The sequence below is a fragment of the Balaenoptera physalus genome, assembly GCF_965194825.1.
Source record: "Balaenoptera physalus genome assembly, chromosome: 5".
Lineage (NCBI taxonomy): Eukaryota > Metazoa > Chordata > Mammalia > Artiodactyla > Balaenopteridae > Balaenoptera > Balaenoptera physalus.
The window spans coordinates 82,993,299-84,013,841 of record NC_138884.1 but is presented as its reverse complement, the minus strand read 5'-3'; the positions used below and the strand labels follow the sequence as shown (position 1 = coordinate 84,013,841).

The 1,020,543-nt window shown below is 38.4% G+C and overlaps 3 protein-coding genes across 24 annotated transcripts; 2 read left to right on the top strand and 1 right to left on the bottom strand.

The window, feature by feature from the left end:
- Window positions 1–151,731: 151,731 nt before the first annotated feature.
- Window positions 151,732–162,876, top strand: SHISA3 (shisa family member 3). Of its 2 annotated transcripts, XM_082464309.1 has the most exons (3): window positions 151,732–157,767; window positions 157,988–158,860; window positions 161,410–162,876. In XM_082464309.1, the coding sequence occupies exons 2-3, from the start codon at window positions 158,584–158,586 to the stop codon at window positions 161,847–161,849; spliced, it is 717 nt and encodes a 238-aa protein (XP_082320435.1). In that variant the 5' UTR covers window positions 151,732–157,767; window positions 157,988–158,583; the 3' UTR covers window positions 161,850–162,876. The 2 variants fall into 2 exon arrangements, with proteins under 2 accessions (XP_082320435.1, XP_082320434.1); XM_082464308.1 differs by lacking the exon at window positions 151,732–157,767 and having other exon boundaries at window positions 157,855–158,860.
- Window positions 162,877–167,443: 4,567 nt separating this feature from the next.
- Window positions 167,444–405,171, bottom strand: ATP8A1 (ATPase phospholipid transporting 8A1). 7 transcript variants are annotated; one of them, XM_082464159.1, is made up of 37 exons: window positions 404,815–405,171; window positions 369,615–369,729; window positions 368,230–368,329; window positions 367,134–367,232; window positions 361,137–361,182; window positions 344,798–344,838; window positions 338,635–338,708; window positions 332,676–332,745; window positions 330,975–331,102; window positions 327,024–327,135; window positions 325,511–325,676; window positions 324,126–324,253; window positions 321,846–321,923; window positions 320,810–320,898; window positions 316,015–316,059; window positions 308,152–308,224; window positions 305,874–305,979; window positions 304,195–304,277; window positions 299,840–299,889; window positions 295,793–295,862; window positions 290,162–290,246; window positions 285,283–285,422; window positions 270,521–270,659; window positions 267,131–267,195; window positions 247,496–247,668; window positions 221,579–221,762; window positions 221,375–221,485; window positions 214,855–214,929; window positions 214,628–214,750; window positions 210,892–210,970; window positions 205,705–205,766; window positions 203,459–203,515; window positions 202,414–202,521; window positions 181,743–181,831; window positions 180,587–180,679; window positions 172,827–172,918; window positions 167,444–171,617 (listed from the first exon to the last, which is right to left on the bottom strand). In XM_082464159.1, exons 1-37 carry the CDS (start codon window positions 404,861–404,863, stop codon window positions 171,520–171,522), a joined length of 3,495 nt encoding a protein of 1,164 aa, XP_082320285.1. In that variant the 5' UTR covers window positions 404,864–405,171; the 3' UTR covers window positions 167,444–171,519. The 7 variants fall into 7 exon arrangements, with proteins under 7 accessions (XP_082320285.1, XP_082320284.1, XP_082320286.1 ...); XM_082464158.1 differs by lacking the exon at window positions 338,635–338,708 and adding an exon at window positions 335,324–335,397; XM_082464160.1 differs by lacking the exons at window positions 338,635–338,708; window positions 404,815–405,171 and adding exons at window positions 335,324–335,397; window positions 403,867–404,591.
- Window positions 374,087–738,466, top strand: GRXCR1 (glutaredoxin and cysteine rich domain containing 1). Of its 15 annotated transcripts, XM_082464258.1 has the most exons (10): window positions 405,482–405,811; window positions 406,647–406,717; window positions 440,062–440,204; window positions 481,878–482,116; window positions 505,518–505,673; window positions 564,639–564,724; window positions 564,923–565,096; window positions 678,255–678,497; window positions 726,486–726,551; window positions 738,168–738,466. In XM_082464258.1, the coding sequence occupies exons 5-10, from the start codon at window positions 505,586–505,588 to the stop codon at window positions 738,345–738,347; spliced, it is 837 nt and encodes a 278-aa protein (XP_082320384.1). In that variant the 5' UTR covers window positions 405,482–405,811; window positions 406,647–406,717; window positions 440,062–440,204; window positions 481,878–482,116; window positions 505,518–505,585; the 3' UTR covers window positions 738,348–738,466. The 15 variants fall into 15 exon arrangements, with proteins under 15 accessions (XP_082320397.1, XP_082320384.1, XP_082320386.1 ...); XM_082464260.1 differs by lacking the exons at window positions 481,878–482,116; window positions 505,518–505,673 and adding an exon at window positions 432,158–432,260; XM_082464261.1 differs by lacking the exon at window positions 505,518–505,673 and having other exon boundaries at window positions 405,483–405,811.
- The last annotated feature ends 282,077 nt before the right edge of the window (window positions 738,467–1,020,543 follow it).

Sequence of the window (1,020,543 nt, the reverse complement as noted above, 5' to 3'; positions counted from 1 at the left end):
CCATGCCCCAGGTGTCTCATTTTTCTAGTAGAAGGGTAGCATGAGTGTTGTTCTGAGTAAAAGTCTGGGTGGTACAATGCAGAATTTCAAAGTTGTGGGCTGTGCTAACCATCTATTATCTGTGTGTCTGAGAAGTAGAGAGCATAGCATAGAAGTTAGGGGTATGATGAGCTCTGGAGCCAGTGCCTTGGGTTTTACGTTGGCTCTTCCACTTACCAGCTGTGAGTTGTTGCACCAGTTACTTAACCCTCAGTGCCTTGGTTTGTCCATCTATAAAATGGGGATAATAATAGTGCCCGCTTGGCAGCATTGTTCTGAGGATGAAAGGAATTAATACGTGGCACATAAACAGAGCCTGGTACACAGAAAACACTCGGTAAAGATTAGCTCTTATCATTGTCTGTATCATCACTGGATATGGTCAAGTGAAGTCTTTTGGGTGTAGCTTAATCCCAAAGGAACAACTGCCCCGGGGAGGGAGCCGTGAAGCTTACGCTCCTCTGCTGGCCTCTCCCCAAGCCCCGTGAAGAGCACAGACCTTGGAACCAGCAGCCCCGAACCCAAATTTAGGCTCCACCACTTACTGGCTCTGAGACATGGGCAAGTTGTGTGACTGCAGGCAGATTTGGCATGCCTGTGAGTCCCATCGTCCTGGGTGGTGAAACCAGGATGGTCGCCCTACACTCACTGCTCTGCTGGGTGGGCAGGTCAGGGAGATGGTGTTTGCCAGCTGCCCCAGGCCTGAGGTCAGCAGTGGTGAGTGGCCAGCGGCTCAGATGCACTCCGTTCTCTCCTCTTCTCCCCACTGGCAATGTTTCAGTAAACGGAAGGCACCTACAATGCACTGTGACTTGTTTTTAACAGTCTCCCGTTTTGTCTCTGTCTTGCTCTCAAGATTTTGCTATTCCGGATTTCAGAAAATAGTTCAGTTGCCAAAATTGGTTGAATGAGCTACTTTTAAAATTAGTCAAGTGATACGAGGTATTGCTTTGCAGAGTGGTTCTAGCAATTTCCCTTCACAGAACCATCCTATAAGAGAGTGTTTTGACAAAAGGGGAGGATTTACAAAATTCACTTTATGAGCCCACCCGTTACCATTCACACCCGGGAAACTTCGTGTCGTGGAAATCTCTTCCCTCCCCTAACCAGAGCATCGCGAGAAATCAGGACATTGGTCATCACCAAGTAATCTTAGTGGAGGTATCCAAAGATAGACACTTTTAAATTTATTATCATTATTCGCTTCAACGGTGAGGTCCTTCTTGGGCTACTCGTTTGGTCCTATCTGGATGGCCTCAGGTTTTAACCTCAGCTATTTAATTTCAAGTCAGTTCAGTAGCTCATGTTTATGGATAAATGAGCAAAACAGTAAAGATCAAAAGCAAAAAATAAAATTACTATGGAATTCAATATTTCAGAAGCCGGAGCCGGGTAAATGTTAGTGAAGTGCGGTGTTCAGAACGAAAGGCCCGCGCTTATGATAATATGCCTAACAAGGAAATGAGATTGACACAGCAATTCTCTGTTTTTGTTGTCCCCTGAGGTTAGAGATTATGCAGTGCATGTTTCTGTTTTTAGCTTCTTTGGTAATTCCTATGGTGAGAGACTACTCTCTGCATATTTGTCAAGGTTGCACTCCTGCAAGGTGATGGGTCTTTGAGGTAGTGCAGGAAACAGTGTTCTTATCTGAGCCTTGAATTCTATCCCTCCCCACCCTGGTTACCCCGTGATCCAGGGCCCCCTTCCCATGGCTGATTTCTTTATTTATGCTCAGTTGCCAGGGGATTCCACAGAGGAAACATAAGTCTATCTTAACCACATTGTTGCTGTGAGAAATGTTGAAATGGGTGTCCGGAAGACAAAATGTTTATGTTCTTTATTTGATATCTCATTGTAATCCTGAGGCCTTTTAATACCAATTGAAGGTAGCCTAAGAACAGGAAACTATGGAACATCAGCATGGATTTGAATGAAAAATAAACTAGTTAGGTTTCTTTCATGACAAAGAAACGTGGGTTTGGATCCAGTGCCTCTTTGATAATAGTTACTGTAGCTGAGTCCTTGGGTTGAAGTGTCATCAATAAATTCAACTCAGGCCAGCTGAAGGAGCGAAGGGCTGTATCAACTGACATAGCTGGTAAGGTTACGGGGGTAACAGATTCAATGCAGCAGTCAAGGCTGTAGTCAGTGGCACCAAAGTGTCGGTGCTGGCAGAACTCCTCCCTCCTCATCCCTGCTTGTCTTGGCTTCTTTGTGAGTCGCCCTTACTCTCTGCTATTGAAGATCTATCCTGTCCACATGTCAGAGCACACAGCCACCCTCAGCCTCAGCTTAGTACCCAGGCAAAGGGAGCTCCTTTCATCCAGTGCTTGTATGTAAATCCCAGGCAAGGAAGCAGATTCCCTCTACTTTGGGACATAGGCCCACCCCTAGACCAGCCAATCTCTGTGGATGGATATTATGATTGGCTGACCTGGGTCTGATGCTTATTACTGTAGCCAGGGCAGAGAGTGAGTTCCCAGGAGAAGAGGGATGCAGAAGTTGTCGTTGGAGTCCAGGACAGTCCATCCCTTGGCTGTCTGACATGCATATCTTACAATCACGAGAATGTATTCATTTATCATAACTGTACCCATGTTCAACCAAAGCACACTCACATACTCTCCTGAGAGAAACAACCTATTGTCACATCCAGTTATTATATCTACCTCCAAGGGTAACATTTCTGGGCAATGCCTTTTCCTCTAGGTCAAGTTCAAGCGTGGCTCTTTATGGTCTGGCAGCCTGTGACTAACCGTCTCCAGATAGCCAGCAGATAACAATGGAGGTAAAAGAAGATAAATGCAGTTAAAACTCCTGGTTAGAAAAAAGGGGAAAATGGAAAGCAAAATGCAGCAATCACTGGTCCTTAGCCTTTTCCATATCCTGCTAGATTGACAAGGACAGCAAGAAGTCCTTTCCCTAGCAGCGAAGCCTCTCCAAAGATCCAGTCACTTGAATTGAAGTGGTTTTACTGGCAAACTTATAGTCAGACAATAGGATGGGTATGGTACGTTAGCTTAGGGAGATGCCGAAAACGTACTCTGATCCCCGACGTCCATGCCATGCTCAAACCGGTCTGTTTATGGGTTGGGTGATGGGCTGGTCGTATATTCCAAAACCCGAACCGAGCTTCCTGGCCTGTGATTCAGGATTTAGATGACACAACATTAGCTTTTCAGGGACTTTCTTTTTCATGTGAGCCATTTGCATTGGAACCTTTCTACAATAGAAAACATACTTCTCTGCCTCTTAAAAAAATACGAGCAATCTGTATTCATTGTGAAAAAGGAAAAAATACAGATGAACAGCAAAAATATCACCTGTAATACCACTATCCAGAGAGCGACTGTAAACACTTGACTTACATTCTTCCGGATGGTCTTTGTTAGTATGTGCTTTGTTCTTGTGTGTATGCTTAGCAAAAATGGAATCATGTCAGACAACTTGTCTAAAGCCTGCTTTTCTCTTCCTGCTTTGCTAAAAGGAAGGATGACTCAGGAGAGAGGGAAGAGAATTGGTTTTTTTAAGTGCCTGGGTATATGCACATTATCTCATTTAATCAGGACTGTGAACCCAGGACCATAAGAATGAATAGTGGTCCCAGCCCAGGACTCAACCACTGTGCCCTGCCTGGACCTCTCTCTGTCCCTTTCCTCATCACTCCTGAGAGTTAGTTCCCCTTGGAAGAATCTCTCTTCCTCCAGCCTTCCCTTCTCTTTCTTCTCTCTGTGACAGAGACCCTTGATGCTTTCTGTTTGCAGCTTTGTGGGAAGCTCTTTAGGAACATTTTAATGATTTATGGAGCCAGTGGGATACAATATGTGGAACCATGACTGTCCTGGAATTTCTAGGACCAAAGGTAACGCTCAAACGTCAGAGTAAGTGCTTAGGTCCTGGTAGATAGGGCGTACTTCAGTCTGGGGCAGTAATCCCTGGTTCTTTCATCAAGACTGAATTTTAGGATTTGGGTCAGGTGCAGTCTTTTTGTTTTTTCCTTTCTTCTCCCCTCAGGTTCCCCTTGGCCACTGTACCCACAAACACTTGCCTGGACCAAAACTGAGTTATGAGTATGGGCCAGAGGCTGTAGACTCGGACACATGTAGAACCTGACTTCCTGTGGAGAGGCAACTCTATACTCCTTCCCGTACTACCCCGTGCTTCTCTGTGGTATGTTTAAAATGACAGAATGGCTGTTTTCTGCATCTTTGCGAAATGACCTCTCAACCCAGTTTCGAACATCTCAGTGGGAATGTTGAAGTTGAATTGATGGACAGGTCGGAACTCTGGAAGTTTGTCTTCATCTTTTTTGGGAACTTCAGGTCAAATATACCCAGTGCCTGTACTGCTGCCGCCAGAGGGATGTTTTTTAAAGGGAAGTCGGGTCATGTCACCGCTCTGCTCAGATCCAGAGCAGTTTCCCCTCTCACTCAGGCCAAAGCCCACACCATGCCTGCCAAGGCCCTTATTATCTACCCCTCTTGTTCCCCCTCTCTGTCCCCACCCTCCTGTGCTCACCCCACTCCATCCACACCCACCTTGCTGTTTCCGGGGCACTTGAGGAGCTGCCCCAATTCAGCGCTGGCTGTTCCCTCTGCCAGAATTCTCTTCCCCTCACGTCCACACGGCTTGCTTCTTCAGCTTTTTAAAGTCTTTGGTCAGATTCTCCATGTGAGTAAGCGGGCCCTGAGTGAGAGCAAAACCTCACTTCTCACTGAGACCATCCCCACCCTGCCCGCGCACTCACTGACCTTCTGCCTGCTTCCTCTCCAGACTTTATAACTACTTTTTTCTGCTTGCTACCTTCGTTTGAGGTGTACCTCCCCTCACTAGAAAGGAAACTCTATGGAGACAGAGAGTGTTGTTCACTGCGGTGTCTCCAGCACCTAGAACACTGCCTAGCTCGATAAATATTTGTTTGAATGAATGAATTGAAGGCAGTTTCCTCAGAGGCTAAATGATCATCCCCTAGAAACCCTTCCCCCACTTTAAAAAATAAATACAGATGTCCACTCATTAATGGAATAGATAATTTTTTGTAAGTTGGCTATAAAATCAAATCTGTTTGCCTCTTGATTTTCGTTATGAAATTAAAGATGCATTTCTATGAAAAAAAAAATCTCCCTGGAGATTAAACAAGGATTAGGAAAGCTTCCAAACCTATGACATTCTGGGCATCATTGTCATGCTGCGTTTACTTGCTGCCTTGGCATTCACCAATCCGTTCCTTCCACTTGCAGCCCATAGTGGCAATTCTAATTAATGCTGCCTCTCTCTCTCCAAGGAGTTTTTTTTTTTTTTTTTTTTTTTTTAAATGCTCGGCTCTCCTCACTCCATGTCACACAGTGTTCTGAGCTTTCCTTTCGTTTCCTTCTCCTGAAGCCTAATGTATAACGGTATTGTGCAAGGTTACCGAGCATACCATCTTACAGTCACAAATGGCCAATGGCATCAGTTTGGAGTCCCTGTTCTTACCCTCACTTGCACTGCAGAGTCTCTTGCACTGAAACCGCCTCACCTAACCGATATTTCTTGGAGGGCTCAAAGGTGAGCCCCACAGCTTGAATGTCAGCTATTAGACACCACTTGGTGTCCACCATATTCTTTCTCTCTGGCTTCGGCTCTTCTTAGTTGATGTGCAACGCCAAGGACATCCCTCGACGGACTCTCAGCATTATCGTCAGTGCAGGTGGTGCCCACTGGGGGCTGCTGCCTCCTGATGCTCCCGAGGCTGCCAGCGCTCTAGCGTTCTCACCGCTGAGAAGTGGAGGAGCGAGCCGGTGCCGAGGGTATTGCTGCATTTGGTCCTCTGGGCATTGAAAAGCACTGCTTGGGTTTTTCTTTTTGGTTGCTGTTTGTTTCTTGTCTGCTTGAAGCTTTGGAGTGATGGTTGACTTGACTTCTACCATTCCTACCAATGTTTCAAAAATCTTAAGGTCAACTTTTTTTTTAATTTATTTTTGGCTGTGTTGGGTCTTCGTTTCTGTGCGAGGACTTTCTCTAGTTGCGGCGAGCGGGGGCCACTCTTCATCGCGGTGCGCGGGCCTCTCACTGTCGCGGCCTCTCTTGTTGCGGAGCACAGGCTCCAGACGCGCAGGCTCAGTAGTTGTGGCTCACGGGCCCAGTCGCTCCGCGGCATGTGGGATCTTCCCAGACCAGGGCTCGAACCCGCGTCCCCTGCATTAGCAGGCGGATTCTCAACCACTGCGCCACCAGGGAAGCCCCTTAAGGTCAACTTTTAATCAGAACTCAAGCCCAAGATTCCACGAGCTCCTTGATGCTGTAGGTGCTTGCAAGGATTTGAATGATCCCATTGGGGAGGTTTTGGGAATGAGAGCCTTGAGAAAATGATGCCCATCGTGCTCTAAGGATTGCTGCTCTTTTCTTGTGTAGGAGAACATGTTACCCCAATGAAGCTGACTGTTGCAAATATCCATGGTAGTGTCAGCACATAGTTCACATTGTGTTCCGTTCATTCCTTTATTCACCAGATCCACTGAGCACTTACTCCATGCTAGACGTTGGGGAGACAACAGTGAGTGATACAAACATGGCTCCTGCCCACCTGGAGCTCACCTGTGGTCCAGTAAGGGAGGCAGATAGATAGTACACAGGTAAATACACATTGATTACAGATGAGTTAGGACCATTAAAGGAAAAGCCAAGGTTAACTGAGATTGTATGGGGAGGGGTTAGTGGGACAGCCTCCTGGGTTGTGGGAAAGGGGTTCTGGGACAGCCCCCCGAGGACTGACAGAGAGGGAATCCGAGACCTGAAACATGGGTCAGAGTTACATAGGAGTAAAGAGGAGAATAATTTTCCAGGCTGAGAAAAAAAAAAAAAATTCTTAAGATCAAGTTTTCAGGAATCTATAAAATATGTAAAACATTAAATCATCACTAGCAAAGTGGCTGACTGCAGCATATTAACTTCAGTTTAAACATGGGTTGTAGTAATGTCCAAAATAACCCATCTTATTCTCAGTGACTCGGGACACATTTTCTTTGCACCTGCTTCCTGCTCTGGCAAAACCTGTGTTAAGTAAATATTAATGAGAATTCCAGGACTCTTTGGTTGAGCAATTTTTTGGTCTAGTTTTGTTTATTTAAATCATTTCCAGGGAATTCCCTGGCAGTCCAGTGGTTAGGACTCTCACTGCCGAGGGCCCGAGTTCAATCCCTGGTCAGGGAACTAAAATCCCACAAGCTGTGCTGCACGCATTCCCCAACCCCCCAGAGAAATCATTTCTAGAATCTGGTCCTTTGCTTAAGCCATGGAATTTTGTGGTATGTTTCTTCAAGTGGTCATGAGCTTTGTGCTTCGGTTGCCTGGATCAGCCCATGGAAAGTCCCTAAATGTACATATAAGGGAATCTCCGGATCTGACACACAAATGAAGAAAAAAAAGATGTTGCATAAGGAAGGTGCAGCAAGAATTTCAGTATGGAGACCTTGGATATCAGACCGCAGTGATGCGGCTTGATGATAAGCACATTTAATGCTCTGTGCACGGGTATAAACTGTTTCTGGGAACTGACATGGCCCTTTTGGAAGAGGGTGAGGTAGAAGCAAGAAGCCAGGGATCCCCCTTTGTGTGGAGCCTTTGGACCTGGTGGGTCTTTCATGAATCATGGACCACAACCTTGCTGGATGCCAGGAAGAAACATTCAGCAGTAGCCTTTGCTTTTTTAAATTTATTTTGCTTTATTTTATTTTATTTTATTTTTGGCTGCATTGGGTCTTTGCTGCTGCGCGCAGCTTTCTCTAGTTGCGGCGAGCGAGGGCTACTCTTCGTTGTGCTGCGTGGGCTTCTCATTGCGGTGGCTTCTCTTGTTGCAGAGCACGGGCTGTAGGAACGTGGGCTTCAGTAGTTGTGGCTCACGGGCTCTAGAGCGCAGGCTCAGTAGTAGTGGCGCACGGGCTTACTTGGTCTGCGGCATGCGGGATCTTCCCAGACCAGGACTCGAACACGTGTCCCCTGCATTGGGAAGTCCCAGCCTTTGCTTTTTGATAGTTCCTGAGGCTTGTGAGTAAAAAAAAATAATCTGCGTTCATGAGATTCATTTCCACCATTCACAAACCCATCTCTGTTTCTTCTGAATCTAAGCCTAAGACACAAAATTTGGATGTCCAAGCAACTTGTACTCTCGGGTGTTATGTAAGTGATACCTTCAGTGTCGCTTTTTTATGCCAGTTTTGACAAAGTTCCCATATTTGTCTATAGAATAGTATTGACTTACACATCCTAGTTTAAAACTACCTCATGAACTATGCATAGGTGTCTCATTCATTCATTTAATCAGCACATGTTTATTGAGCACCTCCTATGTGTCAGGTGATGTTTTATGAGCTGGTGGTGAACAAAACAAATTTTTTATCCTAATGAGCTCACATTTACTTGAGAGGTGCAGTCATTGAATAAATATATACATAAATAGAGAAATATGTCAATAATATAAGTGCTAAGAAGAAAAAATGATAGGGGATAGAGAGTGACGGGGGCGGAGGTGTACTGCTTGGTACAGGGCAGCCAAGAAGATCTCTCTGAGACGATAACATTTTAGCAGAGGCCTGAAAGAAATAAGGGAAGAAACCATGTGGTTTTGTGGGGGAAGAGCATTTTGCACAGAGGGAACAGCAAATGCAAAGGACCTGAGGAACGAGTATGTTTCACTTGTTCAAGGAATAGTAAGCACAGTAGTGGGAGTGGAATGGGACACCAAGGCGGTGGTGGGTGGGAGGGAAGATGTGTTAGGACATAAAAGTCTTAGAGGTAGTCAGAGGCCAGAACAAGTAGGGTGAGGTATGGGCTTCAGGTTTTAACCTCTGTGTGATGGGCAGCCGTTGGAGGGTCTTGAGCAAGGTCTGACATGATCCCACTTAGGTTCTATTCAAGGGATCCTGGGGGTGGCAGAGACTTTTGTTGTCGGGCCGGGAGTGGTTGTTCCTAGAAGGGCTCCAGGTCTCCCACCTCCCTCTAACCAGGGCAACCTCGCTTTGATCTATTTCACATATTTGGCTTCTGGGTAGATTTTTTTTTTTTAAAAGAAAGGTTCTCATTGTTTCAAAAACTTCCAAAAATTATTGTTTTATATTGCCGGTGATATTTATAAAAATGGGTGGCAAGTGGAAAAATTAAAATAGTAGGAAATGAGTATCTCATAAACTTTACTCTATTGAGAAGACAAAGATGGAACCTACTATGAAGACAGGGGTGGTCAATCTGAACCTCAGCTAGACCATCTACATTTAAAGCAGTTGAATTGTTCCTTTGTGTTAACTACAAAGGAAGAGAGCAGAATTAAAAGTGAGGATTATATAGGGTATTTATAATACTTTTTAGTAGGGTGGGAATAGAAGTCTGTTCAAAACGAGTGGCTTCTTCACATCCATCTTTAAGAACACATGTGTAGTCAAGACAGGGATTCTCTGTGCAGTGCAAAACTGAGGTTTAAAAACATATGCTGTATATTTACAACATTTTAAATAGAACTTGTCATTTTTGCTTCTCTCCCTTTGTATTACACAGATGAATGGAAAAAATCTAATATTTGAATTTTAAAAAATTGATATTTTAAATTGGTATTTCTTTTCATGAATTTTAAAATTCATTATCTCAGAGAGGTGTTATTAAGTTGTTGCCTGACATTTATTGAGTGACAAACAATATGATAGGGTCTGTGTTTTTAATGTGATTTATTTAAAAAGACATAAATTCTCTAAAACTCAAAACCTCAGTAAAAGTGCGTCATTATTTAAAGGAGGCCTGCTCTCTGCTAGCCTCTGTGTTGAACATTTTGCGTGCATTAAATGTTTTAATCCCGATAACCACCCAGAACCGGGCATTATTTTACCCACTCCACAGATAAGGAAACTGAATCGCAGAAAGTAAAGCGATTGACCTCAAGTCATGAAACAAAGGGGTGGTAGAGCTGAGCTTGGGAGGTGGATCTGTCAGCCTCACGGCCGGCCCTTCTGCTGCTGCAGGGAACCATTCTCCCGAGAAGGGAAAGGTGGTTTGTCTGGAATACTCTAGATGGGGTCTAGATCTAGGTGGCAGAGAAATTTCACATCCTCCGTGCCTTTGCGAAAATGTATCTTTACGTGAGCCCATTGTCCAGTGACCACATAAATGCTGTTTCTAATGCTCTGGGTTATGGAACCTTAACATATCAGCATTTTGGGGTTCTTTTGGGGATGGAAAATGAAACTTGAAATAGATTTTTTAAAAGTACATAATAAGGGGCTTCCCTGGTGGCGCAGTGGTTGAGAATCTGCCTGCCGATGCAGGGGACACGGGTTCGAGCCCTGGTCTGGGAAGATCCCACATGCCGCGGAGCAACTAAGCCCGTGCGCCACAACTACTGAGCCTGCGCGTCTGGAGCCTGTGCTCCGCAACAAGAGAGGCCGCGATAGTGAGAGGCCCGTGCACCGTGATGAAGAGTGACCCCCACTTGCCGCAACTAGAGAAAGCCCTCACACAGAAACGAAGACCCAACACAGCCAGAAATAAATTAAAAAATTTTAAAAAAAGTACATAATAGAACCTCAGAACTTTGATATCCATAAAATAATGCTAATGGTTCTTGCCAGCAAAGTGTGTCGCTGGATTTGAATCCCCGATATTGAGATACATTTGTCAAAATCTTTCTCCTCAAGGAATCAAGACATGTTGGAATATCAGTCCTTAGGATGTTCATTGCTCTAATAAAGTTATTCTATGGTCCTGCAAGCATAAATGCCTAGTCTATAGTCTTTGGATTTTAATGTGTAAGAAAAATGGAAATGGATTAAAAGTTAGATATTAACACTAAGGGGGAAGGAACAGACATAATTGTGTGAATGCACTTAGGTCACAATGTGTTCATTAAATGTTGATGGAAGCTGCAGTTCTTCAGATGGAGGAATCAGTCTGAGAAGGGACTAACCTAGCCCCGGGTCAGCTGTCTTCAGTGTCCTCTCTCTGCCTTCTCTGTCTCTGCTGTCTCTCTGTCTCTGCCTCTTTCTCTCTCTCTCTGTGGCTTTTCCTTCATCTTAAAGAAAAAGAGTACTAGGGTAACCAACAAAATTACAAGAAGTAGGATAAAAAGTGGGGACTTAGCCCAGTAATTTGAAAACATATTGTAAGGTTACAAATAATAAAACAGTGCTTGGCCAGGAATTAAGACAGCAGATAACACATCAAACTAGAAGGTCCAGAATCAGATTGACTATGCTTGCTTTAACTTATGGACGATGAACAGAAATTATTTGGAAAGAATGAGTATAACAAGTGAGCATCTATAGAAACAAGACCACTAGCACAGAATATGTAGGCAATTGGACAGAAACCCCTCTTTTCCATTTTATTGATATAAACAGGCCTGTTTTCCAACCACTACATCACATAAACATCAACCCATTTTCACATATCTTCTGAAAGAGAAGACAGAAACAGTAAAACAACAAAGACTTCTGTAAGAATGATTTTGAAACAATGAAATGTGTTTCAATGTCCTTTCCATGTGCCAGTTAATGTAAATGTGTATAAGGAAAATTGTATCATGCGTATGCCTCACTTCTAGTAAGAATATTGGGGCAAAAGCAATTGAATTTCATATCTGTCACATATTAAAACTTATAAAGTGTCAAAAAAAAAAGAATCAAATTTACTTCCAGGTGGGTAAAGGAAATCAGAATCAATCAGGAAGTGACTGGATGGATTTTTCAAAAAATAATTTTTTCTATCATTTTCTAATTCCTTAGGAAAGAAAATGACAAAGTATTTTCTCATTGCTTACATCAAAATAAATTCCATTTGGAGGAGATTTTAATGTAAAAACAAAACTCCATAAAATATTAGAAAGAAAATAAATATCTTAGGATGGTAAAGGGCTTTTAAAGCATAACTCTGAAGTAGAAACAGGAACAGGTTGATCGATTTTATTAAATTTTAATTAAGAACTTGTATATGATTAAAAATATAATACCCAATTGAAAGACATGTAAACTTGGACCAAAATATGCAATTGTATAAAAGTTAGTACCTTTACTTTATAGGGAGGCCTTATAAGTAGAAAAGATCATTACCCCAATATCATAGTTTAACAGAATGATGAACATAATGAACAGAAATTACGCTGATAAAACAACTGTTTAGTAAGTGCTTAAGAAAATACTTTTAATGTCACAAGTAATCAAATAGATGCATGTTGAAATGAAGATTTTTTTTTTTTTTTTGCTTATCAGACTCTCAGAGATTACAAAGCGTAATATTTAGTCTTTTCTGGGGTATAGGAAAATTGACACCATGGATAAGAGCATTATATAATATTTCTGGTGAAAAATTTGGCAGTGTGCATCAAAAACTTTTAAAATGTTTATAGCTTTCAACCCACTAATTTCACTCAAAGTATTTATCCTAAGGAAATAATTAGAAATGTGGACAAAAATTTGTACAAAATATTTATTATGGCATTAAAGATCATAAATATTGAATACTATAAGAAATTGCTCATGACAAAATTATATGTAAAAAAGATGATCTCAATTTGATTAATTTTCTCCACAGGGATACTGGAAGAAAATATATCAAATTGTTAATAGCGATTATCTCTGGCATTTTAGGTGATTTTTGTTTCTATCTTTAAACTTTTGTGAGTTCTCTGAAATGTCTACAATACTCATGTATTTTCTCCACACTTAAAGGAGAAAAGATTAAATGTTAAAAAAAAAAAGTTCCTTCTCTTTGGCTTCAGACAGATTTTGAGCAAATCCTCCTTGGATGGCTACCAGTTAAATTACCAATCTTTCGTGTTGCAGTGTGAATTAATTGATGTATCTTTTCCTTTGTAGCTAAGAGAAGGGTCCTTGACAAAGTAGTCAGAGAGGGGAGGCAGACTTAGGCAGGCTGCTTTATCCCTTAAGTGCTTTTGCTTTTATGGACCCCTTCCTCCATAAAAAAAAATCAAAAATGGTATTTTAGAATTGGGTTGATATGTAGAGGAATATAAGCCAGGGTAGATTATATTCATTTTTTTCTTCTGATTTTAAAAGAAATTAAAGCAATTTTGTGGGCTCCTGAAAGCATCATGTCCCTAAGTACTGTGCGGACTGGGCTTTAATAGAGGAGTCGGCCCTGGGCCCCGGTGTGAGGCTCAGGGGTGCAGGAGCCGGGGGTGGGGAGAGGCGCACGGAGGATTCTAAAAGGCACATTCTACTCCGCTGAGTGGCCTTGAGCATTTCCAATTTATTTTTTGTCTTTGTGAGAAGAATCCAAATTTCAGGCTCCCAGGGAATGCTTTCTAAGCCCTGTAGTGAATTGTGCATGCCATTTTCAAGGCCTTTAATAGGGAGGCGTGCTAGACTTCTATGTGAATTTCCGACTGGGGGTGAGAGTGGTTCACAAAAGGCAGGGCGACTCCCAGACTTCTGACCAGGACACCTGGCTCCGTGGTGGTGCCACTCTTCAATGTAGAGGTCATGAAGGAGGAAGATTTCTATTTGGATATGTTGAATTTTAGGTGACTTGGGACACAAGAAAGAGGTGGAAAGTAAAGTCGTTGGGATGTCCTAGAACTCAGAGGGGAGAGGTGTGCTAGATTCATGGGCTTGAGACACCAAGGGACAGGGGTTGGATGATGACACGAGCATGGGTGAGTGACTGGGAGGGCAGTGAGAAGAGAGGTGACATAAGAACAGAGTTCCCAGAATGCTTCCAGAGGATTCGGTGGAGGGCACCTGGGGGCAGGAAAGAGGAAAAGCTCAGGCTAGTGATGTTGACACTGAGAAAGGATACAGTTCCCAAAGGAGGATGTGATTCACAGGCTTAAGAGCCACAAAGGGGTTTAGCAAGATAAGGATTAAAAAATAAGACGTTTAAAGGTTAGGCAGTTGTTGGCGACCTCGCTCAAAATATTTGGTGCCAGGCCCGATTAAAGTGGGCTTAGGAATATACGGGTGGAGAAATAAAAAGATGACTCTTTCGAGAAGCTGGCTGTGAAAGGGAAGAAAGAATTCAGGTCATAGTAGGGTTATTATTATTCTTAAGCTTTATTTATAAGAAAGGAGATAGTAGAGCATGCTTATATACTGAGGGAGTAGGAGAACGTTATGGGTTGAGTTGTTTTGCCTGAAATTCATATGTTGAAGTCCTAACCTCTAGTACCTTAGAATGTGACTTATTTGGGTATAGGGTCTTTGAAGATGTAATTAGTTCATATGAGGTTATACTGGTGTAGGATGGGCCCCTAATCCAATATGACTGGTGTCCTTATATGAAAGGAAACCTCGGACACAGGTCTGCAAACAGGGAGAACTCCATGTGAACACGAAGGCAGAGATTGGGGTGATGTGTCTACAGGCCTAGGACCACCAGTGATTGTTGGCAGACCACCAGAAGTGAGGGGAGAGGCCTGGAACAGGTCTTTCTCTAGCACTTTCAGTGGGACCATGGCCCTGGCAATAATTTGATTTCCAACTTCTAGCCTCCAAATCTGTGAGACCATACATTTCTGTTGTTTCAACTAATCTGTTCATGGTACTTTGTTTTGGGAGCCCTGGGAAACAGAGAGAGAAAAGAGGAGGAGAGGGGAGGGAGGGGGAGAGGAGACCTAAATAAATCCTAACTCGAATGCTCTGGCTAGGTGGTATTGTCAGAGCAGCATTCTGCTGAGGGACCACCATAGGAAATATGTCAAAGAATACATGGAAATGCCTCCGAACCAACTAAGCGACATGAAGAGGGCTACATCCGGTGTTTTGGTTGTATCTCTTCAGTCAAATGACCTAGAAGTCATTTCTACACACTGCTGCTGGAGACAAAAATCCTTGTGAGTTTTTTTTCTAATTGATCATTTCTCTATTATATAAGTTCAATAAAATCTAACATCACATAGCATAATTCATAGTGCTCTTAGAGATAATAGTTACAGGAACTTGGGAGTATAAATCTTGGTAGTATTGACAAAAAGTGTTTATGTAGATATTTCCAAATACCTCAACTTGAGCAGAAAAGTGGGAGTGAATAAGTAACAAATTGCACTCAAATTTTAACAAATTGATTTCCACTAAAATCAAAATGAAAAAAGATTCATATCTTGGCTGAATATTAATTCTTATGCTCTTTATAGAGGGCCAAATTAATCTTTAGGGTAAGATTCATAATTCAACCAAATGAAAACTACATACATCAAGAAAAAGAGCTAGAAATTTATTCAATGAAATGCAGCTGTTTCTCAACTCTAACTTGATCTTCATTGATTTACTTTTGGGGAACAAATGCATTATCAGACATTTGCTACCTTATTTACTTTGTAAATGACTTTTGGTAATGTTGTTTGTGCTAAAAGGATATGAATACTATGTTGAGCAGGAGAAAGGCTGTTTCATGTCTATGGATTGCCTAGGAAAAGCTGCGTCTGAGAAGAGGGCATGTTCCATGCTGGAGTATGAGGTGAAGAGGGGGAGAAAGGAGCAGTAAACAGACAGGGTACAACTTGCTAAGCTTTGTGGCCTTGCGCAAGTCACTTCACTTCTCTGGGCCTCAGTTTCCTTATCTCTAACACAGAGTTAATCAGACCTACTTCACTATTGTATGGGAAACATCTAGAGTGTCTGAGGCAGAATAAAAGTGCAGTTGATGTTAGTAACATCTCTTCTATACCAGGATCTGTAACGGGAGACAGTGTGGTAGAGTGGGAAACAGGTGAGTTTTGGAATAGGCTGGTCTAGATACAAATTTTAGCTCAGCTTCTTACTAGTGTGTGGTTGACTGTTATCAAGTTACCGAACTTCTCCTAGTCTCTTTTTCTTCATCTTACCACTCTTATTTTGTAAAGTTGTGTATTGATTAAATGAGACAACATAAAAGAAAGCATGTGGCATAGTGAATCTCAGGGTCACTGCTGGCCTGTATGACATCTTTATGTGAACTGCAAAAATCAGCCCCTTCCCCAAGTGACTTGACTTCTGCCTATTAGAAAGTTTTCCTAATATACTGATAATTAGAACAAAACACTTTATTGCTTACAGTAATTTTCTAGAGCCGTAGCAGAATACCACAAGCTGGGTGACTTAAACAAAAGAGGTTTATTTCTCACAGTTCTGGAGCCTGGAAGGTCACGATCAAGGTGCCGACAGGGCTGGTTTCTCCTGAGACCTCTCTCCTTGGCTTGCAGACTGCCGCCTTCTCACTCTGTCCTCACATGGCCTCTCTGTGTGCTCACATCATTGCTGTCTCTTCCTCCTCTTATAAGGACACTGGTCCTATTGGATTAGGGTTCCATCCTTATGACTTTATTTAACTTTAATTACCTTGCTAAAGGCCCTATCTCCAAATACAGTTACATCGGGGGGGGGGTGGTTAGGTCTTCAATATATGCATTTGCAGGGGACCCAGTTCATGCCATAACACTACAGTCTAGCAGAAAATTGTCAGAATAAATATGCAAATCTATGGTATCTACACTTTGAATGTGGTGCCTTTGTGCAGAGTGCAACTTGGGGAGCCTCCCACAAGGCTGGCACGTAGGTGCTGATTTAACGCATATTTCCTCTTCTTCCCTCTGTCTCCTGTCTCGGTCTTCCTTTCTTCCTCCCAGGCATCTGCAGATCTTGCAACCTTACCTGAGAAGTCGTCATCCTGAATGGGGTTGCACGACCCCCTAACGAGGAGTCTCCGTTGGGAGCAAATGTCACTTGAGTTTTCCTGCCTCCACACATACCCAGAGTCAGGGTTGATATTTCTACCCTGTGTTTCTCTTTATCCCGCTGCCTCCTCATCTCCTCAAGCCAATCTGTGAGCATGAAACTTGAGGAAATCAAAAAGGAGCCCCTTAGCAGGAAAAAGCAGGTGAGCTCTAGGGGGCAGTAGCTAAACAAGGAAGCAATTGGTGAAGAGGAACTGATGCTGGACAGGTGCTAAAGAGTCTGCCCTTTCAGCTTAGTTCCACCATTCCTACTCACTCCTTGAAGACTTTTGTCCAACGGTCTTTCTAGTCACCCCTATGCTTGTCATCACTGATGACTTCCACTTCTAAGAGTTGATCCATCCAACACCTGAGCCAGTGACTTTCATCTCCATTCCATTGCAGCTACCAGCCCAGAAACCTGGGAGTCATTCTTGATTTTTCTGTCTCCCTTACCTTCCATATCTAATCCATCACTAAGATTTTGGGCTTTATCTCCAAAGTATCTTTCCAGTTAGTCAACATCTCTCCATTTCTACTGCCATCAGCTAAGTGCAGCCACTTAGCTGCACCTGGACCACTGCTCTTAACCTATCTTCCCAATTATATTCTTGCAGCTCTCCAAACCACTTCCCACCCAGCAGCCACGGTGGATGTTATACAATGTGAATTTCATCCTTCCATTTCTCTGATGAAGACTATTGAGAGACTTTCTGTTGCTTTTGGAATAAAAGCTGAATGCCATTCCATGTCCACACAAGCCCGCCCTGCATGGTTTAGCTCCTGCCATATTTATCACCCTCACTTCATGCCCCCTTTCCACTCACTGACTTACTCACATCCCCTTTCACTTTTCTTCAACATGCGTCCTTTCTTTCTGAACCAGGAAGCAGGCTGTCACCTGCAGACACTGAATCTGCCAGTGCCTTGATCTTAGACTTCCCAGCCTCCAGAACTGTGAGAGAGAAATTTCTGTTGTTTATAAGCCGCTGTGTTTACATGTTTCTGTTGTTTATAAACCATGATGGCATTCTGTTATAGCAACCCAAACAGACTAAGACAGAAATTGGTGCTGAGAGAGAGGTGGCTGTTGTAATAGAGACCTAAAAGTGTGGAAGACGCTTTGGAAGTGGATAATGGAAAGAGGCTGGAAGAGTTTGGAGATGCACGCTAGAAATACATCTGATTCTGATGAGGATTCAGAAAGAAAAGAGGAGAGCCGTAGAGAAAGCATCCATCCTCCTAGAGAATACCTAAGTAGTCATGAACGGAATGTTGATAGGAATATGGACAATAAAGGCCTTTTTGATGAGGCCTCAGATGGAAATGAGGAACATGTTATTGGAAACTGGAGGAAAGGCAATCCTTGTTGTAAAGTGGCAAAGAACTGGGCAGAATTGTGTTCCTGTTCTAGTGTTTTGTGGAAGGCTGAACTTGAAAGTGATGAAATTGGATATTTAGCTGAAGCAGTTTCTAAGCAACGTGTTGAAGGTGTGGCTCGACCCCTCCTGACTGCTGATAGTAAATGCCAGAAGAGAGAAATGAGTGGAAGATGGAATTGTTAAGCAAAAATGAACTAGACTTACAGATTTGGAAAATTCTCCATATCTATCCATATCACAAAAAAGTGAAAGCGTGTTCAGGAAAGAACACCGTGTGGCCAAGTGACCACTGGATTAGTAAGTGTTGAACCACAGACCTAATCAGCCTTCTCGTTAGAAGCCAGGTGTTATTCTTCAAGACGAGGGGGAAATGACCCCAAAGGCGACTCAGAGATCATTAGGACTGCTTCCTTGGTTTCAAAAGGGGGAACCATCGCCTTGCTTTCAACAGGCCAGGTGACCTCTTCCCAAAGCTATGGGGGCAGGGCCATCCTGAACCTGGGAGGCCCAACCCCTGCCTGACAAAGTTTCAGGGGCAGGATCACTACTCCAGTGGGTCCAGAAGGTGGGACTCCTGCCCCAGTGGGTTTGAAAGGCGGGACTTCTGTGCCAGTGGGCCTGGAGCACAGAGAAATGAGCTAAAGAGGATTATTCTTGAGCTTTAAGATCTCATGGAGTTTGCCTCGTAGCTTGGACTTATTTGGGACTCATTCACCCTTTCTTCTTTCCTATTTCACCCTTTTGGAATGAAAATGTCTATCCCATGCCTGTCCCACCATTATATGGTGGAAGCACACAACTTGTTTGGTTTCACAGGTTAGCACATGAAGAGTAATTTGCCTCAGGATGAGTCATACCTCAAATCTCACCCATATCTGACTTTGATGATATTTAGATGAGACTTTGAACTTTAGACTTTAGAGGTGATGCTGGAACGAGTTAAGACTTTTGGGGCTGTTGAGATGTAATGAATGTATTTTCATGTGAGAAGAACATGAATTTTGGGGGGCCAGAGGTGAACTGCTATAGCCTGAATATTTGTGTCCCTCCAAATTCATATGTTGAAGCTCTAACCCACCACTGTGATGGTACTAGGAGATGGGGCCTTTGGGAGGTGATTAGGTAATGAGATTAAAACGGACCCTCGAGAGCTCCCTCACCCTGTCTGCCATGTGAGGACACAGGGAGAAGACAGTCATCTGTGAGCCAGGAAGCAGGCTCTCACTAGACACCAAATCTGTCAGCACCTTGTTCTTGGACTTCGGCCTCCAGAACTGTGAGAAATAAATTCCTGTTGTTTATAAGCTACCCAGATATGGTATTCTGTTATAACAGGCGGGACGGACTAAGACACCTTCCTTGGGGTTTTGATACATGCTGTTCCTCCGTCTGGAATGATCTTCCCATTCAATCTTTGTTAGGCTGATTCCTTCCCAACTTCGAAGTCTCTTTGTAAATGTCCACCCTCTGTTGGACAAGAAGGTCTTGCCCACCCTTTGTCAAGCGTGCCTCCACCTCTCTTACTCTCTCTCACAGCGTGCTGTTCTTTGCCTTCACAGCATTGATCACCATGGTAATTTCATATTTATGTCTTTGTTCTTGTTTACGTCTGGCTCTCCCACTAGACTGTCAGCCCTGTGAAGGCAGGAACCGTGTTGGGTCGTCCTTCATAGTGAGCCCAACACTTAGCATAGTGCTTAGCACCTAGGAGACACATGTGTTGAATTTTTGAATGAATCAGCTGTTAGATTTTGGTTAAGTCAGTTATCAGTTCTGAACTTAAGTTCTTCACCTGCATTCCCTAAAGTATCACCCTAAGATTTATAAAATGATGATGAGAAACTTTATGAGTCATTATGTTTTTAAAACGACATGTTTCCATTTTAATTAGTACCTATTAATTCCCTGCTAGGAAAGGCGAGGAAATCAGCACTCCCACTTCTTTCCACTTTCCTCACCCACCTCCTGTTTTTGTTAGTTATATTATTTTATTATATATTGGCAAAGTTTGTAACATTTACACCTGCTTTGTATCTCGAATTCCCTCAGTTACTTCATCTTAGCTTTCTATTTAAATGGATTAATTGCTCACCATCTGTATCAATTTACGTTTTTGGTTTCAAACAACAAAGACCAACTTTTGTTCATTTAAGCTGAAAAGGAATTGATCAGAAGGATGTTGGGTGACTCACAGGTGGGAAGGCTGGGGAATCCTGCTCAGAGTTGGGCAGGAACTAAGGGAGACGAAGCAATGAGCAAACTCAGCTGAGGTCCTGCCATGTGAGCATCAGGTTAGGATGCACCGCAGAACCCCCTCCCTCACTGGACCATCCCTCCCTTCCTTCTTTCTTCCCTCTTCCTTCCTCCTTTTCTCCCTTCATCCCTCACATTTCTCCCTCCTCCTTTGCTATAGCGTGTGTCGAAGCTTTCTTGTCATCTCTTTTCATTTTACTTATGCTTAATCTGAGAAGCTTTTCCAACCGGTATCTGCTCTCATGTCGTGTGGATGAATTCCCCTGGACCCTTTCCTTCTACTGTGTCTGAAATCTCATCATTTCCCATTCTGTGTTGTTTGAAGGCTGGGTGTTTTGTTTTCTTTCCACCTTTTTTTTTTTAAGCCTTGGGAGTGGACAAAAAAAAAAGAGGGCAGACGGAGCTGAAGATGTGGGAAATCTCCACCAGAAAACCCATGCTTTGTTTTGTATTCTAATTTTGTCAAGTGTACTTTATGAGAATTCACCCCAGTTAGTTGGGGTAGATCACATTCTCATGTGCTGGGGTCCCTGAGCTCCAGATTATTCCACCCGCACAGGTCCTAGATCCACTGAGTGGTCCTAAAGCCTTCATTTCTGGCAGAGAAAATGGGCCCTGGGTGTCTCTTCCTATTTCATTCATCCATCTATTTTTCTATTCTCTCCCATTTCTATTGGGAGACATTTCTATTCCCTCCCGACAAGAAGAGGGAAAATATGAAGGTGTACCCTCAATTCACTTCTCTCCTGATTGAGAATAAAGGAGCTGCAGTTTACGATTTTTTTTGATTCCCTGTTACTGCATCTGGTGGGCCAGGGGTGGATGATGGTATGGCTGGAGGGGTTGGGGGCCAAAGGTCATATTTGGGAGCTATGGTAGGTCAGAAACTTCTGCTTCATTCATTAGCTGCCCTCCCCTTGTTTGGTTGATATTGGTGAAATTTCTGCTAATTGTTTGCCTTTAAGGATTGAAGGGGGAAAGTCTGTCTATCTTCATTGGTTCCAGCACCCTGATAATATACCCACTATTTGCTTAATCTGGTTCAAGTTGGATTTCTGTCACTTGTGAGCCAAACTCTACTAACACATGCAGTGCCATAGATGCAGGAGGCAGCCTTCTGGTCAACAATGAGAGACCCAACTTGTATCTTATCAACTCTCTACCCTTCTCTGCTCAGAGGTGGGTCATAGGGAGCCTATGACCAGAAGCATCTCTTTTTCCAGGGGCAACATTGGGTTGTTTGCTTAAATACTCAGTCTGCAATCACATAAAACTATAATGTTAAGCATTAACAGACCCAGTTTAGACTGCATCATTTTAAGAGTAGCTTGACTGTTAATTTTATGTGTCAACTTGCTTAAGCCATGATACCCAAATATTTGGTGAAGTATCAGTCTTGATCTGTCTTTGAAGGTATTTTAGAAATGTGATTAACATTTAAATCAGTAGGCTTTGAGTAAAGCAAATCCTCCTCCTTGATGTGGGTGGGCCTTATCTAATCAGCTAAAGGCCTTAAGGGAAAAAAGACTGAGGTTCCATGGGAAAGAGGGAACTCTGCCTCCAGACAGTCTTCAGACTCAAGCTGCAACGTCAGCCATCCCCTATGTCTCCAGCCTGCTGTCCTGTCCTACAGATTTCACAATTTTGGGTTTGCCAGTCCCCACAATTGCTTAAGCCAATTTCTTAAAATTCCCCATATATATGTGTACACACACACACACACACACACACACACACACACACACACACACACCTAATTCAAGTAGCAATTACTGAGAACACCTCAGTCACCACAGATTTTCAATGTATCTCCTAAGGGGCAACTAATTTTGCCTATTGCTGACTCCTGTAGGATTTGCCAAGATGAGTTTGCTGCAAAGGGAACAGGCAGGCTCTGGAGTCAGACCGCTTCAGGCAGGTTTCAATCCCCAGACCCACCACTTACTTGCTGTGTGACTTGACAGCTCCTTCACTCTCCCTGTGCCTCAATTTTCTCATTTGTAAAATAGGACAGATGTTTGGATGTACCTTGTAAGGTTCTGTGAGGATTAACTGGGATAATAGATGCAAAGCATTTATAACAGGTTCTGATACATAGCAACTTCTTAATAAGTTTTGGCAATTATTACAGGTCCACTGTAGTCCCATATCTGAAGCCTACAGAATGTATACTGTGTGTTCCATAACACCACCAGCAGGGGCTAGGTGGCCCCTCATAATCAAATACACTCATATTTTTGCAGTGAAATCCACTAAGAGGAGTAAATAAAGACCACAACCTATTAGTTCAGGTCAGTTTTTGCCACCAAATGAGTTCAGGAAAAACTTGGTTTCCAGAGCTCTTTAGATTTTGGAATTGTGGCTAAGGAATTGCAGACCCACATCATACGATAATGTTTTCAAGATCCCCCAAAACAAGTTGGCTTGCTGGGTGAGCTTGTTTAATATTTTCCACTTGAACACTGGAGCATGTCTATCATAAAAATAATTTTTGTTTAGGCATAATTGGTAAAGAGCTATTTTTTAAGACTCAGCACTGATATGTGTTGCTTCTGGAGACTGCTCCTGGTTTGCCAGATGAAAGCTGTGCCCTCAGGGTAGAGAGGATACTTGTCTCCATGCTGTGCTGTTTGTCACAGGGTGGAGGGTGTCCTTCCACTTCACACCAAGTCCTCCCTGTTCCTTACACAAGCTGCTAGACTGAGAGACCAGACCTGCCATGTGCTGGGAGGAAGCCAGGCTCTTGGTGGGATGTGGGAGAATTAGAATCATACTCCTTTACCCATTCAACATATATATTTTTGAGCACTTGCTCTGTGCCAAATATTAGAAGCTCTGTCTATATAGCATTTTATTATTTATCAAGGGCTTTCACATTCATTGCCTCTTTTAGTAATCTGATAAGGAAGATATAGTCAATGGGGTTATCCTTGTTTTATTGGTGAAGAAGCAGAGTCTTAGAATGTTTGTGTCACTTTAAGGCACAGATGTAGCTGACCTGAGACATAAAACCCGGTTCTTTACTTTCTTCTTGCACTTTGTGAAAATAGGGGTGAATATATATTTTTGAACCCATAAAGAGTAAAATGCTTGGCAGCTGTTGGTGCCCACAGTCAAAATAGGATTTGAAGAGCTTTGGCAAAACGTCTCATGGAACCTGTTTCAGCTTAAGGTGGATAATCAGATATTTCATGTTATGTGGGGTTACCTTGCTGCATCACCCAGATCCCCTCTTCAGGGCGGAAGGGCTTAGTCCCTTAGCTACTGGGAAGGTTGTTGGCTAGTGTCTCTCTCTGGGAATTGCCATCAGGTGGGGAGAGAGCCCCACTCCCCCTTTGGGAGCAGCCTTCATCCCGTGATGCTGATATAAAAGCCCCGTCCCCTTCCCCTGACTAGGGACAGCTCTCAAGGGCCATTCCTGCTCTAGACTTCCTGTGGGGTTGGCTGAAACCTCGCTGTGAAAGGTCTTATTGTATGAGAAAAGACCCACTTCTGAGATTTCCTGTCTTTGTTCATTAAAAGCGAAAGAAAAAAAAAAAAAATGACCCCTCTTGAAAATTACCAGGTCTTTTGGTTGAACTAGGCACTGCCGTTTGTTGTCTCTTTTTATTTATGAACATTCACTCTAGTTTTAGTTTAACTCAAAATACAAATAGCCAAGCCTGCTTGAACCCATTTCACCACTGAAATGTTTGCAGAACGGAGAATTACAAGAGGAACTTAAAGGACAAGGCATTAGTTGGAACAGGAAACACAGAACACAATAGCAGACTGGAGTACCTTTGGTAATGATGCACGGGGTTGAAATGATGTGAAAGGGAAATCATTTAACCATGGAAATTGAACAAAGGAGAATTCCATGATAATGATTCCAGGCCTCAGTTTTCAGGAAAAGAAGATGGTAGGCATCAGAGTAAGGTCACCCTGGCACATGTGGCATTTTGGATCCATTAGTCCATGTGCGTTTGGCAACCTGGTTTATTCTCTGCCAGAGCATGAGTTAGTTTTTTATCTCAACAGTTCCTCTGCTCCTCTGAGGGTAAAACATAGGCCCATTTTATAATATACTGCAAGATACCTAGGATAAGAGCTATCTTAGGGAAGGAGCATTTTCACCAACAAACTGGCGACTCAGTCTGAACTGGAGTTTCCAGGTTAAAACAGTTGCATTTGCTGGAGAAAAGGAAAAGGAGGCAGGGCTGTTCTTGTGATTGTTTTTTCTAATACTTCCTACCAAGCCACTGCTTTGGGATAATAACAAAATGATTTCACTATGGAAAAATGCAGAGAAAAGAAACTGGGGCTGTTTGATTGGCTAATAATGAACATAAAGGACTTCATGCTTGTTGAATGGCAGATTGAAATCCAGTGTGTATTCATGCAGATCTTATGGGGGTGGTATTGGATTGGACCACAAATTAGTGCTGGCATTAATGAGATGAAAGCTATAAAATACCGAGAGTTCCACTAACCATGATCTCTGATAGGGCCCAAGTGAAAGCACCCAGACCTTTCAGACAAGTCTTGTGTGAAAGCAGAGCAATCAACAACAAAGAGACGTTCAAAATGGGGGAAAACTGGGAATTATATAACGGACTGAAGTGGTGTTAGAAATCTTGGTTAAAAGAACAGAGCACAGCTGAATGACAAACATAGCCTTGCCTAGAATAATGATTTTTAGAAACAGACACTGTTTAGATGCTACTCAAATGATCAGGGAGAAAGATTATGCCCCTCCCTCGTAGAGAAGTTAGTCTAAACAGGAACCTCTCTGTGATAATACCACTATTGCTATTACTACTACCTATACACCTTATATGTGATATGTATTGTGATTTAGTGTTTAGTGCACCCTTGATATTTGTCATCCTGTTTAATCCTCACTATATTTTCACATTGATAGTTGAATCCATGTCTGTGCACCCAGTTAGCGTTTGAATTCCACGACTGCAGGAACTGGGTCTTATTCATTTTATGAACATCCTCCTCTTTCCGTTTAAATTTTCACGTATAGGTAATTTGTTTCAAAGAACGTTGCCAGGTGGAAAATCTCTCTTTCCCAGAATTTTTGGGATTATCTGGCATATAGAACAAATACTGTTATGACAAAATTATGTCGTATGATTAAATTAAGTTGATAAATGAGCAGAAAATACCATGTCACATTAACACGGGTGGATTGAATTTGCACACGGAATTCTTGGGTGACCTCAGTCTGCAAAACTCATCCACAGCAACTGTCACTGTATTCCCTTTCTCAAGTACGCTAACAAGGTCTTGGTGAACATGTGTGCGTCTTTATTCAACCTCCTGGTGTCCTAGAACTCCATCAGTAAGTTTTCAGGAATTCTTCTCAGTCTTGTCTCAGGTGAACCAGATGGGACCTCTCCTGTTGGTGCTACCCCTGCCTATTTGTTGTCCATCATCCAGTGTTTTATATCCTGTCCCTCTAGGGAAGCCCTGGGTCATGAAGTAGCTATTGCCTGTCCAGCATGCTTTTTGTTCGAGGAACACATAGTGGTTGCTGTGTTGCTATGGGAGACAGGATTGGGTGGGAGAATTTATTTCATTTCCCTGATGGTCACCATCGTGGCTGTGTCCTTCCACATCATTTTCCCATATAGCTTGAGAGTTATTTCAGTGCCTGTAAGTCCTTCAAGGGTCTAACACCATCCTTTAACCTGCTTTCTGTAGTCTGTCCTTTCTACTAAAGTTTGATGTATTTGTGCCCAGCACAGGGCCTGACATACAATATATGTTTATTTAGTAAATGTTGACATGAATGGAACTACTACCCTGTGAGAGAGAGGCCCTTCCATATTCATTGTACATATGAGGAACAATTAAACCAAGAGAAGTTATAACAACAATCTTAGATAAAAATTTACAGCTGGGAAAACCCTTAGAAATGAACTAAGCCTCCCAATCTCATCTCCACTCTTTGTATTGATAAGAAAATTAAATTAAAAGGGAGTTGACTTTCCCAGTATCTAGTAGTTAGGGGGTGGTTTAGTAAAGTCTAGAACCCTGAGCCATGATCAGTGTCTGTCTCCCCACATGTCTTTCTCAAGGGTAAAGACGGTACACATAGAGATGCTTCTGTGTGCATCATATCAATCTTATTTCAACATCTTTCTGCCAGGTATGGCATGCAAGTGGATTTTTATTTACGTTCCTTGATGACTGCTTGTCTTTCCATACAGAGAACTTAAGAAATGTCAAGGAAGCAGAGGCTGGAAAGCTTCCTGAACTGACTGGTACAGAATCATAGAATCTAAAGGTCAGAAGAGGCTTTACATGTTCCTCAGGCCAGTCATGCTATGAAGTTTGAATCTCCATCTACGACTTTCTGCCAACTGGTGAGCCAGATTCTATTAGAGCATTCATGGCCTCTCTCTTTGGGCAGAGCTGACTCTTAAAATCTGACTGAAATTCATCTGCCTGGAGCCTTCACTTGAGGTACAAGTCTACCCCCCTGGGGACACTCAGAACAACTGAATTTTTGGCCCCCAGGGCTGCTCTTCTGATCTGGTGTATCCGTGATGTGTCTCCTATATGAGCGACTTTTTTCTACCAATGTTTCCTAGGCTTTTGAATTCCAAGGCAGATGTCGAAAATGATATTTGCATGACACCCTGGGGTGAACCCGAAGCGAATTAGGGATGTCTGTCTGGGGATTAATGAAAAATTCATTACATTTTCTTTATAGCAGTACATAATTATGATAAGAAAATAAAATATAAAATGTTAGGGAGGATGTTAAATATTGAATTTGTACCTAGCTTCCAAATAAAATCTTTTTGAAGGGTTGACAGCAAAACTTAGCTTAATTCCATGAATGTAACCTTCAATATCATGTTTTACGTTTGAAATGGCTACATGTAATTCCTGATCGAGACTTGTTAATGACGGTTTCTTCAAATTTTTGGTAGTCGTGATGGCCAAGAAGCTGTGATTTAAAAGTTAATACCATTTTTACAACCTTCAAAAATGTGTAATAGTTGAAGTTACAGTTAAAGACTCTCATAGCCTTTCCTTTACTTTCATTGACAAATATAATGTTGAAGTTTCTAATGTTGGTGAGAAAGGACTTCTAATCCAATTGAACTTTTTAAGTATTTCAAAATACGCTGAAGCTCTACTTTGCAGAATGCAGGTGCATTGTTAGAGCGCCCACCCAGTGGTACGGATGTCTCCTGCAGGGGTACTTAAGCTACCCAGGGAGGGAAGAAGTTGTTGTACGTGAAGAAAGGCTCTGAACAGCACCAGAACCACATCCACGGGGCACCTGCCAGCCTCCCTCCCCCACCTCCAGCTGGCAGCACCTAGGGTCACACACTGTGCTCTTTGGGCATCTGGAATGTGATCTACTTCAGCAGGAGGTCCTCGGTCCCTCTTTCAGGATGGGCAATAATGTGCTCTGCCTCTGTCTGCCAAGGTAGATGTCTCAGGTGGTACAGCACCTTCTTGTCTATGCTCAGTATATCCAGGCTGAGAGCCAGTGCCAAGAGTCACTTTTTGTGCTTTCCCCTGGGGGACCGTGAAAGGCATCTTCAGGCCCACTGTGCTTGAACAATGCAGAGCCCCTACCAGGGCTGTCTTGGCCACAGCTGGCTGGCATGAGGTTTTTAGCTGTCCCAAGTCCTGCTCAAGGGCTGAGTGATTCATGTCCAGGTACAGCTTTAAACGATTCAGAGCACACTGGGATGCCAAGGCACACGGATTGGGAAGATAGGCTTTCAGCCATTGATTCCATGATGTAGATTCAAATTCTTTCATCATCATGGCCTCTCTCTGATGGTTATGTCAGGCTGATTTCCATCCTTTTCACAGCATGATGCCCAGACCTGAACTCCAGGTGCAGTCTAATCCACAAAGGAGACCCCCAGGGACCTTCACCTCTCTAGACAGAGATACTATTAAGACAACACATCTGGTGTCTTCATCATGCCGTTGACTCCTGTGAAGCTTCTTGTAGCCTTTAAATGAAACCTAAGCTTATTTTAGCCTTTAAGTGGCTTAACTTGTTTCAAACAAAGCCTGCTCCCCTGGCTACAAATGACGGGGCCAGTGATTATTGTGTGAGTCAAAGGCAGAAACCATGGTTGAATACAGGGAGAGCAGCTGTCTCTGAGGTGACAAAATTCTGCCACGTGGATGGTGGCATCTGTCTCCTTACCTTGATAGAGGACAGTGAGTACAAATGCTAGTTAGATGAAGAGAAGGCATGTTACTCCTTGCGAGCTTAAAGGACCTTCTGATATTCCATGCTAAGGAGCTTAAACTTGATTCTGTGGGCAATGGGGACCATTACAAGTGTTTGAGAAGGCAAGCAACGCAATCCAGTTGTGCACTTTTATTTCGCTTTGGGTTAGGATTCTTTCTTGAAAATTCTCTTCTTTCTCAATGAACCATTTATATTTGAAGTATGTATAAATAAAAGTGCACCGGTAATAAATGTACACCTCAATGAATTATTACAAAATGAACACACAAGTCAATACATAGACCATTACCAGGAACCTAGAAGACTTCTTACTTCCCTTTCCCAATCACTTCCTCCTTCTCCCTGTCCAGAGGTAAACCACTCTCCTGACTTCTAATGCATAGAATAGTTTTGCCTCTTCTAGATTTTATAAATGGAATCATACAATATATCATTGGCCCTGACAATATATTAAAACTTTTAGAGCAACTCCAGATATTCCAAATTGGTCGCTCAGTGTTGACGATCCAGTTGAAGGATAGTATTAGTATCCAGAGCACAAAATGAGTTAAACTAACAAAAACCACATAGCTAATGTTAATTTAATTTTTTTATTGGCCAGGCAATTCTATGTGTTTACATTTAGTAATTCATCTAATCCTAATAACAATCTTGTAAGGTGTTATCATTTCCATTTTCAGGTGAGGAAATTAAGTCTCCAGCAGGTTAAGTAACTTACCTAAAGTTAACCAACCAGAAGGGCAAAACCAGGATGGGAACCCAGGCAGCCTGGTTGCAGAGCTTGTATTATAACCATTGCTTTACACTGTTTCTGCTGAGAGATTCATAGGAAAGAAATACCTGTTGGTTATTTTCAGTGGGGATTATTCCCGCCTTGTGTCCTGTTAAGGAAAATTTCCTATGTAAATAGTTCTCTGGGTAAGTCCACACATATTCCTAAAGGAAGCCTTGCATAGTAGTTGGGTGCAGAATCCTAACCCACGGTGGAGAGGTTGAGAGCATGGGTTCTGGAGACGGAGGCCATGGATTTGAAGCCTTGCTCTGCATCTTATTCCTTGCAACTTTAACAAGTTACATAACATCTCTGAGCCCTGGTTTCCTTATCTATAAATTAGGGATAGTCATTTTTACTTTTACACCATTTTGAAAGTGAAAAAATGTAGAGCACAGGGAGATCAGCTCGGTGCTCTGTGACCACCTAGAGGGGTGGGATAGGGAAGGTGGGAGGGAGACGCAAGAGGGAGGAGATATGGGGATATACGTATATGTATAGCTGATTCACTTTGTTATAAAGCAGAAACCAACACACCATTGTAAAGCAATTATACACCAATAAAGATGTTAAAAAACGTATATAAAATACTTAGCGTGGAAAAATAATAAATGCTCAATAACTGTTAGTTATAGTAGTAGTACTACTAGTGGTAGTATTAGCTGTGGCACCATGAAGTATCTTCTCTTTTTAGATACATTTCTTTTTTGAAAAACCGTTCATCTCTAGCCCTCTACAATCAGAAACTTTCTCTCTTTTGGGCAGTCTTGAGAGAAAACAGACTCCTTTTTCTCCAATACTTACTTGTTTTTATTACAGCAAAATATACAAAACATAAAATTTACCATTTTAATCATTTTAAAGTCTACAGTTCACTGGCATTATATACATTCTCATTGTTATGGAACTATCACCACCATCCATCTCCAGAACATTTTTCATCTTCCCAAACAGAAGCTCTGTACCTATTAGACAATAACTCCCCAGTCCTCTTTGCTCCTGGTTCCTGGCGACCACCATTTTGCTTTCTGTTGTTATGAATTTGACTACTGTAGGTATCTTATATAATTGAAATCATACAATATTTGTCCTTTTGTGACTGACTTATTAGCATAATGCTTTCAAAATCTGTTCATGTGGTAGCATGTGTCAGAATTTTCTTCCTTTTTAAGGTTGAATAATATTCCATTGTACGTATATACTACGTTGTGTGTACCCATTCATCCATCAATGGGTTGCTCCCACCTTTTAGCTGTTGTGAATAATGCTCGCTAAGAACATGAGTGTAAAAATATCTGTTCGAGTCCCTGCTTTCAATTATTTTAGTATATACCCAGAAGTGGAATTCTTGAATCATATGTTAATCCTGTGTTTAATTTTTTTGAGGAACCACATACTGTTTTTCACAGTGGCCACACCCTTTTATATTCCCACCAATAATGCACAAGGATTACCAATTTCTCCACACCGTTGTCAACACTTTTTAGTTTCTGGGTTTTTTTTTTTGTGTTGTTGTTGTTGTTGTTTTTGTGATTGTTTTTAAATAACAGTCATCCTAATGGGTGTGAAGTGGTATCTCACTGTGGTTTTGACTTCAGTTTCCCTAATTTTTGGTGACATTGAGCATCATTTCATATGCTTTTTAGCCATTTGTTCTCCAATACCCATTTTTTATTATTTATGAAAAGCACATGCTCCCACTCAACTCTAACATTTCATAAATTCATACTAGGCAAGTCACAATATAATATACCAGTAATTTCCTTTATATTTTCATGATACGTCCATATCTTCCTAATCAGCACATTTCTGGACTTGTTACCTGTGAGTTACTTGTGATAGATGTCCAATCTCAAATACTAGATGTTGATCTTTTCTACCTTCAGTTTCAGAGGGTGCTTTTTCTTCCATCATGTTGCCATAGTCTGATGAGCAAGAAAGCTTGTGGTAGGGATTACAGTGTGAAAGTAGACCCCAAGTGTTGAATGAACTCATGATGCCTTCTCAAAAGAAATTTAATGAGTATACCTCGAGCAGCCCTTGACAATGTTGACCACTTTGTTCTTTTTTTTTTTAATATTTATTTATTTGGCTGCATAGGGTCTCAGTTGCAGCACACAAGATCTTAGTGTGGCACATGGGATCTTAGTTGCGGCGCGTGGACTTCTCTCTAGTTGTGGCGTGAGGGCTCTAGAGCGCGTGGGCTTAGTTGCCCCGTGGCACGTGGGATCTTAGCTCCCTGACCAGAGATCGAATCCCCTGCATTGGAAGGCGGATTCTTAACCACTGGACCACCAGGGAAGTCCTGAACCACTTTGTCCTTTTGGAACCTTTCTTCTCCTTTGGCTGTCCTGACACCATTCTCCCTGGTTCTCATGCTACCTCTCCAACATTCTTCCTGAGTCTCATTCTTTCCTCATCCTTTGTCCATCCATTACAAATGGTGTTTTCCATTTCTGCTTTGGTGCTCTTTTCATCTGCATCATCTTTCTCCCACACCCACCATTTTAACCTCCATTTATATATGGAGAATTCTCAAACCTGTCTCCTGTCTAAAACTCTGAGCTCCAGGTTCACTTATCCCATTGTCCATTTCTACTTGGAGGTTCCCTAAGCACTTCAAACTCAACATGTCTTAAATTGAACCCATGATATTTCCCCCAATAATATTTCTTCTCAAGTCTTCCCTAAATTGATGAAAGACACTGTCATCTAAAGTCACAAAACAGGGGTATCATCCTGCCTTCTCTCTATCCCTCACCTCCCCACATCTGGTAAGTCACTGTTGATCCTGTCTCCTGTATATCCTTCAGTTCTCCCCTCTGGTCTTGCCCTCTGTCTCTGAATTCAGTAAGATAAGACTTGCAGTGTGTTGGCTCCACTCCTGGCACACTGTAGCATGTCATACACGGTAGCTATTCCTGTTGGTAGGAGTTGCTTCAGACCCTTGTTACCATTTACGTGGATTGTGGCAATCATCTCCTGTTCTCTTGCATCCAGTCTGGTTCCCATCAAATCCATTCCTTAAATACTTTCAATCAGTATGGCTTTATCTCACAGCACAATCTTATCATCTCACTCCTCTGCCCAAAACACCTTAGTGGCTCCCTATTGCCCATTGATTACGTTTCTAAGCTCAGCACACAAGGTCCTCCAGGATCTGGCTCCTGGCTCAGTTGAATCCATCTCTGGCTGCTTCCTCACTGAGCCCCATGTTCCAGAGCAAATGCCTTTGGTCCTCTGAACATACCACCCAGGTGTATGAGTCTGTGGCTTTGCACACACCCCTCCCTATATATAAAATGTGTTCTTACCCCTTGTCCTATGACCACAGTTCATCCTTTGAGACTCACCAGGTGACTTCTACCCATTGCCTTCCCTGACCTCAGGTTTTCCAGAATGGTTGATCATCCCCTCATTTGTGCTACTGTAACTTGCACATTATCACAGGCAGTTCAGGTCTCCAATCAATAAAACAGTAACTGCTGACAGCATTTTAGATGGACGTTTTTCCAGCATTGAAAATAACATAAAATTGTAAGGTCCAGTCCTTACTGGCAATTCTGTCACAGTACCATTTTTTTTTCCAGATTGCTTTATAATTATCTTTTTAAATGTCTGCCTCCTGACTAATGTGAAATATGGGGAAAGGCCTGGGTCAGAGTCTTCTTTGCCTTTGCAGTGCCTGGCATGGCACCTGATAGCAGGTATTTATTGAGCACCATCTGTATGCCAAGCACTGCTCTAGGGGCTGCGGAAATCATAAGGAACAAAATTCCTGCCCTCCCTGAGGGGAGCCTGCATGCTGCCCATCATTTTCCAGTCTCTTTCCTACCCAAAAGGTGATGTTATTCCCTGAGTTTTCTGTGATTAGTAATATAAAGGGGGGGAAAATCACTCAAAGAGAAAATATGAACTGTCAGATGAGAATGAAATTATAAGTGGTAAGAGGAGAATTAAATTAAGAGCAGTAAACATCATGGATTTATAAAAACAAGTCATGTCAGACAAACTTAATTGCTTTTCCTGATGGAATTGCCAAATTAGGGGATGGCGGTGTACAATATCCTGAGAGCAGTTTCCTTCAACGACCAGGTAATGAATATTATTTTTGAAGTTAGCAGAGCCCTTTGAAATAGTATCTGTTGAAATTGTACAAAATGAATTCAAACTGACTTTGATGTGAGTCTGGTTCTCTGACTTGATGGCAAATTAAAGAGGAGAAGAGCTAAGGCAACTACAAGCAATATGGCACTAAGCTTAAACATATTGCCTCTCAGGAGCTTGGGGGCCTTTATGCAGATGTGTTTGTCATGATCATTGTCAGGGTCAAAGTATGATTTTATGGCATTTAAAAGACAAGAGGAAGTCACAGTACTTCGGGGAAATCATTGCGTGAAGCACAGAAATGAGGTGGTTCTATGTCATCATTATAATGGTATGTCCCTTGGAGTGATAATACCCAATATTTTGCGTAGTGCTTCAAAACCTTGCTACTCAAAGTGTGGTGTGCAGACAGCAGGAGCCTGGGGTGCATCTGGGAGCTTGTGAGAAATGTAGAATCTCAGTCTCCACCCCAGTGAATCTGAACCTGCATTTTAACAAAATCCCCACGTGATTCGTGTGCACGTTAAGGTTTGAGAAGCACTTCTGGGTTTATTTCATATTATACTACATCTATGACTTGACTTTTAGACCCTTCTCAGAGGTACAAGACATTAGGTTGTCCCCTTAACCAGGATTAAGCCCCAGTCTCAGTAATTCCACTATTTGCCCCTTTTAATTTCCTTAAGATCAAGCATATGAAGCTGACGAAGTTGCACCCTCAGGGGAGTTATTTCAGCTCAGTGGGCCACCCTGTCTTCCTCTGTAAAGAGGGGCTGACAACCGCTCCCTCCTCATATGTGCCACACATGCTCCTCATCTGAGAAATATATTATTATTCCCATTTCATAGATGGGGACATTCATGTTTGGAATGTTAATGTAGTTGGCCTAAATTCATAGTTTTAGTAAGTGGCAGAGCCGGGATTTAAACCTATGTTCTGTGTGACTCCTGAGCGATTTCATATCTAGATGTGACGAGGGTTCTAATACAATATGTGAAAGGAACTTCAGAAGCTGGGACCAAGAAGGGGACTCAGTTAAGAAATTTTTATTGAGCACCTATGACATTTTAGGAACTACAGAGACTATTCATTAGGGAATAAAATAGACCTGAGACCTGCCTTTGTGAGGTTTATAGCAGGGATGGGAAAGTGTGTGTGTGTGTGTGTGTGTGTGTGTGTGTGTGTGTGTGTGTGCGTGTTTTGAAGTGGGAAGAGTATGGGGACATTGCTGTGTGTATGTGTTTGTGTTTTTTGAAGTGGGGAGAGTATGGGGACATTGCTTACAAACTTGTACCTTTTGTTGGGATAATGCGGATATCAAAGATGTTGGAAAATTGCTCTAAATCTAAGGTCAACTGGATAATCGGAAGACATGAGAGTATGGAAACATATATTAAGATATGTAACATACTATTGAGATATTAATGATAAACTTTTAGCCAAACATTTTGCCTTTTTAGAATTTATTCCAACCTTGTAAAGAACCTTATTGGGCCCTTAGAGAATTCTGTTATTCAGTGTATGTCGATGAGAGCTTTGGAAAGGAAAAGTGAAAGAGGAGATTAAAATGCCATCTCTGTTATCACTGACCTTGGCCTAGTGTCTAGGTCCCACTCTCTTTTGGTATTTGACACTGAACTAAGAGAAAGATACTTGTTTTCGGTGTGAATCTGGTCTCCAGAAAAATGCTGGGTGACAAGTATTACAGAGATCCAGAGCCCAAGGGTCCTTAGTGGGGAGATGGTACACTGAGAAATGTGGGATAAAGCATCCCCCAGATGTTTTTCTCCTATGAACTCTCCTTCATTCCTCAAGTTTCACTAAACGTCTCTTCCTCAGTCAGGAAAGGCTTTTCTGTTCCTGCAGTCTAGGTCAGGGGGATGGTGTCCGCCAAATGGTCCTGCACAGCTTTCAGTTTTCCTTCAAAGTCCTCATCAAATTGTAATTTTTAAAAATATTCATCTCTCCCCACTAGCTCTCAGCTCCATGGGCACGGAGCATGTGTCTCTCACAGTAAACACTGTATTCCCAGGGCCTAGCAGAGTACAAGGCATAGAGTAGGTGTTAAATCAATGACTCAGTAGTTGTTCTATTAGAATTTGGAAATATGATATTTTTAAAAGTTCTTTTTACTTTAAAAAATGTGGCTCAATAAATATCTTTTATTTTTTTTTTGTGGTAAAATACACATAACATAAAATATACCATCTTAACCATTTTAAGCCTACAGATCAGTGGCATTAAGTACATTCATGATCTTGTCCTACCACACAACATCCATCCACAGAAGTCCTATCTTGCAAAACTGAATCTCTGTACCTATTAAACAGTAACTCCTCATTTTCTCCTCCTCCCGGCTCCTGGCATCCACCATTGTACTTTTTGCCTCGAGGAATACAAGGTACTCTGGGTACCTCATACAAGTGGACTCTTCCAGTATTTGTCCTTTGAAGACCTTTTTACTTTTATCATCCTGAGTTAGCAAAAGGTACACAAACTACGTGGTCGTGTTTGTGGGAGTGAGTCTTTTTCCATCTAATTTAAAGAGAAATATGCTTATTCTTGGCCTGCTTATATTGCTAGAGTCAGAGAATAATAGAGAGGAAGAGTCTTCTTCAGGCTCCTGGCTTTTAAACCTCAGGCATAAGGTTTGTTGCTGGACTAAAATTCGAGTGGTGCAGGAATAGACCAAGTATTTCCTCCCTGAATGTCAACCTACTGAATGTGAAAATCCAAGGCAGTGTAATTAAAACAGTGTTTCCCCTACACTGCTTATTTTCACATCTTACTCAGACATCCAGCATAGTATTGGAGGGAGAGCACAGAGTCAGCCTAAGAAACACAAATAAGAAATAAAGACAGAATGAATCTGGCAGAGATCCTTGGGCGGTTGTTTAATACCTGAATCTGGGGGACAGTGAAGGTATGGGCTCTAGTCTCTTTGCTCAAACAAGGCTGGGCAAGTTACACGATTCCAGTTTATGCTTTGACTGGAATATACTTACTGAAAAACTCTTGATGGTTTGGAGATGGCAGAAAGGGTTTGCCAAAGGTCAGATCTACACATGCAACATCCCTTGACAGGACAGTGAATTGAGACCCATGTTTAGGTTAGCTGTCCGTATTACTCAAATTGTCCTTTCTGTGGTACTGGGAGGAGGAGGGGGAGAGAGAGTGGTTGGTGGTCTCAGTGCTCCATGGGCTAGGGCAGGAAACAGCAGTCTCCTCTGCGGCTTTGAACATCATGAGATTCTGGGGGACACATCGAACAAAGAGCTGAATAAGACACCAAAGTCCAGTAAGCCAGTTTAGGAGGTCTGAAGGGTTGCAAAATGCGAAGGGGGTCAGAGATCATTGTCGGAACCAAGAACTTGAAAGGTGAGGGTTTATAAGCAACAGTTAAAGCACAAGTGAGCTGAGGTCTGGGGCAACATCGAGGGTGGGGTGATTCCTGGGACCATGGCCCATGATGAGGGTAATCCAGGCCAGCGTAAAGGGCTAGGAAAAGTACAGGCATATAGTGCCCAAATGGCTAAACAGGTTGCGTTTATTTCACTTGTTATTTATTTTATTATTGTCCAAGGTGTCACGTCACCGTGTCCTTTCCCTGAAACCTGCCTCCTCCACATCTGAAACCTTAGCCACAGTCTTGTGGCCAGCCCCACACCCCTGTTATGGATCAACCACCCGGACGCCAAACAGTGTACTAGTTTAATGGGGGAAGGTTGTTCTAGCAAGATAGGTTCTCTACCTGCCACGATTCTGCCTGGAATTATAAATGTGCATCCCACTTTGAGAGCCCTGCAGTTGTCTGAGAAGCTTTGGGTCTTACACAAAACCATCTTCATGTCTTTAACACACACATTTCGCTCTTACTTGTGCAGAAGTGATAATGGGCTTCCATTTATTCTTTCAACTTCCTTTGACTATTGAAAGAAGTAGTTATAGAGTTTGCTGAGAATCTTTGCAGCCCAAGTGCAAGTAAAAATACATATATCATGAATAATATATATATATATATATATATATATATATATATTGCATTTATGTTATCCATGATAAGATGGCTTCAGAAATCAGCAGACAAATGTATCTTAGCTTTTGCAACCTCAGGTCCTACTGCTGGACCAGGTGATGCTTTTCCTCTTGGGTCATATGATATGTGCTTCAGTCTGAATAACATTAAAAATATTTCTCTTAGCAGGATGTGGTGGGTTGTTTTCTTTTTTAATTTCAAATAACACCACTCCTTGAACTGGGAACAAACAATTCACTTGCAGCTCGGCTCTGCATTTATTTGTAATTTTCACATAAATCAACTTATATGAAAATGTATTCATAATTTGAGCTTTCTCTATAGCGATAAAATGTTTCTGCTTCTGTGGTAGAAAATAGCTTATTATGCAAACAACATTGCCACTCTTACATTATGCATGGGATTTACCTGGAGAACATCACAATAGCTTCAAAAAAAAAAAAGAAAAGAAAGGCCAGGGGAGGGTGAAGGGTGCTTCATTTACTGCACCATTTACCTATAATATTAGCTACAAATGAGCTAATATCTGTATTTAGCAACTTATTTAATATTGCTTTGGTTAATTCAGTGAAACAATGGAAGGAAAAGAAAAAAATACAAGGGAGGTCTCCTGACAAATGGTGCCTTTCAGGATGTCAGCCCAATGAAAAATGAGATCTGGTGCTCTCAAACTTAGGCCAGTGGTAGAGAGTAATTAATGGCCAACTCATTTGAACCTGGGTGCTTGATCTAATTTGGGATATTGAGAGTTCACACTGATTTGCCTTTAAAAAGACTGTCACTGTCAAATAAGGTGATTGTATAAGATTGATATGGAGAGCTCTGACTTGGATGTATAGCACATTTTATATTTAGAAAGGCAGCAGCAAACAGTATTCTTCCTAACTGTGTGTGCAGTGGGACCACCATTTCTGGAGGGAAAGCTGTTGTCCTTTTTATGTAGGATCCAAGCAGGGATCACTCCAGGTATAAATGATGTATGGAATTTATTTTTTCAATCACATAACAAACATATTTTGAATGTCTTTTCACTGTGTTCAGGCCTGTGGATAAAGCAATAATACAATATGGCCTCTTCTCTTATGTTACCTCCATTGTAACTGGGGAAGGCAGTGGGTAGGGAAAGAACTAGTAGCACAAATAAATAAAATAATTGCAATAAGAGTGATAAATGCTATGAAGGAAACATACAAAGAGCACGATTTAAGGAGTATGGGGTGTTCCATCACCTTTAAGATATAGAGTATAATCTTTGACAAATGATTAACCTCTTTAAACTTACTCTTTGTAAATTATTAAAGAAGATGTGTACATGAATGATCATTACTTTACATAGTTATATACAACCCTACACAGTTACCCCTCATGGATCTGCCATCTTGAATCACTGTTCGCATGGTCCATTTGCTCCATCTGGATGATCCCATTTCAAAGGACCAAACAGCAAGGAGATCATTCTGTGGTTGTGGCTTCCCAGCAATTCATAGCTCTTCTTTGTAAGGCTTGTGACTGTTCCATTGGGTGTTCTCCAAAGGGTGACTTTCTTTTGTTGGTCCTGCTGTAGGATTTCTGCTCTCTTTTGTTTAGGTCAGGATTTCAGGCTCATCCCTCAAGAGATGATGTGGTACATGGTAGACCAAGGTCCAGGCCTGGAATCAGAATACTGGTGTTCCATTCCCAGCTTCGTACCATAATAGTTACTTGACTTTAGTCAACCTGTATACTTTTCTGAACATCTACTCCTTGCCATGTTTAAAAGTTGTATAACAATAATACCCTCCCTCCAAAAAGCAAACAAACAAACAAAAAATACCCTCTATCATAATATCTAACAATACCTTTCTTAGTTTATAAAGTAAAATTAAGAAGTAAAATGAAAATTCCTATGGTATTTAAATAATTTCAGGCCATAGGAAAAAAAATGGGCAGTTCCTGAGTTCATTTTATAAACTAATGTAATCTGATAATTATACATTGATTTCACTTATAAATATGGATGCAAAAAGTCTAACTAAAACATTGGTTTACCAAATCTAGCCCTGTATAAAATGAATAACACACCATGACTAAGTAGGGTTTATTTCTGTAATGTAAAGATGTTTTAGTATCAGAAAATCTACATGAAAGTTCTTTAAATCAACAAACTAAAAGAGGAAAAAAATCACAGGATTAAATCATTAGATACTATAATATAATTTTATAAAACTAAATAATTATTCTTGACAAAACTATAAGCAAAATAGGAATATAAGGATATTTACTTAAACATGAAAAGACTATCAAATCATTTTAGCAAATATAATAAGCAGTCCAATGTTGCAGTTATTTTGTTTCAAATCAGGAACAAAATAGGGCTCCCCTCTATGAACACAATTATTTACATCGATTTGGAGGTACTAGTTAATGTAATAAAATGAGAAAAGTAAATAATGGATATAAATATTAGGAGAGATAAAATTGTTGTATTTGGGGGTGATATGATTGGTTAACAAACCCAGGAGACTAAAAAAATACTAGATTTGATAAGAGCTTTTGATAAGGTGTTTGGATATTTGATAAATATACAAAATCTGTCATTTTTCTTTTTACCAGTGTCAGTCAGCTGGAAACAGACTTTGAAAAAAATGCCATTTATAAGAGCAACAAAATTTAAAATACATAGGAGTAATTTTATAAGATTTGGACCCCCCCCGGACCCCCCCCCATTAAAAAAACCTAAAACCACTATTTAAATAAATGGAGAGATGTACAATCATCTATATGGAATACTTAACGCTGTACAATTTTCTGTTCTTTCAAATTCAATAAACACATATTTGCAATTTCATTCAGAACTTTAATGGGTTTTTTTGAATAAAATAATTTAACTTCAAGTGGAAGAGTAGGTATCTTAAAGCACAAAATGCAAAAGAATAATAAGACACACTTTCCTCACTAGATACTCAGACTAACTTTAGCGCCGTTGTAATCAAAATGGCTTCTTACTGGTATCAAATCAGATAAATAGATTAGTGAAACAGAGTAGAAATTCCAGAAAAAGATCCAGGTGTTTATGAGAACTTCCCATATGTCAAAAGTGGCATTGCAACCTATGAAAAGGGTGGTTTATTTAATAAATGATGCTGGCAGAATTGGCTAAACGTGTGGCAGAAAGCAGAATTTGTAACCCCGACCTCCTCATACAAAAGGTAAAATCCAGATAGATTAAAGAAAGTAATACGTCAATATCTATTAAAATGAGTAATGTACCTAAGCTCTGACCTTGCAGAGTGAGTGAGATTCTAGCCAATAGAATTAAAGCACCAGTAGGTAAGGACATGTGTACTAATATTTATTACAGCAGTGCTTTTATTGGCAAACAAACAAAAAACTGGAAACAACCTCACTTTCCATCAACAGAACTACTGAATAAGAAAATCCATACATTGGATTTTTACGCAGTCATTTAAAAGAATGAGTTCCGCTTCTAACTGTTGGCTTGGAGGGATGTCTACAATGTAATTAAAGGAGAAAAGCAAACTGCAAAATTATGTGAAGGGTATGATTCAATTTTTGTATCTATATATTATATACATACAAAAAGGTTTAAAAGTGGAAAGCTGGCTGTTAATATTGGTTTTCTCTAGGAAGAGAGTGAGAATGGAGGAGAATGTAAAGAGAGATGCATAATTTTTTCTTTAAACATTTTTAGATTGTATCATTTGTTGCAATGAGCACATGTTCATTTCAAAATTCAAAAAAATGATTTAAAGTATTTAAATGACCAAATGAGATAGTGGATGCGAAGTGCCCTGTCTGACTGGCATTATTTCTTGCCTCTGCCTGATTTTTTCCCCCCAAGAATAGAAAATCAACCTACGGAGAATGGGCCAATTCTTCTCTCATTAGGTAATATTTTTCCAAACACACTCTATGGAGTAAGACTTCCCAAAGAGTCCTAAAATCTCAGATCCTCAAATCCCGATTACTTCCCTTCAGACTCAAATTACTAATGTTAAAAAAAAGTACACTGGACAACAAGAACAATTTATAAAAGGTTTAAAAGCCCTTTGGTTGGAAAATGATGCAGGGTCAGTCTCCAAAGGGATGAGTCCTAGGGCTTGCGAAGTTCTGAAGGGACACTGGTGTCCCAGGCCGTAATGCTGGCCCCCCTCACGCCTGACTTAGAATATGGTGTTCTTTCCACAGCTCCACGCTGCCTCTCAGTCTGCACAAAGGGCACCAAACCCATTCCAAATGGAAATGTTTTTATCTCCCACCAATTTTAGAAGACCTTTGAACCATAAGTATCACACAGCTCTGAGAATGGTCGGCTTTTTTGAACTCTTTGGTTTTTGAGACACTGAGTAAACAGAAATTTTCACAGGCTGGCCCTGACCATTTCCTTCCAGACCTGGCATGACAGCTACAGTCAAATCGATGCCAACTTCTGCCTGTCTTGTTCATTTTACTGCCGACCCAGGGAAAGTTAGAGATGGTTTGCAACCTGCTGAGAACTGGGAGCCTCTTGGTCCAACACCACAATTCCCTAGGTTTCTGACGTGGGCCAAGTTAGCTAGGAGAGGCAAGCTGGTGGAATGGATGAAACACATGCCCGGGAATTAGAGAGCACGGCAGCCCAGGCTTTTGTGTGTGCGTGTGTCTGCAAGGCTTAGAATTGCCTCGATAATGATCACAAGCACTTCCTGATGTTTGCAACCTGTGAACAGATGCCAACAATTGACTGACTGGCTGAGCTGGATGAGTGTCCCAGAGGATGGGCCGCTGGCAGCTGTTCTTGGTGTACCTTCAAGCATAGTTACTTGTGAGAAAAGAAATAAAATTGGATCAAGAGAACAGCTTGGCTTCGTTCCTTTAGTGGTGGGAAAGGGTTGTGACTCAAACTCATCTGCCTGTATCCTGATGTTAAGAGTAGCTCAGATGTAAATTTCAAATTAAATAAGAAAGTCTGAGAGAATGCATTATGAGCTCAGTGCTCAATGAACAAAACAGAAAAACTCCCTTGGCCAAGGGAGTTAATTTTATTCTGGGGATGAGTTTCTATTTTTCCTCTTTAAGCAGGCTTGGAATTCAGTCCTGAGGGTCAAATATTGGCATTTACAAGATGACTTCTCGTATTATACAGCATTGGGAATGAATAACTGTAAGTACAGTCATCCCTCCGTATCCACGGGGGATTGGTTCCAGGAGCCCCCTGCCCTCGCCCCAGCTACACGCAATATTATGAACAAATCGCACAAACATAATGTCAGCCACGAGAAGCCAGACACAAACGAGTACACTCTATGATTCCATTTAAATAAAATTCAAAAACAGGCAAAACTCATCAGTGGTGGTGGAAGTCAGGAATGTGACTGTCCCTGGGGGCAGGAATGACAGGAAGGGGCGTGAGGGGCGTGCTGGCCCCAGTTTCTCGATATGAGTGTGTTCAGTTTCTGAACATTTCATCGACCTGTATACTTCTGATGAGTATATTTTTCTTATATGTATGTCAATAAAGAGTAAAAAGAAAAATCCATTTCATGTGCCTTTCTTACCTGCCCTTCCTTCAGTTGGCCTACTTAGTGTCCTTGGTAGATGGCAACTGTTCTTCTTTCCCCATGACACTCCCATCCTATGGGTAAATCTTTAATAAGGGCTACGATTGACTAGTATTACAGTCGGCCCTCTGTATCCTCTGCATCCGAGGAGTCAACCAATGTTGGAGTAAATACATTTGGGAAAAAAATTCCAGAAAGTTCCAAAAAGCAAAACTTGAATTTGCCCCACACCGGCAACTATTTACATAGTATGTACATACTCAGCTATTTACATAGCATTTACATTGCATTAGGTATTATAAGTAATCTAGAGATGATTTAAAGTATTTGGGGTTCGGGGGGACTTCCCTGGTGGCGCAGTGGTTAAGAATCCACCTGCCAATGCAGGGGACACGGGTTCCATCCCTGGTCCGGAAAGATCCCACATGCCGCGGAGCAGCTAAGCCTGTGCACCACAACTACTGAAGCCCGCTCACCTAGAGCCTGTGCTCCGCAACAAGAGAAGCCACTTCAATGAGAAGACCGCGCACCGCAAGGAAGAGTAGCCTCTGCTCACCGCAACTAGAGAAAGCCTGCGTGCATCAACGAAGACCCAACACAGCCAAAAAATAAAATTAATTAATTAATTTAAAAAAAAAAGTGTTCGGGATGTGCACAGGTTCTATGCAAATTCTACACCATTTTATGCACCGGGACTTGAGCATCCTTGGCTTTTGGTATCTGTAGGAGTCCTGGAACCAATCCCCTGTGGAGAGCAAGGGATGACTTATAAACTATTTTGAGTCGTTGACTACTTAGAATGAGTTCATTTATTACAATCTTTTCCACCTTATATTTTACTGAGGGGGCAGCCTAATAATAGAGAGAACAGGTGCAGACAGCTTGAAATAAATGTTAGGCATGAGGAAAATAAGACCCATTAGCCTCGCACAGTGAAGGGTGCTGGAATCGTAGATAGAAAGGCAGCTTTCATCCTGTTCACAAATTTGCCTAGGGCCTGGTCACCTAACGAAGCTCTTAATCTTTGTTCTGGGTAGTTTGTTCATTTATTCGCTGTAGAGGCACGGCATTGACTGGGAACCCTCTGAAGATCTTTTCTCCTTTTTCTTTCAGATAATTAGTCTATCAGGGGCAATAATCATGAATGGTAAAGCTGCAGAATCTTTCAAGCAGCGTTAGGAGATGAGGATAACCCTCTCATAAAAGTAAGACCTCCAGCATCCCAGGGCCGTGAGTGGACCGCTTCTGCTGTGGGTGGTCCCAGGCAGGAACCACATAGGAGTGAATGAAGGCGGTGATGAAATCTGGTTGGCTGCTGGGTCAGGACATCTTGCCTTCAGCTCATAGCGTCTCTTCAGCGCCTACCCGAGCCCTTTCCTCCTGAGTCCACCCAAGCTGCCATGGCCACACTCACCTCTGGTTTGTTTGCAAATCTTACTTAACCCGTACTTCTGTTGAGATGTCCTGGTACTCACTCTGCACGAATCCATCTCTCACCACTGAATTATGTCCCAGGCATCATTTTGAGCGGCTCCTGTCTTTGAGGGACGGCCATCCGCTTAGCACTTGCCTAACATTATGCTCACTTCTTTTCTCCAAGAGGACTCCGCCCCAGCTTACCTTGGAGTGTTTCTTCACCGGGGCTCGTACTGTCCCTTCCTCATCTATCAATGACCCTTAGCTGGCACTAAACAGACAAAAAGGAGAAGGAGGAGGTGGGGGGAGAAGAAGAAGGAGAAACTGATAAAGGATGCTAGTCTGTCTTGAGGGTGCTTTAGTTCAAATGTTACTTTCTTATTGAAACATTCTCTAACCTCCCTTTCTAAAGTGACTCCATCATTTTCTATCATATTACTCTCTTTTGTTTTCTTTGTTACTACAGAAATTATCTTGTTCATTTGTTTACTTGTTTGCTGTCTAATTCTCTATTTCCCCACGACTGTGATCTCTGTAAAGAGATACTTACCTTTCTTGTTCACTGTGATATTCTCATGAGAACAGGTAGGACTTAACTAATATTTTTGAATGAATAGATGAATCACTAAAAACAGTCTAAAACATGAAGAAAGTTTGAGTTACTCTCACTCTGAGTATAACATATAAAAATTTAAATAGCCTCGATCAGTGAGATAGTCTTAGTGATTTTGTCTTGCAATATCCAACTGGCCAAAGACTGTAGAACACTCACTTGGGTTAGTTACACTATGATGCTGATGTAGAATTTCTTGGGATAAATTGTAGATTATTGGCCTATGGTGGAGAGGTTGCTTCTGACTTTGGAGAAGAGTATGGCTTTTAGTTACCGAGTTGGGAAGGCATGCAAGGTGAATTCTGAGTTAACTTCAGGATTTGACTCCCTAGGGAGACCTAGAAATGGCTAAGATCTTACATTAATATGTAACCAAAATTTAAACTCATATTTCAGCAAGGAGGAATAGTAAATAATGCATTGCTTCATGAAGATTTGCTTAGTTTATTTACTTACATTATTTATAGGTTATGTTGGGAACAGACTTGGCCTGCTCTGCTTTGTTCACAGTAACATTCCATAAATATGACAGCAAGCAATAAAGTAGCATTGATTCAGAAGTGAGCTCATAGCTTCGTATAACATCAAACATAAAAGTTGTGTTACAATGATAAATACTAAATCTTTAAAATATCTTTAAATTATCATTGGCTTTTTACTGCCATTACTTATGCAGTGTGTATTTCAGATTTTCACATTCAGTATTGTATATGAAATGTACCATACAATGAGTTATATCCTGAGCTTTTGGTGCAGCCTGTACAAAATAGGCATTTTGAAGTTGTGGATGGGTGGCAGAAGAACTTGATTCAGGTTCAAAAGACCATCCTAAATTGTCCAGGAAAATCTCAGGAAGAGAACAAATGGCAATAAAATATATTGGCTTTTTTTTCCCCCTATGAGTGTGAAGTTTAGATTCAGGCAAAAAAAAAGCGAGAGTTAATAGAAGTCTTTCATTCTTCTTGTGGTAGGTGATGTCCTTGTTTTCCTATTTGGTGTCTCCTTGAGTTTTCTCAGTATTCTGGAGTCTCCGCATGGGCTCATGTTGGTCTGAGGTAAGCCAAGACGGTGCTTTGCAGACCATGGGAGATGGGTTTGTAGTAGTGCTAAGATCTGGACCTTGCAGTCAGGTAGATCTGGTGCTGGCTCTGCTATTAACAAGCTGTGTGTTCTTGGGCAAATGACCATTTGAGCCTCAATTTTCTTGCCTGTGAAATAGAGATAATACCATATTCCTAATAACGAGATTATCCAATAAGGTAATGTTTGTAGAGCATGGTGCCTGACACATAGTGAGGGTCTGTAAATACTGCACTGCCTTGAAGGTGTGCTCATGGAGAGGAGATGAAGGTATTGTGGCTGTGTAGCCAAACTAGAACTTGCAAATTACCTGGTATTTATGACAGAAATGAATTATACGAAATGGTCATAATTATACTCTGAAACCTCACCTTAACGCTGTTTGGCATAAAGCATGTCTGTCTTGGACCCTTTTTAAGGAAATTTTTAAAAACTGGTATAACAAAAAGGCCTGTCATGCAGTGGATTTATGCATGTCTATTTCCGTGGCAAAGGCCTGAGGGCAGTGTGAATATATTTTAAAAACACAATCTGTGATATAGCTGAATCTGAGTGTTGCATAATTTTGTGATTTTTTTTTTCAAAGCCCTTATGAAGGTGCAGCTGTGTTTTTGATATAGTGAAAGACTGAAATGGGGATGGAGAAGATGGAGTGGAGCAAGCCCAGGGAGGGACAAAAGGTGAGGAGGGCTGACAAATGGCCCCCAAATGGAACCAGTCAGGGCAAGCCTCAATATTTATGGGGCACCCCTTTCTACCCTGCAGTCGGATGGGTCTGTTTTTGACATGCAGATCGGAGAACAGTGGCTCCGGTGGTTAGATCCCATTGTGAGGTGATCTGAATTAGAGCTTCGGTACACTGAGACACAGGGGGTTTGTTACAAAATTATCTTCTATCTCTTATGGAATCCTCAAGATTTACTTAATCCCCTCTCAAAGTTTGAAGAATACATAAGAGTTATGATATCTTGTTGGGAATATCTTTGTAAAAAAAAATTTCACCTTTTAATTTGCAAAGTTTCATCTACTGCAAAGTTCAAGAGTGATGCAGTGAACTGCCACATGTCTTCACCTGGGTCAACCTGTTGTTATTATTGCCCCACATTTGCTCTGTCTATGCATATCTATATGATATATGATATGTAATTTATTTTATATATTTGCTTCTTGCTGAACCCTTCGAGAGTAATTTGCAGAGGTCATGATGGTGGCAGCGAATGTTTCCTAAGAACGTTAAGTGCATCAGTATCATGAACCCATCATCTAGGGGATTTCACATTGAGCCAAGGCTATTATCTATTACACTGTCCATATTCACATTTTTCTACTTGTCCTAAAAGTGTCCTTTCTAGCAACTGTTTTTCCGCTCCAGGGTCACACATTGCATTTAGGCATCATGTTTTTTTAGGCTCTGTTAATGTGCAACTTTCCTTGGACTTTCTTTTTTATTTCCTGACATGGACATTTTTTGAAGTGTACTGGCTCGTCATTTTGTAAAATGTCCCCCAATGTGGGTTTGTCTGATTGTTTCTTTTTTATTTATTTATTTTATTTTATTTTATTTTTTTTGTTGTTTCTTTTTTACAAAAATATTTATTTATTTGGTTGCACTGGGTCTTAGTTGCGGCAGGCGGACTCCTTAGTTGCGGCTCGTGGTCTCCTTCATTGCGGCTCACCGGCTCCTTAGTTGTGGCGTGCGAACTCTTAGTTGTGGCATGCATGTGGGATCTAGTTCCCTGACCAGGGATCGAAGCCGGGCCCCCTGCATAGGGAGCACAGAGCCTTAACCACTGGACCACCAGGGAAGTCCCCGTCTGACGGTTTCTGTATGATCTGTTTCATTTTTGTCAGGAATACCCCTGAAGGGAGGCTGTGTCCTTGTCAGTGCCTCATCACAGGGGATATGCAGTGTCAGTTTGAAAATTTTCATTGGCATTAAAAAATATTTTTAATCGTTTTACTTCTTATTCGTTCAAATGAAGACTCCGGAGTATTTCTTAGTTGGAAAAATCTTGAAAATCTTAATACATGAAACATTAGAGCCATAAGACTTGCCACCGTTTCTTGGAAAAATGGTTGTAGATTCATCCTTCTGGTCTTTATCACTAGAAATAATGCTGATGCGTTTGAATGCTTAAATATCTTAGGGACTTCGCCAAGATGCCTTGTTATCAGGAGAATTTCATTGTGTTGGAAGTCTGAGGGTGCTAATTAATCACCCTCCCCCTCCTACAGGTCCTTAACACAAGGAGCAAAATGCTGATCAGCTCTTTTACTAGTAAAGCTGGAGGATGTGGCATAGCCTCTATACCTCCCTCTGCAAAGCAGAATCTTTGATACTATCCCAGCCCCGACCTATTCATGCTCAGCTCATATTGGAAAGGTTGAAACCTGGCTAGGCTCAATTTGTCCGCCGACTAGTTGGGAGAGGAAGGAGCTATCCATCTTGCTGAGCACGTGCAGGTCTGAGAGGCCGAGTGCAAGTGAGAAGGGTAGGCCAAAGCTAGCCCCACTCCCGGGAATGGCCCCGGCTCCTGGATAGTGTGGCCCATGAGCGTTCTGAGGCGTTAGTAACAGAGGAGAGAATGATGAGATGTGCCTCAGTTCACACTGATGGGGCAGGAGGTCGTGACTGGACTCACTTTGGCAGGTCTGTGCCCTCTGGATGCTGGGCAGCGCTGGGCAGCTGGGAGCCTGCCTCTTCCAACCTTCCTGCTGAAGCCCCGGTCGAGGTGCTGCCGTGCACTTACCTCCTCGACTTGGAGAGACACCCCTCGATCGGGTGTGGGAGGGGATTGATTTGGGACTGAGGCCAGTCTCTGAGAGAAGAGGCTCGGGTCTCCAGGAAGATGGGTACTTTAATAGGAATGTGCAAACCTGAGGGTGCGGTTCCGGGAAGGACTTAACCCGTCATATTATCCTCTGGAGGTGGCACCTGAAACCCCTCAGCTGCCTTTTGTGCAACCCTTCTTGCTTCAAGTCAGAAGAGAGAGTATCAACATTAAAACTCTTTTTCTTAAGAGATGCCAAGGATCACGGCTTATGCGCTTGTATTAAGGAAGAGTAAATGACATACGTGGATTTGTTATTAGGAATTCTCCTCTCTTGATGCCTCTTAATATCATTAGTGAGAGACTTATTCCTTTGTTTAAGATCTAATGGGATTTTACCTGGCCAAGCTTTGTCATGGGCAGAAGCCTAATGGGATTAGGCCTTGGGGAAAGAAAGGTTCCCTGTGGGCCTCTCAGTTTTTGTATCAGGAGAGGTTGGGGGGTGGGAGGAAGAGAGAGAGAGACAGAGGGAGAGGGAGAAAGAGAGAGAGAGGGAGAGGGAGAAAGGGAGAGAGGGAGAGGGAGAAAGGGAGAGAGAGAGAGGGAGGGAGAGGGAGAGAGATGGGGGAGAGAGAGAGGGAGAGGGAGGGAGAAAGGGAGAGAGGAGAGGGAGAGGGAGAAAGGGAGGGGGGGGGAGAGAGAGAGGGAGAGGGAGAAAGGGAGAGAGAGAGAGGGAGGGAGAGGGAGAGAGATAGGGGGAGAGGGAGGGAGAGAGGGAGAGGGGGAGAGGGGGAGAGAGAGAGGGAGAAAGGGAGGGGGGGGAGAGAGAGAGAGGGGGAGATTGGGAAAAGGAGAGGCAGTGGTAGATGTAACAGCCTATTTTTTTATTGGAATATAGTTGATGTACAATATTATGTAAGTTACAGGTGTACGATATAGTGACTCATAATTTTTAAGGGTTAGAGTTGTTATATAATATCACCTCTATTCCCTCTGTTTTGGAACAGCCTTTTTAAGAAGGAGAGATACATTTTAATGTCTTCTTTGTGACATTTCACATATATGATCTTATTTATTCCTAATGACAATCTTATGATGTCAACAGTATGATTGTTTCTTTTCTATAGAGAGATAAACAAATTAACCAAGAGAATAAGTAAATCTCCACAGTCACATAGCTGGGCAGTTGTGGAAACAGTCCTCTGCCTTTAGTCTTGTACCTCCCAAGTCCGTTCTTTCCACCGCTAGAGAGAATTAGAATGGAAGGTTGCTGGGAACTCACTTGTGACATGGAGGAGTTCTCCTTTTCTTCCTATTTGTCTTGGCATTTCTCTGACACAGTAGACTCTGTTCTGAATGAGCTACCGGGTGAGAACGAAGGATTGATGGGGCCACTGAGCCCAAAAGGGGTGGGAGGAAAGGAGTTGGTTCATTTGTGTTTCACACTCTAATATGGTGACCACAAAATCTGTTTTGGTTTAAGAAAAAAATCTTCCTTAGGAAATAAGAGAGAGTGAGTTTGTGTGAAAAATATCTTCCTAACCTAATAATGTCAACAATGATTAGAAAGCAATATGGATAATGCACTGGTGGGTAATCAAGTGTGAATATTGCACAAGTCAGTGTAATGATCATCATTTCTTTTTTTAAAAATAAATTTATTTTTATTTATTTATTTTTGGCTGCGTTGGGTCTTTGTTGCTGTGTGTGGGCTTTCTCTAGTTGCAGCGAGCGGGGGCTACTCTTTGTTGCGGTGCGCAGGCTTTTCATTGCGGTGGCTTCTCTTGTTGTGGAGCACGGGCTCTAGGCGTGTGGGCTTCAGTAGCTGTGGCACGTGGGCTCAGTAGTTGTGGCTCGCGGGCTTAGTTGCTCTGTGGCATGTGGGATCTTCCCGGACCAGGGCTCGAACCCGTGTCCCCTGCGTTGGCAGGCAGATTCTTAACCGCTGTGCCACCAGGGAAGCCCTGATCATCATTTCTTGAATTTCAAGGAGAGAGTACTTTCTTAGAAAACATGGGAATATTGGCTCAAAGGGTTCTCCCTACTGCATGCTGTTTTTGCAGTCAGAGAATACCCTCTGTGTAAAGGAAATTTGGGGTTGGGGAAGGAGAGGTCTATGCTAACCCAAGATCTTTCTTTATTACTGGGTACAAATAAGAAAGAGTGTGAGAGGAATAATTGTTGACAGAAAAGTTCGTTCAGGAAGAAACACGAAGCCACCCCTAGCTCTATCTGGACCATATCATGCTGAAGATGTTTAACCTTCAGACTGACAGGACATGGGGCAAGACAAGCTAGCCCGTGTATGATAACACTCTTGTCCCATGCTCAATCACATTTTGAGGTCTTTGAGGTTTAGAGAAGATTCCACCACCCTGGTAACAAACTAAAACAGCACTATACTTACTAGTAGACTTCACTAATGCCTACTGATATTTCCAGTTTCCTCCCCTCCTTGGGCATAGGGAAGACTATGTTTTCCTGCCCCTCCATAAGTTGGGTGGAACAGTGTGACTAGTTCTAGCCAATAGGCTAGGAATAAAAATGACGTTTGTCCCTTCTGGGAAAAGCATTAAACCCTGGTGTGTTATTTTCCATCTTCCTTCTCCTAGCATGGTGAACCAGGAAGCATCATGTGGAGATGGAGGTGCCCAAGATTGCAGCCTGACATGGTGAGCCACTATGTGGAGGATAAATGTGCTGAAGAGACACCTGGGTCTGCAGCGGATTTAGTGTGAACCAAAAGTAAACTTTTGTTGTGTTAATGCCTGGAGATTTGGGGTGATGCTTGTTACCACAGCCTAACCTAGCCTATCCTGACTAACATACACACACACAGAAGTCAAGAAGAATAAAATACACCATTGGTTCTGTGTCTAATTATATCTTCTAATTCAGACAAATTGCCCAGATGATGGGGTTTCAGGTGTGAATCCTCTCCTCTGCCTTTTGCCATCCACTACTCGACTGGGGTACCTGTAACCTCAGCTCTTAGGGCCACCTCCTGTGCTTACTTCTCAGGTTATCATTGCTTGCACCCAAACTCTTTGTTCTAACTCCCCTCACCCAAGGTCTGGCAGCTTCGCCTTCTCGCCTCTGGTGTGCATTTCAGTCATTCCATTTTGTCCTGAGGATAAGACAGAAGGTACTTAGGATTCTTGTGTGAGGATCATCTTATTTTTAAAAATAAATTTATTTATTTACTTATTATTTATTTTTGGCTGCATTGGGTCTTTGTTGCTGCGCACGGGCTTTCTCTAGTTGTGGAGAGCGGGGGCTACTCTTCGTTGTGGTGCATGGGCTTCTCATTGCGGTGGCTTCTCTTGTTGAGGAGCACAGGCTCTAGGTGCACAGGCTTCAGGAGTTGTGGCATGCGGGCTCAGTAGTTGTGGCTCGTGGGCTCAGTAGTTGTGGCTCACGGGTCTAGAGTGCAGGCTCAGTAGTTGTGGTGCAGGGGCTTAGTTGCTCCACGGCATATGGGATCTTCACGGACCAGGGCTCGAACCCGTGTCCCCTGCATTGGCAGGTGGATTCTTAACCACTGCACCACCAGGCAAGCCCAGGATCATCTTTAGGACAGTCAGAATTTTCCCGTCAGGATGTCGCCTCTTAGCAGGGATTCTAAGAGTTCTGAGGCTGAAAGAATCCAGTATCTGGATTCTTGTCTGCACGTTGTCTGTACTGTGTCTCAGGAAGAGGTGTTTGTGAGTGTGAGGAGAGATGGCAAGAGCAGGGAAACAGACCACCTTTCCTGCCACACTGAGAGACAAGGAAATGAGGCTCATCTCTGGTACGATTCTATGGATGCCCAGAAAATGCTGATAATGATGACACCCGGCTTTTCATATATAAATGAGTTTCATTCATTTTCTCTTTTTGTTTCTGCTCTAACCTGAATGTGGTGTCAAGGGAACTATTAATGACTGCTCTTCAGGGACATGTGACTTGGTATTTATATATTACCTGCCCACTTTATGAAGTGCTAATGAATGTTTGCAAAGCTCTTTGAAATCCTCTGGTGAAAGGTGCAACGTTAAGTGAAAAATATTATTATTATTATTAGAAGGTAATAGACGGCTTTGAATGATTGGTCATAAGAATAATTGACATAGCATTAGAAGAAGAGCCAGAAATCATTCAGACCGTTTCAGCTCCTCCAGCCCCATCAGCCTCCACATTACATATATTACACTGTTTCCCTGACACCCATCCTAATAACCGTATAATTCACACATTAAATCACCACTTCCAGGGAAAGGTTGAGCTCACTCATAGCTCTATTGATAGTGACACTGAGAGGGTATTAAGTGTTGAAAGGTCTAAAATGGAGAAGTGCTTCTTAGATGGAGAGGCCAGATCTAGCCACTGAATGGCTACCACATTTAAGAAGAGATGAGAACGGAATGAGTCAGAAATACCTTGGAAACGGAGAGGAAACTTTAAAATAGGTGGGAGATTGGAAAGCCATGAAAGCAATAAAAATCTAAAGCAAGATTGCCTATTCATAGCAGTATTCTTTATTGTATGCCCTCTCTGGTTTGAAAAATAGTGGCAGCACAAACTGATTTTGGTTTCCTAATTTCTTTAACTTGGAGTTATTTAGAATTCCTGTCTTCTGAATAAAATGCGGTCTTGGTCAGAGTTGGCGAGTTGGGTCCAACTTACTTGCTAGCTCTGGTTGGATGGCAGTAGCTGCCTGAAGTGCAGTGTTGAGAAGAATGATGGGGGTGCATGGCTGGAAAGCGTGCTAGGATCCATTAGCAATGTCTGCCCCTGGAGAGGGAGGAGGAGGGGTGGCACATATGTGGGCCAGGCATGACCAGGTGTGAGCATGACTAAAAAGGACAGCTTGGCTGTAGTTCAAGGTTGCTTTTATTCTGACTTTTAACCAAAGGTGTTACAAAGCAGTCTAAAGGCTTTACTCTTGGTCAGGGTGTAAGTGGGAGGAAATGGCTTTTCTCTGCCACCCGTGTCTTTCTCATAGAGCACTACTTCAGTTTGGTGGCCTTGGCAGCCATGTGGAGGGAGACAACCCCAGGTCACTCAGAATAACCCGTTGTCTTTTATGCCCAGAAACAGCTTATGCTACCTCCTAAGGCTGTAATTCTGCCAGTCAGCAAGCTCGTCTCCCAGGCCTGGTGTCTGGGTTCTGGGGCCTTGGCTGCAGGGTCTGGGCATTTTCCACTTACGTCCACTACCTGTGGGGGGGCAGGCCTGACTGTGGCCCCCCCGCACTGTGCACCACAGAGTGTCTGTGTCACGGAGTGGCTTCCAGAGTAGCCTCTGGGAGATCTGCGAGCCTCCTTTGGATGACAGGCTGCCTCTTGAGGACTTATTATTCATCATGAAGGGGTTTATAGTGCAAACAACTTTGTTTATAGAAGATTAGAATTCTCTGATTTCCATTTGATTTAGAAAAATGGAGGGCTGCAACAATGTTTCATCAGTAGAGAAAGGAGCAGGGGAGCAGGTGGCCTTTGGGGACCATTTGCTCAATAACCTTTATAATAATAGTAACAGTTAACATTTATTGAGCACCTAACTGTGCATGAAGCATCATTTTTCTAAATATTTGTTTTTATTACCTCACTTAATCCTCTCAATGGCTGGACTGCCCATTTTACAGACAGGAGCACTGAGGCTTGGACTTTCTAAAGCTGCATAAGCAGGGAGTTATGGCTGGTTTTGAACTCAGGTCAAGTGAACTGTCACTCACTGCAGTGCACCCCTCCCGTGTGCTGAATCCTGTTGCAGCAGATAAGACTACCTCCTTCGACCCACCACCAGTGGTTATTAAACATTCTCCATAGAGAATTAAAATAAAATATTTTAGTTGTCTGTTCTCTTCCTTTGAAAACTTCAGTCTTATATGTAACCTTTGGATAATGTGACTACTGAAAATGTCACATTTACAGCTCATCCCAAAGGGCTTTGGTTTAAAATAGTGGATAACATTTTCCTCTGTTTTCCATTATTTGGTTTAGAAAAAATCATAACAAGACAAAAAAAAATTGGTAACATCTATCATCAATAAACTTTTACTTGATGCCAGGCATCTCTTTTATTTAAGTTAATACATAGAAGCAATATAGATGTTCTCTTCCTTCTTTAGGTGACATATTGCCATTTAAACCAGCATGTAGTTCCATATCCTTTCTTATTAGCATCTTAGATTCTTGTCAAGCAACTTTGTTGCTTCAGTGAGCAGACTCTGGGTTTTGGGGTTTTATAGCTAGAAAAGCACTGAGTCCCTTTGTAGTTTTACTATGCATTCTCCTCAAGGCAAAACTGTTATGCGTATACTGACATGCACTGACTATGGGACATATCATTAAAAATCACTAGTCACAGAGGAGCCAAATCTCAGAATAGAGTTGCTAATTTATCCAGATTCTAGTGAGGATCATGGAATTGCCTTAAGCGATTTCATAGGTAGGTTATGGATGCCATTTGACTGTGCAAGGTTAAAATGGTTGAAATTTTTTTTCTTTAATTTTATTTATTTTTGGCTGCATTGGGTCTTCGTTGCTGCGCGCAGGCTTTCTCTAGTTGCGGCGAGCAGGGGCTACTCTTCGTTGTGGTGCGCGGGCTTCTCATTGCGGTGGCTTCTCTTGTTGCAGAGCACAGGCTCTAGGCGTGCGGGCTTCAGTGGTTGTGGCACACGGGCTTAGTTGCCCCGCGGCATGTGGCATCTTCCCAGGCCAGGGATCAAACCCGTGTCCCCTGCATTGGCAGGCAGATTCTTAACCACTGTGCCACCAGGGGAGTCCCAAAATGGTTGAAATTTGATAGCATGAAAGGTCATTGGCTTACTGAAAATTGGCCTTTTCTTGCATTCTCTCAGGTTCCCTTGAGCCAATTCCACTAGAAAATCATTAGCATGTTTACATGAATAATTTCAAACCACCAGCAGGTAATGTGGAGATCTCAATCCAGTTTTTTTTTTTAAGTGGAACTTAAAATGTATGTCTAGATACATTCTTCTCTTATCTTCTCCCATCCTGATGCCTGCCCTGTTTGTCTCTACCGGACAGATAGCAGGAAGAGAAACAAAGACAGAGGAAAAGAAAGGGAGCCAGTTCGTTCTTAAAAACCTTGCAGGGCTGCAAAGAAGCTGTAACTCACAATGCACAGAATGTAGTTGGAAAGCCTCTTTGACTTAACTGTCATTACTGAACTCTGTGTGGCATCAAATAATTTAGAGCAGGAAGTGATCTTAGAATTCTAGAAAGATTCAAGTGATTAGACAGTTGGAGAGTGAGGGTTCACGCTGGACCATTCACTTCAGGTGAGGTCCGGGGAGTCACTTAAGAAGTCCCTGCCAAGAGCTTTAACAGTCTCGTTTGGGCTCCTTGAAGACAGGAACCAGGTTCTAATCTTTTCTGCATCTACAGCGAATCGAGTACTACAGTAGTAGGTGCTTCATAAATATCTGTTGGATGATTGAACTGTTGGCTCCTAATGTCACCAAAGGATGGGCGTCACTGTTCCCACACAGCTGTGGTGCCCATGGAATCAGTGATAACATGTCACTCTAAACCTGGCTCATTGGATGCTCTCAACTATGTATTTGGAACCTCCTTTTCCTGTTCAGTAGTGTCTCCCATAGGACTTCTCGGCCTGATTCCATAACTTATGAGCCATGTTTGGTTACTAGAATAGTTCCTATTGTATTATTCAAGACTCAGGGCTCTTCGTTTAAAAAAGTCAGGCTTGCATGTGATTCAGATCTTATGCCCTCCCCTCTCTCCAGCATAGCCTAGAGCTCTGGCTAGTGACTTGGAGTATAGGTAAGGGTGTACGTGTGCACGACTGTGTAAACTTGTGTAAGTTTGTATAAGTGTGTGAGTGTGTAAAGGTGTGAGTGTGTATGGATGTGATAAGCGTGTTGTGTATGTGTGTGTGTATTTATGGAGGGGAGTTGATCTTGGACATCTCTTCATCCAAGAACTCACTTCTCCAAAGTGCTGGGGGCAAGGGAAGGAAAAGGCCAAACACCTTCCTGCCATCCTGGGCAAGTTTCATCCTCTGCTGACCACGGGCTCACTCCCAAGCCGTTCCCTAAGAATTAGCAAATCCTTTCAAGACACAGCTGCATCTTGCAGCAGACCCCTGGCTCGTGGCATTCCATTGCATTTCCCTGATGCATGTACCTCATTGTCCTTCATGCCGTGACCGTCCCCAGTCCCTGCTACCAGAGCTAGCTCTTTAGCAGTGCAAGTTCTACCCTCCGTGCCTTCCTCCTCCAGGGTCCCAAGGGGGTGGTCCTGGCTTCCTCTCTCCTGGCAGTCTCATGCCTGCCTCTCCCGCCCTGCCATGTCGCATTTCCATAATTCTCCTTCTCATGGTCACAAGCACTGGGGTCAAATCACAAGTCCCCTAGCTAAGCAGTCATCTAACTAGGAAATGAAAGCTTGGTCTCCGCTTCCTTCAGGAGCCCTTTTCTCGGCCAGTGAGTCTCTTGAGGCCCCTATTAGGATGAATGGGGGGAACAGTGTCAAATACTTCCCTCTCCCTAATGTCACCTCCTCACTCTTAAGATCCCCCCTTTATATGGACTAGGGTGATGTGAAGGGAGGCAGTCGGGGGTGGAGCCAGTCCAAAGCTACTTCCTGGTGATTCTTGTAAGCCCTGAAGAGACTATCCCTAAATAACGGCATATGGACAATGTGGTGTATTGGGCCTTAGCTCCAGTTCTAGGACAGTTAAGAAAAGTTCTAGTGTATTTTTTTAAATTAATTAATTAATTAATTTTTGGCTGTGCTGGGTTTTTGTTGCTGCGCGCGGGCTTTCTCTAGTTGTGGCGAGCGGGGGCTACTCTTCGTGGCAGTGTGAGGGCTTCTCATTGCGGTGGCTTCTCTTGTTGCGGAGCACGGGCTCTAGAGTGCTTGGGCTTCCGTAGTTGTGGCACGTGGGCTCAGTAGTTGTGTCTCGCAGGCTCTAGAGCGCAGGCTCAGTAGTTGTGGTGCACGGGCTTAGTTGCTCCGTGGCATGTGGGATATTCCCGGACCAGGGCTTGAACCCGTGTCCCTTGCATTGGCAGGCAGATTCTTAACCACTGCGCCACCAGGGAAGCCCAAGAAAAGTTCTAGTGTATTTTTGCATAGGATTCAGATGAGCATTCTAACTCTTTATTTACAGCCAAACTACACTTACCTTTAAACTTAACAAAAGCACAAGCTAAGAACTAAAATAAGAGGCAAAAGGTAAATAAAGAATAAAATGAAACAAATTCAAAGTATAAAGCAAAATGTTTAGTACAAATATAACTTCTTTTAATAATAATAATAATAATAATAATAATAATGGCTTACTATGTGTCAAGCACTGTTCTAAATTGACATGTATCATCTCATTTAACCCTTGCAACAATGCTATGAGTTCTTTTATTATTAGCATTTTATAGATAAGAAAATGGAGGCATGGAGAGATGATCTGTACTTGGACACAAGTGAGTGCACCAGCAGCAAGTATATTAAAAAGATATTGAGCTGGGAACTTCCCTGGTAGTGCAGTGGTTAAGACATCGCACTCCCAATGCAGGGGGCCCAGGTTTGATCCCTGGTCACGGAACTAGATCCCACATGCATGCCGCAACTAAGAGTTCGCATGCCACAACTAAGGAGATGGCAAGCCACAGCTAACGAGCCCGTGGGCCACAACTAAGACCTGGTGCAACCAAATAAATAAATTAATTAACTTAAAAAAAGATACTGAGGGCTTCCCTGGTGGCGCAGTGGTTGAGAATCTGCCTGCCAATGCAGGGGACACGGGTTCGAGCCCTGGTCTGGGAAGATCCCACATGCCATGGAGCAACTGGGCCCGTGAGCCACAATTACTGAGCCTGTGCGTCTGGAGCCTGTGCTCCGCAACAAGAGAGGCCACGATAGTGAGAGGCCCGCGCACCGTGATGAAGAGTGGCCCCCGCTTGCCACAACTAGAGAAAGCCCTTGCACAGAAACGAAGACCCAACACAGCCATAAATAAATAAATAAATAAATAAAAGAACGTGAATTTCTTTAAAAAAAAAAAAAAAGATACTGAGCTGATTTTTGTAATTAGCATTCTATGTGTGCCAGTTACAAAAACAGTTTTTAGGCCACTGTTGCAAAATCTAGAAATTTAAGGTGTTTAGCATCATATCCTCCCAAGGGGCAGCACAAGTGTAGTGGGTAAGCACACAGATTCTAGAACCAGATTATATAAGTTCAAATCTTGGCTGTCATTTTTACTAGCTGGGTGGCCATTTACAGCTGGGGTCCCTGTGTCTCAGTTTCCAAATAAATAAGTGGTATTAATAAATAATAAATAAATATTTATTAATAAATAAATAAGTGGTATTTAGCCTAAAAGGTTACTGGCAGAGTTCAGAGAGCTGGTATGTCTAGAGCAGCACTGTCAAATAGAATAGCATGTGAACCATCTATTTAATTTTAAATTCTTTAGTAGCCTCATTAAACAGGGGGGAGAAGGAACAGGTGAAGTTAATTGGAATAATATATTTTACTTAACCCCATATGTCCCAAACGTTATCATTTCAATGTGTAATTAAAATAAAATTATTAATGAGATATTTTACATTTGTTATTTTTTGTTCAGAGTCTTTGGAATCTGGTGTATATTTTACACCTATAGCACGTTCAGGTTGGACCAGCCTCATTCCACGTGCTTAATGCCCATGTGTGACCCGTGGCTCCCGGAAGGGGCAGTGCAGCTGCGGAGCACTTAGAACAGTGCCAGGCACATAGTAAGTGTTATTCAAAGGTTATTGATTATCTTACCTTCCAAATATTTTTCAAGTCAATCACTTCTCTCCTTCTCCACTGACATGCCTTAGACCAACTTATCATCATCTTTGCCAAAAAAGATGGATTAGCTTCCTAACTTGGCCTCCCCGTATTCACTAGCCACAGCCCTCGGCCGTCTATTCTTCATACTGAAGACCAAGAAATCCTTTCAAAATATGTATCTGATCATTTCCTCGCTCCATTACCCCTGAGCCTTCCCTGTACCATATTCCTGCCTCTCTGTGCTTCAGCCACTAACCTTTGTTCCGTTCCTTGGACTGTCCGGTTACTTGCTGAGCCCTTGGACATGAAGCCCTTCCCTCCGGAACCCCCATTCGTACTTCCTCTGGCATCCCTGTTTGTACTTCCTCCCTCCTTTATATCTTCCTCAGGAAGCCTTTTCTGGTGGCTTCCAGTCTCTGTCAGATGAGTTTGTTAAAGTGCTGTCATAGAATCATGTTGTTGTTGTTTTTTTTCCCAAAGCTCTTATCTCTGTAATTTTGCTTTCATAGTGCAATAAATTAATTAACCTGTCTGCTGTCCCAACTAGACTGTAAATTCTTTCAGGGCAGACACTACATTTGTTTTTGTTCACCATTTTGTCCCCTATACCTAGCCCAATGCCTGGCACCTTGCTGACCGTCATGAAATATTTTTTAATAAATAACTGAAGTAAGTAAATATGCAGTTATTGCTCTACGAGACCCTAAAAAATCAGAAGGAAGGGAGTTTAAAACCAGGAAGAAAGTGCCGCAAGGCCAGCTTATAGTTTAATTTAAATTCTTTTTTTTTAATGTCTTTATTGGAGTATAATTGCTTTACAATGGTGTGTTAGTTTCTGCTGTATAACAAAGTGAATCAGCTATACATATCCATATATCCCCATATCTCCTCCCTCTTGCGTCTCCCTCCCACCCTCCCTACCCTACCCCTGTAGGTGGTCACAAAGCACTGAGCTGATCTCCCTGTGCTATGCAGCTGCTTCCCACTAGCTATCTATTTTACATGTGGTAGTGTATATATGTCCATGCCACTCTCTCACTTTGTCCCAGCTTACCCTTCCCCCTCCCCATGTCCTCAAGTCCATTCTCTGGTAGGTCTGTGTCTTTATTCTCGTCCTGCCCCTAGGTTCTTCATGACCTTTTTTTTTTCTTAGATTCCATATATATGAGTTAGCATACGGTATTTGTTTTTCTCTTTCTGACTTACTTCACTCTGTAGGACAGTCTCTAGGTCCATCCACCTCACTACAAATAACTCAGTTTCATTTCTTTTTATGGCTGAGTAATATTCCATTGTATATATGTGCCACATCTTCTTTATCCATTCATCTGTCAATGGACACTTAGGTTGCTTCCATGTCCTGGCTATTGTAAATAGTGTTGCAATAAACATTGTGGTACATGAATCTTTTTGAATTATGGTTTTCTCAGGGTATATGCCCAGGAGTGGTACTGCTGGGTCGTATGGCAATTCTATTTTTAGTTTTTTAAGGAACCTCCATACTGTTCTCCATAGTGGCTGTAACAATTTACATTCCCACCAACAGTGCAAGAGGGTTCCCTTTTCTCCACTAAATTCTTAAAGGATAAGAGCAGAGGAATTCTAGACTAGAATAACTCCCCATGTAATAAGATTCAGAAAACTTCACAAATATGGAAATAACAACGTTTAGACTGACATAAGACAAAGACAAGCATAGATTGTGCCCTTAACCACCCCAAGCATGGAAAACCAGCCTAAAAAAGTGAAAAAAGTAGATGGGGAACAGGAAGGAATATTGTGAGCCACGTTGACTTCTCATGTGCCAAAAAAATTAAGTATGAGTTGAGCATGGAGAAGCATTGGTCGTAAAGGAGGCCTGGGAGCCAGCTTTTATGTGATGGTCCTGTACTATTTTCTTGCAAATAGTTGAAGTATCATGGAAATTCTACTATCTCAGCAAATAGCAATTAAATGAAGTTGGTCGATGAATCAACAACTATTTGTCTTCCATATTCTATGTGCTGAGAATACAGAGGAAAACAAGGCAGCTGTGGTCTCTGTATTATAGATTTAGGGATGCCATCAGTTCTTTCTTCCTTCCCTCTCAGTCCTATGTCAACTGAGCCCAGATCTGAGAACGAGATTAGGATTAAAGTACAGTGTCAGGACATGTAAAATAAGTGACAGTAATGGTGGTTCAGTGAATCTCACGAATAAGGTAGGTAACTCATTCATCCCACTCACCTTCTAGGAGATGGTGGAGAAACTGAGTCGAAGAGTTCTCCAGCACTGCTCCCTCCTGGAGTGTACAGTGCATGACTCCTCCTCTCTAAGAAAACATGAAAAGTAGATGAGCATATCTACTCATTGCTAACACTGAGTTTCTAGCCTTATCAGTTGAGTGGAGAGAGAACACTAGAAAAAGCAGCAGGTTGGAAACGGGAGGAGGAAGAGAGATCAGATGACTTCCATTCTGGATGAGCTAAGTTATTTTCCGGTAATAAATTAGTCACAAAATTCTCAGCGGCTCACCTCAGCAAAGTTTTAGTTCGTGCTCACACCATGTCTGCTGTGCATTTGGCAGCTTGCTAGAGCAACTCCCCTCCAAGCACTGAAAGAAAGCCGCTCTGTGGTCTCCCCATGACTTCCAGATTTCCAGGTGATTTCTAGATTGCAGTGGAAGAGAGAGCAGGCATTCACTGCCTCAGCCCAGAAGTAACATTCACGTGTGTTCACAGCCCATTGGGCAGAGATAGTCACGTGACTTTCCCTAATTGCAAAGAGGGCTATAAGGTGCTGTCTTCTATGTGCCCAGGAAGGAGGACAACTGAACGTTCACATACATTAAGAATGTCCATCACACAGTTGATGCATTTAAGGTACCCCTGAAATGTTCAAGTAGAAATATCCTATAGGCAGTTGAATACATGGGTCTGGAACTGCGAGTCGCAGACTTGACTGTGCATAAGGGTCATCTGAAAAAGACTGTCAGAAATTCAGATTCCTGGGTCCTGCTCTCAGAGGTTCTGCTTTGGTCGGTCTGGAGTTAGACTATGGAATATGAACTTTAAAGGCTCTGCAGAGACCATAATTTGATAAACACTAGTCTAGACCTTGAAAAATTCAGCAGCATAGAGATGGTACTAGCTGCCACTCGGGGAGATGAGATCACCTTGAGAAAGAATCTTCAGAAGAAGGTAGGGTGAGAAGAAGAGAAAAAGATCCAGCCTAAAACCCCAGGAAATTCCAAGGGTAGAGACTGTTTTGAGAAAGTGAGGAGTGAGGCGGGGGGGGGGGGCATCCGTTTATGGAAAACACTGCTGAGAGCTTGTGAGGGATGCGGACTGAAAAGATTCGTTGCGTTTAGTGACAAGGAGGTGATTGATACTCTTAGCAAGACCTGGAGGCTGACACCAAGCCTGCGTTCACTGAAGAGTCAGTGGCAATAGAGGAAGAGTGTGGACCAGTTTTTGAGGAAGTTTGACTGCAAAGAGGAAGAGAGGTTGGTAGCTGAAGGGGGTGGGAGGGCTCAGGAGAATTAAAAAAGTAAAGGTGGGACTGAACATGATTAAATGCTAAGCTGGAAGGAGCCAATAGTGAGGGTGAAGTTGAATAAAGAAGAGACAAGAGGTCATCAGTAGATTTCCTGAGAAAGTGGGAAGGGATGGAACATTGAAGAACAGTTAGGAAGGCTTAGCTTTCGCTCGGCGGAGGGAGCAGTACTTCAGGAAAGACGGGTACAGACTGGCTGTCCACTTTGGGTATTCACTGGGGTCACCTAAGAAGCTCAAAAATATATACTGTTGCCCTGTCCCAACCCTGAGGTTCTGTTTTAATTGGCCTGCTGTGCAGGCCAGGCATCGGGATTTTAAACACATTCTCCCAGATGATTCTAATGCACGACCAAGGCGGCCGAGGTTGTCACTGGATTAGGAACAGGCTTGCTTATAGTTCTTGTAGATTCTTAGGTCACAGCTTAGACAGCACTTTTTAGAGAAGACTTCCAGGACACCCACTAAGTTAGGATCCTGGATGTATGTTCCTATAGCACTGTACTTATATTCAGGTCTTTCACTTTGAAAAATATTTTATGGGAATATAGTTGATTTACAACGTTATGTTAGTTTCAGATGTACAGCAGAGTGATTCAGTTGTACGTATACATATATTCATTCTTTTTCAGATTCTTTTCCCATATAGGTTATTACAGAATACTGAGTAGAGTTCCCTGCGCTATATGTAGGTTCTTGTTGGTTACCTATTTTATATATGGTAGTGTGTGTATGTTAATCCCAAGCAAGACGAATGGAGAAAGAAGATGTGGTACATATATACAATGGAATATTACTCAGCCATAAAAGAGAATGAACTAATGTCATTTGCAGCAACATGGATGGACCTAGAGATTATCATACTAAGTGAAGTAAGTCAGACAGAGAAAGACAAATGTCATATATCACTCATATGTGGAATCTAATTTTTTTTGCAGGGTGGTTGGGATGTGTGATGCTGGGTCATAATTATATAACCCAGGGATTTGCAAATTTTATTTATAAATGCTTAATGTTTTGTGGGCTATACAGTCTCTGTGGTAACTACTCAACTCCACTGCTGTAGCCCCAAAGCAACCATGGACAATACTTAAAAAATGAGCATGGCTGGTGTAGTGCTTTTATTGCTGTGTAATAAATTACCACAAACTTAGTGGCTTAAAGCGACAGGCATTTATTATCTTACAGTTTCCATAGGTCAGGATTCAGCTTAGCTGGGTCCTGTGCTCAGGGTCTCACAAGGTTACAGTCAAGGTGTTGGTAAGGACTGCAGTCTCATCTGAGGCTTGGGATCCTCTTCCAAGTTCAAGTGTTTGTTGGCAGAATTCATTTACTTGCAGCTGTCTAATTCATGGCAGCTTACTAATGATAGACAAGCTATCTATCTCATCTAACTCATCTCAGCAGGAGGCTTAGGAAAGACCTATGCCATCTTTTAAGTGCTCGCCTGATTAGGACAGGCCCACCCAGGGTGGTCTTTCCTTGGTTACCTTGAAATCAACTGATTAAAGGCCTCAGTTACATCTGCAAAATCCCTTTATCTTTGCTATCTAAAGTAACATAATCATAGGAATGATACCTCATCGTATCCACAGGTCCCACCCACACTTGAGGGGAGGAGAGATTTCACAAGGCATGTATATGATAGGGGGTTGGGAATATTGGGGGCCATCCTAGAATTCTGTCTACCACATCTGTGGTCCAATAAAACAGCCAATGGACACTGAAATGTGAATATCAGAAAATAATATTTCTGATATTCCGTCACAAAAATAATATTTTTTGATTATTTTTTTCAACCCTTAAAAACAGTAAAAACCATTTTTGTGGGCTGGAAAAATTAAAAACCAAGAAACAGGCAGCTGGCTGGATTTGGCCTGTGGGCTAGAGTTTGCCATCCTCTGATATTAATCCGTAAAATGAAGTAAGATAGCCCTGGTAGCTTGGTTAAGAAATGGTTTCCAGAACCAGTTGCTGGGTCTAGAGGGTATGGCTTTGCAATGTGTGGGAGCAATGCTGGAGTTTAAGGGTGAACTGCTGGGTTATAAAATGCTAGATCCCTTCTCTCAGAGGTTGTTCTTCCTGTGACTTGGAAAGATCTACGCCTGAACAGACCAAAGACCAGAGCCACTGCCCTAAGTGCACATCCCATATGAGGACATGGGGAAACCTGAGAAGCTGGGCTACCAAACACCCCGAAGCCCCATATCTCCCAGTTGCTTTATGAAGGTGTCTCCTTTGTGCTTATCCATGCAAAGTTCTTTGCATTTTTCTGTTCAAGTGCCCGATCGAATCCTCTATGGGGCTACTACAGCTTCACACAGTCAATCAAAGAGCAGCATGCTTTTTAGTGTTACTGAAAATGTAATTCTGCTGAAATGGAATTTATGGCATAGGAAACAATCATTTGCTTTTCACATCACAAGGCACAATTATAGTTTCAGATAGTTGTGTTGTACATCTAGGCTAATTTTCATATTGTTCAAATCCAAATTTTCATCTGCACAAACCAAAAGATTAAGGATGTGAAAAACATTCTTGCTGCAGAAGCTCAAGAAAACTATAATAGTACTGTGTGAAACATTACATCTTAGAATCATGATGTCCTGGTGTAACCACAAATGTACTTCTCAAATGTTTATATGGTGCTTACTGTGTGCCAGGCACTGTTCTAAGTATGGTACAAATATTACTTTATTTAGCCCTCATACTAACCCTTTGAAGACAGTATTATTATTGTCATTACCCTTGATAAGGAAACAGAGGCACAGAGCACAGTTAAGTAGTAACTTGACCAATATCTCCTGCTTAGTAAGTGGCTGCCCTGGGATTTGAACCCCAGCAATTTCATTCCAGAGTCTGTTCTCTCAACTACTATCCTATGCTACTTCTCCAGCATATAATAATAATTTTAAAATGTTTCTGGAATATGCTGATGTAATTCATGGTGTACAAATAATTAATAAGATATTTTAATGAAAATACTGAAATTAGTGTGAAAGTTCTTGAAGGTGACATCCTGCCAGGTGACTGAAGTGGCCAATTAAATGACCATCTTCCCTCTAGTCTAAGCCTCAGCAGGCTTGTTGATTAGCTTGTCAGCATGTCATCCAATATTTCTAACGCCAGCTTTGAGATTCTTTTCCAATAATGCCAATATCAGAATCTCAGTAAGGATCAGTTGCATGGCACGCATTTGCAACAATTGTATTAATAATTCATCAGATTTTTTCAATTGATGTAGAAGTTTTTATTGTAAAATTATTCAAAATTTGCTACATTTCTATAATACGAGTGAAGATACTGAAATAACCATGTGATTTTATCAAAGACAAATTTGGTTCTATTCAAACATAAGATTTCTGATAGAGATGCCTGTTCTCAGAAGAATACTAATAATGTTTCAACTATCAGAGGCTTAGTTTTTATCAGTTGAAAGAGTTCCATTGTCAAGACATTTTCCAAAGACCCTAAATCAAAACAATGCCATTGCAATTTTCCGTGACACTTTTTTCAAAATGAAGGGGCAGAATATTTCTCCATGTGAATTTTTGCATTTTAATCAGAACTGAAGAGAAAGATAAAAAGTGAATGGTTTAATTCTAAAAATAAAAGAATTTTATAAGAAAATTACCAGTAATGTTAAATATTCATCGTGATGTGGATTTAGTGAGACTGATAAGGGAATAGGAATTAAATTACCTACCTTTAGAGGAGATATGTTGAAAAGCCTTTAACAATTTTGTATTATTTGGAGAAAACAACAAAAACTTGTTAAAAAGAATGATCTGAAGAAAGCATGGAATAGTTTCTAGAATATTTTATTTTCTATTATTATGAAGACTTTTCAAAATGAGATCCTTACCTTAAATTATTGCTTGAATACTTGTTTGCTGAGTAGAAGCAGAAGAAAACAAAATTCCTCAGAAATATTTTCATGGAAAAACATATTAATACTTCAAGATTTCACACTACCTGGTATGACTCCAGTTCATCAGATAATTTTTGCTAACAACTTTTGGGAATTACTAAAGTAATTGATATAAAATCTCTCTTGATAATCCAAGTGAATTACTCAGGCTTTCCAAGAGATGTTTGAAAAGATAAAGAATAAGTTCTAACTTCACAAGTTGAATTCTACAAATGAGCGTAAAAATGGAAAACTCTGTCAATCAGCTTCAACAGGGATTATGAAAATGACAAAAATTGTATTAACCCAACTGTAATTTTTGGCAGAATTTTGTATTCATTCTCATGTACATTTACTCTTGTCAGTAAAAGGGGATAGGTTAAATGTATAACTTACAAAATTAAATTTTTCTAATTTTTGAGACTTTCTAAAAATAAATTCACAAATAAAAAGCATGATTTGTCAGAACATGAATTCAAACTTGGGGCTTGTTGTAAATATGGTCACCATATGAGTGTTCTGGACCAGAAAGAATGAAGCCAAGAAGGAGTCACAGTGAATAGAAATGAAAGAAAAATGAAGTGTGGGTGATTTGAAGATTAATGGGGCCTTTTTTTCTGTCCAGAAGAAAAACATTGCAGACATAAGACGATTCTTGATAAGGTAATAATCACTTACTACAATCAAACTCTAAGTACTTCAGCTAGAAACTACTGAGCACTAGGAAAGAGCTATTAGGCATTGTTAGAGCAATTGATCACTTCCATTGTTGTTTGTACGGCTGGAACTTCACAATCAGAACGTATCGTACTGCATTCTGAGGCCTGCTGAAATTCACAAATTCGGAGGGACAAATTGTCTGGATGCTTACAAAACTGTAAGGCTGTCATTTCTGAATTGAATATCGACAGAGAGTAAAAAATCATCATAATGTACATACATTATCTAGGCACCCCGTGTTGGGATAACGCTTATAAATCTGACATTAGGCATGAAGAAAAGAAGCAAATAGTCTAAAAGATCTGGTAGTTAGTGTTTTGGAACAATCAAAGGTTTCTGGCTGGGGCGGTGGAAAACACTCCTATTTCCTGAATAGAAAGTTATGAAATGGTTCATTCATTTGTTCAACAAATATTTATTGTGTGCGTATGTGCCAGGCACCATTCCAGGCGTGAGAAATACACTAGTGAAAAAGATGAATCATAGGGCTAAGGGTCCAGCAAAGCCACAGAGAGTGAGATAAAAATATTGTTGTGTGAAAGCTGGATTGACTTTGTAAAAAAGCAACACAGACTTTATTTACCCTATGTATTGCCACTATTAAGTACTACTGGATGTCATGTAAATACAGTCAAACTTCTAATTAAAATTTCTTTTGCATGGAAGTTATATTTGACTAATACAGGTTATGCCACAGAATTGCATGTGCTTCTTTTTAAAAATGTAATATTTAACTATTGCACAATCCCAGAATTCTGTTCATCTAGTTTTTCAAGAGAATTGTAGGCTGTTATACATGATCAACCAACTTAAAACTGATCTGCAAAAAAGCAGATTTAGCATATATGACCTAGGAAAATTCCAACTTTGAAGAAAACACAAACTCCATACAGCTCCACTTTATACTTTCCTATAGTTGAAAGTGTTTCCAAGGAATCCACACATTTGAAAAATATTTCTAATGTACTAAATTTAAGATGTTTGCATTATTTCTCACATGTACCAGGAAAATATTCTGATAGTTTTCTATAGACTAGTCCTGAAAAGCAAATAAAAATTTCCAAGTATTTCACACAGTGCTTAGCACATAATAAGAACTTGTTTAACACTTATAGACAAGAGCAAGCAAATTGGGTATGACAAGTTAACATCACAATAATTAAGTAGTAGGGTCAGATCCAGTTTTATGGAATCTGAACCTTATCCAATTAGGGAGTCCCTCTTTAAAAGAAAGAATACAAAATCATACATATAAAATTAGCCATGAGAGTGAATATCTATTTAGAATAAGAAAATAAATTACTACAAATTATAATATTTAAAATGGTCGACAATTCCAATGAATTTCTAAAATATGTTTTTGGCTCCCACCAGAATGTTTCATTTCATCGTATTTATCAATAATCTACGAAATATAAAAAATGAATCTGAAATGAAGGCACACAAAACCGGAACACAAATGCATTTTTTAGAAGGCTGCTATGTTGTTTTGAGCTACATAATTGTGTAACCAAATTATTCCTATTACATGTAGTAATTTAAGAATTTTGTCACTGGGACACTTGTTCTGCCATTTTGCTGTGCTAGAGGCAGATTTGTGTGCCACTTCATATGGAGCTGCCAGACCTCATGGGGACAAGATGTATCAGATGTGGTAAGGTCTGATCTGGTAGACACTGTGGTACGTACAACGTGTGACTTCACGCACAGGTGTACTCACTGCTTATCGTACCACTATAAGCTTGTACCCTACGAACACGGGAATTCTATTAAGTTCTGTTTAATGAGATCCCATCAAAAGGTAGAACTATGTATGTTGTGTTTATAATTGCATATACTGCATTATTGAGCACATGTCTAACAGAATGGGACTCCCATTTTGACTAGGCACTGTTGAGAACTGAATCCCCCGCTTAAATTAGACATGTCTGACAATTAGAAAGCTTTTCCACAGACTAGCTATATTTTAAATCTTGTTTTTCCTGCACTAGCCACAATCTACCAGGTCTGGATGCTCTAGGACAGGTTTCTCTCTCTCTCGCTCTTTTTTTAATATTTATTTATTTATTTGGCTGTGCTGGATCTTAGTTGCCACAGGCAGGCTCCTCAGTTGTGGCTCACAGGCTCCTTAGCTGTGGCATGCGAACTCTTCATTGCGGCATGCACGTGGGACCTAGTTCCCTGACCAGGGATGAACCTGGGCCCCCTGCACTGGGAGCGCGGAGTCTTAACCACTGCGCCACCAGGGAAGTCCCGGACAGGTTTCTCTTAAAATTCTACCCCTGAACCTGGACTTTGCGTCCGACACTAAGTGAGCCAGCACAGTGCAGGTGGAGTTGGAAAAGGGTCAAGTGGCCTTCTAATTTTAGGTGGACCTGTTTATTCATTTGTTTCCAGACTTGGGGCCAGGTACCAATGTTTGGGTTTCACAGCATTCGGCTGGCTGCTTGTGAATGGTATCAACTGCTGTTAAGACTAGCTTCCTTCCCCAGACCTGCTCACTGGCCAAGAGAACTTTACCGATGGGTTGGCACCTAACATTGACAACGATTTGCACAATGGTGCAATAAAAGGCATCCTTCAAGTCCTTTTTCTTTGTAGCTTATCAATAAAGGGGAATCAGAGCTGGTGGCAACTTGGAGATGGAGACAGCCTGTCAACAGGGTTTGTACCCGGGTGCTTGATGCAGACTCATGCAAGAGAGGGAAGCCGTCAGGAGGGCTCTCATGCCGAATCACCTCCCACCCCTGGTACTACCGTTATGCCCTGAACCCTTAGGCCCAGACCTGCCAGTTCTCTCCCTGTCAGGGCTGGATCCTACTACCCATTTTCCAGTGCCTGACTGGGGCCCTGTTCCATCCTGAATGCACAGCCTGGACTTTAGAGAACGATCACCCTCTTGTGCAGCAACTCTTTGAGCTCGCCCTAACCTCCAGATCCTTCCAGAACGGATGGAGCCCCAGGTCTCTGCACCCTTGGGCACTAAGATCAAGTGGCGCCTTTTGCCTCCCTATAGAAAGCAGACCTACGACTGAGCTTGCCTCCAAGCTCGGGCACTGCCCTTCTCTTCCTCACCGGGCACTGTTGAGGTCGCGGGATCCCTGGTGTCAAGATTGAGTGGGTTGTCATGGGCTTCCTGGCGGATTCCCTAACTGCTCTCCTCACACACAGCCCGGGGGGCTGCACACACAGAAAGATGACACAAGACCCCCTCAGACCCAGGCTTTGCCTTCCTGAGGTCTACGTGGACAGGAACAGGCACGTGCGCGGGCACCGGAGGACCGAGGCCGGGGAGGAGGCGCCTGCCCGGGGTGCCGGGGGCTGAGGATGGGCCCAGAGCCATGGGCGATGCCCCCTGGGAGCTGGTGAGCCGTGATGGTGGTGATGGCACTTTCCTGGTCCCCAAGTGGTTCAGGTAGGAGGGACAGGAACAAAAAACTCTGGGGATATCCAGCACTCCTGTTTCCGTGGTTCCTGTGATTACACGTGGTGTGTGCACCTGTCTTATAGTTCAAAACCGGACTTTTTAATATACCTATTAGAGTTACACACTGTTTTAAAAAAAAGTTCCGAGAAGCAGGATCCTTGTTTCTTCTCCTGACAGTAAGCTACAGGCGCCACTCACTTGAGACTTTCCCTGTCACTCTGCCTGGATTCCAGGGAGAAAAGCGTGTCCTCAAACTACATACTAGCTTTCTCTCCTGTGTCTTTCTTCTCTGCCTGGGGTACACTTTGTCCCCTTCTTCATCTAGCTAATTCTTCATCCTTCAAAACACTCCTCATCTATCACCTCTTCAGGAAAGCCTCTTCTGACACCCCTGAAGTCTGAATTTGGTCCCAGCCTGCATGCTCCTGTGACAGCCCTGCCTGCCTCTGCCGTGACGCTCAACCCACTGCCTTTCTAGGCTGACCGCCCACCCACCTGAGTTCCCAATAACTATGACATCTTGAAAAGAGGAATTACATCTTTTATCTTTATATTTCAATGCCTAGTGTCCAGTAAATATGCAGTAGGTGTTTGTTGAATGAATGAACGAGATTTATTGACTTTTGGGGGCATCAAACCATTCCAGACCCTAGTGATCTCAAATCCATCATATTCTGCAGAAACTGATTGAATATTGATCCCTTGCCATTGCTTCATATTTTAAGGAAAGGTCTTTTGAAAATATGATATGTAGCTGTAAAACAACAAAACTGATTCTACAAGCCACACATAAATATCAGTCTCATTATTTTATAATCATCCTTTGTAAGTGACTAAGAAAATTTGAAATGATTGAGTTGCACTCAGATTTGAACACATGCTTCAAGAATCATAACTTTGCTTAGTATAAAACTTAATAGTTTCAATTTAAATTGTTGGGAAGAATCAGGCTGGCAAAGATTTGCAAATAGGATTTAATTTCATTTCTATCATAACTTTACCTGGTTTATTCCTATGTCCTAAGTTTCAAATTCTGTTTCTCAGTGAAATCTACACCCGTGTCCTAGGAGACTCTCTATGCAACTTATTCAGTTCCACAAAGTGTATTGAATACTTGCTACTCACACTGTGCCATGACTGAGATAAGGTCACGGAGTCTGTATATTTGTATACAATATTTTTTGGTTTTGAATCCTTCATTTCTTAATTCCACAAACATTGTCACACTTTCACATGAGTTCATCAGGCACTGCTGTAAATGCCTTGGTGGTAGGGACAGGGGAGATCAATATGTTCCTGATTTCAGAAAAATTACAGTTTAGCTTGGGAGATAAAATACACAGATGTAACATGTTTAACATCAACACTGAAGTTTAATAGCAACAGGAACTGATAACATAACAAACATCCTACGATTAAGTCCCATCCCTCCTGGCTCTCCCTGGCTTTCGGGGTTCACCCTCACAGCAAGCCAGGCTGTGCTAGAGAGACAGGGGTTTCAGACATAACATGGTCTTTGAAAATAGGGGCAAGTTACTGGCTTCAGTTGCTTCACTTGTATCTAGTGTGCATAGAATTATTGGGAAGAGTAAACGTGGAAAAGCAGGTAAAAGTGGTGGTAGAAAACTCTCAATTCCTGTTCTCTTGCTTCTTCTGGTTTCTAGACGAACTAAGTACAGCCTGTGCTAAAGCAAGTTCCCAACAATCCAGGTGCCTGCCACGCCTTCCCCAGGGTTACAGGTGACACCAGCACCAGCCCCGACACAGTCAGCCGAAGACAGCACGGGTTGGGGGTGAGAGAAAGAGTGGCCAGATTCTTCAGTCTATAGAGAGTGGTGTTGGCGACAAGAAGATTTCCTCTCTTCTCTGTGGAAGAAGGAAGGAGGGCCTTCGCCCACCCCTAAGCCTAATTGGAGGGCAGGGGGCTTTGAGAAACTCTTGTTCAGATTGGGGGTGTCTGCACCACAGGAAGGAAGGCATCTCGCTGCCCAGCTGCGCTGTCATTGCCTGCCCTGGAGCTACTACTGGGGCAGAATGGGGCGTCTGAAGGAGTCCTCAGGGGACCCTGAAGGTGAGGGTTGTATTCAAACATGGAAATCAGTGCCACCCTCTTCACGAGGTAGGAAGAGTCGTGAGTAAACCTGGGAGGGAAAGGATGAAGGCAAGCCCACTCGCGTTCCCAGAGGCCTCTAGAGGGTATGGAGGAGATGGAACAGGACCACACTGCTGCCCACGGTCCCCAGGAAGGGGCGGGAAGTAGAGCAGGGGCCCCGGTGGCTTCTGGGGCCAGCCAGGCAGTGTCTTTACTCAGAGAACTGGCTGGAGGCATGGATTCCTGGTTGGGCCAGGTCATGACTGCCTCTTTGAGATAGTCCTGGGGACAGAGGAGCTGGGGCGAAACTGAGCAGCACCCCCAAGAAATCTACTTCCGTCATCTATAAGGAAACTACCATATAAAATCAAACCAAATCAGAATGAGGTCTGAGAGCCGCCCTACAATGGTACCACCCTCCCACCAGAGAAGACAGCTTTGATGGGGAGGAGGCTGGAAATGTCTCAGAATGACACCAGGCCAGCACCCTGATGCTCTCCCCCTGCCAGCGCTGGAAGAAAGGGCAAGAAGTGGGATTTAAAGCACCTTTCAGATAAGCCCGAAACTGAGCTGGGCTTTTATAATCAAAAAGGATTGCAAGTTATAAAAATCTGCCCCGGACATCACTGAGGAACAAGGAAGGTGATTTGACATAGCATAGCTGGAGTAATGATGGGAAGAAATGAAATGGATTCATGTTTATCCCACTACGAAGAGTCCTTAACAAACACGTGGGCCACGCAGGGACACACGTGAGCAGAGATGCTCGTCCCCAGGGAGTTAGACAGGAAGCTTGTCTTCAGGGACAGTGCTGGTGCCCTCCCTACACTCACCCCCTTCCCACGTCTGCTCAGAACATGACTCCCTACAACTCAAGCAGGAGGAACAGGAACCTCCAGCTTAGGAGGATGAGGGCTTAGATCAAATTAGATTGAGTTAAAAAGGGCTGCCTGCATGGTGTCTGGAGCCAGAATCCTGTGTCCTCTTGGTTAATTTTTTCAACCTCAGCTTCTCCACCTATAAAACGACGATGAATAAAAAACCTGCCTTTGAAGGTCGTTTGGGGTTCTTTTTGAAAAGAAAATGAGTTTATGATTATAAGGCACTTAAAACAGTGTCCTGCATGTAGTAAGCATTAAATATATGGTTATATATTTTGGGGATGTTTCTTGCCTGTGCAAATTTATGAAGTAAAAATTATGCCTCCAACTTCCAGTTTCCTGTTTGGCATGGAGGAGCTTAGAAGTTACCACTCCATCCTAACAAGTAAAAAACTAAACATACTGGAAATTAACAATTCTTCTTAGGTCTGTCAGAGAAGTGAGGTCACAGGGCAAGCCACAGTCCCCAAAACTGGAGAGATAGGCAGATGCAGAGAATCACAACTTACCAGAGCAGGAACCCACAAACAGAAACTTCTGCAGGAAATTAAATAACATGAATTTAGTAAGCAGCACAGGTTCATTTTGAACCCAGACTGTCTCTCCGCATAGCATGCTTTTTTTCACGCAATGAACATTTATTATGTGCATAAGTGCCAAGCTCTGATACAAAATAGGTTAAGATGGCTATGCTCTTACCTTACCTGTGTGGTTGGTGACCTTGATGTCTATCTGGGGAGATCCTAGAGAGGCTGTGTTTAGGAAGACAAATTCCCTGGAGAAACAAGAAAAGCAACTGGAGATACTGGCCATGTGCTCCCACTACTCTTACAGGTGAAATCGGCCTGATTCCCAGGGCTGCAAGTACACAAGCTGATGTCCTTGTACGAGAGGCTTCCTCCTTCCACTTGTGTCACCTAACCTAAAAGCCATGGCTATAATGGAGAAAATGAGCATCTGCCCTGTAGGAGCCGAGATAACCTTGAAGAGAATAAATGATCGTGCATATTGATGGACCAATTTGAGTACTTATTGATTCCTGGTAGCTGGTGCCTGGATTCTTAGCTCATATAATAGGTGGGAAGGGTTACTTATAATTAAGGCTACAGAATACTTTTTTCTAAACCCAATAAACCCTTGGGGGATCTTTTTATTTTTGTTTATAAATACTCAATTGATGGAGAATGCAGCGTGGCCTGTGGCTTTGTGGTTATTGGTTTACAGGCCTAATTAACAGAGCCTCAAAACCGATAGGTGGCTACAGAGGCAATCCTGAGCAGAGAGCAAACATGATTCCCTTTTGGGAAATTGATAATGCAAAAAGGAATTCTCCTAATGGGAGTGCCTATTGGAAAGGAACCCTGTTGATTTTTTTCTTCCTGAAGGAGGGGGAGTCTTCCTGGAAGAATTTACCTCACTCTAAACTGGATCAAGTGCAAAAACCAGGATCAAGAGTGAATGTGATATGTCTGGGATTCTGCTTCTCTTTCTACTCAATCACACACAATTGTTAAGTCACTTGCATTTATTTAATGTCTGGCACTCTCAAAATAGCCTTCCAAGATCTTCCTTCTTTTTTTCCATCACCATCATGCCATGAGGCAGACAGAAAAATCATATTCTTGGCTATGTAAGAGAGCAGAATGAGGCTGAAAGTCCATCGGTGGATTCCAAGGAAATGGACACTTAGTACTATTGCAGTTGGAACATCCATTTATCTGTCCGTCCATCCATCCATTCATCCATCTATGCATCCATTATACATTTACCAGACATTGTGTTTATATCTGGAGATACATAGATAAACAAAACACAAATCCCTGGCTTGGGAGCTCACACTCTCGTAGGGAAGAAGGGAAGACAACTGTGCAAGCAAATGTAGACATCCTCCTTATCCAAATTTAATTTTTTAAAAAAGTGTTGGATTGCATATATTCAGATAAGGTATATTTCAATATACTCTATTGTTTTAAATTGGAAAAATGATGTGTCCCCATCCCATTCAAAAACCCCAATTAATTTCTCCAAAAATCTCTTAAAACACTTGCAAACACCTATACAACTATCCACTAAAGATTTCTGATTTAATATAAAACATCTAAACACCAATCTTCTAATTTTTTAGTACTTAATGAACTCCTTATGGTTTTGTGTAGTATACAGTGGTATGGAAGAGCACTGGATATGAATCACGTTTTACTTCTATTGCTAAGGACAAATCCTCAGTGCATCCCATTCAGATTGTGGCCATCAGTCCATTGTATGTGTTCTTTCTCTAGATTTAAAAGAATCTTGCCATGTCCAGTGAAGCATTCCAGAAACAACAACACTTGCAAAATTTTTCTGCATTGGTCGGGATTATGATGGTGGAGTAGAAAGATTCTGAGTTCCCCTCTTCCCATGGACACACCAAAACTACAACTACGTATAGAACAAATATCTGTGAGAACAACCTGAAGACTAGCAGAACAGATGTTCTACAACTAAGGATATAAAGAGAAGGCCACACTGAGATGGGTAGGAGGGGCTGAGACTCAGTCTCATCAGAACCCACATTCCCAGTGCAGTGGCCTGTAAGCAGGAGGGATATCACAACCTTGGAGGTGCCCCCTGAGGCGTGAGTTGTCTGAGCCCCACGTTGGGGTCCCCTTCCTGGGGACCTGCACTGGGAAGATGAACCCCCATTATGTCTGGCTTTATAAAACCAGTAGGGCTTATATCTGGGAGAACCGAGGGCTGTGGGAAACTGAGATTCCGCTCTTGAAGGACTCATGCACAAACTCACTCCAAGTCCCATCACAGAGGCAGCAGCTTGAAAAGTACCTGGGTCGTACAAAAAGGAAATTCATTAGTTAATTTTAGTGCATGTGCTGGAGGGGCAGGGATCTGGTGGAACTTTCTCCAGGGATAGAAGTGCTGGCAGTCACCATTTTCTTTTTACTCTCCTTCCACCTAGTTGGCCTGGTGCTGGTGAATGCCGTTTCTAACACTCTCCATCAACCTAGATAACACTGTGTGCCCCATCCCAGTGTTTCCCTGAGGACTCACCCTGTCCAACCTGCCCACCCTAGCTGGCCCCTACAAACACTCCTGCCGTACTCCACATGGTGGGCTGCCCTGGCTGACAATGGTGCCCCTCCAAAGTGGGCACTCTGGGGGCCTAGCCCCACATGTGAGCACACCCACAACAGTTGCAGCTGGGCCTTGTAATTAGTCATGTTGAGGGCCAGTCCTGCACATCCACACAACTGCAGCAATTGCAGCCCAACCACAACAGGAGGGTACACATAGCCCACACAGAGGATACCCCCAGAGCACCTGGCTCTGGTGACCAGGGGGACTGTACCCTTGAGCCCCACATGATGTCTCTACATAAGACCATTTTTTCAAACCAAAGACGTCACTGATACACCTAATACATAGAAACACAGAGAGGCAAAATGAGGAGACAAAGGAATACTTTCCAAACAAAAGAACCAGACAAAACCTCAGGAAAAAAACTAAGTGAAATAGAGATAAGTAATTTACCAGATAAAGAGTTCAAAGTAATAGTCATAAAGATGCTAACTGAACTTGGGAGAAGAATGGATGAACTCAGTGAGAACTTCAACACAAAGACAGAAAACATACAAAAGAACCAACCAGAAGTGAAGAAACAATAACTGAAATGAAAAATACACTAGAGGGAATCAACAGCCAATTAGAGGATGCAGAAGAATGGATCAGTGATCTGGAAGTCAGGGTAGTAGAAATCACCTAACTGGAATAGCAAAAAGAAAGAAGAATTTTAAAAAATGAGGATAGTTTAAGGGACCTCTGAGACAACATCAAGTGCTCTAACATTCGTGTTATAGGGGTCCCAGAAGGAGAAGAGAAGGAGAAAGGGACGGAAAACCTATTTGAAGAAATAATGGCTGAAAACTTCCCTAACTTTGACCAAGGAAACAGATATTCAAGTCCAGGAAGCACAGAGAGTCCCAAACACAATGAGCCCAAAGAGACCCACATCAACACACATTGTAATTAAAGTGTCAAACGTTAAAGAGAAAACCTTAAAAGAAGTAAGAGAAAAACAACTATTTATGACAAGGGAATCCCCATAAGACTATCAGCTGATTTTTCAGCAGAAACTTTACAGACTGGAAGGGACTGGCATGATATATTCAAACTGCTGAAAGAGAAGAACTTACAGCCAAGAATATTCTACCAGGCAAGGTTAACATTCAGAATTGAAGGAGAGAGAAAGAGTTTAATAGATGAGCAAAAGTTAAAGGAGTTCATCATCACTAAACTGGCCTTACAAGAAATGTTAAAGGGACTTCTTTAAATGGAAAAGAAGAAGCCATCACTAGAAACAAGAAAATTATGAAAGAAAACATTCTCACTTTGTAAAGGCAAATATATAGTAAAGGTAGAGGACCAGCTGAGGTCAGGAAAATCCTGGGCTGAAAATGAGGGGACCCCACTTCAAGACCAGTCTGGCTTTGGGACTATAAGGGCATAGAGGCTGTAGGATCATGATACCCCTAAAGACTCCACCAAAAAACTATTAGAACTAATAAATGAATTCAGTAAAGTTACAGGATACAAAATCAATATACAGAAATCTTTGGCATTTCTGTACGCTAATAACAAACTACCAGAAAGAGAAGTTAAGAAAACAATCTCATTTACAGTTGCATCAACAAGAATAAAATAACTAGGAATAAATTTAACCAAGTAAGTAAAAGACCTATACTCTGAAAACTATAAGATATTGATGAAAGAAATTGAAGACTACACAAATAAATGGAAAGATAAGCTGTGACCATGGATTGGAAGAATTAATATTGTTTAAATGTCCATACTACCCAAAGTAATCTACAGATTCAGTGCAATCCTTATCAAAATAACAATGACACTTTTCACAGAACTGGAACAAATAATCTTAAAATTTGTATGGAACCATAAAAGACCCCATATAGTCAAAGCTTAAGCAAATCTTAAGAAAGAGGAACAAAGCTGGAGGTATCATGCACACTTATTTTAAACTATACTACAAAGCTATTGTAATCAAAACTGTATGGTGCTGGCACAACTACAGACACATAGATCAGAGGAACAGAATAGAGAGCACAGAAATAAACCCATGCTTATATGGTCAATTAATTTATGACAAAGGAGCCAAAAGTATACAGTGGAAAAAAGACAGTCTCTTCAATAAATTGTGTTGGGAAACTGGACAACTACATGCAAAAGAATGAAACTGGACTACTTTCTTACACCATATACAAAAAAAAAACTCAAAATAGATTAAAGACTTAAATGTAAGACCTGAAACTATAAAACTTCTAGAAGAAAACATAGGCAGTATGCTCTTTGACATTGGTCTTAGGAATATTTTGGCAGGATCTGTCTCCTCAGGCCAGGGAAACAAAACCAAAAATAAACAAATGGGACAACATAAAGATAAAAGCTTTGGCACAGTGAAGGAAACCATCAACAAAATGAAAAGGCCACCTACCAAATGGGAGAAGATATTTGCAAATAATATATGCAATAAGGGGTTAATATCCAAAATATATAAAGAACTAACAACAACAACAAAAAAAGAACTCACACAAGTCAATATAAAAAGAATCTGATTAAAAAATGGGCAGAGGACATGAATAGACATTTTTCCAAAGAAGACATACAGATGGCCAACAGACACATGAAAAGATGCTCAACATTACTCATCATCAGGGAAATGCAAATCAAAACCACAATGAGATATCACCTCACACCTGTCCCAATGGCTATTGTCAAAAAGACAACAAATAACAAGTGTTGGTGAGGATGTGGAAAAAAGGGAACACTTGTGCACTGTTGATGAAAATGTAAATTAGTGCAGTTACTATAGAAAATAGTATAGAGGTTCCAAAAAAAAAAAAAAATAGAATTACCATAAGATCCAGCAATTCCACCTCTGGGTATGTGTCTGAAGAAAATGAAAACACTAATTGGAAAAGATATATGCACCGCTATGTTCACCACAACATTACTTACAATAGCCAACACATGGAAGCAATCTACGTTTTCATCTATAGATAAATGGATAAAGAAGATGTTGTGTATGTAGACAATGGAATATTACTCAGCCATAAAAAAAGAAATCTTGCCATTTGCAACAACATAGATGGACCAAGAGGGTATTATGCTAAGTGAAATAAGTCAGAGAAAAACACAAATACCATATGGTTTCTGTCATATGTGGAATCTAAAAACAAAAAAAAAACCCAAGCAAACAAACAAAAAAACTAAAAACAAACAAACAAAATCCGAGCAAACAAAACAGAAACAGACATAAATACATATAAGCAGGTGGTTGCCAGAGGGGAGAAGGGTGGGGGGGATTGGATGAAATAGGTGACGGGATGAAGATGTACAAAATTCCAGCTATAGAATAAATAAGTCACCACGGGGATATAATGTACAGCATAGGGAATATAGTCAGTAATATTGTAATATCTTTGTATGGTATCATTGCATATCAAGTATACTTCAATAAAAAAAATAAAAGGGGAAAAATTTTTTCTGTATTTTTCATGCATAGAAAAAATAGTATGCATAGTAGATGGGGATGTATGCACGGCCAAACCTGGGTCCTTTGTGTGTTTACCTCTCTCAGTGTTCTTTGTCACTTCTAATGTATGGACTTTTCCAGGCATCTTACATTTATCTACTCTCTCTGATGCATCTTTGGTGACATTTTCACTTAAGATTGGGGGATACCTGAGAGCAACAATGCATGGTACAGAACAATGGAAGGTTGAGATAAGGTTGTTTTGGGAGAACAGTTGACATATGACCACAGGGCACTCTGTTCCCTGTTGCCTGCATTTCCATGCAAGCTAAATATGCAGATTTATTGTGATGGGTTTCTGATTTGGATAGAGACCGATGGGTGAACATTTTTGCAAGTCATTACAGTAAATGTTCATATGATGAGTCCTTAGATAACAAGGGATACCTGTAATTTCAAGACGGGTGAGTATAAGGTAGCATGGTCACACAGAGGAGAGTGATGGGCTCTGCCTGGGAGGGTCAGGGAGGGCTGCTCCAAAGGGAAGCAGGGCCAAGGAAGAGCTGCAGGATGGCAGTTCAGCACATAGGCCAGGTGGAGAGGTCCAGTGGAGGGCATTTTAGGCAGAGAGAAAGACATGACCAAAGTCAGAGAGGTTAAAAAAGAAAAAAACCAGACCCCAAACCCATCATATTGTGTTCAGGGAACTGAAAATATTTCCATATTGCTGAAGGGTAAGGAAAAAGGAAAATGAGACTGGAAAAAGTGGCATCAATCTGAATGGAAAGGGCTTTGTTTGGACTTTATTCTGGAAGATACGGACCATAACTGAAGGCCTTTAAGCAAGAGAGTGTTGGCATCATTTTTGAAGTTTAGAAAAATACTCTAGAAACAAAAGAGAAACAGAATCTGAGGACCGAGACCTGTAGCTAGAGATGACAAGGATCTGAGCAAGGGTCATTGCAGAGACGATGATAAAGAGGATGGGGTGGACCGCTGAGGGGGCCGGAGAGGCGGGGTTGATAGGAATTAGTGATCTCTGTGATGGAGAGGACAGCTCTTTTTATCTCAGTGTCATAGATTAAGACATTAAGATCAGGGGGCTGTGTCTTTTACATTAAGTATCCCAAACCTAACACAGTTCCTGGCAGATACCCAATACATGGTAAATGGATAAATTCCATTGTTTAACCAACACGTCCTCAGCGAGGTACTGAGAGGATGAGTCGAATAATGAATCAGTGAGTGAGTTAATAAACGAAAGTCTGCTTTCTTGGTAAGGTCTGATGGTCTCCCATAGCATTCCGGCTTCTCTTTTTAATTTCTACCACCATCCCCGTCACATGGGAGGGCAGAAGTCTCAGTGGAATATTGCAACATCCTCCAAATTGAGCCTACAGACTCTATTCCCTTACACTCCCAAAGCCAGACTGGTCTTGAAGTGGGGTCCCCTGATTTTCAGCCCAGGATTTTCCTGACCTCAGGTGATCCTCCCCCACTCAACTCTTTTCCTCATTTCTCTCTTCCTGATGGAAATAATGATCCTTATTCATCCACCTCAAACAAACGTTGGACAGACTGATTAGTTAATGCGCAGAAATTGCTTTGAGGATGAAAAGTGCTGATTATTATTATTATGTTGTCTAAGAGAAATTCTCTGCCTTTTAAAGGGAGCCGCAGAATGGTCACTGACGTTTCATTTGAACGCTCTGCATCTCACATGTGGAATATTTATTTATCAATAGAGAAAAATATCTCCACCTAGAATAGCTCTCTGAAGCTTGTTCATCTGTTTTTAAAAGACGTGACCAAATTGCCATTGTGGAATGCAGTTGGGGCGACTTGGTTAAGATCAACGTCTAAGCTGTTGTCAGCAAGGGGTTTGCCATCTTATCCAGAGGCACTGATGCTTTGCCTTTTGTCAGCTACCTGTCACCTCAAATGCTACTGACATCAACCTAAATCATATACAGGGTCTCAGAGATGTATATATAATTTTTCTCCCTTCCAGAACACTTTGAACTTACAACCTTTCACCTTGGCCAGGAGTGAATAGTGGTTTCTCAGGGACATCTTTTTTCTTTTCTTTTTAAAAATTTTATTACATTTTATTTTTATTTACTTTATGTTTAAGAGCTATCATGTAATAATTTAGTTAGATGTAGAGGTGACTATTTACAGATATTGAGATGATGAAAACAGAAATTGCAAACTTGAGTTTTAAAATTTTTTACCTCTCAAAGATGATAACATTATTTCTATGAACCACTAAATTAATTAGCACTTTAAGGTTATATACTTCTACTATATTTAACTTCTAATGCAGTTCTCATCTTGGTTGCTTATTCTTTAAATTCTCACCAAACCCAAAACCAATTAGATAAGAATCTCTGGGGTGGGACTCAGGCATCAATATTTTTTGAACCTCCCTAGGTTACTACAGTACACTGGTTGAGGACCAGTGTTCTAATTCAGGAGCATCTTTTTTCATTTGTTTCTATTCTGAGGTGATTTTTATACATATACCTCAGAAAGTCCAGTATTGAATAACAGAAAAAAGAACAACAGAACAACAACAAAAAACAAGTGAATATTTTGAGTTTCCTTTTTTTTTTTTTTTAAAGTTTGGGGCTTGATATAAAGTCAGGGAAAGTTTTAAGAAAACTTTAAATTATATTTAAACAACGGAAAAAAACCTTTAATTTGAGGTGTGTGAATATAGAATTGATAACTGATGCTGGTGGTTTGATATTCTAAGCTTGATTTGCTGCTACTTTTCTTCAGCAACTTGGGCTTTTAGCATGATTTATGCCTAAACTTTAAGAGTAAAATTTATGAACTGCATTAAGTGCTAAGGAAAAAACATAAAAATCAGTAATTTGAGAGTCCGGAGAAGTAGAATACTGTGTACAAATACGCTAAATGGAAATAATAGGCTAATAGAGGCATCAGAGAAAAACAAATGGCTTTCTGACATCAAGGAACCAGAGTTTTGGGAAATTCTTTAATTACCATCTAATTGGCTGGATGAGATAGTGTTGCTAAAGGTACATGAAATCAAAGAGCTCTCATTTAAAAATGAAACACGCTTGGGTAGGGAAACGGTGAAATGTATGGCAGAGTTTCGTGAAGGTGGTCAATTGGACCAGAGTAGAATATCAGAGAATCCCCATCTTAGGACTTTGCCGGGCAGGTGGCAGAAGTGAGACTTCAGGACCAGGTATGTGTGCTGCTGGGCCAGGATCTGTCTTCTGAACCTTGTCCCTGTGGCTGCAGATGCATTATCCAGACGGTGGGGTCTGGCTGAGCAAGCCTCTGGAGCCATCTTCCTAAGATAATGAATGTCATGTGTCAGGCTGGAACAGCTCTTATTGGACCTGGTCATCCTGCACCTTTGTTCTTGCCTTTTCCCAAATGTGAGCCACGCTCCTCGTTTTCCCTCTGTTGCATTTCCCAAGATTCCTCTGCCAGCCATGTGGTCCCCTGGGCCTATCTGTGCAGTTTCCCTCCAGCCTTTTCTCTTTATTGGAGAGCAGTTGCTCTGGACACTCTGACCTCTATTCTCTTTGCTGTCCAAAAGTGCTAACAGAATGAGCAGAGGATGGGGGAGTTAGTGTGTCTGGTGCTGAGCTAGGAGTTTCATGCCCATCCTTCTCACAACCCTATGTGATAGATCCCATTTTCCCTTTTGACTGATGAAACTGAGGCTCGGAGAGAATAACGAGCTTGCCTATGGTCCACAGTAAGTTTTGAAGCTGTAACGTGCTTTTCCTCTCACTGTTTCTTGATCCTTACACCAATTCCTGCGGCACCTAGATTCCCTGGCATCATGAGCATTCATGATCTCAGGAAAGGGTTTTACAGGACTTGGACAGGGTCTCAGAGCATAGAAAAACTTGATGACTCAAGGCAAGGTGAAACCCTTGCGCCAGTCCTCTCAGGCTAGGTAGAGATTCTCTGGGTATATTAGTCAAGGTTGTCCAGGGAAACAGGATAGATAGATAGAGGATAGATAGATGATAGATAGATAGGGATTGGGTGGTGCCCACCCATCCTGGTGAGGCTGATCTTCTTTACTCAGTCTACTGATTCAAATGCTAGTCTCTTTAGGAGACACTTTCAGACACACCCAGAAATAATGCTTCGCTAGCTTTCTGGGCATCCCTTAGCCCAATCAAGTTGACACATAAAATCAACCATCACAGCTGGGGTGGGGAGAACTGGAGAAGACGGGAAAGTGAGGAGTCGCGGTGGGTGCCTGCGAAAGGAAGGACCTTAAGCCTCATCCTCCAGGTGGGCTGGGGGTGAGGATCAGGGGAAGACAAGAGCCCCTCTAGTTTTGGGGGGGGGCGGGGTCCAAGTGCAGAGCGATCTGTGATCCTCTTTCCAGATAGGGGTGAGACCCCCAGGAGCATGGCTGTGGTGTGCCTTGGCATCTGGGCCTGGGGCAGCCTCGCTGGATTCCTCGGCAGCAGAGTGACCTCCCTGGCTCAGGAGAGGCACGGGTCCTGCAGGGGAGGACCGGACCGCAAGGAGTCTCCGAGAACACAGAGGATGTTCAGCAGTGACTGTGTAGTGACGCAGCTGAACACCGGACGGGAAGGGGAAGGCTCAGTGGAGGTGCCAGAGGGGGGGTAGCGATCAAGACCAGCCACCAGCTTGCCGTGCTGTGACACCACACAATCCCCTTTCCGTTCCCATCAGGTGCCAACGTGGAGGAGCTGTAATTTACTCAGATCACGTTTCTGCCCCCTGGTGGAACAGGAGCTCATTACAGAAATTAAGCTAAATTAGAGCAACTAAAAAGTTCGTTTCCTGTTTGTGGTCTGGGATCTGTACCCTCAAGCAGCATCGAACCCAGGGTTTTCTGGCTCCGAGAACGGGTCATTTCAAGCAGGAAGCAGCATTGACAGATCCAGGATTTGACATAATCAGAATCAACTGCTATCTCTGAATTATCTAGATGCCTAATATTATTTTTAAAATATTCCACGGTTCAAACGAAGTCAATCCAAGGCTCATTTTCCCCACATCATTTCCATTCAACTTAATTTTTATTTATTTATTTATTAAGTTTTGGCCGCAGCGTGGGGCATGTGGGATTTTATTTCCCTGACCAGGGATTGAACCCACGTGTCTGGCAATGGAAGCTCAGAGTCTTAACCACTGGACCTCCAGGGAAGTCCACATTTCCATTCAACTTAATGAGATTTTACTCAGTATTTTATAGAGGCAAATCACCAGGAATCTCTCTTAAAATATTTTTGGTGTGTTATACAAAAAAAGGTACTCTCTATGAGTAAAAAATATTTTTTTTTTCCATGAAGACGTGAATAACTTCAAGATAACACATAGTTTCCAATCACACCATACATCAAGGCTTCTCACATAAGAATGATTCATCTATTTGAAGTGAATTTTCACACTTTAGTGTCATTCAATTGTTCTCAAAATTCAGCATAATATTCAAGCACAAGGAAGAGTTCAAAAGGCATTCATAACAGGATTTTATTGGCTTATGCCCCCCTAACCCCCAAGCTGCTGGTGCAACATTTCCAGGATATCCTCAGCCTTCATTTTAAAGTTACCTGACTTGCCCAGGGTCCTGCGGATTGCTGGTGGCATTGATCTTAAATGGCATTGATTGGTCCTCTGCCATGGTTTGTGCAACCTCGGGGTAAGGGGAGTGAGGTGGTCTTGTAGGGGTTACAGAGATTCACCTTTTGGGCAATAATGGTTCTTACCAACACGGAAGTGAGGACCAGCCACACCGTGGGTTTGCAAAGCTTTTTCCTGGTTGAATTCCTCCGCAGGGGCTGAGCTGTCCTCTGTTCTGGGGTCGTCCCAGGAGAGAGAAGCATCTTCACAACGGTTATTAATGCTCATTAAACTTCATACAGCCCAGGTCTTACTATGATCAGCAGTACTGGCTTCAGCTTTGAATTACAAAAAAAAAAAGAAGCCGAAAATGGACCTAAACTTTGCACACATATCCTGAGAAATTGTTGCTCTCCAGAATTTAGCCCGGACAAGAGCGGCTCTAATGTACCCAATTCTCCTGCGTGTAGCGGCAATGGAGACAAAATTCCTCTAGAGGGCACTCACAGCTTCTCCATGAATCGAGAGCTCTCGAAATCGCAGTTTTACAAAACGGGCACAGACTGCAAAACGAGATTCATATAAACAGATGACTGTGGTTGTGCAGATTTTTTTTTTTTTTTTGATTAGCAAATAATACCTCTTTGTCTTTTTCAGATCGGCATCAGTGAAAATCATGCACGTGTGGGAATGTAAAATACGGACAATTTCTTTTGGTTTCCTTTGTGAAAGAATACCGAATCCTCACCTCCAAGGGAGTTTGCTGTAGTTCACTGCTGTGTCATATTTATAATTATCAGGAGAGGGAGGGGAATTGAAAGATTCAACTGCTTAACTCTTCAGCAGCTGAGCTGTCAGCCCTGGGGACACGCGGGGAACTTCAAGTTCTGGCGGAGCTCTGTGGAAATCCTCAGGAATGGCCCTTTGACCTCTCACTTGGCCACCTGAGGAAATCAGCTTTGGTTAGATTAGATGGACCGTAATTGGCTTTTGAGTTGTTGAAGCACATTCTGCGTGCGCATTTCTCCGTGTTTTGAAAGGTGTGTGTTTTCCTTGGATCAGATCAGTGTCGAGGGGAGTCAGTCACTGCTTGGGCGGGTGGATGGACAAGAATGTTGTTTCCCGAGACCTGCTCTGCCTCTCAGCTTCCCCAGGGACAGGGTGCCTGCTCAGCCCCTCCATCCCCTCTGCCCCCTGCCCTTCAGGGTCAGGGTGAGGGATGAGTCACTGTGGGTCTGCAGTATAATTTGCAAGGGAAGTTTTGGTCTGGATGGTTTTTAAGGGTTCTTTTCAACCCTTAAGGTCTATGACTCCATGAATTTGCAGACTCTGAAGTGAACATAAAAATGCGTCAGTGTGACTTCAACATTATAAATGGTATGACTATTTTCCTTGCCTCTAGTCATGCCCCTCCCAAAACCATTCTCCATGTTTTTCATGCTTTAGGTCTCAGCTTGGGTGCTTCTTCCTCTAAGAAGCCTTACTGTTGCAGGAAGGGGGACCCCTTCCAGGGTCCAAGAGTGGGCTCTTATCTAACACTCAGAAACGAATTGTCCAAGGAGACACACGTACTGACAAAGCAAGAGACTTTATTGGGAAGGGGTACCCGGGCAGAGAGCAGTAGGGTAAGGGAACCCAGGAGAACTGCTCTGCCACATGGCTGGCAGTCTCAGGTTTTATGGTAATGGGGTTAGTTTCCGGATTGTCTCTGGCCAGTCATCTTGCTTGGCCCGTATTTGGTCTGACTCAGGGTCCTTCCTGGTGGCACACACATCTCTCAGCCAAGATGGATTCCAGCGTGAAGCATTCTGGGAAGTTGGCAGGACATATTATGGGCTGGCATGTCCCTTATCCTTTTGGTCCCTCCCGAATTCTCCCGGTTAGTTTTCAGTAGCAGCACCGTGTTCCTTATCGGGACCTCCTGTTGTGAGACAACTCACGCAAGTGGTTATCATTGTGTCTGGCCAAGGCGGGCAGTTTCGGTCAACGGTTCCCTAACATTACTGACTCTCAAAGACTGGGTTGGATACCCCTTCTTTTGTTATCTTTGCGTTCTGTTCTATCCCTAACCCTGTGGACATAGGGTTTGCCCTCAGAAGCTGAGGATGCCTCGTAGTGGTCTCTGAATATTCAAACCTATCTAGAGCAAAGTTCAGACAGTCTTCTTAGCTACCTCAGAACCAAAGCTCTCTACCCCTGCACTCAGCCTTGACTCTGAGAACTGGAACCACTCTTTCCTGTCTCCATGAACATGACTTTGTACTACTCCTCTGCCTTTCTTAGCATGACTTTATTTTTCCAGGAGCCTCCTGTCCGGGCAAATATATTGATTGTTCACCACAGGAACTTCCCCAAAAGGTCTTCCAACTCTTCAGTGGAAAACATCAACACACAGGTAGCGCCCTGAGAGTCTTTGAATCTCTTGCCTCAAAATTCTTGCCTTGCTATTTCCACCAATCCTGGACTGTTGTGTCATGATCCTTACCCAATCCTAACAAGCTCCCTGCTTTGGGAGACCCGCCTCAAAGTTCTAATTCTCAATAAATGATACCGTGCCTTCCTCCCTCAGAAATACTGCCAAACGGTTGCAAGATGACATTCTCCCTTCATGTGGAGGTGACAGACTCAGCTTTGTCTTATTGACAGGTTGTGTTAGTAATGTCTGGGGAGCCAGCTTTTGGCAAACCTCTGTAATCGGGAGGGTTGGGCGCTTACCCCTTGAGAAAGGATAACGAGCCCTATTGAGCTTCTGAAAAGCAGTTTGGCTGGATTTGGGTATTTGAGTTCTGAACCTAAAACTCCCAAAGGATGGCTCAGGAAATAATAATCTGGTAAAGCCAAGGGTGCATGGTCTCTGTCACCTTCAGAAGCTTGTTCTCTACTTACTCACTAGCTTACTATACCTGTAATTTTTTAAATGTTCCAGTTAGAGATCTTAGTAGGGGCAAGAATTCATCCACATAGCTTTACTGAAAGTATGGGGTAGGGGAACCTCTTGCAAACCAAGGACAGCCAGCCTTAATGGACCTGGAAACTTACGAAAGAGCCATGCCAGCCATGTGTCACCCACCAGGACCACGTGGTCTTTGCTTTTCTTGCGGCATGTGTTCCATTTCTTCTCCACTTCCTTGTGGTTCTGGGGCAAGTGCCTGAAGTTGTATCTTGCTAGGATGCTGACATTGGGCCTGACTCTACCTGACGTCTGGGGACCAGTATCTACTGTGGTCTGGCTCTCATCTCCATGTCTTTGGTTCATATTCATGAGAACCTCTGATTAGTCAGTGACCAGCCAGTAGAAGCTGGCTGGAAAGGGATTTGGTCCAATCATATCTTTCAGGGGTTTAGGGTCACCTGACCTTTTACCCTCCCAGCAATGGTTGCAGAAGACAGCAGAATGTGAAGGTTTTATGACTTGAATAGTCAAATTTGCTGATGTAACAGGGATTCTACTTGTTAGAATATATGAATGTCTTGTTTCCTCTTCACCCCCTTGAACGGGCCTTCCCAGTATTCAGCCAGAAGCACCCTAGCAGGAATCTAAATATAAAGAAGGAATCGGTGTTCAGCTTTGACTTTAAAACAAGGTCTTGAATTCCATAATCAAACAATAGTCTTGAAAGGCAGGCTTTGTTGAGAGAAAAAGGATTTGTCAATTACAAAAGCTCCTTTTACATATCAAGAGTAGAAAAGGGGATGCATTCGAACTGCTGATCTGAACAGAGAGTTTTATTTTAAACCAAAGACGGAGACAAATCAGGATGTGCCATAAGCAAAGTCCTACCAGCCTTGGGGGCCAGAGGGCAAAAGAGGGATATGTGAGAGGGAAAGGGAAAAGCTTGAAATTCCACGTGAGGGTCCTGGCTCCCCTGCGTGGAGGAGGAGCAAGGGGTAATAAAATACAGTCCAGAGAGGAGTGAGCTCCTAGTGTAGCAGCTCTTGTTCCTTGTTTCTCAGGGATAACATGGGAAATTGCCAGCCCCTTAGAGGAGCTCTGTGTTTAGCATGGAGCTGGAGCCTCATGGAGCCACTCAGGGTGCAGTTAGAAAATGGTTGAGGGAGGTATCAAGGTGAGAAGCCAGGGAATACGTGCAAGCTGTCTCTAGTCCTGGGATGCTGGGAAAGCGTGATGAAGAAGAAAGAGTCTAGGATCAGAATGGGCCTGCAGCAGTTGGAGTCACACCACGTGATACTCAAGAGAACCAGATGGACCTGTTGGCCTCAGTGAGGACCCACAAGGTCCGAGTAGACCAGCCGCACCACAGCAGGGGCCAAGAAGGACTGTGGGACCATCATGGGGATATGTGAGCTTCCCCTGGCCCTCAGGGTGGACCTTTGGAGAAAGGATATAGCCCTGAGGGAAAATTCAGTCTTTGAACCGAGTGAACATTCAGGGGAGGACTGAGTTAGAGGAACAGAGGAGAACGAGTTAGGTTGAGAGGGTCTGTTTTAAATGTGAAGGGATTGAGTTATTTTTAATTTGCAAGTTTCTTTTCTACAATCAATAGGAAAGGGGCTCAAGATCACAATATGAACAGTAAAAGAGACAAAACAGATTATTTCTTTCACTGAGTCATCCTGTAAACTTTGCTTTTATTAGAGTGTTGGGTCTACTAAACCCAAATCCTTCTACCCAGCATTATTTAAATATATATAATGGGATAGGCAAGGAGTGTGTACTCTGACTTATTTTTGCAATCAATCTTTGTTGAACAAGTACCATGTGCTGCCTGTAGGAGCATAGCATGGAATGAGACAGGTGTCAACTGAAAAAAAAAGTACAATGTGAAAGCTGTGAGTTCAGTTTTATTTGGGGCTCACTGACTATAGCCCAGGAGACAGCCTCTCAGATAGCTCTGAGGAATTGCTCCAAAGAGATGGCGGGGGGTGGGGGGTAGGTCTGTATATATGTGATTTTGGTGAAGGGGGTACATGCAACCATCTCAGTAGAAGTGATAGGGATGGAGTAAAGGGACAAAGTAGGTGATTAAATAGTTAACCCCACTAGGGGATTGTAAGTAGAGAAAAAGTATGGGAGACTCCTGTAAATTAATGATTACTCAAGAAAGCAGGCTTGCTTAACAACAAAACCAAGCAACAGAAGCATGAGACATGCCCCCAAAACAATAAAACAATGGTGGAATGAGACCCACATCCTGCTCAGTGAGGTCAGTAAGTTAATAATTCCTAGGACATGCTCTTCTGTGCACACTAAAAACAAAAACATAGAGAAAAGATGACATTATACTGAAACCTGAGATGATTTACCATATTTTAATGTATATTACCACCCTTCTGCTGATTTGAATAGCCATGACAGTCCTAGTTTGACCCTATAGGGACAAGAAAACTCCCCTGCCTGACAACGCGGAGGAGGAACTGATAATGGAAGCTTGATGTCTACTCAAGAACAAGGAAGAAGGTGGTCTTCTCTCCCTCCCCACTTTTCCTTTGATTATAAAACTATAGCCCACTAAGTTCTTGGGGTGGCACTCCCTTGCCCACCTGTTTGTATCTCTCGCAAGCATCCTATACTAGTAAACTCTTTCCTTACCTGTCACTCTGCCTCTCTCTGAATTCTTGCTGCACCGAGACAGAAGAACCTATGCTTTACTAAGTCCTGAGACGCGTTCTGCAATTTCAGAAGGCTACTGCTAGTCACAAGGAACAGATGTCTCTGTTAATGATTTTAACGCTTTCTAGGTATGAGGATATGCAAGAATTTGGGCTCATAAAATTTTCTCCTGAAAACATCTAACTATCTGAAGGCCTGTTCTGCCAGTTTTTCCCCAGAGCACAGAGGACCTCATTCCTGATCTTCCCCTTGAACTCCTTTCAGGGTGCATTTAAGATCGGTGACTGCAGTAGCTAACGACTTCATGCTTGTAGAACCAGATGGAGAGTGACATTCTTTAGTTGGCACAGGGACAGTCCTTTCCCTAAGTAACTGGTTTGGAATAGAGGGCGGGGCAGGTCATTCTTCTATCTGGGTGAAGATTTGTCATTGTTCTTTGCACACTGTGGCCACTTGGAGGTATTTTCTGACCACACTATATTAGAAGGTAGTACAATTTATATACTGGGCAATGTGGGAAGGCAGAGTTAAAACTCCAGTTTAAAATTCATTCCCACACGAATTTGTTGGAATTCATGCTTTCTGAATCATTCCAACATGTATTTGTTGATTGATCATTATTTGCCCAGCAAATATTTGTTCTGCTCCACTTTATAGGTGCTCAGTTGCCAGAGATACAGAGGTAGATGAGGCCCTTTCCACCTTCAGTTTTTGACTGTCTATTTGGGGACATGAATAAATCAATAAACATGGAAATGGGAATGCAGCTACCTCTGCCTGAGTTGTGTGGTGGGGAGAAGACAGGTCTGCCATTTATGTTGTGCAGGATGTGCACTGCACAAGTGTGCCAAGCCAGGGGGACAGAAATCCAGTCCGAGGACCCAGGTACGGGGCTGCATACACCCAGCTAAAGGTTGTATTTTTATGCAAACAAGGTGCTGTGTACACCCAGAGGAAGTAACTCCTTTCTAATTTGCACAATCATGATTTCCACGCAATTCTGAGAGAAGAAAGGACGTTTGAACTGAGTTTAAAAGATTGAATAGAGTCACAGATGTAGAAAACAAACTTATGGTTACCAAGGGGGAATGGGGGGGAGGGATAAAGTGGGAGGTTGGGATTGACATATACACACTACTATATATAAAATAGATAACTAATAAGGACCTACTGTATAGCACAGGGAGCTCTACTCAATATTCTGTAATGACCTATACGGGAAAAGAATCTGAAAAAGAGTAGATATATGTATAACTGTTTCACTTTGCTGTACACCTGAAACTAACACAACATTGTAAATCTACTATATTCCAATAAAGAAAATTTACCTTGAAAAAGAAAGATTGGATAGAAATTGGTCAAACGACAGAAGTGCAGGAGACTTTTCCAGGCAGAGGGAGCAGTGAGTGCAGATGTAGGGGGGATGGAGAGAAGACAGTGGATTGGAGGAACAACAAACAGTTGGGAGAATTCTGGGATGCTAGACCACAGGATGGACAGAGGCCGCTCACGAGGGGGTGGGTGTGCTGAGGAGTTTGGCATTTGTCCTGCAGCTTTGGGGGCCTTTGGAGGATTTTAAATATCACCCCCAAATCAATATATTCAGTGTGGCTTAATGCTTCCTCTCCAGGCAGCCCCTCTCTCCCACCGGCTTCTCTGTTTCTCTGACCCCTCTATTTCTTCCCTGCCTTGGCCACATGCTTTGGGATTTAATTACAGTCTGCCTTGTTCACCATCTATCCACTTCCTGTGAAATCTTCCTCTCCTTTTATCTCTCACCAGATGGAAAGCTTTGTGACTGTGAGGGCTGTGCCCTGTACTCCTAAAGAAACCTCTCTTTTAGCAGCATGTCTCCAAGTACGCTATATGTCCCATCGGTGGTAAGTGCAGCGAGTTTAAGGAGAATGCTAACAAATATTTTTCTTTTAATATATTTACTTTACGGTATAATGTTTTATAAATATCTTTATTTTAATGTCTAATAAGAAAAAAATACCACAGGCACTCCAAATCCGTGATTTCACTGATGTGTCTATTTAGAATGAGGCTGAAACAAAGTTGAAGTTAAAGAATTAGTTGAGGGCTTCCCTGGTGGCGCAGTGGTTGAGAATCTGCCTGCCAATGCAGGGGACACCGGTTCGAGCCCTGGTCTGGGAAGATCCCACATGCCGCGGAGCAACTGGCCCCTGAGCCACAATTACTGAGCCTGCGCGTCTGGAGCCTGTGCTCCGCAACGGGAGGGGCCGCGATAGTGAAAGGCTCGCGCACCGCGATGAAGAGTGACCCCCCGCACCGCGATGAAGAGTGGCCCCCGCTTGCTGCAACTAGAGAAAGCCCTCGCACGAAACGAAGACCCAACACAGCCATAAATAAATAAATAAATAAATAAAGTAGCTATTAAAAAAAAAAAAGAATTAGTTGATTTAAAGAAAACAAAAATACTGATGACTCAAAGTGGTGGGCAAATGACTGATATTTGAGATCCAGCTCAGCGTTGCACCTGCCAAACAGCTGTTGGAAAATTGACATGATTTTAGTTAGTTTAGTACTGCATATTCAGGATATGTGCGCCTAAAACGTAACAGTCAGTATAAGAACTTGGAAAGAAGGAAGGAGAGGGGGAAAGAGAGAAGGAGGAACAGGATGGGAGAGAACGAGGGCTAGCGGTGGGCCTCATGGCCTGGAGGAGCTTTGGGTCCCCACTTCTAGGCTCAGGGTTAGTGAGAGGGGCTCAGAGTCCTGGGGGTTCAGGAGGCCCCAGGTGGCCAGGAAGAGGGGAGTTTCATTCCTCACGGGTGAGAAGGTTACCCAGGGCAGGGGCCAGAACTGTGCTTGTCTTCCCTTCGTGCAGCTCTGCTTTGCTGTCTCTTCCACCCTCAGAGGCGATGCTGTTCCCCCTCCTCCCCAAACCGCCCCCCGACACACACCCCCTCCTTCCCAACGTCTCAGGGTGTAAGGGAGCTGACCCTCCGAGTTTGACCCCACCCGAAACCAAATTGTGATCATTTCAACAGGTTTCCTCTATTTTTAAGTTTTTAATGTCTGATCACCTAATCGAACACGCTCTCTTTGGTGAAAGTAACTTCGGGTAATAGGTCAGAGGTGGGAGAGAGTGTGGGTTTCAGGAGCGGGCCTCACCCTTGACTTTGAAATTATAGTCCATGTAAGATGACGACGGGGTAAATGCGCTTTGGTAGGTCTAGGATGCCCAGCTACGGTGTCACCCCAGCCCTGTGATCCTCTCCCTTGGTTTCCGTGTCCACAAATGCAGGGGGTCCTAAACCCATTTTCACAAACCTCTGTATCAGTCAGGATCAACAGGGGACACATGGCACACACAGAAGGTCTAGTTAAGGAGGGTTTAGTGAAGGGGCTACTTACTGTGGTTCCTTAAGGGAACCCACATGGATGGTGACACTCCCCAGAACTGGCACCGGTGGGACCCATTACTGTCCCCAGGCTTGAAGAAGCTGGGGTGGGATGGTGTTACTGAGCCCATGATACAGGAACTGTGGCCATAATGGAATGCAGCCACTGCCAAAACTCTGGCTGGGCAGGGAGGAAGCAGAGGGCTAGATCATTCTATTGCTTTTTCTTCCCATCCTTTGGGCAAACCCAACTGGAAGCCAGAGACTGGGGAGGCTGGGTGACACTTCCATACAGGTCAACCTCCTGGGGCCCAGAGATGGTGAGGGGAAGAGCGGGGTGGGGAATGGATCTGATGGCAGAGAGAATAGCTGGCATCCCCTTGCCTGACTGGTTCTTAGAGACTCCCAGCCCCACCCACAGCTTGGAAATCATGATGCTCTGCAGAAAGTCAGATTTGCAGGATTAGGGGGGAAAAAGGAAGAAAGGAAATAGAGGACACCTTTATATCTTCTGCCTTACAGAGCTCAGTGATTTTTTTGCACCTTTTGTTTATCTCACAACGACTTTGTAAAGTACATATTACAGAAGTTGATAAGTATTTCTTGCTCAAATCTTATGTACTGGAATCAGGCCTTGATTTGACCTTCTGTCTCTAAACTCTTCTCTTTGCTTTGGGCGAGTGTCTTTCAAGCTGTGGGTCTCAAGGCATTGGTGAGCCTTAAACCCATTCAGTGGGTTATGACCAGCACTGGAAAAATAATGAAATAGGATGGAAGAGAATAGATTAGAAGATTTCAGAGTTTATTACCTGCAGTAGGGGTAGATATTGTTTCTTGAAACTCATTTCAGCTGTGTACACACACACACACACACACACACACACCCCCTTATATGCTTATGTGTACTAGGTTGTGATATTACATATGTTTCTTCCTGAGGTGTCTGTTTGAAGAAGTCTGAAAACACTGCACTGGACCATCCTACCACTCTTCCCACTCTTTGATAAGTTTGTTTTTTATTTTATTCACTTGTTAATTCATTCCCATTTATTAAACACCTTTTATGTGCCAGATTCTGAACTCACTATCACCCTCAGGTGCTTATCTCTTTCGGTGCAAATTCCGTCTCCATTCTCTCCTTACTCTTCCTTCTTCACTACTTTCACTTCCTTGAACAATCCACAGTCTTTCTTCTTAGGGATCTTTGCCAAACTTCACTCATCCTTCTCTCCTCTCTCTTTGAGGGAAAGAGTCCTGCCTCTGTCCTCAAAGACTGGCTTTGGTTCTTGAAGCAATTTTAAAAGAAGGCTACAAATTCTTTGATACTTGCTCCATAGAAGGGATGAGACAATGTCACCTCCCCTTGAGTCTGGGTGCGCTGATGACTGATTCAGCCAATAGAGCAAGGGACTTCTAAAGCTAGGTCATAAAAGGTGATGTAACTTCCACCTTATTTGCTGGAAACACTCACTTTTGGAGCCCTGAGCTGCCATGTGAGAAATCCAAGTATCCAAGACCACCATGCTCGAGAGGTAACATGTGAGTGCTTCAGTGGACAGTTTCAGCTGGACCCAGCCTTCTGGCCATCTTTGCCAAGGTGCCAGGCATGTGACTGGACTGTCTTGTATACCCTCCAGAACAGCCCACCCACCAAATGTATACCAGTGGGTGGCCTCCATTGATGCCATGATTAACAGAATCATGCAACTGAGTGCATTTGTGATCACAAAACCATGAGCTATAATAAAACAGTGGTTGTTTTAATGCACTATGTTTTGGGGTGGTTTGTTATGTAGCAGTAGATAACTGCAACAATTCTCTCTCTCAATGCTTCCACAGCCTTCTGTCTTGTCCCCGCTATAGAGCTTACCATACTGTAGCTTAATTTCCTAGTAGCTACCTGTCTGTCTTTCCTAGTAGAAAATATGGCCAGAAATGTTTTGCTATTATATTTCTTTTTTTTTAAACTATAAATTTTATTTACTTATTTTAACATCTTTATTGGAGTATAATTCCTTTACAATGTGTGTTAGTTTCTGCTTTATAACAAAGTGAATCTGCTGTACATACACATATATCCCCATATGTCCTCCCTCTTGCGTCTCCCTCCCACCCTCCCTATCCCACCCCTCTAGGTGGTCACAAAGCACCAAGCTGATCTCCCGGTGCTATGCGGCTGCTTCCCACTAGCTAGCTATTTCACATTTGGTAGTGTATATATGTCCATGCCACTTTGCTATTATATTTCTAATATCTAGCATCATTCTGCAAAAATATGGACTTAATAATTATTTTTAAAATTTAGGACGAGTTGAATTAAATAGAATGGACCAGCACTGATTATAGGGAGGGTGTCCATATATCCATGTTTGCCTGGAACCTATTGATATCTTGTAAATATTAATAAAGTCGTCTTTCACTCTCAAACTTAAAGTATAAATTATAGGGCGCCCTAATTAGAGGGATCTTTATAGGATCAGGGCAGGATCCCAAGCAGTACCTATTGGATTTATTAGAGTTTGGATCTGGCTCTAATTGGATAAGAATGTTGGATTTTTAGGTGAAAAACTTTGAAGAGTGATTTATTACTCCTGTTGCCGTTATATTTTGATTATGTGCTCTATGATTAGATGTTGAAAATACTAATGCATATTAATATGTGATTGATTTGATTACCCACCCTAATTATACTTTGATCACTTTTGATAAATATATTGATTCATATTTTATTTACTTCACAGAATTCTTTGTATAACCATGCTTTGATACTATCTGATTACATCTTAATATTTGATTGCTTTGAGTAGCTCTTGTTTTAACCATTGGGAAGTTGGATCATATTAGCTATGATATATCTGACTAGTGGTTATGAGCATAGATTTTGCAGTAAAACATGCCTGGGTGTGATATTCCCTGCTACTTACCACTGTGTGACATTTGGTAAGTCACTTAACCTCTCTGGCCTCATCTGTGAAGTAGAGATAATAATAAAATTTACTCATAAGTGGATTAAATAAGATAATATATATTAATAGGGTAAACTGGCTGGGCCCTGACGTTCTAGATAATTCCAGTGTGTAAGTGATATTCCCTACTCCCATCCAAGTAACTATTGGCGTGAGCTGATATGCACTGAAGCTTTTGTTGTTCATTTTGCTCAATGAGGGGGCTCAGAGAGAGAGGAGGGGTAGTTTAGGGTAGGTTGCTGGTGAGGGGAAGAAGGGAGAGGAGAAGAATGGAGAGGTTGGTGGCATGGACAGCATCTTCCCATTCGGGCCACGAGGTACAGGTGTTCTCTGTAAAGCAGGCCTGGCTAAAGGGGCAGGTGGGGTGGAAATTCATGCCCTGACACAGGGCTGTGGCAGTTTTGGAGAGGGGTGTCTTGTCTAATTCACACAGAGGGGCCCTGACAGCTGCTCAGGGGAGCCGTATGAGAGAGGGCCTCGTGCCCACCGGCTTCAGATCCAGTAGAAAGAGAAAGCAAATGGCTGAAGGACATGAGTAAGTGAAAGATCGTGCAACTCTAGGCACAAGGGGGGCTGTTTTAAGGCCCCCATCCTACCCCCCTTCCGCTGTGGCATTCTGCCTTGGCTCCCGGGGTCCCTGATGGAAGAGGGCTGTGCCTGGAGATCAGCATTCTCAGGAAGTTCCGAGACCTGGGGGTGTGTGTGTTGGGGGGCGGGACATGGAGTGAGTGAGTGTGTGGGGTGGAGGCCGTGCGTTCAGCTACTGTAACAGCTGGACATCACAGGCTCCCTCACTCTGCCGACACTTTACACACATGCTCACGTTTAGTGGTCACAGCAAGCCTGTGACAACAACTGGCACTTTTATCATCCGTGTTTTGCAGGTGGGAAACAGAGGCAAAGAGGGATGAAATAACTTCCTCCAGTGCCACAGAGAGTAGCTGGCAGGGCCAGTACAGAACTCCCCCGCTTTTTGAAAGTGTGCTTTAAGCCAGGGGTCCCCAACCCCCGGGCCACAGACTGTTGGTGGGCTGCAGCCTGTTAGGAATGGGGCGGCACAGCAGGAGGCAAGTGTCAGGGCAAGCGAACAAAGCTTCATCTGCTGCTCCCCACCTCTCCCCATCGCTCCCCACCGCTCCCCACTGCTCCCCACCTCTCCCCACCGCTCCCCACCGCTCCCCATCTCTCCCCACCGCTCCCCACCGCTCCCCACCGCTCCCCACCTCTCCCCACCGCTCCCCACCGCTCCCCACCTCTCCCCACCGCTCCCCACCGCTCCCCACCGCTCCCCATCGCTCCCCATCACTTGCATTACCGCCTGACCCATCCTCCCCACCCACCACCCCCATCCCTGGTCCGTGGAAAAATTGTCTTCCACAAAACCGGTCCCTGGTGCCAGACACGTTGGGGACTGCTGCTTTACACCACTTTGCTTTCACCAAAAACCTACATTAGTACATTAGTTAGTTTTCACTAACCGAAAGAAATCTGAAGAGGATTTTCATTTATAAGAAAAAAGGCAAACAGTGAAAATAGCATTCAGCGCTTACTTTGCACTGAGCAGTTACAGAGACAGCATGCACCCCCAGCACCCCAGCACCGCCAGCCCCCTTCTCCGGGCAACTACGCTCAGCATCTCAGCATCTAACCACCACAGCTTTGGACTGTGTCTGTGAGCATCTGTGCTTCATCTTGATTGATTTTGTGCATCCATTAGCAAGACGTGTCCTAAGGTAATTGCTTCTTCACTTTACACCACTTCAGCTTAAGAAAGAATTCATAGGAATGCTCTGCTTTCGGAGAGCAGGGGAAACCTGTGTCTGAATCCAGGCCATCAGATGCCAGAGCCACTGCTCTTAGCCCTTACCCCGGATTGCCTCCTCATCAGGGAAACTGGCTCAGTTCCTGAGCACGGGTGAGGGTCCCACCCCTACCCCTGGGGAGCCCTGGAGTGGGGAGGAGCTAAATTCCTGCATGAGCCGGTGCTCAGGAAAATCGCTGAAATCTGGGCATCTGTGTTAATGTGACCCCATCTCTTCCCTCAGCCTAGGGACCCTCTGTGTGTTGGGATGTACTGTACATTTGCCTGGGACCTGGCGCACACTTACAACTCAAGAGAAGGGTCTCTTTTCAGTGTTACAGGTGATTGGTGAGAACATGGAAACCCTCTTAACTAAACCAGTGCCCTCTGTGGCCTCTCACTGAGCCTGTCCTCTCCTGTGACCTGGTTTGAGCTCCCCAGGGCACCGGAAGGAGACCAGGGCGTGGGTAATTGTCCCCTGGCATCAGGCCATCAGAGAAGGCTGTTGACTGCCTATCAGCTGGGGTCTCTGGCTGCCTTCCAGAAGAGCCCAAGGCCCTGGGAACATGTAAAGCAATGACCAGATACTGCCCATGTGCGTGGAGCCCCAGAGCCACCATCCCGAGCCTTAAAGGACAGTTTTACAGAATCCCATATGAATAACCACAAATTAGCAAGTACCTTCTATTCCTTCCTTCACAGAAAACCATTTAACCCATGTCCCTGACACTGAGATGCTCTCTCTCTTTTCCGTTACTCTATTTTATAACTTTTTGAGTATATACAGTATTATTTTTAATATGTTTGGGATTATCAAAAGTAAAATGACATTTCTCCTTTATATATGATGTTAAAAATTTTTTTGTCATGCATGGATTAAAAAAAAAAACTTGGAGGAAATAATAGTAAAGTGCTAACAAGTCTGTGGGTGATGCGATTATGGGTTATTTTAATTTTCTTTTCTATCCTCAGTAAGCATGTTCTGCTCTCGTAATATGAAAGGAAGAGGAATTGGTTTGTATGTGTGGGTGTTTTTAAAAATTTTTAATTTTTAAATTTTGAGATCAGTTGTCTCCTTCAGTATGGTACTGACAACTTTTATTTCGAGTAGGTATGATGTTTTTGTTTGTACTTCATTTTACTCCTGGGAGAATTCCTCCATGGCAGATTTGTCCAGCTGGGACGGAGGTAGATTAATGACCAAAAGTACAGACCCAGCCAGCTTCTCATCTGAGAGTTGAATGGAAAGAGCTTTGGACTGGGAATCTCAAGGGTGAGTTCAAGTTCTGATGCCACCAAACATGGAGGGCCTCAGCCTCCTTGTGTACAAGTAGTCTACTACCCCTTCCAGGGCTAAGCTTCAGTGACTCTTTGGTGCCTTATGGGAGTCAGTGGGGAAATAGGGCAACCATTAGCCTACAGCTGACTTTGTTAGATTATAGCGATTTAATTACCTGGGAATTTGGTGGTTCAAATTAAGTATGAGAGTAGCTCTTCTTACTGCTGAGTAAAGGAAGTAAACTCCGGTGGTCGCCCTCTGGCAGGGTTTCCTGGAATTGGTATTTGAAGTGATATTTTTAAGGTCGTGAGGGACATGGATGGATATGGACGAGGGAGGACAGCCTAGGACTTGTGGGTAAAAGTGTAGCGGTGGCAGCAAGCCCATCACGTGTGGATGATGGATGGGAGACAGAAAGGCAAAACCCCAGGGAGGAAGCCTGAAATGTCCCTAGCTGGAGGGAAGCCCAAGGGCTTGGGGGTCCATCTTCTCATTCATGGTGCCCTGGTAGCCACCCAACGGCAGTCTCCATATATCCTGTGACAGTTACCTAATAAATTCTGTTTTTCTTTAATTTAGCTGTAAGTTTAAAGTAAATATTGATATTTTCTAAGATATAAAACCAGTCACTCATCACAATGCATTTCAACGAAACTAAACAGTTTGGTGCCCTAGACTTACAGAAGTTTCTCTAATTGGATAGAAAAATGAGGTCTGCACTTTTTCATTTGCCTGATTAATTACTGCTCTGAAACCCTTGAAAACAGACATGGTCTGTAAGTGGTATCTGTTATTTAATCGAGGACAGATGTTTTCAGAAACCTTTTAAATAGGCCTGGAGAGTTACCGACTCCTAAGCGAAGTGAATCATTGAACTGTATGTTTTAAGACTGTAACATGCCAGCAAAAAGCAATTTTTACTAATTGTTCAAGTTATGGTCACTCTGACTGTGGTTTGTCCTAAATCCAACAACATCAAGAAGCAGCACAAAGATAATGATAGAAAATGGCATAAGCATCCACCCAGGGGTCTAGGCTAAAAATCTAGCCATTGCCCACAACTTTCTCCTACCTGCACTTCCCTCCCTGTCCCTGCTGTGTCCAAGCTCTCTTGTCAAGTTCATCCCCTAAGCATCTCTCCAGGGATTTCCTTTAGTCTATTCCTACCACTACTACCTAAGTTAAGGCAACAGTATCAATGGGGTTTGATAGGAAAATAAGCTCACCTCATATGGTCTGAATAAAGACTTTAATGGGGAGACCATCTCTGGGTGTGTGGTCAGGGCTAAGGACACAAACGAGGGAGAGAGGTACCCAGAGAGCAGGAATGTTGGATGCCATTACCACTCTTAGGCCAAGGGGCCACGGGAGGACGCTGTGTCCCCAAAGCCCGGTGAGAGCCCCGAGGGTCGAGGAGTGGGTTAGCTGAGGTGATGCGGCACCAGAGCCGGGGAGGCGGTAAATACTCCCACCCTCTTCTCTTCCTCTTCTCCTGTCTCCTCTTGGCACCTCCTACTGGCCAAACCCAACTGAAACCCTGTGCTGAGGGAGCCCCTGAGATGCAGTTTTCAGGGTCAGCCTCCCTGAGCACAAAGTCAAGGCTAGAAATGCTTTTGCCAGTGATTCTCTCAAAATTTTTTTCTGAGTTTTACAGATAAACACAAACAAACAGAAAACAAAGAAGTGGCAGGGAAGCACATTTTTGTCATAGAGAGATGAGATAAAGGAATGAATTTTCTTGATTGACTAAATAAAAGAAGACTGTTGAAGATATGGTCAAGAAGACCAACTAAGATTTTATTCCATACATATTTCCCCATGCATAGTTTTAGGGATTTAAGCAATTCAAGGTTTGGACCAAAATATATACTTAATAAAACAATTTATAGCAAATATCTTGGTGGCAGTGTATTGAAATGGATATGTTAATTTCCCCAAATCTTTCTAAGTATGTCAGATTAAACAAGGTGTCCTTCATTGAAAGCATTTGTATATTTAGTATAATTTGTATAATTAGTGGTTAACATGTAAGTCCTAAGAAAGTCTTTTTAGAGTATGTCATAACCACTGAGAAAGTGAATGACTAATGTTTGGGTACAATCTTTATGCAAATCTGATGGTTTCTAATTCTTTGCATTTAAGAAAATTATAATAGAGTTTAATTGGGTTTTCAATTGATAGAACTTTTAAATTTAGCTTTGATAATGGCTTACTCTGTGATCTTAGCATTTACTTCAGAAGAAGTTCAAAGAATTGAATGACATGGCTCTAACCAAATTCCTTCCATTCACATTAATGTACATTTAAGGGCACCATTTCTCAGCACATATATCTGTTATAAACAAAGAAGAAATAAAATGAATAAAATTGAGAAAAAACTTTATGAATTTTTTAAAATGTATTTTATTCTAGTCCACCCATGTGTCAAAATTCATTTGGGACATCTTCTCTGTATCTGTCTGTCTGTCTCCATAGTTGCTGTTAATTTGGGCATATCAGGCTGCGTGTGGGACTGTGCCCTTAAGTTTTTTAGGAACCTGATTGTCCAGCCAAAAGGATCTCATCCTAGACCAAGACTACTCAAAGATGAAGCATCAACGTCATCTGGAGCCTGTCCAAAATACAAGTTCTTAAGCTCCTCCCCAGATCTACTGACTCAGAATCTCCAGGGGTGGTGTCCAGGTGTCCATGTTAACAGGCCTTCTAGGTGACTCTGGAGCATGCTGAAGTTTGTGAGCACTATACCATATAAGGATGCCACCTTCTTTCTTTTAGGGTTTGGTCATTACCCTGAGGACGTGGCTTAACTGACAGTGCCCAGGATTGGTCTTTGTTTCCAAGATGTATCTTGATGACCATATCCTTTTTATTTTTTTTGAATTTAATTTTATTAATTTTTTTATACAACAGGTTCTTATTAGTCATCCATTTTATACACATCACTGTATACATGTCAATCCCAATCTCCCAATTCATCCCACCACCACCACCCCCCCCCCCCGCCACTTTCCCCCCTTAGTGTCCATACGTTTGTTCTCTACATCTGTGTTGATGACCATATCCTTGACTTGATCTTTGTTTCCAGGCTGTATGATACTTGAGAATCTTTAACTGGCTGGAAAGTCTGGCAATGAAAAACAGTTTTATTTTCCACCCAGGTAATTCTGAGCTCTCTACAAGCCCTCTAAATTCTGCTTGCAATCTCACCAGTTCTTCTCTGAGCAGTACCGTGTCATATACAGCTGAAAGCAACCAACTACTGATTGTAATCTTCTGCCTGGCAGTCTCCTTGCCCAAGTCTCAAGTTCATTAGATACATTTTCTAAGTTAACTTAGGTGACAGTTTTACCAGATGTTTTGTCATTGCATAATATAGGTGACACTTTCCTAGCCTTTATAACTGTTTCCTTGCTATTTTTTTCAGCCTCTATCTGCTTCTAAGCCCAAAGCTAATACCATGTATTTTAGGATTTTATTGAGGCACCAATGTCTGCAAGGGTTTGATACTACTGCATACCAAACCACTCCAAACTTAGTGCTAAAACAATAATATTTATTATTGCTCACATGTCTGTGGGTTGACTGGGCTTCAGCTGATAGGCTCAGCTCCACGTGTCTCACATCTTCCTTGGACCAGTGAGCCCCTGGTCCCCATTCTTTTCATCAAAATGGTAGATGTGCAAGAAGGCAAGTGGGAATATGTGACACTTCTTAGGTCCTAGGCTCAGAACTAGCACACCATCACTTCTGCCCACCTGCTGCTGACCAAAGCAAGTCACATGGTCAAGCCTGAAGCCAAGGGACACCCATGATGAAACCATGACAACAGTCTGGATACAGGGAGGGGTAAAGAATTAAGGACAATACTTCCATCTGGCATCGCTTCCAGCATAAAAATAGGAATCTCTCCTATGTGCTGGCAAAACTCTTAAAATTTTCCTCCCAGAGCATTTGTCATTGTTTTTTGTTTCTTTCTCTCACCAATTAGACTGAATTTCAGAAGAGCAGGGTCACGTCACCATTGTGCCTCCAGAGCCCAGACAGTGCCGGCACACAGTAGATGCTCAATAAATATTTATGGGCCAAGCAAATGGCTAGATACAGGAATGAGTGCTTTCTTAAAGGGCAGCTTGCCAAGTTAGAGCTATAGAGACTAGGAATTAAGTCCTGATTTGGAACATTGTCTAGACAGTTAATTTGAACCTTAGAGATTTTCATTGGTATGTCTTCTTAGGAGAATAAAAGCTTACCTTTGCATTTGAACTTCATAGGAGCAAAGTGATGCTTAGCATTTGGAAGACACCATAAACTGAAACAGAGTAATAAAAGAAAAAAAAAATGGACCAAAGAGAAATTGTTGAAAGGGACGAGCTGATGAAATACCTGTGTGGGTTTTCATGCTACTTTCTCCCTTTTTCTCAAACTTTTTCTTTCAAAAAGGATGAGTGAGGGAGCTCTAAGTAGCTGTCCCAGGGGTGCCCAGCCTGTCACTGCCTGTGTTTTGTAATCTGAGCCAAGAATACATCGGGGAGGGGGATGGTGGTGTAGTAAAACCTCCCTGTGAAATCTTGTTGGCAAGCTGTGTAACAGCGTCGGTGGGCCACGTGGGACAGTGTGATGTCTGCCAAACCTGTCCACACCACCCTTCCCTCTGTGCTCACAGCTTGGCTGTCACCGCCAATAACAGCGGCAATATTTCTCCCCTTGGTAACCCACTCTTGTCTGTTCTGCTCTTTCAGAATTTTATTGTTACAAACATATTGCAGTACTTGGGGCTGAAAGGAGAGAGAAATATTTAAATTCCACTTGACTCTAAGATCCATGCAAATCAGATGACTCCCTCTAGATAGACAGTCTAAGCCTTCTCTGCTTCTCAATACAAGCCCTTTCCTTTGGTTAAGTTTCACGATTTTGCTCCTGCTGTGCCTGGCCTTTCCTCCGAGGTTCAACAGAACTCACCCCATCCAGCCTTCACGTGGGGAAACATCATACAGAGCACAGGTGAAGGGATGATCCTGGCATGGATTCAGATGCCAGCTCTGCTGTTTACCAGCTGTGTTACTTGAGGGGAGTTTTTTAACCTTTCTGAGCTCCATTTTTTTCACTTGTGAGTGAGAAAAGCAGAGGATTGTTGTGGGCGTTAGATATCACGTAATATTTAGCATAGCATGTGCTCAGTGAGCAACTTTTTTAAAAAGGGACTTGTTCAAGGGCTCTGCCTTCTCCTTCCTCAAACTTCTTAGGCAGAATTTGCCATCTTCGGGGACTTCCCTCGTGGCGCAGTGGTTAAGAATCCACCTGCCAATGCAGGGAACACGGGTTTGAGCCCTGGTCCGGGAAGATCCCACATGCCGCGGAGCAACTAAGCCCGTGTGCCACAACTACTGAGCCCATGAGCCACAACTACTGAAGCCCACGGGCTGCAACTGCTGAAGCCTGAGTGCCTAGAGCCCGTGCTCTGCAACAAGAGAAGCCACTGCAATGAGAAGCCCGCGCACTGCAACGAAGAGTAGCCCCTCTCACCGCAACTAGAGAAAGCCTGTGCGCAGCAGCGAAGAACCAACGCAGCCAAAAATAAATAAATTAGTGAATTAATAAAAAATAAAAGCCCTTGAGTGTGCTGTTGGTGGGGATGTGAAATTGTGCAAGCACTGTGGAGACCAGTACAGTGGTTCCTCCAAAATTAAACGTAGAATTGCCATATGGGGACTTCCCCGGCGGTCCAGTGGTTAAGACTCCGCGATTCCAATGCAGGGGGCACAGGTTCAATCCCTGTTCTGGGAACTAAGATCCCACATGCCCTGCGGTGTGGCCAAAAAAAATAAGTAAGTAAATAAATAAATAAAAATAGCTGCAATATAAAAATCTACATTAAAAAAAAAGAATTGCCATATGATCCAGCAATTCCACTTGGGGATATACACCCAAAAGAATGGAAAGCAGGGGCTCTAACAGATATTTGTACACTCATGTTCATAGCAACATTATTCACAACAGCCAAAAGGCGGAAACAACCCACATATCTATCAGCGACTGAGTGGGTGAACATAATATGTTATGTACATACAATGGAATATTATTCAGCCTAAAAAAAAAATGAAATTCTGACACATGCTACAACATGGATGAACCCTGAGGATATTACGCTAAGTGAAATAAGCCAGTGACAAAGAGACAAACATCGTACGATTCCACTTATAGGAGGTACTTAGAGCAGTCAAACTCGTGGAGACCTAAAGCAGGCTAGAGGTTGCCAGGGGCTGGGAGGAGGGGAAATGGAGGGTTATTATCTAATGCCCAGAATTTCAGCTGCAGAAGATGAAGAGAGTTCTGGAGCTGGGAGTGGTGGCTGTACGACAATGTGAAGGTACTTGATGCCACAGAGCTGTCCGCATAAAAATGGTACAATGCTAAATTATGTGCTGTGTGTATTTTGCCACATTTAACAACAGCCAGAAAGAAAAGGAGAGCGCTGGAAGATGTCCCTTTAGACCTAGGGGTTACGGGTTAGTCTGCCCTCCTCTTTCCCTGTGCTCAGAGGGCAGGGATGAGCCTGGAGTCACACCTGAGAAGATTCAGTTAGCGGCCTCGTGGTTGGTGGGCTTGGTGTCACACTCGGCCTCAGGGCCTAGGCTCACGCGCGAGCAGGAATGGTTCTCTCTTCCGTCCGGATCTCAGTGCACTTGGAACCAGTACAGGACCTGCAGGCGCCAGGTTCCGCAGTGGAGTCAAGAGGGGTGGGAGGGGGATGAGAAGCTGTTAATCCGAGGCAGTGACCTTTCCCTGCGCGAGTGTGGAAACGCTCATTTTCCACCCAAACGTGGAAGCAGAGCTCTCCCCCAGGTCGTCAGGACCCTGCTCTGGAGAAGGCCTGTCGGCGAGAAAACAGCAGATGTGCTGAGGAAGGAGGCCAGGCTCCTGGAGAAGGTTGTACCCTCACTCAGCCTTCCTCAGGGCTGCACGCGGGGGCCCAGAACCTACCGCATCTCTCAGGTGGGCCCTGAAACCGGGGCTTCAAAGGCTGCCGGACTTTGAGTCTCCTCAATTTTCCCTCAAGATAAGATGGGTTTTGTGGGGCTTAGCATGAGCGGGTGCTTGGGGTGAACTGACCCCTTGGAAGAGACCAGCAGGGCTGATTTGCATCACCTGCTTGGTCCATGGTGAAGGTGGGCTTCACCTGGGCTGCATTTCAGGAGGCCTGAGAAAGTTGGCCTACAGCCTCTGCTTCTGTGGGTGCCAAGTTCTAGACTTGCCCTTTAGGACTCTCTAGGACCGAAGAGAGTTCTTGACAATAGATTGACAGACTCTGGGAAGAAAAGATACTCACACTGCTGCAGCAGCTTGCCCCGGATTCATGCATATTTTATTTAACCAGCACTTCCCTAGCACTCCCCCAAGTGCTTTATGAATGTTAACTTTTATAATCCTCCTAACAACCTTATGAGGGATCTGTCCCATTGTACAGATGAGGAAGCTGAGGCACAGAGAGGTTAAGTAACTTGTTGAAGGTGACCCAGCTTGTAAGAAGTGTTGCCAGGTAAACCTGATGTCAAATTTATTCTCCTAGCCACCATGCTCTACTGCCTTTCCCTTTGGACAACCAGCTATAACACGGGGGAAGGAAGACTTGGAAAGTCCGGCAGAAGTCCTTCTGTGGCTCTGTCTTTAAGAGCTGCAACATTTGGTTCCCTCTGACACGTCCACTGGGCTTTGCAAAAGCAGCCACAGCTTCAGCGCTGAAGGCTTACTTTTCTGAGGCTCAACACACTCTAAGTCCTCCTTCTGAGAAAAACGGAGCCAGCACATTCTGCTTTGGTCGGCCTTTGGTGGAGCAAACAGCTCAGCATCTCGGGGCTGGAGGACTGTACTGTGGGGTTGAATGGTGCGGAGGCTAGCACAAGCCTGGCACTCAACCCCCAGGTGGCAAATACCTGATTAATGCTCATTAGAGAGACTGACTGCTAAAGGGAGACCTCAGTTTCTTGCAGGAGCCGAATGATGTGATAAGAAGAACAAAGTTTGGAGATAGAGGCCCAGCTGTGTGACCTTGGGTAAGTCACCCTATCTCGGTAAGCCTAGTTTTCTTGTCACAGAGTGGAGTCAACAGGTGTGTCTGAACAGATTGAACGAGGTAATATATGGCTGATCTGATGGTCCGACAGCCAACTGGGAGAGGTGATGTTCCCAGAGGACGTACCATAAGAAGACTGGGAATCTGGAGGTGCGCTCTGGGACGGGAACATTCCCATAAGAGCAGAAGCTGAGTTCGCTGGCTGGGTGGTGCAGTTGAATGAGAGAGGAGGGACTTGGGAGCCAGCCACTTCTGGGTTCAACTCCTAGCTCTCTGCCAGTTGCTAACTGTGTGACCTTGGAAAAATATCTAAACTTTCTAAATTCAGTTTTCTCACTAATAAAATTGGCATGTTAATACACACCTCTCAGGGCTGTCAACTTTTATGAAATAATGAACGTAGAGGGTGTTAAAAATGCTAATTTTCTCAGACCCTATAGTCTATAGCTTCATGTAAAATAACAGTAATAATATCATCTCTGAATGTTTAGAGCAGAAAAGCACCCATCCCAGTGTTCATTGTACCTATCGTGGCTATTATTTTTAGCCATAAACCTTGTTGAACCACTTATAATTGCAGAAGGAGGGAGGGGGATCACACGCAATGACTGGATCTCATCAGGGGCCACTCTAGCAACCAAACACTGGGGGAATTTTTCCAGTTTCCCTCTTGTCAAAGTCATTCCTATGTGTCGATGGCATATGCTTAACCTTTGTATAAGGACTTGGAGACCCAGGCTTTGGGGAGGACAGAGCCAAGCATGTCTCTCTTTCCTTCTCTCCTATCTTTTCCTCTATAAAATCACTTCTTGACAACATCTTCTAGTTTTGACCCCAAAGTGGGGCACTTCTGTTCCAATAATACAAGAATCTCTAGTGGGTCCATGAATGGGTTTGAAACGAGGTGCATGGACCCCTGAAACTGGTTTACATTTCTCTAGTTAGAGGATCTACAGCGTTCGTGAGGCTCCGTGACACCCCTTCCCTGACAAAGTATAAAAACACTGTTCTGAAGGAAGATGGATGCAGAAATGCTACCCTATTTGGGACCTAAACACAATTTATTTCTGCAAAAGGATGGGAGGCAGATTTCATTGGAACGTTTCCCACTCTCTTTCACACAGAAATTGTAGCAGTAAGAAAGATCTAAATCTTTTGTGCAGTGTCTTTCCCCCCTAATATTTATTTTTGCCCTCAGGGGAGGAAGTCCTGTGTCTCTGGCCCAGAGTACCCCCATCTCAGGAACTGCCCACAGGCCAGGTAAACTTGCCTTTTCTAGGAGATCTTTGTCCTTGTAACCCTTAACTCGGTGATGAATGTTGTCATTAAAAGTCCACAGCCGAGCAGAAGCCCTCCTGGTCTCTGAGTTATTGAGTCCTTCTGCCTCTGTGAGACGGTTACTGGTTAGGTGGCTCTGGGTGACCCTGTGAACTTCCTGTACTACCGCAAACAGCCTTGCCCAACATGCGTGAGCTCCAGATGCCAGAAATCTAGTTGCGTCATTTAAAGAGATTTCTTCTTATTCAGCTTCCAAAGGGTCCTAATTTGTGGCTTTTTAAAGCAGTTGGGCCCCAAACAAGCACTGCAGACTGATTGGCTCTCTTTGGCATTTGTTTCCCATAAATCCAGCCCAGCTTAGGTGAACCTCAACTTGGACTGGAAAGAGAAGTTGTTTAGTTATGCTGGGTTGTAGGCACTACATTGGGCCATATTGTCACTTTTCTTTGGTAATGTAAACAAGCCCACAGACTGCTTAGCTTTTGTCAGTGACTGTAATCGGTCAAGTCTGCTTGCTGAGCTATAACTCAGAAGGAAAAAGTCCGATAACTTAGTCGGAGCTTCACCTTTCATGAGCCATCAGTTCATACATCACCCATGACATAAAAAGGGCCTCATTCCCACAGAGTTAGCCCCAGAAGGTTTTTCCTGGTGTTAAATTCTTAAAAATAGCGTCTGTGCTTAGGACATTATTCTCCAAAATTTTACACGAGCGCTAATGATGCTACTAAATCAGCCTTGCAGGATAATTCCTCAGGCCTCCTTCTGTTTATTTAGGCCAGAGTGAATATTCAGGGAAGTAGTATTTTGCAGGTCAATATTTTATTGTTCGATCCAGCCTACAATATGTACTACACCTTGAACACCAGTCAACAGGGGCTCTGAGGGTATTGGTTTGTCTGCCTGTCTTTTAGAACATTAGTCATTCACCACGTATTTATTGAACATCTACTCTGTGCCAGGCACAGCATCAGACACTGTGCTAAGGCAGAGACAAGGGTGGGCAGGCTCTTGGTCTTGTATTTGTGTGGAGAGGATGGACCAAGTAAACCAAACAATTATGGATAGATAGTAGAACTATGGAGGAACCAACTAGGGTGATGTAATAAGGAATAATGAAGATGGGGAATGTCAAGGAAAGTGTCTCTGTCACAAGACATCTCAGCTGACCCTGAAGGATGAGAAGGGGCCAGTTGAGCCAGAGGGGAGAAGTCAGCCAGCAAGGGACCCTTTCCTCATCTTAGTATTCCTAGATAGTGATCATTCATGGCTTCTTTAAGGGTGCACCTAGGTCACCCCCTGCCTAGTTCACGGCAGCCCAGGGAGGACACCAAGAGCGAACTTTGTTGACCCGCAGGCTCCCAGTGGAGAGATTACTTCCTGGTTGTAAACTAGTCACCAGGGGGAGTTGGTTTTCCTTCCAGAGGTCAGGCTTGCTGTTTAGTACCGAGATTCCCAATTGCGGAGAACTGGGACGTCCTAATGTCACTTGTTAGAGTTCCTGGTTACCTCATGCTCTGAAAGTGCTGTGAGGCTTGTGCTTGTTTTAAATATTTAACCGGATATAAAATTCACTTCACTTTGAGGATTTTTGAGAAACTGATGAAACCCCAATGGTTGCAAAACCATTTCTAAGAACTGAATAATGCAATGATTCATTTGGGACCTTAACAGCCAGAAAGAATAACTAGTTTCCTAAGATACTTATGTATCTCAGGAAGGGGAGGCAATCTAATTATCTGAAATGAGGGAAACTGAAGAAAAAAGAAATTTGAGGCTTACATTTGGATAAACTATTTGGGTAAAACGGTGGGTGATTTGCCTTACCTTTGAGAAGTACAGACAGTTCCTGGGTTTATCAACACTACACGTGGGTAATTCCCAGAGCTGCTTCTCACAGCTGAAGACAGTGGTGACACTGGGGCCCCCATTTCCCCTTCCATGGACCTAGAGATGTGGAGACTTCTTCTCCCACTCCTTCGTGAAGCCAATCACAAGATTTCCTGGGAGAGGCTCAGTGAATTTTTTCACTTACTCACTGTTGTGGGTTGAATTGTGCTCCTTAAAAATGATATTGAATTTCTAAGCCCCATTACCTGTGAACGTGACCTTATCTGGAAATTGGATCTTTGCAAATGATCAAGTTAAGATGACGTCATTAGGTTAGGCCCTAATCCAATGTCTTTATAAAAAGGGGAAATTTGGGCAGAGGGACAGCCATGCATAGAGGGACGACAATGTGAAGTTACAGGGAGTCTACAAGCCAAGCCATCTACAAGCCAAGGAACCCCTGAGGCTACCAGAAGGTAGGAAGGAGGCATGAAACAGATTCTCCCTCACAACCCTCAGAAGAATCAACCCTGCTGACACCTTAACTTTGGACTTGCAGCCTCCAGAACTCTGAAACAATAAATTGCTGTCGTTTAAGCCACCCAGTACTGTGTTACGGCAGTCCTAGGAAAGTAACACACTTACCAAGCATTTTCTCAATAAATAGAATGTAAACACATACTTGGGACAAGAAACTTCTTAGACCTGCCTTTACCTTAGGTTCAGAGGGTCCTAGAACTCAAAAGTCTTCGTCCTCACTGTCACCATAGTCATTATCACTATTTACTCTGTGCCAAGCTCTGTATTGAGTGCTTTACTTCTAGTATTTCATTTATTTCTGAAAAGGTAGATAACAATATATCCATTTTGCAAGCTAGTAAACTGAGATCACCCATCTGATTAGTGATGGGACTTGAGTTTTAACTAATATACTAAGGGGGCCAGGACCTTGGCTTCTGGACCTCTGAAGGATTGAGAGCTATTTGTCATATTCCGTATGGTAAAGGAGTCTTAGGGGGTTGGCCCAAGAATCTATCCACCAAAAATAAGATCAGATGTTTGGGAAAGTATATTCTGAGTTTCATATAACTAATGAATCTTTAAAACATGTTCATTAGTTCATTGTGTTTTTTTTATAGGTTGCCTGAGTCACTAAGTTGAAATGTTGCATTACCTATAACAACTATTCAGAATTTTGAAAAATATGCAAACGTATGCTCTATTTTTTTGCTAAATAATGGCAAAAGATTTAAAATATATTTTTTCTCCCTACTGGATGAAGCAAAGTGATAATGGGATTATTTGATTACAAATTAGCAGGATGGGAACTAAATTGAAGGGTGCAAGGTTTTAATTCATACAGCACTGACATTTACAAATTAAAAATAGGAGTGGCAAGAGAGACTGTTCCCACGAAATCAAATAACCACACTTTTTGGATTGGTGAAGATGGCCCTCTTCACTCCCTTTTCTCTCCATAAACATTTTATACAGAATAAGGAGTATAATCAGCATTAATTAATGTACAGAATAAGTTTTTTCTAAAAACTTAAGAAACCGCATAATTAGAATTACCTAAGAAAAATTTAATCATAAAGTTGGTATATACATTGATTAGTTATAAAAGATACCTGATAGATAGTTAAGAAATGATTTTCTAATTTTCTTGGTCAACACATTTTGGGAGATACTGTATTAATCAGATCTTAATGGTATGCAAGTCTAAGACGTTTAAGTCAAACTAACTTAAAAAAATGTGCATGGGGAGGAAGGAAGTGGGATTAATCAAGTCACCTAAGTGAAAATTCTAGTGTAATCTCTGTTACTTAGTAAAGACAGATGTATGAACCTCCTAAATAACCAGTCTCACCTGCTGCTAATAAAAATGTGGTGTGAATGTAAATCTAAATTTCATAGTTCTCTGTACATTATCTTTGGATTTTAAGAGTTTGAAACCACCCAATGTCAGTGGAAGAATGGCAGCTTAAAGATAGACTGTCAATTTCATGTAATTTTTTTATTACCATAAATATGTTGGTTGCTTTTGAATGCCTAGGGAGGCATTTTTAATTTTGAAAAAATTTAAATTTGATGGTAAGTGTTATTTTATCTTTAAATGTTAGGAAGAATGGAAAATGGGTATCAAGTTAACTGAATAACTCTAGCACTTCCAAATAAAATATCCATTATATCCCCAGATAGTACTTGACCTTCATCATGTGCCTGAAAATGGCCAGCTTTTAGGAGAATGCCTCTTCTCTGTCTTACCTTTACTGTCCCATTAATGTGATATGAGTTTTATATGCATGTTCCTACATGCTGGGGCAAGACCTAACTTCCATGCTATAGATTGAAAGATGGGGAGGCATGAGTTAATAGGTAGATCTTGCTGTGTGAGGGGGGAAGAAATGCCTTTCTCACGTAAAGATATTTTCTTTTTTTAGAATCATGGAACTTAAAAAAGCCACATTCTAAAGACTCCATTTTGCAACTATTTTGCTCAGGGTTGATAAAAACTTTACTAGTTAGTGGGACACAGTGGGATGACATGGAAGAAGTGCAGGAATGGGAGCCAGGAAACACAACAGTCTTGGTTCTAATCTCCATTCTTCCATCACCTTGGAGGCTTTTCTAGAAGGATGGTGATGCCATTCACCAGGGCAGGGCAGAAAGCATAGGAGGAGCAGAAAGCATAGGAGGAGGAGCAAGAGGGAATCATGCAATTCCACATCCACAACAGAGCTGCCCAAAGTTCCATCTCATCTCTACTTGTGCTTCCTTGATCATCACAGCACTGAGGTGGTTCAGCAGTCCTGTTAAGAGTAGCAGTAACAAGACTCTCTCACTCCTATATTATGCTCAGCCAATGGGTAACCAGAGGAAAGCTGCCATTGTTGAAAGTCTGACCAGTCCTTCAAAAATTACACACCCACGGATAATCACTCCAGGGCAAATGCCCATGCCTGGGTGGCTGTTGTGGATTTCAGTATAGGCTATTCAGAGGCCTGCACTCACCTAGGCTTTGGTGGGAACTCTGACATTCTGAGTGAGGCTTTCTGAACAGAAACCACATGGTATCTTCCAATAGTCTGGTCTCGGTAGGGCTGAGACCAGTCTATTGCTTTGCATCTTCCTGGTAATGAGGACAGGGATTCAGAGTTAAAATTCCTTTTCTCCAGGAAGTTCAACCATGCTTAGGAGATCTGTGTAGGCACGTACATATACATTAAAAAAGAATGTCACTCATCCTCCTTCACCATCAAGCATCCAAGTTCCCAGCGAAAAGGGTAAAGTTGTGAGAGGTAATTCCCAAATCCACCATTGGGGCCACCACTGGCCTAAAGTCCAGCAAAACTATCCTCTTACATTTGTTTTCTGCCTCAGAGATTCTTCACATTTGGCAAGTGTGACGCTGATGAGGAGGGAAATTAGGCTCTTTCAGGAGAAATGGCACATTTCACTGCAATGTGGTTACTCCAGTTTTCTCATCTAGCTGTATACCCACATGCTCTGGCCTAAGCAAATCCTACAGCATTTTTTAGAGTTAATAATGACCGTAACATTGTAAAAGCTCAAGCTGGATTGACAGAGCAAAGGAAGAAATGTCAAAGTCTTCAACAGGACACAGGGTAGATGATTACTCTCATGATAATCACGTAACGAGAGGCGTATGCAAAGACCAAGAATGCAACTGCTCATTGAAAAAATTACACAACTCTCTTATTTCTTCTCTCCAGACCATTGAATAAGATGGTGACCACAGCTGTATCTCGTGTGTGTGGGGGGTTTTTTTGTTGTTCATTTTCCTTTTCTTGTTCCATGATCCTGTTCCATTTCTATAGAATTCTCAGGAAACAAAGTAGCAGGAGGAGATTATAGTTGGAATCACGTCCACAGGCAGAAGCTAGGAGTTTGAGCACAGACTACCGCTTGTTAGCTGTGTGACTTTGAGCAAGTTATTTATCCCTGCAAAATGAGGATGATGGTATCAAACACCCCATGTGGTGGTTGTGAGTATCAAATGAGATTGTGTATGAGAAAGTGCCGTGTAAAACAGAAAGCAGTGAGCAAATACTACCTGCTACTCCTGGTCAACTTGCAATGGAATATGATTCTATGCACTTAACTCCCACGGGCTTTCTCAGTCCCTCCTTTAGGATCACTATCTTCTAGTAGCCACTGACAGGTGTGCCCAAGCATAGACATAATCTCATCATCACCTACCGTAGAAATAGTAGGGAAGCACCCAGGCTCTCAAGAACACATTTGTAGTAACTTTTCTGGGCTTCCTATCAAGGTGAGAACTCACGTCAAAGACCTATGCTTGACAAGATTGTTTTTTCTCACTCTTTTCCCGTACCTAAAAAGGACCATATAGTCCTAATTAGGCCTAGAGAGGCCCACAAAAGAAACGTGTTTCCAAGAGCTTTGGATTTATGAACTGAAAACTGTAAGCTACTGTGTATTTTAATATATTCAGAGAGACAATTAAGATAACTTTAGTTATGATTTTGGAAAACAGTCCGGGCAGCATTCAATGGAACATACAGCCTTTCTCTGTCAAAAACCAAACTGAAATGACATATCTGGAATCAACTCACTCTGTTAAAAGCAACCAACCATCTGAAAACACTCAATGAATTGGAATAAAGTTGTACAAAGTTTTGTGATCCTCCAGAGAGGAACAAAAATTTGGAAGTAAGTTTAGCTGCCAAACTTAAGGAACAGACAATTCACAAATAAGAGAGTTCAATGGCCTACGGCATTTGAAAAAAATGTTCAACCTCACTGAAGAAAGAAATGTCAGTTAAAGCAACAAAAATGCCATTGACAGAGATAAACACAATTTCCAGTACCCAGTGTCAGCCAGGTTCTATAAAAAACGGGCACTCTTGTACCCTATGGTTGGGAATGTAAATTAGTACAATCTCTTTGGATTATAATTTGGCAAGATCTAAAGTGAAACTTTAACTTCACAATTCTGCTACAAGAATTTTGTTCTAAGGAATTTATCATAGATTTCTTAAAAATTATGAATAAAGGTGTTCACTGCGATCTTATTCATAATGAGGAAAACTGGAAAAACCTGAATGTTCAATAATAGGAGAACAGTAACATATGCTGGGGTATAGACATCTGCTATGACCTGCATGTTCCTGTCTCTCCATTCCTGTGTTGAAAGCCTAACCCCCAGTAGGATGGTATTGGGAGGTGGGGTCTTTGGGAGGTAATTAGGTCATGAGGGTGGAGCCTCAATGATATTACTGCCCTTACAAGGAGAGGAAGATGGTTAGCTCTTGTCTTTCCACCATGTGAGGATACAGGAGAAGATAGCAATCTGTGAACCAGGAAGGACTTCACCAGAACCCAACCATACCGGTATAGGTATCCTCTGCTTTTCAAAAGTTCACTTTATGCCACTTCACTTTTACAAAAGACCTACATTAGTACCTGTTTTTTGCTAACCAAAAGAAATCCTAACAGGCTTTTCACTTTTATGAAAAATATGAAGAAAGGTGATTGCTTCTTCGCTTTATGCCATTTTGGCTTTTGAAAAGTTTTCATAGGAATGGTCTACTTTCTGACAGAGGGGGAATCTATATCCTGATCTTGGACTTCCAGCCTCCAGAACTGTGAGAAGTAAGTTTGTTGTTTCAGTCATTCAGTCTACGGTATTCTATTATAGCAGCCCAAATGAACTAAAACACCATCCATATATAACGTGTTATGCAGTCTTTAAATTTTATTATTTTGAAATTTGCTTAATGATGTGGGGAATATTGTTCTATAATGTTAACTATAATAAAGGAGGATGCAAAACTGCACACAGTGTGTAATGCCTATCTGGGAAATCTATGTATAGAAAAAAAGTGAAAGACAATATAAGAAAATGTTAACAATAGTTACCCCTGTTAGGTAAGGATATACAAGGCTTCTATTTTCTTTTAAAAATATTTTTTACTTTCCAAAATATAAGTAAGTAATATATATTAATATTTTAACAATAAATAAAAATGTAGTATTAAAAAGAGTAAATATTTGGTATCTTCTCAAAACTTCCAGCTGAGACAGCTTGAGCGGCCAGTGCAGCCTCCACCTGCCCAGCAAGGAGGGTCAGCCTGACCTCTGCTCTTCCTGAGAAGGATTCCAGGAGCAGGAGATGTGTCATCAAAGGGAACACACAGGCCTTTTGGTTCTGTCAACCATCAAAATCCTACTGAGTACGTAGACAAGAATTAAAGAGGAAGAGGGTGAAAAAAATCCCCTTGTAATATTTCTGTTATTTTCCAGGTTTTTTCCTTTCCCTTCAGTATAAATTCTGTGAAGTTTTATTGTTACATTCTGCTCAACAGATCATCTGAAAATGGAAATAAAGGAACTGAGATGTTTAGAATTTTCCTGACAAGGTTAATTAAAGTGGCCTGGGAAAGGTATGACTGAGATTTCATTTAGGTTTGAGATGAGGTTGTGTGTTTCTAGGGTACAGCGGCACACTTGTGAGTCTAGTTGTTTCTAGTTTTGTGGATTAAAAAAGAGGCTTTCTCCTTTAGACCAAGAAGGAAATGACTCAAACTTGTCTAGTACCTCTGAAAAATAGGCTCCAAATCACAATGCGCAATCAAGAAGAAAAAAGCTAGCTGGCTTCTGTGCTGGATGTTTTCCATTTGTCCCTCCAGAGATTCTTCGCATCTCTCAGCACACTGCCTGTCTGAGAGGACTACCATTAAGGACTGCATCTATGGTCCGCACCCTCTGAGTTCCACCTAGGTTTGACCAATGGGAGTCAGAGGCAAGAGAAGGGCAAAGGTCTTAAAGAACTTGCTCCCCTGGGACAGCAGCTGCACCCCCCCCCCCCCGCCCCACCTTCCCCTTCCCTACCCCTGGGACAGCTTATTCCAACAGCTACAGCTCTCTCTGGGTTCCAGTGGCTGATTCCTTGCTCACTCCTTCAAGAAGCAGGTAGTATCAACTTCCTGCTGGTGCTAGCCCCTGGGTGTGTTACCATCTTTGTTGGTTTCCCTTAAACCTGCCCAAGCCTTTTAAACAGTGCCTTCATCAAACTCTTTTAAATCTCCCTTTTTGAATTTGCCATCTCTTTCCTGCCAGGACCCTGAGCTTTAAAACATCTTAGGGGACAGTGCAACTTCATTCTCTGTCATGACTATACATGAGAATATTCTGATGGCACACTGGACAGAGCCCACTTTTCATAATTACTATGATTTGTGGAAGAGTTTGCAAACATCTCACACTGTGACAGTGGTCAGCCTTAAGCCTTCAGGGCCTATAATAATGGACCTTAGCAACTGGGTTTCACAAAATTCTGGTGTGTCAAAAGAGATGTATCCTGGAGTAACGTGTTAGTAATAATGAATAACTGAGTTCTGTGCATTAAAAATTAATGAGTGGATGCGTTATTTTCATCATTGTGCCATTTTATTCATAGACATTCCAGTATGCTTCTTCAAGGCATAGGAAAAGGAGATAGAGAGTTCCAGCAAATGTATCTGAAATGGCCTGTAATCTGCATGTATCCTTAACTGCATGCCAGTCCGTAGGAATGACCCTGGGAATATGTCCCACATGTGATATCACTCAGCTTATGTGTAGTGGTAGGAAAAAAGGGGAGGCGGACTATTCTTGGGTCACATAGCCATTTATTATGGGAATTCCTTTGACTTAGCAGCTCTATTCTTTGTCCTCTGATTTTTCTCATCAGTCTGCAGTCTAAAAATTACTAATATTTTAATGAATATTTCACTAATAAGTATCTTAGGTCTATTATCTTACCTAATCCTCATAACAATTCACATTTTACCAACTAAAAATTCACCAGTAGGCTGAAAGGGAGCCAGGCTTTGGAGCACATTGCATATATTCATCAAAGAGCTCTCTCCTGGGTCTCATGGTACAAATGAGAGCTGGGTAATACTCATAGCACTGTTTTCTGTTGAGACTGTAACTAATAGATCTCCAACAGTGAACAGAAAAAATCAGTTAAAATCTCTTCCTCTGGTCAATTTAATTCAATTCAATTGTTAGATCTTGGGGATACTGAGATGAATGAAACACAGTTCTGTCCTCCAGGAATCTAAAGCCTAGTTGGTAGACAGAAGTATAAATAAATAATGAAAGAATTGTAGTAAAATATGATTAAAATGATAATAGAAGCATGTTTACAATTTATTGGGGAAACAGATGAGGGAGCAATTACATCTTTGAGAGGTGGAGGGGTGTCATGAAAAATTATGTATCAAAGGTGATGGTTAAGCTTGACCTTGAAAGGTGTTTAGGAGTTCAACATTTAAACTGATGGAGAAAGAGGTGTTACAGCAAAGGGCCCAGCAGGGTCTTTCTTCTCATTCCTGCCAAGGCTTAGATTCTCCAGTGGCTTTTTCAACATTGCACTTCCTGTGACCTGTCTAGATTTCTCACTTAGCCCTCTTTGGGTCTAAGGGATTAAGCTACCTTTGGAAGAGAGGCACTGGGAGAGAGGAGAGCTGGCTGGCCAAGAGTAAAATTGTAAAATCCAACCACTGATCTCAGTCTCAGCAGGAGCATGTACCAACTACCTGAGAAAACAGCTAGAGACCCCTGAGTCTGAAATCTGACAAAAACGTCCAGTCTGAGATGCGTACCACGATTCATGGGGCCTGGCTCTGAACTGCTTTTACAGATAGCCTTGGAGACAACGATCTATCAGAGATTCCTCTGGCCACATGGAGTTTGGATTATGAAAGTATTAGGGAAATACTAAGAAAGGAGAATTTATAGTAGGGATTTATCAACTCAATACTATTACTCATAAGTATACTGTATTATATCAGACCGAGAATAGGGAAGAGGATTTAGAAGACTGTCTAAGACGTCACAAAGATTGATAGAGTTTACTTGACTGAGTAAAGCAGACCAGTTAAATCCAATTTAAGATTTTTAAATATGTGAGAGTCCTGAAACTTCTTATCTTTGCCCCCAGACAGATGTGAATTCTTTCTTGCTAAGACCTGAAGACCTTATTCACCACTGTCTTATGTCGTCTTGTCTTAAACCTTAGACCTACTATTGTTTCTTCTTCTCCCAACATGGTCGATAGAGAGACCCTCAAGTCATGAGACTAGGGAAAGGGAAAACAAAATGGGGGTGGAAAAGAATATATTATCCTTATTTAGAACCCAAGATCAAGTGACTGGATCAGCTTGGCTTCAAAAAGTAATGGGATGTAGCAACAAAAAAGATACAACACTTAGGAATAAACTAAAAATAAATGTGCAGATTTTATATGGAAAAAACCTTTAAAGCACTCTTGAAAGACATAAAAGTAGACTTGGACGAATGGGAAGAAATCCCTGTTCTTGTATAGGATGGTTCAGTATCACAAGTAACATAGAGATATAAGCTCTTCTTAAGTTAATGTGATTCCCAACAAAAATACCAATAAGCTTTTTTTCTGGAACTAGGCAAGTTGACACTAAAGTCCATAAAGAAAAACAAAACAAGATATGCAGGAATAATTGCAAAAAACACTGGGGGGGAAGAGCTATCTACCAGATATAATCATATACTACAAAGCCTCTATGATTAAAACAGTGTGATATTGGCACTTGGATAGACAGTCATACCAATGGAGTAGGATAGAAAGTCAAGAAATAGACCCAAATATATGTGGAAATTTAGTACATTATAAAGATGGTACCTTGAACGTTTTAATAAATGTTGGGAGGGCCACTGGATAGCCATATACAAGAATAAACTCCAGATGGATCAAGAATTAATACCACCAGTGTTAGGGGAAAATGTGGGTAACTTTCTCTATAACGTAGGTGTGAGGAGATGCTTTGTAAATACAACTCAAAATCCAGATGTAACAACAAAAAAGACTGATAATTTGAACTCCTTAAAAATAAAATATATTTGCATGGGAAATAAAAAAATCATGACAAAGTCCTAAGACAACTGGGAGAAAACATTTGAAACATATATCACAGTGAAGGAGCCAATCCTCCTAATACATAAAAAGTTACTGGATGTGGGAGGTGAGGCTGCTTCTCAGGCTTTTCCCTGGCTTATCCTTCCGTCTTCACCCTGGGTTTTCTACAGAGGCCACAGTACTTAGCTTGCTACTGGGTTGGTCTGATTTAACATTTCATGTCCACTTTGTTGTTATTTTTTTGCTAACTTGTACTTTCACTCCCTGGGACCTCTTTGATTTATAAGTGTTTTCCCAGATCACATTCTGTGCTGGGCTCTGCACCTGGTGTTTTCCCCGGGCCAGCAGCGATGACTGGTTTGCTAGGCTCTCATTTCGCTGAGGGGTTCCTAGTGAGATCTGCCCCTGTGTGGGTGGGAAGAGGCTCAGGGAAGGGAGTGGATTGAGGGTATTCTTTATCAGAGATGAATACATCCCAAAATACACTTAGTTTACCGTCTTGGGGATTTCCAGGTGTTATAGACACAGAGAGTCCTTTATGGTATCCCAACAGGAATGGATTCGTTTTCAAAGGAGGAGGGTAAAATAAATAAGCTTTAGGTTATGGATATCTAAACCCGGTCTTCATTTTCATCTTTGTTACTTGAGGAATCATAGTTGAATGCGCACAGACTAAATCTCATTGTCATCTAATACATTAAAGTGTCATGAATGGACAAGGAAAAGATAATGATGCTTTGGAATGTGAGAATGTTCTGGAAAATTAAAGGAATGATGCCCAAACTGCCCCACCTCCACCCCCTCGTGATACTGGGGAGCAGCCTTAACCAGAAATTCATGTTCACATCAGGACAGACGAATGCCTTTCCTAGAAGCGTATCCTTGGAGATCATGGGTCTGGATTTTGAGCTAGACTGACCCACAATTGACGTGCTAATACCACTACAGCAGCACTTTGCTTTCTGCTTTTTGAAAGCATGTATTTCACATCATTGACCTCATTTGCTCTCCACACAGCCCTGCGAAACAGGCAGGGGGCAGATATTACTGTCCTCATCTGCAGGTGAGATAACTGGGGCTGAGGAAAGCTAAGAGATGTGGGGAGAGCCAATGGAGGAGGACTCTGGATAAGGAATTAGGGCACCTGGGATAGATTCCCATCTGGCCATTTACCACATGTGGTGTCTTGAGCAAGTCAGTTATGTAAAGGTCTCTGAGCCTCCACTCCAGCTTCAATTAAGAGAGGTTTGCACAAGATGGTCCTTGAGGGCCCTCCCAGGGTGAATGTTCCAGGATTTTATCACTTGCTGGACTTCACCAGGAATTAGTCAGTGGATGAGAAACAGGATACAAGCCCCCTGAGATGCAAAATTCTCCTCCTCCTTCTACCCCACACAGTGTAGAACCTAGGACTCACTTGAGATAGGGGGGAGACTTTTTCCTTCTGCAGACTACAGACGGATTTCCTGCCTAATTACAGGAAGTTTTTAAAGTTTATTTTATTTTCTTGTAATTTTTTCTATTTCTCCTATGTCTTTTTCTGTTAATATTTTCCAGCTTTACTGAAGTTTACTTTGCATACCATAAAATTCACCCATTGCAAGTGTATAATTCATTGCTTTTTAGTAAATCTATAGAGTTCTGCAACCATCACAATCCAGGTTTAGAACTTCTCCTTCACCTTAAAAAAATTCCTTTGTGCCCACTTGCTTCAGTCTCCACTCTCTTCTCCAGCCCCAAGCAACCACTTCTTTCTGTCTCTATAAAGTTGCTTTTTCTGGACATTTCCTATAAATAGAATCATGTAGTATGTAGTATTTTCCATATGGCTTGTTTAACTTATCATAATGTTTTCCAGGTTCATCTACGTTGCATTGTGTATCAGTACTTCATTCCTTTTTATGGCCAAATAATATTCCATTGTATGGGTTTACCACATTTTGTTTATCTGTTCGTCTGTTGATGGATATTTGGGTTGTTTCCACATTTTAGCTATTATGAGCAATGTTGCTATGAGCATTCATGTACAAGTCTCTATGTAGACATATATTTTTTATTTCTTTTGGGTAAATTCCTGGGAGTAGAAATGCAGGGTTGTTTTCTTAAGTTTTTATATAGTATTTGAATCTCTACTTTTAACCTTTATATCTGAATAAAAGATTCATAGAAAATGTGTGGGAGAGTAAATGTGTAACTTGTTTTAATAAGCTTTCTCAATACCTGGTAATTTGTCCTGAAGTAATGTAATTATACAGAATAGTGGTTTTTATGGACTGAATTGTGTCTTCCCAAAATACATGTGTTGAAGTCCTAACCCCCAATACTTCAGAATGTGACTGTATATGGATATAGGGCCTTTAAAGAGGTGATTAATGTTTAATGAGGTCATAAGAGTGTGGCCCTAATCCAATATGATTGGCGTCCTTATAAGAAGATGAAGAGACACCAGGGGTGCCCGCACACAGAGAAAAGACTACATGAGGACACAGCAAGAAGGTGGCCATCTGCAAGGCAAAGAGAGAAGCCTCAGGAGAAACCAAATCTGCCCACACCTTGATCTTGGACTTCCAGCCTCCAGAATTGTGAGAAAAGGAATTTCTGTTGTTTAAGCCACCCAGTCTGTAGTATTTTGTTATGGCAGCAACAAATGAATACATGGGTCTATATTTTAAGAAATTTGCTTTTCAATGACACTGGAAGAGTGTTTCTCTCATATTAATTGCCTTCACACATTGTATTCTCTGTTGCCCTTCATGTACCCTGTCACAGCAGGTCTCTCTTCTGTTCCTCCACGTGGTGGGCTCTTCCCTGCATCACTCCAGTTCACGGTCACATCTCCAGTCACTCCCCATGGCAGCCCAAAAGCCACCTCCTCCATGAACACTTCCTCCCACTAGGAAGCAATTCTCTAAATCCCCCATCTATTTCTCTCTGCATCTCCTATGGCACAGGCTCTATCTACACTGTATGCTGGCTAGTGGGTATGTTTTTATCTCGCATGCTAGACTAAGAGCTCCCTGTGGACAGGGAAAGTGGTGTTTGTATTTATTATCCCTCTAACCTAACCTCTGGCTCAATGTCTGACACAAAGTCAGAACTATTTTAATTAATTAAAACTGACAACTCCAGCTACCAAAATATTTATGAAGTTTCAGAACTTTGTGAAGACTCATAAAACACTGGTTAGTGAAGTATGAGTAGAGAAAGGATGGCTACAAATTTGGGAATAGCTAAGTGCATACGTTGGAAAGTCACTGCTGGTGACCTTCAGCCAACTCACTTCCCTGCTTCAAACCTCAGCTTCTTTATCCCCGAAAGTGTTGATCTAGCAAAGGTCCGCTCAGTGGTGAACATTTTACCTCCTTAAAGCTCTTGGTGAGTTCTGCAGGATTCCTCTTTTTGAAGTGCCTCCTTAGTTATGTGGCTGGCTGAGGAAGTTCAAGGTCTAAATTACACTGCAACTCAATTGAAATGAACTTAACATGAATTTTGAGTTTCTGTTTTCCATGGAGAGCTTTTCCAAATACGTAGAATTTAGAAGTGCTAGTCATTGCCTTCTGGGGGCCTAAATCCCTAAGAGGAGATGAAGGCGTAGGAATCTACATCACCATCCCTTTGACAATGACCAGTTTTAAAGAAATGCACACACACACAACCAGCTTGGAACCATAGAGCATCATGTTCAAATCAGACCCCACCAGGAGAATGGTTTGTGTGGGAATTACACCATAAAATAAAACAAAACACAAAATTCCCCAAATGATAAGAAAAAAGAGCCTGTGTGGTAAACAGCTCCAGAAGGGGCTGTTGTACTTCTGTACAAGTGGCCTCTGACTTTCTTGGCCCAACTTTTCACTTCTCCCTTGGGTTTCTTTAACTTTTTCCTCCACTCTTCCTACCAGTCTCCAAGGATTTGTAGATCTTTATTTCTTTCGGCAGAGGCACAGACATAAATTCTTTTATCCTTCCTTCACTCAGCAAATTATAAAAACAATCAGCTAAGAGAAATCAAGAGAGAGAATGGAGGACAGAGGAAGAAAGTACCACTGGGCTGAGGATGAAGTGTATGGGTCTCTGATCCCAGGGGGATTAAATCCCTACCCCAAGCTGGCAGGCACTGCTGGCAAGGCCATAGACCCATGATCCTTTTCTCCCTACTCCCATCAGCCGCTGTTCTACAATGCCATCTCCCTGCTTAAAATGAATCCACTTAATTAACCTGAACCATCAAGAGCAAAGTAAGACCAGTTATATGACCTTTAGGAAGTTCCCTAGGCCTCAGGGACCTCGCACCAAATTGTTTTTTAGCTTCTATTTATAGCTCTTGTTTCATTGGCTGAGCATTCATAATTGATGCCATTAAAATCCCATCCCTTTCAGTTTTTTCTCAACTCCACACAATAGTTTAGATGTTCTGGTTTGCAAATGGTGGGAAAGAGCAGATTTCCAGCCATGATCCTTATGGCAAGACTTGACTTCCTTTTCCCCTTACCTATCTCTGATGGGAAGGCTCTCTTTGGTAAAGAGTCTGGGACATTGTTAGTAAAGTAATGTCTTGAGGTTAAAATAAATAGATGCTCAATATTTGGAGGAAAAAAACGTTTGTCTTGCTTAGAAGAAAATGTTAGTAGTTCTTCAAGTTCTCCAAGTGTGTCCCCCAAACCAGCGGCTTTAGCATCACCTGGGAGCTTGTTAGAAATGCAAATTCTCGGGCTCCTCCTCAGGCCTTCTAAATCAGAAACTCCGGGGATACAATGGTCTGTATTTTAATAAGCCATCCAGATGCTTCCGGCACTTGCTCTGAGCCACTGGGTTAGACAATATCCATTCTCTTCTTTTTTCCCCCATAATAATAGAACAATCAGGGCAGCAATGTGTTCAGCTAAAAGGTAACATTCCTTATCATCCTTGCCGATAGGGTCGCTCCATGTAATGTAAGCAGAAGTCCTTAGATGAGGCTTCTTGGAAACCTCATGAAAGGGGGCTGCCTCCATGGGCAGAAATAGCCTTGCTGTTTTTGCTCCCTTCCTTCTACTTTCTGCCCGGAACTAGAAGTCCAGCAGCTGTCTTGGACCATGAGGTGACTTTGAAGATGGAAGTGACAAACTAAGGAAAGTGGAGAAGAGCGATTGAAGGAGCGCTGGCCCCTGATAACAAGATGCTACCATATCAACCTGAACTGCCTTCCTTCAACTTCTTTAGAAGAGAGAGAGAGAAATCTCTGTCTTGTTTAAGCCATGTGGTTTTCTGCTGTATGCAGTTGAATCCAATCCTGATACATTTTGTATTACAGTTGACCTTTGAACAATGCAGAGGTTTAGGGGTACTGACACTCAGTAATAAAAAAATCCGCATTTAATTTTACAGTTGGCCCTCCTTCTCTGGGTTCCTCATCCACACATTCAAACAACCTCAGGCCATGTAGTACTGTAATACCTATTTATTGAAAGACATCCTCATGTAAGCGGACTCATGCAATTCAAACCTGTGTTCAAGGATCAGCTGTATTTTGAATTGCTTTGGTAGTACTCCTCTGAAAAATATTAAGAGCTAAAAGCCTTCTCCAACAACACATGGTGAAGATGAGATGTTATTCTCTAGGGTGAGGCATGGACCTGAAGGAAGGGATGAGGAGGAGAAAAGATGGAAAGGACAGTGGGGGAGTAAAGGAAGGTAAGACCAGAGAAACGGTCATTCTCAGATGCCCACCCAACAGGGGCTCTTCATGGACTGGAATTTGACTTCATGACTAAAAGGATTATTTCTCACCATGCTCTGGACTTTATATATGTCAGCTGTTGCCTTAAAACAAATAAACTGCCAGAAACTTCTCCAGCAGAGATGGGTTTATTTGGGATAAGGAGAGAAATGCAATTTGGAGTCCTTTAATGATTTTTTTTTAAATAAATTTATTTATTTATTTATTTTTAATTTTTGGCTGTGTTGGGTCTTCGTTTCTGTGCGAGGGCTTTCTCTAGTTGCGGCGAGCGGGGGCCACTCTTCATCGCGGTGCGCGGGCCTCTCACTATCGCGGCCTCTCTTGTTGCAGAGCACAGGCTCCAGACGCGCAGGCTCAGTAATTGTGGCTCACGGGCCTAGTTGCTCCGCGGCATGTGGGATCTTCCCAGACCAGGGCTCGAACCCGTGTCCCCTGCATTGGCAGGCAGATTCCCAACCACTGCGCCACCAGGGAAGCCCCCTTTTAATGATTTTTAATTTAAAAAGAGGAAGATAAAGGATGAACAGAAAATTGGAGATGAGAAGAGAAGGCGGGAAAGAATAGTTGGAAACAGGAATATAGCTTCTTAGAAGAAATCACAAAGCACAGTCCTTTGAAGGAGACTCAAAGTTACAAATCTTTATTTTATTATTTTATTTTCTTAAAGCTAAGAAAATTAAGCAATTAAAATATTCCTATTAAAAATCCAAAGTAAATCACAATCATGAGCTCTTAATCTGTTTTTTTGTTTTGTCTTGTTTTTCCTCCCTCCAAATGTAGAATTACGTTTCATGTCAACTTCCATTGAAATCCCAGCAACAAAATTGTTTTCCATGGAAGGGAGGCTGGGAGGGGGTCTTTTCATTTAATGTCCCCTCAGACAGAGTCCTGAGAAGATCATGTATGGGGCAATCCGATTAGTCACATGGGCATAAGTGTAGAGAGGAGTTTTCAAATTAAATACAACAGTAGAAGAAAAGAAAAGCTATCAGGAAAAGGGTATCTCTTTACTCTGACCCGGGCAAGATGTCAATCATGTGGTATGTTGACTCTGTAAACAAACAGGAGGGTCTTCATCGGAGATTGTAATGAGGTAAGCTCAGATTGCCAGAGCAGATGGGAGGCCTGAGCAGGGCAGGGGAGGATTTCACCAATGGTCAGGAGGAAAGGAGAATAGGGCTTTCTTCTCCAGTCTAATCCTCTACCAGCTATTCATCAACCAGATGCATATATAGGAAAGAAATTGCCAGTTGTCCCTTCCCACAATCAGTTTCCACTGTGGTTGCAGACATTAGATGGTGGGGCTCAGGAAGGAGCAGTGCGATCAAGGTGAGAACCAGGGCTTCCCCGAGTCCTGCTTTATGTACCTTTTCCACCAGCAACAAACTGGAATCCGGCTTGCCATCAGAGTCCAGTCACCCAGTACATCTGAAGACCACCTTGACAATTTCCAAAGGCCCTTGAATCAAGCCAAATTCTCAAGAAGCTGCCAACTTAGACTTTATTGTCCTCCACTGTTTTAATTAAAGTGTTCTAATTAAATTTCTCACCACCTTAGAGCATGTGGTGTGGGAGTCAGATTTAATTTGATTTATTAAAGTAATGTGCTGCTGAGTGAAATTTATTTCTGTCTCTAGATTTGTCTGTAGATGGTTCACTCTGTAGCCTGACCAGGAGAGGGCTTTTCCCTCCAGTATTTCCTCAGGAGCACAGGCTACGTAGCTCCCTGCTCCAGCTCTCTCAGGGAAACCAGAATGGAAGCCAAAGTAAGAACTGAAGCAGCAGCAATAACAGCAAGGCCAGGGATGCAGGAGGAGAGCCAAAAAAACCCAAGGGACTATGGAGAAGGGAGGACCGAGGGAAACCAGAGAGGAGACACAAGGTTAGACTCAAGGGGAAGAGTTGAGAACTCTTCCACCATCTTCTGGATTTTGTGTTTAGCCTGAGTATCTCCCAGTAAGATTTTCTGTCTGCTAATGGACTAGATCTTCCCAGCCTTACAGCCATTAGCGTGACACCAGGTCACATGCCAACCCCCAGAGCCGGGCGAGTGGTCTGTTGTCAGGCCAGTTCATCGCTTCCTTCTACGGGTTGACCTTCTCCTCTCCTCCTTCATTTGGTCCTTTTAGCTCAGCAACTCCAGTGGGAGAAAACGTTAACTCTTTTAATATCCATTTTACCGTCCCAGGAAAGCATTCTGTTTGGCATTCTTTGGGTAATCCAGCAACAATAGCTACCAGAGTTCACTGACCAGTGAGGACAGCAGCATGGTACAGCATGGTAATTATAGTTAACAAGACTGTTTTACATGCTTCAAAGTTGCTAAGAGAGTAGATCTTAAACGTTCTCACCCCAAAAAAGAAATGGGAATTGTGTGAGGGGATGGAGGTGCTAGCTAACACTGTGGTGGTGATCATTTCACAATATATAATTGTACCAAATCAACATGTTGTACACCTAAAACTTACACAGTTTGTATGTCAGTTATATCTCAATATAGGTGGGGGGGGAAAGAGGTTTGGCAAGTTTCCACCCACCGTCCTGAAACGTCCATCCCCTGCCACAAGTAGAGCATGCCCCAGGCAGCCGTTACTACTTTAGTCCCGTCAAAGAGTGAAGAGCAGACCTCAAGCCAAAGTCCAGCCCACTCCAGCTAAGCCCAGAGGACATCGGCTGAGCTGCAACTCATTGGCAGACCTCTAATTATGAAATAAATGCTTGTAAGCTGCTGAAATTTGAAGATGTTTCTTACATAGATTATTACAGAAGAGAGCTGACTAATGTTCAAAGGGTAGGGCAGAGAATTACAGCTCGAATGACTGGGAGAATGAGGGGCTGATTGTAAATAGAGACTTGCAAAAGAGAAACAGAGCAGATCTGGGTGACAAGAAGAGCAGCATGATTTTTGTTGTGTTTCGTTGTGTTTCGATTTGATTTATAAGTAATTGATAGTGTCCTTACCTGAAGTTCTACTGAACGATCAGGTCTCGGAGAACAGAAGTGGTATTTTGATCGTCACTGTGCTTCAGGGCCTAGCATCGTACTTGGCACATCACAGACACATGACAAATATTGGTTAAACAGATGAATAAGTGAAAAGTGGGATGATAACAGGATATCCAAGAGGAAATTCTCTAAACAGAAACGTGAATCAGAACTCAGCTGAGAGGACTGAATTTAATATAACGAATCAATTAGTGTAGAGGTGATAATTAAGCTGTAGGAGGCTGTGCAATCCCGAGGAAGAAGTGTAGGGACAGACAAGCAAACAGATAATGACAGGCTCCTGGGGGTCTAGTATTAGAGGATGGGGGGACGTAGTGGGGGTCTGTGATGAAGACAGAGAAAGAATGACTAAAGGGGGAGGAGGAGGGTGAGGGCCTTGTGGGGTCACTCACACCAAAGGAGAGAAGGGTTTCAAGGGTCAATAATATCAATCCCAAGAGACAGGTCAAAAAGAATGAGACTGGGGAAGAAACAGAATTTCTCTGACCAATGACTGACCAAGGCAGTCATTGGTCAACTTAGAGAGAGATGCTTTCTATCATGTGTGAAATTTCTATTAACGCCCAACAGAAAAGATATAAAGATAGCTGAAATCATATAGATATTAATCAACTGTAGAGGCTGAGGTCTATTGATTTAAGGCACCAAACATAACTGAGAACAACTTTGGCTTCTAGGGTCATTATCAAGAAAATGTCATATGAAACTAGATGCACAAAAATCATTTTAAAAATAGAAAATCAGACACCGTCACCTCCCTCAAATACACTGTATTTTTTCTTTTTTCATTTTTTTCCCTTGGAAACAAAGAAAGCAGCTACAGAGAATTCCTGCAGAGAAAACATATATTTTCATCTAAGCCAAGTATTTGGAAAGAAGAGGACAGCTAGGCTCTGTTAACAATGTATTAATTCACGACAGCAACAGGCTTCATAAATAATAACTGGATGTCAACAGGCCCCTGCCATGAACTAGAGCTGAGATGAAAAGCTGAGAGTGCAGTGTGAAGCTCGTTAGTGAAAGTGGACTTGGGGTTCCACTTTAAATGGGGATTACTTACTTGGTTAAATGTAGTAATTAACCAAAGAGTGATTATGGGGTCTAAGGGATCCGTTTATTGGGTAGAGAGTAAGAAGCCAATTTCACTGAGCTTTGTGATAGATGCTAAAGAAGCATAAGGATGTCCAATGCTTGCAGGCAAACTGATACCAAACTTTCTTGTGAGCAGTTAACTTCAGATAGACTGCCAGGAGGCTCTGAAAAAATACTCTGTTGAAACAACAGTAAGAAATTCTACAGCCCAATAAATACCGTAGGGAGAAAGGAGTTAGAAATAATGATAGTTTAAAGATCAATTATAATGAAATTATTAGTAAGTTAATAGTAATAGAGAAGGAAAGAAAACAGTAACTCCTTAAAAAGGATTGACCAAAATATCCCAGAAGAGCAATATAACATGCCCATTTGTTTTTTGGTTTCTTATCGTTATAAATGATGGACTATCTCAGCAACAGCAAACCCATTAATCAAGACTGTAAACAATTAAAATCTCTTTCCAGATCCGGGAAAGCATCAGAATGATCAAGACAGTGCCAAAAAAAAGGAACATAAATTTCAGCCAGCTCTTTGGATCTGGGAAGTGTTTAGGCTACCCAGCCAAAAAGTCAGAGAGCAAAAAGTCTAAACTAAGCTGATAACAACTGATCATTAATTAGAACTGAAGCCAACTATCTCAGTCTACAGAAATGTCTTGGCTACTCAGCTAAGAGCCAGAAAGCCAAAGGTCCCACTTGGTTCATGATGATTAATCACAGGCAAATCCACTGTCCAGAAAAGCCCCTATTAATGAAGGGCCGCCTTTGAGAAGAAGCAGCCCCAAGAGAAGTTGGCAGGGACCCCCCCCCCCCAGGGAAAGGGAAGAAAAGATAGGGGATCTCGTCCACTCTGCTTAGGGGCTCAAACTAAGGCTGAAGCCCTGGAATTAATAATCATGTATAACGAATTCCAGCATTAAAAGGCAAACTGAGCATCTGATAACTCATCTTTACTGTAAGGATTTTTAAAAAAAAATGAGATTCTGGTCTTTGAATACCATTGAAATAGGAGGAAGGTACAGGTAGGAGAGCAAGGGAGCAATAATGGTTATTTAAATAAAAAGTGTCCAAAAGGAAATTAAACGCTGATGGCACCAAAAGTCAGATACCAAATGGAAATATGTAAAAATGACAGAATGTGACGGTGGGAAGTGACTTTGTAGGGGTAATTTAGAGGGGATTTAAGAATTGGATGTCATTTATAAGCTCATGTATACTGACGTTTAAATTCATTTTGGCGTCTATAAAAAAGCATTCCTCTATCTAGTCAGAGAAGGCACAAGGACCTTCTTATGCACACATCCATTTTCCTTATAATAATTTCGTATTTCATGGATTCTAGGCTGCACATTATTTTTACATTTAATATCTCTGAAGTCAGTGTGTATCTTACAATCATGACATGTCACGATTTAATTGGAGGTGTCTTTACTTCCTTATTGGTACCAAAGCGGTGGCATTTCTTACAATTGATGCCATTTAGATATGACGTAGTTCAGATGGGTGATGTGGCTACACGTACACCATTTGGTGCTGCAAAAGAGAACCCCAACCCTTGTCCTGTGAGGTCTGAAATACAGAAAGCTGCGGGCATATCTGAGGGCCAGGGATGCAGGCAGAGCTAAGCAGTCCAGAGAAAAGTTTGCCTGAGTCTAATATAGAGAGAACAGAGGTGCTCCAGCTGTGCCCTGAGATCTTTGCAGGCAGTGAGATTTGTGAGCCTGCCAGGTGGTCCTGTACGGAGCACAGGTTCTTCTTGGAGACACGGGGAGGTGACGGGCTACACTTGGACCCTTCCCTCACACTATGTGCTCAGGACTCATTCATGCCTCATTAACAACGCAGGAAATTTGGCACTAGAGTATCCTCCGCATTTCATAGATGAGGAAACTGAGGCTCAAACACGGTGAATAATCTGCCAAAGCTCACACTGCTAATAAGTGCGGAGGTCAGTAACTAAGCATAGGTCCATGTGACCTCAGAGCCCACGCGCTTAACCATTACATCACCCTGACTCTACCAAGACAGCCTTTGGACCATTCATAGTGTTGGTCATTCACAGGACTCGGTAGGAGAGGAGGAGATGGGAGAGAATGGAGAAAATTAATTTTAAGTAAGAGGAGAAAGCAAAGGTAAGGAAAATACTCACCTTCAAGTGTTGATACCATCTATAACTGAGGGGTTTTATTCCGTGAAGGTGGCTTTGTGAATGGCGGCGCTGCTGACTCAGCACGCTGCTTCCATCTCCTTGTAGAAGGGTCCCAGGAACCCGAATGAGGAAGCTAGTTAGTCCCTGGGATTCAAACGATGTGCCATAAAACCTGTACCGCTTTTCTACCACCGAAAGATGCAAGTTTTATGCTTGGAAAAGTGGATTAAAATCCTCAGTGTCTTAATTATCCAAAGAAGGAACCAGAAAAACATTATATTCAATTCTGAACTCGGACCTGGGTGTGTGTGTGTGTGGTGTGTGTGTGTTCGTTCAGAGATATATGCCATTTTAAAAGCTGTAAAACATAATTACTTGGGTAAGCACTGAACATGTGTGATATTTCACAAATATCACTCTGATATATCTAGGTTATGTTTACACATTTTAAGACATATTAGGGTAATTTCCATGGGAAACATGTGTATTTTGCCCCAAATTCTATGTAAATGGTCATTTTGAATACATAAGTACATTTTTGGTTAAAGAGAGCATCAATGTCACTTAATATATTACTGGAGAGATACACAGATGTTTATGTTTGCATTTTATGTAAATTGCCTTTCAGTGGAGAAGAAATGTATACATAAGATTTCAACTTGTTATGTTTTACATATTTAGTGTGTGCAGTTTATGTTTCACAGAAAGCAAATATAAGAAAGCAATAGAAACCAGCATATTGCATCAAGCTTTCTGGTAGTTTTAGTGCCCTGCGTTTGTTAACCTTTACAAGGCCGAGGAATTATGAGACACTATAGGAAGACTGTGTCTTCACTGTACTCCATGGACAGCAGTTTCAGCTGTTAACTGGTCTTTTCACTGTTCCCTGACAGCAGTCATTCCAACCATTATTTCTTTGCTCATGATATCTCTTCAGATCCTATTTCCATCTCACCATGTGCTTCCTGGGGTCTTGTCAAATCTAACCCATATTAGTGTCCTGAAGCTGCTGTGACAAATTACTACAAACATGGTGGCTCAAAACGACAAAAATGTATTCTCTCCAAGTTCTGGAGGCCAGAAATCTGAAATCAGTTTCTTTAGGCTGAATCAAGATGTCAGCACGGCTGTACTCCCTTGGGAGACTCTAGGGGAGAATTCATTCCTTGCTTTTTCAGCTTCTGGGAGCTGCTGGTCGCTTTTTTAAAAAACCTTTTATTGGAGTATAGTTGATTTACAATGTTGTGTTAATTCCTGCTGTACAGCAAAACGAATCAGTTATACATACACACATAGCCACTCTTTTTTAGATTCTTTTCCCATATAGGTCATTACAGAGTACTGAGGAGAGTTCCCTGTGCTACACAGTAGGTCCTTATTAGTTATCTATAGTTGTGTGTATATGTCAATCCCAATCTCCCAATTTATCTCTCCCCTGCTGGTCATTCTCGACTTGTGGCCATGTCAGTCCCACCTCTGCCCCATGGTCATATTGCCTCTCTTCTGTGTGTTTCATCTCCTTCCGCCTCTCTCTTATAAGGACGCTTGTGAATGGATTCGGGCCCAGCCAGATAATCCGGGATAACTTCCCCATGGTAAGATCTGTAATTTAATCACATCTGCAAAGACCCTTTTTCCTCAGGTTGACCTTAAAAATAAAATAGCCAGTTTTATTACCAGTTATTTGACCAGCAAAATGGGTTTATTTGGGACTAGCAGAGAATTGCAGTTCCGGACAAGCACGCTATAGCAAAGACTATAGGCAAGTCTGGAGGAATAAAGGAGAGCAACCATTGGGAGGGGCTGTTATAAACAGAGTCCATTGGAAAAAACTGGGAGTTCAAAGCATAGTGGCTTTCCATTGGCTGAGTTGTGACAGTCTCTCATTGGCTGGGCTGTTGCTGGGTGAGCAATGCATCTTCCTTCCTCCTGTTCCGGTAGTAAAGTAGGAACATTCCTGCTGGGTACTTCTTTTCCTGTTGGGGTCTGTAACTGACATTGAGAGGTAGTCTGTGAGAGCTCCCCCTTCTGGCCTCCCAACTCCATTTTAAATGAGGTTTCCTTTACTCAGTTTCACGCTTATAACGTTGCAGGTTCCAGGGATTAGGACCTGATATCTTTGGGTGGCCATTATCCTGCCTACTGCACTACCCATTCTTCTAACCCATCTCAAATCCCACCTTTTCCATGAAGTAGGAAAGTAGAAAAAGCTCTGAACTGGGAACCAGAAGAGCTAGACTCTAATTTTGACTTAGAACTAACTTGCTGTGTTACCTTGGGCAATTCACTTCTTCGGGCCTCAACATGCTTGATTGTAAAAATAGATGAGTTAGATGCAATTCTGGCAATAGGAATGCCTTGGCATTTTGGGTGGGATAATTCTTTGTTCTGAAGGACTTGAATATCCTGGCCCTAATGCCAACGTGGATCCCAGTCAATGTGAAAATCCCCACCCACATTTCCCAGAGTCCTAGGGTGGGGTGAGGGAACAGTGCTGTCCCAGTTGAGAGCCATTGTAATAGGATGTCCCTTTTAAAAAGAATAATATATTTATTGATCATATTTCTCCCTGATTTAGAAGTCATGTATGCCATGCCAATTTTTAAAAATACTTAAAAAAGAGTTTAAGTATCAACAAGAAATAATTGCTATAAGCATTTTGACGTTGTCCATCCAGTCTATTGTGCCCCTCCTCCCCAGGGACTGCCTCTTACTCCCCCTCACCGAGCTGGTAGCTTCCAGAGTTCTCTGCATGGAGCTGCCAGCAGTTCATCAATCGCAGTCCCAGTTTTCCCACCTTGGCCCTGGTTTCCCTGGTGGTTTCCACGCCCGAGCCTCCGCTCCACGAAGCTGTGACTCCCTGCGTTCACCTGTTGGTCTTTCCAGTCTTGGGGACAGTGTTTTACCCTGGATGCTCCCCTCTCTTATGGGTCCAAGAGGAGTTGTTGATTTTTAGTCTGTTCAGCTTTTTACTTGTTGTTGTGACAGAATGGCAACTTCTAAGCTCCTTACATGTGGAACCAGAAATCTCCAGAGCAACGAAGGAAACATTTCAGGTTCTGCCCTCAAGGAGCTTGAGGGAAGCCTAGATAAGAAGCCAGATGATAATAACCAAACCTAGGCTAGGCTCTCAGGTAGTGATGGCTATTGGGAAGAAAAATAACGTGGCAGGAAGAGGGCCAAGTGGGTTGGGGGTGAGGGATGGAGGAGGGTGGCTATTTGGGTAAGATGGCCAGGGGACAGGTGAGCAGAGCCTGGAATGACGGAGTAAGCCACACAAACAGCAGAGGCAGAGTGTTCCAGGCTTTTGGAACCTCATGAGCTTGACGTGATCAAGAAAGCCAGTGGGACTGGAAAGTGATGGGCTGGGGGCAGAGTGGCCAGAGGTGAGATTGGAGAGGGATTCAGGAGCTAGATCACGCAGGACCTGAACATATTGTTAAAAGAGTGACAGGGAGACAGTGATGGATTTTGAATCAGGAAGAGATATGATTTGGTTTTCATTTTATACCTTCATCATAGTGCCACGTGGAGGATGGCTTGTAGGAGGACGAGGGTGGTAGAAGCTGGGAGACATTAGGAACCACTGCACTGGTCTAGGAGAGAGATGACATGGCTTGACTGGGGCCCACTGGAAGGAGTGAAAAATGGTCAGATTCTGAATATAATTTAAAAGTAGAATTGATGAATTGGCTGCGGCAGTGTGAGAGAAAAAGAGAAATCAAAGATTTCCCCTGTCAGGGGTTAGGTACAAGTGGGGAGGGATGCCAAAACAAAATCAAATATTAAATTTGGTTTGCCTATTAGATATCTAAGTAAAATGTTGAATAAGCATTTGGACAGGGGAGAGTTCCATGCTGGAGATCTAATTTGGGGCACGTAGATGTGATTTAAATCCATAAAACAAGCATCATATCTAGAGCTGCGCTTTCCAATATGCTAGCTACTAGTAGCCCCACGTGGCAATTGAGCACTTAGAATGTAGCTAGGGAACCAAGGAACTGAATTTTATTTAGTATTAATTAATTTAAATTTAAATGTAAAAATAAACACTTGATTCAGTTATTGGAAAACTTTTAAGTATGTTCAGAAAAACTTAGCAATAATTTTTAACTGTAAATTTTATAAAATCGGGCATTTCCTATGAAATGGAGACCAGACATTTTTTATGAAAGTGTAGCATCTGTATTAAGATGTACTATAAATGTAAAATACATACCATATTTCAAAGACTTGGTACAAAAATGTAAAATAACTGAACAGTTGTAATATCGATTACATGCTGAAATGATAATACTTTGATATACTGACATAATAAATGTCATGAAAATTAATTTCACCTGTTTCTTTTTGCTTTTTTAACAATGTGGCTACTAGAAAATTAAAAATTACATATGTGCCTTGCATTTGCTTTCTATTGAATAGGAGAGAGTGTAATAAAAAAGAAATGTCTGGGGATTGAACCCTTGGAAATAGTTTATGACTTAGAGGTTTTGGAGAGAGGGATAATCCTTTGAAAAAGCCTTAAAAAGAAGTAGCCTCAAAGGGAGACCAACCAGGAGAGTGAAGTGTTCTAAAAACCAAGTGAAAAAAAATGTGTTAGGAAAGAGGGAGCAAGCGACTGTTTGAGAGGCTGCTGAGAGGTTGTTAGGTACAATGTAGACTGAGAATTGGCAGTTGGATTTAACAACATGGAGACTGTTAGTGAATTTGATGGTTTCTGTGTGTGTGTTTGTGTGTGTGTGTGTGTGTGTGTGTGTGTGTGTGTGTAGGAGGCACAAAAGGCTGACTGGAGTAGATTATTAAAAAATCAACTATAGACTACTCCTTCAAGAAATTTTGATTTGCAGAGAAGCAAAATAATTGAGCTGTTGGGGAATGGGGGCTCAAGGAAGGATTTTTTAAATTTAATGGGAAATATATTTTTATAACAGCTACTTGTTTTTAATTCTCTTTTGAGCTCTTGACCTAAATAAATCATCTTGTAAATATCTATTAGCTAGCAGGATAATTCTAATTTTATTTAATCAGAGTTGAGGAATGCTAAAAATTTTAAATGGGTACCCGTGTTTTGCTCGGCCCACAGAATCATTGTGAACAAAAAGGTCTAGGGGTTACCAAATCTGTGTTTAGGGTTACTAAAATGACTAACATAATGGACTGTACACAGTTCCCTAAAATATAATACTGTGACGTCATCTGTGTTGCAGTAGAAGTGTGTGGAATTCTCTAACTTTGGAATAGAACACAAATGCCAAACTCGTATTAAATTTTGGTCATCATGTCTTATCTTAATTTCCATAGTACTTAGTGTAGGTTCTGGCGCATAGTAAGTGTTAGTATAACTGAATGAATGAGTAAAGATAATCTCAATATCCTGAAATATTAAAGGGACTAGCAATACCCAAGAATTCACCAACAGATGGCACCATGCTGTTTCCTATATGAGTTTATGTAGAGACAGTGTTAATACGGCATTCAATTCTTAATTTCAAGTGCTGGTTAAGGGGGAAAATGAAGTCCCTGGGGAATGTATTTTGCTCTTTCAAATTTTATAATTGAATTATTAAAACATGTTCATATGTATTTATTTATTACAAATGTCTATGTTCCTACTCTAACTTAGACACTTTCCTTAGGTCAGACCTTGAAAGAAAAGGGAATAAGATTGATTTGTAGATAAGAGAAAGAAAATATCCACAGGTTATCACTGTTAAAACGTTTGTGACTGCTAAGAAGTCAAGCTGCTAATTTATTCCCCCTCAGAGATGAATATCCTTCAATGGCAGTGAAACCCAGGATGTTTTGTAGACTTTTGGAGCACTGACATGATGCTTTAGAGAGCAGATGTTGCATTTTGCAGTCCCAGGGTGTTCAGACTGAAAGTGACAAGGACTAAACACACAGTGTGCTTTAAAAACAAAACAAAATGAAACAACTCCTAACCCCATACGGTCTGCACATCCAAAGTGTAAAATATTCATTTGAGTGCCATATGTAAACAGCGCTCCCACCATGACCCACAATTATTTTGATTTTCTGGAGAACTGCTTGTAATTTTCATAATTCCCTGTGCCTATGACTTCGCCTGCAGACCTGAGAAGTGAATGGATGTGTCCTAAGACAATAGTGTTGTGAAAAGCCAAGCCTGGAAGCTTGGAATCCTGCTCACACACAAGACAGATGGGACAGCAGCACAGCATGGATGATCTCACAGTGTTAAGTCACTCACCTAAAATTTGAGAAGAGTGACTACTTCCACAATTACTTTCTCGTCAAGAAATCTCTGTCTCAGATGTGGATACATCCTTGCAGATAAATGCGACGGGTCAAAGGTAAGAAAGTGGGTACTTTCAAAGTGACTGGGTTCTGCTGTAAGTGGAGCAGGACAGCAGATGCCCGCAATGCCCAGCACCACCAGCCCCCTCTCCCCCGGGAGCCTGCTGGCTGAGGTTTCAGGAAGGGCCGAGCAGGGCTAGTCTGGGCCTCCCTGGAAGATCAGTAAGATCCAACCAGGTTCTGGTATGCCTAAATGGCCAATACTTTGCCAGGAGGTTTATCACTGTGTTTCTCGATAATAGCACCACTATGAACTTAAAAATATATGCACATAAATTACTAAATATTTAAATGACACATCAGTTATTCTCCCTGTGTTTTCTTCCATCTGAGCATGCGCCTCAGTTGCCTTTGTGGGTTTCTTCCGTCCTTAAATGAAGGCTCATCCCAGGGCTTTGTAACTCACTCACTGACTCAATTACCACCCAGAGGATGAGGATTCCAGATCTCTCCCAAGCTCCTGATTCCTCTCTCCACCTGCTGAACCTCTCTTCTTGAATGTTCCATCAGTATCTCAAAGACAACATGTAGGGAAACAAAAAAACCTCATTATTCTCTTCCTAAACCTACTGCCCTTCTGCATTCACCTTTGTGTGTGTACGTCTCAGTTTTTCAGTATAATACTTGATACTTTAAAAAAAGAACATGAGGGCTTCCCTGGTGGCGCAGTGGTTAGGAATCCGCCTGCCAATTCAGGGGACACGGGTTCGAGCCCTGGTCCGGGAAGATCCCACATGCCGCCGAGCGACTAGGCCCGTGCGCCATGGCTGCTGAGCCTGCACTCTAGAGCCCGTGAGCCACAACTGCTGAGCCTGCGTGCCACAGTTACTGAAGCCCGCCTGCCTAGAGCCCGTGCTTCGTAACAAGTGAAGCCACCGCAATGAGAAGCCTGCACACCGCAACGAAGAGTAGCCCCCGCTCGCCACAACTAGAGAAAACCCGCGCACAGCAACAAAGACCCAACGCAGCCAAAAATAAATAAATAAATAAATAAATAAAAATTTTAAAAAAAGAACATGAGTTATGTAAGTTATGAAGCATAATTATAAAATACATATTCATGAAGCTTAACTCAGGAATTAACACATTAACCAATATTGTTGCATCTGTGTAGGACTTCACGGTCCCAACTTCTTGACTCCTTCTTATAGTGTATTCACTTCCTATTGCTGCTGTAACAAATTACCACAAATTGAGTAGCTCAAAACAACTTCAAAAAAAGTCTTGCGGTTGTGAAGATCAGAGGTGTAAAAATGATCAGCAGGGCTGCATTCCTTCTGGGGGCTCTAGGGTAGAAGCTGCTCCCTTGCCTTTTCCAGCTTCCAGAGGCTGCCTGCATTCCTCGGCTCAGTGCCCCTTCTTGCATCTTCAAAGCCAGCAGGGTAACATCTTCAAATCTCTCTCTCTCCCTTCTGTATGGTGTCTGAGATAACACAAAGGATCAGATTCTCAAATCAGACTCATATGAATCCGAAATCTCATCCACTGTTAAGCTTTACTGATAATTTAAAGGATACAGGTAACTTTGAAGCATAGGTGAAGCAGCGGGAGGTCTGAGACCATTAATATCGTTCTTCACATCCTTTCTTACCACATTGGATGCACCCTGGGCCCAGATTAATATAAGAAGTCTCTAAGCAGTGTGTGAGATTCACGTCACTTATACAGGAGGAGGTCATTTTCAAAATAAAATGTCTCCATCTATGCCCCACCAATCCACAGATCTCAAGTTTGTTTACCATGATCAATTCTAGACAACAGATATATCCTGCTAAAAAGCAGGATAAGGACCTTTCCATTCACAAATTCCATTAATTCATTTGCCAAGGTGTCTGTCATGAGTATGTTTACAAGGAGATTTAGACCCTGTTCTTTTTTTCCTGGAGTCATTTCTCCTCGTTCCCCAACTGGAGAGAATGAATTACAGACCTGCTGCATAACCATTTATTGCCTGGTGTCTTTGATTAATACGTACGGTGTGAGGTAAAAAATCCAATGTAATTTTTTTCCTATATGGATAATCAGTTGTCCCAGTAACACTCATTGAATTTCATGAAAAAAATTTTATAGACTATAGTCTATATAATATTCAGTCTTTGAAATATGTAATGTTCGGAGATGAGTTTTGAATTCGTATGTCGTTGAGTTTTGAAATATTTTATATGTATTGAGGAAGATGGTGTAATTTTTTTTTAATATTGTGTTTTCTTTAACTGTTAAAGATAGGGTTTATTTTTTAACTGCCTAGTAAATCAAACTGTGTATTTTTCAAGTTTTCACTTTCTAAATTTTCACATAGATTTATTATATTCTTGACTTCTGAATAATTGAGATAGATGTGTTGAAATCTCCCAATATGTTATATGTCAATATTCTTCTGTGGTCCTATTGATTTTTTTCTAGGTACATGAAGGTTTCATTATTGAGTGCATACAAGTTTAGAATTATTCCATATCCTTGGTGAAGTTATCAAAATATAGTGACCATCCCATTCCCTATTAATGCCTTCATCTCTGAGTTTACTTTGTCTGCTATTAATATAACCTTACCAGCTTTATAAAGTTAATATGTGCCTCACCTTTAAAAAAAATCTTTTTACTTTCAACATTTGTAAGTCCTTATGTTTTAAGTGTGTCTGTAAAGAGACTATAATTAGTTGTCTTTTCTTCCAGACAAAAAAGTCTTCAGTTGTTTTAGTTAATTTACATTTATTGTGATTACCGACATATATGAACTCGTTTTTATCATTCATTTTTTTCTCCTTTTCTTTTAAAAGTTGATTGTGTTTGTGTTTATCATTGTTTCTTTTTTCCTTTCTTCCACCTACTGGATTGAATGTATGGATGCTATTCCTATTCTTCCATCAGTACATTTGAAACATCATTATTCATATTTTAAAAGTATGAATAAGTAAGTTCATGTCTTGGCCCCACCTCCTGAACAAAAAAATTACTTTAGAACATTTTAATTTCAGTCACTCAATTTTTCTTTTTCTGGACATGTTTTTTTCCTCAGTTCTTGAAATATAGTTTGTTGGCTATACAACTTTAGACTGATAGTCATTTCTCTCAGTGTCTTTGAGATTTTATTTTACTGTCTTTTGGCTTCCATTATTGCTATGAGATGTTGGCTATAAGTCTAATTGTCATTTCTTTGTAGGTAATTTGTCTTTTCTCACTGCCTGCTTTTAAGCTCTTCTCTTTTTCTTTGGTGTTCTGCAGCACTATTACTATGTGAGTAGGTGTGAATTTCTTTTTATTATTCTGCTTGGTACAGGTTGTGCTTTCTACATATGTGGACTTCTGTCTTTCATCACCTTTCTGGAAAATTCTCAGCCTTTATATCTTTAAATATTGCCTCTCCTTCATTATTTCTAGGTTTTTTTTTTTTTTTTAATTCCAGAACTCAAAATAGGTGCATGTGAGACCTCTTGTTCTATTTTTAATATCTCTTAATCCTTTGTTCATATTATTTCATATCCCTCTTCTGCTGCATTCTGGAAAATGTTTTAAAATATATCTTCCAGTTTACCAGTTCTCTCTCTCTTTACCTGTGTCTAATCTATTGTTCCACCCATCTATTATGTTTTATATTATAATAATTTTTACTTTGAAAAAGTTATATTTGGTTATTTAAGTTTACCTGTTAATTTTAATATGCTTGTCTCTTCTTGACTGCTTATTTTTAATTCCACCTTTCTTTTTTAAAATCCAACATATACATTTAAAAAATATTCTGGGGGGGCTTCCCTGGTGGTGCAGTGGTTGAGAATCTGCCTGCCAATGCAGGGGACACGGGTTCGAGCCCTGGTCTGGGAAGATCCCACATGCCGTGGAGCAACTAAGCCCGTGTGCCACAACTACTGAGCCTGCGCGTCTGGAGCCTGTGCTCCTCAACAAGAAAGGCCGCGATAGTGAGAGGCCGGCGCACCGCGATGAAGAGTGGCCCCCGCTTGCCGCAACTAGAGAAAGCCCTCTCACAGAAACAAAGACCCAACACAGCCAATAAATTAAAAAAAAAAAAAAAAAAATTCTGTATCAGATAATTCCAAGTTCTGAAATATTAGGGGGTCTAAATCTATATTTTGTTGTATCTGCTGACTCTCACTTATGGCATTTTCCCTCCTAAGTGTGTTTGTTTGTCTTTATGGTGAGGTCATATTTGCTTGAAGATACTTTTTTTTCTGAGAGGATATTCATTTGCCAGGGGATCTAAAATACCTGTGGCGATTTTTAGCCTCCTTCTAGTTTTTCCCAACCTAATGTGAGGGCTTGCAGTTCAGCTCTCTATCCTTGCAAGTAGTCCAAGGCTTGGACTCACCAACACAGGACTTGATGGCAAGTTTTGCATTTGTTACTGCTACAGTTTTCTTTCTTTTTTTCTCTCAAAAATTTTCCCTCATCTTGAGATCCCAGTAAAGCATTGAAAATTATGTTTTATGCATGATCTTCTTGGTTTATGGTGGAGGACCTGGCAGAGCATCTAGCACACCAATTATAGTGGAGGACCTGGCAGAGCATCTAGACATGGACTTGTATTTGCTTTTTAGTGGAAATGCCACTAAACTAGATCTGGCTGTTACCCTAAATATACTTTCAAACATATCTCCCTCAGTTTTTCCAGGTCTCGCCTGAGTAATTTCTCTTGGATTACTCAGAACCTCCCACCCAGTCTCTGTTTCTCCAACTCCATACCTTCTACTGTATCCCCTACAGAATCACTAGATTTAGTGCCTAGAGTGACCTGTTAAAAATGTGAATCTCATAGACACCTTTTCCCTGATAAACATCATTTAATGGCTTCCCAGCATGTTCTGAATAAAATGAAAATTCCTTAGCCTTGTACACCTGTCTCCATCTCTCTCTCCAGCTTCTCAGGTGCCCCTTTACCCCTTGTTCCTCCATGACCAAGCTCATGGCCTTTCCACAGAATGTTCTCTGCCCTCTTTCAGGCAAAAATGACCTCTAGCTAGACATAAGCTATCAGATCCTTTTATTTGGAAGTCTATTTCTTCTTCCTACATAACAACTCTCCTCTAGAGGCCAATCATTTTTCAACCCACAACATTTAGTGAGAGTTGAGTATTACACAAGTGTGAATGAAAGAAGAAATCCCCAAAGTCAACTTTAATATACTATATAACCAATCTATTACTGAAAAAAAATTGTTTTTAATTGCAGAAAGAAATATCCAAGGATGAAAACTTAATTCAGTTCTGATCCTTGAAATCTGAGCTTTTTAATTAAAAAATGAAACTATGGAAAGACACCTCCTCCAACACTGATACGTTTTAGACTGTCAGCCAGGCTAAGGTATGCATAATGTTCAGTGTGAAGGGGCTGTTTGACAAGTCTAATTTCTTAGCTTTCTGCAAATTTGCCCTGTGACTTATGAACTGTGTGGAGGCCTGGGCTCCCCAAGTAGAAGCTAATCAATATATTAACTCTCAAACTATGTTGGGTGAATTGAGTAAAAACAAAATAGATATTCTATTTATTGGAAGAAAGGAATCAACTTGAATTTTGCATCCCATAAATAGAACAGCCAATTGAATAACTAAATTATTCCCTATTCTCATTGTGCAGCAGACTCATAGTGAGTAGACCACCCAGAGGATGAATTTAGACTCTGGAGTAGGTGAGAACATGGCACATTGGGCAACTTACTTAAATTCTGAATCTTCTCATAGGGTTGATGTGACCGTTAAACAAGGTAACACATGGCAAACAGGTACCACAGTACCTAACACAAAATAGGAACTTAAGCATTATTCAGAAAGACCCTCCACACCAAAGAGTGTATTATAAAATTAACTGTCACGTTGTGACCTTTATATTCAAGGGAATTTAAAAAAATCTACAGCAAAAGCTTAATGCAAATAAGTTAATGTTTCATTGACAAAAAGGTGATCACAAAGTTACCCTGAGTGAATCAAAAACCCCAAATTCACTAGTTATCATCAACTTTATATAATATTCTCCTAAACAGAGTGTTTCTTGTGTGAATATTTTTCCTTATTTCTTTTCTTATTCCGTTTCTTATTTTTCCTTCTTATAATGAAGCCTCTGAGGTCTAGCTATGCCATCAAGATGTTAGAATATTTTCATTTAATTAAATTATGTAAGGTGAAAATGAATGATGGTCAGGAGGCTGATGGCCAGTGTAATTCTGGTGAGGAATTATGTTTCACGCATTGGTTTATTTAGTTAGAATTTTCTTCGGGTAATAAAAATAGTGTTATATAAAAATTAGTTGTATCTAACCTCACACACACTGCCATAAATGACTCTGGCAAATCCTACACTCTGAGAGACAGTGACAAGTCTCCCAGAAGGCAATTTTACAGTAAAGTAGGGCTATCCCAGACCTGCTCAGAATGACTTCTTTTGGACAGCTGAATATTCCAGACAGCTGATTTAAAATAACAAAACAGTGAACATTTCAACTATTTGGATGTGAACATTTCAACTATTTGGATTGGAACATTTTCTAATTGTGTCATACACTTATTTTTTTTCTTAAACAGGTTGCATAAGGATTATGGTGCAAACTTTTCTTCATGACACATTGTGACGTGGATGTTAAGGAATCAGATCCAGATCTTGGTATTTGAATGATTCCTTCCATGTTACTCCTGGATTCACTTTTCTTCTTATGAATTGGCCAAAAGCACAAGATATAATAATTCCAGAGACTTCCCTAGTGGCTCAGTGGTTAAGAACTGCCTGCTAAGGCAGGGGACGCAGGTTCAAGCCCGGGTCTGGGAAGATCCCACATGTTGTGGAGCAACTAAGTCCATGCGCCACAACTACTGAGCCTGTGCTCTAGAGCCCACATGCCACAACTACTGAGCCTGTGTGCCACAACTACTGAAGCCCACGTGCCTAGAGCCCGTGCTCCACAACAAGAGAAGCCACTGCGATGAGAAGCCTGTGCACCGCAACAGAGAGTAGCCCCTGCTCCCTGAAACTAGAGAAAAGCCCATGCAGTAACGAAGACCCAACGCAGCCAAAAATAAATAAATAAATACATAAATAAATAAAAATTCCAATGACCAGCCACAGGACATTGTTTTGGCAGGGATACTCTCCAGATCAGCAAAGACGAAGGTCTCAGCAGACTAATCTTGCACCACCTTTGCCTCTTGCATTTTTGCAGAGTCCTCCGTGATCTGGCCTCTGTCATTCAGTGTGCAACCAGGAAAGGAACTCAGGGGACCGATGAGGAGGTGTTGAGAACCATGGCCCTTGTCTTTAGCAGTTTCTGTGGGTCAGTTGACTGTAGTTTGCAAATCCAGAAGGATGTCCCTCAAAATGTCCCTCAAAATGTCCAGGTCAGAAGAATGTCCCTCCAAATGTCCAGGTCACAAACTCATTGTTAGTGCAAGTGTGTGACAGCATTTCTCCTCTACATGCCAAAAGGTAAGGAGGGGGTGGTAAAGTTAGTAAAACTGGCCTTGGTTGCTGCCATTGCTGCATTAACTTGCATCCTAAATGGGAGGAGAGAGGAAATGAAAAAATCTAAATTTAAAAAGGGGATCTAAGGCAGGGGCTGGCAAACTATGGCTTGGAGGCCAAATCCAGCTTGCTACCTGTTGCATATAACCCACAATTAAAGAATGATTTTTATGTTTTTCATGGTTGAAAAAAAATCAAAAGAAGACTATTTTATAACAATTGAAAATTGCATGAAATTCAAATTCCAGTGTCCACAACTAAAGTTTTATTGGAACACAGCCATGTCCACTCATTTATGTTCATCTATGGCTGTTTTTGTGCTACAACATCAGAGTTGAATCATTACGACAGAGACCTTATGGCCCACAAAGCCTAAAATATTTACTATCATGCATTTTTTACAGACAAAGTTTGCTAACCACTGGTCTAGAAGAATAAATTTTCTTTGTCTTCTGCTTAGAAATTTCTTTTATTGGACAGAGAAGTAGGGCTATTTCCATACTCATAAAAGCCCACCCACTCTTATAAATAATGATGAAGAATTATCCCAAAATCTCAGGGTGGAAATAGCAAGAATGTATATGTGTGTTTATGTGTACAGAAACTAGGCTCTAGTTGCTCCACAGCATGTGGAGCACTTAAGTATTTAAAATACCTAAGTGTATTTCAAGCTGACCACCACATGTGATGATAATTATGAACATAAATTGTTCTTGTAAAAGGATAATATTTATTAAGTTATGTCAGTAATTTAAACAACATATCTCAATTTTTGTAGCCTTTCCCCTAGCCAGCCAAGGGCATCCATTTTCCTCAGGGTGTTCATAATTTGTTAAAACAGGAAAAAAAGAGAAAGAAAAGGTCAATGTCCTGGTTTAGACTACCAATATGGCATTTTTCTTTTTAAGTCCATAGAGAGACAATGGTCTTGAGAATCCTGAGGATTTTTAAAATTCCTTAAGCTCTCGGTTTACTCATTAAGAGCTATGTCTGTGTGACTTCAGGCTTATGGTAAGTCACTGGTAGAAATAACTCAGTAAATCATGTAAGGAAAGACCTTGACCCACGGGAAAAAGGGAAAGCATACCCCATCGGGCCCCAGTGGAGTATGGGTAACAGCAGGGTACACATTTAAGAAGCAGCTGGTGAGACAGGTGTGTTCTGGTTGCTCCTTTCCAAACCCAAGTCCCAGAGAAAACAGAGAGATGGGAAGGTGTCAGAAAATTCAGAGTAAAGTCAAGAGCAGAGTAGGGTTCGCCTTTTTTTCTATTTGGGACTCTTGGGAGAGACAGCCATGATGTGTGGTCTTGCTCCGATGTGAGGAAGCCAGTTAAAATGTCAGTGAGGGTGAACAGGCAAAGAGAGAGATTGAGCTAGCATCCTGGAAACTCTCTTGGGTGCCTGTGTATTGTGGAGGGATCTAAAAGGTCCCTCATACTGAATGGAGAAACATGGAAAACGGCTGATGATGCTGGCTGGCGGGCTTTCCGTGTTGAGGGTGATTTACCCCGTAGCCAAGGGCCAGGGATCCACCACGGCCCAAGACAAGCCAGACCTGAGGCAGGGGGTGGCAGGGGCGGGGGCAGGGTGGGGATATTCATAGCCCCAGTGAGAGCCAAGGCAGGGCCAGGAAAGGGAGAATACCTCATGTGCTTGCCAACTACAGACGTCTTCAGTGGACCAGTGCCCTGGCGAAAGGTAACAGCGAAGATCTGGAGAACTGCATGTGCCTTCCAGACTCTCTCTCCTGCCCTGGAGAGCTGAGGCAAGCTACTTCTCTCCTCCACCCCTTACAGTAAGGGAGAGGACCAGGGGCCAAAACAACCCTGAGAAAGAGATGAACTGCAACTGAATAAATAACTCAGAGGAAGCAGTCTTAAACTAGAAGAGCCTGATACCTTTACTTAACTGCTTTAAGCCCATGCATGACTCCTACCCATCCTCCCCCCGCATGCATACCTAGCAAGGTCAGGACTGAAGGAGCAGTTATGGAAAATGGGCAGCCACCTTTACTTAGAACACAGGAATAGTAATGTGCTAAATATTTTGATTCTTCTGTTTTATTCAGCGTTGTGATGCAGTTTTGTTCTAAGTGGTGACTTTCAAATGTTTTGATCGTACCCCTCAGTAAAAAAAAAAATTATATCCCTGTCTAGAATATATATACTTACACAGATACCTGAAATAAAATGGTGGGAAATCAAACTTACCTTTACTATGGTGACATACTTTCTATTTTGTATTCTATTCTATCTTTTAACAAATGCCATTTATGTCCCTGTAAATTGATTTCATGATCCACCCAACATTGTGACCGACAGCTTGGAATGTACAGTCCTAAAGGCCTAATGAGGTAAATAAAATATTTGTCCCTTCACGATATAGTCACAGATGCTGTGCTTTCATATCGTTCTATTTTGATAATTTTACTGCCCCCCTAATTGCAGGCAGTAGTCATTTATTAAAGTTGTCCCCGTAATATGTATTGTAGTAGTCAAGATGCTTTCAATTATATGTGATCAAAACCCAACCCAAACTGGCTTAAGCCAAAAGTGAATGTATTGTCTCATGTAACAGAGAAGATCAGGATATGGCAAGCTTCAAGCACAGCTGGATCCGGGACTCAAATATTTTAGGTCTCTCCCTTTGATTCTTTTCTTGCCTGTGTGAGTTGGCCTTATTCTCAGTTAGGCCTTCTCTACAAGATAAGGATCATGTCTTCGACTGCCCCAAGCAAACATCTCCACTGTTCACAATCTACAAAGAAGGGAAGCCTTCTGCAAATCTCATGGAAAGACTCTGATTGGCCATGCTTGAGTCAAGTGCACACCCCTGAACCAATCACAAAGTCCAGGAAGACAGGAATTCTTATTGCTTCACTAAGGTCTCATGCCCAACCCTTGGCCAGGAGTGGAGTGCCATGATTGACAGTTCTTCCAGGCGCACATGGAATGGGGGAAAATGGGGTACGTTATTAGACTAGGGGGAGGAATTCTGCTCAGGCAAAATGAAAAATCAAGAGGATAGATAGAGTACATATAGGAAGATAGACCCTGTGTGAGGGTGTAAGCCACTCTCTTATCCATAAAATAAGCTAAATTTAGTACCAGACTTTGTAAATTTTTATGTCTTCTTAGGAAGACAAGAGTGCTGTGTGACAGGGTGGGGGCAGTGAAGATTATTTCCTGGATTTCCCCTGTCTTCAAGAGGGCTGAGGTTGCCAAATAGCTAAGTTCTAGATGGAAGACGCAGAATGGCACATAAACTAAAGAATTACTGAATCTTAGTTTTTTAAATACTAAACTGGAATAACCATGCAGACTGCTACAAATGTCATCTCTACTTCAAGCCCAGTTCATGTGGAGAAGCCAAAAAAAGATGCCAAGGATGAGTTTTCTTCTTGTCCTTGATTACAAAAAATATGTTAAAGAAATATAAAGTGGAGTGATTGTACAGAATGAATGGTTGCATAAAATCAGATGGTGGAACAGACAAAGCAGAAGGAATTCCGAAGCACAGTTCTGAGGATAAGATGAAGGGCACATTACGAAGATGACACTGTTGACCCACTTGCTGTAGGAGTGTGTACCACTGAGTTCATCTTCCATGCTGCATATTGATTGTGTCTGTTACATCCAATTTCTCTGGCTGGTGCCCTCAAACAACTCCCAGCAGGTGTTTGCAAGCCAAGGTCAAGTGTGCATTCTGTATTCCTGAGACAGTGGAAACTTAGTTGACCCACAGGGGTGGAAATTAGGACCTTTGCCTCACTGACCCTTATGTTACCCACAGAGCTAACAAAATACAGGCTATTTAAATAAAGGAGAAAACTTAAAAGATACCTTTGACAGCCACTGTATAGCAGCTTTCAAAAGAATTCCATATGATTTACAAACTTTAAGGGCGACAAAATTTTTCAAAACATTCTGTGTGGCTGGTAAGGATGAGAAGGGGAGTAAGAAAATAAGACAAGCACCCTCTGTGTTTTCTTTCTCCTCTGTAAATCTTCCCCCCACCAAAAGAACACATGGCCGCCAAGCAGCAACTTAACCATTTTTTCCAGGATCAGTTCACTTTCCGTGCTGCTCTAAACCCTGCTGAAAGCCAGCTCCTTGGGGAGCCCCAGGAATTGGGGCTAGCCTCTGTTCAGTCTGCAAGCACTCAGAAGGAAATGCCCCTTGCTGAGAAAGGGGTCACGTTGGTGGGGGGAGGAATCCATCTACTGTCAAGGAAGTTTCAATTAAATACGGATGCCAATTAATTTAATTTATATTTCTGCATGAAAAATATCATTCTATTATACATGCACTGAAAGGATGCCAGGAGCCCAGGTTAATAAATTACATCTCTACTGACATAATATGGAATCACAGCCTAATGGGAGACTTATTAAATGCCCACCTGGGCTTGGGGCTACACCTTGTAGAAATCCGGCTGCAATAAGGTCTGTCCAGCAGGGCCTGTCCCTACCCTGTGATCATCTGACACTACCCTTATTCCCTCTGCTCCTAGCTTTAGTGCACGTCTCAGGAGAACGACTCCAAAAATGAATGATCAATATTCAATTGCCAGTGGTTATGAATGGGCACATTGAATGAATAAGGGAATGGATGATGGAGAACTGTAAATAACCCACTCAAATTAATCAGGGCATAGGCTTATACTCGTTAGCAGGAAACGTGCCATGATTATTTCACTATAGATTCAAACCAGCTGGTAGGAGGTAATACCTACTGGTTCTGAAGCCCTTACTCTGAGCCAGACTTGCTCTGTGTTTTATTTTGAATCCTTACAACAATCCTGCAAGGTAGGGGTTACTCCCTCCCACTCCCCTCATTTTAGAGACAGGGAAGCTGAGGTTTCAGTAGTGGAAATGACCTTGCTGAAAGTCACGTGATCAGAAAGAGACACACGCAAGCCCAGACTTGTCTGACTCAAAACTGGAATGTTCTTTCTACTGTGCTGGCTGATTTTCTCTACATCACAGTTCTAGTCTCTTGGACAAGTGTCACCACTGTCTCCACGAGGGACTGGCTGTTGACTGCCCTATTCTAGGCAGTGCTGATACACTGGACCGTTCTTGATGAGCTACTTTTACAGTTAAATCACCAGGAGTTCACTCTACAAATATCCCCTGCCCTGGAAATTCACCCTGATCGCCACTGACCCAGCTCCGAGATATTCAACTTGCTGCAGCTTTATATGGTGGTGAGGCGGGTGTCTCAATTGTCACAAGTCCTCAGCCAGTTGTCTATTGTTTACAGTCAGTTACACTCAACATTTACTGAGCACTCACCATGTACCAGGTGTTCTGCTAGGTCCCAGGATACAATAATGAAAAAGGAGAAGGAGAAACCAATGGAGAAGAAGATAGATGCCCTATCACAGAATTACCATGAGGTATGGTAAGTGCTTAGAATTATTGAAGGAAATCGTTCATGTCATCATTTATGCGATCGTTCACTATTCCCTTTACGACTATTTATCTTCTGAGCCCCTGGGATGTGCCAGGCAACAGGTCCACTCTATCATGGGTGAGCCAGGGCTCCGGTGGAGGCCACCAGCCTGAATCTGCCCACCCCCTCCTTCATCCCATCCCAGACTCCATCTTGCACTGCAGGGGCCTCTCATGTCCATGTTTGGACATCCTAGCCTGCCTTTACAAGTTTTTAACCATCTCCCGCTAGAACCACTTATGACCTGGAACAAGCTTTTGCGAACCCTAGAAGCCAGCTTGGGTCTGTTTGGGTAGGGAGTGTTGGGGTCTTAAGGCCCAGAGAGTGGTAAAGAAAGGGAGGAAACGGGCTTTGGGTGGGCCAGTCCCGTTGGCTGTATTCATTCATTCCCCTGTGGGTAAGGGCAAGGGCAGAGAAGGCCCAGAGGGGTACAGAGGATGGGCTTCAGACCAGCAGCCTCTGCATCACCTGGGAACGTGTTGGAAATGCAGAATCTCAGGCCCCTCCCCAGACCCTGGGAATCAAAATCTGCATCTTAACACCCCAGGTGATTCTTGTGCACTTGTGGTTTGAGAAACACTGCTCTAAGGGCCCTATGTCTAATCCCCTCTTCACAAAGAGTCTGAGGCTAAGGAACAGGGCAGAGGGAGGGGCACAGCTTGGGGCTGGGCTGCCGGGGTCTGAGAGTACACATCTGGGCACCTTGTATTCTCTAGTGGTGAATAAATGCCAAAGCAAATTTGAGAAAAAATACCTTTTCAGTAACTCCGATTGACAGGTTCCTGGATTAAGAGATTTATAGTGAGTGATCCAAGCAAGAGAATTCCATCAAGTCACAGGCAAAGTAATTAAAGGAAGGTTAGTGATAATACATCACTCCAGGAAGAAACTGGAGGGAGGGCTGAGAAACTTTTTGTTTTCTATTTTATTTCTGGATCCAGTGCACATAAGCTGGAGGGGATTTCCATAGACAAAGTTAACTGTCCTTTTTTACTTATTTTTTCCCTTCTGCATCCCATTGGCCTTTTCTCCCCCTTTCCTTAGGACATTTTAGTTCCCCACCCTTTCTGATGCATCCATTTTGTCCTGTTTTTCTTCACTTCTCTGCATTTGCTTTTCTTAAATCTTTCACTCTGCTCCAAAGAACATAAAACAAAGAGAAGTGAATGGGACAAGGTTGAGAAATATGGTCTGGTGCCAGTTTCATCCTGCTACCCATTCCTATCTACTAAAAACTTTTTTTAAAATGTAATTTTTATTCATGTATAAAAATAGAAAGAATTGCATTTCGATTTTGCCAGTACCCTTCACCCAGTTACAATTATCAACATATTGCCAATCGTGCTTCAGCTTCTCTATCCTATCGTCACATCTCCATTTCTCCCCTCCCTTTTATTTCTCCCCTCCTTCCCTCGCTCTTTCTTCCTCCCTCCACTCTCCTTCTCTCTACTCTTTTCTTCTCCATATCCTCCTCCTTCCCCCTCCTTCTTTCTCTCCCCCTTTCCCCTCCCCCCACTCTCTTTCTTTTTCTGGTGTTTATTAAAGCAAATCCCAGACATCATATCATTTAACTCATTTCCTATAGCATTTCCCGGAGGCCGGGAGGGCCACAAGAGAATGTAAGCTGAGGAAATGATCTCTTATGATTGCGTTCTTCTCCAAAATATGGAATTTGTGTTACTGAGATAAGGGAAGATATAGAATTTCTTAAAACCTCGACAAAATACCCCAGATGGTGCAGATTTTATTTTCCATCTCCATGTCCTCTCCCTAGAGTCTTTGAGGGGGGTCTATAAGAACTTTTTAATCTTCCTTTACCATGAAAGTAGTAATACAATAACAGCAACCTTGGATGTTTATAAACCTAAAAAGAAGGGTATGTTCTCTTCCTGTTTGCAAACAGCATTCTGAAAGCATCACTTTTGCAGTATAAATTTGTCAGTGTAGAACTTGAGGAGATCTTCTATGACAAGGAACCAAACACATTCCCCCCCCAACCCCGTGCAAGCCCCCAGAGCTGATTGTTGTGATGGTATAAAGTTGCTTCAGATCAGGACCTAGATAAGAAAGCATGGTGTACAGTTGCTTTAATGTTCACACACATCAGATCTAAGGAGTATCAAGTAATTTGGAGGTTTGGTTATTTTCCATTAGTAAATATCCAACTAAATTTGAGTAAAATGTCTTCTAAATAAGTCAGATAGACAGGAGTTTGAATGAGGGAATTAATTATAGCTGGTGTCCTAAGGAAAAGAATCCCACTGTGGCATAGAGAATGTAATTAATGGGAGGTAAGTGCCAACAAATCATTCCCTAAAATATTAATGCTATCAAAGAACAGCTGGATAATGAGAGAAACTTGACCCTTGGGGGACTAGCAGAGGTTGCTGTAGAACTTTAGGTAGTTGTGATGTCATGGAATTCCTCTAAATTTAACAAAAATAATATTAAGAGGTGTGGTTCTGGGAAAGTTATTAGCAGTAAACATGTCTTTGTAGTTTTATCATCTTATTACGATCACTATATCTCACTGTTTCTGTGGTTCTACATGACTTTCCTCCTTAATTGCTCAGGGCTTGTACAATCCAAACAACACTCCTTTAAAAAAAAAAAAAACACTTAAAAAACCCCCCTTTACTGTGTTTTGTGACCACCTAGAGGGGTGGGATAGGGAGCGTGGGGGGGAGACACAAGAGGGAGGAGATATGGGGATATAGATATATGTATAGCTGATTCACTTTGTTATAAAGCAGAAACTAACACACCATTGTAAAGCAATTATACTCCAATAAAGATGTTAAAAAAAAAACCAACTCTTTAGGGCTGGCAAGGATTTTTTTTTTTTTTTTGTACGTAAAAACAGAGTACCTAAGAAATTTCTGCAAAAACAATTTCCCATATGCTTAAGTTCTTTAAGTCAAGAAAAACTGTCTCATTGTCTGTGGATAAAAGTCTGAACTTAATTTGGTTTTACTTAATAACATATTATTGTCCCAAGAAATATCTAAGAAAGCAATAAAATATTTACACAGTCCTATTTAACATCTGAAATGCTGGGCATTATTTTTACATTCTCATAAATAAATGCTAATCCCAATATTTAAAATCAGAAATCAGAAGTGATTATTTACTTGGATTACCTTGAGCATACATTTTAAAACAGAAACTGTTTCATTCAGAGTTAAAAAAAAAAAAAAAAGCTTCTGTGAACGAACTCGGACCCTCGGGAAGCCGCGGGCTTGGTGAACGCTTTTGACCGCACACTTTTATGGCCGGTGCGCAGCAAACTTCGTCGTGTTTCACTCAACTTGCCAACAGCTAAATCAGTGACACGGGCATTCAGCGTGTTTGACAAATAGGTGGAGATACGCGGGACATATTCACACGTACCAATAAACGATGACAGGAAGTTCAGGATGCCGTAAAAGTAAATTCTTGAGTTGAGCCCAGGTTTCACATAACGCCAGTTTCATAAGGCACTTACGCCGCCAAAGGAGCAGTGCCCCTGAAAATAGCACACGGGGGACACATCATTTAAATAAATGTGTTTCTTTGCCCGAACAGAAGTTCAGATGTGCTCAATTATCATTAATTTTGTTCTTTTATTTCCTTTGCGGGAGCGAATGGAGAAGTCGTGCTCTTTGAGGTTTTGCGAGCTGCCCTCGGCAGGCGGAGGTGACCGGCGATTCTTCGCCCGGTGGCGTTCGGGTTAGGGGGGCGGGGGAGAGTTCGAGTGTGTATACATTTGTGAAGCTGTGCCGTCCCTTCTGGAAAAAGTGGAAACTTAGGTGGAAAACTCAGCGCAAATGTGGGCGGGCCCTAGAAAGCATGCTATCCGCCCAGAACCCTCAGAACAGGTGTCCCAGGAACGAGGCCAGATCTGTGCAACAGACGACAGAAGATTCTACAAACCCCAGTTACCGAGTTCGTTTTTGATTACATCCCTAAAAAGCAGAGCCCTGGTCTCCACCCGCGCGCTTACGCGCGTGGATAGATGCAGAGACCCGGCGGCCCTGGCCCTCTGCGGAGTTTGCTGGGCTGTGCGAGAGCTGGAAGGTGTGCGTGGAGAGGGCCTGATGCCCCAGGTTTAGTGTAGAGTCCTGGGGGAGCGCGCTGGGCGGGGGTGGCCCGGAAAGGCGGAGAGGGGCGCGCGAACCATAGGGCGCACAGGACCGGCGGTCGCGCCGCGCCCGCTGTGATTAGCTCCGGCGGCGCGCCCCGGAGGCGGACTCTCTCTTAACCCTCGCTGTCTCCCCCTCCCTCTTCCTTTTTAAAGGACGCCGTGGAGGCAGAGCTGTCAGCAACCGGGAGGCCGTTTGTACTTGGCCGCGGCCAGGCGGACTCCAGCTCCCGTGACAGACAGGGGCGGGGGCGGGGGGGCCGCCTGTCCCGGGGCTCCGCACGAGGGCATCTCCCATTCTCCTGCCTTCGGGCTCCGCTCTGGACCCGGCAGCGGACGCAAGTCGGGGTGCTGCGCGGCCCGGGAGTTGCCAGACCCGGGCGCGATGGCTCCCGTGAGGAGTGGGGCGGGAGGTGGCCGAGGGCTGGGCGCGCCCCTCGCGCCGGGAGCGTTATGAGCCGGGCAAAGGGCCGCTGCAGCAGCTCCAGCCTCAGCCTCGGCCGGCGCCTTCCGCCGGCCCTTGCTCACCCGCCCCTGCGCACCATGCCGACCCCCGGCCTGTGGAGCCCGCCGCGCAGCCCCTTCCTACTCTCTGGCCCCCGCTAACCCTCGCGGGAGTGGTCTTGGTCGCCGGGGCAGCCGCCCAGGCCGCGCCCCGGGGGGAGGCGGAACCGCGGGGCGCCCGGAGCCCCGGCTCAGCCCTTCGCTCTCCAGCCGCGTGCCCCTCCCGGCCGCCCAGCGCGTCCGCGGCGATGGGGGCGCTGCTGGCGCTCTGCCTCCTCTTGGGCTGGCTGCGCGGGGGTCCGGCGGACGCCCAGCAGTCCGGAGAGTACTGCCACGGCTGGGTGGACGTGCAGGGCAACTACCACGAGGGCTTCCAGTGCCCGGAGGACTTCGACACGCTGGACGCCACCATCTGCTGCGGCTCCTGCGCGCTGCGCTACTGCTGCGCCGCGGCCGACGCCAGGCTGGAGCAGGGCGGCTGCACCAATGACCGCGGCGAGCTGGAGCACCCCGGCATCACGGCGCGTGAGTGCGGGCCCACGGGGGGCAGACCCCGCCCGGCCGCCCGGGCTGCCGCGTGTGCTGGCCGGTGTGCGCGCGGACAGGCGCGCCAGGCTTTCCCGGGTCTGCGCAAAGGGGAGGCTGGAGGTGGGAGGATCAAGGGAGGAGTGGGTGGTCGCGTTTCAGGTCGGGCCCTATTCCTTTGCAGTCCCGATTCCCGCCACAAGCGGTTTCCGCGGGTCTGCCCAAGAGATAATTTTCGAGGGACAGTGAGGACCGCGGGGCTTGCATCCGGTGACCCCGGGGAAGAGAGCGGGAGCCTCGGGCGCTCGCGACATTGCAGAGAAGGGCTGTAGGGGCAGCGCAAGGCTGGACTTGGGTTTTAAAGGACGGTGAGGGTGCCCCAGCGCGCGCCGTGGGCGCTCCGGGAGCTTTGAGAAGTGCCCGTGGCGCAGGGAACGCAACTCTTGGGGCGCGCTTATCTGTAGCCCCACGGGCGTAAGGAACTTCAGACACCTTTTTTTTTTTTTTTTGGTGGCCTTTTGGTAGCGTTTCTAAGACGCTGCCCTATTCTCCCGACTTCCTTTCATTTCTCTGCATCGAATTACCCTCTCCGGCCCACCCCCTATTGTCACGCTTTTCAGAAATGCCCAGGTCCTCTAGCTGGAGATTTAGAAACCGGGGTCGCAGGGGCTTCCCCGCCCCCTATTCTCACATCGGAAAACGCGGGTCAAATTTCCACTCACTTCAGAGCGGAATAAATCACGACCCCAGCAGAGAGATTTTACACCTTAAAAAAAAAAAAAAGAAAGAAAGAAAGAAAAAAGCTTTCCACCTGAATCGGAACTTCAGGGCAACCCTTTAGAGCTCCAGGCGATGGTTTTATGGCCGAGAAACCGGAGGAGCGGGCGGAGCTAAGGGCCGCGACACCCCAGAACTCCGGAGCGGAGGTCTGAGGCCGGCAAAAGACGGTCCCGGGAAAGGCGGGGAGAGGCTGGAGAGATCATTGATGGCGCTGGAGCCCCCGTCCCCCTGAGACTGACAACCCAGAGGAAAGGGGGCCCTGCCTTTCCTTAGAACTCCATTAGACTTCCAAGGAATTTAACTTTGGAGGGCAAAATACCAATCTGCAGGACCGGGGAAGAGGTTTCTGGGGAAAAGATGTTCAGTGGAAAGGAGAGAACTCTAGGCTGGCCTGGCCTGTTAGGAAAATACAAAGTCTTTCCGAGCTCTGCAGCAGATGAGGCAGTCTCCACTCTCACCAAGGCTGGGTGGGATCTGAGGGAGTCTCAGGACCCGTGGCTCTCTCGCTCGCCAGCTTGTATGTAACCTTGGGCAAGTTACTTAACTTCTCTGGGCCTCTTCTCAACTCTACAATGGGCATATGGCTCTCAGAGGAGTTAGGTTGTGAATTAAAGGAGTGTAAGAATGCTTAGCAAGGTGCTGAGTAAGTAGTTCATCACTTAAGACTTGCCTTCCACAAGGCTCTGGTAAATGGGGCAGAATGGGTGAGCTTACACCCAGGAGCCCCACAGATCTTGGGGTGGATAGTTACCTGTCGCTCACGGCCTGGGTGACTTTGGGAAAGTCAACAACTCTCCAATGTGCTTCCACACCTGGAAAATAGAGCGTATCACGCCCACCTCACCGGGTCTCCATGAATCCGACAATAAATACGAAAGAGCCAGGCACACAGTAGGGCCTGTCAATGCAGGCTTGCTTTCATCTACCTCTAAGCCAGGGGTTTGCATCCAAGTGTGGCTCTATCAGGCAGGGGACACACCTGGAGGATTGCCCCGGGGGTGCCTCTGGGGTGGGAAATTTTATGTCTGCCTTGTAGAGAGAGAAGGAAACTGGGGTTAACTCTGAGGGTTGCTCTCCCAGAAAGTCTGGGCCACTAACACCAAGAACTGCATCACGATCTATCTAAGGTTCAGCCTGACCTTCCCAGAATTTGGGTGGGAATCGGGAGGCAGAAACATGGCAGCTGGAGGAGGCATCCCAAATTGTTTCTGGAAAGAAGTATCCAGAGGTGACAATTTGTGATGCAGTAGGAGACACAGTTAATTGGGGCCCACTATGGATTTCTTTATCCTGTTCTTTCTGTAGTCTTGTAAATTCCTGGGGGTTTCATTTAAAAGGCCCGGCTCTCTTTGCTTAGATTGGAGATTCTTGGATAGGAGATGGATTTTCAGCCTTAGAACCCTTAAGCGCCCCACCGTGATAAAACTACTAAAACCCAGATTGAAAACCAGTGTTATAGTAACCCCCCAAACTCATCCTTTCCCTCTCTCCGGTGCGTGAACGTGAGGATAGATTCTGTTCCGATTTCCAGATGTGCAGTATGATGGCTAATTGCTAACAGAGTCTACAGTATCAGTTTGCTTCCTCCCTGCTAGGAGCAAGAATATTCCAGCATCACAGTTTGCACTTCAGAGGTTACCAGTAACAAGCTCTGAGAAGCTGGGCTGACAAGGGTGGTAATGTGGACCTCCCACCTCCCGCCCCTAAGTAGCCCAGAGTTTGGGAGACTCTAGTCCCAGCATCTGTGCCTGTCTGTTTTTGCCTTTTAGAGCCCGTCTACGTTCCCTTCCTGATCGTTGGCTCCATCTTCATTGCCTTCATCATTCTGGGCTCTTTAGTGGCTCTTTATTGCTGCACCTGCTTGAGACCCAAGGAGCCCTCGCAGCAGCCAATCCGCTTCTCGCTCCGCAGCTATCAGACGGAGACCCTGCCCATGATCCTGACCTCCACGAACCTCAGGGCTCCTTCCAGGCAGTCCAGCACGGCCACCAGCTCCAGCTCCACAGGGGGCTCCATCCGAAGGTTCTCCTTTGCCAGGGCAGAGCCAGGCTGCCTGATGCCCTCACCGCCCCCGCCTTACACCACAGGCCACCCAATCCACCTGACCCAGCCGTCCGGTTTCCTGGTGTCACCCCAGTACTTTGCTTACCCACTCCAGCAGGAGCCACCACTGCCTGGGAAGAGCTGTCCAGACTTCAGTTCCAGTTGACAGGCCATGGCTACAGATCCACCGTGTAGTGCAATGGCAGACCCACGGACGCTGCTGCCACGGCCACCAGGATTTCTGAGGAAATTTCCCTTGAACCCAGCAATGTCATGGAGGAAAGTGCAAGGAAAATACAGCACCTTCTAATCTTGAGTTCCTGGCTCCAGTTGCAAAATGGCTGTTAGAGAATTGCTTTCTGGTTTTGAAAACATGGTGACTATTACATTTCAATTTATGTTACTTTTATTCAAAATAGGCAGCAGTCCGACTTTAAAGTTACAAATTGGCTGAAGATGTTTTATTGGGCAACTCAGCTATCCTGCTTAGAAAAGGCCTACGTGTTCTTTTTTCATTATAAGTTGTTTAGTGAGTGATAATACAAATATATGTATAAATAAACAAAGAAATATACCTGATTGTAATTATTGAAGGTTCACTTAAAAATTAATTGCTAAGTAAACTGAGGGGACAGTGAACAACCTATTTATAATTTGGGGAGCAACTTAACCGTGAATAATATTAGCATCATGAGAACAGTTACTTTTTAAATTAACAGCTAAATTTTGTTTAAAATATAAGAGCGTCTTGAGAATACAAGATTTCAATAACCACATGAGAAGTTTAACATTTTAAATATTTACTTAGATGTTCATTGTAACAGAGATCTTATGTAAAAGCATTTCCCCCACCCACCCGAGGGAGTATTTATTGCAGACTTTTTGTTCAGCAACATTTAGTGTTTAAATGAAAGTTGGACAGTTGGTTCTTAAAACATTTATTTGTAAAATGACTTATGTACAAATGTAAAGGTTTGTAATTTAATGTATTTACCACATTGACGGTACTGATTAGTAGTTGCACTGTAATTTTTTATGTTAATAATAAGTGTGGAGTTCAAAGTCCAGCTTTGGCTATAATCATCTAATATTATGTATCTTAAGTGCCACTGAATTCCATGTCTGATGACTAAATATTTGGGCATATATCCTGCTGGATTAGAATAAATAAAATGCTTTATGTTTTCGTGAAATCTCTTTGAAAGATTAGATCAAAGTGCTTCATTTTAGTGTCTTAATGATACTCTTTGCTATTCAATAAAAGGAAATGTCTTTGCTTAACACTTCATAAATTGAAATGAAAAAAATCCTACACTGATTCTGAATTACGTTAGAAAGCTATTTTCTGCAGTGGGGCTCCTGAAAGCAGCCAAGGAAGTGAGTTTTTATGGCGATATCAGCCTGTGGGCTTCAGCCCTCGGATGTGTTATTTGCATAGATTAAAAAATTGGGACATTTCTCATAAGAATCTGATTTTTGGCTTCTCGTGGAAGGAAAAGGATGTGGCACTGAGGGTCCTGTTGTGCCAGGGGGTCAGGAGGTCCTCTTCAGAGAGGAGAGTTGCCTTTCGCCAGCCTCCTGCCCGGTCTCCCCGACCTGGCTCATCTCCTTCAGTTTTGTTGCCTCCTGTCCCCTACGGATGTCCTTTGAAAACCCAGGTTTATATGAATTCATACTATCATCATATGACATCCTCAACAGCTCTTGTCAAATACAGCTATTTAGAGGTGGAATTCTGACCTAAGGAAGGTCATCTGGCCTTGCCCTTTGCTTTCTAGTTGAGGAAACAAGTTGGAAGATACTGTGCCTTTGCCCACTCTGATGGCAGAGGAGCTCTGACTTCTAGTCTCCTGCTTTCAACTAACAGTGGCCTGACTTCCAGGTATCCCAGGTTAGCCCCAATAATTCAGGAATAAAGGGAAGGCAGGAAGGGAGAGAGGGAAGGAGGGAGGGAGGAAGGAGGGAAGGAGGGAAGGGGAGAGGAAGGGAGAGAGGGAGGGAGGGAAGGAAGGCAGGAAAGGAGGGTGGGAGGGAAGGAGGGAGGGAGGGAGGGAGGGAGAAAAGGCTGAATGTAAAAGGATAAACATTTGTGAGAAGTTATGGAACTCACTCCTATGTTACTAGGCTGGCTTTATTTATGTTTGTTACATTCTGCTCCTTTGATATTTTAAAGTTAATCTTTACTGGGCTTTTATGACCCAAACACTATTCTAAATATTTACATGTACTAACTCATTTTATCTGTAAACAATGGACAGGGAGGTATTATAATTCCTATTTTATAGATTTGGAAACCGAGGCATGCAGGAGTGTAGTAACTAGCCCAGGGTCCCACAGCTAGTCAGTCCTGGAGCTGTATGCATAACCATATTCAAACAGCAAGGGAACAGGTTCACTACACTGGCAACTCACACCCCAGAGGCGCCCTGCTGTTAATGTGATGTTTTTTCCAAATGAAGCAAAGTTTGATCTTCTTTTGATTTGCACAGTAGTTTCATATCTGGAAAATTCAGTGTATATTAAGGCAGTGGGGAAAACACTTTTTCAGTACGATGGGATTAGGTTTTTCCACAGAAAGGAATGGAGGGACATTTCAAAGTCATGCCCCTGGACGTCAAGTCTTTGTTGGGTGGACTGTCCCATGCATTGTAGGATCTGTGAAAAACAGAAGTTCAATATTTTGAAAGGTAGTTATGCAAATAATGGGTAACATTTATTAAGCACCATGTGTGTGCTGTATGACATGTATCACTTAATCTTCACAAACCATAAGTCGGGACTATTATCACACCTGTTTTGCAGCTAAAGAAAGCAAAGCAGAAAGGTTGAACACTGTGCCCAAGGTCAACAATAATAGAGCCAGGATTTGAACCCAGGCAGTCTGCTTTGAAACTCTACATTAACTTTATGGCATGTACCTAGAAGGCCTAATTTTCTCAGGAAAAAAATATCCAACCTACTTTTCAGAAAATCTATTTGGGGAGGAGTGATGGACTGTAATACTGTACATACCCTGCAGATAGAGGGGTTTGTAACCATCAATAGGATTGGTGCTACATTATGAGAACATAGACTGATACAGAGCACAAGTAGAAACACTAGAGGACAAACATTTCTCCCTTTATACCTGAGACACCTGAGAGAGCAGAGGGTGATTTAGATGGATTTTGGAGTCAGAGTGTCTGGGTTAGTTTCCTGGGTCTGTTACCCATAAGCTGAGTGACTTTGGGCAACTTACTTTACGTCACTGTGTCTCAGTTTTCTCATTTGTAAAAGGAAGATGTTGATGGTACCCTATTGCTGAGGGTTGTCTTGATGCATCAGAAGTCAGAAGCACTCTCAAATCACTTGTATTCTAGAGGGGAGGGAGCTGTGTAGTAAGTCCTCGATACATAATAGAAAGCAGATGAAATATCCCAGCATATAAATGCAGGACTGAGTTCTGTGGGAGGGCAGATCCAACGCTGATTGGAGTGCAGGGGACAGAGAAAATGGCCCGACGGTTTGATAGAGTTAGTCCCTGGTAATCCACGGCCTCCTTTGATATCTGGCCAACTTCTCCTTATTAACTGCGACAGAACACCCTCCCACCCTGCACTCATGGCCTGTGGATTTATTTTATCATCTGCTTTAGAAAAATGTATTCAATAAATTTGCTTTAAAATGGTTATTCACTCCAAAGCCAACACATTGTATTTTTAATTGTCCAAATGCATAGGTGTTCCCTCTTATTTTCCCACCTGTTTATTTTTCATTGATGTTATTCTTAGCTATTCCTCATGGTGGAGAATTTGCCAGATTGACTTAAATCTATAGGAAATTTTCTCTCTAAAACCAGATAACCAAAAAGTTTCCTGAAAGTATATACAATCACAATTAGGAGTACGATACATTTCACTGGGTCCAGATCAGTTTACCTGTGCAAAACCTAAAAAGCTTATTTAGTATATGTTCAGGAAAAATAAGGATTTACTTACTTAACTATTAAGGGAACAAACTGTCACATATTTTTACATGTATAACACTTTCAAAATTGCAATTAAACAGTTATTAATGAAATTATTCTGACAGAGAATTTTTTATTTGAATTGCTGGTTATATAGTTTGTACTTGAAATAAAGACTGAATGGTAAAAAATATTTCATTTTCCAACAATTTTTATTAGCTTTTCAGTGAAATGATCCAGGTTAGGAAGATCTTTCTTCACTAAAATGAGTGGCTCTGTATTACTGAAATGGAAGGTTTAGGTCTGAGATGCCATAAGCCCATAAAAACAAACTATAAATGGGGATGACGCATTGAATTTATGGGAATGTATTTCAAGTTTGCTGTTTCCTTATGGTGGTATTAGAGGACAGTGCTTATCTTAAGGGGGATGGAGTTGAATGTGAAAATATTTGACGTAATTCACAGGTAACTTTCCTGAACATTGTTTTGCTGTGGTTTTGCATGGGGGGGACCCACACTCAATCGTTGCCCTTGAAAAGGCGGTGGGAAGGAAAGGAAGTCGGGCCCCAGACAGCAAAGCACACACTGCCCCTCGCTCTTATGAAACCAGAGGCTGCTCACATTGCTTCCCCAGCGCTTGCTTGTGAACTAATCCTGTTCTAGCAGTTTTCCAAATTGCATTTTCAGTTCCTTTTACAAAACAATGGTTATTTTTGATTAAGCTCTTGTCCACGTTTCCAATGTTTTCTGTATTTTTGTCTCAGGTGGCAATTTTAGTATCTTCTGGTTACTTCCTTCAAATTTTATTGGCTAAATGTGGCCACTTTCTCATATACTTAAAAAATTTCGGTGGGTTTAGAAAACTTAAGACATTCATGCCATGTGAAAGGAAGGAGCCGTGAATTAGCTGTTGACTTAGAGGCCGATTTAAATCTGTAATGAGGACAATCCTGGGAGGCTTTTCTGACTGAAGAATCAAAATATGGTAATTTTATTTTAAAAATTGTTTTTTTGACACTTAATTATCAAAACTACCAGCTCATACAAAACTAGAGTTAATATACCCCACTTTATGTTGGGCTGAATGGGATTACAATGCAGGGATATTTTGTATATCACGGGGGTTGTAAACAAAATGTTAACATTGTTATTAAACAGATACACCTTCTCAGACTATAGTTAGAGCAGATTTGAGGGTTTTATAAAGCAATATAGTTTCTAAAGCTAGCAATTAAATCCTGAACAATTTTCTTTATGTAATGGTAAAGTTTATTTCATTTTTAACAACAATCAGAGGACAAAATGTTTAAAATTTGCCGTTTAAAACATGCACATTCACAAAAGGCCAATGACACATAACACTGCATAGAACTGAATATTACTCGACTTTAATAACTATTTATAAAACACAGTGCATTGAACATCGAGATAAACACACCTGAGAAAACTACTATAATCACAGATTCAATACTCTCCACTCATGCAGCTTCACAATTTCTACAGCAGTTTCAGCAGGAATGGTTTTTCATGGAGCTGAAAATACTATTTTATCTTTAATGCAAACTGCAATTTTCCATAGTAGCTGCCTTCCAAGGCTGCTTTTTTTAGCCTAATAAACTTGAAAATGTGAAAAATGAAGCTTGAAGTAGTAAAACAAACAACAAACAGTATTTACTGCATTTATGGCTTCTAGTCTAGAACCATGAAACATAAAAATATATATTTTTAAATATTCTGCTCACATCTTTGCAAGAGCAGATTTACCTATGGAAAGCTGCTGTTAATTCAAAGTAAGCAAGTATGAAATCTAGCTTTTTTTTTTCCTACTTAAGGGAGATTTATTTGCTGAGAAGTTTTGTGAGCTTTATTAAGAAAAGTTCTTAGAGGCAAGCTAAACAAAAGTTTCAATTAAATTAGTTCATATTTGTTTGTAAAATAATTTACTTACTAAAAAAAAGTTGTGTGGAGGACCAATTAATTTGTACACTGAATATGAAATTCCAGGTAGGCCATGAGAGACTTTTATAAGGCAGAAATAAACATCAAGATTTACAGCAATAGCCATGCACTAGCCTAGGCCACTTTACATATTAATTCATGCAAACCATAAACCTATCAAAAACACAGCTGCTCTCATATAGAAAATAAATCAAGACGAAAAATGGAAAACATTTATTTCCTTTCCTTCAAAATTTAACTTACATTCCATTTTAATAGCTGTTGAAGGCTAATTAAAATGCAGCAAAGTATAACAGTTTCACAAGTGACTTCAGTTATTTTAACGTGAGAAAAATCAGACTATGGTCTCTTTAAGAGGCATTATAGAAATGTTGATCATTAAAAAGCATTTATTAGGCACCGAACTGCATGGTGTTACATTAAATAATTTACAAAAAAGAATTCCATAGGCCTGGTTCATATGATGTGAATAGGGTGGGAATTTTCTCAATGAATTTTGTACATAATTACAGATTTATTTGGTAATGTAAGTTTTAGAACCAGGAAACATCAAAGGGCAAACTGCACAAAAATAAACACCAATGATTATTTAGCTTTGTAATAACGATGACATTGTTATAAATAAAAAATTGTGAATATGCAATCTAGTACTTTCAGAATGGCATTCGTTTCCTGAAAGAATATTTAAATGACAGATTACAAGTGATGTACCGTGCACACAATGCAGAACAAACTATCATGTGCCTTTCATACTGGATATTGAGAATGCAGAATTGCAAAATTAAAATATAAAATGTTATGACCAGAATAAATGTTGATTTCTTGAATTCATTTTTTTCCCCTGGAAATTAAGAGGAATCGCTGAGTCCATTCAATGACCATACAATTCATGTAAATGGCTAATACTGAATAGAATACACGTTCACCTGACTTCATTAGAAAAAGCTTTCCATTAACTTTGCCACGTTGCTGAAGCAGGCTCACATCAGACAGAGTGGCGTGTGGGAGGGTAGGCAGCACATATGTCATTTAAAATTTACTACATTCCTGAGAAACACCATTTTCCTGCTAATAATTTCTACTATATAGCATCTTTCTGGGTGGGAGACACCAATACATTTTTATTTGAGTATGTAAAACATTTAGAAAGTTCATGCTCAATATCACTGTGTACTAGTTAACATTAAAGAAGCAACCTCCAGCTTTTCAGGGTGAAATGAATGAGGATTTTCTGCAGTAAGTAGTATTTTCCGAATTGTAAACATTGTAAAGCAACGGTGTTAGCATTTGCCGGAGTTCCTACAAGGGACTTTTTAATCGAAGAGTGTCCCTTATTTCAGAAAATACACGTTAAAAGTCACCTCAACTGTTTATTTTAATCTTGGTAAAACTCTGTTCCTTCCCCCCACCACCCAAGGTTAAAGAATCAGAGGGTTTTTCTCTAATTAACACTACAAAGTCACTGCAATTGCAATGTTATCTTTTAAGTTTTACCAAGGTGGTCACTCCTTGCTGCCTACTCCCAACTCCCACCCAAGAAGCTAAGAGACTGACTTAACGTTGATAATTCAAAAATAGATCCATGGGACCAAAAGGCTTAAATTAGTCATGTTTCAGATCATGATCTTCCACATGATTAACCATGAGTCTTCCACTCATGTTGAAGGGCTCCACAGAAACGATTCATGTTTCAGGATAAAAATAAAGCATTTCGTTTAAGCCAGAAAATTCAATTCCATTACACTCATCACATTTTGATATTAAAATTTTGGAGAAGGATGTCACCTATGAGGTGAGGGGAAATGGAAGCAGCCCTTTTCTGGAACTGCTATGAAGTATTCCTCTAGGGGGATGTACTTTATTCTTCTTTTTTTAAAAATCCTTATTCGTTGTACTTGATTTTTGTTTTTCATTTTTTGTGGTTTGACCTCAACTCTCATCATGGAGGCCCAGAAAAGCTGCTCCGAATAGCCATTCAGTAGACAAAGACTGTGAAATCTGAATTTCGAACATGATCTTAGACCCTTACGCCTGTGGTCTTGTTAGATGTTTGAATTTATGATTTTCTTAATCTGATCTCCAAATGGGAAGGGTCTAGGGAGTGAAGTATGTCAACTCCTTGCCCCCTTTAAGTTCAAATTATGTATGTTATAACCTCTCTTATGTGTAGAAAATGTGGGAGGCATACAGGTAACTAAATAGCTAAAAATACAGAGAAGGAAATAATATATAGCTGAATTTTAAATCTAGATTGAGAAAAAGGACAAAAAAGATGTGAATTATTAAACTCAAGGAGTGATTTGAAAATCTCCTCTCTTCTCAATTGTAGTTGACTTATTTTTTTTAAGAGGAAGTTGTACCTATTTTGCTGGTAAGTCCACTTAAAGGCAAACAGGCTTTTGAATACAAGGCAAAAAGTTTGCTTCAGTCTCTGAGGTGTATCTGAAAGCTAGAATTCTTTTTATTTCCACATGAAAGCATTATGTTAAAAATAGTGTAGAAAACTGGTTGTGGTTTTTAAACAGCCCCTTCACCATTTATTGTTGGTGGCAAAATAAGCATTTTCAGATGTCTTGGAAATGCTGAAAATAATTAAACTCAACACACATTTTAAAGCATATTAACAAAAATCTACTCATGATGAACTTTTCTTTGTAAAGTTATAGGCTTGAGTAAAATAGGTGTTTTTAAAATGGGTAAAAGGTACTACTTATTTGTCCCAGTTAGCAGTGTGTGACTAATTTTGGGAGCTGCTTGACTAGTGAACTGTGAAGTCATTCTCAGTCTTAAGTACAGGGCAGTCACCGTAACACTGGGCGTGCCATTGAAGACAGCAGGCATCTCGAATGGGCACTAACAGGGAAAACCAAAACACAGGACAAAAGCTGAGTCTACGGACATTACAAAGGCCCATGCATTTATCCAACATGGTATTCCAAACACCTTGACAGAAGCATTGGAAACCTCACATAAATATGTAAGCATATTTTTCTTAAAAGAGAAAACTCGAAGACAAAATGACATCACTCAATCTACAGCAGAAGCCAGGTTGTTAGAAAAATCTAAATGATGATGAAACCTCATTAGAAAGGATGGAGACATAAATACAGTTTTAAAAATCAGTATCATAAAGACAGTCACATACCATGTGTGCACTGCAACTTGAACAAATAGACAAGACAAACGAGAAAGAAGCATTTGTAAGGCTAAAGGTGCAACATCACAGATTTTAGTAGCAAATGCCTTGAAATACTTGTTTTTGCAAATCACTCTTAGATTTGTAAAGTCAGGCATGCAGATCTTACAGCAGAACTAGAGGTAAACCTTCTCTTAAATTTCTGGGCAAATGACTACTGAATGACAAATACATTTATTAAACTTCTTTGGCAAACATTTATCAAGATGATTTTTGACACAAACACTTATTATTATTAATGTCTTGTTTAGAAATTTTGCTCAGTGAGTCGCTTCCTTAAGAAGGCTGGTTTTTTTCAGCATATTCTGAAATCTAAAATGGATATCAAGGAGTCCCTTTAACTTACTACCATTTTAGAGATTTGTAAAGGTCGGTTGCCTTGTGGTATATCCAACACACTGATAGTTAGTTGCAGCCCCAGAGTAACAGCGTAAGAATACTGACCTATTCTCAGTTTAAGAAAACACTCTGGCAAGATACAAGGTCATTTTCCATTTCTGTTTACAAAGACTTAGTAAATACTTTAGAAAGTCTGAAAGAGATGGTGTTACAGTATAGTTGCACAGTGCTTATGTCTATAATATACATGAACCTGAATGTCAGTCAATGAGATGAGTTCAGATCCATTTCCCCTCCTTGGACCAGACTGGAATTGGTCAGCAGATTCTGGTGAAGACCTGGGAGCTCCCCTTAGAGACGTGGCAGAACTGGCCTCTCACCCCTCCCCGCCCCGTCACCACTCTTCGGGTCTCTGCTTTGTGGTATCATACGCTCTAATCACTTCAGACTGTGAGACGATTCCATTTTCATCTTGGGAGAAAGCATACCCGTCTGTAAGTTAAAGATAAAATAGAAATGGTCATCTTGAAGTCGCTGGAAATCTCTGTTATTCTGAGTGTTGAGTGCTCATTTCCTAACTTGGGGAACTAAGGCATCCCTCCCACCTTTAAAAGCATGAAGACACTAGTTTTTAATGTCTGTAAAAGGTACAGACTCAACTGCAAAATGAAGAGTGAGATGATGGTAGCTTAGATTCTAGGAGCTGTGCTCCCTAGATGAACAGACGCTCTCGGCCCCCCTCAATTCTCCCTTCAGCATCTCAAGTCCAGCCCCTCTAATGTCTGCTTCCTGACTAGCAGAGGGGTGGGGAGTGCAGTCAAGTGGGTGCGTGTATTCCATATAGATCAGGTGGATGAGAGGGAAGGAGAATAAAAGCAAAGAAGAGGAGGAGATAAACACACACAACTTGGAATAGTGGAAACGCGCTCTCCTTCCCTCAGAAGACATTATTCTGGGCTCTCAGCATCTACAAATAAACTCACTCATGCCCCAGCCTGGTCCAAGGGGGCTTGGGGATAAGAAATGACCTCCAAGGGAATCACACCTTTAGAAAAGGCCTCTTGAAGTATAAAGAGCAAAAGCATTAAACATGAGTATATATAAATGAAAATAAATTACATGTGGAAATAACATGAAACAAATGATATATTACTAACACACATACATTTACCACAGGGCTTTATATATTATATTCTTTTTTAGATCCTTGAAATGTTAAGAGGGCGTGATACCTAATAATTTCTTACAACTCTAAATATTCATAAATATTTTTGAAGGGGAAAATACATGTTTCATTGTGCGATGTTTCACATACCTGTCATTGTGTATGAAAGCTGAAAAGGCTCTTGCAAAGTTATTCAAGTAGGAAAGATAACAATACAGAGTGAGCTTTTAAGAGTTAAGATTTATTTCACTGGTTCTTTTTAAGACTTAAGGAAACAAGGGGCATGCGGGAATATTTTTCTTGAAGTGAAAGCAGCAAGATTTTCAAATGCTCTATCTCTTTTGCTGAAAGTGAGATGGCCGTGGTCAAAGGATTCTTTAAACATTTGTTATTTACATAACATGTTGCAAACGTGCAAAACTTGTTTTAGGTGTTAACTGTAAATAGTTAAATATCTCTAAAGTCAAAATACTGCTCTCAGATCCTATGAGGTAATGGCAGAGGATGTATTTAAAAAACAGAACTCAAATACTTACGGAGCAGGTTTTGTTGCAATGATTCTGATGGGTACAAGTTCACGTGGTTCTTCTTAAAGACATTCTTGAGCAGTTGCGCCCTCTCCGTGAGGCTGCAGAACAGGTGCAAATGTGTGAAATGAATTATCAACTTGGCGGAGAACCCAGAGTGCCCACAGGACCACCAGAGAGAGTCAGACTGACACAAAAGATTGCTTGAGAAATCCGGAGTCTAGTGATTATTTCAACCCCATTTTCTCAGACAGCAAAGGAGGTTTCAAGTATTGCATATTTCTGAGGCCATTTTTTTCCCCCCTGACAGCTAAGGAGAGTTTTGTCCCCAGTAGTCCAGTCAAAAGATTTCCCCACCCCCAGTTATATTTAAGTCAAATACAGACACAGAACCTGCACAATATAATTAATAAAAAATACAAATTCTACCAGTAGTGTTAGTGGTTTCTAAAGTCTTGGAATTTAGGCTTACTAAATATAGCAAGCATGGCATTTTAGAATTCAAAAAATTAACCATTAGTATACCTTTTTCCTACTTTGCACATATTCTGGTGTAAAATAATTTTTTTAAGTTATACAGAAAAATCTGAAAAACTATGCAAAGAAGAAATTTCACAGACTTTTTAATTAGAAAAATTCCATTACCACTCTAATATGGTATGAAATATGTTCCTTAATTTCATTTTAAAATAAAAAAACTGTTTTCAGAAAATAATTTACTAGGTAAAGTGACAAGAAAAAACATGTTTTTTCAATAAACGTTTAGAAGAATCTTCTCTGCAGAAACAAACCCATGTAATTATGTAACTTTTAAAAGCAGAATCCAAGAAATAATGCATCTGTTTTTCTCCCCTGCACACAGAAGTGTTTCACACAGTAGGGAGTCAAATACTTGTCAGATAAATGAATTTGAGTAATAATTCCAAAGTGCACTTTTAAACATCACCAATCCTCCCAATCATGCCATTTCTCCATTCGTTGATTTATAAAACTTTGCTTTGATATCAAACACTAACAAGCATGAAGAGCTAATAAATAATCCACATGTGTTGCAGCAAATGTTTATGCAATTTTGTTTTAATCACTGGAATTGACTCAGTGGACAAATTTCCATCTTTTAGTTTCCCCACTTTTAAGCTTTACTTAAACTGCTGTAAGTTATGTTAGTTCTGTATTTTGCCAATTTTTTTAGACCCTGAAAGGGAACAATATTTATCATATGCAAAAAAAAGGATCATCTGCAAAATGAACTCACTGTAATTACAAAAACATTTAGGCTTTTGCTGAAATAAAATATTTAGAAATGTTGACATTTGTAGTAGTCTTACACACATTTTTAAAAGTCTAGGGGTGTTAACTGCTATTTATTAGACATATTTTATTGTCATTGGGAATTAAGGCAAGAAAGCTAATTAATCTTAAAACTCTAGTGGTTTTGCAAAAACTTGTAAAACTTGTTTTTGCTAGTGAAATAAACAGATATGGGGAATGAGAAAGAGCCATTTTTACAGAGTGACTTTTCTTACTCTGCTCTTAAAATGATCTACCGTTACAGACCCGGGGACTCATAGGGACACTAAAATATGTAACCGCTTTGAGGAAGTCGGCAGCTTTAGCAGCAGGTGGTCTGATGTTGTTAGCAGAGCATCCTGGATGGGGTGCTTGGCAAGTCTCTGGTGTTTAAAACTGAAATGACTACAGAAGACTAGAGGACGGCAATGTATCATGATAGAGCTGCTTCTTCCCAAAATACATTTTCCAGGTTTCAGGCTGGCCTTCCTGAATGCATGATACTTGAATACTACAACATGATACTTTAATATTACAATTATGGAAGCGATAAGAAGGCAGATGTGAGAATTGCCCCTTTCATATTATGGCAACCTAAATATATGAGATAATGTAATTTTGTTTTGTAATGGTTCATATAAGGCTATTTTATCACTCAGCTGTTCCATCAAGTTAATGTCTAGTGTTAAAAAAAAAAAAAGCAGTAAGAAAGTCTCTTTCTGGGGAAAGAAGCACACTACTTTGGAAAAGAGCCTGGGCTTTGCAGTCTTACTTTGGTTTAATTCTGAGTCTGTTACTTATTAGCTGGGTCACCTTAGGCAACCTTTCTTGGACATCTCATGGAGAACAGGAGGACAATTCCTAACCTCAGGCTGACGGAGGATTCAGGGAGTTGTATAGCTTCAACCACAGTTACTGGTACTCAGGAACCACTCAACACGTAGAAGCACTAGTTCTTCCCACCCTGACCATCGCCCAGATCCCAAGGAATTTATTATTTAAAAAACCCCAACTAGAACAGAGGTCATCACGAAACAAAAGATACTCTGTGAGGATCATTTCTGATGCCTTGGTTTATATTCAACATTACCTCAACAGGAGAAGTCTATTGCTGAACATGAGTTTTAACTTATAATGCCCCTCACTCCACTTCCTTAGGAAAACTACTAGGTTTTTGTTTCTTGTTTTGCTTTTTGCCTTAGCTACGTCAGACCTCTTGATGGAGCAAAAACTCCCTCCTCAGAATATAAATGCCGTTCATGGGAGGGTGCTTAATAAATAATAACTGATGATGATTTGTATTTCTCTAGTCCTATCCCACTTTTGGAGAACTACTCCTCATTTCAAAGTTATGCAGTTTCTGTGCCATCAATGTTTACGGGTACTGATATCACTATCAAGCCACATTATAAAATATACTGGTAACATGTTAACATTAATAGACATGTTAAAAGTTTAGTTTTTGTTGAACAGTTTAACACAGTGTGAGAAGAAAAGAAGACTCTAGGATGCCTTCTAACTAAAACCACATCTCATTCACAACTCTTGTTCAGTAGTTTTACTCAATTTGTAGGGTCTTTCATGTACATACCAAGCTATGTAAATTTTCGATTTATTTAATGCAATCACACAACTACCACTTATGTTATTTCCAAGCCTGTTAAAATGCTGCAACTTAGATATTTGGTGAGGTGAGGTGGAAATATACCACGTTTTAAAATAAAATTTCATTTAGAAATACTAAAAAAAAAAAAAAAAAAAAAAGGTAAAAACTCATTTACTGTCCTGGAACATGTTGTCTTAAGGTATTTTCAGTTATCTTTGAAGAGTGGTCAATTTGCATTTGTTTTTTTATTGGGTTGCCAAGCTATATTCATTCATTCATGAAATGTTTTACTGCATAGCATACGACAGCTGTCCACTAGGCAGTGGTGGTGGGGAGATGAATGATGAATATAAGAAGCCTAACTAATCTCTGCTCTGGAGGAGGTATTTCATCGTTCTGTCACTTTTCTTTACAAATGTTGGATGGAACCCTTATCACAGGGATGAGAGTAGGCTGGGGGAAAACATTTGCTATGTCCTCCTATCCTAATCACCTCCCCACCCCGCCCCCGCCTCAAAGAAATTTACGTAATCCTGATATAAAACCCAGGTGAAAATTGAAAAATATAGTTTCTTTTCTATTAGTTCTATTAGTTCTGGGGCAATGTTAAAATTGTTTTTCAGGGGCTTCCCTGGTGGCGCAGTGGTTGAGAATCTGCCTGCCAGTGCGGGGGACACGGGTTCGAGCCCTGGTCTGGGAGGATCCCACATGCCGCGGAGCAACTAGGCCCATGAGCCACAACTACTGAGCCTGCGCGTCTGGAGCCTGTGCTCCGCAACAAGAGAGGCTGCGATAGTGAGAGGCCTGCGCACCGTGATGAAGAGTGGCCCCCGCTTGCCGCAACTAGAGAAAGCCCTCGCACAGAAACGAAGACCCAACACAGCCAAAAATAAGTAAATAAAAATTAAAAAAAAAATTGCTTTTCATTAAGATAAACAATACAGAGAAAAGCTGGGAGAGAACACCATCACCACCCCCATGACCAAATGATCTGACATCCATACTTCCCTACTGTCTTTTTTAAAGCTAAGGCTGTGGGCCAAACAGTGGTGATGGACAAATTAATAAGGCCTGACCTGAAGATCCTGGGCTAAAATTCTATTTAGTAACGGCTGATGATGATATGCTGGCTAATGTCTACAGTTAGATACAAAAAATTATGAGACTCATTATTCATACTGCCTTACTATCAGATGCATTGCTTCACACACACGTGAAAGATATCCCGTAATAACTGCCCTGTCTCTAATGAGCCCAGTGTCCACAACCCCTTATTTTAAATCTTTGGGATTTTGAATTCACATTTTGTTTTGTTTTAGAAAAAGTAATATGTTACACACAATGTGTAGATGTAATACTCCCAAGTGGGATCTTAGAGGCCCATATTCCAAAAATTAATATTTCTGCTATAAAATACAGGAATATTACATTGTAGAAAAATAAACACGATCAATGTCCTTATATTTATAGTACAAATTGTTTTGGTTTTTCCAGCAAATTTTGCTATAAGCCTATGGAAAAAATTGAATTTCAAAGATTTTTGGACTTTGGGAATGTAGATGCTTCGGCTCCCTAGTGTTGGAGCATGTCCACATAAAGTAACAGCAAAGAACAGGATTTCACAGCTTAAAGTCATTTTCTTAACACAAAAAAATAAGCCATGGCTACACAGTATTAGGAATAAGGTTTGGCTTTATTCTCCCAATTTTTTAGACTTAAACTGATTTCCACCATAACCCATGGCTCGAAAACAATATACTTAAATGATGAAACATACCTTTTTCCTCAAAATTTCAATGTAAGATTAAAATATATCTAATTTGCTGGATAATATGATAAGTGGCATACTATTTCTATAAAAAGGACTAAATCTTTTAACCAAGGTGTTTCAATTTTTGAAAATGAGTAGAGATGAGAAATAAATTCTTATAAATACTAATCTGTATATAGTGCTTACAAGTAAGTTATAGCTTCTCTGACACTGTTTCATTTTACATCTAGTTTGACTTCATAGTAGTGCCTAGCGAAGATTAAAAAAATTGGGATGATCAACCCACAAGATCCTTCTTAAGAATTGCATCATTCTATGACAAAAAAAGTAAACAGTCATTACGCTGTGTGTTACTAGTTTGGGAAGTGTAACCTATATACTTCTATGTTCTTGTTATCACATTTTAATTTAATTACCCACAGGTCAACCCCACTACTCAACTATCCTTTCACCCACCCTTTCATTCGTTCATTCATTCATTCCTTAGTTAACTCTCTTGGCCATACATTCATCCACTCAACAAATATTGGCTGAGTGCTACTATGTTCCTGGCTCTGTGGCCGGTTCTGGGTTGCAGTTAAGACTAGGACAGAGGCCTCTCCTACAAGGAGCTCCGTCTAGTAGGGGAGACGAACAAGCACAGGGCGAACAAATACACTATATCATAATGCAATAAACGTAAAAACAGAAGAACAAACAAGATACAGAGATAGCAGAATAAGAACTGATTTTATCTGTGAAAAGCTGAGGGAACTGCATTTGGACTGGGTTTTGAAAGCTAGGAATTGGATTACCCTGTCTGTAAGAGGGTACCAGCTCTAGACAAGGAACAGCATGTGCGGAGACCAGGAGGCGTAAAATAATGTGGTGTTTTGGCACTCAGGGAAGCCTGGTATCACTAGAATACACAGAAATCACTATTTCTTCCTCTTTGAAAAATGCAGATGAAATTAGCTAGTTTTTTGAAATTTGACATGAGTCTCATTCTCCAAGGTTTCTGAAAGAGTTCTATCAATAAAATCAATCTGACAATTTCTAAACTGCCTTAGAATGTAGTTTGGTGTGAAGACTTTTCCAACTAGTTGCTACTTTTCCCCTTTCACAGATCTTTTTCTCCCCCTTCCTCTAGCTACCATTTAGCAGGGAGACACCACGCCGCACTGACCATTGCCATCCTTCTCTTCACCGATTGGCAGCAATGGCAACACAGGGTCCCTACTGTACTAGGGGTTTTTGTCTGGGGTATTCAGCTAACATCTAACTTAGTCCTGAGTCCTTAAGAAAAGCTGAACAGCTATTTTAGGCAAATGAGCTGAGCAGCAGCAGGAAATTTATCAGATGCATTTTCTTGGAGAAGCTGGTTGTCATTTATGGCGGAATTCACTTCTTTCCTTGTAGGTTCTCTGACTTATTTAATGTAAGGGACTACACACATCACAGACTCAGGTCTTTAGGACCGAGAGGTCAGAGGTCATCACATGGAACCCTCAGCCTGACTTATGAATTGTTGAAGTCACCGATATACTATAAACGATGGAAAACCAGTATCACATGGAGGGGCTTAATGTAGGTTTTATTAACACACAAATAGAAATTTACTAAGGGTAGTAACAGTGCTATCAGTAGACTTTCCCTAATCATTGTGAATAAATATTTTTGTTCACAATTTTGTGAGCTAGAACTCTTACCATATCCTTTTTACAGCTAGAGTGAAAGAGGGAAAGAACATTTACTGAGGAATTATTTATGAAAGGCAATAGAATAGATGTTGACTTGGAGGTGAAGGGAAGAGATGAGGAGAAGGTGGAGGGAGGAGTTACACCTGTAACCCCAAAGGTAGCAGCCCATCAGGTACACAGGGACACCGACTTGGAGAGGCTACGAACTGTCACGTTAGTGGCAGGCTATTCTTGCTGCCATCCTACGTTCTTGAAAAGCAGCAGCAGGAGGCAGAATGGTGCGTGGTTAGCAACAGGGTTTCTAGAATCAAGTGACATGGGCTCAAGGCCCAGCGTGGTCACTTCTGACCTTGAGAACCTGGTCTTTCTAAGCCCCGGTTTCCTCATCTGGAAAAACTGGGGATGATGGATTTGTACAGGGTCATTGCAGGAGTGCAATGCAATAGCACCTGTGAAGTGAGGAGTGCAGCACCCAGCACGTGGTGCACGCTCCGCAGAGGCTGGTGCTGTTATTTTTAAGAGAGGCACAGACTGGTGTGTGACGTGCCCCTTCGGCCTAATGAGAGCACGAGAGGGCTGGAAGCCAAGGTCTCAGCCTGAGTTCCCAGTCTGACACTCCACTGTGTCAAACTGAGTAACGACAGTGAACCATGATGAAGGTGACACAGACCAGGGCAAAACGTGTCCTATAGTTGAGACAAAACTTTAGCTCACTTTAGTGTGAGGAAAGACAGAAAGAATAAATGCCTGGGATTTTCTTCATAATTGTGGTGTATCACAGAGTGCTTTCATATAAGTTTAAATTCTTTTCTATAACGTTTTGTGAAATTTAGTAAATTCAATTAGCTTTCTAACCTTGCTTTTTTTGGGGGGGGCGGATGGCGGTGAGGAGGAGGACTTGGAAGACATAACTGACTTCATATATAACAGACATATGCCCAGGTCAGTTCCTAACAATGTACTGAACCACAAAGGTAATTGTGGGAGAGCTGACTTTATGTCAAGCTCTGATTTTGACTATATTCTACAGTGTTATTTTTTTTCTTTTTCAGTTTAATAATAAACACTATTTGTACCTACCATTTACTGAGTGCTCATTAAGCACCAGATGGCAAGCCACCTGCTTTATCCACAGTATTTTATCCAATTCTCACAACCGGCCATGAGGGAGGTATTATCACTCCTATTGTATAGATGAGGAAATTGAGGCTCAGCAGCTCTAAGCAACTTGGCTAAGGTCACATGCAGCTTAGCGAAGAAAGATTTGATCTGAATCTGCATCTCTCTGACTGCAAAATTTGTCAGTGACACTGCTAACTCCATGTTAACAGATAAATACAAGTTTAACTGCTTATTTCCAACCACTAGCAAAAGACATATTTAAAGTTCACTTGGAAAAGAACATATTCAGGGCATATTTTACCTTTTTCCAAGCACAACGGCTCCTGGGTCTTGAGATTTTGCCTCCAGCTCCTGAACTTCATCCACTAATGTTTTAAAAGCAGTCCTCTTGATACTGCAAAAAAAAAAAAGGGTAGAAGTATTCGTGTGAAGATTTAAGACTTTATGAAACTAGTTTTTATCATGCTGCTGCTAAGTACAACAGTAACCAGTGTACAAGCAATTTTTCCATAGAATCTAAAAAACTACAGTAGGGACTTCCCTGGTGGCGCAGTGGTTAAGAATCTTCCTGCCAATGCAGGGGACACGGGTTCGAGCCCTGGTCCGGGAAGATCCCACATGCCGCGGAGCAACTAAGCCCGTGTGCCACAACTACTGAGCATGCACACTAGAGCTCGTGAGCCACAACTACTGAGCCCATGTGCCACAACTACTGAAGCCCGTGAATCTAAAGCCTGTGTTCCACAATAAGAGAAGCCACCGCAATGAGAAGCCCGCGCACCGCAACAAAGAGTAGCCCCCGCTCGCTGCAACTAGAGAAAGCCCGCACACAGCAACAAAGACTCAACACAGCCAAAAATAAATAAATAAATTTATTAAAAAAAAAAAAAAAGACTACAGTAATTCTGGGCATTAATATAATTATAGAAACAACAGTCATAAAATAAATGGTTTACGTTTATAATATTAAAACTCTCAGTTATTAAATAAGCATCATATTAACTAACTTCAATGATATCTTTTTTTGTGGGAAGAGAGGACACTTTAAAACTTATAATCCTGGAGAAAGATTAGTAAAGTTGTAGTTTCTTCTATTCTCTGTTTTATACATGTTTAGAATCAGGCAAGCAAAAATTCCCTTTCACAACTATTGTCCACTAAAAATTTACATATATATGTATTTGGAGATAAAAGAATTTTTTCTTCTACCTTGAATGGGTTTTTCAGGCTGATTAATAAAAATGTTAATTGAAGCTACCTGCTTTACTTCTGTTTGTTCTTTTAAACTAATTTAGTTTTCTAGTTCCTTAATCACTCCTTTCTTCTTTATTTATGTAGAATTAATATTACTAATTCCTATTCTGTAAGCTGTACACTAGAGTCGACGTTACAACTAGAGAAATCTGAGGATTAATATGCATCTGTGTTGTTATGACATAACTGAGCATTACACTTACACTTTGTACACCACGTCAAGAAGCAAAGATGCCACAGGGATAAATAACAGGCCTGTCCAAAAGACTCCGGAACTGAACAACATGGCTGCCTGAGTAAAAGCATCAGAAACAGTATTACTTTAAAAACCAAGAAATACATCATTCATGTTTAGTTTTTATATGATTTCAAGTAAAATAATTTTAAGAATCTCATTCTGCAAGAGGGTATACAATAACTCTGAATTCAAACTTGTGAAATATTTGGAATTAAAAGCCAAATTTATTAGAACATGCATTTACTACATTTCTTTTTTTCCCTCAAGTAGCTAATATAACAAAGTTTTATCATGTGCCAAATCTTTTCATATTTTTATGTGAAATTTTTATTACTGTGATCAAAATAATGGAGTAATAAACTTTGACCTTCTTTTATAACTTAGAATATAAAAATTTATCTTTTTGAGCAAACTTTGAACATACACTGGATTAAATTCTCTTATAATACAACATGTAAAATCAATCCTAATTAAAAACTACATTTACCATTTCTGGCACATAAAAATTTACTTTTCTAAAATATTACACGATACTAAAAGATCATCCAGATAAATCACGAATACAGTATAAACAAATTAATTAAGGAATCTATGAAAAATAACAATTTGATATTAGATAGGAATAATATTAATTTTTGTTCAAAGATTTACATAACTTGTTTCAGTGCATCCTATTATTGCTAAAGTCAAGCCAAATGTTTAGTATGTAAAACCCAAATAAAAGTGTATTAAAATAACTTTAAGCATTCCTTTGTATTAAATCCCAAATTGCTATATCAGAGCCTTTGGGGTTGCAAAGAAAATGACTCTATAATAAAAATCAACAAATTCTATTAGTTATTTGCGATTATAATAAAAAAATCCCTTTATAATGTAATTAGATTACTAGAGCTTAAAAGGGATAGTGTCATATAATAAAACCAAAAGGAATATTTTGCTTCACTTCGAGTCTATTTGTTTATCAAGAATAAATTCGCAGTACCTATTTAAATCCATAAACGTATTGTTATAACTCCATTCCGAAGTAGCCAACTAACGCACACACATTTACATCCCACTAAAAATCACGCAAGAAATTTTTTTTTTTAACCAGGTCAGGAATTAAAAATGATTTAGAGTTTAATTCGTATAGGCAGGTTCACAATTACACATAAACAGTCCTAATCAATCAATCCTTATCAAATATAAAGACTACTAATTTTAAGTTGTGTTTCAGATTACCTATTCATTTTGACTCTCATCTGGAGACCAGGAGCTGCTGTTTAAAATTTTTTCTACATTAACACAAGCTTATTGATACGGACTCTTGGTACAAGGATACTCAGGTTTCCCTCTATCTAGGCTGACACAGCTCTAAACACGTTAAAATAAGAACACGCTATTACCCAAAATTTCAGAAAGTAAATGTTGCCATGTGGATTCAATGCAACAGCACCCACATTCTAGATACCACCAAGACGAAAGATATTCACATAAAAGTCATTTTATTTTATAAGCAAAACATGATCTTCGACATGCTTGCTGACATCTTCAATAGTGAAAACCAACAATAACTGTGTAATAGGAAATGTCCATCAAGTCAGTGGGTTTTGTTTAGTTGGAAGGAAGCTTTTGAGTTAGGTAATGCCTGCAAAATGGCACATTTCTTTTTCCTTCTACGGGAAAAAGGTAAGATAAGATTCTAAGTCATGTAGCTGGAAATACCTCTTTTACTTGGCTTCATTTTATAATCTCTTTTAATTTGGGGGCAAGGGAAGAAAGATTTATTCTTGCCTTTGCCACCCTGTATTAAATGTCCACTGGTGGGGATGGAGGCCGCTAATTCTGACCATTGTGATGTTAACTATGATGGGGAGACTGGCGCCCACTATTCAGTCCACCAGCCTTTGGCTTTGCAAATGAACGCCATGAATTGAAGGGAAAGAAGTTTTTCTGCGTCATATCTGAAAGCCTGTCAGATTTTTTTTCTTTTGCAGAGTTAATCCAAACCTAAAAGATTTAAAGCCGACATTCGCATTAAAGACAGAGAGCCTCTTTGTATTTTTTGGATGAAGAGGGGGGGAAAATAAAATCCCACAGAGGTATTTCCTTCCTTTCTGTACAAGAAAGCTCCCCCTCACTCTGTAGAGACCATTTTTGTCTCTAACTTTTCACATCTCTCCACTCGCAGGCAGGTCAGCTGGGAAAAGACGCCCGATCCCGCAGACAATGGGGGGAAACAGGAGCAGCCTGTTCGGGGCCGGGCTCGCGCTCCCTCCGAGAGCGGCTGGCAGGCAAGTCGCTCCTAACATGGGAGACTGGGGGGCCACGCCAAGCAGCCCCGCCGCCCCTCCTCGAGGCCCTTTGAAACCAAATGGAATCTGCCACAAAAGTGCCTCCCGGGGAACTTGAGAAAGGATCAGCCCAGGGAGCTGCAAAGCCAGTACACTCGAGGGCACAGGTCCTGCTCCGGGAACAAACAATTGCTTGTCTGCAGAGCGATGCTGTCTCAGCATCGGGCCACGCGGGCTTAAAAAATGAACCATTGCTGCCTGAAAACGCAAGCTGCGGCAGAGGAATGAGGAACTGTTTTGAAATTTCCCTGTGAACTTGCAGAGAAAGAACGTTTGAGAAAATCCTAGCTCACGTGCAGTTAGCTAAAGCCGAGGGGCTTGAGCAGATAAGAGGGCTTACCTTCTGACCCACAGTGAGGTGACCCCTTGGTACCCACGTTCCCACACAGAGAGGAACACTTACTTTTTCACCTGCGGTGTCCCCCATGTTCAGTCTTGGAGGAGAGAATTTCGATGTGCTACCTGCCTACAAACTTTCAGCAATGCAATTCTTAAGTCTGTCCCTCCTTTTACCCTATAAATGTCCAAGTGGGGGACTAGGACGCTGATTCTTCGCTTAAGTACAGACACTATCTAAATAAGAAGGCTCCTTGGGGAGTCCTAAAACTATATCCACGGACCCCAACTAGAGCAGGGCTGGTGATAAACAGCCCTGGAAGTGGTGGCGGCTCTGCCTGTCCCAGCTCTCAGGGATGGAGGGAGTAACTTCGGGGTCTCTGCTTCCTCAGCTGTAAAGTGGATTGTAAGAATTAAACCAATAATGTTTATAAAGTGGCTGTTTTTATTACTACCACTGATTAGTAACAAACGTTCCTTTCGTCATTTTAATTTTCAAATTCCTTTAAACACTCTAGTCTCGTGTTCTTTTCAGTAATCTCTCCCATGAGCTTCAAGGAAGGAAATTTTTATCACAACATCAAATTAAGTGTACGTTTATAAATGTCATGGTTTTCATCACATTAACATCACAGTATATACTCATCTCAAGACTGAAACTGGCCGAGTAACTGAACCGTAATAAATTGCCATTCATCTCAACTTGCTAATGTAGGAAATGGAGATAAAATTTTTTTCATAAAAATTATTAAAGATTGTATGGGCACAATGTATTAATTTGGAAGGGAAAATTCAGAAAACAGTGCTGTAAAACTTGGTTAGTTTTTTCTGTTGGGGGGGGAGGGCAGCAAGATAAATTGATATAAATAATATAAATACCAGAGGAGTTACGAGTTAATGTTAATAACAACAACAAAAAAAACAAGAAGTGATTATTAAGTGTCTAGATAAAACTTTATAAAAGGACTTTCTAAGCTTAAAAATAGTGGAAAAAAAACTATAAAAAGAAATGCTTTAAAGAAGTGATCCATGAAAATGGAGAAGTTCCACGTGTTCAAAAAGAACTAAAAAATAAATGATACATAAGAACTTGGGAAAATGGCGGCCATAAGTATAAGAAATTCTGCACTAAAACCTGATTATAAAAATAGACCACTTATCTTCATAAGAATAGCTAAGATTCCAATAGACAGGCAAAAGACCTGAGAAGGTATTCACAAAAGAAGCAAGTAATCAATAACATGGAAAAATGCTGAGCCTCTCTGTAGTCACAGAAACATTACCAAATTAGACCAGATTTAAACAATTCATGATCACACTTGGGGGAGTGGGGAGGTATGGTGAAACAGGTATGTGTAGTAATTTACATTCCCATCAGCAATGTATTCGCCTTTGGGAAAGGTAATTGACATGTGCATCAAGAACACAAACATTCATTCCTGTTAATTTGATAATTCAACTTCTGGGACTATGTGTTGAAATTTGGCACAGCTTTTACGTATAGTTTAATATCCTATGAAACTGTTCTGTGGTCACTAGCCCTGAAAGTACTCCCTCCAAAAGCCTGTCATGGCCCAAGGCTTAGTAAAGGTATAAACAAACCACAGCACACCCCTCCTGGAGAGTCACAGGGCAGAGTAGCGTATTTAAGGCTTTGCGAAATCACAGTAAAGAACCTACTGAATAGTTTTTTAAACCAAGGTTTCCAAAATACATTTATCGACCATGGAACACTTTTTCCTATATACTGCTTTCTAACATCCCAAGGAACTATTTTGCAGAATGCAAATATTCATTGTGCGTTTTTTAAAAATAGTAAAACATCAGTGAAAACTAACGGGAAAAACTACGTGGCTGGTTAAGTAAATGTACGTCTATATGAGATAATATTGTCCAAGCTATTAAAGATGCTGTTCAAAGAGTGTAATTATTAGGAAGCTGATTGTTTGGACAAGTCCTGAATAAAGGGAAAGGTAGACTATCCTAGCATTCTCTCAGGAGCCTTCTGTTATCATATACACACACTCCCTGGGAAGGTTGGAGGTTTCTATTATCTACATGGGGATCAGTCACGGTCTCTCCCTGTGGCTTAGATCTCTTGCCTGTGCTTCAAACACAGACCAGCCAGCTCTGAACTTGAATGTCAAAGAGGCACTTCAAACTTAATACATTCCCCAACTGAACACACACTGTCTTCCTCCCAGACCTGCTCTTTCTTTGTGCAATCTCTTCAGGGAATGGCTTCATCGCCACCTGCCTGAGACAGAAGCTGGGCTCTATTCTTGAACTGCCTCTTGATACTATATCTGCTTTATCACCACGTTCTGTTGTGCTTTAGTATCTTCAGACCTATCTACTTCTCGCTCACCCTGCTGCCATTATTCCAGTCCAAAACTTGCCTGTCCTCCTAATAGCCTCATGCGTGGACTTGCTGACTCCCGTTCTGCTCTGCTTCTAGCCAGTTCCCCCACTGCAGCCAGAGCCACAGTGCAAATTAGCTTTGAGCAGGTCTTGGATTAAACCCTTTCAATGGCTTTATACCACCCTCAGGATGGAGTACAAAAATCCTTAATATGATTTCATGACCTTTCCTACCTGACTTCTGATTACGTCCCCTATATCATCTCTCAAGCCAGCCCCCATCTCTAGCTTCACAAAGTGTTTCAGATTTTGGAATCTGCCCAAGCTTACTCTCGTCCTTGGACCCTGTATCTGTGACTCCTGTTTGCTCTTCAGTTTTCACATCAGATGTCACTTCTTTCCTTAGACTTGGGTTAGCTGACCCTACTTTGTGTTTCCACTTTGGTGGTAACTATTACCCATTTTCTAGTTACAGACTATAATCCCTGTAAGAGGAAGAAATATGTCTTGATGAATTCCTACAACCCAAGTGCTTAACCACCAACCAGGTGTTCAATAAATAATTGTTGAATAAATAAGTTCTTACAACCTAGTGTTTAGAGAGATTAAAAGTCAAAAAACACCAGAGCCTTAGGACTATATTCCTGAGATGTTGTTTGGTTTTCTTGTGTTCTGGCATGGAGTTATTCTGGGAGCAGTTATAACTAGATATTTATGTGATTTGGGGAGAGGGGAGAAGGGCTTGATCCAGCTCCCTAACCATGCTTTTCCAATAGAGGTCATTTTATCTGTTACAAAAGCTGAGTGACATGCATTAAAAGCTAAGTGTGTTAAATTACCTTCCCCATCCCCCTTTTGAATCAACAGAAATATTTTGGGGAATCCAGGGAAAGTATGATAACTAAAAGTAACAATTTTTTTGTGGAGGCGAGGAAGGAAGGGATGTAGAATGGGCAGGAAGAGAAGGAAGGTCTCATACCGGCATTAATGAAGACTTTTCTTAACTACACAACGTGACTATTTTGCTACGTTAAATAAAAAGAATATAAAACCCCAGTCTTCCCTGTCTCGGCAAATGTAAACTTTATTCTTCCAGCTGCTCTGGCCAAAAAACTTGCTTTCCTCCTTTTCTCTCAGACCACACTTCCAATCCATTGGTAAATCTGATCTGCTCTATTTAAAAAAAAATCCACATATCAATGTTTATAGCAGTATTATTCACAAAAACCAAAAGGTGGAAACATCAACAGATGAATGGATAAACAAAATGTGGCTTATACATATCATGTGCTATCATTCAGCCTTAAAAAGGAATGAGATTCTGGCTCATGCTACAAATAGATGAACCCTGAAGACATTACGCTAAGTGAAATAAGCCAGATACTAAAGGACAAATATTATATGATTCCACTTACAAGGGGTACCTAGAGTAATCAAGTTCAGAGACAGAAAGTAGAATAGTGGCTGCCAGGGGTTGGGGGGAAGCAGTAATGGGGAGTTATTGTTTGATGGGTCTAGAGTATCAGGTGGGGAAGATGAAAAAGTTCTGGACGTGGATGGTGGAGACAGCTGCCCAACACAGTGAATGCGCTTAACACCACTGAACAGTACACTTAAAAATGGTTAAAATGATAAATAGTAAGTTATATATATTTTATCAAGTAAATTTAAACATTAAAGAGATTCTAAGGGCAAAACCCCCTTCTCCTTAAATCCAGAGTCTACCCACTTCACAGCCCCGCCCCCGTGGCTCATGCTCCGCCCTCTCTCTCATCGGGATTCCCCCCCACGGCCTTATCATGTGTGCCTTTCCTCCTGTTCCCATAGCAATCTATCCTCAACACAGCACCCAGAGCAATCATTTAAAAAGCCAGACTGTGACTGCGCTCAACCCTCCAGGGACTCGGGAGTCTAAGCGCGTCTTTACAATTGTCTCTTGGCCCGGGAGGCTCTGCCCCATCCCTCTAGCTTTTTTACTACTCGCTCCCTCCCGCCCTCGTTCTGCTTCCACACTCTGGCCTCCTCAGTGTCTCAGCACTTGGCCATCTCTCCTGCCTGCAGTTCTCTTCCTGCAGGCCTCCTCAGGGCCTGCTCACCCCACTTCCGGTCTCTGCTCGAAGGTCATCTTTGCAGCGATCTCCCACGGCCACTGCACCTAAAGCAGCACCACACCGCCACTGCAGTACTTTCTAGCCTTTCTCCTGCACTACAGTTCTCCACAGCACTTACCATCCGCACGCTCTAGAATACACTTTTGTTTTTCTCTCTTTCTTCTCAAGAATATACGCTCCCGAGGGCAGGCCTTTTCTCTTTTGTTCACTGCTGTATCTCCAGAACCTAGACTAGTCCTTTGATATATATTTGTCAAAAGAATAAATTATCTAATCAAAGATAAGCACACAAATTAAGGGTAGAAAAAGACTGGACTCATAGGTTTATAGGGATTATTTTTGGGTAGTGAAGCTGTTGTTTTTTTCCCTCTTTTTGCAGAAGTTTATTTAATGACTGTAAGTTAATCATATAATTGAAAGCTTTTTATTATGAATTTTATTTAAAAAGCAAAAACATCAATTTTTACTGATGTGGGAGGTATTCAGAGGAAGAGGCCAAGGCTACAGCTAGCCAGACGAGGGAGGGTGCATTGTCTATGACCCATTTCCTACTCCCGGTTCACCAGCTGAATCAGAAAGTGAAGAATAAGAATTTAGGGAAATACTGTGTGTGGACACGTTTGTCACCATGGACATTGCAGAGTTGGGAGGCATTTGAGGGGACATATACTCAATGGTATCTGTCTAAACGGTACAACTAAACAGTTATAATAAAGCTGCCCTTTTCAGTCACACTCTAACCTTTTTCTGCACTTAGAATTATTTTCCTAGGTTAGATCACAATCACAAGGAGAAGATGTATTTTTTTTTCTTTTCCCCCAAACAGTTCTCTAATGGAAAGAAGTGATGATTTAATAGTGATCCTCTTATTCAGAGACATGGTATGTTTATTTATTCAACTCGTTTAAAAAATATTCTCTCATTTTTGTCAAATTTTCCAGTTTTTTTTCCCATTAACCATACACACATCTGGCTAAAGTCTCTCCTTGTTGTTGTGAATGAGACCTTTCAAATTTTTTGGGTAGGAGGGCTATTTATCTTTGAGATTTAGGGCTTTTCCAAGGGAGTTAGCAAGTTTTGGAGAAAACTCCAAAAGCTTATATTACATATAGCTTGTATATCCTATTATGTGCTTCTTAGGATTTGGTTGGGTGTGGTGTCCAAGAGTTTAATTAAATTCGAGTTTAATTGTTCTTTCTGGCTCTGGCTTCTTTGAAACATCCTGGTAGAGCAACTCTTCAGAGATGATCTGTACTGTGATGTGGTTTTGTGACCCTCAGAACCCACAACTCCCACTTTTCTTTTGTTTCAGAGCCATCTACCAAGTTATGAGATCATTTAACTTCTCTTGCTTCCTCCTGTTTCAGTTAACCCTTTTGGTCTCCTCTGGAAGCATCTTGTTCATGAAATCATTTTCATCAAAAGAAAAAAAAAATCAGTGCTCAACTTCAGGTATGCAGGTATTGTTTCTTTTCATACAAACTTTCTGGATCTTTCCCACCAAGTTGTGGCTCTTCCCTCCCTACTGCTCCTCAATGCTTCGTCTCTGCTGTATCAGCTGAATGTTTCTTTGGAAAAGGTAGACTCTCTTGCTGTACTTCACTTTCAGTCCCATCTCATCCAACCACAGTTACCCATATGGTATCTTCTCCTCCAGCTCCCTTTCTCAGGGGACTGGGGGAGCTGACTCACTGAGCCTGAGATACAATGATACTCTTTAGTACCCTGAAAGCTGAAATCCACAAGGTTAACATCTATATTTTAATGGCAAAATATCAATGTTATATACACAGACTGCTTTTAACTGCATCGAAATTGTGGCTTCTCCTGGCAACACTGCCACTGATGTATGGAAATGACATCAGCTGATCAAAATCAACTCTGCTTTCAGATAATATATTACTGTGTTACTTGAATGTAAACTTGCAAAGGTTTCTTAAAGTGTCTTTGTGACCAAAGCCTGGGAAACACCATGGTGTGACAGAGATTTCCAAGTTGTGGGAGCCTTTCTCAGAAACTTAACCCTTTCTGTCTGAATTCGTTATGGTACCTGAGCATGGAGTTGAACTCAGAGGTACATAAGCAACACTGGGTCAACACTAAGTGGTGAACTTTGCACTCTGCACTTTAACCAGAGACAAATTTCAAGCTCATGCGAACTTTGGCTTGAAGAGGTGAACTTCCACTGAAAGCCTTCAGTGGCTGCACATCTTGGGTAGTGAGGCTCAAAACATCCCTCGGATAAAACCCAAAGACAGAGGAATACCCATGCCAAGTTCTATGGTCTGGAGCTTATCACTGAGAAAGGTCTTTGATGTCTTATTTTAGCTCAACAGAATTCTTGCAAATTTTCAATTATATTATGTGATACATATTCATGCCAAAATATAAAAAATGTTCTTCATCACTCACTAGCTTATTACTAGCATTTATATATCATGTCCTCTGACCTGAATCTGTATTCTAGTATTCTATGGTCTTAGGTACCTTCTGGAATACTATGTATTTCATAAGGAATTGCAATCTGCCACGGCTCAATGTAATGATGTAAATACATTCGGGTAACTTTCTGTGACCTGGTCTTTGCTACCCTTTTCAGTTTCAGCTCCCTCAGGAACCCCAACTTCCCTCTTTGCTTGGGCTGCTCTCTAGCTGGAAGGCCCTTCTTTCTCTTGACTTCCTGCACAGTGTGGGGAACAGCAGTACCAAGAAACCTTTCTAAACTCTCCGAACTGTAGCCTGGGGGTCGAGTGCCCTCTCCTCTGCTAGCCCCTGTGAGTCCTGACCATAATAACTAGCTCTTACATTCTAATGATCTGTTGATCTGTTGGTTTACTCACGACTCAAGCTCCTCAGAAGGACTCTCTTTTTTCAACTTTTGATCCACTGACACCCAGTATAGGTCTTGACACAAGGCACTCCATAAATCTCAGTTGAATTGAGCTAAATTGGACTCTTATATGGGATGAATTATTACTTTCTCCATAAAAATAGATAGAGCAGAACACGCAGAAAGTAACTAAGGAGAAGGGTGTTTCGGATAAACCCCAATATGTTTGCAATTATACCAGAAGCTCTTGATTACTCAGAGACAAAGAAAACCCTTGGCTTGGATTATCCCAAACAAACAAAGTCTTAGAAAATATGCAAATTGTTCCAAACAAAGAACATCTTAGAAAATATGCAAATCAGATGCCAGTTCACAGCGTTTATGTACTTTTTTCCCCCTTGGATATTCCTGGGTGGTGGTGAGGAAATGAAGGAGACGTGATCACCCTGTGGGACTAAGAACCAATATTCAATCTAGTTGAATGATGCAAAGAACAACCTTTGCATCTCCACCCTCTGGAAATAAATGATTAAAAAAGATGTTCAGAGGAAAAGGAGGAAGAGCTAGTTGGGACCTAGATCAATCAGAAGCTAACTTTTTTTCTTAAAGTAAAATTTGACTGTGTATCAATATATACTGAGAATTGAACATGCAAAATAGTCCTTCTAAAAAGGAATCAAGAGCACTAGAAAATGTATGGCTCTGAAACTTTATTTTCTAGGGATATAGTTCCCAGAACAGTAAAAGTAATTAAGAACAGAATTTGTTTTGCTTTGCTTTATTTTAATCTTTATTGTGCTATTTAAAAAACTTAAAAGTACCAGAAAAATGAGGACAAAATTAGTAACAAAATATTCTTTTTATTATGAGAATTATAATTTTAAAATGTTCTGATGTTACTAGAGAAGTTGTATAAGATAGGGCACCTTATCTCAATGCTCAATATGTTTACTTGTTATATCATTCTTACAAGTTTTTATAATTCTGTGATGGCTCTGTATTTTATCTTCTTAAAAACCATCTCATAAAGCATCAATTCTTTGATTACTAGTAATTCAATCTGTGAAACATAATGACCTATATTTCAGATTGTAGGAAGTTTTTTCCTTTAAAAAATTTACTTTCCTGCTTTATTGAGATATAATTGACGTATAACATAAGTTTAAGGTGTGCAATGTGTTGATTTGATATATTTATATATTGCAAAATGATTATCACCGTAATATTAACTAACACCTCCATTCCATCATCTAATTACCATCTGTTTTAGGAAATTATATTTTAAAAACTCAAAACTTCAAAAACCATTTACCTATGGAAAGACATATAAAAGCTAATATATGGCTGAGTAATATTCCATTGTATATATGTGCCACATATAGCTGATTCACTTCATTGTACGGCAGAAACTAACACAACATTGTAAAGGAATTATACTCCAATAAAGATGTTAAAAAAAAAAACCTAACATATGGCTTATGTAGAAAATTTATTGACTTTCATCGCAGAGACTTCTAGTTGCCTCCCAATATAGCTCCTCTCCCCTTCTTAGATGCAACCACTTGAATCTTGGCTGAACACCTTCTCCTCTAGCTCAGACTATGTTCCTCTGGCTCTCTTATTGCAGCTAGGTATGGTCATGTGACTAGCTTTTGGCTAATGAGAGCTAAGAGGAAATGTGGTGGGCAATGTCTAGGAAAGAACTTCAAAGAGAAAGGGTTAATCCTTCTTTCTGTTCTTGTTGGCTGGAATGTTGATAAAATGGCTAGAGCTTAAGCAGCCATTCTGGACTATGAAGAAGGACATGAAAGTTGACAGTGCAGCAAGACAGAAGAAAGCTGGTCCTGGATGACTGTGCAGCTGCCATACCAGTCCGGAACTACCTGACACCATTGGACTTTTTTTTCATATGAGAGAGAAATGTTTCTACCTTGTTTAATCCACAGTTACTTCTTTTTTTAACATAAAAAAATATGCCATAAAATAACTTGCTTTGCACGATACATGCTAGGGAGCCTTAGTGATAACTTGGAACCAAGCGGCTTTTGACCTCACTGACGATCTCTTTTCCTTACCATATCATGGAATGCAAGAATTGTGTCCAATTATGAGCTTTATTGAAGTAGATGGCACAGTGACATTCATGGTTTCTTTTATGAGCATTTTTGATTGCTCCCTGGCATGCAACTCAAAAACAAGCTGTACTGGTCTTATGAGCCAGAGTGCTGAGCTTAGAGGGGTGATATGCTTTCTGCATATCTCACTGGCTCCATCTCATAGGGCTCTTTCCCACTCTCTCTGCTCCAGCTACACTGACATTTTAGTCTTTGAGTCTACCAGGCTCATTCCTGCCTCAGAGCTTGGGCACGGGCTGTTCCTTCAGCCCTAAAATGTTCTTCTTCACATGAAGGTATCTCCACATCATTTGAGTTTCCGCTTAATCATCTGTTCTCCAAAAACACCTTCCTGGAGCAGCCATTATAGTCCTGTCCCTTACAATATCATCCTGTTTTCTTCCTATCACTTTGCGAAATTATCTTTAGTCATTCAACATTTAGTCATTTGTTAACCAACTTAGTGACTGTTTCTCCCTCTCCCTCCTTGCTCCTCTCAACCTGAACGCTAATGGGTATCTTGTCTAATTAACCCATTACCTTGACACGGTGCCTAGAACCGATTAAGCACTCAATAAATAATTACGGAATGAATGAACGCGAGAATGCACTGACTCCAGAGAACAGCCAAGGTTCTGCCGTACTAAGAGCAGCTTTGCTCTGCTTTCCATGCCCTGCTCACGGTCATGGCACTTGGGGTGCACCACGTCATCCCTCACATTTATGACGTCAACAGCCCATCAATAAAAAAATGAGATCCTTAAGGGAAATGACCAGTTCTGTTCACCTCTGCATCCTCCACTGCCTAACAAAGAGCCTGTAACACACATACACTAGAGACTCATATTATTTGCTCTGTATTGTAGGAAAGGGTGCTGTGTCTACAAAAAGCGATGCCAGCTCTCATAGTGACTCTAAAGAGAGCTCTAACTTTAAAATGTGTGCCAGTGTCCTGATTTGCCATTACATTTGTCACATCCACGTCTCTCTTTGCTTCTCAGCGTTTCTACAAGGCTTCTCTTTACAAAATGGGCTTGGAAGTGGCTATGCAGCCAGCTTCTTTAAGACCCGTGATGGTCTGCCTGTCTCATTCACTGTCAGGGCCTGGACCAAAGGCATGTTTTACTGGATGGGATCCCAACTGTTGGCTCATTGAAGAGCATCTGACAGAGTTTAGGGTTCTTGTTCCCTCCAGGCTACTTGGCTAAAGCCAGTAATCTTGCATGAAACTCCTTCATATCATAACACTGCTCCACCCTACCCGCAAGGCTTGGTCTTGTGACCAATAATTTATTACATGCTATCTAGGTAATTAAAAGCTGAGAGATGAATAAGGACTATTTTAAACCAGGAAATTCCTCATATGCAAAGTAATTCATTATGCTGGTAAAATGGGCAACAGCACAACTTAGGAAAATCATATCACTAATGTGGTTTATTAATACCTTTCCTACAGGGGTGACACTAAAGGGTTCAACAAAGATTTTTATTGTTTTTCAGAGAGCCTTTACTAACCTCAATCAAGAGATCTGAAATTCTGTAAAACACATGCTCGTTCCTTAACTTCAATTTCCTTCAGTAGTTTTATAGATCCCTCAGGCCAGGGAGAGCAGAACCAGATGCGCTTGGGAAGACTTTACAGTGTGTGTCTGCAACGCCGCGATACATTGAAAAGTTCTGCCGATACTAAGCTTCTGGTATTAATCGTGATATGAAATGATCCTTGATGTAGCTTGTTTTTCACTTTGTAATCTGGTATACTAATCATAGTGCCTAAAATATTTTCTTCTGGAAATTCAAAAAATACCCAGTAACATCATCTAGACAAGTCGAAAAAGCAGGCCAGCACATGTTTATATAACATAGCACTTCTCCCCAGGGCCTACCTTGCCCCATAAATTGTGGTACTGGTGTGAAAAAATACAAGTCAGGTCTGAAAAAAAAAAAAAGGCCTTCTCTTAAATCACAACCATATTTGTGAGAGGAAAGGAAGACAGAGACAAATTTAAAGTTGCAGTCAAGCTTGTCACGCTCTTTTCTTTTTATTTGCCTTTCCTAAATAATTTCTTATTGTCGCATTTCCCACCTTTGTAGAATCCACTCTCCCCCTACCCTGATGTCATAATTCTTTTTTAATTGTTAAATAGTTCAGTCATTTGTGGTACTGGGATACTTGTTAATCATTATCATTTGAATCATTATTAGGGGCAGAGATGTAGAATTACTGCAGTGGAAACAAAACTATAGGAAGGAATGTTTCCCAAATGGCAACACCCTGCCCACCAACTGAGAACAGCCCTCCCTGGCTGTGTCTGGAGAGACTGCAGTCTGCCCTAAACGCTCAGATATCTGGGGGATGGATTTCTGGTAACTTCAGGCATGCAGAATGTGCTGAAGGAAGGGGAAAAGAAACGATGCCTGATTAGTGATACAGGCAGCTGAGCACAGCTGAAGATGGAAATATTACATGCAGATAACGGATGGCTTAGTTTACCAACCAGATGGAAGTAAGTACTTAGATTGGGGCACTGACACTAAAAGGAATTTATACCTTCAAAGTTGATAAGGCTGAGAGAAAAATGCAGAGGAATGAAAAGGTGAGAGAAGAAATGTAAAAACGACAGAGAACAGTGTGTATGGTGGTTAAGGGAAAAGACTGGCTGGGTTCCAACAGCAGCTCAGATACTTACAAGCTGTGTGACCTTGGGAAAATTATTTAACCACTCTGTGTCAGTGAAATGCGTAATAGGAACTACTTCACAGTGTTGTGTTAAATGCTCAGTGTTAAATGACTGAAGACATGAAAAGTACTTATGACAGTGACTGACCCTCAGTAAATGAGACCCTGCTATCATCTGAGTGGCAACTGTACATTCTCTGATGATGTGGGATGATGTGGTTTTCAATTTCATAGTCATCATTGCCAGACTTAATATGAGATGTTAATTGTTTGATCCAATTTTCCTTCCCGGATAAGTTTTTCTTTCCTATCTCTGTCAGTTTTGAAAACATAATACCAGAAGAGGAGGGGCCCAATTCCAAACAGAGCTCCTAAAAGCGAGGAGCTCTCGGGAGTGGGTCTGAAATTGGGATAGATATTTGCTGATCTTGCATAGGTCCAACGACTCAAGGCAGGATCTTCAATGACCCCATGACAGCTGGGGTCATTGTACTGAAGCAGGTACTCCCGTTTAAGCCGGGATCTTACGACCAGCCACTCGGCTTGTGCCTTCCGGGTTTCCAGATATATATATATATATATACATTTAAAAAAAAAATGAGCTGGGTATTACATATGCTGATATTGCTATTAAGAGAGGCCAGGATACAACAAAGTGAGGCAGAATTTCTATAAGTGTGTTGAGGGAGTTAGGTGGGTGTTGAGAAGACAGAATTAAAAATCTTGGCACTATTAAAAAGAGACGGGAATGCTTTTATATCTGGCTAACTGAGGGAAATTGATCACGGCCCTGGGTATCCTGGGAAATAGCAGATAAATCAGGGAAATAAATGGAATGCAAGGAAAATGGCTGCAAGGAGAAAAGAAAGCATTCCCATCTGAGAGAAAGGAACAGGAATGGGCCCTGAAGAGAAGGTATTTAGTTACTCAAGATGTGAGAGCAACCAATGGGATTTGAGAAGAAAACCTGGGATGAATTCTCTGGGTCACCTGCTATTGCTCTGCTTATCACAAAGGTTTGTGATATGGGTTTAAATGAAACAAAGAATGCCTGGTGCACAATAAATATTCCCTTCCCTCCCCCTCGTGGTGAGCAAGGATTTTCTTTCAACATATTGAGAGAAATGGCTCTCTCTTCAGATGGGGGCTACAAAGACAAATCAAGGACATAAATTGGAAATGACTGTAAAATCCTGATCTATGTATGAATATGTGTCCGAGCTGAATATAGAAGCATGAGATCCGTACCTGTAAGTTGCCTAACTTGTGTATAATTTGCACCCTGAGTTCCAGTTAACATTAACTGGAGCAGAATAGTCTGTGCCCTTCAACATTTAAGATACTCCTCTGGAGAGAACACAGTGAAGAGAAGTCCACAGAAAATCTGAATCCTAGGAGTTGGAAGCAACTTCACAGGTGCAGATGAGCAAGGCTCTGCTGAGTAGCACTACTGCCCGATACTGGGGCTGGTTACATGAGACCAGCATTCTGTTCTGCTGCTGGAAAGTGCCACGTTGTGGAAATCTCTGGATGTTAGCAAGATGTTCTTATCTGAGCTGAACTCTGCCTCTATGTCACCTCTACTCTATCATTTCTCATGTGTTTGTGCAAACAAGCCGCAGACGTAGAGAATGGACTTGAGGACACGGGGAGGGGGAAGGGTAAGCTGGGATGAAGTGAGAGAGTGGCATGTACATATATACACTACCAAATGTAAAACCGATAGCTAATGGGAAGCAGCCACATAGCACAGGGAGATCAGCTCGGTGCTTTGTGACCACCTAGAGGGGTGGGATAGGGAGGGTGGGAGGGAGGGAGACGCAAGAGGGAGGGGATATGGGGATATATGGATATGTATACCTGATTCACTTTGTTATACAGCATAAACTAACACACCATTGTAAAGCAATTATACTCCAATAAAGATGTTAAAAAAAAAAAAACAACAACAAGCAAGGAAAACAAACTTACTTCATGATCCTTTACTTAACATTTATGGGGCACTAGGAGCCTGACGCCATTATGTCAGAGCAACCAGTAAAGACACGAAGGGGCAGTGGACACGTGAGGAGGAGGGTGAGCATTCTGGCACAGCGGCTAGGGTGCAGAGGAGGAAGGAGGGAGGGAGACCAGGACCACCGACATGTCCACAGGGGGAAGGGACGTGGGGGAACCAGTGCTGTCAGGAAAAAGAAAACAGAGATTCCCTCGTCCACACAAATCCTTGAAATACCTGCAACGAGGGGCAGTCCCTTCAGACTTCTCATTTCCAGATGATACACCGCAGAGTCCTTTGAATAACTATGATCAGAGGAGCACCGGGCAGTGTATAAGGTAGCTGACCCTGGGACCACACAGCTAAGTCAAAGCGTACCTCCATCACTTAGTACCAGTGGGGTACCAGATGAGGTACTTAACTTCTCTATGCCTCTGTTTTCTCACCTGTAAAACAGGTATGGTAACAAGTTTGCTGGGAGGATCCAGTGCGCTGAGGACAAGCACGTCCTGAAGGTCACGGCCAACACAATGGCATCCACCTTGACTTCTTTTCCTCTCACTCCTCACGTCCAATCCGTCAGCAAATCCTATTAATGCTGCCTTCAGTCTAGATTCAGACTCTGACCACTTTCACCACTGCCGCCCTCCTGGCCCAAGCCACCCTTACCTCTGGCCTGGGTTACTGCAATAATCTCCTAAGTGGTTCATAACACAGCAGTCATAGTGCTGCTGTGAAAACATAAGTCAGGTCATGACACCCCTCTCTCAAGCCCCTCCAACGGCTCTTTATTTGACCAGGAGTAAAAGCCACAAGGCGCTATGGGAAACAATGGAAATCATGGTTCTCGGTTTCTCTTGCCTGCTGTGTTCTCTACAGCACTTACATCGGTCTATATATTTCACTTAATTATTTTATTTGCCTGTCTCCTTCCAGTAGAAAGTTGAGAAGGTCATGGATTTTTGTGTATTTATTCGCTAATGAATCCACAGTGCCTGACCCACAGAAGAATCTCAACAAATAATTGTTAAATCGATTGAATGAATGCACATCAAGTACTTAAAATGTTCAATATACCTTAGGTATTTTTGGTGTTATTTTTCCCAGATCTTGGTTGTCTTTTTGAAGAACTTCTCTATTGTGTCAATGCCTTTTAAAACCACACAGTACCTCATCCTCCAAAATATCACCTGAACCAGGATGGGGGGAATGGGGCTGCTATTTTCGGTCTTGCCTACCCATCTCTATTAATGCTGTACTAAGCTGGGCGCCCTTATTACGCCTTTAGAGAACCCAAACATACAGACATATTTAATTATTTAGTTTTGGAAGGAACTGCTGCCAAACCAATACAGGAAAAAACTGGAGTCCTAGGGGTATGGTCCTTGGATTAGACACTCATGACCCTGGTGGTGGTGACAGAAAGTTGCCTTCATCACACCAGGAATGCTTTGGAATAGCGTTATGTTCTGGGGGATGCCTTGTGCTGTGTTTCATTACACGGATTACGTAAAACATGTCAGGTCTGGGAATGCTTATATTTGTACTTATCCTGGTGTTATTTACAACACTATATTACTACATGTAATATATAATAATATATATGTAAAATATATTATAATAGTATATTGCTATGAAAGTTAACAGATGAACAGGTAAGTTTTATTCAGGATGGTTGGCCAATTATATACATACATATATACACACACACATACAGATATAACTACTGGCACATAAATTAATGTTTCACATATATGTATTTGGCTATATTCTTGACTGAAAAATAGAATTTTAAGATTAAAAAATGTAAATCTAAGGGTAGTTACTTCTTTCTGAAATTAACTGGATTGTAATAGAACTAGTGACTATGCACAATAAAAATGTTCAAAAATTGAGTACTGCTACAACATTTTTGGGTCCTAAAACCCTAGTGCTTAGGAAACAGTAAACGTAGACTATCTCTCCTTGGGAATGTGAGTGGCGTTCTTGTTATCTTCCTTTTTTGCAGTTGTTGTGAGGCTCATTTACACACACATGCACACCAAGATGCTTTGCAAACAGTTAAGTACTACATAAATGTAAAGTATTATTCTTTTCTTTAAATACATTAAACAGATTTACATTTTGGACAAGCTAGCCAAGCCTACAGCTGAATTAATCCATTCTTCCTATTTTTGATGGAGCACCAGCTATTTAAACATTATATTCAAAGTATCAGTAGCAATAAAACAACAAGAAAAAGAAGCCCTGTTAGCACTTTGCACTGTACATGAAGTGAACAGAAATGTGATGGGGTACTGACATCCATTTCACTTTGAATTAAACACAGCATCACCGCAAATCTCAAGAGATGATATTAAGTTTTGTGTTTGGGTAATACCAGGAATTCTACAGGCAAGGGTAGAATTATATTTGGTTGGCTAAAAGCCAGTCAAACTTCACACTTGTCCTAGAAGTAGGTGGTCAAAAACTCTGTTCTTGTCTTCAAAGCGATTGGCTACAGCTGCTCAAACTATCTCGATTTCAAAATCTTTCGTGTCACTCATTTTGAAAATAAAATATTCGGACATGAGGTAAAATGAGGTCTAATGAAAAAGATATTAAGTTAGAATTGACCTTGGGGGAAAAGCAGGTCGAATTGGACAGCGCACGTCAAATAAAAACAAAGAATAGAATTGGAGTTTCCAAGTGGCATCAGCAGACATACACAGTCTTTGATTTTATTTCTTCACTAAAAAAGAACTCAAACCAAGGGAAGGTGAAGATGCATTCACAGCTTTCCTCTGTTCTCCTCAAGATACACGCTGTAAATTTTCTCAAGTTCACAGTACATGTTTCAGAAGAAGCCTTCCCTTTGGGTGGAAGGAAGTACATGCTCCTTGATATGTCTGGTTTTGCTGTAATAGTATGTAATGCCTCTCTCTAATAAATTTAACCACAAAAATTTTTTTTTAATGTGCCTGCATTCTGCTAATTTATAAAAAGCAGGATGCTGTCAGATAAAATTTCATGAACATGATCTATAAACCAGACTGTCAAAAGTGAAAGGTACTCAGGCAGTACTTAGGGAAACAAATAATGGAAACCCCTGGAAAGGTTTCCTGTGACTGCAGGAAAACAATGTACTGTAACGGAGCTCACATTACCTTGATTTGCAAGTTACTGTGAGGTCACAGGAAATCCTGAAATGTTTTCCACATTTTCTTTTATACATTTTATGTCAAATTTCCTGCAATTGAAATCATACACCCTCCTACTGCTGGAATCTCTTCTGAACGAAAGGAGATCTTGTGACACTCCCCCACGAACACCTAATAACTCAATTCCTACCAGTGTAACAAGAAAGTGACAGACAGAATTGAAAGCGGACCATGATAAGGCTGAAATGTCAGATATCCTAACTCTTTCAAAATGAAAACCAAACTGATGTCATTAAGACAACTCTAAAAGTGCATTTAATCTAGTGACAGTAGCCTTTTCTTTAGAATAAGAGATAACAAAAAAAAAAAAGACAGACTGTCCCAAGACATAAGCTCACCATTTCCCCAAAATCTCTTGTTCAAAAAGTATGTGTGGATTGATGGTCTAATTTTAAAATGGCATCCTCTATATGGATATTCTTAACATGATTCAAGCTCCTGACAACCCCATTTTATTAACCCAGCTATGCTTACGAAAGGGTAAGTCAGATTTAAGTAAAACGTCCAAGTTTAAAATATTCTCTCCATTTTTATACTCACGGCTGTGGAGTTTAAAAATAGCTTTTAAAATTGACGAATACGATTTTAATATAAACCCAAGCCAAGTAATTATGGCTCATTAATGAATACCAATTTTTAGGGTTTGTTAGATCATGAGTTATTAGGATACATTACCTCTCCCGACATATCAGGGGCCATGGGGACAGCAGGCCACAGAGCTGAGTAGATTCCAAAAAACACCACCCAGAGTGCGATGCTGCCCCAGATCGCTATGTGGCTGAACTGTGAAGGAAGGGAATCTGAGTCAAAGGACTTTCAGGTAGATGGAGGACTCCCACACTGACAAAGCTTTCACACACGTCCTTATTAATTTTTTTTTACTACATCCATAAAATATTATCTATGGCAATTACTAACTAAATAATTGCATGTTTTAATTGGATCTTTCATTAAACACTCATCTCTTCCACACCAGTTAAAATGCTGGTGGTACTGGCATTTAGAACCGTTCCTTCTCTACCCGCTTTGGCGGGTCTCACCTTTCACTCTTCTCTTTTTTATCCGCTACCATCTTTAAGCCTCCCTAGTTTTTGCTCCACATGCTCTCACTGAAAGATGCTAAGACACTTGTGTGAATATTAATCTCTGTGTTGATGACTGTCAAATCCAAATTTCTTGTGCCCATCTTTCCCTTGAGCATCTAACTTTCTTTTTATTTATTGGGTGGGTCTCTCTACCTGGATGTGACTATACTTCAATACTAACATATCTAAAATGGAACTTGTTTTATTCAGACTGGATATCTACAAACGTCTGAGGACAAATCTTTCTCCGATATTTTTGGCCTTCAGAATCATTTTCCAATGAGTTTTCTGCCAGTCTTGTGACACACTCTACTAAGAAAAGATTCCTAGTCAATAAGTTTGAAGGCTTCCTCCCTTCCAGGGATATTTACAATGTACAACAATATATTAAGGGCTCTTGAGAAGTCTTGTGGTAAATAAACTTATTTAAGTTTTACTCAGTGTTTCCACACTAGAGTCTCTAGTTCCCCCCAGTCTATTTCTGACTGCTTCCCCCCCAACCCCCACTATAATTAACAACCTGTGGAACTAGGGTAAAGGGACACATGTAGTTAGAACGAAAAACAACAACAAAAATTAGTGACAACACATAAGTAAATGTGATAGTCCTCGGTTGTGACTAAAGATTCTCTTACCCAGGTCCAATATGATGTCTCCAATCCAGCTTTCAAACACACAGTTATGACCACAAACTAAAACAGAAGGGAAATGTTATTTTATTTCATAAATATGATAGTTCATCAAATTGGACTGGTAGATGATTCACAGCTTGACTTGTACGTCCAACAAGCAAAGAAACAAGTGAGTTAGCTGGGTGGCCATGCTCACGACCGGTTGGAAGTGCCATTTACAGCATCACATTCCCGACTCCCTTCCCTGCCTTCTCCTCTCCCTCACCGGCTGACAGTCCAGCCATGAGCTTCTGAGCATGGGCCTGCCTACTTCTTGCACAATTCATGAATAATGATGGAGAATCATCTATAGTAATCTTGGGTTTCCAAGCCTGCTTTAATTTTATTTTTTATCAACTGTAGTACTTAAAGCCTCCATTTTCTAAATTTTAAAGATAAACTGTAAAAGTAATGTAACTGGATATTTAGAAATCTGAACACTTACTCTGTAACTTTACTTACCTGAAACCCTGCAGAGTAGAATGTAAGAGCCTGTTCCATCTCCATGCTGTACACACCCATTGTCACTGGTGCCCATGCTACTAATTCTAAAGTAGGGGGACCCGGGTTTAAAGAACTGCCCTGTGTTTTCCACAGGATAGCATAATGGCTAAATGGAGTCAGACTATATTGCCCTGGAGTCAGACTATTTGTGCTCAAGACTCCATCATTTATTAACTGTTCTGATAAGGCACAAGGCAAATTACTTGACCTCTCTGTGTCTCAGCTCCTTCATCTGTAAACTGGGACTGATAAAGCTTACCTACTCTATAGGTAAAACACCAAGAACAGTGCTTAGCACTGCAGCATTATCTATTATTATCTATTTATAATCAAAAATATTAAATACTGTTAGTAGTCAAAGGAATTTGGGGCACTTTCAGTAGTTTGCTGGGATGGAAGTGTGACGCTTGCCTAGCACTGGTGATCAGTGGTGAGAGCTGCAAGGGCGCAGTCCTACTTTTGGGCACTGCAAGGGTCTGTACACAGTATTAGATGCTTTCCAGTGGCGTCAGAAAGTCAGGACAAAGTGAAGCATTTGAGCTTTCTCAGCGGGATATCTAACAGCAATTTAGGATAAATATCTGTAGAAATAAAACTCATTAAAATTTAAGTATTTAAGCTATATAAAAAATTCTAAAACAAGAGAGAGATTTTCACACAAAGTTAAAGAAATACTCTCTCTTAAGCCTTGGATACTTTAAAGTCCTTCGTAGACATCTATGCCATCTACTTTATTTCTAAACTTAGTCCATCAAGTATTATTTCTGTTTTGCACTCATGTTGTACGAGAACAAACCACCAGCCCCCGAAATGTGTTTTCCCTTTTTTTTTTTTACTACTTCATTGAGGTCAATGGAAAGGAGAGCCTCGATTTGCCAAAACCTTAATCCCTCTGTTACTTAATGGTCTTAACTTCCTATTATTCAGTTATTTAAACATCGTATTATAGTTTTTCCACCAACTGAGTCAGCCGTACCAATGGCCACTTAGTATTTAGGACAGCACACTGCCCCCTCTTGGGGGCCATGGAGAGGAAGGGACACTGGCTGGAGAATTCAGAGTTCAAGGTTGGAATAAACTTTTATTAGAGACTAACTGTGTGACCTTGAGCATTTGCATCCAAGTGGAGCTTTTGACCTTAGAGGGAAAAATGGTTTTAAAACCTTTTTTTGGCTCTTTAATGGCAGGGTGCGGCTCACACTCAACTGTGCATCTTCCGTAAGTGTTTGACATAGTGACTTAACACAGCGAGGTCCATGCCTTGCGTGGGTTAACCGTCCCAAAAGAGTGGAGATTTCTCTCCCAACTTTATTTTCATTAAGTTCTAGAATAATTATTGGTTAAACACCCAAGTAGAATGGTACTATTTGCCATAAATTTAGGAAAGCAAAAAAATATGAACAAGGGCAGTAAAATAAAACTGAGGAAGAAGGGACAAGGAAGAGAAAAAGGGAAAGTGAGGCAATAAGCGTAAAGAAGGAATATTGAAAATAAGAGCAACCAAAGGCCTATAAAGTCAGTGAACCTAAATGACATTTTTATACCCTAATATAAAATAATCTCTTACCAGTCAAAACATCTCATTTCATTTTTAAGAGGAAGTGTAAACAACCCTTAAATCCAGAAATACACACATTTAAATCTGAAAACGAGCTCATATGAAGATTCAATTTTATATGCAAACGAGGCAAATGTTCCACACTCACAGTGTAAACGAAGTTTCCCAACAGCAGGTAATCAGAGGTCTTCCCACTTCCAAATACAGTACCTGCATGAAAAGAAGAGAGACTTGCTAGAACCGAAAATAACTGAGGTCCTTTCAGAATCCTTTCAAAGACAAGTCAATTTAGGAGTGCTGAACAAAAGAAGGGGAACCAAGAGCCATACAATGGAGCCAGAAACGAGGCTAATTTAACAAAACACTGTATGAAGTCTCATAAAGTTGCTTAATATGGGTCACAAATGAAAATCAAATTTCCAACAGTCAACATGAAGAAGGAAACTGGACTTGTTAACCAATTCTCAGGGTTCGTGAGATTTAAAAAAAAAAAAAAATCGTTCAAGTGGAGCTTAATGTTATGGGCAGTAAGACAGAAGGCATTCTGAACCCTTAATACAGAACTTTTTAACAGTATAGATGAGGGCTTTAGGGAGCCTTCTTACTATCTCTCGAAGTTGTTGGCACTGGACCAAAAAAGCAACTTACGGAGGGCTGGGGAGCACCAATATAATTCCAGGCACATGCCTCTTTGAGGATCTGGCTGAATTCAGGGGTACATCTAAAGGTATTTTGTTTTTCTAGCAATGACTAACAAACATGGCTTTAGATGAAGGGAGTGGTACTGACAAACCAAAATCACTATTACTGATTAAAAAAAATCAAATAAAAAATTAAAAAATAACAATCATTTAATCATTGGTACCATTGAAAAATTTAAAACCTATGGTATGTGTCATACAGTATTTTACTTATGCACATATTTGACAATATTTATTCAAAGTCTAATATGGAAGTACAAAATATGTTAGAGTAAACTGAGAGGAGACACGGAGCATGGTGCTGGTATGAAGAAACAAGGAGAGCCAGGTGAGCTTTGGACATACAGACCAGGCGAGGTTCTGTTACAAGTTGTGTCATCTTGGTTTATTTATAATCAATCTCCATTGAATTCAGTTTCTTCACTTAAAAGATTGAGTGAAACTCCCTACTTTGGAGGAGCTTTGAGATTACAATAAGTTAAATATATAAAGCACCCAGCCATGCTCCACAGTGTGACCCTGCCTCCCCTCTAAGGTTTTCAGATAAAAGTAGCCAGGAAGGGCTGCTTAAGGGGCAGCCCAGAAACCTAGGAGACTACCTTTCTCTATGGAGTATCCCATGATGAAGGACACAGGATCTGACGTGCTAACATGTCTTGTGGGTATGTTGTGGACAGACATAAATGTCTGCAATTAATCTGTGAACTTTCATAGAACCAAATTAACCAACTCAAATCTACAAAATAACTGAAAGCATCTTGTGGTTACTTCTGGACTTCCATGCTTCTGCTATGTGGCACATTGGTTAGGTCCCTTAGTCAATATAAGCAAGTTATCAAAAATAATCGTAGTTGGGTCCAACTAAACCTTCTAGTCATCACTGGTTTGTCATAAGCTGGAGATTCATTTCAAAATCGAATCAAGGAAAAAAGTTAAAAGCCTGTTGTTGCGTTTATCAGGCATTTGGCATTTGGATGATTTAGGTAAATTATTTGTGCTAAAACTTTCTGGTCTCTGGACCCCTTTACACTCTTAAAAATTATTAAGAATCCCTCAAAGCTTTTGTTTATGTGGTCTATATCTACCAATATTTACCAAATTAGAAATTAAGACAGAAATTTGAAAAATTTGTATTGATTTACCTAACAGTAATATACCCTATATATGTAACAGATTTTAAAAACAGATTTTATGAAATATAACTATTCTCCCAAACAAAAAAATTAGTGTGAAAATTGGCACTGTTTTACATTTTTACAATCTCTTTAATGTCTGGGTTAACAGAGCTGGATTCTCATATTGTTTTGGTTGCCATATATGAGGGAAATCCAAATTCACAGAGAGCTGGAGTTATAAAGGAGAGAAGTATTTTAGTAGTCTTTTCTAATAATTGTGGTTATTCCTTGATACTACTTTAAAACTCAAGAAGTTTCTTACAGTGGCGGAGATAGTTTCCTAAAGGTTAGTAGCAGTGTAGAATCTGAAACTGTTTTGGTGGGAAGCATGCTGTCGTGCATATAGAAGTAGAGATATACTGTTGTACACACAAAACTTACATAATGCTATAAACCCATGTTACAATAAAAAAAAAAATACACCTAACCTTAAAAAAAATCCATTGGTCCATTTTGCATTTTGAATGGATCTTTTACTTATGCACGATTCTGTAACCTCATGGAAGTAGCTGGCTCAGCTCACAACTCAAACAAGCCCCAAGACACTCTACCTTGATAAAGCTGCTGCATGTTGGTATGCAGCCGAAGTGCTTTACGCATACTTCCCATTTTGTCACACAGAATATTCATAAGATGTGTATCGAGTTTCAGGATTTAATAAAAGTATTAGGTTTACAGCTTCTTCAAGGGCATTCTTAAGTGAAATAGCTTTTTGGGGTTGTTTTTTTAACGTGGGTGCATGGCAGTAAAGAATGACTACTAATACAATTGTACCCCTGTTTGTGTCAAGGTACCAGCAATTTTACCCACTATTCCTCTTGCATCAGCAATGAAAAAGACAAATAATGTCTTGATAATATAAAAAGTTTGAAACTATTAAATTTTGACCTTATTCATGGACCTGAAAAGGTCTTGAGTATTCTCAGGTGACCATATTTTGAGAAACGCTGAAGCAAGTGAATGAATGAATATTTAGCAGTACATTACATAGTTATTTCTATTTCTTCTGTACCCCATCCTTTCAAACGCTAAAGAAAACAAAAACTCTTATTTAAAAATAAAAACAAGACAAAAAAAGCAGAATGTTAAAACACAATTTATGCTATATGTTATTATCTCTTAAGAAGAGAAAGCACATGTTCTCTGGACTTGGCTGGATTTGGGTTCCTCAGACAGCACCCCTTGCAAACTGGTTCTGCTGAGGCTGGCTGGCTTTGGCAGTTCCCCAGACAAATGCAAAGGGAGACTCGGGATCTGCTCTTCTGGGGCTGGAATTACTTAGGAATTCCTTTCAAACCCTGTCACTGCTGAAGTGTTTTGGATTGGTACGGTGATTTGGAGGCCGCTTGGTTTGAGCTACTTTTGATATTAAGTTTCTTTTTTTCCTGATTTAGAACACTAAAATAGCAGTTTCATAGATGGACATTCCTAGTTTTTCATACCTACATTGATTTTGCGTTATGAAAATAAACTACCTGGAGAACTTGTCTAAAGTTCTGTATCGTACCCTAGATTTCAACACCCTATGGCTCCCCTAAGTGAAGGCAATCCAAATGTCCATCAACTGATGAATGGATAAACAAAATGTGGTCTATACATACAATGAAATATTATTCACCCATAAAAAGGAATGAAGTACTGATTCATGCCGCAACAAGTATGAACTAAGGTCACATATTATGATTCCATTTATATGCAATGTCCAGAATAGGCAAACCCACAGAGACAAAAATCAGTGGTTGCCAGGGGCTGGGGGAGGAGGAGGGGAAATGAGGAGTGACTGCTCATGGGAAGGGGGTGATGAAAATGTTCTGGCATCAGAAAGTGGGGACATTGGCACAATTCTGTGAATATACTAGAAACCACTGAATTGTACAATTTAAAAGGGTGAATTTTATGGTATGTAAATTTTATCTAAAAAAAAAAATGCCACTGTGACTCTCCTGGCCCACTGGGTCAATATTTTATATTTAATTAGATTTTCTTACCACACTTATTTCTATGGCCCAGAAAATGAGAAGTATTCACTGTTGGACTGTCAGAGTAGTTAATAAAGGAATGAGATGAAAATCTGCGACTAGGACATGAAAGTACTGCCTTCTCTGTGACACTCACACCCTCCCACTCATGCTCTCATGAACTTCTCCACAATGGACTGGGTACTGACGGTGAGCCAGGCACTGCTCTAGGCACTACGAAAACAACAGTGAACTAAATGGACAGTTCCCTGCCCTTCTGGAGCTTTGATTCTAACAGAGGAGAATGATAGTTATTAAAAAAAAAAAAAAAAAGCAAATATATCACACCCGATAGGCAAGCACCATGAAGAGGATACAGGAGGATGGGGAGAGGGGGGCAGCCGGGGTGGGGTTGGTGGATCTCTGAGGCAGGGCGATCCGGGAGGGCCTCTCCGAGCACAGACCCGAGGGCGGGAGGGAGAGAGCAGCTGGAACATCTGGTGAAGATGAGGAAGAGCACAACGGCCTGCGGGCTGGAGCGCGGTGAGGGGGAAAGCTGGCTGGGGAAGAAGGAGAGCCGGGTGTGGTTAGCCAAGGCTGGGGCTGTGGATTTCTTTCTAAATGTGATAGAGCCTGTGGGGTTTTGCGGAGGGAGGCACCTGGTCTGATTTATGTTTTACAAGGATCCCTCTGTAGGTGGGATAGAACATCTGGCACTGCATTTCATGGGCCAGCGTTAACTCACAGGCTGAGAGGACGGCCAGTACCTCTAAAGGACACACAGTACCTCTAAAGGACGCAAAGATCCTTGGGTGGAGGTGTCATGTTTGAAGTACTGTAGTTTGAGAGCTGAATGGTCAGCCATCTTCCTCAGGATCTCAGGGCAAGTTCTGCTCCGGACACGGTAGCACCAGCTTAAGCGTCCCAGGGACCTCTTTTCTAAAGTGGCTACTTAATCATTTTTATGTGTAGAGGAAATTCACCATAAGCCTATCTCTCAAAACTGACAGAATAACATCACCCCCTCAAAGCAAGCAGAGAAAAGTGTACACTCCAAGATGAACTTAAAAACATATTAAAAATCTCATTTAAAGCTCTGGCTCAAGTACTTGAAAGTACTAGCATGTCTTATTAGGTTCAGTATAAAGAGTTGATACAAGCCTCACAGGTATAATAAATAGATCACATAAAATATTAGCACTATTGTCTTCAAACTGTACATCAACAGAGGAAAAAAAAGAGCCCTAAAATTTAACTCTCTGCAAGTTTGGAAAACATGAGAAGTAGAGAAGACAGGCTTTGCATATATTAAATCACTTTGCTCCCAAAGGAACAGTAAAAATCTTTAAAGTGTGTACAACGTTTAGATGCATGTATTTTAGGTTAAGGAAAAATACCATAACACGAAACACTGCTATAATTTTTAACGTATATTGACAATGAATTATTTTTCTAAACAAGTAAAAAGTCATCTCTTAGCATGCGTATCCTTTCTACTTACCATACTGAAGGGCTTTTAGTGGAAACCAAAACAGAATAACTGAGTGGAAGAGGCCATTTAAACAATGAACCCAGAAAACCTGAGGGAAAACAAAAATCCATGAGAACCATTTGCGATAAACTAGCTCTGTGAACCCTGACCTTTCTTTTTATCTGTGAGCTAGATTCACAAAACGTGTTTCTCTCGGGCCACCACTGTGAATTAATAGAACTGACAGACACTTTCTGCCTCTTAGACCTTCATGGGTCATTTATTTATTTTTATGTTTCTCAAAATGTTTTTTCAGCTTCACTGAAATTTTTTCTACTTCTTAAAAACCAAGTATTAAAAGTTTAAATTTCTGCCTGAAAAAGAAAATAAAATTTCAAATAACTGCAGACCGTGAAATTCTTTAAGTGGGACTATTTTCATAATTCCAGAAGAATAGACATTTGAAAAGATTGTAATTTAGTGAAATCCCTACTTTCTCTTTTCCATGGGCAATAAAAGTGTAAACTTTTTAATGGTAAGGATATAGTGCATTCTCTCTCTCTCTCTCCCTCCACACACATACACACACACACACAAAATAGCAAGTATAACACTTAAGTTGTATAATTCCTTAAAGCAAAGCATTTTCACTAGGACCGAAGTAATAAAAGACTTTCATAATTTTTAAACACCTGTCAGCATCAAACTTCATACAATTATAACGTCATTTAATTGTTATTGCTTTCTCATCTATTGTATTTTAAGAACAAGAAAGCAAGTATCACTGATCTTTTCTTTGTAACATGGATGTGAAAGATTAAGTTATAGAAAAACTGTTTAGAACTCTTATGGCCCTTTGAATGGTTGCAGTTTTGTCATTCAAAATTGCTTCTTGCAAACAAAACCTATGCTAAATAAAATAGGCATGTATTAACAGTTTTAAGCTGTTCAAACAACAGAAATTAAGTTGCCTGCCTCCCAAAATTTTCCACTGTGATCTCAACCTCCTTTGTTAGTTCACCCAGCCACACCGGGTTGTATGATCCAATTTACGCTCCAATACATTACACATTTGAACTTGTGTTACTCATTAACCTTTGTCTCTTCTCCTCACTATGTCATTACTGCAAGTTTTTATTTGACAGAAAGCACAGGTGGGTGCAAGAAAAATTAGTTCTACTTTTCCATTTTCCTGACTGATACTTATTGTCACATGTTAATCCTTTAACCCCTGTCATGACCTCAGAACCTCCGACCCTTTTTACCATAACAAACGTAATCATCATCATTCAGGGCAACAGTGCTTCTACACTGGGGACCCGCAGCAATTGCTGTGTATACAAATATGCATTTTGTAACCATGTGTCCCTGAATTTTAAAATGTTCATATGGGATTTATTCAAATAATTTTCACTGAAATCATTAGAAAAAACCATAAACCCTATAAAAATTGTTGGCATCTTGTGTATCTATAAATATTTAAATGAATACTGGAGTTGTAGAATCTGTTTGGGTTGATCTGGTGACTTTTCTAAATGCATGGGCTTTGCAGACAGTGAAATACTTTGTATACAACAAAAGAATAGCAAAAAGTACAAGGAAGGATGCTCACACATTAAAACTATATATGACCTGCTACACCTTTTCACTGGCCACAAAGCTGTTTCCAAGTCGCCATATGCAAAGGGCATGAAAGGATGTGACTTTCTAGAAGAGTTTTTTTTTTTTAAATAAATAAATTTATTTATTTATTTATTTTTGGCTGCATCGGGTCTTCATTGCTGCATGCGGGCTTTCTCTAGTTGTGGCGAGCAGGGGCTACTCTGTGGTGCGCGGGCTTCTCATTGTGGTGGCTTTTCTTGTTGCAGAGCACGGGCTCTAGGCACATGGGCTTCAGCAGTTGCAGCGCGTGGACTCAGTAGTTGTGGCTCACAGGCTCTAGAGCGCAGGCTCTGTGGTTGTGGTGCACAGGGCTTAGTTGCTCCGTGGCATGTGGGATCTTCCCAGACCAGGGCTCGAACCCGTGTCCCCTGCATTGGCAGGTGGATTCTTAACCACTGTGCCACCAGGGAAGTCCCTCTAGGGGTGGTTTTGGGTAATCCTGTGAGGATCAGTTTATGTTTATAAGCAACAGTACCATGGCCAAGGTAGTGGCTGGGAAGTTAACTCTTGAGAGAGCACCGTGGAGCCTGAGCTACGGGAGATGGGGAAGTGTGACTGAGGTTGATGTAACTGCCTGGGTCGGTGAGGATTACTGTTAGCATGCCAGTAGGCCTGGAACCTTCCCAGCTCTCAGATTACATTTTCAAGGAAACAAGAGCTCATGGTCCATTGTATCTGCCCTGATATGGCTTTCCGTCACTTGAAAATACTCACCATAGGTAATGAAAAACATTACAGCAAGGCAGTGGAATTTAACACAAACTGGACATCAAAATTAAATTTTAAAGAATCAAAAAATAAAACATTTAAAAATAAGAGCATAGACATTGCATATTATAAATAGCAATGGTTTTAAGAGACCACTAAAAATACTTTTTAGAACCAATGGTGTAAGTCAAAGAACGCTTTAGTTTTTTTTTTTTTTTGAATTTAACCAAATTCAGTTGTTTAAAACCATGCCCTCAAGTTGTATGCATCTGCACACCTGGACACACTGTGCACAGTGCATTCTTCAAGACCTCATCTCAGAAGATGAATAACATCCTGGTGATAAACTTAACATCATCATTTACTGTAGGAGGTTAGAGGCACTGACACACCCGTTTCACTCTATTCCCTTGATATACTGAGAACAAATGTCATTTGAGAATTTTATGAAATAATAAATATTTAAAATATCCTACATTAATTTCCTAAATTCAAAACACTGAATTTAGGTTACATGTAATTATTAGTAACATAGCATGCATAACATAATAAACATGCACTATATTGACTGGGAAAAAATTCTGTGAAGGTGTATTTGATACTTTTATTATCGTTTCAAAACGGCATCCACCTTGACTGTTATAAAATTAAAAAAATTTTTTTCCTCCCTCACACTGGATAGAAACACGAATTACTAACATACTAGTGGAAGCATTTTAGAATAAATAACTGCAGGAAAGTAAACTCTTCAGGAAATTAGATATTTTTGTTGCTGAGATGAAGAAATACCATGGACCACAAAGATGACAGGAGCCCATGGCTTGTTATGTAGGACATAAACCCGGAATATGATTTTAGATAAAGTGTTGGATATTTAATCTTGTATTAAATTTTATGTCTTGGAAATACTGAGTATTATGGCTGAGTTATCTACCAGAGACTATATTTTCAATGCCCAATACAAACAACCTAATATTCCAATAAGGACAAGGTTATTCCACAAAACAGAAAATGAGAAAAGAATGATATATTACCTCTCACCACTTTATATGTGTAAGGACAGTCCTTGTCCTGCAGTACTGACCCCTGTGAGGAGGGACCATTGCCCCAGAACACTGTAAAGACAGAAAGTCAGAGGGCCAAAGGGGCACCTCTTCTGCCTGCTAGACCCAGTTTACTGCTGCCTGGCAAACCCCAGTGAATTGTGGCTATAGTTCAAATTTATAGCAAAACAAAACAAAACAAAACAAAGCAACTTCTCAGTCCATATCAGAACCCTAAGCAAATCTGACCTGCCATGGTCAGGACCCTGGAGTTATTTCCTTGGCTTTAGAAGATCCAATGCCCCAAGCAATCGGAGCAGTAAAGCAAGTCCCACCAGGGCACTGGTTCCTACCTTGGTGTTGAAGTCCAGGGCATTCTGAGATGTTTTGTATAATTCAGGATACTTCAACATATTCTCTTTTCTGCATGATCTCTCAAATATTCCCAGAGTTAAGGGTGGCATTGCTGTAAACATCTAAAGTGCACAAACTCGTCATTATACCAGGCAGCCAAATGGAGGGTGAACGTCTATCTCAAAGTATTCAATAGAACAGGAATAATAAAAAGTCCTAAACTTACCACGTTATAAAGACCTATGCACCATCTCTCAAAGAGGATCTGTCCAGAAAAGCCATTAACGAAAGCAAACCAGATCTAGGAAGAAAACAATCCCAAACCCCCCAAATTAGAACACAAAAACCATAAATTCGTTGCTTAGAATCTGCTGTATACTCAACCACTGCATAAAAGCCTCACTGACATAGTATTTTCACGACTCTCTTGAAAATGGCATTTTTTTTTGGTTTGCTTTTTAATTTGAAGGGATTCTTTCGTAAGGTCTTTGCTATTTAAGTCAGAATTGGTTCCACTTGTTGAATCAAAAAAGAACTATATCAATGGGCAATCACAGACTTTAAAAAAAAATTAGATATAACCTTGTTTCCTAAAAGGCACTTTAGAGAATATATTTTATGCAATTAAAATCTTAGAGCTTTAATTCCCTTTTAAAATATCGACCTTCTGATAGCTATTTAAAGATTATTGTTGTTTTCATTATAATTAAAAATTTGTTTATTTAGAAAATAAAATAGTTTCCTATAATGATACCATCACCATTTGTTTTCTTCCACTTTGGTTGTATTCATGTAGTAGTTCACTTATATACATTCATAGATTTATCTTACTGGAAAGCTATATGTTGTGTCATGTCCTGCTCCTCTCCTTAACATTATATACTACACATTTTTCTTAAGTTGTTACATGTCCTTTAAAATGACGTTAATGGACATATATCCCCTACAGTGTGGCTATAACTATTTTATAGCTTGCTTCTGGATATTTAGCTTGCTTCTGGTTTTTGCTATTATACATAATTCCGAACTGAATATTCTTGTACAGAAATCGTAAACATCTCTTTCTTAGGATGAATTATTTTTTAATAAAAATAGCTTTATTGAGGTATAACTGACATACAAAAATGACACACATTTAATGTATACAATTTGGTGAGTTTGGGCATATGCATGCATGAAACCATCGCCTAATCAAGGTAACAGACATTATCTATCACCTCCAAAATTTCCTCATGTCCTTTTTTCTTTTTCCTTTTAGGATGAATTCTTAGAAGTAGAATTAATGGGTCAAAGAACATAACTTTTTTTTTTTTTTATGGTTCTTGATAATTATAGCCATCAGAATGCAAAATTTGAATTTATATATGAAAAATATATTTTTTAATATAATAAATGTGCTTCTTTATATAAAAATATTTTGTAGCTTAAATTTATGCTTTGATTAAAAACAAATCTTTAATAGAGCAACACGTTCTTATACATTTTGCAGTTCTCTTAAAAACAGAAAGCTTAACTTTGGCTACAAAATTAAGGGGCAGTATAGGGAAACTTTCTCCAGCATGTTTAAGACAAATGGAAAATTAAAGTGAATATCAGTAAATCAATAATCTCCGAATTATTTTTTTAAAAAGCAGACGTAAAATGTAATTAAAAATCACATTCATCTGGAAGAGTAAAATGTCTGGTCCAACAATGAGATTACATAAACACAAACACAAAGCCAAAACATAACAACAACAACCGAAAACCAGTTAGGGGACAGCGGTCTGGACATGCCGGTCAAGTGAATTTTTGAATTGGAGTTGCAGGGACTTTGCTACACTTCACGTTTCATTTAACCTCATTACGGAAGCATGAACTGCTACAAATTCACCATTTATCAGTATGTACCCAGGCTGGCCTCCCTATGAACAGTTTCTGTACCCACATTGATCTTTTTCCTTTTTATAGCGGAAAGGAATGACTGAGTGTATATAAAAACCAGTGTCGGCTTCATGAGATGGAAAAGAGAACAAAGTAGCAATAGCACATGAAAAATAAGTCCAAATTGTGTTAGGCTTGTAACACACGTTAACAACAAAAAGAACAGAAGCATAGAAATCAGAGGCAAATCTGAAATTCTTAACTTGCTTTGCTACATATATTTACAGAAAAAATTTGAACATGTGCCCTCTGCTAGAAGCCAGATCATTCACTGCTATGTGCAAACTTTAAAAGAACTCAGCATCGTCACATGAAGTTAAATTTACTCTTTGGGGTGCTGCTGACTTTAAACTTTTTTTTTTTTTTTTAAAGCATTAAGTAGACACAAATTGACAAGACAGACTTCAACGCTATCTATTGTGTTTTCACACTTGGCCTTTTTGAGATGTGGATTATGTAAATACATATTTGTGATGCTCTGGGTGATGGTAATGTTCTCCCCGAAGGCGACTGTGATCTATTGTGGTATTCAGATTTCTTAGGGTATGATGGTAATATAAAGAATTTTTAAACACAAACTTTCAGTTATGGCCTTAGTAGTCTAAGAAGATGCAGTCTAATCTTCATTGGTCTGAAGAAAGCCAAAGCTGCATGCGTACCAAATTCCTCTAATGGACATGATTTGGCTCAAAGCTTATAGTTATAAATGCATTTGTAATCATCAATACTGCATAATAGGAGAAATTTATGTTAATAAATGTGTGTGTTAATAAACATTTGTAAATGTGAATGGCCTCCTGGCCTCTTTCTACGTAACTTTCCGTGCTGATTAAAACACCACTACGAGCTTGAAATTTAGGAATCTCCCTCAAATCAATGGATATTTACATAACGTTTCCAGTTCAAAATAACTTGCAAATAAACCAGCATGCTCGCGGTCCAAGTTTATTTTAAAATGCACCACTTGAAGGCTTTATGAGAGAAATGCAGACATTTTTAAGTGGAAAGCTATCAACACATTTTTACCGTTTCATTTTTCCTACTGAAAGGTATGTGAGCATGTTTCTAGAAAGACTCTTCCTGCACTTTAGAAAGTTAATATTCTAATTTCTTTTTTTAAAAAAGGAGAAATGACTAGATAGGAGTTGATCCTTCCAATATAGTACACATCTTCATACAAACATTTTGGCATTGAAGTTTACATATTTTAAAGGAAAAGAGGTTTTTTTAACAGTGAAGAAGTCTACCAGAAGGCTGATTTCAAGTTAGTCTGAGATTTGTAGTTAAAAGATATATTAGAAATGCATCCCATACTTAATAAAACAACACCTAAATTACTATAAACACATAAAAGTCCCTCCTTTGACTCAACAAAACCATGGATGCAGAAAGAAAACATCAGCCCCTCTGGGGAGGTATCTAAATTATTTAAAGTCACAGGAAATCCATATCCCAGCACAACTTGCTGGGAAAGTATCACCTCATTGACTTTAATCAAAGCTTCTGGAAATTAGAAACGCTACATTGCTTTGGGATCTTGCTGGAAAACCTGGATGTGACTGATTATTTGGAAGAAAAGGTCTTATTTTGCTAGGAAGGAGTCAGATGTTTCAGAGAAACTGAAAAAAAAAATCTCTTTAGAAAATGTCAGTAATTTCAGTGAACACCTAGGGTTGCTGCTGGGCGGCCACCATAAGCAAGTGCTTTATACTGCCACCTGCCAAATCTGTATTTATTTGTTTGACTGTAATTTATGGCAACGGAGTAGCTAGATAGTGACATTCCTGGCAGTATGGCGATGGCAAAAGCAGTTCTTGCAGATAATCTATAAAACCCATAGCATTCCATACCATTCCTTTATTAGCAAGGAAACTTCAGACCTGCCTGTCCTGGTATTATTTTCTAATTTCCATGTCCTAGTAGAGGCGTGGCAGTTAAAACTTCACAGACATTTCCCCGATGGAGCATTTCTGCATATTAAACAGCAGCTTACAAATAGTCAGTGAGTATTCTGCTCCCACGCCTGAACAGCACAAAAAACTGAAAGGGGAGATTCGAGACTGGCAGTTGTCCTCACTAGAGACATTCAATGATGTGTTTTCTGTCTATTCATTCACAGTATTGACATGAGCCATTAACATCTGCAGAACTTGTTTTAGCTGGCAAAAGTTGGGTATCTGGGAATTGATTTAAGAGGTCAATTCATTTCCAAAATAGTTGAATTATATTCAAAATACATTTCCATAAACTGTTAAAAGAAAAATAACTTAAGAATGAGATTTCCAGTAAAGTTTAGGACTTACTTCCCTTTCAACATGTAAAGAATCTGATCAGTGTTAAATATCTCTCGAAGAGGCTTTAAATTCAAAGCCTAGTAAAATTTAGGGCTAATCAACCACAAATCACATAACTCTGGATTTGAAACAGAGCATGCAGATTTAGTTTTTCATTTGAGCTTAATATCTTTTATTTCTCCCATTAGACATAATTTTGACCACTTCATTGTTGATTGTCAAATAGATTTAAGAAGTGGCAAGTTGAGTACTCATTTCTTTTTACAAAATTAATATTTTGTAAGCAGATTTACTGCTGCCAGTGGCTTTAAACTCCTTGTACCTTCAAGAGTATATGTAAATAAACTGTATAAATTGATATTCTTTTGAATGTCAATGCTTTGGGATGAGAAGAAAATATAACTAGAAAAGTTAGGACTATAGGGGAGACTGGGAATTACAAATAATTATATTAGAAAATAATCACAAATTTATATAAACAAAAAGAATATTTTGTGTGATCTCATAAGCTATTTTGGAAGTGCATTTTGCTTCAAAACACACACTATTCCAGACCAAATTCAGCAGTAATGAACAATAAGTAAATTCATAGATTATCTTATTTATGTTTCCAAGTATTTAAAGTGTTTATTTTATCTAATGGGTTGCAACCTAATTATAGATTTTTAGTGACCAATAAATAAAACTGCCTGCACACTTCAAAACTAAGTTTTATTTTTATTAGTCTGACTCATAATAAGAACTATGCTCAATCAACATTTTGCTAAGGAGATAAACATTCAGACAGAGGCATAAAGAACAGCTGAAGCAAATATACAGCAGTTCCCAACTAATGTATCAATAGGGGAAATGTGGAGTCTACTGATTGTTTTGTTTATGGTGTTACTTCTGGGGTGTGAAGTATGGGATATCATTTCCACATGGCATATGGTTAGGTGGTGTCTCTTCTGATAGATGTGTAGAAACAGTCAACAGAGTAGAGGGCAAGGTGGCATAAACAAACATCTGTAAGGGACCCCAGGGCAGATTTATGAGGGTGTAGGCAGGTCCTCTGACACTGGAAGATGGAGGGTTTTCTTAACAAGCTATGGAGAGCTCATTGTCATGCTCTGTGAAGCTGCAAGAGGAGCAAGAAACTGGTAACACCTAGAGTTTAAGTATTACAAATACAGCTTCTGATGATAAAATGGTCATATGTTAAAAAAAAAAAAAAGATAAATAACTTATTTATCACATCCTGAGTGTTCAGTTTACTTATTCATCTACTGGTGCTGTGCTCTGCAGGGGGGCAGCCACTGGCCATGTGGCTCGCGAACACTGGAAATGTGATTAGTCCAAACTGAGATATACTGCATGTGTAAAATACACACCAGATTGTGAACACTTAGTATGAAGAAAAGAATGTGAAATATTGCATTAGTAATTTTTTATAGCGATTCCATGTTGAAATAATACTATTGAGTATACCGAGTTAAATGAAATATAATTTAAAATTAATTTGGGCTTTAATTTTGACTTGTTGTTAATGTGGTTCCCAGAAAATGTAAAATTACACATGTGGCTTGTTTTAGATTTCTATTGGCAAGCTTCTGAAGGCTAGGAACCTTGCTTGATTTACTTCGTACTTGGTGAACTAAGCCTGGTGCCTGGCATCCAGCAGGTAACTGCAAAAATATTTGCAGAACAAAATGCATCCTTTTAAAAGTGATATTCCTGACCCAGGTTAACTTTTCATGTTAAAAAATGATGTTATATTTGCTACATGAAAAGGAATATAGAAATTCCTTGGACACAGGAACTGAATTATTCTGATAATTCTTAGACAAACTCCTCATTATCTAGACTCTTTTTACCTACCAAACTCAGAAACCAAAACAGACCCGAACAGCAAGAATACTTGTATATAATTATGTAAGTCTGAAACATAATAAGAACTACAAGATGACCAATATTAGCAAAACTACCTGTGTATTTTTCCTGATTAGACCCCTTAGTAGAACTGATAGCCTCAGTTTTATGTCCACTATTCCCTTCCTTTTCTTTTTAAACACAGTTATGCTTGTGTACATCCCTAAACAGTGTACTGACTTCTCTCGTATGTTTTTGAACTTTATAAAAAAAAATGCTACATAGTTTGTAGTCTTTTAAAAGCCGAACACATTACTTCATTAGCAATTGTAAGTCATCATTTCTTACCAAAGCAATATAATGTTTTTAGCCACAATTTCAACATTATTCTCCATGGCTGATGAACTTTTTGTTTTAACATATTTAGAAGTTATAAAAAGTGGGCAAATGAAGGATTAATTAAAAGGATAAGGAAATATCTTCACAAAAAAAAGTTTCAAATATATATGTAAATGACAAGGATTTTTTTTTTTTTTTTTTTTTTTAATTAATTTATTTCATTTATTTTTGGCTGTGTTGGGTCTTCGTTTCTGTGCAAGGGCTTTCTCTAGTTGTGGCAAGCGGGGGCCACTCTTCATCACGGCGCAATGACAAGGATTTTTAAACTGAACTTGGGATTACCTCAATAATATAGAGGACTATATTCTTGTAGAAGCAGTACAAAATGCACTTGGAGACTCTGTTATAGTTCCAGGCACCATGAACCATCAACAAATTCTTCAAATACTTGAACTAAAATAAGAATGGAAAAAAAATTAGTATTTTCCTCTTCATAGTGTCAGTTGACAGAGACAAACAGTGTGTTTTACAGAAATGATGCTTTACCTGAGCTATGGAGTAGTCAGAAGAATTAGCTGCCTGAAGGCCTTCATTGCCACTTATTCCAACTCCAACATGTGCCGTCTGTATCATGCTGACGTCATTTGCTCCATCGCCAATGGCAAGTGTTATGACTTTAACTTGTTTCTTAACCATCTCAACAACTTCAGATTTTTGAAGAGGAGAAACCCTTAAATTAGAACAAATTATTAATCAATTTTGTTTTTTGAAAAAAGGAATTTTAAGATGTCATTGTCTTGAAGCATAAAAGCAGCAGAAGAGACAAATGAATAGGTCTCTAAAGAATCATCACGGAGAAGTCTTAGGTTTACAAATGTTTAGTTCTCTGTTAGCCTGCTTTGCCACTTTAAGGGAAAAATTAAAGGCTTGGAAACACACCTCTAGGTGACAGATAGAAGCTACAATGCCTTGTTAAGTACTAGCTTACCAGAATGTGTGCATAAATTTGTTTTAAAAAATGACATTTGAGGGCCTCCCTGGTGGCGCAGTGGTTGAGAATCTGCCTGCTAATGCAGGGGACACGGATTCGAGCCCTGGTCTGGGAAGATCCCACGTGCCGCAGAGCGGCTGGGCCCGTGAGCCACAATTGCTGAGCCTGCGCGTCTGGAGCCTGTGCTCCGCAACAAGAGAGACCCGTGCATCGCGATGAAGAGTGACCCTCGCTGGCCACAACTAGAGAAGGCCCTCGCACAGAAACGAAGACCTAACACAGCCATAAAATAAAATAAATAAATAAATAAATAAAAATTAAAAAAAAAAATGACATTTGAGTTCAGATATTCCATTACTTCCTAACAAATAATATCAGAACTTCTAATTCTTCATTTTTGAAGAAAAAGAAAGCCAGAAAGGCTGTTGAATGGTAGTCCAAACACTAACTGTTCTCCTATACCTTGAAAATAAAAGTTTTGAGCCTCCATAAGCTGATCTTAGATGATGTACTATACATTTAAAACAACTTAAATTAACAGTAGGGAATTAGCTAACTTCTCAACCTGTTCTCAGCCAACCTGGTGAATCAACCAAAGTAAATACCAAGCGCTTGATTACATAGCTCATGTGCCTCAATTTTCTTCCGAAGCTACTGACAATGGCCAAGTAGAATCAAGTAACCTTTTATACAAAGGTGGGCCAGTAACAGAGAACACCAGCATCCATACCAAAATCATATTTGGTATTAACTTTGGAGCAACTTATCACAAACTGTGAAACGTAATTTGAGAAATAATCACCATGACACTCACACAAGAGTTCAGTGACAGAATATGCATCGGCGTGATTAACTTAATCTAGTATCCGTGCTATCTTGGCGATTAGAGAGAAAGAAAAACTGAACAGTGATCTGGCTCAGTAAACTGTTAAGATAGTAATGAACTGCTGAGAAACAACTAATATGCACAATGTTAGTGGACAAGAGAAATAACCTAGAGCTAAATTCTTTACCAAGGTTAAGTACAGTAAGTATCCGCTGGAACATCTGGTAAGTCATTTATTATTCAACTTAGAAATGAAGATCATGACTCTGAAAGACTCAATACATCTTTGCACATTTCCCTGATTACTTCCTTAGGGAAAATTCCTAGCAGTGGATGTTCTCCACAAATATGTGCCTTCAGGAGGCCCAGCTGCCCTTCTCAAAGCCTTCAGCCAAGAACAGATCTGGTCCGAGTCTGAGAGTCATTGTGTTAGACTGTGAGTTGCTTGCAGACTGAACCAGTCTCCTCATCTTTGTATTCCTAGTGCTGACCCAGAGTAGGTACTCAATAACTGGCTGCTGCATGAAAGAATCATTTTTAATTCCTCCCTTGGAAGAACAGCAGCAGCACAAAATGACACAACTGTGAATACAGCAAAGGAATGGATGAGTATCAGGCCATTAATGGGCTTTTTCACTGTTAGCCTTCATTTTTCTTCAAAGCAATTTTCATTTCATTTTCACATTTTATTTAATTTTTCTTAACTAATAAGAAAGGCTAATATAAATTGGTTAGCCCACTGGCTCTAGGCCAATGTTTTAAACATGGACTACAGCTGACATTTATAAATGTCAAAAAAGAATTCTCACTAAGAAATGATCTAAAAAGCAAAGGGGAAATGGGCATGAAAAGAGAGAAGCATTTGAAAACATGTATCAAATTCCCTTTACAACTTAACAGGCTCACAATGTAAGTACACTGTGAAGTCAAACCATGGGATCATGGGAAACACTGGTATTTATTTTGTTTTTTTTTTCATAAGCTGAATGTGTAATAAAGGATAAAATCTCTGCATTGTGAGCTAATATTAATGATTTAAAGAAGCATCAGAAAAAAGCAGGATTAAACTTGGTTTTCTTTTTTCATGGCTATTACAACCAACTACTGCTTTCTCTGCTTGACACTGCAATTTTCAATGCCCCCAAATTAAAATTGGCTGAGGACTCTTACCAACTCTATGGATGTGGCTAACTCAGGTGTTAAAAGCAGAGGATGAATTCCCTAGGCAAGAACAATGCTTGTTTTTTTTTTTTTTAAAGACAATGATGTAGTGAGAAACTTCCCAAAATTACATTGCAACTGCCACGAGCAAGGATATCTGCTTCCCTTATCAAGATACAAGTAGACAACTGGGTTGGAAGAAGATTCAAGAAACAGTAGAAGCCCTGGTATCTGATGGGTTTGAAATAGTAGTTGGTTGCTAAACAAAGATGTCAGATTTAAGTGAGAATTCATAAAATATACGTACTTAAAACATTTAACTCAAAATATAAATGTATAAGCTGGTGATGTAGGGCAAAGAACCATACATTGCAAAGGGGTTTGTGTTTGAAATTCTGCATATTTTTCTTACAGAAACCTCACTCATGAGGCACAATCCATGGTTTGTTTCATTTAGTGGAAACTACAATATAATGATGCCCTCCACCCAGTTTACTGTTATCTTATCCCTAGATTCAACAGCAATTTTTTTCAGCAACTCAAGAAGTCTTTCTAGAACATTATATCTAGTTTTCCTAGCAACAATTTTGGTTAGATTATTTTTTGGTGGCTTATGAAACATTTAATTCAGTGATGACTACTTTAAGAAGTACAACAGGAATAAACAGATTAAGGAACAAACACCCCCAGATTCCCAGTAAGCACCAAGTCGACTCATGGAAGCAAAAGTGCAGGCATGCACTAAAGAATGTCCTTCCAGCCCTGGGCGTGATGTGCTGTGGGCGTCCATCACCGTATCTTAGGGAGGGAATATGGTTTAACAGGACCCAGGTTAGTCAAGCTGAAATCAGTTAAACAGATCTTCTCCTATTTTTACAGCATCCATTTAAAAAATTGTTTCTTGCTACAAGAGGGTTACAAGATAGCAAAACCAAATTATAAGACATTAAAAATGAGTGTTGCACAAAGCTTTTTGATATACTTGCCTGTACTTAATAATTACAGAGGATGCGGAAATGAGCATGGGCTGCAAGAGCCTTCCTTGATGAGTTAGAATGTCACCAGGAGAGGAGAGCTCATGTCAGATAAAAGAAACAGCATAGGGGCTTCCCTGGTGGAGCAGTGGTTGAGAATCTGCCTGCTAATGCAGGGGACCCGGGTTCGCGCCCTGGTGTGGGAAGATCCCACATGCCGCGGAGCAACTAGGCCCGTGAGCCACAACTACTGAGCCTGCGCGTCTGGAGCCTGTGCTCCGCAACAAGAGAGGCCATGATGGTGAGAGGCCCGCGCACCGCGATGAAGAGTGGCCCCCACTTGCCACAACTACAGAAAGCCCTAGCACAGAAACGAAGACCCAACATAGCAATCAATCAATCAATAAATATTAAAAAAAAAAAGAAATAGCATATATTAAATTTCTTTAACTTCATGTTAAATTCTCCAGAATATACTTCTTTTTACTGTTGTGTTTCCACCTCATAAAATGTCATCTCCTTCGCTCATTATAGTTTACTTTCTTGACTTTTGTAAACTTGCTTCTATATTTGTATAATTTCCAGAATAGTCTAGAATAACCTTACCACACAAGTTAATTCTTTCAAATGTCTATCAAGAACCACACATCCATGGTTGAGAGTATCTAAAGCCTAAATTTTTACAAATATCAATAGTGATCCAATGCATAACTCAGGGACATCATAAAAGCGCTCTGTTTTCTACCCTAGATTTTTTTTTTTTTAACCACCCATGGGTCTGCATCAGGACTTAAATTATTCACGGTTCTCTTCTCTTCCACTGTTGCTCTTTCTTCTTTGGAAGAACTCAGAGCCTCTGCGGAAAAGGACTACACATCCAGCATGTGCTATAAAGTCGTTTTCTTCCCTGTGGCTCCACAAACAGAGGGTGGTCCTTTGCGATACAACCTTAGCAGTACACTGAGTGCAATATGCTTTTCAGATATTATCTTGGCTGCAGTTTCTGCACGTGTTATTCATTATTTTTCTTATTTGCTATGTAGTAACTCTCACTGCCCTGTGAACATTAGGTTGGAGTACTGGAAATTTTTACCATTTAAGCTGGAAAGTATATAGGGTGGCCCATCTTATATGAGCCTCATTTTGCACCCTTTTAATGGGATTAGCTAAATGAATCACCTTTTTGAATGGAATATGGATAAGGATTATATGTGCATGTATATACACAGTCACATAATAAAGAATATTTTAAGGGACTTTTTATAGGTAGCTAAAAGAAGTACAATAATTTACCTTACTGTATTGTGTTTTCAGGTTAATAACCTAGAAAAATCTCACACATACATTAAAAATTAGGCTGATAATATGTTAACTTAAAAACTTATATTGCAAACTTAAAAGTTTCTATAAAGTTGCTTTTGGAAAGTAAATCTAGAAAAAAAATTAAGAACATGGAAGAACACAGTATTTCTTAATTATCCTGAAGTGCTTTGTATAATGACCCTGTATTTATAGAGCCCCTGTATTTACGAAGCTTGAGGGCTGCTCCTGCTAACTATTTAGAGGTCAGGATCATTAGTGGGCATCTGCTTTACTTTCCTTTGCAACAAACTTCCCAAGTTTTCTCTTTGTGAATATCAGTCTATTCCCCATTGAGTCATATTCTGCTGACTAATAAAGAAATTACAAAAAGAGAGAAAAACCTAAGAGAAAAATTGATGAGATCTTACTTAACTCTTCTTTGAACTAAAATTTGTAGGCTCATTTATAAGGTTTTGAATTGAGGAGGAGTTAAATATGGCAAAAAATCTGTGTTACATGCACCAAAATTTACGTAAATATTGTAACACTTCCAGAAACTCACCATCAGTTTACTACTGGAATGAAAACAGCCACTTAAATAGCAAATCCTAAAAATGATTCTTAGCATAGGGTACATAATGAAACATTCACCCACTTCTAGGTAAGAGAGTTGTGTTATTCAAATGACTGATGAGTGAGTGCTTTCCTAGTCTCCAAAAGCAACATCTGTTGACATACTGTCAAGTCAGAGGCATCAAGGGGAATTTACAATACGGGGAAATTGAGTTTACAGAAACAAAATACAGATAGCCTGGCCACAGGGCAAAAAAAGGAAAGTATCTTTAAACAAGATTTCCTTTTGCAATGCATTTTAGATGCAAAACTTCTCTTTTGTGGAATTTTGTTGTTACAGGTAAACTTCCGTTTCAATGGTTCAGATAATATTTTAAATAATGACTGATCACATTGACAGTGTATGTTTGAATATGCATGTATGTGTGTGTGCATAGGCATCCTGAACTATTAACTGGCAAACAGACCTTTAGTGCCTTTAAGGCACTAAAAAGAAAACTCCTTCTAGAAGAAATCTTTATTATAGTATTCACACCATAGGACAGTTTGCCACAGTGGTACTGTTCATTAAAAAAAAAAAAATCAATCTACCCATCTATCCATCCATCTAATTATCTGGGACCTAGCACTGTACTCAACACATAGCAGACTACTCTAAGCAATAGGAACTAAAAAAGAATATAGTAGCAGTGCCTTAAAAATATTAATTTGGACTGCTCAAAAGATATATACATATATACATACCTTAATTAAAAATACTTTATTGCTAAAAAATGCTAACCATCATTTGACAACACAGGGTTGTCACAAACCTTCAATTTGAGAAAGCCTGAAGAATCCAATAATCCTTTACATAGTTCCTCTATACTGTAGATACACAGCAGACTGCCTCCTAACAGTGAACTGTCAAACATGAATAAGAGTTGTAATCTTAGCATCATGGATAATGAGATGAATTTCTCTTTCTTGCAAAATTTCCATTTATTCAATTCCTTTACTATGTGATGAAATTTCTATGGAAGAATATAAGGAGAAGAAAGGAAAAGAGAGTAGATCTCAGAACCCTCCTTCTGCCCCTAAGAGTTATTATTTACGGACTCTTATTGAGCTACTGTCCCAGAAGTTAAATATTAAGAGCCTATATAACAGGGGTTTCTCTATGGACTCTCGCTTTAAGGAGACAGGAGTGGCAGAGAGAGACAGAAGTTCCTCCAACATGGGACAAGGCCCAGCCACCTCTTTTTGTCTAGGGAGCCTCACTTGATTGGACTGGTGGGCTTCCAACTAGGAAGCACATCCACTGAAGAAGGCTGAGTGCTTCTCCCTTTAAGCTCTGCCCTATGGTGACCTGGCTCTCAGAGTGGTAAGACCTATGGCCACCATCTCTTCCCATTCACCATATCTGTTCAGGGACCACATGGGCACTGATTTTCTTCCCCTTTCCCATGACTCTGGGTAGGTAATGAAAGGCTGGAGCTTCTTTAGGCTTAAATAAAATCAACTTGCCCTTCTTTCCTTCCTTCCTCCATCCCCCACTTGCATTATTTTTGAATTCTCTCCTACGTGGATAAGTTTCTCCAAGGAACCTTCTCTCAGAAATACCTAGTAGAAGATGGAAAAAGTGGCAGCACAGATTATTGACAGAAATTGGAATAAAACCCTGAAGATGCCATGAGTTAAAAAAGGAGTTCACTAGATTTCAGGGTCACATTTATCAGTTAACACAAAATCTGTGATAAACCTTTGGGGAAACAGGAAATGATGGATGACTATTAGAAGGTAAATGGCATGGAAAGAGTGGTGTGCCAGAGCCCATAGATGAACAATCAGGTGGGAGAAGCTTTCCAGCTGTACTTTTCGCTCTCCATGGTACCCTGTGCAAGCCCAGGCTGACCAGTGTGAGGGGGTTGAGACCAGGCTGGATGGAGCTAAGGGGCTCCTCTCTCATTGCAACTGTGAACTTTGGCTTAGGCTTGGAACCTGTTGAAACTCAAAGTCCAGAAAATAATGTGCTTGAAAAACAAAACACACCAATTCCAGGATTATCCTCAATGTTCTAAAGCTTAAAACCTCAGGAAAATTCTCACCTCATGCCTTGGAAGAGGAAAGTCAGAGCTTTCTGGTACACCTCAGGGCATGAAGCCAGGCAGGGACAGATGCCAATAATATGGGTGTGCTGAGAACCCTTGAATATTACCTCACTGAGGCAACTCCATCACAATGTGGCTGCCTCTAGCAAGAGCAGTTCTTGGGTAAAGGAACTGGGGGAAAACTAAGCTCAGACCGAACCCTGTCTCCAAATTTGCCTCAAGTTAGGACCCAGCTTTCGCCTTTCCCCCAAAAGGAACATTACTGCCCACTAGAACAAATGGGGAAAAATAGTCTCACAGGGAATATTTATAAGACAGAAGATCATGAGCACAAAAGAAATACAGTAACTTATAAGAAAGAAGAACTTGTAAAACCAGATATAACAAGAATTTAAAAGAAGTATGGGGAAAAAAACCCTGGAAAGATAGGGAAAGATACTGCCAACATGAAACCGGAACAAGCAGTTATAATGAAGAACCAATCAAAAATTAGTTATATAAAAATATAACTGCTAAAATAAAGAAGCCAATAGTAAACTGAGTAGTAAAAATGATAGAACTTGATAGTGCAAACAAAAAATTTTCCCAAAAGAAATCAGGAAATTAAAGGACAGATTATGAGAAAAATGAAATGAAGGAATAAAGGTGACTACACATATATAATGGGAGTCCAAGAAGAGAATAAAAGAGAATAAAATGAAAAAGAATAGTTAATAATTTTCCAGAATTAAAGAAATTTATCCTTAGATTGAAAGGGCTGTATTAATACAGCACCAAAAAGAAATGTAAGAAAGAGGTATCTACCACTAGAAACATTATGGTTAAACTAAGATTAAGAAACATTTCTGAAAGCTTCTAGAGAGAAAAATTAGATCACTTATAAAGAAAGTAACCTGACTGCTCCTGGATGCATGCACAAAATTACTTTAATACTTTCAGTACCTGTCTCTTTATGGGGGAGGGAAGGGAAGACATACTAATACATATAGACAATAAGCACAAATACGGTTACCAAAAATTAGAAATAATCAGACACAGCATAGTTATAGATTGTAAAGCTTTCAAACCAGCTGAAGAAAATCTGATTCAGACAATGGAAGGAGGGGGAGAAAAAAGAAACAAAAAAGCATAATAAATGGAAAACACAAAATAAGATTGAAGACATGAGGCCAAACATGGAAATAATTATAATAAATATAAATGGGTTAAATTCATTGATTAAAAGACACAGATTCTCGCATTACTAAAACAAAAAGATCCAGCAATATGGTGTCTAAAAGAGACACACTTCACAATAACAGCTAATATAACACTTATTTGTTCACTATGTTCTGAGCACTTTACTTGTTTTAATTCGTTCAATTCTCAGAAGAGCCCTATATGAGATAGATTACTAGTATTGCCATTTTACAAATGAGGACACTGAGGCACAGAAAGATTACATAACTTAAGGTAAAACAGCAAGTAAGTGGTGAAGACAGAATTCAACACTAAGCAGTGTGGATTTAGAGACAGGACAGCATTCTTAGAGGCTACGTTATACAGAAGGATTGAACATAGGGGTTTAGTGGGGGAAGAAAAAGACAAGGCCCATACGAAACAAAGGAAAGCCAGGTTAGCAATTTTAATACCAGACAAAATAGAATTTAGGACACAGAAAAGGCCACAGTGGTCAAAGAGAAATCTTTATAGTATTCCTCCCATCAGAAATGTTCAATTAGCTATATAAAAGAAAATTTGATAGCATTTCTAAGAGACGCATAATTTTAATAATGCACTGAGTACATATTTTAATCCATTTATTCCTCACAATTCCAGGAAAACAATTATTTTTGTCTCTATTTCAAAGATGAAGAAACTGAAGCTGGAGAAGTTAAGCAATGTGTTACTCAGCTAATAAGAGGTGGAGCCTGGACTTAGACTCTGGAAAGTCTGGCTCCGGAGCTTGAGTTCTGGATCATATGGCATTACAAAGAGAAGAAAAGGGTGGACTGTTTAATAAGCATTGGGAGAATTTGCTCATTATGTAAAAACGAATAACACTGGATCCCTTCTCATTCACAACACAGATATAAAAAAATAAGCTTAAAGACCTATCCAAAAAACAAAAAGCCATAAAGTTAACAGAAGGAAATGTAGGAGAATATCTTTGTGAGTGAGAAGTTCTTACTATCTCCAAAGCACAAACCATAAAGGGAAAAATTAATGGAATTTGACTATCTCAAGGTCAATGACTTCTGTTCAAGGAAGAATACCACAGGCAGAATTAAGAAGGGAATCAGATGAGAAGATATCTGCCATGTCTATACTCAACAAAGAATTGATATCCAAAACACACAAAGAATTCTAGTACACAGGCAGAAAGAAATACAGGAAACACAACAGAAAGCTCTGTATCCCTATCCTTTTTCAATGTGCTACTTTTCTTCATAGCAAGTGTTACCACTGACTTTATATGTCTGTCTGATATATAATAAATTGTTACTATCCACAGACACACAGCACTTATTGTCTTTTGAATATGCATATGTGTATTTATTTTATTGAATAATAGCTACAATGTGAAGGCAGGGAGTATTTTTTTCTATTGTTCACTGCTCTATTTATAGCACATATAAAGGTGCCTGGCACATAATGGGTTCTTGAAAAACATTGGAAGGAAGGGAGGGAGGGAGGGAGGGAGGAAGGAAGGAAGGAAGGAAGAAGAAAGAAAGAAAGAAAGAAAGAAAGAAAGAAAGAAAGAAAGAAAGAAAGAAAGAAAGAAAGAAAGAAAGAAAGAAAGAAAGAAAGAAAGAAAGAAAGAAAGAAAGAAAGAAAGAAAGAAAGAAAGAAAGAAAGAAAGAAAGAAAGAAAGAAAGAAAGAAAGAAAGAAAGAAAGAAAGAAAGAAAGAAAGAAAGAAAGAAAGAAAGAAAGAAAGAAAGAAAGAAAGAAAGAAAGAAAGAAAGAAAGAAAGAAAGAAAGAAAGAAAGAAAGAAAGAAAGAAAGAAAGAAAGAAAGAAAGAAAGAAAGAAAGAAAGAAAGAAAGAAAGAAAGAAAGAAAGAAAGAAAGAAAGAAAGAAAGAAAGAAAGAAAGAAAGAAAGAAAGAGGAAGACAGAACTTCAAAAGCAGAAATCCAGAGAGGTAAATCGTTAAATAAAGAACTACTCAATCTCCCTAGTACTCACAGAAACAAAAATCAAAACAAGGTGCTACTTTTCAAACATCAAACTGGCAAAATTATAAAATAAGGAATGCCAAGTGCTGGTGTTTAGGGAAACAGCAACCTTCCTACATGGATATGGGAGTACACACTAGTGCAGCTGTTTTGGGGCAATGAGACAATTCTGACTGAACTGAAATATATATATATATATATATATATATATATATATCTCCCACAGCCAAGCATTACCATTCCTAAGTATATATCCTAGAAGAACACTTGTGTGGGTGCATACATTGGATATTCATTTCAGCACTTTCTGTGGTAGTAAAGATTTAGGGGCAACCCATGTGGCTATCACTATAGAAGAGATAAATAAAATGGTGTATATTCATCAGGAAAATAGTAAGCAGTGGTGAGAAGAAATGAACTTGTCCTACATATGGTAACATGAAAAGGTCTCAGAAACATGTAGAAAAATAAAAAAGGCAAAAAATTTATGCTGGAATGTCATTATAAATATGTGTTTATTCCTCAAATCGAATCACATATAACAATATTATATATTTTTCATAGCTACACAGATATACAAATATAGTATTGCAGATGGATGGGAACATATTAAATACTTGAGACGGTTTGTCTAAGAGGAGTGAAAAGTGACTGGTGATGAACGGCAAACACTAAAATAATATATAAAAATCCAAGAAGAATTTCCTTTAGTTCAAGACTCCACGATGCTTCCAGCTTAGGGAAAAGGCGAGCTGGCATATCTTCCACCTTGATTCCTTGGCTGCCCTTGTCTTCTAGCACCTTGCTGGCACCTCCCCCTAGAGGGAAGGCACTGGGGTGACAGAGCAGGATCCATGTTTGTGGTCCTGGGTTCCTCATATATCTCTTGCTATTGACACTTCATTTTAAAACAAATTGACTTCAGGAAATATCCACATTTTAAGGGATTTTCTTGAATCCAAGGGCACAGAAAGATTGAATGGAGATGCCAGACTGTGCAGCTGTCACCACAGAAAGAACGTCAGTCATTTTTGAGGAATCATGGAGGAAGGGAAACATGCCAGGTGAGGAGAGAGGGGCAAATGTCTCAGTTTTCAAGAAAATAAAAGAAAGAGCCTATAAATTACAGACTAGGGAGTCTGGGGTGATCTCCATCAATATTACGGAAAAGATGCGTCAAAATTGACTCCCTTTACTGTTCATTCATGAGCAATCGACACTCCATAATGGGTTAGCTAACTATGGCCCCAGGGTCAAATCCAGGCAGCATCCTATTTTTACATAAAGTCTTATGAGATCATAGCCACACCCATTCACTTACATATTGTCTAAAGCTGCTTTCAAGCTACACTGTCAGAGTTAAGTAGTTGTGACAGAGACTATATGGCCTGCAAAGCCTGAAATACTTACTATCTGGCTCTTTACAGAAAAAGTTTGCCCACCCTTGCTCCATTTTAATGTTCCCTCTTGGAAAATGCTACCTGGAATCATCTCTTCTTTTGTGCCTCAATATAAAGCCCATCAGGAGGAGCTTCAAGTTGGCGGAGGAGTAAGACGCGGAGATCACCTTCCTCCCCGCAAATACATCAGAAATACATCTACATGTGGAACAACTCCTACAGAACACCTACGGGATGCTGACAGAAGATGTCAGACCTCCCAAAAGGCAAGAAACTCCCCACGTACATGGGTAGGGCAAAAGAAAAAAGAAAAACCAGAGACAAAGAATAGGGACGGGACCTGCACCAGTGGGAGGGAGCTGTGAAGGAGGAAAGGTTTCCACACACTAGGAAGCCCCTTCGTGGGCGGAGACGGTGGGTGGCAGAGGGGGGGAGCTTCGGAGCCATGGAGGAGAGCGCAGCAACAGGGGTGCGGAGGGCAAAGTGGAGAGATTCCCGCACAGAGGCTCGGAGCCGACCAGCACTCACCAGCCCAAGAGGCTTGTCTGCTCACCCACCGGGGCGGGCGGGGGCTGGGAGCTGAGGCTCGGGCTTCGCAGGGAAAGGACTCGGGTTGGCGGCGTGAACACAGCCTGAAGGGGTCAGTGCACCACAGCTAGCCGGGAGGGAGTCCGGGAAAAGGTCTGGAGCTGCCAAAGAGGCAAGAGACTTTTTCTTGCCTCTTTGTTTCCTGGTTCGTGAGGAGAGGGGATTAAGAGCGCCACTTAAAGGAGCTCCGGAGACGGGCGCGAGCTGCGGCTATCAGCGCGGACCCCAGAGACGGGCATGAGACGCTAAGGCTGCTGCTGCCGCCACTAAGAAGCCTGTGTGCGAGAACAGGTCAATCTCCACACCGCCCCTCCCGGGAGCCTGTGCAGCCCGCCATTGCCAAGGTCCCGTGATCCAGGGACAACGTCCCTGGGAGAACACACGGTGCGCCTCAGGCTGGTGCAACGTCACGCCAGCCTCTGCTGCTGCAGGCTCGCCCTGCATCCGTACCCCTCCCTACCCCCGGCCTGAGTGAGCCAGAGCCCCCTAATCAGATGCTCCTTTAACCCCCACCTGTCTGGGCGGGGAACAGACGCCCTCAGGCGACCTACAAGCAGAGGGGGGGCCAAATCCAAAGCTGAACCCCAGGAGCTGTGCGAACAAAGAAGAGAAAGGGAAATCTCTCGCAGTAGCCTCAGGAGCAGTGGATTAAATCTCCACAATCAACTTGATGTACCCTGCATCTGTGGAATACCTGAATAGACAATGAATCATGCCAAATTGAGGTGGTGGACTTAGGGAGCAATGATATATATATATGTTTTTCCCTTTTTTGCTTTTTGTGAGTATGTATGTGTATGATTCTTCTGTGTGTGATTTTGTCTGTATAGCTTTGCTTTTTACCATTTGTCCTAGGGTTCTGTCTGTCCGTTTTTTTTTTTTTATTACTTAAAATTTTTTTTTCTTAATACTTATTTTTTATTTTAATAACTTTATTTTATTTTATTTTACTTTATTTTATCTTCTTCTTTCTTTCTTTCTTTTTTTCTCCCTTTTATTCTAAGCCGTGTGGAGGACAGGCTCTTGGTGCTCCAGACATGCATCACAGCTGTGCCACTGAGGTGGGAGAGCCAAGTTCAGGACACTGGTCCACAAGAGACCTCCCAGCTCCACGTAATATCAAACGGTGAAAATCTCCCAGAGGTCTCCATCTCAACGCCAAAACCCAGCTCCACTCAACGACCAGCAAGCTACAGGGCAGGACACCCTATGCCAAACAACTAGCAAGACAGGAACACAACCCCATCCATTAGCACAGAGGCTGCCTAAAATCATAATAAGGCCACAGATACCCCAAAACACACCACCAGACGTGGACCTGCCCACCAGAAAGACAAGATCCAGCCTCATCCACCAGAACACAGGCACTAGTCCCCTCCACCAGGAAGCCTACACAACCCACTGAACCAACCTTAGCCACTGGGGACAGACACCAAAAAGAACGGAAACTACGAACCTGCAGCCTGCGAAAAGGGGACCCCAAACACAGTAAGTTAAGCAAAATGAGAAGACAGAGAAACACACAGCAGATGAAGGAGCAAGGCAAAAACCCACCAGACCTAACAAATGAAGAGGAAATAGGCAGTCTACCTGAAAAAGAATTCAGAATAACGATAGTAAAGATGATCCAAAATCTTGGAAATAGAATGGAGAAAATACAAGAAACGTTTAACAAGGACCTAGAAGAACTAAAGAGCAAACAAACAGAGATGAACAACACAATAAATGAAATTAATAATTCTCTAGAAGGGATCAATTGCAGAATAACTGAGGCAGAAGAATGGATAAGTGACCTGGAAGATAAAATAGTGGAAATAACTACTGCAGAGCAGAATAAAGAAAAAAGAATGAAAAGAACTGAGGACAGTCTCAGAGACTTCTGGGACAACATTAAACGCACCAACATTCGAATTATAGGCGTCCCAGAAGAAGAGAAAAAGAAAGGGACTGAGAAAATATTTGAAGAGATTATAGTTGAAAACTTCCCTAATATAGGAAAGGAAATATTTAATCAAGTCCAGGAAGCACAGAGAGTCTCATACAGGATAAATCCAAGGAGAAACACGCCAATAAACATATTAATCAAATTATCAAAAATTAAATACAAAGAACAAATATTAAAAGCAGCAAGGGAAAAACAACAAGTAACACATAAGGAAATCTCCATAAGGTTAACAGCTGATCTTTCAGCAGAAACTCTGCAAGCCAGAAGGGAGTGGCAGGACATATTTAAAGTGATGAAAGAGAAAAACCTACACCCAAGATTACTCTACCCAGCAAGGATCTCATTCAGATTTGACGGAGAAATTAAAAGCTTTACAGACAAGCAAAAGCTAAGAGAATTCAGCACCACCAAGCCAGCTCTACAACAAGTGCTAAAGGAACTTCTCTAGGCAGGAAACACAAGAGAAGGAAAAGACCTACAATAATAAACCCCAAACAATTAAGAACATGGTAATAGGAACATACATATCGATAATTACCTTAAAAATAAATGGATTAAATGCTCCAACCAAAAGACACAGATTGGCTGAATGGATACAAAAACAAGACCCGTATATATGCTGTCTACAAGAGACCCACTTCAGACTTAGGGACACATACAGACTGAAAGTGAGGGGATGGAAGAAGATATTCCACACAAATGGAAATCAAAAGAAAGCTGGAGTAGCAATTCTCATAACAGACAAAATAGACTTTAAAACAAAGACTATTACAAGAGACAAAGAAGGACACTACATAATGATCAAAGGATCAATCCAAGAAGAAGATATAACAATTGTAAATATTTATGCACCCAACATAGGAGCACCTCAATACATAAGGCAAATGCTAACAGTCATAAAAGGGGAAATCGAGAGTAACACAATCATAGTAGGGGACTTTAACACCCCACTTTCACCAATGGACAGATCACCCAAAATGCAAATAAATAAGGAAACACAAGCTTTAAATGATACATTAAACAAGATGGACTTAATTGATATTTATAGGACATTCCATCCAAAAACAACAGAATACACTTTCTTCTCAAGTGCTCATGGAACATTCTCCAGGATAGATCATATCTTGGGTCACAAATCAAGCCTTGGTATATTTAAGAAAATTTAAATCATACCAAGTATCTTTTCCGACCATAACGCTATGAAACTAGGTATCACTTATAGGAAAAAATCTGTAAGAAATACAAACACATGGAGGCTAGACAACACACTACTTAATAACCAAGAGATCACTGAAGAAATGAAAGACGAAATCAAAAAATACCTAGAAACAAATGACAATGAAAACACAACAACCCAAAACCTATGGTATGCAGCAAAACCAGTTCTAAGAGGGAAGTTCATAGCTATACAAGCCTACCTCAAGAAACAAGAAACATCTCAAACAACCTAACCTGACACCTAAAGCAATTAGAGAAAGAAGAACAAAAAAACCCCAAAGTTAGCAGAAGGAAAGAAATCATAGAGATCAGATCAGAAATAAATGAAAAAGAAATGAAGGAAATGATAGCAAAGGTCAATAAAACTAAAAGCTGGTTCTGAGAAGAGAAAGAAAATTGATAAACCATTAGCCAGACTTACCAAGAAAAAAAGGGAGAAGGCTCAAATCAATAGAATTAGAAATGAAAAAGGAGAAGTAACAACTGACACTGCAGAAATACAAAGGATCATGAGAGATTACTACAAGCAACTATATGCCAATAAAGTGGACAACCTGGAAGAAATGGACACATTCTTAGAAATGCACAACCTTCTGAGACTGAACCAGGAAGAAATAGAAAATATGAACAGACTAATCACAAGCACTGAAATTGAAACTGTGATTAAAAATCTTCCAACAAACAAAAGCCCAGGACCAGATGGCTTCACAGGCGAATTCTATCAAACATTTAGAGAGGAGCTAACACCTATCCTTCTCAAACTCTTCCAAAATATAGCAGAGGGAGGAACACTCCCAAACTCATTCTATGAGGCCACCATCACTCTGATACCAAAACCAGACAAAGATGTCACAAAGAAAGAAAACTACAGGCCAATATCACTGATGAACATAGATGCAAAAATCCTCAACAAAATACTGGCAAACAGAATCCAACAGCACATTAAAAGGATCATACACCATGATCAAGCGGGGTTTATCCCAGGAATGCAAGGATTCTTCAATATGCAAATCAATCAATGTGATAAACCATATTAACAAATTGAATAAGAAAAACCATATGATCATCTCAATAGATGCAGAGAAAGCTTTCGACAAAATTCAACACCCATTTATGATAAAAACCTTGCAGAAAGTAGGCAAAGAGGGAACTTACCTCAACATAATAAAGACCATATATGACAAACCCACAGCCAACATCGTTCTCAATGGTGAAAAACTGAAACCATTTCCTCCAAGATCAGGAACAAGACAAGGTTGTCAACTCCAACCACTATTATTCAACATAGTTTTGGAAGTGTTAGCCACAGCAGTCAGAGAAGAAAAAGAAATAAAAGGAATCCAAATCGGAAAAGAAGAAGTAAAGCTGTCACTGTTTGCAGCTGATATGATACTATACATAGAGAATCCTAAAGATGCTACCAGAAAACTACTAGAGCTAATCAATGAATTTGGTAAAGTAGCAGGATACAAAATTAATGCACAGAAATCTCTTGCATTCCTATACACTAATGACGAAAAATCTGAAAGTGAAATTAAGAAAACACTCCCATTTACCACTGCAACAAAAAGAATAAAATATCTAGGAATAAACCTACCTAAGGAGACAAAAGACTTGTATGCAGAAAACTATAAGACACTGATGAAAGAAATTAAAGATGATACAAATAGATGGAGAGATATACCATGTTCTTGGATTGGAAGAATCAACATTGTGAAAATGACTCTACTACCCAAAGCAATCTACAGATTCAATGCAATCCCTATCAAACTACCACTGGCATTTTTCACAGAAGTAGAAGAAAAAATTTCACAATTTGTATGGAAACACAAAAGACCCCGAATAGCCAAAGCAATCTTGAGAACGAAAAATGGAGCTGGTGGAATCAGGCTCCCTGACTTCAGACTACACTACAAAGCTACAGTAATCAAGACAGTATGGTACTGGCACAAAAACAGAAATATAGATCAATGGAACAGGATAGAAAGCCCAGAGATAAACCCACACACATATGGTCACCTTATCTTTGATAAAGGAGGCAAGCATATACAGTGGAGAAAAGACAGCTTCTTCAATAAGTGGTGCTGGGAAATCTGGACAGGTACATGTAAAAGAATGAAATTAGAACGCTCCCTAACACCATACACAAAGATAAACTCAAAATGGATTAAAGACCTAAGTGTAAGGGCAGACACTATCAAACTCTTAGAGGAAAACATAGGCAGAACACTCTATGACATAAATCACAGCAAGATCCTTTTTGACCCAGCTCCTAGAGAAATGGAAATAAAAACAAAAATAAATAAATGGGACCTAATGAAACTTAAAAGCTTTTGCACAGCAAAGGAAACCATAAACAAGACCAAAAGACAACCCTCAGAATGGGAGAAAATATTTGCAAATGGAGCAACTGACAAAGGATTAATCTCCAAAATTTACAAGCAGCTCATGCAGCTCAATAACAAAAAAACAAACAACCCAATCCAAAAATGGGCAGAAGACCTAAATAGACATTTCTCCAAAGAAGATATACAGATTGCCAACAGACACATGAAAGAATGCTCAACATCATTAATCATTAGAGAAATGCAAATCAAAACTACAATGAGATACCATCTCACACCGGTCAGAATGGCCATCATCAAAAAATCTACAAACAATAAATGCTGGAGAGGGTGTGGAGAAAAGGGAACTCTCTTGCACTGTTGGTGGGAATGTAAATTGATACAGCCATTATGGAGAACAGTGTGGAGGTTCCTTAAAAAACTACAAATAGAACTACCATATGAGCCAGCAATCCCACTACCGGGCATATACCCTGAGAAAACCATAATTCAAAAAGAGTCATGTACCAAAATGTTCACTGCAGCTCTATTTACAATAGCCAGGACATGGAAGCAACCTAAGTGTCCATAATCGGATGAATGGATAAAGAAGATGTGGCACATATATACAATGGAATATTACTCAGTCATAAAAAGGAACGAAACTCAGTTATTTGTAGTGAGGTGGATGGACCTAGAGATTGTCATACAGTGAAGTAAGTCAGAAAGAGAAAACGAAATACCATATGCTAACACATATATATGGAATCTAAAAAAAAAGAAAGAAAACGGTCAGAAGAACCTAGGGGCAAGACGGGAATAAAGATGCAGACCTACTAGAGAATGGACTTGAGGATACGGGGAGGGGGAAGGGTAAGCTGGGACAAAGTGAGAGAGTGGCATGGACATATATACACTATCAAACGTAAAATAGATAGCTAGTGGGAAGCAGCCGCATAGCACAGGGAGATCAGCTTGGTGCTTTGTGACCACCTAGAGGGGTGGGATAGGGAGGGTGGGCGGGAGGGAGATGCAAGAGGGAAGAGATATGGGGACATATGTATATGTATAACTGATTCACTTTGTTATAAAGCAGAAACTGACATACCATTGTAAAGCAATTATACTCTAATAAAGATGTTAAAAAAAGTTACATTAAAAAAAAAAAAAGCCCATCATATTACATGCATTTGTTGTTTCTCTCACTGCTCTCTTGGCAATATGCCTTTTGTTTTCCGAGGATCATCTTTCTGCTAGGATGCTGTCTCTCTTTTCTCTTCACTCCATGTCGCACAGCTTCTAGACAGCCATGACTTACTATTCTACATGATCTCAACTCCTGGAACTCTAGTCTGGATCAAGACACTAAACCTTTAATTTTCCCTAAGTGGGGATCGCTCAGATAGGTTTATTAACAAGAAGGTAATTACTAGAAACCATAAAGGGTTCAAGGAGAACCAGTTACACCAAACTAACTCTGCTTCTCTTTCCCACATGGTGCGATCACTAGTTTGACAGATCAGATAATGCTGTAGATTCTATATACCATGTCCTTAGCAAATTGGAAAATGAAGTCCTTTCATTCTATCACTGTAGAACTGAAGGAGAAGTGTAAATTATCTCTTAGGTGGATCTGTATTTGACTGAAGAACATATTAGAGTAGTACCGATTTAATGATTGATGTGAAGCTTTAGGGAGGCCTTTAGTGTGAGGCTGCAGAGCTCTGTACTTAAAACTGCTGAACAGAAAAGAATCATAAAGAATTGGAATGTAGCTATGGAAGACACGTATGTGTACTCCAAATGAGCAAGATACAAAACAGAAAAAGACTGAAATGAACAAGATATAACTTAAGAAAGATGGTGATGGAAATCAAGTTAGCAGTTATCCTTGGGAAGATAATAAAATACAGGAAGCATGAGGGGGCATCTGGGGTGCTGGTCATGTTTGGGTGATTGATACGGGAGTGTGTTCACTTTGTAAAAATTCACTGAGCTTTACACTTATGCTTGATGTACTTTCCAGTACAGTCTAACTCTGTTTTATCAGAATTATACAATCTGTGGTTCTAATTAGTGTGTGTTTGTGTATGTGTGTTAGTGATGGTGGTTTATGTAAATTTAGTCACATCTAAAACTATATAACGAATTACAGTGGGATTCTATAGCATTTAGATTTCTCATAAGTTTTTAGATATTTTACTGTCCAATATGGACTTCCCTGATGATGTACATCATCATAACTGGCTACCAGGCTATAATATGGCCATGTATTTCCTTTAACATTACTCAGTAGAGGTAGAAAAGCAAATGAGATGAACAGGGCTGAGCAACTTATTATTATATTAACACAAAATATGGGCATTTTATGAAGTTATAAAATTTATTCAGTGTGTCCTCTTTTAGCCATACATGTATGAAAGAAATATTCTCTCAACATTGCCAACATTTATTCATATTCTCTTGGAAGCAAATATATGGTTGACATTCATTAAGCATTTGTAAGTCTTCTCAAAGCCAAACATCTGCTTGGCATCCAACGTATTCACAAACTTCTTTCTTTAAAGGAATGTCTGTTGAGCATTTATTAGCTTCATTTGTGCTTTATGACTACCCTTTAAGTAGAACATTTATTTAGACAAATCCTTAAAGTTTAAGACAATCCCAAAAGATTCAAGAAGCGGATCTGTCTTGACCCTTTACTTAACATTCTCAGGCTATGACAGAAAGTATTCAAGGTGTCCCTTTAGACGCCTTCTTGGAGGGCCCCTCGATCGGACTCAGGTGAAAGGTTTTGCCTGGAATGCCACTCCCGAGTGAGGACACTCACTGAAGTCAAGTGTTTTCTTATGCACTATGGGGAAAAGGGCCTAAAAGGGGGTTAAACTTTGATTAGAGATGTTGCAAGTAGGGAAAAATGCTTACTTCAATTTCACTCCTGCTTTTCAGAAGACATGAGTACATAAATTATGTAGGAGAACGGTGATTACTAGACAGTCTAAAAGCTTGGAGGCTCTAGGCCAATTTTCAACCAACTGTCACAGAACATAAGTTTCAAAATATGTTTAAGCTAAACTGACAACTACAGAAAAAATGTAAGATTCTTTGAAAGGCTGGCTTATGTGAACTGACGAGGATCTCTGAAACCACATGTTATTTAACACACAGAGATGCTCCACTGCAACGTTCCCACTCTCTTCTGGAGGGAATACTAAAAGAGGTAGAACAGATGCTTCCCTGAATTAAGCAGATCCAAGCAGTAGACAGACTCTTCCCAGCACAGAGTGGCCAAAAGAAGTAGGGTTCATCCAAAAACTGAAAGGGCTAGGAGAGGTCCCCTGGCCTATTAGCTCTCAAGCTGCAAGAAGCTAACCCAGGAAGGGTGCCTGTGTGCACAGGTTTCCCACCTTTCTATGCCAGAGAAGCTCCAATCTTAACTGCTGTAGACATCCATTCTCCCTGGAGTATTTGAATCACTGCTATATGCTAAGCTCTTCATTTTACAGGTCACAAAACCAAGGCCAGAGTGATTCCATTAGGTATCCAAAGTGCCAGAGCAGTGAAGCTAGAACAAGCATTTCATAAATCCCCAGCTTAGGTGCCCTTCTATCAATTATACAACCTGTAAGACCCTAGGGCATAAAATATTGGCAGCTGAGATGAGAAAGTATCTGGTACAGTTAGTTTGTAGAATAGCTCTTGATCTTAGCTGTGTACACAAATCTCCATGAGTCCTGGAGCAAGCCTTTTCCCCCTCTGCCTGTCCAAGGAGTTCCAGGGAGTCTGTGAAATCCCTTAAGCGGTACATTCAATTTTACATGTCTGTGTAAAATTCATCCATAGCTTTCATTTGTTCTTCAAAAGTATCTGTGGGGCTTCCCTGGTGGTGCAGTGGTTGGGAGTCTGCCTGCCGGTGCAGGGGACAGGGGTTCGAGCCCTGGTCTGGGAAGATCCCACACGCCGAGGAGTGGCTGGGCCCGTGGGCCACAGCTGCTGAGCCTGCGCGTCTGGAGCCTGTGCCCTGCAATGGGAGAGGCCGCGACAGTGAGAGGCCCGCGCACCGCGATGAGGAGCTGCTCCCGCTCGCCGCGGCTAGAGACAGCCCTCGCACAGAAACGGAGACCCAACACAGCCATAAATAAATAAATAAATAAATAAAATTAAAAAAAAAAAAGTATCTGTGATCACATCAAATGGTAAAAATCAGTGTACCTGAAGAAGGGACTAGGAAAACTTACCAGAAACTCCTATAACATAACATGCATGTTTACTATTAAACTACTCAAGTTATACAGGTAAATTCGCACAGCGGTAAAAACAAAAACTGCACAGTACCTGTGAAAATACAGTACTTGGTAGACTGATAAAAACAGATTTTATTTTACTTCTTGGACTTTACATAACTGAAAAAATTATTTGATGTATAACATGCAACCTTCACTCTGTAAACCAAAACCAGCACTCCAAAGCCCTGAATAATTTGGGGGCCAGGGGATTATTTCTGTCTCTGAGTATTCCCTTTAGAAAATGATGGTGAGTAAGAGATGTCATGACAACTGACAGAGAACAACTGTTTCTTTCAATTCAACTGTAGACTCTTCAGGGAAAACGCTCATCTTTATAACTCTGTCAATTAGGCAAACACTAAAAACTGCCTCCTGCCCTGCATGCTGATAATGTCAGGGAAGAAAAGTGGCTGATGTAATCCTGAAGATGGAGCTAATGTCCAGAGCCTCATTATCCATTAAGGGAGGCTTTCCCCCTACTTCCACTCTAGCAAAGAGAAGACTGCCGAGGAAGAGCAGATGCTGAATTATCTTCACGTGTGGACTGACAAGAAAGAAACTGTAAAGTCGTTTGAGGGAAAAACCTAGAAAGCCAGCATGAACATAAACTAATTTGAGAAACAGTGCCCTACTGTATTTTGAAATAATATTCAGTATTTATCTGGAGGGTTTCTTATAATGGAGTAAAATAGAGAATTTCCTGAGGCTAGGAGATTACAATCATCTGAGAAACCACGAGTAAGAATGCGTGCATTTAACTGTAAAGAAGGATATGCAGGACTGCCCACCTATTCCTCACAGTGAGGAATCATCATGGAAATTATGCTTCAAGGTCAGTAAGCTAAATGACAAGAAGATGGTCTGTGCCAATAGTTTAAATGTCAAGCGGCACTGGGCCAAGAAGGTGCACAGATATAAATCGGGCAATGGCACTGATGTTATTATGGGCTTAGACGAATTCTCAAAGCCAGACCGGAAGCTGAACCACAGTCCTTAGGGGAAAAGAGAGAATATGAAGGTAATTAGAGGAAAAAAGCAGAGGAAAGTTTTTTACTTTTTAAAAAAACCCCTAAAACTCTAAATAAAACTCAGTGTCTGCAGAGGGACCTGCATGGTCCTCAAACATGCATAAAACAGGATGGAGGGAGGAAAGGGCCACCCACATCTTTATAAGCTCAGTGTCAGAGCAGAGCTGCACGTGCGCGGCAGTGTGTGTCCCTCCCAGGGGCCTGGGACCTGGAGGGGCGCTGAGGTCCACGTGACTTGTGAGCATCCAGAACGAGGATCTCAGGAGGGAATTTCGCAAGCACAGAACATATTTTTTTCTCCCTGGACTCTGCTTTCTAGTTTTTCTCTCCCTCTGCTATTGTTTAATTTTGTGGTTCGACTTTTTGAAGAATGGTGGGAGGTACCGTGTTAAGCAATGCTCTAGGAATGAGGCTCAGCTGCGATGAAATCGGCCTCCCACGTCTTTCAAACCAGCTGTGAGCCTGCTTAAAACACAAGGCAGACACAAATACGAAGGAGAGCAGGCAGGACGTCCTGTTCATCCTGGTATGGGCAGCATCTCTCCCCAGCACACAGTCGGCACAGAACGGATGCCGGCTCAAGGGAACCGGTCATTTTATCTAAACAGCTCTGTGGTCCCTTCTGTTTCTGAATAGGAGCCAACAGCCATATCACTTAATGTGCAATCTTTTGTTGATCCTTGTGCCTCCGTTAATGAAAGTGACTAAACAACCAAGTCTGGCACAAAATTATCCTGATGGGAGAGCATCAGAGTTGAACATTACTAAGACCTGGTCAAGAGATTTACAAAGGAACCAAGAAACGTCACTGGAGAAGCAGATATTAAAAAATCATGAGTATCCTCATGCTTTTAATTTTTATTTATTTATTTTTAACATCTTTGTTGGAGTATAATTGCTTTACAATGTTGTGTTACTTTCTGCTGTATAACAAAGTGAATCAGCTATACGCGTACGTATATCCCCATATCCCCTCCCTCTTGTCATGCTTTTTAAATAAGACAGTCAAGAAAATAATTTCCAATTTTTTCTTCATGGTTAAGCAGAGTCTGATTATTACTAATACTAAATATCTGTACACTGTATTGCCTAAAAGCTTTATAGTAATCGTATTTATTAATACATGCCACAGAGAAGAAATATTAAATGAAATAATTAGATTCCTAGGAATAATAAGCAACTCTCTTAATGCTCTGAATATAATATAATTTTATAGGCTGAAATGACACTTATCAAGGATATTTATTAAGTATGGTTTAAACTATATTTCACAAAAAAACCCCACTGAAATTTAGGAAATACCTATAAGGCATGGCTTATAAGTTTGGAGACAATATCATATACAGGATATTTAAGTAAATAAAGCCTGGACCAAAAAAAGTTTTAAAAAGCAGAAGATTCTTTTATTCATAAATATATTTTAAAAGAAAAAATAAAGGCCAATAGTACAGTTTTAAAGATAATGTTAAAAGCACAGATTCTGAGAAATTCTCTGGAAGCCCTGCTAGTATTTCATCTTGCATGAAGAGAAAGCAATTTGAGAAACTGCTACCCAACGCCTAGTCTGACCAGCTGGTAAGATTCAGTAAGTGGGTGGCAAAGAGGAAAATCCTTGCATTTCATGGTGACCAGAGGGGAAGAGACTGGGCATAGTCATAAATATACTCTAAATTTTAGGAAGACATTGTTAAAACAATTTAGTCAAAGACATGAGGAAGATTCTTTGACAAGAAGTTCAGGAAGGATTGGAGCTAAATAGTTCACAAAAATACAATTCTATGGAGTAGGTCTTGATACCTCAAAACAGATTTTAATTTAGGATATAGGCAATATTATAAATTAGAGGGCAGAAGATTACATGGTCAATAAACAGCCTTCAGAAAAATACTCAGCTATTTGGAAAATGATTCAGTTAGTGTCTCCCATCATGCATTCCCCCAAATAAGTCCAAGCAACAGAATCAAAGATTTAAGTGTAGAAAACAGAACCTTTAGAGAAACAACCCTGGATGGAAATGCAGGTAAATAAACACAGAATGGCAAGAAACCTGCCAATTCAAATTATGAACAATAATCATTCATGATTGTCAGGACTCACTTTCAAAACTCTGCTAATAAATGCTATCCCAGTTTGTGAACCCTGAGTGAATGAATTAAGAAATAAATAACCTGACATTTATGGATTCTGGATAAAATAACTTCAAGGAACTTTAAAAATCAAGAACTTAGGATCCAGTTGCTCATTACTGAAATCTGACAATACCGGGCTTCCCTGGTGGCGCAGTGGTTGAGAATCTGCCTGCCAATGCAGGGGACACGGGTTCGAGCCCTGGTCTGGGAAGATCTCACATGCCACGGAGCAACTAGGCCGTGAGCCACAACTACTGAGCCTGCGCGTCTGGAGCCTGTGCTCGGCGACAAGAGAGGCCGCGATAGTGAGAGGCCCGCGCACCGCGATGAGGAGTGGCCCCCGCTTGCCACAACTAGAGAAAGCCCTCGCACAGAAACGAAGACCCAACACAGCCAAAAATAAATAAATAAATAAATGAAAAAAATAATGTTAAAAAAAAAAAAAAATCTGACAATACCATGGAGAACTTACCTGCAGCAAATGACAGCTTTGCACGACAAAGCTAAGTCCAGAAAATACTGCCGTACTCCAAAAGTTAAGGCATACTTGAGGGTTTTCCCATCAATTATAAGAGCAAAGTCATTCTCCTTCCGAAGAGCATCACCAAGGGTAGTGCAGTGACGACTGAGAGTTTCCCTTGTTCCCTGTAAAATTAGACGAAAGATGCCCTCAACATTTACTCCCATTTGTTCTACCAAGGTTGTTCAGCAACTTCTTTTAGTTATTTTTAGTGCTTTTCATGTTTCAGGTTGCTTTCACATACCTCCACTCATCTGATTCTCACGAAAGCCCCTCAGAGGAGACTGGACAAACATTATCAGAAAAAGTGAGTGACTCCTTTAAAGCCATACCCTGGTTCCTAGCAGGGTTGGGACTCGACTACACGTCACCCATTCCCCTGCCATCTTTGCTCATTATTCCAACCACACGGTCACAATCTTCTTAAAATATTTTCAGTACATTATCTTGTTAAAGCATAACAACATTGAACTAGTCAAAATTGCTTAGCTATGAATCAAGGGGAAAAATTGGGGAATATAATTTAAATAATTTATGGGTATTCTTTCAGAAGTTGTCAATGCGACTGAAACTTAATTCTCAAGAGGAGGAAATGTAGTATCTGTAATCTCTTGCCACTTCATGAATTGGCGTCTATAACTTTAATCGTGATTTCATGATGCTGTATTTCAGCTGGGGATGGTGACATGTGGCCTAGTAATCTTGACGGATTGAATAAAAGAACCCCTTCCGTCAATGAAGAGTTCACTTTCAGGCACAATAAAAACCTTTAGTGTCAAGGAAGGCTTTGTTCACCTCAGCTATATAGAGAGGCTGTATTTGTCTCCCTCTGTTAAGAACTATTGCTTTCCCAGCTCTTCAAAGGGAAAAAATTTCAAGATACTTAATTTTTCTCCCTAGATCCTGTAGACTCTTCCTAGAACCTGATAGGGACAGCTTCTTATTTCAACGGAGCCCTAACATTATGAAGAAACAGAACACAGGCTCTGCACAAGGAAATGTAAGGAACAATTACCTTCCTATTAGAGTTTTGTTCTGAGTTTTGTGCTAGTATCTGAGCCCTCAGTTATTTACATAATAAATTTAACAAATCTATGTTTATATAATAAAATACACCTATAGTAAAAAATAATACATAATAATTTTTGTTATATTCAAAGGAGATATAATTATTGTTCCAATTTAAGACTGTCGTACAGTTATTTGAGTTATCTTCACAAAGAGGGAAGCAAAGACAGAGGTAATTAAAATTTTATATTGGGGATTTTTGAAGGTGTTTCTACATTCATGTTTCAAATGTGGTTCACACTATGTTCTGGAATTTCAGGATCTGTTTATCGAAATAACAGAACTGTGTTGTACCGTAAAGTAAGACTGCCCAACCCTCCGAACACTGGAACTTCATTTAAAACTTCCCCTGTTCCTTGTTACACACAGTGACATGAAGGACCACCATATAGCAGCATTCTTTGCAAAATTTTCTGTTCACACTTTACATCGGGGGGAAAGAGCTGTTTTAATTTACAGGCCTCACTCTCCTATTTCCTACTGGAAATTTTTGGCCCAAGAGAATTTTAAGAAAAGGAGGTAAAAAGTGTCAGCAAGATTCTGCAAGCAAAATTTATCAATGACTATCCACAGCAGATTAACCTGGATTGTCTTAAAAGCAAATTCCCATAGACGAAATGAACAAACAAGCAGATTAATGCACGGATAAAAAATGAAAATAAAATAAAAATATTTAGCACGTACCACACACCAGTCATGGTTCTAAGGGCTACACACACAGATACAATACTTCAGTTAACACTTACTACAACCCTGTGCAGGAGGCACAACTATTGTCCCCATTCTGCAGATGATAAGCATGAGACTTAGAGTTTAATTTCCTTGCCCAAAAACACATGGCTACTAAGTAGTGAAACCAAACTCAGAATTAAATTTCTGTACTAGCTAGTCTTTCTCTACATTATCCAGCAAAAACAAAACCAACAGTACCAGGCATAGCAAATCATAAGTGGAATCCCCATACCATTTCCCCTGTTGTTTCCCTAGAGCCCTCATCATGTCTCTCATCTTGTCTTTACCACCAACAGAGCCCTCTCTTTACAAAACAAACTTGAAACACAAATCAGGTCTCTTCTTGCTCTAAAATTTTTCAATGGCTTCCTACTGCTTACATGATAAAGTCTAAAATCCAAGTCCAGCTAACTTTCGTTTGCTTTTCTCTTCACAATCTTGACTCCTTTATTCCCTCTCTCTGGACCACCCTTTCCTCCTGAGATATTCCACTATCTTTGAAACCAAGCTGTCCTCCCAAGCCCTCCCAGACTCACTCCATGCTATCATGTGTAATTCACTCTATGCTAGCAAGACCCTCAGTTCCTTGAGGGGCGAGACAATGTTTAATCTGGTTCCCAGCCACAAACAGTGCCTGTGATTACAGATGCTCGGGAAAGACATATTTATGGAATGAGAGCACTGATAAATTTTGATTTCACCCTACTGGAAGCACTCCATTTCCCCTCTATTATCACTTCTGATTTGAGAGAGAGACAGACAGACAGACAGACAGACAGTCAGTCTTCTCCTTCATGCTCTTTAATTTTCTAGAGAATAATGGGGATTATTACTTCAACAGTCTTTCAAACCAAGGCATTGTCCACTAAAATGCATGTGTGTGGACCTGTGTATTTATTTGCTTGCCTGCCTATCTACCTATCTACTTACCTATCCATCTATCCATCCATCCATCCATCCACCATCCATCCATCCATCCGCTACTCTGTTTTTCAGTTTTGCCCAAGTCACTCCTGATCTGAAAACCCAAATGAAACCTGAGATGTATCTCAGGAGGACTTCAAATTTCGTTATAGATCAGCTGCAAAGCAAGACTCAAAGTCAAGTAAACCCCTAGCTGTGAAAGCCCCCTCATGAACCAGCCTGTTTGACATAGTCCTGTGCACCCCACTCTCCCTTCTTCTGAGGGTGTTCTCTAACACCTTAAAATGTATTGAGAACTTATTTGTGGCGTCAGCACCCCTGGGTTTCCTGGCTGATTATCACAGATCTTCAGCAAATCAAAAGGTGTCAGGAGATGTAACAGAGATCACATTTCAGAAGGTGAATCAAAATCTTCGCACAGTGAATTCTCCAGTCAGCCTACCTAGGCCTCAAGGTTAACAACAGAAAAGCTGCAAACACTTTCTTATTTTAGTTTACAGTTTTATTTTGTAAGCAGCTCTGTTGTTGGCTGTGTGCTGCCAGTTACATGTTATATTTCACCCTTATTTATACTGCCAGGAGTATTTTAAAATTCTTTTATTTATGAAAGTTTATTGCTTCTCCCTAAGCCTGGGAGCCATACTTTATGGCCATATTGCATTGAAGCTTATCTCCTGTAGCTAGAAATAAATTTATTACTACATTAGCTGTTGCTTTGTTTTCTTTTTGGCTACTGAAGGGGGAAATGTTTAAACATTTAAACTTAGTGACATGTGAAAGTGTAAATATATAAATGAGAAGCTAACTCAGAAAAAGGATAAAAGACCACAGAGTACAACAACATAAAAGCTCTGTATCTCCTTATGCTACAAAGTCTTATTTGTGGGCTGAAAGAAAAGGAGCATTTGTTGCTACAATCAGGGAGAGTCAGAAGTAAAGGCAGTTTGGGGAGACAGACAGGCATTCAGGCGTCTCACCAGGCGGGGACCCAGGTACGGGAAGGAGCCGCAGGGAAAGCGGGATTTGCCTGCACCTCTCGCAGCCTGCATCCCATGTGGACACGACAGTTGAGCATTCAGCTCTCCTCTCCCTGCCCAGGGGCTGAACCTAGCCAAGCGCTCATCAGGGGCCCTTATGAGCTCCTCCAAGCTGTCCTGCTTTGCCAAGTCACAATTCAGTCCACAGCCAACACTTCTCTGTTCTTAGTCCTGACACCACAGGGACTAAGAAGAGAATAAAATCACCTCCCCCTGAGGACAGGCTCTACTCCAGCTCTCCTCTCTTACACGGGTGATCATTACTGCTGATCTATACTTTCACCCAGGCCTAGCCGATTCCACTGTTCCCAGAGGTTACTCCAGACCTTTTCTTCCCTTCTTCAGACTCCAAATTTGGCTTCTGTTAGTGCAGCAAACATCTACCTGCTTTACTGAGAACATTCGTACCAAAAATAATCCTCTCAACTTTCCTCCCTTAACCTCAAAACTTCCCTTTCCCTAATCCTCCCTAATTCCTGAGCTGGGGGGAAGACCTGCCTTCTTTTCTCACCTCTGTTCCTCCCTCTTCTCCCCTGCATCTTTATTCTCCCCCACGGTCACTCTTTTTTTCCCTTAAGACTACATATGGAAAGCAATGAACAAATAAATAAGCCAAGAAACATCCCCCTGACTCTAGTTTTCCTGAGTCCTCCAGGTGACATGAATACCTCCACCTTCTGGATTCTCCAAATATGTGTTTATACTTACACAATGTAGAGTGATGTATAATTGCTTATCTGTTTATATCTCTACTTCCCTGAAGGACTGAGGCCCTTGATAAAGAGATGAAATAAAATCAATACAAGCTTGGTAATAAGAGAATAACCAAATTATTAATGATTGGAGAATACCTTGTGGGAAGTTACAATGATTTTGTTGTGTGACCATTTTGAGGATCGTTTTTTGCTGCCTGTAAAACTCCTGTGTAATCTTGGATACTTTTAATTAGAGCAATAAATAAAATGTTAGTGTGCTTATTTTATTGCAGAGGAAATGGAGAACAAAGTGGTGGTTATGATCTAACATCTCCTTCTATCTCATATAACGGAAATTGTCTAATGAATATAATGGAATCAACACCTAGACTAGTTACTTAGTGATCAAGTAGATTATATAATAGTGGATTAATGAGAAGAAAACAATGTGTATTTGGTTTATAAGAAACATGCTTGGAAAAGAAAAAAGAAAGAAAGATGCTTGGCAGGTAATTAGGTCAAGCACAATTCCTCACAAAGATAACTCGGACCAAAGGGCCTTAATAAAGTTCTATTTGAATCTTTAGGGTATTAAAGGGTATCTGGCAAAACAGATAACATGTTCATACAGTACCTGTCGGGGAGGGGGAAATTTCCCACCCTCTGCTTCTTGAGTTTTTTTTGCTGGCCTAATAATTAAATTGGCACAAGACAGATTAACAGGAGGGAAAAAAACCCCAATTTAATCAGTACACATGGAGGTCTCATAGAAATGGGACCTAAGAAGTGACCAAAGCAGGCAGTTTTTATACTTTTTAGACAAAGAAACAACAAATTTGTAAAGAATTGACAAGACAGAGACATTTAAGCTTGGGGTAGTAAATCAGTGAGGAAGTAAGAAGTTTTGTTTAAACAGCCTTCCTGGCCCGGAATTTCCTATCTCTAGTGATAAGGATGTCTATCTACCTCCTGGTGCAGGGCAGGTACTTTTCAAATGGGAGATTTATTTCTTGCTTTCTAAAGATAAAGGAGGGTTGGAATGTTCTTCTTGGATTGGCTGTTTCTTAAGTAACTTTAATTCAAAATATTCAATATGCCAGTCTGGCATATTTTAGGGTGGCCTGCCCTGACCCCCAACATACCCTCCAATAAAATAAAATAACAACAATTTTTAAGAAATCAAAGACTGGCAGCTTTATGATAATCTTTTAAAATTACTTTTACATGACCTTTGCCAAGGAAATCTTTGATAAAAATCACAGAGGGCACCCTAGACAATGAACACAATTTTATAGTGAAATAAATTGAAAGCCCTGACTTGTTTGGTAAGTATCATAGCGTGCAAGATGTCGTTTGCATTTTGGCAAAAACTCTGCTTGGAACTCTAAAGAACCCAGAGGCCAGATGTGCAAAGAACATGTTAGGCCACCTAAGAACTATGATTTTGATGGCCCCAAATGTAATGTTGCAGAAAGCACTTGCATAAAAATGGCCCTTTTCAGCCTCTGGCCTTTGGTTTTTCTTCCTGATTCCTTTCAGGGGTTTACAGGACAGATAGTCTTACTTAGGAACATATCCAGGAAACACCCCAGTAGAGAATGTGGAAATATCCCTAAGGAGTGGTAAATAAAAGCCTCTTGCCTTTGACTAGAAGACTAGTCTATTCCAGTCTAACCAGCAGAAATGATGTGAAGATTACAGATAGTGTAAAATGTAACACCTAAATGTCGTGGTGTGGGTGTCGTATGGGTGTCGTAACACCCATACCCTGCTCCAGGGCCACAGTTACTTATAGTGACAGAAGAAAATGTGTGATCACTCATCTTATCCCAGAAGGAGTCATCAGCAAGGCTAAGCCAAAGAGCAAAAGTTAAAGGAAAAAAGTATACATATACATACTTATTTAGTTCAAACTATATGTTGGTATTTGGGTCAGAACACAAATAAGCCTTCAGCACCTGTATTTATTCCTGGGAATCTGTTAAGTGTGTGCAGGTCAAATGATAAATTTATGTTTATCATAAGTTTATCATGAGTTCACCACCAGTTAAGTGAAATAAGCATAGAATTTTGGCTAATGCTGAATCACTTTTGGAAGACACACAACTTTTACCCTTGTCAGAATGGACTTAAGTTTATGAAGCCTGTGCTTCTCATTTTAGTAGCAGCACCGTGGGTTTCTGTTTTCTCTTACTTTCCACCAAAAGGACAAAATGCAACATAACGTTACAGGAGAACATCTTGTGGAACAAAGATGGCGACTCTGATGAAATAAGACAACTTGCTGGAGGTTGGGTCACTGTAAAATAACTCTTCAGAACTCGTCAGCTGATGTGCACAAGTTACCAATCAGTGTAGAGAAGGCAGCCATCAACATATAACAAATGCGTAACCATAAAAAAGTGGGGCTTTTTTAGTTAGAAAGCCAAGGATGGCCATGAGGGTTCACATGATGCTTCTGGGCACCAATAACATTTGAAGCAAAACGATGAAGCCACATTGTAAAGGACTTAAGTTCCAGAAGCTGAAACATACCCCATGGCTCAGAACTCAAGGCTTTCCTCACCTTTAGGTGGTTGTAGAATATAAGGTGGAAACAAGCTAATCAAGCATTTTCCACCTCTCTTGGAAAGGAAATATTAGGTGTTTTATTTTGAAAAAAAATTCCTTATGAAAAAACTAAATGAGAAATAAGGAATAGCTTCAACCACTAACTTAAGTAAAGACACCAAGAACTCCAAAATACTTTTGGATCAGGTGGCTCCCTAGGTTCAGCGTTCTACAAAGGATTATATTCCACATTATATGAAAAGGTGTCACAGGTAAGTTTATTTCATGGCCTATCGATAAACTTCTTCACCAGGAGTACATATGTATTCCAACCTACCTCGTCCTTATTTATTTTTTACTTGACTAACTCTAGAAGGCAGTAATATGGAATCAGAATGACTTGGTTTGAATCGTTGTTCTCCCACTTAATGGCTGTCTTTCTTCAGGCAGGTTACTTAATTTCTCTCAATCAAATTTTTCTCATTCATAAGATTGGGTTAATATCTCTTTTGTAGGGTTATTGTGGTGACGAGATGGGCTAACTCAGGTGCCCTGACCAGTGCTTGGCTCAGAGGTGATTTCCAGGAAAGACTAATTCTTTTCCTTCCTCTGACATCAGGTCTAAGAGAGATGTCAACACCCGATGAAGAATGAATGCTCTGCAACCTGTCAATCACTTCACAACATCAGTGCAATCCAAGTGGTATATTACTGAGATGATTTTCAGTTTCCTTTTTTTTTTTTTAAACATCTTTATTGAAGTATAATTGCCTTACAATGGTGTGTTAGCTTCTGCTTTATAACAAAGTGAATCAGTTATACACATACAATATGTTCCCATATCTCTTCCCTCTTGCATCTCCCTCCCTCCCACCCTCCCCATCCCACCCCTCTAGGTGGTCACAAAGCACCGAGCTGATCTCCCTGTGCTATGTGGCTGCTTCCCACTAGCTATCTATTTTACATTTGGTAGTGTATATATGTCCATGACACTCTCTCACCCTGTCACATCTCACCCCACCCCCTCCCCATATCCTCAAGTCCATTCTCTAGTAGGTCTGTGTCTTTAGTCCCGTCTTGCCACTAGGTTCTTCATGGCCTTTTTTTTTTTTTTTCCTTAGATTCCGTATATATGTGTTAGCATACTGTATTTGTTTTTCTCTTTCTGACTTACTTCACTCTGTATGACAGACTCTAACTCCATCCACCTCACTACAAATAACTCAATTTCATTTCTTTTTATGGCTGAGTAATATTCCATTGTATATATGTGCCACATCTTCTTTATCCATTCATCTGTCGATGGACATTTAGGTTGCTTCCATGTCCTGGCTATTGTAAATAGAGCTGCAATGAACATTTTGGTACATGACTCTTTTTGAACTATGGTTTTCTCAGGGTATATGCCCAGTAGTGGGATTGCTGGGTCGTATGGTAGTTCTATTTGTAGTTTTTTAAGGAACCTCCATACTGTTCTCCATAGTGGCTGTATCAATTTACATTCCCACCAACAGTGCAAGAGTGTTCCCTTTCCTCCACACCCTCTCCAGCATTTATTGTTTCTAGATTTTTTGATGATGGCCATTCTGATTGGTGTGAGATGATATCTCATTGTAGTTTTGATTTGCATTTCTCTAATGATTAATGATGTTGAGCATTCTTTCATGTGTCTGTTGGCAATCTGTATATCTTCTTTGGAGAAATGTCTATTTAGGTCTTCTGCCCATTTTTGGATTGGGTTGTTCGTTTTTTTGTTATTGAGCTGCATGAGCTGCTTGTAAATCTTGGAGATTAATCCTTTGTCAGTTGCTTCATTTGCAAATATTTTCTCCCATTCTGAGGGTTGTCTTTTGGTCTTGTTTATGGTTTCCTTTGCTGTGTAAAAGCTTTTAAGTTTCATTAGGTCCCATTTGTTTATTTGTGTTCTTATTTCCATTTCTCTGGGAGCTGGGTCAAAAAGAATCTTGCTGTGATGTATGTCATAGAGTGTTCTGCCTATGTTTTCCTCTAAGAGTTTGATAGTGTCTGGCCTTACATTTAGGTCTTTAATCCATTTTGAGTTTATTTTTGTGCATGGTGTCAGGGACAGTTTCCTTTTGAAATCTCCTAATGGCAATTTTATTTCAATCTACTTTTTCACTGCTAACACTCAACTCTACTAGCTACTACTTCTTCTACATAAAAACTATCTGGAAACCTGTCTTCCCTCAATTATAGAAAAGATGGCATTATCTCTTCTCATATGGCATGTAGCTCTTGCTAGATGGTAGGAGGACAAATATTTATAAAGTTAACCTAGACTGTTTTTCTTTATCTCTTAATTTCTGTCTCTAACTTGATACAACTCTTTTTTTAAAAAATAAATTTATTTATTTATTTATTTTCGGCTGCACTGGGTCTTTGTTGCTGCTCTAGTTGCGGCGAGTGGGGGCTACTCTTCGTTGCAGTGCATGGGCTTCTCATTGCGGTGGCTCCTCTTGTTGCGGAGCACGGGCTCTAGGTGCGCAGGCTTCAGTAGTTGTGGCATGTGGGCTCAGTAGTTGTGGCTCGCGGGCTCTAGAGCACAGGCTCAGCAGTTGTGGTGCACGGGCTTAGTTGCTCCACGGCATGTGGGATCTTCCTGAACCAGGGCTCGAACCCGTGTCCCCTGCATTGGCAGGCGGATTCTTAACCACTGCGCCACCAGGGAGGCCCTGATACAACTCTTGAGCAGAAAATAACTTGAAAGTTACAACGTGATTTGGCATTTCTCTCATACTATCTATGTTTTTTGCAGATGACCACATCAATATATGTTAGACTTTAAGCTCCCATAAAGATATATCGATATATATATATATATGCAGAGTTACATAAAATAGCATTATATGCAAATGAGAGCTTCACAAATAGTTGGTTGAAAATAACTAATGATAAACAAAACACAGAGGACTTATTTCGCTGGCATGTTCTTCAGCTCTAACACCATCAACTTAACTTCTTAGGTATTGATGATTTTTAAAAGCAGATAAATAAATACTTACTGGGGGGTGTGTGTGTGAAAAAACCTTAGTTTACCTACTTGGTTTTAAAACCTACTATCAGTTAACTTAAAATGTCAAATAAGAGAATATATATAAAAATCTTAAACTAACACCTATTTTATTAGCTGTTTTGGTGGTTTGTGGCCCCACCTCATCATCATTTAAGACACGAGGTATTTACAAATTTATGGCCAAATAATGTTTCATTCTTTCTCTATTTTTGCACTCTCCAAATGTTCATACCCTAAAATTACAAATCAATGGAACATTCCAACGACATTCTTAATAATACATTCTGACCATATCAAGTATGGACAATGTTAGCACGTTCTTAAAGAGGGAGTTATGATTTCCATGACAGCAACGTCGGTAAACCACTGGGTATTATCTTTTGACACTGTATTATTGATTCAGTGGAACACTGGCCATTCCATATAACCCTATGCAACACATATATCAACTACTTCTTTAGCTACTGCAGGCGGTAGTAAGTGGTAAAGAACATACACCTGAGAGTAAAGAGAAATTACATTTATATACAATTGGTCCATTTAGTATTCATCCCCGTCAGGATCACTATCTCTCTTGGACAGTTTCTGACCAGAAAAAACGGTGTTTCTAAACTCCTAGGCTATATTAGAACATAACCTTTAAAAACATACTTGTATAGAACCAAATCAACATAAAGTCATTTTTCCAAAATGGGTAAAGGCAGACAGAAGGTGAAATCATTAAAAACATATGGCCAAAGAGGTCTTCTAAAACAGCTTAGTGGAAGGCAGCCAAGCAAATGCATTTAATCAATACATATTGCTAAATATAATGAAGAGGGAAACAGAGAAAAAAGTTTTTTTCATGCTTTGCTGATACACAGATATGAGCTTTCCAGGGCAGGCGTAGATATAAAACACTGTAATTGAGGAAATGGTCCAATCTCCTAGTAGGGTCATGCCATCTGAAACAGGTCAAAGAATGGAAGAAGCTAAGAAAAGGAAGTTGCAGCGCTGGGTAAATTGCTCTTGGCCCCTGGGCAGAGCTTTGGGATTTGGGGTTATGATAGATTCCATCAGGCAAATAATTCGTTGTGAGGCATCTATTCTCGCTTAGGGTACCCTAGAGAGAAAGGCAGAAAGTGTCCAATCTGGGCCCAAGTCTATCTTTCAGTGTTGGGATGGGGGCGCAGAGCAAAGACAGACAAACCCCGGGAAAGGAAGGAAGAGTGAGGTAGTGGATATAATTATATAATTTAAATAGTTTTGTGGATGAAGGCTTTTACCAAAGCCCTCATAGTAATTATTTGAAACCACCACTGAAAGTCTCCTAAACACTTATTTTGAGCTTGTCATTAAATATTCTCCAGCGGCGGCGGTGACTCAAGGGCAGGAGGAAGTGTCCTGGAGGAACTGGATGGGCAGATATGGCCTTCAATTCAGCCAGAAGAGGCTGCACAGAATATACAACCGGTTTTTTGAAAATAAGAAAATTACCAAATCAACGGTTTGGAGAAAGTAACAACTGGGGTCTGTGAGAAATTCTTACCCAGAACCACAAAGAAAGCTAACGTTGGGCCCATTTTCCTAATGATTTGAATTAATTAATGTAGGAATACAGAGGAATCATTATCTGCTGTGTTTTCTCACTGCAAATTCCAAATGCACACCATTTCCATTATTTCCTACATCCATTCAAATAAATCTATGTACAACTGTCACAGTAAGACGAAATATAGGGTCGTTCCTGAATTTCATAAATACAAGATGCCCAAACACCACCATCTCCCAGAAGAGCATTCCTCTTTCAGCTGCTCTGCAGTCCTGGTGGTGAGTGGGAGAGGAGGTAGTGAGAAGCTGGCAAATGTGGGGCATGCCTTCCAGAATGCTTTTTTTTGTGAGACTGAGTCCCCTTTACCTCTGGAGAAGGAAGGTTTATTTAAGAACAAAAAGAAAAAAAGTTTTGGACTTAGAGCAATCTAGGTCAAAATTCAGGATCCCACAGTCGTTAGCTTTGTGAACTCAAAGTCTCCGTCTGTATTTGAGACAGACACCATCACCCGTATAGGAGCAGAGGCTAATGCATGCAGATTTACCTGGCACATAGGTTTCCTGTAAACTGTCAATTTTATGGCTATGCTGATTCATCAAAAGATACAAAAAAAGAGACACAAAAAAAGTCACAAGGCATGGTCTGCTCACCTCAAAAATGCCATCAAGCTGTGGGGAGATGGCAAGAGGGCAGACTGGTTAGAAGGCATTTATCCATAATTCTAGGTCTCAGAGAGTCTTAGAAGAGCCCAGATGTTTAGCCAAAAAAAAAGATAAAGAATATTCAGGCTTAGGGGGAGGAAGAATTTCTCAGAACAGCAACACTATGAATCTGTGAACAACTTCACTTAGGGTTCTGAACACAACCCAAGATTACAGAATTTTGTTTGAGCAAAGGGGACACATTTTGTTTTTATGAGACCAAACAATGGGTTTGATGGAACTTTTTCAACTACAGTCTTTGGCTTGTGGCAGACGTCGTCTTAAATCAGAGGAACAGAGAACAGATTATTTGTTCTTATGTTATTTTCTTTTTTGGTAATGTTTATATATATTTTTTACTAACCCGTTTCTCTCAAACGTAACAAAGTTGGCTTTCTTCACTGACAGCTACTTGAAGTAAGCTGTGTGCCAGACAGTATTTGAACAATCATCCTGCAATGGGACATTATAAAAACATATCTTTGCTTTTGATAGGGATACATTAACACCTTAAAAGTTAAACTGAGATCTTAAACATTTTCAGGCCAAAAAAGCTGAAACAGCTTTGCTAATGGCAAAAGAGAATTCACAATACTAAAGTTCCAGAGCTGGCAGTGGAGGAAAACTTAGTGTGGTTTAAAACCTGCCTGAACTATTTTTCAAAGCAATACAAAATGTATTGTATTAGACTCATGGGACATATCAAGACAAAACCTGAAGTAGCCTCAATTCTCTTTTTTCCCCTCCTTTTCCGGAGTCAAGTCAATAACTTGCTTATTCTGGATTTCTTTCAGAAGCCATTCAACAGTGACTGGTTCCCCAAGCAGTAAGGTTTGTCTGCATAATACATATAAGTCGAGCTTAAAAGGGTGCAGATGACAACTTCACCATTTATGTCATGAATGCCTGTAAGTTACATTTGAAGCTTACACGGTGTTAGAAAATCAAATTCAGCTAGGAAAAAAAAATGTGTAATCCCATAAACGGCTTTCTTTTACCATGGTGTTGAAAAATATATATTCTTATCCTTGTTAATGTGAAATGTGGTTGACAATTCATTTTCTGTAAAATATATGAGTGAGGGAAAACACTGGTATCCATAATCAAACCTAGGCTGGCTTAAGTTCATATTTGCAAATTAAGTAGAGAAATTTAAGTAGTGAGGAGGGCAGCTGTTTAAAATCACCTCTTACAGCAGCTGGCAAAACGAAACTCCCCCTACCCCCAGGAATAATGATGCTAAAAGAAATTATAATGATCATGATAATGGGCCATACTTCTTAAGTGCTTACTAAATGCCAGACATTGTACTTAAAAGGTACTATTTTGTTTAATCCTCACAACAACATCCTAGAGATGGATATTATTATTATTCTTATTTTAGAAGAGTCACTGGTAGCTGAGGCCCAGAAAACTCTATTTTCTTAGACCCTGGAATCCAGTGATTTAGATACATCTTCCAGGGCTGCTTAGCACTAGAGGTCAAGTTAACCTTTCAAGACTGGGCATAATAGTATCTGCCTACTAATGTTTTCAGGTGTAAATGTGATTGTCCCTGTAAAATCCTTAGTCCAGTACTTAGTACAAAAAATAAGCACTTATAAACATAAGCTAGTGGTTTTCTTATGACTATAATAGCCACGCGTGGAACCCTGCAGGGGTAAGCAGAGTTCCCTTTTCACACAGTCAAAAAGCTGCATTTTCCTTTGGGATCCATACTCTGCTTCCTTATATTGGGTGCTGACGCCTCATCAGGCTAAATGTAAATGCCAACAGAAGCAGAAACTGAAAAAACTGTGCCCAGATGATCAGAAGGAGAGGTGGGCAGGGCTTCTCAGGAGTTAAACTTGGGAACACTGGAAGCCTTTTGACTCTTGAGTGGAAGAAATTTATTTCTCCAAGTTCCTCACATACATATTTAACCATCATTTCTGTTGATTCAATAAATATATAGTAAGTAATTTTCCTCTCTGCCCCTTTTTGTTTCCTAGGGAAGCCAGACAGTAGAAAAGAGGAGAAAAAACAACAAGAACAGATTTAAGATCCAGCCCTACCTCTCACGACAGATCCCACAACTCTCCATATAAAAAAGGTGCTAAAAGGAGGAGAGGCCAAGGTTACAGGTATATCATGTGAGACTCAAGAAAGATGATTTGGGTACCTACAGAGTTAATGGCTTAAGAAATTATGGTTCCTCCCACCTACCCAGACTTGACAAATAAGGGCAGTGAAATCCTGAGCTATCTCAATGAAACAGTCTTCAATTTCTTTCTACCTTTCAGAAAAAGTTAGGTCATATCCATCAAAAAAAATATTCTGGGTCACCTGAAAGTATTTCCAGAGATTCACAGAGTTGGTATGCCATGGGGGATATGAATACTATAATAATCACACTCCTTAATATAACATCAACTCACTCCTTCCAGAATTGTTTTACTACATTTTGAAAGATGCTGTAATCAGACACTGGGAGTTAAAGATAGGTCACATAGGAGGTTCCCTAGTTCTTAGCTCACATTTTCAGATGTTTCCAGTTTTAACAGACAGGATCTAGGTCATTAAGTGGAAGGGGTTTCTGTGAATTTAATGGGATACTTCCTGGGCATTTCTGTAGAGTTAGGGAAGAAGTACAAAATATCCTTCAAGCCAGTAATTTAAAATTCGTGCTTTTGCAGACCCTTAAGAAAATGTCTCATACCAAGATCATAATCAGAACCCCTAACAAAGTGGTTCAAAGTCACATGATAGAAAATTCTGTTACCTAACAAATATCTAATAGATTTTGATCTACTTTAGATTATTAAAGATGCTCCTCCATGAAATTCTTACTTTCTAAATTAAAACAAATATGATCAAGCTTTTTAAGAAACTCTTTCGCTGACACTGTCAGGTAACTGGGTGAGAACACCTAGCTTTGTTCTCAGGCGTCATACTAGCAGGGCGTGCTGCTTTTGCTGTGAAAGGAACTGGGAATGTGCAGAGGCAGAAAAGCCCATCAGATTTCCATATTAGGTCTGTAGAGCAAGCCTTAGACTTGCTACTTATCTATCAACATAGACTATTTTCTACACAATTTTGTAATATATCCTTTTTATACGTGCCATGCCTTGTGCTAACCATACCAATAGTCTATCAACATAGACTATTTTTCTACACAATTTTGTAACGTATCCTTTTTATACGTGCCATGCCTTGTGCTAACCATACCAATCCAAGGGTAACATTATCCTCACCTGACAGGCAGCATAAGTGGCTCAGAGAAGTTATCTAATTTCACTTTGCCCAGGGTGCCCCACTCAGGTGGGGCAGAACTGTACCTTAACCACTGTGCTACTGCACAAAATGATTTGAGTACATTAAAATCGTCACTTGACAAAACTCTGAACACCCACAATTTATTTCCTATTATATTAATATTATTTCCTAAGATGGCATGTTCCTAAGTTTATCACCTAAATGTTAATTATTCTTTGTGCTGATGGAGTGGTAACCCTATCTCTTATTATTATTAGTACAATTTGAACACATAGGATGCTTTTCTTTTCCATGGCAATGAAAAATAAATAATGATTTACCTAGACTCATTCTAATGATCTGCCTGAAATCTCAGCCATGGGTTGTATGACACAAGATCTGAAGGAGCTATGATGCAAAGTGCTGTTTCCTTTCCTGCTGAGAAGCAAATGAGTTTGCCACAGCAGGTCTGACCCCAGACAGCCAGATTTGTAAAGTCACCACTTAACTCCCTGGGAGAAAAACCTTCTCCAGACAGCAGTGCAAGAACCCAAGGTAGTCTGGAGCTGGATGAGTCAGTGTCAATTCATTCAGCCATAGTGTTTGCCTGTGATCTTCCACACCTAACTGGCACTTGAATTGCTAAGGACATTTCTAAACACTTTGCTCTTTAAGTATCAGATATGATCGATTACTACCAAACTTAAAACTGATACACAACCTTTTTTCGTTTTTAAAGGAAGCCCTTAATTAAACCTTATTCAGTGACTCACTTCTCAAATATTTATGGAGTATGAACTATGTGCTAGGCAACTTGCTGGGGAGTGAGAGAGAATGGCAAACCAAAACAGACAGACGGGTGTCCCTGCTCTCATTGAAACTAAGTATTTCCCTGAGGCTCTACGTTTGCTCCTGCAGCAATAGGTAGTGCAAGTACCTCTGAGGTGTTTATTACTATTAAAAAAAATTTTTTATTTATTTATTTATTTGGCCACGTCAGGTCTTCCTTTGTTGAGGCACGCGGGCTCAGTAGCTGCGGCACTCAGGCTCTCTAGTTGTGGCGCATGGGCTCCAGAGTGTGCAGGGTCAGTAGTTGTGGCGCGTGGGCTTAGTTGCCCCATGGCACGTGGGATCTTAGTTCCCTGACCAGGGATTGAACCCGCATCTCCTGCATTGGAAGGCGGATTCTTAGCCACTGGACCACCAGGGAAGTCCCATTGAGGTGTTTATTACTTTTGAGTTGCCATCTTGGAAACTTCAAAATGGAAATAAATGCCACTGTCTTAACAATACATGATTCAGTACATTGAATATTTCTGGTATTTCAGTTTTCTCTTTTTTTTCTTGAGATTGCTATTTATATCACTTGATACTTAAAACACTTCAAGACTGTGTTTGCCTAAGAGTTGGAGAAAAATGATGAAACAGATGAAAACAAAAGAAGCAATGCTAGCACACTCTACATAAAGTGAAAACCTAAATCCAGACAAAAAGGATGTCAAATCAAGCATGGTCATGCTTTTGCTTTGACCTCACAGGTCCCACTTCTGACTTCCTTCAAGTGTCAGAAAACCTAGGTACTACATGTAACCCATGATGCTGACAAAGGCCTAATGGTCTACAGGGATTATGGGGATGTTTACACTGAGGATCTTGTAATGTTGTGAACAACTGCAACCCAGTTCTGGAACCACCTTCGATGGCTCCTTCTCAGGGACCCCATGGGATAAGTTTCCCTGAATTTCACACCACATTGCTGGCATTGGTGCCCCCATTTCCTCCTCCCTAACTCTTATCCTGGTCCCTTACCTGCACCCCATGCCTCCCACCCTTCCAACTTGCCTATGTAGAACTGCTTCTACACATAACACCTCTTTTAAGAGGCTGATGTAATTGCTTCCCTCGCCTATGAAGGCAAATTCTCAAACCTGGCCCAGCTTTCCACAGCTGACTCGAGACTAGCTCTCCAGTTTTAACCCCCCTCTGTCATTTCTTTATGGCTGCCTTATAAATACTGTGCCACCATTAAAATGAATTAGGTAGCTTCACACAGACCATTATAAAACAATTGTTCAGATACATTAAGTGAGAAAAGCAAAGTGCAGTATCATGCAGTGTGGACAGCATGCTGAAATCTGTGTTTAACAACAAATTTGAAATTTGTGTTTAACAACAAAGGATGCGTCCATAGACATGCACATATATCCCTTAGGTAAGTCAGAACATCTCTGGACAAACACACAAGACTGAAACTGGTGACCGTCCCTAGGGAGGTAAATGAGTAGGCTGGGTGTAAAGGTGGGAGATTCATTTTTTGCCACCTATACTTTCCCTTTTTGTAACTTTTAAATTTTTCATTCTGTGCCTACATTTATTCAAACAAAACATACTTAAAAAATTATAACCTTGTGCTCAAGTTTAATGTTCCTCTTTCATGCCCCAAATATGCCTTGAACTTACTTGCAGTAACTTTCTGCTTTTTCTGCTTTTGTCCCCCTTACTCAGGTACTCACTTCTATGTAACTAAATGCCACTTACTTTGTAAATAGTTCCTTAAACATCGTGATATTTTCACAGCAAGCTATCTACCTTATTTACATATCTGTTACTTGTATGCACTTTACTTCCCTTATTATTTATAAGCTTCTGGAGGGCTGGCTTTTTGTGTGTGTGTGTGTGTGTGTGTGTGTGTGTGTGTGTGTTTAGGATTAAAGCTTCGTTCACAAAAAGCACTTCCCCAATAATTAAAGGCATAAACAACTCTCATAATTGCAAAATCATATATTATTCTTCAGGCTACAAGGCGCTTAAAGATTTCACAAGAAAGGGAAGAGTATCACAAGGACTGTTTTCAGGACAAATAAAGAGATCGTCATTCCAGTTTAAAAATCAGAAGCTAAATACTTCTTACATGTAATTTGTTTTATATCCAACTTCAAAACATCTGCCTCTTCATCATCCCTTCTACAGAGCTGGTCTCGGCTTCTCCAACATCCCTAATTAACAGGTTTGCTCTGCTCTGCTCTTTGCGTCTCAATGACTATTTCAAGCAGTTGTATAATCACCTCTCCTGTTCTGCTTCCACCTTAAATTGCAAATACTCACCTTTCCTTTAAAATATTTACGGGTCATTTGACCTACTTTCTTTTTTTTTTGTTAACTTTTATTTTACACTATATTCTAAAAAATCTTTCCCTCTTTTCCAAATATAACTTCATGTGATCACAGCCATGAAAAAAGACATCCTAGGAATTCATATTTCAGCCCAGAAGTTAGGACATTAAAAAAAAAAAAACTTGAGGGTTTCCCTGGTGGCGCAGTGGTTAAGAATCCGTCTGCCAATGCAGGGGACATGGGTTCCAGCCGTGGTCAGGGAAGATCCCACATGCCACGGAGCAACTAAGCCTGTGCGCCACAACTACTGAGCCTGCGCTCTAGAGCCCGCGAGTCACAACTACTGAGCCTGCGCACCACAACTACTGAAACCCGCGTGCCTAGAGCCCGTGCTCTGCAACAAGAGCAGCCACCGCCGTGAGAAGCTCGTGCACCGCAATGAAGAGTAGCCCCCCGCTCGCCACAACTAGAGAAAGCCCTCGTGCAGCAACGAAGACCCAACACAGCCAAAAAAATAAATGATAAAAAACAAAAAACAACTTGACTACTGGTTATTTGGTGTTGTTCAATAGCTTTCACATTTTTTTAAAAGAAGCAAAATATCAACATTGGAAGCTAAAGCAGACATTAAATGCTTAATATACAAAATACCCAGGCAGATACAAATAAGTTGCAGTCACTCAGCAACCTCCTGACATAATGCTTTTGTAAAGCAGCTTTCTTGTCTAACAACATTAAGCAAATCATTTAGCAATTTCTTTTAGCTGTCATAGACACAAAGCTAGCATCTATTTACATCAATGGTTCAAAACAGTGTACGTTTGTTCTAGCAGAACAATAGTAGTAAGGTATATTTTAACCTCAGGAAAATAAAATATTTCCACAGCTAGCTGAATATAAAATAAAATGCTGCAAGACAATTAAGTTATTAAAGGTTTTTTTTTTAAAAAAAGATAATCTTACTTACATCAAGAGAGCCTTCATTTATAACAATCATTCCCATGTTCTTCCTCAAAAGTTTGCAGGAGTGTCCTATGTCCAAACAGAGTAAATTGATTGATAAAATTAATTTCTCTAGAGAGAAGAGGTGAAGACGTTAAAATGATAATACTACAAAAGTCTAAATTTTATTTTTTATCTATTTTATTTGATAAAATTAAAATTTTATCTATTTTAATAGAAGTGATGGCAGTCAGCTGTTTTCTAGGTTTGCAGGAAGTTTAAAAAAGAAATGCTCTTGCTCGCTGTAAGAGGGATAAGATACAAGGACATTACCTGGAGTGTTAAGGCTGTCTTGATAAACAAATATGGAAAAAGATTATACTAAGGATTCTCAATGTCCTGAAAACTGATAAATGTTATGGAATATCCTTCACGATGACCAACACAAAGAGCAGAAGATGGGCCAGTGGTTGTTTTGGGAGAAGGGTTCAGGAGGGTTGTCTGGCTCTCTCTTGGACCACTGATCCCATCACAGTCTTCCTGCCCTTGGACTGCATCACATCCTCTACTCTCCTGCCCTCTCTTGCTTTGCTATACTTGCCGCAGGGCAAAATTACCTGCTGATTAAACCAACTCGGCCCACTCTGCACCTGTCTGCCTACAGCTGAACGTGGCTGGAGAAAAACAGGCAACCTTGTCGGTGGGCCTCACATTTAACACAAGACCATCTACACTCCCTTTGTGATATCATTCCTTCCCAAGGTTTTAAATACCATCTAAATGTTGACCATTCTAGAACTCATAAATCCCATTCAGACCTCTTTCCTGAATTCTAGACTCTCACATGCCAGTGCCTACTTAATAGCAGACATTTAGGTGTAAAATAGGCATCTCAAACTGAACATATCCAAAAACCAGGCTCTTAACCTCCCCCCAGAAAACCCGTTTCTCCTTTAGTCTTCCTCATTTGATTAATGGCAACTCCATCCTTCAGTTGCTAAGGCTAAAAGACCTTGAAGTTACCCCTGATTCCTTTCTTTCTTCCATACCCTACATCTAATCTATCAATCAATCCTGTTGGCTCTACCTTCAAAATCCATCCAGAACCCAACCATTTCTCACCACCTCTACTGTTATCACCTGGGTCCAAGCCACCACCATATCTCATCTGGATTAATTCGATAGCCTCTGGCCTTCCTGCTTCAACACTTGCTTTCCTTTGAGTCTACTCTGTCTAGCAGCCGGATGGATATATATATATATATATATATATATATATATATAGTTTGTTTTTTTTTTTTAACAGGAAAGTCAGATAAAGCGTTTCCTCTGCTCAGTTTAGTACCATCCAATGGTTTCCCATCTCACTCAGTGTAAAAGCCAAGTCTGGACAACGGTCTGGGAGGCCCATCTAACATGGGCTCTGCTACACTGCTGACCTCTTCTCCTCCTCTCACACTTTGCATTTCTGTTCTTTCTCTAGAACAGAAGACAGCTCTCCCGAATCATCCAAGGGACATCTTTTCCTCTCTTAGGTCGTTCCTGAGATGTCGCCTTCTCAATAGTTCTTCTTGACTTCCTGATTTAAAACTGAATCCCTCTGTGCAATGCCCTATTCTCCCTTCCTTGTTTTATTTTTCTTTAGAGCAATTATTGCCATCGAATATACTATGTGTCTTTCTCAGTTACTTTATTGTCTGTTTCCCTGACTAGGATTTGAGCTCTGAGGGCAGAGACTCTGATACGTTTTGTTCCCTGTTCTTAACTGATGCCTGACACCATAGGCACCATCATCATTTGCTGAATGAATGAATCTTACCTTCCCTTTTCTAGGAACAATTATGGCCTAAGATTCTAAAAGTTAAATGTTGCCAGAAACCACCACCATCCTCTCCTTTCCAGAGGAACTTTCATAATGGCTACATATCTGGAACCATCTTGAGGACTGCTTATTTTGCCCACATATTACTCTTTACCACCATGCATTTTTCCTCTATCTGTAGTCATGTTGCTTTATCATATCGGTGTGTTCCAGGTCTCCTGATTCTAAAGAATTCTCTATTCTCATACATCTTCTTTCCATTTTGTCTCTAACACCAGTGATAATTTTTATAATCAAAATTAACAACTTGTTTGGCCTGTAGGTTTAAACTTCTACTGGCTAGTTTTCTTTTAAAAGTTAATTTTCCTCTATTAACAACATCAATTTACTATAAATTTATAGTATTTATACTATTTAATATAAATACTATATTTATAAATACAGTATTTATCACAGAATACTGTCATTACTCACACTTCTAAAAGGAGTATTAGTTATATGTTTTTAGATACATGATACTTGATGACTTTCTAAAAATGTGGTTTCATCTTGTGAATACCGCTGAAATGCTTTCTTTAGTTTTGGGAGAGTTTTGCACGTAATTCATATCATCAATATCATCCAGAGGTTACTGTCACGGTTCACAGTGTTCGGGCAACAAACTATTACTGAATTTGGGGAAAAAAGCAATATTTTTCTTGCATATTATTGGTACTATAGGCCTGTAACAGCGAATATTAGCTTTCTCCTCTGTTACAGACTGAATTGTGTCCCCACCTCCCCATTCATATGTTGAAGCCCTAACTGTGCACTGTGAATGCATTTGGAGATAGGGTCTTTAAGGAGCTACTTACAGTTAACTAAGGTCATAAGGGTGAGCCCTAATCCAACAGGACTAGTGTCCTTATAAGAAGAGGAAGAAACACCAGACGCTCTGTGAGAATCCACAGAGGAAAGGCCAGGTGAGGACACAGAGAGAAGGCGACCATCTGCAAGCCAGGAGGAGAGGTCTCAGGAGAAACCGACCCGCTGACATCTTGATTTGGACTTCCAGCCTCCAGGACTGTGAGGAGATAACCTTCTGTTGCTTAAGTCATCTAACCTGTGGTATTCTGTTAAAGCAGCCTGAGCTGCCTAATACAGCCTCCTTCTGCAAAATTGGAATTAACTGTAGGATGAAAGAAAACTGGCAAGAACCTTACTTCCTATCTCAGAAATAACCTTTGGTCACAGAAACAAGTGTCGGTATACAAGCCTGCCATAATCCCCGCCTCCAGACTTTGGCAGACAACTGCAGAACGGTTACCTACATGTGTCAATTATGGATGGGAGGTGGGGCTAGGCAGGGATACAAAGGTGAGAGAGGGCGTTACATAGTTGCAAGAGCTGAAGTTTGGCTGTATATACAATCGTTGCACATTTAAAGGGGCACTGCGGCCGTAAGTAAATAGACAAGCCCAATGATATTAACAAATATGGAAATCTCAAAATACCAAATCTTTCAAATCTTGAAATATCTCAAATCTATCTTCTAAAATATATCAAAACATGTTAAAAAGCACCATGACTTAAAGTTTAAACTAGGTGAATTACCAATGTTAATGGCAGTTTCCTGCTTGTCTCCTGTAAGGATCCAGATTTTGATGTCTGCTTTCATTAGAGTTTCTATGGTTTCAGGCACTTGATCTTGTAATTTATCCTCGATGGCTGTGGCTCCAAGTAGCTGAAGATTCTGGAGAAAGAGAGTGGCAACATTTTTAAGATTAAAAAAAAAAAAACAGTTTAGATTCTTTAAGAATGAAAAATTGAAGTGTATATATGTTTTAAAATGAGAGACTAAATGATAATTTATGAATTTGTTGTAAATTCCAAATACCCCATTGAGTTTTCTCTGTCAAGGATCCCTAACTTTCATCCAGTACTTTTGGCAGGAGACTTAGGCTTCCTGAAGCTACCTGTCTTACCTTACTCCTCCCTAAGGTAAGGAATTGATTCTAAAAACACACACACAAATGTAGAAGGGGGGAATCAAAAACAGTTAAAAAGGAGCAGGCAGCTATTAAGAAAAAATAAAAACAAAAACTATGGAAGATCACCACAGTGAAGAAGTAATCTAACTGACCTGTTTGAAAAAGAGTAAGGTTACAGGCTGACACTATTAAATTGTAATTTGATGCAGTGTCAGGAAATGTAGACACAAAATACAATGAGAAAGGATGAAGAAAGGAGCAATAAACAAAGTGATAGCATTAGTCTCTGAAAGAAAGAACAGGCTGAGTGTTTTTCACATGGTTCCATGTTTGCATAGTGGAAGGTCAGAGTCCAGTAAAGATCTCTTGCTCCTTAGATGGTATCCTTCATACAAGACTGAACACAACCAAAACACTCTGTGGAAAGCTGTTCTCATCTCTGACAAAGAAAAAGAATGGTTTCTTCTCTCATCTTCCTAAATGAAGGGAAAAGTGAGAACAATCTCCTGGCTGTTAGGGAAACCTGGCCTGCCAAATGGAAGCAGATAATGGTGTTCTCGGTCCTAAATACACAGGAATGGGCAATGATGGACTAAGATTTAAATCTTTCTTTCCATCATGTGACCAGGCATTGTCACTAGTCGGGTACCCTTCCCAAAGGTGTTCTGCAAGCCACAACCAACTGATTCTCAGTCTTACCCATTTTCCGCATAACCTAACCTCCAGAATGAACTACTTCAGCATTTATCTTTCTTCTCAACTATGTTCTCCCTCCTTGCCTTCATTTTTTTATTTATAATATCAGACAAGGACAGACTAGATATAAGGGAAATTACTGCAAAGGAGAGTGTCTGGGTTGATAATAACAAAGAAAGCATTCCACTTTCTATTTTTTCCTTTAAGTCCTATTTACTTTTCATCACAATTCAAGTCTAAAAATAGCCCCAAGTCTTGGTAGGCATGGAAAATAAAGTTAAATATATATACAAACACATAAGAGTGAGTGTGTGTAGCTGATGAGTATATTGCTTAGGAATGTTTTTGGCTATAAATAATAGAAAAAAATCTGACTGAAAGTGGCTTAAATAAAGACTCCTATTTCTAACATCTTTAGTACTGAAGCGGGTAGCTGTGGGTATAAGATATTTCCACGCATTCTCCAGATTTCTCTCAATGTCTCAAGGTGGCTGTCACAGCTATAATTATAACAGCCACCCTGAAGACAAGAAAAAGGTGGTAAAACCAACTGTATCCACCTCTTATTTGAAAAGCAAAAGGGTTTCTAAAAGTCCTCAGCGAATTTCCAAATACAGCAACTGGCCCGATGGTGTTACGTGGCCATCCTGAACTGTTAGTATTTAGCTTTTCCAGCCTCAGTGGAGGGGCAAGGCAGAAGGGCAGTAGGAATAGGTGTTAAATTAGCCGGCCTGCAGTCTCTGCCACAGGGCTTAAATATAGATGGGCGAGCCTATGCATCAGTGTTAGTATATACACGCCTGCATGTGTTTACGGGCGTAGGTATGTGTACAGACACACACACATCCACCACGGCCCTGCCTGGTGAAACGTGGCTCATCCTGGAAGTCCAAAAGAAGTTTTCCTTTACTTCTTAAAACAAGTTTTCCCCTCTGCTGTGCTCTGATAGAACTTGGCTCATCTTTACATACTTAATTTATCATATTAAGATGACCTGTTTAAACGTATGACTCTGGTAGTTTTGTTCAAAATTAGGGATCATGCCTCCCAGCTCCTTGTTTCTGCACAAATGAGGAGACAGGAGCCCAGGGGGGGGGCAATGATTTGTCACAGTGACATAACTTGATAGATTACGGAAGGGCAGGGCTTGAACCAAGATCCTCTGTATTGCCCATCGCGTTCTCGTCCCTTTGTGTCTACGATGGTGCCCAAGACAGTGGTCAACTCCCAGTCTCTGCCCCGTAAATGCTGGCTGAAGTAAATTAAGTAGGCATCAGTCTGTGAGGGGCTAGTGTTGACTTCTTTAAGTTCTTTTCTACTTAAGTAATATCAGGTAGAGGAACAAATGCAGCTCCTGCTCTGGTTGTAGGCTGATGTCCTTATTTGGCACGGGGGAGTGAAGGGCCCTTAACTTGGGCATATTCCTCATAAGAACGCTGGCCTGAGCACTAAGTGCTGACTCAAAGAAGACCCTGCGAGCCCAGACATACCACATCAGGTTCCGAGGAGATGCTGAAGAAGAGCTCTGGGGAGTCTTTGGTCCCTGGCTACCTATAAGAAGTGCAATTTTAAGTTGAAAAAGGAAAAGTAGGGGCCAGGTTCTGTTCACCTTTATACTGTATCTCCAGAACACTGATAGTCAGCATTTGGTATATTTGCAGAGCGAGTGAATGACAAAACAAACAAAGAAAAAACAAAAACAAAAAAAAACCCCAATCCAAATGTTCTAAAGTATTGTTGCAATCTAGACTATTTTCTCTTCGATATATTCCAAATAACTTATGCTATTAGATTCACTTGATGCATGACTTCCTAGTATATAATATATAAGACAGGAAGGCAAATTTCCTTCTTTAAAAAGATAGCATTATTTTATTATATTTAATGGGAAGCAGATTTGAAATCTATCAAAACCTGATGAATAATCATCATCAGGAAGTTCAAGAATGAAAAGGAAGACCAGTTCAGCATCAACTATGCCAGCATCAACTATGCCAGCATCACAACTGCTGTATTTCAACATTGAGACAATGATTCCATCAGTTCTTTCAGCTACTTTTGGGAAATCAGTAGCTAAATCATTCTGGCCCACATGCCAGGGAAGATCAGGATATAGTTGTGTTCAAATGTTAGATATTCCACAGAAAGCATGATAAGATTTTAAAAGATCATGAAGATAGTTCAGTAATATAAGTTCTCAAAAATTTTAAACCAAAAAAGTATTTTTTTTGTAGTATGTTTCACAAAACCCTGGGGTAACCAGATAATGTGAGAGCCAAGATGTGAATACTCTAATTAGAAATATATAAACAAGTTTATTTGCCCATTTTCTAGTTCTACTTTAAGGGGATATATGAGCTCAGGAAGTACGTGGGTATACACTACTCTGCACAAACCTAATAAAAATAAAATGACTGCATAGGGGAGATGGTACTGAAAGCATATTTGAAAGAAGGAAAGCAGCTGGTTTTGCACAGGTAAAAAGGAAACATTTTCCAAACCAGGCAAAGATAATATAAAGTACCAAAAAGGTAGGGCCAGCAATGAATATGCTGAGAAATGTTACAAGTAGGTTAACTTGGAGAGTGTTGGTGGCTATGATAACAGGAATTTCTAATGAAACATTTCTGAATATTTAGCAAAATTGCAGTGGGTCTACTTTGATGCCTACGAAAGAAAAACTACATTTGAAAGCCTGTTAATTTTCCCTTTATCCTAAGAGATCCTCAGGTAGAGCAATTACTAATTTTAGTGGAAGGCTCTGCAGGCTCCTTTCCTTTGGCCCTGGTGTCATTTATTGTGAGATTAGATCTTGAGTGATAGGCTGTCCAGCCTCTGGAAATGAATATCTTTAGCTACACAATGATCATTAGGAAAAAAGATTTGAACTTTGCGTGCTTTTCCTGATCATAACACAAGAGTGTTTAGGCCATAATCAATTTCATCCCAAACATGTATTACCTTACACAGATGGCCACTAATGGTCACTATGGGAATTACATATTCAGCAAGTGTTGAAACGTGATAAAATTCCCATGGCATTTATGGAATTAAAAAAAAAAAACCTCCAAAGACTAATTTTACTTTCAAAATGTCACTGTGCCAAAAGTTATAAAGGTTTCAGTTGACGCCTCTTTGATATAATATAGATTTAGTTATCACTGAAAAATCATGAAATAATATTTATTTACCTAGAAAAGTCATCAATGATCTTATTTTCTCTTTTAGATGTTCATAATGTAATGCTTTTAAAAAGGGATATAAGTATAAAATTTCTACCCTAGTGAAGATACAAACATCATGTAGAGTATTTAAAAACTATGGTAAAATGTATTATGACAGATTTGGAAATTGTGTTTTTCCCCCAATACATTTATATTACATGTATCAGGAAATAACGGAACCTTAAAATGACCTATTTCCATATAAGCAAATATTGTGCCAGGGCTTAGATTATTTCGTATTTTTAAAAAGTTTATGATATGTTCCTAAATGAGAAAAAGCACAGTTATCAAACTCATATCAACTTGGGCTTCAGACGATAACATGGACTATCGGGCAGAAGTTTCTTTGAAGACAAATAAAAGGAATAATACTGGTAAATAAAGTTTTATCACTGGAGTAAATATGAATAAATAGTAGTAACATTTGGGAACCTTTCTTACAACATAAAATAAGATTGTGACTAGGCAGATGAAGAAACATTTCCTTAGCACAGAAATACCAGATACTGCTACGTGCTTTACACTGATTCATTCAGTTAATAGCTTCGGGGAGGTTGAATAAATTATGTAAGGTCAAACTGGGGTACAGCTGAGCTAGGATGGTAGAAACAAGACACCAAGAATCAATACACACCCCAAGGCAGCGAATGGGAAGTAAAACTGAGATTAAATGAAAGTTAGAATTTTATGTAAATCATCAGGTTTTTAAACATTTGTCTCTGTTGTTCAGTTTTTGGTAATACTCTGTTTCCGTGAATGGGTTTCAGCCTCAGTCCTGAGGCGTTCCTGCCAGGGGTACCTGTTTCCTGTTTCCACCTGCAGGCCCCAGACTCACATTTTGGGACTGGTTCCCTTCCACACACACACGTGTGCCTGCATTCATTCCCTCACACACACCGAGCAGGTAGTTCTGGGCAAGATGGTGCGACACAACCATAGTCCCTTCCTTCCTCGAATCTGTACTTCAGAATCCATTCTTTGGATACTCCCTTCCTTGTTTTCTGACTGTACCCCCTTGACTTGCGTTGGTATCTGTTTCTCCTAGACTCTGCTGCCTGTCTGTCATCAAGCCCCAACTAATTAGCCACAGGAGCAGAAATGGAGAGCAGTGGTCTTCAGATTTACCTGAGGGGCTTATTACACACAGACCAGTGGGCCCTACCCCCAGAATTTCTCACTGAGTAGGTCTGAGATGAGGCCTGGAAAGGTGCATTGGTGACAATGCTGCTGGTTTGAGGACCTAATTGCTTGTCTCCAGCAAGGCTGACAAACTTTTTCTTAAAGAGACAGATGGTAAATATTTTAGGGTTTGAGGGTCGTACATTCTGTGCTGCAACAACTCAGTGCTGTCACTGTAGTGTGAAAATGGCCAAAGACAACTTGTAAACAAATGGCTGGAACTGTGTTCCAATGAAACTTTATTTACAAAAATAGGCAGTGGGTGAATGTGGTTCTTGTGCTGGAGTTTGCAGACCCTTGATGCGTAATACTGGTGAGCAGCGCATCTCTGCACCGGCCTCCATCCTGACTGATTGCTCTTGATACTTTCTGGGTCAGCTCTGACCCTTCTTTCTTAGCCTGGCCTTAGGTCCTCTGGTCCCAGTTCTCTCTCCTCTCCTTGCAATCCCAAACTATAGACAGAGCCTCTCAACTGTAATATACGATTACCATCAGAGAAAAACTGTACTCTCCCTAAATAATCACATTACTATATGCTATATACTATCTTAGAAGTAAACACAAAATTTTCCGTGAGTACAAAAGATAAAAACAGGAAGTAAGTATTTTCTTAGTTTGGGTGGCTCAAAAAAAACATCCAACACGAGTTAACACTTGACCTAAAATCCTAAACGAAGAATTAAGAATTAGCCAAGCACTTGGGAGAGGTGGGGAGGGATGCGGGAAGAAACCCCAAACAGAAGAAATCACATGTTGCAAAGACAGAGGTATGCAAATGCACATTGTGTTTGAGAAGCTGCCGTATAGTCAATATGGAATCGGTAAATGAAGCGAGGTGTGTGGTGATTTAAGTAATGCTAATTTAATAGGGTTGTTCTGAGGATGAAATTGGATCAGTCATCTCAAACTCTGAGTAGTAAGTTAGGAAAACGATAAGCCTGGAAAAACCGGCAGGGAATGGAAATCAAAGGGGCTATTTTTTATGTTTGGGATTCCAAAGGCAAAGGACATCTGGGGAAGAATTGTAGAAGGGGAGGGACAGGATCAGATTTACCCTCAGAGAGTTCACCGGTGGCCAACTGGGGATGGATGGGGAAGAATGGAGGCTGCCAGACCAGTTGGGAGACTGTGGCAGTCATCATGCTCTTTAGCTTTAAGGTATGGTAGCTCTGGAATACAGAGGCCCTGGTGGCCATGGGATTCTCAGAACCATTCTACAACGCTGGCTCTCAAAGCTCACCGGCTTCTCTCTGGTCTGCATTCCACTGGGCATCATTCACTCTTGTGCTTCTCTTCTCGACATCTCTTTGCACACAACAAAGGGGTTTTATTTATTAACAGAAGAGACTCTCATACCTCTGTCCTTTCAGTTGAAGCCGAGCTAGAGTACACTAAGACTAACAGCGTTAAATCATTGGCATGGCTCATTAGCCTGCTTCTGGAGAAATCAGGCAACCAAGGCCAAGAAGGAGGTTTTAACTTGGTGCTTTTTGAACCACAGAAATCATATTTGAATTCTCACAGAGCCAAGGGCTTGCCAAATAAGGTCAGAATTCACACACCCAGCTGAAAAGAATCAGGATTTGAGAGGCGATTGGGTGTAGCCTGCAAAAACAACACATCCATCTTATCTGAGTGAGAAGACAGCAAAACCCAGTGTGGCAAGTTTACCTTGAAGCCTTCATAATAAGGGATCGATCAGCCAGAAAGGAGAAGCGTGAGATTAGAGATCTAAGGGAACATTAAGTACTTTCACTAAGAAGACTCTAAAGATGAGTTGAGGGAAAATCATGAAAAACATATTCCCACCTTCATTTTTAAGGAGGATAGAGTACATTACGTTACACAGAGTGCACACAGCCTGCCTCATTTCCTACGCAGACGGGTCCTGAATACCATGCCTCCCAACCCCAGGGGCTGATCTCATGATGACTCAACTACACACGTGGTTACATTTTACTTTTCAAGTCACCAACATTTTACATACATTCTTGCTTTCTTTTAAACCATGCTGGCAGAATAACATACGGATTAGGAACATGAGATTTGGAATTAAGACAGAACTGGGATTTGAATCCCTGCTCTGCCAACTACTGGATATGCGTTCTTCAGCAAATAACTTAAGAATTTCTACATCAGCAAGATAAAGCTAATAATATGGCTGTACTAGAGTTGTTTTGAGGATGAAAATAGATTGTTTATCTTAACCTTTTTTTTTTTTTTTGAGTACAGGTAGGAAAAGATGTTGAGTACTTACCTAAGACCTAGGTATGTCTATATCTTTTGTATAACCGATTTGCTTTGTTAATGTTAATAAATTATATACATTGCAAAATGCAACAATAAATTGTAAAAAAAAGATGAGTAAAACATAAATAGAAACAGAAGTTATAACATTTTCTTGCTTACCCCAGTGGTTCATTTTGTGTACCCCACGTTAGAGGCCCCTGGAACTAAATAATCAAGTTAAGGAGCAGAGGACTTGAAGCTTAGTAAAGGCTCAAAAATTGGCAGGTCTTCTTAGTAGATAAGCTGACAGACTGCAAATGTTCTTAAGCAAACAGTAAAACAGGAAACTACTGGAATTTGAAACCACAAAATCACCAGTACATCATGTAAATTTTCAGCTAGTATGTTTCAGTTTTTAGTACAAATGAAAGTGATATGGGCAGCTACTAAGAATAGAAACGGGTAGTTTTATCTGAAAAAGTATTCAGTTCGAATACAGAAATTACTGTGAATTTGGCAGTCATAAATGTTCAGGAAAAGTTCTGCTTTTCATTAAGTTTTCTATTTCTCTAGGAATCCTCTACACCACTCCCCACCATATGTTGGGAAGGGTGCTGGACTGCTGTTAGTTACCCCGAGTGTAATGGTCGATCTGTATTATGCCACATCAAGGCAGTCTTTTAAAAAATCCCAGAAATGTCAACCACATTTTGGGGAGGAACCAAGGAAATAATGTATAAAAAAGATCACTAACTACCTCACTGTCCTATCTCAGGTGCCTATCGCAGAGCCCAGGGTGCTAAGCCCTGTCTGCAATGACATTTTCCAGTGTTCAAGTTTACTGCCTATCTCCCTGCACTGAAATGAAGACAGGGATTTTTCCATCCTTCCCCCCTCCTGTGCCCCAGAGCCCACAACAGAGCCTGACAAGTGCTGAGGCATTTGTTGTTGAATCTCTGCGACCAAGTGCGTCCCACATTCATATGTTAAATAACTAGGAAGACAGGTTTTCTTAAAAATGACTGAGTCTAAATTTCTAACGAATGCATTCTTTAAAATCCTTAGCTACCTTTTCTAACACATCCCTAAAGTAATCCTTAGTGACAACGCATTTGAAACCAACATCCTCAACGTGCAGAAAGCATGAACTATGTGGGTAACAGAAGGCAGGCTTTCGTTAAGCAAGCACTTACTAAGTAAATTTAGCCTTTGAATTAATTATTTAATTGACTCATTCATTTATTCATAAAATACTTATTCAGTGATTAATACAGGCCAGACAGGCAGTCTTGGAGACACAGAGATGAATTCGATAAAAATGATCCCTGCTCTCATGAAGCTTCAAGATAGTGGAAGATATATATTAACTGTGAATTATAAAATTTGTGCATATAAGACACAACACAGCTATCTGATTCAAAGGGGCGCTAAATGCTGCCAAAATTGTAGCTTTTTGATTACTCTTAAGCTCAAAAATGATCCTCTCTGACCCATAATTAATCTAAAAAACGTTAACAGATAAAAGTATGGGGTGAGTTTTGATTTTTCAAAAAGCATATTTTGTAATTTATGCCTCATAATAAGAGAAGAAGAACAATTTTATCACCAGGGAAATACTAGACAAGTATTATATCTCACTGTTTTCTGTAATGCTCAAGATAAATAACTTGCTTTCCTAAACATCAGAAGCGATTAGAAGGTAATTTATGCAATTGCATTTCCCTATTGAAGCAAATAAATATAAAAAATTTTCAAAAACTCTATTTACCACGAAGGAATACCTTCATATTTCAACCCATGGTTTAATTATAAAATATTCCCCAATAAGTAAGATCAAAGCCCTCTGTACCACTAATTTTCAAAGGAATCCAGCAGCATACTATGAGTATGAGGCAAATAAATTTGTGTCTTAGAAATAAATATAAAGTAGCAGATCAAAGAGGAAGGTGAGAAATTACAGAGAAACCACTGCTAGTGAAGTATAAGACTTGATAATTATTCTGTTATTTATTTGCAATTTTTTCCCGACCAAATAACAAATAAATTCTTAATTTAAAAAATAATATTTAAAAGCATAGACCAACACTATAAGTAGTTTCATAATCTAAATTACAAGTCCAAATACATTGTCTTTCAAAAGAAATAGGCTAAAAGAAGGTAAAACAGGTCAAGTGTGTTGTCTGAAAGAATGAGACAGCTGTAAATTCTTTCAATTGGTGATGAACAGAGACGAAAAGGTGTTTTCTGTCCACAAAACCCAAGTGATGCTACAATTCTCCTCAAACTGGGTCAAGACACCTCAAGTATCTGATGTGATTCTCACAATCCCTTTGGCATTTTAACTATGTGAGCCTTCTTGTTCCTGAATGTTTTGGGTTTCCTAGTAATAACTGTCACTTTCCTGACCTTTATTTAGTAAAAGAAAAAAAAGATGTTTCAGGAACATCCTGAAACAACTCATAGCATTAGAGAAATGATTTCTTTTTAATCCTGAAAAGTCTACCATCTGAATGCAAGTGTTGGAGCCCAAACTGTACAACTGTGTAGCAGAGATGTTGATGATATTTTATAGACTGATGTAAAAGTCCTAAATCCTCTAAAAATGACTGTCACTAGGGAAAACCCTATCCAGAGAACTTTTTCAAACCTTTCACATCCTCTCTCCTTTACTGTGCCCTGGAGGTGAAGGGGGGCATTCTGGTGCTCAGATGAGCTGGGTAGAAAAGTAACAAAGCATTGCACCAAGGGACACATGGCATTATCTTCTTGGATGTTCTTGGCTTATTTGGATACATTTTTTTTGGAATTATGCTAGGAGTTATAGCCCCCAAGGGAATAAGGCTTTTAACTAAATTTTGAAAACTGAATTACTTGTTTGAACAAACACTGGAGGGATAAGACAGACAGCAGGGCTTAAAAGTACAACCTTAATCATATTATAACATTTCCACTTATTTTGTAACATATTAAAAATACATTCTTGACTTCAGGAAAAGCTCTACAAATCTTCCACATTTTAAATGCCTTTAATGTAATGCTACCGTTAATGTGTCAATGGCATTTTGCATCATTAATTCAAATATGGCCAGAAACATCTTGTGTATGACCACAAGGAGGTTCTGATCTTTTGTTGAAAAGTGAGGGAAAATATCTATAGAAATTTTGAGAAGCACATTTCCTAAAAATTTCACACACAGACGGAATATTATCTGGTTTCCAAACTGTGCTCCGTGGAGCCCCAGCGTCCTGAAAAGCCACTCGTGGACCATGATGAGGGCAAGGTAGGGTCTGAAGGGAGGGCCAGTTAGGGGCTTCTCCCCACCTCTCCACTTGTTAACCAGAGCAGCTCTGCTTTTGTACATTACATATACACTGAAAATATATAAATATATTCAGGCAATATTTAGTTTGGAAAATGGGTTCTGCTCTTAGAAAAAAAGAGAGATTCGAAAACCACTCTCACAGTTTAAAAGTCATTATCTTACAAGTCCAATACTATGGTCTATATAAAAAATAGATCCCGGGCTTCCCTGGTGGCGCAGCGGTTGAGAATCTGCCTGCCAATGCAGGGGACACGGGTTCGAGCCCTGGTCTGGGAGGATCCCACATGCCGCGGGGCGGCTGGGCCCGTGAGCCACAATTACTGAGCTTGCACGTCTGGAGCCTGTGCTCCGCAACGGGAGAGGCCGCGATAGTGAGAGGCCCGCGCACCGCGATGAAGAGTGGCCCCCGCTTGCCGCAACCAGAGAGAGCCCTCACACAGAAATGAAGACCCAACACAGCCATAAATAAATAAATAAATAAATAAAAATTAAAAAATGACTAAAAAAAAAAAAAAAGTAAAAAATTAAAAAAAAAAAAAAAGATCCCAACCATATGAAAAACAGATTACAATAAATGAGTCTCATTTAAAGTAGCCAAGGAAGAAGCCAAAATGGATGCGCCTAGGACTATGGCAGCTAAATTTAAGTTAGAGTGACACACCAGCAGAACCTGTGCTGACACGCTGAAACCCGCCTCACGACGATGTGTGGTAACATTTCCCCACAACTCCCCCTGAATACCAATCCCAGCTGATTTTAACAAAGAATGGAAGCTCAGACCAAGGGAGACCTGCTGTCACCCCACAGTCCCCAAATGATCAGGGGGGAAAATCATTTTTCAGAAAAGCAGCTTTTAGTTGCAGGGACCCCTCTGTGTCATTGTGCCTATTCTTTTTCTTCTGAAAAGACCTCTGCTCTCCTTTAACTGGTAAAATAATCTTTTGAGGCTCATTTCAAAAGTTACCACCTCTCTGAAAGCTTGCTATGGTCCAAGTTTGTGGGTCACTCCTCTGGATTTCCTGGTGGAACTGGTTCAGACCATGACACTCAGAGGGCCACACTGAGTGTTCCTTATTTGGTTGTGCATCCCTGATACCTAGCATCTATTAACCGCTTAATGAAAGTTACTTAAGTTAATTACTGAAAGAAACGATGGTTTCAGGGGATGTAGAAAATCAGTCCTTATATGGAACAAGCTGGCTGACCACAGGAACCAATCTCTTCACCTTTCTGATTTTTCAATAAAAGAGAGCATGGCTTATCATGAAGTAAAGAGGAATTAGCTATACATTCTCTTTTTCATTTATTTTAGGTAAGAGACAGTCATAAGGGAGGCTTCTGTATCTGTAAACTAAAAATATATAAATACATGTAATAGAGTTCCCCAGGCAACTTAAATTTCAATGTGACTCGCGATCGCCATCTGCTGGAAGAAAGGTTGAACATCTGTTTTAGTTAAAAGAGCGAAGTCAAAATTTAATGACAGATATTAAACACACACACACACACACACACACACACACACAACTGTTAAACCTATAAAATCGAATCTATAAACTCTAGGACATTCACAGTAAAAATGTTAGGCACATTAAACATTGAACTCCAGAATCTGCTACAGTGCACTTCAAGTAGAAACAAAATTTAATGGTTAGAATCCACTTAAAATATTTTTATTGTCAGTTATTATATATTAATTCTACCACTGCCACAGGGGAAAAGGCTACATTATATTCAGGCTGTGTAGGAAAGGAGACAGGAGAAAAAGAATCATTTCCAAACAGTTTTTTTTTTTTTTTTAAACTTCTCAAAAGAGTAAGAAAAGCCGAAGATTAAGAATCAATACCATTAGTACTTTAAGACAATATGGGACTTTGGTTGGAGATATTGAAAGAGATTATGGTCATGGTCTCATAAATAAAAAAATATTTTATTTCACTAATATTTCAAAGACATAATCAATCATATATAAGGATATTAGAAAAGAAAGGGAAAGAGAAATTCAATAAATTGATTAATAACAAGTCTCCTGCTGTGTGTGCACATCTAAAATTGGTGGCGGTGGTGGGATTTATTGAGTTGGAGGGTTCCATACATGCTATCAGAAGTCTTCTGAGAAATAAGGAGGATACAAAATAGGTTCAAATATAAGGGAGGGATGAGACACAAACTAGCTTCTAAAGTGATCTCAATCCACTGAGAAGACAGGGGAACAGTATCTAGAGTCACAAGTGGCAACTGCATACCAGAGAAAACCACCTCCAGCTGTAACATGCCACTGCCGGTATTACACAGAGTGGGGGGCATGCAGGGAGAGGAAGGAGGGAAGGGTCCAGGGAGACATCCATGGTGTTGGCTACCATCCAAGACAGGAAGTACATTGAGAGGGACGAAGAAGAAAAAACATGTCGGTCGTCACTCATCTGAAGGCAAGATCAACTTGAAGCAAGCTTGAGTCTATGCCTTATAAACATGAGTATAGTTGAAGGAATTATGTAATTAGCAAGTTATTTAATGGAAAGTTAAAGGTTTGAATGAAGATACTCGAGTGGCTAAGAGTATGAACTCTGGAGCCAGAGTGAGAATTCTGGTTCACCCTCTACGAGCCGAGTAATCTCTGTCAAATTACTTAACCTCTCTGGTACCCTGATTTCTTCATCTGTACAGTTGGGATAATTAACACTACCTACCTCAAAGGGATGTTATGAAGATTAAATAATTTAATACAGGGGTCCTCAACCCCCCGGCCATGGACCGCTATGGATCCGTGGCCTGTTAGGAACCTGGCCCACAGCAAGAGGTGAGCGGCAGGAGAGCCAGTGAAGCTTCATCTGTATTTACAGCCGCTCCCCATCAATCGCATTACTGCCTGAGCTCTGCCTCCTGTCAGCATTATGGTGAGTCGTATAATTATTTCATTATATATTACAATGTAATAATAATAGAAATAAAGTGTACAATAAACGTAATGTGCTTGAATCATGCCGAAACCATCCCCCCTCCCTGGTCTGTGGAAAAATTGTCTTTCATGAAACTGGTCCCTGGTGCCAAAAAGGTTGGGGACCTCTGGGTTAATAGATTTAAGATTCACGTGCTAAAAACAGCACGTGGCACACAGTAAGTACAACATAAAAATGTTTTTTATTTTTAATTTAGGAAGCAAGATTTCTTGCTATTTATGCAGCATCAATCATAGTGTATCCATCATTTTTTTTGGCTGAATAGCCTTGGTTTCTTTGTCGGTAAAATGAGGATATTTATAATTGTGGCAGAAATGATGGATGTATCTAAGTGAACAATGACAGGCCAGGTATAAGCACTGGGTTGTTCACTTATACATTCTATATGATTGGCTATGGAGTCACACAAGCTGTATATTTATTATATTACTTTGTATTACACATTATACACCTTCATTAACTATATACACGCATGTGTGTGCAGCTTGTGTGCGTGTCTGTGTGTGGGCAGGAGGCATGCACACCTTTGGCAAGGGTATTGCTAGATGAGACTAAATTTGATCCAAAATTGTGAAAAGAGCCCAGATCTATATAAAGCAATTCCGGAGACTTTTCAGCAAAAACTTTAAGAGCTGTCAGTACTTAGACCGGAGGAGACCCAACAATTTAGCGGTGTGTCAAGATATTTTGATTTTAATTTTATTGGCCCCTTGAATTAAGACAAGTTTTCTGGAAACCAAACTTTCCTTACGGGCAAAACAGTCTTCCACGTACCTTTTCAATTAACTCGTAGCTCTCTTCCAGTTTCAGCAGCCTGTTCTGCACGGATGTGGATGCCCGCTGATAGACCGCTCGCCACTCCTGAAAGTCGTTCTCTGAAATCTCAGCCACGGCAAAACACAAAGTTCTTAACCCTGAAAAAAGGGAGCATACACCCCCCACCACAACATCAAATAAGATTCTGTTCAGAAGTCTGACACTTCCATTTTTTTTTTTTTTTTCCCCAGAGCACTGTGATATTTATCTGGTGCTCAGGATATTTACAGTTAGGTAGAATGATGCTGCAGCCACTCTGAAAGCAGTTTGGTAATTTCTAGAAATGTTAAACATAAATATATGACCCAGCAATTTCACTCCCAGCCATCTACCTAAGAGAAATGAAATCATATATCCACACAAAGACTTGTAGGTAAATGTTCATTAGCAGCACCATTCACACCAGACCCCAAAAGGAAACAGTCCAAATGTCCATCAACTGGTGAACAGATAAACAAAAACTGGTGTATCCATACAACAGAATACTCTTGAACAATGAAAAAGAATGGAGTAGTGATGCATACTGCAGCATAGATGACCTCCAAAACCATTACGTTAAGTGGAAGAAGCCAGACACAGAAGATGACATATTGTAGAATTTCATTAAAAGAAAAGTCCAGAAAAGGTAAATTTATAGTGACAAATAGTAGGTTAATTTTCCTGGGGGGTTGGAGTGTGGGTAAGGGGTGCCTGCAAACAGCATGAAGTTTCATTTTGGGGTGAAAGAAGTGGTTTAAATTTGGATTGACACTTCCATTTTCATTTAACGAAGTCTCATTTCGAAAACACTGATTCAGTTCAAACAACATGTTGAAATCTGATTCAAGTTCGATGGAACCTTAGTGTCCAATTCCCCAGCTCTTTTAATCCACCTCCATGCCTCGAGTAACTTTTCTAAAATCTGAACGAATCTTATCAGGTTATTCCTTTGCTTGAAGTCTTTTAATCGTTCCCCAGGATGAAGTCCAAACCTCAGAGTCTGGCTCAGTCACCACATATCAATTGCCTTCCACCTCATTCTCTGCCATTCACTTCCCATGGTAGGGTCTTTGCACAAACTGGTCATTCTTTTCTCCATTCCACCCTCTCCCAATCTCCCTCCGCTGCCTGCCTTGCATCTACTTTAAGACTCAGTTCTTAAAACCGTCTCTTTGAAGCATCTTCCTCTCACCCAGACCCCAAAGGCAGAAATCCCCAACACTCCTGTGGTACGAATGACAATGTTTCATATTGCTTTTCTTGTGATCTCCTACATTAGCTTGAAGCTCCTGAAGGGCAGGGTCCCAGAGTTCTTCATACCTGTAACTCCAGTGCTGAACACAGTGGCTTCACAGACGCTTATGAAGTAAGGAAGAGAGGGACCCCAGTGGGGTCTACTGGGAGAGCCACCTTCCTCTAACTGGGATATATGGTTGTATTTATTACTGCTCTTTTACCACTGTGAATCTGTAGTATAAAGAGTCTAAAAAACTGAGGGACAGTGACCAAAAAAAGAATACCCAACAGAAACACTCTGGGAAAACAATCACAGCTGATGTTTGAAGTGACCTACTTCTAGGGCTCAATGCCTGTCAATTTTATAATTCACTTGGAGGCTACCCTCAGCCAGAAAAAAGTTGATGAGCTGGAACAAGGAAGAGGCAGAAGCATTTGCCAGCCATGATAAATGCAGTTAACTAGGTTCCCAAGAAGACAATGTCCTCGCTCAAGGTCATTTAGCTCAGAACAATTAGGTGCTAGCGATCTCAAGTCAAATAAAATATGGCCGGGACCATGTCAGAAAAAGAAGCAAAGAAGAGGGGCTTCCCTGGTGGCGCAGTGGTTAAGAATCTGCCTGCCATCAAAAAGAGTCATGTATCACAATGTTCACTGCAGCTCTATTTACAATAGCCAGGACATGGAAGCAACCTATGTGTCCATCGACAGATGAATGGATAAAGAAGATGTGGCACGTATATACAATGGACTATTACTCAGCCATAAAAAGAAACGAAATTGAGTTATTTGTAGTGAGGTGGATGGACCTAGAGTCAGTCATACAGAGTGAAGTAAGTCAGAAAGAGAAAAACAAATACCGTATGCTAACGCATATATATGGAATCTAAAAAAAAAAAAATGGTTCTGAAGAACCTAGGGGCAGGACAGGAATAAAGACGCAGACAAAGAGAATGGACTTGAGAACACGGGGAGGGGGAAGGGTAAGCTGGGACGAAGTGAGAGAGTGGCATGGACATATATACCAAATGTAAAATAGGTAGCTAGTGGGAAGCAGCTGCATAGCACAGGGAGATCAGCTCGGTGTTTTGTGACCACCTAGAGGGGTGGGATAGGGAGGGTGGGAGGGAGATGCAAGAGGGAGGAGCTATGGGGATATATGTATATGTATAGCTGATTCACTTTGTTATAAAACAGAAACTAACACACCATTGTAAAGCAATTATACTCCAATAAAGATGTTAGAAAAAAAAAAATCCGTCTGCCAATGCAGGGGACACGGGTTCGAGCCCTGGTCTGGGAGGATCCCACATGCCACGGAGCAGCTGGACCCGTGAGTCAAAACTACTGAGCCTGTGCTCTAGAGCCTGTGTGCCACAACTACTGAGCCCACGTGCCACAACTACTGAAGCCCGCACGCCTAGAGCCTGTTCTCCGCAACAAGAGAAGCCACTGCAATGAGAAGCCTGCACACCGCAGTGAAGAGTGGCCCCCGCTCACCGCAACTAGAGAGGGCTGTGCATAGCAGCGAAGACCCAACACAGCCAAAAAAAAAAAAAAAAAGAAGAAGCAAAGAAGATAGGACATAAAGTGGCCAGAGGACTCCATCTTCCAAGAAAGGAGTAGGGTTGTTCCCTGCCAGATCACTTAGAGTAGAACTGAAATCTTTGGGCCATATTAGGACATGTTTTTCTCTTCTGGAAACCTGGCTGGGAACTTACCCTGGGGTAGCCATGGTGCACAAATGCTTCTCACCTAGGGCCAGAGAGAAAGGGGTGGAGGTGGAGGCCAAGCCAATTGGAATGTGTCTAGGAGCTGGAATATCTTTAACATCACAACCAGAGAGGAGAAAGATGCTACCCTAACCCTCCTCAAAAAAGGAACCTGTGCTGTGTGCTGGGTAGGCTGTACCCGCCAAGCCCCTCTGAAGTTGCGCCTCATGGAATCTGAACTCTACAGACGTATGGGTCTTCATGCTCTTCCATTTTTGGAGGAGAAATGGGAGAAGGTTCTTCATGTTCCTGCTTTATCAAAGCCTAGTGCTTTTAAAAACATTCCTATCTTTCTGCAGCTCGGATTAAGAGGAAAAGGATTGGATCAGAGGTCAGGCTTGGTGCCACTGGCAACAGTTCCAGCAGAAGCAGACAAGAGTGAAAACTTGGATGGGAGATTCAGATACGGCGCTGGCCCCTTTTGTTAAGTTTAGAGATAAGATTCTATAAATTCCTGTAGGAACTGACCCTAATGCGTAACAACTCTCACTTCCTTTCAACTCATCTAGATCATCTCCCTAGACTACATTTCAGTAGAACAGAGACAGAACTAAGCATGTTTGCCACGGATTCTCAGGTCTCACACAGAGCCTGGCAGGTGGTAGGGGCTTAATAAAAAGTTCTGAGTTGACACTAAGTTGAATAACTATTTTAATAGTTACAGAGCTTTATTTATTTCTTCTCCTCTTTCTTAAGATTAGAATACCCAGTTCTTCAACTCTTGTTTCTTTCCTTCTGCATTGCTTGAGCTATAAAGCATTTAAACTGTAAACAGAGAGAGGTCTGGCCATCGGCTGGGGGGTATCACATGACCAGTGACCCACACTCTCCAGCTGCCCAGGGTTGCCATGTGGGGAGTGTCTCCTTGCTTCCTTCTCTGCCCAGGTCCAAGGCTGTGGGTGGCGCAGGCCAGACCAGGGAGCAGCCTGGCACCTCCTGAGTGGCGACCCAGTAGCCCGCTTCCATCTTTTCCTCAGAACCTGCCCCTCTTTCTTGGCAGCGAGGCAGGGCCCAACTTCCTCTACAGTAACTTAGTTTCTGCGCACTTTTCACTGATCTCAGAGGTGCCCGTGAGGTGCAGAGTAGTAAGGGACAGAGCTGTTGAGGGAGCAGGGCTGAGAAGTCCCTCACACCCTCCAGCATGGCCTTTGAGCCAGGCCTTAGGGACCATGCCTGTCACTTGTGGGTGCCCTTTGTTACCATTTGTGTGTTTGAAGAAAGTCTGGGGGCTTCCCTGGTGGCGCAGTGGTTGAGAGTCTGCCTGCTAATGCAGGGGACATGGGTTCGAGCCCTGGTCTGGGAAGATCCCACTTGCCGCGGAGCAACTGGGCCCGTGAGCCACAACTACTGAGCCTGCGGGTCTGGAGCCTGTGCTCTGCAACAAGAGAGGCCGCGATAGTGAGAGGCCCGCGCACCGCGATGAAGAGTGGCCCCTGCTTGCCGCAACTGGAGAAAGCCCTCGCACAGAAACGAAGACGCAACACAGCCATAAATAAATAAATAAATAAATAATTAATTAAAAAAAAAAAAAAAAAAAGAAGAAAGTCTGAAATGCTGGAAAAAAAAAAAACCCAACTGTAAGCAGTATCTATCCTAAAAAGCAAACAGATTTATAGGCCCTACATCCCCTAAAACGTGGGAACAAAGTCTCTCAAAATTTTAATAAATACAGGAGAGCGAAATAAAAATAATGGGTGGGAACAGCATAGAGTATAATCTAAATTATCAACGTTCATTTTTATCTTACTTTAGGAATCTCTAAGTAAAATAATAAGAATGATCCTGTAAGATATTAGTAGCATATGATTTCATTTTATTTTAATCATGCTTTATTGCCATACTACACTCACCTTCTGTAGCAAACTGCTCTAAATGTTTTAGGGTAATTTCTTTGTATTTTGAAGTCTCTGCCAGTCGGTCATAAATTACAGTGTCCTAGAAAACAAACAGAAGGTATAACACACTTAAACTAAGAATTCTGAGTTTAATAAAGTTGATGTTGGCAACATTATTAGCAGCAAATGAGTATTAAAAAAATCACTTTTAGCATTAGTGTTGAAGCACAAAATATTTTCCCCTAATAACACTGTTTCCCTTATGACACTAAGAAATAAGGTTCTAATCCCATATTTTCATCTTTCTCCTTTCTGAATAAATCCATAGTTACTGCAATGTTCAAAACCTCATATTCTATCAATACTTCGCCTACCTGTGATGTGCTGCAATATCTCCCCCAACCCCTGAAGATTTTGCAGAACAATGCAGTATTCATAGGTGCTATAAGGAAGAATGGTCCAGGACTCAAAGAGTTTGGGAAATGCTGGGCGAAACAAAGCTAAAGAGCTTGCCCTCCTGCAATACTTCTCAGAGCCTTTAAAACGCTAATGCGCATGGTGGTTCCAAGGGGGCAGTATGGTACATGCCCCAAACTTACTACTGAACCTTTTAGAGGTTAGGGCATCTTCATGGGATTGGTGCTCACAAAAGAACAAACTCTGAGAAACACAGGTCTAAATTCATGGAGTGGGCTGGTGGGTAGAGCAGGGAGGATCTTGGACAAACCTAGCATTGCCTTGCAGATGAATATTTCTGATTGTGTCGCCTTAGCTTTACGACTCAATTTATTTAGTCTGTAAAATTAAATTACCGGATTATCTTTAAAGTCCCTTTCAGCTTTAACTTCAAGCATCAGTACGCTTCTCTAATTTTTGCCCCTTTGTAAATTGCCTATTGTTCCTTTAGTCGTTCTTCAGCTTGGGTTTAATGTTTTAGGAATTTTAGTATTTGGCCTTCATGGTTTTATTAGACCAGGAAAAAATAAATCATTTACCTGCAATTACTTTCTCAGTGGCATTACTCATTTTGGGGTCTCCAGTCTCAGGGCTGAGATTTGGAAGCAGACTAATAGAGTATGATTTAGAACCCTTGAGAGAAACAGAACTTAGTGACCTCAGAACAGATGGAATATTCCAGGCTCCAATTATGAATTTCTCTTCATTTTTCAGTGGTGGAATGGGAAGAGGGGCAAAGCAAAAGGAAATGATAATTTCCCCTCAAGGCTCCTTTCTGCGAACGAAAGGTATAACTTACAAACTATTTTTTTGAGAGGCTAATGAAATTTTCCATGAAATTAAAATAGGCCATTTTAAAATTAAGAAAATCTTAAAAAAAATTAAAGTCATGAAAACAAAAGTGATAAGTAATAAAGCTAGGGAGATTAAATTCTGCAATGTAGTTAAGCATCCTAGTGGAAGAAACTGATGATCAGACTAGGAGAATTTTCTACCCTCTTTATAGTATCAAGGAAAGCAGGGGACAGAATGTGGCCTTCTGCATGAATTGCATAGTATGTTTTAAATGACAATCACAACTGGCCATGCTTATGTGTGAAAAATAAATACATACAGATACCTTTTCACCCAAAGTAACTTTCATTTATTCAGAGGGCCACATCAAGTATTTGATACATTGTTAGGAACCAAAAAAGGTTTCTTCACAAGAACTAAAGCATGTGCATCTCCTGGGATCAGACCTTGAACCTACTGAGTCTACCTTTACATAAAATCCTAAATGGATTTACGTATCTGGTGTCTTAGCCCTTGGCAAGGTAAAAGTGGAAAATCATGGTGGGGTGATGCTGCTGGAGTGGCATGCACTGTCAGATTACAGTCAAGTATGTGAAGAGCCTAGGCTTCATGGCTAAGAATTTATCTTCGGTAAATTTTCATACAAAGCATTGTTTTCCTGTTTATCTTTTAGTCTGAAGTTCCAATGCTGCTCTGCCCCTCACCTACAGTGCCTTGCACATGGCAAGTATTCAAAAAATATGTGTGAAATGAATAAAGCACTGATGTAATTCTCAGTTATCCCCAAATTTCACTTATATGGAATACCACATTATACAGTAAAGCCAAATAAAGAAGAGCTACACAATGAAATTCAAGAATCAATAATAATAAAGTATCAAGTAGGAAAAAAAAAAGGTCTTATATAATTACTTAGCTAAGCACTGTAATTTATACTGATGTCATGCAGATAATCTTGCTATAAATTAGCCAGTTACTAATCATCACGGAATCTGCCCTTGTTGTCCAGTTAAACACCAAGTTGAGGTTGATCTGCTGCATGAAGCTGGGGTTGGAATATTTGCTAAAGACATTATACACATCTATATTTAAATATAGACAAACATTTACTGTGTTCATGTGTGCCATGCAGAATTATCTGCACTTTGCCTCTGCCGTGGTGGTGAACGGCTAGAAATAACTAATTGCAGATGTGGTCTTTTTTGAATATGGCACAGAATTTCATTTAGGGGGCACTTAATTTGAAAAATTTCAGTCACTTTAAGGTCCCTAAAGCATTAAGTGTATTACTCAAGTTTCTAATTTCTCTCTTGAATATAAATATTGGAGTAGGATTATTTTCTTGAATAAATTAAAGTTTTATTTGTGTAAATGTAACTTTCCCTAAGTTGGCTACTACTGCAGACATAACTTGTGTATTGTGTACCTTTCCTTCTTTTTCACTTAAAAATTAACAAAGCAAGACAACCCAATTACTGAAAATCTGGAAAAAAGCAAGAAAAATAAGTCATCCACACACACACACGCACACACCATTTCTTTGTGTGATATTTTAAATGAACTCTTCAATACTATCTTCCAATTCACTAACTCCACCCTCACCCCTCCAACTCTATCTAGAGCTTATTTCATTTGTTGATGTTTTTTCTTAAATTTATTTATGATTTCTAATTTATCTTACATGTAACCTATTCTACTCTCCCCCCAAAATTTCTTTTTGATTAAAAATAACTGTAGTTTCTTTATCATGTTGAGCTCTAAATATCCTCTGACAGAACAGTTTACACAAATGATTTCATCTGGGGTGAGTTCATGCTCCAGTTGTTTACATGTTCGTTCTCTCTTCGACATGAGATTTCCTCATGTGTCTCCAAGTTTTGCTCTTGCTCTTTCCTTCTTCATGTGCATTTCAATCTAGTGGTTTTCTGTACTTTCCAGTAGGGGCTTGCATGGGCTTTCCTCAGCTCTTCTCCGGTTAGGAAGTTTACCACTATCCTAGGTTTTAGAGAGGGGAGGCTGGCTCCTATCTGCATTTTACAGAAAGTACTATTTGTGCCCATTGTCCCACAGAAACCAAACTCCAGACCTTGCTCCCTGACTCCAAACCCAGGGCCTGGGACTCCTACCCGTCTCAGCTCAAGACTTCAGTTCAGTGTACCACCTTGATTTTCTATTCCTATTTTGGTCTACCTCTGTTTTCTCTTTATACTATATCCATCATTGCCATGATTTTGGAATAAAGGAGATACATCAAACTATGAACAGACAATACCATGTTGACTGGAAAATATTCTTGAAGACTTCTTAATTGCCTTTCATTACTATGGTATTCTGTTGCACTTGTCACTGTTGATTATTCACTCTGCCAAGGAATCAATGGATTCCTCAGGCTTTCCTCCAAATTTCAATGTCCTTCCTGGATCCTCTACTTTTCACATTTAGCCCTCCTCTCTTTTCATGCATTATTTTCTCCATATGAGATCTCATCAATCCCCTGCTTTTAGTTTCCAGTTACACTTTTAACTCCTATATCAGCACCCCATATATCTTCCCCTGTGAAATGCAGGTGCCTTTGCCCTTATGGCCCAGATGTAGCTCCCAACCCTTTATCTTAGTAAGTGGTATCACTTAGTCTATTTAGTTAGCTAAACAGAAATCTGATAATAATCCTAGATCATCTTTTCCCTCATCACCCACATGTAATCAATTACTAAGTCCTAAATCTCTGTCCTCTTAATCCTCTCTGCAATTGTCTGTTGTAAGGTTTTGATCCTTATCAACTTTTTCTTGGACTGTAGTCAACAGCTTCAACTGCTAACTCTCTATACACCTCTTTTCTGCTTTAAATCACCTTCTAAATGGCATCAGAATGATCCAGAAAGAAAGAACAAGTTCTCGAGCATGAAAAACCCATGACTTAACCCATGCTCACCTTTCTAACCTCACATTCTGCTATTCCCTGCCAAACTGCATGTAGTTCTCAAATGCAACTTGCTGTTTTACATGTTTATGCCTTTTTAGTATTCAACCACATATCATAGCTAATTTGGGAGTGGCAATAAGCAAGTTAATGTATGCAAACTATCTCCATGATTATTCAAACAAGAAGTCTAATGTTTTTATTTTTTATTCACTGCTTTAATGCCCCAAACAAAGTTTCTAGCTGGATTACTCAAAACTAAGAAAAGAGGATGTGGACTGGGTGTAGTTAAACTGGACACATACAAACCGTTTCAAGTGGGAGGTCTTAAGGGCTCTCTTTATTACTTTATCACTTAATGTTACCACTGGGAGGTGGAAGATCTTTACAATATATTTTAATATTGTATCCTAATCTTCTCTTTATATATATTTCCCTGAGTAGTCTTAAGCTCCTGACAAGTTTTGAGTCTTATCTTCCTAACCCCCAAATCCAGTTGGAAGTCTAGTGGATAAAATGCACACAGCAAACAAATGTTAGATGTTTGAATCAACGACCAAAGGAATTCTAAAACTACATTCATGAGACATCATGAAGTAATTCTACCGAAATTCTTTAAAACCAAGGCATTCAAAAATTACATTTCAATGCTTTAAAACCAAGGCACTGAAAAACATTCTCAACAGGAATTCAAATAATAAACTTGGGTTTCTTGGTAAGTTCAGTTTCCAAGTTCCATGTAATAAAGCAAGATTGGTGATTATAGTTGAAATTGGAAAGTTCCAAGTTGGTAAGTTACCTGACTACTCCAACTATACTAGGTACCTGGAAAGGATAATTCAGAAAGGAAATATTGACTAATTTTAAGAATTAGGAAAAAAAAAGGCCCTGGGCAGTAGATTTCTTATATTTCCATGAGTGTAAACATATTTTAACTAGAAAAATTCAGTTAGAATGACTATTTTGTCAATATAACCTGCCAATATACCACAGCCAACCAATAGTTAGAAATTCTGTTATAATTAAAACAATGCAAATACAATACAAATAGCAATCACCACATGAAGAAATTATAGCAGTAACTGTGATCCATTTTTCCCCCCATTTCTACGGCCTTTAAAAAATTAGATTCAAACTGGTATAGGTCACTACATTTCTAATTCAATTTTAAAATATTTTCTGTATTTAACTGGCTTCTAACGTATTTCTAAACAACAAACCTCAAATATTATGTACCAAACATTGAATTATATAAATAACCTAGGCCAAACTTTTTCAAAGCACCAAATTTACCCAGAAGGAATTCCATATTTCACCAGAAGAGGCTGAACACTATTACTATAAAACACTACCCAAAGTGGACGTCAGCAGCTTCAGGCTAAACATCTGTGTTACATTTCCGTAGCAGAATGCTTAACGTATCCATTATAAACCATCGTAAATCAAAACTGTAAAAGACAAAAATAAAAACTTACGGCTCCTTTGCAGTAAAGTCGTAACTTCCCGGATGGAGTGCGAACAATCACTGACATTCTTTTTCTAGCGCTGAAAGAAAGAGATTTTCCACAATGTGTCATCATAGTGAGAAGATACACCTATTTGTTTGTCACGTCTCACATATTTTAATACTCACAGTGAAAAAATAAATTTGACCAAATTATGAGGCCGATCCTTCCACATACACAAACCATTCCCTGGGTGTATAGTTGAGTCCTTTGAAAGTTACATTATGTTTTTTAAGGCACCAGGGTACCATCTGCTTCCCTAGAGGAATAATTTACAAAATAGCTCCCTAGAAACCTGCAAGAGTTAGTATCCACCAGGATAAAGGAGAGTTCTAGTTCAATGTTTTCAGATTTAAAAAATATTTAAGCCAGTATCTTTTTCAATGAATTATTAAAAAGAGAAATGATAATCAATTTTTTTTTGATATTCAAACATGGTTGATTTATTGTACTTCAAAGAAATTATCTTTTTTTTTTGTCTATATGAACTTTTATAACTTTTTTTTTCACACACACACACTGTATTTTATTTTTACAAGAGATAAATAAACTGACACCAAGCATTGTAAATGGATGACCACAACAAAAGCAACAATGATTGCAATTACCAAACATGAAACACACTCATACTATGTCATAATATTGACATTCAGTCCAGTAATCCTCCACTGTAACAGCTCCTTTACTTTGCAGTGAAAATTGATTTGTATATTTTTTGCCTGAGTCCTTGTGGGATTTTTTTTTTTTATTCAAACAGAAAGTCAATTTTAAGTACACATCCAATCACACATAAAGGCAAATACTAGAACTTTAAAAACCCACTTAAGCCTTCACGACTATCATTTTTCAATGATTACTAGCAAACCACTGGCATCATGTAAAAAACCTAATTTATATTGCAAACTCTAGTTAATGAGCACAAACAATTTAACATTATGTTGGCAGTATAGACAGATAAAAATTGTTAGTCAAACATACAACATCTTTTAATGCATTAGCAAAGAGACTGCAAGTAACAATGAACAGAGTAAACAGGTATGGCATTGCACAGGATAAGCCTCACTTGGAACCAAGTGTGTATAAGCATTCTCTCCAGAAACCAGGGGTAAAAAAAACTTCTCAAGTGTCTGCGTCTATTTGTGTTACCTTACAATGTTCTGTGGCTAAAAAACTGAGATGAGTCCAATATAGCAGTTAGATTTGGTGTCATAGCATACAGCTGGAGTTTCCTTCAGAAGTGTCTAGGAATATTTAGTTCTCTCTTTCTCCATCTCTAATCCCCACTGTATTAATATCTCTGATCTTCATTCCTGGCTTTAGGACTACATTTAATTGGGCCCCTTTTGTAATCACATCCAGGTGTTCTATCTCAGCCCTTCATGATTCATGTCTCTCTTAATGCAGCTTTGATGGCATGGTCCCAAACTCATCAACTTTCTTGCTCTTTTCTTGTTCTGGCAAAACTCCCAAATCTTGGGTGAATAGGAACCCTTTCTGTGGTCCATCAGGGTAAGTGGACACTGCTGGAGAAAAGTCACCCAGCCAGAGATTAGTAAACACATGGTCCCAACGTCACTGGGTGCTTGCTCCATGCTGCCTCGTCATCTACGTTTCTCTAATAAGCTTGCTCTCTGTCTCCCCACAGGACTATGGGCACCTCTCCATTCCTCAAGTCTCCAATGTGCCCTTGTCATTCCAGACCCTCAGAATTTTTGCAGTCACCTTGACGGAAGCCTCCAACAAGAAATCCCTATTCTTTCTGCCATTAAAACCTGCACATTTATCCACTGTGGACCACCCTCTGTCTCGTTTCTTGATACCATGGAAGGAACACTTCCTTTCGTATCAGAGACCTTCCTTTCATATGTGCTGTGAATCTTCTCTCACCCTGCGTTCCTGGTCATCTCACTCCTAAAGTTGTGCTGCTCTCCCCTGAATTTGCGTCTTCTCCTCCTGGAATGGTTCCTTCTCATCAGTACTGAAACAGTTCTAGTCTCTCTCCTGAGAAACTCACCCCAAACCACCCTCCCCGCTGAGCCACATGCATCCCTTTTCAACGCTCTACTCCCCTTCACAGCTCAACATCTCAAAACAATTGCCATCCACAGTTCCCACTCACCTCCCCTGCATTCCCCAGTCACTCCCATCTTGCTTCTCTCTTCACCAGTTGTTGAATCTCTAAATCCAACGACTACTTTCAGCTTTGTCTTACCTAACCTTGCAGCAGTCTCTGACATAGATGACCACTCCCTCCTGGAAATTATCCTCTTCCCCTGGCTTTATGCTCTTACACTCTCTTTCTCTAATCACAGAGCAGTCTCTTTTGCTAATTCCTCTTTGCTAATCAACCCTTAGAGTTACTCGTAATCTTCAGCCTTTTTTGTTTCCCTTACTATATTATTTTATATCCAGGAGATCCAACTCACATTCATGGCTTTAAATACCATTTACAGGCCAATGACTACCAAATTTACATTTCAGCCAGAGGCTTCTATGTGTTGGGCCTCTATAACCAGTTGCCTACCTGACATATCTATGTATATATATCTCACTGGCATCTAAAACTTAACGATTCAAACATCTCATCCTCAGCATCAATCTTGTATCCACCATTTGTGTAAACAGTACCTCCATCTACCCATTCACTCATGCCAGGAACCCTAGCCCCTCCCCCTCTTTTCTCCTGCCGCATCCAATTCATACCAATGGCCCCCTGACATCCTTGCAAAGGGTATCTGCATTCTATCAACTTCACTTTATTTTCTCTACCATCATCCTAGTCTAAACCACTCATGTCTTTCAGAGATTATTTTATTACCCACACATTCACTTCTCTCACTTTTGTCCTTAAGCCTCCCCCATCACAGCATCCTGAAAGAGCTGCTAACTTTGCTTTATTTTTCTTCACACACTTACCACTTACATAGTGTTTCTAAGTGTGTGTTCATAAACAAACATATCTAAATGTTAATTGATACACTATTTACAATATATTACAGACATAATACAAGTAGGCTTAGGAAAAACAGTCCCTTTGATGTGGGAAAAAGAAAAGATGGGGGATACACTTTGAGAATATTCTATGACACTTAATCATCCAACTTCTTCTTATGCATTTTCCTTTGAGCCTTTCAGTGCATACAAGTGAAAAAAACCACAATGTTTAAATAATAAATTAGATCCCATTACTTTTGATATTAACCACTGGCATGTGGTCACTCCTAACCAAGACAGCAACAAATGTTGGCACAGGAAAGAAAATGCCTCTTTTAGTTAGTGTACAGACTTGCCTTATGTAGGAAAAAGTTCAAGAAAAAAAGTGGACACTTCTTTCCTTGAACAGCAGCATTACGTCCTGGTTATGGCCTTGAAGATATCTTTAAGTGTCCTCTGAATGAGGACACAATCTTTAAAGACCCTCTTGTCTGTAGCTGAGGCCATTTTGCCCCAAGAATGTGGGTTAGTTGGGAAACTACATAGTCATGTGGGAATAAAGAGCCAAAAACTCATAGAGATATCACTGATCATAATGGAAGGCCTCTCTTATTTGACCTTAAGAAATAAAGTAAGTAAAATAATCTTTTTGCTTTCTGCCCTTGCCTACTACATGGGAACTGGTTTTATACCTAACAGAGAGATGGGTATGGTTTCTGAAATCCCCAAGACAATTAGATGTTATAATGAACACATAATTAGAATGGTGGGTTCCTGACTCTGATTCATTTTCATGTTACATAAATCTTGGCACCTCTAAGTATAACGATGTTTCCAGATCACTGTCTTGGTCCTATACCCCCTACAGTTGTGATGCAGACAGTTATGTTCAAAAATATTTTTATATTGCCTCTAGGAGTCATGCCTTACAAGACTCTGAAGAGTGCTGTTTATGATTTACTTACAGATATGACAATTAAAAATTGCACTGAAGACTTTAATATTTGGTATAAATAAATTTAGTTAAATAAAAATGGAAGGAAATTTATGTCATACATACAAACCACAGAGCAGATGTTTTACCTGGTGAACTCCAAGACATTGAGCAATTCGTATCTTTCTTCCTGCCCCAGCTATGAAGAAAAGGAAAACTTGATTACATAGAGTTGGCATCTTTGGCTTCTTAGAAATAAACCCTAGTCATGAAATTTTAATGTAAGAAATGTCAACACAACCAAATTGTCCCTTCTGAAATACATCATCTTTAATTGAACTTACTAACTTTTCAAGTTAAGATGGAAGATTGAACATACACATTTAATTTTCATCCTTCCCAAAGCCCCATCAAAACTACAAAAAAAAAAAAAAACACTTAAGAAAGAAACTTGCAATGGCAGGAAAATAAGAGAAGAGAAAATAGCATGAAAAATGTGGAAACCAGAAAACAGATCAGTGAGAAACGCATCCTTAGCAGATACAAGAAGTTTCAAAGCCTGCAGTAGCCATGGGAAAAGCTGAGAACCAACATGATTTGTACCACATAATCCCTAAGAGGCTCAAGGAAGTGGAATAGCAGGTAGCTCTAGAACTGGGAGGGAAGAGAGGGGCCTAAAATGGGAGGACTGGGAAAGAGCTACTAGAAAAGCAGCTCTGGGCACTGGCTCTTCCTGCATACTGGCGGAAGACCGAGGCTTTGCTCTACAGGGGGTAAAACAGAGGGTCTTTCATCTAGAAGTCGACTGGCACACTTGAAGATACAGCACTGTTATCACATTTGTACTAGAGGCTAAGCCCCAATGCCCCCAACCCACTCGGCCCCTTACCTTCTGGCAGCTAGACCTTTCCCAGGTGGAAATCAGAAAATGAATCTCTGGGGAATTCACAAGCCCAAGAGAAGCCCTAAAGGTACAGACAACCGAGACTTCCCAAAGGAATCCCACCAGACCACCCCACAGTGAAGCCCAGTGTTGACAAATACCCTCATGCTCAGAACTGCCAAACCAGCTTTCAAGTTCTTCACTCTTAACCATGACAAAACCAAAGATTAACAGATATTCAAGGACAGCTATTAACATGGATCATAGATACCCAAAACAAACAGATAAGAGCAATTTGGAGGAAAGAGAATTCAAAGAGAAAACATCCGTGTCGGCCTGTGGAGTGTCAGGCTCTGGGTTTCTTGATGGACATGAGGGGCTGGCGGACAGGTCCTGGATGCCTCTTCCCTCCATTTCAACACCAGAATGAACTGGTCTGTCATATGCTTTCTATGGGCATTTTCTGTTGTCTCATTGGAACTGGATTACTGTGGCTTCCTGGTGGCATCAAACTTTTTGCTGTGTTTTATACCTTTGGAAATATTGCTGCACTCTCCAGCATATGCTTTTTAATGGCATTCGTGAAGCAAATGAAGAAAATGTTTGAAACAAAAAGATGGCTTGTACAATTGTTAAGTTTTTGTGATTATTATTTATGTCCTGTGTACTGCTCTTTGGTGGCATAGGAGGAGACTGGCCTTACTATTCTGCATTCTGAAGCTCTTGTCAAAGATCTGGCATAGTCTATTATACATCCCATATGCAGTAATTAAATGCTGTTCTTTTCTCCTAAGTGGAGAATGGGAAACTCTGGAAGAGAATATTGAAAGTTGATATTTAATTTTTGGGGAAGTATCATTTTCCCATTGCAATAATCAAAACAACGATAATGACAGCTTAAGACCATTTTATATTCCAGTAAAAACCATATGCTTATTTAAATTGTTAAATGCTTGTAATTGTTTAAAAAAGAAAACGTCAAAAAACTATCATTATTCCTCCCAGAGAAGAACCGTAAGTACAACACCTGTGAAACAAGAACAGGGTACTATTAAAATAAAGAAATATTGAAAAAACAATAAAAGCTTCTAGAAACTAAAAACATGATAGCAGAAATGAAAAGAAAATCAACAGAAGTCTGAGAAGATAAAATGGAGGACAACTTCCAAAAAGTAGAACAAAAAGGCAAAGACATGAAGAGCAGGACAGAAAAGTTAAAAGATGTGTTCAAGAATTCTAAAAAGAGAGAGCAGAGGAAAAAGAGGGAAGGAAAATGAATAGACTCATTCAAGAAAATTTTCCAGAATGGAAGGATATTGATTTCCAAATGGAAAAGTGTCCACTCAGTGCTCAGTACAATGGGTTAAAATATTCCCACTAAGGACACTGTCATGAAATTTCAGAACTCTTGGGACAAAGAACATCCCACAACCTTCCAGAGAGAGAGGGGTGGGCAAGTCACAAAGACTGGAGTCACAGTGGCTTCTGACTTCTCAATTAAGTGTACTGGAAGCCAGGAGACAAAGGAACAGTCAAAATTCTTCAGGAAACTGATTTCCACCCTGGAGTTCTACATTCAGCCAGACTACCAATTAAGTAGAAATATAGGATAAAAAATGTTTAGACTTGAAAGGACTAAAGAAAACAAAACAAAAAACCAAATAACTTTCCGTGCACCTTTTCTCAAGGAGCCAATAAAGAATGTGTTCCACGATAACAAGAGTAAGCCAAGAACAAAGAAAATATGGGATTCAGGAAACAGAAAATCTAACACAGAGGAGAGGTAAAGAAAGTCCCCAGGGAGACAGGAAAGCGATTCCTCCTGACAACCACGAGTAAGACTGAACTGTCCACCAGGGCAGCTTGGAGCCCTGAGTCAGGAGCTAGGTTTACTGAAGGCTGTCACTACTGTGACTTCTGCTTCTCTAATAACACCTTTTCAATAGGATGAAATTGACAGAAAATGTGTTCTATCAACACTAGCGAGTTTACTAAGAAAGAAGTTTTGACTTACAGGAAATAGAAAGTCCAAAACAGGAGACAATCAAAAGGAATTCCAAGTGCCAGAGAAGCAGGCAAAACTAGCCCAGACCAAGGAGAATGGAGGACTTCTGGAGGGATGTCTCAGGGAAACAACTACCCACTGGCAGATTATCTGGTGTAATTGTACCAATAAAAGTGCACTAAGAAGGTATGGAACAATTAGTAGTAGGTAGAAAATCAAGCAATTGGAAAAAAGACAAGAGATTCATCTTTAGAAAATAAAGAAAAAAATTTATTTTCAGGAGATAATTTTGTATCTGGAAAGACAATATTAAAAAAAAGAAAATACGGACTTCCCTGGTGGTGCAGTGGTTAAGAATCCACCTGCCAATGCAGGGGACACGGGTTTGAGCCCTGGTACAGGAAGATACCACATGTCGCGGAGCAACTAAGCCCGTGCACCACAGCTGCTGAGCCTGCGTTCTAGATCCTGCGAGCCACAACTACTGAGCCCATGTGCCACAACTACTGAAGCCCACCGGCCACAACTACTGAAGCCCAGGTGCCTAGAGCCCATGCTCCACAAGAGAAGCCACCGCAATGAGAAGCCCGTGCACCACAACGAAGAGTAGCCCCCACCCGCCACAACTAGAGAAAGCCTGTGCGCAGCAACGAAGACCCAACGCAGCCAAAAATTAAAAAAAAAAAAAGAGTATGCATTCCTCTGTGTCTGACTTTTTTTTTTTTTCCAGTATAATGTTTCTGAGATTTATTAAGGCTGTTGATGAATCGATATTTTACTCTTTTCTATTGTTTAGATATTCCATTGTATATTACAATTTGTTCATCCATTTGCCTAGTAATGGATATTTGATTTGTTTCTAGTTTTTGGCTACTCTGAATACAGCTGCTATGAACATTCCATGACACATCTCTCTGTGGACATATGCTTTCACTTCTCCTGGTTAAGTATGAGTGCAACTGCTGGGCTGGGTACATGTTTACCTGTGTTGGAAAACTCTAAAAGGATTTCCAAAGGGATTGTACCATCTTACACGTCTACTAGCAAAAACAGGTGATCTACTTGCTCTGCATTTTCGTTCACATTCGGTGCTGCCAATATTTTTAATTTTACCTTTTTTGGTGGGTATGCAGTAGTATCTCATTGAGACTTTAATTTGCATTTCCCTGATGACTGATGATGTGTTTTCATGTGCTCACTGGCCATCTGTATATCTTCTTTTGTGAAATGTTTGTTCAAGTCTTTTGCCCATTTAAAAATCTGGGTCCAAATACTTGTTTAACCAAATATTGTAATATAATTATAATACTATTGGGAAGGGATGGTGAGTCAAGAGAAATAACTCCTCATTTAATATAATTGAATAGAAAGTCAGTAGATATGTCTAAAATTGAAGAATCAAAACATATATCATTCATCAAACATTAAAAAATATATATAAGATGTGTAAATGTCTGAAGAAATAGCTAAAAGAATAGAAAGTTTTTGCTTCTGGAGAGGGGAACTAGAGTTGGGAACCTCTATTCTATTTTGAGCTTTTATGGTACTATTTTACCTTTGAAGCTATGCATATGTATTACTTTGATAAAAAACAGACTTAAAAATAAATAACTTACTGAATCTATAATCACTGAGTCAGGTGTTCTTCCAGTGAAAACAAAATTCAGTTGCTTGGCTGCTCTGACCAAGGCTCCTTCATCTGTTTTAGGAAAACAGGACAAAGCAAACATACAGTGAAAAAAAATTACGCCAAATACGAAAGACATTACTGCAATCCAATTTTCTGCTTAATTTTAAAAAGAATTAAAATTCTTTTTATTCTGGCTCCTTTTACTGAAATCCACTTCTTTTAAAATTATATGACAGTGCCAAAGGAATGAGTAGAATGATCTTAAGAATCTGAGACACATATAGACCCCAGAGTCACATTTCTGAAGATTAAGTCTCACTGTTAGCCAAACATACCTAAGAAGGATAATTAAATATACCCCTTGGTCCAGCATATTCTCTAGAAAACTTTTCTCAAAATGAATGACACATAAAAAAAAGAGGAAATCCTACATTTGCCAACAACATGGGATAGACATGAAGGCATTATGCTAAGTGAAGCAAGCCAGACGGAGAGAGAAAAATACTGTATGATCTCACTTATATGTGAGATCTAAAGGGAAAAAAAAAAGAAAACAAACCCCAAACTCATAGAAAAAGAGATCAGATGTGGTTACCAGAGATGGAGGGTGGGAGAAGGGGGAACTGGAGAAAGGTGATCAAAAGGTACAAATTTCCAGTTATAAGATAAACAAGTACTAGGGATACAGTGATATATGTCAATTATTTCTTAATAAAACTGGAAAAAATGAATGGCACGAAATTGTCTTCTTAAGTTTTATCCTTTTCCTCCTAAAATGTTTAATGTAGAAAAACTAATACTATTAATGTTGAGGGGTCAATTTAAATGGATATAAATGAACTGATGCTTTGTTGTATTATATATTATTTACTTACATCACTCTGCTACAACAGACCTTCTTGTTTCTGAGGGAAGGGTGTGGGATAAAACATTCACATATTCTCTATCTTAATGATATGAGATGTATCTTATGGTTTTTAGGAATTTGGTATATTCTACAAGGTCGCAGGTGCTGGTTTATAATACAGTTTAAAACACTTATTAAAAAAGTTCCCCAAAGTGTGTTCATTCTTTCCTGAAATCTTACAATCATCAAATTGACTATTTACCCAATTTTTCATTGAAAATAAGCCTAAGTATTAAATAATGATAACTGTGCTAATACATATTTTATGGAATCCCTTCAAATGTGTAAAACTTTTCTCATCCAAATAAATACACAATGAACTCCCTGATTATCATCTCCAAGAGAAGAAAGCAAAATTGGTATTCTAAAATGCGCACTATTTAAGCAAACAGATCTTCCTTTTCCTGTCTGCTTATGTGCAAAAACAGTTTATGACTAACAGTTTATTCTTAGTTATTTATAAAGAAGGGAGAATTTACTGTGTATATATAAAGTACCATTTTTTTTACTTGTGTGAATTTTGTTATTCAAATTTCCATGTAATTTATGTCATATAACAAATGTTACACAGTTATATATTTTTAAATATATATATATATTTAATTTTGAAAGCCAAGGTTTATCAAATTAGTAAATAAAATTTGTAATCTGAAAAACAACTTGTTTATTTTACTTCTTCAAATTAAATTTTTCTGAACAATCTCAAATTTCAGAACAATTTTCCACCAAGAAATACATCACAATTGCTTCATTTGTACCTGGAGATGCTGCCTGGTAAATAATCTTATCACCTTCCCACTCTGGTACTGCTGTGTGACAAACTGCCATCATTGTAAGAAATTCACATATTATAGGTGCAGTTGGCTGTAAGAAATAAACACATTAATTTAGCCATTTTCGTTTAAACATTTGACACTAATGATAGTAATACTACTTCATGCATATTTACTAAGAGTGCAGCTGTTAAATATTGAAGGTGTGGAAGTCAAGAAGCCAACAACTATTATGAAGAAAAAATATTTTTAACTAAAATCATTCATTCTTGCACCCTCTCATTCCTTTTCTAAACATTTATATAAGACCACTTTGTCTTGTTAAATAGAAACAGTACAGCGAAAAAGGCAGATATGGTTGAATCTTGTTATTAAGGACAGGAGAGAAATTCTAAAATTGTTCATTTACCTGGTTCTAATTCCTGATCAGATCTAAATTTTAGGCATCTACTCTTACTGTGGTTCCACTACTTTGGGTTGGGGTGACGATGGCAGGGGATTCCTCTGTAAGGTTTGTCCTCTCCTTTTGCAAAAATGGCAACCTTAACCTGATACACGTTTTACTAAATAAAAAAGGATTGATTGAGAAGTCCTTTGTACAATGGACTCTCATGGCCTGAGGAAGACAAGATCCTTTCTGCAAGAAAGCAGTCAGATTTTAAAAATTAAACATCTTCTTGTCTGGTTCCTGATGAAGAAAAATGTCATTCGAATTAATAAAGGAAAAATATTCCTCTATGCTCTTGGACCAAAAAAGTGAAATGACTGGAAAGGTAAATCAGAACATTATTTGAAAAAAAAAAACTGTGTTAAGCCTCGAAGAGCAGACAAAACAGACAAGGTCCCTGATATGTGAAGCTTTGACTAGTGGGGAAAACAGAACATAGATAAATAGTACACTAGTATTATTTATTTATAGTGTGAAAAGGGCTACAAAGGATAGAATGTGCAAATATCATATAATATGATATAGGCCAGTCTGTGGTTGTTCTCATGACAATGTGATCTTTAAGCTGCTGAAGTTTTAGCCTCATGAAGAACTGAGCACAGTTTCCCATCAAGCAGGAATCACACATGACTGAAAAGGTCCTAAAGGAAGAAAGAATGAAGTGTGTTTGAGAAAATAAAAGAAAGCCAGTGTAGCCTGAGGAGAAAGAAAGGAAGGGTAGCTCCAAGCGAGGCTGATGACTTAGGCAGGGGCTGGACCATGTAACTTTGTAAGTTGAGAGGGAAGCCCTCTGGCATGGTTTTAAACAGGATAGTGATGGGACTTGATTTACATTTGCATCATTCCAGCTGCCATGTGCAACAAGAACTGGAGGGGGGTAAAAACGGAAACAAGGAGAATGGTTAGGAGGCTGCTGTAATTCACCTGGAGGATACCAGTAGTCTGGACTGGGGTAGAGAAAGTGAGAATGAAGTGAAGAAGACATTTAGGATATATTACAGAAAGTCATACTGACAAGGGCTTAGTGACTCATTACAGATCTGAAGATGGAGGGGAAGGAGGTATCAAAAGCAACCCTAAGTTCCTAGAATGAGTTAATAAGACAGTTAGTTGATGGTGCAATTTACTGAACCTGAGAACACAAGAGGGAAGAGGTGGGCCTAGGTCTAGATTTTGTTCATCTGGAAGTTCATGCTTTGTTGAAGGCAAAAATAACCACATGAACACACTGCTAGGGCCCTGCCCAGGGGCAGAGGTGGTAAGTGCATCAGTGCTAGGAATGGACTAGGTTTTGGGGTGATGAGCATGAGTTCAAGTTCTGACACATTGAGCTTGAAGTGATTGTGAGAAAAAATTGGAGGTTTAAACTTAGGAGACCATATCATTTGATCGGATGGAATTTTCGTTAAGTATCGGTAACTTCGTAAGTGGAATGTTCACATTGGGTGGCAGATGTCCGAAGTTCTTACTGTATAGATTTAGCACCGGCCTATAATTCTGAGCAGGAAATTCATTTCTATAGATGTTTTGAAATTGTTAACAATGAGTCGTTTCATACAAATAGAGTTCTAGAATTAATATATAATATTTTTAAAAAACAGAATGTTGATTAATGACAATTGGTAAAACTAAATTTCTAACAACCATGAATTCATGTTGGCCAAGTAAAAAGAATTTAGAGATAATAGATTTTGCTAATTATTAGAAATGATCATGAAACTAAAAAAAGGAATATTTAAACATGGAAGATAATTCAGAGAAACACTCATTAGTTTTCATTTATTAATGAAAAGATAATAGTATTATGTTGCTTACATGATTATTTTGGAGGTTTTCCAGCAATGATGAATCACTAAATGTTTTTTCATCTCCAAACTGTGAGCTCTGCCTAAAGCGGAAAAAAAATGGAGCAAACTTGGTTCATTTATACAAGCCCACTGATCTGTTTGTAAGTTATGTTTTTTTTTTTAATTTTTGAATTTTATTTTATTTATTTTTTTATACAGCAGGTTCTTATTAGTCATCCGTTTCATACACATCAGTGTATACATGTCAATCCCAATCGCCTAATTCAGCACACCACCACCCCCCCACCCCCACCGCTGCTTTCCCCGTTTGGTGTCCATGTAAGTTACTTTTAAAATAAATCATTATACCTGCAAACTCTTAATAGATTAAATATAATTTAGTCTGCATTTCTAAATAAGACATCACAGATTTCATGACTGAATCATAAAATATTTTCAACCATTCTAAAATGTGAAAGTCTTTTGCAGTGTAATGAAAGTCTTTTACAGTTCATTTTCCTGGGGTAAAATTATGTTGTAGTCACATGAAATTTTAAAAAAGTAACAAAACTGCTGAAATACCTGGAATTGAATTTGTCTACTTCCAAAATTTTTCCAAGTTTAAAGAATTTTGAGGATTAATGGAGGTATTATAAAAAATAATATTCTTTTACTTTAGCCATGAGAAATTATTTGAAGTGACTAATACTACATGATTATCATATGAAACTAAAATATGAATAAACTGTTTATATATTTCATCAACATCTATCTATCACTAACAAATACCTGATATATTTATGTACATATCACATTTACTCCGTATATAAGGAGAACAGACCATAAAAGTGTATGGGGTTTTGTGTTGTGGTTGTCTTCAGATCAGCAAACATGAACTCCATATGAAACAAATCAAATCAGAACTGCCTCTACAACCTGGCTATTACTAGTCTCATGGCCGTGCGATTTAATATCAAAATGCTGAGATTCAAAGGAATGACAAGAAACATTTACGTGGAACTGTCAAACCCCAAGGGTATACTTTTCAATGTTCAGTGAAAATATATAGATCTAAAGCTTTTGTGCACAGATGGAAATTTCAGAAATCGCTGAGGAAAAAATAACGTGTTCAATACTAAATAATCGTAATCCAGAAAGCTTTTAATCACAGTTTTTACAGGTTACAAAGAGTATTATCAGTGTCAGTGTCCCAAATATCAAGAGTTTCATATTTTAAAGCCAGCTGCTTGAAAGGAAGGAGAAATCATTAAAAAAAAAAAAGAATGTGAAATAATTGAACATAAACCATATTGTCAATATATGTATTTTACCCATAAACCAAAGAAGGAAGTTAGAGTGTTTATAGCAAAATATGTCTTTATTTACATGTAATAGTCTGGTCTATTAATTCTCAAAATTGTAATATAATTCATCTTTATTAGCATGTAGTAGATCAGAATTTTCAAAAACATCAGTGGGAGGCAGAATAAACACATTATATTTTATTATTATTACTACTACTATTATTTCTCCTCCTCCTCCTCTAGTTTTAAAGATGAAAGGAAAAAAATCCAAGAACTTTTAAACAACTTATCAATGGGTGGACAGAAAAAAATTAACATACATTTCTCCTCCAAATAATTATCATTTCTTAAAAATAGTTAATTATTCAAGTCTCTATAAAATTTCCCTATTATTTATAAAATGTATTATTAATAGTTCTTAGTTATACTTCCCCACTTATTGTTAGATAAATTGAAATGTCAAGGAATATTCACAGTAACATCTTTCATGTGGAGGTCTATTTTCCCTCTAAAGAATTCCAGGCTAAAGCCTTTATAAATCTGAAGATATGTCTTATTAATCTCACCAGTAATTCTTTCATTTCATAAATCACAGTTAACACAATTGATAAAGCTTTCAAGTGTATTTATAACAAATAACACTAGATATGCAATTGAAATATTTATTAATACATGGACACATCCTGCCCTCTATTCACCAGTGAAGCCTTCTGACAAGGATGATGCTAAATAACTCTTCTCCCAGGAAGCAGCTTCCTTTCCAGGATCATAAAAACCACCAGCAATTCATCTGCTGATCACACAGCCTGGGTTGGATAACTCAGGCAAGGAGCTCTCACCACCCCTCTCCAAAATCTCACAAAATGTTCACTTTTAGTAAAAGTAAACAGATAAAATTAGGAAGCTCGAGTCATTGCAAAATAAAGACCAACTGCATTAAATGTAAAATAGTTTTAACTGTTAGTTGACAAAGCTATATGAATCTGGAAACTGCTCACACATAAAAGTGTAAGCCAACATCTACATTTTGTTAAAATTTTCCATAGAAGTTTTCAAGTGACACTTTGTCTCATAAGGAGACAAAGAAATTATGGTGTTTTGCAAAAAGTAATAAGGCAGGGGGTGTAACATTAAGGTAAAGAGAAAACCGAGCGGTTAATCCACAATGTCATATAATTTGCAGCTTCTTGTAGGCTGATTTAAAAGCTGTGATACATTGTAAATAATTATTTCCTGATCATCCTAATACGAAGAATCTATTTTTTATAGCAATAAAAATTGAAAGATTCAGAATTTTATGAATAAATATAAATTAGAATAAATATGGCCTAATCAGTATTAGTTAATTTCTTTCTTTTTTTTTTTTTTTTCCCTTGGCCATGCTGAGGGGCATGTGGGATCTTAGTTGCCTGACCAGGGATGGAACCCATGCCCACTGCATTGGAAGTGCGGCGTCTTAACCACTGGACCGCCAGGGAAGTCCAGTATTAGTTAATTTCATACATGACAGTGTGGACTATGAAATCATGTCAACAAGAGAGTCTTCAGAAAAAAAGGAAAAAAGTTCAAGCCACACTTTTTACCTTAAACCAATGGGTGAATGACTTAATAAAAGTACTAAAGTGATAAATATTTTTAACCAAGTTAAAAAATAACTTAGGAGTAGAAAAGGCCTAAGTATTATACATAATTCAGAAAACAAAACAAATAAAAAAATCTGACTGTATAAAGCTAAAACATTTCTGCATAGCAAAAACTATTGCAAGCAAAGTCAAAAGTCAAATGACAAACTGGGAAAAAAAATATTTCCAACACATATAATGAAGGTTATTTCACTTAAAATAAAAAGGACTCATAGAAACCAATAATAAAACAATCAACAATGCAGTAGAACAATGAGCAGAGGATATAAACACACAGTTCACAAAGAAGGAAATACATGTGGCTTTAAATGTGCATTCAATTTTACCTCATAATGAGAGAAATGAAATTTAAATTTATCAATTTGGCAGAAATAAAGTTTGACAGCTCTGCTGCTATGATCATGGGAAAATAGTTAAACCATCTATCATTGGTGAGAATGAAAATTGGTGCAATTTCTAAAAAGGGATATTGGCAATTTCTATCAAAATTTAAAATGCATGTAATCCTTTGATCCAGAAATTCCAGTTCTAAGAATTTACACTACCTGGTGCAAAATGTTGTACGACCAAATTCATTCTTTGCAGCACATTTTTAATAGCAAAAGATTAGAACTAACCCAAAGTTTATTAGGGTTGTTGCTTAAAAAGACTGTGGTACATCCACATAACAGAACGCTATACAAAAAATGGGAGGCTCTGCATGGACTATGGACAAATCTCAAAGATGCACTATCAAATGAAAAGCTGGTACAAAACAGTATGCATAATATGCTTCACTTTCTATAAAAATATGAGAGAAAAAAATACATGTATGTATATGAGTAGAGTAGATGTGGAAGGATATACCTGAAATTGGTTACACTGGTTGCCTTCAGGAGGGGAAATGGAGGGTAGAAGACAGGGAAGGGAGGGAAACCTTTCCCTCTTTACATCCTTTGAACTTGTAACATGTTAATGCATTATGAACTTAAAAAATAAATCAAATTTAAATTAAAAATAAAAAACCACAACAAAATCCATGTCAGAACAAAATCCAATCCTGTCAGCTGAAATATATACACATCCCACATACAAACTAAATGTATACCTTCTATACATATACATGCTACACACATGCACACATGGGAAGACAAAGGCAGTCTGACTGCAAAGCACTGTTTTTTGAAAGGATCTACACCTTCTGCTTTTGAATGGTGCTACTGTTCCAAATCAAAATTCCTTAAAGGGGGATTTTCGGAAATGAATTTGTTATTCAGTGTCAGGTCCAGTCAAGTCCAAGAATATGAACAAGCGACTGAATTCAACTATAATATTTTTGTTCGACACTGGTTTTGACCGAAGTAATGAGATCTGCTTTTCTGTGTGGTTCAAAGTATTTCTGAGGGTAATTATAAAAGAGGAGTTCCAAAAACATTCTGTGAAATGGTTGCTTCATTGGAATAAATAAATTACCTGTCAAAGTGACTACTTTGAAGACCAACACTAATCTGGATGTGTTAGATCTCATTATTATACAGTCACACCTGGAAGAATGTTTTAGTGAGCCTAACGATTGCAGCAGAATAAATAAATACCACTCATTCCATACATAATTACAGACCAAAATGAAATGAGAAAATAAGACCAGAAAATGGTACTATTCATTGATACTGTGATAATACTAAAAACCACAGTGAAATGACTAAGCACAGAACACTTTAAGGTAATCCTCCTGGAGAATCACCCTCGCTAGCACGTACTTAAGGAAAAACAACAACTATCAGAAAGAATAATGAGAAGCCATACCAAATAGTTAAGAGAAAGTGAAATAATATGTTATCTGGGATTTGCCTCAAAGTAATAGTGGGGGGAAATATAGACGAATTGAAATTGAATTTGAGTACGTATTACTGAAGCGAGTGAATGAGTACATCTGTCTCCTTCTGTTTATGCTTGATATTTTCCACCAAAAAATTAGAAAAAGAAAAAAATGTAATGAAATATATAGTTTTGGAAAATAAGCACATCTTAGGGCTACATGGATGTTGATAATAAGCAGATGTTTTTGTGCATTCCTCTAAATATTGATACTATCTGTCTAGAGAATGGTAGTTTTTTAATAGAAAGGAACTAATCTGTAAGGTCACGTGTTAGCTGATGGTACTTGGCAATAATAAGAAACCCATACCAATTCTGGAGTAAGTGGCTACTGGCTGGGAAATGATTTCATCTCTGCAAACTATTTATACTAATAGATTTAAGCGAGGAGAGCTACAGCCATCATCCAATTATTTTTAATGTCAAGAAAGTGTTTTTGAAACAGTAAAGGTTTGCCTTCAAATTTGACTAAATGTAAATATGTTAAATAATCTACATACACTTAAGTGTTAACTGTTATGTGTTTTCTAACTTGGTATTTTTGTGGCAAATATGGTTCAAGTAGGGTAGTAAAATATATAGTATAGGCCGCAGGTTTTATATGTGGAATCAATGAACTTCACATTGAAAGGGGAAGCTGCTGACAGTCAGACAAGAATAAACTTTCAGATTTTGGATTAATATAGTCAGCTACACTCTCCAGTTTACCCCTGAAGACGAGCAGCATGAAGATATGGCCAGGTACCTGGAGCGTAGGATTCAACCAGGATCACACTTTCAATCTTGGTTTCACTGGCAACATGAAACCAAGTGTATCGGATTAGGCAGATGCCAGATTTAGGACTGTGCGAAGTTGTGTCCCCCCATGCTAACTTTTCTCAAGTCAGTCAGTTAAACTTTACTTGCTCTTGCTACCTTAACAAAACAAGAAAGAAAGAAAACATAAAATAACAAATAGTAAGGATATCTTTTGCTCTAAAAGCAGATATTTTTGAAGCCTGTCAGATGTAATATAACCAGCACCTTCTTCATAACCAGGCCGAGAGAGGTTTTAACTCTTTCTCCCATGTTTACTGGTTGTATACTTTGGGGCAAGTTACTTATTAGCTTCTTTGCCTAAATTTCACCAACTTTAGAAAGGTCATGTCAATGATAACTCCTCAAATATGTCTTGAGGATTGAGCGAGAGACACCAGAGCTAACACTTTCTATGAGCTTACTATGTCCAGACACTATTCTAAGCACTTTAAAAACATAATTCACTTAATCTTCACAACCTCCCTATGATGTCTACATTCTACCAGATGAGGAATCACAGGCATAGAGGTTTGGTAATTGGTTCAAGGGCACCAGTAGGATCAGGATGTGAACTTCGGTGGTCAGAATCCGAAGTCTGTACCCTTGACAACTGTATAGGACCAAGGACACAACTAAAGTTCAAGTAGTATCTGTTCCTTCATCTTTGCTGCCTACAGGTAACTACTATAGATCTGGAATCCAAGTATATATTTAAAATAAAGCTTACTTTATTAAAAAGTTGCCAAAAGCCTTCCCTTTTATTTTAAAAAATATCATTAATATCTAAGTTTATATGTAACTGCAAGTGGAATGGTACAAACATTTATGAAAAAGCTGGCATTTTTAAATTTGGAGTTACCTAGTTTAGAATATCAAATTTCCCAAAAGGGTGTTTCACAAAAAGAACTTATTAAACAGATAAAATAACATCTTCTCTTTCCAATAGTGATAAAATCATGAAACAACCTCTATTGAAAGTAGGATATTTTAAATGACCTGAATAAACAACAATTTTTAACATTTCCATCCAATCTTAAGAAAAATATGATGAAGGTAATTTCCTTCTCTTAATAAGTGAGTTACCTTAGAAAAATATATATTAATCCTACACTCATGAACAGTGTTTAAAATTAATAGAATTATGTTAATTCTACAGAAAAGCAACAAGCAACAAGATATAGTCAAAATTTTCACTATGTTCTCAAAAGATTAAATAAAAGGGAATATCTACATCATTAAACTTGAATTACCCACCAACAGTAAGATGCTTTGGCACATTTAAAAAATACTAAAAATTATTTGGTGGTGGGTAGGTGTCAAAATGTATGCTATTCCAAGCAATGAGCTTAAATATAAACCCATCAGTTATCACATGAACCAAACCGCTGCCTCTGTCACTAACCCTAGGTAGTATGAGGTTTACTGCAAATTGTTACTGAATTTCCACTTTACTGAAATAAAATCCAAGTTGAAAAATATGGCTTAATCATAAAATACGTGTGTAATCTGAAAATAGAAATGTAACCGCACATAAAGTCATGTTTTCTAGACCAGCATTAAAGGAACCTGTTTTCTGAAATTTCACTTGCCACCAAATCATGATGAATTATCAAAATAAACTTATACCATTCTAAATAAAAATGTAAATCCATGGGGGGATTTTAAGGTAAGACAAAAAAACCCAATACATACTGAAATTAACCCTACGAAATGCCATATTTAACAATTCTAAAATGAATTCTATTCCGATTAACTCTAGTCCTTGGTAGCATGGTTTTCCAACATTTGTTCCAGACATTTAATTTAAAAAAATGTTTATTTTCTAGCCTCTAAACAGATTTAGTAAATTAACAAAAATAAACGTAAAGGAAATTTCCACTCTGTGGGTGTGTTTCAGTAGCATCTTTTTGTAGCTCTGTAGAGCATGTAAAGAGTGGCAGAAGGTGGCAGTGCTGAGCTAAAAAGAAAAAGAAAATTTCTGGAGCTGTAGCTGAATCTTAGGTAGTCCACAGCCCAGGGACTCTGAGTCGATCATTACATATTTTATTACAGATACATAGCTCTATAAAACTCTAGCAAGCCTAAACTTTGAAAGAAATGTTTATAAAATGACTAAAAGTTTTTTCATAGGAAATCAGGGACATTCAACAGATTTTAAGAAATACTTTACAGCGTTGTCACCCTACCTGGTCAGTAATTTTTTCAAAAGTAGTGAAATGTGTCTAAAAAAACAATAAAATGCAAACCTTTTAAGGGGATCTATGAGACAGAAAGGTCCATGCAGCTTACCATTCATCAGGAGAGCAGGCATAATCCTCAGGTTCAGGGACATGGCTTCAGAAAGCAAGAGGAGGGACAGAAAGAAAGGACAAAATAATCACAGAAAGGCTGGAAACATAAAAGCGTGAATAAGGGAAGTACTGAGAGACAGATCTTGAATAAGTTAAGAAAATAAACTTTTAGTTGATTGTGAAAGAATGGCAGTTAGTACAGTAAGTATGATTTATGGTAACTAAGCAGATTTACAAAGTTATTCTATAACTGGATAGTCAACTTGCTTCTTCACCATGAAATGTCTTGATTTTATGCAGAGAATTCAGTATTCAGTAGGAAATATTGAACTTAATAGTTTAAATATATGCTAAAGCCAATGGAAAATTAATCACATATTGCATAATCAGAATAAATGGTTTAATGAAACAAACATGTTAATACCTAAGAACAAACTATCACACTGATAAAATCTGCCAAGTATTGAAAACATTTCAGAAGTAAATCTGACTACCATGAGGGGATGGTTCTTTAGAGAGTTATATTAAAATAAAAATCAATTGCATTGCTATAACTAAAGGGGACCAAGCAAAAACACTGTGTCAAGGTTCTGCCAAGTTGCACTGCTGTTGTACAGCAGCCCTGGATCTCATACCTGGAGAGGGGCTTGTACTTCTCAACTCAGGCAGCTTTTGAAAAGCCTCAGAGCTCGAGGCTTAGGGTCGCTCTCCTTGGGTGTGGTCCAGCCCTGGCAGATGCTGAGCGCTATTCGGAATGTGATGAGGTGAGCAGCGGCTCTGGTGTGTATGTTCTGTCTGGTTACCTGCCTTTGTGGGTCAGTGCTGTTATATCTGCTTGGTAAGTTCTTTACTTAATCCAACTCATTCTTGATCTCAGCCTTAAGCATCGCAGTCCCTGATCTCCCTGATTAGATCACCCTCCTCCCTCACTCCCAATCACAGGCTTACACAGACCTTTGGTACTGTGTTATGATTTTATATTTGTCTGTATGATTACTTAACTATATCCATTAACCTCCAATTAGACTATAAACTTTAGGAGGGCAGAAGCCATGTGAACTTTTGCTGATCATTAAATCTCCATCAGCTAACAAAGTGCTACATACATCTAAAGCACTTTGTTGAGGCATGTGTATGAACAAATGGTGTTTACCCAACTTTACCCACCAGTCATGGTGAGCAGTAAGATACATTTACTGGTTATAATATAGACCTTGGGACTAACTATTTTGATAATTGTGAGGTTTCTCATGGTGAATCTCTTCTCAGTGTTAAAGAAGTTGCTGATGCTTTCAGTAAACATTGCTAAACAAAATATTGTGAAATGAAACGACTCACATACTGTTTTCATATATAAATAAAGATTGCTTTTAGGAACATATGGTTTTTACTTAAAGGGAAAATGTCAATGAAATGTTTTTAATACTGATTAAAATGACTTGCCCATACAAAAATTATTGTTTAGTTTGCTTCACAGAATCTTTTTTTTCACCTTAGAGATTGTACTCAGTTCATCAGCTCATTCTAATAGTAAGATCTAAATCATCAACAAAGATAGTACTTAGGATTGTAGCCTAGAACAGTCACTGTATTGAGAATTCTAGCCACTAAACATAAAAGCCTCCTTACCTTTTCTGGCATTCAAGTAACTGATAAAACTGAATTATTCCCTATAGGAAGTAATTTGCTGAAATGATGCCTTAATAAATGTTTAACAGCAGAATTTCTAGTTTGTAATAAGCTAAATTTACAAATATGACATCACAATTTATTTACATTTAACTAAAAAAATCTAATGAAACATTCTAATAAGTTTAAGCATGGTGGCATTTCTGACAAAGTTGATCTCTACAAAATAATCGTCATTGCTAGATATGTACAAATCTTATGTTATTGCCCATCATGAATCCAATTTAGGGCCAAGGTTATATGAAATGAGAGAAAACTTACTAAGACTAAATTTTGGAGCATTGTTTTACGTGTTAAATATTTTCTTCCTACAAGCCTATGGGATACACTGAACTAGGCAAAGATTGTACTGTCAAGAGACTTCAAGTCTTGTCCTTCAAACTGATAAAAGCCAACAGAACTCATCTTTGACTCTATCTAGGGTAAAAGGAGGCTTTATTTTCTTAAAAAAATGCTTAAGAAGCATCAGCTCTGAAATCATTACCCCAAAGGCATTTGTTAATACATGAAAGTTTCTGTTATTTTCCTTTGTTTTGCTGTACTCTGAGGAGATAACCATCATACTTTCTTCTGCTGGAGCTGGAAGTGTACGCATGTAATATCTCCCCATGTTAAACAACTGTTAAACACTCCTACAGGGCAGGCTGGACACTATAACCATGTAATGGTTCCTATAACCAAAGAGTGCCCAGAGGAAATGCCAACAGAAAGGTAAGTTTTCAGTAATTACTTTTTCCTGTGGAGTTTGGCGGAATTAAGTAACAGCCACATGTCTCTCCTACTGTAACCACCTGAGTAGTCTGACGTCTCACCGTTTCTCCAAAGCCTTCATATATCAACAACTCTCTACAATGCTGACATTCCAGTTGTCCATCAGGAATGTTTAGGGGAGGGGATGTTGATAAAAACTCAGTCGGGGTTAAGGATCCTAAGAGCACATACACAACTTACTGCAAGTAGTTTAACAACTAGCTTCACTCAACAAGGCTCTTGGTATTCTTGAAAACATGACAGATTATCCAAAGAAGAAACATATTTCTGTTTTCACAGTTAAAAATTGCAAATAAAGGAATTCCTATTTTTAAATTTCTAAACATGTTAGAATTTTATACCTGAAAAACAATCTTGGAGATCATCTGGTCTCACCACCCTCATTTTAAAGTGTTTGGAATATTTGAAAGGAATTGTCTAGGGTCACATGGTGAATTAATGACAAAGCTAGGACTACGACTCGTGTCTTACAACTGCACATCAGTGTTAAGAGATGTGATTTTCCCAGGAGGAAATTTGTTTCGTTGCAAACTTAATCTAAATGATGACAATATTCAACTCTGAATACTACTTTAACATTTGCCAGTCTCAAACCCACTCTATCATAATACATAATACATAATTGTTAATGACCATATCACCAATAGATACAGGAAGAACAATATTCTTTTACGGTAGTTATTCTTTACAACTACTGCTTGAAAGTGTTTAAGGACTTGTTCCAAGAGTAAGAAGAAATCTTATAAAATGCAAAAGAAAAGAGCACCTAGATATCATTCTAGTTTTCTGTTCTGATAAGTATACAATCAATAATTACGAATTTGGAGAATTTGCTTATTCAATTGGACATTGGACAAATTAAAAAAGGATGTCAATTACCAAACAGAACCCTCTAAAAGTAATATTTATGAATGAATGCAGAATTTGTGTAAAAACAAACATCACCATAAATCTGTCAGCAAGTATAATACAACGAACTCTAGAATCACAGTAGGCCTTTCCTTCTCTCATCTGGGATAACTGTGGGTCGAACATATAAGTGCAAAATGTCAAAGATTATGGCTGTACCTCTCCTGCCCCAGCAGCAAAAAGAAGAGGCCTGTAGCAACTGGGGGGAGGAGAGAAGAAGGCCTCTTTTGTCTAAGGGAACTCCGAGATCTTCAGATAAAAAAGGCAAGATGCAAAATGGCATTCAGCCCTGGAAATAGTAAATAGGCTTCTTAAGTTAGCAGCCTGCCCTTACAGTGTAAAAAAGCCATTACGTCAAATGCTTTTTTAGCTTCATTTACCCACATAGTTTGAAGTCAATTTTAGTCATACTCTCTACTAACCCAAAGAACATCTGCCTCCATCTATTTCTCTTTGTAGACCCTGCATATGGGAGTAATCGCATGCTTTTAGAATTTTTTACCAAGTGGTTTATTTATTTAGTTTTAAATAAAGGCGTTTTCATAATTCAATACCCTATTTTTACACTGGCTTACTGCTTAGAGACAGAGCGTGAGTGGGAAAGGGGTGGGTACAAGCCAGAAAACCCAAAAGCAAGTGCCCTTGCTTGCACGGTTAAGATACCAACATTTACCAGTCTGACTTGTAGATAATAAAGATAGTTGGAAAATTTGATAGTAGGCCAAGGTCAGTCAGCCAGGAGGATATTTCATCTTTTGAGCATGGCTTTTTTAGGAAACGTAGAGATTAATTTTCTCACATTACCCTATAAAGTGTTTCAGAAAGAAGGCTTTTGAGCAGCTTCGGCAAGAATACCTGGAAGTAAGGAAAATACGGGTGCTCAACAAGCACACTCTAAAGGCTAGTAAGAGCCTGATAAGAGTATTTGATATTTATTACCTCCCGGATTTAAGAGTTTTGTGTCCCTACCTCCTTCCCGTCATCAGAAATTTAGATTGCTCTGTGACTGCAAAGGGGAGAGATGATAAAAAGAAATCAAAGGGCTAACTATTAGAGAAACAACAATATTTTAACTTGAAAACTACCCAAGGACAGACTGCATGTTTTAACACATGCAGGCTGTACTCTGACTTCACGACAATGGAGAGGGAAGTGTATTTTGTACCTTATTACCAGAGCCAGATAGAGACCTTCGGCAGCTCCAAACACTGAAATATTACTGGGCAGAGCCCCTGCCTCATAGGTAATTCCAAATGAAAAACAATACCAAACTATAAAACACAAAACGTACATGTACGCTAAAATTAAAATAGTTGCCTTCTAGATTAAAAAAACTCCCCTAATAAGAACTCCCCAAATTATACCAAACTGTTAGCATTAATTAAATCTGTATATCATACTCTAATTAAAGGGAAAAAACTCACCCATAAGCAACTCCAGCTATGGTGCACTTCTTAAACTGCATTACATTGCATGTCAAAGTACCAGTCTTGTCAGAAAATATGTATTTTACCTAAAAAAAAGTTTAAAAATTCTCATTAAAATGTCAGAGGTCTTTTTAAGCCAGTTTTTAATGAAGGGAAAAAAACTTACATTATTCTTTCTATCAATTTTGTTACATTGTAGGGGCACAATGAATGCTATTAACTGACTACTTTCTGCACATCATTAAGGAATATTTGTAACTATTTCTTTTTGTATTTTAGCAATGAATCATATATGAAAGCTAGTCTCTCAAGCTAGCAGAAAAACTACAGTCATATAGAAATCTGTCTTAATATGCTTAATATGGTCTGAATTTCCACTAGTAAGTGCCTCTATAGCTACTTAACATGTATAGAGCACTAAAACATCAGCATTTCTCAACATAACAAACAATTATGGGATTGGCGATGGGTTGCAATTAAAATGAACTTCATACAACATCTGAATTGGTAAGAAAAAGGATAATTCTGGCTTAAATGGTATTTGAAGAGTAAGAGTTAGCAAATGGCAATGGTACAAAAAAAGAAGAATCCTTTCTTAACTAATACGTATAAATGAATTACAAATATACACATATATGTGAATACAGTATGAATTATAAATCTCAAATTCCTGCTTGACTTATACAACTTCATTGATAAACTAACTTTTCCTTCCTTTCTGGCCAAAAGCTATAAACAATTTTAATATTGGGAGCTTATAACTCAAAAGCAGCCAATACTTTAGATACTAATCAGATTATATACTGGAGGACATCTTTCTGTGCAATATCTTATCCTGAGAACAGAATATGCATTAAATAATGTTCATTCACTAAAAATGAAAATTGATAGTTAGGTACTAACATGTATTTATGCCAATCATTCAAAAAATGGAAAATTAGGAGCTGTCAATTCATCTGAAGTTGCCACATATGGCAGAAATTACACCAAATCTGACTTCCAATTCAACATATCAATAAGAAATTTAGTTTACCTGGCCAAGTTCCTCATTCAGATTAGATGTTCGAGCCATAGCAGCAGTGTCTGTGGGTTCATAGTGCATGTCAAGATCCTTTAAAAAAAAAAAAAAAAAGAAATCCTTGAATACAACTCATAATAAGAGATTTAGTACAATTTTATTTAACTGGTGAGCTATGTATGTAACACTCTCAGCTCTTGTCATCACTAACCATTTCAGTTGATTTCCTAAAAAATACTCAATACAGAATACCATATTTCACAGTAAGGGCAGAACAGTATGGTAGGTAGAGCATGTCTCTGGAATCAGGCAATCCTGGTTTACTATCATTCCACCATTTCCTAGATATGTGACCTACTACAATATAAGGATTAAATAAGATAATGCATGTGAAGTGCTTCCTACTGTGTCTGGCACAATGCTTTACGTGAGCTAAAATAACAGCAACAAAACATTGCTCGAATAATTTAGACTTTAAACCCCTGGAAAAATCACTTAAGGGATTCCATCTTGTACTTTTTGGTCAAGTTTCTTACACTGTATATACTTGAAAGTAAAGAACATTTTATTGACAAGCCAGGGTTTACTGATTTTCACATGTCAAATGAAAAGGCCAGATCTGATCTCTCCTACATCTGTATTTCAGACTGATCAACATCGGTTCTGGAACAGGTACCTTGTTTTAAGAGGGATAGTAAACAAATGGGCAATGTTTAGACAGTAGTAACTGCAATAGGGATTAAGTTGGAAATCATGTCAAATGAAGAATGGAAGGAGATGGAGGATACTTAGTCAGGGGGCGGGGATGATAGAAGAACAGGCATGATAGCCAAGTTCAAATATTTTGCAAGGCTGTCATTTGGAAACAAGATTAGACATGTTCATAAAAGATCTATTGGGAAGAACTAGAAGAAAAGGAAGGCAGTTACTAATCTCATTTCCACACAAGGAAGAAACTGCCTGGTAAGGGAAGACCTGTCAGGAATGTTAGAAAATCTCTGCATATTAGAAAGGCAGTTGAAAAGCATAAGCCTGCTGGGTTCATACAATACTAAAATTATATAATTATTTGAAGCAAATATTACTTTTGAAAATCCAAATAAAAAATAAAGTGATTGACTAGTTATTTGATTTTCATAATGAGCTACCTTATCATTTCTGTAAGTGGAAAACCTTCAGTAAGTTTTAATTGTACTTATACAAATTTTATTGCACCATTTTTTTAGCAACAAATCTCCTGCATGAAATTAGCTATACCTGCAACTCATTTCAGATTTCTAAATTATACTGATCTTTCACCAATGAATTTAGAGATTAAGGGTTGAAGTGGATCACTTAGTATGGAAAGATGATGAACAGTTGCGAAAGTAGCATATTTTTAAAAAATCCTAATATTGTTCATATTGAAAGACTTTCAAGTGATTTTAAAAAATCAAAAGATAATAAAAAAATCAAAATAAAAGAGAAAATTAAACTTTCTGGCAGATTAGGTTTAAAGACAATTTACATAAATTCATTAATTTTAACTTTGGTAAAAATTACTGAAATTTAATTGAAGAAGAGTAAAATTTTATAAACAAAACATTTAGGAAACAGATGTCCAGTACACTTTTCTAAGATTAAAAAAAATTTAGAATAAAAATTAAAAATAAAAATTCAAGCCCAGCTGAAATTGTTTACAGTGTGGAAAAATAAACTACAAAGATGTATAAAACATGATAGAAAGCCTGGTCGCTACAAGTAGTGAATACGGTATTATTTCTATAGTGCTCAACTGTTTATGAAGTTGTTTGATATGTCGCAAGCGTCCTTTGATCTATATAACCACTGTGAGATGCAGGTAAAGCATGTTTTATTTATTCCCGTGTGATTGGCCAAGAAAATAGGTCTCAAAAAAGTCAAGTGGCTTGGCAAAGTTCACACAGCTAGTAAATTATAGAATTAGAACTAAAATCCATTATTTTAACTCTAAACCCTATGATTCTCGTTTTCCCCAAGACCACTATGTAACCAAAAATAGGCTTCCTCAACTACAGACCTATTCTCCCCAGCATGTCTGGTCTGTAAACTTGTGTGATTCTGAGATGAGAGACTTTGTTACGATTTTCACATGTCAAATGAATTTATTATTATTATATTATATTAGGCTCAAAAATATTTTGAAATGTTGTCTTGTAGTCAATAAAAAGTAAGGTATAATTAAGACTTTTTTCCTGAAAGATCAAAAGACCCTATCAGGAAAAAGGCCAAAATGTATGTTTCATGTAATAAAAAACAATAATGATTCATATTTACCCAATTTATGAAGTATGCCTGGGTAAATTTCACCACTTCTAATGTAACCAACAAGCTGATAGGAATGAGATTATTGAAAAGGATGATGAAGGTCAAGAAATTCAGTCCAAAATTATTAGCACCACCATCTGTTGGGGGAGGTAGGAAGAAAGTCATTTACAGTTTTATATTTTATTTGCATTAACCAGAACTTTAGCGTAACAAGAATTTTCTGTATTATATAGTATATCTAAAAGTGTGGGAGGAACACTGTGCTGATAACATGTTCTTATTCTCAAACACAGTCTTCAAGATAGAATGGCATTATTTGTGTTCAAGATGTTATGAACCCTTTTAAGAACTGCATAATGGTACTAAAAAGAGAAAGTACGACCACATATTTCAAACCCATACCAAACATGAAGTTTAGAGATATTAGGGATAGGACTGAGGTAGAATCTCAACCAGGTAGAATCACTTTCACATAAATTTTTAAAAAGCATTTCCAGTTTGAAGGATGTCTTAAAAGCAAACAAACAACAGCAGCAAAACCAACCCAGGTAGCTAAAACAATGTAGGGCTGAACCCTAGGTAAATTCAGCTCTAGGTAAATTATATTCTTCCTCTTCAATAATGTAAGTAGAACAGTTATCCCAGATAAACTGTAAAGTATATGAAGAAACAAAATGATGGTAATCTTAACAATTCTAATGTTGAAATAGCAAACCAATGACTTAAAAAACAAGAACCTTGGAATAGCTAAAAAGCTAAATCAATATAATAAGAAACAACTGAGAAAATGAGTTGTGATATAAAATTTTACTAGAACTTGTTTTCACACACTTGGAAATTAAATATTTATTGGTTAAGTGCTCATCAAAAGGAAATGTAAACTTACTTCCCAGAAATACTCAGTAAAAAGATAAATGATCCAAAAAGGAAACTACTTAATAGTACTTTCCCTAAGAAAAGTTGACTATTAAAACAGAATTCACTGCAGTCATGAGTTCAAATGAAAGTACATTCAATTTAAACACTTTAAAAACATGTAAAATACTTTTTGGTGCTTTAAATATACTCAGTCCGCTTTCTTTACCAGATAGCTATGTAACCACTTGTGTTAAAATATTTAAAAGAATAAATTAATAAAATTAAAATAATATTAATAAAATAACATTTTATACTATTTTAGAGTACTCACTATATTTTTAAGGATTTTGAAATTTTAGATTGTAACATTTTACTTACTTTTACTGGAAATTGCATTGAAAAATAACGATTAAATGCCCAGTTATCTTGGCAACAAGGTTTTCTTTTTAGAAATAGGAAATGCCAAGATCAGTTGTGAAACAAATACATGTTTTAATGAAAGAAAAAATAAGTACAATAAGCACTTTAATGCTCACAGTTTAGATTGAGATACCAGTCCTTTCCAGAATGCCTTCGATTCCAAATGGCTGAGCCCACAGAACAGACAAGAGACATGGCAATCAAGATACAAAATAAAATCAAAATTTGTACATTTGTAATCCGTTCTACATTTGAGAGTTTAAGTGGTGGACTTGTTGAATTCTGTAAAAAGAAACAAAAGATGAGTAATAAGAAATGTGTACAAATGATCTAGTAATGTGTATCTAGTATTTTGGTGAGGATGACAAAGTCAGTCACAATTCAAAACCTACACATGGTTCAACACATGAGAATTATATGGAAAACAATCAGATGTAATAAGCTGCCAAAGGTTAACCACCTCTTTTCCTTCACTGTGTCACCCAATCCTTTTTCTACGATGTAAAGCAGTAAGAAAGAAGGAAATAACATTCCTTTTGTAGACATGGTTTTTCCATTGTGGCAGGTAAGATGAACAATGCATTACCTGACTACCTAAGCAAACAGGGTAGACTAAGGCATCTAGCATCTCAGCTCCTGAAGAGAGGCAGAGATGGTGACCTATGTACCCACAGCCAGAGACCTGGAAATTCCAGACTATGAAGACAACATTTAAAGGATCTCTGGTTTCCAGATTTTTTGGTGGCATTTAGTAATTGTTTTACTAAACACAGCAGCAATCTAAGTAGTGCTGGCTATCAAGAATAACAGAGGCAAGTTTCCTGAGCTGTACTTAATGATAAAAAATGATCTGTGCTAACCACGGCATCCACATGACAGAAACTTAAATGTCAAAAATCAACATAAAATGATGATTTATATAATTTATAGAATAGTTAGGGGTGGAATCATTAACAGCAGTCCTGCTTGCCTGTTGATAACATCTTTGTGCCTTTACAATGTACAAAGTTATCAGCCCTCAAAGCAGATTTTCATTTAGTACCTTAAAACTGAGTTTTCCACACCTACCTAACCACTGAACACTGATGGTATTATAATGTAGAGAAGGAGCATCCACAGGCATGTGTAAATGTTACAAGTGCTAGGATTAAAGCTGATTAAAATTGGCTTAACATAAAAATGCTTTGAGAAACAGTCTACATAATAGTTGACTATTAACAAACAGTTACAAGTTTTTCTTTCAATTTTATAAAAAATAAAAATAAGTTCTAAAATGTGATCATTGAAATAAAATGAAATTATAAGATAAATAATGCAGAGCCCTCATCATTACACAGACGACTTTTGTCAATCACTGCAATAGTCAGTAAATGCTGCCAATGGACTGGTATGCAAAATCACTGGGTGTTCACGCATTGGTGATCTCTGGTGGAACGTTCTAGTGTTCTTCCATGGAGTGAGCCATTTCATAGCCCCACTCACTGAAGAATGAGATCTGGATATAGAGTGTGGGGCTCAGGTATCTATGACAGATGATCTGCTAGGTTTAGGACTACAGCACCGAGACCTACAAATAGCATATTTTCAAAAGACTTGGGTCCAAAAGGTTTTCATAGATAAAAATCCCACCTGCATCAGCTTGGTGTCATGTCCAGTGTAGACAACTATTCCATGAACCCACTGTGTATTTCTCAATTGAGCACCTCGAAGAAGAATCTGATCTGCTCCCAGGGGAACAGTGCTATGACAGATTATGTTGACATTAGAAACGACATTTTCCAAAATGCTTAAGAATTCTACAGCCACTATATAGTTCCAAGAAAGGTCCTGTTATGAAAATAACCCTTCTTACATTTTACTTTTTTTCTAGAAAAGAAGTAATTTTCCTACCAATAAGAATAATCTTCTTACACAAGGACAGCTGGAGAGAAGCATTTCAGTTGCTTCTTCTTACCACCAAAGCAGCCATTTCCTACAACTTCATTATCCAAGACAGTAAGCAACAGTATGGAATTCAGAGGCTCATTCTCAAACCTGTTGAAGACTTTTCCTGATTTAGCAAGTCCACTTAGGTTTCTGAGATATTTGAAAGTAGTGAGATTAGGGGATCTGTTCCCCCTCCTCCACCTTCCTTTAAATTAAAAATAGCTTTGTGCACAATAAAGGTTCAAAAAAATACACAAGGTAAGATAAATACACAGATCTCATCATATACTTGCACTGCCATCCCTGCCCTCCAGAGATTAAGTCTCTGTATTAAAATCTCTAGGACATTCATTTATTGTATTTGAAGATCAGTCTTGCAAGAACTGTGAATAAAATCGTAAGCACCTAAAAGTCTTAAACACTCCTCTGAAATGACAGCAAATTGAGGCTCTCCATTCTATACGATTTAAACTACATCTTTCATGAGTAAGGGTCAAGCGGGGTCTTTTGTGGGTTTTTTTGCAAGGCTACCCACCTATGGTAGGCTGTGGGTTGATACAACCTCTCATAGAGCTATCAGAAGGCTACAAGCTATCGCAAATATAGTGGGATTCTTAATGGAAACGTACTACATAAAATTTAATGGCTCAAAGATTCCTATCACTACTGCTTCATTTTACTGATTAAAAAAAGCAAAAAAAAAAAAGTCAAATATAAATAAAAATTCCAGAAAAAGGAAGAGGCAATTCCCCCAAGAAAAGTCTCCAGCAACACAGAATTTATTTGTCAGAGGACACAAATAGAGACTGAAGCTTTCATTTCTGGCGGATTTTTATAATCCAGTAGGTGTCTAAGGCTAGTAGTAGCTTGGGCCTGGGACCTTCTTTTAGGAACTACACAAATGTCACTGGCTCAGATGAAATCAATCTAGATAGATGGGTAATGACAGCACCTGAAGCCTTCTACTTAAGTAAGTAAATTCTGAGGAATTAGTGTATTCCAATTTAGTCAAAGAAAACAGCAACGATACCTCTCATTCTTCATGTACAACAACATGCCTTTCAGACCCATCTTAAGATCTGGGGTGCACTTCAGGGGTGGGAGGAGTCCTCAGGCCTAAAGCAGGCTTCCAAGAAGTTCTTGGGAAGCTGCTGGATTATGCTCTGGGGCACATATGTGCCAACTGTTTCTCACATATCCAGTGGGGTATAACATGGCAACTGGCACCTCAGCATTTGTGGTGTGCATTGATCGGAATTAGCTACAAACTCTTCAAAAGAAAAAAATGCTTTTCAATTACAAGGACTCAACAAGAATTAGTTATTAGTTTTTCATCAGAGCTGGAATTCCAAAGTCTCTGGCATTAGACAATGACCCTCATCCTTAATGGCATCAAACTACATTCATTCTAAACTAAGGGGCTCTAAGAGCGCTGGGTATTCACTGTAAAAGTCAAATGTGCTACAGGCACAAAGATATTGAAAATCTGTTTCCACCTTTCAGGTAAATTGAAGCATATTATATAAATGCTATCTGTACCCCAAATCTTGGCACCATCATACAAAGTTTCTCCTTCACTGTGTGGATATGCTTGGCATCGATTTGCTGGGGAACTGATAAGAAATGGAAGCTGGCCAGTTAGGAACGTCAGGCTACAGAAACACATTACTTGTATAAATGTCCAAATCTATCATTAGTCTATGTTCATGGAAAGATCACTCTGTGAAAAATTTAGAACAATATATAATTACTTCAAAAATTACAGGAACACTTTTGGTGGATCTGAATGAGGATGACAGTTCAGGGTACTCAAGTGTCCTTTAGAATTCAAATACTGTAATAATGGAATTACAAAACACTGAAAGCACTGATAATCTCTCAAGCTGGTGGCGTGAGCTAGTGCGCTTAGCTGCATTTAGTTGGCCACTACAAATGCCTAGTAGGAAAGGAGAAGGGAAGCAGAGGAGACCCCACCCTTCCTGCCAAGTTCTGCCCCATTTCTTTGCTCCCCTCTGTAACAGAACTCCTTGAAAAAGTTGTCTATTTTTCAACTCTTCTTGTTATCTCAAACCCACTCTCATGAGGCTCTGCCTGTCCTAATAGAGTTCAAGGATATCCACTTGCTAGATACAACTGTTAATTCTCAGACTCACTGTATTTGACTTCATGGTACTTGACCATAAGCAACATGTGATCCACTTTATAGTCACTCCCTCTGCCTTGGTACGGTTTCTTCACTCTCTCAGTTTCCATGCTACCAACTTGATCTCAGTCTGTTTTGCTGGTAACTCCTCTCTTCCCAACCTTAACGCTGGCGAGTCTTAGGACAGCCCTCTCCACTTTTCTAACTATACCCTTTCACCCTTGGTGATGGCTTTAAATATCTATACCAACTCCTTCCAAATTTATCTCATGAACCCGGACCTCTATCACAAACTCCAGGCTTATATGTTTAACTGCCTCCTGATGTCTCTGTTTGGACATCACAAACTTATTAAGTCGCAAACTGAACTGCTGACATTGCCCCTTGAAACACTCCAGTGGATCCCCATTTCACTCAGAGTAACACCCTTACAGTGGCCTACAAAGCCTTGCATGGTCTGGCCCACTATTCTCTCTTAGCCCTTCTTCTACTACCCTCTACCTTGGTCATTCCACTCCAAACACACTGGCATCTCTGCTGTTCCATAATTACTCCAGGCACTTTCCCACTTTCAGATGATGTAACCATACAGCTAATAATTTGCACTGTCTATTCCTTCTGTCTAGAATCTTCTCCCTCCAGATATTCAAATGGCTGACTTCCTAATCTCCTACTCACCTTTGCTCAAATATTACCTTCTCAATGAAGCCACATTTACCTTCTGCAACCTCACTAACTAAAAGTGATTCCCTCCCAAGAACTCCCAATCTCTTTTATCCTGGGCCATTTTTTCCAAAGCATTTATCACTTTCTAACATGGTATAAAATTTTTTATTTGTCATTTTATTGTTTGTCTGTTTGCCCTTCCCTTACTGCAAGAAAGTTAGTTCTCAAGGTCAGGCAGATTTGTCTGCTTTGTCCATTGCTGTCTCCTTATCATCTGCAACTGGCCTGGCCTGCTGGGTACAGGTTGAATGGATGATGGAAGAGGCAGGAAACAGGAGGGGAGCGGAGGGGAGGGGAGGGAAGGGAGAGAGGTAGGAAGCAGGTATAAAAGATGACTATAGATAACATGGCCTAGAAAAGAGCATATGCAATTACACAGAGAAGACAAGAAATTATCCAGCAAATTAACCCCTGTGGTAGAGTCTGAACTCCTTGAGGCATCTAGAGATTACAAGAAAGCACCCGGGCCATGGAGACCGACAGTTAAGCCTATAAGATAAGTATTCTGGCCAAAGAAGAAACCACTAAACAATGCGCCAGAAGCTTGGCATATCCGTGAAAATATCCAACTCCTAGGCTGGCAGGAACCCTGGGGAAGTCTTCAGCTATACCATGTGTACAGGGTTAAGAGCATTTTCACAAAAGAACTCTGGGTAGAATACAGGAATGCTTAAGAAAAACGGTTTGGGTTATCAAACTTAGAGTACAAGAAAATATGTACCTATGTCAGCAATACCCTGCAACACAGTGACTTCCGTGTTTTTATGAAAACTGATTTTACATACCTGTGTCCGTCAAGCCTTATGTTTCCAACAAAATCGTAGAGATGTCGGTTTGGACTTTCACACTCAATTCTGCCAGAAATTCTCATCAAACTGTCAATGTCTTTTATATCTGATGTTGCTGGTAAGCCCTGTTTAGAAATTTTGAAATAAGCAAAGAAAATATTAAATAAGTTGTATGTGGGAGGGAGCAGGGAATTCTGAATTCATCCACGCCTTAAGATCTAAGAGATCCCATGGTTTTATAAGCAATTATCCCCCCCCTGTTGTCAAATCGAAATTAGGGGATACCTTCCTCTCTACTTGAACATATATGTTTTTAGCAGAACAGGGCAGCTTTTGTGAAAACTCTAAAATATCTTAAAGAGATTATAAACTAGCCTGTAAAGATATTTTGAAATAAGTCCTCAAAGAACTGTTTGCTTCCAAAAATAAAACTAATATTTAGCATTATACAGTCTAAATCTGTCTGCTGAATCTCAAAAAGGGAATGCAAAATAACAGAATCTATACCCAAAGACAGTAGTTATGTTTTTGTTCTTTTAGTTCACTGAGAAGGAAAACTCCAAAACAGTTCCTCCCTCTGGCCACCTACAACTGGCTGGAACTGAGCAGCCCTCACTTCCTGTGGCAGGTTGAGTTCTGGTGCTGTGAGGACAACCTGCTTCTACCACAACCCAACCTTCCCACGTGTCATTTTCACCATTTGTCTAGAACCCAAGAGAATACATTTTTTTAATGTCCCTTTTAAAACTTTAAAAACCTTACAGTGACTTTCTATTAGGAGTGGTATGAGACAAATATAGAAATCTAACCAATTCCCTGAGATTAGTGAGAATTTTAGAACAGCAATGGAAACTGTGTCTTTTCCATATGGCAAAGCCAAATAATATGGACCAGGAGAACAGAAAAATAAATAAGCTAACACACGTGAAAGCACTTAGAGCTACTAATGCTATCATCAGAGTGTTGGCTATAACAGAAAATGTTAAAAATATTACAAAATAGCATCTGTATGATGGATCACATTTAATTAGGCAAGTAAAACTGAATTTTCCATAATATTTAACTATTTCAGTTTATAAAACCACTTCATTGCGGCTCAATGAGAAAATATTTGCAAGTAGACAGAACTGCCTCAACTCAAGACAATAATACTAAGAAATAAAGCTATAGGGGTTCAGAATGAGCCTCCTCAAAATATGTCACTTTTGCATGAGGATTATTTTGAGCTAAAGGCAACGGAGATCCTGAGGGTTCAAGAGAAACTACTGTCCTTCCCTTAACTACCTAGAAGAATTTAAATTGGGGATTTTTCCCAGAGAAAAGTTATTACCAGAGATAAATTTTATTTAAGTGGACCCATCCATCTGGCAGGGCAAACATCTAATTATCAAACATCTGCTCTTCTTATCATCCTATGAATGACCCTCTTGTCCTTGGAACAAGGTGCATCCCTTACCTCAGAATGGCATGTATACCTCATTCTACCTTTCTGTTTCTGAGCCTCTCATGTATGTGGGGTTCCTGTACGTATGAAATTAAATTTGATTTTCTCCTGTTAATATGTCTCATGTCAATTTAATTCTTAGACCAGCCAGAAGAATGTAGAAGGGTAGAGGGAAGTTTTCTTCCTCTCCAGCAAAGCTCTCAATTCCATGTAAGAGAACAGCAATAATTATATACACCTATATTAGATCTTACCTGTCTAATTTTCAAGTTTGTTTCACCATCTAAGTTGGATGTTTCAATGTAGCACATGGCCTGGGGCTCACTGTTTTTCAAAATTGAAAAGCACAAAGATTTAGTGGGGGAAAGAAAGCATACTAATAACTTATTTAAATGTTCAGACTCACTGAAGCCTTTCATTCTAAACAAAGGTTGAGTCGCCTGGTTTCTTGATGTCTTTCATTCTAACCACAAAATGCTGTGAGGCAGACCCCATGCATGAAAACTCAGGGATCAGATGTGCAGCCAGAAGGACCCCAAAGCAACTTCCTGACAATTAGTACTGATCTTTAAGATAATGTAAATAGATTTGTCACATTGTACTTAAATTGTTCATCATATAGACACAACACAGCCTGTATCCGAAATGTAAAGCAGTTTTGTGTCCATATATATCTTTAGCTCAAAAATATCAAGTGAGATTTCATGCTCATAGCCCACATGTAAATTGATTAAGTGGTGGATTAGAAAATTCCAGATTACTGCTTCTATAAACTTGCATTTACATGTTCAGATTGTATTGCATTGCATCTTTAGGAAAGATGAATAGGATCGTATGAACCATAATATTTAAATTTTAAGGCTACTTTAAAAAACCTGTATGAACAGATTTTACAATGAAAGTGGATATACGCTTTCTTCCCCCTATTTTTTCTGTTTTATTTCTGAAAGTTGCTTCAGAGATTTGCATGGCAGCAAAAGCTAAAACTAAAATTAGCCAACTTGGCTATGTGGCTTCTTGACCTGAACCTAGGAGATACATTCTATAGGTCCCCACCAGAGTGTTTTAGTCAAGTTTGGTACACAATGACTGGTATAAGGGGCCCATGCTCTCCAGTTTTATCACAGGTACACACCCGTGACTGTTGTATAACCTGACCCTTCACACGCTGACTTTGCTTGCTCAGCAGTTATAGACAGGTGAGTTTGCAGCCCAACTGTATAATTGACCCTCAGCTATAAGGAAAAGCATTTTGAAGTTAAACTAACCTTATTAGCACTTGCTTATATAAAAAGCCCAATTAATTAACATCCTATAAATAATTATGAATGTAATTTCTCATAAGCATGGGTACTCACAGTTAGAAATTTCTAAGTCACAAACACCTGGAGTTTTCTAATCAACTTCCAATTTGTACATGTGTAAAGCAAACGATTCTGAGTTTCAGAAATGAGCACACAGCTTAGTTTTATGGCTTGAGGACTTGTGAAAAGTACTGAAACACATGGTCATTAATCAAGTATTTTACAGATTCATTTTAAAGTAACTTTGCAAGTTCTTTAATTTTTCTCTATGGGCTTTTTTTTTCTTCCATAAAGCCTGATACTTTTCCCCAACCAAGTTTTGGGAAAACAAGTTTTTCAATATTTATATTTTCACTCTATCAATTAAATAAGTTTTAATTTTTTATTACTGTCCTGATAGTAATTTGGTTTTGGCAATTGCTCCCAATTTGTAATTTACTTATGTATACATTTGAAATAAAAATGGTTTATAAAACCATTATAAAACACATCTGATAATACAGAAGCATGATGACAAACAAATGTTAAATGAACAATGCCAATTCCATATTTTGACAGTGAAATGCATTAAATTTCTACTGCTCAATATAACCAAGGCCATTCTCATATCAAAATAAGACTAACGTTCTAATTCTATCTTTTTTTCCCCCCCAAAATAAGGTCCTAGAAAAGGACCTTAAGTGGCTAGGAAGTTAGAAAGTTAAATAGCTGGCTTCTATTTGAAGTGGTGCAAATAAAATATACATCCAAATTCAGAACTTTCTTAATTTCTTAAGACAACTGTTACTGAAGCAGTTCTTGACAATGCTATGAAAAGGCAGCAAGAAGTCTGAGACAAGGAATCATGCTAGGTAATAATTATTTCAGCAAATTATGATGACATTCAAAACACAAACTAGAGAAGGGCAAAGCAGGCTTTTTGATTAGTAAGTGGAAAAATGAAACAAGATGCGTATCACAATACAGACACTAGTAGACAGCTGAAATATATCCGAGTAACGTGCGTTTTGTCACTAGTTACACGTGGGATAAAAACTGATCCCAAAGCATGCGGGACCAAATGTACAACATCCAGCTTTGTGCAGGGGGTCCTCTGTAAACCCTATACAAGCCCAAATTATAGCATAACTGCTGAAGGGATTCTATTGAACTCATAGAAAATTTCAAATTTAAGACATGTTTAAAATTGTAAAAATTTCTCGATAACTGTCTTTCACGTAAATCTTAACATTGTGCAAAACAATATCCTGGAGAGGTAATAAATTAAGCCTTAGCGTTTAGGCAAGCTGTTAAATATGAATATATCGTAATGATGCACAGGCAATTACAATCTACCTTTACTGGCATGCCTCAAGGACTCCGACTCCTATTGATAACAACAGGAGCTGAATTTGCCCACTTGAGGGAGGAACGTCAATCAACAATGTATTCAAAAAAGGCCTTTGAAACATCTCTGAAACATCCATCACCAAGAAGTATAAAATGCCTGTGTTTTAACGGAAGAGATACAGAGCTCAACCACCTCTGGGTGCAAACTGTTTTCTGGTGTAGGGTTAGGATCCACATACACACATCCTGTACAACTCAGTGGTTCTAACCTTGAGGACAAGCTGATGAGGTCTGCTGGGAGATGTTCCCCATTGGTCACTTTCACTATTTCCCCTACTGCCACCTACAGGTCCCAGTTCAAAATAATTAAAATGGAAAAAAAATGAATAACAGAGAAAAACAAACAAACAAATGGACAAAAAGAGACAGAAAGTTTGAAATTATTATAGAAAATAATACATGTTAATAATAATGTCTAATGCCAATTTTTTCAAAACTCATTTTGATCAGGTCTAAAGGCACAAGAAAACAGAATATTTAAGGATCATTTATTTGCTTTTAAGCCCAATTTTCAATTTTTAATGCAGAAGCCTTTGAGTTCTAAAATTTTACTCACAAGCATATCTTAGCAAATTAAATAAAAACATATTTTTCTATAGAGAGCTACTTTATCTTACAGATTTTCCCTTTCTCCAATTCCTCACTCTCTTGCCATCTCTTACATGTCCACTCCTACCCAAGAAGAAAAGAAATAATGATGGAAACTATTCTTAGGCTTTTGAGAAACGAAGTATACTATATTATTTCTCCCCCTACACCCACTCTAAAAAAAAAATCTTTGTTAAAGTTTCCTGATTCCAAAACATTTTCAAAGTTAATTGCATAAATATCTTAATAAATTTAATGTAAAGCTGCAAAGGCATGGATCTTGGGAAGTTAGAAGTCATAACTGCAGCCTTTTGAATTATTTAATAATAAATAAAGTCTTGGTAATGAATTGTTTTGGGAGGCTAAGCCTTTGAATCCAGGAGAAAATTTTCAGAGAAGGTATGAAACAGACATGCCAGGAACCTGTTTGGAATTGAATTAGTAGCTTGAGTTCTTTTACTGTATTTTATACTTTCTAAACCCATATATGTATTTTTTGTTATACGGTAAAATTTCAGTTTCTTCATTTCAAAATGAAAATCAATGAAACACAGTAACTTTCAACCATGTTCATGCTTTAATTTCAAACTACTTCAAAGAACATGCAATATTAGCAATTAATAATTTTTAAAAAATCAGAAATTAAAATATCATAAACTGTTGTTTATGCTTTTTGCATTTAGCATGGTGCTCACTTGCAGGTGAAAATCACCATGCCCTTATTTTGATAGTGGACAGTGTAGTATATTGAAGATACTAGATTAGAAGTTAGGTATTCCGACCCTGACCTAGTCACTGGCTAAAGTGAAATGACTAAAAATAAGACTTAAAGTCAAAATTCCTCTTTCTGTTAAATGATGGCAGAAGCTTCTACCTACTTCTTAAGGCTCATGTAAGTTCAAAAGAGCCAAGTTATGCAAAAACCTTTTGAGAAAAAAAAAAATTTTAAAAACCAACAAAAAACCCCCTGAAAGGTGGTAGTTTTGCCACTTGGCTAGAAATATTTAACAGCACAAGCTTTAGACTTTACTTTGATTCTATTATAACAAAAAGCAATGAATCAGATAATATTTTTAAATTTTAAATGATTATTTTAATCATCTTTGAAGAAGTTAATCATGGTGGATGCTATATTAATATACAGAAACTATTCTCATCTACCATTATTGATAGTCACCAGTAAATGTTTTTAATGCTGAGAAAATAAATCCTGTAAAAATGTTCTAGAGTTTAAGAAATACAAGCACAGAGCTTATTGGGAGTCTGGATTGGACACAGGCAGATAAAAAATATTTTGAAAACTTTCAACTTAGAATTAAATATAAAGTCAAGGCAGTATAGCCAATTATCTTCATATTTTTGAGCATAAAAAATGAAAATTATAATTAATGTTTCAGCATATGATGGTCTTTATGGTAAGTTATGTCTCTATGAAAAGTTTAATCAGAAAAATATCAATAGTTTCTAAAATTGCTGGAACGCTTTACTATCCTTTTGAACTTTGTTATATGACATTCAGATGGTCCCTCATCCATTAAATTTATCAAACTTTTACTTAGTATCACCAAGTGTACATCATTCTGTTGGTTAGCCATTCTTAAAACATAAATGAAAGACTATCAATTTAAACAGAAAGGAGAATCAGGGAATATCAGAGTTTGATCATTTAATCCATCTTCCTCACTTTAAAAGATGTGAACTCAAAGGCCTGAGAGATTAAGTATTTCGTTCAAAATCACTACGCCAGGATAAGAACCCTGGCGTTTGCCTCTTAAGCAAAGCTTGCTAGGACCTGAAACAATGACACTAAGTTCACTGTTGACTCATTCTCACAGGGACCTTTACCTTCACCCTTCAGTTTTAGAAACTTGCCCTGATAAAGCTAGAAGCAAAGGGAACTAACAGCAGAAAGGTTGGTTTAAAAACCAACCTATTAACTTTAATCTTTCCGGGAAAAAAACCCTATAGGTAAGTGGCACCAAAAGCTCCCAACTGTAAAATATGAAAATATAACTACCTGTAGTTACTTCAACTACCTGTAGACTTACTTCTATAAATATCTGGTGAACTCTTACTTGCTTAATTAAGTTTCACTAACTTGTCATAAATTCAATCAGTTTAAATAATGACCTGATTAAACAGATTTTGAAAAAAGGACACGTTCATATTTATATGTGGATTTTACAAATAAAACTGTCCAAGGAAATGGTGATAAACAAGCTCTAAAATAGTAAAAACATTTTTCTTAATTTATATTAGGACTAGTTTTACAGTTTTTAAACCTAAAACCATTTGAAAGTCACATTCTTTAAAGTGTAACAGTGCCATATGTTCTGAATACTAATTCATGACTATCTTAAATATGAGCAAAACAAAAATTATCTAAATTCAGTAATGGAAAGAACTTAAAAGAAAGAGCAAAGTGCTTTAATTTTTTTGTTGGAAGAGTACAATATTTCAAAAGATATGATGATAAAAAAGAAATCATTTATCCATTTTCTTTTACCAATGCACCATAAAGATTGAGAAACGTAGAGGGATACACGAATGCATCATAAAGGAATTTATCATGAACAACGATTGCAAGATAAAATCAACAGAACCCAATCCATGTATTATATAAAATAAATGATAGGAAATCTTACAAGAGTTAGTAGTCTACACAAACAGATATGGATACATCCACAGGGAGAGTAGACTCTTAACTGTAATTATAATTTCTGAATTATAAAGTATAGTACCTATCACTTATTCTATATGGCAAACATGAAAGAGTCCTTTAAATCCAATCAATTTTTAACATTTAATTCAAAATCATTAGAGAGGTTTAAAATTCTTCGTTTATTCCTTATTTCCTTGGATAAATCACAAGGTCAATGCAGGGTAGAGAAACCATCCTCTACACTGTTTGAGCATCAGTAGGTATCTCTACCTTGATGAGAGAAGTACAGTGTCAGCAGGTATATACTCTTTGCCTTTTATTATAACTATATCTCCAACATTTACCTGAAAGAAAACTGGGAATCGGTTAATTATCTGCATTGAAAATAGTTACAAATATACAACCCATTGTATTTAAGCATAGAATACAGTAAAAATGGTTATTGGTAAACAAGAACCACTTATCTTCACAAAATGGCATAAAATTATTTAGGAGTGAGGCCAAGGATGGAGCAATCCTTTAAGAAACAAACATTGTATCTTTATTGTACCGGCTATATAACTTAGCTTAATAAAAATAAATTTTATCCATTCTGTCCACTTAATTGGCATCTCATCTTCTCATTATTCTCTCCCTATGACATAAAAATAAAAAGGAGGAATTTACCAAATGAAATCTTCACCCTGTTTAAGGAAATCTCAAAACTACTGGAAAGACTATCATATATATATATATATATATATATGATACTACTCCTCAGATGACCTTAGTTATAATTCATAATTTAGAGAGGAAGAAAATGAGTCTTAGATTCTAAGTTATTTCCCAAGATCACAGAGGAAGAGCTTAGACTCAAATCCACATCTGACTGTCTGAAAAGCCTGATTTTGCATAAGCAAATATAATGAAACGATCATTGTAATTAAAAAAAAAAAAAAACCAGCTTAGTCTCTTTCTCATTTTACTACCTGTTAGCATTTTTGTGAGCATGGTCTGAAGACAAATTAAAGATAAACTATGTCCAGAAACTTAGAAGTAATTTAAGGGATAGGTTTGTCACAGAGCTTTTGGCAAACTAGTTAACAAGTTGGCTTGCTGACCAAGTTCAGCAAGTTACACTGATGGCCACACTCCCATTATATTATGAAAGTTGCCCTCACTTTTAGTAGCCAAATGAACCTAAAAGCACGTTTTAATAATTAATCAGGAAAAGAAAAGCCCTTTTTTGGGGGGGGAGCTTAAAGCCTTTTTGTTCTCTCCCCTCCCTAATTTTCCTTGAACCCCAAAATAACACTTTACTTGGGGGGGGAGGGGTGGGAGAGAATGATGTCTTCAGTGGGAATCACAGTATGAGACAGCCCACTGTGGTTTACTTATATACTGGGGGAGGAACAGGTTAGGCAAGGTTGGAGGGGACCTTCTCATCTATGGTATGTATGCTGCTTATCCAGGTAGGGAAACTCTGAATGCCTTGATTTGAAAGAGATTTATTTCAGATGAAATCTGGATTATCTGAAACTGACAAATTGTCAGGGATCTTGGAATCGAACACCCCCTTCCTCAAAAAAGGGCAAACTGGGAAAATAAAAAAACAGCGAGTGTAGGTATAAACTAGCCCTTACAATAATGTGTTGTGGTAGTATTCTGATAGCACCCACTGAAAGCAAGATAAAAAGAACAAAGTTCTCTGCAGCCAGAGCACTTAGAGAGAATGCTACCCAGGTTACCATTTAATTGCTCCTTGATCACCTCCTGTGTATTAAGGTTTGCTCTCCAATCAGACTGTATGCTTTATAAAATCAGGATCATATTTGTCTATATTACAGTGTTAGGGATTTTCATAAGTCTGTTAAGAGTCTAATTGTACAGTTTTCCAACATTTTATTCATTGTAAGACAAAAGAAAGCCTTACGGTTATTAAACTGAAGACTAAAAGAAAATATTAGCCTCTTATACGGTCTAATGGGTTCCCCCAGTGGCTTCGGAAAACCAAGGGCTCACTGAATGCTAAAGTTGTTCTCACAGCACTGTGAGAACTTACCCCCTCCTTCTGATGCCTATGTTTTAGCTCACTTTCTCAAACACCTCTTTCTTTTTGGGTTCTGAGCTCCTAACGTGGCATTCATTCCCGTTTCCAGCCTGGTGTGTGCATGGGAACAGACAAGAGAAAGTCAAGACGGCAAAAATTCTTTGACCACGTGTTCTAGTTGGAGGAACATCATGACAAAGCAGTTTTAGTCCCCAAAATACTGAAGTTAAAAAAATATTTAGGGCTTCAGCTCACTACCTCGAGCCTTCTGAAGTCATTGACATTAGTAATTACAATTGAGGATTATGAAAAAGGGTAAGCTTATTAAGCTGCAACAGACTGACTGAAAATCTGATTTGTCCAATTGCAGGCCCCAGCATATTTATTTATATTTTTACTGAGGAATTTTTGTAGACGTGAATTCTTAATCCAGAGAAATTTATTTCATGGTGGAAACTTCATGCATTAAAGCAGCTATATACAGTGACTTTTACACATGCAGGCAGCCCCACCACTCCATGTTTTTCTACAAAACCAGAAAAATGTGTCAATTCTAAGATTCTTCACCTAAATTCTATCCTAAGCAACTATCTCAAAAACATATGAACAGTCTCAGCTGCATCTCAATCTTAAGAACTGATCTTTGTGGTAATGAAGACAGCTGTTTACTTTCAAGAGTGGGGACGCAATGCCTTGTATAGGGCCTTTTTTTTTCATTTTTATTGGAGTATAGTTGATTTACAATGTTGTGTTAGTTTCAGGTGTACAGCAAAGTGAATCAGTTATACATATACATATATCCACTCTTTCCTAGATTCTTTTCCCATATAGGCCATTACAGAGTACTGAGTAGAGTCTCCTGTGCTATACAGTAGGTCCTTCTTAGTTATCTATTTTATATATAGGGCTTTGTAATTGTAATGCTTTCTCAGAAAACCAGATACTGGCAACTTAATCTCGTGCAACAGATCAGTAACTGGAGGGATGAATGGTTAGTGTCTGGGAGATGAATGAAGTCTGCCCATCTGTGAATGGCTGGATGGACACTGCAAATTTGTAGGTCCTTTGAGAAACATTAAAAAGCAGCCTCAGTAGCCACACACTCAGAAAGACCAAGAAAGAGAGAACCATGAACTAAAGCCCATTTGCACTAAGGTGTATCATATTACATTGGCATGTGAATCAGACTGTTGGTTTTGGTTTATTGATTTTATTTTTAAATGCACAAAATATTACATAAGCTAAAGAAAAGACTTGCCTTACAATCTGGCTAACACAACAAGCCAGCCTGCTCTCACACCTGTCCACTTAGTGTTCAATAAACCATTTCTACATAGCCAGCATCTTAGTGTACACCATCCCGTTCTTTTCACCTCCGATTATTCTATGACACAGGAATCCTCATATGTCCTGCTTGCTATTGTGAGCTCACTGCTTGGCACATACACTCAATAAGTATTTGTTGAATGATGGTATAAAATTTTTCTGTGTTGCTACAGTATTTGAAATGACAGCTTTTACTTGTCACAAAATATACTAGAGCGTAGAATGTCATAATTTATTTATAAATGCTCTTTCTATTGTTGGATATACTCATATTCTAACTTTTCACTGTTACAAATAATGTTAATTGATAATTATTATACACGTACAGGTATCTCCCTACTTTATGATTATTTTCTTGGGATAAATTCCCAGAACCCTTTTTTTTTTTTTTTGTGGTTGTCAATATGAAGACCTAAATTGCTAATCCACAACAGTATGTGAATAAAATACTTCATAAAAATTCTGAAATACAAGTTTTTTTCCTTGACTAGATAGCAAACGAGGCCTCAATACCATTTAAATTTGCAACTTTTATTATTAGGTTGAATATTATACTGAGTCTGGTTGCTTATTATATTTTTTCTTACTTTTTGCCAACTTATATTTCCTATCTAGATAACGATTTCAATCTTTCGTCATACTTGGTGCAAATATTTCTATATTCTCTCTGCTTATTTGTGTGATGTGTACTAGCTTTAAATTTTATATAATCAAATTCCATAGATCCTTGAGATTTTGATCTTGTTCCCCTCCAAATATTTATTAAGGTCTTTATTCTATTTGTATGTTTTTCAAAAACAATGTTTCAACATTTTCTTCTAGCCAGTTGAAATTTATTTTAGCACAGGCTGTGTCTTAGATATAAACTGTATTATTCCTGAAACTGCTAATCTGTGGTCCCAACATGATTTACTAAATAATCCTTTTATCCATGATTTTTGCCTCCTTTATCAAATATTAAATAGGCTTTATTTCAGGGCATCCTATTCTATTTTATGCTTTTCATCGATGTATATTTTTGCAACAGATTCATGCTGTTTTAATAACTTTTGCTTACCATTTTACTTATATTTAATCCTTGCACACTGTTAATTTTCCAAAATACTCTATTTTCTCAACTGTTTATGTTTGAAATTACAATGAATAATTTAGTCAACTCTTGAGGAAAAATAAAGATAATTTCCCTGATTATACTACATCATTACTTCTGAACAAGTGGTGCTATTTTTCTAGGAATATTACATATTTGTCTGTTTTTGTGAAACCTTAACACCTAAAGTTTTTATGTTTTCTTTACAATGGTCGTATATATATTTCAGGTTTACCTGTAAGCATCCCACATGCCACCAGGAATGAGATCTTTTTCACTGTATTTTTCTACATTGCTATTGCTGAAAAGAGTGATGTCAATTTCAGAATATTTATCTTGAATTCATCACTGAACCAACTTTTATTAATTCTAATTAAGTATCTACTTCTAGTTATTAAGTAACATCAGCTCATTTTGGCTGGATGATTTTTGGCAACACCTTAAATTCTACCCCTCTGTATCTCGAAGTGGGAAGCTCAGGGAAAATGTGGCACTCGTCTCCAAGACAACTGAGAATGCTCTCTCTATGGAAAATCATGGGCTGGTAATTTAATTTTGTTCTCTGTGAAAAATTGAAAAAGTAAGTTAAAATAATCCAATCAATCTTGGAATAATGACGGTCTATTAGGAAAATAAAACATTTTAACGGGTTAATTTTAGGGTGAACTAGTAGATGGTTATCTCCTGACTTTACAACTGTTTATTTTCTAAGCAAGCACTCTAGGTAAGAAGAAACTGATATCAGTTTATTAGGATATGCATGTATGTTAATTACCCTGACAAACCTAGTAAATGAAACACATTTATAATAACATTCAATTTATCATACTTGATTATACCCTACTTGTCTTGGCTCTAAAGTGTTTAAATCCACAAGTACTATACAAAAGCATAAAAGAAACTTCATTTTGAAACAGTAAATTGAGCTTTTTTGTTTTTTTTATCTTGCTCTGAAAAAGAGGTGACTATCACAGAAATAAGGAAAGCACAAAGTATTTTCCTCTATGTTACTTTCATGTCAAAGACCAGAGAGAGAGGGTAGTGAGTTTTCAAATATCCAGAAAAGGAGATGTCAGTCTCTCTTCTGGGTACTGATTTAAAATAAACAAAGATGTAATTAATTCAGGATGAATCCTGTTCCCTGTGGGAATACAAGCTGACTATGAACATCACAAGGTAGAATCAGGGCATGGCCTTTAACTGGGAAATACTGGAGTGCAAATAAACTGAGTGTGGGTTACACCTCCGTTGTACTAGCAATCTCAGAAAACAAAGTCCCCTGGCCTAGCCTCCGAAACTCTCTCACCAAGTTACGAAGGTTATTCTCTTGTGGATGACTGGCGATTAAATGGTCTTCCAGAACTAAGGAAGAACTAACAATCATTGCTTACCTTTTGAAATTGAGGTCTGAAAAGCATATGAACCCTTGGATAACACTTGCTAAATTATGACTCAACTCACTAACTGCCATGTTAGAGCTCCTATGAGCAAATTAACTTCTTGATGGAACTGATTTCCAGCTCATTAGAAGATGATATTTAGTTAGTAAGACATTAAAAAAAAAATGAATTAGCAGTGTGTAAATGCGATTAGTCATGATATATGAATGTGAAGTAAAGTATACAAATGTGAACTATCAGAATCTAATTTTTGTTTTACTTGGACAGTAGATGATTAAAGCAAAAAATTACAACACAAAACAGTCCATGGTTAAGTGAAATCTATGAAAACAGTACTCAAAATATACTATGAAAGGAACAAAAAGTTCTAAATACTACTTTAATGTAATAGTCTTTCTAATATATTGCAAATTATTAAATGGAAGTGACTAACTGAAGATTCCATGTATGTTTACAACATTAATTACTAAATAGCTTTCATATCAGTGGAATCTTTGACATTTGCTTATATTATATATAAAAATTACATCTACTAGAGTTACCTCTATGCATTTCTTCTCCTGTAACAAAATAAAAATCAATGCATACCTTTTCCCAGTGCACAATTTCCCAAGCACCACTTCTCAAAACTGGAAAGAGAAAAGGTGACAGTTTTAAGAATATTTTTACTACTTATCAAAAGCCTACCTCTGATGAAATGATCATTTTAAATGAATAGCTTCAAATAAATTAACTGGTGGTAATTTTTATAGGTTTAAAAACCAATTACGACAGCAAAGATATATAAAATTACACATAGAAACAACCAATGAACATTTCAGATCTCAAAATAAAATACTATTTTATCTCACTGGCGTTGCCAAGGGCTTTCATCAGCACACAGAGGAATTACAGGGGTTGGCTGGAGAAGAAAGCCACAAAAATGCTTGACAAAGGGAGTAACAAGCTTAAAAAATTTTCAGAAGCCATAACAGTAGCAATGTTAAAAAGGAAAAAAAAAAAGATTTACAAGCACAGCAGGAATGGATTTCAAACTCGGTAGTAAAAATTTAACACATAAACCAGTAGATTAAAAAAATCTGTACCTTTAGCTTTAAAATAATGCAAAATAGCAAATGTTTCTATATTTGGTTTACTGAGAAGAAATAAAAGAAGAGGCTACAATTAAATTATGATTGAGGGGTTGATATTTCTCAGTGTTTTATTACTGCTTTGCAACAGTAAAGTTACTCAGTATACCTTTCTTTTTATTCCTGCAGTGTGTCTGTGGCATAATACTGAATATGCCAGTAGACACTAGCAGATAAAACAAAACAAAAAAGAATAATGTGAAGTAGATAGCACAGCATGCAGTACTTAAAAGGATTAAGTCAAGGTCAGTCAACAAATTATCCTCACAGTAAATTCCATGAGGGCAAGCTAATATTTACTTTGTTTAACACAATATTCTCTGGAAACAGTACAGTACCTGGCACAAAGTAGCTACTGGGTAAATATTTGCAAGATGAATAATTTACAGGCACAAAAACATTAGATTCAGTTTCTTTTGATGTTAGAAGAGATGAAGGCTGAACCCTCTTAAGTAAATCACGATGATGATAATCCCCAAAATGTGCAATAGCAAATCTAACACTAATTACATACCAACAGGTCTGGAAACCAGTGTTACAATATAAATTATTTTAATCTAAATATAATCTCTTTGTGTTCCAAAATTCCCTGAAGCCAGGGGCTGTGTCTTGTTCATTTCTTTATCTTTAGCACTTCACAGCACTCCTGGCCCACAAGACACTCCAGCGCTAGTTAAACAGATGAATAAATGCAACAAGGAATATCTTGCAGTGAATTTTGGTGAATCAACCTCATTAATTTAAATAATAATTCCAAGATGAAGAGCTAACACTAAAGTATTTCCAGTAACTATATGACTAAGTTAAAATTCCAATTTTGACAGTATTCATACAGCTAGGGGTGAAGGATCTGAGCACCAGGCATCTAAAACTGATCCCTATATTCTAATACACAAAACTCTAATGCCTGTAGAGTTCACCCAAACTGATGCCGGGAGTAAAACTGCTCCTGGATGTTGCTCCCGGAGTACAAGGGGTTCAGAGCGTGACACTTAAGAGTAAAAAAGCCCTTGGGGAAGTGACTTCCCTGGTGGCACAATGGTTAAGAATCTGCCTGCCGATGGTGGGAACATGGGTTTGAGCCCTGGTCCGGGAAGATCCCACATGGCCCAGGGCAACTAAGCCCATGCACCACAACTACTGAGCCCGCGTGCCACAACTACTGAAGCCCGCGTGCCACAACTACTGAAGCCCGCGTGCCACAACTACTGAAGCCCGTGTGCCTAGAGCCCATGCTCCGCAACAAGAGAAGCCACCGCAATGAGAAGCCGGCGCAGCGCAACGAAGAGTAGCCCCCACTCGCCGCAACTAGAGAAAGCCCACATGCAGCAAAGAAGACCCAACTCGGCCAAAAATAAAAAAATTAGAAAAAAAAAAAGAACAAATGAGAGCATTTCGCCCTTTAATCACTTAACCCAGTGATTACAATATTAAGTACTCAGCAAGGAGTGCTGGCAAAGTGCTGTTCAAATCTGCATAACTGACTGATGGGGCTAAAATTTGCATAAATTTAAATTAGAAAAAAATATCCTGTTCAATAGTATCTGGAGCTCTTTATTGCCGTTTATTTCTTCTAATCCCACCTCATACGAGTAAACATTCCCACACTGCAATACTTGGGTTTTTAAAAATCAGTTTCCAATATTTCTAAAATCAAGAGGTTTGACATGAAAATGAAGACTTCAGGCTTATCAGGGGAGCTCAGTCAATTACCGCACTGTGACGTGCGGCTTGGACAGCAGTGGCCACCTCTTTCGATGGGGCTCACCACTCCATCACCACGCTTGTTTGTGGTTTCCTGCTGCTTTATAGGCAGCCTACTTCCCTGTCCTGTATTTAGGACACCTGCCTGGCTCACACTCATGAGGTTTTCCTTCGTTAATTGAAGTATAACTTACAACAAAGTGTATAGACCTTACGTATTCCGATCAATGAGTTTTTTAAAAACTGTAAACACCTGTGAATTCACCACTCAGGACAAGATGCAGAACTCCAAAAAGACTCCTCATACCACTTTACGGTCCATTATCCTATCCCCAGAGACAAATATAAATTATTCACCGTAAGTTAGTTTTGCATGTCATATGCCCTGAATCATATAGTATTTTTGTATTAAGGTTTCAATCAACATATCTGAGATTCTGTTTAAAAAAAATCTTTCTTGCCCCCATTAAGCTGACATGGTACTATGGTGGATCGATTTCTGGATTCTGTATTTATTCCACTGATCAATTTACACATTTTCACACCAATACATACCACCTTGATCATTTTAACTTTATGGTAAGTCTTGAAATTAGGTAGTCTTCCCACATTGTTCTCTTTCAATACTGTTTGGGCTATTTTGAATTCTTTGCATTTCCATATAAATTTTAGAATTGAATTGTCAATTCTAAAAAAAACTCCAAACTCTCCTGGGACTTTGATTTGGGGCTCAAGTGTTTCAATTTATGGGCAAGCTACACCTTTCCATTTATTTATGTCTTCATAAATTTTCTCCAATAGGTTTTAGAGTTTACAGTGTATGGGTCTTTCATTATTTCTTGACATTTGATGACTTTTTTCTTATAAGTTGTATTTTTTACTCCATTTTCCAGTTAGTCACCGGTAGTATATAGAAACGCGTTAAACTTTCGTACACTGACCTTGTCATCATGTAATTTTGTAAAATTCACTTATTAGTTCCAGTAGGGTTTTTTGTTGGGGGGGGGTAGCAATACTTTCTAAGAAAAAAATTTTGGCTTGTTAACAATGCTGTATTATGGTTTTTGGCAGTTTTATTATGCTCATATGCCTCACTGTTCATCTCTCTATTTTTTTAAGCTCTTCTGCAAAAAAAAAAAAAATTCTTTGGAAATCATGAATAATTTTTACTACTAAAAATATCCTGTTGATTTTGTGCTCTAAGCATATGAAATTACACCTTGTTTTATCTCCTCCACCATGACCAACACCGGCATCCCTACTTCAAGCAACCGTCATCTCCCAACTGGAGGTCTGAATTAGCCTCACCACTAGCTTCCTACATTCACTCTTGATCTCTTTCAAATTTAGTTTCTACAGTATAGCTATAATGACAAAGTACAATGATTTTACATACATTACAATTATGGATTATTACGTATCAATTCATATATCCTTATACACATACATACATATACAACATTAAGTGGCTTCTTGCTTAAAACTCTTCGACTGGCTCCCCTTGGCTCATAAGATAAGTCCAAACACCTCGAAGCCCTCTGATGAAGCAGCACCTGCCTAATCTCCATCACCACTTCTGACCACTCCCTCTGCCCCTTCTCCAGGCCCGCCATGCTGAAAGCAACACGCTCTTTCCTGCCTCAAACCCTTTGCACATGTTTCCACGGCTGCAACACACTTTCCCTCCATCCTCACCTAGATCTCAGCTTTAACACCACTTTCTCAGGGGTTATTTTTTTTTGACACCTACACCTTTACCACTACCCTCAAGTCTAAATGAGCTTCCTGCACTTCTCCTTCAGAGCACTTATGACAGTTTTACTATATATTTAGTTGAGAGAGGATTTATGTAAGGCTTTCTCCTTCCCCAGACTCCAAAATCTTTGACCACAGGAATATTCTCTATTCTGTTCTCCGCTGTATTCCCAGTGTTTCCATGCAGCAACACAAAGGTGCTCAGTCGATACTTGCTGGATGGAAAGTGGATCCACTGATGTTCCTATGTGTTTGGGGCCACATGAAGCCATAGTAGTAGTTACATAGATTTACTAAAGATACAACCCTGTTCACTAATAGATCTCATGTTAAAAACAGTATATACACAATGTTTAAAAAATAGCTATACAGGAAAACACTCTGGCGTTTCCTCAAAAAGTTAAGCACAGAGCTATCATGATACAGAAATTCCACACCTAAGTATATATCCAAGAGAACTGAAAACATAATGTTCACACAAAAACTTGTGCACAAATGTTCACTGTATCATTGTTCATAATAGGCAGAAAGTGGAAACAACCCAAATGTCCATCCACCAATGAATGGTTAAACAATAGGGGTAAAGCCATACAATGAAATATTACTCAGTCATAAAAAAGGAATGAAATGCTGATACATGTGACAACATGGATGACTCCTGAAGATAAGCCAGTCACAAAAGGCTACATGTTGTATGATCTCCTTTATATAAAATGCCCAGAACAGACAAATCCATAGAGATAGAATGTAAATTAGTGGTTGTCAGGGGCTCATGAAAGAGGGCAATGGGGATTGACTGCTTATACGTCTGGGGTTTCTCGTGGGGGTGATGAAAGGATTCTAGAACCAGATAGTGGAGTTGGGTGCATAACGCTGTGAATATCCTAAAAAACACTGAACTGTATACTTGAAAATAATGAATTTTATGGTATGTGAATTATAACTCCAAAAAAAAAACCAGCTACATAAAATGATGCCAATGAACTATTTAAACATTTGCTTAAAATAGCCTTCTCAGTTTCATAAGTTCCTAAAATGTTTCCAATGTGAGCAGCTGGAAATGGTTACACAACCATTAGATGCACTAATGTTCTTGTGTGTTTGGGACATGAATGTCCTCTGATGTCAGCTCTGGGCCACCCCTTCCAGCTCTGTAATCTAAACTAGCCCTCTTTGAAATGCTGCCACTTGGAAGAGACTGGTCAGTTCACATCTGAAAATAGCTCTGAACCACTCTCCTGGGTTCCCCTTACAGGATGGAAGCGTCACAGCAGGCTTCCCAAACTCAGCTGACCAGACCACACCAGGGGGTCTGCTCCACCAGGGAGGCTGGAAGCCTGGCCACTTTCACTGAAACCTGGAAAACCATCTGAATCTGCTTCACTTGTCCATCCTCCCCACCTGCTCGTTCCCCTCAACCTCGCTCGGATGGTTTCTCCATGCACATTCGAACCTACCTACGTCCCTCCCCTACCTGACCCTTCTGCACCACCCTCCCTCTGTAAACTAGCCTGTCCTCCTACCATCCCTTAGCGGAGGCCTGCCTCCACCCAGACAGTACATCCTCCTACTCTCTCCTCCCCTACGCTCCAGCCAAAGGTTTCCTCCATTCATCACTGAAGACATACACTGGAAACTATGGCTTACTGCAAAAACTGATATGTCTGAGAAACTTTTAAATACATTTTCAGTTAACAATGTTTTCTATCAAACTGCAGAATCAATGTATTATTGTGCAAGTCGACTGGAGTTAGATAGAGGAAAAGCTGAGATTCTTTCCTCCCCTCATGCCACTTTCTCAAGGTAAGGAATGCTCATGCACCCTCACATACTTTTCTCTAGACGGGCACGCACATATGCATGTTTGTTTTCTTTCTTTTCAAAAATTTATTTCTCTGCAACTTGGTTTTCCACTTAACATGTACTTCCAGGACAAAGCACCGAGACAACCCGTTTTTTGAGAAATAATCCCTTGTATGGATGTGTCCATTACAAATGGGTCAGATAACTGAACAGACTCACAAGACTCCACAGGGTGTATTCAAGAAAAGTTTTAATCAAACTAGAGGATATGGTACAGTGGGAAAATAAAAGCCCAGGCAAGCATCAGAGGCCTGAGAAACTCCTAGGCACAGCCCTCCAGGGTCCCTTCTCGTTCACCTCGGACGGGGATTTTGAACCTCCACGATATGGAGGATAAATCTTAATTTCAGGAAAGCCTGGGAAAATGTTTCCAGGGGATCTTTTATACCCCCCAGTCAATTAGACAAGCCAGATTATGTTACAAATTAAACCAGGTAAGCCATCAATCTACATACATCCTTAAACTAAGCAGAGGAGCTAATTTTGGGTGCTTCAGGGGAGTTTCAAACCCTGCAGAGAGCATTAATTCAACAGCAGTCCATCTTGTCCTTCTCTTGGCCAAGGTTCAGCATCACAGTTCCAGGTGTCTCTGAGATCAGCACAGAGGTAGTCCAGTCCAGCTGTGAAACAACTCTGATTTACACAACAGTATATCATAATGTATTCACCATCCTCCTCTCAATGGAAATTGTGACTTCTACTTTTTTCTACCACCTCAAATAACACTGAAATGTATTTACGTAATTGTACTCTATAGGAGAGGAGTCCCAAAGGAGCACTGCTGGCTCTAGGGTATTTGTGCTTGTACCTTTATCAGATACTACCAGATTACTTCCATACGGCAATCTACACTGTCACTAGCAATATATAAAGTTCCACTGACTATAAACTTAGACAAGCACAAACTGTTATCAGTCGCTTGAATTTTGTCAATCTGATGGGTACTTGGTACTTATTCTGAAAGCTACAGTGGCCTAGATTAATCCAAGTGTAAATTACCTTTATGTCCTATACCGAATTAGAATTCTAACTAAGAGTAACATACTTTTGGATGTAGTACAGAACCTTGCCACTCAACAGGTGGTCCAGAGACCTGCATCAGCATCAGCATCACCTGGAGGCTCCTTAGAACTGAGGATGTTTCTATCCCTTCTACCTTCCACCCCCAATTTCATTTGTGTTTGATCTACAAAACCGTAACACAGAAATAAAAGCTAGAAGTGCATAGCTTCTTCAAACTTGAGGCTAGACCTATCTTAGGATATAGAGAACAATACAGAATTCTGGTGAAGTTAAAAATCAGCTCACGACATATAAAAGGTTTCCGGGGACTTCCCTCGTGGCGCGGTGGTTAAGAATCCGTCTGCCATTGCAGGGGACACGGGTTTGATCCCTGGTCCGGGAAGATCCCACATGCTGCGGAGCAACTAAGCCTGTGAGCCACAATGACTAAGCCTGCGCTCTAGAGCCCAGGAGCCACAACGACTGAAGCCCACGTGCCTAGAGCCCGTGCGCCACAACAAGAGAAGCCACTGCAATGACAAGCCCGTGCACCGCAACAAAGAGTAGCCCCCACTCGTTGCAACAAGAGAAAGCCTGCGCGCAGCAATGAAGACCCAATGCAGCCAAAAATAAAATTTAAAAAAAAAAAAAAGGTTTCTGTACAAATCAAGGCTTGGATAAAAGTCAGTCACAATTCATTGTTTTCTTTACTTCTGAACTGGTTCCTAAACATCCAACCATAGAACAATTAAAATAAACCATATCACATGTATTATGCTGGTGACTGAAATAGAAACCTAGTTATTTTTAATCACTGACCTCCTCTAACCCAGCTCTAACCAGGTTTAGAGGAAACAAGAAATGATGCTGGGTCCTTTGCTGAACTTTTAGCTTTCTTGGGCCCAAGTACAGTTACTTCACAACCCTAGAGAAGGTGAGCCATGGAGGAGATGATCAGTGATGCCTGGTGAAGGGGACTGAGAACAAGCTAGGAAAGAATTATGTCAATGGCCTGTCTTATGATGCTTTAACAGCTCTTTCTTTTAAATGCAAATCTCCTCCACCTCTCAGCAGTTCCCCAAACACACCTGCTATAATTTCCACACTGGCTAATTAGTCTGACAGTATGCATGGCAGAGCTCAGATTATAAACAAATACCTCAAATGTCACCTGTTCTTACTGAGCAGGATGCTACTTAACAGCTTTGTTGTAATGGATTTTCTGTTGAAATAAAAACAGTCTGTTAGAGTCCCTTGGGAATTCCCTAATCAAAGGCTCTGGAGAAACTGTCAGTCTCTCAGGACTCAATCAAATGTCGCACACGTAGAGGTGCTGGCTGAGGGTCTCACACTGGCTTCTCTGAGAGAAGCCATCACCACGGCGGTCTAACCGGTCTACCATTAAGGACGCTACAGAAAGAGTCACTGGACTGTGTGGGGTGTTGTTCCTGGGCAATCAAGCCACTTCTTGAAATAGGTTAACAAAAGGCAAATTATCCGAAAGGATAATGGGCACTACCCTTGTCACAGGAGATAGAGAAACCACAGCAAAGGCAGCATGCTGCAATCCCTAAGTGGCAGGAAGCACTGAAGAGGAGCTTTAGTGCACTGAGAAGGCTAAGAGAACTGCTGAGACTGCGGTTTTGAACTGGGCAGAGAAGGAAAACCAGCATACCCATATTTAAGCATCAATTCATTCACTATGTAGACCCTTACAAAGACAACTTGAAGGCAAAAAACCTCCCAGAGATAAACCCACGCACATATGGTCACCTTATCTTCGATAAAGGAGGCAAGCATATACAGTGGAGAAAAGACAGCCTCTTCAATAAGTGGTGCTGGGAAAATTGGACAGGTACATGTAAAAGTATGAAATTAGAACACTCCCTGACACCATACACAAAAATAAACTCAAAATGGATTAAAGACCTAAGTGTAAGGCCAGACACTATCAAACTCTTAGAGGAAAACATAGGCAGAACACTCTATGACATAAATCACAGCAAGATCCTTTTTGACCCAGCCCCTAGAGAAATGGAAATAAAAACACAAATAAACAAATGGGACCTAATGAAACTTAAAAGCTTTTACACAGCAAAGGAAACCATAAACAAGACCAAAAGACAACCCTCAGAATGGGAGAAAATATTTGCAAATGAAGCAACTGACAAAGGATTAATCTCCAAGATTTACAAGCAGCTCATGCAGCTCAATAACAAAAAAACGAACAACCCAATCCAAAAATGGGCAGAAGACCTAAATAGACATTTCTCCAAAGAAGATATACAGATGGCCAACAGACACATGAAAGAATGCTCAACATCATTAATCATTAGAGAAATGCAAATCAAAACTACAATGAGGTATCATCTCACACCAGTCAGAATGGCCATCATCAAAAAATCTAGAAACAATAAATGCTGGAGAGGGTGTGGAGAAAAGGGAACACTCTTGCACTGTTGGTGGGAATGTAAATTGATACAGCCACTATGGAGAACAGTATGGAGGTTCCTTAAAAAACTACAAATAGAACTACCATATGACCCAGCAATCCCACTACTGGGCATATACCCTGAGAAAACCATAATTCAAAAAGAGTCATGTACCACAATGTTCATTGCAGCTCTATTTACAATAGCCAGGACATGGAAGCAACCTAAGTGTCCATCATTGGATGAATGGATAAAGAAGATGTGGCACATATATACAATGGAATATTACTCAGCCATAAAAAGAAATGAAATGGAGGTATTTGTAATGAGGTGGATGGAGTTAGAGTCTGTCATACAGAGTGAAGTAAGTCAGAAAGAGAAAAACAAATACTGTATGCTAACACATATATATGGAATCTAAGAAAAAAAAAAAAAAAAAGGCCATGAAGAACCTAGTGGCAAGACGGGAATAAAGACACAGACCTACTAGAGAATGGACTTGAGGATACGGGGAGGGGGAGGGGTGAGATGTGACAGGGTGAGAGAGTGGCATGGACATATATACACTACCAAATGTAAAATAGATAGCTAGTGGGAAGCAGCCGTATAGCACAGGGAGATCAGCTCGGTGCTTTGTGACCACCTAGAGGGGTGGGATGGGGAGGGTGGGAGGGAGGGAGATGCAAGAGGGAAGAGATATGGGAACATATGTATATGTATAACTGATGCACTTTGTTATAAAGCAGAAGCTAACACACCATTGTAAAGCAATTATACTCCAATAAAGATGTTTAAAAAAAAAAAAAAAAACACCTCTTGTGGCACAAACTGACACTGCACAAAAGTCTCCTTCGTGAACCTGCCTATAAAGGTCAAATTAAGCAACAATCTGCTTGGGATCCCCTGACACAAAAGAGAAAGGGAACCTCCGGAGTTCCACTCCCGACCGTATTCTCTACAGAGATTTCTCAGTGAATCGACACCCCTTCTTCCAGCTCACTTTAAATCTTTTAACAAGGGTCCTCACCAGCAGCGTCAGCATCACTGAGAATTTCTTTAGAATGAAACTCTGGGGTCCCCTGCGAGGCCTACAGAAGCTCTAGGGGTGAGTCTCAGCAAGCTGTTTGAGAACCAGTGACTTACTTTAAAAAAATATGGGTGAGATGATGTGATCAGAGCACAAGGGGCAGCAATCTCCTTCCCTCAGAATGTTTTTTTTTCCCCCCAATGCTGCTCAGAGTCATGAATCATTTGCTTTTTCCTTTATGTAACTGAGAAATTCCTTGAAAGAAAAATCTCCTTGCATCGCCTCACCAGTCATTCCACCCTTCCCTGCAGCTAGGCTTCAGTTCTCCCAGCCCCACATCCGCTCTCCAGTTTAGAGCTGGAACTCCAGTTAAGAACTGTGACTTTTTTTTTTTTTTTTTAAATTGAAGGAGATGTGATTTACAATCTTGCATTAGTTTCAGGTGTACAGCATAGTGATTCAGATTTTTTGCAGATTTTATTCCATTACAGATTATTACAAGATACTGACTATAATTCCCTGTGCTATACGCTAAATTCTTGTTGCTTATCTATTTTATGACTTCTTACATGCTGGATTTAGTGGGTATCACAGCCGCGGTCCTCTATTACTTCAGCATTTGGTGTTTGATGGGGTTTCCCCTCCTTTGCCGAGTCCAGCCGGATCTGTCCACTGTGTATTTTCCTTTGCCTTCTCATTGCCACCACCCTATTCCCCTTCCCTAATTAATCAAAAGTCAGTCTCCCTTTGTGCCTCACCCCACCCCTTCCCATACAGCTGTCACATTCTTTGTTAAAAAGTATGACTGGGAACCTAGCCACACCCTTCAGTAATTCTCTCCAAGTTCTTCACCTTGGTTTTCAAAGCCTCCAAATTATGACCCTAACTTGCCTTCCCGTCCCTGTCCCCACTGCTCTCTGCCACGTATCCTATGCTGTAGCCAAAACGGACTGCATTCAGCCCTCCGTATCCACGGGTCCTGCATCCACCACTCCTATGCCATTTTGTATAAAGGAATCAGATTTTGGTATCGGCAGGGGTCCTGGAACCAATCCCCCATGGATACCAAGGGACGTCTGTATTTGCTCTTCCCAGAATATACCTCACGCCTTCCCATTTCCTCCTGGATCATCTCTGCACCCACGCCGACAGCTCCGCTTACTCAAGGTCCACTCGTCTTTGTGATCCTTGCTTGTGACATTTCTGAATCCCCACCTCTCTCATTTGGCCTTTATTAGTTTTTCTATCTTGTATCATAGTATCAGTGAGCATCTTTTCTTCCCTACCAGATTCTAATTTCCTATAGGGCAGGCATGAAGCCTGGTTTCTTTCTGCATTTTCTGCATTGGGTCTTACACAAGGTAGATGTTCAGCAAGACTTACTGAAGTGAAACAATAAACGTTCTAACTTGGAGTCACACCTGTTTTTCTCCTTTCACTTTATCTATGGCCCTCAATTTCCTCAGTGGATTTTGTTTCTTGGTGTGCTTTTATTTATGGGACAAATGAAAGATAATCTGCGGTTGTATTTCCCCACAAATAAATACCTCCTCTTCATCCAGAGCTGTTGCTAAAAATATCCAACCAGTTCAGTTCATAAAATTGTACGATTCTAAAATTTTAATTTGAAGATATTGACAATCTTAGAGGTGTCTGAAAACATTCTGTAGCACATATGTGCTCAATTTTTAAGTCCAATTTTTATGCTCATGGAAACAATACTTTCTAAGAACTATTTATAGGTAACTGATGTACACGTGGCAGAGTACAGGTCCAGGCTTATGGATGGATCAGATGTGCAGACACCTCCAGGGAAACAAAAAAGCTGCACACTGGCTTTTTCATTAAGCCAGGAAAGTGGTGCTATTTTAAGTCCCTTAGCATGAAATGAACTCAACCAGATGGATTCAGCCTTGTTAGTAGGTCATTTCAGGCTTAACAACCTAAAACAAATTCAACCCACACCAACTCAACATCTTTTTCATAAAGGACTTTAAAGGTGAAACAGCTTGCAGTCAGAGATAAGCAACTATGTGCCCTGCAGGGAAGTAGCCTTGTTAGGGGTTATCAGAGGCCACCAACTCAACTCCACTTCTGAAGAGGCTGATGTAGCTCTGGGAAAAGACGAATCAGGTGGAGATGAGATCTATTATTTTTAGCTATGTGCCTAGTTAAAAAGAATTTCATGTTATCTTTTTCTAAATTAAATTAAAACAGAGCAAAACTGCTTTATTAAAGACTTATTCTACTGCTTTATTAAAGACTTATTCTAATCTAATACCTACTAACAAAACAAGGTATGAGACAATCTAACAGTACTAATGTGGCCCTCATTCAATGGCAGCAGCCAGTCAGGTGACTGATGGGCTGCCAGATGTCACAGGTGTCTTCCAGACATTCTCAGCTACAGAATATATGTACACCATCCTTCAGGGAATATATCCAAACCTGGGATTTTAAAACAGCAAATTTACTTCATTAAGAGGCATCTTTAATTTTAATTTTTTAGATCCCAAATATCTTTCTTTAGTCTGCACCTGAACCCCATCCTTTCCCAGGCCTCCATATTGTGACTTTATGTGAAACTGTCATTCCACTTGAAATACTAGCCATAGCAGTTTTCCACAAAAAATAAAAGCATAAGTTTACAATTTAAAAAGAGAACTAGCTCAATCACTACAACAAGTTCATATGGGGATTGGCTTCAGTATACATATTATAATGATAATTACAAATGCATAATTAACAAGTTTCTGCAGAGCTAAGTTTGGCCAAGAAAACCCAATTTAGGACACAGAGTGAGAGACTGCCTCCCGTGTGTATGTAGACACGTGGAGGGAGGGTATGTCAAATATTGTGAGCTCAAATATTGAGGAAGAAATCAGAGAAAATAAGGTAAATTTAGATGCCAGGAAAACCTGGGGGTCCTGAATACAGCAGTGCTCTGGGCTTTTGGGCAGTGGAAGTGATAAGTGGACACAGTGCTGTGTTCATAGGATGCAGAGCAGAGTAAAATGATGATATGATGACTTCAACAGAGACAGTAAAGAGGAGGCAAGAACTTCTACCATGTTAGTTTTTTTTTTTTTTTTTTATCTTTATCAGCACCTGCGAAACAGTCTGGGACACAGTGTTTTGGAAATACTGCTTTTCTCTTGCTCACACCCTAGATAATGAACTTTCAAGGAGGCTCCTTTCATTTCTAGTCTCTTCCTGCTTCCTATCTGTGCTGAAGTATCTATACAGAGAGTGGTTCGGTCACTCACATAGAGCACCTGCTAAGGACGGGCCCCTGGGCTAGAGCTGCCCAAAGATTAGGAAGACCTGCCCTCTGCAGAAGCCAGAATTTAACCCCTGATCAAGTTCATTAATTGGTGAAAATGAGGCATCAGACAGGTACCAGTCCACTGAAAATGTTGTAAGTGAAATCATGAATTTGTATTTCTGAAGTCACTAGGGAGTGACAGAGAAAAAAGTCACTCTTTAGTGCCTCAATGCAAAATAAGGAGAGAAAATATTCATTTTTCTAAGAATATAGAAGGATTAATATTTGAATCTGAGGGAAAGACGTCCTCATATATTACATGGTCTTGATAAACATTTAGAAAATGAAATTTAAGTAAAATACTAAAAATATCTGTCATAGATTAATTGCCTGTCAAAAATAACCCCCTTCCCACTCCTACACCACTTCCTGCCTCAACTCAGGAAAGCAAATTGAATTTCCGTCTGGCCTACCGACAGATGGCTTTCATATAAAGTATCAGTAACTTGAGTTATCTGACAGCAAATAGCATCCTACTCAAACATTTGTTATCACCTATCAACTGCAAAATCAAAAAGACGACCAAATACTCAAACTAGGCAAAGAAAAAAAAAAAAGAACGATTTGATTCTCTAAGAAAACAATCAAGTAGCAAACTAAAGACCATAATTTCTTGAACATGGGCTTTCCAACTATTCTGACTTAAAATGATTTTTATATGTAAGCCTTAATATTTTATTTTTGACATGAGTTTTCTATACTATAGAAGACTTTCCTCTCACTTTTTAACCACAGAGCTAATCCTGTTAATCCAGAATGAAGTGGTGAGCCAAGAATGATAACCAAGAAAGAATCTTTTCTCTGAATAGTGGGCAAAAAGGGAGTATTTCTGGAAGTACGCAAGTACCTGGAAAATCAGAGAACCCATCCATACAGGGTGTGGTAGCTTACATCAGCACGGCTCTGACGGCTACTCTTCAACTGTACAATGCTGACTTCTTGTGCCAAGGCTTGAAAATAAGTAATTGCTAGTCCCTGAGGATAGGAGCCCTCTGCCACAAGACACATTACGTATTGGAAAAAACAGTTACATATTTTTGGTTCAAAAGCTGTTACTGAACATTCTGAGCAACATGGCAACAAATGCGAAAACTGCACCAGTTGCCAAAAATACCAGTACCTGAAACATTTTTGCTTTTTTTTTTCCCCCTTTCAATACCTATGGCTGTCCCTTCCCACCTAAACCCCTAGAGTAGCTTAGTCCTCAGGCTTCTAAGAGCCCCCTATTCCGTGTCATTCTGCTCTCCGACTTTAATCTGCATATTTATCTTATCTCTTTTCGGCTTGTAAACCTTCAACAGCTACTCAGCATACGTAAGAAAAGTTGGAACCTCCTGGCTTGGCATTCAAGGCCCTGTAAAATTTGACCCCGGCCTACCTTTCTGATCATGTCTTTGCTTCCCTTTGCCAGGAATCTCCTTTCCCCATCTGGCACTCTAGTGGTTCCACAAAGCAATCCAACAGCCGTCTTCACCTCTGCTCAGGAAAAGCTCTCTTCATCCTTCCTCACTCGGCACACAGGCAACGTCTTGCCCAGGTGCCTCTGCTCATCCAAACTTTTCCCGAAATTCAAGATCTAGCTCAAGTTACCCCACAATTCTCTCTCCTGCTTTTGAATTCGTAGAGCATTTGACACAGGAACCAGCATTTGCCACAAAAATCTAGAGACACTGAGATCACGTAATCCAAATCCTTCATTTTCCACACGAGATCATTTTTCACCTTTATAGAGTTCCCATCTTATACTTTTTCATATGTCCCATAATAAGTATAATCTCAGTAAATATTTAATTTACTAGGTGATACTTTAATAAATGTACCTTCTTCAAATGCATCAAAGATCAGCAGATAATCCCTTTGGTAGAAGGTGGTAAGAAGAGAAGCAGGGCATTTTGACAGAGTCCCATAAAAGTCAGAGCCGTATAAAAATACTGTTTTTAATTACCAGCTAATTTTGGCAGACATGGCTGATCCTCATCACATCAGGGAACTTCAGAGAGAGATGAGATTCTCAGAGTGGGAAAGCTCAGGGATGGGGTAAGATGTCTGTTTCACATGTTCCTGGGTATTTTTTTTTTTTTAAATTGAGAGCACAACAGTCTATTTGCTTGTGTTGAAGGTCATTTGGGTTTCAACTCCATCAAAATGAGACCCACAACAAAAGAGCCACATCAACATGCCATGTGCTTCCCAGAAGCTGGCCTGGTTTTAACTGTTTTATTTATTTCTGGAGTATATATCTTCTGCAAGTACAGGATAATTCAAATTGCTTCCAATATGCCTTTTACTCAAGTAACATCACATCTGATTATTTTCTATAAATCATACCTAGAGTACATCTATAGATCACACACACACACACACACACACACAAAGACCTTTTGTAGCACTTAACACTGTCAAAACAACTGCAGATTTTATGGACAGTACTTGTGAGTACATTGCTATGAGGCATTTAAAATGTATTAAAAATGTTACTTTTCAAAACTATCAATATTACCCCTGTAAATCACTCTAATGTGAATTTAAGTGTCATGCTAATAAATGCTACAAAGGAAGAATCTATCTTGGAACAAAAACTTAAGAGATACAGAGTGTTCTCAGTTGAATTATATTTAATTGAAGTGATTTGTATATATTACTACGAGTGTATTTGACAGATACGAGAAACAAAATGTAAAATTCTTACCTTGGGTCTGTTTCTTGTTCACTGCATTATCAGCTTTATGTCGTTTCTAAAATTTAAAAGCAAAAACAGAAACTGTGAAAAAGTGGATGAGATTAACAAAACAAGATAGCACCTACTACAAAAGAGAGATTTTTAAAACTTATGTTTCTCAAAGATTTTATCCTTTCACACCCATATCAATTTTATAAGTACGCCCAGGGTGTGGTGATGGGAATAATCAGGGTACGCAGGAATTTTAAAATTGAAAGTGCAATCCACAGCATCTTTATATGCTACTCCTGTTCTGGGAGTACAGGGGTGTGGTCCTCGGAAGGATCTTACATTATCATACAGGTACGATTAAAATTTTAATGTACTAGAAAAGATGGAGCTGAAAGGCTGATTTAGACTTTTGTTTAAATAACTTACTTAAAAAAGAAGATTGCCCATGAGAATTACCTATAATAACTACCATTTAATAATGGTACTGAAATATTTTCAGTTTCTTATGAAATTCATTATCTAATTAGCTGAGTACGTCCTCTATAATTTAATGACGTGCCGATGTCTGTCAATGACGGGAACCAAATATGTCTACCGTTTGCACAAAGCTGCTTCTCCCCACTGTTCCCCTACAGCCCCCTCTCGCACTACCGCAAGTCAGTGAGTCTCATTTTCCCTCCTCCCAAAGCAAGAAAAAATTAAACGGTAAACAAATGAGTTAGTCTAAGTCTAGGTGGGTGAGTTTGAAAAGCTACAGAAGCCAAGATTTTATAGCAGTAAGAAAGAGAATGGGAAGGTCAGAGGAAAGGTGAGAATTTGAGTGGCCAGGGGAGGCTATCTTCTCTACGGTTCAACTAGAGGTTTTCCATGGCTTCTGTCTAAACTTACAGCATTCAGCATAACACATCAGCCTCTGCTGACGCAGAAGAAATGTGTTGGGTGTAACTGACTCTGAGATCACAGATTCTATCATATAAAGCCCAGGGTCAGGTTTAGCTGCACATACCTGACCACAAGGTGGGTTGACATGAGTGTAATAAAATGAGTTCCTAAGTTCCCCATTTGAGAAGAAACATGGTTTTTAGAATCACAGGCATAAATGAAAACACTTTTCCAGAGAAAAGCCTGGGCTTGTAGATAAGCACTCCAAGACACAGCAGCGCTGATGAGGAGTGGCATAATAGCTGGCACTGTGAGCTCAGTTCATCCGAACAATCAGCCACTGAACTGCACAAAATGCAAATAAGGCATTCAGAACGCCTCTGTGGAAGGCTTGTTGAAAATGATTCCTGCCACATCCATATGCAGGAACACACCACAATTCCTTCTCAATAAAACACTCACTAATAAAAGTGTAACAATGCAGACTTTTAATAGTCAAATTATTGCTTCCAAAAGTAAGCACATGATTTGCCAGCAAAGGTTCTTAAATAAATTTTTAAAGTTCTGTTAAATTTGCAGCATCAGTGGAGAATATTTTATGATTGATAAAACTCTAAAATACTTACTCTTTTTTTGCTGTTAATAAAGATCTTAAGAAAATTAGGAAGTAACCCAAAATAAATTTTGGTCCAAAATAAATTTGGTCCAAGGCAAATTTAGATATCTGAAGGCAGTGCAAATATTTCCAGAACAACGCACATCTATGACAGACAATGGTTACACTTCCAACTGAAGGAGACAAATAAAAGCTAATTAATGAAACCCTCCACTTAAACTGGAAATTTAATCTTAGTGAAACTTAAGGAGATCCTGAACATTTCTTTCCATCTGCAGAGAATTCTTATATAGGAGCCTCTCCTTCCTCAACCTTCCCACCACAGAATAAATTAGGTTACTTGTCAAGAAACAATTGTTTTGAATATACATAAGGATCCAACCCAGATAGGTACATTCTAATCTTATCATTACATTGTATCCGAAAGAGATCCTATTTCTTCTAAAACTAATAGTTCAGAAGAAATTAATATAGCTATTCTCTGAGTTCAAATACTTCTACTGTCCTGTAATCAGAGTTCATTTAATATCACTGAGAGCTAGTGAATTATTTAATATTATCAATATTTGATTGACAGTGGTCCAATAAACTCTACTGTATAAATAGTGCCATGAACTTTATGGTTCTTAAGCATGTGGTACTGACCACCCCTTCCTACTGGAAACCCTTCCTTCCCTAGACATATCTTAAGACATCATTACCCAGGTGTTCTACCTGCACCATGGCCCCTTCTTTATCTCTCTGAGATGGATTTCCTCAAGGCTTACTCCCTGCCCTCTCCACTTCTCACTCTCCACTCTCTTAGTTCATTCATAACTGCAATTTCAATGATAACTGTTATCTAAATATATACCAGCCAAGACTCTCATCTGAGCTCCAGACTATTATATCCAGTTGCCTCCCTGACAGCTCCCTCTGGCAGTCTCAAAGGCATCTCACACTATGTCCAAAAGACAATCTCTGACTTTAACCCCCAAGACTAGGTACTTGTCTCAGAATGGAACCATATACCATCCACTTGCACAAACCAGCAACTTGAGAGTCGTAAGTACCTTCTTTCCCTTTCACTCCCATCCAATGTATTTCTTCATTCAATAAATGTTAACAAAATACTGTGTCAGGCCCTGTTACTATTGCTGATACAGCAACGAACAAGAGACAAAAACTCTTGCTCTTGTGGAACGTACATTCTAGTTGTTGGAGATAAAACATTAATAAAATGAGTAGGATATACAGCATTTCAGATGGTGATAAGTCTTGTCAATTTTACTCCTAAATATATATTGAATCCATTTTTCCATATTTCTTTATCTTTACAATACCACTTAGTTTAAGGCATCTTTATGTTTTCATACCAACTATTACCAAAATCCTCTCTTCTTTCCTTGCAATCCATTTTCTATATTTTAGTCAAAAAGATCTTTGAATGATGACCACACAGTTAACATTTATTCGGCACTAATTATATACTAAGCACTGCTTTAAGGACTTTAGTGCATCATTTAATTCTCATAATAGCTGGTGTGGTTACCCGAGTAACGTCTGTCCCCTGTACTAGACTGCAAGCTCGATCATAACTACTTTTACTCACTGGCATATTCCCAGGATTTGGTCTCTGAACACTGTAGACTTTAAATAAGTATTTGTTTTATAATGATTAAAGTTTATCAGTGTTTAAGTGAACAAGTGTATAGCAAAGAAGGCATGTTTTTAAAGGTGAATATTATCAATTTAACAACCTTGACTCTTACCATAAGAATTAACATTTGACATTATGCAGCTTTCTTTTAAACTAAGAGTTCTCCAATGATTCTATATTTTCAAGTAAGTGTATATGTAATTTGTTACTTATACACAAAAACAGGAAATCATATTATGTTAAGGTGTCCAAAGCACTGAGAGTTAAAATTCACTGGGGTGGTTGAGTCTTAGGTACTTCTTACTGTTTTATTGTAAAATTTTTTATAAAAAGGTTGTTTAACAGAACATAAAGGAAGGCTTACTAGAATGTAAGCTTTGTTTCATTCACTGATGTAAGAGTGGTAGACATTACTATATTCACCAATATCTAATTCTCCTCTATTGCTATGGACACCGAAATTATAGCTCCCTTTTGTCATGTCACTAGTTCTAATATTGTGCTGTAAGCAGATGTGATATGCACCATTTCTATGTACCTCCATTCTTTCCCTTCCTCTGTTATGGTGACCACTGATATCCCACACAGCAGAGCCCTGATTCAGCTGCATCCCTGAGTGACTACATGACCAATGGTGCCTCCTGCCCTCCCTTCCTCCTGGACGAAAACCTGCAGTGTCTTTGAGTACATGAAAAATCAACTTATGTTTAAGCCCCTGATATTTGGGACTTGATGATTACTGCAGCAAAAGTTTAACACATTCTAAAACATACCCTAATGAATCCTGGGCACCTAAGTACTGCTTCACATATCTTTGTTGAATGAATGAAAAATTATACGTATTAATTATAATTACTGATAAAGATACTCTTTGTCCAACTATCTAAATGCTTATCTGATTGTTTTTCCTTTTCTAGGGAGTAACATTTCAAACTTTCTATCACCTTACATGTTGACATAAACTTCTTATTAAACCATTCTAACAGAACATTTTTAGTCAATTTCTTAACACTGTTTTTTTAATTGGAAAACTACTTCACATGATATCTTATTACCCACAATACTATTATCACATCCTTCAGGAACTGCCTGATTAGCTGCTTTCCAATAGTATCCAGTTATTACATATGCCAATAAGAGTTCTGTTAAAAACAAGCAAACAAACTTCTTGGATACTATTTTATTTACCATGTATTTTCATAGAGAGAGATACTAGAAACCATAGCTAGAGAGTTTATAGTTTTGCTAGGGAAAAGGGAAAAAAAAGGAAAGGCAGTTTAGAGCAGTGATTATAAGGCAGGGTCTCTGGAACCCAACAGCCTTATTAGCTCTGTGACCTTGGGCAAGTTAACTTACCCCTCTGTGCCTCCTCTCCCTCATCTTTAAAATGGGGATAATATCAATAATCTTTAAAGTTGTTATAAGATTTAATAAATGAAAAGGACATAGAGCAAGTACATGGAACCCAGAAGCTCAATAAATGTTATTAATATTATTGTTGGTGACTCACTACAATAATACAGAGGAAGAACACTGGATGGGATGGAATTCTGATTCCATTAATTTCTTGCACAAGTTACACAACCTCTCTAAGCCTCAGCTTTCTTACCTTTAAAATGAGGCTAAAAATCTAACTTGCAAAGTTACTGAATGAATTAAGTTTTTAAAAATTTGCAAAAATGACAGCACAATGCCTAGCAAATAAGAGATGTTCAATGAAAATTAGGTTAAACAAAGAAAGAAAGGGGAATATACATAAGGCAAAGAAAGAGACAAAACTGTAGTAAAGACCAATCCTTAAGGACTGCCAGGTGCAAGTACAATTTAAAGGATGGTAACTCTGTGTGGAGTGATACAGGTGAGAAGACAGTCCCTTAAATTTTCAGCTAGTGGTCCCTGGCAAGTATGTCATTTCCAGCTAGAGGACTATGATGTTTTACACACACACACACACACCCTCTGTTTGTACCCCTAGACACTTGGATGTTTTTGAGGTTGATGATCTAAATGGTCAGTTGACCCATTTCTAATATGCCTAGTGATGTTACAGCTCATGTGTTCTTCATGAGATCCCAATTTGATTCTTTACAAAAATAATATCAATGTTTGTACAACTTTAAATTGGAGCTTTCTAAAGAATGTCTCAGCCTTTCCTTGTCTTACCATCTGACTTGCCTAAGGCTTGGCAGACGATCATTTCAGACAGGCAATGTATTTAAAGGGCACAGAAAAAAAAATATTAGCTTCCTCAACTAAAGTAGTTAAAATAACGGTGAAAAAGGAAAAAGAAAAGTCTAATTTTATTTTGGGCAACTTATTTTATAAAGGGGAAACTGATTTCCCCTTTTCTCTACTACTACAGAATAATAAAAATAGCAAATTTGCTGTTATTTTCTTTTAATAAAAGGAAACAGAACTACTAAAATAAGATGAAAAGGAATCAAAGGTATTTAATAAGGTGAAAACTGTGGCATATAAATGAAAAAATAAAAAAATACAAAAAACTCTACATTTAGAGAATTTGGAGGTTACCATGTTTAACCTGAAATAATGTTCACATTGAAAATTGAGCATACTTGAAAACAGTGTGCAAATATAGTTTTCTCTCCAAGCCAATTACTACATTCAAATTAATTTATTTCATTACAAAGGTACAAACCTAAGAGGTCATGTAATAAGCATTCTGTAATATTAATCCTATAGCAGTCAAGAGGAATTAACTCTAGGGACGGGAGCATATTTTAAATACTTTTAAGTTGAATGGGTATTTTAAACAGTCTGTGTCAAGAATTAAACAACTTAGGAAGAAACTAATTTTTTAAAGTATGTATATAGAAATACCAGTTACATTTATTTATGAAAAAAACAAAATACTTACAATATCTTCTATTATCTCTTTGACAGCTGCCACAGCTAAAATAAATAAGAGAGGAACCAGTGTTGTGTAGCGACCTGTTGGTGATACATCAGGTATTTGCTATCGGAAGAGAAAAAAAGGATGAGAAATTCAGTAAGAACTAGAAGGTTTATAATACATTTAAAAACAACAAAGTCTTGGAGCTTCTTAAAATATGCTTCATTGATTTTACCATCTTGGTAGACTAACACTACATGAGGTAATTTGCTTGTATCTAGTATGTAGCTGGGAGAGAGGGTTAATTAGCTTCATGGCAAGCAGTTGTGTGTAGGACTAACACCTACAAAGGGGGACTGGTTAACTAAATTACAGCATGTCCATATACTAAAATTTCACACAACCATTAAGGATGTTATTTTAGAAACACAGTGAATCACACAGGAAAATATCCACACATTATTATATGGATAAAGCAGATGATAAGACATATATACTCTAACATCCTCTTTTTGTAAAGTAAGTCAATTAACAATGCTTGGGATGAAAAAAAAAAAAAAAAAAAAAGACCAGAAGGATAAACACCCAAATTTTAAGACAGTAATTGCCTCTTGGTGGTGGTGGAATAATAAGTTATAAAATTTTTTCTTTGTTGTGTTTTCTTATGCTTTTTGCATGAACATAGACTACTTTTTAATAAAATGAAACTTTTTTTCCTAATTACAACTAACCCAAATACAAAATGAAAAAATTTTAAAATGGTAACTTACATTCTAAGGTTCAGAATTGACAATGTTACTGTTACTAAAATAACTTACTAGTTTAAGAAAAAGTCCTGTCCCCCTTTACAACCCAAAATGAACAGTCCCCGCCACATTAAATTTACAGAATGTTTAAAATAAGTTGATAAAAATGAATCAAAAAAAAATGAATCAAAAGGCTTGACAAGGTAGCAGCAGTATTCTAACTCAGCTTGCAGCAGGAGCTGGAAATGCCCACCAAACCAGCTTATCTCTCTGTGCTTAGATAAGCTTCAGAAGATTGGTCATGGGCTTAAGAAAAACATTTATTAATATCTGAACACATGATTTTGAGCTAAGGTTTTACAACATGACTTTACCTGAAGCAGTGCAATAAAGAGAAAAAATGAATTAGCGGCTCTTCTGAACTGAGAGTAGAGAAATCTCGGAAGGAATGTGATTACGTTATATTTTGCAGTGCTAGAAAACAAAAATGAAAAGTAGCATAAAAGTTAATTACTCCACAATTAGCACCCATGTTTACAAAATTCCATTATCGCCATATAAAAAATTAAATGATGAACAAATGCCCTCTGTTTTAAATCGGGAGAATACTGCAAATAGTCATTAACCTCAAAAGAAAAGGAGTGAAAGGAACTGTCTAAATAGTAAGAGTTTAATTTTCTGCACAATATCTTTTGTTCTCTTTGGCCAATCATCCTGTTATCATTACTAGCAACAGCTTACAAAGAAGAGCACCTTTCGTTAAGATAGTGTATAATATGTTAATAGAAGATAAAATCTTGCAAAAAAAAAATCAGCAATTTGAGCAAGACCAGAAACATCAAACAGAGGGACTTCCCTGGATAACGTCAGAGAAATGGGGAGTTTTGTGGGGTTCTGTCTGAATTTTCTTCATGGCTCCTCTAGAAACTTGGCTAGGACTCCACACCAAACACATCAGATATGTCCACAATCAGGAAGATATCACCATTTAGGTCTCAGAAATATCCAACCTTCCTCTTGTTAATTAAATAGAAAGGAGATTAAAGGGACACATGCCACACTCCTTCAGCTCAGAAAAGTTACTGTAGAATTTGAAGGTGTAAATATTAATTTTAAACGGTCATTTCACAAATCTAGGAGTTTTGTCACCAGAACACTACTGGGCTGACGTGTGGCGGGAAGGGGGCTGGTGTTCATTTGGTTCCGGAGGCCACTTAGTGAATAGTGCTTATAACAGCAATAGTTTTACATTATTGTTGGAATGAAAATAGAACAGTGAAGTAATTCTCACACCTTCCATTCCTCGACACTATCCGGAATTTTGCAAGTATCGAAAGCCAATATTTAAAGACTATTTAACAAAAAGGAGTTCTAAGTGAAGAATTGCAAAGACTTCTTTGAAAAGGTGAAAACTTGTTAATCAAAAACAACAGTTCATGGGTCTATTAACAGGTTTAAGACAAAGGCACATACCCATGAACAGTTTTCATTATTCAGATACTGTAACTAGAATTGGTAGCATACATATGGCTGCTTAGCCTTTCTTCTCCTTCCTGCTTCTAGATTCTTATTAACATCTCCTTCTTGGCTAGAAGATGGAGAAACAGCTGATTCACACTGCCTCCAGTAAGCTCTTAAATATTAAACTGATTTAACTGAAAGCTCCTTGCAAGCATTTTCATTCTGGTCTGGCAGGGGAGATGTCCTCCCAAAGTTCTGCTGTAATAGCTAGTCCCAAGCATTCTTTGGTAGTTCTTACCTGACATGGTTATTGCAGAATTTTGTCAGCTGGGGCTGGTTGATGAATATAGTCCTTACTTCCTCCTGGTCAGCCAGTGAAGTCTTCTCTGAAACATCATCAGTCTTCTCATAACCTTAAAGAGAGAGAGAGTCTTATTTGATAAGAAATGTTTCATTTTATTATCCAGACCAAAAACACATTTCATAACTATCCTAGAGCCTAAAATCTGTTAAAAGCTATCTGCTTCCCTGTTATTGGTGTTGCTTCTGTTCTAATAAAAGGAAAAATCCCCACATTTAACATTTCTACTAAATTTAAAAGGCAGCACTCAACAGTCATGTAAAAGCTGACCCATTTCAAAAACAGTAACATCAATTTTTAATTTGTACCCATCTTTTCCCCAGAAATGTTCAACTTATTTCCTTCCATTACATAAAAATATGTCCAAAAGTAACACAAAGTTCTAAAATGCTTTACACTTTTAGATAAGACTAACAAGACAGAGGTAATGACAATACATTCTGAAAATTTAAGCATACACATTTAATGCTTTTCTGGTTTTGCTTTTTCTTTGTGAATAAAAACAGAGAAAAAGATAAACATTAAGGTTTAAATAGGCAACCACCACAATGATCTAACTCACTATGATCATCTTAATCTTTCCAGTAATTAGAATTTATGTTTATGAATGATCTTAAGTTTCTTAAGATCAAGTCACCTCACCATCACTGAAACAACGTAAATAGATACGGGCAATTTCAACTGGGTAACACCTTGCTGCGATGTTGACAACACTTTTAAAAATATACACAGCTTCTAGAAGAACAGAAAAAATTTTAAACTGCTTATTTTACTTTCTAGTGAGAATTAAATGAGACTGAATTAAATCAGTCCCTTACCCCTTTTCTCGAGTCACCAACAATACTTTATCTCAAATACCCACTTTTCTTCTCTTTTCTGCCTACTCAGTGTCAACTCCTCCCAAAAGACCTGCCAACAGGGGTCTCTTCTGAAGTATTCTCTGGTGCTAAAGTCAGTGCACCTTCACTATGTTCCCACAGGCCTTTGTACCTCCCCTGTCCCGTGAATCTGTCCCCTACCAGAATGGAACTCCCTGGGGCCATAGCTGACGTGCTACTTATCTTCCAGTACCAGTACTAACAAAGAGCAGGTACTCAATAAATGTTTGCCAAATAAATAAAAACGAAATGACAAAGGACTGGTTATGTGCCCATTTCTTTGACAGCAAGCAAATGATTCTCCACCCACTGATAAAGAAACTGATGACAGCCACGTGCTGGTAACAACTTGTACAATAAAAGCTCGCCTGTGGGGTTCCGTTACCCTATGAAACCAGAAAATCATAGGAGCTTCCTACAAAGGTGGGGAACATGAGCATAGGGACCGGGAAGGTGAGAAACAGTGTAGTTGTGTGCAGGGCAGTGCAAACAGGACAACACTGCTGAAGAATACACAAAAGGCAAGGTAAAGACAGGTGAGATACAGTGCTGAAAAAGCACCCAGGCCAGGTTTAAAAGGACCTCTCACGCTTGTGAAGAAGTCTGGATCACATCCTCTCGTTGGTAGTGAGCCACTGAAAGCTTGCCAAGGAGACAGGCACAGGGTGAGAGCCACATTTTATACTCATCACTTCGGAGGTCACATGGATCCAAATTAGGTACTGTCACACTCATTTTGCAGTTTTAGACATATTAGCAGCTTTGCCCATGGTCACATGGTTAATAGTTATCTGTCACTACACCATGTTTTAGACGCAACAGAAACTTTCCTCCCTAGTGTATACAATCAAAATTCCATATAGGGATTGCTAAAGACTGAATGTTTATGTCTCCTCCAAAATCCATCTGTTGAAATCCTAACCCTGGATGTGATGGTATTAGGAGGAGAAATTTTTTCGAGGTGATTAGGTTATGATGGTGGAATCCTCATAAGAGGGATTAGTGCCCCTTTTAAAAGAGGCCCCAGATAGATCTCTCATTCCCCACACACACATGTGAGGACACAGAAAGAAGATGGTCCTCTATGAACCAGAAGGCAGGCCCTCACCAGACACCTAATCTGCCAGTGTCTTGATCTTGGACTTCCCAGGCTCCAGAATTATGAGAAGTAGATTTGTTATTCATAAACCAGGCAGTCTATAGTATTTTATTAAAGCAGCCTGAACAGACTAAGCCATGGGTTATCAAACAGAGGCACAGCAATATTAAAATTCTTAGAAATCTTTTATTAGATTTTCCTTGATGACATCACAAAGACCATAGTGTACTGTTTACAGTACCTCAACTGGACAAGGTGCCTCAAGAAAACCAGCTCTCCACTCTGCTTTCAACTGATATCCTCAAGTTGTACCTACTTTACGTAACTGGATGTTCTCAGCTGAGGTGTTAGGTGTCACTCCTTACCTGACACATCCATTTATACTGGGGTTTCAAATGCTGCCAGGTAAACTTGGACATCACCTCTCCCCATCACATATGAATCTGTATTCAAGAATTTCTATGGGGCAAAGGACCCTCCTAGGAAAAAGGGATTGGAATCGCCTCTTTCCTTAAATTTTGGTCTCATACTTCTGGGTTAGAGGTGAACACATCCCCTATAACCGATCAATATGCACCAGACAACTCTGTTTTTATGCTTCCTTTTTTTTTCTTTTAAAAATGTTCTCTGCAGGAGATTGGTTCAAGGTGGTGTAGAAGGACGTGCTCTCACTCCCCCTTGTAAGAGCACCAGAATCACAACTAAGTGCTGAACAATCACTGACAGGAAGATGCTGGAACTCACCAAAAAAGATACCCCACATCCAAAGACAAAGGAGAAGCCACAGTGAGATGGTAGGAGGGGCGCAATCACAATAAAATCAAATCCCGTGACTGCTGGGTGGGTGACTCACAAACTGGAGAACACTTATACCACACAAGTCCACCCACTGGAGCGAAGGTTCTGAGCCCCACGTCAGGCTTCCTAACCTGGGGGTCCGGCAATGGGAAGGGGAATTCCTAGAGAATCAGACTTTGAAGGCTAGCGGGATTTGATTACAGGACTTCAACAGGACTGGGGGAAACAGAGACTCCACTCCTGAAGGGCACACACAAAGTAGTGTGCGCATGGGGACGGAGGGTAAGGAGCAGCGACCCCATAGGAGACTGAACCAGACCTACTTGCTAGTGTTGGAGGGTCTCCTGCAGAGGCGGGGGGTGGTTGGGGCTCACCTTGGGGACAAGAACACGGGCAGCAGAAGTTCTGGGAAGTACTCCTTGGCGTGAGACCTCCCAGAGTCTGCCATGAGCCCCACCAAAGAGCCTGGGTAGGCTCCAGTTTTGGGTTGCCTCAGGCCAAATAACCAACAGGGAGGGAACCCAGCCCCACCCATCAGCAGACAAGCGGATTAAAGTTCTACTGAACTCTGCCCACCAGAGCAACAGCCAGCTCTACCCACCACCAGTACCTCCCATCAGGAAACCTGCACAAACCTCTTAGATAGCCTCATCCACCAGAGGGCAGACAGCAGAAGCAAGAAGAACTACAATCCTGCAGCCTGTGGAACAAAAACCAAATTCACAGAAATATAGACAAGATGAAAAGGCAGAGAGCTATATACCAGATGAAGAAACAAGAAAAAACCCCTGAAAAACAACTAAATGAAGTGGAGATAGGCAACTTTCCAGAAAAGGAAATCAGAATAATGATAGTGAGGATGATCCAGGACCTCGGAAAAAGAATGGAGGCAAAGATCGAGAAGATGCAAGAAATGTTTAACAAAGACCTAGAAAAATTAAAGAACAAACAAACAGAGATGAACAATGCAATAGCTGAAATGAAAAATACACTACAAGGAATCAATGGCAGAATAACTGAGGCAGAAGAACGGATAAGTGACCTGGAAGACAGAATGGTGGAATTCACTGCTGTGGAACAGACTAAAGAAAAAAGAATGAAAAGAAATGAAGGCAGCCTAAGAGACCTCTGGGACAACATTAAATGCAACAACATTCACATTATAGGGGTCCCAGAAGGAGAAGAGAGAGAGAAAGGACCAGAGAAAATATCTGAAGAGATTATAGTTGAAAACTTCCCTAACATGGGAAAGGAAACAGCCACCCAAGTCCAGGAAGCGCAGAGAGTCCCACACAGGATTAACCCAAGGAGAAACATGCCGAGACACATAGTAATCAAATTGGCAAAAAAAAAGACAAAGAAAAATTATTGAATGCAACAAGGGAAAAAAGACAAATAACATACAAGGGAACTCCCATAAGGTTAACAGCTGATTTCTCAGCAGAAACTCTACAAGCCAGAAAGGAGTGGCATGACATATTTAAAGTGATGAAAGGGAAGAACCTACAACCAAGATTACTCTACCTGGCAAGGATCTCATTCAGATTCCATGGAGAAATGAAAAAGTTTACAGACAAGCAAAAGCTAAGAGAATTCAGCACCACCAAACCAGCTCTACAACAAATGCTAAAGGAACTTCTCTAAGTGGGAAACACAAGAGAAGTAAAGGACCTACAAAAACAAACCTAAAACAATCAAAAAAATGGTAATAGGAACATACATGTCAATAATTACCTTAGACGTGAATGGATTAAATGCTCCAACCAAAAGACACAGGCTCGCTGAATGGCTAAAAACAAGACCCATATATATGCTGTCTACAACAGACCCACTTCAGACCTAGGGACACATACAGACTGAAAGTGAGGGGATGGAAAAAGATATTCCATGCAAATAGAAATCAAAAGAAAGCTGGAGTAGCAATACTCATATCAGATAAAATAGAATTTAAAATAAAGAATGTTACAAGAGACAAGGAAGGACACTACATAATCATCAAGGGATCAATCCAAGAAGAAGATATAACAATTATCAATATATATGCACCCAACATAGGAGCACCTCAATACATAAGGCAACTGCTAACAGCTATAAAAGAGGAAATTGACAGGAACACAATAATAGTGGGGGACTTTAACACCTCACTTACACCAATGGACAGATCACCCAAAACGAAAATAAATAAGGAAACAGAAGCTTTAAATGAAACAATAGACCAGATAGATTAATTGATATTTATAGGACATTCCATCGAAAAACAGCAGATTACACTTTCTTCTCTAGTGTGCTCGGAACATTCTCCAGGATAGATCACATCTGGGGTCACAAATGAAGCCTCAGTAAATTTAAGAAAATTGAAATCATATCAAGCATCTTTTCTGACCACAACGCTATGAGATTAGAAATCAGTTACAGGGAAAAAAACGTAAAAACACAAACACATGGAGGCTAAAGAATACGTTACCAAATAACCAAGAGATCACTGAAGAAATCAAAGAGGAAATCAAAAAATACCCAGAGACAAATAACAATGAAAACACGATGATCCAAAACCTATGGGAGGCAGCAAAAGCCGTTTTAAGAGGGAAGTTTATAGGAATACAATCCTACCTTAAGAAACAACAGCTCAAATAAACAACCTAATCTTACACCTAAAAGAACTTGAGAAAGAAGAACAAACAAAACCCAAATTTAGGAGAAGGAGAGAAATCATAAAGATCAGAGCAGAACTAAATGAAATAGAAACAAAGAAAACAATAGCAAAGATCAATGAAACCAAAAGCTGGTTCTTTGAGAAGATAAACAAAATTGATAAACCATTAGCCTGACTCATCAGGAAAAAGAGGGAGAGGACTCAAATCATTAAAATTAGAAATGAAAACGGGGAAGTTACAACAGACACCGCAGCAATACAAAGCATCCTAAGAGACTACTACAAGCAACTCTATGGCAATAAAATGGACAACCTGGAAGAAATGGACACATTCTTAGAAAGGTATAACCTTCAAAGACTGAACCAGGAATAAACAGAAAATATGAACAGACCAATCACACATAATGAAATTGAAACTGTGATTAAAAATCTTCCAACAAACAAAAGTCCAGGACCAGATGGCTTCACAGGTGAATTCTATCAAACATTTAGAGAAGAGCTAAAACCCATCCTTCTCAAACTGTTCCAAAATGCAGAGGAAGGAACACTCCCAAACTCATTCTATGAGGCCACCATCACCCTGATACCAAAACCAGACAAAGATACTACAAAAAAAGAAAATTACAGACCAATATCACTCATGAACATAGATGCAAAAATCCTCAACAAAATACTAGCAAACAGAATCCAACAACACATTAAAAGGATCATACACCATGATCAAGTGGGATTTATCCCAGGGATGCAACGATTCTTAAATATACGCAAATCAATCAATGTGATACACCATATTAATAAATTGAAGAATAAAAACCATATGATCATCTCAGTAGATGCAGAAAAAGCTTTTGACAAAATTCAACAGCCATTTATGACAAAAACCCTCCAGAAAGTGGGCATAGAGGGAACCGACCTCAAAGTAATAAAGGCCATATATGACAAACCCACAGCAAACATCATTCTGAATGATGAAAAACTGAAAGCATTTTCTCTAAGATCAGGAACAAGACAAGGATGTCCACTGTCACCACTATTATTCAACAAAGTTTTGGAAGTCCTAGCCATGGCAATCAGAGAACAAAAAGAAATAAAAGGAATACAAATTGGAAAAGAAGTAAAACTGTCACTGTTTGCAGATGATATGATACTACACCTAGAGAATCCTAAAGACGCCACCAGAAAACTACTAGAGCTAATCAATGAATTTGGTAAAGTTGCAGGATACAAAATTAATGCACAGAAATCTCTTGCATTCCTATATATTAATGATGAAAAATCTGAAAGAGAAATTAAGGAAACACTCCCATTTACCATTGCAACAAAAAGAATAAAATACCTAGGAATAAACCTACCTAGGGAGACAAAAGACCTGTACTCAGAAAACTATAAGACACTGATGAAAGAAATTAAAGATGATACAAATAGATGGAGAGATGTACCATGTTCTTGGATTGGAAGAATCAATATTGTGAAAATGACTATACTACCCAAGGCAATCTACAGATTCAGTGCAATCCCTAACAAATTACCAATGGTATTTTTTACGGATCTAGAACAAAAAAATCTTAAAATTTGTACGGAGACACAAAACACCCTGAATAGCCAAAGCAGTCTTGAGCGAAAAAAACGGAGCTGGAGGAATCAGGCTCCCTGACTTCAGACTATACTACAGAGCTACAGTAATCAAGACAATATGGTACTGGCACAAAAACAGAGATATAGATCAATGGAACAGGATAGAAAGCCCAGAAATAAACCCACGCACCTATGGTCAACTAATCTATGACAAAGGAGGCAAGGATATACAATGGAGAAAAGACAGTCTATTCAGTAAGTGGTGCTGGGAGAACTGGACAGCTACATGTAAAAGAATGAAATTAGAACACTCCCTAACACCATACACAAAAATAAACTCAAAATGGATTAGAGACCTAAATATAAGACTGGACACTATAAAACTCTTAGAGGAAAACATAGGAAGAACACTCTTTGACATAAATCACAGCAAGATCTTTTTTGACCCACCTCCTAGAGTAATGGAAATGAAAACAAAAATAAGCGAATGGGACCTAATGAAACTTAAAAGCTTTTACAAAGCAAAGAAAACTACAAACAAGACGAAAAGACACCCCTCAGAATGGGAGAAAATATTTGGAAACGAATCAACGGACAAAGGATTAATCTCCAAAATATATAAACAGCTCATGCAGCTCAATATTAAAAAAACAAACAACCCAATCCAAAAATGGGCAGATGACCTAAATAGACATTTCTCCAAAGAAGACATACAGATGGCCAAGAAGCACATGAAATCTGCTAAACATCACTAATTATTAGAGAAATGCAAATCAAAACTACAATGAGATATCACCTCACATCAGTTAGAATGGGCATCATCAGAAAATCTACAAATAACAAATGTTGGAGAGGGTGTGGAGAAAAGGGAACCCTCTTGCACTGTTGGTGGGAATATAAATTGATACAGCCACTATGAAGAACAGTATGGAGGGTCCTTAAAAAACTAAGAATAGAATTACCATATGACCCAGCAATCCCACTACTGGGCACATACCCAGAGAAAACCAGAATTCAAAAAGACACATGCTCCCCAGTGTTCATTGCAGCACTATTTACAATAGCCAGGTCATGGAAGCAACCCAAATGCCCATCGACAGACGAATGAATAAAGAAGATGTGGTACATATATACAATGGAATATTACTCAGCCATAAACAGGAACGAAATTGGGTCATTTGTAGAGACGTGGATGGATCTAGAGACTGTCATACAGAGTGAAGTAAGTCAGAAAGAGAAAAACAAATATCGTATATTAACACATATACGTGGAACCTAGAAAAATGGTACAGATGAACTGGTTTGCAGGGCAGAAATTGAGACACAGATGTAGAGAACCAATGTATGGACACCAAGGGGGGAAAGTGGCAGGGGGAGGGGTGGTGGTGTGATGAATTGGGAGATTGGGATTGACATATATACACCAATATGTATAAAATGGATAAATAATAAGAACCTGCTGTATAAAAAAATAAAATAAAATTCAAAAATAAATAAATAAATACAATTCAAAAAAAAAATTGTTCTCTGCAAACTGCCCCCTTCGACAGTTATGATGACCAGATGAAGACCTCTGTGTTCACACCTGGGCAATGCCTTCAGTGAGGGATTGATGTACAGTGGTGGCGAAGGTAACCGAAGGGAGAATCCCCCCCACTGACTCTGCCCCAACGGAGGTAAAACTTAGATGGTACCCTTGCTATTCCTTCCCATACGTGGTCTGCCTTTGTTTTAAGGAGGGAGGCTGTGTCCCTTGGGATTTGTTTAGTAATTTAGAGGGCTTGGTCACGTAAGTCATTAAAATTCACTAGTAGCTTTTAATCCACTTGTCCTGCCTTCTAAGGACTACTGAGAACCGAGACAGCTCCTGTGTCATCCCCTCACAGAACACAGTGGAGGACAGTGAGGCCATGTATCCATTAACAGTTCTCACGGAGTATTCCCCGAAGGTCAGGTGAGCCTTCTTTGTCCTGAAGTCATGCAAAAGGTAAAGAGTGCCAACAGAAAGAAACAGATCTTAATCAGGCTCTTGACCATCTCTCGCAGCTTTTCTTAGCACAAGAGTTGCACAAAGAAGGCACAGGATACTCCCACATTTAATGGAAATGGACTTCAGGGGGTCTGGGTGACTGCTTCTGGGATCCCCTCAGTGACCCATCCTCCCTGGGTTAGGACTGAGATGGTCCAGAGTGAACTCTGATGCCCACCTTGGAACACGTTCAAACCCCTTATCAAGTATAGTCAAACGGACAGCAGCTGGCAAACAGCAAAGCCAAGAATAAAACGTGACTTTAAGTAGTTACTTACTCTCATTAGGCTTCAGTTTCCCAGTCTATAAAATTTTATAGAAATTTTATACGGAATAGTTGCTATTAAATGGAAGAATTTACGCTAAGTACTTAACAAAATGACTAATATTTGTTAGGTACACAACAATCTATTATACCTAAATAGTTAATAGAAGTAAATAATGATAAATTCGTATGTGGAAGCTTATAGAAATGGGAGGCTGGCACACTGCCTCCAAAATAATGTCCAGAGTGGTCATTCCTTACCTTGTAATTGTTAATTCATCTGCTTCCCCTGTTACCCTGAGAGTTCTCTGAATAGTACACCTCTGGCTCACAGTAAGCACTCAGTGTCTAATGAATTAACAAATGAGCAAAAACATACTTAACAATATATCAAGAACAGATCCTTCTCTTAGAAGTAGACACAGGTTATCCAAGCCTGTAAGACTAATGCATAAATCCAAAATGGCAATTAGTAAGTTTATTACTAGAGAAATAATTGCCACAGGAACTAGAGTAACTGAGTTCCCATAATTAATTGAATTCTCCCCTGGTGGCCTATGTAGAAAGTCCAGAGACCAAGTGATGGTGTCTGGTGAGCACTGAGGCAACCCACTGGTAGTTAGATGATATGAGTCTAACAGCATCGGGCCAGCACAGCCTGATGCACCCAATTCCACAACAGGGGTCGGGGCACTGTCAGACCAAAAACTCCAAAGTCTGTTGGAATACCCTGGCAATGGGGCCATGATATCAAATCTGTCCACCAACATTTCCCTTCCCCTCCACAGAGCTGAGAAGAGTGCTGCCAACGTTTACCTCCCGGACTCACCCTTTTCCAGAACATTTCCATCTTGAAATTCAAACTGACATTTTATCTGCCAATGGGATTACAATGAAAACCTGCAGGCCTAGGAACAAATTTGCCCCTCATGCAGGTGGCTCTGCTTCTATCATGTGCTGATCTTACAAAGAAGTAAGAAGGCAAACTCATTTTCCCCCTTTCCAAGTTCTTGGGGGCATCTCAACATTGCCCCCAAGTACAGACACACAAGCTCATGATGATCATGCTACCAGATACACAGTCCTTCCCCACGTTTTGGATTCTCCAGGAGAATCACTCAGCCATTCACCCCAGTGTCCTCAGCGCTCAGGCAGGCATTTGACATCCACTAAAGAATCATTACTCTTCTGACACTAACAGTTCTACAGAGCAAACCTCTGCAGCCACCTTCACACACCCATTCCTTTAAGGATTAGAAATGAGCAAGGGCTCAACAGTGCCTTCTGAAATACCTTAGCTTCTTTTGATGTTATACTCTCCAAGTTATATAATGTCTTTTTAAAAAATAAATTTATTTATTTTATTTACTTATTTTTGGCTGAGTTGGGTCTTTGTTGCTGCGCACGGGCTTTCTCTAGTTGCAGTGAGCGGGGGCTACTCTTCGTTGCGGTGCACGGGCTTCTCATTGTGGTGGCTTCTCGTTGTGGAGCATGGGCTTCAGTAGTTGTGGCACGTGGGCTTCAGTAGTTGTGGCTTGCAGGCTCTAGAGCGCAGGCTCGGTAGTTGTGGCGCACGGGCTTAGTTGCTCCGCGGCATGTGGGATCTTCCCGGACCAGGAATCGAACCTATGTCCCCTGAATTGGCAGGCGGACTCTCAACCACTGCGCCACCAGGGAAGTCCCTATAAGGTCTTTTTTTTTTTTTTTTTTTTTTAGTTTTACCTGTTTCCTTTTACCATTTAAAAAAATTTTTATTTTATGTTGGAGCATAGTTGATTAAGAATGTTGTGTTAGTTTCAGGTGTACAGCAAAATGATTCAGTTATACATATACATGTACCTATTCTTTTTCAAATTCTTTTCCCATTTAAGACCAGCCAGAATCAAACCAGTCTCCCAAAATAAACTACTCTGGACTAGCTTTTATTGAAACAAATAAGGAAAAGGCCAAATAGTATAGACAATGATTCTGTAATTCAGAATTCCAGGTATACTGAAAATTCCATATTTTGTGTTTGTAATATCCCACTTGATTATTATTTCCCCCAGCAGAAAAGCAGTTGTTTTCTGAATTGTGGTTTATTTCAGTTAATGATGAAATTACTTAGTATTTCCTAAACACACACCAACCTGGCGATTTTACCAGACCAAATTCTGCATTCTTAGTTATAAAATGACCAAATGCTACTTCTAGACTTCTGAAGGATCAGTAATTTCAGTATAGGGAAATAAAGAGTCACACATCGCTTTTAGCTACTGAATGTACTACGAGATATTACTTTGTATTACTAAATAAGGATATAGAAGCAACATCCTCCTGCTGTCCATTTCAACTTCCAACAATAATTTTCACTATCAAGAAAGCATAAGATGCTGATGGGACAGCACCTCAATCATGGCCCTGAAGTGAACACTTGGTTCATCCTCCCCTAACAGCATCTGATTATTAAACCCACTTAGTGGTTGTGAGGCGAGCTCTGGTTCTTCCACTAATTACTTATGTGATCCTGTGCACATAATCCCTGGGAGTTATTCCCTTCCCTTGTAAAATGGGAAAGGTAGGTGAATACGTAATCTGAAATTCTCTTTCAGCTTTAATATCCTGTGAAATTAGTATCCGCTGGGCACCTGGAAGAAAACAGTCAATACCTTATTTGTTCAGAAGAACAGGGAAATTAAAAAAAAAAATTTCCTTACTTGAGCCAGATGTTTCAGAGTAACAGCTGCTTTACATAATCAGCAGCCAGAACACAGGCACGAAGTCAAATGGTGCTTTGTGCTCACGGCTGAATCGCCATATTTGAAAAGATAAGTAGTGACTATAACCTGTTGCCAGCAACCACCTGGCACCCACCCACCGACCAGTGTCTACTGGGTTACCGAGTATGTTGACACCTAGTTTTCCTTTCTTCCTCTGTCCAGATTCACAGTCACGTGCTTAAATGCACACAGTATAATGCAGCAGAGAAGAAAAATGCTCAATAGATAAGGTGAAAGGCTTTGCGCCCTCTCCTACAATTATAGCAGAAGCATCATCTCTGAAATTTTCCATTTCTTGTCATAATTTATCACGACCCAATCAGTAAGGCCTGCTGTTCATGAGCTCATTCATTTGCTCATTCATTCATTCAACATATTTAAGTGCCTACTATGTGCCAGGCATTTTTTTTTTTAAAGCTGCAGAAACAGCTTAAAATAAGATAAGGTTCCCTTTTCTCAGGAACTTATTTTCCAGAAGAAAGCAAGATAATTACAGATCATGGTAAGTATGATGAAGTAAAACAGGTGACTGATAAAATGACTGGCAGAATTCTCTGTGCCTCAGTTTCAGCATCTATATAACGGAGTTGATAATAATACCTACCTCAGAGGGGGGTTGTGAAGGACCTGGTAGTTAATACACGTAGAGAGCAATGCCTGGCATTCAGTAAGAGCTCAGTAAACGTTAGCTGTTCTCACTGTTGCTGTTATCATTACTGCTATTGCAGCTTTCTATTGAGTGGTAAGAGAGGTACTGGGAAGCTGAGCTGAGCCCTCAATGAGAAAAGATAAAGGACAGTGTAAACCCAACCGCGGAAGAGCAGGAGCAAAGCCAAGGTGGCAGGAATGAGCTTGGCATTTCCAGGAACATGAAGACCAGTGACAGGGAACAGGGGGAGCCATCAAACAAGAAGCGGCATGGCCAGATTGGGAGAAACAATAAGAAACCTGAATTCATATCCTTCATGTGGTAGGAATCCACGGAAAAGTTTTAGGCAGGAAGATCATTCTGAGGCTACTGTGACAATTCAGGTAAAAGACAACGGGGCCTGGGTGAGAGAGTGGTGACAGAGATGAAGTAGATGATACAGGATATGTTTTTGGAGGTGGAGCTGGTCCGACCCTCGTAGCCTCTCCATGTCTCTCATCATTTCATCCTGTATGATGCCACATATACCCACTGTCTGATGCTACTCCAACCAAAGCCCAAGACTTGAAAGAAATCTAGGACTTTCAGTATAACAAATGATTAATGACTTCACAGAATTCTCTTTACAACCAAACAACCCTAGCCTTAGATATCACACAGCTTTTTCTCATTATAACATGGTAATCAATAACATTGAAAACACAGGGTCTAATCAAGGAAGGCATTACAGAATCGTGACTGGTCGTACAGACCATGGAGTGAGAGACAGACAGTTTAGGTCCCTTAGTTGTGAGGTATGGTTACCTTAGACAGATTACTTAACTCTGGCTGCCTACCTTCTTTCACAGGATTGTGTGCAGACTAAATGAGATAGTGCATGTGTAGAAAGCACTCAGGACCCTGCCTGGCTCTTCATGCACACACAAACATTCTAGCTACTATTTTTATTGCTGAAATCAAAAAGGTAGACTGTGGGGAGAAGGAACAGGTTTTGTAGTCAGATCTGTGTTCAAATTCAGATTATGACACTTCTACATAACATTGGGCAAATTATTTTATGTCTGAGCCTCATCTGCCTCACATAAAATAGGGTTCATAGGAGGATTAAATGATTATGTTAGCAATGTAGCACAATACTATCACTCAAACAGTACCTGTCACCATATACTCTATCCAGAGATTATAAAGTTAATCTCTCCTTCAAAACAGTTGAGGTGGGTAAAACAAAAGTCTTAGGGACATACTGAGGTAGTTACTAACATTAAAAATTTTTTTTGCATAATATTTAAAGTTGTGACCAGTGAATAAATCTAGACAGTAAAATAAATTTTACCCTACAATTTTATAAATTAATATTTAGCAAGTACATGTTTTCCTAAAATTGTCATCTGTATGGGGTTATGTAACAGAAGCAGGGGTGGGTAGGTAGGAGGGAGAAGAGAACAAGACACAAAATCATTCTGTTGCATGGTAATATGGTTTTGAACCATTATGCTTTTGCAGACTCGACTTTTATCACGATTATAAGTAAGTCCGTAATTGGAATCATAATATCTACATTATATCCTAAACATAGTCAGGAGAATCCAACTATATATCCTTTTACTCAATGGCTTCTAATATTAGACACTAAAGAGACCATGTTAATTGCTCGCATTTCTTGAGCTAGAATGAATTCTTTAGACAACAGTCTAATAAAAGAATATTAACTGGAAAACTAGCCAGAGATTTCAGGGGCACAACTGCAGAACTTAGATGTGATTAAAGTTAGGTGCTAGTTAGTAGGAAATTATGAGCATTACCCATGATCCTTTCCAAGGTTTAATATGTTTCAATTTTGTTCCCTGCGAAAAATAATAATAAATTAAAAGTCCTCAACTTATAATTTTTTTTTTTTGGTTCAAGTTTCTGGAGCAAAACAATCTTTGGCTGAATAATTTAGACATTTGTATTTTATTTATTTTGCTTTTAGTGGTTACCATATAGATTGTTTATTTAATTAGAAATACAGAAGCAGTTACTAGAGCTACAAAAGAGATTTGAAATCCCATGTTCTGCATTGTTGGAGCAGAACGGTCAGTTCAAACCTTCAGTTGTGAGCCTGACAGCAGCTGTTCAGACAGAGAGGGAACAAAAGGAAGGAACCACCGCTCTGGAAACAATGAACTCGGTCCTTTAAAGGTTAAGACTTACATACTACAGTTTCAAATACGGCACTGAAGAAATAAACACCCTTAAAAGCATGGAAATTAAATAGAAACTATTCAGCAATGCATCTCAAATTTCTAGACCATGACTGCAATAGCCAGAGGGGAAATGAAATTTTCAATTGCATCAATACACCTTCCCTGTAGCGAATATTGATTCAGGCTCTACGCAGTGAACATCTGTTGTTCATTCCAGCTCAGCGTCTGCTTCTCCTGAAAAGAGTCTTTGGTTTTCCTTGGAGAACTCCCCTCCCCCAACTGTAGGCAGTCTTGAGGGACTGGTCCATCAAAATACCATTCTCCTTTTTGACTTAAAGGTGGGCACATGAGCCACGCTAAGCTAATCACAGGCAACTTACAGTCTAGACATATGAAAAGGCTAATAAGCATAGATAAGACAGATTCTGTGGCATCCGAAAGTAACTGTCCATTAGTCCAGCTGCCTTGCATGCTCCTTGACCTTCCTGTAAAAGCTTTTCATTTGATTCTGGGAACTACTCTACCTACTTAAAAAGATTATGCTCAGCTTCCATAGTGTGGAATTTAAGCAGAGGCATTTCAGTCCTCTGCTGGAAGCCAAGTCCTGTCCCACCGCGCATCTAATTAATGTAGGTAGGCATTGACACTGGACCCGGACCTGGCCTTTCTTCTTCTTCAAGGAGCCGAATCCTGTTCTCTGTCCCCCAGTCACTAGCTGGCTTTTCTGCTCTGCATGGAACAATGACCTGGAACCACCTGGAATGCAATTACCCTGCCCCCCCAAAATATCATGAGGCTGCCTGGAACCCTCCCCAACAGGCCCTACTTGCTAAGATCTCTGATGTTAACAGCTGCCTTATCCAAGCCCTGAGTCCAGCATGTTCTGGGATATCTAGGGGTTTCCATCCTAAAGAACTTGTACAACAGCCAAAAAGCTTCCCACATTCCCAGCTTCCTCTCCTTTACCTTCTTATTCATGCAACTGTGATGCTAGCTCATTACCCTCAAGCCCATTTAAGTTATAAGAAAAAATATCCACTTACCCTGATGATGTAAAACATGGTTATCTGCTTCAAAAAAATTGTTCTTCATTTTACAAAAGAGTTCACTCCACCCACTCCCAGGAATTCTTCTCAAAATGATGAAGATGAGGAAACTTCCTTCTCATGTGGAGAACTGCTGATGGTCAAAGGGCCAGTGAGTACCAGAGCCAGGATAATATTTGGAAATCGATAAAGTCCAACTCAGTTCTAACACTTTAACACTACTGGATGCATTTACTCATTCAACAGCTAAGCTTGACCTGGCCTCTCCCTCTGACCCCATTTCTCCTCTACTGGCCCTATTCTACCTCAACACAGTTTTTCCAGCCACGACTTTCCCCTACTTCATGGCATTGTAGATGCTATTACATGTCTAAGCAGTCTCCCTGACCATTCTTTCTTGAGGTGTCACCTACAAAAGTTTTGAATATACAGTGGTCTTTTGAACACTCCAATATTAATCTTTTGACCTACATTCATAGGTATATAGCAACTGACTTATGCACTGAGAACAGGACAGGCATAAGGGCAATGTGTGTATCTATCAGGTACTACTCTAATATGGAGAAGTAACATAAATAACACTTCAAGGAAGTCCCTTGAATGCAATAAATGTTTACTAAATTTTCTATTTTAATATAAGGTATCCAAAAACTCCCAGAACTTTATAAACTTGTCCCTATCCTGATACCCACTAATATATCTTCCTATCAGGACCTGTCATTACCATATATGGTAAGTGATATTTTTCTGTGTCTTTGTGGGAACTGATCTAAAAATAAACAAGTGTAAAAACATATCAACATTATTCCTTGTCTAAAAGAGGAAAAAAAATAATGGCTTAACACTTCCTGCACTCACGCTGAACTGCAACAAGCTCCAAAAGTAGCACTACAAATTCTAAGTGGTAGACACTGAAAAAAGTATTCCTGACATTCAGAGGAAAGGCTAGCCTTAAGCGGTATTGCATGGAAACCTATGCATGCCTAGCGTTGGGCCTCACACACAGTAAGCACTCAATTTCTTCTGCTGCCAGCTTTGGATACTAACCTAGAAAAATAATCATCTCGGGCATGCTGAGTTACTGCAAATAATAATGAAAACACTTATGAATGCCAAATCATGCTTAACAGGAAAAGGAAGAAGAACAATGAAAGATAAAAGGAATATAATGATATCCCCTTGGGGATATCCCATAGATTCTTTGGTCAGTCAGCAGAAGTAAGTGGTATGTTCCCAATATAGATAAAACATTGGCATAGAAACAGACTGCACTAGCAATGGGGGGTTTCGACCACCAGACATCCATCAGGCATCTCCTAGAAGGCTCAATTAGCTAAAAGCATCATTGACTTGTCTTGGCAGCAAATTCATCTCTTGAGAAGGTACAGGAAACAAGCTGAGGAATTGCTAACTATGGACTGGATTCTAATCAACGCAGAAGTGATAAAGCTAGTAGAAAACATAACTGTACCAAAGAGCTTTTGGCAGTCAAAGAGGGAAATACCAGGCTAAGCAAGACATGTGTTCTAGATTTCAAAAGGATGTATTTCAAGTTAGCATCAAGACCCAAAAGGGGCAGAAAGAAGTCCGGAAGGCTGTCTGAAGTAACATGCTGACTAATTATGAAAGGTCCTGTCTAGGGGGAAAAGGGAAGTGTGGTTAAAGAGACTATTGTTGCAGCACAAGAAGTCCTTGAACAAGGAAAAGCAGATAAAAAGATCATGGGAAAGGTTGGAAATAGGCTTATATGTTTAATAGCGAATAATAACAGATGTACAGACATCTGAAAATGGAGGAAAGGTGTTTTTAAAAATGTTAGAGATTACAAAAGTGTTTTCTTCCTTCCATTTGGAATACAAGGAATTGATGGGATAGGTCTGCTGCCTGCAATAGATGGTGTAATGTTAACGGACAATAAAAAGCAGAACTCCTCAACTCCTACTTCTCCGGCTTCACTTCATTCTCCATCAAGGATAATCATCCTAAAACTAGGAAGGTTGGAACAAATAGCTGGAGGAACTAAAGCAAAAGAGAAGGTAGGGAATTATTTTAAAAAGAAAAAAGACAAGGTAGCACCTAGCTGTTCTAAATAGATTCATATCTTGTAGCGTGTGTGTGTATGTGTGTATACATACATATATAGCATTTTAAAATCTATAGAACCATGAGAACTTGCCGAAGAATTAAGTGAACTGTCACTAACCGCAGAAGAACCATGGTGAATGAGAAAGGTCCCAACGTTCTAAAAAGGAAAGTAGATGGATCCTATACATTATAAACTACTGTTCATGAAAAGGGCAGTCTAGAGACATGCTTTCAGAGTTCACATATTTATATAATGAGATCTACAGCTTCTAAAGGATTTAAGGTTAATTTCTGAAAATAATTCAAAAGTTAAAAGGAACATTTCCCTTTTGTATTGAGAATTCAGTTAACATTGAGTAGGGGTTTGTTGTTTTTAAAGTGGTGTTTCTCATACCCAAGAGAGTAAAAGGAATTTTTCCCCTATAAAAAAGGTCCTTTATATTAACTTAAACTTGAACAATAATGTTATTGGCCAAATCCTTAGCATTTTGAACTTCAACAGGTTAGACTCACCCTGTTCTTAAAAAACTGAGACACTGGATCCCATGATTAGGTAACAATGTGGATTCACAACTGGTTGACAAACATCCACAAGGGGACTCATACTGGAGCTTTCCTTTGGTTCCCCCCTTCCTACAAGCCCTTCTGAAGCAGTCTAGTCTGGGTCACCCTTGGCTCCTGCCCCTCCTCCCCTCTCCTGGCCTAGTTCCCTGGCCCTGGGAGTCATGATCAACAGGCGCACCTGACCAGCAGGGCCAACTGGACTTCTTTCTGAGAAAGTGGACTTGTGGTCCAGAGACACAAGCAGGCAGACTCGGCACTGAGCAGGGACCAGGCTGAGCCTGGAGAGTTAGGCTGGAGGCAGGCCGCGGCACCCCGCAATGAAGCCACGTGTATGGTGAAGGTATGAAGAGAATGGAGTAGATATACAGAGAACAAACCAGGGTAATACTGGGCAGAGTGAGAGAGCCCAAATACTGAGTCTCATGAGGCTCTGTTATGATGCAAGGGATCCCTGGACAGTTAAAGTAGATGCATAACTTCCTGAGTGATCTGGAGCCAAACTGCCTGGGTCCCAATGATAGAATAAGATAAGGACATACATGGCACAATTAATAAATGTGCAGATGACATGAACGAATCAATTCAGGAAGGTTTTGAGAGGTTGAATAAATTGAAGATCCTATACTAAGGCCTATAAAAATCAACTGTGCAAATATAATATGGGGACATTTGGCCCAGCAAGACGTGTAGAAAACAAATGGTTTTATCACCTTTATTGCTTTCTTAGCAAGAAAGAACTTGCTAAGAATTAGAACCGTGTGAGAATGGAAAGGGCTGTTTTACAAGGGGGCGTGATTCCCGTCACAGAGCTCCATCAGGAGTTGGATAACCAATTGGAGAGGGCTGTACCAGGGTCTGCGTACACAGTTCCCTCCAAGTCTAGAGTTCCATGATGCAATCTTCCTAAAAAGATTTTTTTTTAAAGACAGTTATGAGGTCATCAGAGAACCACTAATATAGTGCCAAGGCACAAGCAAGCTTTAGTCACTTTGTATATGGAAAAAAAGAATTATTGAATTAGTGGATAAAAATGCTTGCAGGGCAGGTAACTCCACTAACTTCACTAGCAACGCATTCATAGGAAGATATAACTGAATTATAGTTCTGAATAAGCCAGCTCTTGAAACATACTGGAAAAAATAATAATAAACAACTGTGAAGTTACCTGAGTTATTACAACTTTTATTTTTAGCGCTATTGATGCATTTTATAACATAAAAACTACTGGTTCCAAGACTAGTCCTCCTTTTATCAAAAGAAGCAGAAGCATCCAAATAAAATCATTTTGCTGCTGTACTGTTCTCAGAATGAGTCAGTGGAGTTTGATGGGCACCTGCTTATCTCCATTGTGATTTTGCAAGAGAGAAAAAAAAATTCACCTTTTTAAAAACATTGTCTCAAGTGTCAAAAACACTCAGTGAAGAAACTAAAGCCTACCTGCTAATTTGTGGTTTTGGAGAAGTCAGCGCGGCACACACAGCAACATGAATCACTCACAAGCGAGCAAGAACAGCTTTTTACTCTATAGAACCAGACACTACCCAGGATCAGGAAAGAGGTGACACTTTCCTCTGCCTATTGATGACAAGCAGTGTCACAATCTGGCATGTGAAGTATCCAACAAGTCCAGGAACCCGGCTAGAAAAATAAGACATCCCTAAAGGAGCACTGGAGAAGTCCACCACGCACCAACATGACCCTGAGAGCAGGCGTGGCTCTGGGATGGCTCGTGTGTCATAAGCACCGTGGGGCAGTATTAAAGAACTCACCAAGACTGGTTAGGCAAGACAGGCTCAGAGAAACAGGAGTCTCTGGCACAAAAGCAAGGAAGGCACAGCTACCTTCAGTTTGTCAGGATGTGGCTCAAAAAGGAGACTGAAGCCTCCACTCAGCAGATTATACCAGGATGTGTGAATGACAGCGGGTGGGCTGCAAAGACTTCAAAGACCCAGCACAGCGCTGGTTGACATTAAAGCAATGACACCTACACATGCGTGCAACTGCCATCAGCCCTACCCAATTCACAGGTAGAACAAGAACGATGAGAGGACGGATTGCACAGTTGCTTCAAGAACCTTCTGACACCATAAATAAAAACCACCCAAAACAGAAAGAGCCTCGTAATGCAATGCTTGTGCCACCACATGCTACCACCACTAACCACAAACATGATATCAGCCCCTTAGATCTGCTGGGGTATCTGTGGCCACTGCTGAGCAAAGTGCAATGGGCCTGGACATGATAATAAGAAAACTCCAGAGATTTCAAGACCACGCCAGCATGTTGAAAGCTCAGCTTCCAAAATCTGAACAGCTTGATCTTATTCCCAGTCACACACCAGATGCAAATTCAAGTAACATTTGCTTAGCATCTACTTTATAGCAAGTGCTTTAATTTTCCCCTCTGAAAGATGTCCCTGCAGTGTGGAGCACCTCAAGAGTCAAAAGAACACAATGATGACATAAAGGCTGTTATCATCAACTCTGATTATGGAGTGAAAAGTCCCAGCAATAGAATGATCAATCCCAAACATTATTCCATACAGTTCTTAGATGTCTAAAATCCACAGAAATGAGGAACAGGTTAAGACACTAATAGTTATGTTTACTGAATTTCTAAAGAATACTAAGAGAAAAGGAAGATGGAAGAAGTAGATGGAATTTAGGATAAATGCAATACTCTTTCCAAAAGAATAAAAAAAATGTACGTAAACATACATATTTTGGCACATACGGATCTTCTCACTCTTTTCTAAGATGCAAGGAGGTTTTCAGTCCTTTGCCCCAGTGTTTCCTATCTTAGTAAATGGTGCCATTGTTCTGGGCTCAGGGCCCAAAACTTTAGTCATTCTCCACATCTTTAACACTCCACATCCTATCCATCAGTAAAGCTATTAGATCTACCTTCAAACTATTGATATATCCTGAATCTGACCACATCTAATCACCTCCATTGATACCCAGAAGTCCAAGTCACTATCATCTTTCTTTGTTTCAACTTCTACCCCCAAGATGAAATCAGAATCTCTAGGGGTGGAACCCAAGGATCAGCTAGTTTAAAGCTCCTCAGAAGATTCCAATATGCAGCCAGGCTTGGTCTACTCTCTAGTCAACAGGCAGATGATTAATGGGTAGATATTATTACTATTTTTGGAAAGGAAAACAGGAGTCTTAGAGAGGTGATGTGACTTGCCGAAGGCCACACAGCTCAGAAGACCCAAAAGTCAGATATCACTCCAGGCCTATTGGGAGTCTCAAGTGCCTTATTTCATTTTCTCTCCGGTCAATTATTTACAGGGCAGTAGCTTAAGATACTGAGGAAAGTGGGACAGCATTAAGTGAGTTATAGTCTCAAGTTTTGTTACCGTGTCACACAACAAATGTACTCTACTCTTTAAGTGGCTACTATATCAAATAGTCTGGTACCAAATAGACTAAAGACACATGAAGTATAAACAGTAAAGATGGTGATTCTATTAGCTTGTGTCAATAGAATTAAAAAATAAAGACAATTCCAGCTGAATATATGGAAGAATGTCTGAAATCTTATAAAGAAAACTATTAATTCAGACTGAGGACCTTGGTACATATTCAGACTTAGTTAAAATTAAACCATAGAAAAGTAGTTCACTCACCAACCATAAGGATAAATTCCACAGAGAAAGTCACTTAATAAGATCAAGGGGGATTCAGCTGGGTACCCGGGGAAATTAAGAGGGCCTTCTTCCTTCTTTGCTAATTATATTCACTTGGAAGTCAACAAAAGGCCAACTCATGTAATGATTCTTTCATTGAACTTTAAACAAAAACACACGAATAAGCCGCCATCTGGGGCTAAACTAAGCCAGTGATTCAGAACTCCACCCCCTCCCCCAATCAAATCCTGGCTTTCTAAAAAAGATTTCCATCTGTAGAGTACAAGTAACATTATCACCTAAAAAAGTAAAGTCTAAATGCAGAAACAATAAAGATAGAAAAGAATATAAAATAAAAAAACAATCCCACAAAGGTTGGACACAATACACTTGATCTAAAGCACCGTGGAGCTTGTTTTCTACTCCTCAAAGTTTGAAATAATCATCACATCCTGAAGCAGACCCCAGCACCTAACCATGAGGCCACAGAGAAATCACAATGGCTAATTTGGGGCTCGTGGTAAGTTTTGTGTTTTCTGTACATTAACCTGTAAAAGACCTATCAACATCATGATGAGATAAATTAATAATTGTAAACTAAAGAAAATAAACCCCTTGAAAATAAACGCAGCCACAGAAGTTTCAGAGACTTTTACCAAGTTAAGGTATTTCTTCCAGGTGCAAATAACTATACAAATGTAGGCTACAAATACAGGATGTGTAAAGAGATTAATTACAAAAGTAAGTAGGTTAGCAAAAACTAGAAATGACACTGCAGAGAGGCTCATATTCATCAAACTCCCAGAGTAGATATAGCACCAGCTAAAAATAAACTGAATGTGTTTACTCTTCATTTGGTTGTACTGAATTAAATGTTTAATTCAGAATTTTAAAGTCTTCAAAACCGAATAACTGAGTATCATCGTATGAACTTTATCATTTCTGAGGGGAAATTTAGAGAAGTGTAATTAGACCCATTAAGTAACTGGGCAATAGACAAAAAATCTACCAAAAAAATATCCATACGCTCTTAGTTTCTTGGCTGGCAATCTACATGACTTTATACAATCTATTCCTCCTCCTCTCTGCAAACAAGGAAATTCAAGGATCTACACCAGTGTTTTTCCACACTACTGCACATCAGAATTACCTGGAAGATACAATATCAATGCTTGGTCCATATGCCCAATGGACCAGAATGACTGATTCCATTGGTCTGGGATGGGTCCAGGCATCAGTACTGTTTAGACAATTCCCATTTGATTCACTGTGTAGCCAGGGTTGGACACCACTGATGTACACATGACTATAAAACTAACCACATCACACAATCCTTCCACTGCCCTGACCACAGTGGACACACTCTGCATTAAAGATGGCAGAGTCATTCTTCCTCATGTCGTTTCTCTAACCCTGACTCACAAATGTGGGGGAAAAAAAGTTATGAAAGTCGAGTGAGTCCACCTGAGAACATTCATCACAACCATTCTGGCATTAATGGTAGACTGAATCCAACTTAAGCTTAAGGTATAAAACGACACATCAAATTTGGGTAAAATCTATAGAGAGAGATCTGTTTCATTTCTTTGGTCAGGGATAGGACATGGTCTGATTTTAAAAGTAGAGTGAGACAGACAAGAAGAGGCTGGAAAGGGTCAACTAGTCACAGCCATCAGGATGACAATATGGCAGCAGAGCAAGGGATCCAGGAAAAATGGTCACGGACTCAGAACCAAAATGGTGCACTCAGAACCAAAGAACTCCGACATGGGGCAACGAGGGTGTCCAGAGGAGCTGGCCAAGGGCAACAATGGGGAAAGCGAAAGCAAATGATATTCAGAGCCCTTGGCAGCCTGGTTTGGCACTGAAACTCCTCACAAGTGCAGAACCCTGGAGTCAGGGACCAGAGTCTCTTCTCTCAGAGCAAGGCAGGGCCCCCAGTTCCGGAGCTCTAAGTTGCTGTAACAAGCACTCAGAGTCAAGGAAATGGTGACAGGGTGGTTCAAGCCACAATCCTTCAACTGCTAAGTCATAGCTCCTTAAAAGTCTCCTACTGCTAAGGTTTTCAGGGCTGGGGCAGGGCTAACTCTATATGGGGGTGAGGGAGGGAGAAGGGAAAAAGATGGGCTGCAGATGCTAGAAGGAGATTTCTTCTAAACCAAGTTGGCTTTACTTTAAGACCAGAGTTAGCCAGTGACCTAAACCAATTACAGAAGCTCAACTATTCTAAACTGGTGTCAGAACAAACCATCTTTCTGATTCACCCCTGCAAACCAGTTTGCTTGCTTCACTCATGAAGGCCAATCTTGTATTCTAATTAGGTCTGGCCCACTGAACTGGTTTCCTGGTCCAGAGCCTAGATTGCCTTTGGCCTTCTTAGCAAGTCTCCCCCTAAACTGTCACCTGACTAACCCAGTCCCATGAAGTACAACCCCAAATGGATCAAGATAAGTCATCTTCAAAGATGGCTTAGGCAAAACAACAAAGAGGCTCAATTCAAAACAACCACTTCCCTTTGCCCAGTTAATTCAATGTGTAAATGACCCATGAAGCCAAGTTCTTTAGTCCTCTTAGATTAACAAAATTGATGGCAACGATGTATATAAAAGCATAGTACCCGAAGTTACTATCCTATGTACACACATTTCATGTTAACATTTAAATGAAAACTAATAGGAAGGTAGGGCAGAATGGTTTTATCAAATCTATTTAAAAAGAATTGTTTTTAATGGGACCAAAACAACAGGCTTCAAAAGATGCCACAATGAACTTACATAAAACCTCTAAATTGCCATGAGGGCTGTGTCAAAAGCAGTATTATCTAAGCACTAACACATTGTTTGAGGTTTTATGAGGACACTGGAGAAGGTCTTCTGTTGGAAAGAAGTAAGTTAAAGGCTTAAATCTCTACTTAAGAGAGAAGTATACCTACACATGTACTTTTAATAAGCTTACTTTGAGCCTCATTTCCGTTATAAAATGTTATATTCTAAAAAACTCTAGTAAATCCTTACATGTAAGCCCAAGCTAGAGGTATAATCTACAGCTGTGCTGTCCAGTAAGCAGCCGCTAGCCACGTGTGTCAACTGAGCCTGTGAAATGGGGCTAGTGTAAATTGAGATGTATTGTAAATATAAAATATACAGCAGATTTAGAAAACAGTACAAAAAGAGAAGAATGCAAACTATTTCATTATTAATTTTTATATCAGTAACATGATGAAATCGTATTCTGGATATATTAAGTTAAAGAAAATATATTATTAAAATTAATTTCACCTATTTATTTTTACAATGTAGCTAGAGAATATTTAAAAGTACATATGTGTCTAGTGTTTATGGCTCACATTTTATTTCTCTCAGTGCTGATCTAAGGCATGAATGCCAATTTGATAATAAGTAGATTTTACAGAACAATTCATTAAATCCCAGCTGGTCTAAATTCTGACCCCTAACCCTAGCAAAAAGGATAAAAAAGAGCAATATCTTGGCTATTACGTAAGGGCTACGTGAAACCTTAGTAAGTTGGAACCCGAGTCCACAAAACTTCAGCACATAAAAATGAACAAACCTTGCTGAAAAAAGTAGTGTAACCAAAATATACCTGGTCAAGTCTAATTAATTGAAAACCTTGTTTAAAAATACTTTGCTTTATGATATATAATTTTAAAACCTACAGAGATGAAAATTAACTGAAAAACTATTTAAAATAAAAGAATTCAGACTGATGGTCAGTTTCAAAATCAATAGCTTCCACCTTACATGTGCTAACAGTCGCAAGTAAGAACATATAATTTTAGAAAGGACCCCATACACAATATCTTCATAAAATATAAAGTATAAATAAAATAAAAATATAAAATATAAATCATCTAGGAATAAATCATTAAAATGCACAGGATTTACAACTGTAACTATGTACATGAGAAAATACCAAAAAAAAGTTAAAAGATAAACTATGAACAGAGAAAACAGTTAATGTCTTTAACATATGATAAGCTCTTAAAATTCAATACAAGACAATCTTCATAAAGGAACTTACAATGAATAAACAATTCAGAAAAAAATAGAAATAATTATTAAACTAATCAAAATGCATTCAACCTTATAAGTACAGCAATGTAAACGTAAAGAGTTTTTTTTTTCTCTTTTTTTTTGCATCGTATATTCACAAGGATAAAGAAGACTATCCCGTGCTGGAGAAGGGGTAAAGGAATAGGTACTCTTGTTCATTTTCAGTGAGGCTGTAAACTTCAATAATCTTTCTTGCATTTTTTTGCCCTCATTATAAAAAAAAAGGTACATACTTTTGCCCCAGAAATCCCTTTTCTCAAAGATTTTCACAAAGAAATAATCAGAAAAGTGTACAACGATGTATAAAGGTGCTTATTCAAGAGTGTTTTTTTTAAACAACTTTAAATGACCTAAATACCCACCCACAGAGGATTCCTTAGTAAATTATTATACAATAACATGTATAATGCTAAGCTGCCATAAAATTCATGATCTATGCATTCAATAAATAACTACTGAGGCCCTACTAAGTGCCAGGCAGTGCTCTAGGCACTGAGGATATGAGTAGTGACGGTAGACAAAAAAAATTCCTTCCCATGGGAGAAGGTGGTCAAAAGTACAATACAAACTTCCAGTTATAAATAAGTTCTGAAGATGTAATGCACAGCATGGTGACTACAGTTAACAAGACTGTATTGTATATTTGAAGTTGCTAAGAGAGTAGATTTTAAAAGTTCTCATCACTAGGAAAGACAGCTGTAACTATGTGAGGTGACGAATATTAACTAATCTTATTGTGGTAATCATTTTGAAATACTGTATATACAAATATCAAATCATGTTGCACACCTTAAACTAATATGATTGTGTATCAAATATATCTCAATAAAACTAGAAAAAAAAATTAAAAATTCCATCCTTTGTGGAGTTTACATAAACTATATTTGATAGGCAAGGATGTCCATGAAATACTAAGTGGGGAAAAAAGATTAAAAGTAATGTGGAGTCTGATGTGATTTTTCTTAACAAATAAATATATCTCTCCTCTCCTGGAAAATAGCTGGAATGGATTAAATGTTAACACATATATTAAATGATTATATTTGGATGGCATCGTTTGGGGTGATTTTTACTATCCTCTTGACACCTTTTTGCCACATGAGTTTTCTTCAATGAGCAGGTGTTACTTCTACAATCAAGAGAACAAATTTAAGCTCTTCTATTAAAAACAAACAGTTACCTGTTCCTCTGACAAACATGGAGGGCGACTATACGGCAGGCAAAGCTTTAAGTGCAGAGAATACAGCAGTGAACAGATCACAAAAAAATCGCTCCCTTTGTGGTGCTCAGGTTCCGGTAGGAAGATATCAAGTAGGTCTGATTATAACGCATCTGTAGGTCATCTCATCTCTAGGTCATAAAATTCATGTAAGTCAACCAATATCTGAGCTCCTACTATGCCCCAGGCAATGTCCTCAGTATATCAGTAAACAAAACAGACAAAAATCTCTGCCTTTAGGGAGCTTACTACCCAGGGGATGAGAGCACTGAAAGATGTGGGTTCCAGTGAGGAGTAAAGAATGAAACTGTTGCCTTTACTCACATTCTAATGAAACTATGTGAGTAGAGACCCAGGCAGCAAATATTTCACGAACTTCAGAAGTACACTCTGATCTCTGCAAACTTTCCTATGGCTGTAAGGTAGGCAAATGATTCACTTCTCATTGTATTTGAAATGATATAATGAAAAAAAAGAAAAAGAATGATGCACGATAGACTAGAAAACCTAAAATAATTTAGTTCTGCCACACTTAATATCTCCGGATGACACTAAGCAAAATGACATGTATTGGGAATTCTCAAATATTGATCACATGAAGCGTCACTATGCTCACACACCCTCTCTGTGAAGGAGCGTCATGACAGTTGTAAATCTTTTAACTCATTTCTATGGTTACTTTGGGACATCCTTCATTCACTACACCTTTTTGTCCCACCATTCAATTAGCTGGCATGCGGCAGAGGCATAATACATGCTTGCTAAAGGAACAAAGGATCTTAGTCATCTTTTACTTGGACAAATGAAACAGCCTTCTAAAAGTTTCCTTTTAACAATTCTTGCAGAAATTATCTCCATGCTCCTTTTGTTATCTTTTAAGTAAAGGCAATGTAGTATTCTTTATCATTACAAACATTTTAAAGGTGCCATTTACAGAGACCAGTCTAGGAAAACAGTCCCTAGGACGATTCCTAGATTTATCACTTAGCACATGTTTTACATAATCAAATGAATGTCTTACATTTTAGCATAATATTCAACAGAAGAAAATGCAAACCATTGGATAGGTATGTGGTTTTTTTGTGTGCATTTCCTTAGTTTCGAATAATGGTCCTTATTTTGTAAATTATGAGCTCTAGAACACCTCTTTTATTCAAGCAAGAGCCTTTGACAATCTGATGGTGACTGTGCCTGTCAGTTGCCAACCCAATAACCATTTTCCCTTTTTCTTTTAGGAATAAAACACTGAGTAATGTGTCAGATAGAAAACTCCATTTCCCAGCTTCCCTTGCAGAAGGGAGTCAATGCAAAATAAGCATTAGTCTTTGTGCGGTACTTCAAAGAAAACCCTTTGGTCTCACACCCTTCCTTTTTCTTCCTACCTGGGACTCCTACACAATGGCTGGAACCCGGCAACCAGGTTATGACTTTACGGAAGTTATATACTAAGGATGATGAGGCAGAAAGACGTAAGGAGCCCATGTCCCTTACGATTTTATGTAGTAGACATAGCTGACCTGGACTGCCTTCATGTTAGTTTTACAAGACTGAGAAAAATTCTATTTTGTGTAAACTGTTATTTCAGTCCCTGTTTCTAGGATTCCTAATGCTGAATTCAGAGACTTATTTATTTAGCTGGAGTAGAAAGTGAAGAGACCTGTAATTCTTATCCTTCTGCTTTATCTAGTCTTGTGTTCTGGCAAATTTATCTACTATCAGGGTTTCAACTATTATCTCTGAACTTGAGATTCCCATTTGATTTTACCCATATCTAACCTCCAAATTTCAAAGTATCCTCAAAACGTGTCCATTTGGATGTCCCCCAATCACTTCAAAATTTGAATGTATATCTTCTCTTACTGTACTGACCCTCCTCAATTTCCTTATCTTTTAATAGATCTTCCCAATCAATCAGGTTCAAGACTATAAAGCAGAGTTCCTTAAAATGTTTCACCTGCACCAGAATATTCTGGGCAGCTCATTAAGAATGCAGTCCCATGGCAGATCTACTCAACAGAATCATCGTGAGGCAGCCCAAGAAACCGCAGTTTTAATGGGATACCTGGGATCTTGTAAACATTAAAATTTGAAATTACTGCTTCAGAATCTCCTGCGGTATATTCACTATATCACTATGTCCTATGATGTGACCTTTGTCACCTCATTTCCTACTCTTCTCCCCCTCCCTTTTCCTTTAACACTCCTCTCTCCTGCCTTGGGGCCTGTCTGGAACATTCTTTCCCCAGATTCCCACCAGGCTTCTTTCACCTCCTCCACCTCAACTTTTCAATGACGGATAGCCTAACAAACCTATTTAAACTTGCAATTCATCCACCAACCTTATGTATCTTACCTTTTCTTTATTTTTCCCACAGCACTTACCACATAACAAAGTCTATAATTTGCTAATTTGTTGTGTTTGCTTTGTCTCTTGCCTCACTAGAATGATAGCACTTCCAGGGCAGGGCTTTTTCTATTCTGTTTGTTCACTGATGTATCTCAAGTACCTGGAACAGTACTTGTAGGAGTTCAACAGATCTCTGTTGAACACGTTAACGATTTACTGAGAAATATCTCTTAATTCCTCCCTTCCCAGTCTCACTGCTCCACTTCAACACTAATCCTGGGCTTTGTCATTTTTAGACTTTTTAAAAAAACAACAGAGTGTATTTACAGCGTCATTTCCTCCAAACCATCCAACATACTTCCAGGCTTATCTTTCTAAGACACTGTTTGGGGATGTCACTCCCCTATAATGATTTGGCTCCTAACTGACCCTGTTAGAAGTATTATACATTGGCCTCATGCTTGCATGAGAATTGAATTAGATGAACTCTAAGATCCTTTTCAAATATTTGATTCAAAATCCAAATGACTCATCTTGGCATTTAAAATGCTCTGTAATCTAGAAGTATTTACTTATCCAAATTTACATCCTATTCCTTCCAAGTTTCCCTTTGTTCCTGGCCAGTTTCTTTAAGAACTCTCAAATAAGCCACAGTCATGTTCACTGCTTTTTCAATTGGTTACTCTCTACCCTCAATGCCCTCCTGACTACTGAAATAGATGGCATTATCTTGGAAGCTTGGTACTCAGACTGTGACCGGCAGGCCAGCATCACTCAGCGTTACCCGTGAGCTTGTCAGAAATGCAACTCCAGCCCTACGCATTTAGAAGCTGCATCTAACAAGATCCCCAGGTGATCTGTGGGCATCTTAAAGTTTGAAAAGCACTGCGTGAGCACTCATTTCAAATCCTTTCTCAATGGAATGTTTGCTCGGCAGACCTCGTGTTCTTATGTCTGATCTGCCACAGCTCTTTGTTACCCGTAGCAGGCGCGCTGTTTAATTAATAACATCCCCTCTTAGGCTATTTCTTTTTTTAAAAAAAATAAATTTATTTATTTATTTATTTTTGGCTGCATTGGGTCTTCGTTGCTGTGCACGGGCTTTCTCTAGTTGTGGTGAGCGGGGGTACTCTTCATTGTGGTGTGCGGGCTTCTCATTGTGGTGGCTTCTCTTGTTGCGGAGCACGGGCTCTACAGTGCAGGCTCAGTAGTTGTGGCTCACGGGCTCAGTAGTTGTGGCGCACGGGCTTAGTTGCTCCACGGCATGTGGGATCTTCCCGGACCAGGGCTCAAACCCGTGTCCCCTGCATTGGCAGGCGGATTCTTAACCACTGCGCTACCAGGGCAGCCCCAGACTGTTTATTTCTTATTTCATGGAAGTTCTTTCCCCTCAATTTGGTTGTAAATAGCTTGCACACAGAACAGCCATGCATCTGGCCAATCTGAATGCAGGGAACAGAAACCCATTCAAGTCACTTGAAGGAAAAAAAGAGCCTGTTCTAAGGCTACTTGGGAACTGGGACTAAAGGAGTCAGGAGGGAGGTGCTCCAGGGACTGGCCGCCCTCTCTCAGCATCTGTGTCTCTCTGCCTCATTCTCTCCATCCAGTTCATTTTCTCTCCTATCTTCCTCTCTTCACGCAGTTTCTGTTTCCTCATACTAGCAGCATTTGCACAACCTATTACAGCCAGCCATTCTCTCCTCTACCAGCCTATTCTCCTCTGTCCCTTTCTGCTTCAACCTTCACTCTAAGCCTCTAAGCTTAACTTTTCCCATGGGAGAGATGATCACCACAAAGCATCTTTCTGAGCCAAAACACAAGGTTACAAGTGTTTGAGCCACCTATGGATTCTCTGCTCTTGGGTCAGGAGCCTGCCGTGGTCCAACCAACCGAAGCCAAGGACGCTGCCGTTCAGAACAAGGCCTTTAGGCAGCAGAAGCTGTCAAGAGAGACTGTTCCTTAGGAAAGAAAAGTGTGGGCAGGGCAGGCAATGAGCCACATCGCCAGCCCACAGGGTCATTATTGATGTTGTGCTCACCACAGTCCAGAGCAACATGCTGAGCACATAATAAACTGAACCAACCAACACGGGGGGTAAGGGTCATTCACCAAGTGCCACTTTGCCCCTGACACTGTGCTGGATGCACAGGGAATACAAAGATTAAATACGAACCAGTCATTGTTTTCCCACAGCTGTTAATTCAAATGTGTCACTGAACTAGCTACTTGACCTTTGACATGTACCTCAACCACTTGGGCCACAGTTTCCTCAACTATCAGATGGGACCATCTTCACCAACCTCCAGGAGCACTGTAAGGTCCTATAAGGTAATCTTTGGAAAAATGCTTTGAAAACTATACATGCCAATCAAAAACAATACTGTAGCCTCTCAGTACTTAATGAAATCCTCTCATATGGCATAGGTTTTACATTATTTTCTGGTCCTTTCTCTTTTCCCATTTCCCATGATATAGAATCCATCAACTGCTATTATTTCAAAGAACAATCCCAGTATTACCACTATATTTTCATTACCTGAATGGCTCACTCAAATGATGATTAAGAAAATTCATTCACTATTGTCAAGAAGACAACAAACAACCAGTGCTAATGAGGATGCAGAGAAAAGGGAACCCTCATGAATTGCTGGTGGAAATGTAAATTGGTGCAGCCACTGTGGTAAACAGTGTGGAGGTTCCTCAAAAAATTAAAAATAGAGCTATCATATGATCCAGCAATTTCACTCCTGGGTATTTATCCAAAGAAAACAAAAACACTAATTAGAAAAATATATGTATCACTATGTTCATTGCAGCATTATTTATAATAGCCAAGATATGGAAGCAACCTAAGTGCCATCAGTAGATGAATGAATAAAGAAGACGCAGTGTGTGTGTGTGTTTGTATACATATAATGGAATATTACTCAGCCATAAAAAAGAATGAAATCTTGCCATTTGCGACAACGTGGATGGACCTAGAGGGTATTATGCTAAGTGAAATAAGTCAGAAAAAGACAAATGCTGAATGATTTCATCTATATGTGGAATCTATAAAACAAGTGAACAAACAACAGAAACAGTGTCATAAATACACAGAACAAACAGGTGGTTGCCAGTGGGAACTGGAGTTGGGGGTAGAGACATAGGTGAGGAAGATTAAAAGGTACAAACTTTCAGGTGCAAAATATATGAGTCATGGGTATGAAATGTACAGTGTGGGGAATATAGTCAATAATTATGCAATATCTTTGTATGGTGACAGATGGTAACTAGACATTGTGGTGATCATGTTGAAATGCATAGAAATATCGAATCACTATGTTGTGTAACAGCAATTAACATACTATTGTAGGTCAATTATACTTCAAAAACAAACAAACAAACCAACTCATAGAAAAAGAGATCAGATTGGGGGTTATCAGAGGTGGGGTATGGGGGGAGGGGAAATCAGACGAAGGCGGTCAAAAGGTACAAACTTCCAGTTATAAGATAAAAAAGTACTAGGGATGTAATGTACAACATTACATGAAATTATATATGAAATTTGTTAAGAGAGTAAACCCCAAGAGTTCTCATCGCAAGGAAATTTTTTTTTTATTTCTTTAATTTTGTATCTATATGAGTTGATGAATGTTCACTAAATTCATTGTGGTACTCATTTCATGATGTATGTAAGTCAAATCATTATGCTGTACACCTTAAACTTATACAGTGCTATATGTCAAATATAGCTCCATAAAACTGGAAGAAATAAATAAGAAAAAAAAAGAAAATTTACTTCACTCAGAAGTGTAAAAAAAGAATGTACACATTTTTAGTGCGTACATTTAAAGACAGCACTATCATTTATCCAATGTGCATCTATAAGGTGCCCTGTATATTTTTTCATTATATTACAAATGACAATAAGAATGTACTAAATCCCTGTACACAGGTTAGTTTTGACTCTTGTGTGGCCATCTCCCCAGAGCAGTTTCACTGAGTATTTCCTAAGTGCTGTAACCAGAAAATCATAGCTACTAGAGCTCAGAGCCCCCATTTTTAACATGGGGACTCTGAGGAGGAAAAATAATAAAATGGCCTGTCTCAAACCCCTATAATCCAATTCTCCTAAAATCTGTATCTTTTTTCTTAAAATCACTTTACCACTTGCCAAACATTAAAGGGGGGAGGGGGTGGGGGTGAAGGATGGACATCAGCGATGTTGTGAGAACATGAGCCACCCTTTATAGGATTCAAGTATGGGTTTATGTGACAGAAAAATAAAACAAAGCTCCAGATATGCACTGTTTTGGCTTCGCCATGAACAAAATGAAAAAATATTTACCAACTGACTGCCACATGCTAGGTAGGATGCTGAGGGCTCATCAGCGGATGAAGACAGCCTCGGCCCTCCAAAAGCTTACTGGCCTTTACCCTCGGGCAGCTGTTGCTCATTGCTGACAGGTGTAGCCATTCAACATCTGGCCCTGGGTGGAGCAAAGAAAACAGCTTCCACCTTGCTAAAAAGTCCGCTCAGCTGGCCAAAATGCAGGTATCAGGTAAAGGGAAAAACAAAACCTCAGACGGGAGCTGGGTGAGACTCCGCTGCAGGAGGCGGAACTGCAGAGACTGTAATGCACAGCACCGGCGGAGCGCCCAAGCCCAATTAAGGCTCCTCCCACTCGGAGAGGCGAGGGGCTTGGATCAAAGGATCCTGCAACCTGGGAAAGGCAGATTCAATTCCCGGGGAGCCGTGATATGGGGGCTGCAAAAAAGGTGGGCGGCTGGCTGGGGCTGTGCTCCCTAGAATGGAGAAGCAGAGGGGAGACAGAGTGGTCTGTGAGCTAGTGGGCAGGGAGGTGGGCAGGGCAAGAGCGCAGAGACCCAACAGTCACGCTGCCGTGTAAAGCGAGCCTTGGGGATCCCTCCGAGGACACCAATTTCGGGGCTCTGCAGCTGGGAAGGGGTCTGCGAGGCCACTGAAGGCGGCGCAGGGAGAAGGGTTCGCCAAGGACCAGGCGCGACAGCCGGACATTGCTGGGGGAAGAGGTGGGACAGGGCATCTCTTACCCGACACACACACACACACACACACACACACACACACACACACACACACACACACACACACACACACACACACACACACACACACACACACACACACACACACACACACACACACACACACACACACACACACACACACACACACACCGCCTGACCCTCGGCTGGCCCCGAGCCGCCCCCGCGCGCGCTCCGCACCCAGCTTCGCGCTGCGGCAGCTACTCACCCTCCGCACGGGAGCGGATCTCCGACACGGTCCTCCGCATGGTGGGCATCGCGGCGGCCACCGCAGGTGGGTCTTCAGACCAGACTCTGCACCTGTCACGGCGCCGCGCGGGCGGAGGATCTGGCTTCCCCGCGCCGAGCGCTCAGCAGCCGCGCGGGCCCAGCCGCCCACCCAGGACAGTGCCGCTGCCGGGCGAGGCCCTCGCACACCGGCGAGAGAAGGAGGAGGTAATGAAGGCGGCGGCGTCCGCAGAGCTGAGCGAGCTCTGCCTGCCGCCGCGGAGGGAACGGCGCGGCGAGGGGCGGAGCTCGGACGTCGGCACCCGGGGAGGGATCCTCAGCGTGCCCTCTCACTCGCACAACTGCAGCGCTGCGGAAAAGGCGGGAGAAGGGCGGGGAGAGACTCCGGAGGGCCTCCTGCGCCCCGCCCTGCTTTGGACCGTACCATCCCTGAGGGGGGGAGGGGAAGATGCCGGCCTCCTCCACCACAGGCGCCCTCGTCCCGCCCCGTGGCTTCGGCTCTTCCTGTCTTTGCTCAACGCTTTTCTGATTCTTCCAAGTCTTGGCCGGAGCGGAAGGGGTACTGTGGCTCCTGCATCCTTGCAAATCCTCTCCCGCCACCCTCTAGTTTTAATAACAATGGAGTCGCCCGTGGTGCGGAAGTGGTGTTGGGTCTGAGCGGGCTGGAGAGCGGTGAAAGGCCTGGGGCGTCAAGGGCTACGAGCTGCGGAAAGGCGTTGCGTGTTGGCCCCCCGGGTGCAATTCTAGCCTCCTTGCACCGCCAACAGCCCTCGCGACCTGAGTCGCACCTGCTCACTCGCCTGGTCCACGAGCAACAGATTCTGAGGCCGGGGTCCTCTGGCGCTGGTGGCTCCTCCTGCCCACGGTGCTCGTGTGCGTCTGGGGCCGGCCTGCGAGTGGCCCGGTGCATCCAGCTAGTGCGTGTTCTGCAGCCTGACAGAGCTCTGGACTTGCAGTAAAGTCAACTATTGGGCCAGGTGCTTCAAAAAGGACTTATTTTGTCTGGGTTTTTGCTTTTAGTCAAACGTGCAGGAAGTTGGCAGCAGTAGTTTTACCTGAAAAGGGGAGAGGGAGCCTAGTATAAAGTCCATAAATACATTAAATTTTAGTTTGCCCCATATCCTACAAATAAGTGTAACTTTGTTACCTTTTATTTTGTATACGGAGATCTATGCTAACAAGTTATCAGAACAAGTACGGTATTTTTTATTTATTGTTGATTTCATCTTTAAGTTAGGCTGTAAGGTTTTATATATTGAATAGATCGTGGTAAGCCGCTGAAATGGCGAGAAAGGAGTAAATTGAGTTGGAAACAATTTGCTGCTTCTCTCATCTTGTGCTCTTCCTCCAGCACCCGGTGGAAGAGGGCTTTACGTGGAGGCGTTTATTGTGAACTTCTTTCAGGTCCTGAAGGGAGAGATCTGGAAAGGTTTGAACAGAGAGATAAGTGATTATTCCCAAGCCTCAAGAAAAAATAAAACCTGCTGATAGCATCTTATTTCCATTTGTGGTGTTTCCTCTGTCTCCTGCAGGTAGCGTTTGCTAATCAGAGCCCTGCCCTACGTTAATTCTGAGTCAGGCGCTCAGTGCATATTTATGAAGAACCCACTCTACTTGGCTCTGATTCAGAGGCTGGGATTAGAACAAAGAAAATGTATTTCCAGCGTTCATGAAACATTGCAGGGTAGAGCAGGACTCAAAGGTGTTTATTTCAGTGATGGTCTTGATTTACAGATATGGTCTTCTAAAAGTAAGAACTGAGCACACAGCCTTTTTAGGACAGTCATCACTGACCCTTCTTTTTCCTTCCAGGTCCAGGATCTCCTTGTATAAAGCAGACTCCCTCTGGCTTGATGAACATGCGTCTGAAAAAAATTAAAAGGGTAAGTACAACAAGGAAATAGTTTTAAAAAATTAGCTCTAAAAGTTAGTGAACAGAAACCAGAGAAAAATGCAGTGCTTTTGCGATTAACGTTTTAGATAGAATTTTATATAAAGCCAGAACCAGTTTTTATTCAAAATCAGTGCACAGCAGCATACGAGTATTTGATTTATGAGCAATCGCCTTTGTAATTCCTATGGACCCTGAAATGAAGTTCAATTCTGCTTATTGACAGATAGTAATTAACTGGAGTTCCAGAGATTACCTCTGTTTTCTATAGACCAATCTATTTTATATATGTCTGTGTGTCTGTGTGTTTGCCATTAACAACCCATCAGCAAAGTTGACAACATACATCATTCATACAGAAAATGACAAGTCTTTCATACAGAGAAGAACATTGCCTGATATAGTCCATAGCTCACTGTGTGTCCTTTCCCAAGTTATGCTATTACTTTATCCATAATGGCACGAGTATCCTACCTAACTCATTTCTTTTTTGTTTGTTTGTTTCGTTTTGTTTTCCCCAGCTTTTTTTTTTTTTAACATCCTTATTGGAGTATAATTGCTTTACAATGTTGTGTTAGTTTCTGCTGTATAACAAAGTGAATCAGCTATACATATACATATATCCCCATAATCCCTCCCTCTTGCATCTCCCTCCCACCCTCCCTATCCCACCCCCCCAACTCATTTCTGAAAAACCATTCATTTCTGATTGTTAGAAAGCACACATGTTTTTATTGGTGCAGAACCCTGATTGAAGTTGAATGTTGTACTAATCTGCATGTGCTTGATTTCAAAGTCCTCTCAGATCTCCTCATCTTCCATTGCACAGTGCGCTAGCCCCTGGCAGGGAACTCTGGTGCCAGCAACATGACCTTGTCACAGAACCTGTAATACAACTCAGATGTCAGCAAGATCGTTTAAAAACATTCAGGTCCTGCGACTGCACTGTTGATGGACTTAGAAGGAAGCGGGTTATTCAAGAATAACTTTTCCAAGGGCCAGGTTTTATCCTCCACAAAGTATCCATTGAATGCATAACGTGTGAAGTCCCCAGCCAGAATGCTAAGTTACAAAGACGCTTAATGCATTTGTTAAAGTAAACAGCAGTGTAACAGGATGACTGACACTTAATGCCAAATAGACCAGCAGCAACACTAGAAGCATTGAGAGAAGGGGAGATTCCAAGAGCTGGGTGATCAACATACTTGAGCTAGGTTTTGAAGTAGGGGTTAAGACTGTAGAAGTGAAAAGGAAACATCATTCCAGGTAGGAATGCTTGGCATATAGTTAATAGGTAAGTGCTCAATTATGATTTTTTAATGAATGGTTAAGGAAATGGAATGATAGAAGACCGTATATGGTTGGGGAGAACCAAGAGACCAGTTGGACTACAGGGATCTCACTGAGAATCTGTATACTTTATTTTTATTTTTTCGAATTTTATTGAAGTATATTTGATTTACAATGTTGTGTTAATTTCTGCTGTACAGCAAAGTGACTCAGTTATGCATGTATATATTCCTTTTCATATTCTTTTCCATTATGGTTTATCACAGGATATTGAATATAGTTCCCTGTGCTATACAGTAGGACCTTGTTGTTTATCCATTCTATATATAATAGCTTACATCTGCTAACCCCAAACTCCCAATCCATCCCTCCCCCAGACCCCCTCCCCCTTGGCAACCACACCTCTGTCTGTTCTCTATATCTGTGAGTCCGTTTTGTAGATATGTTCATCTGTACACTTAAAATGTGGGAATTGTATGTTATGTGAATTATATCTTAATAAAGCTGTTTAAAAAATTGTCTCTAGAGGTGTGAGCCACAAAAATTATCAAGTCCAGAAAGTCAAAGAGATGTTGAGCATATTCCTATCTTGGTGGGTTTTCACTTACTAATTACGTGATATTGCCTTGAGTTGTTGTTGTTGGGGACACCGAGAATTAAGAATTGGTCCTTCTTGGGAGGAACTCATAGTTAAGTAGGTGACAGAGGCATGCTCACTAATTTACTAATTTATGATATACCCAGAAGTGCTTTGGGAACTTACATCCTGAAGGTAGTTGGAGATGTACTTGAGAACCCTGCTTCTGATTGAGAAGGAGGAATGCAAAGTTGAATACTATACGACTATAGAATACAGATGCTGGATAATGCTGGCAACTACATTCTAAATCCTTTTGCAAAAGCACAAAATAATGGGGTAAATTAACCTTAAAGTTTAGATAATTATATCTTTTAGTTTAAAATTGAGGTTAAGATATAACATAAAATTCTATCTAGTCGCAAAGCTACCTGGTTATTGTAAGAAAAGATGCTTATTACCTTTGGTGTGTAGTTGGTATATTGATTCAATGGATGGTGAAGATACTGTTATGGTTAAGAGATTACTATGACATCATTATGGTATGATTAAGATATTATTATGCTATTGGGCTTGTAAGGCACTTTCCCCAAGTCTTCCCATCTTGATTGCTCTTTTTCTGTCACCATCATTTACATGCACACCGCTCTGGTGCTCCAGCAAGTTCTTTAGGCTCAGTTTTAAAAATATGTCTTACTTCCATCCACATTTCATCTCCACCTCTACCTTGTACAGGCCCCCATCATTGTTCACCTGTGGTAGCCTCCTAACTGATCTCCCTGCTTTTACTTTTGTTGCCCATTCATAGTTATTATTATTTAAAAACACAAATGAGTTTATTATTTTAGGATGAGTCAATGTCATTATTATTATTTTTAAAAACAAATGAATTTTAATTTCTTTAAAACACAAATGAGTTTATGTCATTTCTTAGGACTTCAGTGGCTTCCGGCGGCACCTGGATTGAAGCCCAAACCCTTTCTGATCTTGCCCTTGCCTGCCTCTCGGGCTCATCTCCTTTTACCCCTTATTTGGTCATTGGGCTCAGATTATCCCAGCTCACCCCAGCTGATATTGCCCCACTTCCCCAATGCCAGCCACCACCACATTGCCTTAGTCTGTTTTTCTCATAGCACTTATCTCTGAAGTTTTCTTGTTTGTTGGTTTACCTGTTTATGATAAATAGGTCTTGCTCTATTGTCTTACTTATTACAATTTGTCTAACTTTAAGAACAGTGTGTGTCAAATGGCACTGGATCAATAAATATTTGTTGAATGAATGAATGATCTGAAAAATGAGTGTACTGTGAATGATCTAGTTCCTTAAGATTGGAGACTGGAAATAAGTCAAAGAATAGTATTTTATTTGAATAGATAATAAGTTATACCCTTCATAAGCATGTATACTGGAATATATTACTTTGTCATGAAATAATTTAGAACATATTTGCTATGAAGTACTTGATACCAGAAGAAGCTTCTGAATACCATATTGGCTTTTGTTAAAATCAAGTGATCGAATTTTTAAAACAATAGACTGATTGGAGTAGCTTGTTCTTGCTGGACTCACTGTAACAAAACCCATATAACACAAAGATGTGTGTGCAAAGATATTCACTGAAGCATTGTGTAGGAGCAAAAAGAATGTAGTCATCACTGTGTGCTGATATTGAAAGAATATCAAAATATATTAAGTAAAAAATGCCTGTAATAAAACAGGGTGCATAATATGATTCATTTTGGTAAATAAATGAATTATATATATATATTATTTTATAGAAAAGCATAAAACAGTCATTTACCTTTGGGTGGAAGGACTGGGGTAGTGAGGAGGGAGGCTCCTATTTTTCCTATTTGATACTTTTCTGCATTGTTTGCATTTTCTAACTATACGATTTTTTTTTAAAGTGTCAATAGGGGTTATTTGGATTTTGCTTTTTTTTTTGTATTAATAAGTGTCATGCCTTTAAAGCACTCATGTTTTTAAAAGTGCACTCAGAAACCATCAGAATATTCAAGAGAATTTAATCAGAATAAGAAATGCCAGATGAAAAAACAAAACAAAACAAAAGACAAACTGATTTCAACCATACTTTTCTCTCATGCCTGTGATTCATTTCTCATGAGTTTACCATTCTCTTTCCAAACACGTTAGCAAAGTTTTAAGTCAAAGTTATCATGTCTTTAAACTTTATTATCTTCTTCATATAGTGGGAATTTCCAACAAAAAATAGTACAATGATTTTTTTCTTCACTATAATTAAAAATATTTTGCTCCTGTTTAAATGAAATGAGATTTAAAATGTTGATTTGCTTTATATGAAAAGACTCTTAATAGAAAAAAAATTTTAAATATACTCCAGTACATTTAAAATAGTGTTTGATTCACACACAAATTTTCAGAAAAAACATTTACTGAATTTTTTACTCAAAAAGTAAATGAACGTTCAAGGCAAAATAATCCTGGTATTGAGATCTTGAATTCAGACTTGTCATTTCAAACTGATAAGAGAGTAATTAAATGGCATGATTTTTACTTTAAAAATTTCCATCCTACCAGAGCCAGGAAATGAAAATTAATTCTTAATTTAGAAGTGCTGTTTCTTTTCCAAAACTTAACAAAACAACGTTCCAGCAATGCTGAGTCTCTGTAAAATATTATTGTAAAATATTCTTCATGGACAATACATTTACTGTAGTATTTTCATGAATTCTGATATTTTAAAAAGCAGCTTTATCGAGGTATAATTGACACACAATAAACTTAATATGTTTAAAGTGTAGAATTTGGTAAGTTTGGACATACATATAAACACCTACGAAGCCATCACCACATTCAAGATAATAAACATATCCATCATTTCCAGAAATTTCCTCTTTCCCCTTGGTATGGTTGTTATGTATAATTAGAGATGCTTTTTCTTCATGCATTCAGTGCAATTTATTGAGTGCCCACCACTTTCTAGATACTGAGCTGAATATTTGAGTTTGAATGGTCAGCTAAACCAATAGGTTCTGGACCAATAAAAAATTATGATCAAATAATTATCTAAGTAAATAAATATAAAATCATAACTGTATATCATATTCTGATGGAAAGGTAGTCTACACCTGTATATATTGATTGTACTTCAAAGTATTTCTGGGCTTTCACACTTATATCTGGAACTCTTCAAAAATGTGTGTATGTACCTTTATAATATGTCTGAAAATAGATATTAACATTTTATTTCTACTGGATGTTATGGCATTTATCTTGAAAATGGTGTCATGTTTCTTATATGAAAAGGATAGCCAGTGAAGACAAGAAATTTTATTATAATTTATTTCTTTGATGTTTACCAGAAAGCCAATATTGGAAATGAAAAAACTCCTAAGAAAATTTCACTTCTTTTTCTTGCCATGTCATGTTAGGTGTTATTTCAAAGGAGGAAAGGTGATAATAATGAGGTAAAAGTATTGAAAGAGAGGAATGTTTATTAAAAATTGAATATAGCAGTAAATGACATATATATGATTATGAAATACAATTTTGTAGTTCCGTCACTTTTAATTTGGAAAGAAAGCCAGACTTAAACAAGATGGTTTACTGATGAATTGAAATAAGGCATAGCTATCAAATGTGAAATATTTGCTGATCGCATTTGGGCCTCTTGGATGATATATCCTCTGCTCAGTTTCATAACTCACTGCAGTGTTTAGCAGATATATTGGAAAATCACAATGTTGTTGTTGTTTTTTTTTCCCTCTGACCCCAGAAATTCTCAGAAACAACATTTGCTGGAAAGAGGAATCATTTATCACGGTAGATTCTTTCCAACTTTGAACTCTGAGGAAATCTACCAAATGGAGAAAGAGAATCAATACTTACCTCAGGATTACATTTTAGTATTCAATCTAAAGAAAGAAGCCAGGGGGAAAACACTATAAAGAAAAGGCGTAAAGAAGGTAAACCAGCTATAGATTCAGGGCTTGTGGAAGCTGGACATTCCGGAGGCGAGAGTGAAGTGAGCTAGTGCCAAGGACGGGAGCAGAGGCTTGGACCTCTTGGATAGATCTGCTTGCTGGATCTAGGCCTGAAATGTCAGCACCTCTTCCCTGCCTGTGTTCTCTTGTCTGTTTTTCATTTAGTCTAACCTCTTAAAAGCTGACCTTTGTCTGTTAAATTGCAACCTCTTTCCTTCTGTTCCTGAATCCATGCTATTCTGATTCCAGCTTGCCTCCCAGGCTTTCAGCAGCCATATAGCCTCTAATTGAAGTGGCTGCAATCTGTTGCCTGCATAGCCCCTCGAGGTTTCCAGTGCCCCTTCGTTTGATCCTGTGCCTAGTTTTGGCCCCCATTGGCTTCTTCTGACTTCCTCTTGTGTGTGTGTGTGTGTGTGTGTGTGTGTGTGTGTGTGTGTGTATGTGTTAATTTCTGTTGTACAGCAAAGTGATTCACATACCATATATATATATGCTTTTTTTAATATTCTTTTCCATTATGGTTTATCACAGGATATTGAATATAGTTCCCTGTGCTATCCAGTAGGACCTTGTTGTCCATCCATTCTTTACATAATAGCTTACATCTACTAACTCCAACCTCCCACTCCATCCCTCCCCCAACCCCCTCCCCCTTGGCAACCACTAGTCTGTTCTCTGTGTCCATGAGTCTCCTGACTTGCTCTTGATCTAAAATGACAGTGAAGGAGGAAAAGGGAGACCTGTAGGTTGAGAAATACTGAGAAGATTTGAATAAGTACATGGGAACCAAATTATGGAGGACCATGCAAATCAGCAGAGGTGTTAGAATGAATGCACAAGGCGAAAGGGAGTTACAGTAGGCCCTAGGTAACACAGGATAAAATTGTGTTTTAAAAAGATTTTTGTGGTGGTAACAATACAGAGCATGAATTACAGTAGAAGTAAAGAGATCAAGATGGAGACGTCAAAGATCTGTTCAGTTAACAGAGGAAATGATGATTTTTAAAAAATTAAGCTTGAATATAATATGAGGCATTTTTCATAATACTTATGGGACTACAGAGAGTAAAGGACAATAGTCTGTTTATCTGAAAGGAAAAGATAATCTTCTCTGTGTAGTTACAGATATAAGTATAGATATAGATATGATTATGTTTGAACTTTTTAGATGTTGTGTCGATTTTTTATTGAACCAGAAATTCTGACATTCAAGGAGGGGAGATTACCTTCGTTACTTTCTTTGAAAGGTGCTAAGTGTATATTATATTTGAGCATATGCTTAATTAACAGAAGTGTTTTATTTATCTTTTAATGTTACTATAGCTTTCAGTAGTCTGAAAAAAATGTATGATTAATCTAAAAACCTCATTGGTATCCATCCTGACTTAATGAAAAGAACTGGAATCAGAAGACTTGGTTTGCACCTCAGTTCTGGTTCTTTCTAGTGGTTGGATTTTGAGAATATCATTAAAAAACCTTTCAGAACCTCAGATTGGCTAGTGGGTTAACATGCAGGCTTTACAATCAAACAGCTAGATTCATATACAGGTTCTGCCACTTACCAGTAATATGACTTTGGCCAAGTTACCTAACTTCTCTGTGCCTCAGTTTCTTCATCCATAAACGGGAACTAATTATAATACCTATTTTATCAGAATGTTGTGAGAAGTACATGAGATAATTTATTATAATGTACTATACAAATTTTAGCTGTTATCATCTGGTGCATCCAACCTGTTTTTATACTCTGAGTGACGTAAAATTAAATGGTTTTAGGTACCAGAGGCATTTCCCTCAATATTGCCTTTCTTTGTATAGTCAAATAACATAAGTTTACTTAACTATCATTTGTATGACAGATGGCAGGAATGTTGAATATGTAATTTTAATGCAGGATTCTATTTATTGGTTTCAAGAGACTTGCTGCAAGAATGCTGATTAGTAATATTTATTAAAATGTTAAATATGTCTTCTTATGTCATTTAAAATAAGATTCAACTGTTTATAATAGAAAACCCAAAATAACGGTGATCTATATGAAGCAGGAGTTTATTTCTCTGTCATATAAAAGAAGTCTGAGGATAGACTCCACACTGGCATCAAAGAATCAGGGTCTTCCCTTTCTGCTCTGCATGCTAACCTATGGCTTCCATCCTCAAGGTCACCTCATGGTCCTAGCTGTCTTCTGGTGTGCCAGCTATAACATCCTCATTGGAAGATGGGAAAAGGAATAAAGATAAAAAGAGATCCCAGCATGCTTAGATAGATCTCTTTAAGCATCCATTCCCGAAGTCTCCAAAGAAATTATGCTTAAATGTTATTAGCCAGAACTTAGTCACATGGCCACACCTAGCTGAAAGGGAGGCTGGTAAATTTAGTTTCTTATTCAGCTGGCAGTGTACCTAGATAAAATTTGAGGTTCTGATACCAATGAGGAGGAGAGGATGCCTTTGAGGGTAGGCAGCCAGCATTCTCTGGCTTCCTCATAAATCTTGAGAAATCATTCTCAAGGTTGCATTATTAAAATCCTGGAGTTCTTCATGGACATAATGGAATAATGAAACTATGTTTTGTTCAAATTGTGTTTTAAAATATTTATAAGAATAAAGGAAAAGAGTTTGCTTTATTTTAGAAACAGTCTTGATGAAGTAGGTTTTAAATTGATGGAGTTTAGCAAAGAATTTATTAAATGCTAATTGAATATAATATTGAATTGAGTACAGTAGAAAATAGAGGGATAAATTGTTGATAAGTTATTAGTTATTAAGGTGACTTCCTGTTTTAAAGACAAATAAAATTTAAACATTTATACACCAACAAATTGGACAACCTAGAAGAAATGGATAAATTCCTAGAAACATACAACTTACTAAGACTGAATCATGATGAAATAGAAAATCTGAACAGACAGATTACTAGCGAGGAGATTGAATTAGTAATCAAAAACCTCTCAACCAACAAAAGTCCAGGACCAAACAGCTTCATGGTAAGTTCTACCAAACATTCAATGAAGAATTGTTACTAATTCTTCTCAAACTCTTCCAAAAAATAGAAGAGGGGGAACTCTTCCACACACATTTTATGAGGCCAAATTTACCCTGATACCAAAGCCAGACAAGGATGCCACAAAAAAGAAAATAATAGGGCAATATCCTTGATGAACATAGATGCAGAAATCCTCAACAAAATATTAGCACACAGAATTCAACAAAACATTAAAAGGATCATACATCATGATCAAATGGGATTTATTCCATTCATTTAAATGGTTCAGCATCTGCAAATCAATCAGTCAATGTGATACACCATATTAACAAAATGAAGGATAAAAATCATATGATCATCTCATAGGTGCAGAAAAAACATTTGACAGAATTTAACATCCATTTATGATAAAAAATTTCAACAAACTGGGTACAGAGGGAACATACCTCAACATAATAAAGACCATATATGACAATCCCACAGCTAACGTCATACTCAACAGTGAAAAGCTGAAACCTTTTCCCCTAAGATCTGGAACAAGACAATGCTGTCCACTCTTTTATTCAAGATAATATTGGAAGTCTTAGCCAGAACAATTAGACAAGAAAAAGAAATAAAAGGCATCCAAATTGAAAGGAAGAAGTAAAACTGTCAACATTTGCAGGTGACATGATATTATATATAGAAAACCATGAAGACTCCATCAAAAAGTGTTAGAACTAATAAATGAATTCAATAAAGTTGTGGGATACAAAATAAGTACACAAAAATCGATTGCATTTCTTTACACTAATAACAATGTATTAGGAAGAGAAATTAAGAAAATAATTCCATTTACAATTGCACCAAAGAGAATAAAATACCTAGGAATAAATTTCACCAAGGAGGTGAATGACCTGTGTATTGAAAACTACAGGATATTAATGAAAGAAGTTGAAGAAGACACAAATAAATGGAAAGACATTCCATGCTCATGGATTGGAAGAATTAATATTGTTAAATTGTCCATACTACCCAAAGTAAAATACGGATTCAATGCAGTCTCTATCAAAATTCCAATTGCATTTTCCACAGAAATAGAACAAATGATCCTAACAATTGTATGGGACCACAAAAGAGCCTGCATAGCCAAAGCAATCTTGAGAAAGAAGAGCAAAGCTGGAGGCATCACATTGCCTGATTTCAAACTAAACTATAGTAATTAAAACAGGATGGTACTGGCATAAAAACAGGCACGTAGATCAGCAGAACAGGGTAGAGAATCCAGAAATAAACCCACACATATATGGTCAATTAATTTATGACAAATGAGCCAAGAATATACAATGGGGAAAGGACAGTGTCTTCAATAAATGATGTTGGGAAAATTGGATAGCCACTTGTGAAAGAATGAAACCAAATCACTATCTTACATCATACACAAAAATTAACTCAAGATGAATTAAAGATTTGAGCTTAAGACCTGAAACCATAAAACTCGTAGAAGAAAACATAGGCAGTAAGCTCCTTGACATAGGTCTTGGCGCTGATTTTTTGAATCTGACACCAAAAGCAAAAGAAATAAAAGCAAAAATAAACAAGTAAGACTATATCAAACTAAAAAGCTTCTGCACAGCAAAGGAAACCATCAACAAAATGAAAAGGCAACCTATTGAATGGGAGAAAATAATTGCAAATCATATATCTGATAAGGGGCTGATATCCAAAATATAAAAAGAATTCATACAACTCAATAGCAAGAAAACAAACAACCCAGGTAAAAATGGGCAGAGGATCTGAATAGACATTTTTCCAAAAAAATACAACAGGTACATGAAAAGATGCTCAACATCATTAATCAGGGAAATGCAAGTCAAAACCACAATGAGATAACGACCTCACAGCTGTTAGAAAAAAGATAAGAAATAAGTTTTGTGAGAATGTGGAGAAAGGGGAACCCTCATACACTGTTGGTGAGAATGTCAATTGGTGCAGCCACTATGGGAAACAATATGGAAGTTCCTCAAAAAATTAAAAATAGAACTGCCATATGATCCAGCAATTCTGCTTCTGGGTATTTATCTGAAGAAAACAAAAACACTAATTAGAAGATATATACGCACTCCTATGGTCATTGTAACATTATTAGCAATAGCTAAGATATGGAAACAATCTAAGTGTCCATCAATGGATGAATGCATAAAGAAATTGCATATATATATATATATATATATATATACATAATGGAATATTATTTAGTCATAAAAATAATGAAGTCTTGCCATGTGTGACAACACAAATGGACTTCCAGAGCATTATGCTAAGTGAAATAAGTCAGATAGAGAAAAACAAATATCATATGATCTCTCTTTTATGTGGAATCTAAAAATAAACAAATGAACAAAAAATAAAAACACAGTAAGATCATAGATACAGAGATCAGATTGGTGGCTGCAAGAGACAAGGGTTGTTGGGGGTGGGAAAAATGGGTGAACTTTTTTTTTTTAATTTAAACAAATTTAATAAAAATTAAAAAAGAAAAACAGAATCTTAGGGGTGAAAACGACTCACAAAAGCAATGGATGAAACAAACACATAGAAAGGTCTTCTATTTCAATTTTGTCTGTTTAAAATCAGAAAAGGGAAAAATTAAAGAATTAGAGGTCTCTGAAGAGAGATGGTACTTAATAGCATTATGGAAGCATCAGTCTTTGAGTTGTGTACAGACTGCACTGTGAGGGAAGAGTGGCATACCATATTACAAAGCTGCTGTGGCCATCTTGTCGATGTTAGTTTTCCGTGTTCTTGAGGACGGCTTTTGGATCCCGAAAAGGTTATCCAAAGCAAACTTTATTTTTTAAATTTAATATTAAATGTATTAAATTTATGTATTAAAAACATAGTTCTTTCTTAAGCTTTGAAATTCAACTTAATCATTTTATTCTACTTAAAAATGTAGCAAATTTTAAGAATTACTTTAAGGAGGTGTTTATGTTTGATTCTTTTCATAAACAAAAACTCCGTTAAATATTTTAAACTATGCTTATTAAGTCGGTACATTTTGTTTTCTTTTTAAGTCCTTTACTCACCTGAAAGAGCCTTCCAAGTACTTATGTAACCATTAAAATAGGATAAATTTAACTTATAAAAATAAGTCTTAGGCTTTCTTAAATTTTCTAATACTGGTGGATCTCAACATAATTTCTTTGACTAAATCAATTATTCAGTCCTGTCAATTTAGTTTGGAATCACAAGGATGAAATATTTTTGTAATAGGTAAAATTCTCTTAAATACATTGATTATTTCTAAACTTTACTAAAAAATATTAGTACTATGAGTTTGATTTACTTCACCATATGAATACGTCATTCTCCAGGTTTAAAGCTAATAATTCTCTTGAAAACAATTATGTCATCCACACAATTTTAGGGTTAGCATTCCAAGCACTTTTGGAGATTACACTCTCAATTGGCTGAGGTTGAATATTAACCAGCGATGTCATTTAGGACATCTGAGCTCTAGAACTACAGATACCCTTGAAATTTTTCTAGCATCTATGTCTGTCAACAGGACTCATCCTCTAGATTCAAGTAATCCATTACCTAATACTTCTCTCCGTGTACAGAAGTCCATATTTGGTCCATTTGATTCATTTCAACGAATCCATTACTATGTTATTCTATTTTACATTCTCTTCATATTTTTTCCTATCTGTTAACATTAATGTGTACAGTTCTTTTAATGACATTGGATTGGATTTTGTTTATTTTCCAAGGCTTTTTCTAATTGGTTACTTTTAGTTTTAAGGTCTAGGTACCCTGAATGATGATGGTGAATTGAATAGAAACAAACAAATGGAGAAATGGAGAGTTGTCCTGAAGGGAGCATAGAGAGTAGATGTTAGGGTTGGTGATGGATTCTTAGAAAAGGAAACACTGAATAAAGACCCCAGAGATAAGGTGGAGCCCTCAATCCCATTACTCCCCCATCTCTTCAATCCCCAGAACACAGCTGTCAAAACTACGTGAAAAGTACTTTGTTGAGAGTTTTGGGGTTACTGAAAGGGATTATATAAAATGGAAAATAAGAGGATGTTTCTTTTGAAATTTATGGCACTTAGGAAAGACTTTTATGCTAAGTAATTGACCTAATGCCTTTCTTACGAAAGACATTGAGGCAATTTGTTCCATAGACCCTACAGAGTCCTTCCCTACTGTTATGTGGGAAGCTTAGTTCCTGAAGGAGATCAAAGTCACTAAACTTAGAAAAATACCATTATCACACCTATAAATTAATATTAATTTCTTAATATTATTACACATCTAGCAAAAGCTGAAAGTTCTTTAACTTTTAGCAATTCTTTGCAGATAAGCTGAATGGAAGATTAGGGGAAATATTCTCATTATAGAAAAACTGGCTGTTAGAACAAATGAACAGTCATAGTGAAAGGAAACATTTTACTAAACATATAAGAAATCTTGTTGCTTCTAGTATTTCTTTGTAGATTAGATAGTGGAAAAATTTATAGAGTAAACCATAGGTATTTCTTTTTCAATGTCTGTTTCCATAATAGACGTTTAGGGAATGTGTGTGTTGGCAATGAGATACCACTTACAGCAAGAGAGAACAGGAGGAGTAGCACACTTACTGAAATTTCCATTCTGCCAAAAACCCGGTCCAATGCATGTTTCACCCTAAATATTAAGGGGAAAAGCTCATCTCACATTCTCTCAATTTCATTGCAGTTTGTTTTCTGGCATTGGGAACGAAATAGGGAGTTTTGCTTTTGTTTCTATTTTTTTCTTATCACAATGCAGTAAAACTCGGAGCAACTGACAACTGAGAATGTTGAAACAGTGAGTGAATTATTTGGATTGGTCACCTTGAAGAAGCCTAAAGAATTTGGCAGGCATTCAAAAGCCAGAGATTGAACGAGTTAAGGGTAAAATTGACCTGTCTTGCAGCTTTCTGTCCAAAGGACTGCCTCCTTTTATTGCAGCTTTGGAGTCTGAATTCTCTTGTTTAGAACACTGAGAAGTTTTGAAAGCCCTGACATATATCCATAAAACTCTGGTCGAGGAAACTGCTTCCTTCCACGCAGACACAGGTATCCAGGCAGCTTGCTCAGGCATACAGAGAGCAACTCAGAGCAAAGCAGCCTGTTCCCCTTGAGCTCTGTTCTCTTATTTCCTCGGGGTACATTCAACCATCTGAGCATCTGACTCAGACATAGCGGAGATACTGTTGCTGCCAGAGGGTAATAGTTTGTTCTGTTTTCCTGGAATGCCCTTGCACTGAGAACATTAGAGGCTGGGGAACTCAATGAATTTTCCCACTAAGTGCATTTCTCACTAGCTTTTCCTGCCTCTTATTTCTTCCTACCATTTTAGAGGGAACAGCCATCCCACTTTTTAGGCCACCAGCTTGTCCATGGAATCGGTTGAGTGCATTTAATGTGTCTGGAAGAGATGCTTACAGAGCAGGTAGCAGAAATAAGAATAGGAAGTTTCATTTTTCCGATCCCTTGGAGAGCGAGATATTTCATGTAAGTGTATTTTTCTAGACATCTGAAACTTCTGCCCTAAACATCAAAATTTGTTTTTAACTTAGGGAAGTGGTATAGCGTAGTGGTTAAGCACACAGACTCTAAGACTCTGAGACAGATTGTCTGTATTTAAATGCTGACTCTGCCACTTTCTAGCTTTGTAACTTTGGGCACTGCACTTAACCCCTCTTACCTCAGTTTCCTTATCTGTAAAGTGGGGGTAATAATAGGCTCTATCTTACAGAGTTTTTGTGAGGATTAAACAGGATTAAGCGGGTTAATGTATGTAAAGCCCTTAGAACAATGCCAAATAAGTTAAATCATAGAAGAGTTGTTACTATTATTATTAATTCAACTATTTGTATACAAATATTGCTACAAAATCGTACTCACTTACTGTTTGTTTTACAGAATATATTGAACATCGAGTATCTCAGTGCGTTTGCACACAGAGAAGTAGTATAGTCATGCCTTCAGACAGTGCTGTGAAGATGTTGAGATGAAATAATAGTTAATATTGTTTACTGAGCAGGTTTCATGAATGTTACTGGTAATTCCTACAATGAACCTCTAAGATAGGTATATTTGTAAATAGGTTTGGAGGATTTAAGTACTTGCCGAACTTCATGCATCTAGAAGCAGACGATTTGAGATGCAGACTCAGGGCTGTGTGACTCCAGAGCTGGTGCCCTTGGTCACCTCACCACACCGACTGGCGGCTAGGACTTCTTGTCCTCACACCAGTGTTTATTAAACTTGGGTGTGTGTTAGAATCACCCTGACACTGGCTAGACTGCTGGCTTCCACCTCAGAGGCTGAGAATTGGTGTATTAAGTTGCTAGGTGACGTTGATGCTGCTGGTCCAGAGATCAATCGCACTTTGAGAACTGCTAGCCTACACTGAATGACGCCAGGCTATTTTCAATACCATTCTTTAAAAAACTGTCTTTTTACCATCAGTTGCCCCTTGAAGCTATCAGTGTGTTCTTTTGCTTTCAAATTCTGTTACACACACATTCAGCTGTTTTTAAAATCCTCTGTGACTCACATCTTATGGTATTGAATTTGTGGATTTTATGGGCAGCAGCTGCCCTTTGGAAGCTTCTTTCACTTGCTGCTCAGTTCCCTGGTGCATTTGGTTCTTTAACTCTGCTAGGAGCTTGACTTACTTCCTTGCATGTTGCTTCTTCATGTTTTAATGTAGGAAAAGTTTTGAGTGACTAAGCTTAATGGATTTAAAATCTCCATCACATGCCACTTGCTCTGCTTTTCGATGTTGAGGGCTTCACAGCATCAGAGATTATTCTATAATAGAGCATAGCAAAATCTAACACACCCTGGCTTGGCTTTTTAGACTCCTTAACACAGGAATCTCATTCCAAGGATCTGGTGTTTTGCATCTATTTCTCCATATCTAGTCCTGTCTTTTATCAATATAGTTCTAAAATCCTGTGTCAGCCATGGAATCATCACAGAATTAGGTCCAGCAAGATTTTTTTCTTGGTAAAACTGTTTGTTTTTGTTTTTTTTTTCCTCTTACGATAACAGAATATCTAGATTCTTGATTCCCGAGCTGTTCCTCTATAGCTTAACAGTATAAGAGACAGAAAGCTCACAACTGTGGCTTCCTCCAATGTGATTCCTCCCTCTATTAAGGCATAGATAACTTTGGGCGTACTTCTATGAGAAACCAGGTCATGAGGAGCTATGTTGGCTCACTTGTTCCCTTGATCTCATGTTTATCTTTTGCATTGCTGTTTTGGCTGTTCGTGGTAAATTGAAGTAAACATAACCTTAAACATAGCTCAAGTCATCATTCTAGACCAAACTTTGTGGTCTGGCTAATTCATATTCCCTCCCGGTTTCCTATTATAAACCCATACTTTTATTTCTGTATTGCTCAATACTTTAAACATACACCTTTTGTGTATTACTGTATGTCACTTATCTTCTACCCCTACTCTGTACCTACCTCTGGACTTAATGTTGAAAGAGAAAAATAAAAATTTATTAGTTTAAACCCCTGTATTGGGGTTTCTATTACTTTTAACTGAATACATTCCTTAGCTGATCCTCTTATATTATCAGAATTCTGTAAAGCAGGACTATTCTAGGATTAGTTATTTTAGTGGCTCAACAAAGTCATCAGAAACTGCGATTCTTGCCCTCTTTCTATTTTGCCATTCCCTGCACTACAGCAGATTACCTCATGGTTGCTTGATGACTGCAACAGTGCCAGACATCACATACGCTCATATTAATGTCTATCTTGGGTCTCTCTCTCTCTCTTTTTTTTTTTTTTGGCTGTGTTGGGTCTTCGTTGCTGTGTGTGGGCTTTCTCTAGTTGTGGCGAGCGGGGGCTACTCTTCATTGTAGTGCACGGGCTTCTCATTGCGGTGGCTTCTCTTGTTGCAGAGCACGGGCTCTAGGTGCGCAGGCTTCAGTAGTTGCAGCACACGGGCTCAGTCATTGTGGCTGACGGGCTCTAGAGCGCAAGCTCAGTAGTTGTGGCGTGGGGGTTCAGTTGCTCCGCAGCATGTGGGATCTTCCTGGACCAGGGCTCGAACCCGTGTCCCCTGCATTGGCAGGTGGATTCTTAACCACTTTGCCACCAGGGAAGTCCCTTGGGTCTCTCTTTTTTTTTTTTGAATTTTATCTATTTTTTTATACAGCAGGTTCTTATTAGTCATCAATTTTATACACATAAGTGTATACATGTCAATCCCAATCTCCCAATTCATCACACCACCACCACCCACCCCTGCCGCTTTCCCCCCTTAGTGTCCATACGTTTGTTCTCTGCATCTGTGTCTCAATTTCTGCCCTGCAAACCTGTTCATCTGTACCATTTTTCAGGTGCCACATATATGCGTTAATATACGATATTTGTTTTTCTTTTTCTGACTTACTTCACTCTGTATGACAGTCTCTAAATTCATCCACATCTCTACAAATGACCCAATTTCTTTCCTTTTTATGGCTGAGTAATATTCCATTGTATATATGTACCACATCTTCTTTATCCATTCATCTGTCGATGGGCATTTAGGTTGCTTCCATGACCTGGCTATTGTAAATAGTGCTGCAATGAATATTGGGGTGCATGTGTCTTTTTGAATTATGGTTTTCTCTGGGTATATGCCCAGTAGTGGGATTGCTGGATCATATGATAATTCTATTTTTAGTTTTTAAGGATCCTCCATATTGTTCTCCATAGTGGCTGTATCAATTTACATTCCCACCAACAGTGCAAGAGGGTTCCCTTTTCTCCACACCCTCTCCAGCATTTGTTGTTTGTAGATTTTCTGATGATACCCATTCGAACTGGTGTGAGGTGATACCTCATTGTAGTTTTGATTTGCATTTCTCTAATAATTAGTGTTGTTGAGCAGCTTTTCATCTGCTTCTTGGCCATCTGTATGTCTTCTTTGGAGAAATGTCTGTTTATGTCTTCTGCCCATTTTTGGATTGGGTTGTTTGTTTCTTTAATATTGAGCTGCAGGGGCTGTTTATATATTTTGGAGATTAATCCTTTGTCCGTTGATTCGTTTCCAAATATTTTCTCCCATTCTGAGGGTTGTCTTTTCGTCTTGTTTGTAGTTTCCTTTGCTTTGTAAAAGCTTTTAAGTTTCATTAGGTCCCATTTGCTTATTTTTGTTTTCATTTTCATTACTGTAGGAGGTGGGTCAGAAAAGATCTTGCTGTGATTTATGTCAAAGAGTGTTCTTCCTATGTTTTCCGCTAAGAGTTTTATAGTGTCCAGTCTTATATTTAGGTCTCTAATCCATTTTGAGTTTATTTTTGTGTATGGTGTTAGGGAGTGTTCTAATTTCATTCTTTTACATGTAGCTGCCCGGTTTTCCCAGCACCACTTATTGAAGAGACTGTCTTTTCTCCATTGTATATCCTTGCCTCCTTTGTCATAGATTAGTTGGCCATAGGTGCGTGGGTTTATCTCTGGGCTTTCTATCCTGTTCCATTGATCTATATCTCTGTTTTTGTGCCAGTACCATATTGTCTTGATTACTGTAGCTTTGTAGTATAGCCTGAAGTCAGGGAGCCTGATTCCTCCAGCTCCATTCTTTTCCCTCAAGACTGCTTTGGCTATTTGGGGTCTTTTGTGTCTCCATACAAATTTTAAGATTTTTTTGTTCTAGTTCTGTAAAAAATGCCACTGGTAATTTGATAGGGATTGCACTGAATCTGTAGATTGCTTTGGGTAGTATAGTCATTTTCACAATATTGATTCTTCCAATCCAGGAACATGGTATATCTCTCCATCTGTTGTTATCATCTTTAATTTCTTTCATCAGTGTCTTATAGTTTTCTGCATACAGGTCTTTTGTCTCCCTAGGTAGGTTTATTCCTAGGTATTTAATTCTTTTTGCTGTAATGGCAAATAGGAGTGTTTCCTTAATTTCTCTTTCAGATTTTTCATCATTAATATATAGGAATGCAAGTGATTTCTGTGCATTAATTTTGTATCCTGCAAATTTACCAATTTCATTGATTAGCTCTAGTAGTTTTCTGGTGGCATCTTTAGGATTCTCTATGTATAGTATCATGTCATCTACAAACAGTGACAGTTTTACTTCCTCTTTTCCAATTTGTATTCCTTTTATTTCTTTTTGTTCTCTGATTGCCGTGGCTAGGACTTCCAAAACTATGTTGAATAATAGTGGTGAGAGTGGACATCCTTGTCTTGTTCCTGATCTTAGAGGAATGCTTTCAGTTTTTCACCATTGAGAATGATGTTTGCTGTGGGTTTGTCATGTATGCCCTTTATAATGTTGAGGTAGGTTCCCTCTATGCCCACTTTCTGGAGAGTTTTTATCATAAATGGGTGTTGAATTCTGTCAAAAGATTTTTCTGCATCTATTGAGATGATCATATGGTTTTTATTCTTCAATTTTTTTAATACAGTGTATCACATTGATTGATTTGCGTATATTGAAGAATCCTTGCATTCCTGGGATAAACCTCACTTGATCATGGTGTATGATCCTTTTAATGTGTTGTTGGATTCTGTTTGCTAGTATTTTGTTGAGGATTTTTGCATCTATGTTCATGAGTGATATTGGTCTGTAATTTTCTTTTTTTGTAGTATCTTTGCCTGGTTTTGGTATCAGGGTGATGGTGGCCTCATAGAATGAGTTTGGGAGTGTTCCTTCTTCTGCAATTTTTTGGAAGAGTTTGAGAAGGATGGGTGTTAGCTCTTCTCTAAATGTTTGATAGAATTCACCTGTGAAGCCATCTGGTCCTGGACTTTTGTTTGTTGGAAGATTTTTAATCATAGTTTCAATTTCATTACTTGTGATTGATCTGTTCATATTTTCTATTTCTTCCTGGTTCAGCCTTGGAAGGTTATACCTTTCTAAGAGTTTTCCATTTCTTCCTGGTTGTCCATTTTATTGGCATAGAGTTGCTTGTAGTAGTCTCTTAGGGTGCTTTGAACTTCTGCGGTGTCTGTTGTAACTTCTCCTTTTTCATTTCTAATTTTATTGATTTGAGTCCTCTCCCTCTTTTTCTTGATGAGTCAGGCTAATGGTTTATCAATTTGTTTATCTTCTCAAAGAACCAGCTTTTAGTTTTATTGATCTTTGCTGTTGTTTTCTTCCTTTCTATTTCATTTTTTTCTGCTCTGATCTTTATGACTTCTTTCCTTCTACTATGGGTTTTGTTTGTTCTTCTTTCTCTAGTTCTTTTAGGTGTAACATTAGGTTGTTTATTTGAGATGTTGTTTTCTTGAGGTAGGATTTTATTGCTGTAAACTTCCCTCTTAGAAATGCTTTTGCTGCATCCCATAGGTTTTGGATCGTTGTGTTTTCATTGTCATTTGTCTCTAGGTATTTTTTGATTTCCTCTTTGATTTCTTCAACGATCTCTTGGTTATTTAGTAATGTATTGTTTAGCCTCCACGTGTTTGTGTTTTTTACGTTTTTTCCCTTGTAATTCATTTCTAATCTCATAGTGTTGTGGTCAGAAAAGATGCTTGATATGATTTTAGTTTTCTTAAATTTACTGAGGCTTGATTTGTGACCCCAGATGTGATCTATCCTGGAGAATGTTCCTTGCACACTTGAGAAGAAAGTGTAATCTGCTGTTTTTGGATGGAATGTCCTATAAATATCAATTAAATCTATCTGGTCTGTTGTTTCATTTAAAGTTTCTGTTTTCTTATTTATTTTCATTTTGGATGATCTGTCCATTGGTGTAAGTGAGGTGTTAAAGTCCCCCACTATTATTGTGTTACTGTCGATTTCCTCTTTTATAGCTGTTAGCAGTTGCCTTATGTATTGAGGTGCTCCTATGTTGGGTGCATATATATTTACAATTGTTATATCTTCTTCTTGGATTGATCCCTTGATCATTATGTAGTGTCCTTCCTTGTCTCTTGTAACCTTCTTTATTTTAAAGTCTATTTTATCTGATACGAGTATTGCTACTCCGGCTTTCTTTTGATTTCCATTTGCATGGAATATCTTTTTCCATCCCCTCACTTTCAGTCTGTATGTGTCCCTAGGTCTGAAGTGGGTCTCTTGTAGACAGCATATATATGGGTCTTGTTTTTGTATCCATTCAGCGAGCCTGTGTCTTTTGGTTGGAGCATTTAATCCATTCATGTTTAAGGTAATTATTGATATGTGTGTTCCTGTTACCATTTTCTTAACTGTTTTGGGTTTGTTTTTGTAGGTCTTTTTCTTCTCTTGTGTTTCCCACTTAGAGAAGTTTCTTTAGCATTTGTTGTAAAGCTGGTTTGGTAGTGCTGAATTCTCTTAGCTTTTGCTTGTCTGTAAACCTTTTCATTTCTCCATCGAATCTGAATGAGATCCTTGCTGGGTAGAGTAATCTTGGTTTTAGGTTCTTTCTTTTCATTACTTTAAATATGTCATGCCACTCCCTTCTGGCTTATAGAGTTTCTCCTGAGAAATCAGCTGTTAACGTTATGGGAGTTCCCTTGTATGTTATTTGTCATTTTTCCCTTGCTGCTTTCAATAATTTTTCTTTGTCTTTAATTTTTGCCTATTTGATTACTATGTGTCTCGGCATGTTTCTCCTTGGGTTAATCCTGTATGGAATTCTCTCTCGCTTCCTGGACTTGGGTGGCTATTTCCTTTCCCATGTTAGGGAATTTTTCTACTATAATCTCTTCACATATTTTCTCGGGTCCTTTCTCTCTCTCTCTTCTCCTTCTGGGACCCCTATAAAGCAAATGTTGTTATGTTTAATGTTGTCCCAGAGGTCTCTTAGGCTGTCTTCATTTCTTTTCATTCTGTTTTCTTTATTCTGTTCCGCAGCAGTGAGTTCCACTATTCTGTCTTCCAAGTCACTGATCTGTTCTTCTGCCTCAGTTATTCTGCTATTGATTCCTTGTAGTGTATTTTTCATTTCAGTTATTGTATTGTTCATCTCTGTTTGTTTGTCCTTTAATTCTTGTAGGTCTTTGTTAAACATGTCTTGCATCTTCTCAATCTTTGCCTCCATTCTTTTTACTAGGTCCTGGATCATCTTCACTATCATTATTCTGAATTCTTTTTCTGGAAAGTTGCGTATCTCCGCTTCATTTAGTTGTTTTTCTGGGGTTTTATCTTGTTCCTTCATCTGGTACATAGCCCTTTGTATTTTCATCTTGTCTATCTTTCTGTGAATGTGGTTTTTGTTCCACAGGCTGCAGGAATGTAGTTCTTCTTGCTTCTGCTGTCTGCCCTCTGGTGGATGAGGCTATCGTGTCTCTTTTTAAGAGAAGGAAAATATTCCTCCAAAGTCTCAGCAGACTTCTCATGTCTCATTGGATAGAATTGGGTCACATGCCCACACCAAACCAAACCTTTGCCTCGAGGGATAAAACACCCATGCTGGGGAGGGCGATGGATTCCGTATTCCCTTTTAAAAAGTGGCTATGTGGAGGACATCTAATAAAATCAAGTTCTGTTAGGAGGAAGAAGTGCAGTTGCTGGGGTAGCAACTGACCGTCACCAAAATATGGCTGGCCTCTTTGGCCTGAGTCATTTTCATGGATTCGTGAACCACTGAGGAGTGTTCCTTAGAGAGATATGGAATATTCTGGTAACCTGACATGAGGGAACAAAAACTCGCTTTTGTTTGAACAAGTTAATTTAATTGGGAAATAAATGTTGTCATATAATCTATAGAATACTGCAGGATGATGAACTCCCATCTAAGAGAGATAAAGCTACAGTTAGAGGAGGTATTTTGTTTTAGAAGTCATTATTAAAGATATGCTACAAAATTGCCTGTACAGAAGATTTACTTTCACTTTACTTTTTGAATAACTTAAGCTTCTTGGAGAATAATTCTTTTCTAAGGCAGGTACATTAATACAAATATATGAAAGATGAGAGGCTGCAGGAATGAGAAGAGAGTGAGATGGTGTGACTTCCTAGCAGTGGGTTATTTTTTAGGTGAAGGCTTGAGGTGATTCTTTTTTTTTTAAAATTAATTAATTAATTAATTAATTAATTTGGCTGTGTTGGGTCTTCGTTTCTGTGCGAGGACTTTCTCTAGTTGCGACAAGCGGGGGCCACTCTTAATCATGGTGCACGGGCCTCTCACTGTCGTGGCCTCTCTTGTTGCGGAGCACAAGCTCCAGACATGCAGGCTCAGTAGTTGTGGCTCACAGGCCTAGTTGCTCCGCAGCATGTGGGATCTTCCCAGACCAGGGCTCGAACAAACCATGTCCCTTGCATTGGCAGGCAGATTCTCAACCACTTTGCCACCAGGGAAGCCCAAGACTTGAGGTGATTCTTAATTAAGTTTTGCAGAGCCTTGCTGAGAAATTTGATCTCAGCATCTGAGATTTGTTCCCAGCAGGAGCTCATGAGCTTTAGTGGTTTGTAGAGATGACTGAAGAGTCTGGGATCCTCAGAACCATGACATCTGGGTTCAGAAGAACACAAAGAAGGACGCCTGAGTTTTATGATTAGAGGATAGTTTTTTAAAAAATATTTACAAGTGAGTAGAACCAGGTAAATATATCATGAATAAATCAGGTAGGCCTATCTAAGCAAAATTACAAAACAGATGATAATAAATTGTATGTGTTTTTTTGGAGACATCCACTTGAAAAGATGGATGTTTTTGAGTCCAGCTATCACTCAAGGTAGAATTAACAATAATTAATTTTTGACTCATAAAAAGAATATCTTTTTTTCCCCCATTTTTAGTGGTTCTTGGTAGCAACCTGTATAATTTCCTTAAAGATCTGCATTGGCATGGTTAGTGTAAGTTGTGCCCTTTCCCATTAGTATATAGCTATGGAACTTAAGAATGGTTCTCCTTTTCAAAAATCATTTTCTTATTCTTCAGTTCTTGTTATTTGTCCAGGTAGCTACAAAATGATTTTATATTCTAGACCAACACAACTCTTAAAGGGGGTATTTACCTGTTTATTGCTTCACATTTTATAATTTTATTTATAAAAATTTAAATATGAGCTTGAAATTTTAACCAATAACACTGAAAACACAGATCAAATTTGATTTTGTCAGAGTATTTGGACAGGAAATGGATCTCTTACTTGCCCCTACTAGAACCATAGTTACTCTAAATATTCAGTTCTCCTTAAGACCTTCTACCAGGCATTATGCTTCCTGGCAACCCTAATGCCAGGCATTATGATGCCTATAATCTATATATGAATCCTGGGCTCAAATTCCAGGTCTGCCACTTACTAGATGACTAAATTTGTAACTTGGGGCAAGATACTTAGTCTCTCTGTGCCTCAGTTTCCCCACCTATAAAACGGGAGCTAATAATATTATTTATCTCAAAGTTGTTATGAGGATTGAATTAGTTAAAATAGGTAAAGTCATTTAGAACAGTGTCTGGTCTAATAAGTATGCAATAAGCATTAGCTAATATTATTCCAATTGTTATTTAGAAAAATAAAAACAATTTTCAATCCTTGCAAGAGATGGGTGGGGTCTGTTAAAAATCTTTATGGGGAAAATTATAAAACATTAAAAAATATTTTATATTAATTATTTTATATATGTTAAATATAAGGCCTGAAAGTGGAGAGGTGCCATGTTCATAGATTCAAGGAATCCCATAACATAATGATGTACATAAAATTATATTAAATCAAATTATAAATAAATTCTTTCCAGGCAAAATACAAATTAGTTTTCTTTTTGCCATGAAATTTGATGTCGATCCAAAATTTATATGGAAGAATCAAGATCCAAGAATAACCAAGACAAAGAACAAGATTGGAGAATTGCCTTACCAGGTATCAATTCTCATTATAAAACTGTAGTAATTAAAACAGTGTGCTATTAACTAGAGGTAAACTAGAAGGAAGGTGGAATAGAAAAGAGAATTCAAGAGACACCGACATAAATGGAAATTTTTATTTTAAAAAAAGTAAGGTTACAAATTAATGAGTGAAGGATAAACACTGTAGGGACAATTGGCTATCCACATTTAAAAATTAAACTATTTCTCTACTCAAACTGTATAAGAAAGAGTAAAGATGCATGGAAGGTCTAAATGTAAACATATATTTAGAAAGAACTGAAAGTACCCAGCCCAAAGTCATGATGATGAGGACACAGAGTAGGGTAGAGAGTTAGACTTCAGTTATATCTAGATTGATTTCTTTTTTACAAGACTGGAATCAGTTATGAATAGCTGGAATAGGGATATTTGCTATCTCAGTCACTCTATTTTTGTGTTTTCAAAATTTCTCAAAATGAAAAATACAGAAAATAAATACAGAACATAACAACTCTGTAATTGATGAAGAAATTTTTCCTATTTTTTGGGCTGAATTCTTGGGGTCTTTCATACAAAAAGATTTGAAGTACCCTGCACATATCAGCATTTATATCAGAAAAGGCTAGCCCATCATGGATTTGAGTGTCCAGCACAGAAGTGGACAGTTAGATAAAAAGAGCAGAAGACGTGGACTAGGACCAAGATAAAAGCATTGCCATAGTCATTCTTGGCTGAGAATTTCATCATTGGTCTTATAAAAAGAATTCATGCAAATACTGTCATCACATTGTATGCTTTCATGTATTCAATCTATCGAACACATATTTATTGAATATCTAATCTGTATTAGGCACGAAGCTAACTACTGAGGATTCAGCAGTGCAGGACAAGATCCCTGTGCTCAAGGTTAATCTGTAGTGAGAAGGACGTACTTCAAAATAATAATTACTCAGGTAAATATATCACTACAAAATTTGATCTTGCTATAAAAGAAAACTAATGATAATTGTGTGTTATCTGGAATTTATTCTCAAATTTACTGAAGAAAACACTCTATATTCAATAGTTAGAATCAGTTCTTTGCCAGTTACCAATTTATTGCCTCTCATCTCTAGTTCCACACATCAAAATCCTGTGTAGAATTGTGAGTAAAAGGCGTTATATGTTTTCTTAGTTTGTGATTCATTAAAAAAAGGGGATGATTCTTTGCTCAAAACTTTGTTCCAGAGTTAAAGTCTGTGTAGTAGGTTGAATAATGGTTCCCGAAGGTATCCAGGTCCTAATCCCTGGAACCTGTGAATATAACCTTATTTGGAAATAGGGTCTTTGTGGATGTAATTAAATTAAGACAAGATTATACTATCTTAGAATGGGCCCTAAATTCAATATGATTGGTATCCTTAAAAGAAGAAGAAATTTGCACAAGAAAATATCAAAACACTTGGAAACTAAACAGCACACTATAAATAAACACCATATTCTAAATATTCATAGAGGAAGTCTCAAAGGAAATGAAAAAAATGCATTGAACTGAATGAAAATGTACCATATTAAAGTTTGTGGGACATTCCTAAAGCACTTAAAAGGAAGTTTATAGCACTCAACACATATATTTGAAAAGAGGAAAATTCTCAAATCAATAGTCTAAAGCTCTCACCTCAAGAACCTAGAAAAAGGAAGAGCAAAATAAACCCAAACCAAACAGAAGGAAGAAAATAATAAAGATAAAAGCAGAAATCAAAGAAAGTGAGAATAGAGAATAAAGAAAATCAATGAAAGAAAGAGCTGGAACTATGAAAAACATCCATAAAGTTGACAACCCTCTAGAAAGACTGTGTGAGGCAAAAAGAGAAAGGGCATGAATCACCAATATCAGGAAGAAAAGGGGATATCTCTAAAAACAATGCAGACATCAAAATGATGATAAGGGAATACTGCCAACAGTTCTACGCACAGAAATTTGACAATTTAAATGACCTGAACAAATTCCTCAAAAAAAACAAACTATTGCATCTCACCCAATATGAAATAAATAATTTGAATAGCCTCATGAATACTAAATAAATTGAATTTGTAATAAAAAAAATAAACTCCCTCAAAAGAAGTCTCCAAGTCCAGATTGTTTCACTAGAGAATCCTACTAACCACTTAAAGAATTAATACTAATTCTACAACATCTCTTCTAGAAAAAAGAAGAGAGGGAACCCTTCTCAATTTATTTCATGAAGCTTGTTTTACCCTGATACCAAAACCAGACAAAGACAGTACAAAAAAAAAAAGAAAACCATAGACAATGTTTCTCATGAATATAGATGCAGAAATCAAAATCCTTAACAAAATATTGATAAATAGAATTCTTCAATATATGAAAAGAATTACATTCCACGACCAAATGGAGTTTATTCCAGGGATGCAAGAAGGAATTTAGAAGTCCATTGAATGGTTTTGTTTTTTAAAAAGATTTGAGCATAGAATAAAATATAAAACTATGGAAAATTTTTGTATTTACTTATTTTCTTTCTTTAAACACAGAATATGCTCAATAGTGCTATGAAGTGCTCCGTGCTGTTTAGTTATTATGTGAGCTGCACACACCCAGGAATATAATCTATGCTGTTGATTCTATTATCTTTTACTAGTTATACAATTTCCTTTACAACAAACTTATAGCAATTTTGTTTTTGTGTATTTTCGTAAATAGCATTTCAAGAAAACTATAACTATAAAATTGTTTTTATTTATTTATTTTTTGTTGGAATATAGTTGCTTTACCATGTTGTGTCAGTTCCTTCTGTACAGCAGAGTGAATCAGCTATATGTATACATATATCCCCTCCCTCCCGGATTTCCTTCCCATTTAGGTCACCAAGGTCACCACAGAGCACCGAGTAGAGTTCCCTGTGCTATACAGTAGGTTCTCACTAGTTATCTATTTTATACATAGTAGTGTATATATGTCAATCCCAATCCCCCATTTCATGCCACCCCCCCTTTCCCTCCTTGGTGTCCATACGTTTGTTCTGTACGTCTGTGTCTCTATTTCTGCTTTGCAAGTAGGTTCATCTGTACCATTTTTCTAGATTCCACATATATGTGTTAATATACGATATTTGTTTTTCTCTTTCTGACTTAGTTCACTCTCTATGACAGTCTCTAGGTCCATCCATGTCTCTGCCGGAGAAAACCATAATTCCAAAAGGTACATGCACCCCAATGTTCATTGCAGCACTATTTACAATAGCCAAAATTATTTTTAAAATGAATATCTAAAATATCTAAAATCGCTGCATTGTTTTATTAATAATATGCATATTTTGGCTTGTTAAAATCATTTCTTAGTAAATGATTACACTTACAAATATAAATTTAGTTGAATCATTGCCTCTATTGAATATCCAGTGATCAAGCATTGTCAATTTCAAAAGGTCTTTAAATCAAAGCAGTCTTTCTCCTACTCCTTCTTAGAAATAAGTCATGAAAATGAAAGAGCATGCAATATATTTTTATCTAATATGAAATTAACATTAACGCTAGGAAATTATTTTAAATATTTTACAGAGAGTCTTGTTGAGATCCAGATCAAAGCACCTTTATGGCTGCCTTAGAATGTAATGTGCCAGTACCAAGCATCAGCTTTATTTTCATTTGGATCTGTATAGATATTATTTCTAGGTGTTTGAATGTTTTTTTATGTAGGATTACCTAGAATACATCCCAATGATTAGACCATAATGAAAGACAGTTTACATAGCTGAGTATTATCATTTTTCAATGGTAGGCAGTATAAACGAGAATAGAATAACAAAAGCAAACAAAAATGACAGAAACAACAACTAAAATTTTTTTAAAATCTTAAAAATTACATTTATCAAGGCGAGGATTTTTCTTCATAATTTTGTCTGGAAATGGGTACAATATTGGTAGGTAGGAATGTGTAGTAGATTATTATTGTGTTTAATATTACTTTGTATAAAAATATTGGCATTCATGTTCCTAGGACCACTGTGGTTTTTATTTTTATGAAGACCCAGTAGCAAGCACATTTGTAACATGAAAGAGTTGGATTCAATTCCGTTTATGTAAACGCAACCTCATACACAGAGCTCATTAGTTTATCCTCAACTGATACATAAATTATTGAACCAATCTTCATCTGCCAGCTAAGTAGAATATGAGATCTCACAGCAATATTTATTAATTTCTATGAGGACTTTATTTCTACCCTGCTTCTGAAAGATACAAAGAGGAAATTGCAGCTTTTGTGGTTTCTTAAGGAATGAATACAATCTAAATGACCCTAAACTTCAAGCAGGAGTTGAACTTTAGGATTTCTTTTGTTGGCTTACCTCCAGCTGCCTTATGAGAAGAACATGATTTTTGGTTCATATTTATATTTTCAGATGTTGACTCATCCCCTTCACTGATTTTGTCTTTTTATTTAAGAAAATATCCTTCATGAATGATTGAATTGTTAGACTCATGCATCCATTTGCTCTGTCTCCTGATATTACAAAGACTTTTTTCAGAAAATGACATTACAAGATTCCTGGCAAATGATTGGATTGGCAAATAATTCAGGCAGATGTGAAAATAATATCAATGACAAATCAGAAAAATTCAATACATATAACAGTACCAAGCATTCATGAGGATGTGGGGGAAGATGAAACCACATACATGTTGGTTTGTAAATTGGTTTGCTGACTTTGGAGAGCAATTTGTGAGTACCTTGTAGAGGTGAATTTGCACCTGGTGTCCATCCTACTATTTTATTACTTCTTTACCCTAGAAAACCTCAGGCATTTGTGCACAGGGAGAGTCTTTGAGCAGGTTTGTAACAAGGGAAAGAATCCGTTTAACAGTGAATAAATGTATAAACCATTGTTTATTCAAACAATTACTATGCAAAGATTTGTAATGAATGTTCCAGATCTACAAGAGTAAGTATGGTTTATTTCAAAAATGCAATGCTGAATAAAAAAGAGTAAGTTGCAAATTATACTTTAAGTATAATTCATTTATGTAGAATTTAAAAATAGTACTATTTATGGATACTACATATGTAATGAAGTAGAAGAACATCATGAATATAATACACATCAGCATTAGGATAGTGGTTACTGCTGGGGAGGAAGATGGCAGATTGAGGAAGATGGCAGATTGAGGGTAGAGATGTAGGTGTAACATTTCATTTTTTAGAAAAGAAAGTGAAAGAATTGAAGTAAAGAAAGCAAAATATTAGTGTATGCTTAATCTTGGTATTTTAGCATTGTTACACTTACAGGTATCTGTCACATTGTATTTTGTACTCATATTTTTAAATGGTTTTATAGTTAAGGAAAAAAAATCCTAATTACTGGTTGTGAAGGGCTGAGTTCAACCAGGTGAAGTCAATTTCATGGGGTAAAATCACCCCATGAAGTAGGGAATTGAAGAGGTTTTCTCCTAAGCTGGCCCAAGGGAGTAGCAAGAGGAATTAATTTATCAAGGAATGAACTTTGAAAATAGACCAGGACATATTGCTATTCTCATGGGAACTTAATCTCTTTCAAATAGTCTTCTTTAAAGAAACCTTGAGAAGTTAACTTCTCCAATGCTCATATTTTCTCAGTAATAAAAATAATGATAATAATATTGCATAACATTTAATAAGCACTTATATTCACATTCTGCTAATGATTTATACATTTGTCTCATCTAATCCTCACAATGTCTCTATGAAGTAGGTATTATTATAAACCACACTTAAAGATGGGCCAAGTACTTTCCCTACTCACATGGCAGAGCTAGTACATTGCAATAGCAAGATTAACCATTAGAGGCCTTTACAAGAACAATAGATTAATAAGTAAATCAGTGAAACATTAAAGGTAATGGGGATGGTCCTTTCAACATCCCTCTGCTCTCATTTTATAGTAGACTGCCCCACTGAGTTGCTACCAAAATAGTTTGATAATTAATTTAAGAAAGATTAAGTTTATGTACTGACAGACACTGTACCATCCCTTTTGAATATAACATTTAACAGAGTTTCTTTTTGTTTTAGTGCTAGGAACCTAAAAGCTAGTGAGTATGAATATGTGAATATTCAAAATATTTTTTAAACTTATATAAACATAAGTTTATATTAACGGACATCTGTCTACATAGAAAAGACATTGCTACTTCTGAATTTCCTTCCACCTCAAAAAATTCTGTTTGTGTAGTTAGATTGATTAGATATTAATTCTACTTCTGAGAAATAATAATCTTTTTATTAAGAAATAGAAATTGCTCATTTGAGCATTAAAAGATTTTAAAATTGAGAAATTGTGTAGGTAGAGTTTTGGTATAATAAAATCGAAGCAGAAAAATTACCTAAAATATACTTTATATTTTTTCCTCTCAGAAATAGGAGAAAACTGATGAGGATGGGGTGGTATTTTGTACTGGACCAAAAAAGCTAAGTTTCTGAAGTTATTTGGGAGGAGGCTTAAGTTCTATTTTAGAATTTATTGTAGTTAAATTTATTGAGCCATTAGATGCTCCAATAGGTAATTACTATTTTCCATGCGCTGGACTGTACCTGTTTACGAGTAGGATCTCAGGCGGTCCTGACAACATTGTGTACTCATTTTGCCAATGAGAAAACTGAGGCTGTGAGAGGGGAAGTAAAGGGCTCAAGGTCACACAACTTGAGAATAGCAGAGTCATGACTCAACCTAGAGTAGGATTCAGATCCAGGTAGGCAACTCTGCTTTTGTGCCTCCTTCAGTTTGTTATGGTGTCCCAGTGTGAAAACCTCTATAACTGGTTTTGGGAAGAGCAGGTGAATCTGAGCTCTGAAACATGCAACCCCTTTGTGTGTGTGTGTGTGTGTGTGTGTGTGTGTGTGTGTGTGTGTGTGTGTGCGCGCACGCGTCAGGCTGAGCACTTTTTGCTTCTTTATGAGAAACAGTCATAATTAAGGGCAATAGCTTAAGGACACCTCAATAAGAGAGTTCTTAAAGATGGGATAGAGTTGAATGGAAAAAAATGTTCTGCTTGGAAAACATGCTAGGTAACTATGAATGGTTTTTTCTCCTTTTCATCCATAAAAAGATTAGAAGTGTAGTACTCTGAATTACTTTTCAGGCAGAGAAACTATAAAACACTGTGAAATAGAGAAGCAGGATTCAGAATATTACATTTTGTTTTTTATTACAAAAGAAATAAATGCACATGGTAGAAGATTAGAAAATACTGATAATCAAAGAAAAGAAAAAAACTTACAAAATCTGTAACTATCGTTGAGTGATAAACACCACCATTACCTTGGTGTGCATAATTCTATGTATGTTCTTTAAAAATCAAATCATGTTGTGGAACCTGTTTTGTTACTTGATTATAGCTTTTTTAAAGGTTAAAGGCATTTATTTTTGTACTTTAGAGCATAAATGGAGCTACAGAAATGTCGATACAATAAGTGTATATCCATGAGATTTTGGACTACTTTTCCATAAATCTCACTTGAATACAGCGTTATTTTCTTCTGTTTTTTATTCAAGGTGGTGCATCACAATTATGATGTAGTTCTTTTTTTTTTTCCTAAAGATTTTCTTTTTTTTTTTTGATGTGGACCATTTTTTAAAGTCTTTACTGAATTTGTTACAATATTGCTTCTGTTTTTTATGTTTTGGTTTTTTGGCCGCGAGGCATGTGGGATCTTAGAACCCGCACCCCATGCATTGGAAGGCGAAGTCGTAACCACTGGACCACCAGGGAAGTTCCTATGATGTAGTTCTTGATGCTAGCTACTGGGTGACTGTCAGGACTTTCATGAAATGAACTGTGAAATTGACAAACCTGTATGTCAATTATGATTCTTCCAGGTTGGAAGACTAATCCAGGGCCAAAATTAAAACAGAGATAACCATAATTTTTGGAAGGTAGAAGAGATCCTACAGAGTGAGTATATATGTGACACACAAGGAAAGAGAGATAATATTCCGAAACAGTGTCCAGGGCCATACAACTAGTTACTGGTGAGAGATTGCAACTGAAATCCAGCTGTTCTAACTTCTAGTCCATTGCTTTTTCATCTTTTGCATGTGTCTCTCACTAAGGAGCCCATTTCATGAGATTGCAGAATAGAGCACTGTGTGGTCTGGCTTTCTTAGGGGCAACGTTTGCAACCTCCAGACTCATAGCCCTACATAAAGAGAGGGCTCCTGGGGGCTTCCCTGGTGGCGCAGTGGTTGAGAATCTGCCTGCTAATGCAGGGGACACGGGTTCGAGCCCATGTCAGATTGCAGAGTAATCTTGAACTTGATATGGACAGTGGCATGAAAAGGAGGTCTGAGCTGGGGCACATGAGGTCTACGGCAGTGAGCTTTCTAGTTCACACAGTCCAGTACTAGAAATTTGATTTCTCTGTCTATCCTTGAGGTCATGCTGGGAGTGGGGGTGTGAGAAGGATCCAACATGATCAGGCTGAAGGTCAGAGCTGTACTATTTTTCTAGCAGGAAACAGATGAAAATTAGGAATCAGGGCAGACATCCAGCTGGGTAGAATGGCTCTGAGATTCATGCCAGATGCTCATGAAGGTACCACGGGGACACAGTTCACTCTGAACACCCTACACACAGGCATTGATGTAGCAGACTAATTCCAGAAGAAATATGTGTATTTTTTACATATGACACCTGTTTCCAAAAAAGAAACTGTAGTGGAACTACGTGCAGCTTACGTGTTATGCTCAGTTCTTGGCTAATGAGACACTTATGTGTGTTCAGGCTCAAGACACAGATGGGAATGGTGAGGATCTCCAGCTAAAGAAAAAAATGCAAGTGACCATGGGATGGTGAAGGAGCCTACTCAAGATAATAGATGTCACCCTGGGACGTAGAGGGACAGATTTCTCTCTCTATTGCTGCTGGTAAGGGGTGCACATTTTTCAATTTGAATATCTATAGCGGTAATTCTCAAAGTGTGGTCCCCAGACCAACAGCACCAGAATCACATGGGAACTTATTGGAAATGCACACTCTCAGGCTCCACCCCAAACCTAATTAATTAGACACTCTGGGGGTGGCGACAAAACTTCCAGGTGACTGGGATGCAACTGAAGTCTGAGACCCACTCACCTGCAGCGTTACAGCATTTATTTATCAAAGCTATGTATTATCATCTTTGTTTTGCAGAAGGGAAATCCAAGAAATGTCAAGTTAATGTTAAGTATCATGCCCAAGATTACCCAACTAGTAGACAGTAAAATTGAGATTAAACTTCACTGTTATATGGCTGTAGTTATGTATGCTTCCAGATATTTTTAACTTAACTGAATTTAATCTTTTAGTTAATGTGTTTGGATATTTTCTTCAGAGGTGATTACCATATCATGTATATCATATGTCATATCATGACATGTCATATATCATATATAATATTACATCATATTATATCATACTATATATTTATTTTGCCTCTAACATAGCATTTAAATGATATAATAGGAGCCACCTTCTACATGGAATTATCTTGAAGAGCTTCCATATTAACCACCTTTCCCTCCTTTTCCCTTTAGCTCGTTTTCTTCCACAATTTATTTTGAATTTCAATGCTATGAAAGTTGAGAATAGTCCAATAAGCAACACTATCTTCTTTATTTAGAATTACCAGTTAACATCTTGCCACGTATGCTTTCGCTTTCTCTTTCTGTATATATATAATCATGTGTATCAAACACACATAAGTTTTCCTGAATTATTAGAAATAAGTTGCAGATGTTATAACAGTTCACCTTTAAATAATTTAACGTGTATCTCCAAGGACAGGAACTTTCTCTTATATAACTACAATACTACTAGACACCAAATAAGTTTAACATTTGTTCAGTAATATAATCAACTATTTGGTCCATATTCAAATTTCTCCAATTATTAAAGAAAAATCGCATATTTTTAAAAAATTCAAACTGCAACATAAATCATGCAGTGCATTTTGCTGTCATGTCTTTATTTATTTATTTTTACTTTATTTATTTATTTTCTGAAGTGAAAAAATAAATTGTATTTTATTGCAAAAGAATTTACATTAAAATTAAGGGCTTCCTACAACTATCAATCTAGATGTTTGCATAACATCTGAGATATTTTTATTCAAGTATTCATTTATTTTTTGAATTTTATTTTATTTATTTTTTTATACAGCAGGTTCTTTTTTTTTTTTTTTGATTTATTTTATTTATTTATTTATGGCTGTGTTGGGTCTTCGTTTCTGTGCGAGGGCTTTCTCTAGTTGTGGCAAGCGGGGGCCACTCTTCATCGCAGCGCGGGGGCCTCTCACCACCGCGGCCTCACTCGTTGCGGAGCATAGGCTCCAGACGCGCAGGCTCAGTAACTGTGGCTCATGGGCCCAGCTGCTCTGCGGCATGTGGGATCTTCCCAGACCAGGGCTCGAACCCGTGTCCCCTGCATTGGCAGGCAGACTCTCAACCACTGCGCCACCAGGGAAGCCCATACAGCAGGTTCTTATTAGTTATCCATTTTATACATATTAGTGTATATATGTCAGTTCCAATCCCATGTCTTTTTCATCTTGTTTATCTAGAGCCATCCCTCTGTCTTTTTGTTTGCTTTCATGCCATTGACATTTCTGGAGTGTGGGCTAGTTGTTTAGAAAAACATCCCACTTCCCACTTGTGTACTTCCTGTTGCATCCCATTAGGTAGCACATGATGTCTGTTTGTGCCATTCTTGATGAACAGCTTGGTTATTTAGTTAGGTGATGTCTGCTATAGCTCTGCAACATAGAGGTACCCCTTTCTCTTGTAAATCAAAAGTGGTATGTGGGATGATACTTTGAGATCATAGGATGGATTATCCTGCTTTTTAACAACTTTCCTCTGAATGGTGTTAGCATCCCTTTGGATCCTTGTCTGAATCAAATATCACACAGGGGGTTGCAAAATGGTGATTTTTTGAATTCTATTACTTCTACATTTATTTTATGGCATTTTTCTAGAAGGAAGAACCCCATCCTCCATCATTTTCCCCTTTTCCTCTCTTATTTTTTTATGTACTAGGTATTACGTATGTATGTATGTATGTGTTATCACTATTTACTTTGATTACATTTTCTTAATAATGTCATTTAATTTCATGTTTCAGGTTAATAAATCTATTATCTTTTGAAGGGGAATACATCATAATTTTTTTTAAAGTATTTATTTATTTATTTATGGCTGTGTTGGGTCTTCGTTTCTGTGCCAGGGCTTTCTCTAGTTGTGGCAAGCGGGGGCCACTCTTCATCGGAGTGTGCGGGCCTCTCACTATCGCGGCCTCTCTTGTTGCGGAGCACAGGCTCCAGATGCGCAGGCTCAGTAATTGTGGCTCACGGGCCCAGCTGCTCCGCGGCACGTGGGATCCTCCCAGACCAGGGCTCGAACCCGTGTCCCCTGCATTGGCAGGCAGATTCTCAACCACTGCGCCACCAGGGAAGCCCCATCATAATTTTTGATGAATGATGCTAACTATATGGTCACTGGACTTATACCTAGATAGAAAAAAATAGAAAAAAGATTAGATAACTTGTGTATCAAATGGGAGGGTTCAGCCCTTTACTATTCTAGTTTTTATTACTCATTAGGACTTATTTGATGTATTTTGGGCAGAATGGAGGAGGGATGGCCAGAAAGAATCTTTTAGATTTGATTTTTTTTTTCAAATTCCTGTAATTATACTCTACTTTTAAGAGAAATCTGCTTTGAATTTGGGTCGTAGACTTGATCTATGGTGGATTTTTACATCTCTGTGAGTTCAATAGTCTTCTAGAAGTATTTTATATACATGTGAATATGACATGTTATATTAATATGCTTTACATGTATACACATATATTTCATTTTTATTTATATTTTATTTTTTATATATTTTACGTATACACACATATATTTTCATTTTACATATACACACATATATTTTCATTTTTCTTTATATTTTCTTTGATAATGAGCCATCAGGTTTTATTTTATTTAATTTATTTACCTTTTTAGAACTTTCTGGATTTTTAAACTGAATTTTTTTTATTGAAGTATAGTTGATTTACAGTGTGTTAATTTCTGCTGTATAGCAGTGATTCAGTTGTACATATATACATTCTTTTTTAAAAATTCTTTTCTGTTTTGGTTTATCACCGGATATTGAATATAGTTCCCTGTGGTATACAGTAGGACCTTGTTGTTCATCCATTCTGTATATAATAGTTTGCATATGCTAACCCCAATCTCCCACTTCATTCCTCCCCCACCCTCCTCCCCCTTGGCAACCACAAGTCTGTTCTCTATGTTTGTGAGTCTGTTTCTCTTTCATAGACCTTAAAAGAGGCATTTATTGCTATTTTTTTCTCATTCTATTGTTAACTCTTCTTAATGTGGCTGATTCTCACTGTTACTTCATAATTTTTTCCTGAGAGTTTTTGAAAACTGTTCCCTTTGGAAGGAAGCAAGGCAAGACACCAAGTAAACTAGTCTCTTTTGTTATCAGGCTTTAATGTCTTAATAATTAAGCAATTTTAATATAACTTTATATTGCGATTATTGTTCTGCTTGAGTGATTGTTGATATGTTTAGCAATTTAACTAATATTGCACTGAAGTTAATTGTCTTTATATCACTTATGGAGGAATCTGAGAAATGATGGTGATGATTCATTGAACATAGTCATTCCCTTCTGATACTTTTGGGAACATAGAACAATGTTATGGTTTTGATCTTTGTAACATTTAAGCTTGACAGGAGGCCCAAAGTAAGAGTGGCTTAAAGAAGGTAGGGATCTATTTCTCTTTCTCATAAACAGGAAAAAGATGTAGGCAATCTATTACTAATAAGGAGACTCCACAGTCATGAGGGACTCAGGCTCCTTCTATCAGGTCCCTCTGCTATCTTTTTCTTTTTTGTGTGTGCGGGTATTCCTATTTTAAAAAAATTTTTTATTGAAATATGGTTGATGTACAATGTTGCATTAGTTTCCACCAACAGTGTAGAAGTGTTCCTTTTTCTCCACACCCTCACCAGCATTTATTATTTGTAAACTTTTTGATGTTGGCCTGACTGGTGTTAGGTGATACCTCATTGTACTTTTGATTTGCATTTCTCTTATAGTTAGAAATGTTGTCCCTCTGCTAGCTTAACACATAGCTTCCAGTGGAAGGTCCAATATGGCTGCTCCAGATAAAAACCTCATATCTGCTCTCAACCAGCGTGAAAGAGGAAGGGTGCACCCCTCCCTTTAAAGAAGAATGCTCCCTGGAGTTTGCACACTCCTCTTCTGCTTATATCTTATTGGCCAGAATCTAGTCACGTGGCCACGTCTAGCTATAAGAGAGACTGTGAAATGTAAATTTTATTCTGGGCAACCCTATTCCGAGCTAAAAATTGTTGGTTATGTTACTAAAGAAGTAGGGGAAGATGCATACTGGGGCAAATCAGCAATCTCTGCCATAACCTTGTAATAATTTGGGCTTTATTTGTCAATCTTTTCCAGGGGCAATTGTCAACTTGTCCACTTTTTTAACAGTTGACAAATTCTCCTTGAGAACTTTATCTGTTTTCTGGAATAGTTCAATGCATTTTTCAGTAGTTCAATGACATTATTTTAAAGCATAAGAAAAGGAGACTCTGATCTCTCTTAAATGGTAAAGGAGAATGGCAGGGGGCACATGGATCTATGTGCTATTTCTCATCCGTCTGCTCTGACACACAGATGTACCCAAACCTTCACAGGTGTGTTGCCCAATTTTGATCAGTGAGCAAAACATTATTTTCTGTAGCTGATTGTGCATATAGTTATACAGTGTTGTCACTTAGAACAATTGAATGTATACAGCATGTATATGGCAGGTATACCTGCATTAGATGAGTCAAGGGTGTTATGAGGGGGTCTTTGCTGGGGATCCAGGCTCTATCTGTGGATTGGCTATCATCAACATAGGGCTTGCATTTTCCACCATTACTCCCAAATTCCAGCAAGTAGGAATGGTAGGAGAGGAAGAGAGGGACACACTCCTTCCCTTTCCGGGCAGTGTCTAGAATCTGCACACATGGTGCATGTGGATCTATTTTCTTTTTATTGAACCATCTCTTACACTCACACTTTTATACTGATTACATCTAAGATGATTATATCTAAATCAGTGCCTTAGACTTTTACATTAGTTGGTATTTTTTCATGATTATAAACATCAGTATATACATTTTGAAACATGTAAATCTTTAAATGTATTTAAAGATAAGTATTTAAATGTTTAACAATATAAATTATTGTCTGCATTTTGAATAGTATCAGAATTGGGACAAGCACAAATTTGGTAAATATTGCCAGTTTTCTTTTTAAAAAATTAAAACAACACTCTCTTCAGCTATATATATATATTTTTTTAATTAAAAAAAAATTTTTTTGGCCGTGCCACACAGCATGTGGGATCCTAGCTCCCCGACCAGGGATTGAACCCACGCCCCCTGCAGTGGGAGCGCAGCATCCTAACCACTGGACCGCCGGGGAAGGCCCTCATCAGCTATATTTGAGAGGGTCTGTTTATTGCAAACTTACTAGTGTTTGGTTTTCTCATACAGTTTTTAAAAATATATAAAGTTTCTTCATTCTAAGTGAGGTGAATATTTATCGTCTATCTGTAACTTTTTCCCTCTTCTTTTCTTATTAAGGAATCTTATTAGATATTTATATATAAATAATACTAATTTTTCTTCTGTTATATTTGTTACTTATAAGTTTCCATATATTGTGTCCTTTTAATTTAGCTAATGTTTCTCATTGAAGGAGAGAAATATAAAGTGCTCACATAATCAAATTTATTAAGTATAATTGATGTGACTTTTTCCATTGTTTTTAAGTATACAAGATATTTCTCATCCTGAGATCCAGAGATTGCAGAAATATGCACCTTCACTGTCTTCTATTTTATTTTTTCTGTAATTTAACTTGGTTTATGATATGAGGTAAGTCTCTAATCCATATATTTTTTCCAAATAGCCAACTGTGAATCCCTGCTATTTATTAGGTAATCTTTTTCATTTGCATCAATTTGTAGGGTATCATTCTATAAATACACCAACAAAAAATAATATGTATTTCCAACCTGTCTACTCTGTCTTATTGGTGCCAGAAACGTTTTTGTAGCAGAATATTGGTATGTGATGAGAAATTTTGTTGTAGGGAGTGTTTTTTATGTCCTTACAGCACAGTTATTACCATTTTGAGCCTAGAGACAAATAAAAGCATTTCCTTTTTTTTTTTTTATTATCATGTGAATTTAGAAAGTGCTTTTCCACATGAATGTCCTGTGGGCACATCAAACTCACTATGTCCAAAAGAATGCCATTATTTGTGGCCCCATTACAACTCTCCTCTTCTAATGTTTCCTAGTGCGGTTAATGGCATAGCTTTCGTCCAGTCTCCCTAACCACAAACCTCAGCATCATTTCTGACTTTTCCCTCTGCATTTCACCCTACATATAGCTATTCCCTAGTATTTTCTAACTCTATCCTGAAATACTACTGGAATCAGTTCTTTCCCTTTGGTTATCACTGCCTCTGCTCTCAGGGCTGTGCCATCTCTGCTGGACATGGAGAACAGCTTCAGTTTCTCGCCTCCAGACTGTCCACCTTCAGCATAGGTACCAGTTATCTCTCTAAATTACAGATCCAAGCACATTACTTCTTCTGCTCTTAATCCTTGAGTGGCTTCACACTGTCTTGAGAATAGACTTCAAACTCATTAACATGATGTTCAAAGCGTAACAAAAGGTGGATCTTCATCTTACTTTCCTTCTTCAACTCCCTTCATTCCTGGCCACCCATGAACCCTGTGTTTCTGTCACCTTTACTTTCAAATATTTCAACATTCTTTCCCCTTGGGCTGTTTTGCCCATAACTGCCTTTCTCACTTTGTTTTCACAATCCACACTCTAAGTCTCAGATCAAATATCATTGGCTCTGGAAAGCTCTCTTTATTCAGTCAAACTTAATTGCCCTACACTCTGTGTTCCCATTGAATTTGTGTACACATTTATCATAGCCCAGATTATTTTCTAAATTGCTTAAGGTGCAGTATATCTGGTGAGACTCTATACATTTTAAGGGGACCAAAGTGGCCATCTGTCTTTGTAGACACGGAATACGTAGCAGATTTTCTTAGTTTCGCGTGATGGGCTTGTGAATGCAAACTAAAGGAGATAAAATTTTGAAAGCCAAAGCACGAAGTATCACTGCAGCCTCTGCAGAGATCTGACCCAGCAAGGATGACTTAGCAGCCAAAGGCAAGGACCCATCTTCGATAGTGACACCAGATGGTAGCAACAGAAGTGATGAAAATTGTAAACTGAGGCTCACAGTGACCTGATCAAACTCTCTAATTTTGTCTTGTGGATTTCAAATGGTCCTCTTTGAACTGAATAAGCACCTCTGCCCCCAGATTTCTGCTGGAGAAAGAGCTTAGATAATTCAGGCATGGGGCAACTGGATTATTAAAAGTGTGACCATATTTGTACTGCAAGCTGGTTAGGCAGGTTATCCAGGTTACACTTGGTTGTGTCTCCTCAACCACACTGTACAAATCTGCAAAGTGGGGCCCTTGTGGAATAATCTTTATATCTCCCTGCTCATGAGAACCGTGATTTGAACATTGTAAATATTTGAACTGAATTGCTTCTGCCCTATGTTTATTTTAATGTTTATAACAACGGTCATAAAACGAGTAACGTTTTAAAGTTTTTTATCAAAAATATTTTGCATTTGTAAATATTCCTGTAGAAGATATGGGCTGCTTGGGAGTGCTGCCTGTGCTCTTTGGGATCTCAAGCTGCAGTTACTACGGTAGTAAATTCAGTTAACTACTGCAGCATAATGTCATTAGCATGAATATAAAACTCCGAGAGATAGAGTATCATTACATTAAAAAAAACTATTTTGTCTACCTAGATTGGCACTGGAGAAGATTGCCCCACAAAAGCGGTTCGCAGTTCTCTAGTTGACAAGTTTTGCAAATTTGCTTGGTCTTGCTCTCTTGTATAGAAATTGGTTACCCTCCATCACAATTGAAAATATCATTTTTCTTGTTTAGAGAAGAGGTTTCTAAGTGCACCCTACTACTGGAGAATGTTTATGCTGACCTCCTACAATTTAGAGCATATAACTGTGCTCCCAGTGACTTGTGCTGGCTCAGCCTTCCCCTCAACTCTTCAGAGACTTTTGTACCAGATCCACATGGTTTCTATTGTTAGTTCCCTTTCCCTATGACTGTTGTCTGTTTATGTGAAAGGAGGTTCAGTGAATTGCTTGAGTTTTAATTTTCATGCCCTGTATGAAACCATGTGCTCTATATTCTAATGGGAAACACACATAGGGTATGGTCCTGTAGCTGAAATTTACAAGAAGTTTTGTTAAAGAAAATACAGAGGTATTTTGTAAGGAAAGTAGTGTTGATCTAGCTACATTATCTATGTATATATGTAAGCAAGTATACACGTACATATACATCTATCTATCTGTCAGTCATCTGTTAACTATCTACTGGTGTGTGAGTAAATAGGCTGGTAAATAGACTCTTCAGGAAAAAAGAAAGCTCTAGTTTGTAACATTTGCACATTTCCATGGCATAAATACTCCCACAATGGCTCATTTTAAGCTATCAATATGACATCGTTGAATACAGAGCTGGGAGGTGATACACAGAAACCTTTGTATAGTATTTTTACCATACAGTTACAATAAATGTAAATAACTTCAAGAGCATAGATAAATGCAAAATATAGTAAAAGAAGTAGGAAGTGGTCAGTTTTGAGTATTTATTATATTTGTTTTTTTCAGATTTACAAATTTTGATAATATATTTTATTCATTTTTTTGTGTTTTATTTTTTTAAATTTTTATTGGAGTATAGTTGATTTACAGTGTTGTGTTAGATTATCTTCATTTTAAATGCCATTTGTTTACTGTAAGTTCATGTAATTTAGTTTTTCACAAGGCTCTGTTTAAGAACTGCTTGCAGAATTCCTGAAAATATAGCAACTGGCTCTTGCAAGCTGGTATAAAGTGGCTCCAACACAATACCGTATTAATCTATTTCTATCCACTTCTTCCTTTTTCTAAGAAGGGTAGACCCCTGTGGCTGGGAGATCTTTGTTGAACTTCGTGGTGGGGGGTTAGGTAAACAGGTCTGGAGGAAGAAGCAGAAGTAAATTGCAGAGTGTCATGAAGGATGGAAGCTTTTGTGTATGGCGTGGGTAGGTGCTAGAATTATGGGGGATCAGAGGAAAGGTTTTACATTTATTTCTGTGGGATAATTATCTTTCAAGTTGCCAGAGTAGAATGATTGAAGTCTTCAGGAATGTGTCCATTGCAGAACACACTGTAGTTTGCCATGGGGTATTTGATGCAAATCCCTTTTTCCATTTCTTATATGAAATATTTGGTAAAATCTACATTGCTTAGTAATGTCTTTCTTGGGAATGGATTCTTCTTGGAGAGGGAAATAATACAGAGTTCTATATCAAAGTTGAAGTGGGGCAAAAACTGAGACTGCTTTCTGGGTTACAAGAGATACTTGAAAATAATGTATCTAAGACTGAAAATTAAATCACATTAGCTGAAGTACAAAATCATTTGTTAAAATCTAAAATGTAAGCAGCATAGCATGGTGCTTCAGAGTACAGATTTTATAGCCTAACTTTTGGAGTTTGATTATAGATTCTACCACTTATTATCTGTGTGACTTTGGGCAAGTTATACAATACCTCTGTGTTTTGGTTTTCTTGGCTCTAAAACAGGAATTTTAATAATAGACATTGTATTGGTTTGAGGAAATGAGTTATACATAAAGCACTTAGAATAATTCCTGGCACACTGTAAATTATAGGATTAGCTATTATTTATAATTGGTCTAGGGACTTAGGAATATGATTAATTAGAATGTAATATATATGAATATTATGTATGCTGGGTTTCTGAGGGGTCCCAATTAGGACCCTCTTCCCTGTTTGAGTTCTGAACTAAATGAGGTATAGGAAACAAAAGTGATAAACATGGAGGAATCCATGGAATTACCCTTATTACTGATAATGCTGATAAAGCACATTGTACTTGCATCTGTAAAAGGGTGGGCTTCCTAATCCAGAAACTTAAAATTAGGCAGACTTGCCCAGCCACTGGCAGGCCTAGAACTCTGCAAGCATCCTCTTTGGGGCCAGACCCTTTCACCATGAGGCTGAGGGCAGAGCAGAGCACACACTGCCTGAGGGTATGCTGACTTCCAGAGGAAAGGGGAAGGGAAAAGACTGGGCTCTACGTGCCTGACTTCTACTTCCACACTCATCAGTCAAATGATTTTACTCCTTTGTCAGTGGCTCCGTGGTCACATGGCAGAGAGAAGCCAGGATTATTCCATAACTGGAGCTCCTTCCCCTCTATATCAGTGTTCAACCAGTAACACAGAAACTACTTCTGGTGTTTTTTTATTTTTTATTTCTTATACTTCTGGTGTTTTTAATAGAGCACATTTAATTTGGTTATTCAGGCCACAAAGGGGTTGAGAGACTCAGTTGGGGATGGTGAGATAACTCAGGAATTTGTAGCAGCAGGAAGACATTGCCTACCTTCACCAAAGGGAGGAGGTGCTGTTGGCAGAGACCAGGGGCTGGAGTTACCCCCAAAGAAGCGGGAACCCTGGTAGGTCTGTCCAGGAGGAGCTGGAGCCACAGAGGTACTGCCTGAGGTGGAGAGACAGTGGGAGACGTACCCTGGTCTCTCCTTCCCCAGCCTCCCATCTGTCTCCAGCGCCTGGGAAACACAGCCCGCAGCGGTGAGCCCCACTGCTGTATAGAGCAGAGAGGGGAAGGGGCGGAATAGATCCGGGGGCACACGGAGACTGGCACGTGCGCGCACGCGCACACACACACACACACACACACACACGCACACCCCTTCTATTTCGTGCTACTTTGCTTTTAGACTCTTTGGACTGTGTAGATCAAAATACTCATTTAGAAGACATGATTTTTTGACATTACTTAAAAACACCATCTATGGAAGTCAGTTGAAGAAAGCTGAAAATCAATATGCAGTTTGGCCCTAAATTCTCAAAATTCTGGTGAACATCCTCTGCAGTATTCCTAGATGATGAACTTCCAGACTACTCCCTGATAATGTCAGATCATTGCCTAAATTCTTTATTGTTTGTGGTCCTTTTAAAGACAGGCTCAGATAATATTCTGTACTGTACTCGGAGTCCGACTTGATACAAGTGGAACAACGCCCGCGCTCCACCTCTTCACCTCCTCTGCGTCAGCTAGTGGGCACCGTCCAGCCTTGCCGCCTCCATGAAGTCTTCATGCACTGTGGCCCTCATGGAGAGGCGTCGCTGAACCTATTACACTTGTTTTCCGTATTTGCCTTGTGCAGTTATGTGTTTATTTGTCTTAACCTCTGTGTCATTCTCCTTAAGAACTGGCTTGTCATAAAAGTCTGTCATGGACTCCCCATGGAGCTAGCTGCTTAAAGCCAAATTGTGTGCATCTAGTGTAAAAGTCCGTCATTATGCTGCTGCTGAACAAAGGTTTCTTGAAAGCAGTTCATTTTCAGACTATTTAGTACTCATAGACCATTTCTGAAGATTTTGAACCGAAACAATGAAAGTCATGGAAGCCTTGGATTGCATTTAGTCTCCAGAGAATTGTGAGGACTCTGGAACAGAGGTGTCCACTGTCAAGCTCTGGTATGAGAATCAGTCTATAGTAGAGAGATCAAGAGCCAGAAGGCCCGGGATGAGATCCTGATGTAAAAAAGATGAGCAAATGACAGGACCACTATATGCCTTGATTTCTTACGTGGAAAGTGGGGCTAAAACCAGTACCTTCCTCATTATTGTATTCTATGAGATTACCCATGCTTATTACTTGCCTCACTGCCTAGGGCTCAGTGTTAGTTATTATAATTCAGTATGCCTGTTGTTTTTTGAAGTTCGTTTTTAGGTAAAATTCTCAGAAATGTAAATGGTTGAGTTCCTACTTTCTGGAGAACAATATAGCTCATATGCTTAACTGCAGAACTGCATCGGGGAGCAGAGAAACTGAGCAGCTGCCTAGGGCATCAGACTCTAAGGGATGGTAGAACGTCACTGTAACTGTAGCAAGAGGGAGAGAGAGAGAAACGTGAAGACTGGAATTCCTTTAGTGGGGCTATGGCATTTTAATGGAAGGGGTGCCTGAATAAGGCACTTGAGTTAGAAGAGTGGGAAAACCCCAAGGGGCATGTTTACATAATGATAGGTAGCTGCTAAGTCACCTTCTCAGGAAGAGGCCCAGGTAACTGCAGGGATTTCACTTTGCTGACGGAACTTTGGACCAGTTTAGAGCAACGGTGAAAAGACTGAGAGCGCCCCTAGATGGTCTTTCTCCTCTCCTCTCCTCCCCCCAGCGCCACTAAGCTCCAGAATTCCTCAAAAAATAATATCAAACAATAGTTTCCCAGAATGGGGCACCGATGTATTAGCTCATTTGGTGTATGTGTGTAACGAACGCCGTGGATTATTTCAGTGGGGGAACGTGTAAATCAGTCAAGGACCAAGGGCTTTGAATGGGGTCCATATAAAGAATTGCTAACAAGGTATAAAAGTTGTTAACTAGGTGACAGAAAGGGCCACAAGAGAGTTCTGAGGTGTTCGGGAGGTAACAATTGCAGGAAGCAGCTAAGGCTGTGGGGACAAAGGACAGAGGCTGGAGTTACTAAAATTCAGAGTCTTTGAAGACACAACCTGGAGAGCTGAAACTCAGACCTCTGAGGAAGCCTTGCTGCTAAGCTGGTTCTGATATTTCTGAGCTTGGAGGGGGGGCCTGAGGAAGGGGTGCTGCCTGGCTGAAGAGTCTCAGGGATGGGGTGAGAGTCTCGGGACAGGGTGGGATTGATCAAGCTGGCCCTTCAAGTGTTGGAAAAAAATGCCAACTGGGTTCAGCTGCTACTTCAAGAAAGAGCTGCCCTCGGGGTGGAGAAACACTGGGGTGATGCTCACAGGAATGGGAAGCAGGTAGGAAAGAGCGAGGCTCTGCTTCCTCCGCCAGCCTTGCTGCCTCCCTCTGGCTTCCCTCTTGGCGGGGCCCGGTCCAGGTGGCAAAGCAGGGTGTAAGGAAGGCAAGGTTTGGAGCCCAGAGAGAGTTACTTCATAACTGGGACAGATATATTGTGAAATCTATATCTACAATATCTTAGTAGATATTGGTGACTGGGTCTTGGGCAAATACTTTACAGAGTATCTACTCCATGCTCCTGGGAGTACAGAACTGAATAGGACCTGTCTCTGCCCTCAGAAAGGAGGGAAGGAGGCTGATTTATAGGATAAATTATGGTGTAATGTGAAACAGTTATGATCATGGGAGCATAGAGATGGGAAACAACTGAATAGGTAGTGAACCTAGTCATCTTTTCTTCGTTAACTAGATGCTATTTAGGTAGCTTAATTATATGAAAATACATTACTGGTGCCATTTTAAAGGTAATCGGTAAAGATTGTGTCGCACAGTTTTGCGTATTTCTTTATAAATGTTTCCTCCAACTTAATCTCCTCCAATTTGTCAAACCAGTACAATTTACTGGTGTTTATTCATTTTAATTTCAAAGTATTCTGATGTTGTCAAATTCAAGGTATTTCTTCATTCAAAGAAATAACTATATATTAATTTTGTTGAGTGTTACCTTTTAGTCTACTAAAACAGGATATTTCATACTTCTTGAATCATCTTGGTACAGGTAATGTTCTTGTGATATTTTATAAAGGTATTCCAATTTACTTGCATTTATTAACTTAGCTACAAATATTTGCTTTGTATTTCACTAGATTGTAGGGAAACATAGATTGAATAAGATGTGCTGTGGCAGACTCTTGGTTGCTAACACGTGAACCATTCTGCCACCACTTCCTTGCCTACAGAGCCCAGATTTTGTCTAGGTGTTGGGGATTATAAATCCAGTCTGGGGCAAATCATGATTGGTTTAAGACAATTTTAGTAATCCTGTTCCCCTTTGCTAATGGTTGAGGTTGGGGTTTGTGACCAATTCTGACCAATCTATTTTAAGGTAAATTCTGCTGCAGGCTTCTGGGAAATATTTCCTTCCCTGGTCAAATGTCTTATTGGACATTTTTGTTTGAAGACATGATATTTGGGGTCATGGCAGTTTTCAGAAAACCCTAAGAAAACAGCTCCAAAAATCACAGAAATTCCAACTGGAGCCCAGTCATTGTTGACCCACTGAATTAATCACCCTGGACCAGCCTAATTTTCTACTTCTCTTTATTTGAGATAAGAATACCCTTATTGTTTAAGCCGTTTTTAGTGGGGTTCTGTTTTAGATGAAACCAAAGTAACCTAAAATAATATACATGGTCTCTATCTGACACAAATTTTTACATTTTTAAAGGGTTCTAAAAAAAGTAGTGTTTCGCTGCACATATATCATTCTAAGTTGCCAAGTGGAGGTCTCAGGGAGTAGAGACCATGTAAAACTACCAATAGGGTATCTTGCTCAATAAGGGACCCTCTCGTTTTTCATGATATACATTTTTTTTTCTTTTAATTCTCAAGTGGATGAGATTTTAACCTGAAAATCCACCCAGAACTCTCCACACCCCTCCCCCATACCTGCCTCCCTGAAGCTGTAATTCCATGTGGAGTTTTATTTTTATGAAACTATCTATTTTGTTTTATTTATTTCGCTATTCCCAAGCAAAAAAAACAAAACAAAACCAAAACCACAACAACCAAACAAAAAAACCCCCAAAATAAACAAACCAAAACTCCCTCAAACCCAGGTGCTTGTTACATTGTTCTTAAACCAAATGAAGCTGTTAACAGGTGTTACCACGGTGGTAGCTCTTAGGGACCCCCCCCTCTTTTTTAAAGGGAGTCATCCCCATGGCCATGCAATAGACTGGGGAGCCTTCTCATTCCTATAGGGTGTTCTTGGCCCTGCTCTGCCTACCTCCATTTCCTTCTATTAGAGATCTCCTAGATAAGGTATGTCTGGACTTCCTTGGAACCACCAACTTGCTCCTGAAAGTAAGAATTTTTAGGAAAGTGCAGACAGGTAATTTATGGCTTGCCATTTACTAGGCATTTTTTGTGAGTACAAACATCCAGTGTTGGGGTGATGTTTGGAAGAGCATCCCTGGAGGCAGAGAGCAGGGTCGTGACAGCATTTATGTGGTTGCCATTTCTTGCTGTCAGAGAGGATGCTCCCTGGGTGTATCTGATCTGAAACTAACCCCATAATAAACTATTTGATTTTGTCATTTGCTCAGTATCTGTGGCCCACTGCTGTAAACTCTTCTAAATAAATTAACCCTAAAAAACAAATTGACGAATGACGTGACTAGAAAATTTACAAAAGAAGACATACAAATAAAAAGTGAGGAAAGTGTTTAACCTAACTAAAAAATAAATTAAAATAAATATAGGGAAATATTATTTTCTGTTTATCAAATTTACAAAGATTTAAAAGTAATAATACTCAGCTGGTGAGAGTTGGTGATACAGACTGTCTCAAGTACTGCTTGAAGATCAACATATACATCTTCAGGAAGAATTTTAGCAATGCGTATTAAATTTTCAAAAATATTCTTACATTTCAACTTAGCTATTCCAATCCTAAGCTATTTTATTCCACTTCTGTTGATCCTAAAGAAACAATTCTTAATGTAGAAAAATCTACATATAAAGCTGTTGGTTACAGCATTATTTGTCAATATGTACAGTTATAATCAACCTAATTATTCAGCTTTAGGGGAGGTGTAAATATATTTTGGTACATCTGCAAATATGAAAATTATGCAATATAAAAATCATGGTGGTACTACAATTTTGTATTCAGTATTAAAGGCTGTTGTTATAATGTTAACAAAAAATCAAAATCAAAATTGTGTATGCTATTGTGTATATATTATTATAGCTTTACTACGAAAAATCCTATAAAATTGGAGAAAATATGACAAAGATTTTAGCAATGATTTCCTTTGAATATGAATGATTAGTATTTTCTACTATGTATTTTTCTGTATTCTATAAATTTTCTACCATAAGTATATATTACTTTAATAATCAGGAAGGAAATAAACAGTTTAAGAAAAAGTTTAACACTTCTCGTATAATAACTGCTTCACTCTGTTCTTTAAAGAAGATTTTCCAACTGCTTTTACTTTTCACCTTTAAAAAAATCGTACTGTATAGCACAGAGAACTACATTCAATATCCTCTGATAAACCATAATGGAAAAGAATATGAAGAGGAATGTATGATACGTGTAACTGAATCACTTTGCTGTTCAGCAGAAATTAACATAACGTTATAAATCAACTATGCTTCAATAAAATAAATTTAAAAAAAAGAAAAAAGAAAACATCAAGCTACTTCAGTGTAAAGCTTTCTTAGGTCTCTAGGTTTGAAAGGTACAATGAAAAACAAAGGAATTTGGTGCAATTTTGTTCTTTTTCCAGTTGTCATCATGACAGTGCATTTATAACGGGCAATTTTCTGTTCTCTGGGAAACTAAGTATATCACATTAAAAACAGATTTCTATCTGGTGTCTTAGAACATTTCCTATTGTTCAAACAATGATGTTGTATCAGCAGTCTTTTCAATATGTCTTTCCTTTTTACAGTTTGATTTTCCTATTTTTTGTAAAATCTGCACTTCTGTTGAAGACTAGGTAGATACGGCATGCCTGCTGGCTGTGGATTAGTCGATGAAGGAGTAGGGAATGGGTAGAATGAAAGCTATCAATACCGGGCACGTGAGAGCACACTCTTGGCCTCTTTGTGCCTTTTGAGGATTGCCTGGGTGCCTTAGGGCCATGTCTCTGAGCAATTACAAGCTAATGGTGTGTGTCATCCCATGTATACATTAAGGAAATGTTATTTAGTACTCTGGTCCCCTTTCCAGTTTGTATGTATATATAAAATCTTTAAATTTTATTTATTTCTGATTTTTAAAATGATACATTCTCATTTAAACACTGGGGACATATATACTAGTTTCCTATTGCTGCTGTAACAAATTACCGTAAACTTAGTGACTTAGTGCAAACTTACTACCTTAAATTCTGGAGATTTGAGGTCCAAAATGGGGCTCACTGGGCTAAAATCCAGGAAATGGAAGGGCTACATTCCTTTCTGGAGGTTCTTGGACAGAATCCCTTTTCTTGCCTTTCCTGGTTTCTGCAGGCTGCCTGTACTCCTTTGTTCATTGTCCCCTGCCACTTTCCCCACCAGCAATGGCCAGTTGAGTCTTTCTCACATGGCATTGAAACCACAGAAATGTGTCTCAGGGGGCTCCAAGGAGCCCTGGTTCTTTATGTCTAAGTGCAGAAAGAATTCAGTGAGAGGCAAAGTGATAGATAAGAAGTGATTTATTAGAATAGGATGCTTGTGAGGTTTACAAGTGCGTGGGCAAGAGGGTGCTGCCCTGTGAACTTGGTGAGCTACAGTTTTATAATCAAAGGAAAAGTGGGGAGGGGGAGAAGATCACCTTCTTCCTTATTCTTTGAGCAGATGTCAAGCTTCCATCATCAGTTCCTCCTCCATGTTGGGTAGGGGAGTTTTCTTGTCCCTACATGGTCAAACTGGGACTGTCATAGCGCAATGGAAATGAGCAAAAAGGCGGTAACATATGCTAAAAATGGTAAATCATCTCAGGTTTCAGTGTAATGTCACCTTTTCCTTATATTTTTATTTTTAGTGTGCACAGAAGAGCATGTCCTAGGGATCATTAGCTTACTGACCTCACTGGGCAGGATGCGGGTCTCATTTCACCACTGTTTTATTATTTTTGGGCATGTTTCATGCTTCTGTTGCATGGTTTTGTTGGTAGGCAAGCCTGCTTTCTTGAGTGATCATTAACTTACAGGGGTCTCCCATACTTTTTTCTTATGATCCCTCAGTGGGATTAGCTATTTAATCACCTACTTGGTCCCTTTACTCTGTCTCTATCAGCATCACACTGACTCTGAGTCTTCAGCTTCCCCCTTCCACATTTAAGGAGTCTTGTGTTACTGAGTCCACTGATAATTCAGGAGAATCTCCCTATTTAATGTCAAATACTAGCCACCTTAATTCCGTCTGCAACCTTAATTCTTTTTTTGTCATGTAACCTAACATATTCATGGATTCCAGTATTTCAGACACAGACATCTTTCAGTTGGGGGGGAGGGGGCATTCTGCTGCCTTCCACAGAAGAGTTACAGAAAGGTAAAAATATGTAAATAAAATCCTTAACTCACATCACCGAAGGTAACTACTGTTAACATCTGGGAAAATATTTCATCTTGTGATTTCATGAAATCATGACCTAATTGATTTAAATACATAATGGGGACTTGAAATATTTTTTGAGTAGATAATATATATTCTCATAATTGGAATATATAAAAGTATTCACTAAAAAGTCTCTGTCTCCCTACCAAAGGTAATCACTTTTAGTAGTTTCTTTTGTGTTCTTGTAGGTTTTTAATGTAAATATATGTACACTAACATCATTGTTCCTTGTTTCATATCTGGTCTTTACCTTATCCTACAGTTGGAGTGGACATAGGGATAATAGTAATGACTAATATTTGTTGAATATTTACTATGTGCCAGACATTGTAACAAGTGTAATACATTTAATCTTTGCAACCCTAAGAGTAGGTTCTATTATTATTTTTATTTTTAAGATGCAGAACCTAAGACATAGAGAAGTTAAGTCATTTACCCATGGTCACTTACCTGGTAAATTAAAAACTGAGGTTTGAGCCCAGATAGTCTGACTTCAGAACCCTCATGCTTAATTCCTATTCTCTATTCCCTGTCCTATATGATGAGTACATTACTTGCTAATTTAAAGAGTTGGTGAAAATTTTTGTGATCTCTAAAAATCCCTTACATAAAAGTGGCCACATTCATATGCCTGCTTCAAAATGTCATGTGTTTCTGAGGAGGTGTATCTGACACTTTTGGTTGGCTGCCCAAGAACTATACCCAACAGCCATTCCCAATGGCTTTCTCCCTTACTGATGCCCCCAGTAGAGCTGACAAAGCAGGAACTTGCTCTCAAAGCCTCCATGGAGCAAGTACTAGCTATATGGCTCAGTTCTAGCCAGAGAGACTGGGAAAATTTTCTGAGAGACTTCTGAGAAATATTTCGTTCCTGACGACATGACAAAGGTGAGTCAGGAAACTTCTCTCTCATTCCTCCGTCCACTCCTTTGCACCACTTGGGACATGGCCACATGGAAATATGATATTCCAGACCTCTTGCAGCCATTCAGGGGAGATTAAGAGAATTTCAGAGATTTTGACATAACCCCTGACATTCTGGATTTACCAAACTTGGCACCAGCTGTCTCTAGACTTCTTGTTAAGCCAAACAGTAAGGAGTATTATATTTCAAGCCCCTGTTAGTCAGATTTTTCTATGACTTGCAGCCAGACACTGCCTAACTAATATGGAACTCAATAGTGCTGCTCAAGAGGAAACATCTGGAGTGTACAGTAAAATCACTGCCCTACCTTTTAAGAGGGATATGGACAAATTTGTAGTACAACAAGAAAGCAGCCTACATGGGAGGAGTTTTGAGACCTTGTTGTTGGAACTGTGTGGAATTATCCCGGAAAGGATGTCAAAGAAGGGGATATAAGAGTCGTATGCTCGAAGGGCTTTCTGGTAAATTGAAAATGTGGCTGCAGATTCTTCCCATCCCTATGCGCGTCGCCTTGCAAAGTGACGTTTCTCTTCTTCTTTATAGTAGAAGCAGTGGTGATGTTTTTTTCTCTTCCCTTGAATCTCTGCTTGGCCATGTGTATTGGTTTCCTAGGGCTGCCATAACAAACTACCACAAACTGGGTGGCTTAAAATAACAGAAACTTTTTCTCTCATAGTTTTGGAGGCTAGAAGTCTGAAATCAAGGTGTTGGCAGGGCCATGCTCCCTCTGAAGGCTCCAGGGGAGAATCTGCTCCATGCCTTTCTCTTAGCTTCTGATGTTGATGGTAATCCTTGGTCCCCTTCGGTCATCACACAGCATTCTCCCTGTGTGTTTCTATGTTTCTTCTTTTCTTCTTATAAAGATACAAGTCCTGTTGGTCAAAGCCCCACCCTACTCCAGTATGACCTCACTTTAACTTACTTACAACTGCAGTAACCCTGTTTCCAAATAAGTTCACGTTATGAGGTTCTGGGAAGGACATGAACTTAGCTCTCTAGCCCAGTACACTCACGTGATTTGCTTTGGCCAAAAGGATATTAGCAAACATCGTGCATCAGAGGCTGAAAAAGTATTGCTCTTTGGAACCCTGAGATAATGATGTGAAGAAGCCCAGAGTGGCTACTAGAGGATGAAATACCATGTGAAGCAAAGACAAACTGTCCCAGCTGAGGTCACCTCTAGAACCAACAGCCTGACAACTGCCAGACCTGTGAATCAGGCCACTCTAGACCATCCAGCCACATCTGAGCCAGCCAGTGGAAGAATTACTCAGATGAGAGACAATAAATATTTGTTGTTTAGGATGTTGGAGATGATTGGTTATCCAGCAAAAGCTAACTAATATGGGTTGTAATGTGATAAGGAGATTTAATTTGATTATGGACATTCTAGAGAGCAGAACAGTCTTGAGATTCTTGCCAACGTGTTTTTTTTTTTGAAATTTTGGCCCCACTGTGCGGCTTGCAGAATCTTAGTTCCCTGACCAGGTATTGAAACTGGGCCCACGGCAGTGAAAGCGCTGAGCCCTAACCTCTGGACTGCCAGGGAATTCCCTCTTGCCGACTTTGAAATGCTGTGGTTTTAGGATTGGTTTTCTGACCAGCACCTGAAAGTTACAGAAAGGCAGATTTTATTGAATGAAACTAAGGACTTTCTAATAACTGGGTCTGTCAAACAATGTAGCTGGCTGCCACCTGAGGGGAGTGTTATAAAAAGTTGATGTTGTTTGGGAGACTGTATTAAAACCTCTAATATCCATTTCAAATCTAAGACTTCAAAGAAAAATAGTTTGGATTTTAGAGTTTTAGAAATGGGAAAAAAATCATTGATGATTTAGTATTCTTTTAATGCATTGTTCATGGCAGAAATTATGGAAAGGCCAGAAATTACTCAGCGTACTCTGTAAAATTCCCAGTGTCTACTGGCATGATTGCACATATTCCTTCTAAATTGAATCTTGGGCTAAGAGTTGGAAGGGAGCCTTTGACTTTGGGTTTCTATACTGCCATCCCCGTTTCATTTTGTCTCTTGTAGTCCCCAGGGCTAGAAACACTTTGGTTTCCTGCCAGCTGGTGAATCAGTATAGAAGTAAACTGGCATTGGGCCAGGACTGAAAGTGGTGGACTAAAGCCAGAGATAGAGCCGCAAGGCAACCCTCTAGAATGATGTCATGTATCTCCTGACATAACACCAAAAGGAGGATAATGAAAATAGCCAGAGAGAAATGAACAAGCTGCTCTAATAAGATGCTTGGGATGGCTTCTAAGAAACACAGGTATGGGGGATAGAACATTCTTGGGATGTCGTACTTTGAGTATAGTTATGCTAAATAAAACAAAGAGGATTTAATTCATAAATGTGCTAGTCCTGTTTTATCAGCCAATATTAGACCCTTGTCAGGCTTTAGCTATAGTAAGATTTTCTATGCTATCTCAGGAAAGTAAAAAACTTCTTTAAGCTTCTTTCTTGGAGGAATTGGTCTTAAATTATTTCTAAACTTTTGTATAAGAGTAAAATTCTTTTACTGCCTAGAGGCAGTACTCTCAGATATTAAAGTGAAGGCTCAAAAATTCATTTATATTTCATTTAGAATGTTGAAATTATAATTCATTGAATGCTTCCTGAATGCCTGGCACTGAGAAAAGAAGTTTGCATCTATTATCATTTGTATTTATCACAATGACCATATGATACAAATGAAAAATCTAAGGCTTAGAATTGTCACAGAATTAGTAAATAGATTTCTGTGCTTCAGTTTTCTCATCTTTAAAATAGATATTTATCCTAGTTATAACTTATCAACTTTGTGTATATTAACAATTATTGGCAAAGAATACACAGAAAACAACACCCTAATATTTTATAGTCTGTAATTTAAAATTATTTCAGTATAAACTGTTATCTGAGTGCATGTATAAGTAACCTCTATACCTTAGGGATGGCATCTGAAAGACCCTAGGAAGAACCAACAACCATCCAGAGGGAGTTACCTAGTATCTTACTCAGTTTGGGCTGTTATAGTAAAATGCATAGCCTGGGTGATTTAAACAACAAACAGTTATTTCTCAAAGCTCTGGAGGCTGTAAAGTTTAAGATCAAGGTGCCAGCAGATTTGCTGTCTGGTGAGAGCCCTTGTTTGCAGAGGCTTGCTTTCTTGATGTGTCGTCACGTAGCAAAGGGAAGGAGGGCTCTGGTCTCTTCCTCTTTTTATAAGGGCATTAATCCCATTGTGGAGACTCTATAACCTCATCTAAACCTAATTACCTCCCAAAGGCCCCCACCTCCAAATACCATCACATTGGGGATTAAGACTTCCACACATAATTTGGGGTGGGAGGGACACACAATCATTTAGTCTATAGCACTTAGCTTAAATATCATTCTCAGAATCTTAGAATGATACAGTCATTATGGAAAACAGTGCAGTGGTTCCTCAAAAAATTAAAAATAGAACTACCATATGATCCAGCAATCCCATTTCTGGGTATATATCCAAAAGAAATGAAAACAGGATATCTTCATTTCCATGTTCATGGCAGCATTATTCACAATAGCCAAGATACGGAAACAACCTATGTCTTTTGACAGATGAATGGATAAAGAAAATCTAGTGTGTGTGTGTATATATATGTATATATACACACACACACACAAAATGGAATATTATGAAGCCCCTAAAAAGAAGGAAATACTGACATTTGTGACAACATAGATGAACCTGGAGGTCATTATGCTAAGGGAAATGAGCCAGTTAGAGAAAGACAAATACTGTATGGTATCATGTATATGTGGAATCTAAAAAAAAAAAAATAAAGAAAAAAGCATCAATCTCACAGAAACAGTAGAATGGTGATTGCCAGGGTCTAGGGGGTAGGAGAAATGAGGCAATATAGGTCAAAGGGTACAAACTTTCAGTTATAAGTTCTGAGGAGCTAATGTACAGCATGGTGACTAGTATATACTTGAAATTTGCTGCGATTAGATCCTAAGCATTTCCATCACACACACACACAGACACACACACACACGAGTTAACCATGTGAAGTGGTTATATTAAATAACTTGATTGTGATAATCGTTTCACAAAGTATATCAAATCACCATGTTGTATACTTTTAATATATACAATTTTATTTGTCAGTTATTCCTCAATAAATCTGGGAAAATATTTATAGCAGAGAGTTTGTCAGTGGCATAAGGATGGTTGAAATAATTTTCCCTTGATGAATGAGCAGCATTCAACATACACAGCTGGTTACAAGTTTGCACAGGCCCCATTACTCTTGCACTAACTCAGCTGTCTGATACAACACCTTCAGTAGCGGAGGCTAGGTTCCGGCCCCTCACCCACTCTGCATCCCTCATTCCTGGAGGAGTAAGTCCACCTAACTTCAAGGCTGATCAATTCTGCTTTCAGAATGCGTTTGGGGTACACTGACGTTTTCATGCAAGGTGTGAGTCAGTGTGGCTGGGGGCAGAGAGTGGCACTCTCCTTGGAGTTACAAAAAGTGTTTTGGTGTTTGCTAACTAACTGTTTAAACATTCAAGAGAGTTGGATTAAGTCTTGCTTTCATAGTCACATGCCACTTTATAATTAAGTTGTAGTAATTAAGGTATCTCCCACCTGCCACTTACTATCAAAATCTTCTGATATATACTAAAGAACTTGGCCATCGCTGTACAGCAGAATTGACTGAGGACAGTCAGACGGGGGACTCACGAACCATAAAGATGTACAGGATGACATCAGAGGAAGGAACTGAGAGATTCATACCAGTTTCATTCCTGCCACTTTCCTTCTACTGAGCTACCAGTGCTCCTCATTTATCTTTGAGTAATGGCATCCTCAGCATAATGACATACCCAGTAATCTTTGCCTTGCTATCTAATTTGGCTGTGTGGCGATTTACATATCACAGACTGTACCATAGAAATGGGAAACATTTTGTATTCAAGATGAAGAGAGGGAATCTACTTTAAAAGAATAAGAGAAACCAAATAGAACAAAGTTATGAATGTGGTCTGTTGCCCTCAGGTGTGACAAATCGCATATTTCTTAAATAATTTTTTTTTAATTAATTAATTAATTTATTTTTGGCTGTGTTGGGTCTTCGTTTCTGTGCGAGGGCTCTCTCCAGTTGCGGCAAGCGGGGGCCACTCTTCATCGCGGTGCGCGGGCCTCTCACCATCGTGGCCTCTCTTGTTGCGGAGCACAGGCTCCAGACGCGCAGGCTCAGTAGTTGTGGCTCACGGCCCTAGTTGCTCCGCGGCATGTGGGATCTTCCCAGACCAGGGCTCGAACCCATGGCCCCTGCATTGGCAGGCAGATTCTCAACCACTGCGCCACCAGGGAAGCCCTTTCTTAAATTTTTTAAATCAGCTTTAATAGGTTTAGCCCCCACCCAACAGAATTTGTGGGGAAAACCATCTTCAGTCATTTTAAGGAATCCTCTCTATTTGAAGAAGCGCAGGAACTCTGAAGACTACTTCTGGTCTTAGTTTTTCATGGTCATCGCTGACCTGCTCTGTGGCCCCTTGAAGGTCAGGGGATCCATTACCCACAGTCCCGAAGTCTTTTCTTGCTCTATTCCATCGGGCCTTTTGCTCAGTGTTCAAGGTGCCTATGCACGCCCACCTCTGAGAGGCCCTGCCATAACCTGGGACACTGGTGAGACATGGGAAGAGGGCCCAGGCCTCTGCTGTTCATGAAGTGAAATCTCTTCTCAAGAAGCACTTCACTCTTCCGGGAACCAACCCTCCTTAGGCTGGACCCTCTCTTTCTACATAAGATTCAGAACAATAGCTGACCTCATCACAGGAGGAAGGGCATGGGTTGGAACTTAAAGAATGGGTATTATTTAGGTGAAAAAGAAAAAAATAAATATGCCGATGGAGAGGAGAGAATACAATTGAGGAACGGTCAGGAGAGTTGTCTCTACAAATTAGGAGGTAAAGCTAAGGGTCTGATCAGATTATTGGATGGGTTTAAAAGGCAAGCTCAGGAATTTGGGACTCTTCCTGTAGTCAAGAAAGAGTTGTTGATACCTTCTAAGAATATGGAGAATTTTATTTGCTTTCATTTGGTTTCATTTTAGGGAGAATTCCCTGGTCTCATGAAAGGGAACACAGACAATACCAAATATCAAATAAAGTGAAAGCTGTGTACATTGCCTTGGGATGGCATTACATGTGTGGCTGGATCCTGTCTTGAGAGAGTAGTTCCTATGACATATGCTGTAAGGAACTTGAAAATGAAAAGAGAAAAAAAAGTTTCCTTCCTGCTCCGTCCCCCTACCTTTTCTGCAAGACCCACCTAGTTCAGGAATTCTACAGGACTAGATATTTCCTGCACCTGAGAAAAATGAACAAGACTTTGTTTTGAAAGCTTAGGCTATCCTACATTTGAATATTTTCACAATATAAATTTTCATCTTTTATTCCTAACCACGCAGCTTGTAATTCTGTGCTCATGTCCAATCAGATAATCGTGTATCTGTGCCTTTTCGATAGTCTGTTTTCCTTGCATTAGTGATTCTGTGTATTATGAGTGTGTAGGGATTAGTGAGTGAGTGAGTGGATGAATTTGTTTTCAAGCCATTAATGCCACTCTCTTCCTAGTAAACCTGGTTCTATTGTAGTCACTGTTACAGTGAGCTATTTTTAATGTTGGAAATGGGTCTATTCCTCACCTCTCTTAGGGCAGATAAGAAGCTGCAAATCATTGTCGCACATTCTTCAAGACCCAGGTCAAATGCTTCCTCTGTAGAATCTTTCTAAACTTTAGTCTGTTTCCTCTCCCTTGTTTACTCCCTCTAGTAATTACATGGTAATTTCCCTCTTCTACCCTCGCATGAACTTTGGTTCATTTTATGGAATTTATAACTTGTGACTCTTTATTATGGTTTTCCAAAGTTATTTTCCTGTTTTACAGCTCCTGATATAAGCATTTGTTGAGTGATCAGACCAGGTCTACCTTAGGGTGGCTGAGGGCTCTGAGGTTTCAGACATGGTTACAAATGTGTCTCAGGTTCTTGTAACTTTTGGTTGTGTCTAATGTCAAGAAACCCATACACACATGCTTTCAGGTTAAACAGCAACAACACAATGATGAAACTGATCCTTATCTTCCCTCCATCAGTAGGGGATAGAGGGAAAATCCCTAATAGATGTCTGGTAGAATAACTGAGAAAAAGTAAGAGCCTGGCTCAGTAAGCTGAGTGTGCTTTAGGATTCTGGGTGGTTCTCTTCTGTTTAGCAAAGTGCTTTTTGAAACCTGTTGGACAGGATCAGCATGGTCAGAGAGCATCTTCCTGGTGGGTGGAGCTACCCTGGAGAGAGAGAGCAGTGTTTCCCTTTTAGGAAGCTTATTGAGTAGAATGTATGCCCAGCTGCTTCACTGCCCACTCCATGCCCGCTAAGAAATACACTTGTTTGAAGTTCAAATCAACATGTAACATCATAACAAAATAGTTCACTGTTCAATTACAAACTTCTAATAATAGCTAGCATTTGTGCTTGGTATGTGCCAGGCATTGTTCTAAACAGTCTACAGGTGTTAATATATTTGATCTGTACAAGACTCCACAAAGCAGGCACTGATGTTATTACCATTTTGTACAAGAGGCAAAAGAGATACAGAAAGGTCAAATGATTTGACCAAGGTCACATAGTTAATGCCAGAATTGGGATTTGTGCTCAGACATCGATTCCAGAGTCTGTGCACCACTCGACAGTTGATTTTCCTACTGCATAAACCTGGGGAAAGACAGACCCCAGGGATGTTCTGGATTTTTCCTCTACCTGCAAGGTGTGTCCAGTCTTGAGATTCCCTGATTTATGTGGTCATATCCTCTACTAGTTTGCAAAACTAATTAAGGTGCACATCAAAAACTTCCTGGGGCTCCAATTCAAAAGGAAATACTAAAATCTCACCAGAATGAATGGGAAATATGGTGTTCATCATGTAACAGTTCCATAAATAATTTCTTACACAACCAGAAAAATGCATATTGTTCCTGCTCTCTACCTGTAGCTACACGGGGCCAACAACTGGAAATTTTAAAGAAGTTCCTCCCCGGTGCTCTTTATCTCCATGTAATGTCTTTGGGATACACAGGAACATTGGGTTGTGCCGCCCACTCTGAAACCAGCCAGTGAGAGTTCCCTGAAGTTGGCACACACAGACATCTAAAATGCTGGAATTGGGCAGTGCTATTTGATGAGAATAAGTGCTTTATTGTGTTATCTAAAGTTTGAATCTTTAAGTATGCCTCCCAAGACTTCATCTAGTTTGAAACTTGCAAAAGAAAACTGAAAAGAGATCAAGAACTATAAGAAAGGAGGAACTATTTTGCCAACATGATAGCCAGAGGAAAAAGACCTTTCAAATAAATATTTGTTGAACAATTAGCTGTAACTAGAGTCTTGTAATCTACCTTGATCCTTAATGAGTATGACTTACTAACAGTATTTAATTATGAATGACGGAAAACTGTGAACAGGAAGAATTTTCCAAATAAAAGCAAATTTTTTTTTTTTTGGCTGCGTTGGGTCTTAGTTGCAGCACATGGGATCTTCGTTGTGGTATGTGGGATCTTTTGTTGTGGCGTGTAGACTTCTCTCTAGTTGTGGTGTGTGGGCTCCAGAGTGCATGGGCTCTGTAGTTTGCGGCACGTGGGCTCTCTAGTTGAGGCGCATGAGCTCAATAGCTGTAGCGCGCAGGCTTAGTTGCCCCGCGACATGTGGGATCTTAGTTCCCCGATCAGGGATCGAACCCATGTCCCCTGCATTGGAAGGAGGATTCTTTACCACTGGACCACCAGGGAAGTCCCAAAAGCAAATGTTAATTATAGTTTTAATGAATGATTTTGGAATAAAGAAAATATATAATTTTATTAATAGGATATGTTTCTTTCCACTGCCACCAAATAAGTATTGAATAAACATTTAAAATATTATTTGTCTGTGCAGGGCACCTGTGTCAGGTTGTCCCTAATAGCATGTGAGCTCCTTTATCCCTGATTGTGTCTTTACATCACTGGTATTATTCAACAAGTTTTCTTGAATGTGTGCATAAATGAATTATTGAAATAGATCTGGCCATGAGAAGCCCGCGCACCGCAACAAAGAGTAGCCCCCCGCTCACCACAACTAGAGAAAGCCCGTGCGCAGCAACGAAGACCCAGTGCAGCCATAAATAAATAAATAAATAGTCTATGGTGGGCTGTGGATATAGATGATGGAAGAGTTTGTACATCTGGATCGTTGGTGGGAATATTTATCCATTTTTACTGCCCACTCTCTCACGCTTATTTTGCTACCTCTCCTTGATACCTAATATATCTAGCCTTTCTGGTGACCTTTTGAGGCCCTTGGAAGTAGTGACCCTTTCTTACATAAAACCTGAAAAGATACAGGGAAGCCTGAGCTTCAATAATGAACACTGGGCATACCAAGGTGAATCTTCTTTGCCAAGCTGCAGTGGCCCTTGTGCTATTGGTATACACATTTATAGAAAGAGGTAAGAGGTGCTGGAATGACTTTGGAAAATAAATCGTTACCAGTCAAAAAAAAAGGAATAGATCTGTACAACTTTGATATGTAGAGGTCCTCTCTAATTTGAATGTTTTTTTTTTCTGCTTTTTGTATGTCCTGGATAATTGAGTTTGTATACCATCTGAGCAAATAAATTATCTTAATTCCTGTTATACGTTGAGTTGTTTATCCCTAAAATTCATATGTTGAAGTCCTAACCTCTCACACCACAGAATGTGACCTTATTTAGAATAGGGCTGTTGCAGATGTAATTAGTTAAAAGGAGGTCATATTGAAGTAGGGAGGGCCCTGAACCAGTATGACTGGTGTCCTTATAAAAAGGGGAAATTTGGACACAGCCATGTACACAAGGAGAATGCCATGTGAAGACGAAAGCAGAGATCAAGGTGATGCTTCTACAAGCCAATGAATGCTATAGATTGCTAGCAAACCACCAGAAGCTGGGGGAGAGGCATGGGACAGTTTCTTCTTCCCAGCCAACAGAAAGAAACAACCCTGTCGACACCGTGATGTTGGGCATTGAGCCTCCAGAACTGTGTGACAACACATTTCTTTTGTTTAGGTCACTGAGTTTATGGTACTTTGTTTCTGCAGCTCTAGCAAACTAACATGATTCCCATCCTTTAATGAAAGGAGGCTAGAGTCATGTGGCTGAGATGGAATGACTCTGGGATTTTCTTATCATTTTGTCTGGGACATCATCTAATTACAGAATTACTTTTAAACTGCTGTGGGCTTTAAGAATTGAAGCCAAAGGTGTTTGTTTACTTAGGAGGACTATGTGTTATTGAGGACTTCAGAAGCTGAGTGTTTATTTTCCATGTAAAAGGTTGTTCCAAAAATTTCTAGTATTATATATATATATTTTTAGGAAATGTGTATAAAGGCTGGATGCTTTGAAGTCTTAGTAATTATATTATGATTATTTAATCTGCTAAAAATAGAAATATTGGCTGGTAATTTGCCTTCATTTTTTCTTCCTGGAAATCTAGCATTTCAAATTTTTTAGCAGCATGAATATTTTTATGGACTCTAAAGTTTAACGGTGCAAATAATTTGCAACTGAAATATGTCCATATCATGCGTGGTCAAGGGTCTGGGAACCTGAGGAACAAATAGAACACCACAAACCAGTTTTTTTAAAATATCCTAAAAAAAAAAAAAAAAAAAAAAATCCTGAGAACACTTTGTTTTTTGAGGGTTATGGCTAGTGAGCATAAATCTCACAAGAACTCCCAAGATTTCCTTCACGATTGAAAAGATAAAGCCCACCTTTCCAATTATATTTTGAAAAAAATGGAAGAAAGTACAAATTGGTATCCCTAAAACTGTTTAGTCTGCAGTGGAGATAAACAGACACTCCTCTCATTGATGCATATTTAAAACCTCAAAATTTAGTGTTAAAAATAATAATGTTTCCATGTTTTATGGTTTTCAACTCCTAAGCACTTGTTAGAACTTGTGATAGTGTAAATTATGACTGGGATAGGTGAGTATTAATTTACTCCCTGGGGAACATGGCATGTTCAAGATTTCCTAAAAACAGATTTTTGCTGTATACCTTATATACTATACTTATAATTTCTTTATTTTAATTCATTGTCTGGGTATGTTCACTAGGAGGTTCATGTCTGTCCCCACCCACTTCTATTTGCAGCCCCCATACCCGGCACCTTCTGGTTATCTGAGGAGACTCCCAGATATTACATCATTTCATCCATGAATATTTGTTTGTCTCTTTAAAAGATAACGAATTGCTTAAAAACATAGCCGCAATACCATTATCACACCTGAAGAACTGACAACAATTCCTTAATATCAACAAATATCCAGTGTTCAGATTTCCCTGATTGTCTCCAAAATAGTTTTTTAATCTTGGTTTGTTTTAATCAATTTCCAAACAATGTTCACACATTCACTTGGTTCTCAATGTCTCTTAAGTTTCTTTTAATCTATAAACTCCCCCAATCTTTTTTCCCTTAGCTAATTGTTGAAAAAACAAAGCAGTTTCTCATAGAGTTTTTTGAATTTTGGATTTTGATGATTGCTTCTTTGTGAGGTCATTTAACATGTATTTTTGCCGCCTGTATATCCTGAATACAGGCAATTTGATCTAGAGGTTTGGCTTGATGGTTTGATCTGATTTAGGTCTTTTTTTCAGGAATACATGAATAATGTCTGTTTGTTTCTCTTTTTGTGTGTGTGATCTTAGTAATCATTGATGAGCATTGCCTAGACTCATTATTTAGGGGTTTGAAAAAAATTATGACTAACATTTCTTCATCATTTAACAGCTGGAATATTACACTTTCCATTTTATACCAAGTGTTATATTTCTAGAACTACACAAGATTCCTTGATAGACCTTAGGCTTTTTGAGTGTTTATGTGAACTCAGTTGATCCTTAAAATAATCCTGAGAAGTGTTTGTGGTGAAGTATCCCTGTCCTCATTTTACAGAGAAGTTAAATCACTTGTCTGAAGTTCAGTGGCAGAGCTGGAGTATTTGGAACCTGGTCTCCTGGTTCCTAGTCCATGCTCATTCAAAGCTGGCTCACTCGTGAGGCACAGAGACCATAAAGTTCCATTTGGAAAGGAAGAAATAATTCCATGGTTAAAAAATGCTCAGAGTGTGCAGAGTGTACTCAACTTTGTTCATCATTCAGCACACAAAAAGATAGAATGTGTATCTTGAGAAAGCCTAAAGAATACAAGACAGGCTGATCCCAGAGTCCCTAGCTGCCTTCCTTTCTGCTGCCCTCCTGTTAGGGAATAACATCCTTTTCTTTTATGAGCTTGGCTATCAGGAGAGAATTGGATCTGGTAATCTATCATATGCACAGGTAATAAAACTATGGCTCTGCTCTAAAATGCGTTAATAAGAATATTAAGTTGATCTCTCATTGTTGTTTTGATTTATATTTCCCCAATTAGTGATGTTGAGTACCTTTTCATATACACGTTGGCCATTTGTATGTCTTCTTTGGAGAAATTTCTGTTAAGGTATTTTGCCCATTTTTAAATGAGGTTGTTGTTTTTTGTTTGTTTGTTTTTGCTAGTATTGAATTATAGGAAGGAGTTTTAAAATGTATTTTGGATATTAACCTTTCATCAGATATATGGTTTGCAGATATTTTCTCTCATTCCACAGGTTGCCTTTTTGACTTTGTTGTTTCCTTTCCCGTGCAGAAGCTTTATAGTTTGATGTAATCCCACTTGCCTATTTTTGTTTTTGTTTCCTGTCCTTTTGTTGTCAGGTCCAAGAAATCATTGCCAAAGTCAGTGTCAAGAGGTTTATTCCCAATGTTTTCTCCAAGGAATTTTGTGCATTCAGGTCTTACATTTAAGTCTTTAATCCATTTTGGGTTGTTTTTTGTGTACAGTGTAAGAAAAGGGTCCAATTTTATTCTGTTGCATGTGGATATCCAGTTTTCTCAGCACTATTTACTGAAGAGACTATCCTTTCCCCATTGAGTATTCTTAGCACTTTTGTTAAAGATCGGTTTGCTTTATATGTATGGGTTTACTTCTGGGCTCTCTATTCTGTTCCTTTGGTCTATGTCTGTTTTGATGCCAGTACCATACTATTTTGATTATTGTAAAAAAAATGATGTATGGTATACTTAAAATTTTTCTAAGAGGGTAGATCTTATGTTAGGGTCTTGATAGATAGATAGATAGATAGATAGATAGATAGATAGATAGATAGATAGATAGATAGATAAATGAATAAGGTGGGAGGAAACTTATGGAGGTGATGGATATGCTTATGGCATTGATTATGGTGATGGTTTCATGGATGTACGTATATTTCTAAATACCTAGAATTATATACATTAAATATATATAGCTTTTTGTAATATGCCATAATATTTCAATAAAGTAGTTTAGAAAAAGTATATTGAGCCAGCATGTGTACTACAAATACTTATAGCACGAATTATGTTTGGTGGTGAGAAGTAAAGGAAGGAGGACATGAAGGAAATCTTAGATAATTTATATATGTATATGAAATATATTTTTCTCCTTTTTTTCACTTTCTTTTCATTGATGTATAGGGGATGTAGAATATCATATAATAAGTTACAGGTGTACAATATAGTGATTTACAGTTTTTGTTTTTGTTTTTGTCAATCCCAAACTTCCTGCTTTATCTCTTTGAGGATATTATTTTTCTTTTATATTCGGGACCCAGTGGTTCCAGTAGTTCGAATTCATGCGTATGTATCGTTTGGCTCATTGTCTTTCTTTAGTAATTCTTGGGGGTCTCATTATTTAGGCTTCTGAATGAGTGTGTGTGTAATTATGCTTTTAAATTTTGTGGAGCTGGAGTAATAAATACTCTACCAAACTGTAAGTAATTTGTTTAAAGAAAAAAAGATTCCTTACAATTCCTCTTTAATTGTATAAGAAGCATTCACTAGGTTAAACTGTCTGAAGAAAAGCTTGGTAGACATCAATTCAAATTGCTTTTCCTCTCAGAACTCTTCTTTTATGAGGAATTTTTCATTTTTACTCCTCCTTATGGGTAGGTTGAATCCCTAAAGTGATTTGGATACAGTAGTACTCACAGAATACAAACAAGAGAGTCAAAAGAAAAGGTGTTTTTAAGTAACAAGTGCTACATGTAGCTTAATTTCATTAATTACATTTTCAATCTCGTTTTCTCTCTCTTCTCCTCTTGGGACCCCTATAATGTGAACGTCGGTTCACTTGATGTTAGCCTAAATATCCCTTAAGCTATTCTCATTTTTTAAATTTGTTTTTCTTTTTGCTGTTCTGATGGGGTGATTTCCATTACTCTATCTTCCAGATCTCTTATGTGCTCTTCTGTATCACCTAGTCTACTGTTTATTTTTCTGTAGAGTGTTTTTCATTTCAGTTTTTGTATTCTTCAGTTCTGACTGGTTCTTTTTTATTTTCTAGCTCCTAGTTAAAATTTTCACTGTGTGCATCTGTTCTTTTCCCTAATTCAGTTAGCATTCTTATTACTAATGATTTGAATTCTTTACCTGGTAAATTGTTTACTTCTGTTTCATTAGTTGTTTTTTTTCACGGGTTTTCTCTTGCTCTTTCAATTGAGGCAAATTCCTCCATCTTCTCATTTTGCTTATTAACTTTCTCTCTCTCAGTGAAATTAGATGCAACAGTTACCTATGGCGGTCTTAAAGGGGTGTCCTTAGGTGGGAAGATCCTTATACAGTGTGTGTGTGCCCAGGGTCTTTGCTGGGAGAGCTGGATTTGGTGTGAACACAAGTCACATCTTTCCTCAGGATGTGCTGGCAGCTATCACCTTGGTAGGAGGTGGGGCTGGAGAAGGAGTGGCTAGGGCCAGATCCAGGTGTGAGGTGCGTCTTCCCCTTGGTTAGTGGCTGTCACCACTCTATAGAGGCAGGGGCAGGTCCCATGTTGCCGGAGCAGAAGCCCTGAGGGTTGGCCTCAGCTGGCTCAGTTCCCTTTAAGTGTGTGCTCTTTCCCCTCCCAGCATCAGCACCCTTGCCACAGAGGGGAGCAGTGCTGGAGCAAGAGGGGCTGGCTGGGTGTTTGGTGAAGGTCAGCATGTGAACTGTGTTGGTCTGGCTGCCGTTAGAGATCCAGACTGCCTCTGATGTGCTGCCTGTGCCATCGCCAGTAATGGCTGCCCCCTCCCTGATCAGAGGCCGCTTAGGGTCAATTTATGAGGGGAGCATGTTAAAGAAAATAATACAGCAAGGAGGTATAGTCAGCATTTATATAGATGCTTTAACAATATAGCCTCAAAATATACAAAGTAACAATGGCATAATGGTGGGGATAAATAGGTATATCAACATATGTTGCAAGAGATTTTAACATGCTCCCCTCATAAATTGACAAATAAATCAGACAAATACAAACTAGAGACATAGAAGAACCGAGTAATGTAATAAAAAAGCTTGAACTATTTTATATACATAGATGTATGTATGTATGTATTTATGTGTGTGTTTGTGTCTCTGTGTGTCTGTGTGATTATACTGGGCACCTGGATAATCCAGGACAATATCCCCCTGTCAAGATTTTTAAGTTAATCACATCTGCAAAGCCCCTTTTGCCATGTGTACTGGGTTGAATTGTGTCTCCCAAAAGACACACACATACACAGACACACATAAGCGCAAAACACAACTCAACACTGAAGCAACTGAGAATACAAATGATCACACAGGTTACTTACAAAATGTCCTCTCATGGAAAATTTACTAGACCATAAAGGAAGCCTCAGTAAATTCCAAGGAATCAATATCATCTGGGCTACATTCACTGACCATAATTGATTGACGTTAGAAATTTTAACAAAGGAAATAAGTGTAGTTTACATAATCTTAAATGTCAGGTTTTATATTAATAAACAATCATGGGGCTAAAAAGCAGATCATGAAGGGAATTATGAAGTTTTACAACTCAAACAACAGTAAAGCCTCATATGTCATATTTGCTAAGGTATGGCTAACACAGTCCTTTGACAGAAATGTATAGTTTCAAGTAAATTTAGCAGGACACAGAGTTTGAAAATGATTAAGCTAAACATTCAATTCAGGAAGTTGAAAATGTAACAGAGAAAATCCAAAAAAATAAACAGAAAGAAACAAGGAAGGAGGAATTAATAACAATAAAAGAGAAATTAATAAAATAAAGAATTAAAAACAATAAAAATGTCAACAAAACTAAAAGTCTAAGCAAGGAAAAGAAAAAACAAAGTGAAAACAGAAACATGCAATGAAAAAGAATAGTAACTACAGATATAACATTTTATATCAAAAGCAATGTTATGAACAACTATATAAGAATTTACCTGATAACTTATAAGAAGTCATTAACTATTTGGAAAAATATAAAGTGTCCAAATTAGAAGAATTGAATAGGTCAATAAGCAGTAGAGATGTTAAAATGGTGGCAAAAGACCTCCCTCCCACCGAAACTTTGTAGCCCCCGTCTGTTTCAAGGGAATTTCTACTAAATTTTCAAGGAAAAACTCTTACAAATTTTATTCCAGAAAAGAAGCACTATCAGCTTATTTAATGAGATTAGTGCAATCTTGATTCCAATATCAGGTAATGGCAATAAAAGAAAATTATAAGCCAATTTCACTTGTTAATGCATGTTTCAATATTATAAATTAAATATTAACCAATTGAACATTTGGTTATTAAACAATAATTCATTATTCAGATCAGGTTTATCCCAGTAATCCCAGATCTCAACATAAGAAAATATAACCAGAGAATTTACCATATTAACAGACAATAAAGAAAAAGAAAATAATATGACTTTTTAAATTGATGCAGAAAAAGTATTTGATAAATGTAAACACCTATTTGTTAGATAAGTTAAATAAATTGCATAGAAATATGTTAAAAGCTAGAGGGGCTATACTAGAACTATATGTTCTAGGATCTAGGACAAGCTTAGAGTTTTGTTGATGGCTTGGTCCCATCACTTAATTCACTGTACTTTTATTGAAGTTGCTCTTCCATCCCCAGAAGGCCATTAAGGAGGACAGCAAGAATTTTGCTGAAGCATAAAATGACTGGGCAGAAAATAATCAAAGCAGAGGATGAGTTTTAGCTGCAGCTTTTCAAATAGCCTAGGGCAGAGTGGGGTGAGAACTAGGAAAATCAATACGAAAATGTTTATAAGCCAAGACATAGACCATTAGTTGCCTGGACAAGTTTACTCATTCATTCCCTAAACAGTAAATCCCTATAATTTAACTTTTGCTCTTACAAAAATAGTGGAACTTCTGGAGAAAAGATAATACTATTTCAGTAGGAAAAAGATCCTACTTCTCAGCCACAATCACAGTTAACACTTTGGTCTACGGCCAAGTATATATACCGTGGAAGAGAAAAAAATAATCCGTAACTCTAATGGACTACCAGTCTGTTTTGTTAACCAAAGACTTAACATGACTTAATATGGCTTTGAACTTTCTGAGTTCAGCAGGTGTTTAAATAAGAATTTTACTCTCATGAGGTTTTCAGAGCCCCCCCCCCCGTCACATGTTTAGGAGCTTCTTCCTTGTAGTTCTCTTGTGGTAAGTGATGCACTCTCCTCTTACTCTCTCCTCAGTTGCTAGCAATCTAGCAGGCCATATATGCAAGTGGGTTCTGTTGGATAGAACATAATATAAACCTCCACAAGGTCTCTCTTTTGTCATGACCAGTATCTGGTGCACTGGAATCCTTGATGTACCCTTGGACTTGATAAGCTGTACAGTGGAGGTAGACCCCACAGTCCTTGGGTTCATTCATCAACAGCTAATCATCTTACCTTTAGCTCTTTATATCTGTCAGGTGGGAGTCCGATTCCAGTCTACGGGGTTTCCCATACTGCATACATACTAAGCTCTTTCAGTAGTACCTGTGAAGGCCCTCTAACTAGCTTCCAGGTGAGAATGAGCACAGCACACCTCTCCATTAGGGGCAATTTATTAACAGAGTTCTTACCTGAGAAATCATCTTCAAGAATTTTCTTCCCATTGAAAGAATCAAGCATTTAATCACCTTCTCCTATATGAACTATACCTCAGGGCAGTCAAACAGTTCATGAGGGTGTTTCTCTCTATAAAATTATCATAGCCAATAAACAAAGAAGGAATAATAGGATGCAAATATCACCTTTTTGTGAACCCTCAGTGATATAGTTGATCTAGGAAATGATCATTTATAGCTGTTACCCCCACAAAAAAAGAAACTACTAAACATTTTATGCTTCTTGATAGAAGTATATACCACCATCTCTAAAGTATTCTTGCCAGAATTTTTCCTTGAAACAGATCAAGCCTCTAGATTTAACTAGCAGCTTACAGGAATTACAGGGGACAGACAAACATGTTAAAAGACACCATGGGGAAGCAGTCATTAAAATCCAGAGTGTGGAAAGCTTTATTGGATAAGTGATCTTATTTTTTTTAAATAAATAAATTTCAAAGGAATAAATGTGGGCATGGAAAAATCTTAAGGAATTTAAGAAACACGGTCAAATGCAATGTGTGATTCTTATTTGACTCCTGATTTAAACTAAACACTTTAAAATGTACAAGACAGTCATGGACATTTGAATACCGACTGCTTATTTGACGATTATTAAGGAATTATGGTTCATATTTTAGATGTGATAGTGAGTGACACCATGGCTGTGTTTGAAAAAAAAAAACGGCCCTTATATTTAAAGGTATACAATGAAGTAATTGTGTATAAATTGATACTGATGTTTGAGGTTTGCTTCAAAATAATGCTGAGAAACGTGAACCCAAGCAGTTTCTTCCAGAGCCTAATGATGAAGTTATTCTGTAAAGAAATAAATGTGAAAAATAAGGGATTTGTCAGGGAAGAGTAACTGCCCAGTTTCGTTGGTCTCTAGGACCATGTAGGGATAGTCAGAGATAAACTTAGAAAGGCAGGTTAGGGTCAAAGCTTGGAGGGCCTTGGAAAATAGGCTAAGGAACTTTAAAGGAAATCATTATTTCAATATGTAGGGCACCATAATGCTCTGTACCAAAATTTGTGATAAGATTTAGTGCTAATTTGGACTCCCCTGGTGGCGCAGTGGTTAAGAATCTGCCTGCCAATGCAGGGGACACCAGTTCGAGCCCTGGTCTGGGAAGATCCCTCATGTTGCGGAGCAACTAAGCCCATGCACCACAATTACTGAGCCTGTGCTCTAGAGCCCACGAGCCACAACTACTGAGCCTGTGTGCCACAACTACTGAAGCCCACGTGCCTAGAGGCCATGCTCCGCAGCAAGAGAAGCCACCACAATGAGAAGCACGTGCACCGCATTGAAGAGTAGCCCCTGCTCATCAAAACTAGAGAAAGCCGCGTGCAGCAACGAAGACCCAATGCAGCCAAAAATAAATAAATAAATTTATATATTAAAAAAAAAGATTTAGTGTTAAGTGCTAGTCGCCATGGTTTGTCAAAATATTGGAAGCTCCCTTTGATGGAAGATGAGTTTTGAAAACATTAGATCTGTGGAAGTTGAACAATGGATTTTGATGACATATTCTTTTCTTAATGGTGATAGGAGCTCTTTTTAAAATAATTTAATTTTATAACCTAGATTATAAATTTCTAGTCTTGAAGGCCTAGGAGAACCAGAGTTATAAGAATACACTTGTTCTGTGTCCTCTAGAGCAGGATTGAACCCACCAAGTTTCATAGTATTATGATTACAATTAAGATTTAAATTCTCTGTGGTGTTTTTTATTTTGTTTTTTCCTCAATTTAATGTTTTTTGAATCCATAATATTGTATATTATTTCTAGAAATATTTCCCTCTACAGTACAATGCTGATTTGTGACTTTGTTTTGCAATATGTTTTTTTAAATTGGACTTTGTGGAAAATCACCTGAATGATAATTAATTATAAGCAGAATAAATTTTATGGCAGAGTGAAAATTATTTCAAAAGTCATTTCTTCTTGTTGTAGGTGGCCTCTGTTTCAGTTTTCTTGGCCCATACAAAACAACTAATGTGAAAGATAGGCTCTCTGTGATTGCATGCTTCCTGCCTTTAGAGTAATGAAGATTTTGGAAAGACATCATCAAAGCAGAAATAGAAAGCTTGTTGCCTCTTTTGAATTAACAATAGTTTATTATATTTATCATAAACTCTAGTTTCCTAACTAAGTAATATGAAATGCATACAGAGTTTGTGTTATCTACAGATTTAAATTTAATCATTTGGTTTCAAGTTTCAGATTTGATGGAATCTATCAAGTTTTACAAGGCATGTCTAGCAGAGCACAGTTTTATAAGATTCACAAGTGTCTTAGCTGGAGTTTCTACAAGGAGAGTATGGGACAGGAATTCTTGTTCCAGTGGTTTTTGTTTGTTTGTTTGTTTTTTTAGGAAAGCACTTTCAGGTGAAGGAAATTGAGGAAAATAGGATAGGACAGGAAAAACAAAAAACAAAAAACTGAGCCAGAATATGGGTCTGATTCCACAGGAAAACGTGGAGGACAAAGTGTACAACCAAGTCATTTCCTCCTGATGGGAGTCAGTCAGGGCAGTGGTCTTCCCTTGGGAGGGGTGGGCGGTCATAGCCTCCCAGGTGAGGCTCCTCCTGTTTGTGTGAGGGCCAGTCACTAGAAATGGGAGTAGCTGTGAGCTTTATCAACCAATGCTCACAGTAGCTGGGGAAAAGGGGGACGCCCCTGTTTACATGACGTGGGTGGGTACCAACAACATCCTTTACCGTTTACCCTTCGAACTCAGATACACTTACATTCAGGCACAGCCTCTCGAGAATTCTGATTGGAAAAGCTTACAAGAGGGTTACTGGGGTAAAATCCAGCTGCTGCTGCTGCAGTTTGTCCTGAGGCCATGTGTAATATTCATTACCTCCTGCCTCCACTACCAATTCTAAATTCCTCTGCCCATTGATGAGCATTTCTGCCAACGTGTGGTTTGCCTGGTGGGGGTGACCCAGGCCCCATCCTTAATTTGTGAGTTGTGAGCCTCTTGGTCACTCTGTCTTTATCAGGTCGTGCTTGCTATACTTTCCCATTTACAGTAACGACTGGGAACGAAAGTCACGTGGCTATCCAGAGTGAGTCCTTGGTGATGCTGGATGGGAAGTGTGGCCAGGAAAGGACAGGCAAAGCCCTGTCTGGAATCCAGGGTCAAGCATGGGTAGCATGGAACATTTGCCCTTTCCAGAGTGTAAGAGTCTGGTCTGTCTCACTGAAAGATGGTTCCATATTGGGGGCACACTGTAGTTCTCTGCTGCTGGCAAGTTAGACGTTCAGCAGTGGCAATAGCAAGACTAGCATTGGTGAGAAGGATTCCAGGCCCATGTGAAGGTCCATTTCTTCCACCATGGCCATTCTAGTTCATAGCTATACTATTCAGTTGCCAGAGAAGCTAAATATATAAGCTTCTTTATATAAATAAACAATTGGACAGTCATGCTGTCCACTTGAGTGCTGGATTCCTCTTCTGAAGTCTGTTCTCCTAGCAGACATTCACACGTGATACAAAGGTCCTCCTTTGTCTTCCTTGAACAGTTTTTTAGATGTACTGTTTTCTTAGTGGTTGCTTTAGGTATTACAATGAACATGTGTAACTGCAATAACAATCTCCTGAAAAAATACTTTACTACTTCAAGTGGAGTATAGGAACCTTATTTCCATTTAAGTCCCTTAACTCTCCCCATTTAAAAATTTATTTCCTTTACACACATCAAGCACCCCCTGGGGTGGTGTGTTATAGTTGCTGCTTCAACCACCAGACATGATTAAAAACCCATGAGAAGAAGGATAGTCTATTATATTTACCCCCTCCCTGCTTTTTTTTTTTTTTTTAACCTACTGTGTTGTTATTTCTACCTTTCTGAAGTCATTTTCTTTCTGTTTGAAGGATTTCTTTAAGGCATTCTTTAAGGGTAAGTCTACTGGGAACAGATTCTCTTAGTTTTCCTTCATCTGAGAATGTCTTTTTTTCCCTTCATACCTGAAGGATATTTTTGTGAAGTATAGAATTTAGGGCTGACAGTTTTTTTTTTTTTCAACACTTGAAAAATATGCTAAATTTAATATAGTATAAACCAATATTTCTAGGGCTAAAGTTGCTAAAGTTTAATTATATGATTGCCACCTAAATAGCCTCTTTTGATTGGAAAAAGAAAAGGGAGGGTATAATTTCACTCCTGTTATATTATTAGAAATATTTCTTTTTGACTGAGGGAAAATGCACATGAAAGCTTTTCTGTTTTTTTTTTTTCTGCCTGCTTTCTAGGTAGTTGCTTCTTTCTTCTTCTTAGGAAGCATGCAGAGAGAAGAAGCATCTGTTCTGAGAGCAAGGAGGATGAAAACATAAATTAACAGTTCAATCCCAGTGAGCCGCCTTCTGTATCTGAGTCAGAGAGAAGAGAGCCAGTTACACAAAAAATCATCTGTGGGGAAGAGTAAGGAGTTTGGAATCAGCCACATCTGCCTTTGAATCCTCTCTGCCATTTACTAGGTGCATGATCTTTGGTGAGTTATTTAACCTCTCGGTCTTAGTTCCTTGACTAAAATTGAAATAATAACACTTACTCTTTGGGTCATTGTGGGATTCAGACAGATGAGATATATAGACCTCTAGGCTGTGATAGGTTCTCAATAAGATTCTTTCAGTTGTCTTCCTCTTTCTTCCTTTAATATTGAGGAAATTTAAGGTTAAGGAAAGCCCACCAGAAAAGATGTTTGACTTCCTCTTGGGAAACATGGTGAACTGGCAAAGTTAATATTTCATGGGAAAGGTACTATTTGAATTATTTATTTCTTTAAAAGTTGTGATGTTAAATTTATCATCTTTGAAATTTATAGAGTTACTATTATTTTAATTTCTTTGGTTATTTTAATAAAGGTAAGTGTAACTGGATTTTATCAGTATGCATCTTATCAGGAGAGAAAAATCATGAAGTAACTTGAACAGGGAAAATTTAATATAAAGAATCACTAACTCTAATAAGAGATTGGAGCAATGCTTCTTTCACTGGTGAGAAGTAAAGAGAACTCTAAAGAATACAGTATAACGGGTATAAGGAGCAGTCCTTATCCATAGGGCTGAGAAGATCACCCAAGGAAGAGCTCCCACTCATCCTCCCCCTCTCCACACTCCAGGATTGAGATCTGAAACCTACTGCAGAAGGCACAGTCCTCACTGGATGTCAGAAAAGTCACTGTGATGCTATCCTGGGGGAGTTTGCTGGAAATCTGCTCTCAGGAAGCTGCCTTTCTCTAGTGCTCCAGGGAAAGTTGTTCGTGAGGAAGTATCTCACCTGAAGCAATGCTACAAAACTGCCCAAAGGTGGTGTCACTCTTCTCCTGACCACTCTGCAGGAACCTGGCTCTGGAGAAGCTGGACACACCGTAGGAACCTGGTGCTGGAAGCTGCCTGAGCTGTAGGACGTGGGCACTAGGCATGTGCTGCAGAAGTCTGTGCAGAAGTGAGCACATGAGAAGCAGGAGGCAAAACCCTTTCCCCCTGTAATGTCCCTCCAGCAGTCTCTACTGACGAAGTGTGACATGGTACAGTTGACAGTGGAAAATATTTAAAGGGCCCATTTTCACAGAGCAGGGAAATAGAAAGAATTTGGACCTGAGAGGCAATAATTTATGACAGGCATATAAGGGGTAAAGAATTCATGATTGGAAATCTCTGTTAGGACTTAATAAAAGTGATTGTCTTAAACTTATACAATGTATTGGCTTAATTATTCAAACCCTGGTATCAATGTATCAGTGCCTCCTGGTGATAGCATATTGTAATTGCATTTCAAATCTTTGTGCCTGTTAGAAGCAGCTTTTATAATCGAAATTTTAGAACAGGCTATAAGATTGTAGCAAACATTACTCTACATCCATAGTTCCTAAATTACAAATTACACTTTAAAAAACTTTCTAGTTAGAGGAACTTATCCTGAATAAGAGACATTATATAAATTTGAATGTGGTTTGATTTGATCCTGAAAGATTTATTTAAGTACCAGGGTCAGGAGTTCAAATGCTAGCTAATCCAACTGCTCAGGTAATCCAGATTAAGACCCTTACAATGGGCCACTACCAAAAAGATGTCCAGGTTGGTTTCCGACTTGCAAAAGGGGTTAGATACATGGTTGTAGAGTAAGTTCCTAATTCTAGTAACTGAGTGACTGCTGAGCACGTGAAAGGGTCAGCAGGACTGATGAGTATTACTAACAGACTTTATTAAAAGAAAATGCAGTGTATAATTTTTTCACTTCAATTTGTATAAATATAGATTTTTATGCATATTTATTTTATATTTACCTTACTTCTCCGTGATATTTGGAATTTTTGACAACACATTTCTTTTGTAAATTCTCCTCTCCTTTGTTTCACATGACCCTATTTATTTTCCTTTTCTAGGCTCTTTTCTTTTGGAGCATCATCTTAAGTGTCAGTATTCCTTAGAGTTCCATCCTTGATGCCCTGTCTCATTCTATATATTCTTTCCAGGGTAGCAGTTTAACATCACACTTAAAAATAGAGAACTTCAAGTTAGAGAAATCTTGGCTATTAGCTCTGCCACTTTCTGCTTTGTGATCTTGGGCAACTTAATATCTTCAGTCTCAATTTCTTCATCTGTAAAAATGAACTATGCTCTCTTACCTTTCAGAATTGTTGAGATTTTGAAATGAGAAATTATGTAAAGCCCTTACATTAGTGCTTGACTCATAGAAGATGGTGAATAAATAGTACTTATGATCATCTATTTTGTCAGTTTCAAATAATATGCTTATGATTCTAGATCTTCAACTAACGCTCCTCTATTGGACCCCAAATCTCTATACGTACAAACTATTTCAGGGTTTTAGTGCCAATTTGTGGTCTCTTGTAAGTCAGTGATGAGGATTATGTTGGTAAAAGGGGAACTGAAAAAAAATAAGGACATTTTGGGACTTCCCTGGTGGTCCAGTGGTTAAGAATCCACCTTCCACCAGTGCAAGGGATGCGGTTCTATCCCTGGTCAGGAAACTAAGATCCCACATGCCACAGGGCAACTAAGCCCACGCGCCACAACTACTGAGCCTGCGCACTCTGGAGCCTGTGCGCCACAACTAGAGAGACGCTTGCGCGGTGCAACCAGAGAAGCCTGTGCACCGCAACTAGAGAAACCCGTGTGCCACAACGAAGATCCCGCGTGCCGCAGCTAAGACCTGTCTCAGCCAAATAAATAAATAAATAAATTTAAAAGAAGGACATTTCAGTGCAGTTTTAAAATGAAGTCAAGTTTACGTAATTTAATAAATTGCCTTTTATATTAAGATTCACTCAGTTTTTGGTGTTGAAATATCCTTTTATAAAAATGAAATATTGATGTCAGTGGATAGATTTTTTAAAAAACGTATCCTGACTTAGCAAAATGAAAAATTGGCAGTCTTAAATTGGTCCCTCATGTTTATTTGGAAATTTTGCTGGTATGTGAAATCTGGAAGCTTAGGAACCTCTGATCTGTTGGACAGTTTTACTTGAATAAACCATAAGCTCCTCAGACTCGACACTGTGAAAAGTATATTTGTTGTTTCCTTCTTCCCCTAAACACAAAACTCATTTTTATTATATATCATAAAGTATGTCATAACTGTCCATCCCAGTTGGTTGTCAGAATATGTGAGTTATCCTCAAACCCTCCGTGGAGCTGTTACCCTTACATTCAATTGATCACCAAATCCTTTAGACTCTCTCTTGAAATTTCTTGATTTATACCCAATGCCACTGTTGTAATTTTTTGTTGGAATTATTTTCTTTCTACCTCCAGACTCTCTTCATTTTAATTCATTCTATCCTAAGCCGCCAGAATGATCTTTTACTTCCTTGCCTAAAATCCCCCAAGGTCTTCCTATCTCCTTTGGTGTTAAACTTTCATATAGACAAAAATTCCCTCCCTTCCCATCTGCTCCTTGTCCCTCACATGGATCCCTCACTGAGCCTGCCATAATTGGCTGCTTGCTTCTCTGTTGCCTTGCTATCTTTGCACATCCAGTTCCAACTGCTGGTAAATATCCTTCTCTCCTCATCTAGAAAGTTCCACTTAGTCCTTCAAGATTCAGTGCGAGTTTCTACCATCCTAAGCCTTCCCAACCACCCCCATCTGAGTCTTGCATCTCTTTTCTCTGTCCCCAAATCTTTGTTATAGCACTCTACCACAATGGGATGCAATTTGGGGGGTACATAACTAGGTTTTATTCCCATCTGTGAGAAACTGATGGTGGTAATCACGCCTTCCACCTCAGTACTTAATAGAAACCCTGATACGTTATAGGTGCTCAGCAACTACTAGCTGCATGACTATAAGCTTAACATCATCCAGTTAATGATTCTGATAGACCATCTTTCTGTTCCTAAGAACTCTGCAGATCAAAGTGTTAAGAGAAAAATGATAGAAGGCCATAGTCATTGTATTTCTATTATAAACTCCCTACTCAGGAAATCAAGACAGATGTATAAAAACTGTGTTTAATGTGTTGGCACTTTTTTTATACTATTTATTTTCATTATTGAATTAAAGTGTGTGGATGAGGTATGAGTGGGAGATGGGCAAAGGGAATAGGATGCATATTATTGAGCATGGCTACACGTTCCTAGGCTCCAGCTCTGCTCTGCAACCAGGATTTGTCTGTAAATATGAAATGTGCCCTCTCCTTTTAGGTACTTAGGTATGTCTTCTATGCTGTGTGTAGTGATAACCAGAAGTATAAATTAAAAAAAAGATTATAAAGTAAGATCATCTCATCAAACAGCAGGGCATATCTGAGAAAATAAACTGCCTCACCCACTCGGAGAGGGCAGTTGAGCTTGATGAAACGCTTCAATTATTTAAGCCTGATCAAAAGCTTAACTTTTCTTATAATCTTGAGCATCATATATGTTCCTGATGGTATGAAAATGCTCTGATACTGTTTCAGTTAGGATGCGTAGGTCTGCAATTAAGAAACACCCAACGATCATTTGAGACATTTTTCTTCTCTTATATTACAGAGTCTGGAGGAGGCAGGACATCTAGTTCATCAGTGCAGTGATGTCATCAAAGACCCAATTTCTTTGACCCTTTCTGTTATTAAGCACATTTAATTTTTGTCCTCCTTTATTGCATCATGGTGGCAAGATGGCTGCTGAAGTTCTAAGCATCATTATGACATACCATTATCCCAAATAAGAAGGAATCAAAAGGAGACATTAAAATCATTATTGGCAAGACTAACCCATGATTCAGTCCTTGGGGCTGGGCACACTGTCAACCCAAACACAGTGGGCTTCTGTTAGCAAGAAAGAAGGGAGAAGATGGGTAGGCAACTAACATTGTCTGCTTCCTACTCCTTCCCTTTTAACTTTGTGAAATATGACAGTGTCACAAAGGCTTCATTTTGGGGTGTTACTTCTACTATGTCTGTAACCAGAGCAATCTTCTGTCTTCTCCTTTCTTTCCTCTTCCCTCCACAACTTATAACAAGTTGTACTATATATTTACTGCTATGTGTTAGGTTAAAAGACACGAACTTACCAATATTAACATATTTTTCCCATGAAAGTTGAGCGATTCCCCCAAATAATTCGGGATTAATGGAAAATGAATAACCATGGACAGTAAGTGAATAAAAGCTGCTTAAAGCCACCAGAGAATGTTTTTAAAAATGGGGAAGGGCTTCCCTGGTGGTGCAGTGGTTGAGAGTCTGCCTGCCAATGCAGGGGACACGGGTTCGAGCCCTGGTCTGGGAGGATCCCACGTGCCGCGGAGCAACTAGGCCCGTGAGCCACAATTGCTGAGCCTGCGCGTCTGGGGCCTGTGCTCCGCGGCAGGAGAGGCCGCGATAGTGAGAGGCCCGCGCACCGCAATGAAGAGTGGCCCCCGCTTGCCACAACTGGAGAAGGCCCTCGCACAGAAACGAAGACCCAACACAGCCATAAATAAATAAATAAATAAAATTAAAAAAAAAAAATGGTCCACATTAAAAAAAAAAAATCTTAAAAAAAAAAAATGGGGAAAAAAATGTAATTTACAATTTAAACCAGTGAAAGATTCACACTGGACATTTTCATTTGGAAAAAAAAAATCACCTGTTAATCACATTTCATGACATTTCTAGAGATTGACAATAATGGACGAGGAAATGCCCATTTTTATTTCTTAAATTTGAGGACTCTATCCAGTCATGTACTGCAGAGAGAGACAATATATTACCTTGTGGCTTTCTTTAATAGTGTGTACTACCATTTACCTTATGCCTTCTCTCTGACCCAGTTGGAATTATCACAATGGCTGCACATATATTCAAAAAGACCTGGAACTCAATGGAGAAGAATTAATCTTCCTACAGTAGAACACTTAAAATTCAAAAAAGATGAGTGGAAAAAGTCAGCACAGAGGGGAAAGACAAGTGTCTCAAACACCCAAACATGGAGCAGATCCAGCACTTTGCAGGGGCCATAGCCAGACTTTGTAACAGGAGAGGAAGTCATCTGGAAAATGGCATTTCTCACACACCAGCTGTAAGTCAATCTCCCGGGTAATAGTATCAAGTTAAACAACCTTTGCAAGTCTCTCATTTCTATGAATGTAATAAGATTCCAGCAACAGAATCATTCTTTTGTTCAGTGGTTTCCCACCTGCTGCTCACATCCTGCTAAAGTCATCTTCTTCTCGAAAGTCTTGCCCATCAAGTTTCATATGCTTAGTCCCAAATGTCTCTTTTGTGGAAGAATTAGATTAATATTATTAGAAGTCACCCTGATGTGCAGCCATAAGAAATAAAACTGAGTCGTGATCATTAAAATGTAGGTCATTTAACAGCTGGGAAGGACAGTGTGAGAGCTCTTGAGGAAGTTAAGAAATGGGAGGAAAGAAAGAGAACTAAATAAAAATACAAAAGTGGCAAAAAAGCAATGAAGATGTTCAGAAAATAAGGGAGTAAAAAGTAACTGTGTTACGCACAAGACAACAGCAAGGTGAGAAAAAAGAATTGTATTGGTTGGGAAAGTGTGGATTACAGTTCTGACTTCACTAATTATTCCTGCAATTTTGAACAAGACACTTAATTTTTACTTTTTAAAAATAGCTTTATTAAAACATCATTTACATTTCATACCATTCACTCATTTAAAGTATACAATTCAGTGCTTTATAGTATATTCACAGAATTATACAATTGTCACAATCTAACTTGAGAACATTTCATTATCCCCAAAGAAACATAATACCCATTAGCAGTCACTGTTTATTCACTCTGCCCCCAAACCTGGCAACCACTAAGCTACTTTCTGTCTCTATAGATTTGCCTATTCTGGACATTTCATATAAATTTCACTTAATGTAATGTTTTCAAGGTTCATCCCTGGTAGAGCATGTATCAGTACTTCATTCCTTTTTATTGCCAAATAATATTCCATTATGTGGATATACCACATTTTATTCATCCATTTAGCAGTTGGTAGATATTTGAGCTTTTCCCTCTTTTTAGCTATTGTGGATAATGCTGCTATTAGCATTTGTATAAAAGCTTTTGTAAACCACTTAATCTTTCTATGACCTTATCTGTAAAGCAAAACTAAGAGTTTATGCTTTATGTTTCCACATTTGAGGAACTCTTCATTTTAGGTTTCTAATTGATTTATGACATAGGTATTGAAGAATACAACATAGATGCAACATAGATGCAGCTGATATTCCTAGTAAAACAATTAGCAATAGCATATACTACTTCCCCCTTGCAGTTGATAAATAGATGAGAGTTCTTCAAATATTTGTTAATTAACAGGCCATGTTAGTGTCATGGAATGTTGCTAGTTACCATATTTCCTTTTCTCAGAACTAATGACAACATTTGATACACTGAGAAAGTTTTGCTAATTTGGTTAATTTATGAAAAAATTATATAGATAGGAATACAAAGTTTATTGATTTCACATTGACCTGAAATAATCTTGGACATCATAGCTTACAAATGGATTCATTCCAATCATAACCATTTGCCATCTGTTTCCTTTCCTGAGAAGCAATAAAAGAATGTATTAATTTGTAATCAGAATGTGATGAGACACTACATCCATGAATATTAGAATCTATCAAGAGGATCCTTTTGGTATAGTACCAATTAATCAGTCATTGCTTTATGTCCCAGGAGAGTGAGCTATAGGACCTACATAAAGGCTCCTTTGCCCTCTGGTATCAGGTTGGATTTCGCCAATGGAAGTCACCAGAGATCGGAGAGCAGGAAAATGATGAGGGATATTCTTTCCTTTATTATCTTCCTCAGGCTGAGGGATTGCCACTGGATGTGTTCCTCCATCAAAGTCCACAGTTGGTGTCTACAGCTTTAGGTCTCAAAGGGTCATGGTAACCATTTGCTCCGTTACCAGACCTAGTGGAGCTAGTGTTGCTGATCCCAGGGTCCCTTCACCATTTTTGCTTTCTCTTTCTTGATTCTGTCCATAATTTCATAAATGGATTGTTCATTAACTCACTTTTTTATTTTTTTTTTGAGTGTTTCTGGTACTTGCCAAAACCTTGAAGATACACTTTCTTTCCTACTTCCTTAGCAACTACTCTCTCTTGAGAAAAATTGTTCAGAACTTGTAAATAACACCAAAAGGTGAACAGAATGTCCTTTTATTATCATATGGGGTCATTGTTTTACAGGTCCATGCAAGGATTATCTAAGGGAATGTACTTTGTTCAGCTCACAATTTATTGTGACTTAGTGAAGTTACATGCATAGTTAACTTATGCATTTTGCCCTATAGTGATGTAAATAAGGTCTGTCCACATTTTCTCTTCTGTAAAAAGATAACTCCAAAGGCTTCAGTTTTTTGCTTTGCAGGATATTAATCATTTTGCACTTACTGAGCAATCTTATCCTTACATTTCCATATTAAATTACTTATAAATAAATTAGCTATTCAAATCACTTTAAGCTGGTCTTAGTATCTTATGAGTTACCTCTTTGTTTAGTGAGTTGAAGGCCATCTTTGATACATGTTCATTTTACATTTGCATGAGAATCCTGATTTTATCTTTTTGAAAATTCTACTTTAGCATCTCTTTGGACTATCTCTCCTGTATTATCCCCACATCTTCAATCTGCCCTTACCTAGTGGTTTTTTCCTATGTTCATGTAAAGCATATTCAAATCTCTCCTTTCATTAAAAAACAAAACAAACCCTGGAAGTTTCCTCTGTTTGCATTTATACTTTACACTTTTTGAAACAGTTGCCTATGTACACACACATTTGTCATTTTTTCAACTCACTTCGACTTCTCTTTCTATTGACAGGATTTCTTCCTCCGATTCTAATGAAACTGCTCATATCAATGTAAATCAAGACCTCCTTATTTAGTCGAATAAACACTTTAAGTTCTGAAGTTATTCGAGTTCACCATAGCACTTGGCAATGATGTCTCTTTTCTTGAAATATTCTTTTAGCTCCCATGGTATCCTGCATTCTTGATTTTCTTCTTTCTGGTTGTAATTCTAAATCTTTTGACTGTCTTTGAGTGGTTGTGCTTCAAGGGTTCTCAGCTGAACCTTTTTTTTTTTTTTTCTTCTTGTTCTTCATATACTCCGACATGATCTTGTTCTCTTTCATGACTTCAATTACCATTTAGTTCCATGGCACAAGCCTAGCTTTATCTCCCAAGCACCAGATCTGCATATCCAGCTTCTGTCGAACATCTCAGATGTCCCAGTACGTCTCAGACTCCCTATAGTATCAAAAGAACAAAATGCTTTCACTCCCTCATTTGCTGCATGCTCTGTGCTTTCTACATTAGGGAGGAGTGCCACCATGACATGGTTGCTCAAGGCAGAAACAGACAATTTTCTTAAATTCTTCTTCCTCACCTCTTGTATACAATTAAACTCTAAATTGAGACAATTCTACCTTTTAAACATTTCTCAAGTCTATTCTTATCTGTATCCTAACTCCTACTTTTTGGGTCAGGCCACAATCATTCAACTGCCTCCAAATTAGCCTTCCTGCCTCTATATTTGCCTGTTCCATGCCATTTATATAAAATGCAAATCGAATCTCTCACTTTGAACCCTCAAATAGCTCCTGTTTTCTTTGGATAAGTCCAGTGTGTTTATCATGGTATATAAAACCCTTCATCCTCTGACCCTGATTTCTGCCACAGCCTCATTTCTTGTATTTCATTCACCAACTCTTTGCTCTAGTCATAGTAGGTGGGGATAAAAGCCAAGCAGAACCCAAGCATTGAAGTACATCGAAATAGGCTTGCTCTGTGTTCTCTGCAGAATAAATAAAAATTTGCAAATTTTGGTCAATGATTTATTTGTGCTTATATAATAATAGTTTTGTGGGAGAGATAGTCTTTTGTAGGCCACTTGCTGTCCTTTATGTCTTGCTGAGTGTGCTAAGATTGTAAGGCCCTAACTGCTGTTTACTGGGGCCATTTTTCAGGGCTGTTTATGCAGTTGGTAATCTTGAGAGATGAGGTGATATCTCCTTCTACACCCACACAAAGAGTAAGCTAGTTCACTCCTTTCTATAAAAGTGGTGGATTCCCCAATCTCAGCGTTTCTCAGCTGGGATGCACATACTCTGCATGTATAACATCCATCTGGCCCCCTCCCCATCTCCTTGTGAGATCTGGGGGCAAGAAGAACCATTGTAAATATACTGATGCTCCAGCTGTTTGCTGTGCCATGAGGAACAAAACCCTTTTTCTCTAACTCAGGAGTTTTGTCTCTTCTGCCAGCATCCAGGAAAGAACAACAGACTAATTTATTAGCTTGTAAATCAAATCAAATCTTAGACCTGACCATTTTATGTTTTAAAGTAGTTCTTTTACTTCCAAGTAATTTTAAGAAATGTTGATAAAAATGCTGCTTTTTTTCTGAATAAGAAAATAAAATAATGAATGGTCCAGGTCAATATTTGCATCTGGCAGCAGTACTTGAAGGCAGTTTTAGATGGGATTCTCAATAGTGATAAGTCAGCATTTGGTATCAACTTCTATATGATCATGGGACCTAAGGCAATGTTAGGAATGTGAAGTCATGTTATTCTCAGGGGCATCTGAAGGATATTAGGTGATTCATTATTTGTTTTCTTTTAAAAATGTTAGCACTTAAAAAAAAAAAAGCACAACATGAGAGTTGTGAGTTAAGTTTTCTTTGGGGTCAAATGAGGACTATAGCCCAGAGACAGCCATTCAGATAGCTCCGAGGAACTGCTCCAAAGAGGTGGGGGGAAGGTCAGTATATACGTGATTTTAGTGAAGGTGGATACATGCAGTCAAGCACACATTTTGGCAGAAGGTTGCTGCTAGTCATGAGGAGCCAGATGTCTCCATTAATGATTTTAGTGCTTTTCTAGGTATGAGAAGATGCAAGAAATTGGGCTCATACAATCTTCTCCTGAAAATACCTATCTGATGGCCCGTTCTGCCAGTTTTTCCCAGAGCACGGAGAGCCTCATTCCTGATCTTCACCTTGAACTCCTTTCAGGGTATGTTGAAGGTCAGCGACTACAGTGGCTAGTGACTTCATGCTTGTAGAACCAGATGGCGAGTGACAGTTTTTAGTTGGAAGCACCTCTAACATATTAGCACAAGCACAGGAACGTGGATCATCCAATCCTGGTTAGAGTACTTGAACGAATGGACGGACACTGACCTGAATGAGAAAGTCCCAAATCAAACTCATTCTTCCATTAATTTATTCTGAGAACAGCAAGCACCTACTAATTTCCAGGTACTATTCTGGAAAGTATGGATATAGAAATAAGTGACAAGATCCTTGAATCCTTATAGAGATTACAGCTAATGGGAGAGACTGACATGCAAACATTTCTAATATAACGTAATAAGAATTTTGTTAATAATAATCATATAGCCATAGTAAAGTGCCAGTGTGCATGCGTGCACGTGCCCCAAACACAAAATACCTTTATTCCACCACCCAGAAAAGAGCACTACTGTTAATAGCTTGGTAAATTTGGTAGATATCCTTATAGTCTAATATTTTACACCCCCTGAGAATACATGAATACTATATATATATATATATACTCTCTATATGTAATTATTAAAATACATGATAAATGCTATTTATACTGTGCTATGAATTTATGAAACTTTATCTCCCAGAAACCTTTATCTATGATAGTTTATATATATAACTATATATACTAATATGTATACTAGTTTATATATACTAGTTTATATCTATATATACTTATTTATATAGCTTATAAACTAGTACACTCATTTATTTATATATATAAATCATCAAATATATCAATTTATATACTGTATATAAACTAATATTATATATTATATATTTTTATATATAGTAATATATTAGTTTATATATATAAAGACTAGTTTATATATACTAATCATCATATATGTATTAGTATATATATATACTTATTTATATAGTTTATATATACAAATATACATACTAATCATCATATGTATACTAGTTTATATATATGCTAATATATATAGTTTATATATATAAAAAAATATATATATGTCTGTGTGTATAGATATGCTAATCATCAGGGATACTAAATTTGAATTATATTTATTGTCCAGAGAGCCTGGAAAGAGTGCATAATTTGCCTAACAAACCTGTGTTTTCCTGAGTCTTCATAAGAGAAAATGAGGATATTCATCTTCAGTTGTATTCACTGAGTATACACAGGGGCAAATATTTCTGTTGTGAGGCTTAAATGACAAATTAAATTTATGAAGAGTCAAGTTTGCTTGCAGCAAACAGCTTAGTGTTTTACATTTTAAACTGTAAGGACCTGGCAGAATTGGAAAATTTTCATGTGTTGTGCTTGCATTTTGGAATTTCAGGGGCCTGCTCTGCATTCGATTATGATATCCACCTCATGTAAATTGGAATGTATCTTTGAATGAATGAGTATAATAGCAAGACTAAATATATTTACCCCTGAACAAAATTTCATGTATAGGAAAATCTTTCTTCTGCTTGCTGCCAGATCTCTGGAATATGACTGCCAAGGGAACAATAGCTGTTGTCCTCTTCATTAAAGTGTGACCCCAGGCAAAATAAATAGAACTCTTAAAAATGTGACTGTGGTGAACATGGTGGTTTACCACGCCATCCCCATACACAAGCCCTTCTCCCTAGGGAACGTGGTACTGGCCTATGAGATGTAAGCACAAGTGGGCTGAGCGAGGTGTCCCAGCTGCCATGGCTTCTCTGATAAGGAGGGACAGGCAAGCGGGAAGGCCCCTTTGGTCTTGTTCTTTATTATTTTTCTCCAGTCGCACTCTTCTTTCCTTGACATCAGGCCTGCTGGTTCAGGAGCTATCTAGAGACCTGGAGGCCACAATGGTGAGACGAAGGTCTTTTATTGTGGCCAGGGCCCTGGAACAAAGAGAAAAAAGTTCCTGAATCCTCAATAATGTCATTGAGCAGTCAGTGAACACCAGCTACTGCCTTGCCCTGAACTTCTTGTTCTGTGAGGAAAAAAAGAAACTGTTTAAGCTACTCTTAATCGTGGTTTCTTTACTTGCAGCTAAACTTGTTTATAACTGATAGAGTAGGAAATACGTATTTCTCTCCCCAAATGAATATTAAATTTTTATTGCAGTCTTTAAATTATGGGAAACTTCCAGCTCATAGCTTATTGTCCTTTGACTCTTTAGGAAAATTCAAAATTTGACATCACTGTTTAATCCTATTGGGGGAACACCATAGCCCAACTTTAACAGCCTATAGCAGTAATTGTTTAAAAAGCTTTTAAGAGGGAACACTTCTCTCTTTCAATTCTTGCTGCTTTCTATCTATGTTTCTATCTTTCTTTTTCCTCCATTTTCCCTCTGCCTCCACCTTCTTGATCTCTGTTGCTTTCATCTCTATTTCCACCTATAACCCTTTCATTGTATTCCTAACCTAGACAAAGATTATACTTTTATTAACTGAATATATTTTTTCTGTTTCCTATTATAATTAAAAATGGATGAGTAAAATATTTAAATTTATAGATTTATAATGTTGCCTTATTCCAAAAAGGATTTGTATTGCCATGGTTTTGTAAATTTCTTTAAAAAAAAAAAACCAGCTACTTTCCTAATATCTTAGGTTGCCTCTGTGAACTTTAATTTTTTTTGAGTTAATTATTCTTGAAAGAAAAATAAATTGTCATCCCTTTTCTGAGAATGATGACTAAGATCATTATAATTTACTTTCATGAAGCAGAAGCAAAAACAGAAACGGATAAAAGTCTATTTCTTAAAATGTAGAGGAAACTTACCTGGACCTTGTGATTCCAAGGATCCAATGCCATCTTTAACTTGTTTGTCATTAGTTCATTCATTCAACAGATGTTTATTGAGAGACTGCTGTGTGCAAAGAACTATGGTCTCCTCTATTGCCCCCGCCCCCGCAAAGGGATAAGTGGGTAATTAAGATATAATTAACTTTTATCATCCATATCAGGATCACCAGTCCTAGAAACAAAATATATTTATCTCATGCCTGCTGAGATAAAATATTTATCTCATGTTCTCTCCAGAACCAAAGAGAGAATGAAGAGAGAGAGCCAAAGGGTTGGAGGGATAGTTTTCTTCCCAGGTCTTAGAGGTGTTGGTGTCATTTTGCTCAGTGACTTGTTGAAAATATAAAATCGTTATGATTAGTTAAGGTTATCTTAGTCAGTTTCCTTGTTTTTGCAATGCAAACCCCTAGGAAATCTGCAAAAACTGTGAGAAAGCTCTGAGTTGTTTAGGATCATGGAAAACTCTATTTGGAAGAAGTACGTGATAGCACACAAGAAAACAGAGGGCACAGTCTCTGAGGTCTTAATAAGAAAAGAGGTGATGAGGAAGTGTGTCTGTGGTCAAGATTTCCTCTGTGCAGGAGGCCTTTGCCTCCGCTCTCCCACTTTGCATAATCTCCTTATTCAAGGCTTCTAAAGCGGTATTAATGAAGACAACATATTGAGTGTTTGGGTTCCTAAGATCACTTTTTAATTTTATACACCATTGGTCAGGTAGTTCTAGAGTTTAATATTAAGTTCTCTGTTTCAAAATTTAAAAGATACAGAGAGACCCTAGAAAGAGTTCAAAGGAATGAATCAAAGAGAAATATAGGACTTGTGAATAAAGATTTAAGAAGAAAGGCTCTAGAAAGGAAACATCATCTATTATTGGCAATGAAAAAGAGATGAAAATTTATTTCATCAAAATGAAAGAATGGCTGCTTTTCATGGGTGCTGAACATAGAATAATTACAAATATACTTTAATAACTGAGAAGCTTAATATTAAAAGAATGGATTACCAAGAAAAGGCTTACCATTTCTTGCCAATTTTATGCCTTTTGGTATGAAGCCAAAATAATTGGCCAAATTGATTTTAATTGTTAAAAAAAAAGGTAATTCAGTGTTAATTGGTATACCCTGGTGAAATTTATAAAGGGACAGGGAGAGAAAAACATCTAACATACAAAATAAAATTGCACATACATGAACAATGTACAATCTTATGTAAAAAATTTACATGTAATGGACAATTTCACACAGAAAATTACTTAGCAATACTGAATCAAGTAGAAATAAAAGAAAATCATAGTAGACCTGTAACCTCTAAAGAAACTAGATCAGTGTTTAAAAATCTATCCCCCTTCTATGTAAAAAGCCAAAATGAAAACCCAAACTGAACAAACAACAGATCTAGATCAATTAAAAGGCAAGTTATGACACATCATCAAGAAACAATTAATTCCAAAACCATATAATCCTTCCAGAAAATAGAACAAGTGACATCTTACAAATAATTTAATGAGGCTAAATTATCATGATGCCAAAATCAAATAAGGATTTTATTGATAGTGGATGATTAAAAGTCATTCTTCCTTGTGAAAATAGATGCAAAATTCCTGAACAAAATATTAGCAAACCAAATCTCACAATGTGTTGAAAAAGTACATCATGAACGAATTGGCTTTTCCAAAGAATTCAAGGAAGGTTAATGTTTAAAAATACATTGCAAAGCATGATACAACCATTCATTTAGATTGTTATTTTTTTATTTTTATTTTTTATTGAAGTATAGTTGAATTACAATATTGTGTTAGTTTCAGGTATACAGCACAGTGATTCGTGGGGGTTTTTTGAAGATTATAGTCTATTTTAGATAATTACAAAATATTGGGTATAATTCCCTGTGCTATAGGGGATTGTTGCTTCTCTATTTTAAGTATAGTAGTTTTTATCTGTTAATCCTGTACTCTAATTTGTCTCTCCCCCTTCCCTTTCACCTTTGGTAATCATAAGTTTGTTTTCTGTCTGTGAGTCTTTTTTCTGTTTTGTATACAGAATGAATGGATGTTGAATTTTGTCAAATGCTTTTTCTGCATCTACTGAGATGATTATGTGGTTTTTATCTTTCCTTGTGTTGATGTGTTGTATCACACTGATTGATTTGTGTATGTTAAATCATCCTTATGACCCTGGAATGAATCCAACTTGATCATGGTGTATGATCCTCTTTATATATTGTTGGATTTGGTTTGCTAATATTTTGTTGAGGATTTTTGCCTATTTAGACAATTATTATCAAAATTATTACCTTCCTGCTAATTTGAGAGCCCAGAGAGGGCAAAAATGTGTCTATTTTGTCCACTGTTTTTTTTTTTTTTTTTTTTTTTTTTTATTTTTTTCTTAATTTTTTTTTTATTTTATTTTATTTTAATTTATGGCTGTGTTGGGTCTTCATTTCCGTGCGAGGGCTTTCTCCAGTTGCGGCAAGTGGGGGCCACTCTTCATCGCGGTGCGCGGGCCTCTCACTATCGCGGCCCCTCCCATTGCAGAGCACAGGCTCCAGACGCACAGGCTCAGCAATTGTGGCTCACGGGCTTAGTCGCTCCGCGGCATGTGGGATCTTCCCAGACCAGGGCTCGAACCCGTGTCCCCTGCACTGGCAGGCAGATTCTCAACCACTGCGCCACCAGGGAAGCCCCTGTCCACTGTTTTTTTCCCAGTTCCAGACATAAGGGCTTTTGGTAGGCACTCAGTGAAATTTTTTTTTTTCTATTAAATTAAATTACATGTAGTTGGATATAATAAAAATTTAGTTTCAAAGGTATTTATAGAAATCAAAATGTGTTAGATGTCTTAATTCAAAGTAGAAAAGAATATTCGTTAATATTTTGAAAGGTAGAGGTAATGTCCTAAGGAATTCTTTTCAGTTCTTTTGGAGTCAGGATGGCCAAAAATATGTATCCAGTCCTCCACTCCCGGCTAATAGTGGACTCTGAGCCACAGATTCTTTCTCAGAATCCTCAACACGGTCCTGGAGTTACTCAGTATCAGATAACTGGAATTGGTGCATGCAACACAACCTATTTGGTATTTCTGTTTTGTCTCAGGAAAAAAAAAAATCACATTTTGTACTCTATCAAAACATTTAATTATGTATTGACTGATGATACTAGCATAGAAACAACCTTAGGAAAGCCTACCTTTTAGTATAGATTCAATCTCTTCGCTTTGCTCTCCCATTGTAATTACTATAGGACCTTAAGGCAATGGTTTGGGACAAATTATTTATCATTTCAGATTCAGCAAAAATTACTTTTGGTTTTTAAACTGTAAAAATCTGAATGATTTGGTGAAAACTTGGATTCTAATTGCAGCTTTGTTTTGGCAAAGCTAAACCTAGATTATAAATATTAATGTGTCTAGATGATATATCTCAAGTTATTGTCCAACACTTTTAAATAAATTCCAGCTAGAAAAAGAAACACATTGCTCAATTACCTTTTTTTTTTTTTATTGGAGTAAAATTGCTTTACATTGTTGTGTTAGTTTCTTCTGTACAATGAAGTGAATCAGCTATATGTATACCTATATCCCCTCCCTCTTGGACCTCCCTCCCACCTTCCCCCATCCCACCCATCTAGATACAATAGAATATTCTCAGTTACTTTTGAAAAGCCATATGTTAAGTGGCCAGGAGGTTCAAGGTAGTTCTAATAAATCACATAATAGAGGCAGTCTTAAATTGTAGAGAATTATCTTGCATAATTAATTTGAGGTTCAGAGGCAAGATAATCAGTAACATTTTCTCTAACAATCAGACATCTTTAATTGAGTATTGCTCCTCTATCCTTAGGGGACCTTTTTCCAATTTGAGCATGAAGTTGAAAGTGTCAGTTTCAATCAGTCTTGCACCAGAGGGTACCATTTGCCCACATAAGTATCATCAAAGAGATCTGAAGATGCTTTTTCTGTGAGGGCTTAGATATTGAACTTCCATGATGAATTATGTCTTTCAGCATGCATTAGAATCTGTTTCTCTCCAAGTGAAAACTGAAATTTTTTCCAATTTTAATTTGCCTTATTGTTTACAGATATAATGCTTTTCTTATTTTAATTAAAATAATGAACAACCAAAGATTTTCGGTTTTTTTGTCTCATGTATGGGTGGATAAAGTATATATCTTGGCATTTGTTAAGTAGTTGATTTAAAATTTTTGTCTCATAATTAAAAGAAAAGTAATTACAACTTACTAAAGACAATGACAGCTTTAGAAATACACTGCTCCTGTTGGTGGGAATGTAAATTGATACACCCACTATGGAGAACAGTATGGAGGTTCCTTAAAAAACTACAAACAGGACTACCATACGACCCAGCAATCCCACTACTGGGCATATACCCTGAGAAAACCATAGTTCAAAAAGAGTCATGTACCAAAATGTTCATTGCAGCTCTATTTACAATAGCAAGGACATGGAAGTAACCTAAGTGTCCATCGACAGATGAATGGATAGAGAAGATGTGGCACATATATACAATGGAATATTACTCAGCCATAAAAAGAAATGAAATGGCGGTATTTGTAGTGAGGTGGATGGAGTTAGAGTCTGTCATACAGAGTGAAGTAAGTCAGAAAGAGAAAAACAAATACAGTATGCTAACACACATATATGGAATCTAAGGAAAAAAAAAAAAAAAGCCCATGAAGAACCTAGTGGCAAGATGGGAATAAAGACACAGACCTACTAGAGAATGGACTTGAGGATATGGGGAGGGGGAGGGGTGAGATGTGACAGGGTGAGAGAGTGTCATGGACATACATACACTACCAAATGTAAAATAGATAGCTAGTGGGAAGCAGCCGCATAGCACAGGGAGATCAGCTCGGTGCTTTGTGACCACCTAGAGGGGTGGGATGGGGAGGGTGGGAGGGAGGGAGATGCAAGAGGGAAGAGATACGGGAACATATGTATATGTATAACTGATTCACTCTGGTATAAAGCAGAAACTAACACACCATTGTAAAGCAATTATACTTCAATAAAGATGTTTAAAAAAAATACACTGCTCTATAAAAATTAGAAAAATTATGAAACTTCCTGGAAGTAATTAGAAATATTGGGCTGAAATGGCGTTTGAGTACATAAACTCATAGCAGAATAAAAATATTGCAAATCACTCAAAATGTTAGCACTGTCTTTTAGACAGTTTTTATTGACAGAGTTTAAAAAAATCAAGTGATTATATAAATTTTAATAAAAATGGTAAAGATTATTTAGTTCATCACATTATAAAAGTAAGGAGGTTTAATTGCAGTTTTGTAAGGAGTTAAAATTTCAAGTAGGGATATCATAGAGAAATGGTAAAACTCAACTAAAAATATCAATGCTTCTAGGAGGAGCTAATTCTATGCCTTGGGGAAGAGAGTTTTCAAGATTAGGCTAGAAATTTTTGTTGCCAGCAGGCAAGTGTGCTTTGAAATGTTCTGATATGGTGTTGACAGGACTCAGAAGCTAGCTTAAAAAGAGTTCTCACTGGCTAATTTGTGACAATTTGAGCATTAAAAAAAGGTAATAAAAATCGCAATTGATTAAAACAGCAGAGCCTAGAAGAAGCCATTATTCATAATTATGCTTAAAAGAAAATGGGACTTTATTTTCTCTTCATATAAATGGTTCTACATTCAGGTTAATTTTTGAGAGGAAAATTTCCTCATAATAATATATACATAATATATATATAATATGTAACATAATAATAATAAAATATTGATGTATGTTTGTAGATATTATTTTTAAGGTGGGTTAGGTCATATCCGTACGCAAATAATAATATGGCCACCACCATTGTTATTGGTATTTTGTGGAATCTGCTTTGTTCACCCTTCTTGTATGCTTTTCTGACCTCCCTTTATGGCTAATTTGTCCTCTTCTAGAAGTATATTTTAAGTGCTTTTATTTAGAATCTATTAAATAGAAGAAACAGTTTGTTTTCATCTAGTGATTTACATGTTTTGCCCTCATTATCGGATGATAATTTTGTTGGACATAAAATTCTAGATTGATTTTCAAATGTATTCTTTGAATACATTTTCTCAGAATTTTCTGTCTTCCATTGTAATTGCTGATTTGTTTTCAATCAAATTGTCGTACTTTAAAGATACTCTTTCATCTGTGGATGCTTTTTCTCTCTATTTTTGTTATTTTTATGAGAACAGTGGCTTTGTGTTTTTTTGTTTACTCTCATATCATCAAAGCCCAGAATAATGTCTCACAGTAGTTGCTCAATAAATACTTCTTAAATGAATATTGTAAAGGTGTTCACCGTTTTAATATGACTTTGTCATAGAGTTCTTGTATGAGTCTAAAGAGCTTAATATGGCACTGAGCACATAATAACTACTCAATAAATGATAGCTTCTGTGTTTATTGAGAGAAAGGGATTGTTAATCTCTGTAATAGGAGAAGGAGCTATCTGTAAGTATATGTATCATAAGCTTACATTCTAGAAAGTAGGCCAAACAAAAGAACAACACACACGCACACATACACACACCGTATCTTCTCATCATATTTCCAAGTTTGAATACAAACATTGATTTTGTTTCTTATTTTTTTTCCCTTTGGCAGCCACAAAAAAAGTTTGAAGTAGCAAAATTTACAACAAAAACGTACAAAAAAAGTTACCTCTCCAGTTCTATTTAATGGTGCTACAAATATAAAACCAGAATTGCTTGCTTAAGAATAGAATATCATCTTTGCAAACTGAAGAGAAATGTATTCTGTAGAAAGGCCGTTTTGATGAAAGTTTGTTCATGCAGTAAAAAATATTAGACCAACTTTTGAAATAAATTGTAAATGAAAATATTAAAAGTAGCAACTCTTAGGGTAAAGGTGATATTCTTGGGCCATGTCGTTATTGATATTTCTTCTTTCAATGTTTTCATAGAAGGCTCCTGTTCCATTATACCAAGACATCTAAACTTCTCTCTAAAGATCTTCAAAGAAGTGAATAGAAATTTCTCTAATGGTGTTCCCGATCCATCAGATAATTCCATTTGAGATTTCTGAGGAGATTCTATGCCAGTAATTTTCATTCTTCTAATTTTTTAGGATATGGGTTTTTAAAACTTCTAATTGGATGGAATTCATTACATTAGACCATGTCATTTATAATATTTATATGATTCCAAACAGTCACATATTCAACAAAAATAGTCATCACATTAATTATGTGATCAATTTGTCTTTATTTACTTTGCTAAAACTTAAATTTATAAAACCTGCATGCTGATAGCATCTTACATTTGATGAAATTCAGTGTTCTGTGGTTTCCACTTGTGCACATTCAACAAGATTGGGTTATCAGCATTACTAGAAGGACCCTATTGTGTTTTATATGATGATCCTCCAGCTTGGAACTTCACAGTAAGTGAGGTATTGATTTGAGCTCAATACCTGCTGAACATAGTTCCTCAAAGTGCTAAAAAAAAGTACCTGCCAAATGAAAGAATCTTTCAACCCTGGAGTGGGGAGAATGATTTTTAATAAATGTGAGTGCTTTTTGCATGTTGCATGGAATTTTGAAAATATCATTTATCCTAAATACACAATCCAATGTGATTTATTTGTTTTGCATGTGGAAATGTCACCTGCCATATCAGTAAACAAAGGATATTGCAGTCATCAAGCCATCAGCCACTGTAGCCACCCATGACTGTGCACCTTGAGGGGATTCAGGATGGAGAAAAACAGGATACTTGCCTTTGCCAGATATATCATATCAAAGGATTGATTTCAGTGAGGCCAGACTCTTGCATCTTCCTATATATAGAAAAGCACTAAATTCATTAACTTGAGATGTCTGGTTTTCTTTAACAGTAATCTTCTGATGTTCCGACTACCTGGTTTTTGTTGCAGAAACTCCTGTATATATCCTGGCTCCTCTCATACTTCTTAGGAGCAGTCCCTCAGAGCAAGCTGAGAGGCTGTCTTCCAGGCTTATGTCCTCAGCAAGTCCACCGAATAAAACATGATTCTCAACTTGCGGGTTGTGCATTTTTTTCAGTCGACGTGCATTTTTTCTCTTTCATGGAAAACTGGCCATTCGCTGGGGTGAGTGGTAACAGGTCCAGACACATGCAGGAACCCATTGCTCTGGTTCCCTACACTCCTCTGACATGCAACACATACCCATTCCTGCAAGCCCTTCTTCAGAAAATTGTGAATCTAAGGGCCCATGTCAATTTGTTGTGTCTCTTTTTCATCTAGTACAAACAAAAAAGTGTTGACAGAGTGGAAGAAAGTTCCTTTCCCAAGGAGCTCAGTGAATATATTCCTTTGGAATTAGAGAGGAAATTAAACTGTGGCTGAACCTTTTTCCTCTTTTCTTTCCAAAAGCTTCCTGCTGTTTGATGTCCAGGATGATTGCTTAGGCTACGCAAGGGGCCACTGGAATAATAAGCTTGCTTACTTAGCAGAGCCTGGATATTTCTTAAATTTGAAACAAAGCTGAGAAAGATAAATTTTGTCTTTGTAGTCTGTGTTTACAGTTTGTACGTGGTGAGACTCGTCTGTAATACATTGCATCTAAGCAGTGGGGTAGTTGGCTTCTATACCAATTGAAAGAAGAATGTTTAAGTCTGCCAGATGCTGTTTTCATTAAATTATTATGATACTTCTATTTATACAAAGTTAGGTGAAAATGATCTCATAGGTTCTTATCAGCTCTACAGTTCAATTTCTCAAATGACTCAATGATTCCCCTTAAATCCATGGCACTTAAGATAATTTCTGAATTATCACATAAGAAATAATTTTCACATTTGTTATTAGAAGGCAGAGGTTACCATATGAACTAATGGGTGGATCATAGATTAATACAGCTGCAGGTTGGATAAGAGAAGCACTGTACATTTTAATACTTAATGTGACTTTTTAAGAGACAGTATAATTTATTGGTTTAGTGTGTGGGCTTTGGATTTTGGGCTGCCCTGGGTTGAGATCCTGGCTTGGTATATCAGTTAGCTAAGGTTTTTTTTGATTGCAAAGAAACAAACGTTGGTCAGCTTAGGCAAAAAAGGAAATTTATTGGCAAACTGAAAGATTGGAGAACGACATCTTGAAATAGGAAGAAGTCAATGGTTTTGGGTGGAGCAAGGAAACAAGAACTAAAGGAAATTTCTCAAGACAGGAACAATCAGATCAGAATACTGCTTCTAAATTAATGGGACCTCACCATTTTTTAAAGCCTTGCACTGATTCTTCAAGGGTAGAAGTCCCAGGAAAGAGTGTTTGGCTAAATTTTATCCCCCTTCCAGTTCCAGTCTAGTGGAAGGAAGGATCTGGGCCTTCAACTTTTATAATGGAAATCAACTATTTTACTACTTATTAAGACAATTGCTTATGAGCTATGATGCTATTACATTATTATTTTGTATTTTCTACAGTTCTCTCACATACATTTGCTTCCTTAAATTCTCACAATATGCTGTTAGCTAACTAGTAGATTTTATTATCCTTGTTTTATGGATAAGAACCCTGAACTTAGGGACATTGACTAAAGCCTAAAGCCTGATGTTCTTCCAAACCGCGTGTGTTTCGTTCTACAGAGCGCATCCCGTTACCACACTATCATCGGTTTGGGACAAAAGACGAGAGTGAACAACACTGAGACAGAATGTTCTTTCTGAGAAATAGTCGGATCTCGATGAAATTCGGAGCAGACTCCTTAGCAAGAGGATTGTTTCTTCTCTGCTTGGCTGCAGGTTGGTCGGGCTACCGTGTGTTTCCTAGAAGTCGATGTTCTGAGAGTGAAACCCTGATAACACAGTCACAGGATGGGATCCACATTGCAGTTCAACCCTGTGATCTTGTGATTTCATTGCAAAGATACCCAAGCCTGTAAAACTGAGTTTTGAAAGTTTAGCTTTGATACTGTTAACCTGTTAAAATGTGACAGTACAGAAAAGCAACGTGTCACACACCACAGAATTTTCCAAAGCAGTTCTTGGCTGCATGTGGGGGGCAAAGCTGCATTTGTCTTCCTCTCAGCTTGACACCTGGGCACCTACACTTAGGAGTGGGCTAGTCTGTTTGATAACAGGCTCAGTTTTCGTCTCTGCAAGGTGACAGCTTTGCTGGGATAAATGCTTACTTAGTCTAGGAGGCTGTTTTTTGGAAACCATGAGGAAGCTAGCATTGTCTGGGGTCCATCTTCCTTTACTGCTCTCTCTGCAACAAGAAAGCAGAAGTATGTTGGTAGTAAACAAAGTCAGCATTCTCCCACTTCACTAAGAAAACTAGCAAGAAAGGGGTCAGAAAAGGGAGAACATATTTAATTTCTTTTGGGACCTACCGACTGGGTCCTCATTTCTTTTACGTTACTTTCTTAAAGCGCTTGACATGAGATCCTGAGAACAGCCCACGTTGCATGTGTTCTGCTAAAACCTCAAGGCTGCCTGGTGTTCAGCATCCTTTTCAGGACTCACCCTTTGCTGCTGCTTATTTGAGTTCTTACAGTTACGGGCTGTACCTCCTACGAGACTGTGAACTCCGTGAGAATTAGAGACTATTTCTCATCCATTTTTTGCATCCTTTAGTGCCTCTCAAAGCGCAATCTGTGGACCAGCAGAATTGGCATCACCTGGGAGCTTGTTAGACTCTCCTATTTTGCTCCTGACTTACTGAGTCGGAACCTTTGTTTTAACAAGATCCCAGGTGCTTCCTATGCACATTAAAAATTGAGCAATGCTGCTCTGTAGCACTTTTCATACAATATATGTTAAATAATAATAAAGATAATGAAGCATAATAAAGCATGTGAGGCAGGTAATTATGTATCACTGATAGAACGCCCTCCACTGCCATTTTTTTGCTTTCCACCTCTTTAACATTCTCGAGTCACCCCAGAATCCTAGAAGCAATGGAAACTTGATCCTTCTGAATACAGATGAAGTTGGTAGTTTCAGAATCTACTTTCCCAACTCAAAAAAAAAAAAAAAAGAATTAAAATAAGTGATCATGCAGTGAGGAGGGATGAAGGAAGAGAGGCAATGCACAGCAAGCTTAGTTCTTTTGTGCTTCAAAGACTCTGCTTGTTGCCTACACATGGTTGTCACCGTGAGCTCCAAGGAGCAGTAGGGATCCTAAGGCTCTGTCTCAGTTTCCCTCATCACTCCATCCATCCTCAGCTAGCTCACTCACTTTTATCTGTTTCATTTATCGATTTTTATGCTCATGCTTTATTTGGAGGAAAAAAAAATCACAACTTAAAATATGCACCAAAAAATAAGCACAAAATGATCCCCACCCCAACTCAAAAAGCCAAGTTAAAAACCACTTTGCTAAGCCATGCATTATAATATTGTATTATCAAGGAGTGGGTTAATAGTTACTAATGTGCTCCATGCTCAGTATACTAATTGACATTTAAAAATTTTTAATTAAAAGATAAGGAGGGAATTTAACCAAGTTCACCAGTGATTATTTGCCTTCCCTGCTCTTCAAGTTTCTTATGTTGGAAGCTGGCTATTTTGTTTACCCACAGGATTCATTCTGGGGGTAATTATGATTGCATAAGCTCAAAGTGCTGTTCCAAAAAGTTATTGATATTTTCGTTAAGTTGGGCTCTGTTCAGTATTTGTTGACTGCATGCTGTATGGCAAGGACTGGGGTAGTAGCTGGGTCTATAAAGGGGAGAATGACACAGTCATGTGCTCTCGAGAAACTTGTAGGCTGGTAGGCTGGACAGGCATGTAAATAGATCATTTCGAAAGACTAGTTTAAGTGTTATGATACCAGGATACTCAGGGTATGTGGGTATACTCAGGGTATGCGAGAGAGAGGAGCATTATGTGATTGGAGAAGAGACACTTCTCCTGGGACTGTGATTTGCGTGAGGGGTGGAGGCAGGTGAAGAAATAATTGCTGGAAACACATTCCAGATAGAAGTCACAGTGAAACTAAAAATACTGATGTATGAAACAGCATGTTCTATTTTGGGAACTTTGCCAAGTGCAAATTACAATGCAGGAGAGGCAGACAATGAGGCTAGAGAGATAAGCTAGACTCTGGAAAGAATCTGCCAAACTTGACATGCTTGAATTTATCTGTAAATAAGTGATGTCATGAATTCTACATTAGGAAGACAACCACTCCCACCGCCACCACCACTGGTTCAAAAGAAAAATGCACTCATTTTCAACCTTATTGTGAAAGTATGCCCTTTTTCCTTAGGGTATGCTGATCTTCCTCAGTAGGAGAATGGCTTATGAAATTATGTCTCTTCCCAGTGTCGTGAGGGAAACAGGCATGAACAGTGGGAAAGAACTGTAGTCCAATAAGATAGTATCTAAGTCAGCACTGCATTTATTGGGGGCATTAAAAAGAACACTCAACATTTTGCATGACTTTGATATACACGGCTGTAGTGGTATAGAGCGGTGAGCTGACCTATGGAAAAGGGAACAAAGTCTTTGTTTTTGCAGAAACCACTGCTGATGCATTGCAGTGTCTAGAAATTTACAGTCGTGGATATCAGAAAGAGGCATATTATTATTAATAACTTTATTGAATACATTGTAAGAGGAAGGAAGAAAGTACTTAGGTATCCCCCATATACTCTCTATTTTCTTCTTGGTAAAGGAAATGATTTATGGTAAGAATTAAACTCCATGAGGGTTAACGTATGCTTTTTGTTGTTGTTGAATTCATAACATTTAAACATATTGTAGGCACTTAAGAACTATTTACTGAATAAATGGATGCATGAGTTAATTCATTAATCTGAAAGGGGATAGACTGAGTTTTTCTGAGCAGTGTCTTATTAGCTAGATACTACCACTGATAAAAAATAATGAAAACTACAGGGAATAATATCCCTAGGAACATGGAGATGAGTGACATATTCTAAAGGTGGGAACTCCTGTTGGTCAGAGGATTCCGTTAGGCAGTGAGGGGGTAGGTGGTGGGTGATGGGGGTAGATAAAATTTGAATAAAAAATAAAATATGGAAATGTTATCTGAGATGCTAAGAAATTTTCAGTGACATTTTAAAAATCATAAAATAAATTAATACATGCTTATTGATAAAATTCAAGCAAACAAAGACATAGTTATAAACCTAGTGTTGCCCTAGTGTGGTGCAAGAACAGACCAATAAATCAGTAGAACCAAAAAGAGGGCTCAGATTGGACCCATGTATACATGGGACCCCAGGTGGATTTATTGTGAAGCAAACAAAGCTTAGGCTTCATGGCTCCTTACTTGCTTTGGGAGGGGCCTTCCCAAGATATTCACATTGCTATATGTTTTAGTGAAATTTGCAAGAGTAAGTTATTTTTATTGCAATTAGTGAGGACCACTAGCTCTTGCCACTCTGACTACCCCTTCATTACACTTCCCTTTTGTGTCGTATTCGAGTGTCCACGGACAGTTTGAATCCAGTTGAGAGGAAATGAGTTGGGAATGTGCCGTTTTATCTACAATTCGGAAGATGCATAAAGGGTATGAATACACAATTTAGAGAAGAGGATATTCCAAAAAGTAACAAGTATGGTCAAGGTAACAGTGTATGTCAAAATACTCACCATAACTGGTAATTAGAGGATCCCAAACAAAATGCGTCATCTCTGTTGTAATTATTACCCTCAGTCGGTTGGATAATGGCATATGTTGGCAGGAATGTGGGGATATAGGGATCTTCATGCCCTGGTGGGAGCATAGTCTGAGTGTATTTATTTTGGAGGTGGTGGTATTTAATAAACTAAGTATATTTGTTCCATATAGCCCAAGAGTAATGCTCTGGATTAAATATCCTAATGAAGTTCTCATAACTAAAAATATTGACTGCAGCATTATTTCTGCCACTAAGGAAGTGAGACAAGCTGGCTGTCCATCATTAGGAGAGGGGATAAACAAAATGGGATAGTATGCAGCAGTTAGAAGCAATGGATTAGGTGTTCACATAGCAATGTGGATGGATCCTAAGACACAGGACTAAAAGAAACCAGTAAGAAACAGAATTTTGATGTAAATATGCAACACAAATAAATATTGAATACAAAAGTGTATACATACACGCTCACAAAACAATACACATGCTGCAAAAATGCATCAGAATAAGAGGTAAACTGTAAACACCAGTAAAGGATTAATAAACAGGTCTAAAACTTGGTTCCTCTCTCCCTGCCTGAGGCAGTTCCGACCTTAGCCAGACCCCTTTGTTAGCAAATTGATGGAATTTACTAATTGGAAGGTAACTGAAAATCTTCCAGGAGGTGCCATGTTCTGATTTCTTATCTAAGGAATTTTTATAGCAGGATGTACCTGGTCTGTCTGGATTATTTATTATAAATTAGTCTTCAGTTTATGGCTTTATGAGCCATAGCTGGGCTGGATAATGGAAGTTAATCACATAGACCTTCTTACTACATAACCAGAAAGTATAAAGGTTGAGAGAAGCACAGAAGTAAAGGGCTTCCTTGTGCCATTTTGTTTTGCCCGTTGTGCTTCTTGCTCTGAACCCAAAATGCATCCTAACGTGAAAAAGGGATTTAGGAAGATATGTCCTGATATGATGCGGCTCCTTTTGTGTAAACTTGACTAAACATTAGTAAAGCTTGGTGCTTGGTAAGACATGGGTTTTGTGAGCCTGATTGATGATTCAGCTCATTGTGTTAGTATAAGCACATTGTAATAGTTGCCTGGGAGCACAGGTAGAGTACTAAGAGGGGGATAAAAATAAATAAGTAAATAAATTAGTAAATAATATAAATAAGAGAAAGCCTCACTAGGACAAGTGATGATGATATGCTATGAACTGAGGATGTGATTTAACTTTCATCAGCTGTCATCAAAGAAGGTCCACTGTTTTAGGGTGAGTTGTTACGAAATGATAGATAAGAACACATTTGGGTATTTGGAAATGGGACACTGCCATAAAAAACAGTGAAACATGTGGACTTGATGGTGGGTAAACTTGGGGAGATGTTAATAAAATCTTAAGAGCCATGAGGACCACGTTGGCAGTAGCTAAAAGGGCCTCAAATAGCCTGTTGGTGAGAGATTAGAGGAGAGAGAAAATGTTATTGGAAGTTGTAAGAAAAGAGACACTTGTCATATAAGAGAAGAAAGTTTATCAGCACTGTACCCTGCAGTAATATGGAAAATAGCAAATGTAACTGATGAACCCCATAATCTAGCTAAGATTTCCAGGCAGAACTTTGACAATGCCAACTTCCTTCATCTCACTGCCCTTCATAAAATACAAATAGAGGGAGATGATTTAAAAAAAGAAACAGTTCATTTTTCAAGCATAATTTAGAGGAAACATAAAAGATTAAGGACTTGCTGGATTCGAAATAAAATTTTTCATTCCTGGCTTCTCCACATGATGAGAGATTCTCAAAGTAAGAAAGATCATCAGGCAAGCGATTAATTCCAGAGAACAGTGGGAGAAAAATGGTACAAAAATAAAGCAAATAGTGTGTGTTTTAAGATCCTTTCCTAAGATAAATTAGATGTTTCCTACCTTCAAAAAGTTTGGATTCTGTTGTAGATTCTGGTGGAGGAGACAGACAAGTAAGCAAATAGGTACAATTTAGTGTAATAAGAGCCCCGATAAAAGAAACATGGGATGCTATGAAAGCATGTATTAGGGACACTTTACCCTGACTTGGGAAGGAGGAAAACATAAGATCAGGCTTTCCAAGAGGGCCATGCCTAAACTAAGCCTTGAGGAATAAAAAGGAGTTAGGGAAGGTGGGTGGGGCAGGGGGGGAGAGGTGATGATTTCAAGTAGAGAGAGTGGAGTCATGTTAGAGGAAACCCTCAGAAAAATCTCCCAAAGGAGTCCTGAACCACTCTTGGCACTCTTGTAATCGTTTTCTCCTTTTATAGGAACAAGTAGGATCAACTGGCTATAAAAATTCTTTTTTTAAAAAGATTTTTGTTATAATTTTTAAAAACTTATGCAGAAGAAGAGAGACTAGTATAATTAACTGTCATGTATTAATCACTTAGCTTAAAAATAATCAAGCTCATGGCCAATCTTATTTTGTTTATGTTTACCCCCTCCCGCATTGCATTATTTTAAAGCAAACCCCAGGCATATATAATTTCATCTTTAAACGCTGTAGTTATCTTTAATGCATAAAAACTCTTTCTGATTAATAATATAATACTTTTATCACACACACACAAATTAACATGAGTTCTTAATATTGATGCTTCCTTTTGCACAAGCTAGGCCAGTGGGTTCCTTCTGGGAAATTGATCACTTAAGTCACTCTAGTGCAGAAAGTGAGTTATTCAGTATTTGAGGTCATTTGTTAAAAATTCCTTTTCTTGGGGAAAATTATGCTAGCTTCCTCTTTTATGGGTATTTATGAGTAATAGGCTAGGGAAAAATCTGTCCCTAATTGCCCCAAGGAGTTATAAAAATGTAAGAAATGAAAGTCACTATGGGATCTTAATTTTGTTCCTGAGTGAAGTAATAGGAAGTATTGGGCATTTCCTTTAGGACAATGGTCCAGTTATTTTTAGGGAGGCCTAGCTGCTGATTTCAGAAAATCCCTATCTGGTCTGCTCTTAGTGCTAAGTCATCTCACCTTATACTAGCTTGGGTTCTGGGCTGATCTGGGTGGATGAATCTCCCTTACCTTTATTCAGAGGAACAAAATTCATTGTTGTGAATAGCTAGCACTGTAGATAACAGGAAATTAGGAGATGGGGTAAACAAGACCAGCCCTGGTACCATGGTATCTCGGGACTTCTGTTTAAGTATGAGTTACAAGCAAATGCTATCTAGCCTTGAAGTAGTAGCTACAGGGGAGAAATATTCAATTTGGCTGAACCCAGGATATATGCGTATAGATTCAGAGATGAGAACATGACATGTTCTAAGCTCTGCAAGAATTGGGTCAACTATAGGCAGGTGCTGGAAAAGTTAGTAGTCACCAAATGTAAGCAAAGAAATTAGGTATACTTGAAATACTTTAAGTAATAGATTGCTGTGATCAGACTTGTGTTGGAGCGGGGCAACATAGGAGGGCACAAAAGCCAACAGGAGACTATTTTATTACAACAACTAAGAGATGATTAGTGCATGAATGAAAGTAGTGCCGATGACAGCCGTGACTGTGGAGAGCATGGAAAGATGTTTGTAGATTGAATACATAGTACAGGCAGGCCAGTTGGACAGGAAGTTGAGAGGAAGGAGTCAAAGATGGCTCCCAGGTTTGTGGCCTGACGGTCGTGAAGATTGGTGGGATGCAGATGTCCAACTGCAGTGTTTCTTGGCTGATGTGCAAACTACTGGATTACTTGTCAGTGGTCATTGCCACTCTAAACCCCATTCAGTATTACAGCAGTGGCATTTCTGAGGTCAGGGCTATGGCCAGAGGGTTAATTAGGGGATGGGTCAGGCAGTTTGTATTGGAGCAAAATGCTTATTCATCTGACCTGTCCTCTGCTCAGCACAGAAAACAGTCCCCAAGTTCCCATGTTCCAATGAACTTCATCATATTCCCTAAGGCTTTTAGTTACTCTTACTTTAAAAATAAGGCTTTATTTGGTCTTTCCAAATTCTAGAGTCTACTTGACGATCTATAATCTTATAGATTATAAGAAAAAAAATTGAAACACACTTTGATTTAAAGGGTATTTCATCCTAAAATTAAAATTAATACTTTCATAAGTTAGATAGGCCTTCATGTGTTATGTATCCCTGCATCTTAATATTGATCATTTATTAAAATCTTTAAATTGATCTTTATCTTTCATCTGAAAAATGATTATAACTCTTGGGCTGTTTTCCTTCTGGGTAAACCAGAAGAAGAAGCAGAATATTTAATAATAGATTGTTCTGAATCCCAGGTTCTTAACAGGCTTTATAAACTGGATGTGGAGACAGAATCTTTTGTTCTTTTTCAGAATAATTTATTCCAGCATTTATGGACTGGAATAGTTGGTTTCAGCCACCTGTTTTCTCCGTGGACTGTTTCTTCCCTGTATAATATATATTTCTACACTTAATTCCAAGGGTTAGTCACCTGGCATAGCCAGAAGGAAAGCAACACAATGGTAACATTTATTATCTGGAAGAGAGGCACGTTTTCCTCTCATATCTTTAATATCTAATACTTCTTTCTAGTTTTCAAATTATGCAGCAGCAAAGTGTTTTACATACCTGGGGAATACCTACTAACTGACAAACATGCAAAGTCCAAGAAAAATTTTTGGTGATTTTTTTAGTAATGGAACAAATTTTTAATTTATTATCTTGTACCCAGAAGTTAGTTTTTACTGGTGACTTACTAGGCTCTGGCACTGATGGTTGATTTGCCGTTATATCAGTTACTTAATTAAAATGAATTATTCATAGTTTTTCCTGATGAACGACCTAATTATTATGCTAATCATAATAATCCAAGTCTTCAATGTTTTCTGATGCATCCTGCCTAATGGGGTTATTAAATATGTGTATAATTATAGTCTTATAAAAATTCAGAAACATGGTTTGACAGACATTTTTATTTCTATTTAGACCTTCAAAAACATCAGATGTAAGATATCTTTTGCCCTGAACTCAATTAATCTCTTAAATGTCATTTTCTCTTTCTAACATAAAACTGAGCGAGTATAATAAATAAAATGACAACCAACTTCATTAGTAATACTAAGAAGTGGAAGAGATTTTATACCCAGTCCTGCTTTTGAGAACTTTAGCATTAACAAGAAAATTTTCCTTCATGTGGGGATTCTAATGAAAGCAAAAGCAGTGAACTGATGTGATATTTATTGTTATGTTGTGAAATCTTACTTGTTCATAGGAGAAGCAGCTATGCCATCCATGGGTTCATTAACAATTAACTGTATCAGGGACATCTTTCCTTTACTTCTCTATTACTTTGTTTAATTTCTCAGCCCCAAATCATCATATTTGCATATGCTTATCTTATTTCAGGGCAAAACTTAATATTTAAAGATATTAGGGTATTCTTTTGCATTCAGTAATAACAACCCCATTAATAACCACCTCCCAAGGGCATCTAAAGCTGGAACATCTGACGCACAATCAAGGTAATAGGAAGTGATATTTTGATATCAGGTCGCAAATCAAGTGGTTTGACAACCCATAGCTGGGTATATATAACCAAGAACTAATTAGGGTTCAAAAACACATGCTCAATTTTGTTGCAGTCTAGCTGTCAAAGGGATTTTTTGAGACTTGAAAACAGTAACTCATGGCTTTTGTGAAACGTGAAGCCTATTCTGAAGAAATAAGACTGACTCTTTTCGGTTGCAACTCATTTTGTCTTTGAGCACACAGGTATAGATGATGAAAATGAACATTTTCCATTATTTAATGGCTTATACTTTTTATAAGATTTTTTTCCTTATTTTCACTCCCTTATTTTCTCTAGCATTTAAAAACCATCCATTTCCATTTGAAGCTGTGAGATCAATCATTCTCCTCTTCATCCTAGTCCTTTTAGAGAGCCGAGGTCCAGCCGTGATAGGAGGCAAACTTGTGTGCTGTGGTCTGATAAAACGCTTTCATTCCCATCTTTTGGGAGCAACTATGATTGAACACGTTATTGGACGGGCCAACTCAGGTTGTTGGCCTGAGTGTACCCTCTATACAATGATGCTGATTTTCTGGTTGCAGGATGGGGAGTGTCATTTGAAATGTTGGGCAGCAGAACAACATTAAATAGTTTCGGTTCTGCTTAAATGATTTTTGTAATTATGTAGGATATAAATAAAGAAAAATTAAACTAATTTCTATTTCTAGCATCTTGTTGAGGCAGCTTCAGCTATATTTTGGCCCTGACTTCCCTTTTCCTTTGGGGTCTGTCTTAGTCTGTTTGGGCTGCTATAACAAAACACTACAGATTAGTTGGTAGCTTATAAACAACAGAAATTTTTTCCTGATAATTCTGGAGCCTGGAAGTCTGGGATCAGGGTGCCCACATGGTTGGGTGAAGGCCAGACTTCTTGTAACCTCACGTGATGGAAGGGACAAGCAAGCTCTCTGAGGACTCTTTTCTAAAGGCACTAAACCTATTTATGAGGGCTCTTCCCTCTTGACCTATTTATGAGGGCTCTGCCCTCATGACCTAATCACCTCCCAAAGATCCCACCTCTTAATACCATTGCCTGTGGTGTTCGGATTTCAACATATTAATTTTTGGTGGGCGGTGAGAAACAATGTTCAGACCATAGGGTCTGTAGAGAAAGGACACTGTAAAGCTGAAAAGCATTATAAAGACTCTCTTTCAACTGCCTCATTTTCTCCCCTCCCTAAGGGGGACTTGATCTTCGCTCTGGTTGCTTCAAGGATGGTGGGTATGATGTAGCTCTGAGATACCGCCTCTCCAAACTCTCCTTAAAGTTCAGTTTCTCCATTTCATTAGAGGAGGAGGAGGAAGATGGAGAGGAGGTAGTTACCTTAATTGGTCAGCAGTGATGTCTTTCTTTTGCTGCTTTTCTGACTAACAGTAATTTACAATCAATGTCCTTTCCATGGTGGGTGACCAAACACTGACTCCTCATGGGACACACATATAGGTTTGAGGGGAGGCTTTGGAGGATGACACTGCACATTTCCCTGCACTGTAAGCTCCAGTCTGGCCCTTCTCCTTCCTTTCCCCCTTGACTCTGGCCAAAAGAAGCCATCTTTTAGCCTCTTATTGGTGGGATTCTGTCACAGGTGAACTGAGCTCTTGAGTGGGATCCTGCCAAGATAGCTCAAGCCCAGCTGCCTTCTCTGTTGGTCACACGGCCTGTGGGAAACTCTGGCATCATTTCTAGGGTTGTCATGAACAACTCTGTCCGTGTCTTCAGGGACTTGGTGAGAATGTCTTTTGGACATACACCCAGGTACAGTATTTCTGGGTTGTATGGGACATGCATTTATTTTGACTAGTGCCCAGTTGCTCTCCAGGAAGTTTGCACTGGTCTGTATTTTCACCAGCAGTGGACAAAGGTTCATATTTAACAACATCTCTGCCAATAGTTAGCATTATTCAGCTTTCCAATTTTTGCCAGCCTACAATAACTTAACTTGTATTTCTGTAATTGCCAGGTTTTTTTTTGTTTTTTTTGTTTTTTTAGATTTATTTATTGATTGATTGATTGCTATGTTGGGTCTTCGCTTCTGTGCTAGGGCTTTCTCTAGTTGCAGCAAGCGGGGGCCACTCTTCATTGCGGTGCACAGACCTCTCACCATCGTGGCCTCTCCTGTTGCAGAGCACAGACTCCAGACGTGCAGGCTCAGTAGTTGTGGCTCATGGTCCTAGCTGCTCCACGGCATGTGGGATCTTCCCAGACCAGGGCTCGAACCCGTGTCCCCTGCATTAGCAGGCAGATTCTCAACCACTGCGCCATCAGGGAAGCCCTTGCCAGTTGTTTTGATTTGTCATCTGTTTGTCAGCATCTTGAGTTTCTTCTATATTGGATATTCATATTTCCGACTCATTTTTCTATTTGGGTTGTTGTCTTTCACTATACATTTGTAGGTGTTTCTTGTATATTGTAAACATTAATCCCTGGTTGGTTTTACACTTTGCAAATATCTTCTTCCATTCTGTCAGCTATATATTAACTTTATCCATAGTATCTTTTATTGACCAGAAATTCTTCACTTTGACGTAGACAACTTAATTACTCCTTTTTTTGGTTTGTTTGTGCTTTCAGTTTTGTTTAAACAATCCTTCCTTCGCCTCAGATCTATAGCTATTCCACATTTTATTCTATCAGCTTTCTAGTTTTATTCTTCACCTTTACATATTTACTCCTTCGTAGTTTCCTTTGGTGTGTAGGGTTAAGCTGGGATTCACTTTTTACAAACGATTTTACTAAATAATTCATTGTTTCCCCATGAATTTGTGATGCTATCCTTATCTTATATAAAAGTGTCCCCTCTACATGGTTTATCCGTGAGCTTTCTATTGTGTTTTTTGGTCCATATGATTCTTCTTATGACAATATCTTTTTTTTATTATGAGTTAAAAGTATGTATTTATATCTGGCAGCTTGCCCTTCTTTTTTTCATCTTTTTAAAGTTTGGCTTCCTATTAAATAATAAAATTAATTTATTTAATTCTTTAAAAATCCAACTGGAAATGTGATTGGTATTACATTGAATTTATAGAATAATTAGGAATAGTGAATATCTTTGTAATGTTAAGTCATGTTATCTAAGAGAATAAAATGTCTATTTAATTTTGTAAATCAACTAGTATGCCCTTTATTAGGGTTTTTATGTTTTCTCCATACCATGTGTTCTTATGTGTTCATGTTGTGTGTTCTTAGTTAAATTCATTACTAGATATTTTATAGCTTTTTTCCTTTTCTTTTTTTTTGCTATTGTTATGTTTTCTAGTTGGTTATTGCTGGGGTAAGTTAGTGCTATTGATTTTTTAAGTTGTTATATTCAGGTAAATTTCTGAACTTTCTTATTTCTAATTGCTTCATTTGGTGATAATTCTGTGGTTTTATTAGGAGATGGTAACATCTAGTGCAAATAGTGATCATTTTTCTCTTTTTCTTAATTATTTTTCTTTCCTTTTAGTATTGGTAGGACTTCTAGTACTGTATCAATCAGTTGTCATTTATTGGGTATGGTTCTATGGGTATGTCATCTATGGGTATGGAGGGTATGCTATCTGTTTTTCCACTAACTGTAGTGTTTGCTATAAGATTTTGGTATATAAGGTTTACCAGTGAGAGGGCATTCTCTTCTAGTCTTAGTTTGCTAACGTTTTTGAGAAAGATAAATAGGTCCTGAACTTTATTAAAATCTCTTTGCATCATTTACATAATGATATAATTTTTTTCCGCTCTACTAATAAGATAAATGGCATTGATGAGCTTCATGGAATGTAACTAATTTTGTGCTTCTGGGATTAACCTCATTTGCGCATGATGTCAATTTTTGGGGGGTTTTTTTCAAATGAACTGTTGGATTCAATTAGCTGGCGGTATGACCTTGGGGAAGCCATGTGACCCTTCTATGCCTAAATTCCTTATCAGTAACATTGAGATAATAGTCAAAGAGTTGTCTTTGAATTACATATGTTCAGGGCTTAGGCAAGTTCCTGACATAATAAAACCTATGTAAATGCTTATAATATAGATTATTTTTGCGATCAGTTAAATGAGCTTCTAATTTTATTTTCTTCTGTACTATCTGATTTTGAAAGCAAAATGATACTAACTCCCAAATGAGTTGGGCACCTTTGGACTTTTTCTTTTTTTTTTTTTTAATTAATTTTTATAGGAGTATAGTTGCTTTACAATGTTGTGTTAGTTTCTCCTGTATAGCAAAGTGAATCAGCTATATGTATACATATATACCCTCTTTTTTGGATTTTCTTCCCATTTAGGTCACTACAGAGCATTGAGTAAAGTTCCCTGTGCTATACAGTAGGTTCTCATTAATTATCTGCTTTATACATAGTAGTGTATATATGTTAATCCCGATCTCCCAATTCATCCCAGCCCCCTTTTCCCCCCTTGGTGTCCAAAGCAAGCACATTTAAATAGAGTGCTTACTTACCATCCTGGTTTGAGAGGGTTTTTTCGCCCCTCTTTTTCAAAAAGACAATAATAACTATTGAATATGATGTTAGCTGTGGGTTTGTCATATATGGCCTTTATTATGTTGAGGTGTGTTTACTCTGTGCCTACTTTCTGAAGAGTTTTTACCATAAATGGATGTTGAATTTTATCAAAAGCTTTTTCTGCCTCTATTGAGATGGTAATTATGGTTTTTATTCTTCAGTTTGTTAATGTGGTATATTACATTGATTGATTTGCGTATATTGAAAAATCCTTGCATCCCTGGGATAAATCCTACTTGATCATGGTGTATGATCCTTTTAATGTATTGTTGGAGTCAGTTTGTTAGCATCTTGTTGAGGATTTTTGCATCTATGTTCATCAGTGATATTGGCCTGTAATTTTCTTTTTTTGTGTGATATGTTTGTCTGGTTTTAGTATCAGGGTGATGGTGCCCTCATAGAATGAGTTTGGAAGTGTCCCTTCCTCTGTAATTTTTTGGAATAGTTTCAGAGGGCTAGGTGTTAACCCTTCTCTAAATGTTTGGTAGAATTCACCTGTGAAGTCATCTGATCCTGGCCTTTTGCTGGTTGAGATTTTTTAAATTACTGAATCAATTTCAGTCCTGGTAATTGGTATATTCATATTTTCTATTTCTTCCTGGTTCAGTCTTGGGAGATTGTACCTTTCTAAGAATTTGTCTATTTCTTCTAGGTTATCCGTTTTATTGGCATATAGTTGCTCGTAGTAGTCTCTTATGTTCCTGTATTTCTGTGGTGTCAGTTGTAACTTCTCCTTTTTCATTTCTGATTTTATTCATTCGGGCCCTCTCCCTTTTTTCTTGATGAGTCTAGCTAAAGATTTATCCATTTTATCTTTTCAGAGAACCAGTCTTTAATTTCATTGATCTTTCCTATTGTTTTCTTAGTCTCTATTTCATTTATTTCTGCTCTGATCTTTATAAATGATTTCTTTCCTTCTACTAACTTTGGGTTTTGTAATGTGTATGGGGAAGGGTCAAAGACTAGGCCCTGATCCATGATCATCTTGGTGAGTTTAACGAGAGAGGAGGATGTGATCTCCAGGTATGAAAAACTACTGCTGGTATCACTCCCATTTGCTATCACTTCACCAAGCAACTCAGAGTTTCACCTTTAAATTAATAGAGACATTATGCTAAATGAGATAAGTAAAATGGTGGTTACCAGGAGATGGGGATGGGGGGATAGGACAGATGTTTAAACAACATAAACAACCCTTAAACAGGGTACAGACCTATGAGTAGTAAATCTAGAGACCTAATGCACAGTACAGTGAATATAACCAACAGTGTTGTATTATAATCATCAAACTTACTAAGAGACTAGATCTTAATTATTCCAGCCACTAAAAGGAAATGATAATTATGTCATGTTATAGAAGTGTCATGTTATAGTATAGCTAATTATTGCTACAATGGCAATCACGTTACAATATATAAATGTGTCAAATTATTGTGCTGTACACCTTAAATTTACACAATGTTGTATGTCAAATATATTTCAATAAAAATATTACATCTAAAAAAATAAAATAAATACAATAAAAATTATTAAAAAACAACAAAGAGAAGAACTAGCTTTGGAAAAACATGGTATCTTTTTAGGTTGGAAGCTAGCAGTTTAGGAGTTTGAGGGAAGAGGGGTTGGAGGAGTAGGTTTTCCAGTTCGTCCAGGTAGCTCACATACTTTCATCTACTCTTCACCCAGCAGAGATTTTGCAATGCTTTCACCAGGGCGACTGGAACTCGTGTTGCTGATTTCTATAGTGGAAGGCCAGGCCTTGATCATCCTAGACTAATGTGGAGAGATGCGAGAACTGGCCTGGAAGGGTTTCTTCTCTTACGACTGGTTTGGGCTCTCATTGGCCCCAGGCTGCAGTTTTCTACCTCTCACACCCACCCAGTAAGAAAAAGCATTTTGTCCCCAGGGTTTCATGAGCCTTTGCATTTTGTGTGTGCATTAGTTCCTGTAACCTATACTTCTATATTGCTGTCAGACTGTGTAGAGGAACCCAGTAGCCCATGCTCTTTGCCATCTGTTCTGGACTAGGACACCATGATTGTACTTTCACTTTGGTAATGTGCTGGTTTGACTTAGTAGTCCTGACATGCCCTGGGAGCATTTAGACTCAGAGAAGAACTTTCCATCTTTGGCACATTCTCAATGCTGTGACAAAGGACACAGTCTCAGGAGATTGCTCTGCTGGACTTTGACTGGGAGCCTTGTTATTAACTAATTTCAAATGAAATTTTAAAAAAGATATTTTTCACATTGGCATTTGAGAAATTGTGCTACAGGAAGCAGTACATACTTGTCCTTTCACTTGACGGAGAACACAAAGTACTTTGGATTGTTCATGGCTCCCTCAACGCATTTCAGCCAAAGAAAAGCTGACATTTTAAATTTATTGCCAATCCTAGAGAAGAGCTTACTAAATTCTTCACTCAGCTGAAATGTAGCCATGAAGCTACCATTAATTATATTACTTATATAAGTAGACTCTAATCAGTCACTAAATTAAATTAAAACATCCCTCTGAATTTCTTTCATTCTGTTCTATTTGGTTTAGACGTGGTGGGTATATGTAAAATATTGGTCATCGTAGCCACTGGCAGTTATCAAAGGAAACCAATACATTATTTCACAGAGGGTCTTAGACCTTGGTTGGGGTATGTATGGAAGTGTAAAGCAAGTAGTATAATGCAGTTGCATTTCACATTGGCCTAATTTCTTTCAGGTATAGATATTAGAGTTTTATCTCTCATATAATCACCATTACTTTTGACATCAAGGACTCCATTTCCTATTTTGGGTGCTTTATGGTTCTGTTCATCACTGCGCAGGGGAATCTGTCCATCTGAGGCAGTTGAGATTAAGTTTAGCAAAGTCTCAGCTACAAATGGACATCACTTCTGCCTGCAATTAATGTGAAATTCAGTCATTAAATGACTTATTCTCACCAGTGAATACCCTCAGCAGATGACAAGAAGAACAGCTAACCTGGATCCTCAACAAAGGTGACGTTAAAATATTCTCTCAAGCTTACTAACTTAATAGCACAACACATGTTTATTGAGCATCTTCTAGGTGTCAGGCACTTTTCTACACTCAAGGAAGATACTGCAGGGAACAAGTTAAGTCAAATTCTTCCCCCATTATTAACAAGGAGACAAAAATTAACAAAGTATGCAGCAAAAATAAGTTCTATAGACATACTAACAGTGTGAGATGTCACTGACTGGGGACCTACTTCTGCTTGGGTGGTAAAGGAAAGGCTTATGCAAAATGACATCTGAGCCAACGCCAGAGTGATATGCAAAGATTTGGAGACAGAGCTTCCTAGGCGGAAAGAGGAGCAAGTACAGAGGCTCAGAGGCTTGCATTTTCATGAAGAGAACTAGGGTCAGTGTGGATTGAACTGGGAGATGGAGGGAGAGAGCAGTATGGAATAAGATTGAAGAGGTGGATAGAAGCCAGTTCATTCAGGGATTTCGAACCCTGACCAAGAGCTTGGATATTATTCTAAGGGTAATGGGAAGCACTTCCCATCCAGTAGCAGTCCTGCCATCTATGCCTTTAAAATGTATTCAGAATATGACCACTGCTCACCATTACACCAACACTTTCACTTATTTTAATCAGGAAAATGGCAGGATCAAATTCAAGTGAAAAAACAAACAGAACTCTGCTGTGTACAGAATGGTACAGAATGGATTGTGGAGAGGAAATTATTTTATGGTCCAGATGGGAGATAATATTGGCTTGGACTAAGGTGGCAGCAATGAAGATGGTAAAAAATGGACACATTTGGGGTATATTTTGAAGGGGTAGTTTGACAGGGCTGCTGTTGGATTGGATATGGGACATGAGTGAAAGAAAGGAATAAAAGATAGCTTCTAGGTTTTGGAATGAGCGGTTAGGTGAATGGTGGAACCATTTACTGAGGTGGGAAGATTGGAGGAAGAACACCTTTGGGGTAGAGAGAGCCAGAGTTTTGGGGTTTTTTAAAAAATTTTATTGGGGTATAGTTGATTTACAATGTTGTGTTAGTTTCGGGTGTACAGCAAAGTGAATCAGTTATACATATACATATATCCACTCTTTTTCAGATTCTTTTCCCATATAAGTCATTACAGAGTATTGAGTAGAGTTCCTTGTGCTATACAGTAGGTCCTTATTAGTTATCTATTTTATATGTAGTAGTGTGTATATGTCAGTCCCAATCTTCCAGTTTATCTGCCCCCCCCCATAACTGTATGTTTATTTTCTACATCTGTAAAAGAGTTCTGTTCTGAGATACAAAGTAAACATTCTGATGGTGTTGTCAAGAAAGCAGTTGGATATATAAGTCTGGACTCCACTGAGTTGAGAGCATATATGTGGTATTTAAAGCCATCTGAATAAATGATATAACCTATGGAGAGACTGCAGATAGGCTGGAGAGGACAGCCTGGGTACCAAACCCTCCCTTGGGAACTCCAATATTTAAAAGTTGAGTAGAAAAAGAGGATCTTGCAGAATAAACTGAGAAGGAGCATCCAGTGAGGTAAAAGAGAACAAGAAGAATGTTATGATCCAGGCCCTAAGAGAGGAAAGTGCTTTAAGAATAAGAGAATAGGCAACTATGCCAAATACTCCTGAGAATTCATACAAGTGATGACCCAGAAGTCCATTGGGTTTGGTAAGATGGAGAATGTTATTGACTTTGATAATAGTAAGTGGAGGAGAGAATGAAAGGTGAGAAAGAGGTGTTAGCAACTGTAGAGAAATCTCATGAGTTTGCTGCAAATGGAACATACATTTAGGTGAGGGTTTCTTGTGTGTGCTTGCGCGCACATGCCCGTGTGTTTTCCTTTTAAAGGAAGGGAATAGCAGAGCATGTTTGAGAATGATCAAGCAGAAAGAGGTCATGGTTACCAGGGTCTTTGAGAAGGCAATCAGGAATGGGATTCAGAAGAGCTGGCCTTGGCATTGGCAGGAAGAGTTTGTTCACTAACAATAGAGAAGGCAGGGTAGGTAGAGATGCAGGTAGCAGGTAGATTTGTTGGAAAACGAATGGAATTTCATTCTCAATGAAACATGGGACAAGCTGAGAATGAGGAGGGGGAGAAATAGTTTTTGAGTGTTTGTACAAGCCATCACGCTACTGCTTTAAAGATGCCCATCACTGTGGTAGGAGAGAGGAGTTGAGGATACTTCAATTAGAGATGGAAAGATGTGGGTGAGGTTAGATATATTCCATATGAACCTCCACTGTCAGAAGTCACTGGGAGATGTGCTGTTCTCCCATGATAAAGCTTACGAACTCACTGAAAATAGCATGAGACCTAAACAGAAGTGTGAAGGAAAAAAATGAAGATTGCTTTAATCCCTCTATCCTTGGGTCTAAACTGCTCAGACCACATGTCCCAGGATCCCAGAGTTTTTACAGTTCCTCTCATTCTTTTATTCCTTGACCTTAAAGCACTTATAGTCTATACAGGGAGACAGACACTAAATAATAAACACACAAAAATATAATTATAGCAGCCTGGATGGGAGGGGAATTTGGGGAAGAATGGATACATGTATATGTATGGCTGAGTCACATTGCTGTGCACCTGAAACTGTCATAATATTGTTAATCGGCTATACTCCAATATAAGATAAAAAGTTTAAAAAAGTCCAAAAAAATATAAGTTGTTCCAAGCATCATGAATGGAAAGAAGTAATGCCATCAGAGAATCATGGAGCTTTAGAGGAGAGGCTTAATGTGAAGTGATGTTTATATGAGCATGAGAACGTTGAGTAGGGCTTGGACAGGCAAAGAGTGGGAGGAAGAAAAGTGTAGGCAAAGGTCCTGAGGAAGCAGAGGGCCTGGTGTGTTAAGGAAGAGAAAGAAGCATGGTTTGCTTTAGGCAGATTGAGTGATGGGAGAGTGATGTGCTTGGTGAAGTTGGAAAGGTGGGCAAGGACCCAGGACTTGATTAGAAGTTGAGCTGTTATTCTAGGTGCAGCGGAGAAACCATTGAAGGGTGTTATGGTGGTGGTAGGGTTCTGACAGGTTCAGATTTATATTTTATAAAGATTAGTCTGAAAAGTAATCTTTTCCGAGAAAAGATTTAGGGGGTTGGGGGCCAGAGTGAAGGAGGTGAGAAACTACTTAGGAGATCACGGAAGGAAGAAAGCCAGAGAGGGTCATGCATTGGACCAAGGTACTGGCAATAGAGACTGAGAGAATTGGACACACTCATGACGTAATTAAGGGCAGAGTTTTAAACCTTAACCCTATTGACATTTTGAGCTACGTGATTCTTTGTTGGAGCTTCTTGTTCATTGTAGGATATTTAGCAGTATCCCTGGCCTATTCATCTGCCAGTAGCACTCTCCGATCCCCACCCTCCCTCCACCCCCATTGTGAAAACCAAAAATGTCTACAGACAAAGCAGGTATCCCTTTGCCAAATATCCCTTGGAGGGCAAAATCTCCCTGATTGAGAACCAGTATTTTAGAGGGACAATTCATAGGAAAGGACAATGGATTAGGTAAGGGATGAGAAGTTCATGAATGACATTCTTTTGAACAAGCAAGTAGATGGATGTGTAGCTTATGGAACTGCAATGACTTGAGGAGGAGAATATTTGGGGTGTGTATATAAACATCAGCAGTTCATTTTAGGCATGGTAAATCTAGGTGCTTGGAAGACTTCAAGGGAAGTCAAGAGGAGAGATTTTGGCTGGAGATATGAAGAGCAGTGGAGCTGGATGTGATCACTGATGGGGAGATGCAAATGAGAACCAAAGAGGCTGGGTTCTGAACAGAGAGGAAATGTAATACTTACAAAGAATAGGGGACCATGTTACAGAAAGGGGAAAAAACCCCAGCATGTTTCGAGACGTGGGTAGTAAACTATATTGAATAGTTCTAGTTATACGAGGTTAATAGTTCTAGTTATATAAGGTTTGAAAAGTGTCCATTGGTGTTGTCATAAATGAAGGTACTTGTAGGGGCTGAAGCCATAATCGAGTGGGTTGCAATGAGAATGGAAGTTGGAAGTTGGACCACACGTGCAGATAACTTTCACGATTTTTTTCAAGCACGGAGGGAAAAGCCATTAACTAGAAGATGTGAAATCAGGTGGGCCTTTGTAAAAGAAGGCACAATAGTAAACATGATTAAATGCTGCTGGAAAATCCATTAAAGAAGGAGAGAGGTGGAAGGTAAAGGAGAGAAAGGTATCGATACTGACAGATTCACCAAAGCCCTCTGGTATGCAGGCCACTATTGGCTTTTACCAGGGAGAAAGTTAGTTTCCTCATTGTAACAGAGAGAATGAGAATATTATTGATGATGATGATGATGATGAAGGATGATGGCTGACATTTATCGAGGGCTTGTGTGCCAGACTTCTCACATGGATTATTTTATGAATTCTCCCAGCAAATATGTGGAGTAAATCCTGTTAGTATTCCCACTTGAGAGATGAGAAAACAGGATTAGACAGGTTAAGTAATATGTTCAAGTGGTAGAGCTTAGAATGTAAGAGAACTCACTCTAGAACTCATGTTAAACCACTTACTCCTGAGCCTAAGCCCCTAACAGAAGCAGAAAAAGGAATCAAACCAATTAACCTACCAAAGAATTATTTAAATCAGTGAGCTCTTGGCTATTACCATAAAGTTTCAGGCCCAGCTTGACTTGAATGAAGATTACCTCTCATAATGAAATGCTCCATGGTTCCCTACACTTGACCCTATCCTGAAGCGGTGTTTTTGCCTTCTCTTTTATTTTTATTTATTTATTAAATTTATTTATATATTTTTAAGGAAATCTCATAGACTAATAGGGGCGCTGGTCTTGGCTCAGACAGGAAAGACTGACCTTGGAGTGGAAAGAGCTACCAAGTTCTTGAACTGGCTTCTTTCTTCAAGCATCCTTTTTTGGACCAAGAGCAAATGTGTTTCCTGCTCTGGGCTCTAGGCTGTGCTTGCCAGACCAGCTGTGAACGCTCCTTACAGCCATACAGAGACTGTTCACAGCATCCCTATGATTGGTTGGTATAGAAGAAAATGCCATTGGCTTGCTTGACCCCACTCTTTTTGTTTTGATGATTCTGTCCTAACAAGCCCACGACACTGATATTTGAACATGGTACCAATCAGGGCCTGATTTATCTTGACTTTTGGTTTTCTTCTTCTTTTTTATTATTGAAGTATAATTGATTTACAATACTGTGTTAGTTTCAGGTGTACAGCAAAGTGATTCACTTATACATATATATACATATATATTCAGATTATTTTCCATTATAGGTTATTATGAGATATTGAATATTGTTCCCTGTGTTATACAATAAATCCTCATTGCTTATCTGGTTTTCTTCTTAAGATTTGAATGAATGACCTGTGTGTGTGTGAATATATATGGTTGTGATCATAGTTTAAGGGTGCCTGCCTGACATCCAAGACCTGTTATCACAAACTGTAACCCTTGGCCATTTTTTGAAGATGGGTGAAAAGAGGTAAAGAGTGAAAAAAAGTAGTGCAAAGTTTTATCTGGACAAGTAAATTTATAGTGGTTCCTTTTTATGTTATAACGTTCTGGATAATTTGGTTCCTTTTTTAGTTTTCAGAGTGATGACGCACAGATAAATTAGCATTTCTACCTCAGCTGCCTCTTTCAGCAAGAATAAAGGTTCTGGGCTTCCCTGGTGGTGCAGTGGTTGAGAGTCTGCCTGCCAATGCAGGGGACACGGGTTCGAGCCCTGGTCTGGGAAGATCCCACATGCCGCAGAGCAACTGGGCCCGTGAGCCATAATTACTGAGCCTGCGCGTCTGGAGCCCGTGCTCCGCAACAAGAGAGGCCGCGATAGTGAGAGGCCCGCGCACCGCGATGAAGAGTGGCCCCCGCTTGCCACAACTAGAGAAAGCCCTCACACAGAAACGAAGACCCAACACAGCCATAAATAAATAAATTAAAAAGAAAAATGCAAACCTTTAAAAAAAAAAAATTATAAAAAAAAAAAAGAATAAAGGTTCTCAGGTCAAGGTGAGTAAAGAGGTAGGCAGGGACCCAGAGAGAGTGGAGAGATGGGAGCGAACTGTGCAATTTATCTGGACGTGCTTGGCACTTCCCTTTTCACGTTAACAGCAACAAAAAAGAAAGACTAAGAAAAAGAAAAAAACATTGCTTCAACATGAACGTGAAAAAACAGCAATTGTGTGGCTCAAATGTTAAGTACACAGAAGTACATTTCACTAATACCTTTTCTGACCTAATCTCCTGAAGGATCTGAACTTTTGAGATATCCCAGACTCTGTTCATGTGTAAATGCAGCTGTGGGCTTGCAGAGGTGAGACCTTTCCTTTGTTTTGAGCTCCCTGCGAGAAACTCCAATTACTAGATCAGAAGAGAGAACAAGCAAAGTGAGAGAAGTATTTGGAGGTTATGGGGTAGGTGGAATTGGGGGTTTCTCAAGTCTTGTTAGCTAAAAGACTTATATGTATAAATACATATTTATATTTATACATATATATGTGTATATGTCTAGATACACACACCCCTGAGACTCTGCGGTTCCATTTACAGATCTGTTTTTTAATACTGAAGGGGATTGATCTGATCAGAGGGCTTTACTTTCAGAAGCTGTCACAGGGCCCAGGTGACAGAGCCGCTTGTCCCCCACGTGGCAGTTTCTGAGTACTGCAGCCACAACCCTGCATACTGCACCCCAGCCATTCAGAGCATGACGGCTCCGAGTCCCAGGAGAAAGCGTTTCTCGTTTGGTATTAAAACCTGATGACACACAAAAGGAGATGCACGATGTTTATAAAGCTGAATGTTTGGAAAACTCAGCGCTGCCACATCAAATGTTTGGAGACACCCAAGGAGGCGAAGAAGGAAGCACTGTGGCGAATCCGATGCCGACCTTCCTTTCATTGGGAACCAGAGCCTCGCACCATGCTGAGCATTTTGCTATCCATGAAATCCACGTTTGAATCAGTCACTGGGAGCAGAGCCAGTTCGATCATGTGGCTCTCTAATGCCCAGCTGAGTGACGGACAGTAATATGTTTTGGAACAACTTAAGGAAACCCGGAGGACTGTTGACTAGCAGGGCATCCCGACATTATTAGCTTCCTTCTGATATGTCAGCATTGCCAGTGAATTTTAGTTTTCCCCAAGGTTCTTTCTGATCTTGAAGGCAACAATGGATGCGCTTCTGTACTCTCAGATTTGCAGTGAATTCAAGTGATATTTCTTTTTAAGACTTGAAAGGATCATAAGTTACAACAGGCTTTTTGGTCTCAGAGCAGTCATGGCCCTCAGCTGTGGCAAATGTGGTCAGTAAATATGCGCTTTGATGGACTAGACTTTTGTACCCAGCCCCCCTCCCCTCCCCCCCGTCTTGGAAGGAATAAAAGGAAGCTTTATAGACATAAGGAGATAAAGAATATGCTTTATAAAATTAAAATATGATTTATAAACAAGAAAAACATTCCAATAATTTGGGCTCAAGTTGGGACTTCCAGTTAAAAAAGTCTTAAATTTCATAATGCTTTGATAGTGTTTTTGTAAAATTTCACATGATCCTCAGCATGTAATACCATTCCATTTGACCTCTATTTGCTCAGTGATAACATTTGATTGAAGTCCTGGAATTCTTGTCTCAACAGGTTTATTAACCTCAGTGTTCCAGGTCCTAACTCTTAACAGTTCCTATAATCAGTTGTTGCTACTACCAATTTAGCAACATTCAAACATTTATCACGTTAAGAAAATGATAGCGTAGTCAGAAAAGTATGTTAACGTTGGTTCTAAACAAGTTATTTAAATTCTCAGTGAAGTAGTGGAAGGAACACTGGCTAAGTTTGATGACATTGAGTGTTAAAATGTGGATTTTCCTGCAACAAGCTAGAGGACCTTTGTCCAATTTTTTTTAACCTCTTTGATTCTCAATTTCAACATCTGTGCATTGGGGATAAAAATATTAACCTTCTAGTGCATCATTTATTCACTCTAGAAATTTGCTGAGCAGCTACTCTGTGCTAGGCACTATTCTAAATGTTGGGATACAATGTTGAATAAGATACCCAAGGTCCCTGTCCTCATGAAGCTTGCCTTCTAGCTGGGGAAGACAAACAGTATGTAATTAAACAGTTCTGATAGTTTTAAGTGTTATGTAGGATATACATCAGGATAATGTGGTAAGAATGCCTTGGCTGAAGGGGCAGCCCAGCATCACACCAGGTGATCGGGGAAGGTGCCTATGAGGACGTGAGATTGAGGATGACCTGAATGACAAAATGGCACCAGCCTTGTGAGGGGTCAGGGCAAGTGCATTCTAGGGACAGGGAGTAGAAGTACAAAGGACTTAAAGTAGGTCAGAACGTGGAGTGTTTTAAGTACAGACAGAAGATGGGTCTAGAGGAAGGCAGGGACCGGATCACGACGTAATGCATTTCAACCATAGTAAGGATTTGGATAGTCTCTAAGGGCATTGTAAGTCATTGGAAACTTTTAAGAAATGTAATGACATGGTTTGATTTGTATTTCAAAAAGTTGACTGCTGTGTAGAAAATGGACTATGGGGGAATTCCCTGTTGGTCCAGTGGTTAGTACTTGGCGCTTTCACTGCTGAGGGCCCGGGTTCAATCCCTGGTTGGGGAACTAAGATCCCACAAGTGGCACAGCCAAAAAACGAAAAAAGGACTATGGGATAGATGTTAAGAATGGTAACAGGAAGAACAGTTAGGAAGCTATTCTAGGTACGAGATGATGGTGGCCAGGACTAGTGAAGTAACAGTGGAAATGGAAACGATGGATTGGGGATGTATTGTAGCGGAAGAAATGTCAAAACTTGCTGATGGATTGAATTTGAGGGGTTTAAGAGAGAAGTCTGGGATAAATCTTAGGTTTTTGGTTTGATGGGAAGAACCAATCAAATGGTGTAAGACTTGGGAAGAAACTGGTTTGGGCAAAGAAACTGAGAGTTCCGTTTTGCATATGTTAAGTTTAAGCTGTATTTTAGGCTCCAAGTAGGGGTATCAAAGAGATATCTAAGAATAAGAAGTACAATATGCAAACTAGAGCTCAGGACAAAGCTCTGGGCTGGAGATATAAATTTGGGAATCATTAGCTTTGTTGATATTTAAAGCCATAGGCCCAGAAGAGATGACTCAGGGAGAGAGAATGAACAGAGATTAGGAGACCTGGGGCACTCCAATATTTAGATGTCATATTCAAAAGAAAGAATCAGCTGAAGAGTTTGAAAAGGAGTAGCTTGCAGACGGAAAAACACAAGACAATGTTATATGTCTAGGAAGGGGTTATTTGTATCTATTTCTGCTGAGAGGTAAATGAGGATAGAGACGTGCCCTTTAGGTTTGTTCACAGCGACTCAAAACAAGTGCACTTGCATTGGAGTGATAGGGACAAAAGCCAGACTGGCGTGGATTGTTAGGAGAATTATAATCAACACAAAGCAAGTGTCTGGTACACAGTGTGTGCTTAACATATGGTAGGTATTACTGAGAAATTATAATTTGGTGGCAGATTTTGTGGGTTGCCTATAGCAGCCTTTCTCCTTGCCTCCTTCTCCCATCCCCTACTTCATTTTTCTGGCAGACACCCCCCACCTCAGTTTGTTCAAGTTTTCCACTCTCCCGTATGCCTAAGGATGAGCCATTATTAGTCTGGGTCACTCTTGGTGGTCTCTTTCCTCTTGTCAGTGACCAGTTTCGGCACAGGAATGCAACTCAATCCCGGCCAGTGGGATCTGAGAGAAGTCTGGTGAGGGCTTCTGGAAAAGGTGTTTTTTTGTTTTGTTTTGTTTTGTTTAATATTTATTTATTTATTTATTTTTGGCTGTGTTGGGTCTTCGTTTCTGTGCGAGGGCTTTCTCTAGTTGCAGCAAGTGGGGGCCACTCTTCATCGCGGTGCGCGGGCCTCTCACTATTGCGGCCTCTCTTGTCGCAGAGCACAGGCTCCAGACACGCAGGCTCAGTAGTTGTGGCTCACGGGCCCAGTTGCGCTGCGGCATGTGGGATCTTCCCAGACCAGGGCTCGAACCCATGTCCCCTGCATTAGCAGGCAGATTCTCAACCACTGCGCCACCAGGGAAGCCCGGAAAAGGTGTTCTTTGCTAATAAAAAGGATATTCATGGGAAGAAATGCCCCTCTTCTTCACTGAATTACGTCTGTTGGGGATATGGAATTGTTGCAGCCATCTGCATAGCAACTGAGAGAGACAGGCTGTGGATGGCAGCGTGGAGATAGGGAAGGCCATCTTTGTGAACCTAGTGCTCAGTCTCGTGGGGGTACTGAGACACTCTTTAAATCAGTGCTTCTCAGGATATGAATCCCACAAAGCTCTGTATGATGCTGATTTTACTTATAAATTACCTAGTGCCAGACGGTCTAAGCTTTACTTAATATTTTACAGATGAGTAAATTGAGATCAAATGAAGTTAAGTGATTGGCCTGGGAGATTCAAAGCTAAGTTCCCTACCTACCGTGTGAATGCCGTATCTCTGTAGGTCACAGTAAGTAAGTAGGGCATCTGTAAATAAAGATGTATTTATTTGGTATCTGTTTTTAAAATGATGGGTTGTTTTAAAATTTATTTTCTAATAGTGGCAATTGGTTTGAGACTGAATTTCTCCTTTTGTCAACTAATGGGCCTGGAAATGCTGAGGAAATGTGTATCGGCAATCTTTGGTCCATGTGTACATTGGGTGACAATGTTCTTGACTAGAGGTACCAGAATCCAAGTTTCCAAAGAGTAACTTGGTGAAAATTAACAGCCGAGTTGTTTACATTGCTAATTTTAAAACACATATAAAATTTCAAAAAACTATTATTAATTTAGGGCTTAATATATGATCTATCTTATATTCAGTGCTCTAAGTACATTGTTTCACCAAATCTTCACTGAATCTTGAGCTCCAAGAAAATATGATTTTCTGCATTTTTATGATTGAGGAAGGTAAACCGTGGAGAGTTTTAACGTATGTTGTTCCAAACTACTGGATTTTAATCCAGGTTTGTCTCATTCCAAAAGCCATGCTCTTAACAATCCAATGAATATATTAAATTTTAACTAAAATTGTGGCATAAATGTGCAGGCTACCTAGTACACCAAGGTAGCATGTTGTCTCTAAAAGGGTTTGTGCATAGAAAAAGCCTGGGAGGAAGTGGATCAGATCAGCAATAGTTTTTCTTGCTGTTGGGAATTACAGTTAATTTTTATTCTCTTTGATAGATCACTGTTGTTAAAAGAAAAACTTGTATGTGCTGTTTTTAAAAAGTCAGGATTTTTAGTTTACAGATCTGGTCACCAGATGCTGGACAGAGATAGATTTACCAGGGTAATGTAGGACCACTTTGCTACCAACCACCGGGCCAATTGGGCAGTTGTCCCTTTCTTTTTGTCTTTCATTCTAACTTTCACTGTAGCACTAAGGGAGGAGACATCAGTCCTCTTTTTGTTCACCAAACTCTTTCAGGCTTCTTTCTGTAAACCACTGATGTCTTCTTTCCATCTCTCTGGGCAAGACTGAATAATCGGAGTTTTCATGTTCTAAAGACAAACAGAAACCAATTGCCCAAGTATTTATTTTGTGTTGGATTGATTGGTACTTTAGATAAGTGAAAGCAGTATTTTCTTTTCGCATCATCTGTAGATAAAAGAGGCTTACTTATTGAGTCGCTGGGGTTCCTTTTCTATTAACTCTAGCTAAAGCCACATACTCAACCACAGGACAGTGGGTGATTACTTAGTAAATAACCCCGATCACCTCTTAGATTCCTCCTTCATCAGTATATGCAGACCAAACAGAACCTTGATAAGACCCAGGTTGATTGCAAAATGAGTTTCCTGTATATGTTGCCAACATTTGTTTTTCCTGACGGCTTAGTTATATTTTGCAGGTTTATATGCTTTTTAGAATTTGCATTCTGCCACCTTCATATACAACTTTGAGCGATATTTACAGAATGCCGTTAGTAATATTGTAAAATACAGGTGGCCAGGTTAGAATTGAAATAACTCTGCCAAAGATTGAGGAGAAAATTTTATAACTTAATAAGTATTTCAGCCAGGAAATGACAACCATTCTTGTGATAAGAACCGAAATACTGTCAAATTCAAGTGATGGTGTTATAAGAAGACATTAAAATTTCATGATATGTCCTGAAATTTGAGTTATAAAGTGGATATTTAATGAATGACACTGTCCTTCACTGTCATCTATCCTTCAGATTTACTCTGTTGTGTTAAATCCTTAAGCGCATAAATTATTTTACACTTAAATTCAAACTCCAGTAACACATCGCCTATTTTCCTTCATCAATACATTGCCAATTTTGGTCATTGCACTGCTTTCTTCCCCCATCTTTCAGTTTGTAGTACAGACCACAGTGGCTTTCTGAATCACATGAGGAAGAGCGCTATCCTTTCTCTTCCTCTCCCAGATTTTAGGCCTAAATCATTTTCAAGGTGAAATGGTTAACAGAGAGCTTGAAAAGTTAGCTCTGTCGAAAGTGCCTGATTGGCCTGCCTCACTCAAAGGTGATGACCTCGTTCTTCGTCCCCTCAGGGAAGAAGGGAAATGCCTGCACATTATCCTACAAAGGCAGTAGTATGATGCTGTGTGTAGCGGAATGTCTCAGAGTTCAGCTCAAACACTTAATGTAAGTTCACTTTACAACTTGAAGGTAGAGAAATGAACTCTTGATTATGTGCACTAGTTTTACAGTGTCAGAAGTATTGCTGAACCTGTAGAAGACAAAAGAAATAGGCATATATCTATGTTACACCAACAACAAAATCTTCAGTACTTAAAATTTTTGGTACATTTTCTTTCAAAGAAATTTTATCCATATAAGCACACAAATACATCTATGTATGTAATTGAGGAATTTACTCTCTATAAAATTTTGTTTTCTTTTCCCTGCATGTAATGCTACTTTATAAACATTTTCTTATTTTATCAATAGATATTCGGAAATATTTTTAAATAGCCAATGTATTTAACTATTTATAAATTTTAGGGCATTTAGGTGTTCACAATTTTTTTTCTGTTATAAATAGTACTGCAATGTATACCTTGGTTCATCATCTGGCATTTGTATAGCACCAACTGAGTGCCAGGTACCTTTCTAACCACTTTATATGTACTAAGGATATGAATCCTCCCAACAGGCCTTAGAGATGGGTACTATTAGGACATTCATTTTATAGTTGAGGAAACTGAGACATAGGGAAGCTAGTTTCCAAGACCACCCACTGGCAACTGGTAGGGATCACATCCAGTCCAAGCAGTCTGACAACCAAGATCTCCATAATCACCATGAGATTTTCATCTCATTTCTTAATATTTTCTTAAGGGTAGACTTCTAGAAGTATAATGAATGGACTAAAGGGTATGAACTTATTCAGGCTCTTAATTAGTTTATACAAAGGATGCACCAATCTGTATTTTCACATCGCTTTATGGGGAAGCTTGCTTTACTACGTTTTTATCAACATTGAGAAACATGAGCAAAAATCTTTGGTCAATCTGATAGGTGAAATTTAATATTTCATGTTGCTTTATTTGCATGTCTTTGTGCATAGTAGCATGGGCTCCAGTTTATCTGTGCTTGAATCCCAGGGGTTTCTCTTTATAGGACGGTTGTGAGAATTAAAAGAATCAATACATGCAAGGCTCCTAGAGCAGACCTTGTATACAGGAAGCAATAGATAGATGCTGGTTATATTAGTATTTATTTGGTAGTGATGTGGTTCAGAACATACTGCCCCAAAATATGGCATACTTAATATTTTAACCTCAAAGAATATAAGAAAACTGCAGGTCCTGGAAGGACTCTCTGACCTTCCCCTTCTCCCCTGAGCAGGTCATAAAACCCTCTTGTGAGTGGTGCCCTCCCTATACTGGAGGAAATGAATACCCATATCTCCAAAGATGAGGGACACCAATAGGAATGTGAACACACAGCCTTGCTAAGTTTCTCCCAGTTTATTACCTTAGCTCATAACCCTTTGTCCTATCATATCTTTCCATGACTTCCTTCATCAGACCTCGTATTAAAACGCTCAGGTTTAACCATTTCTTTGGGTTTTCATTTCCTTATGAAGGCTCCCATGTCAGGTAAAATTTATATTAAATAAACTTTTATGCTTTTCTCCTATTAATGTGTCTTTGTCCGGCCAGTTATAGAGCCCCAGCTGGAGAACCGAGGAGGCTGGTAGGAAAAGGAATCTTTCCTCCCCTACCGCAGTAAAGGTGAACATTGTGTCTTGTGTTTCTTGGCCACTTGTGTTTTTCTTTTGCAAATATCCTATTCATGTACTTATTTTCAGAAAGTTCATAGAAATAAGATTCCCTACAATATTCCTTTAAGATAGTATTGCAGTATTTTGTTTTTATTAAGGAAGGAAAAGAGACAGAGTATTGATTGAATCAGACCTTAACGTTTGAATGAAACGCTTAAAATCTATAGAGTGCATTTAAGAAAAACAGTACTGGGAGAGAACACCTTCTTTGGCTTCAGCAATCGATGTGTAGACCAGAGCATGTATTACTTTTGTAATTTATCAGTAAAAAGAAAGATAATGGAAAAAGCCAAGTTTCAGTGTAATAAGAAACACAACAAACACATTTCATTCCAGAGCTCAGAGGACTATGCAATAATTCATATCTTTGAATTACAGAATACATTTTGAGTTTGACATTTTGTGATGAGAACACTGAAATGTTGCAGCTAGTTTGGGGAGAAATGGGCTTAGTGTATAGTTAATGGAGACAAGCCATTACAGAGAACAAAAAAATAAAATTAAATCAAATAAGCATACGTGTCAACTGCTGGGGGGAGGTGGAATAAAGTGTGAGTCACTGTATTTTGGATTAAAATAGCATGCTTTGGTAATTGTAGTGTGGGGCTTTATATCCATTCTCCTGAGGTGCTAAGCATCCCCACTAAGTTAAGTAACATTAGCTGTGACATTAAAGCAATCAACAGAATTAGCGTGAACCTAGAGCCAGAACATTTAAAGCAGAAAAAAAAAAAGCACAGATCTGTAGGTCTGCAGAATGCTCATGAAAACTAGCAGGCTCACCAAATTCTTGTTCTAGTGGGTGTATGCACAAGTCCACTGGACTCACAGTGAGCAGGAAAGCCAAGGAATGGGAAAGGGTGCACTAACCCAGATTATTAACGACATTAACAGCAACAGTCAGTGTTGAAGTGTACACTGTGTGCGTGCCCAGTGCAGGGCCCTTCGCATACAGCTCTTCATTTCATCACCACAACCCATTAGGGAGGGATTATGATCCTCACAAAAGCTGTAGCTGTTAAGACGCATCGCTGATATTCAAAGCCAGGTCTCTTTCCAAAGCTCATGTCCTTATTCACCTGGAGATGCTGCCACAGTATCTCTTCCCTAACCCCATTAGTTTTTGCTATTGTCTACTTCTGTCCCAATTTTTCGTTCATTCATGCATTATGTATCAAATAGCAATGAGATTCTTAATATGCGCCCTGCCCTGTGCTAGATGCTCTCGATACAGCAGGGAAATCAATGCCTGTTTCTTCCATTCATGGAACTTACAGTTGATCAGAGGAAACTGAGAATTACTAATCATCCTCATCAAACAGCATTTATTAAGTCTCTAGAAAGTGCAATCTCTGTCATTTTTGCAGCAGTACTTTACTTTGGTGTTACCACCTCCACTTTACATATAAGGAAAGGGGCTCAGATACATTTGGCAGTTGGTTCAGATTTCAGTCCGCTGTGAAGGGTCTGGTCTGGGATTCCAGCCTTGGCCTGCAGGGTGTTCTGTCACCTCCTCACGACATCACCCTGCCTCATTACTATGCCTCTTGACTCTTCAACGAATTTCTCATCAGGAACATAAGTCCCTGTGCCACCATCTTTTGCATTTTTTGCCACTACCATCTTGTCGCTTTCCCTCTAAGTCACTTCCCTTGTCAGAATCTCCCACAGATAGGATCATTTCTGTACAAAGTAATGTGTTCAAAGTAATGTGCTAATACTGTCTCTAATAGTCTCACCTCCCATGAGAAACATGCATGCACATGCACACACACACACACACACACACACACACACACACTTTAGCCATAGGGGCATATATTAAATGAACTAATATTCAACATGATAATTAAACATTTTCTGGAAAAGTCAGATTATAGTAGCTTTTTGCTTTTCAAGGCACACGTAGTGCAAATTCAAAGCAAGTTTCAGCAGCAGCCGCATTAGCCATATTGCCTCTAAATCAGTCTTCTTTTAGGATGCTTCATAATCTTTGGTAATGTGACATGCCTTAGACACATCACCCCAAATCATTTCAATCACTCCTATAAATGTGTCATAACCATATCCTAGCTCTGGCAAAGTGGTAAATCTCCCATCTACTGTAAACTATCTGCTCTGACTTGTGGGAGTATCTGTCTAAGGAATACATGGGCTATAGGAAGCAGCTCTCTCTTTATATAATGGAAGTTCTTGGAAGAACATTAAAAGATTTCAACATAGAGTATCTTAATTAAATAAGTAATACAGGTGCCTTCAGGGCCCCTACCTTGGACTGTGATTGACGGATACCCTGTCCAGGTGTCACTACAGTTGCCCTGCTGCTTGCTGTATGGCAAGTTTTCAATCCCTCTGTTAGTCTAAGTTTACTTCTTTGTAGAGTTGGGATAATATCTGTAGTGGCTTTAAAACTGGCCCAAAATTCTATGACATACCTCCCATCAACAGGTTGGGTCTGTGTCCCCTCTCCTTGAAATGGGTGGGCTTGTGACTGCTTGACCAACAGAGTACACTGAGGTGATGCCATATGACTTCCAAGCCTAGGTCATAAAGGTCCTGCAGCTGCCATCTTGCTCAGGGAACACTTGCTCTTGGAACCTTATGCCTCCATGCCGTAGTCTTACTACCCAGAGTGCACCAAGCACTGCAGTTGACAGTCTCAGATGAGCCCAGCCTTCTAGCCATCTCCACTGAGGCACTAGACATGAAAGCAAGGTCATCTTGGGTCCTCTAGATCAGTCCATCTGACAGCCTAATAACACCAAGTGACTGTCATCGACATGATGTAGAAATTTCACCTCTCCAAGTCATGACTAAATTTCTTACGCCCAAAATCATGAAACATAATAAAATTGTCGTTGCTTTAACCCACTATGTTTGGGGTAGTTTGCTATGCAGCAATAGGTAAGTAAAACACTATCTCATTCATTGTGAAGGATGTAGCAAGACTCTTAGCTTAGGGCCTGACCTCTGGTAAGCACTCAGTGAATACTATTTTTATTTCTTGAGCATCTACTGTGGTCACAAACACACATAAAGTGTTTTGAGGCATAGGAAAGAAGTGTAAGATATACTTTTTTCTCTTACAATTTTGGGAGTGGCAGTAAGGATGAATACACATGAAAAGATAATGTACATATTGTTAGAGTAATAAATGCTATAATTGCTGTAAGTGTTTAAAGAAAGGACAGGTAAGTCACTGTGAAGAAAGTGGTTCTTGAAATCTGAGGCCCCCATCTTCAGGAAGAGTAAGGGAATATTTGTTCCAGAGACTGTGCAAGATAATTGATCTGATTTTAATTCACGTTGCATAGATTAAAAGACAAGAGAGCTGATGCATATGTTTTGGTCGCCTCCTATTCACCCTGTTGGTGAGGGAGGGATTCCTGCACTAGGGTTATGGGGATGGGGATGGCTGAATACAAGTCACTGGACAGTGGACAGATGAGATTGATAGCAGTTCAATAGTTGCATGTATTCACAGTGAGGGGAGGAGAACATTGTGTGCGGCTATGCAGGGCCATGCAGGTTTGTGCTCAGGAACAGAATGAACAACCAGGGGCTGTGGGGGGCAGGCTTTATAGAATCAGGAGGGTGGAGTGACCCCTGGTTTCCAGGAGAGGATGTGACTTGGCTTGAATATTTCTTAGGACTTGGAACTGAAACTAGATACTCAGGGATAAATATCCTCTGCCTGGTCCCTTTGATGAAGAGCGTTGTCTGGGTAGGCAGCCTTACTCACGGAAATAGCCTGGAAAGGGAGACTTGCTGTCGGGCCATTGGAGGCCCTCCTGGTTTTATCAGATACATACATAAAAAAGCAGCACATGATACTGAGCCTTCATTTTTGGCCTTAAACTACATTACAATCTGCTCAAGATGGCAAAGCCAATGAAAAGTGGAGCTTGGTTTTGAATCTGAGTGTGTCTGGCCCAAAGTCCTTCATGAGCTCAAAGTCTGTGCACTGGATGCAAATGAAGGAGTGGACAAGTTTATGAATACCACTGAGTGTGTGCTCCTCTTTCTATGTCATCCTCCTCTGTTTCACTGAATTTAGTCTAATCGCGAGGCACCCAATACCCTAAGAATGTTCATGAGTATTTTATTACAGTCATAAAAGATGTCACCATTGGCAGAAGTGAGGTAAAGTGTACGCAGGGGTGTTTTTGCAACTTCCTGGGAGTCAATAATTATTCCAAAACAAAATAAAATTTAAAAATGCTCAGGGGCCTAAGGTTCCTGGCTTTGGAGATGGTCACTGTAGTCGCTATAGGGCAGCAGAGTCATGGTCAAGCTTGCCATCTACATGAGCACTTTTCGCTGTTTCTCACCCCACCTCATGTCCTTAGTCTCTCCATATCAAGCCTAATTCTAGGTAATTATTAAAATCACTCTCTTGCACCCACTCCCAGTTCCTTGTCTCTCTTGTTTCAGCTTCCTTGTGTTCATTGGCTAAACTGCAGCCCTGGTTAAATCCATCTCTGCCTCCACTGTGTCTTTACCAGGATACCTGGATCCTGCTGGAGAAAAGCACACAGCCAGGCTGACTGGTGTTTTTTTCTTACATCTTGTATCTTCAGTGCCAAGAATAGTGCCTGACACATAGTAAGCATTTAATGTATATTTGTTCAATGAGTGAGTGAATAAAGGGTCATCTCTTGAGGGCTTCAGGCATCTAGGCAGCCATAAAGATGGCTGTATTAAGGACAATAGACACATTCTCCCCTTCTCTTCTTTATGTTTTATTCTGTTTACAGTGTCTCCCAAATTCAGTCTGAGTAGACCCAGCATTCAACAGGAAACTCTAAAGAGGGCTCTGATATTTATTAGTTACTGAATGAAGTCTTCTTATATGTCACTCCAAGAAGTGACATATAAAAAGGAGGAGACAATCATTATAGACATTATCTGATTTGAGGATACCTTCAACTTAGGTAGAGAATCCAATTTTGTAAGTAAAATGACAGAAAGCAGTGAAGATGCCTCTGTCCAAATGTCTTGATTACTTTCTTAAAACTGAAATCCGAGAGACCTTCAAAGTGGCGGAGGAGTAAGACGTGGAGATCACCTTCCTCCTGACAAATACATCAGAAATACATCTACTTGTGGAACACCTCCTACAGAACACCTACTGAATGCTGGCAGAAGATCTCAGACTTCCCAAAAGGCAAGAAACTCCCCACATACATGGGTAGGGCAAAAGAAAACAGAAAAACAGAGACAAAAGAATAGGGATGGGACCTGCACAAGTGGGAGGGAGCTGTGAAGGAGGAAAGGTTTCCACACACTAGGAAGCCCCTTCACAGATGGAGACTGCAGGTGGCGGAGGGGAAGCTTCGGAGCCGCAGAGGAGAGTGCAGCCACGGGGGTGCGGAGGGCAAAGTGGAGAGATTCCCGCACAGAGGATCGGTGCCAACCAGCACTCACCAGCCTGAGAGGCTTGTCTCCTCACCCTTCGGGGCGGGCGGGGGCTGGGAGCTGAGGCTCGGGCTTTGGTCGGATCCCAGGGAGAGGACTGGGGTTGGCTGCGTGAACACAGCCTGAAGGGGCTAGTGCGCCACAGCTAGCTGGGAGGGAGTCTCGGAAAAAGTCTGGAGCTCCCTAAGAGGCAAGAGACCATGTTTCGGGGTGCGTGAGGAGAGGGGATTCAGAGCACCGCCCAAAAGAGCTCCAGAAACGGGTGCTAGCCGCGGCTATCAGCGCAGACACCAGAGACGGGCATGAGACACTAACACTGCTGCTGCAGCTACCAAGAAGCCTGTGCGCGAGCACAGGTGACTATCCACACTGCCCCTCCTGGGAACCTGTGCAGCCCGCCACTGCCAGGGCACCGTGATCCAGGGACAACTTCCCCGGGAGAATGCACGGCGCACCTCAGGCCGGTGCAACGTAACACTGACCTCTGCTGCTGCAGGCTTGCCCTGCATTCCGTACCCCTCCCTCCCCCTGGCCTGAGTGAGCCAGAGCCCCCTAATCCGCTGCTCCTTTAACCCCATCCTGCCTGAGCAAACAACAGATGCCCTCAGGCGACCTACACGCAGAGGCGGGGCCAATCCAAAGCTGAATCCCAGGAGCTGTGTGAACAAAGAAGAGAAAGGGAAATCTCTCCCAGCAGCCTCAGGAGCAGCAGATTAAATCTCCACAGTCTACTTGATGTACCCTGCATCTCTGGAATACCTGAATAAACAACAAATCATCCCAAAATTGAGGCAGTGGACTTTGGGAGCAACTGTAGACTTGGGGTTTGCTTTCTGAATCAAATTTGTTTCTAGTTTTATGTTTATCTTAGTTTAGTATTTAGAGTTTATTATCATTGGTAGTTTTGTTATTGATTTGGTTGCTCTCTTCCTTTTTTTAAAAAATATAGATATATATTTTTTTCCTTTTTTCTTTTTGTGACTGTGTATGTGTATGCTTCCTTGTGTGAGTTTGGCTGTATAGCTTTGCTTTTACCATTTGTCCTAGGGTTCTGACTGTCCATTTTTTTTTGGTTTTTTTTTTTGGTATAGTTTTTAGCACTTGTTATGATTGGTGGATTTGTTTTTTGGTTTGGTTGCTCTCTTCCTTCTTCCTTCCTTTTTTTAAAAATTACTTTTAAATTATTTTTATTTTTAATTAAAAAATTTTTTATTTTAGTAACTATTTTATTTTATTTATTTATTTTTTCTTTCTTTCTTTTTTTCTCCCTTTTCTTCTGAGCCGTGTGCCTGACAGGGTCTTCGTGCTCAGCCAGGTGTCAGGCCTGAGCCTCTGAGGTGGGAGAGCCGAGTTCAGGACATTGGTCCATCAGAGACCTCCCGGCTCCACTTAATATCAAATGGCAAATGGGGATATAGGTATATGTATAGCTGATTCACTTTGTTTTAAAGCAGAAACTAACAAACCATTGTAAAGCAATTATACTCCAATAAAGATGTTTAAAAAAAAAAAAAAAAAGCGGAAGCTCTCCCAGAGATCTCCATCTCAATGCTAAGACCCAGCTCCACTCAATGACCAGCTAGCTACAGTGCTGGACACCCTATGCCAAACAACTAGCAACACAGGAACACCACCCCACTCATTAGCAGAGACGCTGCCTAAAATCATAATAAGGCCACAGGCACCCCAAAACACACCACCAGATGTGGTCCTGCCCCTCAGAAAGACAAGATCCAGTCTCATCCAGCAGAACACAGGCACCAGTCCCCTCCATGAGGAAGCCTACACAGCCCACTGAACCAACCTTAGCCACTGGGGGCAGACACCAAAAACAACGGGAACTACGAACCTGCAGCCTGTGAAAAGGAGACCCCAAACACAGTAAGTTAAGCAAAATGAGAAGACAGAGAAACACACAGCAGATGAAGGAGCAAGGCAAAAACCCACCAGACCTAACAAATGAAGAGGAAATAGGCAGTCTACCTGAAAAAGATTTCAGAATAACGATAGTAAAGATGATCCAAAATCTTGGAAATAGAATGGAGAAAATAAAAGAAACATTTAACAAGGACCTAGAAGAACTAAAGAGCAAACAAACAATGATGAACAACACAATAAATGAAATAAAAAATTCTCTAGAAGGAATCAATAGCAGAATAACTGAGGCAGAAGAAAGGATAAGTGACCTGGAAGATAAAATAGTGGAAATAACTACCGCAGAGCAGAATAACAAAAAAAGAATGAAAAGAATTGAGGACAGTCTCAGAGACCTCTGGGACAACATTAAACACACCAATATTTGAATTATAGGGGTCCCAGAAGAAGAAGAGAAAAAGAAAGGTACTGAGAAAATATTTGAAGAGATTATAGTTGAAAACTTCCCTAATATGGGAAAAGAAAGTCAATCAAGTCCAGGAAGCACAGAGAGTCCCATACAGGATAAATCCAAGGAGAAACACGCCAAGACACATATTAATCAAACTAACAAAAATGAAATACAAAGAAAAAATATTAAAAGCAGCAAGGGAAAAACAACAAATAACATACAAGGGAATGCCCATAAGGTTAAGAGCTGATCTTTCAGCAGAAACTGCAGGCCAGAAGGGAGTGGCAGGACACATTTAAAGTGATGAAAGGGGAAAACCTACAACCAAGATTACTCTACCTAGCAAGGATCTCATTCAGATTCGATGGAGAAATTAAAACCTTTACAAACAAGTAAAAGCTAAGAGAATTCAGCATCACCAAACCAGCTTTAAAACAAATGCAAAAAGAACTTCTCTAGGCAGGAAACACAAGAGAAAGAAAAGACCTACAGTAACAAACCCAAAACAATTAAGAAAATGGTAATAGGAACATACATACCTATAACTACCTTAAATGTAAATGGATTAAATGCTCCAACCAAAAGACATAGACTGGCTGAATGGATACAAAAACAAGACCTGTATATATGCTGTCTACAAGAGACCCACTTCAGACCTAGGGACACATACAGACTGAAAGTGAGGGGATGGAAAAAGATATTCCATGCAAATGGAAATCAAAAGAAAGCTGGAGTAGAAATATTCATATCAGATAAAATAGACTTTAAAATAAAGACTATTACAAGAGACAAACAGGGACACTAAATAATGATCAAGGGATCGTTCCAAGAAGAAGATATAACAGTTGTAAATATTTATGCACCCAACATAGGAGCACCTCAATGCATAAGGCAAATGATAACAGCCATAAAAGGGGAAATCAACAGTAACACAATCATAGTAGGGGACTTTAACACCCCACTTTCACCAATGGACAGATCATCCAAAATGAAAATAAATAAGGAAACACAAGCTTTAAATGATACATTAAACAAGATGGACTTAATAGATATTTATAGGACATTCCATCCAAAAACAACAGAATACACTTTCTTCTCAAGTGCTCATGGAACATTCTCCAGGATAGATCATATCTTGGGTCACAAATGAAGCCTTGGTATATTTAAGAAAATTTAAATCGTACCAAGTATCTTTTCCGACCACAACACTGTAAGACTAGATATCAATTACAGGAAAAAAAATCTGTAAAAAATACAAACACATGGAGGCTAAACAATACACTACTTAATAACCAAGAGATCACTGAGGAAATCAAAGAGGAAATCAAAAAATACCTAGAAACAAATGACAATGAAAACACGACAACTTGAAACCTATGGGATGCAGCAAAAGCAGTTCTAAGAGGGAAGTTCATAGCAATACAAGTGTACCTCAAAAACAAGAAGCATCTCAAATAAACAAACTAACCTTACACCTAAAGCAATTAGAGAAAGAAGAACAAAAAACCCCCAAAGTTAGCAGAAGGAAAGAAATCATAGAGATCAGATCAGAAATAAATGAAAAAGAAAGGTAGGAAATGATAGCAAAGATCAATAAAACTAAAAGCTGGTTCTTTGAGAGGATAAACAAAATTGATTATCCATTAGCCAGACTCATCAATAAAAAAAGGGAGAAGACTCAAATCAATAGAATTAGAAATGAAAAAGGAGAAGTAACAACTGACACTGCAGAAATACAAAGGATCATGAGAGATTACTACAAGCAACTATATGCCAATAAAATGGACAACCTGGAAGAAATGGACACATTCTTAGAAAAGCACATCCTTCTGTGACTGAACCAGGAAGAAATTGAAAATATAAACAGGCCAATCACAAGCACTAAAATTGAAACTGTGATTAAAAATCTTCCAACAAACAAAAGCCCAGGACCAGATGGCTTCACAGGCAAATTCTATCAAACATTTAGAGAAGATCTAATACCTATCCTTCTCAAACTCTTCCAAAATATAGCAGAGGTAGTTACACTCCCCAGCTCATTCTACGAGGCCACCATCACCCTGATAGCAAAACCAGACAAAGATGTCACAAAGAAAGAAAACTACAGGACAATATCACTGATGAACATAGATGCAAAAATCCTCAACAAAATACTACCAAACAGAATTCAACAGCACATTAAAAGGATCATACACCATGATCAGGTGAGGTTTATCCCAGGAGTGCAAGGATTCTTCAATTATATGCAAATGTGATAAACCACAATCAATGTGATAAACCATATTAACAAATTGAAGGAGAAAAACCATATGATCATCTCAATGGATGCAGTTAAAGCTTTTGACAAAATTCAACACCTATTTATGATAAAAACCCTGCAGAAAGACGGCATAGAGGGAACTTACCTCAACATAATAAAGAGCATATATGACAAACCCATAGCCAACATTGTTCTCAGTGGTGAAAAACTGCAACCATTTCCTCCAACATCAGGAACAAGAGAAGGCTGTCCACTCAAACCACTATTATTCAACATAGTTTTGGAGGTTTTAGCCACAGCAATCAGAGAAGAAAAAGAAATAATAGGAATCCAAATCAGAAAAGAAGAAATAAAGCTGTCACTGTTTGCAGATGACATGATACTATACCTAGAGAATCCTAAAAATGCTACTAGAAAACTACTAGAGCTAATCAATGAATTTGGTAAAGTAGCAGGATACAAAATTAATGCTCAGAAATCTCTTGCATTCCTATACACTAATGATGAAAAATCTGAAAGAGACATTAAGGAAACACTCCCATTTACCATTGCAACAAAAAGAATAAAATACCTAGGAATAAACCTACCTAAGGATACAAAAGACCTGTATGCAGAAAACTGTAAGACACTGATGAAAGAAATTAAATATTATAGAAACAGATGGAGAGATATACCATGTTCTTGGATTGGAAGAATCAACATTGTGAAAATGACTATACTACCCAAAGCAATCTACAGATTCAATGCAATCCCTATCAAACTACCAGTGTCATTTTTCACAGAACTAGTACAAAAATTTTCACAATTTGTATGGAAACACAAAAGACCCCAAATAGCCAAAGCAATCTTGAGAAAGAAAAACGGAGCTGGAGGAATCAGGCTCCCCGACTTCAGACTATACTACAAAGCTACAGTAATCAAGACAGTATGGTACTGGCACAGAAACAGAAATATAGATCAATGGAACAGGATAGAAAGCCCAGAGATAAACCCACACACATTTGGTCACCTTATCTTTGATAAAGGAGGCAAGAATATACAGTGGAGATACGACAGCCTCTTCAATAAGTGGTGCTGGGAAAACTGGACAGCTACATGTAAAAGAATGAAATTAGAACACTCCCTAACACCATACACAAAAATAAACTCAAAATGGATTAAAGACCTAAATGTAAGGCCAGACACTATCAAACTCTTAGAGGAAAACATAGGCAGAACACTCTATGACATAAATCACAGCAAGATCCTTTTTGACCCACCTCCTAGAGAAATGGAAATAAAAACAAAAATAAACAAATGGGACCTAATGAAACTTCAAAGCTTTTGCACAGCAAAGGAAACCATAAATAAGACGAAAAGACAACATTCAGAATGGGAGAAAATATTTGCAAATGAAGCAACTGACAAAGGATTAATCTCCAAAATTTACAAGCAGCTCATGCAGCTCAATACCAAAAAAAGAAACAACCCAATCCCAAAATGGGCAGAATACCTAAATAGACATTTCTCCAAAGAAGATATGCAGATTGCCAACAAACACATGAAATGATGCTGAACATCACTAATCATTAGAGAAATGCAAATGAAAACTACAGTGAGGCATCACTTCACACCAGTCAGAATGGCCATCATCAAAAAATCTACAAACAATAAATGCTGGAGAGGGTGTGGAGAAAAGGGAACCCTCTTGCACTGTTGGTAGAAATGTAAATTGATACAGCTACTATGAGAACAGTATGGAGGTTCCTTAAAAAGTAAAAACAGAACTACCATATGACCCAGCAATCTCACTACTGGGCATATACCCTGAGAAAACCATAATTCAAAAAGAGTCATGTACCACAATGTTCATTGCAGCTCTATTTACAATAGCCAGGTCATGGAAGCAACCTAAGTGTCCATCGACAGATGAATGGATAAAGAAGATGTGTCACATATATACAATAGAATATTACTCAGCCATGAAAAGAAACAAAATTATTGGTAGTGAGGTGGATGGATCTAGAGTCTGTCATACAGAGTGAAGTTAAATCAGAAAGAGAAAAACAAATAGTGTATGCTAATGCATATATATGGAATCTAAACAAAACAAAATTGGTTCTGAAGAACCTAGGGGCAGGACAGGAATAAAGACGCAGACGTAGAATGGACTTGAGGACATGGGGAGGGGGAAGGGTAAGCTGGGACGAAGTGAGAGAGTGGCATGGACATATATACACTACCACATGTAAAATAGATAGCTAGTGGGAAGCAGCCGCATAGCACAGGGAGATCAGCTCGGTGCTTTGTGACCACCTAGAGGGGTGGGATAGGGAGGGTGGGAGGGAGATGCAAGAGGGAGGACATATGGGGATATATGTATATGTGTAGCTGATTCACTTTTTTATAAAGCAGAAACTAACACAACATTGTAAAGCAATCATACTCCAATAAAGATGTTAAAATAATAAAAAGAAAATTAAAAAATAAAAAATAAATATTCAGGAAAAAAACCCTGAAATCCACTAGCAAAGATACATAAGCATTGCAATTTCTGCTGTAATTTAGTATCTGAAAATAAAACAAGCAATTAACAGTTATTTCCATACCTTTTTTTATGAGTTAATTTGAGTAATATTTCTACCCTTGTTTTTGCTACATTTATTTTATTTTAACACAGCGGTCTCTCTTAACAGATTGCCTTTTCTTCAAGGGGAGTGAACAGAGACTATTTGTTTGTACTTTCCTAGTGCTTAACACAGTGCCTTTGGGACATTTGTGGCGGTCCAGGGGTTAAGACTTCACCTTCCAGTGCACGGGGTGCAGGTTCAATCCCTGTTCAGGGAGTTAAGATCCCACATGCCTCTTTTTTTTTTTTTTTAATTTTTATTTATTTATTTATTTTTGGCTGTGTTGGGTCTTCGTTTCTGTGCGAGGGTTTTCTCCAGTTGTGGCAAGTGGGGGCCACTCTTCATCACGGTGCGCGGGCCTCTCACTATCGCGGCCTCTCTTGTTGCAGAGCACAGGCTCCAGAAGCGCAGGCTCAGTAATTGTGGCTCACGGGCCTAGTTGCTCCGCAGCATGTGGGATCTTCCCAGACCAGGGTTCGAACCCGTGTTCCCTGCATTGGCAGGCAGATTCTCAACCACTGCGCCACACCAGGGAAGCCCCTCACATGCCTCTTGGCCAAAAAAACCAACACATAAAGCAGAAGCAATATTGTAACAAATTCAATAACGACTTTAAAAATGGTCTGCATCAAAAGAAAAAAACTTAAAAAAAAAAAGAAAAACCCACCACTGTGCCTGCAACATAAGAAGCACTTCCTAAATTTTTCCTGGAAAAAATAAAGATGTGAATGAATTTGTACACAATCACATTTATCCCACAATACTCTCAGCAATCCTCCTACATAGGCACACAGTAAAATTTGAGACGGGAGGAAGTTATGCCTTTTTTTGTATGGTGGGGCAAAGATGATTATGAAATAGGAAGTGGGAAAAGATCCATCATGATAACTGGACCACAGTCATGTTCTCAGCACAATTTTGGTAGAATGTATATGGAAATGGAGAATCTAGAAATTGATATTTTGTATTGTTGTTTAAACATTTTATTGTGGTAAGAAAAGAACATGAAATCTGTCCTCCCAACAAATTTTGTATACATTATTGTTGATTGTAGGTACAATGTTGTACAACAGATCTCTAGAGTTTATTTATCTTACTTAACTGAAACTTTATATCTGATGATTAATAACTCCACATTTCCACCTTCTCTGCAGTCACTGGTAACTACCAGTCTAGTCTTAGATTTTATGAATTTGACTATTTTAGGTGCCTCTTATAAGTGGAATTATATAATGTGTGTATTTCTGTGCCTGGCTTTATTTCACTTAGCATGATGTCCTCAAGGTTCATCCATGTTGAAAGTTAAAATAAATTTCTAGGCCCAAGATGGAGGCAGTCCTGTTCAGGGTGCCATGTTAGCAAACCAAAACTTAGATAATGTCTGTGTAACTATAAATGTTCCACTTGACCAGAAGCATAGTATATCCTGTCAGCCAGTCCCCAAACACCAAGCCAACTCTGGGCTCTATACTTACTTCCTTGTTCCTTGATCATTCTAAATAAAGTCAGATGTGCAACTACAGCCAATCAACTTAAGCCCCATGCTTCTTGTTTCTTGCTTGCCTTTTTCTATGAAAGCTTGCAGCCCTTTTCCCTTACTTTGCTGTTCTCGGAACTCTTGATTGTGGAGCCTGCCTGCTTCAAGAAGTGTTAAATAAAATTTGTTTGTATTACCTATATTATCTTATTTAATCATTTGACATGTTGCATATTGCAGAATTTTCTTCTTTAAAGGCTGAATAGTATTTCATTGTATATACCACACTTATTAATTTTTAACTTTTTAATATAATTTTTATTGAGTTATATTTATGCACAACTATATGATTACAGGTGTACAATATAGCAATTCACAATTTTTAAAGGTTATACTCCATTTATAGTTATAGTAAAATATTGGCTATATCCTCTGTGTTGTACAACATATCTTTTACCTTATTTTATACATAATAGTTTGTACCTTTTAATCGCCTACTCCATCTTGCCCCTGCTCCATCTTGCCCCTCCCCCCCTTCCCTCACCCACCTAGTAACCGCTAGTTTGTTCTCTATATCTGTGAGTCTGTTTCTTTTTTGTTATATTCACTAGTTTGTTGTATTTTTTAGATTCCACACGTAAATGATGTCAAAAGTATTTGTCTTTCTTTATCTGACTTATTTCACTTAACATAATACCCTCCAAGTCTATCCATATTGTTGCAAATGGCAAAATTTCCTTCTTTTTTATGGCTAGGTAGTATTCCATTGTATATATATATACCACTTTTTTTATCCATTTATCTGTCGATGGACACTTAGGTTGCTTCCATATCTTGGCAATTGTAAATAATGCTGCTATGAACATTGGGGTGCATGTATCTTTTTGAGTTAGTGTTTTTGTTTTTTCTGGATATATACCCAGGAATGGAATTGCTGGTCCTAGGGTAGTTCTATTTTTAGTTTTTTGAGAAACCTCCATATTGTTTTTCACAGTGGCTGCACCAAGGTACATTCCTACCAACAGTGTGCAAAGGTCCCCTTTTCTCCACATACTTGCCAACATCTGTTATTTGCAGTCCTTTTGATGATAGCCATTCTGACAGGTGTGAGGTAATATCTCATTGTGGTTTTGATTTGCATTTCCCTGATGATTAGCAATGTTGAGTATGTTTTCATTTGCCTGTTGGCCATCTGCATTTCCTCTCTAGAAAAATATCTATTCAGATCTTCTGCCCATTTTTTAATTGGGCTATTAGGTTTTTTGATGTTGAGTTGTATGAGCTGTCTATATATTTTGAATATTAACCTCTTTGGTCAGATCATTTGCAAATATTTTATCCCATTCAGTAGGCTGTCTTTTTGTTTTATCAATGGTTTCCTTTGCTGTGCAAAAGCTTTTAAGTTTAATTAGTTCCCATTAGTTTATTTTTGCTTTTATTTCCTTTGCTTTAGGAGACAGATCCAAAAAAAATATTGCTATAATTTATGTCAGAGTGTTCTGCCTATGTTTTCCTCTAGGGTTTTATAGGTTCTGGTCTTACATTTAGGTCTTTAATCCATTTTGAGTTTCCTTTTTTTGTATATGGTGTTAGAGAATGTTGTATGATGCCAGCATCACCCTGATACTAAAACCAGACAAACATATCCCCAAAAAAGAAAATTACAGGTCAATATCACTGATGAAACTAGATGCAAAAATCCCCTACAAAATATTAGCAAACAGAATCCAACAATACATTAAAAAGATTATACACCATAATCAAGTGGGATTTATCCCAGGGATGCAAGGATTTTTCAATATCCACAAATCAAACAGTGTGATATATCACATTAACAAATTGAGGAATAAAAATCATATGATCATCTTAAAAGATGCAGAAAAAGCTTTTGACAAAATTCAACATCCATTTATGGTAAACACTCTCCAGAAATTGAGCATAGAGGGACCCTACCTCAACATAATAAAGGCTGTATATGACAAACCCACAGCTAACTTCATACGCAGTGCTGAAAAGCTGAAAGCATTTCCTCTAAGATCAGGAACAAGACAAGGATGCTCACTCTCACCACTTTTATTCAACATAGTTTTGGAAGTCCTAACCAAGGCAATCAGACAAGAAAAAGAAATAAAAGGAATCCAAATTGGAAAGGAAGAGGTAAAACTGTCACTATTTGCAGATGACATGATACTATACATGTAAAATCCTAAAGATGCCACCAAAAAACTACTAGAGCTCATCAATGAATTTGGTAAAGTTGCAGGATACAAAATTAATGTATAGGATTCTGTTGCATTTCTATACACGAACAACGAAATATCAGAATGGGAACAATCCCATTTACCATCACATCAAAAAGAATAAAGTACCTAGGAAAAAACCTACCTAAGAAGTAAAAGACCTGTACTCCAAAAACTACAAGACGCTGATGAAAGAAATCGAAGATGACACATACAGATGGAAAGATATACTATGTTCTTGGATTGGAAGAATTAACATTGTTAAAATGACCATACTATCCAAGGCAATCTACAGATTCAGTGCAATCCCTATCAAAATACCAATGACATTTTTCACTGAATTAGAACAAATAATTTTAAAATTTGTATAGAAACTTAAAAGACCTCGAATAGCCAAAACAACCCTGAGGAAGAAGAACAGAGCTGGAAGAGTTATGCTTCCTGACTTCAGACTATACTACACAGCTATAGTCATCAAAAAGTATGGTACTGGCACAAAAACAGGCACATAGATCAACAGAACAGAATAGAGAGCCCAGTAATAAACCCCTGCACTTATGGTTAATTAATCTATGACAGAAGAGACAAGAATATACAATGGAAAAAAGACAGTCTCTTCAATAAGTGGTGATAGGAAAACTAGACAGCTACATGTAAAAGAATGAAATTAGAACATTCTCAAATACCATATGTATATACCACATTTAGAAATTAATATTCTTAAAACCACCCGTGCCCAGGTACCCATTGAAAAATGATCCTCCATTCTCAAGGCTATGATACACTAGGCCAAAGACTGCTCTCTAGAGAGTAAGCTCTGTAAGAGCTATCTTGGACACCACTAAATCCTCTGAACTTATAGTGCTGGACCCATAATAAGTACTCAAAAAACATTCATTGAATAAGTAAATGAATGAGATAGGCCCATAGCTGTTCTTGCTGTTTCTTCAAATCTTACTTTTTAACTAAATCTGATGCCTGATTAAAAGCCACCTTCACTAACTCAATTTAATCCTTTTTATTTAAAAAAATTTTTTTTGCCAAATCCCATTGTACGGGGCACAATAGGGACTCTTTATTGGTCTTAATGATCTAAATGTACTTAGGGTAAGTCCATGTGAGTAGACTACCCACTAAAACATCCAGGACTTGGTTTTGCTGTTCTATATTTACTTGGATGACATGCTAGGAATTATTTTTCAATTCAAATGATCTTTTCTGTCTGCTTATAAATTCTTGTTGTTTCAGTGCCATCCATGGCTAATTCAAATAACCATTGAAAAAGAAAGTTCATACCATTCTTCCCCTTGAAAGGTTACTCTTTTTAGTTTAATTGCTATTGTTGTATTTTAGCAAGGTATTGCTGCAAACAAAGCTAAGATTTTTTTATAGTGTAACTTTTTTTAAAGCTACAGCAACCTTATAATCTCAGTTGGATTGTCACAAAATCATTTGTATTTATAATTAAATTTGAACATTAGAGCCAGTACTTTGAGTCCAACTGATTTGAGATATATTTATTTAAGCTGACAGAGTGAAATTATATTTAAGGCAGGACAAGAAATATTTAACATAAAATTTTCTCTGCTGTTTGAGCCACTATCTGCTCCTCTTTAGTGTGCATTGTGCATCTGCATTGTACCTTAACTAGATCCCCTTAGAAAACACAGGAATGCCTGCTCACCAAAAAAAGCAATTAACTCCTGGTGCCAGCAAGATAACTCCTTAGGAGATAACATTCCTCCTAAATCCTGTAAGGGGTCATGATGACCTACTACTCACCTTGTTGGACTATGCAAACTGTCATTATGTTACTTTGATGTATAACCCTTTGATGTGTAACCCTTTGTCTCAAAAACTTATATAACTGTGCTTTGACTTCTAATGGGGAAATAGTCCTCGGTAGTTCCTGAAAGGCTGTGTCCTGTGTTATAATACTCAGGTTAGCCCGAATAAAATTCTCTATTTCTTTCTTAGATTGACTGTTGACTAAGTATTTTTCATTGACAAAGCCTTCATACTATCTGGGGCATATTGTTCAATTTTTCATTTAAAATAACTCTCTCAACATCATTTACCGTTGACTGGGAACTTCTGAATTTGACTTGTTTCACTAATCCTAGCCTACTTTGCAATGCATTCCAAGTAACTTTATTTTATGCAGGTTACATGTAGTGAATGAAAAGCAAGTATGATTTAATGCTTTTGGGGTAGAGAATATTTCAGAACATAAATATGTTTTCTTAATGTGTGATTATAATGATGTCTTAAGATATAAAGACAGTTGGTCTAACAAATGCTAAGTTTTCTTAATGGAGGTAGCATGTAAAAGCAACATCATAAAAATACCTTAGATATGTGTATATCCTGTAATTCTACAGGTTATGTTAACCTTAGAATTTCCACATAAAAATACTATAGTGTTCATTTAGACTCAGGTCTCACTCACTATTTAGCAGGAAACTCATACCCAGATCTTTCCATTCATACTGGGGTTTATGTGAGTTTTTCACATGTGCTCTGAACACTCTTTCTAGACAGAGAATAGTATAAGAATACCCCCCATTGAGAGGAAGGCAGAAAGGGAGGAACACATTCCTAGAAATGCGAGCACTCCCTGATCACTGCTGACACACCTATTCACTAATAAACATGCGGTGTCTTAGTAATACAATTGCCATTACTATTACCACCACGTAATATCTTACTTCTCTTCTGCTTCCCAATGACCCGCAGTTCACTCTTCAACTTTGTTTTAAAGGGACATCATCCTACCCTATATTTGGGGTCAGGCAGTGGTGGCGGCAGCTAGTGAAAGGTAGAGTTAGAAACTAGGAGCAGGCAGCAGGGGGAGCCAGGTTGCAAGAAGCCAGGTGAAAACTGGTGGAGAATGGTCAAGTAACATGAAGACCATAGAGCCAAAAAGGTTCAAACCAGCAACAGGTTGTCCTGAAAACATAAAGCCTGAACGTGCCAAGGCAACACTTGGGAAGTAGGCAGAGATAGTGATATCCATGTTCTTCTGACCCTGTCTCCTGCCCTTTCTGGGACCATCCGCTTGAAGCTCTTCTTTTGGGCATCCGTGTCCTTTCCCAGCCTGCAGTGTTCATGCCACCTCATAGCGGCTTGTACTGTTCTGGTCCCTTTTTCTCGTATAGACTTTTCCTGCTCAGGGCTCTAAACCTTGAGGAATTTGTTCTAGGTGATCTGGTGACCAATATATGCCAAGGGGGTAGTAGGTGCTACAGTGTAACATCACCTTTTCGAAATTAAGTTTGTGAAACTTACATTGATGCATCTAGAAGAAATAGCAATTTCAGGCAGATCAGAAAGGAAACAGTTTGGCGGGATAATTTGCTCTTTGATGCCTCCAAGATTTCGTCTCCTGAGAGGTCTTTCTAAAGTGTTCAGCATTCATAGAAGAGATTTGCCTCAGAATCATAGGATTTTATAGCTAAGGAGGGATTATCTCTGCCATTATTTCCTAATTTCCTAATGGCTCCTAGGACAGGTCTCCACAATGCATGCTCACACAGTGCTTGTTAATAAACAACATTAACAGAGAAATGAAAAACTTCTGTCCTATAATGACATCTGCTGTCACTATTTGTGACATGCACAGAATACAGTGGATGAAATCCATAATCGAAATATGAAAGCAGCTTTTTACAGATGTCCTGGTACTGAATTGTTACAAGATAATGGCACTTCGATTGGTCTGTTTAATTCTAATGTGGTTGCTATAGGTGAAAGCAGTTTTAGAGCAGGCTCTGTCTATGAATGGGAGAAGTAAATCGACTACTTCAGGGATTTTAAGGCTGCTGAAAAAGCCCTCTGCCATCTCTCCCTAAAATATCTCCCTTGCTTTCTGTTGCCTGAAATTCTGCAAATGGTGCTCCAGATTTTCCCTTCTGTTTCCTTTCTCCATGAAAATAAAACGACAAAATAGATTCACCTGGGGAGATACTAGACAATTCCCCACGCTTGGACCTGACCCCCAGAGTGCCTGCTTTTATTAGTCTGGATTAGGGCCCAGGTATTGGCATTGTTTTTAAAAGTCCCTGGTAATTTTAATATGCAGCCAGTGTCCATAAACACCATTAGTGAAACACTAAAATGTACTCGTTTGCACCTGAGTGTGGGCATTTTGTTCTTGTTTTCTTTTCAATCATATCTTCCTCAAAAACAGGTTACTAGAAGGGAGAAGGACAGTAAAGAAAACTGTGGATTCTAAAGGAAATTGATGGTCAAACTGGAGAGACTGGAGTGGAAGACCTTGGGATTCCAAAAACCTGCATTGTCCATTTCACAGTGCTTGAAGGTTAGGCTTGCTAGGACAAACAATGGGGAAAAGACAAGCTGTAGCCTCCCCTGCCTTCCCCCCGGGCATTTAAGGAGCCCTCCATAAGTAGGTCAGGGGAAATGGCACGCACACTGATCTGTAGGCAGCAGGAGTTTTAAGATGTTGCTGTCACAGTTGCTTCTGCCCTGCCAACCCATCAGGGAGCTGCATCCTCTCTCCTTTGAGTTGAAATTCCAGATTAATGGGCCTGAAAATTGGATTAGCTCAGTGACTGCTCAGAGATCCATGGTGAAATGAAAACAAGTCAGAATAGAAACAATCTGTGGCTAGGTGCTACAGAATCTTTTCAACTTGGCGTTTTCAGGGTTAAAGTGAATCTGAATTGGTAATACAACATGGGCAAATCAAAGTTAGGTTTAGAGCTGAAATGTTCTAAAATGTTCTCAGGTGTCAAAATGTCATAGGGTGAACAACCAATACATAGACATGTTTTCTTTCCGGCTATAAATCCTTTGCTTTTCTTTGCCTAGATGTTCCTCAGGTTTTTCAAAGCAACAAGACTGGTCCAAGAGAATAAATAAATTAAAAGGGGCATAAAGGTAGTCTTTGTAAGGAGTTAACTTATCTTTTTAAATTGCTTGAGAATCCTAGAAGTATTTTGCCTCTTGTAAACAAAAATGGAGGCATCTGATTAAGTTGGCTCCCTGGCATTGCTTGGGGGATGGATCTCTGCAGAGTTGGATTTCCTTTGAAGCTGAAGCCCCAGGGTCCCTCACTTGCACTAGCCCCATCTCAGGCCCTGCAAGGAGGGGCCCTAGCAGTGGGTTCTAATGGTCATATGTTTCATAAATTTGAAAACATATATAATATTTTAATAGCAATCAGTTAAGACTATTTTCTCCACTCCAAATTTTCCTCTGACATGCTTTCTCTCATGGTATGTGGCCTTGGAGGGAGTGTATGCATTTTGGGGATCTGGCTAAGGGATTTATGAGATAAGTTGTGTAGTTTGCAGTCACTTTAGTATATACCTGTTATTGCTAGGTGTTCTAGTGTTCACATAGTTTATAGGGACACTCCTCTGCTCCCTATCTATATGCTCATCTGGCATCCTCACCTAAAGCTACAGTATCATGATATAAACTAGCTCCAGAAGTGTGTTGGTAGGAAAAGGGGTGAAACAAAGCTTGGGATGTATGGAGCCAGAAACTAGTCCATGGAAAATTCTCTCAACTATCAGACATGTAAAATTGTAAATGGAGGATTCAGTTCGTATTGATACCTAATTAAAGCAGAAGTTCTTTCTAGTCAGTAACACTCCATCTTTTGTGTGTGTGTGTGGGATATACATGAAATAGAATTGATCAGAATTCCTGTGTTTATAGGACACAAATCTATAGCAGTAGGACCAACTGGTGAAGTTGCATATTTTATGTACTCTAGCACATCAGATGGCACCTTAGAATATCTGATATATCTTGCCTTAATGAAGTTGGCAGTTTCAGACCAAACTGCAGGTAAAATTGTCTGCAATAAAGTGAAGCAATCAACTGTGCTAGAAGAAAACAATGACTTATTCTGCTAGTCTCTGTATTGGAAAATGTGTCAAAATGATTATATGAAGAAGTGGTCAAAGAGTATGCAAAAAATGGAGGAAAAAGGTATTACAGAGGTGTTTTTGATAGTTGATAAATATGTTATCTTTTTGGTTTTGTAATGTTTTCATTTTTATTAGGCTTTTTTTTTTAATACATCTTTATTGGAGTATATTGCTTCACAATACTGTTAGTTTCTGTTGTTAGAATCAGCCATAAGCATACATATATTCCCATATACCCTCCCTCTTGAGCCTCCCTCCCACCCTCCCTATCCCACCCCTCTAGGTGGTCACAAAGCACCGAGCTGATCTCCCTGTGCGATGCTGCTTCTTCACACTAGCTAACTATTCTACATTCAGTAGTGTATATATGTCGATGCTACTCTCACTTCGCCCCAGCTTCCCCTTCCCCAGCTGTGTCCTCAAGTCCATTCTCTATGTCTATATCTTTATTCCTGCCCTACCACTAGGTTTATCAGTACCATTTTTTTCTTTTTTTTAGATTCCATATATATGTGTTAGCATGCGGTATTTGTTTTTCTCTTTCTGACTTACTTCACTCTGTATGACAGACTCTAGGTCCATCCACTTCACTACAAATAACTCAGTTTCGTTTCTTTTTATGGCTGAGTAATATTCCATTGTATATATGTGCCACATCTTCTTTATCCATTCACCTGTTGATGGACATTTAGGTTGGTTCCATGTCCTGGCTATTGGAAATAGTGCTGCAATGAACACTGTGGTACATGTCTCTTTTTGAATTATGGTTTTCTCAGGGTATATGCCCAGTAGTGGGATTGCTGGGTCATATGGTAGTTCTATTTTTAGTTTTTTAAGTAAACTCTATACTGTTCTTCATGTTGGTTGTATCAATTTACATTCCCACCAACAGCACAGGAGGGTTCCTTTTTCAGCACACCCTTTCCAGCATTTATTGTTTCTAGATTTTTTTTCTAGATACCTCACTGTAGTTTTGATTTGCATTTCTCTAACAATAGCAATGTTGAGCATCTTTTCATGTGCCTCTTGGCCATCTGTATGTCTTCTTTGGTGAAATGTCTATTTAGGTCTTCTGCCCATTTTTTAATTGAATTGTTTGTTTTTTTGATATTGAGCTCCATGAGCTGTTTGTATATTTTGGAGATTAATCCTTTGTCCATTGTTTCATTTGCAAATATTTTCTCCCATTCTGAAGGTTGTCTTTTCGTCTTGTTTATGGTTTCCTTTGATGTGCAAAAGCTTTGAAGTTTAATTAGGTCCCATTTGTTTATTTTTGTTTTTATTTCTGTTACTCTAGGAGGTGGGTCAAAGAAGATCTTGCTGTGGTTTATGTCAAAGAGTGTTTTTCCTGTTTTCCTCTAAGAGTTTGATAGTGTCTGGTCTTACATTTAGGTCTTTAATCCGTTTGGAGTTTATTTTTGTGTATGGTGTTAGGGAGTGTTCTAATTTCATTCTTTTACATGTAGCCGTCCAGTTTTCCCAGCACCACTTATTGAAGAGGCTGTCTTTTCTCCATTGTATGTTCTTGCCTCCTTTGTCGTAAATTAGGTGACCATATGTGTGTGGGTTTATCTCTGGGCTTTCTATCCTGTACTGTTGATCTATATTTCTGTTATTGTGCCAGTACCATGCTGTCTTGATTACTGTAGCTTTGCAGTATAGTTTGAAGTTGGGGAGCCTGATTCCTCCAGCTCCGTTTTTTTTTTCTCAAGATTGCTTTGGCTATTTGGGGTCTTTTGTGTTTCCATATGAATTGTAAAATTTTGGTTCTAATTCTGTGAAAAATGCCATTGGTAGTTTGATAGGGATTACATTGAATCTGTAGATTGCTTTGGGTAGTATAGTCATTTTCACAATATTGATTCTTCCAATCCAAGAACATGTTATATTTCTCCATCTGTTTATGTAATCTTTGATTTCTTTTATCAGTGTTTTATAGTTTTCTGAATACAAGTCTTTTGCCTTCTTAGGTAGGTTTATTCCTAGATATTTTCTTCTTTTTGTTGCAATGGTAAATGGGATTGGGGGATTTATCCCAGGAATGCAAGTGTTCTTCAATATATGCAAATCAATCAATGTGATATACCATATTAACAAATTAAGGAATAAAAACCATATGATCATCTCAACAGATGCAGAAAATGGGCATAGAGGGAACCTACCTCAACATAATAAAGGCCATATATGACAAACCCACAGCAAACATCATACTTAGTGGTGAAAACTGAAAGCATTTCCACTAAGATCAGTAACAAGACAAGGATGTCCTTTCTCACCACTTGTATGTGACATAGTTTTGGAAGTCCTAGCCATGGCAATCAGAGAAGAAAAAGAAATAAAAAATTGGAAAAGAAGAAGTAAAACTGTCACTGTTTGCAGATGACATGATACTATACATAGAAAATCCTAAAGACCAGAAAACTACTAGAACTAATCAATGAATTTGGTAAGGTTGCAGGATACAAAATTAATGCACAGAAATCTCTGGCATTCCTATACGCTAACAACAAAAATCAGAAAGAGAAATTAAGGCTTTTTAAAACTTACAATTTGTTGTGACTTCTTTTCTCCTTCTAAATAAATAGCACTTTTATACCCTAATCTGATATTCTCAGTTTTGTATTCTTAAAGATCTTCCAAATTAAGTGTCAGGCTGCACAAAACTTGGATCTGGGGAGAAATTTTCACATTATCGACAAGTCATAAAGCATAATTGTCCAAGGGACTTGTGGGCCTTGAGCTGCTATTTTTCTACTTGCTCAGGAGTCAGAAAGTTGGATTCTCTTCTGAATTTTGCCATTTATTGGCTGAGTGGTCAGACCCAGATATCTGAGGGAGGGAAAAAGGGAGATTCATGCTATTTATTGGACATCCAGTAGTAAAATGCGATTAGCGTACCAGTGCTTTTCATCCCTGATCCATTTAATCCTCACAACTGGTTTAAGAGATTGGAGGAAACTAAGATGAATGGATGAAGAACTCACACCAAGTGAATGCACTGGAATTAGAATCTGACTTTACGGGCTATGATTTTTGCCATCACTTAAAGATTTAAGACTCATATTCCTCAGCTATAAAATGGTGATAATTATGTCTTATTTACCTGTTTCCCAGGGTTTTGTCAGCCATCAAATGAAGGAGGCTGTGAGAAAGGACTTTAAATATTATTCTATAAACATGAAACAGTGCTTGTGGTGTGCAGCTCTGTATGCAGCCCATGTGGTTTGGGGTATTAAATTATTTAACAATAACAGCTTTGAGATATTGCAGCAAATGGAGCTCCTCAAATGTGTTTCAAAAGTAGTGACACTGCAGGTTTTCTGTGCCCACTGGGTTAGTTGTTTTCTGCTTGGACCCCAGTAGAGATATGTCTCTTTTTACCATAGGAGCTCTTGGCTCCACCCAGAGCAGAGAACAGAAGCATAGAAGGATAATCATGGTGGTAAAAAGAAACAAAGACCTTAGAGCTAAGTTTGCAGAAAGAAATGACCTTTAATACAAAGCATATTAGAGAAAGTTGTCATCCACCAAAAGCAGTTATTAAAGTTTTGTTCATTTCAGTGAACCTTGTGCTTTTGCAGAGTCTCAGAATAATATGTTAAATGTATTACAGGCTTAAATTACAAGGTTCCTAGTAGAATTTGGAAGATGATAAATCCAGACGAGACCAACACAGAGTCTATTCTCTTGGCCAGGCTGGGTAAGGGAGATTAATTTCTTATTGAGAAGGAACTTTTGGTTAATATCAGGATAAAATTGTAGAATTATTTAGAGAAAGTTGTGTATGTCAATTCAGGGTAAAATTGTAGAATTATTTAGAGAAAGTTCAAGTTAACTGTATATTAATAAGTACAGTTTCTTCATTTCGATGTATATGATTAGTAGTTCTCAATTAAGCCATTTTTTCCTTCAAATGATATGAATTTAAAAATAGTTCTAGGTATTTTTATAGATAGGTACTTGAATGAGGTAGATCATACATTATTATTGTAGTCAAGATTCTCTTTTCTGGAAAAAGGTTAGAAGAACTGCTTTAAAAAGGTTTATTAGTGAATGGGCTACATGTAAGACCACACTGAGATGTAGAATTTGATAGGCAGGTAAAAAACTTGATCTTTTTCAGACAGAAATTTTAAAGATATATTTTAAACTTTTGTACAGTGGAGATGAGGAGAAACTTTTTTCTAAGAAGTTATGACAGACAGACTCACATACAGACATCCCATGGAAATATTGCAGGTTCAGTTCCAGACCACCGCAATGAAGTGAATATTGCAATAAAGCCAGTCAGATGAGTTTTTTCATTTCCTGGTGAATATAAAAGTTATGTTTATACTATACGGTAGCCTCCTAAGTGTACAGTAGCCTTATGACTAAAAAAACAATTACATACCTTAATTAAGAAATACTTTATCGCTAAAAGATGCTAACCATCATCTGTGACGGTGCAGAGTTGCCATAAACCTTCAATTTGTAAAAAATGCAGTATCTTCAAAGCACAATATAGGAGGTAGGCATTAATACTATCCAAAATATTTGTCAGACTATTTTCTATTTATCTAGTTGTTATCTTTGCATTTTTCTGTTATAATATTTTTAACTTGTAGATGCTATAGAGTTCCAAAACAACTTCTTAGAAGTACAGTTTTTAACTTTAGTAAACTGAACTACTCACCCTCATAAGCAGACCTATGTCTGGCTTTAGTTGTTTTTAGAACCTCAGCTCACTTTGCTGACATCTAACTCACTAAAATTATATATGGGTAGGGGGAAAATATTCAAAAGATAAAGTAGTAAAGAGATCATATTTGTGCTTACCAGAGGTGAGGGGTTGGAGGAAGGGGAATTGGATGTAAGCAGTCAAAAGGTACGAACTTCCAGCTTTAAGATAAATAAGTACTAGGGATGTAACGTATAGCATGATAAACATAACTAACATTGCTATGTGTTATACATGAAAGTTGTTAAGAGAGTAAATCCCAAGAGTTCTCATCACAAGAAAAAAATTTTTTTCTTTTTCTTTTCTTTTGTATCTATATGAGATGATGGATGTTTGCTAAACTTATTGTGGAATTATTTCATGATGAATGTAAGTCAAATCATTATGCTGTATACCTTACAGTTCTGTATGTCAATTATAGCTCAGTAAAACTGGAAAGAAAAAAGAGATAAAGTAGTACAGTAAGGGGTGTTTTGAATTTTAATTTCATTCTGTCTACTTTAATGGGAGTAGGACCAATTTACATTGTGTGAATTTACCCCAGTGATGTTTTTATTATTCATTAGACATCAGTGTCCCAAGCAACCTCCTAGCTAATCTGTCCATTAATCCAGCTCAAGGTAAAAGTTACTTATTTTGTTTTTCCTTGTCTAGATCTCCTCTTCTAAGTTATGTTTTGCTTGGTTCTTACTTTTAATCTCTATTTACATTTTACTGTTTTACTGCATATACTCTGCCATTAAGTCATATTAAATCTTTTGTGGAAAGTGATAAGACATAAATCAAATAATATTGGCTGTTTCCATCTATCTTACCTGTCTCCTTTGTTTTCATCTCTTCCATCTGCCTCAAAGTGATCAGAGTTCTGATGAGATGGTGGCCTGACACATCCACTCTCAACTCTAATCCAACTATCAACTCCGTCTCTGTAGAGAAACAGGTGCTTAGACTGCAGGGTGTGTGCAAACACTCTGACCTTTCCAGGGGCTGGATGTTTAGGATGGTTCTTGATTCTGGGCCTGGCAGTTGACCTGGGAGGAAAATCTGAATTCTTTTGTTCCTGAAGAAAAATTGTACTTCTGAGTTCTGTGGATCCCTCGGAGGAAAAGCCCTGTCATTCCATTCATTGTCGTTCTAGGAAGACCTGCTGATTGTCAAATCTTTGGAGGGGCCTTGTGATCCTCCTTATGTCAGAGATCAGCAATCAAGCTTCTTCCTGTGTTTGCAGAAAGAACTGAAGAGTTTCCAGTTTCATATCCCTGTCTGTGAAGAGCAGTACTTCCTACCACTTGTGGGTTTCCATCACTCCCAGGTACCCTAGTAGCTTGTTATGTAAATAAACTCATGGGTATGCTAAGGAAATCATCACAATCTAAGCGGACCCAGCAGCAGTGTTTTTGAGATAGAACAAGGAGAGAGAGAGACAGAGAGAGAGAGAGAGAGAGAGACAATGAATAAAAAGAATAGGAAAGCTTCTAGTATAGTAATAAAACTGTTAGAGGAGACAGATGACTATTAGAATAACCACAACAAAATGTTTTAAAAGAAAGCTCAAAGAGATTCTGTTATAGCTTTATAAGACTTAAAACTGAAACTTAAGACTGAAACTTAAAAATCTGATAATTTTTAAATTTAAAAACTGAGTGTATGAATTGAGGAGAGATTAGTCACTATAGAGATCATCCTGGAGGGTCAAGTAGAAGACACATTGTAAAACAGCAAAAATACAAAGAGAATGACATCATGGGGAAGAAGCTGCCAGATTTGGAGGCAGCATCAGGAGTTCTGAAATATGGAGAATAGAGATTCTAAAATGGCGAAAAAGGAACAGATAGAAAGAAACATAACAGTTGAAATAACCACTGGGAAAAACAACATTGGATTGAAAAACAGACTTGTATATTCATATTGGAAGTGCCCAGGCAGGATCGATTTCCATAGCTGAGGGTTGGAGATGAGAGGGAGAGAGAGCAAACAGGCTGTTGGATACTGACTTGGCTTTTCATTCTGCTCCCAGTGGTACCGCTTTGGGAAGAACATAATGCTGTTGTCATGTCATGTGATGGAGGAACCTTGATATTCTCTGATAACACCATATGGTCACACCTTAAACTTCTCATGTGACATATCAGCTCTTGTTCCATTGGCTTCCATATCAACTACTGTTATCTAATGAATGAAAAAGTTGTGTATAAGCACCACTGCCATATAAGAGAGTGGTTCCTGTTACGGAAATTATTTTGAGTTGCTGTGCATGCTGGTCGGTTTGGATATACAAAATGAGCCTGAGAACTAGGTTTGGGTTGGGAAATGAGGAGAGTGAATTTCTCTGCATTTAGGGAGAATTTGGAAAGTCAGAAGCAATCTAGAAAGGAGGGGTGAGATTGCGTGTGGCTGGGATTTTATGTGGTGTAAAGTATCCAATGAAAAATCCCACAAGGAATTAATCCAAAGAAAATAATAAAGATGTCCAAAGTCTAATGCCTAATGCTCAGTTTGAAATTGCCATAAACTTTTCATGACTCTGCCCATCCCTCATATTCATTTAAATCTACTGTAATTATGAATAGTTTATGTGTCTGAGGCAGAAAGAAGTTTACTTCCCCAAAATTGGTGCTTTAAATATAATTAGGCTTAAGGAAGCGAGCTAGGTTGGGTTTCCAGAAACATCTTTAGGAAGACTGCATCACTGTCCCACTAGGCAAGCCACTGAGTCTGAGGCCTCTAATGCAGCCTTGCTGCAAGAAGCCCTTGCTCTCACCAAACCTGCCTCTCAATTCATGGAACCAGAGAATGGACACTGGAATGCTGGTGTAGGAAGAACGATCTTATATTTCCACGACCTTCTTGACAGTGGCCACAGCTGAGAGTCTCAGGAATATGGAGCTCACTGTATTTCTGCCTTTGGAATCTTATGAAAAGGGCTTTGACTCACAGAACCTAATTTGCTTCCAGACTATAGCACCTGGAAGATAGTTGGTGCAAAAGTCGAGAGAGGCAAACCAAAGAATGAAGCACAAGGCTGATTTTCAAGAGCCAACGAAGTGGGGACAGAGATTGTTAGTATTAGTAGGACATTAGATAGTATGGGGGCAGGAAGATCATTCATAAACAAGAAATCAGGGGGAAGCAGGATCCGAGGGACAGAATAATCGTAACACCTCAATCTAGGTTACAGTTGTCTTTGGGGGACTTGGATTATCTTGGGTGCTTCATGGTGACTTAGAGCCAGGGTGATGGGTCATGTGATGACTAAACTACTTCTTATATCCCAGCTAATAGCAAACATTAAGAATCTACCATAACCTGCTATTTCCTGGGCATTAGAATCTTCAATTAAGCTGATTAGTAATTCCATTTACCAATTGACTAGAGTTGGCACTAAGAGAGAAATGAAACCTATTTGCTACCCTGCTTGTCAATACTTGTGAAACAAGCTTAAGTAGTCCCACTTGCTGCATATCACAGAGCTGTTATTGTTTAAAACTTGATGACCAAAACCAGTGAGCTGCACACAGAGATAGAGGCCGTACATGTTATTTCATATTTATAAAATTTATCAGGAGGCAGTGTCTATCTATGTATGTCTGCTGTTAGAAAACAGCAACCAAAAACCAAAAGATGCTGGGTAAGGGTGGCTGAGCATAAATTAGAGGGTCTGTAATTGAACCATTGGTTGAAGTGATTTAACCTTAGTATTTCTATCTAACTATTATATTGTTCCATATTGTTGATGGTCTTAAGAAACTTGTTTTCGTCTTATGAAAACAGACATGAAGAAAGCAAATGTAAGTATACTAATGAAATGCTAAAAACTTTCGTATGTAGCAAGGTATATATATATATATATATATATATATATGTCTGCTAGGGGTTGAATTGTGTCTCCCCAAAATTCATATGTCCTGACCCCAGTAGCTGAGAATGTGACCTTATTTGGAAATAGGTCATTGCAGATGTAATTAGATAAGATGAAGTCATTAGGGTGGGCCCTAATCTAATGTGACTGGTATCCTTATAAAAAGGGGAAGTATGGGCACAGATACCCACACAGGGAGAACATCATGTGACAATGAAGGCAAAGATTGGGGTGGTGCTTATACAAGTCAAGGAATGCCAAAAATTACTGCAAACCACCAGAAGCTAGAGGAGAGGCATGGAACAGATGCTCCTTGACAGCCCCTAGAAAGAGTAAACTCTGCTGACACCTTGATCTCAGATTTCTAGCCTCTAGAACTATGAGACAGAAACTATCTGTTATGGGAATTCCCTGGTGGTCCAGTGGTTAGGACTCCGTGCTTCCACTGCAGGGGGCATGGGTTCGATCCCTAGTCAGGGAACTAAGATCCCACAAGCCACGTGGCTTGGCCAAAAACAACAAAAAAAAAGCCTACAAAAACTATCTGTTGTTTGTGTCACCCAGGTTGTAGTACTTTGGTTGTTATGGCAGGTTTAGCAAACAAATACAAATTATAAGAATTTTAAAAAACATATAAAGAATATTGAATTGATAAAGTAAAAAATTAAGAAAAATGAACATAATGACGTTATGTAAACTGTTGCATACACTCAGGGGCCAATCAACACCTTTCCAGATGGTGGAAACTTTGGCCACAAATCTCAGCATGACTGAACCAGCTATAAGAAAATTCTATGCTGTTATAAATCAATGAATTAAAAAAAAGATATTTAGCCTCTTAGTAGTGATATGAAAAATTTTGATTAGAAATGGAACCTTTTGAAGCATTCTTTACCAAAACAACATGAGGCAGTAAAGGAAGATGAATCAGAAATAGAAGGTTAGTGTCATTTCATAAACTGTATGTGGGTATATTGCTTCATTTCTGACCTAAAGTGTCCTCTGTGGTATCATAATAAAAAAGATAATCAACTTTAGAGGAGTGTGGAGAATGAAAATTACCTAGACTTCTGACATTTAGATTTTCATGTGAAATGGGGCCTGCTTCCAAGTTGATATAAAAAATAGGCTTGTAAATAGATCTACTGATGCATATAATTCAGTGGTGTCTGCCCTAGAGAAGGTATAAAGAGGCCACATCACTAGTTCCTCCTCCAGAGGAACACACATTCAGTCTTCTCTCTTTCTATCCATAACCAAGTCTTATACCCAAAGTCTATAGTGTTTTGTAGCAAGTCTAAATACAGGGGAATAGGCATTTTTATTAATGTGTAAACCTCTAACAGTTATAACGAAAAAGGTTTTTAGTTTTTTTTTTAAATTTTGTCCTTCTGGAGTCCACACATTTCTGAATATTTTCTGTGTGTATTTTTTCTACTAGTGTTCATACTTATTAAGAATCTGGCAATTTCAGAAATGAGAAGGCATTTTAACTTTCCCTATCACACAGGAAAGTCAAGATTATATCTCAACCCCTTGGGAGAGTTTACATACTGCTGAAAATGACTACTTCAGTGCAGTCAATAAAGGCTTATGTCTAAGTAGGAAATTATTATCTACAGGACAATATGAGGATGATTTTGCTATAAGGTCAAGAAAGAAACCAAGAACTCTTGGTGTTAATTTGAACTAGGACTCAAAAACCTTTTGAAAAGTTAAATATTTGTATGAAAATAGCTACTAGTAGCTATTATTTGTGGAATGTTTACCATGTGCCAAGCACTGTATTAATGCCTCATTCACCTATCATACATACAGGATTTTTGTGAGGACCAAAATTTTGTATGTGAAAAACTTTGGAAACTTGAAAGTTGCTGAGCTGGGTGAAGCTCAAACCCAGGGCTAGAGTCTGCTGTTCATCAAAACACATATCACAGGCTGTGCTCACATATTTGAATGTCCTGACTCACCAATAAATACTATTATTAAGAAACCCTAAAAGGGTTTTATCTATTAAAATTAATTCATAATGGCAAACAATGAGAATTGCAGTTTTCTGCTTTGGAATGTAAAAACGTTTAGTTTAGTTATTACTGAAATTGGGGCAGGTGGGGTCCTCAGTTCAGTTTAATTTAGGACTTAAATTTAGATGCATTGTTTTAAAACCGCAGGAGCTTCCCTGGTGAAATGTGAAACTGCCTCCACCCCCAGCCCCGAAGGGCAAGGAGAGACTGAAGAAAGGGGCAGGCTACTCCAGACTGGCAGGTGGCAAGTTTTTGCTTTTGTTTTTAATTAACATATATATTTATTTTTTAAATTGAAGTTCAGTTAATTTACAGTGTTGTGTTGGTTTCAAGTGTATAACAAAGTGATTCAGTTACACACACACACACACACACACACACACACACATTCTTTTTCAGATTCTTTTCCATTATAGGTTATTATAAGATATTGAGTATAGTTCCCTGTGCTATACAGTAGGTCCTTGTTATTTACCTATTTTATATACAGTAGTGTGTATATGTTAGTCCCAAACTCCTAATTTATCTCTCTCCCTGCCCTTGCTATCCCCTTTGGTAACAAAAATTTTGTTTTCTATGTCTATGGGTCTACTTCTATTTTGTAAATAAGTTCATTGGTATCATTTTTTTTTAGATTCCACATATAAGTGATATCATATGGTATTTGTCTTTCTCTGTGTGACTTACTTCACTTAGTATGATCCATCCATCTAGGTCCATCCATGTTGCTGCTAATGGCATTATTTAGGTTTTTCTTATGGCTGAGTAATATTCCATTGTGTATATATACTACGTCTTCTTTATTCATTCATCTGTCGATGCTTCCATGCCTAGAAAAAAATTTTTTTTAATTTGTATGGGAACACAAAAGACCCTGAATAGCCAAAACAGTCTTGAGAAATAAAAGCGGAGCTGGAGGAATCAGGCTCCCTGACTTCAGACTATACTACAAAGCTACAGTAATCAAAACAATATGGACTTCTTAATTTTTGCCAATCTAATGAGAATAAAATGATATATCATTTTGCTTTAAAAAAAAACCAATATGGCACTGGCACAAAAACAGACACATAGATCAATGGAACAAAATAGGAAGCCCAGAAGTAAACCTACATACCTATGGGCAATTAATCTACAACAAAGGAGGCAAGAATATACAGTGGAGAAAGGCAGTCTCTTTAATGAGTGGTGCTGGGAAAACTGAACAGCTACATGCAAAAGAATGAAATTAGAACATTCTCTAACACCATATACAAAAATAAACTCAAAATGGACTAAAGACCTAAATGTAAGACCAGCTATAATAAACCTCCTAGAGGAAAACATAGAACATTCTCTGACATAAATCACAGCAATATATTTTTGGATCCGTTTCCTAGAGCAACGGAAATAAAAGCAAAAATAAACAAATGGGACCTAATTAAACTTAAAAGCTTCTGCACAGCAAAGAAAATCATAAACAAAGTGAAAAGACAACCTACGGACTGGGAGAAAATATTTGCAAACAATGCTACAGACAAGGGATTAATTTCCAAAATATACAAGCAGCTCATATAGCTTAATATCAAAAAACCCAAAAACCTAATCAAAAAATGGGCAGAAGACCTACATAGACATTTCTCCAAGGCAGGTGGCAGTTTTAATAAGCAAGGGAACTTACATATGAAACTTATCTTGGGCAGCCCCAAGTTGAGTAGATCTCCATACCCACCCACCAGAATCTTAAAAATTTATATAGAGGTTTTAACTGGGTTCAGTCACGTATACCATCCAGATGGTCTCAACAACGTATTACTGTCTCAAGGCTGCATTTGAAATGACTCCAGCAGGGGAGGGGGTGAGGAGCCTCCAGTTGCCTAGGTCTAGCTCATGGGTCAGCTGACAGTCATGTTCTCTTGATGACCTCCTCCAACAAGATGACAAGTAGATAATCACAATGCATAACTGTGTGCAGATTATAAGAATATTAAATCGTTATTTATTCCGTTAGGTTTATATACATGTTTACTAAAAAAAAGAGGTGGCAGCATAATCATTTTGAAATTCATTCCAAGTTGTTGATGTCTCGGTAGTTCATTCTTTTGCTACTGCTGAGTGGTTTTCCATTGTCTAGATAGAGGAACCACAGTTTTTATATCCACGGACCCAGCGATGGACATTTGGATTATTTCCAGTTTTTGGCTATTACAAATAAAGCTGCTGTAAACATCCATCTATAAGTATTTTTAGGTATATATACTTCTATTTCTTTTGGGTAAATACCCAGAATTGGAATGGCTGGGTTATCTAGTAAGTGTATGTTTAACTTAAGAAACTATCAAATGGTTTTTCAGAGTAGTGTCAGTTTACATTCCCATCAGCAGCATGTATTCTCATAGCCCCCCAGTACTTGGTATGACTTGGTATGACCAGTCTTTCTATTTTAGACATTCTAATGGGTGTGTAGTAGGATCACATTATGGTTTTTGTTTGCATTTCCATAATGATGGATAATGCTGAGCATCGTTCATGTGCTTAGCTGCCATTAGTAAACCTTTTTTGGCAAAATGTTCAAATCATTTACTCTTTTTAATTGTTTTTTACCTGTTATGTTCTAATAGTTCTCTTTGTATTTGGATAAAAGTCCTTTATCAGATATGAAATTTTCAAATATTTCCTCCCAGTCTGTGGTTTGGTCTTTATTTTCTTTTTATGGTATCTTTTGGAGAATAGAAGTTCTTCATTTTGATGAAGCCCAAATTATTAATATTTTATTTTATGGACTGTGCTTTTGATATCTTATCTAAGAAATCTTGACCTAAAATAAAGCACAGAAATTTTTTCTTATGCTTTGCTTTATAAATTTTATAGCGTTATATTTTACATTTATATCTGTAATCCATTTCTGAGTTAATATTTGTATATGGTGCAAAATTCAATTGAAGTATATATATATGTATATTATTATATATATGAATATCTGTTAAAAAGACTGTCCACTGAATTGTGTTTGAAGCTTTGTGGAAAATCAATTAACTGTATATGTATTGGTATATTTCTGTACTATCTATTCTATTCCATAGATCAATCTACCTCTTTTGGAGCCAATACTTGTATCTAGGTTACCATAGTTTTATGCTAAATTTTTAAGTAAGGCAGAAGAAATTTGTTCTTTTTCAAAGTTATTTTGGCTATTTTAGTTCCTTTGCATTTCCAAGTGAATTTTATAATTGTCAACTTCTACAAAAAAACTTCTGGGATTTTGATTGCAATTATTTGAATCTATACATCCATTTTAGAATAATGCCATCTTAATTAAGTCTTCTGATCCACAGACATGACGTATTTCCCCATCTAGTTAGATCTTCTTAATTTCTCTTTTCAATATTTTGTAGTTTTCAGTGTCCATATTTTGACAGATTTATCCTTAAGTAGTTCATATTTTTACCCTATTATAAAAATATATTTTAATTGCAATTTCCAATGGTTGCTAATAGAAATACAGCTGATTTTCAAACATTGATCTTTTATCCTGAAACCTTGAAAACTCACTTATTAGTCTTAGTAGCTACATAGATTTTCTGCATAGATAGATTATCAGGGCATCTGTGAATGACTAGTCATGTGTATGGGTGGTAGGATTATGGAGGAAATTTGGGATGACCATCATGTTTGATATCACTATCATTAATAAGGATTAGAAATGTAGAATTAATAATATGTTTTGCAAGAAGAAAAATGATTAAATTTAATGCTAGGTATGTTGAATTCTAGGGTCCCATGGGAATTCCAATGGAAACATTTATCTATTCTTAGGGGAGCAATCAGGAATGAAGATATGTATCTGGGAGTCATCACTATAGATGATGGTCTGCTTTGTAGAAATATATAAAATAAAAATAAAAAGAAGAATATCAAGGATAGAACCATGGGGAGCGTCCTGTTTAGTTTAAGATGGAGAGACTTGGATATTTTCATGTGCTGAGACAAGAGAAAGGAAATTAATTTAGAAGGAGACTCTTTAATTTCCTTTTCCGTAGTGCTTTGTTCAGAATCACTAATATCTTTTTAAATCCAAGAGAAAGTATGTTGATTCCCATAAGGGGTTATATCTCTATCTCTGGCTTCTGTCTGGATTCAGGGTCCATGAAAATAAATTTGTTTCTCAGTCTGACATTGCATTTCTGAAATTGTAAATCTGAGAGACAGTTTCTATGTGATTGTGAGCCCACCAGTATGTCATAATTTTTTTAAAGGTTTTTAGTAGAATAACTTTTTTATAGTTACAGAAATAATGCACATGTATTATAGAAAATTAGAACACAAACCGAGCAAAATAAAATAAAAACAAACATTACATTCCCACTCCCTTAGGGATCATCACCATTAATACCTTAGTACATATTAATATTGTACATCCTGTTTCATAAGCTGCTTTTCTTAGTCAATGATCCTCATCTTTCCTGTTCAGTAAATTTTTATCTCATCTAATACCCAGATCATATTCAAATTTCCACAATTGGCTAAAAAAATGTCCTTTACAGTTGATTTATCTAAGTCAAGACCACACATTGCATTTGGTTATTATGTCTCTTAGTTTATTTTAATTTGGCACAGTTGCTTTTTCTAATGATCCTGACTTATCAAAGAGGCTGCCATATATCAAACTCCTAAAGATTTATTTTCTACAAAGCAGATAGCCTGTTTTCATAGAGCTGTTCATGGAAAAATACTGTCATAACAAAAATCAGTAATCTACTCATCAATTTACTAGTGTACCAGTCAGTACTTTGTCAAATCAGCCATAGTTATATAAGATGCAGGCAACAAGAACCAATATGTATGATGGAATAATTAGGACTGTTTCTGTGGGATCACTGGGCCTGGAATGGCAAGACTTAGATTCCCCTTCCATCTCTTTTTGTGATTCCAGCACATACCTCCAGCACTGGTCTTTATGGCTCTGACTCCACAGTCCTTGATCCTTGTAATATTAACTCTTTCTGTTCTCCCCGACAGAGGGATGGTAACTCCTTCCTCTGTCTGGTGGTTTTTAAACATGTTCACAAATTCTCTGACATTCCTCCCACTAAGAGATGGGGCCTATGTCTTCTTCGCTTATATCTAGACCAAACTTACTGACTAATCAACCAACAGGATATGGCAGAAGTGACACTAAGTGATGTTTGAGTGTCAGTCGTAAGGGGATGGATTTTCTAACCTTTCTCTTGGATTACTTGCCATTGAAGTCTGAGCCATCAATAAGAAGTCTGAGACTGTTATGTTGTTAAGGAAGGCCAGGCCACATGGAGAAGCTCTATGTGGGTGTTCTAGCCAACAGCCCTTGCTGACGTCCCAGCCAACAGCCAGCATCAACTATCACACGTGTGAGCAAGTAAGATTTCAAGCTGACTCTAAGCTCCGTCACCATCTGACTATAACTGCATGAAGGTATCCAAGTGAGAGCCACCTAACCGAGGACCCCCCGCCCCCAGATCCTAGAACTGTGAAAGATAATGATTAAAAAAAAAAATGATTGCTTTGAGCTACTGAAGTTTGAGGTACTTTGATATGCAAAAACAGAGAAATGGAATACTCAGTTACTCATTTCTGAGTTACCTCATCACCCCTGGTTTTCACTCTTACCTCATCTACCGTCTGTGTATCCAATCCCCTCAATTAAATTTCCTCTCTTTGAAAAACCTAGAATTGTTTCTGTTCTCCTCACTAGAACCTTACTGATATCCCTCCCAGGCAGGGCCTGCACAAAACAGCCAGGAAAGATGATTGAAAAAAAAAAAAAAATCCAGATCACATGTGGATCTTTTTTAGTTACATGGCTTAACGATGTTTATTATCAACTGGTTTGTAAAACCAGCATCCTAAAATGTTTCTGTTCTCTCAGAAACTATGAATGTAACCTTTTGAGCATGTGTAGAAACCTGCCCTATATTTGAAGAAGTACAAGATAAGAATTTCAGAATTTGTTAAAGTTCTAAAAAAAAAAATGTGATTCTTAGTGGTATCTTTTTCCTTCACTACAGCAAACTGCCTTTTATTTTTGTGCCTACCAACAAAAAGGGAGAGAGCTTTAAAAACACACCTTTAATTTTATTTTTATTTTAATGTCTTTTCCTTAGGAAAGTTATAATCTTTCTTTGTAATATGAGGAAGTATAGTGAAGATGATCCTGGCATAAAATGGTTTTCACTACCTAAAAGCTGGCTTTGCTTGTGAACTGCAGCACAGGTAGTAAGAAGCCTGCTGCTCCCCAAGCCGTCATGCATTGTAGGGTGCTTAAGACTAGGGACTGTTTACAATAGCCAGGACATGGAAGCAACCTAAGTGTCCATTGACAGATGAATGGATAAAGAAGATGTGGCACGTATATACAATGGAATATTACTCAGCCATAAAAAGAAACGACACTGAGTTATTTGTAGTGAGGTGGATGGACCTAGAGTCTGTCATACAGAGTGAAGTAAGTCAGAAAGAGAAAAACAAATACAGTATGCTAACGCATATATATGGAATCCAAGGGAAAAAAAAAAAAAAGGTCATGAAGAACCTCGTGGCAAGACAGGAATAAAGACACAGACCTACTAGAGAATGGACTTGAGGATATGGGGAGGGGGAAGGGTAAGATGTGACAAAGTGAGAGAGTGGCATGGACATATATACACTACCAAATGTAAAATAGCTAGCTAGTGGGAAGCAGCCACATAGCACAGGGAGATCAGCTCGGTGCTTTGTGACCACCTAGAGGGGTGGGATAGGGAGGGTGGGAGGGAGGGAGATGCAAGAGGGAAGAGATATGGGAACATATGTATATGTATAACTGATTCACTTTGTTATAAAGCAGAAACTAACACACCATTGTAAAGCAATTATACTCCAATAAAGATGTTAAAAAAAAAAAAAAAAGACTAGGGACTTAGCTTTATGTAGATGGAGGCGGTAACTCCAAAACTTCATGGGAATATTCCTCTCAGGGTGTCAGGCTCTGCTGGATACTCCAGGGAGTAATTCCAAAGTGAATCACAGGGAGTTACATTTTACAGCCTTGGAGTGTGTGGGTCCTGAGCTGGTCAGGGTCCAGGAAGCTAGGCCTTCGGTGCCTGTTTCATGGAGAAGGAAACTTCCCAGAGCAGGCTTTGCCGCAGTTTCAAAGATGTTTTTTAATGGACGGCAAGTCTGCTTCCGTAGTTATTACTGCAATATTAGTTCTGCTCTCATGTTTCCTTTACCATCAATTTCTTTGTCTCCTCTGACGTCATTCTGCATGCTACACATGGCCTGGGTCAGCTTCAGTTTTCTCTAGCTCAGCTTTGGGAACTGAGGTCTCACTCATTTTGTGACACAGTGGAGACTAAAGTAGGAGACTCCAATCTGTCAAGCAGTAGAAGAGAAGACAATTTGTGCTGCCAAAAGCCACGAAACCAATGCTAGCCCCACGAGGCACTGAGCTACAGCCTTTCCTTAGTGTCTGCATTGTTGGTCCCCTCCACATGGCTGGGTTTCTACCTGTCTGTCTCATTGCATCAGGTCCTGCTGGCACTGGCCCTTAGTCCTGAACCCTTACATACTCTGATGGGTCTCTGACAATCTGCCCAGTTCTGATCTAGCTCTTTTGCTAGCTCTCTCTTTACCATCCATGGCTGAAAACTGTCTCATGTTTACTTGGGGAGGTGATGGCGTCTGTTCCCAGAGAATGATAACTCACAACCCTGACCCAGTCCCCTCACCCACCTCACCTTAGCCTTGCACTGAAAGTGACCCCTATCTGGACTCTGCTGCTGCCATGCCCCAACTTCCCTCCCACCCAATGAATTCAGGCACTCATCTGAATGGAAGGTGAGTTTGCCACACTCTTCTGGTTATGGATCACTCCTCTTGGTCTGTTTCCTTGTCCCTTGTTTGAGCCTGCCTGAATTCTGACACTGTCCTTTGGTCTTAACCTTTCCCCTGGCCTCTATCAGGCTTCACTTTCATTCCTGTCATTCCAAATAAAAGCACGTAAAAGGCTTCGCGTTGAAATTTGAGAGGGGAAGAAGATAAATGCCGAAGTAAATTTGTAAAGCCAGGGGCTTGGAGCCCAACAGGTGTGGAATAGCAGGGAACATAATGGAGAGGCAGGTGATCAGCACTTATCAGGAGAAACTCATGGGAAAGAGGATCCAGAACAATACTTATAGCCTCAGGTGGCAGTATGTTTAACAAAGTACAGAGCATAACAGTAGAGAAAGTGAACTTAAAACTCAACCCAAGAGTGTGAATCTGATCTCGTAGGCATTATTGAGACTTGGTAGCATGGAACAGTGGTAATGGAACATTGTCTCCGCTGGAAGCCAGTCTTCGTTTGGGTGAAGTCCCTAACTATCGATGTGTCCACCCTGATTCTCTCCTTTGAGAACTGGTGAAACTGATGAAACTAAACGTTATCTCCAAGTTTCTTTCTTAGTTCTGACATTCTGTGAGCATGGCCCACGGCCCATTCTCACAATGGAGTCTATACGCTATGGGTTCAGCCAAATGCTGTTTTCAGGTTCTTTAAATAGTTACACATGTCCCAGAAACAGAAGAAAAATTATAGTTGTTGGGAGATGATGGCATATGAAACCAGCTACATCAATTGTAAAACGTGAGTCACTGTTGTGCAGTATTTAATTTTTGGTTTTATAACATTTTGACATCCAGCTCGTGAAAGATCTATCACTGGTTATGTGAGTTTATCCTACCCTCTGGGGACCTTTTTTTTTTTTTTTTTTCTCCCACTTGTTGCTTCTAAAAGGTTCTTAAGAGATATTTGAGTGAAACCTTTCTACTGTGCAGAGCCTGTGGGGAGTACAGTCATAGAATGATGAAACTTTAAGGATAAGAAGGCTTTTGCATTTTCTGGACATGGAAGCAGGAACCCAATTTCAGCCAGAAGAGTGAATGAAAGGAACACCAATGAGTTGGTCTTTCCGTTCTGATACTGTGATGTCTATAATATGGAATGCAAGGTTCAACCAGATTTGCATTTGAATCCCAGCTCTGCCTTAATGAGTAAGGTATTTAGTGTCTCCAAACCTCAGTTTTCTCAGTAAAATGGGGACAATATTACATATTTCATACGATTATTTTAAAGACTAGAAGAGGTAACGTATGGAGCATTTTTTGGCACATAGGAAATACTTAGTAAATGTTACTTTTATCATTGTTATCTATTATTTATGAAGCATCCAAAATGGAGACTATTCAGTAGGAAGTACACCAATATAAGCTAAAATGAGTTTCTCACTTCAAATTACACTTTCTAAGTATCTGAATTCTTATTTTCAGTTAGACTTCACAATGTAAAATGACAAAATTTGGTTTCTGAGAAATTAAGAAAAATGTAGTTCACAGATGAAAAAGCAAGATATTTTGGCATTCAAGGCAGTAAACAATCTAAACCAACTAGATAGACCGTGACAATGGAATATGCTTTTGTACTTTCCAAGTACGAAAAGCAACTTCTCAGTTTCATGTTACAGTTATGATATTATTTGCAAAATAGCAAAAGAATTTGCAGAAACATTTCTATTTAAAGAATTAATTCTATTTTTTGAACAGCAAGTTACCACCACTGAGCTTTTTGTTTGCCCTCTCACTTTGTTTTAAAACTGAGTAGACAGTCAAAAGAAGTGGTGAAATCATGCCTTCAGATAAATAGTGTTTCTGAAAAATTTTTTTTTTTATAAATTTATATTATTTTATTTATTTATTTTTGGCTGCGTTGGGTCTTCGTTGCTGCCCGCAGGCTTTTCTCTGGTTGCAACAAGCGGGGACTACTCTTCGTTGCAGTGCACAGGCTTCTCATTGCAGTGACTTCTCTTGTTGCAGAGCATGGGCTCTAGGCACGTGGGCTTCAGTTGTTGTGGCACTCGGGCTCAGTAGTTGTGGCTTGTGGGCTCTAGAGCGCAGGCTTAGTAGTTGTGGCGCATGGGCTTAGTTGCTCCGCGGCCTGTGGGATCTTCCCGGACCAGGGCTTGAACCCGTGTCCCCTGCATTGACAGGCGGATTCTTAACCACTGTGCCACCAGGGAAGCACCCAGGTAGTGCTTTTGGATACCCATGCTCTGAATTGTAGCTATTATACATATATATATGTGTATATGTGTATATATATATATATATATATATATATATATATATATATATATATATATATATATATCCTTTTTATAAAGAAAGTGAGGAAAACCCAGGAAGCATCTGTGGATTGTTAAGAACTCTTGAAAAGGAAATATTTGGGTAGATTTTCTAATCTAAAGCCTAGTTTGGGAAAAAAATAATAAAAATAATGACTTTAGAATTATATGATATTTTATAGTTATTCAATAAACCTGTATTTACAGGTGTTCTAAAAACCATGTTTTTAAATGAGTGGACTGCTATCCAGTTTTATTTCCACTGAGGATGAAACTAGGAGTAAATTTTTTTTCTTTAAATGTGCAAGCAATTATTTCTATTTGACTTTATTGCATAAAGGCTTTTCTTCAACATTCTTGGGAATTGTAACAGCAGTAACTATTACTAATTTTTATGCAGAACCTCTCTCTGACCTTCTACATTGGAGACTAAGCATCCTTTCTGTCTGTATTCCTCTGTACTTCATTTATCTCTGTTGTACTGCTTGTCAGACTATACTGGAAATTCTTTGAGGGCAGGAGTTAAGAAACTTTGAATCCCTGCTGTTTGACATGACATTTGCTCAATCACATGGGTTGAATGAACAGTTGAAAAATTAACGGTACAAGTGTCTTGGGGAAGGAGTGGGGTAATATGCAGGCCCACAGACAGAATTAACATCCATGAGATCAGGATTCCTATTTAGATGGGACTAGCTGGGAAGGGAGGTATCTGAGAATTCTAGAGTATTAGAAGGGCCTGGGTTAGGATTCAGTCCTTATTCCATCTATTTTCCAAATCCCCATAATACTAGTGTGGTTTGGGAGAAACTGAAGATAAATTAATTCAGTGGTTCTTAGGAAAGGAAGTACTCCCCGCTGGGAGGCATTCTGGAAATTGTGAGGGAGTGTTTTGGGGTTGTTAAACATTTGGGGATGGCTCTCTACTGTCATTTAATAAAGATGGATCCAGGGATTCTAGTTGCCTTACCATGTGTGGGAGAGCCCTGCCAAACAAATGTATACATATCCTGTGCACATTTCAAATTATCTTAGCCTGGAAATGAACTCCAGCTGACATGTGAACACAGGGGTTTTTTAATGCAGTTTTAATATGCAGTTTATTTTCCAGGAAATGCAACTGATGTGTAAATTGAGAAGAGTAGGGTATTTTGCTTTGTTTGGAAATGTCTCAAAAATTATTCATCGTTTCAGAAAATTATGAAACTGTGTTGGTTGTGCATCTGAGTGGTTGACAGGACGCCCTGCCAGTTTGCATGTGTGTGTGTCATACCAGTGATGGGTGCTTCCATGTCCTGGTGCAAGCACCAGACCACTTCAACACATCTTCTACTGTGTCAGGTCTAAGGGCTTACATAATGAAGTATGTGTGGTTTCTTATCAGTTAACATCCTTTTATTTCTTCTTCATGCTAGAGTTAGAGTGTTATATTGAGTTTTTGTGTGAAGGTAGGTTACATGTAGTTCCAGAAGTCATTTTCTGAATCTCTTAGCCAGGAGTGTTTTCAGTCTTCTTCAGATTTTAGGAAGCCAATGAAGTACATACACCTGATAGCATATAACACTCTTGGTGGATATGGGAGAGCCCCTGTAACCAAACACATTGATTTTGCTCTAGGAAATATTCATAATAGGTGGGATAAATAGAAATTTACTCTCATTAGTTCTGGTCAGGGGATGCAGGCATATGAGGTTAGGTGCCAAAATTTGGTAAAAGTTTTCAGATTTCAGAGCTTGTTGGTCTTTAGAATTATGGAGAAGAAACTGTAGAATGAATGCATTATTTCTGTATAGATGGCTTATAGTGACTATGTATTTTATTCCAGGACAGTAAAAGGGGTATTAAAATATTTGCTGCAAAAGGATATTTGGGGTGTGATGCAGTTAGGGATCATTGATGGAGCTGAAGAAACTCAGACTTCTAAATAACCATATGCAGTGAATCACTGACTGAGTTATGGCCTAGATTTGGTTCTGAAATAGTTCCCTGAGGCTAGAGTCCATTCATAAAATATTGAAATGTGCAAGCCAGGTTATTTATCTTTACCTGCTTTTGCAACAAGGGATTGCACTCAGGACCATTGGTGCTTTGTTGATATGAGAATGTTATGTACTCCTGTGAAAAATGAAACATAAAGCAACAGTCAAAAAAGCCAGATGCGCTCTCCAGGTTGTTAAGAAGGGGTTTTGTCCTTTTTCATTTCCCATAAAAGCACAGCTGTGCCTTCTAAAATTGGAACTTATTCATGTGCTCACCAGTGCCAGCGCATAAAAATCAAAAGTGGAGAAAGCTGAAACAAGATATTTTAAAAATAAAAGTAGGAAATGAGAATAGAGAAAGAGGTACATGAAAAGAAAGTAAACAAAAAGGTAGAAAGGAAAGAAAAAAGAATAGCTGTATGGAAACACATTGATGGGGTAAAGTGCACATAGAATTTTATTAAACAGAGTGAATTTATTGGATAAGAAATGATCATTCATCCACCTAATTGTTTTAGTTGGGGTGGGTGCTTGGGCTCATCCATTCAAATTCTTTGGCTTATATTTTTTACATTTAAAAACACAGGATCCAAAGGCAGTTAGTAGAGAAGTTTGGAAGAAACCCAGACCTGCCGATTCTGAGTGCAGTTTTCTTTTCACACTAGAACTTGGGCTTAAGTGAAGACTCTTGAGAATGAGGAGAAAGGACAGACCTGAGGTATGTTTCAAAGGGAGCACAAGCAGTACTTATGGATTTGGAGACTATGTAGAGAGATACAAAGGAAGGGGAAAGGGCTGAGAAGAGTAGAAATCTTTTAAAAAGAGGAGCGCTATCAGCAGAAGTGGAGATGATTAGCAAGAGGAGGATAGGAGTAATGAAGTTCTATTTTAGATATTTTACACTTAAGTAACAGAATCACGTTTTATTGAAAATGCCTAGTGGGCATTTGGAAATAAAGAAAAGTCATCAAGTGGCTTTGAACCATCAATATATTTTCATTCAAATGCTCCATTTTCCTAAAGTCCAACTATATACAAATCAGCTCCAGAGAGTTAAAGATTTTTGGAATTTTGGGTTCCAGGGAAGTGAGCACCTGGGAGTTTTGGCCTGGATGGTATTTTGTAGTAATGAGAAGAGACAATTTTGGTGAATTCCCCCAGAGACTCGGGGTTGTTGGTTATAAGCAACATAAAGTAAACAGGTGGCTTAACTAAAGGTATACATGGCAGGACATTATGCCAGGCCTCTTGAGGAGGCAAGAGCTGGAAATCCCCAGGAATCCAGGGAGCTGCTTTCTCCACCTTCTCTGCTGGAAGCTCCTAGAACTGTTGTGTTCTAATTCCAGGTAATGTGACTGGGCCAGCCAACGAACAGGATCGTATGACCTTCTGCCCACTTGGTAGAGCTGCTGGAACAGACACTCTGTATAGGGGCATGGCCATGGCAAACAATTTGAAAATATGCCTGCTAAATACCATTGGCCAAGCCCTTCACTGAGTATGTGGAGGGTGGTTCAGGAAGAGGGAATGCTTGACCATTCTGAAGACTTGGGTCATGGGCATGTATAATTTTAGAATTTTTAAAACTAGGAGAGGAGTGCACCATGGCATTGCCTACTCTAGGAATGACACCTCAAAGACCAGCAGTGTCAGGACCGGCTGACCTGTCCCGTCGGAGCCTGACCCCTGATACAGGTGACTGTCAGTGTTGGAGCAGAAGCATTGCTTGTGAGTCGGGAGCCCTTTCCACACTAGGGTCTCAGGAAGATGGCGTTATGGTGAGGTTGCTTTGTAGAAGGCTGGACTCAATTTGTGGCTCTATTTTGAGAAGTCCTTTCTGTCTGGAGACTTGGTGCAACCAAAGCCAGATGGCTGCTGTAGGATAAACCGCTGCCTCTCTTTTCGGGGTGCGCCCTTTGCCTCACACAGGGGCCTCTGCCTCCAGGTGTCCTCGTAGAGCTTGGGCGCCCACCCTGCTTCTGTGGGCTGTCACAGTTCAGTTCCTTGAGCACCCTGCAGCTGTCTTCTTATTGCCACCTGTTCTCCATGCGCCCTGCTCAGCTCAGTAAGGTCATATTCTGTCAAAAAACTACACTCTGGGGTTAGTAAGCCGGGGAGCCTAGCAGCTTGGGGAGGTTGGACCACTTATGCTGTATTAGCTCCTCCTCCTTCTCCTCATCATAAAGTACCTATGGAAACAAAGATACTGTGCTGGATAACAGCAGCGACAGCACATTGAGATTAATAGCTGTTACTCATTGAGGCCAGATACTTAAAAACACTGTTTTAAAACTTCAAATCTTGGGACTTCCCTGGTGGCACAGTGGTTAAGAATCCGCCTGCTAATGCAGGGGACATAGGTTCGAGTCCTGGTCCGGGAAGATCCCACATGCTGCAGAGCAACTAAGCCCGTGCGCCACAACTACTGAGCCTGCGCTCTAGAGCCCGCGAGCCACAACTACTGAGCCCGAGCGCCACAACTACTGAAGGCCGTGCGCCTAGAGCCCGTGCTCTGCAATAAGAGAAGCCACCGCAATAAGTCCGCGCATTGCAATGAAGAGTAGCCTCTGCTCGCCACAACTAGAGAAAGCCCGCATGCAGCAACAAAGACCCAACACAGCCAAAAAAAAAACCCCCCCAAAACTCAGATCTTTACTCAACTGTGAGACAGGTATAATACTGTTAAGTTTATCCATATGAAGTTATTTATACTCTATCATTTTGACCTACAGAAATGACAGTTTCATCTGGTTAGACCTAAGGTTTTACAGGCAAAGAAAGGGAAGTTATAAAATGTTACCAAAGTCACACACCCTGATTGAGAGCTAGCATTTTAACACTAGGCAGTTGGCTTCTGGGTCATTGGTACTTCCACTGTGCCTGCCTGACTGCTGGATCTTGTAAAAGGTACACTAACTGGTTCTTTCTTTGGAGAGCTTTCAGGCTAGAACATACAGCTGCAGAGGGATTTGTAGAACCTCCAGAACCCCCTAATCCTGCAGAGCACTGACCCAGTGCTGGGACATTTGAACCTGAGAGTGAGACCCCAGTACCCAAACTCGTGCATACTAAGATGGCACTGCGAGGTTAGAAGTTGAAAAGGGAAGTGGGCAAAATTGTCAACTCAGAGGGCGTCTGGATGGGAGGACCTGCTAGGACATTGCTGTGGTCTGAATGTGAAACAGGAGGCTTCCGGAAGCCGAAAGGCAGAAGCCAGCACTGTTTCCCAGTGAGGTTCTACCAAGCCCACCAAGAGATATCTGGAGGCAAATAAGCTGGGAAACTGCATTCTCCTGCAACTGAATCAGAAGCAGTAGTGGGCGTGAGACCAGGAAGCAAAGCCTATCTCTCTGTCTCTGTCATGCCGCCACCCCTGACCCCAAAACTCTGCTTTTGTTTTCCTCTGGGTATCTATATTTACTCTTTCCCTGTCTTTATTAACAGCTTTCTCAGTTTCTTCATGCATATGGTGAAAAATGACCACCCCAAGAATGCCCCTAAATTCCAGTGGCCACAAACACTGGTGAAAAGCGCTGCATGCTAGTTAGAAGTTCCCCAGAGAGAGATGCCTATCTATCAGGCTTGGGTCAGAGGTCCTCTGAGGCCAGGGGTGGGTTCAATGCACTCTCTCTAAGGAGGGGACCTGGTACAATAGGCAAATTGACAGGCTTGTTATAGCTGGTATTAAGCCAAATAGAGAAGCTAGCTAGAAGTTTGTTTTTATGCTTTTTTTTTTCTCTTCTGGTGTGTCTGTGCTCACTCCCGAATCTTCACAGCTTACCCCAATATTGTAGTCTGCCTTCCCTCGTCCCAAGCTTCCATGCCATAGGAGGCTGTGTTGGCCTGTTTCCATGCTCCCCTGGAGTTCCTTTGAAAATTTCCAGAAGAAAAATAAGTCCAACACATGGGGGTATTGGTTCTAGTATAAGATCTGTTCTGATCTTAGGTAATGTGAGAAGGAGTGGTTATAATCTGTAAATTTTTTTTAAGGTATGGGCATATAAATTTAAAGAATAATCCCTTAAGATTTGTAGGAAAACAAACATTTGGAGAGATATCGTCAAGTCAGCCGTCCCTTTTAGTCTAGGACTGTCCCTGTTTTAGCACTGAAAGTCCCTGGCCCCAGGGAACCCCTCTTTCTTCCAGGCACACTGGGACTATTTGCCACCCTAGAAGTCCAATGAATGCCTTCGTTACCTTTCTAGAGTAGTTATCAAGGGTGAAGAAGCCTGTTTTCCTTCTCCTCCTCATAAAGTGATTGGGTTAATCCACACTGTTTATCTATACTAGCTGAAAAATTGTGTATTTCTTTGAGCTAAGGTTCATGAAGCATCCAAATTTGACAGATGTGGATTTATTCCATATGGTATGGGTGTAAGAAACATTCTATATAAATATAAAAAATATTCTGTTTTACTTGTTCCAAAGCAGCACTTCTCAAACTTGGATGTGCTTTGGAATCCCCTGGGGATCTTGTTAAAAGGCAGATTCTGAGTCAGTAGCTCTGGGTGGGGTCTGAGGGACTACATTTCTAACAAGTTCTCAAGCCATGTGATACTAATGCTCTGAGGATGATACGCTGACTAGAAAGTTTCTAAATCATAAAATCTATTGCTCAGAACCCCCAGTTTTGGGTAGACAAAACTTCAGTTGGACTATTGTTTTGGGGTATGCCCCTCTTGAATTATATAAGAATTGTGAGGGCTCATTTGGTGATTGGAAAATGGAGAGGTGGGCTTTGCTTACAGTTTCCCAAAGCAGTGACAACAAAAGAGAAACTGATGTCTTTATACATTTTCCTGCAACACAAATATACCTTTTAGGCGTTCGATTTTAAACCTGTGTATTTTTAAAGCTCGAGTTTGCTGTACTATGCGTATGGAATTTGCTGTGCTTCCGGTAATAGATGTCTGAGTTTGCAAATAATTACTGATGGAGTAGCTGACCTCTTTGGCTGCCAACATTAAAATTTTCTCTCACTAAGAAGCTATTTGGGTGATCATTTTGCAAAATCAGCTTCTTCAGATGCTATTTCTTTGATCTGACGTGTAAGACACAGCATGTGAGAGCCATTGGAAACTAAAGCACTAAACGTATGCAAAATCTTATTCTCATAGATTTCTGATGGGTTGAGTGCCACCTGGACAGCTTAGTAGAAATGCTTCTCAAGGTGTCCTTGGTCATCTTTTAGATTATAGATCATCACTTGATGATCTTTGCATATTTCTGATAGGAATAAGAAACCTGAGGAAGGAATAAACATAGAAATGCTAGTCCATTTTCTGTGCCCCCTAATTGATACTCCTTTGGAGTGTGTGTGCAGTGCTGGCTGAGCCTGGGCAGACTTTGATCTATCTTAAGCAGATGCCTGTAACAAAAAGTTAGCTGGGCTTTAGGGACGGCTAATGTCTCCCAGGCTGCAGAGTGTTATTAAGGCTTGATTGCAATCTCTTGACATGATAAAACTGAATTGAAGAACAGGAACTGCCTGCTTGGCAGCTCTGATGGCAGTTGGAAAGCTCAGAGAAGACACAAGCATTAAGGAAGAAAGAACGCTGACAGAAGCTGGGCAGGCAGACAGGGCTATTTAATTCAGAGGGGTGGGTATTAATTAATTTATTTGGGTTGAGGGAGATCTGATTTCTAAGCCAGACTACAAGCTGTTGCCCGTCTAGCTGGGGACAATGTCCTCACAGCTATAGGAATATCATCCGTCATCTGGGTGGCTGATCTCATACCATATCCATCTTCCTGGGTCCAGACTTACCATGCTGTGTCAGCTGGACGCCAGCAGCTCGTTTTTCTTACGCTTCAATGTTGCTCTTATTGTGCGTGCCTGTCTAGCTGCTTGTCTCTGCTTCTCATTTCTCCCAGAGCTCCCTTAGAGCCCCAAAATGATCTGTGGCAGGTGGACAGAAGGAAACCAGGAGTGAGTTGGAAGTTATCACTCCTAAAGTGGCATTATTTTAAATATATGAAGTTTTGGCTTCCTATACTTTTAAGATGGGTCAAATGTTATCCAGAAAAAAAAGGTTAGTCATTAACATTCACTAAAGCAGATTTCAGGTTCATGGTGTCTTGATTTCCTGTCTGGTCTCTGCTTTCTCACTACCCAAAATTATTTTCTCTCAATTCCATTGTTTCACATAACAAAGGGCCTGTCTGATGATGTCCTCCCACATGCAGTTCTATGGAGGCGTTTATTATAGTAATTAATTTTTCAAGGCAAAAATATGGTATGATGTATTATAAAGTGCAAACAGAAATGAGTTAAAGTTTGGGGGTAATTTTTTAAAGTATTTTAATGTAGTGGAAAGAGCACTGGATTTGGGTCAGAAGATCTGATTCAAGCAAGTTACTTAAAAATACAAGGAGCCCTGTACATGTTTGTCAAAATTCCTCAATCTGTGGCATTAAAAGGGTGAAATTTATTGTATGTAAATTAAACCTGTATAAATATAACTTGAAAAAATCTGAGGAATAACTATGCTTTATTTATTAAGTATGAAGATAACACATGCTCATCTGAAAATATAGAAAAGCAAACACACACACACACACACACACACACACACACACACTAGCCATAATATTTCAACCATGAGATGATCACATATCTATCTTCTGGTGACGGTGGGGTGAATTAATCATATCCTGCCATTCAGGGTGCCTCCATCACCACTGGCCCATGCAAAGGCTCTCCTTCCCCCTTCATCCCCTTCTCCCATTTCGTTCCTGTATCTTGTGTGCACTTACAGAATATACTTCGATTTATATCACCCTTATAAAATATGCAGTGTTGTTTGTGCATGCCTTTGTTTTTATTCTACTTACATGATATGTTATTGTCTGTAGAACCCATTCTATTTCTGAGTTATTTTACTCAATACTTATGTATTAAAAATATATCAAGATTATGTGTAAATTTAGCTCATTGATCCCAATTTCTACAGAGCATTTACAGGGCTATTGTTTCCAGTGTCCCACAACCCCACACAATATTGAAATAAACCTCCTTAGACACGTCCCCTCATGGATCTGTGAGGTCACGTCTCTAGGTTATATACCTGTGAGTGGGTTTGCTGGACCATGGGGTCCAGAATGTTTGTATCAGTGTATTCATCCACTAGTTATTTTAGTTATTTTTTCCACACATCCTCCAGCATTTATGTATTTAATTAGCTTTCTGAATATATTTTTTAAAAATGAAATTTTCTTGTCATATAATTTACTTTTAAAAGTGTTCTACGGTGGACATTTTTTTTTCAGATTTAAAATAATATTCTAATGTTATATTCAGAGGTAGGCCTTAATTATTGGACTGTCATCATTTGTTTAACTGATACCCTATTTCGTGATATTCAGGAAAAGTATGCTTCTAAGACAGAACATAAACAAGTCTACAGTTGAGGCAACATGATTATCAAATTAATAAATTGAATCACTGATCTTTGGACATGGGTAAGGACCTACTTCTTACCCATCTTGGAGTGTTGATAAATGTAACATTTTGGTTAGAGGAAACTAATATAATTTCGAAGGTATTAAGAGAAGTAATTCAATAAGTAAAAGGATAAACTGAAAATAAATGAAAACCTGACTTCCAGAGCAATACTATCCATCATACACCCTTGACAATCAGGTTGCTGTGCATGCAGTTAGTTAATGGAAATAAAAAAACAACTATGAGGTATACCATATCCCTTATGTAGAGGGATACCAAATCTAAGTGCCTAAACTCATTGGTGGGAATTACCTTAGGATAGAATGTAATTAAAAATAATAAAATTCCCCAGTTTTAACAATATACTAACTTTTTATATGCTAAACTCCCTTGCAAGTTTCCTTATGAGGTTGAGTAATATTAAGCCAACATTTATGTTGCATTCTTCAGTGATGAACTATTTCGGGTGTTTGATATACGTATTGATTATTCCTTCACCACCCCGACACCTACCATCTCTGATACAAATCTTCAAGTGTGTATTGAATGTTAGGATGATACTATGATACTTTCAGATCATCAATGATTTGCCATAAACTGGTTTTGGAGAATTCAATATTGATATGTCGAGCAAGATGTCTGAGAATAGAAGGGATTTATTTCAGCACAAAAAATTAAGTAGATCCACAGCCTTTGATTAAGAAGTCTTCTTTGAAAGAGAGTCGTCAACCTTTTCGACTAAGGATTTTTAGGCATAGAGTGTACAACATGATATATGTAAAAGGAATTTCAGAATCCCTGTAAGAAAAAGAAAGATGAGTGCTGATTGTGATTCTTTTCTAAAATGTAGCATTCTGCATCTGTCTGACATTTAGTTAGACTTTTATGTAGGGGGTGAGGAAAACTGCTGAAAAAAATGAAATAACCTTGCATGAAATGTTCTTTTTTGGTGATAGGATATTATTTACTATGCACTGTGCTTTATATCAGGACAGCATAATTTAAGTTACTTATTTATGAAGGGTAAATATATCCTTAATAAGAGAGCTCAAAGCAGACTTTATACTAGGAAATGTCTCACTTTTTTTCTTGTCTACTTACTTGGAGCAAAGAGAATTATTTTCTATGAAGAACACTATTTTTAGAATACTACCATTTTAAACACAAATAATTGCAGGTACCTTGGGAACTTTTGGAGGTTAAAATATTCATATTCAAATTGCTCTGTGTTGGTATTTGAACTGGATGACAACTTGAAGGAAGTTGAGGAAGAAGTAAAGCAAGTCACTTTCTGTACGAGTGAGGATTAGCCTTGTTCATATGTGCATGCGCAGCGCCAAAGCCAATGCTGGGTACATGAAACATGCTAAAAAGTATTTGCTGAATAAATTAGTGAGTTGGGAAATAAAGCAATTGGGTTTGTAAGGGAAAAAAGTGAAAATATAAAGATGGGGATTGACTTTCTGAAAGGTTACTGGCATTCAACTTCAATTCACATGTTTCATTTACATAGGACACACAGTTGTGGGATAAACAATGAACTAGGAATAATTTCATCTTGTATCTCACTTTCTTCAGTCTGGAAAGTGGATATATTAATATTTTCCTCCTATCTTTATTTTTCCTATGCTTCCCTTTTCGGAGTTGTTTTAAATTTATTTGATGTTGCTATATTGTATGCATTTCTGTAGGCTTCTTTTAGTCTCTATAAGAATTGTGTAGACATAAGTTGAAGTGATGATAGGTCTTTTGTTTAAAATCAGGTTAGAGCCCCTATAAGTAAGGATTCAAAATTTCTTCATAAACAAGCATTTGTAAACATATATGAAGGATCATTTTAACACACACACTCTGCTTATCACTATTCTAAGTAAAATATAAGATTATTTTCCCCCAATGTCGGCCACCACTAATGGGCTGCTCTAGCTCCAGAATCTATTGGCCCACGTTAGAATTAGTGCCTGACTTACTATTTAGTCCCATCCATAAAATGGATATTTCATAATCCCCTATTCTCAGGAATGTTATGAGATTAAATAAGGTAACAGGCAGTGTTCTCTGTCTATTTAACCCAGTTCATTTCTCCCCATCCTCACCCTGCTGGCAGGAACTTCCCCGCCAGCAATAACAAGTTGCATTTATGCCATAAGATGCCATCAATATGGGCAAGAGAAATCTTGGTGGTTTCATAGATGCTCTATTCTGAAATATCTTAAAGACCCGAGCCTGTCCCCATAGAGGAGTAAGAGGGGCCAGAGTCAGTGGCTTTGACCACATAGAGCAAGAATCAAGTGGATCTGGGATCCTGGGAGGAAAGGAGAGAGGCAGAGGAGGAAGAGGGTAGGGAGGAGATGGGAATGGGGAGAAAGAAGTCTCGGATGCTCCTCTGAGGCTGACTTTATTGGTTAGAAAGGTGACCCTCTAGAGATAGCAAATAAATGAATGGCCCATTTTCTGGATCCCAGTGTGTTCCTGACGGACCTCTAGTAAAAGTACATATTTTCTGATAATGAAGTTCTTTGTTGCCTCTTCCTCTGGATGTTAAATAAAAGTTATATGTATATGAATATTGTGGCATATGCTCATATTTCATTGACTCTAAGATGATATCAGCTGGAAGATGCATCTTTACTTTATGAGCCACTGGGAAAGAAAAAAAAAGACCTGCTAATTTAACAATGGCACAATATTTTGTCACTTGAAATTTTTAGTTTAAACATATGGAAAAAGCTTTTTAAGATGTATTTACACATAGATTGCTCATATATATCACTCTTGAGCATACATATAAAGGCAAATAAATACAAAATAAATTGATTAGGGTGTTCCTAAATGCGTTCATACGCAGTTTAATTCTCATGAATCACCTCTCCACTCAGAGTCGTTGATATGTGTGCTTTTTCACACAGGGCAGTTCGTCCTTCCTGCAATCAAGAGCATTGATGACGCAGTGTTTCTTAAAAGTGTGCTTTGCTATTGTCTTGGATTTTCTTCCAGGCTGGTGACACCAGTCAGCAAGTTTAATATGCAGGCAATGACGGCTATGTCATGACTGTCAGGGAGTGATCCGATGGTCAGATGCCCAACAATTTCAGAGATGTTAACACATGTGAAAAGTGCATGTCTTAGAGTGAATGAAATACTCAAATGTCCTAGGACCCTCAGATCCCTCTATAACTACCTGGAGGTTGAGCCTTTCACATTTAGTGCGCTAGTGAATATGTGTTGCAGCTTCCACAGCCTGAGGGAGCAAATGTTTCCTAAGTTACAGCGGCTCTAGAGTTCAACGAATGGATGGCTGGACCTTGAGGTCCCCAACCCCACAGCCTCCAGAATTATTTCAGAAAAGGGGGTTCGGTGAGTCTCACATGAAAAACTACACAACTGTCTATGAGCCCAGCCCTATGTGGCATGTTTTCTCCCTTTGGCTTGTGCTGATCAATACCCACCACACCTGAAGCTGCCTAAATATGCCTGACAGATGTCACCTGCTGCCCTGTCCTTTGTGAAGCCACAGTGTCTGTGCCCAAGGGTATTGTCTTCTAATGCTCCCAGTGATTTTTATCTCCAGGATGTCAGAGATGTAGGCGTTTTCGTGCATAGTGGGGACAATTGTCTTCTCCTTAACTCCTCGTCTCATTTTATCCCCTGGGTGCCGGAGGAGCAAGGTTTATCCCTAGAGTCCATTGAGTCTTCCAAGAGACTCCCAGCTTCTGGTTGTCATCCTTGCAATATTAGGGCTTCAAACCATTCCAAGGTTCCAAGAGGGAGACAGATACCAAGATATCATTTCCATTATTCCCTCATATCCCTCACCTATACTCTCTATTGGCTTCCCTGCCAAGACAAAATACAGCAAATAATTATCACCCACCCATACTTCTTTTAGCCACAAATCAGGAGTGATTTGCAATTGTGCACTGCACACGTGTGCAAAATGAAGAGACAGTGGAGGTATGATGAGCCATATTCTATCACACTAGTTTTAGCCCAGTAGGAATGAGGTTTTACTCTGTTTGCACACCTATTCCCTTCTTTGTAATGAATTTAATTTTCATCGTAGTTTGTTCCTCTCAAGAAGATGATAAACTCCTTGAGAGCAAGGATTATCTCAAATTTCCTTTGTGAATATCTTCTAGTGGTGGGCAGTAAATAGAAATGATTAATTACTTTTTTTTTAGTTTCTAATATGACATATATTCATACTGGAAAAAGATTCTATTTGCAAACCAAGCAGAACAAAGCCCAAGTTAGCTAGATTATCTTAGAGTTTCAAGTTTATATATGCAAAACTCAAAAGCTTTGGAAACTGCATTAACTCATTTTACAAAAGATGCAGCAAATATATGTCTGCAAATGCCGTCTCTTCACTGCGTAATTGGTACTTCGGGGGAGTTGACTGAATCTGTGCTCTCTGGGGTGATGTGATTTTTCAACCACAGAGCTCACAATCCATATCCCATCATGCCTTCTTTACAGGGAGACTTTCTTGGTCTTTCCTGGGCACCACTGAGTGCTCTTAAAAACTTTCTATTAGTTTACTTTTGGACTCAAAATTACAGTCTCACCAGAAACACAAAAACATCTCTAGATCTCTATATGAACACAGATTTTTTTTCTGTCTTGCTGGCTCCCTGTTTTTCCTCTCCTTGCCAGTTTTAACCTTCATCTCAGACAGTAGAATCAACAGGCACCTGTTACCTTGGCAACAATGATAGAATAATAGAATTAGAATGTCCCAGTGCTTCATTCTAGCGTCATGCTCTTGGAAGAAAAAGACAACACAATTATGAAATATAATTTGTGGTACTTCAAAGTGGCAGTGTCCATGCATTTTAACTACATGCCATGTATTAATGAAAGATAACGTATGTTGAACTTTCAGTGATTTAAAAACAATTCAACCACAAGAATAAGACAGGAAGTCTGTCTGGATAAGGATATCTTTTATATACTTTTTTCAGTCAGCTTTGCATGTTTCTTTTGGCATTCTACTTTTTCATCAATTTAAAAATCATGACCAAGAAAAATTTATCAGCAGGGTAGACTTTGAGAGAGTTGCCATTTTATCTGAATAGATTTGAAAATTCTTCAGGCTCTTTATACTTCCTACAAGCACATTCTCACTATAGAAAAATAAATTGACACTCTGGGGATTTACACTACCAAGCTACCACATTCAGCACTGATATTCTGTTGAAATATGCTGCTGATTTGGAAAAGTAGCTTTTGCTGATGCTTCTAATACTGTGACTCTACTTCCCTGTTCTCCTGTTTCTATCCTGATTCTGGAAAATCTCAAGCATAAACCTTGGTCTTTATGATATCAAGAATACCTTGAGTATTTCTGGGTCTGATTCAGTATTTTTTTTTTATCGACATATAGTTGATTTACAATGTTGTGTTAGTTTTAGATGTAGAGCAAAGTGATTCAGAACAAAACATTATATATTTTTCAGATTCTTTTCCATTAGAGGTTATTACACATTATTGAATATAGTTCCCTGTGCTATAGAGTAGGTCCTTGTTGTTAATCTATTTTATATGTAATAGCACGTATCTGTTAATCCCAAACTTCTCAAAACTCCTAATTTATCCCTTCCTCCCCTCCTTTCCCCTTTGGTAGCCATAAGTTTGTTTTCTACGTCTGTGAGTCTATTTCTGTTTTGTAAATAAGTTCATTTGTATTATTTTTTAAGATTCTACATATAAGTGATATCATATATTTGTCTTTCTCTGATTTACTTCACTTAGCATGATAATCTCTAGGTCCATCCATGTTGCTGCAAATAACATTATTTCATTCTTTTTTTTTTATTAATTAATTAATTTATATTTATTTTTTGGCTGTGTTGGGTCTTCGTTTCTGTGCGAGGGCTTTCTCTAGTTGCGGCGAGCAGGGGCCACTCTTCATCGCGGTGCGCGGGCCTCTCACTATCGCGGCCTCTCTTGTTGCGGAGCACAGTCTCCAGACGCACAGGCTCAGTGGTTGTGGCTCACGGGCTTAGTTGCTCCGCGGCATGTGGGATCTTCCCAGACCAGGGCTCGAACCCGTGTCCTCTGCATTGGCAGGCAGATTCTCAACCACTGCGCCACCAGGGAAGCCCTATTTCATTCTTTTTTACAGCTGAGTAATATTCCATTGTATGTATATACCACAATTTCTCTACCCATTCATCTGTCCATGGGCATTTAGGTTGCTTCCATGTCTTGGTTATTGTAAATAGTGCTGCTGTGAGCATTGGGGTGCATGTATCGTTTTGAATTAGAGTTTTCGTCTTTTTCAGATATATGCCCAGGAGTGGGATTGCTGGATCATATGATAACTCTGTCTTCAGTTTTTTAAGGAACCTCCATACTGTTCTCCATTGTGGCTGCACCAATTTACATTCCCACCAACAGTGTAGGAGGGTTCCCTTTTCTCCACACCCTCTCTAGCATTTATTATTTGCAGACTTTTTGACGATGACCATTCTGACTGGTGTGAGGTGGTACCTCATTGCGGTTTTGATTTGCATTTCTCTAAGAGTTAGTGATGTTGAGCATCTTTTCACGTGCCTGTTGGCCATCTGTGTGTCCTCTTTGGAGAAATGTCTGTTTAGGTCTTCTGTGCATTTTTTGTTTGGATTTGTTTGCTTTTTTGTTATTGAGCTGTGTGAGCTGTTTGTATATTTTGGAAATTAATCCCTTGTCAGTCGCATCATTTGCAAATATTTTCTCCCATTCTATAGGTCATCTTTTCGTTTTGTGTATGGTTTCCTTTGCTGCACAAAAGTTTTTAAGTTTAATTAGGTCCCATTTGTTTATTTTTGCTTTTATTTTCATTACTCTAGGAGACAGAACCAGAAAAATATTGCTACTATTTAGGTCAAAGAGTTTTCTGCCTATGTTTTCCTCTAGGAATTTTAATAGTATCTCGTCTTACATTTAGGTCTTTAATCCATTTTGAGTTTATTTTTGTATATGGTGTTAGAGAAGGTTCTACTTTTATTCTTTTACAAGTGTCTGCCCAGTTTTCTCATCACCACTTATGGAAGAGACTGTCTTTTCTCCATTGTATATTCTTGCCTCCTTTGTCATAGATTAATTGACCATAAGTATGTGGGTTTATTTCTGGGCTTTCTATCCTATTCCTTTGATTTATATGTCTGTTTTTGTGCCAGTACCATAATGTTTTGATGACTGGAGCTTTGTAGTATAGTCTGAAGTCAGGGGGCCTGATTCCTCCAGCTCTGTTCTTCTTTCTCAAGATCGTTTTGACTATTTAGGGTTTTTTAAGTTTTCATACAAATTTTTAAATTCTTTTTTCTAGCTCTGTGAAAAATGCCATTGGTAACTTGATAGGGATTGCATTAAATCTGCAGATTGCCTTGGGCAGTATGGTCATTTTAACAATACTGAGTCTTCCAGTCCAAGAACACGATATATCTTTCCATTTGTTTGTGTCATCTTCAATTTCTTTCATCAGTGTCTTATAGTTTTCAGAGTGCAGGGCTTTTGCCTCCTTAGGTAGGTTTATTCCTAGGTATTTTATTCTTTTAGATGCAATGGTAAATGGGATTGTTTTCTTAATTTCTCTTTCTGATATTTCATTGTTAGTGTATAGAAATGCAACAGATTTCTGTATATTAATTTTGTATTCTGCAAATGTACAAAATTCATTGATGAGCTCTTTAATAGTTTTCTGGTAGCATCTTTAGAATTTTCTGTGTATAGTATCATGTCATCTGCAAACAATGACGGTTTTGCTTCTTCCTTTCCAATTTGGATTTCTTTTACTTGTCTGATTGCTGTGGCTAGGACTTCCAAAACAATGTGGAATAAAAGTGGTGAGAGTAGGCAACCTTGTCTTGTTCCTGATCTTAGAGGGAATGCTTTCAGCTTTTCAACATTGAATATGAAGTTAGCTGTAGGTTTGTTATATATGGCCTTTATTATGTTGAGGTAAGTTCCCTCTATGCCAACTTTCTGGAGAGTGATTATCATAAATGGATGTTGATTTTATCAAAACCTTTTTCTGCATCCCATATGGTTTTTATTTTTCAATTTGTTAATGTGGTATATCACATTGATTGATTTGTGGACATTGAAAAATCCTTGCATCCGTGGGATGAATCCCACTTGATTATGGTTATGATCCTTTTAATGTATTGTTAGTGTCGGTTTGCTAGTATTTTGTTGAGGATTTTTGCATCTGTGTTCATCAGTGATATTGACCTGTAATTTTCTTTTTCTGTGGTATCTTTGTCTGCTTTTGGTATCAGGGTGATGGTGGCCTAACAGAATGAGTTTGGAAGTGTCCCCTCCTCTGCAATTTTTGGAATAGTTTCGGAAGGATAAATGTTAACTCTTCTCTAAATGTTTGGTAGAATTCACCTATGAAGCCATCTGATCCTGGACTTTTGCTTGTTGGGAGTTTTTAAATTACTAATTCAACTTCAGTCCTGGAAATTGGTCGTTCATACTTTCTATTTCTTCCTGGTTCAGTCTTGGGATTGTACCTTTCTAAGGATTTGTCCATTTCTTCTAGGTTGTCCATTTTATTGGCATATAGTTGCTCATAGTAGACTCTTATGATCTTTTGTATCTCTGTGGTGTCAGTTGTAACTTCTTTTTCATTTCTGATTTTATCTGTGTCTGTTACCTTTTTTTTCTTGATGAGTCTGACTAAAGGTTTATCAATTTTGTTTACCTTTTCAAAGAACCAACTTTTAGTTTCATTTATCTTTTAAATTTTTTTTTTAGTCTCTATTTCATTTATTTCTGTTCTGATTTTTATTTCTTTCCTTCTACTAACTTTGGGTTTTGTTTGTTCTTCTTTCTCTAGTTCGTTTAGGTGTAAGGTTAAGTTGTTTATTTGAGATTTTTCTTGTTTCTTAAGGAAAGCTTGTATTGGTATAAACTTCCCTCTTAGAACCGCTTTTGCTGCGTCCCATAGGTTTTGGATTGTCATGTTTTCATTTTCGTTTGTCTCTATGTATTTTTTGATTCCTTCTTTGATTTCTTCAGTGATCCACTGGTTGTTTAGTAGCATATTGTTTAGTCTTCACATGTTTGTGTTTTTTGCAGTTTTTTCTTTAGTTGATTTCTAATCTCATAGCGTTGTGATCAGAAAAGATGATCGATATGATTTCAGTTTTCTTAAATTTACTGAGGCTTAGTTTGTGACCTAGCATGTGATCTATCCTGGAGAATGTCCCATGTGCACTTGAAAAGGATATGTATTCTGCTGCCTTCAGATTGAATGCTCTATGTATGTCAATTAAGTCCATTTGGTCCAATGTGTTATTTAAGGCCTGTGTTTCCTTACTGACTTTCTGTCTGGATGATCTGTCCATTGATGTAAGTGGGGAGTTAAAGTTCCCTACTATTATTGTGTTACTGTTGATTTCTCCTTTTATGTCTGTTATTATTTGCCTTATATTTTGAGGTGCTTCTATGTTGGGTACATATATATTTAAAATTGTTGTATTTTCTTCTTGGATTGATCCCTTGATCATTATGTAGTGTCCTTCATTGTCTCTTGTAAGAGTCTTTATTTCAGAGTCTATTTTGTCTGTTATGAGTATTCCTACTCCAGCTTTCTTTAGATTTCTATTTGCATAGAAAACCTTTTTCCATCCCTTCACATAAGCCTGAATGTGTCTCTAGATAAGAAATGAATCTCTTGTAGGCAGCATATATACAGGTCCTTGTTTTGTATCCATTTAGCTACTCTATATCTTTTGCTTGGAGCATTTAATCCATTTACATTTAAGGTAATTATCCATATGTTTTTTCTCATTGCAATTTTGTTAAATATTTTGGATTTATTTTTGTAGATCTTTTTCTTCCCTTTCTTCTTTTGTTCTCTTCTCTTGGTGATTTGATGACTATCTTTAGTGTTATGTTTGGATTCCTTTTTCTTTTTGTGTGCATATCTATTACAGATTTTTGGTTTGTGGTCACACTGAGATTTTTGTATAGCAGTCTATATAAACTCATGATTGTTTTAAGTTGCTGGTCTCTTAAATTCAAATGCATTTTAAAAACCCTGCATTTGTACTCTCCTCACCTCATGATTACTATTTTTGATATCATATTTTACATCTAATTGTTTTCTATATCCCTTAACTCTATACAAATGATTTTACTACTTTTGTCTTTTAACCTCCCTATAACTTTGTGTGAAAAATCAGCTGATAGCTTTATGGGAGTTCCTTTGTATGTTATTTGTTGCTTTTCCCTTGTTGCTTTTAATATTCTCTCTTTATCTTTAATTTTTGTCATTTTTATTACAATGTGTCTTGGTGTGTTCCTTTTTTGGGTTAATCCTATATGGGACTCTCTGCGATTCCTGGACTTGGGTGACTGTTTCCTTTCCAGATTAAGGAAGTTTTCAGCTATTATCTCTTCAAATATTTTCTCAGGCCCTTTTCCTCCCTCTTCTCCTTCTGGGATTCTGGGACCCCTATAATGCAAATATTAGTGCCCTTGATGTTGTCCCAGAGGTCTCTTAAACTGTCCTCATTTCTTTTCTTTTTTCTGTTCTGTGGCAGTGATTTCCACTACTCTGTCTTCCAGCCATTGATCCGTTCTTCTGTATCATTTAGTCTACTATTGATTTCTTCTAGTGTATTTTTCATTTTAGTTATTGTATTCTTTCTCTCTTTGGTTGTTCTTTATATTTTCTAACTCTTTGTTAAAATCTTCTAACTTCTCACTCTGTGCATATATTCTCCCAAATTCCTTTTTTTTTTTTTTTAAACCCCCACATTTGTTTATTTATTTATTTTTGGCTGTGTTGGGTCTTCGTTTCTGTGCGAGGGCTTTCTCTAGTTGTGGCAAGTGGGGGCCACTCTTCATTGTGGTGCACGGGCCTCTCACTATCGCGGCCTCTCTTGTTGCAGAGCACAGGCTCCAGACGCGCAGGCTCAGTAGTTGTGGCTCACGGGCCTAGTTGTTCCACGGCATGTGGCATCTACCCAGACCAGGGCTCGAACCCGTGTCCCCTGCATTAGCAGGCAGATTCTCAACCACTGTGCCACCAGGGAAGCCCCTCCCAAATTCTTTGATCATCTTTATGATCATTACTCTGAACTCTTTAATTGGGTAGGTTGCCTATCTCCACTTCACTTAGTTCTTCTTCTGGCGTTTTATCTTGTCCCTTCATCTGAAACATATTTCTCTGCTGCCTCGTTTTGTCTAAGTTGCTGTTTGTATTTTTATGTATGTGGTAGGTTAGTTATGTTTTTCGACCTTGAAGAAGTGGCCCTCTGTAGCAGATGTCCTATGCATCCTAGCCGTGCACTCCCCTCTTGTCACCCAAGCTATATGCTCTAGTGGTTCCCCCTAAATGGGTTTCTTGGGTCCCTCTGTTGTGGCAGACTATATGGGCAGTCTGGTAGACTTGCTTGGCCCCTGGTCCGGTTGGCTGCCAGGCTCTGCCTTATGAGGATGTTGCTTGCTGCTATTTAGTGTGACCTGGTCATGAGGCAGCTGGTTGCAGAACCACTGGGCCCCGGGGCCCTGGGGCTAATGCTGGCTCACTGGTGGGTGGAGTCATGGTCCCAAATACTCCAGGGATGTTGCCCACACACTGGCAGGTGAAGCCAGATCCTGGAGTTAGTGCCAGTTACTGTCAGGCACACCTGGTTCCTGGAGTCTGACTGCAGGGCCCAGGGATCCCAGAGCTCATTTCAGATCATTAATGGAAGGGGGAATTTCCTGACACAGTTGGATGTGGGTCCCAGTGTGTCCTGAAGGTCACTGTGGTCTGCTAGTGGGCAGCACTGAGGCCCACCTGGTCCCAGGGTAAGGTCTGGCTTGCTGTTGGTGGGCTTAGTCCAAAGGCTTCAGGATCATAGTTTTCTTGCTTCTAGTGTCTTCCCCCTGGTGGGTGAAACTGGTGTAGAGCCTAGTGCAGGCTTCCTGTTGGGAAGGGCCAGTGTCTGCCCAGTGGTGGGTGCAGCTGGGTCTTGGCCTTCTGGTAGGTAGGGCCATGTCTGGGGGCATGTCTAGAGGTGGCTGTGGGCTCAGGAAGTCTTTCAGCAGCCTGTCTGTGGTTGGGTGGGGCTCGGTCCCTGAACAGTTAGTTTTTTGGCCTGAGGCATTCCAGCACTGGTGCCTATAGATTGTTGGGTGTTGGCACTAATGAGCCAAGATGGCAGTTGCCAGCAGCAGCGTTCATGTGTTTGAATGGTCTACAATATTTCTGCCACCAGTGTCTATGCCCCTAGGGTGAGCCTCAGCCTTCCCCCACCTCTCCATGAGACTCTCCAAGACCAGGAGAGAGGTCTGGCCAGGATCATATCAAATTACTGCTGGTCCTGGTGCACATGGAATTTTGTGTGTGCCCTTTAAGAGTGAAGTCTTTCTTCCCCCAAGTCCTGTAGGGCTCCTGCCATTAAGCTCAGCTGGCCTTTAAAGCCAAATGTTCTGGGGGCTCATCTTCCTGGTGCCAGACCCCTGGGCTGGAGCCTGATTTGGGGCTTAGAACTCTCACTCCTGTAGGAGAACCTCTGCAATATAATTATTCCTCAGTTTATGGGTTGCCCACCCATGGGGTATGAGATTTGATTATATTGTGAGTCTGCCCCTCCTACCCGTCTTGTTGTGGTTCCTTCTTTATGTCTTTAGTTGTTGAAGAGCTTTTCCGATAGGTTCCAGTCTTTTTTGTTGATGGTTGTTCTGCAAGTCATTGTGATTTTGGTGTCCTCATGAGAGGAGGTGAGCTCAGGGTCTTTCTACTCTGCCATCTTGGCCACTCTCCCCCAGTTCAGTATCTTTGATGCTTTATTCATTAATATTTATTCTTGAGTGCCATATTCATTCATCCTATCTGACCTTTTCTCCATCCTGGGGCAGTTGGATTTGTTTTTGTTATGGTTCCGTGCAGAATTTTGAAAAGTATATGTCCCATGTGTAGGATAAATGTATGCTTAAATTTATTCATTCATTTTTCTCTTTATTGGTAATTAAGAGATGTCAGGTCCATACACCAATATCCTGAAGTAATAATGAAGGTAGTTCAAAATCTTTTTATTGATACTATTGGCCTGAGGCATTCCAGCACTGGTGCCTATAGATTGTTGGGTGTTGGCACTAATGAGCCAAGATGGCAGTTGCCAGCAGCAGCGTTCATGTGTTTGAATGGTCTACAATATTTCTGCCACCAGTGTCTATGTCCCTAGGGTGAGCCTCAGCCTCAGCTGTTGGTGGGCTTAGTCCAAAGGCTGCAGGATCATAGTTTTCTTGCTTCTAGTGTCTGCCCCCCGGTGGGTGAAGCTGGTCTAGAGCCTAGTGCAGGCTTCCTGTTTGGAAGGGCTACTGTCTGCCCAGTGGTGGGTGCAGGTGGGTCTTGAAGGATACGTTCCCACCAACAGTGCAGGAAGGTTCCTTTTTCAGCACACCCTTTTCAGCATTTATTGTTTCTAGATTTTTTGATAATGGCCATTCTGACTGGTGTGAGGTGATACCTTGTAGTTTTGATTTGCATTTCTCTAATAATTAGTGATGTTGAGCATCTTTTCATGTGCCTCTTAGCCATCTGTATGTCTTCTTTGGTGAAATGTCTATTTAGGTCTTCTGCCCATTTTTTAATTGAATTGTTTGTTTTTTTGATATTGAGCTCCATGAGCTGTTTGTATATTTTGGAGATTAATCCTTTGTCCATTGTTTCATTTGCAAATATTTTCTCCCATTCTGAGGGTTATCTTTTCATCCTGTTCATGGTTTCCTTTGCTGTGCAAAAGCTTTGAAATTTAATTAGGTCCTATTTGTTTATTTTTGTTTTTATTTCCATTACTCTTGGAGGTGGGTCAAAAAAGATCTTGCTGCGGTTTATGTCAGAGTGTTTTTCCTATGTTTTCCTTTAAGAGTTTTATAGTGTCTGGTCTTACATTTAGTTCTTTAATCCATTTTGAGTTTATTTTTGTGTATGGTGTTAGAGAGTGTTCTAATTTCATTCTTTTATATGTAGCTGTCCAGTTTTCCAAGTACTGCTTATTGAAGAGGCTGTCTTTTCTCCATTGTATGTTCTTGCCTCCTTTGTTGTAAATTAGGTGACCATATGTGCGTGGGTTTATCTCTGGGCTTTCTATCCTGTACCATTGATCTATATTTCTGTTTTTGTGCCAGTACCATACTATCTTGATTACTGTAGTTTTGTAGTATAGTTTGAAGTCAGGGAGCCTGATTCCTCTAGCTCTGTTTTTCTTCCTCAAGATTGCTTTGGCTATTTGGGGTCTTTTGTGTTTCCATACGAATTGTAAAATTTTTGGTTCTAATTCTGTGAAGAATGCCATTGGTAGTTTGATAGGGATTACATTGAATCTGTAGATTGCTTTGGGTAGTATAGTCATTTTCACAATATTGATTCTTCCAATCCAAGGACATGGTATATCTCTCCATCTGTTGGTATAATCTTTAATTTCTTTCATCAGTGTTTTATAGTTTTCTGAGTACAAGTCTTTCACCTCCTTAGGTAGGTTTATTCCTAGGTATTTTATTCTTTTTGCTGCGATGGTAAATGGGATTGTTTCCTTAATTTCTCTTTCTGATTTTTTGTTGTTAGTGTATAGGAATGCCAGAGATTTCTGTGCATTAATTTTGTATCCTACAACCTTACCAAATTCATTGATTAGTTCTAGTAGTTTTCTGGTGGCATCTTTAGGATTTTCTATGTATAGTATCATGTCATCTGCAAACAGTGACAGTTTTACTTCTTCTCCAATTTGTATTCCTTTTATTTCTTTTCCTTCTCTGATTGCTGTGGGTAGAACTTCCAAAACTATGTTGAATAATAGTGGCGAGAGTGGACATCCTTGTCTTGTTCCTGATCTTAGTGGAAATGCTTTCAGTTTTTCACCATTGAGTATGATGTTTTCTGTGGGTTTCTCATATATGGCCTTTATTATGTTGAAATAGTTTCCCTCTATGCCCATTTTCTGGAGAGTTTTTATGATAAATGGTGTTGAATTTTGTCAAAAGCTTTTTCTGCATCTATTGAGATGATCATAAGGCTTTTATCCCTTAATTTGTTGATATGGTGTATACATTTGATTGATTTGCATATATTATAGAATCCTTGCATCCCTGGGATAAATCCCACTTGATCAGGGTGTCTGATCCTTTTAATATGTTGTTGGATTCTGTTTCCTAGCATTGTGTTCAGGATTTTTGCATCTATATTCATCAGTGATATTGGTCTATAATTTTCTTTTCTTGTGATATCTTTTTCTGGTTTTGGTATCAGGGTGATGGTGGCTTCGTAGAATGAATTTGGAAGTGTTTCTCCCTCTGCAATTTTTTGGAAGAGTTTGAGAAGAATCGGTGTTAGCTATTATTTAAATGTTTGATAGAATTCACCTGTGAAGCCTTGGACTTTTGTTTATTGGAAGATTTTAAATTACAGTTTCAATTTAGGTCTGTTTATATTTTCTAATTCTTCCTGGTTCAGTCTTGGAAAATATACCTTTCCAAGAATTTGTCCATTTCTTCTGGTTGTCCATTTTATTGGCATATAGTTGTTTGTAGTAGTCTCTTATAATCCTTTGTATTTCTGTGGTGTCAGTTGTGATTTCTCCATTTTCATTTCTAATTTTATTGATCTGCATCCTCTCCCTTTTTTTCATTATGAGTCTGGCTAAGGGTTTATCAATTTTGTTTATCTTCTCAAAGAACCAGCTTTTAGTTTTATTGATCTTCATTTTTTCTTCATTTCTATTTCGTTTATTTCTGCTCTGATCTTTATGATTTCTTTCCTTCTACTGACTTTGGGTTTTCTTTGTTCTTCTTTCTCTAGTTGCTTTAGATGTAGGGTTATATTGTTTATTTGAGATTTTTCTTGTTTCTTGAGGTGAGATTGAATTGATATAAACTTCCCTCTTAGAACTGCTTTTGCTGTGTCCAATAGCTTTTGGGTCATTTTGTTTTCATTGTCATTTGTTTCTATGTATTTTTTTATTTCTTCTTTGATTTCTTCAGTGATCTCTTGGTTATTTAGTAGCACACTGTTTAGCCTCCATGTATTTGTGGTTTTTACAGTTTTTTCCTGTAATTGATTTCCAATCTCATAGTGTTGTGGTCAGGAAAGGTCCTTGATACAATTTAAATTTTCTTAACTTTACTGAGGCTTGATTTGTGATTCAAGATGTGATCTATCCTGGAGAATGTTCCATGTGCACTTGAGAAGAAAGTGTATTCTGCCACTTTCAGGTGTAATATTCTATAAATATCAATTAAATCTATTTGGTCTGTTGTGTCATTTAAAGCTTGTGTTTCCTTTTTTATTTTCTGTTTGGATGTTCTGTCCATTGGTGTAAGTGGGGTGGTAAAGTCCCCTACTATTATTGTCTTACTGTCAGTTTCCCCTTTCATGGTTGTTAGCATATGCCTTATGTATTGAGGTACTCCTATGTTGGGTGCATAAACATTTATAATTGTTATATCTTCTTCTTGGATTGATCCCTTGATCATTATGTAGTGTCCTTCCTTATGTGTTATAACAGTCTTTATTTCAAAGTCTGTTTTATCTGATACAAGTATTGCTACTCCAGCTTTCTTTTGATTTCCATTTGCATGGAATACCTTTTTCTATCCCTTCACTTTCAGTCTGTATGTGTCCCTGTGTCTGAAGTGGGTCTCTTGTAGACAGCATATATATGGGTCTTGTGTTTGTATCCATTCAGCCAGTCTGTGTCTTTTGGTTGGGGCATTTAATCCATTTACATTCAAGGTTATTATCAATATGTATGTTCCTATTACCATTTTCTTAATCGTTTTGGGTTTGTTTTTGTGGGTCTTTTTTTTCTACTGTGTTTCCCGCCTAGCGAAGTTTCCTTAGCGTTTGTTGTAAATCTGGCTTGGTGCTGAATTCTCTTAGCTCTTGCTGGTCTGAAATGCTTTTGATTTCTCCGTCAAATCTGAAAGAGATCCTTGCCAGGTAGAGTAATCTTGGTTGTAGGTTTTTCTCTTTCTTTATTTTATGTATATCCTGCCACTCCCTTCTGTCCTGCAGAGTTTCTGCTGAAAAATCAGCTGATAACCTTATGGGGATTCCTTTATATGTTATTTTTTGTTTTTCCCTTGCTGCTTTTAATATTTTTTCTTTGAATTTAATTTTTGTTAGTTAGATTAATATGTGTCTTGGTGTGTTTCTCCTAGGGTTTATCCTGTATGGGACTCTCTGCACTTCCTGGACATGGGTGACTATTTCCTTTCCCATGTTAGGGAGGTTTTCCACTATAATCTCTTCAGATATTTTCTCAGACCCTTTCTTTTTCTCTTCTTCTTCTGGGACCCCTATAATTTGAATATTGGTGCGTTTAGTGTTGTCCCAGAGGTCTCTGAGATTGTCTTCAATTCTTTTTTCTTTATTCTGCTCCTTGGCAGATATTTCCACCATTTTGCCTTCCAGCTCACTTATTCGTTCTTCTGCCTCAGTTATTCACTTACTGATTCCTTCTAGTGTATTTTTCATTTCAGTTATTGTGTTGTTCATCTCTGTTTGTTCTTTAGCTCTTCTAGATCTTTGTTAAACATTTCTGGTATTTTCTCAATCCGTGCCTCCATTCTATTTCTAAGATTCTGGATCATCTTTACTATCTTTACTCTGAATTCTTTTTCAGGTAGATTGCCTATTTCCTCTTCATTTATTTGGTCTTTTAGGTTTTTACCTTGCTCCTTCATCTGTGACATATTTTTTTGCCATGTCTTTTCTTTTTTCTTTTTTCTTTTTTTATAAATAAATAAATTAATTAATTTATTTATTTTTGGCTGTGTTGGGTCTTCGTTTCTGTGCAAGGGCTTTCTCCAGTTGTAGCGAGCGGGGGCCACTCTTCATCGTGGTGCGTGGGCCTCTCACTGTCGCGGCCTCTCCTGTTGCAGAGCACAGGCTCCAGATGCACAGGCTCAGTAGTTGTGGCTCACGGGCTTAGTTGCTCCGTGGCATGTGGGATCTTCCCAGACCAGGGCTCGAACCTGTGTCCCCTGCATTGGCAGGCAGATTCTTAATGACTGCACCACCAGGGAAGCCCTTTTCTTTTTTTTTGAGTGGCATTGTGTTCCTGTCTTAGGTTGTTTGGCCTAAGGCTTCCAACACTGCAGTTTGTAGGCTGCTGGGTAGAGCTGTGTCTTGGTGCTGAAGTGAGGACCTCCAGGAGACCTCACTCTGATGAATATTCTCTGGGGTCTGAGGTTATCTGTTAGTCCAGTGGTTCGTACTTGGAGCTCCCACTGCAGGAGCTTCAGCCCTACTCCTGGCTTGTGAACCAAGATCCTGCAAAACACACGGGGTGGCAAAAAAAAAAAAAAAAAAAAAAGGTGGAAAAGGCCTTGGCTGTGGAGGGCGTGGCCTATGCATGGGTGAGTTTTGGGCAGTGGGCAGGGCCTATGCTTAGTACTCACAGGGCTGGAAAAGGTGGGGGGTGGGGGGATGGGGCTTAGTCTCAGCAGACCAGAAGTGGCCTCTGGTCTCAGAGGGTGGGCAACCCCACCTGGGAGCCCAGCATGCTTCCTGGGCTCGAGTGGGCGGGGCAAACACCCTCCACTCCTCTCCTGCTCCTCCTGTCCTGGAGAGTCCCTCCTGCAAGCCTCCTGGCCTCCCTCCTATGTCCCCGGGACCCACTCAGCCTGTAGTGGGCTTCGGAGGGTAGGGATCTGCTTGGGAACTTAGCAGGCTTCCTGGGCCTGAGTGGGTGGGGCAAATGCCTCCCGCTCCTCTCCTGCTCCTTCCATCCTGGAGTGTCCCAACTACCTGCCTCTCCTGTTCTCCCAGGCCTCCCTCCTATGCCCCCAGGACCCACTCAGCCTGGAGTGGGCTTTGGAGAGTGGGAGATCGACCTGGGAGCTTAGGGCCCCAGTGGGTGGAGCAAACACCCTCCACTCCTCTCCCACTCCTCTGGTCCTGGAGGCCCCCTCCTGCCTGCCTCTCCTGTTCTCTCCCAGATTCCTTTCTTTGCCCCCAGGACTAACCCAGCCTGGAGGGGACCTCTGAGGGCATAGGACCCGGCCTGAGAGCCAGCCGACTTCCCCGGCGGATTGGGCAGGGGAAATGCTGGGCCTGCTCCCCCCTGATCCAAGCCCCTGAGGGTCCCTCCAGGTGTGGGAACCCCTCCTCCCCCTCAGCCTCCCTTCAGGCGTCGGTCCTGTCCAGCCTCCACTTCTCCTACCCCCTCAGTCCTCTGACATCCTACAGGTTCGCTTGGGGGTTCTTCTTGTCTCCTTGGGCATTGGGGTCCCCCACCAGTGTCCAGCAGGCACCCTAGTTGTGGGGAGGTGCGAACTCTGCATCTTCCCACACCACCATCTTGACTCCTCCCCCCATTCCATTTTAATAAGGGACTTGAGCGTCCATGGATTTTAGTAACCATGGGGGTCCTGGAACCAATCCCCCAGGATACCTAGGGATGACTATATGTATGTTTAGCTATTTTAAGTAACTGTTGGGAATTTATAGCTACCATCCGTTGATCAGCATTCGAAGCACTTCATATATATCATTCTAGTCAATCTTGCCAAACATTCTATGCAATAAAAACTACTATTTGACAGATGAGGAAACTGAGGCTCAAGGTCACTTAGGGGTGGCATATCCAAGGTTTAAACCCAGCATTGTGTACACCCACAGCCCCCGTTCTTAACCACTAATCTATAAGCTAAGAAATCATCCATCTTTCTTGTTATATAATAAAATAATAGTCCTGTTTTCAAAGAATATTTTCTTTAATGCACTCAGTTTCTTTTCTGATTAGAAGTTCTCTGCCCTTCAAATGAATAACTGAGCTGTGAATTTTGATTTGCAAATTCATATTTGTTAAGAAAAGTTCAATATTCTATAAGCTGAAAAGTTTCAGGAATAGCTTGTTTTCCCTATTTTACTGATGGTTAGTAAATCTTTTTTTTCCTCTCTAGTCACCAATGTAGTTAGAAAATAAAAATTGATAGGTTCTTTCCATCCAAACAGAAGTTCTGAGAACAGCACTTGGGGAGTGAGTCATGATTTATTGCTTCTCTAGGGACAAGTGTTGCTGGAGAAAAGACCATTACCTTGCCAACGACTGGCAATATTTCTGCAAGACCAAAAAATAAAGTAGTGAATATGATAGCTATAAAGTAGCAGCAAATGGAGACATTTTGCACATATTTACTGTGATCCAAGGGATTAAAAACTTATGCTCCAAATGCTAGAAATATGGTTAACATTACTTCTCACCATGCAGTGATAATCACACACAGAATAGTATGTGGGGCAATATTTGGAGACAAGATGAGTAAAAGAATAATTATATTTTTATGTCATACTTTCTCTGCAAATAAGGAAATAATTAGATATTCTGATTAAAAAACTAATGCCAACAAGAAATACCCAGGCCTAGGTCTAGCTGCTAGGTTATTGTTTCTACTGGGAATTGAACAAGGGGTATTTTTTTCTTTGAATACATCATTAATGGTAATTTCCAAAGTAGTTCTAGTTTGCTTAATGAAACATTTGACCCTCTATAGCTTCTGGAATTTTTAACTTTCTATTTTAAATAAATAGATGCCCATTGGTAACAAACTTGAAATATTTCTGTATTGGTAATATGGTTTATCATGTTAATGGGGTTTTTGTTCATGTTTTGAGGGGTTGCATAAATCAAGGGTTAGGTTAGGAAGGAAAGGTCTTGCTAGTCTTGCCCTCTTTTGAGAAGAACTTTGTAGAATGGGAGTCATACTTGTCTTTGGCCACTCTGTCTTTTTTTAGTTCTTTCAACGAACCTATGGTTTTCTGCCTCAAGGCCTTTTCACTTGCCACTGAAGTTTAGGAACTATCTCCAACTACTCCTGCCCACCTCAATCAGTCTCTTCTAATTTTGCTAGACCCTAGTTTAATGTCTTCTCTTCAGAGAGGCTTACTGTGACTTTTCTAAAGTAGGCTCCCTTCTTATATCATTTCTGATTATATCCACTTTTTTTCACTTGGTCATGCTTGTTACAGTTTTTATTATTATCTTTATTTGTTTATTGAATGTTAACTCTCAAGGCAGTGATCATGCCTATTACACTCACCTGCATAGATCCAGCAACTTTTTGACATTTAGTAGGTGCCCAATAAATATTGTTAAATGAATAAATGATGGTAAGAGTACCTCTGAAGGAAAAGAAGGAAATTCTTGCTCAAGGGGGGATGCTAGACTGGCAAAGCAATTATAATGTAGGGACTAATAAACTGATACTGGGAAAAGGTGGCAAGTGGAGTAGTTAGAAAGTGCTATGTTCACGTTGAGCAGCTGGGAACAAACTGTAAACAGAATGAGAGTGGAGAGTGTTGAGAATAGCGTTGGTGTGTTTTATTGGCAACGACTATAAGTTTGGTTATTTCAAAAAAGAGGGATTCTGTATGTGCTTAAAATACACTGTGTTGCACTATAGCTATTTTGTCTAAACATTATGTTACCAATGGAAGGTATGGGACATAATTTTATATATCTTTATATTTGCTATAGTCTCCAGCTATGTCTTACTCTTGGGTGGCACTCAGTAGATGATTGTGGGATACTCATTGCCTGAATGAAAAATGAATTACAAAGATTTATCCACTGAAAAGAACAGCTTAATTTTTTATTTTAGCTTAAGATAGGTGTGTGAATTATAAATATCTAGGGCATATTATACATCACGGCACATATCTTCTTACACTAGCATATACTTCCTTTTACTTGTAGTCCAATGCAGTGGTCGTGGCTGTGAGTTTCTCTGTGACTCTGACAAGCTCAGCATATGACAAGATTGCTGGGGCCGTCCAGCTAGCAGATGGGAAGAGAAACAGCATGGACAGGACACTGTCTGTCAACTGCCTTGGCCCACAAATGACACGTCACTTTTGCTCACATCCCCTTGGCAAAAGCTAAGCATTTGCTTCCTCTCCCTTAATGCAAGAGGCTGAACAATGTAGTTATGTGTGCATCAGAGCATCTCACCTTTGTACACACTGGAAGACATTTCACAAAGTTACTAACATCTCTAGTGACATTAGTTGTGACTTTTATTTTCAACTTTAAGCTGTTAAGTATTTTCTGAAGTAAGTATAAATTGAGGTTATAATCAGGTGAAGACGTATAAAGATTTAAAAAGCTTGAAGCTCAGTATGAGAGCCAGCTGAGTATCCTCCCTCTGGAGGTTCAGACAGGTTGGGGCACTTACTATGGTATAAGTTCCAATATCTCCTTGTATCTTAGGAGCTTCTTCAGGTGCTTGCCAAAGTGACAGAAAATCCACTGAGCACAGCGTAAGGAGGACCCTTCTCTATGCATGGGTGATTTGGATATGATATTTATCAATGCTGATCACCTGGATTGCTTTGGCTGATCTGGCTGGCTTGGAGGATTTTCCATTCTTCCCTCGCTGTTCCATGTTTCCTTTCCAAAACCTTTCCCTTTGTCAAAGAGAGGAGTGTTTTCTGCTAGCAAAAGTGGGAAAGCAACAAAAGAAAAGATATTTTTTGTTATAACCTGTTAAAAAGCTATTCTTTAGCAAAACTACTTGTGCATGAAGATGAAGGTGTAGATTGAAAATTCATCATATACAATATGGATGAAGTCTAACTGATGATTTAATAAGAGCTAATATTGATAGCTCTATGCAGGCATGTAATATGTTCACTGCCCTTTTTAAAGAGCGTGAAAGACAGAAGGAATAAGCACTGTGAGAAGACTATGCCACCTCCCATCCTACACATTTGATTCCATATTTTATCCCTGGTCTCCATTCTGAGCTGTTAGAGGTATTTCTGCTGCTAAGATCCTTTTCAACACTCACCACTGGCTTCAAAGTTCAAGTCTTTCATTTCCTTGCCCCGTACTTATTTTCTGTTTCATTGCATACTACTTTCTTGCACTTGTCTTGTTAAAGCGTCCACCATGGCTATTTAATATTTAAAGGCTGGGATCACTTTGCAGGTTTTAGTTTAAAGGTAACCATAGCAGACACACACACATTCATTATTAATAGCAGAGATGCACTCTAAGTTCTTGGGAATCTTCTTTCGTTTTGATGTTAGTTTCATATGAGTGCTGCTGTCACTAGAATTAAGCTCTGGTATTGTTATATGGAAAGTGGACTAATGCAGTAACCAGGGAACCAGAATTATGTGAACAGCTTATTATGTGGATGGGACCATGCTAAAAAGGGAGATGAAGCCAGAAAATGACAGGTCACGGAAAGTCCGGTTTCGGATCGCGTCATCTCACAGTGGGCGAGTTCTGAAGGAGGTATATGAAGATGGGCCACCGGCAGGCTCTCTGGATTCTGAATGTGCCAGTATCTGTGCCATAGATGGGCTCAGTGAGTCTGATGGACAGCAGAACGGCCACATAGGATTGGAAGGGGACGAGCAGGAGAATGACCAGGATAACTTGCTGGTGTTAGCAAGGGCTGCCAGCGAGAAGGGGTTTGGTACAAGAAGAGTCAACATTTTAAGCAAAAATGGCACAGTCAGAGGTGTTAAATATAAAGTCAGTGCTGGACAAGCTCTATTTAACAATTTGACCAAAGTATTACAGGTAAGTCACTGTACTTTGTCCTTCCTGATCTTTGTTTCTAATTCACCATCTCAACACCTCTCTGTTCTCCAGTTTAAAGCAAACCTCTCTTATTCATGATTCCTACATACTTCATGAGTCACTTCTACATCTAGGATATTGTCTCAACAGCCATTGGTTAAAAATAAGGTCATATGCTTAGCAAACTAGATTGACTTCTCAAAGCCAAATTCCTAACATGTAAGTAGTCTTCTTTTAGGGCGTAATGACTAAAACAATATATCTGTTTCTTAGCCAAGGAAGGGAAGAAGACAGACTGTAGTCTTCAAAGCATTTGAGCAAAGCTTAGGAGTTAATTTCTGGTTAATCATCCTTAAGACACCAGTTTAGCATTTATCATCACTTGTATAGATATTTAAACCAGAAAAGGCTGAGTACTGCATTCAGTGGAGTTGGATTCAGCTGGAACGTTATGTAGATATAAAGGCTTCCTCCCATTCCTGGGGAGGTTGCAGATTTCATCTGAGGTGCATTTCTCCATTAATTTGCTTAAGAACTCTAGGGCAGCACTTGAAAAAGTTATTCTATAAATGTACAGATTGAGATCAGATTTTATAGTAAAAAATTAGCCCTTAAGATATGATAGATTCTGCCCAGTAATGTAGGAATGTATTATTCAGGTCCTGGGCCTTTGGCAATGATCTTATGTTAAGTTTTTGAAATTGGCTGGAAGCATTGGTGAAATGATTTTCTGTTAAAAACAGGCATCATTATTTTCAGGAATGGAGTTCATAATCACTACCATTAAGGTAGCAAGCCAGTATTTTTCATTGTAATACCATTTTATATTATTCTCAATATTTAAATAAAATGATCTCTTGTGATGAATTATTCAATGCCTTGACATTATATAACAACACGGGAGTGGTGGGGATTTTAACCAAAGACACTTATTTTTCATTTAAAGGAAGTATTTGGAAAAGTCACATCATGAGGATTTAGAAAAGAAATCAAAGGATAAAAGCAGTTAAAAGCAAAGGTTTTTTTCATTTATAGAATTTACCCGTGAAGGATTTCACAGCTTAGGGGAGGGGGTTGAGAACCAAAAATCAGAAACTGATGACTATGTTTTACTAGGTTGGACGCAGTCCTGTGTGGATTTCTAGTCATTAGGTTGAGTTCATCTTAGTGGCCTCTGTGTTTCACCCAATGCAGAAATTGTTATTGCTAAAGTGTAGACCAAGACTCTGTAAAAATTGTTTAAAAATGTTTGCATTCTTGTGATTAATTTAGCTTGTCATGATTTCAATTGCTGTATGATATGGAGGATTATTTACAAAACTGCTGTACCGATTTTAGTACTTAGATTTGAATTTGTTGTTCAGATCTCTCAAGAAACCTATCATTTATGAGTAAATACCTTAAATCTTCAAAACCTATGAGAGAAGAGCTTTTCCTCCCTATGGCTTTATCCTGATACTGCTATAAATTCACAAAGAGGAAATAGAAGAACTTACAAAGTCAAAATTTAGTACTAGATTAGGTTGCAGTATTTACTTATATTTTTATGTATAATTCCATCCCACCGTTTTTTGGAGAAAAAAGTCTGTCATTTTCTAATAATTTAACCTCATTCCATTTATCCCATGCTTTAAGAAAACAATAATGGTTCCTAGCAGAGGTCCCTCAAAGTCTGATATTTAATCAGTTTCTTTTGGTCATTCTTTTTTTTAAAATAATTGTACAGTAATCAGCACATTGTAGGTATTCACAAATTTTGACCATCATCATTAGTTTCATCATCATTATCATTGCCATCATCATCGTGGGAATATTCTCCGATCTCTCCAGGATAAAGTTAAAGGAGCTCCTACCTTGAATCAGGCTGGCAGCTGTACTATTCTAAGGGGCTCCATTCACATCACTGTGTGAGCAGCACAGCTTGGAGTTGTGCAGTGCAGTCTGCACAGCGTTATGTTGAGAGCTGACTTGGATACTTGCTGCTTGCTAAGAGATGTGTATGTCATAATGGATGACAAATATCTTAGGCATATGTCTTAGGATGACTGAGTAGGTCACGCCCACAGGCATCCCACGGTACAGTAGCAGGGAAGCCCCCGGGGGTAAAAGCAGAAGTTACCATTCAATTACTCCCCTAAGTGTGATATAGGGGCCAGATGTGACTCTTCCCTGGATCTCTGTATATTTTCTGAATTCCTTGGAAAGTAAGCAGCAAACTTAACTAGATGTAACTGTAATGTAGCAATTTCTCTCAGTAAGGAAAAGTGAGGAGTCAGGTGTCATATCTTGGATATTTGATTAAGGTTCCAATGCACAGCCAATCTGATTGAAGAAAGGAACTGTGATTGAAGAAACAGTCAAGTTTTTCTTCCCTTTTTAGGTTATAAAATCTTAAAGCACTCAACATGAAACTTGAGAGGGGGCACTAAATACAAATAATATCTTTCAAAGACCCTGTAAATCACTTTGCTTCCTCTCTATTAGTTTTCCATTATGTTATTGCTGTCTCATAAAACATTGGCATGTGCTTTGCAAAAATTTCAACTGTGCAGAGAATAGTCATTGAAATTATTTGCTCCAAACATTTACACTTCTTAGCAGCACTTATTTAGAAAGTTGTCTGTAAAAGGGACATTAGAACAAATTTCCATTTCGTTTGTCAATTAATTTATCCTATAGAATTCTGGGTAATTGAGAATGTGCAGTATTAATCAAGGTTTTTAAGGGTAGTGATGGGCCAGGAGAGAAAAGGTCACCTGGATGATCAGGTGGCCCTTATAGACTGTGGTTCGTTGGTGAATCACTCAAGAGCCTGGAGCTGGTCTAAGTTATGGCTTTTCAGATGCCTGACTTTTTCATTTCTCTCAGAGAGGACAAGAATGTAATGCTTAAGAGAGGCCAATTTGGAAATCTGAAAACCTAGAATCTAGTCATGGCCTGGAAATAGGCATGTATTAGAAACTGTTTAGGTTGTTCTTACATACAGTAAAGAGAATTATTGACCTAGATGTAAAAGGAAATTTTAATAAAAAATATTCCTTAGTGTTCTTTATGGCTTCAATGTTTAATGAGGAAAATGAAGCAGATATGTATTGATCTATGATTTTTTTATTCTGATCAGGTTAGATCACCAGGAGGGTATTTCCTGAGCCAAAGATAAATACAGGTATACTGATAGGCATGTTTCCTATTGGTATCCATCACTAGTTTGTTTAGAAACAGGCCCAGAAATCTTACCATTATTCTCTGATATAGGTGTTCTTTTTTAGTTCTCTTTAAGAAATTGTGCTGTAAGGATGTTTCTATCTGATAATAATTTTACCCATTATTTGAAAATTTTAGAGAGATTATTTTTTATTTAAAAAAATTATTCCTTGTTATCTCATGCAAGACAAATTGCAAAACAACTGCGTATCTCATAGCTCTTCACCCAGTTCACATGATTGAATTTGAGATACACCTTGTTCTTAGCAGCAACATTATTTCCAAAGTCTCTTAGGGTGGGTCAATGATACAGACAATTAAGGTCATTAATTTTTTCTAATTTATTTTTACGAGATTACATTTCAGTTGGTAATCTTTTCTTGACCTTATCCTCAAACTTTGTAAGCATACTCTGTTAGAATCACGTACTATAATTTCCATAATTTTAGTTCCCTCTCTTTCTACAAATTTAACATTACTGTATTAGAGAAAAATAGATGCAAAGAAGGAAGGTAATTTCAGCACATATTATAATAATTTGGTGGCTCCTTTCTAAGAACTCAAATTAGACATTAACCTCCATCTATGTATGTACATGCATACCTCTGGCCAACGTGCTCATATTTATGAGCATTCTAACATTTCAAGACAAATAAAATAAAATAAAAATAATAATGCACTTGCAGAACAATTTACATTATGCAAAGGGTTTTACAGACATTATTTTACTTAATTGTACCCAAAATTTTGTGAAATAAACAGGATATTATTATTATGATGATGTCTGTTTTAAAATAACTGAATATCAGAGAAATTAATTGTTTGGCCCAAAGCTAGAATTCTGCCTTTTGCTGTTTTGGCTTTGTTAGTTTTTAAAAGTATAATGCTCTATGCTCTATAAAATTCCCAGCTTTACCTTTTGAAATATTATAATAATAACAAATGTGAAGATTTACAAGACTAAATATATCATGTTATGATATCATCTGGTCTTTTGAAACTTCAACGTTTGGTTAGCAGCTTTTAAAATCTATCATTTATTGAATGTTCAATCTTCACCTAGGGGAGGTTTTTCTGCAGTTAAATAGCTTCTATCCAGTTTTAAATTATACTTTTAAAATTTATCAAAACATCATTTCTATAGCATCATTTGATTGAATTGTCATGAGATTGGAGGAGTTGAGACTGCGGGGGGATGGCTAGGTTCACTCAAGGAAGACAGCTGCTCAGCTTTGCTCACTGACCTTAGCATGCAGCCATTAATCTGTATTAACAGAAGTTTCAGGTCATGCTTCTTATCCATCTCTGGTTCACTGAATCTAGCTTCGGTAATAAGATAATATTCCAGAAAAAAGGAAGTGATACTCTTGACTCTTTAGTCCCAGTGGTTTATGTGGACCACTCTGGAAAAACAACAGCAAGAATAATAGTAAACACTGATTAAGTACCTCATAAATGCCAGGCACTGTTCTCATTATTTATGTGCATTGTTTATTCCTCAGCAACTCTATAAGGTAGTATCGTTATTAATCAATTAATTACAATTTGAGCTCTTTTCTGTATATGCAACATTAAGTTGTAGGATTTAAAATCACATTTATCCAGGGAAATTCTTATGCAATAGTCTATCAAAGCAAGCATCTACTAATGGAATATTGCCTTCTTAGCTTAGTAGGCAAGAAATTCTAGGATTTTTGATACAATTTCAAACGATGCAGAAAGCTACATTAAGAAATTAGGTGACGTCATCCAAGAAGCAGAAAAAAAGCACCAAAAAATAAGCTGATACTACTGCTAGATTATTTGTGTACAATTAAAGAATTGTTGTAAACTATAGAGTACTGTGACCACCTTCCACATACCATCACTTTGATACTCCTTATCACAGCATTTGGCATTGATACTAATTAGGACCTCAATAAATATTCTTACTTTGAGTTAATGAATTCAGTGACATTCTCTTAGTGGTTATTTCCTTCTTTTCTATCTCTTTGTCTTTGGAGATTTCCTATATTGAATAGGAATAGAGTTTGCATGGTGAAGTATTGGTAGCTTGCTCCAATCAATTATTTCTGATGTGAGTTATCTTTAATATTCATTGTCATTTATTTAATAACCATTTACTGCATATCTATTATGGAGCAGGCACTATGCTAGATAAGATGAGGAATAAAACCCAATTCCAGCCTTCATGGAATATTCAGTAGTGTATTATGAATGGTTGTGTAAAGTGATTCCTGGAAGAATTCAGATACCACACTTGACTTTGTTTCCCATCTCTAGAGGATTCCCCCCCACCCTCTGTTTTCTTGTTGGCCTATCATAGCCTCTGCCACCCATTTTTCACTTCTCCAATGCTTATATTTTTCTCGGTTTTAGTCTTTCTCTTGTTAGACCATCATTATATTAGATTCCTTTCTTCAGCCTCTCTTGCTTTCTTTCTAACGTTGTTCTGATCTAGGCCCAAGAACTGAAGGGTAATCTGTTCCCAAGATTACCTACAAGTCCCCTAAAGTCTGGAATGGTGACTCTGACCATTAGCACTCACTTATCCAAGTCTTGTGAATCTTATTAAAATTTTCCTCTCCTTAGTGCAAGAAATATCTAAATTGGAATATCTCTCATTTTCGTCAACTTATCAGAATTCTTGTATCATCATGACATTTAAATTTGTGGAAGCTTTGTTTTAATTGCTTGAAGATAAATCCCATGAATCTATCTTAATTCTGACTTTAGAACAACATGCTGAGCAAACCCACAGATTCCACAAGATGACTTGAAACAACTTAATGAACTCTACTGGCAGACCATGGTTACCACATAATTAGGGAATTAGCGCCCAGTGTTTCCAAACTTCGTAAAAACAGTGTAAGAGTAGGACTAGACAAATATCCTCTGGCTGGCCTATTCATGCTTGCAGATTTCTGATCATTCTCCTAAATCCAGTATTCTGAATATTGTATAAAGCAATATAAACATTTAATAGTCTGTAAATTGACACACTATATAAATATATCAATCCCTCAATCATTATTGCCTGGAAGGAATTTTCAAAATGATACACAGAATAAAATACCATACAAAAATTTTTGGTTAAGGACATTTTATTTATGTGTACAAATCCATTCAACTAAGAATTTGGATCTCTTTGCTTAATTTTATTTTTCTAATAATTCATTATCTCACCTAACTGCTGACAAATTTTTTTTAACATCTTTATGGGAGTATAGTTGCTTTAAAATGTTGTGTTAGTTGCTGCTGTATAACAAAGTGAATCAGCTATATGTATACATATATATCCCCATATCTTCTCCCTCTTGCATCTCCCTCCCACCCTCCCTATCCCACCCCTCTAGGTGGTCACAAAGCACCGAGCTGATCTCCCTGTGCTATGCGGCTGCTTCCCACTAGCTATCTATTTTACATTTGGTAGTGTATATATGTCCATGCCACACTCTCACTTCATCCCAGCTTACCCTTCCCCCTCCCCATGTCCTCAAGTCCATTCTCTATGTCTGCATCATTATTCCGGTCCTGACCCTAGATTCTTCAGAACCTTTTTTTTTTTTTTAGATTCCACATATATGGGTTAGTGTACGGTCTTTGTTTTTCTCTTTCTGACTTACTCCACTCTGTATGACAGTCTCTAGGTCCACCCACCTCATTACAAATAACTCAATTTCGCTTCTTTTTTTTTTTTTAATTAATTAATTTATTTATTTTATTTTTTTTGGCTGTGTTGGGTCTTCGTTTCTATGCGAGGGCTTTCTCTAGTTGTGGCAAGCGGGGGCCACTCTTCATCGCGGTGTGCGGGCCTCTCACTATCGTGGCCTCTCTTGTTGCGGAGCACAGGCTGCAGATGCACAGGCTCAGTAGTTGTGGCTCATGGGCCTAGTTGCTCAGCGGCATGTGAGATCTTCCCAGACCAGGGCTCGAACCCGTGTCCCCTGCATTAGCATGCAGATTCTCAACCACTGTGCCACCAGGGAAGCCCAATTTCGCTTCTTTTTATGGCTGAGTGATATTCCGTTGTATATATGTGCCACGTCTTCTTTATCCATTCATCTGTTGATGGACACTTAGGTTGCTTCCATGTCCTGGCTATTGTAAATAGTGCTGCAGTGAACATTGTGGTAGATGGCTCTTTTTGAATTATGGTTTTCTCAGTGTATATGCCCAGTAGTGGGATTGCTGGGTCATATGGTAGTTCTATTTTTAGTTTTTTAAGGAACCTCCATACTGTTCTCCATAGTGGCTGTATCAATTTACATTCCCACCAACAGTGCAGGAAGGTTCCTTTTAAAACGTTTCTTGTATTTTCTCCATTCTATTTCCGAGATTTTGGATCATCGTTACTATCAGTACTCTGAATTCTTTTTTAGGTAGACTGCGTATTACCTCTGCATTTGTTTGGTCTAGTGGGTTTTTACCTTCTTCCTTCATCTGCTGTGTATTTCTCTGTCTTCTCATTTTGCTTAACTTACTGTGTTTGGGGTCTCCATTTCGCAGGCTGCAGGTTCGTAGTTCCCAGTGTTTTTGGTGTCTGCTCCCAGTGGCTAAGGCTGGTTCAGTGGGTTGTGTAGGCTTCCTGGTGGAGCGGACTGGTGCCTGTCTTCTGGTGGATGAGGCTGGATCTTGTCTTTCTGGTGGGCAGGTCCATGTCTGGTGGTGTGTTTTGGGGTGTCTGTGAACTTATTATGATTTTAAGCAGCCTCTCTACTAATGGGTGGGGTTGTGTTCCTGTGTTACTAGTTGTTTGGCATAGGGTGTCCAGCACTGTAGCTTGCTGGTCGTTGAGTGGAGCTGGGTCTTAGCATTGAGATGGAGATCTCTGGGAGAGGATTCGCCATTTGATATCACGTGGGGCTGGGAGGTCTCTGGTAGACCAATGTCCTGAACTCAGCTCTCCCACCTCAGAGACTCAGGCCTGACACCTGGCCGGAGCACCAAGACCTTGTCAGCCACACGGCTCAGAAGAAAAGGGAGAAAAAGTAAGAAAGAAAGTAGAAAAAAATGAAATAAAGTTATTAAAATAAAAAATAAAAAAAATTTATTAAAAATAAAAAATAAAAAAGTAATAAAAAAAGCAAGAAGAGAGCAACCAAACCAAAAAAACAAATCCACCAATGATAAAAAGCACTAAGAACTATACAAAAAAAAACTCCCAAAAAACCCCCAAAACAAACAAAGAAAAAAAACGGACAGACAGAACCCTAGGACAAATGATAATATCAAAGCTATACAGACAAAATCACACAAAGAAGCATACACATACACACTCACAAAAAGAGAAAATGGAAAGAAAATAATATATATATATAAAAAATTTAAAAAGGAAGAGAGCAACCAAATCAATAAAATCTACCAATGATAATAAGGTCTAAATACTAAACTAAGATAAACATAAAACCAGAAACAAATTAGATGCAGAAAGCAAACCCTAAATCTACACTTGCTGCCAAATTCCACCGCCTCAATTTGGGATGATTCATTGTCTATTCAGATATTCCACAGATGCAGGTACATCAAGTTGATTGTGGAGATTTAATCCTCTGCTGCTGAGGCTGCTGGGAGAAATTTCCCTTTCTCTTCTTTGTTCGCACAGCTCCTGGGATTCAGCTTTGGATTTGGCGCCCCCTCTAAGTGTAGGTCTCCTGAGGGCGTCTGTTCTTCGCTCAGACAGGACGGGGTTAAAGGAGCAGCTGCTTCGGGGGCTCTAGCTCACTCAGGCCGGGGGGAGGGCGGGGTACAGATGCGGGGCGAGCCTGCAGCGGCAGAGGCCGGCGTGACGCTGCACCAGCCTGAGGCACGCCGTGCATTCTCCCGGGGAAGTTGTCCCCGGATCACGGGACCCTGGCAGTGGCGGGCTGCACAGGCTCCCGGGAGGGGCGGTGTGGAGAGTGACCTGTGCTCGCACACAGGCTTCTTGGTGGCGGCAGCAGCAGACTTAGCGTCTCATGCCCGTCTCTGGGTTCGCGCTGATAGCCGCGGCTCGTGCCCGTCTGTGGAGCTCAGCTAGGCAGTTCTCTGAATCCCCTCTCCTTGCGCACCCCAAAACAATGGTATCTTGCCTCTTAGGCAGTTCCAGACTTTTTCCCGGACTCCCTCCCGGCTAGCCGTGGTGCACTAGCCCCTTCAGGCTGTGTTCACGCAGCAAACCCCAGTCCTCTCCCTGGGATACGACCGAAGCCCAAGCCTCAGCTCCCAGCCCCCGCCCGCCCTGGCGGGTGAGCAGACAAGCCTCTCGGTGCTGGTCGGCACCGAGCCTCTGTGCGGGAATCTCCCCGCTTTGCCCTCCGCACCCCTGTTGCTGCGCTCTCCTCCACGGCTCTGAAGCTCCCCACCTCTGCCACCCGCAGTCTCTGCCCACGAAGGGACTTCATAGTGTGTGGAAATCTTTCCTCCTTCACAGCTCCCTCCCACTGGTGCAGGTCCCGTCCCTATTCTTTGTCTCTGTTTTTTCTTTTGTCTTTTGCCCTACCCAGGTACGTGGGGAGTTTCTTGCCTTTCGGGAAGTCTGAGCTCTTCTGCCAGCGTTCAGTAGGTGTTCTGTAGGAGTTGTTCCACATGTAGATGTATTTTTGATGTATTTGTGGGGAGGAAGGTGATCTCCACGTCTTACTCCTCTGCCATCTTGAAGGTCCCCTCTGACAAATTATTTATGTCTTAGAACCTTTCATTAGGAGGGAAGAAATAGATGTAATTTTTGTCCATGTAACTCTCCCCTATAGTTAATAGACCAAATTAGAGAAGTATTCCTTATTTTATTGATTCTTAAACAATAAAATTAGGCCATGAAAAAATTAAGTTGCTCCTTTACGTATCTTTTATGTAACTAATGATATGGAAATTAAATATCTTTATTATATGAAAACTCTGAAAGCTTGACTTGTCCACAGGTGGATAGAGGAATGAAAGCCAAGGTATTGATTTTCAAGAGACAGGCTGTGTTAGAAGAGTAGGCACTGGGGAATTATGCTCTAACAGGTCAGTGGAAAGAGAATAGGGAGAAGTCACAGTCCCAAACCAGTGGAGACTAAATGAGGGTCATCTTAGGAAGGGGAGAAGAGGTGGATGGGCTATGACCTTAGAGGAAGTCAGTGGGTCTAGAGGTTGGGGGACGGGGCTTCGTGGATTAGAACTGGGTCAGCATGGAGAAGCTGCAGGCAACCCTGCTTACAGGAGCCCTAGAAGCAGCCCATGCTGGCAGAGCAGCTCTCCTCACCTGCATGGTGCCTTTGGTGTAGAGCCAGGTTCACATGTCCCCTCATGGCTTCTCCCGAGCACCTTCCTTTGACAGCTATCAGCACATTGCTTATGGAGCATCTGGCAGAAGTGATGCCCTCTCATGTCCCAAGATTCCGCTGTACTTCTTCCAAACTGTCCCAAGTAAATACTCCCCTTTTCAATGACACAGGACTCATAATCTTCCTCTGAAATGAAAAGCAGGGCTTTTGGCATCCAGATTAGTCATGCTGGTTATGTGAAAAATAAAGCCTGCAGTATCCATATTTAGGAAGGACTGAACAATGATAATTACCTAGTGTGTTAGTTTCCTGTTGCTGTTGAAACAAATTTCCACAAACTTAGTGGCTTAAAACAACACAAGTTTATTGCTTTGCAGTTCTAGAGGTCAGAAGTCTGAAATGAGTCTTAGGGAACTAAAATCAAGGTTTCAACTGGGCTATGTTCCTTCTGGAGGCTTTAGGGGAGAATCCATTCCTTCCCTTTTCCAGCTTCTGGAGGCTCACATTCCTTGGCTCATGTGATGTCTGCTTCCACTGTTACATCTTCTTTTCTAACTCTTCCACCTCCCTTTTTCTCTTATAAAGATATTTATGATTACATTGTGCTCTCCTGAGTAATCCAGGCTAATCTTTATATCTTAAGATCCTTAACATTGTCACTCTGCAAAATCTCTTTTGCCCTTTAAGGTAACGTATTCACAGATTGTGGGGATTAGGGCATGGCCATTTTGGGGTGGCTATTAGTCTGCCTACCACACCTCATAGATGTGGTAAGCTTATTTTGTCTATGAGAAAACTAGGGCTTTGTGGTAGATTAAATTATTGGCTGTTTTTTCCCTTTCCCTGTAGTACACTGACACACTTCTGCCATGGCTACCTGAACACAGGAGTGACTTTAGTCTGGCCACATGACTCCCATTGGACAATGGGATGGTAACAGATGTAGCACGTGCAGAGGCTTGAAATATGCTTGCATTTTGGGGTTTGCCTCTTGCACTCCTTCCATCACCAAAAGAAGGACATGCTACAGGAGCTTGGCTGGTCCTAGAAGAGTGAGAGACACAAAGAACAAACCTGGACCCAACAACAGCTTGAAGCCAAGCCCTGCAGAGCTTAGCCTAGATCCTAGATTGTTAGTGCCCACTCAGACTCATGAGCAAGCAGTAAGTGCTATGGTTGTATTCCGCTCAGTTTGGGGTGGTCTGTCAAGCTGCAGAAGCAAACTGGTCCAAGCTCACGGATATTGAGTACCTTCGTCAAAGTTACAGGATGGTAAGTGATATAACTACCAGAACGTTTGACTCCGGAGATTGAGCTCTTATCCACTGAGCAACTAGTGTCCAGCCTTTAATCAGATGCCTGAATTTTCTCTATAATATTTCTGCCAAGAAGACCTTATCTTTTTGACTCACTTAATAATCTTTTTTTTTTTTTATTTTTTTATTTATGGCTGTGTTGGGTCTTCGTTTCTGTGCAAGGGCTTTCTCTAGTTGCGGCAAGTGGGGGCCACTCTTCATCGCGGTGCACGGGCCTCTCACTATAGCGGCCTCTCTTGTTGCGGAGCACAGGCTCCAGACGCGCAGGCTCAGTAGTTGTGGCTCACGGGCCTAGTCGCTCCGCGGCATGTGGGATCCTCCCAGACCAGGGCTCGAACCCTTGTCCCCTGCATTGGCAGGCAGATTCTCAACCACTGCGCCATCAGGGAAGCCCCAATAATCTTTTCTCAATGAAAAGATTCATGAAGTTTAAACTTTCGGTCCCATAAAACATGTATTTTTCATTTAATGTAATACTGTTTTGTTAGTTTCCTTTCTGTATATATGTACAAGACTCTACATTCAACAGAATATAATTTTATTGTGTTAGTCCAGGCTGTTAAAATCCTTTTGGACTCTGGTGTTATACCACCCCCCCATACTTCAGTACCTTACTGAGTCAGCAGAACACAGTTTTGTTTTTGTTTTTTTTTTTTCAGAACACAGTTTTGAGCATGGCAGATTATCAGCATGGGGTAATATCAAGTGAGTGAAGAAACAAATGTAAAGAATATTAAGAATCCTTAATGAAGTGGCAAGTGTATTTTAGTAAGTATTAGGAACCAATAAAATTAAACTAGTAGTCTTAATCTAATATGAAAAGAAGAGAGAGACAAATGATGTATGAGTGGTTGTGACATAGACTATATCAGCCTTAGAGGACTCCATGGGTTTCCTCTTATTATGTTCTTTAAAAATGATCCTTGTACGTAACTCTTGTAGTGCCAGACACTTTTTATCAGTAGGGGAGTCATTTGTCCTGAAGAGGTCATGCATCCTAATTCCCATAATCTGAGGGCAGTAACTATGATCTCCGGGAAGGAGATAGCTTGTAGTCATGGCACAACATTGCATGTTGAATCAATTGAATTAATACTCAGCAGTACTGGGCTTCTAGAGTCGTGAAGCTTCAAGCACAATTCAGATGCAGCAGTAGGAGCCCGAAGGCTGGAGTTTGCCTCTCTGAGTGCCTGGTGCTTTTACCTGTAGGTTTAGTGCATACAGTTACGCATATTTTTCAGTTAAAAAAGTATTAGGAAATCTGAGACTTCCCTGGTGGTCCAGTGGTTAAGACTTTGCCTTCTAATGCAGGGGGTGGGGTTTGATCCCTCCATTAATGGGTAAGAGCATTAATGGAGGGAGATGGCCTGGTTTCTGTTGCAAAGTCTGAATATCCTAGGCGGGTATTCTAGGGAAATTTACTTAACTTTTATAAACCCTAGTTTCCTCATCAGTTAAGTGGGGGTAATGATAGTGACTAGTTCTTGTGAAATAAATGAACTATTGTGTATAAAGCATTTTATACAATGCCTGGCACATTGTAAGAGTTCAATAAAACTGTTATTATTTTTATTATCCATCCCACAAACTGTGAGTCAATTGTTGTTAAGTACTCTGCTTGGCAGTGAGGGCACAGATACGAATAAAACATGATTTCTATCCTCAGAGGAACTAAATTCCTTCTCATGAGGAAGACAAACTCAGTTACTGTAAAATATGGTGAGTACTCAGGAGCTTACAAAGGGATAGAGGCAGGGCATCTGACCCAATTCTCTAAGTCTCATAGCGATCCTGTTCCCCTCATATAATATCTTTTAAAAGATGCATAGGACTTCCTGGGCCACTCCTGAAAAGACATCGTGGTACTGCAGGCTTTATTGGCTGCACTCACTTCCCTTCAGAAAATCTCAACTGCTGCCTCTAAACTTGGCTTAGCCTCTGCTACTCAAACCTGTTTTCCTGAGGCCAGTTCCTCTGTTCCAGATCCTGTCCTGGCTCTGGCGCCTACCTGGGCCTTTTGTCTTTGCTTCTCTAGTTTTAACCTCCCTTGGCCGCTAGGCCACGTGGTTGCCAGCCTGGCTCTGTACCTGTGAGCTCAGCCAGCCACCCACATGCCTTGCGTCTGAGCATTCCTCTACAACACCTGTCATCCTGAAAGCTTGGCCTGCTGCTTCCGGGGAGAGGCGGGCTCCCATCTCTTCCTTAGTAGTAGCCTGGATTGACTTGTTATGCCTTTCAACACGAATCCAGGGAATTATTTGTATTTTTATGGGATGCACTCTGCTGTAAGCCACAGAGTAAGACTACTAGACATGGCTTAAAATACAGACATGTATTATTTTCAGTTCAGAGGAAGTTTAGAAAAGGCTGTTGCTGAGGTTGTTTGTTGGTTGATAAGGTGATAAACAACCCAATTCCTGTTGTTCTGCTCTATCATCCTTGGCTTATTTGTGAAGTTCCCTCATGGATCCAAGATGGCTGCCAGGCCAGAGCCAAAAAACAGAAAGGGAGGGGTGGCAAAAGGGAACGTTCTTTGTAGGTTTGCCTCTCCTATTAGAAAAGAAAAGAGAATTCCAGAAACTTCTCAGAAGCATTCTCTGACATTTAATGGCCAGAATAGGGTCTTATGGCCACTCTGCTATAATAGAAGGCTGGGAATGTGAGGTCATGGCATTGCCTCTATGGCAGAGGAGAGCTTGGAGCCTGGGGTTGGAAACAGCTGCTGGGTAAGCAAGCCACAGTGCCTGCCACACCATTATCCAAGAGCTTTGATGTGACTTAGGTTTTATTTTATGCAATTTGACTCACATTGGACCATACAAAAGCATTTCAATAGTGATCTTATAGTATAATCTGTGTACATTTTTTTTTTTTGGCCTGTCCTTGTTTTTTCCTGTCTTTCCAGGTTTACTTCTTCCTAATTTTTTTTTTTTTTTCAGTATTCATGCCTTTGGATTTCTGGATGCCATCCTTGTTTTCTCAGGCCTAGAGCTTTTTACCAGATGGCTTTCATTATTCTAATACTAGAACTTCAGAAACCTCAAATGACATGAGGGATGGTAAACAATTTATTATTAACTAATAGCAGTAAACGTGTAAGTATATTAGTTATCTATTATATCTAGAGTAGGGTCTCATTGTGTAATTTTAAAAGGGTGCGTGCCACACTTGACCTAGTCTGAGCCATCTAAAACAGAAAAGAACTTCCCCCAAACAGTGCATATTGCTTTATTTTTTTCCCTCCTGCTTGCCTACATTAAATCAAAAACAAAATAAAATACAAAACACAGTGACTGCGGAGTCACAGGGCTCCTTCCCACAGCTTCTTCCTCCACGCCTGCCTCGGAAGCTGTCCCCTCAGGGCTCCGCAGGCGGTGAGGTGGAGCTCATTTTCCATTTGAGGAGAACGATGATAAAGCAGCTCTCTGCGTGCAGAGCAGGGCAGACCCTCTCTCAGCAAGCCTCTTAGCAATGCTGTTCCAGCTTTCCTGATTCTGCTAGTCATAAACAAGGTTTAAAAAATTATTTAAAGGAATACTATTAGTATTAGGAATAAGAGCAACCCTTTTTGAATGCCTATACTGACAGAAATTAACTTAGGTACCTTTTTTTTTTAATATTAATTAATTAATGTTATTTTTGGCTGTGTTGGGTCTTCGTTTCTGTGCGAGGGCTTTCTCTAGTTGCGGCAAGCGGGGGCCACCCTTAATCGCGGTGCGCGGGCCTCTCACTGTCGCGGCCTCTCTTGTTGCGGAGCACAGGCTCCAGACGCGCAGGCTCAGTAGTTGTGGCTCACGGGCCCAGTTACTCCGCGGCATGTGGGATCTTCCCAAACCAGGGCTCGAACCCGTGTCCCCTGCATTGGCAGGCAGATTCTTAACCACTGCGCCCCCGGGGAAGCCTGGTACCTTTCTTATAATACTGTTTCTTCGATCCTCACAGGAAATTTGCAAGGCGGATATTAATTTATTTTGTATGATATAAACTGACAACATCCCAGTTCGATGAAAGAACAATGAAAAAACATTTGTCCCCAAATATTTTGACCTTCATTTTGATCTGCCATCTGAAATTTTTTTCCATTATTTTTCTTACTCCAGAGAGCTCCTTTGTCCTTTTTTTTTTAAACATTCTGTCTCCCCATTTATTTAGATCTCTTAAAATTTCTCTCATCAGCAAACTGTAGTTTTCAAAATACAAGTCCTATATATGTTTTGTTAGATTTATAAGTATTTCATGTCCTTTGGAGTGATTATAAGGGGTATTTTTTTTATTGAAGTATAGTTAATTTACAATGTTGTGTTAATTTCTGCTGTACAGCAAAGTGATTCAGTTATACATATGTATACATTCTTCTTTTTCATATTCTTTTCCATTATGGTTTATCATAGGATACTGAATATAGTTCCCTGTGCTATACAGTAGGACCTTGTTTATCCATTCCATATAGAATAGCTTACATCTGCTAACCCCAGCCTCCCACTCCATCACTCCCCCTACCCCCTTCCCCTTGGCAACCACAAGTCTGTTCTCTATGTTCATGAGTCTGTTTCTGTTTCATAGATAAGTTCATTTGTGTCATATTTTAGATTCCACATATAAGTGATATCATATGGTATTGATATTTGTCTTTCTCTTTCTGACTTACTTCATTTAATATGATAATCTCTAGGTCCATCCATGTTGCTGCAAATGACATTATTTCATTCTTTTTTATGGTTGAGTAGTATTCCATTGTATATATGTACCACATCCTCTAACAGAGACACAGACGTAGAGAACAAACGTATGGATACCAAGGGGGAAAGGGAGGGGTGGGATGAATTGGGAGATTGGGACTGATATGTATACACTATTGATACTATGTATAAAATAGATAACTAATGAGAACCTACTATATAGCACAGGGAACTCTACTCAGTGCTCTGTGGTGACCTAAATGGGAAGGAAATCCAAAAAAGAGGGGATATATGTATACATATAGCTGATTCACTTTGCTGTACAGCAGAAACTAGCGCAACATTGTAAAGCAACTATACTCCAATAAAAATTTTCAAAAAAAGAAACATGTACCCCTATGTTCATAGTACCACAATTCACATCAGCCAAGACATGGAAACAAATGTCCATTGACAAATGAATGGATAAAGAGCTCTTTTGTCTTAAGTCAAGTTCCCTAGAAGGAGAACCTGAGATTGGATTCTTGTGACAAGTGATTTATTGAGGGAGTACTCTCAGAAGAAAAGGAATGGAGGAAACAGGATAGGATGGCAAGAAAGCTAAGCAAAGAAGTGACCTTGGCTAGAGACCAGCTTCAGCCTGGATACTCGGAATACAAATTGTACCATGGATTTGTTCCCATCTTGCAGGAAGGGACTGGCATTTGTCATGCCTGCGTAAGTCTGTCTTTGGCCATTGGCAGTCTATGTGTGTGTGTTTATGTCTGTGTGTAACAAGGCATCATCCATTCTGCTGAGACATTTATCCAGAGAAGGGGGAAGCTGTGAGTTTTTAGCAGCCAATATCCACAATGGCTGGGGGGTGGGTGAACCAACATTGTGGAGGGAGTGTGCAGCAGCCACAACAGTCCAGCTCTTGCACTGTTCAGATTTACCTTCTTCTCCCATAGAGTTTATTCCATCCAGGCACAGCCATGCCCCAGTTAGTGGGAGAGTTAGTGGGATAAATTATAGCCCGCACACTGCAGTTGGTCCTAAAGTGATTTTTGTTTTCTCTCTCTCTTACTTTCCATTGTAGACCTCCTCCTCCTCCTAGCTAACCCTTCTGCTTGTCGAGATGTCTTGCATGGTTGGGTGACCCATATTCTCAGTCCCTGTGGATTCTGAGCCTCCGGTCACTATGCGCTTATCAGGCAGTTATTGCTATACTTGCCCATTTACAGTTAAAACCAAGTGAGTACCAAGAACGGCACCTGAGTACCAGACATATTTTTATCTGCCCCTAATATATAGTGCAAGTTTACCTCCCTGAGACAATCAGTGTTAGTTACCCCTGCCAGTGTGGTAGCTCCTTTTTATGCCACTTGGATCACTGTCATGATGAACCCAAGGGGACCACATGTCAACTATAGCTTTAATTTTAGTGGGCCTCTTCCTGTGTTGCTTAGAGGAAGTATTCCCTTCTGGGAACACAGGAATTAGATTAATGATATCTAAAATTGCAGGAATGGAAAACCCAATTCCCCAGATGGATCACTGGGAATGATGGTGAATGGGATCATTCTTGCATCTCCCCATTAGTTCCTGGACCCATGAATTCTAGATATTGGCAATATAGCACCGTATGATGACTATTGGGTAAAGGTATAATTGGCATCCTGAAGAATGACACCCTTTCCCACAAGGTGCCATCACCAAACTGATCCATCATCTCTGCCTTCAAGCTGCTGCTCTACAGCTGTGCCGGGTGGCAGGTTCTGGATGATGTGGGACATGGCAGGGCCAGTGCTCCTTCTTATTCAAGTAGCTTCCTTGAGCCCTCTGAAGCCACTTGAGCCTGATCTTAGGTAAACCACTTTCATTTTATGATGAATTATTGCTAGATATACTTGACCTTATGACTTTGTGGATGTGACAGTATATATCTACAAAGTATACATCCAGAGTAGTTCTGATGGCCTGGAAGGGTAAATACTCAGTCTCTACCGGGGCCCTGGCCATGCCAGAAGCTGCTTTTCAAATATTGTAGTTTCTCCTGCATACAGCATGGTCTTAAGCCCAAACCCTAGGGGTTGCTGCTATGTCTTTCCTACTGAGGCTGGCCAGAGATTTGACACAGTGCTCTTCTCCACTATAGGTAATTCCAGTAACATGGGATCTGCTGGGTTGCATGAATCACACTTCAGGGCTGCTTGTACCTCGGCCTGCAGCTGTTGCAAAGCCCTTCTTTTTGTGAGCCCTACTCTAAGACTGGCAACCTTCTGTGCCACTTGATAAGTGGACGTGTGTCCTCTAACACCTGAAGAGGTCCATCCAGCACTGTGCTTTTTACTTAGAGATAGAAGGTGCAAAATAGAATAACTTGTCCTTTCCCTTTGAGGGGAAGTTCCAGCATGCCCCAGACCACCAGACTCGTAAATAATTCACCAGGAGTTGCCAATTCTTGGGTCTTTGTGGGGTTTTTCTCCCACACTCTGGAGCAGATATGTCTTACCTCCAGGCATTTAGTATTCCTTGCTCATCAGGTCTTACTAAGATGGGTTATTAATACTGGTGGACCACTGTGTGGTTCTGGGTAATGTCCATAATTGCCCTTCCTCCCTCCAGTCTCCTGGATGAAGGGAGTAACTCACTGGATGAAGAGGCAGCTGAGAATGTTAGCAGCCATCACCCATGACAACGGAGATAATGTACCAACCTGGTGAAGGGAAGGGAGGGGTGGGCACACACACCACAGCATCCACTACACCCTGGAAACATACAGTGATGTTATCTGGAGAGAGATAGGGGAGGAATGGTGCTGAGTGGGGAAGGGATCAAAATTCAGGATACTGGGATCTCTCACTAAAGCATTGCCTTGAAAAGCAGTCCCATTTTGATAGAAAGGAGATTTGTTGCGAGAGCTCTGAGCGGCCAGGGACCTTTTGCTGTGGGAAGTGGCAGTGGTGTGATGGGGAGAGGATCGTTCAGTATTCATAAAATCGGCAAGTCAGTTGTCAAATCTTGGCAGTTCGAAATTGGCCATGGTGGGAGTATTCCTAGCACGGAGGTCAACAAATACGACAAATTAGAGCTTTTTTCTCTCCCCTGAAAGTAGTTTACCAGCAGATCATGGCTACTAAAAAGTTTTTGAAAAGAATAACAAAACAGGAGAAGGTGAAGAGCAAGAGACCCCAAAAAATCAAACTCTAACTAATTAATATTTTGTCGTGGAGCCAGAGCTAGTCCCTGCACATTTTCCTTTTCCTAAAATGCAATCAGAAAGTGCCAACTAGTTAGCCATTTTTTTAAGGTCATTACTGTTATTTTCTCATTAAAAAACTCATTTGCTTCAGGGGATTGCTTAGTGAGCTTATGTTGCAGTAGACATGAAGAAACTCTTCCTATTTCGTTTTCCAGCCTCCAGGCTTGCCTTTGGCTGATCCTTTCCTCATACAACTGAAAATCTTATCATGTTACTCCCCTGCTGAAAGCAAGCCAGTTGTTCTCTGTAGCATTTACATATAAAATCACACTTCTTAGTCTGGTATATAAGCCTGAGTTTCTCTCAAAATCAGAGTGTAAAATCAGGATCTGTGTGCAGGTGGCTTACTGGGGAGGTAATCTCAGGGCACGAGGAAAAGAGGGAGGAATGTGGAAGAGGGAAGGAGCATTTCTCTTCTTGAAATGCTGCCACTTTTTTCCTCTCAGTTAACTCAATCTTTTGCACTAATCTCAGATGTGACTCTTTCCTGGAAGCTTCCATGGTTCCCCCTAGTTAGTGTTAAATGCCCCTATAGCTCTTGAAACATCCTTATTATAGCCCTTATTACAACACATACTAGTTCTAACACACAAATCTGTTTACTTCTAACACACAAATCTTCCACATAGGTTTATAAGGGGCTATATTTTAGATTTCCATATCCTGAGTACCTAGCATAGTACTTGGCTGTATAAAAAATGTTCTGTAAATACTTGGGAATGAAAAGAATGAGTGCATTTTGATTTTGCAATGGCCTGCTTTTACCAAAAAAGAAAATCTAATCTAAGCCCATTCCAAAGAAAGTGAAACATGAATATATTTTGAAAGAAGTGTGCTAGGAATCCAAATAGGTCTCTGATTATATATATATTTGTGTGTGTGTATATACATACACATATATGTACATATTTAATCAACAAAGCAGTAGCAATGAAATGTAAGGAAATCAAGCAATATATCAATAATAATGACCATATGGCTCCTGCTCTCAAGAATTAGATAGATAAGACATGAGTACATAATGAATAATAATAAACACGTAATGAACATAATGAATAATAATAAAAAAAGGGAAAACAACACACTGAGTTATGAAATATTATATTAGGGGTGAATGGGGTAAATAACTAGTAGAAAATATATTTGCTATGATATCAGAGGATTCTGACATCTTCTGGGTATAGAAAGACAAGGGGGTTTCTAGGCAGCAGATAAGATTTGAATTAGGCCGTATGTGTAGTGGTTTATAGCAGTGACTCTGGAAAAGAACTCTTAGGCTCAAACTCCTAAGTCACATATACCTACTCCTGTGTAACTGTGGGCAAATTTTGTTGGTTCATCTATAAATCAGTAATTAATGTGGTTATTGGTAGGATTAAAGAATACTTAATACACATATAGAGATTAGAACAGTGCTTGGCATATAAGTCTTCTGTTACATATGATATACTTACCTTAAAAAAATGAGGAGGTTAGTTCTTAGCAGAAACATAAGATACATTTGAGAACCAGAGAAAGTACTAGTTTACTTGTAGCAGAGTATTTATGTGGGAAATGGTGGGAGATAAAACTGGAAAACTGTTTTGAATTCCTACTGAGGACCCAAAAAGTCAGCTATAGCCAGGATTGAGAACAAACGAAGATAAGATGATTGTATGTTTTGGTTTCTCCTGGATAACTGCGGTTTAAGTATTGTCTTGAACTAATTATAAGAGCGCCTTTCACTCTCAAAAGTGTCTTGTTTGGATTAAAGATGCCCCAAAATGATATTTAGACAAGGATCATGGGGATTTCTGGAGATTATCTGGCATAAATGTGTAAAATGCACTGGAGAAAAGCAGTTTATAGGTTGGTAGCCACCCATGGTGTGTTTATATAAAATCGTATTAGTTTCCATAAATTATAAAAGCTCAGTACTGAAAGGGACCTGGAGATAATCTGGTAGACTCCATTCTTCACTTTTTATATTGGCACACTGCGATTAGCTTTCAGTGTATTTGGAAATGTTCAAAGAAGCATGTAAAACTGAAATCTTTTTAACAAAAACAAAAATAAAATACAAAAAAAAAATAGGGGAAAGTCAAAACTCATTGCAAGTAAACTACATACATACATGTGTTTAGGATGTCCTTTACTTCATTTTGAAATAACAGCCCTGAACTATTTTCATATGCTAGATTTGGAGTTGCATACATTAGTCAGTAGTTTAGTCTGAACAGCGATGACACCATTATACAGCAGTGTTCGTGCAGTGAGTTCTTCTGCATTTTGCCCTTATTATCTAATAAATGTAACTGGGAAATTGGGAAACAAAAGTACTGATACTAGTGATAATGAAACATAGATCTCATCACTTTAATAAAGCAAAATTTGAAACCATTAGTTGTGCTCATAAAAGCATCTCAATCTAGTGTTAAGTGGACCTAAGTCCACTCCCTTGGCAGGGGTAAGAGGTGTGGGGCAGGCCTTTGGTGAACGCTGTTATATTGCACCCTCTTGAAGTTGGTTGGAATTCATGCAAAGCTGGTATCCCAGCAGGGAATGGGGTATGAGAGATGTGAGGCCACGAGGATCTGAAGTGGTATGTGGGAGGTGTCCGAGGCAAAGTCTTTTTCAGATTGCGTTAGCAATTTCATTTCACCTGTACTCTTCTTCTTAGAGTTAATTTTTTTCACACATTTGGAATTAGGGTATGCAGGATCATCTTGAATGGAAGCATATTTTTTTCTTTTATTTTCTCCTCTTTCCTGTTTAATAGTTTTTTGTGCTGTCACTCAGTCTAAAACCACCTCTTAAATGGTGACTTACAACCTGTTCTCCGGTGATACTGGGTATATCTTAGATCCAATTTCAAAGCCAAGGGGGTAGTTTGGCTCAGGTATTGTTTGCAAGGCTTGTTTGTTTCTTGCCATGTTTCCTATAAGCTGTATTTCCAGGCAAAGAGATTATTATTATTATTTTCCATGTACCTGTCATAAGATGGGAGCCCTAGCCTAGCCGCATTTCAAGCAGTGAGTCTGGCTTCAGTCTATTGCTGTGGGAGGTCTGTGACTTCATCCCTGCCTACTACTTTGTTTCTGTTCTATTTCTGTTCCTTGACATGAATATCTTGTTTTGATTTTTTAAAAATCTACTCTTTTTTGTTTTAATCCCCATACTCCTAGGAACATTGAGTTGGGGCACATCTAAACCTAAAGTTACAATGCCATCTTGACTGGACATCTCTTGGAAAAAAATGATTTTGAACAGATAATTCTACTCCCAGCCAAATCAAGTGTAAGTGTAGAACTAATCAAGTATAAGTGTAGAACAAAAATGTTTCCTTATGTGTAAAGTTTCAAGAGAGTTTACCTTGTTCTCATCATTTCAGAAGAATAAAATTGCTTAAGCATGTACTTTTGTAAAAAGGAAAGGTACAAACCAAGAGATTTGGAATTTAGGAAACACTGGATCCAACTTAGGAGAGCAGTAAAGGAAGATTACAGGATAAAAGTCTTTTTAGCAAACCTGGAAAGCAATTGGTCCAGGTTGGATTAACAGAGTAAATGATAGTAAGAGGAAAGTCCTCCTGCTTAAAGAGGGCTACCTGAGATACACAGGTATATTAATCCAGAGAAAAGGAAGTGAACTATGAACACCAGGGAAAACCACAGAAGCTGAAAAATAGTCGTGATACAAATATGTAGCAAAAAATTTGTCATTTTTGATATGATAGTTCCTCAAGCCTTTTTTGGTCTTTCATGCCACTGACATTTTGAAAAATATTGGCCAGGTACTTAATAGAATACCCCTTAATCTGGGTTTCTTTGATGTTTCCTCAGGATTAGAGCCAAGTTACGCATCTTTGGCTGTGATAATGTATCATTCTGGGGGTATCATATCTGAAGGTACTTGGTATTCATTTGCTCCCTATTAGTGATATTAATTTTGATCACTTTATTATGGTGTTTTCCAATTTCTCCACTATTTAGTCATTTTCCCCACTTTAATTAATAAATAATTTGTTGGGAGATACTTGAGGCTGTGATTATCTTGTTCCTCATCAAACTTCTACACCCAAGATTAAGCACCCATTGATGATATTTTCCTGCATTAATTTTTAGAATTATGTTTGCAAAATGATAATTTTTTTTCCTATGGTAATTAGTCAACATTTTCCTGTAAGGAAGATTCTTCGTTTCTCCTTTGTTTACGAATTTATTTATCCATCTATTTATATCAGTATGTAGACTCATGGATTCTTATCACTGAGTTATAACCCATCACTGCTTTTATTTATTTTAATATTTTAAATATTCCAGTTTTGGCCAGCGGGAGCCCCTTACAGCTGGTGCCGGTGTCTTTTGACATATCTCCATCAATTTTTTGAGCATTTCCTTACTTTGTGGCATAAGGTGTTCCAGGATCATCATATAGTTTTCCTGCACATCCCAGGAATCAACCATTTCTCCAAAGAGCTTTGGTACCTTTTGGCGCAGAATGGTACTAGGAACCCAAAATCTGGGTGGCGGGTTTGCTCACTGCTGCTGGCATGTTGGTCCTTTCAGTGGACAAAGCTGATGATAGTGGGTAGAGGGAGGGAGAAATGTTGTAATTTGCATTTATTTTAAGCTCATGCTATTTTCTCCCTCCTAGTAATGCTCAAGACATGGGACATGTGTGGTTTTATTTTTGCTTTTTGTTGATCTTATTTTGGTGGGGAGGATGTGTAGAGTGATTTGGATTCAGGAAACCACCATTATCTGAGCGCTGACAAGAACCTTTGAGATCCAAGATCATCTGGTGTTTCGCATATCCAGGGCACTCTCAGTCTCCATGGTAATTAAAATTAAAGTAAAGATTTTCAATGAACTGATGTATGTACTGATGAAAACTGGGAGAATAGAAATTTCTGCTCTATCTCCCTACAATTTTTCACTTTAATAGTGTGTGGTTGCTTTAGGGTTAAAGAAGGCAGCTTGAGAGGAAACCAAGCCAAGAATACTCCCTTAAAATGAACACTGATAGGAGGATGGCTTTTGTAATTTGCTTTTATGCCTTGCCTTCAGAAGCTGTTGATACATTTGCCAATTTTTCTTACATATTATATATATCACATATAATATATATAGCCATGTTATATATATCATAGATACATATACGTATAGCCAAAAGTGTAACCCTTGGCATTTATAAAAGTCTAATCTGATTTTATTGCTGAAAGCAGAAATATATGGAGAAGAAAAAAAGTATCCTATTTCCTTCAGTATTGATAGCACAAATGAGAGCTTAGTGTTTCATTCCAACGAGCTTGTGGCTTTCATTAATCTCATGCTCACAGCTGATGAATGAAAATTGTTTTGTCGTCCTAGGCAGACTGCTCCTGCAGAGTAATTAATCCCAGATGAAGGGCTGGAACAACTGCCAATGAAAATGCTGTGTGTCTGCAGCTCAGCTGGGACTCACCAGCGAGGACTTCACTGGCAGCGACTCCTGACTTTCTGATTCCTCTCACTTACATAGGGAGGGACAAATGGAGCCACTGACACTTGCTTTAATCGAATAGTCTCTGAGACAGGTGGCCAGTCAGGATGAAGGAGGTACAGAGGGCTTCTTAGATAAGAGCTTCTTAGGGTGAATGAATTTCACAGTGAAAGACGCTGTCCTGGGCAGAAAAGCTACCTTAGTATTTCTGGGTAGGACAGGATCAACTGGGATTATGAAGCATAAGCTGTAGTCCTCTAATAGGGAAACAAAACGAGAATTAGACATAATGATAGGAAGAAAGGAAACCCGTGAAATATTCACCTTAATCTTTAGTTTGTCAGTATTCTGAGATCTAATATGGAACCTAACAGGTGAATAGGCATTTTAAGACTCGAGCACAGCCAGCACTTACTTATATCTGAGTGTGCAGTGGTTTGAAATCAGTTTTATATGCATAAAATATGTCTCAAAACTCCTCTGGTGGGTGTCTCCCTTGCCACACCAGCCTCACTTTCATGAAGGGGTGAACCTAGAATCACAATCATGTATTTCTTGAGCAGCTCTATTTCTAACAAAGTTTTCTTTTTTTCCCCTGGGGCACGAAAATTCCCAGAAAGAGTCAAAAGCCTCCTTGCTTCTCAACGTGCCATCTAAGAAACAGCAGTATCGGCATCCCCTGGAAGTTTGTTAGAAACAGAGGATTTGGGGCCCAACCCAGACCTACTGAATCGGAATTGCATCTTAACAAGATGCCCCCGTGATTCCTTTGCAAATTACAGTTTGAGAAGCCATGCTGGTGAGGACTAGACCTCGCCCTTGACCTTATGGTGTCCCTCCATTCTCCTCTACGTTCCAGCTCCATTTTCTGCCTCCCACTGTTGTTGAGGCTCCTGAACACCCCCTGCCTCTGCCCCTGCAGGTGCCCACGGGGTCTGTGCTGATGTGCTCTGTGCTTTGAGGGAGTGGGTGACAACCCAAAGGCTGCTTGCTTGTTCCCATCTCTGCTGCCTCGCGTTGATTTTGTAACAAGTTCCTGTGCTTTGACCATCCCTCTTCTGATACACGAGTTCTTTTCCAATAGGTGCCTCAGTTTACTCACGTGAATAAAGTGCTAGAGGACTCTCCCCTTTGGTCTACATACTAAATCCTAGGGTGAATCTATCTTAGGTTCAAGCTGGGAGCTCCACCGGCCATCATTTTAATAATAACTAGCATAAGGATTTAATAATACTCTGGGTTAAAGAGAGCCTATATTAGCTTCTGATATTTTAAAATCAGGAGATTTTGCATAAATCTGTATCAGGGGCATCTCTTGACAAACCTGGGTCCGCATTTCCTTTTGTGATATCAGCTAGAGCTGTGTAGAGGCTGGACTGTCAGACAGGGTTACATCTTCCAATATGCTGCTGTCTTTAACCCTTTTTATTATCTCCCTAACTCCAAGTCCAGGGGTCCTTGGTATTTATCCTCTTATCTACTCTGTTGTTTTCTCATGCCTGGCCCAAGTCCCTCATGTTTACATTGCCTGCTTATCTCCTGTGGGCATTTGGATTTGGGACCATGAGCCAGCTTCTTAGTCTACTTTCTTAAACATGGTATTTTTAAAGTGTGCCATTTGCTTTTGTTTTCCATTTTATAAAGGTGCACTGTAAAATTTTCATACCTTTTCAGGGTAAATCTGGATTCCAAACATAGAACATAAATCTGTGACTCCAAACATAGAAAGATTTGGACCTCTCAGATCAGTGCCTTCAGAATTGAGAGCTCAGCAGAATGTGAAAAGAATATATTTGGATGATAAAGAAACTCAGCCATGTTTTCTGGTTGTTTTCACCGGACCCTTTAGAATACACTGCAGCAGTGGGCATAAGGCCATTTCCAAGAACATGTCACATACTGAGTAAAAAAAAAAAAAATTCCAGAACTCATTCTTTGTTTTCTATCTGGAGCTTAAAATTTTAATTTCTGCTGATGTAAATTTCTATAAGAGTTCATCTCCATTTATATTATTGATTTGGAAATCTATCAGCTGACTTCTATATCTGTCAAGGAGTCTGATGCATCCTACCATGTGGTTGGCTATAAAAGATATGGGAATGTGTAGAATTATGTATATCTCCAGCCTGCCTGCAGAGGGCCTGCTCCTGCACTGTGGTCTTTGTGGCACAAGGGAATTGGCCAGACCTGGCAGTCTCTGTCTGTGGCACAGACCTCAGAGAGGTAAGTAACAAGTCTGGCCCGTGTCTGAGGAGCAGGCCGGGAGTTTGCATTGCTGACCATCCAGTAGCAGAGCTTTTCCACAGTGTGCTCCTTCTGCATCACTGGCGGAGAGAATTTATCGTAGGACAATGGACACACTGGCAAACTACTTCTAGAACTAGCTGCCTTTTGTGGAGTCAGCAATATTGGAAAGGTGAAGGGGGAGGATGGGGCAAAAGCAATGAACATCTCAACTAAAGAGAACTCTTTAACACGTCTAATCATACGCTTGCGCATTCGGCCAAGAAGGCTTTTACTTCATAGCTTATGACGAATTAGTTTCTGAACTAAGTTGCTACCCCTGCCGTCTGCAATAAATGCACACGTCAGGAACGATGGCTTTCAAAGCCAATTATGAAATTATGAAATATATGTTGGGACAGGGCGTCACGTGGAAATAGCAAATAGCAGTGTAATGTGTGGGAAACGCACCGAGAGGAGCTGGAAACCTAGAGCATGTGTCGACATGGTACATGCAGAGCAGCAATTAATTGGGCAGAGAGGTTCTGCTTCAGATCCCAGCTCCCTGCAGTGTGTGGGAGGGCGTTCCCCTCTGTCAAACTGGATAAATCCTGCAGGGTTGAAGACTCCCTTTCTTCCCTCTTCCCTCCTTCCTTCTCTCCCTTCCTTTTTTTTTTTTTTTTTTCCTTTTTTATTTCTTAAAAAATTTCTTTAAAACATTTTCAGAAAATCAAGTACTTTTTACTCTTCTCTCATTTCCCACACTGAGCTGTTACCCTAATCCTGATGAAATGCTTATTTTGGTGCCCTTAATAGTTTTTCTCTCTCGTTTTTCTCCTTGAGTCTTCCTTAGTAAGCAGAGGCCAATAAATTATTCCTAGTTCACTTCACTATGGGCTTATCATTCACTATGGGGTTGTAATAATTTCCCTTTAAATCTCTATCCCAGAAAATGAATGCTTTCAACACAAAGCTCATTTGTATGCACATTCCTACTTTTATCCATTTCTAGATTTTTTTCTAAAGATGTTTTTAATTGGGAAATTCAGAACCGCATCATGCTTCTGGTTACTGAAGACCCACACAGGAAACACTGTGATGGAGGGTGGTGGGTAAATTTCTTCTGAGCATTTGGGGCAAGGCGTGTGGTGCCCAGAGAATCCTGTAGCTGCACACACATATACACACTCAGTCATCTCCAAACAGTCCATTGAGTAGTCTGAATTTGATGAGATTCAAACAATAAATTGTTCTGCTTTTTTCAAATCACTGTCTTAAACATGTTTCATCCAATCTCTTTTTTATTTCATCAACATCTCAGACAAATCCCATAATGATTCCAATTTTTTCTATCCTTAAAACATTCTTTCTCTTACTCCATTCTAAGATTTTCTTTCCCCCATTGCTGTTGTGACTTAGGGCTGGAAAGACTTGGAGAGATGAGAGGTATGGTCTGCTTGTAGAACATACCACCTGCCTTCCTTTCCTTCACCCCACTTCCTTTCCTAGGTCCCCATGCCTGTTTTGCAGGAAGGAGAAAAGTGATTGAAGGTGACAAGTGTTTCTCGTTTATCTCGTGGTTGACGCTGGTTGGCTGCCCCAGGTAGTGCTCTGTTGCCAGGTACCCCTAATATTTTTGGGGCCTGGGGCATGAGTATGGATGGAAGCCCAGACATCCTATGTCTAAATATTAAGAAGTTATATATCAAGCTAACAGAGTATTGAATAAATATACTACTCCATGTACTTATCTTGATAGATACATTTCATAATGACCTTCAAGGCCAGGTTGGAATTTAGAGTCCTTGAACTCCTTGTAATTTTGTATGTTAACATGGTGGCTTGGGATGAACTGTCCTTGCCCTCCTCCCGACCCATGGCCCAAGGCGTGCTCTCCTTATCTTTCCTGGATCTCACACTGATAGTGGCCTTGTACACCTGTGTGTAGTCACTGCAGTCAACAAATGCAAGCTCTGTTTTACCTCCTGTCACCTGCTGCAAACAGCCACCCCATGGCTACTTCTTGGGCATAGGGGTTTTGTTCCTCAGGAGAATGGGCTCAGGAAAGAAGTCTGTGTAAGATCTGAAAACAGGCTTAGGACCATTTGGAGAAAGAATTCTAGATTACTCGGAGCATGATCTAGAAGAGGATTCAGGCTTCAGACAGACAGGTCCCTTTGCACCTCACCTTGCAGAGATGGGCATGGCTGTAGGAGGGCGAGAATGGGGTCCTCTAGAGAGCAGGCTAACAGCTACCCCCTCGAACGATTCTCTGCTCCCTTTTGTCTTCTGCTGGTATAAGGTGGGGGGGTGAAAGTGGGGTGGGGAGGTAGTTGGAGGATAGCAGAGTTCGTTTATTTGTTTCTTAATAAGCCCATGAAGAACTGTCGATCCCCCATTATTAGGTAATTTATGCTCTATGTTCTCAGCTTACAATCTGAGTAGCCCATTCCAGAGGCAATAAGAATTGGCTCAATCCTCTCAATATCCTAATATACATGCAAACAAAATATCTCTCCTATTAGAGTAGGTAACTTTGTCAATTAAAAAGAAAGAGGACTATATAGCCAAATATTTACCTTGATCTTTGCTTTTTGTGTATAGAAATTTTCTTTTACTCGCAGCTATACAAATAGCATACTTGTGATTTGGCTTAAAAATGTATTTGGGCAACATGCAAATTACCAATTTAATGCCTTCTCTTTCTAGCTTCTCCCCACGCTTCTACGCCTCCACCTGTCACCAGGCTAGGCAATGCACATACACAGTATTCCCACCAATACCAATTCCGTCAAAATCTCCAAAGGTGCTCCAACATTTGTTTTTCTTCTGAGACATAAATAATAGATATTGCTCACTTACCAAGCGTTGTTCCATGTGCAACAGGGAAGGTGATGTACAGCCTCTGATATGGTACCTTTACTCACTCACACATCCTCTCTCACTAAGGAGAACATTTCAGAATGCTAGTGTGTGAGCATGAAGTTATTATGAGGATAACCTTGAACTCACTCTATTCTATATTAAAAGGTAAATCACTTATAAATAACACAGCTATTATCAGTAATAAATTACCTGCCACAAATTGCACAACTGTGATACTAAAGTTGACAAGCAATTCCCTAGATGACTGAAAATACAAAAAGCAATAGAGAGCAGGATGTTATAACAAAGAGAGAGGATCTGATTCCTGAGAGGGACCCTAATTTATGGAAGGCCCTAGATACATGGACCAGGTCCTATAACTCACTTTCAGATTCATCAAGCACTCATTAGATACTGACGTGCTTCTACATAGTTGTCATGCTTTTAGAAATATTTATGTGAAGGTAAGAGTTGCATATTAAACATGTGTGCGTGTATGTGTGTGTGTGCAGACACACATGTAATGAACCAGGAATAATAATTGATGGATTGATGATTTTACCTATATTATCACATTTAATCCTTAAAACAACTCTGTGGGAGAGATAAAGTCAATTCCATTTTATATATAAGGAAACAGATGCTCAGAGAACTTACATAATCTGCCCAAGTTCATACATGTAAGAATCAATGAACTGGTACAGGCACTATGGAGAACAGCATATTTTCCCCAAGAATTTAAAAATAGAACTACCATATGATACAGCAGTTCCACTTCTGAGAACATATCCAAAGGAAACAAAATCAGTATCTCAAAGAGATATCTGTACTCCCATGTTCAATGCAGCATTATTCTTAATAGCCATGGTATGGAAACAATCTACGTGTCCATCCATGGATGAACGGATACATAATCTTAAATGTTCTCACTAAAAAAAAGGTAAATATGTGAGGTGATGGAATGTGTTAATTAACTCAATGAGGGGCATTCTTTCACATTGTATACACAGATCAAATCATCATGCTGTACACCTTAGATATCTTACAGTTTTTTTTTCGTCAATTATACCTTAATAAAGCTGGAATAAAAAGACAACAAATACAACAAAAACAGCAACAAAAGAAGCAATGAAGCTGTGTTGCAATTCAGGACCTTCTGACTCCAAGACCAATGTTCCTAACCACTATTTCCTTCCGTCCTTTTGATTTTTACTTCTTTCTTTTACTTAACAGAAATAAATGGAGCACCTGATATGTGCCAGGTATGTTTCTAGGAGCTGGGTGTACAGCAGGGACAATACAAATTCCTGCCTTCCTGGAACTTACAATCTACTTGGAAAGGCAGGTTATAATCAAGCAAATAAATAACTATATAAATACACAATGCACCTTCAGGTAGTGATAAATGCTATAAAAAGAAATCTCCAGAAGGTGAGGAGATTGAGAATGGGGGATGGGGTAACAGGTGGGAGCAGGGGCAGGGTGCTTTTTCAGGTATGGAGGTCAGGAAGGTCTAACAATTGACATGCTTCGCAAGATACTGCCTGTTTTATTGAAGGATCTAAGTTCCACTGTGGCCCTGTAAAAAATATGCATTTGTTAGCAGAAACCCTTTGGTGCTTTCTACAACTTGTTTGTAGTTTATGGTTTGTTATGTAGTATTGGATGCATTTGCTCTGAATTATCCCCAATGAAAGAGAAGACTTTGTGAGCTCTTTCTAAAAGCAAGGTAAGATGTCTGAGTATATTTAAAAACACTAAGTTTTTATATGGCAAGCAGATACAGATCCTGTATTTAGGCTGGGTGCCCCTTTAACTAGGACCAATATTACAAGTTTTGGAAGGAGGAAGAAAATTAGACGGATGTGAAAGGGTGAGTGAGGAATTTGGGAGGGCGTTAGTAAGGGCAAATTGCTAATGGAAGCAGAATGTGAAAACTATAGATACATAAATGAAGCCTCACTTTTGTTTTACTCAAAGAATGTAAAAACCTTGGAATAATTCAATCCTAGAAGCACATAAAAAGTAAGTCATTTTACAAAATGCATCAGCACCCTAATTAGAGGTTCATTTTAAGAATAAATCTCCAGACACTATAAAACTCTTAGAGGAAAACATAGGCAGAACACTCTATGACATAAATCACAGCAAGATCCTTTTTGACCCACCTCCTAGAGAAATGGAAATAAAAACAAAAATAAACAAATGGGACCTAATGAAACTTAAAAGCTTTTGCACAGCAAAGGAAACCATAAACAAGATGAAAAGACAACCCTCAGAAGGGGAGAAAATATTTGCAAATGAAGCAACTGACAAAGGATGAATGTCCAAAATTTACAAGCAGCTCACGCAGCTCAATATTAAAACAGCTAGCAACCCAATCCAAAAATGGGCAAAAGACCTAAATAAACATTTCTCCAAAGAAGATATACAGATTGCCAACAAACACATGAAAGGATGCTCAACATCACTAATCATTAGAGAAATGCAAATCAAAACTACAATGAGATATCACCTCAGACCAGTCAGAATGGCCATCATCAAAAAATCTACAAACAATAAATGCTGGAGAGGGTGTGGAGAAAAGGGAACCCTCTTGTTGATGGGAATGTAAATTGATACAGCCACTATGGAGAACAGTATGGAGGTTCCTTAAAAAGTAAAAATAGAACTGCCATATGACCCAACAATCCCACTACTGGGCATATACCCTGAGAAAACCATAATTCAAAAAGAGTCATGTACCACAATGTTCACTGCAGCTCTATTTACAATAGCCAGGACATGGAAGCAACCTAAGTGTCCAATGACAGATGAATGGATAAAAAATATGTGGCACATATATACAATGGAATATTACTCCGCCATAAAAAGAAACGAAATTGAGTTATTTGTAGTGAGGTGGATGGACCTAGAGTCTGTCATACAGAGTGAGGTGAGTCAGAAAGAGAAAAACAGGTACCGTATGCTAACACGTATATATGGAATCTAAAAAAAAAAAAAAAAAGGTTCTGAAGAACCTAGGGGCAGAACCGGAATAGAGACGCAGACGTAGAGGATGGACTTGAGGACATGGGGAGGGGGAAGGGTAAGCTGGGATGAAGTGAGAGAGTGGCATGGACATATATACACTACCGAGTGTAAAGTAGATAGCTGGTGGGAAGCAGCTGCACAGGGAGATCAGCTCAGTGCTTTGTGACCACCTAGAGGGGTGGGATGGGGAGGGTGGGAGGGAGACGCAAGAGGGAGAAGATATGGGGATATATGTATATGTATAGTTGATTCACTTTGTTATAAAGCAGAAACTAACACACCATTGTAAAGCAATTATACTCCAATAAAGATGTTAAAAAAAAAAAAGAATCTCATCAGACCAATTAACCAAATTTTGCCAATTTCAATCCCCTATTATTTTTTTCCAGCAATTTTCTTATCATTGTAATTTATTTCAGCAATTTCCTTGATAACCTTCTCAGGATGGCACTCTCAGATACAACTGTCTGCAAAAAAATATGCTGAATCCATCCACATAAAAAATTTACAGTCAATTTCCTTTTTCACAGTTATAAATGAAATGGAATCATCTGGACTTGTGCCCTTCCACCATCTTTGCAGGGGGTTTAATGAGGTGGAGAAGAAGGGCAAGATGGAGAGAAGAGAAAGCACTTGCTTTGATATAGGCAAAAAGTGGAGGAGGAGGGGTTGTACTGAGAGACAGCTGATTCATTTGATCCCCTCATTTTCATCACCTCCAAAGATCAGACGCTGAAGCTGAGTTAGTTAGACACTTCTGAAAGTAAACAAGCAAGAACTTCTTTATAGAATACCTCTGGGTGGGAGTTCAGCTCACTCTGACTCATTAATTTCTTCATTCAACACTGCCATAGGATAAACTGCTTTCATCTAACATTTCAAATCTCCTTGAGAGAAAAGGTTTCTTTTAAATGGGTTCCAATTTTCTCTCTTTCCACCTGAAGATACATTTTTTTTAACATTTAATTTATTTATTTTATTGAAGTATAGTTGATTTACAATGTTGTGTTAATTTCTGCTGTACAGCAAAGTGATTCAGTTATACATATATATATGTATATATATAATTTTTCATATTCTTTTCCATTACAGTTTATCACAGGGTATTGAATATAGTTCCCCATGCTATACAATAGGACCTTGTTGTTTATCCATTCTCTATATAATAGTTTACATCTGCTAATCCCAAACTCCCAATCCATCCCTCCCCCAACCCCCTCCCCCTTGGCAAACACAAGTCTGTTCTCTATGTCTGTGAGTCTGTTTCTGCTTCATAGATAGGTTCATTTGTGTCATATTTTAGATTCCACATATAAGTAATATCATGTGGAATTTGTCTTTCTCTTTCTGACTTACTTCACTTAGTATGATAATCTCCAGTTGCATCCATGTTGCTGCAAATGGCATTATTTTGTTCCTTTTTATGGCTGAGTAGTATTCCATTGTATATATGTACCACATCTTCTTGAAGATACATTCTCGATATTTTTTAATTCTTCTAGCTGCCATACTGCTGTTCCTGAGGAAAGAGCAATTCAGCATGGCAGCACTCTATTCTAGGCTTTCATAAGTTCAAAAAAAGTGCAATTAGTTCTAGTAGAGAGTTAAACTTATTTTGATGTTCCCCTCATTCTGAATTTTTTTGAGCTCAACTTTGGGTAAATATGGGTTAAAATGCTCAAAGTGTCCACTAGAATGTTACCTCCATGGGGACAGAAATTATTTTTTGGTCTGTTTTATTCACCACTGCATCACCAGTTCCCAGAACAGTGCTTGGCATATAGCAGATGCACTTTAAATACTTTTAAATAAATGGACAATTGAGCTGGTATCACCCAATTTATGCTTTTGAAAGTCACCATTCCCAGATTTTGCGATTCTGCTTTGTTTGTTTTTGTTTTTGTTTAACTTTTGGGGAACAGTCGCTTGACTAAGAGATAATATAAATTTTTCTGTTACATCCTAATGCTTCAGTATATTGTGCTGGGCAATTTTAGTATTCAAAATCAATGTTAGACATAGTTCATTTGTATTGTTTTGTAAAATTGCATATTATTTCTGATGCTTTGTTAGTTGAAGATCATTTGTGATGCTGAAACTTCTAGCCAGTTGTTCTTTAATTGGGGTTATAGCTAAAATTGTGGTTAAAGATTTTTTTCCAGCTTTACTGAACTATAAGAAATGAAGTTGTATGTATTTGAAGTGTAAAATGTGATGATTTGATATTTGTATACATTGTGAAATCATTACCACAATCAAGTTAATTAACACACCCATCACCTCACATAGTTACTTTGTTGTTGTTGCTATTGTTAAGAATGCTTAAGACCTACTCTTAGCAAATTTCAAGCATACAATGCAATATTATTAACTATAGCCACCAGGCTGTGCATTAGAGCCTCAGAACTTATTCATCTTATAAATGGAAGTTTGTACCTTTTGATAAATATCTCCCCATTTTCTCCACCCCCCCAGCCCCTGTCAACCACCATGCGATTTTCTGTTTCTATGAGTTTGACTTTTTTTTTAGATTCCACGTATAAGTGATACCATACAGTATTTGTCTTTCTCTGTCTGACTTTCACTTAGCATAATGCCCTTCATTTTCATCCATATTGTCACAATTGGCATAGTTTCCTTCTTTTTCACTGGGTGAATTATATATATATATATATATATATATATATATATATATATATATATATATATATATAAAATCGCATTATCTTTATCCATCTGTTTGTCAATGACACTTGACTGTTTCCATAACTTAGCTATTTTGAATAATGCTGCAATGAACATGGAACTTCATATATCTCTTTGAGATAGTGATTTTGCTTCTTTTGGATTTATAGCCAGAAGTGGGATTGCTGGATCATATGGTAGTATTATATTTTTTTTTTGGAGGAACCTCCATACTGTTTTCCATAGTGGCTGTACCAATTACATTCCCACCAACAGTGTGCAAGGTTGTACAAGGGTTCCTTTTTCTCTACGTGCATGCCAATACTTGTTATCCCTTATCTCTTTGGTCATTGATATCCTAACAGATGTGAGGCGATATCTTATTGTGGTTTTGATTTGTATTTCTTGATGATTAGTGACGTTGAACATCTTTTCATATACTTGTTGGCTAATATTAGGAAAAATATCTATTCAGGTTCTCTGCCCATTTTAAAGTTGGATTATTTGTTTTTTGTTATTGAGTTATAAGATTTCCTTAAGTATTTTGGATATTAACCCCTTATCAGACATATGGTTTGCAAATATTTTCTCCCATTCTATAGGTTGCCTTTTGATTTGTTGATTGTTTCCTTTGCTCTGCAGATTCTTTTTGGTTTGATGTAGTCCTACTTATTTATTTTTGCTTTTGTTGCCTGTACTTTTGGTGTCAGATCCAAAAAATGACTGCCAAGACCAATGTTAAGGAGCTTTTCCCTTATGGTTTCTTCTAGAAGTTTTATGATTTCCAGTCTTACAGTTAAATATTTAATCCATTTTGAGTTGATTTTTGTGCATTGTGTAAGATAAGGGTAGTATGGATATTTTAACAATATTAATTCTTCCAATCCATGAACATGGGATATTTATTTGTGTCTTTTTAAATTTCTTTCATCTATGTTTTATAATATTTAGTGTACAGATCGTTCCCCTCCTTGGTTAAAGTTATTTATTTTATTCTTTTTGATGCTATTATAAATGGGATTTTTTTTTCTTCATTTCTTTTGTGGATAGTTGTTAGTGTATAGAAACGCAGCTGATTTTTGTATGTTTATTTTGTATCCTTCAGCTTTACTGAATTTATTTATCAGTTCTAACAATTCTGATGGAGTCTTTGGGCTTTCTATATGTAAGATCATGTCATCTGCAAACAGAGAAAATTTTGCTATTTCCTTTTGGATTCAAATGCCTTGTCTTTTTTTGGGGGGTGGGAGGGGAGGCCAAATTGCTCTGGCTAGGACTTCCAGTACTATCTTGAATAGAAGTCGTGAGAGTGGGCATCCTTGTCTTTTTCCTGATCTAAGCTGAAAGCTTTTCATCATTGAATGTGGTGTTAGCTGTGGATTTGTCATATATGATCTTCATTATTTTGAGGTACATTTAAAATTTTCCATCAGAAAAACCAGTCTCCAAATAACATATTTGTTTTCAATGATTTTCTTCTCTCCATTTCTCCTGGAGTTACTTATTCTCCATTCATTAAGTAATTCAACTCATGCTTATTGAGCATCTACTATGTTTTGCAGTACAGCTCTCATTTCTGCATGCAAAACTGATCCCTATATATATATAGGCATTTGGGGGGGAAACAGAAGATGTTTAATATTCAATTCCTTCCCTCAAATTCTTTACCTGTTACTTGGGAGTGACAGATAAATATAGGTGCAACAATAGTAATAGCAAAAGATGGTTTAAATGCCTGGATTCAAGGTAGAAAGGGCTGCAAGTACACAGAAAAAGAACGATTTTACCAAGATCTTTGGAAAGCTTGGAGACCTAAGGTAACATTGCTTTGAAATCTAGGAGATGAAAATAGAATAAAAATGCGTTTGGGGAGAGGGGAATTTTCCCATCAAATATAAGTATTTGTTTTAGATTGGGTTCCCCAGGCAAGGATTTGAATGTATGTAATGTATTTGGGAAATGATCTCAGGAAGCCCCAGTAGGAGAGACAGAGATGGCAGGAAGAAAATACAGGGTGATATTGAGGCGTTACTGCTATAGACATCTAGAGCTCAATCCTACAATACTGAACACACTTCAGAGGGGCAGGGAATCTGGGATATTCATCCTCCAACTCCCATTAATCACTGGCTGAGAGCTGCACCCAGGTGATGGTAAATGCCTTAGAACTTTCAGCCAAAAGAAAACTAGCATTTAGAGAGTCACAGGTGTGTGTTGTAGGGTCCGTGGACCTGAACACTGTGGGGATATAGGTGGGTCTCCTATTCTTGGAGCTTGTAAACAGAAATAGTCCTGAAGAGGCTTTCAGGCTGGGCATTAAAAGCATTCTGATACTTCAGTCTATCAGAAGTTGAATTTGCTGCAATAAATGGAAAAGGTACACACTTGGTAAATGGCCCTGGAAGATATTGGGTCTGGGGATATTCAGGAGGCTTGGTTTCTTATGTCTCTCCATTTTCTTTCAAGAGATATGTTTATATTAGCGGCAATGTTCTTCTGCCTCCCTAGAGTGAGATCCTGTTGGGTAGAGGCTTTCTACAACTTCTGTACCAGTAACTGCACTATTGTGTTTCAGATTCTTTTATGAGATCGTCAGTCAGGTGTGGCCACAAGAGAAGACAGAGGCTCAGGAAAAAAAAAAAGTTTATTATACTCACAGGTCCTCGAGACAGGAGGCACGGTGAGCCATGCAGGGCCACCAGGAGGGACATGGGCAGAAGACAGGAATGAGGGGACAGCTTGGGCCACAAACTTTAGTAGGGTTTTTGCAGGAAAGATAAGGCAGGACAGGTTAAACAGTTTAGGCCTGGCTAGTTTGAATAATTTTGGCAGGCTGTAAACTATGGGAGTGGTTCCTAGTTGCCTAGTACCGGGCTTTGGGATGGTTAAGGCAGAAGAATATTGCTTCTTGAGGTGCAGGGACCAGATAGAGGAAGTAGGGCTCTGGATTGGTTAGCTTGCATATTAAAAACCTGCTCCTTGCTGAATCCTTTGCCATCTCTAAACATTGGCTAACACCAGAAGGAGTAGTCTCTCACTAGCCAGAAGGTTTTGTTTTTTGTTTTTTTTTTTAAGATGCCCAAACATAATTTATAGGAAAAAAAAACAACAAACAAACAAACAAAATTACACTCTGGAACTCCAGATACTACCTTATCTGGTTGCAGAAATTGCCCACCTAGATTTAATATCTGGGTTCTGGATATAATTTCTTCCTGTGCCGCCAGCACCCTCTGACCATATTGTCCATAGGTTATATAATAACAGGCGCCTATCATGTATATGCAGGTGCTTTGCAACTATGAAAACGATGCCCACGCTGTGAGGAAGAGCCACCCTTTGTGTCTTGGATGGCAAGGACTTAGAAGGATCCACCCCAGTAGGCAAGCACCTTCAGTGGGCACCCTTCCAATTAAGTTCTGCTTCCTTGTTGCTTAAAAGTTGTATTTTTGGTTCGTTTCTCCCTTCTTGCATTTTACTATCAGCAGTCAAGAGGAGCCAAGCCACTTCTTCAACACTTAGCTTAGACTGTCCTCTGTTAAGTATCCAGTTTCATTTGTTCACAAGTTCTACCTTCCACAAAAGCACCACAACTCAAGTACAATTTAGCCAAGTTCCTTTCCACTTTATAACAAGGATTGCCTTTTCTCCATTGTCCAATAACATCTCCCTCCTTCCCATCTGAGACGTCTCAGAATGGCCTTTACCATTCATATTTCTACCAACATTCTGTTCATGACCACTTCGGTATTGTCTGAGAAGATGGCTCTACAGCTCTTCTCTTTTTTTTCTGAGCTCTCATCAGAATCACCTTTATAATTCCACTCCTAGTAATCTAGACTTTTTCTAGAGTGTACCTCAAACTCTTCCAGTCTCTATCATTACCCAGTTCCAAAGCCACTTCTACACTTTCAGGTGCTACATTTTAAGCACCTCACTTCTCAGTACGAATTTTTGTCTTAGTCAACTACACTAGTGGTAGACAGCATGACTGAGATGTGAACTCAAGCAGTATCTAGAGCTTTAACCTCTATGCCCTGATTTTTGGTTCTCAGGGGATTCTCTATGTTCACTGTATATCCATTCTACATCTCACTTCTGTTTATCTGCCCTGCTTAGTCACCTGTCATCACCCTCGTTCATTTCTTCATTTCCTCAAAATGCTATTAACATCATAAGGCATTTGTGTGTAGGAGATTATTACTAAAGGCTTGGAGACTGAGGGAAACGGATTCCAGGCTAGCCCTGCACAAGTGAAGAGCAATATAAGGCTTATTATTAGACACCGCTGTGCTAAAAATCCATCAGCCATTCTCTATCACGGGGAATTTTTCTACACCATTTCCCTGTCTTGAGTCGGGCTTTTCTCCTCTTTCTTTAGATTCTTCCTTCTAGCAGATTAGCTTCTAATATCTTTTCTAAACCAAGCAGTGGGCCTGTCTTTGCATATCTAGAAGTTTGTTTCGGATATGTGCGTTTCTCATTTGGTTCTGTGTGTTCTGCCTTTCCTCTCCTTTCATCCCTCTGTGTAGCTCATTAGCATCTGGCATCCAGATCATAGTGCTAATATTGTCTCTCACTAATTAAATATTGAGACTGGTGGCCAAAATACAGATTCATTTTTTTTTACAGTATTGGTTTCCTCAGATTGGAGTATTTTGGAGTCACTGAGGTCTGGGTTAAAATCTTAGTTCCTCTGTTTATTTGCTGTCCACAGGCATGTGATTTATTACCTCTCTGAGCCTCAGGTTCCTCAGGCTACAATGGACATAGTAATCAGATAATGTACACAGAAGAGCCTAGCACATAGAAAAGCACTCAGTAATGTTAATTCCTTCCCTCCATTCTACCCTTTCTTTTTTTTTTGCTAGAACATTAATTAGAGGGTAATCAAGCTAGTAAATTTTCGTATGAGTCTAAGCTGTGATTTATGTCAGGTGTAAAACCTAAAGCAAACAGCCAGCAGGAGCAGTGATGAGTGTTATATCTGAGTGATGACATGGAATATATATGAGGATAATGTTGCGTGTTTAACTCAACTTTCCTGAAAGGTAGACAAAACCTTGTTTTGTTTTTTGTGTGTTTTTTTTTTTTTTTTTTTTTTTTACAAATGGGACTTGAATCCCAATGCTCTTACTTGACCCTTTTCGAAACAGGAAATAGTACTCAAAAGAGACTGTATGAGGTTGGTTTTCTAGGTTGGGAAACTTCATGACCTGGTTTTCCCCCAGCATTGCCAACTCTTGAGGGTGTTTCAGAATCAATTAAATAGACTTTGGAATACAAGTGACAAAAGGGTATAAATATAGGTTTTAAGGAAGAGATTTCAGTGTGCTTTTGAAGACTGTAATTAACACTATCGTCGATGAGCAGACATGTTTCAGGTAGCTTGGAAATTGCACCCCGTGTTCAGGTTACGTGTCCACAGTGACCTGGGCTACTCTCGAGGCAGAATGGACAACAGGAGGGCCTCGGTCTGTTAATTGGTCCTGCTTTGCAACTTCTAGGCAAAGCTGCGGCTTGCAGATAGTAGCTCATCAAAGGTTAAAATAAGATGATGTCTGATCTCTTCTTTCTAGATCTTTTCTCATTTGTGTCACAAGTACATTGAAAGAGTGGCATTTGCTATAATATGAGCCCCAAACATCTATACTCCTTTTCGCTGATGTCTTTCAAACTTATGGACTATTTCTTCCTGAAACTTTGGAAAATTTTCAGGCAGATTGCATAGTTGTATCCCTTCTTAGAAAGTAAAAGGTCATCTGGCCAATCACAGGGCATTCCAGTAAGTAGAATGTCTGATCTAGTCCAATAATCAAAACTTTGACCGTCATTCAAAGTTAATTTCTCCCCTTCTCCAGTTGGGGTCTCTCCGTCTGCTAAGTCTGCAGTGGGGAGTAAGGTGGGAGGGCTTCTCTGTTTCCCTACCTTGCTGTCCCCATCCCCTCATTGGACTTCCTGTGACTTCTTCAGGGTTTTTTTTTTGGATGGGGGATCTTACATGTCTAAAGCAGGGTCCTGGAGCGACACCCCATCAAGTGCAGCAGACAACGGGCAGGACGTGGCGGTAGGCTTCAGTACCAGGGTGAGGGTGAGTTTACCAGTTAAAGGAGGAATTGATGTCAGGTTGGCTCATCGGAACCAGCAGAGGGGCACGCCCCTCACCACCCCTTTGATAAACTATCATAGTGGGGATCTGATCTAAAGATTAAAACAATCACTAGCTGGGGCTGGGAGCAAGTAGGTAGGCATTTCCTGGTTAGACTCTATGATTAAGAAGGAAGGTCAGTCGTGTGAGTAGGGTGTAGGTGAGGCAGATACTGGTTGAACAGGGGATGTACAGAGAGCAAGAGAGCAGCCATCTTGGGTGGCCTGACCATACAGGCCAGGAAAACTTTTAAGTCTGTTACCATATTGAACGCATAGTTTCTTCAAGCTACTCTATCAGCCTACCAGCTAAAATTTACAGAGTACCTGCTCTGAGACAAAAGTCTTCTAGAAGTAGAGATACAGTTATGTTGTGATATTCAGACAGCAGTCTAGTTCATTCCTTTAATTCTCCACTCCGTTTTGGAAGGTCAGCACCAAAGAGCTGGTGACCAATTCCTTCCTGATTCAGTATCACCTACAGAAGCTTCAGATATGGTTAAGGACATCTCTGAATTGATAAAGACAAATTTAAATATAGCTTAAAGTCTCTTTCTGGATTGTAAAGCATCACACCAGGTGACCAACCTCAGGATGCAAGGACTGTGTCACATTGTTAAGGATCAACACAAGTGGCTCTAGAATAAATACACGATTTTTTTTTTTTTTTTTGAGTGGTGGCACAGAGCACTGCACTATGTGCAGGGCCTTAAAGAAATGTGAAGCGTCTCTGTCCTCATAGTTGTTTGCAGTCTATTTGTTGCAGTTCCTTTTGCCCTGGAATTACAACTAAGAGCAAAGCTAAACATAAATGGAGTTATGTGCTCCTGAGTTTTGGGGAGCTGGAGCAGTTGGGCATACCTACCTCCCAGAAGGTTTACTGGGAGAACTTACTTCTCTACTGACCACTATCCTACCCCTTAAGGTGCACAGAGAATAAAGGGGGCTAGTGTTTCCTCTTTACTAAGCTAAGGAAGGTCAGTAGGGTCAGTGATGCGAGAATCATCTATGATTCTAGGGAGCCTCAAAGGAGGAGAGACAGCCAACTTACTCAACCACTGGACACGTGCTTCACGAGAGAGCCTTATAACCTGCCAAAGTGCATAGGAAAACATAGGAAAGAGAATTAGGGAGCGATGACATGGTGAGAAATTCCAAAGCAGAGAGGAAGCCGGGACACATCCCATGTCTAGCTCTCAGTTTAAATAGGTATGGAAGAGTGACCCTCCTCATATGCCTGGCTACTGATAGTGGTGATACTGAAGGCTGCAGTTTTTCTGGAACCAGTGCTTTATGGGGGAACAAGAGGCACGTGAATCAGAGGGCTGCTGCCTGAATCCTTGAGCTGGGGTCCGCTGGAAGGATGGCCACATCTTCCAAGGGACCTGCCAAAGTCCAGGGGCGCCGCGCAGCTTGTCAGAGTCAGCGCCGGGCCCATCGGCCCGCGGTCACGGAGCTAGGGGAGCCGCCAGGGCCCGTCCCGGGGTGGTCAGCGTGCTCACACAGCGAGGCGAGATGTTTGCCCCTGCCTCACCTCCAAGAACGGGGAACCGGTGCTCTGACGGGGGAAAAACGGGAAGACCACACGGCGGCTCTACCTCCTTCTCCCAAGTGAGCTAGAAGCAAGGAGAGATGTAGCCGAACAGGGAGGAGGAGAGGAGAGCTCTGCTTCAGGTTTGAGACTGAAGTTTAAAAGTTAATAGTATTATTTTAAATATCCAAGCGAGGCAGTTTGAAATCAAAAAGAAGCAGATCAGTTATGGAATCCTTAAGGAGGCCTATTTTCTTAGTGGGATTTGAGAAAGCACAGTTAGGGGCCGTTAACTGAAAAACTAAAACAGTTTCATGCTGTTTATACCTGTTAATACATATATGTTATATATCTATGATATGACATCATACATATGACATCATAGATATACAAAATTACCCACAGAGTTTAGCATATCCTAAGTGATATTTTAGTGATAAACAAGCAATGAAAAGGGGCAGAAGAGATACATTGGACAATTTGATAATGAAACAAATGGTAATTCAATTTAACACCTTGCCCCTGCACCACACACACACACATACACACACACACATGCACCCACAGAGTGTGTTTTTTATGTCTGAACACATGGATTAGCACTTCTTTTCATAAAATTCATGTAATTTCTTGAGAATGCTAATCTCCTGTAGCGAGGATTTTGAGGTTGCCCAAAAAGGAACAAATGCTTTCTCCATCTTAGCTAACAGATACCACACATTTTCCTAGTCACTTGCTCTATCGCTCAGTAGAGTGTTTTTTACCAAATATTTTCACTTATCTGTTTGTATTAGACCTGCTATGTGAGTAAACTTTGCAAGAATAAGAGTCACATATGTAACAGCTAAAACTAGTGCCTCATACAGATCCACGTACAGAGACTTGCATAAGAGCTCTTATTGTTGAGAAGGTCCCATGAATGAGCTCAGTTAAAGCTCAGGAGCCTGGACAAAGATTACTCTTATGGTTAATGGCACTTTTCTTTGGGATATAATACATTTTGTTACGAATGTTTCCTCCCCAGGATCTGAGTGTGGGATTGTGATTCTGGTTGGAGATTGCAGTGGCGACTCCATACTCTTGTCTTCTGGTGAGGGGAGAAAGCTTCTTAAACAAGTTCCTTGAAGAAGCAGATTATTTTGGAATGCCTGAAACCCTGACTGCTCAGGAACATGTCAAGGCAACAAGTATTTATTATGCTCCATATGTTCAACATGGCCATCAATTGATAGATCACCATCAAATGAAAGACTTGTTTTCTACTGTCAAAGAATTACATGGAGAAAAAGACACACGCATGCATTCAGAGACACGCAAACAATGGCAAAGTTTGTATTTTCTCCACGGAGGTAGATAGAGTTCTAGTACTAAGAGATGGTCAGGAAAAAAACTGAATAAACACTGCGTGGTCCATGGGACACATTTGGAGAAGTGCTGAGTGAAGTACTTGGACATTGTGCAGTAAGCGGCAAAGTCAGCATCACAGAGAGTAGCAACTAGAGGAAGAAAGAAGAAAAGAATGGTCAAGGTCAGGGAAGACCAGGGAGGGCTTTGTGCAATAGTGTGATTTAAGCCAGCCTTTGGAAGATGGGTAGAATTTGGAGAGAAGGGAAGGGAGGAAGGAAGGAAGGAGGCATTTCAGATAGTCGGATAGGCACAGATTTAAGCAAGGCTCAGAAATGAAACTAATCTCCATGAAGAGAGAAGAGCTTTGTGAGAGCAGAGGTTGATGGTGAAGGAGTCTGAGATGTGAGCTGGACATGCAGTGAAGGATAAATAGACTGTCTGGTAGGGGGGCATGAATGCCAGGCAGAAGCATCTGGCATGATTAAGAAAGCCGTTTCATGTGGCTTTTCCAAATGTGACCTATTACAGAATTTTCTTCCATGCTATTTTCCCTGTCATTTATGTCATTCTATTCAAGAATCTCAGAGGGCAGTTTGTTTGCTCCATTGCGAGCCAGGTATTAACCACTCTTAAGAGCCTTATTTGAAGAAAGTAAGGGTCTACTTTATCATTCTGCGGATGGCAAAGAGTTTATATTTTGTTATCCTGATCTCCTAAACAGTGATTTTAAATTCAAGTGGTGAATAGATGCATTATGGTTGTCAGAGAACACACTAATAGAATTTACTTTTGCTTACTTTTATGAAATGGTCATATTCATCAAAATATATTTTCTAATAAATAATATATTGTCACAGTAAAAAAGGACATTTAAAATTATCTAAATGAAATTTCTTCTTCCTGAATAATCTGAATGCACTGTATTATTTGGAAGTCTAGTGTTCCTTCAGATGTTAATATGTGCTTTGTGAAAATTATACAATGGTCATATAAAGTGGGATAATATGTTTCTTTAAGACTTCCTGGTCTCTTACGTTAAAGTATACTGTGGTTCTTCAGGAGGAGAATGTAATATTTTATGTGAGAACTCCTATCCTACTTTTGTTTTCCCTGTGAGGAAAAATTTGTCATTTTATGGAATTCAGTTCCATAATGGAAAATGGAAAATGTTCCACCAGGTATTTACCTGCTCTCCTCTCGGGATTTGTAGTCCTGGCCTATGTTAATTTGGGTGAGGGGAAGGAACAGGGTGACAAGTGTCCTTCTTTGGCATGACTGTGCTTCTTTGTCAAATGATACAAATATTAGAAAATAGGATTGTCATTTTATTTTCTAATATCATTTCAATAAAAATTACAGTAGGTCAGAATTTGCTGATATTTAAGACCACATACTAAGCTGAAAACTGGTCTTTAATGAGGGAACAGCATCCAGTTCTCTAATTTTCATTAATAATTATCTGAGTTATAGCAACCAGTAATATTTTTACATTAATTTGTAAGCTTTTCATTACTAGTGTTAGACTTTTTCACGTTTATCAGCCTTTGTTTTTTAAAAATTATATGTTTTATCTTAGAATAGTTTTTGATTTACAGAAAAATTGTGAGGATAATACAAAGAGTTCCCAAATATCACACACCCCATTTCCCCTATTATTAACAGCTTTAAATTAGTATGGTGTATTTGTCACAATTAATAAACCAATGTTAATACATTATTATTTTTTTATTGAGGTATAGTTGATTTACAATATTATATTAATTTCAGGTGTACAGCATAACGATTCAGGATTTTTACAGATTATACTCCATTAAAAGTTATTACAAGATAATGGCAATAAGTCCCTGTGCTATACAATATATCCTTTATACATAGAAGTTTGTATTTCTTAATCCCATACCCCTAATTTGTCCCTCCCTCCTTTCCTCTCCCCTTTGGTAACCACAAGTTTGTTTTCCATATCTGTGAGTCTGCTTCTGTTTTTCATTACATTCATTTGTATTATTTTTCAGATTCCACATATAAGTGACATCATACAATATTTGTCTTTCTCTGTCTGACTTATTTCACTAAGCACAGTATTCTCTAGGTCCACCCATGTTGCCACAAATGGCAGGATTTCATTCTTTTTTGTGGCTGAGTAATATCCCATTGTATGATATATACCACATCTTCTTTATGCATTCATCTGTTGATGGGCGCTTGGGTTGTTTCCATATCTTAGCTCTTGTAAATAGTGTTGCTGTGAACATTGGGGTACATGTGTTTTTGTGAATTAGTGTTTTTGTTTTTTCTGGATATATACCCAGGAGTGGAATTGCTAGATCATGTGGTAGTTCTATTTTTAGTTTTTTAAGGAACATCCATACTGGTTTCCCCAGTGGCTGCACCGATTTACATTCCCACCAACAGTGTACAAGAGTTCCCTTTTCTCCTCATCCTCGCCAACATTCATTATTTGTAGACTTGATGATTAAAGTCCATAGTTTATTCAGATTTCCTCCATGTTTACCTAATGTCCTTTTTCTGTTCTACAAACCCATGTAAGATAGCATATTACACTTAGTTTCTCAGACTTTCCTTGGTTTTGATGACCTTGATAGTTTGGGGGTATATTGCTCAGGTATTTTGAAGGATACCCCCAACTGGAATTTGTTTGATGTTTTCCTCATGACTAGACTGGAGTGATGTGTTTTGGGGAGGAAGATCACAGAGGTAAAGTGCTATTTTCACCACATCGTATTCAGGGTATAGGCGATCAACCTGACTTATCATGGGTGAAGCTAAACTTGATCACCCGGCTGAGATGGTGCTTGTCAGGTTTCTCCACTGTACAGTTACTCTTTTCCCCTACTCTCCATCCTGTACTCTGTAGGAGGAGGTCCCTATGTGCAACCCACACTTAAGGAGTAAGGAATTAGCTCTGAGTGCATTTCACAGGGGTTACTCTTTCCTTCCTCCTGCCAGAGCCTGGGGCCTCTTTCTTGGTTCTTCAGCGTGAGAATCTGTTGGAGTTCCTGCAAATAAAACCCATAAAAGTGTTGGGGTGCCTCTAAAACAGCAGTCCCTCATCTGTGTCATGCTAGTCCACACTCCACCTCCAGCAATTTATCAAAATAACCATGGAAGTGTCCAAGGACCTGGGCTCCAGGTGAGCCGAGTTCAGCTGTGTCTCTCTGAATACATCTGTCTCCAGGTTTCAGGGTGGTAGTTTGCTCTGTGACCTTAGTTCTATGATGGACCCAAGACAAGTCATTGATTTTAGTTTTGTCCAACTTTTTCTGGTTATAAGAAACAACGTCCAAACTCTTTACATGTTGGAGCTGAAACCAGAAATTAAAACTAGTAAATTTTAAGGATTATCAATCTCATTTGGTATTTTGTATGAAAATTAATTGTTAATTCCTATGATCATATTGCAACTGTAATATAGTCTAGTAATTGGGTCAAGGAATAGTAATCATTGGTTCCTATAAACCTTTTCTAGTTTTATTATTCTGAGTTGATGACTATATTAACTTTCAAATGACATTGACAAACCACTTTTTCTTTAATTTTAAAAATTATCAACATTTTAGAGAAATGACTTTTTATAAAAAATTATGCCTATTCTTACTCTCTAGCTTTCAATAACAGTTAGTCCTCTAAGCATACAATGCTATTTCATGAATATAAAGACATTAAAAATAACTTTATTTGTTATTATTTTTAATGGAGTAGAACATTAAATAATGTTGCATATGAAATATTTCCTAACTTTTAAATATTACTTTTATCCTTCATTGAGTCTCTTGATTAAGGTTTATAACTTAAATATTTAATTAATTATGAAATTGATTAAACCTGGTTTGCTGTATTGTTTGGTGCTATTATAATTCTTATATATACAGAACTGTCAGTGGATTAGCTTGGACAAGTTATTTAAACTCCCTATGCCTCATTTTTTCCCTCTGGAAAAGAGGGATTATAATATACCTACCTCATTGTGGAGTTATGAGGATTAAAATGAGTTACTCTAAAGTCTTTGGCTAAGAGATTCACATATAGTAAGCACCAGATAAATGTTAACAATTATTATTATCTTGGTTATAGGGTGATTTCAATTACCATTACTTGCTATTTTAGAATCACATATAGTTAGAGCTGGAAGGTACTTGGAAAACTATCTAGTTCAGGGATCTTAAGTAGCCTGGATCCACGGCTGGATTTAACTTTCAGAGGTTTGGTTAACACAGTGTTTTAAAATTATTTTTAATTTAAATACTTTTTGAGAGAGCATAAAAATCCAGTTTTTCATAATCCCTACTACTCCCTGTTGTTGTACATTATCATTTTGCATTCCACATTTTGTTTACCTGCTTGGCTCCTAAAAACATTTGAATATGTAGCCCTTGACCTAGTCCATTCCTCTCATTTAATAGAGAAGCTAATGAGTTCCAGAAGGATATATAAAGACCTCCAAGTTGTGACCAAACTGGAAATAAGATCCAAGACTTCTGATTCCTAAACCAATGTTATCCCCATTACACCACGCTGTGTGCTTTAGTTGGAATCACTTAGATCAGGTCTCTCTTGAATGACAATACACTGAAGGGCCTAAAATTGAGTTATCATCTTATAATACATGTCTGTGGGGAGAATGTGTAAATTCTTGAGGATAAAGTTACCCTCACAATTGAAAAACAAAAAACAAAACAAAACAGACTTAAGATATGTGGCAATATCCCTCTTCCCTTTTTAAAATGATACAGATGGGTCAAGTTTGGAAACCACCAGGAGACTTTTTTCCCCCTATTAACTAGGCATAACTCCTAAACTAAAACAGCAGCTTGAGCACATCATTTCAAAATCTGCTCATGAGGTTTTCAATTCACAGTTTGTTCTTATGCTGTCTGTAAAAGAGGGAGTAAAGCTAAAATTATTTGTGTGGGACTAGAGCATCATAATAAGAAACTCTTCTGGTCGTGAGCACGGTAACAACAATGAAATCACTTCTACAAAATATAAGAGGAGGAAAATGATATCATTAACTTTGAACACTCTAAATCTGGTAAGTTGGATGCAATGTGCAGCATATACAAATAGAAAAGTTAGGGAAGTTGAGGTTTATTTAAAATGAGATGAGTGCTTTGACAGTAAATTGGATTTTTGTATAAGATTTCACTCTATCTTTTGTCACATTTCCATCACAAAATCAAGAAAGGAAATAAGACAGTGTAGGTACCTGAGCCTGACTCCCTGTCAGTTCAGTGGGAGGTTTTAATTAGGAACTCTTCTTTCAGTAAGAATGAGAAAATGCGAAAAAGGTGACAAGTCTTATCAGTTGACAGTCATAAGAATTAGGCAGATTTCCTATAGAATGTTTGTTTGCTCTCCATGGGGACAAATAGAATATGCTGTTTAGAAATTCTGTCTTATGGCAAGTACATCAAGAGACTTTAGGTTTCAGTTATTTGCAATCTGTAGTCTGCATAAGAATCGTCTGGGGTTCTTACTGCAGGAGACTTCAGGTTTCAGTCATTTGCAACCTGTAGTCTGCATAAGAATCGTCTGGGGTTCTTACTTCAGGGACAGGGCTACTGCACTAGAATCTGTGGGGGTGGGGCTGAGGGGCTGGGACAGCATCCCAGGAGATTTGATGCAAGTTATTTATGGACCATATATTGAAAAATGATGATAATGCATCTTGTCTCCTATAAGAATTTTAAAAGAGTTCATCTTGTTCTCTCCTTACTTCCTTTCCTCCCTACCTTCCTTTCTCCCCTTTTCTCTCCTTCCATCCTTCTCTCTCTCTCTCTCTCTCTCTCCTTTTTTACTTTCTCTGTATGCTCAACACTATTTTAGTAGCAGACAATAATGGAAGACTTGAAGATCTGAACTTTGCCTCCAAGGTATTCATGACCTACTTGATAGATATAATGCCACTAATAAATTACATAAGAAAGCATAGATTGAAGCATAAGGAGCCAATAGGAAGATGCTTGAGTGCAAGAGGAAGCCACAGAGCCCACGATGGAAGGGCTGAGATGTGACCAATTAGTGGAAAGCATTGCATTATCATTTTGGGAGGTAGAGTTCTAGGGGTCAATTCAGTCACAATACAGTTGTGATTTTTCCACATCACAAGTGTATAATCTAGGGCAAGACATTTTGTATCTCTGAGTCTCAGCTTCTACATCTTTCTAAAAAGGAAAAACATTCCATATATATATTATATATATATATACATAGATAGATATATATTTATATTGCATAATATATAGCTATATATTAAATATATATATTTAATCAGTAATTTACTAGGCGGGAGGAAGTTTAGAAGAAGATTATTCTGACATTGGTAGAGAAGAGATATTGTTGGGGGTAGAAAATAGAATTAGGTTGGTTAACCTATAGCAACCTAGGCAAAAGCTGGTGAGAGTTTGGTGCTGCGTAGTGCAGTGAGAAGAGAGCAATACAGATATGAGAGGAGATTTATGAGGACACTGCCCCTACAGAAACTGGTTTATGTTTGGGTCTGATCAATAGAAAGGAAGGATGGAGACTTCAGGACCCATTAGAAGATGGACAGACAAAAACCAGAGAGGGAAGATCAAAGAGAGCATGGATTTGGGGAAAAGTCTGATTTTAGACTTGCTGAGCTTGAGGTTATGTCAGGATTTAAAAAAGGAAATGTTCATTAGTCTAGCTCAGATGAGTAGAAAGGAAAAAAAGTATTGACTTGGGAGCCAGGAGCAGGAAGGTGGTAGTGAAGGCAGTCAAATAGGTTAGTCCTTCAAGGGAAGGAGTTTATAGAAAAGATATCAAAGATTCAAGACTTAGCCTTGGGAAATATCAGTAATTAAGAGCAGTTACTTATGTGTAGTTGTAAAAAGTATAGTAATTCTGTGCATTTTATTTGATCCTCACAAGAGCTGGGTGATGTAGATGCAAGAGGGTTTTACCTGTTTTACAAATGTGGGACTCAATCTGTTATAGGTCATTTTCCTACAGACTAGCACAGATGGGAGTCACAACTTAGGTGTTATATCTCCAAATTCGGAATTCTTGAAACCATGAAGTCAAGAGGAAGGAGATCGGCCAAGCATTCCTGAGGTCTTCTGTCCCTCGTTCTGTTCAAGCCTAGGTGATACATGAGTGTAGAAATGGGCTATGTCCCACGCATGTGGAAACTGCTAAAAAGGCTGATTTTCTCTACAAAAGATTGTTTCTGGAAAGGCTTTTATTTCTGGAGAGCAAAAATGTAATCACTAAAGTTTATGGAATCTGCTGAAATCTGGGGTACTATAACAGTATCTTTGATCACAACAGAAACATGACCAACTCAAACAAAAAACTCAGAAAGAGGAATTTATTTATTGACTCATGTAATAAACCATGGCCATTTCAGGGACGGAGATGGAAAGAAAAGTGGAAATACTGTCAAGAATCTTTCTTTCATCTCTGCTTCTTTCTTTCTTTCTTCTATACATTTGGGGGCAATGGGAACCATGTTTGTCACCTTCTATACTTAGATTCTTAGAGCTTGGGAACCAGAGAGAAAGATGCTTTCTCTCTCCCAGGGCTGGCTGAGGATGTGACAGTGGGATGCAGGTTGGGGATTGTAAATTGGTCTCTTCCAAGGATGGTTGTTTCTTAGATTACCATTTCAGTAGGTGCTACCAGGTAGACAGTGGATGTTGATGAAAGACCAACAGGCTAGGCTTTCCTCAGGCATGGCTAACATCTGCACAGGCATTTAACCACATCTTACTGGAGAATAATGATGCTCTCTATTTTATTTTAAAGATGGTTATCAGTTTTTATCCTACCTCTTGCTTCACAAATATATATTTTGGAGTACCACTTCACAGAATCATTATTAACTTGAATAAAACTACATTATTTCGTTGTAATTGTAAGTGCTAGTCTTTTGGTCTTTTTCTCTTCCATATGTCAGTAAAAACAATAAAATGAGGACAAGTGAAAGAGGCCTTTGGTGATTTGTTTGAATGCATCCTGTTGGCTGCCGTGCAACTCTCAGCTTGCAGCTCTTGGCCTGGCAACGTAGTTTCAATGTAATCAGAGACAACCATTATTAAATCATTCTAGCCAGACTTATCTACACCTACTGAATGGCCAAGCAACAGCAACAACCTGCATTTTCGCTTTGGGCATTTTGCTAAGAACAAATTAGTCATTACTATGTCAAAAATTTGTTAATGAGTTAGAAAAAATATACACTGTAAGTGTTCCCCTAAGTTACAATCAGTTTGATGATATTCTAGTGAGGTTTTATTGATTTGCCTGTTTTAGATGAAAAGCATCCAATTTTTTTTTCCATACTTTTCCCCTGTATTATGCTGTATTGTGTTATTATAGTAAGAAGTGCATAAGCTTTAGGATCTGATGGCCTTAAGTTCAAATTTTGGTTTGTTCTTCATTCAACAAACATGTGCTTAGTGCCTCTTAATAGACACTCTATTAAGTGTAAAGGATGTAAAATAACACAAACACTGATCCCAGCAAGTTCATAGTCTCATGGTAAAGGAGGAAGGGGTGGGAGAGGTGCAGAGTGCATGATGGGATGCAGAAGTTGGGCAGCACCCAGCCCATTGGAGGGAGGCGGGGGAGAGGCTCCCTAGAGAGATGTGGCTTGACCTGACTTGTGTTGGTTGAGAAGGAAGGGGGAACAATGGAGGAAAGTGTTCCAGGCACAAGGACTACATAAGAGAACGAACGTCAGGGGTACTAAAGAACATGGCGTGTTTTGGTGTGTTGGAGAATTTGGCACATAGTTGAAACTTATAAATATTAGTCAAATAGTCAGTACAGGGCAAGGTGTGCCATGGGAAAGAAGACTAGGGGGAAGATAAGAGCCACATCACAGAGGGCTTTATAGGTGAGTATTTTGACCTTATCCTGAAAGCTATGGGAAGCAGTCGTTTATTATTATTTTATGTCAAGAAATGACATGATCAGATTCTTCTATGCATTCTGGAGAATGGATAGAAAGGGCCTACTTTAGAGGCATGGAGACAAGTTAAGAGGCTGTTGTAATCCAGGCGAGAATAGTGGGGTCCTGAGTTAAAACTGTAGGAGTGGGGACAGAGGGAAGGAGACAGGCTTGAAACATAAAAAGAAAGAATTGATACTTGATTTATAGAACACAGGGGGTGGTGAGGGAAAGCGCTGGAGAAATCAGGACCTCCCCAGATTTTCAGCAGCTGGTTGAATAGGTTTAGTGGCAATGATGAAGTTAGCTTCAGGCATCCTCAATGCAAGGTATAGAGGGTGTGTTTCTCTGGGTGGAGATGTTACATTGATAACCGGACCTTCAATCTGGAAGGCTGGAGTGCAATCTGAGCTGAGGATATACCCTTGGGAGTTCACAGCCTTCAATTAACTACTGAAATTTTGGATGAGCTCATCCAGAGAGAAGGAGGTAGACCAAGCTGAGAGCCCATGAGAACCAGAATTCTTAGGGAAAGAGAGACCCTAGCTGAACATGGAGGAAGGATAACCAGACATATAAGAGGAAGTCTAGGAGAGAAGGATGTTATATATGCCAATGGGAAAAGATTTTTGTGATTTTGTGCTTTGAACAAGTTTGCAATCTCCCTGTGACTCATTTACTTTGTCAATGAAAATGGAATAATAATATCTATTGCATTGCATATTGTGAGGATGATAGTGATAATAAATCCATTCATCTGCTATAAAGCCTGTAGCATGAAAATCATCAATGAATATTTTTTCTGCTTCCAATGTTGATTGAATTATGAATAAAATTGTTGATAATAAAATCTTCCACCTAATGAGACTTATTATTTCCTTCAGTAATTTCAGCAGATCTCTTTCCTAATGACTGAATCTCCAAAATCTAGTAATCAGCTCCAGTAAGGAGTTCTGGTGTCAAAGCCAGCAGTGTCTGGTGAAGAACATTTCCAGAAATATTTTTGTTTCCTTCCTTCTGATAATACTGTGATCAATCTTGTTTAAAAACACCTGCATTTATTTCGTATTTGAATATGCAATCAATATCAAGTGTTAAACTTCCTTTACAAAATTACATTGATCATCCCAAACAGTACAGTATGTACTTGAAAAAATATGTTTTTTAAGGTTTTGAGTATTATTCTTCACATCTACTTCTGTAGGTTTCATGTGCCTCACAATTTAGTTCCTTTTATTAAAGCAACCTAATCTGGGGAAATCTGAGAAGAGATGGGAAGGCAACGTTTTCTTGCTTTTGAAATCTTACAGTTATTCGTTTGTGCGCTTTGAAGTTGAACTGAAAGACTTAGCTAGATTCCTTTGTGGAGCACACAGACAAATTCAACCTCTGGCTTTATGCAGAAATTTCAAACATTTTCATTTCTGTTTTCCTTTTCATGTAACACAAAATACCTCCCTCATTTGATCATGCTTAGTGTCTGGTTTTCAGAGCAATTTCTTAGGCTTGTTTGACATTTGGAGGCAAGGCATATTGCAAGGTAAGAGGTAGGAAAGAGTAGAAAAGAGAGATGAGACACACTAGATTGATTAAAGATCAGGCAAATCTTTCTTTAATACACTTACTTCTTTTTATACTCTTTCCATTTCTTCAGCAGCAACTTGGAGAAGAGTCCTGCTCACAAGTGACTGTACCAAGGTCTTGAAAGAACAATGTGTTTCATGCCTGCCTTACCCTCATTTTGTGTTTATAGGAAGTCAATAAGCACAATAGTCCAATTACCAGAGGTTTCAGTGTACTCTTGACACTGTCATACATTTGTTCAAGTTGGGCTAGATGATCTCCAAGTTTCTTGTCTGTTTTAAGATTGTGTAACCTGAAGTCCTTTAGCTCCTAAACCTATGATCCATGACCTTAAAACTAATCTATCTCTATTTGTCTATCTATCTATGTATCTCTCTGTCTCTCTATAGGCTTGTCACCTACTTCTCTGTTTCCTCATCTGAAAAGCTAAGATAATGATAGTACCTATTTCCGTGCAGAATTAAAGGACTTGATGCTCCTAAAATACATGTATCAGCTTCATGTGCCAACTTCCAAGCTTCCCATCAGTGCTGTCTGGCAGTTTCTTCCCCTAAATACAGTGTTTAGAATCTGGAGTAGAGCATATTTAGCGGAGGTTGAGACTGACATTCTGAAGAGTCAGAGGGACATCAAGGCTTAAACCTGGAAACCTGAGGAGGAGGCAGGAATGAGGGATTTGCCTGAGGCTGGGTCCACTTTTCTCAACTTCTGAGTGTCCTCTGCCTTTGAAACAGACTCTCAGTCTACTCTGGGAGTTCCACAGAGACTGAGATCACTTCTCTTCATAACACTGGAATTTATGAAAGCATCAAGCTGAGATGAGATGCAGGTATTTCAAAATCCAAAGTAGACTCTTATCACTTCCTAACCCACTAAAAGAGATTGACTACATTTAGCTAATTATTCAGGCATTTTCTTTGATGTAGAAAATCCAGAAAGATTTTAATATTTTATTGTTTGATTTTTATTCATCATATGTATATATTTGGGAGAGTGGAAGAAAAAGGGCACCTTTCCTTTTAAGAAAGCACAAGGGTTTGTATAAAGTAAAAAGATGAAAGGTGTTAGGAAAATGATCAAGGCAGAACTAAGCACTTATTATTCTGATGCTATTGTTCAACATTTTAGTCCAGTTTCTTCTGGTTTTGCAACTTGAATCTTTCATAGGATGAGAGGGAAAATATGTTTTTTTCAATGCCTCCATTTGTAGGATGTTTCTGACTCATTTGCTGCCTGGTTTTTCGCTGTGGTAAGCGCATCACTTTGGGATTGGATGCTCCTGAAATGATGATTTTCTTGTTCACCTCAATATTAGTGTTATCTGCAGAGATGAGTAGAATTGCAAATGCCAATAAATCATGTTTGTGACAATTTCTATAGAAACCAAAGTATTCATATTGGAAGAGAGATGCTTTTGTTTGGTAGGAAGGTGGTTTCCATGAGATCCTAGTTCCTCTTCTCCCAGCTGTGTGACTTTGGGGGATAATGATGGCTGGTGTGTTTGTAAAGTTTTATAATTTACAATGTCTTCAGGTGCATTTTACCTGTGATCCTACAACTCCCTTATGGGCTAGATTATAGCTACACTCATAAGAGAGAAGAGAAAAAGTAGTCCCAGAAAAGTAAATGGATTTTTCCAAATTTATGCAGCTCCTAAGTGCCAAAGCAATGGCTCCAGATGGATTTTCTTTCCACTGCAACATGTTGCTTCCTAAAAAAGTTTGATTCAAATAATTAAACTGTGAGTCTCAATTTCTTCCCATATAAAGTGTGCATATGGACTAGATATGACATCACTAACTCAGATCTAAAGGGGCAGCAGACAATGGTAATGAGGGATGTTGTCTAGATATAAAGGAATGATGTTAAATGTGGCAACAGGAGACGTGTCATCTAAAGGGAGTTGTTGCTGTCAAGCTCCAGGTATTATTTTTGCAGAGGAATGCAATAAAACCAGTGTTGTCAAGTTTTCTGCTTTTTAAAGAGAAGACAAAAATTTAGATGTTCAACTGAAACCTCCCTGTGCTTGAATAATGCTGAATTGACAGAACTGCGACCCCTTTCTAAGGTCTTCATGAGGTGGGGAACACCTTCATTTCCATTAAGTCTGATGTGCTGTAAAGTCAGTATTGTTTCAGTTTAACTTTCTGGAAAAATATATTTCTTTGGTCTGGAGGATTCATTAGGTTCATTGACATTTCAATTAATGTCTAGGCCAACTCAGTAATTGATTTGGACAAATAGATAATTTCTGAAGCATGAAAGGAAATGAAATATAATGAATGATATAAAATGAAATCCATAATCTTGGAGCATTATGAAAACAGAATACTCTCTACAGAAATCTTTGCATGCAGAGATTATTACTCATGTGTTTTTTCATGCCACCCAGAGGGCAGCTGAAGTTAGACAAAGAGGGATTTTTATTACATCTTATATGTATGGTCTACTCTATTGTTTTCACTCTCAGAATTGATGACACATCCAAACAAATGTAAGTGGTAAGTTAAGTCATTAAAGAGATTTATTTTTTCATCATCGTGTAATTCTGAAGTTAAACTTTGCCGTTCAGACTTCTGAGGTTGATGACGTGTGAATTTGGACTTGTTGGTTATAATCATAGTGGTGATACTGCTGCTGCTGGTGTGTGTCCAAAATATTTTGTACTAATGATATTAATAATAAAGAAGTGGCATTTGTTGAGTGTTTATTATGCATCAGGCTTCATGTTAAGGGTTTTTCTATTCATTAAATCATTTAATCCTCACAAATTCCCATGAAGTAGGCATTGATGTCTATTTTACAAATTAGAAAACTGCAACTTAAAGAGATTAAGTAACTGGTCCAAGATTACTCTGTTACTAAGAGGCAGATTCAAACCAAGTTTTAATTAAATGTATGGGGAAGAGGTCAGGAGGTATTTCCTGAGCATCTACTATGTACCAGGTAATATTCTGGGTTCTTGTGTACAAAACGAATTCCTGCTTTACTTAGGTTATATTTTATTTTTGGAGATAGACAGTAAACCAATAAACATACACAATAATGTCCAGCAGTACTAGGTATCCTAAAGAAAAGAACTGGGTCGGAGGATAGAGGGTCTGTTTTACATGGGGTGATGAGGGAAGGTCTGTCTGAGGGGTGACATGTAACCAGAGATATTAGAATAAAGTGGAGGGATGAGCAATGGGAATTTCTAGGACAGTCCTTTTGACAGTCCCTCTATGGTATGCAATTCACTACTCAGGTCTGGAATGGTATGACCCATCGGTTGGTTGTATTTAAGAGGGTTATGTAGTATCTTCCTAAGGCACGAGCAAGGACTTAGGAGGCAGACCCAGGTTAAAATTCTGGTTCTGCTCCTTTTTCCTCTGAGGTATTTAGACACCTGAAGTTTATCTTCAAGCTTTAGTTTCCTCATCTATAAAATTTGGATGATAATCCTTATCTCTTATGATAAGTGAACATTGCACACATAAAGTTCCCCTTTGCAGCCCCGGAACTACATATGTATATGCAGGAGTCATGCAACAAATGGTAGTTATTGTAATTATTTTTATAACCTGTGTCTTACAAAGGGGCATGGAGAAGTTCCCCGTGGTGTTTTGTGGTCAATGTGTGGGAGGGAATACGGCATAGAACAGGGGTCCCCGACCCCCGGACCACCGACCGGTACCGGCCCGCGGCCTGTTAGGAACCAGGCCGCACAGCCGGAGGTGAGCGGCAGCCCAGAGAGCGAAGCTTCACCTGCCGCTCCCCATCGCTCCCCATCGCTCGCATCACCGCCTGAACCATCCCCCACGCCCCCCACCCTCCGCCACTGTCCGTGGAAGAATTGTCTTCCACGAAACCGGTCCTTGGTGCCAAAAAGGCTGGGGACCGCTGGCCTAGAAAATCACCATGTACCCTCAGAACTGAATAGGGAGTGTGGCCAGAATGGAATCAGATCCAGGAAATAAGCTAAGAGAGGAGCCTGGTGTGGATAAAGTGGGTTTTCACATCACAGTAGTTAAGCGCAAGAATGAGAATTCAAAAGGCGATTTGAGAGCAAGGGTGGGTGGGCGGGGGGTTATTTATTTATTTAAATTTAACATTAAGAAGCATCCTAGAATATGCATACGGCTACAGAAGTTTACAGAGTAGCATGGAGAGGGAGAGAGAGAGAAAAAATTCCCGTCCTTTACAAAGCCCCACGGCCCTGCTTCCAAAGGCATGTGTCTTCTATTTAAAATGATGGTCCCTGGAGCCAGTGGGTTGGCCCAATGCCTGATAATCAAGAAATGGGTCTAGTCACGGTTTGCCTTCTGATACGCTGCATGGCTCTGAGCTAATCACTTCACCTCTTTGCCTTCAGACAGCAGAGGAAAGCTCTCCATACTTTGTCCATTTCAAAGGTATCCTTTCAGACAGAAAAACATTTACAGTGTCCCTCCTGTGATGTTACTTCCTGTTAAATGTGGGCGCATAATTTAGTAAAGAGGCAAACCTCTTTAAATCGCCAACATTATCTCATGGGCACTGAATTAGGTCTACAGCAGTCTGTTTTGGCAACAACCTGATCCTGGGGCAGCGGTAGCAAAACAACAGTGTGGTTCAAGGGTTCTGCTTGACTCAGTAGAAAGCCACAGACTTTGAAGGGTGTGTATCTGGGCTCCAGTTTTCTAACTTTGCTGTAATTTTAACTCTGTCACCTTGTCTAGGACATTTATCCCGTCTGAGCCTAGGTTTCTAGATCTATAAATAAAGACAGTTACAGCATGTAAGTTATTGGGAGGATTAAGTGAATGTAAAGTTATTAGCATTATGTCTGCCATCGCCATTTTAAAATGTCACTTTTTATTATATTTTTAAGTTTTGTTTAAGACCTGAATGCCTGGAATTGTCTGGAGGCCCAGATTTCAGGAGGCCTTGTCAAACCGGCACCAGGCTGTACAGTCAAAGGGGTCAAGTGGAAATAGCCCACTGGATCTGGATCTGCTCCAGCCTGGGGAGCTGGGTCTGCGCAGAGCTGATCCTCTGTCGGGGAGCCGTAGGGACTAATCCTTGGCCTGAATCAGTGGCAGTTCCAGTGGATGTGAGGCCTCCAGAAGTGTCCCTGGATGCCTAGGTGACTACAGTACTTACTGTTTGACAGTGGCTATTGCCGGACAAGGTGCAAGCTGAGGACATACATTGGCGGCAAAGTAACCCCTTAGTCTTTTTTTTTTTTTTAACATCTTTATTGGAGTATAATTGCTTTACAATGGTGTGTCAGTTTCTGCTTTATAACAAAGTGAATCAGCTATACATATCCATATATCCCCATATCTCTTCCCTCCTTAGTCTTGTTCACAGCAATTTCCGTCCCTTGCCAACGCATCTACGTTTGCTGCAGGTTGTTGTGAGGCTTCGGGGCACCCCAAAGAGTCATCTTTTTTAATCAATGGAAAGGAAGAAACGGCTTGCCTTTATTAACATCTAGGTCGGCTCTCTCAGAACAAGTGGGCTGCAAATCCCAGTGGCTTCTTAGCGCTGTCTCAGATGCCTCCATCCTTCATTACGCTATTCCCATGGTAACTCTCAGGAAGGGAGAAGAGGGGCAGCTAACCACTGAGGGGCTATTTTTAGATTTCTGGCCAAATGCTCTGACAAATCTGTTGAGGGAAAGAAAATGAGGCAAGTGTAGAAGAGGATTTCTTTTTCCAAAGACAATATCATTTAAAACTGATATTATGAAACTGGGAACAATCTTGAGGAATCATTTAACCCACTTCTACATCTAGAAAGATCCACTTTCAAATCATATCAAAAAATTGTTCAGTAGATTATTTTTAGAAAGTTTTACTTAATAGCCTATCCTACTAGATAAACTGTATTTCCTACCTTGAATTTACCCTGGATTGAATCTCAGTTTTCAGACCAAGGGAGTTGGGAATGAGACTGAGTACGATTGCTCAAGTTGTGGAATCACACAACCCTGGGGGCATCATTCCTTTATTCTGTGCTAATAATGACAGTCTCTAGGTTTGTGCAGTGCACATCCTGTGCAACTATCTGCACTGGCCCTGCTTCACTTATTTTTAAAATATGTAAACCCCTCCCATCCTCCTTAAAAGCCTTCAGGAATTTCTCATTGCTCTTAGGTTAAAGGCCATAGACTGGCTATAAAATACAACATGATATTGATCCTACATACGTGTCCAGAATCATTCAGTATTATTATAATTCTCCTTTGTGTTTCAGCAAAAACCTTCTTTCACAGTCTCAAACATGCCATCTTCCTCCATCTCAACATCTTTACACTTACCTGTGACTTTTTTCCCCATGCGCTCTGCCTAGTTAATGTCTGTAACTCTTTCTTATCCTTTAAATCAGAGCTCAAATATCAGAAAACGCTTTTTTGACCTCTAAAACAGAAAAGGCCCTTCTGCCATAGCCTCTTCTAACAACTTGTGCATTTCCTTTGCATCACTTAACAGTTTGTAATTCTATATTGATTTATGTAACATTTTAGTTTTTCTATTACTTTAAACTATGAGCTCCAAGTCGTTAGGAATTATATTTTTTGCTCACCATTATATATATAGTGCCTAGCATATGTTTGGCAAATTATTCTAATGACTATAAATGACTAGCAGTTATTTTAAAGGGACATAAACCCAGTTTTTCTGACAAGTCAAGCTGCCTATGTGACTTCACCGGGGCTCCTCAAAAATATAGTGTGCACCCAGATTTCCCAGAGAACTTGTTAAAGTGCAGATTCTGATTCAGTAGATCTGGGGTGAAGCTCATGATTCTGCATTTCCAACTGGTATCTAACTAGCTCTAAAACTTGGTTGCACATTGGAATTGCCAGAGGAGCTTTCAAAAAAAATCACCCTGGTGATTCTGATTTAACTGGTATGTGCTTGGCCTGGGCTTTGGGGATTTTTAAAGCTCCCTAGTTTATTCTAATATCCAATACTCTTGGAGAATCACTGATTCCAGGCAAAGCTCATCCTCAACAGTAGGCAAAGGGATATTTTTTGTTACCCTTTGCGCTGGACAGCATCTCACATGGCCACTTGATAAAGGTTCATGCTATTACTATTTTTTAAATGTCTGTCTCTTAGAGATACACAGACAAGTGGTACCAAGCATATGTTGTACGAGCAGAGAGAATCCTGTGTGAGAACAGAATGGTCCAATCTTAAATTTTCCCACTTCTTCACATGGGGAAATGTATTTCTTATAAAATATTTCAAAAGTAAGTGTACTATTGAAAAAAGTGGAACATTTTGGTAGAAACAAATGCAGTTATAGCAGTCTTTGCAGCCAGAGGAACAATGCATAATTACTCAGATAATATCAGGAAAAAGAGAAGTTTGGTGCTCTTCCAAAAGCTGCAACATTTACAGTGAGTTCCTTGATTCCCAGCTTGTTCATAATTGTGAATATGAAGAGGAACCAGAGGCTCTTGGGCATTGGGTTACTCTCTTTGAAGATCAATGCTTCTTAATCTAAAGCCTAGTAATAATCCTCTTTTCTTGTCATTAATTACATTGATGTTTTCCATTGATTTATTTTTGCTTGTGGTTTTAATCTTAAAAATTCCACAATGTGGAGTGTAATATCTTTGCAGTGTATAACTCAGCACAGTACTATGTTTTAAGCCCTACACTAGTTGTTTTCTTAATCTTCTCAGCAAACCTATTAGGTAGCTACCACCACTATTATCACATTTTACAGATGAGAAAACTGAGGCTAAACAACTCATTAGCTTCCCAAAGACAGAGATGGCCAGAGGCAGAGTCCAGGTATATCTGATATACCTCCCTGGGGCTCTCTCCTTTCCAATGTTATAAAATAGCAGTATATAGGCCAAATTCAGCCTTCAGATATATTGTCCAGGGGTGTCAATACATTTTTTAATGGGGTGCCACTACTTAGAATGCAGAAAATTTCCTATAAAAATCCAGATTTCAAGTTTATATTTATAGTAATCATATCTGACAACACTGAGTGACATGCCTGAAATCCTGAAACTTGCTTGAAGCTGAGTTATGTTTTTCCCTTTCAAATGACACTCTCCCTGCTTCTCACTAATATCTCATTTACTCCTGGTCTGCTCCAGCATTTATGACACCTGCTTGGCCCCTCCAGGCCTCTGGTTTTCAACTTAGCTTCTAAACTCTACTGAGGAAAGAAAAGATTCTTACGTCTTTAATACATTTTGCCATTAGGAAAAAAAAAATGTCTGGTCTCTCGGTGAAGTGGAGACCATTGCATAGCCATTTCCATCACTTCATATCTTTCTAGGACTATCTGTGTTTGCATCTGGCAGAGTGGTCGGATTTCTTTGAGTACAAAGTGGTGAAGCTTAGTATCCTACCTTCTGGTTCTAGTATTTAGCCATCTGGAGTGGTTTCAAATCAAAGTTTTGATTTCACAGGAGTTTATAAGTTGTGTGGTTGTCTTTCAACAACTGTAGCACTGTGGAGACTCGCGTATCCCTTGATCTCGTGGTATATAGTTGGGTTCTGTTCAGTCTCCTTCAAATAAGGCTATAATAAAGAGGAAGAGGGTGATGTCACCCTGGTGATGTCAGGACCTAGCTGATAAGGCCCTCGCAGTGCTGGCAGGGTTTGAATGCAGTCACTGATTTCTGATGCAGCAGGAAACGTAGACAAAAAAAGATTCTCTCTTTAGGAGTCTTCACCTTGGTTTTGAGAGTTGCTTGCCTCCATTTTGAGAGTGTAAGCCTCCAATTGCTTACACTCCATTGAAGTGTACTGTTTCCGTGTTTCCTTTTTATGCCTGGCTTTGACCTGCTGCCCACCTTGATACTGGTTTCTGTGCACTCTCTCTGAGCCACTATATCTTCTGTTCCTCACGGCAGAACCTTCTCACTGCACACGGGAGCCTGTCATTCAGCAGAGCTCATGCACACATTTTTTGCCTCTTAAACCTCAGAACAATCCTATGATATAGATCTTGTTATTCCCAGTAAATTTTGGCTCAAAAAAGCTGTAAAATTTGGTAAGTTGATAAGTAGAAGAATTTTCAAATGGTTAAATGCTAACCTTGTCTATTCTGTTCCATGTTTTGCTTTGGGTATAAGAGGCAGCTATTGTAGTTGAATGATGTCTACAAAACATGAGAAAAATAATTCAACCATTCCTTATTTCACCACATGGCATGCCATGTGAGGCATCATCAATTTTAAGATATGCCAATTACAATGGACTATTACTCAACCATAAAAAGAAATGAAATTGAGTTATTTGTAGTGAGGTGGATGGACCTAGAGTCTGTCATACAGAGTGAAGTAAGTCAGAAAGAGAAAAACAAATACCATATGCTAACACATATATATGGACTCTAAAAAAAGAAAATGGTTCTGAAGAACCTAGGGGCAGGACAGGAATAAAGATGCAGATGTAGAGAACAGGCTTAAGGACACGGGGAGGGGGAAGGGTAAGCTGTGATAAAGTGAGAGAGTGGCATGGACATATATACACTACCAAATGTAAAATAGATAGCTAGTGAGAAGCAGCCGCATAGCACAGGGAGATCAGCATGGTGCTTTGTGACCACCTAGAGGGGTGGGATAGGGAGGGTGGGAGGGAGACGCAAGAGGGAGGGGATATGGGGATACGTGTATACGTATAGCCGATTCACTTTGTTATACAGCAGCAACTAACACAGCAATGTAAAGCAGTTATACCCCAATAAAGATGTTAAAAAAGAAAATAAGATATGCCATTATCTGATATGCCACTGAGAACAGAAAAAATACTGTCAATTAAATTATGTCATTTAAATTATGTTGATTGTCATCCTTATTGCAATTACAGATGTTCTAAAGTATAAAGACATGTCTTAGAATTGACAGATATGGTGCTTATTCAACTTTTATTGCAGGCCTTTAATGTGTAAGACGTTGGCTGAAATGTTAATTGTCTTAAAATAAAGAGATGTAAGAAAGCAAATGCCAAAATATTTACACTATAATGTTTTCCTTCAGCAACCATCAACTGACGTGGAATTTGACCGCGTAGTGATTTATACTACTTGCCTTCATGTGGTACGGACAACCTTTGAAAGGTGTGAACTGGTTAGAAAGATCTTCCAAAACCATCGGGTAAAATTTGAAGAGAAAAACATAGCTCTGAATGGTGACTATGGAAAAGAATTAGATGAACGATGCCGACGGGTTTCTGAAGCTCCTTCGCTTCCTGTCGTGTTCATCGATGGCCATTATCTTGGGGTGAGTATCTGCTAAGGAAAATCTTCTTTTTTATTGAACCCAACCAGTGTTGATAGAAAGCTATAAGGCTATGACAAGGCAACTTGCATCATAGCTACCAGCATAGTAGCTCTTTTTTTGAGTTCAATCCAAAGGGTTTGAAGCACTTATTTCTATCCTAAATGATGTGTTGCTACAGTGTTCACCCCTGCAGAGTCATGGTGAGATGAAATCAGCATGAAATTGCCTTTTTGAATAGAAATACATTTTTTAAATGTTTAGTTGACTTGAGTTTTGCATTGTGAAGCTTGACGTGTGGGATAAAAACTTTTTTTTTTTTTTTTTTTTTTTAGTGCAGGCAAGAAAAATGGAATATATGAGATATGCATTTGTGAATTCTCCTATACCCCACTATCAAACACTCAGTTTCCTACTTAATGAAACTAAGATGACAGTCGTGAAATGAAATCAATAAGAAATGGGGCCCGGAGCCAGAATTTTATCTGCTTGTTTAAAATGATTCTTGATTTTGGTAATGCGAGAACGTGAGACACAAATGCAGGCTTACAGGGCGAGCAGAGAACTCCCAGAGCAGCGACAAAACATGACTGCTTCATTGCTCTTTGAATAGCACTGTTAGCATATTTAACCCCCACTGATCTATGAACAAGCGTCATCAGTAAGAAGCCCAAGAAAGGGGGCTTTGGAGAGTGCAGTTTGGAAAGAGAGAGAGCAAAGAGCCAAGGGATGCCAGCAGTTGAGGGGGGTGGGACTGACTACAAGGTCCCTGATCAGAGAACAAAAAGCGGCTGTCGACCACAGATGGATCCTTGCATCTTGGTTTCATTTCAAATCTGGTCTTAACCTTCAGCTTCCAGGGAAGGTTAGAAAAAGCCAGAGCAGGAAATGCTCCTGTTTGCTACAGGGAGCTTGTGTCCTGATATCCTGTCTAGAGCCATGGCTGTTAGAGGCCGCCTGTCATCTTATGGAAAGATTAATGCAGAGACACCATGATTCAGTAGCTATGATGTTATGCAATCTTACTTTTAACCAGAGCTGGACACAGATAGATTCTGAACTAGAAGTATTTTGATTCAAGTATTGAGCCTCTTATCTTATACTCCCACATATACCCTGAGGTCCCAGAAACCCATAACAATGGCAGTGATAATAATGACAGAATGAATGAATGAATGAATGAATGAATAAATAAATTTTAAAAAGTACTATAGTATACTCTCAGCTTATATGTGTCATCTCATCTAGTCCTCAGGCCTTAGAAATCAACTGTCTGGCCCACTGATTAAGAGGCAAGACAGCTTAGAAGTCAGGCAGCATTGTTTCAAATTCCTGCTCTGCTACTTCTGATTCTGGGAAATTTATAAATCACTCTGTGCCTGATTTCCTCATTTGTAAAATGAGAATGAGAATGATAATAGAACTCTTCTTAGGCTAATTTTGAGGATTTTACTGATATATACACTATATATAGTGTGTGTGTGTGTATATATGTGTGTGTGTGTGTGTGTGTGTGTGTGTGTATATATATATATATATATATATATATATATAGACATAGCTGGGTAATTGGCAGGACCAGGACTCAAAGTTAGGTCTGTCCGATTCCCCAAACCCTTGCACTCTGGCACATCACTTCAAGGAAAGTGATCTTTGCTAGTTTGTTTCCTGGTGGGTTCTTAGCACCTAGAACAGGGTTTGGCATAAAGTGCTCAAAAACATATGTTGAATGGATGTAGGAATGATGCTATATTGTCTCCTCATATTCTCTCCTAAGACATTCTTCCACAAGGAGAGAAAATCTGATAAACTCATCCACACTGCAGAGAAAATCACGGATAAGGGTTGTGGGTATTTGCATTGTAACCTGGGGAAAATTCTTCTGACAATGTAAGATATTTTTCATTGTGGAATTTTAAGTTTTGTGAAGCTACACAATTAATCTTAGTGGACGACCGCTTACTTACACAGGTACAAGGTGGGCCCCACCTGCTACTCTGCTCTTGACCAGGCTTATCTTCTTCCTACTTTTCAATGTAACAGGCAAAATGCCTCTCTTGCTATTTGTCTTTCAGTTTCAGGGATAGAGGGAGAGTGCAACAGAGGAGGTAGGGTACAGCGTTCTTTCTCGATTGCTTTGTCTCTGCGATCACTTTATTTACACACACAGTTACCTAGAGGCAGAGGGATCACAGAGGTGCTACCTGCTGCTTCTGAAATTTGAAGCTAATTCCCCAAATCTGGAGAGAGGCCAGAGACAAGAGATTTTTTTTCCTTTTTTTTTTCTTATGAAAGGGGAATTACTTCTAAATTTATAATTTAAAATGAAGATAAACACTCCAGAACAACTTATGTAACAAATTTCCCTCCTACTACAGTAGCCCCTTTATTTAGATTTCAGTGCACAGTTGCAAGTGGAGTACAGTGCCAGAATTGTAGAGCCTTTTCCCTACAGTGTTTGCACATCTGAAATGGAAGGATGCCCTCTGCTGGGTTTTGGCATGTGGTGAAGCATAATTTTGGGGGAGGAAAAGAAACTGATGTTGGTAGTTTCCTTAACATCTGTGATGTTTTAAACAGTTACATGAAACCATTTGATTTAGTTTAAATTTAAATAAATGAGAAAAATCAAGATGTGTGAATCATCTGCACAAATACAACTGTCTTTAAGGATGGAGAGAAAGAAATAGACAAACAGAACCAGAGAAGGAAATAGACAGAGACACAAACAGAGGCATATGGAAGCAGAGTGCAGGAGACAGTGAGACGGGATGGAGAGAGGATGAGGACATTTCACAGCTCCCTAATTTTACTGCCTTCACTGCCATCAGACCCAGGGTGGGTGGTGCCAAAGGAATTCAGTTATTTTCATTGAACGGAAGCTAATAGGGCTCCTTCCATGGGCAAGAATGGAAGAATTGACAAGGTTGCTCTTTTTGCCTGATGACTGTCTTCCCCAGCCAAACTAAAAACTCAAGATGGAAACAATGGAATAGTCAAGGGAAAGAAATTACTTTAGAAAACAAATCTACACTGCCGTGGGATGCTCAGTGGTGGAGGGGGAGAGATGGGGGTAGGAGCAAGTTCAGCTTGGAACTTACTTGGGGCAAGTGCCCTATTGTTTTGGCATCAGAAAAGCTTTACACAAAAAGATTGTGTTCCAACAGTTTGGACGTAAATAATCTTAGGAAATGAGTTAGAAATAGTGTCTTGATTACGGACCAACCATAAAACTCTACAGTAAGAGTTCACAAAATCCACGTTGGAACTGAGCTATAAAACGTGTAGAATGAATCCAAGCGGGGACTCCGGTAAGAGAGAGAGGAATGGAAAGGCTGGAGATCTAGAGGGGTCTCTTAAATTAGCTGATATTGAGTTGTGACTGCTTGATAATTCTATATCTATTTAAAGTACTGTTTTATTCAGTTTAAGAATGAAGGAATTATTATTGAGCATAGCTAGTAGACACACTAGAAATACAGACTCTAAGCATGTTTCTAGGGACTACTTCCAAAATTTCTCCAATCTTCCAATTACTTCCAATTTTCCCAGAAATGGACCACCAAGGAAGCCTCTGCCACAATCTGGAGGTGGTCAGCTCCAGTAACTTGCTGTCTTTGCCATGGTCCACACCAGCAAAATGGATGACTTGTTCTCTGCCCTTCTTTCTACAAAATTCTCTTCCTAATAAAGTCTTGAGTGAGTGTATCTGATTGTGGTTACTAAATAAGTCACATGTGAAAGCAGTGAGGGAAAATGGGAAATATGCTTTTTAGGTTTCTAGCCTCTATACACTGCTATACACTCTATAGCACAGGAAGACATTCTAGAAAGAGACTGGATAGGTTACTGAGTGATACAAACAACAGTATCGGCCAGATATGCTGTTTTCATTTATTTTGTTTTGTTTTAACCAGCTTTATTGAGGTATAATTTGCACATAATAAACTGTACACATTTAAATTATACAATTTGATGAATTTTGACAGATGTGTACACCCATGAATCTACCAATACATTCAAAATATAGAGCATTTCCATAAGCCCCCAAATATTCATCATGTCATTTAGCAGTTAACCCCTTCCTCCAACCCCAGTCCCCTGGCAAACATTGATCTTTCTGTCAATATAGTTTTCTATTCTTCTAATGTCTTTGTCTGGTTTGGGTATTAGGGTAGTGATGACCACATCAAGTGAGTTTGGAAGTACTCTACCCTCTGCAGTTTTAAGGTCTGGTTCTGTTTAATCCTTGGTGTAGAGCATCATATCCATTTGACATCAGTTTTCTTTTATGTGAAGGACTTTTTACATACTACTATTGTAGTGTGGGTCTGCTGTGGATGAATTCTTTCAGTATTTTAACGTCTGAAAAGTTTTTCTTTCATTTTTATTTTTAAAAGATATTTTTGCTGGGTATAGAATTCTGGGTTGAAAGTTTTTAATTTTTCTTTCAGTACTTTAGAGATGTTGCTCCTCTATCTTCTCATTCACATTACTTCTGATAAAAAATATGACCCCCCTCCCTTATCTTTGTTTCTCTGTTTGTGACATGTCTTCTCTGTCACCCCCAACCCCACTGCTTTTAAGATTTTCTCTTTAGCACCAGATTTGAGAACCTCAATTATGATATGCCTTGGCATACTTTTCTTCATGTTTCTTTTGCTAAGGGTTCATTGAGATTCTTGGTTCAGTAGGTATATAGTTTTTTATCAAATTCAAAAAACTTTCAGCCATTACTTTTAAAATATTATTTATATCTTCCTTTCTTTCTCTTCTTTTCAGAGGCTTTAATTACATGCATATCAGCCTGTTTGAAGTAGTTCCATAGCTCACTTTATTTTATTTTGGATAGTTTTTATTGCTTTGTCTCCTGGGCCCCTAATCTTTTCTTATATAATATCTAATCTTCTGTTAATCCCATCTCTGTATTTTTTATCTCAGATATTGTAATTTTTATCTTTAGACATTTGATTTCTTTAAAAAGTGTATTTTCCATGTCTCTACTTAATATGTTCAATATTTCTTCTAGCTTTTTGATCATATAATAACTTTTAATCTCCTTGCCTGACACTTTCATTATCTGTGTCAGTTCTGGGTTGGTTTCAATTACTTGAAATTCTGAGTACTATTTTCCACTTCTTTGCCTTCCTGGTAATTTTTGATTGAATTCCACATACCTGGTTGGATAAAAGTATTTTTTATTGGGATATTTTTGTATTCATATAAATATTCTTGGGCTTTTTGCTGAGATGCAGTCAAGTTACTTGGAAATCATTTGCTATTTTGGGTTTGTTATTAAGATTTTTTAGGCAGGGCCAGAATAGTGTTTAGTCCAAAGCTAAATATTCCCCAGAATGGGGACATGATCTTTTGATAACTTTACTTAATGCCCCATGAATTATAAGGTTTTCCAGTCTGGCTGGTGGGAACAGGCAGTATTCCCAACCGTTGCCCAGACACTGTCCCTTTTCATCCTTTCAGGTGGTTCTTTTGCGGGCCTTGAGTAGTTTCCTCACATGCATGTAATGATCATTACTCTGTTGAACACAAGCTGGGCCCTCTGTCTATCTCCAGAATTCTCTGTAAAGCTCTTTACTTTCTGTCCTGTGAACTCTAGCTATCTTAGTTTCCTAGGCTCTCAGATCTATTTCCTTAACTCAGAGAATCTACCAGGTTCTGCTTTAAATTCCCCTTTCCTGTATATAGCTTGGAAAAGCTATCATGATAGTAAGCCTGGGAAACTGTAGAACTCACCTCATTTACTTCCTGCCTCTCAGAGGTCACAGTTCTTTGTTGTCTAATGTTCACTATCATGCAGACTATCCATTAAAAATCATTACTGTTTATCAAAGTGAATCATCAAGTGGTCCACTTTTAGGCGGTATAACAAAGTAAAGTGAAATTTTTCAGGCTGGGTGTGTACGGCATTTGTGAATTACATTTTTTTCTGAACAATAGTGATTTATTTCTAAAAAAAAAATCCCTAAACAAACCACAACAAACCCTGAAGCCTTAAAAATTAAAGGTTTTATCTTTTCTCACATAAAAAATGTACAGGAAGATGCTCCTGGGAGGGTATAAGGTTCCATGATGTCACCTAGGACCACTTTCTATTTTATAGTTCTTAGCACATGTCTTCTACCTTGAAGGTCTCCTGATGGACCTTATGGTTCTAATAGTTGCTGAAAGTATTGACATCATGCCTGCATTCCAGGCAGGATGGGAATGAGAAAGAAAAGAAAAAAGAGAAGGGCATCCTAGCTAAAGGAGTGCCCTTGTAAAGAGTTCTTCCAGAAATCTTACCCAACTTTGCATTTTATTGTTCACATTTTGTTGCAAAGTAGACTGGGAATTGTGCTCTTCCAGAGGGACACATTGATATGTTGAAAAAAACCCAGGTTTTTCTTAGAATAAAAGAGGGATCATGGATATTGGGTAGGAAATTAGTGTCTGCCATGCTGAACAAAACTCTTTTTGAGTAGTTGACTAGAATAAGCTCCTTCATGCTGTGTGTTTTACACTAATTGTTTCCTTGCACCAGACAACTCCGTAGTATTCACTCTGTTAATGAGGGCTGCAGAGATGGTGGGAGGACTAGTGGGAGGGAATCTTTGGTAAATCTGGTGTTTCTTTATGGGAATGTGTTATATGAAATTATAACTATTGTCATAAACCATCAACATAAAGTTAAGTGTTTTGTTAGGTCTTGAAACTATTCTGTCTTAAACCTCTTGAAAATATTTACCATATACTTGTGAGAAGTGGTTTTTAAGTGTTGGAGTCATATGCTTCTTTGAAAATCTGTTGAAAGTTATAGACCTTCTCAGTGTACATAGACACAATCTTCTTTAAATATCAGGGCTTTCTGAGAATGTATCCCTAGATAATTAACTTTTCATTAAAAGGAGTACTTTGGAGATGGTGCCTACTGAAGTGTACCCCACTTCTTGGTTGCCTTTGAGTATTTTATCTAGTAAGCGACCCACTTCACTACAAGTAATTACCATCATATCTAATTTTGATTTTTTAGCATTTAATTGTGGAATAGGTGAACTTTAGATCTTTGTCTTCTCTTCCTTTTTCTTTGCAAGTCATCTTTTTGGTCATTTCCTTGACCATTAACAATTTCAACAGAGATCTGGATGAGAGAAGAATCCCCTGAGCTTTCAAATTTACCCCTTTTTCTTGGATCTTATTTGGTAATAGACACAGCACATATTCAATCTTCAAGCCTCCTTATTCAAGATCATGAAATATTTGTTTCTGGCCTGTTCACTCTACTTCAGAAAGTATGGGATGGGGAAGTTTGAAATCTAAGCTTTAAGTTAGGTTCTTGGAATTTAAATGAAGCAGTACTACTCTGTCATGTGATTGCTTTCTTGTCCTTTTTTCCTGAATATCTGAGGATAGTTTTTAATAGCAACAACAACGACAATGATAGTAAAAGCTAACTTGAATGATACACTCTGCTAAGCTTTCTACATGCATTATTTCTTTGAATAATATATTAAAATAAAAATGTCATTAACACCCCTCTCATCTCTCTCACCCCAAATTTTGTTAGAGAAATTAAGAAACTGAGAGAGATTAAGAAAATCTTTAAATACCTTCAGATCATAAGCCAGGATTCAAATTTAGGAGTGTCCAACTCTAGAGCTCAAACTCTAAATTTGAGTCATAAAGTTCCTTAACCCTTATCTCCAGTAGCTTTCAACTGCACTCTTTAGCAGCATATTTACATCCTGAATTACTTCATCATTTAAAAACACTCCACATTCAAGATCTTGAACTTAGAAATGTCTTGCTCTGACCATAATTTTCTGTCCTTCAATCTCTTCCCTTTGTCTCTCTATTGAACTTGCTCTGTCATCATTGGTATTGTTTATACTTTCTCCCTTTCCATTTCGCTGAGCTTATAAGCACACTTTTGGTTTCACTTGTTTCCCTACCATTCTGTATTCAGGAATATAATAATATCCAGTCTGTTACCACTTGGCAGACCATCTTTCTTAACTTTGCACATTTGTCAGTTCCTAGTCCTATGCAACTCCCTCTGTTTTTCTTCTGTTATTCCAGCACGTCAAGGGCATTATTGGAGAAAATCTCAAAATTATAGTGAAGAAGTCTACAACAAAGTTGCATCATCAGCATTATCTAGGCCCATTATCTAATACGCCTGGTAATATCTTGTTGGCTTTCTGTTGTGCTCCACATAACCAACTGCTTTAAATGTTTTCTAATTTCCCCCAAACAGAAGTCTCATTGCCATCTCCTGTTCTCTCTTTTTCACATCCGTTATTATCTTTCACTTTTTCCAGTCTTCAAGTCTATTTATAGCTACAATCTTGTAGGGTATGTTAATTTTTTTAAACAGATATTTTACTTCAACATTAAAAAAAACACAGAAAACTTCTTCATTATTAATTTCTTATTCCAATTCTCTGGTTTTGATAAATGACCCTACAATTCTCCCAGCCATTCAGACTCCACATCTCAGTTTTCTTTGACTCCACATCTTTCTCTTCCTCATATCTAGTCACTTGCCAAGATTTACATTGTATCCTATGGGATCTCAATTTTCACATTTTGGGAGCTCCTCCTAGAAAGTCGTGACAAAGCAAAGTAGAAGCAGACATCTGGATGTAAGAGTAAGCTCTTTGTCTTACTGGTATGGATGTTAGTCAAGTTATTTAATCTCTCTAGGATGAAAATAATAAAATACTGATGACTGGGTATTTTGAGAATTAAATGAGATGAAGCATAAAAACAGTGCCTGGAACATGACACACACTAAGTAATTCTTTGCTAATATTATTATGGCAAGAGCTTTAAAGAAAGCTTACATTTAAGGTCTAGAGGTGGAAAGAGATGGAGAGAATAAAGAGAATTAAGATAGGATTGGATCAATAAGTCATGAAAGGAGAAAAGGTACAGAGTCTTATTGAGTCCACCCTCACATTTTAATTGTCCAAGTAGTCTGATTCGTGGTGGCAGGATGCCGCACAGTATTTGAACTTCTGGATAGTGGTAATGTTTTTAATATGAAACAAGCATTAAGGTCATGTTTCAGATACTAGTTTCATGTGAGCTGTTACGTGGGCTATTAGAGATATTTCATCACCATTCATGATAGTTTTCTATGAATATTAAACATAATTATTGAAATAGTGTTATATTTTTCAGTTTTAATACCAGGTAATTAACAATGCTATTTAAAATATACTAATAATAGTTTATAACATATGAGATTTAAAAATTATTAACAACATACTTATTTCCTCTTAAAATGAAACAGAAGACTTACATATAAGACACTATACCGTCATCATAAGATACTATACTGTCATCAATTTTTCCTTACAATATGAAACTTTGATTTTTCCCCCCTCTCTTTTAATAGTAAATCTAATTTTACCTTTATTCAACTCACAGTGAATTTCATTATATTAAAACATGAATAGATGACATCTGATTTGCTCTTTGTTTCTAGAACAAAACTAATAAATTTAGCATGTGTGCCCAACTAAGAAGTAGAGGAGGTGAAAGTGTTAATGCTTTACATTCTTCTGTTAGCACCTCCCCTCATATTCTCTCAGATTAATACCAAGTTGGGAGACTGGTGGGACGACTATTAAGATGAAGTTGCAGAAGATCTACTTAATTATTAGGCTTTGTAAAGACAAATGTGGTAGATAGATGCACACAGAAGTTTCATACAGAAGCATAGAATCTTGAATTTGGAAGGAACCTTAAATGTCATCTTGTCTAATGTTCCTCTCAGTGCAAAATTCTTTCTACCATATCCCTGGGCAAAGATGAACAATCTTTGAACACACCCAGAGACAACAACTTCCTGAGAGTTCAAGCCAACCTACCATATTGTAGTACTCCTGTAAATATTAGAAAGTTCTTTCTCACGTTGAGAACAAACCTGCATCTAACTTCCTTCACCCATTAGTCTTAGTTCTTCTACCTAGAGTAATTCGAATGAAAACTATTCCCTCATCCTCTTAACTAAAACTTCAGGTACAAAAATGTTGGCAAGTTTTCTCCATGGTTTCTTTAAAACTTACTCTTGTTGCATGATTATCTGAGCTTCGACATCATAATTATTCTCCTTAAGATATATTCTAGTCTTCAAGTGCAGCACCCAAAGCTAGAAGCAATCTTCTAGATGATTATCTCCCCGAATAGGATCTCTATCCCTCTATTAATGGAGCCTAGATTTACTTTAAGCATCTATATCATACAATTAATTATACTGAGTCTGAGGCCAGTTAAAAGACTCGTGTAACTTTCATGTGAACTATTTCTCAAGTAAACTCCTAATACCCTTGGTTTTTTGACACATTTTCCTAGGTCCCAAGACCTCTTTTCCATGGATGTGTGGTTACTAGGTAATAATTAATATCACAAGAAATAACATTTTTTTTCTGTGAAACATAGCCTATGATTATTTTATTTTTTTATACAGCAGTTTCCTATTATTTATTTTATACATATTAGTGTATATATGTCAATCCCACTCTCCCAATCCATCCCACCACCACCGCCGCCCCCTCCCCCTGCTTTCCCCCCTTGGTGTCCATACGTTTGTCCTCTACATCTGTGTCTCTATTTCTGCCTTGCAAACCGAATCATCTGTACCATTTTTCTAGATTCCACATATATGCGTTAATATACGATATATGTTTTTCTCTTTCTGACTTACTTCACTCTGTATGACAGTCTCTAGGTCCATCCACATCTCTACAAATGACCCAATTTCATTCCTTTTTATGGCTGAGTAATATTCCATTGTATATATGTACCACATCTTCTTTATCCGTTCATCTGTCGATGGGCATTTAGGTTGCTTCCATGACCTGGCTATTGTAAATAGTGCTGCAGTGAACATTGGGGTGCATGTGTCTTTTTGAATTAGGGTTTTCTCCGGGTATATGCCTAGTAGTGGGATTGCTGAGTCATATGGTAATTCCATTTTCAGTTTTTTAAGGAATAGCGTATGACTTTTAATGACTGTCACTCTCTTTCTGTAAGCAATTCATTCTGGTGCTAGTACCATTCCTTAGATCAGGAAGCAAAGAAGTTACCAGATATCTCAAACTTCCATCTCCAGAGAAATATGGCCATGGGACTGGAACAAACCATAGCCAAAGTTTGGGCACTATGATGGAAGTAATTGTATCAGTTAGCTTTTGCTATGTAACGAACCAACCCAAAACTTAGTAGCTTTAAAGAACTGTTTTGTAGACTGCAGTGTCGGGTGGGCTTGGCTGTCTTTTGTGGTCTGCTGGTGGCTTGGCTAGAACTGGGTGGTCTAGGATGACTTCCGTTACATATCTGGAAACTGGCTTCTCAGATTTCCTCTTTTCTAGAAGACTAGCTGGGGAATGTTAAATGGTGGCAGTGGGGTTTCTAGCAATGAAAGAAGGCAAGCCCTAATGCTCAAGCACATTTCAAGCCTTGGCTTGAATCATGTTTGCTTTTGTCCTGTTGACTAGTGCAGGTGACATGGTCAGGTTCAGATTTAAGACTGTGAGAACAGACTCCACCTATTGATGGGAGGACCACCCACATCACATTGTAAAGGGTGTGCATAGAATGAGGCATAAACAAACTGGTGGCAGTTACCCCAGCAATCTACCAAAGTGCAGAACTTCAACATCATCTAACCTTGGCTTTTTGCCTAAGTCATGTGTGCTCACTGATATATTCATGCTGGAGTATTGCATACTTTTGATATCCTAAAGCTAGTTACTTATGCTTTAGCACTCCATGTGCCCACGAAATATTTGTAGAGCAGTTTGGCATTCACTCACAGCTGTGCGGAACTAAAGCAACATACCAAATCCCCTTCAAATTTCCAGAGTCACACACCATCATCTTGTTCCTTTAATAATCCTGTAGCTGCACCAGTAACATCTTGTGATATCCTTGGTCCATTGATCAAATCTTTGCCTTTTGCCTCACTGATTTGTTTGTCTGTCACTTATTCTCACAGAAGAAATGCAGAAGTGCTATGATTATAATTTCTTCATCTCATATTTTGGGTGCTGAAATTAATTCAATGACATGAAAAGTCATTTAGTAGTAAGTACCTTGAAATATGTTTATGCACCATTCAACTTTCACTCCAACACTTAGAATCAATTAAAGAGAGGGAACTTTTGAGGCATACTGGCACTAAGTATTCCTAAATTATAGGCCCAAGGAACAGCTTCATCTATACAGTCTTTTCTTAATATGTATCATGGCTTTGATACCCAACCAAACTTGGGTCCACTCAACTGTGTGCCGTAAAGCCAATCTATTGACACTGGGTTGTGGTGAAGGAAAGTGCAGCATTTATTACAAGGCCAAGCAAGGAGTATGGGCAGCTAATTCTCAGAAGACCTGGCCTCCCTGATGGCTTTCAGGGGAAGGTTTTTAAAGACAAAGTGAGGGAGAAGGTCATAGGATGCCTGATCAGCTTGTGGACATCCTTCTTTTGGTTGGTGGTGAGGTAACCAGGTGGTATTTCGAGAGTCAACATCACCAATCTTCTGGTTCCAGCCAATCTGGGGTGTACATGCTTGTGGCCAACAGGCAGTTGACTTCTTCCTGCCTGGTGCAGGTTTCAGTATCTGCAAAACAATTCAAAGATATGGCTCGAATATAAATCTATAGTCCTGGAGGAGGAACTAAAGATCCTTGACTTTGTATTATGGCTAAACAACTATTATTTGTCTTGCTTGACTGTTTGCCTTTGTTTCTTCATTTTCTTATTTCTCTGATTAAATTTGCCCTTTGGAACGCAGGGAAGGCCTAATTGAGGAAGTTTTTCTACAAATGAGAGGCAGGCAGAGGACATGGTAGGATCTGTCCTGTGAAAGCTCCATAGGATCCTGCTCGGTTACAGCTTTATCATTTTACAAATTTAAATCCATTGTCACATTTGCCTAAGACTTTGCCACTTCTAGTTTTTCCTGCTGTAATTCTCTGTGTGGCAGGATACTTATAAAGTGTCTGGTAAGTTCATCGTTTAATTATTTGCATATGTCAGATCCTGAGTCTTAAATTTGGTCCTTTGGACCATGGCACTATAAAAGTACAAAATAGTTGTGTCTATCTTCAACTTGGCCACAAGTTAAAAGAGGACACAGAACATGCCACGAAAGGGCTCCAGGAGTCAATTTACCTACATCTCAATTTAGACATAAATTGCTAACTATTCTCAATCTGACTGAAAAGAAAATGTATTTGTGCATAATCTGTGTTTTCTTATTTGTATTTAAAGATATAATATAAACATTTAAGATTTGTTTTTAATTCTAGAAAATGCATAAAAATAAATTAATGTACCATTCTATGAGTAGCTGAAAGTTAATAGAAATTATAATAAGTAACCATTTCTAATAGAACGTGAAATCAGTATCTCAGTAAGGAAAACTTTGGTTGATAATGAACTCTATTTCTACTCTTATGCACTTAGAGTCTTAGTATCTTCTCAACCACCAGAGGGCTCCAACAATATAAGAAAATATATTAAATATATAGGAAAATAAATGAAAATAGAAGTCATTTTTGATATACCTTTTTTTCTTTTAGTGTTCAGTTAAAGTTAAATATCTTAAATATATGGATTAGATACAATATTTCTAATCCAGATTTCCTGTCAGGAAAAGAACAAAGTTAGGAGGAACAGTTGAAACTTGACAATTTTAAAACTTAAAACAAACGTAATAACTATTTTACTATTTGGGGGCCTAAATCCTGAATCAAACGTTTATACCATTCATTTATGTTTTCACTGGAAAAAATTAAAGGAAAGTGCATATATTTTCTCTGAGAGTTTCTGGCCCTTAGGGCCTATTTTTCTGTAAACATCTAGTTTGTTACCTTGATATCATATATGATTACAGCTGAGCAAACATCTCACAAGGGATTCGACAAGGTAAATAGCTCCTGTGCCAAGTGGCAGGCTTCCTTAGGCTCAGGTAGGATTATGATACACTGTGTTGTGGTTTTATTTTGTTTTTAATCACTCCTTGGACTCCCAGTTTGGTCGAGCTCAGCCCAAGATGCCTCTATCTCCCAAAACAAAAATTAAGCTAAAGATCTGACCATATGTTTGGTTCTGATGGTGTTTATTCTCTGGATTAGATTCAAAGAATGAATAGAGTGAATCAAGTGAAGCAAACCACTTGTCCAGCAATGAGCCCTGAAATACTGAAGCGAGGGGCTCATCACAGGCTTCCTCTCTGGATTGTAATCAAGGTCAGCCTTGCAGGAAACCAGCAAGGTTCAGTGGCCCCCGGGGCCGGTGCTCATCCATTTGTTGTGAATTTTGGCACCTCTCTTAGACTCATGTGGCCTGTCTGAGGGACTGAGGAAACTGAACCAGAATTAGTGGTTATCAAATTGTTCTCTGTGGTTCCCTCGAGGTTCCTTTGACCTTTTCTTAGGGGACACCTGATGGGTGGTGTGAGTGGGAGGGATTTCAAGCTCTCTTCCAAACACTAAACTAAACCATCAGATGCACACATGTTACTGTATTCCACATACGGTTTCCCTAGAAAGATTTGAATAAACAAAAAGTTCAGCTGAAGGACTTGGGAAAACAAAGAAACAAATGTCTCAAGTTTTTTTCAGTAGTTTTATAATATTTCAGTTTCTCTGGAACTTGGGGCCATATTGCTAAGATACAGGGTGGAAGTGGTGATCTACAATCAGGTGGGCAGGTTTGGATATGTCTCTTTGCACAGCCTCCAGGCTATAGTGAAAGTCATCACCTTGAAAAGCCTAGAAGGATCAAGGGGAACAGACATGAAGCAAACGTTGAGCGTCCTCTGGGTTCAAAGCATGGTGCAACATTTAGGATTCAGAGATTTTACATACACAGTCTCTGCCTTCTAGGCTCAAAATTTAAGGGGCATGTGTTGGGGGGAGGGGGAGTATGGACACGTATCACTCTAAGCTAGTTGTGCTAAGTGCTAAGTTAATGGTAAAACAATATTTATTTAGAAGGAGGAGAAGAGAGACACGTTTCCATCAGGGCAATAAGGGAAGGTTCTAAGAAGGAGGCAGCATTTGCGCTGTGCTTTGCAAAGTGAGTAGGATTTCAATAAGAAGTGGCGGCAATGTGCTCCTAATTCAATGCCACATGTGTGCCTGGCATAAGAGATTTCTAGAGAGAAATCTAGTGCTATGCCTAACTTGTGAACATCTTTGATTCCTTCTAATGAGTTGTGATTCAGCTGAGTTCTGGGAAAGATGTAGGTGATGAAATGCAAGGCAAAGGAACTCTAGGGGCTCACTGAGGTTTCCTTGAAGAAATAACAGATCAACTTAGATCTCTGTAAAATGTTAGTACCTGAGGAAAAAGTTATGAGCCTTCTCTGACATATAGCTTAACTCCATACTGATTGCATCCAGTTTCCTTGTGATCTGTCTTTCTTTGAGGTTGCCAGATAGAAAACCCCAAAGGCATTGGAGTCCACTGAGGGCAGGAGAGTTCTTCCTTGTTCTTCTTATTGGGGTCTTCAGATGTCACACATTTTTCGGAGTGTGCTGTGCTCTGGAGCTTGAAAGACCTTCGTCTGAGCTTCAGTCTTTTAGTTTTCCCTCGAGTGAGTCAAAAGAGTTTAAACATGTAGCCAAGGGTGTGGGAAGGTGGTTTGAAGGACCTGGGTGTAGGAGAGTGCCATCTCTGCAATGGGGATGTTTGCTGAGAATCCTGGCTCCACTCTGTCTATTGTGTTTTGTCCCTGGGGTAAAAAGGGTAAGATCTACATTCTCAGATTTTTTTCCAAGTAAAAAGGAGAAATAAATCAATTCCACTCTGTCATTGACTGAGAGCACTGATGCAGAATGACACCAATCCTAGTCCTTTCTTAGACAAATGATACAATAAAAGTAACAGTATGTTTTTTTCTTGAAGACTGTTAATCCAGTCTACTCTTTCACTTCGGGTAGTGCAGAACTCAGGTTATTCACAATAAATATTCTTTCAACATCACTTTTTTCCTAGGTTCAAAAACATATATTTAAAATGCATTACAATTCATAGTATAATAAATTATTATAATGTTAGGATTGAAAATATAAGTGAGTGTTCAGTTATATTTTTATTTTGTAGAAAAAGACTTGATACATTTTCCTGAACTTCCCATCATTGACTAGTTGAATACATTTGAAGTGACCAATTAATAATGAGTGAGAACCTGTTATGTGCTGTGCTGGACCTTTTGGGGGATTTAGTAGCAATATAAGCTGTAATGTTTGCACACCAGAAACTTGTAGTAAGACTGTGAAGACAAGAGTATATATATAGAGAGAGAGAGAGAGAGAGAGCATAAGCATAGTTATTTTTTTTTTCTTTCAGATTATAAATGCTATAGGACATCAGAGGAGGAAAAGATTAATGAAAGGTGGAGTTATCTGGAATGACTTCTTGTGCTCATAGAATTCCATTCTTTTGTAATCCATCTTTCTATAGATCTAACTCAGCTTTCCAATAGAGTGAACTTGAGCCTATTGATTTAACACTCTTTCCAGAGGAACAATTGTATCTTCTTCACAGGATTGTTTTTTAGGTATTCTTTTAAACAATGGAAATATAAAAATGATACCGTCACAATTTCTGCCCACAAGGAACTCACAGTTAGGGTGAAGGTAGACACGGAAATGAATATGTGTCTCATGGGGTGAAAGCACAGTAAAGAAGTATGTACTAAGTCAGTATATTATGATATAAGAGGACCTCAAGAGTGACTGTGCCTGAGATACTCAGGGTAGGTTTCACAGAAGAGGAAATGCTTAGGTTTCACAGAAGGGGAAATGAGATACTCAGGGTAGGTTGCAAGAAGAGGAAATCTTCCTTGATTAGAAGTTTATAAAGTGGGCAGAGGCAGTAGCAAGACAAAGAGTAGAATGTGCATACTTGCAGGGATAGCCATCTCTGAGTAGCTTAGAGTAACTAGGGTATCAACCGTGTTTCGATTATCAAATTCTTTGTAACAAGTCCTCCCAATATTTAGTGATTTAAAACAATAATTTATTATTTCTCACAATCTCCTTTCATCATCAAATACTTATGATGAACTATTATATTTTAGTTTTTATTAATTTGGATTCATATATTTAAATATATAGAGATATATTCATGACTTTTCTAATAATCATCTTTGACAAATTAATGCTTTTGGGCTTGAATTCTTCCTTGTTTTATATTACTATTTACACAACCCACTCCATATCTCCCATGTTTCACTTATGTATTTTCTTTTAGTTTGCCTATATTTCTTTGCTTGTAATTTTGCTTTAGGTATCTCGTTTGTAAACAAAAACATAATTGGATTTATTTGACATAATCTGTGAATCTTTATGTCTCAGTAAGAGAATTTAGCCTACTTAAATTTATTGTGCTTACTAGATTTGTTTTTCCTTAGTGTTATCATTTGATGTTTTGTATATTTTGTTTTTGTTTTTTTAAAAAAACCTCCATCTTTTAAAAATGTACTGTGCTTTCTTTTCAGTCTAAGGAAAACAAAGACAGAGATTGCATGTGAGCTATTTGCAGCAATACATTGCCTCTTCTAATGAGGCAGCTACAAGCCTTAATTGTGAGGCAGCTCACACTTATAACATGTGAGCCAAGTGTGCATGCCACCATCCCTGCTCAGTGTTTGTGTCAGAAGCCCTTCGCTGTGTAGCTGATACTGTACAACAGTGTTTCTCAATCTTTTTATTTTTCGTTATTGACCCCTATCTGCTTGAGTACTATATGTACATCTGTGATTTATATACAAAAAGAGTAAGTTTTTGTTACACTTTCTCACCCTTAAGAATCCATTTTCACCCACTTGGAGACAATACTGTGTTTACTGAGAATACATGTGGTACAGGGAGTTCCCCTGACTGCCACTCACCTGTGAATGGGCAAGCGTTGGTCATGTGTTTGAAGTTGTTTCCCACTTTCCCCCCAAGGCAGACGATTCCTCTTTATGGCAGAGTCCGTGGAACATTCAGTCCTGTCTGCCCTCCCTTTTGCAGCATTTCCTTTAAGCACCTGACACGTGGATGTTACCTTGTTCTAGTTTTTAAGCACTAAACCAAATGCCTCCCCCCAGCTCTTACATTCCTTTTTCTTTTCAGGGGGAATTTGGTAGTGGAGGATAGAGGAGTTAGACTCATGGATGGGCTTATGTCACCAGCTTACCCAGAAATCCATTTCGCTCTTTCCTAACAAAATTCTGGAATACAACCATAAGCTTGGTATTAAAATGAAACTGAACAAATGTCCTTCTTCAAAGAGCTAAATAATTTATTATGATTGATAATTAATAGTCAGGAGAAAGGGGAGTGCTATAAGTCAAGGCTGGGATAATCATTTTATTGGAATGTCAATTTCTCTGCACACCACAGGTCACTCTTCAAATTGATTACAGCACAGATGACTAACTTAAGGTGATTTTGTGCTTTACATGTTATAATGTAAGCTGTATTATGCTGACTGCTATTTTTTCTACCTTGAAATTTGTCAACACTTTATTATCCAGATTCATAATTTTCATTTTTTTTTCTCTTGTCACAATTTCCCTGCTTAGATTCCACTATTAGTGTGCAAAAGAGTTGAAAATCAGATTTGTTTACATTATATTCAGTCCATTCGTAGTGGATCGTGCTATTGCTTCAGTAACCTCAAAGCCCTTGTTTTTGTTTTTCTATTGGGACTCAGAAGCTCATAATGTTTGGTAGCTTGATTCAGGCGAATAACGTGCTGAGAAAATGACTTTGCATCATTTATAGCTATCAGTACAATCAGAATATTGAAGTGAGGTGATTGTGGGTGGGGGTAAAATTCACATGTTTTAGTGTAAGTACTTAAATTAATAAAATATAATTAAAGTGGGTTTCTTTTTTTTTTTTTAAATTGATTAATTTATTTATTTTTGGTTGTGTTGGGTCTTTGTTTCTGTGCGAGGGCTTTCTCCAGTTGCGGCGAGCGGGGGCCACTCTTCATCGCGGTGCGCGGGCCTCTCACTATCGCGGCCTCTCTTGTTGCGGAGCACAGGCTCCAGACGCGCAGGCTCAGTAGTTGTGGCTCACGGGCCCAGTCGCTCCGTGGCATGTGAGATTTTCCCAGACTAGGGCTTGAACCCGTGTTCCCTGCATTGGCAGGCAGATTCTCAACCACTGCGCCACCAGGGAAGCCCCTAAAGTGGGTTTCTTAAAAAGATTTAAAAACATTTTTATAAAGATGTTAAGATTTTTGTAGTTCTTTTTGTTTATCTGTTTAAAAAATGTCTTACATTTCTTCATTATACTCCCAATTTGGAGAGAAAAATAAGAAAAATGTATTTGTTCTTCAAAGTTGTTTTTTTTAATCCTTTCCTTTCTTAGCAAACATTACACATACTACACTTTATTTCAGCTTCAAAAATGGCAAATGCTGCTTTAATCAATGGTGGGATTTCCCCTTCCTCCCTCCCGTCTTTCCTTCCTTCCTTCCTTCCTTCCTTCCTTCCTTCCTTCCTTCCTTCCTTCCAACTAAAGAGTGTTTTTCCTTTCACAGGCAAAACATACATGAAATTCAAGGAACAGCTGAAAATGTGCTCCTGGCCAGATAGGAGCAATTCACTTTCGTAACATCTCAGAAACACTCCCTTTATCTTCTTCACTGTCTCCTTCTTGCTTTTCCTGGACTCCGGGTTATTAATTCCTTGGTGCATCTCTGCTTGAGCTGAAAAAGTGGGAAAATATAGTGAGGGTATAGACTTTTACCTTAGCCTATTGCGTCAACTTCTGAACCATAAGTTCTAGTTTTCAGTGGCTTATTTTCAACTGAGAAACATTATTAGGATCCAAGTAAGTATCAGTGATTGTGATGAATGCTGTGTATATTCTGAAGAATAGAACAGACATGTTGTCTCTTGTTTATCTCTTTCATAAAGAAGCAAGTGCAGGAGGAAATCAACCAGAACTCTGTGAGCATAAGCCTTTATTTGGAAATGCTGACCATGAGAAGGCTTGGAAGGAGCTCTGTTACTTGGGAAAGGAGGACAAAATGTTTTACAGGGCTGTAGCTGTACTCTACTGAGTAGGTCAGTAGAAGTTCACCAGGTCCAAGGAATAACTAGCCAAGGATTGTTCTTTAAAGAGGCGCATTGTTCTTGTAGATTAGCAACAAGTGTTGGTCAATTTGGATTGTATCAAGAAGGATGGAGAGGACTAGTTAGGGGCTGGAGTCCTGTGCAAGAGAGTATGGGCAGAATCAGCTGCAGGAGACAAGGACAAAGGAGGCCCAAGGGCAAAATCCTCATTCCTTCAATGTCTCTTATTCAAGATAATCTGAGGGGTTGATAAACAAGAGGAAATGAAAAGACAGAGATTCCTATGAACCACAGAGTACTAGGTAATTCTAAGATCATCAAAATTCTTATGTGAATTGGTGAAAATTGCCAAAATGAATGAAGGACCACAGCTACGCCTTGCTCTGGTCCAGCTCCTACTGCAGTGGGAACAGGAAGTTGTGCAAGTTAAATATCTTATTATGTGCTGCTATTCAATATGTTCCATAAATTTTCTTGCATGCGTCCTATATATACAGTCTTTCTCTCATAATCTAGTGGAAGACACAAACTAGCCATCACCCTAATGAGTGTATAATCACAAAGTGAGAGCTTTGTTCTGAGGAAAAGGAATAGGGTCTTTGCGAACACCTAACAAGATACCTTTACCCAGTCTAGGGGGTTAGGGAGGAGGAGATGAGTAGAAGTTGGAAAGACCTGATTAGATTTGAGCTTTGAAAAGTTCATTATAGCTCATCCTTACATGTTAACTCTGAAATAAATTTGTAATATAGACATTATCTTTAACACTTTTTATTGGGAAGATGAATGATTTTTAAACATTAAAATACCTAATAACAGTGAAGATTTTTAGGGACAATACTCTGTATGATACTATGATAGATACATATCATTATACGTTTATCTAAACTCATAGAATATACAACACCAAAAGTAAACCCTCATGTAAACTATGGACTTCAGGTGATAATGATGCATCAGTGTAAGTTCATCAATTGTAACAAACGTACCACTCTGGTGGAGGATGTTGATAACAGGGGAGGCTATGCATGTGAAGGTGTAGGGAGTATATGGGAAATCTCTGTACTTTCAATTTTGTTGTGAAACTAAAACTGCTCTAGAAAAATTGCCTTTAATAAAAGAAACATATAAAATTACTGCCTTAATACAATCATGTTCATTTTTTTATATTGCCTTCCAGTTTGTATATACATGCATATATGTACTTCTATGGTGGCATTCACAATAAATGGACCATTTTTACAGTATTTGTTAAGCATAATATTTTATCAAGAACATTTTTCATTTTTTTCCCCTAGTACTTATAATTAAACTTGAGAATGATTTTTATTATAAGTCATAGTGGTGACACATTTGAATTTGTTAAAACATTTACCTCTTGTTGGAAATTAAGGTTTCCAGTTTGAGGGTTTGCTTTATAGATTATGTTGGATATAGACCTTTGTTCCTGTTGAAATATATTTTTAAGACAAAATTCCAGAGATGGGAGTATTGTTACAGTTTAGCAATATCCATCAACAAATTTTAGTTTTCCTTCTTTGCATACTTTGCCATGTGCTTTTCATTATAAGGAATTTTTAAAATGTTTATCTATACATGTATTTTGTTAGCATGTGCAGAAATGATCCACTTAAAAATATTTCTGATGGCAATAATCTTTTTCTTTTGGAAGGGAAAGATTTTTGATTTTTGATTTTTTCCATTCTTTTTGACTTTGCTGGAAATATATATTTGCACAGTTTTGTACCACCACTAGGAGTCACTAGTTTACCACATCCTCATTGTAAAGAGTATACGTACAATCCTATGTACACAGCTGAATTGAGTGGCATTGAGGAAAGCCACATATGGTGCTAATCTTACAAAAATGCCAGCACATTTACTGCCTTAAAAAGAACATGAAGTATATGCATGCCACACTTTAGATCAATAAAATGAATTGGTAAATTAGGGAATGCTATTTTAAATTTTTAGTGGCTCTCTTCTAAGGTGATGTGCAGAGTAAACAGTTTTATCTTTGAAAAATTGGAGGGTCCACTCAGCTCAGGATAAGGTCTTCTTTAGTCTGAGAGCTTAGAAGTTGTTTAAAGCAAAACTATGGTACACTTGCTCAGGACAGATGTCAGACAATACCAGGCTTTACCTGCTACTGTTTAATCTTACCAGAGAACTCCTCAAATATAAACATCCTGAAGCTTTCACATTTCTTCACCATTCTGCTTTATCATAGGCAGCATTTAATCAATAAAGAGTATATGTTATTTTTTTAGACTATTGATATTACTTTAGAAACCTGCAGAAAAATGTATGTATTTTTAAAATGTTTTTAAATTTGAAATTTAGGGTCAAAAAAATTTCATTAGAAGCAAAATTATTATGGAAGTGAAGTAGAAATTTAATTTGATTTATAAATCCTGCTTTATATGCAATGTCACAGAACTCTATATCTCTAACATAAATAAGAGTTATAGTCATCTGTCCTTGTGACTTGTGGTTTGCTCTGCTGTGGCTAATACTGTCTGATTAAAAATACACATTATGGCAGAGTAGAAATAGCTTTGGTTACAAAATGACAGGGAACAAAGCAAAGACATAAATTTACTACATCCAGTGCTATTTTGTAACCCTAATAAGTCATCTTTAACTTTGACGTAAAGTTACTTGGAGAATAAATTGTCTTAGTTTTTCCAACTTGTGCTTTTTGATATGTGGGCCCTTTGGTTTGCACAATGAAGAAATATTGACTAATAATCTATGTATTTAGAAAATGTATTTTTATAACCCTAGTAAAATGACAGATTTGCCTGTGACCAAGCTTTTTTTCTTTAAAAATTGTCAAGTATTCTCTTTGTTGTGAATTTAGACAGCAAAACCATAAATCCTACATATTTAGATTTACTATGGAGAGCTGTCGTCTTTAATTATTAGTGTTTTGAGGATGACTCTGTAATGTACCCTCAAAATTGAAATTATAAAAGATGGTAAAATAACATACTGGCTGTATAAAAAATAAACTCCAATAAATACTATAAATTTTATAAATTAATATTTTATATTAATAAAACAGACATATTAATAAATATAAATATCTTACAATATGCATGTATATTCCCCTCTTTATCTCTTTCCTCGCAATGGGATGGTCACCCCTGGTTACAGTCTCTTGGCCACCAAGTAGTCTTGGTTTTGCTTCCTGAATATTATTTACTTCTGTTTCTTTTTCTTAATTCCCACTACGTTAGTTCAGTCCCTTATCATGCTTAGTCTGTGGCCATTTTGACAATTTGTTGAGCAAATGAATGACATACAAACTTCTCTGTATGTCTCTGGATATTTTAATTGATATATGTAGACATATTCTATATTAGTAGGAGATTATTACCCATAGGTATGATACCTCAGATATTTGGTGGTTATTTATTTATTTATTTATTTATTTTTAACATCTTTATTGTAGTATAATTGCTTTACAATGTTGTGTTAGTTTCTGCTGTATAACAAGGTGAATCAGCTATATGGGTTATTTATTTTTTAATTAAAAACATTGAAATATATTTGATGTAATAACATTGTGTAAATTTAAGAGGTACAACATACTGTCTTGATACTTTTATGATAATGGTTATTACTGATCACAGAGTAGATCTGGAAATTGCAATTTTAATGAGCAGAAACATTGTGTGTCTATTTACACAGGCCATATCCTGTCAAATGTTCAAACTCCTACTAAAATTTGTGGCAGAAGAGAATCATAAACGTGTGTAGCTGACACTGGAGGGGGTGCCCTTCCCAGGGATAACTAATTCCTAGAGATGGCAAACACTTTGCCCAGGAGTGATTCTTTGTTATGCAAACCAGCCGATCCAGAGGCCACACCCTCATCTATCTTCTCTATCACACTCAGGGCCACTATCCCTCTTTCCTAGTCATCCTAGGGCTGGGTACCCAGCCACTAGAGACAGCCCCTTTACCCCAAAGCCCCCTAAAATTATTCAAATTAGCCAATTCTAAACTTGCTTATCCTGCCTTCCATTTCCTGTGGAAACCACAAGACAGTCTCTTGCCCACATTCTTTGGCCAAAGCCTGTGTTTCTTGTTTGGCCCATGCATGGTGTGCTGTGCCCCTTCTTTGCGGGAACTGTGAGTGTTAACAGCTATTAACAGCTATTTTTCAAGGGCAGTCATCTCCTGATCTGTTGGTCTCACCATATCTGAATATAAAACTTATATTTTAAAATAGGAAAGAGTTTAATACTTTTTAAAAATCTTACATTTATTGAGTCCTTTGTGACAGGCACAGCGGTAAATGCTTTACGTGCAGGATCTCACTACATCCTGCCAGCTTTATGAGGTAGATGCTATTATTACCCTCCTTTTAAAAATAAAAGGACTGGGGTTGTGAGAGATTAAGAAACCTACCCAAAGTTCCACGTGGACGTGGTAGCGCAAAGTCTAGAGCAGGGCTTTCTGAGTACAGAATCTATATTCTCAGCCACCAACCTTGGATTATGCCTCCTACCACTTGACTGTACTTTGTCTAAAAAATTACCAAATTCCTCCCCTCCCTTTCTATTCATACTTTTATTGATTCGTGGATTCCTTTCTTTTCCTTTTTTTAAAAATAAATTTATTTATTTATTTTTGGGTGCATTGGGTCTTCATTGCTGCACGCGGCCTTTCTCTAGTTGCGGCAAGCAGGGGCTACTCTTCGTTGTGGTGCGTGGGCTTCTCATTGCGGTGGCTTCTCTTGTTGCAGAGCACGGGCTCTAGGCACACAGGTTTCAGTAGTTGTGGTGCATGGGCTTAGTTGCTCCGCGGCATGTGGGATCCTCCCGGACTAGGGCTCGTACCTGTGTCCCTTGGACTGGCAGGCGGATTCTTAACCACTGCGCCACCAGGGAAGCCCCCTTCCTTGCTTAACATAGAAATAAACTTGAAAGGAATGTATACTGAAACTTCAACCTCATCAATAGAGAGCTCCATACTTTTATTTACATAATCAATGTGCTCCACATACATGTAACTAAGTAGAGCACAGAGACTATTTCAACATATCTCCAAAAATGGAAAATATGAAAATCACAATTTCTGAAGACAATATTACAGAACTACAAGTTAATGATAAATTGTAAACATACAAATGACTGAATAAAAAGTCATCAGAGTAGCCAGGTTTTATAAGGACAAGAAGAATCTGTTCATGCTCTTAAAAAGAAGCAAATACAACAGGTTCTGCATGAGAGCAGGCAAACCTTAATCCCACATTTATGGCATTTCCCCACAGGAAATCATTTGTTCTAAACATTACATATTTCTTCTTTGTGTAGGTTCTTTCCTGCACCAGAGTCAGCCTTGATGTGAAATTCGGGCCTTTTCTGGTTTCTCTGTACATGATACCTACAGAGCACGTGGGAGCAGAATTTACTGGGGACTCAGAGGAGTGCTGAGCAGAGAGGAGGAACTGGCTTTGCACTGAAGAAACTTGTTTTGACAAAGCAGCTTCCAATTAAGCAGGAACTTCTTCAGAGTCCTTTTGGCTGTATGACCCCTTCAGGTTTCTTCACCACAGGGCCTTAGATCACCCCGACTTATCACTGCACACCCTCCCCTCCTTGCCCTCTCTTCTGCCCTCTCCCCTTTCTTTGAAAGCAAAGAGATTCTTTGTCTCCTGCAGAGCAGTGAGGCCATTCTCCTTTGCCCTTTCTGAGCTGCTGCCCCTGTCCCACCCTTAGGCCCACTTTTTCCCTCAAGATACCCCCAAATCAGGACTTGTCCCCAAAACAGCTTTAACCCTTAAAAGGTATCTTGCTTGGAGCAACTGTTAGAAATTTTTAAAAACTTGTATAAAACTCATCATACACAGAATTAAGAAAACAGCTTTAATTCACTAACTCCTAAGAAGTAGACAAACTCTTAAACTCATCCAAAGTATATGGTTGGCTCCTTAGTTTGTAGGCATCGGTTAGTAAACAACGAGCCCACTAAATTCCCAAGATGGTTTGATATCAGATGGTTGCTGGAGATTAACTTCTACTTAATGTACATTTTGTTACCTGTTGTGATAAGTCAGCCTATGCTGATTGTGTTATTACCAAAACATATCAGGGGGAGTGGATTATAAACCAGTTCATATTTTTTTCAGCCATATACTAGGGACAATGTGTACAGCGGTACGCAGTTTTTTTCCTCCTTCAATTCAACTCTTACATCTTTCTCAGAGATTATTGGATACCTTTGTGCTAACGTCAAATTTTCGTTCGTTGGTCATCAATCAACTGTGTTTGCAGCGAGCCTCTACTTTGTTTCTTTCGTTTTTCCCAAATACAGTTGTCTTGTTTATCTATTTAGTTTTTGAATTCACCTTGAGCAAGGGCTGAGGCCCATCATGACTTAGTGGGCGATAGTTTGGCATGGGGCTTGATGCTAGACTTTGTGAAGGGTCCAGCTTATTCTCTTAATTGAGTTTTTGACTCTTGGAAGGTATCCAATTTAAAACACTGAAGTCAGGAATCAGCGACAGTTATTTATTCTGTACTGTAAGGAAAGGTATCTGGATTTATGTGGAGCTTTTCTGGAGGAGAAATCTATTTATTTGTACTCTTCAAAATGTAGGTTCTTAGCAGTATATGTACCTCACTGAAAGCTTCCAAATGGTTTGCTTGTAATTGTTTGGGCTTGTGTTGGATATCTTCCTTATATTTTAGCTGATTTCGTCCCTAAATGCTGGGCTACAGGAACCAACGCTGTGCCTTTTCCCTGCCTCCTGTCCTCTTTTATCCTGCTTGCAAATACTGGGAGCAAAGAGATGATAGTTTATTTTGGTCTCACAGGAAAAGGAGGTACTGATACTTATGGTCTGATAAAGACGAGACCTGTATTGAGTGAGAGTTTAGTTTCTGAGGTTTTTTTCTTTAATTCACTTAAATTTTAAAGTTTAATCTTAATTTAACTAAAATCTTTAATTTAAAAATATACCTGTGTGTTGCAGCAGCCTTTGAGAGGCTGGTTGGCTACATTTTATTATTTGTAGCACATTCTTTAGCTTTAATTCTATGCTCCCTTTTTTTTGTGGACCGATGTGTATTTATTATGTTGAACCATAATAAGCGGCACTGATGGCAAGGCCATGTTGTTCAACGTTATGTTGTTCAAGAACAAAGAGCCACTGCAGGAAGGGAGACTGTGACCAGATTGCAAATTATAGGCATCAAGGAGCCAGGCTACAGCATCTCCTCTTTCTGTACTGAGTTATCCTAACACTAATATCTGCGGGAGGCAGTACACATAGGGCGTGAGATGCCGGACATGCGCGAAGGGCATGGAGACCAATCATTTTGCTTTCTGTTCCTTGGTTCTGATCTTGAGGATTTTTGTCTATTAGGGAGGCCAAAGCTTTGAAAAAGAAGCCCACAGCATGGTCTTTCATTCAGCAAATATTTGTGAGACACTGATGAGTCTGGCTCCATGCTAGGTGCCAATTATATACAATGTTGAATTAAATAGCTGTTGTCTCTGCCCTCATGGAGCTTACATTCTATTGGAGGAGAGGAACAGGTAAATAAACAGATACTAAATTACAGACTGAAAATTGCTATGAAGTTAGCAGGATCTGAGATCTAGAGTAATTAGGAAAAGAGATGAATTAATATGGGTGATCAGAGAAGGTCTGTTTTAGGATCTGAGACTTGAAGCTAAGACTTGGGACGTTACAATGAGGCCACCATAAAGGGACCCTGGGAGCTGTGAATTCTGACTGTAGAGCTTCTGTACATTCAAGCAGGTGCTGATGCTCTAAGGCTGGAAAGAGCTGGCATATTCTAGGAGCTGTAAGAAAATGGAAAGAAAGCCCAATGGGGAGATGATGAGCTTGAGACAGAGGTGAGGCTGTGAAATAGGTTAGAGAGTTAGATGGGGCCATGCTGCACAGGATCCTATAGATCATGGTAAGAGGTCTGGCTTCTGGTATAAATGGAAGGCAAAAGTGTTCAGTGTTTTTAATGAGGGGAATGGCAAATGAGGTGACCATTTTGACTTTGTAAAAGATTATTCTGATCTCTGCATGGAGTAGAGATTGGCGGTGAGCAGGAATAAAGCCAGGGAAATAATCTATCCAAGTAACTGGCCTTAAAAGCCTGGAGAGTTTCCATATGAGGGTTTACACTTTAGATCTTAGCGGTAGCCACATTTATACATTCTAATGAAATTCCTTGGCTTTTATTTTCACACTTTATAATGCCTTAACTGGTTAATTTTATATTTTCAAATCGTTTCTGTTTTATTTCTAGAATGTTCCTGGGCTCTCTTTATCTTAATTTTCTTAGTCTGCTGTGACTTTGGTTATATTTTATTGCACTAGTATTTTTTCCCTAGTTTTTATTTGCTTAGTTTTATCTAGCTTTCATTGATTATATTAAACTTATTCTTGGAATCTACTTTTATATTTTACCTTTTACTGCTTTAGGTATGCTTTCATTTCTTAGTTTTTAAAATCTTTTTAGTATTTAGTATATTACCTTTTATCTGTGACTGTACTTTGCCTTATTAAGTGGATGGAAGATAGATGGTCATTTCATGGATTAGCCCACCCTTCAAACAAGAGACTATGTATTTATTCTCTGGAGTCCCTGAAACAGACCTGCCTATGTCCTTTAACAAACGACCTCTATTTCCATCTATTTGCTTTTGTTCTTCACAGGAAGGAAAATAGAGATACACAAGTCAGAACTTTACAGCCTAAGTTTGCCTACCCTGAGGGCATAAATGAAATGCCGAAACACTCTGTGAGGCATAAGAAATGACAAGGTCTAAAATCTGTGTTCTTTATTATCTACCATCACTTAACATTAGACAAAATGTACATTACTATCATAGTGTTTTAGTATAATAATATAGTAATAGTAAGTATATCATTAATATTAACTGATACTATTATTAAGCACTTTCTATGTTCTATATTAAACAGTGACTTAACGTGTGTTAATATCATGCTATATTCTCAGTGTCCCTTAAAAGTAGATATTACTTTAAAAACATATATATATTTATAAGTGACAAAAAGTGAAGTTCAGTGAAGAAAAGCATAGACTTTAGAGCCAGGTAGACTTAGACTGCAATCTTGACCTTGCCAGCTGTTAGCTGTGGGGTGATCTTGAACAAGTACTCTTATAATACTTTTACAATTTCTTTGAGTCTTAGTTTCCCTATTTTTAAAACTAAGGATTTTACAAGACAACTTGCAGGGAAGCAGTGAAGAGTAAAAGAGTGATGCTTGGGCTTCCCTGGTGGCACAGTGGTTGGGAATCTGCCTGCCAATGCAGGGGACGCGGGTTCGAGCCCTAGTCTGGGAAGATCCCACATGCTGCGGAGCAACTGGGCCCGTGAGCCACAACTACTGAGCCCGTGAGCCTAGAGCCTGTGCTCTGCAACAAGAGAGGCCGCAATAGTGAGAGGCCTGCGCACCGCGATGAAGAGTGGCCCCCGCTTGCCACAGCTGGAGAAAGCCCTCACACAGAAACGAAGACCCAACACAGCCAAAAATAATTAAATAAATTAATTAATTAAAAAAAAAAAAAAAGAGTGCTGCTTGCAGAGCACGTGGTTAATGGTAGGTGCTCATTACGCTTCTCCTTAGAGAAGAGGCTTCTCCTAGGGTCTGCTACTGTGTCATTGCTCTCACTCCTTCCTCCACAACCCTTAAGAACTGTCCTCCTGGCATTGTCCTACCCACTGAAACAGCCAAGAGATGAATCACAGAAGCCTTGTACTCTGAGAAAATGCCAAGCTCGCTTTCTTTGGAAGCCACAGATGCCAGGACAAAAGGAGATGATAAAGGAGTACCAAGCTTTATTCTCAATCCGGATTTAGAGACCTGAGTTTATTCATCCTTCTTGAACCTGCCTACAAAATTAGTGCCTTGATTTGCTTTTCTGGAACAGGAGATAGTTCTGTCAAGGAGAGTCCCTGGAGAAATGGAGGAAAGAGTCCAAAAATAGCTAAAGGAAATCTCTCTGGACCAGGTTATTATTGTCACTCTGTTTTACTTTTTTCCTAAATCTTGTAGCTAAAAACAAATCTTAAATTTTGGGCAGTACCCAAGAGTTTGGGTTGGCCTCCAACTCACTCTCTCTGATGTCATCCTCATCCTATCTCTTCATCTCTACCTCTGTCTCATCTCCACATAAATCTCTCTCTCTCTCTCTCTCTCTCTATATATATATATCTATGCACATATATACCTATACATAATATATATTTATACATACATACCTATACATCTGTATAAGTCTGTGTATCTATCTACTTTTCTATCCTCTATGTGAATCATGCATAGGTTATTGGTTTAAACAAGGTAAATATTTATTTGTCTCTCAAAGAAGTCTGAGTTGGAGGTGGTGCGGGGGTACAGATTGTCTCTTCTCCAAGAGTGATTCTTCTAACTTATTGCACCTCCCTTCAGGGTGAGTCCTCACTTCATGGTTCAGAAAAGCTCAATTCCATCACATTTTTTTCCAGCTTATTAAAAGGTAAAAAAAGACAGTAAGTATAGGATGATCTACCTGCTTTTAGGAGTATGGCTTGGAAGCTGAATGCATTACTTCTGCTCACATCTCACTGGCAAGGACTCAGTCATTTGGCTGCACCTAACCACACAGAGGCTGAGAAAAATAGGATTTCACTATATGCTCTGCCCAAAGAAATCTCAGAGGATTTTCTAACTAAAAAGGAGAATGGAGCATGGATGGTGATAGTGGAGCAGAGGTAATTAGTATTCTATCTACACTATTAATATAGAAGAAGGATAGTCCCCCTATGAGAAGGTCACTGCAGTTGATTTCAAAAAAGAAAGCAATTGACAATGAGTCTTTCCAAATACATCTTTGGAATTAAACTAAATGGAAAATCCATTTCTTCTACTAGTGTGCTGAAAACAACAACAAGAAGAAACAAATATTCTCATTTCCAAGGCCTGGCACAATGCTAAGCACGTAACAGGCATTATCTCATTTATTTCTTACAACCTACATGATAGAGGTATTTTTCTCTTCATTTTATAACTGAGAAAGCTGAGGTTTGGAGGGGTTAACTGCCCAAGCTCACACACCAAATAGGTCGCAGAGACAGATTTTAATCAGTGGCTGAGCCCACTATTTTAACCCCAAAGCTACAGCCTTCCCAACATATTCTGTTACCCATATGATTTCCTTCCCCTTAGAATTAAAGGAAGATTATCATCATCCTTATTCTCTTGTTCTGAAGACACATAATAAATGGACTCTAATAAGGATCAACCCCAGTAGAATGAAAGGAATCATCTGATTCATTGCTGGATGGGTTCATTACTTTCTGTTTTCTCTTCCAGATTCATTCTCTCCCCTTCTCTAGCCTGCTCTGGGCAAACGTTACAGACTGCACCACTCAAATGCCTTTGTCTTCTGACATCAGTCAGAGGGAGGCTAGAGCAGGATATCTGAGTGAGGCAGGATACAGAGGTATTTATTTTCTTTGGTCCCTTCATTCTGAGGTGCAGTTTGAGCAGACCCTGAGTTCCTCTTGGCTCCTTTCCCATGGCTACATCTTTTGTTGGGTTCTGTAATGCAACACCTTCCTCATGAACATTAGACTCCAGTGTAGTAACAGCTTCCTGTTTTTGCCAGCATCTGGGTGCTTCATCAAACCTGTTGGTTTACTTAATGTTGTCCATGCTTCTGTAGTTGAGCCCTTCATTAAATGCCCTTCAATTAAACTCTTTGGACACCCCAGTTTCCTTCTGGGATCCTGAAAGATGCATTGGGTTATTCTTATGAATTAAACAAACAAAATTATTAGACAACCCCATGACTCTTTTGCATTGTAGAACTTTATAAAAATGGGATATCTACTTTACTTCATGAACATGAACTTCACTACAGAGAAGTCTTTATAGGTAGCAACTAGGTAGGGGTGGTGCCTCAATCTTTTGATAATTTTACTAAGATAGTAATATGTAAAATAAAGTAATTTGTATTGAATGTGTAAGCTTCAGGGATGAGTCTTTAGTAACCTATCTGTGTCTAAACATCCTTGGATCCCATCTGGGATTAAGTCCTATTCAAGTAGGAGCTCCCTCCTATTTATGAAATTTTAATTGACATTTTGATCAACTAATTATGTTTCTCAATAACTCTCACCATATGAATCTTCCTCAAACATTTTTCCTGCTGAGTGATTAAATATCCATGTTGTCCCAGAAAAATAATCAACTCAATTTTCTTCGGCAGTGTTTTTCACTAACTCTCCTTCCTTTTTGACTCTTTAGAGTCCTAGTCGAAAGCTAGTTAAATCCCCCATAATAAAGAATACTTTAGCCATTCTACAACTTAACTGAGAACTTTTATGGTCTGGAAAGTCCTCAAATGTTGTATTACCTTTTCTTTTTAATAGGTTACACAATTCAGTCTTTCATCCCAATGTTTTACATGAGCCCCCCCCCCTTTTATTACATTCTCTTTCACTTTATGGTGACATTACCCCAAAACAATGTAATACTCTTGTTGATTTGCATTTACCTTTTATTATTTATTGACTCTAGATGGAAAATATTTGTGGACTAAATTTTGAGTGCTTGAAGTTGATTCTAAGTTATAAATGTTCTCAGGGAGTTCAAGAATAATAATAATAAATAAATAAACAACTACTATTTATTGAACTCCTATCATGTATCATACAATGTTCTAGACTCATATCATCTCATGTCATCTTTCTAACAACGCTGTACACATTTTTATACCCAATTTACAAATAAGGAAACTGAGTCTTAAAGAGTTTTTTTCCAAGTTAAATTAATTTGTAAGGGAGACACTAGGGTTTAATTTGGAGTCTCATTCAAAAAACCTTTGGTTGCAAAAATAGGCACGTGGGACTACATCAGACTAAAAAGCTTCTGCACAGCAAAGGAAACCATCAACAAAATGAAAAGTCAACCTACAGAATGGGAGGAAATATTTGCAAATCATACATCTAATAAGGGGTTAATATCCAAAATATAAAGAACTTACAGATTCAATAGTGAAAAGACAAATAGTCCAATTAAAAATGGGCAGAGGATCTGAATGGACATTTTTCCAAAGAAGACTTAGAAATGGCCAATAGGTACATGAAGAGGTACTCAACATTAGTAATCATCAGGGAAATGCAAATCAAAATCACGAGATATCACCTCACACCTGTTAGAATGGCTGTCATAAAAAAGACAAGAAATAACAAGTGTTGGCAAGGATGTGAAGATAAGGGAACACTTGTGCATTGTTGGTGGGAATGTAAATTGGTGCAGCCACTATGGAAAATAGTACGGAGTTTCCTCAAAAACTGAAAAATAGGACTACCATATGATCCAGCAGTTCCACTCCTGGGTGTTTATCTGAAGAAAACAAAAACACTAACCCAAAAAGATATATGCACCCCCAATGTTCATTTCAGCAATATTTACAATAGCCAAGATATAGAACAACCTAAGTGTCCATCAGTGGGTGAATGGTTAAAGAAAATGTGATATATTTATACCTATATGTGTATATATATATTTTTTCAACAATATAAAAGAAAAAAAGGACCATGGATGGTCCTTTATGGCATTATGTTAAGTGAAATAAGTCAGACAGAGAAAGACAAATACAATATGATCTCACTTATATGTACAATCTAAAAAAAACAACAACCCATGAAACAAAACCAAAAAAAATCCCCCAAACTCATAGATACAGAGAATATCGATGATTGCCAAAGGTGCAGGGGTGGTGCAGGGGGGAGTAAAATGGGTGAAGGGGGTCAAAAGGTACAAATTTCCAGTTATAAAATAAATAAGTCACAGGATATAATGTATGGCATGGTAACTGTTGTTAGTAGTACTGTATTGCATATTTGAAAGTTGCTGAGAGAGTAGATCTTAAAAGTTCTCATCACAAGAAAAGAATTATAACTATGTGTGGTGATGAATGTTAACTAGACTTCTTGTGGTGATCATTTCACAATATATACAAATATCAAATCATAATGCTGTACACCTGAAACTAGTAAAATGTTATATGTCAATTATATCTCAGTTAAAAAAAAACCTTGATGAGCTTAATCACTGCATTCTAAAAATAAATTTATGCAGAGAAAATTTTGTGACACAGTAGACAACAATCTTAAATCTATTAAATAACACAGTCTTCTGGCTTATTCTGCTCTACCCTCAATACTATCTTTTTTTTTTTTAGCCTGGTGACTTGATATCATTTTTATATGATATGATATTAATTTTAAAGGAAAAGGAGAGATGGCCTTCTGCCACAGGAAAGAAAATAATACATATTGTCATGATCATCTATTTTGATGATATGGCTTTATTATTAAAAAAAAAAATCAAGATTAGCCTCCATGGGCAGTTGTTCTTTGTAACTACACTGAAAAATTTAATTACATAAAACTAAAATCACTGTCTTTGCCAGGCATTTTCTAACGCCAAAAGTCTGTATTATATAATTGCACAAAACACATCAGCTAGTTTAGTTAATTTTACACTTAATTCTTCCTGCCAGGGACAGAGGAAAACTGTGCTTTTTAGAATAAGATTATCCACGGGAGACTTTATTGTGTTTTTTAAGACACTGGTGGGCTATTGCTACAGTTGCTTTGAACAGTTTCCAGGCCTAAGGATTTGGTGTAGAATTCCAGGGTCTCAGTGGAGTTTGTTCATGTGCTGGAGAAGATCCAGAGCTAATTCCTGAAGTCAATCCTGCCTTTGTCAGCTGGGCTCAGGTGGCCCATCTCCAGGGCTGATGTAACCTTCCATTCTGGGGCGCATGGCAGCCACAGCAGTACATGTTTATTGAACATATCCTTTGGCAGGCATCCTGCTACGTAATGGTTGGGCTCCTTAAACACCAGCCCTGCCATCTGCTCTCCTGATTACATAGCAGAAGGATCCTTTAGCAGCCAGCACTAGACAGTCATAGCCTCCTGGTCTGCATCAGAGTTCAGCCTCCAGTGGTTTGTTCTTTACTTTCCATCAGCTGAGAGAAGTGATGATTAGGGGAAATCGTTTACACAGTCTTCATTGCTCTCACTCCTCCAGGTATCTGGCATTCTATCTTGGTCCCTTGCACGATTACCTCCACCAAAGTGCATTTTGATTCATGACCTTGCTTATTTTCCTTTTTAAATGCCAATTATAAGAAACGGCCATTTTGGAATTTAATACTGCATTTACTACAAAAAGGTGGAAGACATAAATACAGCAAATATTTATTGAGTGTGTATAGCACACCCCACAAAGTGCTGGTCCTTGAAGAAGTTGTACCTGTAATCACCACTGGGCTCGCTGTGCAGTGGGGCAAAGTGTGGTCTAAGAGCACAGAGGAGGGAAGGACTGATTTTTGTCTTAGAAAATCAAAGAAATTTCATTGAGAAGGTAACATTTCAGTTCAGTCTGGAAGGATGTATAGGAGTTTTCCAGGAGAGAGTGGGAGGGTAGAAGAAGCTTTGGGCAAAAGGATGGAGCATGTGCAAAGGCATATTGTCTCATGCAAGGACCTGGTGTGTCCAGGAGAAAGGGAGAAATTCAGAGTATCAGCATATGATATTGCAGGACAGGGCTGGAAAGGTTGGTCCAGAAAGATAGGGAAGGCCTTTGTAGACTGTGCTAAGGAGTTTAGGTTTCATCCCAGTCACTCAAAGATATAATAAAATATAGAGAGATAAATAAGTGCAGGGAGGCATTTAAGTGAGAGGGAAAAGGAACCTGGTTTAAGCCAGCAGGAGAGATGAAAACCTGTACTGTTTGGTTCGAGAGCCATTTCTGTGATGGCGTTTACCTGAAGACTATATATATATATATATATATATATATATATATATATATATATATATATTTAAAAAAAAATTTTTTTAACATCTTTATTGGAGTATAATTGCTTTACAATGGTGTGTTAGTTTCTGCTTTATAACAAAGTGAATCAGCTATACATATACATAATCCCCATATTTTTATAGTTAATAAAAAGGCAAGGATTATTTATTATATTAGCCAATTCATCTAAAATCGTATGTAAGGCATTGCATTATTTAGACTACTGTGCTAAGAAAGGCTTTGTTTCAGTGGAGGAGCTGGCTCAGAATCAAACCTAAGTCTCAATCATAGCATCATTTTGAGATTTACACGGGACATTTCCTATGTCGTGAATTCCTATTCAGTATTTATTATACTGTAAATTGGATCTTTTATTGGAAACTGATTTTCCGTACGGTGAAGTGGTATATGATTAAATGTAAATAAAAATAAAAGATAATAATATAGATACTATACATGTATATACACACACACACCCCATATATATAACGTATATATACATTTGTGCTTGGTTTTGGTCAATGAGAACATTTTTGTTGTTGTTGTTCTTCCGGGCCCCTCAGAAATAAGGCCCTGATTTCAAATACTGGTTTCCATGTAAAATTCTAAAGCCTGGATATCAGCATGGAGATACCTAATATCTGTATGTGCAATTTTACATAATTTTGTATTTGAGAGAAAAATACTTAGATGTTTGTATTTGTTTATTTTGGTTTTTTGATAATGGTGTTTGGAAACTCTTGACCTAGCAATTCTTTCCAGAGATCTAGAAGAGTGTGCTAAGTCCAAGCTGGTTTATACCAATCGATTGTTTTCTTCAGTTTATTAATAAAATATATGGCTTATGCTGTGGCCTGATATCTTACCTATATTTCCTCCAGGGCACCAAATCAAAATACAGTACAGAATCTCATAGAAAGTTTCATTGAATATAGCTTTTCTTATCTTGAACTGGAGAAAATGGTGACCCCAAAGGGACATGTATGTATAATGTTTGGTAACCTTATTGTCCTGGAAATTAATATCCTTCCTCCATTCTATCTCTGTGCTCAGTTAACTACCATTAAAGACAACAACTTAATCATTACTTTATGGAGAGACCTTTCCCTAACCTTCTTGAGTAGGTTAAAATCACCTTATTATATGCTTTCACAGCATCTTGTGTCAATGTCTCTTTTGTAGTATTTATGACAGATAAATTTACATTTATTTGTGTGATCTTTTGTGTAATACCGGTCTCCTCCAAAGGTGTGAGTCTCTTCTTTGGTAATATATATATGAGGAAAGATTATGTAAACAGTCTTATCTTCGAGAAGCTTGTCACATGTCAAATAAAGTGGCTTGTTCACATGTCATAGCTCACTGCTCAGAATTTTAAGGTGGGAAGTAGTGACTGAGAATAGAGCTAATTTCATGTATTGAAGGTTAATGAAGTAGGTCCTTTCTTGGCATATTGAAATAACTGAATAATGCGTGGTGCTGAGATAAAAAAAAAAAAGAACTGGGATGTGCTGTAGCTTCTCTTTCTGTTTGGAGTCATTGCTGTGAAATCTCTCATTCGCTTGACCTTCTTGCGCACCTAGTCAGCAGAGAGCTCTACCCACAGATTGTCATGTTCCCCAGACGAGGAGTTATCATTTTCCCACTAATACAATTATGTTGTATCAGTGAGCAGGCAGCATGCTGGCACAATGGAAAGAGTGTGGGTTTTGGAGTCAGCGTGACCTGAATTCAAGATCTGTCCAGGCCTTGTATTGATTAACTGAAAGGCCTGGGGTACCTTCCTTATTCTCTTCAAATTTTAGTTTTTTAAAAAAAAATTTTTATTGGATATAGTTGCTTTACAACATTGTGTTAGTTTATACTGCCAGCAAAGGGAATCAGCTATACATATACATATATCCCCTCTTTTTTGGATTTCCTTCTCATTTAGGTCACCACAGAGCACTGAGTAGAGTTCCCTGTGCTATACAGTACGTTCTCATTAGTTATCTATTTTATACATAGTATCAATAGTATATATGTCAATCCCAATCTCCCAATTCATCCCACCCCCCACCTTCCCCCTTGGTATCCATATGTTTGTTCTCTACATCTGTGTCTCTATTTCTGCTTTGTAAACAAGATCCTCTGTACCAATTTTTTTCAGATTCCACATATATGCGTTAATATACGATATTTGTTTTTCTCTTTCTGACTTACTTCACTCTGTTTGACAGTCTCTAGGTCCATCCATGTCTCTACAAGTGACCCAGGTTCGTTCCTTTTTATGGCCGAGTAATATTCCATTGTATATATGGAATATGTATATTCCACATCATATATATATATATATATATATATATACACACACACCACATCTTCTTTATCCATTCCTCTCTTGATGGACATTTAGGGTTACTTCCATGTCCTGGCTATTGTAAATAGTGCTGCAATGAACACTGGGGTGCATGTGTCTTTTTTTTTTTTTTTTTTTTTTAAATATATTTATTTATTTTTTATTTATGGCTGTGTTGGGTCTTTGTTTCTGTGCGAGGGCCTTCTCTAGTTGCGGCAGGCGCGGGCCTCTCATTATCGCGGCCTCTCCTGCTGCAGAGCACAGGCTCCAGACGCGCAGGCTCAGCAATTGTGGCTCACGGGCCCAGCCGCTCCGCGGCACGTGGGATCCTCCCAGACCAGGGCCCGAACCCGTGTCCCCCGCATTGGCAGGCAGACCCTCAACCACTGCGCCACCAGGGAAGCCCGCATGTGTCTTTTTGATTTATGGTTTTCTCTGGGTATATGCCCAGTAGTGGGATTTCTGGGTAATATGGCAGTTTTATTTTTAGTTTTTTAGGGAATCTCCATACAGTTCTCCATAGTGGCTGTGTCAGTTTACATTCCCACCAGCAGTGCATGGGGGTTCCCTTTTCTCCACACCCTCTCCAGCATTTATTGTTTGTAGATTTTTTGATGATGGCCATTCTGACCGGTTTGAGGTGATACCTCGTTGTAGTTTTGATTTGCATTTCTTTAATAACTAGTGATGTTGAGCATCTTTTCATGTGTTTGTTGGCCATCTGTATGTCTTCTTTGGAGAAATGTAGTTTTTTCATTTCAAAAATTGTAATTATAATACTTAATTCTCACTGATGATTAAAAGAGCCAATATCTGTAAACCACTTAACACATCACAATTATCATTATTTTCAGGAAGGTATTAATTTTCAGAAAAAAATGATTCTAAATTAATTGAAAAATATACTAGAAATATTTCCATAGATATCTTGTCAGTCTTGGTAAACTGTGCCAAGTAATAGAATGATTAATTCATTTCCACTTGCATGGAATTGGATGTGGAGTTATATTTTAAAAGTAACAAACTCATATGTGACATTCTTAGCCAAATACCAGCCAGGAAAATATTATTTCCTAAGACTATCGATACTTAAGGAAATATACTCCCTTTTGTGGACACAAGAGTTTCATTATAGGCCAAGTAATAATTGGAAAGCTTTTGATAGAAAACTGCAGGGAATAAGGTCTTTGGAATATGTAAATGCAGTGCAGACAGGTCAGGTTGGGGGTTACCCCGGTAAACGTCTCAAGTCTCAGGACGGGAGGAATCTAAGTTTTCCCTAAAACTTGCCAACGAGGCTGAGATCCCCATCCTGTTGCTGCTCCCCAAGAGCAGAGATGACACCATCTGATTTCCTTGTCCTCCCTGTAGGATCTCACACTTAGGTTCAGCAAGGACAAGATCAGGTGGAGGGTGGGGATGTGGAACCCCATGGAGGAGCAAGGGATTTTGGCTATTGTATCTGCTCAGTATGTAGCACAGGGACCAGAGGGCTCCTCCCAAGGAAACCAGCTGAGGACCAGCCACGTGGACCTGCGGGTGGAGGCCACATTGAGTAGCCACAGTGAGAGGGATGGAGATACTCAGCTCCCAGTTCTTTGTTACGGAGCAGAGTTTTTTCCCATCTTAAGCACTTGGTCCACCACCTGTGCACTCGGCACCCAGGTGTCTCCAAGAGCATCGACTCTCAGGCCTTTAGTTACATTGCTTGATGTGAGCAGAGCCTGAGTTTCTCCTGAAACGTGGAATCTGCTCCCATAGTACTGATGGTGCTGGAATGATTTGGCTGAGGAGAGCAAATTTCATATATCTAGGGGTAGTGTGATAGTCCTTTCCTGGCCTGTGCATGGTATTCTAAACAGTGGACTAAGGCACCCTGCTAAGGTAAGAAAAGATCTGGCAGATGTATGATAGCTGCGCTGGTACATTCATAATCTTTGGAGTCACTGGGGTACATTTTCTTTGAAGAAAAATGAGTCACATATTCTCCTTACTGCTTAGTTCACGTATCAAATTCCCTGAGGCTTCTCCTATTTTAGCTTAGCTAACTCATAAAAGAAATAGAATGTAGCAAAAGTAAAATATTACCAGTTATTGTGCTTTAGGCTTTAATGTTTTGTTCTGGTGCTTTCCTTACTTTGTTCTCACGTCTGTATTCCTGGCAAAACCACCGACAAATGAAAGAATATAACTTGCCTCATAGGGCTACATGTGTTCTCTGTAACCCTGTGTATTCATTCATTGTACTTTGTTAATATATCAAGTTGACATTCCTGATGGTGATTAAGATGATCTGAGTTATGTAAAATAAACTGAAGTAAATGAAACCCAGAGCTAAAGGCTCCTGTACATCTCTGCCAGACTTGCCTACCCTGTCTTGGAAACCTCACTTAATCTTCAAGGTTCAGATCAAATGCTACCAACCTCAGAAAGTCTTCTCCATAAGCAGATCGTTTTTCCTCCCTGCTGTGATCTCCTGGCTCATCTTTTCTGCATCATTAACATTTGGCAGTTATTTCCCATTCTACATTGTAGGTTACTTGGCTGTGTGTTTACGTAAAAACATATTGTAATCTAACACTAGGGCCTTTTTATTTTTTAAATGAGTCTTTGTGTTTTCCACCCTACCCAGCACAAATAGAAATCCAAGAAGTATATTTTACGTGATGATGTTTCTATTTGTCTTGTTGATTAATCAAAAATTGATTCCACACCTATTCTTTGCCAGGGATATGATGTGAAAAATGCAGAGGTGGTCTCTGCCTTTGATTAGAAATAATAACTTTGGGGAAATGAGCTGCTGACTGGAGTGGTGAGCAGCCTTGCTGAGCGTCAGAAGAGTGACCAAATACAGCCAATCTGCAAGGACTGGAAAGTGAATTACAACAGGAGAAAATCAGACTTCTATGCAGTGGATGCTAGATGCATTTTTATAAGCCTAAGCCGTGTGGCTGACAGGGTCTTGGTGCTTCGGCCGGATGTCAGGCCTGAGACTCTGAGGTGGGAGAGCCGGGTTTAGTACATTGGTCCACCAGAGACCTCCCAGCCCCATGCAATATCAAATGGCGAAAGCTCTCCCAGAGATCTCCATCTCAATGCTAAGACCCAGCTCCACTCAACGGCCAGCAAGCTACAGTGCTGGACACCCTATGCCAAACAACTAGTAAGACAGGAACACAACCCCACCCATTAGCAGAGAGGCTGCCTAAAATCATATTAAGTTCACAGACACCCCAAAACACACCACCGGACGCGGTCCTGCCCACCAGAAAGACAAGATCCAGCCTCATCCACCAGAAGACAGGCACTCGTCCTCTCACCAGGAAGCCTACACAACCCACTGAATCAACCTTACCCACTGGGAGCAGACACCAAAAACAATGGGAACTACAAACCTGCAGCCTGTGAAAAGGAGACCCCAAACACAGTAAGGTAAGCAAAATGAGAAGACAGAGAAATATACAGCAGATGAAGGAGCAAGGTAAAAACGCACCAGACCAAACAAATGAAGAGGAAATAGGCAGTCTACCAGAAAAAGAATTCAGAGTAATGATAGTAAAGAGGATCCAAAATCTTGGAAATAGAATGGAGAAAATACAAGAAACGTTTAACTAGGACCTAGAAGAACTAAAGAGCAAACAAACAATGATGAGCAACACAATAAATGAAATTAAAATTTCTCTAGAAGGAGTCAATAGCAGAATAACTGAGGCAGAAGAAAGGATAAGTGACCTGGAATATAAAATAGTGGAAATAACTACCTCAGAGCAGAATAAAAAAAAAGAATGAAAAGAATTGAGGACAGTCTCAGAGACCTCTGGGACAACATTAAACGCACCAACATTCAAATTATAGGGGTCCCAGAAGAAAAATAGAAAAAGAAAGGGACTGAGAAAATATTTGAAGAGATTATAGTTGAAAACTTCCCTAATATGGGAAAGGAAATAGTCAAGTCCAGGAAGTGCAGAGAGTCCCACACAGGATAAATCCAAGGGGAAACATGCCAAGACACATATTAATCAAACTATCAAAAATTAAATACAAAGAGAAAATATTAAAAGCAGTAAGGGAAAAGCAACAAATAACATACAAGGGAACCCCCATAAGGTTAACAGCTGATCTTTCAGCAGAAACTCTGCAAGCCTAAAGGGAGTGGCAAGACATATTTAGAGTGATGAGAGGCAAAAACCTACAGCCAAGATTACTCTACCCAGCAAAGATCTCATTGAGATTCAATGGAGAATTTAAAACCTTTACAGACAAGCAAAAGCTAAGAGAATTCAGCACCACCAAACCAGCTCTACAACAAATGCTAAAGGAACTTCTCTAGGCAGGAAACACAAGAGAAGGAAAAGACCTACAGTAACAAACCCAAAACAATTAAGAAAATGGTAATAGGAACATACATATTGATAATTACCTTAAATGTAAATGGATTAAATGCTCCAACCAAAAGACATAGACTGGCTGAATGGATACAAAAACAAGGCCCGTATATATGTTGTCTACAAGAGACCCACATCAGACCTAGGGACATATACAGACTGAAAGTAAGGGAATGAAAAAAGATATTCCATGCAAATGGAATTCAAAAGTAAGCTGGAGTAGCAATTCTCATATCAGACAAAATAGACTTTAAAATAAAGACTATTACAAGAGACAAAGAAGGACACTACATAATGATCAAGGGATCAATTCAACAAGAAGATATAACAATTGTAAATATTTATGCACCCAACGTAGGAGCACCTCAATACATAAGGGAAGTGCTAACAGCCATAAAAGGGGAAATCGACAGTAACACAGTAATAATAGGGGACTTTAACATCCCACCTTCACCAATGGACAGATCATCCAAAATGAAAATAAATAAGGAAACACAAGCTTTAAATGGCACATTAAACAAGATGAACTTAATTGATATTTATAGGACATTCCATCCAAAAACAACAGAATACACTTTCTTCTCAAGTGCTCATGGAACATTCTCCAGGATAGATCATATCTTGGGTCAAAAATCAAGACTTGGTATATTTAAGAAAATTGAAATCGTATCAAGTATCTTTTCTGTCCACAATAGTATAAGACTAGATATCAATTACAGGAAATAAATCTGTAAAGAATACAAACACATGGAGGCTAAACAATACACTACTAAAGAACAAAGAAATCACTGAAGAAATCAAAGAGGAAATCAAAAAATACCTGGAAACAAATGACAATGAAAACACGATGACCCAAAACCTATGGGATGCAGCAAAAACAGTTCTAAAAGGGAAGTTCATAGCAATACAATCCTACATCAAGAAACAAGAAAAATCTCAAATAAGTCACCTAACCTTAAACCTAAAGCAATTAGAGAAAGAAGAATTTAAAAAACCCTAAGTTAGCAGAAGGAAAGAAATCATAAAGATCAGATCAGAAATAAATGAAAAAGAAATGAAGGAAACTATAGCAAAGATCCATAAAACTAAAACCTGGTTCTTTGAGAAGATAAAAAAATTGATAAACCATTAGCCAGACTCATCAAGAAAATAAAAGAGAAGACTCAAATCAATAGAATTAGAAATGAAAAGAAGTACCAAGTGACACTGCAGAAATACAAAGGATCATGAGAGATTAGTACAAGCAACTATATGCTAATAAAATGGACAATCTGGAAGAAATGGACAAATTCTTAGACAAGCACAACCTTCCAAGGCTGAACCAGGAAGAAATAGAAGATATAAACAGACCAATCACAAGCACTGAAATTGAAACTGTGATTTAAAATCTTCCAACAACAAAAGCCCTGGACCAGATGGCTTCACAGGAAAATTCTATCAAACATTTAAAGAAGATCTAACACCTATCCTTCTCAAACTCTTCCAAAATATAGTAGAGAGAGGAACACTCCCAAATTCATTCTACGAGGCCACCATCACCCTGATACCAAAACCAGACAAAGATGTCAGAAAGAAAGAATACTACAGCCCAATGTCACTGATGAACATACATGCAAAAATCCTCAACAGAATACTAGCAAACAGATTCCAACAGCACATTAAAAGGATCATACACCATGATTAAGTGAGGTTTATCCCAGGAATACAAGGATTCTTCAGTATATGCAAATCAATCAATGTGATACACCATATTAACAAATTGAAGGAGAAAAACCATATGATCATCTCAATAGATGCAGAAAAAGCTTTTGACAAAATTCAACACCCATTTATGATAAAAACCCTCCAGAAAGTAGGCATAGAGGGAACTTACCTCAACGTAATAAAGGCCATATATGACAAACCCACAGCCAACATTGTTCTCAATGGTGAAAAACTGAAACCATTTCCACTAAGATCAGGAAAAAGACAAGGTTGTCCACTCTCACCACTCTCACCAAAACATAGTTTTGGAACTTTTAGCCACAGCAATCAGAGAAGAAAAATAAATAGAAAGAATCCATATCAGAAAAGAAGTAAAGCTGTCACTGTTTGCAGATGACACGATACTATACATAGAGTATCCTAAAGATGCTATCAGAAAACTACTAGAGCTAATCACTGAATTTGGTAAAGTAGCAGGATACAAAATTAATGCAGAGAAATCTCTTGCATTCCTATACACTAATGATGAAAAATATGAAAGAGAAGTTAAGGAAACACTCCCATGTACCATTGCAACAAAAAGAATAAAATACCTAGGAATAAACCTACCTAAGGAGACAAAAGTCCTGTATGCAGAAAATTATAAGACACTGATGAAAGAAATTAAAGATGATACAAACAGTTGGAGAGATGTACCATGTTCTTGGATTGGAAGAATCAACATTGTGAAAATGACTCTACTACCCAAAGCAATCTACAGATTCAATGCAATCCCTATCAAACTACCAGTGGCATTTTTCACAGAACTAGAACAAAAAATTTCACAATTTGTATGGAAACACAAAAGACCCTGAATAGCCAAAGCAATTCTTGAGAAAGAAAAACAGAGCTGGAGGAATCAGGCTCCTGGACTTCAGACTATACTACAAAGCTACAGTAATCAAGACAGTATGGTACTGGCAGAAAAACAGAAATATTTATCAATGGAACAGGATAGAAAGCCAAGAGATAAACCCATGCACCTATAATCCACCTAATTTACAACAAAGGAGGCAAGGATGTACAATGGAGAAAAGACAGCCTCTTCAATAAGTGGTGCTGGGAAAACTGGACAGCTACATGTAAAAGAATGAAATTAGAACACTCCCTAACACCATACACAAAAGTAAACTCAAAATGGATTAAAGACCTAAATGTAAGGCCAGACACTATAAAACTCTTAGAGGAAAAATTAGGAAGAACACTCTATGACATAAATCACAGCAAGATCCTTTTTTACCCACCTCCTACAGTGATGCAAATAAAAAGAAAAATAAACAAATGGGACCTAATGTAACTTAAAAGTTTGCACAGCAAAGGAAACCACAAACAAGACGAAAAGACTCAGAATGGGAGAAAATATTTGCGAGCAAAGCAACTGACAAAGGATTAATCTCCAAAATATACAAGCAGCTTATGCCGCTCAATATCAAAAAAACAAACAATCCAATCCAAAAATTGGCAGAAGACCTAAATAGACATTTCTCCAAAGAAGATATACAGATTGCCAACAATCACATGAAAGGATGCTCAACATCACTAATAATTAGAGAAATGCAAATCAAAACTACAATGAGGTATCACCTCACACCGGTCAGAATGGCCATCATCAAAAAATCTACAAACAATAAATGCTGGAAAGGGTGTGCTGAAAAGGGAACCGTCTTGCACTGTTGGTGGGAATGTAAATTGATACAGCCACTATGGAGAACAGTATGGAAGTTCCTTAAAAAACTGAAAATAGAACTACCATACAACCCAGCATTCCCACTACTGGGCATATACCCTGAGAAAACCATAATTCAAAAAGAGTCATGTACCACAATGTTCATTGCAGCTCTATTTACAATAGTCAGGGCATGGAAGCAGCCTAAGTGTCCATCGACAGAAGAATGGATAAAGAAGATGTGGCACATATATACAATGGAATATTACTCAGCCATAAAAAGAAATGGAATTGATTTATTTGTAGTGAGGTGGATGGACCTAGAGTCTGTCATACAGAGTGAATTAAGTCAGAAAGAGAAAAACAAATACAGTATGCTAACACATATATATGGCATCTAAAAAAAAAAAGAAAGTTACTGAAGAACCTAGGGGCAGGACAGGAATAAAGATGCAGACATAGAGAATGGACTTGAGCACATGGGGAGGGCGAAGGGCAACGTGAGATGAAGTGAGAGAGTGGCATGGACATATATACACTACCAAATGAAAAATATATAGCTAGTGGGAAGCAGCCGCATAACACAGAGAGATCAGCTCGGTGCTTTGTGACCACCTAGAGGGGTGAGATAGGGAGAGTGGGAGGGAGACGCAAGAGGGAGGCGATATGGGGATGTATGTATATGTATAGCTGATACACTTTGTTATACGGTAGAAACTTACATACCACTCTAAAGCAATTATACCTCAATAAAGATGTTAAAGAAAAAAAAAAAAAAAAAGAACCAGACCATGCTGGCACCCTAATCTTGGACTCTGGCCTCTAGAACTGTGAAAAATAAATGTCTGTTTTCTTTAAAAAAAAAAAAAAAAAGAAAGAAAGAATAACTTCTTCCTTCTATGGCCTCTATGGCTGCATGTTGAGAAGTAGAGTGGGAGAAGGTAAGAAGAGGCTGGAAAGGAAAGGAAAATGGGGTAGTTCAAAGAAACATGATTAGTTTGTTGTAAAGTGCGTTCATCATCCCAGTTCTCATTTTCACAGTAAAGTTTTTTTTTTTTTTTAAACATCTTTATTGGAGTATAATTGCATTAGAATGGTGTGTTAGTTTCTGCTTTATAACAAAGTGAATCAGCTATACATATACATATATCCCCATATCTCCTCCCTCTTGCGTTTTTAGGTAAAGTTCTCATTTTTAAGTAGAGTTTTACTCCATTGACTCTGGAGTAATTCCCCTGTCTGTGTTCAAATTCCCACTCTGCTTTCTCTCTGGATGACCTTGCAATTGTTACTTAATCTCACTGAGGCTCCATTTCTACCATTAAGTGAGCCTGGCACATCAAATTAGATGATGTTGGATGCCTAGCTCCTAATATGTGCTTAATTACTGTGGGTGGTTATTAATTTTATTATTATTATCATTATTATTAGCTGCTGTTATCTTAATAGCATTAAGGAGGGCATGTCCTTGACTTGGATTCTAAGGATTCTGAGGAGGGCATGTCCAGGACTGCCTGGAATAGGGCAGAGGCAGCCCAGGCTGGGGATTTGCTCAGAGACTTCCTTTCCCAGGTGGCTGGCTTAGGCTCCCTGAACAGCTCTGGAGGGTGTGCTGGAACCTTCCATCTCTGGACTTCATCTGACAGGCATGGACTTCCCAGCGCTCACCTGCTGGCAGTCCTTTTGCCCACAACTAGCCTTACTAGATGGGAGAGTATGTGAAAGGAAAGAGAAATTGCCTCTCCTCTTTGTCCTCCTGGTTCTGAGTTTACTTAGATCTGAAGGCAAAAATCCTGTTCAGTATTTTGTGGGTTAAACTTTCCTGGCTAGAACTTTGTTTTCTCAAATACTAACAAAATGGATTTTCTTTCTCCCCTACCCTCTCTTGTTAATAGGGTGCTGAGAAAATTTTGTCAATGAATGAATCAGGAGAACTGCAAGACCTCTTAACCAAAATTGAGGTAATTGTGCTTTTAGCAACTTATTTTTAGTAATCAAAACATTCAACACACTTTGATTGTAATTGAGTTTTCCTAATTGAATTTTCCCCTGTGTTCTTACAAATATGTAACAGGATACCTGTGGCGGTTTTAATTTGCTACCACCTACCCGTGAGGTTTGCTCCAGCTAGAGTGACTTCAGTGTTAGTGTCTAACAACCTCGTAGTATTAGGTGAAAATTCCAGTCGGCTTTATTAGAGCCTCATTCTCTGTTATAGAGATGTTTCGTGTCAGGCCGTTATCCTGAAGCACATATAAAATTTTTTATTTAAATTATTTTATTTTTCCTACAGACCAGCTCATCATTTCTAAAGATTACAGAAAAAGTTATTTCTCCAAAGTGCACCTTTTAATTTTGTTCCTGTATTTATAATGACAACATCTGAGAAATACTTATTCAAATATATAATGTATCAAATCAATACGCAACCAGGAAGCCCTTAATACCTCTCTGCTCCACTATTTTATCAGCCTACTTCTCTCTATATGTAGGATAAAATATATATATACATATATTTTATAGTCTAAACTGGGACACCTTGAGAGTGAAAAGGGTGCGTTAATAATTATTCTGGGGCAGTGAACCTGAACCCAAACTTTCCCAGGTGAGCTATGCAATATGGTTACATGGTATCTATTGTGCCATGCCAGCTCTTTTTGGTCCAGTCTCCTTTGCTGACCTCATTTCTGATTCTCTACCATTCCTTCCACTTCGTGGTTTTTTACTACCATTCCTTCGTGCCAGCCTGCTATTGTTCCATTTCCTCATTCCCCTCCACCATCTTCAAGGCCCATCTGCAGTATCACCTCTTCCCCACATCATTCCTGATCTCTCACACCTTTGCATTCCTGTATCCCTCTTTTTCTTAGGTGCTTATCAAAGTCTTTTAATTTTTTGTATTACTTGTCCTTGGGCATTTAATTCATGTCCCAAATGAACTATATACTCCTTGGTGTTAGGAATCATGTTTTATTCATATAGTAATTTTACCAAGAAAGACAAACACAATGAGGGTGTGTACTTGATAATCTAAAATTCCCCTCAGCTCTAAAATCTGTATGGGTGGGTTCATTTCTTTCCTTTTGTCCCTGTACTCTACGCCAACTCCATGAAACCATCAATTTGGGTTAATATGTATCTTTTATTTAAGTGATTTAACTTGATTAATATGTATTATTACTTTCTCTGCACATTTTTACTCTTACAAATGATGTCATGTAATGTGCCTAATTGTGTTTCAAATGATTTTCTTAGGCACTGTGCTTTTAAGAACCATCTATATTGCTATGCGAACCTTTAATCCATTTCTTCTAACTGCTGTGTACTTTCCCACAACAGCACTGTTGAATAGAACTTTCTTTGATGATGGAACTGTTTTATATCTGTACTATCCAAAATAGTAGCCACTGGCTGCATGTGGCTGTTGAGCGCTTAAAATGTAGCTAGTGTGACTGAAGAACTGAATTTTTAATTTTATTTAACTTTACTTGATTTAAGTTTAAATTCAAATCAAGTGAAATTAAATACAAATTTTAAAATAAATAAAATAATTAACCGTATCTGACTGATGGCTCCTATTTTGGACAATGCAGCTGCATGGAGCCCACCCAGTATTTTTTATCTACTCATTTTTTCCACCGATGTCCTCTAACTTCTCCCTCAAACAAACAGCGCTGCAAGGAGCAACCTTGACCGTGTTTGCTCGTGGATTTCTCTGAGAGTAGGAATCGCTGGGTAATAGCTTATGCATAGCCCCAGTTTTGCAGGTAGTGCCAGGTGGCTCTCCATGATGCTTGCAGCATCCAACACTCCCTCCTGTGGAGAAAGAGGTTTCGTATGTTCCCACATTCCTGACAATGTTTTACATTGTTCTCCAATTTTCTGTTCTCTAATTTTTGCCAGGGTAGTGGGTATAGGGAGATATTGCCTTATCATTTTAATTAATGTTTTTCTGATAACCATTGAGTTTGGGCATTTCCTTGTATGCTTGTTAAATTTTTAAATTTCTTCTTCTGTAAGTTGTGTATTCTTATCCTTGCCCATGAAAAGTCTTGGAATTGTCTTTTTTGTTGTTGTTGATTCTCAGAAGATCCCTCTATATTCTAGATATTAGCTTTTTGTTGGTTTTAGCCATTGTCAATATTTCCTTCCCTCTTTTTAGCTTCTTTCTTGGTGTCCTTCATCCAACAGAAATCTTTTGATATAATTAAACCCGCTATTTTTCCTTATTTTTGTGCTTTTGAACTTTTACTTATGAAGTATCCTTCCGTCTTAAGGTCACAAAGATATTATCCTACATTTTCTTCTATTAACTACATTTTCATCTATTAACATTTTCTTCTATTAACTATAATTTTTCGCATCTAGTTCTTTCATTCATGTAGAATCATTTCCATTTTGGTGAGTTAGCTTTCCAACATCATCTATTAAATAATCTATTATTTTTTTATTGCTTTATTCTGCCAATTTTTTATTATAGTAAATCCCCATATGTACCTGGGTCTTTGTCTGAGCTTTCTAATCCGTTCCATTGCTCTATTTGTTCCTGTTGTATCAGTATCTTACTGTTGTTATTTCTGTGATTTAAAAGCATCTTTTAGAGTCTTATAAAGTGAATGTCCCTCATTACTCTTCTTTTTAAAGGTTGACGATTGACTTAGCTATTCATGGACTTTATTCTTTTGAGTCTATAATTTCTTAATTCTGCAACTTGATTAACACTGCCATGCTATATATTAACATAACCTCTCTCTTTCTCTCAGCTCAAAGAATTTTGAAAGAGGATTTTATGCTCTGCTCTTCATTAAGTCTGTCTCAATTCTACAGATGACATAAATAAGCCAGAAACATTTAAAACTATTCTTAATGTTGAAATATATACAATAGTACGGTACTGGCTTCTACCATTCATAGGATTTGTAAGGTGTTATAACTCTGTCAGGCTGCTTTGTCCATATAACAAACTGGTAGAGAATTTGCAGCCATCCAGAAAGCCCTGAACTCTGCCTGTGAGGGGCCTGGGGTTTAAGGCAAACTCACCCAGGCAAAGAGACTGGCCTTGGAGAAGCAGTTGGAAGAACCAGGAAAAGTGGATAAAAGACGAGATTCAGATCCAAACCTTCATTCATTGCTTTTGGCAATGAAACAGGAGTTTAATATTCCTGAGGTAGGAAACATTGGAGTCCTTACTAAGTAGCAAGTAATATTCTTGGTATTATATGTATTAAGTTATTGAAACCTTACAATAACTCTGCAAGGTGGGTTCTATTATTATCCCTGTTTTACAGATATTATTATCCATTTTACAAGAAAATGGAGGCACAGAGGATTAAATCACTTGCTCCAGACCTTACAGATAGTGTTTGATTCATGATTTTAATGAGCCTGACTCCGTAATCTTAACCATGAATCTATGCGGCCATCACTCTCAAATTAAGTGGCATGTAGGTATCTGGGAAACCTGATCAAATGTGGCAGGATCCAAGGCCCAGATGAGAAGTTTACTGGGAGGTAGGCAGAGAACAAGGTCCAGGAAACAGACTGAATTTTAACACTTGGATCTTATGCTAGTGTAGCATTGTGGAAGATGGGAAAATTGGCAATAACTTCGGAGAGAAACCAGACAGCTCCTACTAAGTTCTAATTTGCTGTTACTTGGGTGCTGCATAATTCATCACCCTGGTCTTTGTAATTCAGGCCCCAGTTTTCAGCAGTTACCCCAGTTATGAAGAGGAAAGAGGCTTAGCATCTGCAGCTGGGTCATCAGAAACGGTGTCAGCAAATCAAATTTCAAGTTTTCTGGCCCAAGAATTCTAGCATATGTTCCATCTAAGTGAAAATTGCTCGGGGAACCTGAGGGGGCCTGATTCGCTGATGAAGACTTGTCAGTGGCCTCAAACATGAGGAGCTGGCCAAAGGCAGCAGAAGCAAGTGAAATATGGCAATAGCTGGTATGAGACTTGGATTTAATAAGGCTACCTGCACCAATGCGGGTTCTGCTCCTGGGACAGTTTGCGGGGGGTCTTCCCAGTAAGATATGAACTCCACGTGGACACAGATTCTTGTCTATTTTGTTCTGTTCTTTACCTCTAGCGCCTAGAACAGGAATTGGAAAATAATGGGCACTCAATAATTATTTGTTGAGTGAATAGATGAATGAATCCTCTTTCATCCAAGGGATTTTTGTCTGTTTTGTTTTTGGTTTTTTGGTTTGTTTGTTTGTTTTTGAGAAGGCAAAGCAGTTAATTGATGAAAAAGAAGAGAAAAAGAATTATTTTATGTGAAAAAGATGAATAAAAACACCATTTGGGGGTAAAATTTATTTATATATTTATGTATTTACTTATATTAATAAACAGGCTAAAGATCCAAAGCAAAGAGATGTCTAAGGATTTCCCCCAAACAATAACCAAGACGGATAGCTGATCCTGATGGTGCCCACACAGAGGAAGTCAGGGCATCCCTGAGATGATTAGCAATCACCTTGTTATGGCAGGTACTGGATTAAAGATCTCAGATGGTAGAGAAGCTCTAAGTAAGCTTCTGCCTTGCTGCTTTTCTAAAGATATGAGCAAACATTTTGTTGTCATTGCTGGTGAGATTGCCAACATAGTGTCCACTTTCGTACAGTTTTCCTTGTAAAGCCTGATTTGTTATTTATGAAGAACAGAGGTAAGATTCCCAGCTATACACAGAGGATGCTGGAAATGGCACAGGCTGTCTGTACAAGGCGTTGGAGCTATCAAAGGCTGGACTGACCCTCCCTGGAGAAGCACCATTCTGGGTGATGTTGCTTCTCCGTGGGGTGGGTGGCCACAGCATGTTCAGAGACTACAGCAGCAGAGTACCACCTACTCACCTGGGAAATCAGGCCAAGTGCTCTGGCTGCGTCTGAAATTGGAACATCTTTTTAAGTAGGGTTGTGGCAGTACATCCCATTGGGTCAAGAATCAGACTCATACATCTGGCTTATGCATTCAGGAATATAAGCAACAAATTTCCTGTGTGTCAGCATTTTGTTCAGGGGCTTCTTTCCCAGGTCTGCAAATTGAGAATGCTAGAAACTCTAATTATCAGGAACGATTCTGTTTATTAAGAGCTAGGTCAGACAGAGAGTCGTTTATTAGGCACTTAACAAGAATTTGCTGAATTAAATTATTGAATATAGTTTAAAACAAAATACATAGAAAAAAGTGAGTCATCCAGAGATGATTATATGCCAAGTGTTCACTCTTTGATAATCTGTTACATGGAGTGAGTCTGCTTCATAGACAACCTGGATGATGGGGTTTATGGTCGCAGAGACTCAGATAAGTTGCTTCCTCTTTGGTAAAATACTTAAGAGACTTTCTAGCTCTCCTAAAATAAGATTAGATGATCTGAGTTCAAAAATAAGAAGTTCATTCATTTCCTGATCTTGAAGAAAACACTGAAGACCCTTGAGCTTAGCATCCTGTTTCTATGTTATATAACAGCAAAAACTCTTTATATTTATGAAATTTGAGTTTGTGCTACAAAGGAAACCCATCTGACAATCATTCTTGAACTCCCCCCTTGTCCCCTTGGTCCTTTGTTAGAGACTAAGGAATGCTTGGGGGCTTCAATTCAGATGACTACAGTATGGAGTGGACGTATTTGAAGACCACAAATAAATTTCCTAAAATAAAATTAATATGTAAACACAAAAAGCCACATCGTCATTTTTAAATGGAATCACAAATAGACCAAGGCCATCCTCAAATAATGTCATCAGAATCTCTGCAGCACTATGATGAGATCTGCCTTTTACTCAAAGGGTTGTTGAGAAGATTTAATGAGTGAATCATGTAAAGTGAGAACATTGCCTGGTACGTAGTAGCCACTCAATAAGATTAGTCATTATTAATCATTATTTCACTAATCCTTATTTGTAGCTGAGAGCTACTACTAAGAGAACAGGGAGGTCTCTGGTTCACTGCTAGATCCCCTACGCCTTGCACAGTTCCTGGCAATGTGGACTTATTTGTGGAATGAGACCACTGAGTTTTATTTTTTAAAATTCCCTTGCCAAGAATATATGAACAGAAAGAGGTAAAAGGGAGGATGATTTTGCACTCCTTTTTTCTTGGATTCCACCCCTAAGGGACATGCCTCTACCCAAACCACTATTCAGAAGAGGGGCACTCTGTAGATTTAGTACTCTTACTGGGTGCTATTCTCAACCAAGTCTGCCTGGTTTCCAGCTTTGCTGGGCTCCAGGACACTGAAGAGCTACCCTAGATTTCTTAATTGCTTGAAGGTCAAAGTGTCTCTTGTCAACCTCTTCATTGAAAGTGGAAGTCTGTTTTGTTACTACTAATAATGACTATTGTTAACTTCAGTTATTCCTCCTTCCTCTAACCTGGAACACTGTTCAAATTTGGGGAATTTTTTAGCTCTTTTTCCATCTTGCACTGAGGGCAAAGCTGTCTACTGAGGTATTGGACTTAGGACACAGGAACATGTAGTATAAGCCAGCTCTTTCTCATTTCTGGAACTCTTTTAAGTTGGAACCAGAGTTCCAAGATAACAAAAGCGCTCTTTGAAGGAAATGGCTAGGAATGACTGAATTATTTACTATTATTAGAAGAACAAGTGGAATAGCTCATACTGGGTGATGTAACAGGAATAGGATTTCTGGAGGCTAGTGGAGCACTGGGGGAGCCTTAAAGGGTGCCCTCAAGACCCACTCCCACCCCCACCCCACTTCTGCTTCAGTTGCAGCATTTATCCTTTTAATTGTTTTATGTTTGGGGAATCCCATGTAATATATTATTTGGGAAAAAATGAATGTAAGTAAAGGTTGAAAACTACTCTTAAAGAGGAAAGGGCATGCATATTGTTCTTGAAGAGAGTTCTCTAATTTCTAATTTTCAAATTCCCCTGTGACCTGAACATTTTTTTAACTCATTAAGAGACTTTGTTTCATCATTTGTGAAATGAGATAGTCTCTATTACATCAGGTTGGTGTGAGAATCGGGTATAGACACTACATCCTATGTAAGCTATCCCTTTCCTCTCCCAAGTTTATGGCTGAAACAGCTAATTTTTCCTGAGTGGAAGTGGCCTCAGAATCTTTCCAATACTGTGCTCCAAGACATCAGAATTTGCATGTGAATTGAAACACATTTACTCTCCCTTTCTTACAGTGGTAACTTAGACCAGAAGACTAAGTATAGAAGTGTTTAAATAAAATGACTCTATGAATGGTAGAAAATGGTTGCGTCATGTGACCACAAGCAATTTAACTTGAGGCAGCAGTTAATAAAAATCTCTTCAAATAAGGATTTATTAATGAAATAATAGCTAATCATGACTTGTTAAGTAGCTACTATGTGCCAGGCAATATTCTATTCACTTTACATGAATTAACTCATTAAATTGTCTCAACAATTTAATGAGTTAATTAAAGTAAAAGACATATCTTTAAAGTAAAAGACATATCTTTAAAGTAAAAGACATATCTCATCATGGCATTGCACAGATTCTGACAACATTGTTTTATTTTATTTATTTATTTTTTTCTTCTTCTTCTTTTATTACTTCCTGTTCTTGATCAGTTGAATCAACTGATTTTACCACCTTACAAATATAAAATTAACAGATGTTTTAGAATACAAAGAAATAACAATTGTAACTGAAGTGACCATCTATAATGGTTAATGACTCTTCCATGGACTTTTCCCCTTTGGAAAGCTTGAAGGTAAAGATATACTAGATCCAGTTTGTTTAAAGTATGGACTACAGCACTGAGTAATCTAATGAAAAGTTCTGTCTCTAAATTTCAAATTGACAGCCAAATTTAAACTGAGTTTGAGACAACAGAGCTTGACAATTTCTGGTATCTTCATTTTGCTGGTAAATACATGGCTGGAGATTCCTGGGGAGAAACTCTGTGACCACCAGTTTGCATAAGGATTGTAATCCTTTTTATACAAGTGATGATATTATTTTAGAATGACCTTGGTCTATTTGTGATTCTCTCTGAAAAGAACAATGTGGCTTTTAGTATTTATATATTAACTTCATTTTAGAAAATTTATTTTTTCTGAATTGTGGAGAAACTTTAAGAAAGAGCAGACCCATCATATATTTCACATTTGATATTTTGACCCTTTGAAAGTAATTTTTGTAAATCATGTTCCAGGCCCATGATATAAGATAATGTTACCAAACCAAACTTGGGTCCACTCACCCATGCAGTAAAGCCAATCTACTGATACTGGGGTGTGGTAAAGGAAAGTACAACGTTTATCGTAAGGTGCCCAACATGGGGCCGAGCAAGGAGTATGGGCAGCTCATGCTCAAAAGATCCAAACTCCCCAGTGGCCTTCAGGGAAGGGTTTTTAAAGACAAAGTGAGGGAGAGGGTCACAGAGTACCTGATCAGCTCATGGACATCCTCCTGATTGGTTGGTGGTGAGGTAACAGGGTGGTATTTTGGGAGTTAACATCATCAACCTTCTGGTTCCAACCTGTCTGGAGTCTACATACTGGAGGTCAGCATGCAGTTGACTTCTTCCACCTCGTTGGCAGTGGGGGGGGGGGGTCTTAGTATCTGCAAAACAACTCCAGGATATGGCTCAGGATATTATCTTTAGCCCTTTAGGAGGATTAAAGGTCCTTGACATTGTTTTATGGCTAAACTATAATTATTTTGTCTTGCTTAACTGTTTTCATTTGTTTCCGCATTTTCTCACTTCTCTGATTAAATTTGCTCTTTGGAACTCAGGGAAGGCCTAGGAGGCTAAAGCTTTTCTATAAACAAAAGGCAGGGGATGGGGTGGGGAGGTGTCTGTCCTCAGGAAGGTTCTGCAGGGTCCTGCTCAGTTTCAATAATTTTTAATTGTGTTGCGTTGTGTTATCATTTTGGGTTCTCTGTGTTTAGAGCCTGGTGTTTGGAGTGAGTGACATAGCTGGTGAATGAACCTAGGAAGCTTCCTAGTGCTCACGTGTATTCTAGCTTTGTTGTTCTTTGCTTGCCATTGCAAATATATTTTATGGGAAAACCATAGGCTGTTCAAGAATTTGAAAATATTGAAACATGTTTATACTGGTTGTTAAGACATTGAAATAATTTATACTGGTTGGTAAATAGCTGCTACCCCAAGACTCCCAAGCAGCTCTCCTCTTCCCTGTCAGCAACTCCCCTGTGAGGATTGCCAGGTACAATATAGGATGTCCACTTACATTTAAATCTGAAGTAAATTATGAATATTTTTTTTAGTTTAAGCATGTCCCATAAAATATTTGGCACATACTTATATAAAAATTTATCTGTGGTCTGTCAGAAATTCAAATTAACTGGGCATCCCAATTTTTTTAATTGCAAAATCTGATGATCCCACTCTACTTGGAATCCAGTCCTATTTACAATCCAGCACTAATGGATGAAGTCCTGGATTCAGGGCCCTATTAGTCCTTTCTGACTAGTTGATGTTCTTTTGTACAAGTCATTAAATATTTTTAACATAATCTCTGGCATGGCTTTAATGCATATCAAGGGCCTAGCTACTGTATCATATTCTTTCTAAAATTTGATAAGAATAGCATTACTTACTAATTCTCTTATGTTTTGCTTTTAGACTACACTCTTTCTTCACTGTTTTTGTTTTTACTGAAAGTTTTTTTTTCTAAAGACATTTTTATATCATGCAAAATTGTAAGTCTGGTACACCATTTTTTGGTCAACTCTTGCACAAAGAAATGACAAAAACCCAGCTACAAAGAAACTAAGTTACTACATACAATCTAACTTTTTAGAAGAGCTTTGGATCTCTACCAACTTGACAACATTCCTTGTTTGTGTCATTCAGACTGGCAGTCACTACTTTCCATCAAAGTAATTCTGTGTTACTAAAAAATAAGATATTACATGGATTTTGCCATCTTGATATAATAGCAAAGTCAAATGGTAACTGTAAACAAATCTTACTATATACAGAATATGCATATCTGAAAAGTGGTCTGGGAATATATAAATTTTAAAGCAATCATATCCTTAATGTTTGTTTCCCAAAGTACATTCCACAGGGTACTGATTATGAGAAAATTATAGTTGTTTTCTGGGAAAAGGTTTCTTGCTGGGGACATGGTAGATTAACTCTAGTTAATTGGTTAACTTTTCAGTTGGATTTTTTGGAGACTTTATTAAGTACAATTGTGAACTTCAGGGAAAATCTGTATCTATGTCTAGGCATGTAAGGTATGTTTGAGTGTGCTTGTGTGTGTGTGTGTGTGTGTGTGTGTGTGTGTGTGTGTGTGTCTACATTTCCCAAGCTTATTTTAGCAATTACTCTTGTCACAAAGGTGGGCTTTCAAACATTGCTGCAAATTCCTATTTTGCAAGTCAGAAGCTTGGTATTAACTCACGTTCTCTTTGTATTCATTCTGTAATCGATCCTAATCTTCCCCCAGCGAATGGATGCCGCTAGTAGACTCCAGTAGAGGTCACATGCTCAAAAAAGCAAATAGAAATACTTATGGATAATTTTCAAAATATCCTTAACATCTTTGCTAGTTAATTTCATTATACTTTCATGGGTACTTTATTTTTACTTGGGGTAGAAAGGCTGATAGCTACTGTGGGTAATTTTACAGACTTGGATAAATGTCTTAAGATTTCTATGTCTGTTTCTTTAAATATAAAGTGAGGATAATGTTGCTTGAATTAGCTGCTTTACAGAAGAAGGTGTCAGTGTGTGTGAAAGGTGGGATGAGGGAAGATTCTATATAGTAATGCATTTGAAAGTGCTCTTAAAAAAACAAAGCATTCTGCCTGCTAATGCAGGGGACATGGGTTCAAGCCCTGGTCTGGGAAGATCCCACATGCCGCAGAGCAGCTGGGCCCGTGAGCCACAATTACTGAGCCTGCGCGTCTGGAGCCTGTGCTCCGCAACAAGAGAGGCCGCGATAATGAGAGGCCCGCGCACCGCGATGAAGAGTGGCCCCCGCTTGCCACAACTAGAGAAAGCCCTCGCACAGAAACGAAGACCCAACCCAGCCATAAATAAATAAATAAATAAATAAAAATTTTTTAAAAACCAAAACAAACCAAAGCATTATTCACATGTGCAGTATGATGATGGATATTCAGTTGACAGTGGCTCATCCACTCCAGCTTTTAGTTTTCTGATTTTCCAGACTCACTATCAGTCCTACTATTCTATAAACAAAGATACAAAACTGTGACGTGATACTAAAGGGAAAGTTACAGTATTTTCCTTTAATGCAAATGACCATTTCCCGAACTGTTTGATTTGTATATATGTGCTTTCATATGATGGATTTCTGGAAGTGTGTGCCCTTTAACCTAAAAGGTACCAGCCCTTACACACCAAGGTTATGCTATTGATGGCCATCAATGAGATAATGAAGGAAACTTCAGTTAGTGTTTCCCCTGCGTCTATTGTATATTAATGGTAGGTGATTTCAGGTCCCCAGCCATATTATGCCGATATTGCTTTATGAGCATCCACAGTACAGAAAGACAGGAGGGCTGATGGAGTTGTCATGCTAACACACGTTCTGTCCTCTCTTGTCCCCCTGCCACTTATCCAGAGAGTGCAGCATCCACACGAGTGTCCCTCCTGTGGAGGCTTTGGCTTTCTTCCGTGCTCCGTCTGCCACGGGAGCAAAATGTCAGTGTTTCGGAACTGCTTTACGGACTCTTTCAAGGCCCTGAAGTGCACGGCTTGCAACGAGAATGGTCTCCAGCGCTGTAAGAGCTGTGTTGGTTAAACAGAGCTCCCACCCATGGGGCGCCTGGTTTCATTGACTGAAAGCAATAATTTGGTTTATACTTTTTTTAAAAAAATGGCTATGTTTCTGGATTAATCAATAAACTTTGTTTATTATAATTTCCTTTGGAGCTTTTGCTGTGACCACTTTCATTGATGTATTAAATAAATGTTTATTCAACAGCTACTATGTGCCAAGCCCTGTGCTAGACCCTGGTTTCTAATTGGAATTAATGGAGGACCTGATAAAATTCCAAGACATCCAAAGTCTGGTTCCTTATATGTGTTCGATTTTCTAAAGAAAATATACAATATATCCAATGGTGTCTATTGCAATGCCACCCTACTGTTTAGGATGAGTTAATTCAGCTCTCCAGATGCATACATTTTATGTGAGCCTCAGCTGTAGGGAAGAAGAGAGCTCTGGGCAGTGGGAAAGAATATGATCTTACTTATACTTAATGAGTAAATTATTTTTTAAGCTGTAAAATGGTCTTGGAGCTGATGATATTAATGATAAATTATTAATGTTATCCGATGGATTTCTTAGTGATGATACAAAAGCTGCCAGAAGACTTATCTGGATTTATTGTTTTAAACATCTGCTTTGTGCTATTGTCCCTGAAAACCTCCAGAAAGATGCTGTTATGGTTATCTTGAGCTGGACACAAAATATTACGTAGTTTGAAAACATAGTAGACAATATCAGCAAAGTGGACAAAAGGAATTTCTGCTATAATTATTAGCTGATGCCTGCCTGTACATGTGTCTGTACTCTGATGGATTCCCTTATGAATGGTTTTAATAAATCACCTTCACTATATCTGTGATAAGGTAATTAAAACATTTTTACATCTTGGTTTTGCAAAAAGCTATAAATATTTACCGAGCACTTTCTAATCATCCAGGCATAGTAGAAGGCATGGTTTCTGCTTTCATGGAGTTCACACTCTAAGAAAGAAGGAAGTATTAAACAAATAATCATAAGCAAGATGAGTCTTATAAATGCTACACAAATGGTACAGTGTGCTCTGGGAATGTGTAGCAGGAGGACCAACCTAGATGAGTTAGAAAACGGTAAGAATAGACTTTGTTGAGCAACTGATATTTAAATGGAGACATCATGGGTAATTGGTCAACTAATTAGTCACAGAACAAGGGGGATAATACTTCAGGTAGAGGAATAGCATATTTGGGGACTCTAAGGTCAGATAAAAGTTGTTTGTTTGAGGAACTGTAAGAACTCCAATATGGGTAGTTCCAGTCTGGTAAAAGTGGGGCAGTTTTTGGCAGACTAAGCCTCCTGCTATTAACACATTTACTTTGAACAAAATAAGGAAAAATAAACAGCTGTTGAAGACATTGGAAAGCAGCTAAAACCAGAAAGGAACTGGAAGGAATTCAATCACTGGAAGAAAGCAAACAAACAAAATAAACCCTACATTTATCCAGCTTACCTTCTGAGAATACTTCCCAGTTTGCACAGAATATAGCTCATAAAGAAACTACAAACTTACTGGTTTGAAAAAATAAAATTGGAATTTGGAGCTGCAGAGTACCTGGAATTGAATGGAAAACTCTAAGAAATGAGAGGACCAAAGAGAGGGGAGCCCCCAAGTCTGCTTATACATTCCACCCAAATCCTTGGCTGATTCCTAACCTACATACACAGAGGAAGGAAGTATCTGGGAGGTGAAAGAGTTGAGCAGAGATTTCAGCAGCTGCCTGTATTGCAAAGTCAGAATCTGGAGTTCAAGTGGTAAACAATAAATATTTCCTTGAAATCTCAGAAGGGCGCCATCTTAAGACCAAGGAGTAAAGGCTATGTTGCAGAGCTAAGGGAAGAAACAAAACAGACTTGCCCTTGGAAGGCCTAAAGCCAAACTTCTGTGGTATTGTGGTATCTTTCAGTACGTGACTGACTGCTAGAATAAAACTCAACACTCAAACAAAGAATAGAAAGGAGCTTATTGAATGTGAAAATCTAAGGCTAACTGCATACTTAATGGTAAAATATTAAATGCTTTCCCCCTAAGATCAGGAAGAGTGCATAAATGTTCACTTTTATCACTTCTATTCAACATTGTGATGGAGGTTCTGGCTAGTGAAATAAGGCAAGAAAAAAGAAGTCATAAAAACTTGGAAAAAAAAATCTCATTATTTGTAAACAACATGATTGTGATGTAGAAAATCCAAAGGAACCTACAAACTAGTAAATATCAAAGTAAAGTTAGCAGAATTGTTGGATTCGAAGTCTTTAGACACAAATTAGAAATACAATACACAGCAACAAACAATTAGATTATAAATTAGATTATAAATTAATTATAAAATTAAAATAACACAATTTATAATAGTATCAGAAAACATCAAGTATGTGGAATACATTTTACAAAAGATGTGTAAAAATTCTACATTTAAAACTACAACATAGATTTGCTGAGAAATTATAGACCCAAACACATGGAGAAATATACCATGTTTACGGACTGGAAAACAGCATTTTAAAGATTTCTATAGTTTCAATGCAATCTCAATGAAAATCCCACCAGACTTTTTGTAGAATTGACCAATAATTCTAAATTTATATAAAAATGCAAACAATCTAGAGTATCCAAGAAATTTTGAACAAATAGAGTAAAAATAAGTATAGACAAATAGATAAATAGGATAGAATAGAGAATACAGGAATAGACACACACATTAACATCAAATTGATTTCAATTGATTTTTGCCAATTCAAGGCAATGGGGAATGGAGAGTCTTTTTAACAAATAGTGCTGGAACTACTAGATTCCTATATGGAAAAAATGACCTTGAAAACTACTACTACTACCACTGCTACCTACCACTAATGCTACTGCAACTAGGGGCTAGAGGCCAGGGAACTGCTAAACATCCCACAAAACATAGAACCACACCTCCCCTCAAAAAAGGATTATCTAGTCCAGTCAATAGTGTCAAAATTGAGAAACTCTAACCTAAATGTTAAAGCTAAACCAGGAGAATATCTTCACGATCTTGGAGTAGGCAAAGATGCTTTTAACCAGTTACAAGATGTCTAAGTATAAAAAATTATAAATTAGACTTAAAATTAAAATCTCCTCATTAAAAGACAGTGTTGTTTAAAAAAAAATGAAGAGGGAAGCCACAACTATGAGAAAATATTCAAGGCACAAATACCTGCCAAAGGACTTGTATCTAGGAGATATATATATATATATATATATATATATACACACACACACACACATATATGTGTGTATATATATATATACACACACACATATATGTATGTGTGTATATATATATATATATATATATATATATATATATATATATATAAAGACAGCCTAATAAAGAGGTGGTTAGTAAACACATCACAAAAAAGACACATGGATGGCTAAAAACAAAAGGAAAATATGTGTCATTAGTCAGCAGGGGAATGCAAATTAAAACCACAATGGGATATTGCTACATAATATTTAGAATGGCTAAAATTTAAAAAGACTGAAAATATAAAGTGTTGGTGTGGATACGGCATAACTGAAACTCTCATACATTGCTAATGAGAATGTTAAATGGTACAACCACTTAGGAAAACCATTTGATTGTTTCTAATAAAGGTAAACATACACTAATTATATGCTCAGCAATCTTACTCCTAGTTATTTATTCAAGAGAAATAAAAACATATGTCCATACTGTATAAGAGTTTAATGGAAGCTCTATTCATGATAGCCAAAAAGCAGAAAGATTTCAAATACCCACTGACAGGAGAAATGATAAGCAAACTGTAGTATATTAATACAGGTACACACTTCCTAGTAGTAAAAAGGAACAAGCTATTGATTCTAGCAATAATATGGATGAATCTCAAAGACATTTTATGAATAAACTTAGCCAGATACAAAGGGTCTGTACTATGTGATTCCATTTATATGAAGCTATAGAATAGGCAAAATTAATCTATAGAATGGCTGCCTTACAGTGGGGAGGGGACAGGAGGAGGAAATTAAATATGAACAGAACTAAGACAGTGGTAGAGTTATGGCTAGTTGAGAGTAGATTTCCTTTCTGTCAGGAAAAATGAAGAGTTTCTTGCATCAATGAACAGTTTCTCATCACAATTCCAATACGGTTCTGAGATTCTAGAATTAAGTAGTAAGGCCTATCCAAAAGTTCCTGACTACTCAGGCCTTGGCTATGTTTCTGCAAATCCAACCATAGTCCCAGTGTCCTCTTGTCTGGAGGTACATTCAGGATGGAGAAATACAACAGTACAAGAAGTTCTAATTTTCAGGCCCCATCTTGGACTATGGGTTCAGAGGACAAAAACTTGCTTTCAATTGTGTTCATGAGGAATTTGTTTTGCTTTCTATCTTTATTCTGTTTTTCATGTACTGGCATGGAATTAAAGTGTTGTGTTCTCTGCTAGTTATCTGTGAGCCTCTAAAGAAGAGCATTATGAAAGAGTAATGAAATTTAAAAGAAAATCTTAGACATCTTGTAGAATTGCAGAAGTTAGTGAGAGAAAGAGGCTCAAAAAATAAGCTCATAATAGGCTTATTTAAACATAAATTTGTGTTAACTTTCAGAGAGAACTTGGTTTAGATGCTTCACATCTATCTGCTTCAGTCTTATAGAATGTAAGTGCGAGGTAATTAAACCTGATATATTTATTCTGCACCGTTGTTGTGTGGGATTAATTAGAATATATAGGAAAGTACTTTAAAAACACAAAGCATTATACAGAGGCATAGAATAATTTCCTAATCACCATGAAAATTATGCATCTTCAATATATCCTTTTACTGACCAGATAAGGAAATGAACTCACATTCATTGGACACTTCTGTATGCTTGGCTTTTTAGAAAGAATCTCACTTATTCTTCACAATACTGTGAAGAAACTGCGATTCGGAATGTTAATTCCCTTTTCTAAAGTCTTGAAATTTATCCTAATTTGTTGTATCTTAAGTGTCCATGTGAGCTGCCTTTATCTCTGGTATAAAATGGGAAATCAGTCGAGAGCAAACAACAAAGTTGCTCAAAGATAAACACCTACATAAACAGTAGAGTCGAAATGAAGAGAAAGGTCTGTCCTGTGCTTCTGTGCTCTTATAACTTCCTCTCTGTAAGTATTCATTGATTTCAAAAGCCAGGAAATGCTGGCTGTTGGCAAAGGACACAGAGTAATGCAATCAGGCTGCGAATAATTTTTTTAAAAAGATTAAGAGGAAATCAGGAGATGATGCATACCTAATAATATAAATATATAGTAATTTTTTAATCTTCTTGTTGTCCCAGGGTCTTTTTTAAAGATAAATTATTGGTATATTGATTACAGTTTCGTCTGGTCTTTCATGCACAAACCTCACACATAGCAGAGAAGCTAGTCTGTAGTTCCTCAAAGCAGAGTGAAAAATTTAAACTTTTTTGGCAAGCAATATGCATATAATATCCTTTTAGATTTCGGGTATTGTTTCTCCTGATCTTTTGTAGTTTCCTCACCTATAATAATTTGACAGTAATTTTTTTGTTTTTTTACTTGACTTCATGAAGTTATTTCTAAGTCATTAAACTTAGTTTCCATAGAATAAAACACATTTCTCTTTGTTCTCGAATTTAACCAGTATGTGTAATATTTTGTTGTAATAAACTATTATACTCAATAAAAATTAATATGTTATTATATAATTATACACATAATTATAAACCCAATTATAAGGCAACGATTTGGGAAGAAACAAAACTGACGCTTGATAGATTCTGTTTGCTGGTAGCAGAAATATGCAGGCGGAGAGGAGTGTTTCTCCTGGTTGCAAGCGTTCAGCAGGCAGGAGACATCGGAAGGAACGGGGAGCGTCTGCCAACCTTGAAAGTCTGCAAAGTGGAAATTGACTATGAAAGCTTTAGCTAACTGATGTGACGGTAACAGTAACCAGGGTCATTTAATAATAGGCTCAAGGTCATTCATCCTCACCTTCTGCCTTTCAGGTTCATCAGCAGCTGGTATTGCTTAGCTACCAGCATTTCAAAATGCAGCCTGTGTTTGACTTGCAGTGTTTGACTGGAGACTCAGTTACTTTGGAAGATATGTTGTTCTCTGCAAGGGTGAAACACTTCCACACCTGCTTCACTTAGAAAGAGACAGTTTCTCTCTGTGTCTGGCTTATTTCACTTCACACAAGGTCCACGGCTATATGGAATTTAAAAAGTTGAATACATAGTAGCAAAGAGTAGAATAGTGGTTACAAGGGGTGCGGAGCAGGCAAACAGGGAAATATTAGTCAATGGGTACAATGTTGTAGTTCTATTGGATCAATAAGTTTTAGAAATCTAATGTACAGCATGATGACTAGAGTTAATAATGCTGTATTGAATACTGGAGATTTGCTAACTGAGTAGATTTCTGGTGCTCTCACCACACACGCTTGCATACACAAGTGCACACACATGCACAGGAAAGGAAATGGTGAGGAGATGTGTAAATTAACTTGACTGTAGTAATCATTTCACTATGTATATGCATATAAATCATCATGTTTTACCTCTCAAATATATACAATTTATATTAAAAATAAAATAAAATTTAAAAATTAAAAAAATAGACAGTCTCACTGAACATACTGACACTTTTTTGCTTTACTGGAAGCCATTGCAGGGATTCTTACCAGGAAGCACTACTCTTTAGAGAACCACTGGAAATTCTTTAATGGGAGAAAAATTTTTTTCAACTATGGTGGAGTATCCATGTTTCAAAGCATAATTCCTCTAAGAAAAGAAAGAAGACCCATTCTGATGGAAAATTTTGTTCTGTCCCTATTCGGAACTTTTTGAACTTTTTCATTGAACCTAGCATAGAACACATGGAAAACTCAAAATGCATGATTCAGTAGCAAGGTGACTTTGAAGGGAACATAACTTTCATAGAAGAATATAAGATAGCCTAAAAGCTTTGCTTATATGTAGCAAAACTGAAGCCGACTCTTAATATTAATCCATATCTAGAAAATCCATATTGATTCTCTGCATTGTACATGGCTCATTTAGCAATCTCTGCTCTTAAGTAGTTACTTTTTTTCTCTCTGTTTTCTGTGATCTTAACCCTTTTCTTTCCCTCCCCTTGTTAGAAGAATATCAATATAAATGTTATCTGAGTACCCAAAAGAGAGGTAGATAGATCAGCTACAAAGCAAAATATTTGCATCATCTAGAAAATGGTGCTAGATGTGGTGCCTATTTTATACAGTAAAAGAAAAATGTTAATACAAATGGAAAATAGTGATCTTTTAAATGTTTTTCTTATAAATTGCTAGTTGCTTTGGTCCATGTTTTGTGTATTGTATATTTTTGTATACTGCTTTGCATTTGACAGATGAAGGCATTGTGAAGCCCGAAAAGCCCCCAGGAGAAGCATGGGTACCAAATCTAAGGTGCTGTTTCCTGGAAGACCAGATGCCACTCATTGCTGTGAAGTTTACATATTTGCTTTGACCTTTGGAGGTCTGTTTTGAGTGGTTTCCTGTTTGCTGTAGATTTTGCCTGGAAACAGAATTGTCGATATATTTTCTGTCACATTTTTATTTTCTGACTAGGAAATATTATAGCATGCTTTAATCCTAGGAAAGAGAAATTTATCTGTTTTTCAGAACATTCTTCCCTAAGGTAAAATTGTGCTCTGTATTTTTTCAGTAGTTGCTATGAATCCTTTGCTGTTATAAATATGTGAACAGCTGAGTAGTGTGTTACCCCCACTAGATGTGTCCTCTTCCCATTTTCTTCTCCTTGCATGTTTGTAGAAGTGGGAATTGGGGAAGATCTTTGAGCCTATTTATAAAGTAGAAGTCTCTGAATAAAATATATGTTTGTTAACAATGTTATTGTGATAAGTAATTGTGTGTAGTAATTCCCTGAGTTTCTGGAATCAAAACTAAGCATGGGATTCTCAGTTAAGAAATGTACCAGGTATTGTGAGGGCTACAAAGATGAATATAATGTGACTTTGTCCCTAGCATGACTGGGGAGATAAGACAGGTTATAGTTAAATATAACACAAGCTCTGTCATGTAGATTATTGGTTCTCAGATGTCTGGTAAAGGCGCTGAATAATATAAGATGCTCAAAAGGGCAGAATATATGAACATGGGAGCCTTCTTTGGGGACTTAGCTTGAAGCAGTGCCTTTAATAATATCTTGAATTTCTATAGGCAAAGATATGGATGGAAAGTCATGCCCAGCTCTGAACTCAGGCAGGTGGAAAACAAGGTGCTTAGCACAACGTCTGGCAGATGGCAAACATCCATTACAGGTTCCAAATGATCCCAGAGATGATGATGATTCCCATGTGTCATTGCGATTAGGAGCACAAGCTCTGGATTTGAATTATTTGGTTTTGAATCCCAGTTCTGCCGTTTGCCAGCTCTGTGACTTTAGGCAAGTTTCTTAATACTTTCTGTGCCTCAATTTTCTTATTTGTAAAATGGGAGTAACACTAATACCTAACTTATAGAGTTTTTGAGAGTATTAAATTAATACACTGAAGTACCTGTATACTTCAGTACCTGCCACACCGGATTAGAGATAGTTTGGGACTAGATTGTAAAAGCTTTGAAAGCACAGGGCTTTGTATTCATCCTGGAAGCAATGAATGCCTTTTCAGTCAAGTTATGTATTCCATGCAAGGTGTTTTGGTAAAAGAAAGTAATGATATATATCTATATAATTTTTGGCTGCACTGAGCAGCATGCGGGATCTTAGTTTACCGACCAGGGATGGAACCCGTGCCCCCTGCAGTGGAAGTGCTGAGTCCTAATCACTGGAGCCCCAGAGAAGTCCTGAAGTAATTATATATTAAAAGAAGTGAGGTACATTTATATACATGTATAACTGATTCACTTTGCTGTACACCTGAAACTAACACAACATTGTAAATCAACTATACACCAATAAATATTAAAAAAAAAAAAAAAAAGAGATTCCATACTTTCATCCCTAGAGTCTGATTCAGAGAGGAAAAAAGAGAAGAGAGGGACTCGGGAAGTAAAAACTTAAGCGTTTAGAATGCAGTATGCACTCTTCACCAATGACATATATAAGGCTGGTTTTTGCATAATCAGAATATATGAATCTGGAAACCAGGAGGAATGAATCCTCTAAATATTACTCTTCTATTTTGGCTCAAAATATTTTTGTTTCTTATTCCCATGATGTTAGGCTATTGATATCTTAGTATTCAAAGCAGAAATGCTTCCATCGGGAACCAAAACAATGGTTTATTGAAATGAAAGTCGAGACATTTATAAGGTCATTTTTAGCTTCTGATGACACCAGACGTACAGAAAAAAAGGTTACAGTTTGGCCGATTTATCCTGTTTGTCAATGGAAAGTAGCAGGCAGGAGGCTATCTAGAACCAGGCAGTTTCTCAGACGTCTCCTAGTACTGCCACAGCCAGTGACGGAGGTTAATGGAAGATAATAGTCTCACAATAAAGGCAGGGCAATCATAAGGTGAGGTAACCTGGAGAAGAAGATTTGGATCACCCTACTAGGAAAAGAACCCAATCCACTGAGGTGTTCACTGAAGGAGACTTAACAAGAAATCAGAAGAGGAAGAACTTTGTAAATACAAACCGTGTTTTATGACCAGCTGTAGAACCACAGATGGGAGTTGTGATCCACATATTATAACTTTCCCCATTATCTCTCCCCAGTGTGTTTCTTTACGTGTATCACTTAACCTCTGTACTTTCTCCCCCCATACCTTCCCCTACTATTTTTCAGAGTATGGAGTTGGTAATTAACTTTATAAGTGAGTCTATATTTAACTTTAAATTCATATCAAAACTTCATCAACCATGTCAGTCATTGTCTCTATCTTTGGGTCAGCTTCATTCTTTCTCCAGTTCAGTCAGATATGTAGGGGTAACCTGGGTTAGAACCAAAGACTTACAGGTTCTTGTTGGTGGGGGAGATATTTTTCCAGCATATCATGTAGCTGATGAGAATAGTGTTTGTTTTTGTTTGTTTGTTTTTGCTTTTGTTTTTTTAACATTAAGCTAGTTTATCGTTGTGCTTTGGAGAACAGTGCCTGGGAATGAGAGTGTGAACTAAAAACAAGTATAGATCTGATTCCTTTACTGTGGCCTGGATGGGAATCTGGACTAGTAAGTGTATCCCAGTAAGAAGTGACAAGCACCAGTCGTCAAACTGTGTTGGATGTGTCTTTGACAATGACCTGTGACTGTGAAAATCATGCCACTATTGGAATAATCAGATAAGCAAAATGAATTAAAGACTTAAATGATCAGCTAATGCTCAGGAAAGCAGGGTCCCCCCAGAATTTTGGAAAATCCAAGGGCTTAGAAAACTCTCACCTGAGAGATATTTACTTCCTACTAACTCCCTGCTAGTAAGGAAGAGGTTGATCTGGGCAATTGTTGGAAAAGTCAAAGTAATGTACAGTAGGTTTATGCCAGCACATTTTCTTCAAATATCTGAGTAGTAGGAGTGATCTTTGATGTCTACAGTAACTTACTTCTGAATATTACATTTATACATGATTGCTCTAGCTTTTTGTAAAATAAAGGGGAAAAAAAGGAAAAAACCTAGCACAATACACACTTTGATGTTGTTTCCTTCAGAACTTTTCACCTATATTTGTATGACCTTTGTAAATTTCAATCAGCCTCTTTTTTTACAGCTTTATTGAAGTATAACTGACAATAAAAATTGGACATAATTACGTTTTACAATGTGATGTTTTGATACTTGTATGCATTGTGAAATGATTACCACAGTCAAGCTAATTAACTGGTTTTAATCACTTCACATAGTTATCTTTGTGTGTGTGTATGGCAAAAACATTTAAGATCCAGCCTCCCAGCAAATTTCAAATATACAATATAATATTATCAACTATAGTCAGCATCCTGTACGTTAGATCTCTAGATTTTGATCATTCCACGTAACTGAAACTTTGTACCCACTGGCCGACATCTTCCCTACCCCTCCTCTCCTAGCAAACCACCATTTTACTCTCTGCTTTTATATGTATTCTAAATATAAATATAAATGTAAACTTTTTAGATTCTAAATATAAATGAGATCATGCAGTATTTGTCTTTCTGTGCCTGACATTTCACTGAGCATAATGTCCTCCAGGTCCACTCAGCTTGTCACAAGTGACAGGATTCCCTTCTTTTTTAAGGCTAAATAATATTTCATTATATATATATGTACCACATTTCCTTATCCATTCATCCATCAATGGACACCTGTTTATGCTCCATTGAGGGGCTGTAATCTCACCTGAAATCCTTCACTTCTGTGAAGGTATTTTTGTGCATGGATAGTTGTTCAAATTGATGTTTCTGTGAGTGGAGGACCACTTGAAACTCCTATTCTGCCATCTTGCTGACATCCATGGTTGCAAACATTATTACTTTTCCACATAGAGGTAGGACAATCACATTTCAGATTATAAATTAAAGTTTTTCTGACACTAGTTAGAATTTCCTGTGCATGGGCATCAGTCTACAGTAAACCTGTTTTTGTTCCTCAGAGAGAGTTAATTCTCCCTCTTGTTTGTCAACAAACAAGATATCTTGTGTGGAAAAAATGAAGTGTGCCTCCTAAATGCCACAAAGATGCTAAAAGGGAGCAAATGGATGAAACTCATTGGAATACTCATCTTGGAAGATTATTGAAAAATTAGGACAGAATTAGAGACTGTTAGATTACGAAACAAGAGAAACAAACTACCTCCAAACCCTTGGTGTATATGTTTTAAGTAGCACCAGAAGAACAGTTGTGACCTATGTATTTAGCAGTTTCTGATGCTATGGGTTACTATCTTTATACTAAAGCATATTCACTAATGTCCCAGCTCCTCCATTTTTCTCTCCAGGTGCTGGAAATTTTGGCGCTGCTCAATAGAGGTCTTACCTCTAAAATACGTAGAAGACACAAATCTTAAAGAACTGGAATGCCATTACTTTGTGCTTCTTGTAATATCTAGTTGTATTTATTTTAAAAAAGTAACACAGGATTTAGGTATTACTTGGCAGAATGTATTAGTGTTGACGTTCCATCTGACGACTTTAAAAGAGGTTTTAAATTGAATTATTCAGTGATGTTTATGGGCTTAAATAATGATCCAATGAACAAATATGAACAAAAATTCATGACCTGTATAAATATGACTTTCCCCCATACAATTTCCCTGACTGCATTTTCACAATATTGTTCCAAAAAGTTCTATCAATTCTTCCTTGCCCAGGCAATCTTAACACAAAGGCTACTAGTATTTCTAGATTTTTTTGTGTGTACTTTTATAGGCGGCAGTATAGATTATGAGCTCAAACATAGAATGGAAGATCTGACATTCTGAGACCTGAAAAAAACTCACATGGTTCAATGTTTTGGACAAGGAAACTGATGGTAAATTTTTAGTAAAATGTCCTCTGAGATCTAATGTAGGCATGTGCTCTCTTTTGAAACTTTTGCTGCCTCTTATATTTAGAGCTTGTATACAGCTTGAGGGGGAGACACTCTAACTCTTCTTTAAAGGAAGTTTTATTTAACTTTCTCCGAGCAGATGACAGCCTCCTGCCATCTTCCTCCATTGCTCCTTTTCCTGCTCTTTCCTCTCCTTTGAAGATTAGTTCAGCATGTGGGAATAGAAACCTCTTATTTTCTTTCATGTTTTCTTCCTCCTCAAACTGCTGTCTTAAGAAAAGCCAAGTGATGAACTAGAATTTTTGCTAAAAATGTGCTGCTTAATGATATATAGAAAATACAGTAAATATTTCCCTAGTAGTTTGAAAAGTAAAGTCTCTAAAAAGTCAAAATCTAGATTTTCACTAGGTGAACATGCTATAGAATTTGAGGTACATCTGCCCAAGATATAGGAAAAATTGATTAAAAATCAAAATATGTAATTAGGTTCGTACCTTTGTTTTCCTACATAGTGAAGTTAATCAACACATGAAAATTAAATGTAATTGAAATAAAATGGTCAGTTTTTGTTTTTCAGTCTTACAGACACTTTTCAAACTCTTGCCAAAATTGCAGATCTAGGTGAAATGTAGTGACAATTTTCATGGTCTGAAAGAGGGTTGTAGGTACTGTTGAAATATGTGCTACCACTTTTCACTGCTTGACATACCACATCCTGGAAGTCTGTTTTGTTTTAATGTAGACATTGTTCTGAAATAAGGAAACAATTTAAGGAAATTACTGCCATATGAAAAACAAATTTTCACTTGAAACTCGAACTAGGGCTGTAACAGTATAATACAACCAACTGCTGGGTGTCAAATTCTGCTGAAAGACTTTCAGAAAAACTTTGATAATTATGAATCTATCTTCACCAACGCCTTCCAATTAACTATAAACTTCATCTCCTCACCTTCACAAATTCTAGCCCAGGAGAATAATCAACTATCCATAGACGTGTTTATTTTAATGTGTGAAATTCATAGTAGAATCCAGTGCCTTTTGTTTCAAAGTGAAAAGGTGGGTTTCACCAGCTGGGTTTCAAAGACCATACAAATTGGAGCTGGATGGGCCACTGGAGTGTGAATGAAAGACTTATTGCCTTTGGTCTGCTCATTTGGAGCCCTTTTCTAGCTGTGCACATGTTTTCCCAAACCATTCATCTTGTATTGAATTTCCTGCAAACATACAGATACTTCTGTCCCATTGCACAGCCCACCTAATGCTGTATTCATTGGATTTGATTTATGTATACTGTGCTTATTTCTCCCAGTGCTCTGATGTGAACTTAATACAAATTTTCTCCAAGGCAAATCCAGCAGCCAAAACTAGTTTTAATAAAAGCAAATACCAGAAAAGTATGGAAAGATGAATCATGTGTTATAGCTAGGGATCCTATCAGTAGGGAGCAACGAGGGTTCCAAAGGAGTTCCAAATGTGTTTCAGAAATAAAGATACTTGGCCTCTGAAAGCTTTTAGGGAGCACAATTGGGTTGGCAGTCACATCCAAAGTAGTACATGAAAGAGAAAGGTAGAAGTTTTGAAGGCAACTTTTTGATGATGACTGAACCATCGGTCTTTAAGACTAATTTATGACTCTTGCCAAGTTTTGTTCCCCCAGGCCTTCAGATATGTTCAGGGGAAATGATATTTTTGAAAGTAATGACATTATACTCTTCTAAAAAGAAATACAAGCAATGTTTTGTGGGACTTCTGCGTTTGAGAACTTTTGAAAAGTTTGGTCACCCTGTGTGAAAGTGATTAGACTCTGGATCATATAAGCAGAAGTATTATTTAAGATGACACTGAGGACCTCGAATTTAATTTTAGAGTGACTGAGAACATAGACTCTGGAGGATTGTACATTTTATAGCCTATGAAAAACACAGCTGATAGCAGATTTCAATAACATTTTTATCAGACCTGTGCAATCAAGAACACAGAGGCCACTCATGTATTCTAGGTATAAAAGATTTAATACATAAATGAAAGAGGTACCCAATTGTTGGAAGAGTTGGGGGTCCAGAGAGCCACTGTTGAAGATCTCAGCCTGAAACCTCAAATAGATGGTTGTCAAGTCCTTATCTGGAATCTGCTGCAATTCTTAAGCATCTCCAGGAAGCTCCCAACAACATGCTAAGGTTTCAGTAGTGAGGCTGGTGGTTCTTGGGCTCCCTAGGAAGACTCTAGGTCTCATGTTTGTCCACACATCTGACGGCAATTGCTTCTGGAAAGTAATGGCTTCATACAAATCTCATGCATATGCTTCTCATTGGCAAGTCCTAACCCAGAACCATGCAAAGGAGAAGGATGGTGGGAATTATAGAATATAGTCTCTACCTTTATAGTCCTTACCTGAAGTCTTGGAATTGACCTCAGAAGAGAATAGAAGTCATGATAAACTGACAGTGAACTCTCCAGCCTAGTTTTTGAAGGTAATTTCAGGGAAGTACAGGAAATTGTGCTTCAGATATAAAAACCTGAAAAATACCAGTAAAGTAGACACTAGAGGGGGAAAATTAAACACTCAACTTATAAAGTATCTTCTACTCGTGTAGACAAAATATAGAATTCCGGAAGTCTAACTTCTTACTGTTTGGTAAATTACTTTAAGAATGCCAGTTCTTAAAGAACATGACCTAAAAGGACAATGGTGAATATATAGTAAGTATCTGCGCAGCTTATGAACCAGTAAACTCTCCTTTGTTAAGGAAACATACGACAACCCTAGTCCCCAAAGCCACATAATGAAATCCTTGTTCACAAGTTGCTTTGACCATGGGAAGGCATTTGGCTCAACAAGGCTGATAAGATTCTTCCTCCAGGGAATCTTAGGTGAGTCTGGGCTTTTCCTGAGCATACCAGATCTAACCTTGGGACATTGGGTTAGCCAAGGTCTGCAGGCCACGTGGACTGGAAGCTGAACTATGGAGAGAGAAACAAAGAGAAAGTTCAGAGAGCAGCAAGATGACGGGTGAAGTGAGAGCTCTACAACTTTCTAGTTCCTTCTTGCAGTCTCGTTTGGAGACCTGGAGTTGCCGCCCTTGGATTCTACAAAATATCCCTGTGTCTATCTAGTACATTCTACCCTCAGCCTGTCTCAGCTATATATATATATATTTTAATTTTATTGATTTATTTATGGCTGTGTTGGGTCTTCATTTCTGTGAGAGGGCTTTCTCTAGTTGCGGCGAGCGGGGGCCACTCTTCATCGCGGTGCGCGGGCCCCTCACTATCGCGGCCTCTCTTGTTGCGGAGCACAGGCTCCAGACGCGCAGGCTCAGTAGTTGTGGCGCACGGGCTTAGTTGCTCCGCGGCATGTGGGATCTTCCCAGACCAGGGCTCGAATCCGTGTCCCCTGCATTGGCAGGCAGATTCTCAACCACTGCACCACTAGGGAAGCCCTCAGCTATATTTTTGTTTTTCCTTAATGTGTCTTGAGTTGGCTTCTGTTACTTGTGATCCTAAACCACTAAAAAGGATGTTCATTGTATTTAAAATACTATTCAATTCAGGAATATCTCAATCTAAGAGCGTCTCTAATAAACAAAATAATGCCACTATTGCCTTCATATTCCCTTTTTGATTCATTTCCACATTCTTACTTTTCCTACCGTCCTGTGATTCTGGAACTTTTAACTGACCCTCCCCTTCCTTTCTCCCATCTCCCTAACTGATAAGAAGATGAGAAGAGAAATAAAATCTGAAACTCAAACCACGTGGTTTTAGACTTGCTAAAATTACCAGTAAATGAGAGACAATTAAACTTAATGACATAAATGAGGCTCTAACAAGCCTTCAAGGTAACCTCTTCCTAATCCTGTGGGGCAAGTAAAGCACAACTTTATTTCTTAGCAATATAATCAAAGCTACACTCCCGAGAGAATGCACTGGATTTCACATCAAATGACAGATCACCAACTTCTCTTCAGCAAGGTAATTGGCCATGCTGGTAAGTATATTATTGCTAATATAAAATATTGTAATAGGTAATAGGAAACCTGAATCAGCAATGGCAGATTTAGAAGTGAGTTAAAAATTTGGCAGAGGAACATTTATTGCAATTGACTTTCATATAAGGTAAAAGAGAGAGGGGGGAAGGGAGGGGGGAGCATTTCTTTTTGGCACAAGGCTTTACTGAAAAAAAAAAAGTAAGAAATATATATTATTGCCTGTATTTACTTCATCATTTTCATAAGAAAAAAACAATGACAATTACTTCATGTATTATTTCTAACCATTGCTTTTGTATTATTGCATTAAAGCTAATTTTATTCACTTAGGCCAAGGCACAAAATGTGACCACAAAAGCATTCAACAGGAAACATTTATGCCCTAAATAATTCAGGCAGCAGAAGAATTTAGATTACTTAGTTTCCTTTAAATAATTTAGGGGTGGCACTTAAAGACACTGAATAATCTGCCCGTGAATCGAGGGGCAAAATTATGGTGCATACTTTTTGATATTTAAATCTTAGATGTCTTTTCTCTTTTATTCCAGCATAATCAATCTGAAAAGAATTGTTTTAAAAGGAATGGGTTGTGATAGACTTTCAAAATATCAGCTCTCAGCAGCTCATCAGCACTTTTTTGAATGTTTTGCAAGGAGCTAGAAGATTATAGCCTAACCTAAGGCCCAGCTAGTATAAAGCCTTGCTATGCTTCTCTTGAATGACTCACTTTACACAAGCATTTTCCCTTTTCTTTATATTTCACACTATATGTTCCTTTTATAAAGAAGGACCACAGTCCTCTTGAATGTTTGGTATATTGCTCTTAAAAGACATTAGTCCTGTAGCAATTAAAAATACTTTCAGTTTTAGAATAGAATAAGGTGTGTTCAGGTACACCAGAGTCATGACAAAGGTTTTGGTACAAAACGTTTCAAATACTTTATAGGAGATGTGGATAATGAAGTCACAGAGTTCCTTTCCCTGACCAAGCCAATCAAGCTATCTGCTTGCATCGTTATGCGAATTGAATTGTTTGGTGTTAAAGCATGACAACATTGTTTTAACAAAGCATAATTAAAGTTAAGCTATTAGGATAAGAAAAACTTTCAATAAATTTACATATTGAAGTGGTATGGTTTAGAAATTTTGTTTCTATAATGGGATTTTATTAAATATGTAACATTAAAATTAAGAGAGATAAGCAAATTAAATACTTATAAGCTTATTACATTTGCTAGCTGATTAAATGTAAGTAAATAGGTAATTTACCTTTTCATGACTGCTTATTAAAAATGTTTCCAAAGAGAACAGTTGCAACTGGCTTTTTAAAATTTATTGCTTTTATTGATATTTTACTTGTTTTTCTTCTGTTACTATTATTTCTTTATATGGCAATATTTTATTTTATTTTAAAATCAACTAAAATGGGGCATAATTGCATACAATAAAATTCAGATTTAGATTTTTGACAGCAGTGTACACCTGCCTAACTACCATCCCAATGAACACAGCACATTTCCATCCTTCCAGAAAGTTATTCTGTGCCCATTTGCTGTCAGTCTCTCCTGATATCCCATCCTCCAAAATCAGGCAGACCTGAATTCTATTATTATGGACAGTTTTGTGTGTTCTAGACTCTTATACACAAAATCATAGTGTAATTATTTTTGTGTGTCTGTCTTACTTCACTTAGCATAATGCCCGTGAGATTCAACCCTGTTTCTGCATGCATCAGTGATTCTTTGCATGTACTTACCTAGCAGTATCATGTTGTATGAATGCATTACAACTTGTTTATCCATTTACCTTTGGACGGACATTTCGGTTGTCTCTAGCTTTTGGCTTTTGTGATATTACATTAAATTTAATTATTTCTTAAAATAATTTAAATTCTGAAATAATTTCAAACTTAGAATAACACAAAGAATTTAGTTTTCCTCTAGTCATTTAAGAAGTAGTTGATGATATGATGTTCCATCACCCCAAATACTTTGGTGTATAATTCCTATGAACAAGGGCATTCTCCTACATAATCACAACGCAACCATCAAAATTAACATTGATATATTATCATCACTGAATCTATAGACCCTGTTTAAATTTCACCAGTTTTCCCAAGAGTTTAAACCAAGACTGCATGTTACAATCTCTTTAATGCCCTTCAATCAGAAACAGTTCCTCAGTCTGTCCTTGCCTTTCCTGACCTGAATAATTTTTTAAGATTATTTTTTACAGTTACCTTGTAAAATATTCCTCAGTTGGGATTTTACCTGATGATTTTCCATGATTAGATTCAGGTTATGCATTTTTTTGGCAAGACTATCAGAGAAAGAGTGCTGTGTTCTTTTCATTGTATCTGATTAGGTGTTTCACAATCTTAATTTATCTGGTTATTAGTGATGTTAACATTGATCATTTGATTAAGGTGGCATCTGCTATGTTTCTCCACGTAAAATTACTCATGTGCCCTTTTGTGATTAATAAGTATTTTGTAGACAGTTACTTTGAGACTATGTAAATTCCCATTGCTCATCAAACTTTCATCTATTCATGTTAGCACCCAGTGATATTTCTTGGGTAAATTAATATTACTATGCCAAATTGTGATTTTCTAATTCTATCATTTATTTTACATTTATTAGTTGAAATTATGCCAAAAGAAAATGCTTTCTCTTATCAGCACTTATTTATTCATTTATATCAGTATGGATTCATGGATTCCTATTTTTTAAATGGCTTTTAATCTGCTACAGTCATTATTTATTTTGTTATTCAAATTGTTCTAAATGTGGCCATACAGTCTTTTTCAGCTAAGTTTTTTGTTCTTTTAAATGTCTCCATCATTCTTTGAGCACTTTCTTCTTTCTAATAAAAGATTTTCCAGGCTAATTTTTAAATTTTCCCTGCCTCATCTTTAAAATTGGCCATTTCATCAAAGAACCTTAGTTCCTTTTAATGGAAATATGTATTTAGAAACCAATATCTGGACACTAGGTGTGTTTATCGATATTAGGGTGTCACTGCTCCAGACTTTCTCAGAGGACAGAGTTAGGAGTTTATCTATCTATCTATCTATCTAATCATATTGATACCTTCAATTCCAGTTTAGCAACAAAGCGTTCATTTTCATTTTCCCTTGTCCATATGCATAACTCTCTTCTCTGAAGGAATATAGAGTACATAATCTTCAATATACTATTTGGTGAATTCATTCTTCCAGTATGTTTCCAATCTCCCATTGCCTCTGCCACCACCCCCTTACTCCTTATGCAGACGCTGTCCCCACCCTGCTCAGGCTCTGTTGACAACCTGCCAGTGAGCAACCACACTCTTCATCTTACTCCAAATTGCCACCACTGTTCCCAACCTGGACTGACACCTACCTTGCTTGCCTCCTCGCAGTGGCTGAATTATTCAGGGAGAAAGAAAGGAAGGAAAGAAGGAAACCAGGTGGCAGTTATACTTAAAGAGTTTAAAATCTCAGACAAAAATTTTTTGAGTTATCTACCCAAACTGCTACTTCAGGGTAACTAACCTGATAGAGAGAATGAACTGTGGCTTTTTAATTTTTATGTAAGGAGCGCATTGATTAACCTATTATTCATTTGTAATGATTGAATTTAATAACTATTGTATCAGAACTAAAAGAAAAAGAACTAAAAGAACTAAAACTAAAAGAAAGATTGGAATTCATCATCCAAACCAGGTGGGATGGGATGACAAATGTGGAATGACGTTCCCAAAGTCATATAATTAGGAGGCATTAGAACATTTGTGTTTAGTTAAAAAAAACAAAAAAATGTTTTCATATCTCTGATTTTTTCCCCCCAAAATTTGTGTTTAATTTTTCATGAATGCCAGTAAGGGCTTTTCAGAGTGGTTTATTATTTTTATTGTATAGGCAAAACCAGCAATAACAGCCATTTGCTGAGTGCCTACTATGTGGCATATATTGTATTAAAAGCTGTCCATAGATTTTTTTATTGATCATTTGTATCTTAGTGTTTGTATATTATTCAAAAAACTGAATTGCAGGGAGATTAATTCACTTACCCAGAGTCAAACCATTCATAGTGGTAGAATTAGGATTTAAATACAGATGTGTATGATTCTAAATCTCTTCTGCTATGCTGGAGAACCTCTCTTTATTTTGGGCAGAGGTCCACATATCAGTTACTGTTAATGAAATGGACTTAATAAAAACAGTAATTTCTTATTAATATTCAGGCATAATTCAGAGGTATTATGGGTTTTGTTCCAGACCACTACAATAAAGCAAAAATTTCAATAAAGCGAGTCACAAGAATTTTTGTTTTCCCAGTGCATGTAAAAGTTATGTTTACACTATACTGTAGTCTGTTAAGCGCACAGTAGCATTATGTAAAAAAACAGTATGCATACTTTAATGAAAAAATACTGCTAAAAATAATGCTAACAATCTTCTGAGCCTTTAGCAGGTTGTAATCTTTCTGTTGGTTGCCTCATTATATTAAAATTAATTTTATTGAAGTATAGTTGATTTACAATGTTGTGTTAATTTCTGTTGTACAGCAAAGTGATTCAGTTATACACACATGTATATTCTTTTTCATGTTCTTTTCCATTTTGGTTTATTACAGGATATTGAATATAGTTCCCTGTGCTATACAGTAAGACCTTATTGTTTATCCATTCTATATATAATAGCTTGCATCTGCTAATCCCTATCTCCCACTCCACCCCTCCCTTCCCCTCCCCCTTGGCAACCACAAATATGTTCTCTATGTCCTTGAGTCTGTTTCTGTTTCATAGATAAATTCATTTGGGTTATATTTTATTATTATTTTTTAATATCTTTATTGGAGTATAATTGCTTTACAATGTTGTGTTAGTTTCTGCTGTACAACAAAGTGAAACCGATATATGTATACATATATCCCCATATCACCTCCCTCTTGCGTCTCCCTCCCACCCTCCCTATCCCACCCCTCTAGGTCATCACAAAGCATCGAAGTGATCTCCCTGTGCTATGCAGCTGCTTCCCATTAACTATCTATTTTATGTTTGGTAATGTATATATGTCAGTGTTACTCTCTCACTTTGTCCCAGCTTCCCCTTCCCCCTCTGTGTCCTCAAGTCTGTTCTCTACATCTGTGTCATTATTCCTGCCCTGCCACAAGGTTCATCAGTACCATTTTTTTAGATTCCATATATATGTGTTAGCATATGGTATTTGTTTTTCTCTTTCTAACTTACTTCACTCTGTATGACAGACTCCAGGTCCATCCACCTCATTAAAAATAACTCAATTTTGTTCCTTTTTATGGCTGAGTATTGTATATATGTGCCAGATCTTTTTTTTTTAAACATCTTTATTGAAGTATAATTGCTTTACAATGGTGTGTTAGTTTCTGCTGTATAACAAAGTGAATCAGCTATACATACACATATATCCCCATATCTCCTCCTTCTTGCATCTCCCTCCCACCCTCCCTATCCCACCCCTCTAGGTGGTCACAAAACACTGAGCTAATCTCACTGTGCTATATGGCTGCTTCCCACTAGCTATTTTACATTTTTTTTTTCCTGTAATTTATTTTTATAATGGGGTTTAGCTGATTTTCACTGCTGTGTTTATGCCGCTTTACACCCACTTGATTCACTTACAGAGAGATATCAATACATAGGTTTTAAGATTCTTACTAGTCAGATATATTCCTGTGCGGTGAATAGGGGGTGTTGAGTCCAGTTGACTGAGCAAGGAGTAGGTCTTGTCTATTACATATTTGGTTTATGGAACGGTATCTGTGCTAATTTCAAACCCTTGTTTTATGCATCACCCCACCTCACCTTTCCCGTTATAGCTATTTTACATTTTGTAGTGTATATATGTCAATGCTACTCTCTCACTTCATCCCAGCTTACCTGCTTCCCCTTCCCCATGGCCTCAAGTCCATTCTCTACGTCTGTGTCTTTATTCCTGTCCTGCCCCTAGGTTCATCAGAACTATTTTTTTTTTTTTTAGATTTCATATACATGTGCTAGCATATGGTATTTGTTTTTCTCTTTCTGACTTAATTCACTCTGTATGACAGACTCTAGGTCTATCCACCTCACAACAAATAACTCAATTTCATTTCTTTTTATGGCTGAGTAATATTCCATTTTATCTATGTGCCACATCATCTTTATCCATTCATCTGATGATGGACACTTAGGTTGCTTCCATGTCCTGGCTACTGTAAATAGAGCTGCAATGAACATTGTGGTACATGACTCTTTTTGAATTATGGTTTTCTCAGAGTATATGCCCAGTAGTGGGAATGCTGGATCATATGGTAGTTCTACTTTCAGTTTTTTAAGGAACCTCCATACTGTTCTCCATAGTGGCTGTATCAATTTACATTCCTACCAACAGTGCAGGAGGGTTCCCTTTTCTCCACACCCTCTCCAGCATTTATTGTTTGTAGACTTTTTGATGATGACCATTCTGACTGGTGTGAGGTGATACCTTACTGTGGTTTTGATTTGCACTTCTCTAATGATTTGTGATGTTGAGCATATTTTCATGTGTTTGTTGGCAATCCGTATGTCTTCTTTGGAGAAATGTCTATTTAGGTGTTCTGCCCATTTTTGGATTGAGTTGTTTGTTATTTTGATATTGAGCTGCATGAGCTGCTTGTACATTTTGGGGATTAATCTTTTGTCAGTTGCTTTGTTTGCAAATATTTTCTCCCATTCTGAGGGTTGTCTTTTCATCTTGTTTATGGTTTCCTTTGCTGTGCAAAAGCTCTTAAGTGTCATTAGGTCCCATTTGTTTATTTTTGTTTTTATTTACATCACTCTAAGAGGTGGGTCAAAAAGGATCTTGCTGTGATTTATGTCATAAAGTGTTCTGCCTATGTTTTCCTCTAAGAGTTTTATAGTGTCTGGCCTTACATTTAGGTTTTTAATCCATTTTCAGTTTATTTTTGTGTATGGTGTTAGGAAGTGTTCTAATTTCATTCTTTTACAGGTAGCTGTCCAGTTTTCCCAGCACCACTTTTTGAAGAGGCTGTCTTTTCTCCACTGAATATTCTTGCCTCCTTTATCAAAGATAGGGTGACCATATGTGTGTGGGTTTATCTCTGGGCTTTCTATCCTGTTCCATTGATCTATATTTCTGTTTTTCTGCCAGTAGCATACTGTCTTGATTACTGTAGCTTTGTAGTATAGATGCATCTATCTTTTTGAATTATAGTTCTGTCCAGATATATGCCCAGGAGTGGAATGCTGGATCATATGTGGTTGCCTCATTGTTGATGATGGCTGCTGACTGATAAGAGTGGTGGTTGCTGAAGGTTAGGGTGACTGTGGCAATTTCTGAAAATAAGACAACAATGAAGTTTGCTGTATTGATCGATGCTTCCTTTCATAAACAATTTCTCTGTAACTTGTAATGTTGTTTGATAGCATTTTGCCTACAGTAGAACTTCTTTCAGAATTGGAGTCAATGCTCTCAAACTCTGCTGCTGCTTTAGCAACTAAGTTTATGTAATATTCTCAATCCCTTGTTGTCATTTCAACAATCTTTACAGCATCTTTATGAGGAGTAGTTTCCATCTCACGAAACCACTTTCTGTGCTCATTCATAAGAAGCAATTCTTCATCCACTAAAGTTTTATCAAGGATTGCAGTAATTCAGTCACATCTTCAGGCTCCACGTCGAATTCTAGTTTTCTTACAGTTTCTACCACACCTGCAGTTACTGCCTCCACTGAAGTCTTGAATCCCTCAAAGTCATCTATGAGGGTTAGAATCAAATTTTCCAAACACCTGTTAATGTTGATGTTTTGACCTCTTCTCATGAATCATGAATTTTCTTAATTGCTAGAATGGTGAATCCTTTCCAGAAAATTTTTAATTTACTTGCCCAGGTTCATCAGAGGAATCACTATCTATGGCAGCTGTAGCCTTACACAATGTATTTCTTAAACAATAGAGCTTGAAGGTTGAATTTACGCTTTGATCCATGAGCTGCAGAATGGATGTTGTGTTAGCAGTAATCTTGCCCATCTCCATCAGAGCTCTTGGGAGACCAGGGGCATTGTCAGTGAGCAGTAATATTTTGAAAGAAATCTCTTTTTTTTTTTGAGCAGTAGCTCTCAACAGTGAGCTTAAAATATCAGAAAATCATGTTGTAAACAGATGTGCTGTCATCCTAGCTTTGTTGTTTTATTGATAGAGTACAGGTAGCATAGATTTAGCATAATTCTTAAAGGCTCTGATATTTTCAGAATGGTAAATGAGCATTGACTTCAACTTAAAGTCGCCAGCTGCATTAGCCCCTAACAAGAGAGTCAGGCTGTCTTTTGAAACTTTGAAGCCAGGCTTTGATTTCTCCTCTCTAGCTATGAAAGTCTTAGATGACATCTTCTTCCAGCATAAAGCTGTTTCATCTACATTGAAAATCTGGTGTTTAATGTAGTCACCTTCATTCATTATCTTAGCTAGATCTTCTGGATAACTTGCTGAAGCTTCTACACATCAGCACTTGCTGCTTCACCTTGCACTTTATGTTATGAAGATGGCTTTTTTTCCCTAAACCTCGTGAACCAACTCTGTTAGCTTTAAACTTCTTTCCTGCAGCTATCTTACCTCTCTCAGCCTTCATAGAATTGAAGAGAGTTAGGGCTTTGTTCTGGATGAGACTTTGACTTAAGGGAAGGTTATGACTGGTTTGATCTTCTATCCAGACCACTACAACTTTCTCCATATCAGCAATAAGCCTGTTTTGCTTTCTTATCATTTTTGTGTTCACTGGAGTAGTACTTTTAATTTCCTTCAAGAACTTTTCCTTTGCATCCACAATGTGGATGTTTGGTACAAGAGGCCTAGCATTTGTCTGGTCTTGGCTTTTGACATGCCTTCCTCATTAAGCTTAATTATTCTAGCTTGTGATTTAAAGTGAGAGATGTGTGACTATTCCTTTCACTTGGACATTAGAGGTCACTTTAGGGTTACTAATTGGCCTAATTTCAATATTTTTGTGTCTCAGAGACTGGGGAGACCCATGGAGAGGGAGAGATGGGGAATAGCTGGTCCATGGAGCAAGCAGAAGACACACAACATTTATCGATTAAGTTCGCTTTCTTATGAATGCGGTTTATGGTGCCCCAAAACAACTGCAATGGTAACATCAAAGATCACTGATCACAGATCAGTATAACATATATAATAATAATGAAAGAGTTTGAAATATTGCAAGAACTACCAAATGTGACACAGAGACACGAAGTGAGAAAATGCTGTTGGAAAAATAGCACCAATAGACTTGCTCTGTGCAGGGGAAACAGATGGAGTCTTTCCCTTCAGGAGTCCTAACAAAAGCTCCATCGTGTTTCACTGTTTTTCAGTATGTCATATGTCCATCCCTTGACTAATTACTGTGGCTAATTAGAGCTGTCTGCTGAAGCCAAATCTCCCAAATCCCCTGGCATGCCAGTAAAGTAGGTGGAAGTAGCTTTCCACAGGAACTTCGGAGTATTTTTTATAAGAAGAAAACTAAAGGGATGTTAGTGGCAAAAGCAAAGGATTTTACTAAATGTCATCATAAAGAATTATTATCCAGTAAAGCTCTGATTCTATTGTAGCTAACTGCCGTTTACACTGCCACAAAGGGCCAATGTACCTCACACAGGAAAGTTTTGAATGTGCCTGAGGTTTTATGGTCACATCATGACCAAGAACATGGGCATCCTGGGATTGAGAAAGGGGTCAGAGCACCAGGCTACATGTTCACCAGCCTCTCTAAGGCCTCTGCCAGTGTCTGGGCTGCAGATTTTTCTCATCCCCCACTCCCTGATCTTTCTTCATTCCCAGAGTGTACTTTTAGCTTACTTCTTGACTTCTTCCGTTTGGTATCTGTCGTCACTTAGTTCCAGATTCTTACCATATTTCTAATTTTCCCTTTCCTAAGCAGAGAATGAAATTTCAAAAATGAAAAAAAAGTCAAGTCCTAAATTTCTCATGTTCTTCCAATATGACCATTGAGAAGGACAAATTCATACATTAAACTTCATATGTCACGTTTCTCCTCTTTGGGACTTTAGTAGGTACATGGTTTATTGTCTAGGAATAATCAGGTATATTTGTCTTCTCATTAAGTGAAAATTTGACACATTGTCCCAAAGCAGGTTTTGTCCTGTGAACTCCTGAATAGTTATCAAGCTGGGTGATTTTGTTCTAACGAAAATTATGAAAGATAGAAATTTTAAAGTGTAAATTTGTGTGATTTCTTTTTAAGTTCCATATTTAACATCAGAAAAACATTAGATTAAGTTAAGGAAAAGTAAATAGAATTATTTGTTAATTCACCTCATGCCAGGTTTTGGAGCCAGTGTTTCCAGCATATTGCTGTTAATTGAATAACTTCTTTCCTGGGTGTAATTCAGTCTTGCGAATTCTCCCTTTCAGTTAAAACATTTTTTTTTTCTTAAATGGTTACATCTTTAATGGTTAAAATTTGCTGAATTTGACCATACATGAAGATCAGACATTGACTTATTTTTGGATCTCGGAAGTGTAGTGGATCTTTGAGAAGCTGGGAGTCACCCATGGGTCATTGTAGGTCACCTGTCCCAGAATGTGGCTGCCAGAATCTTAGCTAAATTTTCTTCTACCTAATTTGCATGTGTGAACCACTAGTCTAGGAGTTCCTGAACACCAACTCATGAGTACTTTTTGGTCATAGTAACAGCGGATCAGTAAGTTACTCTAAGTGAAGAAGAATATATAATTACATATTTATGCTATTTACTTGATTTTTTCAAAGCTTAAAACATGATCTTAAAGCATTAGGAGAGATTATAATGTCTACAGTATCCATTAGCACTTGACTGGTAATTTGTTTCCATTCAATGCGAAAATACCCAGGGTGAATCTCTTCAAATCACCATTAATAATAATAAACTTTTATGTACCAAGACACATCAAGATTCAGAATCGTGTGTTGTGCTAGTTAGTTAAAATAATAGAAATCTTTTTTTAGGGGAAATTGCTTAACCTCCACATTCTGAAATAGATGCCACAGGTAACTAAGAGGGTGTGACGAACTAAAGAAACGACCTGAAGAGTTACTTGGAGAATGCATTGAAAAAGCATTTTATTTCTCCTTCATAGAGCTTGCTAGCTGGGGTCAGACTATCTGCCACTTCACATTCTGAAGTAAAACAATATGGAAGCTCTTTTGAAAAAACAAACAAATAAGAGAAAGCAAACTTTATGCAGCCTTCAGTCAGTAAAAAGTCATAAGCTATAAGTGGCAACAGTTCTTTCGAACGATGACCATGTTAGTAAAGTAAATTGAATTTGTGTTTAGTCGTGATATGAGAAAGTGTTTACAAGCCTTAGAAAAGCATTGATAATAATTATTGTTGAGAAATACTTCGCGATATGCACTTCACAAACACCACCTTTCATTAGGTGCCCTTATTTTTGAAGAGCAGTTGGCAGTTACCTGTGACTACAGATCTAAGAGCTAACTCTGTAGGTGTCTGTCTATACCCCAGGACGTACTTCGCATTATGAATAAACAGGGCCACATATTGGCACTAGATTATAACCTGGTTTATTCTGTTTCCTTATCAGTATCTAACATATTACTTGGCACAAAGAAGGTGCTAAATAAAAGTTTGCTGATACCCCACACTGACGTTCTTACTGCACTGCAACGGGATGGCTTGTTTACTTTTTTTTTTAACAAATGAAATAATGATTTTATTTATTTATTTATTTATTTATTATTTATTTATCTATTTTTAACATCTTTGTTGGAGTATAATTGCCTTACAATGGTGTGTTAGTTTCTGCTTTATAACAAAGTGAATCAGTTATACATGTACATATGTCCCCATATCTCTTCCTTCTTGTGTCTCCCTCCCTCCCACCCTCCCTATCCCACCCCTCTAGGTGGTCACAAAGCACCGAGCTGATCTCCCTGTGCTATGCGGCTGCTTCCCACTAGCTATCTATTTTACATTTGGTAGTGTATATATGTCCATGCCACTCTCTCACTTTGTCCCAGCTTACCCTCCCCCCTCCCCGAATGATTTTATTTATATATTTTACAATGTAAAAAATGTTTTGCTTTGTTTTTACAATATCTCATTTGATGATTCTTTTTTGCTTGTACCTTATTGTATTAAAAAACCTTTTTTACTGCAGTATAGTTGATTTACAATATTGTGTTAGTTCCTGCTGTACAGCAAAGTGATCCAGTTATACATATGTATACATTCTTTTTTATATTCTTTTCCATTATGGTTTATCACAGGATGTTGAATATTGTTCCTTGTGCTATACGGTAGGACACTTTTTGATTATTTGACTCACTGAAGGTAGATCCCTGTCTTTTCAACACTGAATCCTCATAGTTAAGCATCCGGCTTAGCTCCTACCAAGAGTTCAGTAAATATTTGTTCCACAGACAAATGAAAGTTGAATTAATTATGATACCCTTGAATAGGACTAGGTGAGAAATGACCCAAATGTGAGAGCTGAAGTCATTGAAACCAGAAGTTTATGGTGGATTTTCCCAAAGACAGACAACAGATTATGGAGACTTGAATTTAAGTACTTGGTTTCCTGTTAGCATGGCTTATGAGCCCTACACATAAACCTGTTATGCCTGTCACTGTCAAATCAGAAGTGCTTAATCCCTCACCAGCAACAATTGTTGAACAATAAGTCATTAGCTTCCACTGCTGATTGCACCAGAATATTTTCTACTTGGAGAATATTTTCTACAAACCAACTCCCCCTCCCTCCCTTTACTATCTCCCAATAAAATAGAAAATGTTTGAGAGATTTCAGTACCAAGATAATTTCTGTCTTACTATTTACATCCTTATTTTCTCTTACTTGATCTAGCTGTCCTTTTGAGATTTTGGTAGTTTCTTGTCACAAAATATCTCTCAATGTAAAACGTCCTTCATAGTTTCCTGAGTGTGAATAAAATTAGCAGCTTTTAATCCTTCACCTATAAATCGTCTGTTTAGGTCTTTGACAGCGTGGAGCTGATGCAGCACAGTTGTGCTTGTCAGTATACTTTTCCTTAACTGAAACCACAGACATTTTCCTGCTCCCTAAAGATTCCCAGTGTCTCAAAGGGTGGCTTGTGATGCACCATGGCATGTGATGACACAAGCTTGTGGCACAGATATGGAAAAGACAGGGCTTAGTATATATATGACATGCTGTCGAGTTTTTCCATGTACAGAATTACATGTAGGGATACAGAGGAGATAATCCAAATAAAAATATTTAAATTTATGAAATGCTTGAAAATATGTAATGATGGGAAAATACAGTTACAGGTTTTCTAAAATAAATGCTCTAAGAAAAAGAAGGGGAGGGGAATTTTTTCCCTTATTTTCTTTTTTTTTTTTTTTTTTCTCACACACACACACTGTATTTTATTTTTACAAGAGATAAATAGACTGACACCAAGCATTGTACGTGGATGACCACAACAAAAGCAACAATGATTGCAATTACCAAACATGAAACACACTCATTCTATGTCATAATATTGACATTCAGTCCAGTAATCCTCCACTGTAACAGCTCCTTTACTTTGCAGTGAAAATTGATTTGTATATTCTTTGCCTCTGAGTCCTTGTGGGATTTTTTTTTTTTTTTTTAATTCAGACAGAAAGTCACAAAAATTATACTCATCCTCATCAGTTCACTCAGTCCCATGTAATTAATTGTTTTTTTATCTTGATCTTTTGTTAGCACTTTTATGAGTTCATCAGTTTTTCATCAGAGTTCTGAAAACGCTTATTCATTCAGTTCAGCAGTACAGTCAGTTACCAGAAACCTGTACTTGTCAGAGTCTTTTCCATGAATTTCTTGAAGATGAAACCCTTTTATAGGAACATATTTGCAAAATCATCAGAGTACACCCAGAACTGTCTGTAAATGACAAAAGACTTAAAAATGACCACGGTAAAAGATTTGATGAAAGTTCATAATAATGCAGTTGACAAGAAAATTAGTTATTTCTGAGATATACATTTTAAAGTAATAACTAGGATTATTACTTATAACATTATACCAGAACATATAAGATTTTTAGAAATTTCATGTAATGTCTGAAACATTTATATTAACATATTTCCATACAAATACAAATATAAGATTTTTAGAAATTTCATGTAATGTCTGAAGCATTTATATTAACATATTTCCATACATATTTCCATACAAATACAAATATAAGATTTTTAGGAATTTCATGTAATGTCTGAAACATTTATATTAACATATTTCCATACAAATAACCCAATGAAAGTTTAGTATTAGTTGTTTTGTTTGTTTTTTTATACTGCAGGTTCTTATTAGGCATCAATTTTATACATATCAGTGTATACATGTCAATCCCAATCGCCCAATTCAGCACACCACCATCCCCACCTCACCGCAGTTTTCCCCCCTTGGTGTCCATATGTCCATTCTCTACATCTGCGTCTCAACTTCTGCCCTGCAAACTGGCTCATCTGTACCATTTTTCTAGGTTCCACATACATGCATCAATACACGATATTTGTTTTTCTCTTTCTGACTTACTCCACTCCGTATGACAGTCTCCAGATCCATCCACGTCTCAACAAGTGACTCAATTTCGTTCCTTTTCATGGCTGAGTAATATTCCATTGTATATATGTACCACATCTTCTTTATCCATTCGTCTGTTGATGGGCATTTAGGTTGCTTCCATGACCTGGCTATTGTAAATAGTGCTGCAATGAACATTCGGGTGCATGTGTCTTTTTGAATTACGGTTTTCTCTGGGTATATGCCCAGTAGTGGGATTGCTGGGTCATATGGTAATTCTATTTTTAGTTTTTTAAGGAACCTCCATATTGTTCTCCAGAGTGGCTGTATCAATTTACATTCCCACCAACAGTGCAAGAGGGTTCCCTTTTCTCCACACCCTCTCCAGCATTTGTTGTTTGTAGATTTTCTGATGATCCCCATTCTAACAGGAGTGAGGTGATACCTCATTGTAGTTTTGATTTGCATTTCTCTAATAATTAGTGATGTTGAGCAGCTTTTCATGTGCTTCTTGGCCATCTGTATGTCTTCTTTGGAGAAATGTCTATTTAGGTCTTCTGCCCATTTTTGGATTGGGGTGTTTGTTTCTTTGATATTGAGCTGAATGAGCTGTTTATATATTTTGGAGATTAATCCGTTGTCCGTTGATTCATTTGCAAATATTTTCTCCCATTCTGAGGGTTGTCTTTTCGTCTTGTTTATGGTTTCCTTTGCTGTGCAAAAGCTTTGAAGTTTCATTAGGTCCCACTTGTTTATTTTTGTTTTTATTTCCATTACTCTAGGAGGTGGATCAAAAAAGATCTTGCTGTGATTTATGTCAAAGAGTGTTCTTCCTATGTTTTCCTCTAAGAGTTTTAGAGTGTCCAGTCTTATATTTAGGTCTCTAATCCATTTTGAGTTTATTTTTGTGTCTGGTGTTAGGGAGTATTCTAATTTCATTCTTTTACATGTAGCTGTCCAGTTTTCCCAGCACCACTTATTGAAGAGACTGTCTTTTCTCCATTGTATATCTTTGCCTCCTTTGTCATAGATTAGTTGACCATAGGTGCGTGGGTTAATCTCTGGGCTTTCTATCTTGTTCCATTGATCTATGTTTCTGTTTTTGTGCCAGTACCATATTGTCTTGATTACTGTAGCTTTGTAGTATAGTCTGAAGTCAGGGAGTCTGATTCCTCCAGTTCCATTTTTTTGCCTCAAGACTGCTTTGGCTATTCGGGGTCTTTTGTGTCTCCATACAAATTTTAAGATGATTTGTTCTAGCTCCGTAAAAAATGCCATTGGTAATTTGATAGGGATTGCATTGAATCTGTAGATTGCTTTGGGTAGTATACTCATTTTCACAATGTTGATTCTTCCAATCCAAGAACATGGTATATCTCTCCATCTGTTGGTATCATCTTTAATTTCTTTCATCAGTGTCTTATAGTTTTCTGCATACAGGTCTTTTGTCTCCCTAGGTAGGTTTATTCCTAGGTATTTTATTCTTTTTGTTGCAATGGTAAATGGGAGTGTTTCCATAATTTCTCTTTCAGATTTTTCATCATTAGTGTATAGGAATGCAAGAGATTTCTGTGCATTAATTTTGTATCCTGCAACTTTACCATATTCATTAATTAGCTCTAGCAGTTTTCTGGTGGCAGTTTTAGGATTCTCTATGTATAGTATCATGTCATCCACAAACAGTGACAGTTTTACTTCCTCTTTTCCAATTTGTATTCCTTTTATTTCTTTTTCTTCTCTGATTGCCGTGGCTAGGACTTCCAGAACTATGTTGAATAATAGTGGTGAGAGTGGACATCCTTGTCTCGTTCCTGATCTTAGAGGAAATGCTTTCAGTTTTTCACCATTGAGAATGATGTTTGCTGTGGGTTTGTCATATATGGCCTTTATTATGTTGAGGTAGGTTCCCTCTATGCCCACTTTCTGGAGAGTTTTTATCATAAATGGGTGTTGAATTTTGTCAAAAGCTTTTTCTGCATCTATTGAGATGATCATATGGTTTTTATTCTTCAGTTTGTTAATATGGTGTATCACATTGATTGATTTGCGTATATTGAAGAATCCTTGCATCCCTGGGATAAATCCCACTTGATCGTGGTGTATGATCCTTTTAATGTGTTGTTGGATTCTGTTTGCTAGTATTTTGTTGAGGATTTTTGCATCTATATTCATCAGTGATATTGGTCTGTAATTTTCTTTTTTTGTAGTGTCTTTGTCTGGTTTTGGTATCAGGGTGATGGTGGCCTCATAGAATGAGTTTGGGAGTGTTCCTTCCTCTGCAATTTTTTGGAAGAGTTTGAGAAGGATGGGTGTTAGCTCTTCTCTAAATGTTTGATAGAATTCACCTGTGAAGCCATCTGGTCCTGGACTTTTGTTTGTTGGAAGATTTTTAATCACAGTTTCAATTTCATTACTTGTGATTGGTCTGTTCATATTTTCTGTTTCTTCCTGATTCAGTCTTGGAAGGTTATACCTTTCTAAGAATTTGTCCATTTCTTCCAGGTTGTCCATTTTATTGGCATAAAGTTGCTTATAGTAGTCTCTTAGGATGTTTTGTATTTCTGCAGTGTCTGTTGTAACTTCTCCTTTTTCATTTCTAATTTTATTGATTTGAGTCCTCTCCCTCTTTTTCTTGATGAGTCTGGCTAATGGCTTATCAATTTTGTTTATCTTCTCAAAGAACCAACTTTTAGTTTTATTGATCTTTGCTATTGTTTTCTTTGTTTCTATCTCATTTATTTCTGCTCTGATCTTTATGATTTCTTTCCTTCTGCTAACTTTGGGTTTTGTTTGTTCTTCTTTCTCTAGTTTCTTTAGGTGTAAGGTTAGATTGTTTACTTGAGATTTTTCTTGTTTCTTTAGGTAGGCTTGTATAGCTATAAACTTCCCTCTTAGAACCGCTTTTGCTGCATCCCATAGGTTTTGGGTCGTCGTGTTTTCATTGTCATTTGTCTCTAGATATTTTTTTATTTCCTCTTTGATTTCTTCAGTGATCTTTTGGTTATTTAGTAACGTATTGTTTAGCCTCCATGTGTTTGTCTTTTTTACGTTTTTTTCCCTGTAATTCATTTCTAATCTCATAGCGTTGTGGTCAGAAAAGATGCTTGGTATGATTTCAATTTTCTTAAATTTACTGAGGCTTGATTTGTGACCCAAGATGTGATCTATCCTGGAGAATGTTCCGTGCGCACTTGAGAAGAATGTGTAATCTGCTGTTTTTGGATGGAATGTCCTATATATATCAATTAAATCTATCTGGTCTATTGTGTCATTTAAAGCTTCTGTTTCCTTATTTATTTTCATTTTGGATGATCTGTCCATTGGTGTAAGTGAAGTGTTAAAGTCCCCCACTATTATTGTGTTACTGTCGATTTCCTCTTTTATAGCTGTTAGCAGTTGCCTTATGTATTGAGGTGCTCCTATGTTGGGTGCATATATATTTATAATTGTTATATCTTCTTCTTGGATTGATCCCTGGATCATTATGTAGTGTCCTTCCTTGTCTCTTGTAACATTCTTTATTTTAAAGTCTATTTTATCTGATATGAGTATAGCTACTCCAGCTTTCTTTTGATTTCCATTTGCATGGAATATCTTTTTCCATCCCCTAACTTTCAGTCTGTATGTGTCCCTAGGTCTAAAGTGGGTCTCTTGTAGACAGCATATATATGGGTCCTGTTTTTGTATCCATTCAGCCAGTCTATGTCTTTTGGTTGGGGCGTTTAATCCATTCACGTTTAAGGTAATTATCGATATGTATGTTACTATGACCATTTTCTTAATTGTTTTGGGTTTGTTTTTGTAGGTCCTTTTCTTCTCTTGTGTTTCCCACTTAGAGAAGTTCCTTTAGCATTTGTTGTAGAGCTGGTTTGGTGGTGCTGAATTCTCTTAGCTTTTGCTTGTCTGTAAAGCTTTTGATTTCTCCATCAAATCTAAATGAGATCCTTGCCGGGTAGAGTAATCTTGGTTGTAGGTTCTTCCCTTTCATCACTTTAAGTATATCATGCCACTCCCTTCTGGCTTGCAGAGTTTCTGCTGAGAAATCAGCTGTTAACCTTATGGGAGTTCCCTTGTATGTTATTTGTCGTTTTTCCCTTGCTGCTTTCAATAATTTTTCTTTGTCTTTAATTTTTGCCACTTTGATTACTATGTGTCTCGGCGTGTTTCTCCTTGGGTTTATTCTGTATGGGACTCTCTGCGCTTCCTGGACTTGGGTGGCTATCTCCTTTCCCATGTTAGGGAAGTTTTCGACTATAATCTCTTCAAATATTTTCTCTGGTCCTTTCTCTCTCTCTTCTCCTTCTGGGACCCCTATAATGCGAATGTTGTTGCGTTTAATGTTGTCCCAGAGGTCTCTTAGGCTGTCTTCATTTCTTTTCATTCTTTTTTCTTTAGTCTGTTCCGCAGCAGTGAATTCCACCATTCTGTCTTCCAGGTCACTTATCCGTTCTTCTGCCTCAGTTATTCTGCTATTGATTCCTTCTAGTGTAGTTTTCATTTCAGTTATTGTATTGGTCATCTCTGTTTGTTTGTTCTTTAATTCTTCTAGGTCTTTGTTAATCATTTCTTGCATCTTCTCAATCTTTGCCTCCATTCTTATTCCGAGGTCCTGGATCATCTTCACTATCATTATTCTGAATTCTTTCTCTGGAAGGTTGCCTATCTCCACTTCATTTAGTTGTTTTTCTGGGGTTTTTTCTTGTTCCTTCATCTGGTATATAGCCCTCTGCCTTTTCATCTTGTCTATCTTTCTGTAACTGTGGTTTTTGGTCCGCAGGCTGCAGGATTGTAGTTTTTCTTGCTTCTGCTCTCTGCCCTCTGGTGGTTGAGGCTATCTAAGAGGCTTGATGGTAGGCTCTGGTGGTGGGTAGAGCTGACTGTTGCTGTGGCGGTCAGAGCTCAGTAAAACCTTAATCCACTTGACTGTTGATGGGTGGGGCTGGGTTCCCTCCCTGTTGCTGTGGCGGTCAGAGCTCAGTAAAACCTTAATCCACTTGACTGTTGATGGGTGGGGCTGGGTTCCCTCCCTGTTGGTTGTTTTGCCTGAGGCAACCCAACACTGGAGCCTACCCGTGCTCTTTGGTGGGGTTAATGGCAGACTCTGGGAGGGCTCACGGCAAGGAGAACTTCCCAGAACCTTGGCTGCCAGTGTCCTTATCCCCCCGGTGAAACAGAGCCACCACTCGCCTCTGCAGGAGACCCCCCAACACCAGCAGGTAGGTCTGGTTCAGTCTCCCCCAGGGTCACTGCTCCTTCCCCTGGGTCCCGATGCACACATTACTTTGTGTGTGCCCTCCAAGAGTGGGGTCTCTGTTTCCCCCAGTCCTGTCAAAGTCCTGCAATCAATTCCCACTAGGCTTCAAAGTCTGATTCTCTAGGAATTCCTTCTCCCGTAGCCGGACCCCCAGGTTGGGAAGCCTGACGTGGGGCTCAGAACCTTCACTCCAGTGGGTGGACTTCTCTGGTATAAATGTTCGCCAGTCTGTGAGTCACCCACCCAGAAGTTATGGGATTTGATTTTACTCTGATTGCGCCCCTCCTACCGTCTCACTGTGGCTTCTCCTCTGTCCTTGGATGTGGGGTATCCTCCTTGGTGAAGTCCAGGTTCTTCCTGTCAATGATTGTCCAGCAGCCAGTTTTGATTCTGGTGCTCTTGCAAGAGGGAGTGAGAGCACGTCCTTCTACTCCGCCATCTTGGTTAATCTCTCCCTTATTTTCAACAGGGAATTTTTAGTGTTTATTTGTCCTGGCAATATCAATTTCTAATTTATACTCTTCTCATTTTTAACATACCTATCATTGCAGATACTGGCAGCGCCTCTTCCATAGCCCCTCAAGCCCAATCTGGCTTGCACACACAGAATGTTGTTAACTGAACACCTTTGACTCTTGATCTGAGCGCTTTTGGCTCCAGGGCAAGGTGAGCTGTGTGCTAGAGACTTAATGCCCCCAGAGCAGCCTACAACCAATGATGGACGGGAAGTTCAGGAATGGATACTCTAGCCTCTCTGCCCGTTGATACAAGTACCTCTGAAGTTCTTGTCTCTCTGCTTGCCAGTGGAATAAGGCTTTCTCAAAACGTAAATTGCTTGATAATGCAACTTTCTGGCTCCCTTCACTTCCCTGTTTTGTTCCCCACTCCCTGTGGGTGTTTCCTGGGATTGCTTCCCGAATGAACTGCTTATGTTTAAATCCTTGCCTCAGGGCATCCTTCTGGTGGAAGCCATAGCCCATTCATACTGCAATGAACTGAGAGCAGAGATTCTAACTGCTTTATCCATTCATCTCACATCATAGCGACAACAGACTTGAACAGAGCTGGCATTCAATGCTGATTGTGACTTTCTGAGTTTGCATAGGAATAAGTTTTGCTATGAACACAGATTGGTTTGTACTATTAGACAGTTCCCAAGAATCTTCAAGACATGCTATTAAGAGCTAGGTAATAGTTATCATGTACTGAGTATCTATAGTGGTTGCTAGATTCTGAGGTAGACATTTAGAAGGGACATCTTATTTTATCTTCATGGAAGGATCAAGAACTGGTTAAGAAGGACATTGTTTCTGGAGTCAGGCTGCCTGGTTTCATGGTCCATTGCAACTTTGGAAACCCCAGGAAAAGAATTTTCTTATCTATGCCCATTTCCTCTCCTGTAAAATAGGATGAAATTACCTACTGTTTAGGTAGGTATGATGATACATGTAAAGAGTTTAACCAGTGCCTCACATACTTAATAAATATTAGCTATAAAAATGGTTAATGAGATATACCATTATGAGAAGAAATGACTCATCTTATTAAAGTTGTAGGAAGTGTGATGCAGGGAGTTCAAGGGAACTGCCCAAGGTTGTACAGTTAGAGTGTCCGTCTGTATTTGACACCTTGTCCTTCTGACCTTGAACTCCTCAGTCCATCTTCCTCTTCCCATACATATTACTCCTACCTTTGTCCCAGCCACTATCATCCTTTACTTAGGTTTCTGCCAAGTTCCCTTTTGTTCACTCTGTAGCCAGAGTGATCTTTCTGAAACATTTACAAATCTGAATGTATCACTTTCCTTGAAGGACTACTATTTTTTCTCAGGTTATAATCCAAACTTTTAAATATCCCCTACAGAATCTTTTTTGAATGAATCACTATTTCTGTAGTCAGTACCACTGCCCTATCCCGTCTTTCCCCACTCCATCTCTATCCACTGCCCTATCCCTTCTCTCCCCACTCCATCTCTATCCACTGCCCTATCCCTTCTCTCCCCACTCCCTCTCTATCCACCTACTGCTCAAACTGTGAGCAGTCTCGCCCCGAGACTTTGCATATACTGATCTCTGAAATTTGAAATTTCTCCCCTACTCCAACCCTCCACTTCTTCACCCAGATTCACACTTCTTTTAAGTTTTAGCAAAGATTTCATGCCCTCCACATAGTCTCTGTTGATCCCACAACCCCGAGTATGATGCTACTGTTGGATTGTAGATGGCCACAAAATGTTTGACACCACTTCCTTTCAGGATATGTGATAGGCATTTAACATATGCATCTCATTCAGTGCTACTTTGACCAAGACGTAGGTCTTAAGAGACTGGTAGTGTCCACCCCTTGTGTCTTGGAACACTCGCTCTTAAAGCACTGAACCTCCATGTAAGAAGTCGTATTGCTGTGAGGACCCAAAGCTAGCAATAGGCAGAGGGTGGAGATAGAGATAGAGACAGACAGACAGAGACAGAGAGAAGCGTTTGGGTAGCCTCTGGCTGTTCCGGTCCCCAGCAATTTTAATTATTCTAGCTGAGATCCCAGGCGTCATGGTGTAGAGGTGAGCCATCCTCTCTGTGCTCTGCTCAAATTGCTGATCCATGGAATTATGAGATATAAAAATAACAAAATGTTTTGAATTATGAGATATAAAACAACTAATTGTTTTAGCCACTATGTTTTGGGATAATTTGTAACATAGAAATAGATATCTGAGATGAGTACCTCTCCTACATGCTTCCATAGCACCCTGTCCTTACCCTACTATAACGCTATCATAGCATCTTGTAATTGTTTCTTACTGTATATTTCTCCCATGGGCTTGCAATTACCTTACTCGCAGAGACAGTGTCTGGTTCACCATCATTTAATGCATTCCCTAACATAGAGCAGGTGCTCCATAAATATTTGTTGAATTGAAACAGAGCCCCCCTAAAACTGAGTTTCTCGGCTGACTTTATGATTAATCTCTCTATCCAAAATTTTATTCCCTTTCCTGTCCTGCATCTGTTCCCCTCAAGACTGAGGAGTATCAAAGAAAATAGGGCACTATAACTGAGCAGCACTTTATGGGGCCTTCCCAGGCCCCCCCCCCAACCAATATCCTCTGCCTGTCTTTTATTTGTAGAAAAACTTTATCCTTCTAGGCTTTCCCTAATTTCCAAAGAACAAACTTAATCAGAGAAGTGAGAAAATGCAGAAGCAAAGGAAAACAATCAAGCAAGACAAAATAATAATAGTTTAGCCATTAAACAAAGTCAAGAACATTTAATTCCTCCTCAAGGGCTGTAGATGATATTCTGAGCCATATCCTTGAGCTGTTTTTCAGATACTGAACCCCAGTTATTGAAAGTTTACTGCATGCTGACAGCAGGCACATAGACCCCAGACCAGTTGGAACCAGAATGTTGACTCCTAATTACCTCACCACCAAGCAATCAGAAGAATGTCCACTAGATGATCAGGCACCCTGCGACCCTTTCCCTCATCCTGTCTTTAAAAACCCTTCCCTGAAATCCATGGGGGAGTTAAGGTCTTTTGAACATTAGTTGCCTATACTCCTTGCTTCGCGCCCTGCAATAAATGCCGCACTTTCTTTCACCACAACTCAGCATCAGTAGATTAGCTTTACTTGGTGAGGGTGAGCAGACCAAGTTTGGTTATGTAACAGAAAGAATGAATTAGATATTATTTATTGATACAAAATTATGGGAAATAAAATAGTTTTCATTATTGCGTTATTGATGATAATATTTTTTATTTTTTTCTCACAAGGTTCCTGTTATCACTATCATTTTTTCATCAAGTATTTATGGTATATATAATATATTCCAGACATCATGGTGAGTGTTGGGAATACAGCAGGGAACAAGGGGAACACGGCTCTTGCCTTCATGGAATAGATTTTGCAAGTTTGTAAGGGTGACAAACAAAAATTTGCACGACTAAAGATATAATCATAAACTGTGGAAGTGTATGATTATATCAGCATTTACCAGGGAGTCATAAGATTGCTTGAGAGGTCTGGAAAGATTTCCTGAGGAAATGACTTGAAGAATAAGTAGAAATTAGGCAAAGAATTGGGGGTGACCTGGGGTAGGGTAAGCATTCTAGGGAGAGGAAGCAGCTTATGGGAATTCTCCAAATAGCAAAAATCTTTGTGTGTTTAAGGAACTGGAATAAGGCCAGTGGAGCTGGATCTTAGTTGTTTTTTTTTTTTTTTTAAATTAATTAATTTATTTATTTTTGGCTGCGTTGTGTCTTCGTTGCTGTGCGCGGGCTTTCTCTAGTTGCGGCGAGCGGTGGCTACTCTTTGTTGCCGCGCACGGGCTTCTCATTGCAGTGGCTTCTCTTGTTGTGGAGCATGGGCTCTAGGCGCCCGGGCTTCAGTAGTTATGACACGTGGGCTTCAGTAGTTGTGACTCACGGGCTCTAGAGCGCAGGCTCAGTAGTTGTGGTGCATGGGCTTAGCTGCTCCGCGGCATGTGGGATCTTCCCGGACCAGGGCTCGAACCCATGTCCCCTGCATTGGCAGGTGGATTCTTAACCACTGCGCCACCAGGGAAGTCCCTGGATCTTAGTGTTTTTAAATTCTCAACATTCTAGAAAGCTTTACTTTCATTGTTTCAGCAACAGAGTTTCTCTGTCCTATCTTGTAGGTTTGTTTCAATATCAGAGCCCTCTTATTCACCTTCAGGAATCCAAGATTTTAAAAAAATTTAAATCGTAATAAAATAAAGTTAGTTCTTACTGACTCAGAGGTAATTTTTCAAAAGTTCTTGGGTTTAAATATTCTTTTGTCAGCTTAAATTTAATTTCAGGGGTTTTAGAAAAAGAATAATTATATGCTAATTCTGATCTCAAAATGTCACTGAGAATAATTAACCAGAAAAGAGTATTGTATTTAAATATTTTCCACCAGGATAATTTTTTTTAAAAAAAGGTCTTATTCTTCTGGATTTTGAGCACTATCTGTGTATGTCTCTGTTCATATTATTTAATGTTTCTAAATATTTAAATAAAAATTTGAGGAGATTCTGGTGTTAACAGCTTTGTGTGCAATAAAATTCATACCAATTTTATTGATGTGGAGTATTATTAAAATATTTACTGGTTTACAATGTGAATATTTACAAAATAATAAGGTTGGTATAATAACAATAGTTTGATGTCTGAATGAAAAACATTGCCTGCCATATCAGTAAACAAAGGATGTGGCAGCCATCAATCCATCACATTACAGCCGCCCCCAGAGGGCGAGCCCTAAGGAGACTCAGGATGAGAAAGCACAGGATTCTGGCCCCAGATAGCTGAGGAGCATATCAAAGGAATGATTTCAGTGAGCCCAGGCTCTTGCATCTTCCCATACATAGAAAAGTGCTAAATTCCTTAACTTGAGATATTTGATTTTCTTTAATTAACAGTAATCTTTTGATATTCTGACTCTCTGGTCTTTGTTGCAAAAACTCCTATATATCCTGGCTTCCCTCCTTCCTCTTCGGAGCAGTCCTTCAGAGTTATCTGAGATGCTATGTCCCAGGCTCAAGTCCTCTGTTTTGTCAACAAATAAAACATAATTCTTAACTTTTAATTTGTGCTTTTTTTTTTTCAGTAGACAGATGTTACCTATAAATAGAAAGGATGAGTTTAAAATCTTCTTGTTTTTAACTTATAATTTCACGCTAATATTTTATCTGTTAAATTAAATGAGATAGTCTGTATAAAATACTTAGAAGACTACTTAGCACATAGTAGCATTAATTTTTTTTATTGTTACTTTGCTACATACCCTCTCTATGTTTCTTTCCAAAATCTTCCCTCCTATTCACCTACAAGAACCTTAACAGCCTCTGAAAAGCAAATAAGTTTTTGTTTACTCTCAATCACAAAGTAAGATTGACCCTAAAATATAATGGACCTGAAATCTCTCTTCTCCATAAGCAGAGCTCAGCATCAATGATTACAAAATAAAAATCACTGGACCCCTTGTATCTGAGTAATTCAAGTCCAAAAATACTCTAGCTATTTCTTTCTCTTCCTTGCCATTATTTCTAAAAATCAGCCAATCCTACCATTATGAACACTTTAATGATAGAATAATAAATGATAGAACAATAAATAGACAACTCATCCACCCTGGAGCAGGAAGTGCTTCTCACCTCCAGACGTATAAGAGAGAAGTGCATTTCCTCATTCATTTTACCCCTCCTTGCTGCAATCTGGGGTCTCAGTGCCTAAGACGCTGTGATTCTTTCACTGGCGGGGTGGGGGTGAGGCGGGGGCGGGGAGAGGTAGTCTCTGAATTACTTCTGTCAGAGCTCTCAGTTATCACCTTGTAGAGGTTGTGGTTGAACCCACAATCCAGGAAGATCATTAGTGATCTTATAAAAAAAGCAGGTTCAGGAAAGCTAGATGCAAAAAAACAAAGTTACAATTTACTCCTTTATGGAGGGTGGGTAGAGAGTTAAGAGCTGTACATATAACACTGCTTAAGAGAGAGTGTTTGCAGACAACATTTTGCTAACAGTGAAGTCATGGAGAAAAGGGTTGACGAGGGCTAGAGCCAGGTAAGACTCTGTGCTCATAAACTAACATGAAAGAGCACATCTCTTGGCCTGTTTGAATCAGTTTACTTTTTATTTATTTATTTATTTTTTAACATCTTTATTGGAGTATGATTGCTTTACAATGGTGTGTTAGTTTCTGCTTTATAACAAAGTGAATCAGCTATACGTATATGTATATCCCCATATCTCCTCCCTCTTGCGTATCCCTCCCACCCTCCCTATCCGACCCCTCTATGTGGTCACAAAGCACCGAGCTGATCTCCCTGTGCTGTGCGGCTGCTTCCCACTAGCTATCTATTTTACGTTTGGTAGTGTAATATGTCCATGCCACTCTCTCACTTCGTCCCAGCTTACCCTTCCCCTTCCCCATGTCCTCAAGTCCATTCTCTACATCTACGGCTTTATTCCTGTCCTGCCCCGAGGTTCTTCAGAACCTTTTTTTTTTTTTAGATTCCATATATATGTGTTAGCATACGGTATTTGTTTTTCTCTTTCTGACTTACTTCACTCTGTGTGACAGACTCTAACTCCATCCACCTCACTACAAATACCTCCATTTTGTTTCCTTTTATGGCTGAGTAATATTCCATTGTGTATATGTGCCACATCTTCTTTATCCATTCATCTGTCAGTGGACATTTAGGTTGCTTCCATGTCCTGGCTATTGTAAATAGAGCTGCAATGAACATTGTGGTACATGACTCTTTTTGAGTTATGGTTTTCTCAGGGTATATGCCCAGTAGTGGGATTGAATCAGCTTACTTTCAAGCTCTCTTTGCCTTTTCTTGGGGGGCAGGAGATCCAACTCCACCATTGCTGTGTCCTGCTTTCTCCACAGAAGTGCAATGCACTGTGAATTTCACGACTAGTGTCCAGGTCCTGAGGACGCCTCCTTGTTATCTGTGAACTGCGGCACAATCACTACTGAGGCATTCAGGGATCCCACTGGTTCTGCCGCTTCTAAAGCATACCTAAAGCATGAGAGGCTTTGCAGAGGCTGGCGACCCCGTGGTGGCTGAAATCCCTAAGCACGCTGTGCACCAATTGCTTTTTGCAATCTGCCTCCTTCTTGCGGTCTGGCGCCTTTGAGGGCTATCTTCCCTCTCTTTATGTGTTCCGCAGATGGACTCCTCTAGGTCAGACTTATTCTCTCTCTCTAGGAGACATACCTCAATCTCTTTAGTGGGTTTGGTTTTGGGAAACAGCAGCAAGGAAGGAGATTCTTTCAAGTAACTTTTGCTTTCAGTGCTGCTACAGTATCTCCATTAAGCAAAGATGTATAGCACAAATTAATATGGTTTAAATGAAGGAAGAGATAGCAGAATGTACAAGAACAAAAGAATACTTCCAAAGTCTACCTGAAACATGGAAACAAAAGAATCAGTAGTTAAGTGAATGCTTTGATAGTTGCTTTGATCATATTAGTGATAGAAGAAAATTAAGTTACATACAGGAATTAAAACAGTACTGTATTTTATATATCTATATCTATCTATTTATCTATCTATCTAGGCTTTAAAGTTTTCTGACTGAGGAGTTTTTGAAGTGGAATTAGCTGTTTGGGACCAAATTTTAGCTGTAGCTCTTATCACCTGAACAATGGATTTAACATCCCTCAGAATACTGACCTCAATTATTTCTCCAAAGAAGTACATCCCTTATGCTGACAAAGTAGTGAGCATAAGTGCTTCAGTCATCTTTTTTCCCCCTATTTTGCCTCACTTGGCCCTTGAAGTTTCCTGAAAGAGCCTTACTGATGCCCTGTGAGATTGCCAGAACCCAAAGAGAGTTGTCTTTCAAATCCGCAAAGTTGTTCCAGAGCAACACTCCTTGTGCCTGGAGATCTACAAAGGCTTTCATAAAAACAGCTATTTCAGCTGCTCTCTTCTAGCCCTTCTCTTTCACAAATACTAACATTTTACTGCCATCTCCATCCACTTCCATCCCACTTTTACAAGAACACAAAGTAATTTGGGTGAGTGCCTTATAAGTCTTAATTCATATACAGCCAAAATCAATCTCTCCATTTCAGTACCTCTCCTAAAACAATAATTGTAGGCAGAATAATGGTCCCCGAAAAGTCCATGTCCTAATCCTTGGAACGTGTAAATGTGTTGCCTTACACAGAAAAGGGGAATTAAGTTGCTGATCAGATGACCTGAAAATAGAGATATTATCCTGGCTAATCCATTGAACCCAGCATAATCAGGAGGATCCTTATAGTTGGAAGAAGGATGTAGAAGAAGAGGGTCAGAGGGAGACGTGATTACATAAGAATGGTTGGAGCACAGAAGATAAACCTTGAGATATAGACATGTGTTGTAAGGAATAATTACACTATTTTAGCAAAGGGTTTTTTGATGATCAGTCTGATGCAGACTTGGAATAACACCATGGCAAGGCACGTGAAAGTGGAATAGGTTTATTACACACACAGGTCCTAGAAGAGGGACCACTCCATGTAGGGGACCATAACAGGAGAAGCTCCAAGGGGGTGGGCCCACTAAGCAGGTGGGGAGCTGAGAGAGAGGGAGGGCCTGTGGGCGAGCACCCTGGGGGTCATGTAGAGTAGGCGAGCAAAAGGCGTGCGGGAACTTTATTGGTGTGTTTGAATGGCACGAAGTCACAGTCAAGGGAGCGCATGCAAGGGAACTGGGGGCAAAGACCAGCCTTATCACACTGGTGCACCTGGCCACCCCGACAGGACTCTCACAGCCTGTTTGTGGGGATGTTGAGACATCAAGAAAACAGGAAGTTTTAAAAATTTACGATATAATGTACCTGCTCCAATTGGATTGCCAGCTTTTTCAAAGCTCCTATGTCTCATTGCTCAGTGGTGAGTTAGAATATGCAGTGAAAAAGCAAAGCAGACAATGACATACTTTTCATTCGAACTGGGATTTTGACCTGACGGAAGTTGACCCGCAGATTGATAGTGGACTGAGGCCGCTCTTTGCTCTTCCATGTGTTTAATTCACTCCTTACTAGGAACTAGCATTTACCCAATCATTGGTCTCATATGGCCCAGAGAATAATTCAGGTTGAAAAAAAAAGTATAACCTCACAATAAAAGCACTGACTCTGTGGACAGACTGAGTGGGTTCAAATCCTAGCCCCTTCATGAACTAGGTATGTATAATAGGTGAAGTTATTTAATCACTCTGCATCTTGATTTATTCATCAGTAAAATGTGGAGTATTTCGCATTTCAATTCACAGGGCTGTTGTAAGGATTAAAAGAGTTAATATACATCAAGCACTTGGAAGAGTGGTGGCATATACAAGGTACTTAATGAATATGAGCTATCATAAATTTATAGTTATTTATTATTACCAAGGGAGAAATTCTAGTGTAGTGAAGAACACTGGAATATGGGTCCAAAGACCTGAATTCTTGTCTATATTAGCCATGTGAAAGTGACAGATACAAAAGTCAGGCTAGATTAAACAAAATAAAGAAGGAATTTACTGGCTTATGAAACTTTTAAATTTCAAGAGTAAGTCTGGTTTTGGGCACAGTTAGATGCTACATTCAGGAATTCAAATGATGATCTCAAATATCTCCTCTTCTCTCTCTTATTTTCTCTCTCTCTCTCTCTCTTTCTTGGCATTGCTCTCCTTTAATTGGGATTAATAGGCAGACATTTTCCATATGACATATGGTGACCTTTGGTAGATCTATGTTTCCAGCTAAGCATCTTATACAGACCCAGAAGAAAAGGAGATCACCTTTTCCTTGATAAATCTAGTAGGAGTTAAAAAGCACACTCTGCACATATGAGTGGTGTTAGTCACTTTAAAACTACATGATCTGAGAGAGGGAGAGTGGTGGTTTCCCCCAAACAAAATCAAGGTATTATTTTTAGAATAGTTAACAGACGCTGAGCAGACGAAAATACAGCAGATGCTCACTATAGACTCAACTCAGAAATTTACTAGCTATATGACCTTGGACAAATGACCCAAGCTTTCTGAATTTTGGTTCTTCAACTATATAATGGGAGTTAATGCCAGATTTGCCTAATTCATTATGTCAATAAGAGGGTTAAATGAAAGAATGTGAGAGCCCTTTGTAAACAGTTAGCCCTGTAAGAGCATAAGGAAGCGATATTATCCTCTCCTTGACTTCCCTCGGGTTTAAAGCATCTGTCACCTCCACTATTTCCTATTTATTTAAATTGATGTGCTTTAAAAAAATCTCCTTCTTGAATCTATTCAGTAAAATATTAAGCCAAATAAAAGGCAGCCTGGACTTCTATAGATTATATTAATCACATCAGCCCAACTCAGCACACCGTCATTTATCATTACTCTTTGTTGATTACACGTCAGACAGTCTTGAATCCATTTCATGGGAGCCCTACCAATACTAATTCATTCTAATTAGTGAGACTCTGCATCTCTGTGACAGAGCAGTAGACATTTTGCTCAAGAACGCTTTTTCCCCGCAGTGTAGTGACTACATTCCTTCTTTTCTTCCCATTTTGCTGGTTGTACTTAAAATGGCTCCGAAGTTTACATGTTGCAATGTGTTTACTACTCAGAGTACACTCTCAGGTAAAAGTGACCTAATCTTTTTTTTCTTTAAACAGTATTTCATTTCATTATTTTGTCAGCAATGGAAATGATATGAGCACCGTTAGTTCTCAGGACTGTCCTCTTTGACATGTAAAGGATGTATTACGATACAAACACCGGTAGCCTCTTCAGACCGTCGCATCTTACTGCAACCGTAATCAAAGACGAATAGTGCTTTTTGCGAAAAATTGATTCTGCAAACCTCACTCACTGAATCCTCATCTAACAATCCTTGTGGGACATTATAATCCCCATTCTACAGATTAGGTGGATGAGGTTCTGAGAACAAACATGTTTAGCACAGCGTTACACAGTTTGGAAGTGGTCATAGCAGGACTCAGACACACGTCTAGCAGCAGAGATCCACTGCCTCACCCTGCATCCCAGATGAGAAGGGGCTGGGAAGTAAGTCATGCTGTCCACAGAACAGCCACCTCTGGCTGGCATTTCTACTCATGGCAGGTTGCTGTGCTCAACAACTGGAGTATATGGAGATTTAAGCGGCAAGTGCAGAAAAGGGCGTTTGTCGTGCTCTCGGAGCTTTGAATCAAGACATGGCGAGTCAAGAGGGCCACCCTGACACCTGATGCACACTGCAGGTTGCTAAGTCTAGAATGGGTGGTTTTTAATTCTTTCTGTAATTTTGTCCTAAAAATATTTTTGGCAATTTTATGGACGTACAATTGACATAATCAGCTGCAATATTTAAATTATACAATTTGGTAACTCTTGCCATATTTAGACACATAGGAAACCATCACCAAAATCAAGATAAGGAAAATGTTCTTCACTCCCTTTGTCTTTCTGTCCCTTGATAATTTCTTCCATTCTCCCCTCCTACACCACTCCCCCTACCTCCAGGCAACCAATGATCCACTTTCTGTCACTATAGATTAGTTTTCAATTTTCAGAACTTTTTGTAAATTAAATCCTATAATATATACTTCTTATTTTTCCCTCTGCCTTTTTTCACTCAGCATAATAATTTTGAGACACATCTAGGTTGTGGCATGTATCTATAATTCTTTGTATGGATATATCACCGTATCCATTCACTTCTTTTTTAAAAATTTTATTAAAGTATAGTTGATTTGCTGTACTTGTGTATATTAACACAACTATATGTTGTGTTAATTTCTGCTATACAGCAAAGTGATTCAGTTATACATATATATATATTCTTTTTCATATTCTTTTCCATAATGATTTATCACAGGATATTGAATATAGTTCCATGTGCTGTACAGTAGGACCTTGTTGTTTATCCATCCTGTATATAATAGTTTGCATCTGCTAATCCCAAACTCCCAGTCCTTTTCTCTCCCACCGCCTGCCCCCCTCCCCCTTGGCAACCACAAGTCTGTTCTCTATGTCTGTGAGTCTGTTTCTGTTTCATAGATAGGTTCATTTGTATCGTATTTTAGATTCCACATATAAGTGATATCATGTTGTATTTGTCTTTCTCTTTCTAACTTACTTTGCTTAGTATAACGTCTAGGTTCATCCATGTTGCTGCAAATGGCATTGTTTCATTATATTTTATGGCTGAGTAATATTCCATTGTATATATATACACAGACCACATCTTTATCCATTCATCTGTTGATGGACATTTAGGTTGTTTCCATGTCTTGGCTATTGTAAATAGTGCTTCTATGAACATAGGGGTGCATGTATCTTTTTGAATTACAGTTTTGTCTGGATATATGTCCAGGAGTGGGCTTGCTAGATCATATGGCAACTCTATTTTTGTTTTTTTGAGGAACTTCCATACTGTTTTCCATAGTGGCTGCACCAATTTACATTCCCACCAACAGTGTTCCATTCACTTCTTGATGGGCATTTGGCTTGTTTCCAGTTTCTGTCTGTTACAAATAAAACTGCTATGGACACTCATATACAGGTCTTTGTGTGGTCTTAAACTTCCAGTTCTCTTGAGTAAACACCTGGGAATAGAATGGCTGGGTCATAGAGTAAGTGCATATTTAATTTTTTAAGAATCTTCCAGTTTTCAAAAGAGATTACACCACTTACATTTCACCCACAGTGTATGAAAGTTCCAGTTGCTCTACATCTTTGTCATTATTTGGTAAAGTCAATAAAAGTTATTTAAAATAATTTTTAATGAAAAGATGTCTGTTTTAGCCAATCTAATAGGTGTAAAGTGTTGTCTAGTGTTTCTAATTTGCGTTTTCCTAAAGACTAATGATGTTCAGCATCTTTTCTTGTTCTTATTTGGCATCTGTATATCTTCATTTGTGAAGTGTCTGACCAAATATTTGTTTAATTTTTAATATGGTTGTTTTCTTATAATTGACTTTTTAGAGTTCTATATACTGATACATTCTGGATTTAAGTCTTTTTTTAGATATGTGATTTGCAAATATTTTCTCCCATTCTTCAACTTGTCTTTTTATTATCTTAACAGTGTCTTTCAAAGAGCAGAAGTTTTGAATTTAATGAAATCCAATTTATTATTGTTTTCTTTTATACATTATGCTTTTGGCTTCGTAGCTAAGAAAGTTTTGCCTGATGCATGGACCCAAAGATTTTCTTTCACTTTCTTCTAGAAGTTTTATAATTTTAGGTTTTAAGCTTGCATTTATGATTCATTTTGAGTTAATTTTTATATGATTCAAGCTATGAAATAAAGTTAAATTATTTTTTGCATATGGATAACCATTGTTCAAGCATCTCTTGTTGAAAAGACTACCTTTTCTTCACTAAATTGCCTTTGCATGTTTTTAAATATCAATTGGCCATATATGTATAGATCTACTTCTGTACTCTATTCTGTTCCAATGATTCGTCTGTATTTATGCCAATACTACATATCTTGAATACTGTAGTATTAGTTCCCCAACACTATTCTTTTTCAAATACATTTTTAGCTATTTTAGGTCCTTATGAATTTTCTTTTTGAATTTGAGTCAACTAGTTAATTCTACAAAGATAAAAGATATTATGGGTAATACTTTCATTGCTCATGAGCGAATACCAAGAGTGGAACTGTGGTACCATATGGGAAGTATATGTTTAACATTTTAAGAAACTGCTAAACAATTTTCCAAACTTGTTATAACCATGTTAAATGTTTCCAGCAGTGTGTGAAAGTCTCCATTGTTCTACAATCTCTGCAATACTTGGTATGGTCAGTCTTTTTAATTTTAGTCATTTGAATATATGTGTAGTGGCATCTCTTTGTGGTTAGAGCATCCTCCTTAACAACAAATGATGTTGAGCCACTCTTCATGTGCTTATTTGCTATCCATATATCATCTCTGGTCAAGTATCTGTCTAAATATTTTCCCAATTTTTAATTTACTTGTTTTCTTATTATTGAGTTTTGATATTTAAAATATTACATTCTTTATATCAGTCCTTCATCGTATATATGATTTGCAAATACTTTCTCTTCATCTTTGGCTGTTTTTTTTACATTCTCTTAACAGTCATTTTCAAGAGCAAAAGTTTAAAATTCATTCTTTTATGGATTGTGTGTTTAATTGTGTATATGAGAAATCTTTGCCTAACCCAAAACTACAAAAAATATGTACATTAAAAAGTCTTGTACATGTATGTTCATAGTAGCTTTATGTGTAACAGTGAAAAACTAAAAACAACAATGTTCATCAACATGTGACTGGATTTGCAAATGTATTTTATCCATGTGATGGAATACTACTCAGCCATAAAAAAGAATGAACTACTGAAACATGTTACAACATGGATGAATCTGAAAGTAATTATGCTGAGTGAAAGACACAAGACTTAAAAGATTACATGCTGTATGAGTCCATTTATATAATATCCTAAAAAATTCAAACTAATTTAAAGTCAGAAGCAAATCAGTAGTTGCTTGTAGATGAAAATTAAGGGTAGAAAGGGAGAGTGGGAAGGAATAAAATGGGACGTGATGAAACTTTGGGGAGTGATTTACTAACTTGATTGTGAGAACGGGTTTGAAAGAACATACTTACACTTCCCATAGCACAACTAATCAAATTGTTCATTTTAAATATATTCAGTTTACTCTATGTCAACTATTCCTCAATAAAGCTGTTAAAACAATTGAGTGGAATCTGACTGAGATTTCCTCCAGACTCAGAAGAAGAGCGTGCCAAGTCTAAATGGACGATTAGCGATAAAGAGTAGCATTGTTGGGCTTCCCTGGTGGCGCAGTGGTTGAGAATCTGCCTGACAATGCAGGGGACGCGGGTTCGAGCCCTGGTCTGGGAAGATCCCACATGCCGCGGAGCAGCTCGGCCCGTGAGCCACAATTGCTGAGCCTGCGCGTCTGGAGCCTGTGCTCGCCAACGAGAGGCCGTGATAGTGAGAGGCCCGCGCACCGCGATGAAGAGTGGCCCCCGCTTGCCACAACTAGAGAAAGCCCTCGCACAGAAACGAAGACCCAACACAGCCATACATACGTACATACATACATAAAAAGAATGTAAGCAGACAAGAATAGCATTAAAAAAATAAAAAATTTAAAAAAAAAAAAGAGTAGCATTGTTTTCTGAATGGATTCCAAGTATCTTGCTTATTCACTACATTGGTTACATAATTTAAAAACTGAAAATCTACATAAGGCTCAGCAGAAAAGTAAAAACAAAAAATTATGGTTTATACATACTCTTTCAGCTTTTACCTCTTATGGTTCCGCCAAGAAGAACTACTGGGCCACCTGGATGACACAGTCACACACTGATCAGATGGGAAGGAATCGAGTCAAATTAAAGCATAACTGCAAATTGTACAGCCACAATGAAAACAAATATGATGTGGCAATTTGATCGCACACCTGAAACAGTTATGCAGAATTTTGTAAATGGAGTGGAAAAAGAGCTGAGATACCTTACACAGAGAAGAAAGCGGCGTAATTTGGCAAGAGTCTCTTGGGTGGTAATTCAAATTCACCATCCCTCCCAAATAACTATGCAATTTGACAGTACAAGTGATATTATAGATGAAAAGAGGTTTTAATGTACTGTTCTGGTGAAAGCTGGACAAAGCTTACTAATGGCCATTGAGATTGATTAATATCAACAGGGACACAGTATTCCACAGTAGCCAGGGTACTAGTTATGGCCCTGTTTATTTTCACATTAAACTAGAATCAAGTCTATGTCTTTACTTGTTTGCTTGGCAAAAACCTAGTATCACACCCTTGGGGTGCCCATTCTGGAATGATTAGGAACTCAAGGGACCTATATAATCCAAAGGAAGTTGCATATGTTTTCCCTTTCCATCAGGAAAAAGCCCTCATGTTCCCAAGTTCGTCACTGCCATGAGTGTCCTTGATTCTAGCTGCCCCAAGACCAGCTAATCAGACATTCCCAGTCTGTCCCTCACTGGGGCTTCAGGATGCAACAAAGTCTCTTTCCTGGATTCCATGTCCGAAGAGGGAGATGTCATAAATTATAGTTTTCCCTCTGGATTGTCCGGCCTTGGCCCTAATGGCTACTTCAATCTCTTGCATTCCTATACACTAATGATGAAAACTCTGAAAGAGAAATTAAGGAAACACTCCCATATACAATTGCAACAAAAAGAATAAAATACCTAGGAATAAACCTATCTAAGGAGACAAAAGACCTGTATGCAGAAAACTATAAGACACCAATGAAAGAAATTAAAGATGATAAAAACAGATGGAGAGATATACCATGTTCTTGGATTGGAAGAATCAACATTGTGAAAATGACTATACTTCCCAAAACAATCTGTAGATTCAGTGCAATCCTTATCAAACTACCAGTGGCATTTTTCAGAGAACTAGAACAAAAAATTTCACAATTTGTATGGAAACACAAAAGACCCTGAATAGCAAAAGCAATCTTGAGAAAGAAAAACAGAGCTGGAGGAATCAGGCTCCTGGACTTCAGACTATACTACAAAGCTACAGTAATCAAGACAATATGGTACTGGCACAAAAACAGAAATATATATCAATGGAACAGAATAGAAAGCCCAGAGATATATCCATGCACATATAGCCCACCTAATTTATGACAAAGGAGGCAAGAACATACAATGGAGAAAAGACAGCCTCTTCAGTAAATGGTGCTGGGAAAACTGGACAGCTACATGTAAAAGAATGAAATTAGAACACTTCCTAACACCATACACAAAAGTAAACTCAAAATGGATTAAAGACCTAAATGTAAGGCCAGACACTATAAAACTCTCAGCGGTAACCATAGGAAGAACACTCTTTGACATAAATCACAGCAAGATCCTTTTTGACCCACCTCCTAGAAAAATGGAAATAAAAACAAAAATAAACAAATGGGACCTAATGAAACTTAACAGCTTTTGCACAGCAAAGGAAACCATACACAAGATGAAAAGACAACCCTCAGAATGGGAGAAAATATTTTCAAATGAAGTAACTAACAAAGGATTAATCCCCAAAATATACAAGCAGCTCATACAGCTCAATATCAAAAAAAAAAAACAAAAAACAGCCCAATCCAAAAATGGGCAGAAGACCTAAACAGACATTTCTCCAAAGAAGATATACAGATTGCCAACAAACATATGAAAGGATGCTCAACATCGCTAATCATTAGAGAAATGCAAATCAAAACTACAATGAAGTAACACCTCACACCGGTCAGAATGGCCATCATCAAAAAGTCTACACTGCAATGTTGGTGGGAATGTAAATTGATACAGCCACTATGGAGAACAGTATGGAGATTCCTTAAAAAACTAAAAATAGAACTACCATACGACACAGCAATCTCACTACTGGGCATATACCCTGAGAAAACCATAATTCAAAAAGAGTCGTGTACCACAATGTTCACTGAAACACTATTTACAATAGCCAGGACATGGAAGCAACGTAAATGTCCATTGACAGATGAATGGATAAAGAAGATGTGGCACATATAAACAATGGAATATTACTCAGCCATAAAAAGAAATGAAATTGAATTATTTGTAGTGAGGTGGATGGACCTAGAGTCTGTCATACAGAGTGAAGTAAGTCAGAAAGAGAAAAACAAATACCGTATGCTAACACATGTATATGGAACCTAAAAAAAAAAAAAAAAGTTCTGATGTACCTAGGGGCAGGACAGGAATAAAGACACAGACGTAGAGGATGGACTTGAGGACATGGCGAAGGGGAAGTGGGTGAGTTGGGATGAAGTGAGAGAAGCATTGACATATATGCACTACAAAATGTAAAATAGATAGCTAGTGGGAAGCAGTCACATCGCACAGGGAGATCAGGTCGGTGTTTTGTGACCACCTATAGGGGTGGGATAGGGAAGGTGGGAGGGAGATGCAAGAGGGAGGGTATCTGGGGATATACGTATATGTATAGCTGATTCACTTTGTTATACAGCAGAAACTAACACAACACTGCAAAGCAATTATACTCCAATAAAGATGCTAAATAAAAAAAATACCTACTTCAACAACTCCAGTTTAGAGGTAAAACTGAGATCCAGCGAATGCCCAATGACACAAAACCAGGTAGTGAGAGAGCCAGAATTGGGACTCTAATCCTCTAACAACCAGATTCCTTAATTCACATTTCAGTTTACTCTTCATGCCAATATTGAATCTCTCTATACTCTCTCAAATGTTCAATTTTCCAGATACGTTGATTTTATTTTTTCTCATATCTCAAGTAGGGATTTCATCCATGTCAATTTAGCCAAACTGGTTGATATCTTTTACCCAAGAGTCCATGTTTACTCCTTGATAGCTTATAGCTATCGAAAGGCAATGATGCTCTATATAGCTGGTCTGTATATTGTACATGACACTGGAGGCCTAAAGCATCACAATGGCCATGGGGCTCATAGCAGAATCATCAACCAGCTGACCTTTAATTAGGTGTTTATATCCCAAAATAACACATCAGCACATTCTTAAGTGAAACTATGCATAATTAAACCCAGCGCATGTAAAAGTTTTATGTATGCTCAATCAATGGTCCTACCCAAATAGCATTTTCTCTTCTTTGTTTGAATAAATTCAGCCAGGACGACAGAGATTTTCTGAACTACATTGCTGGAGGGAAAGGTGTTGAAATAAATTCAATTATGCATTTCTGAATAAAACTAGAAGAATATAACAAGTACCCACCATATTCATTCAAGGACACAAAATAACAGCTTTTATGGAATTCTAATTTTTAAAAAGATAGTTTGTTTCTAGTGCCAAGAAGAAAGAGCACCTGCTGCCACTTAGACCTATTGAAAGGATTCATTGTGAAATAAACCCTTTAATATAGCATATGGCCAAAACAAGGTATACAGTAAATGTTATTATTTTGTTGCCTTTTATAATTTAGTCTTTTGAAATTCTCATCCTTTTGAAGACAGTGATATTATCTAGTTTCTACAAGTAAGTCTCTTGGATACAAAGCAAAAAATAACTTGTCCCAATTATGGCAACAAATTGAGTCAAGTCAGTATTAAGTTTAGGAATCCCTAAACCTCTGTTGATAGACTTAACACAGTCTACTGAAAAGCTGTTGAAAAAAAAAAAAAAACCTCAGAAAACCTAGAACCGGGGGGAACCCACTGAACTATCTAATCTATCACTCATTTAAGGAAGAATTTCTCCCTAAAATATTGCTTACAACAAGCGTGACTGTTGGGTTTTAAATGATATTTCATTCTCATTTCTAGGCAAGACTCCATGGTCTTTATTCCCCATCTCTCTCTGGAGCTTACTCTTACTAGGAGCCATATTTCAACACATTAAATAAGGAATCTTCTAATGCAAACTGTGCTACTATAATTCCCATTGAAACTCCATTAAGCAAAGAAAAGCTGTCAAGTATAAAATCTGCTGATCCTTAGGGATGAATTGGAGGACATTTTTGCTTTAACGGCTTCATGCTTCGCCAAGCCATAATTCACTTATATGTCTATCAACAGCTTCATCAGTGTGTGTGTTTGACTTTCCTGAGAATGACATTATACCAACTTTCCTTACTATGCAAAGTTATTGCCTTGAAACCTCCAAGTGGGAAAACGAAAGATTTTAGTCGACTCTGCAGTGATGGAAGACATTATAGAACTTGGCTCTATTGTTTATATCACAATAAACATTTTTGCTTCTTAAGAAACCTTAGGGATGAACTAGGCAGCACAAACTGAGTGATTATAACCACCAGAAACTGTAGTAATTCTCCTAAAGTGTTTTTCTTGGATTACTTTGTAGCATTAAGGAATTGAATTTAATAATAAAATTCTAGCAGATTTTCAGAGTTAACAAAGTAATGAAATTATTGATATAGGAAGAGAATAAAAGGGACTAGCTTTGTTCTTATTTATTTTTAACCATTTAAAATAATGCAGGAAATATTGAAGTTATATTTTACATGTTGTCTACCTATAAAATTAAAAGAAATATATCCTACTTCACCTGGGAGTGGATTTAAGTAAATTAACAGTGTAATGGAACTTTGGTATTTATATGAAAAACCTTATAGAACGAACATATATATTTGCATGTATATATATATATATATATATACCTATATGTGTGTGTATATATGCATACAAACCACACATGCATACACACACACACATACACAAACACACATATGTTTGTGTGCTTCTCTGAGAGGAAAAACCAGCTACCTGCACTGCTGCTGCTGGGCCATATTAAGAAGAATCTAGGGCTTATGCCAACATTTAGTTGCCTGTGTCAGGACCAGGTGAGAAGAAATGCTGCTCAAGTTGCAATTTGGAAATCTGTGCCATGACTCTCTTACTCAGAGATGAATATCTAGGAGTTAAAAAACACTGTTTTTCCTGCCTCTTATGCTTCTTGTTGCCCAGTTTCAGAATCTTCATACTTCTTCTCCTCTGAAGAGTTATTCCCAGAAGGAGCTCAATGTCTGCATTAGAAGACTCTAAGGGTAGTTGAAGCACTATTTGGACTAAAAGCAGAGAGTAGTTGAGGAGCGGAGGTTGGGAGAGACAATGCTCGCTTGTCCACAGTTTACAGGAATAGCAATGACCCTGTGAGACCCAAGGGAGAAAGGACACACCTAGGACCTCAGAAGCTGCTACTACCGACTTGCACTACAATCAAGAAACTATGAGGAAACCATGACGGGACATTTTTCTATAGAAGGTGGCCTCTGTGGTCCTCACTAGCCTACAAGGTTATAACACTTCCACAGGTGAAAAGGGTTGCCCCACTTTTGTGGCACGTGGAGTTCTCAAGCCACAGAGACTGAGTCAATATTCAAATGTATGTATCTTACTGAGGAAGGAATGAAGGACCGAGGAAGGGACAGCACACGCAGCCTGGGAAAGATGTGGTGTCAGCAGGAAGCTAGCTCCTGCCTGATCCCACGGAGAGCTCTGGAGTGTAATCACAGAGTTGATCCAGCTCTGAAGCAAGGGGCAGTCCTTTCCATCCCGGTGTCATCGGCTGCTGGCTGCTTCACTGGTGCAGGAAGGAGCAGAGAGGAAGGAGGCACAATCTCTCCAGCCAGGTTGCTTCCACCCGCGGAGGAGAATTCTCTAGGGGAGGGTGCATTTATGGACTCGGCAGCCAATACTCAAAAGGGGAGTAGGGCAGGGGACTAAAATGTATACTACAGTTCTCCATAATGATGCACCCAGATCTTTCTGGTGGAGTGAAATTTCATTGTCAGTTCTTTTCCATTTTAATTTTTTCTGCAAAATTATGAAACAGTGTCCTGTGCATCAGGAAATAGACTAACCATCTTATCTCACACTTTCAGAAGGCCATGGTAATTTTTATTTTAATACCAGAAATGTATCAACTTATCCTTTTGAGGTTTTTTCCCCAATTTCAATTTTTTATCCCAATCATTTTTCCATTGTGAAATACCCTTCAGGCCATAGAGGAAAAATTAAATCTTTCTCCACCGTGTTCTTCTCATGCTGAGGCCTGCTAGTCTTATATCGGAATAATTGTTGTTTTTTTTTTCTCAGTATCACTGAGTTTTAGTGCTGTCCTATGTCATCATTAGTTTTAGAAAGTGAAGAGCAGAGGTTTTTCTAAACAAACATAAAGCATGTGGATACTTATTGATTTGCCTGTGGATGAATTAGGGAAATCTGACATCATCCCACTTGCGGTCTAGTATTATTCAAGTATTTGGTGCAGAGGGCTCTGAATAAAGACTGAAATTATATTCAAGATCATAGTTTCCTCAGAATTTATGGAGGAACAAGCAGTATATTTCTTCCTCTTATAGATTATAAGTCCTGGCTAATGAAAAATCAATGACTGGAATTCACTGTTAGTTGCCCAACAAATGTTTATCTCCTACTACTTCTTTGCTAAAAGTACTCTGATTTTGTTTGAGGTAGCAATATAGCAGGCCCTAGGTCACAGGTCTCAATTTGTGTAAACCAACAATGACAATCATTTTCCCAATGTTCTCAGTTTCCTTTGTAGCTTGGGGTGGCCATGTCACTCCCTTATGAGACTAAGACCCAAGCATAATTCTCTTGGGGGACAGGCGCGGGCGGTTTTGAAAAATATATGTTGTGACTCCTTCCCCTTTGTTCTTAAGTTACAAGTGCTTCACCTGAAGCTATAGAAGGCATTTGTGACCATGGAGTAAAGGCCTAATGAATCATAAGGACACTGTTCTGTATAGCTTGGCTAAATAAATAAATAAAAAATTTTAAAATTTGTGATTTGTGAAAAACATAAAGTCCAAATTGTTTAAGTTCACTGTGTGTCAGATTTTTCTATGACGTGCAACTGAACACATCCTTAACAGGTATTTAACAGTTTAAGGGCCAGGCATCTTGTCACCCTTGGATGAACCATGGTGTAAAATGCACAAAGGAAGGATTAGTTAGCTTATATAGATACTCCATCATTTCACCGAATCTTTATTCATTGCATATCATCATCACATTTGACATTTTTTCTTGCTTCTTTATTTGGCATTTTTATTATCTGTCTACAACTCTAGAATATATGTCCCTCACAGCATGGGCTTCATGGGTCTCATTCACCATTGCCTCTCCACTCCCCGGCAGAGTGCCTAGCATGGAGTATGCATTAGCCTATGATATCTTGTTGGTTCAACAAATGAATACCCGGCCTGCGCTGAAGCAGAAACTAAGACTCAGAGTGTAAGACAGAAATATTTGGCCATGGGCCTGCAAAATCAGAAGTTCCCTGTCCAGAGTAGATGAAATGGGGTCCATGGGGGAAAGTGGGGTGAGGGTAAGAAGAGGAATGTGGTAGAAGGACAACTGGGAATGGAGAAAAAGTTGTGTAAGTAGTGGAATCTGCTAACTGAGAAGGAGAAGTGTTTTCCATTCCCAGACCAAATGGGGTGGACTCCCAGCTGAGCTGTCCTCAATTTTAGTCACTATCTTTAGACATTTGCTCTTTAGCACACAGGGATAATTGTAAAAATTTAGAACATAAAGAGGCTGTGTGTAAAGAGTTAACAAAATCATTTATTCCTTCTGTATGAAAATTCGAACTTCAGTTAACTTCCTAGTTTTTTTCTCTGAAAACCTGATAAAAATGAAAAGTCAGCTATGTTACTAGACAACATTGCTTATGGTATAAACACACTTTATTGGTAAATTTCATTTGGAATTGGAGAAATTATAAATAAATTAAAATACCTGATGGCAATGCCATTATTTTGGGCTTTTCTGAACGTGATCCTTCTTAATGGTGAATATCCTTTGCAGGAATCCTGGAAAATATGTCTATGGAATTGGTATAAGAGATAAAAGGCTCTCCCACTTGCCCATCATTCCCTTGCACTTGGATGAAGCAACAAGGTTTAAAACTGGAAGTACTCTGAGTTTCATTTAAAATTTATGGCCTTAGCTTGCATTGAGGATCTCTGAAAGAAATTCACATTCTGGAGTGTTGTTTTCCATATTATCTACTGCTAATTTATTTGGTAAATGTCTATTGAACCACTCCATATGCATAGCACAGTTCTAGGTGCAAAATATCTGCAATAGATAAGTCCTGCTTCCAACACCTTACAATTAATAGAGTTAAATGGATATGAAACAGATAAGTAAGTATACAAGTAAACCAATAAAACAGATAAGTAAGTATACAGATAATTAAGTATACAATTAAACCACATTAATAAAAATTAATGTGCAGGCAGTAAATTGTACAGGTGATCAGAAGAAGGGTAGATAAATGAAATGTCTAAGATTATATGGAAAACATGACACTGGATTTGGATCTCCTCTCCTGCCAATAGCAATAAATGGTAAATATGTATGCTTGCTTAACTTTTTAATCCTGTTGATACAGTTTTCAGCTTTACTGTGTGTGGTTTTCATTTTCAAATACTGCAAGTAATTTTTGATTTGGTTGAATAATAAAAATAATATAAGATTTTTAAAGCTTATTGCAGAGTGTTGTTTCATAGTTCTTAGTCATTCAAAAGCAATGCTATTGTTTCTATTGTATGCATGTACCCCTATTAAAAGTTATTAAATAATAATTTTTAAAATCAACTTATTTTTTACTCAAAAATATTTGTTTAAAAAAGAAACTTTATTATACTACTGTTGAGGGAAACTATAGTTATAAAAAGTAGAATATAGTTGTTAAAATATAAAATAAAAAACAATGTTTTAAAAATTAAAGTAACTATGATATACAAGTAATACTGAGTCTGGTAAATTTTACCAAAATTTTCCATTGAAAATTGTTCAGTGAGGGCTCTTTATGTTAGGTTTATAATGAAGGGATATTCAGGTCGATTAGTCTGAGATGAAGATAAAATTTTAAAGCAAAAAATGATTCGTGTTAGTTTTGATGAAATTGCAACCCAATGGTACAGACAATTGGAAAGAATTGAAAATATTTAACTGTCTTCTCTTTTTAAGATCTAATATTGGAAATAATTTTCCAAAGAAAATGGTGGGAATGACTTTCCAAAATAAAGTTTTTTGATGAAGTCATCTGTAGTAACTCTGATCTGTTTAATTTCTGAATAGGTCAAGTTTTGCAAAATAAATGAGTGCGATGGCAAATTTTTCCTCATTCATGAATTACTGTCATCTGGTTTGGAAAATATTAATATCGACCATTTATAACATTTCTCAAACGCCTCTGCATAATGGTCATAATGTATTTAGTGAATTATTCAGATGAGTTCATTTACAAGCCATTTAGACACCAAAGATCCAAGCTGGCTCAATAAAGCAGTGTACTCCATAACTCAGTTTCTCAATTATTCCACTTACTAGTTCCTGCACATGAAATGCTGGTGGAAGCCTCTCTTGTGAGAATAACTGTAAGTTGTTCAAATGGGCATATATATCTGCACTGCATGTACATGAGCAAAGCACCTTGTAGCTGATGGTTTTCTCCAGAAAGACTTAATGTTCTTCCTACAATTCAAACAGGTGAATGAATATGCCTCTTCATAAAAGCCAATGAGCCTCAGTATGATATGGCGTATACTGACTGTCCTTCTCTTCATAAAGCTGAGAAACTGTTGGGAATTCAGTGCCCCATCCTTAATATGACTGGTGATTTTAGTAGATTCATTCAGTCTGTTCTCTGGAGGCTGTACAAGTTTGAATCCTGGCTCTATTACCTGATTTATCTGTAAAATAGTGATAATAATAGTTTCTAGCCCAAAGAGTTGTTGTGAGGAATAAATATATTGGTAAACATTAAGCTTTTACAATAGTATTTGGCATATAATGTGTTAAGTGTTTGTGGTTGTTTTTTTTGTTCTTAAAATGTCACGTGCTATGGACTAAATTGTGCCACCCCCAAATTCATATTTTGAAATAGTAATTCCCACTGTGACTGTATTTGGTGATAGGGCCTTTAGGAAGGTTAAGGTTAAATGAGGTTATAAGGGTGGGGCCCTAATGCAATAAGATTGGTATCTTTATAAGAAGAGGAAGAGACATCAGATCTTTTTCTCTCTCTCAATCCTTGCAAACACAGAGAAAAGGCCATGTGAGGACACAGTGAGAAGGAGACTGTCTACAAGTCAGGAAGAGAGCCTTCAACAGAAATCAAATTTGCCAACATCTGTTCATGGACTTTTAGGCTCCAGAACTTTGAGAAAATGAAATTCTGTTGTTTAAGCCACCCAGTCTGTGTTATCTTGTTATGGTAGCCCTAGAAGACTAATACACCGTGCCTGTTTTGAAAGCCAGTGCTTCCTTGTGCATTCAACAGTAAGTATATTTATTTTTGGAAATGACATTTCAATGTATCAAAAAAATAAAATAAAACATAGGTTCCCTGCTCTCCAGCAGGTTGGCACCAACTCTGAGCACTTTCAGGGGCACATAGATAGCCATGCAGGGCCCAGTCTCATCCTCCAGTGGGCTGGCACCAGCCTTGAGCCTCCCTGGGCTGCACAGACAGCCATGTATGGAACCGGCCTTGCCCTCCAGCAGACCAGCAGCCACTGCACAAGGCATGGCCTTGCAGCTAACCGGGCTGGAGGTCAGCCTAGCCTACAAATGCAACCACAGTAGTCAACTTCACTATACCAGAAGGGTGCAGTCAACCCCCATAGGGGCACCCCTAGAGCATAGAGCTCTGGTGAAGAGGGAAGTGTGCTGCTGGACCCCTTAGACCCTCTCCTATATAAGGCCACTTCTCCAAGATCAGGAAACATACCTGACTTACCTAACAAATAGAAATAAACACAAAGAACTGGGCAAAATGAGGAGACAGAGGAATATGTTCCAGATGAAAGGACAAGACATAACCTCAGAAAAAGAACTAAACAAAAGAGTTCAAGGTAATGATCATAAAGATGTTTACTGAACTTGGGAGAAGAATGAATAAAAACAGTGAGAAATTTAACAAAGAGTTATAAAATATAAAGAAGCTTAAGAATACAATAACTGAAATAAAAATATACTAGAAGGAATCAACAGATTAGATGACATAGAGGAACAGACCAGACATCTGGAAGATGGAGTGGTGAAAATCACCCAATCTGAACAGTAAAAAAAAAAAAGAATTAAAAAAAATTAGGATAGCTTAAAAGACCTCTGGGACAACATCAAGTGTACTAACATTCATACGACAGGGGTCTCAGAAGAAGAAGAGAGAGAAAGGGGCAGAGAACTTATTTGAAGAAGTTCTAACCTGGGGAAGGACACAGACATCTAGGTCCAGGAAGCACAGAGAGTCCCAAACAAGATAAAACCAAAGAGGTCTACACTAAGACACATAATAATCAAAATGGCAAAAATTAAAGATTAAGGGAGAATCTTAAAAGCAGCAAGAGAAAAGCAGCTAGTTACATACAAGGAAACTCCCACTGGACTATAAGCTGACTTCTTGGCAGAAACTTTGCAGGCCAGAAGGGAGTCACATGATATATTCAAAAAGATGAAAGGGAAAAATTGTACTAAAAACTCATCAGTTTCTATGTGTAAGATTATATCTATTGTATCTGTGTGGTGGAAATACTATATAATAGTGTGCTACTGTGATTATAACACGAAAGCATATGGTGGGACATTTTATACCACAGAAATTGGCAAACTCTACAATTCAGGATTTGGTTTATTGTTTTGATTATTGCCTTGTCTTTAGAAGATGGAGAAAATGTTAATAAAGTAAATTAAATTTAAAATGGTGTCATTTCTGTTACCTGTTATATTATGAATGGCATACACACACAAAAAATTGAGGAGATATCTTTCCATTATTCAAAACTTTTGTCTGATTTAGGAAAGGTGTCACTCACATTATCGATGGATGAGTAAAATTCCAGTATTCATCTCCATTGTTTACTTTTATCTTACTTGCTACAAAAACAAAAATATCAACCAACATTCATGTTAAAACTGCACTTGTTCATCAGTTGCAACCATAAATTTGCTGTAGATATAAGAGTTTGACAAAAATTAATAAAAAAATCTATGACTGCCTATTGGTTATAAAGAATTTATAATAAAAAATAATGTATATTTTATTATCTTTTGTAAATTGAGTGCTACATATCTTTTATATCAGTAAAGTTTATAAAAAACAAATATATATATATTTATACACAGACAGATGCACACACACTTACACAAACACACACATACACACACATCTCCTTTGTTGGAAAGATGCTTGTTGAACATTTACCAACACACCATCAGTAGGCATACCTAACCAGTCCAGATAACTGATATATATATCAGTTATATATACTATTTATATATGCTATATTATTTATGCTACTATATGCACTATTAATATAAAATACATTAATATTTAAGGCTTTTTAGAAAAATAAAATAGTTGCCAATTTTAGACCCTTTAGATTCTTACATCAAAGTTTGCACTGACAAGGCCACTCCTTTTCCAGGAGGAGAAAGCAGCAAGGTTTATTCCTGGTGTCCCTGATTCATATTTCTGTCAGCTATTTGTGGGAGTCCCTCAAATCTTGTTTTTCCATGGTCTACTCTTGATTCTGGTTTCATCTCAATGAATCTCAGTGCTTCTTTTACTTCATTTGGCCCAAGAACCATGACCACAAATCTATTTGCCTTCACTTCCCTCCAAACCTCAGACAACATAGAAGAATTAGTGTTTCTTGAAGCAGCTGTCAATGACTTAGAATTTCTTAGGATGCCTCACTGAGTTTTCCTGGAAATGGTGTAATTGCAGGTGAACAGATTTATTCATAAATCATTGGTCCATGACTCATGGAAGAAAGTCTCCATAACTTTTTTCAAGTGAGGATGAAAGCCCTCTAGAAAGACATTAATAATTATGTTTCATTGGTTGCATATTTTAGCAAGTTTTTAGTTTTGCCCGGATGCATAAGGAAGTTGGATGGATGCAGAAATCTGTGGCTATTATGAAATAAGGTTAGTAGTGAATTATTTTAAACAGGATTTGTGGAGAAGTACTGCAACAATGAGATGGATTACAAAATTAGTGGCAGTTGCACAGCCATAGATTGTTGAATTTTTAATTATATATAAAAAATACACTGTTGGCATTTTGTTATAAAAAGGATTACTCAGCTTAAGCTCAGATTTAATAAAATACTTCACTTGTTAAAAATCAATTGTATACATTATATTTAATGAATTATAATAGTATTTCATGTAATACTAAACATGTCTTACTGAATAAACTGACAACTTCCTTTTTTAAAACATTAATTAATTAATTAATTTATGGTTACATTGGGTCTTCATTGTTGTGCGTGGGCTTTCTCTAGTTGCGGTGAATGGGGGCTTCTCTTATTGTGGAGCGTGGGCTCTAGGCACACAGGCTTCAGTAGTTGTGGCACGCGGGCTCAGTAGTTGTGGCTCGTGGGCTCTAGAGCGCAGGCTCAGTCATTGTGGCTCATGGGCTTAGTTGCTCCGCGGCATGCGGCACCTTCCCGGACCAGGGCTCGAACCCGTGTCCCCTGCATTGGTAGGCGGATTCTTAACCACTGCGCCACCAGGGAAGCCCCTAAACTGACAACTTTCAATTTAGAAATATGAGTGTGTGAAGTATGGTCTTCAGTGTTATAGAGACAGTGAAGAAATGTCTTTGTTCTCACAAAGGTAGCAGAGCTCAGGAGTTAGTAGAGCCAGGAGCATATGAAGATATCTATTGATAGATGCCAAATTAGTACTGTAGATAATAACACTACTGGTAGATAACTGTTAATGCATACATGGTGTTTAAAAGACACCAGGTGATGTTTTTTGTGTTTTACATATAACTTTGAATTTAAATTTCAAAACGAGCCTAGAGTTAGGGGATATTATTATACCTTTTTAAATATGAGGAAACATAGTCACATGTAATATAAATGACTGTATCAGGTAGGTGGTAGAGCTGGACTTGAACCCAGGTGGTCTGGCACCAAAACCTGTGCTCTTAATTCTCATTCTATACCGTCCAGCCAGGAGCTCTGATCACTGCTATAAAAAAGGGGGGAGAGCACTGGTCTTCATGGAACAGCTGGAGCATGCATTGGAACTTGAGGAGAGAGAAGATTAAAATAAGGTGGAAAAGATTTATTCATTCAAAATATATTTATTGAGCCTCATTTATGTCCCAGAATCTAGGGTATGTGATCTAGATGTAGCTCTGAATGAGACTGGCAGTGTATCTGATCACATGAAACTTACATTCTAGCATTAAAAGGATTTCAGGTACAGAGATAGTATAAACTGATTTGAAGAATAGGATATGCATGTACCACATCCAGAAGAAAATGGAAATGAAAAATAAGGTTATATAGTTCATGATTCTTCAGATCAATGATTTGAGCTGGGCTCAGCTGGGCCATCATTCTGGTCTGAACTGGGATTATCTGATATCAACCGGCCTGGACTCACTTATGAATCTCCAAGAAATTGTCAGGTTAGCTGGCTGTTGCCTGATATCAGATGGCCGCACTAACACGTCTAGTGGTTGGCTAACTATGAGCTACAGTGATGGAGGTACGTGTCTTTTATCTTCTAGTATAGGCTAGCCTGGGCTTATTCACTTAACAATGGCGTTATAAGAGCAGTGGGGAAGAAAACTCCAATGCACAAGCAACTTTTGCTTTTTGCACAAGTGTTTGCTGGAGTTACATTTGCTAACTACCCACCCCACCCCTTGTCCAAAACAAGTCACATGGCCAAGCCCAGAGTCAGAGGATTGGAGAGTCTCAGATTTACACAGCTGGAGCATAGGCACAAGGAAGAGATGAAATTGTTGTAGTTTTGAAATGTATGACAGGATTGAAAGGAGTTTGTTATAGCAGTACTACATATTACTTTACCTTCTTTTTGAGTAATAGAGCAAAAACCATACAGTGATCTATCCTTAAAAACTATTTAAAATAATTGATTCAATTAAGTGTTGCTTCAATATAGTTAAGAGGATAAATTTAGAAACTTACTAACTTACAAAAATATTAGTTACTTGGTCGTTAGTCATTCATATTGTCAATTTCTGATTAATATACAAAAAACATTTACCAAATTATAAAATGATAACTAGCTCTGTTCTCCTTTCACTTAGAGGCAACTCTGACCAAATATAGTCAGAGAGGGCTGAGAAAATTAATACGTAGTTAACTGTATTACACATCTTCCAATACAATATTTTTTGGCAAAATGCTTTTATCTTATAATGTGTGTCACCGAATTCTTGGAACTGCAGCACTAACTGATCCAACATATGGAAAAATATTTATCATAAAACTGAATTGGCAAAGCTATCCTCAGGGTCAAACCAGTTGTATCAAAACAGTTTTGTCAGATGAAGTCTGATTTCATTTTCAATTAAAATAAATTTATCAATATGTGCTTGAGAGAAAGTTATTTAAAAACCCTGAGAAATAGATTTTTAGATATAACTCATAGTAAACTATTAAAATCTGTCCAATTAAGATTGAAATGCCTAAATATAATTAGTTCATCTATTTTATAATGTAATTCAAAATCAATCAATATGCTTTATCTTATTATGTGTAATGCTGCCATGCACTGTATTCTGGAAATTATGTTATTTATGAAATGTCATTTGATAAAAGGCATTGTATTAGTTTCCTGGGATGGTGATAATAAGGTACCACAAGCTGGGTGGCTTTGACAGGGGAAATTTAAGTCTCCAGTTCTGGAGGCTAGAGGTCTGAAATCAAGGTTTCAGTGGGGTTGATTCTTCTGAGCACTTTGAGGAAGAATCCACTCCATGTCTCTCTCCTAGCTTCTGGTAGCCTCAGGCATCCCGTGGCTTGTAGATGCATGCTCACCGTGTCTTCATATCATCTTCCCTCTGTATGTTTCTTTGTATCTGAATTTCTCCTTTTTGTAAGGACGATAATCAGATTAGGCCCATCCTAATGTCCTCATCTTAACTTGATCGCTAAATCAATAGGCTAAACCCTATTTCCAACTAAGGTCATGTTCATAGTTAATGGAGGTTAGAATTTCAACATCTTTTGGGGGAGACAAAATTCAACTTATAACAGGTATGAGGCTCCTTTAAAAGATATGCACATATATCTAATTCAGTTGTTTGGGTTTGGAAATAATGAAATGAGAATTAAAGAATAAAATGAAAGTAATTCTATTAATTTTGTTAGACATTAGAATCTGTTTTAAACTAGTCAGTGATGAATTCTAGAGATGCGTATCGAGAATACATAAAACAAATTGTTGAAAAAAGCCATCTTTAGTGTTCAATATTTATTTTCAATGCTCTCTTTGCTCTATGGGACTTTGCTTCAAAATCTATGCCTTCTTTGACAATAGTCTGGAATGGAAGAGGCAAGTTTGTCAAACAAAACAATATCATTACTCACCTCATCTACCCATACACAGTATTTGCACTCAGAAATTTTCAATTCAAGCCAAAATACTCCATTACCAACACTGTGATCCCACTTTAACAGAAATATGTATAAATAAGAAAAAAATTAGAAGTTCTCTGTGTTTACGGCATTTTGATTTAGCAAGGAAAAAAGGGATCTCTAAAATGAATAATTTGAACTATATATTTGTTTGACATTTTACCCTGCAGGGCAGTATACCTTACCAAGATTTGTGATGTGTAAGGGTTGTTCTTTTCTTGTAGAATTGGAAAAGAGATATTGTGAATGCAAACATATTCCCAGTAAGATCAGTTTTTAGAAAAGAAATTATGAAAGTTGAGGATCTGGAAAATAACTTACTTAAAACCATCTATGCCTACATAACCCTTGGAAAGTTACACAAGTCTTAGTTTGAAGAGCATCGATGTACTGGGCCCACCGCTTGGAATCTGTGATTCTGGCATTTGACCCCGAGCTTGAAGTCTCCGTCGAGGCAGTCCCTGCTCTAAACCAGACTCTCCTGGTCCAAGCGTTCTCTTGCCAGTCACTCCAAGAGCATGCTGTGAAGAGCCTGGTCCCAGCTCTGACTCACTTCTCTATCTGCCTCCTGTTGCTCCTTCCCCAATTCACTCTCATGCCGGATCGGATGCGGTACTGAGCCAAGGCTGGGGTTCTTTTAATAGCCTGCACATTTCTCCTTTCACTGAACCCCAGAAAATAGGGCTCTAGCTCTGATCTTCTTGGTTGGTAGCCTCATACACATCTGGATGTTAAAACCGTGTCCTCAAGGGACAGCGTGAAATGTGGAGTGAAGGGTGGGAAGAGAAGAGCACTGGGGGTCTGAGCATTTCTATCTCCCCTTTTCCACAATTTCTGGGATAGAGAAAGTGGACTTAGTGTTCCTCTTTCCACTGCGTGACCTCCTTTCTACTTTGAGCTTTGGGCAGCAAAACTCATAGTCTAGCTTTTACCAAACTAAACAGAGCCGGCCCATAGGAGGTACTGAATACATATTTGTTGAGTGATTGAATCAGTGAAAAGATGATTTCACCTATATGCTGAAGTGCTTGGCAGAATCTGATTCTCATGCTTAATTATAGATAACACTATTATAGTAGTTCTCCAGACTAGTGCTTCAATTAAAAATCCTACATCATTAGTCAAAAGGTGAAGGGCATTTCAGTAATAATGGATCCTAACAGTGACCCCCACCTTACCCCTCATCTGCACCACTATCTTACCTCATCATTAAGAAGGAGTGCTTTTGCTGAATAGCAAGAAGATTATGCATATAGAAATGCAAAAGAGGCAAGCGCATTAATATATATTTTCTAAAGTTTCCACTACAATTTATGTATTTAATTTATTTAACGCATATTGCATTTTCATAGTTCATTAATTAATTCATTCATTTAATTTCTGCACTATGAAGCAGTTATTTCATGTTTACTATCAGCAGCTCGAATGGAACATGGTAAAATTAGAAATCATGACTCTGCCATTGTCAACTGCTATTTCCCCAGGATTCCCCATCTCAGCCAATGGCACCAGTGTTCACCCAGTTGTTCTGTCCAAACACACAGAAACCATCCCTGATTCTTCTTTCCTTCATCTCTCACAGCCAACCCCTAATTCAGACCCGTCAGTTCTACCTCAAAACTTCAAAATGCACCTTGGATCTCAACACATCTTTCGTCACCTCTTCACTGTTCCCAGCCTAAATCTGTCACCATCATCTCTTAGCAACATGATTTGCCTAATCGGACTCCAAAATAGACACTTCACACCTGGTTACTCTTGGTCCATTACCCACTATCCTTCATTACATTCTTCATAGTGCCTGTCATTCTCTTAAAATATATCACTTTGTGTGTACCTTTTTTGTCTACATGTTTTATTATTTTTGCCCCACTAGAATGTCAGTTCCGTGAGAGCAGAGGTCTTGCCTGTGTTGTTCACTGCTGTATCTCTACTGCCTGGAGAGGACCTGATGCCAAATAGAGCCTCAGCTCTACTTGTGGAATAAACAAATGATCAAATAAGAGAATCCTGACTATAGGACTGTGCCTTTGTGTTTTCTTGAGCAGAGGAATCATTCCAATCAAATAATTCAGTTTTGATAGGTCATTCTGGCATTGAAAGGATTGTAGATGTGAGGCAAGTTTGGAGAATATTATAAAATTGCAGGTAAGATACATCAATGTGGAAATGGAAAGAAGCAGATAGAATTAACAGCATTTTAAAAAATAAATTTATTTTATTTTTATTTATTTTTGGCTGTGTTGGGTCTTTGCTGCTGCACGTGGGCTTTCTCTAGTTGTGGTGAGTGGGGGCTATTCATTGCAGTGCGCAGGCTTCTCATTACGGTGGCTTCTCTTGTTGCAGAGCATGGGCTCTAGGCGTGCAGGCTTCAGTAGCTGTGGCACGCGGGCTCAGTAGTTGTGGCTCACGGGCTCTAGAGCGCAGCCTCAGTAGTTGTGGCACACGGGCTTAGTTGCTCCGTGGCACGTGGGATCTCCCCGGACCAGGGCTCAAACCCATGTCCCCTGCGTTGGCAGGTGGATTCCCAACCACTGCGCCACCAGGGAAGCCCAGACTTATGGCATTTTTATGGGGCAGAATTGATGTGACTTGAATGGTTAGACATGGCCAAATTAGGAAGAGGGATGAAGTTAGGAAGTCACCTAGGATTTTAGCTAAGGGGACCGGCTAGTGCTGATTACTGAGATGAGGAACACAGAAGGCAAAAGGGGTTGGAGTGGAGGAAACTCAGTTATAAACATCATCTTTGAAATATTTCTAGGGTATTCAGTTACAGATATTTAGAAAACAGTTGGAAATAGAGACTCTGAATATAAGGAGAATGGTGATGACTGGAAGTTCAGCTTTGTGAGTCATTTGCTTAAATTTAGGTGCTGAAATTGGGTCAGTCAAGGAGAGTGTAGAGGAAGAAAGACAGACAGCTCCTAAGGGCTATTTATATTTGAAGAGTGGGACAGGGGTGATGATCTAGTGAAGGATACTGAATCAACATTTTCTCTCAACAACATTTCAAATGATTCCTTTTCATGTACTCATTATTCTTTTCAACTGGATCCTTTCTGAATATGCTCTGTATTTCCCCACTGGCATTCTGTTTACAATGTTTCCTCTTCCGGGAATGCTTTTTCTCCATTTCCACTCAATTAAATGGTGTTTGTTTTTAATGCTAGTTGTATTTCTTTTAGCCTTTGATCTTATCAGATTTCTTTGAGAGAAAAAAAGAAGCCTTCTTCAACATTATTCTGTGCAAACAGCAAGTTTTCAATGAATATTTAATGATGACATCTGTCATGCATATGTATTGTGTTGGCCAAAAAGTTCGTTCGGGTTTTTCTGTAAGATGTTACGAGCAAACCCAAACGAACTTTTTGGCCAAACCAATAGATTGCATTAATATCCCTAATTCTTCACTGGTCCCTGTGTCTGTGCCCTTTGCCTTGTAACTTGGCAGTGCTTTTCCTCTCTGATGCTGGCCTCACCCATGTGGCTTTCTTTGGCCAGAGTTAAGCAGAAGTAATGATATGCCTTAGTCTTTAAGAGACCTCACATGTTTCTGCTTGCTCTGGAGCTTCTACCATCCTCCCGAGAAGGATATGCCTGGGCTCGCATGCTCACCCTGGGAAAAGGATGTGGACAAACTTTAAATCACTCCAGCCAGCCCTACATAGAACAGCTGAACCTGCAGAAGCATGAGAAATCAATATTTATTGTATGTCACTGAAGTGTCATTGTTTGCAATGATTTCATGGCTGTGATTTTAGGGTAATAGCTAACTAACACAATTTTAAGGAGGATTTTTTAAATAAAGGAAGAAAATGAAGTCTCTGCAATTTAAGATAAAAAAATGAGAATTACCCAATGACAAAGGATAGAATTACCTATAGCACTAGGTGAACAGACTTTTTAAACAAACTTGCAAAAGCTAACATGTTTAAATGAATATGGCCCTCAGAGCCTTCTCATTGCTAGACTATTCAATTTTAATAATTCTGCTATAGGTTAAGAATTTCTCTATGCAAATTACTTTCAGAGCCAGTTTATGGATCAGTAAAGAAAATCTAGGTTATTTACCTCATACTCACATCTTCTGAATTCAGAAAACAGTTATTTTTTTAAAGCTCATTAGCATACTTCTGATATAATTGGTTGCTGAACTAGATGACTTTAACCCCTTTAGCTTGATTAAACTTTAGACAGATTTCTTCCTTACTATAAGCTCCTGACCACCCTTTTCTTAGAACATTTACTTTAGAAAACTTGCAATTGTATATTCTTTCTTTGCCTTTTAGCATGTAAATTTCTCAGCCTCTTGCCAGTTTTACAACCCAGGAATGTCTTTCTCAAAGACCTGAGAGCCATCCTTTTGAATGTAATTATCAAGAAAGATAGCACCCCTATCGTTCAGTCCCTGTGGGAGGGTAGGAACCTAACTTAGATAAGCACGGATTAGCAAATACAGATGACCTGATCCCACTGACCAACCTCCACCAGGAAGTCCTCCACTACTTTGCCACAGCTCACCGCTCACTTAAAAACCCTACAACCTTGTGTTCTGGTAGAGTTGAGTTCAATCTCTCTCCCCTATTGCAATAGTCTTGGGTAAAATCTTCCTTGCTTGTTTAACTCTGTCTGATGCAAACTTTCTTTGACAATGCCAAACTATCTGAACTGGTTTTCTCATAACAAACCAAAGCCAGCCTGTATACCTTTTAAAAATTATTATTATTGTAACCAAACCAAATATAAAGAAGAAAATGGAAGTAATTTCATATAAATTCTTATCTGAGAAGCTCCTAAATGTCAATTTCCTTTTGCTCTCATTCTTTTTGAGAGTTTTATGTTTAGTCATTTCTTAACACACTGAATTGGCACTTTAAGATTTGAAGGTACACACATGTTCAGGAATTAACTTTATTCTCCTTTGAATTCATCCCCTTAAATTTTACTAATAATGAAGTAACATTCTCTCTCCATAGAGGCTTAAGTGTTTAAAAGTGAAATGCAGGGATTTTCTACAGTGTAACTCTGACATAAAAGATATTTTGTATTCCCTTTTAATAGGGTATCATACACTATTCAGTGGTGAAATATTTGGGGTAGGCAATTATGTTCCCTTAATGGGATCTCTTTTAAAGATGCCATAATCAATCATCATAATCAAAAGCAACAAAACAACTGTGATAAAAATTATCTTCGCTAACCAGTGGAATTTCTGAGGTTCCTTGGAGAAAATTTTGAGATTCTCAATGTTCTTTCCACTGATTATATTAATTCTGATTAATCATTTAAAGCTAGTTTTTAAAAAATTTTTTATTTATACACATCAGTGTATACATGTCAATCCCAATTGCCCAATTCATCACGCCCCCCCCACCGCTGCTTTCCCCACTTGGTGTCCATATGTTTGTTCTCTACATCTGTGTCTCAATTTCTGCCCTGCAAACTGGTTCATCTGTACCAGTTTTCTAGGTTCCACATATATCCGTTAATATACGATATTTGTTTTTCTCTTTCTGACTTACTTCACTCTGTATGACAGTCTCTAGATCCATCCACGTCTCAACAAATGACCCAATTTCATTCTTTTTTATGGCTGAGTAATATTCCATTGTATATATGTACCACATCTTCTTTATCCATTCGTCTGTTGATGGGCATTTAGGTTGCTTCCGTGACCTGGCTATTGTAAATAGTGCTGCAATGAACATTGAGGTGCATGTGTCTTTTTGAATTATGGTTTTCTCCGGGTATATGCCCAGTAGTGGGATTGCTGGATCATATGGTAATTCTCTTTTTAGTTTTTTAAGGAACCTCCATACTGTTCTTCATAGTGGCTGTATCATTTTACATTCCCACCAACAGTGCAAGAGGGTTCCCTTTTCTCCACACCCTTTCCAGCATTTGTTGTTTGTAGATTTTCTGATGATGCCCATTCTAACTGGTGTGAGGTGACACCTCATTGTAGTTTTGATTTGCATTTCTCTAATAATTAGTGATGTTGAGCAGCTTTTCATGTGCTTCTTGGCCATCTGTATGTCTTCTTTGGAGAAATCTCTATTTAGGTCTTCTGCCCATTTTTGGATTGGGTTTTTTTTTTTTTTTAATATTGAGCTGCATGAGCTGTTTATATATTTTGGAGATTAATCCTTTGTCCATTGATTCATTTGCAAATATTTTCTCCCATTCTGAGGGTTGTCTTTTCGTCTTGTTTATGGTTTCCTTTGCTGTGCAAAAGCTTTTAAGTTTCATTAGGTCCCATTTGTTTATTTTTGTTTTTATTTCCATTACTCTAGGAGGTGGATCAAAAAAGATCGTGCTGTGATTTATGTCAGAGTGTGTTCTGCCTATGTTTTCCTCTAAGAGTTTTATAGTGTCCGGTCTTACATTTAGGTCTCTAATCCATTTTGAGTTTATTTTTGTGTATGGTGTTATGGAGTGTTCTAATTTCATTCTTTTACATGTAGCTGTCCAGTTTTCCCAACACCACTTATTGAAGAGACTGTCTTTTCTCCATTGTATATCCTTGCCTCCTTTGTCATAGATTAGTTGACCATAGGTGCATGGGTTTATCTCTGGGCTTTCTATCTTGTTCCATTGATCTATGTTTCTGTTTTTGTGCCAATACCATATTGTCTTGATTACTGTAGCTTTGTAGTATAGTCTGAAGTCAGGGAGCCTGATTCCTCCAGCTCCGTTTTTTTCCCTCAAGACTGCTTTGGCTATTCAGTGTCTTTTGTGTCTCCATACAAATTTTAAGATCTTTTGTTCTAGTTCTGTAAAAAATGTCATTGGTAATTTGATAGGGATTGCATTGAATCTGTAGATTGCTTTGGGTGGTATAGTGATTTTCACAATATTGATTCTTCCAATCCAAGAACATGGTATATCTCTCCAACTGTTGGTATCATCTTTAATTTCTTTCATCAATGTCTTATAGTTTTCTGCATACAGGTCTTTTGTCTCCCTAGGTAGGTTTATTCCTAGGTATTTTATTCTTTTTGTTGCAATGGTTAATGGGAGTGTTTCCTTAATTTCTCTTTCAGATTTTGCATCATTAGTGTATAGGAATACAAGAGATTTCTGTGCATTAATTTTTTATCCTGCAACTTTACCAAACTCATTGATTAGCTCTAGTAGTCTTCTGGTGGTATCTTTAGGATTCTCTATGTATAGTATCATGTCATCTGCAAACAGTGACAGTTTTACTTCTAATCATTTGAAGCTAGTTTTAAAATGTTTCTAGAACTGTCTAAATAGTTACCTTCTTTTAAGGTCAGGTTTTTATAATGCGGGGAGGAGAACAGAGATTTTTCTGGGTATAAATTAGTCAAAGCTGAGGAAAGAAATAAAATAGAGGTTAAAGAAAATTTACCTTTACAAGATAGAAAGATATTCAAGTACGGTGATTTTAACTTATTTTAGACTACATATAGGAGATAGAAAGCACCCATTTTATAGAAACATATACAGACAAGGAACAAGGGAGGATGAAGAGAGGAATTTCTCACAACTAATGGTTCTTAAATACCTGTTCATTTAAGGTATGAGGCTTTCTGCTTGGTCACTAGTCTGTACCTGGTACATTGATTTTACTTTTTGAATCATAAATTGGGGTACTTGTCTTGGTAATCATGAGTCTATGCAAAGAGGACAGTAAGGTAAACTGCTCTCTGTATATGCTGAAGTTGGACTTAAAATCTTTTTGTGTGATTGTAGTGAGCTGAAATTATCTACTTTATTAGGGCCTCATAGAGAAAATATGCTGGCTGGAGTGGTCATAGAGTTGGAGAGAAATCAGAGATTAAGAAAAAATGTGAATGCTAAACAGTAAAATTATAAAGAAATTATCTTGATAGAAGAAAACAGTGTTAAACACTTTGCTAGCTTTTCTATGGCAGTGTCAGCAGGTGGCGATAGTGTGCTACTAATAGGCGAAGCTCTGATGTGTAAAAGCTGGGTTAATGGGCTAGGCAGATGTACTGCTCTCCTGTGTAGAATGTCTAGGGATTAAGAAATGTGAATTCCAGTAAAAATATGAGATACATAACTCCTTTAGTATATATGTATGAAACACATACATATACAGATAACAAGTTGTATTTGTAATTACAAACATAATCATGAGTTATTTCTTTTAAAAAGTGCCTAATAATAAAAACATGCATTTGAAATTACTCAACATAAGTTTTAAAAAATTTCCAGATGTCAATTTTTCTAAATTTCTTTTAAGTTCTAGCCTAATTCATCTGCCAAGGGCCACAATATTTTGTAGGTAGGAAAATTGGCAGTGTGCTGGAGAGCAGAGCTCCTCAAACTATAATGTGATGCACACCACCTAAGAATTTTGTAAAATATGGATCTTGATTCAGTATATCTGGTGGGCCCTGAGATTCTGCATTCCTAGCAAGCTCCCTGGTGCTGCTGATGCTGGGGGGTCCTCACAGTACACGTTGAATAGCAAGGCTATTGAGACATCCACATCAGACCTATGCCTAGCCCTGGTAATCCTTAACTAGATGTGTGACCTTGGTGAGATCATTTCATCACTTTGATTCCCTAATGATGAAACAAACAGAAAAGTAAAGTAATATCTCTTCTGGTTTGTTTGTTTGTTTGTTTATAGCAGCTATCTCAGAATCCTGTAAAATCCTGCATCATCTACCAAAGAAAATATTCAGTTATATTTTGTATATATTCAGACAATAAGTTGAGCATACTGACCTGAAAATATTAGACAATGCTTGACACGTGAAGAGAAACTTAATGGTTAAATGTGAAAAGTTCATTTAATTCAGATTTTCATTTTCTGGATGGACTTTTAACCCAAGGAGATCATTAAAATACAGAATGAGTGTAATGAAAGCTATCTAAAATGAAAGCATTGACAGCAAATCTAAATATTGGGTGAAATACTTCACTGAAAAAAAGAATGAAGAAACAACAGCTCCAAATAATTTCATTACATAGTTATGATTTTAAGTGGGGCCCAAAGAAGAAATGAGAAAACATGTTAGTCATTTAATTATGTGATTATCATAGTAAGTGAATATCCCAATGGGGATATTGAGATCAGTAAAGACAGCTTAGTTTGTGCCTATGGTGTCAGGGAGGTGGGGCTAGCCTGGACCGACACAGGCTCTGCTCCTTAAGTCTTTCTGCTAGTTTGATACCTGGTTCCTTGCTTACCTGAGTAAAATTTCCCTGACACATACCGCTTGTCTACATATGTATCTTAGCAGTATGACCGTGACTAACAGCAGTTTTATTTGACTGGGCATTTGTTACCTTTGTAATTAATGCTTGATATTTAGCAAGTGAGTAGTTGAAGTAAATGGCTTCTCAGGCTGGCAGGTGAAATGAAGCAGGATGCAGCCATAGGATTATATCCAGAAGTGCTGTCTTCAATTGTTCAGTCATTCAAATAATGTTTTCTCTTTTCTTAGTGATGATTTTTGGAATCTCATTGCCTAAGGTCTTATTCCAGCTCCCAAGGTTAGTAACTTGGGTTTGCACAAGTTACTCAACTTCTCCAAGTCTCAGTTTCCTCATCTATAAAATATGAGTATTAGCAGAACCGAGCTTTATACAATTGTAGAGGAAATTCATTGAGACATGATACATGGAAGCATAGTTCTGACATAGTAAGCCATCAGTGCTTGTTGACTCCTATTATTGCAAATGCTATTATTGTTATTAGCAGTTATTATTGCTGGATTGCAGAAATGGATACTAGTTTATTCTTGAATTCTTAGTTGTTGTTACTCTGGGCCACATTAATAGCCAGAATTCAACTTTCAACAATGAACTATTACATAGTTTTATTGTTTCAGCCTTGTTTTAAAAATCATATTTTTCTTGTAGGTATTGTTTTAATCTTTGGCAAGAATTTTATCCTCTCTTAACATGGAGTCATGCTAACTGATTGAATACTCTAACACTCAGGTAATTCTGTAAATATTTTTAATATTTTGGATAATGGTCATTACTAACGACTTCTGTAGTTTTTCTTACAAAAGCAGTAACCATCTTTTGCATTTTTCACATTGACCTTAAAGAACATGACAAGCTGAATTTTCCTAATGATGAATTCTCCTAAAGGTGAATCGAAATGTTCAAGTTCAAGTGCAGTTAGTGAATTTAATATGTGCTATATGCTTTAGTGGAGCTATCTTCTTTGAGACTCACAGCAGTTCTATAAAGCACGTACGTAGATGTTGTCATCTGATTGCCACGGATGAGGAATTAGGTTTAAAATGTTAGTTCAGTTCTTCTTCCACAGCCCCACAGTTTATAAGCAGCAGACAAGGATTTCAAGCCCAGGCCTCATTACGGAACATCTAGTACTCTATTTCAAAACCACGAAGAGTCTTTGAACTTAACTTTGAGGTCTGGGTGTGTGCTGCGCAGGGATGTTGAGTTCCGCTTTGAGAAGGAGTATTCGTCTGCTCCATGAAGTGATCACAAGTTGGGAAAATTATAAATATGAGCAGTGCTATCAAGGGGAGGAGCAGACTCTTGGTACAGACGGTGAATTGGAGGTGGAGACAAAGTGGTCAGAGAAGGATTCTGTCTGCTCGCTTTACAAATGAGAAAACCGGGGTCCTGACAGATGGAAGGACTGGCTGAGGTCACTGAGGCAGGTGATAGGCTCACACCTGGACCTATATCTCCCCCCATCAAGACCCAGGCTTTTTCACTTGGTGTCTTTTTGTAAATTTGTATTTTCAGATAGCCTAGTAGGTTTTAAAATTCAGTAACTATTTTCTCAGATATCTGTAGCACACGTTTTTAACATGTGTGTTAAAAAAAAGAAAAGGAAGTCCTTCTCCCCAAGAAAAGGCATTAAGAGTAAGTACAATATTCAAGAATGCGATACCAAAGTGAATTTTTGCATAAAATCATTAATTAGATTTTTGATTACCCTACGATAACTAATAGAACCACAGTGAGCTGTCATCACTTTAGCCAAGGCAAAACTAAACTAAAACAAAACTTGCTGTTTTGATTAATCTGTGGAGTTGAAACTAAGACTAGCTTCAGTGTTTTTTAAAAATGGTAAATTGAGTACCTCATTGTTAATTGGAACCTCTCTGGTTGGAAATCACTGGGTTAAGTTTTTGGATCTTCCTTTCTCCCCTACCCCCTTCTTTCTTTCTTCCTTCCTTCCTTCCTTTCTTTTTCTTTCGTTCTTTCTCTTTCTTTCTTTCTTTCTTTCTTTCTTTCTTTCTTTCTTTCTTTCTTTCTTTCTTTCTTTCTTTCTTTCTTTCTTTCTTTCTTTCTTTCCTTCCTTCCTTCCTTCTTTCTTTCTTCCTTTCTTTCTTTCCCTTCTAGACTTTCGAGTTAGACATGGAAACATTTAATAAGTACATATTTGCCTAATATATATTGCATATGACCTCACTGTAGCAGTCAGAGTCCCAGCAGAAAACAGAATCCCACTCAGATTTGTCTGGCAAAGAAATTTTAACAAAGGGGCACCTTACAGAGATATGGGCATGGTTAATGGAATCAACAAGGAATGTCGAGGCACACAGAGGAGAGCGATGGTAGGAAGCCATTATTGCTTTTATGCATGAAGGTAGAAGAGGAAGAAATAGTAACATGGAGCTCTGTAAAACTTGGAACCTTAGAGGAAGGCCTCTTGGCAGGAACTTTAATCCTGGAGGGATACTGATACTTCAGGAAATGTGGTGCCAAAGCAGGGAAGTTGTGAAGAAAAGATTCTTATCTCTCTTTCCTCCAGCTGTCCAATTCCACTTATTTTGGTGGGTTTTCCATACCCTAACTTAAAGATTGTAGAATTATGCAAAAATATTCTTTAGTTTTTGCATAATTTAATTTAGCATATAAGGATGTCATGGTAAAACGTTACTAAACATATACAAAAATTTAGTTCCTGACTTGGTTGTGGGTAATAAAATCAACTCAATTCTAAGGGCTGTGCAATGAAGAATGCCCTTTTGGAGTTGCTGTTATCATCAGTGGAGAAACATTTTCCTGCATTAGCAGTTTCACTGGAATTGGATCAAACATTCTGTTTCCTAGAATAACAAGGTTTACTTATACCACTTTTGTTTTAGAGGAAAAACAGCAGAATGATTCCCAAAAATATTTCCACAGAGGACATCAACTCTAGACTTGTATTCTTCTTCCCTGGAAATATGAAAGATTCAATCATATGTAAGTAATCATGGGTCATTTACATTCTAGAATCTACCCAGTGGGCACTATAAGAAATGAGAGATGATTTTCATTATCCTCAGCAAAAAGATAAGTTTCATTTCTGTCTAATCAATGGTCCTTAGGGTCTGGTACATGTCTCACACACTAGGTAATAATCCAAGAGCTAAAAAGATATTTATTAATTATTATAGGGTATAATGATATTATTATGATCCACTCTTGTCAGTGAACATAAAAAATGTGTATTATTTGCAGTTTCTCATTACATTAGCTTGATTCTACTCAATTTTAGAGGCACATAGATAATGTAAAATAACACAGCTCTCTAATTATTCTACCAAGGAGCCAACTCTGAACTTGATAGTCATCAGGTTTAAGGGCAAACATTTCTTCTTTAAAGTTAGCATAGAATGAATCAAGTCTTCGTTTTCACCTCACTGTCGAAGTGAGAAGCTTGGGGGAGTAGGGGTCGCTGAGGGGCTGATAAGGAGAAGGATTTAGCAAAAAAGACTCAAGGATACAAATGACTTCTTGGTTAAAATATATTTCTAAAAAATCCTTTATGTGTTCTCCAAGTATTTTCATAAAAATATGTAAAAACAAGAACTTCATGGGCTCACTCTTTGAATATAGCTCTGTCAGATTCTTTACTGGGCTCTCCACTGAAACAGGGAAATATTTTTCCTATCTTTATGCTTAGTGATTAGTTCAATTTCACCAATCACCCAGCTCTACTCTAACCTGAAGGATGTATATTATAATTATGCATAATAACTTAACACTTCCTTGGGTACATGGTTAGACTTCAAGGTTAAAAAAAGGAAAATGTCTGTAAGAGGCAAAATGATCACCTTTATTAATATTTATCTTATTAATTACTACTTCTGTGACAAGCTATTTAATCTCTAGGGGCATCAGTGGCCTCATATGTAAATGAGGGATAAAATAATTACCTGTTTTGTGAGAATTAAATGTCTAAATTGCCCAGCACAGTGACTGGTGCATAATGGGTTCCTAATTTTTGTTAGTTCTTATTATTTCTTATTTTCTTCTTCATCTAAGGTAATAGCCAATAGCTCTGTAAACTTAAAAGCAGTACATTAATGCAGGTGTATATTAGAAGCCACTGAGAACAATAATCTGTAAAAGCGCGAAACTCGAATATATTCAGCAGTAGCTCGTCCTAGACTGGCAATAGAAGCAGGGAACAGGAAGACGATAGTGCCCAGATCACCAAGAAAGAGAAAAGTACTGGCTAATGTGTCTAATCAAAAACACTAGAACTAGAAATGGGAGATGGTGTAAACTGGAAACTTCCTTATTTTTGAATATTGGATCGCAGACTTATAAATATTCTTGTCTACCTTAATTCCCACTCCCTGACCTTCAGAAAGTTACTTTGTGGCATCCAAGAATAAACAATATTGACTTACAAATGTGCTGTTATTGTAACTGGAAATCATCCAAAGGCCTTTAATAAAGGATTCTCAATTGTGAAGGAGCTGCTGAGTTCGCATTATTTCCCACTCACCAGTATCCCTATAACAATAGCAAATATTCACCATTTTATACATTTGTTCAACAAATATTTATTGAAGAGCTACTAAATGTTAGGCACAGCATTAAGTGTTGGAGATACAGAGATTTGTCATAGTGTAAAAGCTTTCCTAAAAGATCTCATAATCCAGTAATGAAGACAGCCTAGTACAACAAAAATGATAATCTACTGCTTAATAAGACCTACATAATTCTGCACATGTACATATAACTAAAGGTTATTGAGCATTTATCATTTTTCAGGTAGTCATAACTGCTAAGCCATATAACTACCGTCCCTATTTTACAGGTGGGGAAAATGAGGCAAAGAGAAGCTAAGTGACTTACTTGAGATCATATAGTTACAAAGAGGCCAAGCCCAGATTTGAATTTTACCCTTTCATGTTGTTTGACTCCAACAGTGTCTGACTCTAACAGTTAATATTTCTGGGATGATGGAAATTAGACTAGATAGGAGGGAGAACTAATAGTTTGGAATTTAAAAGATAGATAGATGGTTTTCAGGTGGATAAGAAATGTAAGTGTGATCCAGCAGAAAGAGAAGGCTATTCACAAGAACGTGAGATGGCATAGCATGTTTCTGAAAGAGGAGGTTGGATTTGCTGCGTCTGAGTTCAGGAGATTGATTGGCAGAAGGTGAGTCTGTGAAGGTAGTCAGGGGACAAGAAATTTAAAAACCCTATACGCTGTGCTAAGCATCTTACTGAGGGTGATTGGAGGCTGATAAAGGATTTATTTCCTGTAGTGGCGAAGACATGCTGTATTTTGCCTAAATGTTACTTTCTTGTTTTTTTGGCAATGTAGACTCTGGACTTGTGAGGTGAAGACTAAAAGGCCAATAGAAGGCTATTGTTGCAGTTCAGGATTAGATGACTGGAACCTGAACTAGATGGGGTGAGTTAGAGAGGAGAGTGGGTCGTGCATGCTGAGTAGGTAGACTCTGTCAAGTGTGGTGGGCAGTTGGGTGTGGAAAAAGTGGGGCCAGTGCAGAGTGGGTGTGATCTGGGAGAGAAAGGAATTCAAATGACGTATGTTTCAGATTTGGGAGACAAGTGGCCTTCAACTAAAAATAGGAATATGCAAGCAAGAGCAACAGACCATTTTGGCGGGGGGTGGGGGGGGGGAAGAGGAGGTAAGAAAGTGAGAAAGGGAATGAAAATTTAATTTTGAATATGTCTTGGATGTCTTCATTAGATACAGAGATGCAGTGCATAGTCATATATTTAAGGTAACATTCATCAAGGAGTTCTGTGATGGAGTCTTATTTGGCAACTACCAAATAACCCAATACAGAGAGTTGAAAATTCTCTGAGATGAAATAATGACCACAATTTGTGGAGTCTTTCCTATATGCCAAGCATGGTATTAAACATTTTATGTGCCTATTTCTATTTAGTCCTCATAATAAATGAAAGTAGTAGGTAGATTTCCACACTTAAGAAAATGTCTCTGGTATAGTTACAGATAAAATTTAAATGTTTAAGAGTGGATATGCCTGACTAGAGAGACTGAGCATGGTGAAAGGAAAAGAGATACATAATTAACTCTGGAAAACAATAAAGACCTAGTGTCAAGTGAAAGAGGCTGAGATGGAGTGATGAGAGAGAGGAAAAAGCATGAAAGCAGGTGTTACAGAAGTCAAGAAGTAGAGAGCATCAGAGTTAAGAGTGTCCAACACTACAGAAAAGCTAAGTAACACAAGCACTATGGGGGGTGTTTGCATTTGGCGACTGGCAGGTGGGTGGAGACACTGCCAACATGGTGGGGGGCAGACATCAGGCAGTAGTAGATAAGGAGCAAACAAAAGTAGAGCCACTATACTCAACTTGTTTAAGAAAAGTTTGGTTGAGAAAATGAGAATGAGAAGAGCCAATGGGGTAACAAGGTCAAGGGAGAATTTTCCAAGCATGGGGAGGATTGAGCCTGTATATAGCGTATGAGACTGGAGCCAGTGGGAGAGGAAACATTGATAATTGGCGAAGAAATGTTGGAGGGGAGAGGAGAAGGTAGAAGATGGAAGGGATTTGCTGTGAGGAGGCCAGTGATCTAAACTTAAAAGATGGAATTTTGCCTGAGGATGAAAATGTTGTGGCTTTTTAAAGAAAAATGTTATTGGAGTATAGTTAATTTAAAATGTTGTGTTAGTTTCAGATGTACAGCAGAGTGATTCATTTATACATATACATATATTCATTCTTTTTCAGTTCTTTTCCCATATAGGTTACATACAGAATACTGAGTAGACTTCCCTGTGCAATACAGTAGGTCTTTGTTGGTTATCTATTTTATATATAGTCGTGTGTGAATGTCAATCCCAAGCTCCCAGTTTATCTGCCCCACCCCCACATTTCCCTTTGGTAACCACAATTTATTTTGAAATCTGTTTTGAGTCTGTTTCTGTTTTGTAAATAAGTTCTTTTGTATCATTTAAAAAAAAATTAGAGTCCACATATGAGTGATATCATATGATGTTTGTCTTTCTCTGTCTGACTTACTTCATAGTATGACAATCTCTAGGTCCACCCATGTTGCTGCAAATGGCATTATTTCCTTCTTTTTTATGGCCGGGTAGTATTCTATCATGTATATGTACCACATCTTCTTTACCCATTCCTCTGTCGGAAATGTTGTGGCTCTGAAGTGGAATTGGGAATCGAACATTCTGACAGTGCCTCCCAAACCTGTGCCTTGCAAGGAGTGAGAGAAAGCGCCATGTTTAGGAGAGAGTTTCAAGGAAGTGGGGTCTTAGGGAAGGAAAAAGTTTCTTTGGGTATAAGAAAGTGGTTGGAGTATCTGCAAAGACCTAAAGCTGTGGGGGCATGAGTTTCTAAAGGAGCTGAGATCCCAGAGGACACAGCTGGGGAGGGAATGGGGGGAATTTATGAGGTGATAATAATGGCTGTGCAGCTCCGCACCATGTAGAACTAAGTCAGTGTGCAGGAGTAGCAGCTGGAATCTCACCTTGAAACAAATCTGTGCTGTTTTGAGTTGATATGAAGCAAGGGACCATCTGGCCCCAGGCTTCCCCAGTACAGAGGAGGTAAGTGCAGCCTTGGGAAGGGAGCTCCAGTGAAGCTTGATTTTCTAACTCCCATCTTCCCTTGTTCTCTGTTTTCCTCCTTTTCCTCCTCCCTCCCTCCCTTCTTCCTTTATTTATTTCTAACTGTATATTAATGAACATTTTTGAGGTGCTTCACAACATTAAATGACTTCCTCTATCTCTATTTAAACAATATGTTGAACAATGTTTTCTACTGTTAAAAAACAAAATTCAACCAAGTCAATCTGAAGATCTAATTGCCTTTATCAAATGATTCATGGTTCGGCAGCATCCCATCTAGCAACTAGAAAGGTGCTAAGGAGTTGTACAAAATGGAAGGTTTTTATAGGAAGGAGGGTGGAGCAAGGGAGTTACTAACAAGAAAAAAGAAAGGATTAATTCAGGCCAGGCTATCTTCTTTCGGGAAAAGAGAACAGCGGGGTCTTTGTCATGCAGATTGCCTCACTGGAGTTAATTAGAAAACTTCGGATTGGCTGTTTTAAAGGTCACATTTCTGGGAAGGGTTGAACCTGAAATCAATTCTTGGTTTGCTCTTGTGGGGGAAAATGTTGCCATTTTGGGCTTGTTATTTCTTCCTAACACTACTGAAAATATGATCATATTTTCTCCAGGGCAAACGAGAACATGGCTTCAAATCCTATGTGGCTTTGATTCCTTTTTTTAATGGTGAATTTGACTCAGGCTACATCTCTGAGCAAATACTGAAGAAAGAGATGGTGCATATTTGAGCTTATGAATATTGTGGATATTCACGCCACCTTGATTTTGTTTGTTTGTTTGTTTGTTTTTTTTGCTTATTGAAAAAAAATACTAAGAGGAAAACATACATGACGATGATGTCCAGGACATCTTGGTGACTTGGTGTCCGCTATAGCAAGTGCCATGATTTTATTTAACCTTCCCTTCTATCACACAGACTTTCTGATGAATATATATATCATCAACTTATTACCTTTTCCTTCTGATTCCTCCTCCCTACTCCACCCTCACCCCCACTCAATAAAGAGCTTTGTGATCTTTGGGTGACAACACCATCCAGTGAAATAATAGAATACATGGAATCAAGGTATCTTATTTTCTTGCTGCAAAATCAGCAGTAGCCTTGTTGATATAATCCAGCTATCTTATTCCCCATGGACTTTTAAGAAGAAACATTAATTTACTTTCTGACGGAATAGACTGAAAATTTCTTATTTTATTTTGTGTCTTGAGTTGATTACCTTTATTGAACAGACTCACCCATCAACTGAGACTCTGTAAAACAAGAATTGGCTATATACATGTTAAACTAATTTATTTAGGGAACAAAGTAACTTTTTTGAGAAAAAAAGATTTTCTTGTTAAATAGCAGTTTCAAAAGCCTCTTCCCAAACAGAGACACCCCCTTAGGGGGAAAAAAATTGTTAAAATAGAATTTTCATCTCTCTGTATTGGGTTATAAAAATGAAAAAAAGATCATATAGCTTGTGTTGCATAATAAATGAGGCTTATGTAACCCAAATGTTCTCTGGCTTGACCACTTATGACTATCCCACATCATCATAAGTAACTCTAAATATACGAGTTTCCAAGGCATCATCCCTATGTACTTGAATGACAGAAATTAGCATCTCTCAACATGTCCTCTAGCTATTTTGAAGAGTTCCACAGATAGCTGTCACATGGGTGCCCAGAAATAAGTCTCCACATTATTCTGCTTCAGCCCCCAGACATGCTGCCACGATGCTGGCTCTTCCCATGATGGCTGTTGTGGTATCACCACTCTCTGGGCACAGCAGTCCTTCACTGATGACTGCTCTTGTCACTACCATTATAACCTTAAGAAAGGGACCCAGCTCTCCCTTTTTGGTGACTAATCAGAAACCTGGGAGAGATGGATTATAATTCTACCCAGAAACGCAAAGTCTAAGCACTAACTTTTAACTTGACCTCACTAAGTGTTCAGTATCATAGAAATGATGTAAAATTTACAACGTATACCACTGTATGTTGATACCCTGAGAAAGCATCAGGACACTCTTCTCCCTAGGGAAACCTCACTCAATCTGCTGATATCTGGTTTTGTTCTTTGGCACTCCCATAAACTTTAGACTAAACATAATATTATTCTTAACATCTGGGTAATGCATTCTCTCTCAATATAGCATGGGAGGGCCATTGGAAGTCCAGATACGGTCATGCTGTGCCAGGCTCAGGTCCATGGTCAGCACAGTCTCTCCCGCAGTGAAAGTGAAGGAAAGATATACACTTCCCCATGGCACCTTCCCCATCTCTTTCCTCCACGTACCTCAAGCAACTTTAAACAGACAATATGGAATTCTGCAAGAGCATGCACTAATAGGCAGGCATAGAGAACTCAAACCATATGTAACAAAGAAGCTATAAAGGAAATGATCAACAGACAATCAGATCTGGCTACCCATTACAGAGCATGATAGTGTTGGAATGAAATTGTCTCAAGTTGTTCCATTTCTGGAAAGAGACTTTGCTTGGTGTTTAACTAAACAGACCGATGGAAAGGTTTTTCCAGGAAAAAGTAATATTCTGAGGCTTGTGAAAGGAAACTCAAAATGGAGTTGATATTGCTCAGAGAGCTCTCTAAAATGGTGCCAGGAGGCCTTTAAGGAAGTAATGATTTATGCGTATCTCAGCTGGGATGGAATCTGACCTTTTCACCCAATGAAGTGATCCAGAACACCTGCCAGTAACTCAGGATACTTATAGGACACTTACCCTAAAATAACTCATGACAGTCTATTTTTCAGACCACTAGGCTAAAACAACTTGTGAGTCCTTAAGGACAAATATTTTCTGACTCGCATCAGAGTCAATCACAGTTCTCACCAGGCAACTTTTAACAGCCTTGTGGCTTTTTGTCTTTATAAGCCCCGGGCTCTTTCTCTTTCTCAGAACACTCTTTCGGGGTTACCCGAATCTGTGTCTCCAGAACTGCAATTCTTAAGACCACAAATAAACTCTTTTCTTATCTGTAGCCTGTGAGATCCGACGCTATCTCCAGGTAGATAGTGACAGAATTGAATTGAACTGTAGGACACCCTGCTGTTGTCTGGAGCATTGTTTGGTTGGTGATGTTGGGGAAACCCCCTCTCTCCACACATTGGAATTGGAACCAGATCCCCCAAATACACACATAATACATTTTCAACATAAATTGAATCAAAAAACAGTTAAGCAAAAATTAATTTTAAAATATCAGCAATACAACTATTCAGTGTTTATAAATTAGATTATATCCTTCTAAATATTTAATATAACAAAAAATAATACCCTATTATTATCTAGATAAGTATATCATTAGAGGCAATATACATTTTTTTTCTGCTCTTGATTCAATGAAGAGAGCTTTTCTCTAAGTGCCTCTCTTTTCTCCTTTACTTACTACATCTCCATAATACCAGAATCAAGGTCTAAAATTTTAGTTACGTTAAATGTGAGATCATGTTGTTGTGAGGTTAATGAATGATCAGGGTGGGCTGGCTGGATTTCTGAAGATCTGATTTCACATTTCAAGTTAATCCAAATTTTGACTACGTTTGACACAACCTTGTAGCTTTTTATTGATCAAAGTTAAATATTGATGAAGATCATTCCGGATCCTAAGATTGGCAGGGACTATTAAAACAGAGGCAGCAATTCCAAAAATCTTCTGGTTTGTTGGTGCTGATTTCAGCACTCTGACACAGGCAGATTTGGTCAGGAGAATGAATGGTGTTAGCAGAGGATGTACCACCCACCTCCCAGCCTCCTAAAATGGGATTAGCTACCATTTCACTGCCTTGTCTCAAGCCTCTTCCTCTATGACTTCCTTTCTCCTTCTGAGGTTCAGGAGTATTATGTATTCCCACTTGATAATTGAGAGTCTGGAATCAGGAGAAAAGACAATCACAGTACATGTTACACATGAATTCACTTTACTATAGAGTGTGTATGGCGGCAACACTTACTACATCTGCTTCGTAAATTGGAGAAGAATAACTCGTTCTTGCTCAGTGCTGTCTTTTTTTCTCTTGAGGTCAATTTGCCTGAAGGAGCGTGTGCACCACACAGGACTGTCCCAGTTGAGATTGCCACGAATAGATGAGTAAATCTTTCCGTTTTAAGACTCAGTATTTGCAAACCATCTAGGAACAGAGACTTAAAGTCACATTCCTCAATCTAGCCTCTCTCAGCAAGAAAAGGGATAGTGAAACCGAGCAGGGCCCTGTGGGGCTCCTGGGCATGGAAGCCCTTCTGTCCCCCGTTTTCTTGTTTGTAGGGAGCTGACCCCAGCCTCCGTGACCTTCCCTGAGTTCCAAAGGGCAGATTCTAACAGTTGCTAATCAAGGGAGAAGCAGCCAAGAAACCACCTGAGGCTACATTAAAGGAACAAGAGAAACTCATCAAGAAGATTACACGGGGCTTCCCTGGTGGCGCAGTGGTTGAGAATCTGCCTGCTAATGCATGGGACACGGGTTCGAGCCCTGGTCTGGGAAGATCCCACATGTCGCGGAGCAACTAAGCCTGTGAGTCACAATTACTGAGCCTGCGCCGTCTGGAGCCTGTGCTCTGCAACAAGAGAGGCCGCGATGGTGAGAGGCCCGCGCACCGCGATGAAGAGTGGCTCCCGCTTGCCACAACTAGAGAAAGCCCTCGCACAGAAACGAAGACCCAACACAGCCAAAAATAAATAAATGAACTAAAATTTTAAAAAAAGAATATACTATTAAAAAAAAAAAAATTACAGGAGACCAGATTAGAGGATTGCAGGCCCTGCACACACCCTAATTTTATCAGCAACCCCACCCTTGAACTGCTGTCATAAAACTCCTCACCAAACTCCCCTGGGTTGGGACACATAGTTTTTGAGGGCAGGAGCCTGCTGTGCCCCCCTTTGCCTGGCAAAGCAATAAGGCTATTCTTTTCTACTTCACCCAAAACTCTGTCTCTGAGATTTCGATTTGGCACTAGTGCACAGAGGCCAAGCTTTCGACATCAATAGTTTGATTTCCCAATTTTCTTACTAAAATGTAAATTCTATTTCTCAGTTTACTCATAACCTGGACAGAGAGGAAGGATCGTATAGTTACTTATTGGGCTGTCCTTCAAGATAATATTATGCGTAACATATAATGTTAACACATATGTAATGTTGGATGTCTCCCTTTGCTCCTTAGACCCACTCCCCATCCTTCTCCATGTGGATCATCATTGGAGCACTAATATCTGTGGTTGCGCCAAGAGGCTCCAAGGCCTCTAGGCTTCCAGGTGATGTCTACCCATAAAGACTACTGACAGAGACTCGAGGGAAGAAATAGGATAGATCCAGGCTTTTATTCCATAATTAACTTCCTTGATGTGGTCTCCAACAGTCTATATCCCTTGATTGAAAGTCACTGTTCCTCTCAAAGCATTTAACTCCACGTGTCTCTCTGTTCTTCTTGTTTCCAGTAACTATTCCCACTCCTTGTCTGTTGAGTCTAGCGTTGGTTAGAACTTGGTTGCTGTCTAGGATTATTTCAGTATGCCCTGTGGTTGTTCCACAATGGCATCTTGGCAAATGTTCCCTTTGTTAATAAACTCCTGTGGGGTTATTGTGTTTTGCATGAACTGCATTTCCTCCTGGAAAACACACACACACACACACACACACACACACACACAAATACGAATAATCCAGTCATTCATCCATTCATTCATTCAGTCATGTATTTAATCAAAAAATGCTTTCTGAGTATCTTCCATGTGTTTGCTGCTAGAAGTGCAGAAGGAAGTATTATCTCTGCCTTTGAGGAGCACATAGTCTAAAGATAAGAAAAAAACAACAAGTAATTCAAGCATAAGAAGATAGTGCTCTAATAGTTGACAAAAGAATTGTGGGAACATAGGAAAGTGCTACTGATCTGCCTGGAAATAACACCAAATGCTTCACAAAGGAGCCACTATTTGAGATGTGTCTTGAGGGAAGACGAGGAGAAGGAGATGAAGGCTAAATAAATAACCTTTATAAGAATATACTATAATTGAAAAAGGCTAAGAAAATTTAATATGTAGGAGCCTTAGCTATTAGGGAGTAAAATGGAATAAGGATTAGGTTTGAAAGGTAAACTGGAGGTGTATCTGAAGACCCTTAGATCCATGGTAAGGGATTTCAGTTTTGTTCTCTTGGTAATAGAAAGTCATCAAGGATTTTTAAACAAGAAGCATGTGATAAAGTTTGATTTTTAGATCCCTACTATAGTGATATCCAATTCTGAGCTGGCTTTGGAAGACTAGTGTTAAGAAATTAGAGAAGTGTATATTAATGGTCCAGGGATGAGATGAGCTAAGCCTTAACAAAAGTGGTCTGGCTGTATGTGGCTTAAGATTGCACTTAACACACCATCAGGTAAGGCTTCCAAACAATCCCTTTATAATTGTTCTCTTTAGGTCAGCCTCATTTCTCTTTCATTTTTCATACAGGTTAAAAATCTGTTCAGAGAGTTAGACTGCATTTAAAAATAATAAACATTGAAAGTCGAGTATTAGCTTACAAAGAAGTAAACTATCAATATAATCATTAGGTAACTATTAAAGAAAAAGACTGGTACATTTTGGCCATTCAATTAAAGGTCACACTCATTTTATTTACATGTGAAATGTTTATTTCCATGTAAAGATTAATGGCAATTTTATGTGATATGTTAGCTATATTATTTTCTTATTCTCATTGAATTCTCCATTTTTGTACTTTTACTCTAGTTCATTATACATTTTTACATTCTATACCTATTTTGAGCATCAATAAAGGCAATTGTTACCCAAAGTATTAAAAATAATTCATGTATAGCTGTATATCTTTGATAAATGAGAGTTATTTATCAGCATTTACCATATAGTGCAATGTGAAATTGATTAGTATAATTTTTCAAAAGCAATTAGTTGTCTAAGTTGAAGATAAAGGATTAAGTATAAAATGTTTCTAAAGCAAACTAAGGTAAATTAAATCTTACATATTTAAAAGTTTAAACATGACAATTTCAAACTAACATTACCTTGCAACATGATGATAAATGTCATTGTGCTTCTTCTGGGTAAACAGAGGAAGTTCAATATTACAGTGACAGCTACAGGTCTTAAATAATTACCTTGAAACATTAGATGATAAGGTACGCCGGTTATTCAGTGTTTCTTTGCTGCATGGAAAAGAAAGTAGGGTAAACCACGCCATTCAAGGTATTTAAACTACACCAAGATAACTAGAAAATATCAAACAATCAAGAGAATGTGAATTTTCTCCCCTGAAATCACACCTTTTTTCAACTAAAATGAAATCGCGTTTTTATCATGACAAACCAACTGAATAGTTAAAGATACTCAGCATGAACTGATTGCTTTCATTCTTCATGCCCTTTAATTAACTTGAATTATAACTTTCATTGATTTGATGGACAACCAGACTTTATAGCACCATAAACATACATCTTCTGCTTCATATTTGCAAGAACTGATGAGATTTCACTGTTGAACTACAGTTCAAAAACATTTTTTGAACATCGTTATGTGCTCTACATTGAGCTATGTACTACTGTTTTATGAAGTAAGTAAAAGGAACAGAAATATAAACTAATAACCACAATCACTAGACCACAAAGAGTGTTAATATCATAATACCTGATACAGAAGTACTAAATAGAAGTGCACAGCTGTCAGAGAAGGTGTGATATCTATTTTGTATTAGTAGGTGTTTCCCATACGGATACAAGTTTCAAAGGCAGCCTGAGCAGAATGGGCAGAAAGTGTAAAGGCACATGTAATCACAAGAGAATTGGTATTTTGGGGCATGGAATATAGAAGTCATGAAACTAGAGAGATGGTCAAATACTAGCTCATAAATGCTTCTATTTGCTAAGTTGGGACTACATCTTATAGATAACAGGAAACCAGTGACAGTTTTCAACAGAGAAGTAGCTTGACCAGTTTTGTTTTAGAATGATTTGCTTTGAAGTCAGTTTATAGAATGGATTTTAATGGTGATAAGCAAAATATATGTCAAAATATGCATAGGTGAGCGAAGATTTTAAGTAGCTCCATGTTGACACATGATAGGCACAACACAAATGCTGATTTTTTTTTCCTTTTCTTTTTTTTCCTTTCCTTTACCCACAGGTAGATATTAGACAGTGGCCATGTACTGTAATCAGTGTTAAAATACCTTGTGTTTTACCTTTAATACAGTAAAAATAGTCCATGCTTTTTTTGGATCGAAGTCTTATAGTTTTCATTGTACAAACCTTTCACTTCCTTGGTTAAATTTATTCCTAAGTATTTATTGTTTTGATGCTATTGTGAATCTTATAGTTTTGCTTTTCTTTCTTTTTTCTCTTAAAGTATAGTTGATTTACAATATCCTATGTTTCATGTGTACAACATAGTGATTCAATATTTTTGTAGATTATACTTTATTTAATATTATTATAAAATATTGTCTATATTCCCTCTACTGTAAATATATCCTTGGATCTTATTTATTTTACACATAGTAGTTTGTACCTCTTAATCCTCTACTCCTATCTTGCCCCTCCCCCCATGCAAATCAAAACCACAATGAAGTATCACCTCACACCTGTCAGAACAGCTATTGTCAAAAAGACTACAGATTACAAATGCTGGCAAGGATGTGCACCAAAATATGATTGTATTGTTATTTATAATAATGAAACATTGGCAACACTCATAATGTTCAATAGTAAGAAACAAATTCAGGAAATTATGCTATGTTAATATTGCCTGTTCACTAAAATATGCCCACAAATCATTTTTCATACAATAGAAAAATGCATATTATAATCATGACAGGGTACCCCACCTTAGCCTTCCACTACTCCTTCTTGGGATGAGAGTTTGCAAGCCCAGTTCTCAGATTTTATTTTTCCTCTTTCTTTCTTTCTTCCTTCCCTCCCTCCTCCCTTCCTTCCTTCCTTCCTTCCTTCCTTCCTTCCTTCCTTCCTTCCTTCCTTTCTTTCTTTCTTCCTTTCTTTCTTTCTTCCTTCCTTTCTTTCTTCCTTCCTTTCTTTCTTTCTTTCTTTCTTTCTTTCTTTCTTTCTTTCTTTCTTTCTTTCTTTCTTTCTTTCTTTCTTTCTTTCTTTCTGTTTTCACAATATGATAATATATGAATCAGGGAAAAAAGGGATAATTTAGGTGGGGTGACTAATTTGAAACAGACAAGTAACAAGTTGTAGGATAAGAGAAAGCAATGGGGACTGGAGTTTTACAGAATTGTAGGTTTAACGTGAGAGCGGCCCAAGAGAGCAGACTTAGTGAGTGGTAGGTCTTCCAAGAAACTTGGTTGGAATGTTCTTCCAGACATGAAAGAAAGATGTGATTTCCTTTATGATTACCATTTGGCTGAAATTACCTTCTCCAAGTGTGATTGTAACAAACTTGACTCTGCATTGGCTCTATTCCTTTAGCTCTAAACTTTGTGCTCTGTTGCCTGTGCTTAGTCATGCTGGCTCTGCATCTTTGTAAAAGAATGTTGCCTATAGCCTGAAATATACATGACAGCCCATTCCCAAGGCTCTGCATCCCAGGCCTGACCTTTAAAGGTATAATAGTTTTCATTCATATAGAGATAAAAAGTTGCAGAACAGAGAATAACATTTGTCTTGCTAGAGGTTTGCAGTAACATCCTGACCAGACCCATGGGGACAGCGGCAAGAACAAAGGGTAATCACATCCCTCCTGGGTCCCTCCCGGGTCTGGCTGGCACCAAGAAATTTGCACCAACCAGCCACTCTGAACCCCACTCCTTCATCCCCCTTTTAGTATAAAAGAAGCCTGAATTCTAACTTGGGTAAGATGGTTCTCTGGGACATTACTCCACTATTTTTTCGATCTGCTGGCTTTCCTAATAAAGTCACTATTCTTTTCCCCAGTGCCTCGTCCTGATTTATTGTCCTGTATGTAGAGAATGGTATGAGCTTGGACTTGATAACATGATTTCATGCAGGTCTGAGACAGATGTGGTCTCTGATTTTAAGATATAGGTACAAAAATATATTTTAATTAGAAAAATTCTCTATTGCCAATTAGTGGAAGAAAAGGAAATTAAAAGAGGAGAAGGAAGAATAAGTGGAGGAGAAGAAAAAGAAGTAAGGAAGGCAAAAGGGAAAGAACAAAAGAAGGAAAAAAGAAAATATACATATAGAATAATTATATTTTAATAATTATATGATAAGAGACTGGTTAGAAAAGTCTACCAGATTCATAAGAGCTGCAATCTTTTCAGTGATTGTGTTTGCCTGACTGGACATTTGTTTTTTTCCCTCTTAATTTTTTAGTACTCTTTTGGGTATTCTCCATAATTAGACCATATATATTCTTAACTTGGAAATCTTTCATTAAAAGTGTCATATATGGTATATTTTCTCTGCCTCCTAGGTTGGATGCATGTTTTAAACAGAGTTTATTGTTATAGTAGTTTTGAACAAGGCAATTTATGGTCACTCAAAGAAGGCATCTCATGAAAGTCAATTTCATAGTACCATTTGTAAGACACATATTGGCTTTATACAGGGGGTATAAATTTTTGAATGTCTTTACTTATTATATGACACAGTAGAAATCTACCTAGGGTTTTGTCTAGTCTGATTTTAAATCATTTCATACTATTGATACTTTTTCAACTTCTTACTGTGTAAGACCTTACACTTTTGTGCTCAATTTTATCATGAATCACTTCCTGCTTCAACAATTCTGCCATAGAATACAATGATATCCCTGGCTAAATGTTCAGGAAGTCAAAATCCATGATTCCTCATTTCAGAGGCTAAGATGTGAGTAATTTCTTATATCAGAAACAATAATGCAGAATGGACTTGTCCCTTGGAAAATGTGATAAAAAATTGAAATCAGTATTTATTTAGCATCTTCTATTTGTTAGGTATTTTCTGAGGTAATTAATATGTTACATGTAATCCTCTGAAAGTAGATTATGGATAAGGAGACAGAGCTTCAAGGAGTTTAAAGAACCTGAACATGTTTCTACAAGCAGTAATGGGGTTGGTACAGCTAATAAAGAATTTCTGCTTTTTTATTCCTATCACATTGTTGTGCTTTCCTCATTAATTAAACCATATAAATGAAAAGAAATGTCATTTATAAAAATCAAACAGAGAAGAATAAAAAAAAATAAAAATAAAAAATAAAAAATAAAAAAATAAAAAAAAAAAAGAAAAGAATAAAAAAGCAAACACATCTCTTTTATTAAGTCAAATGGGCACCAAATCCCATGGAAGTTCAACTTAAATTCATGATTCAATCCGTTCTACTACACCCACTTCATCCAGTCTTCATTTTTTTCCCCCTAAAGACTCATACACAAAAACAGAATTGGGCTATACCCTTCTCATTGTTTTTCCAGATATGTTCAATTCTGTCTGAATCACATGTGGAAAACAGTATAAGCTCTCAAGTTGGAATCTCTGATATACTTCACATGTCTTTTAAACTAGAAGCTAATCATTGTGTTCTATGGGAGTCTTCTGAAATAAATTATAAAATAAACCCATATTGTCATTGTTTTCTATTCATTCAGGTTAAAATAACTGGTTTATGTTCAATCACATCTGCCTAAGATTTCAGTGGAAAGAAGCCAGTTTGTTAATAAATTATTTTTGCTTCCCTTTTGAGAAATTGATGAAGAAGACAGCAAAGCAGTCTTTTTTCAATGGTTTATTTTAAAAGTAAACATTTTCCAAAGATGTCCTGGTGTCAGTAGTGTTTCAGCATAAATTTATTTTCTATTTTATTCTATTCTACAACAATAATGAATGTACAAAGGGGATCCTGATTACTAAACCAGAGAATAATTATTTTACACTTATTTAGAGAACTCAGACAAATACCATTTTCCAACATTTTCAACAAGGATTAAACAAAGTTTTCTACTAAAAACATAATTAACCAGAAAATAGTCTTTATAAAATACCCCATTTCCCAATGCCTCTTATTGAGTAAGTCTTTGTGGAATTTTCTCATCTATCTTTCTTCCTTATTTCTATGCAGTGACAGCTCTGTACCCTTTGAATTTTCACTAAACTGTCATAAAGATACAACTTAAGATCCTTTTTAAGGATGGTAATTATTTTTAATATGTACAAAATATGTTTAATTATGATTAAGTAGGCAACTAATTTTAAAACATTCCTCAGATTTATTTTAAGAGCTGCTTGTTGATATAACTGCATAAAGTTTTCCTTCACACTCAGAGAATATGCTGAAATGTGAAGGACAATATATAAACACATGATTCAATAAGACTCATAAGAACAGAGAAAATATTCAAGGAAGAACTTTAGCTTGAAAATTCTAACTCCAAGAGAAAAAGGAATAGAAACAGACTTTAACTTTGTTTGACTGTTCATATAGTTTATTATTCTCATTTACATTTTCAAGAGTTTAAAAATTGCCCCCAAAGAAATTGATCTCTAAATGATATATGATATAGCTGTTTAATAATATTTTAGAGACAGAGAAAAACAATTTCACTACAAGGATAAAATTAAGTTGAACACTGTTTATATTCAAAGAATGTGGGAGTTCATATTGCTAAAAGATAGATTTATGTTGCACTAAAGCAAGCTTTATAAAGGGACCAGTTTTTCAGGTGGCAGAATGACACAGATGTTACCATACTCTGTGAAGATGGATTAATGAACTCGGAACTCTCGAGGTTTGTTTTATACCTCCTTACGTTAATCATGGAAAATGGACATAAATGGTATTATTATGACTCTGTGAATACTGACTTGATATCTCCAGGTGATGTTATTTTTATTTTGAAACTCTACAATGAGTGATAGGGACTATAAGGAAAACACAGACATAAAAATTATTGTAGTGATGGCATTATTAGTCTCATTTTTCATGCCACCTTGAACCTACCCCCTTTATTACGGACTGGCCCAGTGCCTTCACACTGTGGGCAGTGTTTATTTCTCTGCTTCCTGATTTTGTCTTTGGGTATGTGATTTCTTTTTACCGATAGAATGAGGTGGACATGATAGTGAGCCAGTTCTAATCCTAGGCACCAAAAGATCTTTATGCTTCTATTTGTTTTCTTTGACTTTTGCCATCACCATTGGAAGAACATGCCTTTGCAAACTCACTGGTTCCAAGAGGAAGATGAAATACAAGTGGAACAGAGCCAGCCCCAGTTGAGCCAAGTCCAGATCAGCAATCTCCTAGCTGGCCATAAATTCATGCATGAGTCCATCTGAGACCAGTAAAACCCATCTCAACCCAGTTTAGGTCAGCCAAATCTTCAGAAGGTTTTCAGACTTGTGTGCTAGATAAATGCCTACATTTTAAATCTGTGAATATATTATGATATTTTTATGCAGCATTATTGTGACCATAGCTAAATTTTAGGGGTAAGATTTCTTTCTTTAAGAAGTTTATAATGAGTTGGGAATGGACATGAGTGATGGAGATCGTCTTGGAGGCTGTGGCAGTGTTCATGTGTCCAGTGATCTGAATCAGTTATTAGAAGTTAGAATGGTAAGTAAAGGAGAGATATAGATGGTATTTCAAGCAAGGTATGGACAAAGCTAGAAGACTGATACACAAAGAAAAGAAAAATTAATTTAAAAATGAATATATAATTTCTAGATCTTCACTGTCTGCTAGGGGATCCACCAATCACATATGACAATTTAAATATAAATCAATTAAAATTAAATAATATAAAAATTAGCTCCTCAATCTCTCTAGCCACATTTCAAATGTTCAACAGCCATATGTCCTTAGAGGCTACCGTATTGGATAGTTCAGATCATGAAACATTTTGATCATGGCAGAAAGTTTCTCTAGAGAGTGAGTAGCACTGTCTAGATGGTACCAAAGACTTTCTGAGCCCATCTTTCTTTATCTGTATTATGAACATAATAATTAATGCTGTAAATATCTCCTAACACAGTACTGAGGATCCAACTTAATGCATGAAATCACTTTGCAAACTGAAAAATGCTTTGTAAGCGTAAGGTATTAGAGTTTAGTAGAATGACCATTATGTCTTTGACTATCAAGAAGAATCCTTATGTCACAATATCTACAGGAATTGGCTTCATTCATAACCAGTGATCTTGGTTATGCTCTGTTAGGAAGCAAACTATCATAGCATAAAAATATTGAAAGGTAAATTTTCCATAAATGAGAATTCAGATTATTGCTGTTTTAGTGCATTATAGTGGGTCTGAGGAATGAGAGATTTTATATATTCTTGCAACACAGTGATGCTTTTGATGTTATACATGATAGTTAATAATTTTCCAGGACAAAAATTACTTCTAATAAAATGACAAATTACGGTTCCAATTACATGCATGCTTTCATGAAGTTCATTCATTATTTTAGAGACTATATATATATATATATATATATATATATATATATATATAACTTTCATTTATCTTAACTAGATAGCAAGTAAACTCCTTAGCTCAAATTGTTAGATATTTATTCCTTGACTTTTTCATAAGTTCAGCCACTTATACCATTTTGGTAAATGTAATAAAAACTAGAAGCAACATTTCCATCAAATTTCAAATAATTTAACTCAGAAGATCATGCCTCCTGATGTTATATAAAAAAGTTCTTAATTTGGGAGAAGGAAAGAGAGCTAGAAGAAAATTTTTTCAATACCTACTATATGCCAAGAAATGTGTTAAGCATTTAATTTTCCATAGCTCATTGGAGTCTCACAAATTTTTTAGTTTGATATTATTATTATATCCATATTAGAGTTTGGAAAAGTAAATGTTTTGCTGTGAATAAGTAGAACAACTGTTGATAGAAGTAAAGAACCAGTAAAACAATGCTCCACTTATAGAATAAAGATAGGAGTAGAATAGTATAATGATCACAGACTATGCCATAGAATAGAGATCAGGACTGACTACATAACATGTGGAGCCCAGTATAAAGTGAATGTGTGGAGCCTATTGGTAAATCATTACAAATTTCAAATCAATAGCAACAGAACATAAAACCAAGCATGGGGGCCTTGTCAGAGTGGGGCCCTGCGTGACTACACAAGTTGCATGATCATAAAGCTTGCCCCGTACGCATATTTCAAAAATTATTTTGGGTGAGAAGTTGAATAATGTGATCTTTAACTTTTCTTCCTGATCTTGCTTAAATATTGAAGCTTTTGAAAGGAAGCTTAGAACACATGTCATTGAATCTACCAAGTGTTTAGATAGAGGCCCTACGGTTCATGGTCCTATGTCTAGGATCTAGCAGGTAATTTACTAATCAGGGGCAGTGCCAACACAGGAACTGGGGTCTCTAGAGTTCCTTCTACTATGTCAAAAATATCATATATATAAGATATATACTAAATACATATATACTAAATATATCTATCAGGAAGCATATATTTCCTGCCTTTATAAAGGAGGGAAGAATTTTTCAATTTTAGCCCTTCAAGTGGAGATCACAAAGAGGGGGGAGTGGATGATATCCGGGCGGAATAAGATGTGTAGAAATGCTTTGTTTAAACATAGTTTTACAATCATTAAACATGTAAAAGACAGAATATTTTACATTAAAAATGAGGATAGCCACTTTCCTTTGAAAAGTCAGGCTATACTGGACAGGCATTCCTTCCCACATGTGTGATGATGATAGCTTAACACTGAGAAACTGTCAAATCCCCGCACCCATCACCAACTAGAGGACTGATGTCCTCCTGTGTATCTGTCTCCATCTTCCTCAATTTTTTATATCAAGTCTGTTTTCTCCTATATATTATCTTCCTGGACCTTGTACCCAGTTACAGATTTTGATTTCCATCTTCAAGATTACATCTTCAGTGGTCCCTAACCTGAGATCATGTCCCTTCTTCAGAAATAGTGAAGAGTCCCATGGACATGGGACTGGAAAATGAAATGTTGCTCCTGATGGAATGGTTATATGTAGTGAGATGCAGTGATGTTAAGATAATTTCATAATGTCTGGCTTATTATACTTTTAGTAAGTCAGGATGCTACCTTTACTTATCATTTAAATTGGAATATGCGTGATGGCCATGCTATTTTTATGTACGTAATAACTTAGCTAGTTTTTCTTTTAGTGGGGATTACCTGAATAGTTGTTCTCTGGATAATAACTTTTACTGGAAACTTAGGCCTTAATTTTAAAATTCTTGAGGGATTTCCCTGGCAGTCCAGTGGTTAAGACTCCATGCTTCCAATGCAGGGGGCTCGTGTTCGACCCCTGGTCGGGGAACTAAGATCCCACATGCCGTGAGGCACCACCAAAAAAAAAAAATTCTTGAAAGTCCCTTTGGCCTCTCTCTTTATACCCATTCCTTGTTGAGAATGAAAATGTGGAGATACCTAATTGAATGTCTGAGTGTATTCTTGTTTATACTGATGCACAAGTCCCCAAGGTCTGTCTCTGACATTGTCCTGAAAGCAGCACATATTTAGTAGAGGCATAACCTGACTCCCTGCTGTAATCAACCCTCCAGAGAAATTTAATTTTTAATTAAGTTCAACAGAGTGTTTACTTTTGCTCTAGAGCTGATTAATCAGAGCTTTGTTATTTGTGTTGCAAAAAGGGGGATAAGTTAACTATACCTTTAATTAGACAAGGGGGAATTTACTTTCACTCTCTTACATCTAGCCAAAGAAAAAGCAGACTCTCTGAAACCAAGAAACAGGGTGCTTTGAATATTCCATAACATGTGGTGCAGGGGTTAGGGCTTTTGATAATAAACTTGTTAACTGGTGAGTTCTAGACTGTGTGTTCACTAAATTACTTATCTCATTAGGATAGATTACTCTATTATTTGTTTTAACCCTCATGAATTTTTTTCTCCAATTGCTCCCACTGAACTTTTGGGATAAAAATCAAGTCAAATACTTCCCCCATCATATTAGTTAGGGCTGGTATAACAAAACATCACAGACGGATGGCTTAAACAACAGAAACTTATTTTCTCAAAGTTCTGGAGGTGGGAAGTCCTAGACAAAGGTCTGGCAGGGTCAGTTTCTGGTGAGGATGGTCTTCTTGGCTTGCGGATCACCGTCTTCTGGCTGTGTCCTTGCATGGCAGTGAGAGAGTGAGAGTGTCTCTTATTAAGAACACAACACCAGTTCTATAGGATCAGGGTCCCACCCTTATAACCTCACTTAACCTTAATTATCTCTTAAAGGCCCTATCTCCAAATATAGTCCCATTGAGGGTTAAGGCTGCAACACATGAATTTGGTGGCGGGTGGGGAGGGGTTATTTAGTCCGCAGCACTCATGTAAGGCTTCTATGCCCTCTAACTCATTATCTTTATCTTCTTTTAAGTAGAGACTTTGAGGCCAATGGGAATTCCCAGGTTGAATATTCTTTGCTCTTGTCAGCAGAAAAGGTTAAACTTTAGGAATGGAGACCCAGAGCTTCTTTTATCCTGGCCCAGATATCACAGCTTTCTGTCATCTACACCTTTTAATATATGTCATATTTCAGTTTTCCTATCCCAGGAAGCAGAATTGTCAGAATCCCAATAAATATATCTTATCTGATAATATAGGGAAGCCCTGAGCACTGGGTAATAAATTGAATGTGTGGCCATCACCTGGTCCTTCTTCCTCTGGCCAGAGAAGTTTAAATCCTGAATGCAAAGCTTGAAGGAGAAGGTAATCTTAAATATAAACTCCACTTTTCACAGTAACTTTCAAAAATCACTTTTCTCTGCCATAAAATATATCTCTTCAATTAGATTTTTTGGAAATATAAAGCTTTTAAGGGAAGGAAACAGGCGCAGTGGGGTGTATACACGACATACATGGACCTCCATGTACTAAGTGTGCACATGTGATTACTTTGAATCCTTACGAAACCCTCTATAGTAAGTTCTTTTAGCCACTCTATTTTAGCTGAGAAAACTAAGGTTCATACAGAAGTGATTTTTTTTTCAAATTTATAAACTTTGTAAGTTAGCAGAGATAGGATTTAAATCCAGCTTTGCTTTGTTTGCGAATATTATCTCCCATTCTGTGGGTTGTCTTTTCATTTTGTTTATGGTTTCCTTTGCTGTGCAAAAGCTTTTATGTTTAATTACGTCCCATTTGTTTATTTTTGTTTTTATTTTCATTACTCTAGGAGGTGGATAATCTCCAAAATATACAAACAGCTCATGCAGCTCAATATCCAAAAAAACAAGAAACCCAATCAAAAAATGGTCAGAAGATCTAAATGGATGTTTCTCCAAAGAAGACATACAGATAGCCAAAAGGCACATGAAAAGATGCTAAACATCACTAATTATTAGAGAAATGCAAATCAAAACTACAGTGAGGTATCACCTCATACCAGTCAGAATGGCCATCATCAAAAAATCTATAAACAATAAATGCTGGAGAGGGTATGGAGAGAAGGGAACCCTCCTACACTCTTCGTGGGAATGTAAACTGCTGCAGCCACTGTGGAGAACGGTATGGAGGTTTCTTAAAAAACTAAAAATAGAGCTACCATATGGTCCTGCAATCCCACTCCTGGGCATATATCTTGAGAAAACCATAATTCAAAAAGACACATGTACCCGAATGTTCATTGCAACAGTATTTACAATAGCCAGGACATGGAAGCAACCTAAATGTCCATTGACAGAGAAATGAATAAAGAAGATGCAGTACATATATACAATGGAATATTACTTAGCCATAAAAAAGAACAAAACAGTGCCATCTGCAGCAACATGGATGGAACTCATTGTCATACTGAGTGAAGTAAGTCAGACAGAGAAAGTCAAATACCATATGATAATGCTTATATTTGGAATCTAAAAAATATGGTACAAATGAACTTATTTACAAAACAGAAATAGAGTCACAGATGTAGAAAACAAACTTATGGTTACCAGGGGGCAAGGTGGGGGGAGGGATAAATTGAGAGATTGGGATTGACATATACACACTACTATATATATAATAGATAACTAATAAGGACCTACTGTATAGCACAGGGAACTCTACTCAATTCTCTGTAATGGCCTATATGGGAAAAGAATCTTAAAAAAGAGTGGATATATGTATATGTAAGACTGATTCACTTTGCTGTACACCTGAAACTAACACATTTTAAATCAACTATACTCCAATAGAAATTTAAAAAATAAAAAATGAGAAACATGAAAAAAAATCCGGCTTTGCTGGGCACCAAGCTGAGGAAGACTTGTAAGAGAACCTGGACCCATTGTTGCTTTACCATTTTTTCGTATAAAAGCTAACTCTATAGTGCCAAGAATAAGGAAATATAGACCTGTCTAAATAAACGGTATGATTCCTTCTTTGTGTGAATGGATTTTCCCCTTTGCCTCTGCTGTCTTGAAGCTCTAAACTAAAAGGGAATCACAATCACAGCAAGTATGTTGATCTTTCTATTGATACATTTATACTTTTATTTCTGACATTCTATTTCTACTTATATTTTTCTACTTATGAATATCTATTTTTGAAATATTCTACAAAAATTCCTTTGGAAGAGAGCGAAGCTGTTAAACTGCCAATAGTCTGCCTTAATTATTTCAGGAAAAACTATTTTAGGCAACTCCAAAAATCTATGTCAGATACAGAAAATGTGTTTATAGCAAGAAGGGCTAAAGAAGTTAATATCTTTAAATTACATGATTATTTGGTGAAATATTTAAAAGTGATATTTTAAAATTTTATATATCAATTTTAGAAAAGCATATTTCAGTTTTTTGGAAGAGTCATCTATAGATACTTTCATATATGGCTTATTTATTTCATTGATCCAACAGATATTTATTGAATACTATGCTTTGGGCTACATGCTGGAGATCCAATGTTGATTAAATTCTCATGGAGTATACAGTGCAGTGGGAATGGCAAACATTAATCAAATAACCACACAAGCATGTAAAATTATAACATACAGATGTTAAAAAGACTAGAACCATATGTTATGATGTCTGTAATAGAGGTGTTTGATCAAGTCAAGAATATGAGGGAAGGCTTAAGTTGGTGTTTAAAAAATTAGAATTAATGAGGCAAAGAAGAAAAGGAGACACACCATGGTAGAAGGGACCTTCCTTGTGAAGAAGCTCTTACTCAGGGCATATTGGCATCTTGACCCTTAGAGAAACTTGAAGTCAAGTGATATGATCATATTTAAGTTTTTAAAAGATCATTCTGACTGTAATATAAAGAGTGGACTGGAGATTGCCATTGTTAGGAGACCATTACGGTAGTCTAAGCAAGAGTTAAAGGTAGCAAATGGTAGCTAGAGATTCTAGCATAAGTTGAAGTCACCTAAGCTACAGCTTTCATGGTTGGACTCCTGAAAAATAGAAAGATACAAACATTTTAGGGGTCAGAAATTTGTTTTATAATTTTTTTAACATTTTCCCAGTTTTAAAAATTTTCAAATAGTTTCAGATTTGCAAGAAACCAGAGAATTCCCATATACTCTTCCCCTAGATTTCCACATGTTCTCATCTTACATAAAGGCAGTATAATGATCAAACCCAGGAAATTAATACTGATGCAATACCATTAACTAGTCTTCATATCTTATCCAAATCTGGTCAATTGACTTAAGAATGTCCTCTATCTGACCTAGAGTCACAAGTTTTGTGCAGTGGGTCAAAGAATTTCTAATACATTGATCCTCAGAAGAGTCTTTCATTATAAGGTAATTTAAACTCCCACACTAGTCATATACTGACCTAAACATAGGAGTTATTCTTTTTTTTTTTTTACTTCTTTATTGAGGTATAATTGCTTTACATTGTTGTGTTAGTTGCTGCTGTATAACAAAGTGAATCAGCTATACGTATACATATATCCCCATATCCCCTCCCTCTTGCATCTCCCTCCCACCCTCCCTATCCCACCCCTCTAGGTGGTCACAAAGCACAGAGCTGATCTCCCTGTGCTATGCGGCTGCTTCCCACTAGCTATCTATTTTACATTTGGTAGTGTATATATGTCAATGCCACTCTCTCACTTCGTCTCAGCTTATCCTTCCCCCTCCTTGCATCCTCAAGTCCATTCTCTACATCTGCATCTTTATTCCTGTCCTGCCCCTAGGTTCTTCAGAACATTATTATTATTATTTTTTTTTTAGATTCCATATATGTGTGTTAGCCTACGGTATTTGTCTTTCTCTTTCTGACTTACTTCAGTCTGTATGACAGACTCTAGCTCCATCCACCTCACTACAAATAACTCAGTTTCATTTCTTTTTATCACTGAGTAATATTTTATTGTATATATGTGCCACATCTTCTTTATCCTTTCATCTGTCAATGGACACTTAGGTTGCTAAATGCTGGAGAGCAAAAGGAGTCATTCTTTTTTTTTTTTTTAACTTGTACATGAATGCTCATAGCAGCATTATTTTTATTTTTTTATTTTAAAGGGGTTTTCAATTTTACTCATTTTTTAAAAAATTAATTAATTTATTTTTGGCTGTGTTGGGTCTTCGTTTCTGTGCGAGGGCTTTCTCTAGTTGTGGCAAGCGGGGGCCACTCTTCATCGCGGTGCGCGGGCCTCTCATTATCGCGGCCTCTCTTGTTGTGGAGCACAGGCTCCAGACGCACAGGCTCAGCAATTGTGGCTCACGGGCCTAGCTGCCCCGCGGCATGTGGGATCTTCCCAGACCAGGGCTCGAACCCGTGTCCCCTGCATTGGCAGGCAGATTCTCAACCACTGCGCCACCAGGGAAGCCCCAGGAGTCATTCTTAATGAGCAGACCATCCAAGATTAGTTACAGAAAAGCTAAACTCTTAAGAAGGCCAAACAAATTTTACAACCAATGTATAAAATAAGTGCCTATGATAAAGGACTAATTAAAATTCAATTCAATTCAGACAGTAGAGATGAGATGGGGAGCCAGACAGAACACAAGTGAGGGTAGCTTATTCCTAAAGCTCAAGCCCCCAAACTCAAATACCTAAGTGTCTGGAGAGATTCCTTAACACTATTTTCCCATAAATTAACCCTGTCCAGGAAAACTCTGCTCAGACTGTAGCATCTATCTTCTCCTGTGAGTTTCAGGTCTGGGAATTAGTTGCAAAACATTACATAGTTGGAGAACGAAAGGAGTCAGTTCAAAAAAAATAAAATAAAAGACCCAACTCTCTGAAGCTAGGGTGGAAGGTTGTGGAGTTCAGGGAGTGATTGCTGGCCGTAGCATTGTACTGGATTTTGCAGCATTTCAACAATTTCAATATCTGACTTGGCATGCAGTAGAAGACCCCTGTGACACTGCAACTTCTCTCTGGGACTTGGCATGCAGTTAAGCACTCAGGCAGGTGTGGACTTGGAGAAAATTGCTGAAATGTGTGGTTGTAAGAGCAGGAGGAAAACAGGGCCACGGAGCTTGAGGATATAACAGATACAGATAGATATAGACACACATTCCTAAACGTTCATATGAAATATATTTCAACAAACTTGTGAGTCAGGAGAGAGTTAACAAGGAAAGTGATGGTTAAACCCAACTAGCTATCTTCTAAAATAAAAAGATGGCATGTGTGATTATTTTGGTGATATTTTTTTCTGTAGAAAGTGGTTTCCTTACCTGCTTTAAGATGTGATTCATTTGTAGGGAATATAAAAGAATGAGAAAAGCTGTGAGGTAGCACAGAGCTATCATCAGTTTTCTTTAGATGCTGTAAGCTCACTTTCTATTCTTGACACACTAGTGTGGAGACTTAAGAAGACTAAGCAAAATTGGTAATGTGAAGTCTCCAGTCTCCTACACAAAAGAGCTGATCCTTTAGTTTTCAGGGGCAATTTATGACAGAATTTGTTCAGTTAATGACACATCAGTCTTACTTTAAGACACAGCTATAATTCTATGTGTGCTCAATATGCTGCTTCAGATCTTACAGACACTTGACTAAATTAACAATAGCAGGTATATTTCTTTTCTTTAATTTTTAAAAATTTTTAAAATTTAATTTAATTTATTTTTTTATACAGCAGCTTCTTATTAGTTATCTATTTTACACTTATTAGTGTATACATGTCAATCCCAATCTCCCAATTCATCCCACCACCACCGCTAACCCCCTTCCCCCCGCTTTCCTCCCTTGGTGTCCATACATTTGTTCTCTACATCTGTGTCTCAATTTTTGCCTAGCAAACTGGTTCATCTGTACCATTTTTCTAGATTCCACATATATGCGTTAATATATGATATTTGTTTTCCTCTTAATGACTTACCTCATTATGTATAACAGTCTCTAAGTCCATCCACATCTCTACAAATGACCCAGTTTCGTTCCTTTTTATGGCTGAGTAATCTTCCATTGTATATATGTACCACATCTTCTTATCCATTTGTCTGTCGATGGGCATTTAAGTTGCTTCCATGACCTGGCTATTGTAAATAGTGTTGCAATGAACATTGTGGTACATGACTCTTTTTGAATTATGGTTTTCTCTGGGTATATGCCTGGTAGTGGGATTGCTGGGTCATATGGTAGTTCTGTTTTTAGTTTTTTAAGGAACCTCCATACTGTTCTCCATAGTGGCTGCATCAATTTACATTCCCTCTGACAGGGCAAGAGGGTTCCCTTTTCTCCACACCCTTTCCAGCATTTGTAGTTTGTAATTTTCTGATGATGCCCATTCTAACTGGTGTGAGGTGATACCTCATTGTAGTTTTGATTTGCATTTCTCTAATAATTAGTGACGCTGAGCAGCTTTTCATGTGCCTCTTGGCCACCTGTATGTCTTCTTTGGAGAAATGTCTATTTAGGTCTTCTGGTCATTTTTGGATTGGGTTGTTTGTTTTTTAATATTGAGCTGCATGAGCTGTTTATATATTTTGGAGATTAATCCTTTGTCCGTTGATTCATTTATAAATATTTTCTCCCATGCTGAGGGTTGTCTTTTCTTTTTGTTTATAGTTGCCTTTGCAGTGCAAAAGCTTTTAAGTTTCATTAGGTCTCATTTGTTTATTTTTGTTTCTATTTCCATTACCTAGGAGGTGGGTCAAAAAAAGTTCTTGCTGTGATTTATGTCAAAGTGTGTTCTTCCTATGCTTTCCTCTAAGAATATTATAGTGTCTGGCCTTACATTTAGGTCTTTAATCCATTTTGAGTTTATTTTTGTGTAAGGTGTTAGGGAGTGTTCTAATTTCTTTCTTTTACCTGTAGCTGTCGTGTTTTCCCAGCACCACTTATTAAAGAGACTGTCTTTTCTCCATTGTATATCCTTGCCTCTTTTGTCATAGATTAGTTGACCATAGGTGCATGGGTTTATCTCTGGGCTTTCTATCCTGTTCTGTTGATCTATATTTCTGTTTTTGTGCCAGTACCATATTGTCTTGATTACTGTAGCTTTGTAGTATAGTCTGAAGTCAGGGAGTCTGATTCCTCCAGCCCCAGTTTTTTCCCTCAACATTGCTTTGGCTATCTGGGGTCTTTTGTGTCTCCATACAAATTTTAAGGTTTTTTGTTCTAGTTCTGTAAAAAAATGCCATTGGTAATTTGATAGGGATTGCATTGAATCTGTAGATTGCTTTGGGCAGTATAGTAATTTTCACAATGTGGATTCTTCCAATCTAAGAACATGGTATATCTCTACATCTGTGTCATCTTGGATTTCTTTCATCAGTGTCTTATAGTTTTCTTAGTACAGGTCTTTTACCTCCTTAGGCAGGTTTATACCTAGGTATTTTACTCTTTTTGTTGCAATGGTGAATGATATTGTTTCCTTAATTTCTCTTTCTGATCATTTGTTGTTAATGTTTAGGAATGCAAGAGATTTCTGTGCATTAATATTGTATCCTGCAACTTCACCAAATTCATTGATTGGCTTTAGTAGTTTTCTGGTGGCATCTTTAGGATTCTCTATGTATAGTATCATCTCATCTGCAAACAGTGACAGTTTTACATCTTCTTTTCCAATTTGTATTCCTTTTATTTCTTTTTATTCTCTGACTACCGTGGCTAGGACTTCCTAAATTATGTTGAATAACAGTGGTGAGAGTGGACATCCTTGTCTTGATCCTGATCTTAGAAGAAATGCTTTCTACTTTTCACCATTGAGAATGATGTTTGCTGTGGGCTAGTCATATATGGTCTTTATTATGTTGAGATAGGTTCCCTCTATGCCGACTTTCTGGAGAGATTTTATCATAAATGATTATTGAATTTTGTCCAAAGCTTTTTTCTGCATCTCCTGAGATTATCACATGGTTTTTACTCTTCAGTTTGTTAATATGGTGTATCACAGGGATTGATTTGCATATACTGAAGAATCCTTGCATTCCTGGGATAAACCCCACTTGATCATGGTGTTTGATCCTTTTAATGTGCTGTTGGATTCTGTTTGCTAGTATTTTGTTGAGGATTTTTGCATCTATGTTCATCAGTGATATTGGCCTGTAGTTTTCTTTCTTTGTGACATCTTTGTCTGGCTTTGGTATCAGGGTGATGGTGGCCTCGTAGAATGAGTTTGGGAGTGTTCCTACCTCTGCTACATTTTGAAAGAGTTTAAGAAGGATAGGTGTTAGCTCTTCTCTAAATGTTTGATAGAATTCGCCTGTAAAGCCATCTGGTCCTGGGCTTTTGTTTGTTGGAAGATTTTTAATCACAGTTTCAATGTCAGTGCTTGTGATTGGTCTGTTCATATTTTCTATTTCTTCCTGGTTCAGTCTCGGCAGGTTGTGCATTTCTAAGAATCTGTCCATTTCTTCCAGGTTGTCCATTTTATTGGCATATAGTTGCTTGTAGTAATCTCTCATGATCCTTTGTATTTCTGCAGTGTCAGTTGTTACTTCTCTGTTTTCATTTCTAATTCTATTGATTTGAGTCTTCTCCCTTTTTTTCTTGATGAGTCTGGCTAATGGTGTATCAATTTTGTTTATCTTCTCAAAGAACAAGCTTTTAATTTTATTGATCTTTGTTATCGTTTCCTTCATTTCTTTTTCATTTATTTCTGATCTGATCTCTATGACTTCTTTCCTTCTGCTAACTTTGGGGTTTTTTGTTCTTCTTTCTCTAATTGCTTTAGGTGTAAGGTTAGGTTGTTTATTTGAGATGTTTCTTGTTTCTTAAGGTAGGATTGTATTGCTATAAACTTCCCTCTTAGAACTGCTTTGCTGCATCCCATAGGTTTTGGGTCGTCGTGTTTTCATTGTCATTTGTTTCTAGGTATTCTTTGATTTCCTCTTTGATTTCTTCAGTGATGTCTTGATTATTAAGTAGTGTATTGTTTAGCTTCCATGTGTTTGTATTTTTTACAGATTTTTTCCTGTAATTGATATCTAGTCTCATAGCGTTGTGGTCAGAAAAAGATACTTGATATGATTTCAATTTTCTTAAATTTACCAAGGCTTGATTTGTGACCCAAGATATGATCTATCCTGGAGAATGTTCCATGAGCACTTGAGAAGAAAGTGTGTTCTGTTGTTTTTGGGTGGAATGTCCTCTAAATATCAATTAAGTCCATCTTGTTCAATGTATCATTTGAATCTTGTGTTTCCTTATTTATTTTCATTTTGGGTGATCTGTCCATTGGTGAAAATGGGGTGTTAAAGTCCCATACTATGGTTGTGGGGACGATTTCCTCTTTTATGGCTGTTAGTATTTACCTTATGTATTGAGGTGCTCCTATGTTGGGTGCAGAAATATTTACAATTGTTATATCTTTTTCTTGGACTGATCATTATGTAGTGTTCTTCTTTGTCTCTTGTAATAGTCTTTGTGTTAAAGTCTATTTTGTGTGATATGAGAATTGCTACTCCAGCTTTCTTTTGATATCCATTTGCATGGAATATCTTTTTCCATCCCCTCACTTTCAGTCTGTATGTGTCCCTAAGTCTGAAGTGGGTCTCTTGCAGACAGCATATATATGGGTCTTGTTTTTGTATTCATTTAGCCAATCTATGTCTTTTGGTTGGAGCATTTAATCTTTTTACACTTAAGGTAATTATCAATATGTATGTTCCTATTACCATTTTCTTAATTGTTTTGGGTTTGTTTTTGTAGGTCTTTTTCTTCGCTTGTATTTCCCACTTAGAGAAGCTCCTTCAGCATTTGTTGTAGAGCTGGTTTGGTGGTGCTGAATTCTCTTAGCTTTTGTTGTCTGTATAGCTTTTGATTTCTCTGTTGAATCTGAATGAGATCCTTGCTGGGTAGAGTAATCTTAGTGGTAGATTCTTCCTTTTCATCACTTTAAATATATTGTGCCACTCCCTTTTGGCTTGTAGAGTTTCTGCTGAGAAATCGGCTGTTAACCTTATGGAAGTTCCCTTGTATATTATTTGTCATTTTCCCTTTGTTGCTTTTAGTCATTTTTCTTTGTCTTTAATTCTTTTCAATTTGATTATTATGTGTCTCAGTGTGTTTGTATTTTTTACAGATTTTTTCCTGTAATTGTTGAATGGATATAGTAAGTCCAGCTGACTACAGCTAACAACAATCTGGTTCCAGTGGCTCTCTACATTTCTTTGGAATCTAAACTTCATCTATGTTGGGACTTAGTTCTGGAAGCACCCAGAAGGTACCTCATGTGCATTCACAAATATATTTTTCTATATTTTTCATTACTCTGGAAAGGAAACACTGTGAAATATACTGGTACCCATAGCATAATAAAGCATATCATGTCCTTTTCACCTAGGAAAGGACATGAGTGAGAATCATTTCCTTTCCTCTGTGTAGCTAGGTAGAAGTTATATCAACTTCTCATTTGAGGACTTGTGAATGACAGATGCAGTTCAGTTGCCTGAGCATGTGAATTGATTCTGTAATATAATTGCTAGAAGATCACAACTGAGAAAAATTATTTATGTCTCTACCCAATTTTTTCTAGCCCATGTCCTTCATTTCAATGAGATGGAAACATCTGAAAAGTTGGCATCTGTAGACCAAGCTTCAAATAGTTATTGGCACTTTTCTATTGTATATATGAGTTAAATGTCTTTGGTAGGCATATTTTGTGTTATAACTCTTCTTTCCAATAAAGTAGGGAGAGCCAACTTTTCTGACACTCATATTACTGGGAAAATAGAGATATTGATAAATTCATAATCATAAATCAAAATGACTGAAAATTTCCAATCATAATCCACTTACAAACATGAATATTTATGTTCCTAGTTAATAAATATTCTTCCTATAAATTAATAAGTTGGCATCTGATTTAGGAATCAGTATTCTAAAATTTTGTTGGCGTGAATCTGTCCTCTGACTGAACTAACTAAATCAGATTTGCAGATCTGCAAAATAGAGAATCGGCTTGGAATAGCTTCCCTCGGTGACATCTGGAAGAAATGTGTGGGTAGTACTTTTTTACATCACTCAAGGAAAGGTAATACAAATTTAAAGTACCAGGAAGCTAGGATGTTCCAATAATGAACTAGAAATAAAAGACAATGAGAAAATGTAGCTCCTCCTAATTCATATGTGAATCCAGATGCTTACTTCTCAATTGTTACAATGTATCCTTGAGAAATTCTCAAGAGGTTACTACATGATAAAAACAGATTGTCTCAAGTGCTGTTTATTAGCACAGAACACCCTTGTGGTTTCAGCACATTAAGAGCTACAAAAAAACTCATTGCTATTTTAACAGCTGCAGAAAAATATATTTGTGAATGCACATGAGATACCTTCTGGGTGCTTCCAGAACTAAGTCCCAACATAGATGAAGTTTAGATTCCAAAGAAATGTAGAGAGCCACTGGAACCAGATTATTGTTAGCTGTAGTCAGCTGGACTTACTATATCCATTCAACAAATGATGATGTTCTCTTTATGCACAACTTCTCTGAACATTTCTCCTCCTGTGTCTTCCCCCACAAAAGGAGCCTTTGCCACATCATCCAAGGTGAGGAATAAATGTGATGTTTCATGTGACCATGCTGGCATATGATATTACTCAGTAAATACTAGTCTTTTAATATTTTCCTTGCTTCTATTTGAAGAATCTGTGTGTAGTGAGGAGTATGCTTTTGGGGTTGTGCTTTTCTCATTACGCTGGAAAGGAAACACTGTGAAATATACTGGAACCCATAGCATAATAAAGCATATCGTGTCCTTTTCACCTAGGAAAGGACATGGTGAGAATCATTTCCTTTCCTCTGTGTAGCTATTTCCCCATGGGATGTGAAGAAAAATGTGAAAGAGGTCTCCATTTAGATTTGATGAAACTACTATTCAGAGTAGCCTTATTGCTATGACTAGTTATAATGGAAAGTAGCCATATATATGTAACAAACTATCAGACTCATTGATTAAGGAGCTGGGGTGGAATCCCCAAGCTCATGTATTCCATGCAGCTGTCTGACATTCTTTGTTTTATCAGTTTGGCAATATTCGGAAGGTCAGTAAACCATCATTCCTCTATTTGTAAAATGGGAATAATAACCACTTTACTCAGGTGAGGAGTAAATATGATACTTCATGTGACCATACTGGTATATGATATTTCTCAGCAAATAGTAGCCATTAGTTATTATAGTAAGTAATCTCTGACTGCAAACTCAGAAAATGTGTAGTAGGTAGCCATATATCTCAAACTAAGTTTATTCTTTGTTACAAAAATAAATAAATAAAAGCACAGATCTCTCCAATGTAAAATCTTTACATACTTCTATACCATGTGTCATTTCGGAGAGAATAAAAGATTGGAGGTATTAATACATGTTGGGTGAAATAGCTCTATGCGTGACATCGTAAAGCTTTTTCACACAATATGTATTAATACCTTCAAAGCGTTAAGGTGACATACTATTTGTCCTTAAATATTGCCCAAGGTTGTGTTTCTAAAGGGAGTGTTTAAAATATAATTCCTAGTGATGTAGAAATGAATGCATACAGAAACTTGGCAACAGATTTATCAGTTCCATATATAATTATTTGTGGATTTAGGAAAATATGCATATGATTACAGTTTACCTAGAAAGAGAATGCACTAAAATTTTTTGTAGTTCTGTTTTTCAAAATATCATAAATACCTGGAGAAACTTGATTATTAGTCATATACTCACAATTTTCAGAATATTAGCATCCAAATGAACATGTTCGGGTCTTATTAAAATATTCAACTTTAAGACCAAAACCTTTATATAAAAATTCATCCTTGGTACCATCCATTCATTCCACATGAGTATTTATTGGGTGCCTGAACTCTTTTTTTCTTTTTGTTATCAGTTTATTTATTTATTTAAAATTTTTTTTATTTATTTATTTTTGGCTGTGTTTGGTCTTCATTGCTGAGCCTGGGCTTCCTCTAGTTGCGGCTAGTGGGGGCTAATTGCAGCGTGTGTGCTTCTCCTTGTGGTAGCTTCTTGTTGCGGAGCATGGGCTCTAGGCACATGGTCTTCAGTAGTTGCGGCTCGCAAGCTCTAGAGCGCAGGCTCAGTAGTTGTGGCGCATGGGCTTAGTTGCTCCACGGTATGTGGGATCTTCCAGGACCTGGGCTCAAACCTGTGGCCCCTGCATTGGCAGGCGGATTCTTAACCACTGCACCACCAGGGAAGCCCTGAACTCTTTACAATGCAGAGAAAATGACTTTTCAAGTTCAAAGTTGTGGTTTACATAGACTCCAAATTATCTCCATACTGACAGTAAGAATAGAGGGTAGCTAGACAGTGACGACGTTTAAAGGACAACACGTGGTGATGTCCTGCATGACGTGGTCCTGTCTAGCTGTGTCACTTTTAACCTCTCTGATCCAGATACAGCATCTCTTTAGCATAGACCTATTATATCTCTAACTAGATCCTACTATAACATTTTTCTAGTTCTTTACACAGTAACTTGCTGAAATAACTTCCCCAAAGCCTTCATATACTCTTCTAATGGCATCTGTCCTATTATGGCTGCCTCTCTGCATTTATGGGAATCTCTACATCATGAGTTTCACCTGTCCAATGTAAACATTATAATTCAAATTCCCAGTCTCCTTTGCATTAGGAAGCAGATAGATGACCAAGACCCACAAATCTGATACACTCTCAATAAGCTCACCAAGGCTTGGAGTGGTGATTCTCTTTTTGTTGTCACTGAAGGCAATAGAGGTGTCTTTCACGGTGGAAACTGTGGTAGTTTTCCAGTGGTTAGAAAGTCAAGTTCTTCATACCAAAGTGACATTGGTAAGCAGTGGAAATGATTTGGAGAGAGAATCAATTCGAGGGTGTGCTATTGAGTTGACTCCCACTGTGTGCGCCTGTTTGTGTTGTTGGATTATTTAATAAGAAGCCATATACTGGTGTCTCAGAACAGTCCACTGGGAGGATAAAAGGGGCAAGAATTTATTCACTAACTCTTAACTTCCCCTCCATAAATGTATACTTTATGGAATGTTAAATTCCCCTCCTTTCTGTTCATTGATAGGTGTCCAGAAGCATTCTACACCCTCAACAGGGGAGCACCTAAATTTAGATCCTGGTTTTGCAATGAACACACTTAACTTACTAACATTGTGACCTTGAGCTCTGTTTTATCATCTTTAAAATGGGTAGATATCTATCCCTGCATGGTAGTTGTACAGGTAAATAAGATAATGGAGGGCTTAGCACGTGCTGAGTACTCAACAGAAAGCTGCCCAGGAGGCAAGATAGCTTAGCTATTAGATCTACCACCTACTGGTCATGTGACCTTGCATGAGTCAATTGGCTCTCTGAGACTTGCTTTCTCAATTGTGAAATGGTAGCTATCATATATTTCACAGTGTTTTTTCTTGAGTAAAAATTATATGATGTATATAAGCACTTAGCACAGTACCTGACACATGACAAGTACTTAATAAATACTTGCTATAAGAGACTCAAGTTCGTCAGAAAAGATGTCACTAGCTATATTGAGGCTTCTTGAAAATTTTATTAGGGTACTATTCAGATCTTATAATTCAATTTTACCATCTAAATGCAATTAAGAGGCATTTTCAATATGCATCACCAGATGTAAACGATAAAAGAGACTTTTAAAAATAGTACCCATATTTAAAATGTTAACAACTGATCTATTAGGTAATAGTATCTACAGGACTTTGCATTTTTTTCCATTGACTATTTACATGTAGACATCATAATATAATTTGCTTTTTGAGGAGTACTTTTTAAAAGAAAAAAAGCCAAACTAATCCTAGCATTTCTTTTATAAATTTTTTATTTCAAACCGCATGCATAGTCATAATTGAGTATCCTTCGTTTTTGATCTTTATCCCTATTTTCACATATCTGCCTGGTGTTTATTATTTCTGCTGAAGGCAAACCAATACTCATGGTACTTTGAATAATAAAAGAAAAATCTTTAAAAAACCAACATAAATACAGAAGTGATAATATATTTTGTAAAGTGCAATATCTACTATTGCTCTCTTTTAGAATTTAATGTATCTCAATATTTTATCTGGATGATTTATTTTGGCAACTTGTTTTTTCCTATGTTGTGGAAGCAAATTTCTGGAAGAAAAAACACTGATTGAGTGATTATAGCCTCTATTTGAGACAAGTCTACTTTTTCACTGTTCCTGGGACCTAGAGTAGTATATATTCATTCTTAATCGCAAAAGACCCATTTTTACACTAGGGCAGAAAATGTGGCATTTATAAAAAATATGTCTACTTCTTGAATGACCCTAGGCTGGCTGTGATATTACTTTTCTTTAGAATCTGCCATTTCAAATGCTTAAGCAGCAGTGTAAACCTACATAGAAAAACTAAGCCTGTGAATACCTATTCTTTGGTAAAATAACTATCTAATATCAAAGATATGGACTTTTATCTTTGTATTCCAGTATCTAACACAGATTACGAGTTTAGGAAATGAACAGATGAGAGAATATCTGTGTTTGTAAATTGAGGGAAATTTGTGACTATTCATATTTGTTCCATAGGATGAGCTCATTCTTTTATTGTTTTTATATTTTCACTAAAAGTGATCAAATTCTTTATTAGGCAGTTTGTTTTATGTTAGAACAGTGTGTGTGTGTGTTTTGTTTGTGTGCGTGTTTGTGTTTTGTGTGCATATTACTGAGTTCTTATTATGCCCCTGATAAATTCCCTGTGCACATTTTCTCTTCTAACCTTTACAGTAACCCTATGAGAAAATACTGCTCTTCTTTCCATTCTATAGATAAAGTAACTACGGCAGAGAGTGATTAAGTAGCTCAACCAGTCACAAAACTTGTAAGTGGAAGACTTGATGTTTTAATTCAGTTAGCTCAACTTGAGAACACCTGTTTATAACAATGATGCTAGAATCCACAGATATATGTTCTCCGTAATAGTGCTAGTTTGGGTCCTTGAGTGGTGTGCTTAGTTGACTGTCAGATAAGTGATCCCTGATCATTAGTTTTCCCTTAGATAGTCAAGCTGTGCTTAAAGCATCTTCATAAGAGTAAAATAAAATAAAATAAAATAATTTTAAACGATTAAACAAGAAAGCCTCAAATTACTTCAGCCAAGGTTGATATTTGATAGAAAATATCAAAATTTGCAAAGAAAATATCATGGAATCATAATCACAGCCATTCCATTAGGGACGCTATCCCTGGTATATTCTGAATCTTGGAAGTTGTTTTCAAACTGGAAGGCACATTTTTTCCTAGAAAAAGTTAGGGGATATAAAGCCCATTTTTTCCCACCATGGAGAAGCTCGGCCAGATGTTGCACTGAACACAGAGAGAAAGAGAGAGAGATGAGTGGATAGATAGGCTAGAGCTGGCAATTATGGTAGAACAAATCTGGGATATTGCAGCACTGCAAAGAGCTGTGCAAATAAGAACAAGCTTTAGAGATTTAGAAATATAGTGGAAGAAGATGTTGCACTTGATGTTTGAACTTTAGCACAGTTTAGGGACTGACATTTTTGTTACTAGAATTACATTCTTTGACACAGAAAAATGCCCACCATTGCACTGATGGTGTAGGACAAGGTAAGTGTGGGTTACAGAGAACATCAGCTGCAAACACACAGAGTCCGGATGACAACACAAGATAAAGCAGGGTGAACTAGAGCAGATAAAGTGTCACTGATCCAATAATGAGTAGGGATTGAGGATAAGGTCAGATCACTTTTTTTCTTATAATGAGAAAGAGAAAAGCATCACTTGACATTATGAGCTGGGTCTTGGTATTTTCTTGTTGAACATAAGTTATAGAATATCACTATCAGACGAGGCCACTCTATGATCACCACCGATCAAAATGAAAACAAGGCCACTCAATAACCATGTTTGAACCTGTAAAAAACATGAACATTGTCCACACCACAATGGCGTGACCCAAACTGGCTAAAAGGAGTGACTGCTGCTTCTCTACCAATTAATTACATCTTTAGGCTCAATCAGTCTTCTCTCCTTCTAGGTAAGGTGTAATAAGATACCCAATCAAGGAATTACTCACACTTCCTGACAGCAGCCAAATCCAGAGCACCACTCAACTTCCTTAAAGCCTTCCCTCAATTTGTAAGTCCAAATCCCTGAGTCTGTTCTAACACCCTCTACTGCCCCATAGTTCCCTAGTGAGTGTTCTCCTTTGCTGCCATGTGCAATTAAACAGAACTTATTCAACCACAGGTGTATTCCTTCCTAGAAGTCTTTGACTGGAGGGCATTGGCAATAGCTTGCTGTAGAGATGATTATGCTGAAGCTATTTTAGGAAGGCATCATTTAAAACTTTGCTATGGCAAGTAACATAAACTCACTTGAACTGGCTTAAACAAAATGAAAAAAATTTTTTCAAAATTGGAATACATGAGTGGCTCAAAATATACAAAAATTGAAATGTAGATGGGCTTGAGAAACACCTGGAAAGAGAGTTTTTTAAAAAAAATTTATTTTATATTGGAGCATATTTGATTAACAATGTTGTGTTAGCTTCAGGTGTACAGCAAAGTGATTCAGTTTTATGTATACATGTATCTATTTTTTTCAAATTCTTTTCCCATTTAGGTTATTACAGAATATTGAGCAGCATTTCCTGTGCTATACAGTAGGTTCTTGTATAGCAGTGTGTACATGTCAATCCCAAACTCCCAATCTATCCTTTCCTCCCAACCTTTCCCCTTGGTAACCATAAATTCTTTCTCTAAGTCTGTGAGTCTGTTTCTGTTTTGTAAATAAGTTCATTTTTTTTTTTTAAGATTCCACACATAGGTGATATCATAATGATATTTGTCTTTCTCTGTCTGACTTACTTCACATAGTACTAAAGTCATCAGAAACATAGGAAGTTTTATCCGCTCTCTATTTTTTCTCTATTTCTTGTTTAGTATATATTTTACCTCACCTCACTGTTTCCTTTTCCCTGCAGAATAGCTTTCTCTGGAATAGTATGGCTTACTTCAACTGCTAAGAGTACGTGTTACACTTCAGTTATACACAAAGGCTGATTCCAGGGTTTACAAGCTACATAGTCACTAATGGGTACTTAATGGATATCTTTCAGTGTTCTGTCCCTGTCCCATACAAAAAGAGTAGGACTAGCTCAGCTTGGATCACATATCTTACGGTTGAATCAGCTTAAAAACTTGACTCAACTCTGAATACTACTAGTGATGGCTCACGGGCTAGGAAGATACAGTAAAAATGTTTATTACATGTCATTTTTATTCCATAAGCTGGCTTTAGTCTCAATTAATTATTTTGTTGTCTTTATGATGCCTAAGCAATAAACCAAATAAGTGCATACTTTTAGAGATTAATTTGAGTATTGAGAGAATAGTAAATTATACGCATAGCCAATGTTCCAGTGTCTCCAATTAGCAGAACTTTTTAAAGTATTCCAGACTAATATAACTTTTCCCCAGTGTGCACTACGCATTACATATTCATAAGATCACATCCATTTGTAGTAAAACAATAGTAAGACAATGTTTAAATCATTATTATGATCAAATCAAACAATTATTAGTTTTTTCCCATAAATATTTAGATTAGTGATGATTAACCGTCTCTTAATCCCTAATCCTTGGTCAAGAATCTCATGTTTACAACGTGACTGACTTTAGGATATAGCTGAGTCATAAAAAATAAAAATATGAAAACTTCACCAACACAAATGTATAAAAATAGACTTGATGTCTGTGTAAAGCAAAGGATTTATACTGGATAAAGTTAAATGCTTAAAAATTAAATGACTTCACATTGTTCAACAACTTTCTCAGTCCCTAAATCCCTAGGTTCCATGAAGTCAAAATGGCATGCACAAAACCCATAAGTTTATGAAAATTGTTTAGTTGTTGTTTTGTATTGAATAAATGTATGTGTGTTATTTTAGTCAAACATTTAATGATTTTGACCCATATAGATACAACTTCATTAATATTATAAAGAATTGTTAGCATGGCTTACATTGGTAAATATCAATACTATTTTGATTGGATCCTTAAGTTTCAAAGAGATATTTCGATATGCTTACATATTTAGGTTTGTTAGTAATTAAGTTTTCTATCTTTTCTTGCAAAAATGATGCAGTCTCTACAGTAGATTTATGCTCATGTTAATAGATTTACACTCATGAATAGTGTTTCCAAAAATACTCCAGTAAACACCACCATCAAATATGCAATATGCTTTGGGATAAAAGGTTTTTGTGCAACAACAGGCTTTAGGGAATTCTATTTACTGTGTCTCTCTGTTTGATATTCACAGTGCATCAAAAATGTGTTGAAATCCTGTGGCAAAGAGATTGGTTCAGCTTTGTTTAACTTGGTATTTCAAAAACTCCTATATTCATGGAATTCTTTGTTTGTGAAATATCTCTTCTTAGAATATATTTGAAAAATGTTGCTATAAGGAAAAATTAGTTTATTACTTGTTGATTCTTCTAATAATCACAAAATTCCTTGTTTGAAGGCAGGCAATGTCTACACTCAAATTTGAAGGAAGAAATTAAAGTGACTAATGAGGTAATGCATAGAACAACATTTATTGACTTTTAGTTCCATTTTAGGTGGACATAACTAATTAGAATTTTTTTTTTCTGACACTAAAATCCTAAAGACTTTTCTTCTTTCTGTTCAAGAAACACTCAATTCAGTAGCATTTATTGATTACTCACTTTGGGCAAGGCATAGTTCTAAGCACTATTAAGGATGGAAAAGAATCCGACATTAATTTTTGTCAAACGGAATTTCACCATCTAGCAGAAAATCACACACACACGCACACATTTATTACTCTAAGATAAATTATGATAATGCAAGAATGAGGAATGGAAAAATGTTTAGAAGTCTGGAAAGCATAGGGAACAGGAGATACAGACTTCCTGGAAGGGGCTACAAGAAAACTTAACAGATTTGAGATCTGAACTGGATTTAGAATGATGGAGATACAACTGGCATCCACGGACAGACATTTTGAATAAAAAGAGCTTGAATGTGGCCAGAGAGACAGGGAATACTGTTTGTTTTTCAGAGAGCTGTAAATCCAGCTGGCATAATATTTAAGGGATGTGATATGATACATGATTAAGATTGGAAAAATAGTTATTGAAACATTGTAGGGGATCTGCAATTCCAGGCAAAAGAATTTGGCCTTGGGCTTCATGCTGTCAGCAATTGGATATTGAATAAGCAATTGAATATTTAGATCAAGAGATTATATTTCTGAGTAAAAAAATAACTACTTTATGGAGATAATTCAGGTAGCAAGAGATAGGATAAATTAAAGGAGATATAACCCGGAGTCAGAGAGTCCCATTTGGAGGCTATTTCAATAATTCAGAAGGGAACTGATGAAAGCCTGACTTAGTAGTGCAAGAGAATATGCCAGTGGGACACATACAGGAAACATCTCAAAGACAGAACAGTGTAGATGGTTGAGAGACTGTGTGGGAGGGTGAAAGGGTTTGAGGAAACACAGAGGTGGGTGTGAAACCCCGGGTCATCAGGGAGGATGTGGTGGATTTGGAGTTCTAGGCAGGTGTACTCTCCTTCCCCACTTCTAAATCTGCACTCTCTGACAGTCAAACCTTCAGACAGATAGAGATGATACCCACTCTAGAGTCCCCAAGAATTTGTATTTATCTTTGGAAATCCTGAAGTTTTGAGTCTAAATGGCTGGAGGGGTGAGAACGCTATCAACTAACAGACAGGAGAAGCAAGAGTGGAAAGGAAAATACTGCTGTTTATCTTTGACTAAGTTCCTACTGTGAGCAGGAAATGATACCAGGGCTGAAAAACAATAAAGTATAAGACTTACCCCGTAACATTTAACATTCTACAGTCTAGGGAGCTAGGGAATAATCTAAAGAATTAATTAATTAGCAAGATATTGTAGGTTCAGTTCAAAATGAGTGCCATAGAGAATAAATTCTCTAAAAGTTCAGAGAAAATATCAAAGAGAACTAGATTGTTAACAAATCACTTAATGAAATGAAAGTTGGTCTTCTATAGAAGGGCAGAACTTAGCTAAGCGAAGAAGGGTGGGGAGGACATTTTACATAAGGAAAACCGTGTGAGTAAAGACAAGGATGTCTTGTGTATATGTAAGTTCATTTATTTACCTACCCATTCATTTATTTAATAACTTTTAAGTGCCTACTAATGCCAGGCAAATCTATAGAGAATATTCAGAAATAATAAAGTGAATATATATGCTGTTAAGACCTAAGAAGTTCAATATTGTGTGTTGCCTTGACATCTGTGGAACCCAGAGGACCTTGAATGGCTTACCATAAGTTCTCCTCTCCACTCTGCTCCCACAGTTAAGGTCGGCTAGCCAAACAATCCTCTTTATCAAAGGGACCAGGCACAATTCCTGCTCATCCCCGAACAGTGGATTTCAGTTCCCAGCCAGTCTGTGGAATTATTCAAGCCAGCCAATCACATCCTCCTGTGGGAACCAGGGGACACTTCATCCTTTTATTTCTATGGAATTGGCTTCCCACAGCTGCTGGGGGTTCACTCTGTTCTGAGTGCCGCCTCTGAGGGGCCCTGCAAGGGCAGCATCTCCTCACCTAGGCTTGCAGTGTACGTGACTGATACACTGTCCTTCCATCTGGCCATAGCCGTAATCCCAGGTCAGGAATCCCTCCCTTAGCGATGTGATGACTAGGAAGACAATCCTGACAACATGTTAATATTATGTATTAAACCATTTCTCTGACCTACTTCATTTTCTAAATTCTGATTTTAGAAAGAATAAAACATTTTCATGGCCCTCCAAAAGTAATGTGAGGCCTGGCCACTGTCTTTTTTGCCTAATGGAGAAGTTAGCCCTAGTCCAATATCAAACTCGATTAGAGTAGCATTTTCTATTGTCCTTTTATTCAATATAAACCCTTTGCCTCTCACATGTTGTCTAAGAGTGATGGAATTAGAAATGCTTCCCACAATTTTTGTAAAGGAAAAACCTATTCTAAATTACTTTTTCTTTCCTTGTTATATTTAATATAACTGGACTTATGCTCACCCTTAAAAAGTCACTCCTAGATGCTTTTGAAGGATTTTCTTAAATATAACTGAATGCTGAAGCAGGGAAGGCACAGATGATATGCTTTAAATCATTTTGTGAGCTATAAAGCACGCCAAAAGTGCAATATGTCACTCTTATCTGGATCTGTAATTTTTAAACTATACTCGAAAAGCCATAAGGGTTCCTTCAGGGTGTCTGGAGGGTTGTTGGAAAGGCAGTCGGGGGAGGGGTGGGTGGGATCGATAGGAATCTGCCTCACCCTCTGTGCCTTCCTCTTCTCTCACTCCCAGGTCACCAGAGCTTATCTATCTCGGCCAATCACAAAATGTTGTATTGGAAGCAAAGGTCCTGTTGCCCGAAATGTTTTAAAAACCACTAACCTTATTTATCTCCCACTTTCTATATCCAACAGGCATTTTCCTCCTATGTCTAACAGGCACATTGAGAAACTATAAGATTATGGCAAAGTTGAATTCAATAAAACAAATTCATGTGAAAAAGAACCAGTTAATAACAACTTGGTAATAGTGACATACTATTTAGCCAAAGGCATGATGAAGTAGAAATACCAATTTTCGTTTTCCCTGTTGGAAGATAAACATAAGGACCTTGAGAAACCTCTAGACAACTTTTTGAATTTTAAATTTTGCTGCCCATTATTTACATCAAATACATACAGGCATATGTTGGACAATGTCTGTCAGCAATGTGTTCCAGGGTTACCATCTCTTGTTAACAGTAGATCTTTTCTAACAGCTAGCCTAACTCCCCTATGCTCTCCCTTGAGCCTTTTCCTTACATCTTGCTCTAAGTGGAGATGGAAAACAACTGGTAATCATTCTGCTCCTAACAGCCCTTCTTATTTTGAAAAAGTAATTCCCCTTATATTTGTCTCTTGTCCAAATGAAATTCCAGTTTTCTAAGCCTTTCTGCATTGTTGTTAATTTCCATTTCTTTAAGGATCTTTTGATCGTCTGAACCCTCTCCATGGTCTCTACTGTGCTTAAGAAGTGAATTGATATAGCCTCTACCAAAAACATTGGTATTTTCTAAGGAAAACTTCACTACACAAAGCAATATTTTCCTTGTCATAGCCATCAAGAATAGTTTGTTTTGTATTTTCTAATGACTAATATTATGAATATTCTACTTATTAAAAAGTTTCTGAATGCTGGAATTATATCCTAAATAGAGAGCTTCACCAAAACTCCTTCCTTGATTATATTTATAATCAAAATGATACAAAAGTAATAAAAAGTGTAACAACAAAATGCTCAGAGTCAATGTGGAACAAAAGAAGAGAGCAGAGCCAACAAAACTAAGCTCACCTGTTTCTAGATATATGGCTCATGAAATAATTTATATTCCAAGGGCTCTAAAGATTCTAGTGTGGTTTGTGGCTTAGAATTACCCATGGCATTATGTGTAACTCCCATTACCTGAGGTAGGCTCTTAAAAAAAGTTATGGGCTGGTTGGGTTTTTTTTTATTATTAATTTGAATTATGTTTCCAATGCACCTGTGAGATTACCCTTTGTTTGTGATTCCTAACTCTAATCTTGCCATACTTTAAAATGTCTGCAAGTACCAGAAAGGCTCCTGTAAATTCTAATCGCAAACTGGATTTCTCCATGCCACACCAACTGAGGGTCACAGAACAGTTGAAGGAAAAGTTATTTTGCTTTCCCTCTCCTCAAATTGCGTGAACTGCACTAAAAGGGTTCTCATATATACCTCCACACTGTTGTATAATTTCCTAAGGCTTGGCCTGAGTATGATTCTATTTTACCTAGTGAGATTTGATGTCTTCCTCTGCTTTTCCCATTTCTGGGAGCAATTTTTGTGTGAGGTAGGTCATGCTTCTAATGACTCTAGCAAAGCAGCTATGGACACTCAAGTTTACATGTGCTGATCCAGGTGTGAATCCACTGCAAATTCACCCATGCTGACTCCTGTCACTGCCAAAGTTGCCGTTGTCTGAAGTAACTAGTGCCATTGGAACCAAACTGGACATTTCTACCTTTTTCTGCAGTCAGTGTCCATTTGGGAGTTTAGAGTATTAGTTCTTTTCAGTTTTACCCTCTCCTTTTCTGTACACTGCTTTGACTAGGGTTCAGAAGAACACCTATGAAAGCTGGACCAGCAGATAATCTGATTGACAGACGTTTGACTGTATTAAGGACAAAACATTATTATGTATCCTGACTCCTTTCTCCTGGATGAATGCTGCCCCAGAAGCAGAGTGAGTTATTTATACAAATAGAGCCCTGGTGACCCAATCCCTCCAGTCTTTTCTAGATAGTTCTCAATCCGAGGGTAAACGCAGTTGAAGCTCAAGTTGGAATTCCCACTATAATCTTCTAATTAGATAGATAGATATTAATGTTATTAGCCCCTGCAAATATCTACTCTAATTCCAAAGAATCCTCTCTTAAGTGACATTTTAATACTTTTAGGAAAATAGTTGCCTGAAATTTCTGGTATCAAAGGAGCCACATGAGTCAAGGTTGGTGTTCAGTCATATTATTCTGTCTTTTCTGTGGAAACTAAATAGTATTAACCTTGCCATTTCCTACAACTACAGGGATCTTCCAACACTGTATATGTTCCTGCCAGCACTCTGCAGCAGATGCTGTTGGACTCATGTTTTTTTTCCTTGGATCGCCTGCAGGAACACAAACTAGTATGTGGTCCTTTTCAAGCATTATATGCTCAGATGCTCGGTAACTGTGTTTCATTTCATTTCATTTTATAATAATAATCTGATACTAAGAACACAATTACTTTTATTTCTCTTTAATTTGAAGAATCTATCTATCCATCTATTTGTCTCCTGTCTACCTACTCCAGTCACCATACTAATCTATTTTTAGTATTTTCTTAATATCCATCTTACGCCAAGTGGGTACTGAAATGACAGTAATGACTTAATGACTCCTGCCCTGATAAGTGAGATGAACATTACATGAATACTTACACAAATAGTTACTCATGGTCATAAAAATACTACGAAGGAACAGTACAGATCACACTAAAAGCACATTTTTTTCAACTTGATTCACCATTTATTTATATATTTAATAGTCCTAATGTATTTACTTTTTGCTTTGACAAAAAAGTGAAAATTATAGGAATGCTGACTGAGTCTTCTTTTGTACAGTTGCATAGAGTTAAGGTTTCTCCTTTACATACAAAGAAAAATATTAATAACAAAGCGCTTCATTGATCAAAAAAAGGCTAAGAGCTGCAACCATTTATTCACATGTACATCTGACCCAAGAAACTTGTGTCAAGGCACCTAAACATGTGGGATGCGGTGGGGGTTAGGAAAGCTTCTCCTGGAAGTGATGCTTATGCTATGTTCTGAAACAGGAAGAGTCTGCAGCAGAGGGCAGTGTGCCTCACAGACTCTCTCTCTCTTACCCTGTTAGGATCTTAGATGGTACCTGAATTAGAGGAAATATAGTGATTATCTCCTCTGTTTTTCTTTAAAATAATTTTAGATTTTTCTAGGGCAGCGTTTAAACGACCTAATTGAACCGTGGTGCAGAGACAGTTTCAATTGCATTAATTTTAATTACAGTGCATTTAAATTGTATGGTATGAAATTGGGTTGCTCCTCATGCTAATATTTTTTGTGCAGCCATTCCAGGATGGATTTCTATTTCTGTGTGTAAGTGTTATAGTTCTTGCTTGTTTCAAGTGTAATTCCATTTCCATTTGCTTTTAAGGCAAACAAATTGAGTTAAATTATTTTCCCTTGCTTGAAATTTCATTGGCTCATTAAAATTTCAACCACAGCATAAAATTTTTCAAAATGACACTATGTCATGTCTGAATAAGATAGGTCCAAAGGAGGGCCAATTTCCAAGAAGAAACAAATAATAAAAATACAGCTGAAAAGTTGTAATAACGACCTATTTAAATGTTTGAAGAACATTTTTCCCTACAAGATATGTTAATAATTAGGGCCAGTTTCCTAGTGAAAAAATTTAAGTGAGGATTGTATTAAGTCCTAAGTATTTCTTTTCTTCCTCCATTTGCCTTTAAGAAATTTACAGAGTCAGCAGAAGAGAAAAACAATTTCAAATACTATCTTTTGAGTGAGGACATAGACATATAGTTAATAAAACAATTCTTGACCGTTGGTTGTATTTTCAGGTCTTTCACTGAACTCTTCACTAGTAACTTTCTCCCTGACCAAAGAACAGGCTACAAATTCCTATAACATAACTTTTTCTGGTCTATCACTCCCGAAAGAGTTTTTCTTGTTTATGTATCCCAAGCTGTTTATTTTCATTTGCTTCATACCTAGTGCCCTTTGCCCATCTTCTTTGAACTTGCTAATTCATGCTCTGCCTTTGCCTTCCTTTCTTTCCTTGGGACTTTCAGATCCATCTCCCTTTTCCTCAGGCCTGTGGTGGGTCACTTTTTCTTTTCTTTTTTTCTTTTTTTTTTTTTTTATAATTCTTATTGGAGTGTAGTTGATTTACGATGTTGTGTTAGTTTCAGGTGTACAGCAAAGTGAATCAGTTATACATATACATACATCCACTCTTTTTTAGATTCTTTTCCCATATAGGTCATTACAGAGGATTGAGTAGAGTTTTAGCTTAGGTGAGAGCCACAGCTATCTGCTTAGTTAAAAGGAAATTTGGGTTGGTTCTTGCCCTAGAATAAAAACCTACCCAGAGGAGTGAGCAAATCTTTGTTTATGTTGTGAGAAAGGCAAAACCATAATAAATGGTACAAGATAAAATAATAAGGATAAAAACAAACAAACAAACTTTCATCAAGTGTATTCCTGAAATCCAGTCAGTGGAGGGGTCATCACACACATATTTATACTTTCACAAAAGATAATGAGGCTTGAAATTTCCCAGTGATCCTCTGGAGTGGAATAAACACTATACAGAATTTCCAAACAACAATTGAAACTTTTGGTTTAACAGTGTGAAAATCAGTTCTCATTCTTTTTAGACTTAAATGTTATTCATACATAGTGTTGATTTTTGAGTCAAGTGAAAAAAATAATGGCGCTGGAACATCCCTACTTTCCTCTTTTTCCCTTTGATTTTATTCGATTTTTAAATACATTTTCCTCAGGTAGCTATTGGCTTTGCATGCATTGTAGATTATAAGTTAAAACTCAGGCCAGGAATAACTGCTTATCTTATGGTTTGAAGACTTTTAAGAGTAATTTTAATATTTGCTTAAAACATGTCTAAGACTGATAACCAAGATTAGTATCATTATTCGAAAAAAATTATAATGGTTCTGCAGTAATCAATGAAGTAATAAGAATTGTGGTAAATATTTTGACAATATAAGGAAATACCACAATCTTTACTTAATATCTGATAAATAGATCAGAATGTCAAATTTTGAGGTGATGATTAGATATCTGACCATATTGATCAACAGATGGAAACATAGATCTTCGAAAAGAAGTGAAGATCAAGAGAATCAGAAGATAAACCACAGACTAGGAGAAAAATATTTGCAAAATACATATCTGATAAAGGACTGTTATCCAAAATAAATAACTCTTAAAACTCAACAGTAAGAAAACGAACAACCCAATTAAAAAATGGACAAAAGATCTGAACAGATATCTTATCAGAGAAGACATACAGATGGCAAATAAGCATATGAAAAGATTCTCAACATCATATGTCATTATGGAATTGCAAATTAAAACACCAATGAGATACCACCACATTCTTATTAGAATGGCGAAAATCCGAAACACGGACAACACCACATTCAAGATGTGCTGCAAAAGGAACTCTTACTCATTGCTGATGGGAATGCAAAATGGTAGAGCCACCTGGGAATAGAGTTTGACAGTTTGTTACAAAACTAAACATACTCTTACCAACTCAAACCAGCAACCCTGCTCTTTGGTATTTACCCAGAGTTGAAAAGTCTTATTTACGCTAAATCTTGTATGTGGAAGTTTATAGCAGCTTTATTCATAATTGCCAAAATTTGAAAGCAACCAAGGTGTCCTTTAGCAAGTGAATGGATAAATAAACTGTGGTATATCCAGAAAATGGAATATTTTTCAGAGCTAAAAAGAAATGGGCTAAAAGACATGGAGAAAACTAAGACACATATTACTAAGTAAAAGAAGCCAATCTAAAAAGCCTAGATACTATATGATTTCAACTAGATGATTTTCTGGAAAAGGCAAAGCTATGGAGACAGTAAAAATATCAGTAGTTGCTTGGAGTTAGGGGGAAAGGAGAGATGAGCAGGCAGAGCACAGGACTTTTAGGGTAGCGAAACTATTCTGTATGATACTATAATGGTGGATACGTGTCTTTAGGTGTTTTCCCAAACTCACAGAATGTGTACCACCAAGAGTAAACCCTAATGTGAACCATGGACTTTGGGTGATAATGTTGTGTCAATGTAGGCTCATCAATTTTAACAAATGTACCATTCCGGTGGAGGATGTTGATAGTGGGGAAGTCTGTGTGTGTGTGTTGAGGGGGGAGGAGGGTTTATGGGAACTCTGTAATTTCTGCTTAATTTTACTGGGAACCTAAAACTGATCTAAAAAATATAGTTAATAAAAGGAAATTTGGAGCTCCATAAATAGTAAAAATCAACGTACATAGATACACTTTTTATTTTTAAGTTCTCTAAAACCTAAGTAATTGGTTAAAGCAAACACAGTAGCATATATATGTCCAATATATGTAAGGTTTTTAATCTGTATAAAAATAAAATGCATAGCTGATGACAGCCCAACAGTTGAGAGGAAGGAAGCGGATGTACAGACTCTCCCAACTCCCTCCCATTAACTTGCACGGACAATCAATCCACTGGTCTCGATCCACAAGGCACAATCCATGGATGGCGAATAAGCAGAATTGGTTCAGCTTCTGTTTGATTGATCTGCCTGGTGCTGGTTCACACAGCATTTAAAAAATTGAGTCAGTTGCCAATATTTAAAAATCTGGTTATTTTGCCTAAATTCCTGGCTCGATTTTGCTTGAAGAAGATCTGGCTTCAATTGGCCTGCATTTCTGCACAGCAGCAATCAGCTTGAGCTGAGTAACCACTGCTTCCTTGAGCTGAGTCAGGAGCTCTCCAGTTTTCCTTTACCTTCACCATTTCCGATTTTATCCTGATACTAAAAGTCAGTTGCCATTTATCACCATATTCCACTACTGCTTTACTTGTTTCCTTGAGTTTCCTTGAGTTGTCGGATGCCAGCAGTCTTTTGATTTGTGATCATTGACCTGAATGCTTAAGGAGAAAGAGAAAGAACTTAATAACTATTCAAGAAATGTGTACCACCTCAAGTCAAATATCATATAATAATTGTTGCTATACTTGGACAAAGATTCAGCAGATTACCTCTAGCAATTTTTTTTTTTTTTTTCCAATTTAGGATTTCTTTTTCCTTCCTTTAGTCATGGCACCTTGATTTTCCTTTGGGGAACCCTACCCACTGCTCCTGCTTTGCCCAATTCCTTGTTTTCTTAGTGCATCTGTTCATCAGATGGTCTGCCTCCCCACCCCACCCCAACCTTGAACAATCAGACTGGTCATTTGAAGCCTGAGAGAAGATGGGGAATCATTCATTCTGGTTGTATGGCCCTAAAGAAACTGGCTGTTTGTTCTCAACGTGGTTCCTATCTTTCCTGATAGCAGATATTTTAGCTCTTATATTTTTTGTCTGTAAGTTACACCATATTGTTCCAATAAAATGTGATTTTCTTTAAATTACTGAGAGGTAGCAAATATTGTTTGCAATCAAACAACTCTAACACAGGACTGGATGAAATGTTAGGTAAGGTGCCACCTTCTACTCCAAATTCTGTCTGGGATATGTGTATGGGGGTAGGGGTGGATTGTTGTTAAAATTTATATCCTCAAACAACTTATATATCCAGAATTAAGGATTATTTTTCCCATCATGCTGAGTTTTTCTAATTTCTCTTTTTGTTTGCATATTTTTTCCCCTCTATTTCCTTATGCCTTTTCTATTACTCAAGTTTTCCTTATTCTGATTTTTCCCTTCTGCTGATTTGGCTGTTATAATTCTCCCTATACTGTTTAACTGATTTACTCTAATGTTTTAATAGGGCATGTTTGATTGAAACAGTTTAAACAATCTAGAGATGATCAGTATCTTTACTCTGCTGTAGAACGATACAAAGACCTTAGAATGCTTAACACAGGTTACTATCTTCCATCTTATATGCTTGGTTGTTTGGTAACTTAGTACCACAATTTACTTCCTTCTTCTAGGTTATTATTTCATCTTCCCCCAAATTTACAGCCTTTGTAAACAAGAAGCTGTTAGCGGTAAACTCAGTGTTTGAGCCTGTGAATTTATTTTGTCCTCACTCCTGATGATATTTTAGAATAATAGTTTGCTGCTCTTTTCTTTCAGGTACTGTTCCATTTTTAAAATCTGCTGTTTTATTATTGCCCTTTTATAATAATCTGAATTCTTGCTTTTAAAATCTTTTCCATAATTTTAAATTCTGTAGTTATTTTACAATACGTATAGGTGTGGATTTATTTTTATTTACTTCCTTTTCGAGAATCTAGAATAAGAAAAATGTCTTTCATCAATTCTAGAAATTTCTCAGGCATTATTTCTAAGAATATTGTCTTTTCTCCATTCTCTCTGTTCTTGTCCTTTGAAGTACCTATTAGGTTTATGTGAGACTCCTTAATTCCTTTCTTATTTTCTCTCATTTTATATTGTGGTGGTACATTCTGAATACTCTCTTCCAGGTCATTAATTCTCTCGTTGGCTGTGACTAATCTAATATTTAAACTCATCCAATGAAGCTTCTCTTATATTTCAAAAACTGTATTTTTAATTTTTAGATACTCTATTTGGTTCTTTTTCTTACCTACTTATTCTTTTTCATTGTGACATATTTTCCTTTTTTATTTGTCTCTCATCATTTTAAACATACTTGTTTTATCATCTGTATCTGGTATTTCTGCTTTTGTGTTTGCTGACGCTAGTGTCATCAGAGGGCTTTATTTGTGGGAGTTTTGTATGGCCTGTGTTGAGGGATAGTTTATCGAGAGAGGATATTAGTTTGCTTTGGCCAGAAACTCTAGGGGTATCATTATCCTAAGAACATTGTATTTAATTTCTAATCTTTCAGAAAACATAGGCGGTTGAAAGTGAACTCTGATAACACGTGACGTAACTTCTTACAGGAGACTAATTTTTCTACTCAGAGCTCAGGTGCCCAAGTATGAACTTCATCGTTTCCTCCTTATGCTGGTGTGCGTATTTTTTAAGTTGATCCTTTCACTGAGGATGTAGTCTTTTGCATGTCCTGACTTTGGCTGAGATATCAGTTCAAAACTTCATTTTGCACAGGTGTCACTATCCTAGGTGCATTAAAACCCAACACTCGAGGTTATCAACACAAACAATTTCCCCAAGGCTGCTGAGTGTCAGCTCTTGTACTCACCACTCTGGTTTTCAATGACCTCTTTGCTTTAGCATCTTGGGGATTTCATTTAAAATTTGCTAGTACAGCTTTGAATTCAAAAGAACATATGTTATATTTTACTCAGCATTTCTATTTGCTTTGTGGAGAAGGGTTTTCAGAATACCTAATCTGTAATATTACAGGAAATGGAAGTTTCCATACTCAGAAGACATTTGCATTTATTTCAAAAGCTTTTACTGTCTACAATTTGACAGGCAATGTTATTTTATATTTTTAAAATATGGTGGTGCATAAATCAATAGAAAAAAATAAATAAGTGAAATGACAGTGTCCATCACTATTGCTAAGGCAACCTTGTTTTTTATTTTATTCCAATGTATTTTATACTTTGAATACACTCAGAAAATAGCACTCTTGGTATGTGATTTTTTTTTCCATTTCATAGCCCAATAATCCTTATTTCACTCTGACCACATTTCATTTCACCCTGCCTTTTACTTCCTGACCTTTCATTTAAATGTGAATAAATAAATGTTTATACAAACGACATACTTCATGTGTGGCATATCTTTTAATAGCCACTTTCAATTCAAGGGTCAAAACCCATAGAGGATCATGCTATTTTCTATCTGACTATGAATAGAGATATATACTCAGATTTGTGATCTCCCTTGATCTTACCTGTTCTGAGGTGATTTCAAATAAAGGAAATGATTGAAGCCATGACCCCTAGAAAGGTAATACGGAGATGAATCAAATGTTTAAGCCCTTCTAATCCTTACTAAGTCTTCTTTGCCTTCACCTTTCTAGGCTCTCCATAACATAGGATCAGAATAAAAATAAAATACTTGTTACAGAATCATAGGCTAAAGATGAGTCCTCTGGAGCAGTGCTCTTTAATCTTTAATGTGAATGTGAATCCCTTGGGAATTTTGTTAAAATGCAGATTCTGATTCAGTTGATCTGGAGTGGGGCATGAGATTTTGCATTTCTATCAAACTCTCAGTTGCTGCTGCTTCTCCTTATGGGCAAAACCTTTAGCTGCAAGACCTAGATGCAACCAGATTGTCTACTCTTAAATCCTTCTAAGTAGTACATTGAAGTTGCAACTTCAAGGACTTATAAATGTTGCATATTGGACACATAAATGACAATAACCGAGAAGAGAATTATAATTTAGTCAATAATTATAACAAAATATATATTTACTGTTTTTATATGGAAATCACCAAAGTATAAAAATAGATTATTTTGTATTCAATAAATTTTCTTTTTATTAAAAACTTGTATTGCTTTGTTTAATAACAAAGTTAATTAATTATTTCTGCAAAAACTTCAAACAATATAGAGATCTATGCAATAAAATATTTATATGATAATATATATAATAAATATAATATCTATCTAAAAAAAGTGAGTTTTTTAACATCCCCATTCTACTTCCAGAAGTAACCACTGTTGAGTTTATTTGTTGTGTACACTCCAAAGTATTTTTGTCCCCTCTTTAAATATGTATGCATATATTCAACTACTGTTGGGTTATGAAAATAAGATTTTATTCTGTGTCCTGTTCTGCAACTTGTTTTTTAAACTTAATATTTTGTGATCATTTCCATTTCAATATATACAGACCTTTCACATTTTTACTGGTTGCATGCATATACAGTTCTATAATATTTAACTATTAAAAAAATGACAGACATTTAGGCTCATTCCAATTTTTGTCTTTAATTAAATATTCTGTACACTTAAGAAAAATGATCTACCCGAACAATTTTAACAGTAAAAGTAATCTGCATGGAATGTGTATACCTCTCCCATTCACTACAACTTCATTTTCTACAGAGATCGAATCCAAGGAAGTTCTGAGTCCTTTAACCATGGCACCTCCTTCCAAGCCCCAGATAACCTCCAGACTCTTTACTTTTGGATCTATAAGGGGAAAATGATATATCTATAGATTTTCAGTCTGATTGCTCATAATAATACTCCTCAAAAATATATAAAAAAAGGAAGTGAACTGGAGGTGTTAAAATGGAGTATGGTGTCCAAGGCAGGTTCTATGTGCATAGCCCAGTCCTGTATTTTAAAACCCCACTGAAATTAACATGTTCAGTTATCTTTGTTTGGTCTGAATAAATAGCCTATGGTTTGTGGAAAAGAGATTATATGTTTATTCTAATTTATAAAAAAAAGCATTTTAGAGATATGAATTGGATATGGGCCTTGAGAGTTATAAGACTTTCTCAGTCATAAAATAAACATAGCTAGTTTTCATATATTTAAAGAAATCAGTCTACAGTGCTTTAAGTCTAGACTCTAAAGGGAGAAATATCATTTCCTCTAATGTATATTTAATAATTAAAACTGTCTACACAGAATTGCTAATAGAAGTTGCTTGGTCTACCAAATATTCTCTGACCTAAAAGAAGGCCATTGGAGAATGTTCCTGTGATAGTTTGAAAGAAAAATCAGCTGTCTGTATCTTTTATTTATTGACAGACTACTGTTAGTGACAGGTATAATGAAAAATCTGTTACCTATTGTGTTCTCCCCAATGGCAACTGCACACTTTTTCTATGGACCCTGAAACAATAAGACCACTTCCAAAGCCACAGATAACTTTATTTACAGCATTTGTAAAAGTCTTCTGAAATGCACTATCTCCACTCTCTTCTCTGACCCTTAAAATGTGTCTGGAGCTTTACCAATCATCTTTCCCTTGAGTTTACAGAAAGATGTCTCCTTGCCCCTTTCCAGAAACAAGCTCTTACCTCTGCCCTCAGTTTTATGGTATACTTTTACTGTTTCTTTGTATATTTTTTCCTCACTGGATTAAGCTCCTGGAAGACAGAACACTATTTTTCTTACACTTATATTTCCTCAACACCTGTCTCTTCCTCTTATATGCCAATCCTAAATTTTAAGATATTCAGAGTAAATTTTCAAGCATGACAGTAGTGATTTCATTTTAGGATTGCATAACTCTCTTAAATCTTTTTTGGTTTTATAATCATTTAAAAGTTTTTTCTCACCATTTTGACCAATAGCTCTTTAAATCTTTTTGGAGGTAGCTTTGAAATAAACACTAATAAAATGAGTGATTAATAAATATTGAAGACGTCAGAAATCTTACTGGTTTATATTTTGTGAATTAAAAAAAAAAAAGCCAGAATAATTACTACTCTCTTTAGCGCAGCACACTTTTATTAGATTGAAGTTTAGACTCAAATTAAATTCTACTCTTCCCTTTCTTTACCTTCTATTGTCTTTAGTGTTTAAAAGTTACAAAATATGTTTATTTGCTTCATTTATGGTCTTTACAATTGTGTGGTTATCTAGGCTTCTAATATAGTACTTCGTTTAAAAGATGGGCACTTTGTATTGTCTTAGATTATTCTTCAGGAACTGAAAAATTAATCTTCTAAAATGCCAAGAAGACTATATTATACCCCGCCTTTCTCCCCAGCTCCTGCAACACAAATAGCACCACACAAAAATGTGTGACTATAATTGATATGGTCATCTCACCTATAAAGATATAGTTTGGAAAGAAGCCTGAACTCAATGGCTGGGTCGTGGCATGCTTTGGTATTACTGTTCCAAAACCTCCAAAACCTCTAGATAAGCCTCTGGTTCCCAACTCTGACATAGGGTTGGGGTAAGAGGTAAATTTATTGGTCTCATTATGGTGACATCTCACCAATGTAGAGAAAACATACTTAAATAGGTCAGAAGTAAATAGAGTACTATACCTACTTATGCACCTTGTTTAAATAAATGCAAAAATTTATTTGTTCAGTATCTGCTTTAGATGAAGAAAATAGCCAGAGAGAGTCTTTATGGAGATGAGAAATTTACATGAACATTCACCAGGTTGAAGCTCCAGAGAGTGATGTTTTCAGTGATGTACAAAGTCATTGACGCTTTCAAAGAAAAAAAGCCTACCATCTTTTCAGGGAAATCCTGAGTGAAAGTGTAGTGCCAAAGATCTTGTCAGTTTCTGCAGCAATTGGAACGTAGGACTGGAAACAATAGGTTTGGTCCTTAATGGTTCATCAGTGAAAGCCTCAAGCTAAACTTTTCCAAGGTGAGGCAACACAGCAGGAAAAGGAGAGTAAAGATTCATTTAGTGATACACTTAAAAGACTTTGGGATGTGAAAGCAGGGAACATCGCACCTGAGGGGAAGGCAGTTTGAAAGGCAGGGGAATGTGGAGAACCAGCAGTGGCATTGATGCTGTTCTTGAGGAAGAGCAAAGCCTAACAGCTGAACCCAGGAGAGAAGGGAGCTGTGAAATGGAGAACAGGGGAGGCACACCTCAGGAAACTGCAGGAAGTCAAGAGAACAGTCGAGGAGCAAGACTTGCTTTCATGGAAAAGGAAAAGAATGGGCAGGAGGAAGTCACCAGTTGACTGGGAAAGGAAGTAGTGATAATACTGGTCATTGAGGTAGGAGAATACTTAGCATTTGAGGATTGATTTACACTATGAACGTGCTGGTTTGTTAAAGCCTTCTCTCAATCTTATTCACAATATTACTTGGCACTCTCATAAATCTTGACTCCCATCCACTGATGTTGTCGTTACACTATGTTAAATTGCCTATGAAGAAGGAGGAAGGCGTTAGATTTGGGTAGATGAACGGTTGCTGCTGACAAGATATTTCTGAGATAAATGAAGGAGGGCTGGAAAAAGGATCCTTTGTCTATGCTTTTAGTAATTTTGGAGAGGTCAACGCAAACAGCTGAGAAATGGAAATCTTGGGACCATTTATGCTAGATTTTTTTTTTTCTTTTCCCTTAAAGTAGATAAACTCAGACTTTTGAAAAAAATGGTGGCAGTTATTAAGAGGAGAGATTCAGCAATGGGAATACATGTTGAAGTGCCATCTTCTCCAGAATTCAAAAGCTGACCAGAACTATATGTAAATTTACATAAAACATAGCTCATTGAACATGAATCCATGCCTCCTGTTCTCCCTAATTGGTTTTTGTGTATCAGTATCAATTAAATCAATCAGTATCTGTATCAATTAAATGCATATTTTGTGGTGAAATGTTGAGATCAGTGGTTCACAATGAGTGTTGCCATTCAGTGGAAGTTTGAAGTACTAGTGCAAAGATGGCCTGGGTAGCTGCCACGAACTTTGATTTGCCTGTAAAGCATTACAAACAACACAAAAACAAACAAAAAGGAACCATTGCCTAATGAACTCACGATTTCCAAAAAAAAAAAAAAGGATATTTTAAAGCCAAAAATTTAAGAGGAGAAAGGAACTGATTCAAAAATAAAACAAATCGAGTACATTTAACTCTTTGAAAAATTCACTACTTTACCCCATCTTTCTCATTTTTCCACAGGTTGCTGAAGGCTATAATGGATGGCCTGAGCCGACAGAAAGGTATTTGGGAACTACTGAGTTAGCTTATAATTCACTACTTTACCCTACCTTTCTCATTTTCCACAGGTTGCTGAAAGCTATAATGGATGTCCTGAGCCCACAGAAGGCACTTGAGAACTACTGGGTTAGCTTATAGTGCGGCGGCTCTGGAAGCGGCAGTGATATTATCAGCCTGCCTGCTAACTTGACAATTGAAAAGGCCAGTGCCCCAGGATTTGTGAGAGGCCGGCCACAAACTAAGTTAGTACAGTAAGGACCTCTCTTGTGCCCAGGTTTCTCAATTTCCATTTCCAATCCAGTGTTCTCTTTGCCATGTTTTTACAATACCATCTCTGATATACCAGATTTGACTAAGTCCTGCTTTTTTTCCCCTTATGCATTAAAGGAGATGTCACAGCTCTAGCTCTCTAGAAGCAGATGCTGAGATGGTGTTTGCGATACAAGGTATTTTGTAAAGATCAATGCCTCTGAAAACGGCTGAAGAAGCAGGATTGAAGAGGAAGAAATCAAACTGTGACCCAGGTCTGGAGGTCTGGAGCCTCAGCTAACTCATTGTGAACATCTGGAACGTGAAGTATTCATCAGAATTGTCCTTTTCTCTTTCCAAATGGCTCAAGCTTTGGATCGCCCTTTCGTGAAGTGACTGAATGTGGGGCTGCCCCAGGATGGCATGGTTTACGGCGAGGTGGGTCTCTGCAGCTGAGGTAGACCTTGAAGGAGCCGAGAGGTGGAAACTGTCCACTGACTCCTTCACTAAAGGGGAAACTGAGCAGCATTTCTCTGTGTCTCCCTCTGGTCACTTGGGATTAGTATTTAAATGGGTGGAGCAAAACTCTCATATGAGTTATTGGATTGTTTTAATCAATTTTTCTAGTCTAATCCTTTCACTTCAAATTGTTATTTCACAATCATTTCATCCCTTCTTCTACCTTTGAATAATGATTTTGATTCTATAATTTACCTTTAAAATACAAACATAAAGGACACATAAATCTAATAGTTAATCGGCCATGTAGAAATTCATCAATAAATACTTGAATGAATGAATAAAGATGTGCTTGCATATATTGTATATTTCATTATGTCAAAAACTGAAAAATGGAGTGTTGTTGGAAACTTTCCTGAATTGCAAACTGATGTAGGGCTCATCGTATCTTAAAATTTTTGAGAAAATATCTTGTGGTTGGCTTTAAAAAAAAAAGTCATTTTGTCAGAAAGTATATGCCCTCAACGTGCAAATACCATATTGGAAATGAATCAGAGTGAGAAAATTCTTATATTCAATTTAATTAGTATATAAACTATAAAAAAATTTGAAATGTAAGCCTATATGCCTATTTGGTTTTTTACATGATGATCACTTTTAGAATGATCTGATTAAGTAAGTCAAGTAGACAGGATGATTCTATTAAAAAGAGAAAATATCAATAGATCATTAAAATCTATAACAATACCATAATTGTAAACTCTCTGTTCTGTAGCTCTTTCATGCCAAACACAATGAAAAATGAGTTTACATTTAATCATTTATTTTTTCATTCACTGACATACAGTAAATTTACATGATAAATTATAGTATGCAAAAATATGTGACCCATTAAATACTTGACCATTTTGAAAAACGTTTTGAATAAAATTTATGACTTATTATGATTCAAGACACTTCCATTTTCTGATGTGTAAAATAAAAACTGAAAATCTGAACTTATCTTTTAAAACATTATGAAGTTATAGATGAGGGTGTGCCAATCTCCTAAAATTAATCATAAATATTTAGACTTTTAGTTTCATCTACATAGGATAGACTTATATCTATTTTATCTCAGAGCACAATTTTATTGAAGTATTAATTTTGCCAAACAAAATCAACAGAAGGATGGTTTTTCAGGATACTTTTAAATCTCTTAGTAAAACCGAGAGAAACACAAACCCAAACATTAACTACAGTAAACCACTGCACTAGAAGAACTAACTGTACCTAAGAGATATTTCAGGTTGAAACATTCAAAAAGTGTATTTCAAACAACAAAACAAAACCTTCTTATATCAATAATGCCACTTGTCTTGGATGGTTTTGCTGATTCTACTCCTGTGGCTGGGGCAGAATTGATTCTTCTCTTTTTAGGTGACAAAGTGAACATTGTGTAATGGAAGGTTGTTAAAAATTGCTGACATTAGGATCTATTGTGTTGTTTTATGATAGTATTCCAGGCTTTGAAACCAGAATCTCAGAATGGATAAGACTAACATTTTAAATACAGGTTACATTGTCTTTTATTTTATTTTTTTTGGATGAGATACTCATGTTCAGGTACTGAGTGGTCTGGGAAAATATAAGGAACTGATAGTAGTTGTTTAGGGTAAGAGATCCTCACCTAAAATGTTTAAACATTGTTGTATAAAAGTGTCTGGATCAAAAAGGATCTTGCTGTGATGTATGTCATAGAGTGCTCTGCCTTTGTTTTCCTCTAAGAGTTTTATACTGTCTGGCCTTACATTTAGGTCTTTAATCCATTTTGAGTTTATTTTTGTGTATGGTGTTAGGGAGTGTTCTAATTTCATTCTTTTACATATAGCTGTCCAGTTTTCCCAGCACCACTTACCGAAGAGGCTGTCTTTTCTTCACTGTGTATTCTTGCCTCCTTTATCAAAGATAAGGTGACCATATGTGCGTGGGTTTATCTCTGGGCTTTCTATCCTGTTCCATTGATCTATATTTCTGTTTTTGTGCCAGTACCATACTGTCTTGATTACTGTAGCTTTGTAGTATAGTCTGAAGTCAGGGAGCCTGATTCCTCCAGCTCCGTTTTTCTTTCTCAACATTGCTTTTGCTATTCAGGGTCTTTTATGTTTCCACACAAATTGTGAAATTTTTTGTTCTAGTTCTGTGAAAAATGTCATTGGTAGTGTGATAGGGATTGCATTGAATCTGTAGATTGCTTTGGATAGTACAGTCATTTTCACAATGTTGATTCTTCCAATCTAAGAACATGGTATATTTCTCCATCTGTTTGTATCATCTTTAATTTCTTTCATCAGTGTCTTATAGTTTTCTGCATACAGGTCTTTTGTCTCCTTAGGTAGGTTTATTCCTAGGTATTTTATTCTTTTTGTTGCATTGGTAAACGGGAATGTTTCCTTAATTTCTCTTTCATATTTTTCATCATTAGTGTATAGGAATGCAAGGGATTTCTGTGCATTAATTTTGTATCCTGCTACTTTACCAAATTCATTGATTAGCTTTAGTAGTTTTCTGGTAGCATCTTTAGGATTTTCTATGTATAGTATCATGTCATCTGCAAACAGTGACAGCTTTACTTCTTCTTTTCCAATTTGGATTCCTTTTATTTCTTTTTCTTCTCTGACTGCTGTGGCTAAAACTTCCAAAACTATGTTGAATAATAGTCATAAGAGTGGGCAACCTTGTCTCTTTCCTGATCTTAGTAGAAAAGGTTTCAGTTTTTCACCATTGAGAATGATGTTGGCTGTGGGTTTGTCATATATGGCCTTTATTATTTTGAGGAAAGTTCCCTCTATGCCTACTTTCTGCAGGGCTTTTATTATAAATGGGTGTTGAATTTTGTTGAAGCTTTCTCTGCATCGATTGAAATGATCATATGGTTTTTCTCCTTCAATTTGTTAATATGGTGTATCACATTGATTGATTTGCGTATGTTGAAGAATCCTTGCATTCCTGGTATAAACCCCACTTGATCATGGTGTATGATCCTTTTAATGTACTGTTGGATTCTGTTTGCTAGTATTTTGTTGAGGATTTTTGCTACTATGTTTATCAGTGATATTGGCCTGTAGTTTTCTTTTTTTGTGACACCTTTGTCTGGTTTTGGTATCAGAGTGATGGTAGCCTTGTAGAATGAGTTTGGAAGTGTTCCTCTCTCTGCTATATTTTGGAAGAGTTTGAGAAGGATAGGTGTTAGCTCTTCTCTAAATGTTTGATAGAATTCTCCTGTGAAGCCATCTGGTCCTGGGCTTTTGTTTGTTGGAAGATTTTTAATCACAGTTTCAATTTCAGTACTTGTAATTTGTCTCTTTATATTTTCTATTTCTTCCTGGTTCAGTCTCAGAAGGTTGTGCTTTTCTAAGAACTTGTCCATTTTTTCCAGATTGTCCATTTTATTGGCATAGAGTTGCTTGTAGTAATCTCTCATGATCCTTTGTATTTCTGCAGTGTCAGTTGTTACTTCTCCTTTTTCATTTCTAATTCTGTTGATTTGAGTCTTTTCCCTTTTTTTCTTGGTGAGTCTGGCTAATGGTTTTTAAATTTTGTTTATCTTCTCAATGAACCAGCTTTTAGTTTTATTGATCTTTTGACCCACCTCCTAGAGAAATGGAAATAAAAACAAAAATAAACAAATGTGATCTAATGAAACTTAAAAGCTTTTGCACAGCAAAGGAAATCATAAACAAGATGAAAAGACAACCCTCAGAATGGAAGAAAATATTTACAAATGAAGCAAATGACAAAGGATTAATCTCCAAAATATACAAGCAGCTCATGCAGCTCAATATCAAAAAAAAAAAACCCAATCCAAAAATGGGCAGAAGACCTATGTAGACATTTCATCACAGAAGATATCCAGATTGCCAACAAACACAGGAAAGGATGCTCAACATCACTAATCATTAGAGAAATGCAAATCAAAATTACAATGAGGTATCACCTCACACTGGTCAGAATGGCCATCATCATCATCTATTGTTTGTAGAAACAATAAATGCTGGAGAGGGTGTGGATAAAAGGAGCCCTCTTGCACTGTTGGTGGGAATATAAATTGATACAGCCACTATGGAGAACAGTATGGAGGTTCCTTAAAAAACTAAAAACAGAACTACCATATGACCCAGCAATCCCACTACTGGACATACACCTCAAGAAAACCATAATTCAAAAAGAGTCATGTACCACAGTGTTCATTGCAGCAGTATTTACATTAGCCAGGACATGGAAGCAACCTAAGTGTCCATCGACAGATGAATGGATAAAGAAAATGTGTCACTTGTATACGATGGAATATTACTCAGCCATAAAAAGAAACGAAATTGAGTTATTTGGAGTGAAGTGGATGGGCCTATAGTCTGTCATGCAGAATGAAGTAAGTCAGAAAGAGAAAAACAAATACTGCATGCTAACACATATATATGGAATTTTAAAAAAGAAAATGGTTCTGAAGAACCTAGGAGCAGGACAGGACTAAAGACGCAGATGTAGAGAATAGACTTAAGGACACGGGGAGGGGGAAGTGTAAGCTGGGACGAAGTGAGAGAGTGGCATTGACATATATACATTATCAAATGTAAAATAGATAGCTAGTGGGAAGCAGCTGCATAGCACAGGGAGATCAGCTCGGTGCTTTGTGACCACCTAGAGGGGTGGGATAGGGAGGGTGGGAGGGAGATGCAATAGGGAGGAGAAATGGGGATATATGTATATGTATAGCTGATTCACTTTGTTGTACAGGAGATACTAACACAACATTGTAAAGCAATTATACTCCAATAAAGATGTTAAAAAAAAAAATGTGTCTGGATCCATTTCTGGTCACACACCATTTTGTGAGTTTGGGTTACTTGGTAAAACTCAAACTTTTCATTGCTCTAAGTTGTTCTTGAATTTTTAGGAAGACGGTGGAATATTACAAGCTTTTAATCTGGGGAAGGACAGACATTTTAGAGCATTCGTTCAGACAGTGGTCTAGAGAACTGGCAAAGTCAGAATGGATCCAGAAAAACCAGTTAAAAACTTCTGCAGTATTCAGGTAAGTAAGGTGAAAAAGAACAAGTTGTTGGTTATGGATTTGGAGAAGAGTATAGTTTAAGAAACAGTAAGGAGGGCTATCTACAAAATTTAACAAGCTTGTTTAAAGGGTCAAAGTCATAAAATTCAAGGAAATACTGAGGGTGGTCCCAGACTAAAGGAAACTAAAGAGACATGACAAATAAATGTAACATGTGATCCTAAACAAGTGTGTTTTTCTATAAAGGACATGATTGGGGTAATTGGTCATATTTGAAAGGCTCTGAGGACTAGATGGTAGGAATGTATCAATATTAATGTCCTGATTTAGATGATTGTGTTATGGTCATGTAGAAGAATATCCTTTTTTAGAAGTACAAACTAAAGTACTAGGAAGTGTTGAGCATTAAGTTAGCAACTTAATCTCAAATAATTCAGGGAAAACAATGTGCTGTTTTACAATTCTATGTAAGCTTAAAATCATTTAAAAATTATTAAAATTTTTTGTCTTTGCAATGACAGTGTAAATATATATGTAGTAAATATATATAATAAATATAAAGGTGTGGTACAACATCATTATAAAAACAGTGTTCTTACTTAAGAAGTCCATGGCACAGAACTGTACTTGGTACTAGCTGTAGTACATACATAATTCATAATTATGCTTTTAAAAAGGCTGCTTTAGTCAACCAGTTGAAATTTAAGCTGAGACTATTAAAATTTACATGCATTTTTATGTTTATGGAACATAAAATGCTGAACAACCCTGTGGGATCAGTTTTGGGGCTTAAACTCCTGAAATCGCACCATTTTCTCTCCTGCTTCTCCTACTTCATGACTGGTTTCTCTGGAGAAAACCTCTTTGTAAAGCACTTTCTTCCAAATACTTAGCTTGGTCACTGCTCTGGGAGAACTCAAGCTAAAAGAGAAGGTAATTAGAATTGGAAGTCAACTTGAAACCGCCAGTACAGCAGGAACTTGGAATTGAATTCTTACAGTGATCTAACTCAGTTTCGACTTTTTTGGGGGATTTTATCCCATCTATCTTACATGAAGACTCTAAAGATCAGAGTGGTATTGGGGAGCTGCCTTAGAAAGTGAGGGAGAAGACTGCTGTCTAATAGACAACTGTTTTCCTTCCTCAAGAGGGTAGATGTTCTGCTTGATCTAAGACTCAGTGGCATTGCTGGAGCAAACAAACTAGGGAATATTAGTGGGAAAACACCTATTCCATGACTGGTGCTTTCTTCTACACGGGAAAGGTCTCTATTGTTTTTTTTTAATTTTAATTTTATTATTTATTTATTTATTTTTTGGCTGCGTTGGGTCTTTGTTGCTGCACATGGGCTTTCTCTAGTTGTGGCGAGCAGGAGCTACTCTTCATTGCGGTGAGTGGGCTTCTCATTGCAGTGGCTTCTCTTGTTGCGGAGCACGGGCTCTACGCACGGGCTCTAAGCACGTGGGCTTCAGTAGTTGTGGCACGTGGGATCTAGAGTGCAGGCTCAGTAGTTGTGGCGCACGGGCTTAGTTGCTCTGCGGCATATGGGATCTTCCCGGACCAGGGCTCGAACCCATGTCGCCTGCACTGGCAGGCGGATTCTTAACCACTGCACCACTAGGGAAATCCCGAAAGGTCTCCTTTAGAATAACTTTTGGTTACGTGGAAACCATCATTCAGTCCTCCCCAGGGGAGGAAAGACTTAACCTCAACAGTGAGTTTTTAAAGATGTTAGGGATATGTTTCTCTTCTTGGGAGCAAGCTGTTTGCAGGGAGCGTTCCTTCTTCTCTGACTCTATCATCCATAAATTATAAACAGGCTTCAGGAAGGCTGCTGCTACCTTCTTCTCAAGCCCTCATGTTTTTGTTTTCTGTTTTGGTCTAGTGCTGTTAAGACTACCGTCACTCACAACCACTCATTCCAATGACCGTACTGTTGATCTCTTCTTCTTCCTTCTTTTAAGTCATCTCCTTGTCCATTCTGCCTGGCCTCAGTATGGCTGACACATCACTCACATCTTCTCTAATTTCCACCTCTCAGTGAATGCCTTCTCTCTCCTGGTCTTTGCATACAATTACCTCTCTTGTTTTCATTTATTCACTCAACAAACATTGAGTACCTTCTCAACAGGCCTTCCTCTAATAGTTAGTACTTTACAGAAGCTATGTACAAGTTGTCCCTCTGTATCCACGGTTCCACATTTGCAGATTTAACCAACTAAGGATCAAAAATATTAAGAAAAATCCAGAAAGTTCCCAGAAGCAAAACTTTAATTAGCTGGACACTGGAAACTATTTACATAGTATTTACAATATATTACATAGTATTAATACAGTGTAATTACATTACATTGTGTTAGGTATTATAAGTAATGTAAAGATGATTGATTTAAAGTATATGAGAGGATGTGCTTGCATAGGTTATATGCAAATACTATGCCATTTAATGTAAAGGACTTGTGTATCCATGGATTTTGGTATCCTTGGGGTTTAGGGGGTGGTGGTGTGGGTCCCTGGAACCAGTGCCCCTCTGATACCGAAGGATGACTGTATTCTGTCCCATAAACTTAGGAAGGAATGAATTGATTACCAGGATAACAGATTTCTTTACTTTATCTCACCCTTAACTATACCTTTTTTTAAAAAGCCTCAAACTTCTAGGTATGAACAAATGATACAACTGGAAAATAGCAGATAATATTCAATTTGCCATAGTTCAAGCAACAAGTGCTTTTTATATAGTTTGAAATCAATTAACTCTTTTCTTCTCATTTTGTAAGTGGAGTATAGTATATTTGTACATTTATATTGATATAGATTAGGGTGAAATATAAAAGTAAAATATACAAGTGAAAGAACAGCCATACCAAATGAGAGCAGATGTAGCCTTAGAGTGGCAAAATTTTATCTAATGATCCAGTACTAACATGAAATACAAAGGTCCAGGGTGTACCTGTGATTCATGATTCTGATTTTAAAATCTTTTCAGATAATAAGCTGTTGAAGGTCAGCAGTGATATGTCTATGATTCCTTCTAGAGAGATTCTAACATCACAAAAGAAGACATAGCAATGTTCAATAGTGCAGTTAGTGAATAGAGAATGACTACAATCTACACTCTGTTAGAGTGGAGGGAATTCTTCTCTGCTTACAAAAAAGGAAACATTGATTCGGCTAAAGATCTTATACAGTTGAGGTCTGGAGCCCAATATGTTCAAGAGGAGGTACTCTTAGCTTCTTTCCTTTTCACAGTCTTAATCACTTACATTCTATGTTTATGCTGATGACTTCCAAATTTTTTCATTCATTCATTTCTCCATTCTCCATTTATGAACAAGGAACTGGTCTAGATGTGCCGGGGATACAGAGAAAGGCTCTTAAATTTTTTTGTTTCTGACAAACTCCTACTTCCCTTCCAATATTTTGTTCAGTTATCATCTCTTCTGGAAGTCTTCCTGATCTCACTATGTGACTTGGGCTAGGGTGTCCATTAGTACTTCAGTTGTGCTGTGTTAACAACTCTTTCGTGGCACTCCTGTTCTTCTAGTTTAATTGTGAGTGTATTAGTCTGTCTGTTATCCTGGAGTTGAAGTGCCTTGAGGATCAGTATCCTGGCATTATCATTTCTGTCAGGTGTACCAACCAATATTTATTAAACATATAATATTTACTGGTGTTTTGGTTATCTAGTTGCTGTGTAAAAACTACCCAAAAGTTATTGGCTTAAAACAATAACCATTTTATTTGCTTACCCATCTGTAATCTGGGCTTACCTGTGTTGCATTTAGTTGGTGGACCAGCAAGAGATGGAGTCCCCCCTGAAAAGCCTCTCTCTTCTCTCTGTCTCTGTCTCTCTCCCTCCCACTCACTGTAATCTTAGGACCTCTTCCTCCTTCCTCTGAACTAACTTCTCTGTTATGATAGCTGGATTTCTTACATGGCAACTCAGGGATCCCAAGAATACAAAACAATCTTCCTGGCTTTCTTAAAACAAAGGGATGGAACTGGCGTAGTGTCGCTTCCAGCACATTTGAATAAATGAAGAGAGGGCCCTGCCAAGATGTGAGCAGAGAGGAATAGGAAAGAGAGGGAACACCAGAGCCACTAACAGAGTGGACCACCATACGCCATTTTTTTGCTACTAGAAAGCCACGTTTCTCTCTCACTGAAGATACACTCCTCCCTTGCAGACCGCCCAGGGGCCTCATCCCTTTATGGCACCTGGCTCAGTCTCAAGTCCCATATCCAGGTCTCTAAATCAGGTCACAGCACAGATGAGGCCCCTGGAGTACGTTTGCTGAGGCACAGCTCCTCGAGGCCAGGTCTTCTGAAGATGAACACTAGGGAATTGATGGGACAGTTATCTTCCTCACACTCACCCGACATACAGTGACTGGAGAGGGACAGATAAGCACAATAAACTCCACCTTGTAGGAGTGAGGGTGGAAGCAAGAGGTGTGAAGCAGCAGGGCTGTGGCACAGACAGGTAGGGTGATGCGGCTGTCTACCCAGTGTGGGTAATAAGGGATTGGGTTGTCTGTAAGATTTTAAAAACAAAAATATAACTGCCTAAATCCCAGAGTGTCACCATGCACAGGTGTGTGGATACAGTGTCAGTGATAAATACTCCTCCCAATAGAGGCAGCTCTTTCCACTCTTCTGCTTGGAACACACGGCCAGCAGACACGCATCCACAGCAATTCTGAGATCCAGCGGGCATGGACCACCAGTCCCTCAATCAGGTCCAGTCTGTCCCTGGGGAGTAGTTCTTCATGCCTTCTTTCCATTGTAAGTAGTTCATCTCAATAGTTAGGATGAAAAGCTCCATGATTTGCCAACTGTGTGACCTTGACCAGGTGACTTTAACTTTTTGAACCTCCATGTCTTCATCTGTAAAATGGGGATTTTTTTGAATAGTACTTACTGTGAGACTTAAGTGTTGTGAGGCTGTTATTAGACTTAAATGCAATATTACACATAAATCAGTAATATTTTATACATATACATGAGATATATATAAAAATGAGATGCTTAAATATATTACATATAAAAATCTTAAACAGTGACTGGTGTGTAATAAATCCTCAATAGTTGTGCACTATCATTATTATTTTACATGTGTCTCGGCTCTATAAAATGTAACATGAAGACTAGAACGATATTGGGCCCAGCAAAGCACTGTATGCTGTTCAAATAATATATGAATGTATATATATATTTTTCCCTATGTGTTCATTTATATAAGAAGACAATTTGAAATTGTTGGTATATTTTTGCAGCTGGGAAGAAATACTTGGAGATGGGAGGTGAAATAATTCTGAAGATCAGAGCCAAGTAAAAACCTTAAAATAAAACTGAAACATGGATTGATTTAGATTATGTAGGGCACAAAATCAGTGTAAAAAGCTGCAATTAAGTTAAGTTTTCCAACAGATTTAAAACATGCCCAGGGCAGCATGAGGGATTTTGTAATGGTCTCTTTTGTTATGAAAAGGGCACAGAATGTAAAATCAGATGTCATGGCTCTGGCTGCTCGGAGGATGGTATCCAATTATCCTTATCCGTTACTCGGAGACTGCAGTGAAACTTTACATGGTAGCTGCTTGCAAAGTCCAAAGTGACAGTCCTGTCAGTCATACCTTACTTACCCTTCCAGTGGTCACTGAAATATTGAAAGAAATCAAGAAGAGTTGAATCTTTTGGGAAGACTTGATGTGATGATATATTGGAAAGAGACAACGGGTGCATTAGATGTCAGGACTATTCTTTGTGTTACAACGTTCTTTAAACCATGCTATCTGCCGCTGCCTCCTTTGCTTGGAATCTGTCTTTTCATAGCGTCTCTTGAATCCTTTCTCCAATTTGGACAGATTCAGATCTTTCCAGGTTTTTAAGCCAATTTTCAAAGGAGCAAGGTGTAAATCACTGTAAAAATAATCTTTTCTAAATAATGGATGAGGACTTTAAATCATATGCTCAGCTCTAGAAGCCTATGGCCCAATACTTGCTCTTGGGTTACTGGGTTACTGGGTTACCCTGAATCTCCTCCTCTGTGTATTTGACCCAGGATTTCATAAATTCAATGTCTGACCCCCACTGCCCACTTCCTCAGTTAGTAGAATCTGACTTTTTCCTAGGTGCTTGCTATTTTAGGCTAGTTGCTTCTCCTAACACAAATGTACCACCTTTACTAAATGATAAAATATACCCAGTATTTTTTACAGAGACCCATGTACACCTGGCTGACATGTTGCTGGTCACCCTTTGAGACGTGAGGTCTTGACTTTATGGTTTAATATTTTGGTGCCTGCTGCATTACTGATATTATCTACAATGACTGTCACAATTCTATGATCTGAATTCCTTGCTTGCCTATCCCAGCAGCTTACTAGTTCTGTCAATTTCTAAAACAAATCAATAGACTGTTGGTGTCCCTTGGGTACTTACTCTATCTAGATGACCCTTTTTGGAATCAAGACAGTTGCCCTTGGTAGTTCTTTGTCTTCACTCCACATCCCAATTTGGTCCACTCAAATACCAAATAGACCATAGCTACTCAATTTAGGACATGTGCAATTTCTATTTTCACATTTAATGTGCTTCTTAATGCTGTTGAGCGAAAAGACATAGGGGTAAACCAGCAGCTTTGTTTTTGTTTGTTTTCTAATTATACTATCCCTGTAGATTTCAGCCAAAGGAAATGTTGCATTTATTAACTAGCTTAGCTGAGCAGGACACAGTCCATATGAAATAATTGAGTCTTTATACAAAATTCTTTTTTAAAATTGAAACCCAGAGATAATCCACACACTCTGCCTTTGGTAAAAAGCATCTTTTTTTTTTTTTTTTTTTTAACTGAGCACCGACCGTGCCAGAGTGACTAGTACATAATCAAGTGAGCTGATAGGATTTTTTCATTTTGTCTTCCCCATTATTTGATAAAAAGAATAATAAATACAAAATTCACCAGCAGAAGGTGGGGGGAAGGAAAGAAATGTTCCTAGATAAGTAGGAATTGAACTTTTCTTGTTTCTACCAGTATTACCCTGAGGTGGTTGATGAAGGAGACGGTAACTTCATTAACCAGACTCACTCACTGGAAGTGGTGTAGGAACCTGCCCTAGAGCTTCACGCAGGGATAACTCTTTAGCTGTTGCAACAGGAAAGCCAGACGCGATCCTCTGATCCAATGGGTCCCACAGGTGGGTCCAGCCTGTAGACTGAGACCGATGTCTTCTTTGGGCTGAAGATCTGCAGGACAGATTCCTGAACAAGTATGACAGACTGTGTTTTTCAGAAAGGTCAAAGCAATATTTCAGTCACACATGCTCTTCCAGAACCTTGTTGCACCCTATCAAGAGGTTGAGTCTATTTTCTCTCCCTTTGAACCTGGGCAGGCATGTGACTGCTCTGACCAACAGAGTGCAACAGAAGTGACGCTTCATGTCTTATGATACAGCTTTAGTCTGGCTCTCCTTTTCTGTGACACTTTCTCTTGGGACCCAGACCTCACATTGTGAAGAAGCCCAAGCAACATAAGTGTACAGTATAAAGAGATTTTCAGGCAACAACCCCAGCTAATGTGTTTGACTGAGCTTTTGTAATACGATTTCAGCATCCAGCTTTGAGACTGCAGCAGGCCTCAGATATCCTAGAGCAGAGATAATCCCTTCCTGCTATGTCCTGTCTGAATTCCTGACTCAGGAAGCCAAGAGCATAATAAATGGTTGTTTTGTGCATTGAGTTTTGGGATAATTTGTTCTGCAGCCTTAGTAACTGGAACAACAAGTCTTAGCTGGTTGCTTCTTAAAGTAGCTTAATTACTCTCCACATATATCCCTGTGTTATATGTCATGTGACTATAGAAATGAAACAAACAAAAAACAAGTCTTAATTTCTCTTCTCTCCTCTAACTGGAAAGCCAGGTATACTTTCAGAAGTTTAATTATGGCTTCTGTGTTTTGTGTCACAATCTGAAAGTTCTCACCCATTCTGAAATTGATAAATTTAGTTTTAAAAGCCCCCCCAATTTCTACAAGACAAAGTCAAAAGAGAAGTTATTTACTGAGGGTAAAAACATATGCAACTCACTTCACGTAAGGTTAATGTCCTTGACTTATAGCGCTCCTTCCTTCAAATCAATGAGAAACAACAACCTGATAGAAAAATTTGGAAGAAATATATACAGGAAATTCAGGGAAAAAAATTGAAATGTTTGTTAAACATGAAAAAGACTTCATCTCACTCATAATCAGAGAAATGCAAATTAAACTGAGATACTAGGATATTTTTTCACATATAAGATTGGAAAAGATCAAAAGTTCAGTAACAAGTTGGTAAGGGTGTGAGGAAATAGACATTCTCATACTTTCCAAGACAGTTCAGATAAGAACAATTACACACACACGATGTATGTATAAGGTTATTATTTGCTGTAACATTGTTTATAATGGCAAATGATTGAGAACCACCAAAATACGCTTCAACTGAGCTTTATATATATAAATTATGGTATATCTGTATGATAGAATAGTACATATCCAAATTTAAAAGCAAATGAGAAAGTTCGTTATGATGAAGTGATATACAAAGTGTCAGAATTAAGTGAAAAAACAAGCTGCAATATCTTGTTTTATTTTTACAATACTGTTGTAAATTTTTAAAAATTATATATATATATATATATATATATATGTATATGTATATGCATATACACTTGTTTAAATACTCATGGAATATCCCTGGGAGGGTATATAACAACTGTTAGCATTGTTTACCTCTGGAGAGGGGAGCTGAATAACTAGGAAGAAAGGTAGAAGGCAGAATTTTCACTGTCTTACATTTTTTGTAACTTTTGCAACATATAAATATATGATCTATTTTTAAATACATAAAATATTTTAAAAATTCTGATTCAACTCTATTATAATAAATTTCTTTATGTATTTGTATCTCTTGCCCGACCAGGAGCATCTAGGGTTACCCCTCTATACGCCTCGTGCCTGCTGAGATCTTAGCAGAGAGCTGGCATTCCTGCATTTATGGAAGGACTGCAAGGTGGCCTCTGGTAAGCAGGATGACAGAGCCATAGTCTGCCGTGTTAAAGGGACGCGGGGGACTTGAATGTGAAATATCTCATGGCAGCCTTTGGGAAGGCTTCTGGGAAGACCTGATGTTTAAGCTGGTCCTCCACTCAAAGAAAGGAAAGATACGTATAGGATATGGGATAGGGCAGGAGGCCTTTACAGGCACAAAAGGAAAAAAATGGCTTCTGGAAGATGTGAGTAAACTGAGGTGACTGGGCAGTCTTGCAAGAAGGGGAGAGAGTATGCAGTTGAGAGAAAAGATCAAGGGTGATTTTTATTTTGTGAGCCTAAACAGGGAACATCTGCTGTTTATCTAGTTAGTGCAGAGGCCCTAGCAGTCAAAACAAAACCTGGTGCATTTTAAATGATTGATGACTAATTGATTCAGGTGGTTGCTTCCTGCTATAATTCTTTAGCACTTCACTAACCAAGCCACCTTATGTGGCTCCCAAGACAGATGCTAGCTGCTTGCAGTAGGGAAGCATAACTCAAAGAAACAATTTTTAATGCTATAGTGCAGATTTGAAAGTCATTCTGTCGGCCTCTGAAGATAAAAAATGGACAGAGTCATCTGATATTTCTAAATAGATGAATTCAGTTTATATTTACATTTTACATCTCTCTCTCTCCCTACATAAATTAGCAGTTATAGTATTAACATCTGGTGTTTATATAGTACAGACAAACCCCAACCTTGCAGCTGTCACCCAAAAGTTCATTTGTGGGTTTGTTCTTTTCCCATAGAAATAATGTTGTAAATGATACCCAGATCATCAGGCCAGTCTGCAGAAATTAAATTATTATGTTCCTGAAGTTTCATAAGGAGAGTATTCTTTTAACTCTATATCAATATTACTCACTCCTCTGCACGTGTGTCTGAGAAAATACATTGCGACAACAGGAACTTATTTCTTCCTGTATCGCAATAGAGAGAGATAAAAGTAGCAGCTTCTCAGCATGAGCAAGTTAGTTATTCTCTGTTGTTTCCACCTCTCTACTGTGCACAGTGAAGATGCTAGTCTGGGGACATTATACTCTAGGTGTTCACAGATAAGTGACAAAGGACAACTGCCCATGGCTTTGACACCAGAAAGTCTTGGGTGCAAATCCAACCTCTGCCCCTGATTTGCAATGTCTCTTGATAAGTTAGTCAACTTTCTACCTCAGGTGCTTCATCTGTAAAATAGGGATAAATCTGCCTACTTTACTGGTCTTTGTAAGTATAAAATGCCATAATATACACACAAGTAGAAGCAGAATAGTAGAACGTTAAGATGTGGGCACCCTAGTCACGCTGCCTGGGTTCATGTATTTGACCTATTTGGTGCTACATGATTGGCCTTGGGCTAGTAATTGAACCTAGTGGCTCTCAAATTGTGTTGTATATTCGAATCACCTGGGAAGGTTAAAAAATTCCTGCTGCCTAAGCCCCACCCCATATCAGTTAAATAAAAATATAGTCCTGTGGGTAAGACTCAGAGGTCAGTATTTTTAACCCCTTTTTCCCCAGGTGATGCCAACGTGCAGCCAAGTTTAGCTTCTGTTCATCATGTATACAACAGAGGAATTTATAATTTCTATCTCTCAGTGGAGTTAGAGAATTGAAAGAAATAATCCAGGTGAAGCATTTAGCACAGTGCCTGGCACCTATTAAATACTTGATACAGCTTTGGTCTTATTCTATAAAGTGACTGTGACAGTGAAATTGATTAACACATCTGTGCTTTTCAGAAAATTGATTGTTTCCTGTTCCAATTCTCTCCTGCACTCTGCATTCTCTATGCCCTGGATCATCTGTCATAGTTTTCCTGTTTAATAAAATTGCAATGTGTGGGAAAAGAATGAACACCTGGGGTCCAAAACTAGATTTACCCTTAAATGGCCTTGTACTTAGGGGTAAAGTTTTAAATCTGGGCAGAGTTTTAAATCTGTCTGTGCCAGGTTTCTCTGTATTTCCCATAGAATCTATCTTACAAAATACTTGCATACTTGAAAGAAAGGCATTGAGAGGCTCAGGGATACAGGACAGTAAGTATCCAGGACGCTGTGCCCCTCTTGGTTTTTCCCGGCAATAATTGCTGCTGTTCTCGGGGTGGGGGGGGGAAGATGGGTAGAAGATAGGAAAATGTACTTTTGTTATAGCAACCCAAACTAAGTTAGAAATTGGTGCTGAGAAATGAGGTGCTGCTATTACAAATACCTAAAAATGTGAAGCAGCTTTGGAACTGGGTAATGGGTAAAGGCTAGAAGAGTTTTGAGGTGTATGCTAGAAACCAAGATTGATGTGAAGGAACTTTTAAAAGCAATTCTGGTGAGAATTCAGAAAGGAAAGAGGGGAGCTGTAGAGAAAGCCTCTGTGTTCTTAGGGAGTATGCCTAATCATGAACACAATGTTGACAGAAATACACAGGGACAGTAAAGGCCTTTATGTTGAGGTCTCAGATGGAAATAAGAAACACGTATTTGGAAACTGGAGGGAAGGTGATCCTTGTTATAAGGTGGCAAATAATGTGGCTGAATTGTGTTCATGCTCTAGTGTTCTGCGGAAGGTAGAACTCGTAAGCTATGAAATGGACACTTAGCTGAGGAGATATCTAAGCAAAGTGTTGAAGAAGTGGCTCGGTTCCTCCCGACCGCTGATAGCAAAATGTGAGAAGAGAGAAATGAATTGAAGAAAGAATTGTTAAACAGCAAGGAATCAGAACTTAAAGATTTGGAAAAATTTCAGCCTATCCACGTTGCAAAAAAAAAAAGGAAAGAGAGAGAGAGAGAAATTGTGTAGTTTGGAAGAGAACACAAAGGGTATGTCCAAGCTACCATTTGATAAGGAGATTAGTATGGATATGAGCCACAGATTTAATCAGCCATCTCAACAGAAGCCAGGAGCTATTCTTCAGGACATGGAAGAATGACTCTAAAGGTGATTCGGGGATTATTGGGGTTTCAGAAGGTGGGGAGGACATCACACTGCTTTCAACAGTTCAGATTGTCTCTATCCATAGATGAGTAAGCAAGGCTTCCCAGAGCCCTGGGGGCATGAGCCCTGCCAGGCAGAGCTGTGGGGCAGGACTGCTGCCCCAGTGGGGAAGAAGGTAGGACTGCTGGACTCAGTGAGCCTGGAGGAAAGATCATGAAACCAAAAATCATTCTTGAGCTTTAAGGTCTCACAGTTTGCTTTATTAGATTTTGGACTTGCTTGGGGCTACCATCATTCCTTCTTATTTCTTCCTTTTGGAATGGGAATATGTATCTTACGCTTGTCGCACCATTGTATTTTGAAGAAATACAATTGTTTGGTTTCACTGGTTCACAGCTGGAGATGAATTTTACCTCAGGGTGAATTGTCTCTCAAGTCTCAGGGTGTCTGATTTAGGTGATATTTTGATGGGACTTTGGATTTTAGACTTTAAAGTTGATGATGGAATGAGTAAAGGCTTTTGGAGTTGTTGGGATAGAATGGATATGTTTTATCAGTGATAAAGGCATGGATTTGGGGGGGGCCAGGGGTGGAACATTATAGACTGAATATTTGTGTCTTCCTCAATTCATATGTTGACATCTTAACCCTCAAGATGGTAGTATTAGAGGGTGAGGCCTTCAGGAGGTAATTAGGTCATGAGTGTGTAGCCCTCATGAACGGAATTAGTAAGAGATATGAGAACTTTCTCTCTCTCTCCTCTCTCATCTGTGTGAGGGCACAGGGAGAAGATGCCATTTCTGAACCCAGAAGCAGGCCTTCACTAAACATTAAATGTGCTGGTGACTTGATCTTCAACTTCTCAACCTCCAGACAGTGAGAAATAAATTTCTGTTGCTTATAAGTTACCCGGTCTTATGGTACTATGAAATAAAATTCGTATTTTATGTCAAGACAAAAATTTAAACATAAAAATTCTTCTCTGCCCTTTGGCCTCCTCTCTCGCCCACACTGTGCGTGGTGTATCTGCATTATGCATCCACCAAACCTCCCCCATCGGCAGGAATACCTGCTCCACCATAAAGAGCAACATTCTCCTAGCAGCAAAAAGACAACTCCTTCAAAGGTAGTATTCCTTCTTGATCTTCTAAGGGGTCACATGACCCACCAGAATGACGCTTAGATCTGGATTGTGTAAACTGTCATTTGATGTAAAGCCCTCTGTCTCAAAAAAACTTTTGTAATTGTGCCTTGATTTCTAACTGGCGGAACAGTTCTCAGAGCTTTCTGATATGCTCTTCCTGGGTTATAATCCTCAAATTTGGCTCGAATAAAATTTTCCATTTCTCTTTTAGACCAACTAATTAATTTTTCATCAACAGTACTTTGTTAGAGCAGTCCAAACTGACTAAGACAAACTTTCATCTCTTTCCTAATTATTTTTAATCAGATACCTCCCCCAGCCTTTTCTATATCCACTCTACTATAAAATATGTCTACTAAAGAGAAATCACTGAGACAGTCTTTCTAAGAGCCTTTTCCCTTAAGGCATGTTTGGAATAAAACTCTGACGTGTGTTCATAACCCATTTGTCTGAGAAGTTGCTTTAACATATTTTTGATCACTGTAACCAGTTTGTTCCACCAGTGGCCAATTTTTCCCATTCCACGAGACTGACAGCAAAATCGGAGCGTTAACATGGGTATTGGTCCAGCCTCTCATCAGCATTTAATCTAGGAGAGGTTTAATGGGGTTTTCCAAGTCACGTGCTTTCCAGTTAATTAACTTTGTTGAAGCCCGATTTATTAGACAGACGTTACTGAGAATTAAGTGTTTTCTTTTCAGGCTTCAGCTGCAGGAGGGGCACTGAGACTTATGTCACAAAAACCCTCAGTTATTAATAATTACAAAGGTCACAGTCATCCCTTTGTGAATATTTCCCCTGACACTTTCATTTAGAATCTCAATACAGGCAAAAGGTGAGGAAATTAAATGGGCAGAGTGGTAGGAAATAGGAAGCCAAAAGCTCAGAGATGTTGGCTGGTTCATAGACACTCTGGAAAATAATAATTATTTTGCTTCCCCACCCCATTATTGCTTCCTTCCCTCCTTCATTCAACAAATACTTGTTTAATACATACATATCATATGCTTGGCGATGGGCAAGGCATGTGATGCAACAATGACTAAGGTGGGCCTAATCTTTGTCTCCATGTAGCATTCTTCCTGGGGAAGACAGACACTTAACAAGTAATTACAGTTACAAAAGGAGCATATAACTGAAGGAATCCAACCTGATCTGGGATTTCACATCAGGTCTGTCTGAGAAAGTGATTTTTAAGCAGACTCATGATGACTGAGCAGGAGATAAGTGAGTAGCAGGTAAGGAGTGAAACATTCTGGGCATGCAAGAGGCTCAGAAAGGCAGCTCTCAGATGTCACAATCCAGGGGAGGGAAAGCAAATTATAGCCATAGAAGTGCAAAGAACAACCTGTGCTTCTTATTCTTGATCTTGAAAAGATGTGGTCACCCAGATATAGATTTTCTGTGCATGACCTGCTTTGAAACTCTGAACTAGAGGGTAGGTGTCTGAAATTCCACCCCTAAACTTTAGTCCTTTGGATCAAGGCACTGTTCCCTGAAACAGTGTTAAAATATACTGTCTTCAGACAGAAATATCTTGGACTATAATTTACCACACCAGAAAGAGAAAATTATATCTAAAACTGCACATTCACACGTTAAAGAAGAAAGGATAGCTCAGAGTGCTCCCAATGAATGGCTACATTCAAGGGTTAAACTGTATTGGATTTGGTGAAGTCAGAATTACTAAAATTTTTGTTTATTTCAGAAATGTTTCAAGATATAGAAAATACATAAAATATTAAAATAAATGTCACCTACCACTACCCAGAATTGATAATCATCAATAAGTTGTCATATTTGACATCTTTTTAAAATGACAATAATTATATGTCACAAAGTTGAAGTTGGCTAAGAGATTTATATCTAAGGAAGTACAGCAAGCTAAGGATCAAAGAGTTATGGTTGAGAAAAATTAGGTTGGAATGTGGAGTTTCTGGCACTGGGGAGAACAAATGTCAGTGTGAAGTAAAGAAGGGAAGAGGAATGATTACAGGAAGTGAAGTGAATACTAATGAGCTAGATCCAGAATCACAAACTCAAATGCCTTCAGAAGCCTGAAAGGTCAATAGATAAATGAAGCTGGCCTAATGCAAATTGATGGGGAGGGTGAGAGTAATGGCAAACTGCAGACCACATGGCCCCAAGGAGAGGAGGTCGAGGAGGAGGAGGAGAAGAAAAAGGAGAAGGTGGACGAGGAAGAGAAGGCGGTAGAGGAAGAAGAGAAGCAGGAGGAGGGGAAGGGGTAGGAAATTAAATGGGCAGAGTGGTAGGAAAGAGAAAGCGAAAAGCTCAAAGATGTTGGCTGGTTCATAGACACTCTGGAAACCAGTAATTATTTGGCTTCCCCTCCCCATTATTGCTTCCTTCTCTCCTTAATTCAACAAATATTTGTTTAATACATATCATATGCTTGGCGATGGGCAAGGCATGTGATGCAACAATGACTAAGATGGATCTGGTCCATCTTAGGAAGAGGAGGAGGAGGAGGAGGGGGAGGAGGAGGAGGAGGAGTGTAGGCTGATGCAGAATTTCATCCTTGATGTCCTATTAGGAATCTCTGATTAAGATGAGAGTAAGTGGAGAGGGAAAAGGTAGGGGCAAGAGAAGCTGCCAGGCAGGGTGCTACATTCATGGTCAATTCATGGCCAAGGCTGAGTCTCTCTGAAGGCTTATCTGAAATTAAAGTTTAGAAAAATCTGAGCTAACATCAGACAATGGCATCTTGGTGGGTGAATCGTTCAGGTCTCTGACCAGTGCTACTTCAGCCTGCTGAGAACTGAGACCTCCAGGAATGAATCAACAGAACAATTAAACTTTGAAAGCCAAGAAAGAGGTTCAGAGTCCAGAATATCACCAAAGAAGGGAAATCTGAACAGTTTCTCACTGAGAGCATTCAGGATAACCTGTGGCATTGGCCTACTGGGCACCTGGGAAGGTGTACTTCCCAGGAAGGAGATGGAGGGAGAGAGGGAGAGGATAGAGGGACAGGAGAGGTGAGAGAATAAGCTAACACAAAGGGGAAAGGGATCCCAAGGCAAAGCTCATCTCTTTAAGGTAACCTAAAATAAGGGACTTCTCAAAGAAAGATCACTATACATTTTGTCAAAATAAGTGGTTTGGTATTTGGGCCCTGTTACTACCTTGGTGTGTGTTCTTGGGTTAGTTATTAAACTTTCTGAGCCTCAGTCTTCTTATGCGTAACATGGCATAATAAACCTTTCAATGGACTTATGAAAATTCATTAAGATCATGTGTATGAAATAGCTCTATAAACCTTAAAGTGCTATAAAAGAATGCAGTATCATCACACTCTACATAAGCATCATCTCAACATATATAGTCTTGAGGACTGAGCACATAAGGTGCCCAGGCAGAGAGAAGACTCTGATCTTTGTTAGCAGATCCTGATGTACCACTTTCTGGGTACATAAACAACAAACACTTCCAGGGTTGTCTTTCCAAAGACATCTTTCATAACCATAGCAAAAAATACGTGTACGATCAACATAAGGCTATAGATTCAGACCCTCTGCGGTTTAGAATTTAAAAACTGAATGTTGGGATTAATGAAGACTCTGCTAGGGGCCTGTGTTGGTCATAAATTTTTCTTCAACGTTTGCAATTACATTAATTCCCAGAAGAACTCAAATTTTTGGTATAAAAAATTACCCATGCTGTTAGAGTAGCATTCAGTCTGGAGTATGGCAGTTGCAATCTTTTTCCCCTAGAATTAAATTGTCTGCCTGCTCTGTCATCTGGGCGCTTCTGCATTATGTTTCACTCTCATCACAATCATTTGTGCCAACCTAAAATATCTTTTTCTCCACCTGTCGGGGAGCCTAAACTTTTACATTTGCAGATTTATTCCTCAGGAATCTTCAGTTAGAATGTAAATTTTTTTTTTTCAAATGGAGGAGAGTAATATATCAAGGACCTATAAATTGTAAAAACCTGGGTGTGAATTTGTTCACTATGTACATTAAATTATTTGGTAATCGACTATGTATCATAGGGTCAATAGCTGGACCATTTTGCCCTCTTCTAGAACCTACACCCTAAGTATCTTTAAAATCTCTCTAAATCTTTCCATCCTTTTTGCTCATATGTTCTTTCTCCTCTGCAATATTTCTCTAACTAGGCTCCTAATCTGGAGTCTAGTGCTTTCAAACTTTAGCATAGTTAAGACTAATCTTGAGGTACTTGCTGAAATATGCAGGACCCTAGATTCCATTTCCAGAAATTCTGATTCATTGAGCATGGGCCTGGAGTCCAGCAATTTGCACTGTAAGGAGGTTCCCAGGTGATTCTGATGCCGGTGGTTCAGGGATCATATACTGAGAAACACTTTCCTTGATTACCTAATCTAAAGGAGCGCTTCCTTCTACCCACCCCTGCTGGAGTTATCTTTATTACATCACCCTGTTTATCTCCCACGGAGCATTCATGAGGTCTCCTTTCTCCCTTTATCTCTAACTCCTAGCCTGGGGCCTGGCTCGTAATGGTACTCAATAACTATTTTATGAATACATTTTACAAATAAGCATTTTATGATTGAATAAATTGTTCTAGGCATCGTTACTCCTGATCTTCGGTACACTCTTCCCATTGTTTTCAGAGTTAATTTTCAGAATGACATTTTTGATCTTATTGTTTTCTGCCTTTAAACTTCTATTGTCTCTGGACCACTTATAGACGACATGCAAGTGCCTTAAAACAACATAAAAGAACTTTCACAGTCTTACCTCAAACTACCTTATAACCTAATTTAGCATGGCTATCCCCAATATACTTTCTTCTTTAGCTGTATCATTTTTCAAAAGTTCCCAGCTTTTATTTCACATGTCCATGGTTGTGCTCATGTCATTTTCTTGCCTGTAATGCTCTTCTTCCTTTTTTTTCTTTTTGCTTTCTCCAAACCCCTGTTCGAATTCCCGTTCTTCTAAATTTTACATAAAATGTCACTTCCTCTATGAAGTCTGCTGTATTTTGCCCTATTTCTTTTAGGGAGAGAGAGAGGGTTATTGATTTGTTTGTTTGTTTCTGGTGGTCTTACGTCACTCTTTCCATGCCATTATTAAGGCATTTCCTATGTTTTTTTGTGTCTCTCATCTTTGTATCCTGAGAGTTTAGGTCAATGTCTCTGACATGATAAATATTTAATAAATGATCCTTCAAGATGATCTATAAAATATACTTTTTCCAGAACTGAGAATGATACTTGGAAAACTCAGGTAACTTGAGTGCTCAGATATCAACTCTCCTCATTAATCTTGGCTCTAGTGGAACCAGAAAGAAAGAAGAAAGGGGAGGACCTTGGAGTGTCCCAAAGCCTCTGGCCAAATATCTTTCTTTTCCCATATTTGATCCAGTGCCTGAAATTTTCAGCATTCAATATTTTGTTTTTAATGGCCTTAAAAATATTGTATCAGTAAGCATATTACTGGGGGTTTTGTTCTGTTATTTGACCAGTTGAGGGCTGAGAAATATAAAGTTTGAGTGGAGAAGGGAAGATTGTCCCTAGGATTTATTAGGGTACTGAAAGGGTAGATCCAGCTCAATTCATGTGATATGAGGGGACTAGGTGAAGGGACTAGATTTTTAAGGTGTCAACAGATTTCCAGTAGTGACTTTTATCATATATTATCCATTCTAATCCATTCAACCATCCTTTCATCCATCCACTTATTAATTTTTTCCATTCTTTGTCTAACTGTCCACCAGACTAAGAGAGGACTCAACAGAAGAAGGTGATAAGTAGAAGTAGAGGCGTCAAGCACCTCTGCTGATGGGGTGTGAAGAGTTCGTGTATCAAAGTTTTTACATCTAAGTTTCTAATAAGACACAATGATATGGTAAATGTGAAATTTCATAGTTAGGTCCAAGATCACAAAGGACATTATTTATAAAAACAATGGGGAGGACTTTGTCCCTTGATCTCCTCACTTATTTGTAGCACGCACAATTGTTTGGAGAGTGGGGAATAAAATTTTTTCAACTAGTTTCTTTGGAGAGAGTTTTTGCATGCCGTTATTATTCTTCCTTCCTTCAAGCTTAGTGAAGAGGGCTTCTGGACCACTTAAAGATACTCAAGTGTGTTCCCTGTATCTGGGGAACAAAAATGGCTGATGTCTGATTCTTGCTTGAGGAAGATAAAATGACTCAAGGCAGCAGAATATAGATTACTGGGCACTTTGTGGATTTGTAAGGGCAAAGTGAGAGAGCTAGCTGGGTGCTGTTTAATTCTACCCCAAGGGGTCTTCTTCTTAAGGGCAAGTGGATCTCAAGAGTAATGCCCCTGTGGGGTAGAAACTCTGGGAAACCAGAGTTTGAGGGCTAGTGCCTAGGCCATTTAAAGGAAAACACGCATTTCCCACATTAAGGAGCTGCGCTGGAAGTTCCCAACACGTGAGAATTTCCCAGAATCCCACAGAGGTGTCCCGGAGAGGGTGAGTCTTAAACATCTGTAATCTAGAGCACCCCAATTCCGACAGTAAAGACATCCTTTATGAAAATGTGTCTTTTCCTCAATCTTTAACATGAGAGGATAGAAACTTACCTAAGCAAGCTGGAGAGAGAATGAAAAGGTAGGCATGGAAAAAAGGAAAACTGACTGCATACCTATTCCTGGACTAGACGTTTCTGTTTGCTGAAGATCCCAGGTTGGGGGAGAGGAGAAGATTTTCTGCTACATTAAGTATGGGGCTTGAAGACTGCTTAGGATCAAGCACACTAATTACAATCTGAGTCTGTGTTTATGAGTAAAAGCGGACTGTAAGTTAGAAAGTAATCCCAGTGTGTATTCAGGTCAACTGGAAATTATCATCTCAGGGCAGGGGAAGTAACACTGAATAAAATTTAAAGTGGCAGGAGAGATCAAATAACTAAGTAAATAAGTAAAAAGGGAAGTAACTAAACAGGGAAACCAGTAAATGCAAAACGTTTTGATTCTGTCATGGGTTTTGCTTGTGTAACATCAATTGTACAAGAGCCGTGAGACGTCCACATGTCTGTCCCAGAGAGTTCTCCTCCTCACCCTGAAGGAGAGGGGAATGTTAGTCTCTAAAGAGTAAATCCTGGTCATCTCTGGGTTCCAGGTACTGAGAAGAGTTGAAAGCAGGGGTGAGTTGCCATAGTGAAGACAGCAGGATTATGTGAAAGTCTGAATACTGAATGGGAAGAGCGCTGCCCCTTTACCTATTTGGTTCAGAGAATTCTGGCATCAGTCCTGGGATGAGATTGTGAGATTTCCCTCTGGAAAAATGGGCAGGCCAAGAGAAAAGACTGGCATACAGATAATAGCACTGAGGTATGATTTTTAACAAAGCCCAGCATTTAGCTCTCTGATTTCCCCTCTTTATGTGCTCAAAACGTCCAGTGAGCAATTTCCTGGTTTACTCTCAAATAGGAACAGAAATTCACAGATCATCCAAGAAAATTTCTGTCATGAAAGACAAAGACCAGAGTGAATAAGAGGAAGTAGAGACAATGCAGGGGAAAGACAGAGAAAACTAAAGGAAGAAGAAAAAAAAACATAATTAATACCCTTAGAAAAATAAAATAAGATAATACAGAAGTGAAACCAGAAAAGGAGATTGTAATAAAGACTCAGAAAGCAAGAAAAAGATTTTGGAAGTTTAAAAGTCCTTATGATTTCAGAAATGAGAATTTAATAGAGGGCTGCAAAAATTAAGTTGAGAAAATCACCCGGAAGAAAAATAAAAGAGAAAAGGAAAAGAAGAGAGAAAGGAGTTCCCAGAGCAAAGTAAGAGAAGTTCCAGAAAGAAGGAAGAGTTAAACTGAAAGGGAGAAAACTATCAAAGAAATAATTCAAGAAAATTCCTCAGGGTTGAAAGGAGCTATGAAAATTCAGGTTGAAAAGACCCACTGATTGCTGAGTGTGATGGGGACCAAACACACACAAAAAGGAAGATTATTGTGAAATTTCAGAGAGTATTGGATAAGGAGGAAATTTTAAAAGCTCTCCCAAAGAAAAAAATACATTGAAATGTTTTCTTTTCTCAGGAAGCAACAAGAGTGTAGTCTCCAGTAAAACAGAGGATAAAACTAAGATGGGGATAGGATTAGGGGAGAGATGAAAGGAATTCCCAGGCTGGTGGTGAACAGAATTCCCGGTGGTCACTCTCAATGCATGGCCCATCTTTTCCCCACCCTGGCAACAGAACCTTGACTGCAATGGTCAAAAGTGTCTACTTAGTCCTGTGATCTATCGACAAATATCTAGAGGATAATTTTTCATTGGAATTTTACAAAAATTCTCCAAAAAATCACAAATTTTACGCTTCTACATGAGAACTCTTCTATTTACAATATAGTTAAACATAACTGTATACAATTGTGAAAACATAATTTATTCTTAGTCAAGAATAACTTTTCTCTCTTGCCCTACTTTATTTATTTACTTATTTATTTTTTCTGCTCTGAGAACTGCATAGACTACATCTTAGGTCATCAATTCTGCCATGGTTTTCTCTGCTTCATTAGGGCAGTGAGTTATTTACATTCTACTCTCTTAGCTGTTGAATTCAATTTCCTTATAGGGGACCTCAGTTTACAAGTCTCCTATTAAATAAAAGAGAGAGAGAGAGAGAGAGAGATGGCCTGGAAGTTTCTATATTTTTCATCTCCTACCTCCCACATCCTGTGGCAGCACTGACAACATCTTACATCCACCTTTCTCTGGGATATACTCACTTTAACTTGTGACATGGATAAGCTGTTATTACTTTCTACTTAGGCTTCCCACAGACTTAATACCCTGAAGAAGGTTAAGGTGGTGCAATCCATAAATATTCATATTCTATAATGGGTTTTCCCATTATATTATAGAAACCAAATATAAAACACATTTAGCAGTTAGTATCTATATAAAGTTCTCAATTCAACAGTTAGTAAGCACTTACCAATGTATCTAATACTGCTGTAAAACTATGAAACACTCAAAAGTATGTAAAAGATAGTTCCTGACAGTGAATTCTTTTGCAAGACCAAATATACAAACATGCAACAGAATATAAGATACTGTTTTTTGATTAAGTATCTAAATGTGTGGTACAGACCATGGATGACTTCGGAAGCAGGAGACAAATGTCTGCTTCTACAAAAAGAATAATGGCTGTGCCCCTATTACAAAATGATATTGATTCTAGCTGGCAGTAAGCTCACAGATTGGGAGCCAGCCAGCAGCTGAACTCATGCAAAGAACCATATGTCAAACTAGACCTTTTGCGAGTAATGCAGTCTGTCCGCAGAGAAGCCTTTGTAACAGACAAATATTTTAAGGTTAATCCCAGGGTTCAAAAGTTACCTTAACTCTTAGTGGACATGAACAAAAAGTAGACAAAAATAAATTTCGAGGGTCCAACAATATTGCTTCACCCATCTGCCATGAGAAATATAACTGGAAACTCCAAGTTTCCACAAAATGACAAACCTTCTTATATGAAGGGATTGCTTTACTGTCCTCCCACCCCCAGCAGTACGTGTTTTGATGTGAAGAATGATCCTTAAGATAATAAGGAGATCATATTTTTCTTCAGGGGCACTTGCTAAATGTCAGCTTATGCCTAGGGCAGAAAAATTATAAAGAAGTGGAAGAATTTATTCCATGAGATGGAAGTGTTCATTGTAAGAGACTTGAGGTTTTAAAAATGTACCTGAAAGAAGTTCAAAAAACGTTAACAACCATTAAGACTTTTGTCTGTCTTCAGGGGAAATATTGTAGATTTTCATTCATGTTTAGAAATAAATGGAGACATTTAACTGACACTGCCTAAAGTTAACTTTGGTTTCAGGACTTCGCTTGAATGAGGTAAGTTGTGCACCTGTTGAGTTTCCTAAATTCTCCAAAGTGTGCTCCAGAATATACTTATTACAAGCTTGGGCATCTCACCAATGGCAGATAGTTTATATTAGATTCTGCTGGCTCTGGTTGGGCTGCCTAGTGATTCCTCTTACATACTGTCTTTAGTCTGCTTCTCCCTAAACTAGGAATATGCATAAGAGAAAAATGTCTAATATCAGGAAATGCTCAACAAATACCAAGTTGCATAAATGTAGCATGTTCTAATTTTCCTTTGGTTTCTTTCTGCAGAGATTTCTTGACACATTTCTTAAAGTAGAATTAAAATCTCAACTTTTTTCTTATACTATTTTTGCGAGACCCAAATATGAACCATAAGAATTTTGCATTTTTGAAGTCAAATTTCAGCCCAGCCTACAAAGTGACTTAAATATGGCTTAAATGTCATCCATCCTAGGCATGAGGACCATTTGGTATTAAGTCAGAGGACCTCAGAGGTCTTCTTGGAGGGGGTATAATAATCCACTTGGAGGTGTCTTCAAAAAGTGTTTAAGGGACTTCCCTGGTGGTGCAATGGTTAAGAATCTGCCTGCCAATGCAGGGCACACGGGTTCGAGCCCTGGTCCAGGAAGACCCCACATGCTGCGGAGCAACGAAGCCTGTGTGCCACAACTACTGAGCCTGCGCTCTACAGCCCGTGAGCCACAACTATGGAGCCCGCATGCCACAACTACTGAAGCCCGTGCGCCTAGAGCCTGCGCTCCCCAACGAAGAGTAGCCCCTGCTCGTCACAACTAGAGAAAGCCCGCGCGCAGCAACAAAGACCCAAATGCAGCCAAATATAAATAAATAAGTAAATCTATTTTTAAAAAAGTGTTTAAGATAGCGACACCTTATCTTCACTTTTCAATTCACATCTTTGATTTCCAGATGTTTAAAATCAGTCTCATTTAAGAAATCCCCAATGACGTATTTAATTATTTAAAGGAACATGACGATGTAGGTTATAACATAGAAGTAGACACTGGAAAGCAATTACTAAGATGAATTTGAACTTCTTTGGATTGTAATGAAGACCACATTCCAATATCTTTATGGGAATAGATTCCTGTACAATTGCTAAAGGGGGTAACTTGAATAAAAATGCATTGCTTGGGGCCCCTGTATGATTTTCTTGATCTGTGCAATCAGTGCAACAGCACTAGCCAACTCAAGAGTGTTTCCTCCTGTGCAGAGCTTGTGGGAGGTACTCTCAAAGCATATGGTCAAGAGGTATGGTGTCCAGAGTAAAGCCATGACCCAGATAGCGACAGGCTTCTGAGAGCTCAAAACAAATTTACCACCAGATAACCAGGCTCATGGAAATGGTTTAAAAAACACTTTGAAAAAAATCACAAGCTGTTTCCTGAAAGAGCCCTAAGCAGTTTGGTTTCTGCCAGCATTTATGGAAAGTGACAAATGTGAGTTTGAAATGAAGAAGTGTCTGAATACATGCTGTTCAGTTAGAAAAAAATTTTCTTCTTTATATAAAATACTTAAATAGAACTTTTTCACTCATCCCATTGTACAACTTCATAAATTTTGCTTTCCATAGAAAGAAGATGTCTTTCATAATGATAATTAATGGGGAGAAGTGATGTTTTCCACCTCACATTCTATGCTGATGAGCCTATTTAAGAAAGAAGAGGAAGAACTTGATTTTCAATATGCAACTGACAATTACTAATATGTCAATTAACTGTTTAGGTTAGGATTGATTAATGTTGGGATGTTTGCATCTAAGACTTACCGTGCTCCCTACTGAGTCTATAAAACATCAGTCCTTACAATTTCCCATATGGTCACATATGTCACATAATTTATGCTTATTTCTGAAAAAATACCTTTCTGGGAACCCTCCAACTTCCTATTCATTCTGAAGTGTTTTACTCTATAGAATACTTTGCTAGGGGATTCCCTCTAACACTTTGCTTTGAAGAGTCTTTCCTATTTTAGTTTACTTACCTCATTTTGGCTGGAAAATATCCTTTGGCAACTGCTTAAGAAAACATATATGGGAAGTACATTTTTAAGAGACTGAAAATTTGAAGATGCCATAATTCTACCCACAACTTTGATTAATGATGTATGTTTGTATAAAACTTTAGAAGGAAGATTATTTCCTGAAAGAATTTCTTTTTTGTTTTCTTGCTTCAAGAGTTGCCTTTAAGAAGTCTATTCCAGTGCTGATATCCCATTCTTGTATGTGACCTGTTTATTTACTCTGAAATTTTATGTAATGTTTTCTTTGTCCTTGATGTTTTAAGATTTCATAATGATGTGCCTCAGTATGAAACTTTTTGATTCGGTGGGTTGCATTCTGGAGAGTCATATCTATCTAGATTGGAGAAATGGTCTTTATTTCTTCTCCACAAATATTTTCTGTTTTTTCTTTCTGAAACTGGGCTGGTGAACCCCATGGATTGCTCCTCTAATTATCTCTTCTCTTCTATCTTATATATAAATATCAAAAAAATAAATTGTTAGCTTTTCCCAACCTCCTTTGTCCAGTCTATTGAAATTTCTACTTTTGATATCATGTTTATCTCTATTTTTTCTTTGAATATTCTTTCTTTTAATGTGATTTTGCCCTTCTTTTAAAAAAAGTATGCAATATCCTTTTTAAATCTCTTTCAAATATTATGTGTGTTATATATTATATGTAAATTATATAAATACATAAATAAGGTTAATGCTCCTATTTTAACGTATATTGTCTCTGTTCTGAGTTAAATGTTTTAGTCTGTATTTGTCATTCTTTATCTTTCATACTCAGAAGTTTAGTCATCATATTTATGAGTGAGACACTAAAAACTCAATTTCATGGAGGTAGCTTGTAGATCAGTGATTTCACTGTGATGTCATGAACTGGATTTTTTCCCCTGTCAGTATCTATGGAGCTCTTTTCTGGAGTGGTTCAGTTTTCCAGAAAGGGGCCCTTCAGTCTTCTGCCTAATGAACACATGTCCAGTTTTCGGCGTCCCAAGCCAATTCAGGCAAGGGAGAGTCTGCCTTAGACCCCTGTACTCAAGAAGACACACTTTTCTCCTCCTTCTCCCACAGCCATTTCTTCTGTTCTCAAGACAAGGGTCTTCTCTGTCTCAGTTTCTCATAGGTTATAGTTCCTACTCTTTCAAACACAGGGAAGACTAATCACCAGACTCCGTGAGTGGGAGTGAAGATCTGATCGCTGTGAAACAGATTTTTGAACAATTCTCCTGTTTCAGCCTCTCACCAATTTTTGCCTTTAAATGTAACTTGTGCCTTTAATTTCTGCCTTTCTGGAGTTTGGCCAGGAAAGTGGAATTCTCCCTTTTGCTTAGCTTTGACCTTATCTCTCCTAAGTCATTTACTCTTCCTCTGTTATATGGTGTTTTAGGGTTACACATGTCTTCTTGCTTCATTGAAGACGGATTTTACATTTCTTTTATTCTTCTTTGGTGGGGTGGCTTTGGAGAGGGGAAGGGAGCAGAATGGTTTTACTCTGTCCTCTCTCTGGTTAAGTATCAGAAAAAAATAAGAGTATTATTATTATTATTATTATTTTTAATTCTCCATGCACAGTGACCGCTATAGGATTGCTTCTGTATCTTTGCTGAGTGTAAGGAAGCTCAGAGACCAATTTGCAATTCTCCTGGAGCTGAATATGTGTCCTGCATTGGTCTGTTAATCTAACTCTAACTTTCAGTATGTTCCACTATCAATTTTCCTTCATTAAGTTTCCCTTCATTAAGGCATACACACAGATATGTATTATGTATATATATACACACATTTATTTTATTTTAAATTATACCTATTTCTGTAACTAAACTAACCAACTACTCTCTGGCTCCCTGAGAGAAAGCAGATAAATATATAAAAAGAGGAAGAAAAGAAGGAGGGAAGGAAAGAGCAAAGGTAAGGAAGAGAGTATAGAAAGAAAAAAAAAAGAGTTTAAGAGGAAAGAGAAAATTTCAGCATTTTCATCTATAAACTGAGGAAAATAATTTCCCAGAATTATTTTACTTTGATACATACCAAGTCATGAAAAATCTGACACATTGTGAGCACTTACTAAATATGTCCCACCCCAGACACACACCTTTCCACTTCACTTAATACCATTGCTTCTCGAAGAAAAGTTAATAACCACGAGCATGACTAATAAAGATAATAGCAATGGCTGCTGCTGCCTCGTAGAGACCTACCACGTATCAGAAATTGTACCGAACGCACCACATAAATTATTTCTAGGACAAAATTATATAACAAGTGAAAGCACTTAGCACAATAACTGACACATCAAAACTGCTCAAAAATGTTTTTCTTTCAGGAATTTATTGATTTTATTCTGGGATTTCATATATCTTTCTCTGGACCTTTTCTGCCATTTATTCGTGGTTTGATAGTATTCCAAGCAGCACCTGATTCTAGATATTTCTGATCCGTGTTGCTGTTTTCTCGATGTATTTCCATTCCTTAGGGGCTTTTGCTTGACTCTTCTGTTTTTCACTAGATGTCATGGGCCTTGTGTGACCTGACCAGACTCCTGGCCTCATGCCGACCACGGCTTCCAGGGAAGAGAAATCATGTTTTCAGGTTGCACTGCAAGTTAGCTGGAAACCTGTTCATTTTAATCAGGGATTTTAGCTTAATATTGACAACACTTCATGTTTCTTTCCTTATTTGTCTTTCAAAGGTTGTATATGTTTGTTTTCCCCTCAACCAGTGTACAGATGACCATTTAATTTAAAAAGACTGTGCATTACATGACTTCATTATCTGTGTTTCAGTATACTCATTGTAGTAATTTATTTCAGTCCTTTATTTGGGGCCTTTGTTAAGGATTTTCAATGCCAATGACTGCCTAGTGTTGACTCTTCAGTGTCTTCTGATGGGACTTTGCCAACCATGTTAAGATGCATATTAATCTTATTTTGTCTTTTCAAATACAACCAATCAAGAGCCCAAAGAAGATAGCAAATGCCCATTTTTTCCACTTCTAAAATTAGAATTTATCACCATTTCTTAATACTCACTGATATCTATCAAATTTTCCAAATGATAATATGCTCTGAAAAGTTGATATTTTTCTTGGTAATGATCATACCTAAGTTTTTCCAAATTCTGAATACCAAAAGTCTGTGCACAAATGAACTAAAAATTACACTGAATGGAACTGAAAACAGTGAGAGGGCCCCACAAGTTCATTTTTCTTTGATAGATCTGTGTTATTTCATACTGACTTGCTCATGGGAAGGTGAATGAAACTGACAATCTAAATGACGAGAAAGCTAATAACTGGATTCTAAATGTTCATCTCGACACATTGATGTCAACTGAGGCAACTATTAACAACTGAGAAAGCTATATAAATAGCTTCTTAACTTGTGGCTATAAAAGAAAAAGGAGTATAATGGGCTCAGAACTGACAGGAATCATTAAGAGAATATTTATGGCAGAATATTCATATGAAGTAAAAAAAAACAAACAAAACTTTTATTGATGGTTTTTTAAAAGTAAAAAGCAGACATTGAAATTTGTGAGATTGTTGAGCTGTTTTCACTGTACTATGGGGTTAATTTTCTATGATTTACCTCCAGACTTGAATCTTAGGTAGCCCTGGCTCTTATGATTTTGAAATATAAAAAAATATATATATTTAATACATTTATAGATACATATATATATTATATGTACATATAAAGTTTATGTATAATATATTTTATATTAAATATGTATCTGTGTATGTTTTTTTGTATATAAAGTTTATTTAAAGTTAATTCAAAAGCTTAATTGAACTTGAACATCTATAACATTTTTAATATTACTAAAGTCTGACTATATTTTTAATTTTACTAGTCTATATTTATGTTTTTCTTCTTTATTCTTGGTATATGCTCCCCCTACAGATTATATTTCTTCTGTGATTTCAAATAGAATCACAGTGTTTTCTTTTCCATATTTATAGTGTTGTTATTATGATTATTGCAATTTAGTAAGATTTATTGAGTTTGGGTCTATCCTAAAGACTTTAGGCAAATTAAAAAAATTTAAAAATTAAAATTAAAATTAAATTTACCACTTTTCCTTACAAAATAAAACTCAGGATAACTTGTTAAATGCATCCATTATCATTCATCTTTTAGTTATGCATTGGCTGTTTTCTGGTGAATTAGTAAATTTGTTAAAAATAGAAATAAAGAAATCCATAGCCAAGAATTCTCTGATCCTGTGCTTAAATTATTGAACAGAGCTTGGGCATCTGTCACCCTGTTGTGGATTGGGAAAGACCAACCTGTCTGTCACTTGGCTTCTGGAGAGCAGAAACATGGCTTTAGGGAGCTCTAAGCTTGGTCTTACTACATGGAGAATCTCTTGGTTGAAAGGGAGACTTTGAATTGCTTCTATTTAAACCAAACTTCTATCTAGTATCTAGACTGATGCCTTTGGACCAGACTTTGTTCTTAACTCACAAGACCTTTAAGTGCCATCTCTTCTGAGCTTTGATTCCTCTGAGCCGATTAAGCAAGGAGTTGGTATGTGACAGCAGCACCAGTGGGGGTGGCTATAAGGTAGAAGTTAAGGGTGTGTGTGTGTGTGTGTGTGTGTGTGTGTGTGTGTGTACAGAATCAACATCCATTAATGCATAGTTCTAAGACTAAAATTAATCAGTTTCAGTCTATAATAAATTATTCTGTAGATAAAACCATAGTTGATTCAAAATGGAATATTGTCCTTTTGAACTAGTGTAGAAAACATGACTATATTTATATAGAAAGTGGAATGTACACATGCCCACATTTACTGTTTTCTTGTAGACAGAAACCTTAGTATTGTGAAAATTTCCCATTTGTAAACATGTTTCTAACAGGGTATTAAATCACATCTTTAATATTTTGACAGGATTGCTAACATTTGATAAAATGAATCTTACAGATTAGCATCCTGATTTACAACTCCCTATACTCTTGGAGCTTTTAGGAGAGTATCTTGAGCTAAATGAGATGAAATAAGTAAGTAGAACACTGGTTAAAAGAAAATCTCTTCTTGTTCAGAAGTAAGGGTGGAATACATAGCAATGAAAAGATACTCTAATTCAGAAAATTTAAAAAATTAAGTCAGAAGAACACCAAAGTGAATAATTCCAAAGACAATACAATCTTATGAGTAAAATCTTATAGTGGTAATCAAGAATTCTGGATTCAGTTCCGTGCTCTGATGCTGAAGCTGTATCTATCATACCTGTAGACATTTAATCATTCAGTACACTCTAACTGAACAGCACCTACTGAAAGCAATAACACAGTAGAAAAGACGTTGAACTCTGGAGCCCAGCTGTGTTTGAATTCTGGCTCTGCCCCTATTGCTATGTGGTCTTGCGAAAGTCACTTAACACCTGGATGGCTTAGGTTCCTTAGCTGTGAAATGGGGATAATAAAGGTACCTTATACATTTAGTTTATTTATTAAATGAGTTAATATGTGCAAAGAACAGTGCTTGACACACATTATGTACTATATGCATCTTTGCTCTTTTTAATATAGAACAAATTGAAGAAATGTTTATTTAACAGTCAAAGTAGGAGAGTTAACACATGTACAAATGTGAAATAGAAATAATTCTGTATTAAGTAGGATGTATATAACTACTGTTCTGCATCTGTGCTTCACCAATCACCCTTTATCTAAACACCACCTCAATTTTAACACAGTCCACGTGGCCCAAGTAGGGTTTAGTCTTTTGCCCAATCTATGACCTCAGTTCCGAAGGTGAGCACTTCTCCAGTTATGACTGGTAAGTATATTCTATTCCACTAGCCATTGCATTTCATTCAGGAGGAACATGTGAAATAATGTATTTCTAATGAGATAAAACACTAAAAATGTTGCTGATCTATTTTACTGGAGAAGCTCTAAGTCTGTAGGTATCCCTACTTTTAATTGTGATGTAAATCTAGAGGTGCCAGGAACGACGATAGAGATAGAGTTTAAAAGAGAAGGAAGTAAACCAGAAGAAAATAGTGCCAAGGTATGGAAAAGAGAATGAGAGAGAGAGAGAGAGAGAGAGAGTCCTCATGAAATCAGTTGTGTTCCTGGATGCAGCTGTGTTTGCAGTAAGCATGTGTCTGGGATTTTTAACCTGCATGAGTCAATATGTTCTCATATTTCTTTAAAAAGTGTGAGTTGTGTGTCTTCTGTTTGCTAACAAGAATCTTTCTTAATACACAGGAGTTAAGAATTTCCATAAGAGATGTGCAAATAGCATGTTATTGATATTCTAAACATTAAAGAATTCCTTCATTAAGGGGTAGCCAGCTTGAGTAATATTAGAGCTTTAAAATCCCTAGGCTTTAACAATTTTATTATATATAAAATCTTTACATATGACACCTGAAAAATGATGTTTTAATCCCTGCTTTTCAATCTACCTTTTGAGGACACTTTAACCAGAGAGTTTCTCTATCAGGCTGTGTCATATGGTTTTTCCCAGCTACAAAGGCTGGGCAGTCATCCCTCTTTGGTTCTCCCACACACTCTGTTCATAAAGCCCTGACCAGTTTCCACGTAAATTTATGTTTTACATCTATGTCTCTCCAGTGAGAATGTAGACAGCATGAGAGCACAGGCAACGTCACCTTCATCCTTGCAAACTTTGCACCTGTCACAATGCCTGAAACTTTGAATTGCTTTATATTTGTTAAATTCCAGGCTCAGGAATTAAAAGCTGAACAATGGGGTGGTAACATGTGTCAATAAATGATATTAACTTAGACAAAAACACACAGAGACCAAATATATTTGTTTCCTAGGTTGGCCGTAACAAAGTACCAGCATCTGGATGGCTTAAACAAATTTGTTTTCTCAGAGTTCTGGAGGCAAGAAGTCCAAGATCAAGGTGTCGGCAGAGTAGTTTTCTTCTGAAGGCTCTCCCTTTGGCTTGTAGATGGCTCTCCATCCTCTCCTTCTGTCTTCATGTGGTCTTTCCTCTGTGTGCACATGTGTCTGTGTCCAAATCTCCAGTCATTGAATTAGGGCCCACCCTAAAGACCTCATTTAACTTAATTACCCCTTTAAAGACTTATCTTCAAATACACTTACATTTGGAGGTACTGGAGGCTAGGGCTTCAACATTTAAATTTTGGAGAGACACAAAAAATGTACAAAATGATCTTTTACTTTGGATTGAGTCCTAATTATACATTGGATAGCGTGAAAGTGATAATATTTTAGTGGATTGTCCTCTCTCTATTCAGCTCGTCCTTGGTTGGGAGGTGTTCATTCCAGCCCAGACTACCCCATATTGATACTTTCTTCAGGTCTGTCCCACATTCTAGCTTTTCATCTTTCCACTCCACTTCAGCAATTCCCTAGCCCTTTGCAGTCTCCTCTCCTTTCCCTCATCACCTTTCCCTCTGCACGTCCCTGCAAGGAACTGCCTCACCTTTCCTTCTGTGCCTCAGGTAGAATGGTCTACCATTCATGTTCACCTAGACTTACTTTTAGAGAGCACTGTTTTGAGATGGGTTAGGGGAGGAGATGATAAGCTTTCAATCTGCAAATGAGAGAAGGGAAGGGGGAATCTGTTCATCAAGGTGTGGCCCTAGAAAGTGCTGTCTACAAGAGTGTTAGTGGATTGACTATCTTTAATACACCCCCTGCAAATAAGTAAAGTAAAAGTTTACAGCAGTTCCCATCACAAGCATATAAAATAAATTTGGAGTTTTCACTTAGTGACCTGCACTGAGGAAAAACAAATATTATGTCCCAGACCAGAACTATCATTGGCCTATTTATGGACAACTGGTGCTGTCAGTTCTCTGGTGGCAAATGCCCTCGTCTGGTTTCTTAAGCTGCTGGCCTAAGCAGCACAGGAAGGGGCACCATTAAATGACAGGATTCCCTAGCATTGAAGAAAATTACACAACATGTATGGTCTAGTTTTGCAGTAAGACTGTACTTATGAATAATTGAGAAGGCAAAAATTCAGACCACAAAAAGTTAAATACTCTTGCTTTGAAAGTGCCTTGCTAATGATAGCTAATATTTTATGATGATATTAGCATGCAAAATGTACTGGCTCCATTCTAATAAAAACATGCAAAAACATATATTATAAGGAAGCTACAGTATCATGGTTTTATTGAGCAGTTTACTATTATGTTTGCCATTCAACTATTACAACCTATCATGTACACGGCCACTATTTGGAAAAATGCACACCATTAGTTACCATGATAAAGGTTGTACACATCTCAGTGAATGACCATAAGCATGACAGAAAGCTTATTCAGACTGGAGGACAGTTGAACCAGCAGTGTAAAATTTATAGACAAGGGACAGCACATTTTCTTTAGAATTCTTGAGATGAATGAGGATGTTGGTGTATTTCAGTATTGAGAAATTCATAAATGGAGTTTTGTACATGTGTCATTATTTTTTAAAATTTCTGTTTGGTTTCAGATTCCTTTTAAGTTATTCCCTTTTATTTTCATCCTACTGGGAGAGTAACAGAAATAATGATAATATTAACATAATAATAATTGCTGACACTCTCTGAATGTTTACTATATGGTAGGCACCATGCTTTACCCTTTCCATGGACTCCCATAGTTCAGGCTCATAACAACCCTAAAGATTAAGAACTTTGATTATCCTCATTTCATGGATAAAGAAACCGAACTGAGGTATGTTGAGGTGAAATAATTGGCCCAGGATCATACATGCAGCGAGCAATAAGGAGGTGTTAGAAGAGCCCTTTAACTTTCCCATGTTCTTTTAAATCCAGATTTGCTTGGAGTGGAAATCGTCATGCACTCCTTAGGATGTAGGGCATGACCCCATTTAAAAACTGGTTTCCTCATTATGCTGGAAGGTTTGAAGTACCTGTACTCCATTCAAACCAATAATAGCCTCCAACTATAATAGACCCTGGTGAGTTCTGATTAACCTTTTCATTACAGGTTCACATATAGGATAAAACAGCAACTGCAGGAAAGCCATTAAGTGCAGTAATAAGTTATGCCAGCAGGAAAGATTCAGCAACTTTCAGAATAAATTATTTCTCAAGTAAGAGTGTTTCTGGAATAAGCTATGGTTTCCCTTTCTTTCCAGTAGCACATCCATTTTCAGTAAGGATTCTTTCTGGAATTAATGTGCCTGCCAATGCTTTAGTAAATGGATAGATGTATGTATTGATATCTGTCTGTTTGGGGGCAGGAAACTACAAGACCAGTTCTTCTTCAGGAAAATAAGCAATATATGTGTGTGTGCTTCGTATTTATCCATTTACTTATCTCTCTGGAAAAACACATGTTTATATAAAATCATTTTGAAGAATTATTTTCAAATCTTTAAAAGACCTTCAAATTCAATATAAAGAGAGAGAGGAAGAGTAAGTGAGCATATGAATGACTGAACAGTAGTTTGTTCCTGATACAATATTTAGACCTGAAATAAAACAGTGAAAAAAATCATGGACTAAAAGTCAAGAACTTACGGTTTTCTGACAACTCTACTTGGATTCTTTGTCTTGATTTCTCCTTAGATAAGGTTTTTAAGGTTTTTCTTCCTTTGGTCTCTAGTTGCTCTCTGTTTTTCAATGGTGCCCTGGATTAAATGTGAATACTGCCCCCTCCCCCCAATTCATATGTTGAAATTCTAACTCTTAATGTAATATTATTTGGAGGTGGGGGCTCTCAGAGGTTATTAGGTCATAAAGGTGGAGTCCTCATGAATGGAATTAGTGCCCTTTATGAAAGAGGCCCCACAGAGCTCCCCTGTGTCTTCTGCCTTATGAGGACACAGCAATAACCATGAAGAAAGGTCCTCAGAAGATATTGAATTTGCTGGCTCTTTGATCTTGGACTTCCCCGGACTAAAAGTGTGAGAAATAAATGTTATTTATAAGCCACCCAGTCTATGGTATTCCGTTATAGCAGCCTGAACAAACAAAGACAAAAGGAAATGAAGGAAAATATAAGAAAAAGTTATTCCTTTTACTGCTGCACCCAATCCCACACCCAAGGCTTTGCCTTGTGAAGTGTGTGGCATTGCCCTGTGATCCATGATGCCTTTTCGATTCACTTTCAGTCAACCGTAAATAGCTTATTTCTTATTTTCCTGAATTGCCTTTTGGTTTCAGGATTTCAACACTGGGGCCAATGCTAAGGAAGTTACCCAAAGAGATCAAACTATCTTGTTTTACTGTTCATAACTGAACTAACACTTTTGGAAAAAGCCAAACAGTAGAAATCAGATTTTGTGTTTATTTGAGATGTATGTTATTTACAGCAAGTTATTCAGAAGCCTAAATACTGAATAACTTTTTGTTTATTTATGTGTTTAAGCAGCCCATTGGTAAAGAGTTCTTTATAAAAATCTAGAATCTCTTCCCTTTAATTAACCACTTCTGTGGATATTTACTGCTGATCCTGGGATTGTCAGACCTGTGGATTTTGCTGGCCCTTTATTTTGAACTGCTCAAGGCAAATGCCACTTCTTGGAGTTTGTATGGTCTTCATCTGAGCAACTGGGGAGTGACAATAGAGAGTGAGAGTTCAACCTGCCTTTTCAGTAGAAAGAAGTTTGTGGAGGTCTGAGCTAAGTGTCTATGATTTCCGGGGAACTTCTCAGGAGCTCAAGCCACTGTATTTCTTTTTATAGCATAAGATAGTTCTGCCGGCACATTTTCCCCCCAGCTCATGCATTGGCAGATAATACATTTTTTATATGGGTCTGTAGACACATGAACTTGAAGCCTCAGCAACAGTAAGGGCATATGTAAAAGCGCCACACAAACTACGGGAAAGTCAGTAGAAACTGGGTGAAGAAAACTTTCCCATATTCAAGGAATGTCCTCAATAAAATACCTTCCTGTGAATCTTAGTGTTAACCCGGAAAGCTGGCTCTTTTGATTTCTCTTTTTTTTTTGCAAGAGATCTGATTTGATTCTGTGATGCAGAAAAAGTCTGATCTTAAGCTTATGTCTCAAGGCCATTTCCACGGTGCTTGAATGCACTCGTACTGTTATCCAGGCACTCAAGGGCTCATAAAAAATTCTGTGCAACAAAGCACCAAAGTGAAGAGGTGAAAAGAAATCATACAACATTTTAAGAAGCAATTCATCATTCACAGTGGCATCTAACCAGATATTAATTGTCCTGGGAGAAAGAACAAAGCTCAGTCAAAATATTGAGTCTCATGCTGGGTTATAATGTTATGCATTATTTATCTAAGTGGTGTCTAGAAATGAAATAATTGTTTGCAGGATTCTATTGTCACATACAGCCTCACGGGTCTGACTCATTCCTCTGACTCATCAGCCCCACACTGTTCCCTTTGGGTAAGTTAGGCAGAATAGCAGGATATTGACCACTGAAACAATTTTATGGGGTTAACTTTCCAATTAGTGCTAGATGAAATTTCTGATTTTTGAAATGAGTCTCTTGTGATCTCACCAATGAACTACTCTGCTTTAACGAATTCACCACAAACATATTTGAAAAGAATTCTACAAAATAATTTGCAACACTGAATAGTAAGGCATTATGGAAACTTTTGGTGTGATACTTCTGATTTTAAGTTTAAGGGTATAATTAAATGCTATTGTTTCTGCAGTAGCACATACGAGCTAAGTAAGTTTTAGCACCACATTTGAGACATTAATAAAAGATTCATAATGGAATTGTTGTCAATATTTTTCTGGAGTTAGAGAGAAGAAAGTGTGCCCCTTAAGGGAAGATGAATATCTTCTTATTTTTTCAATCTTTTTTAGTTAAGTGCTATGCTTGCTTAATTATACCAATGTGGTTTCCACTTTAAGATAGAAACTAGTGTTGTACACGCTTACAAGGATGTAATTGTCCTCATTTTAAAAATGTAAGATTTTATTATATGATGCTGTAAGTATATATTATATGCAGAAAAACTCACATGGAATGGCAGCCTTGATTTTTAAAACAAAATTTAAAGCATAATGAGAAAAATGAAGAAGGATGTCAATTACTCATCCATCCTCAAGCTGCTGTTATTAAAATGATTCTAATGATACTGAAAATGACTCCATTTCACCATTAAGAAAGATGCACTCTGCTATCAACCTACCTCATAATCTTTCCAGATGAAATAAAATAAGCGGGTTAAACCTTTATCTAGAAGGAGGAAAAAGCTCACAAATTCAAAAGCTTTTTCATTTCAAAGCAAGATGCGTTGCTAACACGTAACATATTTTCTTCCTTTTCTCAGTTTGCATATATGGAGAAACAGTCAAAGTTTAGGCCATTTATTTATTACATTTATTCTGCATATGTTTACTGTGTCCCAGGCATTACTCCAACACTTCTGATTAGATAAAATAGACAAAAATCTTTTTCCAATGGAGCTTGCATTCTTTTGCTTTGTCTTAAATCGGAACAAGACGGAGAATAAGACAAGGCAAATTTTTACCCATCATCAAATGCCCTTTAGATGAGCAAAAGGGCACTTGACAGTCACACCAGTCAGTATTTGGGGAAATCATGGGAATTTAACAGCACACACACCCACACACACACATACGCACATAACACACACAAATGTGTATATGTAAAGATGTGTGTACATTAATTATCATATATGTATGTCTATATACTTATTATTTATTTTAAGGCTACAGTAGCCTTTTAATCATTATATAAACCCTTGAAAACATATTTTATAATAAAAAGCACCCTGTAGAATAAAAAGTATTATCAGAATATTTACACCCTATTAAACATGTTTCTGTTGCTAGTTAATATTTATTTAAGAGCTGTGATGTATTTAGTGAAAGACTGAAAAAATCAATACCATCCCTGCTTCTGGCATCTGATAAAATGTAATGCAATCTTTCTCAAAGATTTACACATTCAAATCCTGTTTTCTCATAAATTGTTGTAAGCTCTTTGCCTACCAGAGCAAATGTTGTGAAACACTGTTCATTATTCCCAGAGAATTATAAATCTAGAAATAGAAAATATAGGATATTAAAAAAGAATCTTTTTTTAGAATTATGAATACAATCATTATATGCTGAGGGTAATTAAGCCCTGGGCATGTGTTAGCAGTTATCCTTGGCTGCAGAAGCCATTTGTAATTTTTTTTTGCAAAGCCCATACAATTTCTTTTTATATCTGGAAAGTTAAAGCTTCATGGAATTAGGTGAGCACTGAGATACTCAGCAGAAACCTATTTTTAGGTAGAGAAATTTGCCACTCTCTGGCCTTCCACATGTTTATTGTATCAAGTACCTGTGGCGGATACACAGGCTACTTGCAAAAAATCTATTTCATGGGTAAAATTCATTGGTAGCCTAGATTACAGGATTAATGTTAATACTGGGTCCAGTTATAAATCACTGAATGGTGTGTGGGTGGATCACAGATGGGGGCTTGAGATGCAGAGGACTATGTTTTAAGGAGAAGGCTTGTTTCCCAATATTGAGAACATAGATTTTGTTGAGAGACCATACTAGCTTCTCATCCCAACTCTACGATTTACTGTCTTGTGACCTTAAGCAAATCATTTAATCCCTCCAAGTCCTGTTTTCTAATTAGTAAAATGTGGATGATAAACCCAGTCTTGCAGAGTTGTTCTGAGGACTTGCTAAGAATTTAGTAAGCTTCTTATTTCTTGCGTAGTCAAGTTTTGTTGACAGTGATAATCTTCCTTCTCTAAAGGAAACCGGGAAGGTACAGGGGCAAGGAGGAATTTCCGGGGCAGTCAGTCGTCAGAGCAGCTAAAGAATGGTGGTATTTGCTTTATTCTACACTCTCTTTAGGATTTGTGGCATGAGGTCCTCATCCTCAAGAAACAGAAGAACTTGGACTGAGGTTAGACCTATCCCAATCCTGTAGAATAAGAGTGTCCTTTTAACCCTATTAACCTAGAAAATGGCAAAGTCAATCTCAGATTCAAAACCTAAGTTCTTGATTTCTAAAGTCACTAAGAAATCTGAGCTAACACTCTGTTAGTTTTCTATTGTCACAGAACAAATCACTACAAGCTTAGTGGCTTAAAACAATATATATTTAATATCTCACAATTTCCAGGGGGTAAGAGTCTGGGTACCACTTAGCTGATTCCTCTACTTCAGGTCTCACAAGGCTAAAATCAAGATGTCATTCAGGCCTACAGTCTCATGTGAAGCTTAAGTTCTCTTTCAAGTTCATGTGGTTGTTGGTAGAAATCCGTTCCTTGACAAAGTATGACTGAACTCCTCAGGTACTAGAGGCTGGCCCTACCATACGAAGTTGACAGCACGGGTGTTTGCTTCTCCCTGGAGAATCTCCTACTGCACCTGCTTTATAGGTCCTGCCTGATTAAGTGAGGCTCACTCAGGGTAATCTCCCTTTGATTAACTCAAAGTCAGCTGATTAGAAACCTTAATTACATTTGCAAATTCCTTTTAGCTTTGCTATATAACTAGAGTTGCCAAATAAAATACAGAACACCCAGTGAAATCTGCATTTCAGATAAACAACAAAATATGTGTATATATATAAAATACATGTATATATGTATTTATTTGTTTGTTTATTTACTTTTCTGAATATACCTTGTCCTTCCAAGCTTTCAGTCTACATCTTTTTAATAAACATACTGCTTACTTTCTGGATAACTTCCAATCCCTCAATGTCTGCCTGTTTTTCCAGTCCATAGATCAAAAACTCTAAGTCAGATCAAATCTAGGTGTTTTGTTTAGTAGACAAGCTCTATTTTCATTCCTTCCCCCCTCCCCTCTTCTTTCCTCCCCCCTTCCTCCTTTCCTTCCTCCCTTCCTTCCTTCCTTCCTCCCTCCATCCTTCCCTCCCTCTCTCCCTTCTTTATTTCTTTCCTCCTTTCTTTCTTTCCTTCCTCATTTAGCCAGAGCCTACTCCCTCTAGTTGCCATTGGCCCTGTCTGCTCTTGTTTCATATTCATTCCTAATTGCTCATTTATTTCATCTCTCTGACCCAGAAGGCATTCAAGTCTTTATCCCTGTTCCAGTTCATCGGTGTGTCTTGCTTTCACTTGCCTCCCTACACAGATAGGAGAACCTTATTAGCCATGTTGATATCAACAGTCTTTCAGACCTTGAGCCCCTTCTTTCTTTGATGTTCTCTGGTGCTCTTCTCACTTCCCAGTACCCCATCTCTATCATCTTCTATGGATAAAGTTACTCAATTCTAAACATTGTTTCAATGACTCGTGTTCCTCTAGCCAATGCATTGCTGTCAGTGATGAGATGTGTCTTTCTTGGCTAGCATATACACCACAGGGGTCTAACCTAACCATTTCTATCTCACCTATTTCTCTCTCCTGAGAATGGTCCAACCACAATAACCTTGACTTCCCAATTTGCAGCCTTAAAAAGTAGTTCTCTTTCTTTACCTATCTTCTCTCTTTCCTTTTTGTGAGTGAAGAAGATTGTCCATCCTAATCTACATGGCTAATCCTCAGCCTGGACTCTTTTATTGCTCTAATGTGGTTTGAGAATTAGAAGAAATGTTTTTTAAATCCTGCTTTTCAAATATCTGTCTCAAATCTAAAATTCTATTTTTTTTTTTTTGGCTGCACAGCTTGTGGGATCTTAGTTCTCTGACCAAGGATTGAACCTGGGCCCTCGGCAGTGAAAGCGTAGAGTCCTAACCACTAAACCTCCAGGGAATTCCCTAAAATCCTAGTAATGGAGTTTGATTGGTCCTAATTTCAGGTTTTGATCTGAAAATTCATATATTTGTCTAGGAGAAGAAATTCTTTGTGGCTTACGTGTCCACAATGCTCCTTTTTAAACCTCCAGTTGGGCAGTTGTCACTGTCACATCTGGTTATCCTGTGTCTTTATATATCAACTCCACTCCTGGTCTGTAATCAATTCCAAGACCAAAGACATGAACTTATTAATGTTCTCCCCAGTATATGATGCTTGACGCATACTTGGATTTAATGAGTGACTGTAGAAGAAATAAGTGTCAAGTTGTTTTAAATGCTTATACTAAAATGCATCGTTCCTTACACGTTTTGTATGTTTGGTTCAGACGTTTGGTGATAGCGTCCAAATGAATATGTGTGCTGCTCCCCATGACTTGACAGATCAGGAGGATATCCAAGTGTAATAATAATCTTTTATTAACCAGGTTAAAATAATAAATTATTAAATAACGATAATTAGTAACATTTGCTGGTAAGTTTTCATGAGTCAGGATATGCTCTAAGTGAAAAGTTGGCCAACTATAGCACAGGTGCCAAATCCAGGCCACCAGCTGTGTTTGTACATCCCATGAGATAAGAATGGTTTTCAAATTGCTGAAAAAAAATCTAAAGAAGAATAATATTTTGTGACTAATATTTAGATTTCGGTATCCATAATTAGTTTGAGTTTTATGAATAAAATACTTGTGATTTTTCTCTCTCTCTCTTTTTTACAATAATTGTTTACGTAATATCCTCAGGTTTTCCTCTTGGCCCACAAACCCTAAAACATTTACTACTAGCTCTTGAGAGAAAAAGTTTACTGACTCCTATGCTACATGATTGACATTCTGAAAGAGGCAAAGTCAGTGGCCCACACTGATGCAGTTAGTATGTGGCTGGACCAGAATTTTAATTCAGGTTAAGTGATTCGAAATTCTTTTAACTTCAGTACTCACTTGGAAGGATAGTTTTTTATTGTCCTCATACATAATAATGCATAATCTATTGAGAAAACACGGTCACTGGTCTCCCCATGTATGTGCAAAGACTTTCTCCAAAGGAGTTGATGCCATTTTTCGGTGACCTTTGTCTTTTGAATGAAAGCCAGATCCGCTGCCCCACCCTTGCCAGCTCCTGCCCTGGGCTCACGCTCACGGCTTGGAAGTGGCTGGGAGGGAAAGTGCTGAGCTGGGGGATTGGGACAGCTGCTTTTGCAGCTTCAGATCCTAAATGCTGTAGTTTCACACCAGTGTGCCTCAGCACTCCTTAATTGTGAGCTATAAAGTTCTACAGCTGTCTCTGTCAAATGTGTCTAGATTCTCACAAATTCCTGGGGAGGATGATTGGTGTGACACTAAGACACATTTTTTACTCACCCCCTAAACTCTGTTTCCTTTTAGCTAAAGGCAGGCAAAGTGTTCTTATTCTTCGTGAGTTCCAAGAGCTCCTGATCCTCTTCAAAGACATCATCTCAGAGTTTGAGATCAATGGTGACCCCTCTCTCTTTGTGTTTACCTGTGGAAATGGAAGATTATTGAAGACTAGATTTAAAGATTCCAAATCTCTCCCACAGAGCCTGGGATATTTCCAAATTAGTCACAGTTGCTAATGACATCATAAGAATTACTCAAAATATATGTATGGACTGAACATCAGTGATGGCCCTGGCTTTTAACAATGGCTTGATAACTAATCCACTCAACAGATGATCTCTAATGAATGAGCGAACACATGTATTAAAGAAAATATCAAACTATGATAAAGTCAATGTTATTACCAAAGATTCCTGATTTTCAGTTACTTAAAATATGGATTAGCCTTTTGGGATTCCCAAAGTAGATTTGAAGATTTATGTTTAAATAATATATACTTTCAGTTACTGATTGATATAACACATAAGTTCATATGTAACAAGAAAATACCATGATTCATATCATGTTCTCACGAATGTTACTGAAGTGTAATGTGATTTGTCAAGACTAAATATTAGACTTTCAATTTTAAGTATTTTCTACTAGAAATCAACAGTTTTTATTTTTGTTTTTTGTTTTTGTTTTCTTCTAAGAAGAGGTATAGGTCATATTATTCCTTCTCAGGGAGAGGCAATTGAGGTAGAATGTTGTTTAAGGTGTGATGTTCCTCAGGCTGCCTGCTCAGAGTCAAAAGCACCCCCCTTCTTTCATAGTTATTGCCTCTAATGGTTCAGGATGATAGCCGACTGTCTTCCCCACAAGGAAGCGCCTCACAAAACTGTTGGGTCACATAGAATGTCTTCAGCAATGGCATATTTCTCCAGTACACTCCCTTCCTTATAGATTTCAATTTTGTTACAGATTTATAGATTAAAATCTCAAATTGATTTAGGAAAAGTTGTTAGGATACTTGATATTTTTTAAAGGAATGCATCTGAAAGGCCTCTTCTCTCTTCCATTTATTTGGCAATTTGATCTCACTTTTGGCATCTGGTGCAGTTTTCTGAGTGCAGCCATCTTTGCTTCTCTTGTGCACAAGCTCCTTTATCCTGCTTTTTCCCTGTCACTAGAGCTACTTCTACTGACCACTGCCCCCCTCCAAGGGGCCTGCCTTTAAGCGCTCCTCAAAAACTATTATGGTTTAAATTTTGGCTATTGTAAGTTTGAGAAATAAGACCTATACTTATTTTAATTCTAATTTTTAAATTAACAGATAGGTTAAACATTTTTATTTTTACGAGTTTGGCCCATATATTTTGGAATGATTAACATTTGTGTACTTCACATGTGTCTCTCTCTCCATGATGCATATTTCATACATTAACTTGTTTAATCCTTTGAACTTTTGTTGTAGGCTCACACGAAATGGTAAATTTTGAAGACTATACATTTTTATGTTTATGTTCATGTGAGTATTATTTGTATTTGTTTTGTTCGCTGCATTATAAATTCACTGAGAAGTTTATGGTAACATTTGAGTTGGAAATAGGGCAACAATTAGATCTAATTTGCCAAAAGTTAATTTTGAACTACAAACTGCTGCCCATCTTTCGTCTTGAGTCCAAGGTCCAAAAAAGGAAACACCATGCCGTGTTTTCACTGTATTCTAGCATTTTGTATAACCAGAGCCTTTGGGAATCTTGCTGCCTTTATTCACTTTTGCAGATGGAGACATTAATCTCGTCTGAGCACATGACCAGCTCACTTTCCACATTCTGACTATTTTACAATTTGTGCCACAGTTTATGAGGGAGCAGGGAATGGGCATGAGATGGAAGGGAAGTGTTCAGGGCACTACTCATCATAGTCTTTATATTCCCCTAACTATCAAACATGACGAAACCATTTAAACCCCAGTTTCAAAGACAGTACTAAGGAGAACTAACATGAATCAAAAGAGTTCATTTTCCTTAGAAAGAGTTGTGCTTTCACATAAATTGTTAATGTTCTATGGCGTTTTCATGTATAATTTCGACTTTTCCATTTCTCCTCCCCGGTTTGGCTGTCACTCACTGCCAAGAAGAATCGTTAGTTTAAAGTTTGCTTGTTCAGCATTTGTTCCTTCCTGCTGTTTAGTTCTTATGAACTGAAAAGTTTTAAAATAAAATTCATATTTGATTTTATTAAGCCCTTATTTCTCGTAAGACCTGTTTTGCCTCTTTCATATTTTCACAGATTAGAGTATTAATGGATAAGCATAAAACTTCAGAGTGTAATTTCTCATTGTATTTTTAAAGGTGACTTTTTGTTCAGATAATGAATTATTTCAAATGACTAGACAGAGTCTTTGTTCCTCTTATTTTAGGAGATCCATTTATAATGCCTATTCTTAAATGTTTATTGGATCTGACCTAATCAATCCATTAAGATAGGAGGATATTCACTATTTTTCTTTTTCTTATTATTGCCTTTTGATATTAATTTCACTAAGGACTGGTATCTAATTCTGCCACTTCATCTTCGAGTAGTCATTCTTCAAATCCAGAGGTTCTCAAAGTGATAACTATCTAATGAGAGATATAACATCAGTTTTTTTCAGCTGTTCATTCCCAAGCAATGAAATATGAAGGCACTTAAAAGAAATCATGTTGGTTATTAATGAGGAATGAGAGAGAAAAAAAAAGGAAGGAAGGAAAGGAGGGAGGGAAGAAGGAAGGAATAACAGTGGAAGATGAAACATTCTAAGGATAGAGTCTCTGGCTCCTGGAATAGTGAATTTTTCTTCTTGTCCCGTCTGGTAGCAATATGAACATTGGCTGTGTAGAACTCCATGGCATGCTAGAGCAGAACACTTATAGTGTGATTATTTAGAGTTTTCATCTTGAACAGATAAGTTCAAAGGGAAATGGATAAGTTGATGACATTATTATGGTTATTTGCTCATTTCTGGCCTAGAGATACTCTATTTTAGCTGATAATATGATGTTTTTTCTTTTTGCATTTCTGTGTATTTCTACTTATATCTTTGATATGACTCTTCATGAATCAATATGCAAATGTTAATACCAGAAATATAGGTGATGATCTGCAATCCCACATATAACCAAACACACACACACACATACATATCCTACCCACCTTGGTTTTGTGATTGAATTATAGACTTTATTAAGGGACCTTAGATATTATCTAGTGTAGACTTTTCACCACACAGACTTAAAAAGAGATGTTAAAGAAATTAGATGATTTGAGCAAAGTTATGGATTAATCATGATCATTTGTGTATATAAATGTATACCAGTCAGTATACCAGATTGTGATGCATGAGTTTTCTTTTTTATTCATAAAAAATCATCAAACAAATATTTCCAATTATAATGGTTCTTATGGGGAAAAAGAAGTTAAAGGATTAAAATAGAGGAAGAATACAAGAAGGCAGTTAGCATTTATTTCAGCAACTTCTGGACCAATAATTTTATATGTACATTTTATTCAGGACTCATAATAACTCTATATGGTAGATATTTTTCTCAATTAATAAATGACAGAATTATTGTTCCAAGGGACTAAAAATCTTGCCATACTAATAAAACATTGTTTAAATTCAAGTCTGTCTCAGTTGAGAGTTCATTTTATTTATTTAATAAAGTCTTTAGAATTTAAAACATAGGAAATAATATTTACATTGGTATATACTTTTTATATTTTCCCACAATTCTGTATTACTCACCAGTCATTTATTTAAAACATATTTTTTTTTGGAATTTACTACTGGTAGCCTCTATACTATGTGCAGAGGATAGAAAAAGACCTTCTGTTCCTTGGAGCTTACCATATGGTATTGATACTCATGGAAGTATGGCAATATGTCATAGGAGAGGTATAAGTGATACAATAATTCAAAGGTGATTCAAATAATCACTCTTTGTTCTTAAATCATCAGTGGTTTTCATGGAAGAGGTGGTTTTTTTTCCTGCCTGCAAGCTATTGGGCAAATGACACTCCATGAGAGGGGATGGCATAAGTCAATTATCAGGGGTTTGAAAGCAGAGAACATATTTAAGAAGCGCTGAGTACAATCTGACCAAAGTGTTCCTACTGTGAAAAAGTATATTACAAAACTATTTTGGATAGATAAGTTGAGATCATATTCCAGGGGTCTTTGATGCCATCATAAGAATTTTAAGTCTTTTTCAGTAGGCAATGCAAAACCACGGAAAGTTGACGAGAAGTTGTAGTTTAACCTGATCAGAATTGGTTTGAAGCCTTTCTCTAACACTTAACAGTTGTACAATACTGATCTAATTACTCAGTGTTTTTGGGTCAGTCTTGGTTTCCTCATCTGTAAAATGTAGAATAAAATGCCTTGTATTAGTCACCCCTTGCCACAATAATGCTAAGTAACAAACCACCCCAAACCTGGTAGCTTACAATCATAAGTATTTGTTCTCATGCTCACAATATGTAGATGGACTGTGTATCATCTGATCCAGCGTGGGCTTCATGGAGCAACTCTGCTTTGGTTGCTGGCTGGATTCAGCTCCACTCCATTTGTATTTGTTCTGGAGCCCAAATTGAAGGGTGACAGTCGTTAGCAATGTGTAAGGATCTCTTGGAAAAAGATTCTAGACAGATATATGCAGGCAGGAAGTATATTGGGGAGGCTCTTGGGACCAATATCTGTGAGACTAGTGGGAAATAAGATTGGGCAGGAGAAAGAGAAGAACTCAATGATGTCACAACCAAGGTCTCAGCTAATTTCACTGGATGTCTGGAGCTAAGATCATGCATCAGAGTAGTACAACTTGCATGGATATCGATGTCAATTCAGACCCCATGTCCAATAAGTCCTTGAATTATCTGGGTATTATTCTGCTTTTCCAAACGTGTAATTACCATTACAAATCTTTTAAGAAAAGACTGCGGAAATTATTACAATATTCTTTTGCTGTGTGGTTGCAGTGTCCTTCCTCCCTGGGGCCTGGTGAGTTCAGTATTTGTGTTTTAGGACCAAAATCTGGCTCAGGTCTGGAACCAGAGAAAATATTATGACATTCTTTGGGGGCAACTGCTCCCTGACTCCTAATATTCCCTCCTTGATTGCTTATAATTTGCATAGATTCAGCAGTTCCAATAATGGCTCCCTATTTATTTCACTCTGATGAAAACTTTGCTCTATGAACTATCTCCATAATTCTCAGTGGGTCAAGCCCCCTTGATGATTTTTACCATCTTGCTACTCATTTTGATAATTGAGCTCATCTTACTTCTGACAAGTAAGCACTGCTACCTGCCCTGTACTGTTTGGGGGTCCTTTTATATCCATTGTTCCTAGTAGTCTGGTTGAGTAATGGCATCGTTTACCATGAGACCTGGCCTACAGGGGTGATATCACTGAACTTAGAGACGGTGACCCTCTCACCAGCACATCACTTACTGCTTTTGCAAATTATATATCCTCTGGGCCCTACCATTAAGTATTGTCCTCTGGTCTTAGATGCTTACCCACTTTAACATCCCACATTTCTGAGCCTTTTATTTCTTTATTCCACTATTAGCCGTGACAATTTAGATGATTATTTCACTTAGTGTGGCCCAGGGCTTTTTCTACACTTCCAAGAGCCATCTTTCAGCACGCCTATACCATCTCCAAAAGACTTTACAGGGTATTTAATTTATATCATGAGACAGTGCTCCCAAATCAGTGTACTTTTATTCCCAATATTCCTTGATCCAGCACCCTGAGAATCCAGTCCATGTGTATTTTTGTATCTTTTATGAAACATGTTGGATAAATCCTATAGTTCCCTCTGGATGTAGTCTCTTTCCTTTATTTGCAGGCCCAGTTTCTCCAGCTGGGTTATCTTTTGACTTAACATAAATGACTGGCTTAGTGGCCAAGAGCAGAGGTGGAGGGGAGCAGATCCTGAGTAGGGGGTGGTACATTTTGTCTTGTAGGGAAGAGGTCTCTGAATTGTCTTCAGTCAATGGAGGGAGAGAGAGAGAGAGAGAGAGGGAAGGAATGTGGTAGCCCTTAATAAGGAGGAGTGGGCTGCTTTTGCAAGCTCATGGGGGGTTCATAGGAATCTAAAGTTTCAACATTTTTAGCTGAAAAAACCCAGATGTCCCTATCCCATGTGTCAGGGTTCCATTCTTTCCCAGTTATCACCTTGACTTTGATATAACAGACCAGCCTTGGTTGGAATTTCAGTTTTCTCTACTGCATGCCTACCTACTCTTACCAGTAATTTCTGCATTTCATCAACATTCTCTGACAACCCTCTGCAGGAGATAAGGATCTTGTTGACTCTCACACTTTAGATTAATAGCCCAGTAATAACTATCAGCTTTTTAATTATCTTCTCCCCAGAGCATGAATCTAGCTTAGTGATAGCCCCTGGATTCCATTTTCTTTAGAGTTACTATTTCCCCCAACAGTCCTCAAATACCTACCTGATACACTGTATCAGTTAACGTATTATCTTCCACTGTTGTATCATCTCAGTTCATCACCAAAGAAAGTTTTAACAATTGTCCTGCTACCATGCTCCAAGGGCATTTTATGCTCTATCTACCACCATTTATAGGGTACTCAGCTCCCAAATCCCATTTTATTTCTTGGACCACCCCTGCTACCAGCTGTCACAGGTTAGGTTCTTGGGGGCATTCTCTGAGCTGGGGGCTAAAAGGTGGAAAGCAAGACTAGACAGAAAGAGAAGTTGAGTTGTGATGTATCCCCAACAGAGGCTTCCAGTGACCTTATGGGAAACTCCCGAGCTCTCAAGCTGTGAAGGCCCATGTTGGGGTGATGGAACTAGGCCTTTTTACCCCTGCATTGATCAATCATTAAATAAGCACAACCCCAGGAAGGAAACAAAACTTTGGGAAAAATAATTTTCTTCAGCTGAGGCAATTCTGAAAGAGGGCTGACAGCTAAGCCACATCTCCTGGCAGGAATCCTAGCACCCGGGGGGAACAATACCTCTGATGTTATTTCTGATGGGATTCGTATCATGGCATGCACCACCATCACTGTCTCCACTACTTTCATTCTAGCTCAGAAATCACCCCACGGCTCTCTGACTTTCCTAATCCTCACTCCACCAAACAGCTCTAGCAAAGGTCACCAATGCCCTCCTTATGACTGTTCTGGCCAAAAACACTGTGGCTGAATTATTTCCTTGGTCTGACCCACCCCAGTGCTCTTCTGTCTACCTGGTGGCAGAAAGTATGAGTTGGGGAGAAAACAGCCTGGCTCCGTGTAGAGAAAGGAGTCTGTCTTTATTGTAGGTGATTCCCTCATAGCACATTATGCACATTTGGTCTTAGACCCACCACATTTTATTGCATTCTTTTGCATATGTGTGTTTCCTACTAAAGACTAAAATTCTTAAAGACAGACATTCATATTTCTATTCTCATCAACTATTACAATTGCTAATACACATTATGCTAGTTTCCTTTTCCCTTCCCTCCATGGTAATAGTACCCAGAATGAGAACCTCCAGATGAACACCAATGAAGATGCTACCACAGTAGATCAAGTGACAAATATTAAGGCTGAACTAGGATGTGACAATGGAGACAGAAAAAGCAATAGGTAAGAAAGATAAAAAAGAATTGATTTGACAGGATTTTTTTTTCACCTTTTAATTTAATTTTATTTTATTTTTGGCTGTGCCTTGCGGTATGTGGGATCTTAGTTACCTGACCAGGGATCAAATTCATCCCTCCTGCATTGGGAGCAGGAAGTCTTAACCACTGGATTGCTAGGGAAGTCCCCTTGACAGAATTTTATAGTGGATTCTCTATGATGGTTTAGGGAAAATGTAGTGGGAACAATAATGATGTTAAGGATGCAGAGAATGCAGGAAGACTGGTTTGGTAGCAAAGGAAAATGATGAGCTCACTTCTGGCCATTTGACTTGAAGGAACTTGAAGGCCTCAATTTGAAAATATCTAGAAACCTATTGGAAATGTGAGACTTGGCATTGGAAGGTAGAGAAATCAGCACCAGAAACATACATCCAGAAGTTATATGAATAATGCATATAATGGAAACCATTGGTGTCAGTTGCCTAAAAGAGCCTTTGGAGAATACAGAGGAGGAAATCATGAGCTGAACTTGGGTAACACCTATATGTGAGGACATAGAAAAAAGAGGACACCAAGAAGGAAAGGATGAAGAGGTGAGAATAAAACAAATGTGGTGTAGTATCACAGGTGCTATTAACGAGGAGCACTTCAAGAAGGATGAATCAGCAGAAGCAGCAAGGTTACAAGGACATCAAAGAGAATGGGGAAGATGAATAAGGGCACACTGAACTCAGCAATTATTTATCCCAATGCCATTAACAAATATTTTTGAACATCTGTTTTGTTTCAGACCTTGTGACGGACATCTGTAGATACAGCAAAAAACATGGTTGATACGGTTTTAGTTCCTCTGGAAATATTATACAAGCATCCTTGAGAAAGCAGTTTCATTAAAGGGCTGGGAGCTAAAAGGACATAATTAGTCTCACAGACAAAGCTTTAAACTAGAGAGGTTGGATGTCTTTCCCAGATTCTGTCATCTGAATTCTGCTACTTCTTTCCCCATTATGGATGTTGTCAGGCAGTATTTACTTATTTTACGAATGAAGAAATCAGCACTGAGACATTGACCATCTTGCCAAAATCGTAAAGCTAGGTAGTGACAAAGCTAGGAAAAGAATTTTCATTCTGTCTTTTCTTTTATGTTGTGTTTTCACTGTGCAAGTCTGAATATTATTGGAATTCGAAGCAATTGCTTAGAACTTAGAGGTTTAGTATTTCTTATCAGGATATCATCATTATTTCCTTATTTTGGTTACAAATGAAGCATAAGAAAATAACATCCACTTACCCTGCTAGGCACTGAGATTTATTGATGAGGAAAGCAAAACAGTCCCTGAATTCACAGATAATAGTGAAATGGGGGAGAAAAGAAAAAAAATAATTTCACAAGAAAAAAAGAAAGTCTGTTGAGATCTTTGAAGAAAGAATACAGATTAATATTTGTATTTTATTATTATTTAATCATTTTATACAAATGTCTTGTAATCCATGCTTACTTCTATTCAGTCAAACAATTTATAGAAAAGTTTACTTTTTGGACCCATTAGCACATTAATTTTAAAGCAGCAGATTCATTTAATGACCATTTACCCTGATGGTAGTATAGAATTCTTTGTCCTTATACAGACTTTATACCATGTGAGTTCAAACTAAAAACAGAAGTCATTTTCCCCACCCCTCCATTGGTCCAGAATAACATAACTTTGCATTCCAAGAATTAATAATATAATATAATATAATTGTAATAATGTATTTATATATTATGGATGATATAAATTTGTATACAATGTATTTACTTTTATATAATATATACTTATATATAATTTATATAATGTTATCTAATAATAGTTAATTAATTATAACAATTAATTACAAGCCCAGGTTTTTAATCCATGCATGCAAACACTACCCATCTTTTGCTTACCAGTAACTTGCTGGGTGCTATGAGATACAAAGAAGCCTAAGTCCCAGGCTCTACTCTGGAAGAACTCTCAGCCTCAAGAATATCAGGTTATGAGGAATTCCATAACAGGGCATTTTGCAGAGAAGTGAAATCTACTCTATAGGGGATCAGATTAACACAAACAAAAGAAAATCATTTTAAGGAGATCTGTTTCTTAAAGGCATTACTTCTCACTGAGTACATCCTGAATATAACTTAGTCATATCTGACCTATTCAGGGTCATCTTTACCCACATCACCCAGCGCACATGGTGTTAAGCACTGTCTGAGGGTTTAAGAGGCAAACAAAGTATAGAAGTTGCTTATACCTTCCACAAATAACTCCAAACTGTTGGATCTTTAGTTTTTTTTTGTTTTTGTTTTTTCAAAACTGTCTATTTATTCAGTCTTTTTTTATTCCCTAAAGTAGGAAATAAACACAAAGAAGTGACTTTACCCAAAATCAAGTACCTTAGTGACTATATCAGAGTTAAATTCCAGTTCTATTTTTTCCTGCCCTGTTTTCATTATATAAGTCTAGTTATTTATTTCATGAACTACTATTGGACTTCTGTAGGGAATCTCTTCACTTAGGTAAAGATGCTTATCTATACACCAAGTGAGTGAATGTCTGAGGGTTTTATTGGTAAGGGTCACAAAGAGTTAACAAGATTTTTTGATGATGGCAGACGTAGAGAATGGACTTGAGGACACGGGGAGAGGGAAGGGTAAGGTGGGACGAAGTGAGAGAGTGGCATGGACATATATACACTACCAAATGTAAAATAGATAGCTAGTGGGAAGCAGCTGCATAGTACAGGGAGATCAGCTCGGTGCTTTGTGACCACCTAGAGGGGTGGGATAGGGAGGGTGAGAGGGACGTGCAAGAGGGAGGGGATATGGGGATATATGTATATGTATAGCTGATTCACTTTGATATATGGCAGAAACTAACACAACATTGTAAAGCAATTATACTCCAATAAAGATGTTTACGAAAAAAAAAAAAGAGTTAATAAGTATTTAAAGGCACTCTAGTAGAGGGTCTCCCAGCATACCATAACTAACAAGTTAGTTTCAGTAAAGGCAAATCCCCAGGAAAGGTACTTCTTAGTTATTGGCTGAAGCTATTAGCAGCCAGAAGGTGGCAGTAGGGGCGATGAATGTTGTTATTTAAACTAGTAAGACAGGCTATTCCCTCAAATCCATTCTACATGGTCAGATCCTTACAGACTTCAGACCATGGTCTGTTCCAGGGGGAGCAGCAATACTTTCTCTGGACAGATGAAGAGAACAAATTAGAATATAAAATACTCAACTTTTGGGACCCAAGCTTCCAGCCTCCCCCCTTGGTTCAATAATTGACTTGTAATAAGGACACTTCCTGGGCTACGGTTGTTGAAGGAATAAGTGTGCTATTTCTAGAGTAACATTTTCTACCTGACCACTTATTCTTGGCAATAGATGCTAACATATATTATCTTGTGAATGATAAATAATTCATATGATGTATCGTATTATTCAGGGTTTTTCTATGAGAAACTGACACTATTCCATTCACTGAAATCTTAATAATTGTTGCTCTTAATACACTTGGATCAACACAACCAGGCTGAATATTTCTGTAAAGATTATTTTTCCCCCAATTTAGATAGATAGCCACAGTTAAGTCATTTAAGAAGTATTCTATTATGAATTTCTTGCTTAATACATTATATCATGAAAAATTTTTACTAGTGGCAGAAATATCTGGAAACCCACAGTGAGAACTGACATGGTAGTTCAGGATTTTTTTATGATAACAGTCGTTTTAGGAAATCAGAGAGGGAGGTGATTCTATCACTAGAATGAGGGCATAGGCTTACAGGGTGACCTGACACATTTTGGAGGGAGTAGACTAAATGAGTACTTGTAGAAAAAGAACAGAGGCCAAAGGAATTTAGTGACCTAGATTGCACTGCACTGTTTTGAATATCTGATCATTGTATTAGATATAATAGACTGCATTAAGATGACATTTAAGAGAACCTACTTTTAGCTACTAAATTAAACAGATACAGGGATGTTCTCCAAAGCTCCCCAACTCACACACACAATCATTAGACACCATCAAAACACTGCCTTTTTCTTTCTTAATTAATCTCGACTGCAACCCATTTTCAACATTATAGAGGGAAACTTTCATTTTGACTTTATAGATGTAGAAGTACAATTACTCATTGATTATTCTGGCAAAATAAATCTCTTACAGATTTCAAATTAAGAAAGTCTTCAAACTTCACACGTTTTAGGGTTAATTTAGTTTGGAGATCTGCAATTGGGAAGAAGAAATTATTGGGTTTTAATTTTTTTTTAAACTTTACCTCTGTCATAGGTATATTGACACCAGTAATATATGATTAAGGTATTCCATAAATATTTATTCAGTGCCAAGTCTGGTTTGATACTGTAGATTTAGAAATGAGCAAAACAGATAACAATCTTTGCCTTTTTGGAGCATACTTTTCAGTAGAATCTCTTGTTTGCACTGTCCTTTTGAGATTTGAAAAGCTTTCCCACTCTGTTTCTTTCCACCTATTTAAATTTCCATAAAGGATAATTGGGCAGGAATTATTGGTAACAGTTTTTACAAATTATGAGAACAAAGCCTAAGTGAATTCCCCCAAAGCACACACATGGCAGACAACACAGTATTTTTCCCTAACCTTAAATAATACTAAATAATAAACTAATTCTGAGCGATACAAACTTTTTCTTTTTGCCTTAAAATCTTAGTATGCAGTGCTTTTATTTGCATGTTGAAAATAGAATATGATACTTGGAAGCAGATATCTAGTGAACGATTCTTCTACTCATATAATGTAAGTGTGGGCTGTAGCTCAGAAATGGCTATACCTCAAATAAATAAATGGTGAGCTACTGCCCTTAGATATAAGATAGTGATTCTTGTCTAATAATGACCATGATTTATTCTACTAATAAACATAATTAAGTGGCTCTTCCTAGGCACTTCAGACTCCACATGTGTCCATCTGAATGTAGCAGATTGTGGTGGACTGAGTATCAATTGGAAAACATGATGGAACTGAGACCCTTTCACCCCTCCCCCTCCCCATCTCAAGAACAAAGGCTCATCCATGTCTCCTGCCTCCTGTGTGTAGGAAAGCTGCAGTCTCCCAGGCCTCCCTGAGTCACAAAAGAGCAGGCTCAAGCAGCTAAAGATTAGGACAATAGAGTCACAGACTGTCTGATGCGCATTCCTGAGTTGTTTTACAGATGCTGTAACTGCCACCAGAGGGAAAAGTCTGACTGCGTGAAGACCAGACTGCAGCCATGACATAAACTGCTCTATCTTGAGCGGTACTGAATCTGTGGCTAGCAGATCCAAGATCTGGCCTTAAGAGAATGGGATTAACACTATTGTCCATAATAATCTATATCTTTGTGGGCATCAAAATAATTGTAGCTTGTTCTGCTTGTATATGTAAATGGGCAACTACAACTGTCAGCAGAGATGCTACAGACCCGTGTCGACATCTTCCACTCTACGAATACAGTGTCCAATGTCAGCATGAAGAAGATGGACTTTTGCCCGTGATCCCATAGAAACAAAATGATGTTCTAACAAATGGGGATTTGTAAGCAGCTTTTGGCAGAAAAGAGCTCTCTGCAGGAGGCCCTTTGTCATGTCACTAACCTTAAACCAGTCACCCCCATGCTCTACTCATCTTTGGCCCTAGCCCACCTTTCAAATCTTTTGATCACACAACTAATGGAAAAGATTCTGTAATTATCCATTGCAACAACACAATTTGTGATTGTTTACTAACAGAAACTTAATGAGAGCAGAGACTCCATATGTTTGTGATTGTATTCTTAGTGCCTAAAAGAATGCCAGAAACAAAATAGTTGCTTAGTAATTATTTATTAAATAAACAATGGATGCAACACAGGCTGTAACAGAGGTACGCACAAGATTTATTCTCAGGATTGTTTGGAAACTCAGCCAATAGGGGAGAAACTTTGACTGAGGCTGTAACATTTGTTAGGAGTTTACCAGGTATGTGGTATACGAGAACAGGGAGAAAAGATGGAATTTGCAAAAATGGTACATATGAAATAGCATTTCGTAGTGTGTCAATATGGCAAGTGTAAAGTTCTTGGGAGGATCAATGGATAGAAAAAGGTTTTTAAATTTAAATTTTAAATTAAAAAAAATTTTTTGAGGCATATATGCATTAGAACACCTGATCTCCTGCTTTCATTCTGAAGTTCATCCTTTAGAAATCTTACTGGTGAGGTCTGTTGGTAGTAAATTCTCTTAGTTTTTATTGCTTTTGTTAACATACACGTCTGCTTCAACCTAGTTTTTGAATGATAATCCAGTCATATATAAAATTCCAAAATAGCAGTTGTTTTCGCTAATTATTTAGATAATATTATTCTATTGAATTCTGGCTTTCATTATTATTATTGAGAAATCATTGTCAGGCTAAATTTTATTCCTTTTAAAGTAATATGTCTTTTCTCTCTGATAATTCCAAATGTCTTTTCCAGCTTTGTAATATTCTCTTTAGCTGGATTTCAAATATATGGATGACGACGTTTCTATTTCAGACCTTCACCTTCTTTTATCTTTATTCTGTGTTTTTCCTCTCTATATTCATTTCTGATTCCTTCTGGAGAGATCTTCAGCTCACTAATTTGTTCTCTGAATCTATTTGGCTGTTTATCACACACATTGCATTCTTAATTCAACAACAATATTTTAGCACATTTAATATTTCTACCTAGTTCTTCTTTCAAACTGTTTATTCTCTTATGGTTACCAAAGGGGAAAGGGCTGGGGGGAAGGAATAATTAGGAGGTTGGGATTAACATATACACACTACTATGTATAAAATAGATAACCAACAAGGACCTACTGTATAGCACAGGGAACGATATTCAATATTTTGTAATAACTTATAAGGGAAAATAATCTGAAAAAAGAGTGTACACAAATCACTGTGCTGTACACCTGAAACTAATAAACTATACTTCAATAAAAAAAAATCATACTTGAAAGTTATAAAAAAAACCTGTTTATTTCTTCGTATCAAAAATAGTTTCTCTTACTCCTTTGAAGCTATTCATTATACTTGCTCTAATTTCTTGATTTATCTGTTCACTTAATTTTGCTTCTTCTAGTATAGGTTATTCAATTCTTTTTTAGGAACTGAACTCCTCAGAGCACTTTTTGTTATTTTTGCTGCAGGGTCATTTTTCTATGAGGATATTAACTAAATTTCAGTTTGCTGTTCCTTTGCATCTTTAAAATATTCTCTTTACTTTATTCTAGTCTTCAAATGAGGTACTCTAGGCTCGCTTGGATTCTGTCAGTAAATGATGTATGAGGATTGCCATTGATCCCACATTCTTCACTGGAAACTGGTTGACTCCCCTTCTCAGACAATAGATGATTACCACAGAACAGTGAGAGTAGATATCCATAAACAGTTATAATACATAAATAATACATATCAGTATATATTTCTTAGCTATACACTTATCAAATAGAATTGGAATGTGCTCTGATGTAGGACACAAAATAAATTGTGGGCCTCAAGGAGACTACATTTTGAATCACTATACTTGTGTTAACTGATCATATGGATTATTCTCTAAGATGAAAATCTACTCTCTGAAAATATCCCATACTGTTGGACTCTAGGTTAGCTAGTATTTGAAACGTTCCTTTATAAACTAGCCTATTGGAACAATCATACTTTTTGTAGGCCCTTACATTGCTCTCTAGATTACACAATAAAAATGATCGAAATATACATCAAAAATATTATAACACAGACTTAAATATATGGAAGTAAAAAAACTTTTAGATGACATATTAATAACATAATAAAATGTTATTAATAGTGCAAGCTCTATTGTATGGGTTCAAACCCGGCATCACCTTTCATCAACTGTGAGACAATAGACAAGTTAATTAACTTCTTTGAATCTCAATTTTCCCATATGTAAAATAAAGGTAGAGTTTTATGATTATAAAGCAAAGTAAAACATAAAAAGTGCTCAGAACAGTGCCTGACTCCTAGTAAATTCTCAATTAATGTAAGTTGTTAGTAGTATAGCCACATATAAGGCTTTCAGCAGTATGTTTTTCTTCTCTTTCCTAGAGGTAATTTTAATTAATGAACATGCAAATGAACATTTAGAAGATTTGGAAATTATATAATCATAGAGCTTTAGCGCTTGAAAAGGATATATGTTTTATCAGATCTAATCAAATATTTTGTATAGTTGGAAACTGAAACTTAGCAAAGTGACAAATTTTACCCAAGATTACATAGTTAACACCAGATCTTGTACTAGAACCTCTGTCTTTAGACCAATTTTTCATTCAAAGAAATCTCTGTTATCTAAGATGCTGGTAACCATAAGCATTGATAGAGGAATGTAAGAAAGATTTGGAAGAATTAAATGTGACACTTTCTAAATATAAGTGTGGCAAGATATTAATGTGAATATGAACTAGTATATTCTTTTCTTCTCCATCTTGACCCTCCATTTAGGCTTTGATCTAAAAATGACTTTGTTAAGTTTTTACCCCCATTAGAATGGAGTCTAAATGTACATAAAGTAGAACTACTTAAAAAATTAAATTGCAACTTTTTGCATACCTGATTCTATATGCCTGTGAAAATACAAGGGACAACGCTTATAGAGAACAGAATCTGATGAAGGAGACGGATTTATTTGGCAAGGAAAAAAATTATCATAAATAAGACGAGATTTCAAAATGCCTGAGGCTTAGAAGTGCTAAATTTAAATGTTTGGGGTGACTAGATTATAAAAGAAAAAAAGAGTGGATTAATGCTTAATATTTAGGACTTCATGTAAGATGTTTTAACTGATGTGGAGGGTAATGTAGTTTAAGCTTTGAGGGGTGACCTCTCTCCATCCTTTGAGAATTTGATGGCTCCTACTCATGTTTTACTCAGAAACTTTCTACCAGTTTTCCCTAGCTTTAGAGTTCTGCATTATTCATGATGGTGCTCTTTCTGTCATGCAGGAAAATAGGACATTTTAGGTGTCAGTTCTCACATTCTAACACTTCTCCCATCTGTAACATGATGGGACTCGCTAAAGCGGAAAAATATTAGAAACGTATATCCTTTTATACTGGATGGTATTTAGGTAGTTGGCCCAGGAAAGAGGCTGCATGTGTTTTCCAAATGCTACTGTTTTCTCAAGGATGGAAATGAAACGGATGTTTTCCCACCACCACCTACTGCTGCTTTGATAATATTCTCTGATGCACCAGATGGTGGAAAACAAAGTTGCTCTTCCACAGCTCTTTTGGTGGAATGGTTATTTATGGGCCAGTGGGATCCATTTATCCACCTTTATTACAGTGTTTCATCCTTACAGACAATAAATCCAGATAACATGATCCTGGTAAGTCGATAAAATTTACACAAGTGATGAGCTGAAGTGTATGGGGGTATTTATTGGACTTGCTGTTCACCCAGCAGTTTATTACTTTCTCCAAAGAACAGAGGAATATAGAAACTTTATTACAAGGAAAATCGTCTGGTTTCTTAATAACTGTACTTGTGTAAACAGTAAGGTGTACCTGCTGAACGAAATCAAATTCAATATGTTCAACCACCTTGTGAGGCACTGTTTCCTGGTACTTTCTCTTAACTTTTTTTTGATACGTTATTATGACGACATTTACCTATAACGTGTTGTTTAAACTTGTTTTTTTTTATGACAGTCCATAGTAATAATAATAATAATAATGTGTATTTATTGACAAGTATTTTCCTGCAGACTTTTGTTATTCCCAGTTGCTCATCAGCTTATCCTTACATTACCCTGCTCTTTGCCAACCTTTGAACAACAGCCACAAAAGAGAATTATTGTTCAAACTTCAGTTGCTCCTAAATTCTTAGTAACCCAGCAAGCCCTGAGGGGACCTGTATTCATTTATATCTTGCTGGACAAACGGGCTCATAAAGTCTTCATTTTCAGTTTCAAAGTACAAGCTCACAGTGAAAATGTGAAGCTGAAATGCTTAGTCTCAATTTCTCCCCCCCCCCTTTTCACCCCACACTCATTTAAAGCTAAGCATAATTTGAGTCGTGGGAAATTCTACATAAAAAATGTACACAAATGCGTTTTCTTTTTCACGCATTAGGATGATGCTGATGTTAGCCTCATGGTTTAGAACAGTGTTTCTCAAACATGAATGTGTATATGAATGACAGATCACTTTATTAAAATGCAGATGCCTTTATAGTTCTAAACAAGACACGATGCTGCCTGTCTTGGACGACTCGTGTGTGGCAAGACTTTAGAATTTACAGTGCATTACCATAATAATTCAACTCATTGGATACTTGTAAAATTTTGTGATAGAGTAATCTGCAACTTTTATGATTTGCCTTTATACCATGAATAAAAATTCAGATCAGGACTCTCATCCAGATTTGCCGACATTCTACTCAAAATTCTTCCCACCACAAATTATGCTGCTGTTAATGAGTGGTTCTCAATTCTCACTGGTTATCAGATCCACCTGGGAGATGTTGCCTCACTATGTCTGGCACAGGTCTGAGCATCAGTAGTCTTTAAAAGGACTGGCAGATTATTCTAGTATTCAGCCAGATTAAGAGCCACTGTTAAAGACAAAGGCTGGGGATAAAATATATATTTATTTAACACTAACCGTGGATTAGGCCAGTGTTTGTCAAACTTGAGTAGTGTCAGCATTTGCTGGAGGTCTTGTTAAAACACAGATTGTAGGGCCCTATTCCCAAGAGTTTCTGCTGGTGTGGGTGGGTGCCCAAGGTTTTTGCATTTCTAGCAAATTCCCAATTGCTGCTGATGTTAGTGCAGAACCAGTGAGTTCAGCTGAAGTTCAGATGATGACTCACACAGACTGAAACGTTAATAAATTTACCTCTACATTTGATTATTATAGGTCCTTAATATCCAGCCAACATGATTTATTCAGGTTGGATATTAGGACCTATAATAATCAAATGTAGAGACTTTCTAATAAACCATTTTTTAACAAAAATAACATGACAAGAAGAATGCTATGTAAGGAAAATATTTGCCACAGGCTAAGTGTCTTTGTCATTGCAACGGCACTAGATTTCACATGGGATATTTCAAGGTATTACACTTGTTTCTCTCCATATATTTAAAGAATTAAATCCATGCACCATAGGAGAGAAAAAGAAAATTATATGCCTCACAATGACTTCCTCTTTCATATACTTCATTCAATCATTTAAATGATTTCAACAGTGCCTTCATTATTATCTGCAAGTAGTCAATCTCATTCTAGAGACACTGGTGATGAAATTTCAAATCACTCAAATTAACAGGGAGCAGTGGAATTTTTGTTACCTGTTTTTCATTCAGGTTATAAAAGAAAATTATTATTGTACCTTGTACAAATATAAAAAGTCTTGTTAATTTCCTTTTTTTTTCCTAAGAAAAGTCTTTAAAATACAAACCACACAAAATAAATTTTATTTGTGTAGGAAATTTTGGGTCTTGGTCTTTTGTTTTAGATGCAATATAGGACACCTAACCATAAGAACAAGGAATGGTCTTGTACAGTAACATGAATGTGGTCAAAGAAACAGGGAATCCTATTGATGTTAATGACTAAAATAGACATTCAACCCAAACTTCCTCTTTCTGAAATGAGAGCACATGTTTTGATGTCATCCATATTGGAGTTGAATCCAGGCTTAGCTCCTTACTAGTTATTTGAGATTGGACAATTTATATAACCTTTCATAGCAGTGGAATTAATTATATCTACTCATGAAAATTGCAGTGAACATCAATAAAATGGCACCAATAAAACACCCAGTATATTACCTAGCACATAATTGGTGTTCAATAAATGATAGTATTTCTCCTCATAAAAGGCCATCAAACTTCAGCTTGAACAGATTTAGCACTGAGCTACTCATTCTCTTGTAATATACTTCCATTTATAGGGCAGTTTACAAATTGAGAAAGTTCTTTCTTGTGTCTTCACATACTTCATTTTCATCTACGATAAACTGCAGCAACAACAATATGTTAAGGAGTTGAAAAGATGAAATCTTTCAGCAATAACTGAAAGGATTTTACAATCTAATCTGAGCCTACACAACCTTAAAGAAGTAATATAATGCAATGAAGGCTATAAATTCCAAAGAAAGGTAAGAACCATATGGACCTTGATATAGAAGTTTGTCCTGATTTTGATAACTAATGGGAAGCCATTAAAAAATGTTGGCATAGATTTCAAATTCTAGGGTTCTTTTTTCTTGCTCCTATCCTCCTTGATCCCTTGCTTGCATTTTTCGTTTTTTTACACCTAGGATAGGTTAGCTTATGTTGCATAATAAACAACACAAATTCTCACTTGCTTACAAAAACAAAGAGATGATTGTCACACTACATGTCCAGTGAGGGTCAGCTAGAAGATCTGATCTGTGTTATCTTCACTCCTGGAGCCCTGAGTGGTAGAGCAGAACTTTCTGGAATGTTGCTGGTGACTATAGGTGCTCTGTCATTTAAAGGTTCCACCTGGAAGTGACACAGGTTACTTCTGTTCATATTTTATTGGCCAAGTAAGTCACTTGGCCATCCCTGAATTAAGTGGGGACGGGTGAGGCATGGGCAAGAAGAACAATCTTATGTGACCAGGAGAGAACCAAACATTTGTGAAAAGCCCAAATAACTTCCACAGTTAACTCCACCCCTAAAAAAACACCTTCTTGTGCTCTCCTTTTGTAATACTGAATTATGTTGGTTCCCTTCCCATCTCTATAAATTCAATTATGTTGGTTCCCTTTCCATCTCTATAAATTCTCCTCTGTGGGTTCCTTTTATTCTATTCCTTCTTCCCTTATATGTGGTCATTACCTAAGGGTATGCCCTTGGCTGTATTGTGTGTGTGTGTGTGTGTGTGTGTGTGTGCGTGCGCGCATGCATGCGTGTGTAATTCTCTCCCTTAACTTTATCTACCGATATATTTTTCTTTTGGAAAATCTCATTGGACCCTTCTGTTTTCCTAATATTCCAGGAGTCAAAATATTCAGTAATTTTATTTGTTTTCTTCCAATCTATCCATTCCCTTTTGTTTTCCTTTTTCTAATATTGTTTTGCTATCTAGCTTTCCTTCTGCTATCTATTCAAACAAGAAGTGAGTTCTAAGCAGAGACTCTCTATGTATCATATTTCCTACATATAATTTGTTGATATATATCAAGTTGGCTTATCTACACTTTCCTTTGAATGAATATGGCATTTTGTTTTTTCTCACTTCTAAATCTACTTCATATTTTTACTATTAGTGTACTTGACACTTCACTCAACTTCCCTATACCCCACCACAATGATTATTATTTCTTCGAGGGAATATAAGTTTTTCCTTGCTTAGCATTCTCTGTGGTATATAGCAAAGATTTTGCCATAGAGGTGATACTCAGTTTTTAAATGTAATACGTAGATCTCAACACTCAACTCCAGCATTAATACCCCAATGGTAATTAATTAGGTTAGTTAAATACATTATATTTAGCAGACTTTTTGTCTTACATTGAACTTATTTCTTAAATTCTTAGTTCTTTTCAAATGAACTACTACTGAGTTGTGTGACTCAGCTCACACCTTTCTGTAGTTAATTTTTGCTTTATGCATGTGTAATTTTCACTTAATTCTGTTAAATTCACTTTGTTGATTTTAACTCATTTTCCAATATTTAAAGTGCTAATTTCCGAATAATGCTCACAGAGGTGAGGTAAACACCCTATATACTAACACTGAAGACATACCTATTAATTTGCTAAAAGAATCAAGCATTTCCATTTGGCACATTCAAGTGTACAGAGTATTTATCATTCTTTTATTATCTTTTGCTTTCAGTTAAAAATAAATATGCTCTTTGTAAGTAATTTGTGTTGTGTTGAATTTTGTCCCTCCAAAAAAGATACATTGAAGTCCTAACTCCCAGTATCTCAGAATGCTATCTTGCTTGAAAATAGGGTCTTTACAGAGATAATTCAATTAAAATGAGGTCATTAGAGAAGACCGTTGTCCAAACTGACTGGTGTCTTTATAAAAAGGGAAAATTTGGACACAGAGACAGACATGCACAGGGGAAAATGAAAACACAGGGAGAAGATGACCATGTGACTGGAGTGATGTTCCTACAAGCCAACAAATTCCAAAGATTGCCAGCAAACACCAGACACTGCAAGAGTCAACGAGGGATTCTCCTCTAGAGCCATCAGAGACCATGGCCCTGATGATAACCTGATTTCTCACTACTAGCTTCCAGACTGTGGGACAATAAATTTCTATTTTTTAAGCCACCCAGTTTTGGGTTTTTTATTATTTGGGTATTTATTATTATGGTACTTGATTATGGTACTAATAAACTAATACAGTTTGTATGTAAACATTTAAATGGTGTTCTTTTCCTTCCTCTGCATTTCATGCTAGTATAATTCATTTTCCTCAGTTTATAACCACAAAAATCTCAAGAGGAAAGTTTCCACAAATCAGCACCAATAGCTATAAACTTATAGTGACAAAATAGTAGAATAATGAGAGTTTTAGACCAATGGAGTTTTCTAAAGACATCCATTAAGTGTCAACACTCAGGTATTTAGATACTCATCTGTGTGCCTGTAACAGGCATTTTAGCTTGTAAAAATTGCTCTAGAGATAAAGGCAAGACTTTTCTTTTAAGGCAGTATAAATTCTAAATAATTCACTTTTAAAGATCATTACTAATTTCTGAAAATTAATTGTACAAAATAAATTACCTTTGCTTATATATACTTGTTTTGCAGAGGAGAAACAATTAGGTCTTTTGTGTCCCTTTGTGAAGTATTTGAATCTGTACAAATAATATCATCAGTAATTGCCTCTGTTTAATTCTATTCACAGTCCTTGTTCTTTTTTTCACAGTGAGATTGCAGTTTTGAACATTTCCCCTGATATTTGGACTTTATAGGTTCTGCAAAATTAGTTTAACTGAAGTTTTTCATTCACAAAGTGTAGCACTCTGCTGTAAGTCAAGGCTGATACGTTCATTCTTGTTGATAATCGTGAGAATTTACTCAGGCAAGGGATGACCCTTAACATTGAACTTTTCTGGGTGCATGCAGTGCATTCTTAACCCACAGCTGATGGATTGGCCTCAAAGTTGTAGATTTTGTAATGGATTTGTGTCATGGCAGTTTAGTACCTAATATGGTTGATGTTTCAAATTATGTCTCCTTGGGACTTCCCTGGTGGTCCAGGGGTTAAGACTCTGCCCTTCCACTTCAAGGGGCTCGAGTTCGATCCCTGGTTGGGAAACCAAGATCCCGCATGCCATGTGGTGTGGCCAAAAAAACAAATTATGTCTCCTTGGAGAGTGATATTCCAAACAGCCTCTAATGAAAGCAGTTCTCCTTGACCCAGTTCTGAGTAAAGAGTTTTCCTAGCAGTACTTGTTCAAAGAGATGTTCCATATCCATAGGAAGTCAGCAGGGACAGACTTTATTCTCTAGGACTGTGACTTGGTTTCAACTTCTCTGTCAATGCTTTTAATTAAAAAATATGGAAGCACCAAGGCTAGATTACTGGCGTTTTGCTTGGAATGAGTAGAATGAGTGCTGGCAAGACCAACCAAGCCAAACCATCCCTATTTCCTTCTAAATGGTCTCTCTTGGGGAAACAAACTCAGGAAAATAGTTATGGAAAATTTTAAGGTCATAAGAGGAGATTAAAAAATTTTTATTTTTACTCTATTTCCATGGACAAGATGCTTTTGATCAATTAAAGTCAATATCCTTGAGTCTGTTTTAAGACTATCCTTTCCAATGATATGTCTATTTACCAGTATTACCCTGTTTGAATTATTATTATTGTGTATTACATGTCAGTTACTATATAGTTTAAAATAGGATAAGAACCAAAACAGTATGAAAGTTCCTCAAAAAGCTAAAAATAGAACTACCATATGATCCAGCACTTCCACTCCTGGGTATTTATCCAAAGAAAACGAAAACATTAATTCGAAAAGATATATGTACTCCTATGTTCATTGCAGCATTATTTACAATAGCCAAGATATGGAAGCAACTTAAGTGCCCATCAATAAATAAGATGTGGTGTATACACACACACACACACACACACACTGGAATATTATTCAGCCATAAAAAGAATGAAATCTTGCCATTTGTGACAACATAGTTGGATCTACCAGATATGATGCTAAGTGAATAAATCAGACAAAGAAAGACAAATACTGTGAATTCGCTTATGTGTGGAATCTAAAAAACAAAACAAATGAACAAACATAACAAAGCAGAAACAAAGTCATAGATACAGAGAACAGGTGGTTGCCAGAGGGGAGGGGGGCGGGGAGATGAGAGAAATAGGTGAGGGAGATTAAGAGCTAAAAACTTTCAGTTACAAAATAAATGAGTCAGGGGTATGAAATGTACAGTGTAGCCAATAATAATGTCATATATTTACATGGTAACAAATGATAACTAGAATTATCATGGTGAGCATTTTGAAATGTATAGAAATAAAGAATCACTATGTTGTGTGCCGGGAACTAACATAGTGATGTAGGTCAATTATACTTCACAAACAAACAAACATGAACTTACTGAGATTTTATGACTTTAACCTAAATTCACCTCAGATTTTGAGCCTATGTTCTACCCCTGAAGGCCGTGGGTCTGATGATAAAAGCAAGATACTGTTAAATTAAAATGCTGTCTCTTACTGGCCAATATTTTTCTTTCCCAAGACCTGAGAAACAAGGCATGCTGAAGACAATATCAACTTAGTATCCATTATGTGTTCTCCTAATGCAATACTCTTGACTCAACCCACTTGGGTGGGAGTTTTAGAACATTTTCTGATGAAGACAAGATCAGTTAGGGCTGATCTAGTCTCACTTTCCTGTTATTATTATTTTTTCAAATATTTTAATTTATTTATTATTAATTGATTTTGGTTGCTTTCAAATGTTGTGTTAGTTTCTGCTGTATAGCAAAGTGAATCAGTTATACATGTACATATATCCACTCTTTTTTAGATTTCTGAGTTCTCAGTGTGGATACCAACAAGAGTTTGACTCTTCTAGACTTTAATTTTTTTTAACTTGAAAAAATAAAATGTTTGTGAAAACAAAAACAAACAAGCAAACTCATAGAAAAAGAGATCAGATTTGTTGTTACCAGAGGCAGGGGGTGAGGGGGACAGGGAACTGGATGAAGGTAATGAAAACGTACAAACTTCTGGTTATAAGATAAATAAGTACTAGGGATGTAACGTACAACATGATAAAGATAATGAACACTGCTGTATGTCATATACGAAAGTTGGTAAGAGACTAAATCCTAAGAGTTCTCATCACAAAGAAAAAATATCTTTTTTATTTTGTATCCATATGAGATGATGGATGTTCACTAAACTTATTGTGGTAATTATTTCATGATAAATGAAAGTCAAATCATATGCTGTGCACCTTAAACTTACACAGTTCTGTATGTCAATCATATCTCAATAAAACTGGAAGGAAAATTTCCTTCTTAATTTTTTTTAGCTATTTCATTTTACTAATGTTTTAGATTAAGTTTAGAAATAATTTCTCAAGTTAAATATATTTTCTATTTTGACTGAGATTTTGCTTCATTTATAAATTATTTGGGGGAATAATGGAAAGTTTTACAGTCATCGGTTCACTTTCATTAAGAAAAATAGCATATTTTCTTATTTAATTATTTTCTACCTTTCTGAATAGTTTCAGACATATTTTTCATATCAAACATAATAGTTTCAAATCATATTTTTGTGATGAATATCTTCAGATAAAAGTGGCTATTATCAGTTAGTTATTATATTTGTTTGACATGTAAAAAGAGCCTGAATATCATTAGTTTAAATAAGATAGAGGTTTGTTTTATTGCTTGTAAATAAGTCTGGGTTTTGGTTGTCCAGCACTACCATTGGGCTTTATGGCATAATCAATGTTCCAGGCTTCTACTTTCCATTTGCATTGCTATTCTTAGGAAGCACCTTCCCTCTTAAGATTGCCTCATGGTTGAAAAATTGTGGCTGCAAACGTAGCCATCTTTATCTACAAAGCCAGCGTCACACGACAATTCAGGAAGGAATGAGAAGGAGAGGGGAAGGCCAAGTGAGTAAGCCCCATAAAAGCTTTATTGGAAGTCCCATCCAATGATTTCTGTTTATATATCAGCAGGCACCCTTGTCTTCAAGTGTATTTGGGAATGTAGATTTATTTTTGATAGGCATAGTTCCACCCTAAAATATAGTGGACCTTTTCATGAATAGATATTGGATAGTATCCATCTGTCTATCTATCTATCTATCCATTTATATTTCTATCTAGATTTCTAACTCCCATTCCAGTTTCTCTGCATTTTAGAAATCAGTAAAATTCAATGTTGAAATTTGTTTTTAAAAATACCAGTATGAGAAACTGAAGGACAATAAAACTGCATTATTAACCTAGTAGTGGGTCATCAGTTCTCTTTGCTGCCCAGAGTTTTCCATCACTGATCTTTTTATCACTATCCTTACTTTTAATAAACAATGGACATCTTGCATGACAATAGTGAGCTCTAAATAATATATCTGTTCAAATATGAATATGAAACTGACTGCTAAATCACAGATTCTTTTACTGTACTTATTCCTTGACTATCATTCATGCCAAGGAATGACTCAATTTCCCCACCATTTTATCTATACAAGCCTGTTAAAGTTTTCTTCATATAATATGCTATGACTTCATTTGTATGTGACATAAATGTTTGATTCATTTATTAAATTCTGTTTCTATTCTTTTCTCATTAGCTTGAGATAAAGTAATACAATACTGTTATTTGCCATATTCTTTTTTGTGATGTCAAATCACACTTTCAATTTATTAAATAACTTTGGAAGTAAAAGTGTAAGTCTGTGAAAATGGCTTTCAATTACAAATTAACCCAGGATTTTATCTGAGTTCTGTCAGAAACAGAAATGACTCTTTGTATTGCACATAGAGGAAATTTAAAACTGGTAATTGGATATATGGGTGATGGAAGACCTGAGAATTTATACAGAGAAACATGAAACAGTAGAAGCAGCACAAAGAGGCAACCATCCCCAGGCTGAAAGGACATAGGAGGTAGTATTACCTCAGTCCAAAAGCCTGGACTTGTCTTACCCTGTAAGAGTTGGGACCATGGTGACAATGGCTCTCCAATGGTAGCTGGACCATAAAGGATACACAAACACTTTGGAGATAATGTCTAAGGTAGAGAGAGATGGGGAAAGATAGTGTGACTTTTGATTTCTTTCATTCCTCCAATCCCTTCCCACCACCTTCCAATGACCAGATATGGTTAGAAACAAGATGGTAAGAAAGTCTGGGAAATGCAGTTCCCCGTGCCAATGTTAGGTCAAGGAAAGGACAAGTAATGGGTCTGAGGGCAAACAGACAAATAAATAATAAGCACACCGCTCTGTTTTCCCCTACAAATTCATTCTCTGCTCTTTTCTGCCCAAATCTGGGGCCCTGAAAAATGACCCCCATGGACTGTACCACCTGTCTTTTTGCCTTTTGGCTTCCATTTGTGTTTAGAACTGATTGAAGATTGAGGAGCTGGGAAAATTCAGTTGTAGGTATTTATTCTCCTGATTCCTCTGTGCCAGCCACAGTCTGAGTTTGATGGTTGGCTCTGGATTTTCCTTGCTTTTGGTAACACTGTTCCCTCATTTACCTTCCTGGGTTTAGGTGTGGTAGGAGTTCCTTGTTCCTTCCAGTCCTAGTGTACTTCATCATTCCTTACAGGTTCCCTTTTTTTTAATTTAAATTTTTTATTTTTTTTAATTAGAGTATAATTTCTTTACAATATTGTGTTAGTTTCTGCTGTACAATTAAGTGGATCAGCTATATGTATACATATATCGCCTCCCTTTTGGACCTCCCCCCCATCCCACCCATCTAGGTCATCACAGAGCACTGAGCTGAGCTCCCTGTGTTATACAGCAGGTTCCCACTAGCTATTTGACACATGATAGTGTTATTTAGGTCAAACCTAATTTCCCAGTTCATCCCACCCTCCCCTTCCCCCTCTGTGTCCACATGTCCATTCTCTACATCTGCATCTCTATTCCTGCCCCTGAAAATAGGTTCATCTGTACCATTTTTCTAGATTCCACATACATGTGTTAATATACTATATTTGTTTTTTTCTTTCTGACTTACTTCACTCTGTATGACAGACTCTAGGTTCCTCCACATCTTTACAAATGACCCAATTTCGTCCCTTTATATGGCTGAGTAATATTCCATTATATATATGTACCACATCTTTATCCATTCATCTGTTGATGGACATTTAGGTTGTTTCCATGCCCTGGCTATTGTGAATAGTGCTACAATGAACATGGGGTACATGTGTCTTTTTGAATTATGGTTTTCTCAGGTATATGCCCAGTAGTGGGACTGCTGGGTCATATGGTAGTTCTATTTTTAGTTTTTAAGGAACCTCCATACTGTTCTCCATAGCGGCTGTATCAATTTATATTCCCCCCAACAGTGCAAGAGGGTTCCCTTTTCTCCACGCCCTCTTCAGCATTTATTGTTCATAGATATTTTGATGATGTAAGTGACTTTTTCTTTCTGTAATCTTTTCCTTTATCACCATGTGTTTTGTGGCAGAAACTTTGTTTTCTAAAAATGGTTCCTAAAATCTTCATCAAAATCACCATCAACTTGGGTTGTTTTGCAGATTATGAAAAAACATAGAAACAGAGAGTAGATAAATGTTTTCCGGGGGTTAAGGAGTGGGAGAAATAGGGAGAGATTGGTGAAAGTGTACAAACTTCAGCTATAACATGAATAAGTTCAGAGGATCAAATGTAAAACATGGTGACTACAGTTAAGAACACTGTATTGTGTAATTGAAATTTGCTAAGAGGGTAGAACTTGAATGTTCTCACCAAAAAACCAAAAAAAGAAAGAAAAGAAAAGATAAATGTTTGAGGTGATTGATGTGTTGATTACCTAAATGAGGGGAATCTTCCACAATGCATATGTATATCAAATCACTATGACGTACACTTTAAATAGCTTACTATTTTATATGTCAATTATACCTGAATAAAGCTGAAATTAAAACAAACAAAAAAAGAAAACAAAGTAGTCTTCTTTCTTGAAAGACATGTTTCTTAGAATTGATTTCTTAGTAAAATTACAAGTAGAGAAATGTTGGCTTTAAATCTTACTTCTGACCAATCCTTGCCCTCTCCCCGTCCCGAAAACATTCAGAGTTTCGATAGCCCTTTGGCGCTGTTAGTGGATGTTATTAGAGGCCCCTCTGGCTATGTCTGGAGTTCTTTCTTAATCCACATATAAAACATTAGCTTTGTGACACATCCAGATACATCTACACTCCTTGAAATTTTTATTGAGAATTCTAGTAACCTCAGGAATCATTTTAGACCTTGCAGTCTCTTGAACTTGATTATTTTCCAAAAGATTTTTTACATGAAGTGGATGAAATTGAGTTTGACAAGCTGAAGCAAACGAGGTTTAGTATCTTTGTCTTTTTGACATTTTTCAGCTTCATTTTCACTTTGCATCCTGCAGTTCACTCTTTTCTGGTATCTTAAAATGTCATTTCACCACAAACACAGTTCATACCCCTCACTCACCACTACCAGTTAGGAGATAGAGAGAACAAAATCGAATAAAGATTTTTAGCTGCTGGTTCTTTGTGTTTCATCTGAATTTTTATTAAAAAATATAAAGAATTTTAAGATTAACTATTGCATCTATAATGCAAGCTACTATTTACTACTTCAATAAAATGGATTTTTGCCAAAATGTTATAATATACAAAGTATATATATATATATATATATATATATATATATATATAGTAAACATCTGATCTTAAAACTTTAAATATCTGATTTTAGAATTTCACAGCAGCTCTTCAATATTGACTTCTACTTTACATGCTTTAAACTTTTCATGTGTGGATTCAAAAAATAATTGCCATCATTCTATGACCTTCTAAAATATATGGGTTCCCTCTGAAACCATGTTTATGGTAACTAATATAAAATTTTCCAATTGAAACAACACTGGTGTTTACATTATTTTTTCATTTTTTTGTTTTCTTACTTCGAAAACTCTATTTTCTTATAGACTATGCTCTTTTAGAAACACGTTTTTATTAGTTGTTTTCTATCCTTTTTTTCTATCCTTTCTATCCTTTTGATATTTCTATCAAAATATCCTTCACATTTTGATTGACATTTTTGTTTTCATTTATGAACTAACTTAATCTTCTTTTTTTTCCTTCCATGCTTTTTTTCTTCTCTGCTTCCTTTTACCCCCAGCTTTATTTAGATATAATTGACGTATAACATTGTGCAATTTAAGGTGTACAACAGGTTGATTTCATACACTTATTGTGAAATGATTACCACCATAGTAGTAGTTAAAACCTCCACCCTATCACATATATACCATTTCTTTTTTCATGATAAGAACATTTAAGATCTGCTTTCTTAACAACTTTCAAGTGTAAAATACAGTATTATTTATTATAATCACCATGTTGTACATTAGAGTCCCAGAACTTATTCATCATACATCTCAGCTGGAATTTTATACACTTTGACCAATATCTCTCCATTTCCCTTACCTCCCAGCCTGTGGTAAACACCACTCTGCTCTCTAACTCTATGCAATTTACTTTTTTTTTTTTAAAGATTCCACATATAAGTGAGATCACACAGTATTTGTCCTTCTTTGTCTGGCTTATTTCACTTAACATAATGTCCTCAAGATTCATCCATGTTGTTGCAAATGGCAGAATTTCCTTCTCTCTACTGGCTGAATAATATTCCATTGTATATTTATGCCACATTTTCTTTCTTTATTCATCCATTGATGGACACTTAGGTTTTTTCCATATTTTGGCTATTATGAATTATGTTAAAATGAGCATGAGGGTGCAAATATCTTTTCAAGATTCTGTTTTCATTTCATTTGGATATATACCCATCAGTGGGATAGCTGGATCATATGGTACTTCTATTTTTAATTTTTTGAGGGATCTCCATATTATTTTCTATGGTGGCTACACCAATTTGAATTCCATACCAACAATGTTCAAGGGTTCCTTTTTCTTCATATATTCACCATCATTTGTTATCTCTTGTATTTTTTAATGATACTCATTCTAACAGGTGTGAGATTCCCTGTCTCTGATGATATGAATGAAACCTTCCTTCTGGTATAGAGAGAGCATCTTCCATATGGGGATTTTATCTCCTGTATTCAGCAAGAAAATGGAATGGTCAGAGAGATCATTTTGGCACCTGCAGTTTTTCAAGTAACTTTAGTTCAAAATAATCCTTGTGCCAAAGTGACATATTTAGGGGTGGCATATTCTGCTACCTTTCAAGTGTTAAGCTAATTCCCTTTGCCCTTAAGGGCTTTCTTCTATGCAGTAATAATATCATAAAGGACAACTGAAGAGATATGGACCTAGGATAAATCTAGTTTATTTACGTGACCTATGAAAAGGGCCATCAGCAGGCAAAATAGGTCTCTGGAATGGAAGATGTCCCCCGGTACACAGATCCAATTTAATTTCTTTGCATGTAACTCAAATTCTTTCCTTCCTTATATCATTCTTTGATGGATTCACAAAATTCTTTAAAAATTCTTCCCAGACTCTCTCCCACATTAAAACTATCTGAACAGCATCTTTTTGTGAAATACGTACTCTCTTGCTAGTTACTCTTGATTTAATTAACATATGACTTTTCCCACTATAACATCATTTGTGTAAGGAGAGAGCTCTGTTGCCAAGGACTACTGACTGAGTACGATTCATTCTTAGTTCAATCTTTGCTGAGCCCTCAGCTCTACTTGGTAAAACTCCGTCGATGCCCTTAACTTACTACACTCCTGCAGACTTTCTGCCTCTTTTTTCTTACTCTCTCTGCCTCTCCCCAGTGTGTCACCGACCTCTGTGTCCTTGCTTCTGAATTCAATGAATTTAACTCATTACCTCTAGTAACTACTTTTGAGAATTTTCTTTTCTTCAATACAAGAGATTCCTTTTATGAGCAATGCCACCCAACACACTAACCAGCATGAGGTGATTATCTCAATGCCTGGCATATAGTAAGCATGCAATAAATAGTAACCTCCAAGGCAGGATAATGTTTATGAGAAGATAATCTTTCTTTTCCTTATGGTTTATTGATCCCTCCCCATCTAACACAATGCTATTTACTCAAGGGCTGACAGAAGAAGTCATCAATTCTCTTGGCTTCTTGTTTGTTTTCTTCCCAGAGCGAAGGGAGGATTTGGAGTAGAGGCAATATATCTTGACCTATAATTTGAAGTGAGAGGGATTTCCTCTGAATCTAGAAGTAAATTACTGTGAGCTCTAAGAAGGAAAGATAAGAGCAAAGAGATGTATGTCTAAGAGCAGAAGTTCCTGAGAGCTGCCAGATGGAGAACTGCCTTAAGTGCAAGGTGGTGGATATCTCAAAGCCAACTTGGGAACTGATTACAGAGGTCTAGATCTTTCTCTTTCTCTCTTTTTATGCCAATTAGATCCTTGATCCTGAGGAGTTGGATTGGAAAGGAGATCTAAAGAGGACTAAGATTATTTTCTTCCAGCTGAGTGTTATGGGGCTCAAAACAGGTATTACCTTATGTCAGAGAAAAAAATATTTTTAACACAAATGAGTTTGAGGACTATAACATGTGTTATGTTATTATTGTGATTAGCATTTTATTTTCATTATCTTTGTTCTTGTTACTGTCACTCTGTGAGTGAAAAGACTTACAGAAAAAAAATATCCCAAGGTCCACAATTCCAATGGTCTGAGGATAGAAGCACATTGCACAAATCAACTTGGATAAAAATTTAGCTACTCCTAACTTATAACCAGTGGTAAAAAGTTCATCTTTCACTTACATATTCCCATCACACACACACGTAATAATGCATTCAGCTTATCTCACTGCCCACCGGAAGCCCACTGTCCCCTTATCAGCAAATATAATTATATTTTCATGGGCTTGCTTCACATTTACATTTTTTTGCCTCTCTCCTGCCCCAGTGCATTCCCTCATGATCTGTGTACATTCTCTTTTGCCTCTCACACCACTCAGCCTTGAGAGATTGTGTGAATTTCCTTGCCCTTGCTTTTCACTCTTGGGAGCTTTCACAGAGAAGTTTTATCTTATTTACTTATTTACTTATTTATTTATTTATTTTCAGGCTCACATTTTTCTTTTTCTCTAGGCTTCTTTATTTTACTTCTTTTTTGGCTGTGCTGTCGTTGGTCCTTTTTTCTTTCTTTTTTTCTCTTTAGGTCATTCTTATAATACTCTTTAAAATGAAGGTAACTTATAATTTTAACTATATTTAAATCACCCTTCATATGAGGTAAATTAAGAATTTCAACCATATTATTACTAGAGATGTTTCTTTCACAGTATTTAAATGGAAGGGCTGCAACAGTTATTATCATAAATGTCACTTTAAAACTATTTCTTCATTCACTCAGCGAAGGTGTATTGAGTACCCACTGTGCAGCAGGTTCATGCCAGCCCATGTAGTTGAAAAGATGCTGTCCCTGTCCACAAAAATTGGGGGAAGTTAAATATGGCAAAATTACAAAACAAAATGATCCTTGCTGTAATGTATAATGTTCAGAGAAAACCTAGGGGACTAGGGACTTAAAACTTCTTAATTTGAAGAAACAAGTATACCAAGGCCAACAAGAGCAGTTGTATCTAGGGAGGGGTGGGAGCAGGGCACTTCACACAGAGACACTATGCAAAGCCACAGAGGAGTGAAACATAGGGGTCATGTGTCACAAAAGCATGGAGTGATCGTTGTGTATGGTTTGGAGAGGCAGACCGAGATGACAGGACCTGAGGGTGGATTTGATTCAAGATACTGAAGGGTCTCTTACATTAAATAGAAGCCTTTATATTCTGCTGTGTAAGGTTATGCTTCTCAAACTCAAGTATACATGCCCTAAGGGTATGCTTGGTTTAGCTCTAAAAGGTGTAGGATCAATATGGTGACTCCTCCAGGAAGTTGTAAGGGTACTATAAATTTCTAGTCTATTTTAAAGTGGTATGTGGGAGATTATTTTTATGTATTAAAACTCACCTGACTATTTGTAGTAGAAGACAAAATCTATATGATATTTAAAATAAAACTGTAGCCTTCAAAAATATTTGTCTTCTAGTGAACCACTTTGAATATTCTTCTGTCCCCAGGATTCCATCCCCTAACTCTTAATGAAAACATTTAAGAATTACTGCTTAGGGATGCAGAACCATCGAGGAATTTTGAACAGCATCATGGCATCACCAGATTTGCAAGTGTACAAGTTTGGCATGATGGTGAAAGATGGATTGGCAGATGGTGTAGATTAGAGGAAGGGGGTCTATTTGGAAGGCTATGTCAACAGTGTAAATGAGAGATGATGATTGTATTTCATAATGGAATAAGGAGTTTGACTCCAGTTTTTGTGTTTGATTGATGATAGCTTTTAAACCTTGCTTCTCCCTAATGCCTCCTGTTTGGGAAAGCTGATAAGAAAGTCTGGTACTATCTTTTTTAGCTCCGGTGGCTAATGCATACCGTACGAGCCCCTGACCACACACTGGAATCCTCATCCTGGCCTTAGATCCTAACCACAATAGAAAACCCCAACCAGTCTTCTTTCCTTTCTGTCTCAAGCCATTTTCTTGAAAAGCCTGTCCTTAAATCCCCAGAAAACTTTATTACGTAAGTAATAATACTTTTCATGCCCTCTTGGTATATGTGTGGAGTCACTAGTTTTGACATCTGAACCAAGCAGTAGGGGTCCAGCCCGCTTCTGTAGGGTGATCACAACACATAAGGTAAATGTGTAGAATATAAGAAGGGAAAGATGTTGATTAAGTGGATGAGGGAATATGGAAGAGGATGGACTCTCTCAATATGGTAGAGAACAAGGCCAAGTCACACACGTGAAATCCAATTTTCTACACATTTTCCAATAAATGAGTTTTCAAAAACTTTAAAAAATAAATTGAATGAGAAGAGAAGCAAAATGAAAAAGCAAAGTAGTCAAAGAAGGGCCTTTTCATCTGAATTTCTTTGGCCTTTCTCTAGTAAATACTTTTTAAGAGTTAATTTTAAAGGCTGACCATAACTATGTCAACTAAAACAAGCTTACATGATAAAGGAAAATAATTTTTGATGTAAAGTTTTAAAACTGAAAATAATTTAACTGCAGTATACACACACACACACCTATGTACCTTTACTCTGATTATCATGGTGGGTCTAGATGTCTAAGACTGGGAAAAACAAGAGTGAGAAGAAAGACTAAGAGAACCATTGTTCTTTCCTCTCTCTCTATCCCAAGTTTGATATTCTTCTGATTCATTTGGTAGTTTGCTGCCAGTTTATTTTTTCTTCTAAAATACTATTTTTATGTTACAACTTTCCTTAAAAACTTTCAATAGCTCTCTCTGTCTGTATAATGATATAAAGCAAATTAACTCCTCCCCCCAACCCCAAACCATTAATTTCTTCAATAGTCCAGTTCTAGACTTTCATTTGGTCTATTACATTTTCATCCCAATGAGACCTTTTCCCTCCAGCCTGTAAGGTCTACCCATTTTCTGAAAATACACTGATTATTATTAATACACCCGTGGTTTTACTCATACCATTTTCCCTACATTAAAAACCTTAACCCTTCTTTCTTCACTCTTCACATACCACTCTTTTTTCAAACTCTGACTAAGCCCTCCATCCTCTGGGACACTGGCCCTGAACATCCAAGCAGTGACCTCTAACTTCTCCAAATCACTTGTTGTCCTTGCCTTCTCATTTTATTTTACTCATTATTTTCTAAAATATGCTTAGAATTTGAGGATGTATATGTCAATCTCTGCCATGAAAGAATTTTCAGTGTGGGGAGGAAACAAGAATTTTAGTCAATTAATGGAGTATGATCTGATCTTCTTCACTTGAATCACTACCTAGATCTCATAGAGTGGTTAAATCTTATAGGTTTTTGATCATGCATAAGGGCCCAGGACAATATGTTTGAAAGGGACCATTTTTGCCTTTCTTCATGTTTCCATGTGACTCAATCTTCCATTTGAGCAACACATAGTTTTTCTCTTCCCCCTTACTCACTCCTCTAATTATGGAGAAAGCACTAATTTGTTTCATTAGCACTTACTCTGACTCATATTTTCCCGTATTGGTATTATCAGTAATAAAAGTTATATTTCCCCTTTCATATGCATAGCCCACACTTCTCTCTTAGTTCTGAACTTGACTTGGAGAAAAAGGGTAATAATTATTAGGTCCACTTACACTCCAATACACTTCTTTGTACATGAAGTTATCTAAGAGCTATTTGGCCTACTCACTCTCTAAAATAATGATTTCCCAAATAATTTATGGTGACAAAAACAAGTTTAATTTAGATTGTTGAGTATATAGCTGTTGTCCTTATCCAGAGTGGCTAAAATGAGGAAAGTTATTTCATTAAACTTCAAGCAGGTACAGTTTAACTTCTCAAGATAGTCCGATTGTGATACATAGTAGATTCTTTAGAAAAATACCTCTTTTTCGTAAAATCCATGTATAATTTTGAAGGGGAGACAATGACAGGAGGAGTATTACTCAGGCTTATAGCTCAGTATATTCTCTAAATTCATCCTAGCTCTTGTATTTTTTCATCTCCTCAGTGAACATAATGAGTTATTTTTATGAAGGAGGCCCTCTATCCAGAGACTGCAAAACCACCCATTTTATCTTCCTTTTTTGTATATAAAGTATACTTAGAGCACATTATACAAAGTGAAAAGAGAAGACTCAAAAGTTAGCAATGGAACTGATAAATATGACATATTTTATTATGACAGTATCTCCCTGTTTTACTTGAAAAGATTGTTTTCAACTATTATAGAAAACTCTGTTACATAAAATCTATAATACTATTTAAATAAAAATCTCTTCAGTCAGCTCTAAAATGTGGATAGCTAAGTTGTTAAACACAGTGATTCAGTTATTAGATTAAGGAGTGAAAATGACACACTTGCTTGAAATTGTATGGACAATTTAGGCCGAGAACACAATTTCCTGGCATGAAATTTAACCAAGTCTCTTTAAAGTGGAAACAGAGGATCTTGAATGACAATTGTTCTGTATTGCTGTTTCACTTGAAAACTCAGTGAAAATGTATTGAACATCTACTGAGTTCATTTTTTTCTTATTTACAAACTTATTTTCACTATAACATCAGCATAACCATAGTTCAGAAACTTTGTAAAATAGAGGTAGAAAAAAATCAAACTACTTTTCTGGTTTGGAGTATGGCTTATCCTCTTCTGTTACTTTGAACAAGTTATTTAGCCTCCCAGAGATACTGATTATACTCTGAAACAAGGAAAAATAAAATTAATTCCTATCTTGCTGAGTTGGAGTAAAAATTGGAAATTATATATAAAAGATTTTATAGTGGGTTGAGTTTACCAAATTCTCTTAAGAACAATACAAGGCATAAATTCACAAAATAATTAGAAAAAAACATGTAGAGAATTGTTTTGATATATTTCTTACCAAGATTTTCCTAATAGATGTGGTTCCATTCATTTTTATAGTATATGTAACACACACATACCCCGCCCCCGCACACACAACAGATTTTTCCCATAATGTTTTAGTAAGAAGTCTCTTCTGGAGGATTCTGGAATGATATCTCTTTAGGATGGTTGCACAATGGTCATTTTGGATTTTTCTTAACTATCAGTTCTAGAGATTCACTTCTTTTATCTCTTTTGTTGGAGCCTGTGATCACTCAACCCTATCAATTTCTCTTTCTTGGTTTAATTTTTGGTTTTGTGGAACACATCTAACAACTTCATGAGTGTCCTAGTTCAGGTTCCCTGGAGGCTGGCTGATGCTCCAAAAGAAAGAAAAGCATATACATATCTAGAATATGTGTTGATTCCAGTCGAGATGAATAGCTGCCCCTTTCAGAGTGGAAGGTCCTAAGAATCAACTTGCCACCGAGTATATGGTTGAAGAGATGTTTCCATACTGTGACTCAGAATTGGTCTTTGTTTCAGCAGTAAGTAAATCAGTGTTGGTGGGTGAGACCTTGTGCTATTAGGCTCATGAATAGTCTTCAGTGCTGCCATCATGAGTACTTTGGTCAAGAATCCATTGTTACAAGATAGGAATGTCCAAAGACAGAGGCTGGCTTACGTCAACTGGCTAAGGTATTCTGTCTACTTGGTTGTTTAGTGCCTCTCCCACAGTGGGTTATCTCTGATAGCCATTGGCATGTGATGCAAAGACCCTTACACTTCACAACCACTCAGATAGGTCCACTCACATGCTTCTCCTAGAACTTCTTGTCTCTTATCTACCAATCTTTATCTTTTCAGGCCTCTGAACAAGAAATCAAGTAATTGGTACCATGAATTCATGTATATTTTGCCTTGGACAACGTCTCTTTCTAAATGACATGGAACAGCAGATGCAGTGCCAAAAGCTTTTCCCACTAGAATGATTTCCCTCACTGCAGTTTTCAGGGCCATCCTGAGTGGGACTGTTCTGTATCAGCAATATATAGTTCAGCTTGTATACGTGTAATGAACTGACCCATTTATAAACCAAGCTTGGCCTTTCTCCTCCTAACACAGTTTTTCATAAGGGGGAGAGTGTCCGTATATCAGTAAGTTCTCTGTATCCATGTTATACTTAATCCACCTTGATCCAGCTCTTCAGATTCTACAAGCATACATATTATTGTGGGTCTTACTAATATACGTTGGTTCTTATCTACAGCTAATTTTTTCAAGTACTTTTCCTTTTTTAATGGGTCAGCATATCTCTGGATTATATTGTGATTCGGCCCTAATTTTTTGTCTATTTACTAGGAGGATCAGTGTTGTAGATTCTGAGTCATGTGTGTTGTCCTAAAGGGCAAAGGCCTCTGCATCATCTTAAAAAATGGGAGTGTTCTGGCCTTTAATGGGGAGGAGTGGGCCACTTTTGAAGGCCTAGAGATTTGGGTAAGCTCAGCTCTCAAGGTTCTTGACTGCTTCATCCAGGTGTCTCCAGCAGTTTTGTGGTTCCACCCCTTCCTCATCTGAGCCCTGATTTTTGCATAGCACAATTGCTAGAGTTGACAAATCGACCTTCTTTGGAACTCTATTTTGCTTATAATTAAGTCCTAGATCTGATATTTAGCTTTTTTGGCTTCTGGCATCAGCAGATGTAAACCTCATTTTCTTTCATCAGTGCATCAATAGCATGAGCAACTTCTCTCCTATCCCATTGTCCTTATAATAACAACCTCTTCAGAACCTATCAAGTGTCTGAGATAGTGCACCTGCTGTTACATTTTCTTTAATTGTCTCCCATCCCACTTCACAATCAACGTACATTTTAAAAATTTCACTGCTATAATATGCCAGTTGCTATCATCACTCCAATTACCACCCATGATGCCCTTCTTATTGCCAGCCAGCTGGTGATGATCTAACTCCAAACTCTCATTTTTAGACTCTGCTTCCTCAACCACTTCTGATAAGAATTGTTTTAGTTGGGTTCCTCAGGAAATAGTCTCAAGAAGGAAATTTGTATTCAAGACATTCATTCAGGGATGATCTCAAGAACACTTGTGAAGGAGTGAGAGAGTTGGGCGGAATTAAAGTTGAACTACAAGACACACATAGTTTTCAGAAGAGCCAAAAGGGAGCTCTGGAGCTGAGATGCCTCTTCAGAGTTATTGCAGACTGAGGATAAATGGCTTAGCATTTATACCCTCCCCCACTGGCCTGTCATTGGATGCAGGCTGTTGTGGGAAAACAGATATAACTTTAGGTAAGAATGCATCCTTCAGTCAAGGGCATCATATTAGTTCTCTGACAGCTGCACGCTGTAATATCCATAGCATCTGCTAATACCACATTTCGCCAAAACAGCTCCGTCAAAGGTAGTCAGGCATCCAGATACTTTAACTACATGATCATACATCCTGATGATCACTGCCTCATTTCTTCTTCTCTTTGGAAGATTGAAATGGAGGAGACTTGACTCCTTTGATTAATTAGTTAAGATGCACAGGGCAACAGTGTTCTATTTATTTGAAGAGTTTGCTTCTTGTTAATTGGGGCACACATCCTGCCTCACATTCTTGACAGCTCTTCCCCATCATATCCGGTTCTGCAGTGTTCTTGCAGGTATATGCTGGAGCTGTTGTTTACCCATGTTCCCCATGTCCCCCTGCCCTTTCCCCAACTTCAGATCTTCCTCACAGCCAACCCCCCATTATACAAGACTTTTTTTTAGACTTCTCATCTCTGTGAAAACATGGGTCCATTTTTTTCCTATTCTCCTATTTTTCTGTAGGTCTTATAATGGGGCAAATATACTTATAATGGGGCAAATACACTTTGGGAACTATTCCCTTAGAGGAAAAACTTTAAACCTGCTTTATTTTGTGACGCTTTATTGTGCTTCCAGTTACTTCTTGGGAAGATGCAATATAATTTTAAATATTTCCTCCATAAAAGAATATCTTATTATAAGGTACTTGGCAGTGGGAGGTACTGATGTGAAATCAAATAAATAATAGACTGTGAAAACTCTAAAAGAGCAATTTTACAGATCTCTTTGCTTGAAATGGTTAATACCCCTTCCAATATACCTACCTGAATTTCAAGGAGAGATTTAAGTTCCTCATAGAATTTGGCCTATAGGCTATTATTTATAATCTCTGAAGGAAAAAATCTAAAATCTAACATATACCTTTTTATGTCTTTTATGAATATGCTATGTGTAATTTTAAAATATAATTATTGCATCAGTAAGAGATATAAAAGTGTAAGGAAAGTTTCTCAAACTCCACTTTTTAGAAAAGTTGTAGCAAGGGGCTAAAATGGCCTTTAGGTAGCTATTCATAAGTGGTGGCAGAATGTTTAAAAATATGATCTTCCTCTTTGCCGAGACTGTAAAAGATAATTTTAAAGAGGCACTCACAAAACGTAAGCTCCTCCTCTGGGAAAAAGAATCATCACCCTTGTATGCTGTGAAAATTCATCTTCTTCTTTTCAGCTGAGGTGGAAACTCACTCTGTCCTTCCCTGTAGGTATCATCTGTGTCCAAACGAGGCTGTTACTCTAACTCAAAGCAGACTTGCAAGAATAAAATAATCAATCTTCATCATATTGCTGCACTTTCGACAGTTAATTTTCTAGAGTAATTTGTCAGCACACGGTTTGTCTGAATTTGTGTCAAAGGTTATTGACTGAATAGCCACCTTGTCTTTTCAGTCAATCTATAAATATGGGCAAGTTTGGGCAGAGGCTAATGGCCTCTTGCTGAGTGGATGAGTGGATGAGATTGTCCAAGTTAGGCAGCTGATAAGAGATAGAAATATCTATTGTTCCACTCATTCTTTGTGGTAGCCTTGACTTAGTGTTAATCTTAGAAACTTCTAGTGTTTTATTCATTTATTTTTTTTCCTGTAAAACGGGGCTAAAAGTAGTTGTGACCATACCCCAAGTTCCATAAAAGCTAATCTGTGTATTAAAATTTATAACTTTATGAGTGACCCTATATTTTCCACAAAACTAAGGGTAAAATATTTTTATTTAACTTACACTGCATTTTTATGGATAGCGTTTGGTTTCTGGGAAAGCCATGTCATCTTTACACTAAGAGTGATTATCAACCTTAAGTCAGATTCTTGTTCCTTGTTTGTATTCAGAGTCTGATATTGAGAATGTCTAGGGGCTATATGAGGGATTTTATCATGCTTGCTGATCTGTTACTTTTTTTGCTCACATTAACAATCTAATAAGAATAGTAAGATTATAAATTTTTATCAGGAAATACCCATTCTCAATTCCTGCTGGTGGTATGTTTCCTCCTTAAGACTGGCAGGGAGGGAGCAAGGGGGAGCAGAGAGAAAAACCAGTTCACATATTATGGTTAAACACTAATAAAACATTTGGCTGGATATCTTAAGTGGGTAATTGTAGAATAGATTAGTTTAAAATACATCTAGCCCTGAAATACATAGTTGGATTATTTTTCATAGATGTTGATTCCTTTTGCTATGTCATTATATTTTTTTTCATGCCCGTATTTGAACTCCTTGAGGAAGTTACCATAGTAATGGTAGCAACAACTGCAGTAGAGAACTAAGAGTTGTTGCACTCTCCATGTCTGCCACACAGCGCTCTTGGTGCTTGATATGAATAATCACACATCACACTCATGATAAACATAGGAGGATGAAGAAGGCTAAATAATAGATTCCCAAAGGTGTCTACAACCCTTAATCACTGCAACCAGTGAAGTATCACACTAAATGGCAGAAGGGACTTTGCAGATGTTGGTAGGGATAAGGATCTTATAATAGGCAGATTAGCCTGGATTATCTGGATGGGGTTTAGAAGTGGAAGAGTGGGTCACAAAGATGTGACTATAGGAGAAGAAGCAGGAGAGACTCAACCTGCATTGCTGACTTTGAAGATGGAGGAAGAAGGCCATGAGCCAAGGAATGCAGCTACTTTTAGAAGCTGGGAATAACCCTTAGCTGGCAGCCAGCTAGGAAATTGAGACCTCAGTCCTATATTGCAAGGAACTGAATTCTTCCAGGAAACCTGAGAGAACAAGGAAGCAGATTCTCCCCAGAGCCTCCAGAAAGGAATACATTCTAGCTGACACCTTGGTTGTAGTCTGTGGAGAGACCCATGTTAAACTTCTGACCTGTGGAACTATAAGATAAATTTGTGTTTTTTAAGCTGTTAAATTTGCGGTAATTTGTTAAGGCCACAATAGAAAACTAATGGAGAGGTAAAAACCATCTGCATTTTATAAATGAGGAGACCGAGTTGGGATATACCGTTAAACACTAATTTTTATCTCAGTTCTTAGTAGTGCCTGGCATATGATAAGCCTTTAATGTGTTTGCAGAATGAATGAATAAATAAATGAATAAATGGATTTTTTAATGTTTTCTTCCCAAACCAATACATATTTAATTCTTTCTTGAACTAGGTTTTTTCCTAATGGAAATATTTTAACTAGTCAGTGATTCTACACACCTATTCTGTTCATATCACTGCTTTCTGAGGGTATACCAGATTTAACTCCTCAATAAAGTACAATACATTTGAAAAGCAAAATAGAGAGCCATCAGAAATTCAACGAGTATATATTAATTATTCAATAAAATAGAAGCAATATTTTACTATAGTACCTGTGTAATTGGAAAATATATAAATTGCTATTGACCTCCTCAGTTTCAACCAAAATCAAGTAAATAATTCCCTCTGTTTTTCACACTGGAGAGTGCTAGATAGTGCTTTCTATGTGAGAAACAGCTCAATTACTACTCTCTTCCTGTAATTCAGAACATCTATATTTGTGACTTATGATCTGAAAATTTTCAACCATTTTTGCAACCATTATAGATTTCCTCTGTCCATGGTATCTTAACAGCAATGACATCCCTATAGATAAGAACTTTTTATACTTCCATTCCAACTGTCCAGGGGAGTGACTGCATATCTGCATAGCTCTTTAAAGTACCCCTGTTACCAAAAGTGGGGTCCGGCTGTTCACCGCTCTAAAGCCAATAAAGAGGCAAGGTTGGTGGAAAGAAAAGTTTGCTTTATTTCAGAGGCCGGCAACTGGCGGGGAGCAGGGTGGGGAGTGGTGGTGGGGCTCATGTCCAAAGGCTGACTCTCCCCCCTGATAGCCCGTGGGCAAGAGCTTTTATAGGCAGAGGGAGAGGCTACAGGCAGAGACAGCACAGTCAGCTCTGACAGTCACCTTGAAATTGGTCATGCGGTGGTCTGATCAGCATCTTCTTGATTGTTGTAAGTACAGTTAATCTTCACTTCCAGGGTCGGTTTGTTCCCATTTCTTTGAGGTCAGTTCTCGGAATTGTGGCAGCTTATGTCATGGCTACAGTCTGGTCATCATGCAGTTAACTTCTTCCACCTGGTGGGAGTTTCAGTATCTACAGGCCAACTCACAGGATACAGCTCAGAATATCATCTATAGCCTTTGAGGAGGAACTAAAGGTCCTTGACTTTGCTTAATGACCAAATTCTTATTATTTTGTCCTGTTTGAGCACTTTTCTTTGTTTCTGCATTTTCTTGCTTCTCTTATTAAACTTATACTTTGGCTAAAGTTTTTCTACAGACAAGAGGCAGGCAGAGGAAATGGGGGGGAAGGACCATAGAATGCTGCTCCGTTTCACCCCTACCTTTTTCTTTTCCCCATAGTTAACTTGCATATATCGCATAGCCTGGAAATTAGACCAAATTTCACATACTCTCCAGTACTGGTGCAAATCAATACTTCAGTTTCAGCTGCTCTGGAGGATGACAGCCTATTTCTTCGGGAAGGTTTCCATGAAGTCCTAAACTTTATGTAGGATATGTAGCCTTATTACAAGCAGCCCATCAAAGACAAAACACCTAAATTTGGTGACAATCTTTCCATTTTATTTTGAATAACATAGTAACAAACAAATACAATGTTTTATTTATTTATATAATATTTAGATGGTTTCAGAAAAAGTTGAGATAACCTCACTTTGGATAATAAAAAAAGGACAACACAAAAATGTGGAAATAGACTTAGGTCTTGAAATATGTGTAAAACAGAAAGGAGGAAAGTAAATTACTCAGATGGAAGGAGAGCCTGGATAAAAGCAGGTGACGGGCAACTGCAAGGTGTTTCAGGGGAACATAAGCAGTTTAAATAGAATTAATTGTAAATTAATGAAAATTATAGGAAATAAGCCTGAAACGTTACATTGGAGACAGAGTGTAAAAAGTGTTGAAAGTTAAATAAGGAATTTGAACCCAATCTCAAGTCATTCAGTTTAGTTGAAAGTCTTTTAAGATGAACAGTGTTACCATGAAAGTATGTTTCATATGTTCAAAAAGTGTGCCTACTGTGTATTTTAAAATATGAGTGGCAGTTTAATTCATAATGAATGATTTCTAAAGATATTATAAATCCATCCAAATGACTTGATAGCTAAAACATATGTGAGTTTACAAGTAGGAATGTTATAGATAAGCACACGTCTTTATCTATATTAAGACATGACTTTTGAGATTGCACATGAATGAGACTATGTGTTGAATAAGAAATAGTGAGTGGGAGACTGTGCATTCAGCAATAAACTGTATTTTAGATGGACATTTATGGATGTGGTGAGTTTCTATATCTGCCTATTGAAACCTTTTGCTTTTACTGTTTTGGTTGAATATAGTGTTGAGATGAGAGCCTCATGTTCAGCCTGGCACTTCAGGTCTCAAAGGATTAACCTGGTGACAAAAAAAAATCCCACTCTAGGAGAACTGATGACATGTTGTGTCCAACTGACTGAGATGAAATAAATTGACTTTTTCTAAAATGCATGTGTTGAAAATTCAAGTGTATGGTGTATTGTAACAAAAAAGGGTGGGGGGGAAACAGAATGAAACTTTTTCATCAAAACGAGCCAAGTAATTTAAAAAATTCTTGGAGATAAATGTAAATCTCATGCTTCAAAGAAAAATCTAATAAATATTTAACATGTTATTTCATGAGACAGACGTGTGTATGCTGTTGACAGAAGGCTTAAGATGGAATAGACATTGCAAGTTAACATAATATTTTAACTTTTTAGAAGATAAAAAAATGCGATTTCAAAATATTTCTTTTTCTATTAGTTTTGAAAAGAATTCTCACAGAGGCAAGTGAAACAAAATGTCACTTTCAAGCTGGTTTAAGAAAGACATCCAAATTAATTCAAATGAATTTTTATCATGAGTTACAATTCCTGTTACTTCAGTGAATATTGGACTGAGTGTTAAATTTTTATTTTGGTGATCAAAGGTTACATGTCAATAATTTCAATGTAGTTTTTCTTGGTTAAGGTGCTGTTTAACTAGTTGGAGTGACTATCATAACACACAGTGTGAGTTACAGGTGCAGACGACATCAATCACTGGAACAAGTCTAGTCCAGCCCCAGGAACTTGAGACGTTCCTATCTGAAGGACTGTCCAGAAGTCAAGTTGTTCTAAGACAAAGGTAAAACAGATCAAGCTTCTGTAACAAACAGAAAGCTAAGAATTCTCTGGACCTCGGGTCCCAGCATGGACACACACGTTATGTGTCTGCTGTACCCTTATTTCTTTATAACAATATTGTTCTCACAATGAATTCTTACTATGCATTCTCTCTTCTTCCTTCCTTCCTCCCTCCCTCCCTCTCCCCCTCTTTCCTTCTTTCTTTCTTCCTTTCTTTCTTTTTCTTTCTTTCTGCTTAAATTTTCCTGTACTTTTGCAATCAAACCAAAACCAACAATTTAGCCATTTCACTTGATATTGAATCTTTCCTACTTTTTTTGTTCATTCCAGTTTATCTTCCAACCCCTCACCAACTTTTATTCCTGAGGTCTTTAATGCTCCAAAATGCACGCCGTTTTTAAAATTAACTGATATTTGGCTTCCAGACTCATTGTTAGTGGGGAAGAAAGTATTTATTGACATCTATCAATAAAAGTATTTATTGACATTAATCATTTCCCTTAGCAAGGGACCTGTCTTTGATCATCTGCCAAGAGGAAGGTAGCCACTATGGGAAGGAAGATAAGGTCATGGTATCACGGAGTCATCAGGGACCTGGGAAAATGAGAGAAGTGGCTAAGCTCATCCCTCAGAAATGAATGGAAATCTGGGGTGCCAGTAGGGGTGAGGGAAACAGAAATGAGAGGATGGTAGAGAGGAGAAGGATGGTCTATTGTCAGACAAGACAGGAGGCAGGGGTGAAATAAAATTCATATCTTATGATAAGACAAGAAAAATTTAAACATAAAAATTCTTCTCTGCCCTTTGGCCGCCTCTCTCCCCCTACTGTGCATTGTGTATCTGCATTATGCATCCACTAAACCTCCCCCATTGGCAGAAACACCTGCTCCACCATAAAGAGCAACATTCTCCCAGCAGCAGCAAGACAACTCCTTAAAAGCTAACATTCTTTCTTGATCTCATAAGGGGTCACATGGCAAATGGCACATGGTCATTCTGGATTGTGTAAACTGTCAATAATACATCATTTGATGTACAGCCCTCTGTCTCAAAAAACTTATAAAACCGTGCTTTGTCTTCTTGATGGGCAGGACAGTTTTCAGAGTTTTCTGAGATGCTGTTCCTTGATTAAAATCGTCAAATTCTGCTCGAATAAAATTTTCCATTTCTTTCTTAGATCAACTGATTGATTTTTCGTTGACACAGGGAATTGAATTGAATATGTCACAGGGGCTTTTAGTAACTGGAATCACTGCCACAGGATTTGTAATTGCCTGAGTTGTTGCAATGTAAATTCCTACAACTTTTCATCACTTTTAATACCAAAGTCTTCCACATACACATATGGAATTTATAAGTAAGTGGCTGATCTAATGTAAATTAATTTTTAAAAATGGGAACTAATTCCATATCTGGTAGAATCAAAGACATTACAAAGATAAATCAAAGATCATAAATTCTGGCTCCCTGTGAAGTTAGGGAAATTTTGATAGATGATTTTTTTTCTTCTGTGTGGCAAATAACAGGGGTTGGATCAATTTAAAGTTGCTCTGAAGGGGCAGTGAAATCTCTAGATTACACATGTTTTTATCGAAGTTTTTTTTCTTGAGAATTTCTGGAGATCTCTATGCATTTGGGGTCTTTGGATGTGTGATGGTTAATCTCATGTGTCAACTTGACAGATCACAGTGTGCCCAGATTAAACATTATTTCTGAGTATGTCTGTGAGGGTGTTTCTGGATGAGATTAGCATTTGAAATGATGGACTCAGTAAAGTAGATTGCCCTTCCCAACGCGGGTGGACATCCAATCCTTTGAGGGCTTGAAGACAGCAAAAAGCAGAAGGAAGAACTTGTCCCCTTTTTCCTGCCTCATAGTTGAACTGTGACATTTCATCTTATCTTTTGTGGACCTTGGGTTGGGATTTACACCATCAATTCTCCTGGTTCTCAGGCCTTCAGTCTTGAACTGAATTACACCACTGGCTTTTCTAGGTCTCAATTTTGCAGATGGCAGATCGTGGGACTACTCAGCCTCCATAATCACATAAGTCAAGTTCTCATAATAAATCTCTTTACATATATAAAATTCTGTCCCTCTATAACCACTCTCACTACCAAAATCTGTACTAGTAAGGGTTCTCCAGAGAAACAGAACCAATAGTTTCTGTTTATAGAGGATTAAATATTCCAGAGGTGTATTTGTTTTATTTTTTTCCAAAGGGATAAAGCTAGCTTGATAAGTTATGCCATTCTTTTCTAATTCATCCATTTCTGCTTTTTGTTTTATTCACGTCTTTCTTCTGATTGTCTTAGTTTTAATTATTGCTCTTTTATTTTTAATTTTTTTGAGAGACTTCTTTAAAAGTAAAAACAATTAAGGATATGATTTTATTTTCATTACAAAAACATTTTATTTTAAAAGAATTTTAGATTTACAAAAGTGTTGCAAAGAAAGTACAGAGAGCTCTGATCTATCCTTTCCAACTTGCCTTAATGTTAATATTTTACATAATCATGCTACGTTAATCAAACTAAGAAATTAACATTAGTACAATTCAATTAACTAAAATACAAACTTCATTTTACCAATTTTCCCAATGTGTCCTTTTTCTACTTCAGGATCTAATACATAGCATTTAGTCATCATGTTTGCTTAATCTTCTCAGTCTGTAACAACTTTTGAATCTTTCCTTATGTTTCATGACTTTGAAAGTTTTGAAGGGTACTGGTCAGATATTTTGTAGAATGTCCCTAAATTTGGGTTTGCCTGGTATTTTCTCATGATTAGCCTAGGGGTATGAACTTTTGTGAAGAAGACCACAGATGTGAAGTACCCTTTCCATCACATAGTATTGGTGGGGGGGGGTGTGTGATAACACTATAACATTATTAAAGATGTTAACTTTGATCACTCATTTAAAGTGGCATCTATAAAGTTAATATTCTTCCCTTTCCATACTCCATTAATTAGAAGCAATAGTAGTCTCCTATAAAATGTAAACAACCCCATATATCCATCAACTGCTGAATGGCTAAACACATTGTAGTACATCAAATGATGGAATAATTTTCAGCAATAAAAAGAATCAGACTACTGGTACTTGCAAAAACACAAATGAATCTTGAAAGCATTATGTTATGTGCAAGGAGAAAGACTCAAAAGACTGCATACTGTATGATCCCTTTTATATTAAATTCTGGAAAAAACAGAAATCAGATCAATGGTTTCTAGGGCCTAGATGTGAGAGTAGGAAATAGAGTATAAAGAATCATGCATTTTGGAATGATGGAAATATTCTAATCCTAATTTCATAGTGGTTACATGATTGTTTAGGGTTGCCAAAATTTGTAGTGATTGCATGTATTAAAATAAAAGTGAATTTTTCTGTGTATAAAATATATCTTAATACAAATGTAGAGCCAAAATAGGCTATTAAAGACAAGGCTGACAGTTGCCATTATATGCCCACGAGGAAATACTCCCACTATAAACAAGTGGATCTCAGGGCGAAGTATGTAAAAGGAAAGTAAAGTTTCATAAATATAGACTCTGTCAGTGCCCCATCATATAACCCTGGGCACTCAATATTTTCCTAAAATTGATGGCTTCCTACTCAGAGCAGAAGTGAGTCTTAGTCTCAAGGTTTTCTTTGACTACTGCAGCCCATTATATCCACGGACATGGAAGAACTAACCATTCCACTAGAACAGTCCTCAACCAATGACTTATCAGAGTTAGTGGGTAAACCTCCTTGTCCCCCCGTTAGGACCGAGCTCCAGTACCCACGTGGCATCCTGTTTGATAAAGCACTCTTCACTCTCTTTCTTCCCTTCCCTCACATCCCCACTGCCCTACTGGTGTTTCCAGGATCACAGGCTCAATAAACCACTTTTACTCACATCTTATCTTGAGGTCTACCTCTGGGGGAACCAATCTATGGAGACATTTGGAACAAATTTTCGTTAATAAGTAACATGATCCCTGAGGTTTCATGATAGGATAGCACTCCCTCAAAGGGGAACTAAAAATACCAAAGCAATAGAGAATCCTAAAGATGCTACCAGAAAACTCCTAGAGCTAATCAATGAATTTGGTAAAGTAGCAGGATACAAAATTAATGCACAGAAATCTCTTGCATTTCTATACACTAATGACGAAAAATCTGAAAGTGAAATTAAGAAAACACTCCCATTTACCATTGCAACAAAAAGAATAAAATATCTAGGAATAAACCTACCTAAGGAGACAAAAGACCTGTATGCAGAAAATTATAAGACACTGATGAAAGAAATTAAAGATGATACAAATAGATGGAGAGATATACCATGTTCCTGGATTGGAAGAATCAACATTGTGAAAATGACTCTACTACCCAAAGCAATCTACAGATTCAATGCAATCCCTATCAAACTACCACTGGCATTTTTCACAGAACTAGAACAAAAAATTTCACAATTTGTATGGAAACACAAAAGACCCCGAATAGCCAAAGCAATCTTGAGAACGAAAAATGGAGCTGGGGGAATCAGGCTCCCTGACTTCAGACTATATTACAAAGCTTCAGTAATCAAGACAGTTTGGTACTGGCACAAAAACAGAAATATAGATCAATGGAACAGGATAGAAAGCCCAGAGATAAACCCACACACATATGGGCACCTTATTTTTGATAAAGGAGGCAAGCATATACAGTGGAGAAAAGACAGCCTCTTCAATAAGTGGTGCTGGGAAAATTGGACAGGTACATGTAAAAGTATGAAAATAGAACACTCCCTGACACCATGCACAAAAATAAACTCAAAATGGATTAAAGACCTAAGTGTAAGGGCAGACACTATCAAACTCTTAGAGGAAAACATAGGCAGAACACTCTATGACATACATCACAGCAAGATTCTTTTTGACCCAGCTCCCAGAGAAATGGAAATAAGAACACAAATAAACAAATGGGACCTAATGAAACTTAAAAGCTTTTGCACAGCAAAGGAAACCATAAACAAGACCAAAAGACAACCATCAGAATGGGAGAAAATATTTGCAAATGAAGCAACTGACAAAGGATTAATCTCCAAGATTTACAAGCAGCTCATGCAGCTCAATAACAAAAAAACGAATAACCCAATCCAAAAATGGGCCGAAGACCTAAATAGACATTTCTCCAAAGAAGATATACAGATGGCCTACAGACACATGAAAGAATGCTCAACATCATTAATCATTAGAGAAATGCAAATCAAAACTACAATGAGATATCATCTCACACCGGTCAGAATGGCCATCATCAAAAAATCTAGAAACAATAAATGCTGGAGAGGGTGTGGAGGAAAGGGAACACTCTTGCACTGTTGGTGGGAATGTAAATTGATACAGCCACTATGGAGAACAGTATGGAGGTTCCTTAAAAAACTACAAATAGAACTACCATACGACCCAGCAATCCCACTACTGGGCATATACCCTGAGAAAACCATAGGTCAAAAAGAGTCATGTACCAAAATGTTCATTGCAGCTCTATTTACAATAGCCAGGACATGGAAGCAATCTAAATGTCCATCGACAGATGAATGGATAAAGAAGATGTGGCACATATATACAATGGAATATTACTCAGCCATAAAAAGAAATGAAATGGAGGTATTTGTAATGAGGTGGATGGAGTTAGAGTCTGTCATACAGAGTGAAGTAAGTCAGAAAGAGAAAAACAAATACAGTATGCTAACACATATATACGGAATCTAAGGGGAAAAAAAAAAAAAAAAAAAAAAAAAGAGGCCATGAAGAACCTAGTGGCAAGACGGGAATAAAGACACAGACCTACTAGAGAATGGACTTGAGGATATGGGGAGGGGGTGGGGTGAGATGTGACAGGGTAAGAGAGTGTCATGGACATATATACACCACCAAATGTAAAATAGATAACTAGTGGGAAGCAGCCGCATAGCACAGGGAGATCAGCTCGGTGCTTTGTGACCATCTAGAGGGATGGGATGGGGAGGGTGGGAGGGAGGGAGATGCAAGAGGGAAGAGAAATGGGAACATATTGTATATGTATAACTGATTCACTTTGTTATAAAGCAGAAGCTAACACACCATTGTAAGGCAATTATACTTCAATAAAGATGTTAAAAAAAAAAAAAAAAAAAAATACCAAAGCAAAGTTGTCTTATTGCTAATATAAGGACCGTACTTTATACTAGTAACAGACCCTGTGGGCTTTATGGAATGGCGACAAAGACTCTCCTTGACCAAACTTCAGTCAGGTTCCTTTGAACCCTGACTGAACTCCAACTTTGGGCTTCTGTGCTTGTCTTTACATGGCCTAGTTTAAGTGAGAATCCAGCTAAATCACTTTAGCAAGAATCCTCTACCCTCAAAATCTGATCACCCTGGCCTGCCTTCAGTAAGAATCCTGTTAAGTTCATTTAGTCAGAGTCTCCCCAACCCCTGACGTTTCCATCTCCCAACCCCTCAGCTTGAGCCTTGGCTATAAATCCCCACTTGTCTTTGGACAATTTGGAATTCAGCTCAGTTCTATACTGAGGCCTCTTTTCCTTTACTGCAATCATTCCTCAATAAAACCTGTTTTTACCAGTTTAATTACTGTCCAGCTCTGGTTTCCTTTGACAGTAGTTACAATTGGCAGATCCCAGATCAACAGACTCATGGGGCTAGAGCTACTTCAGATTTTCTGCCTTTGGTTCAGAGTAATCCCAGGCATAAAAGCAGTGCCAAGCAAGTCGTGTGGTTTCCACGATCCCAGCTGTGAAAGAGGAGAACTAGAGATACTGGAATCCTGGCCAAGTCTCAAGTAGATAGATTTTTAAATATTTGGTGTTTGATTAGCGAACTCTACTGGTATAGACTACAGAAAGTATTTTTAGCCCAATTTGAAATGCCACATACATTGTATAAGCAGAGTTTGGTATTTATTCTCTTTCATTATTTTAACTCAAAAGTATTCATACTTTCATGAGTGATGAGAAAGTAAATTGAGTGACAATGGTCTGGGATGAGAAATATTAGAAAGTTCAAGATCTCTTAATAAATAATACCTGCAGTATCAAGGGGATATTTTTGAAGGGCATTATAGCTGCATATAAATGTGAAGAATTTTTACTGTATCTGGAGACCTTCTACTTGAATTAGTTCACTATATATTATTTTGGTTTGGGTACATGTATAAAAAGAAGCAATGAAAAATCATAAACGGGGATTACACAAAAATTAAGGAAATAGATGCAACAAATGCTAATGGAATTGTTACACTGGCTGGTAAATATTTCTGAAAGGACTTCAAAATGAAGAATTATTTAAGTGAAAAAAATTCAGTCATTAACATCTTGATCAACATTCACAGCATGTTTCCAGTTTGTGTTATTCTTTTTCATGCCACCAAACATAACTATTATAATAGTAATAAGAGAAAATTATAGTTTTTTTTTGCATTACCCAAGCAATTATTTTTATATTGTATATATTAAGTATATATACACATGTATATTTGTGTGATAGCTCTATGGGTAATAAGGTAATATTTGGTATCATTTCTATGAGTTACTGACCACTGGTCAGCTGATTAAAATGAGTTTGGGTGAATTACCATACAAAATATGGCAGAAATATGAATAACTACCTGTATAATGAAGATTATTAGTAGCCAAGATAATAAGAACAAGAGAGATATTGTTAATAAGCTAAACAAATAGTACTTTCTCAGAGTCATTTTTGTCAGAAGAAAAATGCATGAATGTAATATTATAGGATTATTTCTCTAAATTACTTTATTCCTAACAACCATTATTATTACTTAAAATAATTTTCAGTTATCAATAGAAATTTTTTTCTTTTTCTGCTGTTAAAAATTTCTAAATAATGCAAGAATTTCTTCATATGCCTTTTGTTTATAGCTTACAGATTTTTAAGATTTAATTCTGCTTGTTTCTTATCTAAAACTTGTATAAATAGCACAGAAGCATGCTTGATACAGTTAGCTTCTGACAGGGCGGTCTGGACACAAACCCAGCAGTGTGAGCAAGTACAAAGAAATAGATGATCATTCTTGCACGAATGTTTCAGGTCTTCTGTGATTCAGGAAAGCCTGTGACAAGATTTTCAACTGGTGACTGCTGAGGCCAGTCACAGTATGCCTGCCAGGGGAGTTAAGTAAGGAACTCTGGAACATGCAAAACAAAACGCAGTGGTGATTGTTTGGCTCCGTGTGATCTAAGGGGAGAAAATCAGTCATCACTGGGAACACTGCACTCTTCAGATAAGATATGTTCAGGTTCTCAAGGGAATGTAAGGCACCCACTCTCACTAAATAAGCAGTAGAGTAGCATTCATGGATAATGTACAAACAGAAGAGCCCTCATCACGCTTCATGTGGCAGAAAGAGCACTGGCTTGGGAGTTGAGAGACGTGGTTCACAGTTTTGTCTCTAATATATGTTATTTGACTTTTGAACTTAGATAAACTAGTATTTATAAGCATTAATTTTCTCATCAGTAAAACAAGAATAATAATACCTCTGACTACAAAAGGATCATTGTAAAGATCACATGAAATAATATATGTAAAAGGTTCTGAGTTCCCAATATACATTCATGGGTATCAGTGTATATAAACAAAGGGATCTGTTTTGTGATCAAACATCTGGACTCAATCCTAATTCTACTACATACTCCCTTATTTTGTGTGTCTTCTGATTATCAACTTCTTTATATTTAGAATATTTGTAATTATATGTCATCATACTTTGCTGGAAATTATATCAAGTAACACTTGTAAAACACTTAGTACAGTGTCTGGCACATATCAGAATTTCATACAGAAACTGTTACTTTGTTTAGTAATTTCTAACACTTATAGAACATTTACTTTGTGCTAAACACCATGTATATATCAACTCATTGTATTCCCATAACAACCTTCAGAGGACTCTATGATTATCATATCCCTTTTATAGATGAGGAAATCTAGGTGCATGGCAATTAAGTAATTTATCCAAAGTCATACAGTGAGTTAATAGTGGTGCCAGATTTCAAAATTAAGCAATAGAATTTCAGAGCTCTGTTGTTAACCATCATCCAACACTGTCTCAAAGTGGAATTGTTGAAAAAATATTGTTCATAATCATCTACTGTGTGTAGGACTCTGTTCTGAGTACTGTGCATATAAAGTAGAATAAGATTGAGTTTAATATATATTTAGGGAAAGAAGAGGTCTGTAAAAACCACGAATAATTTAAGGGAGAATAAGTGTCCCTAAGTGTTTGGAAATAGAACCATCTCTCAGAAAGGTTATAGTTTCACTGCAACGATGGAACTATTCTTATACTTTGAAGTCCAGGTGGACGTTGGTGAGAAGAAGACATTCTGGAGGAGGGAAGGCAGAAAATCAAGGGTGTATCCAATGTGATTTTTTGGGAGAGCGACAATGAGAGAAAATTCTATTTCAATTCCTTTAGGGGTTGACTGGGATAAAATTTCTATGCTCAACAAGCTCATTATGAGTTTCTTCTCAGTGATTCTATCAGGCTGAATTATTTCTGGATACAAAAAGACAAAAAGTCCTAACAGTTTGGAGAGTCTGATTAGAGGATCAGAACTATTTTTGTTTGGTGATAATTCCTGCTCCCATGGTGAAGATAGCTTGGTTTACCTTATTTATTACATGTGGATCTTTGGGAAGCAGTTTCTACAATGAGAATGTGATGAAATTCATTTCTAAGCTAGACTCAAGTCTGAATATACTCTGAGATTTCTTATCAAAAGGAAAAATTGCTACTTTACACCTGATAAAATGTATTATTTTTGGATAATTTTAGATGGTAAGGCAGAACGATTAATAACCTGTAAAGATGGATCTCCCCTGCTTATCAGAAGACCTTGAAACTGGGCCTCAAAGAAGTAGGTGGCTTGTAGTCTGTTACTCAAGGAAGAAGTCCAGATTACTCTTTTATTTGCTAGGTTCAGTATAAAATTCTGAAATGAATAGAGTTTGAGGAAAGACTGATCAAAATCTGTCATGCAAAATTATTTTCACCATAAGCAGTTAAAAAGATAAATAATTTAGTTCTCTTAGTCCCATATGTGTATATTTCATTGAAATTAGAGGGACGCTGTCCTGACACCTGAGACTTGAAACAATTATTCTTCCCCTTATCTAGGTTGTCTAGTCAAAATGGTGTGCCATATGTCTCCAAGCCATATGTCCACTGATTTTTTCTTTAATTCTAGTTTCTGCCAGAAATTGGCTCTGGCTGTTAATTTCTTCATGTTATGAATCCTGTCTGGCTTGTTCTACTATTTCCTTTGAACTTTTTCAGTTCCCTAGAATGAGGGAATTATGACCTGGATTTTCTCTGTTCAGTTCCAGTGACATATTAGAAAGAAAAACACCATATCTGCAACATACCTGGTTATTTAAAAATGCATGGAGATGTGCTCCCTGGAATAAAAAGTCCTGTAATTCCATCAGAATCCTCAAGGGAACTTGATTAAATGATTTTATCTTAAAATAAGAATTAGAAAATATTTACTCTTGTTTATCGTAAACTTGCAAGCTGTTACCAATTTAGTTAACACTCTACCGTTTAGTAATTTGTTCCTCTGATGTTATCAGAAATTAATCTAAGTGATGAACTTGGGATAGTTGAGTAAATGTAGTGCATAGGAAAAAATGCAATCTCTTTTTAGGTTGTTGTTACACTACACTACTAAATGTGCAAAGAAACAACTATTGAAAAAAATGATCAAGAGCCAAACTGGCTTGTCTGGAATTGCCCAATCAGTGGCTCTCTAAAGCTATATGTGTGGAGCAACAAAGTGCAACTGGAATAGAAAGTGTCACTGAGACAGCTGCTCCTGTCTTAAATGAGCTTAGTAGGAAGTGAAGTGTGTGTTGAATAAATGAATACATGAATGAATGGATGAAGCTATTTTAACTCCAACCAAACTTTCTGACTGCAGTGAAGGAAGTGTGTGATTCATGCCTTTTGAGTTAAAGGGAAGTTTATATTGAGGTTGACTTGGCCTTGTGCACAGTACTGGCTGGCACAGGGCAGACACCCAGAAACCAACAGGTAGGATTTTATCATTAACCAAGTCAGCACAGTGAAGTTGAGGAAGCTTTCCAGATTTCAATTACAAACACATGGCGTTTCCTTCTCATTCCATTTATTTCTTGGTTCTACAGGCATTAATGAAGGCCTACTATGTGCCAAGCAGTATGCTGGACACTAGGCATATAAACACAAGTGGTCTTTACTCTCAAAATCCTTTGGTCCAATGAAAGAGACCAAGTAGCAGTTTATTACAATTCAATGTGATTCATGCTAGAACAGAGATTTGTTCCAGGCTTTATGGGAACAGCATAGCAAACAAGCATAGAGGCTTTCAGAGTTGGAATAAGTTTTACACAGGAGGTGGGATGTAGAAATACCCAGATTCAGCATTGTGATTAGAGGACCAGACTCTGTAAAAACACAGACAAGAGAAGAGTCTGGTGTGTTTGGAAAATAGGAAGTGTTCTCCATGGATGTAAAGAACATATTTGGGTGGTAGCCAGAGATGAAGATGAAGCTGGTAGAATCACTTGGAGATAATCTGTGAAGCCCTTTGTATGACATGTAAGAGGGGTTGAACTAATGCAGGCAACATGTATGATCTAGATCAATTGACAGGTAAGCCACACAGGTAAAGTTCAAGTGGACACAGACATTCTCTGAGAAGGTACATATGGAAGGATACTCCCATGGAAGATACAGGATTATCTGTTGTCACCTTAACAAAGGATTGTTGTCATTTGTTTAGCTTTTGGTAATAACTAAGCATTACCAATGAGTAACGAGTAATGGTTGCTATGAATAATGGTTGCTATGGCTTTGTTAGAGACACCTGGAGAGACCTCAGGAAAAGAAAGGTGACATAACTTAGCTCTTTATGTGGTGAAGAGATTCTAGGATGTGCTAAAATATTTATGATGTGTGTGTGCAAGTGCACACATGTGTGCATATATATTTATTTCTTGAGTTCAGAAGAAGGGGATTGTGCAGAAGATAACATAACAAAATCACAGCTTTGGTAAGCCTCCAGGACCAATTGGAGCAACTAGTTTTAACATGGTAATTTTATGTACAGATAGACTAATAACATTCTTCACTCAATGCTGGTTTCCTTTGCATTTTAAAAATGTAGCTAATTAGGTTCTGTCTGAGGATTTTATTAGAAAGTTAGTTAGAATTGGAATTTGTGTTTCCATGTTGAATTAGTCAATGCTGACAGAAAAAGCATCATCCTGACATTTTCTTTTGTGTGCTTTTCAAGGTGAAGAAGAGAGAAGAGTTTTTTTTTTTCATGTTTCTCTCCTGTTTATGAAAGCAGACACTGACTGGACATAAAGCATTAAGTGATGTTTGTACAAGCACACTTAGGGTGATTTATAAACTTCTTGAGCTAGTTAACTTATTTTGGGTAAACATTTTATATATACATATGTCCAACACATTTACTCACTCAGATTCCAGGAGAAAACAAATGCCGGTAGATCTTAGTTGTTACCGTTGTGATGTTAAAAAAAAAAAAAAAAAAAAAAGAAAGAAAAGAAAAAAAGATCATTACCTGAGTATTTAAATCCAAATCAAATGAATTAAAACAACTCTGTATTGGATTTTTAAATCTGAAGAACCAGAACTCCATGTATTTCTGAAGCTTCTGAAGTTGATTTAAACCCTCAAACTTGGAGCTCTTTTCTATTATAGTAAAAAAAATTTTTATTGAAGTATAGTTGATTTACAATGTTGTGTTAGTTTCAAGTGTACAGCAAAGTCATTCAGTTATACATATACATATATTCATTCTTTTTCAGATTCTTTTCCCTTATAGGTTATTACAAAATATTGAGTATAGTTTGCTGTGCTATACAGAAAGTCCTTGTTGGTTATCTATTTTATATACAGTAGTGTGTATATGTTAATCCCAAATTCCTAATTTATCCCTCCCACCCCTCCTTTTCACTTTGGTCACCATAAATTTGTTTTCTATGTCTGTGGGTCTATTTCTGTTTTGTATATAAGTACATCTGTAACTTTTTTTTAGATTTGGAGCTCTTTTTAGAACCAGTGGAGGCTTCAGTTTAAGAAAAGCTTCATGGTAATAGAGGCAAGATGAGAAGTTCATTTTATATTGTAAATCACGATTTCCATACACCAGTAATTACATATGCAAGAGAAGAAGCAAATGAAAATTCTCACTTTATAATAAAGCTCTAATTGAAATTTACTTTAAACTCATGTAATGACTTCCTTGTGTGCAATTAAAAAGATTTCTTTATTTATAAAAAGGTTTTTGCTGTTCCTTGCAATTTATATAATTAGGTGCATAGCAGAATACATCAGTACATGTGGATTTGTCTGTACTTTTGCAGAACAATATGGTAACAGTTTCCAAATTGACAGGAGTGATCTTGAGTGACTTGTTAATTTCATAGACATTTTTCTTATCCACAGAATGTGGCTTAACAGTGCTCTATTACTTTTGTTATAGAGTTGTTATGAGGTTGATATGAGGCAAAATATGTTAAAGCATTTTGTAAACTACAAAAATACATAGGATTTTTAGAATATGATATCAAAAGTCTTGTTCAAAAAGTGATAATTCGCCTTTTTATACTATAAATTTGCTTAAATTCTGATTTCAAAATCTTTCCCCACTGTATATAAGATGTCTACTAACTCCTTCCCATTAAATAGAAAGACCTAATGGAGAGACTGACCTTTTTCTCTAGTCACAGCTTTAAAATACAGTTCTATACACATCAAAGTTCAGAGCTATTAAGTCCATTGGCTTACAGATGAAAGTAGATGAAAGCTAGGTACACCTATTCCACGTTATTATATAATGTACTATTTTTGTAAATACCTTTAATGAAATGAAAACTAAGAAATATAATATTTATTTAGGCCTCTAAAGAAAACCTTCAATTTAATTTTCAATAATATTTATAAATGTAATTTAAACGTCTTTCTGTCTCCTCTACTCAAATTACAGCTGTCAGTCCTAAGAAAACTCAGAGAGACTACTGAATACAATTTCCTGTCCTGACTTTTTGGTCAGAATCAATCTGTTTATCATGTCACAGTATAAACAAATCGGGGTGAAAAAGAGGAGCCAAGCTTTATTGGAAGTAACAGAAAGAAAAATCGATCAAGCTGGACGTTGTTAAAAATGGTATATTTTAATAAGTGAGCTTTGCCGGGATGTGCTTGAAATTGCTTTCATGCTAAATAGAATTTGATCGAAAATGACAGTGTGTGGACAGCCAGTTATGTATTTGAGGGATTTTTGGCTTGGCTTTCTTGGACTCACTGAACAAAGTTTGCTTCTGAGTACATTTCTTGATGTATCAGTATGGTTTTGGCGGCACCGCTAAAGATAATCAAATGAAGTATCTAAGCAAAAGATACTTTTGCTTAGATACTTCATTTGATCTGAAGCAAAACAGGCATCAACTTCATAAATTAAAGCCGTTAGTTCATTGTTTTATGTGCACCTCTGCATGCTGGGTTCTATCACAGTTACTCAAATTATCACTTCCAAAAGAGCACTTGAGAAAAAAGCCTATCAACTGTTAGATACGACGTCTGTTCGTTAATGTTAAGTAAAACAAAGTAAAGAGACTTATTAGCAATTTAGATCTTCAGAATAAAGTGAGACAGATTACCCACCTGCTAACACCTGTGTTCCTAAAAGTGCAGGTATGTTACAGGATTACTTTAAACGTTCACGTACTTACTAACAGGTGGCATTTATGAGTAATTTATGATAGAATAAGTGGTCATAAAAATCAGTAAGTACCTTTTGGCTTCCAAATAAACATTAAATATGTAGTTGTGATGCCTAATAATAACTTGTAAACATTGGGATTTAAGCAAGAACTGAAACTGTATATTAATTGTACCGGAGGAAGTTTAGGTGGTGGAATAGAGTTTTGAGTTGGACCATGAATATTGTAGAGTAGTCTAAAGGATATTTGTACTCATGTTTGAAAGGGTATGATGAAACTGTAAAAGAAAATAAAAATAATTAATTTTATAAACTCATGAATAAAAGTATAATAATCTCTGTTCATGAATGTGCAGTCACTTAATGCATACTGGGTACATCCACAGGCAAAGAATGGTGTCTTAAAACTAAGTCTTGTGCTTTAAAATCATGATCAATTCGGGAGAAAATTGATTGCTTCATTGATAGGCTTTTTTACATATTAAGTTAGCATTTACTTGAAGTAAATGGTTGTTTTCCTTTGGAAAACATCTACATCATTTAAGGAGTGTTACTAGTGTGTCTAAATTGAAGTTGCTCATATGCTTACATAAAAAGGGAATTATTTATACATGTAAAAATGGATACTAACAAAAGAAGTTATTATCACGCATGTATCATTTCCACTGTTGAAAACAGTGAATTTAATTTATTGCTGAGAATATATGAAATACACATTAATTTACATACACTGATTAAGCCATATAGACTTACAAAATAAATACATTGAAATATATGCTATCAATTGGTATATTGGATGAGTACCATGCTGCAGTCTTAGTGACTTTTTCTTTTTGTCTCAAGATTTATTTTGTTCATTCCACAGTTAATTTATTTGGATTGTATATAGTCTCTGGTCGGGAAAATAGGGTGTCTCCAAGTCGTCAATGAATATGATGCTTAATATAGGAATTTCAGTGCTATATTTTTACCAAAGGGAAGAGCTACAGGAGTTAATATCTGAAAATCTGCCTCTACAATTGGAGAAAGGGTCCCCCTGACACTCGCCCATAAGCCGCTCTGAAGCAGAATGGGAAAGCTGAGGACTGTAAGAAATGCCTGTACCATCATGATGCTGTAAAACTCTGTGAACCACTTTGGCTGCAGAGTGGGAGCTAGTGAGGCATCTGGAAGCTTGCTGAGTCTGTTCACCTTGGCCCCTGCTTTGCTGAGCTTGATGGTAATGGCTTCTTCTTTGCTGAGCTTCCTATTCTCATGAAAGTTCTCTGCAGTGACAAACTCTACCTCAAACATAAACAAGGAAGGAGATGCCAGGAAACAAAGTTCCTGATCTTAGAAGAGACAGGTGGTGATAATGCCAAGTTGACAAGCATTCCTGCACAGGTGGATATTCATAAAATACTTTTTTTCATTTTTTGTTTTTGTTATTGTTTTTGTGTTTGAATCAAATTTATATATGCTGTTCTTATTTTAGGAATAAACCACCCGCTATGTATCACTATTCCAACTATACCAAAATGAACTAAAGGACCATGAAAAATGTCTCTACAAAATAACAGAACAAAACAGAAACCAACACCTATTATCTGAGCCTTATTCGAGTCAAAAAGAAGTTAACACTGAGTTTGGGATTCCTAGTTAGGAAGCTGAGGGGTAGAAATCTAATGGAGGTTTGGAGCATAGGCAATTCTACCAGCTAACTATTATTCTTTACAAATTCATAGCTGCAAAAACCCAATGTACTTTTTCTAGTCCTTCAACCTTTATGTGGCTGCAAGTTTCTGGATGAAAAATCCATAATTGAGGCATCTTACAGCATTCACATTATCCAGCAAATTTTATTGCTAATAGATGGCCTTTAAAAATTGTGTCTAGGAGGGCAATATAGCATAGCACTTAACAATGTTTTGACTTGGATCAGAAAACAAAAAACAAGCAAACAAACAAAAACCTTGATTTGAGTCTTATCTCTCCATTTCATGACCCAAACATACTGCTAAATATCTTTAAGACAGGATTTCTTCATTTTTAGATGGGGATAATAATATATTGTTTACTTCTGGGCAGAATGCTTACTCCTTACCTTTAAGATTCCCTTTCTGTGGTTTGAACTCATTACTGCAAAACACATGGGCTTTCTTTCCTATAGTCATTGTCTCCAGTGAGAACAAAAGTGAATTATTAGATTGATTAGAGTTGGGGAAAATAAAATGTCATGGTGAACATCACTCTTCCCTTCTTCCTCTTGGAAACACTGGTCCTGATGTGGAGAAGGTCCTGCCCAAGTTCAGCCCTGCTTGGAGCTATGAGGATATTTCCAGTTGATGTCAATGTTCCATAGGCACACTTGCTTATCAGGCCTCAATCCACATAGTCCAAGCTGATTTCTTTTCAAGGTGATATTTTAGTTTTTCAACTTTCATTCCTTCTTTTTATGTCTCAGTATGTTCAGAATGTGGGAAACTGGATGTAAGTTATTGGGCCTTTTCAGAGATCCCAACATCCACCTTGTAGGACTGTATTGGTATTAAATCAAGTAATTCAGTTACAGTGCATTCAATAAACTTCAGTAAACATGTTGGTTGCTGTTACCATAGGTCAGTCTGAAATTAAATATCTGTAAACCAGTCATTGCATGTGCCTTAGTGCATATATCGTTTGTAATTAACATTCTCTTTCCAAATGCTGCTCTCCTAGCATAATTTCAATCAAATTTTGAAGCATTTCATTGCTAATGGTAGTGGGAATATGTACTAAAAGCCAAGTATTTTGCTTCAGTGATTAGTTAAAAAGTAATATAAAGAAAACATATTGGCTTGACTTATAAACACCTTAGAGTCTCCTACCTTCCCCCCAAAAACTGTAATATTTGATATACTAAACATACTAAGAGCCTTGAGTTTTTCCCTGAAAAATTGAAATATCTGTATTCTCTGTCTTATGAAGATGCTTACATGATTGGCAATATCCACCAGTCCCAGTTCAATGACATACAATAGAATAGAATCTACCTTAGACTTTAATTAATCTTTATTTACCTTTTGAGTTATTATATTTTACTAAGAGAGCTCAAGGACATTCTCTGGGTGATAAATCATTTTATTTTTTACAATAACCTATTTTGCCCAAATTATACTCTCAAACTTTCCATGTAATTACATTTTTCACATAGCTTTATTCTCAATAAACATTTCAAATTACATTTGCATCTTTTCTTCTGACTCATAAAGCATTTTTTCTACTTCGGTTGTGAAAAAATTGCTTGAATTATGACACTGATGATAATAAAGGATGGCAACATTGTTGAGTACTTACTACGTGCCAGGTAGCCTTATTAACATTCCCATTTTACAGATAAGAAAATGGTGATACAGAATGGTTAAGTGATTTAGCTAAGATTACAAAGCTATCAGCTATGGAGCTGGGATTATTATAGTTCAGAGACTCTGGCTCCAATGCACATATGTTTTTATTTTTATTTTTTTAATTTATTTTAAAAAATTTTAACATCTTTATTGGAGTATAATTGCTTTACAATGGCGTGTTAGTTTCTGCTTTATAACAAAGTGAATCGGCTATACATATACACTTATCCCCATATCTCCTCCCTCTAAGTGGTCACAAAGCACCGAGCTCATCTCCCTGTGCTATGCGACTGCTTCCCACTAGCTATCTATTTTACATTTGGTAGTATATATAAGTCCACGTTACTCTCTCCCATATGTTTTTAAAAATTACACCATTTTTTCTCTTGTGATCTATGTCTCCATATAACAGTGATGAAAAAGCTTAACTGTGTGTTATCTCATACACTTTAATTCTAAAAGAACTCACATGATGCTTCTTTATCTCTTTTGAATGAGATGGGCTAGAATATGGTGATAGATTGATTGTATACTACCAATACACAAAAAAATTATCTTTAACCTCAAGCTCTGTTCTGAGGCAAAATTAAGTAGGACATGTGAAGTGCATTTTAGAATAAGGATAGTAAACCATGTATTCTTATGCAAACCTCTTTAATAAATCATTTTGTTAGCAAGGTGAGATTTCAGTGTGAAAAGAAGTTGGCTGATCACAGACTGACTCTAAGAAAAGAATTATTCATTGAATCTGTCTGCAAGCTAAATAAAACAAAAATGGAGAACTTCTCTACAAATTCATTAAAGAACTTTGACTTAATTCAAATTTGAGTAAATATCAAACCTGTTATCTATTTGCTTCCAAAATTGTGTTCTGTTGTGTTCTTGGAATGTGTATTTAACATTGGCTAGATCAGCAAAATTATAAAAGTTAATGCAGATCTGAACCATTTTAATTTTTGTTAGGTTTTATATAAATTGTAAACTTGGCTCTAGAATACTCTTCCCCGAATTGATCTAGAATAATTTTGTCCAAGAAGAACAGGTATATTTCTAAAAACATCACTTTACACTAATACAGCAGAAGATAAGTATGTAGTTTCCCTCTATACTGGTGAAAGGAAGTTATTATTCCCTTCTTTGTCATAGTAGAAATGTAATTTATTGCTTTTATGGTACTTCAAGGATAAATCTAGGTTTAAACTTTACCATACATACATTATCTTGTTCATTTTCAAGCAGAATCATATAATGAAAATTGTTTTAATATTCTAAAATGGAAACTGGAAACACTTTAAAGGATAGAACTTCCCTAAGGGAAATAAAAGTGTTGGTTCACGTTGAACATTTGCTCAGGTATTAAAACACAGAAACTAAATGTCCTCCAAACGACAAGGTGCCCTAATAACTGCAGGCTCAGAAATATGTGTGTCTGGTAAGTGAGGCAGAGGAAAAATCTGGACCAGTGTCAGAAAAAAACCTACAAGATTAGTTCACCACCCATTGTTCCTGTTGTTGTATGTCATTTCTAAGACTTCAGGGAAACTAGACCAGTATGTTCAGGCCACATTGCAATGTCACAATGGCCACAGATCTCAGAGGAACAAACTTGTCAAGTTCAGAACATGCTCATGTTACTGAGACAACATTGCAGCAACATTGCATTATGTTTGAGTTTGAGTGTCAGAGGAGGAATTCATGTAAGAAAAGAGAAAAGCATTTTCTGATAGATACAGCACCCTGGGGAAGCTGTGCATGGGAGTGGCATAGAGGCAGTACTTCACTGGATGGCAAAAGCACCTCAGCAGACACCTGGCCCACTGTGCTGTAATTGACATCCTAAGAGCACCCCAGGGAATGATGTCAGCTTGGTGTCATCTTTCCTGTTAGAAGAGGATTTCTTAGATGTGATTTGTAGATTCATTTTTAAAATTAATTAATTAATTAATTAAATTTTTTGCCATGTTGGGTCTTCGTTGCTGCACTTGGGCTTTCTCTAGTTGCAGCGAGCAGGGGCCACCCCTCATTGCCGTGCGCAGGCTTCTCATTGCGGTGGCTTCTCTTGTTGTGGAGCATGGGCTCTAGGCACATGGGCTTCAGTAGTTGTGGCACGCGGGCTTCAGAAGTTGTGGCTCACGGGCTCTAGAGCGTAGGCTCAGTAGTTGTGGCGCACAGGCTCAGTTGCTCCGCGGCATGTGGGATCTTCCCGGATCAGGGCTCGAACCTGTGTCGCCTGCATTGGTAGGCAGATTCTTAACCACTGCGCCACCAAGGAAGTCTTTATATTCATTTTAGAACTGCCCTTCATAATAGCTTCCTAAATCAATTGAAATTCATTCAGAATGTGTTGATGTTTTCACATAGAAGTCAGAGTTTGGAGTTATAGATACATGGAATTTTAAAAAATCTGTGACCTTCTGATAAAACCCGCTAAATTTTGAGCTGAATTTTGTCCCAAAGTTAGTTCTTTGTAAAGGCTCTGTCCAATTTATATCTTCCTGTTGGTCACAAAAATTTTGAAAGATAAATATTTTATGCAAAAGCAGAAGTAATGTGCTCTAGATCAGGGGTTCATGGATTTATAATTGGAGATAAGTAGCTTCAAGTTAGGAAAGTGAGGTAAAAATTAAAGTCAGTTGGAAAGTGATCCCCTTTTGATTTGTGTCATGAAAGGAAAATGGAGAAAGGAGACGTTCAAAACTCTCTTTGATGAGTGTAGCACTATAGCATAATTTGCTTATTATTTTTTTGTTTTGTTTTGTTCATGCAGAAGAAATCTTAGAGAAGCAACTTATTCTGATGAACTGGGAGATTAGGAATTGGATAAGAATATTGCTCATGGAAGAATACTGTCAAAGGAAGATACCCCATGGAGCCAAAGCAGACTTAGGCAATTTAGAATACATTGAACTATGGTAAAAAGGTTAATTAATATCAAGATATCAAACAGGTAACTGGTATAATAGATAGATAGATGATAGACAGATAGATAGGTAAGGGCATATATGCATTTCAAAACAGCAAAATGAGTCCCCAAATTGGAGAATGCACAATGGATAGAAAAGAATATCAAGAATAATTGAAGTGTAAAGTTTTAGATCTAAGGTGGTAAAAGTTGAGCAAAAATTCCTGCAGGAAAGGGCTGGCTCATACTGGATTAATTCAGAATAAAACAAGCAGACCAAAAAATGACAACACATAATGGAAAATCCAGGGTTAAAAATATAATAATTAATAAAAGAAAATTTAAAAATTATTTATCTTTCTCTTCCCTCAATTGCCCCAGTATTTTTGTTGATAGCTAAGAGAGAGAAAAAGAATGAAATAGTCGTTATGCCACTTAGGTAAGGGAAGGTAAGTCATTACCGTTAGGACTTTACCTGGAACTCTGGAGAGACATATACAGCTGAGAGGATTTCGAAACTATTAGAAAACAAGTAGATAAGAGTCCATGTACTTTTTTCTTTGAAGTTCTAAAGAAGAGAAAGACTCAGAGTAATAGGAGCTAATATTAATTAGACTACAGAATCACAATTCAGGCTTTCTTAACTTTAAAATTTGGTCTAAAGCCCTACATTAAAAATGTAGAAACTATTTACATGTAGAAATAGGGGTTGAAGTTCAAAATTTGCTGAACTACAGGTTATGGAGGAGGCAAATCAATCATTTTAACAGTGTTTATCAAATTCTTTATTTATAATAAAGTATCTAGAAATACAGAGATAGATAAGTATTTAATAAGTACCATATTAATAGCCGGGACATAACACTGGAAAAACATAGGGAAAGAAGGAAAATTCTCATGGGATGTTCAGGGGTAGCACAGGAGTGGATGATTCAATTAGAAGGCAAAATTTGTACCATGTTTTGTAGTTTGAATAGGATTTTGCCTGATGGAGAACAGCAGGTGTGTGTGTGTGTGTGTGTGTGTGTGTGTGTGTGTGTGTGTGTGTGTGTCTGTGTGTGTGTGTCTGTGTCTTGAGGTGAGAGGCCAGAGATTTCTTCTTTTCTTCCTTCAAAAGAAATGACTGGAACAAAGGAAAGCGAGAGAACACAACTTGCTTAGGGCTCATAAGACACACATCTGATGGGATTCTTGGGTAAAGAAGGGCAGAACTTTATGCTGGGAGAAGGTGTAATATGAGAAAAAGAACGTTATGCATAAAATTCTAAGATAGCTGGGGAAGGCAAACTGGAAAGGTGACTAGGTGACTTTCCAAGGAATACGGAGGTTTTCCTGTGACTAGTGCACGGCTTAGGAGAAAACAGAGCTTATAACACTGAGCCAGAGAAACTAGCGGTCATGTGAGATGGAGCCCAAAAAATAGGTGGAGGGCTGTGTGGGAATGCAATCCCTGTGTGTGTGTATGTGTGTGTGTGTGTGTACACTGTAGCTAATCTTGCAAAACTTCTGAGTGTGATTTGGTCTCTTGTGGGACAAAGAGAATGGGTGGTATATTGAGATCCAGGACTCATTGGGGGCAGAATCAAGGCAGCCTGCATGGTATTAAAAGATTAATCCCACAAAAACAGACTTACGTTGCTATCACACCCAACATTCAGTTTACCTGCAGAGATAAAATGTGCTAACATCCAAAAAAGGAAGTCAGAGGCACCATGGGTCATGGAAATTAGAGCTGGTTAGGACCAGAGAATTAAGTGTATTTTTGAGTCTTGTTAAGGAAGTTTAGCTTTATTCTGATGGCCTAAGTCAGTACAGGCAAGCATATCAAGCTGTTTCTTCATTCTTGATTTCTTCTCGTTCCCACAAGAAAGAATTTAGCCAGCAACATCATTTACATAACTCTGTTGCTTTTTATCCTTTTTTCTTTTGGTAGTTAAAAAAAATGTTCTTGTCCACCACACCACGCACACACCCACGCACACATGCACAGACACTTACATGCACACACGCTCACACACTCATGTCTTGCGCTCTGCTTTAGTTAATCATCTCTTTGCATACTCCCTCTTTGATAGCAAGGCGATATGTTACACATGCATGCAGGGCTACCACTTTGAGTCCCATCAATAGTACAGTGCATTGCCCTTGGTGACACAATAGTGAGTGATTCTCTTTGTATGTGGCAAGTCCAAAGTAGTGGTGAATGTCACATTTCATCTCAGGTAGGAAGTTAAAATTAAAATCAAGATAGAGCTGATAAATGTATCATCTTGCCCCATAAAATCTCTGTACAAGAAAACAATGGGCCACTTTTATTATAGATTTGATTAAGCATTAACTATAGCTTACAGAGAAAAGGTGAAAGCAAGGCTTCTTCCTAAACTATATAATTCATAAAATTAAGTAAAAATATATACTGCAAAACTCAGATTTCCTAACTTTTCTGTACCAACTGCTTTATTACAATCATTGCCAAAGCAGTGAGATGGTGAAGCACAGAACATCTTCAGTTTAGACCGTCTGTTACGGGAGCTTTTGAATGTTTCTGTCATGTTAAAAAAAACATTGTTGCAACTTATGCTGTACAAAAGGTTGTGATTTTATAAACTCTATATAAAGACAACATTCTGTTATTGAATTTGCCTCAATGCACTGATTCCTGCAAATAACTACAGGCAATCTCCTAAGGATTTAAAATTTTAAGTATTTAAAAATCTATTTTCATTAACCAACACCAATATAAGATTAAACGGATTTTACCCTGAAATTTCTTTGAGTTAAATCACTGTCATGTATGCAATGTTCCATTTCTAAATAGTCATTCTTTGGAAATGAACAAGTGTTCAGTAGTATGGATGAGCTAAAAGAAGAAATTAAATGAACATCAGGAAAATTAGGTAGTGCCTGTAATTTTAAAATATTAACTTATAAATGGATATTTTATATTTATAAAACCCTTGGGGGCAAATGAATGCTTAAGTTGAATTAATACTTAAGAGAAATGGCTTCAAGAAGATATGCCAAGCAGATGTACTAGATGGTACTAAAGTCTATTTATTTCCACTTATTTAAACAAAGATAAAGGGGGATTTACCAAAAAATTCCAATTCCTTGTAGTGCTGCCAAGTAAAATTTTCCACAGTTTGTCTCAATGATTAAGCAAAATAGGATAAGCTAGGCGCTGTACTGTCCAGTACGTCTATGTTCTGCCGGGGCCTGACACATCACATTCACAGAGGAAACAGCTCGGTTCTACAATTCCTCTCATTAGCCTGTACTTGTGGATTGATAAGAAGTGGCCATTAGAGCACATCCAGACCTTAGTAAAAATTCAGATTCATTCACTGCCCTCTAAGAAATCTAGAGTAGAGCTATAAAGAGTGGACCCCCAAACTATAGGGTCTTAGTGGTTATGTTTGTATTGGGTACACATTTGGGGGATAGGAAATGAAAACAATAGATAATTAGGTGCTTTCCTTTGTCAGTTTGGGTATGAGCTTGGGGAGAGGTGGTGGCAACATGTATTTACTGCCCACACAGCCTAGTAAAACAAACAAGCAAACACTGAACTGGCAGTTAGAGTGCTGAAGTTTTGGTTCAAATGCTGCTGTTTATCTTCTGAATGATTTTAAACAATACCCTGCCATTTTCTGGTATAAATTTCTTCATCTGTAAAATGACATATTTAAATTAGGTAGGTCTCCTCCAGTTTGAAAATATAAAGGCAATATACAAAGTAGGCAGAAATGGTACCAGAATTCCAGTGAACAAATATTGGCAATATTGTTTCCAATGAAAAATGTTGTTAAATTCAATTGGAAAACATTAAGTTCAGATGGAAACTATTGTTAAATAAAAACAAAATGTAAACTTTGGAAAAGGCGGGGAGATTGCCAGTTTTTGAGCGCTCCTTATGTACTGGCTCTCTACCAAATTCTTTACTTACATAATCTTGTTTAATTCTACCAGCATCTCTATGGGATGTAAAGAGGTTGTAGTTGCAATTTGCCCATTTTATATAAATGAGTAAACTGATACACATTCTCAAAATAATAACAAATATAATTAAGGAAAAAACACTTTACAGGCACAGAAAAGGTTATTGGAGAACACTGAAATGAGGAAACGAAAAACAAAAAACAAAAAACTGGGACCACTTTGTTCAGTAGGTAATTACTCAGCCTGAAGATTAAACTTGGAAGCTTTAACCTCATGTTCCATTCTTAGTTGTTTTAAGAATTCACCAATCCATTTATTTTCCTTTTAAATTTGTTTCTCAGATGCATTCAAGAAAACAGGTTTAATCCCTACTTTTTGAGAGGGTTAGAGAAGGTTGGAACTGAATGCTTACGATGATCTTGATTTCAAAAGTTTAGAGTAGACATAGGACACATAAGCCATACCAAAAATAATAAAAGTTTGAAACTAATTGTTATACTATTGATTGGCTAATACTCTTCTTCTGTGTGTTAGAATTAGGCATCCACACTCTTTGCCATGTAACTTCACAGTGTCTTTTACTATGGGTGGGGCATATATTCCTGCTCCTTTGATTTTGGGATGGGTGAAATGACTTGCTTTGGTCAATGGGATGTGGATGGAGATAACGTGCAAGTTGCCCTCAGAAGTCTTAAGAAGGAAGTATCCCGAGCTTCCATATAAACTCCTGTGCTCCTGCGATCCATGAATAGAAGAGCGTTCAGCAATAGCTGTTTTCAGCCTGGGTTCCAGAATGAAGATAGATGGATGAGACCTGGCCCCGAGAAGAAGCCTGAAGTCTTGCCTGACCCAGCCATGCCCAGCTTAGATCAATGGCCCTGCAGCCACACTGCATGCCTGGGAGCATGAGAATATGTTTGTTGTAAGCCACTGAGATTTTGATATTGTTTGTTACCCAGCAGAACATAACTGATACAGTTCTCAAACTATTTTTATCAGGAGTCATTTTTCATTTTTTAAAATTGCAGAATCTTGTAGGGCTGAGTCAGGAGAATTAACGCACTGCTCTAACAAACTTCTTAGACTAAGCTTGTACAAATTAAATATTGTATGATACACTAGACTAGATCCTCATTCACCAAATGTTTCACGGGTTAACTCACTAACTCTGTTTCTTGGCTTTAAAGAATCTATTTTCTAATATTTAATTACAGGAATATGAAATTTCTAAAGGGAGAGTTAAACTTACCCAGTGATGTTAATTTCAAATTTTATCTCAAAGGGAAAAGTCCACAAAGGGATGGATTTTTAGGAATTGGTACTCAATATAGTGTTAAAATGGAGTAATGCAATTTCTTATATTAAAGCTTATACAATCATAACTGAACTATTACATTATAATCAAACAGTCAATCATTAACATTACAATTTTAGATGGCATAAAATCTTACTAAATCAATGTGGAGAGGCCTATAGAAAGCTCTGCTGGCTTTCCTTCTATTTTTGCAGTACAGTCAGGGTACTGTATTGCCCTAAATAATGATGTTTTATTTTGGATCAGTGCTTTTCAGCTTTAAGGGGTGTATGGCATACAAGCCACCTAGAGATCTTATTATAATGCAGATTCTGAATCAACAGCTCTGGAGTGGAGACTGAGGTTCTGCATTTTCCATTTCTAATACCCAGACTACTTTCCTCTGAAGGTAAGCTTTATCACAAACTCATTTTAAAAATATTTTCAGTTATTATTGCATATTGTCTGAGATATGTATTCTCTATAATTTCTACTTCTGCAGTATCCTAATTACTTACTGAAACTCACCTAGTAAGCCAATACTGGAACTAGAACCTAGCTGTTTTGATATGCAGTGCTAAAGGCAGTAATCTGCTTTTCTCTTATTTTTTAAATGAAGAAAAATAAATGTAATCAAATCTTTTTTAGATGATTGAGATAATCATTTTGTTCTAATTTCCATTCATATAATTTTCATCAAACAGTATTAGCATTACATGAAATATAGTGGGTTGGATTTTGTTTCCCCAAAAGATATGATTGAGTTCTAACCTCCAGTACCTGTGAATGTGACTTTATTTGGAATTAGGGTCTTTTCAGATGTAATCAAGTAAAGATGAGATAATATGGAAATTAGAATGAGCCCTAAGTCCAATGACTGATGTCCTTATGAAAGGAGAGAACACACAGAGACACACACAGTGGGGAAGCACATGTGAAGATGGAAACAGAGATTGAAGTGATGCGGATACAATTGCAAGAATACCAAGAATTTCTGGCAACCACCAAAGGCTGGGGGACAGGCATGGAAGAGATACTCCCTCAGACCCTCCAGAAAGAACCCACCCTGATGATTAGCTATGCTGACGTAAGCACTCCAGGCATAATATTTTACTACATGTCCATTCAGAGTTAACTGGGGGTTCTGTACTACTTCATTTTCAATCCAAGATCTGGGATAAGGGAGCAGACAATTATTTAAAATTACTCATTATCATGGTAGATAGAAAGAAAGAGGTGAAGCAAGCAGTGGCACTTATAACTTCTGCCCAAGAATGATAAATGTTGCTTCTACTCACCTTTCTTCAGCCAGATCATGTCACATGGGCTCTCCCCACTTCAAGTGGGAGGTGGAATCCAAACCTGCCAGGAAGAAGAGAGCACCAGCATTAATAATACTACATAAAGGGTCTATTATTTTGTAGATATTATACAGAAAAAGAAAACACAGAGATCTTATATGAATTGTCTGAGGTCATGCAGCTATTAAGTTTTGAGGTTAGGATACAAATAAAAATAGCTTATGTCCAAAGCCTTTGAAGATGATGGGTATACCATTTCATGCACAATTTTTACATATAATACCAAGAACTTCGTGAATGTCCACCCATCAACTTTATATGAGGCAAGCCAGGCCAGATTATACTGTAGTAATAAACCACCATCTAGTTGCATTGACCTAAAACAACCAACTCGTATTCCTATACACTCAATTTGTCCACAATGCATTGGAAAGAGGTTTTGCTTATTATCTTCATTTAGGATTTCAAGCTGAAGGAGCAGCCTTGATATCAAATATTTCTGGATTGATATGTGAGTCATGAAATATGAGCTTTGGGATGTTTCACACTGACAATTTAGGTTCAGTCTAGAAGAGCTATCTGCCACTTTCATTTACAGTTTATTGGCTAGAACCAGTTTACGTGTCCTGAGTCAATTAGACGGCAGCCTAATGTAATTCTACTAGATGCTCGGAAGAGATAAGAACCAAAAATAATGGACAAAGAGTATTAGTGATAACTACAGACTCCATCCAAGTTACTAACTACATATATTACATTGAATTACAAAAGTATCATATGATGTGTCTCCCTCCTCCCAGGGGCAACATGCCTTTCTATAGAAATACCGCAAACTAATGTATTTACTAAATATAAAAAAAATTTTTTTCAGTTAACATAACAAAAAATCCCTTCTATGTACATAGGGTTTCATCAGTTCCCTGAGACACAAATTTTGAAAGAAGAGTTTATGCTTTTATTCATAAAGTTGTTTAAAATAAATCATCACCTTAAAACCAACATTTATGATATCAATCACTCCCTTTAACACCCAATACCAGTTACCCATCCCACTATAACTTTTCTGTTTCAATCAATAATTTGATTATTTCCTATAAGTTACATGACATTTTTTGCTGTGTTTTGATTACTTACTCTTCAGCATGATACCCACTGCAAATGCTGAATGCTAATCATAAAGGAAAGGAGTTGGTTGTGGTCATGCTTAAGCAGTAAATTGCTCTGGTCCACGGGATGCCTTTAGGACACATTTATTCATACACCATGCTGTGGTATCTCAGGTGTAGCAGATGGTCTGCAATGGCTGTCCATCACTAAAATGGCATGGTTTGACTATTAGAGTGGCAGGAGTGTGGGGAGTCAGTATCCATTAGCTTTTATGAAGTATCACCCAACATGACATTAGCTAATCCCTTCCATCTCCTATGTTCACTCCATTACTTTAATTAAAGGCCCAATATTTAAAGGTGAGAAACCCAATAATAAATGAAAAAAATACCTAAAAATGTAGTTGTTACTCTAAAATTGGCAGCCATCAAAATAAGGCAATGGTGATTTGCTACTTCCAAAAAATAAAAATAAAAAAGAGAGACAAAATGAAACAAAAATATATAAAACTTCTCTTTCTCTCTTCTTCATTCTTCACATCCAATCAACCATCAATTTCTGTTAATTCTCCCTTTATGTTTTCTTGTACTTTTGTCTTCTCTTTCATGTTCCTACTGTCATTTTCATAGTTCAAGTCTATGCTCTATTTCAACATGACTATTGCAATAAACTGATAGCTTCTTTTCCTACTACCAGGAACACGTCCTTTTAATTCAGCACCACCAGGTTTAGTAGCTTCTTTCCTTTTCTAACATTTTCACAATTCTTTATTTTCGATGCCAATGTTTTTCACTGGGGGTGATACTGAACCCTAGGGAGAGTTTTGGAATTTCATAGGCAAGGATTGGTTTTTTCACCGTAACTGAGGGGATCCTACAGCATAATCGAGGGTGCTGGACCCAGGCTTGCTAGATTGCAAATGTGGGGTAACCTCATACAAAAAAAGTTCCCTGGCATCTTGCATGATTTCTATCATGTGGTCAAAAATCTATTTAAAATTAAATGAATCTAGAAACTAACCCTATTTTTATAAAAATATAAAATATTTTGTACATTTTAATATAAAATGAATTTTCCAAGATGCCACTATCATTTGTATTGAAAGAAGACATTTTTATAACTTGATTAAAAGTTACTTATTATTTCTGAAAATTATGTCGCTAACACCCATTGTATTTGTGGTTTTTCAGACACAAATAATCAACACTAACTTTGTTACTCTCTTAAAACATTCATTCATGGTGACTCTGAATATAGATGCCATTGAAATTTGTTATGTGTTCTACTGCAGTCATGTCAAAGCATCTGCAGACCAAAAATACATATTATTTCATTATAAATTACTTTCCATATATATTTTCCTTTATATTACAGTTAAGACATTGTGTTTATATTTTTTAAATGTTTCTAATTTATTTCAGGATATTAATAAATTTGTCATCACAAAATATTTACCATAAAAATAGAGTTCTGTATCTAACACTGGTGAGAATCTGCTCAAATAAATGGAGACAAATTATTTTACTTGTCTTCTCAGGCCCTCCAAAATTTCCTTTTCTGTCTTACACTCTACAACTTCTCAACATGCATCCTCTGCTTCTGCCAAACTGGTTGAGTTCCTCTTCACTGAGTGATCTTTAGTCCTGCCAGCAACACCTCCTCTTCCTCTTTCCTCTTTATCAAAAGACTCACTATTCCTCAAAGCCAATCTTTCCTGATTGCCCTGACTTATAGCGGGGAATCTATATCTTTAATCTTCAGCACCATTCATTCGTCACTTAAGTCACGCTGTGTATATGTTTTTTGTCTGTGTCTTCTAAGTCAATTTTCAGCTTCTTGAGGATGAAGATGTAGGAACTCTCTCTCAGACTCCTTCATCTTCCCTATTGTGCCCAGCAGACTCTTTATAAATAATAAGTACTGAAGAATATTTGTTGATTGATTCATATGCCTTTAATGTACATCTCAGGGCTTCTCAAAACAGGGTATATAAGGATCAAATGAGAGGTTATGAACAGTGAAAATAGTGAGGCTGTACCCAGATCTCTTAGGTCTACTTTATTTATCTAGAAACTCAGAGTCTATGTAGAGCTTCCGATGCATTTGACTGGTAACTCCTGTATCTTCCTGGAATGTGAATCTAGCTGCCCTTTACCTGATGTCACACGGCATTTGTGATGAGGGGTAGTTAAATGTTACTACATTTTGTCAAGAATGCTGGTGCTATCAAGTACCATATTGACCCACTGGCCTCTGTTGTAGATATTACTCAGCTGAGTTTCTGTAAAGTAACAGCTTTTTGTACCTGCATAGAAACAGTCAAAATGACAAATAATTCCGTCTCTTATCATCACTTCTATTCCACTATCCAATTTTAGTTGCCAAAAGATTGGAGACTCCTGAAAAATGACGGAAAAAATAAATCATGGGCTGCATTTCTTTTGCAGTATTCATAAAATTTCCATAGCCATCAAAACTTTGTACTTTCCTTGTTTATTTCCATGAATACATTATTGCTTGAGAATTTAATCATTGGACTACACAATAAAGCACAAAAGAAGCAAGCAAGAAAACAAACTAAAAGCCACCTTATTTTTTTTACTTTGGTATTATCATTCCAATTTTAGGCAAAAGATAGAGTAATTTTTCTCTTCATTTTAATAAGCATCATTAATGTTGTCATACAAATATAATACCCAAATATACATCTTCCAATATTCTGCTTTCTTTAGGAAAACACATAAAGTGAAAAACTCTATTCAAGATAAAATTTGGTTGAGTAGCCTGTCAAAGTCAGTTGTATTATTGATGTTTTCTTCTCCAGTGAAAGAAACTGTCAAATGCTCTCTTGTACAAGCTCAAGATCACCTTGAAGCAATTTTTAGGAGGGCATCTCAAATTATATAAATGTGTTAGATGCTGGCTCCCTAACCAGCAGAAAAAAGTATAGATCATTCAATCATTCATTTAATAAGTAATTTTTGAGCCATTCCATGTGCCAGACACTGTTTCAGGCATTAGGAATACAACAGGGGTCACAATAGACAAAGACCTTACAATGGTATAATTTACAAGGGAGAAAGAGAAAAAAATCATCTAGATGTTTGATGAAAATATCAGGTTGTGTGAAGTGCCGTGAAGAATAATGCACTGGATTAAGGTTGTAAAGAGTGATGGTGGCTACTCTTTTAGATGGGGTTGTCAGGAAAAGCCTCTCTGAGGAGGTGGCACTTGGGCAAGGCAAAGAGAGTCTCAGGAGGAGAGAAGGAGAGAAAGCAAGTATCGTGTAGCAGGGAGCCCATGCCATGCTGGGAGAGCAGCAGGGAGCACATGACATGTTGGGAGAGCAGCAGGGAGTGCATGGCATGCTGGGAGAGCAGCAGGGAGCGCATGGCATGCTGGGAGAGCAGCAGGGAGCGCATGGCATGCTGGGAGAGCAGCAGGGAGTGCATGGCATGCTGGGAGAACAGCAGAACATCTTGCTGTGAAGGGGTCTTTGTGAGGGTCCCTGAAGTAATATTACGTGGGAGTACAGTGAAACAGGGCATTGAGCTTGTTGGGACACGGTGTTCAGAAGTGGGTGAGTGTGGGGTTGCTTTCAGAGCACATAAACTTCTGATTCAGACCCGACCCTCCTGAAAGATCTCAGCCCTGAGAAGTGCTGCGCTTGGGAACCAGAACCTGCAGATGTGGGTCTCCAACCTGCTTGGATTCTTTCATCTCCACGGAAGCCAGAGTGTTTTCCCTCTTTCAATATAAATGCATTTGGAAGAGGTTCTCTGGAGTCAGTTGGGGAACTGCAGAAAAAGGCATCTTTGCCTTCAAAGACAGCTTAGTCTCCCTGATATCACCTCTGAGCAGCTTGGTCTCACAGGCTGTCGGCTCCTCCTTGTAGGCTCAGCTTACCACCAGGGGTAGCTCAGCAGCATCTGGGTCCCTGAGCTGTGCTGCACACATGCAGTAGTTTAGTCCCAGAGGATGTTTTCTCCGAGGCCAGAAGTTTCCCTGCCTATGAAGGTAGTGCACATAAGAACCTACACTGACCTGACTACCTGGGGTGTCTCAGGACCCATGGCAGAGACATTGGCTTTGAGCATCTTGATGAATTTGCAGAGGCATATCTAGGCTAAGAGGGTCTTCCATAAGAAAAGGAATAGACAATTACAGATTTGAAATTAAATTTGAAAATGAATGTTTACTTTAAGTGAGAAAATAAAACACAATGAATTATGAATGCTTACAGATACATGAACACTATGACATTTGAAACAAATAGCATTTTTTAAAATGAAGTGATTTCTTTACACATTTGTAATACTTTCCCCCTGCATTTTCTGGTCGTATACACTTTTTTTCTTTTTTTCTTTCTTTATTCTCCCTCCCCTTAGCCCCTCCTCTGATAACCACAAATCTGATCTCTTTTTCAATTAGGTTAGTGGTTTTTGGGTTTGGGCTTTTGATTTTTTAGATTCCACATATAAATGAGATCATGGTGTTTGTCTTTCTCTGACTTATTTCACTTAAGATAATGCCTGGAAGGTCCATCCATGTTATCACAAGTGGTAGGATTTCTTTGCACTTTTTTTATGGCTGAATAATATTCCATTGTATATATATATACTACAACTTCTTTATCCATTCATCCATCAGTGGACACTTGGGTTGTTTCCATGTCTTGGCTATTGTAAATAATGCTGCTAGTATCATGGGGGTGGTTGTATATTCTTTAATCATCTCCACACAGGACAAAATTTTTGTATAATCATTTTCTATAGAGAGAATAAAGAATTCCATTCTTCCTCTAAGATGACTACTCAAAATTTGTTTTTATTATTGATAGTTTAAAACAGTGGTAGGCAAACTTTCTCTTGAATGGCCAAGTAGTAGAGATTTTAGCCTTTGTGTGCCAATAGGAAAAACTGACAATATTGTGTAGGTGCTTGTATAACCATTTAAAATGTACCTGTGTAAAATGTAAAACACATTCTTAGCTCATGGGCAATAATACAGACAAAGAGGGTAGGCCAGATTTGATCCATGGATATAGTTGGCTGACTCCTGGTTTAGAAAATTTTCTTTTAGCTTCAGAACTCCTTATTTGTAATATTCATGTAAGTTTGAAAACTGTTAAATTTGGAAAACCTGACAATATAGTTTATTAACCAAACCTTTGAGAATAAAAAGAGTGTTACTGCTAATTAAATTGAAACTACAGGTGTAGACAGGAATAGCTTGAACAGCTTTGACATATGGCCACATTAAATTACTTTGGTATCTGACTTCTAGGATTTACAGACCTAAATTTTCTAGCTAATCAAATATTCTTCTAATTCACCGTACTCATTAATATGATTGTAGTGGCACTCCATTAGTTTCTATTGCCGCTATAGCAAATTACCACAAACTTGGTGGCAAAAAAACACAAATGTATTATCTTGCAGTTCTGTATGTCACAAGCCTGACACAGATCTCACTGAGCTAAAATAAGGAGTGTCAGCAAGGCTGCATTCCTTTTTGGAAGCTCTAGAGAAGAATCTAATTCCTCATCTTTATTAGCTTCTAGAAGCCACCCACATACCATGGCTCATGACTCCTTCCTTCCATCTTCAAAGGCAGCAGTGTTGCATCTCTCTGACCCTTCTTCCTGAGTCACATCTCCCTCTGACCAGGACTGGGAAAATTTATCTGCTTTTATGGAAACATGGAATTAAATTGGGAAAATACAGGATAATCTAGAATAGCCTCACCATCTCTAGGTCTTTAACTTAATAGCATCTGCAAAGTTCCTTTTGTCAAGTAAGGTAACATATCAACAGGTTCTGGGGATTAGGATGGAGACATCTTTGGTGGCCGTTATTGTGCCTGCCACAGGAACATATTAATTTTATTTTCTTTATTGATTTTAGTGTTTCTTGTCAAGTCAGCAACCAATTTGATATTTTCCACAAGTGTTCGTATGATACAGTCATCTTCATTAACTGGATTATCAAATAATCTAGGGGACTATTTATTACTTTGGTTTAATAGTCCTCTCATCCCCTTACTGCTTTTATTGTGAGCTGCATATAGTTTCCTCTGCATTTGTCCCACTTCATTAGGACCAGCTACATTAGATGTGCTAAAATGACCCTATATGCTGGAATGAACTAAACATGTGACTTAGGAGTGATTAGTATGTGTATCCCTGGCTCCAAATTTGTTCCCTATAAATTCTATTTAGCATGATTTCATCAAAAAGGGAAAAAATTATGGTACATTTATGATTACACATGCTGTTTTATTAGGTATATTTATGCTTGGAAAAAATTTCCATTTTGACTAGGCATTGATAAGAACCAAATCATCTGCTTAAAATTTTATATATGATGATTGGACAAATTTTCTGCAGACCAGCTTTGGTCTCCAGAACCTGTTTCTTTTCTTCATCTACTTTCCTTGCTAGACCCTCTAGGGCATATTCTTATGTTCAAGAACTTCTGGCTTTGCATCTTCATGTCATGGTAACATGTAGTTAGGAGGGATACTCCTGGAAGCTAACACCAAGTCAGCCTTGCTGACACTCCTTATAACTTTAACTATACTCAAAACTAACAGCAAACCACATAAATATAATCCAGCCAATTGTATTCCTAATTCAACTTCTCCTCACCAGAATCCCCAGCTGAAATGATAATTCATTCCAATGCCACATGACATGAGGGGAAATGCAGCTCACGGGACAGCAGAGGAAAGAGACAGCAGTCTAAACTGCTTGTAGTTAAAATGTCTTACTTTGCATATTAATAAAGCACCTGCCCATGTGAATGCATGTCTGGGAGCTCTCCCATGGTCTTTGAATAGACTTATTCCAAGCAAAGCACAAAAGCATAAGTTTCACTAGCTTCAAGATATCTCCACCTCAGCCAATTTGAAAAAGAGGCCTCTTCACTGAATGTGACACTGGAGAGTGGGTTTGCTCATCTTGAAAGTTTCTCTACATGAGAGAACGATACAGTCTTGGCACCTGAATGGTACCTTCCACTGATTGGAAGACTTTATCCAACTGCATGCTTTACACAGTAGCTGCTTTTACCCAGAAGTCAGGGAACAATCCTTCATGGTAATTGATTCACCAACACAGGTAAAAACATGTTGAATTCTCCCCTTTTACAAAACACAAGTGAGTCAGCAGATCCTTGGGGGGTAGGAGGGGATTTGCCTGTATTTTGGAAGAATTTTCATTTACTACTGTCAGTGAGGACTCAAATTCTGAACATTGATGTTGGACTTTTGTTTACCCCAAAATATAAAAAAAAGAAAAAATATCATTACAAAGAGTTTAGAATTGTGGAGTCTTCTTTAAAAATGCTATATGAGAATGATATATATTCTGAGCCTTGGAATTCAAGCAGAAAATCAAAGCAATCATTAAAAAAAAGTTAGAGTCTGTTTCTGCCTTAGAAAGCTCTTTCTAAAATCTGGGTGCTTTAGAGAGGTATTATATTCTAAGCCAGTGTCCAATAAGAGCAACTGATACATATGAAGCAAATTGTGGAAGTGGTTATACTTTTTTGAGCACACATGGTGATTCTCACAGCAGCCCTGAAAGGCAGGTATCTACTTTGCAAGTGAGAAAACTAAGTTCAGTTAGTTTAAATGAGCTACATACCCAACCCAACCCAACCTACCCGAGACCATATAGTAGCAAAACTGGGATTACAAACTAGGACTGTTTTTATCATTGTGTTTCTATTCTTTCCTACATAGCATACTGCAAAAACCTATTCTGGACCTCTGTGGAAAATTTTCAAGTATAAAACAATTTTTTGTGCTCAGAAAACTTACAATATACATTGAGGATAAGTTGCAAAACATAAAATTACAAGAGATCTTATAAATCAGATATTATAAATGCTACATGGTTAATCACAGGCTAATTTGTCCAAGCAACCTGAACTTATTTACCTCAAACCCAACAGGAAATTTCTAACAGCTATCTTCATAATGATTTTTACATTTAAACATAATTTCTAGAACATTAGAGATAATGTGGTTTGTATATAAACAACTAGGTCAACTTGGTATCTTCCTATACAACTTTTAGATATATCCTTTGCTTCTTTATTTTTTTCATAAGGAAGAATAACCTCAGAAAAATGGCTGACAACATTATGGTTCCTGGAGATGAGCAGAGATGTGCTTGGCTTTCTCCATATTAATGACCAATGTCATATATATATATCATAAGTATATAATTTATGTCACATATAAAAGTCATACCATGGAGTTGCAATTAAGAGTAAATCTGGAGTCAAGTTGCTTTTGTGAAAATGTCAGCTTTGTCACTTTGTGACCTTGGGAATGTTTCTCAGGCTCCCAATGCCTCAGTTTTCATCATAGAACTGCTCCTTCTGATGAACAGCGTCCAACTCAGAGCCAATCTCTGCTTCCTTTCATCTTCCCCAAATCGCTTAACACATGCCCAGATTTTTTAATAGGTCCTTTCTCACATGCCCTTACTGAGAGGGAGTATAGCTCTCCATGGTACGTATTCTCCCCCTCATTGCAATAAGTCAACGAACCCAACTGTATTCAACTACAAGTGTGCTCTTGGTGATCTATGGCTGCAAGGTGTAGATGAAAACAAAAAATGCCCTCAGCATGATCAACCCCAGACCTGAGCTACTGCCTTTTATTTAGTTTGAGCATGTTAGAAGTCTATATAATTTACCTTCAACCCAGTTCTTTCATTTCTAATCTATGACTGAATCACTTTATTTTCACTGCAACTATCTTTGCCTAAGTTAATAGTATCTCTTACTTAAACAACTCTATAACCCTTTAACAGTCCTCTCATCCTCCATTTTTATGTCAACTTGGGAGAGATTTTTCTAAAGAACCAATATGATGACGTCTCTTCTGTGCTTATTACTTTCCAATTAGTTCCCATTGCTCTTATGATAAAGACCAAAATCCTTAACATGGCACATGCAGAAATATTACATTTTATTTGCCTTGGAAAGTCCTGATTTGTGCCTGGTGTCCTGGAAAAATAATAGCGCCACATTTTAATCTCAGAACTGTAATAGTTTTATGATCACTATATTCATAGGGAACTGAATTATGTGGTGTGTAACCACATCTCCATTCTCATCTTATGCTACCCTCTCCCTCTCTCTCTGTGTTTCATCTACACTTACTTTTTTTTTTAAACATCTTTATTGGAGTATAATTGCTTTACAATGGTGTGTCAGTTTCTGCTTTATAACAAAGTGAATCAGTTATGCATATACATATGTTCCCATATCTCTTCCCTCTTGCATATCCCTCCCTCACACCCTCCCTATCCCACCCCTCTAGGTGGTCACAAAGCAAGAGCTGATCTCCCTGTGCTATGCGGCTGCTTCCCACTAGCTATCTATTTTACGTGTGGTAGTGTATATATGTTCATGCCACTCTCTCACTTTGTCACAGCTTACCCTTCCCCCTCCCCATATCCTCAAGTCCATTCTCTATACACTTACTTTTTATTTCCCTTTCATTTTATGACTATGACATAATCCCTCTATTACTAGCTATTTTTCTTCATATCCCTTTCTCATCATCTTTCCTCAACTAAAAAGCTAAGCCCTTTACTAAGCTCAAAAGTGAGTTTCTAAATTAAAAAAAAACAAATGAACAAACAAAACTGCTCCTGACCCTCCAGACAAGGTCAGAATCTGCCATATGCTTCCACAGAGTTCTGTATTTATCACAGGACTTATCACAATTATACTATTGCATGTTTATTTTGTTGTGCCTTTTTCTTCAGTTGGACTTAAGCTACCTGGTAGGCCATATCTTTTAGTTTGTTTGTTTACTCTCCATTTTATCATGAGGCCTGATACTTAATTATAAGCATTGAATAAATACAAATGTATTTTTCTTATGCAGAAACGGATCTGAAGCATAACTAACCCTGTTAAGTGTGACACTGAGGTAACCAATAAAGAGGCATCTTTAATCTCAAGCAAAACATTTGTTTATCTCTTTCACCTCCAGGAAGCTACGACTCAAACATCACCCTTGAATGATAGTAAAAAGCATCAGCTCTGTCTAGACAGGGATTGTTCTGCATGTCTGCTCACAGAACAAGAGGAATGAAGGACAGGATGGAATGATTTACTCCGATCTTCCCTAACTTAACCAAGTAGACTGATAAAATTGAGGTTTTCTTTTTAATATCAGGTGCTTCAAAATATGTTATCAACAAAGAAAGAAAGAGTGACAATGACCCAATCACCAAATTGCCTCCTGTAGTTCCAAGGAGTGATAGTTTCCCAGTTGCAGTGATCTCGTTAAGGACAGATACAGATACTGACAGATGCCATGTAGGTGATCCTCCTGGGAACAAGCACCTGAATGTCTGGTTTCCCAGCAATACTACTATCTCAGGAAACTTCATTTTCTTAAGGGTGTGGTATAAATAAATAAGGAGAATTTGTGATATGCCTACTGACAGGAATATTCCCTCAGTTCTCCAATATTGTCACAGACACACCCACACACCCACACACCTTTCATCATTAGAAGAATTTGTCTGATTCTCATTGTTCCAAATATTCGAGGGTGCAAGAATATATTTCTCAAGGACATATTACTTGTGCAATTCATTCACTGTATGTTTAGTAACATTAAAAATTATAATATATCTGGATATCAGATAAGGAAACCACTAAGTACAACTTAAATAAACTTTCTGTATCAATGTAAAACAGGACACAATATGGTCCATATATTTGTGACATATGCAAAAAAGAGGGGGGAAGCAAATCCTTTCAGGAAATCTGGGTTCAGGTATTTTTATTTTATTTGAAACACTAATTTCTTATTTCCCAAGTTTAATTTTTATATAAAATTACTTTCATGACACACACCTCCTCAAATAAATTTACTTTCATAACTAACTGACTCATTTGACAGGCATAAAGAAGGAATTTACTCTTTAAAAAAGGGTGAGAGGTCACAGAAAAAGAGGAAGAAATATGAGGCATTTTATAACGTAGTGGGATGTAAGTATCAAAACTGACTTTTTAAACTCATATTCAAATAGAATTCTTGTTTTAGATTCTCCATTGCTCAAGGTCAGCCAAATCATAACTTTTCTAGAACAATGCGAATACTAAGAGTTGGATGTCACATGCTTTCCTTTCTCTCCAGAGAACCATCTGAATGTGAGTTTCTGTTATGAATAAAGTCAAGGGCAGCAGGTCCATACAAGTGAGAGAGTGACAAATATACCTTGTCCACAGTCAGGACTCTGGTTTACTAAAGTAGGAATTATAGATGGTTTACCAGATACCTGTTCATTTATTACAGAGGTTTTCTGGAGGGGGGAGGATAGAAGTCACTGAATACTAATCCCTAAGAGAAGATTGTGTTTGCTGTTATTGTATATGGCAATATGGCATTAATTAATTGTCTTCATATGAAGTTGGTGGAGGCCAGAGATAAACCCACGCATATATGGTCACCTTATTTTTGATAAAGGAGGCAAGAACATACAATGGAGAAAAGACAGCCTCTTCAATAAGTGATGCTGGGGAAACTGGACAGGTACATGTTAAAGAATGAAATTAGAACACTCCTTAACACCATACACAAAAATAAACTCAAAATGGATTAGAGACCTAAATGTAAGACCGGACACTATAAAACTCTTAGAGGAAAACATAGGCAGAACGCTCTATGACATAAATCACAGCAAGATCCTTTTTGACCCACCTCCTAGAGAAATGGAAATAAAAACAAAAATAAACAAATGGGACCTAATGGAACTTCAAAGCTTTTTTTTGCACAACAAAGGAAACCACAATCAAGACGAAAAGACAACCCTCAGAATGGGAGAAAATATTTGCAAATGAAGCAACTGACAAAGGATTAACCTCCAAAATTTACAAGCAGCTCATGCACCTCAATATCAATGAAACAAACAACCCAATCCAAAAATGGGCAGAAGACCTAAATAGACATTTCTCCAAAGAAGATATACAGATTGCCAACAAACATATGAAAGGATGCTCAACATCACTAATCATTAGAGAAATGCAAATCAAAACTACAATGAGGTATCACCTCACACAGGTCAGAATGGCCATCATCAAAATATCTACAAACAATAAATGCTGGAGAAGGGTGTGGAGAAAAGGGAACCGTCTTGCACTGTTGGTGGGAATGTAAACTGATACAGCCACTATGGAGAACAGTATGGAGGTTCCTTAAAAAACTAAAACTAGAACTACCATATGACCCAGCAATCCCAGTACTGGGCATATACCCTGAGAAAACCATAATTCAAAAATAGTCATGTACCACAATGTTCATTGCAGCACTATTTACAATAGCCAGGACATGGAGGCAACCTAAGTGTCCATTGACAGATGAATGGATAAAGAAGATGTGTCATATATATACAATGGAATATTAGTCAGCCATAAAAAGAAACGAAATTGAGTTAGTTGTAGTGAGGTTTGGACCTAGAGTCTGTCATATAGAGTGAAGTAAGTCAGAAAGAGAAAAACAAATGCCATATGTTAACACATATATGTGGAATCTAAAAAAAAAAAAATGGTTCTGAGGAACCTATGGGTAGGGCTAGGGGTAGGACAGGAATAAAGACGCAGACATAGAGAATGGACTTGAAGACATGGGGAGGGGGAAGGGTAAGCTGGGACGAAGTGAGACAGTGGCATGGACATATATAAACTACCAAATGTAAAATAGATAGCTAGTGGGAAGCAGCCACATAGCACAAGGAGATCACCTTAGTGCTTTGTGACCACCTAGAGGGGTGGGATAGGGAGGGTGGGAGGGAAATGCAAGAGGGAGGGGATATGGGGATATATGTGTATGTATAGCTGATTCACTTTGTTATACAGCAGAAACTAAAACAACAATGTAAAGCAATTATACTCCAATAAAAATTCTAAAAAAAAAAAAGGTTTGTCATACATATCTGTATTTATATCTGTGTCCCAGGTAAGGAGACAATGAAGATGCTCAACAGGTCAGGTGAGATTTTATTTTAATTTATATATTACTTTACTTAACTTTTTAATTTAATTTAATTTAATTGTATTATATTTTATTATTTTATTGTATATTATATTATTTTATTTTTAGTGTAGGGGATAGATAACAGCAAACCTCTTTAGTAAAATAGCACTTCATGCATCATGTCAGATAGATGAATCACTTTTCTTCCCTCCCACTGTCCCTGGAATGGATATCCTCCTGCTATTGAGTGCATTGCTGAGCTGTGCTTCCTTTTGTTTATTTGTATGTATTTGTTTGTCTTTGTACCCTCAGCAGCCAGGTCAGACAACAACTCAGATCTAAATTTAATTGAACTAAAAATTAGACATTTTAAATTTTGCAAGGCATACTCTACTTCCTCTTGATTTTTTGGGTATAGATAAAGAATGGGATGAAAATTAACAATGTCACTGAAAAATCACGGGAAATGTGAATTTAAAGTAAAACATTTCTTATTCAAGTTTGGTTCACTTCACTTTATGCAGGGATTACTATGTGGAAGTCATTGGCTTACATGTGAGAGTGAGAAGACAAGGTAAAACATAGTGGCCACTTGCAAAGGAAGAAACACATATATATGTTGGAATGAGACTTTTCCTGATGCCGCACAATTCACTCCTGAGGCCCAAACTTCCAAGGAGAGTGGCCCTAAGTACCCTACATTTAAAAGAGACTTGCTTTCTTTAAAGCTGACAGCATTTGGAACCATGACATCTTTTCCAGAATGTACTAAAAGGGAGTGTAACCAGGCAGGTTATGACAAGTGCCATTACAAATGTAAGAAATTCTATGGGATCGTAGAGAATGGAACCATCTGCTCTTACTGGGGTGATCATTCACTCATTCATTCATTTACTCATATACTCATTCATTCCGTAAATATTTATTGAACACATTTAATGTCTCAGGCACTGTGAAAAGTGCAAGGCTAAAGAGGTGAATAAGAGATCTTTGGTCTTTGCCCTCAGAAAACTTACATGGTGTGTGACCATGAAGAACAACTAGTATTGTAAAATGCAGAGATACTAGTAGCAGATTCCAGGTGAAGGAAAGGGAATAGTATGAGAAAGGGCATTGTAGATCACAATGTCTGATAAGGTGGATAAAGAAGGCTGGCAAAGGTAGGTTTGACATAAGGTTGATTTTTGTAGATGAAGAGTATAAGAAAATCATGTTCTTATTTTAATACAGAATAAAAAATTTACCTCTCTCTCAACTATTAAATTAAACTTATCTCTACACGTACATTTTTGGGTATACATATTGAAATTTATTATGCAGTGACTATTCTTAGTATCAGCTTTCTTATCTGTGAAGAGAATGGCTAGCTGCATAGCTCGGAATTCACACACTAGCTGTCTGTGGTATATTACTAGTCAAAGACATACTCCAAAAATTTCTATATGAGTTGACATTATTAAAAATATGAGAGACTATACATAAATATATAAGCATGCTATTTATCTTGAAAAAATATGAATTTATGACAACACTGGGTCTAATTTATCACATGGCAATAATTGGATGAAGCTGATAAAAGCTGCTTCTTTTAGAATGGTTGTGATTTTTCTCATTTGCCTTAGTTTTCATCTTCCCTGTTACCCAATGTACTCAATTGCATAACCTGCCTGCCCACTGTTAGTATTTGAATTAGAAACATTGACAAAGGATTCTGGATGTGCCTTTCAATGTTAAGTGTCGGTGGTTCTATGCCTCATTTTATTTCATTCTTTACAATGTACTCTTCCAGAAATAACCAGGAAACTCTTGTTAAGCCTGGCAATATTCTAAAAAATCCTTGGGGAACAAAAATATTTCCATTGAAATATTGACGTGGAGAAAAAGGAACTCTTGTATACTGTTCCTGGGAATATAAATTGGTTCAGCCACTATGGAAAACAGCATAGAAGTTCCTCAAAAAATTAAAAATAGAGCTACCATATGATCCAGAAATTCCACTTCTGGATGTATACTTAAAGGATATGAAAACAGGATCTTGAAAAGATAGCTGCACTCCCATGTTTACTGCAACATTATTCACAATAGCCAAGATATGGAAATAACCTAACTGTCTGTCAATGAATGACTGGATAAAGAAGATGTGGTATATATATTATTTCTCATATATTATATATATGAGAAAGAAGGAAATTCGAGACAATATGGATGAACTTTGAGGGCATTATGCTAAGTAAGATAAATCAGACAGAGAAAGACAAGCACTGTATGCTATCATTTATATGTGGATCTTAAAAAGCCAAACTCATAAAAACAGAGTAGAATGATGGTTACCAGAGGCTGGGGTGTGGGGGGAACTGTGAAGATGTTGTTTAAGTGTACAAACTTGCAACTAGTAAATAAATAAGTTCTGGAGATCTAATGCACAGCGTAGTAATTACAGACAACACAGTATTATAACTTCAAAACTGCTTAAGAAATGAAATTTCTTCACAAAAAAGAAATGATAACTATGTGATGTGATAGAGTTGTTACCTAATGCTATGGTGGCAATCCTATTGCACTACATAAATATATTAAATCAATACATTGTACACCTGAAAGTTACACCATGTCACATGTCAGTTCTATCTCAATAAAATAAAATTTTTATGAAAAATATTTTATGGATGCTGTTTTTACCACTGGAAGTCCTTTGTTAAACTAAGATTTTTGGTTAAGTAGGTCGAATGTCCAGTATTCATTAATTGTAAACTGTGTTGGGAGAATAACAATTACTCTAATTGAGGTAACAAGACAGAAAACAAAGCTGACTCCTGAAAGGAGCTGAAGAAAGAAATAATCCCTTCATACTTCTTACCATATCCATTCTTCACATTATTTGTAAAAGAATATATATAAATCAAAAGCCAGGAATTCCTAACATTATTGAATAATACTCCTGCCAAGCACTTTACATAGATGATTTCATTGTTAATTCCCACTTGTCATATGGGATTAAAAATATTATTATCTCTATTTTATGGATAAGAAAATTCAAACTTAGGGCTGTTAATAACCTTATACAAGACCATGTGGTTGGGTGTAGTCAGATTCCACAGTATACTGACATAGCTCATCCATTGAGCTATTAAATGGCTCTATGAAAACCATCCATTGACTGGTAAGCCCAATCATTGGTATTCACAAGATTTTCTATTTACTATATTCACTAAGTATTTTCCTCCCCTAAGCTGGCATTATTTAAGCCCTGAAATAAGTTTATATCTGTTCTTCATCAAGTCCTTTCTGTATCTTATAGAATATACATGTAAAAGAATGAAAATTATACTGTAGAATCAATCAACTGCTTTGAGAGGTGTCTACTTGAGTTGTCTTCAATCATATTTTAATCAGCATCTGAGAAACCCTAATTGCAGAGTGGATAGAGAGAGCTGGACACTGAATCGAATTATTTTGGCAACAAAAATGGCACAGAAATAAGATAGATAAGAGAGTAAAACTCCATGTCACATATTCTTTAGTAGTTAACCTGTTAGTTGGGTGGTGATATAATGTGCAATTCAGGCTGAATTTAAGGTTATCAGTGTCTAGTTGTATTAATACACTATCTAGATATGAACTGATTGGTTTTTGATTGGTTTTTGAATAGTTTGGCTTGTATCAGCTGCACAAACCAGTCAACATTAAATTGCAGGACATGTTTTTACTCATGAATTTATTTTTATAAATATGTTCTTTGCAAGAAAGTTATTGAGGCATACTCCTAGAAAGAATTTATATCAGTTACTTAGTAGACAATTTCTTTATAATATGTGCTGTACATGCTTGGGAAATCTTAATTTTTGCATTTAAAAAATTATATCTCCAGATATTTTTGCAAACAATATTAATTAAAAGGGCATATTTTGCAGCACAAGGTATTCCTAAGAGCCTCTGAAGATAGGAATGCTTGTTAAACTGGCATATTTTTGTTTCTACCAGGGTGTGCCAATTAGGTGGATTCTATCATATTATCATCTTATTGATATTCTATATCATATATTCATCATCAACTCATCAGCATTCTTGATTCCCTAACTTTCAGATGAATCTTATTTGGATAAGGATAATAACTCATTGAAACAAGTTTGCTCCTAGTGGAATTTTTCTCTCCATGATAGTTTTTCTAATGGAGTTTCTTTGTTTGTTAAATAAATTTAGGTGATAGAATGGAGCCTCCAATATAATTTTGGGCTCTATTATCTTCTTAAGTTTCCACACAAATTGTAATATAAAAATTGAAGAAAACCTTTGCAATAAATAGGAGAAAATATTTTATTAGGATCTAAGTGTTTTCTACTTGTAGCCTCTGGTTTATAACTGACTTACTCTGGTATCTAACTTCTTCTTACTTGTCTTATTGGGCAATTCCTCAATCGTCCATTATCTATTTGGAGAGAATTTTTGATTTTCCCCACCCTGTGTCTGATACTTACAACCTTGAAAGGAATGCCTATTTCTTTTAATAAAGTCCTAATTTTATAATGTTGACATTAGCAATTTAAGTGGGACCTTCACTAAGAAGAAAAGTAATTAAGATTTACTGAATACCTACTACATGTGAAAAACTGGACCACTCAAATTTGAGTTTATTAATTCATTAGTAACTGGATAAAAGACTTTGATTTATTTTGTTATCTAATATGTAAGCTATTTTTTATCAGTTCAGAATGGTCTTTTCTGTGATTATTTACAGTGTTGACACAATCTATTTAATTCTAGTCAACTTTGATGACACAAAGACCAAAAGTGGGGTTAAAGTGATAATGTCAAAATGACAATTGGTTCAAAATGGCTGGGGAACATTGAAGTTTTAAAAATATCTGCTGTCACTGAATTTAGGAGCCATTCTCTTAGAGAAGTGGTGGTGTGTATATGGGTTGGATGGGAGTGTTCCATTAACATAGGAATGGGGAGGAGGGACATGACACCCTTGTGCGAGTAAACTTTTGGGGCACGTGGGACTTTTTAAGTCTTCTAAATACCTTTCAAGTTCAGACTCATTGCTTAGGCTTGTGACTTCAGGTTGAGAGAAGAGATGTCTTCATTCTGGGTTAAGTGATAACTACCATAGATTCAGTGAGGTAGCATGCTCTAAAGAAAAAAGAGAAAACAAAGTGTTAATCTTGGCTCATGGAAAAAAAAATAAATGAGAATTCTTAAATCATCATTTTAAGTTCTTGGCTGAGACCCTCACTCCACCTCGTATTAAAGGACAGATTAATTAGGAGAAAAAGAAATAGAATTTTAAATGCATGTATTCTTTCTGTATACAAGGAAGAGACCCAGAAAAAGTGAATAACTCCCCAAAATAGCTCAAGACACCACCTTAAATACCATCTCCAGCTAAAGAAAAAAAAAAAAGTTGGGTAGGAAAGGTCAGTATAAAGGTTACCAGGAAAAAGCACAGTATACAAAGTTATGGTAATTATATAGATTTAAATTGTTGCCTTCACCATTGATAAGTTTCTAGAGATTTTTTCTCATCCTCCACTTCCTGGTATAGAGAGGAAGGCACCCTGACAAATTTCTCCCTTAAAAATGTAAATGTTTCTTACAGAAGGGTAACTTTTTCTAGGTTTTCAGAGCTTCTCCTGTGTCTACAATGTCTTAAAAATAACCAGTTTAAAATAATCCTTATGCCAAAGAGGCATATTTGGGGGGGAAAATTCTGCTCCCCTTCAATATGAATAAAAGACACAGTTTTGTGGGAGATAGTGACTGTTCTTCCATAAAATATGGAAGAAACAGATTTGCTTCACATATTCAGTCCTCCCATATGTCCTGCTGAGCCTTTGGTAAGATTAGGTCAGCAATAACGCAAATACGACAAGCTGTTAGACAAGTGCAGTATCATTTTATTTCAGTTATTCTTTATGCAGAAAGATTTGTATAGTTGATTTTTCCAAGATCAATGAATCATAAGCAAATGTCACAAACCTTTACATTTTGAACTAAATGATGTTGTAACTCTGAAAGCAAATACACACGGAAAAGATTTTTGAAGAGAATTTTCCCTGGTATAAATAGGGAAAGAAATCTTTATTTCCCCTCCCTTTTCTTAGAGCATTTTTCGTTAGAAAACTTGTCATTTATTTCTCTTTGAGATGTATGTAAATATTTTTAAAAGCTAAATAAGACTTTTTGCCAGTTTTAAAACCTTTCTCAAAGATCTGGGAATCATCTCTGAAATATAATCATCAAGGAAGATAGCCTCGTAGCTCCCTATTTCCCAGTTTCTGTGGGGAGGTAGGAGCTTAAATTTAGCTAGTTCTTGGCTACATGATACAAACCCCTTGTCAAAAAGGTATGAGAAATTTATTTTTCCTTTGGATAAAGTCAATTAGTTAACGTAGAAGGCCACCCCAATTACCAGGTGTTAGGATGAACTGTTTGGACAAACGGTGCCGTCAAGTTCTTTTATTGAGGACTAGTTATTGTTTATCTCGAGAATATGAATCTAGCGGGCTGTATCTGCTTGGCTATATGAAAGGGTGAGGTTATTGTTTTTTCGGTCTTTGGAATCCCTTTGGCAGATTGTCTGCAAAACCTATCACATTTTGGTTTAATGCTTATTCAATAATAAAAATATTTTCTTTCTTTTTTGGAGAGGTTTTGGGTTGGCTGGGGATTTTGTTTTTAATTGTATTTCCCCAACATCACACACATTTGATTATGTCACTATTTTATTTCAACTTTTTGGATGGCTTTCTCTTATTCATGAGACCAAGTCCAAATCCCTGGTATGGGTTCTACCATGTAGCACTAACATATCTTTTAGCTTCATCTCCTAGTGCCGCCTACATACAAGCCACAGCATAATGCTCAACATTATCCTGTCTCCTGAGCATGCTATGCAAATTCAAATATTCATTCAAAAGCAGAATGGCAGAGTAAGAAGCTCGATGGAACATTTTCCTAGCAAAATAACAATTTAACTGGTGAAAATTACAAAAATAAATTATTTAAAACCTCTGGAAATTGTCCTAATGGCCGGAATGGATACATGATATGGAAATACAAGATATAGGAAACACAGGAAATAG

Bases quoted from the DNA above. Each gene is read 5' to 3' on its own strand.
- SHISA3 (XM_082464309.1), top strand. From the start codon at position 158,584: ATGGGGGCGCTGCTGGCGCTCTGCCTCCTCTTGGGCTGGCTGCGCGGG. The intron at 158,861-161,409 runs GTGAGTGCGGGC...TTTGCCTTTTAG, and splicing joins GCACCCCGGCATCACGGCGC to AGCCCGTCTACGTTCCCTTC.
- ATP8A1 (XM_082464159.1), bottom strand. From the start codon at position 404,863: ATGCCCACCATGCGGAGGACCGTGTCGGAGATCCGCTCCCGTGCGGAG. The intron at 369,730-404,814 runs GTGAGTAGCTGC...TCTCTCTTTAAG, and splicing joins GATCCGCTCCCGTGCGGAGG to GTTATGAGAAGACTGATGAT. The intron at 214,751-214,854 runs GTAAGTTTAGGA...TGTGCACTTTAG, and splicing joins GCATAGGTCTTTATAACGTG to ATGTTTACAGCAATGCCACC.
- GRXCR1 (XM_082464271.1), top strand. From the start codon at position 546,885: ATGATCATCTCAATGGATGCAGTTAAAGCTTTTGACAAAATTCAACAC.